The sequence below is a fragment of the Falco cherrug genome, chromosome 9 (assembly GCF_023634085.1).
Source record: "Falco cherrug isolate bFalChe1 chromosome 9, bFalChe1.pri, whole genome shotgun sequence".
In the NCBI taxonomy this organism is placed as follows: domain Eukaryota; kingdom Metazoa; phylum Chordata; class Aves; order Falconiformes; family Falconidae; genus Falco; species Falco cherrug.
The window spans coordinates 21,167,908-22,298,248 of record NC_073705.1 but is presented as its reverse complement, the minus strand read 5'-3'; the positions used below and the strand labels follow the sequence as shown (position 1 = coordinate 22,298,248).

At 38.4% G+C, this 1,130,341-nt stretch overlaps 5 protein-coding genes and 3 long non-coding RNA genes across 11 annotated transcripts; 4 read left to right on the top strand and 4 right to left on the bottom strand.

Annotated features, from left to right (window-relative positions):
• Positions 1-14,536: 14,536 nt before the first annotated feature.
• ABLIM1 (actin binding LIM protein 1) lies at positions 14,537-158,111 on the bottom strand. 2 transcript variants are annotated; one of them, XM_027812088.2, is made up of 23 exons: positions 157,792-158,103; positions 125,926-126,060; positions 109,955-110,138; positions 107,333-107,442; positions 92,405-92,531; positions 91,237-91,330; positions 71,360-71,447; positions 66,767-66,825; positions 57,599-57,676; positions 54,696-54,851; positions 49,812-49,847; positions 48,384-48,513; positions 38,054-38,158; positions 35,688-35,735; positions 33,240-33,386; positions 31,049-31,140; positions 30,812-30,908; positions 28,671-28,732; positions 28,302-28,362; positions 27,342-27,349; positions 26,013-26,087; positions 22,989-23,069; positions 14,537-21,647 (listed from the first exon to the last, which is right to left on the bottom strand). In XM_027812088.2, the coding sequence occupies exons 1-23, from the start codon at positions 158,033-158,035 to the stop codon at positions 21,534-21,536; spliced, it is 2,331 nt and encodes a 776-aa protein (XP_027667889.1). In that variant the 5' UTR covers positions 158,036-158,103; the 3' UTR covers positions 14,537-21,533. The 2 variants fall into 2 exon arrangements, with proteins under 2 accessions (XP_027667889.1, XP_055575858.1); XM_055719883.1 differs by lacking the exons at positions 14,537-21,647; positions 22,989-23,069; positions 54,696-54,851 and having other exon boundaries at positions 24,380-27,349; positions 157,792-158,111.
• A 73,882-nt stretch (positions 158,112-231,993) lies between these two features.
• On the bottom strand, positions 231,994-235,342 carry LOC106631474 (uncharacterized). 2 transcript variants are annotated; one of them, XR_001335179.3, is made up of 5 exons: positions 234,912-235,342; positions 234,497-234,598; positions 233,928-234,066; positions 233,390-233,473; positions 231,994-232,196 (listed from the first exon to the last, which is right to left on the bottom strand). It is a non-coding gene; the product is annotated as an uncharacterized LOC106631474 (long non-coding RNA). The 2 variants fall into 2 exon arrangements; XR_001335178.3 differs by lacking the exon at positions 234,912-235,342 and adding an exon at positions 234,729-234,893.
• A 72-nt stretch (positions 235,343-235,414) lies between these two features.
• On the top strand, positions 235,415-271,425 carry FHIP2A (FHF complex subunit HOOK interacting protein 2A). Its single transcript, XM_055719856.1, has 17 exons — positions 235,415-235,672; positions 243,806-243,884; positions 245,812-245,981; positions 248,142-248,246; positions 248,577-248,699; positions 252,938-253,228; positions 254,020-254,216; positions 255,413-255,527; positions 255,633-255,709; positions 255,812-256,004; positions 256,987-257,156; positions 258,023-258,166; positions 259,871-259,961; positions 261,662-261,805; positions 265,860-266,000; positions 266,933-267,036; positions 267,125-271,425. Exons 1-17 carry the CDS (start codon positions 235,628-235,630, stop codon positions 267,228-267,230), a joined length of 2,295 nt encoding a protein of 764 aa, XP_055575831.1. The 5' UTR covers positions 235,415-235,627; the 3' UTR covers positions 267,231-271,425.
• A 27,098-nt stretch (positions 271,426-298,523) lies between these two features.
• On the top strand, positions 298,524-329,520 carry TRUB1 (TruB pseudouridine synthase family member 1). The gene is given in 9 exon segments (XM_014283813.3): positions 298,524-298,709; positions 300,500-300,592; positions 304,417-304,472; positions 318,843-318,924; positions 324,937-325,009; positions 326,274-326,413; positions 327,542-327,598; positions 328,984-329,192; positions 329,194-329,520. Coding segments are annotated over 9 exon segments (894 nt in total). The 5' UTR covers positions 298,524-298,564; the 3' UTR covers positions 329,233-329,520.
• A 58,170-nt stretch (positions 329,521-387,690) lies between these two features.
• ATRNL1 (attractin like 1) lies at positions 387,691-913,142 on the top strand. Of its 2 annotated transcripts, XM_005443870.3 has the most exons (29): positions 387,692-390,481; positions 432,025-432,108; positions 434,145-434,258; positions 436,463-436,591; positions 439,773-439,981; positions 454,083-454,257; positions 455,432-455,519; positions 467,574-467,829; positions 475,549-475,732; positions 479,436-479,590; positions 493,678-493,762; positions 495,622-495,830; positions 498,292-498,410; positions 507,632-507,764; positions 509,039-509,220; positions 519,902-520,115; positions 522,162-522,350; positions 527,325-527,543; positions 532,273-532,410; positions 560,596-560,689; positions 589,576-589,628; positions 612,922-613,016; positions 613,652-613,730; positions 614,941-615,098; positions 659,883-659,944; positions 681,929-682,007; positions 782,271-782,378; positions 858,867-858,981; positions 911,082-913,142. In XM_005443870.3, exons 1-29 carry the CDS (start codon positions 390,192-390,194, stop codon positions 911,204-911,206), a joined length of 4,140 nt encoding a protein of 1,379 aa, XP_005443927.2. In that variant the 5' UTR covers positions 387,692-390,191; the 3' UTR covers positions 911,207-913,142. The 2 variants fall into 2 exon arrangements, with proteins under 2 accessions (XP_027667983.2, XP_005443927.2); XM_027812182.2 differs by lacking the exon at positions 782,271-782,378 and having other exon boundaries at positions 387,691-390,481.
• Positions 913,143-923,743: 10,601 nt separating this feature from the next.
• On the bottom strand, positions 923,744-929,533 carry LOC129736743 (uncharacterized). Its single transcript, XR_008733761.1, has 3 exons — positions 929,430-929,533; positions 929,179-929,240; positions 923,744-924,816 (listed from the first exon to the last, which is right to left on the bottom strand). It is a non-coding gene; the product is annotated as an uncharacterized LOC129736743 (long non-coding RNA).
• A 21,747-nt stretch (positions 929,534-951,280) lies between these two features.
• On the top strand, positions 951,281-971,527 carry LOC114017176 (uncharacterized). Its single transcript, XR_003562073.2, has 3 exons — positions 951,281-951,324; positions 955,818-955,936; positions 968,014-971,527. It is a non-coding gene; the product is annotated as an uncharacterized LOC114017176 (long non-coding RNA).
• Positions 970,811-1,114,000, bottom strand: GFRA1 (GDNF family receptor alpha 1). The gene is made up of 9 exons (XM_005443869.4): positions 1,113,606-1,114,000; positions 1,112,242-1,112,544; positions 1,110,861-1,110,944; positions 1,025,852-1,026,191; positions 1,008,911-1,009,020; positions 1,003,029-1,003,163; positions 998,357-998,535; positions 974,786-974,842; positions 970,811-972,725 (listed from the first exon to the last, which is right to left on the bottom strand). Exons 1-9 carry the CDS (start codon positions 1,113,643-1,113,645, stop codon positions 972,564-972,566), a joined length of 1,410 nt encoding a protein of 469 aa, XP_005443926.1. The 5' UTR covers positions 1,113,646-1,114,000; the 3' UTR covers positions 970,811-972,563.
• Between the last annotated feature and the right edge of the window lie 16,341 nt (positions 1,114,001-1,130,341).

The following is a 1,130,341-nucleotide window of genomic DNA, read 5'->3' as shown; positions in this document are numbered from 1 at the left end:
TTGGGCTCCAGCAGCTCCGGTGCCTGGCTCGCACCACCGCGGACCAAGCTGGCGTGCCCAAAGTGCACAGAGGATGGAGAAATGCCCATCCAGTCTGACCTCACTGTAAGGCACTGGTGACAATGTGATCCGAGGGCAGTATCTGGGAGGCACTGCAGGAATTTAATATCGATAATGAAAACATCGGCAGTTACAATAGACAAGGTCCACAAGGATTATAGAGGAAGTTTTCTCTTCAGAATTAAGGTTAAGCTGTCAGTGTGGAGCCACGGGAGCCATACCTGCCTTTTCCAAGGCCTTCCAGGCAAGAGGAGAGGCTAGGCATCTGCTCTGACCACCTTCCTGTGGGCAGAGATAGAACCATTACCTAGAAAATCAACTGCCCTCCTGGAGAGCTGAAAGACAAGGAACCAGGAGCCAGCTCTGCATCATTCACCAGAGCCACATCCACTGGCTTCCTGTGTGAGCACCTAGTCCTCCTTCCAGGGAAGGATGAACTCCATGCCAGGGTCACACCAAGCTCACATTGTTCTGAGGTTAATCCTTATCCCACTGCTTTGACTCTCAAGGAACTTGCAGGCTTTGGGGTCCGGGCAAAATAAAGTTTGCGCCTGGCTCAGGGTTTGAAGCGTGGACAGAAAGATGGTGGTGTGGCCTGCAATGCAAACAAACCTTTTCTTGCTGAGCTCTGCAAACCACACAGCCCCCTTGCACCTCGACTCGGCTCTGCAGGCTGAGCTCTTGGCCAGCAACTTGCATCTGAAGAGCCTGGAGTACTCACACATGGTACTTTCCACATATCCACCTGAGTAAGATGGCAGGGGGAGCATCACTGTTTCTGTGCAATAGCAGGGTCATGGTGTCAGCGAGGAAAGGACAGTAAGACAAAGCCAAGGAGATGCTCACAGAATCCATGCTTCCCAATTTTGGACCTGTCAGCCCACAGACCACTGACATTTGTGGTCCAAGGCAGCCTTGGGAAACGCGTATATAGAAAAAAACCCAAGCCTCCATCACATGGCCCTCCTTACATTTTCCAAAACCAGCTGTAAGCAGGCTCTTCTGGCTCACAGGGGAGGTGAGCGGCCAGGCTGGAAGGGCTCTGTCCTGCCAGCCATCGGGTGGGTCCCTGCGTGCCCCTTCTGTCCCCCCACTCCCAGGTGGTGCTTGGCAGGGTGACAGAGGATCTGTGTGGCTGGTGGAGCCGGGAAGTGGCTTTTGCCGCACAGAAACTTGCCATATGAGAACAAGTTTTGATGAAGGGGTATCGCTGCTCAAGGAAGCTGAGGCTGGAGCATGTCTTGTCCATTGCCAGTGAGTAACTACCATGCAAGAAGACAGGCAAGCCATCAGATCCAGCATGCAGATCGCAGTCTTGAATGACTGGAGAAAAAACAGGGTAAAAAAAATACATCTGTCATGTAGCAATACCTCTGTTACAGCTCTTTCCAGCTACTTCTTGGCTCTAGCTTTCAAAATCTAGCAGGGCAAGTCCCTGATCTTGCAAACTTTAGAAGCATGCCTGTATCTCGAAGCAGGTGAGTAGTTGTTCTGAACTCAGCAAGATTAATTAAGGATAATACCAGTTAAACTAATTAAAGATTATTTGAAAGATCAGGAGGTCAGATACCTGTGATTCCTGTCTTCAGGCCACAGAGCCTTTACATCCCCTGCTTGTCCCTTTCCTTCCCCTTCCCAGCCACGATAAGGATGCTCTGGAATCCCAGGGCTGCTGGTTAAGCCCATGGCAATTGCTGGGAAGTGATAATGGGACAAATACTAATGCCAGTGGAATACAAGTTCCTCCTGTTTTTCCCCTTCCTCTTGTGGTAGGAAGTATCTAAAATACTTTGGGATATTCTTTTTTTGAACAGGCTGTTGTGTTCTGCAGTTTAATAAAACTGGGAAATACTCAGACTCTGTTACTGTGAGGAATTAATATTCCCAGCTTTGGTGCTGAAGTCTAGATGTTTACCACTGTGCTTGGCTAGAACAAACACTTATGTACTGGTTTTCCTGGTGGAGCTTCTTGAAGCCAATAAAACTCCAACCCTCTACCTGTGTACCCATGTATTTCTTGCCTTTTTCCTGCTTATTATTAGTGATGATTATTATTAGTGATGATTCAGGTGTGACAAGCTCTGAGGGCCAAGCTCATCCTGTTCAAATCTTCTCTTTTTATACGTGGCTGACATCCTATCCTTCAGTGCAGAGGACCACACTATAGATTACATGTCATGTTTTTCCCCCTGCATATTCATGCTGTATTAATAAACAGTCTGACCACTAGTGAGATATCACCTTTGGCTAAAGATCTCAAGTACCATGCTATGGATTTCAGTCAATACGATTCTGCTTTTCTGGCCTTACGTACTGTCATTTTAGCACTCTTGTTTCCCATGAAACAGAGAAGGAGTCAAGTATAAATTTAGAAGCCTAAACAAACTATATAAACAGTTAGAATTATTTGCTACATACCTTGTTCAGAAGCATGATCCTCTCTTTTACCCACTGGTGATGGTAAATGCTTTTCTTTTTTTTCCCAAACATTGACTAAGCAGGTGTACATTGCTTCATTAGCATTATTATTGCTGTTACACTTACCTCTTGCATCAGCAAAGTCTTTAATGTCTAACGCTTGTCTAAATGTTTGCTATTACTTTCTTCTCTCTGGATGCATTTGACTTGCTCTGTCCTTGGTCTAATCATGAGTCGAAGTCTGGTGAAAGTTACTGACCTCTCCGTTGTGAAAGTCGGAGGGAATCCTACCATCAGAGCTTGAGTGCAGGTGCCCTCCACCGACTTCAGGGAAGTTATGCTCGATGGAAATTCTCAGGAAGAATCACATCTGACTCAGACTGTGCAGGGCTGCTCCCCGGGGTATTTTCTCCCAGATGTTGTTCCCCCCAGTTGCAGAAGTCCATAGTGGTCTAGCTTCTGCCATTCTTCAGGGAAAATATTCCAGCTGGCAGAATAAAAGGTAGAAATTTCCTCCACACATGAAGGGTATCTGTCGTTTCACAGAGCTTTACCTTCTCTCTTTCCCAAGGCTGTGAAAATCTAGTTCAGGAGTCTACTCAGCAAGACCAGGCTCAGTCAGAGGTAAAATTCACTTGGTCTTGTAAGCTCCCGAAAGACTGGGAGCCGTGTCAAACACTCCATGTGTGCAAGCACCTGGAGAAAGATGGAGAAAGAAGATGGCTTGGCAGACTAGGGTTAGCAGTGAGATGTGCTCGGATCAATGGTGGCACACCTGTGTCCTCTTTTCTTTCAAACTTCACCTCAGGCACCTGTTTAGATAAGGGTGTAACATCTCTTGTGGACAGTGGTGGTCAAGCAGGCATAGAACTATTTCAGAGCAGTTGACATGAGAGGTCTGAACAGAGGTGGGTTTTGAGACAGATCTGAGCAAAGATTGAAGCTGAGCTGTGTCCTGTGAAATGCCAAGAAACAAGGAAGCCAAAGGCTTCTTCACTTTGGCATCCCTGGCTGCAATGCTGCCGTAATCTAAGGGGGGAGAATTCCTTTTGTCCGCATGTGGATCCCTCTGAACAGCAATGAAGCCTGTGGACCTAGGGACAGCTAAGCCATCAAAACATCACTGACATCTCTGGAAGGCAGAAGTCTCTTTCTCTCTCCTCCCCCTGCTTCTGGCCAAATGATCTTTCTCTTCCTAATATAATTTTCACAGTTAATGGACCAACGCCCCTGCTGAAATGGTGGAAAATGAAAATGGCAGATTCTTCCCCCAGCTGAGGGGCCCGAGTTGGACCGCAGTAGAGTCAGGCAAGACAGGGACAATAGCAGGCAAGTGGGAGGCACCTGCAGCTGGAAGGAGAAGACCACTTAAGCACACCCACACAAGCAGGTGGGACCACATGTAGATAAAAGGCATCCGCCATGAGCTCAGCTGTCTTCTTGAAAGTCCTCCCTGATCTTCCCTCTATCCAGGAGTACAGAGCAGGCACTGGCAGGAGTTCAGCATATATATATATATATATATATATATATATATATGTGGAGCTCCCACCAGTGTCTTTGACCCCTGATCTGCTGAACCCTCCCTGTCTTCCAGATTTTCTGATTTGGGGGGTGGGGGTGGGGGTGAAGGGAATGGTTGCTGTTGGGAAATTGAACGGAGCCCTTTGCTTATCCTCCAAGGGGATGCAGCTGGGGTCTGCTAACTGTCCTGAGTCATATGGTCAAAGACTTTACATCCCATGCTGAAACTCTTGGCCTCTCAGGAACATGGCTTTGTCAGAGGAGCTGTGATAAATGACATTGCCACGCGGCTTTCTGCAGATAAGGAACCTGGGCTACCGCCTCAAGAGCACAAGCAACACTGAAACATTTTTCCCAATAAATAACCTTTATGGGTGCTTTATAGCACACCAGACTAGTTCCTGGGTTCCAGAAAGGCACTGGGAGCCTGCCAGGGCTTAGTCAGTGAAGAAAGGGCCAGAAGAAACAGAGAGGCAGATGGGTCACTGGGACAGCATGGCTGTTGCCAGCAAAGCTACTTACTGGAAGAGGAGTGAATACTCTGTGGGAGAACGGGCCATGAACCCGTCATCTCAGAAGATATGCATGTATGCTGTCTATGGGTGTCCCTTCTGAGGTCTTCTCACTTCTCTGTGAAGTGCTTCATGATTCTGGCCATAAAAGAGATGACCAAATTCTCCCCCAGCTTAAACTGGTCTTACACTGGTGTTGCTCCACTGACTTCTGTCCAGCCATTTCTGACTTTCACCCATGAAAGGCAAGACAATCAGCCCTAACACAAACAAAACCAGAGCTGTTTAGCTGCTCAGCTATACAAAAGCTTCATCGTGATACATTCCAGCAATGTTTTGGATTCTCTCTGACATTAACTGTTTCAAAAGAGCATGGCTGGGAAAAAGAGGGTGGCTGGAGGGAGGGGGGATTTCCCATTAAGGACAGCAGGATCAGATGTCTTTTTGATGAGCTTCTCTTGGCTTCCCATTCTTTGACATTTCCTTTTCAGTTGTTGAGTCCAAACTGCTTGTAGACCAAATCAGAGGAGCTCTAATAGCATGAATAGTTTTCTTTCCCCTGACAGATAGAATACCTTCTTCTAGCCAATAAGATAGAATACCTTCTTCTAGCCAATATAGGAGACATGCTGACCAGAAAGTGTGCTCAACAGCTAGGGCAGTTGTTGTTCCTGGAGCCATTTCTTCTTTATATTTCATTCTAGACCCTTTTTCCCCTCCAGAGAGGACCCTCACCTTTTCTTTGACAGTGTTCAATACCAGTTAAAGAAGTAAAAAGCATTCTTTGTTCCCCTCCCCTCCAAACTCCACATGGGGATGCTCACACCAGCAGACTCCATCGGGTACCAGTGCCCTGTATTCCAGCATGTAACACCCACAGGCACCACAGCACATGGCTGCTGGCTTCCTAAAGGCTTCTGATACAGATTTCTGATACATAATTAGTCGTGGTCCTAGTTTTTGAGGGGATGGGATAGGAAATCATGGCTTTCAGCTAAGAAATATTAGAAACTTCACATGGATTTTACCAGTAAACCAATATTGAGCAAAATCTCTCCCAAGTTGGCACAAACCCCTCTGTATGGACTATCAAACTGTCAATGGAGGACTCAGTCGACAGAGCTGAACTCTTGGCAACTTTCAACACCACTAAAACCTAACCAGGTGAGAAGAAAAAATAATTTTATCAACATATGGGAAAATGTTAATTTTTATATCTTACTACATTTTCACTGGGATTTTTTTAAGCCTCCCCCATCTTCACCACAAACTGTGGCCTGATGTCAACTGTGAGCTCACAGAAGGTGTTTATTCTGGCATTTTCCCAAAAAGGAGGGTGTTTTTCCAGCCTGCAGCTTTTCTTTAGTCCTAAACCACTTCTACTCAGCCTCAGTCAATAAGCAGAGCACACTTCTGAGGTCAGCGCTGCTGAAGTGAGAAAGCAAAAAGAACGAGAACCTGTGGCCCATCCAGGAGAGCACCAGCAAACTGCAGTTTCTTTCAGTGGAGGCTAAGTATGGCAGAGAAGCCCAAGTTTCCTTCCCAGCCCCCATATCTGCTATTAATATTAGATGTTAGGGTATGTCCAACCACCTGACAAAGTGGAAGTAACTACCAGGTAACAGATCTCTCCCATGGCAGTTGAGCCTTCCACTTTTTTTTTTTTTTTTTTTTTGTTCCTGTGAAAAGAGATTTAATTAAGAGTCAAGAAATCCACCTCAGTAAATACCAAAACCAGTTTTCCTTTTCCCACATAGAGCAGTGGAGCTGAATTTCTCCTGCCTTCCTGACTATCATTAAGTATTCTGTTTAAATAGGCCAGCTTCATGCCATCTATAATGAAGTTATAGTGTATTGCTCTGTTATGAATGATGAAGCTGTTGTGTCCTACGGGGAGAAAAATCGCTGTAATCCAACTTTCCTTTTGAAAAGGCCTAATGTATCCACATGAGATCTTCTGGCAGAGACAACTGAGAGAATATAAATAGAAGCTTAAAAGAAGAAGGAGGGGAAGGGGAAAATAACTCCAACAGGGCTGAGTAGCTGAAATTCACAAGTTTAATAGGAAGATGGATGACTGAAGAGCCTGTTCAGTGACACAATTAGGACTTTATGTAGGCCTCTCTCAATTATTTGTAGCTGACAAAATATCACACAAAGGCTGTTTCACACTGCAGGCCAGGTGCCCAGAAATGGGGTTTTTGGAAGAGGGGGGAGCAACTGGGAGAGTCGCCCAGGGGCACAGGCCACGAGGGTTGCCACCGGCTAAGTGCGTCACCTCGTGCGCCAGTGGCAGGAGCAAAGAGTGTCCTGCAACGCCTGAGGCCCCTGTACATTCACGTTGTCATCTGCCCATCCCCAGGGAGCAGACCTGCAGCCACAGCAGACAATGTGGGGTGGGAGGTGACTGTGCAAGTGCACATGGTCCATCTTGGACCACAACTTTCTGGCCCTCCCCACAGACAGACACAGTAAGGTAATGTGTGGGTTCCTGCTACAGGAAGAGGTTTCTACTGATGGGTGTTGTCAGTACTGAAGCTGTATCAAGAGATCTCATCCAGGAGCCTGTTCAGTGTGTTTTGCCTCCTCCTGGCTTCTCACTGGCCACCCACCAACAGTGGCAGCGGTAGTATTGTTGTTGTGACACTTGGTTCTTAGCACAAAGCTACTGCAGTTCAACCACCAAGGATGGTTCCTTGAAATAACCTGCCCATGTCTGCACACAGAGCTTGCACCTTCCGTTGCTTCAGCGCTGCAACGTAAGGAGGTGACTGACCCATGGAGAGGAGTGGTGGTGAGCTGGTGAGCAGTAACAGCTTCAGTACCTCCCAGGAGACCTGCAGAAGATCTTACCAAACCTTCAGGTTTTAAGTGTCTTTAGTTTGTTTTGGTTTACTTTATTCCACAGTGAGCTCATCTAACTAAAGGCATTTTAATTCAGGCTGAAAACACCCAGGGCAGGCAGTGATTAATAAATTTAGTTTAGTTAATTTTGGGTGAACTTTCCTGGGTGTCTCCTTGAGGAGAAGAGTACGTCAAATTCTGGGACCTGTGGAGGGGTTAAATTCTGCTTTGGTGGAACAGTGGTGGGGCAAGGCCAAACCTGTGGGAGCAGACACAGACTGCTAGGAGTCTGCCAGGCAAAAAGATCAAGCACGGTAATGGGCATGTTTTTCTGTACTGACAGTTTGATTGAGGAAAGAAAGACGAGGTAAGGGGATCAGGGTCTGCAGAGAATGGAGAATCGCAGGAATGTCCCTCATTAAGGGAGGTGGCTCCAGTGGCGAAAGCAGACCAGGGGCACCAGCAACTGGCAGAGATCCTTTGGGATCATCTCTGGGGACACGTTTTCCTGAAGGCTCATTCCTGACTCCAGTCTTCAATGAATGGTTTACAATTTCCTTTGCAGACTCGGGTGGCTCAGTGGTGTGGTCACCATGGGGATGGGGCACCCGGCAGAGCCCTTACAGTGCCTGCAGCTGTGGTAGCTCAGGGTACTCATCCACTACCGCCTCCGTAGGGTCTCCCCAGCCTCAGCGGGACTGGGAATGGCCAGGGCTGCCCGGCAGGACAGCAACAGCTGTGACCAGCTTACATGTTTACAGACTTGCACTGCTCGAGGTGTTTGCAAGTTATTTAAAAACATGTTGCCACCGAATGGTAATGCCTTCCCTCACCCCTTCCCTTATGTCAGCCCTGGCGGCAGGCTGGCTACATGTCGTGGCTGACGGGTTTGCTGACACGACTAAAAGCTTCTCGCTTTTTCCTCCCAGGGTCAGTTTTTCAGCTAGCTTTCCCCCCCGATCAGATGGGTGATCTGCCTGCCCTGGTGGTAACTCCATTGTAGCCAGAACTGGCAGAACGCAGGAAAATTCTCCAGAGGGTCCTCTGCTGGGACCGCTCCTGAGGGAGAAAAAGCACAAACATACTTTTCAGGAAGCTGAACAATTAGTTAGTTATGGAAAAAAACCAAACCTTGAGTGCCAAGAGTTTGGAGCAACGTTGGAGCATTGAAGCTGGTGTGCTCAGGGTTGCTTAAGCACCATGGCAGTCCATTTAGTAGATCCAATATTTATTGGCCTCAGCAGAAGTTTATTTTCAATTACCTACTATTGTTTCACAAACCTGGCCAGTAAGAGGATTAATTATTTTTTTTTTCTTCCCCCCCCCCCCCCCCCCGGAAGGGGGGTAGGTAGAGGGAACAGCAAAAGCCAAAACCATAAAAATAAACCACACCCTTTCAAATGTTTGAAAATATCAAACACTGGCTTTCCTCCTCCCACAATATCTGTGCTCTTAAATGCATCATTGCGAGGGGAATTATTCATGTAGTCACATCAATAAATCTTACTTAAGTCCTTCATATTACAGTCCTCATCCATCTAGCTGGGGCTTCTCTGTAAACGATAATTAGGGTAAGAGCCAACTGAGACACCACAGTTTGCTCCTGGCAGTCATTTAACATCCAGCATAGTATCAAGGCTGTAAAGTAGGCATTTCCATTTCTCAGCAGCAGTTCATTCGTTGTAAAACCTGTTTCGATTATTAGCTTGTCTCCCGTTTCACAGCAAACACATTCACGTAAAGACCTTAAAACATTTGTCAATGAATTCCTTGAATGGTCTCAGCTGCATTTTGTTTTCTCTGCAATATCTAGCCTAAATCCGGAAGAATCAGCCAAGGGGGAGCACTGTTTCCTTCGGGCAGCCCTTCTGAGCTAGTCCTGAAGACGGGTTGGTTCTGCCATCAACTCTTCTCTCCAATACATGGCGCTGTGGGAGCTGGGATAGCCCAAATAATGGGAAACAGAAAATGGATCTACTCCCAAGTGTGGAGATCCCCAGCAGCAGTCAGCCTCCAGCTCCTGCCACGCCTGACTTGCTTTTTGATGTTTCTTCATTGGGTTGCCCAGGGACGCTCTACTAATTTACATCCAGCCCCTTGGCCCCAGCTGGCCATACTGTTGCCAGCTATGAAGATTGGAAATTTCACTAAGAAAGGCTTTACTCTGTAGAGACCATCTTCTCCAGACTTATGTCCAAACAATATTGCCACAGTTTTTAGCAAAGATATTATAATATCTACTAAGGCAAGCGTGCCTGGCAGAGGCTCTCTCCCACCTTCTGCCCTGAAGGCTCACCTAGCACAGGCTGTACGTCTCCCAGGGCTCAACCCACCACCCTAATGCCCTTCTTCAGGACATCGCTCCTGCAGCCTGAGCAGGGATGGAGAGTCTCTAGCTTAGCAGAACTCCTTGCAGAGACAATAATGCAAGGACAATGCAAAATCTTCAGAGCTCTTTACAGTTAACTATCCAGCGTGAGCCTCAGCCCTCTGGCCCACAGACCCTGCCTGCATTGTGCCTCCTTGACCAGTCTATCAAGGCAGGTGGCAGAAGCAGGCAAAAGGTTCTGCCCACACTCACTGATGCATTGTTCAATTAAAAGCCTTAATGGGGCTTAACCTGCCTTGCAGACTGGATTGATCCATGGGACATGTTGGCAATCTCTCGCAAAAACAGACCACAAAGGGTATGAGGGAAACCTGAAGCCTAGAGAATTTCAGTGACTCGCCCAAGTTCAGAAAGGTGAAATCATTGAACTTGCATCTCCTGACCTGCTGTCTAGACACAAGACAATGAGGAATACCTAAAGGGGAAAAAAACCCGCATCGGATGAAATACCATGTTTCATCCCCTTGCACCTGGGCACAGTCCTGGAGTGAGTGGAACAGTCGTGACACAGGATAACATGCCAGTATGGTGGCTCTCCAGGCAGGGCCAGTCTGCACCTGGCTTACTCTTCCAGCAGAACAGCCATCTCCTCCAGAGGATACACAATGAAGGTGGGTTTTAGTCCACCTCCTTGTCTTCCCTCTTTCATTCTGGGGTGACAGCTGAAACACTCCTGACTTTGCAAAAGCATCCGACTCCAGCAGTGTGAACCTTCAAGTTCTTGGAAACGATTATACCCTTCTTGACTGACTACTTAGCCATAGAAGATGCGACGGTATGGCTGGAATTGAAGGAAGTAAGGTAGTGCCAGCACCTGCCCTCTCTGCCATGGCCTTGAGACAGTGATTTCATGACACAAGGTGTGCAATATCCCTAGCAGTCTGATGTGTTCTGCTCTAACTCTTTCTTTAGACCCTGTTGTCCACTTGTGCCCACCCCATTTTTCATGCCAGCACAACTGCTTTGTGAGGCCACTGCTTAAAGCAAAGCAGGGAGCTGACTCCATTTGAAAAGGAAAAAAACCCAACAACCAACAGACCCAACTCTATGCGACGAAATAAAAAGTAAAAGATGCTTTTTTTAAGCAGGATCAGTTCCCGAATGTCACTGAGAGCAACGCCACAAGCAGTCATGCTGACATATCCGATGGCAGGAAAAAGCTGTGGGGGCGTGGGAATACCTTAAGCTCACTGAACAGACACCCAGTGCTTTGTCTTCTGAAATCCCAGCCTGAGGAGAGACTGTGCTGTGTCATTTTCCTGCTCCCCCTTTCTTCCTCCCCCCCCCCCCCAACCGCTGGGCCCCCATCATACCATGACTACATCCAGTCCGGGATGTACATTTTAATCTGCAGTGTGTATATAAAAGAGAGCTGGAAACAGTGGCTGTCTGAGACCCACCTGACCTTTGGACGTACAGCAAACTTCCTGCTCCAGTCCTGCCGGCTCTTTAATCTCCCAGTCCTTAAAAAATAAAAGTGAGCCTATGTGAAAAAATGCTTTGTAATGGGAAATCCTGGAACAACTTTTCTCTCTCGCCCTCTGACTGAGCCATAGAAAACAGTAAGTATCTCTCCCAAGAGTCCTTTTTTTTTACAATAGAAAAATGGCAGGCAAAACTGAAGTTGCATTTCCCAGCCTCAGACTCAGCAGCAGACAGGCACAAAAGCTACAGATAAATAAAACAGCAAGGGGGAAAAAAAACCCCACTCTTGTTCATTCAGAGTTTGGGGAGATTTTTGGTGGAGAACAAGCTGCTTTTGGTGGGGAGCAAGTCACACTTGGGAACTGGGATTCTCTTTTTGCAGGAGGAAGTGGTCTCGAGCTATATACTTGACAGCAAATTAGCATTGACATTTGACTTGTTTTGATCTAAGCTATTTACAGTGGTATTATCTGTGTATTTTTGACATGCTGTGAAGATTCCCATTGCCAGATGCCTTGGGATGGCTGTAGGATGCAGTGCATTCCACAGTCATTACTCAGGGGTCATAAACCTCACATTATTCGTGAGGAGGAGGGGAGCAGGGCAAAATGGTCTAACGATTAAAAATAAAACCAAAAAAACCTTGGATTTTCACTAGGCTTGTACATTTAACTGGAGGGAAATTAAAAATGCACTTAGACTGGCTGGCGCTGTCACACCGTGGGGCTGATGACTGGAACAGACCCTTGTGAATTTGCTCTATGCATAGACGCGCATCCAACTGCTCCGGGCTGGGGAAGGCTGCAACGAAGCAACTGCTCCATTACACTGCTGGGTCAGAGATCCTCGGCTGGGGGATGGCTGCTTAGGACCTCCAGAGCTTGGGGTGGCAGGACAGGTCCTAGGCTGGCCCTACACAGTAACTGTTGCTGAGCTGAGACTCAGGCAGTGGATTTTCAACCGATAATTCAAAAGAGAGCCTTTGGGTTGGGTTTTTTCCTCGCTTTCTATGGCTAGGAAACTTTCAAGAAAATTTCCAAGGCCAAATCATAGACCTACACTAGTGGGTTTTCAAGCAGATACCCCATGCGCTGATCTTCCTCGCTCCCTGACTGTGTGGAGATGTCCAGGGAGGCTAGCAGGAGGTGCCCAGGGAGCACCTAACATGGAAGTGCTTGGGGCTGCAGGCTGGCGGGTGGTGACTGGGGTCCTGCCCCGTAGAGAGTGAGGAAACATCTCCCTGGCGTCTGGTTGTCCAGGGGAAGGGGAAATAAGCAGTGCAGAACTTTTTTGAAGAAAGGTCTCACTTAGACTCTATGAAGAGGTCTCTCTTAGACTCTATGTTTGCCTTTCAGATGAAAGGGCAGATGTTTAAAAACATCCCTGTGTCTTCCTAACTCTTCTCTTGACTCATGTTTGCCCAGCACTACCCACCAGTAACCTGCACAGCACCGTGTGCTATCAGCCCAGGTTTGCTCACAAGTTTCTCAGTGCCGGTGCTAAAAAGAAGAGCAGAGAGAAGGAGTTGTTATGGCCTCATTCATACCAGGTCTGACCGCTCTGAGGGCTGTGAAGTGGCTGGGCAGGAAACGTCTCTAAACATGGAGGAAACAGAGAAATGAGGGATACTGGAACACATGTGCCAATCTGCTGAAGTCCATGGACCTACATGCCTGTTGAAAATTTGCTCATTAAACGTTCAAAGCAATGGTCATCTCCACCTTGTACCTGCAAATCATCTGGTTCAGGATTAGGTCTCTTCCAGCTACGTGCTGCAGTAATACAGACAGCAAAAACCTGTGTTTAAATACTCCACTGAAGCGGTGCTTCTGCCCTTCATCAACTCATATTTCCAGCAGTTGCAATAAATTAATCTGATTTTCTGATTTTGCTTTGATTTTTGTCCCACCTACAGCAGAAATCCAATCTCTGGGGTAAGCCATCCAAAGAAAGGAAGCATCTAACTGCCACCAGGTCGCTTTGCTGGATTTGTCCACAGCAATTTCTCTTGTACAAGTTCCAGCACACATACAACACAACAAAAATCTAGGCATATCTTGGGATGTGAATGGGGTGGATTGCTAAAGGCCAACTTTACACTGGTGTTGAATTCCCCACCTCTTGCTCTCCAAGCAGGAACCTGAGCCCCCACCTCATCCGAGACTCAGTCCTCAAATATATTCAGCACATTGAAGTAAAACCCCAGGGAAACCTCTACCTTTGCTGTGAGAGGGAACCTGTGTAGAGCATCAAGGCAGGGCAAGGGCAGGAATGAGTCTGAGAGGGCTGAGGGGTAGAAGAGAAGATGGAGAACGTGTTCTGTAGGGCACAGACTTTGATGCTGCCGGGGTTTTCTGTAGGCTCAAGGACGCCGTGCAGGATGTGTGCTGCATTGTGCCTGCCCCTGAACAGAGGGCTACAGCTCAGATGATCAATGGCCTGAAGCAAGATTCTTTCCCACCCGCTTTGAGGGTTTTTTTAGGATTGATCCCCAAGTGGCTTCACTTCAAATAGTAACACCACCATACCCCGCCTCCCCCTCAGCAAACAAGCCCAGAGGCCAATCTTAATGAGGCTCCAGCTCTGGTTGCTCCAGGTCCCATAACTGCAGGAGGCTCAAATTAATTCAGTGATGATGTTTGGCAGGTCCTCTAGAGAGCTGTATGAGTGGTTTCTTTTCCAGGGGATATCTACATGCAATAACGAGTGAAGTCCCTTGACATGTCTTTCTTCTGAAGTACTGACAGGGATTGCTGAGGCTTCCTCTGAGGTGCAGTGTGCTTAATACTGCTGCTATTATGGTCTGCTGGAGACCTGGGCGTTCAGCACATTCATAGGTGTTTTATAGCCCTATCACTTTGAATGGCATCCTCCCCTACTTACTATACCCAGACTGACGCTGGGCAAGTTTAAACTCTGTGTAATTAAGCCAACACCTAATTTTAAGTACTAAGACATGTAAACATCTTTTCCAGTCAGGTACTAAAATTTTACCTGAACTTGTACAGATAAAGAAAGGAAATCATTTAGCCTGTGAACCCACCAACAGCATGACCTAGCCGACCTCACCAATATCTTGGGTTCTTTTAAACCACACATTAACCACACAAAATTAACACTCCTATGTGGTTTGTACGAATATCTATTTCTAGGGGTTAGTTACAGGAAGCCTCATGTTCATTTTCAAACCTTCTGCCATACACTGAAGCCGTGTAACTGTTCATCTGTCTCGCTCTGCTCGTTCATATCTCACCTCCCTCTCTTTTTTGAGAGCACATCCTGTTTTGTAAGAGGACTTCGATATAACTCTGCAAAATGAAAAAAAAATCAACCCCAGATAAATGAGGCAACATGAATCCAGCAATTAAGAATAAAGCTCCAAACTTTATTCGTTGACTTGAGTACAACAGTGATGCAGATTACAGTGGCACAGGGGTGCAATATGTGCTGTTTGCGGTATGACAGTGGAAACACTAATTGTACAGAACAGCAATCCAGCTCAACTTTTCATTATGCATACAAGCAGACTTACTGTATGGACAAGACATTGATTCACTTTTACAGAGACTCAGAAAGAGAGCTGTCTCACAGATGAATGGAAAAACAGGGACACCTCCCCGAAACGCTGGTTTGTAACATGTGGAGGGAGAAGAGGAAAATAAAATAATAAAAAAACCCTATTGCCAAAATCTACTGATTTAAAGGAACATATACCTTTGAAAAATTAGTATCAGTTTCCAAAGCTTAAAAAAAAGCCCCCAGCTGTAAGGCCCCCTTACAGGAAGAGTTGTCAGCAATGACCAAGCTGCACTGCTTGGATAGGACTGATCTGGTAATGACATAAAGAGCTCATTGCTGCGGGCGTGCACAGCGGTCAGAGACTCTCCTGGTTTAGCCAGCCGAGAAAAAGCGTGCTCCAAAGCGTGCGGATGTGAGAGGCTCCGCTGATATCAGTGGTTTTGCATCTGGGGGTGTGGGGGGGGAAGTGCATTCTGAAAGTGTTTAGCCATAAAAGCCCAGGCAAGTGTCCAGTGGGACCTGTCAAAGCGCCTAAGGGAGCTAGAGACTCGGCCTGGTAAGGCACCGCTGGAATTCCCATCGCTGCTTCTGCTGCTTGAAATGCCTCATCTCCTAATGCCTCGGAGCAAGGTCCTGTGGACCTCAGCTTTGCAAGTCCTGGGAGAAACACTTGTATTAACTGCGGTGATCCTGACAAAACAGGTCACTGTTTGCCTTCCGTCATCTCTTCTTGCCTCCAAAGACAGACTGCAATGCATGTGGAAGTATTACCTCTTCACACAGACAAGCATTTTTTAGCAAATCATTAGCAGAAATCTATTTCCTTGTTACAAGCCCTTTGGGCAACAAATAATTTATTTTGCATACAGGCAAACAACATTAATGGCCAATTACCTTCTCACTTCCTGCACTGATGCTTACATTAAAATTAATACTTCTTATTCTTTCCCTGCCAAAATGCGGGCGTCGCATAGCTCCTGCCAGCAGAGTTGTCTGATTAAAAACTCTGTATCTTTGCATTGCGATAGATTTTTTTTTCTTATTTTATTAAGCACATAAAGGTGTGTGGGAGAAATCACAAGGCAAAACTCACCAGCCAGAGCAGCACTGCAACCCGCAGCGACAGGGGTGTTTCTACACCAAGAGAAAGGCGCGTTGTACTGCTATCACAGTGCTCAGTAGCTCGCTCTAACTCTTCATTACATAGCAATGGGGTAAAACCATAACACATACTGTCAAGACCAGCCCTTGCTGGTCTGCCCTGAAGACTATGCTGGAGTCCAGCAGGTGTCTTGACAGGGCCAAAAAGTTTGGTGGGGCATGAACTGGGCCATGACCTGGGGCTAATTGAATGGGGAAGGGAGCTGTGGGGTCCAGCCCTAAGCGTGTCTCTGGCATGGAAAGATGAGTGGCATTTCACACTAGGACAGATGAGTTGATATTCTTGTTTCCTGCACTTGTTTCCACACTGACTGGTATATCACACCGCCATAGGTGACTTCCAGGATGTGGACATCCTCCTCCACAAATGCCTTCCGAAGGAAAGCAGTGAATCATGGAGTGGGGGAAAGGCTGGTTTCCATTTAGCCTGCTCTACGAGGCTATGGCCCAAATATGCCAAGATCTCCTCCTAAGTCAGCATGAGCCAAGGTAAGTCATTTCAAGATGAGTTTAGAGGATGTTCATATTTTTACCATTTGGTAAAAAAAAATTGGTTAATTTTTCTGTCACTTGTTTTAACACTTTATAGCATTAATTTCAGTGTAGATGCTTGTAAGCTATGGACTCTGGACTCCAAACTTGACTCTCCCACCCAATTTGAAATAGGTACTACAGGCTCATGCCCGTGTTTTCTTCTAGGTCTGCTAAACACCACACTGGCAAACCCTGGAGAAATCAAGCTTATGCCAGCTCTCCTTCTTCCCAGAACGTAATCCTTCTCCATCCATCGATTTACCCGACCAGGAAAAACATGGCTGGTGGAAAGGGATTTCACTTCAAATGTATCAAATTCAAAATGTATCTGATTTCAGCATAACAAACTTTTACAAAAGGGACTCCTAACGACCTCCCCTGAACAACAAGACATCTGAACTACAGGGCTGAGAAAGGACTTCCAAATTGCAACAGGGAAAGGGCAGCAAGCACTTCAGTGCTGGGCCCACAGACTTAGGGCTATTGGACTTTGCAAGGAGAGATGACATCTGTCTTGACAGAAGTAAAAGCACTGCTAGAGCCACAGAGCTATCTTTTCCCACATGCAGCTATTAAGAAATTTCCTGTTCCCCTAGTCTAACCTCTTGCAGCACAGTGCAGCTACGTCCACAAAGCATCACAAACCATATTTCATGAAAGGCTACTAACCAAAATGAAAACAAATATATCTCTGAGATGCCTCTAAAATGTCTGAAATGAAACCAGCATGACATTGGTGTAATTAAGAAAAAAAAAAAAAGAAAGAAAAAAAGAAAAAAAAAAAAGGAAGAAATTCTGTGAGCAAACTTCACAAGAACTGACTTGCAGTTGTACAGAAAGTTTAGCAGGTTTTGGATAGGACACTGGCAGAGTTGAGATGCTACCTACGTTCAGCTTCCTGAACTGAGGCCACAGTAGATCACATCGCTTCATTGAGAAATAGTGGACAGTTTAGTAATTTCCAGATCTGCTCTTCAAGTTGGCTTAATTCTACTACCATCAGAGATTATGAACAACATACTTATTTCAACATATCTGTTTCAACTTCTGACTCACAGTAGGCTGAACCTTATGCTGTTAAGGCACATGTATAGAGGACATGGCCAGCTGTTCCCACTGTAACACGGAAACAGTTCTCTACTTGTTCATATGGAAGTTATCAGACCAGTATCTGCAGAGGTCACCAAACCCAGTAATCAGATCTCTGGATTCCGTGTTACTATGAAGACTACTGCACAGGGTATTACCCTTCCACCTAAGCACTGCCAGGGCTGGGTGCTGGAAACCTTCACATATACCCAGGGAGGCCTTTTCTATGGTATCACTTGTGGCCAGCCTGGCACTTCCCTGATTTGAGAGACTGACCCTTTCACCTTTTGCACACTCAGTACACCACAGGTATCCACGAGCCCTGCAGATACAAGCATGTATGGAAGTGACAAACTTCGTAACTTAATGACCACTATGTATTCACCACTACGCACTATTTGGAAATTCCATGTTAACTACTCACATAGTACCTCAACTCCAAATGGGGAGTGTGCATGCTACATGTGCACCTGTGTTTGAGAACCTGCATGTGTACATAATGCCATTTCGCACATTACGTGTGGTTACTCTGTAATGTTTCGACAGGTCCTTGCTCTTACATCACTCCTAAAGCAGAAAGGGGGAGATAAAACAAAAGCAATCAGTTTTCAGTGCTTTTGTCAATGACATTCTGTTGACAGTACCGAGTTTGATGGGACTTTATCAGAAGCTCAAATGCTTTGCAGGAGACAGAAGAATGCAAGCATGCACTTAAAGCATATTAATCGAATCACAGAATGGTTTGGGTTGGAAGGGACCTTTAACAACTCCTGACATGTCTCAAGGGAATACCGAAGAGGGAAATTAAAAAGAAGTGCCCAAGAAAACGCTACTCAATTGATACTAGGAAAATGATTCATTGCTTACAAAGAAAATTCTCCCAGGAGGTACATTTCGGTTTTTATTAGGTGGGAAGACCAGATGAAAAAACAGAAATGTTGCAGTGACAACTAACAGCCCACTACAGAAAACACCCCCACCCCCTCCGCTCCCTGTGGCTGGCTACAGCGTGGTTGCAATATCTTGGGGTCTGTCTATATGTAAATAGCTGCGATAGTTAAGGGGAATTAACTACAGGCATGAAGTTGCAGCTCAGAAAACCCTTCATGTTCTCAATCAGAAATAAAGCAGTAATTAGTCTAGTGAAGAGGGCTGTGAGCTGAGCGACTATACTCCACAGCAGTGAGATATGAGCCAGCAGTGGCCCAAAAATCCAGTTAGAGATTTATTGTTTCAGCAGCATCTAAGCTGGCTCCTCTTCATTCCTTCCCAAGCTGCAATTGCACTTTAAAATTCTCAGCTGATGAGGCAGATACAAATTACCCTGTCATTCTTCACAGGCTAGGAGGCTGGGCTCTTTTTTAAAAAGAAAAAAACAAACTTTTTTTTTTTTTTTTTTTTTGTGAGAGGAGGCAAAACAACCTGGCTTAGTCATTTCTGAAATGACTGGATAAAGTATTCATATATTGTGTGAGAAGTTCAATAGTAATCTAGAGATGGGGACAGAGAAATGCAGACTGGCAGCTCATATCCTTGAGACAGCAGGTCTTCAGATCAAAAAGGTTTATTATCAAGGTGACTTGGGCTAAAAGACCTGCAATGCCTACTGTGTTGGGAAGGCAGCAGCACAGCATTGTCTGTAGGATGTGGGCTGGCAAAATTTAGAGAATTTTAATACTTCAAATGCATTAAACCTCAAATGTCCATCTCAAAGTTAAGCCACACCTTGCAGGTGACAAACACTAAGTTTCTGAGACTCCAGCCTTCACAAAGCCTGTGACTGTAAAACACTGCTATTCTTTTGTCGTATGGATTTGGTTTCAGCAGTCACTCAAAAACACATCTCAAACTGTCAGTGCCCCTAACATTCCCATTTCCTTCTCAGCATTCCTCAAACCCCTTTCAGATGCTTGTTCTAAAAAAAATGAAGTAAAACATGTTGAACTGATCCATGCTGCACTCTCAGTAATATCCAGGAGAGCTTGCTCACAATTGCACATGTCACAGTGTTCACTGAGGACTTCTTTTCAGTGGGGACTGTGATGCCAGATCTACATGGCAGCATATTCTCCAGCTTGTCCCCCAGACTTTAGCTCTAGGGACACGGAGCAGGTGCTGACCCCTTGTATCTGTCTGTCACATACTGAATCTTCAACTCAGATTTTATCAAAGGAACCACAGTGATCTGTTGCAACAGGATTTCCTAAACCAGCAAAGAAGAAGCAGGATTCGGGCTGTCCTGCACAGGTCATGGTGAAATGCCATTTGGTGATAGGCAGAACTCAACACGGTGATAATGAATCTCACAACTACATGGGACTGTTTCCCCTTCCTGACTTCCAGATTTTAATACCAATGTCTCATATAACAGAAAATACAAAGGCTCTGATGTCTCCAGTGCCAAAAGTTTCTGCATTAAAACCGAAACCTTGATATTCTTTAACAGACACAGAACCTATGTAACCCTCTCCCGTATCAGGAGATGGGCTTATTAGTGCAGTATGCATTGGCGGTTAAGCACCAAGGAAGAGAAAAAGCTGACCTTGCAGCCACGATGCATTCATTCAATTACTTTGGTGCTCATGTCCTCCTCTGTATAGGACTTGCTCAGAAGCAGTTAAGGTACATACAGGCAGTTTTTTAAGCTGCAGCATATTGGAAGAAGACTGAAAGCAGTAAAGGAGTTTAATGCAGCTCAGGAACTGTCTTGCATGATTACTCTGTCTTCAAAAACCAAGTCAGGCACAAAGGGAAATAAAAATAACCAAGGCTGGAGCTTTGACGCTTCAAAAGAGGAAAAAAGAAAAAGTCTGTGCCCTCTTTTCCAAGCACAAGTGAAAAACTACATTAACTAAAAAGAGTGCTTGGCCCCATGCACTGTGCCATACTGACAACAGCAACCGCAATTTAATCAAAAAGCCTCTATTGGCAGAGCATGGCACCTTGATGGTACCTTTTAATTCATAAACATTCCTCCCCAAGAGGGATGAATCTATGTGTTAGCTTGCAGAGAACCATATTCCCTGCTGATGTAAAATCCTACAACTCCACTGCAATCTGATGAGCTGTACTAGTAATTACTAGCAGGGAGTCTGTCCTGAAATCTCTGGGTGCAAACCAGGGCACACTTAGAAAAGCATTTTCTCACTCTGTCACTCCCACCCCCATCCACCCATCTCCCGGACTAAATGACAAGAAAACTGACTCTTCTCCATCATTCCCATTACTTAAGTGATCCTAAATTATTCAAAGGACTGGTTAAGCTCCAGCCTTATTCATTCAAGCAGAAAGTGTAGAAGAGGGAAGACTGACAACAGACACAGCAATCCACTTCCTATATCCTAGCAAATATGTACAAGGAGTCCATTTCCCACAAATTCAACTGGTATGTACTGTGAGTGAGCAGACTGCCCACCTTTGCAGACTGTACCACACCAAGAAGATGACGTTTCAAAAGGGTGCCAATTAAGAAACAGTTGTGTGAAAGACTTAATGTGACCACGTAGATAACTTACAGAGGGCTTCTCCTTCACTACAGAGCATCTACCTTTCTCTCCACATATATACACATATATACACATACATACACACACAGAGATAGATGGATAGATATAAATACATGTGCGCACACACGCAAACACACATACATATATATATATTTTTTATATATATATATATATTCTTTTCCAGTTCTTGAAGTGGTTACAACTACTTTAGTCTACAAGGCATCCTAAGGGCACTTCCTGGCTCTAGCAATAAAGTCCATCATATTGTGGAGAGAAGTAAAGGGAGTATCATTGAGGGAGAAGAACAGAGCAGTTCCCTATCTTGTATAATTTTATGTAACAGGGTGACACCTCTGAAACCTATCAGTGTTATTTCTGAGCCCAGATATTTTCTCCCTGTGTTTCAGGCGGGCAAATGTTCATCTTGTTCAGTTGCTGCATACAGAGGTGCCACTACGTGATTTTCCCTTTTTGGTGGATAAGTAGTTGCTTTCAAATAGTTTGGACTGTATGACACTATGCATCATTTTTTGTTGGTTTGTTTAAAGGAGATTAAAAGAGTCTTGCTTTTTTCTTCATGTCGTTGCGTCTCCAGAGAGGTAACTTGTCAAACTCCTGTATCGTCATGCCAAATATTTCTTGAAAAACTTCAGGTGCTAAGTGACGCTTTGGTTTTTTGGTGTTTGGTTGGTTTTGGTTGTTTTTTTTTTTTTTTTAAAGAAAAAAAAAGAGAAAAAAAAAAAAAGGAGAGAAGACAATGGTCAGTCAAAGCCAAAGAGACACAACAGGAGAAAGGAGTGCCTTAGGGATATCATGTCACTGTTTAAGAGCTATTGCAGGAAATAATAATGCTTTGACAATACACGTAATCAAGTCCTCATGAGCGAGGGTGGCTCAATGAATCAATACAATTTTGCAATTTCCTAAGACTGAGAAGTTTACAGAGGAAATCAGGAGAACTATTTCAGTTGCTGAATAAGCAAGAGACAGAAAAATGATCTGTCTGAAGTCACCCAACAAGCAGAGACAGACCAGAGAACAAAACCAGCTCCTGCACGCCCGTCCCAGGCTTTAGCTAGTAACCTCTGCTTACATCTGGAAGTTCCAACAGACACTGGGTTTCAGGAGAGCTTTGCAGAAGGGCTGCAGGTTGACATGCTACATTCAAAGTTCTGAGAAGACAGACGTCTGGCCACACTAGCTGTCCAGCACATTTCTCTATGGCCAATGAAACATTTTTTGATGTGGTCTTGTGCACAAGTTACTTCTTGTTCAGCCATTTTAGAGCATACTGGAGGGGGGAAGTGTCTCCCTCTAGCACTAATGTAACACAGCATTGAACCGATGATCATGTATCTACTAGTATAAAAATGTGCATAAATGGTTACTTACCCAAATTTTCACAGCCCCTTACATTCATCTCCACAGAAAATTAACTACAAATGACTTAAACATCCCCAGCCTTCCACTGGGCTGCTTAAGTCTTTCTAATCCACAAAGCTGTAGACAATTTTTATTCGTTGGCAGAGATTTAAGTCCTCATATTTTTGGATATCAGCCAGTCTAACTAATTCATAAGACTCGTGGCTGAGTTAAAGAAAGTTAGACTTCTGATCCTCAAGGATGGCTGTCACGGACTTTTAGCTAAGAGATCCAAGATCAAACAAAGTATTGCTGCATTCCAAAATGGATCCTATGACCACAAAACACTCCAGAAGTTTTGGGCCTTTCACCAATTTACAAGTATATAATTAATTGCTAGAAAACATAGGGGTGTTGGGAGAAGCTCAGTCCATGAGCAGGGAGACAGAGATGTGGGACTCCTGGCCCAGCACTGTTCATGGAGATGCAGCTGCTTCCTCCCACTGTCCGATTCCTCTTTCCCTGCTCAGTGCTGAGAAATGTTACCAGTCTAACAAGGACCCACACTTCAGTGTTTGAGCTTCCAAGTGTGCAACAACAAACAACTTCAGCAGGAAAGAGCATTTAGGAACTTGCTTCTCTTACCTCAAGCCTGGTTCTGTCTACATCTTTTAGTATTTTATTTCGCCCTCTGTTGGTCACCATGAGCATTTCATATGGAAAAATCTGTTAACAACGTATAAAAGGGGGAAAAAGAGATGTATTTATATTCTAAAGCAGAAAGAACAAAATGTGTCTCATTTTCATAACCAAAAAAAACTTGTTTAGTATCAAACTGCCTCAGATTATAGAGCCACTATGTACTTGCCCACCCCACTGATTTTTATGGTGCATATAATACATCAGTTGGCTTTGGTCAGAGTCCTCTCTAGCCAATATACTTTCCATCCATCAATGTCTAAGTTTATTAAGGTAAATTTATTTGTCAATCATTGGTTTAAGTGATGGCTGGCAAAGTGTGGACAGCTCTAAGGACACACACTCAGTGGACTTCAAAAGATGAAACAGATGAAGGCACATAAAAAAAAGCAGCAAATTTGAATAAGCAAGATATTAATTTGTGGGGGCCACTGCATTCAACAGAAACCATCACGTGATTTTCTTTGCCTTTTGGATAGTTAAAGAATTCAAGCAACTGCTCACTGTGCTTGCTGGCTGTGCCATACACACATGGATTAAAGGAGATACTTTTGTAGGCATATTTGTTTTATGCACCTTCATCTGCTTCAGAAGACTATGTGTCCAGCACATCTCCCATTAGCATTTCCCTTGATTTCTCTTTACATTGCAAAGAACATCCAGAAGTTATACATATCAGTTATTGGCCAATAATCAATTCCTGAATGCATAAATGATTTTGCTTTTGTTTTATGCGTACAAGTTCTTTGAAGTAAAATGTTCGCTGTCAGTGGGTCTCAAATCAGTTTAATCCAATAGAAACAACGCTGCTTAGAAAGGATTTCAGAAAACCATGTGCCTTAAAATCAGTTTCTGGAATCATCCCTGCAAATAAAACCCTGTTTTAGGATTATTTTTGTTTGGGCAGACAGTTCCATAAATGCCTGGAATGACTCAGGAGAGCTCATGTTCTATCTAACAGAGCCTCTCTACAGCCCTTCTCATTGCGTATCTCTGCCAAGTAGGAAAACAGCATTCCCAGACTCCTTGTCCAACCCCTATTGAAGTCAATGAAGTTTTTCTGCAGACTTCAGTGGCAACTGGCTCAGCCTTTACTATTATTTATGGGTCTTTACCTGCCCACTGGGAACAGGAGCGAGACCACCAAAACTCTCCTGGAGAGATAGCTGAGCTATTCTCAAATGCTATTAATTAAATGATTTTAACATCAGAAGAAATTCAACCTAATCCACTTTTGTCAATTTTTGTGCAATTACTAGGCAATTAAGTTCATTCCATTGTTAGCAATTATCCCAATGAACTTTTCAGAAATACAATAAATAAGATTCAGGCAGCAATGAACACACCACTGAGTTTATTGTAAGTAATAATAATTTAAATAACGTGTGTTTACATACCAATTGTAAGATACGATTCTTAGGAGATTCTAACATTGTCACAATTGTACAATTAAGTCTATACATTGCTTATGTTTGATACTGGAAATGGCTACCTATACAGCATTATAGGAAACTAAAATGTAACTTTTCATATTTAAACAGGCAGAGTTTAAGTCAAGATCTACAATCCTAAGTACATTTTATATTTAGATATTCACAACAAGGCGTGTCTCTATCTGGGTTGGCAGGATGCACAAATTCTGTCCTTTCTGGAGAACCATTTGGGAAGATTTGCTCATTCTTAAATTTACTAATTTTCACTTTTCAGGTTTTTTACGCTGACTTTGAGTTGGTTTCTTTTACTTTATCAGGTTTAAGTTAGTGTTGGACCATTGGCATGAATAAAAAACCTGCCAATTTACACATGTTGAGGGTCTGGCATCATCTTTACAAACATCAACAGAAAGTGATCTATTACCTCATGAGAATTCCCATAAATTTTTTCACTAATAATACTGACAGAATTTGTTACCCAAAATAACATTCTAAATCACTGGGTGCATCAACAGCAGTGGTGGCTGTAAGAATTTCTATTGCACTGAAAAAGAACTTATTTGAAATAAAAAGGAGCGTGAATAAAAAGGAGTATCTCAGGAATTGGGGATGTCCCCAAAGTCTTATTTATATAATATATAAAACCACTTGTAAATATACATTGCACTGCGGTCTTAGCTTATATAACTTGGGTTATTGCCTTATACAGTTTGTCTGGAGGTGACTCGGAAGCACAAGTAGTAATCCGGTTTGAAAAACGAGCTCCTCGCTTAACTGCAGAAATGCTGATCCCTGTAACTTTGGCAAAATCACGATTTCTTGAAAGATTCACCAGCAACAGATAAAGTTAGAAGACTTAAAACACAGCCCTGGTTGAATCCTCTCTCTCTGTGTTCATTTTTGAATGAACAACTGTATCTCTAGACATAGCTGCCAAAGCATTTAAATTTATATCTTAAATTATATTCAGCTGATATCGCCTCTTTTCCCAAGAAATCTCCTGAATAATTTCTTATATGGGGAATTCAACATTACTGAATGGTGTCAGGCTAACAGTGCTGAGAGCTAAGGAACAGATCCAGACAGACGTGGGTATCTAACTTCAAATTTGAAACGCAGATCCATGTATTCATTAATTTTTAAATTAAGATGGCTTCAACAGTGTGTTGTGAGCCACAATAATCTGCATCACTTTTCCAACCTGTCAGACCTGAGAGACCTTCCCATCAAGTTCGGCTTTTTGGCTAGTGGAAGCTTGACAGAGACCTAGCTATTGGGCATCTTCAGTATCTCTGTTTTGTCTCTAGAAAAGCCTCCTTAACCCAAGGAGCACACCCGGGCTACCCTCAGCCTGCCCGAGTACTAACGCCTGCAACAGGCAAAGTCCACAACAAAGGGAGAGGTTTGGCACATAAGGAGCAGGGACTGAGGTGAGGTAAAGAAAAACAAGGGAACTAAGACATTTCCCATATTTTATCTGAATTTCACAGTCAAATCTTCACTGTCTTGAAGGAAAGTGAATAACATCTGCACTTGCCTTTGGCTCCAACATGTTAGGCATAGATACTCCTCTGTCCATTCTCATTCCAGGGACATGACCATCCGGAAGGGACTGCATCAGATACAGGTATACATCAGACACACAGGTTACACACACAGAGGGTAAAGGCACTCAAGTAGTGGTGAAAACAAAGGAGAATTTGCCCTGAGACTTCCTTTGAGTCTTTATATTTAGTCTTATCATACAGATCATTGCCGTGGCTACCGCTTGCTACTTCCCTGAGGCACGCAGAGGGAACCTTTGATCCTCTCTACCACCCCAGCCTCCTGTCACTGCTAAGGCTGGCAGTAGCTCCCCACTGAACCTACCAACCTCACTTCCCAGGTGGATGCTGCAGACCCCAAGAGAGTGGTGGGCCCTTTCCCACCCCAGTGACTAAGTGGAAAAATCTGCAAAAGCATTAATTCAGATCCCACCCGCGAGCATACAAAGCACTCTTACACCTCCGGGCTTTCCTTCCTGTCACCGTATCAGCTGAGGGATTTATTTTTTTGTCTTCACAATTGGAAATTTTTAATATGACCACAAACAGGAATAGGGTAAAAAGGTGCTGTTTTGACACAGGTACTGTTTCTAAAGAAATAATATTTTGAGCACAATACATGGACAACTCCTCTCTCCTCCCATAATCTTACTCTCTTCTCCAATCATGATGATTTTGATATACCATTAACAAAATTATCCAAGTAATTAACCCCTTTCTTAAATTCCCATTTCATATTGGGATTTTGCCGAGGAGCCAACCGGACTCAAGCCATTCTGGAAAAAAACCCTGCAGAGAGTATTTGGAGTAAAAGGATTTATATTTGCAAGCACACCTCTTACTCGCTCATCTGTGATGGCAGCACTGTAGAAAACTATTGATCAGCCACCTTGTCTGGAGAGCAAATTCCAGGGTAAAAACAAGGAATTCAAGGCTCCTGGTTTGGGAGAAAATTGCCTCCAGAAGAGACACTGTATGTCTCTGAGGTTGGTACTACAGAGGCTGGAAATAAATCCACCCTCAGCTGTCCAGAGGGAACTATTACAGATAACTCATATACCAACAGACAGTGGATTTTTACAGAGCAAGTCCCAGAACTGGTGCGAGATGTCTCAACCCAGTTCTGGGGAGGTAACAAGGAAGAATCTGAGGCTGTGCCTGTTTTTTGTTGATATGAATCTACATTGGTGATTATGCTTAAACATGCAAGAAAATCAAAGCTACTGTCTTAAGAAACCCTTCCCTGCAGCAGAAATTCAGACTTCAATAGGTAGATGCTTTTAGTTCTGTGGTCAGTTGATTGATGAAAACCCGTACTCTACCTGGAAATCTGAAAAGCAAAAGAGAAATCTCATCAGCTTTAGAGCGTGGAAGAACAGAAATCAGTCACAACCTACCAGATAATCCTTGTGTCTTCTAGTTTACCTTTTCTTTTCAAAATCCCACCCGATCCCCTAAGGCCAGCAACCTTCCTGCTTTCGGACTTTGTAAAGAGCCAAACACTTCAAATACTGCAGCCCTTTTCATTTCAAGCAGGTTTATCATTCAGGAAAAGCAAGTCACTTTGGAAATACTAAGAGACACAAAACCACAATCAAGTGAATAAAGAGCCAATTAAAATTCAAACGTATACAACAGGACTCACCTCACCTAACCTCTACCATCATGTAGCTGTCTAGATTCCCCCATAGACACAAGAATCAGCAGAAGATGCCTGATCATAGATAGTCAGGATCAATCTCACTTTGGAGATAAGCCTCTCTCTCAGCTCAAAGCATTTCAAAACATTACCTCTCAAAGTTTCAGAACTTTCATAAATATTGTCAATTTTTATTAGGCAATGACTAATATCACATCTAGCTCAAAGTCATAATGAAAATCGTGAGCAGCAAGGGGGATTAGAAGGCACTATACTCCCTTCTTCACTGTGGCACGTTTTTCAGACTGTGCAGTGGATGGTAATTTTCCAAGAAATTGCTGGAACATAACTCAGTCATATCCCTTATAATATACACATTACCAGCTTTCCATTTGCACCAATGCTAAAGCAGTCCCTTGGCATAAACAAAGATCAGTTCCACATAGCAGATTTTGCAAAATAAACCCGAACTTTTAATAGGTATTTGCAGAGTTTATTGCTGAGTTAATGAGGGGAAGTTAAAATATACTGAACAAATACAAAGTAACCACATCCACAGCCTTAAAACAAAAGAGCAGAAATGATCAAGCATCATAACATGTTCAGTAGTGAAGTAGCATGTAAAAAGGTTCCTCAGCCTTACCTCTAACACCACCACTCACATCCCCGTAACTGTTGTACTGACCAAAATCTGTAGACACCGGCTGTAACAGAAAAATAGCGGCATGCACATGAATTCACAGTTCATGACTTTACAAGTAGTTTGGTATATAGGGAGAAATCAATTGCTTTAAGCCTTTTATTCCCCCCTCAGTTTTAAAAACATTTCTTGCATTGCTTTCTTGCCTTTTTAGCAATGTAGTTTGTGGGGAATGGAAATTAGTTTTCGTCTGACTTCAAGTGGTCTTATAAGAAACCTTGACAAACTGAAAACCCAATACAGTTAACATAGAAATAAATACCATCGATAACTACAGCCACCTTTTGCTTCTCAAACCCACCATCTCCTTACCCTGTGAAGTCCATTTTTTCCATAGCCAGGGAGAGAAGAAGTTTTGGAGGCTGAAGCATGTGCTGTTGAATGAGGAAGGGAAAAATCTTTTACTGGAAAAATCCCATGGTAACTCAAAACCAAGAACATTTAAGGAATCAACTAGCATAAAAAACACAGTTAGAAAACAATATGCATAACCAACTGAGACACACTGACTTTAAGAAACTAACATCTCAGCCCCAAACTCATCACAGCCTTCCATACGTTCTGTAAGTTACACACAGCTTTATCATGCCACGGTAACAGGTCATCAAGAAGGGACACTGCGATTTTGCCAGACTCAAAATCAAAGGGGTCTCCACTGAGTTGAAAGTAAGAAAACGGAGCAAAATAACTTTTTGGTCCTTAGCTACATAAAGCATTGCGCTGCATCTTATGATGGCACCAAGATAAAGGACAAGGAGAATCCAAGATCAGCATTATTTGACTGGATAAGTTGCCTGTTAAGTCTCCCATGCAGGTCCATTCAATTCCACTCTCCCAGGTCACTCACGCAGTTGAGATATTATTATACTCTCCAAAACTTTCAATAATTTCCTTTCTATCCTTCCTACTGCAACTATTATTACACTCATGCTACCAGCTTCTGCTGCTGCACGAGCCAAGATACATGCAAGTCACATGCTTCAGCTCGCCACTTTTTGCTACAAAGAGAAAAGGGCTTTTAGTTTCGGTCCTGTAACACTCTAATTGACATTTTGCTACTGACTCCAACAGGACAATGATTGCAACGGGCAGTGCTGAGTGAATTCAAACAAGACTGAGACTTGTGCATTCTGATCCAAAATTATAGTTATTCTGTACATGATGTAACATAACACAATTCAACAGAGCTCTGTGACTCCTGCTTTCATCTAAAATGAAAGTGAAATAAGGTATATGGGGGCATTTGGTTTAGCATTTGTACTGACGTCAGAAACCGCACAAGTAAGATAAAGACAATGTGGAAATGTCAAGCATGTGTTTTCAATAACAGATAAAAAGATGGATAAATAGAAAGATTGTCCATATAATGATCAATAGCACCTCTACTGTTAACACAGCTCCTTCAGACAAGATCCCCCATATAAGAATGCAATTTTTGGTTTTCTAAAATACTATTTTTACCACAGAAAGTCATAGAATGTAGAACTTGAGGCACTGTTGTTGCCAGCAATAAGCGGCTTTGGGAAAGGCCACTGATTCCCCAAAAGGCAACTGATGATTGCACTGATTATCACTGCAAAGAGGGACAGACACATCTCCAACAAAGAAGTCCTCCTATCTGTGCTAAGGTGAATAAAAAAATCATCAGCTCAGACTCTGACCTTGTAAAAATTACAGATAGTGAGGGAGAGCCACAGACATTCTCTTCATGACCATAAATACAGGGAACAGACTTACACAACAGAGAACACAAGGAAACCTTAGTTTGCTTGGCAGCTACTCCAGTGGATGACTCCAAAGAGACTCATCTTGTCCCTTCTTGGCTTAAAGCACAACTGCTGTGCTACAATGACCAGTGGATGAAGAGTGAAATAAAAACCCCAAACCTTTCCCTGGAGATCTGAGAAAGCCACAGATGTACATCAAAATACAACAAAGCCAAGAATCTAAGCCACCAATTAACCAAAGCCGACTTTTGCGCTTTGCTTTGGAACAGAATACACCCAGTCAAGACCAGTTGTGTTTGGAATACGCAGCCCCACTGGTAAATGTTGCTGGGTTTTTTGTCTCTGGCAGGGAAGACTGATAGGAACCACTAGTTTAAGAAATATGTGTTATTGTAATTTAATAACCCAGCCTATCAGCATGTGTGTGATGTGATAGTTACAGATTAACTTACCTCACTCCTTATCTATATTAGAAAATCTCTCTCCTCAAAAGTGCCCGAGAATCCTCAACCTCATATTTCTTCTAATTAGCACCACCACCCCCCCACCACCCGCCTCACCAAAACCAGCTAATGAATTTGGTCACTCTTTCAGGGCAGAACACCATGCACACATTTATCAAGTGGTCTTCCCAGTGCTGTCTCTTCTGGGAAACCACTTGATACGTGTATATGTGGTGCTCATTATTCAATGTTCATTATTAGCTTTATTGCCTACATGAATTACCTGGAGAATCGTAACGACTGGCAGAAAGGGCTGACCTATCACGACTCTCCTTTTCCATCTCTTCTTTCAATATCAATTGTCCCAGACCAGAGTTGAGCTATAAATGGTAATACAAAAAAAAAAAAAACCACAATAAAATAAAGCTGATTGAGGCATTAGTAGAAATTGCTTACAGAAAACAAAGGGGCACTTTTTGGATGGTGTTCAGAAATAGCATGAAGACAAGCTTATAACTACCTTCATAAGCTGCTCCTCCTGCAGCTGTCGGCGTCTCTGCAGCTCCTCATCATCTTCCTCTCTTCCACTTGATCTGCGTCTCATGTCAGCTCCTAATTCCATAAAACCACAGTACAGGGAGAGCTTTGTATATCAGTTCAACCGCAGCTTGAAGATTTCAATGCTAGTTCAAAGTACTGGTCAGTTTGATTTACTGAATAAACAAGGCAGTGTGTTTTCCAAACCAAGCAACAGTCCTGGATACAAAAGCCATGAATCAATGTAAGTGAGAAAAGGAGTTCAGACTGCTAGTTCTGGAAACCTGGGGTTTTTAATGGCACCAGTAACTGTATCAGTGACTGAAAACATAAAGTCTGATTTACATTTATACTTTTATCTAGACTCAGAAAAGCAAATCTGAATTAACATTTCAAATGGAAAATTAAACTATGTTAATCCCCCAAATGGACATTCATATTTTGAATAAACAAGGCATTATTTTTAGTCTAAAACAAAGCAAATTGATTTGATCCATTGGATAAAGCTAGAATTAAGACACAGGTGTTCTACATTTTAGTTCCTGACTTCTACTGAAAAATGTTTATTTTCTTGAATATTCTTGAAAAAGAGTCCAATTTGGACACCAGGACGCTTCCATGAATACACAGGACATGATACTGCCGTAAATATTTAGACGGCGTTGTATGATTTCTGCACAAGCTATGTCCTGATATATTCACCAATCCTATGCTAGACAATCTCAGCATGCGATTTAAATGAAAATTAAATTTTTCAACTGAAGTATCAGAAAGTTTGTATCAATTAAATGTTTTGTATAGCAGTGTTAAATTAATGCTATGTAGAGACACAAAAAGTTATGGAGAAACTATTTGTTTTTCATTTAGTCTCTCAGGCTTTCACAAGATTTTTCAGTACACTAGCAGTAATATTCCTTTTTTTGACATGAGCTCATTCTAGCTCTTTAAGCAAAATATCACACTCAAAATCAGACAACAAGCTGGGAAACCTGGCACTTGTGGGTTTGTTTTAAACTTGTATGATGCCTTCTTAGTTCTGAGTAAAACCCATGAGCACATTTTTTACCTTTACAGTTTCCAAACAGTCCTGTTGAGTTTCCCAGGTGTAACAAAATCACCTGATAGCCAATATACAAAGCAGTTATACTGGAAACAATTAAAAGTTGTCACCCACTTCTTAGAGATTCAGATGAGAGCCAAAATTTCCAGCAAAAGTTCCACCTCAGATATACAACATAATAATGCTGTAGTTACGACAAGCATTGCCAGGAGAGTTTCAAGTATGTAGATGTTATCCCTGTGACTGTAATGTTTGTCAGGCTGCAATCCTATATGAAGGACATTCTCAAAAAATTGCCGCTGCATATGCAGCTCCTTCAATTGGTCACTAAGCTCTCCCACCCCATGTCTCCTCTTCCAGCACCTCTCTGAAAACCCCATTGCAATGAGAACCCTACACTCCTTCACAGAAACCTGAAACGGGCAACACCTTCAGTGTTTCACATGTGACTTCATAAATGAACCAGGCTAGATAGCTTAATTTTTATTGACCCCTATAGAATAAAATAACAGAGGAACCAAACAAAATAAAATTAGAAATGATGATGCCCATGATTTAAACAAAAGAGAATATGAAACCTTAAGTGCTACAACACAGAAGAAAAATACAAAGCCTGTAGAAAGCGTAACTCTGAAAATCAGGACTTTTTTAGTCCATTAATTATTCCACTTCAGTCACTGCTTCTTGCCATGAAATTAGTCATGTAGTTGGAAGCAATCGTATTTTCTGTGGAATTTTGCTGTTAGCTTAGGACTAAAAGATTAAACAGACAATAACTGAAAGAAGTCAGGCTTGTGTGACATACCACATTTTTAAAGCTACTGCACAGGAGTTTACATAATTTGTCTATGGGTTAATATCTGTGTGATCAATTCCAAAGTCTTTTAGCAAAACCTCTGCTACTCAACACTATTCAGTAGTTTTAAACTCACAGGCACTTGGAGGTCTCACCAGAAAACTGCACCTTGTGGTGAACACCTGGAGCAGACGCAATCTTCAATATCCATTTTTTACAGCTCCAGTATTAATCTGCTTTGGTTACCAGTACCTTTTAAGCCACATCACTTGTTTGGTTTTTTTTCTTGTTTTTTGTTTTGTTTTGTTTTTTGCATACCTATGGCCGCAAGGGAGGGAGGACCTGGCCAGTGGTCTGTCTCAATCTTTGGTATCTCGTTGGGTGCTGGTGCGTGAGCTGCTGGGAACTTGGAGGACTTGATGATATCCTCGGAGGACTTGCTCTGTGCTGCCAAAGCAGCTGCATCTAAATGGCAATCAGGGAACTTAGCTATGTAATAATCTGTATCAATATTATAAAGGTCTTCCTTATTTTGGAAAAAATTTATACTTCACAATAAGTTAATTTTCAAAAGCAAACATTTTCATGTTTAGCTTTTCTAATTGCAATTTGAAGCAAAGTAATGTCTTTCTCCCACCAACAGATTGGAATCAAACCTTCATCTCCTCCCTCATCCCCACCCCCAAAATAACCCCAAATCAGCTTTGGATTTTAACAGGGTTGCACAGTGTTAGAGTGATTAGGCAAGAGTGAGAACATTCAGTCTAACCGTATTTTTCAGTATCTCCTAAGGACAACTGATTATTAATGAAAATGAAACCAGATTTATGGACTGATCTGTTACCCCTCTAGGGCAAGAAAACAAATAGTTCAGAGGAACAGCTCTAATTTTAACTCTAGTGATGCTAATTATTTACTAAGTTTCTGTGAAAAGCTGCAAAACAAAAAAGGAAATCTGAAAGAAGTAAGTTTAGCTAGTGGATTTTTTTCTGCTGCATGCCCTTGCTTATTAGGATGCAAGAGTAGTAAAAGCAGATGTGAATTTATTAATAAATACCAAACCTGATCCATTCAGATCAACTTGGCAGGGAAAGGCACTTGCAATGAAATGAACCTCACCAATAAAACATCTCAGCAGTGGGGCATCCACTTAAGATTGCAGTCTAAGCCAGTCTCTTAAAACGCATGTGAGGATGTGCATTATGGCTTTCACTTCTTGACATTAAAAAAAAAAAAAAAAAGTAAAATCCAATAGGATTCAGTTTACATTAAAACCAGCTTTAACTACCTCTTATCTGCAAACTGTTAGCTCAAATCTTTGCTTATTTGAAGCTATTGTTTCAGAAGCAAGGATTTTGGACTTTTTTTTCCCTTTTTTTTTTTTTTTTAACAGAAAGGCATCTGTTAACGACGTGAAGCACTGTGTTGCTCATCCAACATGTTCATAGTAACTACAAACATCAGTATTAGACGTTATTGGGAATTGTGTGCAGTTTCTGATTGGGAAACTCTAAGCATAATTGCAAGTATGGAGGAAGCTGGCCAGAGTTTACAAAAGCATGACTTCAAACAGTACTTACGTATTAGAATTGGTGATGTCAGTGGTTAAATGTTCACATGTTAATGGGAGGTGAGGAGATACATTAAAACCATAAAAATAAACAAAAATAATGTTAAGATTTTTTTTCAAAAATGAGCATATGGTTTGAAACTTAAAAAATAAATAGAAAAAAACCCTTGATGTAGTATCGCAGCAGCATTATTTGCAATGCTCACTTGTGACTACACAATGGGCTTCCTGGGCTTTTCCTTATCATCTCAGCTCAACTGCTCTCAGCCAACTGTTCACCTAAAACCTGTAGGACTGCTGGTTTGCTACTTTACCCTAAATACATTTCATCGGACAAAGGGTCTGCAAAGGGATGCAAACTCAAAGTCTTTAAAAAGTGGAGTCATCTGCCTTTCACCACATTACATACAAATCATCTCCCATTTGAAGGTTTCTGTTCCCAGCAGAAGAGTGAACACGCTCCGTTATAACCAGGACCTTGCTCTGCAGTACAAAAGACTGGCAAGGCAGTGGGCTTCTGCCCTCACTGTTACTTCAGGCTTGCTGTAACAATGTCCACACTGAAAAGATTAGAGCACTAACACTGCTGTCCAACTTTGAATTCAAACCCCCAGAAAAACAAGTACAGCGTACTACCTGAGCTGTATCACAGGGCTTGAGAATCAAATTAGCCCTACCAGTGTTAAGACACCTATATTATCTTCAATAATTAAAGATTCTTATTTAAAGTCACAGGTACATTTGGAATTCCAGTCTGACAGTAACATTTCCACCTTTGCTGTTGAAATATATTATTGTACTTTGTTTAAAACAAGGATATTCCATGTAAGTCCCTGTTAGAGAACAGTGTGTTGTTAATCCGTTTTAACATGATCTGTACCTCTATTCTGAAAGTACAAACTTAAAGAAGTGAATTACAGGAAGGCATCTTAATGCTAAAGAAACAGAAAAATCCCAGTTAATGGCAATTCTGCCATTAATATCAATGTGGCCAAGACTTAAACCATATGATCCAAATTAAACAACATGCTTTGAAACATAATCACTCAGCAGAACATGCAATAACAGCTGTTTCAAGCTTGGGCTACTAATTTTTTATGCTTACAATGTAAAACCCTAATGCTTTTCACTAGTCTGCATGCCTTTTCATGTAGTTGACACTCCAGCTTTGAAATGAAAAGGGAAAGGCCATTTACCATGTTGTTTGTAGATGGGCGGTTTTCTGTAAATGTTGACGCCTTGATCTGTGAAATTGAGAAACAGAAAAATGGGAATATAAAAACTACTTCAGCTGTAGCTAAAGATAACTTCAACACTAAAACAACAGACAGACCAAATCAAGGACGTAGCACAAGAAAAAGCCAGAAAGCTATTTCTAGTATTATACAAAATCAGATTATTTAAAGAAAAGAAAACATAAGAACAAGTGAAAAGTCAAAGACATGTGATATGAAGTCCTTTGGAGCTGATTCTGTAACATGTGGATGCATCCAAGTCATGAACCATTAATTTTAAACATTCAGAAGATTAACAGTGGGATAAAAGTTAGAGAAGAAATGAAAACAAGCAAGACATTTCAATGGGGAAGACACAAGCCATTTGGGGAAAACTACCCCAAATAACTTTTGTGGAAAATTGTGCTTCAGTCACAACAGCTCAATTTTCTTTCCAACTGACTGGCGGGATTGAGCAGAGGAGAATGCAGCAAGCCCCAAATTCACTTCAAAATCCAGAGAACAAAATAGCTGCCTAACACACTTGTTTGAATAGTCAACAGCAGCTACACTTCAGTGAGTCAAAGGGATTCTTTATGCAGTGTTAACTGATATACTACTAATTCTCAAGCCACAAGGATAGATTTAATTTCTTTTCTGTAATTTTCTTATGTAAGGCCCACCACATTGCACATTATCAATGTAAATCAGAATAAAAACACTTCCCAGAACTCTAATGCAGTAGACCTACAGCATATCTAAAAGATACCATATTTTTACAAATAGTAATCTAAGACAGGAACCAATTTGTTCAAAACTACCTTCCCACCCAAGCCAACACTTCCAGAAGTTAATCCAAAATCAGTACTACAATGCAAAAATCTGTCAGCCTCTTATTAGAAGACCAAAATAAGCTACTGGGAACTAGAAAATTAATGTCAGAAACACATTTTGCTACTTCATACTGCCTGAAAAGAAGTTTTCACTTACGTTAGAATGAAAGATGAAAGAGCATTTTGGAAATACATGCTGTGTACTGCCCATCCAATTAAAGTGCTATAGGAGGAGACAGCTCAGCCTTTGGTGTTAAGGAAAGCTAACCCCAAAAATCTATTGAAACAGAGGCAAATCTCACCCTGCAGAACTCTACACCCTTGACTAAACAGGCAAATTAATTGCATACAAGGACACTGAGGTATTTCATTCCTGTTAGTGATCTGTTATGGCTACTTGACCAGCAAATAGGTACAAACATTGCAAGGGCAGTCATGCAGTACTTTTGCGCACATCTATACCAGAAAGCTATGAGGAACATGGGAACACGGCTCCTTCTGTGGTGGAACTGCACCAGCTGAAGAGGACAGCTCTCCCACCATGCTAGAGTTACTTACTCAGAGCTAGTCGTGCAAGTGCGCCTTAGCTTACGCAGGTCAAAGTGAGCCAGGTTAGCTTAAGCAGTTAAAACAGCCTACCTGAGCCAAGCCAGGTCACACTGACTGAAAGGGAAGGTCCCACAGTTTATCTGCCACTTCTGAGGAAAGGAGGAAGAGCAGTAACCTCTGGCAGTGTGAAGGGATGCTAGACTGAAGGGGACCTGAAGAATAACTGGGTACAACAAGGCTTTCAGCTAGCACTGATGCAGTCAGAAGATGCATGTCCACAACCCTAGGGACATATACCCTCAACCCATCAAAATCCAAGACAGATGGTCTTCTCAGAGGCTCGAAGAACTGTGCAGCTCACTTCAGAACAGACTGCCCTTCATAAAGAGGACATCCTAAGGCATACATATCCTTATGAATCTGCAGGTCTCTCTGAGGACACCAAGCCATTGCACAAAGCAAGTAAAGAAAGACCTTCCTCTGCTTGCCTTTTTTTTTTTTTTTTTTTTAAAAAAAAAAGGAACTCCTGGGTTCAAGACTGAAACAAGTCACAGCAGTCTGAATGTACAACATATGTGATGGCTCACTGGTCAACTCTGTTCTGCATGTGAATCAAAACCAGCTCCTCCAAAGTTAGCAGAGTTACACTGGTGCTCAGCTGGTGCAACTGGGAGAAAAATCAACCCCTACATAGCTCTTAACCAACTCACAGGCTATCAACCAACACTGGAAACCAAGGCACTCTAGCATGTGAAACACCTGACCAACAGAATCATTAAAAATCACAATGGAACCCCCACCATTTATGAACACACTACTCCTCTCAGCAAGCCCAGGAGCAGTTCCAAGTCCTGAGGATGCACCCCATGGTAAACAGCGTGAAACGATGGAGACAAGACAAAAGTTACAAAGGCTACATTCTAGACTGTGACAGGACACCGAGACATATACAGTGCCAGCTCCTACCTGGAACATGGAAATGTTTAGGGGCCTGAGCGTAAGTTGGAGTGAGAGGGCGGCTGTCGGGCCGATAGGGGACAGGGGAGTTCCGACCGCTGGACGGCTCATTGCCTCCAATGAAAGAATGGAGAAAACAAAATGAGAAGAGGGAGAGCAATAAAAAAAGCAAGCCCAATCAAACCCAAACAAAACTGGTGGAATCAAAACCTCCAGGGAGAAAAGTAGTTGAAAAATATAAACACAAACAATAACGAGAACTGGTAGCCCTGGTGACTTTTTTTTTTTCCTGTTATTCCTGCAGAGACAAAAATTCATGTTCAGGCTGGAGTTGAGGTTTGAGCAGCTCAGACTCATTCTGACAGCATGCAGGCAGGAGCTGTGTGCTCGTAGCTGGTGATTAGATGGGCAGCGTGGAAAAGAAGAATGGAAGGTTACTTGGCAATGATATAGTTCGGAGATTGCTACTTGGAGTTAGAAGTCACAGACACAGAGCATTCTAGCTGATAAGCAAACCCAAAATGAAACCAGCTCCCAAGCAGATAGAAGCAGATGCTGGCGGTTACTACAGTTCCCTAAACCAAAAGCATACAGAAGCTAAAGATGGAGAATAGCTGGTAGGTCACTTGGCTCATATCAAAAGGCATAACTGTTCCTTACACACTCTTTCATTGGTTTAGGTCTCTGGTAGGAAAAGTTTGATACGGTAAAAGAATTTGTAAAGCAACGCAGTCCATCAGGTGGTTGCACCCATTTTGTTGGTGCCACCCCAAACCTTTGCCAATGCCAAATTTGGCGCTGGTAACAATACCTCACCGCTGCTGATGGGGCAAATCTGAATCCAATGTCTAAAAAATTTAGTTCCATTTTGCACGCACGGTTTGTTCCATTTGTAGGATTACTCTTACCAGGACTATTTCTTTGCCTCCTAACAATCCACCACACCAATCCAATGGCCCTGAAAGTTCCCATGTCTGTCAGGGCGAGAGGGCTGTTGCATAACTATGCTGGTTGATCCCCAAGTATCAAGACTTAACAGCCAAATACCCAAACACATGACTGTATGTGTACCAAAAAGGAATGTTGCTGCCTTTTCCTTTGTGCCATTCTTCACACTAGCAGAAACTGTCTGCAGAGGTGCTTACTTTACATGGGTGTGGGTGACCACAATGGTGAAAAGTAGGGGAGAATCAAACATCTTCAATTTTTCAGGTATGCACAAGGGCTTAAAAAACCCTAGAAAAGGAGGTGAGTGGGCACACAAATACAGGAGGGTTATAAAACACAACAAAAAAGAAACGACTTTTTATTTTTCAAAAAAGAAGCTTCCTTTCAGCTACAGGTTTCCTGCATCCTGTTAGAGGACCTAAAACCTTGGACTCGGCACAGTTCTTATTTATATATTTGGGGCAAGGAAGGTGCAGGAAAAAAGAAATTTTCTTTATAATTCACACAAAAGTTCCTCTTTTACTGCAATGATCATCTGCCAATCTAAAAGGCACCAAAAGGGAGAAAAAAAAATGCCCTTTACAAACCTCACTGAGAGACCTGTGCCACAGAGGCCTCTGCCAGCATACAAGTTAATCCATCTACATATACACGTTTTGAAAATTACATTCACGGTTCAGGAGGCTTGGCTGGACAAGATCTGCCCAGAAGATTGAATGTGCAAAATTTTATATTTATCACTTGGATATTTCAACCCTAAATGACATGATGTTCTTCCAACTACACAAACTGAAGGTGGTTTTCTACTTTGGGTCCAGCAATGCTAAGCTTCTGGCCAGGTAGCAGTAAGCGCTAGGTTTACTAACTCTGAAAAGCAGTATGAACAATTAATTCAACCAATATTGTCAGATCTCAATCTATGGTCCTTTACTTGGCAATTCCAGTGACGTGTTCTACTTGTCCAGCCTTTGAGATACTGTGATGGTGAAACACCTAATTTAAGCTGATTTTACTTAACGTCTTTTGTTTCTATTGAGAAATTATGAGTTACTTTTCAGCAAAAACATTGTTTTTTAGGGAAAAAAAACCATCAATATTGACATGGCCTCAGGATATAGTTACTTCTAAAATTTATAACCTTTATAGAGACATGTCATTCTGCCTTTCTGCTTCCATCAGCAATTAGTATATCCAATGAAAGAGAATAATCAAAAGGGATTTATTGACCTGTGGACTTGGCACAAAAGAGGAGTCACAAGTACATTTCATCTGTTGGGAACTGGTAGCCAAAATGTGGGCATGCTCATTTTACAATGCCTCTATCACCAACGCTACAAACACAGGAAAGAAATCCTTCTTACACCCCTCTCTTTATCTCAACTACACACAACTAAATATGCTTACATCCATAAATGTATTTGGATGGTTAAAATTGTATCTGGTACACTGATAATTTGTTTAGAAAAAACTGGTAATGTTCTATAACGCATATAGTATCAGGCAGACAGTTAGCACAGTATCCTCCTGCACACGGTGCTTTGTTGGCTTGTAATTCCTGGGGTGCCTGAGCAGCCACTCTTCCCAATGACTCTTACTAGTACTGACAAATGACTCTCCTTTACACTTTCTAGGATGGCAGTAGCATTACTTCCAACCACTGCAGGAGGGAATGGTACATCTACTTTGACTCTCATTAGAGCATCCCTGAGGAGTCCACTCCCGTAACAAGGCTAAAGTGCTTCAGAAGCCACTGTAAAATCACCCACAATTTACGCAAGCAGTGCCAACATCTGTGGAAAGTGCATATGCACGCAGGAAAGCAAAAAAGCCCATCTGTACCTGCCTCCCAGGGCCTCCTGGCTGGCCTGTCTGCAGCTTTAGGTAAAGGCAGGGGCTGCGCATGCTCTGAATTGGGGTTCCTTGATGTGCCTGCCCAGGAAAGCCTCTCTTGCTATCTCAGATATGCTGTTAACTAGTGTTAACTCCACAAAGCAACAAGAGCACTCCAGTTTGCCAACACTATAGGAAAAAACTAGTTCCCACCCCCCTGGCATGAAGTTGAACATGTGTAGGTGGGTGGGGAACGTTAAGAGATAACTAAGTTCAATATATAAAGCAATCACTTGAGCACAGCGGGCTCAAAAGTGAAATTCAGAGGCTTTCTTTTTTTTTTTTTTTTTTTTTTTTCATTCTGTTTGGTCCATCAGGTAGTTCCCATCTTCTATGGCTCGATTTGTTAAGCAGGTTCCCTGAGCAGTCAAGAATATAATTGCTTGCCTATAGGCAGCACAGTGTAATGTAGGTTCCTGCTGCCTTCTGAAGTGTTCGTCACTGGGTTCACTGTGCAATTCACAAGGTAAGTTCACAGAATCAGACCAAAAATCCCATACACAACCAACACCAAGTCTTCTGTCAACTTGTAATTTAGTTGCTCTGCTTCTGAATAGAGGAAAAAGCTCAACAGCACCTGAAACTCTTAAGTCCTATAAAGGTTTTGTCAAACTATGAATCATCATCTTGTCCAAATGTGTAGCCTTTATTTCCCGCACAAAACTGAAAGTTACAAAACAGTCAAAGCACAGCCATTTTCCAGAGCAGAATTTTCAGCTGCATCCACAAAACCCTGGAAATAATTATCACACACAGAGAGCATCTGATTTCAGAGACCTGCCTCAGGGAAGTAAAGTAGGAACCTGTGAAAAGCAAGGCCCAGATTCACTATGAAGATGGGTTGATTCCTTATGGGAAGGTCTGGGAGCAGAGGAATACACATTACTGTGGAGCTTTTTTTACACAGAAATCTTACAGGGGCTTTGCAATATTCTTGAATGCCTCTGAAAAATTCTAGGCATGTGAAATGAAATCCTGGCTTTCAATGAGAGTTTTGTCTCTGATTTCAGTAGGGCCAGGGTTTCTTTCATTCATGGACTTGTTTTGATTCTTTCATAGCAAAGACAGTACTTTATTGAGACATGAGCAAATTCAACGGAGAATCCAAATGAGATTAAATGAAGTCTAAGCTGATGCGTATTACACTCTCTTCCAGCTCATTCAACATACATGTTACAACACCAAAGTCTCACTAAGTTCTTCTGAGGCATATTTAGCCCCTTAACTCCTCAAAGTTCTTTACATTGGGCCTTGCCTACAAGGCTTGAGCATGATGCTTATTTAAGCATTATGTTGTATGAAAACACACTGAAACTGGTCTAAAAGTCTACTTTTCTAGCTTGATGATACAAAATAACACAGGCGTAATGTGTCATATGCTGCTTTCATTATCATTATGCTGTCTGGAAGTTACGCCCCTTTACCAAAGCAGTTTTGGCATGATCTATGTTCTCTGACTCCTCAAGGGAAAAAACCCCAAACAAACCAAAACTATAGCTTCATGAAATCTTACAAACTTACACTGAGTTCACCTTTCTGCTAAAAGTAAAGGTGGCTTTGAGAAAGACTGACCAACTAAAAGGGAAGATCATGATGCCTCTTCTTTGAATCACTCCAAATGTATTTATCACATCTGATTAATCCCAGACAGTGCTATAGTTGTCATTTCAGGCACAGTAACAAGGGTCTAATTCCCTAGCAGACACAGAAATGCTACTCTGAAGGTGAAATAATGCAGTTATTTAAACTTTTAAAACAGACACCTGGAAGACCCAAGGCAAACCCCTACAGATCAGAATACCAGGGAGTTGCATTAGATGCAGCCAGTGCCACAATAAAGCTCCCTTTTCTGCCACACAGACTTACAAAGGGGGTAGTTGGACACCTGTGGTATGCAAGGAGGACAAATGAAGAACCATGTGGGAAACCCAGATCAACCTCTTCAGTTGATAACAAAATATCTACATAATAAGCATGAAGTAGTGAAAACGACACAGTGCAACTGGACTTCACTCAACACTACTCAAATGTTAAACCCCCACACACAATCCCCCCAAATTATATAGTGGGCAAGCTATATTGTCTCTTCCTATGGAAACACACCTACATTTAATAGTAGCAAGGTTTATTTAACAAAAATTTTACCAGTCCCTAGCATTTTGTCTTTCTTTAAGTTCATGTGCACTGTTAATACATATACGTGTATATACATGATGTGTATTTTCAGAGTATATCTGACTAAGAACTATCCTCCATCACATCCCTTTTACACGACAAGCCAAAGCTTGCTCTGACTTAGGGAACATTATGAATATTTGTTCATCTAATGTTCTGTGAGCATTTCATTGATCACTTAACATGCTGGAAAAATTACAAAGGTTGTCAGGCCTTCAGACCTTTTGTAGCTTTCAGTATTTTGTAGTAACGGGAAACCAAAGACTTTCCTAAGCTGTTTCAATAGTTATTTAACTTCACCCTAAACAAGTCAGAGACATAATCATGATTTTTATCTAATTGAAGTGTAACATAGGATCTTATTGTATCTTTGTCTGCTATATGGGAGAACCTTCTATTACCACGCAGGTACAGAGACAATGAACAAATCACCACCAAAAACTTCTGTTTGATAGTGTTAATACATTAACAGCCATAACTTTTTTGCTATCAGATTTGGAATTATTTGATGGTCCTCTGAATCTCCTGCAGTGTTTCTTATGTCACTTATCAGGGACTGTGGACCTACCAATTCAATTCCCTGTAGATCTTATTCAAGTACCTAACATCTCTACTTAGCTCTTTTAGCTGCAGCATCTCTTTCTGCTGGCCCACCCACCCATCCTAACGTCCCCTGGAACAGTCAAATCTTCTTCAGAGTCACTGCTCTTCCCAGCACGTACAGATGGACAACGTGGCCCAGAAGCATGGCTTATGTTTGGCTACACTGTTCACGGAGAAAACTTGCTCATGTTCTTTATTGACTACTACTCTCCCAGTCTGCATGTCATCAGGGAACTCCGCTACACTATTTAATGTCTTCTTCCAAACCATTACCAAAAATACCCCCAATTACTTTATCTATGTACATTTTATAAATGTCTGAGTTTGGCTCAGTGTTCTGAGGGAACTCAGCTTGCAGTGTTAAACTGATACACATAAATGTATTTCTAGTGTTTTTAAGTAGTCATCTTCCCTCACAGGGAGGGGAAACAAAAAGAAAGTAAAACCATGCAGGTATTCCCACCACATTAACCTAGGCATGAAACTTGCGTCACCTTAAGAAGGTGCTTCCTTCTCTCAACCAACTATTAAAAGACTACTTCAGACATGTGATTTACAAGATGTGGGTACTGCTGCTTGCCCCTTCTCAAACGTACCACATCCTCAGATGGTGTACACTGTCAGGGAGATATGAACTTGAGCTTTCAGGAGCTTTGCTGAGTTACAACACATAAAGGTCTTAGGCCTGGACAGGATTTATGTAAAATTTTCAGAAAATTGTGGATTCTTACAATGCCTTATGTGACATTATTTGATAAGAACCATACCCACCCCTTTGTCTATAGTGCAGGGGTCCTCAAACTTTTTAACCAGGGGGCTGGCGCAGGGATGCAGTGGCAGGCAGTCATCTGCGGCTGCTTGGTTCCCCCTGCAACCCCCGGCCGGGGGGGGACCGGGGGTTCTGTAAATACCGGGGGCTGGATTGAGGACCCTGGGGGGCTGTATCCAGCCCGCGGGCTGTAGTTTGAGGACCCCTGCTATAGTGCTTGTAATCCCACTTGGCCTTTTGTACCGACAACCGAGATACATACCTAATCTACACACCGGGTAATTCTTTGAAATCTGAAAACAATAGGCATGGATTTCCAATAGTTCTTCTGATTTATCTACTGAAGAAGCTATTTTCTCAACAGAAAAAGAATGAAAACGCCACTTGAAAGAGTGTGAGCATTAATTTGGATTTACAGCAAAAAAATGTTGAAATTGAAAGGATTATGAATTAACTGCATGCTGAAATGAGCAGTGCATCTATTTTTAAGGGTCCCAATCTTTTAAGTTTGAAGTGAGATTTTTTTTTTATAGTGACATAATAGGAAAGTTGCAAGTGCATATTAACAAAAACCATCTAAGAAAACGCAAAAGTAAAATTAGTAATGGTGACCTGAACACGTGAAGAGCTATAATGTTGAGACCTATTAGCATTTCTTGAAAGGTCATGGCAACAACTTCCTTGCAACTGTTTTTGATTATCTCCAGTTTATCTTCATTAATCAAAGGTGCCAGAATAGAACCCATGTCCAACTTACTCAACTGCCTCGTTTTGAGCTCATGTAGGTGATACAAGCTATGACCTTCTCCCCCAACAGAAGAGACGGCACAGCTAGAGAGTGCTCTGGTTGAAAGTAAAACCACATTCACAGAAAGTAAGAAGCAGAACTAAAAGCTTATTGAGCTGAAGGAGCTCCTTGAAGGGACACAATGAAAGAACAATCCTCCTTCAAATCAAACCATGGAAAATAGCAGATTGAAAAGAAGAGAAATTACCAGATCTTCAAGTAGTGCAAATCTCTGCAATTCTACTGCAGAGCCTGCTGACTCTCACTAGTTGAGGAGAGGCCTAGAGATTTTAATTATCGCCAATGTGATTAACTTTCTTGTTGCCATTGATCTTTTTTTTTTTTTTTTCTTCACATTTTTGATCACCTGGCTCTCAATCCAGGCTGTATCTATAGTCAATTTTTAAATGCATGTGTTAAGAATGTGGAAATAATAATTAAATTTCATATGCTAACTGCCGTAGTGATTGTTACATACTACTTTAGAAAGAAGCTAAATTAGGCACATGTAGGTTCTGAATAGTAAATGATAATGCTTTTCTAATAGGTAATTGTTTGATGACTCTTTAACTAGGGCCCTTAGAAATGACATATTTCCTCTGAAAAAAGGACATTATGTCTATTCTAACGTAGTTTTAAGTGTAACGGCACATTTTGAGGCATGCTGAGCTATACAGCCAATGACAGCCTTACGGAGATACACCTTATTAGCTTTGAGAGAATGCTAATAAATCTCCAGCCTGGAGGGTACTCCCTGGGGAGGCCTGGCTCCTTACCTTTGACATGGGGGATGAAGTGGTGTCGGAAGGGGGAGTTGGGGCGGGAGTCATGGTGAGTGGAGCTGAGACTGCTAGTGCGCAGGTATGACAACCGCTGCACACCAGTAGAGAGCAGCTCTGCAGCAGCAGGGAATCGGGGGGCAGAACAAAATGAAAACAAAGAAAAACAATAAGAGAAAGGCAGGGAAGGAGGCTTCAAAGGAAGAAAAAAAAAAGGCATTGAACAATTAGGATTCTGAAAAGAAGGAAGGAGAAAAAAAAAAAGGTTAAAGACGTACCAAAGGGTTCATAAGTGTTAGACAAAATTACAGGAAGTATTAGAAGAGAGGCTCAGATCTGAACTGTGTCACTAATTTAGCATAACATCTAGCGGCTCAATGAGCTTCTGATCTATGCCTTGTTACCAAAAAGTAGCCTGTTACCAGCATGCAAACATCACAAACCTTGATGCTCAGTTAGTTAAAAAAGCAGCTGTTTTCAAAAGTGTCTGACCAAAAAATGTCCATCAAGAGGCATGCAAGCTGTTTTCTATTGTTTTAAGACATTCCAAAAATGTTGCCAACATCAGTTAAGGCACTGCAGGAGGAAAAGGCTGCAAACTTTTTAAAAACTTGTAGCACGCGAATTTTTGAAGAACCTTATGCTGACAACATCAACACAGTGGTTCACTTCTCTCTCAAAGGCTAGCTGGGAGGCAAAGAGAAGTTATCTGGGGCCACCGGGTTTATTCAGAGAAAAATTATTCTTGCAAATAACATGATGATAAGAAGTGCCATTAGGAGAGAAATGGTAAATATACATGTGCTATCATTCAACATGAATAATTACTGTAGGAAAATTATGAAGTAGCATTAACAATTACCCCAAAGAAGGATAGCAAAGATCAAAATGATGAATTCTACAGAATTACTTCTGTGCCATTTGAGAAACAGATACAGGTGAGCCAAAGATGAGATCATCTGAACCGAGATAAGTTTGAACAAATATTGTCTCATAATATCCCTCAGGGTGTGAACTTTTGAAGATTTTACATTTGGATCCAAACTCTGGCTTAAGCCCATCCGCCCATCACAAGAGTTACATAAACAGAGACTGCTTCTGGGGAAGGTCCTTGACTGGATGCAGACAGCAAAACTCCACCACAGTGAAGTCTGGAATAGGGTCTGGATTTGTTCATATGTCTGATACAAATGGAAAAATCCCCTCAGAGTTGCCAGAATCAGGATACAGAAGTTTGCAGCTTTTTCACGCTTTCAAATCTCTTTCGGTTTCAATTGTAGCGTCATCTCAAAACACGGGCATGTTGTCAGCACTAAGTATCAGAATATCAGACACAATTTGCTTCTGTCCCACCTCCTTTTGGTCCTTTAAATAAGGCATTCACTAACAGACACAATTAGCTGCTTTCAGCCCACCCCCACTAGGAAATGGCTACAGCATTCAAGTTCCACAGTGGCAGCTCTATTATAAATCTTTAATTTTAAAAATGCAGCTCCTATTGCATATGGGCTTTTGGCATCCAAACTGTTCAGCTGTAATCACCAAGGAAGATGAAACTGCATGATTGTATCACTTAATTTAAAAACAGATCACAAAGATTTAATTCATCACCATAAACAATAAAATCAGTCTTGAAAAGTCTTCAGTGAATAGCACTTCAGAGATACATTTTTATGCAATTTGGGCATGGATGAACAGCTCATTTTCATATCTTCCTTTAATACACACAACCAGTAATTTTGGATGCACTGGGAACCTGAATGACCTGTACATTTTCTCTATTGTACATAGAACTTGTACATCCATGCTAAACCAGTAAAGAAAGTTTGTGGTTTTAAAATGTTCCCAGGCAATTGCCTATAGCTTTAATTTAGAAATCTACCTTGTAAACCATGAGTCTCTGTTTTAAAAAATTACTAGCAATTTGGAGTATCTGGGGTTTTTGCTGCTGAATCTGACGTTCTATAGCTGCACCAAGCTTTAAATGAATTTTTAGGAGGGAAGCATCCTATGCTACTGACTTCTGTGTAGTCAAGCCATAACTTTTGATTTCAATATGTAATACGTTTCCCAAATTCCAGAGTGAAGTTTGTGATTCACTGCTGCAAATCTTTGCTCACTTTCAGAAACATATAAAGATTTTAAAAAATCATTAATCAGAAACAAACCCAGAAGATCCATATTTATGACGTAAGAAACATTCATCAGTCTAGTGCAAAAGAGTGCATCAATCAAGAACAAAAAGCCAGGCAGGAGATACTAAAGTATTCAACAATTTTTCAATCCTAAATTTTCACTGCTAAGAGAAACAAGTGCTTTGCTGTGCTACTAAGTGACATAATAAAGTAACTACAGTTTTACGTATACTTCTAATGCAGTTGCCCTTACCAGGTCTGTGGAAATGCTGAGGGGAACGTGACATGGTCGGTGTGTAGCTATGACGACTGTACACTGGAGAATTAATGGAGCCCTGACTAGTAGACCTGTGAATCATGCGATCCCGAACATCTTGATAACCCTGCAGAATAGAAGCATTTACTAATAAATGTAAATGCACATTACACATTTTCAGCAGCACTTAACTTTCACAGAACTGAATACACCAGCAGAAGCTACTGAAATAACAATATCCCTTAAGCTTTCAACCTGCTTCATTATTACTGTTCTCTAATGATCGGTTCCAAAGACTCCAATCCATTTTTATAGTCTGGGCCAAAGTTTAATCTTGGAAGGTTCCAACTCCACCTGTAAGTTCTATTAAATTCTATAGAATCCTAGATTTGCCCACATTCCTGTGAGTCCATAAGGGAAGCTGCATTCAGAAGATGTCGGTCCCATCGTGTACTGCACAAGATACATGAGCTCACCTTCAGCTAATGTGGAGATCAGCAATAATTCAATAGCTGAAGCGGAGAGCTCTCTGTGGCTTAATTTACCACATCTTGACTAGCCACATCAAAAAGTATTTAGTAGCCAAATTAGATTCCCTTTGTATCTGAAAACATGACACCTTCTTGTATAGCAAAATTCAATTTACTTGGTTCCCTGGGAAAAAAAATCCAATGAAAAACCAAATAAAACCCCACCAAAACAGATAAAACACCTACACACACACACACACCAAGAAAAAAAATTAAAAAAATAGACAAACCACAAAGCAAGCCAAAGCAGGACAAAAGGGCCAGAATTACTGTTAATGCATGTGAAGGTTTACAAAAAAATTTTATAGTCACTTTTTTAATAAGTAGCAATTACTACAACTTTTATGTTGCAAATAAGCAACACTCCCCACCCCCAAAATGATAACAGTCCTGCAATGGCATCTATGGTATCCTGACAAATGACTTCCCAAATGTTTCATGTTATTGTGATGATCAAAATAACTCCAATGGAAAAGCAAAACCAAACCAAACCATTGCTATGCTTTCCTCAAGACAAAACTGCACTTTAGTAGCAAACGTGGCTCATCATTTAGATGCTTAGAGAAGCATTTTAGCTTGTGTAAATGATCCAGCTCCTGATATCTGAGTCTGCCCGGTCCACAGGAAGGATGAATGTACAAGAAGTGACCTCTGCTGGGCAAATTACTCTGCTTTACAGACAACAGGTGGGAACAGTAGCTTCAGTTTTTGTACATTCTGTCAATAAGAACACAATGTTTTCTTTTTAATTTTTCTTAAAGTTTCAATATTCAGAAAACACGTCTATGTGGCAAACAGAGATGGACCAGACTGGTAACAAAAACACCTGCATTTGCTGAAGTGAATAATTCTAATCACAGTAAGATACTGCCCCAAAAGGTTCCACCAAACTTACTTCTGCAGAAGGGGTAGGTGATAATGTCCTTGGAGACTGCAAAGACATAAAAATAAGGTTACGAAAAAACCTTGCATGTTCTGGGCCAGAAAATGGTAATCTAAACACTGCTGCAGACACACTGATATATGGCAAGGTAGAACGGCAATGCAGAAATTACTGAGGCCATTGCAGCACTGGGATTTGCTTCTTCTGCACGGCTCGGGAACTGGTCCATAAAACATTGAAGCAATTAAAGTTTCTGGGAGAATCTTTATAAACGTGATTAATTCAGTCAAATATCATGCAACATCATCTCGCAGCCATCTACTCATTGTGGTAATTAAAACAGCTGTGAAGATCAAAATCAGAAAGGGTTATTAATTTAATAGCCATGCCCGTTAGGAAGAAATCTTTAAAGTGGAATTCAAAAGTAAATAATCTTAACTCAGAGCTTTGCATGAAAAATCAGAAATACAGAAAAACTTCCAAGATGAAGCATGTTTTTCCTCCAACACACATACTCCAGCAAAAATATCCTTCTCCCCAAGGCTTACATTTCATACCCATGCAAAGGAGTACATAGCTGTTATCAACATTTCTTTGATATGATCTCCTTTAAATCTCTGTGTTCTTCCATGGTTATGCAAGGGGAACAGACAGAAATTGCAAGCGTGTATATTGAAAGAACTGCACAAAGGCCAGTGGGCAGAAATATGCATAATATTATCAAAAGCTTCTGCTTCAGAGATAGGGAAATCAAGGCAAGAAATACCTTTAGAAATTAAACATAGGATTATGCATACATTGATGGCATGAACAAGAATAAAGACTATGTATAATTACCAGTTATGTACCCTTTAATCACAAAACAATTTGAAGCTGGAAGATCAGGATTTAGTTACTTCCTTTATGCACTAAACTTCAGTATTATTTAATTGCCATAATAAACTGGGCAAGAGATTATGCTTTTAAATAAGACCACATTTATTATAGAATGATACAACTATTAAGATAATGCAGCAAAACTGCTGATTCTGGTCTAACCACTACAATAACCTACAACAGCAGTAGTGTGAAACGTATGCAGAATTTCTGGTAAAAACCAACCAGCTACGCATTTTGCATTGTAAAACCATTAACTCTCATGGAACTGGTGACACTGTGAATGCAAAGTATCCAAACAAAGGAGTGACATCTTTTTGTTTGCGTACAGAATATCTCCTTTTCAGCAAGTTTTCATAAAGCTTTTTAAAGACTGCTTTCATTACTTTCCATCAAAGCCCTAATATCTTTTACATTGTTTTCCTAATCCTTATAACTGCACAAGTTCTATACAGCAAACTTCCATTTCATTATAGATCTCACAGCAGCAGCTATAAAAACTTTGCTGAACATGAAACAGATCGTACGCAGTGCTTTGTAGCATCATTCTCCACAAAAATCTGAGAGCTAATCTGAAAACTTCCAATACGAATGAAAAAAGCACACTGTGATGTGTGTTCCTACATTTTTTACTAGTAGTTTATGTGTTACTGTAAATCAACCAATTTCCATAATCTGCTGCAGTCGCCTAGATGCTAAGGCAATGACTGCTGTAAAAGGTAGTCACAGGAATCTAAGACTGGGAAAGCATCCCAGAAAATAACGTGCTGAATACATGACCGACCTTTCATGTATTTTTACTCTATCACTACCTGACTATCTATCCCTGACTATCTCACCGCCTTCCAGGAAATGGAACCACACTCCGCACATGCTTTATCATGCACAGGTGAACTGCTATATCTCAAACTGAGTCTGCCAAGGAATGCTTGGTTCTTCAGGATTTATGAGCTCTTTTAAAATCTGGTCTATCACAGAAGTCCACATTAGTCTGTTCTAAATACACTGTGAAGTTGTCTGAGAAGAAACGGCTCAGTTCCAGAATAGTAAACCAGTGGAAATAGCGAGTGATGACTCCAGATTAAGCAGGAAGAGAAGGGGGATGGGTGGGGTGGAAACAAACCAGAAAAAAGGAAAGAAAAAGTCTAGGTAAAGAGCCTATTTACACTGAAATTTCAACTCACTGCAAGAGGTTCAGTGCTCCATCACTTTGACATCTAAGGGGCTGCTCTAATACCTGGTTGTAGAGTTCAATTTGTGCTCCGGGAAATTTATGCAAACTTTTACAGGTGTCATTTTATAACAGAAGTTCCAGCATTTTGCACCGACCTCCTTTTAACTGTCTTTTTATGGAATTACCAGGTAGGATGCTTGCTCCATTTTGAAGCACGTACCACATTAAAAAAAAATAATAATAAAATCTTTTCCTCATTTTACATCAGCTTGTTTATTGAAAGCTGTTACAGACATTCAGTGCTTTCAACAGGCAGAACACTAGAAGGACAAAGGACATGCATGTAAAATGCTGCTTTTCTCAGTATTTCTGCAACAGAAGTAAGTGCTGAGAAAAGACTATGTCAGTATTAATCAGGCTGCTGCGAGCAGGGCAGAAGTTATAGGACATAAAGAAGCTGAGTAACTAACTGACAGTTTCTGGAAATATTATCACTACACTAAGGGTCAGCCTTGGTAGCAGAAAATTTGTTTAAAGATCTCATTTTGTATCTCTTTCTCTCTTTTGCATTAGAAGCTAAACCACCTCTTCATGAACTCCCTCTCTCTTCCCCAAGTAACTGCTGGCCGGTCTGTAACTAAAATGCCTGGTCCCGCTAGATGGTGCCATGTGAACACATTTTTCATCACAGACTTCCAGAGAAAGAAGACTGATTTAACTGAACAAGAGAGATTATGAGTGAGAAACTTTTCAAAGCATTTCCCTTCCATAGCAATAAAGTAGAAAGTTTCATGCTGTGTTTTCTCACTTTCTAGGGCTAAAGTATATAATTTTCTTGTAGCTAATTCCCTGTAATTAAGGTTTGTCTCCACTTCTGGATTAACTTTGGTGGCTTTTGCACATCTCCCTTGTACACCCAGAAATCCTTCTTAGCTGAGTTTGGTGATTTTTTTTCTTTTTTTTCCAAATTATGGTAAAGGGCATTTCTTGTGCACAAGCTTAAATTCAGGGTCCCCTTTTATTTAACACCACCACATACACACACTTCACAAAGAGAACGCAGGTTAAATCACTCAAAGTCTGCAAATCCCTGCCATGACTACACACGTCACCTCCTCTGCTTTTTAAAGATGATGGTGACTGATGTGTGATATACCAAGATTATCGTCACTCGATTACCACAACACAAACAAAGGAAGAGATCACTCCGATGGGCTTGTGTTCTCATTAGGGCAAGGGAAGGGAGGAGAAACAGGTACAAAGAGGTGATGTAACTTGCCCAAGGTGACAGAAGTCAGCAGTAGCATTGGGTGGAAAACCCAGATCTTCTGAAATAAGGTGAGAGCCCTTCTGTTTCCAGAACAAATTTCTTTAGTCACCGGAAATTAATTGGATTTAAGACTGGTGAAAATACCGGGTAAGAAAACCCCAAAGGCTTTTGCTTATCCCCAGAACACACGTAACAGCAGACAGCTTTCACCATACAGCTTTGCCAGTGAGAAGCTGTCCCTTAAGAATTAATAAATCATTCACCTTCTCTGGGTGACATTAGTTCCTCCTCTGTGACTAACAAGAGACTTGGGTTTGTAGAAGGTTTGGTGGAATGAATGGGTCATGCCTGTTGGAACTGGTCAGAGGTCACCAATGCATCTCACAGTGGTCTTGAACCAGCTGCCAGCTGGATTCACTACCAACGCAAATTTGAGGAAGGAAATTCTGTAATATTCTGATCTGTTAATCTCTTATGTTATCCCTGAGCTGAACAGTCTCTGAATTTCCAACTCACGTTGTAATTTCAAAGACTATCCCTATAAAACATTAAAGAACAAAAGAGGAAAAACCGAGGCAGCTCTGGTCTGTTGGTGGGCAGAACACTTTGCTAAACAAGCAGATTATCAGTCACTGATCTGGCATCTTCAGACCACTGGTACCTGAATGATCTACTGTACTTCCTTTTTCCTCAGCTCGTCTTCATACTCAGTTCAGTTACGGTCCATAAAGCCACTGAGATTGCAAGGAAGTAAATCCATTTCCATGTCCATTTAGATTTGCATTCAAGATTTACAGTCAGATGGTACTACATGACAAAACCTGCTTCACGATCTGCACTGGAACCATGTAAATACTAATTGCTGCTGTGGAAGTTCACCTGAGAAAACTGAAAGACACCTTTAAATACAAATTTAAGAGAATAAATTAGATAGGGTTGTGGGGTTTTTTATTATTGTTGCAGGACGGAATAATCTACTAAATGTCAGCAGTTTAAAATGTGAGGCAGCTATTTCCATAACACAACTAACCTGCTTTCCCAGGTGGAAGAGCACTTCAACCTGACCTAGTTCAGATTTTATCCAGTACGTCTGGCAAAACACTCTGGAAATGTATTTCCCTTCCATATGTGTGAGAGAAAGCATCCCACTGCTCTTAATCCTTTTACTCCCATAGAACGTCACGGTATTCCTCATATTCTGTTGTGAGTATCAGTGCTCCACATCACAATGCCAGGTTGGCTTCTCCCTCACCTTCTGGGCTTTGTTGTGCCCAAAGACCAAGATACCCCTGTTAGTTATGAGAATGCACCTATGGACAGCCTGCGAGCCTCCCCCCGCCATTCCTCTGCCAGCGGCTGGTGTCAATAGAGGCGTTTAATTGTGCAGTTTTGCACACGAGGCATCATCATGACTGTTTCCATTAAACTCAGACCAAACAGACAAGAAAAGCACTGTGAACAGCAGCAGCAACAATATCTAGGAGTGTCAATTAGAAACTCTTTCAAAAGAGGATAGAAGCGAAGCAGGCTTTGAATACAGCGTATTAGCAGAATGAGTTGCTTGTCGGTTCATTACCTCTCCAAGACTCTGTCTCTCCTGTCTGTCCTCGTAGGCGGAAGTGTAGAATGGCTCATAAGTAATTAGGTCTGGACGTTCAATGTCATAAATGGCCTTGACTTTGGGAATGGCTGCTAAATCCTTGTAATCAAGGATTTCATTGTCTACTTTTGCCTGAAGGTCAAAGACAGAAGATAAATTAACTTACACAAATGCACTGGTAATGTCTGGTTTACACAATTTATGATTTTTGTGTATTTGTTGTCACACTGTTGCTATGAAAAACCCTTTTTGGCACTCTATATGCAAAGTGATTGCTTCTTGTTCTTCTCCAGCAGGCTTCCCCTGCAAAAGCACACACCGTTTTCTCACTTTAGGAAAGAACATGGCATATATGGAGCTAATACAAAAGCTTCTGATCCCCCGTAGTGAGCTGGAAATTTCAGCTCTGCAGATTACTCTTTTTGTGGCCTCAGGCAAGTATTTTCACCTTTCTGCTCTTGTTTTCCCATATGTAAAATGTGTGATAACATCCACTTAGTTTGCAGATTACAGAGATTATGAGAGGACTCCATGCAGAAGACCACAGACAGAAATTCAACTTGTAACTGTGCACACGAGAGGAAAAACAACTTATTACAAGGAAATAAAAAGGCAAGCAGGACTATTTGTCAGGACTGGGTATTCAGACTCCCAATTGAAATTACATTGCACTCACCACTCAACCTACACCCAAGCTTCTGACTAAGGCATATGTTACTTACTAACTGCATACTACATAGTCCTAACATTGTCTTATTTTTTCACTAAAACTGCAAGGAGCTCTTGACTAGTGAAAAAAATAGAAGTAGGAAATCAGCTCCAAAGACAACTGTACCCATTAAAAAGAGCTAGAGAGAGGCCTTACATATAGTTTACATAGCTAACGTCTTTTCTTACTTAAAACTTTAAAAAAAAATCATCATACATTTTTACCTACCTTACAGAAATACATTTGATGAATACATAGGCTGCACATGGAAACAAGGCTGATCTGTTTCTACTCACATTCAGTTCCACTCTTCCCGAGTACTAGCACCTAGTATTTTCAGATTAAAGTGCATTTGCCTTCCCAAGCTCTCCTAACAACCACTGGCCTTGGTGTTTTTTAAGTAATGCCATGAATTAGAAACAATACAAAACTTTTCTGACAGAGAAGTAAGGTTCAAAATAGGTAGGAAATTCACTTTTTAAATACAGCCTCAAATCTGTTTAGATTTTACTCACCAGATATAACAAACTACTTCAAGGCAATTCAACCCTTAAAATACATAGGTATATTAATGTATGTTATTTCTGTAATATTTTTACCACAGTCTGTTAATGAGTTGCAAATATGTCTTAATTCAGTATAAATTAACTATAGATACTTTTGTAGACCCTGGCGTTGCCCTACTGACTGTGCTGTTGAGCAGCAGTTAGATTTCATAAGCTACAGCTTATGAAATTGATATTACCAGTAGAATGGCAGTCCTCCAAGACATGCTCTGTGTTTTGATAACTGCAGTGTAAACATTTTTAATATATCAGCTGTTTCTTGTTGCTGTTGTTGAAATGCACTGAAAAACCAGTACTTAACTCAAATGCAGGAACTGAGATTTGTAATTTTTTCTGCATTATTATACATGTAACTGATAAATGTCTCTGTCTTACACTACATTTTCACTCATATAATCCTAAGGCTATCTATAAAATCAGTGGTTCAGCATTATGCATAGGTAACAGAAAAGAAAGTTTGACTGCAGTCTGTCTGTTCTTCCCAGCATACCTTCGTTTTTGCTCTCCTCATAAGGGACTCTCACTAACTTGCCTTCCTGTGACTTCCTTCCACAGTTGTTATCTTCCACAGGTTATCTGACAGCATGTTTTATATGAGTACAAAGGTTATATGAGCTTTCAAGGAACAGGACTCTTTTTAAATGGATGTGAGTTTTTGGAAGTGTAGGTTATATGCATGGAAATACAGCAAGTTTGAGAAGGCTGCATTATACTGTTATTCACCCAAGTACATCTGGGTTCATGCTCTTCCTCCTTAGAACCGGATTAGTACAGCCACAAAGACGACTTTTTCTTTTTTTTGACCCTATAGACTTCTCTGCCAAAAAAACCACCAAAGGTACTGACATTTAAAACACTGAAATACCTGGAAAAGTAGTATGAAAAGGGGATAAAAACCTTATTCCTTTGAACATTCCAGGCCAACCTTCTGCTAGTGTATTTCCACTTCTTATTTCTCAGATTTTATGGGCTCAAAAGGTACCAGTAATGAGGCCAAGAAGTGAAAGAGATCCTCTAATGAAAGAGGAGGCTTGATTACTCAAGGAATCACATTGAACTCTACATTTCAGGTAACCACAGATAGTCTATCAGTAGCTTTGCATTTTCAGCACTGTTTAGTAAAAGAAGGATGCTTAATATAATTTTTATTCTTAAATAAAAACCACCTTTCCTTCCACAACCAAAACATTTGACTTCTGAAATGGAAGATGTTGTATCAGCCAGGCTTCTTTTAGTGTAGCTGACCCTCCTCCCCATGTCCTGCAACTGCAGACAGCAGATCTATCACGAACCGCATATCGAAGTGCACAGATCTCCTCACATAACCCCTAACAAAATCAAATGACCTGTCTGCTTTCTCTCCCTCTTCACATCACCAAGTGACTTCAAGAGATTTATTGTATCTTTCTAAGGTAAACAAGTCCTGGAAAAGGCCTACCCTTGCTCTTGAAATTCTGTAGTTACAAATCCTCATGGCGAGAATTTTAACAATTTAATCACTAAATAAAGGCATTAGCATCAGTAGAAAAGTTACATATTTCAGCGTGGAGTATTTCATGTGCAAGCAAGGGAACAGCAGCTTATTCATCAGAAGGAATACTTACATAGATAGTGTGGCCTGGAGAGCCAGGTATACTGGAACCTGGTCTGGAATAAATGCTTTCCGATGATGTTCTCGTAGGCTGAAAAAACAACAAATAACTTTTCAGAGCAAGCTGAAGCCATTAACATTGGTAATTTTGATTTTAAGTGAAGAAATCTTCATACATTTTGAAATTAACTGAATTCAGGAAAAAATGTCAACACAACTGCAAACATTCTGGCAAATTTCACAATCTTGTGAGGCAAGTGTGCTTTTTTTGTTGGGTTTTGGGTTTTTTTTTGGGTAAGGGAAGGAGTGCTGTGAAAGGGAAAGAGTTTTTCTAAATCATACAATGTAAAAGACTGACAACAATAATGAACAAAATCAAACAACACCTGCCAGAGACACTGCAAGAAGCCATACAAAATACAATCCAGGATAGTCCTGGTGGTCATTTTTTCAAAACATTAGTTCACAAACAGCTAAAGGTATCAGTAGTTCAGCAGACAAAATTGTTGAGAGGAGCATAGCACACACATTACTACTTTCCAGATGTTCAATCACTGGATTTCCATTATGAATACAGAACTGGATTTGGTCCTTCTAAGTAGAAGCACCAGAAATTCTTGGCTTGGAGCTGTTCCCTACATCTGCAGCACAATCTAGATACAACATGAAAGCTAAACTCTTGATTGGCATTTCATGTTTCCCCATGTTGCAGAAGTTCTGATGTTTAATGACAATGTTCAGTGAACTGAAATTCATGAGAACAGTCACACAGAGCGAGTGCTGTTACACATCTAGGAGATTTTCCAACACTTCATCAGGACTAAACTGACACTGATTCCTTGGAGGAAGTTTCGTGAAAGGAGACAAAACAACCTATCACAGAGATGTGGGGATCCTGAAAACCTGATGAATTTGAAAAACACCTGTTTGATCAAATGTCACCCAGGCTACTGTGGCAATTACTCCTAAACCTGGCACGCAACAAACACACCAAGGTAGTCAATGATACCCCACTCAACTGAGAAACCATCAACAATTTTTGCTTCCTGACTGACTGCAAAGAGCTAAATCCCATCACAATGCAAGGCATCAGCAGATGACTCCAATGACACTAGTGCAGTGGGATACTTCAAAGACACTAAAAATTAAATCTTGGTAAACAGTCCTTACCTCCCCAGCTTATGACATTGAACTAAGGGACCTTCAGGCACACACTGAAGAGAAACAAGGCTTGACAGCCTGGCTCACTGATTTTTCTTAGGAAATATCTGGACTGAAGAAAACCAGGCTACTGAACCCTTCTTATCTCTCAGCATATAATTCCTGAGAGGATCTTTCAACAGACCTCAGAGTCTTTCTACGCTTCATTTCCTGGCTATTACATTCCCAGGAAAGCTATTGGAACTATCCGCATAAAAAATGCTCAAGACTAGTCATGGCTTATACAATGAGCTTTCTCTTCACTTCATTTGTGCAAGTGAAATCATCACATTCAGGGAGGGTCAGAGGAATAAAAGGCTTTGAACATATTCCACCAAAAAATGTGAAGATTCAGATCAAACAGAGAGCACATGTGGCCATGGACTGACAAAATCACAAATCCTCTCCGGAGCATGTTTGAGAACACTTTTTCAGCTGGACCTTTATGTGTTTCTTCCTTTTCTCTCTGTAGCTGCAAATTCCTACATCTCAAAAGGGAACAGAAATTTCTCAGCTGCCCTTAAGCTACTCCCATGATGCAATCAAAGCAAAAAAATCAACAACAACCACTTGTTTCATGGAAATGTGACAAGAATTAAGCTGGAAAACCTGAATGTTGTTTAGAAACATTTTTTTCCTATTCCCCCTTCCATTCTGCCATTTCATAGCACTGTCTGAGTGGAGACACATGTAGCATGTTACTGCAGTTGCTATGGAAAACAATTGTTTTCATTACAACATAGAGAACAGTATTAAGTAGTTGAGGTACTGTTAGGGGTGCCTGTTACCTCTGGCTTTTGGCAGACATACTTGTCTGTTTTGTCTGCTCAATTTTCCCTGTTGTAGGAAAAAAAGTGTTACAGGCAGTTACGGCATCTTCCCAGCTGGCAGGCCCTCTGGGCTGCTCTTCGCTCTGGATCTTTTATAATCACTTCAGAAAACAAGTTGTTCTCCACCTTTGGTCCACCTCCTCAGTCTCATCTCCGTGTCACTGCTAAAAACCTTTACAGCAAAGGAAAAGTCACTTGTATTTATAATTTCTGAATTTACTAAATAAAGTTCAATACCTTCAGAAGATAGTTTCAGTCACGTCCTGCTAACAACTTTCTTGGGTGCTCTTAACCCTGGAGTACAGGGGCAGTTGTCAGATGGACTGGCAAGTTACAGCACCTGTTCTTCATTTCCTCACTGTGTTTCGGCTCCAAGTTACTCCTTACCATCCCATTAACATGGCCATAACAAGCCAGGTATGACATCCTTTAAAACCAATTCTCTATTTTCTGTAATTCTTCCTGTGTACATCCATTTTCCCATCTATTGCAAAGCTCCACACTGCCTGGGCAGGATGCCACCCTGCCAGCCACTGCCTGAGCACACACCATTCCTCTCCTGAGGAGCTTAATCCAAGCAGACCTTGTTGCTCCTCTACTCACTCCCAGTCCTGTATCTTGCTTAAGTTTACAACAACCCCCTGAAGACATTGCATGAAAAAGAGGACTTCTACATCTACTCTCACCCCTCCTGCCTCACTTTACCCTATTTTTTGTTTTGAATTACACACGCTGTTTCCATTGCAGATAGTTATTTCCTATTCTGCTGCTTCCCATGTGGTCTGGAATCCTTCAGTTTTGCACTTTCCCCTAAAGACTATTGCATTGCACTTAAAAATATTTCTGCTGCTTGCCTTAACAAACATGCACTAAAGATTCCTTGATATAAGCTGTTCTACTGGCATACTTATAGTTGCTATGGTTGGCTCCTCTCCTAAGAGACATATAATAGCTCCAGACTGAAAATCTGTGATGGGGTATGGCTTTTATTAGATCATATATTACATCTTCATTGGCAGCTGAGCATCCCTGACCCTGCGTACCACAGTTGTGACTTTGTATCTTAAACAGGTGGCAAGAGACACACCGGAGGCCAAGTTCTCTATTGATGTAACTGCAATGGGGTGTAAATTCCACCTAAAAGGAGAACTGATCAGAACACAGATAAAACAGGAATAATGGCTATCCCTGACGTAACCAAACCTTCAGTGGAGGCATCATATGAACATCTCTTGCACATATTATTGGAAGAAGACTGGTAAAGAAATTAGAGAAAACATCCTTTAATATGAGCACATTAATTTAAAGGTATTTCCTTCCATCACAACAGCCCTGTGACACTTGTTCTACACTCCCAGCAACAAAACATGTTAAGCTGCCTTACTTCTTCTACAAACAGATCTGGACCACTCTTTATATGATTACTCTTGTTCTTGAAGAATTCGAATAGAGCTTTTCATAATGCCACCTTGGCATAGAGAAATTTAAAACAGATTTCTATGAAGAACTGATCTTTTTTTAATTTTCTTGTGGTGCATGGCCTTTCTCCACATTTTCTGACAGTAAAAGCGTCATTGCTTTTTTTCTTTCCTCTTCCACCCAGACATATGTAACTGTAGCAAATATATCAATAAGGGGCGTCTGTACCAGATACCGGAAGTTTATGAAGTATATGAAAAAGATTCAATAGAAATTCAGTTAATAAAAATTCATGCATGTCATTAAAGGAGCCAAAGGAAAGAACTAGGTCACAAAGCATACGAAGTATCTGCAAGACTTCTATTTCCCACTTTATCACAGACTTCTTATTTTCATGGTTTTGTTCATCATTCCATGCATTTGTCTTCAATGCAAAAGTTCTTTACCAACTTCATTTTCAGATTGGCAGAGATAACACCAACCGTCATGCTCATCCTATTAGGTTCACTGTGAATGTCAATGCTCAATTATCGTATCACCCATGCATACGATCCAAATTGATTATTATACTATTAGATTGCAAATCTTAAGATGTTCATCTGAATTTACCTCAGTTTGTCAATGTCATCATGCACAGCACATCTTCTAAATAAATAACTTCTTAAAAAAAATTAAATTGACGCTAGAGCCATTCACATCATCCAGATGCTGCTACAATGCGGTGGCTCTGGCGTTCCCAACTACAGATGTTCAGACTCATGCTCTATAAAAATTTACAGGCAACCAGATCAAAACTGATCCCAAGAACATCTGTCCAAATGGATGCACTATTGTTTAACAAAGGCATCATCAGCATTGTTTACTGTACCTGCCTTAGTTTTTTGATAGAGTTCATTATGCAAGGCGGTGATAATAGCTGCAGAAGAATGAATATGTTTTCACTTAATAACATTATAGCTTAAGCAAATTCTCTAAACCTCAGAAGATACTTTAAGTGAAGCATGTTTATAAATAAACTAATAGAAGACTAGGATGTAATTTATTCTGATAGGCAGACACAACTTGCAATAGCAAGAAATTTGGCTTTCTCATAACACTTGCTACTCTGACTACCTGCTTCATCAACTACAAGGTTTTACAGTTATTTAGGACTTGGAACCAGGCTTTGGTTCATTAAACACACACTTCCTATGGATTTCAGTAATTTTCAGCAGCCATGTACAACACCAACAAAGCACCTCAGTGTTACTGCATTCATTGTGCCTGTCTGCTAGTTTAACTGCGCCCTTCTCCTTACAAGAGTATTTCCTTCAAATGCATGCATTCATTACTTCTCTGCCTAAAAAACCTACACTATGTATGCATCAAGAGAAAACTACAGAACAGGTTTAGTTCAGACTCACACAGACACACATTATTAGTAGGTTACCACTGGTTTTTCTTTCCTTTCTTAGACACAAAGGCCAGGGAGGAGAATGAATTTTCAGCACATAATCACTGAAGGCATGTGGCTACCAAACAAACTTTTACAAGACTACTCATGCAAACGTAGCCTTCATCAAGAGTAAGTCAGAAGGAAAACAGAAGAAAATAAAGTGGGAAGTCCAGAACATACAGAATTCAACAGCAAACATCTCTGAGAATTCACAGGACTTCACCCTACAATTTTCAACCTACAATTTTCATGCAGATTGAAGCCTTTTCCCACCTTTACAGCAACAGCAATGATAGCATCTTTGTGTCTACTCTGAAGAAGAACACTTGAAGGCAGAATCTGCCTTGAATTACATGTTGTTTAATCAGCATGTAAATCTAAACAGAATGTAGTATTGTCCAAATTTACACAAGAGGATATTCACCTGACCCTAAGGTATTTGTATCCTACACAGTCTACAAAGCAAGCAAGACTACTACAAAAAATACCTTTATTTTGACATGGACTGCTCATAGTTTGCCTTGCATATTTTTCTAATATGTTGGAGAGGATTTGGGTTTTGTAATCCTAAGGCTCCTGGATTTCAATATGGGAAACTCAGACTCGTGCATGCTGAGTGCAAAAAGCCACTATGCTAGCCTAAAAGGCAAGTTAAATGGTCCCACAGTTGGCTGTTCTCAGACTTAACATTTCATTCCACAAAGCCTAGGACTACAGAGACATTCCTCTCCTTAGGAGCACTGATAACACATCTTTACAGCTGTGTTTTCTTGATACATAGATCTGTAGCTAACAGAGAGCGGCATTCAAGAGTGGTGAATGCACTGCAACATCTTAAAGGACTGTGCAGGACAAAGGGTACAAGGTTTGCATTAACTCCCACTGAATCACAGCATTGGATTCAACCATATAACGCTATCCTGCAGACTGCATCTAACAAACATCCTGCCCTGGCTGATGACAGGACTATGTCTACTTTGCAATTAGAGATGTGAAGGCAGCATGAGCAGACAGAATGGAAATCCAGTGGCATGGACTCTATCAGCCTGTCTGCCTACTGATAGGCTGTATGAAGTCCGTACCAGTACATTTTTACTTCGTTACCAGGTGAAAACTACCTCAGGCATGCCTGCATGCAGTACAGCCATGTGTCCCCCCTACACCCAGCAGACACAACTAATAAATAAGCACTGCCCTGAAGGAGAAGAAATGGAAATGGGTGGTGGTTTTAGGTGCAAAGCAAACTCAAGGAAGTCTGAAAGTAGAAAGATAGTCCAGAATCAAGAGGACAAGGTTCTTAGGTTTCCATCCACCCAACTCAGATGTCGATGTGCCCCAGATCAGAGAGAGGCAGATGCTCTCTGGCAGCACATAGAACAAGTCCAAACTTCCAACTTTTAAAATATTTTCCCAACTACAGTATTCATGGGTAGTTGCTCAATACATATAAAAAGGAACTGATTTAACTGATGGCATTTTTTTTCTGAAAACATGAGCCATTGTTCATGAAAAACTATTTCTTTTTAGCCATCACCTTAAAGTCAGATCCTTTTCACCATTTTAATTTGCTTTATATTTATAGTCTAATTTTTTGTTTTAGAAGAACTTTCTGTAACACTGGAAGAACAATACTACAGCCCCCAAAAGCTCATCTGAATTAAGCATTAAACAAAAAATGTGAGAATTAACAAACAACACTGCACCACATGATGCAAAATACAGCGTCAGTAACCATGGTGGCAAGTGATAGCAGGAAAGCTGTGTGGCAATAGTAGTAGCAAGCACAGCAAATGACAATAACGAAGAATCTTCTCAGTAAAGAAGACCGTTATCAACACTATGAAAACACAACAGCAAACCTCTGCAGAGCGTGGCCTGCGCAGAACCAGACTCTTTGGATAAAAGAACTCAGATGAGGAATGCTGTCATGAAACACAAAAAGGAAAAATGAGTGAAAAGGAAAGCAGTTTCCCCAGCTCAGTGGTTAAGCTCTTTTTCAATCAAGTTACTAATTGCTACTTGACAGATAATAATCCATGCATTATGATACCTATGTTGCCTACTGATCCCTGCAGAATCACTAAGAGCCAGGCAGCTGTAAAAAACCTCTAAGCCATGGATATTTTTGTAACATACATATGGTTGCTTTATTTTCTGCTTGTTTTGGCTTTGTAATTTTCCATAAATATCCAGCGAGGAGAAGATCTAAAGAAGCCATTGTTTTTATGAACTCCCTCTCAGATCTTGACCACCTAGAATGCTGATTAGTTTACATCACAATTCAGTTACTGAGAGAAAACAGAACTTGATGAAAACTTCTAAGGTACTTCAACAATGAAAGGGCTTTCTGTTTTGTTTCGTTTTGCTCTATAGGGAAAGGAAACCCAGCAGAGCAAATAGGCCTTGTCACTGGCTTTTTGCAGAACCACCACAAAATCCAGGCCTGACCCTGAAAGCGGCTATATCATGCATTTGTTAACTCACAAACCAGACTGCAATTCTCATATCATGTCTAAATGTATGTCATAAGAAATTGAAAGTCAAAGTACAGTTCATAATTTAGTGGCAACATGTTCAAATAGCACATAGTTCCCCCAGTTTCACTTGTTGCTGTACCCACCTGTTTGCTGCAGAACAAAATGTGTCAGTCAAAGTGAACTCAAACTGATTTTAAGGTAGGGTCTCTGACTTTGAACCGGAGTAGACACTATCTGTGATGTACAGTTGAAGTTAAAAATTCTCCATCTCTACAGTACAGTACAGCACAGCGCCTTGTCAATGCCTTTTAAAGGCATACTAAACCTCTGCATTGAAGCTCTCATCCAGGAACAAATCCACCTTGGATAGCTGTGCCATAACATTTCTCAGATGTTCCCTTAATATGCATTCTTTCGTTTCATTTTCCTGCAAGAACTCACTTAGGCAAAGTCTTACAGGTGGGTGAATTAATTTACTTGACGCCAATTAAAATTTGCTGAGGTAGACGACGACTGACATGCTTGAATGTGTGACAGAAAAAAGGAAAAATATTTGCAGAGGACTTTGGCCATTTCCATGGGGAATGGAAATAAGCCGACTGATGTATAAGGTCAGCTGAAGAAGGTTTGTAAAGGCCACAGTGTAGTCAGGAGTGCTTTGATCAGACTCTTGGGTCCACGTGAAAAGCAGGTATTTGTACCCCAACCATTCACTACAAAGCACAAGCATGCTGGCACTTCAGCAGGGCCAAAACACTGTCTTGTGTTCAAACTATTAAATTAGGAAGAAAACCCAGACTGGCATAATTTTCTGTTTTCTCATGGGAAGTCAGGGAAGAACAATGTGCAAATGCTGGATGGTTGGCCATGCTAGATCACATGCCCATCTAGGGCCACTTCTGTATTATCAGTACAGCCCACACTAACATGAACTGTGCCCAACAAGAATTTATCTGCACATTACCTACAATCACAGTGAATTCTCTGCAGGGGATATTTTACAGACCAGTGCACCTGAATAAATTCTAAAGGATGTGGCTCCCTGTGCATGAGTCACACATAGAACACAACATACAGGATATCTGAGGTATCTCCATGCCAGTACCTCTTAAGTTTCCTTGTCTGAAAGACATTTTATTCATATGCAGAAAAATTAGAAAAGTTCAAAGGAGCAATTGAGATGACAAAAAAAAAGTAAATTTTCCAGAAGATTAATTAGTGAATATAGGCTTAGAATTGCCTGGTGCATGCAAAAAGCTAGGCTCCAGCATTTATTGGTGCAGCATTATTGCCATCAAGGACTTGATCCAGAAAGTTTTTCTGGATATACTGATGTGACTCCAAGGGTAACTGCAGCTCTTCTTGCATTCAAATTGGAATCACTTTAGGCTGGGCTGGCAAAGGAAGGAGAGTCTGTATTGTCTAAATGCTGTAAATAACCAGGCAGAACAGGGGATAACTATAGAGCAATTATACAGATATGCAAAAATACTAAAATATATCAAAGCATTTGCCCGATTCACATTTTCTCCTTCAGAGTCTCTCTCACAATAATTGAGATATGAAGTGTCTTAAGAGACTCTGCCATGTCTGTATGTCAGTAAATAGCACTGTCTTTAAGGCAGTGCACTGAGACACATATGTGAAGGTGGTGAGCCTAAAAAACCAGAAAAATACCTCTGAAGTGCCTCCACGATTTATTCTGCCAGAGCAGTGACCGCAATGCAAAAAAACCATGGAAAAAGTCATTCTTTAAAAGCAACATTCAGTTATTGTGTGCACAAAATATCTGGTGTGTCATTGCCATGCATTCAACTTACCCGTAGCTTATCTTCAGTCTTAGTGGATTGCTTACAGTCGGGATGCCAGACCGTGGAACCTGAGGGAGGAAAAACTTCATTCAGAGCAAAGCAGATGAGTTCTGGTCATGACAAGTCAGTTATTAAAGAGAATCCTCCATTGCATCAGATGGTGAATCTGTATGAACTTTGCAAGTAATTCACATTCAATTCTACCTCATGAGAAATATAAGTGAAACAAAAAAATACTCAAATCCTTGGCCCATCTACAGCAGTCTCTTCCTGAGGCACTTTGCACAGTATCTTGACTAAAACTGAAACAGCCTCAAGCAGCAAAGAAGCCTGCAAGCATCAGCTGGAGGAACTGAAAGACTCTGGGCAGGACTGAGGGTAAAAGCAAAAGAACTGAGCCACGGTTACCTGATCTGTTCTCCCCTGACGTACTGCACCACACATAAAAAGGAAGATCTGGTTATAAGTCCATTAATACTGGGAAAGTCCTATGACTTCCTTGAGCAATAGGTGTCATATTCAGTTACTGTAAAGTGTTACTCAGATCATCTCTTCCCTGCAATTATGCAAAATGCAACAGTAAAACAAAAATTAGAAAATGCACAATGCAGCAGAGTCAGGGCTGTACCTCACCAACTTCAAAGCCAGTATGACACAGGTGGTACAAAGCAGCATGTGAAAGAGCCTCTCCCTGGATCACAGCGTACCATACCTGCCATTGGCACACATGTCATGTCTACCCCTTGCTCTGCAGGGTCAGTGGCATGTGTAGCACTGGCATTTTCCTCCTACACATCCTCCTACAAAAGGCAAGGTCTCTGCTGTTTGCATCCCAAAACATGGGATTCTCTCGTGCTGTAAAAATGGAAATATCTGGCTGTCTCCAAGGGCTGGGCAGTGTCGGGGCAAGGAGCACTTCCATCCCATTTCAGTTCTCCTTTGGAACAGACTGTAAACTGTGATCACCGCTGGGAAGCTGCTGGCAGGTATTAGCCAACTTGAAACGCAGTAGAAGCTCATACTTATTTTTAACAGTGATTGCAGCTGAAGTAAAATTCAAACTTCATTCCAGTCACTGCAAAGCCAATACAGAGCCTCGTCTGTCTGCAGGGGGAAACATCACCTCTTCACTCTTTCCACAAAGAAACCAAACAGAGCAAAGTCCAGGTCTCCTGTGGGTGACTATTAGCTCAAGTGCAGTCAGAGGAAACCTCACCCTGGGAGCCCAGGAGAGGTATGGGTCAGGATCCCTGGAAATTTTGTTGTAACAAACCCTTACATGGCTTGGTACAGAAGTAAGGACCAGCAGGAATGATTTCACTTCCCAGCAGTACACAATATAAGCATCATCAGGAGACTGGAGAGAATGCTGTGACTCTCGATCAAGGGTCTGAGATGTTTGGCTTTGAGTCTAAGCCGAGGAAGAAGAAACTGTGCATTTGGCATGAGGAAACGGTCAGACAACAGGGAGAAGTGTACCAACTGCCTTCTCTGTAAATAAACAGCAGCCTCAGAGCCAGGATCCCACAGAGCCTACAGGATCAGGAGAAGCATGCATGCCCTGTGCATTCGCCTAGGAGGTCAGACAGAACCAAGGACTCAGGAGGATGGGAGTTCACGTTATAATGCTGATGAACTAAGACTCAGAAGGTTTAGGTTCAACTCTCAAATTCAGCTGTGAGCTTTGTGTGTGACCCTGAGAAAAATTATCTCTGTTCCTTTGTACTTCAGATTAGTTTCTATTAAACTATCCTTACCGTCAAAGAAAAAGCTGTCACTGCATTTTTGGGCAGTATTTAGCACAAACTGGCACAATTTTAGGGACACCTGGGACACCCCAGGAGAGTACTGCAGCTACTGAAAGCGAACAAGAAATGCAAGAGAGTCTGAATGTCATTCTCATGGTGAAACTTAGCTAATGGTTAATCAGAGGTTTGAAATAGGTGACATTAAAAAACTCAAATCAGATAAAGCAGACTTAAGAAGTTCAATGTAAATATTTTTCATAATCTTGAACTCTGAGCCACCTGCAACTTGTACACTTCATTCATCCAAGCATGCCAACCTATTCTGAAACGCTTGGAACGGTACAAATTCTTAAACTGCATCGCCCCTCTTTTTCCCACCAGAAAGTGTTCAGCAAGTTGTGGTTCTTCCCATTCTTAACAAATGTTTGTTTGCTCACATGGCAGACACCAACCAACATGTTCATTTATTTAGCTTTTTACTTTGTGTTGTTTCAACATACAGCTTTAAAAATCACTAACTCGCACTATTACTTGAACATTGAACAAGGCTGCAAGCCTGTGTGAGAATCAACTGAAACATCCCTCTAAATGCTGAGCAACATCCTAGCTCAGCAACAGTCTTCTGGGACAGTCCTTACAGTAAACATATTACTAGGAGGTCAATGGGAAAGTGAAAGTTTCTGATGCTGCTTCTTTTTCATTTTCCTGTGTTGGAACAGGGCAAAGCCAGAGTGCTTCTGCTAGCATTACTCAAACCAGTCTTAACACAGAAAACCCCCAAACAGGTTCCTTGTTCATCCATTTGCAGGTTTCCCACACATTTCTGATACAAGGGGCTATTACAAACCTGCCAGGTCTCCCTATTACACAAAGCAATACTTTTATGTCCTGTGGAAAGGACAATTAGAAGTGAGATGGAAGCTGAAAATATACTTTCATATATTTTATCCATAATGTGATTTTGGTTCTAGCTTTAGCATTGTGGTGTTTTATTTTTATTTCAGATAAATACTTGGAATCCTGTTATTCTACACCCTAGGGTAAATGGTTTGGACGGAGTCAGGAGATATATTTCAGCTGAGAGCTCTGCACAGGAAAGGCTTTTAGGTCCCTTGCACTTACAAGCATGCTGAATTAAGCAAGGAAAGCTTTGGCAGGATGGTCTGGAGCACACTCAGGAATAATGTTTAGTCAGAAAACAGCTTGACACTCTGAAACAGAGTGAGCATGAAGAACATTAATTCAAAAACACAGAAAGGGAGATAACAGCCAAGAAAAGAATGATGGCAGATCAAGGAGCCAGGAGTCTCTCCTCTCCTTTTTCATATCATCTGAACTTGGCCAGGACAAAATCTAGCCCTGTTTAAGTAGAAGCAATGCCTTCTGTCTTATTTGGATCTGCAGAAGTCTACACCACAGCCTGCCCAATCAAGATGATCTCCCACTCTCTGATAGACTGGTGGAAATGGCATCAGTTGCAAACAGCTGTTATTAATAACAGCAAAGGATGAACTGGTGGCTCATCTTGAATTCTGCCTGTACTTTATCATATGATGATGTGAGGAAACTAAGATTGTCAGGTGCTGTAACTGCTGCTTTCAAATTAGTCTTTCCAATGTGCCATCAGAAAGCAGTACTTCTTACCCAGCCCTCTTTCAGCCTCTCCTTGCTCTTGCAATGCAGAGCTGCTACACAACTCGATAGCCAGTTCTGTGCACAGCTGGAATAAGATGACTGCGGTGTAAGGTCAGCAAGAGATGAGAGAGATGGACTGCAAGGGAGGACAAGCTACAAAATAACACAAGTTAGCTTCAAAGGAATTCCTTGACAATATTATCTTATTCTGGAATTCCTCCAGAAAGAATCTCTCCTCAAGATTTCAAAAGATGGCTGCAACCACACTTGCATTATTTTTTTCCTATTCTTTTACAGCCCTTTCAGGTATATCAAGCAAGTTTTCTAACATAAGCACAACATATAAAATGCCAACATGTATCTCCCTTTTCACCTTGATTTCTGGCTTGCATAAACATGTATTATACATCTTTCTACCAACATTAATTGCAATACTGCCTCAAGTAATAAAAATAACTGTAGCTGTATAGTTAATGTGCTACGTTCTCATTGGGTAGGTAGAATTCAGATCAAGGATACTTCTCAATCAAAGAAAAGAGCATGTTCTTTTTTATGTGAATACCACCAAAAAAATGTGCTTGGCACTACCTGCAAGCGTGAGAGTGTTATTAAGAAAGTGGAGATGAAAATTAACATAAAAGAAAGAAGTGACTGTAGAAAAACATAAAAATAAAGTAAATGGGAATAAAAAGAGACGTGACCAGATAAAAGGGAAGCAGGCAAGACAAACAAATATGATTAAGAACCAGAGGAGACACTCTGTCAGTGCGCATGGGGAATGAGACCTACACGATGCAAAACAAGCTCACTGCAGCCTCTAAATGCTTTCCCATTGCCTTTTAGTCTGGAGAGTGATCCAGAAGAGCACAGAATTCAGGGGAAACCCTCTCACTTTGCTATCTCATATACCAGTCTGTGTGGTAAGCTACCCATGAGATGCCAAATTAAGAGGCAGCCTAATAAATTTCCTTTTTGCTACGCAGCTTTTGAAAACACAGTCTGCCTCAGCTAGGGTGTAGAGTCAATACAAAGCCATTGTTATGGCCACCTACTAGAGTGAAAGGGTTTCAAGTGAAAAAGTACGAGAGCATTATTGAAGATAGGATGGCTATAGCGCTCTTTGCCTGTATTAGACAGGGATGGTTTATAAACTCTTGAGGTCTGTAACAGAAAGATTACAAAGTCTGATTTTCTTGTTTTGGAATGGAGACATCCTTACCTTGCAGATACATTTCTTCTCCTTCTGTGAACATTTGGTTGCACCTGCTGCATCGTGCACAGCTTGGGTGATAATGCTTGTCACCGGCCTAAACAAAAACAACAAAGGGAAATGAGGGACAAATGCATTGCACTGCTTTGTGAGCACTCATCATTTGCTGACAAACGATTGCCATTTCTCTTCTAGTTCACCTGTTACAGTTAAATATTGCCCTCACCATTCAAAAACAGCGATGAGAATGCAAGATCTGCCATACTGCTTCAGTTAGAGGTCTATTTAGTCCAGTACCCTGTCCTCAACGGAGACCAGCAGCGACTACTTGGGGTAAAAGGTTGTAAGAAATAAGAAAATACAGAACAGCCTTTTCTCTTCTTCACACCTTCCCATTCAAGTAATCAGTGGTTTAAGAACTTCCTGGCTAGAGGCTACATCACAATCTATCTGTTCTCCATAATTTGCCCAACACTGTTTTAAATCTCCATCCAAGTCCAAGGCAATGAATGTCACACTGCAGTGAGATATTTGTATTACTGTCACTGCCTATAAATTTTCTGTTAAATCAACTGGCACTTGTATTTGCAGTAAAAGCAAAGAACATCAGTTACCAATTTATAACAATATACAATCTCTTCTTTCCTGTTTCTCTTCTACCCACGCTGACAAATCTAAAATAGGTTCTCAAATTAAATTCCATGTGAACACAGTAGACAGAAAAATTTAGATGAAAAGAAGTAGTAGTATGTACTAATTTACCAAATACTTCCAGAGCCTTAGAACTGCAGGATGAAGGAACAGTGGCCAAAGCTGTGTCACTGTAATGTAAATATATGGATCCTAAATTTGAGTAGCTTCCCATGGTTCTGCAAGTCTCGTTGATTTGTGATTGACCTTTGATATACGCATTCTATTTATTTTCTATATACTACTGAATAGATATACACTATACACAATACGTGCATTATAGCATATTCATGTAAAGAAAATAGGCTTTAACATTATTTTAGATAGCATTAAGGTTCTGTTTATTCTGGTAATTTCAAGATTTATACAGGAATCAAGTCTTTAGCAACACTGAGCTTCAGCTTCCCAGTCTACGAAGGTTAAATTAACATTTAATGAACTTCATAAAATATTTCTGAGAAACACTACTAAGGAAAACCATCACAGAAATGTATTCCTCATGACCAGTCCTGAGAATAAAATGACATAATCACCTCTTCTGTGAAGCTTATGAATGAAGTCTGGAGGCTCAGTAGCCAGGATTCATGGATCATGGGCTACGTAGGGCAGCTGGATGTGTATATTCTGCAGAGGACACGTCCCAGGTAACATAAATGAAAGTACAAGCTGTATTATGTGTTATAACAATACAAAAACCTTTAATAATAGCTGATAATGAGAGACCAAATTTTTCATAGATCACCTTTTCAGGCTCAGCAGCTATCAATTTTTAGCCTTCTTCCACCATACTGTTCTCTTAAATGACTTCAACTTGAACATACAAATCCTCCTTAGCTGATGAAGCCGGACTGCAATGCCATTTTAAAAGCCACCGTATACTGTTTACGGAGGACTTTGAAGGCTCCCTTAAATGTGGGGGTAATAACGCTGTGCGATAGTCTAGAACAAGAAAGGTGGCAGAACATGGCCATTGCATTACACACTGTGTCCATCAAGCTTAAAAAAATCCTCTTGCACTTCAAAAGGTGAACTAAAAAGCTAGGAGGTAGGGAGGTATTTGAAGCACCAGTTGAACACAATGCACTGAGCTCCTGTACAACCCCTTTTCACCCAGCTGATGCTCCAACCTCTTCACAATGTGCACAACACCCATTTGCCTTCACTTTATCAAGATGCCTTTGGGGAGCTCCTGAAGCCAAAACTGTACTGTTGCTCATAGGTGTCAAGGAAAGCAATGGTGGGTATTGCAAGAATTACTCCAACCTGGGAGCTACAAACACAGCTGCACACAAGCTGACACAACGTGCCCCAGAAATCCAGTATAAAAGTACCTGCATCAAGCACACATCCAGCTTTAACCCCACAGCAACAGTACTTCAAAAGCCAAGGATTATATTTTCTGAGTCCACCCCACTCTGTCCTCACTTCCCGCAAGACTAACTTTTATTCTCTGAGTGCTTGTAGAGATCTAGTCTGATTAAATAAATGTTTTCCTCTTTGGTAAACGTGAGAGCTTGAGATTTCCTATTACTCATGCCTTCAGTTCTGTCCTTCCTTCCAGAATAACAGCGAACAAGAGCCAGAGAGAACAATAACAAGAATCCCGCTAGGAGAGCTCACATGCCAGTGGGTCTGGTAGAGGAAGAACTAATTACCAACACACATTTTCTGCTGGCCAAAGGACACAATTAAGTGCATATTTGTTGCATTACATTTGCACAGCTGCACTCATTCTCCATTCAAAGCCATCTTAGCATTCACCTGACAAACAGCTATTAAACGTGTAGAAAGCTTTACTTTTCTAATACTATCTAAATACTACAAAAAATGCTGTGCAGTTGAAAGAGTACATTTAAGAGTAAAAGTGTGCCATTCCCCCCCTCCCCTTCTTTTCCTTCTTTGTAAAATTTTTATGAACAGGTATAATAGGCCCATTTGATAGACAAACCTAATCAAATATTTAGTTCTGCCATGACTCTGAGGAGAATGACCTGATTTCTTATAGTCTCTTAAGGAGTAAGGAGCAGAAGAGAGAATAACTTGGACTCATCTTTTAAACCCCTTAAGGAATGTTGTGAATTGTTAAACAGGAACTGTGGCAGTAGCCTATCATTTTCCAGTGAAGCTTTATTTTAATTACTTGCAGAGGTCAGAGAACCTTCAACCCTGTTTGATGTTCAGCATAACATCAAATTCCATTGTTTCCTTCTCTGCAGGCTTCTGTGAGCTCACAAGTGGCTGGAACAGCAGAAACACTATGAAGACCAAAATCTGCCTCTAATAACATCCTGACCCAAACTGTCCACTCATTTTTCCCAGGCTTTTTATCTGTTTAGCAAGTCACTACAAATATCTATGCTTAGATACAGAAGTGCAGCTTACCTGGCTTCTAAAGGACTTCAACATCTACCATAATTACTACAAAAGGAAGGAAAGTGTAAAGTGATTCAAATGCTGAAAAAATTCTCAGCTGATAAATCCTTGTTTGATATGTATCTTTAAAACTAGGACCTTCTAAAGCTGTTTTTAACACTACTGTCATAACATCTCAATAGAAACAGCTCTCGGCAGTCTGTCCTTCTATTCAACCTGAGACAGGATGGAGCAGTGGGAAGCTGAGCTCACACTGGGAGTTCCCAAGCTGATGGGGCTACAAGACAGAAGACTGGGGGAAAGTGGGAAATGGAGCGTGAGGCCATGACTGTAAATCTGAATGACAACATGCAGGCAAGAGACATGGAAGACCCTTGGAGCCATCCACTGATTGCGATGCTGTCTTGGGTAAGCCAAAACTGCATCTGCCCTGCTGCTATGAACACTTGCACAGTTGATTCATGCCCACTTTCTGATTTTTATACAAAAAGTACTTCCCAGCATTCCAACAGTGACTGCCAATGTCATGCTAGCATATTCCTTAACAGATGGACTGTAATATTGTAACTGATCAGTATTAATTCCATCAGCATACAGTATTGTTATACCCATTAGTTGCTGTTAATAGCAATGCAATTATTAGCTGTGTGTAATATAATTTTTCCTTATAGCAAAGATTTGAGTAATGATTCAGGCTAAAACCCCAGTTGTGCAATTGCTCTGTTGGCATGAAGAAACAGTCCTCATGGCGGCTGAATATCAACTGGACTTACTTCAGTAATAAACTAGTAGTTGCTTGTGACTGCAGTGTCAGCTCTGCTTTCAGTTCTTACTTTCCCGCAACATCCAATGTTGAGCAAGTTGCACACAGGTGAGAAGCTTAACTACTAACTATGTTCTTTATGGCAGCTATTCATTCTGACTTTGCGGGACAAATCCACCTACTGCTATACACCGAACCAAAGTTAAGAACTCCGTATTATTTAAACAGTTAACAGCAGGAGGTCGTACAAAGAAGGTAATTCCACTCTAAAAAGGTAATTCCAGCTAAGAAGTGTACCCACAGTAGCCCAAAGTGGCCAGTTAGAATACTGTGAGCTGTACAGAGGAGCAAAGCAACAGCAAACACATCTTTACTACCTATTGCCAGCATTTCAACATCATCTCTGTTAGGATCCTGGGTTACATTTATGCACAGAGAAACCTAATTCCAGTGACTGAACATGTGGTTAATCAGAAACAATCTAGAGGAATGCACTAGATTTTATTGTTTCATTCTAATACAGATCCGTTAATTCACTGCCTTCATTACCCTTATTTTAGGTGCACCAGGGCAAAATCCAGTATCCACAATTTAATTTTCTTATAAACCTTGTTTATTGCAGAGATGTTTTTTTTAGCTTCTCAACAGCAAGTATTTGGCAAGGCCTGATACAAAACCCTCCTCTATTTCTTAACAATGCTGGAACAGGTCCAGCTCATAAGTATAGGTGTGGACCTTCTACGTCATCTGTAATATTTAGGCTTCACAAAGCATTAGAGAACTAAGTATTTCTTCATCTTGTATGCATTTTGTCCAGCACAGATGTTTTGACAAGAAAAGATACTTCATCTAAAGGACCTGATTAGATGCATGTTCATATTGCTCGATTAGTTTGGAATCAGAATCAATCAGCAAAGCTACTTTACAGTATCTTCACACAGTGCCAAGGGCATTTTCAAACAGCCTAATACTGGCATAACTATAACTTTGTCTCACCCAGCCAGCAAAAGTTCTCTACTGACTACTGAGAGTGTTGTGTAGGTCTGCTGAGCTGTGCAGTTGAGAGATCAGTCTCTCTGCAGCAAGGTGAGAAAGCCACTTCAGCCACAGCTGTTAGCCTGCTGAAAGCAAAGCAAAGCTCTTAGTTCGGTTTGCTGCCGAGTGTTAATTACAAGGCACACGTCAAGGGACAGCATGAAGTCTTGTGAATTATGTTCCGGATGCATATGATATGCAATCTTCCATGACACCAGAAATCTCCCACTTTCCAAGTAATCTAGGTCACGTTTTCTTTTGTCTGGTGATAACAGGACCACTGAGTTATCAGGAATATATGAGTTCAAGAATGAAAGACAACCATCTTTGTCCTTTTAGCTTTCTGCATGAAGTGACTGTTAGTCCCTTGGCCTGTCCCTCTAGGTGAACTTCTAACAACACAGCTCGACGTATATGGATTAGCAGATCACGTTAACTGAAGCAGTATTTGCAGTGCCGCAATGGTATCTCCAAAACAATGGGAAGTATCTTGGAACACTGAGATATTACTAATTTATTTAATGAGAAACAACTTAGTAGAACTATAGCTGACTTCAGCCTGCTGAGATTTAACTAGAAAAGTCAGTAACAAACCTTCTTTTTATCTTAAAAAAACCACAAAATAATTATTTCATAAATCAGAAAGTCTTGCACCTGACAGCAGGTAATAAATACGAGACCTCATCCTAACATAAAAAGATTATTTGCATTCCCCAAATCAGCAATTATCTCCATTCTGATCATGATTTGATTGCATGTATAGACCGACAGAAATAAAGAGCAGTGTCATATACACATATATATGTGTGTGTGCATGTGGAATTTTAAAGGAAGATACATATTACTAGTTCTTAAAGTAACCATAAAAGGATAAACCCAGGAATGTTTAAGACAACCTACTGAACATCCCAAATTATCTACTCTAAATTACAAACAAGAAAGTAATCATGGTCCATATGTTCAATGCACAGAAAAAAAATCTTAATTGAGTTACTATTAACTAAAAGAAAATAATCATCAATGGCTAAGTCACTAAGTTAGAAATAAAGACAACTGATAAGAAAGCTAGAAACAAAGAAATAACTATGGGCAATATGTTTAAAGACATATTTAAAAGAGTCTATTTAAAACATGATTAAAAAAATCATGATCAGGCAAAGATCCCTTGTGCGCTGTGGATAAAAAATGATGAAAGATGACACAGAAAAGGCAGGAGTATTCGCAAAGTGTATCTTTCTTTATGGTCTGTATTTGACAATGCTGAAAGACATATTTTTCCTGTTTGATACTATCTATTGAACAAGATTTTTTTTTAATAGTGTTTGCCATGAATCAACGTTTACAAATTAGAAGACTTGAATAATTTGTACTCAAGAGTCTTAAGAAAACTACAGCTAGGCAGCTCTCTGGCAGATGGACGTGTTAGCAGGGGAGGCTCAGCTGAGCCAGATAACTCAGAGATCACTTCCTCCTACCCACAGCATGAGGTACCTCTACTACTGGCCAGGACAAGAATATAAAACCTTTCCTGGTAAATCTGCTGATGACTCAAAGACAATGCTAATTTAAGCTATCTAAACCAAACAAGTATCTTTTAATAATCTAACATAATATGCCTGCAAATCAAGAAAGCAGGGCCCTGTGAGACTGTGGCAACAGCAACTGAAAGAGGCGGTTTGAGAACATCATTAATAATCTCCCAGAAGAATGCTCTCAAGGTAGCTGAAAGGCCTGGCTCTTCTGATCATTTAATGTATAAAAAGAATACAAAGGAAAAGCAGAAAAAAGGTTTTGCTTTTGACTAAAGATACTGCAACACCATCATTATAACACTGATGAGTGTGTACATGTGGAGTTACAGAAGAGACTTCAGTGGAGAACCATTAAAATAACACGAATCTTCAGCTGTGAGTCAAATAATTATTCAGAGAGAGGCTTCAGCGATGACTAGATCACAACGGATAGGTGATTAAAAGCAAAGAAAAGAGATAACAGCAGGAAGGAGCATGAGCTTTTCAATTCAATTGGAAAAACTATGACAACATCAAAAAGCTGAAGTTTGACAAATTTAACTTCAAAATAAGGTGAAGTTTCTAAAAAGTAAAGGTAATTTAAGCAGCAAGAGGGAAAATTTTGGCCTTACAATCGCTCTGGAGTCTGCCAGGACAAAGCAGGATAATCTCCCTAAGGATAAGCTTTCTGTGTTGGTTTCTGTGGAAAAGCTCTATGATTTTGAAAAGAGATGGGCAAGCAAGATGATTTTAGCCACTCCTCTGACCTTAAAATCCATTCCAATGGGCTCTACATAGAGAAAAGCTTTTACACATGCATCAGGATCCTCCTAAGCAGCACAGGTCTGGACCAAACCAGCAGAATAGTTAGAGTCTAAGGTTACACTGGAAAAATTTCCAGTAGAGCTGAATCAGTTGACTGAGACCCATCTAAGCCAAGCAGCAAAATTCCTGGTATAGCAGGGGTTTTGCTGTTAGAAGGGAGCTTTTGTTGATGTGGCTTGTGGTTCAGAGAGACAGCTCAAGTGCAGCACCAGGTTCTGGGGTTGAGTGTGCTGACCCAGCGAGTCCAGCAGTATGATAGGGCTCTCTAGTATGGGGAAGGTTGAGAAAACAGGTCAATGTAGCAGTAGGCAAAACTCACGTTAACTCTTCAGTGGGCAAGTGCAAACCACTTTCTAACTGATGAAGCAAGCGCGAGTTTGAGAGATGAAGAAACTCACCTTGGATCAAAATTCATGCTTGCAGCAGAGCCAAGCAGAGAACTCAAACTCTCAGACTCCCAGCCCTGCTGGACCTCCATGTAGCACACCACAAGACCTAAATAATTGCAGCTGATCTCCTTGTTAATCTAACACAAAACTGACTTTCCAGTTTTGTGTCAGAAGGCTGTTTCAGGAACCATGCAACCTTTGGCATGCGATTTAGCAAAGCCTGCTCTCCATTCCGATGTGTGCATTCAGTTCAGAGGGAGTGTCCCAAGAACAAAAGAGAAATAAAAGTTGTGAGGGCCAAAGGAGGGAGGAAAAGAAACTAAGCATGAAGGCAGACCCAGGACATCCGTAGAATATAACCAGAAAATATAAAACAAAGGTAGTCCGTAAGAAACTAAGCAGACATGAAGGACTCTCTTTATGCTAATTTGTACCTGGGAGACTCATAGATTGTTCTAATAGGAAAACATGTTAGGTGAATGGAGCAGAGAGTATTTTTTCTTTTAGTACCTAGAGCCTGCTCTTGTAGCAAACTGATCCTAAAAGTCGCTGTCATTATGACTATTCTGATCGGCAAATGCTTTAAAAAGCCTAAAGAATGGGTTTTGTCCTTGATGAACTCCAATGCTACTCAGTACCTTTCACAGTTTCTTCCAGAAAGAGGTAACAACAAGCAACAGATGACAATCTAGGGGAGGGACAGATTTTCTTCAAATATTTTTCTCCATAACCACATTGCTCTTGACTCCAGTCACCCATATATAATTATGAGCCTGGATGTGACTACATCCAGACATTTCTCAGGAATCCTCATTTTGTAATTCTGGCCAAAGTGTTTATGCTACACTATTTTAAAATGGAAATATCAAAGAACATCAGGGTAACCAGTGGACAGTTAGTGCAGAGAAATAGTTGTCTCTTTTTCAAATAGACTAACTTTGAATAAATGTCAGCCCACAAATACGCACTCTGCTAAAAGCTGAGCCTTTCATTTTTGGCAGAAGTCCATTTTTTGTCCTATTTGTCAGTTTTCTCATTGCTGATAAATGTGATTTCCAATTACAGATGCAAAACTATGCAAGTATACTTTTGAATTCTCACTGGCATGAACACTCCGTAAGAGTATGTTTGTCAGAGCCAAGATACAGGAATTTTGCTTCCCACCTTGTTTTCTTCAGCTCTGTATAAAATCAACATTTCTAGTTAGCATGGGAAAACTATTCCAACAAAATAACCATGATATAACATATTACTATGGTGATGAACAGGAAAGAGGTGATGGACATAAAGGAGAAAGGGATACCTAACATAATTTGCTACTATTCAGTTTTCAACAGAGTACAGGGTCTCCATGATTGTTGCCTCAGCAGCAGTAGTTCAAGGGTGCTGCAGAGATAAGTCTGGATAAAGTCTTTTACTGCATCAGTTCTTACCCTCCTCATTGCTAGGAAAAAAACATTTTCCAGCCAACATGCAACTACTTTACAGAATTCAAAGCAACAGCAGATTGATCTGTATGGATAACAAATCTTTTTCTCCAAATCCTACATGTAAAAGTCAATTCTTAACATTTTAACTCATATTCAAATGATTTATAATGCTCATTCCAGAGACCTCTGTAAACCACAAAACATCCTAAGCTAGTTTCACAGACAGTTTCAATGCCAGAGTATCCGTGTTGCTGGTGATGAAAAGGTGCTTCTCTTCCTGTGTCCTATTTTCCCCTCTTACAAAGAAAAAGGCTTGTCATAAATGTCATACACACCAGATATCTATCCAAAGAACTATTAGACCTGTATAATTTTTTACTGTAGTATGAGCATGTAATTAAAATCTACCCATTTTGTGCTCCAGGTGGCCATTTCAAACAGATAATCACCCACAAAATACTCATGTGTATCCTATTTCTTCATCTGTAAAGCACCTGCTTAGTAAAGACAGGTGCTAGTTCTGTGGATTTCAAAGTGCTTACAGATTCCAGACATATCCTTTGGTTCTGTTTCTCTTTTCTTCCCCCTGCCCCCTGGAAAGTACCCTGACAAAGCAGACAAAAGAGGGGACTGAGTCCTCCCTGAGTGAGCAGTGAGCACAATACCAGGATGGAGCCTATTACAAACAGGTGACAGCTACAGGCTTGCCCCAACAGGCTGGTCTCCACTTCTCCAGTTTCAAACCTGTCATTGCTGCATTCCTCCCAATAACTACTTTTTACAGGGGACATGTCTACATTCTATCCTGCTCTTTCTAGAAGCCAGTAGCAAACTCTCCAGTGAAAGCAGGACTTAAAAATGAAAGAGCACAATCCTGCAAAGAAATATTTCACCACTTTACCCATTCTTTGTGGTGATCTCAGTCTGTGAGAAACAAAAAGCGGCTGAAATAATTTTATATTGCTACAGAGTGCATTCTCACCCCTATCCCTACAGCCCAATCGACGGTAAGACTGTGACACTGGAGGAACGTTTGTTTTCAGTGAAAGTATTTTGGTGCAGGGATCATTATTAATTTTGTATCTCTGACATGGATGATTGTGAGCAGGTAGCACTAGCACAATGCAAAGGTTTAAAAGATGAACAGAAGCAGCAATATGAGCTACAAAATAAAAATAGAGTATTATGTTTTCCCTAAAGCAGGCTGTTCCGAGAGGAGAACAAGACGTGCTCTGCAGTGACAACCATGCCACTGAATTCTTAATACAGCTATGTACCAAGTAAAATAAAGTCACTCAGGTAAGTTGCTCTTCTACTAAAAGCTGGTACATATTATGTGCACCTTTACAACATGAAAAACCTACTTTTTTGAAGTATCTGTTGTGTGTTACTGGAACACATGCAATGCCTGCGTATCACAAAGGCTGCTGTTGGTGGCAGGTATACTAATATAAATGCCTCTACTGAAATGTCATTATGTCATTTTGAATTATTTTGATCAGCTTGCTAGAGTTTTTCAGTAATATTAAGTGCAAGAAACACACTAGAGAACATTTAACTAAGAAAAGGTAGAAGCTGAAGATGCTGTGCTAGGAAATAGAGATCCTAATCAGCAACACGACTCACAAAAGCAATTTCTACAGATAAGCCATGGTTTTATAAGCACCCGCAAGATTTCACAAATCCCTTTGTGGCAATAAGGAAGCTTTTATTGGTTATTTTTTCAAATTACTTGTTACAACTCGCTTCTTATTCACCACCCCTACATTCTCTTAACATTCCTCCCCTTCCTATTGATGTTCAAATTGACTGAAGGATGGTTTCCAAACCACTGCTGAGAAGTTGACACCTTGATTATGCTGCCACAGCAACTGAACTTCTGTTGGGGCTCTGTCAACTTCAGATACTCTTTTGTCAGCTTTATATAGCAAGTCTTTCCCAACTACAGATACCCCTCTTGCCAAATTCAATCTTCTGATATGGGGGTGGGGGTGGAATCCCCAAAATGCTGTTAGAAAGGTTTTTACTTGAAGCAATTGATGTTATTTTTCTGGAAGTATAGTTATTCTAGATTTTTGACCACGTGCATAGTGTGGTGTTCTAGGCAATTACAGCAGCATATTTTTCATCAGGGAAGGGTAGTTCAAATTAAGTTAAATCTACATTACTACTCTGCTACCTAGACAACCTTTCTGAACCATCTACCCATATCCGAGTTATTATTAAACTTTTCACTTCCCCATTTTTAGGCAAACAAACCCACATTAGGGGGAAAAAAACCAATCAGTATTCTACATTCACTGATAAAACATGTTTCTCAGCCAACAGTCAGTGAGACTGGAAACAAACTTTAACCTTATTTCTATGCAACAAATCTTCAGAAGTGATCAAGAGAGCCAACAAATTGTATCAAGAATGATCTGAGATAAAGAATTGCATTGCTCCTCCATACATCAGCAAGCAGTTGCAATCAGAAACAGCCCAAGCCCCATGCCATTCTCCTCTCTTACTGGCAGTTTAAAAACAAAAAAGGGAGAGTTATCTGCTCTCCCTTTATCTAAACCGCATAACTACACACAGCCTTTTAAAAAAATCCTTCTGGTGCACAGAACAACATTACAAGTACCCTGTTTTGATACCACTGGTAAGCTATTCAGTCACATCGCAAAGCTGTACCACCTTCTCCCTGCCAAAAGAAAGCCATGACCCCTTCCAGTTCAGATCTAGTTTCACAGGAAGGGGCTTACCTTCTGCTAATCTTCAGTGTAAATCCATTCCCTCCTCAGCCTGGCGGGCAGACTCCCTGCACCTCCGTTCAGACTGGGAGCACTACCAGAAGCAATGTGCAGATGGCTTGTGTTCTCACAGAAGCAGCTCACAGGGAAGTGCTGTAACTACACCCAGCCCCGAGTCTCACTCCTCCTCTGCTCGCACTCACGCGCTCTCCTGCACACACCCACCAAAACACCAAATAATCCTCCCTGCACATCAAACCCACTCCAGCAGTAACTCAGCCAACCTATTCTGAAAAAGGGGGGAAAACACCAGCCCAGGCAGGGACAGGACCGTTTCTCATCACTTGTGTGTCACTGTTTGATGTTGCTACAACTCAGAACGTTTTTCTCTTGGGGAGAGGTGTCTGTGGAATATGAGATTAGTGCTGTCTTTCTCTAGAATTTATTAAATATTATTTCCACAGCTATCAAAGAATTTATACAGCCTCTTGAGTGATAGTCTAGTTTTGTCAGAAACAATTACACTGAGATTGTATTCTAGTCCAGTTCAGATAGATGCAGGCAGAGTGCTGGGGCCACCGCTCACACTGCTGCTACACGTATCCCTTTATCCTATTTGCACGTTCGGGGTGAGATCACGCTTCAGACACAGCCTATGAACATTGGATGAGTTTACAGCGGGCCCTGTGCACTGACCACATCTGATGTCTCAACGGGTATTTTCCACAATCAAAAAGGCCCTGTGGTCTGCAGTATATACCTGTCTGACTACAAGGGCAAACGACCACAGCAGTGCTGCTGCTTTTTCTTACCATTTACCCGGGACATTCAGGCAACATGTTAATGTTTTCTCATTTACTGTAACAGCACTAAAATTAAACACACAAAGCAAATGACAGACCTAACTAAGCATGCACTAAGCTCCACTACTTCTCATTTGCTGTGTAGCCCTTCTCCCTGCATTTTTATGGTGTGTAAAGGTGACAGTGGTAACTGGGAGATACTGGTTGAGAGCAAAGTCTCTCCCGAGCCTGTAAGACGCCCAAACCAGCAGATGCCTAGTGCTATGAAAACAGAATGGTAATACATTGTTCAGGGATATTATTTTACCACAACTTTAATGACCACTTTTACCACCAAAACCAAACCCTTATGGATCCATCATACCACCAGTCTTTGTTCATTTCATTAATTGCTTCATTTATAAGCCTTTTAAAATTTTACAACACCTCAACCTGTATTACCAGTATAGGTTACATCATTAAAATCCAGTAAATGACACATTTTGTGATACTTGCTCCATAACTACTATGAAAACAGCCTTACTAAATACTTCATTCAGCAGAATAATACATGTTAGTCCTTCATTTAACATTTCTGAATGGAATTGAAATCAAACTCATTTGTTTTAAGAGATTCTCTGCATGGCTCCTCAACCTAGAAAGCACAGGACCAGATGCATGAAGGTACTGAAATACCAAACTAAACTCTGTACTGATCTTTGCAGAGAAGTGTGATGTTTTCACGTGAGCTATGAGCATAAATCTCCTTAAAATAAATTACTTAAACATGCAGACTACTGAGTTTCCCTGAAAGTCAATCAACTGAAGCATCTGAACACTAATACACTTACATGAGCAAAGTTGCTTACATGGATGTTGGCAGAAGGCACATCCCTGAACAACATAAACAGGCATTGTTTGAATAAATAATTTACAATTCATATATGAAACAGCAATGTTGTTCTGTCATCTATTTGTTATTTATTTCAAACAGACACATTCACATCTAAAGAACCAGTTCCTAGATCTAGCTCTGAAAACAATACTTGGAGAAACTTACGGGTTCTTTGGCCTCACATTCTTTGCCTCTTAAATATGGATACAGTTTCCTTAGACGATCACAGCAGCTTTCGCTGTTTGCTTGGATTCCCCTCCTCCTGCCCCCCCTTACTGTTATTTATTTCTAACTTCAGAAGTCAAGGTGTCTCAGAATTGACTTCTTTCAGAGTCATGAATACTGGCACATTGAAGTGACACTATCTACAAGTACTAAACCTCCTTCACATTAAATGCTGCATCTTAAATTACTACTCCTCTTTAAAATCAGGCAAAGCTCACCATAAATTACAATATCAAAACCACATTTTAAACTTGACCTTGCAGGCTGAAGTCAAGGGAGCCTTCTGGTGCCCTGGCATTTCTCTTTTCAGGTCCATCTGTTAAAATGACGTTATGCCACTGCTTACAAGGTGGGGTGTAAGTTTCAATAGTGCACAGAAAACAAACACAGGGCAGGCAGCAGCCCATTAGAACAGGAACTTGAGTTACGCACAGCCAGGAGAAATCACACAATGGCTTTTTATTTGCAAATGAATATTAAGCAAGTACCATTATGAAAATAAATGCGTAGAGTAGCAAAACGGTTGAGGGATTTGATAGCAGATATATACATCTTTATCTCTAGACTGTGAGATCAAATCCCGTTCATATCAGCAAAAGCCAAAAAAAGTGAAAATCTTAAGACCTGAATCTTATTCTCAGGCTTTCTGTATGACTTCATGCAAAATCTCCACCTGTTTCTGCCTGATGTTGTCTTTCTGCAGAACTAAAAAAATACTACTTAGAAGTTCTGTAAAACACTTCAGATAAGCAAGGATGAAATATATAGGTATTGGTGTGATCCACCATTCTCTGAAGTCAATGGAAAGCTTCTCATTGGAGAATAGTTACATTGTGTATGATAACCACATTAGACAAAAATTATGGAGGCTAGCATCTTTCAAATGGCTAAATATGTGCTGAATTTTACTTCGATTTCTGGAGTTATACATGTCTACATAGAAATTTACAGGATTAGGGTCAAATGGGCATCTTTCAATAGGCAAGCCTTGAAGCTATGAAAAAAATAGCTTAGTGAAAAACCTCACTCTTACTATGCTGTTACTGCCCAATAAAAATGTTTTTCATCAGAGTTAATGGAAAATTAGTAATTTTTTATAAATAAAGGTTCTTTTCTGCTGGAGAAACCCAAGGAAAAACACTCATCTCTATTGCCTTGACAACATTTCCTGAAATACTCAAGTATTAAAGTATCCAGTATGCTCAAGAAGTCGCAATATCTTATTTCATATTGGATACTTAATCACACTTACTGTGTTAGCGTGCACTCATCTATCATCTGCGATTATTTGTCACAGAAAGTTATGTCTCAGGTAATACATGAGAAATACCTGAGCCGACATAAATGCACGTGGTATTTTTCTTGCATATTTTCATGAGTATTGAAAGTTGTTAGATCTATGGCCTAGAAAAAAGAGCATTCTTCTGAGATATGCGAATATTGCACAATAAGTACTGCTTCTAGTAATGCATTTCTTAAACTCAGCAGAGGGATCACCTCTACGGAATAGCTGGAGGGAGTCCACCCTCTCAGGGCCTGAATCTTCAGGTTTTACTCAAACCCTGGACTTTCTGACAGGCTTTACTGATGGTGCCTACCAGGGGCATGGCATAGCTACTTCTGAGACAAGGACTCTGAGGACCACACCAGGAGCACCTGTCTCTCCCGCTGGCTACTCATTGTAGAGGACTGAAAGCCTGATTTTTCAGAGGTGCTGAGCCATATTGAGACAAAAATGAGCAGGAGCTGCAAGCCTGCAATGATGCAAAGAATCTCAATTTCTATTTAAATTGGAAAAAAAAAAAAAAACCAACCCAAAAACGTTTTACTAGAAAAAAAGATACCACCAGCCTCTGTGAACCCAAAGCTTGGCTTCACGCTTTCATCTCCCTTCAGTTTTTCTACAGACTGTCCCAGATGTAGTAAGAATAAGGAGAAAATAAAGCAGCACTACAGTGGCATGCTGTTAATGACTTCTGATTCATTAAAGGGAAGTGTTTGCAGACAATGTACTATATACTTCCCAGCAATCTCTTCCAATAATTTCTTTAGATGAATATGATGAAATAGTATACTCTGTTCTGACATAACAAATAATTTTATTGAAAAATAAAATGAAAAATACTGCTCAGTGTATTTACTACTACCTTTTATTAACAAAGACAAAATACAGTGTTTTGTTTTTTCCCCCCCCACAATGTTAGTAGGTATAACTCGGGCTGGTCAGTGATGCTATAACCTATACCTAGACAGTTCCTGTAATTCTGCTGCTTCACACCAAGAAGATGGTTTCCTTCCCAAGACATGCAGCAGGACAAGAGACAACCACATGATATACATCCTCAAAAATACCCAGATTTGCCAAGGAAATGTTGCCAAAGGAAACAAAGAGGGAAGACAATAATCCTCCCACGAGAATCTCAAGCTTCATCAGAATTAAAATTCCAGGTGCACTGAAAGGTTGCAGGTGATTTCCTGTACAGGATAAGGAGATTGTTAATTGTCCTGCCTCAAACAGTGCTGCAGCCCTCCCTGAACTGTGGCATCCTGTTCTGTGAATTATGTTCTGTGGCTGCTTCTGATACCTCATCTCCGTTATTACCAGAGGATTTATGTCATGCTCTGACCCCATCCTTAAGAGTACCTTTTCTGCCCAAAGCAGGCATACGTGCTGACACATGATTTTCTGATCCTAAGTTTTGACTTATTAGTTCCTTTAGTCTAATTTAGATGCATCAGTACTGCCCCTTTGGAACAGTGCATCTCTGACAGTGTAAAAGGTTTCTAGGACAAGCCAAGAAACTAGTCCATGGTTCTGCTAAATTGCTCTGATTATTGAATGTTAGCTGCTCACCTGTATCTTCTAATATTTTGAAGCATCACTTAATGACAGAAACTGCTTGAATGTCTCCTCTGCATCTGCATTCCCAGGTGGTACCTACAGAACTCTATTCACAGACTATCCATGCCATCCAGAGGGAGCTTGACAGGTTTGAGTGGTGGGCTCAAGCAAATCTCAAAGTTCAACAAGGCCAGGTGCAATGTCTTGCACATGGCTTGGGACAATCCCCAGTATCCATACAGGCTGGGTGGAGAATGGATTGAGAGCAGTCCTGAGAATAAGCACTTGTGGGCGGTGCTGGTGGATGAAAAGCTCAACATGGCTCGACAATGTGCGCTTACAGCACCAAAAGCCAACCAAATCCTGGGCTGCAGCAAAAGAAACATGACCAACAGGTTAAGGGAGGTGATTCTTCCCCTCTACTCCACTCCTGCTAGTCCCCACCAGGACAGAGTACGGCATTCAGCGCTGCGGCTCCCAACATAAGAGGGACACAGACCTGCTGGAGCGAGTCCAGAGGAGGCCACAAAGATGATCAGAGGAATGGAGCTCCTCTCCTATGAAGACAGGCTGGGAGAGTTGGGGTTGTTCAGCTTGGAGAGGAGAAGGTTCTGGGAAGGCCTTACAGCAGCCTCCCAGTACCTAAAGGGGACTACAGGAAAGCTGGAGAGGGACTTTTTACAAGGGCATGTAGTGATAGGACAAGGAGGAATGGCTTTAAACTGAGAGAGGACAGATTTAGATTAGGTATTAGGAAGAAACTCTTCACTATGAGTGTGATGAGACATTGGACAGGCTGCCCAGAGCAGCTGTGGATGCCCCATCCCTGGCAGTGTTCAAGGCCAGGTTGGACGGGGCTTGGAGCAACCTGGTCTAGTGGCAGATGTCCCTGCCCATGGCAGTGGGGTTGGAAATAGATGATCTTTAAGGTCCCTTCCAACCCAAACCATTCTGTGATTTGTTCTATAATTCTATTCAGACTGTCAATACATACTGTAATGCAGTTAAGCCAATGTCTGAACGGCCTCCCTGACGTCACAGTACACATTTTTACAGTGAAAGTTTCAGCCTTCAAGAATTGCACTGTATGTGTAATTCAACTTCTACAGGCTTTAGAGGAGTTTGGTCTTAGTTACATATTGAGAACTGCTGCTGCCCTCTACTGTATTATTATGAGTTATGCCTCTGATAATCAATGAGAGCCACAAATATTCAAGCAAAATTTCTAGTCTCACCCAGAACTCAACATGCTTAATATTTCCATGTATTGGTAAGATCATTCAAAAGGTCTGTTTCTAATTCATCAGCATATTCTGATTCTGCAGGGGCTAAGTGAAATGGAAAAATCTTTGGGTTTGTAATCTCATTTTGACTCTTAGAAGAGGTGGATTCTTGCAAGAGGTTGGTCATATTTCATTGCTTCACCAAAACGTTGTCTCTTCTGATAATAAATAGCTACCAGGAGAGTAAGAAACCAACCCTGGGACCAAATTGCTGCATCAAGGTTCTGCCTGGGACACAATGTCTCTGATAATGTAAGCTAAAGTTCAGGTTATGATGGACACCTAAATCCTAGGTCAATCGACTGAATCTTTCCTTAGTCTCAATTTATTCGGTTCTGAAAGGATACAGCTGATGATCCTCTCAGCAAGCTAGGTTTCTTTCTCACTGATGCAAGGAAGAGTAACATGAGTGTAAGCTTGCTATATTCACTTCCATCACACAGAAGGCTCCAAATAGGAATAGCTTATTTCTTCCCAGCTCTCCACAGGCTCCAATTACCTTCCCTTTTATAATTTTCATCTCCATGTCTCTGAACAGGCTGCATTGCTTGTATCATGTCATCTAAAATAAGTTTAGAATTATTTTATGCTTCCCAAACTCACTTCTCTCCTGCAGTGCTTCCTGCACTGGAATGCAACTATGGGGTCACCAATACATAGTACTAAAATGAAAAACTCATCAGTAGACGGGAATAGATAAGCAGACGGTAGCAGACCACTAGATTAAAGCCAGAGACACAGCCTTCCTACTCAAAGAAAAACTCAGATTGTTCTAATTATCTATGCAGGCTTCCAAAGGAATTAGACACACATTGCAAAGGAGGCAGATTCAAGAACCTGGCTAATTAAAAAATTGTACTTCCTTCCAACAGATGCAGTGACAAATGCACGGCGTGTCCACACGCGTTCAGAGTCCCTCATTTGGTGGCTACCAGCCTGGTTAATATTCCAAATATTGGACTAGAGAAACCCCCAGAACTAGAACCACAAGCTTTTACCACTTCATGTCAAACCTGAAACTATTTATATGAGGGCTGACACAGTCTTACACCCGTAGCAGATGCAACACAAATAGGAGAACCTGTAATACATGTTCACCAGCAAATCCCAGCTCCTTTTATTTCTGTAACACTTTCAAGGTTTATTTTCTGTTATTCACTGAAAAACATACAGTACATCCAGTTTCCTCTTCACTTGTAACTGAAGTTCTTTGTGGTTCCCCATTTATTCCACAAACTTTATTATGTAAAGGCCTTTTTCCAAGGAAAAGTAGGGTATTAAAAATCACTAAAGCTGGAGTCAAGCCATACACCCAGCTCCAGACCTGAGTTCAAAGCTTAGGTTCCTTCCATTGAACAGAATTTCCTACAGGGAAAAGAGAGAACAGTTTTGCTTCTCATATCTCAATGACAGCGTGACAAGGAAAGTCCTCTGCACTTTTGCCCCTTAAACATTTTGAAGATGACACAGAGGAATCCATGCATAGTTCAAAGATTCCAGCTCAAAGGAGACTCATCACAGCCACAGGAGAAGGAGACCAGTACTGACAACAAAAGATAGAAGTCTAAAAAGATTTGGTCAGTTTCAATGAGAACACTGAGGACTCCAACTAAGAGTCAACAAAAGAAGTGGTTCAGATGGTTTCTACCTTCTCATTTCTGGACATGTAATTTACCTCTCCAGTACCTTCTGCCCTCTCACCTTCTCAGCCTCATTCAGATCATTTGGCCTCATTTAAAAAGAGAAATCTCTTGTCATAAGTTTTGGCAAACTTACAGTTCCCACAGGTGATTCCAATACTCAAATTACTTCTAAAAGTATACCAAACCTGACACAGAACAAGCAGTGCAACAGACTCTGTACGTCACCATTACAAGAGAAACACAGAAACCACAGATCCATAGAAACTAGTGCAATTAATTCCCTATCACATACTTTTCCTGATGACTGCAAAGCTAAACCACTGAAAATATTTCTGAAAATTAGCAACTTTGCCTTAAAATCAGTAGAAAAAGCTTTCTGATGAGAATTCTTGTATTCTCTGCGGTTGCATGAGGACACAATGGGACATGGCCCAATTCTTACACTCTGTTTTACAAAACACCTACCTCTAGGACTTTCCCAGTAATGAACTGGTGACATGCTTCACATTTGACTCCAAAAAGAACTTGATAGTCCTTTTCACAATAAGGAGCACCATCTCTGAAAAAGAAAATTCACAAATCGCCTTTTAATAAACAGGTTACACCATGACCTACACTTTTGCCTTGCCTTCAGCCTCAAACTCCTACACACAGCAATAGGTAAATGGGAGAGAGTTCAAGGGAAATATTTTGTTGTAAAAAAAAAATAAAAAATCCTATTCTCATTAATGCCTCTTGGAATTATTCCTTAAAGTCCCATCAAGAAAAGGCATCCACTGAAGTAAATCTTATTCTTTAGAATATACTCTCTACACCTACAGGTGGTGCAATTTGCACTTCAGCAAAAAAAAAAATGTTTGGTAGCCTACAAGAGTATAAGCAGTTACTTTTAAGTGTAAGTTACTTAGTTTTTTAGTACAAATAAGGAACATATAGTAAAAGTGGAAACACTAGTCAGCTTAGGAGTATTTCTCAGGCACCGACCTTCTCTTGAGAAATTACAGATGCTTTTTTTTATTAAACATTATATAGCCCTTAATGACAGGTTTCTGAAACAGTTTCCCTATTTTTTCACTGTGTTGTATGCTTGAGGAGGGGGAACAGAGACTGTATCTTCATTCCCTCTATTTCATCATTACACTACTTTTCCCCATTCTCCTCCTCTACACTTCATTCTGCTCAAAACCCTCTTCAACAGTTTCTTATAAAAGAGATGAGAAACATAGTGTCAGGTCAATTACATCATCATGCTTACTCTATCCCCTAGCAAAGGCAGGCAATGGACAGGTTCCTTTCCCCCTCCCCCCAACCCCTTCAAAATCTCATGTTGGAAAGCATAAAGGCACAAAGCTTTACCTGGCTAACACAGAAAACATGCAGGAATTCAGCTAATCCTTTGTAGGAACATGGAGATATACCCTCTTCCATACTGGTATTAAATATAGACTACTATCATTAAATACCACCTTCCACTCACAATTTTCAGTTTCCTTTCCTAACTCAGCTCTCATCGGGAACAAAGATTTTGGTGTATACAGAAAGGTGCTCAGAACTGGATTTTGAAAGATGAATTCTGCTGCAAGCTCTTCTTCATTAGCAACAAGAGTGCAGAAGAGATGCAGAAGTTACTCACTTGCTGATGTATTCCCCGGTTAGGACCTTCCCACAGGCCTTGCACTTAAAGCATCCCAGGTGCCACTGCTTATCCAGAGCTAGCAATGCTTGTCCATTTTTTATGTCTCTTCCACAGCCAGCACAATCTGCAAATAAACAAACACGTTTGTTGACAGTTACTTGGTTCATTAACCCTCACTAACCACACACTCATTGCAGTACTCTATTACGGAAGGAGAGAACTGCGCAGCAACGCAAATGTATGTTTTCCTTCCCTCAAACACTTTCCAGGTCCTGTACAAAGGTTCAGTCTTCCTTATTACAGACATACTTAGTAGAAAAGGGAAAGTACCTCTTCTGTTTTTCACACTGTTTATGACTCGAAGACAAGCTCTGAACAAAATTCAGATTTTGTTAGGAACGAGCTACACAAACCATCACCGCAAAAAGTTCCTGTCTTCTAAAGCCATCGGTATTATTCCTCGTATTGCTTTGAGCACGATCTTGATAGCTGACACGGAGCTGGCGCGGGCGGCCCGGGAGCGCCGGCGGGGTGCTGCGCTCCCCCGTTGGGTGGCAGCACAGCCCGCTGTGTCCATCCCGTCAGGGCCGGGGGCACGTCTCAGCCAGGAACCGAGGGAGAGACCCCTTCTCAGGGCGAGCCTAGGGCAAGGGTGACAGCATGCCAGCAGCGATGGCTGCAGGGCAGGGCAGAGCGTGCTGTCTTTCACCTGCAGGTGTGAGAAACTGTAGTTCTCACGCTCTCTAACTGGCATAAGGGTTCTCACGCAGGGATTTCGGTACTACCTTGGTAGTTGACACTCAATTTTCACTGTGATTCTGAAAGACTCTTTGATGGCAGAATGCAAAGCTGAAGCCAGGAGCACAGAATGCCCTCTGTCCCAGAGGATGCCACAACATCTTATGTCAAATCAGAAATTTTTGGCTCAGCCCCAAGCTCCCATTCCTCTCCATTCAAACATAAAACACCCAAAGAGATTTCCTGGTAAGGGGCAGTTCAACACATGGTAAGATCTGAAGAGACTGATGTGGCAGCCAGCACTGAACTGCAAGGGTTGTGCTGCAGCTTCTGTGCCCAGCCTCGGGGGACAGAGACTGAGGGAAGGGAAGGCCTGGAAGACCAGTGAAGCAGAAAGGGAATGCCCATCAACTGAGGCACACATGAAAACCACAGAGGACACAGCCTAGAACAAAGGATTTTCCATATTTTATTACCCAAAACTCAGCGTTTCATTGGCAAATGTAACACCCTCTCCATACGCCCAGAACATCAACAAATAGCAACAAATGGAGCCCAATAAGAACAGAGCAATCTGAGCAGTTAGAGCCCAGGCACCAGGGAAAAGACCATCCTGGCTGCACTGCTCAAGCTGACTGACCAGGTACACCCTGAAAACCTCCATCTCCTCATGGGTTTACAGCCCAGGAAGCACCACACCTCACAAAAGGGCAAGTCCAAGTTTATTACCGCAACTGATAATGAGAGGAGTCACTCCTTTTGACACCAAAGGGCCTGACTTTTGTTTGCTGGATAATGAGCCAAGAGAGCCTCAGATATCTGCTGTGCATTCCTGCTATCCAGGTCACCATTTGCAGCATGTCCCTCATTCTGTCACTGCTTTTCTTCTTCTCAAATCCCTTAAAAAAAAAAAGGGGGGGGGGGGAGGGGGCAGTATGGGGACTAAGCACATGGTATCTTGTGATGAAATGCAAGCCACAAACTCTTGACATGACTTGGACTTGAAAAGCAACCCTGAGAAGTCCCAATATCAGGACTCTGCTCTAAAGGGCAAATGTTACAAATTGAAATCATGAAACGCCAAGGACTGACACGATGTAATAGATCCCTCTGTTCTTCCATGGCACTCTGTAATGACAGCAAAGGCTGGAACAGGTCACCAAGGGAAGCTCTGGAATTTCCAGCACGAGGCTGTGCAGGGGACTAGCAATCAAACATCTGTCAGGATGGCTTTGGTACACTGATCTTACCTTTGGTTTTGGGAGGATACTGCATCATGTCTTGGGGTTCCTTCCAGCTCATTTTTTCTTAGGCTAAATCTGAGACCATGTGATTTGCCTTCCAACTGCGACAACAAATGGGATCTTTCCTCCAGTCTCAGCGAGTGCTGAACTGCAGTTTTAAACAGCACCCATTTCTCAGCTTCCTAGCACTACTGCTTCTCCCTAGTGTGCCAGCTTCCACATTCCTGACCTGAGGTCCTGCCAAATAGATTCCCTGTTACATTAATCGTTCCAAATACCTGCTCTGTTTTCCATGCTTTTTGCAGCTTTATCCATGAAGCTTCCATAAGGCTTAGATTTCTCAGATATGGAATGAAGAAAGATTTTTAAAGCACTTCATTTTGCTTCCAACTGAATTTCTGAAGCAGTGAAGAAAAGAAAAATTGCCTTACATAAAAGGTCTACTTAGTCCAGCATCTTTGTCTTTCCCGGTGTCAAAACCGGTTACATGGAGGAAGTAGGGATCTCTTTAGTATCTCTACCTGTTTAATTGCTTCTTCGTAAGCTAAAAGTAGTATCACCACACTTACTGTTGTGTTCATGTGCAATACAAGGGATTGATAACATGCTTTTATCATTCTATAGCAACAATGATGTTTACTTAACTCTTTCTGGCTTCCTTGAAGTGTTTTGCATGACTACAATAAAATCCTTATTTCCATTCTGTTAATATCACAGATACATTGAATGTCTAGAATCCAAGTAAACTAATGGTCCAGTACTGTCTTATAGGCTGAGATGGCTTTTAACTAAAAAAAAAAAAAACAGTTGGGTATATACATGAAAAACTAGCAATTACCATTATCTCCTAAAATAGAAAGCAAATAAGGCTGGGCTAGGCTAAGAAAAGACCATTTGTTCATCCAAATTCTACAAATAAAACCTATTTATGATCTCAGGCCTCCATGAGGCACATTAAAGCCTTTGGCTGAATGTCACCAACACTCAACATATACAGGCAGGATCCAGTATCACACTAAGCACAGCCTGCAGCTGCCTATAACCTGTAACCAGCACATACTGCATCAGCCTATAACCTGTAACCATCACATACTGCAAATAAAAGGGCTGTGAGGTAAGACTAGTGGTCCACAACCACACGCCAGAGCAGACTTGTACTAAAAAAATTCTGAAAACCCTTCCCAAAATTTTGTGCAATGGTACTCACAAGGTTCTCTCTGGCTTCATACCTGGGTCTAAGAGACTGCACTCCCTGGCCTTTCTTGTGCTTTCTTTTTGTCATATAACCCAGATTCTTTCCTACTCCCATTCCTTGTACATCCATGCACGCAGCTGTGCCAAGATAATGAAAAGGAGGAGGAGGAGGAAAGCGTAGTATACTGGTTAAAATCCAGAGTGAGCAGTACAGTTCCTATATGCACTTATGATCTAAAGAAAAGCATACCACAAAAAACACTATGTGGAATTACATTTAAGCTGAAGGAAGATTTTAGATATTCCATGGCACTGATTCTCATAAGAAATGTGTGTGTTGCACCCATACTCAGAATCTTCAGCTGTATGACAGCCATCTCTCAATAAAAGCACTGCAGTATGACTTCAGTAGGGACCCACTCACAAGAATGCTCTCCGGGAACATCAGGAAAATAATGTATTCCCCCAAAATCCATCCTAAGCAGGGAGAAAAAGATTGTATCAGAGAGCACCGGACATACAGTTACGCAAAGCATAGTGTAGCCTCCCTGGGCTGTCTGTGATGCCTCCACAAGCTATGTCCACTTGCTCAGACATGTATAAAAATTGATTTCACTCACTCTCATAACAGCATTAGCTGACAGCACCATTTTTTAGCCAAGCAAAGGCTTCTCATGTGATTCTCTGCCAGAGATGCTTAAGCATACCTGCTGTGTCTTTCACATACTCTGGCTTGGCCTGCTCAATTTGAAGATATACCCTAATACATTTAAGCTATAGGTCTGGGATAAAATAGTCCCGAACGGTGACATATTTGATGTGTTCAGATACAAAAGCAAATGTCAATGCCACGACAAAAGGGCTGTGATTTGGAGTCAGCCCACCCAAAAGCATGGAAAAGTGGGGGGACAGGACAAAGGGAAGTACCATGGCACTATAATATTCTATATGATTAAGACCTCCACCCCCCACGCAGCCTAATTAAAAGATGTAGGCCAGAGTGAGCTGCTACCCATGACACCTTGCTTGTAAAGATAAGATGAGAAAATGCGTCTCCCTTTTTAGCATCTGCATCACCCCAGACATCCAAGAGTGAAACATACTGCACAGCAACTCATTAATTTAGCAACTGCCTAAATTAAGCTGTAGATTTTTTTCCTTTGCCTCCCTCCCCTTCTCTCAGCCAATTGCTGTGCAGCCTCCTCACAGCACAGGTGGACTTGGAGCAGATACAGCTGTATTAACCCTAAGCACACTGCACATGACTTTACCCCACTCCCATTTGGATTGCTTTGACAATTTTCTAGCAAATACATCTTTATCTCACATTCTCTGCTCACCCCGTGTAACTTAGGAAAAGGAAATCATCTCTACCCTCTTTTGTCCTAAGGAACATGGTTATGCAAAGTCATGTGCATGAGCATACCAACTCTACTCCATGCAATGTTACCTCTGTGAACAGAGCTAGTAGCAGTCTGACTTAACAATGCATGATTAAGTCACCAAAAAGTTCCTTACAATCCTGATGGCCATTGCCATGTCTAGATAAAGTCTGAAGCTGCCACAACCCCCCCACCAGTCACAGGAGTGATACTTTTATTACACTTCTTTTGTTACTGCTCCCCTCCCTATAAAACACAGATACATTATTTTTATAAAGACAACACAAGCAGGCTTCTGCCCTGAAACAAGTAAGGGGTGTGTGGGGGGGAAGTTTTATTGTTTGGAGTTTTTTTATTTTTTAGAAGAAATAAACAAGTTTTCATGGGACTTACACAGAAATATATTGTCAAGCATAGCTGGACCTAAAAAGCAAGTCATGAGGAACAGTGATTTGGAATTGAATAAAGAGGCGAATATTATAACTGGATTCAAGGTCAAGAAATTTTTAATTATAAATAACTCTTAGCCACCTTGAAAAACAACTTGCATGCCAATAATTCTTCTGTGGCAATTTGAAGAACTGGGCATTTCTCATAGAGTTAGGAAGACCAGAGTTTTTCCTCAGTCCCCTTTAACCACAGATCACGCAATGCCTTTTAAAGCCTTGTTTTAAAGTTAATGTTTTGATGGTATTACACAGGCTTTTCCAGATCAAGATATTTCTGTCAAAGCTAAAAATACCAACTCACTTTGTCTGTTTACAGTATAATAAATGCTTTCAAATTTAAACCATAACCATTTGATCATTGAACCATTTGAGTTCTGGAAGTCAGAGAAGGACATATTGGAATTTCACATCCAGGATTTAGATCTCACTATGTAACTCAAGAAATCTGTTGCCAGAGCCTTTCCTCTTTGCCAATGCAAGGATGGGAAATGTTTGTCAGAACAAAACACACTATTGCCCTTTTGCTAAAGGCAAAACAAACCCATGCAGGCAGCCTTGTACTCCTGAAATCTAACAATAAGAGGCTGAGTGCATACAATGGAGGGAAATACATTTCCCATGGGAAGTGGAGTATAGCTTTGACTGTTTATTATAAATGACAAGTTGGTAAAAAAATTTATATTTTCAAAAGAAATATTTAAAGAAAGTAAAATTATTTAATAAAATATGGAAAGAAGTCACAATGGCATGAACTGGCATTCTTTGCTTACAATGCAAGTCCCTGTTAACCATCTGTGAGTGCGTAACACTGACTTGCCTTTTTAAGAAACAGGTTAATATACATCTCGGATGTATCACTACTGTAAATAGCTCTTTCATCATCTGATGTAATTTAAAGTGATTTGGAAAGATGAATGCTCTTCAACAGCTCTAGTTAGTTAACACAACATTTTATCAAAGGAGTTTTATTTTTCCCCCCTCTGTATTGATGTAAGCATTTGTGTTAGTCTTCTACACGGGAAAAGTAAACTGTATTTCCCTTCTTTCCACGCCTCCTTCCCAAAGGAGGCCAAACCAATTGATATTTTAACCTCGTACTCCTGCAAATTCTCCCTGCAAGCAACATACCACCAAGTTGGTCTTCTGTAACATCAACCAAACCCTTTATACAGGGGTTTGAACTGAAAACCAAAGGTTGAATGAAACAGGAGGAAGAAGAAAGAGCAGATGTGCTACAAACTAAGGGAAGAGTTTTTAATTGTTCTGCGAAAGAAAGGTAAAGATGAATTTTCCCCCGCAGCTCAGCACCCCCAGAGTCCCAACTGTAAAACTACGCTGAAGGATAAACCACAGGCAGGTATACCTCAGCTGAGGCAAGTCTTTACCCTGTTATTTCTTTTACCACACTTCAGTACCCTGATAGCTCCAGCTGAATACAAGTTCACAATTCCAACTCCTAGTACCCCAAGTGAACTGCTTAGTCAGCGAACGAGCTTCACTGTTTAATACCCAGCTCATGGATAGCACATTGTGTCTCTTCATCTGCAGACTATTTTGGGTAATTTTCAGTTGCTACTTTTGGAAAACAAGCAATTTCTACAGGATACAACCTCCAGCGATAGGAATGAAACAGATGACAACTTTTAGGAAGGTTTTTATGCCCTGATAACCCGTGGCAAACTACAGTCTAGCTAACAACTAATTCACTTTTTACATTCCTTTTAAGTGAGATCTGATTCCTGACTTCCTACCTGGCAGCCTTTCTGAACATGACAATTCGCAAATACTCTTAGCTCTGAGGATCTCTCCCTATAGTTGTATTTTCCAAGCTAGTGATGCCTTCTCACGCAACACCCTTTACTGAGCAATTCCCTGCACTTCCCCCAGAACTTTCATTGGAATAACCTGTTGATTAGTACTTCTCTGGTAAAAGCTAAGGAGACGGGTATGTTTTGACTTCCAAGTTCAGGGTGGGGTTATGCTTATAGAAATAAGAACTGATACTTATTTAGTACATTTGTATAGTCTATTCACAATTGTTTCTGACCAATTTATATGTATCACAGAAGTTATAGAACAGAATTGGCAAACTGGACTGAAAACACATTCCTGAAAACCATTAATTCTTGTGAAGGAACATTTTCTGATAGAAAACTCATAAATCAGTAACTTTCTGCTCTGCCACAACTATAGTCTCAGTACAGTTACTGCTTTGTCTCTATCACCCAAAAGTTACTCTGTAACACTGCTTTGTAAACTTCCAGAGAAGGATCGAAGGCAATTTATAAAGCAGCAGTGAAAAATAATTGTAAAATAAGAAATAGCTGAGTAAATGGAGGCTACTTGACCAATTCAGCCATTGTTATGAAACATAAGCAAGGACTAAAATTCATCCAAGAAAGCAATTCAAATTACGAAAACGCCTCAAAATTTGCAAACATTCTTCAAAAGAGTAAATCTTGGAGTAATCACAAAAATGGGCCAGTGTCATTGGAAGGATTTATCAGGGGAATAGCTGCATATTCTTAGGTGTAATCTAATGGCCTTGCCAGAAAGGAACTGTGCTTGGGTTTGCATAATTTCTCTAAATTTTGTATCATTTCACACATGCTGATTAGCTTATTTTATTCTTAAAAAGGGGGGCAGGGTAAAATCTTAGATCCTCTGTATGCTCAATATATTGTCACAAATGTAATTGCCCTGCAAGGTTATTACAATCAAATTTAGGTTGAAGTCAGGTGAATTAAATACTGACATTTAAAAATAAAGGACTTCATTTAAAAATCAGAATTAAAAATTTTAATTAAATCAAAGTTAAAGATCCTAGTGAAAACACAAAGAAGAAACTTGCTTTCCTTTTCCTATATATGAACAAAATCGGGATGGTAAGATCTGCCACATTTAAAATCTTAAAGGACACAGTGATCCAAAGTAAATAGTTTTTTAAGCTACAGACCCTCGACAGATCAACAGTTCCAAAATTAAAATATATTTTAATGTATTTACTTTCTTTGTGTGTCTAGCAGATTTTAATAAGTTTCTGAAATTTAAAAAAATTCATAATGCTATTTTATGCATTCCAATTAAATTTCAATTTCCATTCAAATAGAGCTTGACATAAATCATGAGCAAAAGTAGCCATGAGGGCAAAATAAAGATGTTAAAGAATATGATGAATTTATGCAGAACCTATATTAGCTTAAGTAAATGTGTACAGATATGGAGTATCCTCATGCTTATCAATTAGCCTTTTACAATTTAAAATCTAAACGTAAAACAAGGTTAAAGTTATTCTAATCAAGGTTTCCTGCGTTATTAGGTAAACCATGATTAAAATCAGTGACTCAAATCACAGTGTTTGAAATCAATCATGTCTGTGGTACATTTTTATTCTACGCTAAATCAAAAAAAGAGATATAGGACTACATCAAATAGTCAAAGCACATCAAGACACCCTTCTGTCAAGCCCCCAAAATCCTCAACTGAATCTTCAGTACCTAAACACAGGTATGCAGGCTTTAATGCCACAAAGGTATGTGAGTGTTTCTGTATCTTTAGCAGATGAGCCAGCAATTATGAAACAAAATCTTTGTGTTATAGCACACAAAAAATATTCAACATTTAAGGTTCCAAATTATACACAGGATTTCAAAAAATACATTTAAAAAAATGCATGTTCAAACCCAAAATTGTTGATCCTAAGTTCCCTGGGGTATGCACTATGTTGTGAGTGTGTATCCTTTAAGGCAAAAAAACAGGCTCCGTGTCTGACACACAAAGCCTATCCACATCTGGGCCACGTATTTGTACAATACCTATACACTATGTAGCTTTGACACACAGAGTGGAATTGTATGGTATTTCCTAAGAATGAGCTCAAAATCATGTGTTGGATGTTGCTTAAAACACTTTAAGGCCAAAAATCATTGCAGATAGCTTGCTTACAGTCAGCCAAGCTCATCCACCTCACTTATTTAAGTATTCCCAATGGACTTGAAGGAGTTTTCAGACAGCTCAGGAAAAAAAGGATAAAGAACAAAACAATAAAAACTGAGTAAAAAGTGGCTAAACATTCACAAATCTTAGCTGCAGACTTTTCATGAGAACTACAATTAAAAGGAATTTTGCAACCATTTTATCACTCAGCTAATTTCTAATGAAGCAGTTTGTGATGCCTATAAATCAGCTCAGATGTTATTTCTGTATACTGGCAACAATCACCTATATTGTTTTCTAATGAACAGTCAGTTTTGTCCCGAATATAAAACTGCATTACAAATTAGAGAGTCTTTAAAGGAGGACTGCAAGTAAATTTGTTTCCTCTCCATTCTGATGCTTCATTGTTTAAAAAACAACCTCACTTCCCACCCCCCCCACCCCCACCCCTCTTTCTGGGTAGTGAGGCAGAAGATAATTCCCATTTTTTCCTGCCCCTTTCTTCTTTAAGAGGTAAGGTATGTTGGCTTTGCTCTAATTCCACATTACCAGAAACCTTGTTGGAAATTTCAGATATTTACTAGGAGCTTTACTGACTGCATCTTATTTGAAGATGATAAGGCTATTGAATAATTAACAAAGATATCTTTCTCCCACAAGTTAATAGAGCGTTAAGTTTATTATTTATATCACAGTAGAGCTAAGATCCCCAGTTGTGAGCCAGGATCCAACTCTGTCAGGCTCTACTGATAGGCATGAAAGCATTTGTCCCAGAGAACTTGGATTCTTTGAACCAGAACATAATGTGCAAAACAGACAAGGACAAACATACAAAACAGTATTGTGAAATCTCCACGTGGATGCCGGCTGGTCGGGGAACAGCTGCACCGAAGATTATTTATGCATATGTAACACTGGCCATTTTGAAAACTCTGGTCCACATCTTGGCTGTACTGTAATGCTCTTAACTCACAGGAGAGTCTGTTACAAAGAAAGGGGAGTTGAAATAGCTTACCCTCATGCTTCTTTTCAGACAGTATCCTCACTGGGTATCTTGGCATATACAGGACACAAGTATCTATTTCACTGAAGAAGAGGAAACTGAAAGTCTCCATCATCATTTAAAAATATGATTAATTTTTAAAATGAAAACTCTTGCTAGGGGATTGTAACGCTTCAGCGTCTTTTGGATGGGGAGTTTTTTCCTATTCATCTAGAAAGCCCTCCTTTTATTTGAAATGCAATTTCTTAATTAGTTCATGTACATCGCTAAAATGATCCAACCTTTCAGCAAAAAGGTCATCAGAAATAACTAAAACTTCTTTACCAGCACCCATACAAGGAACCGGCTGAGACAGGGCCCAACCTCTGGTGGAGAACTAACATAATATTCTTATTACTTAAGTGGAATGCCTAACAGAAAAATCTCTACTTGAGCAAGAGGGAAATGTATTGAACTGTGTTCAAAGACACGTAGTCTCTTGAGAATTTCAGAGATGAGCCCTGAGCCCCAAGATGGCTGGTTTGAGCTCCACCAGTGCAGACTGCTGGCAACACCTCACGTGCTTACCCCTGAGTGTGGGGCATCTGTCTGTGGCTGCTCTGCTCTCAGCTATACTTTTCATGACACCTCTTCAAGAAGAAACACAAGCCAGTGTGGTACTTTTTAAAAATGAAGGTCTGACTAAACTAGGGATTTTTATCTTCAAATGCTTGCATCAGTTCACTTACTAGCTGCCTTGGTGAGAATTCACTGCTAAAATGCCCTAATGTAGAAGTATCAAAGAGGGTAAGCTTGTCAACGTGGTCAGCCTACTTGCCTCTGCTTCACACGCTAGTGCTAGCAGAAATGGAGAACATGCACCCTCAGTCGCTACTCATTTGGCTGCTACAAAAATAAAATAGTTTGAGATGCCAGGGGCTGGAAAGAATATTATAAAGCTCATCCTACTCTTTCAAAGGTACCTAACCTTAACACGGCTGAAGGACAAAGATTTAGGCAGACTTCAGGTTCTTGAATTTCTCCTTACACAAGTAAAAAACACACAAACTTTCTAATTTTTGTGACTTTAGCACCAACAGGTAAGACTCGGGCAGTAGTACAGTACTAAGGACTGCATCATCTAAGCACCGTACCATCTTCATTTTGCTTTACAACCGCAAAACATGTAAACTTGGGCAGCATTATTTTTTCATTTTGTTGGTAGAGAACAGACCCTTGAAATTTAAGTACCTACCCTGATACATAAAACACGTATGAAAAAAACAGAAAGCCTACACGCAGAATTTCCAGGTCCAAGGGAAGTAACCAGTAATTCACTCCTCTGACAACATGAAAACAATAAACCATGAATCCCCAAACAACAGAAAATAACAGTAACAACAACAGCAACAACAAAAATCAGAAGTTTGACTTCAGCTATGACTTTTTTCACTCTAAAAGACAGCATGAAATTAGGAAAAAAAATGTAATTTGCAGATTTTTGAAGGTGGTTTTCAAAAACAGTCCACTGAATAGGAGATACAAAATGCTGAGGGACAGTGAAATGAGGCTGTCATCTATGGGACAGAGGTACAATACAGCAGATGTTATTAAAAGAAGATAAAACGGAGGGGAAGGGGAGAGAAACAGGGCACCCACCACCAAATAACCAAACACACAAGTTGCAGTCTTGCCTAAAATTTAGAAATAATAGATGCCTGCACAACTGCTTTTCTGGAAAGACAATATGGACCATAACAAACACAGGTGTGTTTGCATGTAGCTGTAACACAGTAGAGAGCAGGAAGAGCTGAAGACAGTACAAACCAGATAATCATGATGTTGTACACAAAACCTGGACACAGTTTAAAACATAAATAGTAAATACCAGGATAAATTACTTGCGTTACTCCTTTACCGAGCCCCAAAGAAAGTAACTACCTGTCTTTGTCAGAACCTTGAAACCCCTGAACTATCGAAGCCATGAACACTTTTAGTCAGTGTTGTCTAGCTGTCCCCTGCTTCTGTGCTGCTCTGCATCATTTTGCCTTACAGATCACACCTCATTTATCAAGCTATCATATGAAATAAAACAATAACAAAGATGAACAACACCCATTTCATTTGTCTGCAAAGTTGCTTGCACATATTTAGGTATTAGATTTCCTGCTGAATGAATGAAAATCCCAAAGTTAGTGCACCGTGTACATCTAGCAGTGTCTAAGAAATAGGGTTGACTAAATTATGAATTATGCTTACTCTATAGCATCTGTATAGTGAAAAAGAGTGTCTTAGAAAGCTAGAATAAAAAAGGAATCACTGAAATGGTTCTTCTGGAAAATAGCTATAATTATTCCAGGCAATACATGTGCAGCAAAAGAAATATATTAACAACATAAATAAGTGTCATGGACCCAACTAATATTAAGCAAAAAATAAATATTAATTATTCAGTATTTTTCCTCCTGATTTTCCTTGGTGTGCATTATAAATGAGTGTAACAATATTCAGGTTCATGTTATTCAAGATATTAACCCCTGTATTTAGAGACTTTCGATTTTCCTTGAAATCATCAATGCTGTCAAATAAGCCTGTGAAGTAACAGATCTCAGAAAATGGCATGAATGCAGACATTCTAGTGGATAGAAGGCTTCCTTTCACATTACATAAACCAATTCAAACCTGATACACTTTCAGTCAATTGAATTTCCTCACTTCCAATTTCCTTTACTTTAAGGATAAGCCTCCTCTAATAACCTACTTGGAAGCAATCAGGGGAAACTGACAGCAATATAGGATGTAGAAGAGGTGCGTAGTATGAATGTGCATCTCTTCTAAAAGAAGTTGTGTTAAAAAATGCATCCTTTCAAATAAGGGCAATGCATTAGAAAAATCTAGTGTGTCTGCTTACATGTCTTTCCTGCTGGCTGAAACAATCTGGAACAGTTCACGCTAATTAAAATTTACTCTTCAGTGTCAGCAAGAAAGACTTCTCCATACCTAAGTCAATTTTTGCACAAAGCTAAAGCAGCAGCTGGCAAATCTTTGAAGACAGAGGATGGTTCATTAGTATTAATTGAGTTGTTTTTTTTTTTAATTGAGTTTTTCTGAAGCTATAAACACATGGTGGTTTCACTTTTGTCCTGTTTTGGAGAGTTTTGCTCTGAAATGACCAGAAACTCTACACTATATCTTTCTACAAGTCTTTGTTCATAAAAGAACAAGATGCACAGTGGCAGGTACTTGAAGATTTTGAAGTAGTGCACTCTAAGCTGTCAAGAGCAGGAGCTCTCTTGCTGTGTGTACTAATAAAGCAGTCTGGTCAGCAGGACCCAATTGTGATTAAAAAAAAAAAAATCAATCACATCTTAAGTAGGAGGAAAGATTGTTTTACAATCCTTGCTACCTATGTCTTCAGTATGGAAACCAAGAAGCAACTTGAGCAGAGACTTGGGGCTGTCAGGAAGTGACTCTCCAGCTCCTTCACCTGCTATCAGACAACTGGAACCTATCATTTGCTAGGAGACGTTTTGGCACCTGGAGTCATGTATCTGGGAAGCAGCCACACTGCTGGATAAGCGTGTCACCTTCTATAAACCAGATGTAGTGTGACCCAGATACTTCTATTATTGAACACTAGCTGTTTGCGAACCACTGCTGTGACACATTTAGAAAAACCTCAGTACTATCCAAGATCCCTATGCCTTGCTGTTCCTTGCCAATTATGCCTCCTAAATATCAGTAACTCAAATACAACTTGGACACCATTCCTTTGTCTCAAAAGGACTGTGGGTGTTTGAAGTTCCTCGCACATTTCTTTGTTGGTTTGTAAATCTTGTAAGGCTTTTTTCAGGTTCCTAAACTCTTCCTTATCTGATTAGGCCTATGCATTTTCAGCTCCCAATCTACAGTTACACTGGAAAAGTATCACTTGACAGAAAGGCATGATAACAACAACAACAAAAAAAAGTCTCTCATTTTCCATTTTACTAAGTGTCTGATTACATATTCTCAGGCGAATCAGATAACCTGAGATTCACCTGACTCATCCACTGAGCACAAATATTATCCTGCTTTGCTTTTACATTGCACTTTGTAATCCTAGGATCTCAAAGCCAAGTACCAGTACAAAATGCAGAGTGTCTCCCTGAAGGAAACCAACATTGGTGGAAAACTGCCTAGTGTCACAAGGAAATCTGCAGCCTTTTTGGATTATACAACTGTATTGGGTAAGTCACTACAGCTTGGAGTGCTGAATACAATCCAGCAGTCAGAGAAAGAATCAGAAATCCCCAAAGACTTACAAAAGTAACTACCAGAGGCAGAGATTAATATCAGTAATTTACAAATTATCTTTTAAAAGCATTAAAACCCAATAGCAAACCAAGTTAACTTCCCTCCCAAACTTTCTTCATTTCCTCTCTTTCCCCTCTACTTGCTTTCTCTCTTTTTTACAATGGTTTCTTGAGGTTCTAATCACAGTATCATTGCAGTAGCAGTCTACTGGAATCATAATCCTGGTGATAGTCCTTTTAAAGGCTAATTTAATTAAATCAAAGTTAAATAGTAGAAGAAAATTAATTTCCTTTGACTTTGTCCTCTTTTGAATAGTTAAACCTGTGCAATTATACATGAAAAAAAACCAGAATCTATCAACTCTGAAACCTCAGATTTCATCAATTAGATATTTTTCCAGTGCCTGTAAAAGAAAAATCAGCCATTTAAAAAATCCAGTCATTGGGGAAAAGTCATTTTGAAAATATCTTACACATATTGAAATGTGTAAATGTCTTCCCACCTGTAGTACCAGGCACTTTTGGGGGGGGGGGGGGGGGGGGTAGGAAAAGAAAAAGAAAAAAGATGGTTCACAGAGATAGTTTACATTTCTAAAGGTGAAAAAAAAAAATAACAAATATGAATGATTGTATTAAGTTCATTTCAACCAAATGTTGACGAGCCTGGGAAAGTGAGAGGCTTCAGCCGGAAGATGGCATACTTACTGCTCGAGGCAGACAGTTCTTTTGGACTGGAGGACATTGGCTGAGCACACATCTGACAGAGACAGTCCCTTCCATTAAAGGTAACCCGATCGCCCGGTGGAAATGGACGCCTGGAGAGTTAAAGAGAAAAGTGTGTTTTAGCAAAGGTTACGCCAGAAATTTTCCTCTGTTCCATATATCTTAAGTTTGCTGCCTTCCCCCAGTGCAATCAATATTTTACAGAAACGGAGGTCAAATTGTTTCTGCAATGTGGCCTTGGCAAAGCCAGGCACTGCAAGAAATACAATCTGTAGATGCAAACAGAGCAGAGGTTAGACTTGTATTTTGGTTTAAAAAAGTTATCAAGCACACTTCATCTAAAGAGGAGACGACAGTGAAATCTGCTTAGACACAACAGCTACATTTGTGATGGTCTCAGCATGATGTTGTGGACAGCAAATGGTACAAAAGAGAACTCAAAAGGAAGAACTGGAATTGGTCTTGAGGCTAGTGAAGAAATGTGGAGCTAGTCACGCATAAATACACTAATATCATCTGTATTCAGCAATGATATGTATTACAGCAGATGTAGTCATTTGCAAAAAAATATCAAATGTTACCCACATTCACTCTTTGAAGATTTACAATAGGTATCTACATTACAGAAACACTACTGTAATTGCTAACTGTGCAGATGGTGTTAGGAGAAATGTAAAGGCTATGGAAGTTTGATATTATTTGCTGATCCAAATAAAATGTTAAGAATGTGTGTTAGGCAGAAGTTGACATTGCTGTTAACTCTTATTTGGTGTATGAAACAGAGGACGAACAACATTTTGTATGAGGATTTCACTAAAATAAGAAGGTTCAGCAAATCCAAATCTTTAGTAAGCAGCTTTAGCTGCTGAGTACAGACCCCCCACACCACACCTCACTCCAAAACTGTGCTTAACAAATGAACATCTGCTTGTTTCCACAAAACGTTTAAGGCATTGTTCTAGTTTCCTTTCCATTGCCATTCCTAACTGGGCCATATATAAACCAGCAGCAACACAGCATTCCATTAATCTACTCCAGTAACTCCTATTTTGTTCATTCAACATAAAAAGATTGATGTAAATCAACGTACAGAAAACTGATGCATGTTTCATACTGTATCATCTACTTTCACACTGTCCTTGGGAAATAAAACTGAAACATACACATCATATGATTACCAATATGCAGTAAATTCACACACTACTTAAAACCAAATGGAAGACCAATCAAAATACTTTCATTAGAAAAGATCTTAAAAAGCGTACCAGGCTCTAGGACAAAGTACTTGGACTACTCATCAGAGACAGCTATGAAAGGTTAGGGTAACACCTTGCAAGTCTGTCAGACACATCATATGATGGAATCTCCAACAAGGTACTGTCTCAGAACGTACATTCTTGCCTTTCTTGTTCATGTCATCCTCCTTTATTAAGTTTCAGACAATTCGATTGCTGCCAGGTTCTGACTTCTGGGGAACTCTACTGTCCTACTTCTCTTCCAGACTACAAAGGAACAGGCCCCATTCTTTTGGGTTCTCCCTTTCTATGAAATCTACCTACATCTCTAACTGCGTACCTCAGACATTACACTGAAACTTAAGAAAACTTTCTTTTTACTTCCAGGGCTCAGAACTCTAGAAATGAACCACTTGATGCTCATCTTAATTCTAACTTAGTTAAGTTGTAGAATCATTATATCACTTCCACTTTATGTCTAGAAGATTATTTTTACTACTATAAAAATGTACCACTCCTATGAAGACCTGCAGAAGCTTTATTTCCCCTAGCATATCCAAAATGTTATACTGATCACCATAGCAGTAACGTATCTGCTAAGACAGCCTAAATTCTAGCATAGTCTCAGTGCTAGAGCCAGCCAGTAAAGAACAGTATGTGCAGGGTCTTTGCATCAAGTTTAAGCTGTAAAGCTCAACTGAGATTTTCAAGTATAGAACTGTGCAAATGAATGGGCTATGAGAGCATGTGGAAGTTTTGCCCAGTAGTCTAAATTGTGTATTAATACCTTAGTGAGAGTTTAAACAAAAATAAGTTTAAATGCCACCTTTTGTCCCGTCCACACAGTCTTAGCTAACTTCTTTTTATTTCGTGTAAAACTGAAGACTGGTTCTCTTACTGGGCACAGAAACAGTATTTGGGAAGAAGAGGAGGATCACAGTTTCCGAAAGCCATGTCTTCTTACATGATGTGAAAATGAGTCTCCAGTATATTTTCAATTTTTCAGCTGTCCTTATAGCCGAAATGACTATTGTAGCATCCTGAATTTTGCTTTATCTCATTTCTCCCATTAAGCTGGGCTGATCACCTGAACTCAACTCAACCCATGTCCATTATCTCAATATGTAAGCCTGATACTTAATCCTTTCATCTGTGACAGTAGCTTTCTGCAACAGGGAACTATATGTAACAGACAAGCTGTTACTGAGTGGTATTTTGAAGACCCTCAAAGTCAGACTTGCAGCAGATATTTTCCAACCAAATGCTCCCCAAAGAGAAATGTCTTGAGTTTTGTATCTCAGGGTGACACCTTTCTCCCTGTTTTCCTTGTAGTGGGTTCACACCATGGTAATTGAAAGGGATAACTTACTTGCAAACAGTACAGGCAAAGCAGCTTGGATGGTAAGTTTTTCCCAGAGCTGTCACTACTTCTCCTTCCACGAACTCCCCACAACCATTGCAGCGGGTACCATACATGCGCTGGTAATCCAAGGTGCAAAGATATTCCCCATTCTTAATGAAAAAGCCTCCTTGTGCCAAGTCACAGCCACACACTGAAAGAAAAAACAAAACACACAAATATATTGGAAAAATATACCTGCTAAGGATGTCAGCAACAGTCGATGCTGCTGACAAATTGGAGGACCCTGGTGGTCTTTCTCCCTTCTATCAGACTTCTACTTTCTCCTCCTGTTACTACATGCCTGGACATCCCAGAAGATGGTTGGTATTCTCTGGCTACAAGACAGCTTGTAATAAAGACCTTCTTTAGAGCAATCTTACATCATCATAGCTTTCATGTACTTGGTCCTTGCCAAGACCTTGGTTACCTCACATCATCCTGTTAATCACGTTATCAGAGTTATCTGTACCAATGCAAACTTGCTTTCCCTTCTGGGACTGAAGATGAGCAGAAGAAGATAAATGATTCCATAAACAGGACAGATTTTGTTATTTTATGCACCAGCATACATTTTTCCTGCAACCATGTGCTTTAAAAAGCTTTCAAGGTGCTGATTCTTTATGAAACAATGAATATTTTACGTATGTTGTATGGTTTTGATTAACTCCTCCAGTTCCCAGATCACACTGACCTGCTTCACCATTGCTGCAGCAATACTTTTTGTTTTGCTTTAAAAAGTATCACCTTTGAAATGTTCAGGGTGATTTTACAGTATTAATTTAGACATAAATACTGGGAGTAAGTGGCAGTGAAGAGACAATCAAGCATTAAAAATCTAGCTACACCTCCACCATATACACTTCATGATATATACAGTCAAACTATAAAACAGTATATCGGACACTGAATAAAGCCAATAGGACAAGTATTCCCCACCTGTGTTCTGAACAAATTTATGCCCTAAGAACTGCTATTACCCTTGAGTGCCTGATCTGCATTGGTCTTGTGTTAGTCTTTTATATACTATACTCCCTGTACATCATGGATTAGATAAACAACTCTAATATTTGGATATAGACTTGTGGCCACATACAACCTTATTGCGGAAAAATAATTGTATCAGTAAGAGGGTGAAGAATCAGTCAAGGATTTCAGTGATTTGGCATTTTTCCACAATGCTTATTCACCCAAACCGAAACACATTACAATCAGGTGCTTGTTCTGCTTTAAGAAAGAGAGACAGGAGACAGAAAGCAATCCATCCTGTTAACAGCCAAATCCTATGAAGAGAAAATGCCATGGGAGATAGGAGACTGAATTTCGCACTTGAGCTTTAGCTTGGGTTGAACAAAGGACTTAAACCTACCTATTTAACATCCCACAGTAGCACCAAAAATATTACTTGCTTCATGCAAGCTTTAAAAATTCCTCTTTATTCTCAGTGAGAAAGCATAAATAGGGGCTGCTAGATGAATTCTTAGACAAATATATATATATGGGTGCTCCCAGGCATTTTGGTTTCAGCCACTCCTGCTCCTCTGTATATTGCTCCGTGTAATTCATTATGAGAAACTACTCTTCACAGCAGCCCAGGATGCTAGCTTAACTCTCACTCTGCAAGTAATTCCATCTCATCACTCTTCATAACATTCAAGTACGTTCGGATCAAATATCAGAAATATCATATAACATAAATTCTGATTATTAAGAAAAAAATGTAAGCAGTATTCTAGGTCCCTGCAGTTACAAAGTCCTTGAAAAATGACAATATGAAATGCAGGAAGATTATCAGAGGAACTGGGTTCAATTCATCCTTCTGCCACAAATTCCAAGCATGATATTGTGCACACCATTCGTTCTCTCCCCTGTTATGATGGGGTAATATCTTATTAACTACCTGCCTTGAAAATTAAAATTACAAGGTGTTTGGGGCAGGGATTGCAAATTCTGTTTGCCTGTTGCCAAGCTCCAAAGGTCTAATGACTATTACTGTAACAATAATTAATAGAGTAACAATAAACAGAATGATTAAAATGCAGCTTAGAATTAAAGCAGTATACTAGCATTTTTCCAGTCTCACATTTCTGCATAGAACAGTGTTAATATACCATGTGCAAACAAACTACATTTCATGGCGGCATTAAATCCACAAGCAACCAAAACTCAATTATCAGTGACTTAAGAGAATTACAGAGAACTACTGTTAAGCTCTATTATAATGCTTTAAAATGCTCCAAGCTGGTTTTCAGGTACACCTCCAAAAAAACAGCCCTCTTTCATTCCTCCGTTTTGTTTTCTTCTACTGATCTCCATTTTGTTTAAAATATTATTTTCAAACTACTGGTATAATACCATGCAACCACTAAGGCAGAAAATACTGGTGACCTCTACACCACATCACCTTAGACCCTTCCTGAGTCGGGAACCATCTCATCATTTTCCACTGGTGGTTCAGAGGTGAAACCTAAGCCCACTTGCAATAGCTTTGCTTTTCTAAGTTACCTTTGGTGGAGCCTTACAATTCCTTACAGTTAAGTCACGGAGTAACCGAGAATTCTACTTCAGTGTCTAAAAGTTGTTAGGGATTACTTCAGCACTGAGACTGTTAGATCCTGTAGTTACAGTGTATGAACCGGAGTATTGTCATGGAGTGGTCAATACTAGATGCTTCAGAAGCTGCTAAACTTCATAACGAGCTATGGAATACTCATGTGTCTATGCAATTTCTTAAATTACAGTTTGTCATTTAGCTTGTAGCTTTGACATCCAGGTCTAGATAAATTTCAGCTTTAAGCTGAAAGCACTTGGCATGCTTCTGGTTCTGCATCAGAAGCTGCATATATGAACTCTCTGGCTCTTTACTATGGTCCCCAGTTCTACCAATGAGTCACCTTTTCAAAAACGTGTTTAGTCATTACGGCCCTCTTTACCTGCCTGGGCAATGGGCCTAATAAGGTAGAATGATGAGAAGTAACTTTCAATGCAACCACTATACTAGCTTCTTCTGAAAATCCAGCTTAATCCAGTACTGTACAGAGGTCTGTGGCAGATCATTGCTTGCAAAAACCACTACAAACTTTGAAAGAAAGGGTCCACACACTCACAATTATTAAGCTTTATCCCTTTTGCATGGCCACAGGAATTGAAGCCTAACAATGAAAGTGGGGTATAAAATTACTTGGCAAGTCTTTTAAAGAATGTAATTACTATTATTAAAAAGAAGATCCCTCTACTGCCCTTTTCTTTATCAAGTCCCCTTTCTTATTCTTTTTGTCAATAACTCAGAGTGAGTTAAATTCTCTCATGCTGGCAATCATGAATTCAGACACAAGCAGAACTGCTTCTGATGTGAACCACCAGCAGATTCATCATCTTTGGCATACTCACAGCAGGAAGCACACACCAATCTGCAAGAATTAAAGACAAGTCCTGGCAACCTCACATTACAACGGATTTTTGCAGTCAATTTAGTACATGTGTTCCTATCACTAATCACAGCTTTAAGCTACATGGGCAAAATAAGGGTCACCCAGACTGTTAACACCCATGGTTGGAAAAATGCTGTTCCAGTCGGCTGCTTTCACTTTGAGTCAGAGATCAAAATCAGAAAGGATGAACATGACTGTATCCACACTTGGTGTACAATGCCATGTGCAAACAAGGAAGGGATTTTAACAGCTTTTTTTCCCCTCCTTTTTTGCAACTGTGCATAAGTCGTGGATATGACAACAAATTCCCTCAAGTTTAAACATATTGCCTTAGCACAGATATTTATGACCACTGTAGAAATACCACAGAAAAAGATGGATGAATTTTGATTATTTTTATTATAAAGCTAGACCAGCTGTGATAACTACGTATGTACAATAAATCCTAATAGGGCGATCTAGGCAATTGCTGCAATACAAGTATCATGTCATCAAAGAAAAATTAATACCAAAATGATGACAGTTTATAGGAAACATCAATTTGTGTTCTGTTTTTTCCTATACTGCTGGGGAAAACAACTTTGAAAGAATTACTTTGTGGAGCCAATAGCAATGCAAAAACCATGTTTGAGAATGCAAAAAGCAAGAGGTATTCTGTAAACATACATCACATGGAAATAGTTCTACAGGAGAATAACATTTCCTCAAGACTCTTCCTGCTCAATAGGATGGAAGAGATTGTTTTACATGACCAGAACTTCTGCAACAGGAGACACTGGGGAGCATTTCTATTCCCTGAGGTACCACAAGTGTAGGGACAAAAAAAAAAAATAAATTAAAAAATCAGCTTTTTTCTTTAAATGAAAAAAGAAAACCATAATCTTCAACAGCTCCTGAAAGAACTCAGCTTTTTTCTCAGTCTGTATATCAAAGAATTTCATATTCCAAACAGACGATCCCGCCTATCTTGTGAATGGAATAACCTGGAATAGCGTTCTGCCTCCCACTGCATGGAAAACACCAACCTGCTAGCTTTTTCTCTCTTGAACTCCTCTCTGGAGCTACTGTTATGCAACCTTGGAACACAAAAAGATCAGAGATACTGTCGATGCTGCTGTCAGCTCTCAAAGCTACAAGGTCTGTGTATGCAAGCCTGGGCTATTATGACAAAATACAGATGCTCAAGAGCTACCCAGTTGCCTGTGATCTCCAAGGCACCAGGACTATTCTTAAGCTAAGTCACTTCCAAGCTTTAACAGAGACGATGAAAATGAAGAGCTCAGATTTTTTCAAAATGGAAGAGGATTTGATCCTACTGAGCATTATGTAGGATTTCCATAGGGTTATTGTCAGTGAGCTGAAAAAACAGGCCCTTAGTAAAATAACTCAACGTTGATGTTAAGTAAAAATGACTTCAACACTGAAGAAACAAAACCACACAAGCAAACTCTATGACTACACATCTCACTTTGCAGACGTGAATGCTATTCATTAAGAGAAGTCTAATGATCTGCTTTGTCACCATGCATTAAATAAGGTGCAAATTCAATTTCCTGTTGGGGTTTTATTTCTTTCTTGTATTTTTAAGTTTCGTAGAATAATGGGGCTGTTCTCAAGCAGGATAATATTCATCTAACGTTTATTCCTTAGGACATAATGGACTTCTTGTTTGAAGGCAGAAAGGAATTTGTCAATGTTTCAGTTTATCACCTACATCTAAACAAATATACAGGAAAAATCTGGGTTGGTTTTTTGTTGGGTGTTTTTTTTGCCTTAGAGCTTAACAAATCCTGTATTGATGACAGCAAGGTTCACGTTCTCATTAAAGTTTAAAGTTTCCACATTTCAAATAAACTAAGTCTTTCTCTGCCTTTGTTTTATTCCTCTTCTCAACACTTTTATTGAAGGAATAAGTTAATGAATGAATGAATGACAAAGTATCATCAGAAAACCCCATGAGAATGGTAAATCTCAGAAACCATGCTGCAGTGCTATCATTGCAGAAAGATGGTGCACAAGGCACCATTAAGAAATAGCATACAGCTTTTTGCCAAAGCTGTAACTGAGATCCTAGTAACTGTTACATTCCTGTTACTGGAGGGGGTTTTTTGCCATACACTGATGAGACTATGCATTTTGATCCAAGCTGTTTGGAACGGTGTCCAGCATTCCCAGTGGCTTTGGAATCTCTTCTCTTTTCAACAGACTGACTTCAGAAACAACCCTGGGAAGTCAAAAGAGCTTTATGTACATGGAACAAATACAGGTGATGTTAAAATCTGCTTCATTATCTAGTCACCAGCTGGAAGAAAGGTCTAGCAGCTAAAATACCTCCTGAGCAAAAGATGAGACTGCATTTCTCCCCTTCTCTTAAACTGGTCTGGGATCCCCATGAGAAGCATTCCTTGGCCTCCAGCCAGGCCCTTCTCCTCTTCCCTTGAAAAACCTTGACTGTCCATTTCAAACATCCTGCCTGCAAGACTATGAGTGCCACTGTCATTATGACATGTAATTCTCAGTGGGATACTTGAGCAAAACCTCCAAACATTTAGTGCAAGCATTCACTCAACTGAAATCCCTAGTGATGACCGAGTTCTGGATAAGCTCAGAGTTTTGCCTTAACTTCCCAATCAATGCCATGACACTGCCTTTAGTCCTGCAAGGTCAGCTTGCTTTGGTTTTCTCCTCAATACTGGAGATACAAACAATACTGCACAGGAAAACTTCCATGTCCACACCTGACATGCATTTCAGTCTTTCCAGCAATCTAACAGACAATAGCTAATACCTGAGCTTAAATAGCAAGCAAACAACAGCTGTATCCAATGTAGCAATGTGACAGCTTCCCAGCTGAAACATCCATGAAGGTATTCAAGAATCATTCAACCATTTAAAACACCTTTCACATTAAGCCAAGCAATAGGTGGAGATCAAAGTCATTTATGAGTCTGTGGGAAATGAACCTTGAAGAAAATGCAATTAGTGGAAAAATATCAAAGTTTAGCCTGGGATAGCTTGGATGTAATTATCAAGATGAGAGATCTCTCTAAAAAAGACTATAAATAAGCAAACCAAGGGTTTAAGAATAGAACAAACCCAAACCTTACCTAAGCCAGACAAAGGAAGGATTGACAACAAACTTAAGCAACCTTCCATATTCTCGTAAGGATGCTCTGCCCCACTCATCAAGCACCTGTAAAGCATCCTGCTGACCCTCTACTTTCAAAAGGGATCCAGTAGCTTGTTAAAATCTGACATGACATCTGTCAGCATTCATCAAGATCAGCCAAGTAGTGCAATTAATTTCATTTCCTGTCAAGTGCTTGGTCACTGAAAGAGACCTCAGGCTCAAATGAACGAAGATCATGTCACTAATAACATTAAAACTCCAAGAGCAAAACAAGGATCCATTTCAGAATGGGATGAAACTGCTTGGGATTTTTTTCCTGTAAACACCTAAACCAAAAATTAACAATTCAGTGTTTTATATGAAAATTGAAAAAATAATTTGGAAAAAAAGGCCTGAATACAATAGGACATTGCTACTGAAAACAAATGGAAGGGCAGAAAAGGGTCAGAGGATCCGAGAACAGTGTGAGGTAGAACTATAAGTATAGTCTGAGCCCTGCTATCAAAGTTCACAGTCACATCACTCACCGTTGCTTCTTCAGCAGGGAGCAAGGGATCCCTCAAGGAATTCTCACAGAGACTGTTTTCCACAAGTGTGGAGGATGACTGGTAGCTTTCACTGCCAACACATTGGATATAGTTTAAAATCTGCTGCAGTCCTGAAACAGCCCATTGCTATCCCAAAGGCTACATCCCAAATTGCACTAATGAGACAGAGCTCTCCCTGCTGCTTACAGGTTATGGGAGGGTTACGGTTGTTCTGCAGGAAAACAGCCTATCTGAGAGCAAACTTCCCAGGCCCTTACCTGAACCTGAAATGAAATACACATAAAAATCGCTGCAAGAAAAAGAACAGCCTTCCAGACACAGCAGCTGAGAAATGCAGATACAGAAATGGCAGTTACTCTCCCAGCTGCCACTGAGGCTTGTTTTCCTACCAAGCTACCTGAATGCATGAATTCACAACTGAATCCCATTTCCTGTCATGGCAGAGATTTTAACCTCCGTTAGCTTCCCAGGAAGGGCAGAATCCATTGCTCCCTGGATTTTCTAAACTGTTCAAACTTGATTGCTGCCTTAAACATGTTCTTGCTGGCCCTCATGAGGTCCACCTGTGCATACAGATAAACACTATGCCCCCCTTTTTGCTTTTTCACTTGATTTGTTTACTAATCTCTTCAGCAACAAGTACTTCTCTTCCATTGTCACCCTTAAAACCTCTTCCTTACTCCCTTCCATGGGACCTTCTACCATGGATGAAGGATGCATAGTTGCAGTCCTTCAAGATCTTGAGTCAGATTCCCAAAGTCCTGAATTGACCATCCAAACCAGGATACTGTAACACTTCTGTCCTTTTTATTTGTATTCTGCTGTTAGAGCTTTTCAGGCTCATATTTTTTCAATGTTTTACATTTTAATGACTAGAAATGCCCTTTTCGTTAAATGAAAGCTGAGACACTCAGGTTTAGGAAAAAAATGAAAATACAAACACCTGAGAAAAATCAAAAGACTTGATGATGTTAAGGGCTGTTTCAATAACCAAGCTGAAAAGGGAGTTCACAAGCTGGCAAGCAGAACCATCGTGTACTGAAAGAGAATTATAAGCCTGGAGAGCTTTTAGATAAAGAAGGCTCTTTGGTTCAGTGATCCAGAGCTTCAAGGGACCTTGTATAATTTCCAGATGCTCAGAAAGGAGCACATTCTATCCACCAGTTATGTTACCGTGTCCACAGATCCATCTTTGTTTCAGAAATATTTGTGGAAATGCAGAGGTCTTTTCAAACACTACACTGGATATCTACTACAAGAATGTCCTCATATTTAAACTTTACATCCACTGACACCAAACTATTAATAGCACTAACTACCCAACAGCCTCCTCCTGCCACCATCGAAGGAATCTGATGACAGATCAAAGGTCAAAGAACTAGTGATTTAAAACACATTCCAGCCTGTTGATACAGTGTCTGCTTACATGACCCTAACTTCTGCCCAGTCCTTCAAGGGAGGAAGATCCAGTTCAAAGTCAAAGATTAGCGAGCATCTCAAAATCTAAACTTAGGAACCCTCCCCCTTCCATGTCAAGCTCACTGAACTACAGTTAATGTAGCCTCACAAAAGTTACCGCATAAAAGAAACAGACTTGTGCCTGGAACCTAAACATATCACAGAGGATTCTGGAAATACCTATAGATGGGGGCGTTCCTAAACAAGCTTGAAAGGCATCAAACTCAAAAGAGGAAAACTAGCACATTTGTTCCACAATTAAGAAACTGCTTTATGCTGATTTATAACAATGTTTTAATGTAAGTTAAACATTTATTCTCTGTGGGATACTCCAGGTTTGTGGAATGTTTCCTGTATGCCAATACTTGGCTTTGCCTTATAATTAGCAAGACTATTAGCTGGTAATTGCCTTTTGGTATCTGGTATCACTATAGCATGTAAAACATTCATACACAGTAAAACATTTCCACCTGACATAGCCTAATAAAATTACAGACATTTATACCACATAGTGAGGACTAGAAAACTTTAGGACACCATCCATATTCTCATGGTAGGACTGTTATTTATGAGATTTTTTTTTATTTTAGTTTAGGCTACCATATGGATGCTAACTACGTTTTCCAATTTATATTCAACATCAAGAACAGGGACATTGAATCTTTGAAATACTCCTACTACAAATACTACTTTACCGTCTTAAAATAATGCAACCAATCTCTACATGTACCAAAATCAAGCTATGTAAACTTTTACATTGTTACTATGAAACTCAAAGCTTGTTCTGTTAAGCAATACACTGCATTGAAACCAGCATTTCCCTCTAACCCAGAAGATGATTCACAGGCTTAATAATAAAATCTTATTACAGCAATTTTGCTAGCCTCAAAGTTTCCTCTCCTAGTACATGCAGCAGGGTAAAACGAACTTTAATCAACTGAAAATGATGGGAAATTATCATTTGTATCAGATCACAATTTAAATAGAGATTTTAAAACCTCTGCTCATGCACATCATAATTCAGGGCCTGATCCCGCATACATTTGCATACATAACAGACACTGCAATCTTCGTTTTCCCAGATAAGTTATTCATGTACATAGAGGCTTACAAGAAAAACTTTTTATTTCTTTATAAGCTACTAATGAATTCTTGTTAATGTTAATGCTTATTAAAGACAAAAAGTAAACCAATGAGGTCTCCATCTCAGCCTGTTCTCCCTCCAACGTACTCCTCTAACCCCCTCTCCTCTCAGCCTGCTGCTTCCATTGCCTGGTAACCAATAACAATTTGGTATGGTAAGAGTAGTGTACTCCTGCTAAGACAGAAATTAAGACTTAGGTATTACAACAGAAGGTAATACAGAATGCAATGAAACTTGTAACACGCAAGTGTCACGCCTTAGCAAGGTAAATGACTTTGTTATAAACCAGCCCAAGACAGCTGCTCTAAACAGTGCTGCTGGAGCTTCACTCCCTCAGTGTCTCTTATCCCTCCTCTTTCCATCTTTCCCCTGTTAACTGCAGCTCCCAGTCAGCTGCTGACTGCCTGAGATTCTTTGCCTATCAGGAGGCCAGACAAAGCTCACCTTCTCTGGGACAGGCCACATCATTTTCACCTCTTTGGTTTTTAATCAGCTCTTATCTGGAGTCACAAATAGAACTAGCCAGCCTTGCCAGGCATAGGACAAAGCAGCTGTATACATTTGCTTCTTAACAGGCAGGGAGTAACAGATAGCTGCAACTTATCGTGAGGGTACAGAAACACGTCAATCAGTGGAGGTTTTACTTGCCATCTTTGTCAGAAAGCAGTTATCCTGTTCTGAGAAAGATTCCAGAGATGGACAGAGCACCAAACTACAGGGGAAGATGACTGATCGTATTACATGACACACAAGCATGTCCTAAGCTGGCTGATGCAGCTTGGACGCTTAAGTCACCGTGTTCCTGCAGTGCAACAGCACCATTGACACACATGCCAAGCAATCATGGAGTGCCTATGCATTTCTGACATAACCTAGGGAAGCAGGATTATGATCATATCAAATACACTTAACAGCATGATGTAAACACAAAGCTGAGAGCATGGACAGCAATAAAAAAACCAAAGAAAGGAATCTCATACAGAGCAAAGTTAGAACAGGTTCACACTGAATGGGGGCTTTCATTATTATACATGCTATATTATTATACATACTGCTATTATACAACTATATTAACTATTAACTAGTGTGACAGCTTTATGAGGAAATGGATCTTTTCCACATCTTCACCAGACTACCAGACTAAGTCTATGGGTAAAAGCTTAAAATGTTTTCAGCAGGTATGATAGTCAGGCAAGAATGAGCTTGTTTAAGTCTTTCACACTGTAGATGTACAAGTTGAAGTCTCGAGCAAACTTTAGTATACAGAAAGGAGAAAGCCAACCAAGCCACCTGTAGATGCAGCTGATACGTTCTGGTACCAGTATCAGCTGTTTCCTCTAGCTAACAACATACTGTATAAACTGAGGGGGTCTAACTCCACCTCCTGTAGAGTCACAGTCATGTCAAATTAAAACCCCATTAGATTAAGAGGAAAAAAACCCACTTGAACAGCTGTGTCCCACTTGTATGAACCATATGGTCAGACAACATGCAATTTAACTAAATAACTGTATGTTTTAAACAAAAACTGCATTCACTTAAATATGAGAGGCCAACAATAAAGAAGCTCTGCAGCCCAGGTATAAGATTCAAAACAGGACTTGGAGCAAGCTCCCATATACACCGCTTTCCTTTCTCCCAGTGCAAGACAAATGAACACAGAAAAGATGACACTCCCTTGCTGGCAAACCCAACTAATAAGGCACAGACTGAATGAACAGCAAGAGAAGATTCAGCACTGGCCCTCTCAGTTCAAACTGGGATTTATAGATACTACAAACAGGCAGAAGCCACGCTGTCATCTCTCCCCCTCCTAAACAATTAAGCAAACACATGCAACCAGTCACCTTCCACAAGCTCAAAGTTTCCCTAACAAACTAATAATAAAAATCATAGCTTCATTTCCACCAAAAAGATATATTTCTATAGGTCTCCTTTCTCTAGTGATCTTCATGATGCAAGCAGTCATGAGGTCAATACTATCACTGAATAGTAAACTGTCATCATCTTGGAAATATCTTCATAAATGGAAGCCACAATGAGTTCAGATATTGCCTGTGTTGGGGGGGGGGGGGGGCGGGCAGGGAGAAGTATCCTAGTAAACAAGCCTTGCAACAGAATAGTCACAAAAGCAGTGTATAACTAAAAAGTGAAAAAAGAAATTAGACCCCCCAAAAAAGCAAGATGAACCTGTATCCAGCAGAACTCAAGAGCCCTGTTTCACCTGCCCCCCTGCTTTATCGGGAGGTCCTAGGCATTCTGTTTGCTGCCTGGCCTGAATTCTCCTTCACGACTCAAAGTGTCTCAGCTGGTCTGCTGCTGGAAATAGCCTAATCCAGCATCTTCCTTAAATTGAAACCACTACTCACTATGGGCAGAAAGAAATAACTTGTTGCTGGTTTTGAACTGCTTAGGGATTATATATCAAATTCTGTTTGAAATACTGCAACTATAATACAGAAAGACAAGCATTTCAGAAATAGTGCAGATAGTGCCCTGCTCTGCCTTCCATGATGGGCTGATACCACTCCATTTTGACACAGATGAAAAACATCAATATCCAGGAGAAAGTTAAGTATTTTTTGAGCTGTCAAGCTGTATTTAACTAAAAATCACAGGTAGCGCAAACACACAATTTCTTAGATTCTAGTCATTCATTTTTCAGTACACAAATAAGTGATTTTTCTAATTTTTGTTATATCCCATTTATTTAGAAAACAACAGAACAGAATTATACCATACTACTCCATCCACATTTGGAACACAAAAAATATAACTGAAAGTCAGGGACTGGGCTCAAGGCACTTTTCAAAGTCTGAATGTGCAGTATACATGCTACATAGGGACTTTCAGAAAAGATAACTTAGGTTTAAAGTAAGAGACTCTGTAGTATAGATTCTGCTACTCTGCTTCAGTTACTCAGTCACTCTGATTTACTCCAGCATCTTTTCTAACGCTCCCCACCAGCTCTGCCATGTTAACCTCAAGCCTGAAGCCCTTTCATTGTATCTATCCTATGCTGTGCTAAGACTTAATGCAGCAGACACTGGTCCTACAGAAGCAACCCTTCCCCTGTTCCTCATGGGCCTGTATACTTCTCCGTATTACCACCTTTCATCACCATGGTTACTTAGTTCAGCCAACCCTGTGTTGTCCATTAAATAGAAACCGTATGGAGTCAGGATTGCCTCCTGCTTCAGAACACCCACCTTCAAAAGGTGATGATTTCACAAAGATTAGTTTTACAGTTATTTAATGCTTTGCTAAACCTCTTTTTTATTAAAACAAAAAAACCCCCACAAAACCAAAAAAAACCCACCACAGCGAGTCCTTGATGTGGTCACAGAGGGCTCAGTGGCATGAGCTGGAGTTGCTGGCAGCCCCTCAGCTCCGTGCCCTGAGGACAGGGCAGGGCTCTCCCCATTCCCAAAGCAGCTCCACAACCCAAAGCCTTAGAACCCCTTTGCAGAACAGTTGCTGACAGGAGGCAAAGCTCTGCCATGAACCCAGCTGCCTGCCACGCAGCTTCCCAACAGCTTTTAGGCAAATACAAATACAGGTATGTAGAGCAATATATATATATAGAAATACAGAGATACTCGTATTTGCGGACAAGGCTCAGAGTGGAGGCCCAGTGAGGGGCAGAGACTGGGAGAGGCTCATGCAGGTCCATGCAGTTCTGAGGCCCAGGCCAAAAGGCGCAGGGAACAGCAGCCCACAGAGGGAGAGCCCCAGTGGGAGGGGAGACTCACAGTGGGAGACCCATGAGTGTGTGTGCGAGGCCCAGGGGTTGGGGAGGGGTAAGCAGAGCCCCAAAAGATTAGGATGCCTGAAACCACAGGAAGCCAATAAAAAGGTGGGAGGCTCAACACAGAGGAGTCTTGTCGGGGTGGCCCAAAATTGTTGGAGGCCTCCCAAAAAACTGGGAGGCTCAGAGACTTAAAGCTCTTCGAGGCTGAGGACAAGGGAGTCAACAAGGCCAGGAGCGAGTGGGATGCTCACAAGTGGAGCTCCCAGGAGAATGAGGCACCAAAAAAATGGGGAGGCCTCCATAAAAGTGGGAGCCCCAGAAAATCCCAGCCCATGGAGAGGGAGGCCCAGTGAGTCAGGGAGACCAAGCGAATGGGAGCCCTAAAAGGAGGGAGGCCTGAAGCAGTTGGAGGCTCAGAGGATAAAGTCCCGTGGAGGTGGAGACCTCAGGAGTCGGGGAGGCATACAGGGAGCAGAAGCCCAAAAGAGCGGGATGCCCCGAGAATCCCAGCATGTGGGAGGGGAGGCCCAGAGAACGGAGACCCTGTGAGAGGTGGAGGAGAAAGAGGAGAATTATTTCACAGAGAAAGAGGAGGCCCAGCCTCACAGACTAGAGGCCCAGAAAAATGGAGGGCCCCAGCAAGCATGTGCACGTATATGTGCATATAATTATACACACAAGTATGTATAGATACACACACATATACAGTGTGCACAAGAGTGCACGCACTGCTATTTCTTGAACTTAGGCAAAATCCAATCACAAGAAATGCAAACAAATTTTTTTTGGCCGCTCAGCTTAAAAGCTCAGCTTTTTCTGAGGTGTCAGCACAGCTGCTATAGATAAACCTTGTCTCCTGCTCCTGCCCCTTTTGCAACGATCCTCTGCACTGCTCGCTCACTGACAGCACCTCTTCTCCAGCGCATGGCTAAGGCTCCCCCTCACCCCAGAGCACATCCCTCAATGACCGCCCTGCATGCTTCCCTCCCATGGAGTATCCATCAGAAGGGCTTTCTGGTGGGTTGGGTTTTTTTTGAATGCAGGTACTTACTTTCAGTAATTAGTTAAAAGGAGCTTATTTTTCATTATCAGCTGCAATGAAAGGCAATGGTTGCTTGTCACAGCACTATCAAAACTAGCCAGCTGCAGCAGGGCTTTTACCATCCCATACCAGGTTAACTTCAATAAGTAGTTCCCTTGCCCTGGCACAGCCACCAATCCTCCAGAAGGCTTCCAAAGTTCATCTACTGTCCGTGCTGTTTCTTCATCCTCTTCAGGCCAGTCCACGCTGCTTCTTGCCTCTGCTGCATCCCAGGTCTTCCTTCTCTGGGCTCCTCTTCCAGCCAGCCTCTCCTCACCCAGGCCCCCTTCTAGTCTCTCCTACATCGGGGGGGGGGGGAGGGGGGGATGTCCCCCTCCTCCTTTCAGGTCTCTCTTCATCTGGTACTCCTCTCCTATTCTTCTTAGAGCTATTTAAGTACTTAGCAGGAACCAGCCGTACATTATCCATGTCAGCCAACCCACCAACCTGAAGCCAGCCCACAGCTGTATATTATTAATGTTAATTAACCTGCCTTCATTCTATAATTCCTCTACAGTTGCTATTAACAGTTCAAAAAAAAAATATCTAGATTTATCCAAATCCTTGAAAAAGCACTTAAAACAAAAACTATAAAAAGACAGAATTTTCTTAAGAATACTTACACTATATTCCTTTTCACTCCATCACACTACACAATCTAAACATACACTCACCCCGTATGTGGAAACAACAGGAAATATATACAACGCAACATCTGAAACCAAGTCAAGTATTTACACTGGATTTCTGGGTAGATGCTAGGGCTATACTTTCTTTTTCCTATGTTTTGTGACTCTCCATAAAGCTCTTCATCTTGGATGTTTAGTGTTGTTCCATTGTTTCCCAAATAAACAGAAAAAAAATTCACCAAAGCAGCAAGATTCTAATTAGGACTAATTCGCTATTTGGGAATATAGGAAACTGACTGTCTACATAGAGTTGTATGAAGAAAATAACATTGGAAATAATATTAAAAAGAACAAAGACTTTTTTTAAATCTTTTTCAGGTATAATTATCTATTGTGTAGCTTGCACCCAGAGAACAGTTGAAAAGAAAAAGAATGAACACTTAAGTATTCAGAGCAGAATGTGCTATTTTGAGTCTTCTAAGTAGAGGCAATTTATCCCCTCCCAATAAAATCAAATGTCTCATACAATTAAATTATAAATGTTTGCATATTTATTTTTTTCTGTGTGGTACCAATCACCTTGCTGCTTGTACATGCCGTTTCACCCCTGTTCTTTCCCCTCCCCAACCACAAATCCCTCAGATATTGAACAAGGAGAATATCCTGTAACTGGCCGATGGCAGGAAGCGCGACCTCTCATCACTGGTTCAAGGTACATTACATTTGCTCAAAATGACTGATTTCTAACAGATGAATATCAAGGTCTTACCTTTGCAGGTGAAGCATTTGATGTGAAAGTGTCTGGCCTGAACACGGAGTACTTCACCTTTACATGGCTCACCACATTTATGGCAGTGGATGACCGGCTTTTCAGAGGGGTGGTGGGGCTCCTGAGGATGGGCCACTGTAAAACAAAAAAGTATGATTTAAACCCAAACACAAAGAATGTTTCCTCCTGTGCCTAAATCTCTGTTCTCACATGCTTTTCATCATGATACAATGTATTTGTTCACAGTTTACACTCATGTAAAAAGGCACCTTTTTTTAAAAAAAAAAATATAGCCTTTTCAAAAATCAGTAGTTTAAGCCACTCACATCAACTGCTACTGCTTTCCACTGAGGCTGCCATGGAAAGATGAGGAAAAACTCCCTCCCCAGTTTCAGTGCCACAAAGTGTTTCAGAATGCCTAAGTTTTTCTTTCCGAGAGCATGAGTGTGTGCAAACCATTCAATGAACACACAAGTCAACAAGAACCAGGCTATTTTAATCCAAGAAAGAATACAATCCAAGCAAAAAGATTGAAAGGAAAGCAATTCCAAATCATGTTTTAGGAAACCAGATGAACCCAGGCAGCCTGACTTCGCATGCAAATTACTATATTAAACATAAACTACAAACATCTCCATTTTGACACAGCACATACCTAACACAGGGAAAGCACATCTGAAAAGAAGCCAATGTTACTTGTTTCTACTCCCATTAATTCTAGCAGAAACAACTTTCTGCATGCAAATAAGAAACATGAGCAGACAGAAATGACCAAAGCATCTGCAATATAGTCACAGAGACAAAATTCCAGGTACTGGTAATTGATCAGCTATTCCACAGCCCCGAGCAGAGCTTGGATAGGAACAGGAAAGCTTTGTGTCAGCTTTACTATGTATTTCACTGTTGCAATAAAAGTTTTATTGTTTCACATTTGGCTTCTGTAAAAAAATGTTTAACTTTCTCTTCAGCTGTGTCTTGTGGCAGCTTGGGGCCCCAACAGAAATGCACGGGTGTAAGCTAGAGCAAGATTGAGTATCAACTGTACTGTTTGAAGTAGAAAGCATTTCCCAGAATGTTCCCAAACAAAACGATATTCCTTCAGATGTCCCTCCCACATGCCATTCTATCAGTAGAAAGTTGCCCTCCTTGTAATATTGTTCTCAAAATAGTGATGCTCATCAGAACATTTCAGAGAAAACTCACCTCTCTACCCATGCCTCTGGCTTTATACCATTCCTGTCCTGTCTTTCCTGTCCTGCAAAGGACTGAGTGCTGATAGACCTACATCACACTGTCATTGGAAATCATCTTCATTATTTTATCTCAGTGTTTTGTGGAGCTCTTTTCCTTTCCTGATCAATTCCTAACATCTCCCCAGCCAGGATTCTAGGGTTTTTTTCAGTTACTGTTTATGTAGCAATGCAACAGATGCCTTGCTCTTATTTACTGCACCAATTTCCTCCTCTTCTTCAATGAATTTCTAGCGAAAAAGCCCCATTGCTTGATGAAGTCCCTTCTATATTACCCTCCTTTATAAATGCCTTTGTGAAGAAATGCTGCTATCATTCTGCATTATATAAATTCAAGATTAATAATAAAAAAGCCCAAATTGTGATCAGGGGAGCAACAGCACCAGGAATAGAGGATAACACATATTCCAAGCAATAATTTCTGCTCTAAGTCCCGCCAAGCTGGCATGGCAGCTGCTGTTTTGTTCTTCACCCCCCCACCTCAGTTTTCAAGGTAATTCTTCTACTCAAAGTTTTAAATACCTCCTCCTCTGGTAACCTCATTTCAACTATTTCCCTTAAGCAGTTATTCAGCCCATACTGGCAAACAGCATGCAGCTGACAAAACCCAGTATTTCAGTTAGCAGCTCTATTTAAATAAAAGCCCAGTGAATGCCTTGCCTTGAGTGAACCTCATCTTACGGTCTGCAATGCAATAGTATTTCTGGAGTGGAAGTTATTCTTCCAAACAAGACTATTAACTATTAACTTGTAGCCAAGGAAACACATAGTTTATGCAATGAGAAAGAAAGAGAAAATCAGAAACAGAGACAAGCGCTAGTAAATTAAATTATTACAAGGAAAATTCCTTCTCAGATCCAGACAGCCTGAGATGGGCCTGATGCCAACTGAAGAAAAGGTAACAGAACAGACTTTCAAAATTGCTCAAATGAGGAACTGGATCAAGGATTTGGGCAAATGCTCCCTAGGATTTACATGCTGCAGTGTGAAATCTGTACCTTCCACATTCTGCTTTCTCAAACTCACATGTGGAGGAGACCCTAACGTATTCTGCATGCCAGAATCCAGATCTGGTATAGATGTGAAATATATGGTTTTGCCCTTTACTAAACAGTAAATAAATGTTTTTAAGACTGGTCCAGTGATACAACTTCTTTCCAGTTTTGCCGTTACAGCCATGTAAATGAATACAAATACTGCTAGTTGCTGTTTCCAGATTGATCTCTTTAAGTGAAGCTAATGAAGGTGCTTGTCTTACTGGCCTCAGTTTGGCACTGTAGGTCAAGACTAAGTAATTGACTTTTGCTCTCCTGCAAAGAATTGCTTGTAAGCTTTTTCCTCTAGATACATGCAACAACCACAAGGCTTCTCAGTGGCAGAGGTGACCCTTTAGAACTATAAAGTAAGGACAGAACACAGAAGTAAAGAAAGAAAGAGAAATACCTTTATAAGCACCTTATTTAAATGTTTCTGACTGAAGTCCAGCTGGCCTAGACATGTAAATTGTGAGCTGCTCTGGGTCTGAAAACTGAGCTAGAAGCTAGGTTCACCTCCTGACAGGGATTTCATATCTTGAGACAGTAAATATTTTGGACTCTGCCTGCACCAGCCCTCTCCACATCAACGGCATGCTCGAGGACATACACTCAGGCATCATGCACTAGCAGCAATGGTGCAATAAGGCAACTCTTTATCAGACTCCAGCCAGTACAATTAGTGACAACAGTTTAGGATCTGGATAACCTAGATTCCAACCCCTGCTCCACAGCAGATATCTAGGCTCTTTGGATGGCATGATGGCATGCCCTTAACTCTAAAATCAGACACTTAAGTTCAGATTGAGCCTGTAACCTATCAGTTTAAAATTAGGTTATCTGAATGTTTTAGTTTCTCTGTGTTTTAACTGTCCCTGACTGTAAACCAGGTTTTATCAGCACTGTCAGCCTCACCCTACTGTGAGAATAAATACAGATGACAAGGTTCCCAGTCACTGGGATGGAAAGAGTCGCCTAAGCACCCAAGACATAAGTCAGTTCTGATTGTCACATATACCACATCTGCCATATTTCTGGAAGCAGCATTTATTGGAAAGTGCATGAGTGGACAAACACTGACTTGAACAGCTGTGTTGCCTTTAATGAAGTGTCAAATCCAAATATATTAACACTGCAACTATCTTCCAAATTAAAATAAATTAAAAAAACATTAATTAACAGCTTTCTGAGAGATGCTATCAGAGAAATACATTCTTAGTTCAGTACTGGGGTTCAATTTTCTTCCTATCATAAGGCGCATACTTGCTGCATGGGTAATGTAACATAAACACAAGTCAAGTATTTACCATTTCCAGTATACTGATGTGAACAGATTCTTGTCTACACATATGTCAGATTAAGTCAAGATGTGATTTTCTATCAGTATAACCCAACCAGCCTAACAAGGTGCATCAATCCTTTTGTGTAAGATTAAACGCAATTTATCTATTGGTCTAGCCCACATCGGCAAGGTGCAAACACCTACTAAAACAATGGATGGAATGACATTTGTTTGAAACTAGATCCAAAGTACCTAGGCTACTAACTAAACCAGTTTTTTAACTGGCTCTGGTGAAACTTGTGCAGCGTCTACACTGGGACAAACAGATGCTGGAAGCAGGCACACAGCTCAAACAGATGCAACAATTTTTTTACTATTTAGTCTTATTTTTATTCCTTCAGCATTTTTCAAGATTAACTATGAAAGCTAAAGTACCTAGAGAAGTCTAAGCTGTCATAGTCTTCACAATTTTACAGAGACTAATTGCAAGAGATCATCAATAAAATTTTTCCGAATTTTCAGGTTGCTTTATAACAGTTTTAACTTCCAATGCTGCTGGGCATTGCCTGAAGACCTTTTTTTTTTTCTTTATTAACAAAAAAAATCTCTGGTCAGAGATATACACAGAAGAACTTTTCAAGACAAGCTATGTTGAGATTTCCACTCTTGCTTGTAAGACCAGCTTAAATGAATAACTAATGAATAATTAACATTTTTCTTAAGCTCATTTGGGCTTCCAAGAAGACAAATCAATGTCCCATTAAATACCCAGTTTACCCAGAGTAACACGTACACTGACTAGGATAACTAGCAAGTCTGGATTACATTGTTTAATTCAGAGGGCAAAAAAAGAAAAGAATAAAAAATCAACAGCAGCTTCTTCTACGAGGAAGACCATCTTTGTCACTAGAGTATTGCTTTGTGCTAACATCACTCTATTAGACATACACCGCAATTTCTGTCATTCCCTACACTCCCTTGTGAATCATGCAATGTTGATTTCATTACATTTAGCAACTGCATTATATTGATGTAAATTCAAAGCAACTCTACCAGCTTGAGCATGCTCGTTAGTGTATTTTATCAAAACATCTCAAAATATTCCCAGATCTGCAAAGAAACCATTAAAAAGAAAAAGATGGAAAAGACAAGTAACAACTTTATGTTGTTATGAGAAATCAATGGCACTTTCTGAGCAAAATGAAGGTATTAATTTGCTGTGGAAAGTTTAAAACTGTCCTGTCAGTAGTGCTTTATATAGAGCAGATCATTGTACAAAGTTTTAATAGCAATTATATATTTTGCTGTGTCAGCCAGAAAAAGGACCTCGGTACTCGTACCAAACCCTGCTGAAATGGAAATTACAGCAACTACCTGAAAAGTAACAGTTGCTGAGTAAAAGAAAACAATGGAAATAAACACTGCAGCTTCCTTTATTGATGATTTTCTCCCTGAACACAGAACTGTTAGGAAACCAAAGACTCAAGCTAAATGACTCTTAGCTGCAGATTCTTGCTGGCAAGACTCCATGTCTCTGCTGCAACCCAGAAAATACTTCAGCTTTTTATTGGAAGTCAGACAGAAGCTTCTGGGAAATGCCTTGCTATGTGTATGCTGCAAAGCAGAGGTCACAGCAAAACATGCTGGGTTCAGTTCTGCTCTAAACAGAAGTAAAAAGCAGCTTCCTCTAAATTTAAACAGGAGGAGGATATGGGCTATTGTTCTCTTAAAAGTTAATTTCTGTCGTTTTCACCTTTGCATGTCTACCTCCACAAATAAAACTGGAGTTATGCTCAGTCAACTCTAACCATGTTGTAGCAGGTGTAACTTCAAACTTTATGCTAGGATATACAATTTCTATTTTTAGCTCCACAACCTATGGGCTTTTTTTGCAGAGCGCTAAGAACATGCTGTGCTCATCGCAACGTGGGCAAGGGGACTCTCAGGATTTCACAGCCATGTCCTTTATACCTTAAGAGTGGCCTAATACAAACAGGATGCTCTGAAATGCCAACTTTCAATTGGCTGTTGTGTTTTCTTGGCTGAAGACTGAACTATTAAGAATGAAAAATATAGCAAAGATTTAATGGTGTGAAACTATTGCATAGTTTTTTGCTAGCCTGTTTTAAATTTCCTCATTCCTTTCTGCTTTCAGGAATGAAGGCAAGATGACTGTGCTAGAGATTACCAAGGCAGTAAATGCAACCATATCTTTCTACAGGCAGCAGTGTTCTCTGCCCTCTCTTTAGTACCTGATAAGGCTTTGGAGGCCATCATTTCTTAAATTTACAGGATTTGAAGTTCAAAACTTGAAGGTTTCAAAATAAAAATTCCCTCAATCTCAGCTGCTATTAAACAGCTGTACTGTTACTCCAGCTGGGCAGTCACTTGCTTGGGACAGGTAGGCACTGGGCACAGCAAAACGAGCTACAAAAAAAAGCTGTTCTGGGATGAAAGTTGTGAGAGAGACACCAGAGAATCAAGTTCAAGAACCAGATCTGGCTTATCACTTCTCTGCATTCTCTTTGTGAAGACAGGAGTAGTAATTTTGCCCCGTCCTTTGTGTTTCTCACAGAGGTAAATATCTATATCTTCGGGTTTGTAAAGCCTGTCTGTCTATAGCCTGTAGACTCTCTGAGGAATTCCTCTTTCATGAAAGCCCAGCACAGTGAAGCCTTGAGGACTTACTGAAATACCTATCAAAAAGAAGGGATGAAAAACACAGTGTCGTTTTGCTTATCTGCAGACTCAGTTCTTGAATCTTAAATCTGTAAGAATCCTATCAGCTAAGGTGACCAAACAGCGACTAAGACTGAAATCGAACCTCCCAGCTGTAAGGGACAGATAAGAAGCCACTGCAGTCACTAGCCACAGGTATCAGACAGGGATCTTCAGGAATGCCAGGATATCCCGGAAGGAGGTACTCCCATAAAGAGATACTACTGGTGAACTGCATGCCTACACATGTATGAAAAAGCCTAAGCCAAAATCCTAGACTGTAGCTTGCTCATAGTATTGCCATTCAAATCATATCTGAAGAATTATTTTAAAACTCTCTTCCTGTAAATTTATGTGCATTACTCCTACAGTGTGCTAATGTGTCTTAAAACTATTTTCTCTATCTACATATAACCAGAGTAGCTATTTTTAAAAAAAAGGCAGAAAAAAATTTTTATGCTTGTAGTTACTTGCCATAATTTTTTTACATGTTTTCTGGTATTTTTCATAAAAGCATTGTTATTTTGCCCATACAATTAGCCTGCTGCTAAAAACAGCAGATGCAAACAGGACCACAGTAGCAATCAGAACACAGGGGGACAGTATCTCTTCCAGCACTGTAACAGGCAGTGCCCTACTGATGGTCATAGATTGTGAGAAGACTCGTATGTGAGAGCATACTAGCTGGTCAATGCATTCACACTGACAGGGCAAAGCACCAGCAGCTCTCCCCCACGTTAACTCAGATTCGGGGGTTTTGGGGTGTTGGTGCGATGAAAGTTAGAGTTTGGCAAGTAGGGCAGCACAGGAAAGACGGCTGGATTATGTGAGAAAGTCATGTAAAGGTGGATAGCATAGCCCATGTCTTTCTGGTTTAGATTCAGAAAGAAGTACTGGTAATCCCCTACTCCTCTGTCTCTGGTCTTGTTCTTTACTTATTTAACAAAGAGAAGACCTAAGAAAACCTGATATTTTTCTCATGTATCCTATTCAACTATCACCATAACATATGCTTCTCAGCCTCAGTTTTTCAGTACACTAGAAGCATCTGCCCTCAGAACAGCATCTCATGGCCAGATGTGGGGGTGACTACAAGATCTATATCAATTCTCTCCACACCAGCCCCCACACCCCTTGGCAGGTACTGTAGCAACTGAAAGTTTCAAAAAACACTAAACAGAGGCACATGTCCAGCCTAGAAATGAGGTACACTGCTACCCTGAGAAACAGATTCTTTAAAAGCAAAAGTAACCTACAAAGACTTTAACAGGTTTAACTAGTTAAACTAGCATGATAGGTTAGGATAGTTCATAAGAAAAACATTTTAGAAAACACTGTAAGTAAAGATATCAAACTTAATCTGCATGAAAATAGGATGCAAAGATTTCAATAGCAGAAATCAAATTCCAAAAAGAAAAGATGAAACATATTATTTTTAAGTAAGAAAGCCAGTACTTAAATACTTTTCTAAATATTTGTAAGCATGCATAACACATGGATTGAGCTGATACAGCTAAGAGAATTAAATAAAAAAATTTAGAGACACATATGCCAGGTAATAACTCAAAATACTAACTACTGTAACTTGAAATCAAAAGTGAGAAGACTCCTACGTTACTTACACACAAAAATAAAAAGCTTTGTGCCACATACATACAAACATGCAAAAAGACTAGGAAATAATGAGCTTTAAAATACAGCAGGGAAAAAAATCATATTTGTTTCATAGTTTCAGAACACAACTGCAAACATGCTTATTTTCTCTGTATTTTCCCTTTTTCTTCCCATCCCTTATCTGTTATCTAGAGCTTTGATGCTGCAATTAATTCCCCACAGAACAGCCTGCAAGATCAGGGCTTAAGGCCTCACAGACCTACCAAGATTTATGCACATGAAAGGCTCAGTATTAAGCAAAATATTTAACACCAGCATGTGCTTGACCCTCTCTGAAAAGTGATCACCTTCTACAACATACATAGAAACTCTGTGTGCTACAATAAATCTGTGTTTGTTCTGTGATTAAAATAAATGTGCTTGATGGATGCAGTTTGCCATGCTTTCAATAGTGATTGAGAGAAAATTTGGTAGCATTTACTTAGTGTTATAACCTTATCCAGACGCTCTGATGATCATACCACAGATTCTGATATTCTATAGCTTTAGCGTGCAATTTTCAGTTTCTCTGTGACAAAGCATAAATCTCACCGATTTTCAGCAGGCACTTATGCCTGACTTCCTAGGCACTCTGGGATGATATTCTACTCTTGCTTCAAACCCACTGTGAGCCTGAGCAATTTCTCAGTTTCTCCTGTACAAACGTACCTAATTGCTAACTCAGCTCTATGGTTCAGTTAAACTGTAGCAGTATTACTGATGCTGTTCTCCACACAAAAGTATCAGAGCCTATTTAGAAGAGTTTGTCTAAAACAGCAGCAGTACTAGCTTTCATTTGCTGAGGAACAACTTCCACCATGTCTGTCCACACATGCTTGCCTTTGGTCACTTGGTAGGTGAACAAAGGCACATTCTATAGCATCATCTATACTGCAGAAACAAAATGACTTGACAAAACTATTCCATTTATATTTGTTACAGGACATATCTTATATGACAATTACCGTTTAAGAAATTATAAACCTTTCAAAGAAGAGTCATGAACAGCTTGTCAACTGAGTATGATCAGGAGTAGTTTTAAACTCGAACAGGAAAAGCAAGAGGCAGTTTTAAAGCTATTTTCAGTAACAAAAAGTCACTCATCTTGCAATGAAGTATGCAGCAAGCTAAGACATGCTGTGAAACAGATGATGTTGAAACAAATGGGACTAAGCAAAGCCAGTCTTTGAATCAAAAACTGCATTACTCAACACGATTGTTAACAGATGGATTACTGATTAGTGGTTAGCAAATCAAAGGGAAGAGGCATGGAGTGAATTTAGTCTGCCATACTTCTACATTAGTACAGAGTAATTTTTCACGAAACAGATCATGATACAAATTGGGTGATAAAAAGATAGTGAACCCAGACTGCTTTATCTAATGTTCTGAGAACACCCTTATTAATCTTCATCACTCCCACAAAAGATCTCTCTTAATTACTTACACAACTGACTTACTAAGGGAGAGTATTTCAAGATAATCAATTCACCCTTCAAAACTCCTTCTGAAGGGTCGGAGGACCATGCTAAGTGTACATTTCACACCCAACATCTACAAGCCTGTAACATGTAGGAACTGTTTATCAGCCTTGTAAGTGGTAAAATAATTTTGAGTTATGCCTTCAATGCACCCACCACACACATGAAGATCCAGTCATTATTCCAAGAGAGTATTTTGGGGGTTGGTTTGGTTTTTTTCCTAACATAGGACAGGGGCTCCTAAGAGTACTCTGAGCAACCAGCTCATACACATCACTTGATGTCACGTCCACATCAAAATCTTACTCAAACCAATGAATAAAATAAGTGTCACATTATTCATTGCAAATCCTCAAGGATCCTCAAGGCTGTATGAAAGCAAGTCGCTGAAGTTAGCAGAAAAAGCAATTGATTTTTCCAGACAGCATGGAAATTCTGGCTTATTGATGAGTGGTGGTTACCCATAACAACACTCAAATGTCAAACAGGCCTCTTCACTACCTTAACAGCAACCTGTGTGGGGATTTCAGTCAGCAGCAACAAACTCCAGCTGAGTTCCCCTATGCTTCCTTTTTTGAGGCTGCCAGAAACATTCCATACAGTAAAAGGAATTAAATTCCCTTTTGAGATAAATCAATATAAAAATGCTAATTTTAAAAGCTAATTCTCCCATTGTTTACCCTAAGATTATCTGAAGAGGACCACTGGCCTACTTAAGACAGCGGTCTCCCAAGTACCTTTTGGTATCTTCATAATGACGTACCATCACTGCAGTTTGATGTGTGTATGAAAACTAAGGGAAAGCCTGCACAGAAACAGGTGTGTCATAAAGATCTTTTGAAACAGATTCTGCAGTAAAATCTCCCCTCAGTTACTACCAGCAATCTCACCAAGGGTTTTGCACAAGACCCTCACAGAGAGCTGTCCTCAGCCATTGCTTTTAAACCATGGAAGCTCTATCCCCCACACTTAGACTCTCTCCTTCAACCAAGGACCTATCTTATAAATACCCAGCATTCAGTACTGCCCTCACTTCTGGCATTTCTAAGGACTGACAGCCTCAAGCTAAACTAGACAGCCATACTCATGAGCAACAGAACTCTCCGTGTGGCTCCTGACTCCTGGGATAGTTTGCCACGTACACAGCTGATAAACCAGACTATCTAAGGCCCTGCCCTGTGGTTAACTGCTCTTGTTGGCACCTAGACCTTACGAGCACTTGCAGTGTAGAAGTCAATTCCTTGAGGTATATTATCTCAGCAATAAATAATGGTGTGCTCTGGAAGTCTATGAACTTTTAACACCGTATGGTAAAGGGACTATCATGGAGAATGCACTGACCAATACAGTACTCCTGAATATAGCCTGTCCGTCTGGCTAGCACTTCAAGTGCTGGATAGCAAGTAGATCCTCAAATCCTGTTTTGAGGTGCCTTTAGAGAAAAAATACCAACCACAAATGCAACTGCTTCTTTGAACAAACAAGCCACGTATTGACTCTTGTTTGACCCAGAAGCAATAAAAGATAACCTGCACTCTTCTGCAAGGCTGAATTTACATTTGGATCACTTCTTTAATTTGATATCATTTTAAGATGCTGCTTCTGTACTAGATGCTGAACACAAAGTTCCAAAATACTGCCATGTAGATTATCCTAACATCTGTGATATCGAACTGGTGCTAACAACACTGGGAATTAGGGAGCTATCCCATTGACACTGTTTACAGAACCTTGCCTATTAGGCTCACATATAGCATAAAAAACATTTCACTTCCCAACAGCTGGCATTACTTGGTTTGACCCTTATTTTAGTACGTACTTCTTACTTTGCACCTTGGAGGAGACTCCTGCTTCTGTTTTCCAGTCTGTGTGGAACATAATAACAGACAACCTACACGACTGAGCTACGCGAGACATCTATAATTTCTGGGTTTATAGCACTATATGATAAGCCCACATAAAAGCCACTATTATTTCTCTCTTTGTTGCCTCTTACATAGCAATGCAGCTAACATACAATGTGAAATGACTGCCATTAATAAAATACATAATTTTGCTGCAAAAACATTACAAAGCCTCCAAAAAAGAGTCTAACTTTGAGACAATACTGAAGCACTTACTTAGCTTTAAATCCAAGTGATTCAATTAGACTCAACAAGATACTCTGCTGAACAGAACAGGCTTAAGACAATGCCCAAGTGTTCTCCTCAGCCAGATCCCTAGTGAGCCTGAAAGCTATCCAGGTTCAACGAAGGCAAGGATTAATCATCCGTTTGGGGATACTGACTATTCTCTAGGTGGAAAACCAACTTTGTTATAAATAATCCTTTCTAAATTAGTTATGGATTGCCCCCAGAAACAATGAAATCCTGTTCTCTGGCTTCTCCCACCCAAAGGGCACAGCATATTTCGATTGGTGGAACTTGGTCTTTTCCCCGGGTATGCATTAATTTTTCCACAAAGAGAACTGACTCTCCTACAGCAGAGGCCAAATTATCGTCCTGGCTTGCACGTTCTTTCCTACCAAGCTTTCTACCTCCCCTCTGGAAAAAAATGTCTTTGTCCTAGCTTAATGTATTTTAAACATGCACAATTTCACTATGCCAAGACCCTATCTTTAAAAGGCTTGCCTTTTGAATTTTTGCCCAGGAAAATCAACTACATAATTTGCAGGTCTGCTCGCTTGTATTCAACTTGATCAGCAGGGCTTTGGTAGCAAGGGTGCTGCAGCGGTGACTTGTGTAGGAGGTGAACATGGACTGCATTGTGCTGGTCATAGCTCATTCCAACCAGCTCAGCAAAGGACAAAATAGACCCATTGCACATCAAAACAGAACCATAGAAACACATAGCACCTGTGCAAAAAAAATATACATAGAAATGGGCAGTAAACACTGAAAGAAAGAGACACACACAGGAGACGCAATACAGATATGCCAGAACACCAGGGGTGCTGAAAAACAGAGGAGACACAGGAGACTATGCCAGGGCAGGTGAGACACCAGAGCATGGGTAAGACAGAAACAAAAATGATGCCAGGCCAGGAGGGTCAGCAGGGCAGGAGAAATGCTGAGGCAAACTAGCTGTTCCAAGCAGGGACAAAGAGAAGACTCAGGAGCAGGTATGACTCTAAAAGGACCGGGGCCAGCAGAGAAACCCATGACGAAATAACTGAGTAAGAAAAAAGAAGCAATAAAATGAAAGGAACAACAACGCACTGACCCCAGACTCCTGCATCACCATCACCTCAACAAAAGTCGAGTATAATGTGTGGCATGTGGCCTGGAGACCAGAAAGGGGAAGAAGTGTCCAGAGAGAAGGTGGGGTGTGTTTCTCCAAGTGTGTGTTTGCTTGCTTTTATTTTCAACACCTGAATCAGTAATTAAAAGTTTATTAATTGCCAATACATCAAATTGATTGAACCTCCCCTACTTAAAACTGGGGGGGGTTGACCCACAGTACTCACTGTTTCAGATGGAGGAACAGCTTAACTGCCTCTGCTGCTGCCTGACTCCGTGAACTCTGCGGTCTCAAATTTAATGACTAAAACCACTAAGCCCTCCCCTCCAGTGAGATCAACAGCAGAAGTTCTCCCATTTCTCAACATAAAATAGCTGCCATCGTATCTTCAGAGGGCTGGCTTTGGAGTGCAGCTAGGATGCAAGGAATGTATGGAATTTCACTGCTGAGAAACGGGAAGCCATCAGGCATGGCAGGACTGCACACTGTGCTTGCTTGAGTCTTTGGATATGAATATTCGTACCCTCATATGAACTATGAGCACTGCTATTTAAAAAAAAAATAAACTCTCCAACAAAAATGCAGTGCCTGAGCTGGCATCTCCTTCGTTATTTTTGTTTCTCTCGGTATCAATGCTGCACACTAGAAATGCAATTTGAAACCTAATATTAACAACAAATAAGAGAAAGTACACAAAACCCAACACCATAAATTTGTCAATAAAAACTTAATTCCTTTACAGTAGTTTTGTCTTAAGAAAGTAATAAGCTGTTTATAGAAGAGTCACATAACACTGGAATATTTTTTTAATTTTTTTTTTGTACAAGTGGAAGTAGTTACATTCCAAGGCTAAGATTTCCTTGCCACAGCTGTGAAACAAAGTAAAAGAAACTCTGCTCCAAAGACCTCTATTCAAATAATCAAGGCAGACAAGAGGAATGTTCTTACCCTCATTTTACAGATTAACACAAGGAGAGATCAAATTCCTTCCCCAAGGTCACCTTAAGAGTCTCTCAACAGAGAGCTGTTCTATACTTCAGTACTTTAACTAGAGGAGTATTTTTTTTTAACACATACTACTACGTATGTTTATAAAATGCCTTCTGTGGCTTGTACAAGGTAACACATTGACTTAATCAAAACAAAACCCCAAATGCCTGACTCCAAAAGCAAACTGTCAAGCAGAACTAAATTTAAAACTAAGTAAACTGAAGCAAAAAGAAAATAAAACTCCCCAACCCTCCCCCTGCCAACGTGTGATTGCATAATCTTGTCATGTGCTCCAAAAGCAACAAACTTGGAGACTTTCCCAGGTCACCTGGGGTTAAAAGTTCCAAAGTCATGAGTTCAGATCAAGACTATGTTTCATTAACAACTATAACACTGAGACAGTGTCAGGACCCAAATCCCATTATTCAATATTTTCTTGATTCTCACTAGGAGTAAACATTTAGACTGCAAACACACACAGCACTGGAGAGACAGTGTTCCGGACACAGAACACCTTTAAATTAACATGCAGGTAATGTTTTGCACGCTCTTCAAGAATAACCCCATCTAAAGCCGTTCCATTTGCAACAAAAGAAAAAGTTAAGACTAAAGGCTGCTTTGGAGGCTCATAGCTCTTGGGATATGCCAATGGAAGAGAAGGCAAGATTGGAGCTACTGCAAGCATAAAAACAGTCCTCTTGGTCAAAACCTTAAGGGGGTATCAGTAACATGCTTTATCAAAAGTATGAAGAAAACACAACACAGAACTAAACCTCTCTACAAGACTGAACTAGGCCATACGCCAAACTACACAGGGAATGTTGTTAATATTTGGTGAACTACATCTTCTCTGTTGTTTACTGGAAAAGCCAGCACAAACTGAATACCCACAGAGACAGTTGTGAGAACATGGAAATACAATCTGACTTACAGCAACCTGGTACCCAGTAGGTGCCAGCACCTACCCTTCAACAGAATCAACATGTGAAGAACAGAAATCATAGAGCCTCTGTATCCACTTCCTCAGTTCAAAAAATCTTCAACCCTTCCTCTCTCGTCCTTTTATCCAGCCAAGCATGTATAAGTTTGGCATGAATAGATACTAATCCACTTCCACAGGTTTGCCCATGTATGATCCAATGCAAGATCTCATCAGGTACAAAGCCGATTCCCGATATGCTTTCACAGACTAGCAAGTGAATGCTAGGATGGTCTTCTTACCAACTGGTCATGAAATCAAGAATCAGGGCTAAATCCTCAGTTTACGTGAAGTAATGGAGGTAAAAATGAAGCTGCACCACTTACATCAGCCAGGAACACTGCTAGCAGGGTCACAATTAACACATCAACCTCAATAAGAACGCAGATCATTCAGTATGGGTTTTATATTACAGAAGAGAATTAATAACAAGACATGCATAAGAATTTCTTCCTGTTAAAGGTTATAAAGAAAGAAAGTTGCCCTTGGATGCAACAGAGTGACAATAATTTACCCGAGTAACTAGATAACAAGGGCTCATAATTGGAAATAGATAAGTACACAGTCAGAGACATGAAAATGTGGTATCAGTCAGACATAATTCAGGAAGCGCCATTTGGTGTCAGCAAAAAACACCCTGGCCTCAGGATTTTTTTTGTGTATGAACTAACCAGGCAGACACTGAAATCATTCTACAATATGAGCATAATGAAGCATGCTAATTTGCTAAAAACTGTTACTAACCATTTTGCAATTCAGTGATTCGGAATTGCATTTTTCTAGTTGAAACCAGCCCCTCCAGTGCCTAGTTAATATGTTTATGAAATAACACAGGACTAAATGCATTTTCAGCCTGTTCAAACAGCAATTCAAGCAGTGGCTGGAAGGAAGGGTACCAGCCACGCTGCACTGGCCTGCATTTTGCAAGGCATCACTCTAGACAGTAATTTTTGTAGCAGCTTTAAAGTAGCAGTAACTCCTGATATCCTGACTAAAGTCAGCGAGCGGGTGGAGGAAGTTGGGGGTGGGGGTGTAAAGGAAAACACAAAAGAAATCATTAAAAAAAACAACTTTGCTGGAGAGATTATTTGAAAGTAATAAGGTAGAAAAGCAAAATACTAAACAGATTCTATCTTTCTTACTCTGCAGCCATGAGATATGAAATATCAGTAAATGTACGACAAAATTAAAGACAGCATTCAGTTATTTCAGTCCATTATCTGTGTGAACAGGAAAAAAAAAATATATCCAACATCAATATTAATAGCCATTTGTAAATAATGTATTAAACTTGGTGGGGAGGGGGAAGCAGGCAATTTAAACACAAGTCTTTTGCACATTTTTAACCATTTATTGTCTATTTTTCCCAGTATTCTAGGTTTTCTCCCTTGCATTTTTTATAAAAATAATGGGCTTATTTTAATTTTCTTACAGGTATACAACAACTTTCATGATGTGAGATGCTAAAATTGTACTTAGTACTCCTAAGGTACAGCCCCATGTTGCACCGGTAGCTCAAAGAACTGAGGATCAGCTGGGTGGGGAGCAGAAATGTATCAGAGGATCAAAACTGAGTGCACAACTAAAGGCTTGACTTTTTATGTACACTTCAAGAAAATCAGCAGCCCATCTTTAAATTGGATCTTAGAAAACAAGAAACAATAGTGGTAAGCTGAACGATAACACACTTTTCTTAAAAGTGAGTGGCATACTTGATTCAAATGATTTTGAAACTTGCACTTGCAAGGATTTGGCATGAAACTGCTACTTAAATCATCGCTGGTATGGCTTACTGATACTGGTAGCAGGTCAACAGCTCACCACTGTTGACTAGTTCAGCACTGACATTATAAAAATGGTCTTGTAAATGTAACATATCAATTCTGCTAAGTAGCCAATACTATTTATGCTGGGCCACTGCTTTTCATCAACAAAAATTATCAGTAGACAGTATATGCCTATGACTAACTCCCTGGATACATCTGATACTATGGCAGACTAATGAGGCACTTGTCCCACTCTCATCAATCTAAACAACTATGAAGCTAAATTCACTCCATTTACTTCATTTACAGCATAAAAAAATAATCTTAACATGGGTGTTCAGAGGTGAAAAACCGCTCACTCTTTCTCAGCATGCTTATTTGTTTGTTCCCTAGTTTGAATTTATCCCACATTATCTTTTACAAAGTCCTCAAAAGTAAAGAACACAGATCCCCCTCTTCACAGAACAGAGAAGTTCTGTCTGAAGCCATCTGTGATCACATAATGCTCCAAAAACAGATGCAATCCACTACTCAGATACAATTTCACATCTTCATAATGCAATTAATGCTATAGAGCACTATTAGAGCAAGGAAAGACCCCACAACCGTTTCTAAATTCTTTGACTAGTAATTGTTTTGGTAGGAGGCTTAAAATGTTTTTTATAGGTATCAGTTTCAGTTACCTAATTTACTGCTGCATAATTCAAACATTATGCAAAATCTCATATAATCCATTTTTTCATTAAAAAGGTAAAACATGACCCTCTCAAGTCCAGACTTGCTGAATGTATCAATGTTTATCTTTAAAATTCTAAGCTAACTGCTTTGGTGGTCACAGCTCTTTGAACTGTAGCAAATACAGGTAAAAAACAGGCAACAGCAAACTTGGGTTAATTCACATAAAAAAAAACATCAAAAAAAAACATGTACACACAGAAGGAACCCAGCTGCACACACATGCTAAATTGTGTGTGTTCCAGACTCTACCCTTATTAAAACAAGTACAAAGATAATCAATGCAATCCACTGCAGATTTTGGCACATCACTTTTATAGAAAGGAAAACAGTAACTGTCAATCAAAGCATGCTTCATTTTAAATTTGAAGGTTTAAACCTCAGCTTATTATGGCTGACATATGAGGTTGTTTCATCTCCAGTCTATCAACAAACATAATTACCTTTTTCTTTCACCATGGCAAACAAATTTTCTTTGTACTGGAAGCAGAAAGAATTAACTGAAGTAATTTAAACACAATCTCTTTTCCAGCAGTGTCCGGCTGAGGTGGATTTAAAAAAAAAAAAAAAAAAAAAAAAAAAAAAAGGCAGCTTATTCCAGGTAATTATCTTCCTCGGTCAGATTTCCCACAAGATCTGATCAGGTCCGATTGCTCGTCACCATGTCTTTTCTTCTTGTGCTTCTTATCTTCTTCCACTGTGGTCTTTTCCTATGGCTAATGGCAGCTCATACCCTGCTTGTGGACTCTGCCCCTTGTGCTGAAACAACCAGCTACAGCTGCTGCTGTGGAACAAATGCTGAATTCCACTGTCCCTAATTTCCAGCCACTGACACCACCTTGCATTCCTCTGCCCTCGCAGAACGGAGCTGGCAACGTAATTTGCTCCAGAATGACTGGCAAAAGGCTGCAAGTGAGAAGATGTGAGAGAGAACAGCAGAGCTGTTCAAACACACACAGAAAGCTAAAGCAGCATTTGTGAGTTTCCTATTACTTTATTTACTCAAATTGAGCCAGGATCAAGAGGAGAAATACAAGACGAACACAGGCAAACGCTGAAGTAGGCTGCGGCACAGAGGCTTTTCTATGGTGAGCACTGTTTATCCACTCCTGGTTTTACTCTAAAGCTGTTACCAAATGCCAATTACTAGAACACAAAACATGCTAATAAATAGTCTCTCAATGCCTTCTAACTGTAGTACAGAAGAGAGTAACATACAACCTGTGCAAGCTGGGAATACTGACTATATTCAGTACCTTGAAATAACAATAAAAAAAAATAAAAAAAAAAAAAGAGAACTGTCACCACTCAGTGAACACCCAGGTTCAGAAGCATAGCCAGGGAGTGCCAGAAACAATTTTTTTGCTGTGAGTCAAGGTACATGCTGTATTCTGAAATATCAAATAATTGTAAACCACAACTCCTCTTACGCTATTCCTTTTGAAATGATAGCCATGAGCCCTCATGGAACTGTTCAGAGCATACTGAAACAGCAGCACTTCCACACGCATTTCACAGCCCCAACAAGACAAAGCACCAGTGTTGAACCTGGGCACCAAACTGACCTTCTAATTTATGGTTTTCCAGGCATTACACTCTGAGAAAGGACTGGTCAGCAAGCTAATGTTAAAAAAACCCCAGACAATATTGCCAAGTCTCATCATCTTGTAGCAAGATTCAGAATATTTCTTTTCTATTAAAAGATACAGGTCTGAGTCAGATGAGAAACAAAGCTTTTCTTTTATAAGTATCCTTTCATTTGCAGTTATGAAGAAAAGCTTGGAAATACGGTTAGTCAAACCCCTGAATGCCTATTAAAAACCACTTAACATGTATTACTTTGAATACATATATACTGCCAGTATCAAGATTTTGAGGAACCTCTCTCTCTGCTACTATAGGTCACTTTTTTCTTATTTATAAATTACTTCATTCCTCATTTTAGCTAGCTACAAGTGACTTCACCAACAGAAACCTATGTCATCATACCTTTGCTTGGACAATAAATTTTAATACTTATCATTTAGAGGTAGAGAAAATGACAAAGGGAAATGAATTGACTTGCCAAACACAAATGTAACATCAGTAGTAGAGAACTGGGTCACATACAAAGAGATTCTGGGCTAGATTACGGGCAGATTCATTGGTCTATAGCTTCAACTTGACCACAACTCAGTGCAAAATGTGCTTTAGGTTACATGGAGGTGCAATTACATTTATACCGCACCCTAAAGCAAAAGCCATGTTCAACGCAGAGTTGGAAGAACCTCTGATTTGCGAGAGCTGGACTTAAATTGGAGCTCACGCCTCCACAAGGGAATTCCTTCTCAATGCAGTATACTATATGTAGGGAGAGAAAAATTAATGTAAAGAAAAAAGCTGTAGGCATCAGCCAGACAGAGCAGCAGATGGCTGATACCTGCTGGAAAAAAAAATGAGAGCATGCATGCAGTGTTAAAAATATTTGCAGTAAATAAATTATAAATGTTTTGTGTAAATGCCATCCAGAACAGAAAGAAATTAAACAAGCCAGTCTGCCTCACCCAGAAGATCTCTCTTATTCCGTGACATTCTTGAACAAATAAGTAACTAAGGGAGAGATAGGGATTCAGGCACATGCATGGAAAAAAAATAGTTATTCTATTCTAACAAATCTAGGCTGGCTTTCTATTGTTAGCAGTCTTAACGTCTAAGAGAAGCACAGCCCAGGCGGTCTGACATTCTTGCTTCTATGACTCAGCGTGTTACTATTAATAGCATTTGAGGCTCAACTGGGGAGCCAGGCTGAACCCCACCAACACTGAGGCATAATCCATTATGTCACTTTTCTGACTGGTTAGAGATGTCAGGTTGTAACTCAGCCTGGCTGTGTTCTTTTTCAAACAGTATTTTGTAAACAGTTAGGGGGCAGCCTCCCGAAAGGGGCACCCTCCCAAAAGGGGCACATCTGCCCTTCATTCATAAATATTTGATCTGATGTGCAGAGTACAGTCTATAGATACACATGCATGGATAATGTTAACCCTTTCCTGTGAGCTTCAGACACAAGGCTGGCAATGATTGTCATTCATTTTTTGTTCCAGCAGCTGCTGACACAGAAGCTGCCTGTTGGTATCTGGATTTCTGTTCTCCGAGTTCATTACTTCCATTTTTTACATGTGCTAGAGATTAGCACTGCTGTATCTCATCTCACCCGTAGCTGAATAGAAGCCCTTCCTCACATCATTCAGCCATGGAAAGCTGCAATGTTAGACTACAACATTGCACATAAAAATAAATTTCAAAATACTGACTGCAGTAAATTACACTGGAGATTTAGGAGTCAAATGTAATTTACTCCTGAATAAAGAGATACAAAGAGCAGACAAATATTTTAAACCAGGATGGTTTTTGGTTTTAATCTCACTGTATTAAGCCTGAAGACTAAAATTTACCCCACTGTACAATTCAGAGTCTACTCAGATATCCTAAACTGGAGATGAAAGAGGAATAGCAAATCTGGAAACAAATCCCTGGTACTTATTGTTATTTAGAGGTGGCAATTTTAAAGGAAAGCACAATAACCTTTTTCCTTTAAATAACCTTTCCCATGGCACAAATTAAATGGAGAGTCTCCCTTGAACACAGCGTAGGTGGAAGAGTCACAATGAATATACTATAGCTAAACAACATGCTTATGTTGCTGTTATTTTCTGGTGAAAATTATCCTGTGCATTCCGCAAGGGGCATGAGAACCATACCAAGGTCGCTCCACAAAGGGAGAGCTAAACCTGTTGGTTTCACCTTTTCTTGTACCTTGATAGTGTTGAAAAAGCGTAAGATACTACACAGTTGAGCTATGATTTACGATTTGTTGTTCTCATTTTAAAAGCTGACTTTCATATTTTTATCTTGCTTTCATTCTTCACAGATGAGATCATGGCTTATAAGTATCAGCGGACAGGTTTTTTACAATTTCTTCAAAACGGACTGATATCTCTTGTTCATCAATCATGTCTGCTAGAAAACAGAAAGGGAAAGGGGAGAAGTTGTTCTATTAATTAATATCCAGGAAAATACCCTCTGGTTAATGTCCTTGCTTCCGGCAAAAACAGTTTTGACAAGAAAGCCTGCCACAGGCTTCCACAGCTTAACCACTGTGCAACCTAGGTCAGTTGAGAGCCATCACTTCTATAAAGTCTTGATTATGGCATTTAGCAAAATGCTCCCTTCTCCAGGAAGGAAATGTCGCACTTTCATGACCTGCTCTAATTGTTATCCTGATCTAACTGTGCCTGCTTGGAGAAAAACCAATGTCAACATGGGATTTCTTGCAAAAGACCTGTAAACCGAGCAGTGCTCCCAGTGCTCTGACAGGGAAGCCTACAATTTCCAGTTTTAACATTCTCAAAAGCCATACATTTAAGTATTTCCTGGCTTCTGTTTCTCCTGAACATACCCTGCTCCAGAAATCTGTTCCTCTGATGCCTCTCCCTCAACCACTTGGACAATTAACACATTTTCCATCTTTTGAAAACAGCTCAAGCAGCAATGCTTTTTAAGGACTGTAGTATAAAAGAAGCCAGGCAACTGACTTGGGCGCAGTTGATGACGTTGGTGGAGATTTTCAGATTCAGTCAGACACACTGCTGAGCAGAATTCAGCCTGTACCTGACCAATCTGTTGCCATTACTAGCTGTGAACAGCTGGGTGTTCGCTCCCGACGACAAACATAAGGTGTTTAGTAAGGCTGCTCTTGCATGCTTTGCTCTTTTGTCTCTCCAGGTTCTTCCAGTAAACCTACTAGTCTTCCCAAGCCCGCAGGCAAGCTGCACGGGAAGCTCCTTTATGGCAGTCATCCTATAGTCTTTCCTCCACACAGTTTTTGCTCTGTAATCACTTCACACCGCAGTTTGTGCCAACCTCTCCTTAAGGCCATCTCCTTACCATGCTGCCCTGTGTGGAACCAGCAGAATGTTAAGCAGCTATAGGGGACCCACAGCCTGACTCGCCACCTCAGATCCTCTATGTTGCCCTATTACAAGTTTTAAAGTCTAGAGGAGCATACACAGACCCACCCGAGGGGAATATGGTTCTTTCTTAGGACATACTACAGCCCTGCAATCCTACATCTTAGGATAATCATGTTGTCCTTACCGATAGGGCTGATCCCCAAGCAAGTACTGCCTGATGGCCTGGGTCCTACCCACATCTCTTCTGCTGTGCTGGGCTTTCTTTCGCAGCTTGTGTCATGCTATTTTGGATACCTCCAATCTGTAATATTGGTGTTTATAATCATGTGTCACCATTCTTTTATATTAAATGAAATTAAAATTTAGCAGATATATCAATCACTTGATTCAGCAAAAGATCATTCTGATCTGACAGGACTTGGGGGTTTATTGCTTTTTTAGTAGAACCATTTATTAATATTCTTTCAAATTAGACTCCTCAGGAATAAAACATTTCTCAGGTTTTCATTTATTAAGAGGCCTGGATTTCTTAAAACAAAATCTGGTTTTCTGAGGTTCTTGCAAGCAAGATTTTCTTAGTAGGTGCTATTCTGCATAACAGTAATAGTCTGCAAAATACTGATAAAACTAATTATCACAAAACAAAATAAGTAAACAAGGACACTTGGCTTTGCTCTAAACATTAAGAAGCCTATAACACACACAGATGTAAAAAGCACCTGAAACCTCCAGATCATCTTTAGAAACAGCCGAGAAAAGACAGTTACATTACACTTCTTTGCAACAGACCCGAAAACATTAAAAGCTCCATGGTGGGTAATCTGACTGTAGGTATGTACAAACATTAACCACTGAACACACATTTATATTACTGATGTAACAACTGGCTTCCAAACTGCTTATGTTATTGCTAATCCTTAGAAAGGAGATCATGCTTTCTTAACACGTGTGTGAACTTTCACATTATGCATACATACTTGGCACGGAACTGAGATATATAGTACAGTAGTATGCTGTAGTGACAGTGGTTTAAATTCAGTATTTTTCTTTACCATATCAAATCATCACTATTCACCTGCTATAAATTTAATTCATCTAGCCAAATCATTATTACAACCAGTATTGTTGCTGATAAAAACAGGAGAGTACTGTCAGTAACCATTACTGATAGTAACCACAATTACTGCTGAAAACTGCAACTCACTTCCGCGAAGGCAGGAATCCCCAACAGGAAAGCATACAGGCAATGGTTGGACTTAATGATCTCAAAGGTCTTTTTCAAGCTAAATGATTCCATGATTCCAAGTGTCATGCTTTACTGTGCATGCCTAAGGTTAAGGCGATTTGATATTGATAATCCACTTCAGAATTGGATTAACTCTGCAGAATAACCCCCACAGCCTGTCTTGAGAGTTGTTGGCTCAGTTAAATCAGCAGGAATGCAGGAAAGACTCACTAGTCTAAAGAGCTTCTCCGTGAAAGGTCCATGAAACACCGGACTGAAGCAGCTTTCCACCAATCAGTTTGCCGAGCAAAGAAACAAGTTTTTTGCTTTGCAGTCTCAAGTGACTTGACAGAGTATCCCACCAAGCACTAGCTGCCTCAGCAATACAATACACAGCAAAGCATGCAACACCACCAGTCCGCAATCCCTGAAGATCAGGCAACCCACCATGTGGACACTAGATATATACTACTCTTATATTTAAACCGTACTAATCAGTTTTCACTGTGCCAAATGACAAATGCCTTCTCTTCTGATTCCATATTAAACTATAAAAAGGACTCTAAAAAAGGCACCTGTATCAGTCCTGCAAACTTATCTCACTCCCAACAGCTATTTCCCAGTCCAGCATCCTTTCAAATGAACTACAAAGGACCTCAAAGAAAAAATAAAAATACCTTTTCCAAGTAGATACAACTTGGCTACATAGTGTAATATTAATATATTCAAAAAAGCTTTTACAGCACACAAATTCTTATCTCCTCACTCCAGCTTCTGGAACTTTCCTATTAGTGGCTCTGATTTTATCTGCTAGCTAGGGAGGTCACTTGTTCCAGCATGTAAAAACTTACATGTTTGAAGCTTTCTTTTGAATTATTTGTTGCTGTTTCAATAGTAGGATGATCATCAAAATATTAAGCAGACATACAACCAATTGATAGTCAAAACAGAATAGGCATAACTGATTCCAACTTTTGCACCAAGAGGAATTTTTAAAAGCTAACTATAAAAGCTGTTTTGCTGCTGCTGCTCTGCAAGGTTTGCTCACAGTTAGTTTACACCAAACCAGACGGATTATTGCCTCTGCGCCAAAAGAAAGACTCATGTATTTTAAAGGAGAGTTTGCCAACTTAAAAAATAAACAAACAACACTGAATCCTTCAAGTACTGATGTCTACCAATAAGCTAATGGGGTTTGTATTTTTGCACTTTACAGTTAGATGCTGCTATGTTTTACATTGAAAACTGCACAAGCAGCTCCACCGTCTAATTCACGTGGTAACAAACAGTGATAAAACATTCCCTGGTACCACAGAATTTCTGCATCCCACCATAAAGACCCATTCCTTAAAGGAAAATAACTGAAAAACCAAAAGCAGGATAATATAAATACTGTAACCCCAATCGCCCATTCTAACATTGTCTTCTTTCAGTCTCAGCTGTACCTTGTCTGCATCACCTGGGTGGAGAACATTCCCACTTCCCTTTCTTCCCTTCTCCTTCCATTAACTATTTGCCTTTTCACTGAAAAAAGCAGCTCACAGTGGTCTACCAAATAGCTATCATTCTCTCAGACAAAAAGCCACTTTTGAGGTCCCTGTATACATATAAGTCTCCTTAGTGATATCCCCGCCTCTCAGGCATGGAGGAGGAGGAGGAGCTGACAGCAGTCAGTATTCATCCTCTCCCCAAGCAGTACATGAGGGATGTATGGGAGTGGATGAAGCAAGGGAAAAGGCCATGCACCAAGCTTCTCTCTCCTCTTCTACACCCTCCATGCCCAAAGTGAAAGCTGGAGCCAGTGACAACAGCCATTTCCTATGCCCTTCTCACTGCTCTGCAGCTCTCCCACTATTTCACCTTCGGGATGAGCAGAGCAGGCCCAAGGGATGGCTTTCAGCACAGAAGAAATAGCAATTTCCATTTCTCCTTTCCTCATCCCACCGTCACCAGTATTTTATCCACTGGCAAACAGGCTAGACCTTCTTCAGCTGGAAACCAGGTTCCACCTCAGATGCCTGGACGCCCCCGCGCTGCTGGCGGCAGGCCGTGGTGGCCCTGAGCAGCCAGGGCAGCCCACAGCCGCTGTCCTGCTCCCTCTGCCCGGCACTGCGACTGCATTTCTCTCTTGGCTGTTTGATTAAACTATCAAGGTTATACAACTGCAGAGGACGGACATGGGAGAGGAAGTTTCAATCAGATACAGCACAAAGGCAGGACTCCCTGTAAAGAACGGGGTGGGGGGGGAGGTGTAGCCACTATATGCTCTTTCCAGTCAGAGCTGCCTACACCCCTCAGTACTGTGGAGCGACAGAGTAAGCAGGACCTTAGCTTCAATTCCCCTTAACAGTCTTCACACCACTGTTATTGCCTACAGCCACGGAGAAAACCCAGAAATTTTTCGTTATTCCTTTCTACTTAAAGCTGATTCGGCTCATCTTTCTTGCTAGCATCTAGTAACGGTAGGAACTGTGATTTTGTTCTTGTTTATCAGATAACAGCTAATAACTTAGGCAGAGATGGAGCAGTGAGACCTACAGAGGTGAATTCCATTGCTCTAAACCATGCCACGTTAATGCAGATTAATGCTAAACCACTGATGTACTCCTAAGCAAGTTAGCTTGGACTGACCTCAAACATGGACAACAACTTGCCCCACAGCAAATGGAAATCTGAAATGGGACACCAAGGGTTAAGACGACATTACGTGTTCAAATACTTCAAGTAAAAATTTGGCAGCAGTGTTTAAATTGAAGTAGAGATACTGCAGACACACAGAGGATGAAGAACTGGTCCAAAATTTTCTTTTTAAATTTAATCTTTAAAAAAAATTATCAAGCTAACTTCATATTTACAGAAGCAAAGACCATTAGTGCCTAACACAGGCAGTTTCAGCTGTACTTGCTACTCAAACACAAAACCACTACTCAGCATTTTTTCACAAGCATGTTTGTCTGTGCTTCTCGGGACAATGCAGAACACATCCATTTGACAACCCCTTATTCATCTGAAGAGTGACTAAATCCCTCATCTCCATTCTTCTGGACTAGGCAAACCTAATTCCATTAATCATTTCTCACAAGTCCTTTTTCCTAATGCTATTCTCACTGCCTTCTAATAGTTTCCTTCCAATTTACCAGTATCTTTCTCGAACTGCAATATCCAAAACTAGAGACAGTATCCAGCAGAGTCCTTTTCAGTAACAGGAACAGAGAAAAATTATCTACCTTGCTGTACATATCTCCTACTAACATATCCCAGAAAAAGAACGGGGGGTTTTGCAGCATTATTATACAGTCGATACATATCAATATATAGATATATAACACAATACATTGTGTTAAGTATCATTATCTTCCGTATACTTTTCTGGAATACTGTTAGCTATTTTCCATTTCTTATCTGTGCAAGTTCAACACTTAACACTTTTAGTCTCTGAAATTCTGCTACATGACTTCAAACCATCTAGCTGACTTATCAGGACTATTCTGAATTCAGACACTGTCCTGCAGAAGAATGATATAACGCTCCTAAACCTGGATTAACACAGAACTTTAAAAGCACGCTTCTTATTCAATCATGTAAGTCAGCATTACTTAAATAAATAAATAAATAAATTGTAGGGACTGAAGCCAGGCCAGACCACTCACTCAAAGGAATCAATTTGAAAAACTATCAAAAAGAACCACCTTATCTGAAGTACATGAGCCGTCTGTTCAGCACCTCTCAGCATCTAAAGAGTACTGCCTACTACAATGCCAACAGAACCTGGATTTTTCTCTCATATCACCACTTGCATTCAGGATGGCTTAGCTTTGGATACCTGACAAGTTCACACAGCCCCATTAAAATCCGCTGGCTGTAGGTTACATAAAGCATACATTCTGTGGGGAGCTACTACAAACACCTCTAGCAGGTACAACCAAAAATTAAAATAGGAATTTTTTTGAATTTTTTTTCCCCTCCCCGCCTTCCTTCTTTCTGTCCAGGTAACAACAGGGACTGGTGTTAAAAAAACTGCAGTCTGCAGGGTTATCTTGGGCACATCTTGGTACTATGAAAGGAAAATGGCGATGGGGCAAAAAACAGTGCCTGTTTGTTTCCCTAGCAGGGGGCTCTAGCTGTCTTGCCAAAACACAGCAAGAAAACTCTACTGACGCAAGCAAGATGATGTGTGGACACTTCAATGTACAACAGTGAGCAAATGTTTATGCTACAGCTAGTATTTTATAATTGGACCTTTTACTTTGGATCTGTAAAGCCCATTCCTGTGAGGAACACCCTGCCTCTGTGCCTTCCCTCACATCACCATGTTGATCTCTTGGATCCCTCCTCCCTGCAAACATAGACAGAAAAAACAGACCTTTTCCCCAGACCCCATTTCTCATAGAACAGGATATACTGTTTCAGTTGGAAGTGACCTACAATGCGAGTCCAACCGCCTGACCAGTTCTGGGCGTACCAAGTTAGAGCATGTTATTAAAGGCATTGCCCAAATCTCTCTTAAACACTGACAAGCCTGGGGCTTCGACCACCTCTCCAGGAAGCCTGTTCCAGTGTTTGACCACCCTCTTGGTAAAGAAATACTTCCTCACATCCAGTCTAAACCTCAGCTGGCACAGCTTTCAACCATTCCCACTTGTCCCATCACTGTATACCAGGGAGAGGAGATCAGCACTTCCCTCTCCACTTCCCCTCCTCAGGAAGCTGTAGAGAGCAACAGAATCATAGAATCATTTAGGTTTGAAAGGACCTTTGAGATCATCAAGTCCAGCCACTAACCTACCACTGCCAAGTCACCAGTAAACCATGTCCCTAAGTGCCACATCTACACATTTGTTAAATACCTCCAGGGATGGTGACTCCACCACTTCCCTGGGCAGCCCGTTCCAGTGCTTGACAACCCTTTAAGTAGAGAAATATTTTCTAATACCCAATCTAAACCTCCCTTGGTGCTACTTGAGGCCATTTCCTCTCGTCCTGTCACTTGTTACTTGGGAGAAAAGACCAACCCCCACCTGCCTGCAACCTCCTTTCAGGTAGCTGTAGAGAATGACAAGGTCTCTTCCCCTGAGCCTCCTCCTTTCCAGGCTTAACAACCCCAGTTCTTTCAGACACTCCTCATAGCACTTGCTGTCTAGACCCTTCACCAGCTTCTCCTTGTTGAACCTCATGCAACTGGCCTTGGCCCATTGATCCAGCTTCCCAGGTCCCTCTGCAGAGCCTCCTGCCCTCCAGCAGATAACACTGCCCCCCAACTTGGTGTCATCTGCAAACTTACTGAGGGCGCATGCAACCCCCTCGTCCACATAGTCAATGAAGTTATGAAACAGAACCGACCCCAACACTGAGCCCTGGGGAACACCACCTGTGGCTGGTTGTCAGCTGGATGTAACTCCATTCGCTCTTTGGGCCCAGCCGTCCAGCCAGTTTTTAACCCAGCAAAGAGTACATAAGGTCTTGGTTCTTCATAAGTTTTCTTGTACCAGTCCAGTCTGCTCCCTGGCTTACCATCAAGCTGTTTTCATGCTCCCTGGATTCCCCCCATGCCCTTCTCATCTTCTCAGGTTCCTTCTGCCTTCCTTTACATGCAGCTAATCCAACACAAGCAGCCATTCTCGCAAGCCATGCTTTAAATTCACTGTTGCATAAAGTTACTAAAGGTCATAGAGGTGCTGTGTTAGGTAATACGGTATACATCTCCTTTCTGTCAGGTGTATACCACTGTCACACCCAAAGAGTAATCAGCCTGGAGGGGCACATAAGGTGTCATCTGTACAAGCAACAGACAACAGTATCTCGTACAAGAAGCAACATCACACAGTTCGCAGCCAATTTTCGCTTTAAAATTCCACTGCTTTTTTGCAATGAAGTTTCAACTTTTGCTAGTCCTGAATGTCAGACATTTTTCCACAGAACCCTTTGTGTCAGAGCCTGGCCTCCAGAGAATCAAGGCCATTTGCTGAACAGGTCTTCTAGGCTAAGGCAGATTTTATTGCAGCAAACCACGCAGCCAGCCACCCTTCTCATGGGGAACAGTCCCTTACGTCCTCCCCTAGAAACAGGAGGGGAGGTGGCTCATCAGTCTTTGGTCAAATGAACTCAAGGGAAATGCAGAACGAGGGTCCTTTCAGTGAAACAAAGCCTTTCTAGTCTTGTTGAATTTTTTTTAAATGTTTTCTTCAATTTTTAGAGTACCTTTAACTATCAGTGTCATGCCACCATTTAACCTGATGAGGCAAGTTTAACTTTCACCACTTTAACTTCCCCTTTAAGAAGGGGACAGAATTTCAGGATACAAGTGCTAAGTAAAAGCAAGTAACGGGTTCAATCAGTGAGACTCAGAAGACTCTCGCCTCCTGAATACTAAATAGCTCTGCACTTGTTGACAATTCCTGACCTTCCAAAAACCTAAAACGGGGGCCTTTCCTGCTGGTTAGATTCCACTTACGAGCAGCAAGGAAAATGTTTAGTGACTTCAAATGCCTTGAACAGGTTAATTTCCAATCTCTGTTTGTAAAGCCAAATACAGACAGCAAACTGTCTTTCCGCGGGGTATATAAGCTGCTAAATCTTGTAGTACTTGATGCACTATAATCCGCAATCAGGCACATGGCCTAAGAGACAGACATGCGTTTTGCATCTTAAAGTCATACACAGCTTTTACAATCAGGCCGTTTCCAAAAACCATTCTACTGGTTTTCTTCTAAGTTGGTGAGATTCTGATTCCAATTGTTGTAATTTAAGTAAAGCTGAGACGTCAGACAGCCTGCAACCTTTCAGCTAGCACTACCCATTGCGCTGGAAAGCAGGACCACAATACCCATCCTACTGAATAGTGGGACCCAAAATGTAGGATGAAAGGAAAAAAAGCCCCAGTGGTTATTTGCATTATCTTTTGTAGCACAATGTTAATCAGAACCTGACCTGCTATCTTTGTGATTGCTTACAAATGAGTGAAGAACTGCAAAACTGCTGATTTCTAGACTGATTTAAGCCCCATACAAATAAGAAGAAAACTGCACCTGTGCAAAAAGGTGGCTCATAGCCTGCTATGATTGCAAAGAATTTCTTTGGAGTCCTGCATGGATTGATCATACAGCTGGTCACTGTTAATTCAGTTAGTTTTCTATCCTAAATTATGATTTATAAAAATGCCTAAATCGTCTGTAGTTTTCTCCAGAATATCAATGTGAAACACTGTGGGGGCTGGCAAGGCACAATGGTAGTTGCCTTTTCTGGTTCACAGCCTTATTATATATTTGACATGTGTTTTAGCAACACTTGAATTAAAAATTTAGTTTTAAAATATTTGATTACTCAGAAGTAGTAACCATCTGAAACAGCATATGGGTTTTGGCCAGTATTACTCTAAGAGTGTGAAGTTCACTGGGTACAGAGCTGACTAGCAAAAAGCTATTTCCATAGATGAAAAAGTATTACCTGGCACTGATGAAACAACAAACTTGAAAGTAGATCATTGAAAAATACTTGCTCACCATACACAATCAATCAGTACTAACATTCTGAGGAGCTGGGCAGAGTGACAAGTGTGTAGCAGTTCTTTCGATCTGCTAAGTACGGGCAAAATTCCACCACATAAGCAGTTTGGGTGACCAAAACTGAGGTCCATAAAGCAAGTCCTAGAAGGGAGTATTTTTGCAATTTATCTGAGAACTTCAGATTAACATTTATAGCCAATTTCACAGATAGGGGTTTCCAGAAAACTTTTTAAAAAAAAAAAAATTAATGGATTGTAACGAATCAGTTAAACTGATGAATTCCAGATATAAGCTCTCCCACCACTGACAGCTCTATGAAGAAATAAACCAGTGTTCAATATTAATTAAAAACATACACCAAATTTTAGGAACTACTGGGAGGAACAAAGAGCATTGTTATGACTGTACCTACAGCCATGTTATGCTACATGTTGAATAGAGTTCTATTCCCCAATTTTTCAAGGGTTATAGTAGAATTAGAAAATTAAATGCAAAAAGGATAGTCAAAGGCATTGACTGGCTCCTGCACAGAGCCTTTAAATAAATTATGACTGCTTATCCTGGAAAGGAAGCTACAACAGAAGCCTAATAAACTCACAAGTGACAAGAAGGTGAACACAGACTTTTAATCACCTCTTCCAATTAAAGAGTGAGACAGCTTCAAATGAAACTACTTGGCAATAGGTTTAAAACAAGCAAAAGGGAACATAGTTTCATAAAACCCATAGGAAAGCTCTGGAAGACATTACCACAGGATGTTGTGCTTTCAAAAAGTATTTTTCTATCTTGAGAATTTCTGCAGATTAAGGCCCCCTTTGTCCCAGGATGGCCACATAGAGACAGCTTCACCTATATCCATCAACTGCTTTTGACTATTCAGATTCTAGTTTGGCTTTTTACTCCTCTTTCTCTCCTCTGTCAGTGATAAAATATTTCTCCACACCCAAACACACTTGCTGTCATAAAGCATCCCGCTGCTACAAAAATATAATCTACCTGTAAAGCTATCTAGCCTATTCACGAACCAAAACTCAAGATCTAATGCCAGTCCTCACTTACCCAGATCCTCAGGAGTGTCAATTAACTGCTCACATAAGTAGTAGTCATCTGGATTCAAGCAGGGCAGTTGCTTCAGTAAACTCTGCTTAGGAATGAGATACAAGACCTCTGCAATATCCCCATCCTCAATAACTGACATCCTTTTGACTGAATTTCTGAATTTCACCTTTTCCAGCACCAATTCTTCAGTTTTACTTGATCCACACAGCTTCCTAACGCTGTTTAAAATGGGGAAAGATGGCATTTCTATTCAGAAAAAGCTAGGGAAAGCAACCAGTAGTGCAAGTAGTCAGTCTACTACTCACGGCACACTGCCCATACCAATCCTTCTCTGTTTCTCTTATCCAGCAAAGGAGATTAAGGAAGATATATTTTTAGTGATTATCTTCAAGAGATTACGACAGTATGCTTGATCAGGTGACTCCCATCTACAACTATTGTAATCAGTTGCAACTCATCCCTGAGAACACAAAAATTGGAAGCAAAATCATAAAGAGTATCTGAAAATCAGATTAATATTCAGGACAAGAGAAAGAACGTAACTGAGTTATATAAGAGGATTAGTTTAAAATCAAAAAACCTTGCTGTGTCAAAAATCTTATTATGGAAGAATCATCATCATAAGCTACAAACGCACATCTGTGCTTTTAATCTACCATGCCCCTGTTCTGTGCTAGGTCTGCACATGCGCTACAGCAAAAAGGTTATAGTAAACATAGCGCTTGTTGGTCCTCCTTTTTGAGGAATGCGTGAAGGCTGCCTAGCACTAATTCATGAGCAGATTTCTTTGGAGAAATCCTTTCTGCAGCTTTCACTCCCTATTCAATACAAAAGCACTTAAGCTTTCCCCTATTAAGAGTTGGTTCGCTTGTGCTCTTTCTCTCCACTTTCCTGTGTAGCTGACAGAAGAAGCTTTGCAGATACTGTGCCAACCTTTCCTGCTTCACTTACAAGAAGTATTTACATTAATCCAATTTCAGTGATTTGCTAATCTAATCATCTAATGAATATTTCTCCCTGGGTAAAGGCAGAGTTAATCATCAATGGGGCACTGTAAAGTCGCAGGAAATGCCAAAGCAAAAATTAAAAAAAAAACATAAACAAAAAAACCACAACACTAACACAAAAAACCCAACCTAAACCAACATTCATCATCTGTAAGAGAAAGTTACAAGTAGAGCCCAGACCAGGACCTGCTCAGAGACAACTTTAAATTCTTTACTCAGCCAAACCCCCAGAGACAACTGCGCAGACAGTGTTTGGCCCAGGCTTTCAATTCCCCTTAACACACAGAAGCTACCTGTAGCTGCAAAATGACGTGGTGTAATAATTGAACTGCTTCCAGTAAGGCTTTTGCTAAACCAGAACGTTAAAAAAAAAAAACTAACAAACAATAGGCTTACTGAGCACAGTAAGAAATTGTCACTCAATTCTTCCCTCAAAACCCAGAGTTCAAGTAATATCTACAGATGGGGACAGGCTTTGAAGAGAAGACTGTTACAGATCATCTATTATTACACACCTCCTATCAGGTCAATTGTTTTTTTATTTTTCAAGTTGTATGACTTCAATGTTATCATGAAAACAAGCCAAAAAAATCAGTTCCCCTTAAACAGCCATTCTTCTGGGTTTTATAATCAACCATGGATACAGTGGAACAAAGCCAGAACAAACCTGCACCATTAATTTTAATGGGGTGATGCTAATACATATTTTAGGAAGAGCTGGCTCAATAAATATAGCAATTTGACTTATGTCTTAGAGGATCTTCTATCAGATCAGAGATCTCGGCAAAAGCCATGTTTTAAGTATTCCCCCTAGGAAATGAAGCTTTGCAGCCATTTTTCAATCCCTCCCAGATTTCACAACCTATAGACCTACACACCACAGCCACTCAGTTGAAAAGACAGATCTTCTGAAACTCCAAAAGCTTCTACCACTTCAGCCTAGGGTGGATCACCATCTGTGCTTAAAGCAGAGGGATGACTCATAGGAGACAGCTGGATGCACTCTAACACAAGTATCTCCCAGCTCAGTATGAGTGTTGTTTGTTGCTGGATAATTGGCAAAGGCTGTTGACATTTGACACAGCAGTGCCAACTATCCAGCCTGACCAACACGTCAAGGTGGACTTTGCCCGTAGAGATAGGTGAGGCAAAAGCACACATTGCCCTGACATTAATTCTGCGGCAGAAGTTAATCCTCAGAAAGCAGAAAGGGGAGCTCTGCGGTAACTTTTTAAACTGTTCCAACACTTGCTACAGCTTGGCTGTCTACATCCCAGAAAAAATGCTTGTCCTTCATTGGAGTCTGGATGCACTGGTTTAAGACTGACTCCCCGCTTTCCGTTGCAACCAGCCATGCTGGTTCCAACCTTCCAGCTACATTCACCAGACAGTCATTACACCAGCTACTGCAGGAAGCACTGAACTAGGATGATCTGTGGTGTAGCAGCAGTCAGACAAAACTGTAGTCTTCTCCCACATCATCAGATACCATATAAGCTGTATAAAGCCTCTGCTGATTCCTTTAACTTGCAGTTTGCCCAGAAGAGTTGCAAATAAATGATACAGGTGAACAGGCCGAGCAAAGGCAAAGAGGCTTGACCCATCTGTTCCTGCATGTAGCAGGCATGGCTTCTGCAGGTGCAGCAACTCCAGCGTTAGCTCAGGAGGCAGCAGAGATCAGTGCCCTTTTCCCACAGCATCTCCTCCACAGAAGCAGTCAGCCTGTGACCGCTGTAGAAGGGCCCAATGGTATTTCAAATAGCAAAGGAAAACCCAGTCTCCTGCTGCCACCAGGACACATGGATTGGTGGGGTCCACGGGAACAGCTCAGTTTTGCATTTTGTGACCTTAACGTGGCACTGTAGAAGCATCCTGCTTAATTGAAGATAAGGTCCTTCTTCCTCTGAAAAAGACTAATGACGTCCCTTTCCAGCCCCGGTTATTGCTGTCATTGTCTGGTAACTACAATCTCAAAGATCACTACTAGCTGCTGCTTATAACACAAAACAGTATGATTTTTTTGTTCATGTTCTTTAAATACAGTGTATGTCTTTAAAAGCCTCCATCCTGTTAAGATGAAATACAAGAAGACAAGAAATGAGCAAAACAAGACCAAGAAGCATTACAGCAGCTTCCCAAATCAGACAAAGTGCTGTTTGGAGCAGCTGGCTTCAAGGGTCAGATCCTTGTGTCCAAGGTAAAGGACAAGGCCTGAGACAGCCATGTACGAACACTGTTTCCAAGCGCTGGGATTTAGCCTTAGCCAGAATCAAAAAGACTGTGGCAACCTCCTACCACCTAAGTCAAACACTCGATTAAGTGGCAAAGATTAATTTCTAATATTCTTGCTGAAGAGAAAAAAAAAAGGCAGAAAACACAAGGGCACAACCCTGTCCTTATGTTTCTTGAAAGGCATTCTCAGGAATCCAGGGCGCCCAACCCAGTAGTGTTGAGGAAACGTCCTCAGTATCTGCCAAGTAGCAAAACATTTTTAAAGCTCTGCCAAGTCAAAGCCCTGGCTGATCCGAGCAGCCGGTGCTGAGGGCTCAAGCCTTCACAGAGCACAGTTTGAGGTATGGGTACTTTCCAGACTGGCAGTTTTCACAAGGGGTTGGATGTGAGGCAGGAATTAAGCAGACTAGCTACTTTAAATATGTTATCTCATTACCAACTTCATAAATATTTTCAGCCTTCTCAAAAGCATTTTGTGTTCAATCCCCTCTGAATTCACCAAACCGACTGGCTGCCCAGATGATAAAAATACATGTAAATTTCATATACAACCAGGAACAAAGGCTTCTGTACTAATGCTACCAGAACAGAAGTAATGAAAAAAATTGACTGCAATCCACAAATAAATTGCATAACAGAATAGCAGGCACCGAATAACTGCAAAAATTAGACACCAAGGGCTAATGTAGTAGCCCTTCTTCTACTACAAAAGTAGTAGAAAAAATACACCTCCATCCTCCTGAGCAACACTGAGGATTAAACTGGCCCTTCAACTAAATAAAAGCCAGAAAAGTGTAGTGCGCTAATACTGTCTTTAATCGCTTCTGCCATCAGAATTAAACTTCCTGCAAATGCATTTCAGCATCACTTTATCCTTGTACCAAAAGAAACAAAAACCCCAACCAAAAAACCTGAGAAATTGAAGTCATTCATACTAGTTCAGCAAAACCTGACTGCAGAGAAAAACTGAAGTAAAACCACAGACGCCAAGGTAAAACAAAATGATTTTTTTTTCCTTTTCCCTTATACCACTTCAGAGGGTAACACATTTATTGCACAGCTAGATAGCGCCAAATAATATTTCATGCATCTGTCCAAGGCGACAGGATTATCTTCATCTCCCATGTAAGAAATCTCAAAGATACTGAGAGTATGGAAAAAGGGAGAGGTGGGAGCTTCACATAAATGAAAAATGAGCAAGCACTATGTCTATTTATACCAAGAAATATAGTTATCCAAGCAATAAAATAAAACAGCAAGCAAGAGCAAAAAAAAAATAAAATTCTAACATTCCAGTTCAAAAAAATCAACCAAACAAAAGCTTTCTACTTGTGGTAAAATTACTCCACACGTGCAGCTTTTTCACTTCTGACACACAATTTACTTAAGACCGCAGGCTGATGTACAAAACATCCAGCTATTTACTGTAAACTTGAGAAAACACTTCATCCACATAACGGAGACCAAAAAATCCACATGCACACCTTTAATTTCTTTACCTAAACGTCCAAAACAGGCAGTCATCTTCTGGGCATAGTGACACAAGCCATCCTCACTGCAGGCTGCCTCACCAAGGACCTGCTCACTCATGGCTTCAGAAGGAGCTGCCCTTCTCTGCAGAGTCAACCAGCTACTGCTTGCTTGAGACTGATAAAACAACAGAGCTTCCTCCTCCAATTATCACCATTAATAATTCAGGTGCTACGTAAAAATTGCTGAGCTTTAAAAACCGGTAGTGCAAAGCTACTTTGTGGCTTTTGAAGTAATCATGGTTTAGTCCTTAAGAAGTACCTCAGCTTATTATATTCCAATAGTTTACAGAAAATACTTTCAAACTGCAACAAAACTCATTCTCTTGGTGCACACGGGGAAATATTGTTGGGATTATGTTCAGATCCGTGAGAAATTTAATATGTTCACTTAGTGCAGACCCAGAAATAGTGTTACCACCACCACTGAAATGTGTTAGGACATATTCCAGCAAGCAGACATGTCCACTGCTATAAAAGCACCACCAGTTCATCATATATTACCACGAACCACTTCTCAATGCTCTATATCTTCTGGGGACTAAAAACAAACAAACAAAAAAAGAGCCCAGGTACTAACATCATCGTACTTTCTGGTACTTTCCAGCACAACATATTTCAGAAGAACTAAGGCACCACATCCAGGAGCAAAAGGAAGAAGGTATTTTCTCAGCTCACTCTCTAGAACATGAAGCCCACCTAATCTTGTTATCTTGGCTGAGAAGAAAATACACAAGAACTGACTCAGCAGCCCTGCTCCCAGCCAGCTGCAGTGCCCACACATAGCTGTCTCTGCTCTGCTCTTCAGAGACAAGGGCAGAGCACTATCAGACTAACTAGGGGAGAAAGCGCATAAGAAAATCCACTACAATTCACACAGTTAATGACACCTACTGAGCTAAATACTTGCAGAATGGCTTTGGCTATACTCTCAACTCAGGTGACCATTTCCAGCAAAGAACATGTATTCCTCAGAGACAAATATCCTCCTTGTCTACCATGCTTGCTTTTAATCCATTCATTTAATGTCTTCTGCTTCCTCACTAAAATAATGTCCACTTATGAAAAAATATTTAGCAGAGATCATATAATGACTGCTGATGTCCACATTAAGCACTGTTACTACTAAGTAGATGCTTTAAATAAGAGATCTGTGCTAATACATCTAGACGTAAATTCTGCTCACAACAGATTGAAAACCCTGGTTCTTTAGTATTACTTCAACAATCTGTTGTCTGTAAAAGCACAAGATATAGTTAAAAAAAGAACTCAGGGGCATTAATATCTTCTATTATGCTAAACACTATGAAGGATCTATATAGATATGAATTTTACAGTCCACAGGTCTCTACCATGTTCATTTACTGGTTTCAACCCATACAAGGTTCTATAAGGTAAGCTATACTACTGCCTATGGCAGGAGAAACATGAAGACCACGAAGCCACAGGGCATCTCTTTACCGGCAAAAAAAAAGAGTGACTTGCTGAAAAGGGCTAACTCAGGTTAAAGTGACATGAAAGGTAAAATTATTTGTGTTGTAACTCAGCTGAGTAACCCAATTAAGCAGGAGTCTGCCATTTAGGCTTGTTATCAAGCTGCCAAGTCAAGATTTTTTCCTTCACTACTATTGTAACTGACACTTAACTAATCACTAGCCAAACTCCATCCAAAACACCTGGTTTTGCAGCACACACATGCAAAACACAGTGTGTTATGAAGTCTGTCAAGTCCACAAAGTCTGAATGTCTATATGAAAGGACAACAGCAAGTTCAAGTCTGAACAAGAAGCAGCTACATTTGTATCAGCTTACACCATATCAAACATTAACTCTTTGAAAACGCACCTGGGGATCTCCCAAGGTGGCACACTGCAAATTGGATCTCACTTTTATACATTAACAGCAAGATGTGCATGCACAAGCTATTTTGTTAAACTAATTCAGAAATAAGAAAGCAAATTTTATGTATTGATTTCTTCTTGATGTTCTTTTCAAAACATACATTAAACATCGCTTTGTCCTCTATTCTTCTGCTACAATTTGCAACCAAGAAAAAATGCAAGAGAAAACACAACTACCTTTCTATCTCAGATTTAACTAAGACCACATGGTGACAATTTCCTTTCCCAACTGATGACATTTGCAAAATCTTTCAGCTGAATTAAAGCATTGTGCTCAGCTTCCTGTTATCAACTACGTATGATAACTTTCATGGCACATGAGCCTTCGATAACAAAAGACCAGCTTTGCAGTGCATTGTAAAGCTGGACAGGCAGCATAACAAGCTCTTGGGAATGCTTTTCCCTTTGCTGTACATTCAGAAATTTAATCTGACTCACTTCCCTAAACTCCAGCATCCACCTTCAGTGAAGCAGTGCACATAAAGATTAAACAAACAAAAATATCTAAACAATATGCTTGAGATTACATCTAATCATCTTTTTCTTGGACAAAAGAGAGAGAAACACTAGCCATTTACCATCAACTGCAATTATTAGCTAGGCTGAAATTGATTTCTCTCTGTACTATCACCAGATGAAATATTCAAAGTACGTTAGGAAAAAAAAACAACAATAATGTTAGTTAGCAAAGTACTCTCTACTACCCCTAGAAGTCTTAAAACGTTCCTTTCAAGCATCAGGTATTGGCCACTGCCAGGGATCAGATACACATCCAGTGGAAATGAAAGAATGGTTTAAATCAATTTCATAACTACATTGTTTCTGTATTGGATAATCCACTTCCACTAAGAGTACTGCAAATAAACAAACATAAATTGTTTTTAAAAAGCATCTCTTAAGCTTATCTAAAAGCAAGAAACAAAACTATCTGTAAAACTTCAAAGTCACTAACATAAACCAAAATACGAACTCTTCCTACATTACTGTTGTGAAACTTGAAAAAAAAAAAAAACCAAACCAAACAACTTTCACTTTCCTTGTCATTCCCAACTCACCAATCGTAACATTTTTTAAATCTACCAAAAGATTTCTCAAATTATTTTTCTATCTTCTGCAGGAAGCAGGTATTTGTAAAGGTCATCCAGTTTCATTTTTTAAATTATTTCTTCCACCAGGTTTAAAGCTACAGCAGAGACAGCCAAGTAAATCCCCAAATGGTGACACAAAACGGGCCCTCTTTGGAGGCAGAAGGCTGAAAGTTCGTATATTCAGAACTGACCCTCAGTCTGCCAAAGGAACCAAACTATGTGGCTTCATCACTCCCTTTGCATCATTTGATCTTCATGCAAGATTAATTCTGCAATCAATTCTGGCTATAGCTGTCCTTTAACAGAACAACAAAAAATTACATTTACTGAATCTTGAAGTGTCCATGCTTTCTAACACCTATGCTTAAAGGCATCTGCCGATGTATTTTCCCGTTAACGACCCAAGGCCTCAGGTATGATGCTACGCTAAAACAAGTACTAGTGAAGAATGTCACCAACACCCAGATGAATTACTGCCATATCCAGCACAGCCTGTGTTGATCCTATTCTGCTCTATTTAAATTCTATTTGCTGAAATCCATTTTTAGCATTTAATGCCATCACAGCTACAAAGTATCTGCTTCCATAATCAAATATTCAAATTATTAATAAATAGTGAGATTAATAGTAAGAAAGTAAGGCTGAAGGGCTGGAATGCTAACCTGGGATTTAAGAAACATGGAGCCTTTGCTCTCCCACAGACTTGTTTGTCCCTAAACCATTCCTTTAATCTCTTTCTTTCTGTTTCCCTGTATCACTTTCCCCCCTCACTAGGGATTTGTGACAACAGGTACATTAAAGACTGAAGTTTTCAGATAGATTCTGTGATGATGGAAACTATAGAACTACCACAGATAACAACACTTGGCCGTAACTGGTCAGCATTAAAAAAAGAGGTCATGTAAAGCATAGCTGAGTGCTTCTCCTTGATCTTAATTACCTTCCAACTTCATTACCCTATTTTTTAATGATTCCAGTAGATTGCAGCTCTTATTTAACACCAAAAGTGCTCAGTTCCCCTGGAGAATCATGTTACCAGATAAGGCAAACATAATTCTGTACATCTCTGATCTGAAAATTCCATTTTTAGCTATTCTGCCCCTAAGAAGGAAAATCACTGTTAGTCTGGTTGCTGAGACTAGAATAGTGCAGTTATCGAGTAATGACAAAAGGCATGACTCAACTGAAGGCTATTTACCTTACTTTATCAATCCCAATGTTTATTTTGGACTAGTCATGGACAAAAATATCTCTGTCAGAGTATTATCAGACACAAAATAACTGTGCGCATTAATGGATCAGTCTGTTGCATTATTACTAGATGAGGTGGCTCAGCATTTTATTTCCTGGCAGCACAAGGCTAAGCTATTGATCTATATAATGTCAAGAACACTGCACCATGTATTCTTACAGCAAAACCAAATCTTTTTACTTATACATAGGAAAAAAACCCATCTGTAATTGCTGACAACTGGTGCAATTTTGTAGGTAGTATATAGCGAGAGCTATATGAAATATAAATATAAAAACTGCTGCACTCCCAAGAGTCTGTGATTGAACAACTGACTCAACAACACAATTCAAGTGCCTCCCTATCTCAAAACTTATAAATAATCCCATGACTTCCGTAGGGCCATGCACTATGCTTTAAGTTAAAGAGACGCCTAAGCCTCTCCAGGGAATAATTAGCAAAAAGGATCCTGGCAGAAGTTGGCAGTCCTTCAGATATTCAGTAGGAAACTGTTGGGTTTTTTCTACTCCTCAGCAATGTGTAGGTATCTTTCATTCAAACAGAGCAAAGTCTTTCAAGATAAATGCAATTCCTTTAATCAGACTTTTTTTCTTTACTTTTCCTTTCTTGAACTTTGACATTTTCCTTCCAGCTGAGAGGAGAAACTCTTTGTAACATTCTCTTTGCGATGCAGACCTCATAGTAACTGAGACAGAAATAAGTTGGGAAGCAAAGAGATCAAAGTTGAAACCTCAGTGTTCTTTCAACCCTTATATTATTTCTTGTACCTTTATAAAATGCAATGTGTTACAAGCATGACATCAAAGAAAGCACCACTCCTCTTGTTATGTATTAAAATAAACTGGATATAATTATACTCTCTCTTCTGACAAGTCACACAATTACAGAACAATACATGGCAACTTTACTCAAACGCTGAACAAAGATTTATATTAAAAGAATGTCTTCTCTAGGTCACTGCAGGACTTACTAAACATCTTAGTTAAACATTCCCCATTCTCTCCTAACAGTGGACCTTCTCCTGCAGATGTAGAACTAGCACAAATGATGAGAAGAAGAATTAAGTATTTCTTTTGCTGCATCAAACTCTCAAGTTCTCCAACATTACAGCCATTCTCAGAGCATGACATAACTCTAAAAGGATAACTTTTGCACTCATACTGCCCTCTCCTAGCTTCAGTGAAGCCCTAGAAGAGATTCTTTCTTCATACTCTAAAGACTAATTTAAGGACCTTTCAGAAGCCAGTACAAACTTTTTGTCCATGTCCATCAAAACTAAGAATAGGAGGTTACCTTTCTATATAGTGGAAAATATGGCACTGCTACAGGATGCCAGAAATTACCTCAGATCAGTTCATCCACTGCCAACATTCCTACTAAAAGCAGCTTTAAATATGCTGTGTTGGCTAACCTTTGTTTTGTAATTAAATAAATCCGGCAGCACTGTTGAACCCTTCCTCTTGTGGTCAGCACTATCTTCTGGTTAAATCAGCTGCACGCATACACAGAAGTGATCAAAAGCCGTGTTAAAAACTAAGAAACTGTCAGTTAAGCAAAATTATCACTCCATGAGCAGCTCACTTCTCACACAGTGACTCTGTACAGGCAAAAACGAGGCACGGACACATCTGAAAACACATTGATGGGGCAGATAAAAGACTAGGAATGTAGTTCAATTTATTCATGCCAGGAAATGACATATCCCATATAACTAACAGCATTTGATAAACTGAGGGTCTGGACCTCTTGGGTATCCCATGGTCTCATTTTGCTTGCTTTTTTCTTGATAGTTAAGAGGAATCTACGCAAATAAACTCTGTCATCTGGCACCAACAGGAAAAGCAACAGTCAGAGGAACACAGCAAACTTCCGAAGCTGACGGGCCATTAAAAAGGAGAAACGTGTTCTTGACTTGATGACAGGTACAGCAGGATTTGTTCTTTAGCAGTGCCACTCAACACAGAACAGGTCGTATCTTAAGATGTTTCCCTGACGTGTACGATGTTGGGAAGCTGTGCCTATCAAATCCTGTGAGAGTTACTCAAAGACAGCACTAAATCAAGAATCTTGATCCTGCAGTGGAAGTGGAGGGCATTCGGTGTCCAGCAAACTACAATTCTGGAATAGAAGATAGGATATAAAGTCTTACGATACTGGGAAAAATCTTTCCAGGGGTATCATAAACTATAGGAATAGTGAATGAGTCAAATGGAATAGCTACAAAGACCACTATGTTGACTGCTTGATTAATATTTACCATATTATACTTGCAACAACGATTTACAGCAGTATTTCTTCAGCAAGAATTTCTTGATCTCATCCTGCCACTGCTTAACCAAATGCCATATGAGCTTATTTGGTTTTGCCAGTTAAGATCATGTGTGCCGTGGGCTACTAACAAAAGTATTTTTTCCAGCATGGGAACTTTAAACAAAAGCGTGGGGTTTAATTATTTTAAAATAAACTGAAAAACGTTATGTAAAGTCACGATGTCCCTGGCCATCTTCGAGACAGAATCTGCTGCTGCATTCTTAGTCACCATTACAGAGTCTCTATACTTCTTGGGACTTAAAATACATTAAATGTTGCACCTAGACAGTTATGCCACAATGGGAGGTCTGATTCTTCAGTTTATGTATAGTGCAAACAACTATTACTAGTCCATACTAGGAGGTTTTTTTGTTTGGGGTTTTTTGAGTGTAAATAATCCCTCAGTCTAAGGTAAAATTTAGTTTCCTTTTATTTGTGTTGATATCACCACTGTGGTACTTGTATATACAGATTTACCACTGACACAAATCAATGACCGAAAAAGAAATCCCTTTTCCATGCAGTTCAGCTTCAACGTCCCTTCCGGTATTAACACTCTCTATGCATCTTGAGTTTTTTGGTAGGAGTTTTGCCCTGTTATGATTTAGGAATAGCTCTGCAATTGAGAATAGCAAAACAACAACAATTAAAGAAAGTAGGCAAGCCAACCAACCTGGCAGGCTGTGCTAATAAAAATTGATTGATGAATTTCTTCTAGCAGCACTGAGCAATATTTTCAGATGAATCAGTTAAAACAGGTGCTGACCACCACAAGATTTATCAGTAGACAACCTTATGTCATAAACATATGTTGTGCAAGTTTTCAGACTGAAACCAGTTGGCAGCTTCCAGTTATTTCCTTTTAACTATGAATGAATTACAAGATAATGCATTATTTTGTAGTACCTTTCTGATTGTTCTGTTACTGAGTTTTTTCCCCACATTTACGCTTTCTTTGGAATCCAAACTCTCCCAGTACCTTTCCTAGAATCAATTAATTGATTCTGAAGATGTAAAAAATTTCAGTTCTCCAGCTGCTTACTGGATTGTCATCAGAATAAGGTCAGGCCTTCCAACTCAAGGTAGACTGTTACAAAAAGTAGTAGATCATTTTTCTAGAATACGAAAGCCAGCACGTGTAACTGATTAAAAACAAAACTGAACCAAAACAATCTATTTTCACTATGCACTTTAATGAAATGACAAAAAATTATCCTCAGAAGTATCTCTCTATATATTAGATTTCAAAAGGGCTCGACTCTCAACCTTCTCCTAATGCTAGGGAAGAGAAAGAGCAAACACGTACAGAGTAGCAGGGAGAAGGAATCAATCTTCCCTCCTGTGCTTCATCAGCGTGGCAGGCAGGAGTTCATCTACCAGGATCCAACAGTGAGAAGAGGTTTCCATGTCCACACAAGAGATCACCTGCACTGGCCAAGGCAGGCTGAGATATAAGCAAGACTTCCCCAGCTCTTCATTTATCTGGTCAGGAACGGAGAACCAGGTATTCGCCTAATCTCACTAGAATGAAATCCACGGGACTTGGACAAATGTTCATTTGAACAGTACATTCACATAATGATATGGTAATTTCCCACAACACAACAATATAGAAACCGCTGAACTTCAGCGAATGCTATTATATTGTACTTCTGTGGAGATTAATCTATATTAATGTAATAAATATGAAGTGGTCTTGTAAAAATAAAATGGTAAATAAATAAGGACAGAAAAAGAAGTAATTTTGCACACCTAATTCAGCAGACCTTGAGAGAAACAACAGAAACAGAACTGTTACATCTAGTTCAACATCAGGTTAGGCGTTTGGTCTACAAAGACAAATTAACAATGGAAAAAAATATTTGTTGTTATAAACACTTGGTAGAAAGTTTGGGTTGTGGGTGGGGTTTTTTTTAAGGTAAAGTGATACTTTTCATAAAGAGATGTACATGGTTCTTTAATATGTCCACCTGCCTATTTTTCAGGTCTAGATCCATAAAGATAGATATCTGTGTGAGATGATTTTTAAGAGACAAATACTGGATTAGTCAACGCAAAGAAAAAAATAGGATCTGACTTCCAGCTCTAACTCCTGAAACCAAATGCGTACCCCAAGGGTTTATTTATCTGTCCAAGCATAACAGAGAAAGCAACTACCCATACTTGAGTTACCAAGAAAGTGAAACATATCTTCTTATCCGTATACCTCTTCCCCCTTTTTCTAAGATTATGGTACAAATAAAGAGAAATGTTTACTAAGCAAACTAAGATTTGCATGCCTCTTGGATGCAGGGTATCCACTTTGTATCACTGTGTTGTAACTTACCACCAAAACTGTGCTGAATGTGCTTCTGGTGTTTAGAAGCAAAGTGCTATGAGTCTCACCTAATAACTCCTTGCAGGTTGCTACACGCTGGCATTCTGTACTGCACAGTCATACCTGCAGCACCTTTGAACAAGGAAAAAGCACCGCTAAACCAGCAACAGCTGCTCAACATCCTGCTGCCTGCCCCTCTGTGCAACAGCAAACACAAGTGACAGACTGTTGCAAAGGCAGCCAAGAACTTGTAGGTGTGCTCAGTCAATGTTTCCTCAGGTTAAATGCCAAGCAAGCTGCCCTCCATACCACCCTGAAACAGATCGGTTATCAGCTTTTCATTCAAAACATTGATTAACAATACTTTAAAACTTTTATGCCACCTTCCACAAAAAAAAAAAAAAAAAAAAAAACCACAACCCAAAAAAACCTCTAAAACCTCTTTTTACAGAACCTACCCCACAGCAGTAGCATGCTGTCACCATCTTTACCTAGAAGACAAAGAAACTGCAAAACTGAGCAGAGAATTACCTCTCACAAAAATACACGTGGAGTCAGAGCTGGATAACATGACTGCTTAACCCCACCGAGTTGTGCTCTGCTCCTCACACTAAAAAATCCAGTCCCGGGGAGAAACACATGGGTGCATGCACACACTGTTCAGCCACCTAACAAAGTCCACTGTTCATAAAATACACCAGGCTGGGAAGGCGTTTATCTGTCAAATTAGTTAAGAAAAACAAACTAAATAACAAAATCACTCTATCAGAAACATTCCAATTTCAGTCCAACAGAATTTCCTCAGCCTGTTTTCCTTCTGTATAATCCAAGAACTAATGTCCTGTGGATGGCTTAACCTATGTAATTTATCAATAGAGATTTACATAGCAGAGCTATAGCCCAGGACAAACCTTTGCCGTTTGTGGAGCTCTGATGTATTTCTAGTTCCATTTGTGCTCTCAAGCAGTAATGTTCCTGGACCTGAAAAGCTACAGCCTTTCAGAGCACAGATGACAAGCTGGAGGAACAACCCAGATCCTTCAGAGGTGGTTCACTCTATGGCTTTACTCCTAGTATTTCCTGGGTTGAACAGTACTAAAGGGAGTGGCCCAAGCAAAATAGGTGTGTCTGTGTTCCCAAACAGTTTAAAGGAAGAGTGAGTATTTTCCTCTAGATATTCCATTAATCATCAGGACTGTGGCATGTAGTCTTTCAAACAGTGACATGTCCCAATGTATTAACCATCTCAAAGCAGCTGAGATTATCGACAATTTTCTTCACACAAAAGGATCCTAACCACTCTCAAAGGCTGATAGCAAACGGACTTGATTTTGTCCTGAGACTCTTTTCTATTTTACTCTGCATCTCATCCCTGCTCCACTGTTTGTCTTTGACGGCTATATTGCACCTAAACAAAAGACTAAGAGCGAGCCTGTGGAAGATGGGCATCAAAGACACAGTGACCACTTCCTACACACACTTAGAGCAGGGAAAGCCAAAGTCCCAGGCACCTTCCCTAGGTTCCTGCACACTCCGCCTGCACAGAGGCAATTAGGCTGGCCATAAGGGTAGACTTCCAGGCATTTCCTTCTACGCATTTGTACGTATCCAGAGACAAACTGTTCCATAAGCAGCTGAATTAATTAATCGTTTTTTCCTGACAGATTTGCGTCCAACATCCCCAACACCCATCAGGTTTGCCCTACCTCCATGTAACATCCTCTTGGCAATACCGTTCCCAGAAATGCTTTCAGTTCCTTTCCATTTGTCTGCGTTCCCAGTTCCTTCCCATGTCCTTTAAATTCATCCACAGAACCCTTAAGCTGTCTTCCTCAACTGCTTCTTCAGTGCCTTCAATTTCCACCCATACCTCCTAAACTGCACCCTTTCCTTTCATTGCCCCCTTTCTCCTGTACCCCCATTAATGGTACCTTTAAGTTCTGCTTTGCTGAAAGGCAGAGAGAGGGAAGACTGACAGAGTAGTTGTACAACCCTCCTGTCCTAGGAAATGAGGCTGAAAAGCAGCCAAACACAAGCTGCTGAAGCTGACAACTTGCAACCCAAAGCTCTCTAGAACACACTGAACTCTGTACACTATTATGGACTGAGAGATGCTGTTGTAACAAGGATCCCATTTTATCCCTAAGATTTCACTTTAGATGACAAAAAAGTGCTCTTTCTCCTTTAAACATGTATGAAAAGATGCCAGAAACAGAAAAACCTTTTGGGGCTCCTGGGTGGGAACTGCAAAATCCAAGCAAATGTTGGGCAACTACTTCTAATTCTCTGCTTCAAACACTAAATCCTGAATTTCCTGAACTCTTGCCTTCATTTTCTCCACAATGAATTGTCATCTTCTCAGGCAGTTTGTTAAAAACACACACTCATGTGGCCACACAGCCAAATGTAAACACAGGCACAGAATCTGCTCTCTCCACCTTTATTCTCAGTCTGGCATTTTGCTCCTCTGGCTTTATACATTTTATTTGCTGCCAAATTAAGTGCAGTGCAGGACAGGGCGTTCACTCCATTTGGACTTTAACTTGCCTGACTGAAAATTATTAGCTCATCAGAAAAACTGCTTTCTCTCTGCTCCCATTCTTCTTTTTAATAATCAAAGCACTCCACACTTTAATCACCATTACTACCACTCTGATGTGGTAAGCAGATACAATTATTGCTGTTCAACAGATGAAAAAAATTAAAGCACTAGTACTTTATTCCCAGGAAGTGTTGACCACTAACATGTATTCATTTTATTTACTCTGCTTCTAGATACAACTGTGTATTGCGTATCTGTCTCAGAGAAAATGGTGAAGGGGAGCTAAACGGGTTCAGAAATAAGTTCTTCTGTCCTCATTAAGAGACAAGTTCCTGAAGTATGCCAGTGTGACTTCTGTAGTTAACCACATTTATACCTTTTTTTGTTTAGGTGAAGAGATGAAAGAGAAGGAAAATGAGAATGATTCAATATACACCTACATATTGTACAAGTCATCACGCTCACACTAGGTATTATTAGTAGCTATAGCATTAGACGCTATGTTTGAGACACATATAAACTCAACTCTTCTACATGGCTTTGTATGTACATACACATTGCCTCTGTAATACAACTGATTATATGTTGATTTTAATTTGTGTTAAATTCACTAACCGTACCTAGTAGTTTTGTACACCATTGAGAGGTTACCACTTCTCACACGTTGCACTAGTCCCAAGTCTCACCTCAAGAATTTCTGTATGTTTCTGAATGCTGAAGGTCTAGCCTCCAGAAACTCTAGATAATTTGAAATCTGCCATCATACACGTTGTAAGTTGTCCCCATGAAAAAAACCACATAAATGGCACCAAGCGACGAGACTTTGAAATATTGAGGTCTATTAGGCTCAGCAGAGAGATGTATTTGTTGGCTATTAAAGCTCAGCAGAGACTTGCTATTAGTTCTCCAGCAATTTCATCGGATTTAGCTTATACCATCCCACACAGTTCTCAGGCCTATTGTAATTCCCACAAAGTGACTGAGAATAATCAATCCCCATGCTGCAAGGGATATGCAGAACGACACTGGTGCCAGAAAAACAGAAAGACATCAGTGTTCTCCATGACTCCATTACACAGACCAACAATCTAACATTTCTTCAACTTAAGAGCTCTTTTGTGTGATTTTAATTTTCTTTTATTGCCTTTTTTCCCCCCTCCAGACTTCATGTAACCCAAACAGAGGCCCCCACAACCATGAACTACGTACTATCAGAAAACCTACTAATCAAGAATGTTGTCAGTCACTTCAGCCAGCCACAGACCCATGAGTCAGCACCTTCCTGTTGTCCCTCTCTAGTGGGAGACACACAACACATCATGCTTTCTCCTTCAAGTCTCAAGAGCAGTTCTTCCTAGACAACACCAGACCGTATTAGCTCAGCCTGCTTCCTGGAAGATCTCATCCCTGTTGAGATCTTCTTTCCATACTACAGATGAGGAAAACACCAGGCAAACTAAGTGATTTGTCCAGTACCACAAAACTTTATACCCAGCTTGGAAACTGAATCTAGGTCTCATGAATCCCAACACAATGGTCTAGCCATTACATCTTCTGTTTAAATAAAATTATTTACTTGAAACAAAACCAAACCACAGAAGAAAAAATACAAGAGACTTTAAAGGAGACTCTTATCAAAGGAAATTAACTTACCCTGTTCCTTCATAGCTGATCTCCTTATTTCTTCTCACTCCAAATCCCATGTAATACGAAATGCCCCTGCAGAGTTCCTGCGGATGCCACAGCTTTTTCACCAGAGCTGGTTCACAAGTGACAGCACAGCAGAACCAACAGATCACCACAGGAAAATTACCCGCAGACTCTTCCTCGGTACTTCAGCAATTTCCCTCCCCTCCCAGTCTAGCTGAGACTAGTGATTGCTAATCATTCTTCTTCTCATTTACAGTTTCCGGCAGTGACTCCTCCAGAATCTTTTCCCCATCCTGTGAAATTATTGCATCACTGTCAATGCCTCTGTCTCACAGCAGAAAAAAAATCTACAGCAACTTCCTCAGAGCCTGTGCACAGCAATTCTTTCCAAGTGCAACTGCTTAGAACAAGTGTTATGCCATGCATTCTGTGCTCCAGAAAATGAAACTTTATAAACATACAGAGCGTAGCCAGGCAAACACTTCTTTCTTGTGCATTGCTAATTGCATCTTAATTATAACATTTTACATGTATTTATGTACCTTTCATCCTAGTGTATCCCAGAGCATTTTGTAAACTGTCACACGGTTTTAAAAGGAGGCCTATATTCATACAGAACTACTAGTACCCAGACATCTCTAGAATCCAGTGCAGCAGCCTGTAGATAAATGCATTATGAGAGAGATTTGGGCCAATGGCAGAACACTGCATCTTTGTAGTTAGATAAAGACCTTCCCTACCCCTTCAGACATCATTTGAAATTCTTGCATATCCATTTCATTTGATGATCTGAATGTTTTAAAAACATTAATTAACTTGTACAGTATTTTAATTACGTAAGGCATAAATAAAGATCTAAAACCTGCAATGCCTCCACTAGTATTCAAGAGGAAGTGCTTAAGGGAAAAAGCATATGAACCAGGACAAATATTGAACGATCCTCCTAGTTTTTCTCCCACGTTGCAGCAAAACGGTGGTTTAGCTGGAGACTGCCTCCAGAGCAGTGTTTTAACAGCTACCAATGCACCTATTCTCTATACTTTTTCCTAATTCCTATTGGAATACATCCCTCCTTTTCATTGCTTTGCACTCTGAAGTATTGAGCTCCATGCTGTATTCCAGTGCTAGATGAAGAAACACTTCCAGAATTGCTTTTTTTTTGCTTTTAAGTCTGTCACCTGCTGATTTGATCAGGTTAAGGCCAAAATTCTTGCATCCTCAGGAAAAAATAAAATAAAACAACAAAAACAATAATAATGAACAATCATTCTCTACATGCTTTCTCTGCACAAAGATTTTTAGAATATTTTATTGTGTCTCAACACCACTCCGTTTTACAGATTAAACAAACACAGAAGCCAAATTTTTCCAAGAAAATAATCTGAAACAAGAGTTTACATCTGCAAGAGTACAAGCTGTTTATTTTTAGATGTCTAATTTTAGGCAGCTAGTTTTAAAAATTCCACCCACATAGACGCCAAGTTATTTTCTGAGGTCACACATTGAGCTACTGACAGCCTTGATGAAAAAGCCCAGGCATCCTTGTCCTTACAATCATTATCAGAAGGCAAAGAGAAGGAGTAAATTGCATGCTCCCCAACATATCCATGCAGGAAGGAAGGAGGCTGAGTCAATTCTACTGGGATTTCAACGTACACTTGCATGAAATGCAAATATTCCAGCTATTATACACTGAGCTTTAAATAGTTTCTAAGACTAAAATGGCAGTCTCCCATTACACTTCATTTAAAGATTTACTTAACAACTTTGTCTTTCCTTAAGCTAAGCTAAGTGTTTGCAAAGCTACAATAACGTGCAACCTCCCTCTGCTTTTCCTCACTTTCCACACTCAAAGGCAGCTTGGGAACTTGCTGATACTGATTGTTTTCCCCTTACTTGGCTTGTAATTCAGACGCCAGGCAATGGATCACAAATGGATAACATGAAGATAAAACATTTGGCAGACACTTGACTGTCATAAGCTCTCTGTTGCCAAGATACAAAATAGGACCTATTAAAATCATCCCATTAATTAACTTTTCTATAATTCTGTTTTTTATTGGCAACTTGTTGGTTAAGCAAATGTTTTTTCTTTGAGAAGGAAAGCGTGTTAAGCTTAAGAGTGACTTTTAGTACTGTCAGAGGCTGGCATTTAACAGATCTTTACAATAAATAACAGTGGGCCAGATCCTCAGCTAGTTATGGTTAATTTTGCTCTCTGACACTAAAAATCCCCACCCTTTCTCTTTCAGAAAGATGATGCTAGTGGAGGAATCAGTTTATACCAGCTGACAAACTGAATCCTAACCCCTTGCCATCTTTTCTCCCTCAGTTCTGGGGAGCTACTAAATGATGTACTACGTACTGAAATCCTGATGTGATTTCAGTCATTGCCTTTAAAAATTTTATGACAGATTTTTTTGAACAGTCCCAATTTTGATGCAAGTTTGTTACAACTGTGATTGTTGTCAAACAGTCCTCAAGGAAAAGGAAAATATTTACATTCTGTCAGTAGCAGAATAGTATTCACATCTTTATTTTTTTTCTAGGAAGACATTAGTTAAAATGGCTCTTTTGCCTTTACAAGTGTCATATACTTCTGGATGTATGTCCTGACAGGTATATTTTCTCTTTTGTTAGGTTGAAGCAACACAACCTTGTTTAGAGACCTACTCATCACCATCCTGCCTTCAAACAAGGCATCAACATTCTTCTCTTACAGTCATTCCCCCACTGGTAGACTCCTACTGTACAGCAAACCCCTTTCTTTTCGGTCCCCAAGCACACAGAGGTTTCTTACTTAGTAAAACTGGATTTCAACCTCTTTCTACAGTTTGTACAGTATGCTAATCCCCACTCAACGCTGAATACACTTCCCAAATGTGTCACCAGTACGCTTCATTAGCAAACGCCTGTCTCTCTTGTCTACCTTACAACTCAGGTATGAACTGGAATCTCTTCCACCTTAACTAGCAATTTCTCAAGAACAATATTCAAGCTTACAAAGCTGTCTGTATTTCATTTGCCCTGTTTTATATTACCATTTCAAAACAGGACCCCTCGTCAGTCAATCTTGCACTAAGTTGTTCTGCTGACCCAATTCAGGTCAAAAGCATTCTGTACCCAGAATAAAAAGAACACTAGTTAAGTTCTATCCTTAAGAATGTCTTCAAATGAGTGTTCAACTCAGCTGACATACTCTGCATTTCAAGAATAACCACAGCATTGTTTCAGGAAAAAACAAGATGTGTGGCCATTTTCATTTTTATTTCAGTAATATCTACAGGATTCTACCAAGGGTAAGACACTACTGCGCTAAGATCTGTAAAAAACATAGTAACATTCCTGTCCCAATTAAATTCTGACCAGGTGAGATAACCATGGTCAGGAGACAAAATTAGGACATAGAAAGGAAGAGATTAATTCATCTAAGTTTGCACACCACCAATCAGTAGCAAAGCCAGGCAGAGAAGCTAGGTATCTTAGAACACTCTAGGCAGGAACCCACAAGGCAGTTTTTCAGTTTTGTTTGTTTGTTTTAAGTATAGATGTGTCTGGTGGCAGTATTAAAAATGAGACCAAATGAACAATATAGTCCAACTAAAAAATATAATTGTCTCTCCTATGGTAACTGTCACTTATATAAATTACCAATATATCTGAAGACCAAGGCTCAAAAATTTGCTAAAGGGGAAAATCTGAAACAGTTAAAGGCTTTTGTACTCCTCCATGTGCTCTAAGTACAAAGCACAGTTGATAGATAAGAATACTGGAATAATTCAAGTGATGCCTTATAACTTCTTTTTTCTCCTTCTGCAAGGCAATTTTTATCATGGCCTATTGGACTATATTAAAAATTCTTTCATTAAAATGTTATTACCCCTGGAATTACTACATACAAGATGTGACTCTAGACCAAGAAAATTTCTTATCGCTGTGATTAAAGCAAGGTGACACAGAAACCTAAACAAAAGGGGTTTTTTACAACCTTAAATTCAACACCTGTCTAGTCCATAGCCTTACTGGACATATCGGGATGTTCACCACCAGTGAAACTGTGTAAAAAAGTTTGGAGTTTTATTGTTGTTTTTATTATTTTGTTATGGTAAGTAGGGAAAACAAAGTGCTAGCATGACAGACCTCCCGAGTATCTGCACTCAGTTTATCTAACCAATAAAATAAAGAAATAAACTAAAATAAAGTTAAACACTTAGAAATATGCAGGATTAAAACTGATAGAGGATGTTTAGTCAAAAGAAAGGGAGGTTTATTCTTCTTTTAAGTCACATTCATATGCTTTTATACCTGCATGTTTTCTTTAGGAGTAGGACATTGGCATTTGCTTCTAGCTGAAATGCGTAAGGGATGCCTCACAGAATCAGTGGTTCTGTTTATTTTATTTTCTGTGTTTCGGAGGAAAGAAAATGAGAACCACATCCACTGCTACCTGCCATATCTAATCCATAGTTCCACACTGCTACTGCTGTTACTCACTGCCCCATGCATTATAAACTGCACACTAGGAGCACAGGGAGCTCATCTGAGCGCAGCTCCTTTCTCCGTTCTGACCAAATTTTCTGCTAGAGTAAGCAGAATTCCAGCCAGAACTTCACATGTGGGACAAGAGACCAAAGATACAGAAAATCACGTTGACCATCACTTATTTGTCAGGTCATTCAGCATCAGGAGGAAAGATTAAAAGGAAGAGCCCCGACAAGCAAGAGCAATGCTTGGGGGGATGGAAAAGGAGATCATTGCTTATGTGAATGCTGAAACTCTTCCAGTGCCAGATTCTACCTTATGGCTAGTGCTTTATTTTACAAGCAGCCCACTGATATACTTAATGTGCCCTTCAGATATGAGTAAGGATGAAAAGATTTCAGCCTAAAGAAAGTACAGCCTGTGCCTACCGACTGCAGCCTGCAGCATGTGGACTGCCTTGCTGAAGGGCAGGAGCCCCTACATTCAGCAGTCTACTGCCATCAGAATCCCAGAGTCTTAAAAGAGAAGCACAGGATAAATCAAGCTGGAAGGGACCTCTGGAAATCTCTAGTTCAACCTTCTGCCCAAAGCAGGGCTGCTTTCAAAACGAGATCAAGCTGCTCAGGGCCTTTTCTCATCAACTTCTGAAAATCTCCTAAGATTTCACAACTTCTCCAGGTAACCCTACCAAGGGCTCAGAAACATTGTGAAAAAAAATTCCTTCTATTTAGTTGGAATTTCTCTTGGTGTAATTTGTGACTGCTGTCTTCCACCCTTCCACTACGCACCAAGTCAGAGAAGTGGGCCATATAGAAAACATGGATCCATTCAGGTAGTTGAAGCCAACAACTGTGTCTGCCCCTAGCCTTCTCTTCCCCAGGCCTACAAAACCTGGTTCCCTAAGCAGCACTCTGCTGCAGTTGCTCATTTGTCAGTGTATTTCTTCCACAGGAGGGTCGGGGTGAAACTGGAAAAAATTGATAACCATTCCAGAGGAAGGCCTCAGTGCTGAGCAGAGGGGAGCAATCACTCCCCTTGATCTGCCAGCTACATTTTTCAAATCTTGTAAACCTTACTCCACTCTGCAATAAGCTTTCAGTGTCACAAAGACATACTTATTCATATTCAAGCTGTCCGTCAGGACCCACTAGTCCTTTTCTGAAAAAGTGCTAGCTGGCCAGCTGCTCTCAGTCTGCTTGGTTACCCCATCCGATGTGCAAAACTGCATTTGGCTTTGCTGAACGTCGCTAGTTTCCCGCTGGCCCATTCTTCCAGATTGCTTCAGTCCCTCTGAATGGCAGTCCCGCTCTCCCTCCAGTGCACTGACTGTTTCTGCCAACTTGATGCCACCTGTGAACATGCTAAGGGGGCATTCTGCCCCACCACCCAGGTCACGGATGAAGATGTTGAACCCCAGTAACTCTAGCATCACGCCCTGAGGTAACACTGCTTGTCACAGGCTGCTAATTGGACTTCAAAACATTAATACTTTGAGCCTGAAGGGCTAGCCAGTTTTTCACAAACTTTGTAGTTTTTTGGTCTGTAATCCCCAGTTTGGCTGCAAATACGCTATATGAGATCAATTTCTTTGTGCACCGGCTTGGAGAACAGCGAGCACACTCAAGTTCAAAGCTGCACACCTGTTACACGCCAAAGTCCAGGCAGAACAGGTTAAAGGGCGATCGCTGCTGGGTGAAACTTACCAGTTGTTTGTGGTAAGAAAAGATGTTTCATCATTTCAGAAGCCCAAGGTGTGCGTATGCATGCATCCCAAATGGAAACAATCACACTTGGGTCACTAGCTGGGAATTCCTCCCTCTCCCCTGTACTACTAGTAACAAGTTACTCCTTCTGTTCATTTTTTTCCTATTATGTTCATTAAAGGGATACCAGCAAAGCCTTTTAACACCTCATTCTCTTGTTATTAATTAATCCACTCTCCTGCAAAGAACAGAAAGCAGCTAAAATGTGGCCTCTTTCTTCTATTTAAAGAATGAGCTGTCACAGTTAGCCATCCACCACAGATGAATCAGAAAACAATTCCACCCCTTGGCATCTGAGAACCCATGGAACAATTTTATGAACAAAAAATAATACAAGCCAATAAGATTTAGCTGGCATTTCACCAAACACTTAGTGAGCAATTTATGCACCCTGATGACACTCACACACTAATTCTACTAATTTTTATCATAAGTTTCACATTCATTCCATGATATATCAAAAGTGACATAAAACCAAACCAAAAAACTCCCAACCCACCCAATAAATCATTTGGCCTTTTAGCAGGTTGTTTGTGTACGCTAAAGGGAATCAGAAGCCTAACTCAAGGTCAACTGTGTTGCCAAAGAAGGCAGTTCAAAACAAATTCCACCTAGAGTACGTGTCTCTGATCAGAGATTTGAAAGGCTGGATAACGCATACCTTAAAGACACCTACACTGGAAACACAAATCCTTTGTTCCACTCTGACCATTTGTCCTTTTTACGTAGACACCTTTACATGGATCACATATTCTTGGAAGCTCAGTTTCCAGATAACTTTATTATAGTGTCACTAATTTTTCCAGCTCAGAACTATTTTCAGCTTCAGATTGAATGCTATTTTTAACCTTAAACTCTGGCTCACTGCTAGGCTTAATTTTATTGTGTATTTAAAGGTGCATTTAGAATTGTTCTCATGCTTTTTCAGTGCCAGGAAAATTATCTTGGTGATGTCTGGACTAAACTTACAATTACTATTCTTTCTTCATCAGCCTAAAATACTAATAAACTGTGGTGTTAACCATCAATTAAAAAAACAAAACCAAAAAACCTTGAATGCTGTATTGTGCCTTAGACTCTAAATTTAAAAGAGGTCATTTTGTATCCAAAGATGAGACTTTAATTTTCCTCACCTCCAGGCCACCTATATCCTGTTCCAAGAGGCACCAGAATACCTTATACAACTGTTTTTTAAAATCTCCAACCGATCTGACCATACCAATTCCCCCCTCACTTCCTAGTCATCTGTTTCAGCAATCACAGACATACTTTTCACTATTATCACCAATTAATTTGCAAAGCAGTAATTCCTCGAACTCAAGAATGAGAATCCCGTTTTCCAAAAAGCCAGTTTTAGCAAATATGAGAGTACAAGCAGCTTCCAAACTAAACACAGGAGCTTAGTATAGGAACATCCCTTCCCACAGCAGGGAGCTTCAAACTAGATGATCTTTAAGGTCCTTTCCAACCTAAACCGTTCTGTAAGTCTATGACACTTCAATTATAATCATGTAAGAATAGAAAAAAAGATGTAATACTAGGAATAATCAGCAGTACCTATGTCCTGATAAGCATTTTAGTCACACTGTCAGAAATTAAACACTGCTGCTTTATGCAAACAGTGTTACTTTTGGGTAAAACCACACCAAAACCAGAAAAAAAGCCTGTCCTGTTGAAGTTGTTTAAAAAATAAAAAACTTTGAGCATATAATGCAGTTAAAGCAGATGAAAAATCCTGGATCACTAGAAGGTACTGCTTCCTACTCAGCTCTGCCATCGCAGAATACATGCTCCTCTCCAACACAAACACAACCGAAACCTAAAGGCATCTTCTCATAAGTTTAAATCCATGCAATGAAGAAAACTATTGTAAGGCAATCTGATGGGAGATGAGTTGGAAACACCTTGGAAATAGTTCAAATGGCTCCAGTGCCTTGGAGAGGTAGGTAACTGTTCTGCACTAGAACTAAATAATATAGATGCTTATTCAAAAGTAGCTGAAATGCATGTTCCAGACCTGCCTGAGTGACAACCCTTGTTTACAGCTCAGGAGAAAAAAAAAATCTATTTAAGGAAAAAACTACCCTTGGAGAAGATGGCTCCAAATCTTCCCTTAAATGAATTCCTACTTAAAACTTCTTCCCTTGCATAAACCCTATTACACACTGGAGCAGTAAGGTCCCTGCAAACAAATACTCACAGCCTCACAAACTAGGGCTGGACAAACAAGCTGGCATTGTTGCCAGTCCAAGTGACCTCCAGGTTATGTCCCTGGTTGCCCCACCAGAGGACTAGAAAAAACAACGCTGTGTTCTGAGATGACAGCATCTATTCCAGAACTGGGGACAAATGTCTCCGCCTTTGAAACACGTAAGAAAGGATTTAGCTGTCCTCAGGACACTATGAGAATCACCTACGCAAGCACCGCCATGCTCTGGGAGAAAGCAGAGAGGCATTAACCGGCCCGGACCACTGCTGGCACGTAGCAGCTGCTGACAGCCTGCCAGCACACATCCCAGGCACTGCAGCAACAAAAACAACTTAATTAGCGGGCAGCCACAGTCTACACTGACTTCAGCTCCTGGACAATTTCCATATATAACCCTTATGCATTGGCTCAGTCTTTAACCGAGCTACAGCTTCACAAGCAAGGCTTTGAAGTACCAGAGTATTTAATGACTTGGTAGTCCCTGTAACAATGCAGAGCAGCTCTTCATTTGTGATCCTAACTCACCATCTCATTGCGGCGTATCTCTTTACAGTCCTATTCCACAGCAGTACTATTGTGGAAACAATCAATCCAACAGCAAGGGACTGTGGCTCTTGGGAAGTCATGACACTTAGCATCTGAGAAGGCCGAAGATACAAAACCACCTCTGCATATCCCTTAGAATTACTCCATAAAAGCAGAGGCCTTTTCTAGGCAGCTCTGAGTATAAAAGGGATCTCCTGTGCTGCTGAATTAGCGCCCGTGACCAGCACAACCCTTTAATAATACCGTATGACAGGGCCCTGAATTTGAAGATCTGCGCAAACAAACATCCTACTTCAACCAGCAGAGAAAGGAGTCCGTCAGAATATTCTCAAACAATTTTTCCATGTGGCAGAGTGGCACAGGCAGAGCATGAGTGATACTCCAGCTGTAATTTAGAAAGGGAACATTACAAACAGCTCAGAGCAGTTCCCATGCACCCAACCTTTCCTCCTTTTTCACAGCCTTTCTGAATTTAAAAAGGAGATAGAGCTTCTTCAAAACAATCTTGGCTGAGTCACTAATAAGAACTGCAGCAACAAGAAAAAAATTACATGCTGGGACTAACTGGCAAGGTCTGGCAGTACAGGAAGCCTTCAAGGCACAGAGCCAGACAACTGGAGCTCGTTGGCCAGGTGGTGCATTCATTCCTTGGGGAACCTGGCACTGGTCTCATCCAGCAGCTGAACCACAGAATAATTCTGTCTTAAGCGTTGGAAAAAGTGTTTAAAGGCTTGCTCTCTCAGCTGTGGGTGAAGATGGCTTGCATCAGAGCCAGAGTAAAGCAAATGTAAATTACTGCACTGGGAGTAGGAGGCAGGTAAAAATTCATCAGGTTTAGAAGGAGTCCTAGTCCCTGGTGCAGGCTCCAGGCAATAGTTTTGCACAGAGGCGAGACTTGGACACTGGGGACATGGCCCACTGGGATACTGCGGTGCCTCCCTCTTTATAGCAATTAGGTACTGTGGTACTGAGGATGTGTCACCAGGTAGATTTATTTTTGAGTGCTTGCAGTCTTTACACGTACACTGTAATGGGTCTTCTGCCTGCAGACATTTCAGAAAATTAATTCAAATTAACTTTTGAAATGGACTACAGAACTACTTTAAAGCCTTTTGTGGACACTCTTGTTCGTAAGAGTGACCTTAATCAATTTCAGTTGGCTCATTACAAGAATAAGTTAAGATCAATCAGAGCCCCTTCAACTCTGAAATCACTTCTTTATTTAATTTGGATTAATTGTTCCTATGTCTCTCCATCAGACTATGTCAAACTATGTGGGTGGAGAACAACTGGAAGGAAACAAACACTCTGGCATTATTTTCCTGGTCTTTACACTAAGGCCCCTGAAACATAACATGTTCTTGCACAAGGCTGTTATATTCTTGCTCCTAACAGCAGCACAACCATGGCTGTAAAACTCGCTGTTTCAGATAAAGGGAAAATAGCCTAGTAATCTCTGAAAGTGATACATTACCACTGGAACGCTTGGAAAAACACTTCCATTGCTCCATTCATATATTTCAGCTTTTTCTCTAGGGCTCTGACATCTACAAAGTTTCTCAGCCATTATAACTTCCCAGGAAGGTTTCAGGCCAATGACAGGAGCAGCAAACAATTAACGTATCTGTCATATCTAAAATCCTTCTATCATCCAACTTCACTATCTCTTGAATCTCATTAGCAGAGCTGTCTTTGCATTGGTGACTTTACTGATGCATGTGGGGACAGCATATCCAGTACCATCTCCAATTACAGCGTTACAGAAAAGTGGGAATTGTTCATTATTTCCCACGAATACTTGGCAGCAAAAGCCTGAGCAACCCTAGCAATAGCTAGGTACAGCCTTTCTCCCACCCCCAGTCCCCTGAAAAAGTCAGCTTGTGGCTGGAGGTCAGTGAGGGACAATGAACACAGTGTGTCAGAAGTGACAGGGCACCATGCCTTCACACCAGAAAAAGCAGCAAAAGCAAGTGACGCATCTGTCAGGCCTCACTCCAAAGGCAATCGCAGCTGAATGCTGTGGATGATGCCAGCTGTGATTTGAGCCGCACTCGACAGCCCTCAGCTTCTCCTCAAGTGCAGACAACATACTGCACTTGGAGGCTGCAGAAGGAGCTCAAAGCAATGAACCCAAACGGCTTGCATTTTACACAAAAGTCTTCAGAGCTGGAAGTAGGCTCAAGGATCAGAGGTAGCAGCTACTGAGCACTGAGACTTTTCCTTACAACCAGGGTTGCCAGCTGCCTCATTTGGGGACAGGAATAACCTGTTTTGACAGATGTACTGCTCTTGCCATTTCCCCCTAAACGTGTAATGAAGTTTTGATGAAGCATTTCCTTCAAACACCCTTTCACCAGCTGACAATGCAAGGAAGTTACATTTGCAGAGTGGAACAAAGTCAAGCAGACAGATGGGAGGCAAAACAAGCTGAGAAGAAACTCATGCTGCTTGCCAAGCATCTTCCTAATATTTTCCACAACAAGCTGTAAGCAGTATCCCCCACTTTCTCAAATATCACATCTTCCCTAGTATCACGATTTTTAAGTCACCTTCTACTCTCTCACAGCATTACTAAAGAACAGACTTAGTCAGCCAACCTTTTTGCCTAATTGGAAGAGCAGTCTCCTCATATGTGCCCAGAATCTGTATTTATCCCCTGTGCATCTGCAAGACAGTGAGCGCTGGAGTTCAGCAGCATTCCACTGATCAAATCGGCCTAAGACTGACTTCCTAAAGAAAATCAGCCCGGTGTGTTAACTGAACACTTCACCAGTGACTTTGAAATTCAGATGAGTGTAAACCTTTGGGACGCCAGAGACTGAGCTGTACTGTCAGCGAAACCTGAAATAGCATAAACCCAGGAGAATTTGTCCTTATGTTGCCACCTATTTAAATTACTATGGGTTTGCAATATACATGCATGCCTGAGTGTGTGTATTTAAGCCCAAGGAGGTGACCGTGAAGTAATGTTAAACATTACTTCACTATGTGTTGTTATGGAAGTGCAGATACTACCAGTACATAGCTTACTAACAGCACACAGCTCTGAACAGGAAGGCAGCAAGAGTGAAGCGTGGTACAGCAAGAAGGAGGTGGTAATGAAAAGCCTCCAACAGCATCCAGGATGTCTGAACTTAAACCCCAGCTCTGCCAGACTTTCTGAGGAGACTTGGGTACATCATTGCTCTCTCTCACACGTTAAAACAAATATCTACTGGAAAACAACAGCTGTTTTTACTGACCTTTGGTCTACCACAGTCTTAGACTGACAAAAAACATATAAATCCTTAAAAGTGCTTTGTTTTCTTTAATTGTAGGTTTCCTGAAAGTTCTGTTGTAACACTCACGCAGGAGATGAAGGAGGAACAGACCTAACTTTATGCTGCATTACAGAATGTACGCCAGCCATCCATGCTGTTCTCTGAATTACACATGTAGCACCATTTGTCCCAAAGAATTTGAAGAACTTTGCAACCTTTAGTGGAATATGAAGTAGGCTGACACAAAGTCCTGATACGTGAAACTTCCATTTTGGTGAGCAGCAGGGGTTTCACATTCAGAGAACCTGCTGGATAAGACTTGCAAATGCAGTAGTAGAACAGTACTGCTTGAGGGTAAATCCATACCCTGAGAGTACAACAGATTGTCTGAAAATTATGAACTATGAAAGAATTACTTTTAACCATGAACAACTTTTTCCTCTTTGTTTTACTGTCCATCTACATTTTTTCATAGAATAAAAAGAAGTAAAATGCTGACTTTCAAAAACATGCAGGTAGGTACTTCTACCCCCTTCACGACAAAAAAAACCCCTGAAGACGGAGAGGGAGGAAAAGGAAAGCTAAGAAGAGCTAAGAATGAGGTGACCTATCACTTTGCTGAGCGTTCTATGTGCTTGTATTCAAATGCATAGCCTAATGAAGGCAAGTTGAAAGAAGACAGTCTTGCGTGGGATGACTTCTACCAGTAAAATTGTAACAAAACAAAAGGAACCAAACCGGCACATGCAATAACTGTATAAGCACACTATAATGCTTAAGACTAGAAGCTAGCAATTTCTTGCAACACTGAAACAAGAAGTGGGAAGTACCATAATCAAGTAATCAGAGCCTATCGTACCTATAAACTATTCAGTGATACATCTAAAAGTACAGCAAACAGTTATATATGGAATAGGCAAACAAATAATAACTACCACATCTGAGATTGCTGAAATGGTTTCAGGAATTTCAGTGCAGTCAGAAACTTGATTTCCGATGAGCTCACTGATGCACTGCAATGGCATTTCAGCCCTGACACAGGGACAAGAGTGCACCCTGCAGAAGTCCAGGCAGGCATCCCCTTTCGCCTTTGCCCAAGCCCACTCGAGGATGAGTCATCTGAGACTGCCTTGCATTACAAAAATTGCATAAGAAGCGATGTGATGAGAACATTGATAGAAGAGATTCACAGAGAACAGAAGACAAATATCTTTAAATTTTTTGAAGTATAATTGACAAATATCCAACATCATTATCATTGATAGGCCAAACATCTGTCATATTCCTTACAGCATTTTCTTGGTGAGAGCTAAAAACAAAACGCTCAGAGTAATGTGTTCTGTGTACTGGAGTGATTTTTATGTCTTCCTTCCCATATCACGTCTGTTTATTATTATAGTCTGTTTCTAGCCTTGTCAATGGGCAGGCAAACACTTGTTAGAAGTATTGCTTCCAGACTGACTGGCTGGCTTTGGTACTCCAGTACTTCACAGTAACTTTCTCCTCTTGAGAAGACTAAACAAGGAAGGGAAGAGCAAGCCTGGGAAAACTAACATGCTATTCTGCTATTCATCATGATGAGGCCTCAAGAGAAAACTTTTTATTTTCCTCCAGTCCGTTGCATCAGTAATGTGCTAGTAGGTCTCCAATTCTAAAACCTCTTCTAAGCACTGCTACTGTGTTTCAAATTCAAACTCATTTGTACCCTATCATCTCCACTGGCAAAAAAGGAGACTGTCAGGTACATCTGTATTAAGGAAAACACATGATGCTGCTCCACCTTTCATCTTACAATATTCAACAAGTGTTCAGGTAAAGCTGATGAGTAACCCTGCTCACGACTACAGATTCATCTTAGGATATTTCTGAGAGACCGTTTCAATTGAGTAGGAATTATCTATTCAGAAACAAAGGCTGGCAGATGTAGATCCATAGTCTATACTTCTTTAAAGCATTTGGTTTAAACCATTATTTTTTTTTTTCTGTAAGTGAATGTTTATATAGGACTGAATGAGAAGTTTGCCTGGAAAGCACACTAAATATAACACCATATTCACATCTCTAAGACCGTCCTTGATACTGCTTCAAACAGGCAACACAGTGGGGGTAAAGGAACAAGACAGGGATGCCAACAGAACTGGGAACAAAATTTCCAAGAAAATCATTGAATCTCTTGCTTTGCCTGATTAAAGGTGGTCTCTGTGTCACCTGTCAAAAATCAAATTCTAACTATCTGAAACAGGCACCAAAAACTATTGTACCCAAATTTAGTAGGTACACCAAAGACATTAGTCAAGTTTTTTTTCAGTTCTTTTAAGGCCCACCCCTACCATTCCATTTCAGTTAAATCAAAATTCAAAGAAAAATCACATATGGATGAAAATATAATTTGCAACTATTGACCTAAATTTTTAGTACTCCAGCTTTTTCATTTGTAAAATGCTGCTCTCTTCTCTACTCCCTTAAAACTTCATACAGCATCGTCACCACAGCATCAAACTCCCAGAGTACCCAAATTTGTTCAAAGCAGCTTTCAGTTTTAAAATCCAAATCCTGCAAAATACCCTAAGATCTTGTGGAGAAAATACACACAGCCTTATAAATATTCTCTCAGCCTCATCTATATTATTGCACATAAATATTAACACTACACACTTGATAACAGTTATATGCTTCAGTAGCAATGGATTAAAGCAAGTTGCATTTCTTCTAATTAAAATATGCCAATTATTTAAATCTTTAAAATGAGAGAGAAAAGTCAGAGTCATCAACAATGGCAAGTCAGTTGTTCTGAAATGAAGAAAAGTGATGCTGACAACCGTCTAATCCTCATCCCTGTTACGGGCATTCTGGGAACTCCATGGGGCAAGGGAATTCTAATAGCAGAAAGTAAAGTCTTATAAATCTGCCATTAAACTTGCACATCTTCACTCATCAGGTGAATTTTCTAGACAAGATAAAAAATGTTAGGCACTACAGACACAAAGCCACATAAACAATATCTGCCTAATTTAACCAGACAGCCAAGAGGCAAGGGAATATTCCTAAGTCTTTCTGGTTTTCCTTTCCTTAGCCGACCCCATCTATTTGCCTATTTATGCACTGTTTCTCCCGTACAAGTTGTAAGGTTTTACCGTGGCTTCTTCTGTGACTTTTTCAAACTTAACTGTATAGTAAAACTCTGGTGTCTGTTCTTTCTTTAGTTTTTATACTGCAGTGACAGTGCCTTCAAAACAACAACAAAAAAATTATAAACACACAACTTTCCTAACTCCCACACTTTTGAACTTTCGAAATGGAAAAAAAAATAAATTAAGGCAGTTAAAAAATACTGGGGAAAGGTTACACTCTTTAAAAGAGGAAATTTTTTTCGTCTTAAGTTTTTTACAGCTATGGAGTCCACACTATAAAGAGTCCAGAAAAATTCAGGCCTCTTTCATTTACCACTTTGATGATTACTCACAAACCAAAAATAAAGAGGATATAAGTGATACAAGGTTTAAAACAAAAAGAATTTTCAAAAAAATAGAATAACTTCCTCATGTCAGTCTCATCTGTCACCTAACCGTGCAGCTACTGTACAGTCTGCCTTTTGCCAAATCCCCTTTATACTTGGTAAAGGAAATACTATTCATTTGCATGCAGCTGCAAAAATAAAGAAGTTAAATCTTCTTACTCTCATTTGAATATGAAATAAAACATAATGGTTTAAAAAACAGAATCTCAATATTTTTTAAAAAAGGAACAGATAAGATATTACTGATTACCTTATGTAATATACTTTAGAGAACAATTATTCAGAACATCAAGTCAGATAATTGCAGCTACTTGTAACGATGTATGTGTACCACGGTCACAGCTCTTAGGAAGCTTCTACTCTGCTGCAAGGCTAGAAACAGACTGCAGTAAGAAGAAACACATACAAATGGCAGATGTAACGTCTATACTCTTTCACTCAAATAAATCTCAGAGAGTGTTGCAAACTTAACTTATTTGAAAAACACCCCAAATCTTACAAATATTTTGCTAGCAGGAAAGACATCTTTTGGCATTATCTGCAACTAAAGGCAGCTTTCCCTGAGCTAGAACAGTATGGCAATCTAACCGTACTTATAATTTACATATAAGTAAACAAAACAAAATCAACCAGAACACTGGACAGTGTTTAAGGAAGAGATATGAAAAGAATAGATAAATAATTCCACAACAGAAATAGTCTGGAAAAAACCATTCGTCTCAAACAAAAGTCAGTGACAGATTATGGAAAACTTTACGTCTGCTTTACAGGTCTGTAATTCTAGGCCCCTTACATTCACCAACATTACTTGCAAAATCAAAGGTAAGTCAACATTTCCAAGCTTGTTCATTTCACCTCTAGTATTAGCAACATCAATTAATCTGACATAGGATGCAAACACTGTATGTACAGATCAGTAGCTAAAAGCAAGTTTCTAAAACTGTTTCATACAACATAATTCCATGCAGACTTAACCTCTACAAGATCGTGTAAGTAACTGAAATACACTTTGTATTTTCTTCTTCTAAGTTCACAGTTAGTCTTCATTTGATGGCATATGGAAGTTTAGAATCCCTACATGGAAAACTCTTCAATGCTACTAAGACAATGAAGGTACCACTGTTTCAAAGTACCAGCAACTACCCAAGGTGGGCTTGCCAAGCTTCCTAATCCTAGAAGATATAAATTAAAGGTCTCATGTAGCTTGGAGCACATGTTCCTCATTGCACTGAAAGAGAAAGGAAACCTAGGAGGGGACTGAAGAACTCACCAACTACCAAGACACACTTCAGACTGCCAGCAAGTGCCAGGAGGCATGCAAGCCTTCAGCTGATAAGTTCACCCTATGCACCCTGTTCCTATGGAGTACCATCACCCCTACAGCCCCTGCACAAAGAGGAATCAGCAGGCAAGTGCAGCTGCCCATAGAGTGCTGAGCAGCAGGCATTTACCAGCACATTCAGCCACTTTGCTCCTGATGTGAAGTACGCCACATGCATGTCCACACATGTCCACAACACGGCTATGCTCTGCAAACAGAAGCATCTTTTCCACAGGCAAAAGGTGAATGTAATTTGAAGGTGGTAACAAGATTAATGATGCTACTCCTTCAGAATGCCCCATAACCAATGACTGGCTAATACGTTCTTTAAGGTGATTAGCATGCTTGCCGTTGTCTGTTTTTACTGCATACAAAAAGCACTTTCTGCCCAGACAACATACAGTTTACTTCAGTGAATTTAGGGGGCTGGCAACTGAGAGGATTATAGGACATCTACCAGTAAAGTGGATTTGTGTTCACAACACACACACCTGTGAAGAGCACAACACATTTTGAAAGATCTGTCATATGGAAAAAATTGTGTAAGTGGCATTTACAAAATACGTACACCAATTTGGTCTTAGGGGAACAATCGCAGAAGAAAAAAACTTCTATAAAAAGTAAATACTTATATAAAAATATAAATACATAATCTGTAGCTTTTCTGGATTTTAAACTAAGTTCTTACAATGAAAAGCAAAACCTCAAACTTTAAAAAGAAAAGCAAAAGACATACAGATTTTTTCAGACAAAAAAAAAATACTGCACCAAATACTCTAGTGACAATTCTCTGAACTTTTAAAAGGACACAGAAAGTGTTTCTGGAGAAAAACAAACCCCTAGGACTGCATTTCTTGTGATGCAGGCAATTGCATAGCTCTCAGGGTTCCAGAAAGAAAGCTAACATGAAGACCACTCAAGGGGAGAACATGGACTGGCAATCTGCAGAAAAAATACTGGCCTAACTGCATCTCTGGGGATTTATTTCAGGAAGAAATGCAGCTCGGACCTGGAAAGTCCTAGAAGCACAGGTGCCACACCCAGGGCTGGTCATGGTACAGACATCTATAAACTGTTTACTAGCATATAATCTTAACTCTTTTTAAAAAAAAATGCAATACTGCATGCAGCTATAGCACCTTCCCTTTCTTCAGTCTTGCGATGCCCTCAAGATAGTGTCTAAGCATAACCCTCTCACTTAATACCCAGGACTTCAAAACCAGTCATTTTCTAATTTCACTAAAACTAAGCATTTGGATAGATTAGTCTCACAGACTCAATTTCTTCATTTCATTAATTTCTTGATTTCATCAAAAGCCTTTTGCAATGAGTTTCAAAATCTAACCAAGCATTCTCATTTTTTCCCTCTACAGCTTTCCCATGACTTGTATTTAACTGAGTGCCCTGGTATTTTTCTGAAGAGGAAAGAAAATAGATAGTCCTTATCCATCTTCTCTATACCACTTATAATTTTAGCAACTGATATGACACAGAAAGGGGATGAAGGATAGAGCCTAAAATGATAATCCCGGGGGGGTTTAGTCTTTCATCATGTGTTTCCAGTATAGATCATGTTAGTCTCTCTTCTCCAAACTCTCTGTAGTCTAAGATGAAGTAGTCAGAACTGCAAAATATTGCAGGAAAACCTGCGTAACCAATCAACATAAATGAACAGTACCTTTTGTATGCCACATTCCCTACTCCCTTTCACTTGCCACTTCAATCCTTACAAACAGCCTAAAATAAGCAAGCACTTGTAAATTATTAATCTGAACACAGAGTATTCAAGTCATGATGAAAATCTAAAAGAAAAAGAGATACCTAGTCTTTACATTTTCAGCTTCTACTGTACCGCCCAGCCAATAGTAAACTATTTCTAGTAGCAGCTGCTAAGAACTTTGAATAGTATTTTTAGGATGTAACCAAGCTCAGGGTATTTTTAATCTATGATTATACATTGTCTAAGTCAGATGAGCACCACTTAGGAGGCTTACCCAGACTGTTCTTGTTATCATACCCTTGTCTAACTTCAGAGTTCTGCAAAACAACTCTTTATGAAGGGCTGCTTCAGAAAGGGTATAACAGAGAAAACTGAGCAGTCCTATCATTTCTTGGGCGGGGAACGTCTCCAGGAGAGCTTCACCTCTTTGGATCCTTCGATAGTCACTGTAACTCAACAGCTAGACAGAATGAAGTTTTCCTAAGTTCCATGCACAGTGACACTGTGATTTTAGCCATACTGGGAAAACTCCTTAGTTTCACAGGTTATTTCAGACTTTCTCCAGTATAGCATGAGATGAGAATATGGTTGGTCTGATAAATGTAGCACTCGGAAACTTTGAGGAGGGGGCACTGGGTCTTTTTTCACCTGTTTATTTCCTCACTGTTCATACACAGTAAGCAGCTGAGGAGACGGAATAATATAGTCCCAACCTATGGCATGTATTGTCAGATTCTGCTAAAGATTAAAGACAATTTTCCAATTATTTTTTTCTTATCTTTGGGATTCTGAGAGAGCCTCTTATGGAAATGAAGAGGTAGGAGGTAACTATCTTTGTCAGAAAGGCAAGCCGGCTTTGCACTGAGTAGTAAGGGCATCTTTCCCACCTCCACGTTAATTACTTTTCGCTTTGCGCAATATTATGTAACGTATTGCTGTGAAACTGTCTTGCAGTTTAAGTTTCTCTACCCAAAACAAAAAGGGACCTGCTCCCTCACTGCCTCTGAAATTGTGCACTGGCAGGAAAATAGAACAAACCAGTTGGAGACTTCCAGACTGCACTGCTGAGAGAAATGAAAGAACAATTTACTGTTAAATGGCTGCAAGACAGAGAAAAGGGATGCCACCCATGCCAGAGTGTTTAACCAAACAGAGATAAAAAATAAAAATACTGCTTGCTTCTCTCCCATAACAAACTGAGGGCACAGAAGAAAGGATCCCAGCAGGCCACCAGCTCACACTGATAACAGAAAAAGCAGTATGTTATTTGAACAATCCCTCTCACACTATTCTCTGCCACAAACAGTAGAAACAGGAAACACATAAGTCCAAATAAAACCTGTAATTGTTTTAAATTATTTATTGAAACTGTGAACTTTTTTCTCTTCTGTTTGAAGACCAGCTGCTTTTATTACACCAAAGAATAGCACCAGGAAAAAGGAAATTTAACAAGGAAAAAGAATACCACTACAGCAACAGAGACGTGAGTACCTTGATACCCTCCCCACCCTATTGCTTCAAGATCACATTATCTGGTATCTCAGATCTATTTCAGCAAAGGAAAGCCCAACTCAGTGGGTGAAGGTTAGGGAAGTCCAGCAAAGCATTAGTGTTTCGGTTTAGGTTCACTGCAGTTTCCTTACCCTGTCCCCTGGAAGCGGGCTCATTTTCACAACCGAGGAAAAAGGCGAGGGTCCCAGCCTAGCCCAGACAGGCAGACTGCTCACCCCTGACACTTCAGTGTTAACTGGGAAGAAATACAGATGCTACAGAAAATGACTCCTACCCTAGGGCACCGACCCTCTTTGTCAAGGGAAATTAAAAGTGATTAAAGGAGTTGAAAGAGTCAGAGAGGGTGCACCACTCTGAAAAAATATCTGGGATGTGGATTCCCCATTCCAAGACCAAACTGAACTTGTGAAACACTGTGCAAACATCTGTTGAGCCTAAGATTTTTCCTTATACCTACTAGTCAGTGATATAAAATCTACATGTTGCTAGAAGAACTGAGTTGCCTATTTCTTTTACAGGTGAAGCCTGTAATTCCAGAGTCACCACCTGGAAGGATGGAGGTGCTCCAAGGAGGTCACACAGTGCAATTACAATGCTATGATGTCTGCAGTCAAAAAAGACCAAAGCTTACCTGCTCCAGGGCTAGGCCACCTGCAGACACAGTTCCAAAAGACTTCAGAAACAGAATTACAGGCAGCAAGTTCCTTTGGATGCAATGTCTGACAGTGGCTGTAATGCATTCCTCCTTTCTCTCATTCAAACCCATTTTAAAGCTGGGAATGCAAAACTACCTCACAGGAGGTCTGGGAAGGCTAATGCCAATCAAATTGGTATCTAAAAACAAACTAACAGCAAAGACATTCATTTATTCCCAAGGGGTAAGCTGTTTACACACTGGAACAGCATGAAAGCAAGATGATTAAACTGAATGAAAATACCATAGGACTGCAACTATTTCGTGTCACAAGTCCAAATCTGGTGAACTAAGAGAACTACTTACAGACATCCAGAGATGCCAAAGCCTTGCAGATTGACACAGAGGAGGCTGAGATTCAATGCAAACATGCAAAAACTATCTGCAGTGAAAGTCAGGGTGAAAAAAGTCTGATGCGGGCAGGTTCCATCCTTACCCAGGTAAGCACTCAACTCTGAACGACTGTTCAGAGTAACCAGAGAGAGACCCAGCAGAGTGGTCAAGCACTTTGGTCTTAACACTCACAGAGGTCAGTATGTACAGTCCAGTATCTAAACAATGCCTTCACCTCAATTTTCAATAACATCCAGTGCTGAACATCCAGGCAATACAAGGAGAAAGCCAAGCTGACAAAATGGGAAGCCCCCTCCCAAGCCCCCCACCCTGTGTATGCACTCAAACCAGGTGAACCTGATCATTTTAGAACAATGCACTAGCATGTAAAAATCACAAACTACTTAGAAAAAAAATAATATTCTATTCATTTAGAGGCATATCATAAGAATATGCAAGAACACACATCACAGCTGTGGTTAAGAAACAGAAAGCAGAGATCCACGTGGTTCTAAACTTGGTTTTCAGATGTAAATGCTCAAGCTTTTCGAACAAAGTTTACAAAAAAATAGGCTGTATCCCAGTTATCTTTTTGGATAATTATCTTTAGGTGAGGAAAATTCAGTATATGTAGTTTATCAACAGCATTTTATACTGCGCCACAAAGGAAGAGGTGAGTGTATTTGGAGAAGATGGGAAAATTACAGGCGGACAAGGAAGTGACCACAAGGGAAGAGCATGAAGCTGTGCAAAATAAGAGATGCGTGAGCTGAACGCCGGCAAAAAGCTGAGAACCTCTGCTTGGAGGCTGCAGCTTTGAGTGCAGAAATGGGCGGGAGGGCGGCCCAGGGCTCGGCACCGCCTGCAGAGAGCCTGCACTGCCCCGGCCCCTCACGGCCTCCCGCCACCCGGGGGCGCCACGGCGGCGCCTCAGCCCGCCCCAGGGGCCCCCGGTGCCGCCGCCTCCAGCGCCCTGCAGGGAGGGGCCGCCTCACAGCGCGCTCCCGCCCTGCGCCGGCGGCGGGCTCGCTCGGCAGCGGCCGCGGCGCGGGAAATCGCTGCCAGGGCCCTGAGGAGCCCGTCACCCCGGGCAGCCTCTCCCCCGCGCCCATAAGATCCGCCTGAGGATGAGGGAGGCCTGTCTGCCGGGCAGCCTGTTCTCAAGTACCTTCCTCTACGCGTGCTGCTGGCGGCCAAGTCTTCTTTGAGAACCTGATAGCCTCAGTACTTAAGACTCAGAAGTGACCTGCGTTTGTGGCCACCATCTGAGGATGGCAAAGGGCCTCCCCATGCACCGGTTTCAGCTTTTGGGGTTTTGTAGAAGATAGATTTGACTGGTGTTCTAAATACTTGGGATTCTTACTGCTTTGCTAGAGATCAGTCGGTACGGTAGAGCTAAAATTATGCAAGGTGTAGCTTTATTTCAACTTTCTGATCTGAATAAAGAAATTAATTTTAAATGCAGTTTTTACATAGATCCTCTACATATTGGGCCATAATGACCAAAGTTAAAAAACGTGCTGGACAGGCACAAGCCTACCTCACAGCCCTGGGAAGGCAGCACGCCGCCGGCACACACCTCTGAGGAAAAGCCTTCCCTGAGGAATGGCCAACCTCCCTTCATCTGCAACAAAGGGTCCGCCACTCTGCCACGCAAAGTGAATTTCATTAAACTGATTCAGGGTCTGTCACTCATTTTGCGACATCTTAAGTGTACCTGTAATATACGTTACGGTTAATCCGTTTGATGAACTGTGTTTATTTGTGCTACTCTTGACAAAATCTCGGCGGAGCTGCCTGCCAGTCCAGCTCCTTTACAACAGCTTTTCAGAGCCCAAATTACTAAAAAAACCTTACATCGCTTGCTTTATTAATAAGTAAATACATAGAGGCTACAAATGGTTTCTCTGTTTCTGCTGTCTCTTTGGATTAGCAAGTTCACAGGCACGGATCTTTCCCCATGTATAAAGGGTACTTCGCACAATGCCCATCCTTCACCCCAGCCTTGCTGGGATTCCCAGTGCAAATCTAAATAATATAAAGCAGTTTTTTAAAGCAAGATTCGCCTTATCATATCAGCAGCTGCCCAAAAGATAAGCATCTCCTCCACACTAAATCATCAAAGCTTTCTCTCCAACTGCCATTAAAAAATACGTATAAACATTCATCAGCCTTGTCGTATATCTTTTGGGATGAATGACACTTTTTATTCCTCGGCAATCATTCAGATCAGACCCAGTAAATTTCATCTTAGTCACTGAATCATAGAATGGTTAAGGTTGGAAAAAGCCTTGAAGATCATCGAATTCAGCCATTAACCTAACACTGCCAAGTCCACCACTAAACCATGTCCCTAAGTGCCATATCTACATGTGCTTAGTCGGGTCAATGTATCAGGGTCAGTTGCCTCAAAGAAAGAAGTATTTCTCAAACTAAATGTTCATCTTTGATGAACTCAACACAGCTAGTGTTAAAAGGAATCCCTACAGTTCTAAAAGTGGGAGGAAAAACGGCTTTAACAGATTTAAATGACTTTAAATCACTTTTCCAAAAGAAGTTTGCTCTTCCTCAAAAATGAAACCCTGTGAGACTAGCAAAATAGTATTATTCCCTCACCAATTTTCTGTAATGAATTCTTAAATGCACAGGGCAAACTTTTTATGGCAAGTATATTTCTGATAATCAAAATCCACGTCTTTAAAAACGCCAGTAATTGTTAATCTCATGACTAAAACTGTTTCTCCAATCAGAAACTTAACGTTTTCAGACTTTAGTGCAAGGAATCACAACACATCATAAAGTAGCCTACAATAAAAGACTAAGCCAAGGAGTAAAAGGAAAGGTGTTTTACGGTCAGTCCTCACTACTAGGCTACAGCAAGTGGAAACGAAACTGAAAGAAAAAAAAACCCACCCAACTGTAGGAATAAAGATACGATTGGCAGCACACTTTTGGCTGTGACTGATGGTTCCACACAGTGCTCAGGAAAAGGACCACCACGGAGCATACCCAGCCGCAGGGTCTGGTGGCCTGACCATTCCGGAGGAAGCAATCTGTGCAGCAGTTTCACACTGTTACCTTCAGCCTCTTCTACTGCTGGGCAAGTGCTCTCTCACCTATCCCTGTCAAAATCCCTATGACCCTACGAGCGCAGCCAAGAGTAGGCAGGTTTACTTCAGTGGTAAAGTACACTTCAGTGGTAAAGTACAATTTCACTGTGTGTGACCTGAACTGGATGCAAACAAACAAACAAAAAAAAAGTAGTACTGAGAAAATCACTGCCTTCATAGATGAGGTTAGTGTCAAAGAAGGGACAATGGTTTGGAAACCTGTAATTTTTTTAATTTTTAATGCCTTGGCCTTGATCACATCCACCTTAAACACTGCAATTACACTTACTGTTTCAAAGGAAAGGCATATCTAAAGCAATACAGCTGCAAACGAATCATTCCTGAGTTAGCTCCAGATTACCAGAGGCTCCCAAAACACAGCACCAGCTGTCCATAACATCTTTTTGGAAGCCTGAACTTAATACAGATCTCCTACAAATCTTACTGGTTTTGCAACAGCAGATACCAGGGCCCTTCTAGCAGATACCTCAGCACCCTGCAAGGCAGGATGCCAGGTCATTTTTTATTTTACTCTTATCACTACAAAGGCAGGTCATCTGTAGCATGATTAAGTACATCTTGGGGAATACTCCAAGCACGGGGCACTGCAAGAGGTTTTCCCAGGTAATACCAGGAAGGTCATTCCAGACTCAGATGTGCTTCCAAAGAAAGACAATGCGGACCACTACTTAAGCCACAGCCTGGTCCTGAAAAATCGCTGGAGGCAAACCAAATTCTGCAGTGCCCTACTATAATACACAGCCCTCCCCTCCCCACAAGAATGCCACAGATATCAGTTATTTAACAAACTAGGAAGAACACAGTTACAGATTCTAGGATATCTTTATCACTATGAATACGTCATCATATTTATCACCGTTTCCTGTCACCACATACAAAGAAAATGTCTTCTGTGCAGTTAGTTTAATTTACAAGCTCTAAAATAATAATTTCTCACCTCTATTGACACTTCGGGAAGTTATTTTTGCCTTAGAAAAAGCTGACATGAGGATCTGTGAGGCACATTACACAAAGCAGCTTGAGGCTTTTATCTGCCTGAACAACCAAATAATGGTGTTAGAAAAGTGTTACTTCTGTACCACAGCACGTTCCAAGTCAAATTTCACAAAAGAATGACCCAGTTCAGCAATGTAAATACATGTCAGCTCATTAGCTTCAAAGTTTAGCTGAAATAACATTCAGGTGCTACAGCTTGCACTTTAGACAAGACATTCCATAAATATTCCTTACTATTAACAGGACCAGATAAAGAGATGGTCAGATCATTGCAGGGGCGAACTGACAGAGGTCGCTTCAAAGGCCACGTTCTGACAGCTGAGGCTTTGCTAGGGAATCCTATGAGCTGCATTCTTCAGATGTTTGCATTGCTTCAAGCAGCAGGTCAGAGAGTGACACTGAGGAAAGACTAATAACCCTACAGCGAAATCAACATCACCAGAGCACGCAAACTATTCCCAAAGCCACCCCAGAAATAATCTCTCTACATTTGCCTAAGAAAGCCACCTCATGTATCTTCAGTTCATTGCTAATATGATCTGTCTCCTTCACCTGTGAGTTATTTTAAAAAGTTATTACAGCTGGATTAATTTAATTCATAAAGCTTTTTCTCACAGCTGTATTGAGGAGTCAAAGATGATCTGCTTTTGTAGAGCTTGATGTGTTTCGTATTTCTTTTTTGGGAAAACGCACTACTGTGCCTTTGAAAACATGAACCTATGAGAACTGCACACTAGTATTAAGATCCTGCAGCCCTCACACTGTAACACAGCTGGAAAAGGACTTTCAATCATCAAAACCTTTCCATTTCTCTACAGCTGTTTATAATGAGAGTAAAGAAACACATCTCTCCAATCCAGCCTGGATGATTAATTAACTGATGCAACAGCAATGCAGCTGCGTTGTCCAAGTTATCATCCCCAGGACCATAATTAACACAGAGGAAGTTCCAGTGGGAATTAGTGATAAATGACATCAATGATAAGAATTAAAGATCCTGAAGCCTTTACAGCACTTCAGAGCTGCTTCTTAGCTCTCTGAGCAACCCTTCAGTTCTGCCAAATGCCTCTTGGAGGCAGCTAAGGCTCAGTATGTTTTTACTGGACTCAGGGATCATCCTGGCTAATGGAAACCTCGGACCTAAGGTTTTGTTTCTAAAATAACAGTGCATCACTTATACTTCCCGTTTATCCCCATTTCTTCCATGTAAGCAATGAAAGCACGAAGGAAAAGCCCACAACTAAATTGGGAGATGAGAGATGATTTCTCCCTTGAGCCTGCCTTTTGGATTTGTTGGCAAATTCTGTAGTTCAAGGAGGCAAGAGATCATAATGATGACTAAATATACTTACCTATACCCTAGTATTGTTTTGGCTTTCTTCCCCCACTCTCTAATGTTCCACACACTCTAAATCTTTACAGCCCTTAGCCGTGGATATTCATGCCTCATGGCATAAAACCCAAACACCAGACCAAAGGATTATGTTTTAATATGTTAAGATAGTGTATTTTTAATGTTTATGTTTTACCTAGTGGTGATATTCCCATTATTCACCCTTGATTAATGCATCAACCCAGTGTGCAGAATTTCCCAATTCCTCCGAGAGCCATCAGTCTACCCACAGACAGCAGTTCCTAATGAGGCAACACAGTTCTCTCCCCTCTAAAACAAATGCAAAGAGAGGACATCCTTGATCTTTTATTGCCTAAGTGTTTCTGGTGCAATGATCTACTAGCAGCTGACATTTGAAACTTGAAGCTAAAAAGAAATCCACAGATGGGATTTGAAGGTCATCCAAACACAGCTTTAAACCTGTTCTATTTTGCTCCCTAATGTAGCCTCAATACAAGCCTCTGGTCCTAAGTTATCCTGTACTTTTTTTTCCTCCAAGTTGATCATCTGATATATCAATTTAAGACTGGGTGGGTAAGAGCAAAAATACATTTACAGAGATTTTCCTACTGAAACTTTTAAAGCAGTAAAGCTGGAACGCTTGATTTTGTCTTTTAACTCACACTGTTCAAAGAAATAAAAAAACCAACTTTTTTCCCTATAATCACATGACAACTAGAAATGCATTTGTATCATAAAATGCTGTGGTAAATGTTTGTTATATCTTTTCAGGACAGCGTGCTAGAGATACTGTGACACTCCCTAGGCTACCAAGTAGATTTAAAAGAACTTGCATTTATAATTCAAAACCATTGATTTTTGTACCTATCTACATTTGAGCAAAAAGGCTAACTACGTGTTTGCATAAAAAGCTTGCTAAAACCCTGTGGAAAGGATTAGCCCACATCTGCATGACATTTAAATCCTACTTAAGCCTATTCCAAATATCATTAACGTTCTTCTTGCACAAGTGAGACGGCACCACTATGGATTAGGTAATGGGAGACATACTTAGCACACTGGACTAGATGACAGAGAAGGAACAACAGAGCATTACTAGGTTATGCTATCATCTGTGCTTTCTAACCCCCCTGGACATAACAGCCTCATCTTATATATCCTCTCCTATATCACGACCTGCACCTGCCATCATAGATCACGCTAACCATTGACCCTTGGTGTGTTGGATCACAGAGTAGGGGAGAAGCTGCAGCACTGAGGGAAGCCTGAGTTAGCCTGTGCTTGTAAGTGGAGCATAGCAGAACTACAGTCAGCTCTGAATGACATCAGCGGTAGCACAGACACAAAACTTCCCAGTTGCAGTGCTCAGAATCTTGTTAAACACACTAACAATGACTTGCTATGAAGACCCAACTATTCTCAATTACGAACACGCTCAGCAAACCACAAATTCAGGCTCACCTAAGAAGTGGACAGAACTAAATAATAAATGCTTCTCAAATGAAATCCCCAAAATCTAGTGATGTAGGCCACTTCACCCTGCAAACTCCAGTCTGAGTTTAGACCACGAGAGTAAATGTTGCCAGACAAGGCCTTGAGCCACCTAATTTGTCCCACATCCTCAGCGGGCAGTTTTGTTCACTGGACTGGCATGACACTTTGCACTCAAAGACCCAACCTAGAGATGACAGCTGATGGCTATGATGGTGAGAGGTCAGACTCAAAATGTGTTCCATGACTGCTGTCTCAAATTATTTTCATTCCACAGTTGACTGATTTTTAAGGTATCTACCACCATCCAGTCTGTCTTCTGGCAATAAAATTTATGATGGTGCATGTAAGTCTCAGGAAATGCCTGATAACCAGATACTTTGTATGATGAAATTCACTAAAACTAGCACAAGTGTAAGCATGTTTTCTCACTGAGCGATTCTGTACATGGGCTATGTGATTCTTCATCTCCCATAATTTGCACTTCTTAACCATTTCTTCTATACCAAATCTGAAAATCTTGTAAACACGGGTGAGGTGACTCTGCAGCAGAACAGCTTCTACAACCTGCCTGAAGATTTCTCAGAGCAGCTGAAAGGGAAGTTCTGCAGCTCCTGACCTTACATTACAGCAGCGGTTAGGCTCAGCTTTCAGCTCATCTGCACAGTAATAGATGCGCTTGTGTCAAGTCTAGAGCTACTCTTCTGCACATCAGGAAAGGCAGAATACCGCTACTGGCAATTATTTTAATTATTAAAGAGCTTGATTACCAAATGAGGGAGCATTGATTCAACAAAGTTCCTCTACTGTATTGTGCATTAAAATCATTAATCCTCAAAGCCTTGTAAAATGGACCAACACAGCTGTTTGTGAGCTGCTGTCTTCAGCAGAGAAACCAAAGGCCAAGAAGAAAGGAAGACATTAGGTGCTAGCTAGACTACATGTTGACAAAATAAAGGTAACACCTGAAGCTATATACAGCTTATAATCCTGCTGGTTTTCATTCTGCCCAGCTATGCCACACATGGGAGAAAACCTCGATGAGAGTCTGGGCAGCATACTGAGTAGAAACTTGCAAGAGTGCAACCAAAAAGGATAGAGGAATTCACAAATTAATTTCAGGGGCTTGCCTAAAACCACATCAAAAGCATAACCACAGCAGCAGTAGCCATACTCAAACTCATATGAAGCTTGGGAACTAACAATAATTAATTCACAGTGATAATGGATTTCAGCTCAGCCTATTCACCAAAACATACAGGTTCTTTCCTAAAACTCAAGCCACTGTGACTTCCCTTGTACTGTTACCCAAACTATCTCAGTTAAAGATGTTATGTCATGTGGCAAGTTACAATCACACCCCTGATCAGTAGACAGGAGCAACAGAAGGCTTTGATTCCTACATTGCTGTTGCTGAAGTTCAGGTATGCAGTCACGCTCCTGCACATGGCACCATTTCCAGTCTCCTAACTAGGCTCTGCCTTCAGGAAACCGTGACAATTTACAAGTAGAGGGCAAGTGTCACAAAAGGAATATTCTGCCTCACATGGAGACACAGAATTGGAATCAAAGGGTTCAGGTTCCTAACTTAAAAGGGAGAAGAATACAAGCTTCTTTAAAGTTAGCAGACAGGAGACACAAGCCCATCGCTGCCTTGTTACGGGAGGTACAAAAAACTGTTCTGGACTGTTCATATGACCCAGAAGGAAGCTGGACTTCACCATCATGGAAGGAGGAAACCTCCCCACTAATACTGTTTGTGGAATATACACTTTTGCCTAGAAGGGTGTTGACAGCCTTATTTTCAAGGAAAAAAAAGATACTATTACATAAGGGAACTTGCCCACTGAATCCAGTACCATCCCCTGCAACCAGTACGCAGTTACACCCAACACACAAATCAGCAGTAAATCATTCAGCCACGTAATAACATTGTATGCACTCTCTTCTGCTTTTGGAGCCATCCCTTCTGGAAAAGCTGAGGCACAAAGCTACGGCAATGCAGGGCTTGGGGAGATACCTAGGGAATAAGATGCACCCTAGACGCAGCCTAGAAGTATAGGCTGTGTAAGCACTAGCTCTGGGCCGTTAGCAGGTCCCAAGTGATCTACAGAGCATTACCAAGAGAGAAGTACTTATTATTTGTTTTAACCTGGATAGAAACGAAGTGCTGGAAATTATTTGACTGGTTTCCATTTACTTGTCCAGAAATTTACCCCAAGCATCCCAAGAATCTTCACACCAAGGTCCCTCAGAGCTGGGAAAACAAGGTGAAATGTCTCAGTAACCTGCACAGCAAATGGCCACCTGAAAGACCCACTCCAATCCTGACACAACTTTGCTAATTCCACTGTGCTTGCTTTTGAGTCGAATCTGGCCCCTAGATCCTACATTGTTCCACTTCACACAGCTAACGTGTGTGACTAAAGCTCTGCTCGGCTCCAGATGGCCAAGCGTCAAATAAATTGAAAAACAGCAATTGCCAAATCTCTGCTTAAAAAAAAAGGAAAAGATAGAGAAATCAAAGAGGGAGGATAAATTCAGCATCAGAAAACATAACTCAACACACTGTCTTCCCTTTTGTAGCTCACTTTTACAAGGTATTTACCCTGTAAAATGTAATGAAAAGATGCAAAGGTCACAAAAACACACAATAAATCTCTGCCCCTAGCTACTGAACAATGTCTCAGCTCTCTTCAACCTGCTGACAGTGTTTATGTCCTCCAAGACAGAAAACCACAATACTCTGGATTAGGGGTAAGACCTCCATGCCCCTACTGGCACACAAGCTATTCCAAAGAGGTATTAAAACTAAATCATAACTATGTTCAGATACTGCACTTCCTTTACAGAAGGCATGACTAGAAAGAAAACTATGCTACTTGCCTGTTTGTTCAGCTAACCCAGAAATCATGATCATCAGCAGCTCATCATGAATAACTGAAAAAAAAACCATTGACACACATGCATCTACAATTTGTAGAGTTCCTCAAGTTTCCAGCAGTTTTCCAGCATGGTTGCCAGGACAGCAAGGGAATTCAACAGAGCTACTCAGTTCAGTGCAGGGTTTAGCCCAGAAGGAGGAAGGGACAGCAATATTTTGATTACTAAACAGAACTGGAACTCAGCAACAGTAGGATTAATTTCTAGTTTTATACATCTCTTCCCTGCACTAACATATACCTGACGTCAATCATAACACTCTAGAAACAGCTGAAAGTAATTTTCACACCCTTCTTCTAGGATAGCATGTAATCTAGCATGTCCTAGATCAGATAAAGCAGATTGTGGATGAAATACAGATTTTACCTGTACTCTTGTAACTGCTGGGACAAATGATTCCCCAACGACCACAATGCCTACCTTCATACTTTCAAATGGGAGGGGGGCAGAAATGCTTATTCAGCTTCATGTAGCTTACGAACCACTGTATACAATTAACATTCTTTTATATATGCCAAAGTATAACTATCTTCATTATCAGCTAAATTTCTAAATAGCAATACATTGTTGAGGCTCTCAGTGCTGCTCTCATATACTAATGAACATGCAAAAAAACCTCATTTTAAAGAAAGACTCCAAAATAGGGCTTCTGACTGAACACAGCTGAATAAACCCATATGTCCCATAGCACAGAACCCTGTAAGTTACAAAATTCTAACAGTGAAAGGGACTTTAAAGAGCTCTGTGCCTCTCCGTCTCAGGACAGGATGAACTGCCTCTACAACCATTCCTCTGCTCAGTGTTTTCCTCTGTTCCACATAATGACCAAAAATCTGACCAACTCATCTCTCTAACTAGAGGATTCCACACATCTGTAATTATTCTCCCGGCCTCCACAGTTATTCTAGATTTACACAAGCCAAGTGAGTACAGCTTGTGTTCCAAGAGCTCCACTACCAAACGATTTTTTGTCAATATATACTTTACCTATAAAGCAGGCACCGCAGTTTCGAAACAGTCAATCATGCAAGAAATAGATCAGAAAAATAAAAGGCATGCTGAATGTTTTTTGAAACACTCAGGAAAGATCAAATTGTTTTATCTGTCTTACCTTCTGACGCTGCAGAATACTATGCTCAGGTGTAGCCAACAGCATTGCCTGACATTTTCAAGACATATAAAACAGGGAAATAACCATTTTAGAAAGGCTTTTAACATCCAGTTCCTAGTGGAAAATGAATTTGATGCTAAGCATTTGCACTCCCAAGACACACTATTAATATTAAGAGTAGCATGCTTACAGAACCCGTAAATATTAGCAGTAAATAATGTTGGACAGAATGAAAAGCTGAATTAAAGATTACCTACTGAGTTATTTTGCATTACAGAAATTAAGGAGGGTAGGGCAGAAAATAAAACTTAACAGTAGTCAAGAACAATTTCAGTCCATGATGAGTACTGTTTCTGGAATACAGTCTGGGGAAGAAACATCAAGGAACACTTTACTAAGAAGTCCACACTTGAAAGAAATTCTGAGCAGGTATACTAACAGCATTTTAAATGGAGCAACACTTGAAAACTCCCACATTGGTATCAAAACATCATGCTTTACTAACTCTTCTGTGATCCATTGGCCACACTTTTGATATAATATTTATTGCTGGAATTCAGAACATGAGAACACACTGAGTAAACTAAGCTTTCCTGCTAGCAAGAAGGAAGATATACTGTGACTAAAACGGTTAAGTTTGGAACTGTTAATAGTATTACTAGTGTTTAGGCAGCAGCAGTTTTATTTTCTCTTCCAGTTATTCTTTCTGTCTTCCTGATTTCATTTACATGAAGTGTATTTTGCAAATAGAAAAACTACTTTGTTATATTCCTGAAAAAAAACTTTTGATCAGTTCTGGCTGCATCTGTGGGGCTCTTTAGACATGTCAGAAATCAAAAGGACATCGCAGCTGATCTCGTAATTAATCCATTCCCAGTGCGTTAACACAGGACTTCTGTTGGCATTGTGCTTTCTAGTTTCTTTACATGCCCCAGCTGACGGGGTTTCCTAATTGCTCCAGGAAATCTCTGAATACTTCTGTTTGAAACATCAACTCCCAGTGCAAAGACAGCATTAGTAGAAAAGAATTAACTATGTATTCAAGGAAAACTGCAGATTCTGCTTTTAAGGAGCAACACAGACTGTGTAATTCAGCAGGATGGAAACACACCAGTGCTGGAGCTGTTCAGTCGCACTGAGGATGAGCTCTTTGCTACACAAACATGAAAACATGGCACCAAGCTTAGTTTTATATTTTTCCCCTCAAAAGTCATCTGCTTGCACATGTGCTCCCCCCTCCCTTTCCAGGCCTTATGCTTTTGTGATATTGCTAGAGAAGCATAACTTCATAAAGTTGAGAGAGAAACCTAATTGCTTAAAAATAGGATCTGGCAGAGCACCAGCCTAGATCAGTCTGTGAAGCATTCAGAGGTTTCAGGCAGCTAGGAGTTTTTCCTCAGGCGATTACAAACCAGTACTTCCCTCTGCTCTCTTCAGAAAACCACAGAAGTATTTGCAGCAATTGTAAGGACAGTTGCACCAGCACATACTCCCTTTGACTGACTGCTAGTCCACTTTGGGTGTCCATAAAACAAAGAAATAAAAACAAAAAGCTTTTTAAATCAGAATGCTTGTAACTCCTTCCTGTAACTCTCTAAATGTTCTCTACTCCCGTATCTTTTAATCTTTTTTAGGTTCAGGGCCAGTTCTGGTCTGTATCAGTTCTGCCTCTGTACCAGCTGGAAGAAGGATTTCCATGCACACTCTCTTTCCTCGCTCTGCTTTAAATGCTCACGGTTCTCAGGTACCCTTCTATTCTATTCCTCTTCTACTCTCCGCAGCTCTTACTCACTGCCTCCTTCACCCACTGCTCTCGTGACTTCTCAGTCTCCAGAGGGAAGTGTAGGAAGCAAATATAACCAGGGCAGAACAAGGCTCAATCTCGACCTTGCTTCCTTAGAAAACTGAGTCATAATCTGTATTAGCAACGTACAGAACTTCCTGGATCTGTACATTTGGAGGGATGGTTCAGCTATGGAAACTGACTATCTTATAAAAACCATTCCATGTAACTGACAATCTTCCAAGAAGAGGAATTGTGTGGAACAGAGCCAGAATTAATCTCCTCCCCTCATTCAAATACATGCAGTGAGCACAAGTGATTATAGTTTCTTTAGTTATTTTCTATACATAGACTCCGAATCTGTTTATGTGTATACACACACATTCATGCACACGCACACAACCACCAAAGGGATCTTTGCTGGGGTTACCTCTTCCCTGCAATTCCAGCCATAGCACTTGGTTTCAGCTGGCTGCCTCCTGACCTACCCTCTCTCAGCCATTCCCTTGGGCAGCAGCGCCAACAACCTTTACTAAAAATAACTCCTGAGCATCATAAATAGCAAGATGGTAGGATTCTTAATCCCCCTTCAGGCACACAGCTTTTTTGCTTTTGATAAATATGGAGTGGCAACAATGGACATAGAATAAAGTGCATCTTATAGCACTGGTCTGCTTGGCCTGTGTGCCTTGCAGGAAGGAAAAATGAGAACTGCCAGCATCCACACATGCTGTCACCAGAGGACAAGAGGGGAAAATTGCTACTGCAAAAAGTCACAAAATCTCTCAAACCTAGATTCTGTACATGTGTAACTCAATAGGCTTTACTGCCCAAAACACAAGAGCAGTGCTATTAAAGAAAACGTTAGATCTGCAGATTATATGCATCAAGCAGGGAGCGAGACAGCAGGAAAACTCAAAGCAAAAGAAGGCACAGGTTGACTCTTGCCCTGCTGAACTTCTGCACCACCACAGATGGTACAGTACAAGCCTAATGAACAGTGCCGTGTCACCCTGGCAGAAGGAAGAACAAGATGTAGCTCTTTCATGGCACCTCACTCCTGAAACTCTGTACCAAACATTACATGAGCCTCTCAACATTCCTGCCACACAGATTTGAAAACCTCCTGCATTACCTAAGCACTAAGGTCATGTTATATCTAGAAATACAAAATGCATTAAAGATCCTAAAATCAACAGCCATTTCAGTCAAAGTTTTCAGCCATTTTCTTTAGTGAATGTATTATGGATAGAAATTCAAAAGTACCAAAGAAGCTTTACTAGTCTGTGAGCTCTGTTGACCCATACAGTTTCGGAATTTTCAAAAATCCCAATTTATGATGAAAAAAAGGTTGGATTCTTTTTTTGTTTTGGTTTTTTTCTTTTAATTCTCCTTTAAGCTTCATAATATTAAAGCTCGAAAAAATTGCCGCTGTCCAGCTGCAGCTCTTAGGGAAGAACATCACCAGCAGTGCTTTCCTAGTCAAAGGTGTAGGAAAATAGTTGCAAGCGTGGAAAGAAACATGGTATCACCACGGCAACTATATAACACAGTCATAGACATTAGCCATTTAAAATCTTTAAATTGTAAATTACATTTTCAGAAAGACAGAAAGCAAGATAATGGCATCAGAATTTTACTGAGAATTAATCATATTATGTATGAACATAACCAGTTAACCAGAGCCTCTTTCTCTGAAACACTGGACTCCAAATGTGCATTGCACAGCTAAGTACACAAAAAACATTTATCTCAAATATCAAAACATCTGGCAACAGAAAATAGAAAAAAGTATTTATAGACATTTTTGGACAGAGGTTACTTCAGGTCAAGTCAGAAATCATCCCTAAGCTGCAATCATCAAATTCTTTTATCTGTTATTTTGGATTTAGCTAGTGTTACTAAGAGAGAAATATGACATCGGCTTTTTATAGCAGTGCCAATTCAACAATGATCAAAGTTTTATTATTCTTCCTTAGATCAAAGTCTGGACTGGATAATTTTGGGATTACCTCCAGCTCATGAAGCAGAATAAACAGTTTTGGATAACTACATTATTATATAGCAATATTGTCTCTTGCAGTAAATTTTGTTCTTATTTTCATATGCCACAGGTTTTTAGTGGATTGTCTGATTATCATTTAATTGTTTTATTGGCTTACTAGGACAATAAAAGAGAAAATTACAACAGTAGCAGAAGGCCATAGAAACATTCAAATCCTGTCTTGTGTACCTACATTCATATGCAGAGGATAGCCATGAAAACAAGTGAAGCTAAGATTAAAAAAATAAAACTGGGCACAATTCCAGTGAAAGGTAATAGGTCTTACAGCTCTACTCGTTATAAACCATGCAAGACCTCTCCAGATTTCCTTTTCTGGAACGGAGACATTCACACACACCTCGGCACAGCCTGTTCATGCATGTACACACCCTTCTGACTGGAATAAAGAAAGTCCTCAGCACAGAGTATACTTGTGTTATGTTGGCTTTCATTAATAGGCATAAAATATCACTTCATGGATAACAATCAGCACAATTCCCTTTGCAACCACCTCCAATTATAGAGGTGCTAAGATCTGTACTTCACTCAGGTGTGCTTTCATTCAAGAAAAAAAGTTTTTCCTCCTTTCAATTTTCATTCTGAGAAAACCAGTGATTTCCATGTTTTCTATTGACCATAGGCTCAACTATATCCACTGAACAAGGTATTTACCATTATCTTCAGTGAGACAGCAAGTGCTAAATCCATATCTTATTTTACACACTAATTCTATGAAATTCATTTACCTTACACAGTCTTTATTGAAGTCAGCTCTTCCACAGATGTTGAGTAACAGAAGTGGCAACCAAGGACACCAGAGAAAGCCAGGACTTTGGCAGAAACTGTTTGCGTTTTCTGTACATAGGGTCACAGAGTTAGAGCAGGAACATCTTTTTCAGAGCTGTTACCACACTCCCTTAGCTATGTTCCTTTATCATTAACGAGCTTTCAGCTCTTATCTAACCTGGTTGTCTCCCAGACTTACTAATGCCAAAAATAAACTGAAAGCTTTCATCACTAGTTAAAAGGAAACTGTAATTTGAACAGCCGTTTTGCTGACTTTGTTGATCAAAGATGCCTCATACGAGCCTGATGCGATGGAAACAAAATCAGCTCTATAATAACAGTAATTAAAGCAGAATCCTTTCATTGAATGAAATCCCACAGTCCTTACTCATACAAGACTTACACTAGAGGAAGCAGTAGTTAAAATGAGAACACATTAGAAATTATGAAGTTGAGGTTCCAGGTACAGCAAAAGGAATGATAAGTGCTGAAAAAAAAAATGTTACAGAAACTGTTTGAGCTTTGCAGTTTGGATGAAAATGTATGCATCTTTAAGCCAGTACATGACCTCTTTTGCCATTCCAGAAACAGAATAAAATATCTTTATTAGTAAGCAAGCAGTAAACCAGAACTTCTTATCATGCCACCCTTGTAAAGTCCACTGTAATAAGACCACACGCTGCTCTGACCTGTCTCCAAAAGAATCACTGCTAAGTGCTATGCCAGTAAGTTACCAAGAAAAAAAAAAGTCTATGGGCATGAAATAGAAGAGGACATTGTTGGCTTCACCAGTGAACACTGTACTGCACCTTTCAGCATGCTGCGGAGCTAAGCACAGGTCTAAAGGCTTCAGGGAATCAGAGCCTCTCCAATTTGCTGGCTTGGACTAATTTTCTTGCACCACCCTTTAAGCTGAAAATGCACATATCACAAGGGGAAAGAAGTACCTTTTGCCTCACCTTTGAGAACACTGTCTTCTGGATCCTTCCTATTCCATGCTTCCATCCAGAGTGCCCCTCGGTCACAGCTGCACAGAACAAGTCTCTCCCACCATGACCCTACCAGCACAGCAGAACCCCAGCACCTCATCTCTGGCGGCAGAGGGCATACTGGTGCCACAAAGCACTCTGGTTCATCGTACTTTTTTACACATCAGTCTTTCTTATGCTGATGATACAGATCCTCCTTCCACTTCAAAACGTAGAGCTCAGATGAACAGATTAATAGTTTTCAACAAATGTGAAGTTCACGCAGGCTTTTCCAACCATGGACAAGTAACTCCAAGGCTACGTAAGACTGGCCACAACAAACTCCTCGCAACAGCACAGAAGTCAATACAGGCTGCAAGACCCACACAACAAAAAGGGCAGGTACTCAGGCTTGGAGGAATGAAGCTGGGTTAATTAGCATTGATAATACACAGCTGTGGGCTGGCTTCAGGGGCGGCAGGCTGGCTGATGTGGATAAGGTGCAGCTGTGGCTGGTTCTGTTAAGAAGCAGTTAAATAGCTCTAAGCGGTATGGAAAAGGGGCATCCAATGAAGAGAGACCTGGAAGAAGCAAAAGGAGGAGAGTGTGCCCTGGATGAGGAGGAGCAAGGAGAAGGCAGCAAAGGGACTAGCCTGAAGAGTATGAAGAAACAGCACAAACAGTAGATGGACCTTTGAGACCTCGTGGGGGACTGGTGGCTGTGCCAGGGCAAGGTGCGGGAGCTACTTATGGAAGTTAACCTGGTATATGATGGTAAAAGACCTTGTTGCAGCTGGCTAGTTTTGAGAGTGCTGCAACAGACAGGTACTCGCTAAAGCTCTGCACAACCAACCAGCACCACACTGAGCTCAACTCAAATGAGTGCATGTAAACAGCAGGCATTGCATTATGGATGTGGCCATATTTCATGGTTTACATGGAACAAACTGACTTACTAAAGCGCTAATTCTGGCTTACAAACAGGAAAAGGGAAACACAAGACCACTCCATCACAGGTGTGCCTTGCTGAAGCCTGTCTGGTCCAGCTTTTTTTACAAATTAAGGATTTCCCCACAGAACGGAAGGGACTGGTAAAAATACCAAATGTAATACACAATAATGTTTACAGGACTGGGACTCTTATTTGGATTTGAACTTCTAATAATGAAGTTCTTTCTGTAAACATCCCACAATAAGGGCTAAGCATTTAAAAAAAAAAAAGTGTCTCTCTTCACTTTTTCTCTGCTATTACCATATGATGTCTAGGAGTTTTCTTTGGATTTTAAAAAAGAGAAACATCTAATTATATTGTAGCCTAAACAGTAAGCGATAGAAAAATTAGGGACTACTTGCTGGTCTCAGAGACCAGAGTCTTCTTTCTACTGCACATTTCTGCCTTTACCCTGCAAAACTAAGAAATATTATACCAGCCACATGAACTAGCCTTGTGTGGTTTTCATCTTCCGTTACTAACAGGTTAGATGAAAAATAATCCAAACACTAAATTCAAACCTATTAAAAGAAAAAGGAAAAAAACCCAAACTCCAAAAAACTGTTTTCAGAGGCTGCAAAACACAAAGTTCTGGTGTTCATCACTAAAAGCAATTTTGCTGGCTTTTCCATCCATAAGCTGATGCTTATTTTCCTTCTGTGCAATTCCTTTCAAAGCCATGCATCTAAAATAGATTCTACCTCATTGTCCCAGTTTCCTCTTGTTGTTGTCTTTAGTCTATGCAATTTTTTCCATGCATTCAGGACTAATTTTCACTAATCCATAAAAGTTAAACAGCACAGACTAAGCTTTGTTGAGGGAAAAAAAAGATGGGCCAAAGAAGCAAAACTTAAAAAAGGAGCAGCTTAAAAGAGATACTACTATTTAAGTCAGATACCTCAGTAAAATACTCTTCCCCGCCAAAACAAAAGCTCTAACAGGCCTAAAGATTCATCTGCTGGTACTGGTTCTCATGTACAGACAAGGACAGCTTGCAGTGACAATCCAGGTGCTGATCCTGAGCTACTTAAGCCATTAAATTGAGGTTCAAACCCTAAACCGAGTAACTAGAAAAAAAACCATAAGTCATTACACGTATTTGGAAGAAATAGAAAGTACAGATAGGATTAAATAACAGTATGAAATCAGTACAGCAGAAATCCAGGACAAAAGCTGGGGAGAGAAAAACCTTCAGAGCCAGTCCAAATTCTGCACTGCATAGGTATTCAAAGTGGGAAACAGCTGTGTCGGCATGACTGCACACACAGCTCTGTCTCGGGTTATGCTGCAGAGCACCGAACCCTGCCAAGAACGTGCTCCTTCGGGCTATGAAGCATTATACCACGGAAAATGGTGGAAATTGCTAGGACTGCAAGCTTTTGAAGCTGCAATAATTAACTACTGCGAACATGCTAAATTTGTCCACTTCTAAAATTAAGGAAATGTCCAGCCAGCTCACACTGCCCCGCTCTCCAGGTTGCTCAGCCTGAGAGCATTTCACTACAGCCATGTACTACTCACACCACAAATTAGGGATGCTATTACACACCTGAAAGAAATACCTCTTGACAGCAAGTAGAAAAAAAACCAGCAGTTGGTTTCAGAAAGGACATGGCAGACAATATGGCCATCCTTTAAGTGGCCAGCTCCTTCAGATATGAGCAATATCACTGTGAAAATCACAGGCCATAATAAAATGTTGACCAGAAGCTCACAGCAGCTCGTTTTTAAACCAGTCAGCATAGACCTCAATCAAAGTCATTGCTGCCAGCAACAGCAGCCATGTCCATAGCTACCCAAGGAGGAATAAAGGATTTGGAAAAGAAAAATAAAGGTTATTGGTGGAATATAGAGGAACTCAAGATTTAGTATGTAAATTTCTCATTGGAAAATTGTTGGTTTCTTCACACAAAAGTTAACATCTGTGAGACAGATCAATCAAGTGATGTGTGTAGTGTGGATGAAGAAAGAACTGTTACCAGAGTAAAACATAATGAGGGGAAGTTTATCATTTTCTGTCAGAAATCTATTTTCAACTTGCGTAAGAACAAACAAGGAGCCTGAGAAGAGGCCCAGAAGGCAGAAAATCTCCTGTTCTGACCTGGCTCTGAGACTTGGAGAGGAGAAAAAAATCATTTCAGTTCCTGCCTCACCTGTAAAATGGCACACAAAACCTCCCTCACAGCACTGTTACGATGATTTATTTGTCTGAAATGTTTGATCTGCATTTGTTAGAAAATCAAATAGGAAAAGACAAGGATTGTGGTATAAAATAAAATCTTAAGCTTAACAACCCGACTACTGAGTAGGCTAAAAAATGCAATTATCAATACCCACTATCTGCAGCATCAGAGTGGCACAGTACAACCTGTTAATATGAGACACCAACAGTATTTCTTTAACACTGGCCTCTGTCAAAATTCATTAAATTTTTTATGGCACAAAAGAGGCTGAAAAGACACCACTATTTTATAAACCTCCTATTTTACCTGCCTTCATTTTCCTGAAGTAGTTGCCTACTGGACTAAATACAGCTCATGCTAATTCTTTCAACATTTAGGAAAAAAAATATTAGCAAAAATCTTTGTATTTGACCATACCAAACATTATGCTTTATGCCTGTTTGCTCTAGCTAAACCAAAGTTTATAATAGTTAAAAACAGCCATTTTTCCATTAACTTACAACTTCATGATAACAAGTACTTTTGACAGTTTTTAAGCAGTTTAAGATAACATGCACAAGTAGGTCACAGTTATACTTGGCTTTAGAAAAATGTCTTTCATCCAGAGAATTTACAGCTCTTTGCAAACAAGCCCTTAGGTAAGCAACAATCTATAGGGCTTGCTCCAACACCCAACTTCAGTCATGTATGAGTCCTAACAGCAACTACTTAACAACAGCACAAAGTAGAATATGAAGCCTTTTGCCAACTGCAAAACTGAAAAGCCTGTCAATGGCAGCTCTCCACCGATCCCAACAGGCTGCAGAGCAGGTTGCGAGAGTGCCTCCAACTTGACAGGGAAGTGAAAAGGGATTTTCAAAGTTCATTTCGTCTCCCTGTTCAATCACCAGATTTCCAAAATGATTATTTGTTCAAGCTTCTGGGAACGCTTGTCTGTGCTGCTTCATCTGGCATTTGGTCAAAACATCTGCTAGAGCGCTGTACTGTGAGGAAAGCAGCACAAGAATATTAAAGACCTTATATTTTCATAACAGTGAGAGGTGAGGGACAGGTGTGAAGGACTCCAACAACCTAGTCTGTGAAAGGTGGAAGAAAACAAAGGAAAATTTCAGCAAATTCATCCTAAAGCACAAGTGAGCCACTAGTCTTCACAGCAACCCCTCTGAAAAAGTTAGCTACCATTATTTCCATTGTAAAAGTAGGGAAACATAAAACTCTTCATCCAGAGTTCTATTTAAGGCAAAATTACAAGAAGCTGTATTATTAGTTATGCTTTATGTTATGACTTAATCCATCATAATGTCAGTGACTGTATGGATAGTTTTGGTTAAATAACAACAGGGAACTAGAGCAGAAGGGTTAAAAGGAATTGTCCAAAAGTACAGAGGTACTGCTGGATTTCAGGAGTTTCTTCTGTCATCTGTTGCAGTCAGCTCACTAAGACCATGCTGCCTCCTGGAGCAAAAGAGATGAATAGAGAGCTGCACAGATTGAATATGCTAATTTTGAGATGTCCTTTACTACCCCTTGCATATCTTCTGCAATTTAGCAATAAAAATGGCACAGGTGAATGTTTAACTCTTGCTATTCTTGTTACGTTAGGTGTATATAATCAACAAGGAGACAGCTCCAAGTGTCTGATGCCTTCAGAATAACAATGATCACCTTCTGGACAGCTAACAAAACATAAAATATTAACAACCAATATTCGCTGAGCATGCAGATCCTAATGATACAGTGGTTTTAATGAGACTGCATATGTATGAGGCAATGTACCTTCATGAAGCAAAGGGTCCCTATCCAACATTTAAACAAAGCCCTAATTCATTAAAGACTCACTTCTTGACCTACATTCTCATGAGTAACCTCATTAAGACCCATCATACCATGTAAGTGCGTAGAAATAAGTTCATATGTAAGATTTTAACAGCAGTAGTGTTTAAAATGCTTAATAATAACAATGGTCTATACTGCTTTACACACAAACAGCCTTTGGTTGCTACTGAATAACTACTTGCACAGACACACTTGTTTTCCAACTAATTTCATTTGTTCAGATTGAAAAGCAGATATTGATAGAAATTAACAACTTAATCTTTATTTTATGAATCTTACTCATTACTTCTTTAAAGTCCTATGGACACCACCACACACCCCCAGTTAATTACTCTGGAAAAAATAGACGGCATGGGAGAGGCTGAGAAAGAATTCACCCTTCTTCTCCAGGCAGCTCTCCAGCAGAATCAAGCAGGCATCAAACATCATGTGTTGTGCAGATGAATAGGAAAGAGGGATGGTGGGGGGAGGAAAAAGGAATATGGCCGTTGGAAATGGCTCCCTGTTCTGTACAGTCCACTTTTGGGGAGTCATCAGCAGAGCTGAAATTGCAAAGTTTTTCTGTCACTTCCTCAAATCCAGACACCCCTTTGAAGACAGCAAATCTAATCCATGTTCCAAAGCTTTGCTGGGTTTTCCCCACAAGTACTAATGCAGCCTTAGCACAGTACTGATGCTAATATAGTTAAGTGTTCTTCCAGAAATGGATTCTTTGGAGACCGATACAGTCCATTTCTTCCTAAAGCAAGAATTCTACTGCACCACGAAGAAATACACTGCTCTAACACCATTTATTATTTATATCTAAAATGGGTGCGGTGCTTTAGAAATACGGTCCTAACCACAAAATGCTGACAACCTTTCAGTGGTCACATGATGCCTTCCATGTACATGGAGTTCACTCGGATGTCAACAGGAATCCAAGCAAATGAAAGAGCTGATCCATGCTGAGCAGTATTTAAGACATGAAGGTACAAAGAAATAAAGGGACGAAAAAATAAGATGTATCCCTACATTCTGGGGTTTGTTAATTTGTAATACATAATTTTGACAAAGTATTTTTTCAATTTGCAGATAACTGGGGAGTGTTTTTACTTGTCATTATCCTGCAGATAATCTTTTCTCTTCAGGAGATGCTTACGAATATTTCTGCTTTGTTATGACAATGTACAGAAAATGCTTAACTTTGTGCCTCCAGACCTTGAACTGGTACTAACTGTAATAAAAAAAAAAAAAAAAACAACCCTGAAGCACCAGCCTTTGGGCCACACCTGCATCAGTTTCTCATACTGGAAGCAGGAGACTGGAACAAGCCAGGATCTGCAGTCAGTGAGCCTGGTCAGCTCGTCCCCAGCCCAGAATCACCAAACCCACAGTCAGAGTCTATGCAGAAACGCACGCGAAGGACAAAGGCTATCCAAGTTCAGGCTATGACCGAAACAAATGTGCAGCTCAAGTAAAACTTCTAAATGTTAATTTCAAGCCAGATGCAAATGCCCACCAGAGGTACGGCCTGGCGGTACCACCCCCCCACCACCCGGAGCACCTGCTTTTCGAACGCCAGGCCACGCCAGCCTGCCTCGCCAGCGCCCAGTGGACACACCGCTGCGGACCAGCTAACACCGCCTGCGCACGGACAACCCCCGAGTCCGGACCCCAGAGTCCCCCGGCCACCATATTCCTTTCTCTGCGCGCACACACGCCCGTACCGTGTCAAACGCACCGAACCGCGGCGCCCCCCGCGCTGCCACAGCCACCCCCGGCGAGGCGACGCGGGGTGACCGCGCCTCGCCCGGCAGGTGCGGCGGGGCGCCCGGCCCCGGGGATGGCTGCGGCGCCGAGCGCTGCTGCAGCCCGCTCCGGAGCCCCTTCCACCGCCCGGCTGCGAAACGGGACCGGGCGCTGGGCATCCCCTCGCCTCCCCCTGCTCCCACACCGCCCGCGCACCCTCCGCCCCAGCGCAGCCGGCGGGGCGCCGCAGCGCGGCCAGGCGCGCAAGGTCAAGCGCGGCTCCTCCGCCCGCGCCCCGGTCGCTGAGGGGCCGCGGCGCAGCCCCGGACCCACCTCTGGCAGACATGGCTCGGGCGGGCGAGGGGCCGCGGAGCTGCGGCAGCGCACGGCCCGCGGCGGCCGATGCGGGGGGCGGCGGCGCTGGGCCGAGCCGGGCCGGGCGGGTCCGCGCCGCCGCCGCGCTCCCTCGCTGCCTGCCCGGCGCGGTGCGGGGCGGCGCCGGGGGCCGCCCTGCGGTGCGTGTGCGCGAGTGTGCGCCTGTGCGGGGGCGGGGGGGGCGGCGGAGGGGCCGCGGCTGCCGGCGGCCGTGGCTGCGGGCGGTACTGGCGGGGCGCGGCGCCGCCGGCGGGGATGTGCCACACGCTGGGCGTGCGGGGCCTCGGCGCGGCTGCCAACGCAGCGCTGGGAGAAGCGCCGGGGGGACGGGTCCGCTGCTAGAGCCGCCGGCAGCGCCGTTCGGCCGCGGTTCGGCTCGTTCACGGCTGAAGTCTGTGGCGCAACTTGAAATTCACCCACCGAACAGCAACTGTGCACCTGCACATCTGCGTGTAAGTAGTAAATAGACAGGAAAATGACAGCAATGTTGTCTGCCAAACAGCCCTGGTTGCTGACATACAGGCAAGAGTACTTGGCTTTCTCCTGGCACCTTAATGAAAGCAGCAAGCAGCCCACTGCAAAGCCCTGAAGAACGAGCTGAGGGTCCTCAAGAGAGAGTTGAGAGTCCTGAAGAAGAAGCTGAAGGTCCAGTGGCCCCCCCTTCGCGGGGCAGCTGAGCCTCCAGCCTAAGCAAGCCAAACACTCCCAAGCCACATGAAAAAGCAAACCCCTATGCCACCGGTTTATTGGATACTGGCAAGAGTCAAGCCAAACTGATCTAGTTTGTCAAGAATAACAGGTTAGAAGACCACAGCAGAATAATGAAATGAAAACATCAGAGCAGGCTCATCAATTTCAGAATGGGCAACTATGAACTAAGAAACAGAAAGCCCAATCTGTGATGTTCAGTGGGGAGCCAGCACGATAACTAAACGACAGGAAAGGCTGAATCACACTCCTCCGCCTTGCTCTGCCATACACTATACATCTTCATACTAGCAAGAAGCCTACACAATTTTCCCATCAAAACAACCAATTACCAAAATCTTTGTAAACGAGACGTGGCAGAGACTGTATCACACCGTGTCCACAGAGCAGAGATGGGTGCTAGTAACTGATGTATCACGTGTTCCCAGTGCTGTTTCAAAGTGCAGCCTAGCCAGCATTCTGCGCTACCAGACCAACCGGCAGCATGGTTGTGCGGCTCACCTTCCCCACCATGCCAACTGAGCAGGCAGGGCGTGCACGTAAGAAGAAAGCATGCAGCAGCAGAATGGACAGCACACACATGCCTTCTCATTGGGTGATACATACACAAAATATGAATTGGCACATCTGTTTGTCTGAATTTGTGTTTGTGCTCACATGCAGCAATGACTTTTGAGTCATATCCAGCAATATTTGCCATGTGGCAAACCCCAGTGTCCCCCACACTTCAGCTCAATCATACTCCTTATGTCATTCTGTTTTCTTGCCCACTGCAAATGTTTCTGTATCCTGCAGCAGGAATGAAACAAATCACAAGGTGGTTTTCTCCTTCCAGACTCCTGTGGCATTACCCTTAGCTGGTGATCTGACATCCACTTGTAAAACAGTTCCTTTCCCAGTCTTTTCTGAAATGAGTAGAAGTTTCCACTTGCAAACAACTCAAATTTTCCTTCTTGTCCAAAAGAGCCTCAGTCAATGTAGCATGGCAGCATTTTGTATTTTTAATTGAGTCATTTCCTATGCACTTCCTTCAGTGAGTTTCTGACTACCACTATCAAGGGTTCTCCTGTGTGAAACTTTAATAGATGGCTTTAAAAAGAAGGTTCAGGAACATGCAGAAATTAGCTTTTTAATGAAGAACTTCCTTTCTTTATACTGCTAGGAAGTAGGAAGGGAAAGGTATTTGTAACTTGGGTTTCTATAGAACACAGTTTCTAAGGCAGAGAAATTCAACAGACATGTTGGTAAGAGAATCCTAAAATGGATCAGATACAGCACTGATTTATTAAAAAGAGCTTTTTATCTGGGTTTCCAGAGGAATTGAGGCTGATAGAGTTTTATTTTCCTGTCTGTCCATCCAAATTTTCAGATCTGGATATGGAGAATTTCACTTCAAGTGGATTAAAAGGTATAACTCAGAAAGAGTTCTACATCCCTACAAGTTTTGTAGCAATTAGGATTTAAGAAGAGAAATTAAAATGAGGAGGAAAAGCTGCAGTGGGAACTCAACAGTTACCAGCTCTGGAGGGCACATCTTCATCAGCCACTAGTATCAGTCAGGCAGTCTGCATGTGTGCAGTTGAATCTGCTGCTGTAGTTGCTGCCTCAGATCCGTCTGTCTCAGATCCTGCCAATATCTAGGGAATGTAGAAGGAAGCTGAAGAGAGTGGGAAGGGGAGGTACAGAGAAGTGAGACACCATTATTACTATCTTACAGATTAAGATCTCAGGTGCTTATCTAAGTGATGTTGAGTCAGAGAAGATGGACAAGACAGTCCAAGAGTTCATTGCTGCTTCTGCAAGGCGTGCTCACCTACTCTCCTACATGCTCCCTATTCTCTCATTCGACCTGCTCCTGCTTCCCTCTTTGCAACACCATCACCACTGGTTTGATCCTCAAGGAACTGCTTTAGCTCATTAATTAGCAAAGAAGTGCCCACTTTCTTGCACTGGGTTAGTTTTCTGCCAGGTAAGCATACAGGAGGATAGAGAAAGAAACCAAAGACTCAGATAAACACTGGAGATGACAGAAGGCGAGTGCAGAACTGCACAGCCAGGAAGGGGTGAGGAAGAACCATTAGAGGGAAAAGAGATGATCCTTTTGAGCAGCAGCAAGCTGTTAGGCTGTTTGATTGACTGAGCCATTTCCTGACTACTTTAGAAGTCCATTAAGGAGCACTGATTGACATTGTTTTATTTCAGGCATCTACCTGAGGCTTCTGAATCAGTCAGCTGGGAAGCAGGATTCTACCTCCTACATTCTCCTATGTACTAGTAGCCTAGTACAGACAGCCTAGGCTTCTAACTCAAGTTAGTGTCAAAAGATCCACTAAGGTCAACATTTTTTAAAGGCATTTGGGCTTTAAGAGATGCAAACAGGCACCTCGGGATTTTTTAAGAGATGCCCAAACAGATTAATATATTTTACCAAACAATAGGTGTTTTCAAATCCCCTATTGGTATTTTCAGATACCTAAGTGCCTTTGAGGAGCTATGTATGTTGTCCAGGGTCACAAAGAAAATCTATGCCAGAACAAAGACCAGAACCTGGATCTTCAAAGAAAAGTATCCTAAATATTGGACTGTATTCTCCGTGCAGCACATCTCACTGTCACATAGCCACTGTGTGAATATATAGAAAATAATTCAGTTTTCCTTCCATTAAGTAAACTGGGTTCAAACAAACAGAAAATTCTTAAAAGAATCATAATGTTCAGCTGACCTGTAAGTTTGAAAAGTTAAAACATTAATCATTACTGAACTTTTACAGCCAATACACTGCCCCCACTCATGATCTGCAGAGCAACATGGGTGAGAATTTCTCCCTTTGCTTTTCAGCTTTTGAACCAAGACTCGGACACCTAACATCAGAAAACATACCATCTTTGTAATATGCTATATATGTGTAACACATCACTGCAAGTTTTGTGCTTTGACTTTCCAACAATTTGCTGGTACCAGTCTACAGACCCTGCCGTTCTCTCTACCTCAACTCCCCAAAAAGAATAAATACACCATTTGTATTCTTAGCATGGATTCTTGGGAAAGTGGGGTTCATAATATCATTGTTTGTCCCTCATCATTTTTGAACCAGTTTGCCACATACAAAAAGAGGATAATAGTTTTCAAAATAAGTAAAATCCCGTGAGTTGTATGGAAATAATTTTTTTTCATGAAAATCAGGGGAGAATGACTTAGCATGGATGAAAAAGCAGGTAGAAGTCAGAATTATGTCTTTGACTGATGCAGATAACTCATCAGTCAGAATATACCCATCTTGGTGCAATGCAGCATGTTTCCTTTTGAAATCAGACAATGAAAAAAGCGTATTTTTTTGAACAAAAGACAAATTCTTACAGAAGTAGGCTTCAGTGAACCACTTCTGTATGCAAGGAAAATGGCAAGGATGGCCAGAACTGTCCTGAATTATTCACTGAATTGTTATTGGGATGGTGAAGATAGATGGAAACTAGGATTTTTCTACAAGTTTTTACCACATATTCTACCATAACTCTACATAACTGGCTCCTTTCTTAGGGAAATCAGACCTATAGCAGTCATACTAGAAAGGAACAAAAATCTACAGCATTACATGATTTAATCAGAATTTTAATAAGGTCACAATAAATAGTGTCTGTGACATGAATTACATGAAAGCAAGACAGCTCTCTTAGTTTCAATATAAGACTCTTACTAGAACCTGCAATTAGTCAGTAACGGACAGCATATTCACATCAATACATGGCCTTTCACTGATTTCAGCGAGCTTCAAGGGCAGCTGCCGCTAATCTCTTTTGAGAAAAATATCCCATTTATGTCTTTCAAAGGAGAATTGAGCTCCAAATTACTCACAGCAAATATTAATAAAAAAGCTTTACTGAAGTTTTTTTCCCCAAAAAATATCCCACATATACAAAGAGACTTAACCATCAAACAAAAAAAAAAAAAGAAAAAAGAAAAAAAATCAAATAAGAAAGTTCCCCGAGTGAGACAAATCCCAAAGCCATCTTTCTTATTTTTCCATTGTATAGAACCAGTGTTCTTAATACTCTGCATGTTATTCAACCCTTCATATTGTCTGCGGTATATATACTTATGTGGCAAAAAATATAATATTGAACCTATGTTATCCTAAGTCAGTACTGACTACTGGACTCAAGAACTCAAAACTTTTTACATGGATTATGTAAAATCTTGTTATCACGTAAATGATATAGACTTCATACAACCAAGAAATATTGGTAATCCTGGCAGCTAAGGAAAAGCCCCCAAATAAGCCTGTTAATATCTTGTCTATATTGCTTTTGCATCAAAACAGCTAATGTACCTGTGGGAACTTAGGACACAAGGGCCAAAATGACAAATTCATTTCTAAGAGTCAGGTTTGGAAAGATCAGCTGAACATTGGCCAGCATTTACTGCTGCAGAACTTCAGCATCACCCACCCCTATGTGTGCATCCTTATCAGGAAGAACCCAACAAAAAGTCAGAATTTTAATCAGGTTTTGCACCAGGTTCTCACAGGCTCACATATGAAGTATGTACCATGACTAAGAGCTCTGAATACGTAAGTATATGGCACCTGATGAGATGCACCTCAGAATCCTGAGGGAACTGGCTGAGGTAGTTGCCAAGCCACTCTCCACAATACTTGAAAACTCATGGCAGTCAAGTGAAGTCCCTGGTGAATGGAAAAAGGGAAACATTTCACTCATTTGTAAAAAGGGTAGAAAGGAGGACCCTGGGAGCTACCAAGCTGTCAGCCTCCTCTCTGTGCCTGGGAAGATCATGGAACAGATCCTCCTAGAAGCTGTGCTGAGGCACACGGACAGGGATATGGTTCAAGACAGCCAGTATGGCCTCACTGAGGACAAGTCCTGCCTGACCAACCTAGTGGCTTTCTATGATGAGTGGCATCAGTGGACAAGGGAAGAGCTATGGATATCAACTATCTGGTCTTCTGTAAGGCCTTTGACACAGGCCCCCACAACATCCTTCTCTCTAAATTGGAGAGAGATGGATTTGATGGATGGAATGTTTGGTGGATGAGGAACTGGTTGGATGGTCACATGCAGAGGGTAGTGGTCAACGGCTCAGTGTCCAGGTGGAGATCAGTGACAAGTGGTGTCCCTCAGGGGCCTGTATTCGGAGCAGTACTGTTCAATATCTTCATCAAAAACATAGACACTGGGATCAAGTGCACCCTCAGGAAGATTGCAGATGACACCAAGATGAGTAGTGTTGTTGATATGCTGGAGGAAAGGGATGCCATCCAGAGGGACCTGGGCAAACTTGAGAAGTGAGCCTGCGTGAACTTCATGAGGTTCAGCAAGGCCAAGTGCGGCGTCCTTCACGTGGCTTGGGGCAACCTCCAATGTCAATACAGGCTGGGGCATGAAGGGATTGAGAGCAGTCCTGCCAAGAAGGACTTGGGGATACTGGTGGATGAAAAGCTGGACATGAGTTGACAATGTGCACTCGAAGCCCAGAAGGCCAACCGTATTATGGGCTGCATTAAAAGAAGCATGGCCAGCAGGTAGAGGGAAGATGATTCTGCCCCTCTACTCTGCTCTAGTGAGACCCCACCTGCAGTAGTGTTCAGCTCGGGTCCTCAGCACAGAAAAGACCTGGACCTGTTGGAGTGGGTCCAGGAGGGACACAGAAATGATCAGAGGGGTGGAACAACTCTCCTGTGAGGAAAGGCTGAGAGCGTTGGGGTTCAGCCTGTTCAGCCTGGAGAAGAGAAGGCTCTAGGGAGATGCTGTTGCAGCCTTTCAGTACTTAAAGGGGGCCTGTAAGAAAGATGGGGACAAACTTTTCAGCAGGGCCTGTTGTGATAGAATGTGGTGCAATGGTTTTAAACTAAAAGACAGCAGATTTAGACTAGATGTAAGGAGGAAATTTTTTACAATGAGGGTGGCAAGACACTGGCACAGGTTGCCTAGAGAGGTGGTAGATGCCCCATCTTGGGACACATTCAAGGTCAGGCTGGACGAGGCTCTGAGCAACTGGATCTGGTTGAACATGTCCCTGCGCATTGCAGCAGGGGTTGGACTAGATAACCTTTAAAGCTTCCTTCCAACCCAAACTATTCTATGATTCTATGAATCTTGATGCCTTAATAATTTTTTCTTCTAATTTTTTATTCAGTGCATGCCTTCAGGAGATACAGAGGTAGTTCCATAAACTGTCTTTGTTGTTGATTATAAATTAGAGGGTTTAGATATGCATCAAGTAAGGGTGTTATCTCACTGTGTGCTCTACTTTACCCTTTACCCTAAAGAATTTGTTGTGGCTAAACTGAATTAAATTACACAATCAGAGTTCATTAAATGTGCAAGCATTTTTACATAAAGTGACTTTTACATCATGCTATCAATGTAAAACATGACACAAATTTCCTTGGTCAAAGTTCACATTAGCAAAGATGTTTATGAATAACATGGCAAGAATAGCAAAGAATATTCTGAATAAACCAGAGTCAAAATCTCCCAGTGCTCGTATACACAGAGAAAGTTTAGGAATCAGAAGCAAAAATTCACCTTCATTTGTAATTGCAATGAGCCAGGCTCTGAGAAATGCATACATTCTGCTGTGAACAGCCATGCTTATGTGGGGTAGAAGGTCTGGGGCCACTGGTACATCGGTGAGTACTTTCACATCTGATCATAAAAGATGCTTAGGTTTCTTCCCGTACTCCTGGAATTCATGTGTTGCTGAGGCTGTCTTAACTCCTCAAATGCTATTTTCTTTCTACCTATTTTCTATTTTGAACACTGTATTGCAGGGCCCTCTGGCTGAGAAGTATAGAAGTGGACAGGCCTCCCTTCGGAGAATATCAAGATCATTCCTTAATTAGCTGGTGGATGTAATTTGATTTGAGAGACACAAACTATTGGCCCTTTTTCAGGAACTGAATGCCTTGTTCCTTGTCATACTCAGTCAAGTTAGCAACCCCTAGTCCCAAATCGGGCACTGATCAGTTTAACAGCTAAGGCACATGCCTGCGTGTAGACACATCGTCTTAGACAAAATCTCCTTGAAACTGTGATGGCTGTTTCACAAAGATTCAGGAAAAACTTGGGAAAGAACATGGGCCAACCAGCCAAAGGCACAGTCTTACTATCATGGTAACAGTAACACAAATCTCAAAAGATTCCTGAAGAGAACTGGACAAAAAGAAAAATATTTTTCTTCTCCTGTTAGTCTTGCCCAGTACATTCAGGTACACATATTCTGGATATTTTCTTTCTCTTGCCTATTGAAATCTACCAATAAACTTATCTGTTGTACATGTGAGATATTTAAAGCTCAAGGTCTAGTTTTCTCATGCAATTTTTTTCTTGCAATATGTTCAAACAAACAAACAAACAAACAAAAAACAAAGCCAGAAGGTTTAATTTAGTCACTTTTTTTTTTTGGTCCACTTTTGAATCTGTTTGAGATTAGGGCTGATGCTAATTGTCCACAACATTCAGTTGTTTATTCCACAGCAAGTTACACTGACAGAGATGCCAGCAGACTACTGAGTTCTCCAGTTAAGTGCATCGCTGGAGTACAACATGAGGCCAGGCTGCCCTCTGCGGGCTGTGATCTAGCACTGGGCCGAATTGTTCATGGAAATTGATTAATGCTAGTACAAGATCTCTACGTCTGAACACAGAATTTTGACGTATGCGGTACATATATTGCAAATACAGCAACTAGCTTTCTGCTGCCTGGAGAAGAAGGAGGAAATGCAAGACTGCACGTCTGATGCTCCAGTCAAGCACCCCAGGTACACATAACAGCTCAAAACACCTGGGAATTCCCGGGGACCCAGAGACAGGGCTTAAGAGCTTCTGAATAAAAAGCCAGAGAAACTGAATGGATGGAAATACTTCACTCAGCACATGAGCTGCCACGCAGGAATTGAGGATAGTGCATTACAGCACGATTTCAAGATCTAATCAGGACAGGTTCCATTATATTAAGCATATTACAAACACAGATCTGCTTGCTTCAGCATTTCACAACATGAGGACTGAATGTCAAACTAGTTCAAAGCAGCCCGACTCAAGAGAACAGCGATGAGCAATAGAAACATTTCTGGATGACCCTGGGCCTTCATTTTCTTGTCTTGTTGTCAGTTGTGCCTCCAGCTCGGCTCCTTAAAGGCTTCATCCAAGTGCAGACACTTGTTCCTACAGGGCTAAGACTCAGAAAGAATTAGAAAGGATCAAGTTGTACATACTTTTTCTGGAAACGCAGTTTGGCTCAGAGTATAGCTTCTGAGCATGAAATTCTAACTGGAAGTGTTTGGATGGTTGCCTCTACCCTCACCTACAGGTAAAATAATTCAATGGTGATGTACATGGTCACTCTTACCTCTTTGGGAACCACACAAGAATTCAATTAGTTGTTGAGAAGAACCACTCTTTGAACACAAGACCTTTCATAAATTCATTGGGTTTAGTTGTTGCAAAGATGCAAATATCATGTGGGATGTGATAGCCACAGGGTTAAGTCAATATCTTTGTAAACTCAAATCAGACCCGTAGCTTCTAACATCATTCAAGAACCAAATGGGACAAGTGAACTGCTAAGATGATAGGCTGTCACGCGCAGCAATCAAAGCTTTCATAAGCCAATAAACACACAGCAGTTAAGCCCAGAAGTAACATTACTAGTCGGTATAGTAATTTGTTCTACATAGGATACAGAGGGTTATTCTTTTCCCCCAAAAATAGCTCTGAGGGGTTCTCTCATTATCCTGCTGCTTTGTGTCCTGCAAATGAACCCAGGTTACGCGTGCCCTCCTGGTGAGAGTAGGTTCCTGCCAAGAAGCCTCACACGGAGTTGGCTGCCATTTGTGGCTACCCTCCTGCTGCAAAAAGACACTGAATTATGTGAAGCTGAACTTTTGTCATGTAACGGTATGGATAGTGAATGCTGGACAGCATTGTGACACTACTGTTTGGGCCTTTCTAGATAATTGTGCTGTCAATAATTTAAAAGTAATCACGAAGCCACTACCAAGTGCCTCGTGTCATAAATGTTTTAGACACATGCTTCAAAATTAAGACATGTTACAATGCCAAAATTTAATATCAGAGTCCATGAAAGATTTCAGTTATGCCTCAGGACCAAGATATCTGAATTGAAACTCTGAAAAATACCTACTTCTAGTTGTGGACTAATGTGAAAGAGAGATCTGAAAGTTTCTATACTTGCATAGCAGTAGTGTCCCTGAACTAATTTGCGTAACTCATATTGACTACCAAGATCTGCTTTTCCTTATGATTAAACAGATTATCTGATGACATTTTAGGGATGAAAAAATTATAGCACTAAAACCAAAGACGTAAGTAACAATGAGATCTTATTATGTAGTAGAATACAAACAATGTAGTCAGAGCTGATCTGAAAATTACTCAGAAATCTCTTAGTAGGGTCAAGGCTAAGCACCTAAACTCTCCCCTAAAACACATGCAGATTCTGGTTGCTAGACTTCCCTCTCTGCAAGTACACAGACAAATGACTGAGGGAATCAATTTATAGCAGGTGGACCACTCAATTATTTTTTTCTAATATCCTGCAGAAAAATCCAGTTTTATGTCTATTTATACCACATTCAGACCTCACAGTAATTGCAGTTGCAGGATAGCACAAACCCAAATCCTTAATCTCTTTGCTTCAGCTTCCACGACCACAGGAAGAAGCAAACTTATGGTACTGCTAAACTGCAGACTTTGGTGAAATTGGCTAAGCTCTAACCAATCGTATTTCAGAGTATTTTATCTGGTTTCAGAAATTTTTTATATGCTAACACTTGCAGATACCGTATGGCAGAACATTCATATATTTACTGACAGAGGAAAGCCTGGATTATAATGCTTCCAGTGGAATAGAAACATTTGAGGAAAACATGATGTGTTTGGAAAATGGATGTCTCATTTCACTGACATGAACTTATGGCCTCCTTGTGGTCTCCTTTACAAACTATGATATAAGCTAAAGCAGGGTAGTACAGTGTAACTGAAGTATTAACATAAAAAATAGCCTACTGGGCATGCATATTTGTCCATCCAGCCCAGTATTGTGTCTTCCACAGCAGCAATGAGTGATGGCGTAACAAGGCACTTGCAGATGTGACAGGTAAGCAATCAGACAATAGATTAACGACTAAGAAGTTTGTAACCCATCAGAAGACAAATGAACGGCTCTACAGAAGAAGTAGACATGCAGATGTGGAGCAGGATGCACAGGCCATGAAATGCCTGAAAATGGGATTTAAAGAAATACCGCATGAGCTGATTACTTGGTGCTACTAGCAAATCAGCAAGGAGGGAGGTACTGTGTAAACACAGAGCACAGACAACCAGAAAATTCATGATGGAAAATGACAGTGAACAGAAGCACGTATGATACTACATACAACGTGATTAAACTTGGGAGGAGCATAGTCTGGACTTCCCACTGTACACTCTTCAGTATCCAATGCACAGAATGCTTGCTTTCTATAATAAAGCCCACAATCAGAAAGGTATGAAAATGACTTTAAACATCTCTTTAGTTCCTCTAAAGCAGAGATCATGCTCAGCCACTAACACTTCATTCTTTATTTCATCCAAGTAGTCACTGAAAACATAGATGTCAATTTGATTATTATAAACACAATGAATTCCTGTGCAGAATATAAACATACTGTGCATAGCTCTACTAGCATGTTTTCATTCTGGGGTACAAAAATGTACTTTCCAAATCCTCAGCCTCTCTGAAGCAAAAGTCCAGACTGCAGGAAGTTCTTCTGTAACGTAGACAAATACATCCATTAGAGACTGGCCTTCTGCCGTCAATTTAACAGCAGAGAGATTTTCAGATTGAAAGGCTGGCACATTATCTCACTGTCTCACTCCATTTAAATTGATTTAATCTATATAATGTCATTAATTTGTAAGAAGGAGAAAAGTTCCCAAACACTCTATCAACTACAATAGCCTCACTTTCAAGCTGTCTCTTAACTTACACTCAAACAGAACACTAACTCACTGCATGTGCCACCCCAAAAGAATTACCCTGCCAAAAAAGAACCCCAAACCCAACCTCAAACCAGCAGAACTCTGCTCTCAAGGGTATTAAAATAGGTAGTAATACTTGTGTTTATTTCGCTGGAAACAGCATCAAGCATGAGCAGGTGCAGATGTATAGTTGCATATGACATGATATTGGTAGCCTGTCCATAATTATGTCATCTCCAATGAAAACAAGAATTATCCAAACAGAATGTAACCTTAGCTGAGTTCTTTTGCACTGACACTGGTGAAACATTTTTCTCCATTAGTTTCCAGTGATTTGCATTACTGCTAGTCTGCCAATATTTATCTAATATTCCCAGCAATAAGAAATGCCTCCATATAGTTAAGAAATTTGAGACTACTTTAAAAGAGCATTAAAAAACGTACCTAAAATTTGCAACACATATAAGCACCACAGACTGGATTCTGCAGTATGGCGACAAATTCAAGCTCAATATATTGGTAAGTAAATGCAGAGTTATTTGCAGAGACTCAATATGTTTAACGAACTTAAGGATAATCATATAATGGTGATATTTTCTTTGTTTCCTTTACTGCAAGGCATTTCATATTGAGAAGTCCTAATAAAAAGTCACTTTTACAACCAAAACCTGAATTCCAACCACAATGAAATGTTCTGTTTAAAAAAATGTTTTTATACACATCAGGCACTCTTAGAATAATAAGAGGCCCTCAAGCATTAGAAAAGCTTTGCCTCACCATCTGTGAAGAGGTGACTTATGATTTCATAAATGGTGAGTATGCTTAGGAATACTCTTAGTGTTATAAAACTGTCTCCTTTTATAACTTCATGATATCCTACTGTTTCTTTATTCAATCTGCTCCTCGGAGATGGCGAGGCCCACGCACACCCAAAAGACATTTTTGCAAAAACAAATGGATTGCAAAGAGCATTTTAAATTACCATATTCTCTTAAACACCTTAATCAAGAACGTGTGCCTTAAATCCACATTTTCTCCAGAAATTATGCAGGCTCCAAAACGGTATCTGTGGTGAGAGAACGGGAAGGTCCCCATTAACATGTTAAACACCCTCTCACCGATGGGAGAAAAGCTGTACCACTACTCAGCGTACTTGCTGACAATGTTTGCATTCAAACCTACAACTTGTCATTTGTTTTTCTTTTTTTTAATGAAAGCAATACAAATCATATAAACAGGCTGAATGTAGCCCCTGAACTGTACTTCATAGTATAAAAATAGTAATATAAATAAAAATAAGTATTTAGAGACAAAATATACATGAATAATCTGGATGTATTGCAAAACTGTAGTAGATACCACTTAATTTCATCTGAAGAATGGTTTGCCTCCTAGAGCACACTTTAAAAGTCTAACAAATCTTTATGTTAAATCATAGATGATAGGCCCCTTCCAAAGGCACATCTATAGAATACAACTTAACAAACCCACAATAAGCATTTTTTTAAAAAAATAATTACCTTTTAAATTTATGTTGTTTGATATATCTGGATTTTGAGAAGGAAATTGCTAGCTCTGCTCCTTAGCAACTTCAGCAAAGGTGTCCACATATAACTAGTATTTATTTCCATATAGTATGTGGCCTGTAGTTCTCCCTGCCTGCAAAGCATAGAGGTAGTAACAACAATCAGTACAACTGAATCATTAGTAAGACTTCACAGGATCAACAGTCATAGTCAGACTCCCCGGATGATACAATTTAGAACACAGCAGTTAAACAGTAGTTTTGTTCTGTCTTTTGATTAGTCTCTCCCTGCTTGCTCCTACCATATGAGGAAGTCGGCGCTTATTCGTCTCCAAAAATTAATGAGAAAGGTCTCCTTCATTTGGTACTACAGTTTCTCTTCCCTTTCCCACACAGGTCTCTCACCTTCCCAACACTGCATTCTGCTCCCCCAGAGCCAGATCAATCCCGTTCTCCTACTTCCATTTGGCCAGAGCGCAAAAACTACCTCATGAATTGTAGCTGTTCCCAAAACATCATACTGCCCACCAGCTACATCTATAACCTCTGCTCACCCTACCTTACCTCTGCTTTTCCTGCAGTACGGGAAAACGGCGGGGATGATATTTTTCTCTCAAGTATTTGGCTTGGAGCTGAAATAAAGCCCTCTTTGTCTCCTTCAAAGCTCTGGGGAAAAAAACAGCAGTAAAACAGGTAACACGCGCTGCCACAAGCTCTGTCATGCTGTGGTACCCTGCAAGCCCCAGACAGACCGTGGGCAGCCAGGGCCACGCCAGGGGCTCCACCGGCCTCTCACCCAGCAGCAACAAGATGTCACTGGCTTTCTGAACTCAGCACCCTCACGCTGCTTCGTGGGGAGCCGGGCATTTCACTGTTTGCTGAGGACACCTCGCAGTCCCTGCAGACGGTGACAGACCCCAGCTGTGCCAGCAGGCAGCCGGCTGGGCCTTCAGCCACCCACGCCTGGGCTGCCCCTTACCTGCACCGCACTGGCAGGTGCGGGTGGGCCCGGCCAGCCCCCACGAAGCAGGGCGGCACGGGTAGACCCAGCGACTTTTGTCGGAGCCTGACAGCAGGCCCCTGGGCAGGGGGACAGCAGTGGTGGGCGCCCTTTTCCCCTCGCCTCCCTGCCCGGATGCTGCCGGCAGAGGCGGGGGGCTGGCCCGGGGCACCCCGAGATCGCTGCCCGCTCCCACCCCCGGCAGCGTCGCGCAGCCCCCGCGCCCCGGGGGCCGGCAGCGGGTCCCTGCGCTGGGCAGGCACGGCTCCAGCGACAATGCTAGGGGCACGGCCAGCGGTGTCCCCGCCCGGGCAGGAGCCCGGCTCGCTCGGCCGCCCGTGCCCGCCGGCCCCCGGCCAGGCCGCCCCGGGCGGAGCGGAGCGCAGCGCAGCCAACTAGGCCGGGCCGGGCCGCCCGGCCGGGCCTCCCCGCGGCGCGGCTGGCTGCGTGCGGGGGGTAGCGGCCCCTGCAGGCCGCGCCGGGGCGGACACCCGGAGCCTCGGCAGCCGGCGCCGCAGCCCGGCGGTGTCAGTGCCACGGTGTCCGCCGGGGAGCGAGAGGCAGAGCCGGCGGCCGCCCGCCCGCCCGATCCCGCGGCCAGGCCGCCGCATGCAGCCCTCACCCTGGAGCGGCGGCGGCGGATCGAGGAGCTCTCGCGGTCCTCCCGGCAGCGGCTGCTCCAGTCGCGGGACAGGATGTTCTCCAAGTTCACCTCCATCCTGCAGCACGCCGTGGAGGCGGTAAGGCCGCCGGCGGGCCCGGCCACGCCGCGCCGGGGATGCCAGCAGGGCCTAGCCGCCCAGCGGGCCCCGCGGGGAGGAGCGGCGCGGAGCGGGGGGCCTCGGCCCGCTCCCTGAGCGCGGAGCCCCGGCCCCGCCGCCCTCCCGGGGCCTGCTTGCCGGCAGGGCCCCGCCGAACCGGCACGTCCGCCGGCAGCCGCGGCCCTGCCGATGCCGGCTCGGCCCTGCCGCGGGGAGGTGGAGGTGGAGGCCGGGCTGCCCGGGCGGGCCCCGCGGCGGGCCCGGGAAGGGAGCGGCTCGCCCCGGGGTGGACCGCGGCCGGCCGGGGAGAGCCGGAGGTGCCGGAAGCGGGGGGAGCGGCTGCTGCCGGGGGCGCCGCGGCGGGCCCTGGCGGCCCCAGCACAGCCCCCTCGGCCCGCGGGAGCGGCCGGCCGGCTGTCACCGCCGGTGCCGCGCCTTCCCGGTAGGCCCCGGGGCCCCGCGGCGGCCGGAGGGCAGCGCTTCCCCGGCCCCGCCGCGCCCACCGCCTTCTGCGGAACAAACAGGGAGGTGAATTCGGGAAACACCTCAGAATTGTCGTCTTGTCGCGGCCGGCAGACAGCAGGCGCCGTCTCCGGTGCTTTTGTGTGATGTTGTCACTTCACACCGACGTTTTCACCTCTGGCTGCTTGTTGAGTTGGGTGGGGTGGGCAGGGGGGCCGGGGTGTGCGTGGCCGGTTAGAGACCATCATGGAGACTGTAGATATCGTCATGAGGACGAGCACATCTGCGCCCATCGCCGTGGTGAGGAGAGGGAAGCAGCAGGGCCTGTTTCTGAAGCTGCCCTTTCTGTAGGCTGCCTTCAGCGGCCTGCTTACCAGGACTTGTTTACTGACCACACGATTTATTTTGGTTTGCTTTTCAGTGAGGTGCGGCTCAGGTAGTAATGTCTCTGGCTTTCAGCACCTTTCTCAGTAAGCCAGGACACCTACGAGACTGAGTTTGAAGAGGTGCATCTTTGGTTAGGTGCTAAAAACTGGCAGTGAAATACGGCTGGAAGTGAAGGTGGGAAGCGTTGAAGGAAAGTGGTTCAAATGGCTGGAAAAATGAGCCTGCATGCCAAATCCTGCCTCATGTGAGGGGCACCCTTTGTGCATTAATGTATGCCTCGACGCCACAAATACTTCAGCGTATACTTGACTTTATGTGTGCCTGGAGTTCTGCAGTCTTTAGCAGGACTTTAGCAGGTTTTAAAGGCATATATTAATTTCCTGCAGGTTCCTAGTTCGCTTTTTTTAGTGGTAGAGTGGCAACTGGAAAGAAATGTTTACTTAAAGCAACGTTTCATGATGAAATGACTTACTTAAAAACTCTCCCTGACCACATATGAATGCCTTCAATAGACAGTGCTTTCATTGGAGGAGGAACAGAAATTAGTGGCTGCCTGACTAAAGAAACCTTGTTATGGTGAGCTGTGCCACATTTTGAATAAGAGAGGATGACTGAGAGGTTCAGGAGTGGAAGAGCAGTTATTCTTTCAGGCCTTACTGACTCAAGATATCTAATAAAAGTTATTCCTAGAAGAACATTTACATTATTGATATGTCCAAAAGATAAGCAAAAATAATTGCATTTATTTGAGATCCATAAAAAAACTAGGAAAAAGGAGTGAGTTCAATGGAAAAGGGGAAAAGTAGAAACAGTAGGGTCTAGGCAATCTTTTTTAATTTATAAAAACCCACCGGAAACAGATTGATAACATCATTTTGCAAGTGAACACTGTAAAACGTGTTGTATGTCCTTGCTCAACTCTGGTGTCCTTTCAGAATTGTCTCATCCTATTAACACTACTGTGATGGATCTCCTGATAATAAATACTGCACTAAATTGCATTTACAGGGGTGTAACAAATACCGAGCACCGCATGTTAGGAATGAAACAAGGAATCACAAAACCAAGAGGATATTAAGAATGTTTCTTACTTTATCCAGGAAGTCTGACCCACTAATTCAAACACAGAACTGTTAAACAGTTTGGGGGCTGTATGTGACTTTAAATTGTTGTGTTCTCTCTTTAATAAAAGTGTGTGGGCTACTTAGCTTTCTACTCTGAAAATGAAAACTGGTGTAAATCCTAAGTATTACATATAGCTGTCTTGATGGTGTCTGGTTCTGTTTTCAGAACCTAGAGAATTCAGATCATTTTTTCCTGCTGTTATTGTTGTGCAGCAAGTATAACTTGTGCAGTTTCCTGTGGGCTCTGTTTCAGCCCTGATTATCAGCAACAGAACTGGTAATTATGATACACATTCTCAAAGGTTTTGGGTGCCTACCTCCAGGAGAAATTCAGTTGCAGCTGAACAGTTTTGAGCTGAGCTGGACACTTAATTACACTTGAAGTGCCTAGGTATAGCTTTCATTGGTGGGACTACTTTAAATGAAAAGTGTTCGGGTAGTCCTTCTCCCCTGTCCTTTCTCCTGCATTTCACTTGCATAATGCTCGTGTCCTGCCCCAGGGCCTGCAGGCCTGCAGACTTCAGAGACATGTATTTAAATAGTAAGAGTTCCTGTGTTATTAGATAATCGTTGTTATCTTACCCTCAATGTGCCATCTCTCTGAACTATGAGAGGAGTTCCAAAGGTTGACAGTCTAATACACATGGGAGTATTTACCTTTGCTTGTTCTGAGCATGCTGCACTTTAATTGACTGCCTTCATGACAGGACTCTGATGAAGCAAGCGTAAGGGACCAGTTGCTTTTTATTACCTTGAATAACTCAAACCTTTCAGTCTTTTTTGCCTAAATTGTCCAAGTGTGTGAAATCGTATTCCTGATTTTTATTACAACCTAATCCTAATTTTTGACACCTCTTATCATATGTCAATCCTGACAGTATTTGAGATACTTTTGCCCTTTCTGAACTTCTCTGCAGCATCCAGATGAGCAAGTACTACTGTGGTATTGTCCTGACAGGGCATCCTTAAATTGGATTGGGGGGGGGTGGGGGTGGGGGGGTTGGTGAGAATGGTGGAAGGGACTGCAGTCTTTGTTCTGTTACGTTACTTCTGGGCAGAGTAGAATTACTCTTGCTTTATGGGGTTAATATTAATGAATCTGTGAGTTTATATATGGCTTGTCCCCAAGATGTTTTCTCTTTGCTGTGTATTTCTGATGCACTTTTATCCCAAACCTTTTCCAGGAGCGCTGCATTCTGAGTGACATAGAAAATGCAGTGTACAGTAACAAAGTAGCAAGTCAGTGTTATTTTTTTTTCTTACCTTATGCTCTTCACTCATGTTTCCCTAGACAAAACAACTTGTCCTTAAAGTGGTCGGTCTGTGTTCAAAGGACTTTTGTTTGTGTTTGATTTGGGCTTTCAGGAAGTGTTTCATCTTAATAGTTGACTCAAAAGGATATTTTTGAGCTGCATACCTTGAGCAGGAAAAATACTATTTTGGTTTGTTTGAATTTTGCAGTTTGCTGTCAAGCAAGATTATTTGTATCACTCTCTTAGTACATGGGAGTGAGTTTAGATTTTGGTGCCTACTGCACATTTTTGGCACCCCTCTCTACTGATGTATTATTCCACTGTATCTCTTACAGTGGTGCCTTCAACATGCTTTTAAGTAGCTTCTTTTTTGTTCATATTTTGGGGCAAATCTGAGCTTTGAAAGAAACTGAGTTACTTGCTGCAGGTACTGCTCCAAAATCATTAACTGCATAACTCTCAGAACAAGATTTATTCTTCTTGAATCCGCTTTATTTGATGTAATGACCTCACATTACTGATTGTATTAACATTTTGTTGTTATTAACAAGTTAAGACAAAATGCAAGCATGTGCAGTCTTAATTTTATATGTGAATGCAGTCACCGTTATAAAATCTGTATGTTCATCAGCTGAAGAAATAAAGTAAACCTTCAAGCATTAGCTGTTTTTCAGATTTTCCCTCAGGGCAAATGTTCACACTAGTAAAGTAGTCAGACTGAAGAAAACCATCGAGTGACTGCTGTAGTTTTCCTTGCTTCAGTCAAGGGAGTGTGCATGCACTTCCCCTTCCTTACTCTTTGACCTACTTTCTGCTTTTTTGCTTTAGCATCTGACCGGACAGTACCTGTTATTCTTTTATACAGTGTTTTGTTTATTTTGTGAAGTTGTTGAAAAGATATTGAAGGATATCACCAATTTCTGTTGTTTCCAGTCTTTTCAGTATTGAATTGCACTGCTGAAAAGCATACACAAAAAATATGACAATGATTTTTACATGCACAAATTAATTGCAGTTAAATACTGAATATTTATAGTTTCTTTGCTTTTGATGTTTTGGGTGGGTTTTATTTTTTTCCCTGCCTAAACACAAATTCTATATACTTTTGAAAACTATGTGGAGTTGTGTTTGGGACAGATAATGAGCAGGCTATAGCTCTGGTCAAAGACCTACAGTTCTCCTGAGAACAGTACTTTTCTGGAAGGAGTGGTGTTTGATCATTAGTAATGTATTGTTACCAGAATGATAAGGCAGCATGTGTTAAGTTTAGCTCACAAATGAGAACACTCACTCACTCCTTCCCAGGAAGCTCGACTGCTGGGGCTGGGGACCAGATGGAAGAACTAATCAGTGTCTTCTCAAATGGGCTGGTTTTTAGTAGTGTTTTGTAGTAGTGAGTTTTGGCTATTTGATAAACCAACACCTCATCTTCAAGGTACTGGTGTTTTTTTCCTCAGAGAAGGAGAAATTCACTTTGAGATTAGGAATCGATAGCTCAGAATTAGTAAGAACATGTGGAATTACATCAAAATGGATAAATATAACTATGAGAAATAACGGCACTTTTAAGGCAATTCCTTCAAATTAGACAAATAGCAGGAATTAATGGCCTCCACAATGAATTTTGTTTTGCTTGAGAATCTTTATACAAGTATGTGTACTTTTACAAAAGACTGATTATTTTGATTGACAACTGTAACTTATATTTCATCCCAGCTGGTAACTAATAATTCATCCTAAATTAGAAACTTCAACTTCACCCTAGAATTACCTGTCCTAGTAAGGTTTAGCATGTCAACCAAGTGTTTGGGAGCTTACATTTTCTAATGCTTTCCAGTCCTGGGCTTTGTTTTTGTATAAGCTGGTATCTTAGTCTTGGTCTTTACCTTGATTTTGTATCTGAATAATTAAGTTAAGAAGGTTGAGGTGGTTTTTTTGTGGTTTGTTTTGGGGTTGGTTTTTTTTTTTTGTCAGTAAAACACTTCTCTCAGAATATGCATAGCATTGCTGGAGTTACATCTGTTAAGTATTCCCTAGAATAGCTATGTTGAAAAATGCAGATTTATACTAGGTACATCTGCAGTGGGAAAAGGAGTTTGGGAGTGGGGGTACTTGAGTGGAACAAGTAAAGAAATACAAATTTTCTGTACTGTTAGGAGTTTCTGAGTCTGGTAGCCCAATGCAGGCAAAGTCCCCACAGCTCTGTATCACTGGGTCCAGTTGGTGGCAAGGTTGATCATGTATTCCCAACAGGCATACATGTACACATGAATGAGTGCACACTTAGGCTAATGGTATATCTGTTTGGTATCTCTATCTTGCAGTCCTTGATCAGAGAAGACTGTGAAATCACTGTGTATTTTATTTTAAAAGGGCAAGATCTGTCCCCAAATTACTTTTTCACCTCTGAGAGGAGTCCCTGGAGGCATTTGTTGGGTGGGAGGATGTCTGTATCCACAGTTCTCTCCCATGGTGGTTAAATTATTGACAGTGCTGAGAAGTGAAATCCTTTTCCTGGCACTGCTGAGAAGCACTAAATTCATCTTGAGGCAGATGAGGCTAGAAGAAGTGGAGAGGAAAATCACATCAGTCAAGGATTAATCTTTAATGTTTTCTTTCATGTGTTACTTTGGAAATGGAGTGGTCTGAAACACCTAGTATTCCTCAAAAGTGGTCTTTGTGCTATTCGTCAGCCAGAGTTGAGGTTTTGATATAGTTTTATTACAGAAAGATGCAAAATGATCATTACATTGCTTAAAATGCACATCTACAGCAGTAAATGTGACAGGTGAAGCATGATACAAAATATCATATGCTATGTCTTCAGTTTGTTCAGTTATTCTTCTGAATTTCAATAACCTAGTAAACTTAATAGTGAAATAAACTAATTTTGTCCAGTGTGCAGTATCTTTGTACATGGTAGCTGGTGTGCTGAAGTGCTACACTCAGCACCCAGCTGCAGGAATATGGAAGACTTAATGGGTCCACAAACTGTCAGGGAATAGATAAGCAATGTCAGTTTGATTTCCTAGTTGCCTTTTGAGAGGGCACTTTTTCCACACAGGATGCAGGCATAGATAGTTACCAAGCACCACTACCTTTTTAAAGTCTTGTGTTTCAAAGTCCTGAGTGCAAAGGGTCATTAACAATTAGCATTCCACTTTCTTATCATGGGAGGGCATTCTGTTCATATACCAGGCTTTACATCTTTACCAAGATAAATTTAAGTTAAATTTAAATAAAATTAAATTCAAGGAAAAGGAAAAACTGATGTGTAAAACTTCCAAGCTGTTTCAAAGAGACCTACACTACCTGGTGAATGGTATACAGGTGTTTGAGCTCTGTGCTTCTGTTTGTCCAAGAACTGAGGTGACTCAGCACTTTTTAGGCCCTATGAGGAGACACCAGAGGAATTCACAGTATTAATCTGAAATGTGGTATCTATAGCTTCTGCCAGGGGAAACTTTTTCACTGTTAGAGTGACTGGGCCCTGGCACAGGTTCCCAGAGAGGTTGTGGTATCTCTATCCTTTGAGATATTCAAAATGTATCTGGACACGGTCCAGGCAACTGGCTCTAGATGGCCATGCTTGAGCAAGAAGGTTGACCAGATGACCTCCAGAGGTCCCTTCCAACCTCAGCCACGTTGTAATTTTGTGAAGGACTGGACTCCATAGCTTGTGAGGATGGCTCAACTCCTTATCCATCCAAAATGGACACACCAATGTATACATGGGATTCTTTGTGTTTGCCCGCAGGTCTCATTGCTACCATCATGTCAAGTGATAATCCTTTATTTCAGGATTGCCTATAAAAGAATGACTTGAGGACTTGATTCTAAAAAAAAAAAAAAAAAAAAAAAAGTCTCAGGCAAGTAGGATTAGGCCTCAGTAACAACAGACCCTGATATGATCCTTTGAGTGGTGGTGGTTTTCCCTATAGGATTCCTGATTTTACCAGCTCTGAACATTGTACCTTGTGGTCACAAATTCAATGTTTGCCTCAACTCGCACTGTGGAGACCAGAGTGGTGAAATGATCATGGTCCTCCTTTTTTCACATGCTGCCTGTGGTGTAGCATTTTGTGCTTTTAGTGTGATGGGCCACAGGGCACCCAGTTCTCAGGCTTTGGGAGCAGTACTGCTGTTGGCTGGGTGGGAGGCTGTAGTTTGTTCTTGCAGCATGTGATTCCTGGATGCCAGTCATGTCCAACTGGTCATCCCAAATTCCTCTAGAAAACAAGAAACCTCCTTTTCTTTCAGAAATTAAATAAGAAATGTGTTTGTTAAAAAAAGAAAGAGCAACCTGTAAGTTCTGGTGATGAGCCTGATGTGTAAAAAAAAAACCCAAAAAAACCAACACCAAAAAACCCCCACAAAGATCTTTTACAAGTTGTGCTTAACAGGAAAAAAAGCTACATGGCAAAAAGTGTATGAAGCAGCTAATCAGTATTTTTAAAGGAGCAGAGGGAAAGAGGAGAACAGAGCGTACAGAAAAGGAGGACGGCATCAAGAGCAGATGTAAAAGAACATGATGTTTTTCTACAGGACAAAACTGAGATCTAAACAATTCAAACCTATGTTTCTAGTGTTGCTTTGCTGTATGAGCAATTGCTTTTGTTGCCTCAAACAGATTGTCTGGTCAAAGAGACATCACAGAGATTATTACTGATGTTTACAAGCTAGGCAGTACAACATGGGGCTTATGCCATGAATAATGTATGTAGTCCTTGTTAAAGGTAAAAGAGCACAGAATAAGAATTGTAGCACTAGTCTGCAGCAGTTTAGTTCCAAGTATGAGGTAACTTCAAGTTAATCTCCAAGGAAATATGTTTATTTCATTCCTGACTTTTTTTTTTTTTATAATTTGTTTTTTTTTACCCCTATAGCTCGCACCTTCCCTTCCATTACAAGAAGATTTTGTTTACCACTGGAAAGCAATCACCCATTACTACATAGAGACATCAGGTAAACGAAGAAAACATTCTGGTTTTGCCTTGTTATTGTGAAAACTGGAATTCCCAATTTCAGTGTTGTTTAAAAGTGGATTAAGAAATACTAAAATGAGTCATGTGTTCTATCAAAACACCAACAATAATAATTAGTAATTAAAAATATTGTGTACCTCCATTCATCCCTTTAAAAGTAAGCATGAAAAACGATTGAGGGAAGGTCTTTCCTGAGTACCATGTGGAGAATTGTACCTTTTCATGTCTGACCCAATTTCTGTCTTCACATACTCTGTTTAATCTAAACAGACAACTACAGAAATGCATTCCCTGCTGTTAAGCTTTTCATTTTTTTGCATCAGGGATTTTCTTTTTCTTTCCAAGATTTTAATAAAAGTAATTTTGTGGTCATAGATTTTACCATACATGAATTCTGTGTGCTCAGTATTAGGTATTTTTTCTTTAGTGACCTATCTCCATGAAAGGTATTTTGATAACATAGCTCTGAAAAGTGAATTTCTGAGGAGATTTAGAACACATTTTGTTAAAACCTATCCAGACCTTACTCTGGTCTTCTAAAAAATTGTTATTCTGATGAAATATGGTGGTCGTTGCTTTTTCTTAAACGTTTTCCTGATTCCCTACAACAGTTATGCAACATTTAAGTTTTTGATTATTGGTCCTAGCTATTAAAGTATTAAGTTTTAAAAGTGAATGTTACCATGCTTTCTTCAAGCTTATTAGTTCTGCATTTCTGCTAGAGTAGCTCTTGAATCTGTGTCTGGGCCTGGGGCCTGGTGATCTTGTTTATATCAATATTTACTCTTACAAGCTGAAACTTGACCCTCAGTTCTAAATACCCATCTTTTGGAACGCTATGTGATGTTTGCTAAGGTAGAAATGACAGAGTGGTAGGGGAAAACTGATAGCTGTGATGATGCGGTACAGAATAAAAGCTGACCTCTCTCCCAGACTTCCAAAAGTCTTGTGAAAACCAAGTTTCCACTCTGTGGATATATTTCTGTCTTCTGCAGTGGGAGCAGAATCATGTGCAGGAAATTTGAGCAAAACATTCTAGGCTAATTGGAGGTTGTGGTAGAGGCCAAAATCACTCTGACATGGCAGTTTTCCTTAGTGATCTTGTTGCCGTTTGCATGCAAGTGACAGTTATTTTTAGATTATTGCATAAGAAGTGTTAACCATTTCCCTAGTGAGCTAGCTGTTCAAGTAGAGTTTGGCAGAAAAAAATAAAAAGGAAAATCTCCACGTGCAGATGTGCTCTGCAACATGTTCATGCCAGCTCTCACTGCCAGTGGCATAAATCCACAGCAGTTTCATGACTTTAGTATAATGAAATTGGAGTCTTACCCTTTCCTTCACGGTTTGACAATGCTATCTTAATGCATAAAGTATAAAAGACAAATCTAAAAGCTTCTGAAGAACAAACAGCATAGATGGGGTTTTCTTTGTTGTTATCATTAGAAAAAAACATTTATTTAGTTATCTAGTTTGTAAAGGAACTGATCAGCTGCAAATTAAGCTGATGTTAGAGGCTGTTTACAGATTTCAGAATACTATGTGAAGAGTCAAAGAGGAAGTTACCAAGACAGTGTGGATACAAACTGGAAGATTGAGAGTTGAACCTTTTTCTCCCTAAGCTTGGTTTCTGGCTGTAAAAGTTTCCTTTTTCTGTAATTAATTAATAGACGTTTAGAAATTTGGCATTTTACCTTTTCCCCATTGCAAGGTTAGATATCTGCCTAATGCATATTCCAGTTTACATTAGCAGATATGGTTCTGAAAATTCAATTTAAGACGTGTTACATACTATATATAAGGTTCTTTAAATGAGTGGTCATGTGTTTAAATCTTAAATTTGGAACTGAACTTAAGAAAAGTGAGGACAGTATTTTAATCATTCCTAATTGTACATATCTTCTATTTAGATGACAAAGCTCCTGTGACTGATACCAACATTCCTTCTCACCTGGAACAGATGTTGGATATTCTAGTTCAAGAAGAAAATGAAAGGGAATCAGGTGAAACAGGACCATGTATGGAATATTTGCTACATCACAAGATTTTGGAGACACTCTACACACTAGGAAAAGCTGATGTATGTACTCAGCAGAGCAGATTATCTTTTGTGTGAGCTCTTAATTGTAATAGGCACTGAAGTTCTACAGTAGGTGGTAGTGTGGGACACTGAAATGTAGCAAATAGCTGTTTGCTTATGTTACTAGTATATTACAAATAACCGTCTTTTACAAGTGTGATCAAGGTGAGATAACCATTGAGATGCTGACTAAAGCAGAACCCTGAGATTTGTTACTCACCACTCTGATAATATTGACTGTGAAGCTAGAAGTAGGAGAAACATTTTTGTTCAGTCTAGAATTTTTCTGGCTTCTACAAGACAGTATTATCCCTCTCTGTCCTTTGTTAAGTGTTGGGACATTCTTGGGTGAACAGTGCTGTATTAAATACAAATTTTGTTTAATTTTTCTGAATGTGATAAGTTATTGCTTAGAAAGATTTCCATGTCAGAAAGCATTAATTTAAGCTGATTCCCAGGCAGCTTTCACATCCAAGTCTTTGGTATGAATGCAGCCGTTGGCAGTGTTGTCTGATTCTTCTCATGTCTGCTTTATGGCACATGTGAAATTAGTTTCATGACCTCGGTGCATTCTTGTTGCTCTCTTTCTTGGCAGACTTATGAGCTGAAATGTACGGCGTTGGATGGATCATGGGGTGAATTAACTTGGCAGCCCTTGTTCTAGAACTTTTTGTGATATGATGTAGATGCAGTTAGGAAAGGACAGTGTATCCTGTTCCAAGGGTAGATGGAGCTCTCCATGGTTTCATTCTTAGTCAGCCTTTTACATGTTGTCAAGTTTTTAACCTACTCAGTTTTACACATATAGACAGTGTAGGCTACTAGCTGTCTGAGCTTGGGATGTTCCTTGCTCTGGAAGGACCAGAGCTCTACAATTCCTGTTACCATGCCAGCTGTCCTACATTCAGGCTGAGATACCTGATGAATTGAAAATACTTGCTCAGAAATACAGCTTGTTCAGTTATCTGTAAACTTTGTCAAGAAACCAGGGTGAAATGGTGACATACCTGAAGCGGATAATTAGTAGGATGTTTGTAAGAGTTGAGAGATATCATTTTGCACTTATGCAAATGCACCTGTACCAGCAATTCTTGTACAGCCTGTCTTTATACTTTGCCACTTGTCAGTTGATACAGCTGAGGTAAACACACAGTTCAGTGGTGCAAGATGTTGCAAAGATCTGTTGCAAAAGGAATAATATCCTTTCACAGCACTCACTTAGATTTACTACATTACTGTAGATGCACCCTGATGATACATATTTTGCCATTCTTTTCAGTGGATTGCTTGACAACTTACTGATAATTAAAGATTAATAATCTAGGGGAAATTACCTTGGAAAGAAAACCAGATTAGGCAGTTGTCATTCCTGGCTGTTGTCACCTGTGCTCCATTCAGCTGTGCAGTGAAGCAGGTGAGGGAAATGATGTGGGTAAAATTAACCTATGGAATAATGGCATTTATCAACATGGTAGAACACATTGGAGTCAGGGAGGATTTAGCTAAAAAAAAAAGGTACATAAGGACCACGAGCTATCAGATCTCATGGAGATAGGAAAGTACTTTCATGTGACATGGTGCATGAGGGACAATAGAACAAGGGACTGGATGTTTCAGATATTTGTGACTTTATTCTGCTGAGTCTTTGAGAAAATAACAGCTTTCTCTTGTACTGGAACATATGTGCATTTATAAACGCTTTATCTGTCTAAGGTTAATTGCTCATGAATTTAAAAAGCCTTTTGTAGACACTAAGATATTTATCGTTTATCATCGTATATCTATATGTACTGACTTAAAGAATTGCTGGATTTTGTGGCACAGTACAGACAACTGACCTGTAGCCAATTAATTCAGAGTTAATTTCCCATTATCACTGTATTGATAGGGAATATTTCCTGGAAAGGTTGGTGGAAGTCAGCACTAGAGCAATTAACTGAAAGTATGAATAATTTGAAAAAGAAAACAGTAATGAGATGCAACATTTTTTGTTGATCTCTGTTAATATCGATAAAAGTAATGTGTTAACAGATAATTATTTTTTTAAAATTACTTTTGGATAAATTGTTGCTGTTTCATTAACCATTTTGAGCAACAAATTTGCATCTGTGCTTCTTTATTTGTTATATTTTTCTTAGTGTTCATCTTTTTTTGTTTCAGTGTCCTCCAGGAATGAAACAGCAGGTTTTGGCTTTTTATACAAAACTTCTTGGAAGAATACGGCAACCACTTCTCCCCCATATAAATGTGCATAGGCCAGTGCAGGTACTGTTCAAATTTGAAGTTAACTATGCTTTTGCATTTCTTATTCTGCTGTAGCTAACAATGTCTTTAATTCTTCCATTGTCAAGTGAGTTAAGAAACTGCTTGAGTGCAGTTTTAATGTATTGATTAGAGCCTTGAACTGCCACTGCAATTTAAGTCATATGTAATAAAGAAATCTTGTTCATAGCAATGTAAATCTAGACCAAATGTTCAAGTCAATAATCATACATCATTGTAGTATATATATGGATAAAGAATTCAGTGCATTATTCCTAGGAAAAGCTATAACTTATTCTCCATCTTAATTGTTCACTTTTCTTTATGTGACAGAAATTAATTAGGCTGTGTGGTGAAGTTCTGGCAACACCAACAGAAAATGAAGAAATTCAGTTTCTCTGTATAGTATGTGCAAAGCTTAAACAGGATCCGTACCTGGTCAACTTCTTCCTTGAGGTGAGTAAATCAAATGAAATTTTTCCAGGTATATTTACTGTGTCACAAACAAAATGTAGTAGAGAACATTGTGCTTCACAGCTTAGTTTTCATTCACTCTGTGATTTTCTTTCCCTGTGATATTAGAAGGGCTTTTTTGTTTGTTGGTTTGTTTTTTTTTTTTTCCTTTGCTTCCAGAGACTTGATACATCTGACTGTTTTTACTAAAATTACATTCAGGGCTCTCAAATATACCTGCCTGAGGTCCTTATCCTTTGTAGTGAAAGTGCCTTTGCCTTTAGCGTAGAGTTGTGAATTGTGATGTAGAACACCGTGTGAGGGACACCTTGGACTTCTTATGTTGTTTTGTCTTCAGCCCAATAAAGACTAAGGGACAGATTGCATGGGGCATTGAAAACTTGCAAGTTGCTAAGTGTTCTGCAGGATCGGGCCCCTATTTGGTAGTGGCACATATGGTCTAGCTGCAGTACCAGCTCACAATTGACAATATGACATTATTTTCCATCTGTAAGAAAGCCAAATATCTTTACTCCTTTGAATTTAACATGTGGCATTGATGAAATCCGAGTGGGAGGAGAAAGAATTTCTAGACTGATTTTCTGTTCCCATTTAGAAGAAGCAGATAAAAGTTTAATTTATAAAAATCCATTTAGAAATGCCTCCTGCTCCCACTTTGATGTTTCCTGTAGTGACACATTATCTATTAACCACGTGATGCGTAGGTGAAAAGATGTAGATAGTGTCCTTCAGGAATATTGTACAAGCTCTTCACAAACAAGATCTGCTAAACCACAAAGATACGTTATTTTCCATTGAGTAGATGAATATCACATTTAAGCCAGTAGTAAAGAATCTATCTTCAGTTTATTTTGGCCTTGATTAAAGCCACCCTGATTGCCGTTGTATCCACTGTAGTTGTACAAGTGCTAGAAACGGTGTGAGGATCGAAAAGTTAGTGTTTCAACATTAGAAGCACTTGAAAGCAAACTGCTAAATGTATTACATGCAGAATATGGTAGAAGTCCAAACCAGGGTTGCTTGTGTAAGTTGTATGGTTTGAAAAGAACCCTCTGAATGACCCTTATACTCAAATAATGCCCTTGAAATCAAACCTGAGAACCTCAATCATAAGAACGACAAGTGTTTTGTCAGATATTAGTGTTCTTCCCCAAAATAGCAAGATTACAATGTTAAAAACTAGACATGGAAACCAGACAATTCCAGATCTCAAAGAGATCTCTACTTTCACAAAATGCTGGCTGTAGAGTTCAGGCAAGCTCAACAACATTCCTTGTAGCTCCTGTTTCCTAAGGCTATATGTCTTTGAACTGCCGGTAGTTGTTTCCAAATAAGGTATTTGGGGTGCAGCATTGTTGTTCACATCTATGCCTCTTAGAGGTGCTATTGTTGTAATTTGGTAACTGTTTCTGACCTTCAAATGCACAACAGGGTAAATTTACAGAATTCTGTGTGGCCTTTATCTCTCAAGTCTCCAACACTTATAAACTGAGATGCAGATACATGTCTCCAAAGCAGACTGTATCTGTTAGTTTTGCTTCCTTCGTTGACTTTTCCTGATCAGTTTCTACAGTATTTTATGAACGTAAAAAACTGAGTATGTACAAACCCAGGATTTCCTTTGTATGATTCCATATCAAATAGTCTGTTGATAAAATGCTGTTTATATTTTAGTAAAATCTTTCATCTGTATTGCTTAACCAATAAGGCTATATGGCATAACTGTATTGTCTTGGGCAAGTTACTTCTGTTGTGGAAATAAGAACTGGAAGAACTTCATTCTACTTTTTTAAACATTTCAAATCCATATACTGATTTTATTTTGGCTTTAAGTTATTCTTTTCTTTAAACTGAATTTTCCTTGTTCTTGTGTAGAGAAGAAGAACATACACAGGGATGTTTGACTTATCACTTCTATCTCACTCATTATTTTATGCTAAACTTCTTACCTTTTGCTTTTCCTTGTTCATTTATTCCTTAGTTGCCCCATCTCCTCTCATCCCATTCCATCTTACAGGAGATACTCCTTACAACTGGGACCCTTGATTCTCTGTGTTTCGGTTTCTGTTCTAACATAGTGTCAGTTAAAAAGTTGTACCTTTATTTTATAAAATGAACAATAGTTTTTCTATTCATTTCTGCTTTCATTACTACAAATTGCCAGCTTTATATTTCTCACTATGAATTACATAGAGATTCTCATTAGCGGTGATATCATTTGATTTTTTCACAGAATTCTTTTTAAAACTGTCTGAACTTAGACGTGGCATCATCTGTCATGGATTTTGAAACTGTAATAGTTAACATATCATGAAAATAGAAAAATGTATTTTCATATTGCCTGCTCTCTGTTGATGCTGAATTCACTTAGAGGAGTACTTTGTCTAGAAAGCATTGAATGTGTGTTTTATGTAACCTTTTCTATTAGGTCATTCAGGATCCTGTTTTGCACCTTTACAGGAGGCAGGTGAGCAGCTAAGCTGCAGAATTGCATGGAATAGGAAGCTTAAATACACGCAAAACCTCTGCTTATGTGTTGTTCAATGTACAGACTGCTTTGTGTCACCTGCCAACATAAGAGTAATGAGCTATGGACAAATTTCTAGGGGCATTTATACATGTATGGGTGTGAGGTCTTCTCATCAATGCTTTAGCTAAACAAATTATGGCCTTTCAAATGACAGAAAAGTCCAGACATGAGGTAATATGCTGGTGTAAGATAAAACAAGTATTTTACAAAATACGATCTGATTTTTGAAAAAAGTAGCTTTTCTCTTTGGCAACCCTGCCTACTTGCTACTTGAGGAGTGCCAGCAACAGTGTATAGTCCAGGACTGAAATGCAGTCCCAGCCTTTAGTTTTGCTTTACGTGCAAGGCTCATTGTTGCAATTCAGATATTCCTGTGTATTGATAAAATATATGGGAGGATACTGGAGGACTTCAGAAGATTTAGGGATAGACAGACATGGTTCAGACAGACACATTTTGGTTGCTTTGCAGCCTTATGCGTTTCACACTGAAAAAAAAATACATATGTTGAAGGAGAAATTTTTCTTCTGTAATCAGAAGTCATACTTATTTTATAGTATTCAGTGTGCTACTTTCACCACTGGGTTGCCTCTCCAGGGAGTTGTTTACATGAGTGTATCACAACATTCAGTACAAATTCACCACAACGAATGCACATCAATCAAGCAAATGTTCAGAGCAGTTCTCTAGTTTGCTGCCTGAGAGTTAGTCCCTACTGGTTTGTATGTACTAAACACCATTAACCCCAAGTGGTTACCCTTTTAAATTATTAATGCTTGAGATACATTTGTAATAATTTTTGTGTTATCATGGAGAATGGGAACCATTTGGATTTATAATCTCGCTGCTGTACTCACTTGAAAAAATGTCTTGTGCTGAAGTCTAATTTATGGTTCTAATAAAGTATTATTTACCTGTGCTTATGCCAGAAGAACACTGGATTTTTGTCTTGCTGTGAGTTTCTTCTTGGTATCACAGAGCACAGATTTAAACGTCTTTTTATGTTTTGGAGGCAGATGGGTTGCTTTCTTTCAGGCTAAGTAGAGCTTTGTAGCTTCTGAGAAGGTTCTCTGTGATCTGTTACAGTATCCAGTGCCCAATGCTAACTTCTAGTATCTTCTGTCCATTCAGTCTGCTCGACTTTTTCCTCATGAGAAACACAGCTTGAGAGTACTGTGCTGTCATAAAAGAAATTTTTTTCCCTTTCCTGTTGAAGATAAAATCTCAAGAAGTTTAGAATGAGTTTAATTGTGTGACTCCAACTGGAAGTAGTGATTTCAGACATTAGACGAATGTGAGGTCTTGACCTAGAGAGGGATATTTTATAGTATGTGCTAAGGTCTAAGAGTGCATTCATAAGATACATGAAAAATTTCTATGAAATAGTGGGCAAATCAAGTGAGTATGTGCCTTCAGTGGTGGAGAGAAAAAGATGCCATCTCTTTGTAAATGGCATATTCAGCCTTGAAGCAAAATGGTACAGGGCTTAAAAGAAATTTAAGCAGATTAAAAAATGTTCTAGGTTTAAAAGCTCCCACACTCTTGCAACCCATTACATTCTACATGGCTACTGTATCTAGCCTTGTAGAGAACTACTTCAAATACTAATGTAAAAAATTAGCTTTTACAGAATTTCTGCTTCAGGATGAACAGTAATTTCAACTGTGTAATTCCAAAAAATGCTTTGCAGAGTAAGTTAAAAGCAATGGCTTCCAAAGGATCAGCAAGTGTAATCACAGAAGACACGATAAAAGGCCAAGACTCTTTGACAACAGACACAGGACAGCCCATTCAGCCTGAAGAGTTAGCTAGTGCTGCCGAAGCGGAGCAAATGGAGAAGGACGATGACCTCCCGCAACAGGCGAATGATCTCTCTTTCAGTCTGGATGAACTAAATGTCACATCACCTGAGTCCTCCACTGTTCGTCCAAATCAAGACTATAATTTAGTGAATTCTCTACTAAACCTCACTAAAAGCCCCGTGAGTTGGTTTTTTTGTTCCGTTTAGTGTGATAAAATGAAATAGTTTGGATGCTGTGTGAAGTGGGCAGAGGGAGGCACTGTATTTTAACTATAAAAAGTAAAATGAGGTTTGTTTTGCTGGCAGCTTTTGTAAATTGGCAATTTTCTTTGCCAGATCAGATTAAAGTGAAAATATTTTTTCAAAGAATTAATATTAAGTTTGTTGATGGTAATGTGGGTTTTGAGCAATTTGTATAGGATGCTGCATGTTTCACAGACAATCTGCATAGAATTACCGTTAGGTTAAATATACCACAAGGGAATATTTGAGAAACTTACTTTCAATTGTACTGATTTAACCAAGCCCACTTATTTTGTAAAGGCACTGGGCTATCTCTACAGGTTTGATTTCTTTTAAAAGCAACTGCTGTACATCTTGCCTGGCTGCACCCTCGAATTCATACTTGGATTCTTTCAGATAACTTGGAGGTGGGTTGGTAAGCCTGTAATTGCTACAGCAGCGCTGTAGACAACCAAATCTACTGAGGTACCTCATGTCGTTCTTGTTAAGTGATAGTTTACATTATCTAGTTGCAGTTGCGCTCTTAGTATTTGACATGATTTCAGGTGAGATTCTTTATTTTGTACCATCCAAATTCACTACAGTTAGGCTTTAATGACTGAAAACAAAAATAAATGCATTCACTCGCTGTGGGGGAATGGGGAGGTTTTATCTGGGCAGTGTTTACTTCTTGATTTCAAGTGAGCTTCATTTACCCTCTGATTAATTCTTCCATGCCCTTCTGCCAGGACGGCCGGATAGCAGTGAAGGCCTGTGAAGGCCTCATGCTTTTGGTGAGTTTGCCAGAACCAGCAGCTGCCAAGTGCCTGACTCAAAGCACTTGTTTATGTGAATTGTTGACAGACAGGCTGGCTACCCTCTACAAAGCCCTGCCTCAGTCACTGGATCCCTTAGACATTGAAACAGTGGAGGCAATTAACTGGGGGTAAGAATTCTATATTTTTTTTTAATACGCAAGGTGACTTTACAACCCTCCTTGAAATTAATTTTCTATAGGTAGATAAGATGTATAAAATATTCACGCCCCCATGCTAATGTCTCAAGAGCTGAGCTGAGATGTCAGCTGCAGCATGGTGGTACAACTGTGAGCGTCCAATGTACGTGTGATCTCTGACATGGGGCCAGGTTTGGCTGCCACCCCCTTGCAGAGATTCCGCAGGGGGCAAGTTTTTCCACAGAGTTATGTTAGCGGTTTGTGGTGGTGTAGCTGTAGCATTAGGTACAGATTATTTTCTTGTTCAGATGTCAAGGATTTAGGCAATAAACTTTTCACAGTACACAGTGAGTACTGTAAGCTGCTGCAGGGGGCAGAAAGGGTGTATTTGATTACAGGCTGTTGTTGCAAAATTTTTGCAGTAAAAAAGAAGAAGGAAAGAGTTACTGCATAACTCATCGGCATGAAACAAAACATGCATGCTTGTTGTCCTAACGGCTTGCATGTTAGATTCTCAAAACATTTTTTTTCCCAACTCTGTCTTCATTATTATGAACTGCTTGTGATCTATTAGTACTGGGACAAAAAGTAGGTATTTGCAGAATACTTACCAAAATTTTTGATGGTTGGACTTTGAAATTAGAAGGGAAAAACCCACAACTTTGAATAGTGGAATAAATCATTATTGGACTGCTTTACCAGAGGAAATGGTGAATTTCTTATTCCTTAGAGTCTTTAAATTGAGATACATGGGGTTTTTTATGAAAGATATAATTTAGTTCAGGTATACACTGTGTGGTTCCCATGTACTTGATTGAGGTTGCTTAAAGAGTAGTGAAGAACAATTGCCTTCATTTTATGGTTCTTTGACTAAAGCAGTTATTGATTCCGTTTCTGTGGTCTGTGTTTCCTGGGAGAACAGACTAGGTGATCAGTTTTCCCTTCTGACTCAAGAAATACTTAACCAGAGTTCTTCTGTTGTACATACTATGTATCTTTTAGCATGCCACTGAAAACCTGTGTGATGATGGCACTGCCAGATCAGTAGAGACCAGCAGAAAAGCTATTTTAATGTTCACTTTCTTGCAAGTAGATCATTAATTATTCTGTTAAGTTCAATAAGAATGAAATCCAAGATTCTTCAATTACTTGTAGACTAAATAAGTATTTTTCCCTGTGTGCTTTAGTTTGGATTCCTATAGCCACAAAGAAGATGCATCTGCTTTTCCAGGGAAAAGAGCGCTGATTTCATTTCTTTCATGGTTTGACTACTGTGATCAACTCATCAAAGAAGCACAAAAGGTTTGAAATGTTTACAGATTATACAAATATATTCAGCAAATAAGTACTTCTAGTTGATTCTTAGCTTTTGAGTTTGAGACATACCATTTTGTACTTTTGTTTCAGACTGCTGCTGTTGCTATGGCAAAAGCTGTGCGGGAACGATTTTTCATTGATGTTATGGAACCCCAGCTGATGCAAACGTGAGTAGCATCTTACAAGACACATCAGAACAGAATCTGAATCAAGCTGGGTTTTTTTCAGCTGAAATCCACTACATATCTGACATGAAAGTTTTTGTTCAGTTCAGAGATCGGAATCCTCACATCAACTGCACTATTGCATCGCATTGTTCGTCAAGTGACTTCAGATGTCCTGCTGCAAGAAATAGTTTATTTTATACTTGGAGAACAGAGAGAACCAGAGACTTTGACAGACATCAACAGACATCCATTGCGACACAGGTTAATCGAACACTGTGATCATATTTCTGATGAGGTGAGAAGTGATAATGATATCATAATGTCTGCTGTCCAGTTCTGTCTTGGGTAGAGTCTGTAAAAACATCATTGTGAGGCCTTTTCATATTTGTGTCAGCTAATGTTTTTTTGCCAAGGAAAAAATTTTGACTGCCAACCCTAAAAAATCCTTAGAAAGTTAAAGTCAAGCTGTTTTCTCCAGCTATCACATTGTTCCCATTAATAAAGATCCTTTGCTGAATTTGTTTGCTCCCTGTGCATATCTGGTTAGGCTTGCTCATTTGTAAGATAGGGCAAAATCAGTTTCTGTAATTGTATTTTAATTCATGCTTTGTTACATGTTGCATTGCTGTGATTTTCCATGTTGTGTCAATTCTGTCATGTTACCACATAAGGTATAGTTAAAAACTTATTTTGTATATGAAGTGTGGTCAGAGACTATAGACATCACCAATTAAAAGATGATATAATAACTTTAAGCACTTTACACACACTAAACTTTGTTAAAATAATTTACTTCAGTAAAATTCATCTACAGGAGCTTCTTGTTTCATTTTTTCCATGAAACAACCTCTACCCTCTACTTTTTCAAATAAAACCCAAGCTTGCCTGAAATACAGGTCTATGCCTTCACATACCCATTTTTTTCAGTATGCTTACCTGCCCACTCTGTCAGAATGAGTTATCCGTATAAATTTGTTCATCTTTGCAAGCTAAGCATCTGAATACTCTTTGTATTGTTATTTTGGCAGATTTTAGAACAGTTTTTGCTCTACAGGAAAAAAATACATCCACATACTGATGTGTATGTGTGTGAACTCTTCATCCATGTTTATACCACATTCAACATAATAATTTCCTAATTTTTCTTAGGTTTTTTGCTTCCTTCCATAATGTAAATAAGTAATTGCAGTATTCTAGGATGTACAAACCAGATATAAGGCAAAAAGCATAAGGCAGTGGAGCGTCAGTTTATTGAATGTTTACTTTTTATGTTGCAGATCAGCATAATGACTTTACGGATGTTTGAGCACCTTTTGCAAAAACCCAATGAACACATTCTTTATAATTTGGTTCTGAGAAATTTAGAAGAAAGAAACTATATGGAATACAAGCCTCTCTGTCAAGAAGACAAAGATGTGGTAGAGAATGGACAGATTGCAGGAGCAGTGTAAGTTTCTGTTTTAAGGGAAGTTTTCACAACATCTGACTTGGATCCTAATTTTAGGACAACATGGTTTTTTTCAGCAATTGAAAGAAAAGTGAGTGTAGATAGCACTTTCAGTGCTCTGTGTATTAATCCATATTGGTAAAATTATGTAGAAATTTTTCTATCAGCAATTTATGGATATTTTTGGAACAGTATAAGAAAAGCTAAAATTATCGAAAGCCTCTTTCCAGAACAGTAGGCACTCAAAGGTCTTCATATATCAATTTACTTACACATCTACCTAGCTTAAGTCTATGCATATTTGTATTGTTTTCAGTGAGATTATTCTTGAAGTCAGTCACTTTGGTGCTTTGCTTACAGTTATGTTCTTGAATTATTTTTTGATGGAAGAACTTTTCTGGGACACTTTACATAAAATCCTTTTAAATACCCTACATAACTCTTGTAATGCCTTTTTCTACTGATGGACAGGTAAGGACTAGTCACACCAGCTATTTTAGGCATCTTAATTGAGATATTTTTCAGTCATCTAAAATGATCTAATGATTTCATGGAGTATAGCTCTCATGCAAAGAAATGTGGCTAAAAAGTTCAAGTAGATCATTTAATGCAGTGGTTTTGTACGAGTCAAAAATGTTTGTTCTGTTGTTCAAGTCAAGAAGTTAATGATTTTTCTTCAAAACAAAGTTTCTTGGTATTTCTACATATTAATTAGGTAAAGAGATGTGCATATGATAGTCTTCCGGAAAACTTCCTAGCTGTTCAGAGAAGAAAAAATAGAAAAGCATGCCTTTTGACCCAGAGATTCTCCTGCCTTCCATAACGTTCTGTGCATGATTATGTTTTTGTCTAATATGATCTCACAGAGACCTAGAGGAAGATCCATTATTTACTGACCTGTCTCCAGATAACACATTGTCAACTCAAGAGTGGCTCAGTGCTTCTCCACCTGTCAGTCCAGAACATCCAAAAAATGATGGGAAGACTGAAGTTCATAAAATTGTAAATAGGTAAGTTGAAACAAACACTTAAAGAAATCTCTGAATGTGTGGGTGTCTGCACACACTGTGCAAATTAAATGTACTCTGTAATGGATGTTATTCTGTGCCAGCTGGTAAAATGACTCCACAGAAGGAAATTATGCAGCATTTTATCAGAAAGCTACTCCTGAAAGATTAGAGCTTACAATAAGTGAAAATAATTCAACATAAATGAGAAAAATAGAAGAACTTTACAGCTAATAGTCTAGTTGAATACTCAGACTTCATGATGACAGCCTCATTGGTTATAAAACTTTATTTTCTCAAAAATATTTGCTATACTTACACCGCTGTTACAGGACTTGACCTTTCTGGAGAAGTCTAGGGAGTCTTGCCATAAATGTTTTAGGGGAAAAAAATCCTCAAGCTTCCTTAAATTCCTTAAAAATATATATAAAAGTGAATAATTGTCACATTAGAGATAACCTTCTGTTCCCTGAAAATCAAGTGGCAGCTCTGTCACCTGTAACGTACCTTTGTGCGTGTTAGATGTACTGCAAATTGGATATCACAAAGAGGACAGGCTCTACCCTAAGCAACTTAGCGATGGTAATTCTCTTAGCAACTAATATTAGGACAAGTGCTGTTTGCTCTGTTAATGCACAGTAGCAAAGCAGCACTGGTATTTCAGTGCTGACCTACCTGCTTACCCAGAAATAAACAAAGGTGTTAGCCAAAGGAAGCAAACAGCCCAAGGACAGTCAGCATAGAATGGCATAGTCACTTCTTGCCCTCTTTCCCCCAGTACTGCTAAATATAGTTCATGGTGGACTTGGTTTGGAGTAAAGACACAAAGAACACTCTCCTAAATTCCCCTCATGTAATCTCCATCAGTGATTAAAGTTTTTTCAGGATTTGCAGTGTTTGGCAAATATGTATTTTTTCAGATAAGATGAATTCCATACAAAAAGTCAGCCACTATCTACTTCTGCATTTAAATTTTACAGGACCCTTCAGCAGTTCTTGGGGTATGAAGAAAGCTGAAATTTGAAAACAGGGTCCGAATACTGACTTTTATTTTGCTGTCCAGAAATTTTAGGGCTTTTCTTTATTTTTTAAAGACAATTCTCCTCTAATAAATTTCAGCATTTCCTGATGCTTTTTAGATCAGGTATTGGTGAAGTAATAAGGACATACAGTATTTGCACTGTATGCCTGGCAAAGGCAGTGATATTTATAACGGAAACATATATGCAAATATTTCTCTGTGTTCTTAGATGTTCACTTTTTACCACAGCAAACTATGGTAAAGAAAACTTTCTATGCAGTAAGTTAAGAAGAATTTTAACTGTAACTCTCCTTCTCTTTTGGCTCATTTATGTTCTAGCAAGATGGAGTCTGTCCTTTAGCAAATACTTGACCTGGTTATGAATATTTCTTTTCATCTCTGTTCTGTCTGCTAATTCTCAGAAAATACTTCAACTGAGGTTTTTACCTCTAGTGCTAGATACAAAAGTTCTGAAGTATAAATCTTGTTATTGCTGACAGTAGTTTGAGCTGATGTGCTTAAATAGATTTTGTATTCTCTGTTTTTCACAAAAAGTTATGGTAGAATCTGTGCATTAATTGGCCAGACAATTCAGTATCGTGTACACTGTAACAGATGATGAGAAAGTATTGATCTGGTGCTCTGTGGATTGTAGGTACCCATTAATGTACTTTTCCTCTCTTTAGTTTTCTCTGTCTTGTACCTGATGAAGCTAAGTCATCATACCATGTGGAGGGTACAGGTTATGATACTTACCTCAGAGATGCCCATCGACAAGTAAGTCAGTGAAGTCTTCCTTAGTCTTGAGAATTTAAATGCTTATGAGAATATACATATGGTTGTATAAATAGTCCTACTAAATGCATCTTTTGGTAAAGGAAGATGGGGAAATTGCATTTTTATTTTCTGATGAAAACTTACCTTTGCAGATCTTTTGATGTTGAATCCACCTTGTATTACTCTAGTGGGAATAATGGATGACATTAAAGCATTAATATTCATATAGCAAATACACTGAGAGAAAATCTGAACTGCAGATAGATTCTTAATTTGCTTTTTGCATTTATCTGCATTCTCTTGGAGAATTGCCTGCCAAGCTGTTTGAAAGGACTGAAGGGAAATTAAAATGCTGCATAGGAGTTATGCAATCTGGGACATTAAAAATAAAAGCTTGTCACAGGGAATGCACAGCCTAAGGCTTTCAGGTTTAAAGTCGGGAGGTTTAGTAGATAGGGAAAGCTGTATGATTTACTGTTTTGAAATAAATGAGGGTTTTGTTTTTACAAGCATAATCCAACGTTTCCTTGGTCAGAGGACGATCGCTGTTTATTTGCAACTTTCTTATTGAAGCCCTATGAATCTTCTAGAATAGAAAAACTTACGCAAAGCAGTAGAGTAACTGAGAGTGCTATAATTAGTAGGTACTTCAAAAATTCCATAACCTCTGAATTGTGATATCAGCAGTTTAAGGTGAGAAGCTTGGTTTTCTGTATTTATTATATTGTTTTATCTGTAGTCTGTCCTGAAAAGAAAGGGAATAGAAAATAGAGAATATGGAAACAAGGGTTGATGGTAAATTCCCCTATGTTCTATTCTTGGATGCCAGAAAACACATATCATCTTTGTATTTCTTTCATGCCTTGGGAAAAAGAGTATTCTGGGAGTTATTAGAGAACAGAATTGCTTTCTGTCACTTCCTGACAATGATATGGCTACTCTTAAAATATTTCCCCCCTAAGAATAGCCCTGCCTGTTGCTGTTATTACATCCAAATAGCTGTTCTGCTTCCATATTTCTATTCCTGGAAGCCTGCACAAATAGGTACGCTACATGCAGTGAAGAATTTCTGAATCTGTTTTGTCTCTCTTTTGCTACTGTTTATTCCTGTGTTCCTTCTTTTCACTGCTATAAACTGTGTTCCTTTCAAGGTATAATTCCTTGAAAGTGAGACATCAGGTAGCCCACAGCAAATCAGAGGCAGAGGTTGAGAAAGGCTGTGTGGGTGACAAGAAACAGAGAGGGAAGAGGAAGCCCTGAAGTACTTTCCATTTGGATCTCCTGCATATACACGTGCCTTTCCTGTCCTGGGAATTAGGGAGCAATATAGGTTGGGTAGCAAGATAAACACATAATACAGTGAAAGTGTGGTAACTACTGTCAACAAGAATGTATACAAAAGCGATTCCTGCTTCAGAAGAACCCTAATCAAGGTGCTTTGCTGTGTGTTTTGGCTCCAGCTGCTTTTTGGGAGCTCTGTTCTCCACTCATTGTTTCTGAAACTACCCTAATGGTGTGAATGTCAAGAAGAAAATGAGGTGCCTGCATAGAAACTGGTAGTTTTTAGAATGACTGTTCTTTTGGAGCTTAGATTTATCATTTAGCTACAGATTGTGGTTTTAAGGTGTATGAACTATTGAAATGAAATAAAATGGATTCCACAGAGGTTTAATTCTGTCTTCCTCACTATTTTTTTCTAGTTCCGGGATTACTGTGTCATCTGTTTACGGTGGGAGTGGCCTGGATCTCCCAGATCTTTGGAAAAGTGCAATTTAGAAGCATCGTTTTTTGAAGGACACTTCTTGAAAGTCCTTTTTGAAAGAATGGGCAGGATTCTTGATCAGGTAAGGAAAAGCAAGTTATTAATTCCATTTCTGATACTTTCATCACTACTAGAGGGCTAATCTTCCTAAGGTCCTGTGGATTCCCATCACTCAGATGTCTATTGTAGCATCATATTATTGTTTAATGTCCCATGTCCTTGGTGCAGGTAGATTGCAGGGTGTCAGAGTGATCAATTTAACAAAATCTCTCTTATCTTCATTAGCCACATTTTTGTGTACCAAATATTCTTTTGACCAGAATTACCATTTAAATTGATGAGTAAGGACAGAATATCCTTAAGATAAAAGATGAGAATAAGATAATATGTTAGGAATCATTTGCAACTAGCAGCACTGGTTCTGTTTTCATTTTCTAGCATTTATGCTTAGAAAGCACGTACATTTTTCAGTAAATAAAATACAGTACAGCTCCTTTCTGCCACATTTCAGTGAAATTCAACCTGAAATCTTGTTCAGAAAGCAGTTTATGTCACTGTGTAAGATGAAAAGAACTTACTGTATCACTGTAAGTGATACAACCTTTCGCCCATTTTTTCCCAGTTAGAAAAAGCTGTTATCAGTGCATGGAAAGTTTCTAGAAGGTATCGTTTTCCATCTGCAATGGATGGAAGTGGATCCAAATGCAAAAATACTTTTTTTTTTCCTGTTCTATTATTTTCAAATAATAAAAATATAGCTGCCAAGGGCAAAAAAGTGGAATATGATCTGATTGGCTCCTTGTTCTGAAAAAGAACCCTGAAAGTCTAGATTAGCCTTGTAATACTAGCTGGACTTGCTACAAATGTAGTAGTAATAGTTTTGGAAGTCTGTACAATTCTTTTCTGGTTTGCATGTGGAGCTATCTACAGAATAAAGTTAGCTGTGGTAGTGCCAGATTTCTTGGTCATAAGCAGGACAAGAGCCATTTGAACATATAAATGTGTAGGAAACATGTCAGGAAGCCAGCAGTAACCTCTAGGTGAGCTCTGTGAGCGTTCAGGGGAGAAGGATGTTTGAGAATACCAACTTATATCATTCAGAAGTCAGAAAAGAAAGCCAAATACTTCCATTGCTATATTGTGTATTCTCAGGGTTTTGCTTCCAGTCAACATACTCCACACACTTCACTAGTTGATATGGTTATAGACTGGAATCATGAGGAAAACTGGGCTTCATCATCTCTTAGGAAAAACGAGCCTCATGGATAACAAAAACTTGTCTCAGCCATGACACCTAAATTATAAAAAGTAAAGAGCCCAGGTTGCATCCCCCGAGAAACACCTGGGTGTCAGATATGTACAATTACAACAAAAGTAGCATCTGGCATGGAAGCATGGTGCCCAGTTTGATATACTACCTGTCAGCATGGCACACATTTGAGTTAGTCAAGTAAAATGGTATGATCTGTGATATCAACTGCCTGCATCAGACAGAACAGGTGAATTCTTGTTATATCATATTAAAACCCTGTCCTAAGAAAACAAACTGAAATTCCTAGGGGTTATTCACAGTGAAAAACATAAATCCCATAGAATAAAAACGAACAAAACCAAAACAAAACCTGGGTCCTATCAATGACAGCTTTGACATAACGGGTGCTAATGTCCAAACAAAGTAAAAAATATTGAAAAGCCTTTAGTGGGTACGCAGTACTATGTACAGATTGTGATCAATGTCTTTTTTGCTTTGTCACAATACTATAGGTAGTTCTTGTGTTTTTCTCAGTGGATATCAGAACACTTTGCAGAGGTGGTAGGTATCATTAACCTAGTTTCTGACAGAAGATGGCTGAGGCACACAGGTGAAATAACTTGTTTCAAGGCAGTTCAAATCCGATACCTCATCTGCTGGACAGTACCTTCTTCCTCCTGTTAATACGATACATTTCTGTGGAACTGGCTCCTAAGGATTTTGTAAGACTTCCCTCAACCACAAATTTTGCTGGTTTTAATCTATCTGATATATGGCTGTCTTACTGAGTCTGCTGACATATGGACAGAAATAAAAGCTCTGTGTGAAGAAGCAGGTTTCCTTAATGCTCTTAATTAGTTCAAATTGCAACAGCAATCTGTCTGAACAATTCAGCACGTGTTACTACTTTGTTTCCTTCTCTTCTTGTGAACACCAGATAATGCTCATGGCTTCAAAGCTTCCTAATGAACTGACTGACTCAGACAGCTCTAAAGACCTTCTCCTACAGTTCAGCTGGGTAGGCAGTGGAATGGATTTACGGAAGGAGTTTGTGTCTTTGTCTGCAGAGTAACTTTTCCACAATAACTTAAAATGTAGTGGTCTCTTTTACCTATAACATTTCTGGTCCGGGCTCTGAAACCTTCATTTGTTAGAAGGTTGGGATGAATCTATTACTGGAATATCAAGTACAGAAATAACTGCCACTGACTGGGAGAAGTGTGTGCTTTCACTTCAAAAGATCCATGACAACTCTCTTTGCAATACAACAGTATGTGGTAATGAATTCAGGAATAAGGTGCCTAAATATTAATTAGGTGTCCATATCTAGTCAGTGGAAATTTAGTCAGAACAGCCCTGGTAGTCTCTGAAGCTGTTAGACTGAAAAGCAAGTAGGTGTCTCTTTTAGTGTGAAGTGAATCACCATCTCAGCTTCCCTGACTGTGTTGACTGAAAGCTTGACTCAGGTGCGTGAACTGGGGTATCTGTTGCCGTTTTTGTGACGCCTAAGATATTCCCACAAGCTTGTGGTTACAACACAGATCTTGCAGGGTTCATTCTGTGGAACCATCAAGAGACAAGCAGATACTCTTGAGCATCTGAGATGCCACGAGGTATTTGTGTGTAGACAAGTATATCAAGCGTCAGATCTCTGTTGAGTAGGCTAACGCAATTTAGACATGTAGATGTACCTAAATAATCTGTCTTAATCTAAAGATGAATTCTTCTAAATCTTACAGTCTGGAAAAGGGAAGAATCTGTTCTCTGATGCTTCAGTGGGATGCTAACTTGAGAGCATCAAGATGATAATTTGAGGCCATGAAATCATGCTCTTCTAGCTGTGATTGTGCCGCTGAGGATGTTACTGCCAATGTGCAGTCAAAGAGACTGAATGAGGGCCCTGTAATCCACTTCAGGTTAAAATCAACAAGGTTAACTTAAACCATCTGAGTGTTGGTAACATCTTCAGACTGGCATAGGGGTGTACCAAGGGAATGTCTGTCCATCTCTTGTCAACATAGTCTGTTCCACCACTGAGTAGATGGAAGAAAGTTCCACAGGTTTGCAAATTTTGGGCTGAAGTAAAATGTCAGCTTGTTTTCACTGTGATGAGAAAATCAAAGATGGGAAGAAAAGCGCTTGGAACATAAAGAAGCTATGGTGAAAATACTTGCTTTTATGGAAATGAGTTTCTCACTGGTATGGTAAAATCCTTTAAGCTAGGCACGATTTTTTTCCTAGAAAGTTAGGTGCAATTTTTTCCTTATGCCTGATTAGCATCTTCTAGCATCGGCCAGTGTTGCCTCTCCCATTTGGTTGATTTGGGGAAAAGAGGTAAGGAAGCAACTCAGAATTTCATGCTGCTTTCCCAGCCTAGGACTGTCTCATCTCCTGTAGAGTGCTGCCACAGGATGACCAGGCCTTCTGCAATGGTTCTTTCCAAGAAAAAAGAAAGTAGAAGATGGGAAATACTATCTTAGCTGTAAACGTGGATTTGTCTCTCTCAGTTTCCCGAACACATACACTTTACAGTTTTCCAGAAGCAAGCAGATGTTTAATCTAGGCTGATTCTCTGCTATTTGTTTAGCTACTGAGCTGAAGAGATGTTCTACAGGAAGAGGGCTTACCCTACGATAAACAAGTCTGCAAAAGTTTCAAGTGGTTGTACCAGTTATACAGACAATAACATCTAGTACCTCACTGTCATGTTCACATCGCTTCTGTTGTGGAAAGCAGAGGTTTTGTTCCTGTTTTTTAATCTGATTTTTTATCTTTATTTATTCATAACACTGTATATAAGGTTCTAGTAGTTAAACCTAGTAGCACTGGATGAAAGGAAGCCAGCATGAAAATAACTAAGCACTGTGTTTTCCTTTTTTTGCAGCCCTATGATGTAAATTTACAAGTTACATCAGTGTTGTCCAAACTGTCCTTGTTTCCCCATCCTCATATACATGAATACCTTTTGGATCCTTATGTAAACCTAGCTTCTGGCTGCAGATCTCTCTTCTCTGTTATTGTCAGGGTGAGTAAACACACAGTTAATATTTACATATGGCTATACAGCCGGGATATATATTTAGTAACTTTGTAGTTAGCGGTAGTGGTTGCTGGTTAGTATAAGTTGGCAAATGGCTTCTCACTGAAAGTAGACACTTACACTCTTGATTTGAATCAAGATTTTACATTTTCTACCAAAAACAATGGAAAGTTTATTTCTGTGTCCTCATGTCTTCAAAATTGTTTGTTTGCTTGGTTTCATTGTGTAGATGCAAAAAGGACACTCCTGAATACCCTGTGTCTGGACGAATATCTCCGCTTATCCTCTTGTTTTTTTTCTGATGAAGGCTGTTCTTGACAATGAAATCCTGGATTTATCATAAGTCCTCCTTTCCCTCTCCTGATTCCATCTCTTCCTGACAGACCTGCATCCTAGAAGTGCTGGCCGGGTGCCTGTCACACTGCAGTCTGCTCAGTCAGAGATCCCTCGCCTACCCCACGCACCAGCTGTTATTAAGCTGGTCAGGAGCCTATTAGTGATGCTTGCCCAATACTAACAGAGGGCTTAGCTCCCTTCTTCCCAGCAGCTCTCCCCATTTCAAAATATAATCTTCACTCTCTCCCTTTTGCTTTCCCTAAACCCAGGAATTTACTGGTCACTTGCCTGCATCAATATTTACTGAGACAAATTAATCATTGGCATAATGAAAATAAGTAATGCCATTTGTGGCAACAGCAAGTAAAGCTCAAGAGTTCCTGTCCTTTTGCATCTCTCTACTTTCTGCACCCACTCACCCCTTTTTGGGACAGAGTAGCTACTCTGCATATTGTGTTATGAGCCTGTGAGGGTGCTGAAGTGGGTCTGTATCATGGGCACTGAAGGCTGCCATTGAACCTTGCTGCCAGGCACTCTGGAGAAGCGTTAACTTTGTGCGTTGATGGCATTGGGCTTTACAGGTTGTCGGGGACCTCATGGTGAGAATACAGCGCATCCCAGATTTCACTCCCAAACTTCTGCTAGTCAGAAAACGCCTGCTGGGCCTGGAGCCAGAAGGACTCATGTGAGTAAAAACTTTGCATATTCTCTGAGAGCCATGGCTGGTTTTTGTGTGCGCCAGTCCTGATTCTCTGCTTTTTTTTCTTTCTCAGCATTGACCACATGACGTTACTAGAGGGCGTGATTGTGCTGGAAGAATTCTGCAAAGAGCTGGCAGCGATTGCTTTTGTGAAGTATCATGCCTCATCTACACCATAAGCAGCCTTGATGAGCAGCCAGGCTGTAAAACCACCTAGCTCGTTTCAGTTGAAAAGACTATTGACAACACCCAGATAGGAAGAGGTGGTGCCTCCTGGCAAAGCGTCAGTTGACATTTGGCAGAGTTGGAAGACAAGTTACTTTCACCAGATGCTGACATTGCAAGAGAGAGGGATTGAAATGGACCTAGAATATGATTGAAGGCATTTGGGGAAAAACCGATGCATAGCATTTCTAGCCCCTGTGTAAAGAGCTGCAAAAGCTGCATGAAGAACCACAGATGTCAGACCTTGGTTATTCTGTTATGATGACAATGTTCAGAGAGTTGGGTCTTTTGTATGTTCTGGGGCTCACATGCACCGTTTTGGTTTTTATGACCCTATTACTTTTTAAAAGCAAGTTAATTTTATAACATTTTAATGTCTTAATTCTTTTTCTTTTCAGTTGGATATATGAAAGGAAATCACAACTATAGTTGCAATGTATATTATTAAAAATGAAGGGGTTAAAAAAATCCACCAATCCATATACAGCAAGATATATTAACGAGGGATCATTTTTGTTTTGGTGAATCTTAATGACAACTCTGAGCTTGATTCCCCAGTGGATTCCTCCAAGAGATATATCAGTATAAAATCAATACTAATGGAATTAATCCTCATTCAGCATCACATCCGTAACAAATATATCTGAAGCATACATGTTTCAAGCATGTTTGTCTCTGTCATTCCAAGTGATTTGCTTTAGGTCATCTGCGTAACTAGATTTGCTTTAGGTTTTTGAATGTGAACTCTAGTTGCTTGAGTCGTCACCTTTACAGGAAAGTTAATTATAGGTCATTAGTAGTTGTTGCTGAAACAGTATTTTTAATTTCTTTTAAATTGGTATTTAGTCTGAATTGGTTTAAGAATCTTTTGTGCCTTGAAAACTGGCAGCATAAACTTTCTGTCATTTTTAGAAATGCTTTTATTGCTTATCTAACCATCCTAGTCGTGCCCAGCAAAAGATTGCCAATTCAGTTAAAGCATTGATACCATATATAGGACCAAAATTTGCACCTGCTTGCCATAGTGCTGGGATGCAGAAAGGTCTCTCATTGAATCTTTTTCAATATGAATGCTGTCAGCCAGAGCAGGCATTTGCATTGCAAGCAGAGGGCCGTCCCTACTCCAGCATGCTGATTCTACTTCTCTAGCGCGATGGCAGCCCACACTTCAGACAGTCCCTGCTGCTCACTGCCACATACGCACTGGCAGGTTCGGGTGGCCGTGCTTGAACCTCCAAGTCACACTGAGTGACTTGGATGAGAGACCTGTCCCCCTGTCCGGCTGGGTGTGTAGTACCTCTTTCCCCTCCTATGAACATAATAGCATAGGCAGGCAAGGTAGAGTTTAGCTCCTTGTGTTTATGTTGTGTTTCTTCATTTGTCTTTCCTATTTGCACAGGTAATGCCCATTTCAGATCTGATTGCTCATATGCAAATACGGACTAATTTACTCAGTCACTAGAATTTTTCTGGATTTACCTGACTGTACCTAGAATCAGATTCTGCTCCGAATCCATGCCTTTGATGTCCTGGTTTTTAATAGTTTCTGGAACCTGGATGCCGAGAGGCCTTTTATGTTAGCACGTTAATTAGAACAGTGTCACAGTTAATGGGCTAAATTTATTCTTGTCACAACAGTGAAGAGGGTCCTGCTATAAAAGCTTCCAGTACAGATTCAGCTGGAGAGAGCAGTTCTGGAACTGGGGAGCTATTTTGGCAGGTAAAACCTGTATTCAGAAGCTCCCTGTACTGGGAGGCTTTTGTACAAAGTCTTGCATTTATCTGGCAAACAAAAGCATGTCTTACTTACTCACTTTTTGCCCCTCCCCCCCCCCCCCCCCCCCCCCCGAATTTAGCCCCAAAGTGTTTTCAGGTCAAAGTAGCATAGTACGATAAACTGTTTAAAAAAAAAAATGACATTTCTTTCATTTTTGTTTGTAGAAACATACCTTGAAAGTAGCAAGTAATTTTTTTCTGATATATATTGCAGCCAGTCCATATTAGAAGTTTTGTTAATGTAACATACCTGACACATAGTTTAGAACATGAAAATGGCTATGCAGAATGATGTTTAATACATGTATTTGTTATAAATAAGGTCTCAATTCAGCAAAGCAGTTAAACATAAGTTTAATTTCAAGAATTTTATTCCAAAATCACTGTCTTTTACATTAACAAAGTTAAGCTGTTGAGCACAAACGCTGATGCTTTACTGAATTTGAGTCTTTGTTGGTTTTGCTTGAGCTTAATTACTTTTTCCTCAAATTTTCTATTTTCATTATTTATTTTTTAAAATGTATGTTCCAGAATACTTCTAATGTCCCAATTTCAGTGGAAACTGGAAGTCATACTACTACTATATAGGAAAGTGAGAGAAATGTTAAAAAAACTTGCAAGAGCATTCCAAGTAATATAACAATTTATAAAGCCATTCAAGAGATGCCTGATCTCAAATGAAAACATTAACATCACCTTTGTTGTTGTTGTTTTCACGATACCTGAGCTCATTACACTGTAGGGAATTGCATCAATCAGTTTCTGGAAGGATTGCTGCAACCTCTGTGGCATTTTAATGCAAAACAGATACCGAGCTGCAAACACAGTTCCTTCAAGCTTGTCCATGAGAAAAATAAGTAGATATAACTATAAGCACTCTTAAATTAAAGATATAATTGTTCGGTCTCCAGCAACATTGATGATGTTTTTACAAACCGAATGTTATTTAGTTGATAAATTTATAAGACGTAGATCCATCCTAATGGAAGTGAAGCAGTCCTTAAAGTTGCTTTAGCTTAAACTGCTCTTGTGAGTGCTACCTACAAACCCTTAATTACCATACATGATAATGACCTTTATTTTTGTAAAAGTGATTTAATCTTCCTTAAGAGATGGAACTCATGTAATTATTTTTTGTGGTGATATTTTTCATGCACTTTTTTTAAAGGAGAAAAAAAAGCTTAGAAGTTAGTTCAGGTCCATGTTTTCACCTTTCCGATCTATGCATGTCATTGAGGTGCCCATTTTGTTTCTGTGTGCGTGTGTTTGTATGTGGTTATTTATTACCCAGAGATGGACACCTGAGAAAATATATGGCCTGAAGTTCAGAGCATATGCAGATCCTCCAGATGTCAGTGGGAAATGCAAGTGCTTATCACCTTAGAAAATACGGCCACTAGTATTAGATTGAAATACTTGAAAGGTAATACTAGAATAATTTTTTATTTCAAAAAGCAGATCCAAACCACATTTTAATCTTGATGCACATGTGTGTAAATAGACACATTTTTTACTTTTTTTCCATTTATAGTATGTATTTGATTTAGACTCCAGTATAGAAAATTTTGTAATAAGCCATGTGCTAGCTCTGGTAGAACAAGTTTCTCCTTAGTTTCTCATATGACTGTAATATTGCTGGTATTCAGAACCTGTCTGTGTAATATTCTTACTCTGTATTTGTCTGTGCAATATAAAAGCTGTGACGATACACAGCTTGAGTCTGGTTGTACATCACTTATGTATATATATACATATATATATATATCAGGACCAGAATCCCAAGCTTGCTTACACTACAATGAGTGTAAAGATTGTTGCACTTGATTTCACAGGGCACAAGCAACCATGGAATGGCTTTGTAAATGTATGGCAATTTCTACAATAACCTTCTGTGTAATTTCACAGATGGTATTTTATTAGTGCTACTTGCCTTGCTAAAAGAAATCCTAAACCGGAGCGCTAGGTAAAATCGAAGGATTATATAGGAGACTTCAGGCTACGTGGAAAATCCATATCTGCTGTTGCGTGTCATACAGGGTTTTCAAGCCATGACCCTCAGTGCTTTCTGTGCCCTGTAAAATAGTGTAACTATATAAAATATATACTCCTTGTTTTGCCTCCTGCCTTGTTTACATTAAACAGAGGATATTCAGTAAAATTTTTCTATTAAACTTTGTGTAGGTCACTTACTGACAGTGTTGCCAAGGTTTCACAAGTGTGGGATTTCCAGTGAGGAATTGTTGAAACAGCCACATTACCAGACGTACAATATTGAGTTTTATGAAGGAGGTTGTGATAAAATCCAACTTTTTGTGCTAAAAAATGCATGGAAGATTAAAAGGGATATTCTCAAAATAAATTAATTTCAATGAAGCGACTGCTTCTGTTATTACAGAATCCATAATAGGTTTTGTATGGATGACCTTGAGACAGAAAATGTTTTAACATTTTACATCATGCTTTGATTCTGAAGTCCTTTCATTTATTTTTATTACATCCCGAAGTCCTTTCATTTATTTTGAGCCTGTCACTGCAGCATCTTCTGGGATAAACCTGTTTCCTGTGCTGTACTGTGCTATACTGTGCGGGGCTTAGAGTGAGTCGGCATACTCTTGCCCGTGAAAATTGGAAGCGAAGGGAAGTGGCCGAGATGGAGTCATCCTGAATACAGATTGATGTCTGCTCTTCCCGAAAGCCCTAGTGTCTTTCAAGACTGCAGCTGGTCAAGACCTTGGTTTTCTATTGCATTTGAGTGCAGCGTGCGTCAGTCACGACATTAGTTTATTGAATTGGGAACAAATGTTGTATACGTGATTAAGCATTTATTTCGTCCATCAGGGCCTTTGAGGAAGGCTTTTATACATAGGTTTTTATGTATTTTTAAATTGTGTTTGTTGGCTGTTTTTTCTTAGTGTCTCATCTAGTTTTGGTGTCCTTCAAGTTTTCATCAGCCTTTTAAAAATCTCAATGCTCCGTAGGATCCCCTCTGAGGGCTACACTTGGATGTTAAGCTGTTTCTCTTTTCTCAGTATTTAACAGCTGCAAGTGCTCTTGCATCTTTAACAAGAGGAGCGCTCCAGCATGATGATACACTTGACAGCTTTTTTTATACCTCTCAGCATCTTTCCCCCACTGTCTTGGGTCTCAGAGATTGTCATCTCCCACACCACCCCCCCACCCCCACCACCCCCCATCATTTATTTGCTGTGCCTGCATGAGGCATTTAGAGATTTAGGGACACTTTGCTTCCTCAAGCAGTGAGGAAGTTGTATCAAAATTGCACATCTTCCTATATTTTTCTCTTTGATATCCTTGAAATGACTGGATTACTGAAGCATGATAGTCTTATGGCACTTGCATTCTGATGCAAAATTTTGGGGCTCTATATTCTATTTGGAAAAAAACCCAGAGTATTATCAGTGGGTCTCTACTTCATTGTGCAGAAGTAAACACTTTAAAAAAAACCCTCACGTTATAGATTCTCAGTTAAGTTCCCAATGTAGGTACAAGTAGCGCAGGATCTACTGAATCTGTTAACCTTTAAATATTAACAGAACTGGTGCTGTCAAAGCTTCAAGGATTTTGCTATGCGATCCAATTGGATTAAATTGGATTAATGCTCAGAGAAGTGAATCTGTCACAACTTGTATGAGCCCTTTCAGCCTAAACCCATATGTTCCTGGCGCATCCTTTATAAGCGGAGGTTTCCTTTGAAGGATGAGAAAGAGAACTGAAGAGCAATTTAGGAATCAAGTGAAGCATATGGTGGATTAAAGTTTTCAGGTGTCGTAAGCTTCTTGGGAATGCCAAAAAAGAAAGTGTGAAAAGTTAAATTTACAAGTTTGGACCAGGTGCTGCCATTGCCTTTGGAGTCAGATCTGTGAGGATAAAATGGTGCATCTTGGAACGCAGTGTCTCGCCAGGCTATTTAAACTGCCCTTGCTAGGATGGTATATATATTCTGAACTATGTTTCGTTAAATACCTGCTGGTTATTACAATCAATGCTGCTGGTGGTACAAAATCCCCTAGAATAGCGCTGTGGAACTGACAACTTTGTCAGTGTCTTGTAACTTTGATGAAGCAGATACATTTTGCTGGCTTTGCCTTTCTGCTCTACAGCATCCTAATTCAGTAGGGGGCTGTGTAGTGTCCCCTCCCTCAGGTAACACATTTTACATACTGAAAAATATGGAAACACGTGCAAGGAAGGACCCCATTACAGAGCTAGGCTGTAGGAACATGAAGAAAAACATATTCTTCTTGATCACCTTCATATTCAAAAACTGTGAACCCCATGATATTCCAAAGCAAATAATAAGATCCTCTGAAATAACTGTTGAAAAGGGGGAGGGTATCCTCCACAGGCAGCCCTTGATAATACTGCTTTAGTAATTTGCACCGAGGACAGCAGAAATGAGACATTTGCATTACGTTTCAAAGTGTATAGTATAGTATCCCATGTCCAGTTTGGAGAGATGAAGCAGCCGAACATGTAAGTCCTCGTGCTGAGTAATAATGTATATAGCAAGAAGTTCTGCAGAAAACGGCAAAAGATACTAAACTGATTTAAGAGAGGAGGCAACACAGATAACTAAGTTTAGTGTAGTTAAATTACGGCTTAGGGTTAGAGGAACATTACTCCCCAACAAAAAGATTTGAAAGACTTAAGCGCTAAGACTGAAGGAATTACGGAGCCTAATTTATCAGAATGCAATTAAGAATGAAGTAATTCCACTGAGGAAAACTGATATTCATCATCAATGAAAACCTCCTGACCGTGAATGCTGCTGGACCAGAAGTGGAAGGAGCCTGTAACCTCACACTTTTAAACCCAGACTTGACAAAACATTGAATGTTTCAAGAGGAAACCAGCCTGTGCCGATGAGAAGATGAAGTAAGCGTGTTTATACCCTCAGACTCCCAGCTAATTAGCAGGGCCTGAAGAACTTGTATTAGTTCTGCTAGAAAGCATTGAGATGTACTGATCCACTTGAGCGTCTCCTGTAAATGAGGGAAGTTGCTGCAATCTGAGAAAAGCAATTTTTGGCCTTCCAAAATGCGCCTCACATAATCACCTCTTCAGAAGCAGCACCCATTACCCGCAGCGGGGGGTGCAGCTTGATTAGCGGGGCCGGGGGCCACCCCCCTCCGCGCTGAGCTGCCGTGGAGAGAAGAAACAAATTACCTGTTCTCTGAACCATCATTATCCTTTACTTGAGAAACCCACTTCTGCTTCCCTCATCTCCGCATCCACAGGAAGCACCTGTCAAGTTCGTATTTCTTAATTTGGGTCATGAATTTTTATTTCCTAGGGTTTTTGAAGACTCCTATTTTTACCGTTAGCAGGACGTCCATCAACGCTGTGTATTTCCAGACAATTTTCCTTTCCACTTCCTGTAAGGGAAAGAAATCATCCTTGCTCCTGCCATTTGAGACTCACGTTCTCCTGCTTCGTTAATTCCATCCTTTCCAATCCATGAAAAGGTTTTTCGTCTTGTCCTTCACCTTGGGGATTCGGCAGTCAGCAGTTTGTGCAGCTCAGCACGCAGGGAGTGGGAAAAGCAATACAGATGAGGGCAGAGCTGCTTCTGCCCGCACAGCGGGATGGACAGCGGCAGGAGCTGTACGGGACATCCCACCGGCACGCAGATGTGGCGGGGTGTTTGGAAGGGGAACGTGAACACGCTGACATCAATGGCAATATTGCTGCCAATAGGAACGACACAATGCCTTCGCGCTCTGCTTCACAAACTCGTTTTAGCATTTCCGATAACGTTTGAAGTTTTTTCAGAAGGAAAACAGGAATGAAAATTAGAAGACAAAATCAGGTTTGTGATTTTATTGTGATGCCTGAAGAAAACTGGATAGCCTGGTTGTGTTTAAGAGACAGACGCTTAAGCAGACTTCTGTTGATTTAAAGAACATGTCTGCACCAGGAGGGACCTGGAACCGTTCTGAGCTTGCCAACAGCCGTATTTGATTGCAGCTGAGCACTGGGCCAGAGGAGCCAGGGCTGCTCGGGCAGGAGTGGGACAACTCTTGTCTTGGGCCAAGGGAAATGCAATAGTTTGTAGCCCTCCGAAGGGATCTTACAGCATTATCACAGAATTAAAGCCTGAACCAGGGACAGCAGAAGCATATTTCATATATATTTACACCGCATCTCACATATAGTTACGAAATATATATTTCATAGCTCTATCGTGTCATATATATGAAATATAGATTTCATATATTTCATATTTCTGATTGCTCAAAACCTTATTGTTTTGATGTTGCTTTGTTCAAATAATCAAACAATCAAACCGAAGCCTGAAGAATTTGGAATCAAAATTCAGTCACCCAAATCTTGGCCTTGCTTACATAAGCACAAACTTGTCAGGATCAAGTAAGATGCACATTTAAGCCAGCGGTAACTACAGTATTACCCTCTCACAGCCGTACGCCAGAAGACAGCTTTGCTGCTGGTAAATAAGACCTTACGTTAGCAGCTTAGAATTCTGCTGTTGCCTGACTTTTTGCTGAAATTTAGGAAAAGTGATAGTCATACTGTGTAAATCGTGCGTCAAAATTGTGCAAGCAGTTTCATGCTGTATATATTAAATGTCTGCTTCTCTGGAGCCATGATCTCAGCTTGGATCATTAAATAAGGAGTTGGTTTAATAGCAACGAACAAATCACTGTAAACCCTGATGTTGCCAAGATGGCAAATATGCAAGAAACTAGATTTATCAGACCTCGGTTTTACCTTCTAAAAGATCAACCATGAGCACAAATCCTTTTTTCCCCCTTTATAATTAATTCCAAATGTCAATTTGATCTAATATGATTCCAATTGCCAAATTTCTAAAATAGGGTTGCCTTTTTGTTTCTAAATATCAACCAAACAGAATAATGAAAAAATAAATGCCTTGATACGATTAAATGTGATCTGTTTACCAGTGGGACAGTACCACAGCTTCAGAACCACTCCCTGCAGTTTATGTCGCTGGAGTGAGATGCTGACAGGGAGTGTTCTGGCTGGTTTTCTCTAAGAGGGGAAAGCTGCAACATGCTAAGTTTCTACCTTTTACTTCTGGGGTAGAGAGTGGTAGTACAGTATGATGGATAGTTTGGGATTACGGTACATGTATTTAACCTGTGAACTAATATTTGTTCATTGCATTTTATTTCAGAAAGAAGCGAAGGTGTGGGAACTGTAAATAAGGTGATGCTAATAGTTCCAGCCAGCATATGCAGCAGTTGGTGCCATTTCAAGGAACATATTGCTTTTTATCCCTGAGCACTGTGTCTTGTTTTTAAGCAATTTTCTTACTAGCCACACACTGAGGTGATGCTGAGTAATCTGAGGTTATTTGGTTTGTGGTTTTGAGTGACAATTTTTTTCTCTGTGACAGCTGGATGTCTTAGTCTAATGATAGAGGATGCTGTCAAGAGGAATTACAGATGTATAAACTTAACATTTTAAAGTACAAACTATATAGGTGCAATGAATCTTTTCAGCTCTTCAGGTATTATATTGTTCAGGGGAAGGGGCTTGACTTCTTGGTCTTGGCTCAGTTTTCTACAGAAACCTTCTATGCTTCGCAGCTATATGAACAATTATCAGAAACCCCTAAGAAGTTGCTCCAACACTGGCCACACTTTTTCTTGCTTCAGTGGAAAGGTATGGACTTCAAGAGCAAGCTGGCCCAGGTGCCAGATAAAGACCTTCTCCAGGTTGAAGCTGAAATTCAGTAAAGCAAATTTGCACCATCAGGAGCCAAGTTCAGTATAAGTGGGTAACTCAACTTTTTTAGCAGCTGAAGATTCCACCTGACTAACCTATTTATAGCTTTATATTAATTCAGCACCGTTTATTCCAAAGGCTCCATGAAATTTTATAAACGCAGCCAAAGAGGCACCTATGCCTCATGCAGTATTTGATGAGTTGTTTTTCATTAAAGCAGGTGAACAATGAACTGATGCCGGGCTGATCCCTGTACCTGCAGCTCCCTACCTTGGGCAAGGAAGCTGGGCATTAGCAGTGTCTGAGTTGGATGGGAAGCAAATGAGAAACTTAAGAATAGCATAATAATGCAGCTGTGACAGGGCACAGGTTTTGTGCTGAGTGTGCAAGGCCTCGGGGCTGAGGTGAGTCAGGTTTGCTATGCCTGAACTTTTATTGACCTGCCTGCTTTGTTTTTTCATTTTAGCTGCAACAGCAGTTTTTCTTCTGACCAGGTGGCTACGGCTAAATTCTTTTACTTTGTTTATCATTGCCAGGGTACCCCTGTAGTTCTACTCTAACAACATAATGCAGTATAGAGAAATACGGGGCTGGTGTGACGGCTGAGCCCTCGAGAGCATTGGAGCAGAGGAATAGTGGCACGGGGCAAAAAGCGATGGGGCACAGGCTTCACACGGGGGACCCTACAGCAATGAACTCACCCACGGTCAGTTAAAGAAACGCAGAGCTGGAGCTGGACAAAACTGGGTTTAGGGATAAGAAAGACAACAAAGCAAGAGCATCTGGCTTAATTAAACGGTGCCATAGCTAGGTAGTTTGAATGTGATGAGGAGCTGCAGAACAGCGAAGGGGCAGTGTAACGCAGCTTAGCAAACGTTAAAACGAGCCCAAGTGGATCTTAAGAGTGGGGAAGACAAAACTATTAACATGACCTTCAAAGTCCTCCTGGCAAAAGACTCCAGATACTGACGACCTGCTGCAGTAGCCCCACCACTGCCCCCAGAGTGACAGCACCGAGCAGAGACCCCGAGGAGCCGGGGAAAGGGAAACATCAGGAAATAGGGCACAACACAGGAAGAGGAATTTTAAATGTTTTATTATTAGCATTGAAATTATTTGTGCCTAGACAAAGCTGCTTCTTTCTGTAATAATTAGATCTGGGCTGACAGTGGCTCTTGGAACAGACTGCAAGGATTTCAACTGTACTTAAAAAAATTCTTTGCTTTGTGTATAAGGTGTGTTTCCTCTGCCTAGAAACAGATTTTGGGGCATAACAGTAACAAATACATTTTAGAGCTACAGGGGAAAAAAAAACCCAAACAAAAACAAGTTAAAAGATCAAACACACCAGGCAAAGTTCACTCTTCTACTGCCAGGGAGAAGATTCTGACAAAGCAGGGACAGATACTTATATCTTCTGATGAAAAATGTCGCCTATTTTGTTGCTGGTTTTGATCTTGATACCGTACCCTCCATGCTGTGGAGAACCTGCTTGTGGGTTTTTCCTGCAGAGGAACAGTAACATTTGATCTGAAATCTGTCTGGAACCAAGACTGAGGATATGCATGAGGCTGTTGGTAAATATAATTCTTCAACATTTAAATGATGCTGAAGCTCCAGTTTGGAGAGTTTAGCCAAGTGCAGCCACATCACCGCTATTAAAGAAACAAGACAACACCTGAGTCCTGCCTCCAACCAAGCATTTTATAACAAAAGCTCTTTTTCTTTGGTTTGAATCTAGACATCTCAAGTCAAACTCTACTCTGCCACTGCCTCCAGGTTTAACCAGAACAAAAAATGACTACTATGACAGTCAGTATGACCAGACTGCAGAAATAGAAACACAGAATTTCATTCGGATGTTCATCATTTTTAATCCAGCAACCAGCAGACATTAAAATTTCATTTTACCGGAACATATTTTTCTTTGGATTGGGTCCCAAATAATTTCATTCCCTTGTTATTACATTGTTTCAGGGACAACATACCCAGACCACAATTATTCTTAAGGGGGTCAGCGTGCATGTGGGAAATAAAGCACTCATCAGTGGGTACCATTCTTAGCATCCATTTGTCTCTTAGTTCCCTGAATCACTGTTATGAAGCATTTCCAGGGAGCTGATACTTGTGTTTTAAACCGTTATGTTTCCTACCATTTATAAGCATGTCTGAGCCAGAAATCATTCAGCGGCTGTTGCTGCTGCATCCTTCAGGGACAAAATGTTCTAGAGAGCTAATGTTGCTCTTTCATTAAGAAACCTATTCAGAACCACAGAGAGTGATTTTGACAGTGCAATTGGTAGTTGCTCTAGGGTAGGAGCTTGACAGGAGTCCTATTTTAAGCTAAATGAATGTATATTGTTTATTTAAAGAAGCAGAATCAGTTACAGATTTTGGTATGCATACATAAGTATATACCTGTGTGTGTCCTGCGCTCTGCCTTTCCAGTTTGTAGCAAATAAGCCTGCCTTGATGAAAAAAATCTGTTGTTTCTTGCCAGCCCAGGCATGAAGAGTATGAAAGGAAAAAGAAAAAGAAAAAGAAAAAGAAAAAGAAAAAGAAAAAGAAAAAGAAAAAGAAAAAGAAAAAGAAAAAGAAAAAGAAAAAGAAGGAGAAAAAAAAGAAAAAGAAAAAGAAAAAGAAGGAGAAAAAAAAGAAAAAGAAAAAGAAAAAGAAAAAGAAAAAGAAAAAGAAGGAGAAAAAAAAAGAAAAAGAAAAAGAAAAAGAAAAAGAAAAAGAAAAAGAAAAAGAAAAAGGAAAAGAAGGAGAAAAAAAAAAGAAAAAGAAATCAAAAGAGATTCCTACAAACCCAAGATCAGCCATTTCACCCCAAGTATCTCATGTTTTTCTAGCATGAACACACTTTGCTTTTTCATACAGAGTAATAGAATCATAGAACCATTTAGGCTGGGAAAGACCTTTAAGATCATAAAGTCCAACCATTAACCCAGCACTGCCAGGCCCACCACTAAATCACGTCCCTAAGTGCCACATCTATGCGTCTTTTAAATACCTCCAGGGATGGTGACTCAACCATTTCCCTAGGCAGCCTGTGCCAGTGCTTGACAACCCTTTCTGTGAAGAATTTTTTCCTAATATCCAATCTAAACCTTCCCCAGGGCAACCTGAGGCCATCTCCTCTTGTCCTGTTGCTTGTTACTTGGGAGAAGAGACCGACCCCCACCCATCTGTTTCTGTGGCTTTAAGCATGGGTGGAGAGAGAAGGAAATCTAGTGAACAAGGAAGGGTAAAGTGAAGGGCATTAAAGCTCAAAGTGGCAGAATAAATTAACTGCTTGCAAAGATGGACAAGGGTATAGTTTCACATTATTGTTCTTCTGGTGGCAAAGCTGGCTTTAAAAAGTTCATATCCTTAGCTGCAGGGCACCACGTCTTGTCCTTGAAAGATATACATATAAGCAAGAACATTTCACTGATCATTGCAACACAGCCCAAAAAGTTCAACAGCCAAAGGTTATAAACTGCTGCATGGAGGTGGAAACATGAACCAGGGTGGGAATGGGCAGCGAATTTCTATTTGGCCTCATGAAGAAGAATGGGAAAGGGCAGCAATCTCTGGCAAGGAAGGATGCTCACTTGTCTGACCCATGGTCTGGGGAGCTGGAAGAAGCTAGTTTCTGTCCCTGATGCTGCTGCATGACCCATCACCTCTGTTACTATAGCATGAGAGAAATACTACTTAAAGAATGTCTTCTAACGGTGTAGTTATGTCTCATTAATGCAAGTTTAATGGAAGATGGTATAAAAACACAGCATTTTTACTGGTCCCTCTCATCTTTATAAATGCCACTGCACAGGTAATTGCAGACTTTAAAAATTAGGTCTCCTGGTAGTGCTACCAAACACATATGCTCATGTCTGAGCAAAATGTTCTTTGCAAGGGCTTTGGAGATCAAAGACAGTCTGGGCTTGATTGGAAACCAATTATCTACTGCTGTGTGGAACTTTGAAAACTAACAGGATTTTTATTTCCTTTATCCTTTGATCCCTAAAATAAGCAATATAGGAAAAGCAGAACAAAGAACAGATGTACCAAGCAATGAGTGAAAAGGGAAAGCAAGAATGTTCCCATAGGTTAGTTGGATTAGAAATCCCAACAAGCTACAAGCATAAGCAATGTATCTTTCAGCTCAGGGTCTTTTTTACCCAGAAAATCACCTAAACACAGAGTTGCAATATGGATTACCCATGTATGTCCATAGGAAGGATATTTTTTTTGTTCCATATGCAACTGGAATTACAGAATTGCTTGTGCAATTGATGCTACTTAAATTGCCATTTCTCCAGCAGTATGTTGCTGTACCTTTGATCTTACTGCCTAATTTCTTTAGTCTTTCTCCTACTCTTTTCCTTGTTTGGCTTCATATGTCAGGAAGAATCCAACGCCGACAAGCATGCTTTACGTCTCCAGCTCTAACTTGTCATTTCCAGTGCTGTCAGTGGGCCAAGGCAAGCAGCTGCAGATCCATTCACTTCTGTAGCGTTTCACCCACTTCTATGGCCCTGCTACTTTGATTTTCATTTTGCTGTCTGGGGTCAGTCCTTGTACTGAGACAATTAACACTGAGCATCCGCAATCTGATAGGGATTTAAAGCAAAGGGTGAGCGGTTGCCACCTGGTGAGAGGAGAAAGGAGGGGGAGGATGAATGAGCTGGACCTTTTCCTTTTTCATCCAGTGCACATTAGTGGATCAATGACTGAAATGGATGAGGGTGCTGCTGAAGTGTCACAGCAGTGTAATGATGTAGCTGCTGTTAATGGCTAGAGCTCCAGCCCGGAAATTATAGTTGAAGAAATGAAAAAAAAAAACCATTTCTGAGGGCTCTGAATTGGTGATTTGAGGATTGTAATTTAGTGCTTGCTTTCATATTTCATAAAATGGCTACTGTGCACGTTTTCAGAAGTTTGCCTGTTAGCTGAGGAAGGAATAAAGTCAGTAAAGTGTGTTTGATCACGATTCTCCTTCCATTCCCTAAGATACGACACGTAATCAGCAATGGTGGCTCTCCTTTAAATCAAGCTCTATTTCATGCTTTTCAGCAGATCTGTTTGCAACAGGCAAATGTACCTTCAGCCCATTGGCCATCCGGACTTAGAGCACATCTACCAAATATTATAGTTTGTATAGCCTGTGAACTCAGCATATTTCAAGATCAAATTCCTATTACTCTAGAAGCACTGGCAAAACCATGGTTATCTTAAGCAGCCTAGATCTAGACACAGTATAAAACCCCACAACTGACCCAAGCAAACCAGAAATCTCACAGCAAATGCACCTCATCTCACACAATTTTTGAAAAGGATAGATCTTCTGTTCTCAGCTCAATCTATGACCTCAGGGAAGCTGTACCCTTCCACCAGCAGTTTGATTGGTATAAGGATCCAACAGGGTTTTTTTCCATATTGACTTTCTTTGGGGTCCCCTTCTCCCACGGTAATTAGACAGGTCAGAGGGGGGAGCATGGAGGGAGGGAGCTCAGCTCCCTCCTCACTGAAAGTGATGCAAAGGAACGTCATCTGCTTTGAGCCACTAAAAAGTGGATATACAGAAGTCTATCAGTAAGATGTCTGTAAGAGCACTGTTTCCACTCACACCTTTCAGGCTAACCTACTTACTGCTGCCTGCTCCGAGGCGTCTCACTCTGTCCCTGCTGTAGCTGCTGCCAAGGCCGTGGCTGCCCTTCCTGCAAGCAGGCAAGGGGAAAGCACCCAGCATGGACTGGGTGTAACACTCGACCAGACCACTTGGCAGTTAATAACTGGTCCTGAGAAGCCTAATAACTGGTCCCACCTAAAATTGACAGTGGTCAGGCCTGCCAAGGCAAGGGGAGATCTGCTGTTCACGTGCTTGCATGACATCGCTGTGGCACCACCAGTCTCTACTCCCAGCCCCTCCTGCCTGGCCAATTAATTCTCCACAGCTCTCTTAGTAGAAGACTCAATGCATGCCAAATTTCTCTAATTTCAGACTCCTAACTTTTTTTCTGTGCTTCCTAAATAGTGGAGGCTGTCTGATAGGGCAGCTTGAGGTGAGCGAGGAGACCACGAGGTAAACAACAATGGACGATTGGGCATAAATATTTCAGAAAAATGCGTCGGTGTAAAAGGCTTAGCTGCAGCTATTCCTCCTGAGGGGTCAGGCTGCAAAAACCTCTTCCTCACTCCCCCACGCCTGCTTCCCTGGCTCTCAGGAGTGGACACATCCAAGAGCGTAATAAATTTCAGGGCTGGGGGATGCAGGAGAGCAAGTATTTACTTTGCACTAGTAAAACAGTTCTTATAATTCTGCCTTGTCACTGGCTAATTAAACCTTACACAGCCAGTTCATCATCAGTCAAAGCCTGCAGACCCTGTTCATTGCCAGGCAGTTTTGCAGCCGTTAAAGCCAGCCCGATGTATATCTGACTGTTTTATTGTAATTGAACCAGTTTGTGTGAGCCACGTTCTGCATGGCCGCACGGATACTCGCCAGCAGTGGTTTATAATGGTAATTGGCGCATCAGCAGTTTGACCCTTTTCTAACAGACTATTTCATAGAAGACGCTTCACTGCAACTGGTATTTATCTCAAAATGTGCATTATAGAAAAAAATCTGTAACGCTCTACCCTAATGATCCAAAACACAGATTCAGTGTACCCTGGGGATTTCTGCTGTGCTGGTTCAAGAGGTTGCTCTCCCCTCCACTCCCACCCCAGCTTATCTGTCCCCAGAGCAGTGGCAGCAGCAGGAGATGATGCATTCGCTCCTCACCTACCCCAGTTCCCAGGCCGGCTACTGCCCTAAATAGATCTGGCATTTCTTGTGGAACTGTAGCACAACCGCGCTGCACTGCAGGACGGACATCTTGAGCTTTCAGCTTTGCCGAGGAGGTGGGAACGTCTTTGCTCTGCTGGATTTTAATGGGAGCTGGAATCTGAGTCCTCCTCTTAAGCAGCCTGTTAGTGCAAAATATTGTGTTTGTAAAGATTGGTAAAGAACTTGTGAAATTACTGAAGACTGTGGGCTGTACCATGAGGCTATGAAAATCACACAGGGCCCAAACATCTTTATGTTCTTTAAAGATCTTTAAAGTATCTTTAAACCACTCAAGCTGTGTGAGTCAGGGTACATGCCAGCTAGGGAACTCTTTCTACGGGTGGATTCAAACAGTGGGACTGCCCTGTAAACAAGAAGGTTGTTCACAGTCCAACCTAACTTAATCTAACATCTATGTTTTCTAAATGTGCAGCAATCAGTTGCCTAGAGAAAAGGAAATGGACCAAAATCTCCAGTTCCGGGTTCACTCGAGGGCTCACAGGTTCCTCTTGTGACCTTGAGAGCTCAGCCAGCCTTGCAGCCATGAGGCAAAAAATCTTCATTGTGTCCCTGGAAGGAAAAATGCTCTCAGAGTCTCAAGGTTCAGAGATTTTACTGGTGGGGCGTGGGGCATCTTAGGAAGGCTAGGTAGTATATTTAGACTTTAGGGATCAGGAAACATCTGGCTCTTTGATGTTATGCAGATGGTATGACCAAAATTTGAGTTCATACACGATCAGCTAAAGAAGCTACTGCCCTTCCCTCAAAGAGCTTGGTTTCACTGATTGACCAGCGTCTCCAAGCTGGGTCTGATATTGAACACTACTAACCCCTGCCTTGGGTTAAATGGTTTCTTTAACCACTGTATGGAGGAAAACCCTGGTTAGATTGCCTGCTCATTGATAATTTTTCCTTCTGGTTCCGACTATGCAGAATGATACTGCTAAAGAGGACATTAGAAAGTCAGTCAAACATTGCCAAAGGTACAATAAAACCCTATTCTAAAAATCTTTCTTTCCTTATTTCTATTTCTTATTCTGTCAGTCTGTCTCTATAAACTCGCTTGACTATATTTACATTCAAGAAATATGATCAACATAATTTTAAACTCCTTTGTGGGAGTTTTTTAGTTTCTTTACTTGATGCATTTTGAGAAAATATAGCCAAAATATAGATTTTCCTTGTCAGGCCCACTGCTTGGAGATAAATTATTAATCTTTGTTTTTTACATGTAATTTATTAATTTTTAATACATTACTGGACAATTATTGATTCTTCTTTTGGCCTTTTCCACTTAGCATGGGAAGGAAAAATAAAGCTTAGCATATTAAAAAAGACTCAACAAAATGTTCCTTCTGACACTGTATAACTCTCAAGGTTGGTTTCATTTCACATAGAAAAGAAATCTAATATGTATTATTTGAAACTGTAAGGGGAAAAGCTAAGAACCAGCGTAGTGGCCCCAGCTTCTTTGTACTCTAAAGGTCAGCTGTGAGGACGTGACACAGTGTTAAATTACCAGTGCAAAAAGAAGCTGAAAGAGAAAGTATCGAAATAAGAAAGAAAGAAAGAAAACAAGCAAAAAAGAAAGAAAGAAAAGACTTGAAGAATTCCAGGTCACTATATTGTATTTCTCAGAACATCCAATTTCTCTGTAAATATTGCTTAATTAAATGTACTTAGATTGACAGCAATATTTAACTCCAATTGCATTAGAACTGAATCACTACCTGCAATATTAATTCCAGAGACCACAGCAGAAGCAAACTAGGAGTAGGTCTAAATTTACATCCTGATCAAGAATTTACAGTGCAGGTCCAAAAGCAACGAGTCAAAGGACAATATTAATTTATTACAAGGTCATACAGACCTCTACCTCCTTGATTCATGTTCTCCACTCCCAGCTTTACAGAAGACCTCTGTAAAGGCCAACTGCCTAGTCTGAATGTCATGAAGAAGAATGAAGCAAATATGGTGACCCCTTCAAATTTTAGCTTCCTACAGAAATCTGGTACTACATCAAACAGATATCTATCTGCGATGCTGCAGGAAGGGAAAGGCATTTTGGTGCACGGAGCAGTGGCTGAATGGAAAATCTGACATGATTACAAAAAATGGACTTATGATCTGTAGCAAATGAAGGTCTGTCAATCAGACAACATGTCAGACTGCTAAAGTAGATGGACTTGTTTATCACTGCAATTACGTGGTCTTACAATGATATACATGTCTTACTCTGTGCCAGGAACTGCTCCGCAGAAACCCAGTAAATTTAATTACGAGAGGAGGAAAAAAAAAATCCTGTTTCATGATCTATCCACCCCTGAAATGATTACTCGGGGGAAATTCCCACTGAAGCCAAGCAGATGGTTCCTACCTTGTTGTACGCCCAGCTTATTTTCTTTTAAGCTATGAAGTGGTTTACAATGCCATTTTTCTCTGGAGCTGCCTTGCATTTGGCAGACTTCGGACTGTATGTGAATTCCTTTTTATTGTATATGTGAATGAACTGCCTGGTTTCTTTTTCACCCCAAATAACAACCCCCACTTTGGATTCATATAAATAAGGACACGAATCAGACAAGTATCTAGTCCAAACATGCTTTCAACAAGATGACTCCCATTGACTTTGTTACAAGGGAATCAATAATCAGACTTAATGTCACTGAGCCACGTCTTCTCTGGTACATTTCCAGAAACATCCCTTATTGTCCTCTTAAAAACTTGTCTAGGGACGAGCACTGTGTATTTCTGCTTCTAAGCAATCCCTTCCTCCCTTTTTGCAGATACGTAAGTTTGCAGCAAACTTGAACAGATGTTAGTTTGACAAGGGAGCTGCCTACTTTCTCTGTGCCGGCTGGTAACCTACATTAGTCCCGAGGGCAGGATGAAAGATGCCTGTGATACTCTCCAAGGCAAACTTTGTCCTTGTGTCAGAAGCCAGCTCAAGCTTTATGCACTGTTCAAGGGATTTATCCAGGACAGAGGTGTGGTATTGGATTGTTCTCAGCAGAAAGATAAATTTCTAATATTTCTCCTTTCTTCTCAAAAAAAATTCCAGGCTAGCAGGGCTCTGAGAAGAAATAACATACAGGCTTTGGAAAACTGATGAACACTGATGGTATCTTTCAAGAAACTTTTCTTTAAGTCAAATCTTTGCAAAACTGAAAGTGCCCAGATTAAAGGCTAAACCTAAATTGGCAGGTGCCTGGTCAGGGAATGGTATATACTTTATCTGATTTGAGACTATGTAGCTCCAAGGAGTTCTTTAAAGAGAGATAAATCATTAATCCCCACAATCAGTTCAGAACAGCCAGAAAAGCAGATAAAGTTCCTCTGTCTTTGTGCCACATGTACCTCCGGGCATCTTCTAACAGATTTCTCTGCAGTTTGAATTCAGCTCTCTACTTCAGAGTCAGAGACACAGAGGGAAGCTATGTTTGAAAGCAAAGAAAATAGCTGAAATCTCTCATGACTTATAACTTAAAATAGACATTGTTGGGAGGAAAAAAAAAGTTATTTGCAAGCATTATGGCATATTTTTTCTGTGATATCCATTAAAAGCATATACAATACCTGGATGATTTAAACTGTGACCATTATATATTGTAACCTACTTTTTCCCCAGAGTGAATGCCTGAATTTGAATCTTCCATTTATCGCTAAGTGCACTTCTGGGAAGGGTAAATAGAACAACAAAGGCCTGGATCAGCGGGCAAGAAGCACACAGCAATCAAAACCAGAAAGCAGAAAAGTGGCTTTAAGTATCTTCTTTGCTCCCTGGGCCTGGACTGGCTGTACAAGGCTGGCCCCAGTGGAAACGAGAAGACCCCACAGCTTGCTTACTCCTCTGATAGTTTGCTTCAATCTCTCATTTTTTACTGTGGAATAAAGAACCTCTCCGCAGGCTTTAGGAACAAAAACATTTACCCAGAAATGGCTCCAGTGCAGTGATTTGTGCAATGCAGTGATCTGCCACACAGTGTCTTTGATGCAGAATTACTGTGATGATCAAAGCGAGTTTAATCAGCTCAGTGGTTTGTAAGTGTTTGCAACCCCTCCTGCCTGCCTGTAATGGCCAGGATGTCTCCTTCACTTTGGACAGTGATGGTGCAGGGAAAACCAGTAACAGCTCTGTGGCCAGCCTTCCTTCCCCCAGGCATGTTTTCACCCTCATCCTTCAATGGGAGGACAGATGGAAATATGAATCAGGAGTGGGAGACGCTGCCAACTCTACCCATCGAGGGAAGGGCTTCTAAGGGAAGGTCATCCTTTCTGTCTGTGCCCTGCCCCATGAAACCTCTGAAACAAGCTCAGAAGATTTTCAGAAGCATTTAGGAGCATATGCCTATGAACTGAAGCTTGGTCTACCAGCATCATACAAAGCTGTTCCTTCAGCTGCTGACCCGGAGCACAAAGCACAGCTGATTTTGGAGACACAATGGTGATTCTCTGACACATAGGCACCTTCCTGTGAGCATCTGGTCTGACTCCATGGTTGTTTTATGCTGGTTGGGCAACACAAAGCTTTCTGGGGAAAAGCAAGTGTAGTGTGTTGATGAATCTCACAAAACCTGAAGTTTTCAGTGTGTAAAGAGTTGGACTTTGAAGCTAAATCTGGATGAATGCTTCTGAAGGGGAAAGTAGGCCCTCTTTTAGTTGTCTGAACCATTAAGCTGTATTTAAAAGAATGAGGGAAAAGTCTCACAAGACTTATTCAATACAAGTGCTATTCTAGGTTTCACTCCTCCCCCAGCTGGTATTTCTTGCTCTCCAAAGCCCAGGCAAAATCAGAGGAATTATTTAATGGGATTTATCTGAAAGAGGAATCCTTAAACTCTGCTATGGCACAAGGACAGTGGGTGGCTGGGGCAGCTGCATGGCTGGTACCTGCTCAGGAGTGAGCGAAGACCAGAGAGGTTGTTATTCCATAAATCTGCCTCTGCCACATCCAAGACAAATCTGATTTAAGCTGTATTTTCGAGGATTTAAGTGGAGAAAAGCCTTGCCCTTGTTTTCTGCACAAGAGGTAAACTTCCAGCAGCTGGATCTGCTGGCCATGGAGCAGTTACAATAACTATTCCACTACTGGTGAAAAAAAACCTTATTGACTATCAAATCACAGATTTCTTTTAGAGTCACTCTCTCCTATTGCCAGGATTGAATGGGTAGGTCCCCGTATTAACTTTCTGAGTCGCCGTCATTTACAGCAGTTCATCTCTTCCAGCTCTTTTTCCCTTAAGCTTTTTTGGATTGAAGCAGCTATAAGCTCCTTGCAGTTCATTCACTGGGGCCCTCAGTTTGGCCAGGTATCAGACTGACGGCAGGACAGCCACGGCCATGGGAATTTTTTAAGGACGTTTAGTTCCTGCCATCTGTCTGTTGGCTCAACTCTAAGAAATTTAGATTGTGTTGCCTTCCCAAAATTGTTTTTTTCCCCCCATGGACTGCTGTCAGGATATGCAATCTGTCTCTATAAGCGTTCCAGTGAAACAGCACTCGAGATGCAACAAAATGCCTCCGACTCTTACATGTGTTACTTTATTTCTTAGTAACAGGTAGGTGATGATAATGACACATTACCACACATGTCACCTGAAAGGCAATTAGTACAAAGAGGTTCCAAACTTTTAATGGGGACTTACTGTATTTTAGGAACAGAGTAACAACATTTTCTATGCTATTTCTTCATTTTGGCCTTTCAGACCAGGTGGTTTCATCAAGCTGAAGTGTGGGAAGTGGGAACTGACCAAATTTTGTGCTGCCGCTCACCTGGACTGGGGCTTTCCACAGTGGGGCCATTTCACTCAGCGGTGCAGGCAAGGAGGAAAAGGTGGGGGAGCTGCACTGCTTCTGGGTTCCTCTAGCTTGTGTGTAACGTAGTTACACCCCACTTTATTTTTCATATTTATTTTCCCCTGAGATGTTTTGGAAGGAGGTGGTATTTCACTGATGCTCTGGTACCCCTCCCCTTAAGTCTGTTGTTGCCCCATGCTGTTGGACAGCCAGCTAGTCTGTAACAACACTTAGAGATAAACTTCACAGCCAGCACCCTAGGTACTTGATCCATTTTGATGCTGGGCATATGTACATATTCCACTAAAGATTTAAACTCAGAAGTGGTTTATGAACCATTCTCATGAGGAAAGCAAATCTCTGCTAGGGGACTGGATCAAAAGACACAAGTCTCCTTAAGTGAGCTGTTCTTATAAATTCCTGCTTTTGTGAAACTTGGGATACATCTGAACTGAGCTATATTTTCTCGTCCTGTTTTCAGATATGACTTCTAAGAATGGGACGTTCCCAGCAATGAATCTGAAGGTATGACAGATTCCATCTGCTTTGGTAAATAGATTATGAGCCCACCAACATTTAGGATACGATTTTAGACTGCTTGGGGGCCCACCAAGGCTTAGATTAGACCTTTTACCTTACAAGGTTTATTTACTTTGAAGATCCTAAAAATATTACCTTGGTAGTGTGTTTCTGGATATAACCCAGAGGAAAGAGACATTTAGTTTATAGAATGAAACCATAAAAATCTAAAAATGTGGGAGTGCAGCTGGTTAATATCTGTGGTTTTGTCTAACTGACAGCTTTAAAATGTTTTAGCTAGAAAATATCATCACTACCTTAACAGAACAGATCTTCCCAGTCTTACTTGATTGCAGGGCTAGCATTTTGTATATACAGCTGAAGTCCAACTAAATGATTTTTGGTTTTAGCTGACTGCAGTAATTCTGCAGAGAATTATGATAAATCTGCAACAGATAAAAACTGGATGTTTTCAGTTTCAATAAAAATTAGTTATTTTATAGTAGGAATAACAACAAAGAGGCACGAATTAGACAATGCAAGATTTAGATAAATTTCGGGTTACAACAGCTCTCTTGCCCTTAGCCAGTACAATGAATAATTTAAAACCAAATTTAGGGGCACTCGAGGACTTAAGTATTGCGTTATCTAATTTCTGTTGTTACTCTGAAGTGTAAGCAGCAAGCTTATTAAATATGAATGGAGTAATCAGACAAATTCTATGACTGTGTGCGTGAGCTTCTCATTAATGTTTCACAAAGAAGCATCAAGAAAGACTAAATAGACTGCACTGGATTTAAAAGTAACAAATATACTCCAGAAACAAAGTAACTTAATGCCCTTCCTGTGAACAAAAGGGCTTAAACCAAAAGGATACTCAAGCAGAGCATCCATACTGAAGCAGTAACTCAAGTAGATCTCTTTTGCACATCTCTGGTCACCTCTTGATTATCATTTGCCAAAATATCATTGCCACAGTACATCCATTTAGTGCCTCTTTTCAATGCTGCATTTATGCACTGATAGTCTCAGCCACCAAAGCCTACCACGATTTTATTACAGCATAGGACGATTGCTGTAAACTGGCTTCTTAGTAGGACAGAGAACGTACCTTCAAGCCAAGTTACCAATTAGGGCATGATTTTGAGCATCCTTTACCTCTCACTGACTTCATCAGATAGCACTCCTGGGATCAAGCTCTTCAGATGTGTAAGTGAACACTGCTTCAAAGTGAACTGAGCTGAAAGAAAAAAATACTTTGGCCTTTTTTCAGCTTTCCAGGAAGGAGTTTTTAACATCTAACAGAGGAAAACCTCCTTTATTTTAGTTTATTTATTTTTCACGTTTGAGATTGGATGCACTGATGCTCCTTTCAGAAGTGGAATGTGAACCAGGATACCATGAATAGCTCTTTCCCCCATCAAACAGTTTAAACAGGGGCTCAAATGAAATGAAATCAGTTTAAAGTGGAAAAAACCAGACTGACTTTCTAAATGATATTGAATTTATAGTTCTAGCATATAGCCTTTTTTCTAAGCATAATATGTATATATTATATAAATGAACTTGTCATTATCATTTCCCCATGGTGATTACTACAAAGAACAAACTTTCTTTTTGTCCATCTGTCTAAACAATATCCTTACAAATCCTGCAAGATAAAACAGCCAATGAAAAAATTAAACAATTACATGAAAATCTGGAAGAAATGTAAAAAAACCCTGGTAAATACTCAACTACATTTTAATTTCTTATTTCAAAGAAAAGTATAGCACTTCAGATGTGACATGTGAAAATGTAGTCTCATCTTAGGGTTGCTCATTGTCCGTGATTAAGATATGGGATGGGATAACCCAGATGGAGTGAAATATTGATCTACGTATGTAGGCTGGTAAAAATGTTTGTTACTTTGTTCACACAGATGTGGTAAATATGGAACGTCGTTTTAATGATCGCAACCCTGAATAAAAAAGCAGAACACTCATCATCTTTTTGATCTCCTTATTTTCAACAAGGCATCTGTAAAATCAACGTCTGTCTTCTCTTTGTGATTTTAAGTCCAACTTTATAAAAATAAAAAGCAGACATTATCAATTTAATCTTACAGTTGGCAATTAGCATCTTTACAGACTCCAAAGCCTAAACAATTGAAAGTTGAATAATTTATGGCAAATGGAACAATTTCTGTCAACAGTATTATAATGTGCATTAGAAATATACTTCACTGCCTGGAGCTCCCTGATTATTGATTCTGGAGTTCTCATTAGTGATGCAATTGGCAGCCCCCACCCACGGGCAATGGCAACTTTTGTTTGTCTGCACTTCTGAATTAATTGGAATTAATCCGTGGTTACTTGTGCTTATTATTTAGGGCAAGATTCTGCCAATAGAAGAGGATGAAGAAGGTGTGCCATGGTTGCTGTCATGCCAGCAGGTTATCTTCTAGGCAAAACCAGCCAGAATGGCCACTGACTCCTTTGGCCAGGGAACACAGCCAACACCTCCTTGGCTCCTGTTTCATTCTTGGGACAATGGACAGCAAATCCACAGCGTTGACCTTATCATAGGTAATTGTTTGGGATGGTGATGTCTAGAAGCATCTCACAGCAAAGGTGTTAAGCTAGGCAGACATCAAGGAGCAGTTGCAAGGTGTGAATATTCAGGTAAAAGATGAATATATATAGAGTGTGTGTTTCTTTGAAAGAGTTAGAGCCAAAAGGATCAAATCTTTGTAGTGAAGAAAAGAAGGTGGCTTAGAGAAAACTGTCAGGTTAAAGTTAGGTTGAGAAAGGCCAGGTTCAGCCAGTGTGTAGGATGGCTTTTGTGGGGATGCATCCAGTAAGAGGAAAGATTTTGTAGATCAAGGTCTTGTCTGGGGAGAGGTCATCTACCTATGTTCCCACTATTCGTGGCAGGAAAAATCTGAGATGCTTAGCCATTGCCCTTTCTAGGGTTTCTGGACAGCCCTTCTTCAGTGTGAGGGGAGATATTTCTTTCTTCTTATGAGCATATTCTTATAAGACAAGAGCTTGTAAGGAATTGCTACATTTTGGGCTGTAACTCCAAGATCGTAATGTGAACTTTCATCTCTGTGCTTCTTCTGCCTTTTGCAGAAATGCTTTTCAGCTGGCTGTTTACTTTCTTGCTGTGAGTCACCCAGTGTGGGCTGTTCTTGGGAAGAGTATGAAGACTTGTCAGACTGGGAGGAAAGACTAATAAGCGAATAATGATGTGTGCTATCCTACTTCTGCAGAGAATTATTATTCCCCTAATAACATAACTTGTGTGCTTGTCCTGTAGACCCCCAAAAGCATCCACAACATGGAGGATACAGGGAGAAAGAGAACAGCTATCAGGCAGCTTCACTTGCAATACGTGAAGTGTCAGGCCATCAGGAAAGTATGGTGAGGGCCTGAAGCACCTGCTACCATCTATACTCAGCTCTGCTAATGATGCTATCTGATCTCACTGGTGCAGAAAGAGGCTCTACAGCTGTGCCCGGGAGGTCAAGGGTTGCACCTCATAAAGAGACCAAAAAAATAAATCAGGTGCTAAGAATTTTGGGAAAGAACAGAAAGCACAAGAGAAGGTCTTGTCATGCCATGCTATAAAACCATAGCATGGCCCTATTTTAATTTCTTAGTAAAATACTGGTCACCCCATACCAGGAAGGATGTTGTAAAATCTAAAAATAGATGGAGAAGATGGTTACAATCATAATGAAGATTATAGCCAACAAATAGCCTCTGTCCAAGGGTGACTAAATAGAAAGCTGCAGAAAGACTTAATAGGATTCTTCGCGTTGAGAAGAGATAGACGGGGGAGAGCAAGGTATGATTTAAGGCCCTTCAAATCTTGAGAGAGATGGAGGAAATAAATGACTGAATTTTCCATTTTTCATTGTACTAGAGTCAGGAGATACCTAGTACTAGTCAACGTAGCTCAAAATAAATGATAAAATAAGCAGGAGTCCTTCATACAACCTCCATCTAACTTGAGAAGGTCATTGCCAGAGCAATTAGGCAGATTAGACAACAGCAGGAGGATCCACTGATAATGGTTAAGTCTAAAGGTCCACATTGAAGCTTTGGCTAAAAATACCTCCGACTGCTGACAACAAGAAGCTGGGAGGGTATGTAAGGGGAAAAACTCCTTGCACCCTTCCTTGTTATGTTTTCCTTAAGCATTTGCTACAGGCTTCCAGTAGCAGGCCGGGGATCTGAGCTGCCTCAGTTGTTTGTGCAGAGGAGATGGCTCTGCCACTGCTGCAGTTACACACATTGAATCTTGAAGTGCAGGAGCATTTCGGAAGAGAAGCTCTTCACTCACAACACATGGGGGCTTCACAGGCTTTAGCCTTCTTGTGCCAAGAAAACTGCACAATATTCAACTTTGGCATGAGTTTAATGCTAGATGTTGAAGGTGGCTTTTTTCTGGAGGTACAATCTCTTCCTTCACTCAAATGAAAAGTTGAGGAAAGGAGGTAATTTGAGAAGCTCAGGTATTCTCTTTTTTGCATATCCATCACAAATAGTTAATCAGCCTATATGTGCACTTACCAGATGAGAATGAGTTGCCAAAGGGCTGATTATTAACACATTTATCTGAATGCTGAACTTGTACCAAGTCAGTTGAGAAAACAGGTACAGATCTGAATGACTAGTGAAGCTACAGATCTATTTTTTTTTCTGTCTCCCAGTATCTCCAAGATTTAATGTTTTTCAAGAAAACATAGTCCAGTTCAACTTGTATTGCTGAATTCATTTTCTAGCTGTGGCATTTAGCAGCTTCTCAGATTTAATAGTGTCCAGGTCCTTTTAACCTTACTTTCTGAATTTACAGAGAGGCAGGTTGGGCTTGAATTGTCCATATAAACAATTCCTCATATGATGCCTTCTTCCATATGCACATCTGGCGAGTTCTGCATTGTTCCTAATTAGGATGCAGCTTCTTGGAAAATTAGTTCTTTGACAGAAACTGTAACAAGAAACTGCAAATTTAAACAAGAACTGAGAATCCCACAGAGACATTTATTAGCAATAAAATCAAAGATCTGCAAAATGTATTTTGTTTTTCTTGCCCTCAGCATCACTGAATCTTCTGATCCCAGACGATGCTTAGTCCTCTATCATTACAGACAGACCTGGGCATGTATCAGAGATTAAAAGTAACTTTCCAGTTCTATGAGGGTCCATAAGGAGCAACTGAAATGATATCTGTATGATATTTCTCAATAGCTCTACACCATTTGTGTCTTACCAGTGGTCGGGAAAAATTGCAGTTCTCTTGTTCAGCTAACTGTCAGAACTGGATTTCACATAAAGAAGAAACAGCTAAAAACATTTGGATCCTACTATATTCTGTCTGGTTAAGTTCAAATTGACACTATAAATCAGCATTAAATCAGCTAACCAAAATTTCTTCTTGTCTAAACTATTCCAAATTAAAAATAATATCTCTAATAACAGAGAAGCCAAAATAAAAGTCTAAGAAATATATTCCTAAAAGTAAACAAAAGCCTGGAGTTCAAATCCAAATTGGTTTAAACAGTAACTATCGATCTTGTTATGAACGAAACCCAAAAATCTGCTCAAGAAATACTTGCAGTTTAGGAGCCTTTTCTTCTAAATGAAATTTTCAAAATTGCTGCAGTACAACAAGATACTGAAGAAACTACTTTTGTTCAGAAGAACCACTCATGCATGATGAATTATTCACTTCATGCCCATCTGAATGGGACCAAATGAACTAACAAGTTGAAGAGTTATTTATCTGTGCCTTACTATGGAGATGGAACAGTTAGAGGAAAAAAAATCTATGTATTTCAGGCTTTGATAGTTCCTATTACAGATGAAATTCAACTAGCTGACAAGGAACTGTTTACATGACTATGACCTAAACTTTCAAAAGGCTGCATTTCTTTGGTTTTACAGGAAGATCATGAGCCGTGGTTGACCTTTTTGCAATTATTTGCTCTGATTTGGATACAGACGATAAAGCCACAAAATGGACACAAATACAGTAGCCTGTTGCTACTGAATCTACTTTAAAAGCTGTAATGCAGCATCATTTTCTTCTGCATTGTGGTCTGTGAGCATTACCTCAACAAAGCCAGTCTGAAAGCACACAAAAAAGTGAGCATCTTTCTGGAGAAGGTGGAAGGAAATGTTGCAACTCTGTTCTGCACAAGCAAGTAACAGATTTGTCTTCTGCAATAGTATTCATCTGCTGTTTCCACGTACAACAGCTACTACCCATTATCTCTTCTCTATAAAGCATAATTGTACCAGATCCTCAAGGCATCACTTTGTGCAATTCCAGTGACCTGAGCAGAGGTTTTGGCCTGCCTCTACTAGACCTGTCATGTTCCATGCATAAAGCAAGATCATCCTCTCAGCCACTTACTGAGCCCCTTTATTAAGGTTGCAAATAAAGTCAGTAACTGTGATCATGCTTTTGGTTGTTGTGGATCCTGGCTTGTCTGGGAATCATTGGAGATAAACATCTCATTTCAAATAAGCTACTGAGCAGATGGTAATGACTTTTAATCACAAGCAACATGAGGCAAATCTGAAGTAAGGCTCTTGAGATGAACAGTTTGGTACATCATTCCCACCATTTTGAATGCTGAATAACCTTGCCCCACGAAGAGAGCTATGTGTGATTTATGTACACATATACTTCCAGCTAACTAAAATACTGACAGTCGTTAATAGATTTTTCACAATTTTTAATCTGGGCCCTTATCCAATGCTCACTGAAGTCAAAGCAAACCTCTTCTTTCTAAGCCTTCAAAGACTCCATCTGCTGCAATAACAAAGTGTTGTGTTTTAATTGCTGATGCAGAAGTCTGGGAGACCTACAAGAACTTCCTGATCAATACTAAAAAGGAGAGTAGGGGGTAGTTTCTTTAGATACCTGAAACCCTATTCTGAGAAAAAAAAATAATAATAATAAAAAAAAAATAATAAAAAAAATAAAAAAAAACCCCACCTTTTTGCAAATTGTGTAAACAATACTGAGGGTCAGACACTGACCTTCAGCTTGTGTCCTATGACTGCGTCAGGTTAATTGCATCATGTTAGACAATTCTCTGGTTAGGTCAGTCCTGAGAAGGTAGTAAGGCAGTACAGGAAGTTTTTTCACGGGCCCTTTTTGCCACTGCATTCTTGGAAAGCTGAGGTGCTCTGCATTGAGGATGTCTTTGTGCCAAGAGTGGAGTTCTCGTTTCTACATAATCTCCCTCTGATCCTTGTGATGTTTTCAGAACAGTCCGCTGACCCAATGACACTGCTGGCCATCACGGCGTGACAAGTTTGCTTTGCAGCCCTTGGGCCACAATCTCCTTGCTCAGAAGCTTACACCATTTCTTAACAGTCATGTTTAAATAGTTTTGCTTGAGCCTACATACAGAGAGATCTATGTTTATGCTCTTTGTAACAGGGAATCAGCGAGAATAGTTTTCAAATGGTTAGCCTGACTAAACAATTATCTGCAACAAAAAAACCTCCATCGTGGTTTACAACATGCCTTCCACAACTCCGCTTACATTTTAACTCCATGTCAATCAGTAGCAATTTTCTCGCTGACCTTTTGTACCAGTGTGGCTTTGCCATTTTATCTTCTGGAGCCGTATTGACACCTCGCTGCCCTGTCCTGCAAAGGTGGCCACCTGTACCACTCCCCAGGGAACCCACGCTCGCAGCTTATGGCAACGGGGAGCATTTCTACAGCCAGATTACAGCTATGTAGAAGAGATCTAAGCAAATAAATTGTCTGATTAATAACACGCACAAGTGGCGTGCAGGGGAGATGGGCAGGCGTTGTGGGGCGCAGGGAGCCCCAGACATGGTGGCGCAGGCTGTGCTGGTGTGGAAGGCGACAGCAGGCACGGTGTGAGCTGCTGACTCAGGTACAGGCTGAAAAACCACACAGGGACCTTGATCCCGCCATGTACAGATGCAGCCATTGACTTCAGCAGGAAGATTTGCTTCTCTTTAGCCCTCAGCTAACCATGTATTTGTTTCCCTATTAAGTGTCTCTTTGTGGTTCTGTCTGTGGGCTCTTGCAAATGAATACATGAAATGCCTGACTGAAACATCCAAGCTCTCGGTGCCTTGCTCAGGCATGGCTTGCTGAAATGCTTTGGGAATGTTGCCAGAGAAACAAGTCCCTATGCATCGGGCCTGAAGAGGAAAAATCACATGCTGTACTTCTGCATGGAGAGAGGTCTATGGGACGCCTGCCCTCCCAGCGCCCTTTCATACAAAGGCGGGAAGATTAATGGACTGAGCAACTAGTCAGTGGAGTAGAATACAGTGGGGTAACAAAGGAACGACGTCTAACATGGCGATGGGTGAGGGGCCACACACCAGTTAGCGCCCCTGTGCCTGGCGGCGCTACCTAAAGCCACCCGCTCGGGACTGTCGGGCTCCCAGCGGGAGCTCCCCCGCGTTGGCCACCGTGCCGCAGCCGCTCCCGCCGCCGGGCTGTGCGGGGGGGGGGGATCCCGGCCCGGCGGCCGCCCCTCACGGCCTCCCTCACGGCCTCCCCGCCGCCGGACTACACTTCCCGGCGGCCCCCGGGCGGGGCGGAGGGCGGGCGGTCCCGGCGGGCTGGCGGCCCTGCTCGGCGGGGCCTGCCGGGAGCATGGCTGCCAGGGAGGCGGGCGGCGTCGTGCTGGGCAAGGCCGCCGACAAGCTCTTCTCGCTGAGCGGGCTGTTCGCGGTGTACAAGCCCAAGGGGCCCACCTCGGCCGGCGTGCTCAACATCCTCAAGGAGAAGCTGCTAGCAGGTAGGTGGCCGGGCCGCGGGACGCACGGTGAGGCGCGGACTCCTCGAGTACGGCCTGGAGGCCCGAGGTTGAGTTTTGGTGCTAAAGTGAGGAAATCGCGACAGGAAATCGCGACAGGGAGGTGCGCGTAGGCCCTGCCGGCGGTGCCAGGGCAGGAGCGGGCCGGCTGTGTGTGAACACGCTAAGTTTAGCCCCCGAGTGTTGTGGCCGAGTCTGCCCTGCCCGGCATGGCTGGGGGAGTGTCGGCATGTGTGTTCGTTAGGGTGCTGGAGCCATTGCACCCTCTTCCTCAGCGTTCAGAACACTTAAGGAGAATTGTCTTGTTGTTGTTGTTGTGGGGTTTTTGTTTGTTTGTTTTGTTTTGCTTTTGTAGTAGTTTGCAGCTGTGGCATGGGCCAGACTGGGGGAATGGAGTCGCTTCTGGCTACTTTCTGGCTCGCTGTGTGGAGCTGCTGGGTCCCTGTGAGACTCAGCATGTGGGTCACACAGCACAGTGAGCAGTAAGGCCATATTGACCACAGATGTTTTTGGGGCAGGCATCTTATCGCCTAGAGGTACAGCATGATGTGAGCCTTCGTTTTGAGTGGGGGTGAGATTTGCCTCGGCAGAAAGCTACAGCCCTGCAGTGCACGGTGCACGGGATCCCAGCTTGCCTGGCGAGCTGTTGAACCGGGTCCCGGGGACAGCATGCACCTATCTGCCAGAATGGTTGCCAGCAGCATTTCTGCAGGACAGCACTGGCAGAATGTTCTGCTTCAGTCCTGCTACCTATTGCCATTTAAAAAAAAACACAAAACCAACCACCAAATGAGGGAAAAGCACAGTGTTTCGAGGCATTTGAAAGTCCTGGGTGTAGTCTGCAGAAACTGCTTTTTCAGAATACAGGGAAGCCTGTGTGTCAGATATTAGGGAAAAAAATATGTTATCATTGCAAAGTGTGAGGGACTATGGCCTAGATTCTCTTTATAATGGATATGGGGCCTTGATCATCTAATCGGGGCTTTTGGGCGGTTCCTGATGAAGTGAGAACATACTTTCAGACTGGTGAGTGCTTATTCAGGCAGATCTACACTGAAGTGAACTGTAGTGTAGGCATGGACTTCAGTTCAGCTTTGTATGGAAGAGATTTAGCTGGATCATGTCTGATTCCCTGGTGTGAAAGGCATAATGGAGAGATAATAGAAGTAGGTAAGGAAGCTTAGAGCATTTGTCATATTTAATACTAATAAATAAGGTGCATTGGACTGCAGTATTCCTGGAGTCACCAGCTGCATAGGAAGTATGGTGGGTTGAGATGCTCTGACAGCTTAAAAGCAGAAGTGAGCAAGTTCAGTTCATGGCAGAGTTTCCATAGGGCTGCATACATGCATAGCATGACCTGTTACATGGAAGTAGATACAAGGATTGCTCAGATTATGTAACAGAAAATTTGTGTGTAATAGGTGATTTTTGGAACTCTGCTGCTAGTTCTTGTGTGCTTTGTTATTGAAACTTCACAGGTGAACTATCCCGCTGGTTTACTAGTAGACTTTTCTGTGAAGGTCTGTTTATAACGGTATAATGGTATATAAGACTTGATTAGAATCTAAGTGAAAATAGCTTGCAAATTGTTTAAGGTTGGGAGTAGATCTAGATGAGTCATTGCTCTTATTCAGTACAGCAGTTTCTGCACTACTAATTCATAGTTTAAATAATTGATTTTTATCTCCTTTAGCAGTCTGGAAATATGTGCTATTTTTCCTGTGTTTTGTGGTTATCCTATAATTCTTCCTTTCAATTTCTATTTGCAGAAGCTGGTGTGCAAACAAATGGGAACAAAAGAAATCAAGTTTTGAAAATTGGACATGGTGGAACTTTGGACAGTGCAGCAGCAGGAGTTCTGGGTAATGAAAAATATAAATACAGTCATCAAAAGATGATTTCAGGAAATGTTTTCATGCCTACATGTAATCAGAAGTGAAGGAACAATTTGGGATGCACATGGCAGGGTTTGTGGTTTTTGGGGAAGGACAGGTTACTGTGGAAAAGTGGTCTGGATTAAATTTCCTCTGCATATACTTTTACATGCATATAATATGTTTCTTAACGGAAGGCTAACACACCCCACACCACACCCCCAATTCCTGAAATAACTTGTGGTTTATTATGTGAAAATACAGACTCTTGTGTATTGAATTCTAAATTACCTCAGAAATTGGTGGCTTGTTTTACTTAAGCTGAGGATTTATAGTCATCATAATTTTCTAAAGTGTTTGTTCTAAACTAATACTTTCCTGGGGTTTTGAGGGCGCCTTTTGGGTTGTAATACTCACCAAATGAAAGGTATGTAAGATCAGTTCAGCTGCTGCTTTTTTTGAGGCTCAGTACAGAAACAGTTTTTGCTTCCTGTACCGTCTGTTTTCTTAAAGAAGAGTCATCAAAGAGATTTTGTCTTTTAATTTTCATGGCAATCCATGTATCAAATTCCTTTTTTTTTTTTAAGGAACAGGATGTGTTAATTGCTGGTGTTGAAAACTCAGCTGTGGATATGACTGTTAGGCTGGATTATTCCCGTATCATAGATTGTCAGCAGTAGTTTTGTTGATAAGTAACATGCAAACTACATCTTGCTTAAATCGTAGCCTTGTAGCCCTGCTTGGCTAGAAGGAATAACAGTACTTTTTTTGTATTGAAAATCAACAGGTACAGCTATGAGTATACACTGAAAGTGAAACGACTTAGTTTTGTTGTAATGACTTCTCTCAGGGCGAGCTGTGCTTTTCAGGGGGGTGTTGCTTGCTGAGATTTTTGCTAGTAGGGGCCTGTAGGGTAGTCATTGTCTTTCTCTGTCACCTGTGAACGTTGCAAAATGTAACATTCTTGGGATAGAAGTAAGCACTAACTCATTTTGTTCCAATTTCCTGTACTGTGTGGCCACTTACTGGAGAATACTGTGTGTATTGCTGAAACAGGCATTTTTCATTTACGCATATGTTCCCTTTGAGCGTGCTACTACTCATTGTGGAAAGTCAACAGCATTGATCCATAGGAAAGAAAAATCACTCGTGCTTCTTAATTGCTTCTCCTACTGTTCTCTGATATCCAGCAGTCTCCAAAGCCTGCTCCTGTGGCATGACAAAAAGTACTTGGGCTTGATGTGCTTGGTAAAGACAGATAAGTGCATCACCTTAATATGCTATGGATCGATTAAAAAAAGGCACAGGATCTTTCGTTTCACTGCCATACGGAACACACAGAGAAAAATCAATGGTAGCTAGGTTGAAGAGGAGTGGGAAGGGGAATGTGCCCAGATTTCTTGTGGGTTTGGGTAAGATAATGAGGAGAGAGGGGGGGACACAACAGAAACAAGTTATGCAGAAAATATGTGCTGCTTTTTGGGATAGCGTGGTGGGGCAGGAATCTTTCTTTCATCATGGACAGCAGCATAATAGAAGTACTTATTTTCTGAAACCTCTAACCTTTCTTGATCTGTGCTGCTGTTGCCCAGGTTTTATGTACTGCTTATCTATAACTTTCTTCATGGGAATTAGTTTTTAGGATCATAGAATGGTTTGTGTTGGAAGGGACCTTAAAGATTATCTAGTTCCCACCCCACTGCCATGGGCAGGGACACCTGCCACTAGACCAGGTTGCTCCAAGCCCCATCCAACCTAGCCTTGGAACACTTCCAGGGATGGGGCATCCACAACTTCCCTGGGCAACATGTTCTAGTGCCTCATCACCCTCATAGTGAAGAATTTCTTCTTGAATATCTAATCTTAATCTAGCCTCTTTCAGTTTAAGTCCACCCCTCCTTGTCCTATCACTACGTGCTCTTGTAAAATGTTGGTACAGAGTCTTGCTTAGTGTGCCAGGTGTCCTGCAAGTAACTGGCTGGTGCTTTTCGTCAGAAAATATACTTTTGTATTTCTTTTCCTACTGACAGCAAATGTAGATGAGGAAGGACCTTGGAGACAGAGGTCAGTGATCCATGGCGTGTGAGTGAAAGGCAGCTTAGAGACCAGGTGGCATGTGATGGCCCTGCACTGGTAGGAGCCTGGAGCGACTGCTGTCTGAGAGGGAAGTCTTTTGTCCTGTCCCCATTTGTGGCTTCCATTGCATGTGAAAGATGGTGGGAGCTAGGACTCAACTTCTTAACATTAGGTCTCTTATTTTAGATACAAGAAGCAAAGAACTGTAGGTCAAGTCTTAGTGAATATCTTCTTTTAATATCAGTCTAAGGCTGTGGTTCCAGTTTAGTCTTTCTTGCTGTAAAATGGGAATTTTAAATACTTGGCTTGTTTCTATGTTGCAGTTATGAATTATGCTTCCATAGTAGAAGAAAAGATGAAAAAGTATAAAAAATTAAAAATGCAGTTAAACCTTGTTGTGCTCTGTGTAGTCTGGCAAGTTTAGTTTATGTTGCCTTTCAATAATACACGTGCTACACAAGCTGATGATTAATAGGGGAAATTGTTAGTGTCTTGTTCACAGAAGCATTCACTGTTTCTTTAAAATTATGCTACTGAATCTCTTGACAGTCTTCAGCAAATTTCAGCTTAGCAGTTATGTTGAAGTGTCAGTGATGTCATCACATTGCAAGAAAAGTGCTTGGTTATAAAATTTTATTTGTGTGCTTATCTCCTTTTCTCAGCTTTGTTGCAGCTCTTTCCTATCTGGCAAATGACAGGAACAGGCTGAACTGAAGGTACACAAAGGCACAAGCACAGGGGCATGTGTGACTAAAAATCCTCAGGAACAAGAGAAGTAATTGAGAATAAGAAGTAATCTGATGAGTCTCAGAGTGTAAAGATTGAGAAGTATTAGGGCACATGTTTTGTTTTTTTTGGTTTTCTTTTCATGTTCATTGTGTTTCATGCTTTTGGTAGCGGCTCCTGGTTAACACAAAGCAGATTTCCTGTAAGTCCCTTAACTCCTGTAGTTTTATTAAAATCAGGGAATCAAGGACATAAGATTTTACGTATTTCATAAGTTGTACACAAAAGTAATTTCCTTATAAAATTTTCATTGTTTCTTTGGATTGCTGTATGTGGAAAAAATCAATAGGAAAGCATATTCAAGGAAAGCACCTGTCTAAATAGCTTTAAAATAAAATACAGCTCTTTCTGTCTCTTATGAAAAGCTGACTGATTGCTGTTTTGTAGAATAGTGGTTTAATATTGAAAGACGCTAGTCTTTACGTATGCAATAATAAGAAGGTTTGATAATAAAAGATTTTTGACAGAGGGAATTGGACATTTTGATTATTTGTTTATCAGGCTTACAGCAAGAAAATAAATTTTATTATGCTATCTTAACTGCATTACTCTTGGTCACTATCAACCTTTAAAAGGGCTATTTAGTTACAGTGAAGGCTGGATTCATTATTAGTGAGCCATAGCCTTCATCAAACCAGAGACGGAGTTAATTGCACTATCCGTTTCTGTGGTGATTAAAAGTCAAATAAATCTAGAGGTTGAGTTAAAGCATTTTAACAATAGGTGAAGCTTTTTATCTTCTGCTTTAGACATTTTTTTCCTTTTACTAGTCCCATATTGTTTGAACATCAGAGATACTTTCTCGTAAGTGTTGACGCTTTTCATATGCTACCAGAGCATGAAAGGCTGTATTTCTGACCGGTGTAATATGTAGTAGTGATTGGTGTTGAATAAGGGAACTGCAGAGCTGGTTTTGAAGTGGAATTTTTTTCTTCTTCTGTCTTTTTTAGTGGTTGGTATTGGAAAAGGAACTAAAATGCTGAAAACTATGTTGGCAGGTTCCAAGGTAAGGAATGCTAAAAGACTTGTATTAGTAGGGGTTTTTGTTTGTTTTCTTTTCTTCGAGTGAAGACTGCATCAACATACAAACATCTCAGCCATCCTGCATATTTAGTATAAACATATTCTTTGGTTCCTTTTTGTATTTAGTCAGAAATTCAATATTAAGATTGTATGTCCAGAATGGTTATTTAAAAAATTTCATTTGTCTTGGTTTTTATACAAAATGTTAATAAACACCAAATTCCTATTTTACTGGAGGATTTTTATACTACTTAGTGTGTTTTTTACAAAAAGGGACAAAAACTATAATGAAGGTGGCATTTTAAGTGATGTTTTCAGGATATAATTGTGTATGACTACTCAGTTTTTGGTTATGTTCCTTATGTGTAGATAACTTAATTGCTGTTTAGCTTGCATTAACAGACCATCTTTGTTTCCTTTCTCTCTTTTTAAATACCTTGAGGCCTTAAGAGGCACCTTGTGGAATTAAGTGTTTTGTAGTTGTGATAGTGTCTGTCATTCCAGATTGTAGCTCCTGTAGATAAATGCTCTACAAGTGCATGGATAGGCACGTGTAAGAAGCCAAAGGTAGCAAAAGCCTTGTGGCTGCATGAGATAATCCAGACTGGAGCCTTGACAGATGGTGATCTTGTTCATGGCTGCTTTTGATTAGTTGTGCTTTGTCTTTGGTGAGTGTGTTTCAGATTGTAGGTGTTACCTACACAAACAAGTGCATATACTCCCAAGAATAATCTACCAGTGTTGATTCCTTCTTCGCAAGTAAAATCCTGTGGTTTTACCCATTGTTTTTAAATGAGAAGTTTAGGAAAGAGTGGCAGATGCAGAAATCAATTAAGTCTTCCAAATTTCATTTTAAACTTGGGGAAAGTCAATAGCAGACTCAGCAAATTGATAGCCTTTCTAATGCATTTTTTATTCTATTTTTCCCATTCTCTTCTGGTGTAAAGGCTTAAGCTCTTTACAGGTGCTGAACTGATAGCCTGAGGTAGAATGAGATTGACAATCTTCAGTTCAACTCAAAGGCAAATAATTTGACAGAAGAGAAACAACCAGGATAAAAGGATGTAGCTATAAAGTCTGATCCAAAACTTACTGTGGACAGTGTCAGTCCCTGCACTGACTGTAATGGGTTTGCGTTTGGTTAATAGGACCGGATATCAGAGGCATCTGTGTTTTGAAACATGCAGTAAGCAGCTGCAGCTGGATTTACAGTGGAATTGTAACCAGTTACCACCTGACATCTCCTTTCAAAGAACTTTTAAGTTAAAGGCATTGAGATACTTCATCTAAATTAAGTCATCGTAGCTAAATGTGTGGAAATTGTTGATTGAAAACCACGTAAAGCAATTGAAGTATCTCTTAAGTTGATGTTCTCATGTTCACAGTGGAAACACTGTGATAGATGACGTAGTTTCTGCGTTTTTGGCAAAACAGAGTATGCACAGGGTCCTTGGCAACTTCACCATAAAGTTCTGTAGACAATGGGAGTGTTACCTAACCAAACATTTTCCCCAGATAACTCAAGGAGGCTTATAGCTGCTGCTGAGGGGCAAGAGAGAAAAACACAGAGGAGAAATGGGCAGTGGGGCCAGTCTGGTAAGCGACCCCAGCTAGATCCATCAGCTCTCACCTGGCTTTAGACTGGTGTAGGCTGTGGGCACTTGATTCATTGAGGCAAACAAAATTACTCCTTAGAGCAAATCAGCTCTTTCACTGCAACTGTTTGTGTGTTCTGATGTGGCAGTGTGAGGTAGCTAACATCTGTGCCAGGTGGCATGGCGGTCATGAGCCTTCATTGGGAGCTTGCTTTGTTTCTGCTTTACTGTTTTCTATTTATACTTCAATAAATTAGGCATGCAGTAATTTGAGAGGCTTAAGGAAGTTGAGTAATTTTCCACAGATATCTGCCTACTTGTTTTTTTTTTGACCACACTGACAGCAATATCTCGTAATGTAGTGAGAGATCTGATACAGACAAACCCATGACTGTCTGATTAGGTTTGAGTATCTTTTTGCATCCCATGCCATGTGCTAGGATTTTATACTCTTAATTTATCTTTTTTACCATTGTGGATGCTGAAGTGTTTGTTGAAGTGTGATGTTTTTCTTTTGTTCCTTTTATTACTATGAAGATTCAGATCAACTGTCTGAGCCTCCCTGGTTAGGATTTACTGTTTGGCTATAGGAATGTGTCTTGTAAAGAAATAGTTCAGTCTATCATTGTTGGCAGCAGAGCTGTGCTGAATGGCCAAAACGTATGTTACTGCAGTAAACTCCATATGGTGGCTCTGCCAGAGATTGGACTATTTCTGATTTTTTCCCAAACGTTGTGTGAAACTTTCCTGACTCTGTGTGGCAGCTCCGAACATTATCACTCGATTTGCATCTTATACACATTATACAAGGAGTGTTACTCTTTCAGTGTAGATCTAGTTCTCCATTGGTTTGACCTCCTTATGAATTAAATCAAAACAAATAGAAATGTACAGCCAAGGGCGATACCTACTTAGTGTTCCAGATTTCTCATTGAATTCTTAGTATTTATCCAGAAATAAAAATGTGAGCAGGCTATCTTAGGTTTTGTTTGCTTTATTTTGTTTCAGATGCTCCAAATGAGGAGGAGAAGCTGAATCCTCTTGGATCTGGAATTTAAATACTGAGCATTTAATACATCTTTCATAGGAGAATCACTTTTCCTTCCTGCGTTCAGGGACTTGGACTTTGTCTTAGTTAGACTTCTTGTACTGCATTATTTTGAGAGAAATTGTTTTATTGTGTTTGCAAAATAAAGAATGAGAAAATATTTTCTGCTTCACCAGTAAAATGAATACGATGGGGCTGGACCAATTTTTATTGTGGTTAATTGTTTCTGAACAACTCAGTCTTATGGGTGACTAGTCTGTCTCAAATGCAGTGTAGAAGTGGGTTTTTTGGGGGGGGGGGAAATAGGTTAGAAAATGTTAGCTAGCAGCACAGTTTCCAAAGCAGTAATCCAGTTTTATAACCTCTCATCTACCAGAATGTGTTGTTACATAGAAGCAAATGAGGGAAATGTCAGAGAAGAAAAAAAAGAAGAGCAGTAAGCAATGAAATTCTTCATTATTCCAATAGTTTCCACCAGGAGGACATGTCTTCCAACACATACAGCCTTTAGTTTTAGGTGGAATAAAACAGGATAATTGAAATTTTCAGATTTCAGTTCCATGCTTAATTAGCATATTTTTCAGTGCAATAATGTCTGAGTTCACCCTAAGAGAATTGAGCCATACTAGTGTGAATAAAGCCAGAACTTGGCCATCCATCAAATGTGCTTGAAATCACTGCCTTTCAGTAAGCAGAAAGTGTGGTCTTATTGGTTTTATCTGAGGATGCAACTTCTTGTCATGGTCCGCATACAATCTGAAACCCCAGGTGCTCAGTGATGTGAGGGGAATTGCCTGAGTACTTTGCACTGGTTGCACAAGCTTGGGCAGGGACTAGTTAAAACAGAAGATTTAATGTCTAAAGTTGTGGCTTCTCAAAGTGAAACACTATAAAAAAAATGAAGAAATCACTGAATAGAGTAAAACCCAAACTCCAAATGATCACAAAGACTAAAAAGAGATGGGCAGAATGAAGATATGTCAATGACCTGATATGTGACAACTGTTCTATTATAATTGTTAACATTTGAGTTCTTATGAATCCTGGATGGAAAAATGAGTGCTAGTTCAGTGATCAGGTCTCAAAACTTGCCAGTCACACTTGCATCCTATGAGAGAAGGCTTGCCTGAGCAGGAATTCATTCGAATTACATAAGAGAATTTCTGAGAGATATGTAAATGACTTGCAGTGTGATTCTGGGATTAGAGTTTGTATGTTGCAAAATTGTTTCTCTGGAGGGTTGGCAGCAGATGCTGCAGAACAAAATGTCCGTAAAGGTTTACCTCCTGTGATTATCTTGCTGTCCTAAAAGTTAGGCTTCAATTTGTATTCTTCTCAAACATAAAGCTTCTCAAACATAAAGCTTGCTCGCTTTCTCCATTAATTCGTGGTTTTTTTTAAAGTCAGTCCTTGGCTTCCATCTTTTGGCGATGAGTTCCATGAATTAATGCATTAAAAAGCACATCTAGTAGTTCTATAAGGAGCAGAACTAATGAAGCCTTTTCATGTGACTTCGTTTGTTAACAGCTCGTTAGACACCAGAGCCCCACGTGGACTCTCTGGTATCCAGTAATACACTGGAGGCTCCCTCTGAAGCCTTTTTCATAGTGGAAGCTGCAATATATTTATTTCCTCTATCTGCCTGTTTTCAGGAGGCTTGTAAGAACTCGGCATCTCTGAGTTCTCTATTCTTCTGCCAGCAGTTGTGTGTTTGCACATTAACATGCACACCATGATGGTGCAAGTGCTATTTCTTTGGAAATCCTAATTTCTTTCTAAAGAGTCTTGCTGTGTTTTTTCGTGGGTTTTTTTGTTTGGTTTTTTTTTAAGCATTTCAAAAGCCATTTGTGCTCCAGTTCGTATATTTGAGTCATGACTGCAAGAAAATTGAGCTGACTTTCCTTTTGAAGGATTGTCTTAGTGGTGTGCATTCTCACTTTTAATCTTAAAAAATTTTCTATATAGTATCAGCTGGCTGAGTTCTTTGTTTCATCTTGCTTTCTTTTGGAGCTGGTGAAACCAAAACTACTTTTACAGTAGGTTTTGTATCATAGAGATGCGTTCTATTTTCTTTTTCATATTTTGGTATTTTTAACATTGTCTTGGAAGGGCAAGATTTGTGGGTAGTGGTAATATTTCTTATTAGACTGATTGATACAGTATCAAAATGAGGCATTTGGAAGTGCAAGCCCTTTCTCAGATCTAAAATAGAAGCCATGGACTTTTAAGTGTATTTGAGATTTGTTTAGAGTTTAGTGAGGTAGGTATCTGTTAGACCATTTCTGAAAGAAAAAGTAGTTAATGTTTGTGTGTGTGGTACACCAACAATTCTGTGTGGGAAGGCAGTTAAGACCCCAAGACTGTTCCACACAGATGGGCTACATTTTATCACCCACGTTAATAAAAGAGAGTAAGAAAACAATTTATTTCCTGTGTGGGATAGAAAGCTTTTGTTCACAACTGATCAGCCAAGCTCCCAGTCACAAGGCGAGGGAAACTGTTACTGCTTGCCTGATGATTCTTCAGGTCCCATTTTGCTTGTGTTCATCTGTGGCTTTAGTTGGGCTTTTGCTTCCAAATTACAGTATTGTATCCAACTGTCTATATTTGTCTTGGAGGAATCCAAGTAGAAGTGGTTTGTTTGCTCTTTAGCTCTTTCCCTAGGACATTTTTCATCTGCAACACCTTCTAATTTTTCACTCTGGTTCCTGCCCTTTTGCATTCTCACACCTCTTTGTTTACAGTATCAGATCCACAATAACCAAGGGTCTGACTGAGTTTCTTTTTCTATAGAAATGGGAGAGGTAGCAAAAAGAGAGTGCAGTGTGGGACCTGCACATTTAAGCAAAGTGGATTATAGCTACACAAAATGTCATTACTTTGCCTCTGTTCAAGCCCAAAGAAATTATTGTTTCCTTACAAGGGAGGCAGGAGAGGAAAGGAGATGATAAGGTTATCTCCTAGGGGAAAGAAAGAGCCTGGTAGATTATATGTTGTGGCATGTGAAGGGGTTAGTGTGAGGTAATGTTATAGCATGCCATAAATCCAATATCTTTATTGAGCCCATGGTTTTTTTCTGAACCCAGCGGAGTTATGAATTTTAGTTCCCAGGCTTGTTTTGAAAGGTGTTTTATAGGTTTCCCTTGAGGAACAGGACTGGCACATTGGAGATGGAGTGATTGTTTTATGAGAGATGTTAACCCACGGGCAGATGAATGTGTTTCAGCCCTTGTAGACTGGCTAGGTGAATTCTTCCTGACAGGTAGTGTTTGCTTAATTTCACCCATTGAATTACCATTTTGTGCTTTAGGTGAGGTGTATTACGTTCCTGAAATACAGATACAGGACAGAGAGGTCTTGACATTTCTCTTACATCCTATTTATTACATTATTGTGCAAACATTCAAGGAATACTTCCTTGTATGTTTGCATAATACAGTGCAAAGACGTCTATTAATAAAACTTGTCCTACTTTATGTCTGTAGTCTTTAACAGCTATATCCAAGTACTGCTATAATAGTTTGCTTTTTTTTTTAACCAGTACTGACACTCGAGAAAGTTTTTGCAGAACCAGAGCTTTCTGTTATAATTCCATGACATCGCTCCAGAGCAGAGGAGGTTGGTTCAGAGACCCATTGCTGTTTATGCAAACTTAGGATTGGTTTCTATCCTGTGTGTATTATTTTGCATTACTGACAACAAATCTTGTTCCTTGAACGCCTCCAGATATTAGATAGAAATCAATGTCAGTTTATAACAGGATAGTTGTCTTCCTTACTTTGTCACAAGGAAAATGCATATATGAAATGAAGTCTGGGAAATGCATGAATGATGCTGGTTTTGTTGTGTTTTGAGGATGTGTATAAGTTGTTATCAAAACTTGGTGTCTGTATGAAACAAGATGCACTGAGGGAATGTTAAGCCTGCACAGTGGAGGATGCAGGAATCAGGAAGGGTTAAAGTGTTAGTTGGATAAAACATGCCCTTACGTGTTACACACTACGGACGTCTTTAATTACCTGTTACTGCAAAACATGATACATTTTTTAACCTGCTTTTTTGATAACAAATCGTACGCTGATTTGAGTATCTACTCCTTCCTGCCCTGCCCATTATCCCCAAAACAAAGTTGTAGAGGAAGAAGTTGTTAAATAGTACAGATAACACTTTCCTGCAGTGGTACCATTAGTAAGCTGGCTTAACGTGCTGTGTGTTGCTCGAGTCTCTTTTATGCTCACTCCAGAGGCCTAATCTATTAATAGCTCAGCTTCATGCTCTATTAATATTCACACTTTTTTTAAACTGGTGAAAATCTTGAGGAGACTGCCCCTATTGTGCTGCAGAAGCTCCTTCCTCCAAAAATGCCAAGTACTTTAAGAGCATGCTCTAGTGTCATTTTTCTGTTCTTCCATTCACGAGGTCAGTGTCTCCTTCTTTCCACTTGACCTTTCTAAAGTTGTGTGTGCGTACAGTTCTTGCTTGCATTCATTAAAATAAAATCAAGACTGCAGCATGGCAAGGCTTTTTTCTTTTTTTTAATAAAGATCATATTAAAAAAATGTTAACAGATTTAAACTAGCCATTCTCCATTGTTTTCTGTAGTGTTCCTTTCTGGTGGTTTGGAGGTGCTCTTAGCACCGCCTTTTAGACTTTACTGCATCTTGGCCTTAGCAATGTCTTTGAATTCACCTAAAGGCTTTCATGGATTCAGTTTTATCTGTGAATTTGCATGTACCGATAAAATCTTACCCCTCTGGAAGGACTGTGTTATAGTTCTGGGCAGAGAATTATGAATTTCCTTAAACCTGTTTCTCAGATAGGAGCTGAAGGTCATCTTTGTTTATTTTGTATAATCTGTGGTGTAGGTCCTAGAAGACAGAATGAGGAAACAGGTACTAAAGTTGAAGATGTAATTTAAGAGCTAAACTGGAACATACTGGTGAGCGGGATAGGTTTCCACAGAGAGCATGTGCCAGGAAGGTTTACGTGAAGAGACTGGGCTACAAGCAGCCACTTCTGGACATTAACCTGCGTCCTGTCTTGGATATTGTGAGCCTGAATTGTATTTATAAGTGATATGTGGCCACAGTGCTATGTCGGATGAACCAGTGTTCCTGTTGGGATTGTTCCCCCTCCCACCCCCTTTCTTTCTCTCTTAACACAAAAATTTAAACTTGTAACAGTTTTTAGCTACTACCTTAAAGCTTCTCGCAACTCCAGGTAAAGTATCTTTTGTGGATTACCCTATCACAGGTGCTTCAAGTCCCTCACATTGAAAAGCTAGTCAGCCCGTATATTTGAACTTTTTTAATAAGCTGACATAAGAGGTCAGAAAATCCTGTTTAGCCCAAGAGTAAAGATCAGATAGTTTTTCAGCAATGACAGTACAATTACAGCATCTAGCAGTAAATAAAATTATGTGCAGGCTTAGCACAAAGTCAGCTTTTTCTTTTAGGGGAAAAAATGAATGGTAGAGAAGTTGTAATGTTTGTGTGTATTAAGAAGACATGTTTGGTGTTTGATAATTTTGAATTTGCTCTGTTGTAAAATATGGACCTCCTCCCTCATCCTGCAGTCTTTATTTTGCCTCTGTGCAACCTGCTTTTAAGAGATTAGGGCTCTGTGCTTTTAATATATTGGAATCTGCTTAGTGAGAGTGCTTTGTTTTGGAAAATAATTGAAACTATGGCAACCCTCGGGTTTTTTTCCAGCTTATTTGTCTACCCCATGTACTCCTCTGGTTTGGTGAATGATTAGCATACTGGAAACCACTGGTAGCTGCTAATGTTATATAAACAGCAAATACAAGTTATGTAAATATTAAATCCAGAGCACCTTAGTTGTGCTTTAGAAATCATTAGACACAAACTGAATGTCACTGTAGAACTGAGAGTATAAGGCCTCTTCACTGTCTTAGCGGCCTAAGTCTGCAAAAATGTAAGTGCTCGCACCAGGCTTGCAGACTGGATGGGTCTGGCACAGGAACACTAATTCTGATCAGTGCTTGCCTGCTGTGCGCTTGCTCTGATTTCCTTCAGGTTCTCTAAAGCACTTGTTTTTTGTTTGGGTTTTTTTGTTTGTTTGTTTTGTTTTATTTCCCTCAAACTTGTCAGCCACACACAGACACCAGTTTACATAAATTGACTTTCTGTTCCTGTCGAATAGGGCTTCTCTTTCCCAGCTTTCAGTCTCTTGCACAGGGGACTGTAGCCTTTATTTATTTATTTTCCTTTTACACTTCTGTGTTCAGTTGCTGCTGTGATTAGAAAATAGGTCATCCTTGGATGAACTCTTCTGAACTGCCTCTTCCAGAGAGCTTGCTTGCCTGGGATATTCTTGCAGTGGAAGCCATCTTAAAATCTTCCTGACAGCTACTAGTGACCTTATTTCATAATTACTTGTGTTTCTGTCTAGCTCTTCCAAAGTGTTGCTTCTCTGAAACATGTTATAATTTAAGATTTCAAGTCTCTGGCATCTTTCCAAATAAAACTTTGATATATTAACAGTTAGAACTGAGAAGCTCTGTTCCATGGTCTGTCTGGCATTTGCACTGACAAGTGGGACAGACATGCCTGGCAGTCAGCCCAGGGGCTTCAGCCTGCAGGAGCCACCCCCCCCCCCCCCCCCCCCGGGCTGGGTTGTGTAGCTAATAGCTATGCTGGCTGTGCAGCCCCTCTGACAGGAGGGGATTCTTCTTCCTTATCCTCCTCTTCCTCCTTTCACTGTTAAATATGTATGCTGGTAAAGTCTTGCATTTTTCTTTCTCTTTTTATGGATACACTTTCCATTCTGCGTTAGTAGAAAGATTTCTCTGAAATTGTGTATGAATTAAAAAAGCCAAATGATAGCTATTCTCTTACTAAAACTTTATTGTAAATATTATATGGTTTACTATCTGTGAGAATTTTGGCTGTTCCCTGTGGTTGTGACTCCAAAACAAAATTCCTTTTCTCAAGATGTGTCAGATTTATTAGAGGGTTTGGAATTTGTTTTTTATGGGCTCCTGTAATCCTGTTCTTTCGCCAGCCCTGGCCTTTATGGCATGTTTCTTTCTGGTCATGGGTATGGTAGCAAATGTATGACTGCCAAAGCACTTCACTGTCTGTCTGGTCTTGTTGAGGTCACATCCACTGCATCCCCCAGTCTGTGTGACAGTTTTCATATTATCGTTGACAGAGTACAGTGGCTTGTCACTGTGAAGTATCTTCTTAAGGCTGTCTCTTCACTAATATGAATGAAAGAGTTGCTTATACTTGAGGGCTTCTGACCACTTTGCTGCCTTTTGTTTCAGTTGCCATAATATCCAGAAAATGGTCTTCTAGACAGCTGAGAGGTATAGTAGCCATTCCCTAATGCAGGATAGCTTTGGGAAGGTCTGTATGCCCTCAGGGTTGTTGCCCTGTTGTACAATTGTGAGGCTCTGTTTTGGGACCATGCAAACCACCATTAGAAGTTGGAATTATTGCATGCTACAGTGCTTGCAAGTTGTGACTGGGAATGCTTGATCTTAACTTGTAATGCACTACACTTGCATGTTGTAGAATCCCATAGGAAAGCTGATAGATGCTGATTTTAACCTTTAAATGGTTTGGCTTCTGGTCTTTTGAGATGAGTAGGGGGCAAGGACATAGGGGCTACTGATTGGCAGAGTGTTGTCTGACGAGCTGCTGATACAAGGATGTTTTCTGTCACGGTCTGCACTTGGAAGGATTTTCCACTGCCTGTAACACCTACTACCTTGCTTTTTTTGTTTCACATTGAGTGGGTTGAAGGCAGTGTGGTTGTGAGCAGTTGCTGTCTGTGTTCCTGCAGTGATTTGTCATTTGAGGAAGAATGCCCCTAGATATACTTCATAAAACTGGAAGAAATAAACGATTGCCAACACAGGTGAGAAAAGGTCACCAAAGACTTACTAAATGACTCAGAATCCATTGGGTGCTTCCGAGGGCAGTGTGAGTTAGAGTCTAAAGAGAGCTAATGCTGAATTTTGACGCGAAGTAAGAGGAACAATAAGTTAAGTCTGCATTCTCATGTTATCTTCTACAAGCTCCAGGTCCTGCACACTAACAAAGGGGAAGCAAACCCTATTAAGTGGCTAGTAAGAATTGTGCTATATAATTGTAGATGCCCAAGGGCACTCCAGAGACTGATCATAAACCAACTGTAATTCATAATTTTCTGACCTGTTATAGCCTTTTTTGAGGATTATTGCATTGCTGGCTTGAGTCTTTGTGCACCTTTTAAAGGCATCGGTAAGGACTGGCCATTTGTGACTAATTTTTAAGGATGCTGTTTTGTCCTGGTTTCAGCTGGGATAGAGTTAATTTTCTTCTTAGTAGTTGGTGTTTTGGGTTTGGTGTGAGAACAGTGTCGATAATGCACTGATGTTTTTGGTTGTTGCTAGATAGTGTTTATAAAGTAAGTCAAAGACTTTTCAGTTTCTCAGGCCCTGCCAGTGAGAGGCTGGAGGGGAACAAGAAATTGGGAGGGGACACAGCAAGGACAGCTGACCCCAACTAGCCAAAGAGGTATTCCGTACCATATGATGTCATGTTGAGTATATATAAACTGGAGGAAGAAGAAGGAGGACGGACATGTGTCATTATGGCATTTGTCTTCCTGAGTAACTGTTAACATGTGATGGAGCCCTGCTCTCCTGGAGATGGCTGAACACCTGCCTGCTGACGGGAAATGGTGAATGAATTCCTTGCTTTGCTTTGCTGGCATGCATAGCTTTTGCTTTACCTATGAAACTGTCTTTATCTCAACTGACAAGTTTTCTCACTTTTACTCTTCTGATCCTCTCCCCCATCCCACTGTGGGAGGAGTGAGTGAGTAGCTGTGTGGGGCTTAGTCGCCAGCCGGGATTAAACCACAACATCTTTTTACAAATGGGATGGGTTTTTTGCCCTTTTTGCAGAAATTAAAGGGAAGTCAAGTGTTGAGATTTGGATTGTATTGGTCATACAGTTTGTGTTTACATATAAACAGTTGATATTATCTCTGTGTTGCTTGTAGGTCAAATATAACATGTTGTTGTAACAGACAGCCTGAAGCGAGATAGCCAAATTAGACAAAACCAGAATTAAGAGGAAGAGAGTAATTCAGACTCAAGTAGTGTAAGTACGTTGGTTTGGAAGCATCTGAAGACAGTATGTGAGGTTTCCAACTTTCAGATTCAGAGTTTTACTGAACTGCTAAGATCATTCATCATGCTAGGATTATGAAGATCTGTTCACATGTTTTTATTAACCTCTAGAATAGCTGCTGAGTAGTGTCTCTTCCTAGCTATGCTATTAAATGTTAAGAACTAGATCATTAAATGTCTCAGAAAGTAGGCAGTTTTATGGTCCTAAAAGCAGATAACATACTTTAAAGTTTATTTAAATGTTTGTTGTGGAGCAGCCTTCATCCATTCTTCCTTTCATTTTTTCCATGCATTCCTAAAGTATGTAAACTTGAAGAATTTGAATTTCAAATGCCTAATTTTGCAGAGTTATCAGGGGATTCAGACATCTGCAGTATTTAGGAAAAAAGTAGCCTTAATGAAATGTTGAGGTTTTACCCAGCAGGAAGCTAAACACGACACAGCCATTTGCTCATTCCCCCACAGTGGGATGGGGTAGAGAATTGGAAAAAGGTAAAACTCAAGGGTTGAGATAAAGATGGTTTAATAGGTAAAGCAAAAGCCATGTGTGCAAGCAAAGCAAAACAAGGAATTCCTTCCCCACTTCCCATGGACAGGCAGGTGCTCAGCCCTCACCAGGAAGGCAGGGCTCCATCATGCTTGAGCAGTTATTTGGGAAGACAAATGCCATCACTCCGAATGTCCCCTCCTTCTTCCCCCAGCTTTATATGCTGAGCATGAAGTCATATGGTATGGGATATCCCTTTGGTCAGTTGGGGTCAGCTGTCCTGGCTCTGTCCCCTCTCAACTTTTTGTGCCCCCCAGGCTACTCACTTGTGGGGTGGGGTGAAGAGAGAAAAGGTGTTGGCTCAGCAGTAAGGAGAGCACCATTGTGTTATCAACACTTTTTCCAGCACAAATCGAAAGCATAGGCCCGTACTAGCTCTTATGAAAAAATTAACTCTGTCCCAGCTAAAACCAGTAGATGCGGTAAGCAAAGAATACAGTTATTTTTATTATGAAGTCTGCACTCCGTTGTCTTTTGTCTGACTATTCCTGCTGCTTCCATTTCATGGCAGTTGCTTGAAGAAGTAACATTGAAGTGGCAGGTTGTCACATGGAACAAAATCAAGGCATGTCTTTGTAGTCCCATTTTGTGGGTGTGATTTATATGCCTACACTACTATTACTTGAGCTTGTTTGTACTTTGCAAGGACATGAAAAAGGATGCATTGCATCAAAGAGTAAAATGTTAATGCTTGTGCCTGTTTGGATGTGTTCCAGTAGAATTTGGTCAACCAGCTTCTAAAATACACATCCATTTACAACTTGGTTCAAATTTATATTAGCTCAGCTGGGAGTAAGTTCATCGAAACCTTACTGGGAATTAGGCTTGTGAAACACCTTGATTTTTGTCTACCAGGCTATGTAAATGCTTTACTTTGAAGGCCCCTGGATTTAGCATATGGCTGAGAGAAATGGAATGGAATAGGATAGTGGGTCAAACAACAGATTTTAATACCTGAAGGTATCTCCAAACTTGACCCAAACACATGTTACAGCATGAGTCCTCATGTGTTGGCAGCCTTGTGAAAAGACGTGGGGCAGCTGGTTCATGGGAAGCCTGTCAGCTTCAGCAGGTTCTGCCCTGTACCCGCAGCCTGGCAGTATTTAGGATGGAAGTACACCAGGTGAAGTGCAGTAAGGACAAGAGCTACTGGCCTGGGAACAGGTTAATTCCTTCCTGCAAGCTACAGACACATACACTGAACAATTTAGAGAAAAAACCTGAAACAGAAATGCTCAGAGAAGCCATGATGAGCAGAGATGTCGCTCAGTGGCCTTGCACTCCTTGTGCTGGTCACAAGGTCCTTACTGAATTCCAGATGTCCAAAACCCTAGCTTTAGGCCAGGGGTCCTCAAACTTTTTAACCAGGGGGCCGGCGTGCGGATGCAGTGGCAGGCAGTCATCTGCGGCTGCTTGGTTCCCCCCCCAACCCCCGCCGGGGGTGGGGGGCAGGGGGTTCTGTAAATACTGGGGGCCGGATTGAGGACTCTGGGGGGCTGTATCTGGCCCGTAGTTTGAGGACCCCTGATTTAGGCCGTTGCGTGTCACTCCATTTTGTGGCAGAACTGTTGCAATGCTTTGCCTTGAAAGTGAGTGTTTTACTTTCACAAGTAAAGGACTTTGTGTCTTTTTTTTTTAATTATGAAGGAACTGAAAAATTGGGTGCGAAAGGTACTGTATGTGCCTTGCTTTGACAGTGATGTATGACACCCCACAGACACTTTGGTATTGATGTATTTATAGTAAAGATTAGTTAGAGTCCATTTTGCTTTTTCCGGGGGTTTCTAAAACTGAAATCATAAGCACACGTAATGCAGGATTTACTTTCTGTTTAGTTCGATGTCTTTTCATCTTCAGTGCTGCTTACCCAAAGTTGATGGATTGACTATACAGATAGTGTTCTTCCTGTCCTGATTTGAAGTACTTGGTACTCACAGTCTTTATTTAAAAACAAAAAATGAAAAAAGAAACAACCTTGAAGACCTGACTCACTAATCTTTCTTTTTCCTTCTCAGAAATACACTGCTATTGGACTATTGGGCAAAGCTACTGATACGTTAGATGCTACAGGAAAAGTAACTGAAGAAAAACCTTATGGTAAGCATAAATGTATCTATATACTTGATGTAATTTGCAGGCATAAATGGTCTCTATCATAGAAAAGTGGAAAAGATGTTTGGGGGTCTGAGAACTAAGTTTAAATGTGAAATCAAACTAGGATTGTTTCATCTCCAGCTTCTTTGCTCATATAATTCAGACCAGCTTCATGCAATTATGTCCAGTGTTCATTTCTGTTGGAAAAAAATAAACCAGGCATTAGATTAGGAGGGAGAAAATAGAATTGAGGAGGACTGTGTTATTTGAAATCTTTGACAGGCTGACAAATGACATACTGTGTCCAGTAAAATTTTCATTTTTCAGTGTATACTCCCATGAGTGCTCTTTTAGTAACACCGTTAAGGCCAGTGGACAAAAAAAATATTTAGATCTTTCCTCTAGGATGTCCCTTTAACTACAGATCGCTCAGCATAAAATGATGGCGTAAGCTACTTTCTACATACATTCACCTATCAAATCTTGCTCTTGCTTGCAGTCTGTGTCCTAGCAACTTTAGTAGATGAACTTTTCCAACACACAGAGTTTAAGGCTTCAGAACTAATCCTGGTTGTGGCTTTGTTGGAGTGGACATTACACAATACCCAGGGCGTCTTAGAAACAATGTAGAACTAACCAAAGACACACCAAATGTATTTGTCATTAGTTCTTTCACAACCTGGGGGAAAAAAAACCCACCACCAAACAAAACCAACAAAAAACCCAGTAGGTAACTGGTTGCTTAGCAACTCTACAGCTCCCACACTGTTTGTGGTACCTGGTAATAAATACATGAAGTAAATTATATTTTTTTAATATAGCATGATGGAAAAGGCACCCTGGATTCCACCTTTCGCCCCCTATCTCCTTTCTTTTTGAGTTTTTCTTTCTGCATGAGGCAGGCAAGCATGAGTTTCTTGTCCACATTAACTTGACGGATCATTCTAAGTAGTATTATTTACTAGGTGATGTTGCTCAGAGATGTTGCATCATTTGCTTCTGCTTCAGGATTGAGTTCTAAGTCTCTCTCTAAGCATTTGAAGAACTGAGCATCCACATGGTGTTAATATGGCCAGCACTTCATGGTGGCTAGAGACAACACTTGTTTTTTGTGTATGCCTCTCAGAAAGTGGAAGGTTGTAGCTCTGCTGGACTGAGTAGTATTCATTGTAGATACTCGCTCCTATATAAACTGTGAATTACCATTTTCAGTAGAATCGTGGAGTCACTTAGGTTGGAAAAGACCTTTAAGATCATCAGGTCCAACTGTTAACCCAGGACTGGCAGGTCCATCACTAAACCGTGTTCCTAAGCATCACATATACGTTTTTTAAACACTTCCAGGGGTGGTGATTCTGCCACTTACCTGGGCAGCCTGTTCCCATGCTGGACCACCCTTTCAGTGAAGAAATTTTAACTAATATTCAATCTAAACCTCCCCTGGGGCAACTTGAGGCAGTTTCCTCTTGTCCTATCGCTTGTTACCTGAGGGAAGAGACCTACCCCCACCTGTTTACAGCCTCCTTTCAGGTAGTTGTAGAGAGCAATAAGGCCCCCCCGAGCCTCCTTTTTCCAGGCTAAACAAGTAGATGCAACTCCCATGGTCAATAATTAAAATTAAAGTAAAAATAAAATAAATCTGTTTCTTGAAACACTAGTTTTGCTTTTTTATTTTGTATTGTTTACTGCAGACAGAATAGTGTTGTTTTCATGTGCGCTTCTTTCACTGGCAGCTCTCCTTACAGTAGTTCCCACCTCTTCACCACCTCCTCTGTTACAGTCGTTGAGCTTTCTGTTAGACTGTGTGCTTGGGGAACTCATTTGCATTAAAAATTTCCCCTTTTTTTGAGTTGCTTGTCTTTTTAAACTGAGATCAGTTGCATGATCCAGTTCATCATGTGGTCTCATAAAGCGCGATATTGGCATTGGTAGGGCAGTGCGGTTTTGGGTGCTGGACAAACTTTCCTTTTGCTGAAGCTATGGCTGAAAGAAGTGATTGTGGAATTGGTCTCAGTTGGTTTCCATGTTGGTGTTAATTTGAATTCTTCAGAAACAAGAAAGAGAAAATGTGCATACTCCTTTTTCTTCTCTGTGCTACCTATGTGTTTTGCATTTCCTTCCTTCCTCCCTTTCTAATAAAGCAGATACTTCCCATCTTTTCCAGTGTCTTCCCCAAAGCAGCTTGGTTGTCTGCAGAATTCTCTGTGTGGCCCACCATCCCTAATCCCTGACCCTAACTGGTACTCCAAGAACAGACAAACCAGGTATTTGAGCTGAATTTCAGCTATCCTTTAACACCTACAAGCATCCTAGGAGAAACAGCATCTGCTAGGGAATATCAGTCCTGCAGTGCCAGCAGCATCCAGGACTGGGCCTTAGTGCAGAGAAAGCGTACTGAAGCAGCTTACAAGATATATAAAACTCTTCTTGAGTGATTCCACTGGACTACAAGAGGGAAGTTCCTGCAGAAAGTTGTCTGCTATATTAACTATAAGAAAATGTTACGTTTCAGTCCTCAGAGTGTCCCTAGACAGCAATTTGGAAAGCAAACTGTTGTGTATTACAGTTAGTGACAATGAAAGGATGTGCTGAAGAGAGCTCGTTGGGGTTAACCCCCCCTGAACTTCTCACAGTTTTTGGTTTCTTGCCAGACAACAAGTTTGCATTTCCGCATGAAATTAGGTTATGGTCTCGTACTGCTCCCAGGCTGTCAGATGCTGACTTGAGGGGCCGGTAGTGTTTAGCATTCCTTTGACGCTCTTTTGAGCACATTAATGTTTGTAGCATTTTTTTTTTAACGTTTGTAACTATGCACAGGAATGTGCATTCTGAAACACATTTCCTCCCAGCTGCCTACAGACTGTGTCCAGACATGGAGAACAAAATTCTCAGGGATTTTCTGAAGGTCTGTGTTGATTATGCTGAAATACATGTTTAATAGAGCTACTTGAATAATTTAGAAAAAAAGTAGTCCTTTCAACAGTCTGCTTGTCTGTTCGCAAGTAATTTATGCTGGGCCAGTTTGAGTCAAGGTCATCTGCAGTAGTTGTGTTGGACTGTCATGGATAATCCTTGTGTTCTGTTTTGGTGTACTTTGTTAACAAGCGCAGGGCAGTATCACCTTTCAGTGGAGGCTTTTTGAGGTTGTGGCACAAGTGGCACCTTTTGGTTTGGTAATTTCATTTAACTTCCTTTATTATGATAGCAGGAAACTCGATCAGCAGTCACCAGTGATCAGAAGCACAGAAGTTCTTTAAAATTCTTATTTTAGAAGCCAGTAGGCTTATACTAAATGTTTTTAGAAGCACTGGAGACCAGAAGTTTTGGGTACTTTGGGATGCTGATGGAATCATAGGGAATGGTCCACTGGAAGATGCATAGCCTGTGCAGAAGTCATATAACCACACTGTCAGTCCAATGGCTTGGGAGGGAATTTAGAAAACAGTGTTGAATGTATTCCAAGTAGTGTATTTGCAGAGCAGGCACAATCATTTTGTTCTAAGCTAAGGCTTTCCATTATTCCTGTGGACTGGATGCAATTACCCTGTGGGCCAAACCTCGACAATCCTCGCTGAAATCATTGCTAAACAGGGTGGCAGCCTCCATACCCCTCTGTGGAAGGACACAGAGCTGCAGTTTGAGTCCAGCTTCTAGCAACAACTCATGGTCTGCAATACAGCAGATGAGGATATTTGGTATATGCAGTGAGGATGCAAACTCTTGGTAGCAAGGGCAGTGATGGATGTGTCCTGCAGAAAAGTGTCTCAATCCCTTATTCTCAGGGAGTGGAGAAGTCAAATGGAGAAAGTTTTGGGACTGTTTGCACTAATTGGCCTCTACGGGTGTGTTCGCATTTCATGCTTGATGGGGAGTTGAGTGTAAATGCTGCCTAAACTTGCTGACCAGACAAGCTGTTGACATGCTAAACCCTAAGTCCCTAGCTGAGTGGGGGAGACACATGGGCCAACGGCCTGAAGGGAAACGGTTCTCTTGGACAGCAGGACTGCATTCCCCCCTGCCTATGCTGTGGATGTAATGACTGTGGGAGCTGAAAGGTGGTGAAGGAGCTGATTCACAGAGCCCTGTAGAGACATGGGTCCAAACTGATGTCTGGGACAAATACACAGTTTAGACATAGTAAAACTGTTTGCAATGAGATTAATATAGCATTCTTTATGACTGAGAGCTGGGTGAAAGCTCCACCAGCTTGTGTGTTGTTCTAGAAGAGGGTGAGAATCCAATACAGTCCATTAACACCAAGGGAGTGCATGCTGAAAAAAAATAAATAGAAAAGCATGTGGGTTTAGGTTTTCAGAGACCGTGCCACAGTGTATCGCAGAATTATTCTAGATCTTAGCAAACTCATCTGTAAATATTTACTTTGATAACATACCACACAACTTTGTTTGTTAATGGCTTAATACGTCATTCCTCACATGGGGAATTTATTTTTTTTTTCCCTGAGGTAGAGATTGCCTGTAGCATGAGTGATTTCCTCAGAGGCTAGATGTAACCTCTCAATCGGGAATATGAGATCAGAGCGGGAACTGAACTTGGGTGTCTCATTAAATGCCCTAGCTATGAATGCAGTTCACTGGATGAAAATTGAGGGAGAACCCCAAGTGACACTTATGCTTAGATCTCAAATACTGAATTCTAGCCTGAAGCAACCTGGGGTTCACAAGAAGGCTGACAAGATCACTGGCATAGAGCTAGGTCGTGCTAAATTTCTGCCATGTAGTTTTGTTGTGATACATTGCTAAACTAGGATAATACAAACGGAAGATTGAAATAGCCATGTAAGAAGCTCTTCAGAAGAAGATCCAGACTTAGTATACAATTGATTTTGTTGTTCCTACCCTGTATTTGGATGTACGTTAGTCTCTCTCAGCATCCCTGACTGACTTTTTTGCCTTGCAACCTTGCTTTTAATGACACTTCTTGAGACAGCTGCTGAGGCCTTTGTGCTTTGCAAAAGTGAGGCACCACATTGCCATCTTCCAAAGGTGCTGGGAAAGGAATCTGGTTTTTACTTACAGCATGAAGTACATCTGTTTTGTAAGGTTTGCAAGTAAAGGTCTGTTCCAAAACCTAATGAAGTCTCAGTAAATAAATTTGCTTGGTTTATGTTCAAAGTTGCTTAGCAGGGTGATGCTAATTGAATATAACATAGGAGAAGCAGGACTAGTCAAGTCCTAGACAGTAGAAATGCACTGAAGTGCATTGTGATTACAGACCTTATGTTTGTATTCTCTAAACAAACTAGGGATGAATGTCATCTCTATTGAATAGTATTTCAAAGGACCAATGCAATCAGCATTGGTTATAAGGTTATAGCCTTATAATAAAAGTGGGACAGATGTGTATGTATGTGTACTCTTAAAAGAGTAGATTGCCTAAAGCAGCTATCTTTCTTTTACAGGATTTCTTCAGTAAAATTGCCTTACTTAATATATAACAATACCCTGGTGTGCATTTGCAGGTTAGTTGTTTGATACGGAAATTTGATTTGTTGTTCCAGATGCAGTCTTTTTCTTCACTAGAAAAAAAACCCACAATGCTTTTTTTCCTCTAATAATCTGTTTTATTTTTCCCCGCAGTTAAATACTTTTAAAGAGAAGTTGCCAAGGTTCGATAAGCATTTTATTGGTTTGGTCCTTTAACAAAAATCAGAATAGGAGAATTTTTATGGTTTTTTTTTTTATGATTCCCAAGATAAATGAATTTGCAGTCCCAAGACAGAGGGATTGGAAAAGAAAACTGTGTATATGGGGATTTCTGCCCTTCTGAAAGTGTCCAGACTGTCTTAATCACCTTGGACAGTTTGTTCCACTCTTTTTGTGGTAATTCACACTCCTACCTACATTCTGGTTTTTATATCTTCTCTTTGGTGTTTTTCACCCAATCTAAATTCAGATGAGAGGGAACTCTGCTTTGTATCTGTTTGCAGAACATGATTGATGCCATTAGTGCCATGTAAATAACCAACACTAACATACTATTTTCTTTCTACAGACCAGATAACAAAAGGAGATCTTGAAAATGTGCTGCAAAAGTTCACAGGGGACATAATGCAGGTTCCTCCACTGTAAGTTCCACAATATTCCGACACTCCTGGCAGTTGCGTTCAGCTGTCGGGATTTGCCAACAGAAGTCAGTTCTCTCAGAAATAAGAGGACACATTTTGGCAAGAGGATAGAGGCAAGGCAGTCTTAGGAGTTCTAACATTTGCAACTGCAGCTCATGCTCATTTGAACATCAAGCACAAATGGTGACACGGAGTCTGTGGGGGTTTTTGGTAAAATAGCGAAGCAGTCTTAAACAGCTTTGCAGGGCTTGATGGCTTCTGTCCTCTCTTCCAACTAGAAAGCAAAGCTCTGAGTCTTTAATTTTAGTTGTAGGGTAAGGGGAGGCTTACTGACATCTGTGTGGAAGTGCCTTAAATGACTTTGAGTAAGTTTTCTCAGAACTTAGAATATGAATGAGTGATTAGTGACAGAGCTTCTGTAGCTTAGCAAATTTCTTCTTGTCAGGTGAGCCATAGTAGCTGGCAATGTGCAAGTGCTTAGCTTGTGACAGATGGCTTTAATGGTGATTTAAGCTAACATGCTTTCCTTTGCATTTGCAATGGGTCACTTACTGTGGTTCCAGAATGTTGCTGTAAGGTCAGTAATTCAGTAGGTGTTCTGCTTCATCTGACCTGTTTCAGATTACCCTCTGCTCATTTGAGCAAGATCTTCTTTTTTTTTCTATGGTTATCTTTCTGCAAGACCAAAGGTGGATCTTTGGATAAAGTTTCATGTAATCAGTTAATATTTTTTTTTTTGTTCTGTAGTGATCCCCTAAACACCCTAGAACAAGGCTCCATAACTTAGCAGTTGATGTTCAGAGAAGACCCTGGTGTGAGACAAGCAAAGGTGTGAGGCAGAATTACAGGAGTTGCCTGGGCGGCTCCTAATGCTCAGCTCAGCATAACACTGAAACAGAGTACGCCTGGCAGACTTCTGAGAGAGTAGGTTAGAGGCAGCTGCAAGTGTTATACCCATTGCAGGAATCCTTTGTTTTCATACACTAAAAATTAAGGTATGAAACACTTTTAAATGTGTACAGCAAGAGATAAATACAGGGCCATCTCTTGTTTATGGTTTATGTAGCTACTGGTGAATTAGATGATTCTGTGTTGAAGAGATTTCAGAAGCACTTGCTAGTTTGTTATTTTTTTGTGAGCGCTTAGAGAGGATTAGAAGGGTAAAATGTATGCTAGTGTAGTACAATATTAACAGGATCTGGAGAATGGGAAGCTTGTTCTATTACAACCATATGACACATGTTTTCGTGTTTGGTCTGATCAGCTATTCTGCTCTGAAGAAGGATGGAGAAAGGCTATCAACTCTAATGAAGAGAGGAGAAGCAGTTGAAGCAAAGCCTGCTCGGCCAGTGAGAGTGTACAGCCTCTCTCTCCAACAGTTCCAGCCACCGCTGTTCACACTGGGTAAAGGCCAAAGATTATTACATAGAGTGATGCTCCCAGCTTGTTAGTGTTTATTTGCACTCAGAGTGGGACTAAGATAGTGAAATGGGTTTCATTTCCCTCAGCTACTTATTTTGGTGTGAGTCCACGTGTAGAGACTTTCACTTCACAGTAAAAGCACTGTATTTTGGGTTTAAGTTAAGCTGATTATATGTAATCTTTCTGTGAGGGAAAATTCTGAGAGGCTGGTCAGGGGATTATTTGCATCTGTCCATGATTTTGCAACCTCCAGCTCACTCCTCCTTTCTCAGGTCTGCTTATTTCACTTTGCCCATTCTTTTATGCCGATGCCCAGGCCTGCTGGCATCTCTCCCAGGGCGCAACAAGGACCAGTATCAGTTACTGTCAGGCCTCGTTCTCAGTTGAGGAGGCAGAATCTTATCCTTACTTCCGTCACGCGTGAAGGAACTTGGGTAGTCCATTAAGATTCATATTGATAAATAAACCAAAAAAAGACTGTTGTAAACCTTTGATGCTACTATAAGGTCAAGATAATTGCATTGATCAGCTGCCTAGTTGACCCAGAGTCCTCGAGTGGACCAGATGTTATATGATGAGCCGGTATGAGTGACAAAGCTCAGTGCTGTGTTGCCTCAGCCCTTCCTTGATGGTTGGGTGACTAGCAGCTGATCACTGGCACAGGGAGAAGAGAAGAGCTGAGAGAGCAGGGAAAGTTAAAGGTGAATTTTAAAATTTTATTGGAGCTGTCTGTGTGCAGTATCTTAAAAGCATTGATAGTCAGTTTAGACTATACTTGGAATAACTTGCTTTCATCCTTAAAAATAAGAAACAACCTTCTGAAACCTTTCAAATGAATAGGAGTGAAGCGTTTGTTAACATACCACAGCAAGTACTTAATTTCTAGTGAGTTAGTTCAGTTGCCATTGTATTTGCTTTCCCTCCTGTCTAGCTTAGCAATCCCACCCGCACATATGTTACAGGATGAATAATTGATGTTGCATCCTATAAATATTTTATCACTGGGTTGTTTGCTTAGCACATTTTTACATTTATGTGGGGGCATGGTTTCTGTGTAAAGTAGATTTCACATTGCACTGGCAATTTACCATGTCACTATTAACATTCCAGATGTCGAATGTGGTGGTGGCTTTTATGTCAGGAGTCTGGTCAGTGACATTGGCAAAGGTAGGCATGAAAAAAACCATTACAGTTTAAGGAATTAATGTGTTTATGGAAAAATTTTGTCATTTTCTGTATCTCTAGTAGCTAGACCTATGTGTTATTTTGCACAATTGTAGTGCTATTGCTTGTTTTATATACTAAGGTATTTCCTTGGGAACATGGGGTAATGAAAGTGAAATTGCCAGAGAATCTTGGGGGCTGGGGTATAAAAATGGTGCAAGTAATAGCACCGAGCAAGGTAATAGAAGACAAGTTGGGAATTTTTTATTCCCTCCTCCGTATGTTAAAACTAACTCAGATTAAGGATGAGAAGAAGAAGAAAGATACTGTCTTTTTAAACATTATTCATCACATTTTGAAAACAGATTGCACAAAACATTACCATGCACATAATAGACCCTATCTGCTGGAAAGACTTCTACATTTGTGATGATTTTTCTAGTGTTTTCTTTCCCCTTTACCGGAACTGTGAATGGTTTTGCTTTCCCACAGGGTTATTTGTCTTGCACTCTGTATCTATCAAACTGCATGATGGAGAACAGATAATCCATTTCAAATTTTTTTTTTTAAATTATACGTTTGCAGATCAAGAAAGCAGGTGATGTGGGATAACTATGAATTTCAATGTTGCTATTTGTGCTTTAGGCAAGTCAAAGATTCTCTTTCTGTTACTGCCTTCTGAGCATACGAACTTAACGTTTAGTCCTTTAATGACAAACTAAGGTAAAGTCTGTCCTCAGCTGGTGTCTTTTCAAAAATTTAAAATGCAATAAAAATCTTCCTGCATCAGAAAGGATGGGAGAGAATATTTTAGTATACCTGTGTGCTTACAGGTCAACTCTGGTTGCTGTTATGTTTTGCAGCCCCTCATTATGTAATTCTGTCCTTCCTACTGGTATTTATTTAACGTAACAGAGCATTTATTTACATTTTTTATTTTTCCTTATCTTAGTTTATATTATCTTGACAGGCAGCACAGGATAAAAATGGCAAAAATCCTCCTTGAAGGCAAGAAGTGCCGTGGCCTCAAATTCTGTGGAAAAATAGTACACGGTCTTCTAAGTCACTTGTGAGCACAGCGTGTTCTATTTACATCCTGTGTCATTATATCCTCTCTTTTCATTCCAAATTAAATCTGGAAAACCTTTTGACAACTTTCTGTCACATTTTGAACTCTTTACTACAATTGGAGTTCTGTTGAAATCAAAGGAATTCCTTGGCTCAAATTTAAGAAAATGTAAATGAGAGATTAATCTTCATGAGCTTCCTTCTCAAGCAAAGCAGAATAACCTAGAAGGCTACATCAAAAATACGTTTAAAGTGAGTTGCAAATAGTTAAACTTGACCATGCATTTTTTTTCTAAATCCTGTTTTCTTCTTTACTGTAGAACTTTCTACCTGTGCCACTATGCAAGAGCTGACCCGAACCAAACATGGACCATTTACGCTAGAGGAGCATGCCCTTTATGAAGACAAATGGACAATTGATGAAATTGCACGATCCTTAGAGCACTGCACGTCTCTTCTCCCAGGAGAGCCATCTCATAAAAAATTGAAGACAGAGCATCCTGGTGAAACTGCTGTGAGCTGTGAAGATAAGTGATAAGTTGGGTCAAGGAAAAAGACTGAATGATTGAGACATTTTAAGATTGGATTGGGATTGTCTTGCCTCCTGTGTAAATCTATAAGTCTGTACTGGAAAAGTGACAAATGGCAGTGCAAGAAAAATGGTTCTTTTGTTTTCGGGGTTAGAACATGCACTGAAAATGTCCAGCACTTGCTGTTTCCCGATCTGTGTATTTTCCTTTCTGCACACCATGAATGGATCTGCCACTGATGTCAAATCTTCATAAACTTTTAAAGAACTTGTAGGGTGCAATATAGCTGCCGTTGCTGATTCCTCAATAAAAAGTTACAAACATTAAGGTTTGATAAATGTGCTTTATGGCTGATAATCAAATACTGAAACACCATGGTGACAAGACTGGCATAGCTTGAAGGATACAAGAATGTGGCAATTTGCTTTCTTGAAATCCATTTCAGCATATGTCCATTTTACTGTAGTTTTTCCTATGCAGGTTGTTCTTTCAGTGAAATGTTATCCAGAGTGCATTAAATGTAGATGCTAATATTTTACATTCAGCCTGAAATTCCAGTCGAAGTGAATAGTTTTAGGTATAAACAATCCACGAAGATAACTGTTTGATAATAAGCACTCTGAAGACTGCAGGCATCATTGCAGGTTTACTTATCTTATTCTGGTAGTGTCCCTGTCGGTGACCATCCATCATTTAAAGTAAACTGTTATGCCCTTCACAGGGCTTATGGAGTTTACTTTTGTCATCTGTGTATTGCTTGAGCTGTGTCCCGTGGATTGGGTAGAAGGCTGATGTACTTCTGGGCTTTGACTGATTTGGCCCTGACTAGTTGTAAGGACAAAAGAGGGATCCACTGTCAAGGATCCTCGCTGAAGCCATTTTAATTCACTGGGGCAGTGAGGGCCTGTTCCACAGTTCACGTAGTCAACAGAATTTGATTACACTGATTATTTCTTGTGAGTGCTTCCCTTGGGGTTTTCAAAATGACTAAAAGACAGTGGTTTGAGAATGCTAAAAAAGTGCCCTAGTTTGTTTCCATGCATGTAATGGACCACCCTAAAAGGGCTTCCCTGTGTATCCCCATACAAATTAGTAGTGTGTCTGTTTTCCTCTTATGATGAGCAACATGACTAGTTTAAACACGTGCGTGATACCTGAGAGAGCGTCCTGCTTTTGAAATTGTCACTGAAATGTCACCGAAGAGGAATGAACTGGCTGCTGTTGCAGTTTTATGCTGCTGCTGGCCAAGTGGCCTGCTATGGCTTTGTACGATTCCTACACCTTTGGGATTTAGTTCTGGAGTACAGGGGCTTGACTTTTACTCTGAATGACTGAATGCTGTAAAGCTAAGAGTTTGTGCTTTTATTAGGTTGTATGTTTTAGAGGGAGACATGAAAATTTGATTTAATGACTGGGTGAATCTTTCTACTGTGGACTTGCTACTTTCTACGGTAAGTTATTTTGATAGCTTATTACCTCTGTTGCTTAAAATAAGTTGTTTTATTCCCAACTTGACTTGAATCTCCACATTCTGCACTTTATGTTTCTGTACCTTACACAAAAGGTATTATGTGAAATGATCAAGTTCCAACCTTGGTTTCAATCTAAGAAACAAAATAAATATCTTGAAGTTTCTCAGTGCAGGATACCTTTCCAGACATCTATAGGGTTTTTTTGTTTTCTGTACAGTAAGAAACTGAAGTCTATGCAAGATTAATGAAGCTTTTCTGTAGAGGGAGGATAGAATTTGTGGTTTATTGTTCAGTAAACAGGCAGTTTTCTTTTGTATATTCTTATAAAGAAATTAAGGGCAATGTTGAAAACATCACAAGCAAGTCAGAGCACTGTAGCAACAGCATATTTAATGTACTATGTGGATGAAGTAACCATTGTAAGAAATTTTGATTTCAGAGATGAGAGAAAAGAGTTGTGTTCAGTAAGATGACAGTGGGAGATTTTAGTTGTTTCTTTTCAGGGTGGATTTTTTGATACTGTGGATAGAAACAGAGAAGATTATTTCCTAAAGAAATGAAATAAAGCGGAAAATTTCATTTTCCAGTGTACTTATCGTGAATGATCAAAGACTTTGATTGAAACACAGCTTCTCTGATTGTCTAAATCTGTGTTTTTCCAAGAACCTAATTTATGTTATCCCAGTGGTTTTCTAGATTAAGTTCTCATTTTATTTGTCTTTCTGTCTTTTGAAATTACCCCAGTAGATATAATTCTATTAGTATACTTGTTTCATCTACAGGGATTTATTTCTTTAAATATTAGTGCAACCGAGAAATCTTTCTATTTATCAGGTACATTTGTATACAGTGTTATAACTGTCTTGCACATTTTTTATCTCACCTGTTTGTTTAATGCTCACCATGGCTTTCTTGCTATTCCATGTAAGACCCTCTGATTTTTTTAAATTCAAAAGGAGAATTATATTTTCATCAGCCTTTAGGTTAGCTTGCAACTGGTCTGCTGTAATTATTAACAGATCTGTGACTCTGAGTAGACAGGGCCTGTTCCATAGTCCAGTCACTTGAGAGAAATGTAATGGCAATCAGAAAAAAGCATCCTGTAGACATCAGCTAAGTTCTGGTTTAGGCTGCAAATCTTAATGCATATGGAAGGCATAGGGAGAGAAAATGCAGTTGTACAGGTACAGGAGTCTGCATAAGGTATGTAGATAGTGTTTCTGAAGACTGGAGATACCTTTCAAATTACGAACACAACTTGCCTCAATGATTTTATTTGTCTGTAGCAAGCAGAGAGACTTTCACCAGTTCTAGCTACACTGGTTTTTTCCCCCTGGGTTTCCTGTGGTCTTCCCCAACACTACGTGCTGTCACCTTCAGAAATATAGGCAGAACTTGTTTATCTCAAATTAATGACAGACTTCTCCCCACATAACTTGTACTGAACTACAGAAGCTGTTTCACTTGCAAGTTGGGTAGCAAGTGTGTTGGTTGTGGTTGTAAATGGCCAGAGAGCACGCGGAGCTTTGGCAGACAGCAGATAGGTGTTCTTAGAAGACACTGTGTAAAGAGTGCGTAAAGCCATGAACAAATTACACAATAACAGCATGTTTTATGACAACCGATGAGTGTCCGCCCTGTTGCAGCCCTGAACAGTTGAGCTATCTTTTCAAACATTCGGACGACTCTGGCTATTTTCCCGGTGTCTTTCCTAGGTGTTTGGCCTCACTTGCATGCTCTTTCCTATCTACTCCTGTGCTTTAATGGGTGTCTTCCCCTTAAGCCATTAGTCCCGATGGATAGTAACCAGGAAGCCACTGAAAAATGTAGGAATAGCTTTTTTAGATGTGTTTTAATAAGTGTTTATTTAACCCAGTATCTTGAAACTATTCAGATCTGGAAGAGAAGTGTTGTGTTCCCATGGGAACCTAGGGAAATACTCATTTTAACTTCTTTATTCTTATTAACATGCATGTCCCTAAGATACCAGACTTCAGAATTAAGCTATATCCACAGAAAAACATAGCTTTTTCCAGAACAAAATATCCTGTGATCGTGGATCTTGATTACTGACAGTCATGATATCTCAATATTAAGAGTGAGAGGAAAATTGTGTATACAATGTTTCTGAGAGTACCCGGCTGAGACAAGCAGTAGTTAATAGGAATTTTATGGTCCTCTGGCCAGAAAATATGCATGTCTCTGTGGTTTACCATTTAAAATGTATCCGTCATACAGACTGAAAGATTTGTCTCATTTTAATAAATGTTATTCATGGGGAAAGCACTGGTAGAAAAGCGTGTCCTGCTTTTTGAGCTAAATATTGTCTGCCTTGAATTTGGACTTGTGATCTTTAGTTCATAGTAGTATGTTAACTGGAGCCTGGCCCTGGCTGCCTCCAGTGCTGGTGCTGCTTCAATGACATTGACCAGGGCTTCATAATTTGTCTCCTTCTAATGTCTCTGCCTGGCTGGCTCTTTCTTCCTTTTAAATGGTAGTTTTTCTGTGCACTTCATAATATATTTCTGCTGGCAGCATGTTGAGCACTTTAAAAAAAAATGTTTTTTAACCAAAATCAATAAGATCTATTTTTATATTAATCAAGTCTGAGCCATTAGTAAAATATTCTAGGAGTTCCTTCATCAATAAGTAAACATTTAGCATCTTACTCTGCAGTTCTGGTTTTGATTGGTATGTTTATTAGAAGAATATAAAATCAAACTTTGAATAGCTCCCCAAATTTTGGGATACCTTAGGATTTTATTTTTTAGTGTGATAGATGGTGAAGTTGCTATTCTGGGCAGGGACAGCTCTGAGACTTTAATGGTTAGGGTCATTCAGTTTGCTTGGCAGAGTCAAGGAATTAGTTGGCAACAGTATTAATTTTATTAAAAAGCCCTTATAGAGACAAAGCAAGAGTGCATGTGTATGTACGTGAGAGTGTGACTACAATACACGACCAGAGGGAAGTCATGGAGAAAGCAAATGGATTCATTCAGCCTGGGCAAAATTACTGTCCCTATTAAAAAGCACTCATTGTTTCTAATAGCCACGGGTTTAATTTGCTTCTTTGTGAGACCTGATTAAGTAAATCACCAATACTTAAGAGCATGTCAAACAAGCATCTGGATGCTTAATGTCTCCACTGGGTGATGAGGTGGCATATCTTTTCCTACTGTCTCTGAGATCAACAGCTAAGATCATATAGGTGTTAAACAGGCAAAACAAGCAGTTGGTGATTAGGGGTGGATGGTTTCAGTGCTCAGGACGAAAAATGGACTATACTGCAAGAAGAAAACTGTATTTTTTTCCAGTTCTGTTTCTGGGGAAGTGTTAGAGATGCTGCTTGTGTCTCAGAGAAAGTATTAGCGTGGCTGCCTGGGAAAAGCCTGGTTTTGTTCTGGGTGTGAATGTCTTGGACTTCAATCCTCTTCCCTCCTCGCCTCTACCTCAAAGCAGTGGGGTCAAACCACAGCCACAGCCTCTCCCTGGCTTGCCCTGTCACATCACTGTGTGTGTTGTGGATGCTGAAACGATCCTATGCTCAGACTGGGCTGTAAAAGGATCGTGTGGCTTGCCCCAGAAGTTAACAGTAACAGAATGAGTAGAGCGGGAAATGAGGCATTGGAATTTGTAGTATAGACAGAAAATAGCCTTCCTCTTACCAGAAGAATTCATCTTAGGTTGCAACTCTGTGCCTGGCCTTTCCACTTTGCATCCCATTAACCTGTCTACTGGTTTGAGACAGTTCATCCTAAAACTCTCGCATCCTCTCTTCTGAATTCCTTTCCAGGTACATGGGGACCGTGGAACAGTGCGGAGCAAAAATGCTGTGTACTTTCTAGGGGGACAGGAAAGCTGCTACAAAGCAGAACAAAAAAGGATAAGGTGTGTCAGGTCCATTTCTTATCACGACCCTTTCATCGGTCGTTCTGAATGCTTTAGTGCCATTTCACTGGGACACAGGATTAATTTAGGTATTTCAGAATTAAGTACTTCAAAGTGAAATCTGCAGCTGAGTGCATGCATTAAAAACAAAATACATCCTTTCACAGATGTCACACTACTTTTAGGGGCTTCAGAACATGGTTTAACAGCTTAAAAGGAGGGGGGTAGAAAAGGAATGGCAAGAGGTAAATGCATATTTCAGTTGTTACATTATTGAAGTAGATGAACTCAGGTAATCATGTAAGGAAATACATTAAGTATTCTAATGGAGAAAAGGTAAAGAGAGAGGACACAATTTTTACTACCTTTTCTGTTTCTTTTAGCACATAAACCAATTAGTTTAAATACACAATTTCAAAGCTTAAGAAGCTTTTACGTGGAAATGCATGAGAGGTTGTTACTGTATGCTGATGTGCATTTATTTTCATTTCAGCAGTTGAAAAGATAGTCTTCTATGATGCCCTTCAAAAGGCAGTGGTTTGTTTTGCTTGTACTGAATTGCCGTAAATCCTTAGCATAATTTATTCTTTTGTGAGTGGTATGTTCGTGTTAAATCATTTCCTGCAGCTGGCTTTCCTAGGGGTCAACAAAACTGTTTAAAGTTTTGCAGGTACATAGTACACATTCCTGGTGTCAATGGAACATTGTGTACAAACACTAAATGTATTTAGAAAACAAGATTAATTTTCTGTAATCTTTGCTATACAGATTGCTCTTTCAGTAAAATGTCATCCAGGCTGCATTAAACCTAGCTGCTGCTTTGCTGCTTTGCTTTGTATACAGTTTCTTCTTACTTTATACTCTAATTTGACAAAGGGCACTGGCAGACTGTCTTGTCCAGGTGATTTATTTCACCCAGCTGCTGCTTCTACACAGAGAGGTTACTGGCTTTAACTTATGTGTTTACTAGTTATGATTTCCTAGCACTGTGCTCGGTACCTCTGCCAGAGACTAACCCCCATCAGCGCGAGCAGAAAGAAGCGTGTATCCACCTCATCTGTCCCATTCATAGACCAGCATATGAAGTGTTGATTGTGCAAATTTTGTGCAAAAAAACTGGACTGTGCCAGGAGAAGACCATATGTCTCATCGTGTTGCTCTGTTAACCTCCATCGAAAGACATGGGCAACAGTGGATAGTAATGTTCTAGTAATCCTTCCTCCAAGCAAGAGTGGGTGGAAAATGTCAGCGAGGTGTATGGGTACATGGCTAACTTAAAGCATGTGATTTTTTTTTTTCTCTTGACCTCAGTGAGAGGACTGCTGCCCTGTTTTACTAAATTATGTAAATTATTACTCACTGAATTAAGGCCTTAACTATTTCATTGTCACCTATCATGCTTTTTGCCCTTTTTTTTTCCTTTTTATTTTAGTAATGAAAACTGATGGATTGAAAAAATTGTATTTCTTTTTACAAGACAAAAAAACCCAGAGTAAAATAAATATTAATAGTGTGGCACAACACTTAGAGCTGCTCCCTGTCTAATGAATATGTAACAGTTCTATTTTCTACTTAAAAAGAAACACACAAAAATTGTCAGAATAGAATTAGTGTTATTTTTTTTAAAATGTGTTTGTCTAGGAAATGCTTTTCTCTAGAGAGTGCTATTAGAGGCAGTGCAGAATGGATAAACCTATTTGAGTGTGTTAGTGATCTGTTTGTAGCATTAGGGACACGTAACTTTTATTGAATTGTGTACCATTTCCCTGCACCAGTTCTATCTGTTCTCCTCTGCTGTATTTTATATGTTTATTACTGGAAAGAGCGTAGTCATACAATCCCAGCTGGTATTCAGCCATTCCTTTCTATCAGTGGAAATACAGAATATTTGCCCCCCCTCTGCTCCCCTGCATTATCAAATCCAAGTTGGTCTTCCAGAATTGTATAGAAATGACCCAGAAATAAGCCATTGTGCCACAGAGAAGGCAGTATATGATTAGGATTTGAGGAGATGAAATTTATCTGGAGGCAGAGCATGTTTTTGGCTGCCAAGACAGACAAAGGGAAGTCCAGCAGGAGAGCCTTCCCCATGCATCTGCAACCTGATCCTTAACGCACCAAACCAGACAGCTTTTCGAAGGGAGTGCATCATTTAGGAGAGTGTCCAGCCATTGGATAACAGGAGTAAAGCTCCCACCATTTTTCTGTGCATCAAAATAATTGAAGTAAACTTTCCACCTCCGCTTTGCTGAAGGAGCTCGCTGATTCTGTTTTACTCTTGCATTGCAAGGCTGCTTTTCAAGCCCTTCAATCAGTTCTGACATTTTCACAGTTCTCTGTGACTGGTACACGCACCAGATGTGGTTCAGAGAGCATCTCTGACACTCCCTTTTGGTTTTCATGGCTTGTTGTGGGGGGGGGTGTGTGGTGGTGGAACAGAGGGAATGCCTAGCAGCATCTCTTGATACAGGCACAGGCTTTCTGCTTTGTGCCTGTTCTTTGTGCCAGAAAAACCTGGCAGTGGGAGAGGGCATTTGACAGCTGGATCTCTCCTGGACTGCCTTTCTAATCTCCCTGCGTAAGAACATCACAACCTTCCTCCCCTCACTTCTGGAAGACACGTGTTCTTGGGTGTTTTTTCAGAGTTGGACAGCCTTCCCCAAACCCTTCTGCTCCTTAGTACCCAAGAATCATTTATCTCACTGCAACAATCCGGAGTTTTCATAACTGGCCCAAGGCTACAAAGCAAAGTTACAGTCTAGGGATGTTGCTGACAGTGGTCCAGAAGAGACACAAAAAAACAATTGGCCAGGAGCAAGTAATATTGAATGGCAGAAACAGCTGGGAATTCTTGGTAAATCAAGAAAAATGGCTGGTGTCTGAAAACACTGGTGTGGTACAAGGCTAGAGAAAAGTGTACTTCATCTTTCTCAGGTGGTTTTATAGCACTTTGCTTTGTTCTTTCTTAACCATGTTACAGCACGCTCAGAAAAGTGGTTTTACTGGTACTGAGTCAAATCCAGTTGCAGGTTTTGGGAAGCTCAATTGATACAGCATTTGTTTATTTTCTGGCAAACTTATGTATTTATAAATCCTTCAATAAAATGCAATAGGTAGTCAGTAAATTTGAAATTCAAACTTACACATGCACCTTTTCGGTGCGCTTTCCAAGGACCTCAGCTCCAAGAGGAGTGAGGACCCTGTGGGTTCCCATGTAGCTCCTTTCTAGGGGGTGCAGAATAATGGCTCAGGAAGCTGTGGGCAATTTAAGGAAGGGGATGGCTGTGAAGGAAAAGAAATCTTCAGACTCTATGTTATTGTGTGTAATCCTTCAGTGAGGAAAATGTTTTCCAGTGTTGGTTTTGAGTAAGGTCAATCCAGTGACTCTTTAGTTATATATAACCCGAGCTGCATGCTTCATCTTCCTTTCTGGAGTTTTATTTGACCCAGAGAAACCAGTGAGGAGCTGTTGTCAAGGGATGAAAACATGCTGTTTTCCACCAAACTGATAAAATACTGGATATGTGCCCACAATGGACGACATTTTAGGCTGTGATTACCTTTACCTGAATTCACTGGCATAAAGGAGTAAGAAACTTTCTGATGAGTCAGCTTGTTTCATTTCCCGGAATGTTTTGTCATGACGGGGGATTGCTTCATTGCAATAATTAACCCCATTGCTATGTGCATCACAAGTATAACTGCAGAGAGAGACTTGGTTCTTGCCTCTGAAATGTGCTGCCTTTACTGACTCCAGCGTGAACGTCTGCCCTGATGAACTGAGTGGTGCCTACGGAGAGCTTCAACCAAGCACGGATGCTTTTATTGTTTTAGTGAGTATGAAAAGCCTTCAAAAGAAAGTGAGTATCAAAGAATTATTTGAAAGAGGAAAATATGTTTGTGTTTTGAAACATTTGCTTTGGAAAATAAACCTGCCGGTAATCTCCTAGGTTTAGCAGGGAACATTTCCAAAGCATGGGTTAACGTGTATTTAGAGAGGAGGATTCTTAGACAAGCTATTGAATATTCTGGTCGTTTGGTTCAATGAACTACTGCTCTGCAGGCCTGCCTGCCTGTTAAGGGGTTGTTCCTAACTGAGTCCTGTTAAGTCACTAATAATTCGAGTTTGTGTTTCTGTCATGCTGAGTTGGTCAGTATGTTGGCTGGTCTGTCAAGGTTACAGCCTGACGTATCAAAGCTTGAAAGCTGCCACACAGCTGGCTGACTGTAGGTGATCAAAATTAACTCTGTAGGAAACATGTATCTTATCAAAGAGCACAAGATGGACTAGGCATAAGGGTGTGCGGGGGAAAAAGTGTGTGAGGATGAGGGAAAATGTATTTTTTGCCTTAAAAATCATTTTTGTTATATCTGGCTTTGGTTGATCAACCTTGCGCTAGTCTGTGCAGTCCATTGCAGCCTGAAAGTAGAAAGAACCTGCAAATTCACAGAAGTTCTCCAGGTCAAAACTATGATGGTTAATTGAAGAACTGTCAGTGTCGTAAGTGTGCATGATGTAAAGGCACTTTTGAGTATTCCTTAATACTTACCTGCTTATCTTCTTTCACATCTGAAAGTTCGTCATCTGCCCAGGTATGTATCACAAAGGGCGAGCCCTGGGAATGAAGATATTATTATCGTCTGCTTCTAAAATTAAAGCATAATAATAGAGTCAGGACTGTTAACTGACGGTCACAAGGGTGTCAAGCAGGGCTTTAAGGCAATGATTGAGGCATTTAGTTCCCTTAGAATAGGATCTGGCATGTGAAAGTGAGACAGCATTCATGTGAAACATTAGTGTTCTTTCCCAGGCAATGTGCATGTCGCAGCAGACGGTAAGTTTTACCTTTCCATATGTTTCCCAGTTTAAATGGAAAGCCAGGCATATCATGAGGAGAGGAAATAAACATCCATGTTTATGGATGTGAATTTTTAACAGCAGCTAAGCTCAACAGATCACTTAGTTGAGCCAAGACTAGCAGTTACCTGGATCATGGCTCTTGCAACCAAATTGAAATTCTATTTGCAATATCATTTAGGATTCATGTACACATGGCTATTGGAAATATAAGCTGGTATTGTGGGGCAGGAAAGGCACTTGTTTGTATAAAACTGTTTTAAAAATATTTTTGGGAGTAGTTTATAGTTCAGTGTTAACATGCCTCAAAGCCTCCAGCATGCAATAAAGCCAGATTTGATCAAAACACTGCCCTTTCCACAGCATGTGTACTGCTGTGCTCCCCTCATCCATTAACTAATTGTAAAATATCTGCTTGTCTCTGCTTGCAGTTAGATCATTTTTAACCAGTTCTGCTCAAAATTGTCTGTGTAATGCCCAAATATTTCCATGGACTTCACTGACGTTATTCCAGATTTATATTGGTGTGATGTAGAGCAGAAATCTGCCCTGGAGAACATGGAACCTCAAAGGCATTCACTAAACCCATTTTTTTAATACTAAAAAAAAAAGATGTTGCAGTTGAATGTCATCTGTCATTGTCTCCCATTTGCTTGTACCTGGTTATAAAGGAGGAATGCAAGAAAGCTGTCCCATTAGCTGCTGAAAACTAGTTCAAAAAGAAAGCCCAGTGCCTCCAGGAATCTCTTTCTAGCAGCAGTCTGATCTCCGCAGGTTACCGTTCGGAGTTATTTTAAATCACCCTGTCCTTAGGCTTTACTGGTTGGAAGTACCCGTTATCTGCAATTCCATTTAACTTGCAACTTTAAAATGTAATTGAGGATATTATTTCCAATCGCAGTGCTTTTCTGAAGCTCCATTTCTGAGAAGGATTTCACACTTTTAACAGTTGTCTTCTGATGCCGTGAAGGCTGACCTCCATCCTGGTTTTGGTAGAGGTAAAGCTAAAATAGAAAGGCTCAGACATTCTTTAAAATATTCCAGACAAATACACTTTTATGCTTCTGTGGTCAAAAATGCAGATGAAATTTAAGAGTCTGTCTTTTATTATTTTCTTTAAAGAAGAGACTTGCTAAGGAGTGAATTATTCCATAAGCAGTTCCTTTTCCCCTGTGCTGCTAAAGGTGTTCAGACATAACAGCTATTTGATAATGTCATGCATTTGTCTTGCACCTCTTACTCGGGGACATAAAAATAAATTGCAAATGTTAATTAAGGATTGCACCCCAGTGAAGTGATAAGACATCAACAGATTTTCCCTAGGAAAAGAAAGGAGTTGGGAAGTGGCTGGCAGATGAGCAGTACAGGTCCTGGCAATAAGGCTGGGTACTGTCTTCCTGGTCACCTTACCGTTCTGTCTCTGCTCTCCCTTTACCTGCCTTTTTAGTCTGGTTTATGGCAAAAATAGCTTCCCACCATGGACAATAAAGCCCCTGTTTCAGTTTCGGTACGCTGTAACAAATGGATTATTCCTCCTGGGTTCCCTGCGGTGTAGCCACTGGTATGAGAAGGAGCAACTCTTGGGCCAGCAGAGCTTAGGCTGAGCTTTACGTCACGTTTATGGTGCAAAGGGGAAGGCAGGCCAGGCTGCGGGGCGTGCAGGTGCTGCGCCCTGACCCCCTCTCTGCGGCGGGGAGCTTTGCTGTGCTGGGTTCTGGGGTGCCTGCGTGCCCATGCAGGGGAGCGGTGCTGGGGGCAGCTGGGCTGGAGCTGGGGAAGAGCATCCAGCCCGGGGTGCCTGCCGTCCTGGCCCTGCGCTGTGTGCTGGCACCGTGCTCAGCTCTTACCCTGCCGAACAGGCACTGAGAAATGGCCCGGTTATGCTGCTGGGTTTATTGGTAGTCGAAGGAAAAGCTTATAATCAGGTCATGATTAGCAGGCAGTGAGTTTTGCTGAAGAACAGCGAGGGGCCGTGTTGTTTCTTGTCCCCGCGGATAACAGCTCGGTGGTGGCATCTGGGCTACGTTGGCAGGGGCCAAAGGCAGGAGAAACTGCAAGCTGCAAGCTGCTGTGGTGCAGGGCTCCTGGGGTGGGAGGACACTGAGCAGTCCCCAGCTCCGAGGGGGAAGCTGGGAAGAGCTCTGTGAGCCATCCCCTCGCTTGTGCAGCCCTCGCCACCCCACCAGCCTGATGCTTGTCTGCATCCCTGCACTCACCTCCACTGTACAAAATGAGGAAGATAAAAAGATGCTTATGAGCCATGGGAGCTGTGATGCCCCGGAGCATCAGGCTCAGTAAGAAAAGGTTGAAGAACTCCGGAAACGTGCAGGTGATGAAGAGTAAACTTCAGAGCTGTTCCATCAGCAGCTGCAGCTTTCTCCCAGCAGAATATGGAGCAGAAACTTCATGGCTGGAAACTTGTTCTTTGGTCCTTTACATCCTCATGGATGGTTTCTGATGGGGTCTGATCTGGATGCCTTGAGGACCTTCTCCTACCTTCTCTCCACCACAGACAGAGATTTAAGGCCCGTAACTAGCTGATGCATTAGTCTGGGGGAAAAGCCAGAACTCCTCCTAGGTTCACTGCCAGGTTGCAGGATTGCGTCTTCTGTTAGGAGGATTAAATTTAGACTCCACAGATGACATCTGCAAGCACAGTTCAAAGGTCAGTCTAGCTTAGATCTCTTTTAGTTCAGGTCCTAACCTGCAGCTCCCTTACCCTGCTGTCGGGTGCCTGGGGCTGGAGGCTGTTCCAAGGTTACACATTTTTAAGCCAGTGCAGGAGGAAAGAGGAAAATTCAATAGTGTATGAATCGCAGAATGTAAAACTTGCATTTTTTGCATGTTTGTGGATATGATTCTGATTTTGCAGCCATGGGAGTTATATCACATGAAGTTCAGGTGATGAGACTAGATTTTCTGGAAGAGATAAACTGTTTGGTTTTCATTTTATGTAATATGAAGCTAGGCATACACAAAGGTTATGTATTATGCAGCTAGGCTGAGGAGTCTTGTGTCTCCTCATAGATACTCAGAAAGTGGAGATGCTGACCTGTCAATTGTACCTTACTGTACCATTACAGAAAAATCTCTTTTTTTCTGTTAGTAGCTACTATACACTGGCCTAGTTTCCTCCCAGCAGCTGCACAGCGTGGCACCAGCACTGTAATTCAAATCTAAATTTATGAATGTTTGTTAAAGTGCAAGTTGCACTCCTAGGCACTGCTTGTTCTCAAACATGTTAAAGCAGTTAGAAAATAAAGGAATGGATGGAAAAAAGGTGCAGTAATGTAATAATAATAGTGGAAAGCACATTTTCTCTTCTAGTCATCTAAGAAAAAAAATTGTTAAAAGATTCTGAAAGAGTGCTGAAAGCTTGCTGCTGTAGTATGCGGCTCAGAAATTTTAAAGGGGGAATGTTTGTCAGTAAAGGCATCGCCTGCTTCTCAGTCAGAAGAGCTGGTGAGCTCAGCTACAGCAGCAAAACGTAATCAGTTCTGTGCTCCTTCTCTGTTCGGAATTATAGTTGAAACCATCAATAACCTGCGATGCAAAGACAATGAAGGGCTTCAAGTGGCTGAGGACAAAAGCTTTCTGAATACTTTTGAAAATCCCAAACATTAACCATCACAATCTTTTTGCTAACTGTTCCCATACACTAATTATAGCTAACATGTTTTGGCAGTAAAAATCTTTGACCCTTCCTAGGGTGAATTCTGCACCAGGGGTCCCCCCCAAGCACATTTTCTCGTGACTTCTGTAGTGGCAGTGTTATTTCCCTGCCTCAGCACTTTCTGTTTATAATGGTTTATAGCTCTCGATAGTTCTCTGCTTCACCCTGCTCTACCATTTCTGTACACAATCTTTTTTATCTTTTTTTTGTTGTTGTTTTGTTCTGTCTTTGCTTGGCACTGTGGTTTGCTTCTGTGTTTTAGCTGTTGGTGTAATAAGGCCCCAAACAGCTGTATTTCCCCTTTCCTCTATCTCTTAGTGCCTGTTTTTCTTTCCACCTTAATAAGCACCACACTCCATAGGTTTTCCTGTACAGTGCAGGGTAACTGACAAGAATTATCCAGCCTTCTTCTTAAATCATACTGCTTTTAGCTCTATTGTTGTTATTATTTACTGCTCTTTCTTTATCCTTATTGTTGGCTTTAAAAAGAAAAAACAAGGCTTCAGTTGTGATAAGCATCGCACAAATAGAGAGGTACATTCTATGCCAAAGAAGCAGGAGCTTTGCTGATGAAGGATGGGGGGAAAGATGGGGTCCAGAGTGGTGGGTGACGCTTGGGAAATTTCCTGACACCCAATCTGGTGCCTTTTAACACTGTGTGCTGATACCTAGCACTCCACACCCTGAAGAGTTAAATGTCATAATAGCTGTCGGTGAGGAAAATAAATTCTTAGAGGTGTCTTCCACTATGTACTCACATACCTGGGAAAATGGGAGAAGGAAGACAAGGCAATATCCACTATTCAAAGAGTGTTGGGGCTTTTTATCCTGGCTCTTTATTAATGCTGAGATGGTGGTGGGCACTGGGAAGAGGAGAGGAACTCATGGGAAAGGCGTGTGAGTGGGAAATGCTGAACTCTGGTTAGTTGGAAGGGATCGCTGGGTACCAGTGACGCACGGTTGGGCTGTGACTTCGCTTGAATAAGGGAGGTAGATTTGCCTCTCTAGTTTAGACCTGAGTCATCAACAGAAACGACTGAAGAATTTGTGGGTTTTATCAGAGAAGATTGCCCAGAGATAAAGCACTGAGGGATGAAGGGGGACTAACAACAGCATGTCACAGTAGCTCTGTTTCCTTCACCTCCTTTTCAGACCTGGATGGAGAGATGAGCATCCTCCAAGAAATGTACTGAAGGAGCGATGAAAGGTTAAAGGAATACTATTTCCCCCTTTCTCCTTGTTTTCTCAATTTATTTAAATTTGTTTGTTTTCAGCTCTTCCTTGCCAGCTCGCTACTTCCTTCAGGGGTTCCTGTTGCCTTCTAAATGCTGCTGCTTCTAGCTCTTCCCTTTCCTTGTGCCTCTTACCTGCTCTCTCTCCAGCATCTACTTCTTTCCAGTCTCACTTCTCCTTCTTTGAATCACTTTCCAAGAGCTTTATCTGTGCCTTTTCCCCACTTGCAGACTGGGAAAGGTGCAGGCAGCTTTCCTTAAGTGGAAGAAATATCTGTGGGCATGTCCCTTAGCTCGCTGAAAAGCAGAAGTAGTTGAATTATCGTTTGTGAGGTGCCTTAGCTCAACTGATGCAAGGCAGTTTGCCACGTAAGGGTGTTACAGAGAGCTGTAGTCTTAAATTTTGAGTTAGAGATGTCAGCAGTGGTTACCAAGGAAACTTCTAAAATTACACTGGCAATGTCTCCACTCAAACACTCTATAGGATCTTTGGGAAATGGCACCAAGTGAACAGGCATAGACTGGTAAAGTGGCACTGCATAAGACTGAGGGATGCTTCACATACAAGTAAAATAAAAATCCTTAAAGCTTCAGGATGATACAGGGCCTCAGGCTCTGCAATCCTAAACCAGGAAAATAGCATGAATAAATTAAAAAGCATCGGTTCTGTTAAAATTTCATACAGACAATCGCTTTAACGGTATTATATTTTGTAACCTCCCTTTTGGGTTTCATTTTTCAATATTAAGAAAAGAAAAGTTACTTTGAACAGGTAATTATCAAAAATTATACCTTGTTACTAGAAACTAATGGGAGAAGATACCCTGTGCTCTGCCACCCCTCAACGCCCCCAAACAAGTTAAGAGTATAGACATGTATTCATGCATTTTTAAATGCATGCTAACCAGAAAGAACATCTGGGATGAAAGCACATGTCAGAAACCTGTAAAAGGGAGAGTTTCAATTGCACTTGAACAGGCTTTTTACCTAAATACTGTGATACCTGCTCTGGCTAAGTAGGTCTGAGCCACAAGCTACTGGAGATTGGGATAATATTTTAATTACTACATATTTTCCCTATCCTGGTTCTCTTTTTTTGGCAGTTCACTGTTGTCAGAGGATGGTCAGAAATCGCTTATTAGACTCGATGGTCTTGGGTCTGACCTGACATGGCCAGTCTGTCCTTCCTGGAGCTGTCAGTCCACTGCTCCTTGAGAGGACGTGTCTGTTGCCCTGTGCTGGTGTACCTACTGGCCTAATGGGAATTTGTCCGTGGCTGGATTTGAGGTACAAATAGTACTTCCCATTTATTACATGTCTGGGTTGCACATATTTTATTATTGTCTTCACTCATACAAGTCTGCTCTAAAATATTTCACGTTATTAACAAACGTAGAGGTTGTGTATGTGAGGCAACTTGGCTTTCAAAATATATTGTCTGGCCAGGTAAGCCATGTGTATTTATTATCCAATAACAAATGTTGGATTAGCCTCTTGATTTAATAACATTTGTGGAAAATAGTTATGTTTTAATACATGCTAAAAATGGCTCTTCTTGCATGGTGCTGACTGCAGCACGTTGATGTACTAATGGGCTAACTTTTGTTGCTTCCACGCGAGTGCTCTAAGAACATAATCCAAACATATGAGGAATATACACAGGAATACGGTATGTATACATCTAGTGACAGATAATTGGCCAACTTCAGAACTTGGGAATATGCTGCTGTGAGAAGCTGATTGCTATGCTGAATTCCAACCATAAAGAGTGCAAGTAATTAATCACTGTATGATTAATCAAAAGCTCATCGTGCTCTGTTATGCATGAAACAAAAAGTGCCTTAAGTAGCAAATTCCTTTGGGGTTTAAAAGAAGTTTTTCTAGCTGCTGCAACATAAAGAAGAGTGGTGCTGCTGATGAGAAGAGGTGGATGGCGGCTCTGGCTCACAATACTGCTGTAGGAGTAGATGGTGCTTTGCTTAACGGGGATGTCGTTTCATTTAAAACTGAGTGATCTTTGAAGGTAATATCAACTCAGAATTATCAGTAAAAGATGAAGCTCTATTTTAATTTCACCTGCACAAAATTCTGTTTCTTTAGGTTTCGGTATGACAGGACCTGCTGGCAGAGAGCATTCACGCAAGTCTGGCCCTGCGGAACTGGCGGGAGGAAGGCTCCAGAGGGGAATGGTGAGGAATGCAGCGAAAGCAGGTTGTGGTTGTAGGAGCAACTTCAGGAGTGTGGGGCGACCTCCTGATACCAGTTCTTTGCGCTTCCTATTGTTTCACCAGGAATAATTTTTTTTTCTTGATATGAGAAGCTGCTGTCCTGAAAACTTCAGTATTTTGAGTCACATAAGTGCTAAAGGGATGTTACAGTCTTTTTTTTTTTTTTTTTTTTTTTTTTTGGTTCTGTAGCAGAAATCTACTAATGATACAGCAGGTCCCTGCCTGAGGAGCCGAGCTGACACAGATCAGCAGTTCTGAGAAGCTGAGGGAACATTTAATGAGACATAGAGCAGCTAGTCACTTGGTTGAACCCACGGCAGCACTGACAGCTCTCGGGGAAGGGCAGGGTGCTCAGCCCCACCGCCTCTGTGGTGCCTCACTGGGTGGGAGCAGGCAGAGCTGCCTGGCACCGGTGACCTGGCTCCACACCTTCTCGACCCACCCTTGCTCATGATGTCTCCTCGCTTAGGTGTGAGGCAAAGGCAATGAAAGCCAAATGGTTCTTTTCCTCTAAGAAGCAAAACTGTACTTTAGAGAGAGAAGTGAAGAACGTTTTTCCCAGCTCCCCAGGAAACCCTGCAGGAGATACAGGGTATTCAGCATCACAGGCATTTTTTGTCTCATATATTTTAGGTGCTGTTATTTGCAGTGCTCTAGTGCAGACAATAAATGCACAAAGCTATTTTATGAAAACATGGAGCTCTTAATTTAAATCCTACTTTTGTTCTTTAATCTTCACAAAGATGTGGAGTAAGGCTGAGAAAATGTGGGTGAACACATTATAAGATATTCCTGTTTCTTTAGGGTGATGTTTAATGATCAGTCATTGACCGAGTTTACATACATTAAATATTTATTTTTCTTCTGTAGAGCTGAACAGGGAAATGTGCTCACATTCCTGCCAGATCACTAATTGGGTAACCGTGGATGCTTAGGGTATTTCTGAAGCAGCAGTTTTATGTGTGGTACTTGTCTCATTAAGGATTTTACTGTTTGTATTCCAGAAGTCATGAATTCTCCAGATGGGGCTGGGACTTTGATAAATTGTCATTTTGTATGCTTGAAACGTAACTTCATTACCTCTGAGTAATAAAAATTGTCAGTTTGCCTTTCTTTTTTTTTTTTCACTTTTACAGCACAAATTTCTGTTCATTTTCAGTGTTTGCAAAATCATGATTTTGTTGAAATCAGTGGGTGTCTAGGAGTTGATCTGGCTGCAGAAACGAGACTATAAATCTGTGGGCTGTGTGTGACTTTTTATTGCTCCTCTATTTCTTTAATTTCTGCACTCAAATTGCTGGTGGGAGTGTTTGCTCAGACCTCTTGTTGCTGTACTCGAACCACGACCATTCTTCTGGCCGGCACGAAGCAGCCTTGGCTGCTCATCAGGGGGCAAATCTCAGGTGGTGACTGGCAGCCCCGGCAGTGGATCCTTTCTGCCTCCTGTTCCTGAGGGGTCTGACACCAGCACAGATCTCTGTGTCCCATCTCATCCATCCCTGGGATATTTCTGGGGAACACCTTGTCTGTGCTGCATTGAATTCTGCCCCAGGCACGGTCCCCTCCACCGCTAAGGGCAATGAGATCAGCCTTTGCGGTGGTGCTCGGCATTTGTTAGGGAGGGTGGATGGAGGCAATAGTGGCTGGTCCTACTAAGGTTTTATTTAAGGTCATCCTATGTCCTGTCTGGGCTTTTTCCCCCCCATAGGACAAGGATTCCCTTCCAAGCTGCTTCCTTATGCCTGCCCTGCCCCTACCCCCAGTCACAATTCTGGCAGCTTCATTTGTTTTGCTGTCCCCTGCTTTCCACACCGGTTTGGCGGGGACAGCCCTCAGGAGCTCTCTGCTCCGTAAGAGCTCTGCTTGCGTAAGGTGTACAGAGAAAGATCCTCCTGTCCAGGAGGATCTGGACTCAGTGGATGAATCACACATTTGTCCTTCTCAGGAGAGTTATTTTATCTACTGTTTAAGTTCTGCCCCAGCTTCATTTTAGGAGTCTATGAAATGCCTTAACTCTTTCATTTCTTCAGCTTTTGGCTGGAAAATAATATTCAAATAGCATACAGGTGCTAAATCTCCCACTTGTTTGCAAAAAGCCCTGACATACTGAAATACTGAACTCTTCAGAGAAGAGTATTCATTTATATGTGCATTATTCTGATAATGTCACACTTAAGTGTGCACCATTTGCCGCTCTGAATTTTATTGTATAACCTAAATACCACTTTAAAAATTAAGGTAATGTTGAGGTAAATTAAGGTAATCTTTAAAAAGATTTTCCCTAATGGAATTTTAAATACAGATAAATGAACTTAGGACATGCAAATTCTTTTTTTGTGTTGTTGTTGTGGTTTGGTTGTTCTTAATTGTGTGCTTAGTTATGGCTTTTCTTGGCACATTAATGATATTTATACATGGAGCACCCTAAGAAGGCTTCATAGCCAAAATATTAAGGGTCAAAGCTGCCATGCTGAAAGCTCAGTTTAAAGTTACATTAATGAAGTCCATCGTTAGTCATTTCTAAGATCAGGTCACTCAGGTTTGCTTATCTCTTTGTAGCCCATGAGCAGTCTGTTTAATGACTGCTGCTTTTGTATGGAAGAAAATAAAAAATAATTCAAGATAGATCCTTTGGCACTTTCATCTTTTAAAATATTTAATATTTATGCTATCAAAGTGAAAACTTCCTTAAGGTAATGACAACTGAAATAATTCAAAATATTCCTGCAAGAGGTAAGTTGTCAGACTGATGGTCTGCTTTCCAGTATCGCTTTCTCCTTAACCTGCCCATCCCCCTGCTCCTTTCTTGATGTATCTGCCTCAAAGCTTTTAACTCATATGAATCTCTCTCCTGCCTGTAAGGCAGGCTTTATATAATTTTTGTAACGAAACAAAGGTTCTTTGTAGGGTGGTGGTTTTTTTGCTGCAGCTGAAGAATAATTATTTATTTGGCCTCATAAAGCACTCCACTATTATAGTGTTAGCCTTAAAAGCAAGATTTTTCCTTTATAACTACATCCTCTTAGATACACAGCGTATGTCCTTCCACTTTTGTATTTATTTATGGAATATTACAGCATAGGAGGCTCAAACCTCTAACTAAACCAAACCTTGCGTTGTTGCTGTGGTTAGTTTGATAGGCCATTTTCAGTAGGGTGAGATGCACATAGAGGAAATGCAGTCTCAGTGCGTTCTGTTTCAGCATAATCTACTGACTCAATGACTTCTATAAATAGTTTTAAAGCTAAAGTACACATTCATGGATCTACTGTCATTAGCCAGTGGGTTTTAATGCCCAAATTATGAAATGGGTGTCACTTACCATGATTTTTTGAGTAGAATGACTGATCCCAGCGAAGGTGCCTCCAGGGAAGTTTGGAGCTGTTTCTGCAGAGGATTCTTTTTTTTTTTTCTTTTTTTTTCTTTTCTTCCCACCCCCCCCCCCCCTCAAATATTAAGTACATTTGCTGAGTTTGAGGACTTGGTTGATTTTTGTAGGATCGGGTAAGTTTATGCTGATTTATGTATCTGAACGTATTGTTAACTTTGTGTCCATGGAACTGACAGATTTATCATTACTTTACACACATAGATGAATGGATACAGATACATACAAGAAAATGAACCACTGATAGATTAACATAATTTTGCATACTGCAAAATTATCCAGAAAACCCTGGGAGCCCCTTGACAAAACATTTAAGGGCAGAGATCAAAAATGTCACCCGCTGTGCCATGGTGTCCTGGTGCCGGCAAGGCCAGGTTTGCAGCAGCTAATACAACAGCACTGCCCATCAGTATGAGGTGCGATGGGATCATTTTTACTGTTTGAATGAACAAGAGAAACACTAGTTTCAATGGACTTTAACTTGTGAATACATTATTTTTTTTTTTAGAATTTGAATCCCTGATTTGATAAAGCACACAGGTATCACGCTCAGCCTCAGTGTATTACAGAAACTGTTTTCAAGGCAGTGGAGCAAACACAAAATGCAGGTTATAGAGTGTTTACAAAGTATGGGCAGTAAGTGTTTCAACTCCTGTAGCAGCACTGCTGTGGTAGCTTCTTCTTTTAAGGGCACTCCAAAAAAAAAAAAAAAGCCAGTGGAGAGAGGTAGCACCTATTTAAGATTTTAGACCAATAGATAGAGAAAGTGGTGAGATCTGAGGCCCAAGAGCTTGCCAGTTTTGTTCCCTTTATCAGCTTGCCTATCCCTAGTCTCTGAAATGTCATGTTGAAGAAAAAGCAAAAACTGGCCAGCGCTGCTGTGTCTTATGGTTGAGAAACGTGCATTCACCCAAGTGTTCGCTGGCAGGTCTGGCAGCTTTGCCACCCTTAGGTAGCTGGTTCCTATGCAGAAGGCTGGAAACCTGGGAGCAGGACGGGACCCTACATCTTTCAGTAAGAGGTAGCTGTGCTTATTAACAAATAACTGTAAACTAGGCTGTCATGATTCTACTCTGCAAAGTGAAAATCAAAGTTATATTATAAAATCTCTGGATTCTGCTACTTTGAGGAAAACTAATATTTTGCCTAGTTGCACCATCATATCCTATATCCCAAAGCAGGTACATTTCCCAAATAGAATATTTTTCATTTCTTTTCCCTGGTAGTAGTCACCATTTAATATGCTTGTTGTTTTCGGGGAAAAAGCATTGTTTTATCCTGCATATTCGGCTTTTGGAAAAGGTAATATGGTAGATTAAATCCACTTTTCCCTCCTCTTTTTTATTTTAATGCTTCATCAGGAAACATTAACGCTCCTGTACCATTCCTTAATGGTTTTGTCTGTTTCTAAAGAGGTCAGATAGAAGTACGTTTCCTTTTGCTTGGTTTTTTGAACTTATTTTTTTGTATCCCCTGTGTATTAGCTCAAATGATGGCATACAATTTTCATTCTTTTTGGCTTGTGCTCTTCCTGAAAGCAGTGTTCTGTACTGCACGCTGCTCTGTAATCTTCTTAAGTCATCATTTCTCTTGCACTGTAAATAGAAATCCATTTGTGTAATTAATGATTTTGTTATTATAGGAACTTTTTTTTCCCTCTAATTTTTCTTATGCATAGATGTCAAACATGATGTCTTTAGCCTAGAAATATCCCACATAATATGTTTAGGGGTCTGCTGCTGAAAGCTGAGGCTTTCAGGTAAGAAGCTATATTTTTTGACCTCATACTTGCGGGAAGGATTCTTCTGAAAGGGGAAATCAAACAGCTGAGCCAGTGTTTGCCCAAGTCAATGCCTCTGAGGGAGCGTGAACTTCCCAGTCCCATTACTTCTGTTTAGGAGTTAATCCCTAAATGTAATGTATAGACCAGCAATCTGTTAAAGGACAAGATGCAAAGCTCACAAATGAAGGGAAGGAGTGCAGAGAGAATCAGCGAGTGGCTTGTGAGAGAAAAAGACATGGAAGAGACTACAGAAAAGCAAAAGGTAATAACAGCAGTGTTCCCCAAATGGAGCAGATTTTTTTTTAAAAAAAATTATTTATGCTGAATGCAAGAACGCAACAGTGGAAAACGCATCCTCAGTATGTGCTCATAATTAAAAGACTATGTCTGAAGGGTAGTTTATATGCAACTTTCACTCTTTATGTCAATCTTTTCCTGACAAGAGAGTGCTTTCTGCTGCTGGCAAATAAGCCTGCAGCATCTTCAGTTCTTGTCATGACACATGGACCTTCACCAACATGGAATCTGCATCTTTGGTAGGATAACCCATCTAGGCTATTTAATAAGAGGAGACATGCACAGTCTCTGCCCCAAGGTTTTTTTCTTCCTTAGCCATAACTAAAGCAATCTAGAATATCCCTAAATTAAGGTGGGAAAAGATGAAAGTAATTCCAACTTTACTCTAAACCTGTTCATTGACAGGCTTTCATTTCCAGCTAGACGGAAAAACTCTCCTTATTCCTTTTAGAGAGGAAAGTGGTTTCAGGAAGTTCAATTTTTAATTCTGTGCCTGCTCTAAGGAAAATGTATCTATGGTTTCCCTTCAGTCAGTCACATAACTGATTGAAATGTGTACGTTCTTCGCTATATTGATATTTAATTTCTTTAGAGTTCCCATATCTGAATTTGATATTTTGCATTAAAGAGGAATTATCCCAAACCCTTCATTATAATGAAAAACCAGAAACCAGGAGATGTCAGACACTGAGGTAACCATACTCTTTTATGACCCTGTCTTGCCCTTTACAAAAGCCAGCTTAAGTTGGTTAGAACTGCCTGTGATTGCTCATCTTTTCTAGTCATTACTTCCTGCATACACATAGCAGAAGAAAAGTCTTGTGCCAAAGAAGATTAATGAAAATCTACATTACACTTCATTCAAAGCATCTGCCTGCTTTGGAAGTCATGCACTGGCACACATACTAATTAGAGCAGAACAAAATGTGCCTTTTTTTTTTTTTTCTTTTGGGGAGAAAATTGAAAACCAAGAAGCGATTTTCTCCCTAATTTTTTTAAATGGTCACACCAGCTGTGCACATTAAGTATCTCATATGCAATATGCATTTTGTAACCAAGACTGCTGCAGGGGTTAAATTAAAAATTCTGCTTTCTCACAAAAAGCATAATGTAACAATCATCCCTGAAAAGGGAGAAATCTACTTTTCTACAAATGAAAAATTCAAAATGATCACGAAAAATATATCTGCACTCTGAAAGAATCCACTGATGCTCTTGCACATAACACTATATGCTAGCTGCTGACTAAGGGGGAAAACAGATGGTATATTATGACTAATTTTTACAGTGGGAATAAAACACAGGTAATAATATGCCTATTAACAGGGAGGACTGTTGAGGAATTTCCTGAAGTTGTGGAATGAAATCTGCAGTAATATGTGCTCATTGATTTTGTGCAGTAGTAAAACATTGAAATGTGCAGTAACACTGTGCGTGAACTGCTTCTCCTGCCTCGTGGCTGGGAGGGGACGGAGGGGGAGGAGGGCAACTGAGTGGATGAGAAAGTGAAGTTGTCTAACCAGTGCAGGTGTTGCACTGGGACAAGCCCTGCCTTGGCCCTTTGCATGCCTGTTGGTTGCACGTTCTTCTCAGAGGCAGGGTAAATCCAGCACACCAGCCCCATGGTGTTCCTGGGCATGGCCTTGCTCTTGGCAGTGGGAGATCCCTTTGCTACCAGGACCAGGACCCACGAGGTGCAGGTGGGTTCTTGCAACGGGGCATTGTCATCACCAAGAGGAGGTCAGCAGGGTCCTTTTGAATTTAGATCGCTGTCTTGCCCACCCAGGTAGGAATAGCTGAGTCAGCAAGGAAGCGATCGCATGTGATAGAGGAGAAAGGGCTGGTTCTAGGCAGTCAGTTTAACACCCAAGAGAAGACTTCTGGGAAAAAAACCCACCAAACCACCACCAAATTTGTGTAAAAAAAAAAAAAAAAAAAAAGCAAGCAACATAATTGCACTCCCAGGTATCCCCTTCCAGGAGGCGGATGTGCTTGAAGAAACTGTCCAGAGCTCTTCATCTAGCTTGCTACGTGGCAGAATAACACCCTTCAGTCTGTCAATTTTTTTGCCATCAAAAGGTTATTAAATTCAAAGAAATGTGTTCTTTATACATTATTCAGTGTAGCTTTCCAGTTGCATACTTTGTAAATAGTATTTTTAGGGATTTGGAAATGATGAGAAGACAGGGGCTGGCCAGATTTCATTAGACTACCTTACACATTCCAGCAGAACACAAAATAATTCCCCAGTGCCATAGAGAAAGGGGTAGGGGAGGAGGAACACAATCACCACTTCCTAAGCATGTGGCTACAGAAAAAGACCTTCCTGTCATTGAAATGTAGTTTGAGTGAAAAATCAGAGTACATTAGTTATGTGGCTCCAATTTTGTATGTAAATTGCCTTCCCACAGCCTCTCAGTATTAGTGCTTTGGTGACAAGCAAATAATGTAATTCTGTTTTGAGCTTTTTCTGTGATAAGTCTCTGTGCTCGCTGTTCCCTAACTTGTCAGCACTGTGGTGAGATCGATTGCATCTGAAGTGTTTCAAGTCATAAGATATTTAGCATATATTCATTAAAATTCCTTATTTTCCTCCATTAATATTTTTAAAGTAACTCCCTAAGGTTTTGGGTTCCCTTGGGGTTAAAGCTAATTTTGTGAGAAATATTTGCTTAACATATTTTTATTTTTTAGTAGGGGGAGAGCATTGCTTTTCTCCAATTCTATTGAACTTAACGCGTCTCGAGGAGACATCCAGATAGTGTTACGCTTCAGCAAACTGGCCTGCCAGGTTTTAGGTCAAAAAGCTGGAACTGATTGCATCTCAAAAATGCATGACATAGATATCTGTCTTTTGACTTACAAAGCCTGGATCCAGAACAGAAACAACCTGAGAGCCTGGATTGTCCACCTTGGTGAAGTCAAGCTGGAGAAAAGTTAATATTGATAGCCATGAAGATATCGTGGGGGAGAGGAGTAACCGCCAGAGAATTACAGAAAGTATTTGAGGTAGAACAGATTGTAGCACTGGCTTGAGTGCAGATAAAGAGCCACTGGCCCCAAGTACATTTAGGTTGGAAATTAGACATTTTCTAATGATTAAAAGACTTTGGTTTTGCAAATGGTTTTATAATGGCAGTAGCAAGAGCAACCTACCCAGCAGATGTTAGACCAGCTAATGATGAATTTACATTGATAATGTTATGGATATTCTTTTGCAATTGCAGGCAGCCTAGGCTCAGCAACCCACCCCCCCCCAACGCCCCTGTTCCATCCTAGGTTTCCAAAAGCTTTCAGCCTTTGGATCTCATGCAAATGTCAAAAGCAAAGCTTTATGCCGGAGGAGGCATATCCTGAATTTCGGTAGTGTGGTATTTACAGAGTTCAGGTCCTGTCACAGGCTCTCTGCCTCACAGAGTAAAGGGGGGAAGAAGGAAAAGACTTGTTTTTTTCCAGAAGTGCCAACACAAGGAGTTTGAAATGATGCTAAAATAATTTCTGTCTTTCTTCATCATATTTTCATTTCCTGAGCTACCGTTTTCCTCCGACAGAAATAAGGTATCCCCAGTAACCCCAGTAACCCTGCTGGTAACCAGCACCATGTTGGTGTGGGATGAAAATAGATTTAAGTCTAAGAAAAGAGATATTTCAGTGTTTCTTTTAATGGTGCTCAAGAGTTTGAAGAATGAAGCTGCACTGAAGGGGTGGCTTGACAGTAAGATCTCTGCCCGGTGTGTTGATTGCACGGGCTTGCAGGCAACCCTGGTTTCAGGATAAAAAAACCAAGGTTTTCGTCTGCTTAGAAAGAGTCACTTATAAGGCTCTGTAGGATGGGGTGTGGGATTAGCCTCTCCCCTTTTTCCCCAAAATGTTGTCATGCCATGAGACACAATGAAGTTTATGAATATAAACAAGTACACCATCAAACTGAAAACCAGCGGATCGCCCAAAGAGGCAGAACAAAGCAGGATTTTCTTGCTCAGGGTCAGTCACAAAGTATGTGAATGTAAGGAGGGGCTACTTTATCAGTGTGCAACACTTACAATGAGAATGTGTAAAGAAGTTCTGGGAATGGGTCTGATGAAGAGTCTTCTTTCAGAATCGGAAACCCACATCCCACCACGCAGGTACACCTTCAGAGAGAGGGTATCAGGGCTTTAAACACCGATACATCTTCTATATTAAACTCTCCACTGTGGTAGGGAAAGGAATACAAGTTCTCTGTGGTTTCACCACTTAAAGACCACAAAAATGGCTAATAATAAGTGAGCAGAGGAACCATTCAGTGGAACTAAGCCTGGCCTAGACTGTAGATAATGCTAATAATGTGTGTTAGGTAGTGCTTTCATCTCTGTCCTCTTTTTATTTTGATTGTTATAAAAAAAATCCTATCACTTACTTGCGTCTTATAGTGAATGTCTTATTAAAATGCTCTCATACACCCTTTATTCTCTCTCATGTGTTAAGTTGCCTTGACCTATTGTTGTATTCCAATTTTGAGATGCTGTAAGTATAAAAAAATGAATTTATCTTTTTTATTTTTATGCGTGTGTGTGGTTTGTTTGGTTGTGGTTTTTTTAACATTTCTGTTTCACTTCCTCATTGTGCTGAGAATGAGAGCAGGCAGATGCCAAGGTATAGGTGCTACAGGACATATTTCTCAATTAATTTTTTATCTTGTGTATCAAAGAGCCTTAGGGCAACTGAGGTTTGGAACCCTGCAGGTTACTTAGCACTGCCCAGGATAAGCAATGTCCAAGCTACACGCTTGATCTCAGAACAGGCTGATGTTGCTACAACAACTCGGGAACAAGTGTGTTCGCTAAAACCTGCTCTAACGTGTCGTGCAAAGGCAGCCTAGAATTAGACAGATCTGAAGAACTTAGGCCTGTAAACCTGCAGGAGGCTGCTTAGGATAACAAGTAAATCCAGATTTAAATATTTAAACTTTTAAGTATCTGAACTTTAATGCTTAAATTTGAAGCCCTGGAAATCTGTTTGTCAGCCTGTGTGTAACGTAACACAGTTACACCATAGCATTTCCTCTGCACTTCCAGTGCAGTATTTTGCTTCTGTCAGAATCAATTGCTGGAGCCTTTTTAACGTGTTTGTTTAATTGTCTCAGTTACTGATGCCATTTCATATAAAATAGGTCTCCTCGCTAAAAAGGCAACCTGTAAGAAAAGCGAGTGCGCTCTTAGTTTCTACATATTTAAGAAATGCTTGAAAGAGAAGTCTGTAGGATTTATTAAGATAGGGTTTTAACTGTGAAATAGCAGGAATACATCAAGTGTGCTGACTTAGGAAATGCTGAGAGTGTAACTCTAGAAGTACTACCATAGATGTGGCTTTGTGTTTCTTATATAGACAGTTGTCTTTGGAGACAACCAGCTATGATAGAGCTTTTCACTGGAAGTGCACTGTTCAGATAAATCACCGTATTACCTTGTGTCCTCTCTTGCATGCTATGGACTTAAATAAAAACGAGCTGATCTGGCTTTGGGTAAGAGCGGAAGGGTGGTCAAAAATGTAGTTCTACTCCAGAAATGGACAGTGCCCTTCAGCTGCAAGTTTAGCCTCAAATTCTCACATGTCTTAGTGTGTGAGTAAGAGGGCAGTGTAGGCTTAAACTATTATTTATTAGTTGTTTGGTTGGTTTTTTTTTTTCATAAGTGGGCTTATTTCTGTTGTAAGGCTTAAAACAGAGAATTTGACACCTGGTAGCACAGCCAGATAAATACAAGGACTGGAAAAGCCCAGTGTCTTCTAACCTAATCAAATGATGCTTTATCTGGAAGAAGGTGTAGAATTACTTCCTATTTATCCATACCCCTGCTGAGACTAAAATTAACCTAAAGAGATGCTTAATGGCACCTACTAAGCCATCATATTAATTAAACAGCTTTATAGCATTTACTTTCTAGGAAAGCACCTTTTATTTGTCATTATTTCAATTTGACACTGTAGAAATGATATATACTAATAACTCTCATGTCACTAGTGACTTTGAGCATTTTTTTGGAAACAGCTCCCACACTGTTCTTGGCTATATATATGTACATATATCTTTTCGTGAAAGTCGTGCTGGCAAAACATCTCCTGCCATCACAGACAATGACAGCTGAGGCAGCCTGGAAGTGCCAGTTAATTTGGTCATTATAAAATTTATAATAAATTTTGTCTCCTTTTTAGGGGAGTTGTGGGGATAAATGAAGAGAAGGGGAAAGGCTGGACCTATGGAGGAAATAAGGGTCTGCTTATAGTAATTCAAGCAAGGAAAAGAAAATATCACTAAATACAGTGATAAAATACGCTAGAGATGGTTGGTGACAATTAATATTCATTCTTTGCTTATCTTTAGCTTCTTTCAGCATGACATTGTCTGGAGATTTCATGGATACCAAGGAGTATGGCATTCCTGGAGCCTGTGGCAGAAAGTGCTCTTCTGCAGGAGCACCAGAGGAGCAGGGAATAATAACTAGGTCTCTTGCCTCGCAGTCTCATATTTATATTAACACTCTTCTTCTTGTATGTCATAGCAAAATTGGTGCTGCTCTAAATGCATAAGAAAAAATGAGATTTGTGACGGGATGGTAAAGCTTAGTGGAGGATGGTATCAACACGGATGGGCTGGAAAAGAATCTGCACAAGTACAGGAACATTTTAAGGGATCTGGTTCCCTGTTTTTAGCGTCATATTTTAAATGGAACTGAAAACCTCAGCTGTGTAAAGGTTTCAATTTACTTTCTTTTTCTTTATATATACATTTGAAAATTGCTGGTTTTCTTTCTGGGTAATGATACATACTCTTGTTTCCAGACTTTTTGTAGTACAAATCCCATTGTGCTTCCTTTTAGCTATTTCAGTAATGCTCACGGCTGTAGATATATCTTTGACAAAAGCCTGCGGGGTCCACACACCTTTTGCCTGCATGGCCACACCTTTCCTAGTAACTTTTTTCTGTTTTGCCTGCTTTGCTTCCTACAAGTAATCAAAAAGATATGTTCTTTTTTTAAAAAAAAAGTGTTATTTACAACTAGCATATTATTTTTGCATTCAGTTCTTAAGTCTATCGAGATTTTCTTTGAAAGTCTGATTTGATTAAGGGCCAGACCCTATACTTCCATTCCCTCATAGTGAAATGGCAGCGTACTCCTGTCAAAGCTGTAACAGGCTCATTCCATCAGTCTGGATTCAGGGATGTCTGAGCCAGCCTGAGAAACACTGAGATGAGAAGTGAGAAGGGCCAGTACTGTCCATCCACCCGGGCACACTCATTTCATAAAAGGGTGATTCTGAGTCAGTAAGTGATGACAAGAGGAAAACTTTTCTCCAAACAGCTCTCCTCAGATGCTTGCCAGTGCCAGCACAAGCAATCCCTTTCAGAAACAATGCCATGCATTCCTAGAGGCAACACAGCCATCCGTATTCATTCTTGGAATTCAGTCCCTGGAGTATGGCTGAAGTCTTCTGCATAAAGGAAATAACAAGTCTGATTTAGGAAAGAAATCAGAAGAAACAGCTACTACCGGTAAGAAGTTCTTGAAAGCAAAGCCCAGGATGCTGTGCCAGTTGGCATGCTGAATTATCAACCAGGTTTTCATCAGAAGGATTTGGATCATTCTGAAGTGGGATGCAGGAACATATACTTGGGCTGAAATAACTAAAGATCTAAAGCTTTGTATTAAATAACTCCTCAGCTACAGTTACTGAGTCAGTCCTGCCCACCCAAAACTGCTTTTGTGATCTTGGAGCCCCCAAACTGGATCACTGTAAACCTGGTGAAAAATATTACATTTCTCTGTGTGCATTAAAAAAATAAATTATGAACTTTTGAGAAATGATGAACGGTTGAATTCACACTAATTGTCTGTTACATTATAACTTGCATTTACAGATTCCCTCTGTGATACAAAAGCTGCAAGTATTTTTCCTTCAGCTGGTTAATGTATTCAGAGTCTTTTAACTATGGCTGGAAGTGATGAAAACATGTCATTTTTCTGACATGTATTCTCAACCAAGAACTCTTTACTTGTCTTTTGCAAGTACAATAGACTGTCTATAATAATATCTCAGCTCTAGCTGTGGTATTTTTGAAGCAGATGCTCATGTTAGTCATCAACTCTTGCTCATATTAGTATGCCTTAGATAGACCAATATCTCATTAAAGGCAGGGAGATTTTTCATGGCATAGGTACACTTTGACACGAATTGGGGCTGCATTATCCTGTCCTTTGTGTTGAGATCTATGCCCAAGGCAGAATGTAAAATACTTCCAGAGAATGTAGCAAGAGGAAATTGCAAAATTTATCTAAAGCATATTTTGCAGGTGGTATTCACAGTGCATTTGAGAATGGCTACCATATGAACTCGATTTTCTCTGGGCTTTGAAAATTTTTGTCTTTTTTTTTTCTTTTCTAGACAGAAAACAAATTTTACTTTTTTTGTTTGTTTAAATCTAAATGGAAACAAACAACAAAAGGAGGACTTCTCAGAAATTGTTATTTCATGTATGTTTTCAAACTCCTACATTACATTTTATAGCTGTTCACGAGTTCAGCCAGAGCACTTACATATTTTAGAAATGATGACATATTTGGGCATTATATTGGCATTGTGCAAGAGCAACATATATGGATAAACAGCTATAGAGGAATGGATATAAGCGTACAAAATGTTCCATGTATAGAAATAAACCACTGCTGTAGTAGTACCATGTATGCTTGCCTGTAATTTTGACAGCCCACACTTGTGCTCTGTTGGGTTGCCCCCGTCCCTTACAGATGCTGCTGGGTTCCAGCTGTTCTGCAGACACTGCTGAGCACAGAGCTCAGACTGAGCTCCCTGGGCCATGTCAGCACAATCCTCCATCCAAATCTAAAGCACAATGCCTGCATGCCAATTGAAGTGCCCCAGGTATGTGTGAATCCTAGGGTGGCGTTTGTGAAATGCTGTGAATTGCCTCAGAAAGAGAGGGTACGAATGCAACGGACATAACCACTTTTGAGGTCTTTTTCTAGCTGATGCAGCTTCAGGACAATTGTTGTGGTTATGGGACATCAAAGCTTAGCCCGCGTGGTTTTCTCCATGATTTCCCTTGGTCGCTGGAAATAGCACTGTGCGTGACGTACGTGGAAGGGAATTGGTTTGGTGGCTGTACAGCAAACTGATTATTCCAGGTATTGTCATTTTATCTTTCTTCTGTGAGCTTGGATTTACATATCTACAGGAAGAGCAGTGAAAAAATTATGATTTCTAGAAATCTTCACCTTCTAGCTGAGACTGCAGTCAAATAATGAAGTTCATTTTAAAATAGGGTTTTTTAGAAAGTAAGCTGACAAAATGGAGAGGATTCACTACAGGGCTACAAAAATTATTCAAGGTTTGGAAAACCTACCATGTATTTAGAAGCTTAATTAGCTCACTCTTCTTTAAAAGAAAATTAAGTAGTGATATGATCAGCCTACAAATACTTATTTTGTCATTCCTAGTGACAGCTCCATTCTCTTCCACACAAAAGCATAACAAGATCCAGCCAAACTACTCAGTGCCTAAAACCAAGAAACAACTGTCCAAAAGCAGAATGGATGCTTGAAATCTTTAAATCAAGACAACTGAGTTGCTAGAAGGAGGAACTCGTGTCAACTGCAGCTTGACCAGGGCTAGAGGACATGGACCACTAAGGATATCCAACAGATGGGTCTGGAGGAGGAGGTATGATGGTAACAGTTCTTTCTGCCCTTGTAATCTGTGACTGTATGTAAGGGAGATAGACAGGTGGTAGGTAACAGAGCTTATTGGAATAGACACTCTTTTACAGCCTACTAAATACTTCCAAGGCCAAAGTGAATTCCATAATAATGGCAATTAAAGCCTAGCTTAAATTAAAGGCTATCTTTCCAGGTTAGGCTTTTGAGTTAATCATGCAAAGGTCATTGCTAATGCCACTCAAGCAGAGCAGAACATGTAAAACCACCTTTAAACCACCTCTGACAAAAATAGGTTGTAAATCTTATCTTTCTCCCTAATCAGTTACGAAGTCTGGGGTGTTTTGATTTTGGTGGGTTTGGGTTTTTTGTTTGTTTTTGTGAGCTGTACAGTTTTTTTTTTTAAAAAAGAACGACTACTTTAGAATACAAGGCCCACTCCTACATATCTAAAACATTTTACTGGAATTTCAGGTGTACAAATAGAATTTACTTGACATTATAACAATGAAAAAGATATGGTATCACTACGATCATTTGCCTTTTACTTCAGAAAAGTAGACAAATACTGAAGGGAGGCAAATAAATACTGCCTGAGTAGGCAGGCAGACAGACAAAGAACTCAAATAATTTTGGAAGTATGCTGCACACTGAATGGGTAGATATAATATATAGTATAGCATGAAATATGTTTGTTTAAAGAAGGAAACCAATTGTACTTCTGTTTTGAAATACAAATCTTGCCATCATATTCATAGAGTTGCTACCCACTATTCCATGCGGGTTGCACAGTTCTTGATATTTTCTTCATTCATTGTAGAGAAGCTGTTTCTCTTCAGATAAACCACAAAAGTTCTAATTATTAAACCTTTCTTCTCTTGGTTGGTGCTCCCATTGCAGAGTTTTATAACCTTCGATAGCCCTTTGCCTTCACCTTCCCTCGTTAATTAAGAACCGGGCACTGTTTGAATCTTTGTTCGTGGAGCAGGATCTGCATTGTCAGGGGTTGAGTCTTTTGCAGAGAACAAGCTCTCTGCTCTGTTTCTGCAAAGAACACACTGCCAATTATTTTTAGCGAAGAGCCAACTTACAGTAAACATCTCTCTTTTAATGGTGACAGCCTTAGCTAGGAGAGTGAAATAATAAATCCTATAGAAAGAGGGAGCTGACCAAATTATTGAGGGAGAAACCACTCCTGCTGGGTACTAAGAAATTTGGTGACAAAGCAAAAATCTCCAAACCCTAGAAGGTTTTATCCATTTGGTGAATAATGCTGTTTTGCATTTTTAGAGCATTTTGTGTCTTCAAGATGCAGAACAGATGTTTCTTAATTCTCCTAATGGTTCTGTGAAGTGGGTGAGCATTATCTCGACTTTACAGATAGGCAAAGGAGTACAGAGAGGTTGAATGATTTGTCTCAGATCACAGTCTGAATCGATGTCAGAACCAGGAATAGGATCAAGAAGTGCTTGGGAGTACATGCCCATGCAGAAACCACTCAACCACACTGTACCCATCATAAGAAATGGAAATTAATTTTTAATATTCCTGTTTCTAAAGCAAGAATTTGGATTTTAGAAAAATTAAATATTTATTTCATTATGTATGACTTCATAAGGCTATAATTTATACCAGATAGATTTATTGGCTTTATTTCCCTGTGATAATTATATAGTCCTTGTTGATCTAATGGGCTTGTCATTTTTGGTAATGTATCCATCTGCCCAAAGAAACAGCGTTATTTGCCTCTCATGTACTTAGGAACAGAGTGGAACAGTATGCACATAAAAATTACATGGAGCTTCAATATTAAAATGAAGGGGTTTTCCTTCTCCTAAACACAGATTAAATATACTAAATTAATTTGCAAGTACTTCAGGTTTTCTAAGCAAATTTAATCCTCTGATATTTATCAGGCTGGCAGCACCACAGTCCTCTATTTACTTAAAATATTGAATGTTTAAGCTGGTGATACGTAGCAATGACACCAGCAGATTGCAAAGAGTTTACAAACGTTAGTCAGCCTGCCTGTAGCAGGGAGAAAAAAGCACCGAGTCCCTCTGGCTGGGTGGTCATTCAGACCTGTGTGTGGTATAGTATTTGGCACTGGGAGAGAGAATATTTAGGACTGAGATAGCTACAGAAAGGGAGGCTTTCCCTTAGTCCCAGCAATCTCCTTTTGCTTCAAAACCTCATGAATTACACTGATAATGCAACACTGAAGCCTCTGCAGCCATGGCATCACCATAAACACAAGCTTAAAATTCCAGTCCTTTTGCCTGGTCAGCCTCAACATTAATTTCTTTCCATGACTCAGGTGTTTGGGGTTTTTTTTATTCAAAAATGTCCCTTCCCAGAGCCACACGGTTCCTGCTTTCCCCATGCAGAATTTAGTCCCAATCTTCTTGCCCAACAAGTCAAAGACTCCTCTGGTTTCACAGGCCAGTCTCGAGTCCTTAACATTTTTTTCCCTGGGTGAAAACCAGGTTCAACTGCATCTTCTTTTGTATAAGTACTGTATAGGAAGCTGTGACATTGAACATAGAAACCCTGAAAAGTATCCTGACATTTTCCACAAATGAACATTGCATTTTCAGCTAAAAATAAAATTAAAATTCATTATTATCTTTTTCATTCCTGCATTATTATGCTCATGATAAATTTGGAGAATCCTACAGGTGAATTCAGCCAGAGAGTCAAAAGAAGGGCGCTGCTGAGTATTTCTTAAATAAATGTGTCTTTCAAAGGTTAACTAAGAAGGAAAGGCTGTAGCATTTCGGTTCAATTACACTAATGTTTTAAAGACAGCATTACTGTCATATAATTCAAGCTAAATAACATCTTAGGGAAAAGAAAACCAACAAGGGTTGAGGGAAGGGGAAATAGTGACACAGAAGAATCTAGATCCTATATGAGCATCAGAAAAAAAGACCACAGTGGGAAGATCAGTGGCCTGGATTGTGAATGAATATATTGGTTGTGATCCTGATTTTGCTGCTTCTTTCTCTTTTGGTCCCAAATTAGACTTGATCAGTCTGGGTCCACACTCATTCCCCTCCCCTGCTTGCCAAATTTCTGCTCAGCATTGCAGGATCGGAGCTAATTACTGGAGCAAGAGTTTCTCACCCATTTCCCTCTCCTGACCTTCCCATCAGTGCTTTCTTTCTCTCCAGACAGCCTACAAACACATGCAAAAAAAGAATTTGACCAGCACTGTCCCACACGGGGAAGAATTTAAAAGGGAGAAGAGTAACGCAAATGGTTAAGAGCCACCTGTCAAGGATTCCCAGGGTGCAGACAGATTAGTGATGCTATTTACTGTTGCAATAGAGGCAATTAACTCCTGGCCACAGAGCTTAATGCAGACAAGATACCTGCTACAGGTGTGAGTGGTAAGAATGGTAGTTCCCATTTTTCTTCACCTATTAAATGGTGGATAGAAGAGACACATTAAAAGCAAAAAGACAGGAGAACTTGAGTGGTTAATGGTAGTTAATATTTTCTTCACTTCACGTGGTCTTCTGTTTCTCATATAATAGCTTAGGTATAATTTTTTCCTTTGTGTTGTACTATATCTTAAGGGCCATCCTATTGTAACTGGTTGGACAGTCATATTTTTCTTGTTTGTAATACAATTTGACTGACAATAAGTCAGGGCACTGCGATTTTAACTCCTCATTGTAACTGGCCTGACAATCATCTCTTTCTGGTTTATCATACAGTTTGATTGACAGTAAGTCAGAGGATTGGCAGCTGGTTAGGTTTTTTTTCCCCTGAATGTTTATTTCTAGCTAAGACAAGACATCTATTCCTAAATAGTCTAGTAGACAATTTTTATGGAATTTGAAAAGGGTAATATTCCTCAGCGTTATTATTAAAAAATATTGTTCTTTGGCTTTGTACCAATTTAACTTTTAAGATGATGGTTTTCCTTCTTTCTCCTCTGCCAATTCTGTCTCTGCTTTTCATCAACATTATTAGAGCATTGTAGAATTACAGTTTATGTATTAAGAACTGTTACGTAGGTTCCTGACAATTTTTCTTCTTAACAAGTATCAGAAAAGCTATTATCTGCTTTGTGAAACCAATGTGCACGTACTATAATTGGGATTTTGGGGAATTCTCTTCAGTGGTTGTGGCTTGTGCATTGTTGACTATAGCCAGTCACTTGTAGGATATAGTATTTATTTTTCTAAGGAAGGAATTTTGTTACTCACTATGTTGTTGATAAGTGTCATCTCTAAATAAATACACTTTCTCCAGCACTTGGCACACTACTTCCTTCCACTAGTGGGTCTCAAAGCCAAAACCAGCATAGTTTGTAGTGATGTAAGAGCAAAGGGGGAGTTTGCAGTGACCTTCTCCAAAACCTGGCCAGGAATCAATGCCAAAAAGGTCCATGAAACATTCCCTCTGCAGTAAAAGAACAACCTGCCAGGATGCCTAATGAGCCTGTACCTTCCCTGCAACATCCAAATGAAGAGGAAAGCGAGAGTATGGAAAACAGATATCCTAAAAAAAAAAAAAAAAATTCCTTGAGAAAAAAAAAAAGGCAGTTATTTGCATATTAGTAGTGCTCTGCAGTTTTAGTCTGATCTTTAGGTGCTCTCAATTTGATATATTTCATGAGTGCAGCCACTGTGGAGGCAGGTTGAAGGGCAAGGGAGACGGGTTCATGGGCAGGAAATCAATAACGGTGCAATTCCCGGGATGAGGCAGCAGTTTCTGCAGCCACTTATAAGTCCATTATTCACATTGGTTCCAGTGTCCATGGTTTGCAGGGTACTGCCTGTGTTGTAAAGGGCACAGTCTTCATGCCCCCTACACCCCCTCACAAGATGCATTTAATTAAAGAAGTAATACAGCTACAGAGAAATACTAATTGATATTTTTGCAGAACACCCATGATTTTTTTAACTAAAGGGATATGATCTCTTCTTAGTTTAAACATGCCATCTTCACATTCAAGTATTTTGTATACAAAAATTGGAAACATTTTCTCCAGTCAATGAGTAAATATTCTGCTCAGAAGTGGTTTCAGAATTCTTCCTAAGGAATCCAGTCAGCTACATCATTTAAATATGCTTGGGGGACTGAAGATGGAACAAGCAAAAGTATAAATTGCACTTTGTACTGAGGAACAAAATGTAGAATAGGTATGTTTGTGTCTAGGTTGTTACTAAAGGATGAAAGGGTGAAGAAAAAAATTTAAATTGATACTGAAAAGACATTAGATTGCAGAATTCTGATGCAAAAAAGTTTCAGTAGAACAAGAAGGTTAAAATGAGAGCTAAAGGCACTAAGCCAGAGGACTGAAATGTAAAGTTTGTTCACAGTGGAGAGAAAAATACTTATTCTTTGTTTTGTTCTCCAAATAATTTTTTTCCGATGCTGTAATCTCATGCTGCTGTTTATCTCAACCTGTGACTTTATTCCCTCTTCTAAAAATCATTGCAGCTAGTGGTGCATTTAATCAGCCTCTTTCCTAGATGTTGCCATGATGAGCATCTTTCCATCAAACACTAGAACTGGTGTATTACCCCAGTTAAACACCACCATTTTGAACAATAAAGATTAACACAATTTAAAAATCAAGGGAACAGAACTAAATTGCAAAGATATTAAAGGCTAACGTAACGCAGTGCTGAGCTCTGTACTCACACAAGGAGCTGTTGGCTTTAGGCATGCTAAATGAAATGTGGTTTACATCTGGATTGGTTAGAAAAATCTTAATACCGCTATCATTTCTCGGTTGTTGGGTTTTTTCCTGAACAAATGGCAAAGACTACAGCAGCTTCTATAGCTATAGTATGGATTTCATAGAACAGAACAGCTGTGTCTTCTCACTCCTATTCACTTGGTGTTCAGCATTCGGCTAGTGATAGTCACTATTATTTCCAGTTAACTGATTTCAGTTTACTGATGAGCCGCTTGGGGCACAATAGTAGCCAGTTATGGGGTAGAAGCAGACACAATTGTTCCTGCCACCTTTCCAGATCCATTTAGAGTGGTTCCTACTCCATGCCTAGGAGCTGAAGCAGCTATTTCTATGAGCTGGAAAACAGAAGCATCTATGAACTCTGTCTTCTATATTTATTTTTTTTTCCTGGGGATACCCTAAGCTGTGCTTTCACTAGTAGTTAAATGTCAAGAATTTTGTTAATTATGGAAATCCTCTAGAAAAAAAAAAAAAAAAAAAAAAAAAGACCATTTTTGCCTCTGGTGGACTATAATGGAAGACTGTAGTGCAGGAAAGAAAGATACAAGACCGAAATTGGAAGCTCTTAAATTTTGAAATAAGAACTCTCTTCAAGTTAAATATATGAAAAAGGAAAAGAAAAATAACAGCTGTAGACACAGAGCAGGAAGAAAACATGGAAACCCAGCTTCCCAGTTCAGCAGTGTATTCCTAGGGAACACTACTTAAAGTAAATATGCAAAGACAATAGCAAAATATACTATTTTTATTGTCAACTCTCTAAGCAACTGCCATATAAACAGCTTCTTCTGATTTCTTAGATTTATTAACATTTAGCTGTTAAACTGTATCACAGGTAACATTTATTCTTTTATTTCCCATACTTCCAATTACCATGTTCGTTACATGTTCATAGTTTTAAATAATAGGGAAATTCTTCTGTCTATGTGCAAATAATTTGCCTCATCCCTGTGTTAGTCCAAATACAGATTCTTGCCTGCTTCTTTTTGTCTAATATAACATACCCCAGATAGGACAATACTTGGAAGACAGGTTTGGGAGGTTTTTTTTAATTGGTCAATCCCTTTGTTATATTTATGTTTCACTTTTATGAAGGAAAAGAATCCAGCTAGGCAGAAGGGAAAATTTTTACCTTTTCCACCACTACTGGTAAAACATACTTGTGTTACGTGACTGAAAAAACTGACTTTCAGCTTTGATAAGTTATAAATAGAATGCATTGTCATTGTCTAGCATGTCTAGCAAAGGAGAGGTAACCGAGTAGATGCATAAAATATTGTCGTTAAAAAACCATTTTAAGTTACATTTCTAAGTGGCTGATGAAATATTTCTATAGCAGTCCTGTCAGCTCATGCTTTAAGCTGTAACCTCTTTTGCTTGGTTTTTTCTCTTTTTCTTTTAATAAGTTAAAAAAACAGCCCCAGAGTGGGTTTGGCAGAGAGTGTTCCACATGTAGAATCATAGAATCATAGAACAGTTTGGGTTGGAAGGGACCTTGAAGAGTCATCTAATCCAACGCCCCCTGCAATGAGCAGGGACATCTTCAACTAGATCAGGTCGCTCACAGCCCTGTCCAACCTCATCTTGAAGGTTTCCAAGGTTGGGATATCTGCCATATCTCTGGGCAACCTGTCCCAGTGTTTCAGCATCTTCATTGTAAAAAATGTCTTCCTTGTATCTAGTCTGAATCCACCTTCCTTTAATTTAAAACCATTATCCCTTGTCTGCCCCCAGAGAGACGTCTTCTAGTTAACCTGAGATGGAGACTTTTCACACAGATTCTGTTGAGTTGTTTTGCTCTTTGGTGTCCATCTGCAATTTCATGGTACCTGAACACGTCGCAGTGCATCCTGCTTGTTCTACAACAAGGCGGTGAGCAGAGGTGTGCTGTGCTCCCCTTCCGCAGGTAGAAGGCTTGGCTGCCTGCACACCACGCTTGTAGAGAGGTCTGGAGTCCCGACCCGATGTTGTACCTGCTGCCTACTTGAGGGTGCATGGTCACCTCTGGCCAGTGCACACTGGGGAGGGGAAGGGCACCAAGATCTCTGAGTTGTGGAACCACATCAAACTGCAGCTGGTTCTTGGGGTTAGCTTCAGATACAGTGTGGAAGCAGCCAGGGAGATGGGCTGGTTTGTCCAGACTGGTCCGGGTCTGTGGCTGTGCTGCAGGTTGAGGCTCCCTGGGCTGGAGTAGTGCGTTGCCCTCCTGTGCAGAAAGAGGCGAGGGGAACATAAAAATGGTCTGGGAGCTTGTTAAGACCCTTAACGAGGCTTTAGCTTTATTTAACATAAAGTGCAATGTGTGTCATATAAGGTCCAGTATTTTCAGGGGCAGATAATTTAAAATCTAACAGCAATTCACCGCTGTAACATCAGCCAAAACATCTCTGTTTGGATTTTAATTCTTCTCCAGCTAAGGGGTGACAGCACTGAAGATTAAAGCTTTTTTTACTTCTCTTTAAGATCTCAGCAAAGTGCAGATTTGAAACATGGAAAGAGGTTGACCTTCATATTAACCTGAATCTCTTTTCCTGTTTCTTCTCGAACATATTTTATTCTCTTTATGCACAGTGGGGCTCTTTTTTCATGTGCTCCACTGTTGAACAAAATGCCAAAAAGATGGAGTGCGCACTTTTACATCAAAGAAATGATGAGACCATAAAAACTCATTTCCCTTGTGGCTTCTTAAATTGTTTCTAAGGAATTCAATGAGTCTGTTTGAAACAATGTGTCCCTTTAAATACTGTTTTCTTATTTATCTTAAAACACAAAGCCACAGTTTCGTGTAGATCCTGATCCAAAGGCCACCGAAGTCAGTAACAGTTTCTTAGTTCCTGCAGTGAGCAGTAGATCAGATTTTTCAAGTATTTCACTACATAAAATCCAGGACAGACTGTTTTCAAAAGAACTGGCTATCTAGAGGGAACAAAAAAAAAAAAAAAAAAAAAAGGCAAAATAAAAAAAGCGCCAAGTGTATTTTGTTTATTCATTTAGTTAAAAATTTTACCTTCACATGGGCAAGAATTAAGTGAACTTCCTTCTTACTGAGCAGAATGGATTTGACGAGGACAATAAAGGTCAAGCAGTGGTTAAATTCAGAAATCCAAACCAGCGAAAATATTGATTTACTTCAGTTTTTCTCATACATAAAGGTGATGTGCAGTAGAAACAAACAGAGGAACAAAATCCACAATATAGACTCTGCTGGGAGGAAACCTTCCCCAGTTCTGTATAACAGTTTTGGATAATTACTCTCACTGCTGGCGTAAATGATTTGTTACTACTACAATCCAGGAAGTTGCTAGAAATGGTCCTGATTGGAATGAAAAGGCATTGTAAAGCAATTAAGTTCTGACTATTAACAAAGCTCCCACAGGGAGCATTAATTTTGAAAGTAGACAAAGACTGCATTTAGTAGCTCTATAACTGCGGATATACCGAAATATGGAAAAATGGTACAGCAAGTCTCCAGTGTTGTAGATATTCCTTATCAGTTTCCAGAAAAAGGTTATGAAGTTCCAATTTAGAAAGCCATTTAAGCATAGGATGAACTTTCTTTCATTTTAACAGGATATAAATTTAAAAAATTGCTAAGTCCTTTGCTTAATAAGGAGCAATTTAAGTATCTGCTTATAGCCCAGGTTCAGATTTCATTGAAGTTTCCATTTCTCTGAACTGGAGCCTTAATCCTCTGGTATGCTATGGTATTTTTGGGGTCTATAATCCAGAAAAATTCTACTTTTCACCCAGACACAAAGCAATATTCTTTTTAAAGATACCGACAGTATGCATCCACTCTCCTTTCCAGAGCTCCAGCCTTCGGCTCTCTTTAATTTACAATTTATTTCTCACTCCAAAGGCATGTACTAATTAAAGCAGATAATTTTAGAGCTATTTAAAATAGTGATTTCTTACTCTACCAGTTCAAGATGAATCCAGTGTTGGAGAAGATACTAAAGCTTCTCTGTGCATGGTCTCTACCTGTGATCATGCTCAGACGTTGACACTTGCCCTTTCCCCCTCTTCTGTATATTGCAGACTACTGTCACTCTTGCACCCAGTTTCTGGTTGGTCAGTCTTTAGTTTAGGCCTAGAAAGAGACACTTTCTGTTATGATTCCATGCTGGGATAGCAGAACAATGGAAAAACATTGCTACCAGCAAAATAAGTTTAACTATTTTCAAAATGTTGTCAGCCACCAGTCCGTATCAAAGCCTTTTTGAAGGCACCAAGCCAGCTTCTCAGATTACGTTGTTTATAATCTCACTTGGGCTATTTCCCAACAACCTAGAAAACGTGTGACTGTTTATCTGAAACGAGTTTGTCGAGTGCCAAAGTGAGAATGCGGGATATTTACAAAACAAGGCTCCCTAGGATGACTGGCAATCTTTAGGATTCTGATTAACTGAATGGTTCTAGCAATGCTGTTACTGAAGATAGTTCAACCATCTTCTGAATTACATGGAGGGTTTTGGATTTGGTTTTGGGTTTTTCTGGGGTGAGTTTTATCTTTTTGTTCATTTCTTTAGTTTTTTTTCCTAGTAGCATAGATCTGAGCTGAGTGATTGAGCCGGGTTGTGTTCCACACTACTGGTTCTGAAACGGTTGATGCAGCAGATACAGGGATACAGGTTCAGAGAATCATGAATGGGTAAATGAGCCAATTTACTCAGTGCTTCTGCTTGCAGAGTTCCTTGGACTAAGCATTAATTCTTCAGTAATAAGAAAGGAGAAGCCCAACTATACAGGTACTTTGTTAAAAAGGATTTCTTCTAAACTGCACTCATAGTGGATATTTTATATTATTACTTAAAACTCAGAGCATTATAATTTTGGTTTCAAACCCAAAGAAAGCAGGCACCCATTTTCAGTACCTGTACCTAACAGACTGTCACATTAGAAACAGGAGCCTTGATTCCAGTGGATGGAAAGTCACTGGCTTCAGTGTCCTTGGAAACAGAAAAGAAAAGCAGTTTGGAAGGGAAAAAGAAGTCCCCAGAAGAACCAGTTTTTATTTTTAAACCAGTAGGTTGCATTTTTAATATCCTATATTGGTATTTTTTTCCTTTGCCATCAGAAACAAATACATAAGCTCATACCTTTTAATCTAAGAAAAACTGTCAAACCTCACGTTGAAAACTTGCTATATCAACAGCTGAACTCTTCAGACTTCCAGAGTAATTTCGTTGCAGGGGTTCTTCTGAGATGCTTTTTTCATTTAAAAGAATGATGTTTTCCACCTGATGAAACCTTTAGCATTTTTTTATATTTTGTGTGAAATAATCACTACCATTGTTATTGCTACCCATTTTTCATCGTCATTAATTTTGGGGCGTGAAATGTTTCAATAAATACTTTTTGCCAGGCTAAAAAATGACTTTGAAGAAGAGGGGAAAGAGGAACTTTCTGCAGTGATGTTGGGAAAAGTTGTTCTGTTATTTGCAAAATGCAGCAGTGCCATTTGATTAAAACTAAAAGTGGAAAATCTGACTCTAGTTTGAGAGCCTTAGAGACAAAATTCCTTCAGTGAGCCAGAGAATGAAAGATCATCAGGTAGCACCGTGAACTTCTACCTGGTCTTAAAAATGTGCTGCTCTGGAAGAACCATGCCTAGACATGTAAAGGCATTTGTCTGCAAGCACTCCTTAAACCCAGGTACTTATCTGTTATCTTTGGCTTTCTTTTCTTACAAACTGATGACCAGCACAATTTAAACTTAATGCTAAATTCAGTGGCCATTTGGCTAGTAACTGGTAAAATATGTGTTGAAACAGTAGCGTGTAACCATGGCTAACTCCATGTGCAGTTACCAGGCTGATGAATTGAGGATAAAACCCAGAAGAATGAGATGTTGTGCTGTCTTTTCAGAAGGCAGACCCCAGCTTTCATCACTTGTGCTTCCTGAATTTCATCGGGTTTTGAAAATGTACAAGGCAAGTCCTTCCTTTCCCACTGTGATGCAGTGGGAGGGATTCTCCGTGTCCATGCTTGTACTTTGCTGCGTTCTCTGATACATCTCTCTCTTGATGAGAACATTTACACCTGAGAAAGACTGAGTTTCTGATAAGGCAGCAGAGCTAGAAAAGGCAAGACTGTTACTGACCTCTACCTAGACTTGCAATAAGCTTTGCGGAGTAATTTGTGATGTCATCTTGCCACCTGTTTTCATTCCCAATGAGCAGCAGGATGCGTAGTTGCATAGTTTGTATTTCAGAACTTGCTGTTAAGACCTACAATAAAGAAACAGTGCAATTGAGCTAAGGAGTGATGTTGAGAATAGTAAGAAATTTGTGACTTCTGTGGAGATCTTTAGTAAAATTTATGAATTTCATATCTACTAAGACCAATCCTTACTTTGCAGGACTATATATTTGAATGTTCACTACAACAAAAAGTTTATAGAGCCACTACATCCTGAATATCTTCATAAAAGGAGTATTTTCAAAAACATTTCAAGATGACATTCTAAAAAAATGCAATATCAGAAAGATTTGAAAAACATTTGCATAGAAATGATCAGTCATTCATGATGTCCTTATTTTGCCTTTTAGGATGTTTATGAAGATTCCAAGGATGATTACTATATTGATTTCATGAAAATAATAGAAATGTACTGATTCAGTGCATTACTCTCCTAAACCAGTCATGAGAAAAGATTTATCTCAGTTATCCAATGATAAAAATTATATTACTCTATTTCTTAATCTTTTAGTGCGTATGGTAACACAGAAAAATCACTTTGCAAAGTGCTTTATGTCAAGGGAATTCCAGGCCATGGTAAAGGAGTACACTTTGAAATAATGAAAAACATCATTTGGGGCTATTCACAAAAGAAATAATTAGTGTATTTATGGATGTTAAACTCTAAGTCTGTTACTCAGCTATGTGCTAGTGAATTATGCAGACACATAAAAAGGGAACATACTTTAACACTGAGGAAGAAGTTGTTATGACACTTAGAACATATTATAACTGGAAAAGAACGTTTACCAAGGTTTCATTCACCATTGATGAAATAAAAAAAGAAAAAGATAAAGGGAAAAGGGAAATTAAATAATAAATTTAATTTTGCCTTAGAATCAATTCCCTTTCAATACAGTGGAATAATTGTGAAAGTGGCTTTTGGAATAGAGATGTGAGAGATGGTAAAGACCAGTCAGAGGTCTAGAAAACATGATCTCTGAAGAAAGACTGTGTGAACTGGAACTCTTCTAGACTAAAAAAGAGAAAGCTAGGGCTAGGTGGCCTCCCTTTCCAGCATTATATTTCTATGGTAATAAAAGGAACCAAAGTGGATCACTGCATCCAAAGGCACAGATGCATAGAATCAGAGAATGCTTTGGGTTGGAAGGAACCTTAAAGATCCAACCCCTTGCCACAGGCAAGGTCACCTGCGACCGGACCAGCTTGCTTCAAGCTCCATCCAACCTGGACTTGAACACTGCCAGGGATGGGGCATCCACAGCTGCCCTGGGCAGTCTGTTCCAGCGCCTCACCACCTGCACAGTGAAGAGTTTCTTCCTAATATCTAACCTAAATCTTCCCTCTCCTAGTTTAAAGCCATTGTCCTATCACTTCATCCCCTTGTAAAAAGTCCCTCTCCAGCTTTCCTGTAGCCCCCTGTAGGTACTGGGAGGTGGCTGCTATAAGGTTTCCCTGGAGCCTTCTCCTCTCCAGGCTGAACAACGCCAACTCTCCCAGCCTGTCTCCATAGGAGAGAAGCTCCAGCCCTCTGATCATCTTCATGGCCCTCCTCTGGACTCGCTTCAACAGGTCCATGTCCTTCTTACGTTGGGACCCCAGAGCTGAACGCAGTATTCTATCCAGGTGGGGTCTCATAAGAACAGAGAATATAACATAATCCTACCTTTCAGGAAATGAAAATTATTTCTGTATAAAAGTTGAACTGTCACCTATCCTACAGACTTAATCAAAGAATTAAGGCGACATCAGTATCCTTCTTCTCCCACAATAGGCAGGAAAGCATCTTGCATGGGATGGCAAGATTTTGTTTATATGGACAGTAGGGTGTTGATTAAAATCTTGCTCTTGCTAGAGGGCTTTTTGTCTATTGTTTTATTATTTTATTAATATTTATAATCTAAATATTTAGGTAATAGATCATATGATGCTTGGAATTATGTGGTATTAAACCAGTAAATAAATAACTGGTTTTTAACTGTGGGTGATAAATATGTTTACAAATATCTTCACAAGGAGCACCTGGCCACCTCAGCAGGTCTTGACAACGTAACTTTCTAGCAAGACTCCTAGTCAATAATATACATGAAGTATATGCCATATGGCCATATACTTTTCGTTGGAATAATAAATAGCATTTCAGTTTATGAAAATCTTTATAAAGTGGAAATGACTCTTGCAAACAATCAGATAAAAGGTGGAGGAAAGTGAACGCATTCAAAACTGATATAAACTAACTGGGAAATCCTCTGTTCATTGCTTTCCAAATAGTCTGTGTTAACATTCACAGGTCCTTTTTTTGCTGTGCTTACAAGAGTGCAGAGAGGTACCTTTAATTTTGGAATGGTGGCAGGTATTGAATACATGATGTGAGACCAGGTAGGCAGAAGAGGGAGAAGATGGATGAGAGACAGGGTCCATTACAAAGGCTGTTCCAGGTTTCGAAATTCAAGGGAGATCAATGAAATGCTGTGACCTGCCCATATAAAAAAATCAGTGGTAGACTCAAACCTAGGTCTCAGGTCTCTTGAAGCCTTGTCTAGTGTTTACTCTCTGCCATGGTTTCTCAAAATGATCCTTGACTGTGCTTATATATGTAGGTTGCTACTCTGCCTCTGCACTTTCAACTTGTCCAATGCAACAGAGAGTTATCAGTGTAGAAGGTTTTAAATAGATGCTTTTTCAGATTGTGTTTGTATTTAGCTTATTTTTAAAAAAATATAACAGGGACACTGAACATGTGAAATTGTTAATATTTTCAGTTGATTAGATGAAGAAACATCCCAAAGGTTACTGGTTCTATTTCTGAGAAACTATAGAGACGTGCTTCACCTTTCCGACAATTGCTGCAGAGACTTGTATAAATCTGGCACATTTGTTCTTGTATTTTTTTAATTTTATTCCTGAGATTCTGCTTGGGAAGGAGATGTTTTAAAAATTCATTATTATTTGATTGCAAGTTGGATGTCAGCCAACTAAAGTTTTGAATTTGAAAGAAAATGCAGCATCAGCTTCTCTGAAACTATAATGGAATGAAACCCTCCAAGCACTCATTAAAAGGGCTTCTGACATCTAGCAAAATTAGATGAGGTGTAAATCATTGAAATACCATATGTGGGTTTGAAATGGAATATTTAATTCTGCAGAATCCAAACCCAAGGCTAAAGGGAAATTTAACTACACCAGCATAATATTTTGATGATGGAAGAACTAATACCATTTTAAAGGGGTTATGTTTAATGTTTAATTTCAAAAAATGTTTGTTGAGGGAATCTCCATTGTTATCTCCATTGTTATCTGTCATATAGGCAAATGTTTGAGGAATAATACTAAAGCACAGGAATAACTTTCCTCCAGTGAAGAGTTTTTAAAGGCTGTAGAAATATTACCGGAAAATTCTGATTGCAGAAGTCTGATCATAATAATTATTTCTTCCCTTAGCTTCCCTTTGATGATTTTGTGCCCTTTGCCCAGCTCCTATCAGGGGGAAGTTTGCTATTGCTCCTCAGCTGCTGAAGGATGGAGTTGGTTCCATTGCGGAGGTAGAAGGGGGCAGGAGCTATGAAACAGCCTTGCCTTCAATTTTCCTTGTATTCAAAATGCATCTGAAAAGTGCTGTTTTGTCAATAACAGTAACAGTAGTACTAGTAGTAAATATTTCTTTATTTTGTTTCCATTGACCCTTATTGGGATTGGGGCTTCATTATTCTGATGCCATGCAAGTTTAAAAAAAAAAAAAAAAAAAAAAAAAAAAAAAAGCTTGGCCTGAAATCTTTGTCAACAGACATAAGGAAGGGGATGTGGGTGCATCACTTGAACAAATAAATATGCAGAAGAACAGGTCTCACGGTCTCACTTTGCTATACATGAAGTAAGTCTGATTTTGATCCCTCCTGGCTCTATCTGAACTATAGCTTTGTGAGATTATATAGTTTACTATATGGTTTTACAGTAATTTGTCAGGCTGTTTCATACTTTAACTGCACTCTCAAGAATAAAGGTTAGATGTTGTTGTTTTCTCATTATTATTATAGAAATGCTTTTATCATAAAAGTAGGCAAGGATTCATTTCACATGCTGCAAAAGTGTAACTGCCCCAACATGAAAATCAGTTTAAACAGAGAAATATATTTGTTTTCTTGATTATATTGCACATAAGAATGAAATACTTCTGTACAAAAATGTACTTCCTTGTGGTGGGATGGATGAATAGACTGATTCCTTGAAGACAACTATTTGTTTGTCTCTTCAAGCCAGACAAGGTGGGACTCGTGAATTACATTTAAGAGGCACCACTTTGAAGGCAAGGGAGAGATCATGTGAAAAAACCGACATTTGAGGAAATCTTACACAGTTTCAAATTTATTAAGAATAAAGACATTCTTCAGAAAAGGAATGAGCTTTGAAAGACTCAGGATGTGCAGCACAGTGCTGAGAATAAGGAAGAGATTTGATTCCTTCACATTGTTCTCTGGAGTGGGGAAGCGGAGCAGTGGGAGTGTGTTGGGATCAAAGGACGGCTGGTAATTTATTTTGTGTCCTTTTCTACAGCTACTTTGATATCCAGTATAAGCTGAAATGAATAATGTTCATTTCTTGAGGAAAATATGGTGCATTTGAAAACCAGTGTTCAAATGAGCAATAATCCAGTCTGGCTCCCTTTGTGTTATCCAAAGCAGCAGTGTCTTCAGCTTCAGAGATAAGGGTAGGAAGACTGCTTAATTTCAAAGCTTTTCACTTTTATCTTAGACTGGGAAATCTGAATACTTTAATGAGTTTAGGTTTTTAATTTAATTCCAGGTTGCTCATCATTTCACCTTGCAGCTGGGCTATAGAGATAATTCAATCATATTTCCCTTGACAAGTCATCTGAACTACGTTTATATTTCTTTGCAGATGTGAAAACCAGCTACCATAATAGAGTGTTGCAGACACTTTTGCCTTCCCTCCCCCTTTCTCCCTTAATTTAGGGACCATTCTGGTCTTGCTCCATGATGCAGATGTCCTCCAACACTGGCACATGAAAGACAGCCCTTGTAGAAAATGTAACATGGTACTTTTGCACAGGTGCAATGCCAAAAGGTTGGGAAGTAAGGCCAGAGGGCAGTCTTTAGGTAAGAAAAGGATCAGATATGCTAAACCAGCATATTTTGGAGATTTGGGGAGTGTGGGCTCTAGTTTCGCCCAGAGTTCAAATAATGTACTCATCTGTTTACATACTTGCTCCCTTCCATAATTGTTTTTTACAAAGGCTTCTTTTATTTTTTCCCCAGAAGTATCCCCTTGCTATCCAGCACATAATCAGATCTTAACTTTTGACCCAAACACTAGAACACGGAGGAGGACTCTCTGGTCTGATACTTGATCCCAAATGGGGGATCAAAAAAGACACAAATACGAGGTAGTAATTTCTTAATGTTGCTACTGTTAGACTTTACAAATCAATTTTGTGTGTGAAAGGTCTTCTCTTGGAGGCATCACAGCCAAACTCAAGCATTTCACAGCTTTGGGTGAATGCATACTAAACCCAATGTCACAACATTTCCATGCCCAGCTGAATTCTGTCTTTGTAATGTTGATCTTCCTTTTGAGGTCACTAAACATGAAGGTAATTTTTTTCTCCAACATTCATTTCATCACCTCTGTTTTTATGCTGCCCCTGAAGGTCAAGACAGCAACAATTGCTCAAGAGTTAACTTGTGCTGAGCTGCATGCATGGTGCTTTGCTGGTTTTAGAGGTCCTCAGGTGTGAGCTACCATCACCTCACAGAGATGTTTTTGCCTTCTTTCCCATAGGCAGCTAACTGGACCACCAGCCGTTTCTTCTACTTAAGAGGCAAACAGACATCAAAGGCACAGACAACATTTTTCCCTCAAGACCCAGACTGTATTTCCTGAGTTTCTGCTCCTTCGTTGTAGACCATACAAACTTTTGAAAGCTCAGGGTCTAAACCTACCCTTTCACATGATCTGCTGTTGTTCCGCTGGTGTAATTTTCTGAAATTCTTCAGAGAGGTGTGGGCATTTATTTCTGCCCACAATACTCACAGGAAACACCCACGCTGCTTGCTATTTATAAAACTGATGTTCGTTTCATATTTGGCAGGTGTTTGTACACAACCCTGGCATCAAACTGCCTTTGTATTCGTGACATTTTTGGTGCCTTAATGAAGACAGTCCCTTTCAGCTGGGGAAGTAACACCAGGATCTTCTTCATATAGGCAGCTTCTAGAGTAAGGTGTGTATGTAGGTGAGGGTATGTGAACTAAAAAAAGGAAAAAAAAAGCCTGGAACAATTACAAATTTTTCAAAGTGCAGACTGATGGGTGATGTAGGTAATGATACAGTGTCCTTTTGTGAGGCATAAACACTAGCCTGATTCTTTATATGAGATGTAAGTACTATACTGCTTTGATAGAACCATGAATCCTAACAGAATTAAAAAAAAAAAAAAAAAAAGGGTTATTTTCTGAGTGGTTGTTTTGGTTTGGTTTGTTGGTTGTGTTTGTTTTTTTTTTAAATAATTCAGATAATGCAAAACGAGAGTGCAATATGTGGATAGGTGAAACACATTAAAGAATACCTATTTTTAAATTAAATTTAAAAATACAGGTAGACTGGGGTCTTAAATAAAACCTCATAAACATAGGAGAAATTCTTCTTTCAAATATGATAAACATAGTATTTTGGTCTTTAACTGTTGCCAAAGGACTTCCATAGGCTCTGTTTCACTATGTTACAATTTGGTCCATAGGCTCTGTTTCACTATGCTACAATTTGGTTTAAGAGGGTGCACTCTTAAATTCTCCTCATGTAAAAGTGAGGAGTATTTTGTTGTTATTTATTTTAGTGTAGAATTACTTCCAACTGCTCTCAGATTAGTGAAAAAAAAAACCCTCTGCTTTTTTCTTGGGTCAATGTGGAAAATAAATAAAAGGGCATATTTGGAAATCATGTGAAAAGAGTATTTGGGATGATATAAACAACAAAAAAGGCAAACAGAAATTTTGTTTCATTAAGTTAAAGCTTTAAGTTAACATCAAGTTAAAACTTTACAACTTGCCTTACATTATGATAGCTCTTCAGTCAGTAAATTATGTAGACAAAGTTTATTACAAATTATTTTTGTCAGTGTAATTGGACATTTGAATTATTTAAATGGGTGGAAAGTGGCTCAGTCCAAACTATGATTTTTCTCACTTTATTTTTTGGTAAATGACAAAACAAGCTTCCATAGTCTAGAGAAATGAGGGAAAGGGAGAAAACACGGAAGCACAAAATACAGTAAATTATACTGCTGTGTAAAACAGTGTTGTGAGGTAAAAACACTTTGCATCAAGATTTTTTCAATGAGATTTTATTAAAACTTATTATTCTCAGACTTTCTTATAGCCTGAAGCTATTTGTCTCCATGGCACAACAAAACTATTTGTAGTTAGTGGTGCAACACATACCTTTCATGATGTGGTTCTCAATCTTGATACTGATGTAAAGGTCAGAACTTTTCTCGGCAATGATGAAGCCACCATCTGTTCAATGAGATATAGCCAAAAATAATATTTTCAATCTTGTTTTGAAGGTAATTTTAATATTTAGTATGACTATGTATAACTGGCAGAAGTAAACTGTGATACATGGAATTAATCTCAGTGGGCCAGATGTATGCCTTGTCTTGTCATGGCAGAGGACAGTTAAAGTCAACACGGCTGGGAAAGGCACCTGAGAAAATGAAACTCCACCATCTCCCTTGGCTTCAGGCTTGTGAAATTGCTTTTAGAGGACTTAAAGAAGTACAGCATCAGTATGAGATGGACAATTTGGAGAGGAAAACTGGTCAAAAACAATTGACAAGCCATTGTAATGTAGTATAATCTTTGTGGAAAACAGCAGTCTTCTCACACAAAGCAGATATTGCAGTCTCAAGCAGAAGTCTGTCCCGTTTGAACCAAGTATGAATATTGCCCTGCCCCTCGTGACACATTCTGTGCTTCAGCATTTTTTATTTTATTCTGGCTTGTTTGTGCTATTTCTTCATGCTTATCATTATGTATGTGTTCTACATGTGTGTTATATGTGTGTGTTCTATATTTTATAATTTTCTTTTAGATTCTCAGATTGTTAAAGAGTTCTTGATGCAATCATGTTAATTTTTGATGTACTTCTTATCTTTCCTCTGTTAGGATAATTTGCTGTTGTGCCTTTATCTCTTGCATTCCTTTTTTTCCTTATCACTTCTCAGATACTAGCATTTCCCTGAGCTATTTGAAGTCCATTACCCTTATTTTGTTATTCGCAGTTTAAAGGAAGAATGGAAGACTTATCATTTTTATGATCTTTTTCACTTGAATTAACTTCCACTTTAAGATTCTCAACGACTTCCTCCTAAAGAATTTGAATTAAATCTAAAATAGCTACTTTCTGTGTAATTTCCTCCACTTCATGAAAGAAAAGAGAGGACCCTAGCACAGTCAAAGAGTTGAATAGAAAATCTGTGTCCTGCCTTAATGCTTTTTCAAACAGCCTCAGATAGTTGTATTCCCATCTAACCACTAGGTCCCGTCATATAGGTCTTTCCCGTTTCTGTTCCTTGGATACTTCCAATAGCTGCTATATCGAAAATCCTTCTGATCAGAATATCTTTGGGTTAAACCTGTCATTACGTGCATTTTGCTCTTTTTCTCTCCCATATTTCAACTGGTATTCAGCAAACCTTCCTGTCACTTTTTTCCTTGACCTCTGGAGAAGCAAACATGCCCTTTACAAGCCACACCACCTGACTTTCGCTACAGCTGTTCTTCTAGAATATGCTATACCCTTCCGTAACTACATTCCAGTGTTGCTGTTTACCCAGCCACACCTCTGCAATGCCAGTTACATCGCACTAGGGTATTAAGGGTAAAAGATCTAGAACTTCAGTATCAGACGGCACTTCAGATGTCTGCTGGCTCACTTGGCGTTCTCCCTTTCTCCTTGCAATCTTTCCCTTTGCCACCTCTCTCTCTTCCCTGCCTTGGCGTATTCTGAACTTATAACCTGAAAAGGGGGGAAAGGTAAAGCCTGCAGATTTTTTTTCACTGAAACCTTTTAAAACCGGTTCAAAGCCTTGCTGCTGAAGAGCAACCTGATGGGCTGCTAAGAAGGTTTTCCTCAGCAGTTAACCTTCCAGACATCCATCCTGCATGCCCCCCTTTACACTGCCTGTGCAGGCAGACATCCCCCGGGCACGGTCTGGCCCTTTATCCCCAGCTGGGGGCACAGATAAGGTCAGCATCTCTGGTCAGAGCTTCTTCAGCCTCACTCCTATCACACCTGCAGGAACACCAGTGCCCAAGCACACAAAGAGATGCCACACGTGAAGATGTTTTGCTCTTTTATGGCAATATCCATATGTCTAGGTATATGTAAAACTTATTACTTCATGGAAATGAGGTAATTCTTATTAATTCTTAATAATGATTACTGCTACCATTATTTCAGTCTGCAGATACGGAAATTCATGGCTTAAGCTAATTAAACAACTGCTTGCATGCTTGAAAAAAATTATATTTATACATGAGAATTATTTCTTCAAGCTACTGAAAATAATTTCATTGAATTAATACAATATGCCAGTTAGAGTTCTGGCATATAATGTCTGTCTTGACATTAATACTGAGGGAAAATTTAATCTATTCAGTTTTTTGACATCCGTATATCAGATAAGACAAGGATCAATGCATGCGTAGCCTCTCATTTTTGCCAATTTTATGCAAATCAAAGGGCAAAAAAGAGCATAATTTCATTCCATTATTCCATTATGCCTAGTACAATTATTGTTACATTATCCTTATTGCAAGGTATTTGATGTACTTGGTTTTCCATTTTTTGCAAGTATCGCTTTCCAAAGTTTAGTATTACAACCACTCAAGTATTAACTGAGAAAAGAAGGAAGTAATTTTTTTAAATACATAAAAGGGAATGAACAGGAAAATTCAATAGGCTTCAAAAGTAGTAACTGGAAAAGAAAATACAATTTTAGGAAAAGCAAATCATTTTATTACAGCGTTCAAACAAAATATTGAGAAATTAAGTATTAGAGAGGTTACTACTGTAGCTATTATTAGAAGTTTTTTAAAATATGAGGAAGAAATCAACATGAGATTATATTGAAATAGAATCACTAAGACTAGGCAATATCACTCCAGAGGAGCTGAACCATGATGTAAGTATAAAGACGGAAATTGTATTAATTGGAATACTGATTGTACTATTGATTTAACAGTTACCCAACATTTTCCTTTTTTTTTTTTTTTTCCCAGAGATTAAATTCGTCAGCCTGAAAATATGGACTGAGAAATTATGCATTAGTAGCCTTTGAAGAAATTGGTGTAGGACTTACAAAGCTCTGGGGTAAATTATAATGTGATGAGGAAAAAACAGCAAGCTACTAATAATTAAAGCAGTCTTCCTAAGACTTGCAAAGATAAAACAGTGGCTAAGGGAAAACTGGAACATATGATTTATTTCGATTTTCAGAATATTTTAGTAAGGCTTTTTTTCACGTAATTCAGCAAACTAGCCTTATCCAGAAAAATACAGAAACCCCTGCTAAACTCTGAAGGACAGGTGTAAATCCCAGTAAGTTATTACCATCAAATAAATTTTTCAGCATTTTGCTGAAACTTATATATACAAAGAACAAATATAGAAATAAAGGCAGCAGTGATATGAATCCCAAAGACAATTTCCTGATTTAGAAAAGAATCAGAGAAAATAACTCAAGTAAATGCTTTCTCAGCTAGAAAAAGTCTTGATAGCGGAGTCCCTTTGGGATCATTAAAGGTATTGGATAAATTCAGTATACCTACTAACGATGTGTAAGAAAGGTTGAGTTGTGAGATGGAGGTTTGCTGACAAGGAAAAAATGCCCTAGCTTAGTCATGATTAAACAGGATTGTGAAAAACTCCAGAAGGAATAGCAGTGAAAATTAAGTGCAGCAGAATGGATGCAGAAAAATACTCAGCAGAAGGGACATTTGCAGTAGAGTATGTGGTGTTTTCTAGGCAATTTGTAATATATTGCAGGATGCATCAAGGTTTCAGCATGGCACACAACTACACATCTATTCAGTAGAAAGACACCTAAAAACTTTCTGTTTAAAAAAATTTCAAAGGATCACACTAAGTTAAGATCAGTGTCAACAGATTCATTCAGTCATGGATGGAAACACTATCAGGTTGAGCTTGGCTATTTAATTTTTAGCATGTGTAGAGAAAGTATATGAAAAAAAAATATGATTTTATTTCCTGGTTCAGTAAACTGTTATTTGAAAGCACACAGGTGTTTCAAATAATGACAATGTCATTGTCAGTGCTGATAGAATTTGGTTTTGCCTGGTGTGTCGTTTTTTCTGGTCTCTTTCAACTTTAAATGGACCTGAAGCCAACCTGGAATTCATCCTGTTATTCTTGATCCAAAGTCCACAATTTTAAAAGAAGTGTGTAAAAATGTAGTTACCTTTTTTTTTGATGAAAAGTATCCGCAAAGGAACAAACATTTCAGTAGAAGTCTGACTCCATCTTTGTAGAATAGATTTTATACCTTGGCATATGCACATGCATAAAAAATATTGAACCGACCCTAATGCTTTTTCTCCAGATATTGGCTTTTGATAAAACAACATAAACATAAATTTCCCCCTCCTTTGTTTCATAGTTCTTTCTGAGTTCGGTAAGCTTCCTATGGCACTTACAGTCTTTGTTGTACAGCAGTTTGCTCACCAGTACTTACTGGAGATGACAGTAACAAGCTTGACTTACTCTTCTAGCAAAACACATGATGGGTGTCAAGAAAGGTAAGATTTTCTATCAAGATTTCATTTTAGAAGGGTGACAGTTTATTTCTTACTAAATTAAAAAAAAAAAAAAGAGTAGGAAAGGGAAGGTTTATATTTTTAATCTTATAAAATTGATGTCTCCCAAGAATTGACTTACCGGATAAGACAAGTACAAACAGAAAATTATAACACGCATTATTCTGTTAGCGCTAGAATCTGCTGAGTAAGGATAAAGTTGGTTTACCTTATGGAAGAGACTGATGGTTTTCATAATATCAGAAAGGGTTATATGGAATTGCTTAGGTGACTCAGTGAAAAAGTAGCATGGGATTTAGGAAAAAAAGCCTTATGCTGTCTTCCACCCAAAGTGTTGTGTGCATGTTTGGAAAGAAAAGGGGAAGCCTATGCTATAGTTATACTTGCAAGGGGCATTAAGAAGCCTGCACACTGCACACCATAAAGCCTGTACACTACTCTGACGTGTTAAGCTAGAACAGCTCTTGGAACTGTATGAAATCACTTGGCAGCCTTTACCTCCACCACAGCAATCCACATGCTAGTTTTACCAATATGTCATCAGGCCAACTCAGATCTATATATCGCTGCCCAGAAGCAGTGCAGAGCTTGGCCCCTTTTACTTAATGAGTCTGATAATATCTGTCCCAAGGAGAAGGGAAAGGGCAAATAAAACATTTGTTTCTCTTAATATCGTTGCAAAGAGGTCAACGACAAAGGTAATTTTTTCTCTCCCGCTTCTGTTCAGCTGGTTATATTGTTCGTCTCAACATCACTGCAAAAATATGCCTGCACTAGGTACCATAAATAGGACTAAGTATCCTTATGCAAAGATGTTGCCTGCAGCAAGGCTTGATTAATACCGGTCTGTAGGAGAGGGCCAGCAGAGCAGGGAGGGGTGGGTATGTGTATGTGTGTGTGGGGCAGGTGGTGGAGAGGACGATGGATTCCACAATATTCCTGTCCTCAAGGTCTTGCAGAAATTCTGAACAACTGATGAAGTCTGAGTTTGAGGGCTATTTCCCTTTATCCACTCCATCCTACCTCACAACAGCAACCATATAGACCTTTAAATATACTTTAAGCTGTTTTGCTGAGTGGACACAAATGCATCAGTATTTTTCTCCTTGTATACTAGTGCTTAGGTTTTGAGAGTAACAGCTAAGAAGCCTTTATACTTTTTCCTTTTTATTTTTCTTTCCTGCTAAGACAGATACATTCTTGGAAGTTTTTGTTCATATAACCTTCTACATCACTACTCTAGTCTGTAATCTCATCTGTTTTTATTCAGTAACTTCAAACTTTTGGTAAGTTACTCAAATGCTGTTAAGTTGTAAATTCTACCCAAGACATTTTAGTACACTAGTCCTTTAAAAGTGTAAATGATTTCTGTGTCAAGAACCGGAAGGATGAAAGGTGTAAAATGTTACACTTGCAGGAAAAGTGGAACTTGCAGATATGCATGTAACAATGAAAGGATTGACAGATCTGACTTCTCTCAGCCAGATCTGTTAACTTCATCTGACACACACAAAAAAATCTCATCAAATCAGCACAGAAGAGAAGCAAAATTGGCGTTTGTACATCATTCATTTCCTAGGGTTAGGAAATATCTTCTGCATTGATGTGACATACAGCAGCCAAAAGGTTTGCATTCCTTCATTTTCATGGCATGTTACTTTTTAGCCAGGCAATAGCTGTCCAATGCTTATTCCTTGTTCCTCTGAATCCAGAAACCTTTATAGTTGTCTTTAGGTTTTTAGTAATGATTGTTTATGCAGTAAAAGTACTGTCATACTATTTTCTGCACCTTTTATAACCACCCTAGTCCTTTTCTGATGGCTTATTTGTGGTTTTTCTCCAGCTTCACAGAATCACCTAAAATGCTGATTAGTCTTGCCCAATGTATATTTGTATTTATTTGTATTTATCTTTTTTTTTTTTTTTTTGGGGGTGGGGTGGGGGGAGTGGGAGTGGGAGTGGGGGGCAGGAGGGTGTTCACTACTGAAGAATAAAGTTGACATTTAATCCACAAATGCACATTGATCATTGTGCTTTTGGGGGTAGATATCTTGTCTGATTTTGTTGAGATCTTAGCTTTGCTGCAAATGCTAATTTCAAAAATTTGTCTGATTTGTGTAGATCTGAAGTAAAATCTTTTTTCAGTCTGAGAAAAAGGCAGTGCTGGCTTTGGAACTTTTTTGGTGGATATAAAGGAATTGAGAAAGCGGAGGAGGAATGTATCTCTGTGCCATGGTAAGCAAAAATATTGCTTAAAGCATTTCTAGATTAAAGAGCAATCGTGAACTGACTTTGTGTCTTGGACTATAATCTCCTATTAACTGCATTTCTGGTGTCATAATGTTATTTAACAGAGGACAGTTGTTCAGCAGCCTTAATCACATGTAATATTGTACAATTAGCAGACTGTTCAACAAAGGCTTCAGCCTCAGCTTTTTTTCATGAAATATAAAGCAGCAACACAATTTCCATTTCCTCTCTTTGCATGAACTCACCAACTCGTTACAAAACACATACAAAGAGATACCTAATAGCTAAGAAGTATGTCTGATCCAGAACAATGAGATGATCTATCTCAGCTCTGTTAGGAAGACAATGTACAGGCTCCTGGACTGAGAGCAGCTTGCGGGCCTCCTGACACCCTCTGCAATGAAAATGGACAAATCACCTCTGTTTTCCCCACACACTTTCAGGTATTCCCTCTGTCAAGAAGGTAAATTCCTTAAGGCACAGACCGGTTTGCTATGCTGTTTGCACTGTACTTAGTTCTGAACGCTGGATGCAGTTGGACTCTTATTTCACACAAAGTACAAATAGATACTGCTGGATGTTACCGTGCTCCTTGCTATAGCATTGATGCACTTCGAGTTTTTTGGAAGTTCAGGTGAGGGTTTAATAGTCTGCCAGGGAAAACAGGTTAAACCAACCCCAAACAACTCCCATGCAGTCCAAGAACTGCAGAACCTGGAGAAGGGTTCATTGGGAACCGATTTCAGACTCTAACATGGGTCGCTTTGGACCTGTCCGTTTTGAGATGGTGCCAGGAGATGACATTAAATACCTTTTCTTTATCTTGGAACAGAGTCATCATGTCATAAATTGTCAATGCCACTGTTACGAGAAGGTTTCAGAGGGTTTGATTGCTGTTATTTTCTTCGTTGCTTGACAGCAAGGCTCATTGTTTTTTCCTTGTAGAAAAAATGTAAGACGAAAACGGGTTGTAGCAAAGTTGACAAAGGCAGCGTACGGCACGCTTTGCAGAGAAGAAAAAGGACATTTTAGGCAACTTTATTACCACAATTACTTCGGTGCCGCTGTATTTACAAATCCTGGAACTTCTGTTGCCACGCGGGCCCTAAGTGGAAGGCAGCGCCTGGATGTGACCCGTGACACGAGCGCCGGGGAGGTGAAGGGTTCCGCGGCGGCTGCGACGTCTGTTCCAGCGGCAGCCGGGACGAGTCCGAAGACAGACCCGGGGCAGACAGCGGCGGGCGGGGAGGCACCGGAGCGGCATCTGCCCGCTCAGCGGGGCCGGGGGGCAGCCGAACGGCGCCGGAGCCCGCCCCCCTTCCCCCTCCCCCGCTAACGGCGCCCCGGGGCCGTCCCGGTCTGCCCCCGCCCGCCGACCCCCGTCTCCCCCCCCGCGGGGCCGTAGGGCCTCCGAGGTCTGGGCGGCGGCAGCCTGGCCGGCTTTGTGCGGCGGGCGGCCTGCGTGCCCGCGGCGGGGGGCGCCGGGCCGGCGCCGCTTCAGCGCCCTCCGCCTTGTCTTTACGTGCAGCGCGGGGGCGGCGGTGCCCGCTGAAGCACCGGGCGCGGGCGGCCGTCGCTGGGCGCGGGGGAAGGCGCGGGAGAGGCTGGCGGGGCGCGGGAGCTGCCGGCGCGCCGGTCCCCCCCGCCGCGGAGGGACGGACGGAGGGACGGATCCAAACGGGCCGAGGGGCGGGGGGCGTCAGAGCGAGCGGGCGGCTCCGAGAGGCGATGACAATTAGTCTTTAAAAATGGCTGCTTGCAAGCTGTCAGCTGGGACCCGGAGGGACTGTTAACCCTCCTCTCGCCTCTCTTTCCTGCAGGGCTAATCGCGGAGAGAGGATAAGAGCTCCTCAGCCCTTTCCTGGCCGCCGAGTCCCCCCTCTCCTCCCCCCCCCGCCGGTGCGGGGTGCCGTAACGGCTCCGGAGCCCGGCCGCCCTCACCTCCCATCGGACCGAGTGGCGAGAGGACGGCGCGGCCCCCGCCTCCCCGCGCCTCTGGCGGCCGCCTGCTGCGCCGCGGGCCGCGGGACTACAAAGGAGAAGGGGGAGCCGGGGGGCTGCGTGAGCGAGGGTGGTGGGCGGGCGTGTGTGTGTGTGCACGCCGGTGGGGGGCATATCTGGCGAGGAGAAAACACAAGGTCAAGAGGCAGTTCTCCTCCTCCATGGAAGAAGATCGGAGCGATGAGCCCTGAGGAGGACGACGAAGAGAAGGGGCGGATGGCTGAGGGCTGCCGGGCTTCCCCTCGGGAGTGACGGGGTGCGGAGGGCTGAAGGGGCCGCAGGAGGCAGCGCTGGGGTCGGGAGGGAGGGAGGGAGGAAAGGGAAGGCGAGGAGGAAGCGGGGGGTTTGAATCTCCCTGGCTGGATTCTCTCTCCCCGGGGGAAGCTGCCCCTGCCCGGGGTGCGCGGGAGGCGCTGCCATCGCTGCCCGCCGCCGGCCGCGCCTCGGCCATGGCCCCCGCGGGCAAGATGGACCTGGGCAGCGCCGGAGCTGCCCCCGCGCCTCTGGGCGCCGGGAGACCCTTCCCCTCCTCCTGCTGCTGCTGCTTCGCCTCCCTCCTGGATGTGAACAGCTGGCTGCTTTTCTACGGCTTCTTGTACCTGGCCCTCTACGCCCAGGTGTCCCAGTCCAAGTCCTGCGACAAAATCTCCTGCTTCTCGGGTCATTGTGTCAACTCTACCTGTGTCTGCGACCAGGGCTGGGTGGGAGACCAGTGCCAACACTGCCAGGGCAGATTCAAGTAAGTCTCTGCTTTATTGCAATTCCCTTTTCCTCCTTCCTACACCCTTTCCTTGTCGTTTTCACTTGCTTGGTTTTTTTTGGTTGGTTTTTTTTTGTTTGTTTGCTTTTGGGGTCTTGTGTTTGTTTGTATTTTTGGGTTGGTCGTTGTGGTTTTTTTGGCTTGTGTTTGCTGTGATTTTGTTCATGTGCGGTAGAAGTATGTGGCAGAGTTAAGGATGCAATAGGTTCCCTTCCTTTAAGAACACAGGATGCAGTCCTCCGAAGGAAAATTGTACCCGCTTGAAAATAGGCTGTTCCATTTGCTGGGGACAGAGAGACGAGGATAAACCGGCCTGAAGCTGTGTAGCTGCTGTCCCTTCCGGAATTGTCATGGAAATGACATGTGCACTTGATGGGGCTGCCCAGGGAGCAAAAATGACCAGTGGATTTGAATGACTTTTTTCTTCTGGAGAGTGAAAGCCTTTTGCTCGTTCTAGTCTTCCTCTTTTTCAAAGTGCTTTAGCTAAGTGGGTATTAGTCAGGCACATTCAGGATAAGGTAAAGTGTAACTCAGTGAAATAGACATCACTCGGTGTACAGGTTTGCAGGAGAGGAGACACTGCGAAGTGTCAAACTGTAACATATTTTTGCAAAGGAGTGAGTGGTCAGCAAAACTAGAACTACCTTCTCATTTTTAAAAGTGGATGTGATGCCGAGTCATTGATCAGTATGAAGGAAGCGCACCCTGACAATTGCTTTTCTATATGTACTGGAAAAGAAGACTTAATTTATAGGGCTGTCACTTTCCCCCCGCCCCCTTTGGTATCAGTATAAAGTCTGACTGTGAAGAGTTCTATTTGCTGTTATTTTGCTATATAACCTTGGACAGGACATCTCATTTCATTCCCTTGTAAAACACCCCTTAAAAGCAGAAACTCTATTACGTATATTGACATATATAGCTGGAAAATGTTCTAGTACCTAGCTAATAGCAATGCACTGGTGAGGCTGTGTCTTAGGGAATTCAAATTCTGTCTTTGGAAAAGTACTTTTAACAGGTTAAAAGTATCAGTTACTGTCTTACCTTAAATTGTGTTTAAGTTTTGTTTTCTCTTTGGAGCAATAAAATTTAAGCCATATAATTTATACCTTTTTTTTTAAACATTTAATTCAAGGTCACTCATTCCTAAATAAACAAAAAGTAAATCCAGTAACTTGTTAGCTTGGGACATTAAGGAGTAGTGGGGTCAGACATGTTGGCTGAAGTAGTGTATATGCTGTAGAAAAAGAAAGAATGATTGATCATATTTGGTGGATTCTATCAGTTTGATTATAACTTGAGTTATAAAGGTAATATCAGGCAAATATTATACATCTTTCCTGCATGTGAACTTGTTAATACAATTTTAAGTTGGTCATTTGTTGCCTGTATGTATTGAGCACTCGGGGTTTGTCCTGCTCTGTGGAACAATGGGCTAATTGCGTAGGGATGGAGAGTGAGGAGAGGAGGCCCAGGTGAATCTGTGTGTGAGGATCTGCAGGAGACAGGCTTGCAGAGCTGCTATTTCCTTCCTTTAAAGGGATTACTTGTATCCTTCTTTGTCTCGATGCCACTCACAACAGACCCTAACAGTGCAAGGATGGAAGCACATTTTAATTTCTTAAATTTCAAAGCTTGTGGTGAACCAGTATATTCTCTGAATGGTTACTGAAGCCTTTATCCAGTCCTTACAGGTGTTTGCTTGATCATTTGTTAAAGCATTTAGGTCTTTTCACTGGTTGTATTTGTCGAGTGAGAAGGCACAGTGGGTTAGGTTCTCACTTCTGGTAGAAAGTTAATAATCCATCCCCACCTAGAGGAAGTTCTGCCTGAATGTTGGAAGGGCTCCTCTTCTGAGCTAAGCTGACACAGTGGTTAATTGATGTGCTATTAGGAGCTTTGGTGAAATCGGAATAGATTTCTCATTAACTCCTTTATATTCTTTCATACTTAGCTTTAGAAATGACAGTGACACGTTGTGATTTTCGTTATGGAAGTAAGTTGTTTCTGTTATATTGGAGGCCTGTTTTTTACTGAGGATGCTTTCACAGTGATATCTTTGATAGCTCATGTGGAATCTTTATTCTTAGAAGTAAAATGTGCTCTGCAATGAAAACAAGCATTCTGCAATTTAAAGCTTTTTCAAGTCCTGTGAGCTGGGGATGGCATGAAATATGTTAACGTGTCTTACAACACAAGCAGCAATTCGGAGTGGTTGTATTTTGCATCCTGAAAATTCAGATGGGGGCTGAAGGGGGTGGTGAATCGAGTATTTCCAGCTGAAGAGTTGGAAAAAGGATGCTAGCCTGCCTTATGGCCAAGTGATTGAGGAACTTTCTGACTTCTGTGGCAATTAACAGTTTGACTTATTATTGTGGACCATTTGCACTTTGTTTCTGTGTCTGTGAAGTGTGAGTGTCTGCTTTATACGTAAGTAGCCATGGCTGGACTTTTGCAGCAGTGGTGCTTTCCTTTGACAAGTCATGTTGGGTGTGTATCACTTCTGCAGCAGTTGGCTCTATCATTAAGAAATGTTTATGAAGAATGTTTCAGAATGAGGACAATTGAGAAGTGTGTTTGGCTATTAAAACTGCGTTAACAAGTAATTTATGGGTTGTAGACACGATCTATACAAAAGCTAATAGAGCCTTGTTTATTATTCTAAATGTTTACAGTGTTTCAAAGTTTCAGCAGTTTGAAGTGCCTGGGTGGGTCTGTTTAGGCAAGATCAACACTGAACTTTTAATGACCTAAAGTGGACACCAGTGAAACCCGTTTTCTGTCAGTAGATTATTTGATTAGTTGAGGGAAATAGTTTGGGGTTTGTGTGTTGTGTGTGTGTGTGTTTGTGGCTTTTTGGTTTTGGTTTTTTTTTTTTTTGTGTTGTTAAGGGTAGGCTTAAAATGCTTGAAAATAAAAAGGTCTTTATTTTTCTTCATACAAGTGAAGTATGGTTATTTTTGCTGTTCTGGGAATGAGTGACTCACATTAGCAAGCATCAGAAACATTATCATAAGAGAAATACTCTGCCTAGGGGTAACTTGGGACCATTAAGTCTTTGGTGAGAGATGTGTAGTAATTCTGGCTTTGTTTCTTTTCTAGACTGAGAAATAACAACATAGAAGGGATAAGTCAAGAATAATTGATCAATCTTAGTAAGCAGGTATCAAAAGTAATTGACAGTACTATGGTAACCTTGCCTTTTCCCTGTAGAAGTACTGACTGAGTAGATGCAAATGCTGCTCTGGACTGGATGAAAGGGTGGGTGGGTGGGGGAAAAATGGGCAAAAAGATTCTCTAGAACTATTTTATTACTCTTAATTATCAACTTCTGTGTTTACTCCTTGTATTGTGAAGCATGTGGTAATTCATTATATAAATGGAAGTGTTGCTGTTCTTACTGCATTACATTCACATCTGTGTCAGTCACTTTTCAGAATGATCTAGGCCTCAGTGAATTATTTTACTTTTTTTTAGGATGGATATCTGAATACAATTCTGACTTATTTCCTTCTCTCAAATATTTTTATTTCTTCTTCCCTCCTGCTCTGACAGAAGGCAAAAAAAATAGTTTTTTGCCATAAATAATAAAAAAGGAAAATTTAGTTATAAAAAGAGAGAGGAAAGGAATCCTGTCTGCCTGCCTATGGAAGACAGGGGAAAGATAAGAAAGCCAAAGGGTGAGCAGGTTCTACTTTTATAACGGGGAGCTTCAAACAACATGGTGCCCAAGATGTAAACAAAACCACAAGCATAAAAGCACAGTGTCTGCTTTTATTATGATAAATTGATTTATTAACAAAATGAAACTTTTAATGCTACATCTGTCACACTTTCTTCCCCTGTCCTACACCTTTGAATTTGTTGGTCAGTTACAGTTTTCATGATACAGGTTTGGGCAGAAGGGAGAGGGAAATCCTGCCCCGATGAGTTGTGTTATGATGCTCCAGGGAATTCAGAGAGACAAACGTTATGAATGGCCCAACTGCATGAAAAGCTGCAGTCACAGCTTCTACATATTTAGATGTCAAAGTCAATCAATCTTGAGATGCAGCACTATGGGAAAAGGGTTTTCATTAGTTTTCCTACTCCCAGAAAGACTTCTTGGAAGAAAAAAAAAGAGTTTTCCTCTAGGCAGCACAAAAAGTTGCCCCTTTCTCTAGCGCTGGTTTGTACGCTGGTGTGTAGAAGAACATTAGAGAAAAAATTAGGATGAAACTGCTCTTCCTCTCAAGTTTTTGAGTACCTAAATCACTGGAAATATCATCTTCTAAAATGCTGTCTTTGAAGTAGATTGTGTCTCCAGATGGTTATTGTTGTTTATGTGGTAACTTGTGAGTCCCAACTGGCATATGTAACAAAGGAGGCTGTACAGGACAGGTGAGCACCTCGGAGTACCTCCGCTTCAGTTAATCTGCTTTGCCTAGTCCTAGATATCTGGTTGTTATGGAGAGATTAAGAGCAAATGGATCTGTTTTATTATTAAACCTTATCTCCAGATGTTCTTATTGCACTGCTAAATTACCTCCTGCATGTTCTCCTTAATTTCTAGAGCTGCTATAAAAGGTTCTGCATTCTTCAAGGACAAAACAATTTCTGAGCACGAGAGCCTTCACAAATGAAATGTTAAAAGGGTATCAAATTTTATTATTTCAGACAGCATCCTTATTTCTGTCTAAAACTCTCACTTGTGCTGACTCACAAAAGTGTCCTGAAATTGCAGATTGTAAATGAACAATAATATTGTATAAAAAGTGATCTTTAGAAAGAAGTTCTAGCTGCAGCCACTTGAAATTCATGCTGCTGTGAAAAGCTGTGACTTTATCCTTCATGCTCCTCTGATTACATCTTTCTGCTTCTTATGTAAGCATTAATATTCCTTCAGAGAGTTCAAAAGTATCAACAGGAACGTGTCTCCCCACCTTCCAGCCAACTTCTTTTTTTAAGCCAGCTCAGTTTCCTCATGTTACTTCACTCACTTTAAGTTTCTTGCTGACCCAAAGGAAGTAGCAGGAATGAGCAGGTGTGGATGGGAAAAAAGTCCCTTTTAGAAGTGGTATAGACTTGATTTGTCTTAATTTTAATGTGAAACAAATCACCATTAAACTGGTGCAACTTATACAGGGTGAAATCCCAAGTCAGTCGTTCAGTTACAAAATTGCCTTTGTCATCAGCATAGCCTGTATCTGATTGAAGACATGTGCCTAAGTATTCTTATTGACATCAGTGGAATTGTGTGTGAGATTTTACCCTGCAAATTGCCTTTTTATAACTCAACATGTGAATGTTAATATAATTAAACTAGTAGAAACATCAGTGATTATGATTTTATCCTTATAAAATGGGATCTTTATTTAAATTTAATTTTAGTGGTGATTCTTTGAAAAATATTTCTTCCAATGTGACTTACTCTCTCTGTGCTAACATTTTAAAATACAGTGATAGCTGATATGATAAAGAGGTTTTGAATTTGTAAGGACTTTAATTTTTTATCAAAATCTTGTTTTGAAATGTAGAAGCCTGAGCCATGTGACCATACCAATCTCATCCTACAAGCTAAACAATCTGCAGTGAGAAGTGGTTTTTGTGAAAGTAAAGCTATCTTTTTAAAACTTAAAAAAATTATTTTTATTAGAGTGTATTTTTGTTGTTTTTTAATACATCCTATACAGAATGATTTAAGTTGGAAAAGACCCATAAGATCAGAGTCCAGCTGTTAACCTAATACTACCAGGTCCACCACTAAAACATTTGAATGTTTTTTCCATATTTTTTTTTTTAGTATATAGACAAGACCGAATGTTCTTAGAGCTTGCCTTATGCAGGCTGTAAGGTAATGGAATTAATTTCTGAGTTGAACATGTGTTTTAGAAAAGCATCTGCACATATCTGAAGACACTTCCACTGGCTGAAAGCTCATTACAGACTTTCAGAGTTCTTGCATTGCTTAGTTATCAGCACCATTTGCTATAACCAGCAAAATCAAATGCATAATCCCCCATCCAGAAAAATCTACCTTACCTCATTTTTTGTCTCTTTAAAATTCCCTGTTTTCTCATGGTTTGAGATTGGCCTTCACTGCAGAGCCTTCAGTACGTCAGGTCTGTGTTCCCTGTGTAGGTGAAAAAAGGGTCACGTTTGCTTCACTTAGAATGGAGTAAGAGTGTTCCTTGTCTCAATATAGAATCATTGAGGTTGTAAAAGACCTTTAAGATCGTCAAGTCCAGCCATTAACCTAAGCACTACCAAGTCACCACTAAACCATATCTCTAAGCACAAAACAATTTTTTCCATACTTGATTGCTGACTTGGATTTTAGCCTTCCTTATTTTTCCTCATTCCTGAACTATGAATGTCAGAACTAGATGCTTGTTCTTTTGGTAATGGTGGTACTGGTGAAATGTAGAAGCAGAGTAACCGCTCCTCTGCTGCTCGGTGTCCTGCTGTGTGCAGCTGCAGAGAACGCTTCTAAGCTTAGCACTGTGCTGGCAACTCCGTTCATTATTTTCTGCCTCACAAGTCTTCTCAGAGTTGTTGCATCCTCAGTATCGAGTGATTGATTATGTGGCCCTGCTTTTCTCGAACTAGTCTGTGTACTGAACACAGCCTCCCCTATGTGGATGGCATTTCATTGTGGGGCTACAGGCATGTATGTGTTTGGGATGGAACTACGATCTCTTTAAAAGACCACTCTTCCTCGCCCCCAAGCAATAGATAATTAACAATGTACAGAGTCCCTTTCTGTGTGGAACTCTGAGACCATCTATAGGACTGAATCCAAATGCAACTTAAGCAAAATTCTGGAGTCTAGTTTGTTTGTGGAGTAAGCAGTTAGTTACTTAAGCAAATAAGTATGGGAACAGATGGCTGATGACCCTGTCAGGTCTTAAGACAGCACCAAAAGCTGGTTGCCATTGCTATTGGTGTCTAAAAAATTCAGTGTGTCTAAAAAGGATACATAAATGTCTATACTGGTTAAGCATTTAGTATTTATTATGTTTTAAATTTATTTTGGCACATAAGTAGTCTTACACTGTGCACCTCTTACTTCCTTTAATGAAAAAGGAGGCATGGTGATCATATTTTGGAAGGCATTACTGTAGCTCTTGTCACCTTTTAAAAATGAGTAAGAGTAGTTTTTAAGAGATCAGTCTGTCACACGGCACTAGAAATTGATTTAATTGTACCAAAATGTAGGGAGAAAAGGTAGGAGGTAATGTGAGATGCTGCAGGAATGTCATTGGGATATTCTTACACATACTAACTGAAGTGCTGGTGGGAAAAAAAAAAAGCCCACAAAACAAACTTCCTTTAAAACACTACTTCATAGACAACAAAAAAATACATTGGAAAATGCATGCAGTACTGAAGAATATCTGTCACTGTCCATGGAATTTATTACTAGCTGTATAGTCCAGTCTTGGAAAATATGCTACAAAGATCATGTAAGGAGGAATAAATTATGATGACACCTGAAAACATGAGTACTTCAATGAACTGCAACACTTAAAAGTAATAAAGGAGCTATAGGCAAAACTAAGTAGCCTATAAGCAAAGTGTATGTTTTCTTGTGAGGTGGATGAGCAGTGGGAATTTTCAAACTAGTATTACAGGTTACCCTATGCGTTTTTAAAGGCGTGTAATGAGTGGACCTAAGAGTCGCAATGATTTCAGAGCTCCGTGTGGAGTAAAACCCTAATGAGAAATGATGGATCTGAGCTCAACGCTGTCTGTTATTTCATGTTTATTCACAAGGTGCAAAAACTGCATTTGGGTTTGATGTCTCCTGCACACAGAAAAACCTTAAGCTTTTAGACCTCTGAGAAATAATGCAGCCACCAGGTCTATTGACTATTCTATATACCTATATATATATAAAAATATATATATTTTATAGGGTAAAGTAATTCATAAAGTGCCTGTTAATGCAACAGTTTTTTGCAAAAAAACAAATTCACTGTAAAATCTCTCCCCAAATTTAAAAGAAATCGATTCCAGGATCTGTTTGAATTGGTATTTTATATTTCTTTCTTAAGGATGGAAATATGCTACTACCATCATATGATGGCAAAATATCTAGTTTGTTCATGCTAATGATGTTTAGAAAGAAGCTAGCCACAGAATATTTCCAAGTTTTAAGCAGCACGTGTCTGAGAACTGTGATTTAGGGAGGAAATTTTGAAGCCAGGATCTAAGACTACCTGGCAATGGAACAACTACTGAAGTACTTAAAGACCAAGTGCACATAAAATGACAGTGTCTATGTTTACTTGTGAATTCCTTCCATAATTTATGTGCTCCAGTGTCTCATCTGTAAGAAGAAAATAACGCCTCCTGTAAGGTTTAAGACTTGAGGTGACCCATCAATGTAATGACGAGGAACAGCTAGTAAACTAGTTACCATTTTAGAGAACGCATTTCTTGCTAGAATATGATAAATACTATGGCATGAAGTAATGTTGTTCAAACTGTGCTGTATATCTCAAATAAGTAAAATTGCTTCCTTGTTAGGTCAGATGGACCTAAAACTTGCAAGCAGTCTGTATTATTGCAGAATATTTGCAGAATAACTTGTTCTTTTATTCAAGGGAATCCTTGGAAAAAAAATTGTACTTTGACTGTCACATAAGATTTTTATTTTGGAAGGTAAAGACCCCCAAAGACCCAACCCCCAACCTTGAATTAAATGTTACAAACAAAATATTGTCATATGCCATAGTACTAAACAGATACTTTGAAGAGTTACTGCTCTACTTGTATGAGTACAATGTTTTGTATTAGTTACTGCATTCCTATAGCCGTCTTGAAGAACCATGCATTCCTAATTTTCAGAATGATTGCGTTATGTTATTACAGAATTGTGGGTCTGATTACAGTCTTTAAATGTAGATTTTTATTATGGACATGCATTTTTATTTTATGTATTAGTTGTATGTTTGTTCCCATGGTTTTTTAATTTTCAGCTTGTTCTTTGTTGTCTTGGAGGCTAATAACTTGCCTTCAATGAAAAAAGTGGATCATGTTGAGTATGTTAGGTAACTATTGGGATGTAGGAGCTGGGACTGAAGAACAATCAGAAGTATCACAAAAGGGTCAGATTTCAACTATGTACATTACCACTTGCAGCAGTAAAGTGTGAGCAGCAATGGTTTTGGTCAAAATCCTGGGAGGAGAGCTGGGGTTAACAGTGTCCTTAAATACTCTGGTGAGCTTTGTAGAAACTTTCTATTCAAGGTGTAAGTAAACCATGAGGCACTGTGAATCAAGAAGACAAATGGGCTTCGTTGATTGCAGCCCCCAGTCCAAGGACAGAGATAAATTAACCAGAAAAATATCTTGCTAGTCATGCTGCATTTTAAATTACTTTCCTTTTCATAATGGATAGTAGTGATGAATAAAATATGGTAAGCTTAATTTTCTTGATAATGCATCTCAGCTTTCAAAATTCAAGAAATCTTTGGTGTAATCTGACTTGTATAAAGGAACACTTGACAGTTCCAGCTTATTAGTAGAACTGAAGTACTGATTAATCCAACTGTAGTATAATTTGCACCTTTAATTGTTCTCTTTTTTTAATCTATAGATTAGTAGGGTGTGTATGTAAAAATATGTATTCCTCATAAAGAAAATGCAGAATGATAAACCAAAACAAACACAGAATTGCTCACATTCATGTTTGTGTGTGCAAGCTCAGTTGATGAATGTACTTTGGAGGTTACTTGATAATCAAATGTATATGGGATATATGCAGGATGCTCCAAAGCAGTTATGGGGAAGGGGGAAATAACCTGTGTGTTTCATAGGAAATATCATAGAGCTGCTGTAATTAAGCTGTGTACTTCTGTAGTCCTTTTGTATCAGCAGATCTGTTTTGTTTGCTTCTTAAGTCAACTGAGGCTTTTCTAAAAAGTAACTTAAAGCATTGAACAGGAGCTAGAAGGTGGTCTTGAGAAATGACAAATACTTGATCAATAGCTGCTTTGGGAAAAATACAACTTGCACTTGTGTGCACAGCTGTAATATGTTAAGACAACTGTTAGAAAAGATTTTTGCAGATGTTTTCTAAAACCTAATGGTGATATAAATATTAACTCCAGAACATTTGTATTTAAATCTTTGGGTTTTTTTTTTTTTTTCCTGGGTGTTTTTTAATAGCATGTAACTTTGTGGGAATAATCTGTAAGCATCTATTTTAAAAATCAAATTGACACAATTTTTTTAGAGCTTTTAATTTCCAAAATCCCTATACTGGGTTCTATATTCAAGGAAGTACTTACCTCTACACATCTGTATCATACTTTTTATCTGGCTTAGTTAAGCACGAAGTAGGAGTGTTGTGATGATGCTTTAGACTGACTGTTCCAAACACATACTGTGTGTCATTCAGTGAGTATATGGGGGGCATACCTGTTAATGCAGGTATAAATGTTGATATAGGTTAGAGGTTGATGAATACTTAGAGAATTGATCTTGGAAGCTGTCCTGCATTCAAATAAGGCAGGGAGTCAAAGTTGGACTGAGTCTGTAGTTGGTCTATCTTTTTTTTTTTTTTTAAAGCAGCCAGGGGGGATATTGTAACTTACGTTGTTTATGTTGTAACTTTCTAATCTCCAAGCTTCCTTGTTGGCTTTATGTAATTCTCTGGGTATGGAGGTAATTATTATGCTGCAAGTCTGGAAGAATGACGAAGCTAACATGCTAATTTTAGTTGACCGCACCAGATCTTTAGTAGAAGAAATATTCTTTGTTGTCCTCATGGTTATGCAATTGGAGGCTTAGACTTCAGCGTACCATATCGCTTATTCTGGTGCTACTTGAAAGCATACTTTTTTTGAATAAAGCAACACTATTTGATAAAGGAAATTCTCAGGTATCTTATGTTTAAAAATTTACAAATCTTCAAGAAGCAGCAACTTTTGTGTTCTTCCTTCCTTTGTCATGTTTTTGAGTCTTTCTCTCTTTCAATTTCTCAGTTTTTATTTTTTTCTGTTTAGGTTGCTTTGTTTTGCTTTTAACAGACCAGAAGTATTTAGGAGGCTTTCTGAGATGATGTCAACCTATAATCTAACAAGTTCTGCAAGCTCATCTTCAGTATATCATGTATTGATGAAGTATATGTGTTCTGATTATATAGTTTAAACGATAGGATGACTTTATTTTGTGGTTGTTTGTTTTTAAGGACAGCTGATCATCCTTGTTGAATTATCTGTTCTTTGCTTATTACATTCTTCTTGGTAGCATATACTTGCCTTATAGTTAAGATGATGTTGTAGTCTAAAAGATCTTGTCATTGCTTCCAAAGAAAAGTGGAAAATGCTCTTAAAAAATCTGGATGGAAATGTCTGGGAACCTGCAAACCACGGCTTTGAAGGAAATTATGGAACTGAGGTTAGGCTTGTGTGTAAGAATATTGCTGTGCAGAAGAAGTTGCATATTCTAGTCAATACATACTAGCATTACATGTTTCTATTTGTGCATGTGCTCATCACCATAGGCTAGTAATATTGTTCAAGGCATCTCTGTACTAGAGTTCAGTGGTAACCTCGGTTACAGGCTGCACAAATCTGGCCTGCTTGTTGCTGTGAATCTTAAGGGTGGATTTTTTTTATAACAGGTATGAGAGTTTTGGAGGATATTATCTGTGCTTAGTAGTATCAGAAGGATTTTTAGTTTGTTTCTCCTGCCCAATACTGACTCTTCCTTAGTCCAGATTCACTTCTGCAGTCCTTGAGGGTTTTGTGTGCCTGTATGCTTTGTGACTCCTAAGTTATTAGCTCAGACAGCAAAGGAAAAATTGCATAGCCATGTGGATACGTGTGATGTCTGCATATCAGAAATACTGTATGTCTGCTCATCTAATTAATCATGTTGAAGTTTCAGGAGGGGGAAATAGACTTCTTCAGAAGTAACTTTCAGAAGCTATGTGGATAACGAATGCAGTTCATAGGTTCCATGTACTTGCAGAAGTATTTCCTTGACGTGGGACTTGAAAGAAACTCTCTAAGGAGGCCACTCCATGCAAAGTAAGGTGTGTTGTAGAAACAGGTGAAACCTGAGCATGTTCACAAAAGAGGATTTAGGGCTTGTAATTGATTCAGGATAGGAACTTTTTTATATTTTTTTGAGACAGGTAAACTTTTATGATGGTATATGCCATCAGAAAGCATTCATGGACTTAGTGGCAGTTGTAGGATAAAAATTTAATATAAATATTAATTTAATAAATCATGTCAATTGCTATTTAATAAAAATATTAAGAAATAAAATTATATTAATGTATTTGATTTCTGTTCAATTAGTGTTTATTTTATAACAAGGAGTAAGACTGTTCATAACTTTGCACTTGCAATTGGACTGCAGGCCTGACTCAGTTGTTACAGTCTTAAGATGTAATTAGTCTCTTTAATTTGAAGGTAAAGTTCAGGAAACTCGTATAATGGAATGGAGAATCAGACTGTTAAAATTACGTGTATATGAGAATAGTGCATCTTTCATGTATAGGTGGTAAAATGTTTGCTATCCTGCATTTTTTAAAAAAATATGTGTATGTATGTACTTATGCATCACCTTGTAATCTTGTAACATCTTGAGTTACTTTGCCTATTGTATTTGTCTTAATTTTTAAAAACTAGAGCAAAATGAAGGAAAACAAAATTTCCCAATAAAAGAATGTAAGGATAATTATAGAAAAGAACGACACTGACAATCAGTGTTTGTGATACTTCATGCCATATGCTTTTGAAGTTTGTATGGCTGGATACAATGAGTCCTTTTTAGATGGATTTTTAAATGATACAAATAAGTTGGTGAAATAATCTTTTCACCTAATTAACTTTATGGGACTGCATTTATCTTCCTCGTACTTTTAGAATCAAGGTGTTAAGTTTTCTTCCAATGCTGTGAATGTCTTTATTATATGAACAGTTCTCATAGGTGTGATTGAATTACATTCCCGTTGCATTCAGAAGGAAAAATAATTATGAACTGTCTGCTTTTAGTTAGAATTGTGGTTCCAAATATTTTCTTTGAGTTAGAGATGTCCAAGGGAACACTCTCCTTAAGCATGTTTTATGCATGTAAAGAAAGAGTAATGCTAGCTTTTGCTTAAGCAAATTTTCTATCCTCTCTTAAAATATTTTTAATTTGTCCTTGTCTGAAGCTTCTTTAGAAAAATATATCATGAAATCTCTGGGAGCTTTACTGTGTTTGGATGCAGAAGAGAAATTAGAATCCTACCATGGAACAGAATGGGCACTTGGAAAACAAAACAGTAACTGGACTATGGGGTGTGACTGTTCTTTGGGAGTAGCTGGGTTTTGAATTTATGTTAAAGAGCACAGAAGGAAAAGCATTCAGGATGTTTGAATTGGGGTTGATGTGCTGAAGGGTAGGAGAAAAAAAATCTTAATATATGTGGGTTTTTTTGTATAACTGGTATGAAGTAAGAATACTTGATTCTATATGTGTTTAGTCCTGTTTCTGTTGCTTCATCAAAGTAACGTAACATCTCATTTTATTAATTCTCCTCCTGGTTGCAATAAAATAGCAGTATATGCATTACTTAGTAGTGTATGTATTTGTCAGGAATGTCTGGAGCTGTTGGCAGCATGGGAGACACTTTTTCTCAACCAATTTTTTCTGTTGTTGGTACTAGAAATAATGTGATATTCTAGGAATCAAGCAACAATCTTTTGTAGGTGTCCAAAAATGTTATCAAAGTACATTCAGTTGTCTGATTTAGTGATACCACCACCTGAAGCAAATCTGAAGCAAAATTCATCTCTTTATGTGTCTGATGGACTGAATCTACAGGACTGTATGAACAGAAAGGCCTTTTGTGTTAATACTTGTTGGTCAGATGCGTTTGTCGAGTTATTAGCAGTTAAAGCATTAAACCAGAAAGGTTTTAGTTATATGTAGAGGGCCATTTCTGATTGAAATGTGTGGTAACTGAACATCTTCCAAAGGTTTCAAGTTTTTCCGCATTGGGGGGAAAAAAGCCCCAGGTAGAAAAGAAGTAAAGTTTATGAAGACCAGTAGATCTGATCAGCTTACCTTTTTCATCTATAGATCTATACTTTGGATAGTGCAGATCCTGCTATCTGTATTCGGGAACTGTTATTTTTCGCAAACGCAACCTCTGCTCCAAGGGGTCTCATTGTGTTTGGAAAAATTCCATTGAGGGGGTTGCTCTGTTCAGTTCGAAGACCGAGGAAGGTCTTTTTGCAGAGAGTCCTGCAAGTACTTTAATGCCACTTCAGTCAGCCTTCCAGAGTCATAGATTTTTCCTGTCTGTGCCTTGGAAAAAACTGTAGTTTCTTGCCTCATTCCAGATGGAAACCTTAGGCAGGACCTCTTATATGCTACTTGTGTATCATTCCCATACACAACTGTAGTGTTCTCTAAGAATCATGTAGACAAGTTAGCAATGGCTATCACTCAGTTGTGACTCTACATCAATTGCTTGGTGTCAGTTATTATTCTTAGAAGAATAACTTTTAGTCTATGTAACGCTCAGGTAATTTACATGTAGAGCTTTATTTGCTTATCTAACATTCCTGTGGACAAATGCTAACTTTCTCAGGAAAAACTGAGAAGCTTGCTTATTTTCCAGTAGTTTTTCATATATTTTTTCCTGTTCATTTGGATGGATACGCAAGCAAGTGTATCAAATACTATGAACTGTTAGTAGTCAGATTGTATTGTAATGGAATTTTTCAAACTGGAGCCTGAGAGAGTGGAGTGATCAGGATGAATTAAAGCTCAGTATTTGATGCCAGAGTCTGGTTTTATTTCTTCTTGAGTATCAAATCTTTGGGAAAAGCAATCTGAAAGTAAATAAATGCCCAACAATCAATAAATTTGAGATCATAATGGAATTTTGAGGGGAAAAAATGTAAAACAATCATAAAAACTCTCCCTTGCAAAATGATAATCAAATCGATTTTTTAGGAAAGCTCTGAAATGAGTACTTAGGCATTGTCCCTATCTGAAAACTGCTGTGTGATAGTGAGTTTGAGAATTTAATTTCTATGAAAAATGCTTTAGAGGTTTTCTTATTTATGCTTTCTTTTCCATATCTTTTACTGCTGTATAAATCTACAGAGAAGTTGTGAATTTGTTTCATGTTGCTGTGTTGTGGTGAAACTACTTATTAAGTCATAAACAGATTTAATTGCATAATCTAATGGGGGGGGGGGGGGGGGAGAGGTGGCCTGAAGAGAGGGAGGAAACATGAACAGAATTAGAAATTAACAGATAAAAAAAGAGAAAGTTTTGTTACTAAGCTCTACAAGCAATGCAGTACTTGGGAAATGCAGAACCAAACACCTAGTTTGTTTTTCCTTTAACTTAAATAATACTTGTAAATGACAGTTTACATATAAAGAAAAAAAAATTCTAAATGACAGAAGGCTTTGTAGCACTGCTCACGGCATAGGCAATGTTTTAGCTATGTTAGTCTTTTCTTGCCTCAGCTACTGCAGTTCTGATTTCTTCTGAGCTGGCTCTGCTCCGGTGTGTATAAGCCCTGCAATAAAATACTTTGTTTATGACTTAGATTCTATCAGCCTCTTGTGCATCTCTCATAAGGACTCCTGCTCACCTCAGCTCTGCTAAATGGGAGGAAAAGACACTATTCAGCCCTGCCAGAGCTCTATTTTAATTGTAGTTCCTCACAGTTTGGGAGACTGACAATAATCATTAGCTCCAGAACCAGAGGTCAGAAACAATCTATAGGTCTTGGGTATTTTTTTAAGGGAGAAATACTGGAGCATGTTCACTTTGGATACAAGTTTACAAGTACGGACCATCAGCTCACTGATGATGGTCTTTCACCGCCAGTGCAGTTATTTCATGAAAATGTTATGTTTAAGTAATGACTGAACTATGTTTAACATAAAATTAGTGACTTAGATTATTAATTGGAGAACAATAAGTAGGACTTGTAAACGATGATTTTAATTTATAATTCTCCAGTTATCAAAGCTGTGTTTCTTTTTTTTTTTTTTTTTAACTTCTCTAGGTGAGTGTTGCAGTTGTCTGAAACTGCTAAAAAGTTACAGGCCGAAGCAATGGGGTAAAAATGTTAACTCTGAGCCTTACCGAAGAAGGAACAGGGCAGCAGGAAGTTTTCATTTACCAAAAAATAAAAATGTGACCAACACTGAGAATAAAAATATTAGAGCTGTCAAGATTGAACAAACATAAATGCTGAAGTTTAGTATTTCTATTATGGTTCAGCCTTCATAGGACATTATTTGGCCTTGCATTAGAAATTGCAAATAACAATTATTGTTGCATTTGTTCTGGGATAAAGGAAAATTATTTGATCCTTGTGGTATGTTAATTTCTAGTTGTCAGTTGTAGAGAGTGGTCAGTTGTAGAGTATTGCAATTTTCTGTTATTTAAATGTAAGTTTTTAAAATTGCTAGGTGCTTTTGCCTCAGCATGTGAATTTTTATTTTAACGTGAAGCTTCTTGATGATGCCTGGTTCCCAAAGTATTTTTAAACCTTTTCGAGTGCTTTGATTTTTTTTCCTAATGACTTGCCTGCCTTCTCAACGTTCTGGCAAGTTGGGATTAATTAAGAAGGCGGGCAAGTTGGGATTAATTAAAATGGCTTGTCTGTAAAGCAGCAGGGATTTGTATGAGTTTAAAGGTGAAGTCTTGCATATAAAAGCAAACTATTTCTAAAACAGATAAATCTGTATATGTGTGTGAGTATAGATCTGCTTGTAATTTATGTATGTATATACAAATAAACTTGAAAACAGAATTTTCTGGAGTCTACATGGAAGTCCAGATGCCATGCTGATAGTTGACTTGAAGCAGCTACCCTGTGTACTGCAAACCTTCCCTTATCTGGGGTTAGTGCCTCTAGTCGTTGTGCTGCTGAATGAGCGGGAAGGAGAAGGATGAACACTTTCACCTTTTCCTTACATGCTCATATTATAAAATAAAATCAATACACTTCTGTGAGCTGTGTTCCGAGATTGCTTATCAATATCTCTAAGGAGTGAGGTAGCCAGATTCATGTGTCAGGGTAGACATGACATCCAACTTGAACCGATTATGTCCTTTTAGGAATTCCTGGAAGCACGGCTGTTGAAGTTCACAGGCTGCAAGGTGGAAAAAAAATAATGTGGCTGTTAAGAACAGCTGTCTTCAGGACCGGACAGCAAAGCTAAGCATTTTGAATTACAATTTAGGCTTGAATACTGCTCTTACCCTACTTCAGTCTACAAGCTACTCTCTTCTTCCTTTCCCTCAGGATTTCTGTCTGGTGTTACCAGCCAGAGTGTTTGAAATTGCTGGTTGTTGACATCTCTGCAAAGGATTAATCTCTCTCTTCCCCCACCGTTCCCCTACCCTTGCAGGATTTACTGCTCTAGTCCATGTACGTTATTTTAGGGGCAAAGGCATCACTTGTTTGCAGGGACATAAAAGCTGTGTGAAAACATAGTTTAATGCTTCTGGTTTTTTTAATTACGAAAGTAAAATCAAGCTTTGGCTACCTATATGTGGCAAACACACAGTTCCCCTTTATTATGCTCAGAGACATTTTATATGGAGGGGGTGTTATGTACTTAAAGAACAAAAGAAAACCATCCCAAACCCCTGTGAACAACTCTAGCAGAAAAATCTGAAACTTGATCAGATATTTTTTAAAACTATCCCTATAATGACTTTGTATACATGATTTTATCACCTTGATACATGACTATTTTTGTATATAGTCCCTTATCCAAAAGAGCTATTCTATCTTGGTTTACTTTTCTTTTTATCCTCTTTGTACATACAGAGCATGTCATATTTTTACCTTGAACTTCATTGCGCCAGGATAAGTGCCTTCTTCCTAGGCTTCTGTTTCTTCCAGTCACTCGAATAGCATTCTCTGTACATGTTCCAGTTTAATCTTGGCTATTCTGTTTCCTGGATATGGCTTTGCCTGTCTCCTGTGCTACGGTACTATTTCTGCCTGACTGCTTCTGGAGATCTCACATCTGGATCACTGCCTGATCGCTGGAAATCCCATACTGTAGGATCATTTATCTTTTTTTTTTTTTCTCTTTTTTCTTCCCCCCCCCCTTTTCTTCCCCCCCTCTTGGCTGTATCTCATTGGTGGCCTATAGTCATTCTGCTGTTTTAATTTTCTTCTTCCTTCAGTTAAAATTATTCCCTTCACTTCTAAGTGCATGATTTTACAGACTAAATTATTAAATTTAATCTCTTTTCTGTAAGTCAAGCATCAACATCACCTAATTCTTTGCATGGAGTATATTCATCTCTAACAGTATCAACAACTTCATGCCATCAATATATTACACTAGCACACTTGTGTTGTCATTATTAAGTATCTTTTAATGTCAGCTTTTGACTAGCTCCGCTATCCAATATTAATCCCCACATAAGCTGAGTTGTTTTTTTTCTTATGGGCAATCTGCTGGTCCCATTTCTATGCAGCCTGTTACTTGCATTTTGGTTCTCATACTTGATCTCCAGGTTTAACTAATTACACAGCTTATTATTGAGTCTCCACATAACAGTGATTTTCTTTATAGTTGTTTTATCAAAGATAAAGAGTGTGATGTTAATAAATTTATAATGCATTTCATTCTACTTTCCCCTCATCTATATTTTTAGATTAAACTATAAATTATATAATAAGAAGCTAGACTAATAGATTATATTAATTCTGAGCAATTCCTTCCCTTTTTGCATTAAATTTAGGTACAATATTAGCTAGAATATGACAAATGGTACAGTTGAATTTATTTAATAAAGTGCCTACTACTTAAGTTGCAAGGATGTCTTGGGTCTTCTGTTACCCAGTGTTCTTGTGTAGAGATTCTTGTCTCTGTTCTGGTAGGACAATAAGTTCTTTGAACTCTGTTAATTTTAACTGTGATATTATCCAATTCTATACACTTATTTCCATGAGCTGTCTTGCTTTCGCGAGATAATACTTTACATCATCATCCTGAGTGAGAACTTTTGAACATTTCATTGTTTTGTGTTACCTTTTATTTCTGTTGCCTCATGCTTCCTGATGTTTTTTGTCAATTGTTTGACAAGTTTGCAATCATGTGTCTGTATATATACACACTCATACAAACACATGATGTAACAAACTATCCTTAGCTGAGAACATTACTTTTTGAAACTTGGACAAGAATTGGTCCTTTTAGGATTATTAGTGTTATACACTAAAGCTCAAGTGTTCTGATTGTATAGTTGATTGCCTTGCCTTCTCATGTATACATTCCTAAAAAGAAAAAAGAAAAAAAAAAAGGAAATTAGAACAGAAGGTAATGCTGAAAAAGTTACAGATTATAATCACAGCATCCCAGTTTATCTTTTAAGATGTAACTAGATATTAGATAATTCAAGGCTTGTTTTACAGTTCTTCATTAGATATGATGTTTTAGCCTCACTTGGAATTTGGGCAGTATTTTAATTCTGACTTGAATTTCCACCTTAAAAAGCGATTTCATGTTGTCTGTAAGGTAAAAAGACAAGGTTCATCTCCATTGCTCCACAAATTTTATTTATTTAGAACAGAACATTAGTTGTGCTGAATATTACTAGAAATACACAAATTCCGTATTGTTTCCCTATTTCCTTTCTATTAATTACCTTAATTATTAATTGCATAAATGAAACTATGAAATACTTCATAGTGTCTTATGAAGTGAAGAAACACTAGCTGTCACTTGGAGAGCAAGTTCTAACTGGTAATAACAAAGAAATAGTATCTACTTGGGTTTATGATCCCATGGCATGTATTTTGCTAAGTAGTTTGTGAAGATGCTTGTCTAGTTATTAAAGGTAACCATTTAATCAGTGTGCCTGACTAATCTTCATCTCAGGTTACAGCTGGAGTGCTATGGAGTATGTACAGCTGCTCTGGCTGTTATACCATCATGTATATAACACTCTGTTCTTTTTTTTTTTTTTTTTTTTTTCTTTCTCCTGCACTAGAAAGCTGATGGAAAATTTAAATGAAAGTATCTAAGACTTAAGGATCATACATACTGGCTTAAAAAGTGCTAATTAGTTACACTTGGTACTTAAAAAGTAATTATGCAATTTGCCAATATGAAAAGCTGTGGTGCCGATGTGTTCTGCAGTAATGGTCCTATTGTTAAGTACTTACTAAATCAGATGTAACAGGTGTGTATCTCTGGTTGCTGTGGTGTGAAAATAAGTATTTGTGTTGGAGTTGTGTGACGGAGGAGAGATTTATAATCAATTATATGAGTTTTACAAAATCCCTCCCTGAGCAGCAATAGTGTTTATACAAGAGAAGGTATTAAAGTGTGTATGCATCCAACAGTACTGTTCACAACTACCTGATTTTCATCAACATCACTCTCCTGAAAATGTATAGGTGAAAAAAACCCCAACCAACCTTGCATGATCTGTCCACACCTCAGTTTTAAATGGTTTTTAGTACAGTTTTTCAAGAAAGGTTCTTTGGTTTGTTGGGGTTTTGTAATGATTTGTGAGTAAACAAATCTCCTCTGTAATCCAAAGGAAATGGAAGTTTATGTCAGTGTACAACTGAATTATAAACTAATATACCACTTGTTTTGTGTATTTCTCTTGGTTTATATTTCAGTCTTTATTCCTTGTCAAAAGCAAAGAGATACAGTTTTATTACTGCAGAATGAACTCTCTACCCACAGTTGCAAGAAGAAAATAAATCATCTTTGGAGAGTTTTTAAAATTTGCTGTTGATGTATTTTACATGCTCATTAACTGTGACACTAGGGCCAGTGGATTAAAGGAATGGAAACATCTAAATGGAAGAAGTTGGCAGACACAGAGATAAACCCAGATAACACTGTAAATCTTCTGGGTTTTGTGGTTTTTTATTTTTGTTTACTCATTTGTGAGATTGTGTGTCATTTAGAGCAGTGTGTAGCAGGCAGCTTTCTGGATGATGACACTAGCATTGCTGTGATGTCTGTCATCTTAAGATTTTTACCTCATTTTTAAAGGGGGAAAACTCAACCAATACAGAGAAAATCAGGATATTATGATGTTCTTCTTTTTGTGAAAGTTGACTACTTCTACTGGATGCATGAGCCAGGGAATAGCTGTTCCCAATAACTGTGAAATAAATATGGCAGCTGAACATCTACTGGGAACTTAAATTTTTGAGCCTTGATGTCTTTTTGAATAGAAGGTTATTTGAAAACATCTGGATTTATTCTCGTCAAATCTCATTTGATAAAGTAACCTTTCATGATGGATTTAATGGACTAGCAGGAATGTCCATCTTTGTCCCAAGACAAGAGGACTAGGCTGACTATGCCTTTTTGATTTAATTAAGCAGGGACTTCCCCTTCTGGATCCTTAGGGGGCCCTTTGTCTGACTACTTATGTTTTTTTCTGCTTTGCAACACACTTCCCATGTAGCAATCCCTGTTTGCAATGCCAGTGGTGTGTAGAGAATGCATACTATCCTTGTTAAATATTGCCATATTAAGCTGGAATCAACAGCTTTAGTGAAGCTTGCAGCCTGTAAGTGGTCGGTAACATAATCCACGTGTAAAAATAACCCCAAACAGGTAAGATCTCTGTAACCTTATTTTACAGTTACTGTAATAATTATTTTAACATGATAATTTTTTTAGGAGTGCTCTAGTGTGAAACGAGAAAAGGAAAGGCTATGCAGATGTAGGGTTAGATGAATCAACATGTACTATATGCTGTATTTGGCACTCCTTTCCACATTGACCCCTGCACATCTTGGAGATGGGAACTTTTTGGCCTCTTTGTCTATGTGACAGGGGTGCATCTGGGACTTTTCAGTGTCGACCTAAATTATGCCATCCATCCTCTGTTTACTGGCTTTTCATTTAATTTGTCTTTCACATTGTTGCTTTTTAAAAAGGAGTCTCTTTCAGGCTATGTCTTTAATCTTGTGCCTTCACTGTTGATTGTGCAGTTTCCTTGAAATCTGCTTTTCTCTTGACTGTCATGATGGAGGTTTCTCTTGATTTGAGACTCTCAGCTATTGTTATGGCTACTTTCAGTGTCTTGTTGAATATTTTGCTTACCAATGCTTACAAAAATCATTGAAACAACTAATCTTCATCCTTTTTTAGCAGTCATTCTCCAGTTGATTTCTTATTTGTGAAGTCTGTCTCTTGCTGCTGATTTTAAAACATGTTCTTCCAACTCAGCCTGTTTTATTTGTTTAAATAATCATGTCCATTCATCTACTGAGGTAATTAAACAGTTTTAAAAGTGTGTGGAACTCTAAATGTCCAACATTTCATTAATGTACTTGGCATTTTTTGGAAATCTCTCAGATGGCATTAAGATAGAGCCTTAGTATATTGTTTTAATGGTAAATTAATTAATCTCTCACACCATTGCACATTAAAGGAATTAGTTTTTTATTGTTTTATTAAGCTCTTATGAATGAATCCACAGGTCAGGAGTCAAAAATGTGCAAGCAGACATAGGAAAAATTAGTCTTTCACATACTTTTTTTGTAAAAGAAAGCATTCAAGAACTGTGTTAACTAATATCATGATATTTTTCATAGAAATTGTATGCCATGTAATCCAAACTATTCCAAACAGTTTGTGTTAGTATTATTATTATGTTAAAAAGTACTACGGCAAATGTCTTGTGTATTTTGGCTGCCTCAAACAGTAGAACATGCTGATACAGTAGCACAGTGCTGCTGTGGACTTGCTGTTACTGTATTTTTGACTGTCTGATTCTTAATGAATTTCCAAAAGCTCATATGCATGAAAAACTGTGGTACTATACATCCTATTGATTAATAAACATATTCTCAAAAGCATATTTGCTGACTACAAGAACGTGACATAATAGATTCTGTTGAGTACCTAACATTGTGGTACAGCACAATTTTTGCTGAACATATTTTAACTCTTGTATGTTGGAGAGTTTCCTTGGTTTTTTTGTAACTGATTCTAAAATTACTTTTTTCTCATAGTTTAAATTTCATATCACAGCTGGATCATGTTACATATTTAACATAATCATTGATCAGTGTATCAGTGAAAAAGTACTTTCAGAACATGTCACGGCATTCAGGGTTATTTGAACTTTTTTATAGATGGGCTATACTTAGTATGGAAGATTTGTCTGTTAGCTGTACCTGTTTTCAGGTTTTTGAGTGTTTTTAGTCCACATCTCTTGCCATGTTTTATTTTTCTTTATATTATCATATACTCCTGAATGATCAAGTAAAATTATTTCTGAATTCAACACTGATGTATTTTTCTTTCTTTTCTTTCTCTAACACAATGTGTTGGACAGCTGAGCTGTGGCAATGTTCTAGAATCCTCACATCAGTGCTGAGCATTTAAAGATCTTTCCAAAACTCTAAACTATGAATGCAGCAGACTTGGAATTAATGTATAACTTTTATTTTGAGCTCTGTGTGTGGAAGAGGGCTCTATTTAACCTTATTCATAAGAGACATGGCTCTGCTTTCTGGTCTTGTCTATCATCAGGGGCTTCTTAAAACTATTTAAATTCTTTTTAAGCAGACATTTATGCACAGTAACCTGTGACCTAACAATATGTAATCACTCCATGTTCTGATAGAATAGCAGGTGGCTACTCAGCACTTCCTTACGATTTACTCGTATGTCCCAGTATTCACCTGTGTCAATGTACTAAATGCATTACTAAAGAAGGTTCTTTCCTATTTTGAAGCAGGCAGATGTTAGTGACCTCATTTGGGCTGTTACCTTTACTAGCATATACAGCAAATGTATCCATCTTTTGTGCAGACTAAGCTGCAGTGCGGTGCTGAGGAAATCCAGACATTACATGTGAGTAGCACAGATCTGAGTGGCTATGCAGAGTATGCAAAAAAAAAAAACCCAAAAAACCCCCCCTACTAATTATACAAATATCTAATTTCTCTGAAAGCTTACTAAAAACGTTTCCCCCTGTTCCTGGTTATATATTGTATGCTTAGTAGCTTAAATCTACTTCTGAAGGTTGATCCTTTATGTTTAAATTTAAATATCTTTATTTGCAGTTTAGTTACTCACTTAAGACAAGTCATTCAGCCTAACTTTCTCCAGTTTTCTCATTTGCTGCCTAAAGGATCCCTCTTTCCTCTTTTGGCATGTGTAAAGTTTCTTATGTGTTAATACCACTGTTCTCTTAAGTGGAAGAAACCCTAATGACAAGAATGTTCAGAACTGCAGCTTAGAAGTGTTGAGAGCTTTCCAACAGGTTTCTGAAGCTGGACTTTGCCCTTTCTTGCCTATAAGACCCAATTCTGTCTGCCTACAAACACACGCCAGAGGTAACACACCAGGGCATTGCTGGGGATGAAAAGAAGGAAGAGTGACTCTGTGTGTGCATGGTAAATGTACAGAGAATATATATAGAGGGTGGTGTGCTGTAGATTGTCTGGACAGGAAAAGCTCACTTCTGTAAGTACCTGTCAGATCTGGTCCTCTTCCACACAGTGATCTTAGCCTAAATATGATTCTAAAATGAGATTTTTGTTATATGAATAGTGGGTACATTCAGCTGTTAATGTTTTTTTGAATGTTAGTGTATAATTGCAACAGTGATACAGTATTCGCATCTTCTTTATAACAACAGGTTCACTCTTGCAGATTTATACCAAAGTATAAAGAAGTAACTGAAACAAAGACTATATCCATTTTTATGCTTGTTAAAAATTTTGGATATCTTCAAGTTCTTGGGGTAGTAGAGGGTATATATTGGAATTCAAGAAATATAAGTAAATACTTCCATAAAGCTCACATATCAACTGAAAGCTTTTTAAAGCAGACCTGTCAGTTTAAATTCCCTAAAAGTATTGTAGGTAAAATGGTATACATGTGCTGTATAATCCTATCCTTAGTAAATGGATTTGCAGCCTAAGAACTTCTATGAATCCGAATACTTGGATCCTTAGGCTGATTCAAGAAAAAGCATTTTAAAATGTAAAAGGATTAAGAACTTGTATTCCAGTGACTTTGTAATCAAAGGTTTAGCTTATTTTCTAACTAAATGCAAAAGCTGACATTAGGCTGGCAATTTCCAAAATCCAGGCTGAAGAAGCTTCAATCTTCTATATATAGATAACTTTTAGATTTGGTGTTTAAAAAGTAGCTATTTTATTAAGCTAGTTATTGGAGGGGGGGAAAATGTCAAAACTGAAATGTCAAACTGAACTAGTGTGTCTCCCTTGGTCAGGGGGTGAACTAGCGTATTTTCACTCTGGATTTGACTCCAAACTCCCTAAGGTACTTGAGTGCTATTTGATGGGAGGGTACAGCCTGCGCTGTGCTGGCTGCTTGCGGCTCCTGGTCGGAGAAATCAAGGGAAAAGGGGCTCTGCTTCATTTTTGGCTAGATGGGATGCAGAGGTGGAGCAAAACGACCTCTTGTAGACAGTTATGCCTTGATCTGCCTCTGGTGGCTGGTAGTGTTTTGTACAGCCTGGTCCATATCTGGTACCTTTTTTTTGGGAATACACATGTTAAAGTACAAATGCAGGTGTGGTTTTATGAACGTGGACACAAGTGAGCAAATTCACAGATCAGAATAAAACTCTTTGTGCAAGTGTATAATTTATTTACTTAATGTACTTTATTTGCCTTAATTTATATAGTCACTAGAACTTTTCCCCCCTGACTTGCAGAATCGAACTCTACAACTCGAGAAGAATTACAAAGCAGGTATGTTTATTGCGGCACCGGCTGCAAGGGGCATTGCCTCTCCTAACTTGCACACCGTTTCAACAAGCAGTCCTATATTTATTATACAAAGTCATGCATATACATAAGGTTTCCGAACATTCAGAATCTCCTCCCTCTGGTGCCTCTTCAAGATGTACGTTTCATCTTCTTGGGCAGTTAGCTGAAGTTCTTGTTTATCTTTGCATACATGAGTAGTCTTGGTAATTTAATTTCTGTTATCTTAAAACATCTGCTAGCTAGAGATTAGTTCTTCCTTATTGTCCGCTCTGAGCATGCCAAGCTAACACATGCCCACTGGGCTGGCTTTAATCTATATCAGCATGATCCCCCCGGCGGGGGATCCACCTTCTTTGGGGTCGGGGCCATTTGAGAAGGAAGTCGCTGATCTATTTCTATCACAATTATTATACCCTAGAGCGCGTCCTGGTCGGAAGGCTCCTTATTTACATTCTTTTTGAGCTCAACTACATTGGTACTAACTGTCCCTTCTCAAAGTGCTAAGTGCTGAGCTCCCGCCCTTCCTTCTTTCTCGGGTCTTAATGTTTCTGTTATCTATGCAGTTTCTAAGCAGAGTTTTAGGGTTTTTTTCACTATAATCACTTCTTTAATTTCTTCCCTTAAGTTCTTTATCAAAGTAGCTATATTTTTAAATCCCATTTTTTAAAGTCTTTTGTCTCATAAAACAATGAATGAAGTATCAGCTTCCCAACTGTGTATTTTGAGATGCTGTAAAATATGTCTAGTCTTGGGACTAATTTTCCTGTATTTGGAGTTTTCTGTGGCTATTTTTTCTTTTTCATTTTCTTTTTCATGTATCCATAAAAGTGTGTTCTAGTTTTTTGCAGGTTTGAATAAAAGCTTATTTTGGGAATGATTCAACAAGTCCTCTGTCTCTTCTTAGGCTGATGATAACCCTTCAGCTTCCTTACTGAAAAACAAGCCATGCTAGAATTGGTTTGAATTTTTGCTTTAACTGTAGTAAGGTCGAGTTTAAGGACCTACTAACAGTCCTGTGTACAATGCTGTCCTCAGAGCATTGAGGTCAGGAGTGACTGACACCCAGATTAATGATTTAAGAGCACCTTCTGGTAACTAATCCAAGGCCAAAAAAAATGCCTGCTTTGACTGTGGGGTGCATGTCTAGCAATGGTATCCAGAAGTATACCCTGAAAACGGGGTCTATATGTTTTGTACAGAAGAATATACTAGAACGCAGTTTTCTTTTTAGCCTTTCTGCTCTAGAACCTCTTCCCCCCATTCCCCTCATCTTCTACTTGTTGATCTCTTCTGTTGTTTCTAAGCATTGCAGATGCTCATGCTAGATAAAATCTAACAAAAGAGTAGCAAACTGCCAGAAATCGAGGTTCAGCTGTGGTCTTAGGTGATGTAGCTCTTTTCATGAAACAGAATTGAATGTTCTTTTGTCAGTAACTCCACTTGGACCTGTTTCAATTTGTAACATTTTGGTTCTGGAAAGACCTTGTTTGGAAGCAGTCACATATGGAAAGACCACTCAGTTCTAATATGTATTTCAAAATTATTATAGAAGGTTTAAGGTCAACTGGAAGTTTAAGATAAGTCTTTTCCTTTGATTTGTTGCTGATGTTAAGCTATTAAGCTTGCGTGAATTAATCTGTGGAATTATTTTCTTTAAAAGAGAACTGATTCAGTGTTTATCAATACAAAAATCAGTTTTGCATCAATGTTAGCTGATCAATAAGAACTTTAAGAGTCATAAGTTACCTGAGATAGTAGCACAAATGCCAAACAAATTGTAGTCCACAGACTGAGAACTGAATAAAAGTAATATTAAGACTTGATGACGTTGTTGTGAGGGATTTCTTTTTATCTGGATTCTAAACCAGTTTTGGAATTCTGGATGAATACTGCTTTCAGATCACGTTGGTAACACAGAACCTTGCAAGGAAATTTTGATGAGTTTTCCTTTATCCAATAAAAATTAAGAACATTTATTGCAGTTTGTGTGGTTTTCTAGGGTTTAGAAGGAGAATTGGTTTTCTTAGTTTGTCATGTCTGCTCACTTATTTTTACCTGTAGCAAAGCTTTCTGAAAAGCAAAGCCAAGCTTCCAAAGCATTTAAAAATAAATTCTTTACTCTTAATTAAAACCAACCAACTGAACAAAATGTTTATTATAATGAAATTATTAATGATAAGCAGTACCTCCTATGTCAGTGCATGCCTGTTTGGAGTAACAGACAGGAAAGGTAGTCGAGAAACTATCTAGTGAAGCAGGTAAGGCCATGTAGGCAAGGAAAGTCAATTATATTTAATTTAAACAGGATTGGTTTCAGTTGTCGTCCTTGCTGCAGTTATAATCTTCCTTCAGCTAAATACATTCCTTTCAGATGTCTCTCTTCTGTATGGAAACCAGCCCACTTCTATGTGAATTTGCTATGTAGTCCAGTTTGGTTTAAGCCAATCAAATACAACAATAGTTAATCTCATTTTGATGTATCTTTCAAAGGTCCTTTTGTAGATACTCCATCAATGCCAGGAAAGGTAGTTTGTGCTGGATTGTTGGATGACTTGTTGAGTGAGGTTACCAGGGCAACTTAGATTTCTGTTTAGATACATTGCAAGGAACAATTAAACGACAGTTGAAGCAGTTAAATGCTGACAGGCATACCGGATGGCACCTTTGTAAACTGATATATTAAATAATGAAAGTGTCTCTTTTGAATGATTCTGTTTCAGTCTACAGTTACTGAGAGTTGGGGAAGCTTCTCCTACAGCATGACCTGTGGAGGGTGTGCTGCTAGTACTTCTTCTTTGGCATACAATTCGATTGATGAAATCCAAGACTGGCAGCATCAACCCATCCTTCTGGTTCTCTCTGACCATTCGGCTGCATTGAAACAATTCTCTGCTCTAGTGGATTTTGCTACCTGAATCATCACTTCTCTAAGCCTTAGGGTCACTGCTTTTTTCTGACCCCATTTCAGAGTGATTGCTTGCCTTCTCATTTCTTTTCCTCTACTTGTTTCCAGCAGCCTAATTTTTGCTGGCGTTGGATTTCAGTGTATGGCTTCATTGATTCCTGCTGGCTTTTGGGCATTATGCTGAAGCTCCTCTCAGTGGACAGGTATAGTTTCAGTCTATACTGTCTTGATGAAGGGTGGCTCCTTGTTTCTAATCTATTCTACTTTGCATTTGAACTCAGCGATAAAAGATCAACAGCAGCTCTGAGAGCTTTTCCTAGCAGAGTTAGATGGTCAGTCTCTGAGAAGTGGGTGCAGCATGTTATCCTGGGAGCAATCCCAACAATTTCTGCTCATGAAAGATGGTTCTATGCTGCCTATATACTTTCATTGATAAGACAGGCTTGGCTGTGTATCTCACATGCCATGCCATATTCCTGTAAGGATAGCATGAATGGACTTGTGAGAGCTCTGGTCTTGTAGGTGCGGGTCTTGCTGTTGTACTCTGTTAAAGGTAAAGTGCGACATTCCGAGCAATGTTCCTCTGACCTGTATTCTCCTTTCATGGGAGACTGGGGGCAACAGCCCCTGTGACGAAATCCTGTATGTCCTTTTTCTCCATTCTTAGCTCCAGCTATGTCTTTAGAGCAACTGGCTGATACTGATCAGTGCCTTGGTAAGCTAAAGCAGAAGGGTTTTGGAAATCTCAGGAGAAACTCTTATGTTCTTGTTCATTGAGTTGGCAGTGTCCTTACCAAGACAGAATTCGAAGGGACCAAGTTTTCTGTTTCTGCTAAGAACATTTTCTGCTTAGTCTATTTAGAAATTCTAAAACAAAGTTTTTATGATTCAATGCCTGTGTGGTAAATAAACCCATGGAGTGTTACACTGAAAAACTTCAGAGTTGTATCTTTCATAATTACACTAATATGGTACCTCATTAAATCCTAAGCTTGTATAAGGCTGTGAATGGAGTAACATGTGCAGTCTCACTTGAGTTTTCTCATTAGAGCTACAGGAATGCACATGGCTCAGTTTGCAGGATGCAACCTGTTTATTTTCCTTGGTGTCTTTTTTTGGTGTAAAGCTTTAAAAATCTATATGGCACCTTTCAGAGACTCCCGTTAGTTTTGTGTTGAATATTGGTAGTTTTTTCACTATTGTACTTCACTGAAAAAAAACAAAACTGAAGTAAGAAAGAAAATATTGGAAAAATAAATCCATTACCATGATTCAATTTTTTTCTTGTATTCTTTTGTGTGGATAGCAAAAATAACAGCAATACCTTCTCCCAAAACCCAAACAAAATTGCTCTGCATGTAGCAGAAGGGTCTAAGACTTGTATGGTTTTGATGTCAGGATATTTCACAACAGCAGCTTTGGAGATGCAGGTCTTCTATTAACAGTTCAGTAAATAGAAGTTGCATTTAGCTCAGTAACTGGTGGATATAACATACAGTTCTGTGTGAGCCCCTGTCTTTTAACATTTCTCATTGCTACCTGCAATTGTTCTTGGTGTTTCACTTCAGTTGAGAGCCTATGAGCTGAAACCTAAAATAGATAACAAGTTTTGTTTGTAATCTTAAACTTCAATATTTCATTAATTCTGGTGATTTTTACATTTAAATAAAGAACAAATTACAGGTTAAATGGATCTTCCTCCTATCCCCCCAAGAAATCTCAAAACCAAAAAAACCACTCAACAAACAAACCTCCCTGCAACACCATCAACCAATGTGTGAAATGTTTGATTCTGTGAAACTGGCAGCTGGAATAGTTCGGACTCAAAATATTGTAGTCTGTCCTTCCTGATATCCCTTCATCCACTTCTAGAGGGAGTATTGGAAGTTGCTAACAGTATTATGACTTACCCCTGAACTAAAAAGTCAAACAGAAAATAGGAGTGAAATGACATCTGCCACAAATGATGTGTTCTAAAATGATGCTTTTTTTTTTACTGGTAAGTAACAAAATCCCCAAACAGGAGTGCCTTGAAATACCCCAGAGACTTGAATGCCATTATTCCATTTCTTTACAGCAGAGGGAGGGATGTGCTCTGTATTTAAAGCTAGTGTAATGTCCTGATAATTACTTTCTGACTTTTGTGGCTATAGTAAGTGAATTATCTATATAATTATCTAAAGAAAGTACTTGAAACCTAGTCAACAACCAGCCCTTTGAATTTATTAATCAATTAAGTTTTTAAAAGAACTATTATCTCTTATCTCAATGTTTGTACTGTCTGAGGTTGTGTTCAGGGACTGGGAACCTCCTGAGAAGTAGCATGTGTGCTGATGGGAGGTGGAAGAGGGGAAGAAGGAGCTGCTCTGTGTATGTGTGCATGTGTGTGTGTGTGTGTATATATATATATATATATACAAAAAAAATAAAAACAAAGAAATAGAGTGAGGATGCTGAATTAAAGTGTTGAAAACCAAACAAATCATAAACAATATAAAATGAAACAAACTTCTGTTAGTGTAGTCTTGGGGATGCTAAGAGGTGCTTGATGTCTTTGGTTTTGTTTTGCTTTGGAGTGTGTGTGTGTCAAAGTTTTTACTGTATTTTAATAATTTCAGATTACAGCTAGTGGGGAGCTGGTGCTTGCAGCCTTATGGCAGGAGGTAGTGTCCTGCCAGGAGAACTCTGTCCTTAAGAAACATGCAGGTTGCTGGTTAGGTATTAATCAATCTCAATGACTGAAAGGTAGAAATCGCTGCTTCTTGTTGAGCACAGATGTTTATTAGAAACTTGACAATAGACAATGAGAAATTAAGGAGTAGGTAACACACTGGATTTAAAGCATTTGGCTGTTACCTCAGGAAGCTTAAGTTAAAACCCTGAACTAGGTCACAAATGAAAATGGGATTTATAGTGATGTACAGTGGAAAAATAGCAGTGCATTACCTTTTTGCCAAGTACCTCAGTCTGTGTTGTCTATATACTTTGGGTCCCACATCTTAAGATACTTCAGCATGTTTGGTTAACTGTAGTAGTCTTACAAAATATGTATACGTGGCTCAGTATATAATGTATACATACGTATGTTTAAAGTATATACAAATACATAAAAATTCCTAAGTAACTTTATCCTTCACTATTGTCAATATTGTGAATAAATCAAACCTGTAGACAATCTTACTTTAATGTAGAAACTACTTGGATTGAAATCAATTTTAGGCAGCAAACATGGAGTGAAAGACATTAACAAAACTATATAAATAATATGGTAGAAAATATACTTAACTATGACACCTGTGGAAATGTAGGGCTGCCTTGTAGAAAACAAAGCCTAGAGAAAAGAGCTTTAGCAATCAAAGAAACTTAAATGATAACTTTTTTTCAACACTAGGGATTACAAGGATAATGTGCTACTTCTGGATAATCTTAAAGTACCATAATCTATTCAAGTACAAAACTTTTCTGAATGAAATAATAGCTATTAATGTGGTAGGAAAAAGTAAGTAATAGGACAACTTCAGTCTGGCAGTGTGTGGTGGTTTTTGCTTCTGTTATTTATGTCTTCATTATCATGGCAACGTTTGGCCATGAAAAGAACTCCTGGCTGAAATGAACATTATAAAAGCTGTGTCTCCTTAATTCCTGGCAGATTCTTTTGTAATTCCTGTTTGCTTCTAATAATAGCTGCCTGGATGGATATATGAGAAACCTTTGGAACTGATTTTGATATTCTTCTTAAACAAGACTGAATAGTCAGAAATATTTCAAACCTTACTCTTTTTCTGAGAAAATGAGTGACCATGATACAAAACTGTGAGTGCAAGAAGCTCAGTTGATGAATTGGGTAGATGGTTTGCATCTTACTCGGAAAAGGACTTGTTTTTATGTAGCTTTTTAACCTTTTGGATTTTATATCTGAAGTAGCATCTTCAGCCATAATTAAATGAGATAGAGAAACAGGGAAAAATATGATGTCTTGTGTTTGTATCAAATGCCAACTTGATTTTCTAACAATTCTAAATTTTAAGCATAGTGGCAGGGTGATACATAGGCAGAATTTTGGATGACACTATGAACTAGCCTGGGCATTTCTAATAGGGCAGATGTCTGTCTCATGATTTTGTCCAACCACAATACTAAAATAGCAAATACCAAATGTGTGTATTATTCCAGAGAAGAGAGTTGAAGCTATATTTCTTGAAGTTTTTTCCAGGTCAGTAGAGGATATTGTGCTATTTGCAGTATCTTTTAAAAGGCACTGATTTCCAAGTTGAGGCAAAGAGGATCACTGCCACCTGGAAAATATTGGCAGGATTTGAACTGTTAATTGGTGTGGCAATTCTGTAGAAAGTGCGCAGTTCACTGTTGAACTCTGTAACATTGACTCAACTCCACTCTATTCTGTAGACACTTTCCATAAATATTACACTTAAATCCATCTGTGTAAAACTACATAGCATAAAAACTTTTTTAGTTGTTGATAACTTCTAAATGACTGGGGGGTGATATAATATTTAGTAGTTTTGGTTTCTTAAAATGTAACATAACAGCTCTCCTCCCTTTCTCCCAAATGGTAAGGTTTGCATTTAGAAAGTATTTTCTGACTTCAGGTTAAACCTTGGAAAACCAGGTCAATGACTTTTCATTAAAATATGTGTATCTGAGTACATATGTTAAACGGCTAAACTGTAATCTCTAATAATCTCAGTTTTGTTCATCTCACAGATACAGAATCAGGTGCTTTCAAAGTTGTATTAAAAAGTTGTTTCCTGATGGAAATCTACTATATTTATTAGAGGAGGAGTAGTGGCACAATGAGAGCTATAGGTAAGGAACATTTTTTTCTGAAGATAACCCAAGTAATTTGTTAAAAATCTTTGTGTGTGTTTTTCTTCTCAACATTATGTGAACGATACTATTCAAAATGGCTAAGAGTGCACTGAGGAGTAATAATGCATTTAACGACAGATTTCAGAGCACTGATTTATTTTTCCTTGCTACATCTCTCTTCAGTCAGCTTCCTCGCATTTATTGTGCTGGCTGTTATTCTCCCTCATACTGTGTTAGTGTCTTGGCAGACCAGATAAGCCAGATTTTGTTAGGCTTTGCTGTCTGTCTTTTTTTTTTTTTTTTTTTTCTTTTTGAGATTTGAGCCCTTTCAAATATTTGCTTCACTTTATGGAGAAGTTCTGTTATTCCAAAATCTGGGTTAATTTACAGAGTTATAAAAATAAACAAATACTCCATACCAGTAGAGAAAATGGTGTGTTTCTTTGCTTGGATTTAAGGCAATCAGCATTTGGATTGTTTTTTTAGATAGTTATGGTTTATACTTGCATATTTTTAAGAATATATGTATATACTCAGAAGAACGATCTGAAGATAGAAGCCATCCTGGCTTTTTCAAGACCTGTGCTATGAAGCTACACTTTCAGTGGTGTTGCTACTCTTAAGTATCAAGCTGTTAAATGAAAACAGTCCGGTCATTTGTGCAATGAGAATCATTAATGTGCTTGTTCTTCACCTTGTCTCTTGGCCTCTGTTCATCCAAAAATCTGTTATTTGTTTTGTCACACCCCCACCCCACCCCCCACCTTAAAATAAAACGTTTTGATATGCTGTTGCTGGAAAATAATGGGAAATTCTCTCTATGTGTAGAAAAAGTAGAAAGCCCTTTTCTATATGCATGTCATTATTTTTCCTTGGATTTTAATATTAGAACCGGGAGGAAAAGGAAGACCTTGTGTGTTTGTACCTCTAATTATCAATGCTGATGTCTGGCAACTGACTGGTTTTAACCAATGCAAAAAAAGGCACTGTGTAGTAATTGGTTGAATGACTAAAGTTAATGCAACTGTCATGATGGGGACCTTCTACATATCTGCACTTGAGTTTTAATTTTTGTTAGTGCTTTGTAAAGTGAATGAGTAATGAGTATGGGTAATAATTAAAAAAACATAATTGACATAGTGTAATGGAAAAATGGCTGTTATGGAAAATGTAGGAGTTTTTTAAAGATCTTTGTGATAAATATACACAAATGGAATTTCACCATTCCTCGTGGAGTCCATTGATTTTATGTAGGATTTCTCACTATGCAGGTGGCCAAGTATTACCATCTTTTAAGCGAATGCTTGTCACAGAAGCAAAAATAGATTTTCCTACTGAGAAAGTGATTATAAATGAAACTTGCCATGCAGCAAGTTCCAGATCATGCAAACTGTATTGATCCCATATAATACTGCCTGAAAAACGTCATACTGATGGCATTGGATTTGGATTTCTACACTTCAGTAGGCATAATTAACCCCAGTATGATGAACTAGAGCAATACCAGTTTGTTCCTTCTGTGGAGGAGGTTAGCAGTCACAGGGAATTACAGGTTGTATACAAATCAGCATGCATAAAGGCAGTTATTCTGCTACTTACATACAGGGGAACTGGATACATTAAGGACATGAAATAGTAATTTTTCTCTGGTTGCTATGCTGTTCAACCTACAGCTGGAGTGGTAGGTATGATTTTGAGATGCAGATGAATTGGAGAAGTTCTAGAGGAGCGAATTCTAGAAAATGACATGTGGGGAATGCTAAAGTGCTTAATTCAGAGAAGAAAAGCCAGAAGGCAGATGTTTGTAAAAGCTAAGTGGAAAGAGGAAGGGAATTGCCTGTTTTCTGTAGGACAGGAAGCAAATGTTTAAGTTAAACTTAAGAAAAAAAATTGTTAAACATTTAGAAAAACTTTTTAATAATAAGGATAAGTCAATACCAAAATAGATTGTGCGAGATTGTCCACTTTATTCTTGAGTGGAAAAAATGTTGTTGCATTGTAGTCTTCATTTTACTTTTCTAGGATTTTTGGATTATTTTGGAGCCTGGTTTTCTTTAAAATAAGTTAGAGGGAGGAACTGAATACTTGAATGAAGAGGGACATTTTACAAAATAAACTATTACTTTGTTAATGGATAGAGTGAGGCTTATTTAAGAGCATGCCTTTGATTAGTTGGCATGTGAAAAGTTGTCATGAACATGCTTGCTGTTTCTAAATATGCTGCCTTCTGTAAATGCAAAGCACTACAAGTATAAGAGTGTGATTGGCATATGCAAATGGTTTCTTAATTTATTAAATATTCCTCTTGATTAGTCATTGAAAAATAATTAGAACTACAGTATGTTTAGTAATTCTGTTTTATTATATGTTGTGGGGGAAAAAAAAACCACAGCAAGATTCTGCAATTAATGTAAAAATGCAGGAAAATCAAATGCAGATTCTTAGAATTTTTGTCAGGTGCCAGTCAATACTTTATGCCTGGAAAATAAAAATCTGGCTTTGTGGGTTTTTCAGATCTTCCTTTGAAAAAACTAATAAGAAACCTTCTTAGTCTATCACTTAAAATTTTGGTATGAGAAATGGCCTCTTGATCTCTTCTGTATTTCTTTTTGATATCATATTGCTCGCTGATTCAGGTTTCTGTAAGGTTGTCCAAATTATTTTTCCTTCTTTCTTAATGTGTTCAGCTGATCTTATCTGGGATATCTGAAGAGCCTTTCCCTGCTGTAAAGGTTAGGCACAAGCTCTTGAGCTAGAATAATTGCTTCTACTTGTATTTATGAAGGATTTGATCTTACAAGTTTGAAGCACAGTTATGGATACTCTTTTTTTTTTTAAATAAATTTTCATAAAAGATGAAAAGGTGATGGAGCAAAACTTTGCAACAATGGAGAGAACAGTCCTTGACTGACACAGAAATACTGATAAAGAGATGAATCCATATGGCAAAATATGCTCTGTATATTATATTCAGGTATATCTGAAGCAGAAATTGCAAAATAATCCAACATTCCATAAAATTCTGAATAGAAAAATGGCACTAAATGATATAGGGATAAATGAACCTCTTCACAACTCCTTCTTTTATTTAACAGTGAATATTTGTAATATTGTGAATGTGCCTTATGCTTTGTTTTTCCTAATGTACCTGTATTACAAATCAGACCTCCACCTGTCCATCTGCCAGCAGTTTTGTGGATCTTCATGTTCTGCTGATGACAGAAAACACCCAGTGACTTCTGGTTTAAATTATTTCCCCTTTCTGAATGATTTGACAATACTAGTCTTTTACAAGAAGATACAGGAGATGACATGACTGCATTTTCCACAGATCTATAAATATTACAACCAGGAAGGGCCATTTTAATAACTTGCTCTGATGTCTTACATGTTGCAGGCCATAGATTTCATCTGACTATTCCTTCATTTTGGACCAATAATTTCTGACTGAACTAGAGCATACTTTTTTCTTTTCTTGAAATGCAACAGTGTAAATTTAGTCTCTGAAGTGGTAAATATAAATGTCACCATTGTAAATTCTAACTCAATTATATTTGCCGTTGTTTTATAACAGTAGTATAGTCTAGGGAATATAGATATCTCTCTGTTGCATGTTTCAGTCGCCCTGTGTTGACTTCAGCCTTTAGCCCTTAACTTTCTGTTATGTCTGTCTTCTAGATGAAACAACCTGTAGTGCCATGTATCTTTCACATAAGCTATTAATGACTGATGAGCTTGATGAGTGACTAATCTGTCACTGATGCTTCTGAACGTCTTTTAACTGCTGTGCAGCATCCTGACTTCTTTCTGTAATTTGGTAGATCCGTTTTACGGTATATAGAGAAAGGAAATGTTCTCTTGGTGTGCGCCTCTAATTCTTTATAGGTTTTGATTATAACCCTGCCAACTAAAAAAATACGGTTGTGTTTATGAAAGCTAGGGTGCAATTTAGAATAACAATATAGAACATCGTCTGCTCCCCTGTGCATTTTGTTCAGAAAGCTGGAGTCTAGGTGTGATAAACCTGTGGTGCTTAAACAGACCACATAAATTGTTATGTTTTTCCTGTCATCCCTGAAGATTTCTCAGCAATGAGCTAGGAGTGGGGTGCAGCATGTAGGCATCGTTCTGGCTATTCCACTTTTGTGACTAAAGAATGTGTAGTCATGTTGGCTCATCTACATTTAGGTTATTTGATAAGATCACTGTTGATCACAGAGGAAAGCTTTGGCCACGAATACCTGGCTTTATATGATGGAGAATATTGCCTTTGATTTGGTAAGAGATTATGTGAAAGAAGTACTGCTTAGTTATGTGTTATTTATGGGATTTGGTATTTGATAACATTTGGAAGGAAAAAAGATACTTAAAAGTTCTCGGTATGAGTCAAGCAACTTTAAAGTAATACTACTCTGTCTTGCTATGTATTTATTTTAAATAAACAGCCCCTTTATTTTACTGTTTTCCACAACCATTATTACAAATCAATGTGATGCTCTTATTTATTCTTTACTTTTTTCAGCGAAGTGCAATGCTTCAAAGGCTATCTACTCTTCCAAAAGAAACTATTTATCAAAAGATTATCAGCCTGGGTGGCAAGGGAAATTGTTTGCACTTTATTAGTGCCAAAGGGCTGATCTAATAAAAACAACCCTTGTAAGTCACCTCCATTGCATTATACAGACACTGAGAAGGCAATGGTCATGACTGCAAATGAATACTTGCAATATTTCACACTTCTTGAAGCAAAAGAAATGTTCTATGGGCTGCTATATAAGGCTTTACATCTGTATATAAACCATATGACAGCACTAAAATTATTTTCATTGGCATTGTATGTATTACTGCCTTTAAAAAAAAAAAAAAAGAGACTTCAATCTAGTACAAACTCTCTAATATAAGAATATAAGCTCCTGTAATCAGCTTTACTAAGGTTCTGCTAGGGGCCCAGCACCAATATTAGCTTGATTTCAAAATCATTAATGTGCAACTTAGACCACTAAGTTATAGGTTGATACTGTGTTCAGTATTGTCTGAACAATGTAATTAATACATAAAGAAGACAACACTGAAAAACCTCTCTCTCGTGCATGTAAATATGAAAGTATATCTTTTTCATAAAGATGATATTTATCAACAAAAAGAAATATTATGAACTTTAACTGCATATGCCTTTTGCTTTCTTCAAGCGAAAGTTTTCTGTGGCCAAGCACTGGTTCACACGACAGCCCCTGGCAGGAGCATATTTAACCTTTTCCCATCGCCATCTCTGCAGCTTCTCCGGTCTGCAGCAAGGGAGGAGTGGGAGTTACCAGCCTTGCTTCTCGTCACTCATGGCTTTGCTTGTGAGCTGCACCAGCATTTGTATAGCGCTTACCAGGAAACATTTCTTTTGGGGAGCAGTATACTGCAGCATTCAGACCAGCTCAATGTATTGGGGTTTATTTTTTCTCAGCTGTCAGCTGACTGAGTACGTGGGGGTTGGTTGTTCTTATTTTTTTTCCCTCCAGTCTGTTGCGTGTGTTACCAGCTGTTTAACTGCTTTTCTTATTTCGATTCAGAAACACAAAATACGTTATTCATACTGATTTTATGCCTTGAAAATGTTTTGAAGTACAATTATTTGGACAGCTCCCCATATTAGAGAACTTTCTTTGTCCCTTTACAGAAGATCTTCACCTGTAGTTTTCATGAAGAGGAATGAAGTTGGGTTAATTAGCATTGATAATACACAGCTGTGGGCTGGCTTCAGGGGCGGTGGGTTGGCTGGTGTAGACGAGGTGCAGCTGTGGCTGGCTCTGTTAAGAGGTTGGGCAGCCAAGGAAGAGAGAGAGGAAGAAACAAGAGGAGAGAGAGTACATGCACTGGATGAGACGAGGAGAAGGCAGCAGAGGGACTGGCATGAAGAGTTTGCTGGTATGAGATGGTAAGGCCTTGTTGCAGTCGACTAGTTTGGAGAGTGCTGCGACAATCTTCATTTAAGCCACCAGGGATTGGGACAGGGTGGCTTACAGTGTGCCTAACAAACTGATGCTGGTTCTTGCAGGACAGATGTAAAACCAAAGAGTTTGTGTAGACCTTGTCTCATAAATTTTTCTTTCTTGCTCTGTTGTTATTTCCTTTCCACGTGTTTATAGTTTTATGTTTGGGATTACAGACCTCTGTTAATAAGTATGCAATTAGTGTTTGATAGGAATTCAAACATAAACAGTTTGCAGTGGAACGTGGTAGTGAATATTTTTATAATTGGTGTATACAGCTTCAAAGACAGTAGGATAGCAGATACTAAATTCTTGTTCAGCTAGACTTCTGGAGAGAAAATTTAGCTGTGACTTGGTCAGCTTTTTCAGCATTGCCTCTGGACTTAGATCTAGTCTATTGATTTATGAAAAAGCCTGGCACAAAACAGAAAACCCCCACTGCTGCTTTTTTTCCTTTTGTGATACTTTATCTTTCCATGCTATAGTGAAAAAGTTGAGTGTTTCTGAGTATGTATTTATAGTTATCATTGTTGTAACATTTTGAAGAGTAAGATGGTTAGTTTTCCCAGTGGAGTAAGGCCACCAGAGATGTGTGTTAAGGCCTGAACTGTAGAACGTAATCATAAAAGATGCAAAAAATGGGATAAATTAGTGAAGCTAGCATGCTGAAGATACTAAGCTCTTTCAGAAAGCTTTTATGTTAATAGATTATTGAATTTCATCTGCTATTTTATCACTCTGTATAGATTAATGTGAAGTAATATAGATGGATGGAGGGAAAAGGTTCTATTTCTCCATTAAATGAATTTCTATATGTAATGAATCTTGAACTATCTATTATCACTCAGAAAAAAGTTATAGCAGCTAGTGGTGTTTAAAATGTCAGTATAGTAGCTGTTGAAAGAGCAAATAAAATTTTAAAATGGGAATAGAGTACGGTGTGGAAATCATTATTTTGCTACCGTACGGATTCATGGTTCACTTGCATCTTGAATACAATATGCAGATCTCTGTGTTGCATCTCAGAAAGGGTATAGGAGAATATAAAAGATATATGAAAGGCAGTGAGCAAGGATTTCTCAGGTGGGAAAAGGAGCAGTGGAGAGAAGGGAGGGAAACACCACAGATCATTATATGTTGAGTGGGATAAAGCACGTGAATAAGGTACTGTGGTGGTTCGTTGCATCTGATACCAGACCTAAGGATGTCAGATGATGGCCAAGAGGTAGATCAGGACAAAAACAGTTGAGATGTCTCTTCATATATGTGTGGAAATCATTCCTGGAGGATGCTCTAGATACTGAAAATTTACGTGAGTTTACGTGGGCAAGCTCCAAGAAGAAGCATTAACTCAAAACCCAACACAAAGGCACAAAGACACTGGCTGAGAGTGTCCCTGAGCTGGAAGTCATTGGGAGCGGTGTAACGCTGTGGGAAGTGGCTGTATTCAGATTCTTTCCTGGGTATGCACTGTAGGCTGCTGTCAGAGGCAGGGTGCTGGGCTGCATTAGCATTTTGATCTGACCTTTTATAGCTGTTCATATACATTTTATTTAGTTTTTGCATAGTTCAGAGGTTTTGCTTTTCAGTGCCTCATTACTGAACAAGAGGGACAGGCTGGCAGGTATGCTTATTTAAATTTATAATTTATGCCTTAATTTCTCTTGATCTAGAACAGTTTTCCCACTGCTGTTGCGGTCTTATTTCAGAAGTAAGATGTAAGGCAATGGCAAAAGAAACAAACAAAGCAAAATACTCTCAAACAAGAAACCCTTTATGCCGGCTCCGATCCACTTTGTGTGAAGGATGATTTACATTATATGTAGTATTTAGTTGCTACTGAACTAGAAAAATTAGATGACTTGTGATTGTCTAGGGGAAGAAAGCAAACCAATGACACAGAATAATCAGCATTCTAGTTTTTATGAGCAAAAATAGTGTGACGAGAAATATAAAGAAGGACTTGACCCTTTCCCTCACGGCCAATTTTCTTTCCATCCAGAAAGAATCTATTGGCATGTTGATGATGTGTGTTCTATTGTGTTGTTTCTGGTTTATTACAGCACTGTTTTTTCTCTTGTAGGTTAACAGAACCGTCTGGATATTTAACAGATGGACCAATAAATTATAAATATAAAACTAAATGTACCTGGTTAATTGAAGGATAGTAAGTATTTATTTTCATAGCTTAAATTTTCTGACAGGTTGGTACTGTGTATTTGAGATCTAAAGGACTCCTCAAGTTGAAACTGCATCTGGACACAATATAAACAGTTCTTGGTTTTTTTTTTTGTTTGTTTTGGTTTTGTTTAAATGTTATAAAGATTAAAAAAAAATACTATTGAAGTAGGATTTTTCAGGATTGCTCAATGTTGGCCAAATTCCATTCCCATTCAAACTGCTGGCAAAAGTTAGGCTGACGTTGGAATTTGGCCAGTGCTGCAAGCTCTCAAAACCCTGTGGTAAATTTGTTGCCCATTTGAGTAACTCTACATAAGTTCCAAATGTGGTTATGGAATCCTATTATTTACCTCATTATCTTACACATTTATCTTCTTTATCTCATAAGTGATAAATCAGAAATAGCTTTGAGTACAGAATTCTTCAGTCTAATGACAATTATTCATTTACATGTTACTCAAAAGTTAGTGCTTCTGTAAAGTATTTTATTTTCTATTCTAGTTTTCCTTGTGTACTTAATTTTAAAATCATATTGTGCCCACAGTTTGTGCAGTTTAGATGTCTTGTGTCTGTTGCTAATTTTTCAGTTTATGCAGCACAGAAACACACAGACATGCACAAAGAAATAATGCGATATATGCACTAATACAGCTAACTGTTAAAGTCTCAAATTTGTTAAATTTCATCGGGACGTTTTCCACCAGCCTATGGGTTGTGATTCTGCTGAAGAATTTAGTTAGGTCTGCGTTCTACTAGTGTTCTAGAATAAAATTGCCTGCTTCTGTGTTTCCGTATTGTCGTAATCTGTTACCTTCCATGTCTGCTCTGTCACCATAGTTCGGTAATGATCTATCTGACCTATTTTTGGTATGCTAATACACAAATAATATTTTAAGCACAACAGCAAAGTAGTTACGGGTAGTTTGCAAAATCTTTTAAGTAGCAGCTTCAGTATCTAGATGACTAAGCTATAGCTGAATATGTTTATGGTATAGGTAAGCAACTTTTTTCCCCAAGCTAGCTCAGGAATATTTGCACTGCACTACACTATGCTAAAGTGGAAACATGCCTCAGGACTGTATGCAAACTCTCCTTTGAAGCTGGTCTTCGCTCTGTTCCTCCTCTTTGCAGGAGATGGTAGAGTGGGTAGCTGGAGGAAACAATATGCTGCACAGTATGTGGAAGAGTAACATAACGCAAAATGTCAACACACAAGGAAGCCACATATGTATAAAATACTCTCAAAAAATGAACAAAGAGCTTTCTCCAAATGATCTTTCACAAAAAAACCCAAAAACAAACCACCACCCAAAAACCCCAACCATGTTTTCCAAACTGACAAACCGCATTCAAGCCTGTTGGGGGAGCGCGGTGGGAATAAAATGAGATAAAAGAAAATAATCAGTATGTTGCATGGAATGTATTTAGGAGTCTGCTAGTTTTGTTATATGAGAAAATTCCCTTTTCAAAAACCTTACTATCCCTATCTGCATCTCTACGAAAACCTGGTGAAATGTGACTCCCAGGTGTTGGGGAGAGGGAAGGAAAAAAAAATACCTTGCACTAATATTGCTTGCTATTTTTAATTTTTTTAAAAGATTTTTATTTTCAGTAACTAGTATAATACTGGAATGAGGATGTCTAGGTGATTTTGTCTTGAAAGACACTTTGAACCTTATAGTACTGACATTGCAAAGTAAAACTAGTATATTAAAATGGGGTATTTTAATTGCTCTAAATCTGTGGTTCTGGATACTGATAAAACCTAGTGAACTTAAATCTCTTGTTAAATTTAGGTATTATTAGACTTGGACAAAGATGTTGTTTTTAAAGTTTTCTAAGATAGTGAAATATTTGCTTGCCCTAAATTTTGTTATTTAACTCTTTGGAATGTTTAGTTAGTGCTCAAAATGTTTTAATAGAATTATACTGGCATTATCAATTTTGTTGCAAGTTCTTATGAGCTCAGTACTTCTGTAAATAATGTTACATCAATGTTCTTTTTTTTTTTTTTTTTTTCAGCCCAAATGCAATACTAAGATTGAGATTTAATCACTTTGCCACAGAATGTAGTTGGGATCATATGTATGTTTATGATGGAGATTCAATATATGCACCTTTAATAGCTGTATTTAGGTGAGTTTATTTATTGGCCTTTTAGTCCAAGAAGTCATGTATGAACAGTTTTAGTTTGCAGGGGAAAAAATAACATTGGAGGCTTTAATTTGTTTAGTAGCTTGCTTTTGTTAATATTGTGGGAGCTTGTATGTAAAGTTATATTAGAATAAATTGCAAGACACTCCTCATTTTTTTATTTTTTTTTTTATTTTTTTATTAGGTGGTCATAGCATAAATCCTTTATGTGGCTTGTACTTACTGCTGAGAGTGCATGGAGTGTTAATGCTCATAGGCAGGCAATCAGAAATGTATTTACCAGTCCCTTCCAATACTGACTCCTGAGTTTTAATGCGTATTAAATGTGGCACTGGCCAATAGTGATCCTGCTTAAGGGAGAGTTGCAGTCTGTGACTCGGGCCAAGCTGCACTGTGTGTAAAGTATAAAAAAAAAAAAAAGTCACTAAATGCCTTCTAAGTTTCTGTATGAAGAATGAAGAGACTTGTTCAGGACATTTGATGCAAAGGCTATCTTAAGCACTGATCTTGTAACATATTTCCTTAGATTACTAAACTGGATATCGTTGTGACTAAGTCATAGAGGGTAAAATTATCAAGTTCTTCAAAGTCCTGGAGGAGAGCTCAAATTTTGCTATCAACTGAAATGATGGAATTTTTCCTTTTTTATGTTATCATTGCTTGTAAGAATTGCTACGCAACTAAATCTTTTCTCTAATATTTGTTGTCTAGAATCAAAGTATTACTTTGTAGCAAGGTTTAGAAATAAACATAAAATGAACAACAATAAACAGCAAGCATAGCAACAAATACTGAATAAAGACTACTTATTTGCATTTCGAATGGCAATAAACCATTGAGGTTACGAATTAGGTCCATACACTGCATTTCTTATGCGTCCAAGAGAGAAAAAACAGGTCATGTGATTTTTATCATTTTTTTCCTCCATTCCTGGACTTTGCCAAAATATTTTGGTTTGTTTATTCCTACCCTGCTGTTAAAACTTTAGGAAGCATTCCAGAAAGAATATTCTGTACAAGTGGGCTGTAGTTTATTAGAGAGAAGGCAGAGGAACCTAATCCTCTGAAGTCAGTAGAAGTTTTATCTTGGGATATCTATTGAATGCAAAGCTATCTTTTAAAAAAAGAAATACATGAACCAAACAGAAACTGTACGTATATACACACGTGCTCTGTGGGGCAGAAACGGTATGTAATTTTGTGTTATGAAATACTGATCACGCTGCTGGAGTTCTAGAAACACTAATTGCATAAATGACAGTGCTTTCTCCTATGGGAACAAAGCTCAGGTCATCCCTCTTTCCTGCCCAACTACAGCAATATACACCTTTTTTCATGATTCTCCTGAATAGTTACAAAATTGCTTGGCTGGTTTTTGTTTTCCCCAGATTTGTTAAATTTGTTGAGCTGTTATTCAGGAACCTGGGGTGTAGCATGAATGGAAGGAAAGAGGAGGTTCCTCTTCCTGTGTTTTTAACTTCAAAAGTCTTTCAGTTTATTGATTGTTAACGTTTTCCCTAGGATTCATATAACTTTTAATTTACATTTGTGATGTGGCACTGGTTTATGCAGGTGATCCTTTTTCTCACTATTTTAATATATTGCTTGTTTTTCCTACTTCAATCTTTAATTGAGACTAATGTTTTTACATAATTCTGAAGTTTTAAAGAGTATTTTATTTTCCATTGAAAATTAACTTTCCATGGAAGTTACTTAGTTATCATACTTTCCAGGTCTGAAATTCTTTAATAACATAAACTTCTAAAGGTGCAAATATTATGTAGAAATAGAATTTGTGCTGAATGACAGTGATTGTTGACCACCTGTCTGAAACATTTATATATTTTTCCAAAGTTAAAATAGGTTTTAACAAATAGACTGATAATGCATGCACCCTCAGAATAATCTGATATGAAATTTTTCATTACTGTGTGAGGGAGGAGGTGTTTGTTTTGGGTTTTTTTTCTGGAAAACCCTACCTTACCTTGCAGAGGTATGGACAAGTTTTATACACATTTTGTTATTTGGTTTTTAAAAATAAGTTTGAAAATGAGTTTTATGTTTTATGACTTACCTTGTCTTTATAATTAACAACCAGAATAGCTAACTCCTGCTTTAATGTTTTGTTAAAATTTTTTTCTTCTCCTAAAGACTGATTAAAAACATTATTCTCATTTTCTCTTCCAGTGGTCTAATAGTCCCTGAAGTGCGTGGAAATGAAACTGTTCCTGAAGTAGTTACTACATCTGGCTATGCATTGCTACACTTTTTTAGCGATGCTGCTTATAACCTAACTGGATTTAACATTTTTTACTCGTAAGTATTTTTTGAAAAGTAATTACTTTGTTATTTGGCCTATCATTTCTTTCAGGAGAATGGCAAACCCAGGGAAAATGTTTATCTATGAATTTTATTAACAGTGTAAGAGTTATACTTTGTGGTATGTTTCTAAACCCAGGGAGCTGGGGTTGTAATGAGTTGTCATTAAGGTACTAGTGGGGGAAAAAAAAGAAAATGAGATAAAATACATTATTCTGAGTGAAACCACATGGCCATTCCAACAGTATGTTTTCCTTATGCCATAAGGAACTAGAATGTATCCCTTCCAGTATTTATCCAACACATGTAGTTGTCATATGGAATTGAAGGGAGATTGTATCTGCTGTCACTTCTCTTGAACTAGGATCATCTGTTGCCTGATTCTTCTTGCTGAATATATTTCTATGGCTTTTGAAATCTTTGCTGAAGTCCTGCTTTTATTTTTGTGCCAGCCACAAGGTTTTTATTCCATTTTTTTCTCTGCTTCTCAGGTACTTTCACCTCCTATTTTCCATCTTGATCTCCATTCTGCCTTCATAATTCTTACCTGCACTGTCTTTTAGTTTCTCTAATGGCAAAGTCTATTTGGATACAACTATGCTTGCTTTCCTCCAGTCTGCTTTTCTGTGTCAGCAGCTCTGAAGCTGGATCTGATGGACCGGAGCCTTTTCCTCCTTACATGCACCAAGGGTTAATTGCAACTTCTGTCTTATTTGGGATGTGCTTGTGGCACATAATTCAATGTCTGTTCATACTGGGTACTTTGGTTCGAGGGGATTACTTGGTCCTGATGGACCTGTTCCTCCATGTGATGGTTTTCCCATGATTGAAGATATTCTTGTTCCTTTCTTTTAATTCCTTCAGATTCTGAAATACCAATTTTTGAGATGTGGTGGCCAGCCCTGCACTTCAAATGTGGAAGTGTATGTAGTATTTTTGTCATATTCTTTATGAATTTAAAAGTCCTATTTGTGCTTCTGACCATAGCTTTGCTCTTGGCAGAGATCTCTGTTAAATTGTCTATGGAAAGATTGTTTCAGTAATTCACAGCGGTTTTGCCTACTTTTTACCAGGTAATAAATAACTATTCAGAGTTTGGGAAACCTCACTAACTTGTTGTTTGGGAAATGGCAACCTAGAAGGCTGAGTATTTCTAATTTTTGTCAGTTGACGTCAGTGAAATCCAGTCGCTTGGCAGACTTCTCTACCATAATTAGATACATTTTTCAGTTATCCTTGAAGCTTTTATTGAACTTTTTTTATTTGTCTTGGGAGCAAATGGCAACATAACATGGCATTCTTAAGAAGTGAATGTATGTGTTCTGCATTCTTTTATGACTTGGTAATGTGCATGCTACATATCATTACCTGTTTTTTTCTGGAAGATTTAAAATAAATGAAGAAAAACCTGCCAGTTTTTAATTCCATTACATGTAACTCACACAATTTTATGTACTCTTTTCTTCTGTTTCTTCTATTGCAACAAATAATTTTAAATTTTTTTAAAATGAGTCAACAGTAACTGGTTTTATGCTGAAGTACCTATGATTGCTTTATGCGGCTGCATTAATGTTCTGTCTGTCACTGATATGTTGCACTCTGCTTCTGTCACCCTTTTTCTTCCTTGGTTTGATAAAAACTTCTCTGGGGTTAACTTGATCTTTGACTTCACCTTGACGGACCACTCATATTCCTTTATTTTGGGGAAGACAGAAGCACAGCATCTGGGACCGAGATGCCGTGCCAGTTGCAAACAATAGTTACTGCAGAACTCTCTTGAGTATATTTTATGTTCCTTGGAATCGGGCAACCTGCTTCCAACTCTGCCGATTCAGTTTTTCTCATTCTGTTTGAATCCTTAATGAAACTTTTGGAGTAGGAATATGTCTACTTTTAAACTGGTGTGTTTATGACTGTAAAGACTTACTGTTCATGTTCTTTCAGAACACTGTTCCTGTCATGTCAGGGGGAGAGGTTCCTCACAGCTGTGGTATACAGCAGTTAATGCAGTCATCAATGATTTTCATGTGATGTGTGTTACTAGGCAAAACACCTGGGACATTTGCAGTTCAAACATGGAATTTTCTTTTTCAGTAGTGTAACAGAATCAGTCGTCTGAGGTGTGAGTCTTTAGAAAATGAAAAAAATGTTTTTAGGCTGTCCTACCACAACTGTGTTTGGCCGAAGGCCAGGAATGAGCAATGCCTGTCTAACTTCTTCAGTTCTTTCTTCGCTTAGAAAGAGCAAGGAAGGCTATGAAATGGTATCCAGCTCTCACATCTACAGGGAGCAGTCTGTGTTATGATCAGGGGTTTGAAATAACAGTTTATGCTGAGTTTCAACCCAACCCTTTCCTGTAAGTCATCAGAAAAGCTTTCAAAACCTTTTAGGACTTCATCAGGTGCATACTGCCTGAGATTCTGTTCATGGAAACTCTTGGACCCACATACTTCAATGTTCTCAATCCCTCCTCATCTCCAAGGAATTGCCTGCGTTTCTGGAACTCGTTTGCATGATTTTGCAGTCTGCTTGCCTGTGATCTCAGTGTTTGGTAGGGTGTATCACAGAAATGCTAACTCCCATAACAGTCACAGACTTCTTTCAGCCTAATCTTTCCTCTTCTTGCATCTCTGACTGTGGCGTTAAGGTGGTTTTATTATTAAAGATTAAAAGCATGAAGTGTTACTTGTAAGTAGTTTCAGGTACTTTCATTTTTCCTTACTCAGTTTTTCCAATTTTATTGCCCTTGGATGTTAGACATACTCTTTTGTAGCATGGACCAAAGCCATGCAGGAAAACCCTTTAACTGTATGTCTGTGGTAGAAAGTTTAAGGGTTACTGTTCACGGTCACTTCCAGTGTGGATGTTCCTAGAGATGGAGCTTTTGGAGGGACTGACTAGAGCGCTAATACTAGAACATAGGAGAAAAAAAAAGATAGTGATCTGTCTAGACAGGGTCTGTCCTGCTTAATGTCAATACTTCCTGTTAAAATAAAAGATGTTTGTGATCATGACTGCGTGGTTGAACACCTTTTCGCTCACTTGCCTGTAAATTCATCATTAAACTTGTGTTTTCTCAGTATATAGAGGGTTTTTTCCCCAGAGAAAAATAGTCAGATAAAACCACTGTCATCATCACTTGGCTTGTCATTTCCCTTATTTTACATATTTTTTCCAGAATTAATTCTTGTCCTAATAACTGCTCAGAACATGGAAAGTGTACAACCAGTGTGTCCATACCAAGCCGGGTATACTGTGAGTGTGACAAGTATTGGAAAGGAGAAGCCTGTGATATTCCCTATTGTAAAGCCAACTGTGGCAGTCCAGATCATGGGTACTGTGATTTGACAGGCGAGAAGCTGTGTGTTTGCAATGATAGCTGGCAAGGTAAGGTTTTGTTATTTGGAATCAAATTAATCTTTAAAAAAGAACTGCTTTTAGTGCATTCCATCTAGTATACCTATTAGGATCTTTAAAGAATAAATGTAAATGAAAAAATAATTTCTGGAGTAAATTTTCATCTGGACGTACTACACATGTATAATGTCAGAAGAGGCTTACAGCTCTGATATTTTCTGTCTGAAGATGCTGTAGAAATATTTGGCCTGAACTTTCTTGTGGTGGACATTAATTTTTTTTTGAAATTAATGATCGGAGAAAATAAAAAAAAAAAATTGAAAAAATAAAAAAATGAAGGGTTCCGAGCACTTCTGAAGACTAAGTTCCTCCATAGCCTAACTTCCTCTTCCATGTGCTTTATCCTGTTATGCAAGAAATACCATTTATTTCAGTGGAACCAAATATATAGTAAGGTACTACCCAGTAAAACTGAACACTATATCTGCTGCTCTTTTTGGTTGAGTTTGGATTCACGCATAAATGACCTGTATCTCAGTGTAGTCATTTCTTTAATGTCTAGACAGATTTGATTTTCCTCCCCCCTCTCTTAATGTCACATGATCCCATCATGTTTTTAGTGCTTCCTGAAGTAGGTGTTCACTGTCTGGTCTTCCGTTCTGTATTAGTTGTATAGCTTCTCAATGAAAAATGAAGGTAAGCTGTTTTGTTATGATGGTACAAGAATGTCTATGTGGACATATACTTTGGAGTAATGGATGTACTGTAAGCATGTGCTGTAGTTTTTCTTCTAGTATCGTAAATAATTGTTTCTTATTAAAGATCAATTATTTAAGATCCTAAATGTTTAATTCACTTACTGTAACGATGCTAGATGTTTGTGAATGTTTACTTTTTATCCTTTACCACTGCTATTAAATGTCTCAATTGGATTAGCTAGCTATGCGTTGAAATTGCCATTCTTCTCTTAAAATCAATACTAAAATAGCCCCACATTATTTAGTTACATGCCCTCTTCCCATTACTTCCTGTGTCTGCATTTGTTTTATTGCTGTTTCTTTTTGCATGTCCAAGGAGATGACTTCTTTTACTGGTATTAGCTGTCACACCTATTAGAACAAAGACACTATGAAATTTAATACATTTCTTAATAATTAATGAAGTTGTTCATTAAAAGGCAGTCAGTGCACCCACAGAAAGGAAGCGGGTTAGCAATATGGTCATTGAATGGAAATGGTGCAGTCTTGCTACTAAGTCCTTTACAGCCTTCCATGATTGTGGTGTATAAAAAAAGATCCAGAAAGCTTAATCTTTGTAAGGCAGTTGTGAATAGAACTTGCAGCAAGAGTTACACCCTTTCATTTGTGCATTACGTCTTTGCCATTTCAGATAGCTGTGTAAGAAATGGGGAAAAGTCACAAATCTTTGGAAAAGCTTTTTAGGCTATACCTTCATTTACAATGCTACAATCTTCAGCAGAGGTTTTGAGCGTGAAATAAAATTAGAAGTCTAACTTTGATTGTTAGTATCTTCTTTTCATCTAGCATTTCTATGCATGCTAGCTTCCTGTTGTTTCCTACAGTGAGTAAGATTATATAGAGATAACTTCATTGTTCCTTGGTTTTTCACTGATCCTACATAGAATTCAATTCAGTTATGTTTTCATTCTGTGACAGATGAGCTGGCTTGGATACATAATTGTTTTTCTTTATTAATTACAAAACAATACCAAACCTTTCCTTGAGTTTTCCGGGTGACTACCTGCTTCTCTGTTCTATTTATTTATTTGCATCCATATACTCTATATTTTCAAAACAGACATATGTGGGTTATTTGCAATGCTGGAATCAAAAATGTTTTTACTTATCTTACTACTCTTGCTGTCTACCAAGTTTTTCTTCTGTTTGGTAATTCAAATAAAGTGTCTAAAGTAGGGTCTTGGTTTCTATGGTTTTTTGAAGATAGTTTTATGTTTTTTTTAACTTTTTTTTACATTTTGGGATTTTGATTATGTTAATTCCATATATTAAAAAACCTGATTGAACTGCATTGATTGAGAATGTACAGTAAATAAAATCCATGGTTCAGGACATTAAAAAAAAAAAAAAAAGCCTTTCACATTTTACCCTGCATAGGGTTTCTTTCTTTTACAATGCTGCCATCTTGTGGATGCTGCGAAAGGAGCATCTTTGAAGAAAATCTAAGAATCTGAAGAAGATTTAAGAGGTATTCTGAGGAAAGAGAACACTGTGCTCTTTGGGAGAGAATAACGGTTTTGAGTGAAAAGTAGGGTCCTCTCGTTATTAGATAAATTTTGTGGAAGAAGGATATTGCACTTATTTCCAGCTAGCCGCTAGCTGTACAAATATAAAATGAAGTCATGGAATAAAAACTTTTAGACTTGGAAAGCAAATAATAACCATTTTATTTTTATCAAAACATACATTTTAACAAAAATATACCTGTTAAATGTACTTCTTGTTATTTTTTAATAATGCCAATAATGTTAATAATATTAAATGTTTCTGAGATGGTTGGTCTTGTAAGTATATACAGGAAAAAAAATCTAGTGTTTACTTGAAATCTGGTAAACTAAAAATATTCAGGCAACATAAGTGGCTGAAGTTTTTCCAGAAGAGTGATTGTTGTTATGGGTACTACATCATATTATGCTGTCCCGTTACTGGTTAATCTGTCTTGATCTTCTAAAGCAGAATACGTTGATGCCTGCTGATGCAGGCAGTGAATGTAACTCAGGGAGGAAAAAAAGATGCCTTAACACTACCAACTTGATCTCTTTTTCTTTGCTAGGCACAGGTGAAAAAATCACGGGCACATGGCTGTGAAACATGGTGGCTTTTGTGCTATTTGAACTAAGAAGTTGAAAAAGACATTTTATCGAAAGATGTTACCTTTTGCTGACTGTTGAATTGTAGAATCATTGAGGTTGGAGAAGACCTTAAAGATTCTCAAGTCCATCCTTCATCCAGAAATCCCAAGTCCATCGCTAAACCATATCCCTAAGCACTACGCCTATACATTTTCTTACATACTTCCAGGGATGGTGATTCCACCACCTCCCTGGCCAGCCTGTTCCAATGCTTGACTACCCTTTCAGTGAAGAAATTTTTCCTCATACCCAATCTAAACCTCCCTGAGGCCATTTCCTCTTGCTCTATCACTTGTTATCTTGGAGAAGAGACAGACCCCCACCGGCCTGCAACCTCCTTTCAGGTGGCTGTAGAGAGCAATAAGGTCCCCCTGAGCCTCCTTTTCTCCAGGTTAAATGCCCCCAGTTCCCTCAGCCGCTCCTCACCAGCCTTGTGCTCCAGCCCCTTCCCCAGCCCCGCTGCCCGGCTCTGGACACGCTGCAGCCCCTCCATGTCCCTCTTGTCGTGCGGGGCCCAGAACTGAGCCCAGGGTTCGAGGGGCGGCCCCACCAGTGCCGAGTACAGGGGGACGGTCACTGTCCTGGTCCTGCTGGCCACACTATTTCAGATACAAGCCAGGGTGCTGTTGGCCCCCTTGCCCCCCTGGGCACCCTGCCGGCTCCTGCCCAGCCGGCCGTCAGCCAGCCCCCCCAGGCCCTTTCCCCCCAGGCAGCTCCCAGCCCCCTGCCCCAGCCCGCAGCGCTGCCTGGGGCTGGTGTGACCCACGGGCAGGGCCCGGCACTGAGCCTGGTTGAACCTCATGCAGGTGGCCCCGGCACATCGGCCCGGCCTGCTGGGGAACAGGTGTTTTACAGCCAGCAAGTGATGCCAGGGACGCTGTCTGGGATTGTTGGGCTGTAAATAAGAACCGGAGATTTCCGAACAGTCAACTTTTGTCATGGGCTTGACAATTCAGGATAACTGGAAAGATTGTAAAAAGTTCCACGTTTTTTAAAAAGTGGACTATCTTTGGGCATACTGAAAATGTTGCTAACTACTATGAATGTGTGGAATGCTTTTAAAAAGTAATGTTATAGGTCTTGTTGATAGAGGTGTTCTCAAATTTCTTCAGGAAGCTTGACATAATACTATGTAAAGGATATAACTAGCCTGCAACATATCAAATAGGTTAGAAACTGTTTTACAGAAGCAATTCAAAATATAGCTACCTGTAAAATATGCAGTAGCCAAGTGCTTAATTGGAGATTATTCCAGTGACCAATTTTTGTCTGATGTTAAACAACATTTTTTCCTTAATAACAGATCTTGATTACTACATACAACTTTTTCTGGTGAAGTTTTCTGTTAGGTTAATATGATTCACTGTGTGGTAAATAAAGGAAGATAGTCTCATTTTAATGAGCTATAAATCATCCAGTTCGAAGTAGTAATTTAGAAAATCTTTTTTTAATACGACTTAATGTAAAGTGATCTGGTAGTAAAGACTGCATGCTGTGTCAGCGAAAGAAAGGCTGTCTTAGGAAGCAGCAATTGTTAGAAGACTTGCAAATCACTGTAGGTGAGAATTTTCATGAGGAATTTGGAGTAGAGAGGAAGTGACCCTTTCTGTATGATAGGCGTCTGAGAGACAATATTGGATTATAGCGCCCACGTTGGGGGTGAGCCTGTTAGGGAGGGAGTATGACTCAAGCCATGCCACTAAATTGACGTGCTCACTAGGAAGCGATCTTGTGATGGGGAGATTAAGGAGTTAGTGGTGAGTAATGCTTGGTGGGAGTCCTCACCGAGAGCTCCTGCACAGGTACCATCTACTTCCTCTCCCTTGTCCAGTGGGATGTGGGGATGCTCTTGGTGCTGGTACCTTTCGTACGGGGTGCAGGCATGAAAAAGAAGAGTTGAAGACTATTGAATTTAAGAGAAACTTTATCGGTACTTTGGTCACTGAATATCAGTACTGCAAGCAAGACGGGGATCTGCTAGGGAGGAATTACAAGGTGCATTTACTTTAATCTTTAAGAGGATCAGTAGGGTTCCTTCAAAGCAAATCTGGTTCTCCACATGTACTTTGTTTTGGATTATGTTGTGAGGTGGTTTGAAAACACAGGAACTGCATTCCTTGTAAATGGAACTACATCAGAAGATGAGCTCCAGAGCTGCACGTAATGCACGGCAGCCACAAACAGGTGTTCAGTCCTAGGGATCAGATCTAGTCCAAAGATAAAACACCAGTAAAAATTCTGAAAAGTGTATAGTTAGTTGTTTCTCCCCACAAATCTACTTCTAGCAAATAGAGATGTAGTGGAAGACCAGATTCTGAAATCAAACTAATTAACTTTGAAATATGTCTGTTGGCAATTAAGGCAGCTTCAATTTTATAATAGCTCTCTAGGGAAAAATGAGCCTTTATGTAAGGAGAAAAGTAAATGATGAAAGTATAAAAGGAGTGCTATGACTGCTGCAGTGTAAAATTCAGTATTTTGTCTTGCTCATTATTATGGTGTTAGAATAAACACAGTCTTGAGTGTGGCCAGAGCTACGATGTCAATGTGTGTCTATACTTGACTTAGATTGTCCTTAAAGGACTAGCTAGAGTTGAGTTCGTTCCCACTGCTTCAGTGGAAGGCTTTGAAGTCATACTTTCTTGTTTGGCTCACCTTATTCCTCGATGCTGAGATCTGGCAAAGCTGTGCTTGTGTCGTGGTGGTTTATTGAAACCAGTGGCAGAGGTTTGAGATGTGAGCTGAGGCAGTGACAGGTGAAATGCAGCACTGGAAAGAGCTTGTGCCAAATGCTGAGAAGTCCGAAATTTAAGGTTTTGGCCCGTTGTGCCTGGATGTAATTGAACAGAAAGCATACAAGTATGTGCATTCAGAGAAGAGGACCTATGATGTAACATTCAATTTGGACAAGCCTGTTTTTGGAAAGAAAAAAAAATTTCGACACAGGTGTCTTATAACTGTTCTGCCCTGTGATAATGCCCTCTTGGTCTAGATTTTACTTTTCACATCTTCTCCTGACCAAGCATGAATTCAGTCAGAAGAAACTGCAGATTTACAGACTGGGAGGTGTCTTGTTAAAAATATGTATATCAATATTATATATGCACATAAAAACAGAAGCCCAAGGAGTCCTTTCCTCCCCCAATTTTAAGTTAAAATCCAATTTCTCCACTCCATATTTGAGAATTTCATTATGCGTATCACAGAAATGAGAGTTGTCTAAGGAAATTTTGCATATACCGAATTCATAGGAAGGAATTAGCTTAACGTGAATTGTTATTTCATATATACTGGAAACATGTTCTTCAGTTTTATGCTCAGATTGAATTTAATAATTTTTCAAGCATCCTTGGAGGACTTTGTGCAATTTGTTAGCAAAATATAGCTATCATAATAGGAAATTTAGTGTCTGAAAATTGTGTGGGAAAATGTAAGTAGCCTTACTGCAAAAGAAAGAACATGACAGGTAGATGAGAAGCCAACTTCAGTTTTTAAATACCTTTGTAGTGTCATCTGGTGTTTAGTGAAAGCAGATTTAGTAAAATTTATTCAATTAATTTCAATAAATGATTCGCTGCATTAAAAGTGTTTGAAAATACTTTGTACATGCAATTAGGCTGAGATCTAGAAAGGGAATCCCTTACTGTTTGTGAGTTTTAATGAAAAATGTATTTATGTCCTTCTAAATATTTATTTAGAATGCATGCTTGTAAATGTAGCAAAGTAGAACATGCGAACACCTGAATAAACTAATGAACAAAAGCAGGACTAGGTCCTGAACACAAGAAGGAGCTAGATAGTGCTGATCTCCCTGATAAGGGAAGATATTAAATTTAGTTCATTAGCTATAGCACCTTTATTTAAGAATAGTAAGTGACTCAGGCTGCTCAGATCTCGTTAGCCTGATTTCAGCAGTGCATACGGTTCTAGACCGTAACTTGAAGAAAGAAAAAAACATATGGTGTGATTGAATAGTGAAACAGCTGAAATGTGGATTTTCATGTGTAGTTAATACTAAAATAAATTGTAAGGAAAGTGACAAGAAAATGTGAAATATTTTCTCTGAAACTCAGCATTTGATGGTAGGAAATCATTAAAAGTCAGGGAATACATAAGGGAACAGTAAGGGGAATGCAGCTTCTTAATTGTGAAATGTGAGTGGGTGTGCTGAACAAGTAACAGGATGGAAAGATACCAGTACTACTTAAAGACTGATCTTGGGACTGATCTTGTTACATAATTTTTATAATCTACTCATAAGACTGTTAATGAAATCTGATAATATAATGATGGGAGTTTCATTAAATATGAAGGAGGATCAGAACATCCTGCAAAAAAGGGTTTGAGTAATGTGTAGGTTGCAATTACTCCAGTATAAATTGTAAATTCATACATTTAGGGACTGAGTATTAAGAATTTGTTTTTTAATCTTGGATTGAAGTATGGAAGGTGACATGGGATAACACTTCCTTGCCTATCTTAATTAAAATATGAACTAATTCATATTCTGATTTTTGTATGCTGTACAAACTATAGACTGTAAAGTGTCAAGTGCGCTAGTAGGATGATCAGTCACAGAATCTACATGAAAACATTAGTACTATACTTCATTTTTGTTACTATACTTCTATGAATGCAAATTGAAACAGGCTCAGAGGGCGAGCCATTAAGATGCTGAGGGCTATGGAAGATACTAACAGAGCGTGGTTTGTTAAAACTAATGAAATGAAGGCTGGGAGGCCATAGCATTGCTGTTTGTAAACATTTGTGGGGTGTATAGACAGACCAGCTCTTGAGGTCTGGTGATAATTGGGCTAAACTGGTTATCAGTACATCTGGCTTGAAGGTTGGAAGTGGACTTTTGACAGAGCAATGAAGTTCTCTGAAACTTGTTAGCAGAAATATTAGAGCTTGATATCCATTAACAAGGAGTCTCAAAATCTGTAATCCAGTGGGTACTGTCAGCTACTGCTAATCTGAAAGGTCCCTGTTTCTTTTACTAAGTATGAAGCAAAACATGTTTTTGTTCAATACTATAATAAATTTCACGCAGCACCTACCAAACAGTGTACTTGTGCTCAGTCATGAAAGACTAGGAAAGCTTTGCATGCAACGTGCTTCCAGTAAAGGCTGCTGTGGCATCAGCCCTTATTCTTCTGTACCAGCCTAGCTGGTCTGAGGTTTGAGACCTGAAATCAAACAGTTAAAGGGTGCTGTTGAGTCCTGTGCACTGTTGACAGGCTGCAGATGACAGGCAGTGCAGCCCTTCGGGCTTGCCTGCTCAGACTGACCCTGCAGATTCCCCAAGGCCGGATTGTCCTTGGATGATCCACTCTTCCTGGCTGAGGAAAGAAATGGCACTGAATAATAGCAACCAGATGGCATTCAAGAACTGCATCAGCCTGTGTGCGTTAGGATTTCTCACTGCTTCATTCATGGAGGAGGCTGAGTCCTGGCACAGCTTGCTACTGTGCTGCTTTAGATGGAGACCTGTCCAGGACCTCTCTGTCTATCCTTAAGTCTCATTTGGAGCAAGATTATTTGCAGGAGGGAGCAAATAATTACATCCTGTACGGAGGTTGCGGAGCTGTGCAGTGAGAGTGTAACAGCACACCTACTATTAGAATGCTGGTGAGCCATTCTTGAACAACATCTATCTTTTCATTTACAGAGCAACTTTATATTATGTAGTTACTATCTCATCTCTTTCCTGTAAAAAAGGCGATTTACTGCTTAGTAAAACTTCCAATGGAATTTTTATTGAAAGTATATTCAGATATATTATCTTTTCTCAAAATATTTCTCATAATATCAAATTCATTATCATATGAAGATTTTGTTGGGTACTTGAGAATAATAAGATTTGGTTTGTATTTGTGGTGGCTGAAAAATTGTGTTAAAGCAATAATTCTCAACTCAAACGATCAGGTATTAGATACAGAGTAAATAACAAATTATTTAAATGCTTTGATTAGGTTGTATGAAAAACAGGACTGTGACACTCATATTCAACACATGAATACTTTTGTTTTTTTTCCTGTGATCCCGAAGGAGAAGGGATTAAGGTTGAAGACAGTAGATGATGTTTTCTCATTAGGTGGGAATTGATCTTATGACTTGAACTACTGGAACAGATTTTTGCTTTGGCAGTTCATTACACTCTTCAATAAATAGAAATTAGATCCTCTCTCTTGTGTTGTCTGTGTAAATCGCTTTTTTTAAACCTATAGAATTTTTTCCCACCTTTGAGGATAATGTTATTGACTTCCAGCTCAGGTTTATGAAGTTGTTTGCTGTTTTTAAAGCTTCAGCCCCCTGCCCCCCATCAGTGGATTGAGTGACACATTAGGAAGATAAGAAACAAATTCAATTTTAAATAAATGAAGAAAAATAATTTTTGCATAGAAATAATAAAACACATTTTTCATTATCTTTGTTCTGCAGCTCTCCATTGCATGAAAGGTGTGTATTTAGTAATAGTGATTTTTCTCAAGAGAAAATGTATTTATGCTGATATAAAGGTGATATTTCATGCTATATGTATTTCAGTAGGAAATCAGTAAATTGGATTTGTATGTCCTACATTTACCATTGCCTTTGTAAGGCAATAACAAACCACTTGCTCTTTAAATGATGTTTCAGTAGGAGTCAGTATTCTGTTGCTTTGGTTTTTTTCAACTATATGCTCCATTTTTGTATTGATTGATACATATTGAGATAAATCTATGAATGTTTTACACTTTAATTGCAGAGGCTGTCCTGGTGATGCAGTCTTACTTGTGTTGGTACAACCATGTGTACTTGGGCAAGGTGAAACATGTAAGGGAAAGCATCCAGATTAAAAGTTAGCCTGGCTAAAAATAAAAGCAATTTTTAACTTGTATGCATTCCCTTGTCTGGTTCATGGCGTAGCCATGTGAAAACCGGTGCCAGTAGCAATGATAGCTGAAGAGTAAGCAGTGAGGGGAGGACAGCTGTGCCTCTTCTGGTCACAGTGTCAGCTGATGTCGCTTCAGTGTGTTTGTGCATCATGCACAGGGTATTGATGTATTCTTTAAGAGAACCTGCTGCTTTCAAGCTCCTGAGTTCAGGTGTGTCTTCTCAGAATGTGTCCTTCCTCTATGCCAGAACAAGACCTGAGTACAGGGTGTTTCTCCTTTCTGTCTCACCTTTCCTGTCACTCAGTGCAGACCAGAAATGAAGCACTGAAGCTGTAAGAAACTTGTCTGACATTCTTTCAATCACTGATCCGATTAACAATATCGTTAAGATTTTTGCATTGTTAACTTATAGAAAAAAAAAATTGCTTATCCTCATTTTAATACAGTCAATGTAATCTAAATATATTTTGGATTTGCTATATGAATTCTTGTGGTTCCCTGTCTCCGGCAATGAGAACCTGAAGTCAATTGGCATGTGAATAGTTTGTGTTTTGTTATTTGCCACTAGGCGGCACTGTTGACCACGACATGTCTGTGCAGGAACGGTAGCTGTAATAACAGACATAAATATGTTCTCATTTTATCACTGGAGGCACAGCTTTCATAATTCTAAGCTCTTCTCTGATCAAAGAATGCTGAATCAATTGTTTCTTTTTAAGCAATCTTAGATTCAAATTGTTTCCTCCAGTGATTTACCAAATCAGAATCTTGCTGAGGTTACAATTCTACTACTGTATCTATTATTAATGCTCAAGAAATAATACACTCAATTGTTCATACTCTCATTAGACCTCATTCAAATACCGTTAATCTTTTCTGGGTAGAAGGTATAATGAACAATGGGAACTGAGTGCCTCCATCATTTAATGAATGGAAGGTAATTCGGATACAAGTGGATATCGTTCTTCTATAAAGTACTAGGAAAAGTTGACACCTAGTTAGGTACAGATTAGATGCCTGGCTGTTTAATTGTAACATGTTATCCCCAAAATGATAATACACATTGGAAAAATGTAATCTTGTCCCCACCCCCAAAAGATAATGCGCTTTACAATTATGAAACTGATGTAAATTACTTATTTAGTTCATTTAGTAAATTTCAGCAGCTCTCTCTTCTAAATGCTTATCTAGTGTCTCCTTGACTCAGTGTAAAACTTTGCATCCAGAGCATCCTTTGTCAGGAGAGCATCCTTAGCAGAGAGACCTGATAGTTTTTACGTGAGGAGCTACCTCCTCTTGTTTCTTTTGAACGTGGCTTCTTCAAGCTACATTTGATAAATCTTGGTTTTATTATCAGAAAGCCTGGTAGATTCTTCATACCCATCCTATGTCACTCACTTTATAGTCATTTATCACTCACTTCCAAATTTTCTTTATTTCCAAGGAAAACATTCTTAGCCATCTCAGTTGTTCCAGTTACAGAAGCCACTGAATTCCTTTGAACATCTTTGTTACTCTCTTATAAACAGTTTCCAGCCCTAATCTATTGCCTCTTTGGGTAGGGCTCACAATTTTCTGAGTGTAGGTAAATGACTGATTTATACAGTGGAGTAAATATTCTCTGTTCCTAATATGATTTGGTTTTTGACCATTTTTGGGTGTTGATGTGATATTTTAATGAGTTATCCAAGATGAGACTTTGCTACTGACTGGTGTTGGTTAGTTAAGAGACCACCTGCTTTGTAGTCTATCTAAAACAGCTAACTGTCCTGGTTTCAGCTGGGATAGAGTTAATTTTCTTCTTGGTAGCTAGTGTGGCGTTATGTTTTGGATTTGGTCTGAGAACAATGTTGATAACACACAGATATTTTTTTTTTTTTTTTTTTTTTTTTTTAGTTTTTGGTAGGTAATATTTATACTAAGTCAAGGACTTTTCAGTTTCTCAGGCCCTGCCAGTGGGAGGCTGGAGGGGCACAAGAAACTGGGAGGGGACACAGCGAGGACAGCTGACCCCAACTAGCCAAAGAGGTATTCCGTACCATGGGACCTTGTGCTCAGTATATAAACTGGGGGAGGGGGGGGGGGGGGGGGCGGGGTGTTGGCCGGGGCCAGCTGATCACTGTTCAGGCACTGGCTGGGCATTGGTCAGTGGGTGTGAGCAACTGTGTTGTGCATCGCTTGTTTTCTTTCCTTCCTTCCTTTGGATTTATTTACTCTCCCCTTCTCCCTCCTTTTCATTATAACTGTTATTGTTGTTATTCTTTTTATTTTATTTCAATTACTAAATTGTTCTTATCTCAACCCTGGAGTTTTACATTCCTGATTCTCCTTCCGATCCCTCTGGGTGCCAGGGGAGTGAGTGAGTGGCTGCGTGGTACTTACTTACCATCGAGGGTTAAACCATGATGCTTGCTTAGGTTTTTAATTTATCTATGTTGAAATTAATGTGTAATTTAATTGCTCAGTCATATGGTCAGACAAGAACATGTTCAGTGGTTCTGCAAAGGCTTATCATCTTCTTTCTGCCCTCCAGTAGCTGCCTTTATCAGCAAACTTGCTTCGCTACTCATCCTCATTCAGGATCATTAGTGTGTATGTTGAATACCTTGGGTACCAGCAGAAATCCTTATGGGACTCCACAGGTGACCTCCCTCCCTTTAAGAAGTGGCCATTTGCTCCTGTCTACTCTTTCTTTACCATATCTTACAGTCAATCATTTAGCCGTGCAAAGGCTTCATTCTCTTGCTACAAAAGTTGTTTCCTTAAAAAGTCTTTGATGAGGAATTTTGTTAAAAGCCTTGTGAAAATCCGTGTCAGTGTTTCAATTGGATCACCCCATCTTGATTTCCTCAAAGCAGTTTAATAGGTTTGAAAGACAGGTCTTCTCTTTATGAAAGCTGTAGTGATTTTTAAGAGTAGATGGCAATTATCTGTCTGTTGACTAATTCTGTCCATTCTTATAGTTTCTGCTGCTTTGTCTGGTGGAAACAGAAGTATAGCAGGCCAGTAGTTTTCAGAACTCTCATGGAACCTTTTTAAAAAGTTGATGTCATGTGTGACATCTGGGATGCAGACTAATTTTCTTGGTGTGTTTTTTTTCTTGGTGTGTTTTTTTTTTTTTAATTTTTATTTATTTTTTTAATGTTTGGTGTGTGTGTGTGTGCTTTTTGGTAGTGTGTGTGGGTTTGGTTTTCTTTGGTTGGTTGTGGTTTGGTTTTTTTTTTTTTTTTTTTTTTTTTAGCATGTTATCACTGAGCTTCCAAAGAAGGTTATGCCCCATCTGACTTCAACAGCTCTGGTTTTTAGTAATGTCCAGTAGCTTGAGGGAAGGATTTATCACAGTTTGGCAGGCTGAGAGGGACATAACGTTGCTTATAGTATTAGCATCAAATTACAGAAATAATTTAGTTGTTATACAACTTCTGTATGCCATCACTGATGGTATAAAGTTCAGTCCCATGATTGATAATACTTAAACTGGAACGCAGTGGTGTCCTAAAATTCAGTGTTCTACATCTGGAAATAAAGCCAGTCAGTAATGATGTGCAGTCACTGACAAGAGGCAAATAGTGCATCTTTTCGTTTTTGTAATATGTAATAAATATTACATATCATAAAAATGTAGTAACATTTTGGTTATTACAGAACAAATGAAACGTAAATAATTTTGCTGGTCATGATTTTAATAGTCCTATAACTTAAAGATGGTGCATTTTGCTCACTTTTCCTTATTTAGCAAAGATTGTTTGCTAAAATACCTTCAAAACCAATATGTAGTTGTGGGTTTTGGTAGCTTTGTAGAATGATCTATAAAATTTTATAAAATTTAAGTAGTACTTCATTCTTTTTGTAAAGCACTCTACAGTGTATTTTACTTTTAAAAGACGATGTAGAATGGCATTGGCAAAGGGTAAATTTTTATTCCCGAGATTGACTATAATATAATCTTCATTGTAACATAATTTACTGTAATGTTCTTTACTTTGATATAAGCTTACTCTGGTTAGGTCAAATATGGTATAGTTTTTCTCCAGAGGTAACATGAAGTGTATATTGTGCTACACATTTTAGACCTATACAGCGTCTACAAATATGATGCATTACACCTTTCTTTCAATTTATGACTCATATAGTATGTTTTCTGAGAAGAATGCTGAAATGGATCATTATTATTTGAGCTCATCTAACTCCGCAATTTGAATGACATCCTTTGTTGTCAATTTTTTTTCACTGGGCATCTGTTAAACATAAAAGTACTATACTGTATTTTATCAGAATGAGCAATCCTGACATCTGTAATTAAGCCTCCCCTCTTTCTTCTTTATTGGCTTTAACAATTGCACATTTGTTTACAAAACAGGTCCAGATTGTTCTCTGAACGTCCCTTCTACCGAGTCTTACTGGATTCTACCAAACGTAAAGCCCTTTAGCCCTTCTGTGGGCCGGGCTTCCCACAAGGCAGTCCTCCATGGGAAATTTATGTGGGTGATCGGCGGATACACTTTTAACTACAGTTCGTTCCAAATGGTGTTGAAGTAAGTGATTTTCTCCTTTTTCATATCCTTTCTGATGTGGCTTAGGGAAACGGATCTTACCAGGGAGGTAGCCTCTACCTTGCAATTTAAGGGAAAGGTTTATATGTTTTTAGATTCTTTATTAGTGGTCTTATTTTCTGCTTGTAATTTTCTCACGATTAAAAAAAAGTGAAAATATGGGTAACGTCAAACTGTGTGCAACTAATATGTAATTTCTTCATATAGCGAGTTTTCTTGCTATACTTTGCTGCAAAACATAAAAATGATTGTGGTGATAAAACAAAACAGTGGAAGAAATCCACGTGCTCGTATTTTCAGACAGTGCATCTAGAATGCTATCTGCGTGATTAGGTTAATTTATAGTTATAGGAGACTTCTATTAATGCACGCAGTTAGCCTGTTGGTGCCATGCCAGTAGGGTTAGGCAGGTCATCCGTATTTCACTTCTTTGTATTTATGACAGTGTGTACATGTATGTATTTGACCACCTATTGAAAATAAAAAGGAAGCAGCTGAAAATATTACCTAGCTGATTTGGATGGTCACTTGTATATTCATAGAGGCCCTAAATGTGGCAAATGAAGGTGTTAGGTTATGTTTGTTAGTATGTTTATTTCTCCTATTTTGGTCTACTTGTTTTCTTCCACATGCAAAAGAAATCCTGTCATCTTTGGGGGATTTGTTGTTTATTTTTTTACCTCTCTTCCATCTTGTTGTGTGTTAATGCATTAATGGACTTATTGTTAATGAAAATTTGATGGAAATCAACCATATGTCTGAGCAGGGTGCTCAACAATGTCTTCAGAGTAGTGCAAAAGATTGTGAAGTGAGCAGTTTAGTGGAGTGGGGTTTTTAATGTGTCTAATAATAGTGAGCTTAGAAACCTAGTTTCATAATTTAAAAGTCTGCTGATGTTTACTACAGTCCCGTTTTCTGAGATTGTTGATCCGTCCGTGGAAGAGCTGTTCCTGGTTTGCTTGATGAACATTCAGCACACTTTCACAAGTTAGTACACTGCCGTAGCAGTTAAAAGTGATCTTGTTACTGCTGCTAACAAATTACCACATCAGATAAACAGTGACTGATAGAGTCTGCCACCGTAGTTAGTTTGAACATACAAAACCCTCTATTTCGCTGCAGGTAGGAAATGTTTACTTTTCTATTTCTCTTCTAGCTACAATTTGGAAAGCAGTATATGGAATGTAGTACCTGTATCCAAAGGGCCACTCCAGAGATACGGACACACTCTCGCTTTATATCAGGTTTGGACTCTTAAGCATCCTATTTAATTAATTTATTTGTGCGTGCTGTTAGTGATCCTAAAATGATTCATCATGAACATAGTTTTTGAAGAGAATTTAATTTCTAGTTCCTAAACATTTTGTATTAGTATTGTCTTCAGTACTTAGATGTATTGCACAATTTTTGGAAAAAAGATTGTGCAGGAGTCACTTACTAGCTGACCAGAAACCCTCAGAGCAAACCCCGCCAATAAAAGGGGGCTAATATAATTGGAATTGTGCTGAGGGCAGGGGAGCTGGGAGCCAAGGGTGACTTCAGCTTGGGCAGTGCCCTCGCTGACCAGGCACCATCCACAGGACCACAGGTGCTGGGTAGCAGGGTCTTTTGACAGCCCCAGGCATGCAAAGTGATGACCCAGGTCCAGGGACTGTTCAGGCAATCTAATTCGGAGCACAAGAAAACAGGGCCAGAGACAGGGCTGGAGAGAAGGCTACAATGTATGCCTGAAGGGTCCATCCAGAAGACAAGGTACCTACGGCACAGGTCCAGGTCCATCCAGGAGGCAGATCACAGGCAGTCGGGAACTAAAGGGTCCATGCCTGAGCTCTGGCATAGGCTAGTCAGGGTTATTAAGGACTGTTAATGCCCTAAAGTTTATGACAGTAAGAAATAAATTTTTATTTATGTGTTATTACTTACTATGGAACCAGAGTAGTATTAAAATAAAAACTATTTTTCTATAATATCTGTAGGTTTACTGTAAGTTCAAGTAAATATGAACTACTGGCAGTTTTGCTTCTACTGGTATCACATAGTCTGCATGCTGCTTTATTGAAAGCACTTTCAAAAGCTTATTTCACACACACACACAAAAGAAAGAAAAAAAAAGAAATAATCTTCATAAAAAAGCAGACTTTTGTTACTTTTGGGCTAGTGTAAGCCTCGTCTCCAAAATATAAAGGACCAAAAGTGACTGCAGTGCATAATTTAGCCTTGTACAGACACTGGCAAACTTGTTACCCGTGACAAAGAAATATGAAATTTGTATCACAAGTTTTCAGTTGTTTGCACAAGACTTCTCCAGTGGTGAAGAACAAAAGAGATTGTATCAAGTCAGATCAGAGTGTTCGTCTAGCCTGGTTAACGTGTCTTGAATAACGGTAACAGTGAATGCTTAGGGAAGAATATAACAAAAAATGACAAGAACATACAGAAACTTCCTCAGAATACTGTCCTAGTCTGCAGCTGAGATTTCCTAATACAGAATAGTGTTTTTGTGGAAAGATTATGAATCCATGTTTTTTATTTTTTCCAAATTTTTTGACCATATGTTTATGTTAACATTGATACCATCCTGTGCCTAGAGAATTAAAGTGTATTTTTTTAAGAAATATAGCTGTTGGGAAACTGGTACTAGTTGGTTTAATTTTGATGATTCCTACTTCTTCTTTTCCATTTATTTTCTCTGTACCACTGATGATTTTCTTTAAGTCCGTCAAATCCTCTTTCTATCTTTTCTTTTTCATGCTGAACATTCCTTGCATTTTTAATAATTCTCTAGAAGGAAGCTATTTCATATCTTTGATAACATTGTGCCATTGCCTCTACTTCTTCTAGTTCTGTTATGGCCCTTCTGAGACAGGGGGAACCACAGTCTTTAGGGTATTGGTGCCTCAGAGATCGATGTCATAGAATTAACAGTCTAATTTTTTCCTACTAATTCCTAATGGCATTTTGGCTTTTTGAAAATCTGCTGTTGGCTTTGACCTGGTATTTTCACAGAACTATCAGTTATAACCTCAAGATCTCATTCTAGTCAATTCAAAACCCACCACTGTATGTACAGACCTAAAATTGATTTTTATGTGTATGTATCACTTCATGATTACGTATGGAACAGTTATTTACCCTTTTATTCATCCTTGTATTGCACATTCAGTACTATGAGAATCTTCTACAATTCTTTGCTTTTGACCGTTATCTCAGCTATTTTGAGTAGCACGGTGTTGTCAAAAAACATTGTCATTTTTCCATTCATCCCTGTGCCAGATAGTTTTTTCAGTATGTTGAACAAATCCCAACAGTAGGTCTCTGTGGAACACCACTGATGACCTCTATTAATTTAAGAACTGACCTTTTTTTTCCCCCAAAAACATTTCTTTATTTAATTATCTAGCCTTGTGTTATCTGTCTTGCTTGTCCCAAAGCATCTTAATTTATTTAAGGCATGAGGAAAGTTATCAAGGATCTTTTGGAAATTCCAGGTAACTGAGTCAACCTTTGATTCATTCAGTAAAATTCGATGATTTGCAAGATATAACTTCCCTTTTCAAAAGTTGTTACACTTTTTGTCTGTCTTAACCATGTGTTCACTTATTTCTGTCTTTTCTGCCTGTTGCTTCTCAGACTTTTTGTACTACACAAATTTTGAAGGAGGGATTTGCACACTACAGACAGGGGTCAGCCGTTTTGTTCTTACATTCCTTCAGAACTGATCCTGGTGACTTGTTGCTGACTGTTTTGTCAGTTTTTGGTTGGTGTTTTTTTAAAAAATTTATTTATTTATTATAACCATCTGTTATTAATTTCTGCTATGGAAATACCAGTAAAGTCTGCCACAAAGAACTCGCATGAGAAAGTTAACTTCATTTTATCGCTATGGCTTTACTCAGAACACTCCTTCAGACTGTCTGCTTGCACCACAAAGTATCTAGTTGGATGTATTTCTGGCACATTTGAAAAATGATGTATTAGTACTTTATATATGAAATTTTGCAGACAGTTCATTAAATTGTTTCATGGCTTGCCTTTTGTATGTGCTGTGGGTTAATCTGCTGGGGTTTTTGAACCTTTATTTTGAAGTATACTTTTTCTTCTAACAGTCTTTATTATCCTCCTGTTAAGTTAAGCTTTATTTATTTCGTTATTTGTAATGGAGATTTTTTTTTTTTAAATAGGAAGCATTCATGTGATCTGAGCAGATGTCCTTAAAATGTATTCATACTGTCATTAAAGATTTTATCCTTTTAGTTGTACCTTTTAGTTTCTTTATGATCAGGCTTCCTATTATATGGTGCTCCTTTTGAAGTTAACCAGAATTGTAGGTGTGGGTGGATTTTTTATGATGTTTGTTTTCTTTTATTTTTTTTTCCTAGCTTCTGTTGCTCTTCCAGAGATGTTGAATCTGTGCATGGCACGGTTAATATTGTAGAGGTGTTTTTCAGTAGCAATATGAACTAGATTCTGTGCATACTCCAACATCAACTCAAAAATTGCTTTTCTTCTTCTCAGTTCCCTGAGTCATTACTAATGCATTATCTGTTCTTTGAAAGGTCAAATCTTTCTGACTGGTATCTTTGGTTATTACAGTTCTTGTAGAGTGTGTGGACCCTTTAGTTAGGAAACATTCAAGTAATGTATCATTTAGCAGTTCAGCATAAAGGCTTAAAATATCATTTAACCTTTTTATTTGACAGTGCTAATATTTTCCTGAGATTTTTCAGACTGAAGGATAACCCCTTCAGAGATAGTTTTACCAGGAAGTATTAAATATAATAGACCTATGTTAATTCAGAGATCTTTTTGGATCTCAGAGAGGAAATGCAACTGTTGTTAATATTAATGAAAACTACAAGAGAGTGTGTAGTGAGGAAGCTGTTGCTGCTGTCAGAGGCACAAGTTGATTAGTAAATAGAATTCACTAATAATGAGTAAAGCACCACTCATCAAATAATTAACTAATATGTTACTTGTCATATTTTTTCTTATTATGTCAAATATCAATATTTACATAGGCCCAAAGAAGCTGATGATGTAAGTTGAAGAATTTTCAAGAGGAAAAAGTATGTCCTTTTGCAATATGTTCTTAAATTAACTTGTTTGGGTAAACTTTTGATATTTTTGCCTTTCAGATGTTCAGTCTCTTGAAAAAACAGAAAAATAATTTAGTGAGAAATGTAGTAGAACATAATACCTAGAGATGGCAGCTTTGAGCTGTGTTTTGAGCAGCATGCTAGTCATTGTGTAGTTTCCTTTATAGTTGAGAGAAAAAAATATCCACAGAGAAGAAATTAGATTAAGTTTTTGGCTTGAGCTCCTGAGATTTCAAAGCCTAGTGCTAGACTGGAGTGAGAGCACAGAGCTAGGATTGCCTGATTGTGGTGCAAGGTAAATTGAAGCTATATAGTTGACTCTGTGGAGAATGCAGTAAGTTACTGTGCCCATTTCCCTCTGAAAGCTTCTTTAGTTAAAATTGAAGTACTGTACTTTACTTTATTCTGAAGGAAAAAAGATCAGAAGACTCCCACTGATGTATAGTTATAACAAGTGACTAAGACTTTTTATGCATTTATAGGGGAGAGTCTATAAAATTGTTCTTCCTTTTAGACCAACTAAACCATTAGATAGTACTACCTCCAGTGCCTCTTCAGACTGGTTATTGGAAAGGTGCTACCTATCTCTGCTAGCAATTGGTCCTTCTGTATCTCAGAGACTGTGTATGGTGCCTGGCATCGTGATACTGCAAAATGTCAACATATTTTGAAATAATTCCTCTAAGAAATAGGATTATAAAGAGACTGGAGGAAATGGCTTGTGAGGTTTTTAAAGTAAGTACATACAGCTTTGCTAAACAGTGACTAGACAGGGAGTTAGATGGTAACTTGAAAAATACTGATCCCTGGAATAAAGTAGAAAGGGAGCTGCATACAAGGTGTGCATATGGTCACTGCTGGGAGTTTACTCGGTGCTGAGCTTGTGCTTGTATCGCAGAGTTTGACCTTGTAATTAAACTGCTGCTAGTGGTCCCCAGACAATGGAAGAATGACTGGGCACTGAGATTTGTTTCCTTTGAGAGTGGCAATAGGAACAAGGCAAACAGGCAGTCTGGTGTAGGAGTAATCATAAAGATGTGTTCCAGTATATGGACCATTTTATATGTAGTCAAATTTAATTTGACTCATTTGAGTTTCATGAAAGTTACTTTAAATTTAAAGCTTTATTAAAAAAGGGCAATTGTTTTGATTCCTTTTCCAATTTAATTGGTATTGATGTTGAGTCTGTGTATCTCTTCTGGTATTTTTTATTAGTCTAATCAAAACCTAGCGTGAACAAAGCAAAAGAGTAAAAAACTTTTTCTGCTTTAGTACAAGTGAGACAATCTTTCAGCAATTGGTTTATTGTTGTGCTTCTAATGCCTATTTTTGTTGGCTATTTTAGTGTAATTTGGAACAGCACTAGGAATGCAAAAGTATTTTCTAACTGTTCTATTAATAATTAGCAGGTTGTACCACCAATTTGCATAGTTTTTTTATTTGTGACTTTCAATTCTGTATTATGCACAACTTGCCTTATAAATATGACTTGCAGACCTCAGAAGTATAAGAGAAGTAGGTAAGATGAGCTGTCATACACTTTATGCACATAGTTTAGATTAAAGTATCTTCAGAGTTCCTTTGCAATTGAGTGGACCTTACTGATGAAGAGATTGGTTCCTTTATGTAAAAAGTGTGATATTTTTCATTCATTGTTATAACATTATATTCCAACTGGTTTGAAAGTTGAAGTCTAAGCATGATCAGCTTTTATGTCTAGCAGATATCAAAGCAGATGTTAATACTTTTCTGTCTAGTCTCCGTTACTTATTCCTTCCTTTCAATATGTTGAGTCCAAATATTAAAGTTACACAAGATCAAAGTGACATCTCTGCTAAAACTCCAGCTTACACCTTCAGCACTTTTAAAGCTCTGTCCATGCAGTTTTATTTGCATGGTTTTCTTCAGCCTAGTTTTCTCTTAAATCTAAGAACGTTCATGCAAACAAGTAATTTCCTTTTTTTTTTTTTTTTTTTTTTTTTTTTTTGGCTAAAACCACGCTCACTATCTTATTTTCCTGTCCTATGTTTTGAATGCCTCTGTAGTCCAGGGGAAAAAAAAATGGCTTTTAAGATATATAATAACTGACTTAATTGAAACCTTCCATGGATTAATACTTTCATAGCCAGCAACAGTGTGGAAAACTGGATGAAGAAATAAAGTGACAGCACTCTTGATTAGGTTAAAATCCTGACATACAAATTGCTGCAGTATGTACTGTTTTAAACTCAAAATTTGGTCCTGCTGGGAGGCTTAGGTTGTAATATACTCCTCATATAACTTAGCAGGTTCTCATTCAGGTACTTATTCAATGATAATATAGCTCCTCAATAAGGATAATAAAGCAGGCTGCAGGAGGAAGAGTTAGGTGAAGACTGCTTTCCAGTCTGTCAGTCCTGATCTAATGGGAGGATTATTGGATCAAGTAAAGATGTTGATTATTCTTTTTTTTTTTTTTCTTTTTGTCCTTTTGATATAACACATACAAGAACATTTTTGATGTTGTTACCGTATTAAAGAAGGTAATGAGCTGGGGGGAAATGCAGATGAGGGATTTGACCATTCTAAACCAGGTGGATGTATTGAATGCAGAAAACAAGCTTGTGATGGGTAAGGTATTGCCAGATTACTTTGAGTCTTACATTTTGCTTGAAAAAAAATAATCCAGAAATTTCTTAACGATGTACAGATTTGACTAAACTTTTAGAAATTTCAAGTAACTATAGAGAACAAAATTCTGTTCAAAGTTTGAGTCCTGTTAGTTTATATCAAGTTAATTTTTATACTAATGAATGGGTACAGTTTATGGGAGGAAAACAGATTGATAGTCTTGTGTCAAGAAAATGGAGAATGACTGTTCTTAATGTGGTTTGTGAATGGCATTTCTTTGGCCAAATTTTCGGTAACAGTCTAGATTTATATAAGAACTAAGGCAAAATCCTCCTTTCTGAGTGATAAACGTCTCTGTGTAGCCATGATACAGTTAAGAAATAGAAAATGAAAGTTATGTGGTTATTTGTCGTCGTTTAACCCCAGCTGGTCTTTAAGCACCACGCAGCCGCTTGCTCAGTCCCTCTCACCCAGTGGGACGGGGAGGAGAGCTGCAAAGGAGTGTAAAACTTGAGGGTTGAGAGAAGAACAATTTGATAATTGTTATTTATTCATTACGTTATTATTCATTATTATTTAATAATGAAATAGAATAAAAATGAAAGAACAATAAGAACAATGATAACAATAACAGTTACAATGACAAAGGGAAGGGGAAGAATAAAATCCAGAGGAAAAGGAAGAAAGGAGCACGCGGTGCACGGTGCAGCTGCTCACCGCCTGCCGGCTGATGCCCAGCCAGCCTGAGCAATGATCCGCCTGCCCTGGCCAGCCCCCGGGTGTATATGCCAGGCATGATCCCCATGGTATGGATTGCCTCTGGCTAGGCCAGGTCGGCTGGCCTGGCTGCGCCCCCTCCCTGTTCCTGGTGCCCCTCCAGCCGTCTTGCTAGTAAGGCCCGAGGAACTGAAAAGTCTCACATCAAAGCGCAACCACAGCACTGCACTAGCTCCTAAGAAGATAATTAAGTCCATCCCAGTCGAAACCAGGACATTATTTTAACATGATTAATTTACTTCAAATTAATTAGAAATGGATTATAAATCACCCCCTTATTGCATTTTCTTTACACTTTTTTTTTTTTTTTGTGTGTGTGTGTAACTACCAGGAAAGTCTTTTGGAACGCAGGCAGGATTTGCATAAATGTAGCATTCCCAGGTACAGTCAGAGCAGTTGATGAGTATTGTTCTTTTAGAAAAAAGGAAAAATTGCAAAATCTAAAGAATAAAAACATTTGTTTTGGAAAAATCTTGTCTTACTGCATTCATATGAAATACAGAATCAATATTAACACTGAGATATGGTGTAGGGAAGAGAGCCTGTCAAGGGAACTAATGATTTTGGCCCTCTGTTCAGGATTCAGGGTGAAGAAGTTACTCTGGTCTGCTGTGTAGTCTTTTGATTGGGACTTTTCAGATGAGTGGGGGCTCTTACCTGCTCTTTTGGTGATCTTCTTGAGTAACTTCCTGGGTCTGTTTCAGGTTTTTTTTTCTCACTGTAAAATGCTCTTCTGTGAAGGGATTTGAAGTCTTGTTAAAATTATGCAAAAGCCAGGTGATACTGTTGGGGCATGATTTTCCAGGAATTACCAAGTACACAGCCTTGGAAGTCAGGAACATGAGACAGCTGAAGTAAAGCGTACTGGATTACCAGTCAGTTTCACAATTTATTATCTTTTACCTGTATTAAAATAAGTATTCACTTACTATTTTGTGGAAATTCTGTGGGTTGGTTTGTCTGTTTTTATGAAACTTTGAATGCACAAATCACAAAGTTATGATTACTCACTTGAAGGAGGATTTATTTTTGGATTTGGAGCCTTTATTAAATTACAGGAATTAGTGCTTTCATGTAGATCCTGACTTTCTTTGTTATTGTAACTAAGGATAAATGCACATTGAATGATTTTATTCTCTTTCGGGCTTCTAAAAGAATTTTGTGCTCAAATTATAAAGTTCAGACTGCTAAGCTGATTGACATTTGTTCACCAGAACTCTCAAGTTTTCTTATTTTCTTCTGTCATCTATTTAGTCATGCAAAGTAAGTAACTTTCCAAAGTTTCTGGTTTTGGGGTTTTTTTTTTTTGGTTGGTTGGTTGTTTTTTTTCTTTTTTTCTTAAAAAAAAAAAGTTTTATTTTTTTAAAGAAAAGCATTTTTAATTTTACAATCTGGATATTGTTCATGATCATCCAATGGATTTTTTTTTTGTTATTGTTTGTAATCGAAAATTAAATAAGGAATAGGCTCTCCAGAGGTATGCCTGTATTAAAAATCTGTTTTCACAGACTCACAAAGAATAGTTGAGTTTGGAAAGGACCTCTGGAGGTCATCTTGACCAGCCTCTCTGCTCAAAGCAGGGTCAACTACAGCAGGCTCCTCCAGACGTCATCCAGTTGGGTTTTGCATATCTCCAAGGATATTCAATTCCATGTCTCTGAGCAATCTGTTCCAGTCTTTGACCATCCTCACTGTAAAAAATAAAAGTTTTCTTCTTACATTGGGGTTGGATTTCTTGTAATCCAACTTTTGCCCATCCCCTCTGGTTCTGTTCCCTGGATAACACTGTAAAGTCTGGCTCCCTCCTTTTTACTCTGTCCCACCAGGCATTTAGTTTTATTTGATTTATTCAGTTATTTAAGATACACGTACTCCAAAGTTGATGATGATATCAATAAGGTGAAGAAATTAAGGGGAATTTTTTTGCCTTAAATTGTCTTAATTTCTCCAACAGGCTTTCCAAATTGTGGAATTTACTTTTTCTCCTGTATTTGAGTTATTCTCTTGTTACTATTTTGCCTAGCTGCAACAGGTGCGTGTATCATTACTCTGTAAGAGAAACAGATCAAACTAATGCTTTCTTTTTCTCTTGAGAAAAGTGATTTAATTGTTTTGTTCAAATCCTGGCTTTGGTCTTGTGATTACTGCCACCTTCTGTCAACCTCTCTGCTCAATATGCACAGCCAACTATTCAGAGACCCATATACCTTTTGTCATTTTTCCTTCTCGTTATGGTTCATCAAGAATTTCTACTGAAATAGTTTTCTCAAGGAAAAAAGCTGATTTGAGAAAATTGAAACATCTCTTGGGAAGCTTTGGTTCCATTGAAACTAACAGGAGCCATACTGGCTGTTTTGTTGCCTTGCTCCTGAACACATGCGAAGAAATGATGTGATCCGTAGGTGGGAATGTCACAAATGAGCGAGCTGCCTACCTGCTTGGTTTACAGCAAGATGTTTCTCATTTTTGCTCGAATTTCCTACTGAGCAGGAACTCTGAATTACAAGTTCAATATACAGTGTAGTAACTATAGTTAGTTTTAAAGTGTTTTCCAGCAGCGCTACGAGCTTCTTAATCTCAGAAATAGCCCTGGGTGAAGCTTAGTTAGATCTGCTTTTGGCATTGATAAAGCAGTTGTCATGACCTTCTTGTCTTTTTCTCTGTGACTAGTCTTGTGTACAGGATCTGCTGTGTCGTTTATAAAGATTGCAGAAGTGTTCTTTTATCTGAACTTTGAATCATTTAAGCAGAACTGTGAGGAGGACTTTCTTACTGTCAGCTGTCTGAGGAATCGTTTCAAAGTTCACGCAGCTCTTTAGGTGACCTTTTTTTGTGTAGTGTCTTTCCTCAGTGTCAGAAATCTTTTTTTCAAACAGTTATACATCGCCTGCAACTCCCTAATTAGCTCTTTTTCTGCTGTAGTTTCTTATCAGCATTTAAGAACAAATAAAGAAATAATTAGTCTACTATGTTATAGCAATGCTGATTTGCCTTTTAAGATCTTTGTGGCAGTGTAATGTATGAGTCATATAGGATATTTTTAAGAAGAGTATTTGTTCAAGCCATTCCCTTGGATCAGTGCACAGCCTCCTTACAGCTTTTGTGGGTCTTCACCAAGCTCTTGGAAATGTTACTTCATCTCATAGGAAATGAATGGCTTCAGATGTATATATCTAATACCGCTACAAAATCCTGCCAATGAATGTTTTTCTTTTGTTCAAACATCAGCAGTCCGATCTAACTGATAACACAAAGTATCCCTGCATAGGAATGATTTAAATTTCAAATCAAGAAATGTTTACCTGCCTCAAATGAAAAAATAGTTGAAAGTCTTCTAAAAATTTCAGGTGTACTCTTAAACACAGGTCAGAGAGTTTGGTCAGTCATTTACTGACTGATCTCTCTGAATAATAAGAAAATATATAAGTATCCCTGGACTCTGTTGTTTACCATCAACTGTAGGTATATAGACAGCATTCCAACGCTCTCAAGCCTTTGTTTCGCTGAGCTAAATAGACTGTCATTCTACTAATCATGTGCATTTTACATGCCGGCCAGTTTGAGTTAATCTTTCTTGACATGTATGATGATAGTAGCATGTATTTTACATTTCTATTTAGATCCCATCAGCTTCTTGTACAAAAAGTCTGAAATTTCTGCTTGGTGATCTAAACTTCCTACATTACGTAGTTTCCTTATCTTCTAGTCTCTCTTTCTGAGGCTTTGTATTCCATGCCAAGCAAAATTGCCAAATGTGCTAAGCCTGCAGCTTCTCCCCATGGTGGTTTTTGTTTTGTTTTGTTTTTTTGAACAAGGTAAGATTATATTTAAGGTAAACCCTAGAACGTTATATTGCAACATTCAGAAGACAACTGCCAGCTGTACAAACAAGGTGCAGATGGGATGCAGATGTTATGTGGTTCTGGTATGCCCTTATCAAAGACTGAGTATCATCCTCAGAACAGAGGCAGTTTGTTCTACCCAGGATAAACTGTCCTTGAGCCGCTCTGTGAAGCCCACAAACTGCAATTTGTTCTGTGACTTTGTATGCCTTGGTTTGCAACTCCAGATGAAGTCGGAAATTCAGTAGGATTTACTTTCACTCAATATTGAAGTAAATAATTCATTACTTATCAAAACAGATGACGTTTCTGTTTGAGGTATGTGGTTCGTGAAGACTGGAAAATCTGTTTTGCATCCCTTTAAAACAATTCAAAGTACTCCCTATGGCATTGGGCTTTGGCAGATGGGCCCAAGAGGATGCTATACACTCATTGTCTCTTTACTTTGGGCTCTGATGACTGTGAATGTTCTCGGGGCTTAAGTTACTTTGCTAGAATATGCGCTTTTGTGACATGCTGAATGAAATCCCTGTCGACAGAGTGTGTGGAAAATCACGTTTTAGGTCTGTGATTTTTTTCCTTAAGAAAACAATATAATATCCTTTCTGTTTAGTGCAGGGCTTTTTTGTGGTTGTAGGTTGTTTTTTTTTTAATAGAATGCTGCAATATGAATTAGAAGAGCTATATAATTAAAGTTTTTCTGCTTGAAGTAATCTGGTTGAGATTCATTTGGGTGTCATTTTCATAGCTGGGTTTATTTTTCAGAGAAACAGTCTCCTTATCATTGTTGGTTTAGTTTAAATGTCATTGTCTGGGATTAGTGTCTGATACTGAGCTGGTAATGTAAGATTAAATGTGAAGATTTAAATCAGATTTACAGTTATGAAATATTACACAGCATAGAATTACGCAGTTCAGATGTTATCCTGCTGTAATCCATTATTTGCTTTCTCTTCTCTCCCAATTTTTACAGGAAGACATTTACATGTATGGAGGCAAAATTGAAACCAATAATGGCAATGTTACTGATGAGCTGTGGATTTTCAACATTCACAGCCAAACGTGGAGCACCAGAACTCCAGCAGTACTTGTACATGGCCAGCAGTACGCTGTGGAAGGTCATTCAGCACACATAGTAGAGCTGGACAGCAGAGATGTGGTTATGATTATAATTTTTGGATATTCTGCCATATACGGTTACACGAGCATTGTGCAAGAATACTACATCAGTAAGTTGCTTTCAAGTAATTTTTATCATGTAGTGATAAAAAAATTCCTTTTTTAAAAAGTGAAAATCACTCCTGTTTTCAGAAAGAAAAGATGTATTTTTCAAAACAAATAAAACCTCATCTTTTTTTACTTCAAATTATTCAAATAGATCAGATTTCTTGTTAAGCAGTAGCACTTCATACACGTTTGGAGTATAATGGCTTTGGCCATGTGCTATTTTGTACATGACTGTGATACTCTAAGGGGGATGAAAGTTGAAACCAGAAAGTCCATGCAGCAGTTATTGTCAATAAACTTGCTTTTTTATCACAGACTACTGTTTTTATCACAGAAGAGACAAAAGTAAAAAGAATAAGCAAAGCAAAAATAGAAAGGGCAAAACAGAACACAATGAACAGTGCTTACTACAATAATTTAGTTATTTTGAAGGCTCTTTAATGTTGCTGTAATACTTTCATTCTGATTTTCAAAATGTAATAACTTAGTTCATCATTATATGTAAGATTCTTTCTAAAATGTATATGTATTACTAGAAGAAATAGGAGAAAATGAATGCTAATTTTTGTAAACAACCTGCCATGTCTGCCTGAGATTCCCTTTGTGAACTGCAAGCTTTTCCTAAGGGTGATTTGATTTTAAACGCTAGATTTTTTCTAAAATTTAAATTTAAAAACTAAAATTAAGTAAACCAAGAGGAACTTTTTGATCTTATACATGGTACATCTAAGATATTATTTTAATAGAATAAACATGAAAATCTACACCTTCTAGTATATTTTTAGGAATTTTTATATGCCCATTAATTCAAATTATAATCTTTTCCTGATTTCTTGTTTTCTATAATTTTGATCTTAGTTCCTCAGTTATTTAAGCAATCAAAGAGTGTATAATCCAAAATTTCAAAGTAATATTTATACATTAAGGTGTAATACATTTTTTTTTTAATTGTTCCATTTAACTTTTTTGCATGTCTGTATATAAGCACTGTTTAAGCAGATTTATGGGCTAGGGAAATCCCTTCAAAACTCAGAGGGTTCTTATGCTTCCTGACATTATCTGTGATGGTAGTGTTGAAATTTTATAACAGTGTTGAAAAAGGATAAAAGAGAATGGGAACAGGAAGAGTAGCATCATGATGTGCATTATCCACACTGAAAAATTTGATTGAACTGCATAAAACTATTATAAACTCTGGTCTTGGAATGATATTTCTAAATAATATTTTAAAAATTGTTGAGAATTAAAGGCCAGTTTTTTGAAAAAAAGTTGGGTTTTTTTAATCTACCAGAGAAATATTTTTTTCTTGAAGACGAAAAAGTGTTGTTCTAGTTTTCTGCATTCTGGTTCACTGTAATGTCTGTTGGAACTTTGAATTATTTGCTTCTGTTCAGGCTGCTTACTTAGTCTGGAGTACCAATATTATTCTCACCTGTTATTGTGGGTAGTGTAATTATGAAGAGGGGTACATGATTCACTTTGTGGTGTAAAATTATCTGTCTGGCAGATTTTATTGCTGGCCTTATGGTTGAAATGTATAACTTCTATTTTATTTTTTTAATTTTAAAGCTAGGTTTGTGGAGGATTAATAAAACAGACTAAGCTTATACAAAACAAGCAAACCAAGAGAAAACCCCAAACCTTTCATACCATGGTGATAAGCTTTGAGTAGGAGAAAGCACTTATTTCTCTGGCAGTTATTATGGGTCTGAATTATTGTTGAGTTTTTATTGTTGAGTCTTTTCTAAGACAAGAATTTTATCACATACTAATGAGAAATTTAGTTTGTTAGAGAAATTATCCTTCATTTGCATCAAACATAAACTTGGAACAGTATAGGGTATTACTGTGGAAACGCGTTGATTTCAGTCGGTCTGCTGCTGCGATGCAGGATTATTGGCACATGCAATACTTTGCAGAGCATGGTCTATATGCTGTAACGGAACCATTTCTACCACGGATAATTCTCATCTTTCATTTTACCTCATTGCATCTCCTTCCTTCCCCTTCCCTCTAAGTTAAGTGAATTTTGTGGCAAATTTTCCTGAATTCTGTTTCAGCTGTGGCATTTATCTGCAGTTTTGCAGTTGTAGGATCATTTTTAACCAGAAAATTCCAGGTGGTGGTTTAAAATAAGAATGACTAGTTTTTGGGGAACTTTAGCAGCTCGGAATCCATACTTAAAAGACATAGGAAGTGATAGAAGTATTGCTGTGAACCTGCTTGAATCAGAAAGAAAAATTGTTATAAAAAAGGGCTTCTGACATTATGGAAAGAAAAATTAGTGTCCAATTTTCTCTCTCTCTCTGCTTGATTTCAAAATATACATTACCTTAACATTTCAAATTGTACTGCTTTAGTATTTCTAAATGTTATTGGCCGTGGCTTGTAGTCCTAATGAAGGCTATTTTTCAAGCATTTACCAGATGCCTACTGAAAGAAAGAAGCATAGAAAAAGGCAACTTACCCTTTGGTTAAGTGAACTGAAGCCCCTAGTGATTCAGTCCTGTTAGTGAACTTTGAACCTGTTACATGCAATTCTGGTGCTAAAGCCTTCTTTAGTTACTCTGACCCTGATTTCCATGGGATCTGGGTCAAGAAACATCTGAAGAAGTTTTAATTATTTGTGCATCCCCTAGCTTTTCACATAGATAGGTAGTTCTTATTAACACAATGTGAATCAAATGTATGCATGGTCTGAAAATTTCTAAGACGTTGTCTGATTATTGAAAAGAAAAATTTCTATGAAAGTCCAATAAATTATGGAAAAAGTTGACATGATTTGCAGACAGGTTTTCGCCATGGAGAAGCATAGGAACTCATTTCTAGTCCAAAAGGATGGTGGTTGTTGCAGGAACAAAAGAGATTCCTGTTGTCCTTTCTTGCTATACCTAGACTTACGACTTTTGAGGAACCAATAAATTCTGGTATGGGAATAATGTGAATTATTTTACTAACTTGAACCATAAAGTTTTCTGGGTTACTCCCCAGAGAAATTTATATCCCTTTAGGTTAGCAATACCTCATAAACCTTCTAAGAATCTCAGTGTGAGTCTCAAGGTGAATATAATAATGGTGGTTTAACTGGAGTTTCTTAATATATAAGGAGCTTTTATAAACTTCTGAATAAGTCTTCTGTGTTTTTATTTTATTTTTTTAGATGATAAAGATTTGTTTGGATTAGCATCATATCACTTTGGTTTTTAGACTGATTTTTTTGTGACTTCAGAAATAGGTTATAGGTTGCTTTTGATTTATTTAATTTTTTTTTTAAATAGTGTTAAAAGAAATGGCCCTGTGATGTAACATGCATTTCATGGTGTTCCCCCCCCCCCCCCCCCCCCCCCCCCCCCCCCGCCATATTACTGTAAGCTTCATGGTTGCTTAAAAATTTTTCAAGTTTGTCACTGCAATGAAAAGAAGGTGGCACACTGAGGTGCTGCTTCGACATTTTGTTCTTTTTGCCTAATCTTTTAAAGGTTGTGTTATGGTAAGAGTAGATTAGGCCAATGCATCTATCTTTCCTTGGATTTTTTTTTAGTGGCTTTATTATTGCATATTTTTTTTTAAACGTCATCTTAGAAACAACTTTGTCTCAAAATCCTATTTTAATTATTCTACTTTGAATCATAAAGTGATTATTGCTGAAATTTGCAATTTTTCTTGATTTGACTATCCTAATCAGTTTTTTGCAAAGAAAAAAATTGGAAAAAAAAAAAGAAAAGGTTTTGTTTCTTATTTCATTTGCTTTGCATTCTTTGATACTGGAATGCGGTTACATCTTTTGCTTCTGTGAGTAAAAGGCTGGAATTTATCACCCTGGTCGACAAATTAAGTGCTTTTAAAATGTAAATACCATATTTTGTAATTCCTTTCAAAAATATATGAGGATTAATCTTAAACAGTTTGAGTTTTCTTCAGTGTCATTGGATTGGAAAATTGGTTATAATTTTAGTGGCTAGGTATCCTCTAATTCGTAGCCTACCTTTAGCAATGACCTGTTTCTGTTTGCTTGTTTTCTGGGTGATACATTGTGTAATGAAAGCAGCTTGTCTCCTTTCCTGGAATTCTCTTTGAGTTATATTCATAGATACCAATCCTCTCTTTTGCAAGACTAATTAGGGCAACCTCACCTATTCTGCTTTCATTCTAATAGTTCATCTCTATACCTTTTCCACCCAGAGTTCAAATCTCTTGAACATGGATGATTACAAAAGCCTTGACATATTCTAGGTGAGATTTCACCAGTGCCTGGCTGAATAACCTTAATCCTACTTTATCTGGAATACCTCACTTGATATGTAGTAAAATGACACTTGTACTACATCCATGAGAATGTCATTGATAGCTCACAGACTTTCTCTGATGAAGCAGTGCTCCTACCCGTTCTCCTCAGTCATCATGAACTGATGAGCTTCCATTTTGATAGAAGTTCATGTTGCTCATCCCATTGCACAATCTGTTTAAGTTTTTGTTGAATTTTGATCCATTTTTTAGGTAAATGTGATGTAAGTGGTTTGGTACATTTATAATGCCCAGTGAAACAGTTTCCCATTACTTCAACATTTTTTATTTGTGCTTTTTTTTTTTTTTAAAAAGCCCCTTTGTTCTATACCTTTGCATATTACTGAGGATCTTGTCTCTCCTCCCTCTGGTCTTTAATGTCAGCGTTATGGCTGCTGTTCTTGGTAATCTAACCAGCTTTGTTTAAAATGCTTGCTGCTGGACCTGCAGTTTCACTTGCTGTGTCTGTCAGAATTTTGGAATGGATTCATACTTCCACCTTCAGTACATTCAATTAATGTCTTTAGCTTCTATCTCAGCTGTAATTTCTTTTTCTGTTTACATGTTTTTGTAGATGCCCTTTTTTTTTTGTTTTTTTTTTTTTTTTTTTTGTTTTCTCTCTTCCTTCATCAGTCTCCTGGAAATGGTTGTGGTAAGGCTGGACATGAAGTGGGTGATTCTGTTTGACAAAGTGACCAGAATATTGTCACCTGTAACTGTGTCCATTGGTTTAGTAGCTGGCAGATTTAATTATCTGAAGTTATCTTACTGACTTGCCTAAGCATTTCAAGAGAAACTTCATGGTAGATTCTCTGGGAAATTGCCTAGACATTGATGAAAAATGTCAAACTACAAATGAAAAGAAGCCCCTATTACTGGCATGATTTTCTTTTTTTTGGTGATTTTTTTTCTCAAAATCCATTTGAGCTTTTTTTTTTTTTTTTTTTTAACACTATTAAACTTTCAAGTTGAAATCTGGAAACAAAAAAAAAAAAACCCAACTATTTTCTTATGTCTGTTTGTTTATTCATAGAGCTTTTCCTGTATTTGGCTTTTTAAGCTGTTCAGGATGCAGAGTTTCACGTGACTGGTTTGGTCAATCGAGTCCTTCATCTGATCTAATGATGGAAAGAGTGGGATCTTGGAGTATGAGAAGAGTTATGTAAATGCCTTCAATAAAAATTAGATTTCTGTTTAAAAAGATAAATGAAGATCCGTATCAGTGAGTTGTTAAAAAAAAAAAAAAAAGGCAAATCATATGCATAGTAATGTCTTTAAATTCAGACAAGTGTATTTTTGTGTGATTGATGCAATATTCAAGATGCTGAAAAAGTGTGAAACATCAAAACTGCATATACACGTTTCGGTATTCAAAATTCAGGCAGCTCAACTGAATTTTAGGATGGGAAGTAGAGAAACTGTAATACTGCTTTTGACTTTTATTTCGTAAAGATGTTGCTGGACATCATTGCTCAAATTTAGGTCATTATTCATAGCACATGGTTTTTATTATGCAGGAAGGATCAGCTATTCATAGTTCTGTGCAAGTCATGTAAAGCTATGCAGTATGCCATTTTACCATGACAGTGTTCTAAATGCTGCATAAACCAGATATAAATGCAAAACATTTTATTATGCATATGAACAACACCATTGTGTAAATTTATGTGCAGAAATAGTATTTTTTCCCTGAAAAGCATATATGCCAGTCTTTAGGACTGATCAATATTTAAATGAAAAAATGAAGATGGTGTCGATGATAGAAAGGTGTATCGGCAGGTTGACTCCTCACCAACCCTATTACATAAATTGTATCAGGTAAATCTATTTGTTGGCAAGGTAATATGTATGTAAAATACAGTATTATTGGTAGAAATCTGATCTTTATGTACAGATTCGTAGTTCTTAATAGCTTGATAATATCCAACAGAGAGATTGGAATAAAATATTAGTTACATTACACTTCATATAAATAACGTAAATATACTGTGTCAGATATAAATAGTGTATTACACAAACATCAGCATTTGTACATATACAATCAGCACAGGTCTTCCAGTTTAATCTATACTTTATAACTTGCTATAAGCACTTGTTACTGAAAAAAATGTAAGTTGCTTATAGAGGTAGTGCCTGGAAAGCATTTAATGAAAGTCGAATAGCAGCAGTAATAACTGAAAGTCAAGAGTCTCTTCAATGAACAGAAGAATCTGGAGGAAAAAGAGGTAATCTCAAACTACCTACATAATGTCAGCTAAAAATTGAAATAGAATTTAAACTAACTTTCAGATGAAGCAAGGTATATGGTGTTGTGTGCTGGCCTTGGATAAGTAACTCAATAATGGCAGCCTCTTTAGGTTGAGAATCAGGAGACTGCTGCACTTTGGAAGTCCATGTCCACCCTTTCTATTCATCTGACATAATTTTCAAGAGGCTGTAAGTGAATTATTTCTTCCATTTCACACCCGCAGAACTGGCTGCTTAATCATCCCAGGCTCTTTTGAATAGGCTGGTTTCTACAGGAAATACCTCTGGATGGTTCTTTTTGTGACTTATGTCATCAGCTGGGAAGATGGAGGGGGGGAAAAAAATAGATGTTCAGGGCCACAGGGAACAAGAAGTCCTTTAACCTCTCTGCCTTTTTTTATTGCTATGGTAAAGTATTTTCCAGTTGCGTTTTATTCTTCAGCTATTGTGAATGGTTTTATTTGGTGTCTCTCTGCAATTATTGATGTGATGTAAAATGTGGATTTAAATGCTAGTTTAATGAGCTGCTATCAAATGATCCTTCTGTGAGTTTTCAGCAACTGAGTAGGTATATTTGCAGTTAAATAAGTAAGAAACAGTAGTTGGAAACTGATTTTAGCTCAATAATTTTACAGTTCAGTAGCAAAGCATTTGTCTGTATCCCTGTGTACCTTGAGCTACCTTACGTTACATGCTTCTCGAAAATCTCAGCACTTCAGTTTCTGCTAGGCTTCTCCAGACAGTTTCCTTCTGATTGAGTACAGGTGGTGCTAATGCAGCTGGAGTAGCAGGAGCACTGAATTCTCATCAGCCATCTCTGGCAGGACAAAGTTAAGGCTGAGAGAGAATTAATCGTAACTCTCATTTTCATATTTTCTGAAAGGTTTGGGGATTTTTTTAAAATTGTTTTAGCATGTGCTGATCTCACGTATGTAAGAGTATGAGATACTGCCTGGAACCTGTGACAATGATGTGTTTGTGATTAATCAAGACTAGCAGTTGATAGTCTAAAACCATTAACCAATTGTAGGTGTTTTGATACACTAGTATAAAATTACTTCTTAAAAAACTCCCCAGTTATTGCTGCATGTAGAATCATAATAAAAATGATTTAATCTGCTTAAAACTCCTAATATTGTGTGTTAGCAATAGTCAGCCTTAAAACTATGTCTTTTGTACATCTTTTCCAGGGTCCAATTCTTGGCTTGTACCAGAAACAAAAGGAGCAATTGTCCAAGGTGGATACGGCCATACTAGTGTCTATGATGAACTGACAAAATCTGTTTATGTCCATGGTGGTTACAAAGCATTGCCTGGCAATAAATATGGACTGGTAGATGATCTTTACAGATATGAAGTTAATACTCGGACATGGTAAGTGGGATTTATAATGTAGGAAATTAAGTTAATTGTTACTGAAGAAGAAAACATAAGTATAGAGTAAGGTTCTAGTAAAGTCATGTAGGCTCCTACATATCCTTTACATGTTGCAGAACAGTGCACTCTCTGCAACAAAATGGAAGACTTGTGGTGAGGGATTAGACTTTAGCCAGTGGATTAATGGAGCTACACATCAAAGGAATGGCAGGAAGGAAGCTTTGCACGTGTTCTACAAATTCAGAAAAGGTTCTCCTGTACGGACATAACCACTATGCTGAAAGAGTACATGTGTACTGTTTCCACATGCTGTGAATATACTGCTGATGCACATTGAAGTACCTGTTATATAGAAAAGTAGATGCATTTAAAAACTGTGGAAGGTTACTTTTCACAAAACTATCAGAAATAAGAGAGAAAATTCCTGGTATTGTATAGGGAACCTTAGTTATTAAAGTTCTTGGTGTTTCTGTTTTTTTGTCAGTTCCTTGTCCTTCAAGTTTATTATAACTTGTGAATGCTACTTGTATAGAAAGTAATATTTTTTTCTTACCCTAGAGATGATTTGAGATCAAGAACTGTTTCTCGGAACATTTTATTCTTGCAATTTAACATTTGTGTTGAGCACTGATGGCTTAACTTTAAGCACACAAGACTTGCTCTCAGATGTTGGAAACGTGGGTTTGATTTTGCTGGGGCTCTTGATTTTGAATGCCACTAACTTGTGGCATTTGGAAACATTATTAAAAGACCTTTTTGTCCCTTTTAATGTATTTTAAATTGCTGGAATTTTAATGCTCTCTTATTATAGTCTATTCTTGGAACTAGTGATACTGTATCCTTTGGTCTGTTCAACAATACAATAATAATCATTGGAATATTTTTATTCAGTATTCATGTAAAAACTAATAATGAATGCTTCTGTGTATACTAATGTGGCATTCTCTGCAGCCTGTAGAGCACTTAACTCTTATTTCATGAGTACTATACTGGAAGTCAATTGTACTATGGGACTGAAAACTGGCTGAGAGGATGGGGTATTGACACACAGTAATAAAATCTTTGTGACATTTTATAACTATATTCAATGCACTCTGAGGCAACTGAGTACGCCACTGCCTAGGTAGGGTATGAAGAGGAGGTGGAACCATGACTGCTTTCTCATGCCCATGTACATGGCTTTTTTGCACGCTCACATTTGCTTGTCCTCACTGTCTCTGTTTTTCTCTGGTACTTGCTCTCTGATCTGGCTGGGGTTCATACACTTCACTAAGTCTTGGTACACAAAGCTGATTACTTGTTTTATTCAGTGGCGTGTGGGTTTTCATATCTTCATATCAATAAGGCATATAAGCTTTATGTTTCTTGGAATATGAGGGGGTGATATTTTAATTCCCAGTGTGAACATTATTTCTAATACATGACGGAGAAGTACAGCGTTTGTAATACCTGCATTGCTTTGCGTTACTTGCATACTGCTGTGGTTGGCAGCTGGGGGAAAATGTGGTGCTGGGCTTAGATAACAGCCTGAAGAAGTGGAAGCACACGCGGGCTCCTGGGTATTTCTATTGCCACTGTAACCATGCTGCTGCTTTGGCATCGGTATAGTCAACATGGACTTGTGTTTGCAGATACACATATACGTGCATAAAGAATGAATTCGGTATTAAGTGTGTTGAGACTTACACAATTTGCATGGGGTTGATATGTGTTGGAGAGTTCTGAAGGTTGCTCTCATCAGTGATGCTAATGAATAGTGAAAATCATGGCCAAATTAACAAACTTGGTCTGTGTTACACTTCCACTTTTGCTGAATCATGGGGGAAAGTAACTGTTACCAGAAGGGATGAAACTCAGCAAAGAATATGCCAAAATTGGGGGCAAAAAAGCCCCCACCCTGTGCAATGTAGGACTGAGGCAATGCAGTTGGGTGACAAGTAGAAAAGAGTGCAGCCCAAAGAAAAATTTCTGGGATATCTGTTATATCCACTGTGGAGAGGAGAGTCCTTAGTTTTCCCTGGAACAGTGTATGGCTCTTTAGGCCTTTAGTGATCAAGACAACAATTTGTAGACAGTTGGAAGGCAGAATAATCAGGACAGAGCCTAGCGTATAGCAACTAACGCAAATTAGGGGGTAGGAAGTGTAGAAAATGGTTTGAAACCAAATACCATGCTTTTCTTGGTAAGTACCATGAGTAATCTGTAGCAAGCTAATTCCTGGTTAGAAAAACACACCCATGTAGTGCTTTATTTTCAAAGTATGTTAACCAGAAATACACAACAAAAATGCAAGTCACGTAACAACAAAAGAAAAAGGATTGAAAACAGAAGGACATTGGTGGGTATGCTGGTGGCTTGAAGGAATTACCGCAGTTTTGAGCAATAAAAAACTTGCCTCATTCACTTGCATTTAGTCTTTGGTATTTCCTTTGATGTTACCTTCTAGGTGTAGGGGGGAATCTATTTAAATGACAATATGAGAACTTATGTGTAATGCCTTCCTCTCAGCTTGTTGAAACATACCATCTCTTACCACTTCAAAAATATCTCAAGTTTATTGATTGATCTACATCGTTATGTCAAAGTGATGAGACATACTTTAAACCTTCTCCCCGAAACCCTATGATGGTGTAAAAATATTGAACAAATGTTAACAGTGAGATTCAAGAAAGAGACAGTATTATTCTACTAGAAGAAAAGATTGTCAAGTCAGTATGTTTGTTAAAGGAAACGAATGACAAAACAGTTTAATTGTAGATGTGAGCAGTGTGCAGTAGCACAAGTGAAACTGGGAATCTAAACTTGAAATGTTAGATTACTGAGACAAGTAAAAGGTTATTAAGGGAACATGTCTACAGCTCATCTACTTAACTAATTCAAGCTGGCAAACCCCACAAATTGTTACTTTCTCACTTGGTATGAAAGACTGAATGAAGGTATGACTGAATCAAGTTTGCGTGGTGTTCTTTCTGCTAACCCCACACCTGCTACTTTAAACCCATAGTATTGATAGCTCTTGGCTACTGTTGGGCCCATATTATTGCTCTGGCACAAAGCAGACTGCACAGACGCGAAAAGGGGTCAAAGACTCAAAGTGCATGGACTAATTTTTTTTTTTTTTTTTTGTACTGAAACTCTGTATGTTTGTTTGCCAGCCTGAATATATTTATGAAGCAGTACTGAGAATGACTTCTACTATTTCTTTTCCAGGTTTGAGTGTTTGATTAATTAAAGAAAACCCTCTCCTTTTCAATTAGTTAGGATGGTCTAAAGATTTGGTTTTCTTTCTGAAGAGTTCATTACTGCATTTCTTGAGCAAAAACCCGGCATGGTTATGGATACATAAGAATAGGAAGTAATAATATGAATGGGTTTTAATTCACTTTTGAGTAAAATTTATCATATATTAATCACTTCTGAAGAATGCAAACATGATACCATTTATTTCAGATACATTATTTAACAGTTTTTTAATTTAAAAACCACAACTTTTTAAATGAATGCTAAATATATTTGTTGTAACAAGAAAAAATCCATAATCTTAAAACAATTTAAACACATTTAATCATATTTACTGGGTAATAGCTTTAGTTTACTGTTTTCCTTGTATTTTATATTGTTTTCATCTATACATTTTCTTGATGTATGTAAACAGTTTTTAACATGTTAGTATGTATTCATTTGTTCTTGTATTTCGTAGGACTATTTTGAAAGAGAGTGGTTTTGCAAGATATCTTCATTCAGCTGTCTTAATCAATGGAGCTATGCTCATTTTTGGTGGAAACACTCATAATGATACTTCCCTGAGTAATGGTGCAAAGTGTTTTTCTGCTGACTTTCTTGCATATGATATAGGTATGTATTTCATTCTATTTTTCTCATTTGAGTTTGAAATACCCCAGTGTTTCTTTCTCAAGTCCAGCTGCTGTGATTCTTTAAAGTCTTGATCCCAAACATCTTGAAGTTATTTAGAAATTACATTGTAAAATTAAAACCAGACTCTTGTTCCATAATAGTCCCCAATTTTTGGTTTGTGGGACAAAGCATAGTAGCTAGAATGATCAATTTTAAAAAATATGCCTAATACTGTCTTATAGTATGAATAGTGGATATGTTGCTAAATTAATTGCAAGGGTTGGTGCATTTTGGTGTTATGGGAGTGTGTTGAACAGAGCCTAGTGGTTATTACCACCAAGTGTTGATTTATTTTTTTACATCCTGAATATCTACATAGTACTAATAAAATATATTGATGGACTTAAAAAACCCCACAACAAACCAACAAAAAAACAAAAAAACCAAAACACCAAAACCCAGACAAAACCTCACAACCCCCCCTGCCCCAAACCAGAACATTTCCCAAGTAATGCTTGAGAGATTCCTTAAAACGTGTGGAACTGGTGGCAGTTTGGAAGATGCATTGCTCAGTGCTTATCATTGCAACGGGCCTGAATTGAAAACTGGGGAGTGGAGAAGCCAAGGTGTAGGCATCAATCTGAAAGGTGAGGTAGGGGTAGTCAGGTGGTGGTGCTCAGGAAACTGGGGAAGATGGAGCTCCCCCAAGCTGAAGAGCAGTTTGGAACCAGGATGCCTGCACTAGAAGAAGCAGAGTGTAGAGAACCAGCCTTTTGGGAGGCTGTTTGTGGTAGATGGCTGGTTGTAGCTGAATAGACACAGCTTGGGGCTGATAGCTAAGATGCATGGATTTTGCTGGATATCTTCCTCTGACAAGTTGCCCTCCCCCTTCCTACCTCTTCCTATGCATTTCAGATTGGAGTATTAATTAAAATATTCCTGCCTTTGAGACTGAAATACATTACTGGATCAGCTTAACTGCTTCGGTATATGTCTGTTTTCACATGGAACAATACCCCATCAATGGTCTAGCATGAGCAGTCTTGCTAAGTGGGAGGAAATCTCTGGGGGATACTCCCTTGTATAGGTTAATGGGATAACTACATTAAATGAATTGGGGCAATAACAGACTATGGAATACATTGGCATCACTATGTTAAGGATAAACTGTGTTTCCACAGCGCATGAAAATGGGTAAACTATTCATGCTTAGTTTCATGGGACAGATGATAGACTTAGGAGAATGGAGCTAAAAAAAAGTTTACTTTTGAAGCACCAAAGCTTGCTAGTGTGCAGCACAAATGTCAAAATACAGAATCCATTCCCAGTTACCTGAGTTCTAAAGTAGAAGTGAGTAGTAACAAAAGAACCCCGTGAAACTTTGCTGACAGCTGTTTGGGAAGAGGCTGGACTGTCATTCAGGAGGGATGAGATGACTGGAAAAGACAGTTGACATGAGATAATATTTAATGTAACAAGGTGCAAGTCATGCTCTTAGGAGATGACAGGAATTTTCTCCTACAAACTGAAGGAAATGACAAGTGGCTTGTGTGTCCAAGTCAGGAGTGGCATGTGACTGTGGAAGTGGCCTGTGCAGTCCTAATGAAAAGAAGAAAGAAGCACTGATGCCATTCTCAAGGCCCTGGATATTTTTGTAAAAATTTGGCAGAACACATATATGAAAGACAAACTCAAACAAGGCTCTACGTGGCAAGCGGTGTTAAAGCTGACTGAGCATGAAGAGCCTTTAGGAGATAACAAAAGGAGGTGGTATATCTAATTTTGCAAGAGTGGCTGAGAGCAGAAAAGATTGTTTTATAAATATATGATAAGAATACACTTTGGAAGAAAACTGTTTAAGGTAAAATTCTTGAGACAAGACTAGATGGGTGTAAGCTTTCAGTGTGTAGAATGTTTCCAACCATTAGAGCTGTGCAGTTATGGAAAAGCCTCTCTATAGGATTGTGGAGGTTGTAAATCTAACAGAATTTAATGAGTCACTAATATGTTTCCTGTCTTGTTTATTGCCATTGTTGTTCTTGCCATAAACAGTTTTTCCCCTTCCCTAATGTTCATGCCTGTATTTTAAGTGTAGGCTGCAAGTATAAATACACAGGTCATATTCAGGTGAAAAAGCATGACCTCTTGTCCTTGGAGCTAAAAATTGGGAAATATGTCAGAGTAGTCTGGGAAATAGACTGCATGATCCTGTTGAGGATAGCCTGTGGATAGTGCCTGGACCTATTTTTGGCAAGTGTTTATCAGCCAAATACAGTGGTAGAAGAGGGTGAGATGTGATCCTTTTTATAGGACTAGTTGATGGCTCTTTATGGCTTTCTGTATAGACATTAATGCAACGTGCTTGCTTTCATACAAAAATAATCAGTAAATTTAGTACATGGAACATATATATGTGTTGTTTCCTGCCAGTTCACACAGTGTGCAAATAATGCCTTTTCAGAAGAGTTGAATGTTTTTGACTGTATCCCTGTATCACATATTCTGTGGCTTCTTATAGGCAGGCACCTGATGGTGTGAACTTTTGATTTTGTTCTCACTTCAGTTCACATCTGGTTTTAATTTTTAATGAAACAGAGCTTCTTCCTAATTTTAGATTTTCCTAATTTAATTAATTTTCTTCCTAATATTTGTAGAACGTGCACTTGAGAATCAAGAGAATCAATAGTATGAGTCCAAGGATCTGCATAAAACTTTGACTTCCACACACCAGAGTGGTGGTTTTTTTTTTTTTTTTTAATCTAGCTTCATGAAAATGTATGCTGACGTGTTGACTTTTTCTTTTTTTTGTCTTTTAAAGTGGAAAAATATTTTGGCTTTCCACAATATTTAATGTGGCATTTGTATTTTCTTACAAGTCACATTCTTCATATCATGAAACTGCTGAAGAACAGAAGAAACGGATGTAGTAATTAGTCTTAAAAAAAATTATGAAGATTGATTTGATTCAGATTTAATCTTCTGTATTATTCATTTCACCAAATTAAAAACACATTCTCACAGCACACATTATATAAAGACAGTTTTCCAGGAAACAGTAAATACTTATTTTACTAAGAATTAAATAATTATGGAATGGGTATATTTCAGAATTTTACTTTGTTTCATGAGCTTTTGAACAATGCTTGGAAGCAAAAATATATGATGCTATCAGTATCATGTTTCCTAGATACCCTGCAAGTGATGGAGTGTTATGTTCTGTCTTGTAAAAAATGGGTGCTGTCTGGAAACCAGCTGGACCCTGGAGATAGAGCCTATACTATTTATGTTCAAGTTGGGCTACAGAGTACTTTTGATTATATCTCTTATTATATGTGACATAGTCTTATGGATAAATTGCTTCAACTTTTTATTATCCATGAAAATTCTTACTGTTTTTCATATTAATGTGAAATAACTATTTGCGGGCATTCATCTCAGTTAAGTTTAGCTGTGTAAAAGGTTGGTTTCTAATACAATCTGGTAGTCCAGACTGCTCCTCTAGCCAATGGAGGGAGATAAGTATCTCCAGAGAGCAATTAATTTAGCCAAGCTTAGGACAGAGTTGCTCTTTTTTTTTTTTTTTTTTCCCCCCTTCTTCTTTTCTGGAATCAGTTATTGTTCTCCAGCTACTGAAGTTAGTCTACATGCGTAAGTTTTAGACAATTAAATGTCACTGTCATGTGCCAAGAGCTCAATTCAGTCATTTTAAATACTTACTGCATCTGAATAATTTCTTAAAGCTGAAGATTCAAGAGAACTGGAGAAGATGTAAAAACTATTATGATGCATAATTTTCATAGTTTTAATATTGTTTGGTATATTTACTTACACAGTAGTAAACATACTTGTGTGATGAGAAGTCTGCTGCATACAGTGAGCTTGAGAAACCTGGCCTTTGGTATGTTTTTGTCCTCCTCTGATATTTTACCACCAAACTTTCCCCCAAGATGCTCTGGCAGCTCCTTAAAGATCAACAAATGTTGATCCTCGTAGAGGTGAGGTATTTTCTGACTGTGCTGTTATTGCTAATGTTATACTGAAGGAGGAACCTTGTCGATGAGGACAAGGCTGGCATCAGGCTCAGTCTTGGATGCTGTGGTTGACCTGTGGTTTTTCTAACTGATGTTAGTTATGGGTTTTCTTGGTCTGCTGTTCATTGGAGTGCCGTAGTTACTTGTTCAGTATGTACAAAGAAGCCGAAGGGCCTCAGCTGGTGAGATTCTGCATAGGATGGGTGTAATATTAGTGTTGAACCTAGGATGTTTATTCAATTCTTCCATTACAACATTTTGAAAGATACTTGTAGCTTTTCTCATTCAGACGAGGAATTTGAATAGGTGTATATAGTAAAATTGTATATGTACTGCTTGTGAAAATCTGTGCTTCATGACAATTCTTTTGAAACTGGGGAGTTACACAAAGTATCCTTTGCATATGTATAGTCATCATACATAATAATAATAGTCAATACAAACTGGCATGTGCCTGTCTCAAAATCTGGCTGCATACTTGTATTTAATTAATAGTGATTTGTCTTTCAAAAAAGGATATTATCTTGTTCTTCAGTCTTTGCCATGTAATTGAGAAACTATATATTAGGACCTCTACCCTGAGTTCTCCCAATTCCTTAGCACTATGTTGTAATATATAAAAATTGCATACTTTTGGGAAACCAAGATATGGCAGAAAGAAATTAGATAATCACCACTGACTTTAAATTCTACAAAGGGCTTAGGTCCTGCAGAGATTCATTTAAATAAACATGGAATAGAATCAGAGAGGAAATGTGACATGTCAGTATTGATGTTTTGCTTATATTTTCTTCTTGGTACAAAGTTTGACATCGGTTCAGTCTACTTTTTTTTTCTTCAGGAGCAAAATCACACGAGGCAGTTACTGTTGGCCCCAAGTTCACCACTGTGTTTTCTGCCTCCTTAGTGGTAGAGCGTTTCAACCAGGCTAGTGTGCTGAGGTGTTTCTTCTGAATACTTGACCAAATGAATTATATACATTGTGTAAGGAATGGAATACAATTCAGAGAGAAACCATGGTGATCTGTCTACCATACAAAGTTCTAGTCCAACTCCTGCTCCAAACAAAGTATTGTTGTTTTGCAGAAGTTAGTCTGATGGGTACACGTCTCAAAAACTGGGCTGAATTCTATGAAAGGATAAGAGTAGTGAAATAAATAACATCCTATGCAAAGAATTTCTTAATTTTTTAAACATAAAAAAAAAGAAACCATTTCATGAAGATCTCTCATTCTTTGGCCATGACTAAGGATTATTTAGTGCAAGTTAAGAAAACTTGCAGACATGTTTTATATGCACATGTACGTGAATTTGAGCAAAAATAACATACTTACACTGGAGCCTATTTGATAGCTAATTTAATCAATATGAGCTAAAAACTGTTATAGGATTCTTCTTGCTGCTATTTGCCTTCTTGTATTTCAGCAATCATGGAAAGCCCTCCCATAGAAAGCAGAGCTCTGCGGTATTGTTCCCCCAAATACCGGAAGTTACACTGTGAATATTTAGCCACAATCAATCTTCTAGGCTGTACCAATAAAGAGCTATTTTGAACAACATTATGTCTGGTAACCAGACTTGGAGCAAAGATGTTACCTTGCTCTGTTCTCTCCTGTAGGCTTGGGAAGAAAAGACAAGTGCATGCACCATTACTGCTTGGTTTCTTCACTTTTCTCCTCAATCTTTGTACCCAGTATGAAGGTTTAAAGAAAAATATCATGTGTATTTCTTCCTTATGCTGCCCTATAATTAATGTTACAGTACTGATAAATGTATTGTATAAATCTGATTTATAATTTCTATGACTTTAGGTGGAAAGCTTCTGTCTCTCTAAATGTATAGGTGGGTAGTTAGAAGACTGTGTCCATGTGGGTTTTAATTTTCTGAAGGACAGCTCATTTTTCACCCTAGGGAACCTGTTGAACTACTACTTAAAAAAAAACCAAACCCAAACCCAAACCCCCAATATCACATTATGTATTTTTATACATGTATGTATTAAATACATATTTATATGTGTGTATAAATATACAAAAACATCCGCATGTGCCTATTGAAGAACTTGTTTTCAGCCCAACGGAAGATAAAAAATTTCAAAGCTGTACTCTAAAACTTTAGGATAGATTTTTGAAGTATTAGTTTGGGATTAGTAAGACTGCTTTTTTTCTTTTTTTAATTGTAAAACTGTGGTACAGAAAACACCCCATGCTTAAAATTCTTGTGTTTCTATTCCAATCAGAGCTTAGGAAAGTAATGTAGATTATATTTTACAAGTATTTGGATGCAAAATTTGCATATGAAAATAAATTAATTGCTCATACAGAATCAGAATTTAAAATGGATATTTTAACTACTGAGACTAGTATAAAGAAGAAGAAAAAAAAAAAAGGTGCTTTTTCTAAGAGTAAAGATATTTGTTTTAGCTCCTGGCCAAATTATAATGTCAGTAAATATGTTTCTGTATGCCTATGGCAGTGCCTGCGCTTTCAGTTTACAAAGTATTCAGTCTCTGTCCTTTTGTTTCACATATGCCAACTGCTAAGGTATCTGCATACCCCAGAAATGTACAGAGAATGGCTGACAGGGAACCTCTATAAAAGCTAGAAATGGAAATCATTGGAACATGGCAGCTGCTGCCGTGCTGTCTCCCAGTGGTAGTTATATTTCAGCACTGTCTGTATCTATGGGAGAAGTTCAGTAACCCATACATTTAAGATAATATATTCTGCAATGTTCTTTTTGTAAGTCTTGTTATTATCTGGATTTCAGTTTATTATTATGGATTAAATAATAAGAAAATTCAACTGTTTGTGAAAGACAGTACTGTATGGATATATTAAGTTTCTTCTGGGGTATTCAAAGAAAGTTTAAGAAAATTTTGCTGTTTGGAAAATTTTTTTTGAGATTATCTCATGAGATTACTTTCACTTGTAATCAAAGATATTGCTTATATTTTGTAATAAAATGAATTTTTTAGTCATAAATTGTGTGCTTGTAAAATAAGTTGTTTCATGTCTAGTCTTTGTCATGAACAAAATGAATTAGTTTAAATGTGTGTAAAAATCACCCCCCAGCCCCACTGTAAAACCATCTGATTTTACATTTCTGCCTCCTTTGGGAGTTACAAATGGATTATCAATGTGATATCACAAAGAAAATGTAAAGCGGTGGCTGTGATAGGTTGTTTTATGTGTTCCTGAGCACTTAAGTCATAACGTAGTTCTGGTGCAGTTTGTAGTAGCAATTACCTCTGTATCACTGCACTATTAGAAAAGCAAAACCATAATATAATGCACTAATTGCTCTCTATATTAGGAAAGCTCTAGGTTTTTGTTTGTTTGTTTGTTTGGTTTTTTTTACTATTGCTTAGGGAGTCACTGTTATGTATATAGACTCTGCTGAAGATGTTAGATCTACAGTTTAAATTAATTTCATGCTGTTGCAAACATATTTGCCTTAATGTCTTTCTGAGAGTAAGGAGGTTTTTATTATCTGAATAAGGAAAAATATTTTTGCAGTGTGGAATGAATTGGAAAGTAAGTTTTTCATTTGCACCTAACTTTCATGGTGTTTAGTTGTCCAGGGTCACAAAAAAAAAGGGGGAACCAGACAGCAGTATAATGTGTGGCTGTACTTTGTGAACGAACAATTTTTCTTTACCAGAGTAAAACTGAGTAGCTACTGGAAATACGTAAAGAGAGCGTACAAGCATAATCTGACATTGTATCCTACGTAGCACATAAGGCTGCACTGCAGGTGTTACAATACAGAGGGTATTGAGCAGAATCAATACAAACTTATTTAAATATTTAAAAACTGAGAAATGATTGGAGAATGTAAATATAAAGTAGGTAGTTTCACATACCTTTGTGAAAGCATAGCTCCAAATGTAGTGACAAATTGTCAGTAAACTGGCCTGCCAGTGCTGAAATACAAATGTGATCCTGGAAGTAAAGTATGGAACACTGATTGCCACTTTTCTCAGAGACTGTCCTAAAAACTTCTCTTCCTGATAAATATATATAATTTTTTTTTTACCTATTCAGTGGGATGGCATTAACTTGGAGCAGTGAAGTTACCTAGCTTGAACAGTTAGGGCACTTTCCTCAGGGATGAAAGCTGTAGATTTAAGTCCCGCCAGGCAGGAAATGATCATTAACTACTACTAAACCATATAAGTCTTTTTCCTTTGATCATATTTCTATTCTTTAAAGGGAACAGGGAGAGTATCACTTTGAGAGAGATCCACCTGCGAGTTCTGAGTGAGTGTGTTGCTTCTGTTCAGCTTTGAGTGCGGTATTGGCCGTTGCAGGGTCAGGGAGGAAAATGGAGATGAGTTGTTAAGAAGCTTCTTTTCTATTAATGCTTACAGTTTTTCATCTGAATTTCTATTTTTTTTTTTTGAAAGGGAATATTTAAGTTCCTTGATATTCTTTTATATTCTTCACAGAATTTTGTAGATTTGGGAGTGAGTAGTCAAGATTTTAGGCTCATTCTCATAGTCTTTTTTAGTGTTGAAAATAGAGATGTCCATAATACGTTTAATAAATCAGGTGAAGAAAGGGGGAAGAGTAATCAACTTTTAAATGGCTTGTAGATATGTGGTTCTCTTAGATTTTAATAAATCAAAATCTGAACTGGATATAATTGGATGCTCAACTGTTATGATTTTCAAAACTGCTTTGTTAACTTAATTCAGACATTAACTTAATGAACCTGGGTTAACTTGCTTCTGCTCTAGTTCTGCCCAAATGTTTGAGTAATTCGTTGTTCAAAATCAGATGTGAATAGTAAGTGCAAACTTCATAGCGCCCTCCACTCCCAAACAGGTTTTTAATGGTATGTACAACTGTAGTCTGAAGAGCAAAAGTCAATCATAAAAAGACGTGGAGGACTAACTGGATGGGATTGGATGCTGTATTTCCCCTATTTTTCCCTCAGTCACACTTTGATAAATCTGATTTTAGTTAAATATTTTAAAGCAAATCTATTCAGAGTTTTTTACTGATGTGACAACGTTGCTTAGAAATGCAGTTGTTACTTTCCTATAAAATTGTACTGGGAAACATTCTAGTAATCTATGAATATATTCTGGTAGTATATATTTACTGGTATAATTTCTACTATAGCATATTCCTCTTGCCCTACTGTATATGCTATTATAGTATCTTTGTATTGATGTCACTGGTTGTATTTTTAGTGATCTGAGCAATGGAGCCGTAATGGTCCCTAGGGAATTCTCAGTCTCTATGTCCCTGGTAGCCAGCCTAGATTCCCACCTGAGTTCTAGCTCTGTCAAATTTATCTTACTGTTGCAACATTGAGAACTTTTCTATAAAATGTCTTGGTTATTGTCCCTGGTACCAGTAATTTAGTATTGCCAGTAGGACGCAGGCGAGAAGGCTACAGGTGACAGGACAAAGGACAGGGTGGCGAGGTGTGTCCTGCCAGACTATGGACCCCGCAGTGCACTACCCTGTGTGAAGTTCAGCTGGGGTTTTCTCTGCCGGCATCAGCTGGATCACCTCAGATCTGGTGCATTTCTGTAGTGTATTTCATCATGTATTTTGTGTGGCTGGTGAATTCACTCTCAGAGCCACTTCTGTATCACCTGGGAACCATTTAATCTACACCAAGGAGTACGACGGAACTTTTTCTTATAATCATATAATGTGGTACAACATGTTCGTGAAATAGAAGCCTTACTTCAGGACGAAAAGTCCCTGTATTCCTCCTTATACTTTTCAGTGACTAAAAATTCTGCTGATCAGTTTGGGATGAGCAGTATCGCTCCTTCATCCGCTTAGTAACTGTTTCTATTAAAAGCAGTATATGCTTTCATGTGGTATATATTATACCCCATACATACAGAGACAATGCTAAATACGACCAATACTATATCTCCCACTTACTATCTGTATAATACTTCAAGAGTCCATGACATTTTACAAAGTGTTTTATTCTTTGCTCCATAAAACTTACCATCCTTATTAGACTTCATATAATAAATACAATACACAGAAAGCTGTAATATTGATAAACAATGTTGAAAATCATACTGTGTTTGCTGTTCACCACTTTCTTCTTGGAACTGTACAGTAAGCCTGGAAACATGGATACTTTGAAATGTTTGAAAGAAGTTTGAAGATGGCAGGCAGGGATGAATTTTATTTGATTCTTTACCAAAACCAACCAAAAATCAGTTGGTTAACTATCTCTATTTTGATTTAACCAACCTGTACTGAGAAACTCATATCAGGAATTTAAAGCTGAGCAAAAGTATTATTCTTGCACAATGTTCCGTCCAGTGTTCAGTAGTCATAGAGAAGGCGAGGAGATAAGAGGAAAGGCTATTTGTAATGTGCTTCCCACCCTCTTTTTTCATGTACTCTATTGAAAACAACTGCCAGTTTGACAAATACCATCAGCAAGAAAGGAATTATTATATCATACCTCAAGGGTTTCTTATCTCCAAAACAGCCTTTATTATGGTTTCCCTTTGGTATTAAATCCCACTTTTTCTTAAATACATAGTGTTTCCCATACTTAGAAATTTATTTCATACATATATTTGTAAAAAATCCAAAAAATAACATGCAACAGTTTCCAAGATCAGATGAAAATTTAGTGTTGGTTTTAAAAAATAATTTCCTTTACCACCAAAGGCATATGACCTCAAACATGCTGTTTCTGCTAGTGTGCAATGACTTACAGCAGCAAGAACTTGATTTTAAAGTATAACAGCAAGTTTTTGATGGTCAGTTGTAGCATTAAAATGCTTGTTTTGTATAGCTTTTAAAATAGAAATATATTCTTGAAATAGAAATTAATGACTGATTTCTGACAAATAATATTGCTCTTAGCTCTGAATTTCTTACGTATTTCAAAACCTATGGAGTAATCAAATGTCAGTGTTATGCTGGGATATGGGGAATACAGAACTTCTATATTTATTACTGCTCCTACCTTCATCTGAAACTTGTGATCTTAAATAATTAATTAGTGCCCTAGTACTGCGATGTCTTCTGTTGAAACTGTTTCAGGAACAACACCTCTCTGGCAAGTATGTGCTTGCACCGTTCTATTTAAGTAGAGAAAATAAAGGAAGAACAAGAACAATTGTGAAAGATGAAGTGTATTAACAGGTAATGAAGGTAGAAATTGAGAAAGAGGCAAGATTTTGGGGATACGTTGGTCCTATGAGACAGTGAATTAAACTTACTATAGTTTTTCTTCCTTCAAACTACTAAATCCATTCTGAGTCCACCGTCTGATGCTGAAATTATTGCTGCTTGGGTCATCAATGTTACTCTGGCAATAATGCGTTTTTCATTTCTGTTTCCAATCTATAAAAGGACATAATTGATTTATCACAGCCACAGTCTCACCCTGACTCCGCAGGCTTGGGCTGGGATTCTGTGGAAGCCCGAGCCCCCCTCGCAGCATGTTACAGCACGCAGCCATGCTGTCCTGCCCCCGCTCGTGTGCCAAGTCCACCCTTGTGTGCCCTTGCGCTGAGCTGGTTTCGCACGGGATGTGAACGGGACGTAACTGTACAAAGTGCTGCTGTGAACAATTTTCTGCGTTAGGGGTGTGAGGAAAGCAGCGCTAGCAGAGGTGAACTGTTCTGACAGTGGGAGCAAGAGCAGCATGAGTGTGGCCAGCAGGTAGTGTCTTAGGCTCTGTATGGCACCACCCTGGAGGACAATTTGTTCCTCTTGGATTTCCTAATATCTGGTTTTGTTGCTTTAAGCTGGAGAGGGAGGGAGGAGGGGCGTTTCTTTTTTTTCTTATCTTACTTTTTAACCTTAAGCAGACACCCTTGAAATATGTAGTCTGATGGTGATATTCCTTTACTTTTTAATCATATTTCTAACTTGCGTAAATTAGTCCTAATTTTAAAATTAAGTCTGCCTTATTTAGATGTGACTGTCATTGGAATCTTTCTGGTAAATAAATTCAGCAATATTAGCTAAAAGTCAACCTGCCTAATAATTGCATTAAGACAGTTTAAACAGGCTTAAGGTGTGTTCCCCACAGTCCTGCTGGATGCCAACAACCTTTTCTGACTGTTGATCTCTATAGGATGCTTCTGCTTTTTTGTGGTACTAACTCTGACTCTGCAGCTTCTGCAGGCATGTACTCTGTCCACTTCTGTATATTATGGGGAGTATACTGAGCAAATGGGTCTCTTTTTTTTCTTTCTTTTTTTTTTTTTATTTTTTTAATTTTTCTTAAGTGTCCAAATTGATAGCTTTGCCACTGGTTTAAAAGAAGTGTCATGTTATATTTTATTTTATTCTAGTTTCAAGCCTTGTTGAGGCGAAATGCAAGTAAGTTTTCACTGAGAAATTAGAAGGATGATAGTTATCAAATACCTAAATATATTTGTGTGTGGGTGTATACAGATATATATAAAAAATAAAGCCACCCTTTTATTTGGATTAAATCAGAGGGGTCTCTGTCCCTTTAACTCCTTCTCAACTTTGGATTTAATCCTTATCTTTATATCAGATTTTTTAGATGAGAAAACTGTAACCCTTTGTCTGATATGAAAGTTTTCCTGAAATCTACCCTACCCATCTCCAAAACCTGTTATGATGACAAATTCTAGAAATGCTTTGTCTGCTCTGTAGAAAAATACTTTCTTTGTTCCATTTTAAAGGGGTTTCCTTCAAGTTTCATCTTCTAGGTGCTCCCTATTTCTGTAACTGTGGGGTTTGATTATTGGAAGTCAGTAAAGTTCAAGCAGGAAATAATGAAGAAAGGACTAACTCTTCTGAAGAACTAAAATCCTGGTCAAGACAGAAAAGTGAAACCACACCAAAGCCACATTCGTAAATGCTCCTACAGCTGTACAAAAAGAAATATGCTTGAACGGTTAATTTGATGTGAAGATGGTACAACATTCATCTCAAATACTAGATGAAAGTAATTAGTACCATACTTAAGTCAAGATACCAAAAGTAAAATAATAATGGGATGTGTTGTACAGTTGGAGGAGTGGTAGTTTGTCTTAAAGCACTTGTGAGAAGAAATAAGTTCATGGTCGTAGATGTTCCATGGATTACACATGAATAAAAATCCTTTGAATAATTTGAAAACATGTAATATTAGGGTGATATTACCGCTAACTTGATGGCAATGATGATGTTACTTGTCATCGTGGGTGTTGAAATGGGCTGTGAAGGCGGAAAACTGTATAATAAAGGGACACTTCTACGAGTGTCCTCTGTCCTTAATAAATGTCATGATAGACATGTGTTGCTGACAGGTTCTTGGAGCACCTACTCAAAAAATGCATCTAAAAGGAGTACCTGTTGATTTATTCTTGAGCAATGCAAATACAGCGTCTCAGAACTAGTGATGGCAATGTGCTCAAATCCTGCAATTTCTAGTAATCCTTTCTCCAGAAAATACATCAGTGATGCATTTAAAAAGGAGATCTTCCTATCCAAAGCCTACATAAAACAAAAAGAAGGACAAAATTTTACAAACTGGCATTAATGGAGTGTGCTTAAGAACTAAAGACTAATAATGTGTATATCACTGATCTGTAATAGATGTTGATAGATGCATATCATTGCAAATGAAGACTCTAGAAGAACGGTATGAAGTCTGAAAAAATAACATATTTAAACAGCAGAATAAAGCAGATTATCAGGAGTAGGAAAATCCAGCTTAGCTTTCATCTAGTGAAAAATGAAAAAAAGTCTGTCAAATCCTATGATTTTTGCAGAACAATTAAAAAACTCCTAGAAACTACTATTAAGAATGGTTTTAAATGTCAGTCAAATCTTGTTTCAGAGTTCATGAGACCAATAGATGATGCAAGCATGTTAAGAACATTTGAAGGTCATGAGGTATAGTGGAGAGAGCAGGGGTTAACTGCACCGGTCCCTCTGGGAAAGGAGGGTAAACAGGCAATAAAGTTAGTTGATACTTAAAATACAAAAAAGTGTCTGACAAAATCCATTTTGCATGTATTTTGCTGAAAACTTTTTGAATTATTTTATATATGTTTTCATATACTTTTTTCATGTGTGTGTCTTTCAGCTTGTGATGAATGGAAGATTTTACCAAAACCTAATCTGCATCGAGATGTCAACAGATTTGGTCACACTGCTGTTGTCAGTAATGGGTAAATGAAACATCTTTTAAATTTTCTTTGCCATTTTTCTGGATGAAAAAACTGTGGCAGAAATTATACCTACATGAAGTTATGGTTCAATGGCATACAACCGATGGAATTTATTAACATGAAAAGTGCTCATCAGGGGCTTTACTTGTTTTAGGTAATCAGTATGGCTAATCAACAATCTGACATGCTGTGGAATCTGTTCAATGACGTTTTATTTGAACCTTCTAGCGTACTGAGGTACTTCCTCAGTATTGTGAACTACAAGGAATTTGAAATTCTGTACCAACTATAATCCTCACTTAGATGTGACAGGCAAAATTTTTTTTCTCTTTGCAGCATGCTATAATTCTTCTACAATCATAAAATCAAAACCACGTAACTAAAATTTGCTTGGAAAAAGCAAGATTTTGATGATACTGATACAGTTATCATCATTAACTATTTGCAGGAAAAATACATGCCAGCATTTAGACTATATTAAGTATATTGCTTATTCTCAACATACTTTCATGTCATTTGTTGAGTAGAGGAGCTCAGTAAAGCTTAATCATCTAGAAACAGGAGATGGAATGAACCTGGAGTTTTCTAGATTTGGTGGCTGAACTCTCTGCTCCCTCTACCCCCACCCCAAAAATAAAATTGTAGGACAAATGTCTTTTTATTTTTTTAATTATTATTTTTTTTTTAGTGAAAAAGTAGAAAACTGTAGTCAGGTTTAATGAAATTTCTACTGTTTGCTTGTGTCAGTTTTACTGTTGCTGGTTTACAGCTGGTCTAGTATCTGACAGTTGTGGTATTATAGATCATTGTACTACTGACCATTCCTCTTCTACATTATTCATCACGCTAATGAACTCAGTATTTAAGCATATGTGGGCAACTTGCAGATCCTCTACATATGGATATTGAAAAGGTCAGAAATAATGGAGTAGGTAAGTAATACTACACGTAAGGGTTTGATTTTAGTAAAAATAGCAGTATGTTGTAACTCTGTACACAGAGCACTTGAAATTAATCAATGAAAAGATTGCTTCATTAAGAGAAAATTGCTTGGAATTCATGAATTCAGCAACTGGTAGTTTTTCCTGATGATTTGTGTTGTTTTAAGACATCTAAGCTATGTCTGATACTTTGAGAACTGTCACTTTCCATGAATTAGATTCAAGGTGAAAATGCTTTTATACACCCCCTCACCTCCCCACCCCCAAACTTAATGGTACTTTTAGTAGGGTTTTATGTACAAAATAGTGTAATATGAGATACTTTCCAAAGATTTCTGCTATTGGTAACTGTATGATTAATTCTGTTTGAAAAGTATATAATACAACGGATATCCAGGTTCTTTATTGTGATCTTTTACCTGAGGCTGTTCTTAATTTCAAATGAGAAACGGCAGGGTCTCAACTCCAGTCTCCTGGTTCTGATGTCAGCAGCTGCTGCACAGGAAATGTTACCAAGAAGAAATATCCATCTGCCAATTATTGCTGGCTGTCTTTGAAACCTTGAAGAAAAATGTTCTCATTTCCTGCAGGCCATTATTTCACACTCTGTTCTCATTATCTAATTCAAAAAATGAGTAGTTTCTTCCATAGCTGCTCTTCTTTCCAGGCATTTGGTAGATGTCACTCACTAATACGTATAGCACAGTGCACTTTGAGCAGTTTTTTTTTGTAGTTAGTCTAACCTTCCATGGATAAACATCTTGAAAAAATAATCAATAATGGAAATGCTGACAGAGTCTTTATTAGAAAGAGAAGAAGTTTATTATAACATTTTTTATTATATAACAAGACAGATAAATCAAGAAAATGTATCTATAGCTACAATAACAGTTATATTTACTTGCTTTTACCTAATAGGTCCATGTATATATTTGGGGGTTTTTCAAGTGTTCTTTTGAATGACATCCTTGTGTACAAGCCTCCAAACTGTGAAGCGTTCAGAGATGAAGAGCTGTGTAAAAATGCTCGTCCAGGGATAAGGTGTCTGTGGAACAAGAAACATTGTGAATCCTGGGAATCTGGACATGCTAATAACATCCTAAGAGCAAAATGTCCTAAGAAAACAGGTAAATGAATTCTAGTCTTAGTGTCATATTTGCAATGTGATGTAAGAGACTGGGAGGTGTGTGTGTGGGGGGTAGCGGCAAAAAAACCCAAATGCCCCCCAGAAACCAACCAAGTGGAACTAGCGATTGGACTGTTAAAGCTGTTCCTCTCTGAGAATACCCAGTGCAAGAGATTTATGGATTATTTTTGAAAATAATTCAATTCTGGATTTTAAATAAAAGTATTACAGGGAAGTAGATGCAAAAGAGCAGAAGTATAAGGTGCTAAGGGATACAAAACATAATAGAGTTCAAAGGGAAGGATTTAGTTTATTGGGGAGCTAAAACAAAATGACTTTAGGTGGGATTTAGTTCAGTGTGTTTGAAACATTTATAAAAGAGTGAACTTTGAAACACTGTAACTGACTTAATTTTCCTCTTTCCCCCCTTTCTCCTGCTTTGGTGTGTATATATATACACACACATATATAAAAGCCTTTCTATTTTTCTGATTCCAAGAACGCGTAACAGGAGTCAGAGCACAGATGGGCGCTGCAAGTGGTATCTGGCACTATAGGCGTGTGGCACTCTCATGTCTGTCTGTACCAGTAAGGGAGAGGGAAAGCACCACTGCTTCAATTAGATTACCTGTCAAGCAGGAGCATGTGTATGGAAGAATGTTGTACGGTCACAGCTGGAAACAAACTTGAGGAAAACAAGCCCTTTGCTGCAGTATGTCAAAATGGGTTCAAGTTTGTCATGTGAATTTCTATGCAGCATCATGGTAGCTATATTGTTTGAAACAGCAGTTTAGTGTTATTCATAAACTGAGCACCCTATTCTTAAGTATTTTGGCTTGTCACAAGTAAATTGCTTGTGGAAGTGTTCTTGTACTTCACATGAACAGAATATGCATCCCTGCTACATACACCTGCTATTTTTTCTGTGCATCTTTCCTTCAGCAAAGTCTACAATTGGTAACCGAACTTTGGCTGTGTGCTACATGTCCAAACTACCACACAATTAAACTGCCAGTCTGCTTTTAATGTTTGTTAAAAAATTATTAGCTCTGCTGTTAATCAATGCTTCAAGGCAGTTTATTTTTCTGTTAGCTTTTATTTGTTTCTGACCTGGATATAAAGTTGCAAGCTCAGAAAAAAACCCGTGCATTATATAACAAAAAGGTTATCCAGGTAAAGCTTTCTGAAGAAATGCTTTTGTACAGTTTCATAATGTTTAGACATCTACAGCCTAGAATGTTTCAGCTCTTTATAAAAAGAGAAATGTTGAGACACTAAATGTAAAAGTAATACAGACAGAAGGGGATCTTATGAGAAGCTGGTCATGTTAACAGGAATTTTAAAAAAAAGTCAAACAAACCAAAGCACAGACAGGCTAAAGGAAAATAAAAAAGTTAGAGCAGTTTCTAAAGTAAAGCGGCTGCAGTGAGAATAAACTACAGCTAAACTTGCAAGAGTTGAGGTGTTTAGAATCCCAGCTCCAAAGTTGTGTGGACAGCACTGCTCCACTGCTGTTAAATCCTGTCTCAGGTAGTCATATTCTGTCATAAGCTAATTTTTCATATATTCTTTTACACCACTTTGCTCAGTTGTTATCTGGTTGAGAATATCATCTGAGAAACTGCTGATAGTCAATATTAAAGGACAAGCAAAATTTTAGCAGGTTTTCGAAAGATCAGTTCTTGGATAGCAAGGTTCTCTGGCAAGAGAATCTCTTGGACATGTATGATCCTGAGACTAAAGAAGCTGAACCACACAGGAGTTAAACATAGTGATCAGTGTAGGAAATGGTAGTAATTCTCCTATTTTGGGTCATGGTCATTTTTCCAATTTTTGCCTCCTTTAAACAGAAGCAATCATTTGTGTCCCAAACATAAACGTTAGTCCAGGTCCTGAAGGCTTGTATTAAGGATTTAATGTGAACTCTTCCTCAAATATTTATTGTAGAGAAAGTGTAGAACTATAACTTGCCAATCATTATTAGGTTTAGAAATTAATTTATAGACTTCAAAAATGTCTGTATGTTGCTAATATCTGTCTTAGTTTTTTTTATATTTACTACTTTTGCCTTCTTGCATAGCAATCTAATATTTTTATCAGAAACCTGCATCTGAAGAAAATATTTTTTGTTAAAGGAGTGAGGAATCAATAGTTTAAGAGACTTTCTGATACTCTTAATTTATGCACTGTGCTAAGAGAGTTTGTATGCTGCAAATCAGTGACTATTCCTTTGGTTGATATGGCACTTATGAAACTTCAAATATAGCTGTTACTAAAGGAATTTTTAAAGGAGCAAATCTCATTAAATGAGTAGAATTAATTTCCTACAGTTACTTAAACCTTTATGAACGGCTAGAGTTCATATGAAGGGTGTAACAGAAAATGCTCTAAACAAGTGTTTAAAATGTGGTGGCGTTCTCCTTCTGTGCAATGTTTCTTCTTAACTTTCATTTGTATTACAGCTGCCGCAGATGACAGATGTTACCGATACGCAGACTGTGCGAGCTGTACTGCCAACACAAACGGGTGCCAGTGGTGCGATGACAAGAAGTGCATTTCAGCAAACAGTAACTGTAGCATGGTGAGTCTTTGCAAATCTGTGTTAATATTATTAATACTGTTTCTTTTCTAGCTAATGCAGAGGCCTGATGTAGTAAATTAAAGGGTTATAGTAGACTAATAAAAGGTTGTTTTGACCACAAACAGAAGCGTGCTTGCCTAGCTTTTGCAGTAAAAACGTGGCAGAGGCAGAGCTGGACTGCAGCAAAGGGATCTATTCTAGGGAAAAAAAAAAAGTCTTCTTTAGGATTGTATTAGCCGCTGTATATCTCTGAGGACAAATACTATTTTCTCCTAATTAATGATATTTTGGAATGTCCTAGAGTCATTATTAAGTTGGATTTTGTGCATATGCTGTGTACAGTATGCAGGTAGAAACCGTGGAATCCCATGAAGGGTGGCTATTCTGTTTTGTTCCCTTTTAAGCAGGACCAGGTCAGTCTCATTTCATTGGTATTCTAATCAGTAATCATCATAGAAATGTTCTTAACCCATGGAGTTACTTGCCATCTCATTAGGGGAATATGAGCCTCTGTCACCATGAGATTAACTGGTTTGCGATTATTTGGTAAGGTTGTTCTGATCTTTGTAAATACAAGCAGTCAGAACATACAGATTCATACTGTTGCATTAAAAGTCTGAGGAGTGGCTGGGAGAGGGTGGGGGAAAGCCCTTCCACTGAATCATGAGATTCGGAAAGGATCTCCTTGCTTTCTAAACTCTTTCTCAGAGAAGAGCCCAGGTGCCGCTAAATCCAATCCTAGTCTCAGACTCAGTCAGCAGCTTTAGGTGTAAAGGATTATATATACAGCCGCTCATCAGTGCCATCGTTGCCAGTTAGAGCCCAGTTTAAGGACTTTCACTAACACAGTTTTGCAAAGCTGAAAAAAAATAGATCATTTGTTAAGGTGACACATATAACAATTCTGAATTGCTGTTGGTAAATGCACTTACTGCAAAAATCGAGCTCGAGTGAAGAGTTCAATGCTTTTCTTAACAATATTGTTCTGGGTAACATCCAACATAGTTGGAAGTGCAAATCCTACCAGAGGTGAGGCATCCCTGACTGGGGAGGAGAGAGGTGCAAGCCTGTCAACACGTCTGTTAGTTAAGAGTTCTCGTCTTCAAAAAACCCAACCCAAACCAAAACAACCCCCAAAAAACCCACACCAAAACCCCAAACACCACTCATACTAAAATACCAGACTTTCTGCTTGTGGCAAGGTGGGATGGAGTCAGCTATTGCGTGCTGTTTGGCCCTTATCAAGGTATCCCTTCTGGAAGCTCAGCTGAGCCTGATGGTTCCGTGTGGAGCAGGAAGGGTTTGTTGTAGACAAGTACACGGTATGGGTTGATGGTTACAGATGTGCGGGGGTCTTCCTGCTATGCGCTGAAGTAGTGCTGGGGTGTGAGGCCCCTGCCTCACCCCGGGCACCATCCAGCTAGTTTGCTTGTTAGACTGCACCCGTTCTCAGCTTTGTGAGCTGTGCATGCTGCTCAAGTCAAACACCCAAATCCACTCGGAGCCCCATAGAGCTGTCTGCGTTAGGTCGGGATGGTGGGGGAGCACACCACCACATATACAGGTTTATATTTATCTATTTTTAATATTGATTAGTTCCATGTTTTAGAGTTTATGTTATTGTCCACCAGCTGCTGCATCTCTTGTTTGTTCATTTGATTTTTGCAAGCTTATAATACTATTTTAGCTTTATAATTTTTACCTCCTTGTATTTTTCAGCTAGCTCCCAACACCTGGCTGTACTTGAGTTCCGAGTCCTTTCTTTACGCGCTTCCATTAGTAAAGGTAGTTTGCTGTCTGATTTGAACCCGATGCAAATCAATCTTGCTCTCTAGACAGACATATTCAGGTGTGAGTGGGATTGACTCTGCCTCAGATCTTGCCCATTCGGAGCGAGCACAGCCGGCTCTAATCGCTGGCGTTTGTAGCTAGTCACTGCTAACAAAGGCAATGCAGGCACAAATTCATCAGCAGCCATGTTATGAGTCTGTCAGAGGGATTTCGTATTCCAGGCACTAATGGTTAGTTTCCTTTGTGATCTCTAAGGGCTCTTATTTTCCTAACACTTTGTGCTATATTAGGTGCCAATTTTCTAACTGTGGTTTTCAACCTTTAAGCACGGAACAGTTGCTAAGGAGCAGACCATCTTCATCACTAATAAATGTAGAGCACTGGGTATTTTCGCACAAGCTTCTCAGTTCAGTATCCTTCTTTGACAACCTTTCATGACCAAGATTGTCAGCTTAATTAGCAGCTCATGCACCAGTCTTCTCTGTTTCATTTCCTGTCTTTTATGCAGGGTTTGAAGTGGATAGCAAAGGCTGTTAGTGGAATAAAGAATGAGGTTGTGAAAATTCATCAAAATTATTTCTGAGAAGAGTTACTATCCTAAGTTGAAGGTGGCTACTGTAAAATTAGTGTATTGGCTGGGAGGCAATGGAGACAGAATTTTGCAGCTCTTGATATAAACCCATCAAAATAGCATCAACAGAATGGCAACATGTGGAGAAATGGAATGGATTAGGACAATAAACCATTTTCATAGACTGCTACTTCTGGACTAGGCCCACAGAATGAAAATGTTGTGACAGTACTGTGATGGTAATGTGGGATAATAAACTGTAGACTCAGAAATATCACAAGGAGAAAGTCCTATTTTTGCAGCTGTACAAAGGCGTTCATTTATGAATGAGATCACGGAACACCCAGATGAGACAGACAATAATGTTTTAGAATCTGTTGCTTTCGCTTCATCGAGACTGGCCAGCATACTAAAGATATGTTGGCAATCAGTTTGGCATTGGCTTCATGGTCATGGATATTGGTAAAGCAGTGACTGTTTTGCTGATTGGAAGGGATGTAAAATATGGAAATTTCCCTGAAATAACTCTGTTTGGACAGATGGACTGCATAAGTAGTACTAATGCATTGATGATACACATATACCTGCCTGTGCTCACCATCTGATGTTTAACAGGACACTATATTCCACTGCTGTGCAGACTGATGGATCATCAAGGTATATATCAATATCTGATGTAATTGCAAGCAGAGGCTTGCAAGGGCATGTCATTCTGGAGGTCTGGCTCATTTCAGCACTAGTGAGCTGGTTTGTTTTTCTCCCAGAAAAACTCACGTAAGTGGGGCACTTCTGCACACTATAGTTTTAGTTGACCCTATCATGTCTAATGCAAATGTTGAGGGGTGGATGCTTATTCTGTCTTGCCCAACTGGGAAAGAGTTTACTTAAAACATGTGGAGTGATTCAAGATGGTACTGAAATTTGGCTCATGAGTAGAGTGAACAACATGCTAGCAGTAGTGCCTTGTTTGTTTTCTAGCATTAAATATATCTTTTAGAGATTTTGTCTGTTAATAGTAAGCATTTTAAATGTTGCCTTGAGAAATTACACTACTGAAATTCCCTAGACTGCTTACAGTGGTATTACATAATACACTGAAATTATTCCATAATACAATGAAGTGATTTTATATAAAATAAGAAAAAAAAATTAATTTTTATCTTGGAGATTGATAAATGCTAAAATTGTAAGATGACCTACTTGACCTTTTTTCAAAAATGGGTAAATACAGATACTAGTATGCCATAGGGACAAAAGCAACTATAATACTGTCATTAATACTGCCTTATGACATGTACAGACTTGATGAAATATGTCATACTAATATCTATATAAGTTCCTCTTTCAAACTGTTTCATGGAGCCTCTTGCATCTAGGCAGGGCTGTTTTCAACTTTGAGACACAGACTATTTTTTAAGACATTGTCACAAACAAAGAAGGAAACATCATCATTGACGTACTTCTTTTTCTCCCATTCGTTGGATGTCTGCATCAAAGATGGAAATTTAGACAAGAATATTTTGATTGACTTGTAAAATCTAATAGTGTTGCATGTGTGTCCCTCTAAGCGCTAAATATTACTCTTTCTTTTTCTAAAACTGGGAGAAACAGCTTTCTGTCATGCTTATATCTGCTGTTTTACTTAACTTCCCTGTCTCACATCTTCCTTCCTTTTGCTTTTTCAAAAAAAAGTTTTATGTCTTGTCTGTGGTATATTTCTGGGCTTTGTGGAGTTGATTGTATTGACTTTTACTAGCAGTTTACTGCCCTTAAGTCTATTACATTGATCTTTCACTTTGACACTTTAATTTGTACTCTATAATATCCTAAGCATCATCCTGGTCCTCACTGATTCTGCTGCATTTTGCCTATTTCTTGATAGAGGAAAACCACTAGATGTGGGTCCACTTAATATGTTTATGAAACTGTATTTACTTTGTACACCTGCACATAAAAAGCTTTATCTTGCATCTCGTGAGAATGATACTCCCTTGCTGATTGTGTTGTTCAGAATATTACCTATATTTATATTTTGTAATGGAAATAGTCTCAGGAAAAGCTATTAATTTTACCATTTTACCTTCCAGCTTTTATTAAAAAAAAAAAAAAAGGCTTTGAGGGAGAGATGAATTTAATTTTAAATTGCTGCACCTTTAAAAGATACAATTTTTCTTGAGATTGTAGCATGGAAGAGTAAGCATACAATTGGTTTGCTCCTCAGGGAGGAGCCATCCCATGAAAGCAAAATCTTTTTGTACCTTGTGACAAATAAAATGGTAAATGACTGAAAAAAAAAATGACCGACCAGTTGCAACAAAAAGCAAAATTTCCTTTACTGAAGACGACCAGAAAGAGCCTGCATTTTAGAGTAAGAACATTTACTTTATCAATTGTGTTTTTTGTTTTTCAAAAATGGAGCAAAATATTGGTTGATACAGTGATGGAGAGCCTTAAGATATTGTGAGAGTAATAATTTTTAAAGATAAAAATACATCAAGTCCACATTATGGCCATAAAGCTGTTTTATTTTTGCAGACACATGTAGGCACATTCAAAAAAAGTGTGATTGCATCGAAGCTCTGAAAGTGCTGGAACGTCTCCTGCCTGCCAGCCGCCTTTAAGCAGTGTGCTTGGGAAAGAGGGGGGGCTGTCTTTGGACACGTACCATGCCACTATATATGTTAATGGATCAAGTGGTGATAGACTTATAGGTGAAAAATGTAAAAATATTTACGTGCACGTGTAGGTTGATAGTGGATAATATGTTGGCTTCTTTTTGATATTTATAATGTGAAAGACCTTTGAAGGGTTTTTTTTTTTTTTCTTTCTGTCTTTTTAAAGTATTTTTTCTTTCAACCCGCTTCTTTGTCTCCTCCCTCACCCTGTTCTTTGGGAAACAACGGGAAATTCTTGCACTGGGTATCAAAACAAATTGTTTTTGATTTTTTATATCTTCAGAATAACTCTTCCCGTTTCCTCCTTTGTCTCCACCCCAAACTCCAGATCCAACCAGCAGCCCTGAAAGGCACACTTCGGAATTAACAAGAAATGGCTGCCTTCTCCCCTTCCATTGTCTTACTACTCTGCAGTAAAAATGGAAGTAGCCACTGCAGCTAGGGTAGCCATAATAACATGCTTCACCGGCTGTCTAAAATGTTGTCCTATAATCCTTCAGTTTATAGAACTGTTTACTGCCCACCCTACAAGTCTGCAAATAAAGTAACTTATTATTCCCATATTACTTAAGCAATGTATTTTGAAGGCTTGGAATGCAGCAGTAATATGATACTAAACTTGACTTGAAAAATTTTGATTGAGAGAAAATGTTTTCTCTTCAAAATCCTACAAGTACTTGGAAAAAAACTGGAACCCCCCCACTTTCCTTATAAAATTTCAGCTTTTATTATGAATCTCCACATTAAGGTTGTTAAAATACCTACTCTTTCACTGTAACAAAAAGCAGACGTATGGGAAGGCAGAATAAATTTGGAATACTTCATCAGTTGGGATCAAGAGCACCAGGCACATGAATGTAACACTTTTTTGGTCAGAGTATTGTCTCTGATGTGTCTTCAAGTGGAGTGCGTGTGTTTTCTTGTTTGGAGAGAGTGCAGTGGGAAAAGGCACAGCTGAAGCATTCGTGCATCCAGTCTGGATTGCATTTTTGAAAGCCTCATCGCTTTCAAAAGCCACGAGTGGGATGTGTTCCTGCCATAACCATGACCACCCACACCCTTACCTCCAGTGCGAGTCTCTGGGTTTCTTGTCTGTCCATCTCCACACATGCAACACCATAAAGCCCCAGTTGGTTTTATATATAGATATAAAATATATTATATATATTATATATAAAATATATTATATATATAATATATTTTTATATATATATACACAAATACAGCCCAAACTGGTACGTGACTTAAAAGTATTTTATATGAGTAGGGCTTCATAAACTAAGTGTTGTAGAACCCATGAAGGCTATGAGAAAGTGTTTTGCTGAGGATATAGGATACCAAAGGGTATTTCAAAAAGAGCTATAGTCCTACATTGTTAGATATTTTTACACAGTGCCTTAAAGACAAGAATCATGGCCTTTTTGTAATGCTTGCACAGCTTGCACAAAGTTAACATCCTCTTTCATGATGGGGATTCCTTGGATGCTACACTAATACCAATAATAATAAATATAATCATAGCAACCTGCCTAATTTGAGGAATGCAAAGAATGGTCAAGGGGAAATGTATAAAGTAGTAAAGGGAATTATGAATAGAATCAAATTCATTTTGGAGGAAAAAAGGAAAACTTAAGACTAAGGAGTACCCAACAGTAAGATTTGGGAATAGCTTCAGAAAAATAGGAAATCTATTAGATTAATAATTTATAGTTAGACTAGGAAAACTAGATAAGATTATACTGTTAACCTGAAAAATCCAGGAGGAGGAGAGGGTGATGTTATTTAATAGAAATTTCTGAAATTCTAAGAGAAACTACTGTAATATTTTTATTCTACAGTGGATATTCAGAAAATCACTACAGTTCATAAGTCTTTCTATACACCACCATATCAAGATCAGTACTGAAAAAAAACTAAGTAAATCAGACATAAATGGGAAACTTTATACATAACATGATTTACTCATACTTTGGTGTGTAAACATTATAAATAACCTACAGCAATATAGAACTTCAGTAACAGATGGGCTGTCATATTTCTGAATTTCATTTGGTTTGGTAGCTTAAGTTATAACCTTAATATTGTGTTAATATGAATTACCTATTGGATTCACATCTACATTGAACTAATGAGATTTTCAGGCAAGCAATGTTTAAATTGGATTTAAGGGAAATAAGTGCTGGGAATAAGGGAATACAACAGAGAACATTATTATAGAATAGTCACTAGTACTTTGAATTTTATTTTAAACGTTAAATAACTAATGCACAACAAGCTTCATGATTAGAAAGTATTAGAACAAATATCTTGGTTTAGTTGAAAATTGTGATCTGTATGTAATATCACTAAAGAGTATATAATTTTCAAAAAGAATCTGAAAGCTTAAGGATTTTGAGCTATGCCATCATGAAGTGTTGAAAGTAAGTATTAGTTGAGGTATTGTAAATGAGCAGACGGTGGGTACTCGTGCTCCAAAATTCACTTTAAAGTGTCTCTCAGGCAGCTTTGTGAATATGCATCATGAAAGAGTGAAACTAAACGTGGATTTGTACCAAAGGCTTTTTGTGCTTTACTGTTCCTATGCATTTATTGGCCTAGACAGGCGTTCTATTACTTTATGGCATTGTCTTTGGCTCTGCTTCATACCATGGTGTAGATGCCTTCTCCTAGAACTGCTTCTCTGGTTCTTTTTGCTTCACAGTAGCCTTTCTTACACACCAGAAAAATAGTGAGTACCTTTTATAATAAGCTCACTGCTGGGCGACTGATCCAATAAAGGCAACAAAGCCTTAAACAGCAATGCTCTTCAGCAGGAATGAAGCTGGTCCTGTGTGAGACTGAAAATTTATTTTAACAATTACATTATTTCAGGACTTCAGCGGGAAAAAAAAAATGGAGGCTGGTTGTCTTCCCTCCTGACTGCAGTAGGTTGATGCCCTGTCATCATCATCATTCCAGTACTAACAACTGTGTAACTTACTATCGTATTGCCCCTTTAGATGTGTTTTGTCATTCTCCAAAAGACTATTAGAAAGGAAAGCAACCAAAATTGTCATGTAAATCATACATTTGCTATATAAGTACAATTCTTTTTTGCTGCTATGCATGAATGAATCTGTTGTTGTTAGAGGGAGACAAGAGTTGTTAGGGTTGGACAAGATGACCTCCAGAAGGTCCCTTCCAACCTCAACCATTCTGTGGTTCTGTGAGTATAAAGCTGCCTTGAATTATGACTTATTTGTAATTATTCTCTTGAAATGAAGTTAATAGAGACAGCCTTATGGATAACCTGATGAACTGACTGAGGATTTGGGGCATTTTATTAAATAAGATATCAATACTATGTCATAATTGAAAGTATTATGCAAAGGGAAAAAAAGATTTGTGTTCAGAATGCCTCACTTGGAAAGGAAGACCTATTTTCAGGAAAAAAACCCCACCCCAACAAACCCAACAAAAAACCCAAGTAAAAATTCCTTCAGTGTTTATTCCTGTTCTTGTACACTAAGGTACCAAAGGAAAAATATTATTCCTGGCTTTATGTCACTGTATGACAAAATGGTTTCCTGTAGATTCTGTAAATTTTATGCTAGCTATGTTGCATACAGGTTTGCAGTTAAATCTGTAAAAAAAGTGTGACTGCAATTTTTGACAGCTCCTTGTGGTTTGTGACTATTGGTCTGTAGATCCTATTTTTTTTCCGTTTAATCCAGATAAAACAAAGCAAGTTATATTCTTGCACCTTTGGTCAACGATGTGTAATTTTATATCTGCATCTTGTGCCATTTTTTATATTCCCTTTGATTATTTTTTCTTGCTTTACTCTGCATGGGATGAAATAATTTAGTGAGAGCATACACCTTAACTATCTAAGAAATAGCAATTTAGTTTAGTTATTTAAGGTCTTCCTGGGCTCTGTGCTGGGAAGAGACATCTTCAAAGTCTTGTTTGACTCCCTCAAAGTTAGCTATGTGGGACAGGTGGGGTGATTTGTGCTCTAGAGATGTGTTTTATCACTTGCAGAGAGTATAAGGGAATCTAGGCAAAAGCTTAAATTCAGCCTAGCATTTAGGTGGCTGTGGTTTTCTGGGAGAGGTTCACCTGTGTGTCTTTCAGTTTTGACTTCTGCTTTGTTGATGGTTTGGTACAAGTTTAAGCTGCCTTTTTGTCTGTTTTATTTTTAGTCAGTTAAAAACTACACCAAATGTCATGTGAGGAATGAACAAATCTGCAATAAACTGACCAGCTGCAAAAGCTGCTCGCTACACCTGAACTGCCAGTGGGACCAGCGACAGCAGGAGTGCCAGGCGCTACCTGGTAAGGGCTGTGGGGTGGCAATGCTGCTTTTTAGACCTGAATTCAAAACAGAGTAAATCTCTTCCATTCTTGCCGAAAAATATGCGTTCAATGAGTAGACCTGGATTTGTCATACTGGTGCTAACTCTCCCTGCTATGCTGTGCCTGTACAGGGGAACATAGATGTAGCTACATCACTGGTTGGTATCTTCATGCTACTGTTAATTTTGTTAGGAGACGTAATATTAATGAAGGCATAATGGTGTCTACCTCTGCACAAGCCAGTGATGAGGTCCAGCCTGTGGGGATCACCGACGACAGAGCGGCATTGCTATACTGAGTCCTTACGTGTACATATTCACCGACAGTTACTTTTGCTCACTGGGGTTTTATCTTATACTTCAGTTATACTTCAATTTTCCTGTGCAGATAGGTCCTAACATAATTTTGGTAATACTGTGAAAGCAGTGAATATTAAAAGGCTAATATAAAATATTCTGAGAAGGTGATGGTTAATGTTCTGAAATAATATTTATTCTGTAATTAATATTCATAACTAAGCATATGCAGTTAGATATCGGAACCTTTTCCATTTGATCTTTATGTCTGGATGAAGTTAACACAGGTTTTTTTCACAGAGATCATTCATTAAATAACTTTAATCAATTTATTCTGTGCACATTTGTGCAATCTTTTTAAAGATGAACTATAACAGTCGCTTTGAATTACTGACTCATTTTTTAATAGATATCTGAATCTGGGTAAAGCAGAAAAATGTCGAAGAGGAAATATTTTTCTAAGATGTTACCTGAATTTCCTATTATTCTGATTGCATTTGTATTTAGGCAAATATAAATGCAAAGGTAGGACTAGAAAGGCAAGATAGGGTAAAGTTGTGATCTCTGAATTCTAGGACAGTTGTTTTCAGATTTTGAAATTTCCATGACATTCAGCTAAATTGATTGGTTAAAGTGCTATTAATTACGTACATACTTTAATCTTTAATATTTAGTTGTGCTCAAATCTGAATACAGTGTATCGTAACAATATTGTTACACTGAAACCTAACATGTATCTTAAAGATATTTCACAATTTGTTAAAAGTTTCTTTTCATAAAAATACAGTATTTGATATGATACTACTGGGTATTTTAGAATTTATGTGATGTGAAAAGGGAAATTGAGTGTGGGATATATTTTGAATTATGATCTCAGGAAGATAAAATTCAGACTCCCTTAGGTTTTTTTAAAAGTTTTTTTTCAAGTCTGCTTTTATCATATGCTTTTTACACCAGCTCATCTGTGTGGGGAAGGATGGAGTCATATTGGAGATGCCTGCCTTCGCATAAATTCAAGTCGTGAAAGCTATGACAATGCCAAACTGTATTGCTACAATTTAAGTGGGAATCTTGCCTCGTTAACAACCTCAAAAGAAGTGGAATTTGTTCTGGATGAGATACAGAAGTATACACTTCAGGTAAATTGAGTAACTGATGCTTATGTGAATTAGATTTGCTTCGGGAAATCTATTTTAAGGATTTGTCCAAAGAAAGGGAAGTTTATACCTTCAAAGAAATGTAGCGTGGTGCTAAAGGCTGATACACGGTTTATAGGATATTAAGAAAATCTCATTTTTAAAGCTAATGACACAGCAGTTCCCAAGTGTTTCTCCCCAACAGATCTAACTGTTGAAGGTTATTTTTTGCTTTCAAGATGTGGCTCAAGAGAACGGCTGGAACACTGATCCGGGAGATCCCAGCCCTTTTAAATACACTGTGACAGCATCAATCAAAACAAGACAAAATATTTTTTGTTGTAATAAAGAAAAAAAATCCCAAATTTCATATCAGTATCTATAAAAGTGCTCTCAGGATTGGTTTTTGGTGGTGAATAGCCAGGCTTCAAGCAGTTGAGGACAGTGAACTACTGAGGATGTATACTTTTCTTCAGAAAACCCTTGCTCCTTATATAAATGGTATGTGAAAGTCACAGAGAAGCTGTACAGGTATGTGAAGTGTGTGGAAACTCCCTGCAAAGCAGTGCCGGGATGAACCAGGAGCTAATTAGCTTTCTGTGATCATGGTGGGGGAAGGAGAGAGCTGAAAACTCTCACATGCCTCTGGCAAATACAGGAAGCTGCCATCGGAGTATTCCTCAGGAAAGTGATCCATATTAATTTAACTGTGGGAAAAAAGAACAGAAATTGAAGATTAATTAATTACCTGTCCATGTGTGGTCAGGTTCAGGTTTTTTGCAGTTAAATATTTTAATACTTATTGCTCTGTTTAACCTGTTGGAAAGCTTACCTGCATCATTGGAACATGTATGTGCAACAGAGTATGTTCACATGGAACGTCTTAGCAGAAGATTCTGTTACAAGCAAATTGGTTCATCTTGGCAAAGGACATGTTTAAAAGTGTGCATTTTGCTTTGTAGAACACGCATCAATTTTTTGTATAAAACCCCTAATTTTTCAGTGGCTTAGGATTTTACAGTTCAGGAAAATGAAAGGTAAGTATGAACTATAATTAAAGCTTATATCAAGCTAGTATGTGATTTGCAAAGTTGTGTTGTAGATGAAATGAGATGTATACAAAGGAAACGGCAGTTAAGGATTGCCTTTCTGTTATACTAAACCTGAATGCAAGAGTGTAGGGACAGATACTGTGAATCTAAATATTCTATGTTATTCTTTTCAGCATTCCCTTTCAAAAAAGAGATGCAAACATAGGTTATGTACTTAAGTTTTTTCAGTTTTTTGCCAATAAATGCTGGACAGAGCAAAATTTTTTTACTAGAAAGACATCTATTTTATTTGCCAATAAAGGAGAGAGAAAAGTAATTCTTTTATGTCAGAAGATCTCCCTTGATATTGTACTTATTGCAGTCTTGAAACACATTCTGTCTGTCCACTCTGATATAAGGTAACATTGAAAATGTAATTGAAACCAAAATAACAAAATCACAAATGGCAGTGATTAGGTATTTATTTTGCCACCTTCTTTCTACCCCACCCCCACCCCTTATTCCTGTTAAAATACTGCACAGGGGGCCTTCAAATCTCATAGTGTGTGATAGATTATTGATATGACAGATATTACCTGACTTGCTTGAGGTGTAGATGAAAAATAGGGGGTTTTTTAGTTTTTGGAAGCAAGATTTTTCCTACGGAGCTTAGAACTTCTACAAGGTGACATCCTGCTGAGCCTATCTTTATTTAAATGAAATATGTCCTGAGCCAATGTAGTGATGTAAATTTGAGATACCTCACATACAGTTTATGCAATTGTAGACAAATGTATGCACTTTAAAAGTATATCATGGGTTAAACAATCATTTAGTTATCGGAATCTGTAATGAAATGCTACCATGACTTATCCTGGTGTTTTCAGTGGCATTTAGAAAAAAATAAATTATTTTATTCATTTGTATCTGTCTGTCCAGTTACATTTGTTCTGTGTGAGACAGCCTAAGCGTCTTATCAGGTGTGACAGAGGCTCTCTGAAACTTTTTGATTTTCTTCTGTCTGCCTTTTCCTCTCAAACTGCAATCATAACGATTTAAGGAGTGAGATTTCATTTCAGATGGCTCATTTTTGTAACAGGTGGTGGTATGGAGTTCGCAAATGTAGTCAGAGCAGCTGTAAAGTGAATGCTATGCCTTTAGTCTGCGTTATCTATGGTGGAGTTTGACCTGTGTGGTTAATTTCCAAGGCTTTAAAATCTTTCACCTGTGTGAAACAAAAGCTGTGGGGATTACTGAATGTTGTCAGAGCTACATTTGGAAATAAGAATATGGACCTGTTTTTATCTGCTTTATTTGATATTTTTATACTGAGAAAAGAAAAACAAATTTGGTAACTGTTGTGTATTTTACGAACTTAAAATAGTGTCAGTAAATACTACAGCCTGGAAGAACTTAAGAATTCTTTATTGTTCATAGGAAAACATGGGACTTTGTAGGTTATTTTCTAATACACAAAGTCTTTGTTCTGGGACAAATTTAGGACGAATTCCCCATCATGTTTAGAATCCTACAAAACACTGTTTCGGAAAGATTGAGAGGGAGGAGCATGCCATTGTCTCCACACCTTGCCCAGACCTTATTGTATATAAATAATTTCTCTTAATTCCAATACTAAATTGGAAATCAATACAGTGCCTCCTTTTAAAGGGTAAGGAGAAGGTTCATTTGGTGCTAAAGAAAGAGACGTAACAAAGGCCTTTGCAGTATGAAGTCAGAACACAGTTGAATTTGCAGGCGTATTCTAAAACTATCACCAGTAATTTAGACTAATTTGTATTTTTCATTGAAAATAAATTAAATTCTTTAAGAGAATGCCAAAGTAAACACAGTGAATAGACTGTGGATTCCTGTACTAAAGCAAAATGACACAGTGTTTTTTCTTATGTGCTGTTTTAATGACCTAGTAAGCAAAAAATTCTGAAAGGGGAATATTTGAGTTTTTCAGCAAAGTAGATTTAAACAGCAATATGAGGTTAACTCATTGTTCTTGCTAATATTCAAATGTATACTCATTTAAAAGAGCAATTAGTTCTCTTGGGAGTTTGCTCCCAACTGTGGGGTTTAACTAAAAATTGTAATTTTCTTGTTAACATGCAATAAATTCTGAGAAGATTTAGTTTTGGTGTAGTAAGCATAAACAAAGATGAGAACAGCTTTAAAAAATGCCTTGCGTTATATAACTGTTTGCAACTTTTTCTTTAACTCACTGTTCTTGGGGCTAAGCTTCCTTTATAAATTACACTTGAGTGTAGCTTGCAGTTAATTAGCGAGCTTTGCATGGCAATATTATTCCTTGGTAGCTCAAGGTATTCTCAGAGGGCTCTGTGTTTTTTTTTTTGTTTTTATCATATGTGAGGCTGTAGTGGAGCTGACATTTACTTTTTTTCTGAATTAGTCTCTTTACTACAGTTTTTAGCAGTCCCACTTTACTATTGTGATTTTAGAAGTCTTTTATTTTAGTTATTTTAGCACTTTTTCTCCATATTGGAGTTTTTACATTCACTGTCCGTTAGTTCCCCTCTATTTTAACTGTCTTCCTGCTTTTAGGAAGTGGGGAGCTCAACTCATTTTGGATGCCTGAGAAGAGCACCCAATTTCCAAAATAATTGTCCCCCGTAAAGAAGAAAACTCCAGAGTATCTAAACCAAAGGTCCCACTGGAATACTAGCTATAATTCTCATAGATGGAAACTGGGGATTTTGTAGTCTTTTCATTTTGCCAGATATTACATGTTATTTTAACCAATGCCACAACAGCAAAATTTGAAAAGAGTAGGAGACATAAGTGTTTTTATGACTTAATGTATGACTCCTAGTACTAGTTACATATAGATTTCATCATTTGTGTCTAATAAGATACTGAGACACTTAAAAAGCGTGAAGCTTGCTTCCACTGCTTATAATGTGTCATTCACTGGGTAAATAGCTACAAAATATGAAATGTGCAGGTATCTAGCATAGTTACAATCAATGCATAGTTAAAGAATAGAAACCAAGCAATGAGGTAGTAAATAGAATGGGATGGTTTCTCATCATATAGCTTTTATCTTCAGTAAGCAGTTTTTTTGTTCGTAATGATGCAGAAAAAAGGCAAACTAACCACAAGCCCTTCTCAAAACTGAATACTGTGGAAATTCAAGCACTAAGGGGATACTGTATTTTCAAAGTTTAATTGTATGTTTCTTCCTAGGACAACTATTTTCCTAGAAATCAAGAAGTTCAAACAATTCTTGAAAATTTTGAAGTTTGGTAATATATTATTATGAACATCAGAAACTGAGTCAGAAATGTATTGCACACTTCCAGGACAATTTAAGATCCAAAATGAAAGAAGCTGAAGTAAAGGCAGGGGTAAATTTCTGAAAGAGATAGATAGTTCCTTAGCAACTTGCATAATTAAGAAACAGGACAATTTTGAGGCTCAGTAGTAATTGGCTATTCGGTAAAGGTGGACTTGCTCACTTCACTCATCTGCAAATTATTCAGCCCTCATTAAATTAGTGCTGAGGCAGCAGTAATGCCTAAAAATTATCGTGAGTATATAAATGATCACATTTGCTGTAGATCTCAAGGCAACTTAGTCTGACTTAAATTTTCTGAGTAAACACTGGATTTAGAATGAAGTATCAGCTCTCTCATTACGGTTACACAATTTTCCTTTCGAACGTAGTTCCATGATTACTACTTAAAAGAAAATTAAAATTAAGTGGTTTAGAATAAGGGAAGAGCACATTTTTGAAGTTATTAGTGATCAGGGTTTAGTAAATTTCCCATAATGGCTAAAAACTTTCCTTATGTTCAATTAAATAGGATGGTAAATGAATACAGAATGATGTTCTATTGGTATACACTGTATGACTGCAATTTGGCTCTGCTGTCAGATGAAAATAAAGCCCTGTCCAGCAATTTGTCTCATTTTAATAATTCCTAGATCTCTTTAACTTAAAAATAAAGGTTGATTTCTCACTTAAAAGGATTTTTGGTGATACTTTATCAGTGTTTTAGAAGATTGTTTGAACCGTGACTAGCTGCATTTCAAGCCAAGTATATGGCTTCTAAGATGGGCTGTGGGTTCTGAAAACTGGCCTAGAATGAAATAAAGAGGAGAAATATATTCTAGAGAATGGTTCTAGTTTTTAAGTGGTGCAGTGGGATAAAACTATGGAATAGTTTTCAACATACGTTTGATTGCATTCTCCAGTTTTTGTTGTATTACTTTGTTTCACTGTAACATTTGACTGATGATTTCTGGATACTTTCCTCTTTTGATGGTTTTTTTTTTGGTCTTTTTTTCTTCAACCCCCTCCTATAACTTACCTAGAATGCTGTTGAGTAAGACTGGTAGTAAGTAAGATAACAGATGAGTCGCTGTTTCCATCCTACCCTTTCTCTTCCTATATGAAGGAAAAATTATTAAGGCAAAATTTTATGAACTTTGCCATTTCTCATAGTAATCTATAATATAATTGAAGTAAGTTCTAAATCCTATAAAGAATAATTATCTGTATTATTTACTGAAAAACCTATAATTTGTTTTGGTGACTTTTTGTGGCTCTGCAATAATGTGGATGAAATGTAATATTTAGCTCTTAACAATTCTAAATGGGAACAAAAATGTTCAACGTTGGTGTCCAAAGTAATTATAAATCATTAGTTAAAAAGATAATGATATTTAAAAGTTTAAAAGAGGTATAAATAGAAGATCATTCCCTAGATACTGTTGAGAATCTTGGTTAAGAGAATCAAAGTTAAGATTATGATTCAAAGCAAATGATTAGTCTCATGTCTATGCAAAAGAGAAGGTTATCCATTATTATTAATAGCAGCAGGAGCAGGTAGCAAGTATCAGGGAACCAAAGATATCAATTGATAAGTAATGTATAAAAATATGAAGTGCTATTACTTTAATCACTAAATTTTCCCAAAGTTTAAGTTATTTTCTTTTGCTTGGTTAAAAAAAAAATACTTTAGTAAAAAAAACCCATGATGATTAACTTCTGCTAGATAGAAAATAATTTCAATTGCAATAATTTTAGGTTTTATAATGTCAACAATGAAATAGGAGATACTGCCTGTCATATTTCTGTATTCATGGAAGAGTGGTAGAACTGCATATTAATAGAACATGGATAATGCATTTTCCTCGTAGCCTTTTTGTGTGCACCGTGTCACTGAAAATTAACTGTCTTTGTATGTTTGAGCATCTGTGTAAGCAGCATCTGAAGGGACATATCTTTTACACCACCTCTCTGTGAGGCTGAAATCTGTATGAATAGTGGCTGCTTCCACCCTGTGTGCCCGCTAGTGCTTTCTTAATCAAGAAACTAGAGGGTGGAATGATGACAATTTTACCAGGTTTCTAGATACTAGCACCTGTAAAATTGAGCTGTACCATTTGTTTGGCTTCTAAGTGAGGGAAGGTAGATATAGTCCCAAATTGGACTAGATTATCCATTCTTTTCTTGAAAGATAGAGCATTGCAGAGCATACTTTGCATTAAGGAATTATCCTACCTTCTGTAGATGTAGCAAACGCTCCCTTCCTTTTCTGTTTTGGAGCAGGCAAAGTGGAGGTAGCTCTGATAAAATCTTTAGCTTCTAGAAAAAGATATCAGTCTTGCAGAAATCAAACGGATTCTGCTAGAAGGCAAGAGCTGGAATGAGTCCTGCTGAGCTTAGACAATGAAGATCTCCACATGACCTTGTTGCGTCCTTACTGGTGCAACACAGGATGATCACGCATTTTGTGTTAAAGGAAACTTCTCATAATGGTAGGAACTACATGGTTTTGGAGTTGACTTTCACTTCTGTCCTCAGTGGACTGACAACCCCAGCAAGCGTGGACTACTTTAAAGCACTCAGAAAAATTATGACATACATTAGATACTATAATATTAAGCTTGCAGAACTGAGATAGGCGCAGTCAAAGTGCTTGGAAACGTACTGAAACTTTTTCTACTCACCTGTCATCTGGCTCCTTAGTAATAAACTAAGCAGCACGACAGCCCTGCTGGGGCAACAGAAAGGTGTCTTGAATAATAATGATTTCTTGAACTAGGTCATATCATTGTTTACTGAGAAGTTCTGGTGTGTGTACATGTTCACATGTGTGTTGGAGCTTTTCTTCCATCCTCAAATAGAAAAGGAGCTGATTCTGATAGAGTTGCAGGTTCCTTTTCAACTCATAATCTGAACAATTTACTAAGTGTGAAATACAGCAACGACAGGGTAGATTTCTTGGTTGTGGTTTTTGGATAACTTGAAAGCAAACATTCATAAGAAAGAAAGAATATCTCTTCAGAACTCCCTGAGGAGTAACTTTCTTCCCACTTACATGCTGATCAAAGTTCATCTGACCTTCCAATAAAGAAGTCTGTATTCTTGAGAAGAAAAAAATTAAACATATTTGGGGCTGATTTCATGTCAGCAAGTGTGTGTTTTCTGAAGTGAAAAGTTTATTTGTACTGTTTTTCACCCCACTGGTTTGATAACAATGTTTTTCAAGAGGTCTGGAAACTAGAATCTTGCTTCAGTGAGTTCTGGGTGCAGAGAGCAGGCGATCTGGTTTCGTTCCTGTCTGATCCTGTTCAGAAGCATCTTGGACAAGATATTCAAAGTAGTCACTTTCCTACATTCATTTTGCATTAAATGAAACACCCATAGAGTTCGAGTGAATTTAAGCCTGAAGAAGAAACTGGATTGACACTCTCATTTGGCACCTTTGAAGTCCCTCAGCTGCTTCAAGTGCTTCTGAGTCTCCCAACTATTATGACAGATTCTTTCATCAGTTTGAAAGATAAGGACTAGATTTATGCTTTTTTTTTGTGAAGAAATTGGTTTGATAGTCACAGCATACTGGTGGCTGCAGGTGTCACAGGTGGAACTTCCGGAATTCTCTATTCACTATCGGTTTTTCCCTTTTGGCTTTCATGCAGTGTAGCAGCAGTCATTTTTCCTGTTAATCTTCGGTGATATCAACACGCCGTCTCTGCTGTCACCAGCAGTCTTCGACTGTACTCCACCGTGTCACGGAATTCATGCCACACAATTGACTATGTACTTCAAGCATGTCCTTGGAGCATTTTGGTGGCCTACTTCTCAGCTCTTTATCATATTTTAATCAGACATTAGAAAAAATATTTTGGATAATCCATTTTTTGACATCCTAACAACATGCTCAGAGCAGCATAAGTGAGCCTGCAAGGCGGTATTTTCAGTGTGTGTTATTTGCTCACACACTAATCGATGTTCAGGTCTGTATTTTGACGTGTTACATTAGCAAAGAGCCAAAGATGGTACATATGGAATTTGAGATATCTGACACGACGAGCACAAGTTGTCCAGATATTACAGCTATTAAGAATGATGATGACTATGATATGTGTTGTTTTTACTAGAAGCCTTTCATTTCAGGGGTGCTGCTATTATATCCTAAGGCTGCTCTGGCTTCCATGATCCTCCCTGGGACCCTGTCATCATTAAAGGAGTTCTGAGACACTCACGTACTCAAATAGAAGAATTTCTCTCCAAACGTCGTTGCTGCACTGTCAGTTTCCATTATTGGCCTGACATGCTTTTCATCATAGCTGGGATAGGATCTCTTTTCTTTACACTGATGCTGAGGCAGTCTGATTTACACTGATTATTTGGCAGTCCAATCAAAATAGTCAGTAATATGTCAAAGGTTCTTATGGCTAGAATACCTCAACCTGTAAGTAGGCGTTTAGGTTGGTTTAGGTCCTTGTTTGTCAGCAATTTATCCCACCTAAGCTTCTGACACTTTTTAAATGTCTGGTGTGCACACTTAGTGTTCTACAGAGATGTCTAGAGACATGCATAAATATCTGTGGTTTTCTGATGCATGTTGAACACATGCAGCAATCTAGCCAACTAAATAACAAATAAGATAACAGCTGTATTATCTACCACTTTCCAGATGCCAAAGTTCCACTTTTACTGCTTGCCCCATGGACTTTCTAGTATCCAGAACATGAGAGCTCTCCCAGACACCTGGAAAGTTGGTCACCTGGGGTAGCAATGAAGTTATGGAGTAAACACAGAAGTAAGAAGCAAGAGTGGGCAGTGGCATTTTTGCTGGATATTCTCGTTACTGTTCAAGAGTCTCTCAGAGTGCATTACAGCTTATGGAATGGAACATTTTTTCTTCATTTTCTGGTTTATTTAAGCTTGTTCTTGCATCTGTAAGTCTGTTAGTTGCTGTAGCAATTTTTGTTTGATCATGCTCCTAACTGAGAGGACATAAGAGAACATAGGGAGTACATTTTAGGGAGGTCAAGAATACTGATTATCTACCTACTGATTTTAAAAAAAAATACACAAAATTTATGATCCTTCATATTTCAGTTTGGTCTAACAAAGCAAGGGAAAAAGAGGAATGACCTGATCAGGTATAGATTTAAGAGCTGTGAAAGATTTTTCAGACATGGATTAAACCTGAGTGGCCAAAGAGGGATGTGAGATCAAAGATGAAAGATCTCTCTGAGAGATGATGGCAGTGACTCTTGGTTTACTTGTGAAATAGCACATAGATCCTGAACTGTGGCAGCTTCTTTACCTTGGCCTGTAAATTAAATTAGTTGAAAACCTAATTCACAATCGGATCAACATCTCTGCTTTGGAGATGGCAACATCGGTCCTTTGTCTGGTGCAGACAGTTGTCGTGTTTTGCGTTCTGGTATTCACCTACCACCACATACCTGTTGTAGTCTGTAGTCTCTCTGTTTCTCTGTTCCTTATGTTCAAACTGGGGTTAATGAAAACTGCCATCACAGAGATCATGTAAGGAAAAGTGTTTGGTTTGGGTATCTTGAGATTTTTGCATTGATGGGAGCAAGAAACGTAGGTAGATTTATCCTGGAACAAGCAAAGACCTTTATTCCTCAAAATATGCTTTTTCTGTTGCTAATTTCATAAAGACAAAATGACAAAAATTAGTAGAAGTTGTGATGCAATTTTACTGATACGTCCTAAATATCTTTTAAGAATTCGTGCTTTTAATGTTTTCTGGATTATTTTCAGAGCTTATAAAAGTGTATTCAATGTGTGTTTAATTGCATTGAAGTTGCAGATGTACCACTTTCAACTTTGTTTCTGAATTGTCTAAAGATGTTGATTAGTATCAGCAACACAGGTTTCAAAGGATGGAATATTTATCCTGTTTTTATTGTTTATCCTGAATATTGATTTCTATGAATTGCTGTTAACTTATGTGTATTTTGTTATCCACATTGGTGTAACAATTAGTGATCATTATAGTAGCCACTGGAAAAAAAAAACAACCCAACAATTTCATTACAACCATTTGGCCTGGTTTCTGACTCTATCGAATAATAGTAATCAGAATTGACTTTGATTAGAACAAACACAGATTTTTAGTAGAACAGAAGCATATAGTGGGTGGGTTTTTTGTGGGGGTTTGTTTTGGAGGGGAGGTTCAGCAAGATAGAACAATTAAGATAAAAACTGTATGGACAGTGATGATAAAGTGACAAAAGAACATGGTGAATTCTCTCAAAATGTGAAGTTGCTGCTGAGCTATTCTTTGAAATGTTCCAAAAACAAAGAAAAAATATTTCAACTAATTATCTCTCATTTGTTTCCTTCTGATTCATAGAAAATTTCACCTTGGGTAGGTTTACGCAAGATCAACATCTCCTACTGGGGATGGGATGACATGTCTCCTTTTACAAACACAACTCTGCAGTGGCTGCCTGGAGAGCCAAACGACTCTGGCTTCTGTGCGTATCTAGAAAGAGCAGAGGTGGCAGGTCTAAAAGCAAATCCATGCACTGCAATGGCAGATGGTCTTGTGTGTGAAAAACCTGTTGGTAAGCAATCTTTTATGCTCAGTTACTGTTACTCTCATGATTAGAAAGCTGTTTAGGTTTTCATTTGGCTAAGAGAGATTTTTTGGACAATTTGGATGAAATAAAAAATCCCCAGCTTTTGTATTTCTTGAAAAATATGGAGCTTCAATCTAAAAAACAATATTTCTTAATCATCAAATATTTGCTTGTGAATGACTTTACATGTTTTAATTTGCATTACACCAGAAGTCTTGTAAGTTTCTTCTAAATCAGTGGTAGTGACAACAATGATTGTAGTGTGAGTGTGTTCAGCAAGGCTGATGTGTTCTTTCTGAGTCTCCGTGAACGTCAATGAACGTCTTAATGGTCTAAAAGACTGACAAAGCCCAAAATTTTTTTGGTTTGTGTATAAAGATTACTGGGGCAAATGGTGACATAACAGTTCAAATTAACATTTTCATGCTCCAATTGTCCTGTTTCCCTTCACAGCTGTGAGGTTGAGTACATGAAGTTCTTTAAATTTCCCCTTCAGATTTATTTTGTGCATTGCCTGTGAAAAACTGGAAAATAGCTGCATTGTTTGTGTATTGAGAACACTGCTTATCTATCTGATGGTTTTGCTGTGAAATTGTCAGAGGAGTTAACTTGCATAACCAAAGCGTGATCTTACCAATCCTTTATTCTCTTATAAGGAATTCCAAATAATGATGTAAACGCAAGATATACATTGTAAAGTTGTTGCTACTGCCATCTGTATTTTCCAAAAATTTCATCTTTCGCTGTGTTCTTAATTTTGTGTTAACTGTTAATTGTTTACCAGGTCTTTCTCAGAACAGTGGAAGATATAGTCACAATGGAAGAGACATCCCAAAACATAAAGGATACACTAGGTGTAACACAAACATTATTAAGATGCAGTATTGTACAATTAGATCAACATTATATGCATCTGCTACTAGTGTCTTCTTTTAGATTTTTTTTTTAATCCTGTCGTGCTTCAAAGACTGTAGAAGTCAAAGTACTTCAGCTGTATGAGAATACTTTTATAGTACAGCTGTTGTTTTTTTTTTTTTTTTTAGTTTTTATTTTGTATTTTTTATTAATTGCAAACCGCATTTTAAATATGTGCATAGTAGGTCAAATCCAGAAACACCCTTGGTTAAGTGATTTGGTGTACTATATTAGCAGTTGAAGAATGGCTTGAGAACTTGGCTGGTATTGAATATGAATCAATAATATATGAAAAAAGGCAGTATGTAGGAGGGCATAATCCCAGTATTTCACAAGGTGCTTCTGTATGGAAAATGTAGTGCTGTTTTGTGTTCTTACCTAAGAATTGCTATACTCTTGGTTTTGTACACTTTGCAGTTTTATTTGAAATCAAAGCAAAAATCACAAGTTGGGTTATACAAGTTCTTTTTGTGTGTTATGACTTTTTAAGATAATACACCATTAAACTAGTCAGAATGTGGTCTTTAGTAGAGAAGAACAAGCAAAAAAACCAAATCCCCAAACCCCCAACCAAACAAAGAAGAAAACCCAATCCAAATCTGTTTTGCATTGAATAATGTTCCTTTAGTTACTTTCTCTTTGGTTTCTAGTGACTTTCATATATTTTAGGCAAAATTATAGGGGATAACTAAGCCATAAGTAGAATATTTGTTGCTTATACACTGTTGAATTAATGAGAACATTAGACCTTGAACTCTATTGTACTTGTTATAGAAGTTTGAGACTTACGTGGTGTATGTACAGGTAACCAAGCTGACATTACTAGCCAATGAATGTTAAAATTCTTACTTCAGTATATAGATAAAATTGCTGTGAAAAGTTTTACATGTACTTTCAGAGATACAGTATGACTCAGGCTGAGTACTACTTACAATAGTATTTTATAAAAATTATTATGTATGTACCGCAACATAAGTTTGGATGAGATTATTTCTAGATAATTAAGGAAGCAACCACTTTCCATGTAACAAGGAATTTTCTAATGGAACATATGATTAAAGAACAAGGGGATTGAAGTTGTGTTAAAAATGATAAATGTTTGTGGTTCTTTTCCAGTCAGTCCCAACCAGAATGCCAGACCTTGCAAAAAGCCATGCTCCCTGCGAACAACATGTTCTAACTGCACGAGTAATGGTATGGAATGTATGTGGTGTAGCAGTACAAAACGATGTGTTGACTCCAACGCCTATATAATCTCCTTCCCCTATGGACAGTGTCTAGAATGGCAAACTGCCACATGCTCCCGTGAGTATCTTAATGAATGTTCATCCTGTTGTAATTTTTTCCACTCAAAAGAGCATCATATGAGTAGAATTCAGTGCATTCACTGAAGATAAAAACAATTGCACATGAATGACTTTATATAGCTGCTAATGTAAGCAGTCGATACTGTGTGTGTATTTTCTAGATACAGATGAAATACTGACAATTCTTTTATGTTGAAACATATTTAGTCTTTTGAAGCAGTAAAAAAAGTGTTTATTGCTTTCAGGTAAAGGCACCATGACTCATGGTATTTTACAACCAGTGTTAGTACGTCAAACAATGGCCGTGAGTTGGAACAGAATACTATAACTATTTTATTAGATAAATAATATGTAGAACTCAGACTTATAGAACATCAAGTTATTAAAAAAATATGAGCTGAATTCAGAGTTTTTAAGGTTCTGATTTATTTTGTCAAAGTGGTCCCTTTTTCTAGCATGCAAAGATAAAACCAATGGTATAACAACGATAGTAAGTTGAGAATATTGTAATGCAGATGCAAAACCAATGGTCTTGGTCTTCTTTAGATTCTTCTCACTTGAAAATACAGATTATTAACGCTTAAAGATTGTTTATCCTCTCCATTGAAACAGAGGGAATTCTGTTAGGCCATCAGGCAGGTAAAGGAGGTGCAGAAAATTTTTGTCCTGTGATCAAATGAGGTCAATACTGGCTGTGTTAATGTTCAAGACTGCTCATTTCATCTGTTTGAGATTAAAGGGAAGTGATCTCTGCTTTTGTCAAGCAGTAAAGATACTCCCCAGATATGCCCTATGGAAGCACATTTCAGCAGAAATTGCTACAGTGTCTCTAGCAGAATAAAGACCCTACTCAATGTGCCTTTCAGTACAGCATTCAGCTGAAGCAGCTGCTTCCCCAGTCTTTAGTGGCTGGACCTGGTTCAGCTCAGCACCCTGCAGTTCCAACCTGTATCGGGGCCATAATTCACGCAGATGCTGGAGCAAGCTGCCTGTGCCTTCAATTCTTGTCTCAGTTGTGGTTTCTTTAGAACGATTCCTCCATCACCATCCTACAGAAGACTGGTTCTTAGTATTTCACTGTCCTTCAAGATTTGGTTAAAATACTTTCTCCCTGTAAAGGTTTCCAATCCAGTGGGACCCAAACTCAATATACAGGACTTGTGAGGTGTACGGTTGAACTCTCATTACTGCTTTTCTTTGTGAGAGTGTTTTGCTATTTCTTTTGACCACCTTTTTCTCTCCATAAGACTCTTTTGAAATCAGCACCTCTGGAACATTTTATTTCTGGATATGTTGTGGCAGAATTCATGCTGACAGCAAAATACAACTTGCTTTCAGGGTCATAGTTAGATTGTGATTCCATTTAATAGATTATGGATACAAATACAAAAAATACAAAAGGTAGTTACTTGTTTTCATCTAAGCCTCAGGAAAATATCAAGTAAGGTCCTGCCGTATCTGTAATAGGAATCACTGATACATTCTAATTTTAGCCAAGAAGAATGGCTACAATGACCAGGCCACTACATATATCTGGGTTAAAGGAAAATAAAGTATAAGAAATTTTTTCTTTGAGGTAAAACTGTCCAAGCCTGTATTCTTCTTAATTGAGGTTCCTTCATCGTCTGTAGTAATCTTAGAATACAATCAACAGGGGAAATGTTGACCTGTTCTGGTAAACTTTTATGCTCAGTTAGTAAATTCAGATATTAATCCAGGTTCTAGAGTCCAAGTTCAGTGTGGACTAGAAGTAGGGTTTGCACATTCCTTGGGTCCTTATGTCCTCTAAACCCAGCCATCAGCCCATTTTTGGTCCAAGAATAAAGAAATAATAGGAACACTTAAATCTCTTGTTCTGTATTTTTGGAATAATGACACTGTAAGTGTTTTTCTCTCATAACAGTTTGCTAAAATTTTTTTCACTCCTATAAGGAATCAATTTTGCAATTTACTGATAGTGAGTTTTATCAGAAGATAAGTAGATTGAAAATTTGGAGATAAAATTGACAGACTACCACATGAATGATGTTTAGCTTTTTAAAATAGTATATGTTATGTCAGCCTGAACTTTTAACTATATTTTTGTGTTTGTGTAGTGTTTGCACATCATGCAGATTCAATTTGTTGGGGGGACACTCTACAAAGATCTCTACAAAGTTTATATCAAATAAGGGAAACAGGGTTTACTATATACCAGTTCATCATTATGTAAAGGCAGTTTTATATTAAAATGCATTTTCTATTCAAGAAATTAAAGAAAAGTAAGATTTAGTGTCTGTAAGCAGGTTGTGTGTGTTGGTTTTTTTTTTTTTTCCTGAGAGTTTTGAAGCATTAGATATTTAACATTTAAACCAGAAAATGATTGTCCAAATGAAACATGGTTCAGACATTGTTTCAAACTAAATGACATGAAAATTTGATTAGGTAGATATATCTTTATTGTTGCTGAGGTAATGAAGTATTAAGTGTATTCCCTTACCAAGGGGTAGTGTTTCTACTTAGCTGAAGAACAGAATGTAACTATACCTTAAGAAAAAAAAATAAAAAATCCTGGTTTTAGGGATGTGTGTATGTGTGTGTGTGTCCTGTTTTATTTTTATTCTGAATGACTGATTTCTGAGTTTTTGGATGTTTAACTCTTAGTGAAAAAAAAATATTCACACAAGCACGTATGATTTAAAAGAAAAAATGTAACTTCACATTTATTTTTACAACTTGAAATTAAAATGAAGAACACACTTTTATTGGTGACATTTTATCATTTTAATGCCTGCTTGCCAAAAAGTTGCATTCCACTCTTCTCCACATCTTGCATCCATTATGACTTTTGATTGAATAAGTGACAGTTGAACAATCTTTGTTCTCCTTTAGAATTTCAAAGAAAAAAAAAATTCTGCTTGAATATCCCCCTTTTCCATAAACAATAACTCCTCAGTTAACTCTCCAGTTTTTCAGCTGAGCACTACTACAGAAAATATCTGAGAATTTTCACTTTTGGTTCTGTTTTATCTTCTATGAAGATAGTGCAGCTCTTACTCCAAGAGCTGTTTACTCCTAGCTTTAGTAACAACAGAATATAAATTGTTTGGATCACTAACAGTGCACCTCTGAAAGGGCAAGCTGGCCAGTACAGAGTGGTGGTCTTTACTTGCTTATTTTCTACTATAGTCAAAAACCAAAATTTGTATCATTGCTTCATATCTGATGAGGTCTGGTTTAAAACTGATTTATCACATCATGATTGATGTCGATTTCCAAGAACGATTGAGCTCTCCCCTGCTCCCCCCCCCCCCCCCCCCCCCCCCCTCCTCGGCCTTTTCCCATATTTTGGAAACTTGAAACATTTCCTCCTCTTTGGATTCTTCCAATTCTAATGATACAAGAGCTCATGCTGCAGCTTTCTGCACTGTTAAAGTCCTGAGATCTCATTCAGCTTCTTAACTACCTGGTTTCTTGATATCTGCATGTATCTTTAGTCTACTGGAGTAGTTTTTCTCTGAAAGCTTCTATTACTTTTAAGCAATTTTAATATTTGTTGAAGTCAGAGTAGCTAGCATTATTCTGCTGTCAGTATTTAATCAGAAATGAAGCTGTTCTTCTTAGTATACCCTTCACAGAACAGATTCAAGTATTGCCTTTGTGGAGTAGAGTGGTCCAGGTGGCTGTGAACATTAGTTGGATAGTGTCCTGAGACAAATTGTGAGGTTACACTCATGTAGAAGCCATTTGAGTGTCCTCCAAAAAACCCCAAAAACAAAACAAAAAACAAAAACCCCCAAACAAAACCCCCACAAACCTTTAAACTGCTTTCATTTTAAAAACAAACAGATTATTTCTGTCTTCCTGGCAGAATCTTCCTGAAGTTCATGTATGCTTTTAAAATTTATTTTTTAAGTGTCTACAAAGTTAATGTGAGAAGAGACAGGTATCCATAGTGATCAATGTTCAAATGATTCTGATGTTAATTTGATTCAGTGCTACAGCATTAAGAAAAAAAGAAGATGTAGCAAAAGAAGCTCAAATATACTTGTGAACTCCAATGGTGTTCCTGAAGATACTAAATTGTTAACTTCTTGTTAATAAGAAGTGGCAGTGAATTCAGAATATGAATTTTATTTGGTTCTAAACAGATTTAAAATATGAGGAAGACCATTTCATGAGAAATCAAATTATTTAAAAAATGTAGAGTATAAAAGATCTAGAGGGAGATTAGATTTTCAATTTGCATACTAACAATCAAAACTTTATTTACTCTTAACAGATGCGACTCTTAAGATATTGTTAAATGGGGTTGAATTATGACTTGTAGCTTAAGAATCCTTTTCTTTTTGGAAGATGTGCAGTATGCTAGCTTGTTTTGAAAGGTCTGTATAAGAAAATAGAGTGAGATTTGTTAATGAATATTCAGATATGATCCTGGGATACTTTGTACCTGTATAAATTTTTGGTTTGAATTTTAATTATCACAATTTTTGGATTATGTTTCTTACTTTGATCATTAACCTTATCTTGAATTCTAAAGTTTTCCTGTTGGAAGGACTGTTTACATCAGTAAAAGAAGTAATACATGCATCCCATAACATATATTAATAATAAGCACGGAATATATATTTTATTGTGGGATTTAAGGAAAATGTGTAATATTATTGTTCTGCTTTATTATCTTTGTTTATTTGGATTTTTTTTTTTGTTGTGTTGTGGTGTAACAAACAGCTGCTGTGTATTCTGTAATCTTTGAGGATGTATAGCTTTTGAAGAGAACAGAGATATTCTTACTAGTGTTACCAAATTTTTTTAATTTACATGAGGAAATAGAAAAGCAAAATTGTTTTTTCATCTGTTCTAAGATCCTAGCATCTTATTTAAAAAAAAAACCCAACAAAACAACAAACAAACGCCAAACACTGCAAAATAAAACCCAAACAAAAAAGAACCCCAACCTTGAATTAATATTGTATTCCATGTAATAAAGCTCAAAACTGCTCTGGACTGAGGACCTGTGGACAGTGTTTGGAACAGCCTGGGTGCGGATGGTGTAACGATCCCAGTAACACTGGAAAAGGGCAATGTTTGGAAGGATCGTCAAGAGGCCCAATGAAGCCTGTTAGCACGCACTCTAATGAAATGGTGCTTGATGCTAGTCTTTGTCCAAAAGAGAAAAATTATGAGTGGTCTTTTATCCAGTGTCCAGGTAAGGTCTGCTTCCATTCTTTCTTATATATGAAATAAGAGGTGTTTCTCTGTTTAAGCATGCCAAATTAACATAATTGTTTTGAATAATACAAACAACAAAAAAATGAGACTTGTTTTTCCAAAATATTTCCTAAATATGTAGTTTATTACTCTGTCTACTGAACATTAAATTTGCTTCCTGTCATGCCGGTTCACATGTGAAATTTAATGCAAATAGTTTAACCAAAATTGCCATTTATTTATAAATGAGTTTCCACCCATCCCGTCCTTCTACTTTTTCAAATGCAAACATATGAATTTCCTTCAGCTCTTGCTTTCTTCTGGCTTTCCTATCCATTGAAGAAGAATGCAGGTGGGGAGAAATTATTTATATGCAACTGGTGATGGCCAGAAGCAGGACCTTCCTGCATCCCTGCTGCTCGCGCAGGAGCCCAGCTGGCTGTGGGAATGGGGGACCGCCAAACATCCAAGCTTTTCACCCAGCCTAACTTTTCGACATTTGGAGTAAATAAAATGTATGCTTTTGTAATCTTAAAGAGAATCTCAGAAGTCTAAATTTAAGCCGTACCAATCTCATTATACTGTTTTTTATTGTTAAGTTTATTGGAAAAGTAAGCAGCAGTGTAGTAGTGCAGGCAAATGAAAGGCACATTGGAGAGTTTGACACACCTCCAGCGGTAATTTACAATAAATAATACAGTTTAAAAGACAACTTGAAATATTTTTTTTTTTTTTAATAATAAATGATGTAATTGTGCTAAAGCTGTTTTTCCAGCAACTGTTCATACTGCTGATAAATTTGGAAGCTGGAGCTTCTCTACATGAAAGCTTTTATGGATCCACACAGCTACATTTTTTTGTTGTCCTGGGTACTTTTTTCATCAGTGTATTCTCTGTGTGTGCATATATGTATATATATGTATGTTTATATATATTTATATGTAAGTCTGTATCTCACTATGTTATTTAGAAAGCAGAATCTCTGAAGAAAGTTTTAGAAAGTTTTCTTTTGGTAATTTTTCTTTAAATACATAGGTAGAGAACAGATTATTTTTAAAAAATAATTTAATAATGAAGTGAAATGTAAAACCAAGTGGACACTGTCAAATGTTCCGACTTAAAACCAAAACCCTCCAAATATCTAATATCATTTCCTGAACAAAGAAGCCTCCAGTAAATTTCTGGAAACAGTAGAATGACGTTACATTGTATGGAAACTTCAGTACTTTGTATGTTAAAATAGAGGCATGTTGATAAATGTATTGTTAGACTTTCATTGCAAGACATAATATCTACCACCAGCAAAATTGTAAACTAAATATATATATATATATATCTCAATATATATATATCTTGCCTAAAATGTTTGAGTTAGAAGATTTTATCACCTTATTTGTTTTGTATTTATTCTTCATGGAAAAATGTTCTGTATTCATTCTATGTTCTGACCAAGAATTCGCTGGAGTTCCAGTTTAGTTTAAAAACCCACTAGTTTTATGAGTTTGAGGCAGACCCTACTGAAGTCATAGAATTCAAATTTCAATTGATGTGAAATTTCATTTTGATTATTATAGGCTGTAGGCTTTGTTCCTAAGCTTTTATTTTCATTTTCTTAAAATATTATCTGTAATGGATTATACTAATACAGTTTATTATTCTTAGAACAGCAATTGTTTGATGTCTTTGAAATAAGATAGAATTGATACTAAGTCGGTATAAGCCTACTGAACAGTTTGTAGTTTCAATGAAAATAAAAATAAATAAGTTATAACATGTAGTTTGAAGATTAGTCTGCCACATCGATAAATAGTTGGCTAAACCATTCATGTTCATTCATGTATGCACTTAGTTTTCCTTGTAGTTCATATCCATCCTCTTTATAGTACCTCCGGGCAATTGTGTTGATGAGAAGTATTTTCAATTAATTCTTATCTTCTGTCTGTTCAAATCTCTAAAACTCAGCAGGTAGCATAACACAGTGTTGATTTTTGTGACTGGTCACTTTAAAATCAATAGTCCTCAAAGCAGCTGTCAGCTGTCATAATATTTCTTTTGATATGAATACATCTTTACTTTTTTCGACAGATTTGTATTTTAACTGAACTATTATTATAAATAAAATGGCAAATATCTATAAAAAAAAAAAGAAAAATAAATAGTGCTGGCATTTCCTTTCAGAACAGTTTAGGTGGAACGCAAGGCCAAGGTTGTCTCTAAATTTCTCCTCTGAAAAGCAGTATGTATTGATTCAAAGTAGTTTGTTTAAAACTAGCTGAAGTATATTTAGACTAGATCCAGATTGTAATCTTATTATGTATACATTTTATATATATTGCATAGCTTCTTTTTATATTTTCCTAGTATTAAGTATTTTCTTTAAACCATAATTATCAACAAATGCCACCATCACCAAACATTTCAATACAGAGCTGAAAAGGAAATTAGACATGAAATTGCTTATCTCCAGGGCAGCCTCACTGAAGACTCAACTAAACCACCTTTGTATGTGTGAGGAAAATTACGCTGTTGCTGCCAGTCATGTATATTAAAATCACTTACTGAAAAAATTACTTTCAAAATTAAACTCCTAGTTCTTGTTTAAATGGCCATTAAAGTGTTTCATTATTTTCATTATTTTAATTATTTAATATTGTTATCCCCAGTTTGATTGCACTCATCTCTATACCAGAAAGTTATTGAATTGTGCAGTTCTGATTTTTCTCTTTTTGCAATGAGATACATAATTTTAGGAAAATCAGCAAATATATTATTTTCAAATGGTGTGTCATGTCAACTGTAGATTGTATTGGTTCTTATTGTATATAAATGGATTTTTAAAATTTGGTTTAAATCTCTTCCATTTTCATTGCCTTAACAAAATGTAAGAACTAAGAACTACCATGTATGACCACATGATATTATAATTTACAGCAAACTAAAATTCACAATAAACAAAAAAACATTATCGAAGATTGCCTTCATTTTCCTTTAAATAATACAAAAATTAAGAAAAACATAACTAAGCATTAAAAAGAAAAGAAAATTTACAAATCAATAATCCACTAATTGGAGAATACCAGGATGAAACATTTTTCCTACATAATGACACAGCCATCATTAGGCAATCTTAATTTACTTTAAAAGACACCTATTTAATACATTCCCTGTTTTTACTTTTTGTTTATTGGGTTGCATTTTTCCCCCTATTATTTGCTTTATGTCATTTAATGTGTAAGACATGCAAGCAAACTCCAAAATGGAACTGCAATTCATGGCATTTTCACATAGTTTTTTCTGAGAAAGGCAACAAACTGAAGAATGGCAAACTGTCTGGAGGAAGGCACCACAAAGCTCTCTAAAAATCAAGTATACTTAGCAAGAGTAAAACTTGTCATTTCTAAAGAGATTTAGTCAAGTGAGAAAACATCTTCTCCAGCAGTACAAAAATGTTTGTTACTTCTTTACACGATTCTATAGGCATAACTGTAGAAGAAGGAAGAGATTGTAAACTTGGGAGATTTAAATGGTTTATGAGCCAAGCCTGGCAATGGCTGTAGATATATTAGGTTACTAAATTAAAAAACAGCTCTAAAAAAATTTAAATCAATGAGTGAGAATCTCTGTCTTCCCCCCCACACCGTGGACAAGACACCAGTCACTGTGACATTTAGGTTAAAAATCCAAATTTTTTAAAAAAGGTCTTACTGAGATAACTGTCCTCTGCTGAGTCTTACACACCTGTCTCCAGTAAGGGATGGTCAGCTTTGACATAGTCTGATGTTTGTCATAGTCTGACATTTGACAAGCTGCTGTAATATACAGATTGCTCATCTGCTGAGCACTACGAGCTCTGAGGTCCCACTCTATAGAGAGGTCATCCTTCAAATCCTCCTGGTTGTCCAGCCAAGCCCTGGCAGTAGGATTAACGATTCTGGCAGAATTCACGGTGTGATTTTGCTGCAATAGTGATGGGTACTTTCTGAATTTCTCCAAAACGTGGAGCACTGGAGTCGAGGTGTGGTGCAAGATCAGTGATTTATGGTGGTGTTATTTGACAAAAAAGCAACTTTATGGTTTGAAGGTCAGGCATAAAAAATTTACATCGAGGCCAGTTATTTTTTTGCTCTCACTGAAGTCAGCTGCGGGGAGAAGGGGCTGGAGCTGTCTGTGGTCTTGATGCCCTTAAAACCCCTTGGGGTGCCAAAGCTAATGCAAGGACCACAACTGTTAAAAAGATGTGTATCTTTAGTGTTTCTATTTTTTTTTATGTTTCCTCTCCCTAGTAGATATGAGCTTGGGTGTGAGCTGTTCGTGTTCGCTGTTGCAGCAGCCTTTTGAATGGTTCACAGCAGATTGCCTGTAGGTATGGGGGTTTGCATTTGGTCTCGGTGACTTGCTGCCTCTGAACAGGTTTCTTAAGTGACTGGGAAGTATTTTAAAGCTATAAGGGCCAGATTCAGCCCATCACAATGGCAAAAAAAGACTTCCTCACACACCTTAAACTCAGTGTCACTACGTAGTCAACTTCTGTGGTCTTTTGTGCAAATTCGTGTCTTGTCAAAATGCTGTCTTAAAGAGGTTCTCTGTCAAAGTACAAATATATATGCTGGTCATTCGTCAGCATTGAAGTCCTCAGAATTGCATTGTATTGCAATTTTGTAATCGCATAGGAATGATTTTGTTCCCAAGAGCAATTTACTAATGGCTTTTTAAATGTTATGTTCTAGCTTGCCAGTGTAATGGTCACAGCACCTGCATCAACAATAATGTCTGTGATCAATGTAAAAACTTAACAACAGGAAAGCAATGTGAAACATGCATGCCAGGCTATTATGGGGATCCCACAAATGGAGGACAGTGTACAGGTAAGTCATGCTGCTGAGAGGAAAAAAAACATTGAAATGAGATTTTATGTGATGTGAAATTAACCTTTCTTTCAATGTTTCTTTGACAATACAGATGAGTTGATCAGCTAAATTAATGATTCAAAATCAAATTAATATTTTTAAGAGAAACTTGGGATTCATAATCATCTTTTTGCAGTTATTGTTTGGTCTGGGTGCTCTAAGAACAAGATGGTAATTTAAAGATGCTCTCCCAGGTAGGGGAAGGAGAAAGAAATTGTCTTGTGGGAGTAAACAGTTTAAGTCCTGTTATTTCAAAGGCATCTTTTCCTTGCATGTAAACAACCCTCTTAAAAGCAGCAAGAAGGTACTTATAAATGAAGTTCAGTATGTCTGATAGCACTAATTTGTATGAATGCATGATGGTACTGGAGGGATTATGCATTTAACAGACCAACAAGTCTTATTCATGTATAGTTCAAAAAGAAAAGCCTGGTATGCTGAGGACTGCAAGGCACCCCGACCTATTCTGTCCAGTTTTGTAATCGCTGCATTGCATTACAGGATTCTACTTGAAGTGAGAGAATGAAGTCAAATACACTATACACTACATTTTTTATTATTTTTTATATATTGCTGTAGGGCTGCTTTTTTACTTACGTGGGTGATTTTGAAGTTGACAGTAAGTTTTTCCTTTGTAACTAAATGAGAGAAGGAGGGATATGTTCAATATGAAAAGTCATTAAGGTAGTGGAGATTTAATCTAGGAAGGTGCTAGAAAATTTTGTCACATGACTTTTTCTTCTTTGTTATTGATGTTTCTTTAACTGGACCTTTACTTCTCAAGGCATATTTATTCATTTAACGGGTTCACTTGCTCTTCGGCACTTTAACATGCAGTACTCAATGCATAAAGCTGCATGTCTAGTAAACTCAAGCACAATATGTAGAAAGTGTTCAAGGGGATGGAAAGATTAATGTCTACCCCTATTGACAATTGCACATTGCTGGTGCTTTATGATGCTTTAAATAATTCTTAATAGTTCTCTTATTTCCTGAAGTTGACAAAATGTTCTTTTGCTGTCTATATCACATTTATGGCAAAATGATGTATTAATACAGCTTTTATTCTTCAGGGATACATTAGCTATCAACCAAATAAGTATTCCATCACCTTTAGTGAATTATGTGTAGTGAAATAAAGGCTAAAATCAATTTATAAGACCAGTAAAATTATAAATTTTATTACTTGTTTTTTCAACCCTAGCCTGTAAGGGTACATATTTTTACTGGTAGACATGATTGTAACAGGAGCTATTTAGACTAAAAATGCTTTAAAAAAATAACTGTTTTGAGGCTTTATCTGCATTGTATTTTGTAGGTTAGAGCCCATAAATCTGTTTAAGTCTTTTAAGACATTTTGATGAATCTAGTCATCATGAACTGTTAGTTGTTCTTCAGTATCATGATTTTTGTTTCTGTGATAGAGGTGCCCAAACTGTGGGCCAGAGATTTCTGCAGGAAAAAATACAAGTGATTTATAGATAAGCCAAATCAATTTTACTTGGATTTAAGAGGATTGTGGAACCATAGATGAGATCAGGCAGTGTGCAAATATAAAGAAAGTAAAGCATGTTTGTTTGTTTTCTTCCTTCGTTATGGTATCGCTTTTGCTAACAGAGAAAAAATTTGAAAATAGCTCAAAATTAAAACCATAATTAAAGTAAAAGCATAAGGAAAAAAATGTTAGTGGAAGAAAGGGCAACCTGTTCAGAAGCTGAACCAAAGTGTGACTGAAATAATTCAAAAATGAAGCAGGAAATTGTATGGAATAGCCAATCAAAGAAAAAAAAAAAAAAGAAAAACACAACTGAAAAAAACAGTCATCCTCACAGTCCTGTCTTGTGTCACTTTGCTGTTGCCAGCTGAGTTTCTGGCTGGACCCTACTGATACTTCTTTTCTGCTATGAATTATTTTTCTCTATGAGCGTTGAAACTGCCTGAGAATGCAGTGCATTTTTTCTTTGGAGCTCCTGGGTTATTTCTTTGAGGATCCAGATTGAAAATGTTTTAAAGGAATGACAAGATAATGACTATAACTCTTGAAGTACATCTGTAATACTACAATATTCTTCATATAACAAGTTGCTATAGTTACAGGGGTGTAACTTGGTTATTGTTGTGGTTTAAACCCAGCTGGTAACTAAGCCCCACACAGCTGCTCGCTCACTCCCCCTGCATAGGGATGGGGTAGAGAACTGGAAAAAGGTAAAACTCAAGGGTTGAGATAAAGATGGTTTAATAGGTAAAGCAAAAGCCATGCGTGCAAGCAAAGCAAAACAAGGAATTCCTTCCCCACTTCCCATGGACAGGCAGGTGCTCAGCCCTCACCAGGAAGGCAGGGCTCCATCATGCTTGAGCAGTTATTTGGGAAGACAAATGCCATCACTCCGAATGTCCCCTCCCTCTTCCCCCAGCTTTATATGCTGAGCATGAAGTCATGTGGTATGGAATATCCCTTTGGTCAGTTGGGGTCAGCTGTCCCGGCTGTGTGCCCTCCCAGCTTTTTGTGCCCCCCAGGCTACTCACCGGCGGGGTGATGTGAGGGGCAGAGAAGCCCTTGGCTCAATGCAAGCCCTGCTCAGCGATAACAAAAACATCTCTGTGTTATAAACACTGTTTTCAGCACAAATCCAAAACATAGCCCCATACTAGCTACTGTGAAGAAAAATAACTCTATCTCAGCCAAAATCAGCGCAGTTATGAATTGGAGAACAGTTGTAGGTGGGAAAAGAAATTGTACTCCATCTCTGCAGTTGAGAGGCAAAGTGGTGTATACTGGGAGAAAAAACTAAGAATTATTCTCTTAAGGTACTAGTGACATACAGTATAAAATAATTTTTCCCACTGTCCTGACAGAAGTACTTTTGTTGGGTACATATATTATGTATTCTATTGTTGTGATATATGCACTATAGGTAATATCTCACCTCCCAACTTAGTTTGACTATTGCGGATATAGTTAAAAAAAGATTTGCAAGAAAACCTTCCTTTTCTTTTATATGCTGGGTTAGCCTTTGCTGTTCCTTGGATCCCTGATGATCTTGAAAGGAAGGAGAAGTAGATGCGTAGCAAGTCTTCGGAATTTTTTTTTCCTTAACAATGCTAATCCTTTCCTAAATCCTTTCCATTTATACTTCTGGGAGGTCATTCAGTAAGCTCTGAAAGAAGCTGACTGTCCACTCCTGGATCATCAATTCTGTTCTGACCTTTGTCCAGGGATGGAAAACTCTGTACAAATATAGCTATTTTCCTTATTCTACTTTGGGAATAGTGATGCTTTTAAACCTGTCATCAAAGAAGTAATACATTCACAGTGGAATTGCATAGTGTTATGCTATCAAATTACTATGGGATGAGTAACAGTTGTTACAGGAAAAAGATATAATTTGTGTTTCAGAAGATTTTGAATATTTGTGATTAAAGAATGGGTAAAAAGAAATTGACTTTTCTGGATTTTTGCTCACTAGAATTGCTGACTTTTCAATAGCTTTAAAACAAATCTAAGGACTCGCTTTGCATCCTGATATGATGCAGGCTTACTAGATGTGAGAAAGCTGAAAAGGACAAAGCAAATATGGAGGCATAGTAACAGGCTTCAAATATGCAAAAGGAAGCTGAAAAGAGAGAATGATGATAAAGTGCCTTCCCCCACACCCCCATTTTGGCTGAGAAGAAAGTAATGGGATTAGGTTGCAGGAAGAAAGGTTAAAGTGGTATACAAGGAAAACTTTCTACTGGTTAAACTGTAAAATAGGTTGCCTAAAGACATGAAATCTGCATTATCACCTACACTATATTTTTAAAATTTTCAAACTAGTGTTGGAAAAGGGCAGTGAATTAGCTGATTCCACATGTTCTTCTCCAGTCCTAATTTTCAAAAGATTCTTGGAGTCTACAGATCTAGAATGCTGGGAGGTATTGAGTAAAGATAGATCATTTTCTTATTAAATTGGAATAGTTTATGTATAGTAAAATGACTATGGATATTTGACATGCTATGAGTGTTTAATACACATGTTCCTGAGTCTTACATATTACTTGTTTTGGAACCTGTAGCATTTTTGTTATTAAAAAGCATTAAAAAGCTTTTGTCTAATGCAGGTTTACTCTGTGATTAATTCTCACTCTATTTATGTCAGAAGTGTAGTGTATTGGTTGCTGATGGACAATAATTTGATGATGATCATATTTTTAATAATTGTTGTACTTTTTTTTTTAAAAAAAGATATGCAGTAGCAATTATTCATTTTAACTCTGTCACTTGAAGTCTTTCTTCTATACAGAGAATGAAAGTTAAAGTTTGTATTCTTGATGTAGATGTGATCTTTATATTCAGTATTCCTGAAAAGTGGCCTGCAGTTAAGATGTATATACTCCTCCTTTATGACATTTCACTGCACAATTATGTAGTTTGAATTATTTTTATATTTATTGCTGCATTCTACAAAAAAACCCCAAGAACTAGTAGTAAACTAGTAGTCAACTAGTTTACTAGTTAACTAGTAGTTAAGGTTTTGTGACTGTAACTTACTATAGTAATCTGTTCTTACACTAATTTAAAATGGTTCCAGAGAGTTACTATGTCTGTGATGTGAAACAGATAGCTAAAATCTAAAATGAAATTAATTTTTTATCTTACGCTATGATATATTTTTAGTTAAAAAAACACAAAAATTCTACATTCTTTGTTGGAAATAATCATACACAGTGCACAAATTAGTAATGTGTGCATGCTTAAGATTTGTAAGCTAAAGCCCCTGTATGTCAAAGAAAAGTGTAAAGAGATAGTACCATCAAAGTTACCATGTAAAGTTACAGCATCTTTTTTAAGAGTTCACTCCATGTTCAAGAACATGAGGGAAGCCAGGGGTGAATTCTGAGCATGAAGGAACAGAGTGCTTGAGCAATGGACAAATCTGGGGTTCCACACCAAGCTCCAATTCTGTTTACCCCTTTTACCTGACGGATCTTGAGTGCAAATGCATGAGTAACCCTTGGAGTGCTAAATGCACTGCTGTCAGTCTGTGCCAGAAATATCTGAGGAATCAACCCCCCTAGTGATCTAACAGAATATGGCACACACATCGCATTGTGCGGAAGCTTGGATGAGAGATGCACAGCTCAGCCTTGTTTGCTTCTGAGCAGGTAAAGCTATTCAGATGTAGGAAACCTAGGAAGCCTTGTAGTCTGAGATGGAGAAGAGTTGGAGAACGAATATTCAAAATAGAAATTACTTTTATTATTATTATGTTTTTCTAATTCTGCTCAAGTCCTGTTTGAGGTACAATTTTGAAGGCATGACTATCAGAATTCAGTAAAAGAAAATTCATCCCTAAATGTTGGTGGATTTTGGAAATAAACCAGCTCTGGCTGTAGATGGGAACAGATATTGGCTTGCTGTCTTGGTGGTTTCTCTTAGTGTTACATTTTCTTGAAGGTCTTGCTCTGTCATGTACTGCATGTCTGGGAAATATGCAATGTTTTAATAGAAATTCTATAAAAGATAGAGTTTTAAGTGTACTGCAGACCAGCAAAAAGTAACAGGAGAAAACAGTATAGGAGATTGCTTGGAACAATTTTGTGTCATCTTGGCAACATTTTTTAGCATTATTTTCAAACTTATTAATCATTTACTTAGTTGTCAATGTTAAAAAACTACTCTCGTTGCTTATCATCTTGTCATTTTCTTTACGCATGGTATTTTTAAAAATTATTCTTAAAATGCATGAGATGCCAGGAGAAAACTCTTTACTGTAACTTATGACACACACTGTGAATGTATAATACCTTTAATAATAAGATAACATAAGCACTTTTCTGTATTGCCATTTTCCCCATAAAGAAATAACATCCCAAGCAGCGTTTAGATTCCCATAACTGTTTTACCATTGCTGTTGCTTCTGCAGTAGGAGTAAAACTGTCAATATCAGCACAGCAGGAACATTGTATTTCAACTGGAACCACTCACTCTCTAAGCAGCCTTAATAAGTGTGGTGTTTAAGACACTGATGGCCATTCTGTAGAAGTCTCCTACCAGACAGGCTGTATGGGTGAAGTTTTCTAAGCAAGTCTGTAGCATTTCTACAGCTTTTATTGATCTGTCCCCTTCTCTGCTATCACACAGTTGAATGTTTTCATTACTAAAGGCAACGGCTTCCCCCCTACATTTGATTTAGAATTATTGTGTTTGAAAATGTGAAGTTAATTGTTCATTGGAAACATTCATTTTTTTATCAGATCTTTAAGCCGTTAGCAAAAGCAAGCATGTTTCTAGAGAGTGTACACCAAGTGTGCATCAAGTCCATAGCATCCATTGCAGCCACCTGAGAAGTCTGGGTGTCTTTTTTTTTTTTTTGTTCTTCTAGTACACCGTGTGTGGACAGAACAAATCTGAGCTTTTCTACTACTCTTTTAAAGCATGTCTTTGCAAGAGCATGCCTTTTGCAGTGTCTGCTTCTTATGCACAATGTGTAACTCAGTACTTGGCACTCACATTTATATACATGTGCTTTTGTGTGTACATCTACACATGCTACTCCCTGATTTCGTTCCACATGAACTTTGGCAGCTGTACATTTGCTACCTAACTTACATATATCTACAGTAAGTACCTCAAAGAGATTAAAAAAAACCAGATAGGCACCAATTAAAGATCAAGTTATTAGACTAGCTTTAAGGTATCTTGACTTAGGTGAAATTGATCCCAGCAATATATTTGCCTAGCAAAAAAAAGTTGTGTAGATATATATTTGTGATTATTTCTATTGGTTACAAGAATTAAAAATAAAAACTTGTGACTTGTTGATGACTAAGATACATCTTCAGTAACAGGAGGAAAATGCATGGTGCGAAATCTTGCTGCTCAAAGAATGTGATTACTGAGTAACTGACAGGTTTTATGAGAAGAGGCTGAAGATGGCAGAAGTCATTATTTCCAGTGTCTATGAAAGAGGGGTATGAGAAAGATGTTAAACTGATCATGGCAGCTAATTGAAAATGTTCTCCTTGGTTTTTAGGTTCTATCTATTACATTTATTTAGGTTCGAAAGGTGTCTGTTTGGTAGATTTACACATTGTTTTTCTCTGGCACTGTTTATGACATTTTTACTTACTCAGCAGTAGGAACCTTTGTAACATGTTTTCGTCATGACAGTCCAAGGAAGAAATGGTACAGATTTCCTTCCTTCCCTGTCTCTCCAAATGTAATGCTGTTAGAAGCTACCATAGGCACCATCAGGAACAGAGCCCTGTTCCTATGGAGTACAAAGGGCAATCAGTGTGTTAGATATTGGTGGTGGGATGGGTGGGATCAGTTTCATTCACAAGGAGCACATGTGCATTAGAGTAGGGTGGGTTTTTTTGGTAGGCAGCACATCTAAGAAACTCCCCAATTACTTTGGAGTAGTCTGTAGTCTGATTTATTAGAACACAAACATCAACGTGAACAGCTAGGGGAGGTGTACTAAAGAAAACCAACTGGAAACAGATCTACCTTTTTCTAACAAAGTTCTCTGCCAGTTTTCTTTCCAATCCAACAACTTCTTGCTGTGTTCAAGCTGAATCATACTCCATACAATCCACACTAGATCTTAGGAAAGTCCCTTTTTTCCTATCGTCCAGTATGTTTTGATGCTGCTCTTTTGTTATAGGTAGGCCTCTTCTTTTCTGAAATATCTCCTAGTTTCTATTCCTGCTCCAGGTTTTCTGCTTCTCATGACCTTCTCTCTCAATTCTGCCTGCTGCTCCCAATAGTTTTTGTAAAACTTGTAATTTTTATTTGCATCCAAGGAAGAAGCAGTTTCCTCTCCCATTTAGAGAGTACAAAGTATCCCATAGTGTCCAGGACAATGTAAATGGGGTCTTTCTGTTTGCTCCACAGCCATATTCTTAAAATATATATACATACACATATATATGTGTGTATGCATACACAGTGCACAGCATTGTATATTAAATTGTAATGCAGCAAATTACATAATTTCACACATTACAGAAAGCATCCTGTCTTTCATAAAGGAAAAATTTGATCGCATGATAAGGAAAACAATTTAGTGTTCAATTTCTTTTTTGAATTAAAATATGCTGTTGTCTACTTAGTTGATAGAAAGGTACCTGGTAATTTCCCTTTAGACTTATTTTTCTAGATCTCAAAAAAGTTATACAGGCAGTGAGGGAACAGAAAGCAGCAGTCTTAATTTTTCACTTCAACACTATCACTACATAGCTTTTAAATTACCTGTAGTTTGCGATTGCATAGGGCAGGTGTAGAGAAGCATCAACCTAAATATTCTGAATATAAACACTTTATGACTGTATTTACAGCAGTAAACTCAAAAGTGGAAGAAATTATTTCCCTAAGATTTATTTTATTTAGTAAATATCATATCACAATGACATTATGCTTGAGTTTAAGTCTCAGAACACCTGGAGACTAATGTATCTTAGCATTAGGAACTGTATGATGCTACTTTAAACAGGCAAAACTAGGTAGATGCCACTGGCCTGGGAAATAGTTTTTGGAGGGAGAAATGAAATCTTATGTTTAAAACTTCATCAAGGGATTTTTTTCAGTATCTGAACTCATTTTGTTTTGTTGTGATTCAGAACTTTAGAAACAGTTTCTGCAGCAATCCTGGCCTTTGTAAATATTTTAAGGTAAAATAGGAATTGAAGATTCTGTCTGTCGGGAAGGTCCTACCACTGTCCGGTGTCTGATGCGTATGTTGGTAACTTTTCAGGACTATCGTAAAATAGCTGTACAATTGGGGGATTTCTTCTCTTTAACAACACAGTTAAATATTCTAGTAATTTCTAGTTGTTGTAGGTAATTCATGCCAGCAGTCTGAGCAGTAGGAAAGTGATAATGATTTTGTTTTAGATTAAGTTTATGGTCTGCTTTTGAAAAGGCAATTTTAGTGTGCTAAATCTTTTTTTTTTTTTTTAAATTATTATTTTCTTTTTTTTTTTTATTACTGTGAGTGTTGACTGAGCACTGGAGCAGATTGCCCAGAGAAGCTGTGGATACTTCCTCCTTGGAGATACTCAAAACCCCTCTGGATAGGGTCCTGGGCAACTGGCTTTATGTGGCCCTAGCTGGGCAGGTGGGTTGGACCAGATGATCTCCAGGGGTCCCTTCCAACCTCAGCTGTTCTGTGATTTGAAAACAGTGCCATATACTGAGGCATTAAAGGCCAGACATTTCAAAACTTCTATTTTTCATGTCCTGTTACTTTGGTTCCATATACCATTCCTAAGGGAGCATAATATCCATCTTTGAAAACCTTGCAAGAATTCTTCAAATTTATATTTACGTTACCACTAAGCTCTTGTCAAGTGTTTAAACAGTGATTTACAACAGATCTCCACTGCCTTCATATTCATTGGCTGGTTGAAGATTTTCAGTGTGCAAAGTTTGAATACTGCTTAATAATACCATAATCAAAGTTGATTACAAATTGACCTCAGCTGGTATAAGTATTCATGCTATTTTTTCCCAGCTTTAATTTTTCTGTGCCTCTGTTTGCTATCATGTGTTATGATTCTATGTTTCCTTAAAAATGCATGCAAAACCTGCACGCGTTGTACAAATAGCTTGGTTAACTTTATACAGTAATGACTTCTCTGCTTCAGTAAGATGCTTTTTATATTGTTTCACCTACTTCTGTTTAATTCTATCTTTGTAAAGTGGAATTAACACAGCTGAACAAGGAGAGAGGAGACACGCTGCTATCTGTTGAATAGCTTTGCAACTCCATCAGTTTTGCCCTGACTTATACCTTTCTTGTTACAATACAGTTATCCATACTTTCTCTGGGTTGTAGCATGAAGCACTTTTGCACTAAGGCTTTTCAAAACCCAAATCTAATGCAACTGCACTGTCTCATTTATGTGATATGCTTGTAAAGGAAGTTAGACCATTATTTTGAGGTCTGGCAATGAGTGTATTTGTGTGTAGAGTTCAAGCGGCCTTTTCTTGGGTTTTTGGTGCTTTGTTTTTTGGTGTGTTTCTTTTTTATTATTTTGTTTTGTTTGTTTTTGTTTACTAGGTTCTCGATTTGTTAAACAGCTGGACATGTAGTAAAGTTTTTATCCCCAAAACACATTCAGTGGACTGAAAAGTTGTAAATGCTCAATGAACTGTCAACTAATAACTGTTAGAGTATTACAGTATTAACTTCATACTGTGAGATCTGAAAGTGCATTTGATGACTGATGTATAGCTCTGTCAAATATTATGTGGCCAAATCAAAGAGAACAAGAAAAGCCCCCAAAAACCCCAACCAAACTCCCAAAGAACAAAAAGTCTCCCGAAACCCCAACTCCCAACAAAAACTCCTTGCCTGATTGCTCATTACAATTCTTAGCATAAATGCTTGTGCTAGTTTTTACAGCCCTGTAATCTTTATTTTGTGCCTTTATTGTAAAGTTTTATGGTTGTACCCCTGGGTTTTTTTTTTTTTTTTTTGCACATGCTTTTACTCCTGACCTAAGCGAGCCAAATGCTCACTTTTAAGTCAATGAGTAAATAAGCAAATAAGCTTTTTCCAGAAAACTGAGGCATCCTCTGACCTGGAAGACAGGGATAAGGAGGAGCGGAATGAAGTCCCCACTGTGCAGGAGGAAGCAGTGACCTGCTGCTCCGCTCAGAAATACACAGGTATATGGAGTCAGATGGGATACACCTGGGAGCACTGAGGGAGCTGGTGGAGGAGCTCACCAAGCCACTGTCCATCGCTTATCAACAGTCCTGGCTGACCAGGGAGGTCCCAGAAGACTGGCAGTCAGCCAATGTGACCCCAATCTACAAGAAGGGCAGGAAGGAGGATCTGGGGCACTATGAGTCTGTCAGCCTGACCTCGGTGCTGGGGGAGGTTGTGGAGCAGCTCACCATGAGGGCCATCATGCGGCACGTGCAGGACAACTGGGGGATCAGGCCCAGCCACCTGGGCTTGTGAAAGATAAAGATGGGTCCGGCTTGACAAACCCGATCTCCCTCTACAACAAGGTGACCCGCTTAGTGGATGAGGGAAAGGCTGTGGATGTTGTTGACCTGGACCTTAGTAAAGCCTTTGACACCATCTCCCACAGCATCTCCTGGAGAAACTGGCTGCTCATGGCTTGGACGGGTGTGCTCTATGCTGCGTAAAAGGTTTGCCGGACAGTTGAGCTCAGAGTGGTAGTAAATGGAGTCACCTCTGGCTGGCAGCAGGTCATAAGTGGGCTCAGTGCTGGGCCAATTCTGTTGAATATCTTCATTGACAATCTGGATGGGGGCCTGAGTGCACCCTCAGTCTGCAGACGACACCCCGTTGGGGGTCAGTGCTGACCTGCCGGGGGGCAGGGGGCTCTGCAGGGGGGTCTGGGCAGGCCGGGCCGATGTGCCGGGGCCACCTGCATGAGGTTCAACCAGGCTCAGTGCCGGGCCCTGCCCGTGGGTCACACCAGCCCCAGGCAGCGCTGCGGGCTGGGGCAGGGGGCTGGGAGCTGCCTGGGGGGAAAGGGCCTGGGGGGGCTGGCTGACGGCCGGCTGGGCAGGAGCCGGCAGGGTGCCCAGGGGGGCAAGGGGGCCAACAGCACCCTGGCTTGTATCTGAAATAGTGTGGCCAGCAGGACCAGGACAGTGACCGTCCCCCTGTACTCGGCACTGGTGGGGCCGCCCCTCGAACCCTGGGCTCAGTTCTGGGCCCCGCACGACAAGAGGGACATGGAGGGGCTGCAGCGTGTCCAGAGCCGGGCAGCGGGGCTGGGGAAGGGGCTGGAGCACAAGGCTGGTGAGGAGCGGCTGAGGGAACTGGAAGTGTTCAGCCTGGAGAAAAGGAGGCTCAGGGGGACCTTATTGCTCTCTATGGCCACCTGAAAGGAGGTTGCAGGCCGGTGGGGGTCTGTCTCTTCCCCAAGATAACAAGTGATAGAGCAAGAGGAAATGGCCTCAGGTTGTGCCACGGGAGGTTTATATTGGGTATGCGGAAAAATTTCTTCACTGCAAGGGTAGTCAAGCATTGGAACAGGCTGGCCAGGGAGGTGGTGGAATCACCATCCCTGGAAGTATGTAAGAAAATGTATGGGTGTGGTGCTTAGGGACATGGTTTAGTGATGGACTTGGTATTCCTGGGTTAACAGTTTAGACTCGATGATGTTAAAGGTGTTTTCCAATCTAAAGGATTCTATGATCCTGTGTCTAATAGTTTTTACCTGCACACAACTAGCTACTGTTCTTGATGAACTAACGGTCAAAGCATGTATTGCCTAAATTGATTTTGTACTCTGAAATGGGATATTCTGTGCACATTGCCTGAATTCTCTGCATAGTATGATCAGACTATATCCATATATATAGCTAGCATTGAGATCAGCTAGGAGCATGCGAACTACAGTTAATTTGTTTTAAAATCAAGGTACTGAAAGGAGCATCTGCCTTTTGCATAAAAAAATTATAGTTAGTGCACCCAGGGCCATTTCCATCCTGAGAATCAGTTGATTCAAAACTGCACATCTTTAGTCAGGGTAGGCAAAACCTTTAGTAGTTGGAGCAGATGGAATCATTTGCTTTTTGAGGGATTTAGGTGTCAAACTCCCAAACTTCCAAAGTGTTAAACTTCCAAACCTGGAAGCCTAATGCCTTAGTACTGAAATTTATTTTGGTAACCTGCCCTTGAAGCTTTCCCAGCCTCTCATATCCATCACTGGTATCACTTACAACATCTGTTAATACCAGTTCTCTGTGGGGAACAGTCATACAGACTGTCATTTTGATGAGAATATGTAGGAATTATAATAATCTGTGATAACCAAGGATACAAAAAATATGTGAGCTCAATAAAGTTAGATGTTAAAGAGAATTAATTGATCATTTTTTATTTTTTATAACTTCTAGAAAATTATATGCTAGCAGTTGGAACAACATTTAAAAAACAGAGATAGTTTAACTAGTGTATTAGTTTTTATTTCAATTAACTTTTTCCGCTGCTATGACCACAAAGTGGTGACACGTGTCCAGAAGCATGTTTGTATTAGCCTGTAGTAATAGTTTTAATAGCACAAAAGCTGCTGTTGCTAGCTATTAATCTTCAGTGAGCAATGACCTGATGTTTTGCTTATATCGTTAATTATTTAGAAACAAAGGACAGATGTTCACAGTCCAAATTATATCACATAATGCATTTCTATATAAAATGATTATATGAAGAAGGTAGAAATTTAAAATAGAACATCTAAATTTTGGTTCTCAAGCAATCATCAATCTTTCCTCCGATTGAGTCTGGTAGTCATAAAATTGCTTATTGAAGTCAGGTAAATTAAAAACAAACTGGGTACAACATTTAATTTTGTAATAAATAGTGTATAGATTATTTCTAAGAGACTTTAAAAAACCCACAATTTCTTGTATTTTAAAAAATGATTCTTCTCTTGTATTTAAATTTTCAAAATGGGAAATGCGATGTGTCCAGCCACAAAAGTCCAGTTAGGACTGTAAGGAATCTTACAGTTTTTGGTCATGTTTAAGCTGTCTTGTAATCATTGATGTCTCACGCTTTTCAGCTGGTGGTGACAACAGCAGCAATCTTTGTAGCAGACGGGTGTGCGCGCATACATCCCTGGAACGCAGCACAGGACCAAGAGGAAAATATTATACAGAAGTAGTAAAAGATATTAGTTGTCAAGATAACACCAACAAACCAAGAATACTTAGTTGCTGGTAGTTGGAAAACAGGACCCTGTAGCTTTCTTACACCTAGTATTTTTAACACTTAGCCAAAGCTGATAACCTCCTCTGGTGTCATGTGGATACAGGCTTGGTGCAGCATTTAACACGAGCGGGATATTGAGAGCTAGAAAGTTCTGGTGGGGATCAACTGAAGTACCTGGAAGGCAATTCCCCACCCTGTTTGCAATGATACTTTACTCTTCAAAATATTAATTCCTGCACATTTCATCGTGACTCTGACTGCACCGCAATGCCTGGGGTTTGGATGCTTTTTTGTCCAGTGTTGTCCATAGATGTCAGCACCTGTGCTGTTGTGAAACTAATGAGAATGGCAAAAAATAAGCTTTATCACTATGTAGAGTTAGATTGATTATTTTTTACTAGAAATATTAGAGTGATACTCAGTGTTTAACTTTATATCAGAAATTAGCCAAGTGGGTGAATTAGACTACTGTTGTAGACAGCTGTAAATTTGGTCTTTTCTCTTCACAGGAGAATTCTGTTTTGAAAAGGTTTCTGATCCAAAATCTTATATTTGGGGACCTTAAGTTTTATGTAAGGTAGGACTAAGAATGAGGACAGAGAGCTTTTAACTGTCTTCTACAGGAAAAACTAACAGAAACGTAGAAGGTGTAAAGGAACACAGTATCCTTGACTAGTAGTATAAACAGCAACAAAACCATTTTCTTCTGTATCTTCCTAAAATAGAATTAGGAATGAACATGAATTGATGGGAGTTGTGGCTGTCTTACAGAATGGCAATTTGGGGTACAGTGTTTTATAGTTTTTCTGTTTAGCTGTTTTAATATCTAGCATGTAGAGAATTGCATTTATGGAATTCACTAATGCATTTAAGATCATGGGATTGGGCATTCCATCGTTAGAAGTCTAAGGTTTTAAAGGAAGTTTTATATTGGGTTAAATATTATGTTTTAGAAGCCTTCTTTTCACAGTGACTAAGTCTGTGTTCAAAATAAAAAAAAATCTTTTATTCCAGGTACTTTGTGGTTGTTCACATAAATAACAGGTATTCAGCGGATTGGAACCTTATGATACTGGAGTCTGTGTGAAAAAAGACATTTTAAATAAAAATGGATAAATGTTGGAGATCGGGGGGGGGGGGGGGGGGGAAGAGTTCGGTATGCTTTATAGTGTCCTCAGGTACTAGGTACAGAACTAATTTAAAAAAAGTATTCACTTACACTGTTAGTCTTGTACCTTGGTTTCTAGAAAACAGCGGGTCACAAGTTCATAATAAAACTCTGTGAAAAGAAACTAATTTAGGATTATGCAGAAAAAGAAAAGCTCACATGAGGTGCTAAATTCCAATCATGAGGTGCTAAATTCCAATAGAAAACACGATTTTGTGTATCCTATACAAACAATATAACCAAAGGTTTCAGCAGATGAGGGGGCTGTCAAGAAATCCCATTTTGCGGTAGCGGTGGTTTTTTTTACTTAGTGTTGTTTTGTGGGTTTTTGTGTGTGTGTGGTTTGTTTTTTTCTTTTCTTTCTTTACAAGGTTGAATAGAGATGATGACACCAATTTCTCATTTTATAGTGTACCTTATTAGGAATAAAACTACTTAATTTTAACTAAAATGCTGAAATTGGTTTTAAATAGGTAGAGGGCTTCTTAGTACATGTAAAATATAAAGAAAAGAGATCATAGCATGATAAGATATTAAAGAGAAGCTTCATACTGCTTTTTAAAGGGAGATCATTAGAATAGTTAGCATTTTTTTTAAGACCTTTCCCCAAAGGTGATTTTAAAATTTATTTTCCCTCCTTTAGTGAATGCTGTTTATTGAACAGTATTCCAGATAATCTGAACACGGACTGAATAAAATGCCTGTAGTTGTGTTTAGTTATGAACTTAAATTTAATTCACTCCAATCAGAATGTATTTGAAATAAATCCAGTGCTACTAAAGCAGAAGAAAAGCAGATTGCCATAAGAAAAATTAGTTGACGAACTCAGAAAAAGACATCTTCAACAAATTACTGTTGCAGTTACTTTTTGACTGCCAAACAAACTTTTCAGTATGCTATTAAGTGTTGTGTATACATATAATTTTCTTTTTGCTTTGTTGTGGATTAGACCTTTATTACAAAGTATGATTTGTAGCATAATTAATTGGAAATTAAAAGCAAAACCTCAGCTAAAACTAGGAACCTTTTTATAGATACATTTGTATTCCATAACCCATTTTAGAATAATCCTAGGTGAAGGACCTGGAGTTATACTTCAAGGAAAGTGTCATTGTCAAGCTGTGTTCAGATGTCTATAATTTTATGGGAGAAAAAAGAAAAAGCAACTGCTGAATGTAACATTCCTCACATTTAATCTCCAGAGGGAGATTATTTGGGTGGCTGTCGGATTTTGTAAGGTTTTAACAGGATTTATGTTCCACATCTTTAAATCTTTTTGATGATTTTCCTTGATTGCATGCAGAAAACTTTTATAAATCTCCTGTCAAGCACAACTTTTTCCAGTTAATACTTGATTCTCTAAATTTGATCTTACTTACTACATCAGGATATGTGTGCTCATTGCAGAGTGGTCTGATTTTAGGAGCAGCAGCATGGGAAAGTACTGGTTCCAGCATCAGTTTAGGATTGCTATTGAAAAAACTGGTGTTTGTGCAAAACTGCTGACAGTGTGGTGGGTTGACCCCGGCCAGCAGCTAAACACCACTCAGCCACTTGCTCGCTCCCTGCTCCCCCACAGCGGGATGGGAAGAGAACAGTAAGAGCAAAAGCAAGAAAACCCATGGGCTGAGATAAGGACAGTGTAACGGGGAAGGAAAAAGGGGGGTGGGAGATGGGACCAAACCAAGCCACTCATCAGCTTTACACAAGTGGCCTGATGCCCGGCTAATCTCCAAGCAATGGCTGTCTCCCACATCACTACCCTGCCTACCCCTGCTCAAATTTTTATTGCTAAGCATGACATTTTATGGCATGGAATATTTTTTTGGTTCATTTGAGTCCAATTTTGGTCAAATTGAGCTGTTCAAGATGGCATACTCTCCCATCCAAATTATATAGTGTTATTTTATTACCATACTCGGAAGGTAATAAGTTAAGTTCAACCCACTCTCACAGCTCCTGACCATTAAAACTTTTATTTATTCTTAAAGGTGATTAAAATAAGGTAGTCAAAGTGTCTTTTTGACTCCTTTGAAGATATTTTTTTTCTTGCATAACAAAATTTTTTCCACCCTGCACAAACACAATTGTGTAGCTATATATCTAGTAACCAATTTTATCAAATTGTGTAGCTATATATCTAGTAACCAATTTTATCAATAATAGTTTTCTTTGTTAAGGCTGACTGCTACAGTATGTTGCTTTGCATTAATGTAACTTCACCATTCCGTGGAGTTCATTCTAATTTATGCAAGTGGAGTGAGAACAAAGTAGCTTTTTTAAAAAAAGAAAAATAAAAGAAGGCAAATTTATTTCTGAAAATTTATAAATATGCAAACAATACTGCATATTTAATAAACAATCTAAATTTTTTTTAGGTCTGTATTGCAAGAAAAATATTTGAAATAGTAAAAAGAATAGCAACAACTTGTACTATCTTAGTCTGTTTAAGTAGCAGCTATTTTGTGTTTATTAAGCATCTTAGCCTGAAAACTAAGAATTCAGGCATCCTTTAATTGATCACCACCTACTATTTTTATAGATATTGAAGAGATACAGCAGTTTGATTTATATTATATTCCTTTATCTCTGTGCCTATTTTATCTTTTCACAAGGATTAATGACAATTCTATTGCTTTCACTGATGCTGGTGATCAAGTCCTGCATGTTGTTGTGTAACATAGTTTTTGGCAATGATGAATGAGTTGCTCTGCATTCTTATTTTTGTGTTTTTCAGGTTTACATGCTATAAATTTATTTTATGGAATAAGGAATATTTATAAAATGTGTTTCTGATGTGCTGTTTGAGCTGTGTGTCAGTATGTTCACCTTCCTAATGAAATTTGTAAAGTCATTGGTTTGTAAAAGATGTTCCCAGAGGAGATAGGCAGGGAATGATTTAGAAACGTTCAGCTGTCTGGAAATATAGTGGTTTTGTCTGCCTCTTATAAGAAAACGTATTTTTACCTTGTGCTGAAAGAGTTAAAGGGCTCACAGAGCTGTTGTCTCTAGGCTGAGAAGATGCTAGTCTTCAGTTGAAGGTTGGCAGTTGTAAGCTGAAGGTGACATTTTCTTAAGTAACTGTTACGCGATCTTTAAATAAACATTTGACTACAGTAAGTGTTGTTGTCTCAAATACAATAGGTTGTTTTTTTTTTTTAAAAAAAACATTTTGTTTGTTTGTAATTTTTGAATCTACCTTCTAGGTGTATTTTGCATTGAAATGGTCATTCTTCTCCCCAGGGGGTCTTGGAAATCCCCTACAGACTGTTGAGAAAATAGCTTCTGAGGCATCATGCAACTCATTTTCCAACCGGTAGAAAGAAGATTCTCAAAAACCTCTTGTAACAGCATTTCTGTTTGATTGCGTTTGATTCTGCCTTCATTTTCTGAGTAGTAAATGCAATACCTTACAATGGCAGACCGCATTAGTTATTTAAGGAAAAAAACCTTCTCTCACAGTTGGATGCATTAAAAATCAGTTGTATTTTGTACCTCCTAATGGCTAACACAAAATGATTTGCTGACTTCTTTACATTTTGTGGCGTTTTTGTCTGATAAATTGCATAAGTAATTTCTCTTCTTTAGGCTTTTACTCTGAATGACCAAATACACACAAATAGTTGCAATCACCAGTTGTTGATTTCAGTTGTTTTTCACCTTAGATTGTAATTTTTTTTTTAACATTTAAAGCCTCTATGAATAGCTACTGAGTGGTTTTAAAATGTTCTGCTTTTCATGGTGCCTTATAATAATCTTTGATTTATTTTTTTCCTGTTACAATTTAAGAAGTTATACGTTCTCTCTTTAGTGAGAGGGGAAAAAATATCAGCCTTTTGATGAAGGGAGGTTTTTGGCCAAAATTTTCAAAATAGGCAGTAGACAAGCTGCTGTCTTTTCCAAGAAAATTTAAAAATTCACAGTTTAAGGATATATGTACTAAGCCTTTGGTGTATGAAAAATGCCTTCTTATACACTTCTCAGATTGGACATGCAAAGGTGAAGGCATAGAAAACTATCAGTTTATGTTTTTCCTTTAAAAAGAAAAGCCAAAACCAACAAACCCCACTGTTTTAGATTTTACTAAACCTAATAAAAGTTTTAGTCTGCCAGATCTGAAATTACTTCTTTTTTAAGTAATTCAAATCTTATCTATGTTTTCATATAGGAAGCCTCTTTACAAACAAGAAAACTAAAAGTAATTTCAGGAATAATATTTTGTAGTCGCATGGGCATATGTGAAGGAAACGTCTCTATAAATGCTTGCATACTCAAAGAACTGTACTATAAATCAGCTACGGAGTTTTAGTTTTTGACTTGAACTTAAAAAACCTGCAACTTAACCCACTGTAATATTTGCAGGCTATTTATTTGTTAATAACTTATGTTTAAAAATGAAAAGGAGAAGTAGAAAGAATGAAAAGGAAGCTGATAAGTAAGACATGTTAAACTTATCTTGAAATTAAAGTGCTTTTAATGCTTTCACATGGAATTTTTCAGTGTTACATGTTCAAATTCAGTGTAAAAATTTCAGGTTTTCACACAGATTTACATGGAGGAAATAAAATTGGTATAGTTCATGAGCTGTCATGGAAATGTTTTGGTTTGGCAGAGTTTTTTTTGGTAGAAAATACTGTCTTCTGTATGTGTTATTCCTGAATGATCCCAAGAGCAAGCTATAAAAATTCTGTTCTACAGCTCAGTATTGGCATGAAAGATTCAGGCACAGCAAGAATCTTGTTAATTGTTTAAGATTCTGTTCAGTTCATAACAACAAAAAATATCCTGTCTTTCAGCCTTAATCTTTTGTGTTCCATTTTCATTATCTACTAGTATAAAACAAAATTATGGTTTTCCAAGCTGTCTTTATAATGTTAGTTGTTGATGATTAAAGACAGATTTGGTATGATTGCTTGAGAGGTATTTATTATAAACAAACAAAAAAATCAGTCACTTTTCAGCAGGAATGCTGTAAACAGAAGAAATAATGAAATACAAGCACTGCAGAGCTATTTTACCAGTATAAAAATGGCTTAAAAAAAAATACGGGCTGTTAAATGGAAAAGGTTGCTATAGGACTGTGTTGGTGTAACCAAATTGGATTTTTTCTGTAACACAAAATCAGCCTGTTTGCTGGTCCCAGATTTGTTTTGGGATTTTTAGAAGTAATATGCTACTTCTGGAATGTATGTATCAGTTCAAAAACCCCAGGAACCTTCACTTGTGACTTCCAGATTGTTTGACTGTGTGGCACAGTAATGTTTTTCAGGAAAACCATAATTGCCTTACTAGTAGTTAAATGATCTCAGTCACAGTCAAGTGAAATTGCCTGTGTTAGCTGTGGCTATACATTTCAGAAAAGAGTTAAAATCACATCCAGTCATGTATGAATTGTTCTTTTGCAATGGGAAGTGGCTAAGGACAAGAGCATTTCTGTAACCACCAGGTTAGCCTCTAAAATGCACTGCAATCTGAGGCAACCATTGAAAATTGAAATTGCAATGTGAGGAGTGTCTAATTTTACAAAAATGGCTTCCAGGGTGATTGGCCATACTTGCCTTTTCCTGAATAAATTTATATCCAGTATTAATCTGGTAAAATGATTATCTATTTTTTATGAATATAGGGAATAACTGATCTTGTTTTAAATGACACATATGTTATTTTATATATGTGTGTGCGTGTATAATTTGGGTGGTTGGAGAATTCCTGCAGATTCCATAGCTTAATTATATAAATCCTAAAAATTCTATCTATTCCATCTATTTTTCTCTCTGTCTCACAGCCTTTGGTACTTTGTCAATACATTTAGATATCGTTTTTGTCTTTTTTGTGCTGTTATTGTACTATGAAAAATAAATACGTTTGAGACCAAAAAAGATAAATCACAAGAGAAACTGAGAAGGATGAAAATGAAATGAGTTATATATGTGCTAATTAGTCTAAGTAAGACTGGTTTATTATGAAGGTTAATCACATCACTAGAAAATGACAGTTCATTTGACCTGCATGTACAGCGGTCCTTTCTAATACCATCTTTTTTTTATATACTCTTATTTTTACTGCTTATTGCTTCAAAGAAGTTCTTTACCTTAATTTTAATGCTACTCAATTAGTGATACTGAATAAATGTTGCTGGGCACATCTGTTGGCTTTTACATTACCCATCTCAAAATGGATGTATTTCCTATAAAAGTAATTATTGAATACTAAAAAGGTATCATGAGCTTCCAGCTAGATAGACGTTTCTAGAAAAATAAGTGACTGTACAGTTTTACAGTATTACTAATGTAGAAAATTGTCTCAGAAGTGCAGTTCTCATGCAAGTAGACTAATGGATTACACAGGTGAACATTTACAGTGAAACTGAACATTACATTTTAATGTCTAAAATATGTTTATACTCATTGTTTCTTACTTAGTCTAGTTGCACGAGAAAGACTGTATCTTTTTTGATGCAACGTGTATGTTTTTTAAAGCAATTTTTCTGCCTTGCATGTTACCAAAATTAACAAAGTAGTATACCTCAATATTTAATAACATTGCGTAGCTTTCCTTTTAAAAAACAATCAGCAAGGTGTCTTAAAGGAATTATCCTCGTGCAGCTACTGATTTAGTAACCTTTGACGTAAGCAAACGTATTAACTTAAAGTACCGTTTGAAGTGAGCTTGGTTTGAGAGAAAAATTGGTCTTGCAGCTGTATGTTGGGCGTGGGAGCTAAGCAATATATGTTTTTAAATTCAATTGTGTAAAATGCATACTTCATGGAAATAGTGCTGGATATTCTTTTGTTGTCAGCATCGGCAAGAACATCTATATGCTGAGCTAGCAACCCTGAATCAATCATGCTGTGAAATTATTATTTAATAAATTCTATAGGGTTGCGGTTTTGCAGCATGGATTTACTCTGCTGGATTATATTGTTTTCATAGAATCTTTCTGTTCTACTTAGAGTCTTCATGTTGTACAAAAAAGTACTGTGAACCACTGTTTCCCCATAAATAGAGTGGATATTGCCAGGATGGTTTTTTTTTTGTTTTTAAAGCTCTAATGTCATAATTTCAGTTAATATGTAAAAATAACATAACAAAATATGTTTAAAATTCCACATTTTAAGCATGTTTTTTATTGTGAGGCATAGATCATTGATTTATTTGAAATATTTAATGATCAATAAAATGTTTGCATGGCAGTTAAGTATTAAAAATAACTGTTTAACAAAAGTGTGTGTGCAGAATATAAACGCAGGTTTGAGATAAGTTCATACACTAATATGAAAGATGATCCAGTTCCTTAATCACCTTTGTGGTACTGTGTCCATCAGAAGATGGTTTTGGTTTCATTCCTGTGAAATTGCGTTCATGGACATGGAGTGTGATACAAACCAAAGCATGGTAGGAGGAGGATGACAGGGAAATTTGTTACAAAAGTTTGCTTATTATTTGCACTAAGATACTTGATATTAATGAGATTTTAAGTCTTGCCAGACAGTCTGGGGGATCATTTCCAGCATCTACAGAGGACTGGATTTCTAAGGTGTGTCTATACCTAGAACATAAAAGGGATCAGAATCCATTATTAAAGCTCAACCTGGAGGCATTTATATGATCTTGTGTGCTTAACTCATGTTTCTCAGTCATGATGGAGGTGAACGAATGGTTCCAAAAAGCTGCAGCTAAAGTTTCCAGTCTTACTTGCAAGAATAATTTTTGTAACTGATATGATTTTTTTAAAAAATATACATACCATATAATTTACACAAATTTTGGAAGTTGATTTAAAGAATGTATACATGTTTGGGCAGGAATCTGCAACGTGAAATAAAGTCTCCATCAGAGTTGTACAATACATTTTGATTAAAAAATATTTCTATATGTCTATATTTTTAATATATTTTTTCTATATATCTATATTCTGTGCCTGGGTGTTCGACAGACAAAATTGTGACAGTTCTAATTCCCATCTTTGCTTGTATTTTTAAGTGAAATATGAGCATTGGTACAAGTTTTTCTGTGTTTCATGTACAGCAGTTTATTTTGGAAGGTGTAAGGCTAATGGTAATTCTTGCCTAATAGAAGGTTCTGAAATCCAGCAGAAGCTGGAATTTATTTTGAGTCTTGTCATAATTAAAAACAGTTAGCACTGTGTGAATTATGAAATAGAGAGTGACAGGTGTACTTCTTTCCCATGACTGAAAAGGAGCCATGTTATACTGTCAATCCCTGTTATATCCCAGAGGTGTGATTATCTCATTAAAAATAGGTTGCCTGAAATTAACTTACTGTTATTTAAAGTCAGTAGTGTTTTGGGATGCAGATTTTTACCTTTTTTTTTTTTTTTTTTTTTTTTAAGAAGAAAATTCTGTATATTTCATTTTAACCAGTTGGTTTGCAGAGGTTTAATTCTGAGTTTTGAATAGTGAATATGAGTACTTAAATTAGGAGGAAATAGAGAATTTATTGAATTTACAGAATTTATTGAGACTGTTGCAATGTTATTGTATCTAAAACTTGCTGTAAAGTTAAAGCAGGATTTCAAGGTACTCTCTGCATTGGTGACTGTCAGGAAGATTTGAGAGAGGATTAGTGTCATCATAACCTGAAAGTGTTTGAGTGTGGTGCTGCTATGAGTGCTGGAATGTGTCGTACATCAGTAGAATCTGAATCTGATGGACCCTGTAGATAATCATGTCTCTTCTGTAACAATCTTGTACTACTGTTCTTACAGTGGTACTTCACATAAGATACAATGGCATTGGTGAGATTGATTTTCTGTGTTGGTGGTGTGGGTTTTTTTGAGGGTAGGGCCAAAAGCTGACTCTAGATTTCTTTGGGGGAAAAAAAAATAAATATCCTTTGTCCTTTGTTTAAAATAAATAGATATATCTATCAGGTTTAAAGAACCTTTCCCTACTGGCCTTGTAAGTGTTATCTTTCTATTTGTTTCTATCTTTCTGTTAGGGATGCAATACCCCTATTGAAAAGCATAAAGATTGTTTCTGCTTATATTGGATTTCTTTTAACCCAGCAAATCTGTATATGCTTGCTTCATCTTCTAATTTTAAGCCGACTGTCAGTGTCCCAAATAAAATTATTCATGTTAAAAACTGGACATCATTTAAAGCATTGTCCTAATAGAGAATGTTTACTGTTAACCTAACATCCCTCGAGAGACATGACATTGCAAAAGATTCATACTGTGCCTAACTGTACACATGAAAGAGCAGTAGCTATCAAAAAGCCACACTGAAGGACATTGGAACTAAATGGGGGAAAGGGAATCAGTTAAAAGATTCTGAAACTTGGTATAATGCTCGAGTGTGGCAGAAACTGAAACTGTCCTTACTGGCTGAGAATCTCAGTGGGATGACTTGGCTAACTTCGTACACAGCCACAGAAAACACGATATTGTGCCATAACAGTAAGGCACAAAAATGGGATCTCAGAAATTTTCCTTGAGAGTGTCTCAGATATGTTAATTAAGATGGGGTAGACAGTGCCAAAAAATCAAAAGCAATAACGTGATCCTCTCACCACCTAGCATTAAGTAGTCTAAGCTTGGGATTTTCAGTTAGAAATCTCTGCTTACCACCATGCAGTTCTACTTAAACTTAAACCTTTTATTAAATACATAAGGGGGGGGGGGGTGGAGAAAGAAAAAAGATAAAGAAAAAAAGGAAAAGCATTTGAAATGTGAGGTATTAAGTATAGCTTTCATTTTAACTCTTATTTCCTTTTCATTCAGCTTTAGGGAGTTCTTACAAAGAAAAATCATGTTAAGCATTTCTTTAGATCAACATTAAAGATGATAACTGTCCTTTTTTGGAAGGAAAATAAAAAGAGTTATTTAATGCAGGCTTTAGCTGCAGCTGCTTCTGCTGGAACTTAAGCCTTGTTTCTTGACAAAAAATGCATGGGAGTGGAAAGGGGTGGGATGTAAAAAAAAAAAAATAAAAAAAAATGGGAATATATAAGTGGCACCTCTTATATTGACTTCTACCAGCTGAGAATGATTGGTACAAAATATGCTTTTAAAACTGATCCTGAGATTTGGCATATTGCTCCTAGCATTAGACTGCAAAAGATGCTACTGTAGCTACAGTTTTAATGGTATCAGAAGAGAAAACATTCACTGAGAAGGGTTAACCACAGAAAAACAAGTAGAAACTATGAAAGAAAATATGCAAAGAGGAGTATGGAAATACTGAGGTAACAGGAGAATGTAAATCTTCTGTTCCTTTGAAATCAAATGCAACTTTAGGTTTCAGTTCATTAATTTGTAAATATACTTCATACTCAAAGCTCATACTTGTTTTTGTATTATTTGGAAGTAGGCCAATGGAAAAAACCTTCAGCGAGGCACAAAGATAATGGCATCCAAATTTTTTTCCACTGAATGTACTATAATATCGTCCTGCTTTTCCTGTTGCATTTGTTTGATAACATGGATTCACATTTGCTTCAGTAACAGCAGGGATGGCTTATATGTATTTTGCTTTTTGAGTTACTCCCTTCCCGTAGAGGTCCACAGAGTGGTAGGAAATTTGCAAACCTGAGATTATAACATGCTTTCACTGCCATTAAATAAAATTTGTCCATATGTGATTTTTAAAATAATGTAAAAGTTATTAGCTCCTGATGTCCTATTTCAAGGTATTATCCAGGGAACAGTTAAATTACTTGATCAATGAGAGTAATTTATCTTCATTTTTTAACAGAAAAAAACTAGCTGCTGGGCTTGTCAGACCTAGCTTTTTCATTCATGAGGAATCCAGAATACAAGGTTCCGAGTCCTCTGGACTCCTCCTTTCTTCTCCTTTTCCAACCATACTGATCTATAGAAGTTTCATATGTGTCCTGAAAATGCAGGTGAGGTAGAGCAGCCGTGGTGGTGGTTTTGGTGAGAGAGACCAAACTAGGAATGTATCCTTTATTTGTGTGTGTGATGGATACACACATGTCAAAATCTGGAGATGAATCCATGGGAAAATAAATTCCATCTTATGTTTACTTTATTTAATGGTTCTTCAGTATAAATTCAGGAAACTCCAAAGACAGAGTGCAGTGACTAAAACATGATGCAGTTTCGATGTAAGGAGATCCATGGCTGATTGTAGAGGAATTTGTCTGTGGATGGCTGCGTGAGGGAGCACATACTACACTGAAGTGTGCTATATAGGTGCTGCTTTGATTTAGATGTTCCTGTGGACAAATGGTGCTGAAAAGTTTGATTTATTGGTAATTCCATGATCTGGGAATACAAGTCATGTCTGTCCTGCCAAAGGAAATGGTTTTGTCCTTCCACAAAGTATCATATGAGGTTTGTACAACTTGGTGTTTAAATACTTTTACTAAATAAAAGCTACTCATGTAGAGGAAGTTCCACATTCACATTTGTGATCTACTTGCTATTAAATGAGCAATAACTATGGGAGTAATTAATTAAGGTTGGTTGGCAATAACTTCTGTATTGTCAATGTATTCACAGCTTTTAGAAGGTGATTTAGAATTCAGCCTTTTAGCTCCTTTATAACTTTTGTGCTGTCTGGTAATGGCACGTGACTTTTAAGAGCAATTAAACAGAAGCAGAATAAGCTGTAAAAAATATATTCCTTTGTTTTTCACAGAGTTACACAAAGTTAACATTTGAGAAGGGGCTTTTCCAGCTTGAAGTGTCTAAATAATAATTCCATAAATGTAGAAGGGAAAAAATGACTGAATTTAGGAAAACATAACTGATTATATAGTAGCAGCACTTCAATGAACATTTATTGTAGCGTGTCAAGATCAAATAACAAAATAACAAAATTTAGCACTCTCTGGTAACTGTTTTTCGGAAATGTTGTTATAAACTGTATTTTGAAAGAGAGAAAAAGGTCAGATGCTGCATAGAAACTTCTGTTTCTTGCGGGCAGTCTGAACCTCTAGTACCTCCCTATTAAGAATCCCTCCTTCAGCTTCAGCTGGCTATTTAACAAGTTCTCAAGGCTGAACAAACCATTGAGTTCCTGACATTGCAACATTCTGTCAATAATATCTTATGTTTAATTGTGTTTCTAGTCTGGCTGTTATATTAGGCTAGGCCAGAGAGTTCAGGGTATGTGTTTTATGGGACACGGTTACAGAAGCATTCATTGTGTGTTATCCCTTATCAGTAGAATATGAACATTAAAACTCAATCCCTCTGACAAGAATTCAATATTAGGATTATCAAGTGGGAAATAAACTTTTATTATAGACAGCTTGCCACTTAGTACCAGATCTGTTCCCAAGCAGGAGCCCACATATTAAATCTTTTAGTCCTAATTAAAACTTCAGTGAAAATATAATGATTGTCAAGGTAGGTTCAGAATTACTTTGTATCAAAGAAAGACTTTAAGTGTAGCGTGAATATTATCAGGTAGTTATTCCAGAATGATGTGAGAACTTAGTGACATGTGTACCAGACCAAGGTTATTAAGTTTTGTGTGCTTGGTTGGAAAAAGGGGAGGACTGCCTAAGCAAGATGGTAATTCATATAAGCATGGGAAGAAAAAGCAAAAAGTTCAAGAATTGGGAACATTAATGTTTGTTTTGAGGTGAGAATCAATAAGGGAGCAGGTGTGGCAGTGAGCAGGCCACTGTGAAGAGATTTACTTCAGCCACTGAGTTTAGAAAGGAGTGGAGTGGTCATGATGTCTCTGTGACTCTTCTCCAGTTCAGATTTCAAGAGCTTTAAAGGTGCCTATGTTTGCTTCTAAAATATTCTTGTTGACTATAATTACAGTATTAACTCTGCCTTTGTTCAAGTGATTTCAAAGCTTTCTTTTTGTTCACTTTTCTTAAAAGCAAGCGTTCCAATTATATCAGACATTTTACCAAACATCTGCAATAATATATTCTTTAAGTAGACATTTGAAACTAGTGTAATTTTGCCATTGTATTGTTAATAATTGCATTGTTAATAATTTTCTGTATCACGTATTGGAATGGTAGACCTTAATGGCTGTTCTCAGACTGCTATTGTTTAATGTGTGGAGGAGAGCTGCCTCACATGCATAGCTCTTAATAGAGAACAACCATAGTTCTTAACAGACAGATGCCTAGTTTTTAACTCTACAGAAAATAAACTAAATGATGCATTGGAGAAATGTTCTTCAAAGAAACTTATAACTGAATAGCATTTTTTTATTTATACACCTTGAAGGAATTGTTATTAGGATGAAGTATTAAAATCTATGAAAATTCCTGTGGTTATAAAGTAAAATATGGGTGAAGAAATCTCACTTTTCCTATTTGATTTTACAGCTTGCACGTGCAGTGGACATGCAAATATTTGTCATATGCAAACAGGAAAATGTTTCTGCACAACTAAAGGAATCAAAGGAGACCAGTGTCAACTGTGAGTATAAAGAAAATGTAGCCCAAAGGTAGCCCAAAGTTATTGCAGTTCATGCCTAGCGTATACTCACTTTTTTCCTGTTTGTGTTTTGCTTTTGTTGTTGGTTTTTGTGATTGACCCTGATAATGTTGTAGTTATGTGTCTAATGTTCCCTAAACTTCCTGGGAAATGTCAACAGTACATGGTATTTTGTAAAAGAATTATTTCACAAACACTAGTAATATTTTTCAGACTGTACAGACTTAATTTTTTTTTTTTTTTAAAAAGTAACTGGAGAATTACCTGTAGTTGTCTTCCTTTTTTTAGGATTTATTTAAATTATTGTAAGTAAAAAAAATTGCAAAATTTGTAATTGGTAATTATATTCAGTGCATTTGTCACATATCTTGATCAGAATCTACAGTGGTTAGATTTTTAGAGTTTTGGAAACATGTTAAGCTGGGCAGTGGCTTACACATTTTCCTGTATAGAACAGAAGAATGCGTAAACCTGTTATGGAAAGTGCAAGTATTTTACTGGAATACCTTACTGTGTTTTTCTTTTAGAGGAAGAGCTTGCAACTTAAGATAGAGGATAACAAACAGGAGGACTAAGAACAAAGAACTAATGAAGTGGTGTAACTTGTCAAGTAGTAGAAATAACATATTGAAGTTAACTATAGTCTTATATTTCAAGATGTTTCTTTCAGTTCTTTCTATCCTGTACACTGCATTACCCAATAGGAACCTTATTCCTTTCATGATTGTAGCTACGTTAAATAGTATCTGGCTCCAAAATTGTCTTAGCAATGTTGGTTGGAGCTGGGAAAAGGTATAAAACCAGCTTGTTCCTTTCCAGCAGGGAGAGGTGCCAGAAGGTGATGTTCTGACTGCCACAGGGCATATTCCTTCACTGGATTTGTAGATTCACCTTTGATGTGTTTAATGAACTGGGCTGAATCCTGCCCTTAATGCTTTTCTTGTTAAATAATCAAGGTAGAGAAATATCTGATGCAGAGGATATGTGTATATTGGTGAGAAAGGGCTGTGCTGGTCAGTGTACTGGTTCAGCGGTACCTCTGGGACTATTTGGCTAGCTAATTGGAGATGGTCAGGATGAGATGGGAAACCAAGATTTAGGACCAAATGATGGATTTTTATCACAACAAAAGCTGAAGAGTGCTAATGCCTTTAACTCTGAATTAAGTCTTCACTGAGAAGTTTTTGCCTTTTCTTGTGTCCAAACACTTAATCAGTTCTAGATGTTAATGAGTGGTTTGATTACCAGTGTGCTATGGACATATGTTGATGCCATTCTGCCTATTTACAAAGAAGGGGGGGAGGGAGAGGAATCTACTCCCCTGTACATCATAACACTTGAACTACATGAAACAGTTTCTTCGCCCATAACTCCAATCCTTTACCAACTACTAGTCAGCCTAAGGCACCCTTCTAGACCTTTTCCCCGTCTGTATTTCACACAACTATTTTACTATTGCTTTCCCTTTGTCTTGCATTGTTTCTTTGTTTTCTCTGCTCTGATTTAGAACTTTTGTCTCATACGGTCAGTTGTGCTGTTCAGCCCTCTCAGCCTGCTGTCCTGAGTGTCTGCCATAAAAGCTTCTTTTATCCCATTTACTGAACTAGAAGAGAAAAGGTTTCTCTGGTGGTGGGTTTTCCAGTCCTGGTCAAGAGTTACAACAACTGGACAAAGGGGAGGAAACAGAGATTTGAATTTTGATTTTTCAAGAATAAACTTAAAATTGCAGTTTCAGGCTGAAAATCCCTAGGTTTGTCATATGTAATACATTCCCCTTCCTAGATTCTTACATAGACCGAATGCTTATCCAGGGCAAGCTGTGGTGTTAAAGCATTTGGCATTTCTAACGGTTTCTTTTACATGAAATAAACTCTGCAGAGCAGCCATTTTCAAATTATTTTTGGCTGTGATCACGTTTCACATTACAAACATCACATCTGTTATGTTCACAGACACAAATATTAGCATTAAAAAATGAATTTCTGCTCTAAGACCTTTCCCAACTCTGGTCTTTCAAAAAATAATTAAAAAAAACCCCTATGTAAACTATCCTGTTCATGACAGCACATGGAGAAAGAGACCAGTTCCAGTTACAGACACTTCAAATATATTAAAATAGTATCCAGAATAAAATTTCAGCACTAGAAACTCATAGTTAAGATCACTGGATATCCTCAGGAAAGCTGGTGACCACAGATTTAGAGTTTTAGGACATGGCATCAGGATTTGTCATTTTACTCTGGTGTTGGGCTTGGGAGCGTGATCCATTCATGTATGGAAGTTCTAGTTCAATGTTGTTTTTTAATTATTTCCCTTAGAACACCAGGAGATATATAAAACAAAAAGTAGGCCACACTTGAATGACTGGATCTGCCATCTAATTTGTAAACTTCACACAAAGAATGTTAACTTGATCAAATCTGTATTACTTTTAACAAAAGCGGAGAAGTATTTCTCAGTAAAAATGATCCTTACACTCAAAACATGTTTTGAAAGTATTGTGTTGTACTGTCAAAATACATATACAGTCATTATCTAGAAGATAAGGATTACTATAAATCAGCTAAATGCTTTACTTGTATTTACTACTTTATTATGTCTGTATAAATCATCTGGAACTCGATTCAAAATGGAAATATTGTTCTCCACAGCTCTGGATATTTTATTTTCATTTTTTTGCCACTTGCTGGGCTGTTGTGCAATCTCAGCAGCAAACGTACAACCCTGTGATTTCTAAAATAAGGATTTCTGTGAAATTTCAAACTCTAGCTGTTCAGTGTGAAAGTTAGATTTATATTCCTGTCAGTAATCCTATTGTTTAGAAAGTCCCAGCTGCAGGGTGGTGTGTTGCCTTTCTCTCCCCCTCCCTCCATCTATTCCTCCTTCCTTCTGATCCTTTTAAATCTGTTCGTCATGTGAGGTACACCCCATACTTCGGACACAGAGTTTTTAGGAAACCAAGGAAACTTTACAACTTTTTTTTTTTTCTTCTTTTTCCCTCCCCAGCTTAAGAACAGCTAGTTATTTGTGGGTTTATGGATGGTCTTATTTATTTTTTTCTTATTTTCTATTATATTTTTTTTGTATTGCCATCAATTATATTAATTTCTGAAGTGTGCTCTTAGATATCACGAAGCACAGTGACATCTTAAATCAAAATCACTGTTCTAAGGCAGCTTTGAGCATGCATTTGCATTCTATTTTAAAACGTTTTTTTAATGCCACATGTTAACATTTTTTTCCAAAAAGAAATATTTTATTACCTTTAAGTTGGTAGTTTCAGTTGGTAAAAACCTGTAATACTCTCCTGATCAGGAGCAAGTGAGTAGAATGGTTTGATTATTCAGAGTAACTAGTCTGTAAAACAATAAAAATAGTTACAAATAATAATACTTAGATTCCCCCCCCCCCCTTAATGTTAATAATGAAATGCACCATTAATAGTAACAAGAAAATCATTTTGCCTTAAACCATATTTTTAGGTGAAAACTATTACTTTAAGTTAATTTTATTTAATTTTCTGTAATATTTAATTTCCTAGCTGCTCATTTTATTCTGTCGTGGAATTTTGTCTGCAGAGCTTTTAAAATACCTGTAGGTTTCAGAGTAACCATCTGTAGGATTATATAAACAGATAACTTTTCAGGAATAGGCCTAGGGAAATGTAAAGAATTTGCTAAGGGGAAGTTTCAAAGTTTGAATTTTGATATTAAATGAGAGATATTTTATTGGATTCGAGGAAGAAAAATATGCAAATGATAGAATTAACTGAGTAGTTAAATCATTCTTTGAGAAGTCTCAGTATGTCTGGCCTCTTCCAAGAGCCAGCCATCACCTGGAGGTGTGTCTGTAGCTTTTGTCATCCCTTGCAAAGCTGTGTAAATCTGGAGATATTATCAGCATTTTGAAAGATTACAGGGTTACAAATGCATGATGGGAATAAGGTTTCGTAGTGATATTTTCCAATTGTTAGGTTCTACTGGATGTACTGTAACATCTATTGCACTGTACTTCCCAGTTAGAGGCATTGCTGTGTTTTGGGGGAAAAAGATTATTCTCTCCTGTAGTTTCCACTGGTCAGATCTTAGGCTATTGAGCCTGTCCTGTTGGTATTGAAACTGTACCTTTGCACCATGGGCAGGTTAGATACCATGTTAATGTACCTAAGTTCCCAGGCATAAAGCAGAATAATTATTTTCCCTAGCTGGGAAACATTGAAATGTTGAGAACACCTGCTGTGGTGTGTACAAAAAGAACTACCCGTAAACCATGTAAGAGCTGGGCAAAAACTGGGCTTCTGTAATGGAGAAAACTGCTAGGTGGAAATAAAATACTGGGGGGCAAAAAAATCCGTATTTTTAAAATTGCATTTCATAGTACTTTTTATGTGATTGTAAGAAGGATAAATAGAAGGGTACAAAATGTGTAAATCCAGGTTATTCTGCAATGAAAAAGTAATAATTTGCTCGTTTTAATTCTTATAAGTATTCAGACTATTAATTTCTTAGTTGTACTGTTATTTCTTCTGAAAAGGTGAACAAAATACTATTTTATTTATTAAAAATATACCCTATATATTTGATAAAATCTTCACTGTATGCAAACTTAAAAAAACCTATTTAATATAATACTATAAGGATCTGTGCGTAAATAATAAGCACTCATTGACAGTCTGATTTACATAAGAATAAGATTTTAGAATATTCAGCTGTCCTCTTCTGCATAATTTCCCTCCACATAATGGTATAATTCCTCTTACGAGATGGAAAGGCAGGTAAAGATATGCTGGTTTATAAGTCAATTCCACCATTCTGTTGATATCACTGCAGCTTTATTCGCTGATAGCAGAATAACTCTGTTCCTCATTGTTTCCTCTCGGAGCACTGCTTTCTGGTAGGGGAAACATTGACAGCAATCATGTAACAAATTCACTGTATTAAAACTTCCTTTATCAGAGACACAAACACACAGACACAGACACACACACACAGACAAACAGCCCAGGGAGAGTCTAGTTGCTGGAAGTTTAATAAAAAAACTTCTATTGAATAACTTTATCCTGATAAAGGGTAGAATCCATTTAATACTAGTTACTATGGTGATCTGTGCATTTCTAAGGTGAAGTTAAAAACTATAATATTTAATGTTTTAAAATACTAGAGGAAACTTTAATTTTTTTTTTCTTTTTTCAAGATTTTTTCCCCCCAGTTTTCTGTCATTTGGTCATATTCCACTGTCAGTTTTACATATGTGGTTGTACTTGACATGAAGTATTTTCTCCTTGTTCAGGCTGAGTCCAGTCCTTGATTTTTCCATTTAACAGAGAACTTTGACATGCCCGTGCATGTTACTCCATTAGATATGAAGTTTGAAGGAGAATTCCAGCAAAATCTGGCATGTAGATCTAGGTGGATTTAGAGACTACCTCTGTTCTTATTTAACCACCTGAAAATTTTAGCTTGCTTCTGTAAGGACCGGTTCAAGCCCTCAGCTAGCTCTTGAAGAGGTAGATTGTTAGGTTCTAAGAACAATAAAATGAACCCCCCATTTCAATATTAAATATGTTTTAAATGTACTAATTTACTGTTCTAGATGTAATAATTATTGCCAGATCTACCAAGGACTTGAGATACTTCCTCCCACCTTTAATTCATGTTTCTGGCATCTATCATTTTGCTGAAATTGCAGCTTTCCTTTAAACAATATGGCTACTAGCAAAGCTTCAGAACATGACCAAAATGCAGTCTAATGACTTAAATACTCAGAAGGCACTTGAAACATTTGGGACACTTTTCTTCATATTTTAATTAAAAACTACCATTTGTGATTCGGAATGTACCTCACACAGTATTTTTTTATATAGGTTTTGGCAGTACTGTATGTCGCTATCAGCCTTTTTTTTGACTTTTTTCACACTGCAGTAGGCTTGCTTTCTCTTCTTTGGTATACACAGTGTCGGATATGTAAAGTTCATGAGGCTCTCTGGGATCTTTCAGAGTTGCGGGCTCTCTATAAATGTGAACAACACTTTTTGTAAGCATTGTTACTTGCAAACATTACATTCTATTCAGGAAATTGCCTGACTTCGTAACAATAGAGAAGTGGAGTTTGAATGTCCTGTCCTGTTCCTAGAAGGCAGTGTTCTCACTGAAGAAATGAGTTGGTGGCTAAGGGGGGAGCAGCTGTGAGCACTTAGCCAAGAGCTTTGGACATTGGTACTTTATCGTGGGTCAGTTGTGAATGTGTTAAATCTGGAGAACACTGCAATATTGATATCGCAATGTAAAACTATGTCAGCAAGCAATCTTTTGCCAAGAGCTGCATTAAAAATAGTACAAGTAATTTTCTTAGGTGTTCTGTTCCGATGAAATATACCTTTTATCTTTCTGAGTTCGGTACTAACTGTCTGGAAAATGGGGGACAGTTTGGGCATGAAGGTTTCTCTTTCATGAGAATAAAGTAGTTTTGCTTTTCGCTTCTATGGGGCATTTCCATAACAGACTGTATGCACATATATGCCTTTTGGTTTGGCAAGCTCAACAGAGCAGAATCTGCTCACCGCTGGGCTTCGGCTGTTCTCTAAGGTTTTTTATATTCATGATTTCTGTTCCAGGCCACCTCCAAAAATACAAAATGCAGAGCAAACCAGACTTTCTTTTACAACTTTCCAGACACTTCTGGCTGTAAAATGGGAATGTAAGCAGTGTTACCTGTCTCTTGTGCCCAAGTGGTTTGAGTTAGTATGCGTGCTAAATATAGATATAATTCAGTAATAAATTTTTTGTTTCCTATTTGAAGAATATATGATGATGGGTTTTCTTTCAAAATAAGTTAATCAAAATACCCTTTTTCAAAAATTGTTCCTCCTGTGCCATGCCATCCAGTGACTGGCATTTGAATAATCTGTTTTGCTTAGTGCAAGATGTACCAGTGAAGCAGTGGAACAGGGCAGGCTGTGCCGAAGTCTTTCACAGGTGACATGGCAGTGAGACCCATTTTGAATTCCAGTGCTCAGGATGCAGTTGTTATAAAGTAAGCCTCTTTTATAAAAAGCACTAGTAATTTTTGGTGCTGAAAGTTGCTATAGTCCCAATTGTCTAGGGATGTAAAGTTTCTTTAAAGGTCAGGTAAAGCTCCTATGTATTTTTTTATTATAATAGAGTACCACAGCTTACAAGAATAGACGGCTTTGCAAGTTCTTAGGTCTGAAATAGACCCATAAAGATTTAAAGCTAAATATAAGATGAAGACAGTTATTCTGCCTTTAATTATGTATTGAGTCTGAAGTGGGATGCATTTAGGAGTGGGAGTGCTGTAATGTTTACTCTTATACAGGAAAAAGAGAAATAGGGAGAGCCTGTGCCACATGAGAGAGTTGTTGGGAACAGGAGGAGAAGGGAGGTTATGACTACCATAAAACTGCTGTATTATTGAGTCTGTTTTTTTTGTTTTCCAGGTTATAACCCTAGATTTTGTGCTTATTTTTAGAAACTGTTTGGGAGGTTTTGAGGCTCTTCCTGTGTGACTAAGGAAGGGAGTAAAGGGTCTTGTGGCTTGGGCTGGTTTTACACCTCATCTAGGGCTAATTTTAAAGCAGAATTGCATATATCTGCATAGCACAATGCTTTGCCATAGTCTCTGACAGGGTCACAATAGGTTGCAAAGACTTACAGACTGAGGGGTTTTTTTGCCAGTTCAAGCTGTTGGAAATGATATTGGAGCTGTACTGTGTTGCATCCTTTAGAGTGTGTAGCGAAGGTGTCTGGGAATCCTCTGTGGCCAGGACTAGAACTGGCGTTAGGAGCTAGTGAGGCTGAGGCTTATGAAAAGTAACATAAGCCAATAATCTGTATGGATAACTCCTCTTATAAAGCAACCAGCCCAGTGGGAGAGGTGCACACAGTTACAGCATCTGTTGGCACCACTCCTTTGCAGACTTAAAAGGAAACCGGAGCATTTCTTTTAAGACAGTCAACATAAAGTGTTCAGATTCCAGAAAAAAAAACTTGTAGAACGTTGCCAACAGCAGAGACTAGCTTTTTTGCAATATGCAATTCTACCAGCCACTTGTGTCTCCTAATCTGCATGAACCAAATACCCCCATAATCTGTTCTTTCTGTCCAGATAAGATGCTGAGGGCCCCACAAATCATGAATACATCCAGCTTGAGTATAATGGTCGCTAACTCTGTTAACCGTTGATACAATTATTCTGTTCTTTTTATGTTGCTGTGGTTGGATTACAAACCGTCATTGTTCATGGGAGCCATAATTATCTCACAGATCATAAATTGTTACGTATAGGATAACATCTGTGAATTATTCTAGCAGAGTACTTTTTGCTACTCCTTATTAATGAACTTCTGTGCCTCGATATAGCCAGGCATTGTGTGCCTGACCCAACCATTTTATATGTTCAATATTCACTCTTCATTATACTTGCTGTCAGATTCCAGCTCTTTTTTGGATAACGAGAGCTTGCCCACCTGACGTTCTGTATGTCTCACCTGCCTGGTGAGTATTCTGATCCAGCCATTTCTGTCCAGAGAAATTGTATACACATCTCAGTCTGGTAAATGGTTTTGATCTGTAACTCCCAGTCATACAAAACACATCTAAGCGAGTGTACAGGAAACTAAGAAGGTCTCCAACTGTGGTGTCCCTAGACACCTAATTGCCACCTGATTGCTGTAGGGGCAGTTGTGGTAGTCATTCTGGATTTGGGAATTCTGCTTGAGCAACTGGGCATCTAACATTTTGTTGGTGAGATAACACAGGCTTTGATCTGTTCTGTTTTGATGCTTTTCTTGTTCCATTGCATCCTTCTTAAGGAGACAGTGAAGCTGAAGTCTTCCCAGGTAGTTGTCCCTCTTTGAAGTCTGTTAAATCTTTCTTTACAGACTTGATGCCATAAAATTAACTCCTGAAGATTTTTTTTAAGAGTTAAAAAGTTTCTAAATCTCAACGACAACAATACTTAATCCTCCACCTCTTCCTAACCCAACCACCCACTTGATTTTTTTAAAAGTTAGAGTATTTGCTGTAGGCAGTGGATAAAAAATAATACAGATTGCCAGTGGAGCATGAAGTTGTTTGGGCTTTTCTGCTGCTTTGGTTAAAGATAAGGGGTTGTCTTTATAGAAGGAAAAGAAGGTAAATGATGGCTTTTCTGGCTACTTATCCTGCTGTCACAAAAAAAAAAATAATATTCAGCACAGTTGTGACTGACAAAACCAGATTTTTGAGGGAGCTCTTTTAAAAATTTTGGTGTATACTGCCGTATTGTAACCGATTAAATTCAATGTATGCGATGTGATAGTAACAACCCTCTGCATCACTATTATTATTGTTGACTGCTGCTACTGGGGTCAGCTTTGGACAGTTAACTATGGAGCGGAAGGGTGGAATGTGATATTTCCTTTGTGGATGGGGAATATTTAAGGAGAATTTTTTTCAAAGACTTAAGAGTAAACACTCCTACAAAACTTTATGGAGGACAAAATATTTTCAAGGGGAGCATCTTCCAGAAAACAAGTGTTGCTAGTAGATTTTTTTCATGAACCCTTTATGTAGAACAAAGAATTTTACACATACAATTATTTTTGCCTTCATGAAACACAAACACTGGTCTGCTTCAGTATATATACACATTTGAGAAATCAGTGCTATTCGAGTGATTTTAATATTTTTGTTTTTCTGAGGAGATCTTGGCTAGTATATAAGATACATATCAGCCTTAAAAATAGCTTATCAAAAATTTACATATCATTATTGGTCCTTTGTGCTGGAAAAGAGCTGAGGAGGAGAGCCAAAGATTTTCCTGACATGCCTCTCTGTGCTGTTGCTCATAGTACAGATAAGCATCTTAGACAAAGGCAGTTTGTCAGTTGTAGGGAGAGGGAAGAAGGGAAAAAGGGCAAAAGAAAGGCTTACAGCAGTATTGTTGTCACCTTAATCAAAACTGTATGTTTTAGAAAACAGATACAGTTTTGGCTGTGTAAAGCTATCAGTTTTCAGGCGTTTCATAAATAAGCAGGTTCTTTTTATTAGTTTTCAATTTAGGATAAGATGAATCAATCAAACTTTTCAAAACTGCGTGGAAAAAATACTTAGAATGATTGGATGGTGAGACTGATGACAGCAACAACAAGAAGCCAGTCAGGAGACATGGCAGAATGTCTGCCAGATTCTAGGAGCCATGTACCCAAGTATTCATGTGGCAGAGTCGTAAGCACGTGCTCTTCACTTGATGGGGAGTGAAAGCTTTGTGAATATAACCAAGAAACCCTCACCCTCCCTTGACTTCCCAGGAATCCAACTTCTCCATTGCAAGGTGAGATGCTGTGCTGGGGTGCAGCTCCATCCCAAGACATCCTGCTGTTCTGGGTCTTGTTGGCTTGCTGCTCCCCGCCAGCACTTTGGATTAACCAGCTGCTTCTTGCCCCCGTGCAGAACAACTGATCGTTACTTACAAATGGGCACCAACAGGAGATGTTAAGTAGCAGATGCTGACAAACTATTTTGATTACTACATCTGGAGATACATTAATTGCTTATGATCAGCTTTGTAAAGCTTCACTTTTCTCCTGTGGTTTCTACCAAGGATAAAACAGATACATAATGTTTTCTGGTAGAAGTACTTAAAAATAATCTAGTAAAAAACCTTTATGAATTTTTTTCCCCCCCGAGTCATTCAGGGTGGTACTGTACTGGGGAGCCAGCAAGATTTTGTTTTCTTTTGGTATGTTATTACACAGAAAGGAGAATTGATCTATTTTCATTAAATGATTATCAACAGAAATGAGGTCTGGATGGCTGAAGTTTAAAGAGAGCAGAGTTATATTGTAAAAGCATTATGATATAAACACAGACATTGATTTCAATAGGCAGAACTGGCATTTCATTATGTACTGTTAGACTCTAAATACTCTGTAATAGAAATTCCTGTTGTGAGCAAAACAAGTAAAAATTGTTGTGGGCCACAGGTATATTGAGTTTTGATATAGATGATGTGGTTTCTTCTCATTTGAAACTGATCTTTAAAAAAAAAAGAAAGATGTTTTCAAAGGAACACCAGCTGTTTCTGCACATAGTTAATTTTGCATATTCATGTAAAATCTGGCTTTTTTTTGGAGATTTGTGACTGGGAAGATTCTTTGATGAGCTTATTAAATACTATTTGATGTCCCGCAAAACACCTTTTGTGTTGTGTTTTGTTTGTTTGTTTGTTTTCATAAGGCTGTTTCTCCCTGAAATGGCAACATTCACTGAGGCACAAAGCGTCCATTCTAAGTAAATGCTGAACACCATTTATTCTTTCTAAATGACTGAAAATAGGCATTTTTTTCCTTTAACTTTTCTAAAAAAGCCTTTTAATTAGAAATGACCAAGCAATTATTGGACCTGTTCTATACTTAGTATGTCTGTATATTGTTAATATTCATCATGTTCTATCCGAGATACTTGGTTAAATGTAGTCTGAACTTTATTAAAATGAATTCAGTTTTAGCTATAAAATAAATCTGTAATTTAGTCCAGTAGGAGGTATATATAGGAATTACTTCAGTGTAGTTGTCTCTTGAACTACCCAGGCCTTTTTAAAAATAAAATAAAAACATTAGGATATTGCCTGTCAAAATAGTTATTTCAATTACTATTTCAGTATGTGGAAAATTCAAAATATATACCTAATAGGAGGCGACTTGGAACTTAACCGTCACAATGTGTATTTCTTTACTAAGTGTAACTGATGTAACACACACCTCTTTTGCTCCAAGTTTTCCTTTTTTAGCTGGGCAGAGAATGTGTTCAAGGAGAATTTACAATGAAAATAATATATTTCAATAGAATCTGTATTGTTTGCCATTTTAAAAGAAACATGAGATTGACTGATTTTAAGGTGATAAGGATTTTATTAATTGACAGGTAACTTAAATATTAGCTCATGATATCCAAGTCAGTACACTGCAGTGGATATACTTCTATACCTTGTTCAGTCGTGATTTGTGTGGATTAATTTGTATTGAATGTAGAAATATTTAAAGCAGGAAGAATATATTGTTGATAAGTGTTTGCTCAGGCCTGTTGTTCTCTCTTCAGAAATGAGACGGGCTCTGCATGAGAATTTCTATTTCAAGGGAAAACACTTTTCTGAGTTAGACCTGTCTGGACCATTCACATTTTCCTTATTTTCGGTGTACAATGCTAATGTGTATAGTAATCCAAACATTTGAGTCGTCTTAATGAAATGAATTACAAATTTAATGAAGTAGGTGTTTGTGACTTTTCAAAGCCCTTGAAAATTGTTTTGGTATTCTCACATCTTAACCCTCTGATAATATATTATCCATTGTGCAATGTAGATCTGGGCTTCTAATTTACATCTGATAGGATGTTAGTATGGTAATTAGTAATTGGCACAAGAGTTGTTAGAGTTGAAATAAACATCTGGTTTAATCAATTTGCCATTAAGGTAGTAGAAGTATATAGGTAGCGATGGGAAGAGGAAATACAGTAGCTCATAGCTTTCTATCAGCTATCACCACATAGCTAAGTTTGAAATTAAAATAGTGCCCCTTTATGTTGCTTGATTGTTCAGTGCTCAACTTGCACAAAATACTGTGTCCTGTTTTTATTTTTAAATCTGTTTTTGAAATCTTACAAATAAGTAAAAGAAATGAAGCTACGTTGTGATGAAAACCCTGTTGATAGATATATCTACCACCTTTGGCTTGCGATATTTACTCATTTTATTCACCAAGAAAGGGGAAGAAAAAACAGTTTTTATACAGCAATAAGGAAATGCTACGTCAGATGGGTATTGGTGACACTATTTGTTAGAAATCTCCTGGTGATGGAAAGATTGCTTTTCTTTTATGGTCTCTGGTAGAAGTAATAATGTTTTCATTTTCTGTTTTCTGTTTCAGTCAATTGTGTACCTTTACATATAGATGAAAATTTAGCTGCAATAGTTATATTTCTGCTTTTGAAGTTAAAACATTTTGTTTCACTTTGTTGCCAGTTATTAGTTTGAAATTTCTTCAGTAGTTGCTCAAAGTGTTAAAAGAAGTTTGCCCATAGAGGTTTAAAATTATGCATAGATAGAACTAAGAAATATATTTTGGTATTAAGAAATGGGAGTGAGAAATGCATTACTTCTCATTTGTTTTTTCATGACGCTTCTGATAATTATATAGACTAAGCACATCAACTACAGAGTGCTAAATCGTGCTTAAAGAGCCCTCAATTTGGGGAGCCTTCCAGTTATGACAAACTTGCATTCTTCTGGCGTTGTATGTGCAGACATCTGGAAGTTATGCAGGTTATATATTGTATCTTCTTTCCATCTCTATCTCTGCAACTGCTCCAGAAGAGCACATCTTCTTCTGCTTCCCCATGTCCCAAGCACAGGCAGTGCCAGAAAAGCTTTCTATATCACAAACTCCTGTATTAATGATGGACTCACTAAAATTAGGTTGTTTTTATTCTGTTCTGAAGATAAGGGTACTGCATGCAATGTTTTAAAGAGCTGCTTAGAAAACAGTAGATGTTCCATAGAATCATAGAATCATTTAGGTTGGAAAAGACATTTGAGATCATTGAGTCCAACCGTTAACCCAGGACTGGCAAGTCCATCACTAAACTGTGTCCCATGTCTACAGTTTGAATTGCAGTTTAACAATTAACATGAAGAAAAATAGGGGGCTATAAAAACTATGTTGTTTCAGAAATGGGGTTAAAGACCTATTCTGTATTTAAATGTGATTACCCATATTGTTGTTCTTCCTTGCAGCAGATTTGTCTATTTAAGAGGAATATTTGCTTCACTCCTGTTTAAGAATCTGGAGCTAGACTACTTGAGTTGTGCAGGCTGACTCTGTGCTTACATAAACATCCTTTTTGTTTGCCCTTTCATTCTTAGCCTGGATTATCGTGCGAATGACATAAAATAAACAAAATATGAAGAGACAGTAAGTTAAAATAAACAGTATTACTGAAAAATATCTGTAATATTTTATTGTTTATAATATAGACTCACAACATTTGACACCAAAAGCAAGCTTATCATATGCAAGGTATTTTCAGGGAATGATAACTGATAGGGCAAAACCAAACAGCATAGGACCTTTCCTGTCTGTACTCACCAGCTGAAAAATAATAATGTCTCAATATTAGAAATGTTCCTTTATTCATTTCTTCTTTTGTACTGAAGAATCACCTTTAGAAAGTATAAAATATAAATTAAGCTGCATAACCTTTGCATGCTTTGAGCTCTATTTTTTTTTTCCTTTTTTTTTTTTTGGTGGCGGATGTATTGGAAAGTAAATGGTATTCTTTATCTAGCTTACTAGATAATGGGGCTGGGAAGTTTGATTACAAAGGCATAAATCAATCCAAGAGCCCTGATGATATCCTAAACTTCAACACTGAAGCCTGAGTGGTTTATTAGATTATCACTTCAGAAGGATTGATTTACAGCTTTAGTTCTCCATCTCCATCTATTATTTTTATATTTTAAGAAAAGGAATTTTTCAGCAATTTAAAAAAAGAACAAAGCACTAGAAGTCAAAGTAAATACTTAGCTAGAAATCCTGTTTTAAATAGTGACAGCAGTCTGACTTGGAATCAAAGCACACTTATAATCAGATCTGAAAATGTGACCTGCTACAATGCTTTTCTTTCATTCACTGTTACACAGAGCGATGATAAATTTAGGACTACTAAATTACAGCAGGAGGCCAAAGGGAGAGCAGGGAGATTGCCAAAGTAACATAAGAAGCGTGTCCAAAGTGGCACACTGTCCTGGAAGAAAAGTTGTTGGGCTGCTCACAAAGAAGTGATTAGAATTAAAGGGTAGAGGAACAGTCAGATATACTAAAAGAGATTTAATAAATCAGATTTCATAAAGAAGGTTTAACTTTAAAAAAAAAACACCACCACCACCAGGAAATGAGTTCTTACAAGATCCAAAAGGAGATGAGGGCAGCAATTACTTTTAACAGATGCTTCAAAATTACTTACTAATCCTGTTCTCCTTTAGGTTATTTTATCCTTTCTTACGTATAGTCTTGACAATCACAGATTTGGGCCCTGATTCAGATAAATATTTAAATACCTGGTAACACCTTCTTATTTTAGGTTAAGAGGGGGATGTTTCCCCGATTTGGTGCGAATTGGGGAACATATGATTTACTTTTATGTTCTCTTGTTCTTGGGAATCTAATTGTAAACTGTCATGTACAGAATAGCAGCAAGAGTTTCACAAAACTAGTCCTCAAAAGTTCTTCCCATCCACTAGTGGTCCTTTGTTTCATTCATCCATTTCCCTTCCCTTTATTATTATTTGTTGGTTTATGGACTTGGTAAAGGTAAGGTTTTTTTGGGGTAAGGTAACATTGAAGGTGACAAATGATGATTGTAAGAAATCTCTCTCTCTCTTTTTCTCTCTAAATCAATCCTTCATGTTGAACAGAAAGATTGCCGCCTCTATATTTATGAATAAAACAAGAGGTAACAGCACATCTAAACAGATGAACAACTTTACTGCTGCTCAGTGCCATCCACATACATAAAAGTAAAATACGTCTAAGATTCAGAAGTCAGAATTCTGTAAATCCATTCTTTGGTGGAGACATTAAATTTTTTTTTTCCAGAGAAAATGCATTTATTGTTGAATGGTACTTGAGGATTTTTTCACCTTTTTTCTGTTGTATTTAAACCACATGTAATCGAATGCATTTTCCAACTCTTCTTTTAGGGTAGAAAAAGGATAAAACTTCATTATGTTTTTTTTCCTAATGCTCCTGCCTTTTTGTCATTGACTTTAATGTAACCTTTCCTATACGATTAGTTTGTTGGTTTTGTTCTTGCTTTTTTGAAAAAAAGTTGCTTTTTTGGAAAAAATAGTTAACTACATGATTTAATAAATATTTTGACATTCACCCTTTGTAAGCTTTGATTAGAGCTTTCCCCGTGCTCGATTTTGCAGAATTGTATCTGTCTGTTTTTCTTCATCTACTCGGTGTTCTTGAATGTATTTGCACAGTTAGTTATGGTAACATTGCAAGTTGTTTTGAGACTTCGTTGTTATGCCACAGGATGTTGATTCTTTTAACTGAAATATTTGAACACATGTATACTCTATACCTGTCCTCAGCTTTTACCTTTGACACTTAATTTCTGCAACCTAGAAATCTCTTGACTCTGTCTTTATTATGTTTGCATCATATGAAATTTTCGGCAACACAGGTGTCATTTAAGTACTGACCTTAAAATAAATTACAGTGAATGTTCAGCAAATGGCAGTTCTTTAACTGGGGAAAAAAGAATGAAAGAAATGGTGACTAACGTAGGTTTGTTATAAACATAATACAAAATTAAAATTTAATTATTCCAGTTAAATGCAGGCCTAGGAACAGAAAAGAAACATTGAATACTACAACCTATAATATTAGTCAGATACATCTTCTTCCTCTATACTGGATATATTGAGCTAGACACCAGATAGATCCAGCTTTATGTGTTTTTAAATAGTATCTTGTGTCCAATTTTCTGCCTGTTCACAAGATAGTAGATTGTAATACATTCTATTAACACACTGTAATGAAAACTACCATGTAACATTTTTGTATTTTCTTCTACAAATTCCAGTCATAGCTAGAAGTCAAGAATGTTCCTTAATATTCCTGCAGAAAACTATAATGCTTTCTTCAAGAATCCAAGGCCAATTAACAACATTTCCTTCTATTGTGGCTGATAGGTCATATGGTAATTGCCCCCAACCCCATTTCAGAGGTTGTACTTACCAACTGGAGTTGATGAAAACTAAGAATTTTCCTGGTTTTGGAACTCTTGATCCCACCCCCACTCCCCGATGATATGGAAATGATATCTTTCTTGGGGGGGCGGGGGTGGTGTAGGAATAAAAGTCAGGAACACCTGCACTTTTTGTTCTTTAAACACAGTATTTCACTATAATTCTTGTGTATTTCTTATGGATAGTTTATGTGAATTTGACATTTTGTCTTTTGCATGTGTGCTCATTCTTCTTGACAGTAAACAATTAAATGAATCCAAGATTGCTTATAAAATATTCTGCCACTTAAAAAAAGATGTGGTGCTTAAGACACTTCTCCAAAGCCGCTTTGGAAGTAGAGTTTTGAAGTCACAGGGTCTTTTAAGTTATATTTTCTTAAAAAATAAAAGTCCAAAAGAGAACAACAACAGAAAAAAAGGTGAGAGAAAGAAGATGGAAAACTGAAAAGTGTAGTACAGAAGATGCCATTTTTTTAAGCCTGTCTCGTGATGGTCACTGGAGAATTTTAAAATTAAACCTTTAGATTTGATCCAGGAGTGAAATGTTTGCTATAAGGCATTAGGATGTTCTGCAAACTTAAAATAATCATAAAGTGAATTCTTCAGAGTTTTTCCGATCTGATCTTCCCAAAAGAGCATTCACCTCAGAATGCATTTCTCCACTGTGCTCTCAGTTAATTTCTCTCTCATTTATGGAAAATCTGAAAATACTTTGTTTTTCTGACTCTTGGAGCATTTCAGTCACCAGAATTGTGTTTCAAGTGACATTAAAATATTTTGTGTATCTGATTTGTGGGTAATGTTACAAATTATAGCATTATTTTTTCATAAATTAAAACCTCGATCTGAAAACAAATGAGAAAAAAGACCTTAGGAACATGAGAACAATTGAAGATAGGATTGTGTTTGAAATAATTTTAAAATCACTCTTAGAATGCAGAATTTTTATATATCAGTATTACTGACAAATATTGGAACTGATTTTTTCTTATGTACCGATTTTCATATTATTTCTCAGTTAAAAAAGAAAAATCTGAATATTTCACAATATTAAAACCTCTGGCTAAATTATTGGACTGAGGAAGTTTATTATTCTTTGACTTAAGCAAAATGACTTGGGACAGATTTTCATGCTGGCATGCATGAAATTTAATTCAAACTGAGATGAAAGGCGGTTAATGTAATTGTAGCCTATTATCCTGTGCAGGCTTGAGTTAAGAAGGAAACCAACAGACAGTCAGAAAATGATGGATAGAAAATAGAAATGCTCAAGGCTGGTGAAATAGAGACTTGTGAGGGGATTATGCATAACTGTTCCCACACAATCTCTGCATCAGTAATATCCCACCTCTACCGTATGTTCGGATTACTAAACAGGAATTTTGTATGCCTCCTGGGTTTTCTTTATTTCTCTCTGATGTCAAAAAAGGTCCTCGTTTAGTAAATTTCAGTACTCTGTAATCCTGATTTTTTTGCTCTTAATCTACCAGTTTTATAAGTCCTAGGGATGCAGTAAAGCATTCTGTTACAGCACTTTATTCTTTTTTTATTATTCTTTTTTATTATTATTTGCTATCACATGGGCAAGTGGTTGGTCACATAAATAGTTAAAGTCTTTGATCATAAGCATGTCTGTGGGGCTCACTGCTAGCAAGAAAATATTATTTTTACTTGAGTATTTATTTAAAAATAGTAAATAATAATCAGATCCCAGGTTTTTCAGTGGCTATTTTGTTTAGCATGGTCCATTGGAAGTAGCACATTTCAGGTGATCAGGTTTTTGTGGTTTGTGGGTTTGTGGTTTTTTTTTTTTTTTAGGACTTCACTGTGACAGTTTACCTTTTTTTTATTACTCCATTTCATTTTTCAGTAGCCAGTATTTGTTTCTGTGTGTTTAGGGTTATTTTGTTGGGTTTTTTTTTTTCTTTTCTTGTTTTTTTTTTTTGTTTGTTTTTTTCTGAATACATACCAAATTTTTCACGGAAAGCTTTTAAAAATCAAAAAGACATGTCTTAGTCTCCTCAGAATACCTACAGAAAAGGTGCTAAGTTTTGTAATACTTTGAAACATATTAATTAAAAAAAAATATTTAGAGAGGTTTGTCACCCTTGGCATATCAAACAAAGAAAGTGCCACCTTTCCCATAAAATAATTTATCCCTAGTGTAATGCATATATCTCTGGTAATTCTAGCAATAACTAGTTCAACCATCTACAGTGATGCTTACAAAATATCGGAGATCAATTACTTCTGATTAGAAGTCCAACTAAAGCTGCTGTTTTACAGCCTCTTTATAGACGGATTGAGTTGTTGAGGTACGTAGCCTGGGATATGATAAAGTAGCATTTGGAGGAGTGTAGTCTTTATCTTTCCCAGTCAATCCCAGCTGGGATGCAAGAATTTTCTTATCCATTGCAAGTTATATCACCAGAACTCTTGTAGTAGCAAAAACTTCCCTCCACCTCTCATTCTGTCATTGTTTAAGTTGAGTTTTTGTGCATTTGAGAAATGCTTTACCCTGTGAATTACCCTATGGGAAGTCACTGGGATTACACATGGAGCTAAAGTCTCTGTTCTGCACTGTACTCACACAGGACCAGGCACTGCTTTTCACGGTAGTACTCTGTAGCTTGCCTATGAAACCCAGCAGAAACAGTCTGAATGGATCAGACTGACAGACCAGGACGCCTGCTATAAAATACTTCACAGCACGCTGCTGTGAGGCTATAATGTCCTTTTAGTCAACTTTTCTTTCCTTTTTTTTACAGCCATTCCTCTTAAGTTTTCTTTTTAAATGGCAGATTCGAGGTGAGTCAGCCAAGACTGGAAATGTCGGCAGATACAGTATTGTTGTGACAGACACTAAAGTGTATTTCCACTTATTTAACATTTCATAAAGAAGTGCCATCTCTCCTCCAAGAAATTCATGAGATTATGTGCTATAATGGACTGATGGAGATTGGAGATCTTCATAGGAAAGGGACCAGAGAAAAGCGAATGTGTGTATTGATCTTCGTATTGTTTCCAATGACCTGTACTCTTTTATGTATTCTGTTCTTAGTAGATATTTCTGTATCTCTTGGCTTGGTATCTTTTTTAATAAAGTTGAATAAAAGATGGTGCAGGTTAGATGGGGTTGATATCCTAGATATTAAAAAGGACATAGAAAGAGGCCAGATATGGTTATGATGGAACAATGCTGGGCAATAAGGCACGAATCTGATAGACTTTGCCATGCAGGGATGTGATAAAGAAAGGTTCTTTTAGGCAGGAAAAGAACTTATCAGAACAGCATATTGGGTAGATTGAGATATTGAAATGGTCAGATGGGCAAAAATGTGGTTTTAAAGACCAGCAGGACAAGAAAGAAGCTAGGAGTCTGGAAATTGCCATGCCTCTGTGTTTGGTTTCTAATGATTGCTCTCCCATGCATCGCTTATTTTTTTGAAGGCTCAGCATTCACTTGTTCAAGGAGGAGGTAGAATTCTGTGACAATGTCTGTCAACGACACAGGAAACAAATATGATAAGTAAATATTGTAGATATACTTTCTGAATTTCTAGTCAGAAACTCCTTAGTCATTCAGGAATATTGAAATTGATTTGAAAATATCATGTAATAGTTATTTTTGGCTTCCTAAAAGTAACTATATATTATATGTTTACTATATATTAAATATATAGGTCACTTTAAATTATACTTAAACATCTGTAATATATATGCTTCATGTTCATATTATAACACATCATTAACACTGTAGAAGCTGTTGTTAGAGGTAGAGGATTAATTTAGATAATGTCATTATTTTCTAAAATTCTTTAATAGTATAAAGATGACATTCTGATTTATTCACACTTTTGTCTTTGTTTTGCATTTAATATTCTTGAACATTAAATATATAAGCAGCATTTGGGCATTGCTAAACCACAATCTCTACTGCCAAATGGGTGATGTGATTTGCTTCCAAATCATCATTTTTGCTTTGGCTTAGAATTTATCATCTTTTTGAAAGTATTAATTGCCATATTGTGATAAACTGTAGACTTAAATGACAAGAAAATGATCAATGTTACCTTACATAATTTGAAGTAGAAAAAGAAAAAGTAACTTGCCTGTCTTCATACCATTTTCTGGAAATTATAGTGTATGTATGGCATCCTCAAATACATATTTCTTTAAATTACCTTTTCCTTAAATTGCCTCAATCTTAAAGAAACCTTGGAGGTCTTATATAAACAGTGGTTTTTTTTTTTTTTTTTAAACAAGAAAAACAAGAGAACAAAAGCGACCCCAAAATCTTGAAGGCAAAGTAAAATGAATGCAAGGAAGACCAAATGTAAACACATAAGAACTCTATAGCACCCTATAATACTACGGCATTGACCTTTCTGCATTAAGATTGTGCCTGTGTATTTTTTTGCAGTCATTTCCCTCAGTGACTGTCTACAAATTCAATTTGACACTAATAGTCATATTAATATATATTTTTTAGAAAACAGACAAAAGCTGTTTAATAGTTAAATATACTTTCTACAAATGCACTTACTAACAATATGTTTTTACAGTTCAGTGCTGATTAATAAGAATGCAGTAAACCACTTGGGATTAAATGCATGTGTGTATATATATATACACATATATAATAGGTACACATATATATACACATCAAACACACACACATACATATATATAATTTTTTTTTTTTTTTGATCTGACCTGATTGCTGTAGACATTTACAATACATTCACTCTGATTGTCAGGGCCTGTCAGGATATTTAATGCTGCTGAAGTGCTACCGCTCCTGTTTTTGGAACTGGTTTCCAAATAACAAAAATATACAAACTCTCTTGGAAACTCCCAGAACATAACTAGCAGTGAATAGTATGAGAGAAGATCATATGAAGGAATTTTTTTTTTTAATGTTCATTGTGTTTGTTTTTAGTATACATCTTCAATTTTGAAATTACTGGCAGAAGAGTTCACACTCCTGAACATGAATTTTTAAATGCAGTGAACAGTGCTATTTGAACAGCGAGATGTTGAAATATTAAGAAATTTAGCCATTTTAACTGAAGACCTATACTTGTTTTCATGATTATATGAATATTTTTTCCATGAAACCTCAGTGAAAATAAAATCAGTGTTCTGCTGAGAACTTTATACTAAAAATGCTTCCATAAGAAGCTGTTTACAAGCTGCTTATGCTTAGGGATGCAGGTTCATGAATAGTCTGTTGTTGATTTTAAGTTAACATTTAACACATTTCATCAATATTTATCTTTTAAAAGAATGAAAGCTGTGTAAATTTTGTCAACTATTCACTGATTTTTGCAGTGAGAATTTAGGAGGAGCTGCATTTCAGTCTAAGCAGTAATATGCATAAATATGCATAAACTGTGTATGATTACCACTGCTTCTATCTAATTGTTCTAGTTAAAAGGAAAAAGTTGAGAGAACTATGCTAATGGATCTTGGAGTTGTGGTTCAGTTCAGTAGCATCTTATCTTGGGTTGTCTTGGATATTTCTAACATTTGCTTTTTAGGGACTCAGAAAATGTCTGAAACAGGTCAAAATGTAAGAGAAGAAACATGAATATTAGAAATGTGCACTATAAAAGAACAGTTTCTGATAGGAGGCAATTCTGCTTTTCCAAGTTCACTCTTTTACATGTATAAAAGTCTATGTGCATCACTGCCAAAACCATGGCCATTCACAGAGAAAGGAGCTTGCCAGAGGTAACAGGTAAAGCCATGGATGTGAGATTTCTGTGGTTGAGAGTAAGCAGCACCAAGTCATTGGCATGTGAAATCCACTTGGTCTGTGATTCATGACGATTAACAAAGATTTTTTGTGTCCAGATAGTTCCAAATGATGGCTATAGGTTACTCAATCTTGTACAGATGGAGATGAAAATGTAACCTAGAGTTTATTAGAAAATCTTATTTTATCTCTCAACAAATTTCTCTTAATTATGTAATTATGTGATAAGTTTGTCACCTGTTTGAAAGTTTATTTTCTCCTGTAGAACAATTTATTTAGTGATTTGAAATATCATTACTTCACAGGGTATATAAACCCCCTACAATATTAATTATTTTTGATCTTGCAGGGAAGAAGGATTTGAATAGCATGAGGGAAATCTGGAAATGGAAAATTTGCTTATGAAGCTAGATTTTTTTTTTCTTGAGATCAGCCTAGAATAAAAAAAAAAAAAAAAAGAGAGAAAAGAAAAAAGTATTGCTGGCCTAGGCCAGGCCTTTTTAATGAATTATGTGAAGAAGAGACAAATTTGTCTGCAGAAAAAACATTGTCTCAAGACATCATTACATGCACTTACAAGAAGAAACAAATAATTCATTTCCACACATTATTAAAAAGTCCTAACTGGAAATATAAATCCTAGTACCTTTTACCCTTTTAGGTTATCATTATCTTGAGTGGTAGGCTGATAATTCTTCATCTCTAAAGCAGAAAGGTTGCTCGTGACTGGAAGGATCTTGGCACTGAGAGAAGTGAAAGTGTCCAATTTCTACATTAAAACCAAAGCTGCTTTATTTGTAGCTTAAAAAAAATTTGGAGAACAGGCAAGAAGCAGACCCTTAACTATAAAAGAGATATATTTGCATTTATAGATTATTAGGTTCTGTATTTCACTGCAGCAAAATAAAAATTATAGGAACAGGGCAAACATACAGTAATAGTTAGCAATTAAACAAACCTATTCTCTGAAAGTCACAAAGCACTCTAACTTGGCTGACAATACCTGTTTTTTGTTAAATATTTTATCTGAGCTGAATTATTGCACCTGAATCTTAGTACTTCTGTGGGAGAATGATGCTGCCTCTGAATCTTCTAAACAGGCTTGAACTCCAAATAGGTGAGGCAGGCTGGTGTGGCATAACCCTGCTGGTCATGAGGTCGCTCCCTTTCATTGCTATTGACCGTATCTCTTTAATTCTTGTTGATCATTAGAAGATGCGGCAGTTCTTTGGCAGTTCTGTGTAAACGGTATTGAAACCAAGCAGACCTAAGTCAAGACCTAGGGATTTTTGTTCTCTTGCTTCCAGATACAAACGTGAATTGGGATTCCAAGTACAAGTCACTCACTGTTCTGGATCAGTTTATAACCCAAGAACAGGTGAGGCTGGTGCTTTCATCCACAAATCACCACTCATGAGCTGAAAATCTGCAGTTTCTATGGCATCACTTCCAAAACGTTATGAATTACAGACAAGTACAGTTATTGGCTGTAGTTAAGCTTATATGTCAGCTAATTTCCTCATTGCTGGATAGGGAGTTTAAGAATAAGAAGTCTTGCATGACTTTCAAGAAGGGATAACCAACAAGCAGGGTAAATACCTGTGTGTGGATCTGTGCTGAGCTCAGGGTTGTTACTAATTAGTTACTACTTATTACAAAAGATTCATCAGCTATCTGCAAATCTGCAGTCACAACACCATGGGCACATTTTTAATGCTGAGGATGTAGTAATATATAGTAGTATGTAGTAATGCTTCATTGTCGGCTTATGGTGCCCATGCCTAACCATGTGACTAAAGAAGTCTTAAGTTTAGGTTTACAAATGTTACGAGGTGTCCCAAGTAATATTATGGGTCCCATGGTTATGTTAAATAGTATTCCACTATTCAAAAAAACCCCATGCCATCATACCGCTGTGGTTCCAGGAAAGTGGAATGGAAGCAGGAGCCTGGTTGTGCCAGATCAGGAAATGCTGCAAGTTGATCAGAAGCAGGAATCAGTGATGGAGGACAGCAGGAACAAGACCACTTGTATGTAGGGGACAGAATGAAAGGCTAGAACAGAGCTGAGCTGAAGTTGAGCAGTGTCCTAGAAGATATTGTTATTCATCTAAAAGCTGGGGCAAGCCACGAATCAGAGCCCAGGAAGTCTGCTAAGTCCATTAGTCTGTATTTATCAGGAACCTCTTGTAAATGTAATGCTGAGAACCTAGGCAAAATCCCAGGCCTGCTTGTGACCAGCCGTAGGTCAGAAAGATGACAGCTCTTCCCCAGACTCTGTGGAAGTGGTCTGTATTAATTTGCAAGGACAAAATATAAGAGTCGTGGATATCTACTCAGTATAGTTGATAAGCCTGCACCTGGGCTAGAAGAAACTCAACTGGAGGAAAGACGAGGCCTACTTAGGTTACTCTTCCCCTGTTCCTCTTTTTTTGCTTCACTCTTAATTGAAAGGAAAGATTTACTGATTAGAGGTGGCAGCAGAACTGTAAAAAATCCTGCCTTCATGATCAAAGGTTAGATGAACTGTTTGTTAGAAGGTTTCCACATGATCAAATCGCTAGTCTAGAAAGCTGAATATCTGTCTATCTAGGTTGGTGTTCTGACAATTTTCTTTAGGTGAGAAGCTGGAATACCCTTCCTTAATGGAGATACCAGTAAGCATGACAAAATTTGACCTGTCTATATTCCTCTACTGCCAATTCCTTAGCTTTCTTAAGTTTGGAAGATGCAGATATAGTGCACAAGATCATACACTTTGCTAAGCTTCAACAGAGGGTTATTTGCAAACTCTGTTTTACAAAAAAGCCTTTCCTTCATTAAAAGAACCCCAGATCTGTGAATCTTAATGTAAACATGTACTCTTGAAGACATATATGGTCTATAAAGAGAAATCCAGAAATTTTCATTAACTTGGTCATAAATATGAGAATGTTACTTTTTAATGCATTTGTCCATAGCTTTTATTTTGAACTCCCAGGAAATCTGGGGAGAAAAAGAGAAAGAAAATGGTTCAGTTTTGAAAGGATAATTGAGGGAGAGGATGGAGAATAACTGCTAATAGCAGGCCATCAGAAGGTCAGTGAGCTTGATGAATACTTCTGTATTGGAACAAACCGTAGAACTTGTACGTAACCTGGTAGAGCCTTCCTCCATTTGTCCTTGTAAATGGGAACTGTGTCTTTGGAGTAATGCCAGAGTGGAACTGCTCATTCATTATTACCACTTAAAGCAAATCATCATAGCCCTATGGCACATAAAATAACGTGTATAGCTCCAGTTTCACAGATACAAGGCATATATTATGCTTCACATATGGTCAAATGTGTGCTGGCTTTTGGAAAAGGTTCAAAAGTTACTACAATGAGTAAAGCTCATAAGGAAACAATTCAGTGAATATGAAATTTTGTAATTGGAATTGTAATTAGTGACTAATGCAGAGCAATACATATGCTTAATGAAATGAGATAGGATTAAAAGACAAAACTAAATTTATTCAAAACCTAGCATACATACTCACGTGAATAATTTTAGATGTATTCCTAATCCTATTAGTTTCCTTTCTTCACTCCACTGAAAACTGTTTAAATAGCATCTTTCATTTGAATTAAAGCAGGCTTACCTAACTAGTAAGAACTCCACCTCGTGCTATTCCTAATGTACAACATGAAATGATTCTGCACTGGGGGATAGAGGAGAAAGTGTAAGAGAGGCAGTGCAGGGTCCTTTTTGTATCTCGATAAGGCCTGGCACCAAATGGCATAGTAAACTAACTGTTTTAAGATGGAATAAAAAGAGGAAGACAGCAGGTTAATCTTATGCCCCTTCAGTTGCTGGGAGCCCTGTATGCGTGCAGCACTGTGGGGGACCCAGCGTGGATTTTCCCCGTGTGCTGAGCAGATTCTGTCCGTGGAGGGGTGCTTCCTCCTTTCCATACTGTGGTGCCTTTTATCTGCTGCAAAACAAACCCATGCATCTTCTCCTGACAAGCTGGAAGGTTCTCTTTGATAACACCCGCTGGTGCTCAGCACAGGCTGGCATGGAGCTTTCCAGCACCCTCCCTTCCAGCAGCTACTAATGCTCACAGGCAGGCTTCTCGAGCCTGAGAACAAGGACCAGTTAGACCAGACGTGCCCAGGATCACTAGCTCCTTGAGCACAATGACTTCTGTGAGGCTCCCAATACAGAAAGTATAATATATATGATAATATATCAAAATACTTTGCTGTGGTGTAATTCACTGTTCTTTTATTATTATGCATATTTTATCATTTCATCATGCATTATGCTGAAACAATTGAAATGGCTGGCTGTAAAATTGCATTGCCATTTTCTCTTCAAGATTCGTGAAGGTCACTTCTATAATTGTCAGGGAATTAATAATTATTTGGATTTGAATGAATACTTATGAATACTTTCATATTGCAAAATATTCTGTACCTAGTAATTTTGATATTAACCATTCTTTTGTGTATTCTTTTAAGTAGTGAAACCTGTGATGTTTTAGATGGATTTTGTAGATACTTTTATGTATTCATGTGTTTTTTCTGTACTATAAATACCAGAAAGGTATATGTGATGTTGGAAATCCCTGGGTTCTGCTTATTATTGATCTGCAGGAGATGGTTTCATCTGATTAGAAGGGTAGCTGAATGGAGAAGGGAAGCTGAATGGAAACAGCTTTATTTTTTCATAAAGATTTTCAAGTTTAAAAGAAAAAAACCTCATGTTTTGTGTCAGGAGCAAGCTAAGCTTCTTGTAGACCTGTTTTTTAATAAAAATAAGCATGTTAAGAGCCACCGGTTGGAAACAATGGAAGGGACCAGCAGAAATGCAAATATTAGTCTACAGTATGCAACTTATTAAATGATATGACATCTAAGTTAGAGTTAATATTACTCACAAATAAAATAACACACACACACAAAAGATCTCCTTGTGATTAAAGTTTCTTAGAACAAAGTAGTGAAAATGTAGTCCAAGATATTAAATGAGTCAGATTTCCTCTGGGAAAATATTTTTATGGAATTTAATAGGCAGTGATAATATTTTTCTTTGGTTTATGAATCATTCTGTGTATTTAATAGAAAATTATAATCTTGTTGGAGACTTCTGTGGAATAGCCAAGAACACCAAAAGCAGGATTATAATTTTCTGTTACAGTACTTGGCCTTTTTAGAGCAATGTTATATAACTCAATATGATCACTGTGAGATTCTGTAGGATATTTCATGTCTCTGCAAATAACTGTATATCGTCTCAATAAGAAAGATATTTCTCCAGCTTTTACCATTTACATATCTTGTCAGCAGCATCAGTGTTTTGTATTCAGGCTAAATTTCACCTAGTGCCCTGGGTGGTCAGTAAGGAGGAGCAATTGCCTCTGAAGTTCAGAGGAGCGATGTAGCTGAGATGCTGCTGTGCTTATAGTGCTGCACGCATGGCTGCAATCGCTGGCCTCAGAGCCGGCTGCCGTGGTCCAGCTGTAACTACGTCACTTAGGACTAGGCTCTCCAGAGCAGACGGCATAGCTTTGGATCATCTCTAGGTCCTCTGTGGCGCTGTGAAAATATAACTGTTACTTTATGCTTAGGGATATTTTGGGGTTTTCTTTTTTTGTTGTTGTTCTGTTGGTGGGGTTTTTTTTTCATTTAAAGAGTTGGAAATAATACAAAGGTTGTATTGCAGCCTACCAGAGTGGTGTTTGTGAGGCTGGAGATGGAGAGCATACGTTCCCTTGCTGAAGGGACAGTGTGAAGAGTGGAAGGTGTTTTGAAGGTGTAAAACCTGGTCTTGCAATGTTTCAGGACTTTGTATGTTAGAGGAAGACATGTTTGAGAACACTTTCTGCAGTCAGTGATCCCCCGATGGATGCTCAGCTGTTGACTGGGAAAGGGCCAGGTCAAACCCAGCTGAGGCAGTAAGCTGTCACTGAAGTGGCGTGGGCAATTACGGTCCTGGTGCTTGGCTTCCCTGCCTGGCTCTCTTTTGCTCTTCAGTGGGGGCATACTACCTGCTGTAAGTCCTACAACAGGCACTGACATTAAGCACATGACTGAAGTGCCTTATTCGAGAGCCTAGTCACTCTAGGTTCCTTTTATAAGGAAAGAGGTACCTACAGAAAGTAGCATGCCCTAATTAAGAACTATATCAAATACTTATAATTTTCATCTATCTCTGCTACTAGTAATGAAACTCATGCTATTTTGAATAAATATTCTAGCTGCATTTTTATTAAAACTATATTGTGTTTAATGGGAATATTTGGTTTTGTCTTTTTTTTTTGCCCTGCAGCTGTGACTCTGAAAATAGGTATCTTGGAAATCCACTTAGGGGAACATGCTACTGTGAGTACTTATATTTTTAATGTTCAGTACTTAAATGCTGTTTACGTATTATGTGATAATTTCATTTCCTTGGAAAACCAATATATTTTTCTTAAGATTTTATGAAGTTGGGCACGCTGACATTTTGAGTGAAGAATAAAATGCCCTGCTGGGCTTCTCTGTTACTTTGTCCGCAAGAATGCAAATTGAAGTCTACTAAAAGTTGATTCTTTACGCTTAGGTTAGAGGAACTGACCAAGCCATTGGGTTGTTCTCTGTATCTGAACGTATGTGAATGAAAGGAATAAGTAATTGTGCCATTGTTTAAAAGAATCTGTGGTGGGGAAATGCAAATGGGCTAAACAGTGTGATTTTCTGGGAACATTCTGAATGGTTTAGCCAGTCTGCCTCCCAGGGACATGATACACAGCTGCTCTCCAGAGTATCATAAAATGATACTGTGTGTTGTCTCCATGTTCTTATTGTTGTACAAAAGGTGCCTCTGGCAAATTTCCTTTAAAGCATTAAATTTTTGATAGTCATACTGAAAGACCTGAAGGGATGAGAATGCTTATTACCCATGTGCAGAAATCCCTCAGTGAGCTATGCCAATTTTGCTGTTACAATATCAATGTTAAGTAGTAATTTTAATCATCATTAAAATGTATGGGATGTTGGAGAACACTGTTTTACCTTTTGTGACTTTTGCACATAACTGCTCAATGTCAGACAATTGGATCCATTTGTCTATTGTTTCTAACATCATCCCTACCTCAAACTTAAATTTACATAAAGACATATCTCTGAATATATTTATAGCATCCATTCTGATCTTTGGACTTTTTTTTAGCATTTCATTTTAGAACGTACACAAAAGCTTTGTTTTAGAGTATCTTTAAGGCATCATTTACCTAATAAATGAATATTTCTCTGCTTTACTGATGTTTATTTTCTACCTTGAATGGTTTGCATCTGCAAGATATTTTTTACACAACAAAATAAACACATACTATATTACAGATGCTGACATATCCCTAGGCCTAAAACATCTATTCCTCTTGCCAGGTATTAAAGAAATTTGTGTGGGTTTTTCTGATATTTTTTTTTTCTCTCAGACAACTTAAATTCAAATGTAATACTTCAATCTGGAAGATGGTTTTAAAATATTGTATTTTGAAGATACTGTTGACATCGACAGTTTACATAAAATAGAACAAGTTGAAAATACTCCTTAAAACTGTGTTATATAGATGTTGTTGATGAATAAATTCCATTCCATTTGTTGTTTGTTGCATAAGAAATGTTCTTTATTTCAAAACAAATTTCAGTATTTAGAAGAATTTTTTTTAATCTATGAATTGTATAATTTTTGTAGATTTATAGATAATGAGTATATGAGAAGTTCATACTATGAAGAGAGTGCTATATAGGCTATATGGATATGGATATTTTGTTTATTAACATTTCTTTTGTCCTTAAATATTATTCAATTTAAGAGACAGAAAAGAGATGACAGTAGTTAGATCCGTAGACCTTAGTCGTCGCCATGAAAAACATTATTTTTTTGCTATCATGTTGCAGGTTGGGTCTATAAATCATGTTGGCCACAAATTGTACTATATTCAAGATGCCCTTTCACCTTTAACTCACTACAATTTGTCTTCTGTCAGATTTCAAAATATTTTAAGGATCTTGTTCTGGAATGATAAATCTACTTTTAATAATTTCAGTCACTTACAATATCATCTAGAAATGGTTTTCAGAGTTTTCTGAAGGTAATAAGGAGTCTGTGCTAATTGAAAATAATAGACTTCTGTATTTCTTACATCTAGTGGCTGATGCATCATGATGGGAAATAATTTGTTTATTTGTGGGTAACTGACTGACCTAAGATTTCAATGACAATTGCTTATCAACACCATCCATTACCTGCTAAATAATGTATTAAGATACATTTGTCATAAAAAGATAGTCTAATTTCTTATATAGATCAGTATTCTAAAATATGGCCTCAGCATGGACTATAATTTGTTATAAGAACATGTTTTGCTTTTGTACAAGGTAGGCATTTGGATGGTATTTTCCAGCAATTATTTCACTACTCTGTAAGAAACTTTCTCTTTAGACGCTTATATTGCTGCTTTACTTCTCCCTGAAGTGAAGAATATTCTTATTTTTTGCAGCACAGGAGTAGTTATTGCTCAGGAGGGAGGAAAATACTGAAGAAAAACAAATTTTGAATACTTATGAGGAGCATAAGTTTATGAGAAAAAAAAATCTAGGCATATTTGTTTCTACTACTTAGAATCCAAAGCCAGTGAATGGTAGGAAAACAGGAATACAACTAGTAGTTTGCTGTATGGTTGGGATCTTCTTCAGAAAAACTTTTAGTCACATGCTTGAGCTTAGTCATCTTCAAAATGACTAGGTTTAAGTGTTCAAATTTTATCTTTTTTTTTTCAATTGTTTAAGCATTGCCCTAAATTGGGATGCTCTTCTAAGCCAAAACCTTAGAATTCAATCCTGTGTGGATTTTGTATGATAGTGGATGACCTCAGTTTCTCTTTAACAGCAGAATATGGGCTGAGAATGCTTGTTGCCTTAGAAGAACTTTCTGCAGCTTGTGATATTGTGAATGCCCACAGCCCTATGAAAGTTCAGCTGTTTTCACCTCTGTCAGCTCTCTGCCCAGCTTACCTAGTCTTGCCTAGTCCTCTCCTCCCTCTTGCCTGTCATTGCCATCCTCAAGCCTAGGAAGGGCAAACGGACTGGTGGTGATGTAGGCACTAGTATGAACATCAATAGGCTAAGACAGCAAGTAAACGCTAGAATTCATAGTTAGCCAGTGGGATAGCACAGATTGTTTTTGTTTCTTCCTTATCTGTTTCCTTTCATCATGATGTAGGAAAGTAAGCAGAATATTAATACTGTACATGGAACTTGTTGTGATTGAAGTGATCTGAGCACAAATGAAAACACAGGATAACTACAGATAGGTCTAGCACGGTCAGGAAGAATGAGATTTATATAAGAAGTAATATGCTGAAACTTTGCAGGGATTTATTCTAAATGCAGATACTATGCCAAAAGGATAAACACAGATAGCAGCAAATCCATCAAATCCTAGCGATAACAGAGGCAGTTTGTTAAACGTCAGATTCAGTTCTAATATGGCATCTCCAAACATGGCAGCACTGGACATGACTAGTTTTCCTACTTTAAAATACCAAAACTTAATAAATATAGAGTAGGAAATGCATAATAGACAGGGCATGCAACAGTGTATTATGCAGACTGTGTGAAAATGGTTGTCCATTGCTTCTATTAAAATTATTTTAATTTCATTCTTCATGGCTTCACTGTATTGAAAAAGCACAACAGAGAGAACAAACATCTCCGAGAGTGAGAGAATAAGAACAAAACTCACATACAAGAAGCAGAAAAATGTTGAATGTGTAAGGATGCACAAGGAGCTGTATGATTCTCTCTGTGTTCTAGTACCCTGTTGTCAGTAGTGGATGAATATGAATGCCAGGAGACCAGTATCGCAAGGGGACAAACATACAGTGATATCTCTCTCTTTACATCCAACAATTTGCAGTCCAGGAACTTTGTAAGAGGAAGAATTTCTTGAGCCAAAAGTGTTCAATTGTTTAGGAATATCAGAGGAAATCTTATGGAAGATTTCTTATACATAATATAAAGAATATGTATACAAAAGAAAGCTTCATGAAATTAAAAGCCACTGTTTTGTCTTTCCGTATAAATATTCTTGCAGGCTGGGTACAAGTCTGCTTCTGGACTGGGTCTCTGTGTTTCTGGTAGGGAGGCTTTGTATCTCTATCCCTTTCTGTAGAAGCCAACCTTTCTGTGAGTGATAAGAAGCTGATTCTATCCATACAAATGAATTCTGAATGGAAGCCAGAGATGATTGTGCAGCTGACTTATGCATGTACACAAACCATAAATATAACATTTCATCACAATGCATTTGTATTTGTTCTTGTTCTTCGGTATCCCAGCCAGCATGATGTATAGCAGTGACACCTAGATAGCAAAGTGTGCATCCAGATTGCTGGATTAGTTCTTCACACGTCAGCATTAGAAATCCATTGCTGTTGGAATCACTGCTCCTGGGTGCAAAGAAACGTGCAGCAAAACCAGATGGTTTTAGACTGATTGGGAAGAATCACTGGGACAAATGCCATTTCTGTGATATTGACCAGGGTTATATACAGACGCACAGCTTTACATCATAAATGGAGAAATAGTTAAACCAGTGTTCTAGAGAAAATGAGTTTAAATTTACAATTCCTGATTTTTGTACTACACAGAGGGTGTATTATAGGCTTGCTAACAATCACTTGTTCTGAAAGGATATGATACTTTCCTTCATAAACCTCTTCTCGTTATCCATCTTTCTAAGGTCAAAAGCTTTCCAAAACATCTGTTTTAAGTACATTACTTTGAGTGCCATGGTTCCAATGCTACATTTTAAACAAGAAGTACAACTGATAGATTCTAATACTACTACATACAGATACATAAAAACTTTAAACAAATCAGTACTGTAAGTATAAATCATATTGTTTTTCTGCATAGTTGTTAAAATTTCCAGATGTACTGAGCACTGAAGAGCTGCCTATTACACTAAGAAAATTCCTAGCTAAGACCAATCGAGTAGTCAGCTAAGAAAATGTAGTTGAAAAAATCCACATGGGTTTACATACCTTAGTTTCTTTTACCCTTTAAAAAAATGTTTATAAGAGTATTTTATTATTTCTGGATACTAACCATCAACAATGCAGCGAGAGAACCACTAGCTTCTCCCTTGGTTGCTGCAGATTGGTTGCTCTTTTAAAGTAGACACTGGTGGGTTACAGGGCAGCACACTTCAGAGTATGAAGCTTTCGGCATTCCAGAAGATTTTTTCAGCAATGCACAGCAAGAACGTAGTCACAATGCAATAAGATTTCAATAAATTAACAATTTTGATTAATCTGGTGCTTATCATTGGTCTGGACAGACAGTCCATGACTATCTGTGAACTCAAAGAAAAATCAAGGAAAGCTTGCATTTTGCATTCAGGAGTGCGTTATATATCCAGGGTAACATAACAGAGTTTACTGTGCTGTAGAGCAGGCCCACTTTTAGAGATTAGAACATGACCTTTGAGAAGGATTAGAGGATCCAGGAGTGAATGGAGGTCAGAAGAGATGGGTCATTTATCAAGAGAATTAAAACAGGGAGGGGATGAATGATTTATAGCTTCTTATAGAATTAAAACCTATTTACTGATAATTTATTCCACGTATTCACAAGAATATGTGCCTCTGGTGAAGATATTTGTTGGATTTACAGCTTTTAAAAAAGAGGAGACACATCCATAAAAGAGGCTAAAAGAACGAACAAATTTTATGTTATCTGTTTTCTGAGGTTCATTGTGTTTCCTTTCACAGCTCTTTCTAATCTTTCTCTTACCTCACTGTTTTATGGAATGTCATTTGTGGATGGCTTCACACAGTGACTCAGCAGCCACTATTTCAAATGTTCTTCTGGGCTGAAGCATGTGACAAAGGAAGATGGTAGACCCATCTGCAGAAACCTTAAGGGTCAAGTATACTACAGAGCACTGGCACCACTCAGCTTTCCTAGTTAATCTGTTGGACTTGCAGGGAGGAAAAATCCAAAGAAAACATTGCTTAGATGTTTTTCACTAAAACCCCCACAACATAAATGACTAGTAGGAAAAAAATATTCATAGATTTTTTTAAAAAATTATCATTGGATAAATTTTATTAGCCTTTTTTTTTCTAGTTAAAACACACCACAGGAAAAATATGTGATTGTATGTGAGCTATTAAATATTTTGCAACAACTTTTTGGGGATTGACCTGAATAAATGGTTTATGGCTTTACCATGCCATTTTAAACCCTGAGCCATAAAATAATTACAGCTCATAACACAATTGCTTGTTTCCTTGGTATACATGCAGAAAGGATAGCAATAAGCAATTCTCTCAGTATGTTAGCAACTTGGGAAGATGAAGAATGATTCTTTCATGCCCAAAACTGGTGAGAAAGCATGAAGTGTATATCCAGTAAAAACTCTCAAGATAACGTTTGGTATCTGTGCAGGGAGGTGCGAAGGAAGAAGGAAATTTTGGTTCTGGCTGTAGAGCCTCGTAAGTGTTCTAGTCCAGTCCTGGAGTTGCATTAGCCCCATTACTGCTGGTACAGCAGGACTACAAAAAGGGCAAAGGAAAGGAAAGTGCTAGTACTTACCTGTAATTCTTACCGCTTCTTACAATAAATTTTTATTTTAATCTAGAACTTTTAAATTATTTTGTTATGCATGATATGTGGTACCTGAAACAAAAGCCAACACTTGTTTCTTATATCCCGTTTATTTAAAATTCATCTCACTTCATAAAAATTAAGAAAAGAAGTCTTAATTACTTTTTGTTATCCAGGCTCTGGACTAAAGGCCTGTTACTCCTTTATAGGTGTTATTTTATATTTTTTTTTCTGACTTTTTTTTTTTTAATAGATGTAATTGGAAAGATGGTTTGATAGAGGACAGGTTATTAAAAGCAGATAATTTATGACAACATGTTAGCTCTAATGACTTTTTAGAAAAATTGGCTCAATAACGTCTCAGAGCAAAAGGCTCAGATAATACATCCTTATTTAATGTTGTCGAAATACAGTTTGGGCTTAATCTGACGTATTGACATGGTCTGATAGTCCATTCTACCCAGTGTTTCCTTGTTATTTGAACATACTTCCCCCACCCCGGGGGGGTTATTCATAGTCAAAGTTCTGATACAAACCGGTTTTCAGTAATAGTTACTATGTTACAAGGATTATAATTTCATAAACTGTGCGGGTGGTGAGGTACTGGAACAGGCTTCCCAGACCAGGTGTGGGTGCCCCATCCCTGGCAGTGTTCAAGGCCAGGTTGGACGGGGCTTGGAGCAACCTGGTCTGGTGGCGCAGGGGTCCTTGCCCGTGGCAAGGGGTTGTAACTAGATGACCTTTAAGGTCCCTTCCAACCCAAACCATTCTATGATTCTATAACAAGGGGAAATAAAACTGTTACAGCAAATCTCTCTAAATACTCCACCAAATTTTCTCTTGTGGTTTAGCTGCCTTGTAATAGTCCGGCAAAATGAAGGGGCAGAAACCCAGGTTGTCATCTTCACAGAAGAGTGGACATAAGCAACCTCTGTAAAAGGAATTGTTCTCAGGGCAGATGGATGCTGGATCTGGAATGAAACTTACCTCTGGTTGCTCTCAGTTTGTGAGTTCACGCTGGGATCTACCATAAATCTCTTGGTCTGCTCCAGCTCAGCTGCATGTTTTTTTGTTTTTTTTTTTTTGTTTTTTTTTTTTTGTGAATGGAATCTGTTTATGTTTCCTTTTCCTTATCATTCCCCAGCTTTTGTCTCCATGTAGGGTGCCACTGCTGAAGAGTTATCACCCCTGTATTCCAAGCAGGTCACCTCAGCAGCATTTAGCTCAGAGTCCATTCCAAGTTGTGCATGTCTTCGATGCTGGGGGTACCACACTGTGACCACATTCCCCACCAGATAAGTGACTGTGTATAGAGCTGCACTGGACCAAAGACACCTTGGTTTCCTCAATATTCCTTATACTGTACTGACATGGTATCTTTTTTTTTTTACTTCATAAAAAAATTACATAAATTTTATAATCACTGTGAGATTTTCAGATCTCGCAGCAGAAGAGCACAGTTATAAGATGGTTGCACGTTAGTCAAGAAACACAAATATGGTTTAATGGCTGTTGAAACATGTAACATAACCTGTTAGCAAGAAGATAACACAATTTTTAAGCACTCTGAGTGTGTGTAGGCAAATATGCATGTATACACATCCAGGGACTGAAAAGCATGGCATCTTTTATTTAGAAATATAAAAAAATAATTATCAAATAAAATGTGTACTAGAGGAAGCCATAAAGCACTAGGTGGCAGACTTGCTATACTTAGAGAAAAATTACACTCAAGAACATTCCAAGGAGAGTCTTTTAGAAGATAAACAGCAAGTAGCACTTTTAATAAAACTGTTAGCAGAGATTTTCCAGATATTTAAAAATTATGTTGAAAGTTAAAGGGTATAAACAATAAATTGTAGCTATTGAAAAGGTGTTTGTTTTAGCCGAATTGTGAGTTGTATATCAGCAGTTAGATGCTTCACTACTGATTTGTAAAATTCATGTTTCCTTTTTGGACAGCATTAATTTAAACTAAATACACATTATAACTGTAAAACTGTCATGCTTAACTTAATATAATGAGTTCCACTGATTAAGTCTAACACTGATTGACTTTGATACAGACTAAAATTTTTTTTTTTATAAATACAGTAACAATAATGACTCATATTGCCTTTTGAATATATGGGCTTATACAAATAAATTCTATTTAAAAAGAAATCTTCTTAGTGTTTAGAGAGTCTAGTGGAACAGATTACAGTTTAAATTAGACAATTCTAGCATGGTCTGAGAAAAGATTAGGCTCAACAAACCTACTAACTCAGAACGTATAAAGAGCAACAGACAAACAGAGTCTTTGCCCTGAGCTAAAATACCCACACAAACCAACTGTCGCCTCCCAGAGAATTAAAACAATTACCACACCAAGAATCTGAAGCTCCTAATAAGGCATTATGATCTCACCCCAGGCTCTGCATACTCATTTGCCAAATGCTAGGTTGGCTTGCAGCTTTTTTGGGCAGGCTAAAGAAACAGTTGTGCTGCCAATCATTTTCAGACTTTACTGTGAATTGGAGAATCTTTCCAAGTATGTAGTTACTTCTTTTTTTTTTTTTTAAATATATATTATGGATTTTCTTTGTTTAAAAAGAACACTTCATTTTTGAAATGAGGATTATTTGCTTTCTCTGATAGATTTTGCTGATGTATCAGTGATTTTACTGGCTGGCATCCCTTTGCAGATACTATTTAATAACTTTTTACAAAGTAGACTAAGTCGTTTTAGTGACTGTTCATTTAGGTATACTATCCTAAGTCAAAAGATGTCCACTGCCCTGGACAAACGAGCTTTCTAACTGCTAAGGAAAAGAAAATAATAGGTAAACATACATCATAACATATGCAAATAAAAGTCTGAAATAGGGCCCTTCATCGCCTGACAGACTGTTCCACAGGTCCCAAATATTTTTTGTATTATTTATTTTATAAAGAAATATGTAGTATTATAGTAAAATACCTATTAGTAGAAAATTTTAAACAGTTTAAATTATGATTATTTATAGAAATAGGAATTTGGAAAAACTTGATGAGGCAAGAGACAGACTTGATGGATTGGAGAAATACTTTGCTTTTTAGGGGACTCTAGCCCAAGCAGTCTTTTAAATGAGAAAGCAAGCAATGCAAATATATATATATATATATATATATATATATATGTGCAATATTTTATTTTGTCTGTATATTGAGCTGGGGTTCACAGGGATTAACACTTTTTGAATCCTTGTGCTGTATATACAACATGCTGTGTATGTGTTTGTTTCCCTAACATGTCCACAAACACAGCAGCTGTCACTCCTCAGACACCTGGGAGGCCTTAGAGGTCCCCAAGTCTGGAGTTAGTTGGAAGAGTCAAATAGAATAGGAAAGGATCCATCAGCATCCCTTTACCTTCTGACAGTGGACGGAAAACCTTTGTGATGGTTTTACAGTTGCATTGATTCTCGTGCTGACTACCCAGGGAAAAGAGAGAAGTCTTGATCAGTAGAACTTCAAGGAAAGATCTGTAATGAAATCTTGAACCCATTGAAATAGGAAAAAAATCCCTCTGACTTCAATAAGTACATGGCTTATGGTTTGTGGGAGACCTTGTGTTCGTTCCTTTGACTGGGAGTTCTTGGACAAACTAGCACATTATGCGGTGTCAGCTGGGTTACTTTTCTCCACTGACAAATATGAAGCACTTAAGGCTAGTTTAGCCTCTGCCATTATTACAGGCTGAACACCTGATACAACTGTCTCGTTATTCCAAGGTACACTATTTCGGTGTCTTGGGTCCTGAACCACCTAATCTCAGCACACATATCTGTAACAGTCAAAAGGGCAGTCAGTAATGTCTCCAGCTTTAGAATTAGTGTTGCAAAGCCATTGCAGAGGGTTTGAGTGAAGGCTCTGGAGGATCATTTAAATAAATTGAGAGTAATTTCTATCTAAGATGATGACAAAACCTTGGATTATATAAACTTTAAGAAATCTTATATTAGGTTAAATATGGACATTGTTAAGTTCAACTTTCTGACTGGCTAACCCAGCTCAATTTCAGCATATTGTAAAGTAGCCTATGAGTCCTTGATATTAATTTATTGTCATATTTTCCTAGCTTGAATTGTGAATATTATTTTAAAATGTTCCAGAAATATAACCCATTGACAGTAAAGTGTAATTTGCTAGTCACTTGACATAAAGTGTAGTGCTGACGTGAAATGGAAGAGCAAACTCGGTGAGGTCAAAAAGCGGCAGTATACATTAGCAAAATAGATACAATAACAAACAAGACATTAAGGGAAAGTTGAAAAATTTATCTGTCAAGGAGTATGAAGATACACTGGTAGAGAAGTAGTATATATGTATTTGATTTGTCTTTTTATGTTATGGGTAAATAAACATGCTTTACTGGGGTACACCCTTAAGGAAAAGCCACAGCCATCAGAATAATTTTGGAAAATTGACAAGGAATGCACAATGTAGGAAGAAAAATCTTCAAAGGGCAAAAATCTCACTTTTTTTTTTTTTGTGTGTGTCAATGAAATAAGAATTTTAGAATTCTACTCGTGTTGAGTAGAAATACATTTTTGTGAAAGTATGTCTAGAGAGATTTTAAACTGTTAGATCCTTCCATGGCATTAGGAATGACTAATGAAAGAGAAGCTGAAGAGAGGTCATTGTAAGAATGAACAGTAGATGTTGGAAAGAGAAAAATGAAATTAATCTAGGGAAAACAATGTACAACTACGTCATTCAAATATGTCGCTTCATGTTCATTGGCAAGGATCACCTACCAAAATATATGGTCTGTGAAGGTCAGGTATAGATGATATGAACAATCAGTGTTTTTCAAACACCAAGAACAAACAGACTGTCAGTGTTTGCTACAGTTTAGTGTTCCTTGTTACATGATAATTCAGTTCTTAGAAAAGCATTGCCAAATAGTTTGTGCCTGATATCTATCAAACAGTATAGGTATCTATCAATTGTTCTGTATTAAGCTAATCATCTGGGGAAAAAAAAACCCAATAAACCCACCAGTCAAAGGAAGAGATTTATTCTATTTGTGCATTTCAGTTAACAGTACTTTTCTTTCCATGGCCAAAAAATGTCGTGAATTAATGAAAGCACAGCTGTATCTAGTTCCTGGCTTATAGTAAAAATAGTGCTAGGAAAATAGAATATTTCTTTTAATGTCTGGCAGCTGTTTGAGGTGGAAATTGAGTTTTCCAAGTCACTTTCAGAAAAGCCTCAGTGAGCCCTGCCATGGTGGCCAACGTTCCCTCTCTCAGGCAAAGAATAAATCTCTGAAGAGTGGGTGACTCTGCTGGGGCTGAGAAAAACAGCCTTTTGAGCTCCACTTTCCTTCCTCTGTTATTTCCATTTGCTTAGTTAAACCAAATGGTTTATTATTTTATATACTTAACTGCCAGCCCTACAAGCTAAATTTGTAGGAAGCAGGGAAAACAATCTGGGGTTTTTTTCTTTCTCAAGTTTGTCAGTCTGTACTTTATTCTATACTAAGGTTTGAGGTATTTCCTCCTATCTGTTTTAAAGACTGTAGGCTGGATTAGGCAATATTACAGATATGTAATCTCATTTGTGAATGTTTGGAATTTTAACATTCCCTCAGTGTTTTCTGCTGAACGGGCACTCAATTCTTAGCATGAGCAAAAAGCAGTGAGAATGTTATTATTTAAATAATCAGATTTTACTTTAAATATACCTAATGAAAAGGTGCTCGTGTTATGTCTTCCTTTCAAAGATGTAATGCAAAAGGTTTTCTGCTCTCCAATGTGCAAGTACTGTGATTTAGCATATTATATTTTTTTACAATAAAAATACCTGCTGCAATTCATGACTTTAAAATAGAGGAGACTGCACAGTGAGGTGTACGATATGCATCGTTTCTGTCCAGTATGAAGTACAATTTTGCTGAAAGTGTTCTGGATTTATTTGCTATGAGAGATTTTTGTTCTCAGAACTGACATGTTAAAATTGTTTGAGAAGCAGCAAAGAATTTCAGCAAAGTTGAAACATCTCAACTTCAATTTACATTGTGTGTTTTGTACAAATCATGTAGAGTCAAGCAACATGGGGTAAGTTCTGACATTTGGGCTGTAGATTTAAGGTTTCTTAAGCAAAGTTCAACTAAATAATGAGAAAAAAGGAAGGAAAAGAATTTTGAAAATGTTGAGATATTACACGAGTACCTACTTATCTGTAGTCAATTTATGAAGCACATGTTCTGTCTCCTCCTAAGGCCTGATCAACCACAGGTTGTTTCTTTAATTGCTTATATCTGTGTTGAATTATTCAAGAACCAGGATAAAAACTCTGCTAATATTCTACATAGAAGTTATTGTGTGAGTAACTTCTGAGTATTCTGAATTTATACGAAAACTTGAGCATATATATGCATAGAAACATTAAAAAAAATAAAATTAGTATTTATACTTTTGCCATGTCCATATTATGGGCATTAATCCATTTTAGAAATAAAAATAAATTAATTTCTAAAAGGAAACAAAGTACTTCATAGGGTTTGTACAATAAACTGAACAGTATAAGAGCAAGATTTAAAATAACATTAAAACTTGACTACTTTATATGGCAAGAAACACCCCTCTTTGGCAATAACACATGAACTCAAACAATAATGTTTCTTAGATGTGCCAGTTCAGTTGTCAGAACAAGCAGATCAGAGATCTTTTCAGTGTGTATAGGCTATATAACTAAAGAAAAAAATTAGAATCAGGTTAGTGAGTATTTGTGCTAGTATATTGCAAAATGATGCTGCATATTGAAGTTGTAATATTGAGTGTTGTAAAGCTGGTAAAGCATCTAGATCATTATGAAGAAAATTTCATGGAGAGATAAATTCGAATTTCTACCATAATATTTTAATGAGATTTTTTTTTAATTGGTTTTGTTTGTACTTTTCCAACACTGCAAGAATTAAGATATTACAAAGACTGTCCATTGTGACAAAACAAAAGTTCATTTACTGAGCATTCCTTACTATCAAGTAATAAGATTTATATTTTTAGCTTATTGTAATGCCATAAGCTTTAAAATGCTCCATCATCAGAGATGTCTAAACTGTTTTTCTAACATTGATGTTTAAATAACTGCCAATCAATGCATTCACTTTTCTTTATTCTTGCTTCTTGTGCTAATATTTGGTTCATAATTCTCTTCTTGATTTCCAAATTCTGTGTATAGACCGTGGTCCTGGGCAGAACTTGAAAAGGGTCTGCAGCTGTTCGCAGAACCCCCATCTGTGGTTGCAGTTGTTTAGGTTAAGAGTTTGGTGATATATCTATAAAAAGAAAAAAAAAAAAAAAGAGGTCTGATTGTGGTCCATGTTCAACAGCTTCAGTAGCATCATCTTCAGACTGTGTGCTAAAAAGAACCCAGGTAATTATGTATGTTCCTCGTTTTTTAGACCTCAGCAACAAGTCTTTCTTTGTTTACCATAACATTGGCAGATCTAGATATTTACTTCTGACAGTTACAATGAGATGTCTCTCACCTAAATAGCTTTTTAAAACTTATGTGTCCAGCCTTAAATTAGCCTTCTAGGTCTTTCTGTAGTCAGTAGAGAGAATCAAGGGTTACTTATCCGTCGTGTGAGCACATCTGTCTTCAGAAAGTTTAGTCAATATAGATCAAGCCTAGATTATTAATCATGTTTGGATGAATAAAACTTCAACGCAGGTCAGATTTTTCTGTATCTGGACCTCCCTTAGCATCAAAATTGACCACTTGTTAGACCTTTCAAAAAAGCAGCTGAAAATTCCATAAAAGATTTTGGTTTAAAAAAAGAATTGGTTAACCAATTTGCTGATTATGACACTAATCACTATGTCTTTTTGTGGGCTTTTTAGCCTAATATGGTTGGGTTTGGTTTTTTTTTTTTCGTACAGAAAGAAAACTAACGAAATGTTGTTGCTATATGTTTTCTAAAAACTTTGAACTTATGTGAAATTGATTCTCACATGCTCTTTCTTTACGTGGAAAAAAGCATATAAATAGTAAATGCTGGAGTATTTTGAAGCTCATTCCGCTCTCGTTACATTTAAGCAAAAATGCAAGTTTGGCTAGTTAATAATAAAGACTTCGCAGTAAATGACTTTTTGTGTTGTCACAATGGACAAGTAATGTCAGATGCCAACGTATTTCAATATAACAATGCAAATGAGGCAGTGGATGACTGCTAGATACAGACAACAGAGGAATGAATCAGGCAGCTACACTGAAAGTTCAAAATAATTATCTTGACTGAAAATAGGTCTGGTGGTAAGCCCCTAAATTTGATGTATTACAAGGAGAATTTATTTTGGTCACAAATGAATATGATGTATAGCATTTGATAATGGAATTCGGTTTCAAAAGCAACGTGATTTTTGCTAGTATAGAGGAATATGAATAGGATTCTCAGCTATCTCTTACTGAAAATAAAGAACAATCTCTAGAAAGAGCAGCAGAAAGACAAACTGCCTGTGCAATGAAGTGGTAAGAGCAGGAATTTTAGAATCAGCATGAATAGAGAGTTTCTTAAATAGAAAAATGTGGGAAGACTGATTGTGATGGGTCTGTTATTGCAACCACGAGGGAGGTTCTTACAACCTTGATTTCAAGAAATAAATATAGAACAGCACTATTTTATGAGGTTTCTATTCACAAAATAGAAATTATTATTGTTATCTGGAAAAAAAGTGAAAAACACTTTAGTCGTTGATCAGGTAAAGACTGTGACCCTTACCTAACACTTATAAAATGTGATAACTAGGTTGTAGTTGGGAATGAGACTGTGTTGTGAATGCGTTTGGTTGCATGCTCTGTTTGTATGGCTGTCTGACATGTATTACAGTACTTTTGACTTAGAACTTTCGCTAAATTTTAACTTTTGAAACCAAAATGCTAGGCATATTTCTCAGTAATTCTGTATGTGTGTGATAATCTTTTGCCATGTTGTTCTTTTTCAGAAATGTGTTTTAAGAAGCCATGTGACAGGATGTGGGAGAATGGCCAGTGGCCAAAGTTAGGAAACCCATGAATGTGTCCAGTTGTTTGTGCTCTTGCTCCCTTTCTGGGAACTCAGGTTCATTCTTCCTTCTCTGCTGAAAGATGTAGTAAACTGGGATGCTCTACTGGAAAGATTTGGGGAAAGGGAGAAGCCAGCTGAAAAGTGCTTCTCTAGAATTTACTCCAGCCTGATTTTTAAAATTACTTAATAAAACCCCTTTATTGAAATATAGTATTTAGGCAGTGAGTGCCAAGCAAGTAGAAGAATTAAGGTTGCTGGAACAAGCATTTTTCATTTGAGTTTTATTAGGGCATGATTGTACAACTTTTAATAACATGGCTACATACTATTTCCCCATGAACTTTCCCTCTACAGTGCACTGAATGAATTTGTAGGGGACGAATCAGTGATAATGTAATGGAAAGATTAATATATGTTCCTGTCCTGTTTTGTTGTAAAAGGGGAAAGAATTACAATGAATGATGGAAGGAACTGCAAAATAAGAACGATCATATGTAGTGTTATATAATTCAAAATATAAAAAAAATCTAACTCTAGGTATTTCAGATTGGCTAGTCATGATTAATGGGTGTTTTTGTCCTTGGTCTCTTCGTTTCATTTCCTGCCCTATAAAATGGGACTAATAATGCCTGCTCAACTGACAGTAATGTTGTAACAAATTCATTAACTTTTTTGAAGAACTTAGAAAATGATAGTGATGAATACTATAGAAAGCCACATTAGAAATTAATTCTGTCTTTAGAAAAGGGTTTTTGTAGTATGTAGTAAATGAGGCATGGGCCCAACACTGAGTACTGAACATAGAACAAAGTGTTGAATAGCTGCCTGTTAAGTGAGCACTCACCCAAAAATAATTCACAGGCACCCTTGATTGTAGTGGTTCATTTTACAGTCATAATATTCCTCTTTAACACAGCATTTTGTATATAACTCTGTCACTGATTCATACTAATCACACTAAATTTTTAGAAAACATATTTTAAAAATAATTACCAATGTAATTATATGTTCTTAGAGAGTTGTGGTAACACTCAGAAATACTGAAGTAGAATTTCAAATCAAGACTTCTGTCTGGCCTTTGTTCTTTTGGGAACATTCTGACATTTTAGAAATAGCAAAATTTTATTTTAATACAAAAGCTTGCGTATGGGAATAGGTCTGTTCCTCGTTGGATATTAATATAAAACTCTCATATTAAGCTATATTAACCATATTAAAAGTCATGGGCCTTCATTAAAAAAAGAGAACAGTTTCTTGAAAATTAACAGCAATACTAGGATTAAACGATTGCTTTGAAATTTATTTTCTTCATTTAATTAAATGGCTTTCTTTGCCTAATTATTGTTGTGTTCTCATATGTGCTCATTACTGACATTTTGAATCGATTTTAATGACTCCTTGTGAAGGCAGTCAAGGGTTTTGAAAAAATCAAAGTAGAGATGTGAAAAGAATAACCAGATCTCCTTGTTATATTTGACCGTTGATGATGTCAGGATGGTATTGTGGTCTCCCGACGTTCTTTTTCTATTTTATTCAATGATTTTTTAATACAAAATGAAGCAACATTCCTGGAAACAGAAATCAGACTGTAGGACTCTCCTCCCCCTGCTGAGTGCCTGTGTCATTTCACTTCCTCTGCTCTCTTTCTTTCCATGTGCAAATTTAATCTTTTTTTCCCTTGCTGGTGTGAATCCTTCTGCTGCTTCTCTCTTGCCTACACTAAGATGATGGGGCACACACCCTGCTAGGCAAAAACAGGAGGAGCTGGGTTCAATACTATCAAAAAGAAGGCACCCCCCACCATGTTTTCCTGGTGAAAGCTCTGAAGAGGAGGCTATGCTGCCGTGACTTGGTGGCTGATGTTTGTAGTAGTTGTGCTTGCGATGCACTGGGCTGACTCTTGGAGAACCTTTGGCTCAAAAATATCCAGCTGTGGCTCCCAAATATTAGGAGGTGTGGTGGTGGTGGTGGTGGTGGTGGTGGTGAGGGTGGATTTAAGCTCTGAGCTGTGGGCTCTGAGTTTGGGTAGGGGATTTCTATTTCCTCAAGAAATCTTCCTGTGAAACTTCAGACGTAAAAGTTCAGGGAGGTTGTAGATTATACTCTAGTGTGTGGCTGTTTAAATTCTGTCTGTCTGCCACTTGAGTTACCTGTATCTTATATCAGATTTGAGATGAAGTTCAGGGCTGTAGAGCTGAGCCAACAACACACTAAGCATTTTATAGTCATTTGTACCAGCACAAAGTAGGAAGGGATTATTGCTGTTGTAGTGTGATGGTGGTTTCATCTCCTTCCCTTGCCCATTGGTGTAGGGAAACTCTGAACATCAAGGTTTTTTTTTTTAAATAATATATATTTCAAACATGTTAAGTGGGAAAATGTAAACATGGAAGATATTGATGGCATAAAAAAATGAAATGTTGGATGTTAGGATTTTCCTGAAACAATCCAAAACTAAGGTGAAGCTGTCTTCTGCATATTTCCCAAAGGGATATGTAGAAAAGCAAGAAATTGTCAAAAAAAAAATGGTGTGTTTCAGGTAAATTCTTTTTCAGTTAACATTTTGAAAAAGAGAAGAAGGCAGTGCTCATTCTGTAAGGTCATTAACATGTTTTCCATAGTTAAGAGACTAATCTATGCAGTGTTCAAGATAGTTAACTACCTAGTCTCTTTGCGAAAATTGTAATAGCTAATCGACACTTTGTGAATTTAAAATGTGTTGAGAGTTAAGTTTAAATAGAGGAAATACGTTTTGAGAAAAAGGTGGGATTCATATTCTAGATTTTTTAAATTATTAAAGAAAAATGAGAGTCACTTTAATGAACCATAGAGTGCATCAGTGATACTTCTAAAGAATTATACATTTTGTTCTATAATTTACTGAAACAATTCTGTAAGTTTGTATACTTAATTTTTGGATGCTAATGGCCATTTATAATATTTTGATTGCTACCTCTTGTGGAAGTGTTGTTGTTCGAAAATAAACAAATACGTTTTCAGTGTTCACCAGATTTTGAAAACAGTTTTAGTCTTGTTTCTATAGGTCAACCGGATGAAAATTGAAAGATTGTTTTATCAGGTGTCACACATGTGGCAGTTGGATTATGTTTAGAATTTGTTATCTTTGTGCTTTCTTCATTGTCTTATGCTACGATATAAATGCAGTGAGAATTTTTTTAGGTTCTCTTTATATGTGATCCAAATTTATTTCCTAATTAATCTGTTCTGTGTGTGCCTTTATAAACAGAAGCACTTATGAAAAGTCTCATATTTATGTAAAGGGTAAAAATACTTATGGTGGCTTTTTAAAGGTTTGCAGTAGAAACAAATACATGGAGTAAAATCTCAGTCTTCCCTAAATTCCTGATTGTAAATGTACACAGCAATATGTATCAACAGGATATACTGAGTGTACTTTAAATAGCTTACAATAATAGCTACATTTAGCTATTACACATTTTATTCTTTATACATTTAACTATTCAGAACAGGTCGTACTCTTACAACTAAATTTTACTTTAAATGTTGTATTTATTCCCAGGCTAAACCATCTAGGCTGAATGGCATATGAATTCAGAAATACGGTGTGATGTACTGTGTAACTGTTGAGCTTGCTTATGTGCACTTACGATGTATTGGCATAGATTATGGTTTAGGGTTATGTTCAGCACGGGGCTTGGAAGTGGGAAGGACAGCTGTTCTGCCTGCTGCAGTCTGTAAAAAGTGAAGCTTTCTGGAGGAGAGGGGTATGATATTTTCCCTGAGAGCTGCTCAGTATGTGTGGGGGAAGAGTCTCCTGAAGTATAGATTGAAAAGGTGAGGAGGAAGGCAAGTAAGAAAGACGGCAGCAGGATGTATTAGATAGTCATCTTTATAATCCCTTTTAATTTCTACTCTCACTTTGAATTTCCTCTTAAATTAGTTCTACTAATTTATATTCTAATAAAATCTAGCTTTAGAGCCTTCCAGAGGTTTGGGATGTGCAATTTAAGAATAGGCCCAGGTAAATCTTTCTCAAAGTTTTGTCCAACCAAAATGTATCCTGAGTATGAAAGTAAATTTTTCTCGAAGCTGTGAAACTTCTTCAGCATACTTCTGCAGTCTTTGGAAAGAGGGGAAGGAATGTTTGCTCAGTGCCAGCTCTTTCATTTGCACCTGACTTCATTTGCACTGTTGAATCACAGGACTGCATTAGGCAGAGCTCTCTGCTTCACTGAAGTTGTACATCCTTTAGGTATCTTCTGTGAATTATAATTGTGTATGAAGAGATTGGTAGCTGCCTCCCAAGATGAGTACCAGGAGGCCAACCACCTCAAGGGTGTGTGTGGCTATGGTGAACCCTCTTGCACCCCTCCTGGGAAACCTGCATGCTCAGTTAGCTCTCTGAAACACCCCTACACCAGTGCATGCAGCACGGGGAGTGAATGGGAAGAATTAGAGATCTGTGTGGGGTCACAGGGCCGTGAGCTCACTGCAATTGCAGAGACATCGTGGGAGAGCTCCTATGACTGGGATGCTGTCCTGGCTGGCTCTGTACTTTTTAGGAAAGACAGGCCAGCAGGGAGAGGTGGTGGAGTTGCTCTTTATGTGAGGGAGCAACTGGAATGTGTCAAGCTCTCATATCTAATAATAATTAAGTATCTGATTAATTAATTAACCATCGATTAACGGAGTAATTAATAACACCATGAAATATTTTGGGATATCTTTAGTATAAAAGGTGCTATGCGTAATGAACTTTTACTGTTTTCATCATTTACTGTCTAAACTGCATTGTGGGTAAAAATATCGTACAAAAAATGAAATGAAAGTATTTTTATGATTTGTTACAGTTATGTGGAGCTGTATAGATCAGGGGTCCTCAAACTATGGCCCGCGGGCTGGATACAACCCCCCAGGGTCCTCAATCCGGCCCCTGGTATTTACAGACCCCACTCGCTTCCCCCCCCTCCCCCCCCGCCCCCCCCCCCCGCAGCCATGGGTTGGGGGGGGAACCAAGCAGCCGCAGATGACTGCCTGCCACTTCATCCACGTGCTGGCCCCCTGGTTAAAAAGTTTGAGGACCCCTGGTATAGATTAACATATTTTATTAATGTAAGAACTTTTCTTGCATTCCTTGAAAAACAAGTTATTTTTTTCTTGGGTTTTAGCCAGTAAAACATAAATATATATATATTTTAAAAAAAAAAAAAAAAAGAAACAACAACAAGAACAGCAACCCCCTGGAAACAAAGTAGTCATATTGTTTTAGAAGTAAATGACTTTGAATTTTTTTTAAACTTGTGTGCAGAAAAGCTGTCCATTCATATGACTAGGAGACAGGCACCCTGTGTCTGTTCACAGTTTTGCATTATGATGAGATCTGAGCTATACATTACTGGCACAATCAGGGCTTAGAAGACGACTACGGCATTTTAAAATGGTAATTTTCCAGACATTGTGAGCAAATCAACACACTCTTGGCTAGAAGGCCTGTCTACACTGCTTCTTGCATCTTGTAGCCTTTCCATTAGCCAGAATTTCTGTAGATGTGGAAGCTGTGGTGCTTGCCCACCATACGTTTACAAAAATTCATGCTAAAGCAGTCATTCCTATTTCATTGGACCCCTATTTGACCAGATCAGTAGATTTAGCATATCTATACATTATTGCTAGCCTTTTGGTCTTGCATGATTATTAAAGCTTTTATTAATCCCTTTAATTGGGGTCAATCTCCACTTGCCAACTTTTGCTGTCCTGCTACCTTTAATATGTTCTGCTGCAGTGATAATCTTACTGTTAAATATGTAGATATGGCACACTGACCGGAGTCAATGAGACTTTATTAATTAGATTTGCATAGTTATAGAAGTGTAGAGTAGTATTAATAGATAAATGGGGTGTTTCAATTTAGTATTTATTCATCTTTTGCCTTCGTAAGCTTGCAAAAACCTGATCAGAACTTGTTATCTAAGACATCTAGGTAAGCTTATTCTTATTTGAATAATGGAACTGTGGTGGCTCTGATGCCAAAACAGCACAAAGTAACTGCTCAGAGACAAATTTTGTCTTTAAGCAGAAAAGGTATTTATTTCATGCAACGTTGGGGAGCTAGCCGATTCGCACTGGACAGACTAGCTCCCAAGTTTTCAGTGAAAAGTTAGGTGTTTTATACAGCTTTCCTGAGAGGTTACACAACATCTTTACATACATACTCATTTGATTTTGACACCTAATCATTCCATTCACAATAGGTGGGATCTAGGAGGAGTAGACCTTTCAATTTTCTTTGTTCAACGATTTCCTGACTTGATGGTCTCCTTATCTCCTTCAGGTGCCCACCTTATCTTTTATAATTATTTAGAGTATATTCCTTTCTCAACACAAGCAGAGCATCGCCCAGAGTATTGTACCAAACTCATCCTGACTGATCTTTTTATTTTAAGACCTTGTTCTGTTTCATGTCATAATAAAGTCAAAATTTTGCCTTCAAAGGTCATGGTAATTCCTCTATTGTAACTCCTTTATTTTTTTTTTAGTTTTCTTTCCACACTGTAAAAAACCATAAAATAAAATAATAATTAAAAACCCCACCACCCCCCCAAAAAAAAACCCCAACCACCAAACCCCCCCACCAACCCAACCAAAACAAAATAACAAATCCAAGCCATTTTTTTTTTTTTCACTATTAAGACAGTACAGTGGGCTGTATTCATGCTTCGTTGAACCATTAAGCTTTTTTTCTCTCCTATGTCAGGCTTCCCATGGGATACAATAGAATTTATTTTTTCAGATGTGTTGCTGCAGAAAAGGTGATTGTCAGCAGTAAGCAAACTATTGAGTCCAACAAAAGGCTGACACAGCTTTTTCCAGCTTTGGCTTAATCTTTCACTCTCTGTATTTACTGATTTTGGTTTTATGATCACATATTTTTTTATTTGTAACACACTGCTGGTGTGGTGTTGATCCCATCAAGACATGGATCTGACTTAACTAGGGGTTAATCTCATTCCTCCAACTTCAGGAGCACAACGGGATAGCTCAGAACTTGCCTTCTGACTTGCCCCAATCAGTTAATGCTCCTTCCAGGAAGGGTTAAACATGATTTGGGACATCTGAGGATGGCCCTTTCTCCTTTCTGCACTTATGCCAACTTTAGCTGGCCATCAGGGAGTGCTGTTAGCGTGCAGTGACAGAAACGGCATGAATAGGAACTGCCTGGCAGACTCCGTTCCTTTTATAGGTGGAAAGAAATATGGGCAGAACAAATGCCATTTGGAAGTGAAATGTAATCCTTTTGAGTTAATACTAAACAGCCACTCACTTCTGTACGAAAAGTTTGTATCGCCTGCCACTTAAAATCTCTTAGAATTCTGGCAACTTACAAAGGATGTGCTTGGTGGTTACATAATTTCTATTCAAAATTCCACTATGCCATTTTATTATTAGCAATCCTATTTACTATAGTATCATGCCTTCATACTACATAATTTTACTGTAGATGCAACTTTTTTCCACAATTTTTGAACCTAGAAATTCTAAAATGTGTTATGGTAATGTAGCTATGTAAACCATTTATATAACACAGTAAAGCGTATGATTGTAAACCTAAAATATTTAAATGCATTTTGAACAGAATTTCTGAATAATGATTTCAGAGTAAAGATAGGAATTGATAACACTAACAATTCTTGATACTGTGTTTTGGAATAATTACGAAGAATGACTATTTCAAGTAATGTGTAATAGCTGCACTGACTCAATGTTAGAATCTGTTTCTTAATTTCTTAATTTTATTAATTTTATTTATTTATTGCTTCAAGATGTTACAGTGCAAATACTTAAACGGTAAAATGCATTTGACTAATTCTGACTTGAAGATCACTCCATGCTTTTCAAAATAAAAATGAATGTTAAATTTTTAGGTACTTGCATAACATATTATTAATATGTATACACTTTAATCTATTTTATCATTTTTACTTTCTGTTTTGCCCACAGACAGCCTTTTGATTGATTACCAGTTTACTTTCAGCTTATTACAAGAGGATGATCGCCATCACACTGCCATAAACTTTATAGCAAATCCAGAACAGGTAAGAAAATATTATTAACTTTAGACAAGATATGGAGAGTGATGTTTAAGATTTCCATTGTAGTTCACCATGATTAAAAGTTTCCCAAGTGCCTATAAGGTATTAGAGATATTCCAAATCTTTTTGAGCACTGAAAAAGTTCCAGTGCATTCATTGAGAAAACTTTCTAAATGGTGGATGTACTTCAGATCAACCAATACTCCAAAAACTTATCAGATATTTTAATTTATTGTTGTTCCCATGAATAAAAAAATTATCTTCCTGAGAGGAATTAAAGGAGTATACCCTTCACTTAAGAAATCTTTAGTAGCAGATGAGAACAGTAATTTCTGGATTGTAATTAAAATGTAGCCATTTGCTGTGTATTTTTTATTTAGTTTTATAAACAAAATGATTTCATTATTTTTAGCACAATCTGAAAATATAACTGGTGTAGTTATATGGTTACTTGTACCCTGTTCTTACTGAAGCAAAAGAGAGGATTGCCTTTGGCTCTGAATTATTATCATTTCTATTTATATTTAAAATGAAAAATGAAAGATTATTAAAAAGCCTTATATCCATTTATGCGCAATAGAGTTATATTCAATACATTCTGACATACTTTATTAATTGAAATGTATTTTTTTATCTAGTCAAATAAAAATTTGGATATATCAATTAATGCATCAAACAACTTCAACCTCAATATTACATGGTCTATTGGTTCTACAGGTGAGTGTGAATTTTGCTGCGACGACTTTTTCCCATATGATCTCATGATCCTTTAAGCTATTTTAACCCGATTGTCTCTTTGTTACTAATTTTGATAATAAAACTTTACCAAATGTGTTTTCACCATTATCGTTATGCCATTATTAATTATATTACTTAAACCTCAGATGATAATTTGCAATCTGAACAAAGCTTCATTAATATGTTAACTTTCTCTCCTATTCAATTAAAATTAATTTGGTAGGAAAAGCTTGTAGACTATTTAAATTTTTAAAATGACAGTGTTATGAAATGCTGTGATTTTAATTAAGATAAAAAGCTTCCTTAACTACTGCAGAGACTGAGATTTTATTTCTTTGTTTCAGTGTTCAAGCTAAAAATTTAATTATATAACCTTAACATTGATATCAAACAATGAAGTTCTTCTGTGTATGCTGATAAAAAGAACTGCTTATCTATTTTTCTCCAACTTTGAACCCCATTACTGTTCTTTGTTTTAAGAAGGAAGAAAAGCTTTATTTAGATACTGAATTAGTTCTATTGACTTTCTGAAAACATATCCAAGGAGAAGCATGATGCTTAAACTAAAATTGTACTAAAAGAAAAAAAAAAATCTTTTTAAAGAAGGTTCAGAATTTGTCTTACATAAACTCAATAATTTTTTCATCAATGTAATTCTGAAGTATTTTAACATACCATAGTTAGAAATTATATTTATTCCTGCATTTTAACTTAGAGCAGTCACCCATATATTTACAAAAAGTTATACATGTTTAATAGGAAGTATGTTGTTAAAGTTTTCATGAACGTCAAAAACTCTTCAGCAATAATGCAAGACCTAGACAAGTTCACTTTCAAGCTTTATTACCCTTGAGATTTTACTGAAAATGTATATAAATTACTAGAGATAAGTATGTTGTCTGTTTAGTTGACCATAAAAACTTTCTTCTAAAATTCACGTAACTTCTATCAATATTATGATTCATTCATAATCTTTTGAAACCAGAGTAAGAGATTTTGTGAATTCTCTGTATGTGTATGAAATGTACCTAATGTGCCATCTAAACTGTAATATAGGGTTGTTAAAGTTGTAGAATGAAGACACTAAAAGTAATTGAAGAATTTAAGTTTCTTGTACAAATTTACTTTGACAGCTTTAATGATGATTAATATTTCTCATAAATACATATATTGACATATGTTTTTTTAGCTGGAACAATATCTGGAGAAGAGATTCCTGTAGTTTCTAAGGCTAATATTAAGGAATACAGAGATAGCTTTTCCTGTGAAAAATTTAACTTCCGGAGCAACCCAAATATCACTTTCTATGTCTATGTCAGCAATTTCTCATGGCCAATCAAAATACAGGTTAGTATGACCATTTTGTGCTTATAGAATTGTTGACATCTTAGCTTTACATTGAATTTTGTGTTTTCACTCATACAGGAAGTATGCAATTAGTATTATTTGCATGAGATATTTTCTGTGTATAAGAATTATATTATGATACTTTTGCTTTGAGTAGTGAATGAGACTTCAGACAGTAGATTTTAATATCCAAAGTTAAAATTATTGAGCATAAATGTTTATTTGCAATATGTCTTGTGCATTTAGATGTATACATAAAAGAGGGCATACAAATATGTATTTAGTACCTAGATATTTGAGTTTAACCTTCTTTAATCATTAGCTTTCTTAGCCTCTGATTTGCTTAAAGGTTGAATGACTGTATCATATTGCAGTATTACAAACTTCACTTAACACTAAGTATATTTGGTTAGACTATTATATTTATATACGGTTGGAATATCTATATTATAGGATATAGATATTAGAATTTGACTTCTTTTGAATCACTTTCACTGAGTATTTTCTGGAGTAGTGAGATATTGTGCAGTTGCAGGTTCAAAAAAGTCAATGCAATGATGATGCTAATTTTTCATAAAAATGCTAATTTTTCATTAAAATTGCTAATTTTTCATAAAATACTTCTTTTGTCTAGAAATTAAGTCACTTCTATTTTATACAGTGGAAAAGTAATGCTAAGTCCAATTATGGAAACTGTTTTAGGATATTAATATTGTCCTCTGTATCTGCCTTCCTAAATCAACAAGATTATTATTTAGGTTCAACTTTTTTATGCTGTGATTTGTTCTTTTCCAAGGAAATATCTGAGGTTCACATCACCCATATAGATTTCTTATGCCTGGTGCTCTAGCAGTAGATAAGATCTTTAAATGATAAATGGAGTTAGGGTGCTTTTCAGAGAAAGCAAGTTTAGTTTTATATGTTAACTTTATGATTCTGTACACAATAGAAATATTATATATATATCCGAGGCTTCCTATGACTTAGGGTTCAGAGGGAAGTCATGGTTCTTCCCTATTCAGAGGCTGAAGTAAGCCAAAAGAGTGACCTTACTTCCCTTGCAACTGATATTTCAAGTCGTGTTCTTGATATGCATTTCATCACTAACTCCTCCTATGCTGCCTGCTATGCTGGCACTGGAGCCAAGACTTGTGTCTTTTGTTGGGAAGGTTTGGGTGCTTTTACCATTTCATTTTCTGTAGGAGAAGGAACAGCTCTCCTCATTATACAAGACGTTTAGTATAATTTGCTGTCAGTCACCTATATTATCTCTATTTTGCATTCAGTTCTCTTCAAGATTTTCATCATTACAAGGAAAAACTGTACATCCCAGCATGTGATTGTTTATTTCCATCAATGGCTCACAGTTGCTTCCTCTATTACTTTTATTATGCATGTTACCTATTCAGCAAGCTTGGAGGGTTGGGTTTTTTTTTTCTTAATTCTGAATAAATCCCTGGTGATTCTAACACGAAATATCCTCTTTTGAAGTATGGTTTCCTGACTTTGCAAAGAGATATGTGATGGCTGTGTCCATACAAAAATTTCCTGAAGGTGTGCTGGTCTACGATAACTCTTCATTTGCAGCTACCCAGGGACCGATTTTATTTTTGTCACTGGTGAGCCTAATGACCTTGGAATGCAAGTTCTTCAGCACTGGATAGCAGCGAATGACTTGCTAACCATAGAAACTATGCAGAAAATGTTCAGTTTCAGATGAAGTTCTGCTCTCTTTATAAAAATGTACTCTAGGTTCCCATTAGTCAGCACCCTTCTGTCCACGATGGCTACGGGCACACAGCTGGGTGCTCAGTCAGTCAGAGTTCTGCAGCCCTCCAGGGAAAACGCTGCCTTTAAATTTCCTGATGCTAAAAGCATTTTCTTTAGCTATAAGATCTATTCTTCCTTGACATCAAAGGAGAACCAGAAATGTGACATAGTTGCATAAGGGGTCATTAGAAAGATGGTGATATAGGACAACTTCAGCTTAGAGCTTTTTCCACAAATAGACCTGTTATCAGCTGTAACGTGGACAGCTACCAGTTTTTCTCAGAAGCATTTAGCAGTTATATGCTGGCACACAAATGTTGGATTTTTTTCTCTTGAATTATTGGAGGAGTTGATGCCACACTTTTCCTCCCTTTCTTGTAATGCAGAGCTGACTGTAAAGTAAGGGTGAACACAGACCCTTAAGCTTAGCTGTTTCAAACTTTCATAGACAACCGTAGTTTGTGCATCTTTTCAGAGGAAATCTGTGTAAAGTATCTTTGTTATTAGAGGGTTCAATTGCCCACATAAGATGGTGTGATTTATCATCCAGACTTACCATCCCTATGGTTGTCTCTGACAGTCCCAACCCTTTAGGTGTATCGTGTCTTATATATCTGTTAAACAGGACTCCATGAGAAAATGCTGTTTCCTTAAATAGGCTAGATTTTTTAACAAAATATGTGGCGAAGCCCCAAGACTTGTTTCTGCTCATTTTTATTTTATTTTGAGGGTAGATGTAATTCAGACTCCACTGGTAATGGAATTTGAAGGCTGTAACGTTTATTGAAAAGCAGTAACTCAGACTGTAGCCAGCACCTCAAATAATGGTCAGTGGTCCCTGAAGTAGTAAGCAGTCATAAAGCTTGGGCTTCTGACAGCTATGCAAATATTAGTAACAGCACTAATAACGTGTTCTTCAGTCTCAGGAAATGAATTTTATGGCCAGGGATTTTTTGTCATTAAAGCTGGTAACAGAGGTCTGTCTTTTTTTTTTTTTTTTTTTTCCCCATCAGTTGCTCCCGTATTCTGAAAAGTAACAAGTGCACATGAAACAAGCAAATACCCTTAAAACATTGTCCTGGCTATCTGGCTGATATACTCTGTCCCTAAGGGCAGCAATAGCATTCCTGCTTGTGGATCAGCTGCTTTCATGCACCTATATCTCTCTCTAACGGTCAAACTTGTAAGCCTGATCTCAGCTTGTGCCTGAGCAGCAAAATTTTCTACCAGTTTTAAAGCTGCATCTGGAGATAATAACAACCATTTTACTAGTTATTTCCTTTCCCTAAAGTGTAAATGAAAGACTCACAAGTGTCTGAGTTTTAATTGGGAGGGTCAGTTTAAATTATAAAGTTCAACCTCAGCAGCAAAACATTGCCTGGAAAAATTAGGTTTTTATTTAATGAAAAAAAAATAAAATTCATTTTTCATCATAGAATAGTTCATCTAACGTTTCCACAGCACAGAACAATTATTGCTGCGGCAAAGTTAGAAGTCATGTTAGTGTACATGTAGAATGCCCAAATGTGTTGAAAAGAAGGAATTTAATTATTCTTAAATTAGCGTACTGCAAGCTTCAGTAGCATATTGTTGAGTTCTTTTTTTTTTTTTTCTGCACTGTTTCTGAGAAAAACTATCTTTGGCGTCCTGAATTAGTTTGTATGCCAAATCAGAACAATGAATTATGGCGAAGATTTACATTTTATTTGTATGTAGCACAACAAATAATCAAAACTACATCATATATAAATTTTCAAGTTTGTTTGTTTGTTTGGTTGGTTTTTTTAAGGACAAAGTAGTTTTCTTTCAGTTTACTGGCTCCTGTTTCAGAATTTATTTTCTTTCCCCTGTTAATAGCCTGTCTGTAGCAACTGAAGAAAGACCGTAATGTAAATCAAGAAGCATATCTACCTTTGTAATAAAATTTACTGCAAAGCATAATTTATTTCAGCATTTTTTTGTTTTAGAGTTCGTTTTGAATTGTTAACATTCATGAATGACTTATATGTTGTAAAAGCTCCATGAAGTAAAACTTGTCAGTCACTGCCATTAGAAGTTACAACTGTAGCACAAACCTAATTACTAAACTAAAAAATAAAGATCAGAGCTTTTTTGGATTTTAAGACCTTTCTGAATCTTGTAAAGGTCATGATTCTGGAATCTTAGCTTGGAAGATGTATACTTATCCACATGTAGCTGTCTTGGTACAGAATCTCCTCCCATCAGTAATTGCATACCTAAATCTAATCCCTATGATTTATGGTGAATGATTCAATTTCTAAGTGCCTTAATGGTTTTCATAGAGACTGCAGAGTAGCTGCGTGTAGCTATGTACGAAGACAGTATAATTCTTGAAACACTGAACAGGTATTGATAATGAAGTGGATACATTAGCTTCCAAAATGACTTTGATATTTCCTTACAGTAAATATAAAAATCCCCTTTAAAAAGAGATTTGAAAGTAGCGTACCAAGAACAAAAACCTGATAAAACCATTGAACTACTATTTGGTTACAATTCTGCAAGGAGCATGAAATCCTTTTGGAACAGAAAAAAACAAGAAATAGAAGGCATCTAGCAATACAGGGTGGATTGGTTTGCAGATGACTGAGGTATAACCTAAAATGTAAATATATACTTAGCTTCAGGTTTCAATAGGCATGATGATATTGATCATAGTGCAAAGTTAGGATTGATAATAATGGTAATAATTGACTTATATTAATGAAAATTATCCTTAACAGACTTGGATGCAAAAGTTGAGCTTAATGTGCTCAGATTAGGCACTGGGTAATATCCATCCTGGAATCCAAAGGAAGTGATATGTGAAATCGCAGACTCAGAGGCAGGAGGGTAAGACTGCAAGGCTGGAGAAAAGCAAATACAAGTTCATGTCTGGATGTAGGAATGAAGTGATTCAGGTAACAATAGATTTAATATTATACAGTGCTTTGGAAAAGATTTTGAAGGAAAGTTATAGTATTTAGTATTTTGTAAGTTTTTATGCATTGACTGTAGGCATTAAGTTAGACAGTAAAGGAATTAGCTGGTGATTGTAAAATGGAAGAATGTAGATCTAAAGAAACAGAGATTTCAGTAACAGATCACATGGCTGCACATGGTACATTTGCACTTCGATGCTCTGCCAAGACGGGTCATTTAGTTACCTTTCTGGGCATAGCAGAGTGGATATATTTAGTTTGTTTGACAGAAAAAACGTCTGGAGATTCAGATTTACATCTTGCATAGAATTTTTTGTTAAATCTGATTAAGATATGTGAAAAGATGTTTTCATTGTTTATTGATTCCAATGTAGAGGTTTTGCTCTAGAGTTATTTTTAGAAAAAAAACTCCACTAAAAAGGCATTAAAAATTAGTTTAAAATTTAAGCCAGTGGGACAGCAGCATAGAAGTAAAGATTCATTTATTTCAGTGCTAGATTCGAAAACTAAGCTCCATTCTTTTTAAACACATTAAATACCATTATTAAAATTTCTGTGGCATAGTTACTTTGTTACAGGTGTATCTGCTACATGTAAAATTATTGCATTATATAAAGTAGTTGAAAATTGCTACTCAAATGTGGACTGTTACAGTAATTATGATTACTTTTTTTTTTGTTTCTGAGGTAATCAAATATAATACCAGAAACCTACTTGTTCTTGCCTTGGAAAATCGACCAGTTAGAATATCTGTAACTTATCTCCTTGCAGTTGCAAGGCCAATTGTGTTGAGAAAAATCAAAGAGTGTATAATATTCCCAAAGAGTTTAATGTACCCATATCCAATATAGCATTTTCCAAAATGCTTCCCATGAATCCTGGAGTATTGCTAAAACGTGGAGGTGTTTTCTGATGCTTAGATTATACCTTTTTTCTTTGACAAATGATAGAGCCGTGGACATTTGTTGTAAAATATACCAGAACAAGGTTGCCAACCATATTGTGCCAACTTCTACACTGATAAATGTGAATGTTAATTTCATTACTCTCCCTGGTACATTTTTTTTTCCAATCACCTTAGAAAAGGTTTAATATGAGCCACCAGAATATCTGTAAATATTTAACAGTGTTGATACATTTCTCAGAACACAGAAGCACTGTTAATAGCTGATGATTTAAGGGAACCAAAACACCTAATTAAGAGATAATTAGTCCTCAATGATGCATCATTTTAATTGGTGTATAATTTGAATGTCTAGGATGAGCTAACTCCTGTAACTGATGTGCCAGTTGTATAGGGTTTTCTATTCCAGACAGACCAAGGCACCATCTACTGGTACTCGTATAATATACAATAAAGATGTACAGATATTTGCTAATAAAAGTTATCTCCCTGTGATGTATCTAGCAAGTAGATACTGAGATTTTATTCTGTAATTTCCATTTCCCTTACCTACTTGATTAAGTAAATAGTAATTAGAACACCTAGAATGAAATATTGCTCAAAGATAACTTTTCATTGTCCAAGAATTTAGATTAGCTATAGGAAAATAAATCAATTATTCATCTTGGAATTTTGGAAGGGAACATATGACAGGGTATGAGAACCTGTTCTTTTGATAACAAGAAAAAACCTTTCAAAGATTAAGATTCTTCATGAAGAAAACATCTATACCTTGTTGAACTGTGGAAGCCTATAAAGGGGATACACAGTGGCTCCCACACAGAATAATTTGAAAGTAAATGTTTTGCTTATAGGGAATCGGAGTGGAAATAAGATGATGGTGGTAGGGAACAGATATTTTCATCCTATTTATCATGACTGTCAGTTCTAGAAACCTTAGTTACCCTCTTTAATCAGAATTGTATAGATAAATGTGAACAATGTACTGGATTTCTGTTTCTCATATTTTTGTTTATATTTGGGTTTGTGCCAAATCCATGTTTTTTCAATGTTTCTTAGTAAACAAAATGTCAGTAGCCCAAAATAAACTTCAAAATTCCAGTGTAAGGTGTTTGTGAAGTAGGCATCTCAAGAACCCCACATCTGCTGAGTAGCAATGACAACCTTGTCAGCGTTACCAATGTGACCATGGTCTTGACACTGACAAGATTTTCAGGTTCTCAAGTTAGAGTAGCTTTTGGGTTTCCTAAGGTCTTGTGGTTACAGGTGGTTTTGCTGGTCAGGCTTCTCTGAACTGTCACTCAGAGCTACAAGGTACCTGCACTGACTGGATCCCTTGTCTAAAGGCACAAACAAGAGCTCATTTACATCATAGCACTGTCCTCCAGCAGCAGCTCATGGTCACTTGTCCCAGGAGTTGAAGACTCCAAATCTGACCTACAAGCACTGAACCAATAAGGTATGTCATGGTGACCTGTCTCTGAGACAGCAGTCCTGGAAACAGTAGTTTCCAGCTCTAGGTAAACTTGGCAGCAGTGACTGAAAATACAGCTCTGGGTTTTTGTTTAGGAATTCAGAGCTTAATTCCTTAGACCACGGCAAACCAGCTAGAAACTATGAGGCTGCTTACAGCTGAGTTTGCAGAGCTCTCTGACTCCCAGCTTTCCAAAAGCACTGAAGCTTCAAAAGTTGCGGCTATTTATCTGCAGGAACATTCTCAGAAGTGAGCTAAGATGCCATCAGCATCCTCAGCATGAGGAGTCCTACCTTAGATTAACCAGGCATTCATGCTTAAGAATGTTTATTTTAGTGTATCAGTATTTTTGACAGTGCTCAAATATGTAGGAGTTATTGCAGTCACATATTCAAGGAGTTAAACTGTACATACGCTACTAGAAGACAATTCTTGAGAATGGAATAGTTGCCTTATTGATCTTTGAGACCTCTTCTAAGTTATTTTTGTTGTGACAAGATATTTCATGTAGACCTCTATTTTTGGCAAAGCTAGTTATTAATCTTTTAACCATGTGGTCAATGTGTTAATTTCTACGATGAAATAACAAAATGAAAATATTAGTCTGCAAGACCCCAGGATTTTCAAATCCAGAGCCATTCTGTAGTCCCTCATATATCAACTAATACGTAAATGGTTTGTGCTGAGCTAACCAATATGTAGATGTGAGGAAGTCAAAGTCCCCAAATGCCATTCCTGAGAAACACAGAAATAGCACAGTTGGGCAGAATCCCAAGCTCTTTGTTTATTTAGCAAGACCAGCTCAGACCTGCAAACTTGACTTTAATTCTTTATTATCAGGAAGCTAATTGCATTTATTTTGAAGAAACAGGAAAAAAAAAAACCAAACCACAAACCGCTTGGTCTGTATTAGACAAATATATTCTGTGCCTTCAGGGAGGCAGTGCAAACACCTGTTAGATGTAGATAACTAGATAAGTGTATTAAATAAGAGGGTGGAAAGCTTGCAGGTCATCTGCTTTTTTTAAAAAAAATCTGTCTTTAAGTACATTAGTTACTTGTCATTACTTTTTCATGTAAGCACTTGATTTCATTACTACCTTGGTGTTATATCTCATAGATGATAAATCCAGAAGGGGCTGCTGTGACCATATAATCTGAAATGAGACATAAACTAAAGCATAGGCTTTCACAAATTAATTGCTGTTTGAACTAGACCATATATTAAAAAAAAAAAGATCCGGTCTTGGCTTAAATATTTCCAGAAATTGGATACGCACTAGACTCCTAATATATAGTTCTGACTGTTAATTATTGCCACTGTTTAAAAACATGTGATTCATGGTAAGTGTAGCTTTCATGGGTAGTCCTGAAATATAAATTTATGCTAGAAAGAAAAGCTTCCCCCTAGAAAGGATGCGCTGTTGCTGTAAATACCATGTGCTCCATCACTTTTTCTTCAGCTTTTCTCTAGTCTTGCTGTTGTTGTGGCTTTTTCCTGAACCCTCCAGTATTTCAGTCTCCCTTGGGAATGATGGATACCAGAACTGGATATGCTTTTCCAGGCATGATTACATCTGTTTCAGATACAGAGTTAATTATATGCTTGATGGGGCAGAAGAAGGGTGCTTTTCAGCAGCTCCCCCTTGGACCACACTGTGCTGCTGAAGGAAGTCGAGCAACCTCAGCACCACCTTTCCCACTCTTCTTGCAACTCCAATCCTTTTCGCTACAGCCATCATTTTCCTCTATACATCCAGAGTTACCATAGCCCTTTCATCACAGCAGTGGGAATGTAGTTATTATCTACCATAACCACAAATGTTTTTCATTGTCACTGAGTCCAGAATACCATCCTTGAGAATGATCTTCATTCTTTGATTTGAGTTTTAAAATATTAAAGACAGGTTTTATTACTTTAACCTTCCCCTTATCCTCCTGTACAAATGGCTTGGTAAAAGTGACTTATTTTCCTTTTCTTCCCTCAGCATGCAAAAAAAAATATATTAATAATGATATGGTTTTCTTGCCAGTTATTGACAAAAGCTTTAAATAGCATTAGAAAACAGATTCAAGAATCTCACTGTGCCTTGCATTAGAAATACGTTTGCACAAATGTGAATCTGTATTTGCAATTACATTTCACATTAGTTAAAGTTTAATACATGCCATGTTGAATTCATATTATTCTGGTTTCTCAAAGTGGTGCTTTTACCAGAAGGATTAATGCAGTCTCTTTGTATGCATAAGTAGGAAAATACCCAGAAAGAGTAGAAGTTCTGTTACTTGTGTTGCTGTGTATGTTGTTGGGGATGGGTTAGGAGGGGATCTGTGTAGGCATGAATTAGACAGAAGTGATCTCCTGTGAAAACATGTAGGAACTGCTGGTTATAGAATACTTGTTTTGAACACATATATTCTTGAAGTTGATAAAATGAATTTGTAGACCAATATGCTCTATTCCTACATTATTATTTATTTTGAACTTTATTCATAGTTCTGATCTTTCATTCCGTTACCCCTGGATGTACATACCTTACAGAGAACTGGGGGATGGTGAATCTTCTGCCTTTCTTTCCGTCCTTTTTCTTCTTGTTTCATGATGTCCTCATTTTACTTTCCTGTTTTTTCCATTTATTGTTATACTTTACCATGACAAGAAAAATACACAAGACTGACATTGTTACAGATTGCAGTCTTGTTAAAATTGCTATATTAACTAGCAGTCCAGGTAGTGAAAAACCATTCAAGCTGTCAGATATTCTCAAATGAGTGAAATAAAAGCTGTTTGTATGTATAAAGAATCGTTATTATGCTTTTGTCTCTTAATACCATCTTTGTGCAGGCTTTGAATTGTTTTCATTTAAGGTAATTTTATTTTTGTTTTATTCCCAGTGGTAGTGTCTGAGAAATTCTCTGCTGCATACATATGAGAGTTTTACGGAAATGACTAATTTTCACTGGTAACAAAGTTGTTTTATAAATTATCTCTAACGGAAGTGTTTCATGCTGGACTTCTTCATCAAATTAATATAGATGTAACACAAAATTCACTTGCTGTGTATACAGAAGTTCTGAGTCTGGGAAACACACAAGAGTTTGTTGGAAGAACACCTGAAGGTCTCCAGTCCAATCCCCTGCTTAGAGCAGGGCCAACTTGAAAGTTGATCTGATTGTTCAGATCATTTCCCAGTCAATTATTTTCAGTGTATCTCATGTTGCATTTTATGTCCATTGTACCTCTTTTCTGTGCACACAACCAGACAAGGATCCGAGAACTTCAGAAGACTCTATTATTTTCTCTGCAACCCACCCATTAGGTAGTTGGAGACAGCGATAAGATCCCTTCTTTGCCCTTTCGTTAAGACATTCAAAATTAATGACTCATTACTATGTGATAAAATGTGAGTTCAATGAATTTACAGAAGACATTAAGACTGGTCCCAGGAATTCAGTGCAATTCAGTGCATTCTCCTTGAAAGTCCCTCCAGCCCCAAGGATTTAAAAATAATGAAAATGGTTCTAAATCTTGAGGTCATTATTTAAAATAATAAGTTGTATAACATAAATACAAGTTAGTTTGTTTTGGTATTTTTTGAGCTGTTAGGCCTTTTGAGCTCAATATTTATATCTGTCTTCTTGAAGAAAAAAATGTTACTTAAATTGCATCTGGATAGTCTAAGACAGAATGAGATGTGGCTTTTGTAGACACTAATCCTAATAATCATAAAACCAAAATGTGTGAATGGTATTTTCTGGCATAAATATAGTTTTAAATTTTATTCTGTCGGATCTTACTTTTTCCCTCTTAAAGTTGCTGTCCCAGCAGGTGGTTTCTTTGGAGACTGTCAGCCCGTTATTATTCCTGCATAGGTAAATTCACATGTAATGCTAGGAAGCGATATGCTCAGAGGTTTCTCCTCCAAAAAACACCCAGGAAAATTACAAATCTTACCATGGAGGGGACTTTGTACTACTTGTAGTTGCAAGCCACAGCCATTGTACAGAGCAAAACATGTGATGAGCCTTTTCAGTTTAAACTTTCTTTTCACCTGTTATCTTTCCTGTATAGTATAATCATCATCCTTATTAAAATTTGGGGTTTTTTCCCACTTTCTGTCGTGATTGTTTAAGTATACATTTCTATATTAAAAATTTGACAATGCTTGTGTGTACACACCAGAGATTGGAAAGAACAGTAAGGATAAAAATGGGGAAATAGTGTAAAGCAGCAATTAAACTGAAATATAAGGGTGGAAGCTTTACAAGTTTTTATTGTTACCATTGCACTTTGCGGAGTTTGTGGTGTCAGCGGAGAAAGTTTTCATAATGTATATTCAGAAGGTTTAAAAGGAACCTTTTTGGCTCTGCTTTCTCACTGGGGATGTATTCTTGCAACACTAATTAACATGAGTACAGTGTAACTGTATCGCTGCCTTCATGCCAAAGTGAAGGCGTTTGGTGGCATTCTTTGAAGTGCTGATGTCAGCTCTTCGGTGAGGATGTAACAAAAAAATGTGTGTTCTGCCCTAAATAACAGGTATATTGGCACTCTTGTGGTTAAGTCCCATGAGCATCAGTAAGAATAGATTTTTCCTTAGCTGTTGCCTTCTCTTTAGGCATTGGAAAAGGCGAAAAGCTGTTTAATTCACATCATACCTGTATCAAGTACTGTAAGCTCATAATGCTTTTTGCTTTGTGTTTCTGTTTTGGTGTTTTTTGTTTTTTTGGTTTTTTTTTGTTTTTTTGGTTTTTTTTTAGAATGATTACACTGGTTTTTTGGGGTTTTCTTTGTTTTGGTTTGAGTGGGTAGGGTTTTTTTTTTGTTGTTGTTGGTTTTTTTTTTTCCCCTAAACTAATAACACTTCATTTATATTCTATGGGCATTAACCACAGAACTTCATTTGTTTTGAAAATCCTTTTTAAAGCTGTATTCATCTGTGACAAAGCTAGCGGTGGTAAAAAATCAATTGCGGCTGTATTATTTGCAAAGTAATCAATTCACTTCTCCATTCTAACTAAAAGAGGCATCCTGAAGAGCTAGAAAAATTACACTAATCTGATATGCTTGGCTCTTGTCTTTGTTTCATTGTAGAGACTGATACTCATCTCTTTACGTCCACTTCTTTTGAATTTTATTTAGAGTTCATATAAATAAGGGCTACTTGAAGACATCTTCAACTTGAATATAATCACCCTGTTCTTGTGACAGTCCCTTGTTGTATTTGGTCTTATTTTGGTTCTTCTTATGAACTAGGTATATTTTAAATGATGTGTTGATCTTCTGTCTTAATTATTTTGACCTGAACAATGTCTCAAGTTAGGTGTTTAAAGGAAGTCTGGAAGGGAAGCATACAGTAACTTCTCAGTCTTTGGTTTTCATGCATACTAAGTATTACTCTGTCCAAGATTTGATTCCATTATAAATCTTGTCATTAAAATACATTTTACTCATTTTTTACTAACTGCTGATGTATATAGTAATTTAAAATTTATGTCCTGGGCTCCAAGTCTTGTGAATAGACATGGAGCGTTACAGTGGTCTTCTGGTATATTAGTAATATAGGCTTAGGATCAGCAGGAGCCTTTTCCATCATCAAGATGATGTTACCTGGTGTTACAAGCACATGTTTTCATAAACTCATCCATATGCTTTAAAAGGTAGATTTCTTCACTATTTGAACATAATATATTTTCACAAAGCTCTTTTATTTCCAAAAATGTAAATACAGTTTATACTTAGTAGTTATTGTGCAGCTATTTTCTTCATTTTTCCTGTATTTATATACAGCAATCATACTCCCTATCAGCCCTCGATTTACCTGGCTATGCAAGCTCTATTCTTTGCCTTCGATAAGATTCATTTTCCATTCCCCTCCTGGCCACCCTTATGGTTTTTCACCTTCAGTTTGCATCCATCTTTGAATAAAGTGGCAGTGCAATGTACAGTTATTATCCTGTCAAAATATTGTGTTGCAGTTAGAAGATCAAATTGCACCATACCATTGTTATAATTACAATTTCAGTTACTCCATTAAGATGCCTCACATTCTGTTCATGTTGTTCCTGATGTCTGGCTGGTTTAGTTTGAGGAAGTTGCCTCAGTGGTGCTTATTCTACACCTGTTGTAGTAGCCAGATGTGAGAGTCAGGATTTCTGATTTATATATATATATATATTTATATAAAAGCATAATAATTTCCCATGAAATACTAAACTGATCACATTTGTGGTGACAAGTTCAAATGACGTTATGGTATGATAGAATTTCATCTTTTAAAACAATCACTCAATCAGTGAAAATTCATATGTGTAATTGCAATGCATAGACTCCTTATCATACTAGTATCAATGTGAATTCATAGTCATGAATTTACAAATATTCCACCAGAACATTAAAGGAAGTTTCATCTGTGGAATGCTTTCATATAATTTATCATTCACAGTGATAAATGGCATGATACTATGATAATAAACCATCGGTTTCTGTTCAGGTCCGCTCACATGTTCTTGTTAGCATGAATACAGAATTACTGGGGTTGCACTCACTGTGGATGAATTGCTTTGTGTGCAAATTTTTATTTTTATGAAATAACCATACTGCTTAAATTTTGCTCATATTTTTAAAACAGATTTTCATGTTATTGAAACATTACCTTGGTTTAATCTCAGTCAGTATGGTGAAATCAAGCACACCATGTAAGAATAATTTTTTTTTATTTTTGTATTTTCAATTTAAATTGATAAATACACAAGATAAAATAGCGATAATTTACTAACAATAGCAGGTGTGCTAAGGTTAATTGCGTTTTCTGTCAGAAGGAACTTAATGATAAATGGTCCATCATTGCAATAACATTTCTAGAGTTTGTAGAGGGAAATAAATTAAATTCTTATTAATGATATATAATATTAATAGGGTTTTAAAAGGCTTTTTAGGCCTACAATGTAGTGAAAGCAAGATATTATTTAAATTATCATAATAAGTAATATTATTTTTAAAAAATTCTATTGCTAAACTGACACTTAATTGTTACTGTGTGTTAATATTGTTCACACAGTAACTCAGGATACAAAGAAAACAAAATGAAAATGAATACAAAGACAATAAAACAGGATTAGTTACCTTGAAGAACAGTGTTTTAAGTGAAATTTGTAAAGAAGTCCTTTTGCTCTACTCAGCTTTTTCTGGTTTCAACTTGAGAGTTCAGAGGCTAGTAAAAATTGCAAAGAGGCCTAGAAAAAATGACTTGAGGAAATACTGAAATGATTTCACTTGTTAATCTCATGAAGGGAAGACTTAAAAGGTGATACTGCAGTCCAGAAGCTAAAGATGTTTGACTGATGATGGAGGAAGGAAATGGAGAACAAGGGCTAGAAGAAGAAATAGGTCTAAATATCAGTAAGAGATATTTAATTTAGATGTGCTGAAGGGAAAATGGCACAGGTAGTTTCTGAAATCTCTAAAATCAGAGGTTTTAAAAAGAAATTATATAGCCATCTCTCTGGATAGGTTTGATTCTCCTTTGGAGAAGCAGGTATGTCCCATCTGCTGTACTTGCTGTGCTTTCATTATGTTTTCTGTGATATAATTTCCTTTTTTTCAATATTCCATGTTTTTTCCTTTTTAATGTGAATAATTTGTAACAACAAAAGTGAAGTGACTCCACTGGTTTCATCTTAATAAAGGAAAGAAATCATCCTCATGATACAACAGGCAAGTGTCCTACTAGTCATTCTTAGGAATTATGGAGGGAAAACAGTAGTGGGAATGAAGAGTGTTTACAATTATCTCTGAAGTTGTTAAGAAGGACCAATATTTTACAATTAAAAAAAAAATTAAACACTCACTAAGCAGTGAGTACTAGAAAGCAGTTAATGGGCTTCAGAAAAGGAGGATTAAAATGGTCCATCTTTCAGCTCTGTAAGTTTTGTGTGAACATTTAAGAACAAATGAAATTGGTCTTTCACCAATTGACTCTTCTTTTACTGCTGGTTTGTTGACACTTAGAGCCCTTTGCTCCACAAGGAATTATAATACAGTTGGTCTAGTACATACTCTTTAATTGAATTGACTATTTTGCCCTGCTGCTCAGGGAATTGATAAATTGCTACAACCTTCTGTTCTGAAAGTTGGTGGGGCTTTTCTCTTTGGTTTTGGGAATAGAAAAAAAGTATGAAAAAATAACATTCAGAGTTGGTTAAAGACATTGCTGGCATTTTTAAATTTTTTTTTTACTAATGATATCAGTGCAGTCTTAGTTCTTTGAAATACTTTAGGAATTAATCAGTGTTTACTGTCATTTCTGTTTCTGTTTTAATCATGTAGGTAAAATAAAATTTCATATTTAATATGCCACTACTGGTAGAATATAACCGAGTGTTTTGAAATTTCAATAGCAAACTTATTTCAAAAGCAAACTTTAAAAAGAAACTTAAATTTTTTGACCTGAAAACATGGTTAAGCAGACTGTTTTTCTTAACCTCAAGGTGAACATTAATGCTGTCTTCATAAAAGAGAGTTGACCTGCAGACACAATTTTAATAACATTTTATTATTAAGCAGGTTAACTGAATTTCCAAAGTTATTATTTAATCAAGAAAATATGACAGGAAAGCTTTGTGGTGGGTTTTTTTTTTAGCCAAATCAATACTTTTATTGATAATTGCTAGTGTTCTGTCCTCTTCTTCACAAATACATTCCCCACTTCTCAGATTCTGTAAGTCACAGATCATAGTTAAGTAACATTTTTCTAAAGTCATGTAGATGTTTGGATGCTCGTTTTCCAGAGAGGTTGGGGCATGCTATCAATGACTTTAGAAATACCAGCCATTATTTATCTTTGATCTTTTTTCATATCCTGTTATGAATAAAGTCTTTCCAGTTATTATGAAGGAATGGGTGAAATTAAAGGGGTTGCTTTGCCTGAAGACATAAATTGGGGAAATAAGGGTGGAGGCACGTACCAATCAAGCATAAGCAGAGGCAGGTCATTTTTAAGTGATAGCTTTTTATTCTTGAAGCACATCAAAGAGGGTGGGGTCGGGGGAAAGGAGTAAGATGTATGTAGGATCTACTTGAGAGGAATTGTTGCAGACACTTCATTTTTATCAGATTCATGCCCTTTCCTTACGCCATTCAGTTCTGTTTTGCGGAGAGGTTACCCATCTACACACTCAGACAATGAAACCATCATTTGGTTCATAGAATCACCAAATGAGTTCTGGAGAGCTCTGGGGGTTTGTGCATCCTTTGCAACTGTATCCATGGCTGGGTATATTGGGAGATTTAATATCTCACTACAGAATTTACATACAAACCTATCTTTATGATTTTTTAATCTACTTTAATCCCAATATATCAATAACTTATCAGTTAGTCAAAACCATGTCCAAGAAAACATGAAAACATCTGTTTCTCAGAGAGGAAGAAGCTATGTTATGCTGCTGAAAATTAAGAAATAGCTTTTATTCCTTTTCTCATTTTGTCATGATATGTTTTTTTTGATGGTGTGTCTTTTCCCCCCTGATTATGATGTCTGTGTATGTACATTTTACCCTGTCCTTGTATGAAATAAACTTGTATTTAACAAATGTTAAAATAGATATTTGATCTGAGAAAAAGCTTAAACTTACCTTGTTTTACCCTAGAAAGGCTACAGTTTTAATATACAAACTAATATAGAAATAACTACAGACTAATATAGATAGAAAAGTGCTTCATTATGCCATCATTGGGAAGTTTGTGGGCGGCGTTCGGCACACTTTTTCATTCGATTCATGTTTGATGTTATTCATAATTATAATTCATTTTGGAAATGCACTAAAAATTCATTTTTATATCTTCCATTTGAAACTGTGGAAAGCGCTTGCGTGACCTTTAGCAGATGCAATGTACTATATATTTCCTAGAACAGTGTCCATTTTATTTTTTTAAAAAGGTTGTACTGTCCTTGTGGTTTTATAAGGCCCCAGATATTTTGGGAGTTAACTGCCAAATATCCCACTGCTGCAAAAAATAATATTTGATTAACCCCTGACCAAAGATAACTGTGTCCATCAGGATATACAGAAGCTTAGTTAAACTATTTCATTTCAGTAAAGGTTCCAGGAGTCTGAGAAGATGCTCAGAAAGTGCTTATTAATCAGATAAGCAAAACTTTTTTTTTTGCCCTTCTATCAGTGAAATAAAATAAATCATAGCCCAAAAGTTAATAAAAATTGGTACTAGGTTTTTAAGGCATGACTCCATTAACTTAATGTAGGTTGAATTACTCATGCAAGATGGGAGTTTGCCATTTATTTTTATAAGTTATATTCGTTCCTCAGAGTTTTTTCTCCTTTTTCTTCAAGTAATACTGAAGCTCAGCTTTTGGCCATCATGGCAAAATCAGATAAGTGTTCCATATGGTTTTACTTCAGTTCTTTGTATTTTATTAGTTAAGGGCACACTTTGGTCTAAACTGAGTATAAAAGGTTCTGAAGGATACCGTATTATAGTAAATAATAACAGACAGCTTGTCTAGCTGTGATTGTGGAGCTACTACTAAATGAATTATTTTCTGTGAGCCAAAACATTCCTTAATTATTCACTATGCTAGTGTGTATGCTGAATTACCCTGTTCCAGGAGATGTGCTGGAAGTATTTCCTGTCTTTCTTATGAATGTAACCATCCATCTTTTATTAAAAGAGGTCGGCCTTTGTTTCATTTATCGTGTGAGTAAAGGAGAAGATTAAATCAATCTATTGAATGTTATTTAGTCAAACAATGTGTGATATAATTTAATTATCTCCCTGGTTTGATAGTGTTTAATCACAAAGCTTTTTTATTTTGTCCTATTACTATACTGAATTATATGCCTGAAACCAGTGGCGTGGATGTTGCTTAATGTTTGATGCTGTTGAGACAGTCCTTGGGACTTCTTGTGCTTGTACCCCAAATAGTAACAAGTAGCATACAGGAAAGATTGCTCTCTGTTAAAACATAGCTTGGACTTTTTTAGGTAGAAATGTCATCAAAGGTCTGTAGCAGCTCTCTCTGTTTTCAGCATCTGGTAGTCTGCTAGTGCAGGAGGACATTGTAGCCTGAAAAGCTTTGCTGAATTGGGCTGTTACTGCACTCTGAGAAGTTAAGAACCTTGTTGAAGGAGATTCAGAACTGCATGCTAGAACTCAAGAGAAACAAGAACTCATACTGAGGTTACAGCTAAGAGGTTTCAAGAGGAGAGCTGGAGTGGAGACTCCTCCAGGTCATACACTGAGATTACTTTTGTACTGAAGAAACCAATGGAAGTGAAAGAAAGACACAGAAATATAAAAAAGTATTATGATGATTGATAGGAAGTATGATTTGATTGCATTTTTTTTTTGTTGACATATATTAAAAATCAATTTCCTTTTAAGTATTAAACGATGTACTGGGGAATTAAGTTTTTGAGATTAGTAAAACTGTAGCTTCAAAGAAAGTGCTTGATAAACTAAGGAGCTACCAAATATGACTTTCAAACAAAACATTCTTCTTATGTCCTTGTCTACTTTGTTTTTCATGTAAGTTGACAATTCTGCTGCCTGACAATGTAAACTCTTGCTCTGTTTCATCGTGCTTTCTCCCAGGACAGCTGATATGAAATGCATATAAAATACTTTGTGAAGAGCCTTCAACTGGACCAAAATTCTTTGAGATCAAGCACATAGATAATATGATTATTTTATATATATATAATTGAGGGTGGTACATTTAAAAAATCAATTTAGGATTTAAAGTCTAATTAGGGCTGTGCTTTTGTTTCAGAAATTCCAAGTGTAAAGACATTTATACCATTATGTTACACCTTGCAAAGTAGTCAGAAAGATCTATTGGTACCTTGGAGTCATCAAAGAAATTTTCAAAGTGAAGTTGAATCCTGTGTTCTAAATCCAGGTTTCTGTAACAATACAGTCCCATATTTCTGTACACACGATTTCCCTTAGTGAAGCATTCAGTTACTCAGAAGCAGAAGAACAAAAGAATGTTCTGTCTTCATCAGTGGTTTTGTCTTCCGAAACAAAGGTCTCTTTAATCTTCTGGGTAGAAGTTGGTAGCAGTTTAATGTAAAATATCCTTTTGATTCTGTTTTCCTTTGAATCATACCTTGTCTCTATTGCACAATATTGGTAATTGCTCCAGTTTAAGCTTTATTATACTGCTTGTAGTTGCATGTCTACTTTTTCTAATCTGATAGTTATCATATACTAAACTCTTCTGAAGAAATCAGGTAGTGTTTATGTGCTTGCTGGAAGGGTAGTTTTTTTTCCTGTTTCTCAATGTCTGTGGTCTCAACCTATTTTATCACATAATATCATTTTATATGCTGTCAAATAAGCCTTTTTCTATTCCTGTTCTATCAGTAGTCTCATCTTCTTTCTATCTATTTCCTTTAAAAAGTTCCCCTTTCACACAAGCAATGAGGGTCAGACATGGCATTGATTAGTATTATTCTGTTAATAAGCAAAATTTTATTGTAGTGCCAGTCCTGAATCAGATCATCGTGGTGGGCTGTGTAAAAGACAACAAAAGGAAACTATTTCCTCATTCTCAGATATCTTCTATGTCAGTAATCCAAAATGTCTTTCACCAGCTACTGTCCTGGGTGGTGGTTGTCACATCAGCAGCGTCACTTCATGGTGGCAGCAGGTACATCGTTGCCAGTAGCTGTGTGATGGCATTTTCTGTTTTGGCTCCTGTTGAAATGTCATTGGATCCTTAGATTTTCCATTTCTCCCACTTAACAAAAAGAGGTATTTTAATCATCCTCTTTAAATCTGTGTAGAAACAATTTCATTTAAGAAATGTGTATTGCAAACCTTCTAGACCAGCTTTAAAAAACATTACTGTATGTACTAGGCTTATTTTTTGTAAAAAAATTAGCTTTAGAATTTGTCAGAGGTCTTGTTTTGTTAGTTTAGGGTAATTTTTTCATGTCTCCTCAGTACCTTCTTTTCAAACCCCTGTCATTAACTCAGTATTCATGTCTCAATGAAAACAAATTCTTTCTGTGCTCAGGGGCTGTGATGAATAGCCTGATTATTGCATGTTGATTGCTCACAAATTGCTTTATATATGGACTCCTTATTTTTGCTTTGTGATCTGCTAAACAAGATATATTATCTTTTATAAAGGAATGAGCGTAGTTAATAGAAAAAACAGTATAAAGAATTACTGGTTCTTTTATTCTCTCAGGAAAAAAGATAGAAAGTGTTTGTTCAGTTAGGAAAAGCTGAACTGTATGGATTATGAAGCTTATAGGACATTCTGAGGCATTTTTGGAAGATGCATTTTTTCTGACCTTGTATGAGACGTGACTGCCAGAAAAATCAGGTTCATATGACATTAAAACTTAGTTTCAGGTTTAAGGCTATTTTTCCTTATCACATAACCATAACACTTCGCTGCAAAGCAGCATCAGTTTTCTGCAGTAGGAATTTACTAATCATTCTTTCACCAGGAACAGATTTCTTTTAGTTAAAAAACCGATTTTAACTATAAGCCTGAACCTAATTTTTCACAAGTACTGCATCAATATTGAAATAAACTTGTTCAACAATATTAACTTAATTCTATTTAATACCTTATTCTGTTGTACTAGAAATGAAGTATGTCAGGGAATTGATATTTCCCTGATAAGGCATAAAAAGATACTAAATTGAGAAGAGAGAAACTGGATGGGAGAAACAGATAGCTAAAGCTGAGTGTGGCCTTGTGGGTATTTTCCTGATACCATTTATTTTTCATTTTTATATGTATATTAAATATATATGTGTGTATATCTATATGTGTATGTTCCTTGGTATAATTCTTTTCCATAGATTTCTTTATTAATTTCCATTTACAAGTCAGAATTACTTCAGTGTCAGAAGTGTATATTGTTACAATCCTATTATCCTGAGTTTAAATTAAAATTCTGTCCATTTAGGCTGTTCATTATAGTACACTCTGTTAGTGAAATCATCATTCATGGAACAGTGTTTTGGGTTTTAATGTATTCATCTGTACGATGGGGCAGAGTGAACCCTCAGCAAGTCTGCTGTTGACATACAACTGGGAGAAGTGGCTGATATGCCAGGGGGTTGTGCTGCCATCCAGTAGAACCTGGAGAGACTGGAAAAATGGGTTGACAGGAACCTCATGAAGTTCAGCAAAGGGAAGTTCAAAGTTCTGCACCTGGGGAGGAGCAGCCCCATGCACCAGTACGTGCTGGGGGCTGCCCAGCTGGAAAGCTGCTTTGCAGAAAAGGCCCTGGGGGTTCTGTTGGACACCAGCTGACCACAAGCTAGCAATGTGCTTTTGTGACAAAGATGGCAAATTGTGTCCTGGGCTGAGTTAGATGGAGTGTTACCAGCAGGTCAAGGGAGGTGATTCTTCCCCTCTACTTGTCATTGGTGAGGCCACATCTGGAGGACTGTGTTCAGTTCAGGGTTCCCCAGAACAAAAGCTACAAAAGAGTCCAGCAATGGGTCTCTAAGATGATGAAGGGACTGGAGCATCTCTTCTGTGAGAGAAGGCTGAGAGAGCTGGTGCTGTTCAGCCTGTAAAAAAGAAGAAAATTCAGAGTCATACCTGAAGGGAGGGTGCAAAGATGGAGCCAAATTCCTTTTGGTGGTGACCAGTGACAGGACCAGAGGTACTGGGCATAAACTGTGAGGGCTGAGCACTGGCACAGCTTGCCCAGGGAGTTTGAAGAGTCTCCCATCTTGGAGATATTAAAAACTCATCTGGATGTGGTCCTGGGCAACATGCTCAAGGTGGGCCTGCTTGAGCAGGGGGCTCAGACAATTCCAGAGCTTCCTTTCAACTACAACCACGCTGTGAAACCCTGATATATAGAGAAAGGTTTGAGCAGGTTAAAATTCAAATACAATAAAAAAATGTTAACGGGAGATGCACAGCTTTTGTCCTGCCATGTTGCCACTAACACACCCAGCTGTCTTATTGTATTATCCAATAACAGTGAAGTGGTATGAGGGAAAAAAAAAAAAAGTCACTCCATTATAGCCTATTTAACTGACCCTTACACCTCTGATGCTTACTAATAAGGTCCTTCACTTTTTTTTTTAAAAAAATATATTTCAACAAGTAAAATGGCTGTTTTCAATGTGTTACATACATACTCCAGACAAATGGATCATTGCTTGAGGGCAAAATATGCTGTCAAACAGTTAGCAAAGCAATGAAAAGAATTATCCCTAAGCATCAAATGTTTAATAACCTTAGTGTAGAAACTGAAAAAAACCTTCAAATTGTACAATATGTATTTCTGTAGATACATTTTGTGATTATTTTTTATCCCAGAGGCAGAGTTTTTTATCAAGTATCTTGAGTGTTATCATGGCAGTTTTTAATTTTTAGATAGTATAGTAAAATACAGTTCTAAATTGCCTGATTACAAATTTTAATTGTCCTTTATAGCTTTAGCATAAATACAGCTATGTAAATAGCAAATGACAGTTACCAATGGGTTAATTCTGATTTTTAACATACATTTATTTAAGAAAATGTGTTAGATACTGCTTGTCATAGCTTAGTTTTTACTGATGTTCACTGAAGACTGGTAAGAGCTTTTTTTTCCCACAAAATATTGCAATTTGGTGTATGTCCATATTGTTCTTTAAAGTTTCCTTTCATTGTGCTTTCACGTGGTGGTATTAGAAGACCTCAAATGGAAAAGATTACAGAACTCTGTAAGATAACTGTGAGTAACTCCCTGAAGATCTCAAAGTTCAAGCATAGTCTTATCATCCAGAGGGAGGGCTGGTGTTGTGGATCTGTGAGGAGCAAGAGGCTCTTTGGTTGTCTCTGGATAAGGAGAAGTCCTTCTGGCAAGCAGCCAGTTGGCGGAGAGTTCCAGAGGGGCTTGTTTCAGTGGCAACCCCTTGAGAAGGTCTCTCTTAAAAAACTCTTCTTATCTGTTTCTGAATAGGCACAGCTTTTCCTTCAAACCATTTTGAGGAAATAACAGCTTAGCAACAAAAGTCAGTCGCAAATAAAAATATCTATTCTGAATAAACTAGAAGCTGCATCTTGTGCATATACCAATAAATAGTTGTCATGGGTACAAATTAACAAAATGGTTATATACCATGATGTTAAACCTATGTATATGACCTTATTATTCAGTGACACTATGATTGCCATGCCTGGCATCCAGGATGCACGTTGTGTGGTATTGATGTTTTCAAGATTAGGTGTGAAAGCTCTGGGTATAAGTTGGAGGGTACATTTTAATACTTGTCGATCGATAAAAATTGTGTTGGTGAGAAGTCATTGGGTCACTTCTAAAGTCTACACAGAAGTGTAATTATTATACCTTAGTACCTAATGGTACTATTGCAGGATAAAGAGTGCAACACATTTTTTTCAGAGACTGTTGAACAGAACTGCTTAGGGCTGGAACAGTACTTAGTATTTTGTTTGTGTTCAACGGTTTGGTGTGGAGTAAACTAAAGAGTAGACATTGAGGGTGTTTACCTATATTTCCAACCTGTGTATTCAATGTTTGTGATGAGATTGAGCAAAGGATGGTGATCCAGAAGGTCCTATTGATTTTTTAATGTGATAAATCCTAATTATTTCCTCTATTTTCTGTCAATTTGAAAGGGTTTTTTTATTCTTTCTGGATTCACTTTTCATTAAAAAAAAATTAAAAAAATGCATTAAATAGTTTGTTTGCATTAAGCTGGAAAGTATGTTTTGTGGCCACATGATAAAAAAATCCAAATTCCATAAATCGGTATATTGCATTTTTGAAGAGCAGTGGTTGTAGCTGTGTCCTTCACAAGGATAAGCCCATATCAGTGTGGCCTGTTGTATAAAATATGGAGCGCATTTGTAGGTCAGTTTGTTTGCAAAGGAAGATATATTTTCTGCATGCCAGAAAATTATGCTGTACAGTTAATTGCCGTGGATCCCAGATTAAATTTTATTAACATTTGGTTTTATGGTTCCTAATACTCTTCAGTTCTGGTTTTGAAGAAAAAAAAAAAAAGGAGGGCGGGGGGGAAAGCAAGCAAACTATGGTAGCCTAAACAGTAATAATTTCAGAAATGTAAGTACTTTATATTCTTATGCAATAGTCTACTAATCAACATCTATACATCACAACTAAAATTGAATTAAATTAGACTGAAGCTATATTACAAGGTCCTGACTAAATTGGATTTGGTAATTTACTATTGAGTCAATCTGCAACTGATGTCATAATTTAGATTTGCTTCTTACGAGCAAATGATGCCAAGAATTATTTTTCCCTTTGCAGTTTCAATTTGTGAACATGAAGAGGAAGGTACTTTTACTAATGATCATGTCTGAAGTACAAAACTAGTAACTGACCTGTTGGTAATAGTGAATGTGTTAAAATGCCATTACGAGGTCTTTCAGCATTATCTTTTCTTGAACTTGAGAGACAAAGTTGGGACTCAGTGACTCTCAGAAATGCGCAGAGAGGTCTGTTATGGTCTGTATGTAAAACAGACAAGAATCAAGATGTAGGAGAAGTGTTGCAGATGTCATATTTAGCTGTATTTATAATCGTTGTTCCTATATGCTTTAAACTCTGTCTTGTGAGCTTAAAGGAATTTTTAGCTTTCAACCACTGACCTGTTTATTGTTAATCACCCTAAATTCTGACAGCTGGCTTACTTGCAAAGTGTATGGGAAATTATTTTTATAACAGGTATTTGAGGATGAAGTCTAGATAAACTTTTTGTTCCATTTTAGTGAGCCTTCAAAATAATATATTTCATTTTTTGGAAACTTAAGAAGGGATGGTTTGACATGATTTCCTACTCAGATATAAATCAGGAGACTTTTATTACATAATAGCGTGGCTTGCATAAATGCACTCCATTTATTAAACCTCTTACATATTTAGGGAAATTTCATAATATGCCATATTAATGTGAGTTGTTCTTCCCAGCTGGAACAACGGCCTTGGGCATGAAGCCACACAGTTGACCAAAATAATGGCATCATTTTATAGCCTGATAATGGCACCATTAGCACAAGATATTATCATATCACCTTTTTATGGGTACTTATATTTTAAACCAAGTGTTGTTATATGACATATAAGTGCAGCATTGAAACAGACTTCAAAAATAAAAGTGTAATTTCTCTTTCAACAAGTTAAATATTGTAACATTTATGTAGCTATTATATTTATTCTTTATAATACAGTGAGCAGTGATCTTTTCCTTTGGATGTTTAATTGAAAAATATATATAAACCCAGCAATTTTCCATCTGAAATAACTGCTGAGGTATAAGGTGTTTCTTGACCCATCAAGTGTGACTTTTACTCCCAAACAGATGGATGAGTGGTCTGCTCTTGGCCACTCTGATGCAGTTTCTGAGTCTTCCAGTGTGATAGATCTGCTGGTGCTTATGCAAACTGTAGGTTCAAAAAGTCAATTTCTGACTGTTCTGGAACTCAAAATTTTAACTCTAACCTCAGTTTCAAAACGTTGATCTGCTTAAGACTGCAGCCTCGTCCTTGAACTCAGGCTTTTCTTCTGAAGGCACACCTCCAATTGCAGTTAAAATGTTGTGGAAGATCTACTCCCTCAGGCAATCAGCATTTTTATAACAGTCCCACCCACAGCAGTAAATGTTTCTCAGAGATTTTCTGTTCTTCAGTAGATCAACCTTGACTATGGGTAAACTACAAGTACTCTGAGGTCTGTGGACAAACACTCAATCCACAGGCTCTAAAACCCCATCTTCCTCAACACTAGAAAATTTATTATAAGTCCTTTTAACATTGTGGCTTGTCTTTTGCTAGTACAGTCATGTCTTCTGGTTCTCATCTTCTAAAAGCCACCAGCAAATGTCCATTCCATAGCGTTTCGCTCTCATTCACTTCAACTCACCACCGCTCCGTGGTTTTTTTTTTTTTTTTTTTTCTGGTCTCTGTCTGATGATTCAGAGCTTATTCTCTCCTCTTGAAGGTGCAGTGTAAGTCTACTAGTTTACTCTTTCTACAGTACTCAGAAACTAACTGGAATGTGGAAGTTCATATAAAGACACACACCAATTAATAGTAATTGGTCACAATCCAGTTGAGTTTTACAAATCCAAGATATAACATAAAATGCAGCAAAAAAGCTTAGGTTAATAGGGAAAAAATATGAAATCTGGAATATCACTTATTTCATAACACGTTGGGTGTTGGGTTTTTAAGGAATGTATGGTGTGATTTTCTTAAAACTCCATGGAATAAAATTTAAGATCATCATCTTATCTATTCAAAGTCACCAATCCTAAAGAATAGATGAATTTTTGCTTAAATATTTGATCTTGAAATTAGCTGGGCAGTTTGGAGTTTAAAGTAAAAAACACAGTTGTGATAAATTATGTTGAAAGAATTATGGAAAATGACTAAGAGTTTGATTTGGTTTTATATCAGTAACTTGCTTATCACTTCAGTCAGAATTTTTGTATACCGAAAACATCATCTTTACCAGATGTGTGAGACAGAATCTTGTTATGATGACTTCACCTAGGATACAGATCAAAACTCATCAATGCTCAATAAAGAAGTTGACCTAAAATTGCACTTCAGTTCTGGTATCTTTGATTCATATCAGGCTTTTAGATATAGCACAATGAATATTTGGGGACCTTGAAGAGGCACTAAAATTTATAGGTAGAATTTTAGTAGATAAGATGCAAAGGAAAATAAGGAGAAACTATTTTAATAGGGAGGTTGCATCAGAAATTTCTATGGTGGAGATGTGTTCATCCTTGGCATTAATGTTTTTTTCACAATAAAGAAAAAGTTAATAAATTATTCAAAAATAAACAAGGAAAAAACATAAAGATTACAACATAGCAGAAGCTTCTATTTTATATAGTTTTTACTGAAAAGATATGCAAAGATTAATTGATAATACATCCATTAATCTTTAATTTCAGAACACTTAAAAACTCCCATTTGAGTTAATTTTGGAAGGTTATTAAGCAGAATTGATTAATTGTATTTTTATTTTTTAAGACTAAGATTCAAAATGTATCAATTGACAGTGAATAAGCTTCTTTCAGATCATTTTGAAGAGTTTTGGATCTTTAATGCTCATGGATTATTATTGTATGCTAGCATTGCTAGAAATTAAGTCAATACATGCTTAAAGTACCAGAGTACCAAAAGACAAGATCCTGAACTGCCATGGGAAAGATAAGGCAATCCTGGTTCAGATAATTTAGAAAATATATATATTTAAAAAAAAAAAAAAAGGAAAAAAGAACACAAGCAAATTACATTTATTTATTTATTTTTAGAATTTGTCATTTTTAGTGCTCATTCTGATAAATAAGACACATTTCTAGATGCTTTGCTTTTTAAACATTTTAGTATTTAAGCTATGTGAGACTTGGTGTAAAAATAAAATTCTGGGTCTGGTCTGAAAAGAATTATGTTTCTGATATGCTGATACAATGTATACAGACTTCCCCTCAATTTTCATTGGACTGTAATTAATAAATATTCATTCTTTGAAAGGAGAACATGTGCATGTCTGTGTGCTTTTGAAGACTTTCAATAGAATGCAGACCTAGTGTGTTATTTCTTCTGCTTTTTTTTTCCTGTAGTAATTCTTTATTTTAATTGGTACATTCTCTATCCAATTCTTTTTATCCAATCTTTGAACTGGCACAAGACATTTTCAAATACTTATGATGATGATGAAATTAAGACTAATATGTTTTTAGTAAATAGAAATTTTAGTTATATCTGGTAGAGTACAAATGCAGACCTAAGAAGGGATATTTTTTTTTCCTGTGCTTTATTAAACTTCTAAATTTGATTGAATGTAGGAACTATAAATCAGCAGGGGTTAGTTGTGCAAATCAGATGGTTTAAAGTTTCATGGTTGTGATTCACATGAAGAACATGCTGGTGACTGCTGTTGCATTTTATCTTCAACTACTTTTTTTGATTCTAATGTAGTAGCTTTACAAGTTTATGCTGGCCACAGCCTTATTAATAGATTTTCTGGTAGATCCATTTGTAGAGGTATCGATAACTGAGGCGTTTCAAGCAATTCACGTGTATACGTGTGTAGCATATATCAATCTATATTATTTTTCATTACCATTCTGTATTGAATTTTGCAGCTATTGAGTTTCAAATTTAAGTGCAAAGAATTTTAATACTGTAGTTAAGATTTTATGCATACCAAAAATCAGGAATCGGGAAGATAGACTTACTACAGCTCTTGTCACTTAATTTCATCGGTATCTCAGAATCACACAGTGGTTGAGGTTGGAAAGGACCTCTGGAGGTCATCTTGTCCACCCCCCTGCTTAATCAGGGTCAGCTAGTACAGATTGCCCAGAACCATGTCCAGATGGATTTTTATCTCCAAGATTATCAGGTGTCTTCCCTGTCTCCCTCCTTAATTGCTGGGGCTTTTTATTCCCATGTAAGTTTTTATTTTGAATACCGGCAAAAAAAGAGAAAATCAGCTTGTATCTGAGTTACAGCATAAGTCTCAAGTGTTCTGTAGACCTTGGCAAACTAACCATCATGATGGAATGCCTTTCACTGTGGGAGATTAGATGTGATCACCCTCTTCTCTTCTGTGCATTCCTATTTTCCTATATCACATAAATTTGACCATTCTAACTTTTCTTTATGTAAAATTCGACCTGCCATCACATTGACCTAATTCACATAAAGGACACGCTTAACATTCAATTATTGCATACAGTTGTTATAAACATTCTAAATTACATTTTAATAATAAGCAGTTTAATAAATCCCTAATCAAGGAACAGCAAAAGGGGCCAAAGGGTGCCATCAGGTTTGTAAGCTCAATTAATTGTCATAAAATGTGATTGGCTTTCCAGCTTGTCTGTTAGGAAATGCAGTTTAAATTACATAAATGGTATTGTACAAAGATTGAATCATTGAACAGATATCACTTCACAATGCGATTCTTCAGACCAATAATGAAAAAGTATTGAAATGCTCTTTAGAAACTATAAGCATTATTTTGGTGCTTCTGCAATAGCATGTTGCAGTAAATATTTATTAGGTTACATCACAGTGTTAAACATTTGCTGTCATTAGGAGAATAAGGGCATTTTTTTTCAGGAGCTTTTGATATAACAAACTTCAAGTAATCACTCTGTTTCTATCAAAATATCAGTTGGTAATTTTTTATGTGTGAGATATCAGTAGACATTCACAAGATGTCCCTTATTTTTTGAAATTGCTTTGAAATTAATAAAAATCATAGGTGTCTTTGGTAAAATACATGGAGAAGATTAAGTTTGGCTGGATTAGATAATATTTGTTGTTTTAAACTAACACTTTTAATGTGGATGGGTCTGCACTTGTCAACTTTGGAAGAATGGAAAGAGAATTAAATCTCTCAGAAATCCGTTTTCTGTCTGGTGTCCTGTTAGTGGCGCAGGGGCCTAATAACCCACACTAACAACCTGTGAGAATCACATGCCTAATCATGCCTAATCATAGACTTGCAGAGTGACTGTAGTTGGAAAGGACCATTTGGATGGTGTCTGACCCCTCAAAGCAGGGTCAGGTAAAACAAGTTGTCCAGGGCTTTGTTGAGTCAGGTTTTGATTATCTCCAAGGATGGAGAATCGATACCCAACCTATCTGAGCAGCCTGATCCAGTCTTCAATCATCCTTGCAGTAAAAAATTTTCTTATCTTTAAATGGAATTTCCTGTATTTCAATTTGATTTGATTTAGGTTCAGGTTTAAAAAGGCAATTGGTATATAATACACTTTAACATACAATTTAAAAAAAAATGATTACTGAGAATTTACTTGTACAGAAAGAATGATGCTATATAGAACATCTCATTTGTGAAATTCCCCTGTAACCTTTGAACATGGTCACATGGTTTATTTTCATTGAACTGTTTCCCAACGGGCTAAGTCAAGATTTCAGTAAACAACATAAATCAACATTAAGTCCTCTACATATGCATAAAATAATTACAAAACAAAATCATATGCAGCTACAAAACAATTAAGCATTAGTTCTCAGAAATAATCAATATACAAAATCTTCTCTTTTTTATAAGTATGTTCTTATCTCAATGAAAACCATTCTGATTTAGGCAAAAGGATGCAGGGTACAATGGAATGATCTTGGGAATTTTGCAGGAGAAAACCAACCCTTCTTTTTGAATCTTGTCAATGCATTTAGTTGAAGATATCTTTCTGCAGTGTTCTTGTCCCAGAAAGCATACTGAAATTCTTTCCTAGTATACTCTGAGGATATCTGTTACATATGGCTGTTGGCAAGAAAGATACCATTAAAATCTGTACAAGAGAACATTCACCCTTCGGGGAGTAAACAGTATGATTTTAATTTCTTAACTTTATTTTTCAGCACCTTCCTGCCCTTGAAGCCAGATAGTCTAGATTGTTTTTTAAGGTATTTATCTGTTTGGGGGTAGCATTATTAATATTTGTTCCTCTATGCTCTGCTCAGTACCACTTTCACAAAAGCCTGCTTAGGCTGATAGAGTGCAATAATTGGACTTTTTCAAATATGATGATTTCGTGGGGAAAATATGGGATTTTTCTTTTTCTTTTTAAAACTTTCCAGGAAAACATTTTGGGGTAAACCAAATTTTCACTTTTTTTTTTTTTTTTTAAAGCAAAAACTTCTTCCATTTTCACATTTTCAAAAAGTATTTTTTCCTTATAAAGGCTGTTCAAAAGTGGTTTATGTTTTTTAGGGCAAACTCAGCCAATAACAACCTTTACAAAACTTCTAGCTATGGGAGAAAACAGTAACCTCAAATTTCCTAGGATTCTGCAGAAAGCCTGATACTTTGTCCTGACATTTTGTTTACAAGTAACGTGAATAATTGTTGCCTTTATAAATATTTTCTTCCATTTGTTTCTGTGATGTCTGATAACATGTGCACTTGTGTAGGTGTTTTTCCTTCAGCTGGTATATTTCAGGCTATCTCTCATGCACTGTTGTTATGAATCTTGTAGGCATTGAATTTTTAAAACTCTTAATCTTCTATGCACTGTGTTTAAAATCAGTCTTTGAGTCCAAAGCTGTTCATGCAGGACAGGCAGAGCTACATTCTGTAGCTTTGATTCATAGGAAACAAAGTTTGGTTAAAGGATTTCCTAGAAATTACCTTATTACACTTTGGAAATATGTCCCTCGTTAAAGAATAATTTTTTTTACTGAGGCATAGAGGAAGGTTGGAAGACACCCATCATCACTTGGCTTACTCTTCCAGATAGGTTTCTTACTCATTGCCTAGTTCCCCTGCTGTATTGATTTGGTACAGCAAATGACATGTTTCAGAATTCAAAAGTACACATCTGTGTAACAGAAAAAGAATTCATTCTCTCAATGTTTTTTGTGTTGTTTTTTTTTTAATGCAGGATTTTTGCCCTGACTCATATACTTGTTTTGTTGGGAGATGTTATTTATTAATTTGGGATCAAATTCTGCTCTGCAGACACCCTCTCTGCTCTTACTCACATGAAAAAATCTAGATAGTGGAAAAAGTACCCCCAAAAGCAGATCTTAATATTCCTGCCTTAAGTTGGTGTGAAGTATTCAACATGAGAAAGGAAAAGGCACTACCTATATATCGACAGAGTTCAGGCCAGCATTATAATTATTTAGGGTTCCTGAAAACTATTTTACTTTGCTCTCTGAAAATGTAAAGTGCTCTACCAGAAGCAGTGTGTTGTATTTTCTTTCAATTTTGATTTTGTTAAAGCTGCTGAAAATCTGCATGGTTACTGTTTGTTTGCACATGCCTAACTAACCAATTAGAACTTCTGGAAAATGTACTTGGAAATACGGCTTTTAAAAGGTGAGTATAAAAAGTACTCTCAGTGCTGAAAGCTTTGAATATTTTTTTTTCTTCTCAACAACTAAGGCCTTTATGAATTAAAGTGAATGTGAATGAAGTGCCTTGCTGTTTGTCCATGAAGTGGGAACAACCCATCCTGAACGTTGCAGGTAGACTTCAAGATCACAGTTGTAGTTATACATCTTATATATTATACTGTCATTTCTATATTTCAGTTACAAAGCTTTTGTTACAAAGGTTGTTTCATAGAAGTGACCGTTGCCAAAATGGCTAGCCTAGTTTCTTGGAAAACAGTGTAATTTGAGCAGGTCCTGCTCTACTCTTTGGTTTACACCATTCCATATCTGGCTGAAACCCAGTTACCCATCCAATTTCCCCCATGTAATTACTGCAAGTTATTAAACGATATGGCATTAAAGGTTCCCGCTTACTAGCATTACACATTTCTCTGCATCTTTTACAAATACTTTCCTGGACCAGACAATGTATCATTCAATGCTATGATATATTATATATGCTATACCAATCTTATATCTCTGCAGAATGTATTTCGAGGTTGAGTGAAATCTAGAACTGACAGTTGTCCCCCTTTTTTTTTTTTTTTTTTTTTTTTTCAAATGTATAACAGCTTACAATATAATAGGAGTTTCAAATGAGGGATAAAAATTAAATGAAAGAGAGTAAAATTAACATAACAAAATTGGAACACAATGTGTTCTGTTAATCCTCATAATTTATTTTTCATTTTATCTTGTAAAAGTCTCAGTTGTCACTTTCTGGATTTTGATCACCTCTTCAAGGAAGAACATTAAACCAATTTGCTTCCTTACATTATATATTTTCCTTCTTAGTGTGCAATTTATATTTTCACATTAGTGTGGTCTGTTTTTTTCAGCAGCAGATCTATGAGAATAGTCTTATCCCTTGTAGAGACAAGTGGACATCATCCCTTACATGCAAAAACCCACACTTTTCCTTCAGTGGAACATACATACAATACAGAAAGATTAATCCATTTCATTTTTTTCCTCATACCTTTTTTATGTTTGATATTCTATATTATATAGGTTCTTACATTTGTGTGCATGAGAGTCAAGGTATTATTACATAGGTAACTGATTCCCATACTCTTCTTTGCATGCTTCGGTTTCTCTTACTATTAGGTGTAGATCTTCAGTAAAAAAATTAAATAATAATAAAGCTGATGAAGATTTTCTCTGTACGGTTTAAAGACATTTATGTGTCTTCATTTGTCATCATTTCACAGTGATGATAAAGAAGTTTCACTTGGGTACGCATAGTCTTGAAAAAGCCATTCTGCATGAGCTACCTTCCTGACTTCTGGCTAGTTAGTCTTTCATGAGAGGCAGGACTGAGCATTTCAGTTCCTTGTCTTAGCATTCTGCTCTGAAATCCTGGGCTTTCTGAAGCCAAAAGGAAGTCAATAGGTATTTAACATTAATAGTAATATAATCAGTGTTCACCTCTGAGGAAGAAAGTAAGACTAATTTTTTTAAATTTGAGGTTTATTCTATGATAATGCTGTTTATAGGATGAACAAAATTCAAGTATTTGTTCTGTGAACAGCTGCTGGAATACAGATTTTCCTCTTTTCAGAAGTTTAATTGCATTAAATGTACTCACAATGTCTTTACTTCCACTGTAGTAGTGCTATTTACATCAAGGAGTTAAAGTCTCTTTCATGGCCTTATCAATAACAGGTGAGGAGGAGAACAAGATACATCAATTAATTTCTCTGCTGAATGGGAACGCTGCTTTTTGGTTGTTTTACACATTAGAGAGGGGAATCACCAAGCACCACGCAAAAGATCAGAGAATGCAGTTTCTACAAAGTGGTATTATATACATAAATCTTCTGAAAGACGGATACCTTTGGGATATCATAGGCCATAGACTTCTGTGTAATCCATTACCCATGCTGATATAAACCTTTGATTTGTGGGTTTAAACCTGAGGCTGAGTAACCTCATAAATATGCTAATCCACTGTAATCAAGAAAAGTGCTATTGCAAATATGAAATTTTTATTCCACAGTTCCAACAGCTTTATAGCATGCTCTACATTTATAACAATAAACTTTGGGAAATTACTCTCTTCATGTTTAAGAAAATGCTTTGCCCTTTTCTTGGCATCTCACCAATGAATTTTACATATATTATTTTGAATGGCATGATCTTTATGCAAAATTCAGTGCATGTTTTCCCTTTTCTAACCAAGTATTTGATTTCTAAAATGAAGAAAACATTGCATAAATTTTAAAAATTCAGATTTTGTAGCCCTATAAAAAATTTATTATCATTTTTATTACACTGTAGACCAACCAGTGGGTTAACTAGTAGAATGTCTGGCAAAAACAGCTCTACTGTATATTTAAGAAGATAAAGACCTAGCAGATTTTGGAAAAAAAATCTTTTCCTTTTTAGCAGCACATTTTCCATGTCTGTTTTATGTATTTCCACATGTACACATAGGCATGAACTTCAAATGCCATAGCTGTCATATTACGTTCTGCAGTCATTCAAACAGTTCATTGTAGATTTTTAATTTTTTTTAGGAATGGTGAAAAATATCTCCCATCCAGGAAAGAAAATAGGACATTTTTCATGTTTATAAACTTCAGAATTCTGCCTTTCTTTGGGGATGCATTTTCTGTGTACTAAGAAATCCTCATTGAATGCTGTACATAAAAACAGTTGTGTTTTTAAAAAAATCAGTCTTTTAAAGAAATAAACAAGTTTTCTTTAGTCAATATTTCAATTCCCAGATACTGCAAGTCTAATATTTACTTGGTATGTTTTGAGTAATCCCATTTCTAATTATGTTTAGAGAAACCAGTTACTTTAAAAATGGAGGAAAAAATAATTAGTCAGTTCTGAAATAATTTATTCCTTAGTTCATATGAAATGCCTGCCAAAAATGTATATTCTCTAGTTTCTGTAATCAGCAATTACAAGTTTGTATTAGGTGCCTGAAGGATTCGAATCTAAACACTGGTAATTTGAGCAATATCGTGTTTTCCAGGGTGTTAGGCTTGTGCTTGCCAGGTTTAACTGTAATGATGTAGATGTATCTCCTTGCATAAGTACCTGATTTCTTTTTTTAAAATATAAAAAAGCAGGGTTCATTTTTTGGTGAGCTGGCACTGGCACAAACAACTAATTGAATTTTCAGAAAATAAGTTCATATTTTGGTTTTAGATTTAAATGTGACATTTTTTAGAAGCAAGACTGCTATAAGCCTCCTTAAAAACAGAAAATAGTTCAACACATTTACTTTGAATTCCTTCAGATGTTTTAACTTGAACTTCATAAACTCTTCAAATACATTTGGTGTGGTACAGTGCCACTGTTTATACTTCTGTGCAGTGTCACATTACTTTTAACTCCAGCCTACTTACTTCACAGTAAAACCAAAATCTAGTCATTAAAGATGAAAAGCCAGAATCAATTGCTCTGTGACCAGTCTTAAGGGAGCTCCCTGCCCCTGACAAGCTCTTCTTGTTTTCTAATTTGATCTGATTACTTTTGAATTTTATTTTTGTTTAATAGTCCAGAACAGTAAACAAATTACATATTGATAGATAATAAAAGGTCAATTATGCTAAGTGGTCTGGATACCTTTGTAAATTACAGTCATTTGCACAGTAAGCTTTTTAATAGACCTAAAACAGGTTTATTAACTGCCTACAACTTTAAATAAGTGTAACATTTTCACACTTGTCTATCCTTCCACAATATCCAATATCCTGCTTAGATCAGAAAAGCTGGATGTAAAGACTTAACAGAGTTAAGATACCTGCAGCCTTATTCCCAGACTGTTAATTTTCTCCTGTAGGCTATAAGAACCTAATTGGGGCTTTAATGTCATCATATTTCCAGCAGAGGTGCGTGGCAGTAGGCACGGGAATGACTACCTAAGTGTGTCGCTTTAGCAGGCGTGTTGTGTTCTACAGAATTATGTTTCCCCTTTCATTTGCATGCACAGGTTGTTTTTGCCCAGTCTGTCAGCATTCAAAAAATATAGACTATTTGCTTCAATGCTAAATTTAGTGGACTGTGCAAACTAAGAAACACAACAGCCTATTTTTGTAGAATTTGGGGTTGCATGTGCTGTATGGCAGGACAGTGGTAAGTGCACGTGATGCTGCAAAAAGGTACCCTGAGTCAAGGGTCAGTGAAGAGGTGGTGTCCCATTGGGATGCCAAGTGTAGGTGAACTGGCTTAGTGCAAGCTGGGCATGACAGGTATTTGCTTTAGCTGCCCGACCAGCAAGTTTAGCCCAGCTGAAGAAGGTACAGCTTTTCTAGCTGTGCCTGCAGTGCTCTGCCCGAGGTTCGCTAGAGAGAGCTGAGATCTTGCAGTGCTGACTGGTGTGTACTGGAACTTTGTATTTCATGAATTTGGGGGATTTTTTATTTTTTAAACTCTTCGTGTGGGAAACAGTTCTGATCCACACTCTGCACTTTATGTTAACCACTGTGAAGTGATCCTTTCATCTCAGTGAGATGTTCTCAGATCCATCAGACAACTTTATAAAGTTAAACATACCCTGACACAGTAGCATTGACTCTGTGATTCTGACTTCATTGTCCAGGAATTTTTTCTTTTAATAATCTATGTGTATTCTATAAAATATATATTCCAAATAGACATCTTGTGACCTCAATAATTACAGTAATGTGACTTAAAATTTAGATGTTTAGTGGTAGAGGCTGGACATTTTCCTAGATATAAGAACCCTGGAAAAAAGCCAAATTGTTTCATCAACTTAGCCACAGTTTGACAGAGCAGTATGACAATAATGTGCCAGCACCAGCAGATTTAAACTTGCAATGCTAATTCCATTTTGACATTGATGAAAACATCGTATGGGTCTTTTGCATTTTAGGAGGTATCTTTTAGACTCTCTTTCAAGAAGAGATAGCACTTGGGTTTTGATGAGTTAAAAGAGAGTCATGTTACTATCTTTTTTAATGCAATATTTTTTATAGAACCATTTTTCGTCAGAAATATACAGCACTTTGAGGAGTAAAATTAATCTGTGATGGCAGCTGGTTTGCATAGAATCATAAACAATGTATAAAGTTGGAGATATTCTACGTTTATTTTTCTAATAAATAGAATTTGCCGTTTTGACTTAGTATGGTATCCTAGAGTTGTATTAGTCTGCCAGTTGTTTGAATAGGATTTTCTATTATGGGCAAGGATTCCTGATGTTTTGCAAGCCCATCAATCATGCCACATTAGATGAGAATGAAGGTATTACTGCACAGCACCCAGGTAGTTTCTCACACTCTTTAGATGTAATATCAGCAGGCAGTGCTTGAGCTAATTTTGGTTTGACAGGAAAAAAATCTAAATTACGTTGTCAGAATGGAGATTGCTTTATGAATAGAAGTAAATCAGAAAGGGATTTGAACACATGCTTACTTGAACATGGATTGTAAGGATAGCACTGTAGGTCCAGAGGAACGTGGAATTTTTTTAAGAGCCTTGAAGATGAGCATGCAGTTGTCATTGTTTTATCCATAGTGTGACTGTTATTGGTACCAGCTTCTACAAATAAATAAAAAACAAAACACATTTCAAGACATCTGAAAAGGACGAAGAATGCATTTTATTTTGAAAAATGTAAACATTAAATGAGCGGGTTGTTTTTTTCATCAGAAGACCAAAAATGGCTTGATGTTGAGAGGGAGAGGGTTTGACATGTCAAACAGTAGAGCTTTCATTCTTTCATTGAGGGTGACTTTTGGGAATTTGAGGACTGAGTTAACAGAAACCTCATGCAGCCTTATAAGAAGTGCAAAGCCCTAACCAGGGTGGAATTATCTAATATCACCTTGAATATTAGCCAAGAGTATATTCTCATTCCAGTTCAGGCAATATCCAACTGTAGGGCCTCATTAAGAGAAAATTTTGAATATTAGCCAAGAGTATATTCTCATTCCAGTTCAGGCAATATCCAACTGTAGGGCCTCATTAAGAGAAAATTATCTCCTTTTACTCAGCTCTGGTGAGGCTGCATGTGGAATGAGACTCCAATTTTTGGTGTCCCATTTCAGAAAGGGTATTGAGAAGCTGAGGGGGTCCAGAAGTGCCACAAAGATTTTTAGGGGCCTGAAGCACACAAAGTAGGCTGAAGCTGTGGAGCTTGCACTTGTTGGGTCTGGTAAAGAGCCTCCAATAGCAGGATACAATTATTTGTGGAGGAGTCACAGAGATGATGAAACTAAATCCTTCTCTGTAGTAGCAGATGATAAAACAAGGGGAAGTGGTCACAAGATGCACATTGGGAGATTCACATTGAACATGAGAAAAAAATGCATTATGTTTACAGTGCTGCATTGAAACAAGTTTCCTGGAGTGGCTGTGGAATATCTATTCTTAGAGGTTTTCAAAACTTATCTGGAAAAAGACACTTGACCTTATCTGGGGTTGACAGTAGCCTGGCTTAGAGTGGGAAGTTGAACCATATGAGCTTGCAGTGTTTCTTCCAGTCCACATTTCTATGACTCTGTGATGCTAACATAACATATGAAAGCACACTCCATAACAGGTGCAGCTCTCCTGGTGGGAGACTCTAATTTGTCAAGTCGTAATAAGATGTCATAAGAAGTCATAACAAGAAAGATGGAGAGACAGAGAAATCTGATTCTAGCAAGTGATAGAAATGGCTTTTCCTTAATGTAGTTTGATGAGCAAAACCCTATCATTCTGCAATGTTTCTCTTTGTAGTAGAATTTAGTCATTAAGCTATGCCTGACAAATTCCCTCAATCCATTCCCTTCACTTCTATACTTAATTTTCCTGCCTGTCCATTTAATCTAGCTGAGCTTTTAAAAACCAGAATTTCAGAAGGTTTTATCTAGAAATCTGGTGTTTCACACACAGTCTGTAGAAGAACTCAATCCTGCAAAGATTTATGGCTAAAATAATTTTCCAGTATTATATGTCTTTGCATCGATTACTTTTCATCTTTTTATTTGATTTTGAAATGCGTTGTTTCTCCCTTGTCTATGCCTTTTCATTTTCTTTCATTCTCTCATTGACTTTAACACTCATTATTTCAATTTCTTAACAATGTCTGAATTTATCATAACGAAGATATTTTGCATACTGAATTAAACTGTAACTTAGATAACTGTTCCCCTCCCCCAGATTTTCTGCTTCACTTCCTGGAAGTTCTGAACTGAGGGTTTCTGTGTGGCATGCATTTGTCTGCATGTGTACATGAACACAAAATTAAATAAGGCAGTGAAATAGCAGTGTATGCCTATTTAATTCAATAGGCAAAGTGCAAGGCAGGAAAAAATTAAGCTGTAAAAACCTTCTTTAGGAATGTCATTCATCTCACTGGAATACAAACCTAGATTGTCTTTCAGCCTTTCATGACTGAATAGTGGAAATAATATCCTGTAATTTTTACATTGTTTGAGAAAGAAAGGGGTGGGGATTTGGATAATCTAGTGTATGCCATCATAAGAGACAGGACTTAAGCATGCGGAGATAATTTATGAAAGCTGTTTATCAAATCTTTATGGTGAAGGCAATGATTCTGAGTTTGATTTTCTTTATCTTTCATTTTTTTGTTGTTACCTGTATGAAAGTTTTGCTGTCACTCATTCTCATCATCTGGGAGGACTGTTTGTCAACATTAGATTAAATTATTTACTGGCATCAACACAGTAAAAAGCAATGGGTTTCTGTGAGCAGGCACTTAGTTATGTATTGCTTCTCTGATCATTTCGTCCTAGCAAGAAGAAATATTTCTTTTTCCTGGGTTAGCATTACATTATTTTGCAGAAATACCCAATCAGTTCTTAGAAACTATGGGAGAAATTTATCTCACCTAACATTATTTATATTCTAAGTTTGACATTAGGTCTATAGTCTAAACTAATCATACACTCCCTATGTTGTTAGCAGAGAGAAACGGCAGCTCCATAGGGTAATTCATTCCGTGTTATGAGAGTCCCACATCTATTTTAGATTTGCCATGTTTCACGTGGCAAAATTCAGACACATTTACTTTAAAATTTCATTTCCAAGTTTTAGGAAAGCCAATATATAGAATAAATATGTGGCATTTTTAGCCTCTGTGTGAAAGTGTTTAATGTTTCTCTAATTTAGAGAGTAGTTTGGATTCATTGCTGCTCCTCACAACTCCTTCACAAGATGAACCTTGGCTTCAGGATGCACAAAGCTTTGGCTTTAGCCGAAGCATGAGTTTTATGTCACATTATAGTTTCCTTGCACATACTTATCTCTTTGTTTCATAGGTTATAAACTATCCATCCCTTTTTTTGTTACAACCTGCCTACCTTATCAACTCTTCTTCCTCCCTTGCCTAGCATTTCTACTCCACACAAGAAAGGTATATATGATCTAATATCCAACAAATGACCAATCTTCCCAAATTCTATTTTGGTTTGGGGTCCTCTGTTCTGAGCATCAAAAAGAGCTTAACCTATTTCTATCTTGTGGAAAAAAATATTACTGCACACAGCTCTTTCTTGTTACTTGTTACCGTAGATCCTCATAGCTGGACTTTCACCACATAAGAGCAATCCAAACTACCCCACAAAAATTTGTCCTTTGTCACATTGCTCAAGGTAGAAATCCTCTAATCATAGGACAGCTTTCATTCTTGATGGAGGTGTTTCACAACAACTTTTTTTTTTTACATTTTTTTTTTAAATGCACAAAGCTAAGGGGAAACTCAAGCAGCTTCTAGGTTTTCCTGTGAACCAGTTGCTGAGATTAGACTTTGTCCTACTGGAGTACAAAGCTAGGAATTTCTAAGTCCTGTAATGTTTTTGTTTCAGAAAATACATTATAACTTGATAATTTAATAATCACCTGCTAGTAATGTTTTAGCAACAAATGTCAAAACTTTAAGTCACCTACAAATCAAATGGCATTGTTTGTGTTCAAGGGATATTCCAATACTGCAACCAATTTCTAAAGAATATAAAATTGAGTACTGTTATGAAACCAGACTAAAGATTTTTGTGGTATATCTTGAAGCCCTCAGAACATGGTTCTTTTTTGTTTGGGGTAGAGTTTCGGATGTCTTCATTGTGAAAATGATAACTTCTGATTTACCTTAATTTTTAAATTTAATCCATTTTTCTTTGCTGTCAATAGCAGAATATGTAGAGAAAAATAAATATTAATTTTATAGATTTCTGGAAGACCTGTGATTATGTTTGTAACAGTATTGGATCATAAAGTCACGGAAAACCTTTAACCCTAACCAAACAGGGAAAAGAACTTCAACTGTTGTAGCTGATGAGAAGTTTTCTAGTTGTTTCTGTGAAGGTAAGAAAACTGTTTGATAACATTTATGACAGACAGCTGTCTATAGGCTTGCCTCTGAAGAGTAACAGAGATTGAGGACAGGTACTGAAATATATGTGCATCCATAACCATATCTCTAGCCGCCACATTGAGAATCCTAATTTCTCTTTTAGAAATCTAATGCTGGTGAATTAGCATCTGCACAAGAAATTGTGTTTGAAGCAATGTTTTATAGTACTATAAGTAACCTTACTTCCAGTTTTCAGTGTTAAGCTTTGTAAAGCTGAGGTGTTATTGTTCGTCTTTCTTCAAGGGAAATGTTTTATGCTGGAAATTCTATGTTCACTCATAGAAGCTATCCTTTTCCATAGAAAATTATTTTTCCACATGGCACTCAGTGATTCTATTCCATACCAAATGATAGAGATGATCTTGATCTTCATTTATGAGAGAAGAGAGAGATAATACTTCTGGGATCCATCGGCTTATTAGATATTTTGGTGAAACTGAGGGCTAATTAGGGATAATAAAAATTAACAATAGATATTAATCTCCAGTATCTTTAAGTCTAATGTGAAAACCTGGAACTGAAAGATTTTTCCCTCTCTATGTAAGCACAAGTAAAAGGACAATAACATTCATATCTAGATGAAAATACCATGGAAATAAATATTTTTAATTGTATTATGGTTCTTTGTGTCAGGCTTAGATTCACATGTATTTGCTTCTTTCATGATCTACTTGTAATAAAAATATGTATTCTTTTTGTTAATATTTTGTCTTGAAATTAGTCTAAGATGCATGGTACTGTTCTTCAGAAAATACTGTAGTTCATCTTTTAAACATGAACTCTAATGTAATGATTAGAAGACAATGTTTGATTAAAGTCTGAAATTATTTCTGGAATGGAACTTTATATTTTATTGTGGTTTTGCTCTGAAGTACAAGTATTTTAAAGAATCCCATACAACCAAACTAGAAAGTTTTGCAGACAAAAGTTCTTCCACAGGTTTGCAAACATGAACACCAGCAAAAGAACATCACAATTGTCTGAAGTAGATGATTTGATTAATAGAAGGTGGAAAATGTAGAATCATTACTCTTGTGTCTGGTTTTGTGCAAAAACGATCTGACCCATCTTAAGGTTAGGTATACGCAAAACATTTAATTATGAATAGACATATAAAATCATTAAATTGTTGTAAATCTGCTTACTTCCTATTTGTTTTATGTTGAAGAAGAGAAATAAAGGCACTACAGCTTACTAGAGAAATTTGAGGTAAAATTTTCCTGATACGATTGCGATCAGATTGCAGTTTTTAATTGCAGGACTTTCCCTTGACTGTAGCTGTTTCTAGACTAACAGATGCTGTTAATGAATGCTGGCACCTTGAATGAAAATAATTTAAGTAATGCAAAATATAAATATTTTATTATTTTATATATTTTATAATATAAATAAATAGCTTTTTAACAGGTCACAAGAGGTGAATGCTGTTGAAGCTGGAATTTTTTGTTCTCTTTGAGTTATTTTACTCCTGAAGTACGATATTTGTAAAATCGTTCTGGAAAAGCCAGCAGTTAATAAAAAAACATTCTGGAAAAGCCAGAAATTAATTTGAATGCTAAGTATTATTTGAAGGCAATCCAACCTGTATTTAAAATTAGAATGGACCATACAAAGTTTTTTTATTCATACAAGGTATTCCTAAACATAAATTCATTATGCTTGGGATGCACTTTATATTGGGCCAAAGAAATCTGCAGATCTTTTGTCAGATTTTATCTTTTCTATGTAAAATAAAGGTTACATTCTCATTAACAGATATTTTGAAAATTTTGTCACTCTGCAATTTCTCTCCAACTTTTTAATATTTTTAGTCCCTAATCTCCCTTCATTTGATACAGTATCCATCATGACCATAGTCAAAGTTTCTGAGAAATTAAAAATTCTGTTTATGTTGCACAAATCAGAAAACAATTGTAGATTAAACTTAACTAGTGAGTCAGAGAGTTCCTTCTCTCTCCTGCTTCATTCCCACATGACCTTCAGCTTCTTGTTTTTCCACAGGCTCCCAGGCCAGATAGGTTTTGCCCTGATGCAAACACAACAATCTACTTAAGCTAGGCACATTTATATGTCCTCTCTAGAGAGGAGGCAGATGATAGCACTCAAGGAGTTTAGTACACTAAATTATATTGTGATTCATTTACCAAGCTTTCTGTACTGAATTTCAGAGCTCCTGAATACCATTGCATTGCTTGCAATTCTATATTATTAGTGAAGAGAAAGGAGAAATTACATTTTAGAGATGTGTTTGCATGATGGTGCCCCCTGTGCTTATTCCTGGAATAATGTACTTAACATGCTGTTCCTTAGACTTTTAAGTAATCTGACCTATGGTTAGCTCTGTTTAGCTGGCACAAGGCACAGTAACACCATTATAATACTGAAGTTTACACTACAGCTTTGCCCTAAAATAAAATAAAATAAAATAATTTTTAAAAAATTCCTTGATTATCATGCATTATCATTTCAAAAGGTCACAAGTGAGCTGTGAAAGAGAATCAGAGTCATTTGGTGTAATTGCTAGTCAAGATCAGACCTTAAATGCACAAAGATCTCTAAAAACAACAATTATTTGAACAGGATGGGAATACGGTTAGATAAACACTTTGTGCAATTCATAGTAGAAAATTCTGTATTTCTTCAGTTTGGTAATTATACCCTATGAATAACTGAACAAGACACAGAGACTTAAGGATATTTGTAGATATAACTTAAATATTAAGTACTGTTCTTAACATTAGCAAAAAGTAATTATACTAATAATTATAGTCTCTATTGCATGCAAGCATGAATGTGTGTCTGTGTGTATATGCTGTCTTAGAGATAACTATTAAATCTTTGTGGACAATTACAGTAAAGGAGTTGAATTAATGCATACTCTGGAAAGGCTGTAAAAATGCAGCCTAAAATATTTGTTACTTTGTCTTTAAAATAATTTGTTTTGAAACAGTTTGTTTTATTATGCACAAGATTTATCTGGTTTTTAAATTAGCATATGTGTGAGTTTTAATATTATGCAATTAAAATATTTTAAATGTATTTGAAGCACAAGACATCTTTTGTCATTTCTAAAACTTCAGTGTTTTATAAAAATGGAAAACGGTGATAGTTAAAACAGTTGACTACAAAGCCAGCAACTTACATCAATATGATTTGTTAATATTTTTGCATGTTGTTTTAATTGTTTTTATCAAACGAGTTTTACATGGCTATTTCTATTAACTTTACTTCAATGGAAAGACTATATTCCATTGTTTGTATTTTCACACAGGCAAAGACATGGGAGTTAGTTGCTCATCTCACTTTATGGTAAATGCAGGTGTGTGCATACTAGACTGAAATTACACTTGAAACTAATCATCCATGGAGCCATAAAGCCCTAGGCTAAAAAGAGCTGTTGATTCTGAAATTGTTGTAATTTACTTCTATTTTATTTGCAGATTGCCTTCTCACAGCACAATACTATCATGGATCTGGTGCAGTTCTTTGTCACCTTCTTCAGGTAAATTGCTTCTTCTGTCTTCTGACTGAAATCATGCTGATTCTTTTCCATCAAACCAATATCTTAACTAGCTTCTTAATCTTAAGAAATGCCTGCAAGGAAGCTTTTAAACTGTGGCTTCTAATTTACACCAGTGGGGGATCCAGGCCATTGCCCTGTAACTACAGGCTGCTGCTGGCATCTTTCATATATTTCATATTCAGTGGTACAAGCTTCACACATACTTCGTAAAGATTAGCTAGTTATGTACTATATAGTACAGTGATGACGAGAAGCCAGCTATACCAACTTCAACTAGTAATGTATGTATGTGAATTTGTGTAAACTCTTTGAAAGAATTATTAAAAATGATGGTTCTGTTCAACAGCTTTTGATTTTTAATCAGGCACCCCAAATCACTACTAATGCTGCCATGCATTAGGGATTAATTGGGAAAGTCGGTCAGTGATGCATGGAATTTGGTTGTGGCACAAATGCAGGAAGTGGCTTCAGCTGCAAGTGGACAGCTGTTCCAGGAGCTGAAGAAAACTCCACTGTAGGACTTCTTAAAAGTTCATCTGTCTTATAAAATGTCACAAACTTGAATATACGGGGATTAGTTACGGTGCTTTGAAATCTCGCTGTGAAGATATTCCCCAATAACCATGAATGGTATGCAAAATGCGAACAGTGACAGTCAAGGGTGTTCATGAGACTTTCTGTATTTCCAGAACTGCCATGCATTTATTTCACAAGTTCACAGTACAGCTTTTCTGTTCACTTTAATCACTGTGCTCTGAGGGACTGTACCTGAAGAATCAGACTCTTAAGTGCCATGAACAGAGCAGCTTTTGTTAACTGCTGTCACCAAAACAGGGGGCAGAAATGAGCAGACCCTGAAGTCCTTTGTACCCAATACATTGGCTAATGAAGAGTTGGTTTAGTAGCTGATACAAAGCATCCTATTTCTCCTCATTCACCATAAACCGAGCAATAGAATGCTGGTTGCTTAAAAGTCAGTTAGTAGTGTTTGGGGCTCTTTTGTTTGTTTGTTTCTGTGGTATTTTTTGTGGTGTGTTCTTGTTGTTTTTCTTTGGTTTTCCCTGGGAAGCTAGCAAGATTTAAAAAATGATGATGCTTATGCCAACCTTAAGATGACAAACTCCTACAGAAGAAAGCAAAGTCTGTCCAAAACAGAGGGACCCTGTGACAAATAGCAGAGATAACCTACAAGCAATTTGTTCCTGCTCTGTGCAGGCTTAGAAAAGGTGACCCATAGTCTTTTTGATGGTGAAGCCGTATCTACAGATATATTGCATTAGCCCTTCTGGTGTGATGGTCTATCTGATATAGTTTGTTCTGGGTAAATGCAAACTCACTGTGATCCTGCGAAAAGAAGTGATCCCTCTGCCTGAGCAGTAATCTATACCGCAAGCCAAGGCCCACGGAACCCCCCGGACAGAGAGAAAGGCTGTAGAGTAGCTGCCAGCTATGCTACCGCTGCCTTTGACTCAGTCCCAAAATAGCTGTATAACCAAGGCTTTCAGCTGGCACTAGGGGCTTGCAGCTATCTGCAGCAGAACGTTAATAATCAACCTCAGGAACCGAGTTGCAGAAATATGTAAAGCCATCAGGAAATGTTGTGAGTAGTGCATCGCAGTAATCCAAGCAAGGTACAAAACTTAACGACAGGGCACCCTCCAGAGGCACATGTGGTTCAGGCTGAGGTTTGATGGTTATGATGAGAAATAGTGTTTAGCAACATATATTTAAAAATCTTGATGTAAATTTGTATGGTACTCTTCGACAACTGAATTGGTATTAATGTGTCTGTAGACATAGGTAAGATGTCTTGGAGCCGGAGCTCTCAGATTGCGTTTATAAGAAAAAAACAGAAACAGAAACAATAACATGCATATATTCACATTTGCAAAGCAGAACCTGAAAGGAAAAGCAGAAGGGAGAGAAGCCCCAGAATTACATGAATTCATGTAAAAAGTTACTTAATTGCACTGTGTTCCCATGTTGAATAACTATGCTGGGAAGACTGGCCCAGGTCTATTGCTTGGGTAACTGGCTCTTTCCAAGACACTGACCATGACATTCTTTGTGTGGGTTTGTTGTTTCCCCCTCTCCTCCCCCCGTGTTATGCCCAGAGGCACAGGGTATTTATAGGTATTAGAAGTCCATTTATTTTCATATCACAGGACCAAACAATCATGCATAATATCACAGTGACACTCCCAACTCGTGACTGCTGTGAGCATTGTGTCCTTGCTGACATCAGAGCTAGCAAATGGTCGGTCCGCATAAACGACCCAAAGAAGAAACTGGCAGGTGGTTTGTCACTGGACTGGTAGTTGCAATGTGTGCTAAATAAATGTAGGAAAAATACTTGTGTCCTTTACAGAAAACTGGACTAAGAAAGTTAGAATGAAAAGTTTCCAGTATAGACACCATTAAAACTTTCAGTAGTTCTTAAATTAGATGTTGTCTCTACAGGATCACTAGTCGAAACAAGCAGAAGCATATTTCTGATATGAAAATTTAGCAATAACTAATTTATTGGGCTTTTTTTTTTCCACACTAGTGGACAGAGTTAATCATACCCAAACACAGCACCAATACATCCTCTCCAAAGTGGTTGATAGTATTCAAGCCTTTATCTGTAGCTAACAAAGTTATTTTAATATGGATTTGTTTGTTTGTTTTACTGGATGAGAATGCAGTGTATTAAAGCAGTGGCAGATTATGTTGGTAACAGCAATAGCCCAGGTCACATATACTAGATTATTGACCTAGAAAATAATTGTATTTAAAGACTATTTGAATGTGCTTGATAACAAAACATGTTTCAACCTGCTTTGATAAGTGTGCATTTGCATTTCTTCCATCTATAATTATATTTATTGTATTTCTGAGCATGTGGCATAACCCTGTTAACCCTGGCTGCCCAGCCAAACCAATAAACAGGTTTATTTGACAATAACAGGGTTTTTTTAATGACCATTCAAAAGTATAATTTAAAACAGTTCCTTTATAGGTTGTGTGTTCCCAAGTAAAAGATGAAATGCACATTTTACTTCTTGAATCAGAAACATCAAAATAGCAAGCATTTTTTAGAATTTTTCTAATGTTTCAACTGTTTTAAAAATCTTGTTCTGTAAGGAAATTATTTGAAACTATTATTTTATATATATATATGCAAAAGTTATTATTAGAGCTGTAATTAATACTTGATCTACCAAGGTACTGTTATTGTATGTCCTAGAATGAGAAGTTATAGAAATAAAAGTTATTTTTTAAAAACAGTACAGAAACTGTACTGCTCCAGACTATAATACTCATGGTGAACTTCCCCCCCCCCCCACCCCCCCTTATTTAATTTTATTGTTTTTATACTGGAAGGTTTCATAGTATCCACTTATTCAGTGACCTTTTCTCTAAGAGCAGAAATATATGTAAGAGTAGTAACAGATTCCTAACAGTCTTATAGAAACTGTGGCATCTGCGTTGCTTTAGTGAGTGCCTGAAGACTTTTTGCTGTCACACAAATTGAGAAGTGTGTGATTCTTTTTTTCCACCTGCTTTGAAGCAATACAGATCTCATCACAAAATTTTACAGGCAGCAAATGTGAGTGATCTTTCTTCTCATACTGAAGAAATGCAGTCCCCACATTAAAGTCTATTCCTGTATTACCCTGATCAGTAAAACACTTCAATATGCTAAAGCCTGGCGCTTTTTTTTTTTTTTTTTTTTCTAAATTACAAGTGATAAAGAAGTTTTCAGTGTTTTCAAGTCTTACATGAATATGTTGTGTTAACTGAGGATGTAGCCAGGACATTTTAGGCATTTGATAACAGTGTATGAAGTGTCTTTATTTTCTGATAACATTATTTACTTTTTATTAAAAAATGCATAAAAATTGTCATGCATAAAAATTATCATGGCTAAAAATAATAAAAATACATGATAAAAATTATCATGCATAAAATATGACAATGTTCAGTATTTGATAGTTTTTGTTATATACAATCTGAATGAATCCAGAATTGAGAGCCAGGAAACTCTTGATTTCTATACCGGCTTTTAAATAAAATTATAGTTAAGAATTTATAACAGTACTCACAGATTTTTTGGGAAATTGGGAAATTATTTCTATTAATAACCTGAAACAGGAGTCCTGGTAAGAAATGTTGTTTTGTCTCATAATCAAAAAAACCCCAGGTAAATGTGAAATTGTACAGGTAATAAAGGTCAGCTATTAGTATTTTTGCAATAGGTAATTTTATGCATCTGCTACTGTCATACCTATTTTTTTAAAGCCTGTTTCAAATACTTAGTATCAACCGCTTACTAATCAAGCACATCTTTATGCTCTCAGAATGATTCCTTCTGTCGTCTCTGGTCCTTGGGGTGGTGGTGGATTTTATGTCTGGCTGGAATGGTACCCTTTACTTGCTTCCATAACAGGTCTCTTTAATATTGTGAATTATAGAATTTCCAATTTGTCATAAGTAGAGCAGTATTAAGTAATATGGATACTTTGAAGGTTTGAAAATCCTTCTTTTGTGTGTGCTTTAAGAAATTCCATGACAAACTCTGGTCATTTAAGATTGGGGTACATTCTTTCTGATAAATCTTCCTGTGAGCATTACAAGTGAGAGAAAACAACATTCAAAATATACCCAGTCTGTATTGCAGGAGGAATGGGTGGGCATTTAGGTTAGGATGAGGACTAATAGCACGAGCTACCTTAGGAATTGCAGCAGATACTGAAGGACCAGGTTTATCACCACCATATGTGTGACTCTGTGCCCAAGCTCCGCACAGTCACTCCGGTTGCGTTTCATGCAGTGGGAGTGGATGGCTGGATTTCAGCGGGTTGTGTCAGAGCTCAGGACCCGAATCGATCATTCTGGGTGTGGGTTGTTGGTTTTTTTTTGCAGTGGGTGATTTCCTTCTCTTTACCAGCATCCTTTGGTGTGTCGGCCTGGCTTCATGTTTTGGTTTTGTTAAAATAAAGGATGATAAATTAAAGCTTGATTTTGACATGCTTATCTTTGTGAGATCAAATATTGCTTTCTCTAAGAAAGACAAAATGCAGTGTGTCAAGTTCAGATCATGTCCGCTACATCTGGATTCTCAGAAAACGCAGAAGTCTTACAAATCTAAATTAGAAAATTTTCTGGTAACATGAAAATCAAGTTATCTTAGCAAAATGGATTTTACATTTGGGGCTAGAATAAAATTGATTTTTACTCAGTGATGCATTAAACAGTTTTCACCTCGCTTAGAAGCAAATAGTTGTATGACTTCCACTGGGACAAGCATGTCTGTACTGCAGGGGCCAATCTGAGTTTGTTGTTTGTTTTTTTTTTAATATTTGTTTTGAATTGTAGAATGTAGCTTCATGTCTTCCACTCTCTGAATCACCCAGAAACTTTGTCATCACTGTAGAGTTATTTGATATATTCATATTTCCTGAGAAGGCAACCACTTCTGACTCACATGCAGGCAAAGGAGATTCCCCAGTCCCACTGTTTGGCTGGTCTTCAAAACAATGGATGAGTCATTTCATAGAATCACAGAATGGTTTGGGTTGGAAAAGACCTTAAAGGTCATCTCATTCCAACTCCCCTGCCATGGACAGGGACACCTTCCACTAGACCATGTTGCTCCCAGACCCATCCAACCTGGCTTTGAACACTGCCAGGGATGGGGCATTCACAGCTGGTCTGGACAGCCTGTGCCAGCACCTCACCACCCCCACAGTAAAGAATTTCTTCCTTATGCCCAGTATAAATCTAACCTTTTAATAAACTCCCTTCATTAAGACCACGAGTAAGATCAACCCTTCTAGTCTATCTGGGGAACTTCCTGCTGGAGACTGGAGCAGCAATTTTCCTGGAAGGATCCCCTTTTGTGATTGTTTTTCCTTGCAACTCATGTACCCATGCCTCTAGGGTCAAGATAGATTTTCTATCCCGCTTCCTTGTGTCCTTTCTGTGGTTATGCAAGTAAAACCACAGGGTGGACTGTGGTATGTACCCACTGTATCCTCATCTGTTTTTATATATAATCCCTTGGTGAACAGAACTGTTTCCCATTACTTCATTCTTGGTTTTCTTCTTTCTGTGTTCATCCTTTGAGTCACTTGGAAGCGCATGCGAGTGCACTAGCACTTGCCATATTTTGATTGCAACATACACTGTTCCTCAAAGTACAAAATAGTTGCTCAACTTGATATCTGAAGGTGGCCTACGTACTTGCTGGGTGTACAGCAGGTACGGGCTTCTCCTTCTTCCAAGTAGGTGCATTTAAAATTTTGAACTTCTAATTTCTGATATGCATCGAATACAGTGAGAGCTGTCCATTGTGCCTGCTGAAAGGCTAATTCTAATTTTTGCTCAGTTCATATTAACTAGAAATAGGTTCTGGAGTTGTTTAAGTGCAGAGAGGAGTTTTAGGGTGAAGGCCTGGGTGACAGTAACGGGATTTGAAAGATTTCTTGTTTTCCTAGACGGTTTTTTTTTAGAGAAAAGAAAATCTTAAATTGCACTCTTTGTTCTGTATGGTACTGTAGCCTGGCACTCCAAAAAACATATTGTCACTGCTGCTTTTATAAAATCTCGCTGGAATCAAAACTGCCACTTATGTAGTAGTGTTCACTGCAGAGGTCCCAGAAGGTGGCATCTGAAATGTACTTCCCGAGACTCCTGACAAAAGTATGGCTCTTTTTTTAAGACTTGGTGCTTTGCAGACTCCCGTACTTTGAGATGGTTCTGTAATGTTCTCCTTTCAGGGATGCATCTTTTTACAGCTGCATTGTGCTTTATTTTCTAAGCGTCAAAGATAATTCATATTGTGTTTTTGTTTTGATTCCCAATATTTTATATTGTATTTTTTAAAATCCAATTAGCCAATTCTTTTCTTAGATTAAAACAATGTTGGCACTCACAGCTATTTGTCTTCTAGCATGCTTATTCCTGGTCATTTTTTTATAAAACTCTAGTTCACCATACTTCAAACAAAAGAACTAGAACAGGTTTTCATCTGTGATAAATGAACTTGAAATTTTGCTTTTGTCATTTTAATTCAAAAGAGAAACAATTCAGAAGAAATGCCTTCTTCTGACAAGGTGTATATAACAGTTGCAAAGTTAACTTCCGAAGTTTGTTTCCAGATGTAAGTACATAGTGAACTAGGGCAAAAGCTGACGAAGGCAAAATAATACCAAGAAAAATAAAGGAATTGAAAAATATTAGGTTTTCCTTTAGGCAATAGTGTCATTGTCCATTATAGCAAGTGACAAGCAGCTTTCTGAAGTGCTCTGCCAGCCTGTCTCTGCAGCCACAGTTGGCATGGCGTGCTGTGGAATGAGTGACATTGAAGAAATGAACAATCTGTTTATGGCGGTAGAGAAATATTCAGGGTCCTTGTGTTGAGTTGTAGTAAATCACAGGAAGGGTGAAAAGCGACTGCTAGACTGTGTGGATTTCATAGATCCTAAAATATGAAATCTAATTATCAATTTTAAAGAAGAGACACCTGAATTCAAAGGTATTCATTCAATGAGCTTTTTAAATGGAATAGTAATAACAAATGTTCTAGTAAAAATTCCTGGTACCAAATGAAACATTTTGTGTGGAAGGTTTTGTATTTTTAATTTATTTATTGGGATTCAAGGGGGAAGGATGGTGTGGTGTGGGAGGTGTGTGTGTATGCATTTTGTCAATAAGATACAAAATTATGGAAACTCTGCTGTGGACTCCAAAAGCCACACTAAAAATTACACATTAGAAAGTAGTTACATCATCTATTTAAAATTTTAAATCTTAATTTAATCTGCATCTGTGGCTAAATTACATTCTAGATCATAATTGCTTTTCTATGTTTTCAATAACTTTTTGTGATATTTTGGGAAAACACTCTGTAGTTTCAAAATTATATTTATTTCCTTACATGCCTTGAGTCTTTTCAGTTGAAATTCTAAAATATTAGGTGAAGAGGAATTGGGGGGTTGTATTCCTTATACAGTAGAATTACAGAACATTTATGATGCTTCTTTGGCTTGGAAATCTAAAAATCCATATCTGTCTTCAGGAAATTTTCATGTTAATAGGGCTTTTAACAAGGAGAGTTATGATTTTTATTTTTTTTTACAGCTCTCACTTCAAATATATTCTCCTTTTTGGAAAAGGTATTGAAAATGTTACATAATGAAGGGAAAACTTCATTATGCAATGTATTAAATTTCTTGATTGTATTTGAGGCTAATATGCTAAACAACGTTGACGTGGCTTGGTAGCTTTCTAAGTGTAGTTTATATTTCTGTGATTTGTTATCAGAGGATAACTTCTGCACTAGAGGAGCAATGCAGTGGAAGAAAAGAATGAGGAGAAAGCAAAATAAAAATTCTTGAAATAATTTGAATCTTTTAGTTTAGAAGGCTGCTGAAATGTGGCATTGGTCTTCAGTCCTTTTCCCCCAGATATACTAATTGACCATGATTAGAATAAATAAGGCTTTTTTTTGCCCTTAATTTTACATCTTGTATTAGCATAAATCAACAAAATAATTGAAAACCAGCTGAAGTAAAAACACATCTATTTTAAAAGAGAAAAAAGGTATTCAAATTTGAATTCTTCTTGAGAGTTACTACAGAAAATAATAAATTCTGTATTTCATCATTTGCCTGCAAATTTACTGGACATAGTTTAATTTCTTTATTTTTAGATCTGGGAGTTTTATATACAACATCACTTGTTGAGAGAAATATAGAGTATTTCACCCATGAAGGGCAAACCCATAAATTTATGTGAAATATGAAAGGCTTTTCTATGAGTAAAAGAAACATAATCACACTTTATGGGTGCTGTGTTCTATTTATTCTATGGAGATTAATTTCAGTTTACGTTAGATTAAACCCCTTTGATTGTAAATCTTGTTTATTTGCTGCTTCAAAGAGGTGAAAGGAAGAACTGCTGAGAGTTAAAGATCACATCTAGAGCTTTATTGCGTAATATATTTCAGAGTCCTTTTAAATGGTTCACTTTAGTTTGATATTGTATTGGCAGAATGAAATGTGAATGTTGGTCTTCTGGATAGCGTCCTGATGTACACTAGATGCATTTTCGCTTTTTAGTTGTATATAAAGGCTGTGTGCATAATTGATCATTCATTCATACTCACTAGAGCAGCTTTTGATATGGCTTGTGGTATATTTAATATGAAAAGACAGCTTTATGTATATATACATGAATTATGTAGGTAGGAAAATATAAATATAAAAATGGATATGTGTGCCTTTTTACATTATGTAGTTATTTTTAATAATTATTTTATTTCATAAAGTTATTTAAACTCCCCTTACATTTACTGTAACATTTCAGTTCATGTACATAATGAAAAAAATCAATAATTTTTCTTATATTCATTTTCCTACAAATAACAAATTCCCGGTTCAAACACATTTCTTTCTTCCTTACCTTCAAGAAATATTTTGATGTTTCATTGCACAGCAAAGACCAATAAACTCAGGCTTTGTAGAGGCAGTTGTCAGAGATGATTTTAAACTGTTATTGGAGTTTATGCCTCAGGAGAGGAAGGATTATGTTGGTTTTGTACATTCAATATACATTAATAAATGATTTTACACGGATGTGGTAGCTGTTCTTACTAATAAACTAATATGTATTATACTGATATTTTATTGATGCTGCTAACTTTAAAATACAATTTGTATGAAATGCAGTTGATACCATCGATACTTCAGTCTCCCTGTTTTCAGTTATGCATTCAGAGCTTAAATTGTGAAGATTTATTAATGCCATTATTGAGGTTTTATTTATTATTTTATTTAATTTTGTTCTTTCTGCTCAACAAAATTATTTTGGTTACATTTCTAATAATAATTTTAAATGTGTTCCTCTGGGGACTTACAGCATGGTTTTGGCAGTATACTGGTTTTTTTAATTATTATTTAGGCTCACTTCCCTTTCATGTATTTCTTTCAGCTTCTGTGGAGCAGTCCAAATGTTCTGTGCCACACCAATATTCGGTGGTCCTGTGGAAAGCAGTCAGAAAGCTCCAGGGCACAGGGGTGCTATGTTAAGTTGCCCACAATGTTGATTTTGGTTTCTCTGCAACACTGCAGACTTCCACTGCCAAAACCAATCTTGAAACAGAAAGGCTGCTACCATTAAAAATACTTCCTACAGCCAATGGGCCACCTGAAGGCAATAAGCATCTTTTACTATAATAAATTTTCATTACTTCCAAAAACAGTTTGGAAAGATGCGAAAGAGCTGGAGCACTTCAGCCTGTGCATCTCATCCTTGGGTTGTAGTGTGTTGTATACACAGTCATGCACTGGGCTACTAAGTGTTGGTGCTTGGGTGGATCAGTCCATGAATACCTACTCCTGTTTTTTGTTGTTGTTATTTATATTACTGATTATCTAAGCAGTAAAACAATCCTGTTCTATAATTCCATTCTTCCATAATATCTACATAATTTTATTCTCATTTTATATATATAAAATATATATTACATTATATTTCACACAGGTATACTTACTTTTTTTTTTAATTAGTCGTAGTGTACATATTAAGCAGTCCAGGTAGCTGTGGTGCAAACTTCTCAGGTATTTTAGAAAACAGTGTAATGGGAAAATTCAGACTGCCTTGTGGAAGTAATAGTGAGCTTGGATCACACGTGTCGTTCCTTACTTTTCGACTGTTGTTTGGCTGGGCAGCTAGAGAAGGCCAGTTAATGAGAATTCGTCAAAAAAGAAAACGGGTACAAACTGTGCAACAGGATCCAGTTGCAGCAGATCGACAGTATCATCGCATGATCATAGTCAGGTTAGAGCTGTTCAGGAGCCACCTACAAGCTACTGCTACCCTTGTGGAGTTGGAGTAAATAGTTTGATTTGAGATTTCAGAGGATTGAGTGTGTAGCCATATAGGAGGTGACAGAATGAGTCCAGGCATTTTCCGGTGGTGCCCAGCGACAGGACAAGGGGCAACGAGCACAAACTGAAACACAAGAAGTTCTAGCTGAATATGAGGAAGAACTTCTTTACCTGGAGGCTGATGGAGCGCTGGCACAGCCTGCCCAGGGAGGCTGGGGAGTCTCCATCTCTGGAGACATTCAAAACCTGCCTGGACATGATCCTGTGCAACCTGCTCAAGGTGAGCCTGCTCTAGCCAGGGGTTGGGCTAGATGAGCTCCAGAGGTCCCTTCACACCTTGACTGTTCTGTGGTTTCTTGAAGGGGCTTTACTTTGAATACTTTCTAAGATATAGCTGGAACACAGGTCAGATGCTAAAATAAATGACCCCACACCCACCTGAGTACTACTGATTCAAAAATATTATATCAGGTTCTGAGATTTAAGCATTATCTGCCATTAAAAAGAAATATCTTTTGAGATTATTTGCTCATGTGTGAATGTGCCTCCTGCAGTGGCTGGTGTAGTGGTGCAGTTAAATTATATCTTTAAAGCTAGACTGCCTCTGAGATTTTAGTAGGGCTCTTTTCCTTAAAATGTTACAATATCCCTGTTTTCCAGGTATATTTCTTCATAACACCAGGGAATAAGATCCTTTCTGAGGAATCCCTTTACCATCTTTCTGCCATAGTCAATAACAGTCCCTCAAGACAGAAGGAAATTTTCATCTTCATATCCATCTCTTCTGTGGAAGATGAAATTCTGTAGAAAGATCTGCTACGCTGATCTGCCAAACTTCTCTTTCCTTCATAAAAACATCCAAACTCTCTGATTCTAATGTACAGAAAACTAGGAATTTATTATGTGGGAGTAGGGTCCCCCCTAGCCTGTTGTCTCTGAAAAGATTTCATTTATAAAGCTTGGGATTATCACTGATCAACATCTCATCTACCAGGGAAAAAGAATGTGTTGATGTACTTTCTGAACTGAATTTTGTTTAAGAGCCTGAGCACTCTATCCATTGCTCCGTCCCAGCCTTCCTCCTTCCTTTTATTTTATTCTAAGTGAGAATCAGTAGCAGTTACATCTGCTTCCAAGCGGAAGTATTCCGTTTGTGTGTGATTCTAAGAGGCAGATGTCATGAAAATAAGAACGGTAGCATTTTCCTACAGCAGGAACAGTAAATTCTTTAGATGTGGCCTCCTGTTCTCCTCAGTTAAAAGAACTGCTCTGATATTAGGTAGAAATCTTCACAAAGGTTTGATGTTTCCTGTTGTATAACTTGGGTCTGCATTGACGGTGCCTGGTAGGTGTTAGGCTGGCATCAAAGAACACTTTGTTGAAATGTAGAAATCTGAAATCATTGAAACCTTTTCCTTTGGTTTTCCTTTTTTTTTTTTTTTTTTTCTTTTCTTTTTCTTAATATATGTTAAATACTGAAATAAATAGAAAAGCACATACCATTTAACAGTTTATTTTAAATTCTGATCCCTATTATGTACAGTGCCAGCCTTTTCTCACCTTAGAATAATTATGTGTTAGTGTTTTCTATACCTGCAGAGCTGTTCATGGCAATTGCTGTGCTGTGTGAACCGCAGAAAAGGGTATACAGGTTTTCTATTGCCATCTTTAAGAAGTTTTGCATATATTAAAGAAAAATCCTTTCAATTGACTCTCTGTATATGAATGTATTTTTTAATTCATGAGCTAAGGTATTGCCATTATGCCCTTGTAATGTTTGTAAATCTTCATTGAAAACCTTGGTCAGTAATTTTATGAACTGCATCTCTGAGCAGATGCTGCTGCTGTTAATGAACCTTGACATGGTAAAACAAATCTAATGTGGATATCCTTTACAATGCATTTTTACCAAACACAGGGTTCTGCCTGGGAGAAGCAGATTAGTACAAGGCCACATATATATATATATACATGTGTGTATATATATATATATATGTGTATATATATTTACTGCTATTCTTTTGTGGTTTTTTTATAAGGTTGATAGTTGTAGACATGAGAAGCAAATTTTAGGGGCAGTTATCAAATTTTAGGGGCAGTTATGTGACTTTCAGGAGATACTTCATGCAAGATTTATTTATGGTAATGTATGTATTTTCGGGACTGCATCCAGAAATAACATTTTTAATCACTGTCATCTGGATAAGAAGAATTATCCATGTAATTAGTTTCAAATGAACTTGAAAGGTGTTGCTTAACTTGTGTGAATTCCATTTGAGACACATGTAAATAAATTAAAATTTGCATTTAAATGATTTTTGGTAATATGTGAACTTTTAAATACCATTGTAGATAATTTACTTCATATTCAGGCAGTTCTTTTGCTTTACAGTCTGGAAAGCAAGAACCGAGGGCTTGAAGCTTTTGTATGGCTTTTGAATTAAAATTTTCACAATTCAATTAAATTTCCCTTGGAGAATTATTTATTTTTTTTTGTGGAGAAACTATGGGGGGAAAGCTGGAGCTCAGGAGCTATTGCTTTGTTAAAACAACAGGGGCAGGAAAAATCTGACTCAAAATGGGAACTAGGCTGATGGGGAAAAAACCCTGCCGTATTTAGGTATGTGCAGCAATAAAATATATGTAGCTGAAGAGGGAAATGTTCCAGCCATTAGCTGCACGGCTCCAGAAGATGGAGTGTGGGGTGCAGCCAGTGCATGGAGGTGCTGGTGGCATTTCTTTCAGCTAGCAAGAGTAAGGGAAGGACATTCCCGAATCACCTAGATGGTAGGGCTGGCTTAGCAGGCAGTCTTTCACTGGATGCAGCAGCCAGTGCCCTCTTAGACCAGGAGACAAGCACTACTGGCTGGTACGTCTTAGCTCCACACGGTCAACCAAGATTTATTCCCCTGACCCCACACACCGCATTGCTACCGACTGGAAGCTGCATGTCCCAGTCCATGACTAGCCAAGATGACTTTCCTCTAAGTCTTTTCCCAATTAATTTGGAACTGTAACATTTCCCAGGATCATTCAGAATTGCTAATTATTGAAATATTCCTGCTTATAACAGTGTTTGTAAAGCTGTGTGATTCAGAGCAATTTAATTAATCATTAAAACATGAAAAAAAATTTATACTGCTCTCATACATATCAGACTCCTAATATTATGTTTACAATGCTTTGTACTTCAGCTAATCTTGCTGCAATCTTTGGAGCTGCTTGTCATGTGTATATTAGTTAACACAAGTAAGGATGGCTGAACCTAGCACATCATAATCATAAACACAATGCTCTTATCAAGTACAATGAGAGAAATCAATTGCTGTGACAGTAATTGCTATTCAAAGTCATGGTTTTAGGAAAATAATTGTTCAATTTTTATTTTAGAAGTGTGCTTGCTTTATAACATATCAATTAAAATGTGCTCTATTTGCCAATAGAAAGATAGTAAATAATATGTCAGAAAACATTTGTTAGAAAAACAGTATACGCGATCTCTTAGGAAACTTTTGCAACATTAATTAAAAAACACTAACGTAGACGTGAGGTGTTTTCTTTGCATGTGTCTACATCTAAAAGATTGTTGTCATCAGGTTGTTTTTTTTACTGAATACTAGTATTTTTTGTTGGTGTTTAAAAATTCCATTGGTGTTATGAAGGAGAAACATTGTTAATACAGTGTAGGGTTGCTGTTAAGGTTGCTGTTTAGTGAAGCGTACATTTTTATGCTCTTGGAAAAGAAAGTGATATCAACAGGCAAGAGGTTTGTGGATCTGGAAGGATATTTAACTATTGCCTTACTCAGCACAGCAAGGTTCAAGTAATTAAGCAGTAGTTGCCTTGATGGGCCTGCTCTTATTTTCAAAAAATTACTCGGGAAAAGCTTTTAGAATATCTGTAAGTATACACGTGTGGGCAGTCAGTGAGACTGCTACGCATCTAAATAACTTTACGAAAGTAATCTTTGGGTGTTTCTGTCTCTATTAGTAAGCAGTGTGGACAAACAGATCGTCTGTTGAGCAAAATGGTGCCGAGGACCTGACATCCACACTACAGGCACCTTGTCAGCTTTTCACTTTGGACCAGCTTTAGTTTAGTTCTGCAGACTGACAGCCCCTTTGCATCTGGAGTGTGCACTGCACGTCTTCCAGGTCAGCTTCTGCATCATGAGCTCCAAAATTTCTCCACGGTATGATCTAAAGCACAACAGTGGTGAAAATCAGGGGATTCGTTCAGAAGCCTGTTCCAGATCCACGCTAAACCAGCAGTGCAGGCATTCCCCTAGGGGTTTAAGGATGTCTGCCACGTGCTGTTGGGCATGGTGACAGTATAACTGTGTCCGTGTGGTGCTGCAGTCCGGCTAGCAGACGGCTGGCGTTCTTGTGAGTTGGTGGAATGGTCTTGACAAACAGGTGTGCTGCTCCCAAGGTGGGCTTAACCGGGGTAGCCTGAAGGGTCTGCCCCATGTTCAGCTGTGTGGTGCTGCTGTACTTCGTCCCCTTTTGTAAGACGAGTAAATGCGATGGGTCCTTGAAATAGAATCCCACACAATTATTAATTTTAATAGAATTAAAAGCATACTAGATTTAAGGTAAAGTGTTTACTTTCAACCAATATGGGAATCTTTACTGAATTATTATGCAAATTAGTGGCTCAAGTAAAATAATAGAAACAGCAATTATTCATGCCTGAATATTTACATACATTTTCAGACATTTTGATTTCTCTTTGCATGTTAAATAATAAAAGAATGAGAAAAGAAACAGCAAAGGATGGAACATTTTGTTTTGTTCTGTTTACCTTCCATTTACAATATTGATCCTTAAAATATTTATATGCAATTCATGAAACAGTTCTTTTTCCATCACTGTAAAAATAAGTAAATTGTTTCATTTTAACACAGGTACTCTTTTGTTATAATATATAACTTACAGGCATTAATACGTATTTAATAAAAAGGAATTCTATAGTGTGTTTGTAATGCAGTCATAGAGCTTAAGGCACAAATGTGTAATTGATTCATATTGTCCAACCATACTGACTGTTACATTTCACAAATTTCCCCCTGCGTTTATCCCTGTAATTTGAGTTTCTTTAAAGCTAATCTACAGCTTTCATTTTAATTTGCACGTACCAAGCAGCTGCACATCCACCAATTCCCTTTACGGCTGCTTTTCAGTCTGCCTCCTAAACACACACGAAGAAAATAGTTTCTCAGTTTCTCACTTTATAAAGTAAAACAAAAGTTTTGCTTAATATTGTGCGTGTTTAAGATAACAGACTGTTCTTCATTTAGAAAGATGAAATTCTTTATCACAAGTCCTTTTAAAAAGAGTAAAATTATCTTGTCAGAGGTATATTCGATATTTTTATGCTTAAGCACCCATCAGTAGACATTAATCTGACCAGTTTCTCCATAACACTTCCGATGTCATAGACTGAGCTTTTGGGGTCTCCATTAAGAATAGCTGTTGTGGTTTTCTAACAGTGGCTACCTCTCACTCCTCAGCCAGGGCTGTGAATTGCACTAAATATATCTAAATACGACCTCTGAAAGTTAAAAATTTATCTGTAAATTGCAAAAAGTTACACAGGTTATAATTATTCCTTGCAGTTTTCCTTTTCTCTACTTCTCTTTGATACTATCCAAAGCCCTTCTGGGTAGATCGTCTGTCTAGCGTAGACCTTACTGCTACACCCTGTTCTCTTGCAGCCCTTCCTTGGCCAGTTTCCTCTGCTGCGTTGGACATAAACTACTTATGTTCAAGGCTTCCTCTTCAATTCATTCATTCACTAATTGTTAGTTGTCTCCTACTTAATACTAAGACGATAACCTTCAATTAGCCTGTAATACACACCACTGGTGATGAATTGCTTTTTTTCAAGCATACTTTTTAAGTGTTTCCTCCTAGTCTCTTCCACAGGGTTTGAAGAACAACTGTGCAAAACTATGCCGTTATCTTCTGGCAGATCATTTCTTTGTTCTGGAGACTACAAAATCCTGAAAACACTTGGGTGCCGTGGTTTCAAATGTGTCTTAGCATGATAATTGTCTTGTTGGGAAGGTTTACATTCATAAGTACAGAAGGTCATTCACGCTGGGTCAGCATTTCATAAGCCATCTGCATTGCAAAGGCATCTGTCTGTTTATTTGGATGTCATTCGGAGCCTCAGCTACAGAGTCAGAAATGGTGGACCTAAATCTATGACCATGTTGATGAGTCTGTGTAAGCACACTTATTTTTGGTACTCCCTGTTTATGCTCCTTCCATTTTTGTATCTTAGATTATCTGGTCCTTTTCAGCATAGTCAAATCTCCTTTTTTTAGTCTATGTAACATTATTTTATGATACAGTAAAATAAATCATAATGTCTGAGTTTAGTTCAAATGTGTCTGCTTCCAGCCATTGTTTCCTACCATGCATTTCTGTTCTAGATGACTGAGCCTTGGTATTTTTTCCCCATGGAAGCTTGTACACACTGTAGGGAAGTCTCCACTTGATCTTTTTGAAAAATGAAATGATTGAGCTTGTTAAATCACTGTCAATAAAAAAATTTCTCCAACCTTTGGATATTGTTTGTGATTCTTCTCTCTGTTCTTTCCAAGTTTCCAGCTCCTTTAAAAACATGCAATTATCAGAATTTCAGGAACAAGACTGATAGTATCTGTTTTGGCAAATAATTTGTAGTAAATTAATAAATTAACTTACCAAGTGCTGCTTACCACTGTGCACCTCAGTATTTAAGATTGTTTTAACCCTTTTTGTTTCAGCATCCCAGCAACAATTCTTACTGAGCTGGTCATTCACACTGTTCTCTAGATTATTTTTGAAATTGCTTCATTCCAAGAGGAATATATATTCTTTGCTCTGTCAATGAGGCCTGGTTTACTTGTCCTCATAAATACAACTTAGTCGTGATTGCACTTATAAATAAATACATAAATATTGATGGAATAGGTACAATTGACCAATTGGCAAGCTGTATGAATTCTTGTTACCATTAACCGTCTTTTTTTGTCGGTCTTTATATCATGCATGGACCTTTCAGCAATTATATATGAATCTTGTCAAAACCGACTACATCTGATACTCTAGGAACCTTGCAAACCCATCTAGACATTTTCTTTTCTGGTGTTGGTCCCATTCTGAAAAGTTGGATTTTAGCTGTCATTTGGCCAATTTCTAATTCACTACTTTTGCCCTGCACTGATCTCTGTTTTGCTATGCTATTTGTGGTTATGCTTTCATTTCTTACATCTGTCACAAGAAGGAGCTAAGAAGTATACTGAGAGACTGGAAAGCAACCATCTGTACTTGTCCTGCTGTTATACCATTTGCCGATGATGTTAATACCTTTATCATGTCTCAAATTCCTTATTATTTCAAAACTGAAAAGAGCTTATTTCTACTTCGATTCCATTCCCCTAGCCAAGATGACTCTACTCCTTTATAACCTTTAACTTCAACTTAGTGTTTTTGAGATAGGTGATGAGTGCTTCGAGATACAGACATACTATAGATTTATGCACTGGCATCCCAATGCTTCTGTTTTGTTCTTTATTCCTTTTCTAATCTCTCCTAACATCCTCTTTGCTGTTTTGACTGCCACTAAACATTCAGTTGATATGTTCAAAGAACTATTTGCAATGACTTCAAGACTGTTTTCTTGAGTGGTAATTGCTAATTTAGAAGCTATCATCGTGTATTTGTAGCTAGAGAGGTTGGTGGTTTGTTTTTTTCCTTGTGCACATTGCTTTCAGTTCATTGGCAATTTCATTTTCTTGTTTTACTGCCAAGTCACTCAATATTGTGAGATCCTTTGCAGTCAGCTTTAATTTTTATTGCCCTAAATAAACCAAGACTATTATCTTACCACAGCCTGGAACCAGGTTAGTTTGACAAAATCTATTTTCTCTGTGTGTCTTCTCTTCGTTAACATGAATTTTGATATCTTTTTTTCCTTCTGATTATTTATATTGAACAAAACAGCAAAGAAAGTAAAATTTTTCATGTTTACTTGCCAAGAAAAGATGATACAAAAGTGATAATGTAAACATTTCACATTATCATTGCTGTAATTTCCAATGATTTATATGATTTTATAAGTGTGTCTTTGAAACACTCATTTCTGATTTTGACTTTGCACATAAACTAAGTGATGTTCTGACTGATGACAGGAAAGTTCAATGTGTGACCTAGTTCCATTAATGTACAGAGCACAGAAGCAATTTGTCTGAAGTTTTTCAGCCAGAAATCTCAAGGTTTTTTTCTTTCACTAGCTAAAGAGGATTGTTCAACAAGTTAATAAATATGAAAGACAGAATTTTCTAAGGAAAGAGATTCAGTTTCTGGTCATAAGGAAGCAGCCTTAGAGTGCAAGACTTTCTCAGTTCCTTGTGACCAGCTCCCTTGAAAATATGAATCTTTTTCAAATTCCAGGAGCTTTGAGTTCATAACTTTAAGCAGAGCTGCTGATGTGTCCCTAATTTAGTTTTTTTGAAAGGACTGTACAGGAGAAGAAGAGTAAATGAGATGGCTTACCCTTACTTCATGCACAGCGTGCTAATTTATAGCAATGTGTCAGTACCCTGATGTTACCCCTCAGCATCTGTTGCAGTTGCAGCTAGGCAGTGCAGTATACAGTAGGGAAAACACTTCTGGGAAATAGTATTTGTAAGCAACTGTTGGTTTAAAAGTCTTAAAAGATGCTGCTGTAAAAACTCGATTTATTCTGGTGGTCAGTGGGATTTTTTTGTTCTGCTTTTCCCTAGACACCAAATATAAATTCACAGTCAACTTCTACTTGCTTTCAAAGGCAACTGAAGAGAGGGAGACAGCTAAAGATGAATTTTAAAAAGTTAAATCGGTGCATCAACTGAAGCAATGCATTAAACAAAATGGTGAACTTTCTCTGATGATCAGTTTCTGTCATAACATTCTTTGTGCCACTTAGATATTTTGTTGTAAAAAAACTCTTAAGAGAAACTCTTCTGGTAAGAAATACTGTTAATAAAATGGTGTATCAATTAAAATGTTCTTGCTCATTAGTTCCTTTCCTACACATGTAGAAAGATGATTTATGCTGAGATTCATGAAAGCATAAGGTTGAGATTCCTCTTCTGAATTCCCCAAGGTTCTCGAACCAGCATTTGCTCTCTCACATCCTTTTATTGCAGATCATTGACTCTTTCAACAATTTTCTATTGGCAGAATGGTTCTTAGATATGCTGAACTGTTCTGATCCATCGATCCGAACCAATCAAAATTCCAAGTCCCTTTGTTTTTTAAATGCTCTGTGCCAGGAACCAATAAAAGCTCAACACAATATTTAAAAGCGGAGAGGGAGAATATTATCTTCCTTTGCATAAAAATCCCTAAGCCCCAAAGAGCATTAAAAGACTGCTAAAAAAATGCTGGTAATTGACAGTGGCTGTTAAGAGGAAAGTCAAACTTTGTATCTAGAAACAGATCCTTTAACCATTTTTTCCTTTTCAGAACAATTAGCCTTCTTGGAGCTGAACAGACAGAATTAAGTCTCTTAAGTAAAAAAACCCTAAGCGGATAATTTTAATTGAGCATTCTATGCCCAAACCACTTTATCTGTTCCCCTTTCAAACTTGGCCTCACTCTGGCAGGCTTTCTCAAGGGTGTTGAAAGAAGAAATTGATAAAAAAGGATTTTGAAAGCTCACAGTGAAAAATGTTTTAAGTGAATAAAATGCTGATAAAAAGCCATATTGATTTGTATTACTTTAACCATGAAAGAAAATTGTGTTATGGAGACTGACTTTTAAACATGCTCAGGGCAATGGTACTTTTTTTTATCAAATATTCAGTGGTACGACTGCTTCTGTTGCTTGCAGACCAAGGAACGAATTTGGTGCTTTAATTCTATTACCTTGATAGCGATATTAAACTATAGTTGCCATAAACAGTTTCTAATGTCTCTATATTATGGTTAAATAATGAATCCCATGAGCTGTTACTTCTGGAGATGTATCTTCTAGGTCATATTTTCAGTTCTGTTTACAGCATGGTATAGGGAAACATTGGTGTTACTGCATGGGTAATGATTATATTTTGTATTTATGCGCAGTACTTCTCTGAACTATACTACTTCAGTGAATTCTTTGCATTTCCCATATTAGTTAAAGAATACATTTTGAAGCTTGTTAGTATAAAAAAAAAATAATGGATAGCTGGTATAATTCAGGAGTTACAGGAGTATTCATTGAGAACATCATGTACAGCAGATGCGCTAACATGTCTGAAAGGTCTTCACACAGCTAGAAATTCCAGATACTTTTACAAAAAACTGTCTAACAAATGAAAAGATCTTCTGACTGCTTACATTAGGTGTTAACTTTAGAAGCCTTTTGTCAAGTATCCAGAAATCCACTAAAAGAGGTTGAGAGTTCAAGATCTACAAAAATCCTTTAAAGACTAAATGTTACAGGTAAAAGAATATTGAAGCAAGTGAGAAGGCATATGCTGATTGTGGACTGCAGAAGTTTAATAATTTTGATATTTTTAGTTCTTCTGTTGTGCCTTTGGGATGTTTTCCCTGGGCAATTCACCTTAGAAATGCTCAATTTGATAAAACAGACCTATTGTAATGTGAAACATGGTTCCTCAAACTAATTATACTCCCTGCATACTTATCATTCCTGCATCCCAAGAAATTATTCAGAATTCACAAACTGAGAGAAGTGTAAATTGGTATCATTTTTTGCTATAGTTCACCCTTTTTTTCCGTCTGCTAAATGTGGAACATGCAGTGCATATTTGCTGAGACTGTTGCGGGTATTTGGATGGTTGTAACGGTGCTTATCCTATGGTAATGGAGACAGTAATAGCATTTTATGGAGACCACCACAGCATCAGAGGTGTGCATTGTCTTTTGACTCTGAACTTGGATGGTTGACTGTTGTTTGTCATACTGGTAAAGTTTAGTTTTGCTCTATTTTTGTGGAATTTTTTCCCCACACTTACATGTATTATTGTTACCTTCGATACCCTAAAAACATAAGCTTTTTCAGACCATTATGTTACAATGATTTTTTTTTTCTTTTATAATTGCAGTTGTTTCTTATCCTTACTGCTGGTGGCCGCTGTCGTTTGGAAAATCAAACAAACCTGTTGGGCTTCTCGACGGAGAGAGGTATCAAAAACTTTAAGATTATTGTAATAGCTTTATCTTTTGGCATTAATTGAGAGCTTCCATGAATAATTGCACCTCCACTTTCTCCTGCATACACAATTTAAACATCCCTCTAAACATTTATTATTTTTTGTTTTTACCCTGGACTTTTTATGCTGAAGAAAACTTTGTTTCTTCCTCCTGTCAAAAATTAAAGAAATTGCAGCATTAAGTTGCAGAAAGCAAATTTCCTTTATGGTAGAATATTTAGAATAGAACAGAATACTTCAGTTGGGAGAGACCTAAAAGGATCGTCTAGCCTGACCACTTCAAGGCTGACCAAAAGCTAAAGCATGTTATTAGTGCTTCCTAGTGTCAAGTCTGAACCGCCCCTGACGCAGCTTTGAACCGTTCCCAGGTGTCCTATCACTGGGTACCAGGGAGAAGAGATCAGCATGTCTGTCTCCACTTCCCTCCTCAGGAAGCTGTAGAGAGCAATGAGGTCACCCCTCAGGCTCCTTTTCTCCAAAGCAGACAAACTCAAAGTCCTTAGCTACTTCTCACAGGACATTCCTTCCAGCCCTTTCACCAGTTTTATTGCCCTTCTCTGGACGCATTCAAGTACCTCAACATCCTTTTGAAATCATGGGGCATAAAGCTGCACACGATACTTAAGGTGAGGCTGCAGCAGTGCTAAATACAGAGGCATAATCACATCTTTTCTCTGGCTGGTTATGCTGTTTAATGCATCCCAGTACTCTCAATAGTTTCAAAATAGTAGTGCAAAAACGTTGGTAAGTTGGGTGAACACAGAGAATCATAGTATAGCATCTCAGACTTTCTAGGAAGCTATTTGATGCCGTGACTTAGGCTGTGTTGTTATCAGCAGTCATCGGAACATAGAGTAGGAGACAACACTCTGCAAAGAGCTTATACTTTTTCCTTTTTTTATTCTTTTTTATATTTGTGATATTTTTTTATTCTAAGCAAAATTATCTATTAATATCAGTAGTTCTGACATTAAAACCGTGGCACAATTGAAGCTCTTCAACAAATATAAGTACAGTCACCTTATTCTGTAGTTGTCTAAATCGTTATAGCTGTGTTGGAAAATTTGGCCCAAATATTTGTTCTTACCTATTTAATAAAATATTAAACTTAGATGAGATTAAATTTAGGTTACGTATACTGCTACATGTGTATAGCATAATTCAGGTGATGTATACTGATAGTTGGCATATTTCATTTTGTTCTAATGAGTAAGATGTATAAATTTTAGACAGTGATTTATTATTCCCGCCCCCACCCCCCCCCCACCCCCCCCCCTTGAAGCTTCTAATCTTGATAATTTTTGGAAACAGAACTTCCTTAATGGTACTGTAATCTAGATTTTTTAAAAAAATAAACCAATTCTCTAAGTAAATAATTGTTCTTAGTATACTGGCACTATAAATGTTTAAACAACTTTTTTTTTTTTTTTTTTTTTTACTGTAGACCTACAGTGAATTTATATATTCTTTAAAAGTGCCAGGTAACTAGCACTTACAGTTTTCCTTCACTGAAATGATAATGTACTAATTCCCAGGTTTAGCTTTGAACTGGTCGTACAAAGAAAAATGTATATTATTGTAGTTATTTCATTTAGGTATTTTTTTTATTCAGGTGAGTATTGTTAAGCATATTCTTCTTCTAACAGTAAGTGTTAATATATTTGTTATTACTTACAAAATACAGATAAAAGTTACTTTAAATTACAGTATTCTATTCAGTTCAGTAATACTCCGTTTGAATCTCTCAATACTTAACTCACTAATAGTTCTGTGCAAAATTGTACTGTGATGGAATGCAGCAACTCCTTGATTTCATTTTTCATGGTGATAAGGTTGTTTTTTTGACTTGAACATACAAGTTTATGGATCAATGGGGTCTAGTCTGTTTTCCATGGTTACTCTGCTGGATGTAGTATTTTTAGTGTAGTGTGTAGGCATTATTCTGTAATGAACACGTTCTGATGCAAGAAGTTTTCCAAGTTTTATTTTCCTAATCTCATCAAAAGTATTTCTAAGACTGTACGAAAGTTCATGTAAGATGACTGATAAATACAACATAAATATAAATCAGCTTCTTTGGAGGAGCAAAATAGAAATAAATACTTGGCAACTGGATTAAAACTCTCAGGGCCATGCTTCAGTTCTGATACTTGGTTTTCCTTGAACTTAACTAGAGAAACACAGTTGTCTATCATTCAGAAATGTTCCTTGTTTCATTTGGAAATTACATGAGTATGTATTTCTTCCTAATTAAAACGGGGTGTGAAACAGTACCTGGAGTTGGTAGCATTATGACTTGTAAATGTTTAAGCAAATCTCCTTTATTTTCAATCTGCTATTGCACATAAGCAGCAGTTCATGCCAAATACAAGTTTTTGATAACAGTCCATGTAATATTTTCATTTTGTCTAGATCAGATAACTTGGTTTTATAGGTAGTATATTTTGTAAGGTTTTGGAATGATGTTTTACAAATAAATTGTATGAATAACATACAAGTAGAAGGCAATTGTTGAAAAGAATTCTGAAGTACCTACTTTTAAAGGCTGCCCGTTTAGCAGATGAACTTTCCATCTCTTTCATCATTCTGGAAAGACAGGAATGTTTGACTCTTTAGATGTTACCTTCAATATGGACACAAACTACAGAGATAACTGAAATATAAGAAGAACACAAATCTGAAAAAGCATGCTATTAATAGCTATGCATCCATTTATTGTTCATTCCAGTCTGTTTTCCCCTAGAGGAGGAGAAACTTAACTATCCAGTTCTTGTGATCTTTTAGTAATGAATTTTATCAGGCTGTTGAGGTAAGCAAATAATTTTTTGAAGTTTTTGTAGACTTCTACGTGTAGCTGAAACTTCCAAACTTTCTCCTTTTTTGCCTTCTGACTTTAGTGCTTGGCTAAATTGGGTCATTATTGATTCCAGATTGAATCTCAGTTTTTGAGATTGTCTCAATTTTCCCATAAATTCAGAATTTTTCTCTCCAGTTTCTTTCCTAATTTGTTACTCATTGAGCAAATATTTGCTTTGTGCTGCTCAGAGCACTGCCCAAATCTCACTGAGCAGTTCATTTGAACTTAGACTTTATTAAATGTATATGTAAGAACTATTATAAATATATATGAAAATAAATAAACTGTACCTTCCAAAAAACTTTAACTAATGTTTTTCAACACTGAATTTCACTTCCCTTTTCCCATGTCTATTGGTCTTTCAATTTAATTAGTTGAAATCATTTTCCCTAAGCCAAGTCCTTGAGTTTTTGTAATTATTTTTACTCATAACAAAATTTTGGTTCTCATCTTTTTCCTACTCACATTGCTGCCACTTAAGACATACTTTATCTAAGGCTTTTTGAACATCTCTATTTATACTTTAACTCCTGGCTGAGCTTCTCTTCTTCTTTCCTGCCTTTTAAAAGGGCAAAACCTGGCAGATAGACTCTCAAATTATACCATAAAAATTATTCACCTTCTTCATTGAAAGAAAATAGGAGGTATCATTCTTTTATTTCATAGTTCCAAAAAGATCAATGAAACTTTGAGCAGGGGAACATGAGCAACCTCCTACCTGGCATCCCTTCCTTGACACCTTCCCCCACCCATCCCTCCCGTGGATCTGTGACATTTAAAAAAAAAAAATTATGAAAGGCTAAAGTAAGATAGCGAAATATTGCTCGTCAGAGAGAGTTTGATTTTTGAAAGGAATAATACAGAATATGATGAGATGATTTCCGAAGCATTATTCTTATGGCACTACCTTTCTTAAGAAACAAACCATAAGGAATTGGGAATGTTCTCATGGGTACCAAACCATAAATTCCTACTTACAGAGCAGGATCACGTTTACAGGTAAGCATAGAAATTCATGTAGGAGTACACAAAAGGCAAGATATATTTGTTTGTCAAATAAGTTAAAGGAGTTCCTGGTATTACAAAGTTGAGGAGCAGCAAAGCATTTTTAGAAGAGTCTTACACTACATAAAAAGAAAAGATATGTTCTCTAGGTTTTAATCTCTCATCCTTCTTTTTCCTCCAAAGACTCACAAATCTTTCTACCAGTACCATTCTTGGTGAAGTTTTGCTTGTTAGTTCACTGGATGAAAAACTGAGAGCTGTCATTTTCTCCCAAAAGATTTGTTAGGCCTCTTGCATTTTATACCCAGAATTCACCCAAAAGCCCATCCATGAAGTTTCAATCTGGCTCGGTTTTCCTTCTTTATACAAAAAAAGATATATCACCCAGATTTACTAAATAAGAAAACTGAAGAGAATATTATTTGTTGTCTCTGCATGTTTCATATCTAAAGAATTCATTCAATCTTCAGTTGAGTATATGTACAAGAGAATCTGTTCATAGATCATTTTACTGAGAAGTTTGATGGGTTACCTGCCAGTTTTCTACTGCCTCGACAGTTTTGTCTCATGAACTTCTGATTGAAAGGCACCACACTGCAGATAAAATTTGCATCCAAATGATCTCATGTTAATAGTGTGTTGAACTTTTTTGTTGCTGGCAAGATTACACTGAGGTCACTAACAAACTCATACAGATCAGATTAGAAAACACACAGTTTCTAGTTGAGGGATTTTAGCAAAGTATTCATCCTCCATAAGGTAAAGCAGTTGCTACTCAGATACCCTTTGTACTATTCATTCGGCTGGATGTTTTAAAGAATTGTTACCTTTAATCCAAAAGCCTGTGATCATTGATGTGCACACAGGCGTACTCTTCTCCCCACACACAGATGCACACAGAATGCATTCATGTGCCGGTGTGCCGTGTGTCATTATACCGAATCATAGAATAGTTTGGGGTGGAAGGGGCCTTTAAAAGTCATCTAGTCCACCCCCCCTGCAATGAGCAGGGACATCTTCAACCAGATCAGGTTGCTCAGAGCTTGGTCCAGCCTGACCCTGTTTGTGTCCATGGACAGGGCATCTGCCACTCTCTGGGCAACCTGTGCCAGTGTTCTGCCACTCTCATCATAAAAAACCTTCTTCCTTATATCTAGTCTGAAATATACATTTGTGTATATTGGATCAGTCAGTTAAAATGCAGTTTTACATCTCGTCTTATGAAAATCTTTTTTTTTTTTATGTTTTATTATAATTACACACTAGAAAGAGCTTACAGATCTTACAAAAGATGACTTAGAATCTCATTTCCTCACGTAAGCCACTATAAGTCTGGAGCAATGAGGAAGTAACGCATGACTGTACATTGATGAAAAAAAGTTTGAAAGCATGGTCGAGGCCTCTAGCCAATGGGGTTCCCAGGGGTCAGCACTGGGTCCAGTCCTGTTCATCGTATTCGTTAATGACCTGGATGAAGGGACAGAGGCACCCTTAGCAAGTCTGCTGGTGATACAAAATTGGAAGGAGGGGCTGATACACCAGGAGGCTGCGCTGCCATCCAGCAAGACCTGGGCAGGCTGGAGAGCTGGGCAGAGAGGAACCTGATGAAGTTCCACAGAGACCAGTGTAGGGTCCTGCCCCTGGGGAGGGACAGCCCCAGGCACCAGCACAGGCTGGGGCTGGCCTGCTGGGGGGCAGCTCTGCGGGGACGGGACTGGGGGTTCTGGGGGCAGCAAGTCGCCCGTGAGCCAGCAGTGGCCCTGTGGCCAAGGAGGCCAGTGGGACCCTGGGGGGCATGAGGAAGAACATGGCCAGCAGGTGGAGGGAGGTGATCCTCCCCCTCTGCTCTGCCCTGCTGAGGCCGCCCCTGGAGTGCCGTGGCCGGTGCTGGGCTCCCCAGTTCGGGAGAGACGGGGACCTGCTGGGGAGGGGCCAGCGGAAGGTACCAAGATGGTGAGGGGACTGGAGCATCCCCCGTATGAGGAAAAGCTGAGGGGCTGGGGCTGCTTAGCCTGGAGAAGAGAAGGCTGAGGGGAGCTCGTCGATGCCTACAAACATCTCAAGGGCAAGTGCCAAGAGGACGGGGCCAGGCTCCTTTCAGTGGTGCCCAGTGACGGGACAAGGGGCACAGACTGCAGCACAAGAAGTTCCTGTTGAATATGAGGAACAACTTTACGTGGAGGGTGACGGAGCACTGGCACAGGCTGCCCAGAGAGGCTGCGGGGTCTCCTCTGGAGACATTCAAAACCCGCCTGGACACAACTCTGTGCAACCTGCTCAAGGTGAGCCTGCTCTAGCTGAGGGTTGGAGTAGATGAGCTCCAGAGGTGCCTTCCAACCCCAGCCACTCTGTGATTCTGTGATATGTGTAAAGTGCTTGCCTAGCTTTAAAGGTTAATATCATTTATTTATTGGAATTTTTGTATTAATGTACAGCATTTCAATATACAGGCAGTTGTGAACCATTTGCCTGCCTGAGAGAATAGCATATAGAAGCATAAAACATTGAATTATAGAGAATGCTGGCTTTATACGGTGTGTGGGTGCCACACAACTTATTGCTTAATTTTATTAAATAAGCTTATGGTTTTTTTTAAACAAACCCCCACCTTTCTAGCCTTAATTTCAATATCCAGGTAGTTTTATTCTCTTGAATATTCAAAGATTCTTAAAAATGCACAAATGAAACTGAAATAGACTACTTCTTAATAACAGTAACAATTCATGTAATAGCTATAAGCTCATTTCTATGGTAACCCTAATAAGAACAAGAAAGTTCAGTTATGTTGATAGTACTAATAACATAGACAATATGTGAATTTCGGCTAGAGCTTTCTTAGTTTATGTTGTAATGCTACTTGCATTTTTAAAGTATTTCATTTAGAAAAGGCAATAATGGCTTTTGGTGTGTGTAATATTGCATACGGGATGCAACATGTGTAGTTTAGCAGTATTAATACACATAGAATATGGTGTGTTCTGGAACAACAACCAAAGGAGCAAAAGGAATACTTTGGTTTATCTGTTTTTTAATGTGGTCAAGGAACCACCAATAATAGGTATAAGGAAACCAAGGAATACTAATGCATATAATTAAAGTACCCCAATATGTAATATTATTCATGTGTGTAGATGTCTACAGGATTACATGCTTTACATTTAAAAGTTGTTAACCTCACAGATAATTTTTCTTTTTTTTTGGTAGCTTCTTGCCTGTTGCTTAGGAAATATCTTACACATCTATATGTACTTACTCATATACTGTGGGAGTAATCATACTGAAGTCAAAGGAGCTATTCATAGGATCTCAATTTGTTATATTGCTCAAGCTCTTCTGAAATCAGTAGTGCTATGACTGCTTATTTCAACTGTCAGTCTAGTTTTATTGAGGATAACTGGGGCATTTATTTTAGTCTGATGTTTTCTGCACTCCTGTCGCGACGGAGGGAAGACGCAGTCACTCAATATAAGTGATCAGCAGACTTCGTTTATTGTACCTTACAGTCACCTTTTATGCCTTGTTATAATTAGCTCATACGTATTACAAAAGTTAAGCTCATTATTGGTTAGTTGCCTAAATACCAAGCCTGCCCCCAGTTTCTCTTCTGTAGTTATCTGTTCCCACCTGCAACATTATTTTCCCACTGCAATCTTCCTGTTATATTTTTGCTTTACTTCAGATAAGCTGAGAGCGATGTGCATTTTTGTCCAGCCAGCTGGACTATGTCTATGTGACCCTTTTCAGCTAGCCAGTTATCCACACTCTCCAACCTAAAATTTAGGTTGGTCTCTGAATGAACCTTTCCAGTGATATGCCTACTTAGATGACACTGGATCTTGTCTCAGGACTCCCTCTGCACTCAGTATGAGAGATACTTCCAAATGACAATTAATCCCACCCAGTTTTCACAGTGTTCACTTTTATACTCTAATACTTGTGGGGGGCTGACTTGTTAATGATATAAATAACGCAATGAGTCAAATCTCAAATACTGAGAGTTAATCTCTGTTATAATTTTATAAAATTGAGGTTGTACTTATAATACTGTCACTTCTTAAAAAAAAGCATCTGATTGATTCCCATATTAGCACTACTCACATCACAGTTATTCTCTGTAAAGAGAAGTATTAAATGGTACCAGTGACAGACACAGTATTATATTGGATAGATTTATTTTGGGGGGTGAATTAAACAATGTTGACCTAGTGCAGATATCTCAAAATATTATACAATGTTAAGAGGCTTCCATGAACTCTTACCATAGAGCAGGGGCACGACATTGAAGAGCCCGTTTGTTATTGACAGCTTTGTATCTCCTGCCAGAGGCATTTATCCCAGGAAGTAATCCTATATGTCTTGCGTCAAATCTGCTTATGACTAGCCATCTTCAGTAGGAATTCACCATGACTTGACTGCTTAGAGTCAAGATTTGTTTGGGCCACACAATTCGAAAGCTCTGTGCCCTTTAGGAGGATGGCGTGGCCTATGGAGGCAGAGTTCTTTTGGAAAGTGTTAGTGTGTAGACTGGAGGAAACTAACTATAGTAACAAAATCACTGGGAGGCAGAGGAAGAGCAGAAGACAAATTATTCATCAAGTGAAAACATTCCTTTGAAAACACTGCAGGTAGACAATGGAAACCTTGGAGCATGGGATGAATATGTTGTAAGACAAAAAGTAGTGATCTGGTTTCCTTTGCAGACCTTCTCTACCACAGGATTATCAGTTTCATCTTAAAATTTTCCTGTCCAAAGGAGAATTGAGGAACATTGTGTTATACTGTACTTTAGCTGGTCTCTTGAATTTGTCCTTCTTTAGAACTCAATAGGTATAATATTTTGTTATATATTGTACTACCATGTTCTTTGGCAAGACAATCTTTTTTCTTCTTTTTTTTTTTTTTTTTTTTTTTTTTTTTTTGATTAATGGTGAAAAAATCTGTAAGTTGGTAGTAGGGAGCTGGCTTTTGGCTTTACCTTTTCTGATGACCAAGTCCGGAACAGAAACAAAGCCAAATCAGCTCTTCAAGGATGTATATCTGAGCTATGAAAATTTGTTCCTACCTCTAGTCCCTTTTTTCTTAAAGTAAGTACATGTAAACTTTCTTTTTTCAACAAGCACATGTAAAAGACACTGGAAATCAGTGTGTATGCAGATAAAACACCCACTTTTAGCTAACACAAGGCATTTATGAAAGCTGACTAACAGATCTGTTTGTTTCTTCATTCCACAAAAATTCAGAAGGTAAAGAAGGTAACAGGTAAGAATAGATTTTACAAGGAAAATTGTGGGCTACTTCTCTTTATTAAATAAATAAGTAAATGAGGGAGGGAAAACAAACTAAGCAGGTGTTTTAATTATAGCTGCATATGACCAGGAGAAGAAAATTGTTCACTTTTCTTAATGTAATAAAGTACCTTCTTACATTTCCATAGTGTAGTTAGCCTGAAGAATCCCAAAAAGCAATAATCAAAACAAATTATTTTCATTATATGTGACTCCTGGGTGTATGCATAGAAGAAAGCTTGGATGTAATTGTTAGTGCTGATAATACTTTAAAATTAATAGTTGGGGTATTCTGTTCAGTAGGATTTATTCTCAAAGCTGAGCTTTCTAAATATTAGTATAAAATGCTGCTGGAAATAATAATAATATTATAATGGACTATATTAATTCCTGCTATCTGTGACAGACATGGTTAAATCTTCCAAGTGTACTAGGTTAAGCTTTCAAGCTAACAGGAAGGTTAATTTAAGTTTTTTTAAGAGAAAGAGGGAACTGGCCAAAATGAAAAAGACTGCCTGAGGCAACTGGCTGCCTGGCAGAGCCTAAGGAGCCTTTGAGCTGTACGGTCTGAGAGGTTTCCATGGGACTAGTTGTAAACATAAGAGCATTAGGAGAATTTTTAGCAAACTACCTGTCAGCAAAAAGCGGCAGACAGTGAGAAAGGCAATCCTTAGTGGGGCCCTGGGAAGAAGCCAGGTAACTTATTTTGAATTCCTGAGAAGAAAAGTTGCTTGGATTTATTTCCTGTGTTAAAGGAATGAGGATGGTGAATATGTTCTTTGTAAATAAAGAGGATTGCACTAAAATAGATGATTATTTTTTTGTCTCTTAACAAAAACAAAGGAGCAGGTGTTGAATATTGGCCCAAGTTGCAAGACTCTTCTTTACATTTGTATTTCCTCTCTGTTTGCAGTATAGTGTCAACTTTTTTGTCCCCTATTAAAGCACAAACAAACTTCCCATTCCCCAAAGCATGGTAAGAAAGAAGTGACCAGATTTAGGTGCAAACAACAAAAATGTTTAGAAACTTGGAAGAACTCTGCTATGAAGAGAGAGTAAAAAATCTTGAGGATTTACAGTAAGAAGTCTTTGATGAAAATGCAAATACTCCTCTTTAGCTCCTCGTTAGCTTTCCTCAGAGCTGGGAGTAGTTTTAGTGGCTCTTGGGTAGAGAGATTTGGCCCAGGTGGGTCACCTGCAACAGGAAACATAAAGGAAAATAAGTCAGGATTGTCCCTCCTGCAAAGAGCAGGGAAGCACCTCGAAGTCCAAGCCTAGAAGAGATATCTAGTTCCTCTCTCTTATTCTGCTCCTCCTTTCTACCTAAAGTTCCATTTATTTACAGTTGAATGTTAATAATTTTTTCTAAAAAAATATATTAAATCATGATAACAATAATTTTGATTGCTTGTAATGTATTGAAGATTTGCTACTGGTCTGTAGGACAGCTGATGTCAATATTATTGATGTTCTTTCACAAATATATCTGCTTCCACAAACATCCAACTTCTCCTTGCAAATATATCAAACATTTTATTTTCTCAGAGATGACTTTTAGGTACATTTCTGTATGTGTGCAATTGAGTGGCAGTAAAGAGGGATTAAAATCATGCCTGAATCTATTCCAAAGTGTTTGCATTTCACTTTTCCCAGCATGGGTAGTATGTTCCTTCTAAATGTACTTTTTCTAAAACTGACCTTTTTCCTCTCTTAAATTTAGTGTTGATAATATAAACAATTATTCTTTCTTTCAAAAAAAGAAAAAAAAAAGGCACTTAAGTTTCTTATATGTGGACAACTCCCTGCTAAGGTCAGAGCTTTAAGAATTTTCAATGCAAAGTAAATGCAATGATCAATGCAACTGGAAATTAATTAACTTCATCAACTTACTTTTTCAGTACCTCTACTATCAATTAGTTTACTCTCTCAGCAGAGTACGTTCGGTGCCGTGAATGTCAGTATTGGTGCTATCAACAAACCCTGTGGGGAACTTCTCCACTTTCTATAGATGTTTGTACATAAAAACATTCTTTGGTGTCCTCCCTCTGAGAAACTGGTGGCTGTGCAGTTTCTCTGGACACATTCTAGGCTTCTCCCTCTTCAATAGTAGGTTCATGGTAACAAAATTTACATATGTATAACAAAATTTACATATGTATGCTTATTTCTTGAGGATCCTGCAAATACAAAGTACCAATGGAACCTTAGGCTGGGAATAACCCCCCAAAAAAAAACTTTAGAAGAAAGCATGGGTGCATAACACAGTCTACAAAAAGGTGCAGTAGTTATTCTTTCTCAAGGATATAATGATGTGATGTTTCTTTCCTGTAGGTATAGTTTTCATTGCTTCAACAGTTCACAAACAATTGTTGAGAGTTAGTGTGACCTGATATAAACTAAGCTCATTACACTTATTTTCAATAGATATTAATAATTAACATATAACCTTTGGCTTTCCTTTTATCTTCAAGTATTGACAGAAGTCGCATAAAAACATACTATGTGTGGAAAAAATGCTTTGAAATGCAAAATTTAATTAAAATTAATGTAATGTTATTTTAGGACAGTTGTATAGTAGCAAAAGTACTATAGGGAATATGAATATTTGAACAGACCATTATTTTTATCCATGCTGTTCAATTTATATACAAGCAATTTCTGGAAAACAGAATGCCATTTTATATTTTGGTTGGAATTTGTTGGATTGAGTGCACCATGGCAGTTAAATTGTAACATCAGTAAATTACTCTAGACTGCTTTAACAATCAATTGACACACATATGATTAACAAAAATGAAACCGCAATGAACCCTGTAGCTTGAGCTTATTTGGTTTTCTATGCTCCACATACATTTTGAAAATCCCAGTTAATTAGACCTATCATATCACTGTAGTTTCTTAGTCTTTCATATTCGTGCAGCGAGAAATGCTGCTGGAAGAGGCAGGCAGGGAACAGCATTTCCCAGTCAGGGAAAGTTTGGGTTTGGAAGACAGTTGTTTACTTACTGATGTTATAGGTGCCCTTGTGCAAATTGCTTTGCTGCCTGGGCCATCAGGCTCCCCATCTGTAGAACAGAATCAGTTGTATAGGTCTTCTTTACATGCTTTTCATTAAAGATGTTGTTGCTATTAATTGGGGGAGCCTATTCTCATGGCTGTTTTGCTTTATTACCCAATAATCTTGTTTGTCCCTAAGCAATTTATTTAGGCATCTGTCCATTTAGGCAGGAAAAGTGAGTGAAATGGATGCTGGATTGCTCTCAATTTTCCTCTGGCTGCATTGCTACTAATCAGAGATACAAACATGTTATGTAATACAGTCAGTTATTTTAATGTGTTATATTTAATACATATTTCAATATTTGATAAAATACATTATGAAAGTATATTAAATCATATGTATTTAATTTTCAGCTTAATTAAAACCAATCACCCATTTCTTAGGGTCTTATGCTTTCTGAGTATGCTAATGGCGTGCAATACTGATTCTGCACTACTTTTACTTACCATAATAATTTATGCCTTCACAAAGCTAAGGAATACTATTTCCAGAACAGCTGGAGCAGGTTACAAAAATACCATACCCATGCATATGTGACCCACATGCAAGTACCGGACACACCACATTTTGACTTAACACCTTAACAGTGTCCATTAGTCATATTCTTGAACTTGTCCTCTTCCCCATTCACATGGAAAGCAAGTCCACGTTGTTAATGTTGTTGATGACTAAATCAGTCATGCACAAAATGTCCAAGTTTCACGTCTGGTTAAAGCATCCAGTATACTCTAAGCTCATAGAAAACAATGAACATCAATCATTTCAGCAGAAGGGGAGGAAAAGAGGAGCCAGAGAATTACAGCCAGTAAATTCCCAGAAACATCATTCAACAAAAACTAAGCTGTTTGTAAGCACCTATTAAAAAAAAAAAAAAAAAAAAAGAAGGAAAAAAGAAAATATTAAAAGCCTAGATGTTTTTTCATGAACCAAATCACGTGAAAAGAATAAAAATAAAAGTTCTTTTGAATGGAGAGGAAAGCACCTGATGCTTGTACAGTCTGGCATTATAAAGGCTTTAAAAAGTCTGTCATGCAATATTTTAATAAGTAAGGCAAGGAAGCACTGTAATTATGACCTAGCTGTGGAGTAGGTGCAAAACTGGTCAGAAAAAAAATACTTTACATTCATTATAAGTAAAATGAGGTATTAACTCCATGTTGGCTGTAATTAACTGCATCAGCTACAGGTTAACCTCAAAGATATGGGCTACCTCTAGAACTTTTCAGTGTTTTTAATATTGACTTAAATTATGCAATTAGAGAATACATCTATTTAATATAAAGTTACTAGAAGCTGGGTCACAAGTGTGACCTCAAAATAATCTTTACAAATTGGAGAGAATATCCACACTGGTGAATGCAAGCTTTTTACCTGGTAGAAATAATCATCAGCATGAATAAAAAGCTGACTGTGCTACAATTCTTCAGAATTGTTCGATGGCTTAGAAAGGTCCATAAGCTAAATGTAAGTCAACAGCAACCTAGTTACAAAAGAATAATATATTACTGACTCACAGTTGTAGAAGTAGTGACTCATAATCTAATTCTTATACTTTATGAGTACAGCCTTAACTGGAGCATCATGCCCAGTTTTGACACTCCAGTTCAAAAAGTGTGTGGAACATTTGAAAATGTTCAGAGGAGAGCACCTGGAAAGTATGACTGTGTATAGTTGTGTGGTGTAGAAGATCAAGATGGAGGGATGCCATAACAGCCTTTGCTGTATCTGTCATAGACAGGACAAGAAGTGAGGCACCTGTGTTGCAGCAAAGAATATTCAGGTGACAGAATTAAATATAATACATGACAATGATTAGGGTAGTGTAGTTCTAGTATAGATTCTCTTAAGAGATTCTGGAGGCTCTCTGTCATTGAAAGCCCTTAAGAGTGGAGTAGGCAAATATAGAACAGAAATGAGAAGACAGATATGTCTTTGCAGGGGAGGTGTATGGTCTCTTGACAGTCTCCTGAAGTCTCTTAACCATATGGTCTTATGATTAAAAAAAACACTTCATGTTGAAGTCAGGGAGAGGTATTTTGTACATACCAGTAGCATTTTCATTTTTCATAGAATCACAGAACGGTTTGGGTTGGAAGGGACCTTAAAAGATCACTTAGTCCAACCCCACTGCCATGGGCAGGGACACCTGCCACCAGGTCAGGTGGCTCCAAGCGCCATCCAGCCTGGCCTTGAACACTGCCTGGGATGGGGCATCCACAGCTGCTCTTAGACTGCCTGCTGCTAGGTGATGTGAAATTACAGCAGCATTTATCCCTAACAGTGCTGTAATAGTACCTGCACTTCCTCATATTTTAAAATCTCCATTAACTTTATATGTATATTTTCACTGCAAAACTGTATTCCAAATGATGATAAAGGTAAGTAATTATCTGGAAGTTCAGTTGTTTTTCCATTGAAAAGGCTTTTAAGTATCAGCTTGCTTCTTTATAAATCTCGTATGCAGAAATGCAGCCTTTGATGTTATTGTGTACATCAAAGTGTGTTATTGTGTATGGGTTACCCGTGTACCATGGGTAAAACTTGCAAAATCTCAGATATTAGAAAATTAGGGTCAAAACTAGGCCCTAACATTTCATACCATTTAAACTCGTATCTGTGATGTCCATCCAACCTGACAGAGCCACCTTGTGATTTTATTTTCTTTTTCACTTCAACTACGATTTTTTTAAAATTTCATTATTTGAGCTGGATTAATTGTTCTAGAGCTGATATCCTTTTCATTGTGCATTTCTGCTGGCAGCCATGTAAGAGTGGCAAGCAAGGCAAGATAGCTCATTGGAGATTAAAATTTAAAACCATAGACATATCAGCAACTGAGCAAATTTTTTGTTGTTTGGTTGGGTTTTTTTATTTTATTTTATTTTTCATAATACATATATTTGCAATTATTCTGGTTCTCCTGTAGTTGAACCAGTTTCACCAGTGTTTGAAAATACATATGCACATTTTTTACAACAGCATTGTTTAGCACATGTACAGATTTTTGTCAAAGGTAGAATACTGCATCTTTCTGAGTTACTCTTGCTTTCCTCTATCCTGTGATAGATGATTTACCTATCCTACAGATGGACAATATATTTCCACTACTTTCAGAATGGCTTATTGTTTGCTGACATGAAGCTAACAGAATTTAAGCGTACTTTCTTCCTTTATATAATTAACTATTTATATATAACCTTTGGCTTTCCTTCTATCTTGAATCATTGATACAATTTACATTAAATCATACAATTTGAGCAAAAATGCTTTCAAATGCAAATTCTAATTAAAATGAATATAGTGTTAATTTAGGACATTTGCATTGTTGAAATCTAGTGTTTGGGACATCATCAGTATGTGAATATGCTATTAGTTTTTCCCCGTTTGTGCTTAAAAAGTGGGCTTGGGTAAAACATTTGGATCAAGCAGCATGACACAAGAGCTAAATTACAGCTTTATTAAATTGTTTTACCAATTGAAATGCATGCAAATAGCAAATGAATAGAACACCTACAATTTGCTTTTTATTTTGATTTTTGTATGTCTGCTTACAAGGCTGTTATTAATTGGAAATAATACTATGACACAGAAGTTATTATCAAACATCTTTTTTGACAAAAGTATTTATCTACAGGCTAGAAAATCTCACTTTTAGTGGAAGGTAAGCAGCTTCATTTAGATTAAACTTTTTTGATGGAAGAGGCAAGTATATGTATTTCTAACATAAAGAAATAAGGTTATTTAGCTGGATTGCTAGCAAAATAGGATATTAAGCAATATAGTCTAGCATCCCAGAAGTAAATAGATCTTTCTAGTAGTTGATACAGTCAAAAATTCACTGTCAACCTGTATAAAATTCTCATTCATAGCTAAGACTTACAAAGACGACTTTACATCCCTCTATTTTGCCAGCATCTCGCTCAAGTCAGTCTGACAACATAGTTTTAAAAAGTTTTCACTATCTTTGAAGGATCTTTCTCTAATCCAAATATTTTACGGGATGCTATTTCTGCTGCAAGCTTGAGCATTGGCTTTACTTTTTCATTGCATCCCAATTCTTTAGCTCTGTAAGTGCCCATTTACAGCTCAATCCTGAAGCATTCCTACATCTAGTACAGATATTCATAATTTATGGACTTCTCACTCCAAGAGCAAGGGAAGTATTGTCTATTTGTGGGGGTTTCTTAATTCCTTTCTTCTCTTGTTTAATTCTTTCCAACATGAGCTGCAAGATATATCTGTCTGGAAGGACTGGCTTTGGTTTTCTCCCCATAATGGAGGGAGACCTCAGACAACTAGTTGTCATGCAGCACTTTCATACTATTTTGCTAGATGTCCCTCAGGTGCGAAAATAGTGTAAGTGTTTACGAAAAGTTTCTCTGACCAGAGTTTCGGTTCCTTGTAAGCTTAGCCCCTCAACAAGGCCCTCTGTTAGCAGTTTGGGATGCAATTAATTTCAAAAGTGGTATTTACCGGACTATACCCCCCAGCTGAAGAACCTACTTGAAGCTGAAGTCTGTCAAAGATATGTTAGTGGTATTTGTAGGAAATCAATTGTATTTTTTTACATTTCATGAGAAAAACATTGATTTGGTTCACACATTTGTTTCTCTATGAAAACTGTTCCTGTTTTACTCAGGGCAGTGTTTTCCCCAGACTGCATGTTAACAGCTAGCTTTACTCATTGGTGCCCTCATATTACTATCATAAAGAAATCAGATACAATAAAGATTTTCAAACTATAGGTAAACAGTCTTCTGAATAAAGCATTAGTTATTGCCAGTTAGTTGTACCTTGTGGGATGAGGTAGCCTGTAATATCATGAGCAGAAAGAACACGTCTTTCTCTAGTTTACCGTAATAACATAGCACAAATGGGTAATAAGCAAATGAGGAACATGCAGGCATAACTCCACCTACTTTTAATGCTTTTTCTAGATATTCTAGGAGGCAGACTAAAATTTTAAATAGATAAAACCGTTGGAAGGGAAAACTTGTAGAAGCCATTACAAGATTTCATATTGGATTAGTGGGGTTGAAACTTTGCCCTTTAAAATTATGAGTTTCACTAATCTACATAGTGTTATGCCGCATTGTGATATTGTATATATAAACCTTCTAGCCTTTGAAAAGTGTTGAAATACACAAGTGCTGCCATATGGTAAAATGCACATGGTGACTCCATATTGCAGCTGTTCTGTACCTACATCCAACACAGAATGCAATTTGTAGTTCACACCATACCCAGACACTGATTTTATTTTAAGCCGGGAAAAAACATACTCTAAAAATATTTTTTTTTGAAGGCAAAAAGCTATTTTTAGTCATCTTTTGTTTATGATTGTCTTTGATTTTCACACCTCAAAGTGCCACAAAGTGAACAAAGGGAAAACGTAAGAAAGTAAAATTGTTTATGAAAGATAGTGAATCAAATGGTAAGAGGGGGGTTGGGATTTTTTTGTGGGTGTTTTGGTTGGTTTTTTTTTCTTTTTTTTTTTTTTTGGGGGGGGGTGGATTGTCTGATTAAATTATAAAAATGTTTTGGCTCCAAAATATTACACTGTGACATTGCCCCGCCCCATACTCACATAGAAGTTTTTCAAGTGGTACTTATGTGCTTTTGATAATAATGAACAAAATTCTGAAGTTTTGGAGAGTTGCATTCCCATTTTTGGGAGTGGTTGAGCATATTTAATATGTCTCATTAATGTATTTGTAGAGTTTCTTCTTCAAGATAAGTGTTTGTTGAATCCGAAGTGAAGGTGCCTTTGATGTTGAATGGCTGGTGTGTGTGATAACAACAAAGAGGAACTTGTGCAAATTCAAGTACAATGGTGTCTGGCAGCAGGTCATTGTTATGTGTGTGTGAAACCAGCACACAGTACAGGTCTTGAAGTGATTGTGTAGCTATACACATTGGGACCCACTGGTTAGATAAGGGAAAAAATACATTTTCCTGGTGTCTTAGGGACTTCATAATCATACTTCTATTGAAAATGGAAACTCATCCTTGATGGAGTGGTGTTCTGTTTGGATTTAATCTTTTAATGAACAGAAAATAATACTAAAAAGAAGCTTTTAAAAAATTCCACATTTTTGTCTTTCTGTGCTATTGGTGGCAAATGTTATTCTCCCAGAAGGAAAAGGCTGTGTTGCTGCTTTAACATTCATGATTAAATGTACACCACTAATCCTGCTGCCTTTGTGTGAATAAAAGGATGTGCTTTGCTGCACAACTTCTAAAAGCATGGGCATTCTTTGGCACATACACATTCTCCTGAAACAGAAGTGGCAACCTTGAAGGTAAGAACAGGTTGATGATGGTTATTCTGAGTTTTGTGTGGATAATCAGGCATTCAAGAGAAAAGATTAAAGGCATCTGGGGACATTTACACCTGTATGTTATTCTGGCACTATCTGTTCAGTGTTTATTGCTTCATGGGAGACACCTCTGACAGCTAGTTAGGCATGGCTGGCGCTTATCTGAAGGCTGGGATGAAGAGTGTTCCTGGAAAAAACAAGTTGGCACAAGCAAAAGAGGAACAGTCAGCTACTGATTTATTGCCAGGGAGCTGCAAACGCTGACAGTGCCCCAAGGGAAGGGGAGCCAGGGGTGACCCCAACATGGGCAGTACCCTCACCCATGTGGCACTGTCTTGCAGGGGCTCAGCCAGGTGGGGCAGAGCCAAGTGGTGGAAATGGGGTCCATCAATGGCCCCAGCAATAAGACAAATACAAAAGCCATCCAGGGAGTCCACTCAGGTGAAAAATGGTGCAGAGCCAGAAACAGGGCTGGAGGCAAGCCTAAAAAATGGGGAAAATGGCTCCAAATTAATCCAGTTGGTAGGGTCGTGGCAATTAAGACCCCTCAGTGACCTCAGTGTTCTGACACTTACCCTGAAGTTTGTTGCTATAATTTTAGACAAAAGGAATTGTGTAAGTCTTCAACTATATTCTTTTGTGTTCATTTTTGTTCCCCAAAAATGTTGTCTTTCTCTAGAAATATTGCTTTATTTGCATCATCATTCTATGAAACCACTTCTTTCATGTTTAGCTGTAATTTAGTTATACCTAGTATTTTGTTATACAAATATATAATTGCACACTTTATTTGCCACTTATTCAGAGAGCTTCCAGAAGAAAAAAATAGCTATGGCAAACTTTTTCATGAGAAGTCTCTCCAAGTAGGTGAGAAACTTGTTATATTCATTTTCTTATATTAGTCTCTGCCAGATAATATGGGAAGAGGTTGTAATAAGTATATTAATTCATCTTATATCTTTCTTCCCTTGTCCTCATGATCTTGATTGTATAGATGTTATCTTTGATTTTTCCCTTGTTCTCATTCCCTCTCACATCACATACATCAGTTTCTCCTTTCCGTTATTCATCATCAGTGGTCTTTTCTGTTTTGCTAGTTTTTGAATATGCTTTTATGAAACACATCTCAGCTGTGTTGTGTTTTTGTTAAAATTGGCACTTCTAAAAGGTTAGGCCTCTGCCTTTTGGCTGTTATACTTGAACTCAACTGTCAAAACGATTTCTCTAGATTGATGACTCTACAGAAAGCATTGCTTTTGTCTGAGTGCATCTCTGGTGCATAATCACTAACGATTAAACTACCTCTTGACTGTCAAAATCACCATACAAAAGGTTTAAGGGGACAGAAGGGACAGTGCAACTTCTAACAAAGCAGAAAGGATGCAGCAGTGTAAAAGTATTGTCTTGTGTTGGGGGAGAAGGTGCCTCACTGCCCAGGGCCAATGCAGGAAGGGAAATGGGAAACTGAGGACTTTTAACCTCTCTAGATTGGGACGGGAACATTTGGGGCTCTCCTTATCCACAGGGATCAACCTGAGTTGAGTATGACCACAAGGAATGGTATTTCAACGTTTCATTTATTGTCAAGCAGTTGGGCAAGCCATGGTTTAGTATCCTGTCAAAGGGAGGGTGTAGAAGGAAATACAAACAAGTTCTGTAGGAAGAGATTTACACGAGGTGGGTGTGATTATGTTATTTTATAACAGGGGTATGAATAACTTAAAAGCATATACTATCAAAAAAGCATCAGATGTCAATATAGCACAAACAGCATAAAATACCTGTCAGTGCATTGGTAGAGGGTTATACCTTTAATTCTCCAGAAAAAGTTCATTTGCTGGAAGCTTTCCGAAATAACAGGCATAACTATTTGGATCCTCAGATGGTTATTTACATTTGACATTTTTATAATTTAAAAATATCTACAAGCAGCATTTTATTAATGCCTTTAATTTAAATTGTTGTCTCCTCATTAGTGGTACATATACAGTGGAAGGTGAAGCAATACAGAAATTGAAAAAGCACACTGTAATACATGGCTTAAGTCAGAAAAAAAACCAAGTTTCAGTATATTAACATGAATTTCAGACAGACAGCAAGTTAATATTGTTTCTTTCAAGTCAATGCATTTTCTGGAGTAGTTCAGGTAAAGGAGAAAATGCATCTTGTTTGATGTTAGGGATGAATTTATAGGTCATTAACCTACATATTTTTTTCCCATAATTTTTTGCTTCTGCAGCTAAAATTGCTTGGATGTATAAATGTACCTGACATGGCTGTGTCTCAGTGCTGTCCTACACACAGAAAGAGTGCATCTGCAAAAGTAAAGGGGCAGCTGGGGCTGGCAGGAGGCTTGCATTGCCCTCTGGAGTAGCATGCCTTTCCACTGAGGCCTGGAGTTTGATTTAGATTCATAAATTATAGCATGGGAATTCCCCTGTATTATAGCAAATAGCATAAACTGAGAGTAGTATGTGATGCAAGTTTTGCATCGTAGTTGATTACCTTTGTATCTCTGTCTCTCTGTGTGTGTGTGCATATATATGTGTGTGTGTGTGTATTCCATATGTTAAAAAGAAAACACAAAATAAACCTTTCACCCCCCAAAAAAGACACCAAAAAATACCAAGAAATACTCAAACAACTTTCAGCCTCTGCCTCAGTAGTAGGAGCTACTGACAGAGTTTGGGTCCTGGGGATATCACTTGGCTCTGTTAGGTGACATGGTAAATGGAGAACTGCAATGTTAACTCTCTTACACCCTTACCCTCACAACTTTCTCTGTTCCATATGCTCATTTGTTTTTCTTGGAAGAGAGTATTCATATGCAAAACCAGTATGGATTTGAATTTAGTATCAAGGTTGATTCCATTTCATTGCATATCGTATCCAATAAATGTTCAATACCTTGGGAGGGAGTCAGCTCTTCCTTCTTACTGGATTTCAAAGTTACCATTTGCTACTTTAAATCTATTAATATTTTTTAATCTTGTACGTGTTTTCTTATCTTTTTAAAATTAATTTTGGGAGTGCAGGTCTAACACACTACTTTACATAAGGGGAATAAGTTCTGTGGCAAATTCTTCCACTGTAGAATAATTTTGTTCATCAGTGTAACTAAAAATATCTGAAAACTCTTCATAGTTAAATTGTTTCATTTTACAGCTATAGCCATACATAACCTATACATTTTATGCAATTTGACATAATTCCTAGCCTTTTTATGTTGAATTTTATTGTAGGTTAAGCAAAGAAAACAGCAGCAATGGTCACTGGTTCTTGCTTTAAGTTGTTGGGATTTTTTTGGTATCTGAGAACTTTTACCTGGTGATGCAGAGGTTCAGAATGTTTCTGCAATGCACCTTGGAGATCTCTTTGGTTTTTTCATAGCACGGCATTTTTAAAAGAGTGCAAATGAAAGTTACCAGTGCAACAGGCATTTAAGTACCTGAAGCAATATTTTGTGCTGTTCTGTATTGCTTTTGTCATGTGTTCTGATTTTAAACCTTTAGAATGAAAGTATGCATAGTTGTCACATTTCACAACTTTCAGATATTTTGAGGTATTTAACGTTTTATGTTTAGTACTAATTGACATTTTTCTTTTAGTACAGAGAAATAGACTTAATCGGTGTCAGACAATATTTTGGTTTGTGGCTCTTAAAAATTAATAGTTTTGGATACACAACCTTTAAACCTTCAAAGCGTGACAACACTGAAGACTGAAGACTTGTTTACCCTTAAAATGGGAGGTATCAAAGGCAGCAGAGATATTCAGCCAGAGTTCCCAGTGAATGTGCTTTGCAAGCTGTGTTTATGTCTCTTTAGTTTCTTTTATCAGTTGCGCACAACTGTACCAAGTTTGTTTGAGATTTTTGTAGCACAGAGAATTATTTATAATATTTTTGGTCCAAAATTAATTAAAATCAATTTATGAGGTACGGGTGACTTCAGTGAGAGTTGGATTCTGCCCTGTTATCTGGACTGATGTCCTCATCACCTTTCACATCCATACCAGGCATACTTTAGATAACAACACTATAAAACCAGAGCACTGACACCATTGAAAATGATTGCATTATTCATGGTTAGGCAGGACAATAACTGTTACAATATTCATCGTACCTTTATTATAGCTGAATGAAATGTCATCATATAAGTTTCATAAAATGTACCTTAATAGGAGGTGTGTGAATAACAATTCTGCCCAACAGCTGAGCACTGATGTACTCGTATAGCTCATAGATTTTGGGTTCGGGGGTGTGGCATGGGATTTTTTCAGGTGATTAGAAAGGCAAAAACGTTTTGTGCCCTTGCTACAAAGTTAACAAAGCATTATATTGCCACCTGGCCATCTGTTAGGATAAAAAGGTTGTTACTGTCAATGATGTTACTTTGATCCCACCCCCTGACCCAGTGATTCAGATTTCACATATTATACAAAGGGGCATTTTTTCCCAATGTATTTGAGTTGAAAACTTGTTGATGAATTTTGTGTGCACATAGCCAAATACCCACTTTAACTATTTGCTCACGGAGGGTGACAGTTATGTTTTATACATTGTTTGAATTTTTACAGAGGCAGCTACCGTTTTTTTGTTCAATGTTGGGTAAAGCAAACCTACACAGTTATATTTTCCAGGAATCAGACTATGTCTGCCCGCAGCCAAGATGCCTTGTACTTGTACGCAGGCGTACTCTCAGATTTCTTGTGTCACTCCCCAACTGGCATATGCTAGCGTGGCTGTCTCTGCGCTGCTGCTGTTCTTTTAGCGGCCATAGTCTATACCTGGGTAACCCGAATCACGCCAGAATGATTCTGCAGTTTGTTTATTTTTAATTAGTAGTGCCATAAACATAAATAATTGCCTTGCACTTCTGCATAGCATATTTCATGTGGTTTGAGACAGAACAACTTGCAGTACCTCTTGTTTTTAGAGACAGATAGACAGTATAGAGATTTAGATACACAGTATGTCATCTTATCCTTGATTATAATTCTATTGTGTCAGGTCGAGTTAAAACTGAGGATTAATATATCACTGTAAATCTGTATATCTTGTGCTGGGAATATTGCTTTTGCTATTTTCTATAGTTGCTAAGATCAAAATCATTCATTAAATACACAAAAAGTTAAGATTATGATTAAGATTTTACTGAAGATTATCAAAATTTCGTAAGCAAAGCCAATGTTTCCTCCTACTACCCACAAAGAGAAAATACTGCAAATGGTGTATGCAAGAATTACATGCACTTTGTTTGCAGATCTGGGCTCCTTTGTTTTTTGAGGATTATACAAAGTGAACATATGTGGAACATTGCTACCAGCTTGCATTCTTCGATAAATCCAGATGGGCAGAAGAATGCTGTGGCAGAAAGTCTAGGATACTGGTGTTTCTTTTGGTTAAAATGAAATCTGGAAATTCTAGCCCTTTTGAGCAAAAAACCACCTGTGAGATTAGAACACAAATGGTTGGATGAATGTGTTTCACACGTTAAATATCAAATGTAAATATCAAATATATTTGGTAATAAATTGAAGGCTTCCATTCTGTGACTTCCATAGATCTGTAGCATAAGCCTGTAGCAGGGAGACAAGCAGAGAGATTTCCATTCATAATTAGACCCAAAAAGTAGTCTTTTTACACAAAACATCAGATTTGTACTGAAAGGCTTTTATATGCTGGTAGAGTGTTCCAGCTGCCTTGTAGTTTCCTGCAGCACAGCGGTGGTAGGGGTCAGGGTCTGTCGGCTCAGACCTTTGCTGTTCAGCAGACGCGAGCTGGTGTCATTACGCAGGCTGTCGGTGCCAGTCTCAAACTTCACAGGAATTCCTGTCATTCTGAATGACGAGAGAGGAACTATGAGCAGTACTTCAAGGAATATTGTCTAATGTATGACTTCAGAGAACCTTCTCATAAATTTTTGCCTAAGGGAATAGAGACTATGTGATCTTTCTCTGACCTCTGTATCCTCACAAAATTTGTGATCTCTTGGTCGATGCCACAATGACTGGACAGAAAAGGAGAAATTGTAAAGATAAATGACTTCAACAAGTGTCATGAAAATAAGTGGCTGGTTAGAGGACAGGAAGCCATCCTATTTCTGTAATTGAGGGAGGGACCAGCACACCTACACACGTTGCATTTGTCAGTAACCGACAAACTGCTCTGTACATAGATGCAATAACGGTCCCTAAGCACAGGGGGACTGACAATGAAGAACCCTAGGGAATCTGATATCCCTATGAGTGAAAGAAGGTGAAGACTCAGGGGAAAAAACCCACAAATCAAAAGGAATCAAAGCTCCTTTAGGTCTGCTGTAATGTAATTCATGTCTTACACCTTTTATTCTGTCAAAGTAGCAGGACCTTAATCATACAGGATATTGTGGCTTTGGCTAGAATAAATATTCCTAAAAGTGGAAACCCAGACCTTATTTAGAGATTTTTAAAGTCTGTCTCACAACATGCATGGCAATGACTTAAGTGTTTATAGGTTTTTCACTTGCAGTAAGTAGAGAGGACTTGAAATGGAATAGAATCCTTTGTGTTTTAATGGAGGTACTTTCCGTTAGTATAAACAAAGATTCTGTTTTTAATGGAAATGCATGCTAAAAAGTTCATCTTATCATGCTAGAGACATTAAAATCTGATTTACTTTGGAACTTCAAATGCTGTGAATTTGTCTTAGCCTGCATTTCCTTGGTGGTCTCCATAGTCCTTTGCTGAAAGGCATTGTCAGCATCAAAGCCATCACAGATAGTTTAACTTGCTGCTGTGATTTCCTTGCATATATCAAGGTTCTAGGACATCCTCTTGCTTATTCATCTGGGACATCCCTTATTTCTCTGAAAGATCAGAAGGAATCTGGAATTAAATCAAACTGCTGAGTAAACTGGCATAATGTATTTTGGAAACATTTAAGTTGCTATGTAAATTAATCAGGCTCTGTGATCAAAATATTGTACAGTGCTTGTCATTAGTTTTACCTGTTCTTTTTTAATAGTCATCTGATTTAAAAGCTTTTCCTTTTCTATGAAACTTTATTGACTATACGGTCTCCTAAATTTTGCTTCCATAAAACATAATGATGATTCTATAGATTCATTTTCTTTTCTAGCTAAAACACATTATAACCTATATAAGAAAATTTTGAAAGAGATATCTAAAATTAAATACAAGCCTTGTAATTAATATATATTTTTGTATGTAAATATATATGAAGTATGTAAATAAAAAATTATGCCACATTCAACTCAGTTTTGCCTTCAGGATCATGTGAGGAAATATCCAATTTTAACTCAGATACCTTTCTGTGTCACTAGCAAAATACCATAGGAAAACCCACAGTGTTCAAATGTGTATTAGCAAATATTATTTCCTAAAAGGAGAATAGTAACAAGCTTCAGCCCAAAGTAGAACTGAATATCAAAGTGTGAGTGTACTCTTGCATTTTTTTTTCTGACGTCTGAAGCTTAGTGTTGCTGACATCTGGAATATTTCTCAATGCGTTTGTATAATGTGTTTCATTCTCTCTCTCTGTTATTGATCATACATCCATTTGCCATGCAGTCAGATTTTCCTAAACGTTTGTAGCCTCAGTTTTATTCTCTTTTCCTCTCTCGCTGCAGCAATTTTACATTTGTTATAATTTTCCTCAACAAAGAGTGGAAAAGAGTCAAAAGTTCAAAAGCAGACTGAAGACAACCACCAAACGGAACTGTTGCACAGGGAAAATGTAGCTGTGGAGGTTCATTTGGATTTAAGGGAGATTGAGTTTATGCTACTTCTCTCTGACCGGATCTTATAGATAATAGTTGAGCGGTATTGGCACAGGTTGACAAAGACGCTTCATATCTGCCTACGTGAGTGGGGCAGAGGATAAAAAAGCATGGCTCAGTACAGTGAGGGTGGAGGAAGGAAGTGTAGATATTCAATATTCATATCCTTCTGTTGTGTTGGAATATTGGCCTCTTTCACTGGCTCACTGAGGAAACCTTTCATTGACTTCTGTGGGTGTTGATTGTCCTAGGCTTCCATTGGGGTCAGCGTTATTTGAGACACCCATCTGGGGCTCTGTTTTTTAATAAACAAAGCGTATATCGGTTTAGAACAGTTTATCTCTTTGAAATGTTTTTGAGAATTTACATGGTATTAACCTGCTCCTTTAAATTAGTATCAACATTAACCTGCATATCCTAATTATATGTATCATAGTATCCACAGCAAGTATAAAAAGAGCGCTTTTAAGACTTAGAGTAATACAGTCTTCTATATATAGTTTGTTTTATTCTTGTTAGGAACACTCTCTGTTCAAACGATGAGTATGATTTTCTTCATATCTTGCTAGCATGCGAAATAACCTAGTTTAAAAATTTGCAAGGTTTTAGTTTGTTTCACTGTGGTTAGTTTTAAGTTTTCTGAAAGCTTGAGGTAGACTTTGCTTACTCAGCTACTTTTTTTTTTTTTCCCATCCCATTGCTGAAATCTCACGGGCCAGATAATCTACAAAAGCCCAGCAGCACAGCTACTGTGATAATAAACACTTAGATTCCCCAATCAGATTTTATTTTAAGTTACTGTGACACACTCTGCTCTTGAATAAATGTTTTTATTTAAAATGTGTAATTTGTTCTGAAGTCTTTTATAACTGAATCATTGAATAATCATAAGACAAGACCCTGAACTAGCAATAGAAAGGTCAGGAGAATGTGGTCAATAATTATGTGATCATGTTGCAACTTCAGGCAGCAGGCTTTCTGTCTTGCCATGATTTATCAGGCTGTTTTATGCGATGGACAGAATTGTAGCTGACACAGTGTGTGTGTTAGATCTCTGTCAGAAAGCTTTAATGGAGAAATGTATTTCAGTAATGTGAAACTTAGCACGTAGGGAGTCAAAACAAATGACTTCAGTTTGACCATTGTTGGCTTGGAAGAGTGGACTGCAGCCGCCTTAAGAACAGATCTGAATTGCAAAGAGTCTGATTGTTAAATGATTACAATCGTTTACTGCCATCGGCTATAAAAATTAAAAAGGTCTAAGTGCTTCTTTCAGACAGAGACGCAGAGACTAATTTTACATGAATGCATATCCTAACAAGATTAGCTGGCTTATTCAGGCGTATGAATTGCACTTCTGTTCGTCGTGTTAAACAAGCTTGTATCATCAGAGCCACTCGGAGCTTATCATGGTCTCAATCAGGCCCATACTCTGGCTTCGTGCTTTCCCTCTGCCTCACTGTTCTGATGCTAGATCTCTGAGGTTTTGCCTATTTTCATGCTGACCTTTGCTATTTGCCCGCGGTTTGAATTCTTCGTTTTCTATGCTGATGTTTCTGTCGTTTTTATCATATTATTCTCTAACAGCTCTGAGTATAATGCAGAATGATGTCATAGTTTAGTAACACCATGCTAACGAAAGAATGGAAATGAGCCATTTTCAACAGCATTTTCTTTGTTGCTGTATATGCTATATTGCTACAAGCTCAGTGGTACCATTAGGATAGCCATTGTTTCTACAGCAATTATGCAAGCAACAGAGAATTATTTTCCCGTCGTGGCATTGAAGATTGATTTCCTGTGTTGGTCCATCTATTGATGGTGAATAATTAAAACCTACTAGATTACTGCAAATATATAAAAAAACAATTCTTCTGAAATTTCTTCAGCTTCTAAGATCAAACACAATGTGCTTCTTTAAGTTTTATGAAGAAGTCTGGCTGAAAAAAATGTTAAAAGCATTAATACCTTTATCATTTTAGATGGATTAAAAAAAGCTGTAATATAGTATGCATCGATATATTTTTAAGAAAGCCGAACAGAATTTTCTTTTGGACAAATTTGGTTTTCTTTTTTTCCTTAATTTTAACTTGCAGTTTCTACCTCACCTTTAAATTCAGGGCTAGTACATGTCATGCATCACCTCACAGGAGCTGGAGAGTTCATATTCTTAACATATCATGAAAACACTCATTCATTTAATAACCTGATTTCTTTTAATAATCCTAGATCATATGTGGGTAACTGATATTTTTAACATTCCCTTTTTGTCACTTTATGTTCTTACCAGCTTCCATATCCTTTTAGCAGTAGCAATATCGGTCATGGATGCGAACTTTAGTATCTAGAACCTAAGGAAGGCTTCACTGAGATAGTTGCTTTAGATAGGGCATGCCATTTTCCAAACCACTTCGTGTAAACCTCTGTGGATGTGTGTGTGCCTGCGTGTGCATTTTTCTACTGTTATAAAATGGTCTGGGTGCTAAACTATGCTTTCTCATTTCCTTTCCACTTTTTTTTCTAGAAAAATGACAAATAATTTGCTTACATTGTTTAAAATTTCATGGGCTTTAGATACAAAGGGAAGAATAATAAACCTTACTAACCCCAATTTTTATAAAAATGTTGGTATGCTTCAAGGTTTCCATGTTGCATGTTCATACTACAGCAGTAACTTGATAACAGTTATTACTAACATTTATACTGCGTAATATAGTATTAATTTTTTCATTAGTTTAATCTGATTACATTTAATTGTATTCCTTTGAATGCAATTGGAAGTCTTGAATATCTTGGAAACCTCCTGTTCTTTTGCCCTGTTTTAAGTATCTATGTTGACTCAGTTCTTCCTTCGTCATTTGGCCAGACTGAAAGTTTAAATCTCAGATCTTGTGCCTTAAAAGAAACATAAAGCAAGAAGCAAGCTGGCTAGATAACACAAGAGAAAATACAGAGGGAAATAAGTAATGTAAAAAATCATACATAAGTATTGGAAGCTGCATTAAAAATAGTAATACAAAAAGGGGCACAATAACATCTAACAGTCAATGTTAGACTTGCTTCCAAAAGATTGCTTCATTTTTGTCTCTCAAATAGTTTTTAAAGTCTAAAAAAGACAGATTAGTGAAGAATCTGATATGCATTCCTGTTCTATGGGAATGTGCTTTAACATGACATTGGTCATCTTTTCCAGGACCTAGACAGAAAACATTTTGTGTTCCTCAACTTTCTTGAGAAGTTAGTTCTCAACTAGTAACCTCTGCAGCGTAACCCTCTCTATCGATTTAATATTTGACAGTCAGGAAGTAGACTGGCTCGTTAGCTGTATGGTAATGTCTTCTGTGATACCTGCCATATTCCACTGCTCATGAACCATGAAAAGAAGCAAATGGTGAGTACAGATTTTTGAGATAGCAGCTGCCCGGTAGCGCATCTGAGACCAGCTTTAGAAACTGGTGAGTGGAGCATCTCATCACAGCTACTCTGGCAGGTCTAAGAGGCCAATTGCCTACATGTACTGACTATACGTAATATGACTATACATATTATAAGGAACACCAGCATCCTAGAGTGTGCTGCAGTGTTTCCCTCACTTCTCAAGTGAGCTTTATGTATCAGGAAAAATTTACTCCATTCTGCATTTATAGGAATCTTCCAAAAGGTGTTCAGAAGCAATGAAACCATAAATCCAGATAAGCTAGATTTTAAGATGAGGTGCTGACTCCACAATGAATAGCAGGTGAGATTAAATTTACACCTTTGTAAATTCATTTAATAAAGGCTTGCTTTATTTTTTTTTTAAAATCCATGATCAGCAAAGCAGAGCTTTTATTGACTTCATCACTGAGGTTTTTATATACAAGTATCAGCATATCCAAGGAATAAAACTTGTCTCTATGGAGAGACAGCTGGTAAAACAGACTCGTGGAGTAGTTCCATATCCCTATTAGCCACAGCAGCACTTCAGTCTCAGTATCCTAAAGCCACATGCCAGGCCTGCTGATGTAAGGTTTGAACTCAGGTACTCAAATTTCAAATCGGGCCAGAAACCTGGCCCCTTGTGGTGCTCTGGCCTTTAGAAAGTAAAGTCTTCTGTGTAGGTGAATGGGTTTTCGAATACGGTGTCAGGGACTGAGCAATGGCAGAAATCTGTTCCTGTCGTGTCTAGAGCAGAGGTGCTGTTTGTCCTTGGACTATGGGAGGGAGATGGGGACTTGAAGAATAGGAGGCAGTGCAAACCAAATGCTGCGCACAACCTGACACGTAAGTGCAAGGGCAGGTTTAAAAAGATATATTTTCTTTAGGTTGCTTTATACTACTCTGATTGGGATCTTACACTGTTTGTCATCTTGAGAAAAGTATGAGTACATAAGTGACTGAAGATAGAGCCCCCAAGGGATTCAAAGCCAGCCTGGAAGAGCCCTCAGACATATCGCTGCTGTTTGATGGACCTGGTGGTCAAAGCCTGGGTCAGTTACAGTGAATGAAGAGCAGCAGCAGAGAGATCTTCTAGCAGATCTTTGGGACTGTCTTCCCTTCGTGCTGTGTGCCTACTTGCTCACTGGCAGCATCGTCAACCACTTGGGATTTTCCAAGGCGGGGGGAAGAAGAAGGAAAAAAGATGTTCTTACATTATTCAGAGCTGGCAGTAAACAAGTATTATGGAAACTGGAGATCAGACAGCTGCAGTAAGAGGTGCATCTTACTAATTTTGGTGTAGCCCCGCACTGACATGGCTCTACTGATTCGAGACTGAATTTCATGGAGTTGCGCTGCACAGTAAGGATGCCTTGCAAAATAAAAAATGTCTCTGATCTTTAGCATAAGACTTTAGCAAATGCCTTATTACAGCATTTCAAAGAAAATAAGGATTTTGTTGCTTTATGTTGCCCATTGTGATACATTTAGATAGCCACCTGAAAGCCAGATTTTCAACAAACAAATATGTTAAAAGGGTACAGAAAAATGTAGAGGTTTTATGAAAGAAGTATTGTGAAGAGGCTCTGTTGAGGGGAGTGGTTTCCAACTATGTGAAAACAATTTTTGTTTAGCAGGACAATGGCATTCGCTAATTAACTGCTGTAAATTCCCTTTACGTTGTTCAGTTTTCTGTCTGCTTGCTTGGTAACATAGAGGCAACCACATTCAGAGTTCTGAATAGCCAACTGGCAGCTTTTCAAATATACAGCCTCTGAAATTGATTTGAAACTCCTTTGTGTAGAACAAATGTAAATTGTTGATGTACTGATGACACTGCACATACTGCATTTCTGTGAAAGAGCAGAATCAATTATTTTTCCTTCCACAAAATGAATCACCAAGATGTAAACCTAAGCAGGATCTTTTCTGGCTTGACTAGAAACATTAGGTTAGTCAGTGTTTTTTCCAGAAATGACATTTATGATTCACATTTTCTGTGAGCTGATTCATCTTATTTCACATACATTAAATTATTTCAACAATTTAGTGGTAGATTTATAATTCCCATAATTAATGTAGAACATGGTTATCTTGAAGTGTATTGCTTGTATTGGGATGCTTGAGTGGATGAAGAACTGTCTCGGTTTTGGAAGCTTGAATGCGTGTGTGTGCATTCTCAGGTGGCTCAGATGAGGAAGGGCAATTATGTGATTAAGTGCTGTCTTATGTGGCCAGCTAAGACCACATTTTCTTATCATAACACATAAAAAAGAATCTGTCAGCATGAGTTAATCAGTAGTTCATTAAACTGCTGGAGGATGATGATGATGTTAGTATTAGTATTATTAGTATTAATTTATTAGTTTATTATTATTTCTGTCCTGAGGTTATACCCTTAGGTATAGCTTCCTATTTTTCTAGTTCCGACACTCCAAGTTATTAGTAAGTTAAAAATGGGAGAGAAATCTTCCTTTGTGCAGAATGTTGGTATAGCCTTATCTGTGTCTTTTTCCTTCTCAAATCCTGTGCAAGGTGGTTTTGGTGTGCTAAATCATATGAGTTAATCCAAGTCTTCAAACCATAGAGCCGCTGCTTTGTGATGGTCACTGAGGATAGCTACCTAAATATTTACCTAAACATCAGCTAGCTATTTCTGCTCACTTAATTTCCATACTGGTGATCTATAGTGTTGTGAAAAACTTGGTTATTGACTTCAAAGCTAACTGAGCATGCATATGTGGTTTACCCATCTTCACTTCTAAAGTAAGTCTAATGAGATCACATCTGATCAGATGTATTACTAGTTTTTATCCTTGGTGGGTTTTTTTCTCTGGTTGGGGTTTTTTGACTATATGTATCCCTTTAGGCTTATAGGAAAGGATGAACACTAAGCAAGACATCTTCCTTCTAAAAAATTAATCTAACAGGCTACTGAACATGTTTTAATAAAACCATTCAGCACAGGTGTGGTATGTTCTTGGTAAGAAAGGCTCCTTTAAAATTGTGGTTTCCAAAGTTAAATATTTGAAATATTCAGAAAACTAAAGAACTTTTTAAAAGGTTGACTTTAAACACCTTTAATCTAGACATCTACATCTGAGCTAGGAATTAGCTGCATGGCAGAATTCTTGCTGCTTACTGTAGTTGTTCAGAGCCTTGGGAAGCCTTGGGGTGCCTGCTGTCAAACCAGGGGTGAGGGTGTGTGAAGCAACCATCAGTAGATTCGATACCAGACTGTGCCCCAGTGGCAGTAATCTTGATTCTCTGAGGACACTTCCTGCTCTCCATCCTAGCACAGTCTATTTTTTTTTTTGAAGGACAGGGCAGCAAGAGACTAATTTGACACTGACCTCCTCATCCATAGGGTGACAGAATGTAGTTCTTACCCTGCTCAGATTTGGGATTGAGATAATGCAGAATATGACGTTTTACTTAAACTCAAACCTGTAAAGCTTCTGAAGATGCAGCAATATCATGTATGAAAGTGAGGCATCACTTTTAAGGTACTTCCAGCTGACATATATCACAACCACCATACCACCTAAAGTAAATGGTAATAGAACAAATTCCCTCAAAGGTACACTATAGTAGGCAGTCAAATACAGATCTCAGCTCTCAGAATCATTGAACCCTCAGCCATATCACTATTGAGCTTGCTTCAGCACTGATGTTTTGTGGCATATGAAGGACAGGAATCTCAGTAACTCTAGTCCACACATGGGCTTTATTAGAACTTAAGCATGCAAATAATGATGGATATGCTTTGCTGAACTGGCATCACTTATGGTCTTTGTGCAGTGAAGGATGATCACAGGAGGATGAGAAACTCTTGGTTTAGCTTTCTGTTCTCCTTCAGCTGACTGAAAAAAGTTAAGAGAGTCTTGTTGTCCTGTACAGTTTCGTGGCTGTTACACAGGTGGGTAGATGAGAAAGAACACGCTAAGACTAAACTTCTCCCTGACTGTTAGCAATCAGGAGGACACAGAAAAGAAAGGACCCTCTGAGAGATCGTGTAATCCTGCTGTGCCATATGCCTTTGTTTTTCTCTGCTTATTTAATTGAACACATTCCTGTCATCTACATCGTAGGAAAAGATACATAGAGCTGAGAAGGCTGGAAGTATTATTTACGTTAACTTTCACTTGTGAAAACAGTAGAGATCTTGACCTCACTGGACTAGGCCTTATTGTTTCGTTTCATGTATAATCACGTAGTTGAGAAACAGTTCCTTCAAGTATGTTTAAGGTCAACTTGGAGAGGAAGAAAGGTGGAAGACAGAAAGTAGAAGTTTGTTTAGCATAAGCCTCCTGCTATTTATTTACATACCATATGCTTCCTCATGCACATTTGCACTGGATGATTTTATTTGGATAGACAACTGAAACATCAAAAAAGTAACAACAGTTTTTGCACAGTGTGAGGCTTCTATTACAGCAGCTTGCCATCCACTGCTAAGTTAGCTTCTCAGCTGAGCAGTTTTGAATGCAATACAAAGAGAGGATGCTGGCAGTTAGTTTCATGGTCACAATATTGAAAACCACTACAATTCATAAACATGCTCATTTTCCTTCCTTTAAAAAAGTTCCACAGCTTCCAATATCACATTTTAGCTAAGTGGCCTGAAAAACACACTTGCATAAATAGTCTGTCTGCTGACTGTCGGTAATAATTTCTGAACCCAGTCGCCAACTGCAACTGGATTACTTAGATACAAAGTCCAAAAGTCCTCAGTTTCTACCAAGTCTTGTGAAAGCTAACAACCGTTTAGAGGAAGTAAGCCCAGATTTGTGAAAGCAAAGCCAAGAGAGCTGAGCATTGAGCTGTTCTGTACCCAACCCCCCGCCCCCCCCCCCCCAGTTTGGCGACATGTTTTACCTAAGCCATCAGCATCATCCCAACACCAGCCACACAACACAACCACACACTGCCTGCAGTAGGTGCTGTTTGCCCAGCTACAGTGGTAGGAAACGCGGGAGGGATGAGAAAGGGTTATCCCAGGAGGTACTAGGGGTGTGCAGTGGAGCCAAGGGTTATATGAGGAGTCTCATAGGATGGGAACTTAGAGATTTTAGCAGGCCTGTGGATTTGGGGAAGGCTGAGGAGTGATGAAGCCATAGGGATTATGGAAGAATTAAGAAAAATATCTCTTAGCTGTCTTTCCTCTCTCCTGCTTCCCTTTCTGTTTTGCTGGGAAATGCTAGCAAGAGATGGTTTTGTTTCAGTGCCTAAAACTGGTGGGACATTATGATACAGGAATAAAGACATTTGAATCCAAAACCTTTGTGTTGTACCCAAAAGCACTCAGATTTATATTGTATCTATAGAAATGGATAATTTCATTGTTTAAAAATGTGCTTTCTACTGCTTTGAAAATACTTGAAAGCACTGTTCAGTTGAGCATAACAATATGTTCATTAACAAGGAGTATTCAAAAATCTTTGTGAGGGGAAGAAAAGAGCTATAGGTTAGTTGGGGTTTTGTGTGAAGAAGAACAAGCTAGAGGGATGGAACAAAGTGAAAGGGAAAGCAGGGAAGCTTTTTACAGTAGCATAATTAAACCATTAACAGGTTATGCTGAGGTCTAAATGGATACATGATTAATTTCATTTTCCTGAAGTGGGGCTCAGGTCTCCAAAAGATGTCAAAGCAAAGCTTTAGATACCCATTAAACCTACACAAAGAAATACTGCTTTGCAAATGTTTGCCACTCCAAGTTTCAATGCTGCTTGTCAGCTGAAAATTAACAACGTGCACAAAAATAGTTGCTACATCAGCACCTCTGGGACTTCCTAAACTCACATTTAACTGAACAACCTGATTTTTTTTTTTCTTTTGCATATACATCAATATGTTTTTCCTTGCATCATGTAGGAAGACTCTGACAAAAGGGAGCAAAATGTACTGTAATCCAAGTGTCTTAAAGTACAATTTCATAAATAAGGATTGTTTGTTCTGAGTAGCTAAGTGAATAAAAGTTGGACCTGCTGTACTAGAAATTGAGGTTGTAATCCTAGCATTGCAGAAGTGAACACTGTGCAACTAAAACTTTCTGTTTTGTAAGGTAAGAGAAATAAGATCTCTTCAATATGAAGGGCTTTAAGTGGACAGAGTAATCAATACCAGTCAGTGGCAGTGCTGAGAGGAGAACTCCTGTCCTCCCACTGGAGGACTCCTGTCTTCCGAGCCACAGGGATGACAGTAATAGCTGCTGTTATTGTTTCCAGAGATGTTGTTCTGTGTCTCTGATGAAAAAATATTTAGTAGAGGCTTGGAGCATTCTCAGGCTTCAATTCAACAAAATATTGACAAAGATATTTTAGACTCATCATTCTGCAGCTAAGCAAAAAAAAAAAAAAAAAAAAATATCCTTGTGTCCTACTGAAAATTAAGTTCAGAAGACCAGCCACTCAATCACCTTAGGGGGCACTAAATTCCATCCAATTCAAGTTAACACTTTTTGAAATACTGATAATAATTATGGATACATCAACTAGCTGATTATGTAGGTTGAACTCTATAATAATGTCATTAATGCGCATACTTGCATTATGTGACTCAAATGATGAGAATATTTCATAAGTATTTCTTATTTTGGACAAATTAAAAAAATTACACTTTCCAGTATGACATAGAGGTTTACAATCATTTGAGTCAAACGACTTATTTTGTATCAGTGCATTGTTTCATTTTGCGGGAAGTTAGACAGCTTTTGAGATATTTGCATCCACATGGTAAAGTCAGCATACCAAGAAATGCCTTATATATTGGTTCAATGGTGGTGACCAAATTATGCATTTTTAAAATATTTATTTGGGAATATTAATATATATTTTTCTTTTAGCAAGCAAAAGCAATGCTGTATTAGTGTACATTCTACTGGTGTAAATAGAAATTCAGTTTATATTGTAGAAAATTTTTGCAATTTTCTAAATTTTTTCTAATTTTCTAAAGTCCTAAGAAATTTATTTCTTGATCATGCAGACACATGTAAACATAACATTACTAATGGGGACAGCTCCATCGTTTTCAGTAGCTCTGGTTAGGTATTTGCTTTCATGTTTTATGACTGCTGGGTTAATGAGGAAACTTTATTGAAGTCTGAATAACATGGGTTAAATTAGTACTGTCTTTAAGCCAAAATGTCTTTTCATCTTGAAATAGTAAATCTGGTGAGGTATCAGTGAGCAGTAGCAGGACTGTGCTGCCCAGTATGGGAAGATGACAGCCGTCAGGCTCAGCCACCACGCAGTGAGTGCCAGACAGGCCTGCGGTGACAAGGGTCAAGCCATGAAGCCAAGTCAGCAGCACAAGGTACAAGGCCACACACAGGTGTCCCTACAGGCTACTACTGGACGGACCAGGTCTTGGGCTTGTGCGTGGCTCCCAAGCCTGGGGCAGATGCCCGAGGCGAGCACAGCTCTCCTCCAGGCCAGGCCACACAGCTGAACTGGTTGGCTGGAAACAGAAGTGCTGAGGTACTAACAGACTGACTCCTGTTCTTACCTCTGCCATCAGGAGTGGTTCCAAAGAATGTTCATCAATATGGTGATAGGTCTTGATATATATATAAATATATAAATAGATAGATAGATAGATAAATAAATATATATGTATATATACACAAAATAGGCCAGCACAGTCAGCCGAACTGCTGGCAGGAAGGCAGGAGGTACAAGGCTTGGTGCAGCGGGTAACTTGGTACAACAGCCGGTAGCTCCCAAGGCACACAAGTTGCACACCTACGTTATAGCACGCAGATGTGTTAGCTGTTAAAGACCCTTTTTAGTAAGGCTGAGTGTGACAGGCGATGTCTATGTTAGAAAGTAATTCAGCACCCTGGGGTACACCAGTGGAAGCAGCTGAGGGGCCTGTATATCCTTTGTTTGGACTTTAGGAGATTTCCCACCAGATTTAGTCTGCTTTCCAGTGTCACACATTCCCACCCTGTGTACAGTTCCATTTTCCAAAGGACCACTCACACACAGCTCAGGACACTCGTAGACCCCTTGGGATTTTAGGTTTTATGGTGCATGCATGAAACAGAGTTTCTTGTTTGATTTCCTCGCAGAAGAGTCTAGTGCACCAAAACTTCTTTGTGAAGCTAGCCAAGGACAGAAAGAGGGGATGACGAGGGATTAGCTTCAAAACCACACTGGTGTATTTGACCAAAATGCTAATGGTCTGTACTTTAGATGTTCCCCTCTCTTTCACCTTGCCAATTCCTTTCTGCCAGTAGAAAGTTCTGCAGCACTTCCATCCAAGATAACTGTTCACAATTGGACTTACCATAAAAGTTCTTGAACTTGATGCCGTTGCCTCTTTTGAGTTAGAAATTATTTGGGGCAAAACCTGTATTTATATTTGTTTTGTAGTTTTCACTACTGCTCTAGCATTTAATTAAACTGTAATAATAAAGATTAGTACATACTGAGGTTTTTGTGGGGAAAATATGTTACTTTTTTATTCTGCAGTGTCATTTTTTAAAATTAAAAATCATTTTACTGTGAAAAAAATGTTATAGATAGGTGCCAACAAAATTCTTTTTAATCTTTGCTTTTAGCTAAGAGCACAAAAAGAAAAAGAAGTCTTTCTTTAAAATCTGTTTTACAGAAAGTTTGAGTATGTGCCTAATAAAATTCTTTCTGGACTGCTATCCTACATACTTAGTTTCAGGTTGCAAAGAATTTTGTCCTGAAGTTATAAACCCTACGAAATAGGAACATAAAAGAGTATCTAACAGACCATTAACTACAGGGGTAGTACCAAGCATAGCTTTAATGTCATACAGATCTCGCCTTTTAGAAAGATTCAGTACACAGTAATGTGAATTTTAAGTGTGGTAGTCAAATATTTCAAATACATATATGGCCAGACTTAAACAAAAGAAAAATCTTCTTGTTTTTTTCCCCTCTACTTTGAGTGAAATACAACCCCAAAATGTAAGAAATATACTTTCAAAATTAACATTACATCTTTTTGGGATGTAATAGCTGGAAACTGAAATAAGGAAATTATCAGAAAGTTACCGTTAACTCTTTCTGGGTCTAAACAGTTTAAATTATGATGTTGGATTTTTGAGAAACCTCAGAAGAAAATCAGGTTATCTTATTTTTGTCCTTGCCATAAAAGAATGCTAACTTAGTTTAGGATGCAGAATCTTCTCTGAAGACCTCTTGCCTGGAAGAAGCACTCAAAAGTAAAAAACAAGAACACGCAATACTAACTACAGCTTTCAAATGAACTTCAGATCACCTAATCTCTGTCAAACTCCATTTTCCACTGCACTGAGTGAAGGAAAAAAGTGGTCACTGTAAAAATGCACTTAATATGGCAGTTTCAAGTATCATTAAACTCTGTTCCATCTGCTTAAAGAGAATGTGGCCATCTAATTGCTAAGAACGTTGTTACAGACCAAGCAGCCAAGCACGTAGATTTATGGTATGGAGGCTGAAGAAAATTCAACTCTGTTGATGTTCTACTGCTGGTTTTTTAATTATTATGAATTCACTCAACTTCCTCATTTGGTGTTTAATCCATATACAGAAGATAAACAAGCAATTGAAAATCAGGGTGTTTAACGGTGGTATATAGTTCAGTGTCTCTTGTTGACTCACTAATTAACATTTCTTTAGGATCTTTTAAACCATAAGACTCAAAGTACTTTAAGGCAGATAAAGACGGAGGTGTGCTAGTAATATGTTGTAGATAAAATGGAGTTTGAGGGAGCAATTTTAAGTGCTGAGTGCTATCTACTCAACCTTTGTTTTCAAAATATTTCACAAAATATAGGGACAGTTATCCCAAAAGATTTTTTTGGAGAATGGTCTGAGTTAAATAAACTTGAATGAAACATCAAATGTAAGATTTTGGCAAAATGTTTGGTATAAAGTAGTTATAAATTATAGGTAAGATGGAACAGAAATATTTGTATTCACCTACATGCTCCCTGAGATTAAGCTTTAATCTTTAAGATAAAAGCAGTAAATCTAATAACATAATAAAATTAATTGATAATATTAAACAACCAAGCTGTTTCTGATGCCACAAAAATCAATTAAAGCAGCAACATACCCGTAATTGCTATCAGTTCTGAATAATGTGTTTATAAGTGTATCTACATACCTGCACAAGTGTATATATTTAAAAAAAAAAAAAAAAAGCATAAATGAAAGCCTTCTGAGTGCTCATTTCTCATTTTGTAATGATTAAAAATTTGGTTTGTATCAGAGTGCTAGTTTATTCCTGGGAGTATTTCATATCATATTGCATAGCTGCGTTAAAGCTTTTGTTTCCTGAATAAAATCGTGGGTTTATAATCCTTTTTAGAAGTAAGCATTCTTATTTATGAAGAAAATGCCCTGTATTTTGTCATGCAAGAAAAGAAGCCGATTTTAAGAGAATGTTGAGTTCAACACGTATCTCTAGCATATACCTGGTTGGCTTTCTTGGGATACCAAGGCTGAACTGTCCTGTTCAACTACAGAAGTACAGGTAGCTGTGCATGTCAAAGTATGTGTATTTGAAAAGAATGCTTGCTTTTGCAGCACTATATAACTTGAATCAAATGCACACTCATCAAAATAATTAAAGAGGAATTAAAAGCTAAAATTAGCACTGGTGGGAAGATGTAGTCCTCCTTTGTGTACTTGTCATCTACGTAAGGTACAGCACTTGAATGTAACTTTCTGATTTTAAATTGAATATTTAATTAAATTACTTCAGAAATACTTACGGTCAATGAGAACACTTGATTTGCAGAAAGTGTACTCTTGGAATACTTTTGTGACATTCTAATGTGACATTGATTCTTCATATGCAATTATTATGCAAATATTATTGCTTTGGCAAATGACCTTTGCCATGAAGTGTTTTATAATTGAGCAAGGTTATCGAAGGCTGTAGATTTTTAGGGTTTCGCTAGTTTGTTTAGCAGTGGTTTCTGTGACAACGTTATACAGAAGACACAGAGACTAATTGCTGACAGTAAAAGCTTCTGCAAAAGTTATTGATACTTTCCTGCATTTTGAAATGTCAGGAAATGAAACATTTAAAAATATTGAAAATGTATTAGTGCTTCTTGAAATATGGTTGCTATGGATGGTAGCTCCTCTTTTCCAGTAAATGTGAGAACTGTGATTGTGTCCAGCTTTTCTTTTCCAGCTGTCACTAGGAGAGTGTCATAATATTTAGAGATTCACTCTATACCTGTCAGAGTTTGTTACAGTTCAGTGATGCATGATGAAGTGTGAGGGACATAGTCTTCCTACACTACTAACAGTATAAATGCAGTGATGATACTTCACAATGACTCCTTGTTCAAGGTCAGTACAAAGGAACTCATCTGTAGTGTTCAACAACTCATTAATTGTTGAGTTCTAGAATACAAGGCAAATTTCTTTAATGTCTATAATTTTATGGAAATATTCCTGGGTATTTATGAGAAACACAACAAACTTTTGTAAGAAGTGCAATTTTTCCATACAATTTCTCTTTCAAAATGAACTGATTTAATCATCTGAAATTATTTCCTTGCTCAAATCCTTTGAAATTAAATACGATAGCATTAAGCTTTTGATATTTTACCTGAGGATTAGTCCTGCTGGTATTTGAAGATATAACGGAAGGGGTACCTCTGACTAATACTTATTCTGGTAATTTTTATAACACTTTGAAAAAAATTAAAACTTGATAGCTAAGGGATTATTATAAGCATATAATATACACCTAACTCATTAGCCTTATTCTTCTGTTTTGCTAAAATATGCAATTTTAGGGCTTTAACACCTCAGGTGCTCTTGGCTTATTTTTTGAATGCCATTTAAACACAGGCTAGTGTGAGTTATTCCATCAGAATATTTGCATGTGCTACTTCTCCAGTTGCTAATTATCTAATAAAAATACTTGCTAATTTACAGATGTTCTTTTGCTGCACTATTGTCCTGAAACCTTTTTTTTCTCCTACACTTTTCTCTTGAAATCATACAGCCATAAAGGAGGTGTGACTAGTTGCATTATTAATGGCACATTGAGGTGTTTAGATCCTTGGAAAGGCTTTGTAAAAGTTATTTTTAAATCTAAGTAAATGTAAACAGATAATTCAATTTTCTATTAAAGACCTACAGCTCTGGAAACTTGAGCAACATTTTATTTTTTGGGAAAAAAAGAGCTGTTTAAATCATACAATACAAAAAATACTTTACACAGAACAGTTTCAGGTAGAAAGTAGTTTTGAAGATCTGAGAGAATCATTATGAAAAACGTCTTTAAATCACAATAATGATGAAAAAGTTCTGTGTATTTTCTGAAGAATATACGTCTTCAACAAGGTCTGATTAAATCATCACAGTGGGTTGTGATTCCTAACAGAGCAGCAGTAGCAGCATTCACCAAGCTCCTGGGTAGCATCTCTCCAAACCCGTAAATGAGCAAGCACAGCAGCAGGCGCCACAGTGCCGCTGGGGCTGAAGTGGATGAGATCCTCTGAGCAGACTCTCCGCTTTTGTGCATCCTTCTCACTTCCAAGTGTTAAACTCCATAGCATTTCTTGGGGCAGTGTAGGGTTATGACTCTCCTGATGTCTTTATTCACTATCTGTCTTCTGTCTTGTACTGCAAGATTTGAGAGGAAGACATCATATTTTCTCACTTTGTTTTGGGGTGGGGTTTTTTGTTTGTTTGTTGTTGGCTTTTTTAAACTGTACTGAGTATAAAAGAGGAGCAGAAGTGGGGCCAGACTGAAACATGATGTATAGTGTAGTATATATACTAGTTTAAAAAGAGTCTACCTGAGACTCATAAAGTCAGCAACTTGCTTGGTCAGTTTGTTTTCTGGGCACTCATGTGGGAACAAGTACAAGAAAATGTGCCCTTACTTGCTACAGGTTTTGGCTTCTCTTATATCACTTTAACCTCCAGGGCAATGATGTATAGGAGATCAGGACTTCATCTCCCAAAAACGCTCCCTTCACAGATTTGAGGGGGAAAAAAATTGTATATATTTCTTGCGTATGTCACAGAAGGAAGCATGGATGCCTACTGAGACCCCAAAAGGTAGTAAGATTGACTGATTTTGGTGTATTTTTGCTTTTGGTTGTAATCTAGGTTGGCTCACCTACACATCAATTGCTGTTGGCATCACAAATTTCTGAATAACTTAAAAGTAATCTACAGAGATTAAAAAGATTAAAGTATAAATTTTGCTGAAGAACTAAACTGCTTTAAGCCCTGAAAACTTTACCCTTATCCTCAACATTTGTCTTGCTTACTGAAAAGCAATCCAGTGTCTATCATGTGTTTTGCTATTTGATATTAGTATGGAAAATCTGAAAGAGCTATACGGGTGTGAGCTGAAGGTGTGTAATATCAGGCCTGAAACCTAAAGGCCTACAGTAGATCTTGCACTTATTTAGAAAATACATAAAAAGAACATATACACCTAAACCCGACTTTTATTATAAAGCATTAATCTATTTACGATGTTTGCTCTTTTCCTTAAATATTTATCTGAAATATCTCTGGCTGGATAATTGTAAAGGGATCAATCGAAAAGAGACAAGAATTTGTCTGAGGTTTGAAAAAATGCTTATGAAGACAGAAGATCTCAATGTAGTTAGCAGAATGAAGGTTAAGAGGTGATCCGGTTAGAGTTTATCTCCTCTTTAGGGAGAAAATTACCAGCTTTAAGGCGAGTTCTTTAATGTAGCAGGAAATGGTATAGAAAGATCCTATAAAGAGAAATAGAACTTCTTGAAGGTTTCGGGGATTCGCTGTCACTAAATAAATGTTGTGTGGTTGATGCATAAACTACTGGGGGCAATTCTTTAAAGTATGTTACGGATCAAGTCAGACTGGATCATCCTAATAGCTCCTTGGTGGGCCATTGGTTTGGTCCTAATGTAGTCGTTCGAATGTCACCTTCTCCAGAAGTATGCATCATTCTTCCTTTATGCACATACTGATCTATTCTTGCGTTTTCTTAGTTTCTGAAATCTGATTTGTCTCGTCATGAAGTAGGACAATGGCTGACAGGTCTGTATTACAGTTGTCATAGCTTACTTGAAAATAATCACAAGTGCCAAACACCTACAATTAGTTTTTACATCTTCTGTTACGTTTATAGTCAATACAGGTAAATATTTTTCTGTTATTCTGCCTTATTACCACTTTATAACCTATTTTCCTTTAAACATCACAAACTTCTGCAGTCGTACAGCTAAGAAAATATTGGAACATATTAACAGTAGATTGTCGTTACTTTGAATTGATCTCCTTTTGTGAGTGAACCATGTATTGGCTGCCAGATTATGTGTGGAACAATTTCATTTTCACTGGTGTAGCATAAAACCCTGCCATGCAATGACAATTACTGAAACCTATATCCCATAAAATGTACTTTAATTTTTTTTCTCTCTGCAGTGTTTAGGAACAACTTAGACCTCTTGAGCATTTGGAGATTTACACTGAAATGATTGCCACCAAATTGTTTTTTTAAGCATAGGTTGCAAATCTTTTAAAGCATTTATTAGAATCCATGTCATATGCTGCAATTAACTTGCCATTACTTGCAGCTGCCCTTTCCAGTGAAAAGATTAGAAGATGGGAATTTATAATCAGGAAACCTCAACACAGCTGTCAAAAAAGACTTGGGATCAGTGTAAGTAGTCTCAAGGGACAACTTGAAAGGCAGATTTGAACTGTGAACTTCTGTGTCAGAATTTTGATTGCCAAGGACCCTTCTAGGTCACACAACAAGGATAATGAGTGCTACAGACTTAAATGCTCTTGGACAAAAGTTTATTATAACTGCATAGAGAAATAGCCCAAATATGTCACAGTAGATTCATGGTTATTACTGAAACAATGCATTAATGTTGGCAGTCACTTGAAATATGGTATGTATATAATAGTTTCATTTAGTATCACTTAAAGGTCCCCACTGCAAAGAGGCATGACCTGTCACTGATGTATGCCGCTATAACAAAATATGAGAGTTATCCCTTTCCTTTGACAAATTTCACATCACTCATCTACTGTACAAAACGATAGGATAAGTTAAAAAGTTCTTAATTCACCACTTTGCTGGGTGGTTCTTATGCTAGAAATTCAGGTGATTCACCCCAAAATTAGGAATATCAGTTTAGGTATAGTTTTAATTTAAACAAGCAACCCTTAACTAATAGTGGAAAGAGAAAATAGTTTTAAAGCTTCTTGATTTAGTTATATTTTTTTAATGGTGGCCAAAGGTATTTCATTTGAAATAACGTTCTCAGTCGTATATGTAGTTTATTCTGAGATTCTTAATTCAGAAAAGAAATGTAGTTTGACAAAATAAATGTGTAATAAGAAAGTGTCTGTATCTGCCACAGAACTGACAAAAGCTACAAGAAATTATTGCTTTTTTCTTCTCTAGTCTTTGTCTGCTGTTACCTTTGTAAAGAATCAATGTTTATGTTACTGTTGAGCTATTATGACACAGTTTACAAACTGACTTGCGTGTCATGCCATGGTGGTTGGGAAGATAGTGGATGTCACCAGTTTTCAGTAGGAATACAGAAAACAATATTAGTGCTGCCATAAAGTGCAGTAAATAACTTTGTCATTGTAGCTGATGCTGGAAGACTGTGAGTTTGTATCTTACCGTAAACTCTGATAACATCTGAAGTGACAGCAGTGATTTCAAGATCTCTACTGCTGCAATTTTTAAATTGTGGCAGAAATAAGGAAAGACTGTGTAAGTTCTGTGTAAGTAAGGGAAAAACCCTTTACATTTAAAAGAGCAAATGCAGTTGTTGATCTGATAATGATATCTATCAAGTTTGAGATTTTCCTTCTACAATGCGTTCAGAAGTGTAGCCCTATTGAGGAGACTGCTTTGACTGTAATTCAGGATGCAAGAAAACAATGAAAGAAGAGTTTAATAAGGTGGAACTGATTGGGTTGGACATTTGTATACCTCTGTGAGTATTGTTTAATTGTCCATGAGATTGAGTTGTTAAATAAGCAGACTAATATAAACTGAGTAACACAAGAAAAAGAACTAATAAGAGATCACAAAAATAATTTTGTTTCTAATAGTAGTTCTTAATTATAGTGTTCTACACTCAATAGTGTATGCTTGAAAGCTTACATTTCATGTCTTGGTTGAAGGAAGCAAAATAAATGTTATTTACTAATAGTGGAATTTCTCTCAGGTACATACATTATGCGCTTGACATTTAAGACATATAAGAGTTCATGGATTAATTAAAATGCTGGTTAACACTATAGGTACACCTGGAAGGTGTAACAGAGAAAGGTTTAGGATGCATTTGTGATCTTACTTCACGAATACGCAGAAGCTATGGCTGACTGACAATTAGATGTCCAGATCAGGAATGCACACAGTATTGATTTTTCATTCAAATACAATGGTCTGTCTTTCCAATGTAAATGTATCTCTCCTTCCTCATCCAGCTGTGCCCCTGGGAAAGGTTGTAATCCTGCTTCCAACCCCAGCTGCTCATCACTGCCAGCTGCTGAAGGCTGTCATGCTCTCAGCTGTGGTGAATGAATTGCCAGGGCTCACTTAGCCCAGTTCAATCAGAATGATCTGGGCTAGCAAAGAAGCCCTGTTGAAATCATTTAAGTTAACCTGGGGCTAATTGTCTTTGGCAAAGAGGGTGGCAACTGACTGAGTTGGCTGTTGCCACATCTGGAGAAAGATACGTGTCTACAGCCTTTGATTTCTCAGTATTTGGTTACTCCATCCAACTTGGTGACTCCTCGAGATGATCCTGCACAGCAGCCAGTTGTTGTACTGGGGCAAGGCTTTTCTTTATGTTGGCACTGACCAGCATCTCATGTACCAATGAGAAGTTTGGTGGTAGGGCACTTACAGGGGAGCTCCACAAAGTATTTGTGCAAATGTGTATGTGTAGTCTGCGAAGATGTTGGGGGGCGGGGGGTGGTGGTTTTTCATCTGAAAATATTGTGCAGTAACTGAACAAAGATCTATGACTCTTGCTTTGCCTTCATTTGTTTACAAATCAAATTGGGGAGATAAAAACGAAGATCTTTCATTTATCTTGCTTCTAAGCCAGCTTCTGTGCTTTCTGCAGTCACCACAGGATTTGAGGTAATAAGCAGGTTAAACCTAAAAAGACTAGATAATTTTACATGTGAAGAGTTTATGATAGTTCTGGTAGCCTGACAGTTCATGGTTTGTGTGAGGGGAATCTGTATGAGCCACATATGGTGTACGCTGTAACTGGTCATAGCCACTGCAGTGTAGTTAAGGCAGGACAGTACCACACCTATCGCGGGGGTTGTAGCAGTCTGATTTTTAACTTGAGATATGTCTCTCGCATTGCACTGTGCCATCACAAGAAAGGATCTCCCTAACGAACCATTGAAAGTGGACATGGCAGGTGAACGCAGCTGGGGTCACTGACGTGCTTATAACAAACTTAGTTGATGTAAGATGTTATTCTTCGTTGTCCATGATCAGGCATGTATGGAGTACATGGAGAGTGATACTGATTCCAGCCCAAGGTGATTTCTCTTTACTATGTACACATCCTAAAGAGCAAGGACCAGGTGCATATGTTCCATAACTCTCAAGCAATATTTTTGTCTTAGAAGGTGCGTTGCTCTTTTTCCAAAGCTGTATGCTTATCTAAACCCAGTGTATTCCACAAAAGTTAAAGTTTCCCTCCTAAAAGGTGAAGTGGACTTCAGTGCCTCTGTCATATTTTGAGATGTCAGGAGGATGTAAGTGACATCACTCAGTCACACACGATCATTTTGGCCTCTTTGAAAATAATTTTATACCAGAGTAAAGCTTTTTACTGATACACTTAGGGCACTGAAGTGCTATATAATAGCACTAGTCCTATAGGTCTTTGGTTGATATTGTCATTTATAAGCATTATATTTGGACCTCACCATTCAGTTTAAGTTAATCCAAATAAAGAAAGCTGGATGGTGCCATAGGAAAAAAAAAAAAAGTTGTTTCTCAAAAGGTTGTTTTTGTGTTTGGTTGCTTTTTGGTGGTGGGTATTACAGTGTTTTGTTGTTTGTTTTGTTGTTTATTTTTCAAATAGCAAAGCAACATAATAAATCTAGCTTCTGTAAGTGGTAACGAAAAGGTATTTTCCTAAAGAGTTTTTTGCACAGGAAATGTATGTAACATTGTGAATTTAGGCTGCATTGGGAGCAAACTGTTAGATGGTTGTGATTGAAAATAGCTGAAAAGTAGTTTGCCATGAAGTATTAATGTAGTGGTCAGCCCTTCACTGAGCAGTTAAGGGAAGCAAGCATAAAAGATAATAAACTTAATCTGAAGGAACACTTGAGCTTTAAAAAAGTGTTCTCCTGAGACCAGTGTTGACTAAATTTTAGAATCACAGATTTCTAAATAGCTGATTTGATGAAATGTTCTCTACTGCACTGTTTCATGGTGAACTGGATAAGGTGTTTTGAGAAGCTACACCGTATTTTGGATTTATACTAATTGACATGTGATGTCTGCTATAAGAATGACTTATTTCATGTGAATTTACACTTACAAATTTCTTCACGTGTCCCTTTGTAGACCAACATACATTATATGTAATTTAATTTCTATTAATCATGAAATCAATTGTTTCATCAAATCATCACATTTTGAAATCTGCCAGCATTAACAAGCATACAGTAATAAAAATACTTTCCAAGTAGAAACTGCAGGATTCTAGGTTAACAGAAAGACATCTACAGTTTATACCAAGGAGGATCTGACTCATTATAGTTAGGATTTTATCAATGCATTGTAAAAGAGAAATTGATACTTCTTAGTGCTAAAAGCAGACACAAGATTTAATATGTTGGCATCGGTGTTTGGCAGAATGAAGTGTAAGAGTCAGAATGGGATGGATTTAAGTATCTGTGGTGCACTAGAGAGACTGATTACGTGAGTTTACTTTGACACAATATGCTGTACTGGGGAAGCTCCCTGCCATGAGAAGTTAGTTCTGTCGGCCCTCCTTAGGACTATTGAATATGACAGCTTGTACTGTAATTCACTCTAAAACCTGGGGATATCTTTGACTTGAATTACAATGCAAAGCTATAAAATGAAAGTCATTGCAGCAGAAATAAGTATTTAAAATACATTTCCAAAAAAGAAGTGTAGAACTGCAAAGACCAGTTTTTTGTGTTCGTTTTTATATGCTTTTATAGCAGGCAAACAGAAATAAGCAAAAAATCAGAACTAATTCCCCATCATAACAGGTTTCAGGCAATGTCACTTGGATACAGTAAAGTCAAATGAAATGACAGCAGCTCTTCAGCTATTAGAATTTCATTAATTTAGCAAAATCAAGTATATGTATTTTGCATAAATCAGATACAATCGCTACTGCAAAAATATTCATATGAATGTCTCTGACAAAGTTATTGTAAAGTATAAATACCATTCATAATAAAATGTGGTTTTCATGAAAGTCTTTTAAGGGACATACTTTTTTCCCCCCCGTTTCCAACTTTAACCCTATCACACATTTTCTTTGTTACCCTACTTGTTTATTTGTGTTGATTCTGGCTGTGGCTTTGGGATAGAAAAATATTCTGCATGCACCAGGAGAGTGAGTTGTAAGCTGCGCTGAATTTACTCTGCAAGAGAATGCTCTCTTTGTGTTTTTCTTGGCAACCACTAATAGACACACTTTAAAATACTGCCAGGGCTCTAGAGGATCCTTGCTATTGATCTTCTTGGAGGGAAATGTCTGCTACCCTGATCTTGATATTCTCCAAGTATTGTGCATTCCAAAAGTGCAAATCTCACTCTGCTTAGTGACATGTAGTGTCAATACAAGTCAAAGAAAATAAAAATCTCTTAGTAATAGAATTTTACTGCAACACAGTAAAAAAAATCAACTGGAATATGTTTTAAGATTTCTATAAGATTATGTTTTATCCCCTGTACACAGATCTGAGAGTCTTCTGGCACACCTTCCTGGAAAGAAAGTTTAGTGAAAAAGGAAATAAAATACAATTTGTAATAGAGAAGTGAAGTAGTCACTATTTTGTTTTGTGGAATTATATCTAATTAGACAGGAATTGTCATGACCTGGAAGACTCATGACACTCTACCAGTGTTTTACTGCTAAGCACAGGTGCTAATAAGCAAGAGTTTAATATAGACCCATATTCTGGAAGACATCAAAAGTTTCAAAGAGCATTATTCTGAAGTTAAGAAGTCCTGAATGTAGGTTGCTAAAGTTTCTGCATAATTCATATCCTTTATATTTGTGTTTAAATAGTCTTTTATTATCTGATCAGAGTTTGATTTTTTCTCATGAAAAAGGCAAAAGACATTATATTAATATCCTGTTTGACAAATTTCAAGTTTATCTATGAAGTATTAGAGTACAAGGTCTATAAAAAATAGTGAGATTGTTCCTAATGTGGGGGGGGAAATGTGTATTTTAATCCTTAGGAAAAAAGGATATATTTTATCTGAAATTTGTCTGAAAAAAATCAAAAACACTTGAAAAAATCCACTTTGAACAAAGTGTTAAATGTAGAAAATTCTTACCTAAACAGTTAAAATTTGGTGATATTATGAGGAATATAAAACTCTTTGTGATAAGGAAAATTGAATGATCACATACAAGACACACAATGTTCAGGAAAACTACTAGAGAGTGCTGACAAAAGCTCAGATCATATAAGATCATGGCTTTGTATATTATACATCAAAATGGCTGAGTTTTTGCTTTTTAATTTATTTTGGTTTAACTTTACTTCCATTTGTAAAAGTAACTTACTAAGAATAGCAGAAGTAACTATATTTTTTTATTTGCAGATTTACAGACTTACCTTTACATACAGTGATCATTTTAATGAACTACACTTATTAGCCTCCTTGGTAGTTTTTCTACAAAAGTAATGAATTCTTTTGTATTTCTGGTTTATGAAACAATTGCTGATTATGTGTTATGAGAAGAGGCAATGTCAAATTCTGGTATAGACAAATAATGTAAGAATTAGATCTGTTGAGGCTGTGTTACAGTTGCTCCATTTTAATACTAACATACTTTTAAGAGGACTGAACTCGCTTTGGGCCAATATTTGGAAATTATTGACCCTATGTGTGTCATAGGAAAAACATAAAGAATTAGAATAAGCGATTTAATTCCAATAGGAAATTAGTTGAGGTAGGTAAGAATTTGACTGCTATTCCACTCTGAAAAGTTTCACGAAGGGGATAATGTGAAGACTGAAAAGTGGATTTGAAATTTTAGGCTGGTTTATTGATTTGTAGATTTCTGTAAGTACAGAGTTCTTTGGAAGGTACCACACCATCCATGTACCTTCATTAACATGAGAGAGCTCATCAGCTTTTCCTGCCAGAAGGAATAACCTTGTGAAATTTCACATTTGCAAACCCTGCAGTGGGCTTTCTGATAGTGTACCCGCTATCCTTTTTTCTTGCTGAAAAGTAATTTTATTTCTTTCTTTCAACTCCATATAGAATACCTTACTGTTTTTAAAAGTACTTCTTAAAGGCTTGTAAAGCATTTTAAGAAGTTTAGTTTGAACATGAGCATTCCGTTAGGACTCAGAAGTGAAAGAGAGCTAAACCCGCGATATTCCAGGATCTCAGGAAATGATAATTTCTTCAAGAATGGATCCATTCAAGTTAATGGACTGACAAATAATGTTCCAGCATCAGATCATGGCATCTTTACATGCTAGCCTTGAAAGTCGCTTCTTTCTCTGTCCCTCTTGCTGCTGTTGAAATCTGTGGTTATCTTAGTGTGGTCTGACTGGGGAAAGATGAAGTTGGTGACCATTCGTAAGATGTATATACGTGTAGTTGCTATGCCACCTCTACTGTTGTGACCAATATTTACCATATTACATATTCCTTTATAAATGAAGGCTGTAATGCCTGCCTGGCAGTGGCAGGACAATGCATTTCCCTGGTGCCCAAAAGGTATGTTTTTGGAGGTTGTCTGAGCAGTTTATATGGGGTCTGCGGGGGAGGAACATTTTACTGATCTGTAGTGAAATGGAGAGTGATAACGTTTCTGACCAGGAAGAAGAATCCTGCACCTTTTGTAAAAACACAGGGCATTAGGTAGGAGCAGACTCTGCCCTCTGTGATCAAAAGCAGTTGTGCCGGACTGTACGTCTGTGTGAGGGACTGCCGGTAGCCCAGCTAAATGGGGCCATGCTATCTACCTGTTGAAAGCAATAGGTGTTGCAGTTCCTCATTATGGTAAATTACTTGGCCAAAAAATGCAGACTTATTAAAAAAAAAAAAAAAAAAAGAAAAAAGAGTGTAGTACAAAGGAGAATAAACTCCAGAACTAGGGACAGTGTTCCAGGTATGGTATCACAAGGTATATGCTATAGGTTTTGTTATAGGAGTGCTTTCCTTTACTTAGTACTTTACTTCTGGTAGAATTTTCCTCAGTGTTCGCTGTTTGTTGTAAATGTAAAAAGGCATAATAAAATTATACAACATTTAGGAATTGTACCCCAGCCAAAGTGGCTTACGTTCATTTGAACCATCATCTGTCTCAGTAATTAGAATACTTACAGTTAACAGGGACCTGGCCCAAGCTATTTGTTTTTGGACTATATTCTGTTTAAGCATCTGCTCTTGAGTTATTTTTTTAAAAACTTCCCAGTATGTTCTAGCTGTGGTCTGCATATTTAATTTCTCTTGAATATTTTTCTACCATTGGTGGATGCATAACCCTTTAAAACTGAAAATAATCTTGGTATTTTGTATATAGAACTGTATTATTTTCTATTATGAGCAATTCTTTATTTTGTTCCACAAAATTTACATGAAAAAATAAAATAAAATTAAATTAAGACCTTTAAGGCCTCACTTGTTGAGTGAAAGAATCCCCATTTTCACCTCACTGTTTTTCCAGGATTAATAGGAAGAGTGGCAATTGTGTGACACTATAAGTAATAAATATTATGCCAAGGTTATTTTAGAGAACAGTAATTTTAGTTTAGTTACTAATTAAAATAGTTAATATTTTAAAATTATATTTTGGGAATAGGTTGATATATTTGCATAATGTTATCCTGTGAGTTACTTTACTGATAATTTGCTTCACTTATTACTGAAGAAGAGATGCAGAAGTCCCATTTCAGAATGTCAAAATATTTAAGAACACTGAAATATTTGTCATTTGAAAGATTTTTCTGGATATCAATCTCTCAAAATCAAAGTAACATGAAAATATTTACAGGTTGATTTTTTTTTTTAATTCCCCAAATTCAAAAAACAACATTTTAAATGTAATTAGTAAGTAGAGGCAAAATTCTCAGTTCCTATTGGCTTCATTTTGGATCTCCTTTCCTTCTGCAGAGGTAAGAAGGAAAGGAGAAAAAAAAATTTAAAAATAGAGCATTGCTGATGTATGTTGAAAAACTGTCAGAAGCAGTAGAGGCAAAAATTTGGTCAAAAATTCACATAAAACACTTCATCCTGTACCATATATAATTTCTAATGACAATATACCATGCGCCTATATCTGCATCTATGTGTATATATTGGTCATACAAAAGAGGTTCTTCTCTTTTCCCAAGTAATTATAAGATCAAATAGAGATTAAGAAAAATAAGAATTTTGTATGCCTTAGTTTTCATTCAAATATCTCAAAGTACTACACAAAAATGAGGACTATCTTTCTGGTTTAACAGCTGGAGAAAAGGTGGTCTGGGCTGTTAAATAGCACACTGCAGTTCACCGGGTAAATCTGGGCAGACATGGGAGAACACTGCTGCTCTTATTTCCAATGGACTGTCAGCTCTGACAAATGCCAGCCTTAGTGTTCCTGTCACTAGGTCATTGCTAATGACATTTGAAAAAGGAAAGTGTGAAAAACCCTTAATAGTTGTTTTGTCAGGAAAAAGTTATGCATATAACCACTTTGTATTTTTTATTGAAACAATTCAGCTATTAAAGCATATTTAACAATTCCATTTTTTGGATGCGTGGTACACCATAATTACCATCAACTTTTATTATCTTTGGCAAATGATCATTGCTGTTCTCTGAGTGACTTCACCTAGACAGATTTTTCCATTTCATGCAACACAAAGAGCAGTTCATTGGTTCCTGTAACAGTGTTTGCATTCAATCAACCATATTAAGCACTGACCTATTAACAGGATGGTTCAAAGGCTTACATACACATGTGTTTGGGTTTAGATTGACTTCCACTGTCCTAGAAGTTAAACTCGGCCCTTTATCACTCCTAGAAATCATCTTGGAACAATGACTTTAATTGACCACTGGTTAGTAAGCAAATAGCATGTAGAAAATCTGTATGATTGAGTATCCTTAAACCTAATGGAGTTACTGTCCACGTACTAAGGAATCCTTGGCTGTATTATATTTTAGGTCCAGCCTTCAAGCTTTTGTTTACTAGTTTGTATTCTTCTGACAGAACTGAGTGACTGAAGTGAAATGCTTATATTAACATTTTCACAAACCATCATATTTTGCATAAGAGAAATGAATGACAGTTCATTTCAATTTTATCGGTTCCATGTTAGACCATTCTGTTCCCTTCACCTGCCTCATAGAAAGAAAATGCATATGTGGATGGATATATTTCTATAATGGATGTATTTCTAGGATACTTAGAGTATCACTTAAGTATACTGAAGTATCACTGTGACACATAAAGATCACAGAGTTTATTTTTTGTGATCAAACTGATGATAAAAATTGGCTTTGTATTTTTGTTTGAGGTTTATTTTCCAGGGAATAAAGCAAGACTGGGAGGTTTTATGATTTTGATTTACTTTACATATTCACTACAATTATATTGACGATATGGTGTAAACTGTCTAGTTACACATAGTGTTTCCCATCGTGTCGTTGTTTTAGAAGCCCATTGCTTATTTAATTTCAATAGATGCAAAATTGTCTGTCTTCTGTATAGAGGCTTTATTTTGTCATTCATTGAAAAGCTAGATGTACAATCTTTCCAGAATGAAGGAGTGTGCTCCTTCTCCTTGGAATGGTGTAGATTCATGAGGGATCAGTGACTGAAAGTTTTTCTCTAGGACCTCAGTTGTACTGATGTGCTTCCTGTTCAGTGTGAAGTTAGGTCACAGTTCTACCCACAGCGACTATCATAGCTCATAACAGTTTTGTTTGATTTTGCTTGCGGAGAATTGTAGCTTCATTTCTATGTGTTTTGCTTGTCCTTTTCAGACATAACCAAATGATGTGTTTATAAAAAAAAAACCACCTTTCTTCCAAGTATTTCAAGTGGCGCAGAATTTAATAGCTTTGACTTGTGTTATAAACATAAAAAACCCTTGATACACTCATAGGGTTAATAGGCTTTTTTTTTTTAATTGGCAAGATTATTTTTTAACGTTTCTGTTTTCATAATTGTGTGTTGTAAAGGTATGAAAACAAATGTGCAACAAAGAACTGAGAATTGACAATAATTTCTACTTTGTGACAGGAAAAAAGCAGTTTAATGGTGTCATTTTCCCTGTAACTCACAATCTTAATCTTTTAAACCAGAAGTTGTTGACCTTGAGTAGGAATGAAGAGAAAGAGAAGTATAAACTGAATACATAAAATTGTAGCTCTGGAGACCAGAATATAGAAAAAGAAATCTTAAGGTTCTCTTTCAGTATTGTCTTGGTGTCTGCAGACAAAGGTGTCGTCCTGACAATACGCTTTCTTCCACAAGTCAGACAATATAAATTACTGTTAGTGAAAAACGTTTTTAATGGTTTTTCATACAAAATTTGCCTAAAGGAATATTTTTCTTTTTTTCCTGTATTTTCTTAGTTTTAATTGGAGAGCAATAGTTCTCCAAGTTTCAAGCTGTATCTCCTGCAGAGCTATTACACCTGCTAATGAAGGACACTCAAGCTGTTTATTTTGTTTAGGCCAGAGAGATTTGAAAAACAAAGTCCTTATTTCACATTAAAAAAAAAATAGTTTTGTTAAGCTAACACTTCTAAGAAAATAATAAATGCTCTTTTTCTGCCCTTGGCAAATCTCTCTGAAAAAAGTCAGAAGCTTAAAGAGGAGCCTGCATTGCCTTTACAGATTTCTTCCATGAAAGGGATTTCTCTGCCTCTTTCACTAGAAGGGCCACAAAAGTACTAAAACACCTTCCAAAAAGGCTGTTTTCATCTTCTCATGAATATGTTTCATACAAATGCTACTGTATTTCATAAATCATAATGTTTTATGAAACATAAATGTTTTATGAAACCTAGTAAGATTTACAATGGAAGTAATACCATCACCAACTCATCAGAAGCATGCCCTGTGGCTCTATAATGGTACCTTAGTACTAACTTACAGTTTATTTTTGAGGTTTTCTTCTTTCCTGGGAAGTAGTACATGACAGCTAGGGCCATGCAGTTTCTGAAGGATGTCCAGTCTCAATCAGGTGCCATACTGTCCCCTCAGGTAGGCAGAAGTGTGACTATCAAGGTACTTTTTGTGTTCCTGTCATCTGAGGCTATCCTCTGAAAAGGGAACACTATTTGAACGTGAGATTCCTTTGGAAATTTTTTGAGAGTCCTCTGCCCCACAAGGCTGCAAACATGTTCGTTTATTACTTTATCTAACGTCATCCAGTGGGTCAGACTTCCTGATGCAGAGCAGACTTTGTCAGGTCGGTCCTTTGGTTTGTGTTTCCGCAGTCTGAAGTTCCACCATCCACAAAAATGGCTTCAGTAACACGTGTGGAACATGCAACAAGAGAAGGAATGGTTCCATGTCCTTGAAGCCACTGGTGTTTGGGATGCGATGCAGCTACATGTGTACCGGTTGCAGTACACATGTATCTGGCGTACTCGAGTCACAGCATGTGCCGATAGTGCTCTTGGGGACTGCTGAGGGGACGTAAGCCTTGATTGTCATTGCAGCCTCAGCTAGTGGCCTAGGAGGATATGGCTGCCTCAGCTCCCACACAGTTCGGAAGAAGTTCAGTACTGTGGAAGGCTGCTCAGGAGATGCAAGGAATAAAAGCAATGAGAATAATGAAAAAATATTTATGGTTACATGGTTATGTTGGCCCATCGTGTGGTACTTTTTCTAATTTAGCTTCAGCTTTTTGCTGGAAAATAAGTATTTTTCTTCCATAAGCCTGAATATCATATACGTAACTCTTCTACTCTCCCATAGAAAAAAACAACAGTGCAGCCATTTACCTAAAAATGCAGGGCCAGGAACTGGGAACAGCAGAGCACCAGTTTCTCCCCTGTTCACTATCCTTTGCTTGATCTTGAAAGTTGGACTCATTCAGATCATTATGCAGACTGTCAGGCCATCTGCCTTCCCCCATCCACGTGCGAAATGATAGCGTCTGAAGCATCCTAACTAGAGACATGCTTCTACAACCAGCACAGGGAGGTGACCAGAGAACTCTGTGGAGGTGTCTGTGTTAACTAGGTAAGCTATCTTACAAATAGCTCCACTGTCTCATCACAAGTCTGTCCTGAGCTTACCGCCCAGTGACTCGTTTACAGCTTATGCTGGTATTGAGTCCAGACCTCCCCTTTTTTATCTTTGGGTTATTGCAGTCTACCCCCATGGCCTTTCACCGTTCTTTTGTTATGGAGTAATTTCTGCCCCTCCGTCCCTTAGGCAATTGTAAGTACTGCCTGCCTGTGACCTTCGTCTTTTAAGATCTTTCTCCCATTTTCCCCCTTAGCTGGGCTTTCTTCCTTCCTTTCAGCACTTTTCCCTATCAGTGGTTATTGTCTGAGTTCCGTTTTCAGCAAAGTTAGTCACCAGCAGTTAGTTTCTCTCTCTCATGTCCCACTGCCATAGTTTGGCCATTAACATAGGGCCAGCTATTTCTCTCTGTATGTTATTTTTCCATTCCCACTGTGTGGGCCCAAGTTTTGCAATAATTTAATTATAATTGAGACAGAATAACAGCAGGTTCTAGTAGTAATTTACCTCCTAAAGAGTCAGTGCAGTGGTGAACCCACATGCTAGTTCAACCCCTCATAATTTCTCAGTCTAAAAAGCAATATTTTCTCATATCAGCAACATATCTGTGACCCTAACAAGGTTCATGAGGTTAAGCTAGTGACGTTAAGAGAAGTAAAAGAGCAAACCTGAAATTCATTACTTCAGTGTCACCATCAGAATTGCACTTTCACGGTTTGCACCACTTGCTGTTGTGAACAACATGCTGTGTTAGGTACGAGGGAATTGTGGAAACAAATCAGCAAAAATTCATCCAGCTTCCCTCGGCCTTGGGTGGCACTGGGGACTCCTGTAGTTCTTTTGTTAGTAATGGATCTTTGTAAGTGGATCTGGTCTTCAGATTCCCTAGGGATGGTTTTGTCCCCCATGCTTGCTTATCCAGATGATGTCTGAGACTTTCAGGAGCTTTGTCATTGTCTGGCTTGTAACTAAAGGATGTGCTGTTGGCTCTGGTCCAAGATAATTCATTCAGTTGCTTGACGTCCTGTAGCCTGGGGATAAGGAGAAGGTGACTCCACCAAATAATGAAGACTGTAGGCTTATTGGCCGGATGGCAATTCTGTACAATAATGAAATAAAATAATTAATGCATTATAATTATAGTCCTCTTTAAAATTCTTTGCCTTAGCATATTTTCCCAATAATGCTCAACTAAAAGAACAAAGCCAGAAAATATACAGATGTAACTGTGTTAATAATTCATACATACATTTTTTACATTTTTAAATGCAGTTTGGAAAAGGTACAGGAACACAGGAATTACTGAGCTCTTTTTCTTTTTTCTCTTTTATTTATTTTTCTTTTGAACAACCTGGTTATATTCTATTTTCAAGGAATATTTTTCCCATTATATTGCTTAGAGGATAACGAAAGCATTTGAGACCATCATCACCTATCTGCAGATTACATTGAAATATATTGATTTCTTTTAATTGCAACTAACATAAGATCATCAGTAAAAGTAGCAAAGATTTTGAAAGATATAGGAAGATATCTTCCCTGAGGTTTTGATAGCAATGTATATTTCTGTACAGAAGAGATTTTAGGAAACCTTAGTATTTGGCATTTCATTTAATTTCATAGATCAGAAAGCAAGTAGTTCTAGACTTCCATTCTTTTTCTTCCAAAACTGAGAAAACAAATATAAATGATTTAAAAGCAATTAGTTGTATGCATATTGTCCTGGCAAACCATTCTATTCCTTTCCTATGTAAATTTTGGGGCAAGCTTGATTCATCTGACTCATTGATGTGAAACAGGGGAAAACGAAGGCTGCCATTCTAAACTGATGGAGGTTGTTTTCCATTCTAATTTTATTGTTATAGAAAAATAAGACAATTTCAAAATCAGTTTGAGTCAATAACAGTGTAATAGCATCCTAAAATGGTATTATTATTTATTCATGCTTAGTTAAATATAACTGTAACATGAAATAAATGATTATCTGTTTTGGATATAATTTCATAATAAGGCCTTTGAAGGTCGTTTGGACTACTGCACTAATTAATGTTTTATTTCCAGCCTTCCTTAATTATTCTTGCCAGATGGTCCTTTATTTATGTTATTGCTTGGAGTTTCCAGCTGAGGTTGTTTGATTGTTGAAGAAAAATATGTGATGGCACCATAAGATAACTGTAATTGAATTGTTAGGTATGTTAGAACATTCAAGCCTTCTGTCTCTGCTTTAGCCACATCTGGGAAATAAGTCTGTTAACAAAGTGCTTTGGCACCTCATTGAATACTTGATGTGATATATGAAAGTGTTTAGCGCAAACTCAATTAACATAAAAGCCTTTAGAAAAAACTCTGATAGCTTCTCATTCATTTATGAATTACAAAATCTTCTGGGTAAAATGTACAAATGGGTAAATTGCCAGGTGGTTGATTTTGGTTTGGCTTTTGTTTGGTGTTGTTTGTTAGCATCTGACTTTTCTCATATCTAGGCAATATTGCTTTTGTGTTTACAATAGTGTATCTTTACACTACAAAGAATGTGATGACAACATAGTAATACTCATATTATTTGGATATTATGTGGCTAGCTTTGGTAAATAGTACCTCAAGCATGCTAGTATCTAAAAAGGTTAAGTTCAACACGGGGAGATATGAGATTTGGGAACAGGAATGCAAGGGAGCATTTGCCAAAAACTGTTTTGTTTTGATCAGTCATCAACATTGTTCATATTATACTAGTAAATAAATATCCCACTTGCTCTTTGAAAGTTCCATGGTGTCCGGTTCTATATAGCAAAACACAGACATCCATGTTCTAAAGAATGAGTGAAAATAAGGGGGGAAATGGTATATGATAGTACACAAATGCAAAATTTTGTTCCAACAATAAATAAAATATTTGTTGTGTCTCCCTCTTTTCAAAGCATTCCGTTCCCCATTTTTCTATAACCATTAAAAGAAGCAGTTTTGGGAAATAGAAACGAGTTTACAGCCCTGAAACCAACACAGATGAAGATGCTGAATATGGTTTACACATCTATGTGTCAGTGGTAGCTGAGGAGAAAGAACTGAGATGTTTCTGAGGGAAATTGGTTAATAGATAAACAAGGAATATATTGACAAAAAGGTTCAAAATCAGAAAAAAAATGTCTCATCTAGAAAATGAAAAGTGAGACATTTTTGTCTCACTAATAGCTGTGTTCTGCAAGAGACTTAGGTAAAAAGTATTATAAGAAAAAGATAAATCAACTACAAATTAGAAATTATAAGGAAAAGCTTGCTGAATAAGAATAGTCTTCCTGGTTTTCCTGTGATTGGATTTTATCAGCACAACAGAAAAATATCTGGAAGAAGACTGTCCTTCCAGTTGCAGAAATTAGCTCCCAGTGTTTAAAATATGGATGTGTTACACAAAGCTTCACCAATCTGTCACGGAATTTAGAGATATTGGTAAATTTCTGTCTTGTCTTTTTTTCTATTGGACTACGTGTTTAGCAGCTCAACATATTTCCTTGGCAAACCCTCCTTTGTTTGCCATTTGTAGTTTTCCTGAGCAGCAGATAGTCTGGGTTCTCAGAGAAATACTCTCTCCCTCAGCCTGTAGGAGAGATGTGTGTTCTTGGCTTGTGAGTACTCGGAATGTAAAACTCTCTTCAGATGTTAGGGAAGACGAGAAGCAGCTGCTGCCTTTCAGAGCACAAATGTAGGGCTTTCAATGCACCGTCTGCCATGGAGCAGGATGGAGCCCATACAATGGAGCCCATCGCACAATACAGATGTATCAAATTAAGGCTCTAACCGATCGGTTTTTGCTTCTTCCTGTGTAATTCAAGCGCTTTGTGATTTGTTAACTCATTCGGCTGTAAAAACGTTATAAATATGCATTATCTGAATTGCTACTCTGAAAAACGGGACCCTGGAGCTGGTGGTAACATCTCTGCAGCAGTGGTGGAATGAGTGAGCACTTCTGTCAGCTGCAGGAGATCTCCCCATTCATATTTAAATCTAGTCCTTGTGCCAAAACAGAAATGCAGACTGTTCATGTGCTCATCTTCTACAGCGTTAAACATGCATATCTCTGAACCGCAGACAAAAGAAAGCTGTGAATTTCGTTAATGGCCGGTTAAACTGACCAGAAACCACTTTTAGCTACTGCTCCCCAGAAGAGCGAAACAGGTAAGAAAAGCAGTAATACCAGGGTGGTTTCAGCTTGGTAATTTTTAAACTCTTTTCACTTTTAGCTTTCTTCTTTTTATCAATTCATCATTTGTCTGCCATCCACTTCCCTCCCTCACTATACAAACCAAATTTCCCCAACAATAGAACTTTTACATAAAATATAATATATATATATAAAACTATAAAATAAAATATAATTTTTAAATAAAAACTTTAAGACAGCATTCTTAAATGCTTCCTTCGCTTCTCTTCCCTCTTTCTATCTAGTGTTGCAAAATAATAAACCAAGACCAATGCCCCCAAGTTGCTTTGTAGCTGCTGTGTTATCAGTGTACTCAATCCTGCTGCTTTGTGGACAGCATCTTTGCTAAAGTCTCACAAGAGGGTCTGCATTTTGCTGTTTCCACTCAGCGCAGCAGGTAGGAGGGTGGCCAGCTGGGAAGAGAGAGAAATCAGAACTGAGCTGACATCTGACTGCAGTATCTATGTGAATGGGAGTTTGGGTCCAAACAGTCTCTTACCGTGACAGGATATTCCAGTGTGAAATGCCAGCATGAAATTACTAATTAGGATGCTTTTTAACTTCAGGATATACTGCTAACTTTATAATTTCCTAAAGTCACCATAGTACCACAGAGGTAGGTGCAGAGAGAGGTATTGCTTGCCATTGTGACATTAAATTGTATCAGAGTAATTTAGCAGTCTTTTGTTACACTTATTTTAATACTCTTGCCTTTTATAGGGATTTATAAAATTCCTGTGCATGGGGGAAGAAAAAAAAAAAAAAGCCCCAAGCAAAAGATTAAGTGGCTTTTTTAACCTTATTGTGTAAACCTCTAAATTCTTTGACATTACTTACGGTTTCTCATGGTGTGGAAGATCAATATTAGCGTTTCTTCTTGCCCGCAATGCAAGATGTATTACCCAAGGTACATGACATACTACCCAACCAAAGCACCCGCTGAGATTTGTAGGTGGTGTTGGGTTACAACTGTTTTTTCCTGGAGGCTAAAATTGCCTAAATCTTGGCTCTCACTGTGCTGTTTTCCCCTCATTATATATTTAAGAGGGTCAAATCATTCATCATTCTCAATTACTGGGATATAATTCACTGCATGCAATGTGAGCTACAGACCAGATGCCTGAAAAATTCCTGCACTGACCAATAATCTTAGGTCCCAGTACACGTTCTGGTTTTAATACACAGTAACATGTTTGTTTCCTATTGAATTATTTGCAGAAGATGCATACCCAATCAAAGCTTCCTCAGACAGGTGGTTATCAGAATGGGACACCATCAGGGAGACTCAGAGCAATATAAACATTCTGAGCTCTGTTCCTTTTAACAGCCTTTAAAATGCCAATAACATTTAAAAGGAATAACTTGATTTTATTAAAGGGCAGGATTTGTCATGGAAACTTACGGCTGCAAGGTGTTTACATACATGAATGTCTCTTAGTGGACTGGAAGTCCTGTCCTCTAGTATAACTACAGGTACTAGAAAATAAGTGCTTTCATTTTATAAACATTTCAGTTTGCTTGTAGTCTCTAATGTTTTTGCACAGAATCATTTATTCTTCATGGTGTCACATGGTAAATTCATCAGAGCTAAAACACAGACATCACACTAAAATAAAAACAAACCAAAATAATCTCTGCATAAATGACCCATTCTAGTGTTGGATTTTTTGTTGTAACTTACTGCATCGTACCAACATTCATACATTTCATGCCAATTCCTAATCGTGCCAATGAATATAAGGTACTAAAGGAATTTAAAGATTGGGGGGGTTCCTGAGGCAGTGAAGCCTCAGTATCTGGGATTCTCAGGTGGTCAACACTGGTAGTGTTTCGTTCTTTTAAATATGAATCTGCAGCATTAACTTGGTTTGTGTCCAACAGAGTTTTTAAATTAAGTAGTTTTTTGAAAGCTTATCAGTCAAAAAAAGAGCAGGTGGAAACACACTGGAAGGTGGTTTATCAGGTAAGGTGGCTCTGCACACCAGTGGCCTGGTTTAGCCTAGTTTTCTGGAGACATGGTGTCAGAGCTGAATTTTAAGGACTGATGACAAGGATGACAATGGCCTAATTTTATGGGTAGCGTAAGTTTTTGGGTAGCCTAAAGAAGAGTGTAAGGAAAGGTACAAATGGTCTTCTAATTTCAGATGGCAGCATTAATGATTCAGGAGCCGTAATGATAGCATATGAGAAGTGCTAGATAGGAGAGAATAAATTGCAAAGGATTTTGAAATTGAAGACAAGTAAAAGGTATTTGATGTGATAGGGAAACCGAGGAGTCAGTGAAAGGATGTTAAGCAAGGGATGACATGATCAAAGTGATGACAAGATAATGATCTCTAGGAATGCTGTGAATAGATGTAAGTGGGCCAGGACTGCATTTGTCAAGGCAAGTGAGAGGGCTGCGGTCGTCGAGGTAAAAGCTGATGACCACATGGGTGAGAAACAGAATTGTAAGAGTTATTAAATGTGCTCACACTGTTCCATGGTTGCATTTTAATCTATGCTGTTGCTATTTGCAAAGCCAGAACTCAGATGAACTAATCCTTTCAGTCCTTTTTAACTACAATTTTGTGAAATACTGAAATTGTCAAATTAATTGTTCATTGGCAGTCCTAAGATGAAGACAAAATCTCTTTGTATCAACCAAAATTATTTTTTTTTTCTCCTAAGATTCTCATTTTTATAAAATATCAGGAGAAATTAAATGCCAAGTTTAACATGGCGTGTACTTTTAATAAAAGCAAAGAAAACTTGGACATTGAAAATTAGAATCTTAGACTTCGATCCTATTCACAATCTAGAGGAGGAGGAGCTTTCATCCAAATTATGTACCTGTAAGGCACTTAGGTATATGTAAGACATATAATGACAATTAGAATAATTCCTTATCTGGAGCAGAGAGCTGAAAAGAAAACTTTCCATTTCTTAAAAAAGTATCTCAATTGCTTACTTAGAACATTCTGGAGCATCACGCCTTCTGAACCTGTCTTGTTGAGTTTTCTCTCTGAGGGTACGTATTAGTTGGACCAAATAGCAGGAGGTGGTGACTGGTGCCCTTGTCAGTTGGGGGAGATGCCAGGTTCCTTTTTTTTTTCCCTCCAAAGAATAATTTATTTATAGATATCAATTGGAATGACTTAGAGGAGAGACTTAGGGAAATCTCTGGCTAGCCCAAATATAAACCAAAAAAATTTCAAAAAGTAACTGGGAAAGTAGGTGGCCATTGCATTAGTGACTTTTTTGTGTCGTTTTGCAAGTGTTGGGTTGGGGTTTTTTTAATCTTTATAGTGGGTGATGACTGAGAGGCTCCTCTAGAATTTAATGTAGAACAGGAGATGGGTTCAGGTGTTTTGACCTGCCCCGTAGAGAAGCTTGCTAGTTTCTGTAAAATATAAAGGAAACTCAGCCTTATATGTTCAAAGCTATATGGTAGCAGTGACTACATTGTTTCCCATTACATTGAATCAGCTGTAAGTGACTCACCAATTCTTTATGAGTTGTTTTGTTTCTGACTACCTCTAGCATATAATCAATATAAATTGTCTCAACCTCCCTCCTTCTATGCAGGGACCATGTGGGAGAAATGAGCCCAGAATTTCTTACAGAAAATCCTATGTTGACTCAGATGTTTCTTCTTTGTTTCTCTGACAGTAACGTAGCATTGACATTTTCCATGACTGCTGGTGTTTTCTTAACCAGGATGGTCACTTGGGCACCTAAAACCTGTGTTTCAGAATGTATGTTAATATAATTAAAATAAAAGGGAATATTTGGAATATTTGAAATATATATTTTTTTAAAAAAGAAGGATCCATGGTAAATTCATGAACATGAATAAACCTGATGTAGTTAGCTGCCATATATGAGGAAAATTCGATTAAACGGAAATTGAAGAATTTGACTTGCTTTTGAACATGACAGTGTGTCATGTGACATTTTGGCTCAATATCTAGTTTCCAGTTGTCAGATAAAGATGATCATTTGCAGACAGCCCTCATTCCCTCTGGCCTGTATCACTTCTGTCATATGTGTGGTGCTTTGACTTTATTTAAAGTAAACTGTGTATGGAACAGCATAGCCTTTTCCTTGTCCTCTTACTGCAGGCTCTGCACATGTTTTTCTGTCACAGCTGCATGAGAACTTACCATATTTCCAAATGTCTGTAGGAAATATGATGATGTAAATGCTATCAGGACTGAATGGTGATGACTTAGGAAAAATTAAGTCGGGTTTGATTCAAATAGTGGAGCATGATATTAAAAAAATAAACCAACCCTCAGTTTTGCCTACTTAGTCCACACCTTCCCCAACAGTCATTCTAGCTTTTTTCCCCTTTTAGTGACAGATAGCGTGGTTTACAAAAAGCATAAAATCTTTTATAGTAGCTACTTGTTTTCAAACAGAAATTGAAAACCTGAGATTGCAGGAGGCTACACTGGGAGATTTACAAGAGTAAGGATTAATCAAATTGAATAAGGACTTCAGTTTTCTTTGGGAAACCTATGCCATGGCATGTAACTGCAGCATTCCCTGAATGTAGTTCACCAGTGGGTTTGGGGTTTTTTGTTCGTTTGTTTGTTTGTTTGTTTTTAATAGCATATAATGAAACCCAAACTGGTTAATATTAATATCTGTAATACTGAAATGAACTTTGAAGATTACCCTGCTGTAATGTTTAGGTAAACTGTTAAGTTTAACCTGAGATCTTATTGAGAAATAAATATTAAGCACAACAATTAAATTTCCCAGCATTTCCTAGTTTTCAGTATCAGGGATTTCTAACTCTTAAATACCAATGGAAGTGCTGTCACTTGATTAAAATCTTTTCATAGGATGTATAAAATAGTTCTGCACTATTATTTCAAAGGTTTGGCAGCATGCATTAAGTACTGACACTTCTAAAAATAATTTTGTTTAAAAAAAGAATTGCATAAGTTTTCCATTTAAACAAGAATGAGGAATGATACAATGACATTTGCTATGAATAAAAAAAGACTTTTGCTTCTCAGTTTGAAATTAATTATATGGATTTTTAATGCTACTTATATTTGTTTTAAGACCTATGAGGAAATGTATGATGATAACTATAATAATGAATAATCACTTTACAGAAATATACATAAAATTCCTTCAAGTATTGTAAATAAGCATTTAAAGATACATGCTTTTCACTTCATGTCTTACATATAACTTAAATAGATTAATTAATGAATAAGCAAGTTGATAATTGGACCATGGGATCTTTCTCTGAAGCTTTTTCATTATGTTCTAAAAGTTGTAGCCATAGGTACTAGAGAGCCCAAACATTCTCTTCATAAAGCGGAATTCTATCATTAAGGTGAGGGTTTCTGCCAAAACTTGCCATCTCCCATCGATGGCAACGAAGTATGTGCAATTTGGTTGTGAACTAGCCTCATCATCTGTTTTCTTAGGATTTAACTCAATTTCACCTTGTCGTTTGTGTGTGTATATATATATATATATATATGATAGATGTATAACTTATTGTGCAGGCTGTTGAGTTTGTTTTCATATTTATTCGTGCTGCTTTGGTCTCTTTTATTACCCATTCAGTGGCTTTAGGAAGTAGTAGGAAAGCACCATCCTCTTCAAGGGCTGCACATTGCTCAAGAACAGGAAGAAGCAGTAGATATTAAGCAACACTGTGCTCTATTTCAGGAACTGATTTCACATTGTTTATGTATCTCTGGTTTTTTTTTTTTAAATGTCAAGGATTATGAAGTATTGTAAAATACTAATGTCCAAGCATAATCTAATGTTCTGACATTTACCTGATTCTTTGGTTCAGGTCTGAATACAGCATTGTTTATTTTTGGTTGAATATAAGGGTTGGGTTTAGGAACTTACATGTCAGCAAATTTTGATATTCTTATCTGTATTGCTTGGCTATAAAGCCCATGTACTTTAAAAATGTATTTCCATTACCGTATTATGTGAACACTTGATAATATTAAATGGTTGTTACCTCAAAAAACATTTGCAAAGTAGTGCTATATGGAGTTTATAGATGGAAAACTGAGATTTGGAAAGGCTAAAGTCCTCAAAAGAGTTTAGGTATTGACCTCCTTCGAGACATAACTCCTGCTGGACCCATGATCATATTAACCTGTTCACCTCCTTTAACAAGTTAAGATATATTGTGGATATGGGAGAAGCAATAGATAGTGTGTTGTCTTCAGGAAACTGTCAAAGAAAGCTAAAGGAGACAGCAGCTACATTGCAAAACGGGATTATAGTCTTGGAAAACTGGAGAAATATATATTGATGCCTGATTATAGTGAATATCAGACTGATCTTGGCTCAAAAGTTAAGCTGGGGGAGGGCAGGGGGTGGAAAGCAAGTTCTATATTGACAAATAAGACCTACAAAAGGCGTAAGTACTTTTTCCACTCTGCTTGGTTTGGGCAATGTTTCATTGGACTCCTGTGTTAACTTGTGAGCCTTGCAATTCAAGGTGCAATCTGGTTTTAGAGAGAGCAGTATTATATGAAGTTTCTTCCACTGTGTTTTTTTTTATAATCTATGACTGTATATCAGATGTCCTTAGAAAAACAGGGTCATGAATCCAGATCTTGCTGTTCTGAAGCAGTGACCCGTTTTCTAGACATAACCGTAATACATATTCTTCCTGTTATTTGGCCATGGTCCAGACTGGGTTACATTGTTTTCTTTAAATAGATATCCTTAGTCTCTCTCTGAGTTTTTAAGGGTAATTCTGGAGGATTTTTTCCACTCCAAAGATTGATTTTTCACAAGGGTCCAGTGCAACCTATCGTACACGAAATATGAAGTCATCAGGAAAGGGGGCACACAGGGTAGACTTCACTGTCATCAGGATGCTGATGACCTAGGGCTCTGTGATTTATTTTCATTAAACTCTATCAGTGAAAGGTCTCCTCTGTCTCCGCCTTCGCAAAGTGTCTGTGAAATTGGATTTGGATGACAATGAGCTGGCTAATGCTCTGACTAGGAAAAGCAGACACTGCTTATTTGGGAACTTGAGATTCATTCTTATCTGTAGGGAGCTTCACCAAAGGTTCTAATTGTTCACTGAGATCTAATAGGCTTGGCGGTCAAGAATGGGTTTTTGACATATATTTGGGTATTTATCTAAATATTTTACATGGAACTTTGCACTTTGCAATGCTAATCCAAGTTTACGTACCTGCCGGGTTGATTACTGCAGTGACCCTATGTATTGTTCTTCCTGAGGGCACAGAGGGCACTCGGGTATCGCTGCGAGGCAGTGTGCTACCCTGTGGCTGTTGTGCAAAGTAAGGGTGTTGTGTGACATCGACTCTTCGGGCATTCCCATGCCTTTTCAATTATTTTTTGTAGAAGTGCAGTGGATCCTTAACAGTCTTACATGGTTTAGGTCCCATTGCCTACACAGATCTTTGTAGACTGCTGATCCAGTTGGCTGTACTTTAAATGTCTTGGTTGTGGCAAGTGAGCCTTCTCAGTGGAAGAACAATGATCCTTTAAGGCATAAATCGTAACCTGTCTCTCTTCTCATGAAGGTAAAACTAATTATTTTACTCTAGTAATTAAATAAAAATAGAAAGCTGTTCTTAAATATTTTGCGTGTATCCCTCAGGAAAAAGTTGTTGTGGGGGTTTGGTGGTTGGGGTTTTTTTTGTTTGGTTTTATTTTGTTTTCTGAAGGGTCTTTGTTGTCTCATTTTACTACAATAATATTACTTTTTTAATAAATATTTTAAGATTATTTTTTTTTTTTTTTGCTTTGCCCTGGCAGCAGAATAGCTGGAAGGCATCCAGATTGACATTCTGTAGGTCTAGCCAACACCTCATAGAAAGTAAAGAGCATCCAAAACTATACAGGTAATCCACTCTATCATTTTTAGTGATTTTCTGAAGTTACATGGAATAAACTTTTCCCAGCTGGGAATCACAACCTTTTTTTCTCAAGAGCATATTCTGTTTAAATGAGCAGAATATCTTGAAATGAACATTTCAGTTACAGTAGCACCAGGCCCAAGTCTGTTCACATAGTTACAGCCAAATTACTCGTTTTAAAGTGTCATCAACGAGAGCACATTACAGGGTCATATTTTGTTGTCAATTTTTTCTTCCAGGTAGTGTCTTGTGCTCATCCTTTCCATAATCTACCTGGCTGCAGGTGGCTGGTTGCCACTATTAAAAATAGATGTTTTTTATTGTATTTTTTATTTTACTTTTGAAGTACACATCCCTGTACAAGATGGGATGAAGACCATATTATCAGACACTGAACACTAAGCTTCATGCTTAAAATGTGTATAACTTAAACTTACATGGATTTAAAGGCTTCCATACAAGTTCTTTACTGCATTGGGGGTGTGCTCTGCAGCATGGAAACCAGTTACTATGATGATAATAATTTTCATTCCCAGTTCCTGCAAACCAGTGTTGACATCAATGTGTCATGCAGCAATGTATCATGTATATGTGGCAAATAGCAAATTAACAAGGCTGTAGCGGAGCTATTTATTTTGACAGCTACCACCTAATTCCTATATGCTTTGTTTACTATACAGATATTTCAAGAAATATTAGAAGTAGCTGTATGTTCAACAGTGGTGGTGTTTTATTGTAGGGTCTTCAACTCGTGGAATTGGTCAGAAAAGGGGAAGATCTGTTTTGCTCCAATCCACACTGTTATTTTGGCAGGAATAGGCATTATAGAGAATGTATACTAAATAGAGATTGAACCATAGACAAATAACTGCTTGCTCTCACTGCGATGAAAGATACAGCTTTAAGACAGACAAATATAATGGTAAGAAGATAATGGGAGTGCATTATCATCCTGCAATTTAATTTAGTGTAGTCAAATATTAACTGTTGAATGAAAACTGACACAGCACAGATTTATCAAGTGAGGCAGCAAAGTACATCAGAAATTACTTCTTTGGAGCCAATGGAATTTTCTTCTTGTCTACATTCATATTAAAATCTTTAATTTTAAGTACCCTACATTTCTGTACTTGTCTTGAAAGATTTCATTAATATTTTCTTTAGAACTGATCAACAATTATCGATATCCAAGTAAATATTCACAAAATATTTACTTTATAAAATTACTAAAATTCATATTTATTTATGTATGATTGTTAATGTTCATTCTAATGCATAATTTTGTAAATTATTTTGTAAACATGCAAATATACTATTTGATAAAAGGACTCGGTAGCACCTAGTATCATTGTAATGCATCATGTAATATGCTACTCCTGCTGGTGTGGCAAACTGTGAGATAATATACTACTTGAGATACCTTTACAGTTATTTTCATGTTGATTACTATTATTTTTTCTGGTTTATTCTTAAAATCTTTAGTACCAAATGCAATTACCTCATGGCCAGCACTGTGGTGCCTTGGTTTCTGCCTAAATCAGGCAACATAACATAACAGATTATGTATGAACTTCTCACAGTATGATCCTGATTTTCTTAAGTTAGGTACCTAGACTCCTCATGCAGCTAATCTCAGATTAATGTGTATGCACCCATGACAAGTAGATGAGTAGGGAGTGAGGTTTAGCTGTGATTAAAGATAGCTGAAGGAAGTGCTAGACAGAGTTTAATCCTATTACTGCCACACCTGTTTACCAGCCAATTTTGTAACAGTAAGAAACCATAAGCTGCAGTAAAAGCCTTTTATATATATATATACACATATATGATACAAATAATTTGTCTAATAAATAAAATTCTTTCATCTGAAATAATTTCTCCCTTGGCATAGCAATCATTAATTACAGAAATCTTTGAGGTTTTATACAAATATCAGAAAAAAGTTCAAAAGTAGTCTTTAAAATATCTGCTCTGATCTTTACAGTTGCTTTTGTCATTAAAATGACTTCCATTTAAATAATACATGGGAGAAATTCCTCTACCAAGTTTCTAGTGTAATGAACTAGTTGAGAAAATCTCAGCCTTTTTGTTTTGGAAGCCAGAATGTATATTTTTATTTAAGCACTCTGCTACTAGGAAAATCAATTATGCAGATGGGTTAAGTTTCTGGAATTCTATCACAGTACCTACTACTACAAAAGACAGTGTGCTCAAAAGGAAGTTATTGCTATTTTTCACAGCCTGACTTTTAACAAAGTCCTACATTTTTTTGGCTCATCAGTGAGGTATGTTTTGGTTTTTTTAAGGCAGTGAAGCTAACAGCTTGATAGCTAATGTTACACATTTATCCATGAAAATGAAATTTCACACACACATTTGCCCTATGCATAACACAGCATAAAAAGATGATTCTAAAGTGAAAAAATGTAGACAGCTGTTTTTCTTCTCCATTTTGTATATGAATACACATAGTAAGTGGTAGTTAGTCTTACTGGTTTAAATTGTTACTCTGTGTACATGTAAGACTGGGGACTGATCGGTGGCGCTTCAAGCAAAGAGCAGGAAATTTTGAGTAGAATAAGAATTCCTTATATATATGTCCATTTATATGTGCATTTATTATGTTTTTGTAATTTCTACAATTATGCTACTGTAAGAAAAAGCAGTAGGAGTTTCTTCTGAACGTCTTAGTTGTTTTTCTACATTGAATATACTTTTTCAGCTCGACTGCACTTTGATGCCTTCATGCCTCAGTTTTGGTAACGCTGCCATCCTACTGTCCATTGACCAGCCATGACTGACCTACTTTTGATCCTGTGGTATTCACCTGACTTCTTTGGTTTATGCCTATATTGCAAGCTCTTTGAGACAAGACTTGTTTCTTTTCTTCTGTGTCTGTAAGACACCTAGTGTTGAGGAAAAAAAGTTGGTACTTGTAAATGGTACTTGAAAGTGCTACCTTTAGCTGTGTACTGTTGTTTACAACACAGTGCCTTGCTATGGAAGTTTTAGTTTGTGGATATTTTGTATTCAAAGTTGCAATCAAACTGATATGTTTCCATTGTTTTCACTGGCAAAATAATTCCTAAAAGTTTGGGTTGCTAATCAGACTATCATCATTTTGTAACAATTGTCCAGAAGCGCTGCCAAGAAAAACATCTTCTGTATATTAATTAGGTCACAAAACCCAATTATTTTGATTAAATTGATAGTAATTTTCTATGATTGTATTTGAACACCTTTTGTTTATTTCTTGATACAACTTAATTTCTTATGTTTTCCTCATGTATTTTGAAGTATTGTGTATGGCTGTGGATACAGTCTGGATATGAGTATTCATTTGTGAAGACAGTTATTTTTCTTGACAGAAAAAAAGAAAAATTGAATTCAAAAATTTACAGCCATGACATGGGGCATGAGTGGGCTGCTGGACTTGAAGGCTCAATACTGCAAAATGCAGAATGTCTGTAGTGCCCGTTGAGTTGAACGGGAGCAGTGGTACATATTTGAAAAGCTGGGATTATTTATAGGAAGTGTATACATAGATCTGGTAAATAGCTTTGTTAAGTAAAAGCTTAATTGATTCTCTGATTTCCACATACTATAGAGAATTTGATCTCCTAGCTCTTCGCACACCCTTTAACCCTAAAGAAAGGCAAAGTGTTGTTTGGAATGATTCTAGCAAAAAATAACTGTAATTACTATATGTTAACTTAAGGGAAATTGATTAAACAGTAAGAAAATGTCCTTAAAGTAAGGTCTGTTTGACTTTTTTATGACTGAAGATTTCATTCTTGACTTTGAAATATGAATGACTTGCTATATTTCAAGTGAAAAGAAGGTGGGACAAAATACTTAGAAATTAGTCATCCTTATAGTGTCCCTGCAAAAATGTTTGACAGCTGTATATAACCAAATACACATTTGGGTAGTGAATGCAACTCTCAGATATTTTGCAGGAGTTGTGAAAGATTGGGTTATTTCATTCTTCCCAGTGCTATTCACATACAACAGTGTCATTGGCAGGCATAACATTTTTGTAATGTCATGAACTTGATCTCTTGAGAGTATGAGTTAGCCCTAGGATACAGTACTCATTTGTTTTGCTTGTCTTAACTCTACCACATGATCTTACCAGCGATCTGCTGATCAACTGAGACAGTAAAATATTTTGGATTTTTGTACGATCAGTGTGTGTATTTCAAAGGAAAGCAGCTAGCCCGCAATCTCCTTCTGCCTCATTCAAGTGAGAAATACTACTGCATGATTCTTAGTAACTGTGTGTAGTACAGTACCGTTTTGTTCAGGGTAAGTGCTTAGGTCCTTTAAATGCGTAAGTCAAACCATAAGCTGATTGTTTAGTAAGACATAAGTACGCAGAAATCATCATACGACTCCAAAATGCATCACAGACATTTGCCTACATGATATTTTCCACCATTACTCATGATTATCAAATATGTATGAAAAAGTTTCTTGCTTTCAATAGACTTGCAGTTGCTTCTGAGGGAAAGGTGACAGGCTGGTGCCCCACAAGTGCATGGGAGTGCATACTGTAGCTTCTTCTGTACTTAAGCATGGATTTACTTAAAAATCTTTTATTATATTAAAATATTAGAAAAATATCCGTTACATACAGTTGGAGGATATGCCAGATAATAAATAAAACCCAAGTACATGGTAGAAAAGGAAGTTAGTAAAATGATATGTTGTAAGACCTTTTTCTTTCATTTTATATTTCCAGGTAAAACCTCAGACTGACAATCGTTCAAAAGTGCATGCAACAGTTCCACCAGAGGTTATAGCTTATCTCTGTTGATATATCCTGACACTGCTTTCACCGTCTCATCAATGTCTGTTATTGAGCAAAATCCCAAGAATTACTGGTTGACAGCACATGCTTTTAGAACCAGAAGCTTTAAACTGTGATTAGTGATGGTTTTAATTAGAAGAGGTGAAGCAAGTTACAAGTACTACTTTCCCCTGCTGGCATTTACATTTTAAAACTGGAGGGTTTCTTAAGTAATAACTTTTTAAAGTCTACTATATAGCTTAGTCAGAAAAGATAACTTTTCCTTTTTTTGTTTAGGTATTGGCTTCAGGTTGCTGCCAGTCTTCAAATAAGATCATGTAAAATTGTTTTAATCTGAGATTTAACAGGAGTGCAATCGTGCTTTTAAAAGTTTTCATGCTAGGGAAGACATTTTACATTTCCTTAAATATCATTTATTGTATTAAAATATTAGAAAACTGTCAGGATTTTTATCAACATGGAACTGTTCAGACTTTGTACGTGGTAATGAAGAGTAGTGACATCCCTTTACAGGGATGTTGCTTTTTGTTTAAAATAAACTGTACTATCCCTCAGTATCATAATTTCATATAGTAATTCAACACCTAAATCTAAATTCTGCCACAGAAGTGAAACATTAAAATAATTTTATCTGTATTAAATAAGGTCCGACATTTATTGTGTTCTAGATATCATAAAATAAATCCTGTGCATAGTTGTGTTTCATTCTTCTTAGGGCTTTATTTCATGCATTGTTCCTGAAATCATCAAGACTTGATTTCCTTGAAGCTGGTTGCTATAGTACTACTTACATAATCCTGTAGTGTTATTTTAGCTAACTAAATAACTTTCCCTTAGGCAAGTGGGATCAAAGTTCTTTGTGCCTTTAGTTATTGTCAGTAACCAGGACAGTTGTTTATTCAATCTGCGCTAAGCAACGTTTTATGATGTTTTGCTTGAAGTCACACAGGATATCTTTGTCTCTTGAGACGTGGGGAACTCCCTCATCACTTAAGACAATCTCTAAGTATCACACGTACCATCTGCATACATTCACTTGGTATCAGTATCTGAAGTTAAGTATCATGATGAAAGCTCTTTGTGATTTCCTGTTTTCCCATAGTTGTTCTAATAACCTAACTTTTGGTGGATAAAATGAATAACAAGATTCAGGAGTTAATGATTCTAAAGGAACATCTGTTAGAAGGACCTTCATTACCATACATTTCCAGGGAAATGAGAACATAAGGCAAGACAGAAGCTGATGAAGAGCCTGTTTGGCTTAAGTAAATGAATAATGTGGCCTAGGACAGAGGATAGGCTTTTCAGTTGGGTACTAAGCATTACATTGGTTTTGGCAGTTAACCCCAGATGTTGATCTGGTCTCAGCTGCATTGTTCTGTCCTTTTTTTAAGCCAGTGTCATTTATTCATCCTGGCAGGATCCATTTTTCCCTTTATTTTTCCAAGGCATCAAACCCAGCGTATTCTACTCAGTAGGCTTAAAAAAATACTTGTCCCTCCATTTAGAATGTAAAATGGTTACCAGCCTAAAATTAAGTTTCTTAAATCAACTTTATGCCATGCTGTTGCGTCCAGTGAATGAGCAAAGAAACATCAGTGTCTTTTGAACTAAGAAAAAGAAATCTCAAAGCTGTTTGCATAATGCATCTTTTTATTTCCCCCTCTTTCCCTTTATGATCAACTATGGTAGTTAAAAATGCATTTTGTGTAAGTGGTTGAGACACACAAGCTTTCGCACAACAGGCACTCTGATACAAAAAAACAATTGTAACAATACTTTTCACACAGTGAAAGCTAAAGCACATTTGTTAATCACTCAGTCTCAGATTTACTATTTTGCAGCTAACACTTTTATTCTGACATGGCAAACAACATATAATGAAATAAAATTATGTCTCTAGATAGATCTGGTATTTATAATGAAGAGACAAGAGTCACTTGTGAAGTTCTCACTGATGCTAGCTCTGCATTATAGAGCTGATTGACTTAAACAACGCTTTATTACCCCAGAGATACTAAGCTTCTGAAATTGGCCAAGTTCCTTTTCTTCCACAGACTAGGCATTTCATAAGAAGTTTGATAGAACTAATACAAAGAATTTTAAAACTTGAGCACTATGAAGTGAGTTGTGGTGTGTTTTTCAATCAGTTTGATCTGGGGTATGGTGTGTGTGTGTCTGTCTCTGTGTGTGTGTTGGGTGGGGAGTAATGACTTCATGACAAAATTACAGCTGAAAAAAGGCAAAAAAAATTTTTTCCATAGCTTGTAGTAAGGAGACCCTTAAAAATGTGTCTCTGAAAGTTCACAGGATGTTTTAAAGAACATGTCATAAAGCCTGTGTAAAGTGACTTTGCATCTTTTGACTGTAGCGGGTTTTCCAAGGTAGAGAGTTGATTGGAGATGGGGAAAATGTGGTAAAGAAGGAGATACTAGAAAAGACATGTCTATGTGTAGCATCACATTCAGTTCTCTGTAGTCATTCCTGTTGTTTAGAAGGTGGAAGAATACTGAACCTTTTCTATGTAGACGAAAAGCCTCCAGTCTCTGCTGGTATTCCTCACCACCAGCTGCTCTCCCCAGTTCTCATGGCTGTTCTGATTTACTCCAGCCTTGAATTCCAGCTTGAACAACTTCCCCATATCCAGCTTCTGAGTCTAAATTTTCTTTTAATGCTAAGCAAGCCTGTGTGAGCCATTTCTGTTTTGTCGTTGGGTATAGTAATATTGTTGCCATTTGTTTTGAAGGTGGCATACCCTGGCTCAATGCTTGTAATTTCTTTATGACCAGCCTGATCCATTTTGCTTCATTTTCAGAATTGGATAAGTTCCTTGATATGAGAGGCATCAAACTTGCTTTCCAGGGCTGTGCCGAGCAATTAAACTGAGAGTTTTCAGGCCAATTATTTCTTGATATTTCTCTGCTTTGCTGAATAATAGACTCAGATGATATCGCCCAGTGGTGGCATTATCACAGAACACTGCACGTTCATTTTCACTTACATATAATTATTAAATCTTAGAGTAATTGTAAAGATGAATTTCAAAACTATTTTATGCATATGCTGAAAGAATTGTTGCTTTATTATTAAGATAATATTTTTGTACTAGATGCAATTCTATCTTCCATAGTTTTAAAATTTTCTATTACTTTTGTAATTCTTGAAAATATGATGTTTTCTTCTTTTGGTCAAAGGAAATTACTTAATGGGAATAATGACCGTGTGAGCAATTTCTTATCTCTTACAATTCATCTTTAGAATATGTTTTAGTCAGTTTAAAGAAATACTGCTATTTGCCACGAGGCAGTAGAACCAGACCAGCATTGTTTCCATTTCATAGTGGAAAACTTTTAAAACTTTTAAAATTAAAAGTTCAGTTTCAAAAATATTTCATCAGATTTTAAACTTTTGACAATCTCACTAGTCACAAGATTTCTGCAGTGGTTGCAATTCCCTTCCTGGGATAGTTATTCACTCAGGAATCTAATTGTTGACTTGTAAGAAAATTCAAGACTAGTATTACATCTAAAATTCAGTAGTGATGATTACTTAATTACCTCTATCATTACAATAAATACAATTGGGTAATGGCTACTATCAAGTGCTAAGTTTTAATGTAAAATAACATCTACCTTATGTTTTCAGAGTTTTCAAGAAATGGTATAAATGTAGCGTGTCAAGACATGGAACTTGTGACGGTGTATTTTGCCTGATTATGTGCTCAGTAACATAGGAAATTGCTGATACATCGACAGATAATTGTGTTTTGAATTTAGAGATGTTCTTTAAAGGCAGTAGATAAAGATCTTGGGAAGGCACAAGAACATGACTCAATTTTTCTACTTCTAAATAATTTTCTAATTTGCAGCTTAAAACGTTTCCAGTTGTTCTAAATCTTTATAGTAAGCATATATGGGCATATGTTGTATGGGCAAAAAAATAGATATATTTTATTAATTTATAGTAATCCAGTACCTTTATTTGTGTTTCCTTAACACTGAGCAGGTTTTTCTTAGAGTGCCTCAGTCTTCACTACAGGTAGAAAAGTAAAGCACCACTAGACTTCTTTTTTACCAGTCCAGAACCTTCTGCAAGACTTGAAGTCCAGAAAATAGCAGTTGAGCAGTAGTTGTAATTGCCACTTCTGTTGTGTTTTGAAGTAAAATTAGTTTTGCAGGTATAAGAAAAAACATTCTTTCAACAGGTATTAGTAATTTAGTCTGGTTTTTGTGTGTGGTTTTGTTGCCTGGCTGTATTTTTTTCTGCTGCCACCTTTTTCTAGATAGTGGATCGAATTTCTCTTGTAAATAGGCATGAGTCTATTGACGTTATTAGTAGTTCAGGTGTTTATACCTAAAGAGAATTTTATCCTCTTTACTGTCAGTTTATAGCAATGTTCAGTGTATCTGGTAATGGTGTTTTCTGAATGCAGACTGAGGATTGTTATAGGAGCTGCATTATATAGCTAAATGTTTTCTGGTTTTGAATGCCTGAATGCTCATTCAGATTATCTTTTACTCTTCATCAAAAATTAACAAATTACAGTATAAACTCTATGGACCATAAACCCCCTCTTTCCTTTGTTTGCACAGCAGCTAATGCAGAGAAGTCCTGGTTCATGGCTTTTAGACAATAGACTGTATATAAAAATAATAACAATTAAATTCAATTTCAGAGTGAATAGATTATATGCAGTCGACATCCATGACGAGGGGCTTTGCTCTATTAACAGACATGTTAGGTGAAATGGTAGTTACTTTCATTTGATTAGAAGCATTGCATTTCTCTGTCTTGAAATTTGCCTTCATACATCGCTTCCCATTCTGCTACTGCTGTTGAGGCAAAGCTAATGAAAAAGAACAAATGATAATATACAATGGAGATCAACACAAATTGTAATCATTTGGCTTTGCCAGAATAAGATGTGCTGACCTATTATTGGAGTCTGGAGTCTACTCCTTTTTCTGATGCCTGCCATTGTATTAGTGCTCTAGCTTTTCACATTAAGGAGGCCCTGATGCTGATTTTTTATGCTAGTTTTACACATATTCACATGGGTGGCTTTTTTTATTTACAAATATGTGAGTGAGGAATGCCTCTGTGGATTGTTATTTGTCCTTTATTGGTCTGATTTTTTTAGAATTACTACATTTCACACAAATTACTACAGAGTCTACAAGTCTTTCCAAATAAATACTGATTGTCCCACAAAACGGTTGGTAGAAGGACACACTATCCATGTTACTGCCATTTAAGTTCTTTACACAACACCAGAATGTGAATGCAATTCCAGTATTTCTCCCTGCTTTTCAAATTATTCCTCCTTAACATGGGGGCCATCCACAACTTCTTCATGGCAGAGTTTATGCACATTCCCAGAGTGAAGACAGGTGCAAATTAATCTTTTTCTCAAAGTCAGGGTTTTAACCAGTCCCCTGCTTTTGCATAACATGCTGAAATAAGGAGGCATTCAATGTGATTGCACTTTTGGCTGGTAATACTCTATGCAGCAGAGAGCCTCAGTAAGTACACGTGCACTGTCTTTAATTGTGTGGCCAAAAGCACTGGTGGAAATTGGAAGATTCTTATTTCTTGCGTATAAAACCAAACTAATTTTTCCATCCCTGCAAGCAGTGAACTCTGACTTATCAGCCTTCATTTCTTGTGTTACTCTAGCAGCCTTGGTCTTGTTAAAAGCATGTAGGATGCTGTTAAAAAGGGGGATCATCCACTGAGACCTCTCTCCTTTAAGAAATTTGCTGATAGTAAGATGCAGGATGGAACTAAGATTCTAAACCGTCAGCTCAAAGATAATCAGCAGGCAGATCAAAAAGTTGAATAAATTGGAGAACAGCAGCAGTATGCTGAGCTGTTATCAAAAGCCGTGGACCCTGAATAAATGTTTCACAGGATAATGTCAGAGGCTAGTATCATGTCACGTTTAAGAACGTGTCCCAGTTGGTTTTGCTGTACCAGAAGTACTAGATTTTAAATACTTGCAGTTTTTTAAAACATTACAGTATAAAAATTGGTGAGTAGATTTTTACTTATCCCATTATATTGTTTGCCCTTTATTGAACACGTCCAGGGAAAATAGGACTAGCTCACCTTGCCTATTTGCATATGAAATATTCTGTGGTTCTGCTAGATGTAGGCTCATATCTGTGGCAGTACATTAATACCTGAAATCTTTGTTCTTCAGCTAAGTTGGCTTTTAGCCCCTTTTTTGGCTTCACACTTTATGTGCCACTTTAGTAAGAGACATCTACCTGTACATATATTTATTGTAGTCTTAATTTATCTCAGCATTCTATTAAAATCCACATAATTTTTGCCCCACAGCTAAGAAGAAACCAGATTAATTTTTCTAAAATATTATTTTCCTTGGAGAGTTATTGCCCTGTGTGTGTATCTGTATGCATTGAGCAATATTTACTTCTGTGATATGGCCTGTGTATGGATCCTGGGAAAAGCTTGTAATTCCAGAAATTGTCTGTATATTTGCAGTGTATTTATTTCCTATTTAAGCATTATCCATAAGGAAGAAAAGATTATCATTAATTTATTCTTTTTTTTTTTTCCTTCGCAATAGTCGCAGGAGAAGAAAGGTAAATTTTAGCTTTTCTCTTTTTGCTAGTCGAGCCATTCTTATGGTGGTGATTAAATCTCCCACTCTTTGGTTTTGCTGATCTTTTCTCTCTGAGTACGCTACCATAACAGTCCAACAGGCAGCTCCCAAGTGGGGACAAAGGATGCTCTTCTTGTTGTCTCTGTTCCTAAATGGAGGGCACAGCTGGTGAACCAACCCAGATAGCGTACCCCCTCTGAGCACACAGCTTGGTCTCCTCATGCCACTGCTGCCTGTGCATGGTGGCCACGGGAGGCCATCAGGGAGAAGGAGGAGGTGTGAAGGAGTGCAGGAAGACGTGTTCCTCACACCCATCCTTGCCTGTCAAAAGCTCAGAACAACTGCTCTCTGAGGAAGTAGGGCACAGAAAGCCTGCCCTCAGGTTCTGCTAGTTCTGGAGGGAAGAGCAAAACCATCCCAAACCTACGTTGCTTAGAGGAGAAGAGAAAGGGAAGGGGCATCATGGCACAAACCCATGATTTGTTCTGTTTTAACATGGGGGCCATCCACACCTTCTTCATGGCGGAGTTCATGCACATTCCCAAAGTGAAGGCAGATATAAATTAATCTTTTTCTCAAAGTCAGGGTTTTAACCAGTCCCCTGCTTTTGTATAACATATACCAAAATAAGAAGGCATTCAATGTGACTGCACTTTTGTCTGGTAATACTCCTGCACTTCTGGAGGGAAGTCCAGAACTCTGCATTAGCTGCTGTGCAAGCAAGGGAAAGAGGGGGTTTATGGTCCAGAGAGTTTATATTGTAATTTGTGCATTTTTGATGAAGAGTAAAAGATAATCTGAATGAACGTTCAGGCATTCAAAATCATGCTGTATTATCTGCATGCAAGGTAGGGCAGGAGGGACAGCAGAGCTTCCAGAGAGGAGAGGAGGGATGGCTCCGGCACCCGCCGAGCTCCCCACAGCAGCAGAGCAAGGGCTGTGCAGCTGGGACCTGGCCCCAGCGGGCGGGAGATGCTCCCCCCTAAAATCTTTTTTGTAAGGGTGATTAGCCGAGAGCCCTGTTGCTACTTAAGAATTCTGTTACATACAATATTAAATACATTTTAAAGCGGCTGCAAGAGAGCTGGGCAGCTGAGCAATAGTCTTGTAAACATTTTCCATTTGGTATTTATTTGTTATTGCTTTTGTTTTGCGCAAATATTCTTGTGGTTATAATCTCTTTCTTGGTAGTATTCCCCCATGATCTTATTCACAGTGGTGCATTATAACAAGAAAATGGACGTTCTTGTACAGGTTGGTATGTGCTGGTTTTTTTGACAATAATAATGAAGGAGTACTTCTATTTCTGTAGATGCCTAGGTTTTAAATATTTTTATGTATTTTAAGTATTTGTATGTTTCTTTTGGATAGATTGTGATTACTTTTTTTTAATGTAGCATGAAACACTTCCGTAACAGTGTCAGACATTTTCTAGTTTAATATTAAAGTGGAAATATTAATAAGCCACACAGAATTAGAAAACAGAACTGAGTTAAATCCCCAAAGTCAGCACGATCAGAAAGAAGGGTGAAATGTCAGACCTGGCATAACCCACTTCATTATGCCTTGTTTTCACAGTGCTCACGCAACAGTGGATGATCTTAAACATCCTAATTGAATAATTATGACTTGGGATGCTTTGCCTTAGGGCAAAGTTTTAGCTTTTCCTGATGTGGCAAATAATGTTCCATGTCATTTTGCATTAAGAAACACAGTAGCCAAGCTCCGTATTATGCACTGGTAGTTTTAGACAATCAGCACATAATTGTCTGCAGTATCTAGTTAGAAGACTACCCTCCATAACACCTCTATGGAAAGCTGGTGGATATTTAAAGAGACTTTCACATATCCTAAATCTGGTTGATGTCTGCAAACCTTTGCATCAACACCTTGTGTATTTTTAGCAGAAATAGCGATACACTAACAAATAATGCTGGTTCTTTGAGGCATTTGTGTCAACTTGTTATGCAGGTTGGTTTGTTAATATAGCTAAGAATTGGACCTTTTATTAAAAAATATATGTGTTTTAAAAAAATATCTCTTGTGAGCCTCATATATACACAGTACCATTGCTGTTGGCATTTTTTTAAAACAAGTAAATTTACTTTGAGAGGTGCTGCTGACACCACAGAATGTATGGCATACAGTAAGATTTTGCATAGAGGTTAACTCTTTGAAAAGTAAATCCAATTTACATCTGGGTGAAATGGTGTTAGATGTCCTTTACACATATAGTAAACTTTAGGTCCAGCCTCTATTTTTGCTTCATCACAAAAATGAATGTCGTGCTCAGGCAGTGCTAGATCTCATCACATCACAGCTTGATTCTCCTGCACTACTGGTGAGTTTCTCAGTGGCAGCCGAGGTGACGTTAAATGAGTTTGCTTCTGGAGAAGTGCCCCAGGAAAGTAAAATATGAGAGCTGTTTTGTACAGCTGAGTCACAGCTGCCAGTCCGCAGTTGATATGAAGAAGGGCCAAAACATTGTCTGGAGATACAAGATTAGCAAAAATATCCCAGAACATATTCGGTAGGCTGGTGTCACCTTGCCTCTTGGCTATGTCTTACTCTATGCAGTTCAGTTTTGTTTATTTTGTGCGTAACAGTTCATGTTATTCTTTGATGTACATCAGGATCAGAAACACTTCTCGAATGACTTATATGTATAGAATGAGTGAAATCCTAGAAATGATGACAGTGCTTTCTACACTAAATGTTTCTTATTATTTGTTACTAAGGCTAAATAGCATATTTTTCTTTTCAAACATACGACTTTATGTAAATGTCAGCTTTATATGAGAAGAGAGGTATTTCACAGAAAATTTCTAATGAGTGGATATAAAACTGGATAGTTTTGGTTTGGGTCAGGTGGACATTGATCTCTGAAATGTTCAGAAGGCTGCTATAGCTTCTGAAAGCTGTAATCCTGGGCATCATGAAGTGCTGTTCTCCATCATCTGTGTCCAGCGCCAAACCTGGGTTACATCCAGGTACAATCTCTTCCTGTGGTCCAGATGCCACAGTTCTGTATAGTGTAGATCAATTCCCTCCACTGGAAAAAGTGCATTTCTCTCTGCCACACACCAGCTGGCTGGAGAGCTGGACATTACCACCCATTGTCATGCACCACACGAGGATGTGTTATATGGTTTAGCTCAAGCTTTCTCCCACCTTTGCTCTCCGTTGTGTATTGCTGAGTGAATTGACACTTATTTTTGCAGAAAGGGAAGCTGGCTTACAGCTGTCTTGGCTTCTCTAGCAGGCTGTGGCCAACAGGATTCTTCAGTTGACTTTCCAGCCGTATTGCAAAGTACTGTTCACTCAGCAGCAAAAGCCTAATATGCATTGGAATTAAACAGAATACATGAAATCTGGGACGTCTATATGTATGTAAATTGTTTGCATTCGTTCTGTGTAAGCTTTACTTTGACTAACTGAAAAAAAAAAAATCATGGTAAAGATTAGACCTAAAAAAAAATAATCATGTTAAATATTAGACCTAACTCAGTGTTTGGAACGGTCCATTTTACACTGTGAGAAAAAATACTGCCAGTATCCTGCCATTCTTTCCTACTTTAGTTGCAGTAAATGCTGGTGTAATTATTATATGTGTTGGTGTGGCCACTTAAATAACGTATATAATAATAAGTTCCTACATATTGCAAATTTTCAATGTATGTTTTACACTAAACTGAATTTGACAAAATTTTTAGTTTTCTAATTATACCAGATAAAATATATTTAAATACACAATATAGGTAATAGATGAAAACGTAAAGGCAATGACTTTATCCCATGAGACTTAACTGTGTTTTATTTAATACTAAATACTGGACAGTCTTCCTTTATGCAAATCACTCTAACTGTTTGTTATGGTAATACTCAAGACAAGATGAATCAAACTGTAAAATAATATCTACATGTTTCTATGTTGTTTATGCGTAACTAAATGCAAAAACATTTGCAGAAGCAGAACTTAAGATTTATCAGAAAAACAAATCAGAATTTATCATTAACTGAGAACTAAAAAAATGGGTATCTTTCATTGATAAGATGTGGAATGCTGTTATTTTTTTTAAATCACATTGAAGACACAAAAAGTAAACATCTGAGAAAAAGAAACATGACATTTTTGCAGCTGATGCTGAGCATTTTCCTTGATTCTGCTTTTCACCGTTAACTTTATTTCTGGTGTGCACGATTCTGGTTTAGCATATCTTGGATCTTGTCAGTCTGAGTGACACCAACTCTTACTATTAGTGTACTTCATATTGTATGTTTCACATTTAGTTTTCTGAAAATTGAGCAGGACATAATTAGGGAAGGTCCTGATCTTTGTTGTATACATAATGTGGTTACAGTGCAGGGACTTTAAAAAAATAATTGAGATACTCAGCTGCAGTAAGTCTTGACTTATTGAATATAAATGAAGAGGACTAAGTAGCTGAAGTGTTTAGTGTACACGAGTCTGTGTTCCTGCATCTGTGAATGTTTTGGTTTTTCCTCTGGACTACTTCAGATCCAAACACCATTCATTTCTGAGTTGAGCACTAAATTGTACAATCTGTACTTTTGCAATCAAATAAGCCAGAGTTTTTTTAAAAATATGAACATATATTTAAATCCATACTAGACCATACATAAATTGATTGTCATAAATATTGGGTGCTCAACAGGTGAACAGAACTTATTTTATTTTCAGCATAGGAAGAGAGACTACAGCTGATAATACATTTTAAGATATATATTTTTGAAATTTTTGCATTTTTCAGAATAAAAACCCATGAGGACTTATACCAAGTGATATAATGCAGAAAAACAGATATACTCTCAAATCATTTTAATTGGTCTAATCACAATGTATCTGAAATATTGGTACAGTCAAATGGAAGATTGTGTTTGTGGGATGTGACTGGTTCCACTTTCAAACAAAATAATTTAATCTACCACAATTTTAATTTATTTCTTTTTATTGAAGCACCTTTTTTTTCACTTGCATTTAAAAAGCCATGTTTAAAAGTCATTGACATGTTTTGCCTTTAAAGCTGTAGAAAATTAGGTCAAAATTTCCCTCTGTCAAAGATTGAGAATCGCAGAAATGACTTTTGCCTGTAGGACAGGAATGAACGCACATTAGTGGAAAGGCCAGTGAAATATAACTGCAAGCAAATCTTTACTGTTGAAATCATAAGATTCATTCATCAGAATTGAAATGGAAGAGAGTCAACATACTGATAAATTATAAAGCAAGGCAAATATACAAATCCTGTTTCAAAGTTATTAATTTTTCTTTCCTAATAAGGCTGTAGTCTTACAACCAACGGTTTGTAGGTATGAGGATACTCTTGTATGAAACTAAATTTGCTAGGGTTGTGTTTGCCCACCTTTTGTGCTGGAGCATGGGAAAAGCAGAAGATGTAAAACAGATAATTTAGAGTACTTATATAGGGTGGATGTTAGTATGATTGTTATGGTGGATGATTGTTAAATCACAGATATTGGCAATTGTAACTTCTTCCTAAATATATATGTATATATATATATAGTTGGAAAACAAAAATATTTAAACTTCCTACTTCATTGTAATATTCATAAGAAGTTAAAGTAATAACCTGTGGGGACAATATCATTATTTTCATTTTAAACCATGTATAAGTTTCAAAAAAAAATTGCCAAATATAACCAAATTATTTGTCAGGACCTCTTTGGAGCTGGTTACCCAGGTGTAACTCACTCCTACATAGTGACCCTCAAAAATGGCCGTATAGGACATAAAGGACGTAATATAGTTAAGAGTAACCTGTGGCTGTGTACATTCTTAATTCAGTAATGCTGAGTTTAATAATCCACTGAGTGTGACTGTTCAGTCCTCCTTTGCTGGTCATCGACGTGTCTCTCTCTGCTGCTAGATTTTGATGTTAATTTCTCCTAATCCAAGGGTTAAGGTTGCACATAAGGAAAATCACAGCTGATGTTAGTTCTTCAGGTCCGTGTCCTAACAACACCGAGGTGCCTGTGTTGATTTCTGGTCTCTGATTCCAAACTGGGCTTTCCAGACTCCACACGGCACTCCGCCTGCACTTGGGGCATAACGAACAGTTGCACTGAGCAACCAAAGCAAGATCTCCCAGTGGATAGGAAGCTGCAACCCCCTTCCCCCACCCCGTATTACAGGATTCGGTCTAACCAGGTGAGGAAAAGCATCTTTCTCATCTCCTAATGGCAGTAGCTGAGGCCATCAGGACCAATGTACTCAATTTCTAGTGCCAAATCTTAAAGAGTTTGTCTTGAGCACTGTCAAAAGCATTGAGCACCAATGGAGAAAGAGTTCTCCACCAATGCAGGGAAGCTGAAGGGGAGGCATTATCCAGAAGTTTTTTCTGTAGTACCTTTAACAACTTCCGTATTTATTCCACACCTGTGTGGCAGGGAAGGATCAGAGGATCCTTTCAGATCATCACACCACACCACTGCTCTTGCACTTCACATATCTGTGGTCACTCGGCTCAGCTTTACTGGCAGGAGCCTGATCTTTGCTTCGCAGAGAGGAACTGCCCGCTCTGCAGCGTGCTGCTCACCTGCTGCCCTGTGGCATATTGAACCTGGGCTAGGTCTAATGTTGAGACTGATCCTTTCCCAGATACAAAGGCAGAAGTTTTGTTGGTCCTCACTTAGATGATATAAAGAATGTAAATGTATCTTTGCAGAGGTATCATCCTTAATTTGTGTGTGTTTTTAAATATACAACTATTTAAATAACAATAGTTCATGTAATCAAGAAATAACTTTTTCCATGTTAATAATCAAGCAAACACCATAGCCCCAAGTAAGAGAATAAAAACTTATGTTGAAGGGTTTGAGCATTAAGTACTAGAATACTTAACTCCAAATAAGTAGGGAAAATTAATTAGCCAAATCGTAGCTGTCACGCTCTTTTTAAGAAGCCCCTGAGGGGGAGTCCTTTCTTTGCATGCCTTGTGATAAATAGAGGTCTGTTGAGGAAAAACATTGATATGTGTGGCACCTTTGAGTCATAGATCATATCTTTGTTTTCTTTTGTCTCCCAATTATGGGTGTTGATTTTTTTTTTTTTTTGTGGTAAATAAATTTCAATTAATGAAATTCCAGCTGTCTCATACAGTATGGTGTTGTAAATTTGAAAGCATTTAGCAGATGCCCATATAAAAATCCATTAACACCTAGAAGGTTCCCTGACATTTTAAACCAATATGTCTCCAGCTGGAACAAATAACAGAAAACAAGTCAACATTCTTGAAAAATTTATGGCACTCTCTAATGCAGGTAAAAGATTCCTGTGTGGAAAGGGCCATATCGTGGAAAAATATAACAATGTCTTATGTTTTCAGTTTTGTAAGAGGAGAGCCATGAATACATTTTGTTGTATTTATTTGCTCTTTATACAAACTGTATAAGACTGTATATAAAAAGAAGGAACCAATTAAGATTCCAGGTAAAAGACAATACTGTCTCAAAGTTTTTGCTTAGTATTTATCACTCCTAAAATCACATGAGGGTCTTTAAAAATTAGCAGTCAGAAATTCTGATAATTTATTTGTCTCTAAGCATTCTGATCTGGTACAATTATTAAAACAACTGTATCATTGCCATAAAAAAGTCTATTAGTATTTCACTACTTAAAGTCCTACCAGCAAAGTGAAGCTTAGGGAAGAAGTAAAGGAATGGGAGAGATGACCTTGACTTGCCTAAACCTTGCAGTATTTAATTTGGAAATGGGCCACATTAGACAAAAACAGGCAAAAAAGATACAGACATAATGCCAATATGCACAGTAACTGATGGGAGAGTATGGAAATACCCTTTTGGAAGCCTGCTTATTCTGGTGACACAATCATTGCAATACATACATTTTTAAATGCCTATTTTCATTTTCCTGTATCAATAAATCTTTTCTTTAGGAGAAGAAGGAAGCTGGATGCTATGTGGAAAAGAGCCTTTTGTTCTGTCGGTTTATTTCTTAGTATTTATTGTGGCAGAAATAGTAAAGCTGGCTTTTCATCCCTGTTGGGCTAATTCACCACTGTGCTACCATGGAGAGGGCTAACACGGGGCCCATTTTCCATTTGAATCCGTCTAAGTCTCTGAACTGCAATTTAAATGATGCACGGGGCTTGTGATCACATCCGTAGCAAAGGGGTGAATTCTAAATATAAAATAATTTGTAAAGTGATACCTGTGTAAGGTTCTCCAATGCTTCTTTTCTGTGTTTCGCTGTGATTTAAATTATTGCACTGTCAGTGCCTTCAAATAACCATGGCAAATTCAAATTTAAAGTCTGACATTTGGAAGGCAAATTCTAACAGTTTACTGATAGTGATTTTCCTTTAAAATAGCTAACTGATGTCCTAAGCACATACAGTTACAATAGCATTCCGGTAGCGTGCTCGTTTTTAAGGATTTAACTGCAAAAGTAGATCACTCTGTAAGGTAGATGTATACAGAAAGGTGTTCATAGAAAGACAGTCACCACAGGACTGCTAAGAAGATGTTTAGCATATTGCTACCTTAAATGAGGATGAGGGGTGTCAGAGCAAAACAAATGAAAGAACCTAAAGTGGCTGGAGATGTTGACCCAGCAGAAGCAGCTGTCCCCAAGCCTGCCATTGCTGTGAAGCAGAAGTGCTGTGCTTCCCTTTGACTGTGTCATTGCCACAATGCTGTACTTGGATGTCCTTTCTGTTGTAAATTAAAATAGATGAAAGCTGTCGAGCCAAGCCAGTGATGGAGGCTAATTCGATGTGATAGAATTGATGAACTCTAAATCGTCCCACTTCTCTCTTGAAACAGTCTGACTGGAGCTCAAAATGCCAGAGCACTTTGATTTACACTCTCTGTCACTTCTGTATTGAAAGTCTCAGTGTGGCAGCAGTGAGGATTAGCTTCTTCACAGTATTTTTTTCAAATATGTAGAGTACGTCCACACACAGACTGGTGCAACCCCTTGTAGGAACGCTGCTGGGAAAGCTGCACTGCCTTGTTGGCACCTGGATTGTGCACAAAATTGTTATCAAGATAAAGAGGATAACAACCCAACTTCTGCTGCTACAGATACTGCTAGGATAGTCTCTTGGGATTAGTGTTGTGCTTCTTATTTCAGAACTGAATGTTAGACTGTAGGATTAGGGTATTTAATGCTTGAAAGCCCTCTATTTCTGAAATTCTGATGTAGCTTAAACATTTTAGGAGATTAGACAGGTTCTAGTCCCTTCAGTAGCTGTAGCTTGCTAGGTAGCGGTTCAACTCTTAAAATAATTCTCCATTAAAATATTACAAGCTTCAGACTTCCTTATCTTAGCAGTTTCTTGTTATTCATACTTTCCTGTTCAAGATACTTGAACTCAGAGCAAACTGCCTTGGTTTCTTATTTTCTTTCAAAGGTAAGGGATGGTCAGTGTCCTTGCTTTCTTAGTTCTATGGCAGGAGCAGAAAGCTTTGCAATCAATTTATTAAGTATTCTTGGGCCACCATCATTAAAAGGTGTAACATCTCACATCTGCTGAAACAGTTGTTTCAAACTTAGAAACAACATGAACAAAGAAAAGCTGCTTTAATATACGTTATTACTCTGGCTGGATAACAGAACTGCATCTGTTGCAAAGCTGTTTGCTTGCCTGCACAAAACGAGTTGGCTGGGGCCACATGCCATTCCCTCTAGCAGAGTATGCCAAATTCTTGCTGACCTGAATGTACTAGGGATGGTGTGCAAATCTGTGAAGTTTGGAATATTTCTTTGGACAAGCACCCCTGTTTTAGATCAGTATCCTAGTTTTATGTTGATTAGCTAACCCCCTTCTTGCTGAAAATGCTAGGTGGACAGGATTTGGTACAAGGATTTTCTGTACATTCGGAGTGACCAGATTTTTTTTTTTTTTCCCCACAGTTCCTGATCCTAGCTATAACTTAAAACTATGGTTTTACTAATCATTTGATACTGGGGTTTAGAGCTTCTCCTGGATGGGGCGATTGAACTACAAAGGCTATCAGTGGCAGAGTGAGCCTTTTTAATGAAAAGGAAGGGAGGTAGTCAAGTAACACAGGCTCAACTTTTGTAAGCATTGTTTAGAAGAGCTTTCCTCGCCCAACATAGTAGCACAAGGTAGTGTGGTGTGCTCGTTCAGCTTGCAATAGCAAAGCTATTCAGCTCCTTACACTGAGGATCCATGTAAACCAGGGAATTTCCATCCCGACACAGGCAGGACTACTGGAAAATCTAGCCCTTTTTGGTCCCCTTTACAAGGCAAGGAAAATTATTGTTGTTTTGCTTAATACTTTAAGAGTTAAAGCTTGAAAGCATTTAAAGGCATCAGTGAGTCATGGTGCATCACCAGTTTACCTTCCTTAATGGTAATGTCATTTTTGCTTTAAGAAGCTTAAAAGTACCACTTTAGACCAGTTGCATAACTGGCAATGATACTGCACTTAAAAGGTTTCATTTACATTGTCACTTTATCAGTGTACCAGTAATCTCAAATAATAGATTCTTTTACAGAATTAGAGGTAATAATAAAGGGAAACTGACTACAGACCTGTTTTCCTGTTCAGTGGTTTTTATTTCTCTCCTTTCATAATTTTTTACTTTATATGATAGAATTTATTTAAAAAAAAAAAAAGAAGTAGGAAGAAAATAGGGAACAAAAATAAATATAAACCTGGGATTCAATGTTATCTGAAAAAAAAATAATTCAGATTTTGATCATCTGAAGTCACTAGGGTCCAGGTATGTTTCAGAAACTTCAACTTTTTCTAAATTAGCACAGTTTCAATTCAGTCTTCATAATTTGGACTGTATGTTTTCACATCAGTTCACACAGGAAACAAATCCAGTGCCTACCCTTTTTGTTGTCTGGCAGTTTAAAAAATGTATTGACATTATCTGCAAATTAAAATCTACTTGTCCTGCACTTGAACATCTCTTTAAAGTAACAGGACGCCCCATCTTTCTGACTTCGTGCTAGGAAAAGTCTGTTTTAAAAAGTGCTTTAATTAAGGCCTCTTTAACAGTCTGTTACTACCTACAGTGTAAAAGGGATATGATATTAAGCAGTAATGTAGAAAGATGTGCTATAAAATACTTGTCCAATATTTTCAGATTGGATAAACTGATTAAACTTATTCTAGAACATTTAGAGAACTGGCTAAGCATGTATGTGATCCCAGCACCTGTAAGGGTTATGAGACTTCAGCTAGGACAGGTGAGGGTCAAGAAAGGGACAACTAATTCCTATCTCAGAAAAAAATGGGGAAAAGGAAGGGTTGGGCAATTAGACACCAGACAATTTATCATTAATTCTTGGGAAAGTACTGGAATAAGTAATTTTTTAAATCTCTAATAATTTAGAAGAAAGTGAGGATGTGAATGGCACTCAATGTTACTTATTCGTGTCTAAATCATGTCAAGATAAACTGATTTCTTGGTACAACAGACTAGAAGACCTTTAGGTAAGGATGGAAGTTAATGTAAAACTGTATTCTTGGAGTAGTTATAAGTCATTCATTGTGAAAAGGGAAAGGTATATCGAGTGGGCTTCTGCTGGGATCTGATTTTGTTGTTGAGATGGACTGTGTCTATCGCATGTGTAACTGCCACTGAAGTAAGAGAGACTGGAAACGTATTATAGGGCAGAATTATAATCTGTACAAAAGAAGATGGGGAGTCTGAAATAATGGGTTAAAAAGCTGCAATTCCACAATTCCGTAATTGGAAAATATACAATTCTGCACTGAGAAAGAAGTAGCCACCTGCAAAAAAACAGGTAGGGGTAAATGGGCAATGAGCTTGGTAAGAACACTGAAAAAATGAGGTGGGATGATCATGAATCAGAAGTGACTATGCCACCATGCTTCTTTTGTAGCAAAGATGCTGGCATAACATTCTCAACAAAAGGTTCTGTAAGGCCTGCAAAGTGACCCTTTGTATTGTGCCATGTGAGGTCTAGGGTCCCACTTTTTGACAGGTGTCTGGCACTTGGACAGTACAGAGGGGAGCACTGAAAATGGGAGCAGGAGTGGCAAGATAATCTTACATACCTGTGTTTGCAGTTGCGAAGGTTAAAGGGAAACTTTAAATTTATAAAGAACTCCTGTAAAGAAGTTTTTGTGGCTTTTTTTTTTTTTTCTTAGGCAGGGAATGCTCTCCTCTGTAGACATGACAAGAAGCAATTGGCTCTAAATGTCAGCATGAAGATTTAATTTAGATTTTAGAAAAGACCTTTCCAGCATGGGGATCATCAGGCACTCTGGACTTCTGGGGTGACTGTGGAACCTCCATCACTGGGGCCTTTTTAAGAAACTTACACATCTGCTAGAAGGATCATAATCACTCTGCAACATGCCTTTGTGTAGGACCGATGCACAAGGGGGGGGACAAAGGTATCTCATGAGGTACCACTTTTACCCGGTTTCTTTTATTAGACCATATTTACTATCTTTAAAGCAATCTGAATTGCTATAGGAGCAGCCTAAAACTTTATTTCAGAGCTGGGAATTATCAGTTTGACATCTGTTGTCAAAGGTAAGTAATTAAAGTCATTTTTAACAATTGTGATAATAATGGTTAATATTCATGATGCCTCATTTCAAAAGCAGTAGCTTAATAATATCAATAGGATGCACTGAGATTTTGTTAAGGTAAGGTAGTTTCATACTGTGTGTATTCCATTTATAAAGTCGGCACTTACGTTTAAAATACTACGCTATCAGTATTAGCAATTCGTTAGAACACATTTTGAAAAGCATTATTTATGTGACCATCACTGTAAATGCAAGAGTTACAAGGAACAGTTTGCATAATATGATACTTGAATCTCTCTTTTATATTCTGAAATACTTAATTTTAACACATATTTTAGTATATTCATTTATAAATATCTGTCCTTGGGCAAACACCATAGAATGCCTTATGTAGAAATATTTTAACATATATAGTTAGTGGGTCGGGCTCTCTTGTTCTCTGTACATAGAATTAGTTTACAGAACAAGCATTTTTAGAAATTTTCTGTAAATTGAAAATGGCTCTGCTCGCTAACAGCCAAATAATCAACAATTTGCTGAAAGGATTTTTTAAACCCACTTGATTAGGAAGAAGAGTGCAATTCTGCATTTAGCAAGGCCTACAGAAAGACTGAAGTACCTCAAGAGGAAATATCTATGGTTACAGAGCAGTGTAAATGTGCAACTTAGATTCATAGTGATATAAAGGAAAGAGATAATAGGATTCGATCTTGTTTAGGCGTTCTTAAATTCGAAAGCAGTGAATTGAAATTTGAGCTTATTATTGATTCTTAGCACCAAAAAATCTTCCTATGCTAAATTAATCTCCAGGGAAAAATTCTGAAGGATTGATCACAACTTTATTGTAACATGAAGCTCCATATATTACTGTCAAACAAGCCTAAACCATATGCCATTTCCATTGTAATAAGCAGCTTTTCATACTCTGAGTGTTTTAGAGATGGGAATTCTCTTCCAGAATCAAAAAGGTCCAGAACCTGAAGTCACAGTAGATTCACATCTCGCTCTTTGCTTGCTAATGTGTAATACATTAAATGTCTGTTCCTTGGATCTAGCAACAAAATGACCTTTTCAGGGCTCATCTTTTTTTCTCATTTTTGATTTGTTCAAGTAAAATTGCAGACGACTGGTATTTGGTTTCCAAAAGGGATACATAAAAACTTGACCTTTTGGAACTGTTATTTTTTGGGATGTGTACACTGTATTTTAAGTATGTCTTAGCTGTTGTTTGCTGGACTGTGTCTAGTTTAAATAACCCTTCATTTTATTCAGTGTAAAGCTAGGACAAGAAGTATAACTCCTCTCATTTTTTCCCATGACAGACCTTGCACACGACTAAGAGCACTTTTTCTTCAGGCAATTTTAGAGAAAGTGGCATGAAATAGGTCCTGATACCTTAGGAAGTTTCTGTAAAGTCTGTTTTGCAGTGCATATAGCATGTTATACTATGTCCATCATTGTAATATCTCATTGTCTACCTGAATGCACTCTTGCATCAGGGCAGTTTCCACTTAACAGAGTGGGAAATGAGGCACAGGGAAAGCAAATGACCAGGATTATTTAGGAAGTTCATGATGGAGAGAATAAATGAATCCTGATTGTCAGACTACTGTCATAAGTATGGTTATTCCTGCTGCTTGGTTTCTTAAGCCAGCTTTTGTCCACCTCTTACAGTCACTATATCTCCTGCAATCATGGAGTGGTGAGCGTATTTCACCTACAAATCAACAGAACAGTTTAATGACTATGATATGCCTTTCCAGTGAAATCAGCTGATTTGGAAATTAGCCAAGTCAAATAGGTTATTCAACATGTAAATGAAAAACAGCTTTCCTTTCCAGCTATGTAAATAGCTAATTTAATTTAAAGAGATTTGTAACACCAAGAGTTACAACAAGAAACGTTACAGACAAGGCAATCTTTGTCTCGTGCAAACTAAAGCTAATAATTAGAGCTTCATTGAACTATCACTATGTATAATTCAGTTTGACAATGAGAATTTAAGATTTTTTTTAAGGGAATTAAATTGTGTTTCTAACTGAAGTGCCTGTGGTCCACTCAGATCTGTGTAGTCATTTAAACCCATTTAAGTTCCTTCTGTTGATTAGATATGGCAATAAGAAACCTCAAGAATATGCAATAAATGACTGAACTGCTCTGCTTATAGAGACTCTGTTTTTGCAGGGCTGGCCATTTGCATACATTTTAATTCTTTTAACCCTTGGAGTTTGACAGTTGCAGTGTGATCAGAAATTAGGCAATGCAACTCTCCATGAGGTTTTGACATTTTTCACCGTTGCAAACACTTTCCCTATAAAACTCAGATTTCATGTGTAGCATTGTTAATTGTTTTGTTGTAGCCTTTTGGTGTTATTCACATCAGCAGTTGACAGCACAGAAGAGAGAAAAAGGAGGAGACTGAGTTGTAATTTTAGACAAGTCAGAGCTGGGTGATGAATAAACAGAATAGGAATTTCAGATTAGACGTTTGGAAAATCTTTGTCACTAGGAGGTAGTGCAGCACTGGACTGGAGAGCACTTGCCAGAGAGATTAAAGAATTAGCATTCTTCATGGTTTTGAACACTCACCTTGACAAGTTCATGAATGTCCTGGTACAGTGTTGATAGTGATGTGATCTATGAAAAAATAACCAAAAAAAATTAAACAAACCCCAAACAAACACCCACCCATCTCCCTCCCCCCCAAAAAAAAGAAAAAAAAAAGAAAAAAAGAAAAAAAGAAAAAAAAAAAGGAATCTAAGATGTGAAAGAAGAAAACCCAGACAGTTGTTGCTGTTGTTAAAATAATAGGTACCCTTTCAACTACCATATCCTTCCTTATTTCTGAAATAGTGTACTACGACTGCCTGGCTCTAACAGCCAAAATGAAAACATTTTTGGTCTGGCAATCAGAAGTCTTCCCAACATTTTTACAAGTGTTTGCCACCCCTTATCCCTACTCAAGCTGTCAAGCTGCCCATGAAGTTGGACGTGCACGCTTTATGGCACACCCTAACACGTACCTTGTTTGCCAGTGGGCTAAGCTAGCCCATAAAAGTACCAAGCAGCAGCAGAAAGATCTTTGAAAGAATATTTTTTTCATCCTATTATGGCAGTAAAATGTTCTCATCCTTTTCAATGATCCTAATCTATCAGTCCCTCAAGAATGTCTGTTAGTGTATAGCAAAGAGGAAGTACACCTGTCCTAGTTCCTAACATGGCATGTATGTTATTGGGTTTTCTTCAATTATGGCTTTTCTAGGACAGTTATGCTGAAAGGTGAAGAGAAGAGCATAGAGAAAGTTTAAAACACTATCCTATTCCACATGAGAGACCAAGTTATTAAAAAAGAAAAAAAAAAAAAAAAGAGAAGAAAAAAGAAAAGAAGTCTTCTAAGCAGGAAAAAGAAGTAAAATGGTAACATTTCCTAAAATAGAAAAGATTTGAAACATGTCAGCCTTGAATTGCTGAAATATTGTATTCTGTTAATATTAAATCATTGTAATATGTACTTTGCATTGAGTGCTTTATTGTACATGATTACAATATGGGTGTTAAAATATTTTGAAATTAAGGCTAAATATTATCAACCAAATGAAAAACTAGTGAAACATTTCTACTTATATAAGAACTTTGCAACAAACACATTTTCTTATAGAAGTTTATACAAGATGCCATAAAACATTTTAATTCACTCCAAACTGCACTGATCAGAGGAGAAGTATCCCCCATGAGAATTTTTTTGATCAATGTAAAATTTAATTATATACCCAGGCAAATACTTTCCTGTGATATAATTTTAGGTGGGGAAGCAGATCCTCATTCAAAGGTACTCATTTAACTAGCATGCCAAAACAAAATTAACATCATCTTGGCCAAGATGTGTCCATGTCCATGAAGAATCAGGTGAAATGTGTATTTCCATGACAAGGGACTAATTATGTCAAAATGTTTTTTTTAAGAAATGTTTTCAAATTCTATAGGTTTTGAGTGAGAAATTGAACTAATTTATAGTATCTTACCATCTTACAGTTTTTCACTGATAGCAATTATAATTCTATACAAGAAAAACTCTTTAATATAAGGGTATAAATTAATACTTAGAATTTCCTGCAAAACAATAGAGATACCTAAACAATTAATCTTGCCAATACCCTTGTACTTAATGAGATTTAAAATTATGGTAAACCTTGAAATCGGTTCGTCTGCTCAGTCAGATAAATGTTCATTTAATTTCTCAGTCTTATGCTGAGAAAGTAATGATTTGAATTTCCCGTAGTTTTTGGTGAATATTTAGGCATGTGCTTAATTCTAAATATAAAATAAATGTGTGATAAAATATTCAGATATTACATGTTGATAATATCAATCTATTATTTGTCTCCAATATCCCTGATTACTGAAGTATGTATTTATTTTTTTGTTCGTATGATTTGTAAAAGCCTTTTTTTTTTAATATGAGTACATAACTAATTCCAGTGTAGTTCCACTTACCGCTATCCCATGTTTATTCTGCTTCAGCTATGATGAAATATCAGTGTTTTTTTAAATCTCTTTTACTGCTAAGAAAAATGTAAGGAAGAGTTTCTTCCCTCTTCTCATAATGTCCATGTTCGGAGATTTTCCCTGTTTCTTGGCCTATGGCTGAATTGTGGGAATTTCCCCCCACCCATAGGGGCTACATGAAAACGGTGTGAGTGAAGCCCAGGGTGACACACCTGGATGCCACCTGCCCTGCCATAATCTGACTCACAAGAGTTTCTGTAACTGAAACTTTGCCTTTGTCCAAGTCTTGATACACGGGCGGTTGCAGATGGTAGGAGTTAGAGATCTTTTCCAGCCACAAAACTGATTTTGAACACCGTATCTTCCTGTATTTCTCCTCATTGCATCTCGTTTTTCCTGTTTTGCCCCTTACAGGGAGCTTTAAAGTGCTGAGCAGAAAGAAGCAGTATTTTGAATAGAGCACTTCTCTTTGATGTACAAGTGCTTAGATGCCAAACTCAGCAGCGCTTCATGGGCAGCCGGACATTTTAGAGTTTCCATTCTTCTTTCCAGAGCTAATTAAGAATCTTTGTAGCAGTCTTCTCAAATGAGAGAGTATCAAAATTGCAGTGACAAACTTGTGTCACTGAATGAGAAGGTTTCACCCAACGGATAAACAAGAGCAGAGGTGAAGAAAACTGCTGGCTTTAAAAAACAGAGAGCATATCAAATATACATTCCTTTATAGTCTGTATTAAGTAAATCTTTTAAATAATTGTTTGTGCATTTGGAGCGTTGTTCTGTTCATTTAAATACTTTCCCCAAGCAATTCTGTTTGTTTAAAACAATGTTGGGTTTCCCATTAAAGAGTAAGTAAGAATTTGCCAATAGCTACAATACTGTAATGAGTTCCATATGGCAGGACCACTGTAATAACATTGTTTTCTTTAATTTTTGTTATTTTAGGAAGAAAAAAAGAGCTAGATACAGTAATTTTAGCATGTAGTGACTCAGTATTTTGTGCTTTAAATTTTTGTAGCCTTGTCAAGTTGTTGGTAAGGCTGGGGCGTCACAGTGCTTTCTGGCTGTAAAAATCAGCACTGATGTAACTCAGTATACAGAGACGACCAGTTTCATTTTTAAATGAAGAGTTAAACCCATAATTTTTAACCATTTAGATATTCACGCTAGGCTTTTATTTATTCTGAATATAAATCATCCAGTTTCACCCACAGACGTCTCTTGGCATGATACACTGGAAGCCCGTTTGCGCAGGTGCTTACTGGCAAATGCACTGCACGCTGATAACAAGGCGGCCTTAGGAATGTACCGAGTATGCGTTAGGAGACTACCGTGCTCTTCTGCTTTTAATGTTATGAGCTCTTCTTTAGATTTCTACAGACAATCTTAAAATGGAAGTCAAGATGAAATGCATGAGAAGTATTGCAAAATTTGTAACAGACTTTTAAATCAAGTGTTTATTAGCAAGCTGCCAGCAAATATTTGCTTGCATACCTTTTATTATTTCAAAGGCTTTTACAAACAGTACATCACAATGCTAGTGTCATTTACATTCAAATACCTTTTTCTCACATTTTAAGCATTCCAGAGGTAAAATAAGGAGAAAAATGCTAAGAAAATGAAACTCAGATCTTTTCTAATAAAACATTTTCACAAGCATTTTGTCTCTTCAAGATGCTGTGACATCCTGCTCAGTTGAAGGAGCATACAACTTTAATTGCACAACTCATTCACTTTAAATATTTAATAATGCTTTTATTAGTTGCACTGAACCAGTGAAGTAAGATCTGTAATATCTAGTGCTGGTCATCTTTTTTATTCACCGTGGTTTAATAAGCATCATAATTACAGATTGAGGAAGAAATATGAGTTAGCTTTGTGGTTTTGCTTGGAACTTGTGAGCACACTGGTATGATTGGAAGGGATTATACAAGCTCTGTGAGCATAGCTGATGGTATTCAAATACACTGATGCAGGCTTCCCAATCCTGAGACATCATTCTCCATATATGAGTAACTGCAGTAAAGATACTGCATAAAATTATGAGTCCTGACACTATTAACTCCATCTGGCTTAGTAGTGAAGTATGAAAATTGGAAGGCCAAGTGGACTTGTTCTTGGCAGGTGTTCTAATGTATGCATTATCAGTGGAATTAAACCTCAACTATTTTTACCAACCGTTTCCCATATTTGCTTGCAACTTGCACAAATAGCAAAGTTATTTAGAGCGAACAGTCAGTTAGGGAAGCTTTCATTTGGCGATTTCATCAAGAGTTCAAACTGCAAGACCATTTGTAGACAACATAAGCGATCCAGGCTCAGTTCTCGAGTAAATATAGATGATGATAATTTAATATAACTTTCTCCCTTTAATATTTCAAGTATGGCTATTTATTTGCATGCTATTTGCATTCTTATGTTTTAATGGGAGGTATAGTAGGGCAGACTAATATCTGGTGCATTTTTTAATGTTTTGTTAAAACATCATTTTTTCCTCATCAGCAACTTATGCGGGAGCGACAGCAGATGGCCAGCCGCCCCTTTGCTTCTGTCGATGTAGCACTGGAAGTAGGAGCTGAGCAAACAGACTTTCTACGAGGGCCATTAGAGGTAGGAACAGTGGTGCTGACAAGGGACCATTGTGATTTGCATATTTATATTGCTAGTCTCATCTGCATCTGCTTCTGAAACCAAGCAGCGTCTGATTACCTGGAGTTGACAAGCCTCAGCTATGTATGCGGTGCCGTTTTCAAGGCTCAGAGTTTTAATAGCGTGACATGAGCTGTAACAAAAGCCACTGGAGAATCTATTAGCCTGTGCTGGAGTGACAGTCAGCTCACCTGGCAGTCCTTTCATGATGGATGTGAGCTGAAGGAATGCGAGACACAGGCATGAAGGAGGGAGCAAACCTGCTCAGTCCTTCAAGTACACAGTGCCCCCTAGTTAACATCTATCTTAATTAACAGCAATTACAACAAATAAATAAATAATAAAAGCAGCTGTGAGTTGAATTTCAGTGTTGTGTTTTATATGTACAGTTTTAAAGAACACTGAATATACTGCATATTTTTGTTTGTAGCTAATGGCTGCATTACTGCATTTTTTATTGTAATTACAGTACCTTGGAAAAGAAATAGTAATATGCAAGGCAATGTGATATTGGGATAGTGTAATAACGCATGAAATGGCTTCTGGAAGTTTCACCTGAAAATAGAGGGAGAATTACAATATGTGGATAATAATGAATATCTAATCTGGGTTGGGCTTTTGGTAGATTGTAATCCTCTATTCCTTTACTTTTATTTACAATATTGTGTTTACAGTTATTACTTTATCTTATTTATGGTGGGACCTGGGAATGAGGTGTGATAGCTCTGAAATCTTTCGAGATTGTACTTTTCTTTTCATTGCTGCCAATTTCTCTCAAATTCAAAGCTTCTCTTACTTTTCTCAATAGCCTCTTTCAATGGAAGATTAAATACACTCTATCAAATCTCTAAGGTTCATGGAGAAGTGAGCAATGTGAAAAACAGATTCATAGCAGAAAGAAAAAGAATCAGCTCTTGAGTACTTATCGAATTGAGGCGCTCAGTCCTGCTACTGTACGGGAAGCCATCACAATTGTTCTTGCTGGCATAATTTAAATACTTGGAATAGATAGTGAATAAAAATGCCGAATCTCTTTGAAGAAGCTTTGTTATTTTCTGACCAAATACTAGAACACTTACTTCACCAATATCACCACGTTTCTGTCTCCTTTTTTCTTGGAACAGAAGACCTCTTCAGCCCCTCAGGCTGAGGATAAACTACACTGTAGTTAAAAGTTTTGGGGTTTTTTTAATGTGATTTCCTTGTTTTTGCACTGGTGTCTAGGACCATTCTCTCTGTCATCTTTTCAGAGGGAGGCAATGAGTGGGAGCTGAGGCAGCCAAACTCTAATTCTGAACATACTGATTATTTAATTAAACTTTAGAGTAGAAGTAAACATCACAAGTTAATTGCCACATTTTCTTTTCTGATATCTTTAATTTAGCACTAAAATAGGTAGATGCTAAAATATTTTAATTATATTTTACAGGTTTTTATTAGCTTTTTCTACCTAGCATGGCATTTTCTAATAATTGTTTAGTATTCAGTATCCATAGTGGGTTTTTTCCTAATTAATACATAGTTACATACAGAATGAAGTCCATTCAAAATTTCCTTGGAATTACAGTATACTGATCTATATCAAAACAAAGCATTGCACTGAGGTTTAAATGAATGTGATTCAGGGTGTTGATTTTCCTTTGATGTATATTCTGTAAGAAGGAGCTATATTAAGCTTCTATTCCCAGTCTATCCTCAGTTTGCAAGAGGACGCTAAAAGTCCTTGTTGCCATTCTGTTCTTCGTTCTCAGCTTTCTCTCATACGAAGGGAATTTGGATCACACGTGCATTTCCAGGATGCAATGCTTAAACAATAGGATAGTGTGAAGGCTATGATGTAATTTTGTTGTATTAGAATCAATAAGCAATTTCAATAATTCTGTGTTATCTGATGCCCATTGGAATCTTTTAAAGTTTTGGTAAAAGTGAGGAATATACAGTAGTTCTCTTCCGAATGTTCCACTGGCATTGTGAAGATCTTGCAGTGATATACCAGGGGTTCCAGTTTTAATGGTTGTTCATTGCATTCCCTCACCTCATACTTTTATTGCCATTGTATGTTACTTATTGATACTTTGGACATTGTTGGACTTTTATTGACATTGTAATAACGTCCACACTTCCAATGACGTATTAATCCATGAGTCCTTCGGGCACAGTATAACGTCATTGAGCTGTTCCAGACATTACGGCAAGTCTCCTGTTCAGCTGCATGGTAAGGCTGCTCTTCAATGTCACCTGGCTTACACGATGGTGGTTTTGTACAGCTGGGGTTCTGTATTAATACTGATGGTCTGGTACATGTCAGTATACACATGAATATCTACGTGGTAATTCCACTATGCCATTTGATTAGCTTTTATTTTATTATTTGCATTTATTTGTAAATATCCAGAGCAACTGTTGCACAGTAGAGTTTTAGTTTGCAATTGTAAGGCACTTTTTCCCCAGTGTTTGGAAAGCATAGCTCAAAAAAATAATGCGTGTGGATGCTGTACTTAAAATGGTTGCCTAGTATAGGTACTTATAGTACAACTGATAATATTTGGGTGTATTTTCAGTTAGCAACAATTTGCAGCAGATTAAAATAAACCCCTGAAAAAATTACAAAGTCTGAATTACAGAGCTGAATCTCTGTTATTTTGTCCTCTCTCTGCTTTGGAGTCTTTACCAGCCGGTCTATCTTTCTTAATGTTTTGCCAACAAAATGACAGTATCTTGATATGAACTCCTTCAGAAAACTTTAATCTGCATCATAGTCCTCCTGTTTCCTGTCATCTGAGTGGGTTTTCAGGCATTGGCAATAGCCTTTGCTCTTCCCAATTTAAACCATATTATTCATCAATCTTTACCTTCTCAGGCTGCTTTTCTGTGTAACTGAATCACAACATGACATTAACAAGTCTCATCTTGTCATCCATTCTGTCATTTTAGCCTTGTATCAACTATTAAATATCTTATTGTCAGTTTAAACTTAGTACAGAAGACATCAAATTTAGCTTTTCCCTTGCCCTCCTTCCCTCTTGCTATCACATCAACCGCTATCTTGCTAATGATATTGATGGCATAGTATCCAATTCTAAATCTATGAAGCAATACCTGCTCTTGCTGTGGCATGGTACTCACAATACTAATCTTGTGCACAATTATCTTATTTGACACATGCCAACCCTAACCTTTATCTGCTTCCATTACGATCACCATTTCCCTACTCGAAAGTGATGAAATCTGCATGAACTCTCACAAGGGAATCATAGAATATGTTGGGCTGGAAAAGACCTTTAGGGTCAAGTACAACTGTTAACCCAGGACTGCCAAGTCCATCACTGAACCATGCCTCTAAGCACCACATCTACAGTTTTTTTGAACACTTCCAAGGGTGGTGATTCCACCACCTCCCTGGACAGCCTGTTCCAATGCTTGGCCACCCTTTCAGAGAAGGAATTCTCCCTAATAGCCAAACTAAACCTCCCCTGGTGCAACTTGAGCCTATTTTCTCTTGTGTTATCATTTGCTACTTGGGAGATCTACCCCACCTGTCTACAACCTCATTTCAGGTAGTTGTAGAGAGCAATAAGGTCCTCTCTGAGGCTCCTTTTCTCCAGACTAAACAACCCCAGTTCCTCAGCTGCCCTTCATAAGACTTGTTCTCTAGACCCTTCACCAGGGAAGGTGAGGCTGGAGGCAGGCCACCCCTCGCTCTTCATCCTTGCTCTTGGGAAGAACAAGAGCAGCCTAAAGTTACTCCAGTAGAGGAGGGGAAAAGAAATCTGGAGGTCATTGAACCTCTGGATCCCAAGAGGGAATCAGTCGAGGGGGGTTACAGTGAAGTGGCCAGTGTCCCAGGGACAGCTAAAGCAGAGAAAGAATTCCCAAAGTCCCCTTTTCAGCAGTTTCACATAGCACAGCCTGTTAAGGATCAGAGTAAGAAAACACCAGAAGCACCTTGTCCAGAGAGTTTGAGAATATTGTGATGTTTTGTGATACAACCACCAGAATCATAAAAAATTAAAGTAGCATCACAGATCAATAGATACAACACTTCTTGACACTCAATGCCCTCGGTGTTAAAACATTTTTTATTCCTTTAATTTGTCTTTTCTAGACATCTAAGCTATTTCCAGACCTGGTTGCTTTTTGTTGCTCAGTATTCCCAAAAGCTAAATCATTTAGGCTATCTTCATATTCCAAGCCTTCTTTAGGCAACTTCTTTTTTTCCCAAAAATATAAATCACTTTTGAAGAGTCACTTCCACTGTGCTGCTGACAGTCATTTTAGTTAAACTGCATGCTTGAAAAGTAGTAAAAATGTTTTTCTGTCCTGCTTTGCCTAACTTGAGTATTCTCTGGTTCATTCAGAGGCCATGATTTTACTTTATTTTGGAAACAGGCACACATACTTTCTTTAGGCCTGTGAGATAAGGTCAGCACTACTGTAAACTGGTGTATGGCCATGCTGTCTCTGCACACCAGCATCTACCATGCTACATCTTCTGGAGTGAAGACACACGTGTTATTGCCTGCATAAGGATCAAGTGCAGATCTGCTTTTATGATCATCCATTTGATATGTTTACAGTATTACTTGGATGCTTTTTCTTTTTTTTTTTTTTTTTTTTTTTTGTCCAAAGAGATGTTCTTTAATAATTATTTCTGCAGAAAAGTAAATCTTTCAATCATTTTCCCATCAAGTCATTGCATTTCCTGTAAAATTATCACACATGCTAGATTGTTCTCTACTTCTGACAAGGTAAGATGATCTAAAGGATTTTGAATTTCAAGTAAAATCTAGCTTTGTTTCTCTAGTGAGCAGTAAGTAATATTTACGGTACATTAAGTGAGTTTTGAATTTCAGGCACCTCTGGTAAGTGTGATGCAAAGACTGGCTATTATTTCTCATTTATTTGAGTAAGAATTGGAAGGTATGCATCTACACCAGTAGCTAGCATTATACTAGGAATGGCCATTGGAAATCAGAGTGACTTATTAAAACACATTAAAATGCTGTACCAGAGGTCTGTGGGCTTTAAGTAGTTGACGTTTATACTAATAAGCTGTGTTGCTGGTTTCTCCTGCCAATAAGATGTCAGGACTTTTTATCTTGCTTTACAAATAAATCTAGTTAAGTTGGGTTCATTTTCTTGTTTATGTTGAATAATTCAGTAAGTAATTTTTCAAACTGCAACCTAAGCACACTTTGTTATTTTATTTTAAAAAAATTAAAATAGTTGTATGCTTCATCGGCATTACACCTGCATTGTTTTGATGACATAATGTCTAATATCAAGGAACAGACTCTTCCCAACTATTCGTTATGGGTCATCACATTGCTCCTTGATATTCTTAGTTCCTAATTTTAGTCTCAGTATCAGAGGATAACTTCACTCCCCTTGTAAGAAAGAATTTATTTAAGAAAATGATGAAATTGTCCCTAGAATGGTCATCTCATTTCCAGTGACCATAAAGACAATACATATTTGGCAACAGGAGCTATCAAAGACCATTATACTTCTACTTCTTGCTTAAAAGTCATGCTATATAATTTACAAAGTTGCAATTGTTGCTTGTGCAAGCTTATTGGGGAGCTGAACACTGGAACTTCAAACAAGATATTAGTATATTACATTAAATATTTATTATGAATTTTGTTTCAAATATGATCAAATCTGATCATTCTTTATTGTTACACTGGGATCACTAGACATTATCCCACACTATCTTGTGGGTAAACCATTTTCCTGGATGGGGGAGGATAGTTTCACTGGCTAATCCATGTTTCTCTCCTTGTCGTGCTCAGTGCTGAGGGAGGTGTAATGCCAAGTGTAGGATACAACCTGTGAGCCAGCTCACCCGTGACCACACAGAACAAGTTACAGTTTTTTACGAATTATTCCAGTGGCTGCAAAACCTTTAGCTGAACTCAAGGGAGCAGAAACATAGAGACACCTACCATATTTGTTCTTTTCAGTGTCAGTCAGAAACAAAGGTTGCATTGGTTTTTTGTAACCTGCCCTTAGAAGGATTTGGATGTGCATGTGATGAATTGGTGGGTTTAGAACTCTCATCCCTGAGTTTAACTGTAATTTTCCTAACTAATATTTTTCTTTCCTAGCAAAGTTTTGTTTGCTCAATTTCTTTTTTTTTGGGGGGGGGTTACCTCATGCTGATTCCAAGTTTGGATTATCCATATTGTCTATATGTTATGTCTGTAAGCCAAGCTCTGCTTGGCATTGGAAAGAGCTTCGCTAAATGCTGTGGCTGCTCTGTGGCACTGTGGCTCAAGGAGGACCAGAGGAAAGAGAATTTAGATGAGAACAATGTGAGCAATCAGAGACTTAGAAAATATAGCTACAAGGAAAAGTCAAGGAAATTGGAATAAACTATTGAAAGGAGTCAAAAGAATAACCTTGAAATATGCAAAAGGTTAGCAGCAATCAGGAGGGTAAGGATCTTTTCTTTGCATGCACTGTCGGCAGCAAAGGTGTAATGGACTTAAATTGTGGTAGAAGAGGTTTAGGCTGGATATCAGGAAAAACTTCTCATAATAATCCTGAATCACTGGAAGCAATTGCCTGGGGAGGTGATGGAATTTCTTTTATTGGAAGCTTTTTAGAACAGGTTAGACAAAAATTTCTCAGGTGCCATGTACCCATAGGTGCATTACCTTCTCTCCTTTCAGCTCTGTCTTTGTTATTATTCGCCTTGCTGCCTAGCTTTTTCTTCTGTGTACTCTCTGAAAATTTTCCATTTCTGTTGTTTGAGCACCTTTAATTACCTACATTACACTATTATTTTTCTGTTACTGAATATTTCTGACCCAATGGTTTTGCTGTTATCTTCATTGATTTATGTCCTCAGTTTTCTTGCAAGATCAGAAACTGTTAAGTCATCTCTGACCCCCAGTCTCTCCATGACTGTACATCTGCCTAATGTGATCTCCAGTCCACTCTGTAATAGCTTCAGTATTCTCTCTTAAATCTGTATTCATGATGTAATTTTTTTTTTTCATAATGAGTGTGTTACCTTTTATACAGTCTTTCAAAATCCACGCATCCCACAATACTAGCTGTCAGAGAAACATAGTCAGGGGATATACCTGACACTGAAGAGAAGAATCTACATTAGATCACGTTTTCTGTTTTTCTGTATTTCTCAAAGATCTTGCTAAATTTGCCATCCAGTGCCTCAAGAACTCCGTTTTCTTCTGCTACGCTTTGACCTTGATGGCTCACTGCATTCTTTGCCCAATCCCTCAAACCTGTTAACCTGGAAAACTTTCTCCTAAATTATTGACTCACTTTATTTTAAATTCTACCTTCAAATATATATATATATATATATTATATATATATATATATATATTGTTCTTTGTAAGTGATTGATTCGCCTTGACTATCCTTTTGTGATACAATGGGTGAGGGATGTTTTATCATATGCAAAATTTACTTTTGGTAGTTCTTCCATTAAAGTGTTTACCTGAAAATATTTGGTTTGCAAAACTCCTAATAACTCCTTCCTCATATAATGAACTGTTTTTCACAAAATAGGAATTTTAGATTTCACACTATTTAATTCATCATTCAGTGGTCATATACAGCAGTGTAGCTCTGCCCAATTAAATATCTTTACATTTGCATAATATTTTTGTTGCTTCTTTTAAATTTATGTCTAGCAATGTGTGAATGTTCTGAGCCTGTGATTCAGAACAAATACCTAATCTAGTTGCTCATGCATACTGGTCACAGCTATGATTTTTGATGTGTGTTTGTATACTAACTCTATTAAATGTAAAGTGTATAAATGTTTGATTCCTTGCACAGAATGCAGTTAAGAATATTTCAAGATTGCCAAGTATTAGTTTTCTCCTTCAGCATATGATAAATCTAAAAATAGTCTGAGAGATGCTGCCTGAAATAGACCACATCATTTTTTCATAAAGATAAAATGTTTTGTGTGTGTATTTATTACTAAAGTATGTACTAACACACCAAAACTTGTTGATGTTATAACAGAGTCCTTTACTTAAGGTTTTAAAAAGTTGTAGGTTGGTTCTGGAACATACACAGTCTCTACATTTACAGAAAACACATTTTTAATCTCCATATTCTCTTGTTTTCTTGTTTATTTAGATTGAGTCAATTTACCCTCATGGGCAAACAGACATTGCAAGAACACCTTAAATGTGAGATATAAGAGATTTGTCTACATGCAGGCTGATGTCTCAATATTTCATACTAATAAGAGAGTAAAGCCCCTGCTTATTAGCTTATGATCTGTAGGATCTGTGAATTCACATTTAGTTTTGAAAACCTGATTTTGTTCAGGTTTTTTTTGATAAAAATGTATCTTTCCACTTCACAAAATTTATTTGGCACATGTACTGCATAATCAGATGAGTGTAGAAATCGTTTGGATAGAAATATATGATTTGTATTGAACAAAATTGCCAACAAATTTCATGCTCAATTGTTACAATTAGCAGGAATTTTGGTTGACTAGCTAAATGTAGGTGTTTCAGCAGTATTGGCATGCTGTGAATAGAAATTGTTAAATTATTGTGTTACACATAGTTACAAATTGAAAGTATCAAAATACATATCTGGTTGTTTTCAAGCAGAAGTGTTTAGATGTGTCTGTAAATGTTACGAATAATGACACTGTACATGTCCCATGTTCATTAAAATTAATAAATTCCATTTTCCCAACATTTTATTTCACAAAGTAGTTAGGTTAAAAGTTAAATTAATGTAAACCAAAATACATATGCATGGATCTCTAAGATTGTCTTTGAACAAGGCTTGCTTGTGGGAATCTTGCCTTGAGTAGCAAATCCATGACCATGAGATTTTTTCCAGAATTGTTTAAACTGAACATACAAATGCATGGAAGTAATTATGCTATCAGGATAACTAAAAAGCACATACATTGAAATTTTTCTCTGTTTGATTGACTGGGCCTTTCTGTACATCAGATTTGCACGTGCCATTTGCTGACAGGCTGCTCTTCCCAGTTAGATATATTTTCTTAGTATTTCTTTCGGGTTTAGATTAAAAGTTATTTCTCATCTTTACAGTAGGGCATTTCTCTCTTTAAAAGGAAAGGAGAAGAAGAATTAGATACAGAAACTATAGTCTTTCATCAATTTCCCACATTTCCAGGTGGAACTGGCTACTGTATAGTGTTGTTTGCTATTTGGCAACTTGTAGTCCTCAGCTTTGCTTCAGAGGTTTGCCTGCCTGCCGTTTCATCGCTCTGTACTTGAGCTTCAGTTCTTCCTGCGAACAACAATACATATTGAAACTGCAGCTGACAGGAGAAAAAAAGTGCAGTGCCTTTGCTTTTCTTCACAGAGCTTGACAACCTGCATGTATTGTTAGGTAATCTAATAGGTTATGCCAGTTTTCACTGAAGTTTTACTGTTCTATAATGTCTATCAAACTAAATTTGAGTCTGAAGTGAATAAGGATTCATTGCATAGAAGGCAATGCACCTGCCTTGGACAGCAAATGCCTAAATCTCACCTACGCTTCAAAGCACCATCCAATTTGCTTACTTTCCAAGACTATTAAACCCAGAAAAAAAAAATAAAAAAAGAGTAACTATCCTACTTGGTCTACAAACTCAGCTTTCTTAGAGTGATTAGCTAAGCTTTGCCTTAGTCCACAGAAAAGACTGAAATGATAAGCCTGTTTAGGACTACAACTAAACTGATTTTTAAGACGGTGACCTTTTGCACAGTAAAATACTGAGAACAGCATTTGACCATCAAGTAAGAAAGCACTGAGCCTTAGAGGGATTATGTCCACGTAGCTCCAGGCATCCCATGGGAGCACACTCTTATTTTTTCAGGTACAAGAGTGGATTAATCAGATTGCAAAAGGAGAACAGATTAGAGGGAATTTGACTGCTCAGATGACATGGGCTGTCCTCTGGAAGGGAGCAGCTGCAGAATGTTGTTCCCTGTGGGCAGGATCCAGAGCTTCAGAGCATACTACTTCCATCTCAGTGTCTCACTTTAGTTCTGCATGCTGTGCTTTGGGCATCGTGGATCTTGAATTTCTAGTTGCATGGTGGCCTAATTTCAAGAGAAATGATGGAGCATGAGACCCCTGGACTGAATAGCGCCTGAAGCTCAGCTTTCTCCTTACCTGGATCACTGTTCTGATGTCTGCTTTGCAAACATGGGTCCCGTTCTCATTAGGTGCCCACCATCAGAGCTGGGGGAATTTTGTATAAGCATGTTGCATAGCATTTCTTCTCATTCCCTCTGTTCTCAGTGGAATCATATAATCATACAATGGTTTGGCTTGAAAGGAACCGTTAAAGGTCATTTAACCCACACCCTCTGCAATGAGCAGGGACACCTTCGATTAAATCAGGTTGCTCAGAGCCCTGTCCAATCTGACCTTGAATGTTTCCAAGGATGGGGCATCTACCACCCCTCTGTACAACCTGTGCCAGTGTTTCACCACCCTCATCATACAAGTTTCTTCCTTGTATCTAGTCTGAATCTACCTTCCTTTAGTTTAAAATCATTACCTCTCATCCTATCATTACATGCTCTATTAGAAAGTCTGTTCTGTTTGTTATAAGCCCCCTTTAATTATTGAAAGGTCACAATACCATCTCCCTAGAGCCTTCTCTTTTCCAGGCTAAACAACCCCAGTGCTCTCAGCTTGTCCTCACAGGAAAGCTTTTCCATCCCTCTGATTTTAGTGGTCCTCCTCTGGACCCATGTCAACAGGTCCATGTCTGTCTTGTACTGAGGAAAAGGGCTTCTATTTTTGCCCCTGCATATTGTGAGAGGCAGTTTCCATTTTGCACTGATTGTTTAGAACGGTATGGTAGTAATGACAGGCAGACGAGATCACTTCTTTGGTATAAGGAACTCAATATTTTAAAGAGGCTCTGAGGAGGTTGGGCATGTAAGTTATAGGGCATGGTTTCCATTCATTTTCTTTAGCAAAGCACAGGCAGAAACATTGTGTAAGGTGTTGATTTCAGTCATAATCTCAACTTTTTTTTTTTTAATTGCAGAAAACGATAATAATAGAATTTGAAAAGTGAGTGGGCTCAATCAGGTTTTGGGGCCCAATGGTCCTGAAGGAGCATTCTCCTTGTACAATTTATTTTGGAAATCAAAGATTACTGCAGGGAAGTAGAGGCTGCAGTAAAGTAGAAGTTACAAAGGCAGTTAGATTGCAATGAAATTGGGGAGATCAGTGATTTTGTATCAGGGCCATCTCTACAAGAAGAACTCCTTTTCAAAAGTAAGCAGTATTTGTGATATGTGATCACTTCCACTTACAAATACAGTGTACTTTGCAAATCTATTAGAGCTTCCCATAACAAAGACTGTAAAACATTATTGTTCATTAGTGTGAAGCAGTAAAGTTTTTAACAGATATGTATGAAGTAAAGTTTTCCTTTTTTTCATCTTTGGTATATATTTATGTTACTTGAATTTTGTTTAAAGTAGGCTTTTGCCTTTCCAAGTGCTATTCTTTATTCTATATCCTTGGCAAGATGACCTTTTCCTTATCTTTATTATGCAGCTTTCAGTAAGAAACTGGGAAGTTTAGAGACACTTGCTGTCAGCTTCTTGTCTCAACTCTTTAGGCCTTTAAAAAGATGTGTAAATATTGAACCAGCTGGAGTTATAAATAAAGGTATTCTGTTCTACAAACAACTTAATAGTTATTAAAGGAAAAGCCACTGGGCTTTTGGAAAAGTAGACAAGCTATTTTACATTGAGAAATTTTTTGATTTATAGGAATCAAAAGGAATCAAATGTACCCTTCTGAACACACTCAAGTATCAGTTTATGTGCAGAAAAGAAAAAACATTATCCAGTGACCCACAAACATCACTTGTGTTTTGCAACACGGAAGTTTAAGACACCCTTTAAGATTGCCACTAAATATACCAAGAGGTGCTGACATGACTTTGGCAATGAGATCCAGTGAGGTCATTTTCCTCTGGGCATATGAATGCTGTAAAGTGCATATTTCATTGTTTTTTCATGAATAATATTTAAAAATCATATTAAAAAACCAAAATATATTACAATTTTGTTATAAATAGAGCCAGCATAACATCATAAATAGAATATTAATTAAGAAATTCTCCAAAAACTACTGTTGTGTACTCCTATGTACCTTCAGGGCTTAAACATGAATGTTATTTGAATTACATTCTCCTATCACTTTCTGAACTCTAGAAAGGTAGAGTTGCACCAGGTCCAAATCCAGAACAATGTATGTCTGCTAGAGCAGCATTAGAACTAGAGTAATTAAATAGTATGCTTTCTCTGATGGATTTACTGAGGACTAGTGGACTTGTGTGTATGGATAAATTCAGAGTAACTGCAGAAATACATTTAAAAAAAAATGAAAAAAAAAATAACCTGTCTTATTTCCCAGAATAATTAAGTGAACATTTGATTTTCTTTTTCTCCAGAATAGTTACAGCACCTGTTTCTGTTCTAGTAAGAAACTTTCATGGGCAATAGCCATTGAAATGAGTGGAAAGTGCAGTGCAGTGATGTAGCAACAGTTTAACCAGTTTGCCACTATTTTCCCAAATATATTGCTGAAGAAATTTTAAATAAGCTTCACTAACTCAGACGTCTGTCTTATTAATGACTTTCTTTTACTTTTAATTATATGAAGATGTAACAGCTCAAGGTGAAAAGGAAGTAAGAGAACTGGAAGGGGCACACAATCAATACAGAACCCTGAGGGAAAGCAGTAATTAATGTGGGGCCATACAGGAAGATGCTTTGATGCTTTGGGAGCAACAATTATATATCCATAAAAATGCACAAAATCCACATCCATAAAATGGCACAAACTGCTTCTATATCTCCCCTGATGTGACCTCTTCACCGAGTAATATATTGATAAAATTTGCATGCAACCCTATCCATATTTCCCAAAGGCAAGACTTAGTGCTACAATTTGCATATGCACTGCATATAGCCATTGATATTCACAGCAGGAAATGGCATAAACCCAGTGCATTTGGTGTAGGAGTGTGTGATGTCATGCTAGGGTTTTTTTGATGTATATGTTTTGGCTCTCATTTATGTGAGAGAGGACAAAGTCAGAGAAATTTGTCTAGGATTTGGGGTAAATGATAAGGGAGTCTGTGAAAGTCTGCAGACCGAGTAATATTTCAGTAACATTATGGACCTAATCCTAAGGAACCTACGTCTCCTGTAATACTTGGAATTGGTTTTGTTCCAAAAAGTTCCATTGTGCAAGATGAGAAAAGAAAAAAAAAAAAGAAAAAAAAAAAAGGTTTGATCACAGACCTTTAGGCAGTGTTTTAGATGTGCTGTCTTAGCCACTGAGTATCTTGAGGATACGGTCTGAAAGCTTGAATTTATATTCTTTAGGAGACCAGCACAGAAAGCAAAGGGTAGGTCTCATGTTTTTACAGCAATCTCTGCAATAGCTTTTGCTGCTAAGGTATACTCTTACTCTGTTTCAGACAGTTTTTCAAAGAGCTTAAAATGTCCAGGTGTATCATAGAGCTGTAGTAGCCCTGAGAGGTGAAAATAGTACAATCAACTCATTATCTTCCAGAATGTGGGGCAGCAACTTTAAACCAACTGGGAAAGGCAGAAAGCATTATTCAGAAATGCTGCTTAATGAGAGCTGGGACTGAATGAGAAATTCAAAAGCTCTGCTATACAACGGGTTATATTGATCATTGTTTGGTACGTCTTCTGTGTAATTGCAGGGTCTTCTGAATGCTTTCCCCCGCTCACCCCTGCCTTGCCCATTTTTAACTCTAATCAGCTGCCTTCATCAGTATGCAGGTCTTCTCCAAGCACCATGCTGTTTCAGCATGATGATCGCTAAGATAGTAGCACGGTGAGCACTTCTGAGAGACAAATGCAGTCATTTGTTAGCTGACTATTTACAGCACTGGAGACCTTGTCTTCTCACCAGCTGTTTGGAGGCTTTGCGTTAATAGGAGCAATGCACTGATCCTTGTTAGGAGAGTTCATGTTAAGCTGAAATTCAATGTCTTTACTTACTGAATTTGAATTAGGCAGTAAATTTAATCTCTAGAAAACAGCATTCATCATTCACAATAGAATTATAGATAATTTTGGTTGGAAGGAACCTGTCGTAGTCATCTGTCAGTCAGAGACTGGGGCTGAGCCAAACCCCTGAGCAGAGTCAAGCCACTTTTGATCAGCGGTGGCCCCTTTGCTTAGGGTCCTTTCCGATGGTGATTTGAATACTTCAAAGGATGGTGATTTTGCAGACTCTTTGGCCCCTGTTCAAATGTTTGACTGCCCTCACTGTGAAAAGCCTTTTCCTAATATCTTGTCAGAATCTCCCTTCTTGCAACTTCTTTCTGCTACCCATCATCTTATCCCTCTGAGAAAAGCGTGGCATAGTCGAGTCAGCTATAAGATCCCAACTTCTCCTTTTAAGAGTAAAGAAACCCTGTACTTCCAGGCTTTCCTTCTAACTCCTAGGGCACCTATATCTCACTGTTTGGTTTACAAAGATACCATGGATGACTGTTTTGATAGTCTTGCTAAAGTCAAGGTTAACACCATCCACGGCTCTCTTCCACTGAGTTACACTGTCACCAAAAGTAACCAGGTTGATGAGGCAAACTGGTGGCTATTCCCAATCGAGTTCTTGTCCTCCATGTGCCTAGACAAGGCTTTTGCAGGTGTTTCCTTTATAGTTTTCCCAGGGATGGTGGGAAGCAGGTCGGGCTGGCCAGTCTGAATTTCCCCACATCTTCCTTCTCGCCCTTCTTAAAGATATGTGTAATGTTTGCCCTTTTACAGAGATTAGGAGCTTCCCCTGATCACCATGACCAGTTAAAAATGATAGCGTTTTCTCAGTTACATTGGCCAGTTCCCAGTATCCCATGTGGTCCTGTGGACCTGTCTACATCCAATTTGCTTAAGTGGTTCCCATCTCAGCTTCACTATGGCTACTATGTATACTCTCTATTAATCCAACCAGATGAAAAAGATTAGCAAAACCTAAAATCTATGTCGCTCAGGATTTCAGGTTGGGTTTTTTTTGTTTATTTGGTTGGGGTTTTTGTGCATAGGAAAAAAATGGATATGAAGCTCTTACATAACCTAGAGAAGTTTTGACAGTAATTTAATCAAAGAACTGCTGTAAAGGCACTTGCCTCAGTAGCAGCATGTAAGAGTGGTCAGCGTCTGCTTTTCTGCTGATATTTCTTGGTTAGACATACCAAGAAATTTTTATTTTTTTTTTCTCATGTCACCCCATAAATTCCAGAATTTTGTAGTTGCAATGTGTACTTTTGTATACTGTGCGCAATATTCTTTAAAGAATGTGTTTAAATATTGTCGTGCCTGTGCAGTTACAAGACACAGTTATGAGTTTGTTGCTCATGTATGGTGAGATGAGTTTAGGTTTTTGAGGTTTTTTGGTTTGTTTTTTTTTTTTAGAGGCTTTTTGGTAAACTAGGCACAGCTCACAGGGTAACAAACCAGAAAGAATTAATGAAGATCCCACTCACAGGCTTTTTTCACCTGTCCTCAGCTTTGCCCAATTAGCCAATTAGAAAAAGCAGCTCTAAAATCCTAGATCCAAATAAATATCACATTTGCAGGGTTTTCTGGAAAGGTTGTAGAGCTGGGCTGAGACATGCTGCAGGAAGGACTTTGTGCGAGGAGCAATGGTTGGCTATGGAAAGCAGCCTGGAAACTTGGTAAGCTGTGGAAGGAAAAGTCTCTTTTCTTTCTTTTTTAATGCAGGGTGCTTTGGCTGGAGCTCAGTAAAGTTAAGGTGAGCTGTACTAAAGCTGTTTTCTATGCTGTACAAATTGGCAATGCTATTTTGGCTCTCCGAAGAGGAAACAAATGGAAAAATAGGTTTCAGGTGCCTATTGCTAAAAGTAAATGAGAAATATGTTTTTTCCTGTCTAGGCCTGATTTTGTTTGCTTGGGTTTTCTTTTTTCTTGGTACATGCCAATCATAGTTTTCTTATTTGTGTGTGCCAGCTACACTTTGAGACCCCACTGTTAAAATCATCTCTCTTTAGTTTATATCAGTACTTTTTTGCTAGTGTCCCCTCTGAAGCCTACCAGCTAGTCCAGGAAGATGTAACTTTTATCCCTAGTTTGTATTTTCTTTTTTTTCATCCTCAGGGAACAGGCTAGCCACTCTTCTTAATCATAATAAACAGTATATGTCAAAACAGTCAGTACCTCCTTTTTGGAATAGGTGTATTCATCTAACTAATTAAAAAATCCCTGCCACATCATAAACGCATCATCTTCTTTCAGTGGTTTATTAACGTGTTTCAGTCCTTAAGTGTCTAGACTGTATATTTTAGGTCAACAGGCATGTTAACTATAATTGCATACAAACCTCTGAATAGCATAAACTGTGCATTACTGGCTCTGGTTGTAAACCAGAGATGATGGAATTGTGTACTCTCAGGTACTGTAGGGTGAGTCATCCCAAATTTCTTTCTCTGAAGCACGTTAGAACCCTAAGCTATGAACAAAAGAGTCAGTGCGTTAAAAGGATGCTCTAATCACTTTCACAAGAGGTGGTAATAGAGTCTGAGCCCTTGTTAAGTAGTATCCTTCCAATCTGTCTTCTGATTAGTCTTAGCAATCAGTTTGCATTTGTTCTCATGTAACTAGCATCTCTTCTTTTTCAACTCTTCTAACAGAGAAGTTGTATTTAAGGACGATCACGGCTATGTATTAACTTTTAGCTGTCAACAAGGTAATGTCTGTCTTAATCTTTCAAACAAATTCACGTGCAGTACTGTCCTTCCAAAAGTAGATAATCCGACTTAAAACGATGTAGGCAGATGTAGTTAAATATATTCATAAAATTTAGCAGGATCAATTTTATAGTCAGTTGCATTATGATGGAATTTATGAACAGAATTACTTGTGTGATTATTGTATCTGCATCTTGGCAGCAAATTCTTGAGTACGTGATATAAAACATCCTTGGAAAATGAAGAAGCAGTTATCATAGAAAGTGAATCTTTAGCCTTGCATACAAATACTTAACAAAGCAAAAGTATTGAATTATTTAAGCTATGAATTGAGAAACTGTCCTTTGTATATGATCTGATGTTACTAATGCAGACCACTGATCTACTTCAATAGATATTTTAATCTACAATGAATTTGATAATGAATTTATTAAGTGTTAGTATTGGTACTCTTTTCATCAGTTGGAAGTTTCAGTGAAGACAGTGTATTAATAATTATGAGGTACATAGTGAATCTTCTAAAATTTGTATTCAGATATTCACTGTCACTAATTTCATGCAATCATAAGCAAATTGAAGTCAATGTGACACAAGAAATGATACTGAACTGTCTCATCTCTAACAAATGACAGTAATCAGCCATATTTCAAGCAAAAGATAATATATCACAGATAAGAAAGTTCATATTTCATACAGTGGCCGTTACCAGAGATGTAGGGCCAAATGAACTCAAGTTACACTCCTTTATAAGCTCTTCTATCACAGAATATTAAAATTACACTGTAAAGTAAGTTTTAAGACAAAGGAAACTTTTGAAAATTGACGGCTTTGGTGAGCATTAGTATTTACCTTGATAAGAACTAGGGGAATACTGATGGGAATTAAGAAAGCCTGTGGATCCTGGTTGTGTTGCCTTCCCCACTGCTAATAAGGGAATGGCAGTTTGGTTCATCTCTGGGCATTTCCACAGTGACTCAAACGGTGCCGGCTTTGTCTTTTTAAAATGGCTACAAATAAAACCATTGTTCTCAAGCATCTAAAAATTCTTTGCTGCTTATAAAGGCTGGTATGCATATACCAACCCTATAATGTTGGGGCCTTGGAAATGTTCTGTGCAATAGGAATGAGGCTTCCTACGCTGAGTGGCGATCCAGATCTTTCCCTTTCAAGATTACAGTGGTCTGAAGTTCAATAGCTAGTAGCTGATTAATACCATTAAGTATTTTGACCCAGTCTCTGAAACTAGCAAGTAGCTGGTAAATAAAATTGATTCTATTTACCTGCCATAAACAAAAGGGTGGAAGTTTATGAAATGGTGAATGATGGAGTGAGTAAAAGCTGTGACCTAAGCCAAATTCTGCCCATTGCAATAGCTGCAATAAGTAACTTATCTATACAACTATGGCAAAGCAGCAGCAGAAGGGAACACGTATGTACCTACCCTTTATGCAAAGCATTCCTGTGTGAACACAAAAACACATCCAACACAGATGAGTGAGAAAGGTAGTACCTTTTGGAGGGGGATGGTGGTAAGAAAGCTGTGAAACAGCTATTGTTACAGTGCTCGGAATGTACACACAAGTGAGGTATAGTATGGATGCAGTCCACTGCTACAAAGGGCTATCAGCTTGAAGAAGATGGACACATACGAGTTTATTCTGCTTTGTACAAGACTCGAGCATCTTCTCTGATGCTAAGACGCATAATGTAGACTGACTTATAGGAAAATTATAATATTACCCTGTTTGATTTTTCATGTGAAAATGTAACTGTCAGTATATTATTTTTTTTCCTGTTAAAATTCTAGAAACTCAAGATTAAAAAGCAGAATTAATGCATACCTGGCTACGTTCAATAGCATCTGACTGAAAATAGTCAGTCATGCCTACAATTTCTACTTGCAATTCTTTAACAATTGTTTGCTAGGAATTGCACCCTTGCATGGGATAAAGGGGGGAGAATTTCAATACTTCCAGCATTTTGAAAACACTTAATCAGCATTCCTGATAAGACTTTGTTACTGATTCCAAGAAGAAAACCCAAGTAACTTGTTGAGGTTTTGTTTATTTATTTATTTAAAAACAAAACAACTCTTACAATCTGTTTGCATCATCTATAAAGCCTTTTCTAGGATTAAACACTTCTTACATAAATGAACGCGTGAAATTTAATGTTTTCTTCAGAAACGACAATACTGTTTAAACAGGCATTGTGTTTGAAAAGACACTTAGCTTTTCTTCTTTAGCAGTACTTGCAATGGAGTCTTAGGTATTTATGTATGTGACAGATTCAGGTAATAGTACAAATACGTATGTTATATGGTGTGAGTACAGATCAAAATTAAAAGGAGTGATTTGAAAGGAATAAAAGATGTTCTTTGTAGTGGAATTGCATGAACACTACCTGAAGTGTCCTGTTGATGTGTTTGTATGTTCAGAGAAAATCAGAGCTGCTGTACTTTGTTTCCTTCCCTATAACATGAAGCCGGGTTATTACTGTAGTAATGATGTGGTCCGAAATGTTTTTGAAATGGTGGCAAGGCTGCAGATTATCTTGGTTTTTAGTGTCACAATTAACAAAGTGAGGGTATTCCAGTATTATCGAAGAGTCATTGTTGCAATCTAAGTGGTATTTGTGGGATAGGAAGTCAGGCTCCTTGAGGTGTGAATGTCTTTTTCCCGATTTATAGTTTTGCATTATTTAAGTAGCAAATTCTGTACAATGCAGATGAGAACTCTTGACACAAAGCAAATGTTATAGCAATTCAGGATTGCAGTGTCCTTGTAGCTATTTGAAACCCTCTATTAGTAAATGATGTTTATTTTCATCTTCAGATATAAAAGTGCTTCTTGTATGTTAGTAGATATTCATCCCACTTTACACACAGGGAAAACTGACAAAGAAAAACTGGAAGCAAGCCCAGGTTTTTTTTGCTCCCTATCCAGTGACCTGCTCATAAATGACAATATTTATACTGGCCCTTTCTATCCCAAATCTGTATATGATTTTCGGCACAACAGATACCATAAAATATAACCCAGTAATCACAACAGTTTTTCCTAAGAATACAAAGCTAACTAGAACTCATTCAGAAATATGTTGTCAATTTAAAAACACCAAATGAAGTGTGGGGATAAACTTCTCCCAAAAGATTTTGCTATTGCAACGCCTGTTGCTGTAGTAATCCATTCTCAGGTGCCTGACTCGGAACTGAATCCAGAGCCATGTATGGAGCAGAGCCAACAGGGAATACTGAAAAGGGACACCTCTTCAAAGGTACCTAAAACAGGCTGCAGAAAGCTTCTTCCATCAAGTCAGGATTCACATCTATAAATGGTCTCCTGGACTTAGGTGCTCATGCTTCTGCTTTCAAAAACAGAGAAAGTGCTGTTGTGTTTATGCTTTGTCCAGTAGTTCAGTGCCTCAGTCATTGAAAATATAAAGTGGATGTTACAAGCCATCATCAGCCAACAGTCAAAGTATCATTTCTATAACCTGAATGTAATGTTATGGGCTGCTCTTGTCATATCTGTGACTCTACTATTGTAGAGAAAAAGATTCTTGATCTCAATAAGCTTGGTGGAAAGGTGACCTGTGACCTAGGCTGCTGTCCTGGAAGGCAAGAGGTGTTGGGTATGGATTTTCTAATCTCTGTGTGAAGTGATGTCCAAGCCTTTAATCTAGTTGTACTGATGTAAGGTGTACTTCATTAATTGCCCTTTGAGGCAGAATCAAAAAGTTTGTCTCCCTCCCTAGCAATATATTAACAATAAGATATAAAATTGTACTTTGTTCTGACCTAATTAATCCTACATTTTTCATTGTTCTATGGGAAAACTCAGCAGAAGAACGTTTACTTTGGTATTTCTGCATGTGCTTATGTAAGACATAAACATTGAAGCCATTAACTCTGTTTAGTCTGCAGTAAATTCTGAGCATGTAAAGATTTCTTTATGTACCAAGAGGAATTTATTTAGTTTTGAACTTCGGTGCCAATAAAATAATGTAGAAATATATAGCTGGGGGGGAGGTGGGGTGGTGCGGGCAGCACAGGGCAGGGTCAGGGTGGGCAGGACTGGACAAACATCATAGGAATAGGTATCTAAATTCTACAAATCTTCAGTCCTGACTCTTTGGGATCTGGATCCACTGTCTTTCAGTGGTTAATAATTTTCACCAGGTTTTATGGTTCTAGTTAAAATAATGCATTAACTTGAGCTGTGATAAATTTAAGAGCCACTTAAGTTTGTTTTGCCTTCATCTATTGAAGTGGTCTCAAAGTCTTGTACTTTTATTGGTACTTGCAGATTTTGATTTAATAGTCTTTTAAAAATTGTTCAGTAAAGTAAATGGAATTCTTCACATTGGCGAAGCCCATTTCCCAGACCACAGATTGTTCTGGAGCTCTTCTCTGAATGCAATGCAATTTCCATCTTTTGTCTCCCTTGTTTGGAGTAGGACTGGAGCCAAAGGATGAAGTCTGAGAGCCGATTGTAAGCTGTTATGGTTTTGTTAATGCTTCATGCTCGGTAAAGCTCTGGTAAAAAAAATGAACCTAATCTTTACAAATGCTGTATAAAGGCATCACTGCATTCATCTGTTACTGTTTCTCAGTTCCCTCTTAAGGATGAATTACATTCTGTGTCTAGGTAAGACCTTGCATTCAGCTGTATTGTGATGTATATACATCTTCCTTAAAGTTGTCTTGCTACATAGTGTCTATTAACAGGAAATTACAATTTGTTACAGATCAATATTATTTATAATCTGAAAGCTTTATTACCATAAAAGGATTTGTTACCATGTAATGATTAGTCATGGATTCTATGAAGTCAAATATCAGTTGTCATAGGATGCCAATAGAAATACTAGTTGATAGTTCTTGGCAAATACAATTTATTATAACCTGTCTGTATTTTATTGTATACTGTTACTTGGATCAGTCCATTCTGGTGTTGAACTGAAAGTAAGATTCACTCGTGGGTTTTCAGTCACGTGGTAATGCCTTGCTACCTTTTTTATTCTGAAGTAATTGCAGATTCTTGTACTTGTAATTTTGTAAGGGACTGAGATGCGATACAGACTTCAGACTAATGAAGTATGGCCACATTTCTTTGTGGAAAATTTCTTCCAAACAATTTATTTTCTAAAACTGAAACATTAAATGTTTTTTATGAAGTTTATGACTTATAGGGTGGGTGGAGAGGTGTTTTTTAAGTCTACTACACTTTTATCTTGATTCAGTGAATATAGATAGCTTTTTGAACCTTCTAAGTGTGGTTATAATAAACACATAAACTCTTAAATGAGAATACTTCCCTTCCCTCCTCCTAAAAGGAAAAGCTCAAATGCCATATTCATCATCTCTGCACACACACACACACACACACACCCCCCACCCACCCTCCTTTCAGGTATCAAACAGTTGCTGACAGGTTGGGAGTAACCATCTGATTCCTGACAGCATAGGTATGTGAGGAATGAAACTAGATTGAGAAGTTCCCATTTCTGATTGCTTCTTCATTTGTGTCAGTATAGCAGTGGATCAATACAGTGAAACACTGAAACAATCTGCTTCAAAAGAAATCCTCCAGGCAAAGTGTTATTTCTGTTATTACCAAAGGCTCTTTGGACACGGTCTAAATAACTCTTTGTTTGGCAGGATTGTTGAATTCAATTTTTAGAACTTTCAGTTGTGTGTTTGCAATGTTAAAGTGCTGAGTCATACCTGTTCTGCAACGGTCTGCTTCGGAAATGGGCTTCTGCAATCTGCCCTTGCCCTGCTGTATGCTGACAGCTGCTTAGGGCATTCCAAAATGGTCACAGGAAGAACAGCGTGACTTCCAGAAGCTGGTCATCCCAAGCTGTTCCTGGAACAGTAAGAGCAAACGGATCTGAGAAAATCCAGTTAAATGTTCTCAGGGAGGGAAATGTCAGACTTGTAAAAAAGTAGCGTTTTTGAGTGGAAGTAAAATGTTCTGCTATTGCTCTCACTTGAAACTAAAGTGAAAATTTTTCCTCGCTTCTGAAAGTTTTGTGTGAAATCTAATGAACAGCAATGCTAGTGTAGCGCTGGTTACATGCTGCTAAATTTTTAACTAGGTTGGTCAATATCTGTTTTCAGCCTGCAGCGTTTTCCCAATGGAATCTCAGTCTGTTAGCTCTAGGATAGGCTTAGTCAATGGATTCCTCTTTGCTAATAGAAATGATCCACGGGAGCTCCCATAACGAGGAAAGTCATGAGGTAAAACATGGACAGCCTTTAATGCTGTAAAAGAGAAGCAAGAATCTGACCTATTTTTTAGGTAGCATTTCAAAGACTTTGCTTGTTGAACTTTTTTCTTTATTAAATCAATTCATGTTATTAAAGGAAAGGTAAAAAGACTCTTGAAACCTTACAGCTGCAAACAAGCAATGATAAACTAAGGCTGATCTTTCTTGAAGTCACAGATTACAGGAGACTATATTTCAAAATAACTACTATATTAATAAAGTGATCTGCATCACCTAAGGAACATAATGCATGCTCGTGTGAGGTAGTTTCAGTAAATCAATGGAACTGGGTATAACCTTTATACTCACTAATGTCTGACAGACGGGTACAAGCTGTCTTTCAGGTACCTGTCGCAAACATGCTGGAACATGATTTGTTTCAATGCTTTCTTTGCAAAATAAAGAAAAAGGCTGGTAATATATTAATTTCCAGAAACCGCAAACTATTGCAAGAACATATATTATGATTGTGGACTTAGATTGACATGGTTCCTAGACGTAAATCTTTATGTAGATTAATAAACTCTTAAATAATTTTACCATCTTAATTTATTAGTATATTGTAACTGCATCTTTGTACTTAGGCAGTGCTGACTGATGTTCACTGAATATTTGAAATCTGGAAAGGGGAGGTCTTTTCATAAGAATGTTGTTTCTAGCTGACAGCTTCCTAGAAGCCATCAAAAAAATTGATGTTTTGCATCATTTTTCAAAGGCTCAAAGTAGGCTGGTTTTTTTCTTAAAACTTTTTTTGTTCATAACTTCCATTAAATAACCTAAAAGATTTCAGAAATACGATGGAGAAAAGTACCAGATGGACTAAAACCTTCCCTTGCCCCAAACCAAAGCATTCTTTCACTCTGCTTATGAACCTGTAATCAGAATTCTATTGTCTGTAACAACTTCTTCAGCATGTGGACATCAAACTGCCCAGATGTGCTGAAATAAATTGTAATAAATACCTCCACACGTGGTATATTTGCTAGCATACATGACTTGAGACCCCACAAAGTATTTTGGCTGAGTAGGCCAAAAGCAACATTGGACGCTGCATCCATCTCTCAACGTTATTAAAAACACGGAGTCAAAGCTAATACTCCAGCAGTAAGGAAGCGTTTGTAATGAAACATGCTGCCAGTGGGAGTAACAGGGGTGTCTGGATGTTGAATAGAGTTGCTAAATATTTTCTAAGTAATCAATGGCAGAACTGAGTTATAGGCTACGTTAAATTATTTACAGGAGAATTTGAATTTGCAAACTTATTATAACAAGCTGCTGCTTTTAACAACACTCAAGTTCTTGAAATTTCAATGCTAAAATGAGTTATTATGAGTAAGTTAGCCGTCTGAAATTAAATTAGGTGATAAACAATCCATTTTTCTGCTGTGAATTGGCATTCATGACAACTAGTTCTAATATGCACCTGAACCCATTATTCTTGGCACTTCATAAAGTGGCAATTGATAGCAATTTGTATTGACAGACTCTTATTGAATATAATTTCTCAACAGGAACTAGCTAATCAATTAATTAATCATAGTATTACTCAAGTTTGTTTTTATGTTGCTCCTTCATTCAGAAAATTAACTGTTAACATTGTTTTCAATTAATATAACTTAAACATTTTAGTTTTCATTAGCTGAATTACCAAGCTCATGCTAATTAAATAAGTGTTAAAGCTTTCTGAATTACTAGCAAAACAGAAAATTATGTATGCTAAATTGCAAAATACACAACAAATCCTAATCATATTATACTTGCCATTACGCAGTATTTCAAAACAGACTGTTTAGTCTTCCATTCCCTCTTGAAAGCTGCTTGGGCGCACATGGAGGTAGTAATCATCAACAATATGATGATGAAAGGCAGCCTTTGAAGAACATGATTTGATGCTATCTAATAAATATTTGCAGCTTCCTTCACATTTAAATAAGGCTTTCTTAAAAGTCAAAATTGCAAAGAGGTAACTCCATCCTACTGCCAGCTCCTTCTGGACAGATGCTGTAAGTATGTGAACTCTGCTGACTGCAGTGACTGTGCAGAGAATGCCAGGATTCATCAGTTTGGAGCATCCTTTGAGTCAAAAGGGTTTCCCTGGAGACCAAGGGTCTGCTCGCCTGTCTCTGACTGCAGTAACAGAACCTATGTTATATATTCTGATTTGTGTTGACATAAATTTAATTACATAATATTAAAACCTTAAATTCCATTAAATGAGCTCTTGCCTCAAGAAACATGAGTCCTGGCCCAGAGCCCTACTTTGTCCAATGTAAGCGCAACATTCCTTTTACAAATTAGGAGAATGGCCTTGATCACCTTTATTTGAATAAATAGTGTTAACACTAGATGTAGAATACACAAAATGCAAAGCCATCTAGTTACACTGACAAACTTGTTTGCCAGCTCATATACTCAGGGAAACGTTTTGAAATGTAAATTTAGATTGTATTTTATTTGTACTTTGAAAAACACGCCTTTCTCTTTCTAGCATAGCTTGATAGAAAAAAAAACAACCCTGCCACTTACTCTGTCTTGGCTCTTGTTTGCCAAGTGACAGTTTTCTTAGAATAAGGATAAATTGACTCCCATTAATACGCTAGATTTATCAAGGAAGTATAATTATTCTATGTAAATTTATTAAAAGTTTTTTGATTGAACGCTTTTTTTTTTTCTCGACAGTTAAGACAAAATGTTGAATGCTATGAGAAAGCCAGCCCTTCATGGGCATATTCCTAAAGACTGCTGTGATAGAGACCTTTCACATGGACTTGAACCAGCAGCAATAGGCATCTTTTAAAAGAATGAATTCTCTGTTTTCCTCATGTCTATTTTCTTCTTCAGGGTTCTCATTGTCACTGAATATCTTTAATATTATTTTTTTCCTGAATGATTGGCATGAAGCTGAAAATATGAAGTGAGAAATGAATGTCTGAGTCTTCTATGGGTCAGAGTTACAGGGGTGTAGAACTGGGTTTGTCTGGGTTCTCAGGCATCTAAAACCAATAATGACACAAAGTTTCAGAAGCAAATGAATCTGATGAATCAAATGCCCTTTGTCTTCCTTTCTCTGTGCACAGCCTGACTTGATTAAAGATAGCACTTTCCTTTTGTCAGTAACATTAAGGCTCTGTGCCTGACCACTGCTACCAAAAAAACCCTTTTACTTATTAAAAATTTCAAAGACACAGGGTATGCCTAAGCATTTTATCTTCGTCTCTTGGTAATCTGAACATTTGTATTAATAATAACATATTAATTTTCTGGCCACGTTAATAAGAGTGAGTAATTAATTTCTTCAAAAATAGCCCAAAGAGAAAACTTAAAATAATGGACACTCTCTTTTTAAAAAAGGTCACTGTTGGTACTCCTGTATTGAAAACAATTCAATCTTCCATTAGGAAACCAATGCAGAAATTAACAGAGGAGGGGAACAGGACTAACGAGGGTGGTGGTATCTAATCCCCTCTCTTTAACCCCCTGCTCTAATGAATCAATGGAGTAGAGCATCTGGGAGCCTACAGGAGCGTGCTGCACTGCTGGATTTTGTAGCTGTTGGTATTGGAGAGGGTGTGGTGGGTCGGTGGCTGGCAGAGTGACTCATGGACAGAGCTGGATGTCATGCAGATCACTCTGGGTTTTACAGTGCAATAAACAATGACTTGCCTGAAGTCAAGGCATTCAATGTAACGTCATCTTGTTGTTGGGTTGTGGTGGGAGGGGAGCTGATGTCAAGTATGTCCTCTCAGAGTAGGCTGCAATCTAATTGATATTGGCAACTTTTAAGGGAGATAAAGGTTATTAATTCTTTGTCAGAAGCAGCTGAATCTGCATGTCCCGTTCTGTGAATCTTGTGGCAACTAGGCTGTGTACAAGGAATCTCTGATCCCATCTCCACTTCATTTTTTAAATTTTTTTTAAAGTCTGGTATGTCTGTTTGAAAGAACCTGATTCTGAAAACATAAACTGGCACTGAAAGCATCTACTTAAATTAATTCTTGGGTGGAATGAAGGCTGTAGAACTGTAATTTTGAACCTTAACCCGTGTTAGTATGGGTAAACATAGGGCTTGTCTTTGTCAGACCACAGATGTTTTTGTTCATGGAAACATAGAACTTGCTGCTTCTTGGGCAACTCTAGGACTAAAACCCAATACTGGTCTTGTCTAGGTGGTAATCAGGAGGATGATATCTTTTGTTTAGTTCTATGAGTAGCATTTGGATACTGTTCTGGTTACCTCTAGTTCTTTTCAGCAATTCGTACTAAGTGAATATTTTTGAAAACTTTTTTTTAAAGACTATGAAGATATGTGAGATGTGGGAGGTAACTCTTTTATTTGACTACTAAATAACTGAATACAGTACAAGAATTCTAACAGTTAAATAAGAACGTTTGCATCTTATGAGTCATTGTTTCAGAGAGGTGTAAGGTATGCTGATGTCATCCAAATGCCTGCTTTCTTCTGTAGAACTGGCAGGAGTAGAAGCTGGAGGGAAGATTGGAGTTCTGTCTATGTATCTGAGCAAGACAACTATGGTAGTTTGCTGCCTTAGGAGGAATCTCTAAATACCTTTTTCTTTGTTGCCAGCTTACCTCGGAAACAATCAAGGATTCTCTCAAAATCTCTTCCACTGTCCACTGATTACTGTCTACTAGGTTGTGAGAGGTGTTGGACACATTTCATTGATAGATTAATATATAATATTGAGGCAGAGGGTTCTTTATTTTTCTAGTCAATAGCATAATGTGAATTGAAATCTGACCTGTGGGGATGGAGGAGGCCCAACATGGAACACTATTACAAAATTTCTGATGCATACTTTTCCTCAGACCTCTTTTAACACAGAAGAGCTAGGATGCAATAAATCAGTTTAGATACCAGAGAACTTGATTAGGACGCTCAGTTTTACTATAATAGCCTAATCTAAAACACTCAGCCCTTTTCAGCTCTTCTGTACTCTTCCAAAATTGTTCCTAACAAGAACAATCTTTAAAAATGGGGCATTTGAGACAAGTTAATGATGCTATAGCTACTCAAGATAACTACTGCCTAAGAGTAGCATTTGCTGCCTAAGCAAAGGGCTGGATACAGTGAATAGTATCTAAGTTGTTCTCTAGTAGCTTGGAGACATGAAAAGAAAGATGCATTAGCCATTAGAGGAGCTGTGCAGTTTGACAAAGCCACAGGTTTAAAAAACCCACAACTTCATTGTAAAAAGAAATGTGAAGTGAAAGAGAGTTTAACCTAGTTCTGAAGTTCACTTCCGCTTATGTTTTGCCCCAAGTTAAAATCCAGGAATTCGGAGTTTCCTTATTCTGGCTTCATTTCACTTTCTAAATTATTTCCTTGATATTTTTATCAATGCTTACCCAACTAAGTTTGTTCAAAGGCGGTGTCATTGTACCCCTTCCCCCACTCTCCATTCAAAATTTTCATTCAATGAAATGCTTGCCTTTAATTTACCAACTGTGGTGGTATAATGCTGTATCGAAATATGTATCCTACATAACTGGCTGAGAAAGTTTGATTTGGCCTACTAACAAATCTAATTTAAGTGTTCAGTGTGACCATTAGCAATTTCTCTGTAATCATGTGAAAAGATAAAATAACGTGAGGAAAGGAGACAATTTCAGGCTTTGAATTTAGTTTCTCAAGGGAAGTTTGTGTGTGAAATGGAACTGCTGAAAACAAGAGTTCTTTACTGAGCTGGAAAGAAAAATGAAAATTTTCCCCCAGTCCATCTCTGTTCTTTGTGAACACTAATCACTTCAATATTGAACTGAATCTTGAGTTCTTTTTGACGGACAGGAGAATATATCTGAGTATGAGGAAGTAAGGATAAACTGGTTGATTTTTTTGTGGTTTGGTGTGTTGTGTTGGTTTGTTTTTTTTTTTAAGAACCCCACCCAATATCACAAATTTGCTAGCCTGAATGTGAGGAAGCAAACTTTGTCAAATTAGACCATTATATTCCCCTTCCAGCAGATCACCTAACCCAGTTCCAGCTTGCCAATGAGAAAGTGCACTCCTGAGATGTTCTTTGGCACAGCTTTGCCTTTCTCTATCTATTGCCAAGTGTCACTCCTAGTTTGGGAAAGGAAGCAGCAGTATCAGAATATCTTTGCAAGCGTCTCTCGTCCTGGCAAAAAGGTATAGTTGACTCCATTAGTGACAAACATTAGAACACAGTGTGCTTTTTACTTCAGAAGCTTTTGGCCTTCATGGTTGCACATGTATTTATAATCAATTAAGAAAAATGGAAAGAATTGAGAAAAGCAGTATATATTGCATGCAGAGGTGGCATCATGCAAGTTACTGTCTTTTATTTACTAGGGTATTTGAAATGCACTTATAAGGCCAGAAAACATGCTCCCATTTTCCATTCACTGGCAAATTCGTCTGTGTAAATAAAGCAATGGGGGAAAGAATTTAGCTAGAAGTGACTTCTCTTTAAAAAAAACCAACAAACAAGACAAAACAACCAAAACCACAAACAACCTCTTCATTGCTAATAAAGCTGAAATTTCTTTTTTTCTTAATGGTGGGTCAAACAAGTGAAGCACAGCACCACAAATAGCAAATCTACCTCCTAGAAGAGTTGGCATTGGGAGCAATCAGACTGGTGACTGGGAGAAGGTATCAAATCAAAATAACATTGAGAGCAATAGATTACCTTAATAAAAGCATGTACAGTGATAAGGAAAGTTAGGTCTTCTGCTTTCAATTGTATACTGCTGGCAAGCTGTTACCCACCTCCTACGAAGGAAAAGTGTTGCTGCCTGACGTTATATACCCATTTGTGAGCAGACCTTTCTGTCCAGGATGAAAGGGTAGGCAGTTACGTTAAAGTCTGCAGCACCACCTTTATTTCCATCACCTTCTTTAATTTTATGTTTTTGCTTTGAAATCAGATTAGAATCTGACTGCAAATTTTCACCTGATTTAAATGAAGAATGATTTCCTCCCACACCAAGAATGCTATATAAGCACCAACATTTTTGAACAAAACATTGTCAGTGTATAGGAATACTTTCTGCTTCATTTATATCGTGTTGTCTGACCTTTCATTGACATACCACTATAATTAATGATGTATAACTACATCCCACTGTTGGGGAAAAAAAAGCTGCAACATTGTTTTCTTTTGTTAGGGCAAATTATCTGTAAAGTCACCCTTTTGAATTCTCTACATTCAATCATCACCTATGTATGTTAAAAAAAAAAAAAAGGCAAGCTATTTCATCAAAAGATTGTTTTCCCTGAGCCCACAGTTGCATGCAGATATGCAACACTGTCCTTTCTGTCATCTTTTGTTCAATTGTGTTGATTGACAAACATTCACTGAAGTAGTATAGCAAGTCTTCCTAGTTAAACTTTCCTTTATGAAGTTGAAGCTCAAAATTTACTGCGTGTTTAATTCTTCCTTAAGATGTTTCTGAATGGGGGAAAAGCATGCAAGCAGTGCTACAGTACTTGGCCTGCCTGTGCTGTGATGCTCTTAGGACCTGAAGGTGAGAAGGACCACTGAAGGTCAGAGGCATGGGGGAAGCAGAGTAATCCCTAGCTGCTCTCTGGACAGCAGACTTCCAGTGGCTGCCTGTCCCTGTGGGCAAGTACTGACTCTCATTTTTGATGGAAACTTAAATCTCTTCTAGATGTCAAGATATGAATTTCTCCTTATGCTAATACCCACCAATCCTTTCTGATCAAGAGACACTTAGCATTTTCTTTTCTAAAAAGCTTGATGTAAGATGAGGAAATTGTGTTCCTTTCATCACATAGTTTACTTGTAAACTCTTCTGAACAGATCATCTTGACTTTCTGAGTTGGTTTCATTTTCATCCAAATTTTTTTTAAAAACCAATTATTTTTTTTTAAGTGGGTAGATAATTGTAACTCTAATGTTGCTATCATTCCTAGCTGTACATCTGTATAAGATTTGGCAGCTTTCTCCCTTTAAAAACAGCATTTCTCTTTAGTCATTTCAGTGTTATCTGATTCAAAGATAAAGCTGAAAAGAAAAAGCTACAGATAAGTAAAAGCTTGGATTTTAGGAAAGTTAGACATTATTAGATGTGGATGCTCTGTTATAAGAGGTCTTAATAATAACACTATATGCTGTACTTTGTGCAGGGCAAAATATTAAACCCCTTAAAGTACAGCTGTAGAAATGTTAGATCTTAATGAAAGTGCTGGAAATCTCTGACACTTGCAAGACTCTTGTGGATATGCTAGACTTCTACACTCACTGTTGGTCAGTCTGTGACCTGCTCAGATGCTAAGCAGAGTAACAAACAACTGAACATCCATCCTTGAGATGAAAACAGTAAATTCAGGAGTGGGGTGTGATCTAGTGAGTGAATGTGCTATTTTTGTTCTTCTCAAATAAAACTGAGCAATATAATCTCACTACAAGTAAGATCTATACCCCTTAGCAGATGAACACATAAAAGTTTTTCTAGATAGTACAGTTAATTGGACTGTTCCAAAAATCTTGTTATCAATCAACAGGCAAGTCTGTCCTCTAACAATGTAATAAGTGGTGAAAAGCCTGGTCCTCTGTAAAACATTTGTAGACTAACTACTGGGAAAAAATGCTTAATGGAGGTCAGTTTAACCAAGAGAGCACTGGAGTGTTTAAATTACTTGGCACTCGTCATATGGGAGGAGTGGTAGGGTTCACACTATCAGTCTGGTTGCAAAACTTCAGCTTGCATGCTTTCCCTTGCTTTCATCTTCCTATATCTTTCTAAAAATTAGGTGTATAGCACGTGCACTTGTGAGTCATGGTATGAGTATAGGGAGTGGAGTAGTGTCTGGCAGTTCAGTAATACAAACTGTGCAAATAATGTCACTTTCCTTTGTGGTGCTACATCGTCTTGTGAAAAAGTAATCAGAACCTCTTCCTACTGCAGCTCTTAAATACAACAATAGGCAAATGTCCCATTGAAGAAAATGCTAGAGTCAAAGCAGGGCCCTAGAGCACATCTATTATTTCAATTATCTGGAATTCATGATTAAAAACAGCAGCAGTTTTCAGGAAATATGCATGAGTCTGGCAATTGCTTGATCAGTTATGACAGTCACTGCCAAACATCACGTCCCATCAGGTTTTGCAGAGGGAAAGCTTGGAACAGGTGGATTATTTTAGTTACCTATGCTCCATCACTGGAGTGCAGCACAGTTCTCAAGAGATCTAACAGGCCACCAATTGCTTGATGAAGTACGACATCACTGGCAAATATCACAAGGCAGTAAGCAATCACAGTAAAGGCACAAAGAGAGTAAATAGAACAGATGGATTGTTTCAATTATTTGGGCCCCTTGATGAATAAGAACTTCAACTGCCATCAGCAGATCCTATGGCAGGCAAGTAATAACTGCATTGCTATGACATCACTTTAGAATCTGGTATGGCTGAAGTATTTCAACAGCTGTAAAGCTTAGATTTGTCTTAGTGTTGACTTGACCTACAGCTAACTTGGCTGCTGAGAACTGAACACTGAGAAAATTGTTTGTGAGTGCTTCCAAGCACTTCACGGTATTTCACGGTTTGTTTTCACTATTGAAGGGAAAACATTGAACCAGCACCAAGGTCGTTGTTGGTACAGGGTTGTTTTGGTTTGGTTGGTGTGGGTGGCTTTTTGTTGTTGTGTGGGGTTTTTTTTGTTTGTTTGTTTTGTTTTTTTGGGTTTTTTTGTACTGCGTTTTTCAGAAGGAGTCAGCAGGGGAAAGCTAAGGACTGCTTACTGTCGGGTGCCAGGACAGGAAGGCATAGCTCGGATCTGTTTATGAATAAATCTGGGAAGGACTGAGCATCCAGCAAATCATCTTTAGTTGCATAATCTGATAGGCCTGAAAGTTGTTAGGAAAACTGACCTAAAAGCATACTCCCTCATTTTGCCTTCAGTTTTCCTCTGGGCTGCAGCTGACCCAATCTACCTTAATTTATCTTTTCACATTTGCCTTGATGTTAAAACAAGTTTATGATGTTTGCTTTTACAAGAAGATACATGGTACCTTATATCACTATCCCTTTCAGCTAAAAGTTGTTTATTGACTCTGGTGCACAGAAATCTAGTTTACACATAAAAAGCAGGAGAACAGAGGACGCTAAAGAATTAATAAACTTTGAAGCCTAGAGTTGTTGTTTTTTACAAACCAAATCCCATCTGAGTTTTATCAGATTTAAAGTCTGAGATCTGCTTTGGTCAGGCCTTGAAGGCAGAGTAGTCAATAGGAAGCTTCTGTTTGAGCTATTATGACTTGTTAACATCTTTCAAAAAGTTAACGTTATAAAGGATTTGATTTCTGAATACTTCATTGTCTTTAAAGTCACCTCAGCACAGAATCGATAAATATTTCTTTTAAGTAATTAACCCAGTAATGCAAACATAGCCTAGTCATGGGGAAAGGGGGATATCGTTTGTGTTAGAAGATGGATGCCGCAGAGTTTTTAGTCAAAATTTTAATCCTTTCTACTCTTACATTGAAAAACTAGATAGGACCATATGGAAGAATCCTGAGGGTAACTTAACTGTATTAATTATAGAAAACATAAGACACAGCAATTAAAGGCTTTGTGGAGGCTGAGTGGAGAAAAAACAACAACAACCTACCCACCTCTTTCACCCCTTTTCCTTCCTCATCATGTTGCTTTAAGTTAATTAAGGAGGAATATCTATTACATTTCATCTAAGGAAAAAGTAATCCTCATCAGTATCCTTTATCTGACCTGTCCATTTCCCATTACAGGGGAAGCAGCTTCTAATTTGAGATCAAGAAATTACTTTTGATAGGAACAAACCTCTCAAACTGATGATGAAATTAGAGCTTTTTCTCAGTTTGCTACTGGTTTGGAAGTACAAATGCTTGTCATTTCCATCCAAAATTGCATGGAAGTTACTAAGACAACATTGCTGCCTGTTTTTACAACTTTAGTGTAATGAGTGACATTTTAATGGATTCATGTGGTGAGTGCTTGAGATCAGCTTTCCTTGGTTTTGGTTTTTTTTTTTTCCTTCCTTTAATATTCTGACTATACAGTATGTAGTGTTAACTCAGAAGATTTCAAAATCGGGTAAGGACTGAAGATGATGTTACTCAGTCTGCTTTTCTATTCAGATCTAGTTTATATCCGTCCCTGTGAGTCAGAATGCCAATAGTTACAAAGCTAGCTTAAAAATCATAAGACTTTGAAAGATTAGGGTTGAATTACACCCTTCTCAGTTGTGATTTACTAAGACAAGAGCATGTTTCGTGCTTTTTTTTTTTTCTAACCATCAAAACTTCAAATTTTCTTTTGAGAGTTTCTCACTAATTTGCTTCAGAAACTGAAGATTTAGTAATAAACTGAATTTCAAGTATTGTAATAAAATAATGACAAGTGACAACAATGCTTGCAAAGAGAAGGGTGGGTGTTTTTGTTTTCTTTAAATTATGCAGAAGATCAGCTCTCCTCCAATTTAATCTTGTCATACTCTTAGAAAAAGACAGGATTAGCCCCTTATTCTAGAAACAGTTTATTTGACCCAGTTGTTTGGCAGGATGATTCAATGACAGAAGCTTGGTAACATACCAAAAAATAATTGAAGTTACTATGGTTTTAGGTGAAAGAGGCTTGTGAAGAGAAGTGAAGAATACAAAATAGTAAAAGCAAAGAAGAACTGGAGGTGACTGGGGCAACAGGCTGAAAAGGGGCAAGAGACCCAGAACTGGTAGAGAGACTGGAGACCAAAATAGTTGCAAATGTGCAGAGGGAGAAAGGCAAAGAATAAAATAATGAAGAGACTTGTGGAACTGAAAAGAAAGGTATCAGGCAAAGACTACCTGAAGAGAAAAAGGAGAGAAGGTATTTGAACAGAAGGAAAAAAGGAGGAGGTGAATAGGTGGTTCAGGGAAAATAATAATAAATAAAAAAAACCCCAAAGGATTGAAAAACTTCATATGTATTAAAAAAAAGAGGTGGAGGCAAAGTTAAGGAAGCTAGATAATACAGGATACCAACGGGAAGGTTTGGGAATAGGATTGGTTTTGAAACCAAGATTAGCTGACACTTCCCCCGCCCCGCGCCCCCCCGCCCCCCCCCCCCCCCCCCCAGCAATCACAGGCTGCAATTGCAGGGTCTTTTTACTATGTGTTATAAACTGTTCCATAGTGTTATCATGCACTATTGAATAGCTGTCTTGTTTCCTCACAGAGGAAACCCTGCTTCTCCCTACTCTAGTAAAGCAATTTAAGTGGATACAGGAACCTCCTCATATTCTGAAGTTTTATATTCAAAATACTTTATAGTAGTGTAGTGTACAGGTAGGGTCTTGTATCATAGTTTCTATCACGTTAAAAATGTTGTCCAGGAAATCTAATAGATAGTCTTCTTAAACTGCTGTCAGCATGAGGGGAAAATATTGTATTCATATGTGTGGTTTTCCAGAAAGTTTATTTCATCTTGGAAAACTTTATTTAAGGAATTGACCTAAAGCCCCAAAACTATGGAAGGAGAAGCATTTCAGTGTGCTGTGGTTTTAATTGAAATATGCCTGAATCATTTACCATTTTGCACCTTTGACACAGCACTCATACAGTGGTCCTAGAGATAAAGCCATTGAAGATTATATTTGAAGGAATGAAGATAGTCTTTATTGGTGTTCTTTTAGGATCAACCACAAGGACTGAATAATGCTCCCAAAGAAATACATTTGGATGAAGATGACTGAACATGCATATCCAAAGGCCTTTTAGGATATGGTGAACCTTTGGCCTTGGATGAAGAATGTTCTTGGATGAAAGAACTCCAGCTGAAAGACTTTGTCTTTGCCTTTTGCCTGGAGAATTGCAAAGATATGAAAGACATAAAGGAAACAAAGATTTGCAGCTGAATTCTTTCAGGGTGCATTTACAGTGGCTGACACTGGCGCACAGCCAGCCTGCCTCATTACTGTGGAATGTCACATGCTTGTATCCCTTACCAGTCTCCCGCGGCTCCCCAAAAGCCTTTCACACGTTTTTACTTTTCTCTGCTTTCTATTTGCAAATGAAATTAGAAAAATTTAATTGCATAGTTTCTGTAGTGAAATGAACACCTCTGGGATTTATGTATATCATGTGTACCTAAAAAGGTAAATGCAGAAAATACCTGCTATACTTGGTTCATCAGATTATAATACCATGCTTGTACCTGCAGCTGAACAGGTAGCTAAGTAATAATCTTTGTTTTTCTTCATGGTTAATGACTTGTCTAAGTTTAAAATATCAAGAGTTCACTAACTGAGTCAATGAACTGACATTCACAATATGGTCAGCCATGACTACCTGGGCATTTGAATGGATTTCTTACTCTAACAAATTGAACTATGTTAAGTCAATAGGAAGACATCTAGTGACTTTTTAAATTTCCTTACTAAATATTCAATATACTTGAAACTTGATTATACACTTAACTATTTCACTTCTTGAAGTGTCCTTATTTTTACTTTATTATAAAATGCAGCTCTAATAAACTGATTCTGTTCAGTGTCCTAGAATGTTTCAAACTACAGGTTTCCTGTAATGATGTTTGCTAAGGTTGACCTTCAAAGCATGTCTGTACACAGACACATTACCTAACGTGTTAGGTACCTAAGTAGTTCTGCTAATGTGAAAAAACACTGGCTAGATATAGAGAGATGCTGTACCAAAGTTAAAGGGCTTACTTTGCCTTTTTCTCTCCTGGAATCAATCCACATGGAGAGAGGCTTAGTGATTTTTCACTGTCTAGGGCAGAATCCTGTCGTTTTTCTGTTTTCATACCAACTCCCACACTGTAGTACATTTTGTACCAACTAGGCTTGCCAGAATTCAGGCTTTTATACTATCTCTGTTCTAAAATGTGAGCACTAGCATATGTAGTCACCACACGGACTTCTCAAAGGACAGACCTGAACAGAAACTAATTGAAAAATGCATCCCCCGTCAGGGTAGCTTAGGTGAGCCTAGCCTTGTCATGTGAGGACATATTAGTGCCCTCAGCAATTTCTTAAGAAAGTTTTTCTTTGACAGCTATTTCTTCTTGCCATCCCACCCTCTTCAGCTTTACAAACACAGTTCTAAAAGCTGTTTTCAGCCAAGAAGTAGGCTTTTCTAAAGGTTAATATAGACATGTCTCTTAAGAGCCCTTAGCTTTTGACCTGAAGAACTGTGAGACAATAGCCTATCTTCAGTCAGTGATTATGCTTGTTTGTCTCTTCTCCTCACATCCCCATGTGTCTCCTGCTCTCCCCCCCTTCTACCTAGACTTAACTGATCATAACAATTGTGCGTGACTATTGGAAGTGTCAGTTATTGCAGGGCCTCTGTGCTGGGCTGATTAATATAATTCAAGTCAAGATACATGTGTATATTTGTGTGTGCAAGATGTTAATATAACCTGCTACCAACTAGTAAATATGCACTAAGACAATTGGAATGTGTGTCTTCGTAAAGAAAGCTATGGCTAGAACTTCAAATATCTAGATGCTGGACAGTTAAACTCCATTGTTTACTATTGATTATAAATGTACTGGTGTTGTTTTGTTAGTGTCCTAATAAAAGAAACCTTTACCAATGCTTTGCTATTGAGTAGTGTGTATGGTGAAGAGGCCCAGGGTATTTCTCTAACAGGAGACAAAAAGCCAAAAGATATGTCTGGCTCGGCCAAAGCAACATGTTTTTACAATGATCGTGCCCCAAACCAGGTCAAGTCAGTCATGTGTTAATCTGGAAAAGCTGTGAGACTTTTTCTCTCCTTGGTCCACCATTAAAACTGACCAGCATTTTACATGGTTCTTTTATGTGTGACAATGTTTTTGTGTGGTTTTGCAGCCCTCCCTAAGGTTGGGGCTACATCTGTTTCTGGGTCAGCAGGGGAATACTGACTGTTATTACAGAGCCATTTTGTTTTCCACGTGATTGTTGCAGACACTTTGCTGAAGATATAAACCAGCAAACTTTTCTGGTTAGGTATGTGATGTTCAATCCAGCTTAGTGCTTTGTTCTTCCAGTGCTGGAGCTGCCATGCTCTATTAAAGATTTGTTGCTTCTCCTAAGACGTGAATAACAGAGTCAGGATTAGACCACAAGATGTTTATTTTTTCCAGAATTCCTCTTACCCAATTTTTTCACTTCATGTTATGTGTCAGTAGTACTGCAAATCCTCATTGTTCCCCAACAGGGAAAATGTTGCGGTCACTAGTGTGGATTCCTCCAACTTTGATAGAAATTCCCATGTTTATTTACCATTTTTTTTTTTAATTAAAAGCACTATAATTCTATTATATAATTTTAAAGCAACTTTAGAGGGATAATTCCTAGTTTCAAAACTGTGTGTGAGAATTTCCTTTTGTATTTCCCCTTTGTGCACATGCTTAGGGGTTCTTTACTTCAATCACCTCTGATAGGTCTATCATAACATAGAGATGACATGGGAAACAACTTCCTATTAGGTCCTTTTTTTTTTTTTTTTTTTTTTTCTTCCTACAGGGGATGGGGTGGGAAATGGGTCTTCCTTTAAATCTGAACCTCTGTGCTTGACTCTTGATTTGGAGGTGGAAAAAAATAATATTGTATTTAAGATGAGAACTTAACTCACCTTTTGTTTTAAAAACATTGAGCCAACCTTAAACAAATTAATATGTGGGCTTTCTTTTCATTTCTGTTTTCCGCTTTCTTTTCTTTGTCAAACAAAAGCATAGGGGTGACATATCTACTCCACACAGAGTAGATGCTTGGTATTGGGGATTCATTTATCATGAAGACACAACATAACAAGATCCTGAGGCTGAGCCTGAAAGTCAGAGAATTTGATCAGGAAAGATGATGCACATTTTCAGAAGCCAAAGTATTTTATTATTGGAATGCATCATTCAGGGAACATGATAGATTTTCCATTAGTGGAAGTCTTTGATCAAAACTGCATATCTTTCTAAAAGAAGAGCTGCCTCAAGAGCAACCAGCTGAGCCTGATACAAGAATTACTGAATGAGGGAGTTTTGCCTCTTTTGTTTAGTGCAGGATGAGTCAGATATGGGTACCATAATACCATAAATAGTGGTAGTTATTGTAGAAAATTGAGATTAGACTTTTGCTACAGAAGTGGCATTTTGAGAAAATTATTAAAATAGAGCCTAAAGCAAGTACACCTTGTGCTGCTGCTGGCATCAGGGGATGTGTATGACAAATGCTATAGTTAACGTTGTTATAGGTAACCTTGTGTCTGCATGATCTCAGAAATGCCTGTTGAGGCAGATGGGTGCTTTCAGATAGGCAGGAGACTCTTAGAAAAAAATTGTGAAACTAAGAGCTGTCGTGGGTCAGAACTGAGTTCACAGGGATGATGTTAGTGTAGAATTTCCTCTTTTATGGTTAAAACATTTACACAGAAAGACTTGGGGGCTCTAGGTCCTTTTCAGCTTGAAGGGTTTAACCCTAAGTGTTAGAAGAGGGCCACAGATGTCATGTCAATATTTATGTTGTATGAGAATGATCCAATCCCCTATTTGATGCAGTGGGGGACAAACTCCTGGTAGACTAGAAGTCAGGGCACTAACCTCTACTCGCAAACAGAAAGTGAGAGGTTTTGCTTCTGGGACTATTTTTGATTTTACTCAGTGATGGACAAATGAGATTGTAAGACAGTGTAACGTACATTAAAGGTCTGTGGAGCATGGCGTAAACCCCCAGACCCCTCTAGGCTGGCCCAGGCCATGTCTGCCTGCACTCCTGCTGGCCCATTGCACCCTGCTGCTGCCCTGTGGCCTGGCCGTGGACTGGGGGTGCTCCTAAGCAGGTGACTGGGGCCTGCTGCTGGTGAGGTGACAGCTGAGGCCCACTGCAGTGGCACCCCTGCTCAAAACCAGGCTAAATCGCCTGGATTTCAACTAGGTATGTTCACCAGATTTCCAAGAAGTAGAATGCTTCCATCACATGCAGCCAGTTCCAGGATTTAGTCACAGCATCATCTTCATCGCTGCAGGGTTGCAAACGCATCATAGCATTGGACCCTGCATAAGCTTAATGCTGGACAGAACAACTCCCCTTGGCAGTTCTGGGGATTTTGTTGTAAATAGCCAAATGACAGAATTAATTTTGCAGATGTAGATGTCTTATGAATGTTTCTGTATCATCATAGTCTTTCCATTGGAGCATCTTACTTGTCAGAGCTCTTGTTAGTGGGTATGGTTACAAAAATCATCAGGTAATACATGGCCCACTGCTGTCAGAAATGGGGCTACTTTCAAATTGTAGTGTTTTTTACAGGCACCCTCATATCTTACAGGCACAAAGACACACTTTAACTACATATATTTCCAGTTGTTTTCCACACTTTCAGAGGCAGTCTAGAGGCTTTTTTTGGATATGGATAGTAATTCCTTTTCATTCCTGGAGCTATGTGATGATCACTGATCTCCCAGATCTTACTGATCTTGCTTTTTTATATTGTATCTGACTTTTGCACAGACAACTGGAACTGGAAATGTTTTGCAGTGCTCAACCTGCTTTTTTCTTTCTGGGAAATCCAAGCTTCACAGACAAAGTCCCCTACAGAACAAGTATCAACCTTAGCATATTACAGGCCTTTCCTTTAGCCTTATGCCATGATTTTAACCTCGTCTAATGAATATCTGTGAGTTGGTCTTCCAAGCAGTGCTATTACTTATGCCTCATCTCTTCCGCTTCACTTTTACAACCTTGGTTGTTAGGAGGTATCAGAGAAATTACCAGGTGATAATTTTGTTTGTAATAATCGTTCTTTTTTTCCTCCTACATCTCTCTTCCTTCGTGAGAAAGTTGGATGCTTTTTTTTACCTGGTTGTATATTACTTTACTGTGAAAGTCTGTTACTGTAAATGTGGTCACATTATAAATTTTTATTGACAAACATCCCATGTTCCTGCTTCTGATAAGTCGAGCCGTTAAGCTTTCATTAACTGCTCTTGCCATGTGATGTGGGGGAGAGAGAGGGAGAAAGTAAAAAGAATCTGCAGAAGATAATTTTCCTTTGGGAGCTGAGGAATGATTTTCCTTCATCACAGTAACAGGATTTTTGAGAGCCTGAAAGAGCTGATTTGCTCCTAGATATTTTCTGCAGGAAAAGTGTGAACTGTAAAACAATCTTGACACCAGTACCAAACACAGCAGTTCTGCTGCTCTCATTGCCCCTTTCTTCTGTTGTTCAACATGTGCACGGTATGTCACAGGCAGCTTTGAAGTTGAATTCCTTTAGGGTGTATGAGACCAGGCTGCAGTTCTGAAATAAGTCTGTAATTCTTCTTTGTGGGTTGAGCTTTGTAACAAACCATGCTACTTTCTCATCATTAGGAATGTCACATTTTTATACTTCCTCCTTTGTATGAACTTCTGTTGCTCTTCAATGATACTTCAAAAAAGCTATATGCTTCAGAGCCTAACGCCTCAGTTATTTCATACTGCTGTTTCCAAGCAAGAAGGATAAAACATAATATTTAAAAGAGCAGAACTAAGACTTGAATATTGTGATTTTTTTTTTAAAGTACATTTAGTGTTATCTGGAAGCTTTGCATGAGGCCTTCAAGGACATTCTGAAGTTAATACACAAATTTGGTGAAATTGTGTGTCATAGAAATTCTATCCCATCTTCCCAATTTTCAGGTATTGCTCTGGCAATTTCAGCGTTACTTTTGAATATTCTGAAGTAGAATGACAGAGGAAGACCTTGTTTTACTTTGTGATTTAGCTTATACTAGTACTTGCATGGCAAGATTTTTGTATATGCTGATATCCCTGAAAACAAGAAGTGAAGTGTTTTTAATGTTCACAAATTAGCAGAATTTCTTTTCCCCTCAAGAAAACCATCTTCAAAACTCATTGTTCACACTGAGTTCCAGATGTTTTCATGATCCTAATTTTCCCCTATTTTTCTCCCTCATCCACTCACCCCCACCCTACCCCGCAAGATTACATTGCCTTCTCACAAGAATATTTACTTTGTGAAGGTATCTACAGGAAGAGGGGCTAGAAGTGGTAGTCAAGTGATAGGCTTTATTTTGTACCAAGTCATACAATTTAGTTTTCAGATAACACAAAAAAAAACCCACCCCAACCCAAACCCAAAGTGCAATGTAAGTTGTCAAGAAGCTGACACTCTAAATACCAGAAAATATTAACATCTATTGTCAAGGAAAATAAAAAGTACGAATCGCTCCATCTCCATGACACATTTCAAAACTGCTATACACAGCACAAATTATAGTGTGTTTGATGGTATCGGGGATAATAGTACTTGAGAGTCCCTCTCTGAGCACCCAGCGTTACTACTAAAAGGGTTCAATTGCCTTGGCTTATATTAAAGAGCTGCAGAAAAAAAGATTAAGGTACTCTGAGGTCATCTTTGCTAAAAATAAAAGCTGATACAGTATCACTGTTAATAACTTCAATCAAAGGGAAATAGTTTTTTATTTTGTGTATTACATTCTTACCGAAAAAAAGAAATATATTTATCTACATGTAAAATACTGGGGGTGGGGGGTGGGGGGTGGTGTTCTTAGTGCCTTAGAGACTATTTCCAATGTGACATCCCCTTTTTCACCATGTCCTATGCAATCATGTGTTTTACTTCCTTCTGTTGTAAAGTTTCTGATAGGCAAATCAGGAATGTTTCCTGTGCTCAGCAGTCATGCCAGTCCTAAACAGAGGAGTCAGAAATATATCAGGAAAGGCTGAAATATATAAATCGTCCCTGTCTGAAAAGCTTATGAGTAATTGTTCCCTTTTAGGAAGGCCATCACCTTTGATTTTTCTTGCATTGCCCTTAACTTCTGGTCTCCTGTGCTTTGAGGAGAGGGCAAAACAGCTTGAGAACTGTAGGAGTTGGAAGTCTTTCTGTAAGTGGCCACTTGCAGGCAGCACTTTGTTTCATTTCCAGGGAGAGCAGTGAGAGAAAAGTATTTTGTCCAGAAAGGTTCCTCATGGAAATTCTAGAACAGAGCATTATTATTTGGCAATAGTGAAGAAGAAAAAAATTAGTTGTAAAGGCTTGTGTGGGGATATCACTGTTACTTTCAGAGAACGCTATTCTAAAGAGAAATAAGCACAAGACTGGAACAGTTTAAATTGTATAGGAGAGGAATTTTTTTTAGCTCATTCAAAACCACATTCTAGTTTTGGTGGGTTTGGGTTTATTGTTTTTGGGTGGGGGCTGGTGATTGTTTGGGGTGTGGGGCTTTTTGTTTGCTTTTTTTAGTTAAAGGACACAAATGTAATTAGTTTTAATTGCCAAAGTAATCATTGGCTTTCTATCTAAATGCTGGGAAAAATCAGCCATAGTAGAAGGGAAAGTGCCGTGATATTAATCATGTAATTATTTGGTTTATTATTCATGTGTGACAAGGAAATGTAATTTCTGGTTTTAATGCTGAATTTTACCCTAACTGCAGGGGTGTAACTCCTGCCTCTGTAATGAACAGTTTGATAGAAGAATCCCTGGGGAGGGTGGTTGCAAAATCCCTGTGGTTACTGAATGTTGAAACAGAGCAGAGAGCAAGAGGAAGAAGAGGGTATAGAACATTGTAAGGCTTGTTGTTAATCTATTAACCTACCTGTAAAGAAAACAAATTAATTGTAAATCAGAACAGAGAACACAGATGCATAGATTGCCTGATAAACAGTATGCAACTCTGAGGATGAAAAAGGTCATTGTAAAAACATTGTCTGAACAGGTTTTTTTCTGTGTCTCTAGAGTTAACTGCAGTATTAAAAAATACAAACAAAAAAGTTTTTTAATTACGTTCTGTTTAGGTTGTCTTCATCATTACGATGTCCCAATTGCCTCCAGCAGTTCATTAAGGAATGCAAATAGTATGCAACTTGTAGTTTGTTCTTTTGACCCTACACATATAAAGCAATTGAAAAGGATGGCAAGTAGCTGGTTCTCTTTGGTTTTGCATTTTCACCAACAGGACTGTGTCCCTTTAATCCCATCCCTGATGCCTGTACAGAATTCTAGGAGTCAAGGGACCTCCAAGTGCTATTAGAGACAGAATTACAAAGAGCCCAGCTGAGTATGCAATTACTATAAAGCCTTTTTTTCTTAAACTAGTTAACTTGAAGGCATTTGGTGTGGCCATGATTAAAGTAGAATGGGAGGCAATAGAATTCTTTTTGGTTTTTTTAGAAATTGAGGTCTGATGAGAGCTTAACTTTGTCCAGTATGATCTACTTTAGTTCTTTTCTTCAGTGAAAGAACAGAGGATGATGCTACAATTAAATTGAAAACATTAAAAGGGCATATCACACATTTTTAAGGAGGAAAGATGCATGTTGGGTCTGATGGTGCAATATGTATGATGTATGTTAAAAATTATGGTTGAAAATATGTAGTCTGGAGCAAGTCAGTGTTGCAAGAACATATAAGTGGCCTGTTGACATGGGTCTAATTTCTACCATGACTTTATATTATTGCTAAAACTTCTAATTGGCAGAAAGCAAGTTTGTGCAAAATGTCAATGGCATATGGAATGTGTTGGATGACATAGCCTGAAAATGAAGCTGCTAAGAAATCTTCAAACCAAGTGCAGCTGTGTCCGGGAGGAAACCATTTGCATTAGAAATTTTGCTGTAGCTTGCTGCACAGGCTTGGCAGCCCACACTCCCTCTGCTCTGTGTTATCTCATTAACATTATTATTTGGAAGCCAGAGTCAAACACTTATATTGGGTAACAGTCATGACTACTTGACACAATGTCAGTAAGATGCAATTTTTCCATGTAATTAGAATTTTGACAGGAAAGAGAGAAAGAGGCAGAAAATTAGAAATTAGTTATTTCCTGTAACTCTGTCATTGCAAATATTAAGCTTCACTGGTGCATTTTGCATGATCTCATGGCAGCCCCTGCAAAGCAGCCTGATCTCTGTCAGATTTGAAGACAGGATGAGTGAAATAAGGGGTGATGAGTTAGAAATATTCCTGGTTGGAACAATAGACCTTTTAGGTTTTCTAAATTGCAAGAAGTCCAAGACAGAATACTGTAATTCTGAACTTGCTGGGAAAATAGAAAATTTAAGTAAAACTTCCCTAAATTTTCAGGCACAAATTTTCACTTGCTAACCTGGACCCTCTGTAGAATGACAGTGAAGCTTTTATTATCAAAGGGAAGGGAAGTCAGTGGGAGTAAATTCTAATGAAGATTAGGGCCTTAATTAATTCTTTTTTTTCTCTCTTTTTGAAGTAGAGCTTATTTTCTCACTCAAAAAGTAAGAATCAGTCTTTAATATGGAGCTCAGATTTCAGAGATCAATGATTTCTGCATACAAGTAGACATCTGCCACCAGACCTCCATCTGGGACAGATATTGGTGAGGCTAATGTCCCTAGGATTTTGAAAAGTCAAGTTATCCTGTGTCATCTTGGAAGGAGGTATTCATTATGAATTGGCATGTCTGTTTATAATAATCAAATAATAAATCAGGTTTTCAGCAAAGTGTGTTTATTCAGCACTACTCATGGCAATACCCAAATTTTGTCATTTGATTTTTTTAAAACCAGATTAATTTATTACTTTTTTCTCTTGCTCCTGTTTCATATCTTTGTGGCTGCATAATTCTGTTAATTCCTGTTGTGCTTTATTTAGTTTATTATATACATTGCAGTCCCAAGTGAAATCAGAATTCCCACTGGACTACACGCTATGCAAGCATGCAGTAAGAGGAGTCCTTACCCTGAAACGTTTGCTTTATAGTTGAACAGAAGTTGGCAAGGGAATAGAAACACACATAGGAGAAGTTACTTAATGAGGGACTCAGAACAATTAAGTGACAGAGCACTGATTTTTGCCAGCAAAATATCCTGAGACTGAGACGATCGGGTGAGACTGAACATAGAGCGCGGAGTCTCTCCCTCTACTTTAGGCAGAGATCTGCTAAAGCAAAATAAGCCTGCACACAGAAAACCAGGCTCATTTTAAGTAAAAACCTAATGAATTCCCTCTCTTGGTTTCTGTGTTCCTCTGTTTTTATTTTTCTTTATAAGATTCACATACTGCTTCCAAATATAAAATTGCTCTATTCATATTTAGAGTTACAAAGTAATTATGATAGGCTGCTTCTAATTCTTACCCTGCACCTCCTGAAATTTAAAATAATCAGTAATAATCCTATGATACTGATGTCTTCTTATTTTTCCTCTAAGATCAGTGAAATTGGTATGAAAGCTTACCCTGTCCTTCTCTCCAATGTTTTGGAAAAGATCATGCAAATTACAAGTACTATTAAAACACACTTCTTCCTTGTGTGCGCCTCCTCCAAGTTTGACGCTGACAAAAACCCCAACTTAATTTGCTTATTTCACTGGAAGTTGAAACTGAATTTTGATAGCTAGTAATTTGGTCAATGTTGCATCTTGCTAATGATTTATGAGTTTGAGTGTATGTTTTGCTCTTCTGGCTAATGCTGCAATCAATATGTGTGAACTTGTCCATTATCTATTCGTATTGTATTATTTAAACTTAAATGCTGGCTTCTAGCTGATAATCTAAGGAGAATACAGTAACTCTGCAGTGTTCATTAATCTCCTTTTCCTAACCCATGTCACTCTCTTTTAATCTGAAGGTCTGATTCACCATCTTCCTCTGACATTTCAAATCTCTGACGGCACGCTATGCTTAGACAACATCATGGCATTTTATGCAGATGATGACAGAACAATAGAAACTTTTTTGGGGTGTCTCATGTTAACAAATGTGTACGGCTAGACAGTGATCAGGTTAATTAGAATGAAGTGAAATAAATCTCAGCTTGAAAGGATTGTATCCCGTTGGAACTGCTGTTGCAGCAGGTACAGGAGGTGAAGTTTGAGCTGAAAAGTCCCTCCTAACATAGGTTGTGCCGACCAAAGGCACAATATTTTATCTTTTAGCTGACAGGAGCCCAGACTTTGATCTGTGCAACCACGCTGCTTTGGTTAGCTGCTATGACTGGTTAGTCATAGTTCTTCAGAAAAACGTGCAGTTGGACATATGTTGGGAAAAACATCATGTTCAAGATTGCAGTAAATCCAGGCACAAAGTTTTGTTTGAAATTTCCCTTTTGTGTATGAATTTCTCTTAACATAGTGATCCTGTTACTCTAAATCCATCAAATCTTAATAAAGTATGGACACAACTATTCAAGTAATGAATACAGACTTCTACTACTTAAGAGAGTAATGTGATATTCAGTATTCCCTAAATTCTTAGACGTTATTCTTCCATATCAATGCTTCAACAAATTGCAGACAAAAGTGAAGTTCAATAGATGATATGTTCTTTTCAATGACTAGCTAAAACTTGTCTTTATCAGAGCCACTTGTTAAAAGATTAAACATATACCAATGGAAAATTCAGGGATGGGGGAAAATAATTTTTCTTTTTCTGCATTCTTGCAAAGTTTACCAGTAAACTTTATTTGGTTTATTATATTAATAGTGGGAAATATATAGGGAAAGGATTAAAATTAAGAAATTTACACACTTGGAAAAAAGTACAAGTTTATAGAATGAGCTGGGTTGGATGTTTGATGAAACATCAAGCACATTTGTGAGATGCAGGCGATCATTGGTTGTTCTATAAAACAGGGAACTGTAGAGAAGCATTCATATCAGGGTTTTCAAACAGAGAGACTGTATAAATATTTTATGCTCTCATATTAGAAGAGCACTCTCAGAAGTGTCATGTTGGTACTCCTAAAAGTACTGCGTGTACCTTTTGTTTAGATTTAATTTTTCATGCCAAGAATCACGCATTTTAAATAACTGGACTCTCCTCTGGCTATGGAGGTTATTGAAGAATTTTGTGGTATCTCTGTAAGGTGAAAACATTTATCTACATATATTTATATGCAGTCTGTGCTTGCATGAGGAATATATTGTAAGAGAATCAGTAGCTAATGCATGCTCAAGTCAATTGGCAACTTATTATTTTCTACGTGTTGCTACAGTATTTATGTGTGTGTGTTGATGGTAGAGCCATTTTCAGTCACAATATATATTTTACTATCTAGTGCACCACTGTTATCAAGGGACTTGGAAGCTTCTCAGATTTCTGTTACAAAGCTCCATCTTTGTGCGTGTGCATTATGAGTCAAAGAACTTTTCCCTTTTAAAAATTATTTATTTAGTTCGGTGCTTTCAGTTAGAAATCGAAGCAAATTAGCAGGTATTTGCACCATAGGTAGAACAAAGCATCTGCATAGCTCTATGGAAACCCCACAAAGAATTCCTGAAACTTCATAGCATTGTTCTACCATCAGTACGGGATCCAACAGACATAACTGACAGCTCTGTAATTTCACCTTCCAACATAATATTCTTGGAACCTCATAAAAATGTAGATTTGTTAGCAAGAATTCATTTTGCAATGTTATATATTGTTGTATTCTCCTCACCAATGAGGATTTTGTTTCAAGGAGGATTTAAAGTGGATGGAAAGAGGGTCAAATCACATCTAGTCTTATAAATGTCACCAAAAAAAAAAAGGAAAATTATAATTATAAATTGGATAGATACTTTTTGAGTTGTACTTTGAAACTCTATCTGTTGTCTGAAGATCAGTGATGTGCAAGTCACTGGAAAATGGGTTGGGGAGTGATTCTTATTCTGATAGAAGTATATTAAAACCCACTAATATTTCATAATAGTAGCATAAGGGGGAAATAATTGACTGTATCTTGTCATATGGGAATACCTTATAATCTAACCAGAAATCAAACATAATCATATTAATCTATGTGAGATGTTTATAAGCTGTCAGAAATTAAGTCATAGGAGAATAATACTAGTTCATAAATCAGTAAATGAGATCAGATAGATAAATCGGTGAGATTTTGTAAATGCTTGTGGAGTGCTCTTGTTCTCTTCCTTGGCTTGCATACTCTCTCTTCTCCCCCCACTCTCCCCCTTAGGATTGTTCTTCAATTGGTTGAATGTTTAGAAAGAGGAATATATAAAATGTGGGATTTATGAGAGCTTCTGACATTTATGGTATTTTTGATTAACACTTTTATTAGACTTGTCTGAAAAATAATTCATTATTTCAGCTTTTCTTTGTAGTTCTCTAAAAAGCTGCCATGATCATCAAATAGATCAGGGCATGTAATAAAAGCCATACAGCCAGTAGTAGAACATACTGTCATATAACCATTAAGACTGCTCTAAAAGCCAAAATGTTGGAACTAAAAGTATTTTTAATGACTTGAAATTGCTTGAAGTGCTTTCTGAGAGTTGAAGGGTGCTGATTTATTTACCTAGTGTACTTACCTAAATTAATTTGGATAGAACTACTTTGGTTTTAATCTTCTTACAGTGAAATATATGTTAATATTTTTAGATGGAACATCATTTTGTCTGAAGGATAGAGTTAAATAATACTGGGCTGAGTGTTGTCATTAAATAAGAAAATGTGAACGAACTGGCCAAAAAAGCATTAAGGAGTGCAATCGTACCTGGATTATACTAATAATTTTTAGAAGTGACCTTGCAGGAGATGCAAAATTACAGCAGTATCTTCTCTCTTTCTCCTTTTAATTAGTCTTTTAGTATGGTCACAGTCAGTAATGCAAGCACATCACCAGCTATTTTAAGTAATTTTGTATTACATCTATATGAATTAATTTATCGTTCCATCTTCCTTTTTGTTTTCTTTAATATGCTTACTGAGAAGAAGTATATTAACCCTTTGGGATGTATTGTAGATGTTGTAATAAGGCAGTTAAAGGCCTGAATAGTTTTGACTTTACTATTTTTTTATGCTGGCAGAAAAAGACTGCTTACCTGGGTCTATATCCTTGGCAGCCATTTTTTGACTTATTCTATTTACTGCATTGCTTCTTTTGGGAAATTTGGTTGTGTGGTGGTCCTGCCCTGGCTGGTAATTGAGTGCCACACAGCTGCTTGCTCACTCTCCCCTCAGCCAGAGGGATGGGGAGGAGAATCAGAAAGGAATGTAAAACTCGAGGGTTGAGATAAGAACAATTTAATAATTGAAATTAAATAAAAATGAAAGAACAATAATAATAACAGTAACAGTTATAATGAAAAGGAGGGAGAGGGGGAGAGTAAATAAATCCAAAGGAAGGAAGGAAAGAAAACAAGCGATGCACAACACAGTTGCTCACACCCACTGACCAATGCCCAGCCAGTGCCTGAACAGTGATCAGCTGGCCCCGGCCAACACCCCCGCCCCCGCCCCCCCCCCCCCCCCCCCCCCCAGTTTATATACTGAGCACAAGGTCCCATGGTACGGAATACCTCTTTGGCTAGTTGGGGTCAGCTGTCCTTGCTGTGTCCCCTCCCAGTTTCTTGTGCCCCTCCAGCCTCTCACTGGCAGGGCCTGAGAAACTGAAAAATCCTTGACTTAGTATACCCAGCTGCAACCAAAACCATCAGTGTGCTCTCAACACTGTTCTCACATCAAATCCAAAACACAGCACTGCACCAGCTACTAAGAAGAAAATTAACTCCATCCCAGCTGAAGCCAGGACAGGTAGCCAGTGTCCTTCTTCATTAACCATCACTGTGATAAAACTTGCTTTCATCAGTGAGAGTAGCTCCTATCACGACTTTTTCCGGCCATACCACATAGCTCCCCCAGAGCAATTTCCTCCAGCTCCCTTCTACCTCTTATTTCCTATGTGACTGATAATCCTTTTTCCTTCGTTCCTGCTGAGCACTGCCTCATTTCTGCCACACATCTTCATTAGCTAGAACTTTGTTGCAGTCACTGTAGTATCTCGAATATCCTAGATGAACATCTGTCACCTTCACTGACAGGTTTACCTGCCAGTAGGAGGTACAGCCTTTCCCTGTACATGTGATTTTTTTTTTTTTTCCTAGGTCTGGCTCTGGTAAAACAGAGCAACCCACTGATTTATATGCATATTGAGAATATATTTGTTTCTATTGACTCTTGATTACAATTTGTCCACTGCTAAACTGTGACATGTTGTTCTCTTGGCAAAAGTAGTTGTATGATGCAGAAGATGTTGATTGTCAAAGTCTCTGGGAACTGGAGAAATGGTGTAGGTATTGTACCAACACAAAACCTTGATGCTGAGTAACAGTTTTATCCTTTCTCTTTCATGATCTAGAAATACACCCTATATCATTATAGGCATACATATAGCATATAGGTAGAATAAATAGAAGGGTCTGAGGACATGAACTTCCCATCATTGTGATTATTTGATCTAGCTGTTTGGTTGGTTTTTTTTTTTAATTTTTCCCCTCTTTCAAAATTATAAGTAAGATTTACTTTAAAAATTGGTTTTATCTCCTCAAAGAAGGAAGAATTGCACATTTCTTTTTTTCTGAGTCATGTACATAGATTCCTGAACTATTAAGGGGAAGAATAGAAATTAACCTTTCAGGTTTTTGAAGAATTGAAAAAGAAAAGGGAAACAAAAAAGTGGAATACTTCTCTAGATTATGGGTAAACTTGGGTTCTTGAAATGTCTGAAAAATAACCAAACTTCAACAGCATGACATTGTGGCAGTTTTTATGATTTCAGAAACCTCATGGAAAGTGATATCTTTTCATTTCTACATTTTCTGTTCTAGCATGTTCCAGGCCAACAAAAACTTGCAATTATTATTTCATTCCTAACTGAAGGTTATTATGGGCAGGCTGTGCTTAATTTATTTCCATCCTTAAATGTGTCTGCATTATGCAATCTCTGCCAAAACAGCACTACCTAGGAACCTGTTTCTAATTGCGGGGAAGTGAGGCAGTGCCACAGAGCTCTGGAAGTGTAGTGTTGTATACCTGTCTGTGAGCAAGTAGTGAGAGGAGTTACTTTCATGTTCTGGTTTTCTTCACTGGTAAAGTTGATGGGTTTTCTTCAACTTTCTTCAATCAAGGAAGACAGAGAGCAGATATGAAACAAACAAACAAAAAAACCCAAAAAAACAAAACAAAAAAAAGAAGAAACATCTCCCTGGGATGGAAACAGTGGTCATTTTTCCTGCAACAGACCTAGTCTTCCAGAGAAAACTGAGACAAGATTGTTAAGAGGTCAGAGAAATGTGTCCTGCTTAGATAAAATTTAACTCACTAGGCTGTAAATAGCATACTCTGTAGGAAAATAAAGATTTCCCAGGAAAGCCAGCCACGTATTTTATTAAACAAACTAATACATTTCTGAAATTAAAAAAAAAAAAAAAAACAAACAAAAAAACCCCAAAATCCCACACAACAAAAACAGGCTAGCTTTCAGACAAGCAAGGCCTCTTTCAGTCTGAAAAAAAATATGGTCATCTGGAAGTTAAATACAGGCAGTAAACAATTACTCTAAGTGTGATTAGTATAACTAACATAAATGGTTAGTTTGAGAAAAACTAGCTCCTGTGAGCAGAGGCATGCTGGCAAAGGGCTATGCAGTGTGATGCTCTCAGCTGATCAGTGGCAGTACTGCCTTAAAATATTTTCAGTCCTCTGCATCACGCCCCATCACTTCTACTTTTTACCTCTACATTTGTCCTTGTGTCCCCCAAAACTTCTTGAACAACCACACTGTTAAATGCATTGGAGAAGTTATCCTATTCTAAAAAAACCTCAACTGGCTTTTATTTTCCTAGGTTATTTTTAACATAGATGATTTTGATTTCAGCAGTCCAGCTCTCGGGATACGACTGCAGGAGTAGTTGTGCTGGGAAAGCTGGCAGGGCAGTGTGCCATGATGCAGAGGTGAGAAGGCAACACCAATTCCCAGCCCAAGAGCTGAGCAGTTAGTGCACATGGAATTTTAAAGGAGATACTGGGCTTTAAAACAGATGCCTTAAGTCTGCGGCTTTTTGTATGAAGTAATTTACAGTAAGTTTTACAGTAAAGCACTACCAGCACACATGGGATGGCACAGTGCGTGATGCAGAGAGGGATGTATCCTTTAGCCTTGGAACTAGAATTTCAGCATTCATTTAAAAGATTTTCAAAAGTATCCTAAGGACCTTAGGGCCTGAATAGGTTTGGCAGGGGAGGAGGGAACTGGAGCTCAGGTGCAGTAGAGCAAAATGGTCTGTGAGGAATGAAAAAATTGAAATTAATTTGAGTTAATGGCCTGACTTCTGTTCTATTTGCAGTATTCAGTATATCCGCTGCTTATTGTAAGAGCTTTTTCATAAAAGAAAGCAAGCTGAAAGGATTCATAATTGCTGCACACTGTTACCATAGGTGCTTGTATAAATTATGGGAAGATTAGCTGACACACAGCATTTTTGTTTGCATCTGTTTGAGGGGAAGGAAAAAGGGAAGCTAAAAACTCCCAACAAGAAAAGCAACAGTAAATCTGAGCAGCAGTCATTCATTACTCATCCCTTTTCAGAGACACACTCAAATTAGGTGTGGCCAAGTTGATGGAACAGGTTTTAAACCTCTGCAAGAAAACTTGCTAATAATACAACACTTCTTGTTGCTTCAGTTTTATATTTAATGGACTAGAAGTTGTTGGGTTTTGGTTATTTTTTGTTGTTGGTGGTTTTTTTTTTTTTCTTTTAAGGTAATAGTTAAGGAAATCTTGATGCTGGATGTCATGTAACTTCGGTGCTTTATTGTTTTGAGTGGTCTTTTATTCCCCTTTTTTTTTCTTTCTTGCTATAAACCCTGATATGGTGTCATTTGGTCAGTCCCATGTGTGTTACTGCCTAGAAGGTTGGCAGTGGTGGGCAGGGTCTACAGGAGTTGGCCTGCCAAAGCGCAGATACCTTGTTATTACAGAAATTGGCAGATGGACGTGCTGGTAGCTAGAGACAAGGCTGGAGACAGGATTCTGCTTACTTTATTAAAAAAGAAGGGGGGGGGGGGGGGGGGGGGGGGAGAAGTGCCTGAAAAAGCATCTAGCTGAAGATGAGGAGCATGAGCTGGCAACTCTTTTTGAACCAGAGAAGCACTAGTGCTGCCCAAGCAGCTTCTGTGACTTCAGGGGTAAAGGCAGGGGGTTTGCCTTGCATGTGCCTTGTGCTCAATTGCCAGTAATTCCATTCCTCTTTGTTCCCGTGAGGAATGTTGTCCTTTCTCTACAGGCTCCTCCCCTTTCCCCTTCCCAAAGTATGGCTGAGGGTGCAGCTCAGCCGAAGGTAGGTCACAGCAAGACCACTTAGTGTTCCGCTTCGAACAAACACGGCGCACTCCTCTCCTGTGACACAAATATTTTGTTTAGAGTATAAAAGCAGATATGAAAGCAAAACAAACTAAATATTTACTGCTTACTCAAAGGTGAATGCTATTCCATCTATAATAAGCAATTTCATTTAATCTGTCATCAAATCCAGGCTGTTGGGGCATTGCTCTTCCCTTATCATCGCTTTTCAGTTAGAGGCTGTCGTCCGTTAGGTTGCCTGATGGAAGAAGGGACGCAGTTCCTCCCTAGGATACAAACTGACTTGCTCTCAAGTGTTCTTTGTAACACATGCCTTCAGAGATGAAATTCATCAATAATGTCCTACTTTGTCTCACATTTACAGCATCAGCTGTGTCCAACTTTTCAACTTGCAGTAAGTTTTTCATATATATAATTCCATTCAAACGTTAAAAGATATTTGACATAGTTTGTCCCCAACATTTTTTTTTTTAAATTACTTTAATAATAGCCTGTTCACTTTTAAGAAAAGGTTCACTATAAAGGAATAGACTTATTATAACCTGAGTTTATATGCATTTTTCCCAGCATGCTACCTGCTTACTTAACATTCAAAATGAAATGCAACTATAAATTATCCTGTACAATCTACAGATATCATGAGCATTTAGAAGTTTCTCACATTAGTGCATTTTAAGCTTTACTATCAATGAAGCAGGTAGTCTACCTTATTGTTTAATTAGTTGCAATGTAATAATCTGCATACAGGAATAAAAGAGAATTGTATAGCTAGTGGCTTCTATGTGAGAGTAACATAACTTATTTTGATACTTCTGTATTGTTTCCTACATGAGTCCTTTGGAAGAAATGGTCAAAAGCTGTTATTTTTTTGCTCAGAGATTTTGTGAAAAACTCTTGAAAGGAAAGATATAGATCTTAATGCATAAATTTTGTAGAATGACTGACAAAGTTGAAACTTCATTTCAAAAAGCACTGGGTTTTGTTTAACTCTGTATTTTTAGTATCCAGAGTTACTGAACCAGACTTTACTTAATTAATAACTGTAGGATGTGAGGCAGTTCCAGTGCTGCTTTTTCTATTAACTTGCAATTTCCTTTAGGAAATGAATATACTGGGGGGGGAGGGGGGGAGGGGGGGAGGCATGGCTGCTGAGAATTAATGTGGTACCACTGTACATTGCCAAATTTATTTGAATGAGTTAACAAACGTGGTTTACAAATGGAGTAAGTTTAATTCCATAACCCACACAACATATTTGGTAGGAAGAACAAAAGCAGAAGAACTTTTAAACGGAACATGGACTGAGTTTAGGAAAGCTGAGACATAATTTCTAAATATTCATTAAAATAGTATTTTATTATTAAAATTCATTTGGTAGTTTATCACTATCAAAGCCACAGTTATGTAAAATATGGAGATATATTTCAAATATAATTCACTTTTTTTCAATGTAATCTCAACTGCTCTCATTGAATTTGCAATTTGTCACTGAAAGCAGCATCTGGAAGGCTCTGGCTGTTAATAGTTTTGTAAGGGTTTGGTTAGACTTAAACCAGTTACCTTTGGAACTGAAAATCTACCATGGAAGTGTAAACTGTTGAAACCTGTGGCTATTTTGTGAAAACTGCATTAAAACTGGAGAGACTGAACCTTTCCAAACATTTTCCACATGGATGAATGGCAATACTAATACGAGATGTTGTTTAATGAATAGTTTAGTCATAGTTTTGCCCATTAAATTCAACATACTTGTATTCCAAATCTGTATTTTAGATGCTCTAGTTTGAGGAGGTTATCATTTATGAATAGGGCATTTTTCTAGTTGTCATTCAATTAATTGTAGGGGTTCTTAATAAAAATACCTTGTTTTCAATTGCTATCAACTAAGAATACCACTGAAGTAGCAATGTCCTGTGTTTGAGCACCCCAAACACTGTAAATTCTTCTGTTTCCTCAAATTACATATTGCAGGACCTACGCTTATTCCCAATTGTTATTTTTAGGTATAACGTTATTTTTAGGTATTTTTGAATAGAAATTAACCATAGGTTTTTTTCTACAAAAACACTTATTGAATATGTAGAGTGGTTTTTCCACAAATACTACTGATTGCCTGTGTTTGTATTGTACATTCAGTAAACATGATTGGTGAAGCCAAAGGAACTATGGTTAGGCAACTGTCAGAAATAAAACTTAAGCACATAATCTTACAGTTGCTGCAAAAACTAATAGAATGCTAGTGCATTTCTCATCTGAAAAAAATAAACCAAAACCACTCCACCTACGAGTTTTTATTATCTATATGTAAACATAGAGATATTAGCTCTGAACCTATAGTATTTTGTATATGTCATAAACCGTGTAATGAGTCTCAAAGTAGTTTCACTGTCATTTAACATGTGCTCATTAAGGAATTAGCCCTGCTTCCAGTTGTTATTTATTATCCACCTATGGTTGGTACCTGTGTTTCTAGTTTTTAATATCATAGATTCATCATTTACACGAATATCAGTTTAAAACATTTGTCTTTAGTTTAGGCTGTGTGTAAACATCTAGTCATCATGTACCTGGAATTATTTCTTGTTCTTGATTAACATGTGCTAGTGAGTCCATCTGAGTTTGTATTGTTATTAAGCTTCTTTAATAAAGTCACTGTCTAATTTCCTGAGGTAATTAAAGATTTCTGCTATTTTTACAATCTCCCTAGTTGTGTGATAGCAATTATAATACCTTTTACTCATTTGGATTCTAGTAATTTATCATGCTGTCAGTGGAGCTGTTGAACTTTTGTATTTAAGTGTTAGTAATGAGTGACTGAAACAAATGATGTTATAATAGCTAACATATTTGTAAATGATATTAAAGTACTATCTTTAATTTGTGCTGAACATAAGCACTGAATGAAAAGCAACATTTCATCACTTTGGTCTTTGTCACGCATGCGGTATAATGAAGATGTTGGTTTAGATTTAAATATGCTTTGTCCCAAAGAGCTAAGTATATTTTTTACATCTGTTCCTTGATTTCTGTGTTCTGCATTTGATCAGGACTAGCGGAAGACAAACCCTTCCCCCCACCCCCCTCAAATAACTTTTGGGCCAGATTTACTACTGGCATTTGCAGGTTCAATATGCACCTGTATATGCCTACAGATGAACGAGCAGTCAAAAACTGACTGTTCCATGACAGTTGGCAGAAAAATTGACTTTAAGTAGTTAAAAGTCATGATTTCATTAAAAAAACTGAGGTTGAAGGCAAGCCATGAAATAACTACAATAGTGTAAGCATCTGAAACCAAAAAAAAAAAAAAAAAAAAAAGAAACTAATTTGTATTCCAGTGTTTGAAGCACTCGGGTAAGAGAGGAAGTCCCATTCCTGCTCCTATTTACTGTCTAATCTAAACCTTGCAATTGATCTTGATTATCCTGTCTGTCCATGTGTCCTGCCACTAGAATAATAAGCTTCTCCAGTGAGGACTATGCCATACCCTTGGTATATCTTTGTGGGAAAAATTTATCCAGAAAATTGGTACAGTTGCGTTGAGTGTGCCAGTTTATGGGAAAGTGGATCCAGGATTTACACATCCTGGATGTGTAATTTTGCTTAAAGATTGTTATTCAAAAGGCATTCAATATATCCATTTTTTAACATTGGGTAACATTTTACACTAACCAGACCTTTATGTGGGGTTCAGACAGTGATGAGATGCCCCTCCTAAGAGACTTCAGCTTCAGCAAAGTATAACACTTAGCTAAAAACTTGGCTCCGAATGAGGACCTCTTCCCTGCATGGAGACAGCTTAAGTGATTGGAATGGTTTCTGACCCAGGTGGAGAAACTCAGTGAGGTAATGGACTTTGCAAGGTAAACCAGCACAGTAACATGGACAAGGAAACTTTGTTGCTTAAATTACATGTTGAAATTCTAATGAAGTCTAAGGCATGAGGGAACCATGGTAGATCTCACCCCAGTAGCAATAGTCTCACATTCCCTAGGAAAGTGCCTCAATTAACATGCTATAAATCAGTATCCTAGAGGTGATCCAGCCCACTTGGAAGGAATTAAAGAGATATTCATCAAGAGTTAATGTTTGACCATCATATGGCATGCAGCTAGGCTGTGGGAGACAGGTGCAATTCATTTTTTAAACAGAGTAGAACTTTTATCCTTATTTCTCACACTCTTCATAAAAGAGTTCCTGCAATTATTTGGTTTTGCCTCTGCCTTCTTTCTTACTCCATTCTCAAGACAAAACTAATTTTTGGATAGGAAAAAAAATGCAATTTTTATTTTAATAGCCACACTATGTACTTGTGATCACCTCCTTTGTACATGTAAATTAACTGATTGGAAGAAATCCTGTCTGATTTGAATTGCAATACGTATCGTCATATTGTCATGAGGTAGAGACAGGAAATCTACACGAGAGAAATTACTTCCAGCATTTGGAAATACTAAACCAGACATACCTAGAAGAATACCACCATGCGCTTCAAACCTTTCTTAACAGTTGCCCAAAACAACATAATAGGCAGGTCTCAAACCTGTGAAGCACTTCACCAAGGGCTTGTTCATAATCAGTGCCATTTTCCAACAGGCTATCATGCTGGTAGAACATCAAGTGGTTGAGTGATGTTCAGTGTGGCAGATCCACTTCAATGATTTGTTTCAATTTGGGAAGCTGGAATTTAGGTTGTAATTAGCTGCATCAGTTTGTTCTGTTTTCTTCCTCTGACTTGACTGCTATGGCAGAATATGAATTGCACTGCTGCAGTTTTTAGAATGAGCTATCTGCCAACTTTTTTATTTTAGTATTGATTATGAATAATTTAAAATGTATATGCTAAAGGTTTACAAACCATATCCTATGAAGAAAATCAAAGGTCTATAGAAAGTTTAGAAACTTTATGAATCAACATTTAAAATTTGTTATTTGGTGTTTAATATACTAAAAATACTTCTTTAATAAAATAATAGCCTTTCCTTTATTGCTGAATGTTTCACAGCAAATACTTAAATGTTGAATATAGAGTTATATTCCTATGCATCAAAAAAATCCATTAAAATAAGAACAGATGAGGCCTTTTTGGAGATAGTGTGATACAGTTTCTTAGAATTTGGGATGTTTGGAATTTTTAGAGAAATTGTAGTGACCAACTGTAGAAGAGTCATATAATCTTTTAGCATTGGTTCTTCAAAATTTTAAAAAATAAAAAAAAAATGTGTATGTAAAAATCTGCCCCTAATCTTTATGTGCTGCAGAGATGTTGACGATGAAGCCATTAGATGCCTGTGCATACTGGAATTTTTAGAACCTTAGTGCCATATAAAAAACCTACCCAAACCTAAAAATATATTCCATAAAAACACCCTTTTATTTATCAAATGCAAATCAGACAGTAAAAATGGTACCTCCTAGATGAAATTACAAGATCAGACAATTTTACGGTCCAGTTTTCTATTTTTCAGCATTATGCAGTTGAACTGATGGAAGCTAAGGCACTGGTTTTAGATCCAAAGTATACAAAAACTAGTATGAGAGGCAAAATTTCACATTTCTTCTTGAAATTACTTCTTTTTCTAAAATGTATAATGCATTTAGAGTGTGTAATTGTATGATGTTTGTTAGTATTATGCCTTCTTCAGCATGACTTGCATAAGCTCTGACATTCAAGAGTAACGTGGTCTTCCTGAAGTGATATCCATTGAATGTTTCATTCTTTTATACGTGTGTGAGCAAGAGTTTGGGAGTACTGCATTACTCATAAATGAGCAATATATGAGTTATATAGATCACACCAACCAACCATCAATAAAAGCTCTGTAGATCACATTGCCATACATTATGCATATGCCACATGTTTCACAGCAGAAAAAAAAAAAATAGACATTAAAAACTGTGGTATGGGTTTAATTCTCATATTGTTAGATTATAAAGCTAACTCTTTCATTTCTATCAGTCTAAATTCAAAGTCCTGAAGCAGGTGCTGTGTATCTCAGTGGAAAGCTGTGAACCTCCAATTTAGGTTATCCAACCCTTTAATTTCCAACTCCTGGGATGATGAGTTAGCAGGCCCAAAAGTGCTCACTGCTGCTAAATGAAATATCAAGCATATAGTTCATAGCTTTTAGATTATTTCCATGTCTTAGGAACAGAAAAGTGCCTTGGTGTTCTGAGTTAGGAATAACCACTACTAAATGTTTTTAGTTTTTTTTAAAGTCAGACTAGGTCTCCCAAAGAGTGGGATTTTTTTCTTTTAAGTATGGAACAGGTGAACAGCGGTGTGCAATGGATTATATCTTACACAACTGTTATGAAAATGGCCTGTGTGGGATACAGGAGAACACTAATTTAATCATTTGCATGTAAATGGTAATGGAAAGGAAAGACGGCGGTAACTGCCATATTTAAGAACCCTGGTAACAAGTTTTTAGATGATTTGATGAGTTTACTTTTAGAAGAGTCTGGAAAGTTGTGAAGACAAGATGTCTCATGTTATACAATCTGTTGCAATCAATATGAAATAGATGTGCTATAACGAAACTGGATTTGAGGCAGATCACTGACTCAGAGAAAAGTAGAACTGCAGAAAAAGGAAGATGAAAGTCCTGAGGTTGAATCTCTGATTTGTGGTTCTGTTTTCCCCCTTCATAGGTTTTTTGTTTGTTTGTTTGCTTGTTTGCCCCAACCTTTGCTTTGAGCGTAAGAGTCACAATGATCCCTTGCTGAAATATTGGTGGAAAGCAGAAAATATTATCATTGAGATATTAAAACTAAATCAAAATGTGAATAACTGCCTCCAAAGTCATATATGCCAAGTTATTTGGATTCTGTCATGTTTTCTGCTCACATGACACTTTAGATAAAGGCAGCCACTTCCACCTATATATTATGTGCAGATGGTCCAGTATTTGTGGTCATCATACAAAATATTCTTTGGTGTGGATTAACAGGAATGTAATACCTGTAATTTTCAATAGTTATAGCAAGGTACTGAACAGAATAGGGAAGGATGAGCAATCGCTCTGATGGCAGAACTGGGAGTGCCTCAGAGTAGCTGTAATCCCTTCTGCTTGATTGAGTGGCACCCTTGATCTGCCTCTGTGCGGTAAAAATGAACAATGCCTACTGACACACATCAGTAAGTTATCTGCTTGTAAGAATAGAGAAGATGGTTTCTTTTTGTGCTAGAAATTGCTCTTAAGTATGGACAATAACTTAGGTGTTTGTCTCTTTGTCATGGCTGTGAGCAGCCCATAAGAAAAGTGCTAGAGGCTGTGCATCAAGTCTTTGTGAGCATATGTGGTCCATAACAGCATACTGGGAATGGGAGATATATACATATATATATATATATAAAGTACCTTAAGTGTATGATGCCATGCATGTTATAATAAACAAAAGTTATCCTCATTGCGTTGGCACGCTCAAATGAGCATGCTTCCCAGGAGGTGGTGAGAGACAAGATTTATTAAGGTTAGTTACCCTGCTTGAAGCTGTACAGAAACTCCTGTGTTCACTGCAGAGTATAGAAAGTGCTACAGTATAGAATTAGGTAGACGGCAGCTTTGAAAACAATATTAAAGGGAAATAATTGATAAACTTATTGATTAAAACCTTGAAAATATGAAAGAACTTTCTACTGGATGACCATTGGCGTTCTGGAAGACCATGATCTTTGCAAATGCTCAGAATAATGTGCCTTGCTTTTTATCTGAGGAAGTGATTTTATTTTTAAAGACAGTCTCTCCAATAATTTCATCACAGGAGTGTACGATCTACATCATCCTCACATCTTATAGCTGTGGAACACACAACTCAGTATTGCTAAAGCACCAGACATTTCATGGAAGCAACCAACACCTGCAGGTTTTGATGCTTTCTCATAATAACAGTGTCTGAATTAGACCCCAATGATCCACAAGCTGGATTGCGAGTCACTTGTCTTTTTCCAATTACTTTTGGTATATTGAGAGAAGTCAAATATTTACAGCAGGGCAGACTGGTAGCATAAGGCCCTTACTAGCCTTTGCTAGCTCACAGTAAATAGCTGAACCCTGTTACTGAACAAGGGTTTATTTACAGATGGTTAATTAGGGATCTAACTGATACTTTTAGAAGGACAGATGCAAATTGATTAACATCTACATCATCTACATGAGCACCATTAATAAGAAGCTCTTACAAGGAAAAAAAGTGATATATGCAATTAAAATCTTCAGCTTGCTCAGCAGTTCGCTGAAAATTAGGAAACTCTAATGACCAAAAACAGGCAAACTGAAGGAAATTTACAACTATATAAAGAAGCCTTTAATGTGGACATGAAAAATTGTTTTATCTATATAAAGAAAATATAAAAATAAAACTCAATAATATAAAGATCAAATGAATAAAATGTTAATCCCCAAAATTATTTTTGTCATTATGTATGCATTCAGGTACCTCCCATAACTGAAGGCTAAACAAAGCTAGAATTTTTCTTAAATTAATCTATGTTTAGAGTTATGTTACTTATGGTAAATTCATAGATGTTTGAATAAGGACAAAACCAATTGGAATGTGAAGGGCAAAGATTGCTTGAGCAAAGTGTGTTAGCTGATAAACAGACCAAAAAAGATAGTGTTTGGAATTGCAAATTGCAACACTAGGTGATTCTGCAAAAACAAGGACTTTACAACAATCAGAACTGGAAGTCATCCAGAAATGTCACAGCCAAAGAATCAGGGACAAGGGAACTGGAGAAAGTAGAGATCATTCTGGCAATTTATGATCAAAGAGAACTAAAAGACATCTAAGAAATTCTTAAATATATTGATGGCTCTAGAACATCTTAGTGAAACTTATTTCAATAGACATTTTGGGGAATTATGAGAAACTGCTCAGTCTGTGACCGAGGAGGGTTTCAAGAGGTTGTATATTTCAAGGTCTTTGACATAGTTTTTATTACGCTTACATTTTTGCTTCAACATAACATTCCAGAGATTTCTGATAGCACAATTAGAAATAATGACATTTACTTGTGCGTGTGGTCTATCTGCATGTATATATGAATGAATATGTACTTTATTTTTTTGCATTATGTGGCCTTTCTATGTCAAACACAGGAAGAAAAATCTAAGCAAAATTTAAAAAGAACAACCAAACAAAAAACCTTAGGAGAGCTAAGTTGCTACATATAAAAGGGAATGGGTCTGGCTTGCTACAGTGAGGTACTGAAGGTTGCTCTAAGTCAATGTGACTGTAAATGGCAACTTGTTAAATCAAGCTGGGAAGCACTAGGCAGTCAGATTTGTTGCTAGCTGTTGTAATCCCTTGAGGCCCCCTGTCCAGAGGACCTGGCGTGCTTTGGCCATGGTAGTCTCAGCTATCTATAACTGCTCCTCCATGGAGAAAGCATGACCTGCTTCACAGACATACAAAATCTGTTAAGATGTTCTGAGTATAGTGCATAGGTAACTGCCATTTAAAAGACAGCTAGTATATTCTCTGAACCCTTAATTTTTTTGTAACTGCAGTATTTAACTACAGCACTTTCGTCTCTGGATGTTGGACCATCAGGACATGTGCCATACCTTAATTGCATTCTTTGTATTCAGCCCCACATAATCACTTTAAATTGCAAGTCTGTCTTCATAAAACATACCTGCTTTGTCTGTGGCTTGTTTCCAGAACATCCTTTGCCACACATTTCTCATGCTTAAAATGTTCTATAGATTTCCTTATTATTATTTCTATCTTCAGCATACTGGTGCAGACAGCAAAAATCGCCACAATTAAGACTTTTTAACTGGTTCTTTAGTTGTGTTCTTCTTCTTAATACTTCCCTCCCTATGGCGGTATTGTGTGTTAAAACAGATTCCAGTGGCACGTTTAGTTCCATACTTCTGTATATTCTTACAGAAATCTAATCATGCTATGATTGTATAATTATTTTAAAACAGATTTGTATTACAATAATGAAAGGCAGGAATCCTCAATGTTACCTGAATTGAGGCCAAGTTTTAAATTAAATTGTAAACCTTGGATAGAACTGGTATTAGGAAAAAATGTTAATTGTCCCACATCTCAAAGATAGCTGAGAATTTTCTGAAAAACTTGGACAAAATTGTCCAGTCTGAAAAGAAACACAGTATGGAAAGTTAAAGGGGATTATAAGCACATGACAGTAAGCTGAGAATGAAAACAGCTTTGAAATTTTTATTAGGATGATCAGAAATTGCTACCATATCTGTGTTGAACATCTCTATATTTTGAAATATTAGTAGCATTTTATCCTTTATGAGGATTTCTCTGTGAAAGGAGACAGAAAGGCCTTAGAGAAGGAATATTTCCAATATCCACATGATGCCTTCATTCTGTAATAAAATTCATTCTCATTCCCTTTATAGCCTTAAATACAGTTTTCTTTTCCTTGTGTTACAAAAACAAGCCAGCTTTCACCTGCTTGACTTCAGATAGAAGTTTCCTCTATTATCTGCCTATGGGTAGTATAATTGTAGCAAGAGAGAGAGGTTACAATACCAGCCACAGGTTGGACTAAGGGCACTTTCCCTTCCCACTGGCACAGGCTGGTGTTTCAAAGTCACCTGTCAGTGATGGCTGTGACCTGCTCCAGCCCTCTTCCCTGGGGATGCACTCAGGGTCAGGGATCCTGCACTGCTGGAGTCCCACTGGCTTCACTGGAGCTAGGATTCAAATTTTTACTCTTCTTTTAGTATGATTAACAAATAAAGCAGCAAGTCTGAAACTTCTGGTTATGATGTGACAGGCCACTGAGAGATGCTTTCTGAGTGATGCACAGGCTTCGCAAAGTCTACTGCCAATGAAGAATGGTATAATTGCTAAAGAGGCTGGGGCTGACATTTAGGAACCACTGCTGGGCTTGTGCTGCTGATCTAACTGCAAGAATTAACAGTGGGCTCCTGTTTTTCACTGTTGCTGAACAGGGAAACACTGATTTGAGTGGCTGCCCACAGGAGGGGGGAAATGAAACAGACGGGAGTTTAGTGCTGAATGAGTACAGCGTGTGTCATTTTATGGATGGCTGGTATTGTGATACACTATCTTTTAAGACCTATAGAAATCCCGTCTTGTAGTTACTATTGAAAGCAAATAACCAGGAACAAAATATACGTGGTTGATAATTTACTGTGGGATGCAGAGTGCTGTAGTTACAGCACAGGCTAATAAAGAAGTGTTTGTTTGGAATATTTTACAAAGCTTGGTTTCTATAGTAACAATCATCATGAATACTTTCAGCTTCAGAAATAACATCTGCTTGACGACTGATCTCAAATCTCAACCCTTGTTTAAGTAAATAAGATCCTGCTCCTCCTGCTTAGTGTATTAGTCAGAAGTATTGGATATGGGGCATTTATTTCCATGCAAAGAGCACCCTAAGACTGGGAAAGGTGTTGGGAAGGGGTGGGAAAAGGAAAGAGGAATCAGAAAACAATGATAAAATGCAATATTTGCCTCACTAACCTAATCGTAGTCACTGCTATAATAAATTAGACTTTATATATAATACAAAAGTTATACTGTTCTGTTGACAGGAGTACAGGACAAACATTACTCCGTTTTACTCTTGGCAATGGATTAAACTCTATACGTAAAGTTAGGGAAAAAGAAATATTTTAGTTAGATAATAAAAATATAAGAGATGGAATACAAAGCTTCATAGAATGCAGGGATTTGAAGCAAACTCCAATGAGAAGTTCACAAGTCTGTGAATTTTCAAAGAAACTGGAAAAAAGATGGTCAGTCTGGTGTGAAAATGTACTCTTTTGAAGAAAAGATGTTTCAAGTGTCTTTACTGCAGCTAAATCTTGCAGTGTAAAATTTAAAGTGAGAACACTTTCTGAAGCAAAATAACAAACTTCTCTGTAATTTCATGCAATAAGGATGGGGACTATAGAATTCAACGTGAATAATGATTTTCATTTTTGGTGACTGTGTACCACCTTACTGAATAAAATAATAAAATATAAAATAATTAGATGTTCCTGCTGTGCCCTAGGAAACACATATGGAACAGAAGTGTAAGCTGAGCTGGGTACGTTTCAGTCCTACTCATTTTCAGTTGGCAGTGCTCAAGGGGCTAAGCACGCTTGGAATATGGCACTTGCTAAAAAAATAACACTTTCCATGTAAGTGGGATTCAGCAAATACATTATACAGTAGATCTTTGCTGGTTTAGTAAAAGTGATGCAGATTCTGTATTGTTTTAAAGCAGCATTCTTTTGCCTTCTTTGTTATATTAAGAACATGCTGCCTCTTTTTTTTTTTTTTTAATATTCCTTCAGCTATGTTAAGCTAACATGAGTGAAGTGCATAAATAATTTCATTCATGCAAGTAATCCTGTTTGCTTTAACACAACAGTTTCTCCAAGCACTAATTCTCATGTGTCTAATTATTTGTCAGATTAGATCCTCTAAGTGTCATTTTTTGTGCATTTTCAGTGAAGTTCCTAATATGTTTGTGACCACTGTAAGTACTAACAGTCTTGATGGGGAACATCTTGGAAAGCAACATTAAGTGATAATAATTCAGTTTGAGTTTATTTGCAGGATTTTGCAAGAACACCACTAAGAAATAAGAATAATTTAGCATCAGGTTTGCAGCTGGTATAAATCAACATAGTTGTGCTGTTACTCAAGTATTGTGCTGCTTTAGGCAGCTGAGAATTCTCTCTCAGATATTTGACATTTGAATTAATTCATGATTCAAGTGAAAAATGGTACCAAATAATGCTTTCGAATTGGTGAATGGGCAGAGGTCCTCAAGAGAGGAGAGATGCATCTTGCAACATGTTTAAAAAGGTCGGGTTTGTGCTTCTGCCAGCCTGCCCTCTCCCTTTCCACCTTGCTGGCAGCAAGTGCTGCTAGAACTTCCAGTCAGTTTAACGCATGCTGCTGCTGCTGCAGAATACAGCAAATCTAGGTTCCCTTTTGCTGCCACTACATACCTTTTCCTTGGGTCAGAGAATATTTATGTCATTGTTGTTTCTTCCTACTGCTGGAGCAGCTACAATCTGATCCACAATATCCACACACAGTCACTAGGATGAAAACTTCTACAGACCTACAAATCTTAAATAGGGATAATGTGTTTCAGAATGTTTTTGTCTATGGGTTACACATTTTACAGCTGTCCTTGGACCATTGGCAAGGACAACCAAAATAAAAGCTATGTCATGCTTTCAGACATTTCGTTTGTGTCCTCCCTACATTCAGTAGGCTGTGATCGGTGTAATTGTCATGATAGAAAGTAATTTGTTATTCTGGTGCCATTAGCATTTTTTTCCTGCATTAAGAATATTGCCAAGTTTGCACTTTAATTCCTTCTGCTGACAGCTAGTTTTCACAACGTGTCTTGATTTAGTTCTCTTTTTTATTATTACGAATCCAGGTATAAATGTTTTAATTTGTCATTCACTAGGCATCCTGCATGTGGCCAGGAGGTTACAAAAGAACTTTAAAAGGCATTGCTGAAAAAAAGTTCACTAAAAATGTGTTTTGGATGACATATGGTGAACTATATTTTCTTTCCTATTTTGCAAGAAATGCAAAATACAGCATAATAATTTCAGGACACTTGCCTTTCCTCACCCTCAAGCCTGGCATAGATCTCCTAAATAATAATCAAGCCTTACCTTTAATGACCGTAGGATGCTGCACAGCTACAGGAATGAGAACTCTGTGGTCACCAAAAGCACCTGCGAGTCAGAACTTTTGACTTCTGTCTGAGATTCATTGTTGCAATGACAGATTGAAATGTTATAATCCACCCCAAGCAGAGGATGGCCCAAATTTATCCACCTCATGGACATTCCAGAAATCCACTGTGGACTCAGTTTGCTTGTTCCCAACAAAAATAACCTGTACTGCACTCATCCTTAGGTTCAGCATTCCCCTGCCTGCCACCGTAGCCACCCTTGTTAGCCTGCAAGTCAGGCACAATTCAGACTGCGCCTAGTGCTCCATCTTTCCCACCCTGAGAAGTTAGTAGTGCTCTGGAGGCACTGTGTCCTCTTTGGCCAGGCAGTCTCGGGTAAAGTTAACCCACTGTGATATATGGGAGCGATGATTTAGTCTCAAGTGATTAGCCCAAGGCCGAACAGTGGTGGACTGTCAGTAATTTGTCACCAGTGCTATGTCAGTTTTCCTAGATGAGCCTTTAGGGTTGAATTGTGAAGGAACAACAGAATTATCTACTTCTTGTTTATAATCCTTGGAGATCCAACAGATGTATTTACCTGGGAAACACCTACCCATTAGCATCGCTCCACTGCACACCACCTCTTTAACTTACAGAATTTGAAATGGTAGTAGGAAGAATGTACAAGAAAGTATCTGGGGATGTGTGATGCTTGTTACATGCCACAGACATAGGGTCTCAGGTGGTTTTTTTCCAACAGGATCTAGCTAGCTGCTGCCAAGATAAATTTCACAAACTGGACACTAGCATTGCCGGCCTTTAATCAGACTCAAACAGTTTAATAGGGGAATGTTCTGGAGGCTCTTGGGGATAACTCTGGCAGCAATCCAGTACAAATACTACACGCACCATCCATTGTAAGTTATGTTCAGTATTTTCCAGATTAACCTGAAATTACTCTTATTAGTGGGCAAGAGGTAACAGTAAAGTAAAACTAAGTTTATTTAACAGTATGAAGAGGTAGGAAACCGTTTACGTGGACACACATAAAAAGAAATGTGATGTGCCTTAGAGTTACCTGGTATTTTGATTTAACTTCAGTGTTTTGTGTTCTTTTCAGCCACTTCTGAAAGTCAAGAAAACTGCAGGATGCTTTACACTAGTGTCACAGTTCAGGAAAAGCAACCTCTAGGCAGTAGGATGAAAGCTGAATAGGAAACCTGACTAGGAGTTCTTTGCAGAAATCCCATTGAAAACAAATGCATCTGCAGGTGTTTCTTCTAGCTTTGTCTTAATAAATCAGCTTTAATCAGAATGTCAATTCATAACACTCCTGCTAATAAAATGATCTATGACATACTATTAGATTTTGAAACAAAGTCTCTTACTAGATCAACTGAGAGTAACTTTGTTGTAAATAAATGTAGTTCTTATAATAAAAACATGGCTCTTCCGAGCATGAACACTTTCAATTTAATACATAAATTTAACATCAGTACATGACCTTTGTTAACTAACAACCACAGAAAAGACCACAAAAAAGAATGCAGCCTATCACTGCATATTGATATAGTGGAGACTGAGAGGTAAGACAATAAATTGAAGAATAACTATGTGTTTTGCTCACTGGGGCTGTAATTGCAGCTTGGCAATTATAATGTGTTCTTTTTATTGTTAATTGTCACAGTTTTTCTTATGGAAAATAATGTACCGATATATTCTAAGGTTTCGATTGCTATGTTGAAACAAGGAAATTAATAGAGATTTATATTCTGTGAAAACAATGAAGCAAAATTACTCTGGGAAGATAATTCACTTTAAAAAAACTCTAATAAGAATTGTTAGTGTAATTTTGGTGAGGTGACATTTTGTTATCAATAAGGCTGTCTATCTCAGCTCCATGAGACGCTATAGAAGTTTTCTGGGAAAACTGGTTCATTCTGAAGGTCAAGTGAGAGTTGGTAGGGTGCCACAGTAAATCAGTGCTGGCTGGCTCAGTCACAGAGGCAAGGCAGTTACCTCAGGTCTTGTTCATTATAAGTGGAAGAATTTTAAGGTACTCCAAAACATTCTCCATCTTTTACTGCTGTAGGTAACATGGTTATATACCTCACATGGGTTAATGGGGCCTCATTAACCGAAGTTAGAAATTAAGAAATCCTCAGGCAAAACACAGTACAGAGTAGAAGACTAAAGTGTTGAGGACACTCAGACTCTGGGCCATTCTTGTAGGTTTAGATGAGATAAAGTTTCCACTCATTAATTGCAAGAGAAGGAATTTTACAGGATGGATTAAATGAAAACCTTTAGTGGATGCTTATAATTTCAGTAAAACCCTAAGATCATATGAAGCACTAGTGCTTCCTATGCCAGCCACAAAACAATGTTCAGAACTCCAGCCCTGCTTATTTATTCTGTTGCTGTATTTCCTAAAGTATATTTGTCCTGGGACACAAATTATGTGTGTTGAAAGCTTTTTTTTTTTTTTTCTTTTTTTCCTGTCGCACTCTCATTAAGGCTTATTAGTCATGGAATAATCTGCGGAGAAAATTGTCAAAACTTTTGGGTGGGTAGGAAGGTCATACTCTAAAGTATGTTAATGAGCGTTAGTCGATAAGTACCCAGCATTGTGAATAGTAATGCAGTATAGCACTGATAGTTTAAGAAAGCAGCAGTATTGATTGCAATGTTTCTGCCTGAGGCATTGCTTGGTTTCAGGTTCTCCTTAGGGCAGCAGTGGGTGCTGTGAAAGACCTGGGCTTCTGCTGCAAGGGGCAGCCAGCGTTTCTTTCTATCTCTGACATTACTGTTGGTTTTGATTCCCTTGGCAAATGACCATGGAGAAAATCAGATGGGGATAGGATGGAAGCTAGCTACAGGTGGGAGTCTCCCATCTCCTTCTCTTAGCAGGATAGCTGTGCAAGGGACATTTGAAGTTTCTGCAGCAAAATGGCCAAAAGGGCCCCACCAAATTACTTCAATGGAATTCTGTGAATTTGAGAGGCTGGATTTTCTTTTCCTCCTTTGTACTGCTGAAAAGCCTGTGTTTACTGCACTGAAAGTGGTCAGAGCAGCCACAGCATTTTACTCTGCATCTTTGATTATAAGTCAGTGTGTTTCACCTCAAGCATTTAGTAAAAGCTGAATGGGAAAACCAGATTTAATCCTCCTTCCACAAAGAGCAGAGCTATTTCTGCTTTCAACTGTGGCTTAAAAGAAAGTAGCCACAACTGTATTGTAAAACTATAATTTGGTAAGCAGCTTTTGAGAACAGCTAGCTGGGTCAAGCTCTACAGGCAGAGCAGCTGCATGTAGACTGCCACTGAATCCGGAGTGGGTGTAAAAGAGACCAGGATGTGCCTGGGCAAGTACAGGAGAGCTTCATCTGTTGGGAAATTGAAACTAAGTTGAACAAGGTTTTGAGGCTTTGGGGTTTGCATGTAGGTGTTTAAATCGGATCAAAATCCAGCTTAGGTACTCAAGTGCTTTTCTAAATCTGAGACTTGCTTATCACAAACAAATCAAGGAACTCAGAAAATAACCAAGAATTCAGGAAAAGAACCTGAAGACGAAAGAAAATGAAGATGTGGATGCTTGTAATATAAGAGTCTCAATTTTACGTTTCCTCCTTTTCTACATTCCTTACTTCTGCAGAGGACGCAGTCTTGTTTCTTTTCTCTTCTTTGAATTCTTGCACACTGAACTCCAGAAAAGTCGCTGTTTACATTCTGAGTCTGGTACTAATCCTGCCACAACAACAGATTTGATTTTTTATTTGCCAAGCCGTCAAGCTTAGTTTATGTAGAATTCACCAAATTAGTTCTGTTATAATAACATGATTAAAAACTAAGTTTAAAATGCCATCATTTATTACTAAAACAAAAAGTGTAAGTCAAGCTTGTGTGTGGTTTGTTTTTTTTAAGAGAAGAGATGAAGTTTTATTTATAATGAATTCTTCTAAGTAGCACTAAGACCATTTTAGTTCAGAAACATTACAATGATTAATGCATAGTTGTTTGCATTTTAGTACTTGATTTATATATCAGATCTGTGTTTGTGCACACTGTCAAACTTTATTCTGTTCTTGTCAAAATACTTATTACTGCTGACAGGTGTAACACGCTCACATTAATCCTTAATTCCTTGATTCAATTTTCTAATTGCTTTTTTGGCATGAGTTTGGAGCCATTTAGTTTTACTTGATCTATTTGTCTTATGGTATAATAATGCACTCTTAAAAATTGGATGCACCTAACTTAGAATGCTGAACAAAAAGTACATATAGATATTACTTAGTACTGAAAATCCAAAGTTTTATAGCACTTCTGTGAGACACCACTTCTTGGAATACAGATAGAGGCAAAACACTTTACACTTTTCATCTTCCTGTATTCTCAGTATTAAAGATTTTTGTTGATAGATACAAATTGATGCTGAAGTTTCAGTGAATTTTCCCCAAAGACATTCTGAACCCTTATAGCAGATCCATGAACATCCCCTTAGTCATCATTGTGTTCTCCTGCTCTTCTCATCTCTTCATGCCGCTGCCTTCTGCTGCCTTTCCTGCCCACCAAGTATGACAGGACACATTTCCCAGCTTCTTCTTGGTCTGGACTTTAAAGCTATTCATTTGTGTTTTTCCTAAGCAGGTAAAGAGCACAATGCAAGATTCACTGGGGTTTTCTGCCAGTAACAGTAGTATTGTCATCAGTCGTTTGCATATAAAAAATTAACCCAGCCCTATTTTATTTCTTATAGAAATATATCAAGAGTGAGCAAAGCTCAGTAATTCCTCACAAACTCAGCCAGGCAGCTCGACTTTGGGTAGGTCTTTGTAGGATTTTCAGAAAAAAAAAATCTGGCAAATGAAGAACATTTTCTCATATAAAAATCTGGGACCCTGGGAAGATGACTACTGATGCTTGTTTCCTGTGAATAAATATATGACTGCACGTTTAAACTGTGCAAAAAACTTAGCTACTTTTTTCTTCTCTGTTTTGTTCCCTACCCTCTCCACTTATACGTCTTCTCTCTGCATCCACTGACTTAATCTTCTTTTCTCACTATAAATAATAATATATGCTTTTTCACCTTTTTGTTCCTCTGTGGTTTTCTTCTTCTTTTTCACCTTCTCAACTGACAAACCTCTTTCTGTCATAGTATGTGTAAGAAAGGGAATATAAAAGATCGTTAAATAAAAGTATTTTCTTATTCTGTCTTCCACTGATAAAGTTTCATTAACTCTGTGATTGTTATTTGTGCTTTTTGGCAAAAACGTCAGTCACTTTATGTACAGGGGAGGGGTGGGGGTGGGGAGGGCAGGGAGGTAATTTGAGCAAGTAAATCATGGTAGCTAAGTGCTTTGGGCAAATAAACATGTGCCTTATCTCTTCCAAAAAACCCCGTGGAAAATGCATGATAAATGGCACATTTCAGAGAACATATTATATCACTGTGAAATAACTTTGATTCATGGTTATGTATTTATCTTTAAACAACTGACAAACCTTAGGGTATCTAAATTATTATCATTTGCTCTATGCTTCTGTGGGTTTTTGCTAGTGAATCTGAATGATGTGAGGTAAGGTAAGACATCTGCTTTTTCAGTCGTAAAGTTCTATAAAAGAACAAATAAGCACAAATACAAAATTCTTACTGTATTTGATTTTTGGATGAAGTCCTCTGAAAAATATTTATCAGAAATAATTTCCTCCAATTGCATTTTGAAAAGTATTAGTATAAACTTCAAACAGAAGAGGACAGGGCCTGTTAACGACAGCTTTTCACAGCAATAGAAAGTATCATAATTTGATTTATAGCATAGTAATTATTAACCAAATCAAAAGGCATAATGGTAAATTTGTTTCTTTCAGTTGTGTGTCTGTATAAACTGTATTCTGAATTACATTTTTGAAAGATGATTTCATTTTGTCTGCTTTCACATAGAAAGGAATCGCGTCATTTGATTTGCTGTTGTGACAAATGAGGAAAGATGACTTACTCTATTGCTTACATTTGTAGTACCTACTATTTTAATTTATGCTGTATGAAGATTCAGGTGCTGCTCTTCTGATATATAGTGGAAGATGGTCCATGACACCGTATGCAAAGGTAGAATCTATTGATCCTGCTAGTGAGCACACAGGAGTCACTGACTAACCCCCTGCCCAGTTTATGGCACTCTGTCCATGCACAGGAGGAGCACCTGGTGCAATCGGTTCCCAGCTGCTGCTGCAGAAACTCTCCTAGAGCTGGAAAGTCTATTTTGCACTGAAGGTGCAGGAACAAGGCCAGTGCAGGGTGAAGTGGGAAGCAGGGGGTCTTAACTGGCATGGAGCTGCGTCCCTGTCTGGGTAGTGGGGGAAAGAGATATAGGTAGAAGTGCTGGAATGAAGGGGCACATCTTTAGGTCCAAGAGGAGGTGTGATATGGGTGTGTGGCAGGTGGGAAGCTTTGGATTTGGACAGCTGAGAGTGCAACAGGTAGGAGTGAATGAAAGCACGTAATAGTGGGAGAAGCAAGCAGAGAGGTATACACCAGATTGCTGTCAGTGCTGTGTTGCATTATTCTACACCTGCACTTGTCTGATTAGATTTAAGTGGCCCAGGGCACAGACTATCTGCTGATTTGAATGATCCCATCAAAACCCTGTTCTATATTAAATGTTATGACCAGAGGAATTACCATTATTTTTGCATGTTTTTTACATTGCTCTACAATATATCGAAGTCAAAGAAGCCTTATTAAGAAATTTTTCCCACACCTTTATTTTCGAAAAATCCACTGGTACTATTTTTGTGCATGCGCAATCAACACTGCTAATATTTATTCTGGTTTTTCCCTTTTCTGCATTGCTCTTAGTATAGAATCATATTATCCAGCAATGCCTGTCTAAATGTTTTGCTGACAATAGATCCATGGAAAGGAACAGATACACACCAGCTTACACAAGTTCAGAATCTGTTCCCTTCATCTGTTCCTTTGGACTACAGTGAGCCAATACCTTACCAAAAATGATCAGTCTGTGCTACAAATCCAATGCACTCAGTTTAGAAAATATTTCTTATGTTTTTTAAAAAAAATAACATTTTTAGCTGAAGCTTTTGGGGTTTTACTTTTCTGTTTCATTGTTTGGTAAGGTTGTAGTGAATGTAAGTTGTCATTCATTATGTCATGGCAATTTTAAATTAGATGACATTACTCACCCAAGTTATTTTAATGCTATCGCCTCAAACGAATCTATAGAAATGTCTTTCAAATATGACCATGAAGTAAAAAAATAAGTATATTTATCTATTGTTCAATTTATTGCTGTATTCTCTGTTTTCTTATCTTCACTGAGCAGTAATAAATGTTGGTTACTTGGAGGTAGGAAAATAGAAAATGATAATTACTTTACATGATGGAAGCGCCTTTGTTTTCTTTATATCTAGTACTTTGCAGTGTATTCAACTTGGCTATACTATCATTTTTCTTAGTATACTTGAATCAGTTGACATTTATATATACATTGCATTTTGCATATAAATGGAAAGTTTTATGGCTTTGAATTTTGAATCAAAACATCAAACTCATATTTTGCCTTGGAACATGACAGACATTCTAAAAATTTACAAACAAAAAAACCCACAAATGCTTCTGCTGATTTTGACCTAATGTTTTTAGAAATGTCTACTGCTTGACTAAACTTTTGAGCTCTCAAAAATGAAATGCCTATCTCTTAGTGAACACAAAACATGGAAGCATGAAAATATGCAAACATTGTAAACTATCATATTAGAAACTTCTTACTCTATGGCTTTGTAGACTGCTTTGCTTTTATCCAGCTCCTAGTATCCTCAGTCTTGGTAACTTCAGAACAATATGGCAGCAACCATTCAGTTGAAAGTTAACTAAGCAAATTAAACGATCTGTATAGCTAATAAGAGTGATATACTTGGTTACAGCACATACCTACTGCCAGCAAAACCACTATTATAATAGCTTTATATAAGACAAAGTAAGATTATAACCACGCAGGCAACATTTTCAAAGGGTTTCCAAGTTTATTCAAATACAGTAACACTGCAGCTGTTTTCTGCATATGCAAAAAAATTCAGGAGAGTCCTGCCTTAAAGAAATCATTTGCTTACCAGGACAGGTACAGAGAAGGCAGACTTACTGGGCTGGGAAACTCAAGAGGGATTGGCTATCTTTATATATCTATATATAATATAGATTTGCTCTCATTTTATGGTTTTGGCATTAGGTTTTGTCTAGGTACTGACTGGATGCTGTTGAGGCACAATACTTTCACTTGTTATCAGAATAGTAAAAATTCTGGTACTTTGAGACACCAATGTGTATATCAGAAGGTTTTGCTATTTTCTAAATTTTGAGAACTTGATATCAGTACATTTAGTGAGCTATAAAATTAAGTATAATTTTGTTGTCTTTATGATCATTTAATTTTTCTGTTTGGTTAGGTTTGCAGTGTAGGCTGTTAAAGTCCATGTTAAAGTCAATTAACATCGGTAGGACAATCTCTTTAAATATGAAGAACTAACTGGGAAAAGTATCTTCCTACTGTTACAGTGAACCTTAAAATAAATTAAAGATGTACGAGTAAAACTGAACTGGAAATCTCAGATGTTACATAGGTATCTCATTTTTTCAGGGTGCTCCTAAACCGATTGCCATTGAGCCATGTTCGGGAAACAGAGCCGCAGTCCTCACAGTATTTTTATGTCTGCCCAGAGGATCATCAGGAATCCCCCCCCCTGGTCAGTCAGGTAAGGCTCGTGCTGATGAGTGTCACGTTTGTCTTCATTCAATCCAGTCTGCTCGGACAAATGCACACACATATCCAAAATAACGGCACAGCAGATGAGTACAAGGGCTACTCAGTCAAGCTGGTGTTAAGTTTAGGGCCAATGTTTAAGGAGGAATTTTTGTTTAGAATTTGATGTGGTATCCCAAATAAAAAGCCCAGTAATCAAACTGGTGTACAATGGCATATCTCATTAGGGCTTCCTGAAACAACGCGTGTGCATACTGATACGCTTTGACATTGTCTTTCAGGGCAAAAAAACCCCAAAAACAAACATCCCCCCCCCAAAAAATATCATATGCAGCCTCTTCTACGGTTTCAGTTCAGGTTCCTATAAATGAGGCTATATAGGGAATAGCACAGAGCATTCTCAGTCGAGGCTGATGTTGTGTGCACTAACTTCTAGTTAAGTTCCTTTGTGTCATGCATCCCAATGATGTGCTGATCAGGATTCAATTAAAATATTAGCATTTCCCCGAGTGCCTGTCAGGTGAAACCTAGGACTGAGTGAATGAATGCTTCATGAGGAAGGTGTTCACTTTGGAAATGACCCCAGCTTATTTTAAAGCAGCATTTGCATTATCTGGAAGCACTTCTTGTGGTAATCTACCTTAACTGATCTGTCTGATCTCATGCTAGATCATCGTACAAAACCATTACAGCTATTCTTATAAAATCCTTCCCGTACAAGAAGTGCCTATATACACTTTTAAAACCCTCTAAATAACTGCCAACAATAATATGATACAAAATTGTCATGACGACAAAGTTTAGACTAACGTCATGCTGCACAGGTGACTGGCTTACTGTTTCAGAATTCACTGCAGCTTTTGCCAAAGTGAACACCTTTGTAATCAATAGTAAGCTGCATAGTATGTGCCCAAAATGCTGCTATAAACCAGAAGATAAGTTTTAAGGCAAATTTTTATCATTGGGAGCCAAAAAGATATCCTTTTAACCTTCAAAAATCCATTTAAGAGATTAAAAAGTATTGAGTAATGATGATGAGGGCAAGCTCAGGTGACTTATGTTGGAAATAAACTCAGCTGAGTGTTCTTCTTTTGGCCTCATGACCATCTGATATTTATTTGGGGGGGGGGGAGGGGGGGAAGGGTTTTTTTCCCTCCCCTTCCCCCAAGTTCTGAGATGAGGATTTAGTTCTTAAAACGCTGTTTATGGTTGTAATATCATTTCTGGAAATGCTATGAAAATAAGTGTTACTGATGCTTTGTCAAACACATTTCCTGGAAGAAGTACATAAATGTAAGTGCTCTGAAGAGGGCAATGAGGGAAGAAGGATGTTAAGCATATTCCCTGTTCATGTTTTAAGGAAATGAAAGAGAAACTAAGGTGTTTATAGTCTTGCAAAGAAAAACATTATGAAAGAAAATTAAAAGTAATTGTTGAAATTGGAGCTTAAAATGTTTTTATCTGTGGTTTTCAAATTTACCTATGAAGTGTGTCTCATCAGTAAAATTGTATTTATCTGGTTACTTCATAGTCAGCTTCTATTTACTATATACATTTTATTTTAAAGTATTTGCTGTTCTTTGCTCTTGGTAAAAAGTGGAGGGAATAGGCTTTTTGAAACAGGAGCTGGATTTGAGAACACAGCAGATGTGTCATTTTAAATGTTCCTCAAGCCATGAAAGAATACACCTCCTTTTGACCAGTGTCGTGTCCTCCTGTTCTGCGCAGTCTTCTCATTACTTTGCCTTCCATCAGCTTTGCAGGCATATATTTCAAATGCTATGCCTCCATTGTTTATTATGCTCTTTGTCAGTCATTTAGCATGTGAAAATATCTAAAATTTTTAGTTCCACAACTTTCACTTCATTCAGGGTCAAAAGCAAATAAAAATGCTTGGGGTGTGCAACCATGTTGATTCAATCAATTAGATTATATTGCTATAATCATTTGTTCTTGTGTGTAATGAATTCTGATACTCATTAACTTCTTTCACTGTATGTAACCATGCACTGACTAGGCAGAAGCTATTAAAGAAGTTTGCTGGTGTACCTGTAGCTCTGCTCATTCGCTTCGGTCCTGTCCTGCAGCGCTACCTGTAGCTTCTTTCCTAGGCTTTCTGGGAGCAGGCGCTGTGAACTGCACCGAGTTATATGAAATGATGTGGAAGCTTTGTGTGGCAGACGTGTTTGCTATGCAGTTGGTTTCCCTCATAATCTAAGCTAGCTTGAAAAAATGATATTTAGGTGGATAGAAGTAGTGTGTTCACTAATTGTGTCTTGCCAAGTAATTTTAGGCTCCTCTGTTGCTTGCATATAACCATTTTCAAGCTCATTGGGATCATTCTGGGGTAAAACTGACAGCGCGTCAAACATATTTGTTTAAATGATACATCAATGATACCGATTCTCAGTTGGCAACAAGAGACTGTAGGTTCCATTTCATATATGCGTATGCCTGAAATATAAGAAGAAGATGTCTGTATCATTCTGCATTACATTTTTTCCAAAATTGAGAAAGCTAATTCTTTTGACAAATAGCTAGTCCATGCTCCACTGGAGTTGTTAGTTGTATACCTATTTTTTTAAGATCTGAATTTGATCAAAATTGAGTTTTACTTGTATCCAAGGTTTACATTAACAAATATTTTGTTGGAAAATGTCTCTGAATATTAAAAACCAAACCAAAACAAAACCACCAAAAAACCCCAAACCCTAATGTAAAGGTTACTCTTTCTGCAGCATATGTTCTATACTTCACCTTTATCAGCAGCTGGAAGAAAAGTTGAAACTACAGATGGTGGGCTTTGGCCAAAGGCTATGCAAGGCAAAAACTTCTCTAGGAGAGACCATATGTCCCAGTGGAGATCTGATTGCTCTCCACTTCCTACAGAAAGTACTCAGAATTTTACAGACTTTCAACAGAATTGTTTAGTTTTAAGTATTAATGCTATAAGTATATATATAACAGCTAGGCTGGCACAAGTCAACCGCTTAATATTAATATGCGGTTTTATACAGATTGGTCATGTAGCTTCAGATGAAGTACAAAAATGAAATTATTGCAAATAAGAAACATCATAAATACATATATATTATATAAAATGTAAACAGCAATAAATGTTACCATCTTAGGTTAGATGTAGCACAGTTCAACTACACTTCTCTAGAGTAACAACTGTTTTGAAATGAAATTTTTTCTTGGATTAAGGAAGAAATTAGAACTGAATTATAAATTAGAATTATCAATGAAAAACATGAAGGAAGTTTAGGAGTAATAAAACCAAAATTTGTCAACTTTGGATTGACAGGTAGAACATATAGTTTCCTCATTCTTCAGTTGTCTCATTGACTGCATTGGACTTAAGTAATCACCTCAAAATTCGAAGGTTCATAAAACCAGCAATTGTCTGTACAATTTGTTTGTATATATATATATGCATGCATCAAGGTATGTACATACCAGAAGAATCACTTGTTCAAGCACTTGTGGACAGATTATAATATACAATATTATATTATATGTATGTGTGTGCATATATATGCACATATATTATATACATATATGCCTTGCAGATTTTATGACACACTGGAAGCTAGAGATCATCTATATTGCTGTAGTGTCTCACTCCATGCTTTAAATAGCTTAAACTCTTCTTAATATCAAAGGGGATCTAATAATGAAAGCAGCTGCAACCAGATCTCTAGAAAGAACTAAATTGTATATATCAAAGGGTATTGAACAAAACAAGCTAGAAAAAAAAAAAAAAAACCAAAAAAACAAAAAAGAAAAAAGAACAGAACAAAAAGGAACAAGAGGATAATATATAAATTACTTCATGCAGAAAAAGGTGCCAATGAATTACCAGTAGAGGAAAGACCAAGAATAACTCCTTCAAGGTCTTCACACAGCTCTGGTGATATATTGGGCAATACAGAAAGAATAGCTTAGTAGCATGATAAATTCTGTTAAAAGAATGGTGATCATGTCATCATTACTACTGAAGCCAACTAAACCCCATGCTTTGAGGTATCAAGATATTTGCACAATAAGTTTATAAAACTCTATGATGTTTGCGTTGTTCTTGGATAAGGCCACTAAATGCTTTAAAGTACAAAGAGAAATGGCAATATTAAAGCATCTCAAAATTATTCTGAATCAAGGAATGTAATTTCTGAATTATTTACAAATTATGTTACTTTCCCACAGCAAATTTTGCCTACCTACCAAGCAGGTAGAAATGGTAGAGCACCCAGCAAAGGTGCTTTCCTACTAAGTAGGTGAGCTGAATGGTCTCTAAAGGTGAACATATATGATTGTCTCTCTGTTAAACCTCAGAGGATATTTAACATCTGTATGTCTATGACTAGGTGAGGTGAATCTAACTTACTAGTTAAAAATAACACTTGGAAATTAAAATTAAAACTTAAATACAAAGTAGTTGATCAATAGAACAACTTCAGTGGAAATGATTTTGCAGTGGAAGTTGTGAAATGTACATTCTAGAAGACTACATACAAAATTTTGTTGCTATAAATAATAAGTGAAGATAGCAAAAGATCATGGTTGGTGGGCCTCACCAGCAGTGCTATCTGAAAGTTACTCTCTGGTATCCTTGAATCAAAACAGAATTTCATGTAATTCTGGCCACACTAACTGTGGCATTCAATCCTACTTAATCAGCGAGCTATAGTAGGATCACAGAATCAATAAAATTACCATGCCATCTGCCTTCCCTATACTCACCATCATAATGAATAACGACTCATTAAGTGTTCTACAAGACAATTAGCTCTGGATGGGGATTTTCAGTCACAAGGCTTTCTTGGCTTTTTTTTTTTTCTGATTTTCTCTGATTAAAATACAAAAAAAAAAAAAGGTAATACATATAATAAGAGACATTATAGTTAATGATATTGCTCGATTGTTCTGACTTTTGGAAACAAAACCACAGTTAGCGTTTTTCCTACACAAATTGGGTTCATATAGGTACCTATCTGAATATGCAGTGAAACGCTTGCAGACATACACCAGGGGCAAATAAGTCCCAAGAATTTCTACCTGCTACAAAGACATTCCTTGCTCAGTCCCTTTATACATTAAAAATAACCTAATATAAAGTCAGTTGGGCTGCAAGGATGAGGAAAGATTTTCTTGTAGAGAATAAAGACGTTGATGAAAATATACTGTAAATAAGAAATATCTCTTATGGCCTTTTTCACATTGGAGGGCATTTACAGAATACAAAAACAGTGAATATACAGGACAGAATGGTGGAAAAGGTAATAACATCAATTGAATTGTACAGCATGATGCATGGAGTACGTATTATTAAGGGCCTGTGCCTGCCTGTTGAGGGTTCTAGCATTTCTTGTGTACTCAAAGGGAAATAGTGGGAAACACCTGAATCTGATCCTGCATTAGCAAGGGCATCCATGTGCCTACTGGAAAGATCCCATGTCACAGCAGTAGCCAGGCTGAAGAGTCAAGGGTGAACTTTGGAGGCTCCTTTGCTAAGCACCACTTTAACCCCTTGTCTTCTCAGACATACATATTCCAGTACACTATTTCACTTCTTTGTAGACTTTTTCTTATATTGAGGAAGGCAGGGGGAGGAATGGCTTGAGGCTTGCTTCTGTTAAGAGCAGAGGGCTAAACCAGATCATTAATTTTTTTGTCCTTTGTGTGGTCTCTGTTCAAACTGGAAAACAAGGAGGATATTCATAACTGGTAGATTATTTAGACTCATAAACATCTAAACAAGAAACTTAAAAGTGATACAGCAAAAGAAAAAAAAAAATCTGTGAAGGATGTAACCCTAGATAAAACAGAACATAGTTCTGCATTCTGTTTTTTACCATCCAACCCATGAAAGTAGTATCTGGGCATCCTACATGTGTATTTAATTAAACATATTGCTCTGCATCATCCTGTTCTTTGCTCTGTACCAGTCCACCTCTCTAGACTGAGTGTCTTCTCTTTTTTTAATTTTGGAGACAGACTGTTGGCTTATTTTCATTATTTGCAGTTTTATTGACCTAAGTTTTTGTTGATGCACTGAAGAAGTAGATTTTATATTTATAATATAACAATGCTATTTAGCTAGAATAGAGTGACATGTAAACAGGGAAAACATTATGGAAACGCTGAGCAAAACCAACTCTGCAATACCCCTAAAAGGGATACTCTCCCCTATCACAAATAACAAGATTTCTCCTATGAAATATTGAAAAAAAAAATCTAAATTCTATTCATCTTCTCTGAAGTGCCAATTTACAACTGGAAATAAGCCAAACTACGTATTACAGCAAAACAGTGTGGATGTCTAGAAAGTGTTAAAATACAAGGGCGAGTCCAGCATTTAATCTGGGCTGAAAACACAGTAGAGTTTACAGTGGCATATAATTCACATTCCTAGAAAAAAGCCGTCTCCAGAAAATATTACACATCTACATTATGTGAATGACGCTTCCATGATGGAACTCAGTGACAATTCACGCAGCTCAGCTTGCAGAGGTGCGTGGCTGGATTCATTTCACCAGAAGCTCTGCAGATAAGGCAGATTATCTTAAAAGACTCAGTGAACAACAGAATTTTTTGAAAGCTACTTTTACTGTTTAGACTGTGTGAGGACTGACTTCAGTCCTTCCCTTTAACCTAGGGCATGACTAGAGCATTTTGTATAGAAATGTAATTTTGGAAATTGCACTGAGGGATACTCCATAATAATCAACAATATGCTGCCAGTTAAATGCTTAAAAAATAGAAAAAGTTAAAATTGTGTGAAAAAATCAAAATAGTCTTTGTAAGAGTTTAATGATTATAACTAAAACTAAACTCACAATTAATATATCAGCAGTAACTTCAACTTATTGATGCTGAGAGACTGATTTGTCAAGTGCCATGGTCTCAACAGAAGTAAAATCTGGAGTTCTTTTTAGTTAACTGGAGATGCTTAGCAGAATACCTCTTTAAGACTTGCTAGAAATTGAAATCATCTGTTCTGAAGATGTTTTTACTGAAGAAGTTTGTTTCTTTTAAATAGTAAGACCTATTTTTGGAGTGTCTATTTTCTGCTTTATTCCATTCTTCTGCACTGCATCAAATGAGGGAGCAGACTGTGTTTATAGTATTGACACTGTGAAAAAAGAACACAGTGGTAAGTGGCAGATGGTGCTGATGATGACTTAAAAAATATTTATGGCAATAGCAAAAACAAAGTAGATAATAAGACCCAGTAGCCACCACCACTCGTCCTGTAGCCCAAACCCAGGAAAAAAGGAAGAGGAGAACAGGAGGTAGAGATAGATGGTTGTTTTACAACTTTATCGCTGGATTTCCTGCCCTAGAGGGACTCAATAAAATGAGTCCTATTAATAAAAACTGTTAAACACCATGAAAAATTCTTTGACAACTAGTTATTCATTGTTCAAACCAAAACTGTCACTGTTCCTCCAGAGTATTAGAAATGGCCTTTTTATTTTCTTTTGGGGTTTTTTTGTAGCTTTAATTGCAAAAAGGGAATTGAAAGCATGTCTGACAAGGCTGTAAAAGCTCTGAACACTGTGAAATGTAAGTTGTCGTGTACATTTCCTCCTGTTCGAGGAGGCTGGCTGAGAAATTTTCATGTTACATCTAGGTGCCAGTTTGGAGATTTCCTCTCCCCACTCATCGTGGGGAATAGAGAGGCAATGATGGATACTCACAGTCCTAAGCTTCTGGCTGTGAACAGACACACTAGAACCCAAACTTTCAAATCGAAGGCTCTACCCTGGAAAGAAATTTTGTCCTTCAGCCATACATGCCTGCTGACCATCAGCTGAAGTGCTCAAGGGTTATCCTATTTTCGTCGTGACCTCCATCACCCACATGTTTTTTACCACAGCTGTTGTATCTCTTTCCCACCTTCATTTTGCCAGGCTAAGGCAAATGAGGTCTGCTTTAAATATGTTCTTCAGTCTTCTGAACGCCTTTGTAAGCTCTGTCCCAGTTTCAGTTCAGTAGTTTTTTACCTCACATGGCCAGGTTGTACTCGGAGACCCATGTGAAGTCCCATCTGGTGTTGCCCAATGGCACTAACATTTCCTTGCTGTATCCCTTTTAACTTTTACCTTTTTTAAACAATTCTCTCTCCTTCCAACTCGGTCTTTTCATGGCCAACATCTTACATCCCTGCCCTTATTCTCTTCCTCAAACAGTGAACTTTTAGTGTATAAGTTTCTGCATGATCCTAAAATAAACGGCTTTGAATTTACACAGCTGAAGCTCAGTACATTTAGGTTCCTCAAGTTCTTGATGTCATGCCTCTCTTTCTGTATTATATTCGACTCCTTCTCTGTATCGACGCTACATACCCATGTTTGTCATGATTGAATTTTAGCAGCATACTCCTACACCCAGCTCTTTAATGAAAATATTAAAATGACTGCTCAAAAGATTGATTCCTGTTGCCATTCTATAACTTCAGCAGCCTTCTTCCTCTTCAGAACTAGTCTTCATTTTCTCTCTTTTATGCAATTGTCTGCTCTCCATAACTCCTGCAGTCATCTCTCACCTTTCTTGTCTGTTGATAATTTCCCAAAGTATAAGATTTCAGGTATCTAGAAAATCTTCTGCATGTTCTTATCCAGAAATTTATCATAGAAATAAGAATATATATAACAAAGTTATTATAGAAAACTATCAAATTTGTCTGCCATGATCTTTGATGAAATGTTGATGGATGTTGACCCATTCTGTATTTACCTGCCTTTATTTATTATTTCCTGCTAAGTATCACCCATTCTGTATTTACCTGCCTTTAATTATTATTTCCTGCTAAGTATCTTATAGCTGAGTCTGATTAATAGATCTGTAAAGTATGAAATAATTTTTATCTTGAATCTAGAAATTTTTTATCATGAAGTAAACAGCACTTACTGTTCTCAGTTTGTATGCTGCTGCATTTAACGGCAGATTATTAAATTTCCCTGTTACCAGCCTTTGTTTTCTTGTGTTCTTACAGAACTAGTCTTCTGATTACTCTAATGTCAATGAATAAAACTGTTGTTTCTATCTCTATATCCCCATTCCATTATCCATGTTGATGGTACCTTTTTTGATAAACATTATCTCCCTCCTTGAAAAGCATCAAAGAATTCACTCTTGGGACAACATCTAGAAAATACATGATCTCCACCTCATTCTTTCTACATAACAGCTCTTCTTTTTTTTTATTTTTGGGGGTTTTGTTTTGTTTTGTTTTGTGTGTGTCTCATTTATTTATACAGTGAAAATCCTTAGATGCTTATTTTAATAAAACTTTGCAAGGTCTAACTCAGCTTGACTTTTGACTGTTCTTATTTCACTCTTACATTTCTTTGCCTCCAAAACACAGCCACCTTTGTTGCTTGATGCTTTTTGTCTGTTTTTGTAGGCTTTCTGAATTTAGAAACTGTGCATAGTTTCCTTCCTTTAGAAGCTCATTGGCTTCCATATAGCACAGTTATAATGTATTTGCTGGAAGTCAGGGAAGACTCAAGAATCTTTCTTGATGAATATATTGCAAGTCAGCAATAATCTTGCACAATGTGCTTTTCTGTTGATGTAGAAAGGGACAGATTGCTCGCACTGATTTGTTCCTTGGAGGGTCTGGGCAAGGTTTATACTAGCCAGGACCTTGTGCTCCGTACCTCGTCAAATGTCAAATATCAAAATGTCTTAACATCCTGTAATGGGCTTCATGTGGAAGGCTGGGGAGAATAGCTGTCCCTTTTATATTTTGGCCCCTTTTCACTTGAAGGTCTAATCTCCTCACCATAATCTCTTCCTCTAAATAAAGTGATAGTTTAGAGCTTGGTGTTATTTCCTTTTTTAGGCTATAAAATCCTATACTTACTTATATAACTGGGTGTGATTTAATTTTTTCCCGCCTTTTCGTTTTTTGTGATGAGGAAGGCACAGGATTAGTAGGATTTTGTGATGCCTATTTTGTGATGAGGAAGGCACAGGATTAGTAGGGTTGGAAAGTCAGAGTAAAATTGATAGGATGTGTAAAGAAAAGTAATTCATGAATAGGAAGAAGAAAATGTTCTCTAAAGTTAGGTCTTCAGAATTGATTGTCTCCCAGGCAGACCCTTAGGCACTTTGCAAGGCTAAGCTTTCCATAGTTGAAAGAAACTGTAGTGTGCTTTTTTTATTTTGACATGAACTATACAGATATCAACAAAGGAAAGAAAAAAGGAGGGGGAAAAAACAAAAAACAAAATAATCCAAAAAAGTTATAAAGGCAGCTAACAAACAGGTGAAGTTTTCACTTGAGAGTTTTGCTGAGAGGTTATATGATACTTACTGTCATTTTTAATAGGGAAAACGCTGTCTTTCATTAGTATGATTTATTTTACACAAATGGAAATATTGCTGTACAGACAATGCTATTAAGCAGTATTTTGTTCTGCTTTCTTGATATTGGCACAAAGACCCTGTTTCTTACATGGAAAGATAGTAATAGAGCCCTCTTGGCTGTATTCAGTCCACCTGAACATACAGCCTTGCCTGAAGAGAGCATCTTATTTAGCCACGTTCCTCCTGAACTTTATTTTAATTTCATACTGTTGAACTTTGAGGATCCAACAGCTGTCTAGTTAGAGTTGCAAAATTAGGTGCAGTGAAGAAATTCCTGTGCAAGTGAAGCATTGGATGATAAGTGTCCTTCCTATTTGCAACTGGTGGTCTGGTTTTATATTCAGTCAACACGTACTAGGTGGAGCAGATGGCTCGCAGTTAAATTAGAGCTATAAACCTTTCAAAGATAAAGTTTTATATGATTTAAATTTTTCAGCAGGGGTCCCATCGCCTATTTCTCCTTCCTCTAACTTTGAATTCCTTGAAAGGAAGCACCTTTTTTTGATCAACAAAAGTCAAATCTGTTCAAATCTTCCAGTAGAAAGCCTTACACGGGGACCTGTCCTGATTCATACCATCATGGAAAAGTTCATTCATCACTGGGACAATGCAATTGCCCATGATCTACCTTCCCACACATATTTTATCACATTCTTGGGGTAAGATGCTTCTAGAATCTATTTTTGGGGTAAAGCGATCCAAAATTATACAGAGACCAATCAGACTTATCATTCTGTGGCATTTGATGGCATCCATCTGTTTATTTACAAAAACGTTAAAGACTTATTGAGTTACTAGACTACAGAGAAAATAAATTGAGTTATCATCTATAGTTAAATTCAGTCCTTGCATCTGCTGTCTTTTCAGCCTATATGGTGTTTTTTGAAATTACACTGGCTTGCAGACCCCGGCTTCAGGGATGCATTTACTTCACAGCCTTTTTATGCCATGTCAAGTGAATTTCTAATGCATGAGCAATTTGTGGTTCAGGAAAATGTTGACAGAAGGGTGTCAGGGCTTTCTGTTGTTAGCAGTTTAAAAGCATGATAGGGACAGTTCTTGCTTAAAAGTAGCTCTTAAAACTTTGGAGCTGCTCAATTTCTAGAATCGTCCGATCTAACCCCTTTCAGTCAATATTATGCAATTATTGTAGAAGGCCAGGTTTAAAGCTTAGGGACACAAATAAATTAATGCCACCGTCATTATTATTATTAAGTATAAAACACTTTTAAAATGAAGGATGGGAGATGAACTACTCTGTGCTCTATATATTCAATTACTGTTGTAAGTACAAAGGAAAAGACAGAAGGTTTTAAGTTCCAAATTTTCTGCTATTAAAATTGAATAGCAGACTGAGGAAATAAATCTTAATGGGATACTTTCATTCTAGTAATAAGAATGAGTTTGTACCAGGAAACTCAGTTATTGCCCGCATCCTTTCTGGTTGTGGCTTAACTGTCCATTAACTATGAAATCACTACAAGTGTCCTGAAGGAGCTAGTTTGGATCCAGCAAAGCCATTACCTCAAAGCACCTACAGATAGCTGAGAACTCAGGGTTGGTGTTAATTAGCTCGTGCTTGTTGGAGTTGTTGTTTATTATCACATCTTCCTTTACTGTGACAATTCAAGTTCTGTTATTTGTGTGCCTTTGATAGCTGTGCTTCATAATTCTGGAAGTGAGAGGTATACAGAATACAGCTGAGAGACACCTACCTGTCAGCTCATCTCCTGCAAGGATATAGTAGCTGCAGGTCAACACTGGCTCTACAAGACCAGGGCTGAGTTCTGCATCTCTCTGCACTATCCTTTTAGCATCCAGGTATGGCACTGTGCCTACACATACAACCACCTAAACAGGGCATCCAAGACTTAAGTCTTTGTGGAACATGAAATGGGGAGCAGTGTAGAAACCACCAATACTGCTTTTTGGAATGAGTTTGAGCCTAGCAAGGCTGTCAGAACTCACACACCATGGTCAACTATATCTGACTGAGCTACTCAAGAATTTCTGCAGGATACCTGCAATTGCCCAGTTAAAAAAATAATAATAAATAAGTTGGAAGGTGATTTTTATGCTCTTCCTGACAAAATACAGCAGAGATAAAGGTCTGCGGAAACGATGAAAAGGGGTAAGTCTAGGCATACAGAATTAGCAGGTCCATAAAATGAAAAAAGTCTGTTTAAAAGATTGTTAAAAAGAAAAATAAAATTCAAAGAAATATCCAAGGATTAGTTAAATACCTAAAAAATGAAGACAAGGAAAATATAAAATGAGATTAAGCTAAGTTTCTGTAAATATTATTGGACCTGTCAAGAAAGTCACACACCATAATGCATGTATTTCTGTACTGGACAAAATGAGCTTGAAAATGACTGAGAGCTAGTTGATATGGAAAAATGGCTGGCAAATTGATCCATCCACAAAAAGGACATTGTAAAGTAGTACCTGTATGTGAATCACTATTAACATAATCCTTTTTTATGAACCTAATCTTTCTAAAATTCTTGCATCTGAAAAATGTTAATATTAAGTGAATTTTCCAAATTGCTAAGCATGAAGCATGAATCTGAGCAGCAGCAGAAAAAGGCCACACTTGCCACACTTGTCATTTTAAGTCTTTCATTTAGATAAAGTCGTCTTAAGTGTTCAAAACATGCTAGGGTGTAAATGAAAGACTACAAAGGAAATTACAATGGCAAACTATATTTAGGGTTGAGTGTGACTCAACATGACACAAACATGGAAAGTTTAGAATGACAATGTATCTATGCTTCACATGCTTTCTGTGCTTAATTCCTGCTATTTTTATGCATATATTTATTACTTGTAATTCAGGATTCAATGATACACAGTCTTGAGTATCTTCTGTGAAGTACTCGGTGTCCTCAGCTTGCTTTGAATGCAACTGACTGTAAGTGGAAGTTAAAACATCTAGTGCCTTGCAAGGCAGTAAACTTGGATTTCAGTGATCAAAGCATAACCTTCCTTATCCTTGTCTTCTGACAGTAATATACCAGCATGATGCCCATATCTGCAGTTCAAGGCCTCAGACTTGTCCCTGGTAGCATCATTCAGGGCACTTTTCCAGGTACATAACTGCTTCAGGCTTGTGCTGTCTTTTCCCCCTCAGACATATTTGCAGCTGTATCTGCCTCTCACTTCTTTAGTTCGAATTCACACAACAGTGGGTTCAGCAGAACTTGCTCTGTAGTGAAAAGGTTTCAGTGATTATGGGGCGGCTGATTGCAGCTAATCATATCAAAAAGGAATAAAAGACTTTCTGGGAGTTGCAGCTACTGGAACTTGTATCCAAAGCAAACTTCAGCCTTTGGTCTATTACCAGCTCCCCATGTGTTTGTGGATGGATGGTGTTGCTCCATGCTCTCTGTAAAATGGGAATACCACTTTGTGAGGATGCAGTGGGAACAAATGCATTAACATGTGAGATGTTCTCAGATTCGTTGTTGTGAGTGTAATAGAAAAAATATCGACAGTCATTCATAGCATGGTTTAGTGCATAACACCATTCATTAATTTCCAAATCCCTGCATTGCCTCAGCAGGAAAGTTTGAGTCAAGGATAGAGCTAAGAACTCTTCTTCAGTATTTGGTGATGAATTTTTAGATGAGTATCTCAATATATAAGATGCTTTGTTGGTTTTGTTTGGGTTTTTTCCAGGGAAGTGCAGATTAATCCATTATTCTTTCTGTAGATAAATGATTCCTGTCAAATATACTCATGCAGGAATCTTTGTCCACAATAGAGAAATACTGATTAGTCATCATGAGAGAAAATAGATAAAGAATGTTAGATAGCACATTGCAGCTTGGAGTAAACAATGAAATTTTTGTAGAGATATTTTGGTTACCTGAAAATGTATCAATATGTAAAAAGCATAACAAGTTACACTACAAAGTATTAGAGCATAAAACATTATATTCAAGAAGAGTCTGCATCTTTTCCTGGGGAAACAGCAAAGGAACGTTGGCCGTAAAGTGCAGAATTATCAAAGTATAAATGTGAACTTCAGGTGGAATTTTCTTTACAGTTTCTGGATGTTGTAATTATTAAAATCTAAATACCAACTACTGAAGAAATATCCTTAGAATAAATTCTATTTGCATTTGTATATGGAGAGGATGAAAATAAGGGGTTGGCGCTTTCGGTTTTTAGAAAATAGCAAACCATGGCTGGCAGCACAGCGAGCCACATCCTGAGCTGCATCAGGATGACATAGGAGAAGAGTTATGTGTATCTTTGAATGGTCTGTGAGATTGAAATTAAAAATATATCCTTTAATTTACTGTTTTCTGATGATTTAGGAATATGCTCAGAAAAATTATCAGCTACCCATCAGCTTTGGTTCAGAATAGAATCTTCTGCTTTGTAAAGAGCTTGTTAATGCAAGATACTGAGTGTGACAAATGCAGCTAGGTATAAATTACCACCTTTCTTGCAGCAACTGAAGCTCGAGGTCCCACTTGCCTCCACTAAAATACATACAGTTCCACCTTGGTTTGTACTGCAGGAAATCTGGAATGCCATTACAGAACACTCTGCAAACTCCCATTATTTTCAATAGGAGTGATGCCAAGCTCCTTTCAAAGTTGATTACAGAATCATAAAAAAATAAGACTGGAAAGGACTTTTAGAGATCATTTAGTCCCATCTCTCCTGTTCAAGGCAGTATCAGCTGCATGTAAACAATTCCTGGCAGATGTTTGTCTAACCTGTTCGTGAAAGTGTATAAAAATGGAGTTTCTGCTTCTTACCTAGGATGTTTTTTCACCGTGCTTGGCTGTGCTAACTGTTAGAAAGTTTTTCCTAATGGTTAACCTAAATTTCTTTTGCTATGGTTTAAGCCCATTAAGTTTTATCATGCCCAAAATGAGCATGGAAAAAAAGATTATTTCCTTCCTTCCTCTTCTCTGCAGCCTTTTATATTTGTTTCCCCTCTATCACCTTTCTCTATATCAAAATAATCCCAGTTCCTCCAAGCTGGTCAAGGTCATGTTTCCAAGACCCGATTGCTTTGTGTTAGTCCTCCATATTATGCCTATGCAAAGACAGGTACAGCAGGAGCACAGAATACTGAGGACTGGAGGGGGAAATTGCATTTTTTACAAGGAAATCCTCCTAAAATGATACCAAGCATTCAACAGCATTTTTGCAAGCACACCAGCTTATCTTTCAGTCTCTTCTTCAGTGTGCCCTTTTCCCATGCACAACTTCCATCCTCTTTAAGCCGTTAATTACTGATGTTTGATATAGCTGAAAGGATTTGCTGAAAGACTGTCATGACTAAATGTCACTTGATATGTGACATTGTAATTCTGAACTTGGGCAATATGTGGGGTCTGTAGAGTAACACGAAAATCAATGCTTTGGCTGATTCAGATTTTCTACTTCCCAAATCTTAATTTTATGAAGTGACTTGACACTGACACCGGGAAGCTTACTCCATGCTTCTTCCTGAGTTTGGCTATTTTTAGGGTTTCCTGCAGAGCTCTTGGCCCTGGACTTTAATTCCTTCTTCCCACAAACATGCCCATCTCTTTCCATACACAGCGGATTCAATGATTCATGTCTGGTACAGTCAGCCAGCAGGGATCAGTTATTTCCTCCAGCAGGGTTATGGCACTTTGTAGCAAGGTGCAATGAAAATTGCATTTAATGAAGAGGAATTTATCTTAGGAAGCAAGTGTGACTTAGTTCCCAGCAAAAGTGGTGCATGACAATTTAAGATCTGTGATGTACGTTTTTCTTACAAGGATGTGTAAATTCATTTACAAGGGAATTTATGAAGCATACAGGCAAGCCTTACCTGTGGGATAAATATTGTTTGTTAACACTCGCATATAGCTTTATAATCTGATAATCTATTCCATCAGTATAGTGCTAAGAAATTCTGTAATAAACTTCCACTAGTTGTTATTAGGCAACTAGGGCTTTATTCAAATGATGTTTCCATGATATTATGCTTCAGTGGTGCTTTCTATGATTTTTCTCCATTGATCAAAAACAGTGGTATGAAAAGAGATTTTTAAAAAGATTCTCCTGCACCTTCTTATCATAAATTATTGGGGCGGGGGGTGGGGGGGGAGCGTTATTTGATGTCAGGTACATGAAAGTATTCCAGATAGTCAAATGAACAATTAGAAACCATGTCAAGCATTTAAGGCTCAATTTTTGCATTAGGTTCAGAATTCCGTTTTGCCAACTTCAGCACAAGTAATTTTTCTACACGTACAGGAGGTCACTTTGCACGTTTTCCCTGCTGTGGCAGTCCATATGAGAAATTCAGGACATACTGGATTTTACAACCCAAACCAGACAAATCCCTACAGGGACTAGAATGTGAACAATGTAATAAGCAACAAACATGACACAGTCACAATCTGTCCCACTCAGACAGTATAGCCAAACTATCAAAGAGTCGTTACACCAGCCAACAGCAGACGACATCCTGACGTTGCACTACACAAAGCTCGAGGAAGACCCGACACTCTTCCTCATATCGGAGCAATTACACTGCCTAATCTCACTCGACAGCTTTAAGGGGTGCTGTACAGCCGTTCCCTGTTCTCTAATCCCTCATTAGATCCTATCCAAAATGTTTAAGCATGGCAATGCTAGCAGACCTCATCTGGAGCAATACATGGAAATGCTAGCAAACCTATCTGATTGCTACACAAAGCCTGTAGCTGCCACGTAGCCATCAAATTGGAAACCGATACAAAGGCAACAAATCTTTAGAAACTGCAATCAACATAAAGTAATTCACCTCAGCAAGTGCCCTGCTCTGTGTCATCATAGTCCATGTGTTCTATGCTTTTATATCCGCACATGAAACAACCGCATCCATTTCTATAGATACAGCTAAACAACCACAGTGCTGCAGAGTGAATTTACAATCTGTGAAGGACAGAAATCCCCAGCTACCAGTAAAATAATATATTTTACAAAATTCTAGTTCTCAATCCTGAAGTATGTTAATGTGAGTCTATCCAAATGAAAAAGACAGGTCCCTCATCAAATCAATACTTCCACTGAATGAATGATATCTAGCCTCCTGATAATTATGAAATTGTTTCCCAAGCTCATCTCTTAAACATATTTTATGGGTATACTTGTATTTTTTGTTTTCTAGCCTATTTCAGGTATTCTGGTAGAAGTTGATGTCCCTTCAACACTATCTCCTATAGTTGAGTCAGGGTTGGAACATAATTATAATTGCAATGATATTTTGTTTTTCATTTACACATTCACCAACAGTACAAAAATAGCATAACTGAAAGTTTGGCATTGCATGCTGTTAATAATCTAACAAAAAAAATATGTTTCAAAAGATTAATTCTAATCAGAAGATCTACACTCACAGTGCAGCTTATAAGGACAGAGATAGTGTGCAAATATACCATATACTGAGATAAATTATTAACTTTCTCTTTCAGAGGTAAGATATGCTGCTATGGCCACCTGTATATGTAGATACATCTCCAGAACCTTTTCCACATGAGGAATCGTATCCCTGTAGTGATACCAGTGCCATTAAAACAGTTTAGGGTTTTGAATAAAAAGCTCTTAGAAAAGTCCCAAGAAGATTCACAAAACAATTGCTATAAGCACCCAAATTGGCCAGCCTATATGTTCCTCTTGGTGTTTCTTCCATGTTTTGACTACATCCATTTTTGCACTGTTCCTGGTGTGCCGCCTTTAGCTTCTGTTGCATTTTTGGGTGCTTTTGATAAAAGTACTTGTTACATTCTTATCTTAAAATTTCCCTACTTAATCACAACTGCTACTGTATGTGTTTTCTTTTCCCTTTTGAAAAGCACAAGTTGAGAGACTTTGCTTCCCCAAATTATTTTTCTTTTGATATATTGAATGCTTGAATGTTAATGCTGCATTTCTTGCTCTGGCAGCCACCACTTCTGTTTATTCAGCTGAGCACTGGCAGGACTGGTGCAGTTCTCCCAGCAGGGCTCACCGATGTGTCTGGACCCTTACTTTGAAGGAAGCTGTTTCCATTTATTCCTTCATGCTCCTAGAGAAATTGCCAGCAAATATGGAGGTTAGTAAGGGTTATTGAAGTCCTTGTAATGACTTTTCTAGTAGGATGAAATGGAAAATATACCACATTGGTGTCACAGAGAGCACCAAATAATAATCAGATGGTAGTAGTAATAATCTGTAGGTGAAGAGGAGAACCACGTCTGAGGACTTAACCTGCTTCGTATTTGTAATACTGAACTGAGCATAATTTAAGTTTTGAGCTCTTAACTGTTGGTTGCAGGGTTTCTTTGGAGTTGTTTATATCTTTTGGATTGCAATATGATTGAAAAGTCAGTAATGAGTAAAAGCACCGCCTTCAAACCAGTAGTTCTAAGCACTTTCCAAAGGATAAGGAAGTGAATGAAATATTGATTTCTCAAGTAATCACATATTAGAAAATGAAGCAGCTTAAAAAAGGTGGGGTGGGGTACGTCATTGGCAACACTTCATCAAGTGCATTCTGATCTCCTTTGCTTTTGGATGCCACTTACGCCGCATATCTACCACTCTCTAATGGGAATGCTCTTCTGCCAGAGCTTGAAAAGGAAATGTTTTTTTTCTGTTCAAAACATTTTCAGCATTTCAAGCCGAACAATATATGTAGAGGAATAGATCTCTGTTCAAACAAGTAGAAGCAGACTACGTTATTGCACCTAGAATCTTACTTTAGCATTTTCTTTGTTTTGGAAGCAAGTCTATGAATTACGCTCATTTTATGACCTGACCAGTCATGAATTAAAGAGCTGGCTGATTTTGCCTCATAGTTATGTGCCTTGCTTGTATACTCTGGCTATGTTGTAATACTATTTTCTTGTCCCAGACTGGTGAGCTTGAAATGGAAAGAAATGAACTTGATTGAAGTTGCAGGTCTGCTTCTAGTTTGTTTCATTCTAGGTACAGTTGAAACCAATTTTATTTCCCATTAGTGAAAAAAAAAAAAAAAAAAAAAAAAAAGCATCCAGTCTTATATACACTGACTCCACAAAGAAAGACAGATATGCTACAGTTCAATTTCCTGGATCTCTCGCTGACTAAATGAGAAGGCATTGTTAGACGAGGCTGTAAAGTTAAATACCCCATTTGTAAGCTGAAATGCCAACATGGGATCAAATTGTTACAGTAGACAGCTTCTGTAACTGAGGTGTTGCACATGGGTGTAGTAATGCCAAAAAAAAGTATTCGTGGTGTGGGGTTTTTTTTCCTCCAAATTTTATGTGATCTTCATATTGAAAAATATTTAATTGGGAAGAAACTTCTGACACTGTCCTGCATTTACAACTATCTTTCAAGCTAATCCTTTTTCCTTCCTGTGAACAACAAAAACAGAAGCTGAGATGGAAAATTAAGTCAATTTTATAGCACTCTCTCATGAGTAACTGTAATTATTCATTGTCTGCATATAGAGTGGTGTGTTGATACCTCAGCATGAAAAGACTTCTCCCAGACTTTTAGGACACTTCAAGGTGTGATTATGGGAAGTAACATTCAGGAGATTGAGCGAGTTATGACATGTTACTTAGAAATGACAAGAAAATTACTACTTTGCTGAGGAGGTAGATGTTGCTGCAGGTAAACATCTCTACACATACAGGAAAATGTAATTTACTATGTTTTGTTTCTGGAAGTGGTTATTTTTATTGTTTTAATGGAAAGCCAAGAATCTTACAGTATTATTTGGTATTAGTAAGTTAACTCTCTTTTCCACATATTTAGCTTTCTTTTAAACATACACATAGGCACTTTTTGCGAACATGGCAGAAAGTACGGTTTTATAACGTAAAGGATTTCTTTTTTGGGTGAACTCAACTAATCAAAAAAAAGTTATGAAGTTTTATGTGCTTTTAAGCAGATACTTTAGAAAATATTTCCATAGTACAGTGCCATTCTTTCTGTGCATTTTGCTAAAAAAGAAAAAAGACAACAAACAGATAACCTGCACTATTCTAAAAATGTTGAGACAATTGTGTGTATTTTTATATGTGTATGTATGTCCATGTGTGTGCATAGATAAAAAATTGATAACATTTCCTGATTTTTAGTCATATGAATCATAACACCCTTGGGAACCCTCTCTTCAGAATTCTCAACCCTGAAGAAGGGATCCTGTTTAAGGAACTCTGTTTTTCCAACCTGATCAATTGGGCTATACCATCTCTCCATACAAATCCTACCTCAGTGTCTTCCAATGATGCATCACTGGGATGCATTGTTAAATATTGAACCTTGATTATGTAAGTACTGCAGCACTTTGTTTTCTTCACTGTACATAAAGTCTTATGAAACTTGGCTGATAAGTTCCACAGTGGGAAGAAAAGGCAGAAATACTTTGATGATGGTCTTTTAAATAGAAGTTGTGTAGAAATGAAGAAACTGGAGATACATGATGGTACAATTGGCACATTTTGAGAAAGCTGCTCAGAATAAATGGACAGAAGTACCTTAATACTCTGAACTCTGCTGTTCTGAACTATCTGTGGGAATTATTTCAAATATTGTAAATAACAGGGTTAACTGACTGCTTATACTTATTTATGGCTAAATTCTGATCAGAACACTTGGACACTAAGCAGAAGTTTATATCCTAACACTATTACTGACTCGGTCAGGCTATGTATAAGGCATTAGTAACTATATGTAAGGTTGTCTGTATCTGCAGCTATTTAAAGCAATTAAGAAGTTTAAATGCATCTGTTGTCACATGGGTGCCCTTTTTATTGTGTTTATAAACTTGTTTGTGAAGTGCTTGTGTATATAAGTGTACATGAAACACACAAACTTAGGGCTATCTGCTAAGTTTCTTAGCACATTGTACTGAAAGATTTTTTGCAGAAAAATATGCTTAGTTTCAAAGGCAATTTCTAACACTTCTGTTGTTTACAGCAGACTTTAAAATTTGGTCAAGGCAAAAACCCATGAACTAAAGAAGTGCCATTATTTTGTTCCCTGAATTCAGTCCAGTTTAGTGGAATCATAAACTGTGGAACATCACAGTTTTCTTTCTTTTTAGCTGCATTTCATAGGAAAAAATGGCAGCAGGCCAAAATAATAACTGAACTCAAACATTTTTAAAGATTCAGGTTCCCATTGCTGCCAGAGCAGCTGTAGCAGCACAGGATGTACTGTGGAGTATTTGAGCTGCTGGCGCAGGAGGGAGGAAGGAGCAGGGACATTCCAGGCTCTTTGCTCTGCAACCATACCTCTCCAGACCTGCCATGGAGCCTTATCATTTTTCCCCATCTGGAGGGTCATAGAAAAGATAATTTTCACCCACAGGATTTCTGTTGACAATTCATATATTTGGTCCTGAACATAAAGTTGAAGAGTTGTGTGATGCAGCTGATATGTCCACTATCAACTGCTGGGGCTTTTGGGAGAACATTGCATTTAAGCTTGCAAACTTTTAAAGCCTTTTCCTTTAAAACAAACAAACAAACAAACAAATAGCAAAAGCCAGGAAAAAAATGCTTCAAAGGTAGTTTTAAAGGAAATAATTGAAACTAGAAAGCCAAGTTTTCAGAAGTAATGGTTTGCCAGATTTGGCTGTGCAGCCATTATTCGGTTCCCCTGGGTGAGTGCATTGTGGTACAGCCTTCAATAATGTAGTATTGTCAGATGTTTCTGCAGAACACCTGCAACATTTGCTGCATAGGCTGGACAGGAGAAAGAACAAAAATACATTTGTACAAACAGCTGGAATGTTTGAATGCTTGGTATTGGTGCTTACATATGTTTCAATGCATTCTTCTGAGCGTGGATGCTGTTGGATGCACATGTAAGGGTGGGGGTATGTATGCATGCACATGCACACACACCTGTTAATGAGGAAATGAGGAGATCTTTGTCACTGCACAAAAAGAACTATCAGTTTCCCAGAAAAAAAGATGCAGTAAGGCCAGCTTAAACATTTTAGTGCTGTAGATGTATGATTTTAAGCCCTGGGTAAAAGCCGACTGAATATGTCATACACGTGATTTGTCTTTGGACGATAGCAGCATCTCTCATAAAGCACTCCACTCAATCTATGGAATTATATTAGCAGTGAATGTGGAGAATGCTCTTTTCCAGTACCTTGAGGTGTACTTATATGAAGCTAGCTGGTGAATGACATGGTAAATAAAATCCAGAGGAAAAATGATATACAGTTAAAGATGCCTTTTAGTGACAGGCAATGCAGCAGCAAAGGCAAACAGAAATAGAGCCCTGCAGTAGGTACACAAAAATAAGAAGAAACAAATGCCTTCCAGAGCTAATGGTCCTTTGAATGTTTTACCTGTTATCCCAAATTAGACTAGGAAAGATCTATTTAACAGGAAAAAAAAATAAAATGTAGTTCATCTTTTACTAAATCTTGTATATTCCCATCGCTACCCATACTTATGAAATGGATGTTAGGAATAGAATTGTTCCATTTGGAGAAGAAAGTATCATGCACGTATTAACTGTGAAGGTCTGTATTGGTACAACATTATTTTACCATCTAGGCAGTCTAAACTACATTTTTCATATCCTTCTGACACTAATTCCAGCACCAGAAACACATTAGTCCCCATAGTGGATCTCCTTTCCTGACAGTAGATTTCTCAGCAAATGAAAAATCATCCAGTCATTTCTCCCTAATTATGTGTGCCTCTAAATACCTAATTATCATCGGGAACAAATTGCATGTTACAAAGATAATATTATGGAGAACTGTTAATCTGTTAGGATGCTGCTTTTGAGTTTTGGGCAGTCGATGCACCTATTAAAACAGAATTTTTGCCACCTGGACATTATCATTACCATTTTGTTGTAAAATTCAGAAGCAACTGATGAGAAGCCAGAGCACTGGACTTAGCTTCTTTAGGCATTCTACATGTCAGACAAAGAAATGTATCTATATGACCTTCATAATCTACTCTTTTCCATGCTTTAAACTACTTTGGCATTCTTAGAAGATGAGTCTGTGGCAGCAATAAATATTACATTTTCTTTCAGGGTTATTTGGTTTGTTTACATGTTGGTTTGCATCGTACACATATATGTGGCAACAGAGAATAACACAGTAGTATATTCATGGAGCTTTCTTGCCAAATGCAATCTGCAAAGAAATTATATGTTTCTGTAGAATACTTGATAACCATGCTTAGGTGGCTTAACTGTAATTAATGTGTAATGTGCACTTTGGCTAGAAAAAAGAAATTACCAGGTACTTACCTCATGATTATTTCAGCATGCACTGCACAGTTGTGTTTTGTGGTCATAGTGGTGCAGGCTGCTGAACATCCTCACCTCCTATTAAAGTCCATTGGTGCTGAGTATCTCTGGAACCTCCTAATGAGGTCCTGAATCCCTAAGAAATATATAGCAACTGTATGTAAAGCATAATTTATAGCTGGTGTCTGCACAAAAGTAATGCCACTGCTTGTTAATGATATCATCAAAAATTCTCAGCTCAAGGACATTCCTGATCACTAGAGTTATAAAACTTTATTTGTAGTAAAACCTCCTTTTAGAGCTGAACTTTTGGATTTCCTTATATTCTTTTTTTTTTTTCATATAAATTCTTCAGACTATAAGATTTTAAGAGAGACATGTACAAACTAGAGTGATGTCAGTATTAGAGGTAAACACAGCTGTACACACATTATCTATTGTATCGATCTGCTAAAATGAAACCTAGAAAAGGTGGATTGGTAGTAAGTTGAGAGTTCAGTTCTAATTAGTAGTCATCACGCTGCCACCTCTTCTATGTAATCAAATCAGAAAAATACTGGCAATATGAAAGAGGTGCTTGAAGAAATCTAAGTTAGTGAGACCCATTAATAATCTCATCTCATAGGAATACAGCTAAAATTTATTCCCTATTTTACTTTCATGAAGAAGTTAATTAAACTAATCAGCACTTTAAGAACCACAAGAGAAATCCTGTCCCAAATTCTGCTCATCTGTATACAGGCAACCTTGAAATGGGAATGAGGAAATAACTGTGCCACGTCCCTTGCCAGACTCTGCAGGTGACTTGTGAGGATAGCTGTAAGCATGAGCTTCCCCCGCTGTGTTGGTCAGTCCCAATAGACTCAAATCCTGCATCCATGGAGTTCTGGAGATGTTACAAGATCCATCATTTGCTGCATCCAGACACACACGTGGTGTTTTGTTTCTTTGCTCTTCTGGGATCTGCTCACAGTGGCTTCTTAATACGTATGTGTCTCCCCAACATAGCAGAGATTTGACTGGGTGACCATGAGTATTCCTTGCACTGTTGTGGGGATCTAGGCAGAAAAGCCTGAGAAGCTAGGCTTGGAACGCAACCTGGCCAAGGGTGGACAGAAATCAGTGCATGAGCTGGTGAGATCAGCATGAGCATCATGAGCATCAGCATGAGCTGAGAGTAGCAGTCCAGGCAAGACCAAGGCAGACGGGAGGAGGAAAGGAAGGGTGTAGTTTAGAAATGCCACAGGAGGTAGCTCAAATTAAAGGTCCCTGTCTTTGAACAGAGCAGCTGAGGAGCACTCCCACATGCTGTTCCTTCACCTCTTGGGTGAACGAGGTATGGGTCAAGGCATGGTAGCACATGCCAGAAGGCAACAATGCCTTAAACCAGTAAAGCTGTGAGTGAACATCTCCTTACACCCAAAATGGCTTCGAGGGAGCTTAGCTTCAAGGGTTTCAAACTCCAACTTTTTCGAGTAAAACAGAGAAAAGAAGATTCTAAGCCTGCTTACTTTAGAAGAGTCGAGATGCAGGAATCAGAGCCCCAGAACTTAAAAAGCATAATGCAATAATTTAATAAGTTTTTTTCAGATATTATTTAGCTAAAAGCTACAACTGTGTGCTAGACTGAAAAGTGAGAGGAACATGAAGGTTGTTTTGCAGTGGTGACCAAATGGACCTGTATTGCCTGGTAATTTAGTTTGGTGGAATTTGATTCCTCCATGCTGCGATGTCTGCAAGGCAGTGTCTGTATCTGGCACTCCAGCTGGGTTATTTGTGAGAATTTTTGCTTGTTTGTATTATTCCAATGCTGGGAATCCCTAATCACAGGTCAATCCTGCATTGTTTTAGGCACTAAATGAACTCGGAACAAAAAGATTGTTCTGATGCTATAGCGCTTACAATCTAAGTACAATACGAGAGACAACAGATGGATCTAGACAGACTGGGGAGCATAAGGAAACAATGTGACAGTACTGGTCAGCCAAAAATCAGTGTTCAAAGGAGAGTAGCAGGCCAACTATGAGTTTTCTATAAGCAACATATCAGGCAGGATCTGAAAATGAGCTATTTAAGGCAGCTTTGCAGACGACTGCAGGGAGTTCCTTCTAAGAATGAGGCAGTTTGATGGAGAAGGGTTTTGGAAGTAAAGCCAAACATCTTGGGTTTTAGGACATAAAAAGTGGGAAATCAGTAGAAAGCTCACAGATAGTGGCAGTATCACCAAAATTTTTAGGTAAGTACATTTTTTACAACACCATTCTGTATATGAACTGAAGCTGCATGCCCTTGATCTACTTTGTAAGTGGGGAGCACCCTGCAAGGAATGCTCCTTCTTCTCATGCACGTTGAAGGATTTCTCCTCCATCATATCAGCAGACACTTCTTGGCCACGGAGAGTTTGATGAGATTCATTTTTGAGCACATGAAATCCTTTGTTTGGCAAAGCAGGTTACAAAATTCTTCTCTACTCCCAGAATTCAAAGAGTACTGGAACAAAAGCCTGGATTTGGAAGTCAAATAAATTTCTTTTCTCAAGCAGAACAGGAAAATAATCACAAGACCATGTTTGATCATAATGGACAGTTGGTAAACAAGTTGACAGCAATTTCATCATATGGTTACATTATCTGTTATTTTATATGCCAGTTGTATTTGGCAAATTACAATTTCTCTTTGAAAATGATCCTTGGAAAATAATCCATGACATTTTAAACAGCCATGATCCATATTGGCAAACCAATAAATACAAGATAACTATGTACAGCTAGGTGGTGTTAACTCAGTTAAAAAAGCTTTTACACTGAGATCTCTCACTTTAGTATTTCTGTATCCCCTTGATATATTAATAAAGTTCTCTGTATTTAAAATGACAATTGCTTGTAAAAATGTATGGTAAGCTTTGTTTGCTTCCAATTTTCACGCTGTACATAGGAAGATAAGAGCACTGAGTATCTCTTAACAAAATGAAATCCCTCCATATGGCATCCTTCTCCCATTAGGATGTATAAAATGAACCCAAAAAGCATTCTTTAAAATAGTTTTATAGCCAAAATGGGATTTTAGTTTAGCTTAAATTGTGAATTGCTTGAAGCAAGAATTATCTTTAATGCTGTCTGTATGAGGCTGCTCCTGCAGCTGTTCCTAACCCATTCTATATCAAAATAACCAGGAACTGTCTCACATTCATCTAGAAGTTAGGTTTCTAATCTAAATTAATCAAAGTTTCCTTGTTAGTCAACAGCAAGAATGAAGCATTTGGAGAGGACGTCTTGTCCTGTTCTATTACATGAGCTCAAAATAAAATTGTGTTTTAAATCTCGCTCTTGAGGTGGCCCTGGTCCTCTGATGTCTACAGAGGAAGCCTAGATGATTCGCTTGGTCTAGTCACCTCAATCTAGGCAGCTGAAGTCGGATGAAATCAAAAAAACCCTTTGAAACTGAGCTGAATTGCCTTTTATTTCAGCCTGTCAAATGTAGTACAGCGATGCAGTTACCAGACGTATCTTTGACCTGCAAAGTACAGGTAGAATGTAAGGACAGCCTGTATAGAGTCAGGGTAGAACAATTGCATTAGTTAACCTGGATGTTATGCAGCTGAAAGGATGGCGAGGCTTAGCAACTACTAGTTTTTAACAGGAAATAACCTTGAGAAGCTCTCACATTTGAGGTAATGTAGGCAACAATGTCACATATTGAATGCTATGTAAATAATGATACTGCACGCTATGGTTCCTACGTTAAGAAGGGGCTTTACTTAGAAGAGCAGTATGTCTTGGCATGGCTGGACTGTTCTCATCTCAACCTCTCCACTTTAGCCACGAGGTCTTCACCTACCTCTACACTCAGAGCACTCCTCTGCCCACTAGATTACTGCTGGCACCTTGGTGTGGCAGCGTCTGTTGTGCTACAAATGTCTGATCTGTTGAATGCAAATTGAGATTTTGGAAGAGTGTTTCATCAGCTGTAACATACTTAATTCTTAGAGCTATTTACCAGATGCAGATGTATTTGATTGAGTGCAGGGACCATGATTCTGTCTTACCTGCTCCCATCCATCACCTGTTTTACTGCTTTCGCTGTTAAAAGTTGTGGTAGCCCTGCTGTTTGTAGGACTTTAATGTAGTTCCCAGAGCCTGTAAAATAAGCCTTTTTCATAAATCATATTTTTAAAAGTGCTGCTCCAAGTGATTTGACATTTTTTCAGAAGTAAGATAAAAGTTTACGTGCTTGGAAATGATGTCTCTAAGAAGTATGCACTTTATATTTTATTCATTTTGATAGCTTATGTTATGATACATTTGATAGATCCTGAAAGACACTGTCAGTTTTAAAGATACGGCCAATAAACTTTTGTTAGTGATGGAAATGTGCCCCATAATGATCAGCTGCATCTGTCTATGCAAAGAGATTGTATCAACCTTATGACATATTTTATTTTCAAACATTTTTGTTGCATGCGTTTGACCAGTGCTACATAACATATTCCAAAAATGAACTACTTGACAAATAATGGAAAGAAAGTCAAAAAGTAAAATTAAAAAATAACACTTCTGCAGCTGAGGAGCACGAATTCTCTGAGACAGTAACCCTTAACAAAAACAGGCACAAGGCAGTAATGACATCTTTTCTTATCAAAGTTTGTTCTGAAGATTACAGACATAAAGTCATATATATCTGTATATATAGTTCAAGTACTTAGACACTGCAGGTAACATCAGTTAGGACTTTAGTGGTTTGCTTGCTAGGTGGAAAGAGAACCAGAACCCCAGCTAGACAAATTTGGGATTTACCTGTTGCCTGTAGTAAAGAGCATCCATTAATAGCAGCTGAAGATAAGACACGTAGCAGTTCTGAAGGCTTCAGCATTATCTTTCATGACAAACTGTGCTGCAGAGTATTTTTTTTTTCCTCATAATGGAACAAATTTCAAGGACAGTGTGAAAATCAATGAGTTGAAAATATGAATTAATCAGTAATGTTATTTAAAATAACATTCCCCACAAAAAAAAAAAAAAAAGCTCAGTAAGATAATTTTTTTCAGCTGGAAAGAAATTGACACGCAATTACCAGGTGGGCAAGTTTAAACATATACGTTAGTCTCTGACATCCTTCAACCAGTTTGACTGGTGGATTACAAAGTGAGAGCAAGACCAACACAAGTGTTGTGCGTGTATTGAGGTGCAGTACAAGCAAGAATGCAGTGTAGAGATAAGAGACTACTTAAAATCCTGCCAAGCAGTTCCTCTGGTTTTGCTCTATTTACACTGATTCAGCAGTCAGAGCGCAGGAGGATTTTTCTTTGTCTTGCGAAGGACCGATAGTTCTGAAATTTCATAAGAGTAGTGCTGTGATTTTTACTGACGCAGAAACCATCTCACTGCTGCGTGTTGAGCTTTCGCAGGCAGTAAGAACACAAGCAGTTGTTACTGTACTTGTTTCACAGAATAATATAAAGTAGTTGTTTACAGGCATATTTTTAAACTGAGAAGAGATGTGAGTGTTTTATAGCTGTAAAGCTGTTTGCAATTATGCCAGAGCATGTCTACATGTGGAATGTCTCACTAACATCTCCTTTCAACATTCTTTCTGTATCACAAATATCTCCTTTCCCCTCCCCTTCCTACGAAGTGTCACAAGACATTTACTATGTCTGTCTCCACTCAACAATAAAGACAATACCAAATCTGAGGTATTTCGTTGGGAATATCATGCAATTACCTTTAATAGTCATTTTATTGACTAAATTTTCACTACTACAGTATTTGATTTTTAACACCTTTTCTAAGCATCTCACCCTCAAAGAAAGCTTTAAGACCAGCCCAATGGAAAGTCGCTGCCACGTGGATAAGAATTATTGCATTTACTTTTATTGAGACAGTGGACAACATACCATCGAGAATTTATGGTCTGCCACGGTGTGCAGTCAAGAAGCATCTCATTTTGTTTTGGAAACAAACTGTCTATGAATCTAAGAGTTTAAGGCCGGCAGTCATGGGAAAGCCATGTCTTTTGCAAAGACTTCCAGTTAGAAAATCCTCTGCCAGAAGAGCTGCCTTGGTGCAGCCCTTCTACAACGGAAGGGACCTGGCTGAGCCCTGCTCAGAGCCCTCTGTGGGCAGATGCCATTTCTGAACAGCCTGGGGTTTGGTCTCCCTACTAATGCCCCAATATTAAGGTTTCTCCTAGGTAATTCATGAATTGCCTGTTTGCACTTAGCTATATCTATTGACAGTATATTATGATAGAACCCTGTCACATGACAAGAAAACACTTCTGTTTTGTTTGGATGTCCTTTTGCAGTAACTTATATTTCTAGTTTATTTACACTTTGAAATAAAGTGTGGGAAAACAGTAGACATGGAATTATCTTATTGCTAAAAGCTGAAATGTTTATAGTTGGTGAACCTTAGTACAGTGTATAATTAAAACAATTATTTCATCAAAAGAAGCTTTTTTAAATTGTTCTGCAATTAGTGCATTGAAATAGTTTTATTATTTCACATGCATTTAATTTCTGTTTTGGTCTCTCCAAAGCACATTTTTCAAAGGCAAAACAATTTAACATCAATAATTATAGTTGAAACAATTAGGGGTATGCATGATCAGATTAAAAGCCTAAAGTAAACCTTAACCATACTGGGACCGAAGCACAGGAGAATATACTGTGGTGGATAACTCTGTTTAAGATTATGAACACACGGGTATGCTTATAATATTTTCCAGTTTCAGTGATACTGTATATTCCCAGAGAGGTGAAAAAAGAAATTCCCACTCCTGACACATCCCTTACAAGTGCTTGCTGAATAGCACAGTGCTGTATTATATACTGTAGCTGTAATAGATCCCTTGTTATGGGTGTACTTTAATATGTAATTTGTAGTACTGATTTCCCTTCAGACATTTTATAAAGAGCTTCAAATCGTTTTTGTTAATCTCTGGTCTAGACACTCCAGGTATTAACCTCAGTTTGTGAAAGAGATTTGCAAAGAGAATGTTTTTTGTGCACAGTTGCATCAAGGCTGATAGAAAGTTGGTTTGAAGCAAATGTCTGCTATGTTTGAGGGTCATTCTGCAGTTCTGATGTTAAGTGTCCTGAAACCTGTGGGTAGATCATCTGTTTCCACAAATATTTTTTGTGGAAGGTAACTGTAGGGAAGAAGAAAATAATGTGAATCTCCTAGAAGTGTTATTAAATGCTTCCATTAAGGGATAGATGGATACCACCCCCATTGACAAGGATGGGTCTCTTGTAAGGTCCTGATCAAGATGCCTGTGCAAAAGTTTAAGCATGCGATGGATGCATTGACCTGATAGTAAGCATTTGTGTGCATATCTCCAGGAAGAGATTAACAATATGAGGAATATTTCTTAAATCAAGAGGAACAAAGTCCAACAGATATGAAATCTGTGCAGGCCTTCTCCTTTCATTCATCACTGAACACCCACTTTTCTTCCATATTTGATCTGGTAGGTTGGGGTGAGGCTGTTATTCTTGATGTGGTGGGTTGGCCTTGGCTAGATGCCAGGAGCCCACCAAACCACTCTATCACTTCCCTCCTCAGCAGAACAGGGTGGGAGAAAACAAGATGGAAAAAAACCCTTGTGGGTCAAGATAAAGGCAGTTTGACGAAGCAGTAGCAAAAGTTGCATGTGCGGAAGTGAAGGAAAACGAAAGATGTATTCTCTACTTCCCATCAGCAGGTGATGTTCAGCCACTTCCCAGGAAGCAGGGCTTCAGTGCAGTTGCTCCAGAAGACAAATATCATAAATAATGAATGCCCCTCCTTCCTCCTCCCTCCTCCTTTCTCTTAGCTTTTATATCTGAGCAGATGCCATATGGTATAAAATATCCCATTGGTCTCTTTGGGTCAGCTGTCCTGGCTATGTCCCCTCCCAAGATCTTGCCCACCCCCAGCCTACTGGTGAGAGGAAGGGGCACCTACTGGTGAGGCTGGAGAGGCAGCCGTGATGCTGTGCTGGCACTGCTCAGCAATAGTCAAAATGGTGCATCATCACCACCTTTCTAGGTGCTGGTACAACACAGCACAATGAGAGCAGCTATGGGCTCCACCAGACCCAATACACTTGGCCAGCAACAATTCCTCTCAAAGCTCCTTTTCAAGAGGAGCAAATGGAGTTTGGCTGGTGATGGCTCCACAGCGTGCGGAGTCCAGTGCTGAGGTTCATTGTATCTCTGTCGCATGCCTCCATGGGAAGAAAAGGAACAACCTAATAGGGCTGAGTCTAGACGGTGGAAGCTGTGCACCAAAGCCTGGCAATCCTTTCAGCCTGGAGACAGCAGAAACAAGAAACACAAAGAAGAGGGCTTCTGCATCATTAATTAACCATTCACTGAAAAACTTCAAAATGTAATCAAGAGGGATTAGTCATGCAGAAAATGTCGAAAATTTAATTTTGTTATCGGAGTAAGAATGACAATGTATGACTATATGTTCACTGTCTGGTTCCTGTACAGGGTTTGTACACTCATGGCATGGAGTACAGAGCTTTTTTAACAGCACAGCACCTGATAAGGATAAAGTATCTCTGAATGGTTACAGGCCTGCTTTTTTTTTTCTTTTTTTCTTTCCTTTTTTTCTTTTAAACAAGAATTACAACTTCTTTTTGATATCTTTTGATGCACATAAGCGCTTGTCCATAATTCCTCAAATCTAGGAAGACCTTTCCAAAGGCAGTACATTTTCTGCTTTCTTTTGCACCATCTTCTGTTTGTACTTCAGTTTTAACCCTTGGGTTTGTCCCTACTAAGGGACAAGGTTCATCAGGCCTAATTACATACAGCTTGTAGCACATCATTAGGAGTATTAGAAAACATAGTTGCAGTGTGACCATACAACTGAGTTTCTTCAAAGTTTTTGTGACTGAAATGCAAGTAGTTGGTGATCTGAAAATATGTATTTACAGCTTAATTTCAAATAGTATTTATGTTGATTTTTTACAGACTGAAAAACCCAAAATGTATTAATAATCTGATAATTTCAGTTCAGTTTTTCTCATCTAGAAGCTTATTTCATGGTTTTGTTTTCATTTGCTAAAAATATTTTATTAACTAGATAGTGTAGAAATGCATGTTTTCAGATAATTTGTTTCATCCTGAAATTACTGAAATATCTGAGTTCTTCAGTTTGTGATGTTGACAGAATAATTCTTCAGTAAATTAGCAGTGAAATAAGTTCAATTGGAATAACTATATAGACGCATATATATATACACTTATATACATATAGGTGATTTTTAAAAAGGCACTTTGGCTTTTTTGTAATTGCTCCCACCTACGTATGCTCCTTCCAGTGCTTTCCTGTCATGGTCCTTCTTCTGATGGTCTGCCTCCAAGTGCCTCCAAGTCTGTTGACCTTTCAGGGTATCTTATTGATTCCTTATTTTCATGTGTTTAACACATGGATCCTTGACTTGCCTACTCTGATAATTTCTCAAAGTTCCTTTAATTTCACCTCATTTAGGTTTCCTGAGTTCAGCCTTTAGACCTGGATGTTAAATCTTTCCTCCTGAAAGGGTGAAAGAACCCTTTTAGCACATCTTTCCTTCCTTAGAACTCCCAAAATCAATTTACCCTTACCTGATCTATGAAATGGAGAGCCTTTCTGAAGCCACTGCTTTGGTTTTGGTATATCCCACGTTATTTCTCCAGATGCGTAACGTTGTATTTTGCTATAGTGGCAAAGCAACTAAAAAAAAATAATATTTAAATATAACCCATTTATAAAACAAAGGGTTTTTTTCTTTCCTATGGATACCATCTTCACCACTGCTAGCTATTCTGTTGTGCCTACCTCTGTCATTGCCACATTTTACAACAAATGGCAACATTGAAGAACACAGGACCTGTTAGGGGGTGCATTGTAAACAAATGTTCAGCAACAATTCCCTGTGACAGCTGTTTTTGCAGTTACTTACGTTTATTTTTCCCTGCTTTAATCTCTTTTTTGGATTTTGTATTATCTCTCTCCCATCTAATCTGAAGGTTTCACACAACCTGCGCATATTATTTTAGATGTGTTACTGATTTGATCAATGTTTCTTTCTGAAAACTTCTGTCAAAGGGCAATTCACCCCACCTACAGTCTTTATTGGACATGCCTCTCCACTGATTTTTCAAATCTGACCTGATACCTTCCAAATTTAGATGCCTCCAATGAATCTGCGACCTTTGTCCTCATTGCAAAGACCCAGCCTACCTTGATCTGATGGATTTCTCTAATTTGAGCAGTCTGTTCCCACACATGTAGTGTACCTCTCTCAATCTTCACTTTTTAATGCTTCTCTCATTTCTGTGTCTGCAGTTTCTCTCATTTCAGAATATTCCCCAGCTGCCCCATGCTCATCTTAGCTCCACCACTGCCCCTTTCTTCCCTGCACTATCAGCTTCATCCATCCCTGCCCTATTCTCCTTGCTATGCCATTTCATCTCTGTTCCCTTGAATGTTTTGTTTATCCATTTGGGATAAAGCATATTCTTTCTGGGGTTTTAAGGGACTGTACAAATTGATGTATCTGTATATATTTTCATAATTACCACACTGCAATTTCAAATAGCACTATGCCTAATTCTCCTGTTCTGTTATTCTGTTTCCCCAAGATTCCTGTTTCTATTTAATGCTGTAGAGACATGTGTTGGTCACAAAGTTTTGTACTATAGAGTAACGAATTCTTATTTTCTTCTCATGTGTTCAGTGAACTGGTTTTGCAGATCTTTCAGCTCAATTCATTATGACAAAATGGAGGAGCATTTGTTTCAATAAGATTCTAATCTCGAGGACTATCTTTTGCATCAGTGAATTTTCATTGTTAATTGCTATCTTATCCTCTATTAAGGTGTTCTTGCAACTGCTTCACCCAAACTAAGCTCCTTGTTTACACACACAATTTCAAAAGACTCTTTTCTGCTTTTTACATAATACAACTGTTGTTACCTTCTTAGTCCAGCGCTGGGTTTTGTGTGTTTTCTTCCTTTGATGCTGACAAAAATGGTACAGAATCACCTCTCAAAGGAATTTTAGAAGTATCCTGAATTCCCCCCAGATACATCAGAATAGAAAAATATCTTATTATTTCGTAGCACCAGTTGAGAACACCAAGACAACTAGTCTGTTCTGGGTGTTTGTCACTGAATTACCATTAATATAAATGATTGTAAAGGATATGTACTGACTGGAGCACACCCCTCATATCTCATAGGCATCCTACTGAGAATTGGTTTTATTATGTCTTCTTCTGAACCTGTTGCTACTTTAAACCCCATAAAAGCCATAGGAAGCAAAGACTTCAAACAACAATTTAAAATATGCTTCAAATTTTACTTGTTGAAATAACAAAATCAGGTGATGAGTTCAAGTGGTTCTCTCCCTTTTCAAAAATCAATTGGTTGTGAATTTATTATTTTAACACAGCTGACAGAGAACATACAGAAGGAATTCAGTAATGAAAAGCATTTGGGAGTTTTGACAGGTCTTGGCTGAAATGAAGTCCTTGGAGACCAGCATTTGGAGGCAGAGGTGAAGGTAGAAATTGCTTTACCTGAAGATGTCTGTATATGGAGCCCAAATTTTCAAGGGAGACTGCCTGCCAGTGTCAGGGCTTATCTTTTGACTCATCCAGCCTGAAATCTATCAAAATCTGGAAACTTCTTGACTTTTCATTGTACCTTCCGTACGTGTGATTTTCTACACAAAACTACTTTTGCAGAGGTCTTAAAAGTTTCTCAGAAATGTTGTGCTAATATTACAATCTGTTAAAAAACACAAATCTTTTTTTACCTATTTATTTTGTGTATAACTCTAAGCATAGACAGTTTTAAAATAAACCTCATTCACTCATTCTGATATTAAAATTAACTATATAAGTCATGGAATTTTGCAGCTTATTTATTTATTAGTTTTCACAATAATTTAGTCCAATTCTCTCTGAAAAAAATGTTGATTAATGCAGTCTTATTGCTCCATAGATTTTTGCAGCATTTATATTGACAATTTTTGATGTAAAACAGTATATTTTTTTACTTGTGTTAGAACTGCAAGGCAAGTGCAAATGGGCATGAGTGAGGTAAATTGTGTTCTTTCTTGTACATCATTAGCCTGGTTATTTACAAAGGTCTCATCAGTAGTAGCTGTGTAACAGGATGTCAGAAAAAAATTTGAAGCCTCTGAACTACACAACGTAACTGAGAGCTGACAGTGATTTGCAGAACTTTTATTGCTTAGTAGGTTATTGCATAGGAGAAAAGCCTAGCTAAATCTTCATGTTCAGCCTGACTTTAAAAGTTTGTGGGTTAAGGAGGTCTATGAATATGTTTCTTTTAACACGAAAATGTAAGCACAGTGAGAAGTTTAGATTGCAAACTCTGGTGCAGTGCTCACACATTACACCCAACACCATGGGAGCTGTATCCCTGACCAGCTGAGAGAGGTTACAGGAAGATGTCTGAGTAACAGTAATAGCAATTACACTGAAAAAGAAAATGAAAACTCGTCATGCTATTTTGAAGAGCTGTTCTATTTATGCATGAGGCGATACATAACATACATAGAATACATTTCTGTGTAATTTTAAGTATTATTCTAAAGTGCATCTACCCTAGCAATTGAAATCTGTCTGATAAAGTTGGCTGTGTTCTAGGAATTTTTCCCCAGCACTCAAAGCATACACAGAATTATACCATTATGAAATAATCCTTTCTTGGTGTCCTGCTTATATGTCTTTGGAAATTGGATTACTAATTATATATTTATTTACATGTTCAGTATTTGCTGTCTAAAAAAGTTCAGCCATGTGTACTTAGGGCACTGAAGGCAGAGCCAAGCCCTGAAGCTCTCAAAGCTGAGTCACATTAGATGGCACAGTGATATTCATCCTGAATTGTGCAAACCAGAAGACATTGCTTGCATTCGAAAATATTGGCAACAAAGTATGTTAACTCTCATATCATCACTGGAATGTTCTGTGCCAGCTTTTGAAAACATAAAATCTAAAAAAAAAATATGAAAAAATTCTCTCCTATCAGATGTTACAACCACTCGTGTTTAGCAGGAGTTAAAGATGGATAAAAAGTAAAAGGTATAATCCATTGCAAGGAGTAGCAGATGAGCTGCATTCAAGACAAATAGATTCTTCACGAAAATGCTGTGACATTTATTTTCGATATTAAAAATTCAAATGCAAGTGTTTAATATGTCTCATACACATCAGCTCTTTCTGTAATTCTGGGACTGGTGCAGTTTTGCCCTTAGTCATTTGGGGATTGCTTTTCCAGCCGCTTTGATCACATTGTGCTTTTGCAATATTCCCACCAGTTATCCTAAGAACTCTGATAACTGAATCTTCTTTCATCTGTCCTAGAAAATAAAATATTATGAAGGAGACTATAAAATAAAACTGTGGAGAAGGAAAAAAAGCAAACAAGAATCATCCCAAAAAGCTTATTAGCACCTTTAATATAAACATTGGCATTTATGAGGATTTAACCAAATTCTCAAAAAATTATGTCATGAATATATAGAATGCACAGCCAGTATCCAAGCTTTTTTTTTACTACACAAAGGAAAACATTTATCATTCTGGTAACACAAAGGACAGAAAAAACAATGCCAATTGACAAATAAAACATCTCATGATTTAATATTGGTTTTTTGTCCCCTGTGATCCTAGAATGATAAATATTGTACCTTCTTTTGTCAGTATGAGAAACACTTTCATATGCAGAATAAAGGCTCATTCATTATATTCATGTTGGGTTTTTTTCCAGATTGCTTTTTCCAAGAGATGTCAGTATGCATCATACCACTGATACTATGCCAGCTTTCCAGTGGTCATTCCAAAGCTCCACAAATACCTGTGATGCTACCTGTTTAATTTCTGTTTATTGCTATTTTTTCTTCTTATCATTTACATTCTTGAGGCTTTCAGAGGCCTCAGTGTGGCTTGGGACCTCGTTACTTTGGGAGGTGTACAAATATGTATCTAATCTAGCATACGAACACTGGAATTGTATGTGCCATGCAACTGTCCATGGAGCGTGGTCCTCTGGGAAGCCCACAGGCGAAGTCTGATACTTCATCCCCCAAAGGAAGAGGGAGGGGAGAGGCCCATTGAGGGGACAGCACTTTCCTCTAAGTACTTTCTGTGCTATTTGCTCCTGAGAAGATGATGTGATTGGTCAATGCCTATGATATTTATGCAGAGCACAGTAGTCATCCCAGGTGAAATGTCTGTAGCTCCACCCTCATTCCACCTACCCAACAACAATCCATTATGGTTTTGCCTATCATTGAAATCTTTCTGTAACACAAAGCTAATCTTGATTTCAAAATGTTTCTCCAAAAGCAGTTGTCTTTTGCAAATAACATCAGTACTTTAAATAGATTTACATTCTTTTTCAGTGGGGAATACATAGATGTTAAGCACATTATGTTTTATGAAAAGCTGCTCTGGCTTCAGTGTGATACCAAACCATCTCTCATTGAATGATGGCATTAGGAAACATAGTCATTGCACTAAACCTAGGCAAAGTAGCTAATCACTGTATTAGCATGCATTAGTTAATTTGCATTTAGTACTTTGGAGATAAAAAGCTCAGTATTTTAGTGCTATATTTCCTCCCTGGACACATCTCTTGTCTTCATATTTATATCACTATGGAAAAGTCAGGAAACATTGATTTTATAAATGAAAGCTCTAAAATATGACTTGAAAGGGCTAGTGTTTTGAGAGGGAAAAACAGTGTGAAAATTGAACTTAAGTCAGGCCTTGAGTTTTGGGGGCCAGATTTCTCCTACCAGGCTTTAGATCGCTTAACAGGCTTACCTATGGTTGAGCATTTGTTTCACTAAAAGGTTCTCACTGTCTGGACCTAGTGCAGCTGCTGGTATGGATCAGAAGAGGCAAGTTTCAGGGCAGTGGGTTTGTTTTCACGTGAGTAAACAGAAAGGCAAAGAGTAGGAAGCCAGATGAAAGTGTCAAGACTTTTTCCTAGACAAAACACCCAGCTGTCCGTATTACAGAGCATGTGCAGCTCCAGCAGAGCACAGCAAGGACGTACCTCACCCTATAGACTGTTTGTTCCTGCAGGAGCCTCCTGGCCCTACTCCCCTGGAAAACCATCTCAGTGCATCTGGAGTGGGCTTAAACCACACTGGCTTAGCCTCTGCGGACCTCAGCTTCATGCACATCTCACATCGACACAAAGGATAGCGGTATCCTTGAGGCCATCCCAGTGAGAAAAAAACATCCCCATCCCTCTTGCAGCAGGAGTAGTGAAAGCACAGTTTAAACACATCAAAGATGAAAAGTTGCATAAAAAATGTGCACTAGTTAGGACACAGATTTTAAAATCTTAAATGTAAATATTGTTCTTAAAGCACATGTGGGACTCAAATAATTAAATAAGGCTGGCTGTATTTAGATTATTCACAATCTACTTCATCAGTCTTAAAGAAATAATTTGACCACAGTTGAAATGTGAACAGTTATTTTTATGTCTCTTTGTAATTAGTGGATGTGTGTATTTTTCTTGGAAAAGAATTGCCCACTAAAATGAGAAATCAGGAGAAGAACAAATAATATAAATGGTTATTAAGACATCTGCAGCTTTTAGAACCTGCCATACCACCACCTTCTCACACTAGTACAATCCAAAGAGATGAAAGAACATGGAAGGGAATTAGAGTAGCTTGGTAACTAACATCAGATTCACAAAGAGAATTCCTGATTATTGGAAGTCTACACAGAGAAAAAGAAGTACTTTGTAAAGGCAGTTAAATAGTGTTGACATTCAAGCTTAATAAATCTTGAAGAAGAAGCAAATAAAGGTATGGAAAATTGAGGGGTATTTGGAAGGAAGGCAATGACAAATAGCGTAGGAATAAGCCAGGAATCCTATATATTCAACTGTTATAATGAATGTTTGTCCAGACATGACAGAACAAACCAAAATCAACTCACAAGGTCACACACCTGGACACAAGCCTTACAGAGGTTTGGTAAGTCCTTCTCATCTCTGATGCTTACCCTTTTGGGGATAATGCCTTTTATTTCTGAACCTCACACATTGTCAAATCCTATTCTGAGAACTGTATGTTGGGTTTTTTTCCTCACCTTTTAAGATAGGGGCCATCAAATGTGGTGCACCACTTGCTAGAAACAAGGTGCAGTTTGCCACTGATTGCCTGCTAGTTCCATTCTTTGCACCCAAGCTTTTGATGAATTAATCCTAAGCAGGAGCTGTGCTTTTCATTCTCACCTTCTTTTCCATTCTTTATGAAAATCAATGTTTGCTTATGGCTGCTTCAGAGTCTCAAGTGTATGGTGTCTAATGGTATTGCTTTAAAGTTTTATATTTTATCTTTATAACTTGGGATAATTATTTATAGTTGTAAATCATAATGTAGCAGCATTATGGGAAGCAGAATGCTCGACTGCATTGCAAAGGGAAGAGCAGATTCAGGGTTTATTATATTACAGAAGACACTTCAGAGGCTACGGAAGACAGCAACTCAAACCGTAGCAGTTCTCAGAAGCTGGGATAGTACAAAACAGGTTTCATTCATAACATGTTTTTGTACCATCATCACTGTATTTATAGCCATTGAAGTATAATTGAAATATAGAAAATCAGGAAATGAGAGAACTGTAGCTATGTTTTTCACATATGATCGAAAAGCATATGGGGGAAAAAATAGAAAGGCAAAAGGTCAATAGTTAAATACAAAATAGAAGACAACATAATTTCTGCTTTCGAAAAACAGATGGGAGATTTAGCAAAATTGCAGTAAGGGAATTCTAATGTCCTACTGAAGGTTTGTTTCTCCTTCATCACATGATAAAAGCTTTTTGAAAATACATACATGAAAACTAGCTCCTAATCACATCCTGAAAACACAAAGACAGCATGGCACTTCATACAGCATGTCAGCTTTTAATGAAAATATTATGAAGAACAATGCACAGAATTGCTCAGAATTTTGACTGTTGTCTCAAAGAATTATCCTGATGAGAAAACTGCAAGCAGGGCATGTTTCGTGCCACATCTTCTCCCTGGTTTCATTTCTGCCATTTCTTACTGCCATGACTAGCAATGAGGAAGGGCTGCTGCAGTAACTAACCAATGGTCTACTTCCATTGAGTGCATCTTCTAGGAGCTGACATTGCTGGGAAATGGACTTTATGAGAATTTCTGGGCTGTATTTTCACTTGGTTTCTACCTTTCACTTTCACACCCGTTTAGTAGCATAACTCCTGTTCAACAGGAAATGAGTGAGAGATTTTACTTTGTTGTATGAAAAGACGGTGTGCACATATCTATGCCAAACTTGATACCAAGAGAGGAGTATTTCACAGCTCCTGTATCTCTTGTGGATGTTGTACCTAAAATGTGGTGTGTCAGGAGGATCTTTCTCAGTTTTTTCCAGTTACATCCTCTAGATGCAAAGGAGCATCTACAGGAATGTTTTAAATGTCAAAAGTTACAGTTTGGTAATCATTGTACCAGAACAGTTCTTTAAATTTTTTTAATGGGATTGATAAATGAGAAAATGAGTGCTACTTGTTGGAGTGTGAGTACACACAGAGCTAGGTAACAAGCTGTGATTTTCGACTGTCCGTTTTCTAGCTTTTCCTCTCCAAACCAGGAAGCATGCCTAGGGCATATAATATATTTTCAGTGATACACCATCATAATGTTACTATCTTGCAGTTTCAGGCATTCACTCTACCCGCATATGTCACACAAACAGAAATGGTGCTCTGCTGCTATAATTTTACTGATATTTATCTATATTGACTGTTCAGGACCAAGTGTATGTAATCAATTATGAACATGCTGTGTTTGAAATAGAACCCTGTTTCCACGCATTTTTACAGTAACCAGGTCTAAGTGTGTCATTTTGCCTATTAGAATCACAATATAGTGTTTTCAGTGTAATACCAAAGATTCAGGAAAGAATAAATGAATAGCCGTATAGCTTGCCTGTATATTTGGAATCCTATTCAAAATTATTCTTTCAGTGCTGACCACGATTCTGGCAGGGCCATTTATATAAAATCTTTGGGGTTTAAAATGTTTTATACGGTTTAATATTTTCAGCCTTTTACCAAGCTTTTCTGCTAGAATTAATAAAAATCAATGTTCTGATGGAGCCACCCCTGATACGGACAGCAGGGCACTTGTGGGTGTTGTTCTTTTTTTTGTTTTTCTATTCTCAGGCATTAATAGGTACTGAAACTACATACACCCTTGTGTTAGAGATCCTGAGGACCTTGCAATTGTCACTTTAGTAACATTTCAAAATATGGTTCAAAATTCTGGGCACGCTTTCTGTCCTGTTGACTTAATTCTGTCTTACACTCCCAAGCTTGTTTGTTTAGTCAGAATGACTGCTGGCTATGTAGTTGGGGACGTACTGAATGTCTAATTGTGGAAATCAGCAGAATACTAAAAAAGTGGCATTGTTATTTGGCCAGAACCAAATTACAAGCCAAACAGTGGTTAGAGCAATGATATATTGCAGCAGTATGTTGGAAATGGGAAACAAGTGCAGTACTTCGTCAGCCTTCGAAAGCAAAACTTGTGAGAATGCATTATGGGAAAGCACTGCAGATATCATGCCTACTTCTGATTAAGCTGCAAGCCTATTGAATTTCTGGTGAAGTATAATAATTTGTTTGTATGAACATATTCATCACTTTCTGGTTTAAATAAAATTTTTGACAGGGGAAAAAAACCCAGCACCTGCAAAATAAAGGTGCAAGAGAGAGTGAAACAGCATCTTGGAGGATTATTGCTCTAATCTTCTTCCTTAAAAGTAAATGATAATGTAAGTGGTATTGTTTTATCTCAAAGGGGGGCAGAATTGGCCCCTCTTGGGCCCTTAAACCTATTGTCTTTAAGGTTGTGTGGTTTGTCTTGAAAAGGAGAGTATTAAGCTGCAAATCTGACAATACATGGTATCAACCAGATGGGACATTAGGGAGGTATTCACAAAAACTGAATTTCACCAGCTGAGGTTAATCACCCTGGGTTTCCTCTGCAGACAGAAAGAGATCTGCTTTAAATCACCCCCTGCAAGTAGGGCCCCTCTGGAGGGGAGCAAACCCCAGTGAATGCCTCTGCCTTTTCTCCTTCGAACTGCTCGGAGTGCTCAGTTGTGTCTGAACCTTCTCTCTGTTTCCCAGATACTCACACACATGCATGTGCGCACACATGTGCAGATATTCTGATTACTTAATTACTTGAGATGATAGTTCAGCACTGATATTAATGGAGGGGCAATCACATTCTGTTTATCCAAATGGATGAACCTCCGTCTCACAGGTGTTCATCCTACTCATGGTGTTTAGTAAAGTTTTAGCTTTCATCGCAGTGGTTAGAGTCCAACTGCACAAATGGATTTGGGTAAAAAGCTTTAAAACTGTCATAACTCAAGCTCACTGGTTTTTACAGTTTTCATATCTTCATTTTTCTCTGATTGGCATGCATGGTCTCAATAAAAGTAGGTTGCTGAATATAGAGACAAAGAGTAAAATGATGCTGTACAAGTAACCTCAAGCGTACTGGTCTGGAGGAGGCTTTTGTGATCCAAATGTCTCTAATTACAATAGAGAGGTTCATAAACTAACCCCAACTGGGTCACAGCTGTGATACCAACTTCTAAACAAAACTAATTATAATTTTGTTTATATTAAACCAGGTATTGCTAAAAGTAAATGAAAATAGCGCTTCTTCAGTACTCCAAGTAGATTTTTTTCTCTCCTACAGAAATAGGTTTACAAGACCAAATTAGATTCTGGCATGATTAATGTATCTCACCAAATTCTTGCAGAGTAGCAAATTAGTTTATAGTGATTTTCTTGAAAACAAATTAAACGGCTGCACAACATCACAAGAATAGAGATGTTTTTCATAACATATGGATAAATGATTCCATGGAAAGGAGATGTAATCAAACTCAAAATGTAATCCAAATGTTTCAAATATTAGTGTCCATTACAGAAACCTGTGTAATTACTTGCATTTTAACACATGATGTGTAATATGCAGTGGGGGAGCATCAAGGAATTAATCTGCATGAGGTTTGCACATATTCTAAGCAGTTTATTCCTTTTTCAATGTTTTTAACAGCCATCAGTTAAAACCCAAACCTCTTGTTTTGCTAATAACTAAGCAATTATTTTGTGAATTATAGGTGATCTGCCATTCCTGTACTTGATAGCTAGCTTTCTGAAAATGTAACGTATCCTATAAATTTGCTTCCCCCCCAAAAAAAATGTAAATATATTTTGCCACTGAAATGCTTGTCAGAGTCTCTGCAACTTATATTCAAGAAATGCAGGGTAGAAAAAGTCTGATCACGTGCATAATTATCTATGCAGTAATTACTTGTTGCTTATTTTTTAATATATAAAAGGGAAAGGAAAAAAAAAGCACATAAAAATCTGCCATCAGCAATGTTGAGAATGACAATGCAACAGTTGGGTCCGTTCTCAGATTTCTATAATTACCATTTGTGGTCCAAGGTCCAAAAATCACAATAATGGAATAAAATTATAAACTAACAATAGATCACTTATCTGTAACTACTGCCAAGATAAAACTTCTTAGATAAAAACATCAAGATGTTTTAATTCTCTTAGTTCTGCTATTCTGTGAGAATATATTTCCTGGCTAAATGTGATGCCTGCTTTATTAATTGAAATTTAGTACTGATAAGTATTGCAGCTTTAGGAGCTATTACTAAACTAGTCTAAACATAACTGTTTCCCAATCCTACCGTAATATCTGAAGTGAGTCAATAAGAGGTTTTGAGAAGAAGTTTCTATCTTCAGAGTCAGCAGTCAACTACTTTTTTTTTTGTTTGTTTTAAGTCTTTGGAGTCAGTCATATTCTTAATATCACTGGACCAGGAGCCCCAAGGAATAGGGTCCAAGAAAGATGATATACCTAGTAATGTCGTTTAACCATTATAGCTTAAGGTGTGCTTTACTCTTCGGATTTAAACGGGTTTTTTGGCAAAGCAAGGTGTCAGAGATCTTGGGAAAGTATCTGTAGTCCAGTTTTTTCCTTTATTTATACACAATGCATATATTTGACTTTAATGGAAGTCTGTATTCCACACACTTGGGTCTGGGTTACCGTTCACCAACAGGTAAGGTTACAGACCAGTTTTATGTAGTTTATTTCTCATTCCCACAACGTATTACATTTATTCATATTAGTTTATATTCCACCATTTTCCCCTGAGTCTGTGTCAATGACACCGTCACCCTTGCTGTCTCTCTGGTCTCACCCACATGTTCTTTGACTATCATTCCTTTGCTTCCTCGCCACCAGAGCTCACAGTCTTGCTGAATGCTGCTCCTGCAGCCTCTCCAAAGCACCACCTTCCCTCTGTATCACAGAACAAAAGCCCTTGCCCAGGACTTCTGCAGCTTACTTCTGAATTACTGCCACAGTGAACAACTACTGTCTTAACCACGTTTATTTCAGATCTTTTTCTTGACCATTTTTTTTTAACCACAGGAATAATTTTTAGTAGTTCCACACTCTCCTTTTTCCTATTGACTCAAATATCATTATTCATCTTCAAGACCTGCCATGACTTTCCTTTCCCCACCTATCATCTGTTACGCAGTTTCAGAGAGGTCCTCTCCTGCTGAGGTCAGCCATTATCTCAGCCTTCTTCTTCCACTTGTTAAGTAAGTACATTTCTGCTTCCACACATGCTGCCTTCCTTGGGCAGTCTGATGGGCGTACAGGTCTGACGGTGCTGTCCAGCTAAATGCAATAATCTCATATTAGCTCCTTTTAAAAGTAATCAGTGAAGGAGCAATGGAGGGAACTGGGGTTGTTCGGCCTGGAGGAAAAGGAGGCTGAGGGGAGACCTTACAGCTCTCTACAGCCACCTGAAAGGAGGCTGCAGGCAGGTGGGGTCAGTCTCTTCCCCAAGTAACAAGCAACAGGACAAGAGGAAAAAGCCTCAAGTTGCACCAAGGTAGGTTTAGGTTGGGTATTAGGAAAAATTGCTTCACCAAAAGAGTTGTCAAACACTGGCACAGGCTGCCCAGTGGTTAAGTCACCATTCCCGGAGGTATTTAAAAGATGTGTAGATGTGGTGCTTAGGGACAGGGTTTAGTGGTGGACTTGGTAGTGCTGGGTTAACGGTCAGACTCTATGATCTTGAGGGTCCTTTCCAAACTAAACAGTTGTTTGATTATACGATTCTTGTGTTCCAGGACTGCTTGAGTTGAGACAAGAGGGTGGGAGAAAAAACTTCAGCTAATCAGCATTAGGTTGGACCAATCCCACTACCATAGCGTCTCCCACTCCTCAGTAGGTCCTCTTCATCAGTATAGTGTGTTTGCCCTGCTGAACAGACAAGAGCTATCCCAAAGTGTGTAGTCAATCCCTGCCTGTCCATAGCCAGCGAGACCCAACAGCTCCTGCGGTCTGGTGGGCTGGACAGTGTAAAGCCACCAGGTGCTGTACAGACCTGGGTTACAGACTAAACTACAGATACCTCACACTGAAAGGGAAGGGGAAACCGCCTGAACACATACCAAAAGAGTCACAACCAGCCCCTTGGAGCACAGGTATTTCACACAAATATGTAGGGCCATTTCCTTTTCTAAATTAAATTTGGGAAAGGCTGAACATTTCGTAAAAGATCCTTTCTTGTATGGTCTGCATGTCCCACAAACTGACAGCAAGTAATTTATAAGTCTGTTCTGGGAATAAGAGTTTCTTAGCCCCTTATAGATAGCTGTTATTACTAAATACTAAGGGTATAATACAAAAGGACCATGACATCTCCTCTCTACTAAGTGTGTGGCTATTTAATTCCACGCTATCATTATTTAGTTTATTATTGTTATGGTTTAAGCTCAGTCTTGTATTTTACTTATTTAATTAAGTTATATGCCTAAGAAAAGGGAAACATACCTCCTGGACTCTTGGCTGTCTTCCCATCTAGCAAAAATCATCGCTGAAAAAAATCGATGAGGTTACTTGCCCAAAGTAATTTCCTAGTTAGTTTAGTTTGTTTAATGTATCTTTCTCGTAGTAAGAGTGGTGTCAACTTAAAATACACATCCATGCACCAAACAGGAAGAGAAACAAAAAAAAAAAAAAAAAAAAAAAAAGACTTTGTGATTTTGCAGCGCTGTCAACTTTTTTTTGTCCTTTTTGAAAAAACCTAATTGAAATAATTTTAAAAAAAATCAATATACAGGTTATCAAGATACTTATTCTTCTTGGCAGTTGCTTATGATTGTTTTTCTTTGTGACTAGGTCCATGATCTCTGGATATTGTCTAGGCACACTTGCCAGATCAGGGCCCTCAGATACTCATGAAGGATTTGACTGTTCTGTGACCTGGAAATGAACTTTGCTCTCCTGTGGTATGCAGTGGTTCCTCTAGCCATGTACAGTCTTGAACTTCCAATGACTCTTAATTTTTCTCCTGGAAAGTAAGCACTTGAGTATCAGGTCTGTACGTGGTTAGGAGAAGGTTTTGTGGATCATGCCTTTGAAGGCCAAATTTTATTCTGGTTACATTTTCTGTGCCTTTTGGATATCTTCCAACACAACTTGACCTATAGTACAGGAGTGTGTAGGACAAACAACGTTCTGGCCTTTTCAGTCATGAAAATTAATCATGAGTTAGTCTACTTGGAGAAAGTTTGGTTGAGAAAACAGGAAAAGTATAGGAAGTGCTGGACAATCTTGAAAATGTTACCAAACTACTAAACTGAATAAGAGTATTCCTAGCACAATGCCTCATAGAAAATGGGAAGATTTTTTCAGTGGGTACTCAGAAACACTTGCCTAGTAACAACCTTCTTGAAAGCTATGTTTCTCCACCATTACAGACATTATAGCTGACGTATATACTTCCTGTGAAGAATAAATGTGCACAGTCCTGGTATGCATCCATAAAGGTTATGGTGAATGTGATCTTCTTCATCAAATTAAGAAATAGCTAGTACAAAACTGTGTTATGAACAAGGTGGGTTTGTATGTGTGTCATTTATACACACAAAACATACATTGTGTATTTAAAAACAGTTCTTTATAGACTTGCAATAATGATAAATGACAGAACTCATCAAAATTCCCTACACAATAAAGGATAGTTTTATTGGTGAGCATGAAATTGTCTTCACTGGCTTCACTGTGTGCTACGGTCACCTTCATGAGGTACTAGAATCTGTAATTCTCATCACTTAGTATGTATTCAAACTGCTTCCATCCATTTGTACAGATATTCATGGGCATTGCATCTTCTACAATGGAAAGACTTTGAATAACAGACCCTTTATGATAAAAGGACTCTGTCCACTATTAGGTGAGCATGTACAGTGAGATATCTTTAAAGAATCAACAGATGGAAGTAACATGAAGACTGCTGGGTGATGAAGGGTGAAGCTATAACTTTAATAGTATAATATTTACCCAGTCTTTTCTGTTGAAGTCTCTCTGTATGGCAGCTATCATTGTATTTTCATTGCTTAAGGTCACCTTAAGCAATGACTATAATTTTGGTTAAAACGTCAAACAAATCTAATTGATCTACCTGAGTTGTAGTTATTTTATTTTCTTCAGCTTTCTGAATGTTCTGATTCTGCGTAACAATGAAAATGTGTATAATTTAATCAAATGAAGACTTCTATCAAAATTTTATCTCTGAATAATACATATTTAAATTGGAAAAAAAAATCTAGGTTTTTTTACATATTTAAATTGAAAAAAACATTTACCTGCCTAACCATGAATCCGAGGTCATTCTTTGTTCCCTTACTTTTAAAAAAGGGTTTAGTAAGAACTCAATGCATTTCTCATTAAAATGAACAATAGAGGAGGAAAAAAGGTTTTAAATATGCACACCAGCATGTAAAAGTAACTTCTTCAATGTAAGGTTTTTTCCTACTTTGAGAGATAGTGTAGCCTTACATCAGTTCAAATGTAGCTGTATACAATCAGAGGAAAAATGTTTAAACATCCCAGCATGGGTATTTCCATTTAAATCTGATTACAGTGAAATAAAACTGTAGCTATTAAAGGTTTAGAAGAACTACAAATACAAGCAGTAAAAGAAGACAGTTAGTAAATGAGGTAGTAAAACATTTCAGCAGGGCAAACAGTTTATAGCACTCAGCCTTCCTGTAGCAGACTGTGCTATTCACCACAGACCCGTGCACTGTTCCCTGAACTGCACTTAAACCTGCAATTAACCTTTCACGCCTAATGAAGCTGTTTTGCTGCAAAATTAAAATATATAGTACTGCCTGTTTTTACGGAGACAGGGAGGAGAGGATCTCAAAATGAATGACTTTTTCAGATGCTTTTGTTCAAATGCAGAATTGAAGTGCTGTTTGTATACAAATCGCAAATGTGCTTTTCAAGGCAATCTCATTTGATGTGCTGTATTTTATTCTTCTACTTATTAATTGTTTTGCATTATTGTAAAAAAAAAAACCAACCAACAAACAACTAAGAAAAAACCCCAACCACAAACAAAAAATTCACACACCAGTAATTTTATGATTAGACACTTACTTCCTGACAATAAACTATTACCATTTAACTTCCATTAGGAAAAACAATAGTTTTGCTAAAGAAAACCAAGCTCATATTCTTTCTCTGGTATTTCTCTCACTGTGGGTGCAATTATCTCTTAAAAAAAAATTACTTTCCACTTATGTATTTGACTGGGCTCACTTCTTAGTGATCTTCCTATACCTACTCTTAAAAGAAGCTAGAGGTTGTTTTAGCATACAACTAGGTCAGGTTATTTCTATAACATTTAGTACAAAAACAACCTAAACTTAAAAATAGGTTCAGTTCTGCAGCTAAGCTTGAATTTCCTAAATTAGTATTTCCTAAACTAGTAGAGGTGACCCATCAATTCGCCATGTGGGATGCTTACTGATTCCAGTATTCCTTCCTACCACCTCACTCAAGAGTCAGAAGCAACCAGAGACCATGTATTGGTTTGGAAAATACCAGTCTGGATGGTAGGTAGGATATTTAAATGGCAGCATTCAGGGAAGGCAGGTACATGTAATAACTTCTGAACTGAGGTAACAAATACAGAGCACTATAAGATTTACAGTTCCAAATTTAATGACTATAAATGTATTCACATTTGTTGTTTAGATACAAAACCTGCAAAATATAGGGAATGTTTTGGTATTTTTTGTTTAATGAATATTTAAGCCACAGCATTTTTATCAAATCTTCTGTTGTATTTTGATGTAAATTTTGCTTGCTTGCAGTGTCTGCGCATCGGCTTGACTTGCTAAATGAGATTCCTTTAGACTGCCACTCTGAAATAATGAATTGTTCCCCCAGTTAATTGTATTGCTTTGATAACAAGGAACTATGCTGGGCGTAGAGAACATAATAAATGAATTTCATCAGATGATTTGTGTGACATTTTGAAAAATGATCTTGTGTAGTGACCCAATTTTAATGGTACTCTAACAGCATGCCAGTATATCCCAGTATGCAGCAGTAGCTCTGAAGGAAATAGTTCTTCCTTTTTGTTGGTTGTTACATAAAGTGAGGTTAGCATCATATCTCCAAGTATATTTTAAAATATCTTATAAAAAAATGGAAAATCTGTTTTCATAAAAACATTGTTTCTATTTGGCATACTCCCTTAGCTTAGCTCTTGGAGAGAGGATCACATGTAAGCAACTGAACCATCAAAATGTTATTTAGGTTTTATCCCTGAATTTGCTAATAGCAGATACTGATGATACTTTAAAGGTGCCTCAAAGATTTCAAAAATTTAATTTATCAAAGTCCAATTTAAGGCATCACTAGCCCATGCCAGGAAATATATGCGTATGTGAGAAAAATGACTTACTTAATCTTGGCTTCTACAGATCCTGAAATTTAGCAATGATAATTGTACTTAACATTTTACAGTATAGTGCTGGGCATTTTCAAAAAGCTGTATGCACTTTAATTAATTCTTGTTGCATTTTTGTGAATTAAGAAGGTAGTCTTACAGTGCAATAGCATAGACTTTTTCAGGAAACTGGAAACCTGAAGTGATTCTGACGGTGTATCATATACTAAGAAAGAAGCCTGTACAAACACTTGGAAGTGAAAAATATTTTTTGCACAGTTTCTTTGTAGATAAGTGTTGCAACAAGGGATTGGATGGCAAATACTGCAAAATTGGATTCTGTAATAGATAAACTGACTTTGATATTGGCCTGAGTAAAAAAGTAGAGACTGCCTGTTAAACATGGTGAAAAGTATTTCCAAAGGTTTCCTCCTGGAGTAGTACTGTTATTGGTTAGAGACAGATGTATGGGGCAGCGTGGAGAACCAGCACCATCTTTACCTGCCTTATGTGTATATACAGATGTGCTTTTGCAGATATAAGTGTCAGGGACATGGTTTAGTGGTGGACTTCGCAGCTAGGATACCAGTTGGACTCAATGGTTTTACAGGTCTTTACCCACCTAAATGATTCTGATTCTATGGTTCTATGGTTTTGTTGCAGCTGTGGTGCAGAACATACGAATGATGTGAATACTCCTAACCCATTGCAATATCACCTTGTGTGAATTTAAAAATTCAGAGCTACCATGTATTAAGTGTGTTGTCAATGACAGCATTTCAGCAGGAGTCAGTCATTTCTAGCAAGTACGCAGCAACAAGCAAATGGAAGAGTAAATTCTCAAACTACTCATTTCCTAAGAAATGCCGGCCCACGCCCATTGTAATACCCTGTTAAGATTATAACAGGTCATGAAATATCAACAACTTAACCAGAATCTGAAAAAGAAGAGTTTTGGTGAGTTGACAACATTTAGAATTTATCCAGGCCAACGTCATCACAGCGCCCTGTCTGTTCACAAAGCCATGCATTCTGGAAGGATTTTTTTCCTATCTTTTTGTTTATGGTAAATGCTAACCTCTGAATATTCCCAGATTAGGAAAGCATATATATTGCAAATGCAATTATTCAAGGATCCATTTTGTCTTAACTGTGGTCTCCATGTCTCTCTTTATTTCTGATTTAAGAGTTTCATCCATTTCTAAATGCAATGCAGAGACATTTAATGAGAGAAAAACCATGTCAGAGAGCTGCCAGTCCATATAACCAAGAAAATGGTGATAAAGAGAGGTGATGCTCAGATCACGCAACAAATCAATAAGAGACTTAAATGGAACTCAGTTCTCCTGATTTCCAGTCTGATGTCTTAACTGCACTTTTTTTCTTCCTCTGTTTCCTCACCGTTGTTACCAGGTAGCATTTTAGAAAGTGAGAACTTGTTATCTAACTCTGAAATAAAATTGACCACTTCTGGGAAAGTACAAAAACTTGGCATGAAAGGAACCATCCCACTGCTCTGGAACTCTTCTCAGGAATGCTGGCATTAAATTTTGTTTTTCGTGTATTTATCTTACAGGTCTTGCAATTGCAAGTGCACTGATAGACATTTCACAACAGAAGCCTGCGGACTGTAAAGATAAGAGTTCAGGAGTCAGAAATCGAAAACATCATCTTTCAACACGTCAAGGAACTTGTGTCTGAGATTCAAAAACTACAATTGTATATTCTGTACTGTTTTCTTTTTAAATGGCTTCCATTGAAAGCTATACTACAGCCTCAGTTTTTATGGAGGCAAATCTATGAATGAACGTGTGAGGTACTGTGCTCTGTTATAGTCACACAGCCTACTATACCCCATAGCAGAACAAACTTATGGTAGGTATGAGTATGTTTGATGAGCTTTAATAGAAAGAGTGGATCCTGCTATCAAGAAAATATTAAATAAAATACCTATTATTCTTCATCCTGACCATATCAGAGCAGGGAAAATCCTTGAACAGAACTAGGAAAAACTGTACATTGTTTTGTAATGTAGAAGAGAATTGTATAATTGAAAACTAAGCAAATTCCAGGAAACTAAAGGACATTTTTGTATAGCTTAATGTAACAATGAAAATTGTACAGTTCTTTCCTTGTAATCAGCATTAAGATTTCTTTCTAGGAAGCAGGAACTAAACAGGATCATTTGGATTTTAATGTTCTTTTATCGTTGCCTGAAATAGGTAGGCAGCTTTTGAATTTAACAAAAGTGCAACCCAAGAACACCATATATAATATCTGAAAGATAATACCATAAAAAAACCTTGATTTGAGCATTTCATTATTACTTTTCTTTACTGTGCAAAAGCCTCAGAAACATAATCTGGGCTGCAACAAAGTGGTGGGTGGGCTTTCACGTCTCTGTACCTAAGAGTCTATTCTGAATTCTGAATGATATATCTTACAAAAAGCGCATGTGGGTCCTCCACACCAGCTAACTGATTAGCAAAATTAATTGAGTATGGAAAAGCTGCTTCTGCAATACAGTTTGGGTTTTTTTCCAAGAGAGTCTCTAAGATTGCAAATCTAGGGAGAGTTTAACTTGCTGTTATTCCACTTGATTCAATTTCAATATTGAAATTTGCTAGTGTCTATATATCTTTCTGACCTCCAAGCAGAAGGGAATCCCAGCCTGCACTTTGACCCTTGTTTTTATAATAAAGTATAGATTTCCTCCCAGTGGCAGAATTTCATCTTATTCTCACTTTCACACCAGTTAAGGAATTACCCTGCGTAACAAATAATTAATAAATATTCAGAAATCCAAGTTGCTTCCAACAGTGGTTCTTGAATCCAATATCCAGTATGGAACCTTACACGGTTAGTACTCAGCAACAAAAAGCAGATTAAAGAGTTTCTATATGACATTAATCTTTTGGGAGCTCAGTCACCACAACAGGCAACCTAGCAAACAGCTTTAATGGCCCTCAGTCTTTTTATTTACTCAAAATTCATGAGTATACAAAAGGGTAAGAGAATGCTAAGGGGTAGGTAGCAGACGTGTCATATTCTCATTTACGCATTACACATTGACAGCAGTATAGTATGAAAATAGTAGTTTTGTTCAAGCTTGTTGAAAGTATAGTTTCTCAACTCCAGATTCGCCACCATACTAGTACAGGAGAGCGATACAGAGGTATAAACACCTCATGTAATGATAGACTTTTGGTAAATATGAAAGATATAAAAAGATAATTGATGTTTACTACTATATCTGTATTTTTCATGTTCTTTTTATTTCAGTAGGATGATGACATTTTACTGTTTATAGTTGACTACATAGTTACTTGCATGCCATGGTGGTGCAGTAGCGGTAATAAAGCCCTGTTGTGAGTTGTGTTTATTTTGTAATGCCATCCATACATAGAAGTACTCAGCTTAAGTTGGATGAGGACTAAATGTAAAAATAACTATAAAAAGGAACGATTGTACAGTATGTAGTTATATCTTATACAGGAATATTAGGTTGCATCTAACCATGACTGCTCTATTGTTTTGATAAATTATGTACTTATCAATTATGGTATAATTATTTCTCAAGCTGGCATGATTGTTTCAGTATTTTCATATCTTAAAATAAGATTATTATCCTAAATAATGCCATCACAATCTTGTGACTTTTATTGCCTTTTCTGACCTCAATTTCTTATATCTTAAAACTTTAAAAATTCATTTCTAAAGTTTCTGCTGGGAACTTTCAATCAGTGCTACTTAGCGTAGGGAAAAGAATGGTCATTTGAAAACAACCCTTTCTGACAGTTTTAAAGTTGATCTCTTCAAATGAATATAAACTGATGGAACTGGTTTGTATGATGCATACACCTATGAAAAGAAAAGAACCACTTGTCTGGAGTATATTCCAAACTCTGTGTTATCCTCAACCTAAACATTTCACGTAAGAAATATACAGTGTGTGTTTTGTGAATGTACTGGAAACCCCATTCACAGAAAGACCATGTAGTCTTGTAGAACAGATTTGACGGCACTTACTCATAAAAGATTACATTCCGCTGTATCTCAACTGGAGTTTGACAAAGACTTGAAAAGCAGGTGTGGGTTTTAAAGAGATTAAAATATTTTATTGCAACACTGAAGATAGGCAAATAGCTATCAGCCATTTTATTGTGTTAACAATTAAAAACATTATTTTATTGTACAAGAAAAGCATGTTTGTCATGAGATCATTCAGCATTTTCATTCACTCTGAGAATGTTTTTTTTTCTAAAGTATCTTTATTCTCCCAGGGTCCCTGATTGCATGCAAATTAGCAAAGTCATATAATAAAAAAAAATCCAAAACAACCTTACATAATGGCCACACTTAAATACCAGAAGTTTGCCGACACATCTCAAACCAAAGTTTCAGAATAACTATTACAGCTTTCCAGTTGAAAGCTACAGAAATAGCATAATATGTCTGATAACTACATTTTGTTAGTTGTTGGCAAGTGAAAACGTTTTAATAATGACCACTGTATATCAGATGAGATGTTTTATCACCTGTTCACGTTACGATCACTTCATGAAAAAGCCAATTCTTTTAAACCTTCTTCTCCAATTTAATTTTTGAAATCTTACTTAGAGTCAGAAAATGTTGAATGGCTTGTTTTACCCCTAAATGTGATTTATATTCGATGAAAAATAAACAGCTAAGCACTGTTCTGGAAAGTAAGCCCCAGTGAAGTTCTAATTGTCAGGATTCCACATCCACCCCCTCAGTCTGTGGATTCTGCTGAGGGAAACTCAGCAGCTATGAAATACTGTTCAAAATATGAGATAGACTGTCCATGGCAGCATGAGTTCACTGCTTCAGTTCCTCTCTGTACTTGTATTTTTATATAAAGTCCTGAAACTACTTAAATCAAATTTGTGCACATATAAATAACACTTACACAAATACAAATTTCAAATATTTACTTCCATTCATTACATTCCTATGAAATGTAATGAAATTCTAGTTTACCTATACAAAAAAATGGTTACCTGTATGTTGTCACTATTAAACATGATATCTAAAGAAAAGGACCAAATTCTAGATATATTAAGGCATGAAGATACCATTAGTGAAGAGCACTCAGATTCATCTGATTTGAAAAATCTTCATAGCTGCTTGCTCTCTTTATAGTTAGAGTCCCCTCTCATCTTCCCAAGTCAAAAACATGTGGACAAGTTCAGAACAGGATATGGAAATTTTTTATGTGTAAAATCTGCAGCAATAATTATTTTCTAAATAATCTAGAGAGCTGGAATCCTGATGGTAAGAATTTTAGTTTGGGATCGCTTTAATATATGTTCATTCTTTAAGCGTAATAACTTTCACAGTATTCATCTAAATTATAAAATCATTATGTATCTAATTTCATTACCAGTTTTTTAAAAGTATCTGAAAGGTTTCTTGAAATAAAGGAAAAGTCTCTGTTAAAGGTAATTAACAATCCCTTTCTTTTTTTAAGTAAAGTTATCCTATCCAGAATGCTTGACATTACTGGGGAAAATTAAATAAATGAACCTTATTTTTTCAGTCTCTAAGGTGCAGCATTACCTGAAAAGCTGTAGTTTACCACTACTTATTTCAAATAATCTCTGAAGTATGAAATACCTATAGCTGGTTTAGGTGCTTGTAGCAAATAATGGCAAAATTCGTGTTGTCTACAGGTGACCAGAACTTCCTACATTGCCTTCAGCTGTACCTGCTTGTTAATTACTAACGATGAAGAACAAAGCTGGCAAAAACAGGCCTTGCAGAACTTGGGTTTGCATCACTCAGGGCCACGTGCTGTTTCAGCTTTTCCTTATTTAATGCTATTTCACTTTCAGAATGAATGCTTATATTTCTATATGTCTACATACGCCACCACATGTGGCCTTTTCTATGGCTATAGATATTTCTGATGTAAAATATCATCATCATATATGTGTAGTTGGAATTCTAGTGACTGAAGTGGATTGTGATGCTGAAAGGGGACTGTTACTGCAGGCTCCATTGATACTGCCTTGGTCGCATAAGTTGAAGGTCAGTCATGTTTTGGTAAAAAACATCTCTTTGCACTTCTTGATATGTTGAAAACTTTCTTTTTCTGAAATTAGAAAGCAAGGGTGGGAATGACAAGCAAAGAGAAAAAAAACACAAACAACCCTCTTTAAAACATACCGGAAGCATATGTCTGTGCGTATATGTATATATGGAATTATGTAATTGGTTTCACAGCTGATCTAAATCAACATTTTCTCAGTTTCCTCACATATTGTACTGAATAGTATGAAGACTTTAACTGAATCAGTGACATTTATGTGTATACTAATGGTCATTTCTACAGAAATAAAACCTTAAATGTATTTGTCCTTCTGAGTGAGGATATGGAAGTCTGTTTGAAATGCTGTATACAGATAGTTATCAGTTGCTGTCAATTATTATCAGCTGGGTATCAGTGTTTTCAGCATGTCAAAGACAGAGCATAAAGTGAGAGAAGTGTTCCATTCTTTTGTATCCTCTGTTTTTCGGTATTTTTCCTGTCACAGTTTTTACATGCAAGGGCTAGAGTTAATAATACAGAAAGAATAATTTGGATTTTGAGAGAATTGTTACTCATGTAACAAAAACTGTTTACCTTTCTATGGTATCATCAAAACAATGCTTAGCTATGTTCTTTTCCAATTTTAGCAAATGCTTTCTTTTAAAGGACCTTTCATTAGATAAGAGACAAGAAAATAATAAGATGGAGCTCTTCAAATATGCTTCCAGACCTAGAAGCTATCTTAAACATCATATTCTACTGAACGTCTGACTAACTTTCCAGGTTAGTATTTATCAAAAGTCCTTGTTATGATTTTTAGGGGTTAATGTGAAAGAGTTTATTTTTTCCTGTGAAGTCCTAAAGCTCTTCTGAGATATTCAATTATAAAATATACTTCAGAAAAAAAATAACAGTTTAGGAACAATGTTTAGGATAACCAGTATGGATGTTCTTATGACAGAATTCTACCCAAATTGCCTGTGTCCTAAAGCTTTCTCTCAGACATGACATCTGTTAATATTCCTGCAAGTCTCCTTTTCCCTTCTTCTCAAAGCACAAACAGCCAAATGGTCAGGTATAAAAATCTTTCTAAATGTATTAACATAGGTAGTTTTCTTTCTGCTTTTAAATAGATGGCTGGAATATGGCAAATTATTTTTCTGCTTTAAGTTTACTAACTGAATACTTAGGAATGATAAAATTAACCTTACTAATGACATAGGTATACTGAAGATTAATTAATTAATGTTTAGAAAGTACTCAGAGCTCTTTACTGATCTAAAAATATCAGTCACTGTATGAGTGCTAAGTATATTTTAGTTATTAGGCTATTTAGTATCAGATTTATTTAACAGTGCTAGATGTTGTAATTTTCTATACCACATCTTGAGGCATAATTAAAGAGAAAAAGAACATAAACATTTGCTGGCAGATATTAAATAATTCATGCTCTGTGGCTTTTCACCCAGTAACAATCACAATATTTGCTTTCAGTTTCTCCTGTTGAGGTCATAGTCCCATTGTTGTTAAATCATGTTACTAATCCACTCAATTTACTGATATCTTTGATTAATCAGGTTTCTCAGATGTCTGATTTTATGTTATTTGTTCTTTGGTTTTCTTCTTCAAGTAGCCATTCTTTGTGGAGCGCCTTCTGCTTCCTTCAGTTGCCCAGACCATAGGATCCCAAAGGCTTCCCACTATTTTGCTGTTCATTGTAGTCTGAAAATGTCAGTGATTGTACCATTTTAACCATGTTGAAGAATATTGGGGATAATGCATTTCCATGCCTTAATCCCTCATTTATATTAAATGGGCCAGAGATTTTACACCCTTTTCATGCTCCAACTTTTTCACTGCAAATGGTGGCAATGCCTTTTTGAAAATGTTTTATGAAGTTATGAATTCATCCAATGTAGCTCAAAAAGGCCATGATATAGCATCAAAAGATTTCTCAAAAATCTGTAAGTCTCTGTATTCATTCTGATTGTAGCCTTATATCTTATCAAATATCTCATGAAAATATTAAATATTTGATAGAAGTCTTTTCCAGAATATCCACCACTGTTATTGAACTGCTCTTGGGTTTTTTTGGTTTGGTTTTTTTGTTTGTTTGTGTTTTGGGGTTTTTTGTTTGGTTGTTTGGGGTTTTTTTATTATTTGTTGTTGGTGGTTTTATTTTGTTTGGCTTTTTAATAAAAGTAAAGCCTTCTGAGAAAGCTTTATAGACTTTAAGAAAAAGACAGGCGCCACACTAGCTTCTATATTGCATTTATGGAAACCACCTTCCATTGCTCTGAAACTTTTCCAGATATCGGAAATCAGCAGCATTATTCTGTACAGCCTTTGGCTTTGTGTACCTCCTCCTGCTTTTAATAATTTAATGGCAAGCCTCTCAACACATGGTGCCAAGCTCTTCCCAAAGGGTTGTAATTGCCTCTTGGATCTCTTCAGAGCTGAGCTCCACAAACAGCTCAGTTCCATCCCTCTGTAACTTCCTCTTTTGAAAGTAAAAGATTTCCATTGTTCAGTAGATTTGCAAGAGAATGGTACCGTTTCCTTGCAGCCTTCCCAGGCAGGAGCATTCCTGCTCCATTCTCTCCACCATACTCTTCAAATGTTGGCTTTTACATTGGCTTTTTTTCTTGGCATTTGCTTTTGATTCAGTCTCACCATGAAACTGATCCAGGTTCTGAAGGCATGCAGTTCTCACTGCGTGCTGATCCTGATTCCTTTCTAAATTCTTCTATCATTCTTCTTGGTCTTCAGCATTTCTGCCGTATCGCTGATCATCTTACGCTTAGTATCAGCATCATCTGCGCACTTCATAGAAAAATCGTTCAAAGCTTCAAACCTGTCCTTAGCTGCTACTCAGTGATCCCTGAATCCCTCAGAATTTGAAAGCTTTATTTGTAGCATATATGTTTACCGTGACTCTGCTGGGACAAGGCTGCACGGGCCTTTGAAGTTTTAATATCCAGCCAGTTGTCCCCATTTCCCTGCACTGCATTGTGGCTTCTCTTGTACCATATGCATTCAAAACGTTCCATGTCCTCAGTGTCCACCCTTTCCTTAGACCTCTGCAGTTTTATCTGCTTTTCCAAGACTTATTCAAGTGTTTTCTAAGAATTTATACTACTTTGTGAAGAAAAGGTCTTCAAATCCAAGCAATATTATTTGAATATGACCCCACTCCTTTAGCCTGCCCCATTTTTTACAGTCAGCAGAGTTTTTGGATCAGATGTGTACGCAATGTATTGTGTTATGACGAGATCCAGGCAACCCTAGCCAGAGCAGGTGTTCAAAACAATTCTCTGATTTCTATAGTACTGTAGATCTGAGGGCTGTTTTGTGCAGTACTTGGAAGGCGAGGGGGAATGCTTGAGACATTTAAGTATTTTAAGTTAATTAAACATATTGCTGTATAGATATCCTTGTCTTACATAACCCGATTGCCCTTTTATACAGTTTGCCTCCCAGTCCCATCAAAAGGAAAACGTACAGTGTTATGGTCCCTTCACCACTGAGCCCCTGATATTACTAATGGTAGACTTCATGTTATTAATTTTATAAACTAATCCATCTTTAAAAAGGGGCCTTTAAAATTGTATGGGTCAATAGTGTCTCAAAATTGAAGCATTTGGAACTTTTTATTTACTCTGTCTTTGCTCAACCTTGTGTTACAAGAAACTGCCTTTGTTATAAAAATTACCAACCCGAAAGGAGGCTCTGAAGCTCAGCTGGCTTTTGTTTCCTTTGCAAAACCTTGCTTTGATGGTAAACAACATAGAATTGCAAAGGTTTCTTTATTTCTGCGCCTGTAACAGTGTGATGTGCAAGCAGTAGTTTTGCTCTCCGAGATGATCAACTTGTTTGGTTTATAGACTTGAAAAATAAAAGTCCAACAGAAAGGGCATCAGTAGCTGTACCTATACAGATTATGATATCAACAAGAAAACTGACATCATTAAACTCCAAATAAGTAAAATCTACACCAGTAAATATGACATTTTGCTTTCTGATGTTTCACTTGATTGTTAGGAGTGCGATAAACATGTGAAGTTCTGCTCCACAGGAGAAGAGACAATGTGAAATGCTAATCTAACTCATATTTACCCCAAATGGTACATTTGTGCTTGCTCACACACACACACGTGTGCTCGCGTCTCACTATAGAAGTGTCAGTTGAGCTCAAAGTCTGTGTTTTTGCTTGCAAATATGTGTGATATCTTTCCGCATAAAGAGCGCAGTATCCTCCAGGGGCTTGGGGAGTTTTCTGACTTTCCGTTCTAGTTTTACGTATATTGTAGCTTTGTAGGGTCTGCTTTATGAGTGGATACCCTCCATAGTTATCCAGGAGGAGAATGAGCCCCAATAAAATCTTTGAAATCTTCAGGCTTCCAGTTAGACAGAAATTCACAGTTATGGACTGAAAAAGGACCAAGCAAAGTGGATTTAGCATAAGAGGCTAGATGTGCCACCCAAGTCCTTCAGGTGCCAGAGCACTAAGGCCAGAATGTAATATTTAGATCAAGTTCTTTAATGGATCTTAGAAATCACCCATCTGAGCTATGTCAGCAAAAATTCATTGATGACAGAGTAATGGCACAGGTTTATAGGAACTGGGAACAAGCCCAAAGCTTTCCTGTAGGGTACAGACTCTTCTTTTAAAAATTTATTACTATACTGTTTATCCTTTCTGTTTATTGGGATCATCTTGTTATATCAGCTGCACACATTGTATTACATTGCATCAGGGTTTTGTATGCCAGAGGTTGTAAGGATGTGCTTATAGAACGTAACGTAGTAAGGTGCAGATGTCTCTGGCTAAGTCTAGGTGAGTTAGTCTGGGTACCAGAAGGGCACAGCTGCACCAACACCGTACTGCACCCCTGCTAATAGCTTACTGCTCTGCAGAGCTAATTATCTCAGTGAGAGAGCGCAGGATACTGGCACTGCGACAAGCCAGCTTGTTCCCAGCTAGCTCAGATAGTTCTGCACAGCGTTTAGTTTTGCTGCCTAGTTTCAAACTTAGCAACGCTTGCTGGATTAGCCTTAGTGCCAAAGCGATGTAAACAGCCTCACTCCAGGAATACACTCAATGCTATTGAGTGACATTTTTCTGCAGGATTTCTTCCATGAGCTGGTGAAGCAAAACAAATGTTAAGATATTCATATTAGTAAGTATACTGTGCCCTTGAAAAAAGTCAGTTATTCCTTCTCCTATGAAAGCTGGCACTAACTGCGGAACGTGAGTCATAGCTTAAAAAAACAACAGTCAGAAGAACCATGTGCCAAGGAACAAGCAACCAAGGAATAGCAAATATTCCTATTCCTTGGATTCCTTTTGAGCCAGGTTTTATGAAAGTTTGTTGCCTTTTTGTCTGTTGCTTCAAGCTGCACAGTTACTCTCAGTACCTACGTGTCTGACATTTTGTGAGGTGCCTCTGAGTAAAACACTCCAGCTCAACCATTATTTAAATTTGTATCAATAACAAAAAGCTTGCTTTCTTTCTCGGTCAATGTTGGCATATGCAAAGCAAATTGAAAGCTATGATCAACATAATAAACTGAAACATCTTTTGCAGTCAGCCATTACCTTGCTGCTTTATTTCCCCCCCCACACACTTTAGATAAACAATCTACAATGTGTTTACTGAGGCTTGTAGTGATATCCCTCAATGGTATAGGCGAGCCTACTTTTATTCCAGCAGACACAGAGAATAGGCCCACGGTGCACAGTGCGTGCAAACCCCTTTGAAACCTAAGATTATTTGTTCTCTGACTGTTCTAAGGTAATTAAGGAGCATTGCATGTTTCTCAATTAATGATTCCTCATTCAGCTGGGGATCTTTGATGCTAATTTGTTTTAATCAGGACAGAGACTGCTAAAAAACTAAACAATTCAGTGAAGAGGAACTAGGAATTTTTAATCAAGTGGAAAAGATCTAAATGCTATGAGGGACACATCCATCATAAGTTTTCACTTCTTGTTCATTTAACTTTGTTCTTTCATGTCTCATAAAATGCTGCGTTAATCAATGCAAGAAATTTTGTTTATATGAAGAACGGGCAGTATTTTTTCCTCCAGCTGTTGTGAACATTTGTGCAAAAATGAGGAACTGGAACAAGTTCTATGACATTAAAAAGCATTCACTACTGGTTCTTGGTTGTGCACTGAAGTTGTAGTTTCATGTTTTGTCACACATCGTATAGAAAGTTGCTCATTGTTGTTATCTTCATATGCTAGTGAGCCACTGAAAAAAAAAATGCTGGTTTTGTGGGGGATAAGATTTTCTCCATTTAAATGTTAATTTTAAAATTTATTTTGGTATCATGCTACATGCATATGTTGGGCAAGGTGACTTCTGCAATCTTCTGCACATGGAATTAGTATTTCAAATGCTGCAGCCCATGCTACGTGAAATCACAGGGTTTCTGAGTAGACCATGTATATGCTTGATAAAATGATGGTTTATTCCCAAGTGCCTTTATTTCTAGCACTGAAGCAAAAGCACTTGACAGTTCTGCCTCTTCCAGCTGCTTTACCATGCTAGACTTCATGCCTTCTACCATGCAAATAGTACCAATGTGCATCTTCTACTCCCACGGTTTCAACAGAGGCGGGGTGCTCCCAAGCCTTGGCTTCCAGGAATATTCAGCCATCTGACAGAGTTAAAGCCGTGAAGGAGACACCCAAGTCCCAAAAGTAGATCTAGTATAAGCAGTAATTTGGCACTTGTTCAATTCAAGGCAAATAGTAGGTGCTAAGGAATTTCTAGATCAAAAAGAGAGGCATTTAATTACTTTGAGGGTTTTGTTGTTAGGAAACATCCTCAGATTGCTAATTCTCATGTGACCCCCAGCATCTTCCCAATTACTGCTTTTAATGCACAAATTCTGTTCTGGACTGATACCTAACTTCTAGTTCTGAATCGGTTCCTGGCAAAGTGCTGTGTACTAAGCTCTAAATGACACCAAAATTATGCAGAGAGTCAAGAAATCTAAATGGCTTCCCACATCCTTACCCTTCTTTCTTTGTGACTGTGAACCATTATGTTTATTTTGTAGTTCAGGAGTCCAAATCAACAAAAATATCCTGTTAATAACTTTCATCCTTAAGATAGGTCATTAGGAATTTATCCAGTTCAATAGCAGTGGACTCTCAATTTTCTGTAGGGTTTTTTTTTTTTTTTCAGCAAGCTTAAATACATCACAGCTAAAAGTAGAATTCTTTATGTTAAATGATTCCTGTACAAATGGAAGCACAGCTGTCTAAGAGTTTTCTATAGAAAGATGGCTTTTTTCACTCAAAATCTGTCCATGCACTATGAAACACAGTTCAGATGTTTGAACTTATGCTAATTGAAAGATCAACATTTTTCTTTCTTCAGTGAGTACCCTGCTCTTTTTGTCTTGAAGATGGCTCTCCCATGTGCAAAAAATGAGCTGTAATTATGCCCAGCTCAAGGCAATCTCAGGATCTAAAATATCCTGCCAACCAGTGTGTTCTCAATCTGCCTTGTTAGTTCACAAAATCGTGCATGTGCCTTTGCTACAGTCTCAAACCTGATAATGTCACATCATTGGGACAGGAAGCATTCTCTGATCTTATCTGAAGTGACACTTGCAATTTCAAGTTCTAGCTTGATGAGATCACATTGTCAGGGCTCCACGTAAGTGTGATCTTTCCTGATTTGCAATTGTATCTGTTCTGAATGGTCTTTACACTGTTGAAGCAAAAACATATGATAATGTATTTTGTCAGATGTAAGGATAATGAAAGGGTGACTTCATGTTTCCACTTTTAGAAAATCCAGTTCATGTGACTAAACTCAGTTTTCTCACCAGTTCCACCCCATCTGTCTAATTCTATTTGCACCTGGAAACTCTAGTACCCACAAAAAATGAGCAAGTCAAGGTAGCTCATCTCCTTCATAAAACAGATGAGCCTTATTACCTTTGAACCTCTACTAATTCCATGAAGCTCAGGGCTATAAAATGGTTTGCACATGCTAGAGTTGTTAAAACATATATTATGCCTTAAGTAAAAATATTTAACATCGTAAAAGCCTGTAAAGTTGAAGAATACTTAAATACCTACATTGTGTTATTGGCAATAAGAAAGTCTGTAATATTTAAAACCAGGAGACTCTGCAGGCACATTTCAAATGTTTTTATTCATGATATTAATTTTTTTCAGATGTATGTTATACAGGAAGGAAAGAGCTGTTGTGAATGCTATATTTCCCTTTTTACCATATAGATTACTGAATCCTGTAACACAAAGTAAAAATAGAAAAGGGAAGAAATATCTCATATAGCTAGCCTATTAAGACTCCAGCAGTTTCTGAGCAAAACTATGGTGGTAAGGGGTAAAAACTTAAAGCTTCAATCCCATTTAATATGCATTATGACAGAGCCTGACATCAATGCAGACAACTAAGACAAAGAACACGTTTTGACCTCTCTTTTAAAAATGACATGGTAGCACATTTATTTGTCTGGATTGTGGCATATGAATCATAGTAACAAGCAAGACAAACCACAGCTATTTGACTAAATTACTGCAAAGTCAAAAAGTGAAATAATATTTATTTGTCCATTTAAAGTGCCAAAAATAGAAGGCAATAAGAGTCTAGAGCATTTGACTTTCTTGAATAATAAGGTGAGACTGGAGTCTTGGTCCTGGAAGAGTGGAGATAGAGGACTTCCTTGGCAAGTAGTTTTGAAATCCATACGAAACCTTTGACAATTATTTTCTCCAGCTGAATAGTCATATCCAAGCCAGAGGAAACACAATTTCTAGTTTATTAGTTATTCCTGTATTGCCATAATAATTCTATCCTTCCTACAACAAGATTAGATAAATATATGGTTTTGTTGTATATCACATGCTGATATGACCCAGATAAATCACTAAAAATTAAACGTATAATGTTGAATTTGGACTGACTAATCCTAGACAAATACTATTTCTTTAGTAATGAACCCAAGCCCAACATGCATTGTATTGTAAGGGAAGTGACAGTTCTGCCAAAACCCGACATAACTTGCAAGACGCAGGCTCATGTGAGATTACTGTGTACTGTGCTGACTAAGAAAGGACAGAATTAGGTTATTGTGATGCTACCATATATATTAAGCCATTTCCAAGATAAGATGCATATGTAGTGCTGCCTCTGTGCATCCGTTCCAGAGTCAAGTGCTCTCCGAGTCTTGCTTGTGTCTTGGGGAAAAAGTAGGCAGATTCCTTTCTCTATACAACACATAGAATGTTAAAAGTTCTTGTACTGAATATTATCATGTATTTCTCACAAAGCTACTCAGCTTAATACATTTGAAGGAGAAAGCTGTCTTGCATTATTTCTAAGGGACTGGATTTCTTCTAGTTGCACAATATTATTTTTTATTTATTCCCATGCTGATGTTCAAACTTTATGACTGGATAGTCTAAAATGTTATTAGACAGTAAAAATAGCTTCCAATCTATTGCCTGGTCAGCTAGATTTTTATTGTTTAAAACAGTTTAACCTTTCCCTACCATTTTATGGTGTATATAGAGCTCATTTCAAACCCTTTCATGCTTTGACTGAAAGATGTATTTAGTAGATAGATTTCAAAAGTATTGTGATTGAAAATCTGCATCCTATGGAGATATTTGCAGTAGTCTATTCTTGGCTTAATGCTAGTTGTTCTTTAGCAATGATCTGGAAGAAAATGCAAAATCTCTGATGGTAAATACTGCAGATGACATAAAAATTAGTGGAGTGGTAAATAATGATGGACCAGATCATTTCTATATTCTGGATTTGCATCATTCTGTAAGGTGAGCTCATCTGAACAATATGCATTTTAGTACAGTCAAATACAAAGTCATATGCCGGGGAACAAAGAATTCCAATCACACATACAGAATAGCAGAAAAGTACCCTTGAAATACAGTGATGAAGATTTAGAGCTTGTGATAGGTAGTGTCTGAATATGAGTTCCCTGTACAATATAATGGCTAAGAGAAAAACATTAGTTTTGAATGGGTAAGCAGTGAATGTCAAGCAGGAGGGAGATGAGTTCATGGTACGACTGAGATAATTGCTAGCATTCTTTGTCCAGATCTTGTTTTCACCCATTAAGAAAAATCTGAAAAACAGAAAAGGTTCAGAGAAAAACAAAAGAATGATTCTGAACCTGGAAAAAAAAATCCAATGATGTGTGACTTAAGAAAATTAATCTACCTAATTTATCTAAGAGTAGGTAAATAGGTGAATTGACACCAGTCTTCAATATCTACATAAAATAGCTGTTTTAAGATTGAAAAGAAATGGGAATACATCACTAAAAAAGGGTAACAGTATCTAGTGGATGGAAGCTGGAGCTAAACAAATGTGGACTTAAAATAAACCACGCAGTCTTTTAAAGCTGAGGGCAATTGATTACCAGAACAATTTATCCAGGATCAGAATGTATTTTCACCCTCTGATTATCTTTTTTTAAAAATGTGCTATTGTTTAAACAGAAGTTAATTTAAAATAGATTATTGTAACGATCCCTTTGGTTTTACAATCCATTAAGGCAACATTACAAATCTCCAAATATGACCCAGAATGCAGACTTTTGTTTGAAGAAGAAAATGTTTACAAAATGAGAGACCTATAGGAATATGTGCTTGATTCATTATAAACCTCCAAGAGAAGTGTTTCAAAGAAACGGTGATAGCTAGTGATAGCTGCAACCCAAATATTATGCATCAGAATCTAAAAGGGAAACTAGAATAGCAGTGACATAACTTTGTTAACAGTCTAAGACATCCCAAAATCCCGAAGGAAAATAACTGGGAAGGTACCGCACTAAGAAGTGAATGCTGTAATAGCATAATTATTGGCATATTGCTTATGATACATCTTGTTTATTGCCCTTTTTAACTTGCCCCTGACTTTCTCTTTTACCACTGAAACGTAGCCAAGACTGTGACATAAAGCTATAGCCATTAGATGAAAGAGTTCTGATGAGACATTATTTGAAATATTGATATCGCTGCTCTGTATTTCTGTGGCTTGTCGTGTGAAAGAAATGAAGAAAAATATTAGTGAGGCACTAGCAAATGTTTGACTCTCTAGTAATGCTCTGTACTAAGTCATGTGAAAACTGCTCCCATTGCTGGAGACACACAAGGTAAAAGATATTAGTATGGTAATGACACCAGAAAGGGTCAAAGGATGAAGACATAATGAGAACAGTTGTGTCAGAAGGATGAATAGGTGTGGTCATTAATTTCAGTTGAAGAGGCAAAAATGTAGATTCTGGCAAGATTTAGAGGACAAGTAGAGGCTGAATATGATGCAATAGCTATAGGACAGACAAGAGTAGAACACATTTGGGTAAGGCAAGAGAGAAGAGAAACACTCACCCTGCAGGTAGCATTTATTCTTTTTTACAGGGTAACACCTCATTCTGCTACAGGGTGAGCTCAGGGACAGAAAAGGAAAGAGAGCTGCCAAAAGGCAGACTGCTTTTGTCTACAAGGTGTAGCTTTTCAAAAACTGTTCACCTCGGTCGATTCAGGGTAGCATCTGTTTCAGAAGAAATGGTGGTAAATGCAGTGACTGAACCACTTGTGAAAGAAAGTGCTTAAGTACAGAAACTTGGGTGAGATAAATTTCCTGGACTCAAGAACAGGAGCAGCAACAAGGGGGAGTTTATCATTTCATACCTTTCCTCTTGCTTTAGAGCCATTATTAACACTGCTAGGTAAGAAGAATGTATAGAAAGGAGGGGCAGGGATCCCATCAGGGTACCATCACAACAACCCTGAAATCCTACTGAGTGTATATGTTGGTTTTATAGCATTGTTATGCATGATACTTGCCTAATCATTTTTCTGGCTGAATACTTACAGGAATGTAGTAATCCTAGAAATGCAGTGAAGATGAGAGGATATGTGTATATATATATATATTAATGGCAAGGTCTTGAGCACTGATGTAACGGAAAGAATTATCAAAAAATCTTTGACATTCTGATAAAAGACACCCAAAAGCAAAGAGCTCAGTTTTTTTTAGTTTAAGCTCACACATTTCAATTAACGTTCAAATAACTCTTTCCTTCTAGGATGAACAGAAATGAGTTATTGATATACCAGGGAGGAAAAAAACCCTAAACTACTGGTTTTACCAACTGATACTAGGAAACTATCTCTTTTCAATATCTCATTAAATGCTTTCTCTTTTTCTATTTGTCAGGGCCTCAGTTCAGCAAAACATTTAAATGTCTGAGGTAACTTATTCTGTTCAACGAAACACACAGTTTCAAACTTACCCATATGTCCCATTGACATTAAGCACATACTTAAAGTTAAGTACACAATTAAAGGCTTAGCTGAGCTGGAGACTAAGCTCTTTATAAAAGAAGTTGGTTGCAAAGAGAAAATGAGCAGGGGTTCATTTCTACTTAGTTGCACTTTACAGCTAGATCTGTGTTTAAAGATTATGGTGCCTAGAAAGAAATAGTTAATCCTAATTCCTCTTGCAGCAGTCTCGAGACAGAGCCAGCTGCAAAGGAAGACTGATTGGAAAATTAGGATTTTAGGACTAGCACATCAAGGACCATCAATTCTAGTCACCCAAATACTGTAGACAACCATCTTGTTTGACCCTTGTTAGCTCTTCTTTGGGCCCAGCGACCAGGTAGATTGGGAACTGAGGAACTATGACCAGCTGCCTGCCCAGTTACCTGGGCCAAAACCAAGACTTTGGTGGCATTTTATAGACACTGGTATTTCTGGGAAAGATGTCACAGTAGTGTATAATCAGCAAGATACACCAATGTAACATACATCCCTTTAGACTGTGAAGTCTCTAACTAACTTCCATCTTGTGCTGTGCTCTCAGAGTTCTTTAGATTTAGGTGTGGTGCACACACATCACCATGTTTAGATAGTAAAGTAAAATAATTTAGAGCATTAAATTGTTGTTGCAGTTCTTGAAAAGTGTTTGGAAGAGATGGTAATTTTCCTTTTTGAACTGTCAGGCACTTTTCTCCTTAATTCCTTAAACTACAGATTGATATCTAAGTGTGTGTACGTGTTATCTCTAGACCTCATGCCTTTCTCCTACCCATTTATGATTAATATTATTAATTTTTGTCACATATCATCATTTTTCATATCACCTACAGGTTTCATATCACATACAAGTCCTTTCTTGTAATAAATAACATTACATATGTATGCTTATCTAATTTGATAAACAAAGGATTCCAAGAGAAACTCTATGCCACAACTGGATTCAGATAAATAGTCTTTTCAGCACTGCTGTGAGCATAAGTGACATTTTTGAACCAAAACTTAATAGAGAGCAACTGGAATAGCTGACTCCAGATTTTTTTGTGGAGATAAAATGAAACTTCAGTCTTCAGACAGTCCTATCATTGATTTTAGTGTTTTATCTCCCATGAAAACATCCCCCTCAAAAATCATTTAGCTGTGGATTTAGCAAAAACAGAAAGCAGATTTTGTCTGTTTCCAAGCTACTCCATTAATACAGTTATCTGACTTTATATTAGGGCATACAGATGCTAGCTGGAGAACAAACCCACTTCTAAGCTTGCTTAACCCATTTCTTACCTTGACAGGAAGAAATGTATTTAGTATGTATCCTTGGCTAGTCGCACAGAAAGAGCTTGGTGCTGGGAACAAAACAGATGGTGGGAAAATAAAAAAAAAAAAAAACAAATGGAATAAACAGTGGCATGAGGTGTCCATCAACCCGTAGCTCAAAATTCTGGATTCTCAGCAGCTTTGTGTGTGTCATTGTAGCCTGGCTGCTGACCACACAGTACAGTTTTTCCCTTCCTCCTGCCATCCACCCTCCTTACCTATCACGTTTACTTGAGCATAAGCGCCATTGCAAGCTTCATAGAATTTTCCCATGGGTTGCCAGTGTTCATCGAGTCCTGGGACAGGCCAGTGTGCACGGCCTCTGGGTGGTCCCATGCCTACAGCTGGGAAGGAGGAGCCAGGACAGGAAGACTGGTAGCTCTCTCTGTTGTGCTTTTTCCCCTGCTAGTGCAGACTTACTCCTATGGCCAGAAACCCTGTCCTCACTGGGGCCAGCGTCAGGTTCCTCTGAGGTGCTGTGTGTGTCCTGGCACGCGGGTCTGGCTGGCCTGTGTGTCAGCACCCAGCTACCGCTGTGTCAGCCCACTTGGCCCGCGTGCTGTACGCTGTGTGCCTCCTCGTAGGTTAATACAGCGCTGATAACCCCCGGGCCGTGCAGATGCTGGTGGCAAGGCCATGGAGCAAAGGCTGTCACTCTCTGGGGAGCCCAACAGAGTGCTCTGCTTGGCAGGGGTGCAGCAGCGTGTCACCTAGTCATGCAGCCTAATCCCTGCACATACTCAAAAAGTACTGCTTGTGAACTGCTGTTTAGGAGGACACCTTATCTTTAGACTGAAAACACTGTGGATAGGGACCGTGACCATGTGAAGCTTGCACCTCAGACTGATCCTGTGGGTACCTCCCATTCTTGGATGCCCCTCCAGCCGTGCAGTCAGTCTCTCAGAGCAGTGCTGCTGCACTGCAGGCTGTAAGCTGCCAGTGTGCCTGATCTAGCACGGTGGAATCATCCTACTGAAAATGAGCAGAGTGTGTGTCCTGTTTGTGCCATGGAATATGTGAAGATGCATACTACTAATGACATGTGCTTTGACTGTGTAGGTCTTATTAATCAGCCTTGTCAGATACACGGTGGTGTATATCAGGCATGAAAGCCTTACAGTATGGAACATGCAGATTTCATATACAGGTACATTGGCCAGGTCTTCTCCTTCCCTACCAGGGGCGTACAGGTTCAGTACTTGCCAAAAACCTTGGAGTACTGTTGAACGAGAGTGTGAGAAACCAGAGATCTGAACTGCGCAAACAGGAGCGCTACAACAGGACCATGTGGACAGTGCCAGGTAGCTTCTGTGCTGCTGCATGGGCTTGTAGGTCCGTTCCTGAATCACTCTGCTGCAGGAGCAGACCTTCAACATGCAGAATTTGCAGGCGCCTAGTTTCAGGAATGCGAAGAGATTGAAGCAGTGGAATGAATGTATAGATGCTCAGTAAGATAACAAGGGAACAGGATAAAAGCTCCTCTCTAGTTCCAGCTGAACACAGGAGGGAAGGAGGGAGGAAACAGAATTTGCTTATGAATGCATAGTAAAGCCTGAAGCGAGTTTACTGGATGAAGGAGTAGAGAATCTATTTGCATTAGCTTAGCTGTGTGTGGTTATGTTTGTTTAGTAATTGGGCAACTAAAACCTTTGGGAAGTCTTTCCCTAAGAGCAAGTTAAATGAAAGGCAGCATTTGTAGAACGAATATGTGCAGAGATGTGGAGAGGGGGAGGAGGAGGAGGGGAGACATCGAATTTGTCAGCGTTCTGTGGAGTGAGGTGGGAAACTGCTGCTCTGTTTAAATGTCTGATCCCACTATGGAAATTCTTCAATGCTGTTAAAAAAACATAGTTGGGACTGAATCTAATTGTCTAGTTACTAAAGAGGAGAAAATGGCGACTCTATTGGAAACAATGGTAATAAGGTGATAGCTCACCATCCTGCTGCAGGCTTTTCTTTGGTAGGGTCCTGATCCTCAGAGTTGCCGAGTACTAAGGCGATTTATACAGTGGGACTCCATATGGAAACTGATTGGACGAGGTCAGATTTTCCATGGTGACCTCTGCTATCATGACCAACTGGGTGCTGCCGCCGTGTATCACTCAATATGACCCACTATGTACATCTCTCCATTCTCCTGGAGCTGCCCCACAGCCAGTTGGTAGAGCTGGCATATTTGCCTGTTTGCTAAAGGTAAAATGTTGCAGATGAAAACAATTGCTTCCGTTTTGATGAAAAATTTATTGTACATCCTGTGCTAATTGTAACAGAGCCCTTGTGCTGCCTCCCTGCACATGCATCTCTTGCAAACCACTGCTTACTGCAACGCTCTTCACAGTGCCTGGCAGCTGGTGCTGTGAACAAAGAGGCTTATTGAGCACTTCTTGATGCTGGGCACTGCTCTGGTGGCTGGAGCTGAGAGAACCACAAGATGTTTCAGTGTTTGTTGATCACCCCCACTGCGCCTGACACTCTGTCCTGAGCTTGAACTGCAGCTTCCAGAGCTATAGTTCAGCTACCCTGTATAAAGCAGTAGGACAGCTGCTGCTTGTAGCTTTGAACTGTTACAGCACCATGGGCTCAAGGTAGCCTCCGAAAATCACCCGTGGATGATCCCCATGTCCCCATGGAGAGATAGATATCCATATTTCTCATCTCTCTCCTGTACCTGCAGAGTGTAAGGGTGGCGAGCAGTGAGCTGGGAGCACAGCTCCCCCTCCCCGCTTTGCAGAGCACAGACTGCTTCTGGCTTGCCCATGCCATTTTGTTTCACTTTGGTTTGTTTTCCCCTCGTCTAACCCCTTACAAAAAATTACTGAGGAGCTCTAAATCCTAGGGGCAAGCCATTCGGCTCAGTGCTTTGCTGCAGCCTGTGTTTGCCTAGTGCAGCAGAGCCTGTGTGCAGCCCGAGCTGCGTACAGTACGTGACAGATCTCAGAGCTGTACAATGCTGAGATCGTCCCGAGTATGTGAAAATAACCATCAGGCACCGAAGATCTCTGACAGTCAGTACACAACACCAAAACTGGTAGAGGGAGAACGCATATGAAAGTAAGTCATACGTAAAATTTAATATGGGGTGTTCTCTTTTTTTTTTTTTTTTTAAAAGATAGATACGCAGTTTCCATGGACACCCGTTTTTATCTTATAGTATGTTTCCTTTTATTAAATATGCATAACGAGGCTTGCTCAGGATGTGAAGTCTGGTGTTCGATTTTCTTTACATTGTCACTAGGGAATTCTAATAGGCAACCAGATTTCTGAAGACATTTAGGACAGTTTTACCTTTCTGCAAAGATGGCTTAACCCTTAGGAAGCCAGCCAGATATAGGGAAAGGACAAAGAATAGAGGGAAGGCAAACTCCGGTATGCAATGTGAAAAGCCCATCTACCCTTACCATGGTCCATTTTTCCCATTGGATTGGTCTTCTCTTTCAGCAGGCTTTCCCACCACTTAGTCCTTCTCTTGTTTTGCCTTTTTCCATAGGCTTCATTGCAGCAAATAGTTATTACTGATAAAATCTGATTGCCATGGCACTTGAGAACTTGAGGCTGCATGGGGAGCAGGTACGTGAGGCAAGAAAGACCAGTGCTTGAGGGGGGAGAAATTGGGAGTGGTGTTTTTTTATTATTATTAATTTATTTTGGAGGCATCTTGGCTTAGAAAAGGAACCTTTCAAAAAAGCAAAGGCCCCATCTGCTTTTTAAGATAGCCTGGGAGCTGCAGTGGTGTCCTACTTCAGAAAGCCTAAGCTGTGAGTTACACTGAACTTAATACAGTGCATAACCAAAGAGGAAAAAGTAGGTGTGTAGTGAGGTGGTGGTGTCTTTTTTGTTTAAATTTTAGTGCAGAATTATTTCATTTAGCTTGCTGATGAGGAGGAATTATAGGTGGCAGACAGTTTTCCTTCTGTTTTCCAGTTAGCACCAAAGTTCAATGTTCTGATTATCTTCAGCTTAAGGCACAGAACTCTTAAATGATCAGACTTACACATAGCTTATACCACAGATGAGTGCTTATGAATAGCTATCTTGCCCATGTGGAAACTTAGGTTTGGCCTTGAAGAGGGGGAAAAAGAAAAGGCTAGCTAAGAGATCTTGATTCACGTGATGGTATTTCTCATGCTTCTGTAAAGTCACAGAAGATGCAGAAAAAATGGTCATGTTGTTCTCTTCTTTCTGGGTTGTTTTTGTTTTGGTTTGGTTTTAAATTCAGATCCTTCCGTAAATTAATTTCTTCTTTGATGTTGAGGAAAAAGAACTGATGTCAAATTCAGCAAGATTATTAAAAGCTATTGATCCCACATTGTTCTGTGTTCAGGTCCCCACCTGGTCATCTGGTTCAAATTCATACTGCTTTTTACATTATAGCAGCCTTCTGGAATCAGGGAACGTGTATTTCTCTGTCAGGTCTAATGGTGAGAACATTGTCAGCGTCACACTAATGTGCCATTTAGAAGAGAGAAGGCAAAAAAATCAGAATTATTCTATCAACTTCACTTTACTCTTCCCATTAAAAAGGAAAAGTGTAGAGCAGGTTCCACACAAATGTCATCACTTATATCTGCTTATACTGCAAAGTCTTCTACGTGAAAGCTCTCATGAAGTTTTTATCCATTAGCCCCTTCTTTATCAGGCCCATTTTATATTATCTTGCACACTGTGCTGAGCAGCAAACCATGAAAGCCAAGAGGCAGAGCAAAGGGCAGGTGGCACAGAGGCTGATGCGGAAGGACGTGACTCATTTGGCATTTCATCCTGAGCAGATTACTACATTTAATTTAGACGTTGGAATCTGACGTCTTCTGACACTTCTCATGGCAGGAAGGAGGAGAGGTGGATAGGGGGAGAAAATGTACAAAGTTCTGAGATGCAGCAGGGCAAAAAAGATTTGTTGCCATTCTTTTGTATCATTACACTGGCAAATACAAAGTAATTGCTTTCTAGCACAGGTGTAGAGTCTCTTGGCTGTGACTGGGAGGCAGGTTACCCGGAGTTCAGTGCATGTCCTTTCTGGCAGGGGAGATCAGGCCTAAAAATGCATCTATAGAGATTGCATGACTGCCTTCATGCAAGGCATGGACAAAGCAGCGGAGTTATATGAGGCCCTGGTGGCCTCGGTTCCTTCTCTCCTATACAGCAAGTACAGGACCCTGGCACAAGCCTGTGATCTGGCCAGGTGTACGGCCATGTGCTTTAACGTCCTGTTATTAACCAGTGTTGGTTTTGTAGCCTGATTGTGAGTCAAGTAGTTCTTCAATAAGGCAGAAATGGATTCTGTGTGGTGAAACCTTGAATTGCTTATCCCAGTGCTACTGATGAGAGTGTGAAAAGGACTTAGAGAGATACATTTTTATCCCCTTTATCTGTGACGAGGTAAATGCACAGACCTGTCGCTTACCTGCCTCGGGGAGCTCGCTTGTGTATCCTCCTTTCACCATCACCATCCTGCTGTCTTGTGGACAGCAGGGAATTGGAATTAGCAATTAACATTGTTTACAAAAGCACCTTCAGAAGAGATGTTTTAGCTGAAGGCTCTCCAGCAATAATGATTTCCCATGGGGCTGGCTGCCCAGCAGGGCTGGTGATAACCTGCCGCCAAAGTACCAGGCAATGCTTTGATCATCACAGCTCGCTGCAGTACGTTCACTTTGCACTTGGTGTGGACACAGTCTTGAGTTACTCTTCACACCAATCTTCTTTGGCATGGGAGGGTAGTAGTGAGCTGCATTGCTTAAGGCTTGCAGACATAAGAATTTATGTCATTTTCATGACAAACTGGAATCTGTATCAATGCCCCTACTCTAAGAAGGTGGTCTGTGGTCTACAGCTGCCAGTGCTGTGTGTGATTAGTTAGCCCTAATGCTGAGCTCTGCAGATTAATGTCTTACTCTTCTCCCATTATACCCCTTCTCCAGGAGGCAGTCTATCTCTTGCATCAGTAATGACCAGCTGCAGAGCCTCAGGGTTTTCTCTAGCTACTTGTAACTGATCTAGCACTTATTTTTTTCCAAACCCTGCCCTTTCCTTGATTGGTAAATTCCCCAATGTCTTTAATCAAGCTGTGTTGAGCCTAGCAGCTCTGGAAAGTTTTCTTTTGTTATAATAAAAGGTGAGTTTGTTCCCCAGGCAGGTTCTGCCAATTCAATTTCAACTATTGCACCTCTGCCTTTAAAAAGGGGGCCTTCGATCTCACAACCATAGGCAATACAGTGTCCTGGGTGAACTCCTGCGACCTGCCCTTTCCCCTTCAAAGGAAAAAGGGATCCTTCCCTCCACTTCACTGAGGTTGATGCTTTGCCCAGTGCGTTCTTCATTCAGAGCTTCAGGCTAATGAACACAAAGGGTTTAGTTGTGCGGCTGATATTTATATCTCAGGTGGCCACTTGGGCTCTCCAGAACTGTCCTTAATTAAAATTCTGACAATGATAGTGTTCGAAACTGCAAAGCCGAAGTTAGGCATCCCTGAGATCTCACTGCCTGTCTCAGTTCTAAGCCTCTCTCTGGTTTAGGCATTTGATCAAAACTGGGAGAAATGTTTCAAGTAAACAAGCTCCTTGGAAAATTGCACCTAAAAGGGGAGAGCAAACCTGCTTACGATGTTGGTAAGCACAGGTGAGTAGATTGGGTTAGGGGACTTTTTTTATTAGTGTCATTATAATTATTTCACGATCCTGAGACTTTAACTTCACAGCAGCTTCTAATATCTACAAGCAGACTTGCTGGTTATGGAACTGGAGGACAGGTGAGGGAAATCCCAGATAACTCACGAAGACTGTTCCTGAGTATCCCTGCAACTTGCCCTAGTGTTCCCTCTAGGGTATGTTGTTTCTTCTGTCAAGGTGGTTTTAAAAAGCATTCTCAGATTGTATATTGGGGGTTTGGGGTTTTTTAAGCTTCCAGCTATCAGTAAAGCCATAAAATCCAAAGGTAAAGCTAATTTATCAGGAATACTTCCAAAATTTAGACACTGGAAGTGTGAAAATTGCTATTAAAAGCATCTAGCCTTGTATAAATAGAAGTGCAGTGAAAAGTCAAGATGAGTGCAATGTAGGGCTGTTTCAGGCAGGAGAAATAAAAATTAAAATATTGAACCACATGGTGTGAGAAATCATCAAAATTTATAAAATGCAGTAATTTATTTAGTTCTGTGGAATATAAACCAAAATCTGTCATTGTCAAAACACTGATTACAGAAAGCAGGTGATGGCTAATTAACAAAGCTAGGAGGGATTTAGATATCATCCTCTTCTCATTCAGTAGGTCATTGATGAGAAAAAGTCACCACAAGATGAAGACCCAGATTTACCTTCTTCCCTTGCCTGATGGACATAGAAACCACCTCCCAGGAGAAGCAGCTGCTGCATGCCATGCGCTGAACCCATCCTACTTGTATGAAACACTTCAGCACTCGGAGGAAGAGTGAGAAAGGAAGGGAGAGTTGTGTGAACCTGTGTAATGGCTAGGATTTTCAGCTGGGACGCAGAACTGCCTCACAGGTCTCGCTCCCATTAACATTTGTTTGAATGATGTCGGAGGAGCAACTGCCTCATACCCCAGGAGATGTGTATGAGCCCTTAAAGCAAGGCCACGCCAGGATGGGCTGGCTCAGCTCCTTGGGCATTTCCCTCAGGCGTCACCCCAGTTCCAGATATGCAATTCAAGCAAGAGACCTCAGGTTTCTAGTTGCTCCCCATCCTCTTAACACCTTGCTAGATGCTAAGGCAGGGAAATGGGAACAGCTGCAACCGTCCTTGGCTGAAAAGACAACATGCAAACCCTGGCAGGGTGGGACATGGCATATTGCTTTCTGCTGAGAGGGAGCAGACCTCAGTAAAAATTAATTGAGTGGGTCTGCATTAAGCTGTTGGGTAAAAGGTAATAAAACCATGAACCATCTCTTCTGAAAGTCCTGGCTTTATATTTTTTTCTCAGATGAAACTATTAGGAAATTTGACCTGAATTCAGAAAATAGTTTCTGGACGGCAGAAAACATATTTTTGGTGACTTTATTATTGACAAAAAAAAAATATGTTTACCCAGCACCACAGCAATATAAATAGCTTTTATCTCCATTACAAACAGGCTTACTTTATCTATCAGTGATGTACTTTAAATCTCATGCTTCCATTACAAACAGGTTTGTTTTACTGGTGACTTATTTTAAATCTTGTAGTAGAGTTCTGCCAACCCTAATTTTCTTTATGGCCAGATGCAGATCAAAGAAAAATAGGTGCCATATACTCCACATTCACAATCAGGAAAATAGGGAGCTTGGCAAGTTTTCCTTCTCCCTTCAGATTTTGTCTGTACAGAGCAGAGGGATAGGGAGGTGTTGGGGCAATTCCTGAGGTTTTCCAGTCATGGAGGAGGGAGAATTAGGGGCAACTGGTTCAGTTTGGGAGCCCTGCAATATAGTGCGTGAGACAGGGAGGAGCTCACACCTCAGCCACCATGCGGAGCTCCAACAGCTTTAATGCTCCCTCTGCATGGACCACCAATTATACATATGTCATTAGATATAGGACTTGGTATGTCTGCATAAATAAACCTCCCAGGCCCAGATCAGGAAATTATTGCACTTGCTTTCCAAACAGAACAAAGCTCAGTGTGGTGATGAAGCTGTGCACTTAGCATTGAAGACATGAATGTATGGAGTCAATTATAAAAGGAAAGCTCTGTGGTGCACAAATAATTGGTACAACCGCAGTGGCTCTTCCGTGTGGAATATATCCTCAGTGTATTGCTGCAACCTTCCTACACAACCAAAGAAAAGTAACTGATCAGAAAAAATAAACACATCTTACAAACTAAGTGTGAATGGAACAAAGGTGGGGAGTTGGGAGGTAGCAGTAGGGTACATACTAATTAATATTTTGAAAGCCCCAACTATGAATTTCTGTACTTTGAGATATTTGAGGTTCTTTTAAGTACATCCAGGACTCAGAATCCTCGCAGTCATTAATGGCTGTGGTGATCATTAGTGTTGGGCACCCAGTGAGTGTCAGAAACAATAAAGACATAGTTTATATTCAGAAGTATTTACAATCTGAATTGAAATAGGGCACAGTGAGTGGAAATTATAAGAAAACAAAATACAAGAAAAGGGTAGTTAAATCAGAGTTTTGGTAATGCTCCAACACTTGAATGAGACTGTTTTAAGTGTGCAGGTTGCCCTGACAGTGCTGTCCCCCCCCGCTCTCCATCCCTTCTCCTCAATGCAGATTTGCCACAGGTAGTACCCAGGTTTCTCCTCACAAAATTTCAAGGGTATGAAAATCAGGAAAAGTCACATAAACCATAATGACTTCTTGCCCTCAAATCTTTGAATTAGCTAACCTAATTTAATCACTTAGGCCACAGTCATTTCAGGGTATACACAGCTTGTCAGAAAACAAGTTGCTTCAAAAGCTGTTGTGGGGTTGATGGGCATCAGTACCTCTCCCGGCAGCTCGGCGAGTCCAGCGCACTCTCTTTATCCTTTGATGTGCGCCTTGAGTGCCTGATTCCCCTCCCCTTGGCCACCAAGGTAAGAGAGCTGCAGATAAGCAGGTTCTTGAGGGTGTTCCATATGAAATCCTCCTGGTGGGAATGCCCAGCACACAGCACCAGAGCTGGCCATGAGGGCACTCCAGGTCCTCTAGGGAGCCGCTATACTGGGTGTGCCCCCTCTGCAGAGCTACCTACTGACTGGAGAGGAGGAGGATATTGCCTCCACAGAACTGAAGGTTCCCCCAGTGGGGTTCCATGTTTGGGATGGAGGATTTCACTACTAGATGAGATTTTGGGGAGGTCTTGGTGCTAAGCAGAACAGTGCTTAATTACAGCTATACCCACAGAGTGTAACTACCACATCCCGTGCTTCAGCTGGTGTCTCGTTAACAGGCTAAGTTTAAAACCGCTTAAAACCAAAAAAGGCTCACGTTAGTGCCTACTTCAAGTAGTAGAGGAACACAAGAAATATGTAAACAGTGTTCAGTATGCAGTGCTAAACTCAATTTAAATAGGTTTCTGTGTTTAAATGCTAGGCAGCCTTTTCCATGACCATTTAGAATTGAAGTGGGCCTAGCATAATACAGGCAAGAAATTAAGTCAATGTCAAAAAGGATTCAAATGACATTGCAAAGGAACTCTAGCTGCACACAGTCACTTGCACAGTGGATGACCCATCTGGCAAGTCATTAGAAGGCTGGAGAAAAAGGAAAATGGGCACTGAATAGCAAGATGGTATATGTTTTTTAGACATAGTGAATTACTGGTCCATTATCTGATAGGGTTTTCCTCTCTCTCTCCCTCCTTGTTTTTAGGTTTTATAATTTTGTCCACTGTTGTAGTCTTGAGGGCATTTTGTGGAGTCTCTGGGATTCCTCTCGTTGCCTCTCCTTCTTTCATGTAGTGGTGGGAGAGGGAAGTTTTGTCCTGTTCCAGGCCAGAAGGAGGTATTGGAGCTTGAGTGGCTGCAGTGACAATTCCCAAGTAATGTCTTATCCACCTCTTTAGTGAAGGACTGTGACCATGGAGGAGCCCGCAAACTAGGTCCTACCACAGGGCAGGCTGTGGGGCTCTGGCAAGCTCTCCTGGCTCACAGGTAGCCCAGCAGGATTTGGCCCACTTTTTGTCTTCCTCTGGTGCTACTGCTAAATAAGAATCACCTTTCCATGAGCTGCCCTGTTACTGGGAATGTAAGAAGAGGTTACCGACAGAAGTCTTAATTCCCTGCACAGCATGGAAGTAACACTCGAAATCTAGTTGCCAAGGAACAACGTTCCTCCTAAGGAATAATGAACAATGGAGAAGCCAAAAATACTATTAGAAACTATTTGGCAATATACCATGTTTTTACTTTGTCTCAAGCCTTCCTTCATCTTATGATTGCCTTGCTAAAGGTGTAGAGAACAGGATAAAATGATAGAATGGGCAAGGGGTTTAGGTCATTTGTTTCCTGCTCTACGTCACTCTTTTGCAGAGAGGACATTCCTGCCAGGGGACGTGCACATCTTTTTTGAAGTTCTGTGTCAGTCTTCTAAAGAAGTTATCTGTTGATCATGCTCGGGTTTATCTAGGGCGTATATCTATCTCAGCAGAGAGAAAAATAATTTCTTTTTTAGATCTGCCAGTCAGAGCAAGCGGCTGTCCTTACAGTGAGGAAAAACGATAGGATCCTTATCCATATCCTCTGTGACAACTTATCCCCAAGGAAGGGATGAATCTCACTTGTAAGTCGATCTGCAGGAGAAATAGTGTTATGCAGCAGTAGAAAGAATCACCTTCTAAAACCAAAGAAAATTTATCCCTGATTTATACTCTGCCTTGTTGCTGGGAGAATTTTACACCATCCCCAGAAAACCTTCAACCCTTTTTTGTCTGCATAACTGTTCAAATTTAAAGAAATGGAGTACAGTTTCTCAAAGAGAGAGGTCTCATGAGCTGCATGAGACTACAGACTGCAAGGAGACACCTTCCATCTTTGAGGCCCAGCCATGGGCTTCAGGCTTCCCAATCTTATCAAGGTGTTTAGGGCAATATAGCGTCTTTAAAAAGTAAATCAGACCTTGAAGTAAGATCACAAAGCCTGCCACATCAAGTGGCAGAACGCAGGAGTAAAGGAACAGTGGCTATAGACTTCAGTGAAGACATGGGAAGGAAAAAGATAAAATAAATGATGATCAGGTCATCATACTTACAGTTTTATGAACTGTACAAGCTCAATAGAGTTTAACAGAGTGGAAAAGCCATACCTTTGAAGCTGCGGTTGGAATGCATATTGCCTTATGGGGTTAATTGAGGAAGGCCCAGTATACTGTAAAATCTTAATAGTGACATTTAAATGGGTAAAATATATATCCATTGCTATGTTGACAGAATCAAACAATTAAGCAGTAGCTTGTGGCTGTACTCATATAGTATCTTATCCAACTTTAATGTGTTTCCTTTATCCTCCCCATGTGCTGGTGCTGTCAAGCTATTCCTCTCCCACTTTTCTTGTTCATTTTTGTAACTGTAAGATGCCACTTTCCTCTCCTTCCCCTTTCTCTACTCTCAGCACTGTGTCCTGCTCCCCCTGCATTTTGCTGTAGACTACACAGGGTGCTATGTTTCAGAGCCTGTTACAAGAGAGTAGAAAGACAAGCAGCAGCACCTCCTCATAAAGCTCTGGAAAGCCCTTTGCCAAAGCTGTTGGAATGTCATATTCATCATTGTTGGCTTTGAAAGCTTACAGCAATTTGAGACAGAGCTATTGATGCAAAACCTTTATTACAGAAGGAAGCTTTAAACTTGAGAAAATACAGGAACAAGCATGGCTATAATATTTTTAGGAGGAGGGAGGAGGTTTGTGTTGCTTTTCTCAACTGACTCTTCGGTTCTGACTTTTTTTTCTCCAAAGTAATGCTTTCCTAGGATATGCCTGTGAATCTACAGTTCTTGAGGCTCACTAGCTATGTAGTCATATTTAGATTTTTGAAAACAAGTAACACATCCTTAAGGGCTCTTAAGTATACTAATGATAATGATAACTGAAACAGTGAGGGATCTTTCCTTTCTTGGGTAAAATACTTCTGCAGGACAGTGCCACAGCCTTGGCTGTATTCCATCAGTCTCATCTTCCCTGGCTCACTGTCATGGCTTGCTAGTCCGGAACAAAGCTCTCAGACTTGTTGCAAGAAATAAAAAATCTTGGAGAGAAAAAGAGTTAATGACCACAGTCAGAACTATTAGCATCAACCGAAGCCGAGTTAAAGGAACATGTGGCAGATCTACGCACTGGGCTCCCTTTGTGACTCTTTGATCCTGTGCAGCTGTAGAACAATTCAGCACAGCAACACCTGCTGTAAAACAGCTCAGTGACTGTGCTAATTGCTAAACTGAGGAAAAACAGCAATAAGTAACATGAGGGTGACCACACTGTTTCCGCCTTCAATCACTCAACAGATCAAACACCAAGCTCTGCTGCTGAGATGCAGTGAGAAGGAACAGGAGACTTGGCACTTGTGCTTGTACTTAGAGCCTGATTCTTATCTAATGCACCCAGGGGAAGAAGTGAGGGATAACTTTAGGCATTATGGGTGTTTGAGGGCCATCTTTTCTGGTTTTCCATCAGTGCAGAATCGGTACATATTTCTGATGAATGGATTTGGGGTCTTGAAGGAAGCAATTGTCTGCAAAACCCTAAATGCACATCAGCCAGCCCCCAGGTTTCTGATGAAGGAGTTTCAGTGAGGAGCTACGAAAACATTTTTTCACAAATAGCACAAAACTTCTGGCCAGGGGAGTTTTCCTGGGTGACATGTTTGGTTGGGCCTACTGTAAGAAGTCTTTAGGCAAACAAAGAGACCTGAAAAGATTTCAGCCTGCCCTAAATGGACTGGCAGGTGCTGAACTGAGCTACATTGAAAAATGTAGTAGGCTATCTATCATGGTTGTGGATACTTATTATTCAAAATACAGGGTATTTTTCGTTATGAGATTAAGGTAGGTTTGAACTGCAGGAGCAGGATATTAGCTTACAACTTGTTTTCCCTTGCAATAGGTGTTAATGTAGTTGCTATTTGCAGGCTGCAGGCAGCCTTTTGTCAACTACAGTCATTGCAGGTGTTTTCACTGTAAAGATCTGGGAAATACAACAAGATGGAGATTAATTTGCAGGTCTTACCTAAAATAGCCCAGTCCATGTATTTTAAGCATTCCTTCCAATGTAAGACAGTGATAAATTAGAAATCCCTGCCCTGGTAAAGCTTGTTAGTAAATCTGATACGCAGTTAGCTGACAACCCTGATGCATGGAGTTTCAAACCTGCTCTTTGGAAACCCTGCCTCCTGCCCACCTCCCACTCCATTGTTAGAAAGTATATCCATCAAATTTTTACATGGGATAGCTCAGATTAGTGTCTGGATGATAGCAGCAACATTTTCTGCATTAGCAACTCTCTACAGATAATGTCCTGAGGATTGAGAGAGGGAGATTAAGTCTGAATAAATATCCCATGATATTCATATTTAATCATTGTACTTAGAGACTGTCTAATTAGTAGAAGCAACAAGTGTTACTGACATACAGGTTTCATAAAAATATATACCAAACTGAAGCAATAAGCCTTGTCCTTTTAAATTCACCTCGAGCCTGTAAGTGGCTCCCAGACAGAACAAACTCTGACCTTAGAAATGGAAACTGATGTCTGTAATGAGGGAGCCATGTTACCCAGGAACGACAAACAGCAGCTCTGGACATATCTACATGGCTGGGGGAAGGGGGAAGGAGAAATTGTCCTTTAAGTAGCTTGGTCTGGCAAATAGTGCATCTTTGCAACCCTATTAGCTTCTGAGTTTGGGACAGATTAAAGCTGTTAAGCCCATGCACCCAAGTACACGTGTTTTAACGTCACCACTTTAGAGTCTTTTTTCCCCTTTCATAAATGCCAATAGGATGGGAGGAAAGGGGGAGACAGCAGGGGCAGAAGGGACGGTTTGGGGGAGACTGCAATGTTTCTTTTTCTCTGGTTCTAGAACTACAATACTTGGCAAAAGGCTAGAAAGTGACATTTGGGGGAAGAAGGAAGGAAACGGTAAAAAAAGGCAGAGAGGGACAGAGAAGGTGGTTTGAAATTGCTAGAAGAGGCAGAGCAGATATATTACTGACGTGCTGTAAGTAGAGTGCACCATAACCAGTTCGGCTGAGGTGAGCTGGCATGTGCTTTCACAAAGAAATTTGGTTCCTCCATCACATGAGATATTCTCTGGTTGCTGCCCCATCATTTAACAGCATGGCATTCTGCTTAGGACAGAGCAAGCTGTTCTGTACCTTTAGAGACAGTGAGTACGTGTAGCTATGTCTCAAATGTTTCCAGTGTAGCATATAATAGAAAGCCTCTCCACTGTAAGCATTAGCAATGCAATTTCATAACTATCTGTTCAGACAGTGCACAGGAGCTTGAAAAACAACTTGAGACACTTTATTCCCTTCGGGAAATGCCATCCGAGAATATGTTAATCTGACAAATACGCGAAAGGCTGTCCCCTATTGGTGAACCATGAAGAATACCACCTTCGTTTTTCTTGTATGCATGTGAGATGTGCTCCTCCCTGCTGAGAGTGGAACAATCCTTACCCTCTCATCAAACCAGACAGCTGAAAAGTACAGAGACATTGTGCTGCCTCTTTTGCCTTGCAACGTGAATTTGATATTATCTGTACCACCTTTGACAAGGCACTTGAAATTAATCAGAGGAGAAATGTCTTATTTGATTATATTTAACCATGAACATTGATCAGTTGCATGCAATTTTAACTTCAGAGCTGCATGTCCAAAGTCTTTTCTAAAAAGGGCAAAACGTTACCCAGAGATACATGGGAGCGTGTATTATCTGAGTCTCTGAAAAGACCCACTCAGGGGAAATGAGGGTACATCTGGGAAATTAAGAATCATTTACTATTAAACTCTCTGTGAGAGATGGACAGTATCAAAACAAAGATCCTCAAATTATCAGTCGTTTGCCCATTCCATGTTTTCATTGCAGCTGTCTTAACTGGCCTTACTTTAAGATTCTTGCATTAATTTCGGGCAGACTGCAGACTCAGTCAAGTCTCTGAAGAGACCGTAGCCAGACCTACTGTTCCTCAGCATTTCAAGCAGCACTGGAAGCATCTGACTTCCCTGCCTGTAGTCTGAAAAAAACCCAACCACCGTGGAAGCTACATAGTCCTCTAGTCTTTTTTCAGGCTTCCTTTCTGCTACAAGAGACTTGCTGTGGCCTCAGATACAGTATCATTTTGGCATCCTTAGGGCAGATCAGTTAGAGGATCTGTCAGGCAGACTCAGACAGACTCAGGTGCACTGAGACCTCTACACCTACACAGTATGCACTTTGAAGGCTTTACTTTGGATGTAGTCTATCTGGTCCCCTAGACTGGACTTCCCCGCTGGGAATGTTGTTAAAAGCCCTCCCAAGGCCCTGTTGCTGGTGCAGACCATCGCATCCCCATTAATGGTTGGCACATGTTTATTACACACCTGGCCTGGAGCTTCAGGCTTAGCTGCCTCCAAAAGCTACGTAGATGGCGTACACCACAACTGCTCTACAGACTGAACCAGCACAGAACTGCACTGCTCTGCTGACCAAAGCAATCGTCTTTATGAGTGCTTTGTAGGATGGAAGTGGAAAATTTTCCACTGTTACTGCTTGTATCTTCAATAGGTAGAGATCATCGCTTGCCAGTCCTGGTCCTTCTCCCCCTGTTTCTTGGGGTATGGTAGGTCTCCCACATTTGGTCTATCTCATAATGCTCATATAGGCCAGCACTTCACTGCTGAAAATAATGAAACATAGGGTGAAAAAAGGAAGAAAGGCAGAGAAGAGATTTTTATTGTGCAGGACAGTGGGTTGAAGGTCAAAATATGACCGCTCCAGTCTCTCGCCTAGAGCTTGTGACAACTTACCGTTCCTCGGCTGCACAGGATCCGTGACCCCAAACAGCGCACATGCTCAGGCAAGCTCCTCTTCTCCTGAGAGAGAGCTAGGATTGCCATATGTCCCCCGCCTTTCTCAAAGACAAGAGACCTCAGCTTAGTGAGGCCACTTTACGGGCCCTGGCAGGTTTTTCTTGACCATCTCTCAGATTCATCATTCCTTCCCAAAGGGCAATAGCTTTTCCTGCCTCTCGCCCCCTAACCTTTCTGCTCTCCAGACACCCTGAGGGTCTGGGATGGCATTTCCTGGAGGGAGTAAAGTGTCTCAAGCTGTTTTTCAATAGCTTTTTTTGGAACCTGAGGAGGAATTAATATTTCAAAAAAAGTGACTGGGTGGGTGGAGGGGGGAAGCTGAATACAAAATCCACTTGTTGATTGGGATTCTGGGGTGGGAGCAAAGGCAGAAAGCTTTACAGGGAGTGTTTTCAAGTTCTTAAGAGCATGTTTTTCAAAGTGCTGTTCTTAAGCGTAAAGCTGTTAATAAGAGCACAGTAGGGTAATATAAATGACACAAAAAGCACTCCTTTATTGCAAAGCTGAATGGTTTGTGGTTTAGGAGAATTTTGTGATAAAAGAGACAAAGGAATGAAAGTTTTTCCTTCTCAAAAACTACCATGCCTAGTAACATCTTTTGCTAATAAAAAGAACTCAGCCTCCACCCCCTCCTGACATATGTTCTTAACCAATTAAAGTCCTCCTGAGGGTCTGGAGGCCTATTGACAACTTGTTCCATGTCACTAAGCTTGGTTTGCTGCCCTGCTACAGAAAAAAGCAGTGCAGTGCCTCTTAAATGGTGTTTGTGTTAATAAGCAGCAGAGGAGATGGAGTTTTGCAAGCTGCCAGCCTCCTACCTGGGATCTTCATTCAATCATTTATCTTTCTCTTTGTTTTCCTTTCCATCTTGTTCTTTGTCAGCAGCAGGGCTTACATACCAACAGGAAGAGATTCGGTTTTCTTTTGTGTCGTAGGAAATCAATTGCTGCTGCTGCTGTTGTTGGGTTTTGCCTTTTCGTTTCTTGCCAATTTGCCCTGGGCAGGTTGGAGGTGAGAGGCTCTGAAGTGTGTGCATTTGCCAAGAAGGTGCACAAGAAAGAGGTTGCTATCTGTGAGCACATGGAGAGGGGAAACAACCTGTGGGAAAGAGTAACCGGTGTCCCTTAATGTGAAACCAGTCTGTAAAATCTTTATGGAAAGGTGGAAATCCTTTTCTGTGCCGACTACTAGTGGCCCAATTCTAGTCCAAATAATGAAACCCTCTTACCGTAGACCTGTGGGTAAGCTGCGCAAGCAGCATTAATGCCAATATCATTCCAGCTGCAGCCCACCAGCTGGTGCAGCTATTTGTAAATCCAAGTACACTGTTGAAAGCGAGGCAGTGTCTTCCATTAGCAGTTCAGTCACCTTCTCATCCAAGTGTACGGAATCCAAATAAAACTGACTTCACTCCCTTTCCAACAGGAGCATTAAGAGCAGAGGGTGTCACAAGTTCAAAACATTGAATTGAGGTTCTCTGGCTGTATCTTCCTCAATTGTTCACTTGGTGGCAAAATCTAAGGATGAAACCATGCAGCTCTAAAGGAGGAGAATGTATGACCGTAATGCCTACAAAAGGGCTTTGTAGTCATTTCCCATCTCTTTTACAGACTGTGTGGAAGGCTTGGGTGGTATCTGGCACGGTTTCTGTGAGCCACTGAGGTATGTAACTCCCACTGAATTTAAGGGAAAGGCCTTATTAACATTTTTAGGAGCTCTGCCATGTTTTATTGTTAATATACAAAAAGAAATGATAACAATTCCAGGGCTTTTTCCCTTTGTTTTTGTATATTGCCTGTTTAGATCTGCGTGTTCCTTGCTGAATGAGCTTTTTCCAACCACACACAAAGCTCAGCACAAGGAGGTCCCATCTTTTAGCACCACAATAGTTTTAGGTATAGCTCTACTGTATGGATAGAATGTCCTAAGCAGTTGGTAGTCCTTGAGTTACCAGGTTCTACCACAGCACTCACAACAGAATACCTTCCCTCTCTGCCCAGCCACTGCATCCATTCCTGATCACACATCTGGTACAACAACCCTAGGTAGATCACCAATGGCTCTGTAAGACTGCACACGTGAAGGAAGGAGCTGTACCCTACAGCATGACTCCAAGGCTACTCTGCAGCATGGCAGAAAATGCCTAATATAATGTTTCTTTGGTCTTTCTTTCATTTCTCTGACTAAAAGCAAACCTTTGTCTCTGCCACTGAATGCATTTGTTATCATTAGTCCGTTGCCTAGTGCATATACAGCTGTTTTTAGCCTCCATTTAAAATGCAGTGAATTTAAATACTGACGTGTAAAGTGCAGCAGGATAAAGATGCACTCGAGCAAACATACGTTTAGTCATTTATTTTTCTACCAGCAGTTTTAGAGAGCTGTGGGGGTTTTTTTAATCTAATCTGTTCAGGCAGTGGTCTCAAGAGTAAAACCTTCTGCCTCGGCTTGGTGTTGATGCTTGGTCAAGTCTTAAAGCTTCATGGTTTTTTGACAGTGCACTGAGTCTGAAGCTTTGATGTCTAAGGCTGCTGCCTGCACAGAGTAAATCATATTTTAAAGTTTATCAGTACAAAGAGTGTGCCTTTCCTGAAGACGTACACCCATGCATCTACACACAGCATCTTTTCACTTCTTTTAGCTACCTGCAAATTTCTTTAGGATTAAGTGATTCTTTCACTTACTGTTCCCACACAGACATTGCCATCTTTAATTGAAAGCTCGCAGCACTTATGGACTAAGGTAATACATACTTGTGCTTAGCAGTGCCAGTTGAGGGCTGTAAGAGAAACAAAAATGTTTTTCTCACTCCACTACTATAGCCACTGTAGCTGGTCTGCGCTGGCTACATATCCCCATGTCAAAGCTGTGGCTGAGACTGGTGGGACTAAAGCGAAGGCCAGATCTGTGCAGCAGCAGCTCCTTACTCCAATGACAGTGTTGGCTCGCTCTGCCCTTGTGTTGTGAAATAATTTAAGTTTCTCCCACGTAAACCTGTAGCTGTCGCAGAGGTGACTGACGGTGACTTTTGGTGCATGAATATGAACAAGACCAGCCTCCTCAGGCCTCTGGGAAGCCTGTTTCATGGGTCAGCACAATTGCTGTGTCAAACACACTCCTGTGGCTGCAGTCTTGCTGTTCCCCTTTTGGCTGGGTCTGGGGAAATGTATGTGCCGCCACCCCTGAAGCACAGAGCGCCACCAGTTGTGAAAGTCCAAGTCTGCCTTTACACAAGCTAATGGAGCACATCAGGGCATAGGATTAGTGGGATTAGTGGCATCAATGTCTGAACTGTAGCTGCTCAAAGCTTTCTCCAGTTTACAGATGACTGCTGGCAGGAAAGAGCCACGGCTCCCCGTGTGAGGAGCAAGACACTGACTAAGCAGCCACTTTTCTGTTACAATCATTTTCTCTTTTCCCAAACATGCTTTATATAAGAAGCAGATAGTACGGTTTCAACATGCACATGTGCCTTTGTGCCAGATGTAAACTTTTCAAGTAACTACTCAAACCAGTGGTGCTTGTGTTTTGCACTTGCCTTTGTAGGTTTCCTGGTTTCCAGCCACACCAAGTGAGAGCACAGTAGAGCACAAAGATATTGTGCAGGCCAAAACGAGTGCCGAATTTCTTTACACAAAGTTGTAAGTGAAAAAGCAGCATCCAACACAATTTAGCGGACCTGGCACTGAGGGCTAAATATGTTGTTATTCAGTTCAGCTTCTTCTGAGGAGACACTGGAGAGGGAGAGTGGCTGTGGAGGAAGGCTGGAAGTGGGAGTTTCTGATGAGCATATGGTTCAAGACATAGCCACCCCTTGCCCAAGGGCCCTTAGAAACACGAGGCTGGGACTCTGAAGAGCTGAGAGAGCAGAACTTTGTTCCCAGCACAAGCGAAAAATCTCTTAGTGTAGTAAAAAATTAAACCTAATCCAACATTACCTGCAGTTATGAAGGATAATGCACAAAAACTGCTGTTCCAGGTGTTAATTGCAGTGTGGCATTTCAGGAAGACCTAAAGAATGTAATTCCTGTCAGTGGGACTCCTAAATCCCATCAGTGCTCTAAAAAATCTTCACTGGCTTCCTCAACCATTAGTTACCATTGCCAATGTCTTCTGAGGTCTTTTTCACCTACTGAGGAATGTCTGGAAGTTCTCAGGGCAAAAATAAAGCAGAGGGGTTTTCTTCTGTTATCTTTAACAAAACTCTTCCTTTATCAGTCATTCCTTTAAAAGCTGGGATACTCTCTCTTCAGCACCTATCTGCAGTTGTTACCTAGAGGAAAAAGCCAAGTATTCAAGCTTTTTCATTCTCTCTTCAGAGTAGCTGCACAGAACTAAGATGAGAAGTATATTGAAATACATTAGTAGCACAGAAAGCCTCCACCTACTCTATCATCTCGGCGTTTTTCCTTCAGCTTCTATTTATCTTCTTCCTACAGGTTCCCTGAATGAAGAAAATTCTTCAAGAATTCATGATTCAGGCTGTGGGGGCAGGAGGTAACTAGGGACAAGGAAAGAAAGGGCAGGTAAAACATAATTAATTGTCTGTACACATCTTTCCCTCAGCCACCTATATAACTCTTTCCTATGGAAGTGTAAATGCCTTGGTATAAAGGTCAAGATATTAGCGCGCTAGGCATGATTCAGACAATCTTTGTTCAATTTCTGCTATTGATGCTTTGTATGACCTGAGGTAGGTCCTTCATTTCTCGCTGCCTTAGATCTCTATCTGTAAAATGAGGATAAGCATGTTTCTTATCCTTTTTTCTAGCCTATTTGGACTGTCAGCTCTTTAAGCCTTGGTGTTAGGTGCGGGTGCAAGCACCCACAGCCATGGCTCTCAAAGTATGATAGGAATGCAAATATGTAAGACTGTACCTGATCTTAAAAAACTGAAATTAGAAGAAATAGCAGAGTTTATCTGGCCTTAGTGTTACTGATTTTTTGATTATTTGTACTTTTTGTATCGATTGTATTCTTTGTGTCTTTTGTGTTGGTTAACAATCCATGCTTTTAGAACAGTAAACAAGGTATGGTATGAGCCCTTCTGTAAAGAGCAGGGTTTTCATGATAATCTTAAGCCACCTTCAGACCACCGAACCCAGTAAAAAAACTCCCAGGTGGCAGATTTCTTTGTAACTACAGCTTTGGGCTGTAAGGACTTTCTTTAGAAGTGTCTTGCTGGCCAGTGTTTACAACAAGTCGCTGGACTACAGAGATGACAGGCTGATCTGGCATTGAATTCCCTGTTGCCCTCAAAGGCACTATAAAAGAGTGTAGCAGAAAACAGTATGCTATTTAAATTCACAGTGGTAACTGCAATAAAAGGTTTAAATATCCCCATGAACCAGCTTCCTAATATCTTAATATCCCATCAATACTACTTCACTAACACCCCTGCTGTAACGGAGGGGAGCAGTCAGGGGCAGACAGGTTCCAGCAGCAAAGCTGGCAGGAGATGTGTTTTCCCCCTGGCCAAGTTCCCACCTACCTTCTTGCAGTTCATCACCCCGTCAGCTGTGTTGATACAACAGTATATCATTAACAGTTATTTTTCAGGCTGTTCATTTCAGGACTCCGGGTTACGGCTCAGCCACGCACGCAATGAGGATGGCACAAGTGAGGTGTACCGGGCAGGGGGCAGGGGGGGCCGTGCGGAGCATGCAGCCAGGGAGCGGGCACTTCTGAAGGCTGGGCTGGCTGCGGGACCAGGGCGCAGTGCAATGAGCCAGGTCTCGCTGCGTGCAGCCTGATGTCCTCCTGTTAGCTGTGTGTCAAGGAGTGTACGCACTTTTCTAAACTGGGTGCCTAAAGAGCTCCTAAGGCCATTCATGGCATAGCGTTCCTCGGGAGAATAGCTGCACTAATTCAGATGTTCATCTCACGGTATCTAGGGGTTGGCAGTATCGCTAAGAAACATAAGACATCAGGAAACGTGACACACTGTGACAAAGAATGGGGGACACTGAACAGAGACCCTGAGAAACCATAAACGGGGGAGTCAAATCAAATAGGAAGAATTACATAAGATGACTTTTCATGATTTTTTCTTTTTTCCTTTTATTCTTTTTTAGAGGGTGAATGGGGGCGGTGGTTCACTTTCCAGCTTGTAACCTATAAATTTAACAGTGAACTTACTAAAACATTGTTGAACCTCATTACGCCCGAGTTACCAAAACTGACTTCAATTTGCATGCTTGTGCAGAAGCTCATGCTAGGTAGAATCACAACATTTATGGTCTCCAGATGGTAGCTGTTTTGATAGATGAAGGTCACATCTTTTTAGATCTCTTTGTTCTGTATCCGTAGGCAAATTGGTTGAGATTTGGGGCTGCTTTGAATCAGAATGAATGGCTGAATGATGGAAACTCAGCTTCCATGTGGGACAAGTGGGTAACGACTGAGAGCTAATAAGGATACACCTATTGATCAACAGATTGGACAATGTCAGCGAGCACTTTTTTAATCAGAAAGAAGCCATACCTGGGGATACGTGCTATGAAAATTACTGGCAGGGGAAGGAAGTAATTTCACAAGGAGAATATTGCTAAATTTAATCTTTCCAACAGAAATTCTGGAGATAAACCCATTAACAACCTTCTGCTTCTCTTTGCATTATTTTTCTTTCGTAGTTGCAAAGTTTAAGAAAGCATTTCATCTCTTACGAATTATATAGAGTGTTATGCCTATTTGTCTACTTATTTCCATTAGCAAGGGTAGAAAGAATTTTTTGTCAGTTGTCGTATCATTAATCCTGGGCTTCTAGGCTTGATTTGACTATTGTGAATAGAGTCACTTCCAAAATCTATTTGAAAATTATTGTATACATGCTTTTCTTGTGCAGAAAAATTGGTCAGCTTTCTGGCAAATGGTGTGCATAACACCCAGCTGCACTCTCACATGTGGAGCACACAGTCTTAAAATGACCGAATCAAAGCCCAGGAGAAAGTGCAGGCTGAAGAGAGCAGAATGAGGCTAGATTCTCAGAAGGGAGTAATGATAAGAGGTGCCTAGAAGAAGATCTGGCTTTCAGCTAGCTCTGAATGTCTAACCTCTGAAGATCAGAAGCATTTAGATGTCTCAAACCTGAGCCAAAATGATCTTCACTCTGGAGTTTCCTCACTGATTCTTCTCCTCTCTTTGGGCTGATGACTTCATTTGTCCCACAGGTCCTTTACCAATGCGCTTCCATATCATGCCTGTACTCCTTTCATCTTGCCTCATTTCCTGAGAGAGCTAAACTACTTGGAATTCTTTTCTTTTTCCAAATTGAGAGTTCAAAGGATGGATTTTTAATTAACTATTCCTGATAAGTGGTTTCATTAAATGAACAGAAGGGAAATTGTTCTAATAACCTTCTGTGTTACAGAGAAGTGGGCTAGTGAATCCAAGATCTTATGAATAAAAGGGCAGCCTCCCACAGTATTGAGAACTTCCCAGAACTATAGTATGTTGGTTTCTGCAAAATGATGCGGATATTTTGGGCATGCTGCTGCACCTCTGCTTTGTTGAGATCAAGATGAGCTGCACTGCTAAAGACAGTGCCCTTCCTTGTTCACAGTGGGGATTCTGCCAGCGTGGTCGCAATGGTTCACTAGAACTAGGACACTTTCTCCACAAAGAAAGGTCATACACATAGAGCCAAAACCTTAGTGCATCTCAAGCCTCTGGGTTCATTAAAAGAATATTTTTACAAGAAAATGCAGTATTTCCATGCACTATAACTATTTCGGGGTACTGTACATGCTTGTTCTAGAGCATCCAGTACAGTTCCTTCCAAGATAATGGGAGTATTGCCGCTATACTCTGATCTGAACTGCGCCAATAAACACCATGGGGCTTCCTAAAGCTGTGATGGCATCAGCCATACTCTTGAAAAAAGGCATGCAGACTTGTGAAGGTTTTCAAATGATTATTAAGATAGATAGGGTCAGATTTAGTCTACTGTATTTAGAGGGTAAGACTAGCATAGGAGAGTCTGTGATGTATAAAGCTTAGGAGTCAGAGTAGTGCCTACTCACTACTGGTCACTGCGTCAGACTCCAGAATGCCTGCAAACTTCCCTGAGAAACCAAAAAAGGGCTACTAATAATGGATTTTTGTGTTAACCTTTTATATTGTCCTTTTCAAAATTCTGTTCTGTAAAACGAGTTATATGCTACCAGATAATTTTCCTAAAGTGGTTACACTACGCACCAACAATAGTTATGCTCTTTGTCTGGACCATCATTTCAGAATATGCTTTAACTGCATCTTCTACAGGCTATAGCCACTCAGGGAATCTTTCAGAGACACAATTCACCGCAGACAAGCCATCTCTTATGTGTAATCATTCAAAAGGAAACAAAACAAATTGAGAATGAAGGCGTCAGTTGTCTGAATGTATCCAAATTCCTCCTCCTGGGAGAAGGCAGAAAGACGGTGGCCGTAATCTTGCTGCAGCTTGTACAACACTTAGAACACTGATTAACACTTGTACACATATTGTCCACAGTTTCAATGGAAATTCTTTGTGGTTTCTGTGGATATTGTACCCCTCAGGTGAGGAATTCACTGAGGGTGAGCAGCTACAAGGAAGCAACAACTAGCTCAACGGCATTGCTGCCCCAGACAGCTTCAGCCCAGGAACGCAACGTGGCCAGGCACAGCTTTGGCTGCAGCTCTGTGGTTTGTACTCCGCTGAAGGGCATAGTGTGAATTTGAACTTCGTCAGGCCAGAAGGGCCTAGACTCGGTTTCCGACATTTTGCAGAGGCCTTTAAGAAACAGAAATTAGCGCTGGGAGGCAGCACCAGCACAGCAGGGGCTCCAGCAGTGTTTTCCATTGAGAACCTGGGCAGAGTTGAGGTGCCTTTCCATGTAGCCCTGGGGTGTGATAGCAGTTCAGGTGGGAGACAGGCACCTTTCTGCTCCACCCAAGGAGCCACCCAGCGTGCAGAAATGCTCAATGAGCTCTGGAGTCCAGCACGAAGGTGCTGGATGAGTTAAGTGATGTTCGGGAGCAAACACTGTACATCACGGTCCAAAAGGATGGCTCCTACCTTCAATTTAATCCCTATTTAGACTGTTTGAACCTTTGTGTCCTCATCCATAAAATGAATTTAACAGCATTTTCCTGCCTTTCCAGGCAGCTGGGTAAGCACACAAAAGTAGGTGCCTTAGTGCTAATGAGCTCTTATGAATAATGTAAATGAGTACTGTCTAGATTAAAAAGCTACGGGGGCTTTTCTTTATTTTGCTGAAAATAACTGAATCACTAAGGTCAATTTTGTGGGGGTATCCCAGAGGAAATATTTATATTTTGTGGAGGAAAGAGTGGGGCCAGAGCCCATCAAATGTAGAGGTATGTGCATAAATATGCATAGGGCAGTCTGACATTTTCACCCTGGTGAACCCATTTGTTTTCGTTATGTTTTGCTTTATTTTATTTATATTTTATTTTATTTTAATTTATTTTATATTATATTGTATTTTATTTAAGTTTTTCCACAGCACAAAGATTCAAGTAGAGGCAGCCGCACTACAAGAAAGCAGATGCCTCAGATCACTGTCTTTGGGCTCTGGACCCCAAAAGTGATGGAACAATTCCAAGTCCTTTCCATCCTCCCTTTTTCAAAGAAACAGAGGGTCAAATGAGAGAGGAAAAAAAATAATCCCTCTTTCATAGACAAATTATTTAACCCAAATTCACCAATTATTATGATATGTGCTTATAGACTTTGACTAGTGTGAAACATGGGCACTTCTACTCTCTAACAGATTATTTGCATTCTACAGAAGAAAGGACAAACACAAGTGTGAACTGCGTATGTAAGAGCAGGCTGTGCCTGCCTGCCCAGAGGTGCAGAGGAGCCATCCTTCTCACGCCTGCTTTGCCTTTGCCCTTTACTCCTGTGTGTATCTCTTCCTATACTTGTGCCCATTACTAATGGTTGATGCGGTAAAATGTTAATTTGTGGCAGGATCAGGAAGCAGTAACTCCAAGCAAGAGAGGAATATCATGGTATAAAATTACTTGAACTTTAGATTGCTTCTTGGGGCTTGAATCCAATGGACTTTATTGCTTATAATTTGAAACTGAACAAAACCACTTTTCCTGGTTTTCTTTCCCAGGTATTTGAGGTACGATCTCTTGAAGCATCCTTTATCACAAAACCAGCTGCAGAGAAGAAGCGTGAGATGTACAAGGCTTTCTGAGATTCCCTTGCAGCGACACCAATCGTGTGATTACAGTAAGTATGTTTATGTCTGTGCTTCGTACCAATTTCCAAGGTGAAGACTATGATTTTATTGTGTATTATTTATAAAGTTCCTGCTAGGCCTAATGCTTGCTTCATGAGAAATCACTGCTGAATATTTGAACTGGTCTCATTCCACTTAACAACCCACTTTATCAGCATAATGTCCACAAGAAATCTGAACCCAATTCATACTCGCATAAATTTTAACTGTTCCATTACTTTATCAGAAGATTGGCCTTCCTGGTTGATAAATACCTTCCTAATACCTGTACTGAGTGTGCCACTTGACAAGAGGGTCAGGGTTTCTTGCATGCAGATGAATGTTATTTCACCACCGGCATTTTACTCTGGAATCTTTGAACTCTTCTCAGTTTTTCAAGTCAGCAATTGGATCATATTTATTTAGGTCTGGATGTGCAAATGTATTGATTTGTATCCTGTTATTGTTTTGTGCCTTGTATTTATGTGCTCTAATGGACTGAAAGTGTTTCAAAACTGAAGGGGATTAAAATATAGACCTTTTTCTCTGAGCAAGTGTAGGGGATATTATCAACCTGAAATCTGTTTCAAAGTGTGAATTTACAGCATATATATATATATATACTGTTATTTTAAATCTAGAGATACTCTGCCATCCAGTAATTGAATACAAAGCCATGAAAAGAGTAGACAGAAACTAGCATAGAGAGAGGAAACAATGAAGTTGGCAATACGAACCCTTGTCAAATGTGAGGAATGAGCTCTGAAACAAGTTCTGACTTTGCCTTAGCATCACTTGCTTGGTCGAACAATCTCACCCCCTAGCCAGACATAACCATATGGCTGGTGACAACTTTCCATTAAAGGCCTGTCTTGTTTATCACCTCCTTTTACATATGGATAAAAAGCAGTCCTGTGATCTGCCTGTTGCCTCTGAGAGGTGTTTGTGCTCCAACTTTAAAAGACTTGTGTGCCTAGACTCACCCTCATCCCTAGCGGTTGAAGTTTCCAAGCCCAGTTTTAGTGCTTTGAACCCTTGTTCAGCCACTGCAAACCCTGAAAACTGGATCGAGCCTGTGTTTTCAGCAGTTCCTAGGTACTGAGGATGGGGTTTGGAGAAACTTAGAGCTCAGCTCCTGGCAGTGCTGAAAATGTCATTGTGCAGTTGACTCAAGGCTCACATGTTGCTGCACCTGCTTTGGCTGCCCACTTACACAAGGGCATTTCCAGAGCATGGCTACACAAATACCAGTGTTGTGTCATGCGCCTCAACTATCGAGCAAAGAACCTACCATGTTGTAGCGGCGCCAGTCACACTTTACTAAGGAGTCCCGGCGCCCTTAATGAGCGAGGGAAAGGTGCTAATGATCCAATCCCCTGTTCATTCTTGAGCTTGCTTAATCTGGATACAACAAATTCGATTATAGGGCTTACCACGTGTTTTAAGTTAACTGGATGTCCTCATACGCATGGCTGGGCTTTCCTAGTAATTCTGTACAGTGCATGTATCCAAGGCTACATTCAGTGGCTCCTTGCAAATCCCCACAAAGCAATTACTAGCCTTTCTACATATTCAGGAATTGTCAGTTTCAGATGCAATTAAAGTAAAATTGCTTTCAGTAGATACTTGGCTATGATGACTTTTGCTGGTCATAATTCTCCCTACACTTTGTTGTTTCTTCAGATAAAAATTATATTTCTCTTGTGCCCTGAAATCTTAAGCTCACTTTTGACCCAAAGTATCCTCAGAGAGTTATAAAACTTAGATGATATAGCTGCACATTACCTAGAAATGAACATTGTGAGAATCAGGCCAGGAAGATGAAGACAAGAGGTATGAATTAATGTTTTAATAATCTTCCTCAGATTAGTACAAGTCATACAGGCAGGGATCCCAGTAACTGCTGATGAGCAATGCAGCTCCTCCACTATGGACTGATATTACTTTATAATTCTCCAAGGAGCTGACACTCTAGTGTCTGCAAGGGCAGATTGTCACTCACCTACCAAGAGAGTTGTGACCCTGTCCCAGCAGTATGGTGCAATTGTGTACTTTGGACAAAGCTGCTACTTACAGTGCCACAGCTTTTGCTGAAGACACAGAGAGCCAATTAGTTTATTTTTACTTCTATTTAATCCTAGGTTATGCAAGACATTCTTTTCTATCAGTCCAGGGTATCTGCCATTTTTATAATGGAAAGTGAAGACCTGTTTAATTCCTGATCAACTAACACTATGTTTGAAGTACAGCTGTGAATGATGCCACTTGGTTCTACAGTCACATGGTAAAATGCTTGTTGGATCAGCATCTTTGACTGAACCCTCATGGTGTTATCCTTCTCTGGTACAGAAGCCAACCAGTATGAGACATTATGCAGACCTGCACAGCGCCAGTCTTCCCACACATACACATATGCTGTCAGTCAAGATCTGCTATGATGGCTCCATGGTTGAAATAACCAGAGGAATAGTGTCTTGTTTTTCCATTTTAGAATACAAAGAATTGTCAAAGACAGTGTAAAGTGGCATCCCCCAACACTACAGAAATAGATACTAGAGAAATGGATTTACCCATTATAGACTAAGAGGCTGTCCTCTGGCACTGTGCAAGGTATAGGACTTCCCTGAATTGTTCTTTGCACGCAGCTTTTCTCTAGGAAAAACACCTTGTCTGGTTTTAAAGATTTTGTTCAATGATGGAGAACACGGTACAATTCTTGTTTATTTGTTCCCATGTTTACTTACCTTCTCTGCTAAAAATGTGACACTTCTATACATCCAGCCCACCAGCCTTGTTAAAGCTTTGACTATGGGATGGAAAACTTCCCATTTATCTTCTAATTTCTAATCCTTGTTAGGTACTTGCAGTCAGTGTTCAAGACAACACACAGTAGTTTTGTGATGAGATTGCACTGTTAGAGATGTACTGTTAGCCATGCTTTTCACAGACTCTCAGCATTATTCTTTTGGCTCTTAGAACCATTTTCAATTTTTCAGCACCAGTTTGATGAGACTTACTGAAAAATGACAGTACTGACCCAGACGGCTTCCCACCGTCCCACTGGGGCTTTCAAAACAGGCAACACAACTCCCATTCCATGCATGTTCCTGTCAATATTGTGACAAACACTGAAAAGGATTTAATCTTACATACTTAAGTACCTGACTGCTGTTGAGATGGGTGCAATGTCACAGTAATAGCATCCAATGAAGCCGGTCTGCCCCAGTTGACTCTATTCCTCCACTTGGGTGGTCCAGAAAATTTGGCTTCAGAACATTTAGGAGTACATTTGCAGTGGCTGTAGCAGATACAGCCTTCTCAGAAAATTTCACCGATGTCAGTAAACCAGAAAATTGGGAACAGGGGGCAGTTAGTACAAGAACCATTATCACTGCAACCTCCTTTGGTCTCTTTGATATACGCTCTTGATATGTTCCGTTGTTCAAAGCTACCTTCCAGTTCATCAGCCATTGTTAATCCAGCTCCTGGTTGATGAGTGTTTAAAAAAGCCAGTTAACCAATAAAAACCTCAGCCAAGCTCTAAACAAGCATCTGGCACTGGTTGTTTAGATGTGTCTGTGAGTAATGGCAAGCTGCAGGAAAGCCAAGCCAGTATTCAGACATTACTTTTTGGCAATGCGATTTGCTGTGTTATTTCTCTTCTGTATTAGCAGAAAGAGTCTGGCTTTTGTTTTTTAACCTTGTTGTTTCAATGCCAGAACAGTAGAAATATAACAGAAGTTAAAACAATAGCTCTTAAAAAATATGATATTTTCTTTCATCTCCTGTTTACTAAGCAGCCTTGGTAGTGCCATTTCATATAAAGAACTGCAGAAGTCACAAGGTCCAGAAATGCAATAATTCCAGCAATGACCGAAAAAAAAAAAAAAAAAAAAAAAGACCTGCTTTGTCTTTTTATTGACTATAAATGTGGTTGAAAAGGCCATTCCACATCCTCAGCTGTAACTAGTTAATTATTTTCTGTTGTTTTTTGTAGATGTTTCTAGCCAACATTAAGCAAAAGGTACATTGTGGAACAAGCCATCCATACAGTATATGCCATAATTACTGTTTAGCAATTTCACACTAGCAAAAATTTATTAAAACTTCATGACTCATTAATAGTAAGTGATCATAATCGCTTAATAGAAAAGGAAACTGAGCTAATGATAGAAGTGCTGATTAATGATTCTGACCTTAAGACACGAAGCCAAGTGAAATTAATGTCACTGCGTGCTGAAAGTTATTGTCAAGTATAGATAGTTTGCAATCAGAAGATACCCCCCCACACCAAAATTTTGTAATTTTTCAGCAGGAAAACATTGCTTTGCTATACTGAGTAGCATTTTTAAAGATCTCACTGCTACATTTCAAATAAGCACAAGATTGACTCATTTATTATAAAAATTGGTTAAAAGAAAAAAGTTTATGTAAACATGCATATATATGCTCACTTCAGGAGGAAATGTCACAGCAATACTTAATGTGCTAGCAACCAAGGGGCATTATATGTAGCTATTTATCTCTTTTTTGTCAACAGGATTTCTTTTATGAGCTCAGGTTAAATATTATTCAAGGGAATAACACGGTACAGCTCACCAGTCAGTTGCCTAATCACATATCAGATACTTGGGCACCACTGACCTGACAGGATGACTGTTTCTACAGCCAGCTGTGTGCCTGGAAAGCATCTTCCTTAGCTTCGCATCTGGCTGCTTCTGATGCCCACTGGGGCTGTAGCAAGTGGTGGCATTCGCGGCACAGCAGGCATCGGACTGCACCGAAAGGTCTTGTGCCCAACCACAGGTCACAATAATGTGGCAAGGTAACATCAGTGTAGACCCCAACGTGCAAGGGTGAAAATGTCTGAGGTAACATGGGTAACAGGTTGTAAGTGGAAAAGGCTCATGCTTCAGCAGTAAATTTTTATTTTTTTTTTTTTCACATTATTTTTTTTTTCACACGTGCTTCTTTCTTCTTATGAAATGAGACGTTACTTTAAAACAGTCACTGGGACACTAGTTTTTAAATATACCACAGCTTCATGTGCTACATTTTAAGGAGAATTAAGGTTTTGGAGCCCCTAACAAATTGGTCTGATCCCATCCCACTGCAGAGGTTGAATGGAGATGACTCAGCCTTTCACCCAAGAAAGCAAACTTCTTTCTCTGTGCCAGCTCAGGTTGCTAGCTCTCCCAAACTCAGTTTGAATAATCTTCCTTAGATTATTAAATGTTTAACTCCCATGACGAGCCGAGAGGGAGGGACAGTTTTTCTGCAGGTATGAGCAGAATCCTGGCTATGTGTTCGTGAGCTTTAATTTCATTTGACATCAGTCAAAGTCACAGAGTGAAGGACAGTCCCTTTCTAATAACGTCACTCAATATTTAGCCTACCTACATTTGTATTAATGATAAATCCCTCAGGCAGTGAGTTATGTGCAGCCATTGATCTGCTCAAAACAGCACTGTGGTATTGACAAATATTGTTTTGCAGACAAATACAAGCTAAAACTGTATTTATAGCCACCAGATTCTGACCTCTGACAAACAGGCAAATATCACTGCTCAGCCACGTTAATGCTACCTTTAAGGCCTCTCCAACCCAGAATGAAGCCAGTGGATGGCTGAATGTCGATTTCTTTTTTAATTTTTGGTTTTATGCTTGTATATCTGTGTGTACTTTGTGAGACAATTTTGCAACTGCCTCTCTTTACAATTTTTGCATTAATGTCTCTTTTGAAAGCAAGAGGGATGTGGCACACTTGCAAACCCAGAGATACATACCATCTGTTTAGCTAACCTCACTGAGGATGTTGGTGGAATGTTGTTCCTTCTTTTAAAAATATATATACAATAGCAATTCAGAGGATTGAATGCCAGGTCCTTCCAAAGCAATTGACTACCAGTCTTTATTTTATCATGCTGCAAAACATAATGTGTTTTTTATTAAAGACTCTGTAAATTATGCTTTCTACCTCAAAACAACGTATTTTCTAGCATCCTCTTTGGAAAAAAGAAAATAAACAAAAACAAAACAAAAAAAACAAACCAAAAAACCCCGTCTGCACAATTACTTCGGAGCAACATTTCCCAGTCCTTATTTTGGCTGGCTCCTGGCTGTTGCTCTGCAGTTTTCTGTAATTAATATAGATTAAAAAAAAAAAATGGTGACGCAGAATTAGAGGGTGTAATTTGTATTTGGGGCCAAAAAAGACATGTGTATCACCAAAACAATTGAGTTTATTGTTACCAAAAAATTGTTTCAGGAAATCGTACTCCTGTCTCTGACGGTGAAGGAGAATTCAGCATGAAGCAGGCAATAACACAGACGGGGTTTATTGCCAGCACAGAGGAGCTGCGCGAGTGTCAGGGCTGGCCAATTGCTTGGGCAGAGTGGTTTGGAGAGCCGTCGGAACAGGCTTGGAAAATGTTAAGACTATATGTCAAAATCCAAGTCCTAGACAGCTGAGATCCCTACTGCTTTAATGGCACACTGAAACTGCCTCTCTAACAAAACTCCTAATGGGTAGCTGGCCAGTTTTCCCCCATCATGTTGCCTACTTTGAAGACGTCAAACCTCTTTCTTCATCTGCTTACCAGGGTGTCACTTCAAATGTCTCTGCATAACTCAACCCATTTAACTGAAATGATTCTATAAATGTCATCAAAAGTAGATAACCTCACTTACCTGGGCATCACTAGGCTTTCCTAACATTCCTACCAAAAGTCAAATTGCCTGGTGTGATGGGTGCTGTTTGTGTAACACCTAGCATCCCAGGACAGGGGAGAGAGAACACGATTTCTTCACGAGGACACTGGTCCTCTCTGTCACGACAACAGATTGATGCTACGAGGCATCATTTTGTCTTAATGGCATAATAGATACGTGTGGAAGAAGGGCAATGTGGCACAATGGCTTATGTCTGTGCACCTTCTAGGCAGACCTGTGGTACTTACTTACCTAGTTGGCCTTTGTCCAGTAAAAAGTAGCCCTGTTGCCGTCACCTCTCAACCCAGAGGGCAATTGTCAAAGGGACCCTACCTGTAAATAGCCACAATTAAAAGTTAAAAAAAAAAATCAACAAAACAAAACCTAAAAATCAAACTAGCCGATGACAGACACTAAAGAACCCATCTGGTCATGTATAGCTGGTTGCTCAGTGGTATCAAACATGGCTTGGCTTCATCTGTCTCTGGAGAGGCTGCTGCTCAGGGAGTTTGTCATGGAGCTGTACCTCTTGGATGGAGGTTTCACTGCTTCCCTCCCTCCCTGCTCTCCTCGTGGCAGCACAGAGAAAGAGGGAAAGCAGGTAGAAGGAAAGCCTAATGCTAACTCGCACTGTCAGATTTTGATTGCTTTTGTGCATCACATTCCCCAACTCTGTGCCTTTGAAATAGTTAAACATTTGGGTGATGGCACTGCAGAAGCTGAAGCACCTGCAGCACTTCATGTGCAGGACCCTAATAGCAAGCATGATTCCCAAATCCAAGCAACCTCAACAGCTAGCCCAGGAAGCCAAGCTGAGCTGTTGTACAGTCCCATACAGATCCTACCTCCAAAAAACCAGACGATCTGAGCAGCAGACGATGCTGGGACACCTAAACATCACCTTCTGGCATCACCCCATGCAAGTGTAGCCCCTTCTGGAGCTGCCGAAACACGACAGTGAACATGTAGGATGGTGACCGGCTGCTGTGTTAGTTGGGAAAGTATTTTCAGCCGTAAAAGAGCAGCCCTTTCGTCTTGGGTTATGTGCATTTCCTGCACTCCCATCTGTCCTTCTTGCATCCTCCCCTAGACTTTGCTTCCCCTCTCTGCGACAACAGCAACTGAAACTGTCTGGTCTTAAAATGGCGGGCGGCTCTGGCCTGCCCCTTGTTGTGCAGCAGGTTTTCCATGGCTGAGTGTGACTGCTCTTTGCCTATAATATACTCATTTGTTAAGTCTCAGTTTGAATATGAGTAAATGCTGAAATAATTTTCCTAGTTTCCAGTCATCGACACGAGCAAGTGCATCGTGAAAGCTTGTTTTTCCACCTTCCCTTTCCCCCTCCAGCACACTCTGCAGTTCCTAAAACAGCCCCCCACAGACCCTTTTGTCTTCAAAGCCTTCGCAGCCCTTTTGCTCCCATTATGCGAAAACAGGAGCAAGCCCTTTCTTTCTGGCCTGGCAGGATGAAGGGGTGGGATGGGTGTGGAGGCGTGTTTGCGTGCCAGAGAGTGAACAACTATGAATAGGGCCAGCTGGCCACTCTTGTGCCCATTTTTCCATCGTTTCCATCTGATATTCCCTGCTCATTGTAATTTTGCAGGCCACATTCACTAACACAAAAAGACTAGGGAGCAAGCAAATGCACAGATATTTAAAGGGAAAAGCTTTATTTCTTATTTTCTTAGATCATAGTGGACTGTAAAACAACAGGGAACAATGAGATCAACCTTTAATAAGCTTGTTTTCCTTTTTTTTGCAGTTAAGCTTCTTTTTTTTTTTTTTTTTGGTATAAATCAAAACAGACCAACCAACCAGGAAATTTTTCTCACAAAAACATGCTTTTTAATAAAAAAAGAGAATAATGTTTATTGAGAGGAATTGTTTTCTGGATATGTACATTACTAATGCAGGAGGATTATGCTAACAGAAAATGCCAAACATCATGATTTGACTTCCAAAGTGTGGATGGTCCAAAGAGCAATGTCCTCAGAGCAATGTCTAAGTCAGTCAACAGGAACAAGTGAACAGCGTTTTTTTATTTTTTTACAACAAATTACCAGCCATTATGACTGAAGACCTGACACATAATAACCTGCAGTGAGATGTACAGAAATCCATAAGACAACATAGAATTTATACAAGAAGGTAACAGTGTAAGAATTTCCTCCATAAAATGGAAGCATGTTCTAGACAGATAGTTTTGGAAAAAGAGAAGGAAAAAAAAAAAAGGCAGGAAAATACTAACATTGGATAACCTCAGTTCACAGTGAATGCCAGTCTTCCTGGGTCCAAATGCTACCTGTTATCTTTCTCTGCATCCTTTCTGCCTACCCTCAATAAATCCTGTTATCATTGCAATGTAACAAAAATTACTTTTATCTGAGCCTTCCTCTTCTATTGCCTCTTCGCTGCAGCTCTTGTCAACTTGCACTTTACACAAAAAGTGCAAACGTAGACATACCCTCAAGTGAAAGACACATACACCTTCTCAGCATGAGTGGTACTAATTGCAGCTAATTATTTCAGCATTGAGTAATGCTACACAACACATTGTACAAACCCTGTTATGCAAACTCAATAGCAATAATTTGAGGAGGGGAGAACAAGGAGATTAATAATTGCCACCAGTTAAGTTTCCCATGGGCTGCAGTGCTTTGAAGCAATTTCTTCCCCTGCCTGCCTTTTGGTTTTAGTTTTCTTTTTCATCCAGTAACAGTGGAGGATACTCGGAAGAGGTAACAAGTTGATTTTTATGCCTCACTTCCACTGTGACCCTCCCAGAGAGGAGGCAATACGAAACTAAAGACCGTATTTTTTGCTTTCAATTTTCACTTCCACGTGCTTTTCTTTACAAGCGGTGTGTGACTCGGGCTCAGTCTGGGTTGCACACTCCCGACTGCCAGACACAAGCCACTGTGGGGCTTTGCTCCACCTCCAACAAGCCTTACAAACACTCTTTCTGAATTGACTTTTACTTAAGGGTTAAAGCCTTTGTCCCACCCCGAAGTATGCAGAGGATATCATTACTAATAATCAGGTTTGGGGCTGTGGGAAGGAGAGCCTGTGTTCCCATCAGCTGCATTTTGGTTAGCATACCCCTAAGAGAATTGCCTCACCTCTCAAAAGGGGAACAGTTTCCATTGGCCAATTCACAAAGTCAAAGAAGAAAAAAAAAGTTTGATTCTCTGTCTTCTACTTAGTGGGACATACATACATTTCTATTTTTCAGCAGTGTACTCTCTGCAGTATCTCCCACTAAATAATAATGTGGTAAATGGTGGTTCCCTAAACAGTAATTTTTGCATCTGCAGTCTTTCTCATGTTTTTGATAAAAGCTTCCTTCGGTCATATACATCCTGCTCCATAAACATTATCAGGAGAAGACCGCGATGGTTTAATTTTATTTTGAAAATTACTCCAGAGTTTCAGATTTGCTGTCTTCTGTGCTTGAAGGAGTTTACATCTCAGTAAGGTTCAGTAAGTCTATGGGGTTCAGCTTCAGTACCTTTTAAGCTTTGACCAAAGGGCAAGTGCAGTGGTGAAAATCACATTCTGCGCGGAGCAACTGAAGAGCTGGAGCTAGCAAGCCTGGCACGACTTACCTCTCGGCTTGTAGCTCTGGAAAGGTTTACTAGCGTGGTCTAAGTGAACTGTGCGCTGGCTAGACAGGCTTGGGTGATAAGCAGACACAAAGGCTAGGTATGACACAGACCAGCTCGTGCCAACACACCTCGCTAACCGGTGCATCTGTGGTCAGCCAGAAGAATGCTGCTGCCTGTTAGTGCCCACTGTAGTACCATTATCATGCAACTGGCCAGTAAATATGGACTGAGATTATTGACCTGAGATGGACTTGGGTTACTGAGACAGATACCAAGAACTGGATGGCATCAGCCAACCACTTCCAGCTCTTTGGTTCTCCCAAGTAGTTCAAGCAAATGAACTCAGGAAACGGTGGAGTGTGGGCTGTATTTCAGACAAAAATTAGCCAATAGAAGACGTAACATTTTTGCACTTACAACAGCAGGACTTTGAATGTTGTCTCTTACTGTCAAAGCAATGTTCAGCTGAAGGAGTCATGAGGAACTCTGTATCACTGGTACCAACGCTGAAAAACTGCTTGACATGAGCTAGCCAACATGGGGAGTGGTCTAACGCCATGTCACCATCTCTAATTACTTATGTTTATCCATAACATCAATTCGTAGAGTGAGTGGCTTGAAGAAGCCTGAAAACAAACATGGCCTCATTTACTGGAACCTGAATCCCCAAAACTCTTGTTCAGTTTCATAAGGATTGAAAGTGCTGGGCAGGGGGTATTCCATGCTTTGGAAGACAGAAATCTGTGAGACGTCAATTATTTGCAGTATTTTGGCAGGAGGAATTTGAAAAAAATTGCCCTTGAATCTATGACTCATTTTCTCTTGGATTCTAGGAAATTCTTCTTTTGACAGATTAAAAAGAAGTGCAAAAGAACTAAAATGTGCTGGAATCAATAAAAGCAGGGGGAAATAGAAACTAAAAGGGGAACCCTTGTTGCAGTGAGATCAGGTGTGGCTGCCGTAACGTAGGCAGCAATCAGCAGTAAGTGCGTGCGTGGCAACGTTCAGCTCTTGGCACCTGGCAAAGGTGAGACAGCAGAAACTGCAGCTGCTCTGGTTAAATTCGCTCAGAGAACTTTAGTTAGTAGTCTAGATAATAACAATTTATAATACCACAATCTGTATCAATAAGAAATGCTGCTGAGAAATTGGTTGACTCTGTGCTCTTTCAAACTTCAGATAATCTTCAGGACACATCCTGAATTTGTTGCTCTGGCTTTTATGAATGATAAAAGCATCTAAGTAGGAGTTGCAGGACTTGGCTTCTGACTATTGAGGTGACCATAGCTAATACGTGCCTATTAAGCATAACTGTCCCCTGAAGGCAAACGTATTCAGCTGAAGAGAACATGGAACAAGGAAGGGTGTATGAAAGTCAAGATAACACAGAGATAAAAACAGGAACTCATCACCCACCCTGATTTTACCTGAAAAATGGACCCATCAAAATTTCCCAATGAAACTTCTTACTCTTGAAAAAAAAATACTGTCTGGTGAGACTTTTATCTATTTGAAATTCTAACTGCAAAATACATTGGAAGTATTTAAATATTTCTAAAAGATTGTGACAGTTTAAAACTTTTTAATCTTTATTCAATTCCAAACTAAACTTTAAATTCCACCTGGGGAATAGCAAGACCGTGTTCTAGCTTGTTCTATTGAAACCAGTGCTAAATAGATAAAATATGAACTTGCAATTTCCTCTCCCTGTGAAAGTGTTGGTCATTCAGTAAAGATATATTCCTGATCACATTTTTTTTTTATTTTCACAGAAGCAAAGGCTGTAATTAAAAAAAACCTAGCCAACAAAAAACAACACTGAGTCGAATCTATAAAGTGGATTACCGTAGAATATGGAGAAAATGACCTTCCAAAGTTAAAGGAGAAACTGAAAGAGCCAATAAATTGAAATGTCATAGGAGGAACTGAGCTGGTAAGAAAAAGCAAATATTTAAAGATGAGACATATTTAACAAGTCACTGGATTACTTTCTCTACCGAGTTCATCAGAAGCAAATATATTTCTATTTGATGTCAGCGACATCAGGTAGAATCTGACTAACCTTACGGGTGTACAACAGCCTCGGAGGCCTGTTTAGCTGAGAATAGTTTTGATGCAGAAGTTCCATCAGTGAATGTACATTTTTCAGTGAGGTAGATCCACCTTGGTGCTGAAGACAAGCAACTGGATTTTATGAAAGTAAGTTGTAATTGCTGTACAAATGACTGTTTGTTCTTCCATCTTTTACTGCTTGCTCTGAAGGAGCTGCTCTTCTAGCAGAACCCAGCTCTTTTATTGCAAGCTAAGTATGAGACACTCCTGTCACTTGACATACACATGATGTATGTCCCTTCAGGGAGCTGTTTCCGAGTTTTGCTCTTCTCTTTCACTGGTTTATCACCATCTCTCCTCCATGGAAATATCGTCATGATTAAGCCAACAATCAAAAATTAAAATTAGACTGAGATTTCAAGGTGATTCCTTCTCTGTTTTCTTCACCTCCAGCCCAATTGCACAGGCTTAGAAAAGGCGTATACTTTCACGTTTTCAGTCTACTGATTCAAACTGCAAGAAGCCTTAGATTGTGAATAGCTTCCTATTCAAAGGGTTGGGTCTTAGAAGGCCTTAATTTCATTTTTTTAAAAAGCTAGGAATAGGTCTTCAGACAGAGTCTATCTACACAATGCTTTGAAATGATTAAGAATTCCTGTTCCTCCTTATTCTTCCTAATGACACAGTGGGAACAAAGGTGTTCAATGGAAAGATGCCAGTACGCAGTGAGGATAGATGGACGGCTCCTGCTCCGTGCTTGGTACCTCCCTGCCCGTTCTCATGAGGCAGCCGGGACCTCAGGGAGACAAGTCAGTGAAATGAGGGCTGCACTCCTCATCACAGACCAAACCACTGTGCAGGCGGTATTCCCGTAGGATTGCTGCCCGCTGGCAGGCGTCACTGCCTGCACTGGCTCTCCCGCCCCATGGCCATGGACAGCCCCAATTGCTACTATCTTCACTAGTATCTGAAAGGTTCACCTTCAGCGCCTCTTTCATTGGACTAGCTTGTGGAATTAACGTATGTGTTCAATACTGCAAAATCTTAGCCATAAATGTCAGTTCAGTCTGATTTTTATCTTTATGTGCACTACTTTTAAGAAGAAACAGAAACATAATGATCGGGTTATTTAAGATGGCAGAGTACACGCACTCCTAATAATACTAATAACAATGTCTGTTCCATTATATTAAATGAAAAAACATATTAGTATATGTTTACAGTAGCCCATGATTTAATTTACACACAAATGAATCGGTTAAATTTACAATTTAAACAGTATATCATCTGTATGTACATCCTAGCCTGTATTTGGACAGTTCCCACATTATTATTGTTACACTGATAAAATTAATGTATTAAAGGAATATGTAAAGCCCAGCCTAAGCGTCTTCATTGAGCACTCAACACATGGCATTTTAGTGACTGAAAGGGGGAAAAAAATTAAACAATTTGCATACTTCAGTACTGTAGCAAATGACTGCATTGACAAGGTCACCATGGTACATTGACATTGCCCACACCAGATCCAACTTCTAAAAATCCTCCAGTATTTGCACGGTGATGACTGTAAAACCTCATTCAGTGTCAGACTCTTAAGGTGTTTTCCCTCTTGCCTGTTTAATAAGCAATTTATTTTTTTAATTAAGAATTCAGTATGCTTTTAATTTACAGAGGGAAAAAAGCTTGAGTGCTCTGGGTTTTTTGTGGTAACATGGCTAGCTGTATTAAATGCCATTTCTTCTACTATGCACATAACTGTATCTCCAATGGTAGCTCTCAATGAATCAGATAACCAGCAATTTCTTTTGTAATCAGAACCTAATTAGGTTGTTGTTTACAGTATCAGTGATCAATAGCTTTTATTCCGGATCACACTGTGTCAAAGCTCTAATAATTGGTATTAAATGTAACAGAGATTCTGTCATCAAACCAAATGTAAAAAAATCTTCAAAAAGTATGCACTATATACTGGGAGGTTATTAAAATTCCCAATACTGCTTAAAATGTTTAATGTGTTGAATACAAATGATATTTTAAAGAAAGTTTTGTGGATCAAAGATGGAATTAATAATTGTGATGCTTATGAATTTGTTTTGAAAATATTTTTAATGGATAATGTCAGACTTTTGAATTATAATGCTATGTTCATTAGTATTTCAGTAAGTTATACTATCAACTCCTTTTGACATAAAAGAATTTTATTTATTTTTTTAAATCATGAATCTCGTAATCTTTTTTCTGTTGTCCCAAGATTTCAATAATTTGATTAGCTTCTACAGGAAGAGCAACAAGAACCACATGGGCTTTGCTGGTAATGATGTGCCATGTATTTCTTCTCCAAAAGCAGCCCTGTTGCCTTTGAAAGTAATTTGCAGTTTCTTATCAGCACAGAATTAAAGAGTAATATTGTTTAATTTGTTATGTCCAGTGGCACAGAGCATCGTAGAATTCTACCACGTACACAGTGCTTTGAAACCCGTATTATGCGACCATAATCAAGGGTACATAAATGAATTTCAGAATTTATGAAAGTGTTTATTATTAGCTAAGAAAAAAAGCAAAAGATGAACTTGTCAATAGGTTTAATGATCTCTTAGTAAGACGTGAATTTTGCACACTCCCAAGCTTCACTGCAGGTTATAAAACAGCTATTCATACTTTATAGTTGAATTGCAAATAACTGATCTGGACATTTCAGAGCAGGACGGGGCATCATTGTGTAAGTCTCCATGCAAATCTGTAAATTCAACATGATGAACTCCTTGCTTGGTGAAGTTATCTTCTACTTTCAATAGAAACAAAAAGTGATTACTGTTGATAATTTAGACAAAACTGCTTGTAACAGTCAACAAGCCATCACAGTAAGGTATAAAGACAGCCCTTAGGAGAAATGCTGCCCATGTGATGACATTTACAGCTTTACAGAATTCCTTCTAGATACCACAGAAAATCACCGTGAGCCAGCACAGGCTGTCAATGCCACTGAATGAAAACCAAAGCGATCAAATCATATATACCGGCAATATTGCCATCCAAACCATTAAAACAATTTATGGAACTGGTCTTGCAAACAGTTCATCATGTCAGTGATGCCAAGGTCTGCAGTAGGAACTGCCAGGGTGCGAAAAGCCTGTCAGAGGGGTGAGTGTGCATGACACTGCCTTGTAATTGGATCAACCATCCTTTTGTGTTGATTTTAGCAGTCTTAGAAATAAAACACAGTTTAAATGATATTCTACTACGTCTTTTCCCTCTACAATGTTGTGATAAGAGAAGTAAGGCATGAAGTTCCTGTACTTTTTTGAGCTGACATTATCAGCTACGTATAAACAGATAATGCTGGTTTAGTAGAGCAAATAAATTGTATGTCATTTGTTTATTAAACAAACAGTATCATAACTGGACTATATTACCACAATGGAAGCATAGACGACCATTGACTGTACAGCTGAAACCCTGTAGCAAAATTTGTTTCTACCGTTTATCCTCAAATTTAAAGAAATAGATCTTTATCAAGCTTTCACAATGGCTGCTTCTTGTTAATTTAAAGAATCTCCACCCTTGTTAAGGCTAGATGATTATAATTAAGAGATAAATGTACTGTTAGAAAGTTCTATGCCACACTCTATTTTTATGAGAATATAACTGAAAGACGTACATTACACCTGTACGTGAATTATAATGGCTTCTCAGCGGGGAACGCAGAATCACTTACAGTACGTAAACATTTAAAGAGGAAAATGCTAATACACTGAAAGAGTTTAACATCAGTAGCAATTTATCAAGTGAAGAAGTTTCATAAAGTCCACTCTCTGGGAGAACATTCACCATTAGACAAACACCTGGCATCCTTGATAGCCTGAAGTTCAATCAATTTGAAAACCAAAACCATTCAATGAGATAAACAGGATCTTAAGAAAACTGCCATCCTCCTTCTCTGGTAAAAGCCAGAATTAAAATAATTATTATTAAAATAATCCAACCAGGTCGCTTTACAGGCAAATTTACACACTGTCTCTTTAAAACACTGCATGCCCAAAAGCCTTTTGGGTTTGGAATGTAGCACTGCACCAAGTATTTCACAAAGCCTCTAAATATCACAAGAAGCTTTTTTAGAGAGAGAAAAAAAAAAAAATCCAGCTGACTGAAACTGTTCTAGCAGGAGTGCCTCAGCTTAGCTCCCAGATCTGGAATTCCAGATAAACAACAGAGGACAGGAAACAGATTTTTTTTTTTTTTTTTTTTAACACGTCCTTTTGCAATGCAGCTACAAGACGACTGATGAGCTTAGGAACAAACAGAGTGAGAGTGCAAGTGTCATCAGAGTGAGCGGTGTGCTTAGATAGAAGCTTGTAGGAACAGCAGGTGAATTCTCCGAAGATATGTGACTGGTGGAGACTCCTGCTGCGTTGTCTTTCCCAATAGCATTCTGCAAGACACAATACTTCCCTTGGTCACCATTACACATTTCCATTGCAAAATATTTAAATCTACTTCTTGAAATTCATCTTTTGTTTGTGTCCCACCCTCCAGTTACCTATATATCACCGTCACAGATGGAAAGATACAAAAGGCCAAAAAAACCCCATACGTCCAAATGACAGTATTTTAAAGCCAGTGCAAAGGATAAAAACACCAGTTCAGCACAATTAAAACAAACAGATGTAAGCATAAAAAAAAAATCCCTGCTTTAGCAATGGTTCCATGTGTAAAACCTACCTTTTTAAAGTAAGACATTTTTTTTAGCAATCTGTGTTTACTGGCAATCATGCAAGTTTATTTTAAAAAGCAAATGCAGGACCCACAGAGAAACTGCAACTTCGCTACTGTCAACTGAACAACGTTGTTTGACAGCAAGTTACTTCTGGATAACAATAAATAAATTCTAATCCATGGGATCAGAAAAAACAAAGAGGTTTTTTTTAAAAAAAAAAAATTATGAAAATTTCCTTTCCACACCTTTTTCCCTTAATTGCTGCATTATTTACATTCCTTGTCTTCTTTGCTACCAATAATTAACCAGTATGTATGTGCAAGTACAGATGGGCAAATTATAGCAAACCATTTAAGGAAGAAGTGCAGCAGGAATATTTCTCATTGCTATCAGCCTCAGTAAAAAGAAAAAAACCTAACAGGCATAATCACAGAAGTAGAACAATTTAGACTCTGAAGGTCATTAAATCCAACCTACTGCATGCAAAGTTGCTCAAAACCTGTCCACTCAGGATTTGAAAATCCCCAAGGATGCAGCTTCTACAGACGGGACAAGCCTCCCCCATCCTGGAGAGGCAATGGGCCATGGAACTGGAAGTACCCAGACAACCAGATACAAAGAACGAGCACAGAGCATCAGTTTCCACAGAATCTACAGAGCCAGGGAGGCATTCATGGATAAAACTCCATGCTATTCACTCTCTTGGACATCCCTGCTAGGACTGGCTAACTGGAAGGCCTTGAGATGCGAACTGTTAGAAGTGGTGGAGGCATTGGGGGAACGATCACAATATGCTTTCTTATACTCAACCCTGTGCATTTGCTTTTTGGAAACATCGTAGGCAGAGTATGGGATAAAATGGACCAGTAGTTCTTACGGTAAAGGTATAGTTATAAAGCCTTCGTGTAAGGTCTTTTAGCCCGCACAACATGTCCACAGATCTGTTAACATCACTGCACTTTTCCCTCACATGTTATTAGGCTTCATTCTAGTATCTACAGGGATTTCCCCAGAGAACCTAAAGAATTAGGAACGGGCTATAGAACTGTCATCATTTAGAAGAACTGAGCAAATCTGGACAGGTGAAGGACAACCCCGAGAGATATGGTCACATCTTTCTGTGGTGGCTTATGCCTGTACAGCTGGTCTTGCTCCAATGCCTAGGTCATATGCTTCCACATTGTAAAAATTAATTTATGTACGTCAGTAATTATTAAGCTTCCTGAGAGACTCAGTGCAAAGGATGTGGACTGACAGACACGGAAACTGATGTAATGTTCACCTCTGAGAGGGGGCCTTGGAGGTCAGGCTGAGCAAACTACTCAAACCACACTGGAGGTTCAGGTCTCCTGGGGCTGTCAGTCTGTCTCCTGAAGTATGAGCATCACATCTCCTGATGTGAACATCATGCCCTAAATTTTTCATTTTTGTTAGCCACAGAATGATGTCCAGTATGATTCTGTATATTTGCTAAAAGTCATATTATCTTGTGTTCCTGTAGCTTATTAACTAAGTATACTTGTTAGCTGCAATGGTAATTACCATCTGCCTAAACATGCACCACCCAGCTATTAAAATATAAAGTCATCAGAGGCCACTTTGAGCCCAGCTTTGAATTTCTAAGATCATTCTTTACTACATTATGGTATCCAAACATAACAATACCAACAAAACTTTAGTGTTGGGTAAACTCATTATAATCTTGACAAACTTTGAATATTTTGTATTATGGGGACACACCTGCCCTGTGAAATATACAGGATCCACACTCTTACCTCATTAAGACAGAGCTCTGTATCTACAGATTCATTGGATTTCCGCTTCTTCTGTGCCTATGAACAAATGCAAAATTTATTCCCTATACAATTTACACATACAGCAGCACAAAACAATGAGATAAATTCACATGGGTTGTCACACTCCTATAATTTTGACAGTGACTTGCACATGATTAGCAAATAAACTCTCCAAATGTAACTCTGTGTTTTTCAATAACATTCACATTCTATCTGAATTTACAGCAAAACTTCACACAGTCAGCTAAGGGTACTTAGTAATTACAATTATGAGTGCATTAACTGCAGAGAACATGTTATGTTGTGTGGCCCCTTAAAAATGGTGCTGGATCTTCATGAGAAGACATGAAACATGACAGTTAATAATTACCATAATACCACTGCATCGTAAGAAAAAAATATATCGTATGCCTCCCTTTTAGGAAAACATACAACACAGCAGTATTTTACCCTTGATTATTTTTGCAATTTCTCCAAGTATTATTATGAAAATATAATGTTAATATACTGCATGGCTGCCACAGTCTCTTCTAGAAAGTTACAAAAAGAACATTTAATGTCTTTTAACATATATACCTGCAAGTCAAATTGAGCTGTTTGCTTATATTGCGTTCAATGATTATTTTACATGGAGTATTATTAAATGCAGGAACATTTCAAATGATCAAAACCAAAAAAACGAATCTGCTCTATCTTCAGCCCTCTCTTATGATGAGCAAGCATCTGTTGCTATTACTGTGTGCTCTTCACATTGACTCAAGTAAGAAACATTTCTGGTGGCAGCATCACACGAAATGAAAGCAATAGTGTGTATTCTGGCTAGCATCACAAGGTGTTTAATATTTCCATTGCTCAAGTGAACGTGACTGGGCTGTGAGTTTTCTGCTTCCCTACAACAGCAATATCAATCCTCGTGGTGCTGAAGATGTTTTCAATAAATGGTGCTGTGGTTGATTTAAGTACTTCAATGATTCTCAATATGATTTCTTTCTTTGTGCATTCCAGAAAAATAAGCAGCGCTCTTTTATAGGAGCTACTAGTGTTAAATGTACAATCACGTTGTACACCAGAAGACATGGATTTATACTCTGAAACTACTGGCTGCACTGAGCCCACCCAATACTTCCACCTGAAGTTTTGTTGGAATTGCAATTTATTTTCTGAAAAAAAATGAGGATCTGAATCTCACTGTGTTGCCTTCATTTTATACTGCAGAATCCCACTGGTTTTGGCAGAGATGGACTGGACTAAAGCTGATGTGAGGAAGTGCTGAGCATTCTGATTTCATACCCTCAAAAAATTCAGTTCCATGTATGACTATTTTATTTTAAATGAGCACCATTGGTGCTACCTATGGATAAAAAATAGTCTTCGACCTAATTACTGATTTTAGAATCGAAATGAAGAACTGAACTTGTCATTGGGAAGCACACTCTGCTTTTCATGACACTTTTATATTTATAAACAGATATACTAGAGATAACTGAAAAACTAAACCAGCTGGGATTTAAGAGAAAGACAGCTTAGCTATAGTAAGAACGCACACCGTATATATGTTGGTAGTTTTCAAATATACAACAAAATAATAGCTCAATTCATTAATAACCCCCCCTCCGTGAAATCTCTCTCTTATATACCCTTTCTTCTAATTAGTCCTATTAAAGTGGTCATGGTAAGCATAAATTAAGCTACCTAAATGGAAAAAGAAATGCCTGGAAGTAAATCTGCTACAGCAAGAAGCAACACAGTGAAGCATGCTTGCAGTGTTGGTGGTATTCACAGGGGTCAGGAAACTTCTTTTAGGGGCAGCTGGGTAGATTTCAACTCCTAAACAGCTGCCTCCAAGGAGATGGGTAAAGAAGGAGAAACTGGATTTCAGTCCTGACTTTCTTATGTCCTAAACACCCGTAGTACATTGAATTGGAATGTGAGGCTTCAGATTCAGAGGTTCAGATCTTGACAGTGCTGTAACGATTATACAAGCTTCGTTTTCTTAGTTTGTCATTCAGTGCTAAACTTCCCAGTCCACAGAAGCATCTGTCTATTGGAAACACTGTGCTTTGCTGCTTACGCCTGCTTTGGATTCATAACACTGTGCAAACTACAAGTCTACGCTTGGTAGTTGGTCTCAACACCAAAGTTAGAATTTATGTTCTTTCTATACTGTGTTTCTCAAATGAGAAAAGAGGAAAATATCATTATTTTGTCTGTATGCAGTAAAGTCTTCTTTACTTCATTCAGCCTGATAAACAATAGAGTGCAGCAGCTAAAACATATTTACCTTAGAGAACACTATTTTAAGAGTACAATCAACACCTAGAAACAAAATCAACATAAAAAAAGCTTTTCCATCATTTTGATCAATACTCCCTAGCTTTCATTTGGAAGGTAATGCTTCTGTGTATCCATATACTTATTGTAGTCATTCTAACATCAACAACACTTACTCACATGCATTCTCTATTATGAAGTCCTCCTTTCTTAGAATTGAAAGGTAATTTTAATAATCAGGCAGGCTTTTCTCTTATCAAAACAGAAAGGACAATATTTTCCATTTAAAAATACAGCAAAAACACAACCTCTTTTGGTGAGGTGAAGGCAAAGGGAAAGAAAAAACTATTATTTTGAGTATGAGATGAAACATTGTATGCCAAGTTTCAAATTGGAAGAGTACATTTTTACTGTTGAGTTATAAACCTGTAAAAATGGGCTATAACAGAAATGCTGGCATGGGCTACAACAGTGCATCACTAAATCACAAGTAATGGAAAAAAACCTGAAACAACCTACATGTTGAAGAGAGTGCTACAGAAAGCGTATGCCCTTTAATTACAATCTAAAGGGAAAACTCTTCCTGCCCTGTTCTTGGGCAGAAACGGCTCCACTTTTAGCAGAACTGCTGTATTTGTGCTAGCGAGTAAACACCTTATCAGAGGTAAAAAATCAGGGCTTGGAGTTTATGCTGATGGCCTTGGTGGAAATACACCCAAGACAGGGAGTCATGCATTTGAATTATGAAGATTATCCTCAGCCATCGGATATTTACTTTACAACATCTCCCATTATCCTAAAAAACCCAAACCAATATAAATGACTGCCCATCACGTACAGCTGCAGACCATTCTGACAGGGAATATCTACACCATCAACAGATTTGGGAAATAAGAGTTGCTCGTTATGCAAGATGCAAAAGATTCACTGCCAGCTCCCATCTCAGGCATCCTACATGCCTAACATACAAGCAAGAAGGTACCTTCAAATGTGCTAGAAGTACCTAATGACACAGGAGTAAAATAGCACTCACAAACGGCTCGTAAGTCTGTATTCAAACTTATATTTTTTTGAATTTTAATATATAAAGATCTTATCTGGTGACACAATGATCTATGGGAATTCTATCATTAAACAAAAAACAAGCAGGGCTGGGCTCATAAAAACAATAATTAAAAAAACAGTGAAAGAAAACCAGCTTAAAATAACTGGTTAAACATATGGAAAGAGGTATGAGTTCTTGTCTACTGAGGTAAAATAGAATTTGCTAATGACTTGTATAGTCAGCTGTGACATGCCTCTGACTGTAAAACAAAGTTATGTAAGACAGGGTGACACTCACCCCAGCTTCGCAGGGAGCTATAACCCAGTAATGTGGGCTACTCTGACAAAGCTGCCCCCATACTGCCAACAACCTTGCACTCACTTAAGCTCTTCTATTCTGTAAAAATGAACACCTGATTTTACAGAGAATCTTAGCACTGTCATAGCACAAGCGACAGATAATATTTAGAGATAATCGTATTCGTGCATCTCCTGAGGAGCTTCAGTATCCTATCAGTTAGATGCAAAAGACTTGTTTTGGTCTTCACAACCTGTAGCTTTTAGTATTAGACTAAAGTGTTGAACTTAGTCCAAGGCTGGTAGAGAAACACCAATGTCCAGAAAAGAAAAAATTCTCATGATCAGAAGCAAGATTTTATTTACTTCTTTTCTAGATAAGAAAGGCAAATCAGGACCAGCGGAGGAGCTAGTGGTTGTCTGAAAGGGACAGAGGAATATTGCTTACAGAGATATTTCTCCCCCAGAGCACTTGGTGGACCTCCATGTTTCCTTTTAATCCCAATGCCTCCTAGACGAGTTCAACCATATGGCCTTTCTCAGACACTCACTACCCTAGTCTTATCTTGCCCTGCACTTAATAACCATCATAAGATCCTCCCAGACCTAGTAATTCTCTGCTTCCCATCCCCCAAATCCCTTGACCTCCATCCTTTGCAGACACTATAGCCCTGAATTTATTCCCAGAAATGCTATCTTGCAATTATGCATCCAGCTTCTACAAATCATAGCACTACATGGTTAATAAATGCATTAAACACTGCAGCAGTATCTCACCAGGAGTCAGTATACACATTATTTATGGCTTGTCATCCAGCAGTATTTTTATATATCCACTACAGCATGCATATCTCTGTTACTCACAGCAAGAAAGAGGTCTGACTTGGGATGACTCCAAACAGAGGTGAGCTTTAAATTGGCGGGAGGGGAGGAGAAGCATGTTAAGGGAAGTGAATGTGTTGGATCTGAACGTAAACAGGCACAGAGGGAGCATCTGAACTCAGAAACCAGCCCCTTGCCCTTAGCTACACACTTTGGGCCTTATGTGCTCTATGGAATGTATTGCTTAGACATTACAGTGAGAGACAACAGAAGTATTGTTACGATAGATAACTGCTATGTGGGTTGTTTTTTCAGCTAATTTTAATCAGCATGCCTTTGTCCCCTCCTGAGATGCCTGGTTAGTTATGCCCATGTTAACAAGTCTTTCTGAAGAGGGACAGATCTCCCAGAATACATCCTTCAAATGCCCATGCTTCTGAAGTAGCTGTAACAAATGAGGGTGCTTGTTCTTTTTGTTCTTCTCTTGTGTTGATTAAAGAGATTTACTATGCAACTAACCTGTTTTTCCAACAGCAGGACACAAACAATAAGCAGAGAAACATACAGACTGTAAAAATGCAATCAATTTAACTCTCCCATGCTCACTAAGTGGTCGGTGCATCTATCACAATTGTCAATAGTATTTTCTTACTAGCACAGTAGTACTACGCCACACTGGACTATAAATTACTTTCAACAGGGAAGATAAGCAAAGTGCAGGTCAGAGACACAGGCCACTAAAATGAGGATCCAATTCAGCACAGAGTAATTTTGAAACCCATACTATACCAGGGTGCAAAGCTATTTAAGCTATAAAAACAATCAGCTTTGCACAATCCTGTAACAAAATCAGATATTTTTTTCTGCTTTTTGTTGGTTGGTTTGTTTGCTTGTTTGTTTCCCTCTGCTGAATCATCCCTCAAGGTACAAGCTTGGGGCATGAAATCATTGGTCATCGTTATTCACAAAAGCACTACAGTTCTGCCATCCCACTTTGTCGAGGGAAGAAAGTATCTTCTAGAAACGAGCATTACCAAGACACTGCTGGCACTAGTCTCAAAAGCTATGTAGATAACATCCAGCACAGTAAGAATCAAATCGTAAGTTTTTCTGCTGAGGGACATTCAATAAAGCAATCCAGTTATCCCCTCGTGCCCAAATATGCACTGGAGAAACACACGCAGCATTTTACCAGCTGCAGCGCAGTGCCATGAAGAGTTTATCGGCCAGTCCCTTCAGATCCTATCACTTCCCAGCCCTAAGCTCCTGTCCCCCACAGCTTTGTACCTGTCCTAAAATCCCAGTTTGTCCCCATTCTCTTACAGGGGTCTTGTCTAGCTTTCCCCCCACCACTTCGCCCCAGCTGGGCAGGGTGCTGGACCCCAGGCAGCCCTGAGCACCGCGGGACGCCCTGCCCGCCTTCGGGCTGGGCCACCCTCTGGTTTGCCAGTTCCAGCATCAGAAACCAGGAGTGCGGCCCCATCCCCAGCCAGCAAACAGCTGCTCAGGGGGCAGCACCGCCAGCGACAGAGGTACCCAGCCTCCCTTCACAAAGCCCTGGCCTTCGCAAGGGAACACGCACAGCATTTAAAAAGTCCCCTTATCCCTCAACATTAACAGATTCTTGCTGGGCTTGAGTGCTTCAGCATCAGAAACAAGAAATAGAGAACAACTTTAAAGCTGGGAGGTTTGTTTTCTAGTCAGAAAAGGGAAAAAGGGATGGTGAGTCTCCTGAGATCATTTCCACTCACTCCCTCAGGAGGAAAGGGGGTTGAAAAGAAGTCTTCTTCACCCCAGGGGCAGTCTGGGGGAATCTTCAGGGAAGAGGAGCTGGGACAAGCGCAGGTCCCTGTTCTGCTAAAGCCAGCTTTACAGCTCTCCAGCCAGCACCGAGGGAGCACTGCCCAGGTGCTCTCCCGGACAGGGCAGGGTGGGCTGGGAACAGCGTCTCTTCCCCAGGTCACTGAGTAATGATGGATCCAATTAGCTCCAGTCTAACAGACGCTGCAGGTGCCTGGGCCTCTGGGCAGCTGCAGATGGAAACACACTTAGCAGCAGAAACCACTTCAGGAATCTGAGAAACAGGCCTAAGAGTTAATAAAGTCTGATATGGAGAGAGGAAAACCTCCTCCCTCCAACCTGTTAAGTCTTTAGATTGTAAGAAATTTTGACTGGAGGGGAGAAGAGCTGGGAGTAATCCCCCCCAAAGGAGCAGAAAAGAGCATGGGAAGAAGGAAAGGTGACCTGTGCTGTATAAATTATTGCTGGACCATTCCCAGATCCTCAAGTTAATAAAGATGAGACCTAATTAGCTCCATCTCTCACTCCACTTATATGGCTGGGATGATATGGCACAAAAACAGCGTAACAGCAATCTGAAAGGTTTTAGAAAAAGAAGATCCTATCAGAAACACCAAACTGATCAAACAGCTTACAAGGACCAGGCACAGAGATCTTCAAACATTTCAAGCAATGAGTGACCCAGTGAGCACAGCACAAAACGCGACACCCAGCCAAGACAACTGAACCGACTGACTTACCTTTCACGGCCATACAGTAACTCGCTAACAATTTTGTTTTCGTGTTCAGTCATTCATTTAGCTGAAAAAATGAATGTCTATAGTCCCAGATTCTTGCTTCCTATTTTTAGGGGATATTACGCAATTCTCCTAATATGGTCTATTTATGGGTTTGCCTCAAGCAAGTATTTTTGCATTAAGAAGGATAGAGAAGAAAACAGAATACTAAAATCATAGACGGAATAAGTTTTATTAGGTTCATATCTCAATGGCTTAGGCTGCCTAAGTTTTCTTCTTTTTTTTTCCCCCTATACTTATAAAACTGAACAGCCATGTAATCCAAAGTCAAGTTGTTTGGGATTTTATTATTAAAACCCATTTCCCTGATGATTCACCACAGCTATCAACCCAGTGCCACACACAGCAGTTACAGGTAGCATCTGGCTCTTGTGCACTGTACAGCATCTTAAAAAAAAAAAAAGCGGCACGAACACAAAGCCATTACAACCCCCGTTAAAAGACATCCTCCGCTTTAAATTTTAAACAAAGGTAAGCCACTGAAGAACTACAGATCCCACACAACACTTCCCCAGGCTGGAGTGATTGCCCTTGCGTGTCTGAATATGCAAACAAAGTTGTTCTGTTTGGCAGCAGGCGAAGTACCTACCTCCCCTATTAGACCGGGCTACGTGGTGCACTGGAGTGTGATGCAAACACTCCTGAGCAGCTGTCAGCCATGGCTACTAGGGAGCTAAAAGCAGCTCAGCCAGAACGGCACAGTCCTGCATTGCGCTAATGAGCCCTGAAAAGAGGCACCATACCACTGCAGCCACCGTGCTTCTGCCCTGCATCCCTGGCCTCCAGGTGTGCCCTGGCACGTAACTGCCGCCACAGCGCCGCTGCAACGTGCTGCTCGCTGCTGGGCAGGCGTGCACGACTGCTGATCCTCGCAGGCCAGTTCTCCTTCGCACTCTCTGCTGAGAAAAAGGGGAGCCTCCCAAGCTGAAAGCAGAGTGGCAGGGAGAGAGCTCGGTAGGGATGCTCAGCCCATCGGTCAGCCGCATGAGGCACCCAGCTCTGAGCTGTCAGTAGGTGGAAGGGATTAAGAAAACAAGGTCACACCACTGCCTCCACACTCGGGCAGCAGGACCAGGGGTGCTGTCCTCTGGTTCTGCAGCTGGAAGGAAGGATCAGGCAAGCTTGCTTGAACACCAGGCTGCATGAGGCCTTGAGCACTATGCATTACAGGGAGCTTCCGTTCGTGTGATGCCAACCTTAAGCAACTGATATTACTGCTGGTTTCTTGAGCACCACGTTCACTCATAAATTTTAAAAGGGAAGGGAAGAGAACGACCGTGAACATCTGCTTTTGATTAAGTGACTAAAAATCTTCAAGACTTTTCTCTTATGAACCATATGCGTATGCGCATGTGTGTTGTGAGGACTGGCATGGTTGCGCACAGAAAGAAAACACAGAAAGCCTTCAAAGGGTCTCAAAACCACTCCAGATAACAAGCAACTCTGCTGCAATTACAGAGAGGCAAAAGCAAAGGCTGCAGGTACTGAAGTGACCTTGCACAGAAAAGCAGAAGACACTAGCCACCTAGCTGAGCACCAATTGCACAGCTATGCCCTCCCTCCTCACTTCTGTTTAAACATTTCAAGCCAAATGTATTCGCTTCCTTACGTCCAGTTACGTGGCCATGCCTGTACCCCAGTCCCATTAAATCATGACATGATTTAGAGACTGCTTTTTTTCATTTAAAATAATTCAATCTTCAGCAGCTGTGATTCGGATTAATCAGTGAATTTTGCATTTCTGCCACAATTTGCTCTCCAGAAGTACCACTGAAACAAAACTTTAAAGCATTTTCTCCCTGTTCCTCTAATCCTGTAGCTGAATTCCGCAGATGCACAGACATATCCTCAGAACTGGCAGGGCTGGAATTTTAGTGAACTTGCTGTACTACTTGCTACAGTACTTGCCCAAGTATCCATGTTCCTTTCTAGCCCTGAAAATACTGTTAATAAAAATATTGGGAAGATTTTTTAAATTAATGCAACCAAATTTACCAAGGTGAGGCTATAAAAAAAACAGGTTATGGCATACTGTGGTTTTCCCAGGAATAAGCTAATATTTTGGCAAAGTTCAAAGTCACTGAACAGAGGATTTTTTTTAATGCAAAATGTAAGACAACTTCAAGCATAGCTGCTAGCTGTGTCTATAATAACCTGGTTTTATTCTCATTAGAATATACATCTTAATGCTTTTGTGGAAAGGTATTCAAATTCACTTAGTATTCCTTCTGATAGCATTTTAATTTCTAAAAGTGAGTTAATCATACAATTTTAATCGTTGGCATTTTAATTTCCACAACAAGCGTATGTTTCAACAGATTTAAGTCATAACTGAAAAAATAAAAATAAAAACGCACTTGGTCTTGCCCACAGATCTCCATTAGCTAAGCTAGACCTTGGTTTGTCCTGTCAGCTCCCTAAACATTATTAAAAGGCCCTGGCAGTTCAGATCTTAAAACTCAATACTTGCGAGAGATTTTGGTGTAGCATCCTGCATTCATTCTTCCCCTGCTGAAGTGAGGGAGGGAGACAAAAATAACTCCTTCTCAAACATACTAGGAGTGAAATCCTAACACTAATTCTAATCTTTAATGAGCATACTACAGTTGACTATACTTTAATGGATGATATTATAGTGGCCTTCCTCAGATCCATTATTTACACATGAACGATGCATGATGCTCTCACACACAACAGTTACACTGTAGGTAACGGAACTATTCAAATAAGAGGAGTCTGCAGAATCATGAGCTTATTAGAAAGGTGCCCTACTCATTACTGCCCTGATCCCACTGCACCAAGGGGAATTCTTCCACTGGCCAGGCTGCAGCAACGGAAAATGAAAATTCCTAATATCATCTGCATATATGGCCTCAAATTTGAGCTCAGTAAGAACCACTGAGAAATTTTTTTCCATCACTGAAACAATTTCTTAGACACAAAAAGGACTGTGAATGCTAGACATTTAACAATTACAACACTATTAAAACAAAACTGAGCCTATAATAACCAGATTATGCAAATAATTATCAGATTAGGCAAAACTGTATTCACAGGATATGATCCTGTTTTGTTTGATCACACAAACCATTCACAGAAGGCCAGGAGGCTCACATTAACGTTTACATTTAATAAGCCAGAAAATACAAATGGGCAAATTCTAATAATGCAGGTAACAGAGAACGACAGGCTCACTTTGGGCATAGTTTGTAAGGTTTCCATACTAAACTGGAAGGGCTTTTGAAGATTTATTGTGACTAGTTTGCCTACTTCTTGAAGTATTACATTGTGGCATACTGGATAGTTCAGAGGATTATTAATGAGATATACAGCCTGATATTCCAAGGTAGCTAGTTTAATCTAGCTCAGGTCAATAGTGACAACTATTCTGTAGTATTTTTGAAATGAGGAGGCGGTTCTGGAGCACTTCTTCTCTTAAGAGGACAGGTTCAATGTACAAAACTGGCACTAATTTGCACCTCAGGCAGTGCGCTTCATCAAAGAGACTGAGGAATTAATGGGATATAGGTTTATAATGCTGCAAAGCACTCAGAATGTTTCCCTATGCCCTTCATTTCCCTTTCTGTGAGATGAGCTGCTCTGTTCAAAAGGGGCAGTCCTCCTATATCCTCAGATTCTTCTAATTCCATTGCAAACTCCACAGGAAAAATCTTGAAGGTGCCCTATGCTACCAAATTTTAACACTCTTTAGTGGGACTCAAGAGAGAGATTAGAAGGTTTCACCTAGAAAAACATCTTGAGAGTGCTATCTGAAGAGAATCTTGATTGATGATGGTTGGCAGCAAATATTTCCCTGAGTGCATAACGGTTTTATTAATAGTTCTGGACTGAGCTAAGGCTAAGTAGAAAACAGACCAAGTGAGGGGTAGTTTTTGTGATCTACCTACTCAGATACATCTAATACTCACAAGCATCAGCTTTGTCTTACTAGCAAGTTTCAGCATCAAGACACTGTTGTCAAGTTTCTAGAGATGAAGCATTAAAAAAAACCCAACCAAACACCAATATCTGGTTGTGTGTCAACTACAGTAGCAATACAGCTTCTTGTATTACTCCTGCCTCCAGACCAGTGGGTGGAAAGTCAGAACTAAGACAGCATTACTAGAGACGAGGGATGAGTACAATGCAGACTGGATCTACTGTATATTAACGTACGTATATTGCATATGCAGGCTGCATATGCACAGCAGCACTCATACTGCACTAGTGTATTGAGCTGTCCCAGTGAGAAGTGAATTTAATGGGTTTAAGACAAGCCATGTTCAGTGGCCAAGATGGGATTAGCCTCTTTAGTATTTGAGAACAGCATCCTTAAAAGGGATCCAGGATATCACTATGCTGCTCACACTTGGTGACCACTTGAGCAGCATGGGACATCGTATTTCTGATATGCTGTGCATGGATGAATGTAATTGCACTACAACAAGCTTTGTACATAACAAAGGGCAGCAGACGATGAATGACGACTTGCAGAGCATATATGAGCAGATGCGTCTCACTGGTTGAAGATTATTTGGAGCTGCAGCTTTGCCAGTTGCTGGCTTTAAATGTTCATGAAACACCGGAGTCCGGTCCCCTGTTACACTGGCATGAGCCAGCATGGCTGGTATTTCAGGGGCTGTCCTTTGTCCTTGTGATGTGGACCCCAGGGCGACTAGTTCAGCTCCCAAAAAGCACAGCCATCTCACTAAGGGCACTTACCAAACAGTTGCACTGCTACTAAATACCACCTTGTAGTTGTGTCTGAGCCATCAGCCTGAAGGTGAAAAGCCTCTGCTTAATTAATGATTCCTAAGCATCCTCATTAAGTTATTCTCTGGGTATAAACAGGGTGTGTTGTTCATCTCAACCTGTTCGCTTGTGCCTGTAACAATCTGAATTTCTCATCTGCAATTAACTGTAACTGAATCCTTAGGAATAATCAGGAAATCTTAAACAAAAGTAATTGGGGTTAGGCCAACTCTTCATGAGAGCACGATGAGAGCATGATTCTGCAAAGAGTTGCAAGAATTTGTCAAACTAATGAAGTTCAAAATCAGTATGATAAAAGGGACAATTCTTCCTTCTGAATCTGCATTTGACTCTTGAAATTTTATACAGGCAGTTAGTTCCCTGCAGGATCAGATCCCTAAATTTGCCCTCAGAACCAGCTAATTACAGTGCATAAGTGACTGAAGTGTGCAGAAAAGCATACTGACATAGAATTCAGTATATGATGGTCTTCAAGAATTTAACTCTGTTACACGCAACTGTTAATGCACTATTTCTGCAGGAGGGCAAACCATTGTAAAAAACACACTAAGCACTGTTCACCAAAAAAGTTCTGATCAAACCAATTTTTACATTTCTGCATACACATTCAGGAACGGGGTTTCACAGGTACTTGCAACTGCTTTGCTTTCATCCATGCGCACTTCATTTATATGGACATTTATCCGATTCTCTGCTCAAATTAGGTACTTAGAGCTGCAGGTAGCTATTTAGATCCTACCTGGTACACATCTTACCTACCATGTACATAACAAATTTGAATGCACATATTTCACATGTGAGCATGAATTTGGTACATCCAAATGTTTATGTGCATGTGATAATGCATATCTAGTCTTGAATTAGAGGTGACTTGAGGCTTCTGAAAATGTCAATCTGGAAAAAAAATTAGTACCATGTAATGCAGTATTTAGTAGATTACTGCCCTGAATACCTAATACTGTTTTAAGACAGACATGAGGGAGGATAATCCTATAATTCTTTAGGACACATACTGAGTGAACCTATGAAAAAATATCCTGCATTATGCACAACAGTCAGTCTGTTTACTTGTGGCTCACAGAAAGAGCTAAACACGCAGGAGGGCTTAACCTGAGGAGGGGTTATTAGGCCAAGTCCACTGGTTAAAAGTACAATTGGGTGTGAAACAGGCTCTCCTCCAAAGTACAAGACTAAAATAAACATTTTGAACTCCTACTGATTCTGAAGGCAAGGAACTGAAATGGGTGACAGCGTCTTGTGTTCTGGAACTTAACAGCATGTTGAAAAATGCTGTAGAGTAGACGGTTCGAGTGTAATGTAGAAATCTATTATTCCAGTAAGGCAGCTGATTAGGACTCATAGGCATAAAAAGTAAGTAGAAGATAAAGCGTATGATTTATTTCCAGTATTTGATTACTAATGTACAGTGAAGACTGTAAGTAAAATGAGCAGACAGGTTAAAAGCAGAACAAAAATGTATTTCTCTTTGGATGTTTTGTTATCGTTAGTGCTTTTTTATTGAGAGTATAAGTTAGTCAATTTGGTTAAAAGACAGCATTTCATTTTCAGTGCTGTAAACTTGGTCTGATTACTTGAAAAATTCAGGCATACTATAGAAAAGGTTCCAAATTTTAGATCTTCAACAGTATACTACTTATGCAGCTATGTTGCATGTCATCTATGTATGCTATGTCACCAATGTATGATTTAGAATGATGACTTATTATTGTATTCTAATTTCCATTGGGCCTTTCTATATTTCATTTGCTGCTGGTAACAAGGAAGAAACTATTCCTAAAAAATCTTCATTATTACTGAAATGCTTCTGACCATATCTGCTGCATGATAACTGTGAGCTGGGTAGTTTAGTTTTTAAGAATATTAGTTTATGGGTTAGACAGAAATACCAAAGAATCATGTATATATATGTAAAGAGTAACGGATAATTACAACATACACTTAAGGATAATTGCAATGTACACAACTGTGAAGTTATTCCATTTTTACAAGTGTATAAACAAAAGCAGAATTTGATTAGGTCCTGTGATTGCCTCTTAATGACTTCATATGCATAAACATACTTCATGTACTTGGGTTTGCTGTTGGCAGAGGAAGGCAATGTATCCTCTTTAATCAAGGATAAGGAAGCAGGGTTGCCTCAGACTTTTTTGCCAAATCAAAATACAGACCTATTCCAATCTTTTAATTTCACCCCAGTATGGCCACAACCGCCAGACCCTTCCCCACTAACTTCCAAGGCAGCCAAGCCAGTGATGGCATGGTGGCTCCTCCTGTACTATACAGGCTCCTGCTCAGTCTTGTAGTCTTTTCCCCTCCCTGAATCTGCATTTAGTCATCACATCATTAGAGGGAATATAGACAAATGTATACTGATAAACGTCATACCAGAGTAAGTCTATAAGGCAGCTGAGTGCCCAAAGATTACAGAAAGGATCTGCAAGGACACACACGGACACAGGGACACACACACACACACACAAAGAGGAAAGGATAGATAGGAAAAGGATCTAATAAAGACTAATGGGTAACTAACTGGAAGTGAAGTTTCCGAGATGGGGTAGATATGCCAGTAAATTGAGAATAATAGTCTAACAACTCACATCACATAAATAGGAGGAACTAGTCTTGGTTATCGTTTCCCAAAGGGGAACTTTCCTCCATGACAAAATAGTGTATTTCCTGAATTTTTATTATCTCCAGTAGGGAGGGTTTCCAAGAGTACTAGAAGTGTTTAAAAATGATCGTTGTGTTTAGAGCTGTTATCCATGTATGAGTTTAAGGGAATCTGTCTCTCTAAAAGCAGTGTGATTTTCTTTGCTGGTACTGCAGAGGTGTTCAGACCTCCACAGGAAAGCTTACAGTTGTGGGCCAGGGCAAGTAACGCTGCCATGAGACTGAGTGTAAGAGGATGAACACAGCTGCCACCTCCACTTCCACAACTGGCATGTTCTGCAAGATGCGTAAAAGGAGACAATGACTTCACCTCCATTTTCAACCAGTGGGTAACAGGTTATCCTTTCTATTTTTCTGAGCACTGGAGTACTCAAATTCATACACCTTCCTCAAATGCTTTCACTCTACTACGTTCTTCGTAATGATTCAGCTAAAACCAGCAACAAAGCAGCCCGAACACTTGAAACTACTAAGGAATAGAGAATTAAACATATGCACAAGGCTCCTGAGGCTTTTGGAGAGCTCTGCCTGAAAACTGCTCAGGACCTGCTACAACAGGGTAGTGGCTTCCACATACGGCCCAGATATTATCCTCTTTAAAATTACTTTAGACTGAAAATAATCAGACAAAGCTGTGAGCAAAGGACAGTGAACTTTAACAGACACTTTGCTGTAGTAATAGACAAAATACGACCAAGCACTTGTCCCAGACAACAGCACAGCTTTGGTGTGCTCTAGGAAATCGATAGCTAATCTATGCAAACAACCTGTTGATCACTAAGAAGTGCAAAAGGTGTCCAGAAGTGTCTGCAACAAGCAGACTGCAAGAGCCAACAAGGGTGACAGCACAACAGGGAATTATAGCACAATTTAAACCCCACAGTCACCCTTAAGCTCTTCTCTGCCCACTTATATATGCATGGACTCATAAAAATACAGGGGAACAAAGATTTGGGGAAAAGACTGTGGGGCAGGCAGCCCCACAACCCTACTGCAGGATCTGTGAGCATCTCTCTAACCTCTGGGGATTTCAGGGAGGCAAACGTCATGACCCTGCACCAGGACTGTGCACAACACATCAGGGTCCGTCTCCAGGAGAGAGCCTTCTCCCCCACAGAACGAGGAGCTTCTGCAACAAATGGCTAGGCTGCTGTCCTGACTTCTCAACCCCTCTGCAAGATGAAGGTGGCATGTAATTTGTGCAACTGTATGCACCTGCGATTAATATGCTTTGCTATCTAAAATTATTTGGCCTCCACACTGTCATTTGTCTTAATCCGTCACACTACGAAACAAACACATCAATACCTGCTTCAATAACAGTGTTTAAAAGTACATTTCAATTATAAAAGCCTTGCGAAATCCTTTCACTTGCCTAGCCAATAACAATTCTTTGCAAAAATGGCAGAATTGATAAAGGCAGACTTTATTTGTTAAATTTTGATCTATTCTGGCAACTGCCAAGCTATTTTCATATTTTAGAAAGAAACGTCTCTGTATTGACAACTGGATCTGTTATCTGAGATAAAGATACCAGTCTTTCACTTCGGTGTTTGTCATGTATCTCTGTGGATATACTTTTTGAGGATAACATAGTGCATTAGCATGGTTTGTAATAGTAATACATATATTGTTTTTAGAGCACGCAAATACACTGTGTTTTCAGAATAAATAAAGGCTATGAGGTGATAGCTTCACTGAAGTTAACTGTAATTCACTGGGTTTTTAAGGTCAGGAGTACCTTTTCATTACGTGCCTGCGGAACAGCTGGCATGATGGCGTTCTAGGCTTTAAGTAGGACTCCTGCAAGCTATTCCCGTTAAAATAAAATAAAAAAAAAAGTACTAATGATTTCAAGAACTCTATGCTTGCTGTACGTTCCATTAGAAACCTAGTGGCACTATCGCTTTTGCCTGCACTTGCTTTGCAACGGGGCCTGCCTGCTGGCATAACTGGCGTTACTTTCACTTGAACAAGTATCAATGGGAGCAGAGTCATGGCTAAAACCTAATATGTGCTAACAGCAAACAATGTGTCTTAAACAAAGCACTTTGTCAAGTCCCATAAACGCACAATATATTATGAACTATACCTCCAAAGACAATATGATTAAACATCTACCATCACAATGCAATGACCTAGAATTTTTATTAGCAGTAGTTATGCCTTAAAATTAAATTATAATACTGTACTCCATTTTAAGGCTGGTTTTTGCAGGCTGTAGTGAGCTATTTGTTTTAAAACGGACATACATGATGAACTAGGTATTTGATTGAGAACTGAAGTTGGCTGACATTAGGAATACCTTTAATATGATGAAGAATCACATAAAGCAATAACATGAGCTATGAATAGTTTGATTTGGCTTATCTGATGTGATCCAATTTTCTGATTTCAGTTTGTTGTAGCACTTCGTATTTTTGTGGCTATTCCTGTAAGCGGATACTGATGTGAAACAGAAACAACTGTGGCTTAGGGGAACACTGCAAATGCTACATCTGCTTTTAGTAGCAATAATTTGCAGAATTCTTTCTGAGGATAAGAACTTTAATCTGTTCATAGAAATTTCAATTTGCTGTAAAGGTGTGTAGTACATTTTCATAAAGTTGTATTTTTGTAAGTCATTAAATTGGGTTTTAGTAACCTCATACTCATTTTCAATTGAACAATTATTAAACTATAAAACAAAATTGCTTGATTCCTAAAACTGTAATCTGGAGTTTTACAGTCTGCTATAAAGTGCTGTAGTATTATAATACACCAAAGATGCTCAGACTATTAAAACTTTTTTTTTAAAATGAACTGTAAAATATTTTATCATTGATGAAATAATTCTAAAGTATTATGCTCTCCAGCAGTATACATGCACAATATTTTGGTACAGTGAAAAGAATCCTAATCAAAAAAACGTAATTTAAACTGTAATTCTAACATGCAAAATAAGCCATTTTGCTGTCTTTCAGTAACAGAAGTTTATTACAACCAACTTCCAACATTAAAAATTTTTCATCGGATTATTGATCATTAAATATAAGGTCCAGTCTTGCAGAGAGCTCTACATGCCAAAGAGACTGGACACCTGTGTAGCTCTGATGCTAACAACAGAGATGTGCTGACTTACACTTTCAGAGAGTTTTACTCTGTACTCTGCTCCACAAATCATAACCGATCTCGCAAGGGGAACTCAATGTTCGACTAAGTTCAACCAAGGCCCCTAAATGAGAACAATTTTCTACTGACTACTGATGGCTGATGTCTCATAGCAACACTGACACTAAAGTGATACATCTGAACCTATAGGGTATGACACTCAGCTATATCCTCAAACTGTTCCTCTGATGTTCAAAAGAGAGGCAAAAGACTCTGTACTTAGAAATTAATTACCTATATTAATCAGATATTTAATTTCAGCGGGATTTCAACACACTTGAAAATTATCCATCTTGTGTGGTCCTAAATTTTTTGGCAATGGTGGTGAAGTACCCAAGGACATACTTGCTCCGAGTGGAAGCAGTCTACATGATCATACCATTAGTACATACGTATGTATACGTTCATTGCAAGGCAGCCTTTTGGCACAGAGTTCCACTGTTTGAACAGCCATGCAGGGGGACTGCTGACGACTTTCCTGCCTGTGAACACAGAGATTGTCATAGAGGCTGAAAACCCAAAGCTGTCCCTTGCTGACGGTGACCTCACCTTCTCTGGTTCTATCTGAGAGGTGCAAGAGCCACGCAGTAAATGAGTACAGTCTTGGGGAATTTTATACATCCACATTTTTTGAGGACCCACTCCAGCATGGTGCTGAAGCAAACAAAAGATTAACTTAACGGAAATCAATGTCAATGAAACCAATGGACAAAGCAGTCTCCGTTCTGGTAAAACACAGAATTTTGCTCGGTGCCCCAATATAAGATTAAAGGTGAAACTTTAAATTAACCTCGGCTGTCAGATTTTAATCTGAATGTGAAAATCACACAAGAGTTCCTTAAGTCCAACAGAATTTCTACTGAAACAAATATAAAATGTTGCTTTTTCAGAAGAAAAGCTGCCAACAGGTTCTCTAAATTACTTGTACCAGCAGGCTGACCCCATTATGTCAGCTAATCCTGGAAATACAGGAGGTAAATTTAAATCTTTTCCTATGAAACATTTAGTCAAATTATTTTTTGGTTGTTTTCTAATTTGGTTCTGGCACGGCACTGAGAGTTTTATATTCCTGTCCATCTTTTGCCCCAGACTATAACTTTCCACATAGTTGCAATGCCCAGAGGAAGAGGTCCAAGTATGACTTCTCCTGAGGGACAGAGCAAGAAGGGCATTTGAAAGGATAGTGCTTGCTTTTGACAAAATGAAAAAGAAACAGCAAGTTCACAGGCTGTGTGAAAGGATTGAGGGAAAAGGGTGCCAGGCATATGGGCAAGTTTATACCAGTTTTCAGGGGGTAAATCAAGTTCCTTTTGTCCCTATTCCAGTGAACTGCCCCAGCAGTTGTAGTACTCCATCAACAACACACCTACATACTGTCTGTGTTTCCTGCTTACATTCACCCTCCACCCAATTACCGGTCCAGGGAGCTCCGTACCTGCTGCGTCTTCATCCTCAGAATACTACAGTGAAGCTTTTAACCATCTCCAAACACCTACACAATGCTTTATACTAATAGTATTTAGCACTTGGGAAGCCACATTAAATAATTATAGACACTACTCCAAACACCAGATTAGCAGACCCTCAGAAAGCGCTGAAGACCTGCAACAGATAGATGGACAAGTAAAAGCACAGTCATTTTCAGTCTGTGAGTCATGTGTAAGTCCTGGTCTCCTCAGGGGACTGAGCCCTGTCTCCTGTTTTTGTCTTAAGACTTGCCACAATAGATATTTTTTCAAATCCCAAATTTATGTGGAATTATGTGCATTTGTGGAAGAACAGCTTGCAATATGACCCGAGTCTGTTCTAAACACTCACTAACCTTACATGCAGATAAGAAAGGATCGACGTATTTAAGTATCTGTATTTCTCTTTTCCTCCTTGTTCCCCACAAAATGTTTAGGTTTTTTTAATTCCTATCTCATATTTTTTAAAAAATTTTGCTGCTGAGGTTACAATGGCATTCACATACTGGTATGTGCCTTTGGTCCAAAGGGCCATGCATCTCAACTACATGTGTCTGCCGTTCACACGTCTCCAAAACCCCAAAACCTTAAATTCCCTCTGAATGCTGAGCTAGGGTTAACTAGAGCAAGACATTCATAATAAATGTAGGAATACAAAGTATAGAACTAGTGAGGAAGTTGATAGATTTTGATGCATAAATTGAGACTTAAATGCCCTTAACCATCTTTTTTTGTCTTGTGTAAAATGTCTTCTAAAATAATAGAGTAAACCCAGTATGAAAGTCTTATTTTTTTAATCTTTCTCGATGATGTAGTAACAATTGATCTAATCTAGTCTAATCTATCAATTGAAGTTTATTTCATTATCATCTTTCAGTTCCATGCATCTCTCCCAAATGCAGAAGCAGCACTTTTCTTGAAGAATACATGGTGTGAGTACACATCCAAACTCGTTCTTTTGTCCCTTTCAAATAATCCAACCTGACGGTTCAAGCAGTGGGGACAGAATGTGAGACCGAAAGACCATAACCATTTTTTGGCTGGCCGACTGAATAAAAATTATGACTGAGAATGAAGGATAAACAAATACGTCAGTTAAATAGAAAACGTTAGAGCGAAGCTATCAGGAAAAGGATAGGGACAGCAATTACTTATACACAACTGTGTAAGGAGCACACTGTTGGCATTCATCTTCCATTTTGTTCAAAATATTTTATGAATAATTTTTCTGTGGTGCTGAGGATCCTTTGGAAGATGTCAAGCACCTCAAAAAATCCATGAATTTAGCATTTTATATAAAACTAACCACTACTTGCTCTCTGTGTTTAGTAAAATTTGTTAGAAGCCAGGTTTACAAAAAGAGTTTATAGGATGCTTGACAAAGTAAAGCATCGTGCTGGCAAAGATAAGAGTGCTGATTTAATTTAGGGACAGAAGAAAAGAGTATACTACACAAATACATATGTAAACATAAAAGAAGCATATATCACAAATCAAAATTTCTCTGTATCAATTTGAAATAAGAAAACACCACCACAAAAGAACTGTAAACTCTTGTAGCAATAGTAAACTGAAATGAAGAACAATTTCTAAACAGCACCACTGAAGCAAAAATTATTTGCAAGTTCAAACCTTCAACAGGTATCTGAAATAAATAGAGTAAGGTAAACAAAGAGTACCTCACGTTTTCTTTAAGCATTCACAACCCTTCCAACACCCAGGTCTGCATGTGCGCAGGAGAGTGTGGCACAGCGACAAAACCATTAGTATATTCTTGCTTTTCATACAACCCTTCTGAACAAGTCAGAAAAACATGCATCAAAAATTGCTCAGCCAGTGACAGTCTTGGCAGATTTGGGTGTATGCCCTGTATTTTACAACCCCAGGAGGTTAGATTTTGTTCGTTTTGATGGCAATTTATACTAATCAATCACTTCCTGCTCTTTCCTCCCTTACTGTATTTATTTCCGTGGCAATTTATACTAATCAATCACTTCCGACTCTTTCTTCCTCCACTGTGTTTTTAAACCCACTAACTCAGACTTGTACCATCTCAACGATCATTGCCTTATCCCCTCTCTGCCTTTGTCCCTTTGTGCTGCAACTAATGCTGTTAATTCTACTTTTCACAGTATTTAGGCTATATTGCCTTTTTGAAACCTGCCAGCTCAACTGCTAAGCGTATAACAAAGGCCTTCAGATTGCTTTTGGTCGCACCAGTTCCTGTTTTGAAAGTAACTACAAAGGCATATTTTTCATGGGAGGAGAGCCTTGGAATGAATACCCTTCAGTGCAGTACGAATGCCTCTAGTTCTTTTGTAACATTTGCATTGAGGTTTAGGTCTCACATGCAAAGTGGCACCATACTGTCCAACAAACACAGGCTTCTTTAAAAAAAAAAACCAAACAAAAAAAAGTGTGGGCTTGTTTTGGCTCTGTTCGTAAGTTGTTTTTTGGGTTTTTTTGAAATGCATTAAAATATAAGAGCTTTCTTCTTTGTGTTTCAGTTCTGACAGAAGGAAGTAGTGAGCACCAGAAACGTACTTCACATGAACAAACCCGCTTAATTCACGTAACTTCAGTGACCTTTTAGTGTGGACTTTATCTAGAGTTTCTCCCAAACAGCAGAAACCATTTGTTTAAAGGAAGCTGTTTCTTCTCGTGTCAGGTATAGCAGGGGTACATGTAACACAGCTCTAAAGCAGTGCTGATAAACGCACGCGGGATGCGACTTCAAAATGCCAGAGTAGCATGGGTAATGACAGGGAAGAATGTCATTCCTTTTCAAAACACTGAAGTACTTCAGGCTTGAGGAAGGTTTGCAAATCAAACTGAATCCAACAATATTTGTGATCAATTGCTGTTTCCTCAGTTCGTTATTTACCATTTGTACTTTGTTAGCACCTGGAGGCCTTACTCTATAGGAGACTATACGAACACTGAAGGAAAAGGAACGTTTCATCTATCCCATAGAACCATACTTTAATATAACACAAAGTGAATTAATAACATTCCATCAAGGTCTTCCTTTAAATGCAAGCTATTCCAAGTTTTAAATTTAAAAGATTAAACTTCTTTTTAGCGTATTCTATTTGGTCAAATGACTACTGCGTATAGAAATATACGCCTACAACTCTCTCCCTCTCATCAATAATTTACAAAGCTTAACTAATAATGAATGCACAGATAGGAAAACTAGAATTAAAACAGAAGGACCTAAACTCAACACCATCTATTATTAACCCCATACACTTTGTGACTCTCTAATGCCTCTGAAAAAAGTGAATTCATACGCAATCTGCCAACACAAAATAGAGTGAAGAAACTAAAACGGGATGAAGATGACAGAGTGGTGCACAAAAACTTAAGAAGTAAAATACATTTCCAAGGGATACGAACCCTCCATTTTGGTGAACATGGAAACTTTTATATAGCTTAATATAAAGAACACAAAATCAATCTTTTATAAGTGAAATGTGAATATTAAAAGTGTGGAAGAGTTTGAGAATCCAGAAAGAAAGTATCTCAATACCTGATGAAAACTTAAAACTCGGACAATTTGATTTGTGTCACATAGTAACTTTCCTTCTGTAAAGACAAAAATAAACAGGCCAAGCTGATCTATCCCTGACCTAATTTTGCATTTAAACCACCAGATATTTTTATAACCCCAGATTCTAATCTGGGCCTAAGGATGTTTTCATTTTAAGTTTCCTGTTACCTCTTTCTTGCCTTCATTTTGCAGTCGTCTCCTGCCTGAGTTCTTCAAACTCCCTAAGAGCTGCACATACTGCCTTTAGCAAGTGATGAGCCTCATTAAATCCAGAATGAATCAATGACACGCCATGAATAACCTAACTGAAGTGTCAAAGGAAATCACTTACAGCCATTGGCCAAAACCACATCGTGACTTTGACCCCAGCTCAGGAAAGCGCCTGATTCAAATTAGCTTCCATCCTTGTCCAGGTTCTTCACCACGGGGTTTGTAGCACCACGTATTCTCTAATACACAGACCTACCCAGCCGAAAAAACCTCTTAAATTTACTGCCAATAACAAAAGAAAGCAAGTAGCAGGACATGCTAGCTGACATTAAGAGTTCCCTCTGAATTTGGATTACTCAGGGGATTAATTTAATCTGACATATTGTGGCAGGGTTTGGAGACTGCCACGTTCATACCCAAACCTGTGACAACAAATTAAATACAATGCTCTGTATAGTCAGAGAGGCAATAAAGTCCACTTTCAAATATGCACATTTCTGATTTAAAATGTGTCTGATATTTTACAACATATCTGCCTTGTAACTACAACATGAGAATAAAAAGATATTCCAATTTAAGCAGGGATCTGTTTATGCAGCAGGAGACTACTCTGTATACACATCGATGAAAAATGTTAATTTCCACACCGCAACAAGTTACAAGACTCTCTTACCTGCAGGTTTGCACATGCTGGTGAATCGTTGTGGGTGGGTATTTCATTGTTGGTGGTCTCCGAACCTGTGTTTTTAACTCTGGAAGCTGTTGTAGTTGTGGCTGTAGTGGTCTGTACTGGTAAGATTGGCTGCCACACGTTCACATCAGTACCGTTGCCGAAGGCCTGAATTGCATTTTCTGTAAAAATAAATTACAGAGAATTTTCCATTTCTAAACAAACAGCAGAAAGCTGAACTGACTTTTAAACCATTATTATGATGACGATGATCCCATTGAAAATATGTATTTATAGAAACTCAATTTTTATGCTGAAAAATGTGTCTTAATTTTGAACATATCAGAAACGATAACTGAGAGTCCGGGGTCACATAATTATCTGGTGCAGCCTCCTCTTTGTAATGTTCCCAGTAATTCTTGACAGAAGCTCTAGGACTTACTGTAATCATATTTGTCACCACCCAATGAATGCTACGTCCTGATTCAGGCAGGTGATGTTACATAGTGAACTAAATACAGAGGGCAGGCAAAATATTAATTTATTTCTACAGCTTGTTGTAGTAAAACTAACATGCCTATAACTACAAAATGTTTTAACTAAGACAATCTTTTCCTTACAGTTTTCAATCAAAATCTGCATAATTAGGTGAGGGAAGCATACTTAAACTAAAACTTTAGAATATAAAAGTTAAAAAGCTTATCACAGTTTCATGGGATTAACGAGTGTGTTTATGGCAATAGTAAATTGGTTGGTTTTTTTCATAAACAAATAGAAAAACAGTTTTTAATCAGGTCTTTGGGGATTCAACATGGATTTAGGGATTTCTTATTTCAAATTCTTTGTACAAGAAATCAAACAATTTCACTGGGGACTAATATGTGGAAGTTATTAATACTTCTGCTCAGTGGTATTCCTTGCCTTATAAAATAATTTACATTTCATTCTCATCTGAAAGAGATGTATTTTATTCTGATATTAGTTTTTAGAACTCCAACATGCAAAGAGAAGGATTTTTAAAAGGCACCACAATCAGCTGGGTGGATGGAGACAAAGTGGGAAGAGTGGAAAGATATTTTTCTTTGTTTTCCCTGAATAAGGCAATATATATAAAGCAATATTCTCCTATGGCTTCCTAAATTAACTGTAACTCTCTGTTTCCATTATTGCAGGATCACAGGAATGCATGCAATCCTTCCGGTTTTCTAAGTAAAAGTGGTCTTTACAATTCGACGGCTTCAATTATTTGATTGAATCGTACCCTATGATCCTTATGGGTCCCTTCTAACCTGAGATATTCTATAATTCTGTGGTAGAATTATAGAATGGTTTCGGTTGGAAGGGACCTTTAAAGGTCACATAATCCACTACCACCCCTGCAATGTGCAGGGACATCTTCAACCAGATCAGGTTGCTCAGAGCCCGGTCCAGCCTGACCTTGAATGTGTCCAGGGATGGGGCATCTGCCACTCTGGGCAACCTGTGCCAGTGTTTCACCACCCTCATCGTAAAAAGTTTCTTCCTTACATCTAGTCTGAACCTTACCCTCTTTGAGTTTAAAACCATGACCCCTTGTCCTATTGCTACAGGCCCTACTAAAAAGTCTGTCCCCATCTTTCTTATAGTCCCTCTTTAAGCACAGAAAGGCCACAGTAGGGTCTCCCGAGAGCCTCCCTTCAGGCTAAACCACCCCAGTTCTCTCAGCCTGTCCTCACAGGAGAAGTATTCCATGCCTCCCCAATATTTTCATAATATTTCAGACACATACATTATATTTTAAATATGTTTATAAATATATATATATATATAAAATTTTCATACATACTTCAAATATATTTAAAAAAACCATAATGACTGTAAGGAGGTGCTTCAAGTGTCTAATTGCTCCAGTAAAGTTCCTCTCAATAATTTTTATTAACTAACTCACTGCTTTATGCTTTTCCTCTTACTTGCCAATTCTTTTTACTGCACTATAAGGCAAGTGTGAACAAATCCTTTGAACAGATAGGTTCGGTTCATTCAGTTCAGTAGGAATTCTAGAGCATGTAAACAGATTTCAGGACATTCACTTTCAGAGTAGCTAAAGTAAAGTCTTAAGATGGATTTTCAGAATTTAAGACTGGCCAAACCTTAACTGGAGAGGCAGCAGTTAGGACCACTGTAATATTACCAATAAACTTGCATCTTCCAACAAAGAGGATAAAAGTACAAGCAAAGTAATACACAGCCCCACATTTTAGGATGGAATAGATCCTATTTGGTGCCTATTAATTTGGATTTTTAGCTTTCTTGCGATTAGGCCAATTTCACAGTTCTCATATAAAACCATATTCGACAGGATAATGCTAAGATAAAAAAACACTGTATCTAAGACATGTGAAAAGAAAACAACACAACGTTTGTCTTTATTTGGACTAATTATTAGACTAATATTAGAATAAATATTAGAACAGACTGGGATTTTCACTTGTATATTCACACTCACCTTCTGAAATCAAAACTTCCACTCTTGTTTCAACTTAAAATCTGTTGCAAAAGGCTTTTCAACTCCAGAGTGGAATTTCTAGGGAAGCGCTTAACAGAGGTGCAAGACCAGGATTTCAGATGTGTATGTGGGACATGGTAAACTCAGCTTTGTACCCCAGCTCCACACCAGACCCAGTACACACATCACCTGAGGTCTTCTGCTTTCCGAGTCCCCTAGCCCTCAGGAGACAGCGCAGCTATTCCACTTTGCGTAAAAAACCCAAATGGGTTTTTGAATAAACGTTTAAGCCCGGTACTCCACATCTTCCTTCTATAACTGCCTCAGATCACTGGTTTATTTTCCACTTTGAAGGGGAAATACACTTTATCAAAACAGACTAGCAAGAAATTACTAGTTTCTTCCCATTAGGGAAAGTCATTTTTGTTTTGTCTAAAAAAGGTGGCAGGGGTTTTAATCTCATCCAATAAGCAAATGACATTTTCTCCACTCACTGGAGGACCTATTAATGACAGTAACAATCAAAAAATAAAATTTTAACTTTTCCCATTCTCTGTAAAAAAAACACTTTGTATTAAACCAGAAACATCTTTAATTTCTTCATGAAGAAGACATCTTCTACAAGTAGGATGACTATAATTTGTCTCACAGTAACCTCTAATGTCTTTGATTTGTCTTCATTAATGCTTTTATACTGATGGCAAAAGAAAGGACAAGGGATCGCTCTATCTTTATATTCTAAAGAGAACCTGTAACATTCCACCAGTTAATACATTCACAAATGAATAAAATCTGATGTATTACAGTACATGTAAGTGGCAGCCCCATTAGGTTTGAAGGTCTGATGCTATACTGTTAAATTTTACCCAGTCATGGTCTGAATTGTTTTCTGGGTTTGGGTTTTTTTTATTGTTTGTGAAATGATCCTGAGTAAATGATTCCTCCAAAGCTCAATAAATATTGCTTCTAATAGCAACTCAGGACACTCACTTTTTGTATGCAAAGCTCCCCATGTCTTCAGAACAACGCTGCCTGTGGAGAAGCTACCGAGATGGTAGCAAACAGAATGGAGATTTTCAGACCCTATACTAAAATACAGACTGAAGCCTGCATTTGCATTAGCTCAAGTATATAGGGCAGGATGGGACAGTCCGGATCATCGAGTTCATTTGCTATTTTTGACAAAAAGCAACAACATATACTTCTTTTCATAAGCTGATGAAATAAGACTTTTAAAACTGGTAAGATTTTTTTATTCTCAAAACTCCCACTGGAAGCCTATTCCTTAACTTTCATCTGATGGCTAAAAATTTTCCAGTTTTGAGCCTAAACATGTACGGCCAGTATCTCCCTTTCTGATCTCATGCCAACATTGTCCTCTAGGTTAAGTAATCCTTTTCCCTTCCTGGGCTTGCCCCTCTAATGCAGTTTCAGAGGACAGTCACGTATCTTTTCAACTTCTGTTCTGCTAGGCTAGGGAAGCCAAGCTCTTTTGGTCTCCTCATTTATCTGAAATTAAAACTCTGATGCACACTCCACATCATCCAATTATGCTGCTGCAGGCAGACAGGAAATTTGAAAAGAGAACCTGCCAAAATCGACTCCACTGAGCCATTCTGAAATTTATAATAGTCCCTAATTTGGAAGCGAGTTTGACTGAAAAAAAAAAAAAATCAATAATTTAACAAAATCTTTACAATAGGTACCATCCAGACTTGTTTTAAAACCAGGCATCTGAAATCAAGCAACCTAAGAAACCTGAAGCTTGGCTATAAATTGCAAGCACAATCCAATTTATACTTACCTACAGCAAATCCTTCATATCACAAACTACATGTCTTTTTTTATATGAAGTTTTTAAATTATACAGAAGCCCCTCAGGTGTTGCAATTTTTTGGTACAGATGCTGCCAGAATATTAGGGTCCAAATATGATCTGTGATGTAAACATTTTTCTATATGATACAACTTTGTTACTTTAATTTTTTTCCAAAAGCTTGTGATGTTTGCAGTCTTGACCATAAACTATAGTAGCAGACATACTTGTTTTTATTTAATTTTTACACCTACAGCAGAATCATGCTTACAAAGTGCAAAGAGATGGCCTTGATATAGCATAACATCTTTAAACAATAAAGACATCCAGAAAACATCCTAAAACACATGTAAAGACATCTGATTTTGTACTTACTAAGGCATGTGTTATCCTGGAAGAAATTCAGAAATTTCAGGCATTCATCTATGTCATTACCGCTGTTGCTGCAGTCACACCACGGGGCAACACTGAGACTATTTGAGTCTATGTAGTTTGGGGTCATCACCGTGCCTGTTAACGAAGAGCGAAGTACAGTGTGGTGAGCATCCTTTGTACTGAAATATTCTTTCCATACGAAGAAGATAGCAAACAGCACTTGGTAAGTTGTGTATTCAGAGCTGGATTCACAACGCAGAGCCATGGCAGGGCTTTACCTTCCAGTTGTTGGCTCCCTTTGCCCTCTGACACCCAGTCCTGTGCCATACTTCACCCCCGCCGGTGTTTGAATGCAGCCACTTTAGGGACTGCAAAATGACTTGCATGTTAGAGACCCATTCCTTTCCTCCAAAAAGATTTATATTGCAATCCCACAGAGAGCTGCTGCATCGGTACAATTGACAGGTGGCAAATAGTGGCACAGGTGATGGATGGACTGGGAGAAGGTGGGAATCTCTGAAAACGTCTTTGCTGCCAAATCAAACATATGTGGACCTGTGTCCTTCAAGTTTCACTCTAAAAATACAACTTTCCTTCCTCGCTTGTGGGGTTTTTTTCCTCATTTTTGTTCTAGCTGCAAATAAACGGCTGAAACTAGACATCCAGACCTGCGTTCCCTCCTTGAGTCTCCAGCCAGCCTGAAACACATGAGCAAGGAGAATGTTAGCCATGCTGGGAGGAGTGCTAATATGTCTTGGAGCAGTGTTAACCCCAGGGTGTTCGTTAGGGACCTGCCAACAGAGCGGGTTATGGCAACAAACACAGCAAAACCATATCCAGCATGCATGAAAAGGTACAGCAGATTCTTTGCAGGCAATAAATTGCTATTAATCTTGCTGTGTCACTACTTTTCAGTAGTTTCCTGTTTCCTAACCATTGTCAACAACTTCCAACCACAGGTTCATTCTAACTTGATTACACAATCTTGGGTAAACATTCTCACGCTTATATGTCAACTTAAGGCTACCAAGAATGAAATGAAACCAAAGAAGGCATTTTGTGTCCTACAAGATATACAGCAACTGTGTCACCATTCATCTGGATCAGACAACTGTTATGTGATCAGCACTTATTCAAACCAGCAGTCTCACTGAAGGCATTGACCCAGCAGGTTGGATATTTCAAAATTCCCTCAGGAGTGAGGAGTCTGAACATGTATTTGTCTGACCAAACAGAAAAAAATAATAAAAAGAGGCAGGTATTCCAGACCTGTACTGATGACAGCTGTTGCAGGAAACATGTTCCTCATTTGGTAATCTACACTTCTAGGACAGGCTGTACATTGTGAGGATGTGTGGTAGCATCTCCTCAAAGCTGACATCAAAGTAGTCATTAAGAAGATGCAATATATGAAGGATAAATATTAGAGACCCAAAGTGTACACTAGGAGAAGAACTTTGGTCCATAGGTCTGGGGTCCAAGAGTCTGAAGTAACACACAGGAAAGGGCTATCAAACATCAAGCTAAAAAAAATGAACATTAGAAATAACACAAATCGCAGAATAATGTCAAATAGCCTTTCAGGTAGCACTGGGAACTAAACAAAACAACATGCAAACTGCTTCATAACATGATACGGGAGACAAAGGAGATGAGACATTACGAGCTGGCCTGGGAAAATGGATGCAGTCCTACTGCCAAAGTCACAAAAAGCATCTTTTGTCTTGTTTTGAGACATTCTTAAATTAGAATGCAATCCCATATCTTTATCTGCTTCCAGCTTTTAACAGATAGTTGCAGTATAATTGCTCAAATTCTACATGAGATTAGCACACGAGTAAATAGCACTGTTCAAAATTTATTAAATAGAGGTAGAGAATTTAGTAAAATAGGCAAATATCATTTGCACCATTAATGAAAACTTGACAGTAGTTAAATAAGAAGAGTGATGTTAAATTAAAATAAAACAAATTAAAATATCTGTCCATTATCCATTTGATGGTTCAGTACACAATTTCAACCATGTGACATGATCTGAAAAGAAGTGAAAGAAAATTAAAATCAAGAGGATTTTGCAAATGGAAAGAAAACAGTAGCTTTAAAAAAAATAGTTTAAGAAACAAATGCTTAGTGAAGGGTTAAAAAACCAGAAATGTATCAAGGAAATTTAAAAGGTCACTGAGGTAAGACTTTCTTATCGCAAAAAGGTACTAAGGTAACTAAAATGGGTCAAGACAGGGGCTAAAATTGTAACAGATACCGAGGTACAATTAGGGTTGACAAATATGGGAAAGACAGGACAAGGAATGTGTATGCACAGCACACAAACTGTACATCCAGCAAAAAGAGAGTGGCTGAAAGAGCAGCTAGTAGAAAATCAGACTGTCATTTAAACCTGGGGGCAGATGTGAACCCAAGCAGATTATATGCTTGGTGTCCTGAGGTGGATTTTCTTTTTTCCCTGCAACGTGTGTGCCTTCCCCTTCCCCACCCCGCTGCTAGCTGGCATCTTGGAAATTCTGCTGAAGGGCAAGAATGGATCAGAGAAACCGTGGTGGTTGGCAGTAAAATAGGACATGCTTGGTTGTTTGTGTTCTACCTATCAAATACTTCTGCGGTGGTCTCGGTAGCAGGCAGCAGGTATCCATATTTTAGACCGAAGCAGAATTGACCTGAACACAGCCAAGAGGTTGCTCAAATTTGGGTCAGTTAAGCATGAGAAGGATGGTTAGCCCAGGAGGAGGGGCATGCCACTGAAGTTCCTTTGGCCCAAAGCAGCTCCAGCTTATTCACATCAACTCTTACGGAATTCCTAGGAACCCCAGGGAAATTAGTTGGATTTTTTTACTGAGGACAAGAGAAAATGTGTCAGAAAGTGAATGCTGAAGCAGATCTTGAAATCAGCAGCTAGAACAATACGTGACTGATGTGGGAGTGAAGACAGGTCCAGATGGCTTAACTAGGCTGCAACCAAGCACCAAATCTCAAAACACGGCTGTCTCCAGTCTTGCTCTACATTTAGTAATTTTTATATTTTTCCTTTAATTTTTAAAAATATATTAATTTATCACTATTACTACAACAAGGAGCTTAAAACAATGAATTAAGATTGTCAAAATTCCTGTCAAAAATATACAAATCTTTATATCTGTAACACCCTGATGCAAACCTTAAAGCACCCTATACAGCCTATTCTCCATTTAACTGGTAAAGCACCTCAGATCAAAAATGTGCCTGGCTCCATTTCCACTTAAGCAATTCATTTCAGGTGGGACTCCACTAATTTCAGTGAAGTTAACTCTGATTTACGTCACCGTATGTGACAGCAGAATCACATCTACTATATTTTCCATAAAGAATCCTCAGTTTCCTGAACAAACTCTTTGGAGGTGCAATTTTTGCTACATTTAATGAAATGGCTAAATGAAATAATATTTTATTTTAATGAACAATATTTTATCTTAATTAAAACACCTGGACATCCTGAAGCTGTGATGAATGAATAGATCTGTAACAGCTTCTTACCCACAGTCCATCTATCTCTTTGTCCTGTGTTTTACATGCATTAAGCAGACATTTGCAAGACTGTATCTCTGATTTCTATCTCAGCATCTTACAAATTTGATGGTCTTCAAATTATTTGCTCCACTTTCATATCAGCTTGACGTCAGAAGCAGGAATTTACTGCTTCAGCACACGCAAGGTTGTTGTTATTTTTTGGTAACCATCTTGGTTTATCAGAATCACTACCAAGTAAAAACTCTTGGAACACTAGTCAGTTCCTATCTTTTTGCAGCAGGTTTAGGGGCTAGCAGGAAGGAAGAAAAATGTTTATTTCCTCCTCTGAAAATTAGGTCTCCTTTTGATTTCAACTCCTTAGGGATGCATTCCACATTTCTGATGTGTTGGATTGTTTTGCAGCATGGTCATCCACAGTAACATCAATTGAAAAATGGATCCAACAAAACTGAGAACAAATTCACCAAGTCCAGCAAGAACTTCTTGGCAGCTCTTCCCCAGAAGTATCTATTAGTAACAGTTACTCTTTGCCAGCTGCTAGACATCTTAATCTCATTGACTAGATCAGATTTCAGGGCGATTCAATTCCTTGGTTTAGTGTCAAATGACATTCTGTCATAACTGTTCATATGTCATACCCTTTGCCCAGTGCCTTCATCTCTTAAGTCGTAGAAGCATATCCTTTGGAGCCATCACATCTTATTTTACCAGTGGCTACACAGACTTAGCTCACTTGTTAACTGCTAGGGTAACAAGAATGGTAACAGTAAGCCAGTGAATATAACTTTCAGACATTTTTCAGCAAACCCAGACTGGTATAGAATTTTTTTGTTGTTGTTGTTATGTTATATTATCTCCAGAGACATTTATTTAACAGCAGGATCTGCTTCAGGGCCTCAGCTGGGACCTTCACGCCCAACAGAAGGGGATATTACTGCATAGCAGCAGGTGCAGGCTGTAAGCTTTAAAACATCATATCTGGTGGCCTTTAAAATTTGTTTGTTTCAGAGTTTTGACATTCACTTATTCTGTACTGCCCAACCATGGTATTTCTACCATAAGTTCACCTTCCTGAGATGATCTCTTTCAGGAATCAAATGCTGTGTGTGGTATACGGAGTCTGGCTTGCATTCGGGTATCCTTGTGCCTGTTGACAGTCAGGAAGGTGACAGCAAAGAAAATTAATTATGTTGGGGAGAGAGGAAGATTTCAGAAGATAAATTTGGTCTCAGTTCACCTCATTGACAGACATCTCAGGAAACATTTAGAGTAGACAAAAGGACATCATGGAACGAATAGCAGCTGGAAGTGGAACAAGGCTGGCTTGGTGTCCTGGTTTTGGCGGGGATAAAGTTAGTTTTCTTCTTAGTGGCTGGTGCAGTGCTGCGTTTTGGATTTAGTCTGAGAATAAGGCTGATAATTTACTGATGGTTTTAGTTTAGTAGTTGCTAAGTAATGTTTATACTTAGTCAAGGTCTTTGCAGTTTCTCAACGCCTGCTAGCGAGAGGGCTGGAGAGGCACAAGCAGTTGAGAGAGGACACAGCCAGGGCAGCTGACCCGAACCAGCCAAAGGGCTATTCCGTACCATGGGACTTCATGCTCGGTACATAAGCTGGGGGGGCTGGCTGGGGCCAGCTGATCGCTGCTCAGGGACTGGGTGGGTATCGGTCAGCGAGTGGTGAGCAACTGTGTTGTGCATCGCTTGTTTTTTCCCCTTTGTTATTCCTCTCTCCCTCTCTCATTACAATTGTTGTTATTGTATTTTAATTTTTATTTTATTTTTATTTTATTGTATTTTATTTATTTTCATTATTGAATTGTTCTTAACTTATGAGTTTACTTTTTTCCTAAATCTCCTCCCCATCAGGGGGAGCATGCAGGCGGCTGTGTGGTACTGAGTTGCTGCCTGGGGGTTAAACCACGACAGTTGGTCTACTGTCTCATTCCTCAAATGTCCTGCAAACTTCCCCTGAAAACCAAGAGGTACTTACCCAACTTTGTGGGAACAGCTGCAAAATCAACCAAGCTGCAGTTTCACTTGTTCTTTTTAACTTCCTACTTCATAGTCCCGCCCATATTCAACCACCTTATTAAGCTTCACTTCGTAAGCTTGAATTTATCCCAAATCCAAGCACCTTCCTCTCCTTACCTTCTGTCCTTACTTTCCTTGCAACGTACAAATTTGCCCCGGGAATCTCTGTAAGGTAACACAGGGCCAACACACTTAGGTGGAGAATATTGCCTAGTATCACATAGCACAATATGATATTTCAGAGGGGTTTTTTTTCACGTGGGCCTTCAAAATATTCTTTGGATGTTTTTCGTAGACCAAACATGCCCTCACCCTTCCCTGCCACCTTACCAATAAGCCCCGAGTAAGCGAGGAGGCAGTCAGCATAGTTCTCCTTCAGACAGCTACTAACAGACCGTGACTCAGGCTGGCAGTTTGTGAAGAAATCTGCAAGGCGAGATCTGCAACATGAAGAAAAATGCGTATCTTTAAAAATCAAGCCTGCAGGCATTCCTACCTTTCACACTCTTTTTATTTTTGGACAAGGCTTAATATTCTTTAACTTAAATGTATATTGGACGCATTTCAGCTGATGAGAGTCTCCTTCTGAGACAGATCTCTTTCCAGCATCCATTTTCGAAGCCAGAACAAGAAAGTGTAAGAAAACAGTTAAAAGGGACAGAACAACAGGGAAATGCCTACCCTGTACTAAAAGAAATGCTCTGCATTTTCATGCCAAAAAATAGACAAAGAGGGATTTTATCATATGAGCAGTCATTTTGGATCTGAATTCTAACTGGAGTCTGTTATTCTACAGATTCAGAACAGTTTCTGCTGTTTTACTGATTACACAAAATTGTATATTTGTGCTCAGTAGAGTCTTCTTACTACATGATTTAAGGCAGGACCTGCTTTGGTATTACCCCTAGTTTCCAGGGAGTGGGCTTACTCCTGCTCCGGACTGTCCTGCCGAACCAGCTGGCTGAACTGGGGTGGCGGGCAGATCCAGATGGCATGGTCCCCACAGCCCCCCAGAGCCATGGCACTGAGAATTTATTTGTTCTTGTAAAATGTCCATTTATCCGAAGTCTACAGTATTGTGCCTGGGGCTGAGAAGAAGGGAATGTGTGCTCTGCATCAAGTTTTGCGGCTGAATGGCTGTATTATCTTCACATACCTCATTTACCCCACGTCTAAGATGGGCAGAGCACTGCTTACTATCAGAAAATGCTTTAAGACTAGGACTGAAACTGTACTGCAATTAACAGATTACTACCACGTTGCAAAACGAGGGTGGGGGGAATAAAAATAAAAGGACGAGCAGTCAGGAACTCTTCTGGTTATTTGTGCTTTAAAGCCACATAATGCTCCCATTCAGGTCTGTAACATTCGAGAGGCATCACTGAGGTGAATCAAGGTCCCACACCTTCCAGCTGCTCTCCTGCCCATCCTGCCCTGCTCTCCTCAGCTCCACTATTGCTGTCACTTGGACCTGTAAACTTGGAGCAATGATTTTTGTTTATTTGTAAAGTGTCACTTAGACCTTCGTCTCCATGAACAAAATTATTTAACCTTCCTACTTCAATCTACTCTTCTGTGAAAAAGGGATTAAAATGTTCTTTTGCATATACCAGCTCACAGCGATGTTTCAGGATCAGGTGTTTAATCTTTGCACAGCCCTCTCAAAATCAGGATAGTATAATCTATGAATTTTCAGCATTGCTCTAGCATTATGTAGATATGCAACATAAATGCCCTTTTTCAGTTTTGCAAAGAAAACACAAAAGTTAGCAGAAACAAGTGATTTGCAAGTTATTTACTTTATTTGTTTACATGCTCCAGAGATTAATTATCTTTGTCTGCTTTATTGTTTTGCCTATCTCGGAATGGGATTGGATGTACATCATTAATTGGCCTGAAAGTAGTGATGGGCAAACTTCAAAAGGTTCACAGGCTTAAGTTTGAGAAAGCATCCTATAAATAGACTGTATGCAAACTGCACCTGAATTTATCTGAGTTATTCTCACGACCTCTTTTTAGTTCCATCCCTCAGTAACTGTACTGACACCAGAAAATCCATGGTTGCCTTCAAACCACAGTCAACTGTAAGCTTTTCACCCCTTCCTTCCCTCATTTAACCATTTAACCTTGAGACGGGCGTTTGTACCCAATTGCTTTTAATACCTGTAAAAAGTCAAGCTCTCTACTGATCCTGCAAGATGCCCTGTATGTATACATAAATTTCTAACTTTCCATAAAATCTCTACTTTGCTGGTGAATATATACTGTACCTACCAGGGAACACACTGAGAAGAAACGGATTCCAAGGTATGGGAAGAGATAAATAACAGCATCACAAATAAAATCTGGACAAGGAAACCCTATGTCACTGCAGTGATTCCTCTCAGTCAGTAATTAAGATCGTGGCTTGGATCCAGCCTTCTGAGCGACTGTGAACAAAGACAGTTGACAGTTTCTAAGGTTTTCACAAATTCTGCTAATACCTGGATGTAAGTCTGTTTAAGGACAGAATACAGTCTATTACATCTATCTAGTATGAAAAATCTTTGCCATGGTAGACAGAGCAAGCGTGTGGTACGTGCGATATTTTTGCATATTTTTTTTTTAAAGTAGCTCCTCAGATTTAGATTTCATTATTTATGTGACCACAAACAAATCTTTTTGGAGATGCAATTATATGGTCAGCATCCTGATAATGCTGAAAACATTTCTTGCAATCATTTCATCATTCTTAAATGTCCAGTTCTCCCTTAGATTATTAGGTGCATTGGTCCAGAGATCAGTAATACACACCTCTTCTCCAAATGTTTTTAAGGACTAATAACTATGGAATAACACCAGTCATTTACTAGCCAGTCTGCTTAAAGAATGTATTTGTTGTAAACCCTAAAGGAGGTTAAAAATTGCTCTGCTGATCTCTTTTGCATACAGCTTGATTTCTATGTTAATTTTGGAAAAAAAATTGTGGTCATAAAAGGTAATGATCTGATAATGCTGCACATTTAAGTTTTCATAAGCCAAATATAGTTCAGGTAGCTCTGGTCCAAGCATTATTGGACATCATCATAACACCTCCTCCCTAATGAGTCATCCAAACTTCATACCATCAAAGTTCTCACTCTCTCCTGAGCTGTTAACTACACCTGATATTTATGTGGATTCATTTCCACTGGAGATAAAGATAAGGGCAGCGTATAAAAACGGAGAGAGACCTCCATTCAGTATTTTCAGCAAAGGTCTGCTGCTGAACACTTGCTGAAGATCTAGCCCCAAACATTTCCAGTAGACTGGCACTGATGAAACTATGCTCATCAGCCATACCAAAACGGTGATACTGCCATGTATCTAGAGAGAGAGAAATTAGCTGAATTAGAAACCACAGAAGTATTGCACATGATATAAAAACTGTCTGGGTAAAAGAGACAATCCTTTTAGGACGCCGAAAAAGAGCACCTGGAAGATAGCGGTCCTATAAAAAAAATACACATATACTTAGGGTTAACTTAGTGTTCCTTCAGCAGGAAGCAACTTGTAGGTGGTAACTTGTGGGTAACCATCTGACCCATGACTGAGCAGTTTGGTAATCTGGAGCAGAAACAGCTTGTACCATGTGTGCCTCCAGCTGTGCACAATGTTACATGTGCAATGTACATACATGTTAACTACTGCTAGACGGCTGGATAGCGACAGGCAGTTTTACATGGCACATAACATGCAGCAGGACCACATTTAAAAAGAACTATTAATTTCTCTTTCTGTTGAATCACAAATCCTCTTTGTGCACAGCAGCATTAATGATTTTTTTTTTCTTGCATATAAAAAAGGAACTGAAGAGAACCACCCAGAAATCTTCTTCCTAGGAAGAAAAAAAAAATAAACATCTTCCCCTTTGTAGGGCAAAAAACCCACAAATTAAATGAGTCCTATCTTAGTGCTGGAAAATCTCCTCAAAGTAAACTGCAGATCTTCGGGAAAGCTTACTTTAATATTTTGTATACCACTAACTGGAAAAATAAGAATAATCCTGTCGGCAAATTCAAAGAAAATCTGCTCAAACAACAGCCAGCCTTTCTGAGAAGACGAGAAAAAAAATCCCAAACCTGCTATTCTCTAATGCTTTGTGTTAGCACCAGTAAAATGATTTGTAACAGTTAAAAATACAAAGAAAACAAAGTTAATTTGTTTTCCTTGTGATAGTGGTTCTTCAAATACTCAGCAGGATAAATCAAAACTTTCAAATTTTGCTTACCAATAACCTTTGTTAATAGCAGTATTGTGTTTAATCTGCATATAATTTTTGAGGCAATTTGGTTTGATATTAGCACAGCTTGTTGCATAGGCAACATTGATTAGATTTTCACTGATTTTTATTCTCAAGGTTTTGTAAAAGTTCTTTGATGTTCTGAAGTTATCTTTGATATTTATCAGTTCTCCCTCTTTAATGCCGGTCAACACCGATTCAGTACTGGTGCAATATTTAGAAGCATGATGTAAGTTGCAGAAAATTTCTAAAACCCCATTTTTAATTTGGATCTGGTGGAAATCACGGCCTATTGGAAAGCAACTCTACAAACCAGACATATGAGTCGTCCCCAGGACATACCCCTATCGCCGGGCTAGTGGGTGCTGATTTTGCTTCTTTTGCTCTCTCTGGTTGTACACATCTGCAATTGCTGGTACACAGGGACTGAGCCTTGAGAGCCTCAGATCTCCCTTATCGCTGCCTTTGCATTAGTGATCTTCAGACCGAGAAAGACACTGAATCCTTGTCTCCCACTGACCACGCACACGTACGCAGCGACGTCCGAGCGAGCGGTTACAACCACCGCCCCCCTTAACGGGCGCAGGGAGCGATGGCTGCCGTCCTCGGCACTCACTCGGTGATGTTACTGATGTTAGGTGAAGTCACTGCCAGCCACCTCTCCTTACCTTGCTGCTTGTGTTCAGGTACCTATTTATGGCTTGACAGCAGTAACAGGAAGAGTAGGTAAATGCCAAAGCTGAGTGACTGGGGTGGCTGCACTAATTAGTCGAAGTTGCTCTGGTGTCTAGACACCATTTGGCAGGCACCGTATAGTCACGTAAGGTATGTACTGCATCAATATTCAAAACAGAAAGGAAGTATAAATCTGACACTGAAAAAATTCAGACTAAGCCAATGAATATGTGTCATAGTGATAAATAACACCATTATAGGGGAAAAAAAACCACAACAAAACAACCAAGCCAAAGTACTTCGTTCATGGGGGTCAAATGCAGTATCCTCCGCTGCAGCTACAAGCGGCTCCCGTGTAGCTTGGGTCGCTACTACTTCTGCTGGGGTGCAGTAGTAGCAAGAGGGGTTGGTACGTGGCCAAACTAACGGCTTCATTGTCAGAGGTGCTTTTCATTTTCTCTTTGTTTCATAAACACACAGTGAGTGGGCAGCAAAAAAATGAGGCAAATGCTACATTAGAAACTCCATCAATCGGTGAGCCTCAAAAAGCCTCGAAGCAGCTCCATCCCAGGAGAGGTGATCCTCCCAGCACTTAGTGATATAACTTTGACCCATTTTTTGTTCATTCAAAGACACCAGAGCTGTGTAATACCAATACATCTCATACCTCCTGAGTTATGTACACACACTACTGAGTGCCCATGAGCAACTACAAGTTCTGACAGCTTTTTAAATACATAGATATAGTAAACGGCAACTCCACTAATATTTTTCAGCAAGATTAGTTTTTCTTTGGCTGCTACCCTCCTCAAACAATGACAGCATCTGGCCCCTGAGGGCACTACTGTCCCTACCCACCCCTGTGGCCTCCCCTACCCAGCCTATGGCCCAGGACCCCATTCCAGCAGCCACCCCCAGCCCCAGTGATGCTGTAGGACCTTGGTTTCCAGCCCCCCCCAGCCCTGCCCTGCTCAGCCATGGGCCCCACTGAGCCAGGTCTACCCATGGGCCGGTGTCCCAGTCTGTCCCCAGGCAGGTGCCCAATACTTGGGCTGCCCCTGGCTGCCCTGCTCCCTGGCCAGGGTGGTAGGACCAGCCCTGCCTGAAGGGTCCTGCCCTGCCTGTCCCAGGGGTGTCCCCATGGACCCCAGGGAGGCCTGTGGCTCATGCTGTGCCCTGACACACAGCTCTGCGTTTGTACTTTTTGGGAAGTGGGAAGGAAGGGTAAAAAAGTAAAGTTTGTTTCCCAAGACATGAATATTGAAAGCAGCTTCTCTCACAAGAGCTGGTCCAAACCTTTTGCAACACTGACAGAAATCACTACAGGATCCTGGACCCCAAACTTCAGCTACTAACCAAAAGAAGCTGCTTTTCAGCTGGGTTTGCTGCTTTTTTTTTTTGGGGGGGGGGTTGGTTTTTTTTTTTGTTGTTGTTGTTATTTTAATGACTGACAGCTTAAGCCCCAGCAAATATTTGATTCTGAATTTGATTTACCTCTAAAAATTTTGTTGTTCATTTGGAAGTAAAATACAGACAATCCCCAATTATACAGCAGCAGCCTATTTGGATTGCGGAATAACTGGATACAGAAACAAACACCAGAGACCACACAAGATTCATTCAGATGCCTGGTAACATCACAAATGCTTTCTCAGAGCATCAGGCACAGACACAACAGCCCACAAAGCCGGTTCCTCCAGCCGAGCACCCACACTCAACCCAATCTGGCCAGCTGACTGCCTGTACCGTGATCCCTACCGTGTCTGCCAGTACCTGTTACCCAGTGTTTTCATTTACCGGAGCCTTCTAGACATCTAGTACCACAGGTAATGGGGGAGCTATTAGCAATTCAGTCATGCAAAATGAGTAATATTTCCAGCTATGCATATCTATAGCTTAAAATTAATAGTACAAACATTGTGTTCTTTCTATTCTATTAACAAAACTCATTTTTCTGAGTAACAAGTGTTCTAAAATAAACATAGCCCATACCCATGTTCTATTACTGTATTTTATGCAAAGCAAGATAAAGTTATATACTCTTGTTAATACAATCCTCTTCCCTTCCTCACATCATCTGCTGGGGACCTGTTAGATCTTTTTACACAATGTCTGCTACAGAAAATCAAAAGAACTTAACACTAATCTCACAGTTTATCAATGTTAGTTAAATCCTCTTAAGTGACTCAAGATGATGCCTGAGTGTAATTTTAATTTAATATATAGGTTAACATACAGACCTCCTTTGGGTTTCAGGAAAACTACTAAGCTCAAATGTGATTCTAAACAAATATGATCTATTTGCAATTGGGTTATACAAATGGGTTTATACTACTGACCTTTTGTGTAATAAAACAAATTTTGAAAAATACGGTGCAAATCCTGAGCACAGGGTAATGCAATAAAGAATTAGAACAGTGATTCTCAGATGCTGTGACACAAACCAGAATTTTCTCTTCTGTTTGCAAAAAAATTACCTCACATCATTTTTGAGAGGCCTGTTTGAGAGAACATCTGGAAAGCATTCCACAGGAAATCAAACCTATATTAAATATGTTTTGCGGGGCTCTGTTTCCTTGCATAGACTTTAAGCATGCATAATGTGTTTCTGTCTTCTCAGCTGCAAAGAAAACACTTCTCTGACAATCTTCTACAAAATGATAGGCTGAAGTGTCAGTCTATGATTTCTATCAGGGGATGCTGGTAAGATTTCTATTTTGTCTGTCTCTGTACCAAAGCTCTCCAACAACATGCACAAATCCACTAGCTGCTTTCCCAGTATCATGAATTTGTGTATTTTCATTTTATTTCATTTTCTTTATGCTGTTTAATTTGAAGCTTCTAAATCTAAATGACTGTCATGTTTAAAGATGTCCAAGCCTTAGAGTGTCTCTTGATACCGTGTTATTCAGGAAAGAACGAGTGCATTACGGATAGAGTTGTTCTCACTTCATTAGCTGGGCAGACAGGAGTGTCTTTGAATTACAGGCTAGAAACCTAAGAAAAACATTGTCACTCTCAAAAAGCAAGCCAAAGAAATTAGCGCCACCGCAAGTCCTTGAGTGTGCCACTGGATGCTTACGTGTTTATTAACAACTATATTGTGAGTACACACTGAAAGGATGCAGTTCCAAGTACCTGAGAAAGACATCCATGACAATAATATTCTCTATAACCACCTGAATAAACTAAAATAGAATATTGCTGGCTCAAGCATGAAATTTGTGGAGTTTGGAGACAGAAATTAATCTTAAAAGTCCAACACAAGCTCTCTCTTTACAAGAAAAGCTTCTGTTGGCAGTTGCACTTTTCCTGAAGTTATGTAGGGATGCTTTTTGCACAGGAAAATCCCTCAGTGGCACCACGGTATGTGTGATGGCATTCCTGAAGGGAACAGTTTCACGTCCCTTTGTCAGAGACCTGGCTGAGAGAAAGAAAGGGTGCCCAGTGTGTGGCCTTGTACTCAGTTTTGTGGGGTCTGTAGGCACTCAGCAAGGCTGAAGCTCATCCTGAAGCTACTCTACAAACTACTCTGACTTCAAGAGTAAGACAACAAAAGTCAGAACTACAGCAGATAAAAGCAGATTAGAGTCTCTTTTATGTGAGCCCTTTTTTTCCATGCACAAAACAGCCCCATCAAGCAACAAGTCAAAAAGTTCTGACACCAACAAACCAACCTAGCATTGATCTTACTCAACATGTTTTACGTGGATTTAGATGCTATATGGATATATAATGCTAGTACAAAAACCACTGATTTGTGGTATAAGATTGGATAATAAACCATTTTTATCAGTTAAGGATGATGTAGCTGTCTTAAGAGGATTTTTTTGTTTCCACTGTCAAAAAAACCTGAATGCAGCTACTGAGGCTGAGAGCTGACAGTCTGTGATATATCCAGAGGTTTACAGAAGTTACTCTGAAAGACACTGTCCATTCTGAAGAATATTTTGCAATGCTGCATGATGGCCAGTTACTGAAATTTATCTCCAGCATTTCTCAATGCCTAATTAGAAAAGGCAGCATCATAACTGAGAGGACAACCACTGTAACTTATGCTTGAATTGGAACAAAAGCAAGCGAACTCAATATTCAAACAATACAGTTGTCATTTAAGAGAGTTCTTAGTCATATATGCTTTATAATAGAAAAGGTAGCTTTAATGGCTTATAGAATGTGTTTGAACAACTATAGTGTAAGCACCAGCATGTGAATGTAAGGTCATCTATTAATAATCTTATGCATGGGTCACAATCAACTCACACAGAAAATCTTTATTCAACAGTAAACACACACCAGAACACTTTTTCTGTGTCACTTGTTTTAAAACCAGCAGACAATCAAAGCATAGGAAACAACCACCACCTCCACCAAGAAGTCTTTGCGGATACTGGTACATTATTTAAATCTGGCTTCAACTTCAGAACAGTTACTCCATCAGTAACATGGTAGTGCTTAAAACATAATGAAAGCAATGCAATTTCTATTCAGTAAACATTAAAATGCTAAAATTTGAAAATATGCGTGTGGCTGTCAGTTGCTTGGTTGAGAAACAAAGTTTTATTTTTAGTTCCAGTGCTTACATTTTCTTGCAGCTATTTTAATAGATGAACTGCCATCAGAAATATTCTCTCACTGGGGCCTGATGTAGAATGATATAAATAACCTTTACAAAGTCCAGCATAATGGAATGGTAAAATCAGTTGACATTCTTTTAATTAGCACTGCCTGATGATTTACCTACACAGAACAGGAACAGCCAAATTCATCCCTGGAATAAATCCACACTGAAGTCACTGATGTCAGAGGAAGTACACTGGGAATGGGCTTGATATAATAGCTCTGTTATTTGCATTAAACTTAGAGCAGCTTCTTGCCTGTAGCATATACATGGTTTGAGGTAAATGAGAAAACATTTTGATTTATTAAAGAAAATGCTAGTATGCGATATATACATCCTTTTATTTGCCCCAGAAAGAGCAACTTAGCCAAATGTGACTAGGTGTACATTAAAAAGGATCAAAACTCTTCCCTTCAACAGATTTAACAGATTAGTGGGTGGAAACTACTCATGCAAACCCGTGGATGCTAAACTCCTCTCTGCAAAAACCTTTCAACTAACAATTCAACAAATCAGCGGTAGCAGCACTCTTACTGGAACCCCATCCAGCAAAGTAATTAAGTGCTTGCTTACCCTTAAGAACATGAGTAGCTCTAAATTTAGACCTCCATTAAAGTTTAATACCAAATTTAGTTTTCCTGGATTTCAGTATTTTTTACTAAACGTGGGTGAAGCTTCTTAATTAACATATGCAGTTTAATCGTTCCTCCCAATAAACAAACAAAACAAAATAGGTCACATTTGTCCTGCTGTAAATCCCTTCCTGGCTCATCCTTCTCATCTGTAGTCTTCTTATTTCTTAAACTATACAGGCAGTTTTCCTTTCTCACTTAGAATAACAAAACAAGGCTTTTCAGACAAAATGATACACAGAGATGAAGGACCACATCTGGATGACACAAATGCCCCCAAGACCTTAGAGCTAAAGTTTAGTGGTGGCTGTGAGAACTTCAGCCCACTGAATTTTTTTGGCTAAAAAAGGGACCGACGTGGCAGGCAGGGTATCTAAAACCAGTCTATAAAACTCTAATAATTTGTATCCAAGGTTATTTTATATTGCTGTGTGTTCATACAGACATACCTTATTTCCTCTTCCACTTTTTCAACCCTGTAGACAAGTAATAATGAATATTCAGTGCCACAGTTTGTTCTTAACCTTAAAAGTAACCAGAAAGGACTAGCAGGACCTGAGCCACGGCAGGGATACTGCCAAGGCTACACCATGCAAAACTGAGCAAAACAGCTCTGACAATGCTGAGGCATAACTTGTGTTTTACAGATAATGGGCACAAAAGAATTACACTCCCTTTTCGTGGAGACTGGGTTGCAGGAATCAGCAGAGGTTCTAGCTGACTGAAGGGATGCTGCTCCAAGAGTTTCAAGCTTGTCTGACAAGGGACCTCAGTATAAAAATGCCGTGTAGTTACTGCTTCTCGGAGCATAACCCCCCCCGCGCACGAGGCTCTCTTCATCGTTAAAGCACAAAGGGATGTGAAATTTGGGTGCAGGAATAAAGCTGAACCATTTTTCTAATTACTATAGCTTTGCATCTTTGCTTCCTTCGGAGAAATGTCAATCTCTCTGCAAGCTTTTAATCTTCAAGACTTTCTTAAGCAGAACAGAGTATAAATGAGGACTGGCCAAGCAGATCCTGGCACCACAGAATGACATCCATCTACACTTCAACAGGGACAAAGCAGTCTTGTTTTGCTGGGTGTTCTGATTTTGAGATTCCAAAGGGTTTTATGGGTATGTTTTAAGGAGGAACTGATTGATTCATTTTGAGTTTTATTCAGAGAGAAGAAATTTAAAATTACCTTTGTTTATGGGTGGAGAGGAGAATAACACTTTCTATTTTACTCTGCTAACAGAAGACATCAAGGTAATGAATCATGTAAGGGACTAGAAAGGAAGAAAATAATATGATATTGCAGCATTTTCTATCTTTACTTTGCCTTGACTTGAAAGGGTTTTGATGATTTTGCAGAGACTGCATTAATATTTTTTTCCAGGCTAGTAATTCCCCACACACATACTCTACTACACCATTACATTTTCTCTGCAGAGCACACCAGCTTCTGTCCCACCTTCCCCCAGATCCCATTTTTTGAATTTTCTTAACTGTCTTTACCCCTATTAATTCATTAACACAAATTAATACCTGGGCTTTTTTCACTTAAATAAACATGTTACCTCTAGCAATATATACATATATGCATGTATGTACATGGCTGTATATGCGTGTATGTATAAAAACCATTCTTCAAATTCAGGCTATGCTTATAGACATGAGGTGAGCTTGTGGGCGTCCTACAGTATATGGGCCAAAAGGCAGCTTTACATTTTTTTCCTATCCCACTTGGCACTGTGCAGAGAAGCGAGCTTTCCTGATGCCACGCAGGGAGCAAGCAGGGAGGCCGTGCAGGCAGCCTGAGCTTGGGCTAACCCCACTACTCTGCACACATCCTACATCTAGTAGAGGGTGAGTCAGGCAGCACATGAGGTTCTTCACCCACTCCCTGACTCAGTCTCCAAACATACAACACAGACATAGCCTGCAGGTCTCCAGAAATCAAGAGTGTCCCTGTTTTAACGTCTTTAACAGCATTATAGAAACTATGTTGCTGTCCTGGTTTTGCACACCCACAGCAAAACAATCATCTCAAGGAGTTGCCAGACAGCTTTGAGTGCCAAACTGATATAAATACCCCGGAGGGATGTAAATCCAGCGCTGTTATACAGAACCATACAATGCTACTGTGTCCTTCATGAAAATAACAATTAAGCCTCATTTTAACATGTAAAGCTAGAGCCCATCCCAGACTGAGCGGTCAGGCTTAGCAGCTGGCCAGCTGAACTGCAACCACTGCAAGCTACAAGGCTCAGAAAGGGAGGCAGCACCTATGTTTTCCCACTCATCTGCTGAATTGCAGATGATCACTGGACTGTGGCAAGAGACTGAGGGAGGAAGGAACAGGCCGAGGAGCAGGTGAGGCGTCACTGTAAGTGGCTGTGAAAGAATTCAAATGCGGCAGGGAGATGGTGAAAGTCAGATAATGACAAGTCTGGAAAGAGGAGATGGAAGGAGACTAAGCAAGAGGGAAAGGCATGAGAAAAAATGAAGGGAGGAAGTGAAGAAGATGAGAGAGAAGTCTAACAAATAGAAAATTTGAGGGAAAGGGCATATTTTTTCTTCCCCTCTTCTGCTTCCCCTACTGCATCCCCCTAGCACACCCCTCCCTGCTACTTGTTAATGCTGTGACTGAAGAAGGCTCACTCCTGAGTCAAGATGCTGGGCTCCTCTCTCCTATAGCAGGACAAAAGACTGCACATTTATAACGTCTCATTGTAGACTTTCCTACAGTGTTGAACCACCCCCTCCTCTGGCGAATCTCTCTGGGGGTGTCGGGTTTTCAGGCAGTAAAGCTGTGTGTTGCAGGAAGAGCTCAGAAGCCTTAACACAGAGAAGCCACTTTTAGAAACCGGTACTGGTATAAAGCACTTGCAGGTTTGCACATGCCTTATGGAAAAGGAGCACGGATACAGTGACTCCCCTTCCACGATAAATTATCATTTAAAATGTTCAAGAGAACACAAAGAAGAAAAAATAATTTCTTGACAAGTTTTTTATGTTTTCAGGAAACGTAGCAAGCAGCTGATTTTTTGTTCTAGCTTTTTGTGTGGATGAACTCATACACACTGATGAAAATGTCTGAATACCTTCACAGTGTTCTTACACCTGTAGACGAAGATAGCTTTCATATAGAATTAAATGGGTGGTTGCAACAAAATTAAGACTGGATAGGATAAGTGACCAGAAACTGGTTAAGACATAAGAACACACCAATGAAAGCACATTTATAAAGATTTAGCTCTCTGAATACCCAGTGCTGACAATATCTTTATTGTATTTTCAGGGAGATGACCTATCTACTGAAACCCAATAGGACATTTCATTATTATCCTTCAGACATCCCACGAGGAAAAGTTATTTAAATATATTATGCAGCTATTTTATCTCTTTTTTCTTGTTTTAGTATCAAATAGCTGTAGCCAGCAACATGTGCTTTTACAGAACTAAAGGCAAAACATTAAGAACAGTATGTATTGTAGCCAAAAAGAAAGGTCCAAACAGCTGTCCTCTGAAACTAGTCAAGAACAACTTTCTGACTATTTCACCTTAAAAATGAGCCTCAATGATTTGACCAACCATTTTGAACATGGTAGTTGTGGAGGACAACATACAGGCTGTTACTAGATTCTTATATTAACAAAAAATGCCTCATTTTATGCTACCCTTCTTCTCAGATCTTCGCAGCACGTGACTGAATTGATACTGTCCTTTTAATAAATAATGTGTCTGTATCATTATCATGCTGATCAGCGCCTTCTGAACATATCCAGGAGACAGAGGAAGCACGCAGATTCAAAATACAGATTACTAAAAAGACCAAACTAATGACTCACACTTTCATTACTCAAAGAAAATAGTATTTGAAATACTGCCAAATGTGACAGTGGCAAAAATGAAGCACACTGCCCTACATTTACAGCAGAATTTTTTTTTTTTTAAATATGCCAGTCAACTTTCTGAAGTTTAATTGGTGGCTAAGGTGATCAGAACAGGAGGTTCCTCAGAGGTTTGAGCTATTCCTGGACAACATCATTGGTGAAAGTTTTTGACAGCCTATTGACTTTCCTTAGAAGTTCTGTTTATGTTCATAACAAAAAGGAACTCTAATGGCTTCTTTTTGTCCTTTGTTGTTTTGCTTTTCTTTTCAGTGAGCATTGACAGACATGCCTGAGAGACTCCAATCCATTTCAAAGCTGGATATGGACTGAGATACAAGCAGAGGCAGCAGAGAAATGATAATGAAAGTGAGCCATTCAGTATTCTGCTGAAGCTAAAAAATTAGGACTGTTCACATAAATCAGAACTTACTTGCATTTTCTAACGTTTCTGGTCTCTTTCCCTCGGTCAAGAGTTTATGTTATACAACAGACAGTTTTTTCTTAATTAGTCATTAATCTAAGCAAAGCATCCTACCATCTCAGTTAACGGTACCTGCAGTTTGGCCAAATCATTTCCCTGCTCTTAACTGTTTCAAAAACAGATTCTGTGATACAGGCATCCAGGACAAAGCTTTGAAAGAGTATCCACAACTGGATGTTTAAATACTTGTTTGGACAGACTCAGTTGACATTTTATACAGAATATGGGCAGATTCAAATCTTGCTTTTCTAAGCAAGCAGCATTTCTAAACTATTTGTCAGTGTACTTTCAGAAACCATTTAGAACTTGTCTCCCTTAACTAGCATTACGAAGAAGCTTTAATAGATGTAACAGGCATGCAAATAACAGTTGCTAAATGACTTGGTTTCACAGCAGGCAAAACATACCCTCAAATTATTCTCCCATTTAGATATTCTTTCAGATTTCAAAATGAAACACAAGTTTTCAGAGTTAGAATTAGGTACCTACCGACTACTGTTTTAAATTATTCTAAACATATCTGGAATTACTATGAGGACTGATTTATCAGTGCCAATACTTTCAATAGTAGGGAGGAGATCGTCTCCCCTTTTTCTCCTCCCTTGCCCAAGTCCTTGTTTTCCTGTGGGACAAGGGGAACAAATCACACCAGCTCCCTCTAAGTGCACAAGTCACAGAGACAAAATGTCTTTTACCAAATTATGGATAAGCGGGAACAGCTCTGCTGCCGGTTCCTCCCCTCCATAACAGCAGAGAGGGAAGCTATTAAATACACTAGCAGTTTAGTCGGCCCAGGAGGTATTAACACCTAGGTGAGATGGCTCTCAGCCACACATCAAGCTTGCTGTGCCTCCAGGCACAGGACCCGAGTGCTGCACTCACTGATTCTGCCCCAGAGCCCGCAGGCAGCTGCCCACCTGCTCCCTTGTACCAGTGCTGCCCCTCACCCTCACAGCCAGGTCCCACTAAGCCTTGGAAGAGAGCGAACTTGTTAATTTTGGCATTTTAAAGCAAAAGAACCTGTAATGAAACCTATTTTCAGCTCAGTGCTGGCTGCAACTTAGGGCGAGGGGAACAGAGATTTTACCAAGCTTCCCTCTGCAGCATTGCAATAAAGCAAGCATACCACCAGACATGTGAAGTCAAATTGTACAAAATGCCATTAAAAACTTAGCTGCTGAGGCAACATTAGATCAAAGCTGACCAAAGGAAAACACAGTCATGAGAGAAGTAATGACATTAATTTAACTAAGCAATTCCTGAACACTACAGCCTGGATAATAGGAAGAAGTCTATAAAATCATCTCTCCCATTTCGTTGGCACTGTAACACACTGGATGTTTGGCAGAAGTCACAGTAAAGTGAGCGTAACTTTACTAATTAACAGGGCCTGTGTATAGGGAAGACTATATATATAAGCAAAAAGACTAACGGCACAACATGGAAATAGAAAACAGGTGGTTCTGAGACTACGCATATCCATCTTTCATAAACTGCAATGGCATCAACTTGGAAGGTGCTGAAAGCAAGTCACTGGACCAAAATGAGAACTTTGGTCTACTATAAATCTGCTCTGATTTGGGTCACCAGGAAACCAGCTGCAGATTTCCTCTGAGTCACCGAGGGTAGGGTGCTGCTCACCTCCTCACCTCCGAACAACGCTCGGGCACACCGGAGTTGCTAGGGCTAAAGACCTGAGATCAGCAGCGAAGGTCTCATAAACAAACTTCAAAGTAAATATTTTACCCAGCATATGTAAGTACCTATTAAGATTGATATCATATCTTCAGTGTCCTTGACATTTAACAATAGTGTTTATTTCCTTGCTTGCTAGAATTGGATAATCTGCAAGGAACTGACACATTAGAAATGAGCAAGTGTCTTGGGCATAACTTCATAAATATGACATTAGCACAACAACATTCTAATATAAACACACACAGTGCTACGTAGGAATAAAGCATTTCCTAAGGGCGGAGGAGTGTGTATGTATGGATGTATCGCACTGAATAAGAGCTGTGTGACACTCTGCAGGGAACTCGGTGAAGGTGAAAGGACGCGGGGTGCCCTGTGAAGCAGTGCCCTACAAGCAACGTCCAGAGGAAAGGCCGGGAATTAGGGCAGTGAATCAATGACCCCCCAGTTGTACCAGCCCACCACTCCTGTTGGGGGAGGCGGGGAGATAAAACAATTCCAAAGCCAGAAGAGATCTGCAAAGATAATGGGATCTAGTCTACAAACGTGGACTCCTTTTCTTCCAATGAAGAACCCCACAGGTACTCTGTGCACTGTGAGCATTTATGAAATCTAACACGTGGCTTGTATCCAGTTATTAGTGCTCACATGTAAGATCAAATGAAAATAAATCCCATTACAATGAACAATTTTATTCTCCCCTTGCAACTAATGGGACATAAAAATCTTTCTGAGACACTTCATAGAGACACCTAATGAAAATTTTTCCAACCAAAAAATCCGTAAAAATTAAACCAGGCGTTTAAGGATTCCTCCATGGTGCGAGGGAGTAGCATCTTTGGAGAAGGCACACCCTGTGACCAGATGCAGGCTTGTTGCTCTGTTAAGGATGTCCTAGGCTTTTGCTTTTTTCCCCTGACTCATCCTTTTCCCTAGTGGATATTCCGACCCTTGGGCAAATCCAGCAGTACCAAAAGGTTCTCTCTGGTACCTCATCAATCACTCCCCTGCCATGTGCTATCTTACCTGCAGATGTAATTCTTCTTGCAGGATTCTTGTAAATTCAGGCAGTTTGGTTTCTCCCTGTCCTCATATGAACACACAGGAACAATAGTCTGCCGTCTCCTTTCTGTACAGGCTACGTCTCGACAGGAGCAGAAGAGCATCCCGTAGCTGTGCTTTGGGGGGACTTTGTCAAAAAATAGCCGGAGGGCCTTATGACATTTCCGCTTGTTACAGATCTCATTAGACGTGCTGCTGGTGCAGGGGGTTATGTAAGCAGATCTGAACCTCTTGCAGGTATCATTTAGGTTACAAGCTTTTGCTGCATCCAAGCAATTGTTCCCCTTTGAAAGTACTGGCTCCACTAGAAAAAACAACACAACAGCAGTAAGAAATGCGTCACAGTTATATTGTGGTTTGATGTTTGCGTTCATTTCACTGTTAATGAGATCCTGGTTACGTATTTGTTACACACAAAACTTTCAGCGCCAGCAACTGCGACCACTCACTCCTCACGTTTCCTAGGGTAATGGTTTAACGGGTGAACGACAGCACAGGCATGTGTTAAGATCAGAACGCTGGCAAATAAATGATGATTACAGCGGGCAGGCTACACTTCATCTTCATGGTAGCGGACATGCAGGATGAACATTGGGTAAGCCTTGGCCTCACTAAAAAGCTGTTAAAACCACTGGTAAATGGGAAGCAATACATTTGGCCCATCACGCAAGAACGGAGTGAGGACGTGGGCTCCTAACCCTGGCTTGATAAAGCCCTGATACTTTTTACTTTTTCCTTGAACAGCATAAATGACATTTAGTGTGCACACTGGGTAAGAACGCTGAAATGTAATTTGCATACTTTGCAGAATGTAAAAGCCACGTGCCTGTTACTACAGCTTTTGAGGTAAAGCACCCAGACAGGAGGGAAAGCAGGTGCAGCCCCACAACTGTGGGCTCTGTGAGGCTACCCACACAGGGCCTATAAATAACCTCCATGCTTAGTTAAAGCCACTTTTATAAGATCTATAGATGCCATCTGAGCCCTGGAAGTTTTATGAAGTTTACAAGCTTTGAAGAAGCTGACGTAGAATTAATAAATTACTAGGAAAGAAACATTTTAAAACAAGGAGTATGTCTGTCTCTCACACAGACACACATGCACATGCTACAAGAAGTTGTAGAAAAAATTGAATTCAGATAAATGTTAAGACTATAATTATACATTTAATTTTGCAATACTTTATCCAGATATTAAAACCCAATATATGCTTTGCTTGAAAATGAAGGCAACTAGCATTAGAATGCAAAATTCAATTAAGAATAATTATAATGCTGTTTTCGATATTAGGAAAGTCAACATCACAGATCCAAGAAAATACATTAACCTCCCATTGCTACAGAATTTGCAAGTTGAACAAAACATTTTGCAAATACCTAAATTCTGCAGCAACCTCTTAGGGGGGATGGCCAAAGATAAAACATCTCAATCTATCTAAAGCTCTAAGTTCCTCTTAAAAAAAGCTCTTTTCCTAGATTTTTCACCTATTCCCAAAAACTCTGTTCAAAGCGCTTCTACAACTCAATACCACTCCTCTCCGTTCTTCTGCCACTGTGCCTCCAATTCTCTTTTTCCGTAGCAGGAAAAGATGACACAGCATGGCTGACATGCTGCACATGAGGCACTGCACTTGTTTGAATTGACTGTGCCCAAGACAGGCCTTGGATGCTAACACACGCTTAGCATTATACAAATATATCACCTGCTACTATCCCATGTATCTTAGCTACCCAGAAATAATGCAATGCATAAGTAGCATTAGATTTGTTTTTCACTCTAGCAATATCCTGTAACTACATTCAGTGGGTTTGTACATTTAACCTTTGGACATTTAATATTCACACTCCAAGTCCTTCCCATTCTCAGTTTCTTGCACAATAAACTGCAACTCTTTCCTTCTTACCTTCATAAATTACAAAATTATAAACATGCAACATTTGACTATAAATTAACAGAGCCAAGCATTTCTTATAATAGCAGCCTACCACAGTTGAAGCAACACCAGATGCAGAAGAGATGAGATGTCCAAAATCCAACCCTCTCATAAAACCGTAACATTTTTATATAAAATGTTGTAATTCATTAACGTACAACTATAATCTTAACTATGAACTCTCAAAGTTTTTTTATACAGTATATAGAATTATATGTTTAGTACAAATATAATTGCTATGTAATCTGCAAGGCATATAATTATGCAATATATGAATAGTACATACTAATTACTATGTGATTGCAGAGTAATTACATGGTTATTTGTGCCTGGGAGTCAACTGCTGAATTCCACTCTTTAAAACAAGATTCTGTGGAAGACCACCGAATGAGGCATTGCAATACAGACATCAGCTTACTATACAATATATTATAAAGCACGCTTTTAAAAAAAACACCCAAGGTGTAATAAAGCAACTCTTTGCCAATAATCACATACATGTTTTCCATTAAGGGTCCAAAATGTAACAAATGCTGCTACAGAATTAAAAAGCACCATGAACATGAACACCTCAAAAATCAAAAGAGACAGGTCAATCAATCTTTTTAAAAAGCAGAGCATAAGCCAATTCACTGACAGCACAAAAAGCAGTGAAAGCTAATCTTGGATGAAATTTGAATTAGGTGCACATTGTTCACAAACAATCGTTATACATATTCATATCTTTCATGCAATTAATATCTACCCAAGACTCACATTCTTCTACTCTGTACATGGACCAGGTTTTTCTGGTGTTGGTTTTTTGAAATAGCCCTGGCTGTAACATGCCACTTGCCTTTTCTCTTTTGATACATATGTCTCTAGATACTGTTTCTGGCATATTTATCATCACATTACACAAATTAGTTTTACCTTCTAAAAACAAGAATAACATGCAACATGTAAGAGAGATGCATCAACTGCATTTGAATAAAAAAAGACTGTCTAAACCAGCTGTTCTCTTTAATGCCAACTTCTTCCAAGCTTTTAAATCACATTTTAATGTAAAACTTACAATCCAGAAGACACTTTATCCTTTATTTTTATTGAAAAAGTAGCACATAATTATTCCTAGGTCCTGTGGTAACAACAAACAGTTAACAATGCTAAGAGTGTTTCTGAGGATTACTTACACAGCAGTAATATATAAGGTCAAAATTTCACCCAGCTTCTGTTCTGCAAAGCTTGAATTATTAAGGCAGGCAGGAGTTTGGCTCGTACTAGGTACTGACTACGTTAAGAGCAAATGGATCTATTCCAGAGCTACTTTTCCTGCCAGCATCCTTTGGGAAAGGTTTGTGTAAGGAGATCCTTTTTCAGTTCCCTCCTCTTGGGGCACTTGGATATGGATTGAGAGTGGTCGGAGCAGCAGCCTGGAACCAGCAGCAATTCCTTGCCACCACCATCACCTTCCTACCCCGAGCTTCCTCTCTCCCAAGTCTGCTTTGCCTTGGGCCCATTCTGGGCATTTCTGCCAAACCATGCAGCTCTCCACTCCTGCCAAATCACTGCAGACTCCACGGTCTGTTACTTCCAGGCAGGTAGCAAGTGATGCCTCGTGCCTGTGTGCAAGGCACTGGTTCCCACCCACGGCACGGATCTGCCAACACCAGGACGCCACCTCCCAGCAGAAGTCACCCGTAGCCGAAGGTGCTTTGCTGCCGTGGGCGCTACCCTGATGTGGTGCAGGCAGAGTCACGGCAGAACACGGCCAGCGCCAGGAGCTACTGCCTTGGTGGGAAAGCAGCAGCTCCTAACACCCACGGCATGAGGATGCCCAAACACACCCTCCTGGCAAGCGGTTTGCTGTACTCCATCTGCAGAATCTCTGGGGCAGCAGTAACTGGCTTACGTGGGACCCTGCCTCCACGTGGGTCACCAACACGTGCATGCCAGCTGAGATGTTTTTTCTGATAAACTGATAAATTGCTGATGAAAATGCAGGCCCTGTGTTATAGTATAAGGTGTAACCACCTTCATATTTGTTCTCTCTTGAAAATCCCCACCCTGGCCCAACACTGTTAGAGCTGCAGAACAGTTCCGGACTCAAGCTCCCATGCGGCAGCAGAAAGCATCCAGCCAAATGCTCCAGTCTTTTATCCAGAGATGTTTCTAAAGTTTAATAGGGCTTCCTCTGCCCCGTGTGATCTTCCTTATGTTTCATCCTCTTAATCTTTCAACTTCCTTGCATTTCCATTTCTATTTCATTTCTGCACCTCCTGAGCCTTTGGCTGTCTTTCAACTCCTGTTAACCCCATGGTGCACAAGAAGGGATTCTCAATGGGTATTGGGAGCTTCTCAGTCATGCTCCCACTAGATGGAAGGAGCAAAAGGACTAAACTTGTTCTACAAGATTCTTATTTCACAGTAAAAATGGACACTTAGTTTTCAATTTTCTTACAGCATATAAAAAGCAAGTTGCTGAGGTTGCCATTAAAATTACCATTACTATTTGCAAGTAATTATCATTAGTAGGTTTTCTAGCAGTTTTAGTGAAGGGAATGCTGTAAAGAGAGTAGCAAATGTTAATGTGATGGAAGCCAAAATTACAAACTGATAGAGGTGACCACATGGGTATGAGCCTATTCCAACACAGGTGTAGAATATGACATATAGAAACCAAAACAGAGAAGAGAACCATGATCCCACTTTAACTAAAGTGCTACTAGGTAGTTCACTGAAGTACTCCTGTTTTGTAAGAAAAGCAGATTAAAAAGTAAGGAAAGCATGGGAGACATTGTCATCTGCATTTTAATGGATTCAAATAAACACTCCATTTTCCGGGACAAATTGTTCCTAATCCCAAATGGCAGATTAAAAATGAGTCATCCCTGAGAAATGGTGAGGCCGACGCACAGATTATTCTGAGGTTCTACTTGTCTTCTACTAAGCATTTAGAGAACTGTCAGGCCTAGTTCAAACCCTTTCAATAATCATAATAAGCAGGTGGTCTACTTTTTAAATTAAAATTAATACATTATCAAGCTATAACCAGGACTTTCGGAGTACTACCAAATACAAGAAGGGGCATATTGAAATTACAGTTGATGGCACCAGGTGACAAGGATGAGACTTACTCCCATGTGTAGAAAGGCACACACAGGGCTGGAACAACAAAAGACCTAAACAAACAACACTGCCAAAACCGAGACTTTAGGTTCTTGAGACCAAAGCTGGAACTTTTTACATTCCTGGTCAGTCTTGTAAGTCTTTGATAACACAATTTCCACAGGTCCCTAGAAATCTTTTCTGAAAGCACCCATAAATCTACTTGAGGAGGTAAGGACTGTCTCCTGTCCAAGCCCCACAGAGATCCAGAACATTTGCATTGCTTAGTATGAACCAGCAGATGTGATCTGGAAGTGTTCCTCACTCAGCTACCATGTTATGCATAACTGCTACACCCAAAGCCTTTTTCAAAGCACCCTGGCCTTTGTTTTTTATGAAACTCCACTAATGAATCATCAGCCAGGATCTTGAAGACTTTGGTTCAATGCCTTCCTTGACCTGGAGATTCAGAACCACTGTTCTCCTTTCCCAGAAGGGCTCTCCAACCACCTCGTTGTAGAGTGTTCTCAACAAGGTGCATGGGAAATAGTACATATTGCAAAACACAGGAGAGAACATGATGCTTCAGCCCAAGGATGAGAGCTCTCCCCGGGAGGCAGATTGCTGAGTTCTGGCCTGCACCCAGGAGAGAGAGTTCTCTCTCTCACATGAGCAATGACTGGAAGCCAGGATTCCCCCCCGAAGATGACTCCCTTAATTGTAAGTCTGCAGAGGCGTGATCCCACTTGTGCTCTCTTCTTCTCATCTCTTCTAAAAGAAAATAACCCTTTCTATACCACGGCTCCTCCCCTTCCTTCCAGACCAAGCTGCTGCTTAATCCATAGGGTGCCCTCCCAGGCCATAGAGAAGAGCAGAGAGTAAAGGCATCCCACTTCCTTAAAGACTATTCCGAGCACTAATTTAATGATTAAAGCACTACAACATCTTCTGCTCGATGCCCATTAAAAGAACAGCGGAGCTCTCCTCTCAGAAGCATACACTGATTGCTGTGTGCACAGATGCACCTGCCTGAGGCTGTGAATCTGGCTCCTCAGGTCCAGAGTCTTCCAGCAAATCTCAGTTTCTGTATTTCTTATTGTCCATCTAGACATATATTGTGCAGGAGGTTTTGCTGGTGTTTTGGTGTTTTGGGTTGTTTGGTTTTGGTTGTTGTTTTGGGGTTGTTTTTTTTTTTTTTTGGGGGGGGGGGGGTTTGGGGTTTGTTTTTGTGGTTTCTTTTTGTTTGTTTGTTTTTACACAGTATTCCCTGTGCACTTCATAAAGATTCTGAGCATCCTGCTAAAGATTTCAGATATCACCTGGATGCAGGGGCTCCTGACTTTTAGGTGGATAAATCTATCTCGTTTTGTTTCTGGAAGTTTAATTCTCCTAAGAGGGCCACATGCCCTACGTGCTGCATTCTGCATTGCCCAAGATCACCACTGGATCTGGGCTCTAAAACTGAGTTGAATTCATCTACATTTAGCGTTAAAACCTGCCACCTGCAGTTGACCATTTCCAGGTCTATTTCATAGACACTGCAGATAAAGGTTGCAAGAAATTGCAGCTCCTACGCTGGATATGTGTTGATGACAAAGGGAAAAAACGATGCCTTAAGATTTCCTTTGATCTTTACATTCTTTTCTGGGGAAGAATGGGGAAAGGCAGAGCAGAAACTTGGAGGTGACTGTGCCCTGTGGGTGGGCTGAGGGACATCTGCTAGCCTTACAGTTATGTAAAAGTCTTATAACCCTACAGTGACTTGGTTTAAATTTTTGTTGCATGAGAACAGGGAGGAAGAGCAAGTCCTGCTCCCCTCTGTTAGCAACATTGTGGTCTGCTGCTGAAATTCTGTCTTCACCCATACGAAATATCCTGATCTATCACCTTTCATTTCTGCTACAAATCTAATGAAAGGTTATGCCAGGGTCCTTAATTTTCCACGTGGCACTAAGGACAGCAATTTTGCATTACGTTCATGCCAGCATAGTTAAATTCATTTTATTCACTAGAGTTACACTGAATTTTCAATAATCTAAGTTCAAGAATTTGGTTCTTTAATGCTACTTTCATTTCTTCTGTCCAAGGTATCTCATGTAGGAGGCAGAAATGTATGAATAAACCCAGAAGCTGATAAACAAAGGAACTTTCAATTGTTGCAAACTGATCCAGTCACTGTTCCTCACATTACTGCACCGATTATTTAAATTCTACTCCAAAGTTTTAGGGTGTAAATGTCATTTTAATGCATCTGCAGTGCACTAGCATTAGGGATGGATCATGCATAACTGGGACCATATACAGAATATATTTTTTTTCCAAGGGAGTGATCTCAGTCATTCCATAAACAATTCATGCTCTGTACCGAGTCAGAGGCTGGTTCTGTGATGTGGAAGGCTATCGCCACGGTTTCAGCTGAGTTCTTATAATTAATTTCCTCTTAAAATATTCAAAATGAAAATGTCTTACTGAATATGCTCTCACGTTATACAGTTCAGTATTTTATTATTAGCTAAATACTAAGTCAATAGGATTGAGAAAGAACTAGCACACACAGAAATACAGAATAAACCTGTGAAAATATTCAAACCTACACGGTTGCCATGAGAAGTGATTTACTGCACACAAGTTCTCAAGACACAGTGAGGGACTGTTTACCAAAGTCATGCCAATTTACAGGGCAACTTTCAGCATTTCTTTTTATTACTGCAGAATTGAATTCACAACTTGTTTCCTCTTTTCCTCAGACTTGATTAATTACCATGTTAACATAACTACTGTTCTCCGGCTTATAATGGGCTCCCTCTAAAGTGCTGCCCCAGCAAAATAAACCAGGAGAAAGCTTCCATCTCTTTGCTCTTGCATTGCAGTCCTTTCTAATCTCACTATTTTTCAAATTTATGTCCCATTCCAATAAAGCTTGTGTGAATATTACAGCAAATCAGATAATACAAGGTTATGACCCTTGTAATTGATCCTTCAAGGTTCTTTTTGCCTTTTTCCAGTTGACGTGGTAAAAATTACATTTAGATGTGCTTGTTGACACATGAGAATTCACTTTGTTGCTCATATACACTGTTTTCAGAGAGATCATGTTACATAATGATGTATTTCTAGTGCTTTATTTTTTCTGTACCTACAACCCCATTAAGCTGTAAGCAAACCTCCTGTGGGGCTGTAAGACTACAAGTATCAAGGGGGCAATGCTCCCATACAGATCAGAGGGATACAGCTGGAGAAAGTATCATGTGAGTATACAGGGTTAAACATTAGCTAGTGTTTTAAAAGATTTTAAAATAAATAAAAGCAGCTTAAAAGTTAAATTTCCATTTGTCGAAAAAATACACACTTTAATGAACACAGACCATGTCTGCTGGCACTAGAAATCAGTTATCTGAAGCAATGGTTTCTGTATCACATGACCACTGGAATAAAGTGATTAATTGGACTGTCTCAGTAAATGCGATCATTACACTTTTAATTAACCTTTTCAACCTCTTGCACCTTTTAGTTTTGTTATACATTAGTTTTTTGCAGTTCCCAGTTATTATGCTTGACTAAGCTTAAAACAATGCAGAGTTCTGTTCAAAAGATAAGAAAAACAATTCAAACAGCTCTTACTGTTCCTAATAAAATACCACTGATACTGTCATCATAAGGGTAGTTATAAATCAGGTGGAGGACAGACATTCTGAACTCTGTGGCTACGTTCCCACCTAATTTTTGTTTTGGCAGCACACTGTTATTTAATGGCTCTGACTACCAGGAAACCAGCTTTTGAAAATTCTTCCTCAACCTAGTTATAATTACTCCATATAAATCATAGAATGATCAATTATAACAGTCTTAGCTTCATCCATTATTTAAACTTAGCATTTGAATCTACGCAGCAGGAGTGCAGGAAATTCCAAAGTCCTTTCTCTGCTCACTAACTGCTTTATTCCTGAAGTCACGCCAGTTACAGAAAAGAAGGGGCCAGATATGCTCTTAGCTTTGACATCGAAACCTGAAATAACTACATATTTCAGACGAGGAAAGGTTTTTGGCTCTGCAGATAGTATTTTTTCTAACCACACTAGTTTTCTATTGTTGAAATTAAATTTTTTGCTTTCTTTATATCGGTGCAGCAAAATTAGAGGAGTTCTACAATTCTATACACTGACAGCACAGTATATTCCTACTTTAAAATGGCCTAGATCTTTCTCATATATATGCATACAGACACATCTGTATACACGTGTATGCGTACATAGAAAGTTTCAATACCACTTGACTTCATGTCTCCTTTCACAAGACAGCAACTTATTTATTAATAAGCATGAGAAATAATCTAAATGGTTTTGTCTAACAAGGCTCCTTTTCAGATATCTGAGCTCAGATATCTGAAAAGTCTGATGGAAGGAGGAAAGACACTGAAAAGAAATGAACTTTCACAAAGGCTCAAGCAAAATATCCAAACTTTCTTCATACAAAACTTCAGAACTATAACTGGATTTCGAAATAGTTAATGAGGATTTTTAGAGCATTTTCATGAACTAACTATATATATTGTACCTATGCAAATTATTTAGCTTATGATTATTACTTTTTTGTACCCTGTCCTATTTCAGTCTCAGTTCATAATATATGCTACAAAATGTAAACACAGGGTCTGTTCTGAAGTTTAATATTTTGAAATTTTCCAACACATATTTGAGTGTTTCAACTACACATTAAGAATTCCTTTGTCAAGAAAGCTGTATTTTTCTGGTTTACTTTTTTCATTTCATTAGACAATAAAGCTGTTAAAATGTGGGAAGTGAACACGTGAAAGTTTTAGGATACATTAAAAGAGTATAGCGGTTCTTTTTACATGTGCTGAACCACACTCTTTCTCAAATGAAAGAGTAATAGGTGAACCAAAGGGAACGAGGTCAAAGGTGGGAATGTGAACACTGTCCGGCACAACAGGAAAATGGCTGATAAAGCCTTCAACTTACACCATAAACCTACATATAAATGGTCACAACTCCAACACCAGGAGCAAAAATATAAATCCGTATGTCCAAATTCGAGCATCACATGAAATTCGTCCATGGACAAAGCACAAGTAGAGGCTCAGCAACTACTGCAGAAGGAAAAATTAACTGGTAGGATTTTCAATTTTCTTTTAAAATAAGATGTGAGTATGGCCCACGGCAACTCTTTTCATGAGATACAGAAACTCTTTCTCAAAAGTCTAAGTGGTAACTCCATCTAGCTAATCAGATGGACAAATGCATAAATGGAGGAACTCCTCTATGGTCCTCAGTGGGGCGCAGCATTTAGATTCAAGCAGAGGAAGGAGATGTCAAGGAAGGAGAGCTTGTCAGAGCAGGAAGGAAATTCTAGAAACACAAGACCTCATACACAATAAAGCTGGCATTCATTTTTTATCTTAGAATCACAACATTGCAAGGATTTCATAAAATAATCCACCTTCCTGCCCCACAGCAAGCCCAACTACAGCCAGACTGAAATCTGGCTACTGCTGTCCTAGACCTACCCAAATTCAGAGGACCAGAGCGCACACATGCAAAAGTGCTAAGGCATCTGCCAATGTCCCTGTGAGGCTGACCTCCTCTCCATAGAACTTGGTGGTCAGGGGAACTCCTGATGGCTGGAGCAAATTAAATGTCACAAGTATCTTCAAGAAGGACACACAGCATACTGGAAACAACAGGCAGGTCAGCCTAACCCCAGCTGCAGGGATGATTACTGAGCAAGCCCTCCTTTGAAGCTGTATCCATGCACATAAAGGACAAGAAGGTGATGAAAAAGTCAGCATGGATATACAAAAGGCAAATCAGGCCTGACTGCCTTCTACATTGAGATGAATGGTTCCGTGGACAGAGGGAGAGCTCTGGGTCAATTTACACTGACTTGAGCAAGCCTTCTGATACAGTCTTCCATTCTAGTCCTTGCAGCCAAGTTGGAAAAACAGTTTGGATAGCAGGACTACAGGGTGGAAACTGGCCCTGCCTTGAGTGGGATCTCAGTGACTTCCAAAGGCCTCTTCCCACCTTAATTATCTGCCTAATCTATGCCCTAACCTGTTTTTCGGTAAATCCACAGCCTGTTCAATAGCTATCCAGTATTCCCTATGTACCCCATTATTTTTTTTTCCTGGTATCTAATCTATCACTTCCTGCAACATAATTGTCCTGCTTCCTTCCTAACTTTACTCCTTTCCTCTTAGCAATGGCCTTTTAACTTCTTGAAGACTGTCATTCTCCCATCACTCTTCTTTTAAGCTAGTCCTCCCTGATCTAATAATTCTTTCTTCCTAAGTCATGCTTTCTAGATATCTAAACTCAGGTTATTTTATTCTCAGGTTTGGGGAAAAAGAGAAAGAAAAAAAGGAGATCACCAAAAAATTCATTGACCAAGAGTTACTGTATGAATTGTACTCAGGAGATTGCTACAGACAGACAAAACCTGTTAATTCAAGAGTTGCTGAAGCATAGCTTACTCCAGCCTCAAGCAATACCAGTGTAAGTAGGGATGGTTTACACGCATTGACTGTCTACTGCAGGAGTATATATTAGCTTATCTATGACAGCAGCTTGCTCCTGATGGCTATAACCTGAAAAAAGAGTCAAAATATATAAAACCTTAGTAGAAAAATTATCCTGCTTATTCTGTGGTATTACTCTTTTGGAAGGAAAATCAAGAGAGGACAGAGGGCTGGAGAAGTGATTGTGAATCGAGTCTGACAACAGCAGCTGATGGGATAAATCAGGAAACATTTGAAAGCAAAGAGTGGGGAAAGAGACTCTCTCCAGCACAAGAGGAAAAACTCTACCTTCTCTAAAGCTCTCCTGCAACTCCTATCAGGTAGAAACAGATGTGTCTGTGGTCCTGACAAAAGTACATCAGCACAAGTAAAAGAGGCAAAAATCATAGTGAAAGCAGCAGTAATAGAAACGGGGCAGCTGCTCAATTAGTGGCAGCAGCAGTAGGGGTGGGGCGGAGGTTGCCGCAATGGCAGCAGGGAGAGCAATACAGCCAGAGAACGACAACAGTCACAGCAGCTGTGGAGGCACCGAATCGCCCCCCACTCTCCCTGCTGCTCGTGAAAACCATTTGGGGCAGTTATCCGGCCTACCTACCACACAATATGAGCCTCATTCCATTAATCCACCACCAGCTGCTCTTCTTTTCTGTATCCGTTGGTCCCAATGCAATCCTCTCGAATACAAATAAATTGGCCATAATGTGAAGAGGGCAACACTGGTAACTCTTGACTATTCGTGGATTTGCTGCGGATCAGCTTCAGGAAACTTATGTGAGCTGCCGCCACTGTGTTGCTGCTGACTTCATCTTAAGTCTCACTGCTGAGACTTCAAAAGCCCGTAATCAAGGGGATTTGTGAATCGAGGCAGGTCAACTTAATGGAACAAGGGAAATAAGCTACTTTGGAAATAAGTAACTTAAATGATACTTAGAGATTTAATAATTATTATGATGGTCACTATCTTACTGTGTGTCCAGAAGACAAAGCAGTAAAAAATGAAGGTAAGGCAGCTGTGTATGATGTATGTCACCTACATGCAACTGGGGGTTTATTAACTTGAGATCATTATGTTCTTTAATAAATTAGACCACACTAATAATTAGACCACTACCTACCATCTACTCTAAATTACCTTTCACTTCCACTTATGCCACAACAGACAGCAAGCTTCTTTCTGTTTTTTCCTCAACGTTCTGGTCTTTCCCCTGTCCTCCTCTGATCCCTCTCCCTCAGCTAGTCTCGTTTACCTTTCCTTATCTCTTATAAAGGTCCAACTTAGGTGTTGGGTTTTTTGTTGGTTTTTTTTTTCCCCAGATGTACACATGTAGTTCTTCCTGAAAAAAACGAAAGCAGGAAATCGAAGTGTCATGTCTTCACTGTTAACTACGTAGCACGTGTGCCGCCTCCTCAAGGTGCCACCCCCATGCCTCAGCTGCCTGTTATTTAATGTCCAGCCTGAAGCCCACTGAATGCAGTATTTTCATTTCCATTTGCTTCAATAAACTCTGGAGTAAGGTTAAAGAAATTCGAGATCCAGGATTTATGCCTTAATTCAGCCTGTGCTTTAAACCCATTTAAATCAACTAAGCGTTTGATTAAGTGCTATCATGAGCTGGGCATCAGCTTACACCCTCCTTGGCTCCATTTTTAACTCTAAAATACACATGGAATGCATTAGCTTTTATCTAGTGTACATGTTAACAAATATGTGAATGCACATATATTAGGAATAAAGTAAAATCAACTGAAAGACAAAACCAGTGTTGCACTACAATCAATTATTTTGATATTCAAACACTAAACTGAAATGAATGTCCTCCTAATTAGTGAGTTTTAAAATTGTCATATATGACACAAAATAATAAAGACTTCAAATCCTCCAAACAACCACAACACGTAGAAGCACTGAGAGAACAGAATCCCAAAACTGACTGCACATTGGGTACCACCATGCACATGCATTTCTCAGTCAGCAACAACTCTTGCCCTCCATAGCATTTGTGCAACTGTGAAAATTTAACGGATGCAATGAAGTGTACATCCAATACAATAGTATAGTTTCCTCTGTAATTTCAAGAGCATGAGAAAGAAAGATTAAGAGCACTATTGAAATCAACACCAAAACTTCAAATAAAATGAATCATGATTAGTTTTTAAAACTAGAATGATGCAGAAAGGAGAGACAGCCACAGTACAGCAGCGGACCAGTAAATAAATAAAGTACAAAAGTCCCACATATTTGACATTTGAAGAGCAAAACTATCCATCAATGTCTTGGCACGGATCGATCAAACAGAATGGTACTGCCGAAAACCTAATAGTATGATGGTAATAATGTAGCCATAAAGCCTCTACTCTATAATTGACTGCTTCCACTTCAAGCTAACGTGTCTAAAAGAGTGACTAATGTTCACCTAAAGAGTTCACTTGCATTGAATGACAATCAGCTACACCTTGCTCTATCCTCCGCAGATTGCTTATGCTGGGTAATTATGGAGGGATATGAGCCAGAGGGGAAATAGTCTACTAAAATAAGGAAATTTATATGAAGAATGGTATGATAATCTCAAAAGAAAATATACAGTTTCTCATCTGATCGTAGAACACAACGCAATACTCCAGCCAACACGTTCCTTTCTTAAAGCAGAAAAATCAGTAGTAACTCAATAAATAGGTCAGAGTAAGTTTTACATTTCAAAGAAGTATTTAAACTTTTAGCAAGGTATAAAAAATACACTGCATGCTTGCCAAAATTACACCCTATATTCTGTGAATAAAGACATATTTGTGAGGATTTACAGATAGATTGTATGCTTTGGTCTTTGGTCAGATTTTCCTTTGGTACAGAGGGAAGTAATGCAATTTCACTGAAAGTCAATAGAGTTAATCAGTGTTACAAAACCAAACAGAACTGAACTGATGGACTTGGCAGCCCTAGGTTAACCGTTAGTCTTGATCTCAAAGGTCTTTTCCAACCAAAATGATTCAATGATTCTATACACTGCAATGACATGATCTGTCTTTGCAACTTATTTTTGTGATCTTACAGAGCAGACTATCTTAATATATAAACTATGAAATAACACACAGTTTATATAATACTAATTCAGGAGACTAAGATGAATTTACATACATTTTTGTACTTTCCTGAATGAAAAACTGAAGAATCAATTTGGAGTTTTTTTTAGTTTTCTGAGGCCAGAATGACAGAATTAAATTTGCTTTCCAAGTTTCATTGCAGATGAAAATATATTTATAATTAAAATGTTTGGAACTCTCTAATGGACCATGAGTGTAAGTCAAATTGCTCTGTCGCCTTTGATATATACTTAAAGGTAATTGGCTAGTCTTAGTGATGTATTTTTAAAGAGCTACCTATTGATTAATAATGTTTCAGTATTAATAAAACCACTTTGTGTGAATCAAGAAACATCAATAGCAGAAACCCATATTTATCCACAAATTAACTGGATATAGATCTGTTGCTTTAAGCCAAATGGGGTGCATTCACTCATTATTTTATAAGAGGAATGAGACAACTGTAACAGTGAAGATTAAAGCAAAACTTCATTTTATGTTTTAGCTGCATACAGTGGGTAAAGTTCATGTTTTTATGCTCTTGCATAATGCATAAATAAGGGATGCAAAAGCAAAACTCCCAAATGTAGGAAACTGTGACACACTAACTCTGTATTTTGGGGGCTTCTGCTCAAATGCTGGACAAAATAAAATGTATAGTACAAACAGAGGTGGATTTTTTTTTTCTTTTTAAATCCAATTAAAAATGGATTAAACCAGTAAATGATCTTGTAATCTGATCCATGTAGCCAGAGCTCTCACAGTCACACTCATCTCACTGTCACCCAACAGGCTCCATAAGGACACAGAGGTTTGCTGATTTAAAGAGATATTTGAAAATAATATCACAGCCTGCATGTAGTGAGCCATCACACAAACATGTAACTGAACATGAAAAATGGCTTGCAGATGAAAGTTACCAGAGACCACGGTGTACATTCATACAGTGTATGTAAATGTGTGAGAAAAAAACTCAGTTAATTTCCATAGGAAATGGCAGAAAAGCGTTGTGCCTTCCTACTGCAAACACGAATGAATAAAGTCAGGAAAGCTCCCTTGCCAAGTATTTTACCAAGCAGTTTAAAACCTGTGATGCACTGTGAAATTTTAGCAAGATCATAGAAATTCAAGGCTGGAAGGACCTGTAATGGCTATCTGGTTCATCTTCCTATGGCAAGCCAAACTGAGCCCATCCTTTGCAAAATGTCTGTATCTCCCTGTAGAGGGGATGCTACAGCCTCCAGGGTATTATGTGTGCCTAGTTATTCTTGAATTTAGATTTCTTTTCTCTAATCTCTAACTTAAACACCACATACTACAATTCAGACCAACTGACAATTACCCCGTCACAAAAGATATTAGACTGCTTTGACGTTTGTTCTTAATGAATCTACACTGACCCTCCTTATCACCTTACATCCCCTGGATGCTTTTAAATCAATTTTTTTAATACCCTATTTTATCATCCTTCCAAGCACTGAGTTTGGGAACTGGATCATAATTCCCTGGGCCTTTCTCCCAGGTTTATTTTATCGATGGTACATGTGTGTGTGTATATATATATATATGTGTATAAATACCTTTTTTTTAAATAAGGTAGGCACTATGTTACTCTTTCCCCAGCCCACTGGGATCCCCTCTTTCTTCCATGAATTCTCAAAGATAATTGCTAATGGTATAGCAACAGCTTCAGCTTGTATGTTTTTCTTCCTTTCTGTTCAAGACACAATTTAACTTGAAACTAAAAAGGACATATAAATCTTTAACTTTTTTTTTTTTTATTGGTGTCATGTCATGTAATAATATACTGTATGTTACAGGTCAAACATCTTAAAATTGCCTTCCTAAACTGCTTGCCAAGTTATGTTGAATACTTTCTAGACAATCTTTTATCAGTAGAGAATAGTAGTTATCAGTAGTTCTCAAAGTCAAAAATCAGTCTTTTTATCTCAAATACATACAGATCATTCAAGGAATAGAAACAGGAAGTGAGGGCTAAGGTGTTGGCAGGTTTTGGTTGTGTTTTTGCTACTCTGGAGAAGGAAAACAAACTTTCACCCCAACTGAGAAGTTAAACCAGTTTTCTGGTGACTTTCTCTCACTACAGTAGCTTAAAAAAGCAGAAGCACCTTGATAAATCAGATTCTGAAACAGAGCAGTCGGCCAAAATGTTATCGTTGTTGGTTCATTTATGATCGAATACATAAATGGATGTCCTTCCTATTCAAATTAACTGAAGCCACCTATGGCAAACACAGGATCTTCCAATGTGCACTCACGTCTCTAGAGCTTCTAAGCCTCAAGCTATGAGCAAAGCGTCCTTATTTAAAAGAGACCACAAAGCCACCAGATTAGGACAACCTATCCACCACCGTTTGCCTCATTACCCTCTTAAAATTGTATCTGACCACAAGGAAGAATAAAATATGCCCCCCTTCAGTCTCAAACGTATGAAACCACTTACCTATCTTCCTATTTTCCTGAGCAGGAAGCTGGAATCTCTCTTAAACTCTCTTCTGGTCAACACAGGGGCAAACTCTTTCAGCTAGGACAACAGTGGCTAAGGCTACTGCTATGAAGAATGTGAAGCTGATGAAACACACAAAATCCAGATGGAGTCTCAACTGGAAGCAAGACAGCACAAATAAGATCACCCACTGCCCACAGCAAAGATGGTACCTGAGTGATGATCCCCAGTGCTACGTGGCTGATGATCCAGTAAGCCAAGGACTTCCACAACATGTACTTTACACTCACATCAGCAAGGGACTTTTTCACAGTATCTGTCCTCAACAAAACTAGATTTGTGGAGCCTTATACATAACAGGGCCTCTTCTATCTGTTCAGGAATATAGTGAAAACAACTAGACTAGAGGAGCTAATTAGCACCCCAAAGCCCCTCCCTGCAGGGCTGTCAGTCAGCCAGAGCCTGGGGAGCTCCAAACTCACTCTCTTGACATTTCCTACTCATCTATAAAATCACATGAAGCCAGTAAAGGGACAGTGCCAGGAGCATCGGTTTCCATTTCTGAAAGGTTCCTGGAAGAAGTGCCAGTCCCCTCAGCATTCAGCCCCTGAGTCACAGGGAGTTGGTAAGAGATGAGATCAGGGAACACCATGTCAAATCAAATACAATCTATGACCTTCAGATGAGGGCCACAGCCATGAAACGATCTCCCACATGCAAAACGATGGAAAGTCCTGCTACAAACAAAGGAGATCTAGTTCCTGGATGAAGCACTTTGCCCTTCCCTGATCAGTAGTTGTTTTCAAGGCGAACTAAAGTGTTGGGATAGAGCTACTACGATGTTTGAATGGCTCTTAGAAGAGTTCTCTTCTGCTCCAAGTTTGCAAAAGCTTAGAATAAGCTTAGTAACGGGAAAGCTGCTCCACATTACGATGGACCATGCTGTCTCAATTCCACAGCTGGACCCCTTAGGCTTCTGAAGCAGCAGGACCAGGGAGGGGAAAGTAAAGGAAGCACAGTTTATTATAATTAACAATTTACTGTGGATCTGCATGTCCTAAAATTGCAGCTACTGCAGAAATGGCACAAGGATTAACTGCTTCAACAAATACACAACCTGCATAAAATTTCCCTATTTAGTCTGTTTCCTAAGAATAATTCTAAGGTCATTTTTTTCCTTTCTGTAAAACATTTAATTGTCAGCTTTTCTAGTTTGTCTTCATCTAAATATTTCTGTAAAATTCATTAATAGTTGGACTGCTGCTGGAAAAGCTCCATTTGTATGTAAAGCTTGCTGCAAAGTAAGTTGTGAAGTAACATAGCATTACATCAAATGAAATTTAACATTTTCCTACTTTCTTTTAACCAATCTCACAGGTGCTTTACATTTTGGTATAATATTTTTATGCAATGTAGAATCCTAAATCACAATGACCCACACAAATTCCCAATATATTAAGCAGATGCATAAGAAGCAATTCAGACAACAAGCAGTAACAAAGAAAAAAAGCCATTAAACATGCAGGGAAAGCTTTTACCAGGGCAAAGAGATAGGTCAAGTTGTGCAAAAAGGAAATATAAGGAGCAGTTTAATGGCCTTAAATGTATCAGTAATTTTACAGTATTTGCTTTTTTTTTTTTTTTTTAATAGTGAAAGGATGTACTCAGTACCTAAAAGCCACTATATTTAACTGGAAAAATGAGTGACCGCTGTTTACTATTACAAAATCCAGGCCCTAGGTCTATGACAAAAAAAATGCTATTTACTTCAAAACAACCAGCTAAAACACTTTCATATATTTAAAATACGTATTTTTCTGAATTTTCATCCAATATTCCTCATTGTCATTTCAGAGAAATTGCAGCAAATTAATAAGGATATCTATCCATGGTTGAAAATATTTTTTGTATAACAATGAAGCCATTACTCTTTTTATTTCTGTAAATTCCATGAGAGCAAGAAATAGAAGCACAATAAAAATCTTTTTCATAACAGTTGATTAGAAAATATGGCCTGCAGAAAGTCTAGCTGTCTTTGCACTTTGCACATTAAGAATCCAAATACGTTACCAAAGCTGGGATTTTAACCCCCCACAGCTTTAGCACAAAGAAACACATTAATACGATACAATTTAGATTTGCATTTTTTAATAAGCAAGGGGATCAAAGAAAGTATGAATGCTGAAGGGATGTTAAATCATCTGCAAATTCAAACATCAAGGTATACTACAGAATGAAGACACATTTGCACTAAAGTAAGTGTAGTAAAGTTTCCCAGAAGCTGTGATGAACAAAATGTTCTTTATGAACTGTTTGCCTGCACCTAGCACGACTAGGAAAGCAGCAGATGCATTCAAATTGCACCAAATATTTGGGGGATTTGCATATGTTAATCACTGATGGCAAATCAGCAGGGATGGTGGAGGACCAGCAACGGAAGGATTAATCTAATAACAGTACCGCTCTCATTAAAGACTTTGGCCTGTTTCTACATGAATATATGAATACCTTGAACTACCATATATTTTCATTCAGGCACCAGGACGGCATATCTCATTAAGGTGGCCACGCTGCTGTAATCTACTGGGAGTAACCATTAGTATGGGCACACAACCACAACGGACTGGCATAAAAGGCTGCTGGTGACCTGCCGTTAAAAAGGGCTATGTATGCACATCTTCACGTCCCGTAAGTTGGCTGAGCTACCTCCCAAATGACAGAATTCAACCCAGTACCAGCACTTCTGCCATTTGTTCATATCTAGGACAGCTGACAGGTACACAACGCGGTATACTGCTGTTGAAAAGGGCACCAGGAAAACAAGGAGGAACTGGCCTTGACAGGCTAATGACAAACATTCTTTTCTGTAAAACTGTTTTACATTTTTTGAAGAATTGAGTTCAGAAGCTAAAGCTGCCTCCAGGCGTGACCAGCATTTACTCATCAGATCACCACAGGCCTCGATGACCTTGGCAGTCTTACAAGGATCATATTTTTACATGGATGAACTATTCCTGAACAATTTCTCCAAACAGGGTTTCTATCAATGCCAGGCACACTTGTCTTTTCATTCTACTTCCTTTTCCTTGATTAAACATATTTATAGTGGACGTTTAAGAGAGAAACCCAAGTCTTCACTAACATGCAGTTTAAATAAAATTAAAACAATGAATCATAGAACTAATATAGTGCTTGCAGCTCTCACTCTTCACTGCTTGCGTGCTTTGTCCCTCCGTCTATCCCAGTGATTTACTCCGTAAGTTCATCAGGACAGGGTTTATCTTGCACGCGGTGTTTGCATGCAGTCTGGCAGAATGGTACCTCATTCACAAATGCTTCTTGAATGTTATGTAATAAACATGATTCATATGTGGATCGTCTCCATCATTCTTAAAGAGTAACAGAAGATAATATTTCAAAATAAATTTTGAAGGAATCACTTTCAACACTTCAGTGTCAGTGTGCAGCAATGGTGTACACTTACTGTAAGCTTCCAGTCTAGGAGTTTCCCATGAATTTTGAGGGTAAAATGCTCAGTGTAATTTGAGTATACAATGAACTACATTCTCTGCTTGCAATTAAACTCAAAACTCCAGAGTAACTTTGTTGCTCCACTGAAAGATGTCAAATTCTGTCTCATTTCATAGCCTCCTCCCATCTTCAGAAGAGATCAACACAGAACAAGAAATCTAATCTACAGCCCTTAAAGCACCACACAGACAAAATGAGGATGATGTTTATTCTTTCTCTGCATAAATAATGTATAATAGAAATCTATATATCAAGCTGCAGAGCAACTCTGTTCTAGCACCCATGGAGGAGCCTTTACTCAAATACAAATACTGAACTTACAAGAAGAATTCAAGATGTAGTTCTTAATAGTTTTAACCATTTCGTGTCTTATCTCCACCTGCACTAACAGAAAATTAATTGATACCATGCCACATACACACCTATCTTGCTACAGTGGAGTTTAACAGAGACAAAAAAAGCACAAAAATGTCCTGGAAAGCAGCTGTTATTGGCTGCTGTCAGACTGTAATAGGTGGACATCTGTTCTGATTCATTGCAGAAATCTTTCTCTTCTTAAATTCCTAACAGATCCATAAATCGTAAGAGGCTGAACAAGCGATTATTCCTTATCTGAACATTATGGCTTTTTTCTTTTTAGTGGAAAATAAACTTGGACAGAAAAATCACCAGAAAAACTTCTAAGCATTTGCCTTAATCATTGTTAATTTTCAATAATATCTTTATTAAATCCTGCTTTCAGTCACAGAAATACAATAACAAATGGATGAATCTCCTGCTTTGAAAACAATAAATTAGTTAAATTTCTCAATTCAACAACAATTCAACTACTGCCCTGTGAAAATTTTGAAGCTTGGCTGCCTGAATGGAAGATAGCATGAATATCACATGGCACAGTAATCATCCTGGATACATACTTGAATTACTCACTGGGACAGATATATCAAGCTTTATTGAGCTGGTAAAAACAAATGGCTATAAGGATCAACTTTGGATTAGGAATCTGGCCCATAGAAAGAAAAAAAGAAACATTTATTCAAATTAGTTTCCAGCACAATAGCTGAAAGCAAGCAACAGACTATAAAACAGATTGGTGCTCGATCTATTACTATTTGGTATATTTTAAAATATTTTGCAGTATCCACTGTTATATATGTCTTACTCAAAAATTGCTTCATTTAGCTGTTGAAACAATACAGCACGATGTTAATGCCAAATGTTAACAGAAGCTGTTTTGGCTCAGGCAAAGGGAAACACAAAAAAACCCACCAAATTCTGATTTTTTTGTACAGCACTGTCATTAGATATATAGCATGAATTGTAAACTAACTAGAATAACGGAATCACCCTTTTAATGAGTGTAATATATCATGACAATGTCAATTTGATTAATGTAATGGGGCCACATTTCAGAAGAAGGAAATTATGGGTCGTTAGGGTAAGCTAAAATTATGTTATAGATTTGAAGGATTTTCTTCATTTTGCTAAGGATTTATCAAATATTTTTCTTTTACTATCTTAACAGGGTTTGTTTTTTTTTAAATCTCACACCATTCTTCTTGCCTCCAACCAGTTTTAACTCAGAAGCCGACAAGCATGAGTCATAACACTTTGATTATACGATCTGGATCGATTAAAAAAGAAAAAAACAACGTTGTGAAACTACTATGAAAAAATCTTATTTTTATTCATATAATTATACACACAAGTCCCTTTTTTTAACAGGTTTTTAGTAAACACAGTTGGGTAAGCTTTGTGCCTTGGAGATACAAACAAAAAACAACAAGTAAGACAAGGCACAAGAGTTTAGAGCATGAAAATGAAGATTTTGGAGGCAGAGGAGGCAGCTTAGGGAAAGGACAATATAAAAGAACAAGATGAAAAGCAAAACAGAAGGATGTGATAACGTGGGGAGAGGCAGTTTGGGCAGATTATGTATGTAGGGGTATAAGAGCAATTGAGGTTTAAAGGTAGAGACAAAGAGCTTGAATGCGATCTGGTAAAAGATAAGATCTAAAGGATGCACAAAGCTTACAAAAACAAACCACTAGCCTGCCAAAAATGAATAATTGCACGTTTCTATCCACAGACGTTTAAAAAATTAACTGGATGCAAGGAATGAGATTTCCCTACTACTTAGGATGGCAGAAGATTAATAAAAAGAGAGGGAAAGCATGGAGCCACCAGGGGCACAGATGGTGCCCCAGAAGACAGTGCAGATGGAGAAAGAGGACATCTATTCATATACACCTGTGCAAATGTTTTCTTTTGAGGGCCGAGAGGGGGCCTACTATGCCGTCCAGGAAGACCTGGGCAGGCTGGAGAGCTGGGCAGAGAGGAACCTGATGAAGTTCCACAGAGGCCAGTGTAGGGTCCTGCCCCTGGGGAGGGACAGCCCCAGGCACCAGCACAGGCTGGGGCTGGCCTGCTGGGGGGCAGCTCTGCGGGGACGGGACTGGGGGTTCTGGGGGCAGCAAGTTGCCCGTGAGCCAGCAGTGGCCCTGTGGCCAAGGAGGCCAGTGGGACCCTGGGGGGCATGAGGAAGAACATGGCCAGCAGGTGGAGGGAGGTGATCCTCCCCCTCTGCTCTGCCCTGCTGAGGCCGCCCCTGGAGTGCCGTGGCCGGTGCTGGGCTCCCCAGTTCGGGAGAGACGGGGACCTGCTGGGGAGGGGCCAGCGGAGGGTACCAAGATGGTGAGGGGACTGGAGCATCCCCCGTATGAGGAAAGGCTGAGGGGCTGGGGCTGCTTAGCCTGGAGAAGAGAAGGCTGAGGGGAGCTCGTCGATGCCTACAAACATCTCAAGGGCGAGTGCCAAGAGGACGGGGCCAGGCTCCTTTCAGTGGTGCCCAGTGACGGGACAAGGGGCAACGGGCACAGACTGCAGCACAAGAAGTTCTTTCTAAACATGAGGAAGAACTTCTTTACCTGGAGGGTGACGGAGCACTGGCACAGGCTGCCCAGAGAGGCTGCGGGGTCTCCTCTGGAGACATTCAAAACCCACCTGGACATGACTCTGTGCAACCTGCTCAAGGTGAGCCTGCTCTAGCTGGGGATTGGAGTAGATGAGCTCCAGCGGTGCCTTCCAAACCCGACCACTCTGTGATTCTGTGATTTGTCTTTAGCAAACACAGGAAGGCATAAAGCGAGGCTCCTATAAACCCAGTCACCTCAAGTCACAGTGCAAAAGCAATGTGTCAGTTAAAACCAACGCAAATTACATCATGTTGGGACACTAAACACTTCAGTGCTACCCTGCACTTAGAAGGCTGCTGCAGGGAGTGGCTGCTCTGCATGCTATACAACCCTTCTGCCCACCCACAGAGCATGTCCCAAATGCAGTCAGGGTTCGCCATGAGGGCATGGAGTTTTGGAATCTTCCTGTGGGATTATTTTGTCCCATTACCCGCAGTTGTTTTAAAGTAAAATTAAATCATCTCTTGACTCAAGCTACTGGAAAAAAACAAAAAAGACTGATGAAATCTATCAAGTTGAAGATGAGATTTCATTATGGGGTTTTTTTCAGAATCTGGTTTGTATTCAATTTGAATCACGCAAATCATAGTCTAAACAACAGATGTAAACACAGATTTTTACATTTGATATTTGAGTAATTCTGTTTTTTTAATCATTATAGATTTCTTCCTATCACCACAAAATATTAATGCATTTATCATTTATCCTCCTAATATGTCAGAGGGTCAACATTCTAGTTTTAATGTATAGCTATGGAGTCCAGGCACAGAAAAGGTGTTTATGACTTGGGCAGTCCACATATGAAACCTGTGTATTCACAAGGATTTAAGAGATACCTTGAGCAGAAATCTTAGGTCCTGCAGTAATTTCTTAATCATAACACAATACAAAACTTTGATATATCCCAAGGTCTTAGTTAACATTGCAAATAAATAGACATTGTCCCAAGCAGTAATAAAAGAACTATTCTTCTGTGAGTCCCAAAATCCAAATTATAGTAAAGCTTTCAAGATAACTTTATGCATTGTTAAAGTCTTTTTCATGTATTTTAGAGGAAAAAAAACCAACCAGTCTTGAATGGTGTCCCAAGTAAATTTGAGACTTATATTTTCATCCAGTTAGTGATTCATCAGTCAAAGCCATGTTCCCAGTCTGACAGACTTCCTAGGAATATTTACAGAGGAAGCCATGGTTAATTTTGTTCAGATGTGAACAGTTTAAATGAGCTCTTACCCCAGTTAAGTCTTTCCTTCTTAAAATGGCCATGATATTTTTTCAGGAAACAAACCTGAAAAAGGCTGAACACTTCACTTCCCAGTGGTAAAACAGTGATCCATAAACCATAAATGAATACACGTTATACAGCATGACAAACACTACTTTAAGCCTACTTTGCTGTAAGAGTTATAATTCTAAATGCGTTAAAAATCAATGACCATTGTACAGTTTAGAAAACATATATATACTGTCTTTAAGCCACCATACATTTAGAAATTTCAAGGCGGTATGGACCACTAGGCACATTGCCATACAGAGATTTATGATATTCTTATGAATACTTATGAATACATTTTTAAATCAGTTATTATTTTAACATGCTTTCTTTGAAAGCAGAAAGGCATATGTCAATAACAACTATGAATGATTAATTCTGCTGTCATAGGACCTTAATTTACTAAGCAGGTAACATGAATTTGTCTAAATTGAGTCCCAAGTATATTACAAATGTTAATAGAGGGCCAGGTCACTGTCTACATTACTTTGATAAACAGTGATGTTTTTCATTATTAAAATGTGGTTCCCTGAAGTATAGATTAAAAAAGATAAAAGGACACTAAAGAAAACAGAGATTGATGAGATTCAGCTTTGTGCTGCACTGCACAGAAGTAATCTCAATGGCATGCAATCCAAGACGGCTTCTGAAAAAAACAGATGAAATCTTTTTGAATAGAATACACCTCCAAGACGATGACTTCCTTCCACATGTGCATTATAGTGAGAGAACTCAAGGGAGGAAAGAACTGGGGGAAGGGTATCTCTAGGCAAAGGTTTGGAAGCCAAAATGCAGCATCTGTAGATGGCAATGCCCTGCCAAAAGGTCTGATGGCATCAGGTCTGCTCCGTAGGTCTTTATATATTAGCTCCAGCACCTACAGAACAGTCAGTGCCCCAGTCAACTAGAGACAGAGAACTGAGTGCCAGACAAATGAAACAGACTCAATAGAACATCATTAGCACCTGGGAAAACTATTTCAGTGTCTTTGGATCCCACAACAACTCTTAAGTATTTAATCAGATTCTTATTTGTCACTAATATTCTTCTATGCTAATATTAGTAAAAAACTCCCTTAGCATGCTCTTCAATATCCCAGCTTGGCATGATGTGTTTATTTTCTAGCACAGTCTTTCAAAAAAGGCAAACCACTTTGTAGGTGAGACATGACATGAGATAATTCCATCAATGATCAAAACTCATGGTTACACAGCTGCCACTTTTTTTTAAGGACTGTTCAGTTAAGCCATCCTTGATTTGGAATGAAAATTAAAAAAATAAACTTTGCTGGTAAAAATTTGCACATTGTTACCAAAAGGACATCTAACAGGCCATGTTCTTATTGCGCATAAATGCATCAACATATGGAGACAGCCGTATATACACACAGTAGGTATAGAGTGGAAGGTGAAACTCAACATACTGCTGTAGAATAACATTTTGTAACTAGGATGAAGTGTGGTGAGACTTTACATTGTTCAGCTGCTACAGTAAGTAAACAGGTAATGCTGTTCTTCCATTACCTCATGAGAATTTAAGTACCAAAACTCAGCAGGCTCTGCTGTAATGTGGAGTATGCAGAGAGACTGAGAGGCAATGGGAGGGAGAGTGTGAAAAATGGCAGAGGGCACTTAGTAATGAATAAAGAAAAATAAAAAAAACAGCCACTGCTAATTTCCCAAGGGGTGGGTATATTTAACTGTCACATCTGGAATCCACGTTTAAATATCATTAAGGGAGTTGGTTTTCAAAGAAAGGTTATAAACTGAAGTGTTCTGAAATCACTATGCAACGCTGTTTACATAGCAGAGTGGCTGCAGGTTTTACAGCTGCGTGTCGGATACTGATAGCCACAGGAACCAGTAACCCCACAGGGATGCTCACATGGATGTCCTCCCTGCCAAAAGGGATGCTCACAAAAGCAAAGCAGCTTAACACCAGCCAAAGAGTTTGAAAGTCTCAGACACAGTTCTAGAGCTATCAGTACAACAATAGCCTCTCCTGGGCCAAAAAAAGCCACGTAAAAATGCTGCTTTTATAGATTCTCATCTTGATAACTACACTCTAGCCAAGAGAGTGGCTGAAAGAGCCACAAAGGACAACAGTAGGAATTTTAGTGATGTGGCATTTGAAAAGCACTTCAGATATAAAAGTCTTTGTTTTCAGAGGTCTAGCAAAATGCAGGTCTCAGTTTACTCAAGAAAATCTTTATTCCAAAAAACATCTTTTAAAGGCATTCAAGGATAGTGGGACCTCTGCATTAGTAAAAGGCCTTCAGATTCATCCCCTGTTCATCTGTGCATATGTGCGCTTCACATTAAATTGAAAAGACCCTAAAATAAACAAACAAGCAAATCTCAGTAGCTTTTTGGAAAGGTCAAAAGCTCTTTGATTATGAACAACATTGGTGAAGTGTTTTGGACTGTGAGTGTAAACATCTTTAGCATCATGGTAAAGATGAAAAGATAGAGAGCGGCAGACAAGGTACAAACAAAGACACTGTATTTCTCCTGCAAATGCGTATGTGAATTCTGCATGTGCTACTTCGCTTTGAGCTATGTTAGGTCATGCTGTGTGACACACATTTGATTTGATATAAGATTTAGAAGGACACACCTATCAAAATATGTTTATAAACTGCCTGCAGAATTAGTCAACTGCATTTTGCCTGCATCTGAAGTAGATATGGGATTTTATTTGTGGACCCAAAGGCTAACCGCAGTCAAGGAATGTTGCTGGATTAGTTTTCTGTACGAAAAACAACTGGTGTTCACTCTATTGCCACCATATTTATCGCCATTTTGTTTGAATATAGTACTTGGGAATTAAAGACTATTTCCCTCAGCCTGTTGGAATAATACAGTGCAACATCCTTGCTTAATTATTGCTTTCAAATTATAACATGGCAGAGAAAATGTAAGACGACTTAAAAAACCAAAATGAATTGATCTGTTTACATCTCTACACAGGAACACTGGAATGAATGACACTGATTGCCATTATAAAACAACATTTATGCTTGAGCAAATGAGGTGTTACACTGTATTGGAACAATGTAAGTGTATCTTGGAGCCCACTGTTTAAAACAGCAGCACACACAGTTTCTGTTTTTAGAAATTCGTACTTCCATTTCCATCTATTAGTGCATGGATCTGTAGAAGCCAATTTTTATCTGATAAAAAAGGTGTTTCCAAGAAGAACACCCCCAGGCTTCCATCTGCTTTAGACTTCTTCCTTCTTTTATGTCAATGTCCTCAGAAAGGGGACAAACAGGAAAAAGTATACAGATTGGAAGGGACTATTCCTATATAAAGGAAGTTTAACATACAGTCCCGTCTTCATTTGGTGTGGTATCCTAGTCTGGATTTTCTCCTATGCACCCAAGGACCCACAAACCCATTTCCTTGTGGTACTTCTAGAAAGAGGTGCCACATACAGACACTTTTGAGTTTAAGTCATCTGGCTGCAGGAAGAAAACATACTCCCAACAGGTAACAGCTGATGCCTATGGGTAATCTGTCCAATTTTAATTTAGTTGATATATTAGGTTGAATTTTAATTCTGTGTTTATCTGCAGACAAAAGACTTCATTCTTAAAAACATGCCTGAACTGTTCAAGTAAAACAGAGATCGAAATGCTAATTGAGTCTTCTCCCAGAAAGGTTTTGCTTAGATCTGTGAGAATACGAAAGGCCGGTTAATGGAAATATATGCAAGAAATTTTGTTTATTCGGTTCAAATCATATAGACAGGTTAATTAAAAATTCACAAAGGATTTGTTTTCTGTGTATCAAGCCTAGGGGTTCTTGGTGTTGTGTTTAAACAGGTGCATAAAAGAGCAATGAAGGGAAAATAGATATGTATCCTGAAAGAGGAATTTTAAAAGAAAATCAATATCCCAGGCAATAGATGGAATTTATCATTCGTGCATGCAAATGAGAGGGTAGTTGGGATAAGAGCTAATGTAAATTTCTCATTCCTTCTGTAGTACAGCCCATTCAGAGACTTCAAATTTCAGCAGACTGTAAAATGAACTGATGAAGATGGGTACCATGAGAAGCCCCCAAGCAAGGATGCACGTGAGAGGTAGCGCCTCCACACCACGAGGCACAGAGGCCACCTTGTAGGGAGAAGGCGGCCAAGGGCCAAATAGAATCTCTGCCTCTCTGGCCCACAGAACAAGAAATGCACTTCCAAGGAACTGATAAATTCAGATAAAATCTCTTTGGAACTTATCTGGGATAACAGAACAGCACAAGTTGGAAGCAACCTTGAAAGATCACCTAGTCTAACCTTAATTAGGCATGCTAAGGACTGGAACTAGCGCCACAAAGTGGCTGTACCAGCCAGACATACTATAGATCTGACACTGAAACCAGCTCCAATGGAAGCTACTCAGTTCATATGCTGAAAATATCTTTTCAATGTAAAGCAAGATTCTTCTTATTTGAGATTTAAAGCTATAATTAATTTCCTGGTTTTATGTCCAGGTCCAAAATATTTAGGCTCCCAAGAGGATGAAAACACAGGGGTTGAAACAGTAACTAGGCATGCAGGTACTCTGCTTGACTGCAGCCCTGGAATTTAAGCCAATTCTCACTACAGTAAAGAAGAATAATTCCACAGATCTTATGGGTAAAAACACTGATGTGCCATTGACTTGTGTTTTCTCACTGTTCTACAAAAGGCTGTTTAATACTTGTATTGTTTAATCTAAGACGGGAAATATTTCTAGTTGGCACACTTACAGGAAACAGCTCTGTCCTCCAGAAAAGGAGAGAAAGACCATCTTTAACCACCAGATGACTGTGGTTTCCTTCAGAACGATTTGGCGCAAGGGCCACTGCACAGGCAAACGCAGACAGCAGCTCACAGCTCAGCTATGAAACACCAAAGACATGCTTCCACTGGCAGGCACCTTAAGCAATGGCACATTACTATAAAACTGATTCTGTTCGAGTAACAGGGTCCTTCTCCATCCCATGCTCCAGATTTCTGTATTCCTGACAGAGTAACCTTCAAGAATAGAAAACAGAGGCCTTACATGCATGTACGAAGGAGGTAAACTTTGAAGTTTTTTGGGATAGAGTGATAGAGGAAGGTAATGAAAGCAATAAACGGCTCGTGTAAACATACACTGAACTAACACAGAGAGAGAAGGCAATGAATAGGTAACATCACTCAGTACACATAGAATATGTAGAAGCACTGCTAAAAAACAATCTAAAAAGATTACACGCTGATTTTTTTACATGTAGCATGCTGAGTACACAAATGTGACTTACAAAACATGGATTAAGTTTTTCAAGCATACCCGTTTTTCCTCACCTTTCTTACAAGTACAGAATTTTACTGTATATTGCCCACTTTTTACTATTTCTCTGGACACAGTCACAATATTAAAAAAAACAAACAAGGATAACCAATATTCCTGCAAGTACAGACAAATCTGCTACTACAAGCTGAACTGGAAGCTCTCTTTGGCAAGAGGAATTGCAACCATTAATTCTTTCAGAATATAAGCTTTTACAAAAATAAAACCACATTAAGAGCAAAATGGTATACCAGGTTACCTCATGTCATACATCTCAATAAAAGCAATCTTTTTTTTTTTTCTAGAGATATTCAACAAACCGAGCTCATCCTGAGTTATTGGTATCTGGGGAAATGTGGCAACTCTGAAAATCACTTTGATCTGAGTACCTCAAGAGGAACTGAAATACATGCCTTCACGTATTCAGGCTTGACAAATTTGTCCACTGTTTCCCAGCCCTTACGGTTACAAAGATAACCTTCCAAAAGCAAAGTGCACATAAAGTAAAAGCAGAACTCTTCTGTTGAAGCTGCTGAGGTGGAGGTGTTTGACATGAAGCAAAACCCCAAAGCAAAAAATAGCTGAGGAAAACAACACACCCTCCACCTCTCAGCTGCTGCTTACAGCTTTCTAACGTGGCAAAACCCCCTAAAATTGACAACAATCCTGTCATAACATGGATGCTATTAAGAACTATGCAGGGTTTCTGCAAAACTTTCAAAAGTCATGTCATTTTCATGCTGCTATCAACTGGGAAATCTGGGAACTGAAACACGATTAGCGCCGATTTCACTTTCTTTAAGAAAAAAACCACAGCAAAAATGGAGCCAGAAGAGTACTACAGTGGCTGAGACCCTTCCCTTCAAAATCCAGAAAATAAAGTGGGACTGAACATTAAGCAGCAGAGGGTATATGACCTTTACCTATGCCACAAAGACTGGAGAAAAGGTGGAAATGGGAAGGCAGAGAAACAACCTAAGAAGGATGCTCCACCCTCCACTTCAGGCATGGTTACGCAAATCTGAGAATTTGCCTCGGCAGAAGAAAGCCAAAAGATGCAAAAGAGCAGCAGACAAAAGGTGTAATCTATCAGAGATTTACCAGTTAAAAGTTTGTGTCAAATCTAGGCTTAGACTGAGTGCTGAAACAAAAACTAGTGAAAGCTGCAAGTGTGAAGAAGGAAAATCACATTCCCTCTTGGGGGCTGTCAGAAGGGCAAACTTGTGGCCCTTGGTTTCTTTCTCAACTTTAAATGCAGTGTTCTGCTAGCCGTCATCTAGAACCAACTTTCCAGTAATGTTTCAAACATATCTGTGCTGGCTCTGAGCTGGAAACTAAGCATTTAATCCAAAATTATGAAGTTCCAGGCCCCTGCTCAGCTGCTGCAAAAGGCACACACATGAAGTCCTTAAGCACTTCATTTACAGCTCTGAAGTTTCCGTACATTGGAGGTTAGACCTTGCACTTTTGTCATGGCCATACTGCCACTCTCACGTTATTAAACTGTATTGAGTTCAACCTCTGCACTTGTCCGTCACCTCACTGCTCAAGGGCAGAGCACCATTCCATTTAGGCGATAACAAAGTCCCTCAAGATACACAGAGGAAATGCTCTCTCTCCCAGACCCAAGAAGCTTAAAGCCTACTGGAATTTAGTTGAACTTGCTTCATAAACTGGGTGCTGCAAAAAATGCAGTCATTTTAAGACGGGGGGCCAGGACAAAAAATGAGATAGTGACAGTCATCCGATTCAATTATTTCTGTGAAATGCATAAGCAACCCTTGGAGCAGAACTGGAGCTGTACTCCATTTCCCCAAGAGAAGGCTGACAACTAGGTTACAGAATCATTATCACTCTTACATCCTCTCACCTCCTTTTCGTCACGGGGTATAAGTCCTTACGTGGAGATAGGGCCTAATTAATTTTACAAACCTGACATAATACAAGTGTCTAAATACATTTAAGCAGTTTCCAACTGGGGGCGAGGGGGGGTGAAAGGGGGGTGGGGGGAGAAGGGTACTTCAACCTAGCAAAACCACCCTCCCCCTCAAGTTCTTGAACTGCATCCATCACAGCACTGTCTTAACACTTGAGGGCACAGGAAAATCCTGATTAAATGGACAGGGCTTGGAACAAATCCAAAACATCAAACCTCAAGCTTAGTTAAAAAGTACCTACTATTGTGTAGGACTTACTCTCAGTGCTATGTAGATCTTAAACTAAAATAAAAGCAGAATTGTACGCTGCTTGTTCAAAACAGAAGACCTTATTTTTTGAGTACAAATTGTATGTGACTTTAATAGTATGAATTCTGTCAAGTGGTCCATAGAATAAATTTGCACACAGTTCAGCATAACATGTGCACATTAAATAGGATTTGGCATTAAAAGACCCAACGTTGAATGGAAATCGAAAATAAATGCCCACATTCTCCCCAGAAGACTATTCACCCCAAGGCCTTAGGCATTAATTTAAGTGAATGAGGAAGCCACTAGGGCAGCTGTCGGTAGCTTATTTGATTTGTGAATAAACAATGGCTTCATTTTAAATGCTATTTACTCCTACTCCATACTAATGTAAAAATCAAAAACACAAAAAAGAACTGACTATTTAAAAACATGCATTTTTAAGAAAGCTTTTATACTGCAAAGTTCTTCATTTCAACATGGTAGGAAAATAAAATAGTCAGAGCTTCTGTTGCATTATTAATTTTAACTGCTACTAATGCTAAGAAGCCCTGAGGTTGTATCTTATACTTAATTGATATTGTGCATTTGGCTGTATATTAATGAGAAGTTAGGGTATCATAGGTCATTCCAATAAAATCTTTGGGCTTGTCAGCTTGAATTATGTATCTTTACATCTGTAGAAAACAGTGACAATATGATAATTACAGTAGCTGATACATGTTGTTATAACTTGTTAGTACAATCAGGTACATCATGTCCAAAGTGCAGATGCCAATCCAGTCTACGACTACTAATCCATCAAACAGATTATTAATTATGGACAGTTTCTATGCAAAGAGAAGCATTTAGCTGCACAATGAATTTTCAGATTGGAGCACACTAATTTCTTCTTGATATTATAAAGATTTAATTACAACACAAAGCCACCATCTCGATGACACTACAAGATGAAAATTAAGACCTTTACCCTATACATCCATACGCAAAGTGCTGAACTTTATGTGCAAGTGTGCCTGTGGGGTTGCAGATAATTACATATATAACCTCATGAAACCATTTCAGCTTCATATGAAACAGCTTCCTATTATCAGGGTTCATATTTATATGTAGGTTTTACCTTGTGCAGAAGTCAGAGGATCTGCCTAGAAAGATGCAGTTCTACAGCCTTCCTCTAGCAGAACATACATGCAGAACACTTTCTGTTTTCCGTGTAATGTGTAATTTAAGAGACAACAGAACCCAACTGCCTCATCTACACTCAATTTCTATTTCACATACAGACATCTTGCCCTAGGATCAGATTTTTCTTTGACATGTGATAGAGGTACGTGAGTCTATAGTGAAGATGAAAAATTTACATAAAAGGAACTGTTCCAAACAATAAGCAAATTGTATCTGTTCATGAATGCAAGATCTGCCTATAAAGCAAAGTGAGTGCACAAGTTAAATATGCCTTTGTGCGACTGGCACTTAAAAAAAAGCTGATAACCCAAGATGAAACTGTCCTTCAAAACACGGACAGTCTATGGATAAATTGTTCTTGAACAATTTCTCCAATACACATCAAGTACAGAAAGGCTTGTTTTCAACACACACCATACAAGTTCAGCCGCCTTCATCTTCCTGGTAAACATGAATATGCAGGATAGCAAAAGAAAGGGAAAAAAACATCCCACTAAGCAGTTCCCATGCTGATCTCCGCTGCTAAGATGTAATCCTAGACAAACGGTGCCGAGATCCAAAAGGTGCTCTGAATTTACAGTCTACTTGTAAAATCAGAACGGAGCCCTACATATCCAAACACACTGCCTCCAAAGGCCTGAGCCCAGACATATCTTACACATGAGCAAACATTTTTACCTTATCATTTAAATTCACCCAGGCTGTCGTGCAAAAAATAGCAGAATACAGGGAAAGAAAAAAAGCACAAAGAAAAAACGACTGCAGGTACTCCTATCCATGTGCAATGAACCAGCCCAACAGCTCAGGACACTTCCGTGCACAAGTCAACTGTGTAGCACATGTGGAGGGAGGGAACCCAGCTCCTCCCAGTGTTTGCTGCGCACAGCTATATGAGATTTTATGTGCACACCAGTTCCAGCTGGACTGCCAGATGTCTGAGATTTATGGACATATGGCAGCCTACACGGTAGCATCTAAACTTCTAGGACATCCACAAAACCCAGACTAATCTGTTAAATTCTTGAAATCTACATGGACAAGGTCTCTGCATGCAAACAGGGAACAGGTCCAGGAAAATGCAGATGACTGGTGGCCAGCATGGATTAATGGCCCAAACAATCTACAGTCTCTTATATTCGGACAGTAGCCATGATCCCCACTGATTTTTCTGAGTTAAGAAGCAGAGCCCACCAGGTTTTAAAAGGGTGTATTTGGTATATTAAGAGGGCATTGGCCGCAATCACGTTTTGTCTTCCTGAGGCGTTGCTCAGTGGTGCAGTGCCACACTGCCTTCTCCATGGGCCGACACCATGCAAAGGAGGCACAAAGGAGCCCCAGCTGAGCAGGTCAGGGGTGGTGTATTATGGATAATGTTGCATCTACAGTAAAGGATAAAGATAAGAAAAGAAGGTAGAGTGAATTGCTTGAACAATTTCTACCTCACCTATGGACTCAGATGGACGATGGAGCCACATGCTACACAGCGTTTCAGCAGGTTACCTCTGCTGAGCCGCGGCTGCCATCAGCATGCACGCTCTGGGGGAGCAGTGTTAGGTAGGGCAAACTACATCTGCTGTTAACTTTTGAACCATGGTTTTCCGTGCCAAGCTTCAGAGAAACATGAATCACAGCACAGCTCGGGGAGGAGTTTCTGGCAGCTAATCTGACTTACCGGAACGATGCTACTAAAACATCTGTATTTTCATTTCCTATTTTGATTCAAGTGTTTAAGCAAAAGAATTCTGCTTCTGGGCTCTTGGATTCCAAAAACTAAGCACTGAGTCTGTATTTCAGTACCTAAACAGAGCTGGCCTGTTTCTGAGCATCATCAAAGCAGCACACTTTTAACCAGTGCTTTTCAAGTTCAACTGTTCCTTCCCACTCTTCAAAAATTATTCGTCTTTTTCCTTGCATAAAGAATGCTCAGATTAATAAGACAAGGAAAAAATGCCCTTGTAAAAGAAAAAGAGAGGGACTGACATACAGACACCGCGCTCACTTAGGCCTAACAACAGGCCTTTTCATTAATTATCTTCCTAATGATGGGTTCTTGAACAATACTGCAAAATTTCATTCAAAATCAAACTACTCACTGGGGAAAGAGTGCATTTTATCTTGTTCCCTCAAGAACTCTGAAGCCATCTTCTTCATATTTATATTCTAATCTTTCTATGCTCACTTGTAAAAGCTGATAATTAGGAAAGCCTCTTTGATGGTCAGAAGCTGCACACTATTTCTGTGTGCATGGTAACAGGATGAATCACTGGCTGCACTAATCCTGTAAGAGTGTTAAAGGTCCCATGTGACAGTTACTGTGAATGCTAAACCTGCCCTATATTATGCTATTTCCCACTAATCCTAAGAAAATTAATGTTAATTTATCATAAAAAAAGGTTAATTATACATTTACTTCTGATTTAGGCACATTAGACCAGACTCACAAATAATACTGTGGGATTTTTGGTTTGTCCTTTTTTTTTTTTTTCTTCTTTTAAAGAGGAGGATTTCTCCTTTAGCACACAATCAGGGACTACTACTCCAAAATCGTATCAGATCGGGGGAGCAGCACTGCAGAGGCAGGACAATGACAAGACCCAAAGCTAATTGTAATTCTCCCTCTGATTCAGTTTAAAAAAACTTGAGCTTTTGTTCTTTAGGCAAAACTGACATTGGTATCTGCTTCATCTCATCTACTAGTAGTTTTCAAGTATACACTGAATGCCAATTCTGGTTCAGAAAACATATTAAGTTATTTAATTACCTTTTCATTGCTTATTAAAGTAATAACTTATAGAACAAGGTTTGTTCCTTTATGAAATACTTTATTGTAATTAAATCACAGCATTTACTTGACATGAAAAAAACAACGAAGCCCTACATTTTGCATGATTTATTAATATTAGCAGACTTTAATCCTTAAGTACAATCCTGGCATTTTACCCAGGGTCACGTAATAGCTGCACTACACACTATATAAACCGACTTTCAGAGATTGTTCCCTGTTCATCCACTAAAAGTGGGAGCCTGTTGTGACAGGTTTGTAAGGTTGTTCAAAGCATCTCTGACAAAGGAAGAGATAAATTAACAGAAAAATCTTTCACTGAACTACACAGTGTATCAATTTAAACACTGATGTAGCTAACTGGTTCTTGTGTGACTGGGCCACCTACTCTGTTCAAAACTACACTGACATGCAACTTCCGTGCTGTGGAGGTTAAGAAGCATACCTTTTTAAAATTAAAGGTTTAGATAGCTATTATTTTTTCTATCAGGTACCATAGTTGCCATAATAAGGTGCCAAAAAGGAGCAACTTTTTTTGCCAAGAGTTATTCCAAAACCACATTTCATGTAATAGGTCTTTTTTTTTAACAAAAAAAATAGTTTAATAGTCTTTATTACCTAAAAGGTAATTTATTTTTTCACGTTATGCTTAGAAGTCACTCATATGCTGGGAGCATGTCCTAAAAGCTTCCTCTGCACCAAGGTGTCTTACCAAGCTCATTTATGACCAAATTCACATGCAATTTTGGCAGGTGCAGCTCCACTAACTATATAATCTTGTATTTCCCTGTAATTTGTCACTTGTCTTAACTGTTGGAACTAGAAGTGTTCAAGCAATTGCTTTGAGGGCTGTTTATGATACTGTTTAGATAGGCTACCTCATAGTGAAAAACAGAGTCTCATCTCTTCAGAAGTGCATAATACAAGAAATTAAGTGTTTGGGTTGCAGGATTTTTGGTTTGTTTTGGTTTTTATTTTTTTAAGATCAAAGGAGTTTTGTATTTTTTAAGATCAAAACCCAATTGGTTTAATTATTAGGTTATTGACCTTCATCAACATCCATGTCTTCTGAACACGTCCCTGCTGCAAGACTCAGTCTCCACGCACCTCAACACTCTTTCAAGCAGATCAGTATTTGCATGTTTGGGTTGTTTTCATTACCCACAACGTGAGGTGAAGAGAAAGCAGTTTATGAACAAGGGGTTTAATTCACATGAGGCAGCTTCCTTAACATCTAAAGAGAGAAAAAGCTTTCCCTAAGCCTCCCCGTTACTGCTGAAGTGTGCTTCCTAAAATAATTTTTCAGTCCAGTGCTCTAGCATCTCCCCGTCCCACCACAGGGAAGCATCTGCATATTCCTTGAACTCAGCACAGTATCTGCCAGGAGACAATACCAGGGAGTCCCCCATTGCTTCCAGCCGAAAACCAACCACCAAAGACAGCAATGCACATCACTAACATCTCTAAGTTACAGAAGTTAAAATTTAATTGACCAGAAATGGAAGAAGTTAAACAGACATAAACTGTATCTTTTACATATATCCCAATGTTTTCTCTGGTAAACCTTAACTTCTACTACATCGCTATTTATAGTTAAACGCATACTTTTATAACATGATGTGGATCCAGTCCAACTAGTATTACTAAAATAGCACTTACATTTTTGCTTACTTTTATATTAGATGTGTCATCATAACGTCTGATGAAAAACCATTTCAAACTCAGCTGCTTTTCAGAAAAATGACAACGCACAATTATTAACAGACAGGGTTTATCCTATTTCCTGCATCTTCCAATAGCCTTCTGAAACCATTTCTTTGCTTAATATCCTATAAATTTTTGTAAGAAACATTCTTCAGTGTCTGTGATAGAAAAACTGTGCTGAAAATCAATAGTCTGCATACTTATTTGCCGGCAATACATTATATATCATAATCCTATTTTATATGAGTCTAAAATGAGCTAAAACAGATTCAATTTTAAGATTCAGAATTCAGACTAATAGGTTTTAATTTAAGAAAATATCTGTCACTGTGAATAGGCAAACAAATGGATTAGATTATCCGGTTTTATTCCTTAGGCCATAAGTGTTAATCTCTCAGCAGAACCAACATAATATACCACTATAGATTATCAAAAGTGACTACTCGCTGCCGTGAATTATTCATTTGAAAGGTTATGCACCAGTGATAATATAAATTATATTTGAAAAATATTCATATAACGTTTTAATAAGCTTAAAAAAATGATTTCTTTCCCAATGTTTAAACTAAAAATAAAATTTGGTGTCTCAGAAGGAATTATGGATTGATTGGACGTGTTCAAAAGTCCTGCCATAAGGTATCTGAGACTTAGGGGGAACTGATCATCTAAATGTTCTTTAAGATGTACTTGCTCCATAAATTAGACAACGCATGTACATTTCTCTCAAAGGCCTCGAATCAAATTATTCTCATGCATGTAAAGAGCTGGTGACTGTTTACAATTTATAATAAAACCCAGGAATTCTTGCCTGTACTGACAGGGAAAAGGATCTCAAGCAGGGGCTTAACACCCAGGACGGGCAAACATATGCACCTGTGTTTTGCACAGCAAGGCAAGAGAAGCTCAAGTTTTGTTAGTAACGCGCCCAGTGCAGCACTTCAACCCAGTCCAGCATCGCAGCGTTTCTGCACTGCTCCCTCCAATAGAATAAACTATCTGAAAAAGAAAGGTTCTTAAGATTTTGAAAATATAACAAGAGTAGTTAAAACACAGTGATTTGGGGTAAGTTACACATGGCAAAAAGTGCCTATCAGACACTGCTGGGGAAGCTTGATTTTCTGTGTCCACCTACAGAAGTGATGGCCATTTTAAAATATATTTTAAAAGATACTCTGAAATTGAAATCCATGAGGTTTTCATTTGTGTATTTGATTTGTGGCTCAGCTATACACCACTGGGTGTTTGCTCCTCTTTCCTACCATGGTTGTCTGCTGTAGGATTTGACAGGTCAACATTTCCTTTTTCTTCCTTTTGCTTTCATTGATCTCCAGTGCAAAATCTCAGCCAGTCCTCCTCCCGACTCCCTTTTCAGTGAGTTCACCTGCCCTCAGCTTCCAGCACTGTTTTGACACTGATGAATCACCAATCTTTGCTTGCATCTTTCATTTCCCCTACATTGCAGGCTATCTTACTTCTTTGCCTGCTTCTCAAACACACAATTTTGATGTCAAAGTCAGACTCTTGAAAATTGAACTTCTTATCTTTTTTTTCCCAATTCTCACCTCCTTGCCATTACTGTTGACAATACCACTATCTTTCTCAATTCTCTAGATTTTAAATTTCATGGCCCACTCAACTCTTTTCTCCATCACCTGATCACAGCTCAAACTGTCATCAAATCCTATCAGTGCTTTTCTATGGTATCTACAATATACACCGCGCCCTTCCCAATCTTTCGAATAAAATCTTTGTCCAACGCTTCATCACATCAGTTGCATCAGTTACAGCAAATTCCTGCTAAGGGTCTTAATTCCCATGCTCCAATAAATGTAAAATAATTACCCTCCTTGCCTGCATTGATTATGGTCACTCATTACAAAGAAGTTACATAAAGTTACCCGTTTCTTTCTGTATTAAGCTCACGGTCCTGACTCCTGCTTCCAAACTTTTGTACATCTTCACTCTTTGTATTTTTCTACACCTCCCTTTTCTGCTTCTTTCTGTTTCCTTCAAACTGACTTGCTGCTTCTTTACTGTTTCTCTGCTTCTCTCAAAACCTCAATACATGCCACCACAATGATGAATATACAAAATGTCTTTGTTTCTTCCCTTCCAAAACACAACACTGTCACTCTTACTCAGGTATCTCATCTTAAACTTCTCTGCTTCCTGTCACCTGCAGTTAATCAGTGTAACAGAACCCTTACCTTTATTTCAAAAAAAGGAGGTAAGCATCATAACTGAGCTCCTTTTTATCCTGTCCAGAGCAGTTTTGCTGCTCCTGCCTGGAGTTTTTTCTTTTAAACTAGAATAAGCAAAGCATTCCACAAGAGTCACAGCTTCAAAGATTTAAAAAAACTCAAGCAAACACATGCAAAAAAATTTCACAACCCTCCTAAAGAGAAATAATCAGTATAATTCACTGTGTATTTCATTGAAAATCAATGCTTGCTAACAACTAAAAATCAATCTTTCTTTAGAAGAATCATGAGACAGTAAAACGCAAAGCAAAATGTACATAAATTATGCAAGTAAAGGCCACCCTTAAGCCATTATTTAAATCAAGATTAATTAATTAAATTAATCCACTCCAGCCCAGTGTAATACCACAGTACATTACGTTACTTACACAGCAATGCATACATTCAAAGCCCTTTACAAAAAGTTACACACACAATTTGAACTGGAGGAAACTGAAGTGGTTTTATTCCCATTGAACAGGTGGATAAGGTGAGAGCAGAGAGATCAGTCAGCAAATCAGTGTCACACCTAAAGCCTCCAACCAAGGTCTGTCAATCGACAGCTCTGCCTTCCCTGGAAAAAGGGTGATGGCCATCAGCTGAGCCCCCCTGAAGACTGTATTTTGTCTGCACATTTGGACATTGCTACTGAGCTGACATTTAAAGATGTGAAACCCGAACAAAGACTACAGGAACAGGCCAACTTCAGTATCATATAATCACCTTTTTCCAGATGAATTATTTGAGCATGGATATACAATAGTTCCAGAAGCAGCTATAGTGACTTAACAGTCCATCACCCACAAGGCACTTGACATGACCCCTACAGAAGAGGCATTATAATGGGTTATGTGTCTTTCATATGAAATGAAAGAAGTAATTCAAAGTTCGCTCCACAGGAAAAGACTTAGAATCATCCCATGACCTATTACCGAAGCTCAGCTATGGGGAAAGGTAACATCCAGCAAAGGAGCAGTAAGAATAATTAAGCCCAGCAGTTTCTTAAGCTCCACCAGCGGCTTCCCCAGGGACACCAGACGGATCTCTAGCTACACTTCTGATTGTTATCACACCTCATTTGGGGCAAAAGATTTTCTGGAAAGGAGCTAAATGACCATTATTATAATCTATTTTACAAATTCAGCAGTGTTTTCAAACTCCTGATCAGCTCAGACAATACTGGAAGTCAGTACTTTTAGACTAGTACAGCAAGAAGAGAATTCTCAAAAATTAAAAAGGTCCCAAAAAAATTCAACTCCAGGATTTCCCAAGATTATAGAAAATATTTAAATATAAATGTCAGTACACCAGTCAGAAAGTCTTCTTACGCCACAAATGCAAGTAAAGCAATAAAGTTTAAAGTGTACTTCCCTTCAATTAAGTCTTTTACTATTTCATTATTCCATAGGTACAACCCCAAATTTTAATATTGCAAACATTTAATTCAAAGGGTTTTCTAGCTATGAAGGCTCTATTGAGTACTAAAGCAAGAAGAAAAACAGATCTAAACTAAAAGTGCAGTGAAGTGATTATGACGGTTATGAATCAGCCCTCCATTATTGAGCCACTTTAGCAGCGTGTAATAGATTCTGATTAAGCTCTTTAAGCTGAATTACAATGTACTATTAGAAGACTACTCAATTAATATTTTTCAAGGCCCAGAAGCTAATTTTACCAGCATCCGTTAATTTTTACCAAGGTCTGATCAGACCTTACCACAGTCTGCTGAGCAGGAAGCGATGTGATAGCTTCAACTTCACCGGGCTTGCTAATAAAACCTCAAGGTGACATCAAAGCTCAGAGCCCTCTTGCTGTGAAGAAGATTCTCCCCATCACAGGTAAGAAATCCAGTATTCCCCATGGGAAAGTTACAGACATCACATGCTTGTAGCAGAGGCAATTCCTGGACTGGAGTTTGCCATTTCAGAAGCACTGCACTACTGCAAAGCTATTAGATGCCACTGCAAACATTTAGAAGCCGAGGCAAGAACAACTCAAGCAAGTTTTCAAATAGGTTTATATGGCGCTGCTGGCAATGCAAAGTGATAATCACAGCGTACTGTTGCTCCTTTACGGCACAAGAGATTTTGAAACACTGCAATCATTCATGTTTCCATTGGAAGACACACAAGACGCACAGTATTGTCTCCTGCTATTCACAAAAGATAAGCAAGACTATGCACATTTCCTAGAAATGACAAGAACTACAACAAAATGGCCCTCCAGCAGCTCCATCTACCAAAACCCTGGGTAGGAAATGACCGTGTCTACATTTAGAGACAGCAAACAGCTGTCCTGACCTATGGGTCATTAACATCTACAGAGAAAAAAGGTTTCTTTTATGACAATCCAAACTGAGAAGGTATCTTACTATAACATTATAGCTTAACTTTACCTAACCGTTTTCATCCTAGTACACATTATGAATTCTTATTGTAGGTATTTTATTAATAAAAATTAGCACATTTTCTCCTAAATGCAGCTGGTTGCGGTATTGGGAGAAACATGTAGCCAAGACAGTACAAGTTTAGCATGCAAAAGAGGTTTTTTTTCCAAGTTCCCAGATGTATTTTTGCAGTCTAGTATTTTGCATGCCACTGAGGCTACATGGCACCAAAATACAAATCTAATCCAAATGTTTGCACACTGAATGCAATGTAGACACAGCCCATCGAAACCAAGAGGTCTCTCAGACTAATATATAAAGCAGTGCACGGTCATATGCCAATTCATATGAGCCTGATCATAAAATCCCTGAGCTTTGTAGTGAAAGGATTCCTCAAGCAGGTTTGTCTACATAGATTGCCCATAATCATCTTTGAAAACATACTGAGAAGAGTTTACTTTTCCAGTCCACTCAACTGTCATCCGTTTTTGAGAATGTTGTAGTAGAATCCATAAAGAATGACTAGGTAGAGCATTTGAAGCCAGGTTCTTCAATGGCATGGTTTAACTTCAGTGCTATCTGTTTTTAATCTTGTCTCTGAAAAATACTCATTTCAACTTCTAGTACTTCTCAGTAATTGATAAAATATGTTTCAGCATCTCCTTTGTTTTATAGCATTTTTTTTCTGTGCTTTTGTTTCACATGGAGCAATAAGTAGCAGGTGTATTTTCTTACAGCCCATAAATATTTACGGATGGTGAATAACAGAGAGCACTGTTTAAAAAAAATAATAATAAAATCTTCTCATATTTTTACATACAGCAGGAGGAAAAGGAAATTTCCCCTCCGGAGTCCATGTGTGGGAGTGAATGTCTTGGCACTGTGTGTCAAGGAACCACCTGAGACAAAGGGGCTACATCCATATTCTTACAGTCATCCAATTATTCACACATATATATGCATGCGAGTCCATGACATCATGCACCTTTAATATGTTTCCTATAAATTCAGGCAGCTGGTCTTTGAATTAAGTTTTGAAATCCCACCAGTCTGGAGACAGTAGGAATTTGGAGCAGGTGAGTTAAGTTGTCCTGGGAATTTCTGAAGTCCTACACTATTATTGCATTATTTCAGATTTCCATTTTAAAAGAACTGGAAATAGTTTACATATTAAACCCAAATCTTTTAGTGTTGGTTTAGTGGCAGCTACAATTTCTGCAGTCCCTAGATGTTTACAGCTAAACAGTGACTAGAATATACCTTAGGAGATTGCACTTCTATAGCGCTATCTGAGGCTAGCTGCCTCTCTAGAAGGGCTTTCTAAATTCATGTGAGCAACCGAAGAGGCACAGCAGTGAGCAGGCAGCCGATTCTTCCTTTGGAGAAGTAGTGCGACACACTCTCTGAATGTCCTACCATTCAGCAACGTGAACAGTTACACTGAGGACTAGCTGTGAGCTTCCAAGCAACCTTTGGAGTTATCCCAGTACATTTTGGAGCAAGGTGGGATTCATATCGGTATAAATAAATGGGTTCGCAGAGAAATGGCTACAGTGAGCAGACTGAAAAAATAGTGTCAACAAATTCCTCTTAAGGGTTAAAGTAGCTTCATGCAATGTGCCTGACCCCAAATCTGTACGTACAGCTGTATTGTCCCTCCTTTGCTGGTCAGTTGAAAGGCAGCAGCAGAAGCAGTGAAGAAGGCTACACACAAAGTGCTGTTGACATAGAACACGTGCCTTGGAGAACAGAGAAATTGTGGCCTCATAAAAGGTGATCTGTAACAGGGTAGGTTTGCAAAGACACTCTTTTGATCTCCACAGAAAAGGATACTGAAACACCATCACCCACCCCGAGTGCCTGCCTTGTTTGCAGCCCAGGCTCAGTGGTGTAGCGATTGCTGGCGGTTTACTTACTGACAGGTGTAACTTCGCTGTGCCCATACCCCTCATGGAGGAACAGCTATGAGCTCAGAGAAGCCCGTCTGCTAAAAAATCAGTAGTAAATGGCTTGCCATTGACCTTCTAAGCAAGTTTAAGTACAAATATTCCTTTTAAATAAGAAAGCAACATACTTTTCATTTCTACAGTACAGGCTCCCAATCGTATGACAACTAACACTACATAGAGTAGGCTGCTTTGCAGATGTGTTACCTGAAGAGCAACCCTTCATACATGCCTATCGGATAAAACTACATGTTTGTTATTTTAAGTATAAAAATTCTACACTTAAACTTTGAGATATTTTAAAAATTCTATATAGACATCTTGAAGTGTCCAGCTATGTTTGTATTCCAGAACAGATGAAATGTGATATGTGATTTATTTTTTTTCCAAATCGCAGAATAGCAAGAGGGAGAAAAGTGTTACTCATATACAGACAGTGACAGTTTCTAATTATTGATGCATCACTAAGCAAGGTTTTGCTAACAGCTAAATGAGCTATTGCACTTACAAAATGAGGGCACGTGGCATATCTGATTAGTTTTACTTATGTGTCTGTGATATTATGTAATTCTAGAAGGTTGGTATCTCTATCTTTTGGGAAAATGTGCCACTTAAAGGAACAGTTGTATTAAATGCCGTATTGTTTTCTACCCAATTATCTTTTGTTTTCAGCATGCAAATGTAAAAATGCTGAGTGCTTATTTTAAGTCTTCTATATATATCATCATAATTAATTGTGAGCTAGCTTGTGCTTGTCACATACAGAATATAAAAGAAATTAAATATTCCTGGCAGAAGAAGGTATAGTATTCCAAGAAATCTGCTTTTTGCAAACTAATGAAACAATTTTTAACAATTTTTATTACAAGCATCTGTGAGCTCCCACCAGGCAGCAGCAACAGACTTGTTTCTGCTTATATTGCTCAGCTCCAAGCTAATGTCCCCTAAAGCTGTTAGGCTGAAAGCCAACAGAAGATATATCCACAAAGAGACCTGACCCTTATCCCCACAACTAATAATGTCTCCTGGAAGTTTGAAGTTAATAGTCTATGTGAGATTCTTATTAGTGAAACTTTGCCTTTTTCCCCAGCCATATTTGGCGAATTATACTCTTCAGGCAGCAGAAATCACGTACAGGAACCAAACACACTGATGTAAAAGAAACAGACTGAAAGGGAAATTCTCTAACCATAAAATTTTTGAAGTCTCTTAAAGGAATAAAGAAATAAAGCCTAAATCTGGAATTCTCTTTTCCTTTCTATTTTTACTAAAAATGTTGTTACTTTTCTGCTTACCGAATCTCAGAAGGTCATCTCTGGGCAATTTGGGTGCCTGTGACTTCTGTTCTTAATTTCTTTGCTCCCACACTTCACCTACATGAGAGAATCTTTCTGTGAACTATTAGGTGGCAACTGGCCGCAGCCACTGGAACACCACAGTTGCTCATAGGTTGTGGGTTTGGAGTTTTTTAACTTGTATTGCTCTAAAGATTCTAGGAACACAGGCCAGTGCTTTGACCCTTATCAAATGCCCTTGTTCCTGAGAAAATTTCATGTTCCCACTAGTGCAACTACAGAAAATACTGGACAAAATAGCATCAGTAACCTTAGGAAATGAAGGTGATTGAAAATATTGGACTTTACAGCGGGTAAATTATATGTAGCTGAGTCTGTGAACACTGGGAACTGAACGGGAAATAAACCCAAAGAAACTGCAGAGGTCAAGACTTCCAGAGCAGGAAGCTCCAAATTAGGCTTCTTTGTTCATATTTAAATACTTAAGCATATAGTAGTTGGCTTTTATGCAACAAATTTGGCATATACTTAAAATGAATCTAATTATAACTTGCAAGTTGTTCTCTTGGTTAGTAACCAAATTAAGAACAGAATCTGGTTTGATGACCATGAGGCCAATGCCCTATCTGTGGGAAAGCACTGTCTAAGCAGGAATCATTTAATGCAGGACTCAAAGTTCCTCTCATGGAAAGACAGAGGTTAAAAAAGAGGGGGGAAAAAAAAAAGTTATCATTCAGTAGAAGAAGGAGCTGCAAATACCAACCACCTGAGCCAACGTGATATAGCAACAATTTCAAGGACTGGATCAATTTCTAACACAAAGCATTATTTGTAGGTAAGATCTTCCCTCTGAATACTGTCTCTGAGAAGATCTGCAAGAACACAGACCCAAACTCCTTGCCATAGGGGAGCAATAAAAGTACTAACCAGCAGAGTCTTCTCTGAAGCTGTTACTTGTAGCATGCTGCAGTTCAGACTACCTTGAACAGAGCAGAGCAAGAGGCTATTTGTCAAGAGTTTGGAAATGATGATTTTTTTGACTTGTGGAATAACTCAAAACTGCATTTTCATTACGTGAAAATTCATGTGAAGTACTGCCAATAGGTCTATCGCTACAGGTTTCTTATGTATGGGATAACATCATGTGCTAATACCTGCTCATCTCTACCTGTACCTGTCAGTGTCTGCTGACAAAGAAATGCAGATCATATGGGAAGATTAATTCAGGGAGGTTTTATGAATTTAACCCAAAATTTATCTTCCATCTAGGTATGCAGGACAACTATACTTCACAGCAGAGATCAGCTAAAACGTACAAATTACCTTCCTGGAATTTTAGGAGTGCAACTTTCGGAAAATTGGGCATAGAGAATCTATGAAGCTTTACAGCTACCGGACCTGAATACCAGATTATTCATTACTTGATCCTGAATAAAATCTAGATTCAGGCTTAATTTGAGGAATCATTTATCTTCTATCAGGGTTTTTTAAGAAAGCTTTTAGCCCACAATAAACGATTAATGGTTACATATAAAACAACAACTAAAAAAGATTTTACAGAAGGCAATAACATTATCACCTGAGTCCCAGCACTAGGGTGCACGTAAGAGTTTTAAAACAAACCTGACTACTATAGAGAAAACAGCTTGGATATCATGAAGTAGAATTTATTCTCCTAATGATTAAATTCTGACACTAAACATTCCGAAAAGTACAAATGGCAATAAGGCACCTAAGTCCCCTAGGAGTTTTCAAATTTCTCCTTCCATAATGAAATTGAGATCACCCCAGGAAAAAAAAGGGACATGCTGCTATTTCATTTTTGTCACATCCTCATAAGCACAGAAAAACACAGATGAAAAAGATCTGATAAAATGATGGAAAGATGGAGGCAACGTTAAGTTTTAAAGTTTCTTCTCTTCCCATATAGTAAAGAAGCAAGTGCTTTGTGCAAAACAATTTGGCATAAACAAAATAATTTCTGGGTAGCCGCCAGTGGTAAGGTTAAAATGCAACATTACAAGGCTTCCATGATGACAGCCTACTGGGAGACATTTGTTGAAAATTGCTTTGCCTATCATTCAGTCAGCAGAAAGAAAAAAAGAGGAAAAAAAGAAGCCTTGCAGTACTAGTTATGTTAGAGCTATGTTGAGTCTGTTATCTATAAATGATTCAAATTGTATGCTTATAAAGCCCCCCATACAGGTGCAATCAACATAAAAGCCTAGCATTTCTCTTCTTTTCTTTTATACCACAAAGTTCTATATATTTTCACCATACGCCATTCCAGTAAGTGTGTGTAATTATAAAGGAAGTAAGACCTAAGATTTAGATTCAAGTTTCAAAAATTAAATTAAAATGATCTTTTTGACAACAGGCAATAAAGTTTTCACCAGTTACCCTGTGAACAAGTAGAAGCCTTAAATCTTGCAACATCAAATAAAACAACATGGTTTAACTCCACTCTTTTACTCTGCGGGAAATGACAACTTAGGCAGTGCAAGTACTAAATCGTAGTATTTTAACTGCACTATATATGTCTGCCTTTGAAAGTCCACTAAATACATGAAAGTCTTCTACAATAGTTTGAAAGAAATAAGAATAAAGAACTAAACCTCAAATTTTCAAAGAGGTCCATGCAGACTGCCATTTGACTGTCATTTAAATTAATGGGATACAATCAGCTACTTCCTAGAATACTGCTTCAAAAACACACGGCTAAGTGGTCAGAAGGGTTTTTTTCAATATGGTTAACAAATTAGTATTCATATTCTACAGCAGCTTTTATCTTTGTATTATCTGTTACTGAAAAAAGGAAATTAGAATTCTGATCTGTGTTTTGGTATTGCCAAGTGATTTAAGAAAACATCATTTGTGGTTTCTTTTTTTTTTTTAAGAATTAGCCCATATCTGCAAGTGAAACTGGATTTAAAGTGAGCTAGAGTTTATGCATATGCCACTTCACAATATGGCTCATTTCACAGCTTTTTTTTATCTTTCTGGACTCATTCTAAGGCAAAAGCATGTGTCATTGCAACAATTTCAATAATCCATTTGTTTACTTCTCCCCAACGCGTGGAAAGCCTCGGCAGTTGAGTGTCATCACTGGGGACTCAAAGCATATGTTGGTGGGTTTTTGTGGTTTTTGTTTTGGGGTTTTTTTAATTAACTTCCTACCTCTTCCTCAAGAAATCACTACTTTCCTAGAAAAATTAATATAGACAATCTCATGATGAATTCCTAAATCCGCAGAGAATTCATAGCTCTGTCACTAGCTCCCCTCTTTTTAAAAGTTTATTGAAGTTTCTCTCCGAGACTTGACTAAAGTAGAACAGTAAAAAGTGTTATTGGGTGTAAGTAAAGGTTTACTTTGTATTAGCTTGATTCATCCTTGTGACAACTAGATAAGGGTTCAGCGTAACTCATATAAAGCCAACAGAAAAATTATTTACTCTAGTACTTCAAACACAGATTGGTCTCTGATCCCCAAGCCAAATTATACTTGTGTACGTCATATTTCAAATAAAGGGAAAGACAAAAATGGATGTTTGGTGCTGGTCTCAAGGTACTACCTGCTAACATAGTATAAGAGTTTCTGGCTCTGTGGCAGAACACAGTATAAACTTCCCTGTAAGAAACAGGAACCTCTGATTATTTTTTTTACACCACTGGCACAAACTGTACTTGGAGAGTAATACAATGAGTTTTCTTATTTCATACTTAGGAAAACTTATGGAAAAAACCAGTTTGGTAGAATTACTGCAATTTGATTTTTTTTTCACAAGACTTTTAGTAATTATGCTCCTACTGGGACCTCATATTGTTATGCATCCATACCTTCTGCATCCACAATTACGAAAAAAAAAAAATGCTTATGCAATTCCAAGAACGTTGATATGTGTTATATTTGAGTTCAGTTCATATTCTTTATCAAGTGCTTCTATCCCTAATTAGTTTCCATGCCAAAGTCCAAATTCAGCATACCATAAAGAGCTACAAATTCAGTGGTGTTTTATTTACTTTTACACAAAGTGATGTTGATCCTAAATTTGACCTCTCCTACCATTCCATAAAAGCCATGAAAAAAACCCCAAATGTCAAACCATCACCCACAAACTGACTAGAGATGGATACAGACGTGGAGGCAGCAATGCTACATGATACTGACAAATTAAATCAAAGGGAAATAAACAACCCTAACATTTTACATATAAAAGAAAGCTCTAAAAAATTAAGTTTTGTACAAATAAACCCTGACTTGACAAGTAGTTAGACAAATCTAGACATAGTGGGTGACATGCAGCCACAATATTCCACTTATTTAAAAAGAAGTGCGGAAATTCCCTTTTTGCAGTTGAGCATCAAAAAAATCCAAGTGAGAACAACCTCTTGGGCCTCTGAAATAATTGTGTCTACTGCTCTGTGCAGCTGTTAACTACTTTGCATGGGTATCATCACCCCCTTCCACTCGGAGATGCACTTTCCCATAATGTACCTTCTGGCTGGGCAACCTTCAATAATACGAGTAATATGAAAACCCAAAGTAAATTATATATGTACAACTTTTGAGTTCATTTGGGTAGGTATGTTTCTTTTATTTTAAAAGGCATACTGAGAAATAAAACTGTGAAGGAAGAAGAAAGGTAAGTAATGGGGAAAAGGAGGATTGTGGTTTCAGAGAGCTGCAAAAGGAAAGGAGAACAACTGGTATCTCTCAGCATCTAGTCTAAAGTTGCAGAATTATCAAATATGACATCAGGACACTTAATATTGACAAAAAAAGATTTTACGTACAGAGGTTGATAGATCAGAGCACCCAGTGGTACTCCCCTAAGGAAGAAAAGCTCAATGCAGAGATTAGGTAGGCTGCACTCACCATATGTCATGTCACAGGAGGGGTGGAACAGCTGTGGAACTATGACATACCTATGCCTGCTATGTAGATGTTGTGCTTGGGCACTGGCCGGTAATTTATATGCTTGCAGACTCACCAACTGCTACTGCCAACCTTCTCAACATCTTCAACACACCACTGTGAAAGCAGCTACCATAGAAGCTATCAGCTCTCTGCTGCTTGCACCTATCCCATACATCTAAACACACTGCTGCTGTGATGCTTTTCATAATTTCAACACTTGCACTCCAAGGGAAAGACAGATTGGATTTGGTCCAAAGGATGTTACATCTACAGGCTTTCAGAAGGATGAAACAGATAACAATTTCACTCTGACCTCCAATGTTAAAAAAGCTGTCACAAAAAAAAGATATTAAAAACAGCTACATATGTGGCAACTGCAAATAAACTCAAAATCCACTGACTGCTGCATATACGCACAGTATTCAGCTAGTCCTTCCTTGATTTTATGCCGATTGCTGTGCTGTCGTAATGCAGAAAGCCCTTCAGCATGAATACAGGCTTTACTTGGGAAACACATGTACACACATGTACAGAGCCAAGCAGCCTTGTAATTTAGGTTATTCTATATCTATTATTACACTTCAGAAAACACACTTCTGAATATATTCCACACTGGTCTAAAACAGGAGACAGGGCAACCGGAAACGGTGTCCAAATGCAAAAGCGCTTTCTCAGTGAATGCAAAATGACATCTCTAACAAAAGTAAAACTTCACCAGCCCCAGCACTTAAAACCCGATTGCAGGGAGTTTGAGAAGGATATGGCTCACGAAAGGATCTCTGTGGCAGCCTGGATGGCAGAATTTCTGAACTGGAGAGACACTGGGTTGTTATTTATATTCAACAGTAAAACACACACAAACACACAATTAAAAGTAAATATTGTTCAGGCACCATAGTTCTTCACATAAAAATGGAAAGTAAATCATCGGTAGGGTAAAAACAGGCAACAGAGGAAAGGGAATTTGCTTACATTTTACAAGTAAAATAAATACCAACTGCAATAAAACGAAGTATGCTGAGTAAAAAAACCCTCCCTGTTCAACTCCAGATCCTTCATAGCTTGACTCAGAAAGCTGGAAGTGACTGTCCCCCTGTGCTCAGCATGGATGGGGCGGCACCTCGAACCCTGGGCTCAGTTCTGGGCCCCGCACGACAAGAGGGACATGGAGGGGCTGCAGCGTGTCCAGAGCCGGGCAGCGGGGCTGGGGAAGGGGCTGGAGCACAAGGCTGGTGAGGAGCGGCTGAGGGAACTGGGGTTGTTCAGCCTGGAGAAAAGGAGGTTCAGGGGGGACCTTATTGTTCTCTACAACCACCTGAAAGGAGTTTGTAGTGAGTTGAGGGTCAGTCTCTTCTCCCAGGTAACAAGCAATAGGACAAGAGGAAATGGCTTCAGGTTGTGCCAGGGGAGGTTTAGATATAAGGAAAAATTTCTTCACTGGAGGGTTGGTCAAGCATCGGAACAGGCTGCCCAGGGAGGTGGTGGCATTGCCACCCGTGGAAGTGTTCAAAACACATACTGATGTGGTGCTTAGGGACATGGTTTAGCAGTGGACTTGGCAGTCCTGGGTTAACAGTTGGACTCAATGATCTTAAAGGTCTTTTCCAACCTAAATGACTCTATGACTGTGATTCCGTGCTTCTACCCCTTGTACAGGGCACTAAGCATATGCAGACTGCCCTATCATCCTGACAGTAGTAGGAGACAAGACAACCCCAAGCTCCTAGGGAAGAAATCAGGGATCTGCTGTGCTGAAAATAAGAAAATCCAAGAAATGGCTGGTATTTTCCAAGCGGGCTAAGAGCTGTAAGCAGAATTTCAATACTATTCAACGGCCTGCTTCTCCAGCACTGCAAAGCATAAACCGCCAAACGTGTCCTTTTTTACAACAACGCAGCAGAAGCTACTCTGGGGATGTGTTTGGCCCAGGGAGGGTTTCTTTGCCGAGTACTCAGGAGTGAGTACAGCAGCAGGCTCTGCAGCAGAGGGTACCAGGTGGTACCAGGCTGCTAGACAGCGAGTCGGAGCGCAGATGCCAAGCGTCTCTGCGTGTGTCCTGTCTAGTGGCGGACTGAGAGGCATTACCAGCAGCCTCACAAACAGCTTATTCTGCATACTGGCCAGAGGGTGAGTGCTGCGCTGGTTACAGCAGCTGGGAAGGAGTGTGTGGAGAGGGGAAATAAAAATGGGGAAACATGGAAGGCCTCACTAGCCAAAAGAGATAAACACACATGGGCGACACACAAATAATCACTGCAGCTTCACAGCCTGTTGGAAAGCAGCACTAGCTGCAATTTCTAGATCTTTCTGTCATACTCGTAATACCCAGAAACAGGCATAATGGAAAATATTAATTTTAGGGGATTTTTTTAAGTTTGCACTATTAACTGGGGTGGGAAGAACTAAAAAGCCCCCACAAAGGACTACTGTAGGACTTATGCAAATATTTCCATCTGGGTTTAGAATAAAAATCAAAGCCCTGAACCAACCAGCAGACACTGTTTCATGCACTGCTAATGAAGAGAGAATTCAATTCTCCTGTTTGCCGAAATGAATACTGAACTTCTATCTTGACGTTTTACAAGAATACGGCACGTGTGTCAAAACAAGAGTTTCACAATCACAGGAGCACCGGCAGCTTCCCCTAATGCTTAAGGGCTGGATCATGGCTTTAGCCTGAGACCTGAGCAAAGGACATTGAGCAGCCATGCCCCTAATTAGTAGTATTTGAAATTCATACAGCCGCCAATGTAATGGGCAGTTGCCCGTCTGCCCTTGGCATGGCCCCCTTCTCTACTAAATGGATGATACACACACACAGACTGGGATATATTTCACAGCAGTACAAGCTAACCTATATCCTAACGCATGCTCCAGCACCTGAACCTGCCAGCTATTTTCCTCAGAAAAAGGGTGGGGAAGAAGCTGAGCTGGACGGAGCTCATCCAGCATTTAGGGAGGGTGACAAAGGGATGAGTTCCCGTCACTGGGCAGCAACGGATGCGCACATGCATGTTGCTCATACAGCAGTCTGGAAACAGACAGCAAGGGCAGGATTAGAAAAGGAGGAGGAGAAAATCTGTTGTTTCACCCTGGTGATAGAAAAACTGGAAAAAAATGGTAGGATGATAGATGACTCAAAAGTGTTAAGACTACTGCCAAAAGCAGTAGGTTTGGCAGCGATGCAAGATACGCTGCCTCAGGAGAGTCACGCTTCAGTCCCTTCCTCCAGTGGGGAAGCGAGATGCATGAGCTCCCATCCAGGGCAGCTTCCTGCCTCCCCGCCGCAGGCTCTGCTGTACCACCGAGCTTGCTCTCCGCATCACAATGGTGATGCCATTAGCCTGTCTTTCCCTCCTTGGTCCCAATGCTGATATAACACTCTAAGTAACAATTTGACAGTAAATTAATACATTTATTCCTACACTGCTAAGTTGGAAATGGTTTATAAAGTCAATTTTTTCCCCTTGCATTATTACTAAAGCTCTGCTTTCCTTCTTCCCTCCTTCACCAAAATCTTTTTTTCTTAATTTTTTCATTTGTGGCATGTGGACTTGGGATTTATTTTTTTTTTTCCCAAAAAACTGTTCAATATAAATCAGACAGGCACCTGGGAAATAAAGGAGATCTGAAAAATGAGAAGAGCTGAACTTTTGGAGATGTGCCAAACAAAACCTGAGACAAAATTAAGGCAGTAAATACATATCGATTACTCAGGGGAAACTTTTTACAATGTTTTATCAAAGGTTACCTGCTCCCAATCCTTTCTACTCTAAACCATTACACTGCCACACTGCAATACTGTTTCAGTGTTTATCCGACCATTGTTTAAATACAAGACTACAGACAGACTCTCACTCACCATAGGCAGGCAACCAACAACAGACATTCCTCTGCTTCAGATGCCCATATGTTGACTGCAAGAGTCACTAACAACTTTGTCAATCCTTCCTTCACCTATAAATGCAGGTTACTGAAGCAGTGATACATTAGGAGTCTCCCTGAAATCTCAGGTTCAGTAACTGTTAGGTCTTTGAAATAGGCTGGTAACAACAATGTTCATTCATATCAACATACTTCTTACTATATTTTTCTAACAGGCAGTATTTGGGCTACAGAGCTGTACAAAAAATCCAGCAAAAGTAACATTTCCTGTTGGCAATGGAGAGGAAAACTTTTTTCAAGCAGTCTCTTGAAACAGAGTAAGCAAATGGTGTCCTCCTGACACTCTGAAGACAGGTTTTAAAGTAATAATAAGCACTCAAGTGGGTTGGTTCTTTGGTACAGGTCTAATGGTGTGAAGAGGACACATCCAGAGCCAGGGACAAGAAAAGTTTCATGTAGCTTTCAGATTCAGGGAAAGCACAAGCCCATCTGGATTCATCATCTGCTTGACAGATATTGTACAAAAGGTCATTAACAAAAACTTGAGTTTGCGCTCATGTTTATGTGGTCTTCCACAGCCTTCAGACAATACTGTCTTAATTGAACATTTCTTATCAGCATTAGGAACTCCCCTCTGTACCTCGATTCCTGTCTCACACTAACATTAAAGCAGAAATGTTTTAAAAGAAAAAAAAACCCAACACAAAAAAGAAAAACCCTGAGAGCTCTGACTTCAGTGGCCAGAATTACGAAGTTCAGTCACTGCCTTGTCTCCAAAGTAAGAATGAAGTAGATATTCTAGTTGAAAGTGGTATAGGCACTTTCAGGCAACAGGAACACTGGTATTGCTATTCTACAGCCTACAGTCAACTTTTATGTTTTTAACTTTTTGTTACTTTCATTTACAGCCAAAGAAAAATCGACGTGACCTTCACACTGCTAGCCTTCTAGCCCTGAAAAACTACAGTGCCGGTGATGCAGCAAAGCAAAAATCTACAGGCTCAAGCAAAGCGTTGAGCAGGATTTTTCCCTATTTAACTTGTACTGAATGCCACAAGGAAGGCACCAAATACTGCTGGCATGAAGGAAGGGCACTGTCATTATCACTGCTGAAGTGACTGTATTTACATCAGTCAGTGACCAACCCCATCAGCAGACCTTGCAGTTCATGTGTGCAATGTGCTCCCAAGGGTATTTCAAGACCTGGCCAGGTTGTCAGTTCTTGGGAGTTCTCATCCCATCTAAGAGTACTTCTCACACTTCATAGGAATTTTGCTATTTCACAGAGAAATTTGAGAACTCCAGACGTTTCAATTATCAACCCATTCTTTGCAGAAACTTAGAAGGATAAAAAGAATGGAGTAACAAAAAAAAAATACTGCAGATTTAAGAGACAATTAGGTATTTGGGGAATGAGAGCTACATAACTGCAGCAATTATGCAGATATTGACCAATACAGACAATTTTCAAAATTAAGCGTCTAAAAAAGTGTTTCCTCAGTATTTGTTGAAAATTAACCAGTTTCAAATATCCACATATCATCCAAAAAGTTCTCTGTGTCTCCACATTGAAAAGTTCTTACAAACACCAGCTGTTGTGTCTGTCATAGTTCGACACGTGCCGGTCTATGTGCAAACATGACAGGGTTCAGAGGCCTGGCTATGGCTCTTTCATTCAGACACAAGCTACGCCACAACTCTTCCTTGCCTCTTCCTTTCTTTTTTAATATTTCTTCTCTCAGAAGTTCAGAATTAAGCTGTCATTATATACCAGGTTTAGATTTTATATGATACTGCCAACCATCCAGCATGCTACTATGCAATGTGTCATTCAGAAAGCAATTGTATTTATAACTTTTCAATTACGCTTGCTGAATCTAACACCAACTTTATTTGTTTTTTTCCAATGTTCTAGGCAAAGACTGAATTAAAATATTGAGAGCAATAAACCATACATCAAGCCTAACAACTCTCGCTGCCTTACATCTAAACACAGAAGAAAAACTAAGAATTTCTATGCCTATGTACGGTGTCTCTTAAAGCACTGCCTTGCACACAGTAAAATTTTTTAAAAAGGTTTTAGTACTTCAGTTTTTGTAATGTTAGTAACTCCTCACAATAAGAAAACTGTTCTCATATAATAATAATAGGAAATAACAGTAGAACAACAACTGCTCCAGTCCTTAAAAAAAATGCTACTGCATTTCCAATTACGAGAAGTTTTCATAAGATTATGCTTAACAGAATATCACGTTACTGACTGGCAAATCCTACCAACAGAATGGCAAATTTTACAGTATGGCAAGCTATTTAGTAATAAACCTCAATTTATTCTTTGCACTTCAATGGCACTCACAAATAAAGCACTTAGATTTTACCATCATAAATGATAAATCTATCTTGTGTTTTGCACACAGAAAGACTGTTTCACAATATAAATAGATACTGTAGTAACATGAGAAATACAGTCTATACTCTTGGTTGTAGTTACTTCTAATCTATAAAATACATTCTAGACAAAGCTGTCTAGATCACTCGAGTCAATCAGAAAGATTCCCAATAGGTTTGCATTCCCACAACAAATATTTCATTAAAAAAACAGTCTCATACCCTTTTTGGTTTTGGTTGTTCAACCTCAACTAAATAAAACCTCTAATGCAACTTATTGAATGTTGGGTTCTATGCATTACACAGAAAGTCTCTGTAGGAAAAAAAAAAATAAATAATGTATAGCCTACAAACAGTAAGCATCTTCTTTCCCATACCATACGCCCTCAGTAATCATTACTACATCCTGATGTTCAAGAGACAGACAGACAGCTGTGTAAATAAACAGACTACTATGGACTGCATTTCGATAGCTATATAAATGAAAAGTGTATTCACTATTTAATTAGTTTAATTAACGTACGAGCTTCCCAAATCTCTGGGAAAACATCAACATGCCTATAGCTATCCATTCCCAAAGTTAGGCGTTTCATTTATTAATCTTTAAAGGATGTCTGAAGGGCACGTCATGGACCTGCAACAGCAGCAAGGAGACACTGAAGTCCACAGCACTCGCCTGGCGGTCAGTTCTTCCCATCACAGCATGTACTCTTCCTTGAAGGATCTCCGAAACAAAGCAGATCAGTAAGGAGAAACATGAGCCATCCTTCTCTGTGCCTCTTAGCCACAGTGTCCTTGGAAAGCACAGGGAAGAACATGCAAGCCCAACGTGACTTGATAATCGTTTTCTGCCCATTGTGCACAGGGACAGTGACTCCATAAAGCAGAAGGCAATAGAGAATATGACTCATGAATTCTGAATGAGAATTCTAAACCTCCTCTCTGTGGAAGGCAAAACTTTCAATGACTTTTACCCGCAAAGAACTGGCTTTCTATTACAATCTGTTATTCATTCACAGCATAATGCCATATTACAGCATAATGAGATCTGCATATTACCTCCAGACACCATTTAGGAAAAACTTAGTTTTGCCTTATTTAACAAATGCAATATATATGTATTCTCAAATGTTGTTGATTGTCCATTCATAAAATCATAGAATAATTCAGGCTGGAAGGGCTCTCGAGGTCTCTGTACAAAGTACTGCTAAAAGCAGGTCAGCTGTGGTATCAGACTGAATTGCTCGAGGCTTATCCAAACAGGTTTTGAAACCCCTAAGGATGGAGAATGGACTTCACATTGCACGTTTTCTAATCAGCTTGCAGGAATGTAAGCAAATGGATAACCTGTGCAATGGCTTAACCAACACTGTACCAGAGGGCAGCTAGGAGATACGCTGGGCAGCCCAATTTGGTCCTTTGTCTGTAATGCCCGCTTCCTTCTTAATAGCCAAGGACATCTTCCATCTCTGGGAGATACTGCCCTGCCTGCTTTGTCAGCACGAAAGGTCATCTCTATCTTCTGTGTAAATCAAGATGGTATTTGCTGTCCATCACCACTGACCACCCCTCAAAAAACAAAAACTTGTCTCTAAAAAGTCAGAGGTTTGATTACAATCACCACCCATGCTACAAAAATACACTTCTGCTTTTACAAAAATACCTGACTGTTTACAAGAACATCCTCAAATGTTTATTGTGACCAAATAGAAGAGTCTTACACAAGGACAATCCAGAACATAGATTCTTCTCTCTGTATCTTCCTTTAAGTGGGCTCTGAACTAACTCCAATCCGTAAAACTTTCTCCCATGTTCTCATACAATAATAATATAAATGGAACAAATAAATCAGGACTAATTTGTCCAAAGATCCATTATTATATCAATAAAGCTATTGGTCTCAAAACAGAGTACAGTATGAAAGCATAAGCACAAGGGGGTTGTACGTTGAATAAAGCTTTTGAAAACGTTTTCCTCTAACAAACGCTGGCAATGTGAAATCTGATGATCTTAGCAGCATGTACCTGTTGGTATCTATCTGACAGATGAATCCTAGGCTTAGGGACATGGGTCTGCTCAAGACAAAATATCCAATCCTGGACTCTTCCCAAAGTTGCTGTACAGAAGTTGATTTCAAGAATTCTTTTTTCACACGTCCCATGAACCACAGACAACTGTATACAACATAGTCATGAGATTTTTAAAAGTAAGTGTTATGTGGGTGTTTTGTTGGCTTTTGGGGTTTGTTTGGGGTTTTTTTAAATTCCCGTTCCTGTTCCAGCTATACTTCGGTTGCAAAACATTTTTATTACCTGTTTCCTGTTTTCAGAGAGTATAATTCCCCTTTTCTGCAAGAACTTTCACCTTCACACTTCCATATTCTGTCTCTAGTAATTAATTCCCACTCCCACCAAAGCCTATTCATTCCCATACACATAAGGATCAAGAGTACCCAAGAGAAAACCCAAACATTTCAAACCACTTTATCCAAGAAAACTGAGAATTACCATGAAAAAAATCTCAGAGGTCATTCACGTTTGGGAACAGAGCTGCAGCTGTCAATGAACTAGACCTTCTCTGCAAAATTGTAATATTAAAAAAACCCCACCAAACTAGATCTGATTTTCTCTGCCCCAGACACGTACCCTCACAGTGCAGCTTGGAAAAGACGACCCACATGATCTCAAGCAGGCTGGTCAAAGAGAAAAGGTTTCTCTCCAATTTTAAAAAGATTCCAGTAAGCTAGCTAGATGTACATGAGGATACACAAAGTTCTCTGTCTTCAGCCAGAAAATACAAGAAGCTGGAGTAGCACAGGGAAAGAGTCGTACTAGATGGGAACATAACACAAAACCAGTGTCAGATGAACCTGGTCCGATCATCTAGAAGGATGCTTCCTTGCTTAAGCAGTATCTCCTCCTTCCATACTGAAACATTACCTTCTTCCTCAAACCAAGCAAAGATCAACTTTCTACCCCATAAACAAGGGCAAGTAAATCGAAGAATGGAACAAACCCTTCCTCTTCCTCCAAAATTATGTGAATCTGAGACTAAGCTTTCCCCTTGCACTTGGATCATTTAAAGAATTGCCCTATTTTACGGTTTCACACATCTCACGGTTCCGAGTGCTCTTTTACAGGATCTGTGTAGTTTGTACCATGCCTTGTTGCCTTTACCATACAATTATTCTAATTCTCCTTTTATCTAAGTCAGAGTTTAATTACATTTGCCAAGTAAGCAAGCATTAAGCTGTATCCCGGGGTGAGTTTCTAATGCTAACAGCATGCAACAAAAGCAGAACCCCATCACTTTATTGATGATCTCCGCATAGAGGCCAAAACCTGATTTAGCATGAATGGGACCACTTCTTATGTTCAAAGGCTGTATCAGAATGAATGTTTACGTTGCTTCTGGGGAAAAGGAAGAACAATTGCTCAAATGCATAAAGTTAAACATAATATGTTTTAAATTATTTCAGAAGTCCCCCCAAACTGGGTGGTGATTTGAATGCAGTATGTGAAATCACCTAGAAAGGTAGCAATACATGAGGATAATCCATCTTCCAAAATAAACTACACTCATCAGAATATTAATTTAGTTAGTCCACTTAACCTGATGATAAATCCTATCATTGGGTGCAGGGATATGAAAGCTGTAACTTAAGATAAAAAAAAGCCCAAACAAACCCCTTTTCTTAGAACAAACCAAAAGGTATTTCTAAAATAATAGCACAAGAGCATCAGCCTAATACTTATTTTACACTTGAGTACTTTCTAATACCCAGACAACCTCAGTGTGCAAATTGGCATAGTTCATTTAAACTAATTAAGAAGGCAGGATAGAATATCTAGACATCATAACCATTTTAGGCAACTGATAAAGCTTCTTCATCTTTTCTTAATGAGTATGTTCAACTATTTTTCTATCCACAAGAACATTCTGCAGAAAGATTACGGCACAGGATGCACTTACAAACAAAATAAAATAAAAAACTGAATGTCAAAAGACAACTACTTTTTCAGTCCCTTTTAGAAAATAAGATTCAGAAGGAAATAATACAACAAGACACAACAGAGGAAAGATCATTACACTGTGACTTTATGGGGTTCCTGTCAGAAATTAGTAGCATTAAGTGGAATTCATTGGTAGCGATGTAATTGAGGGATGAGAGATAGGGGCTGTGAACAAAAACTAATTTCTTTCATGTAGGAGCATGGCTGCTTATGATACTTAACACTAACTCACAAAAAGTGAAGATTAGGATGTTTTATCTCTGATCCAGATGTGCAGTTCCTGCCTGCCCTGGCCCCTACTACTGCCTAGTCTGAAAAGCAGTGAACCAAGCAGTTTAACTGCCAAGATGGTCAGTTCAGACAGATAAGCTCTGAAGCAAACGGCCTTGCACTGTTACACACCACTGCCTGCATCGTGTTGAGTCTGCAAGCCGCAGGTGCCTATGGCAGCTGTTTATATATATAGGTAGGTATATATGATAGATACAGTTATCTCTCTGTAGATAGAGACAGAGAGAAAGCAAGAGGCAGGGACCGAGAAGCTCTATGTATTGAATGCAGCACTGCACCAAGTCAGAAAGAAATGAGCTCTTACACACAAACCGCATCCCAGCTTCACTGCAACCTGCATCTCAGGAGAACGATCTCTTCTCTCCACTGTATCCCCGAGTGGAGAGCCAAAGCACCACTACCCTTCAAAGAAGGATGACATACATTTCATAATACCATTTAGGATCTGTCTTCTGTACAAAAGCAAAACATTCAGTAACTGTATTTCTTTTCATATTTTATTTGGGAGAAATCATGGAAATTCTAATGTTCTTCTCTTTATACAAAATATATCTGAATGAAGAAAGGCTGAAGCAGGATGTCTTAGTGTGGATCTCTAAAAGAAAAAAATAACTCAGTCTCACCCTACAGCATAACTACTGCTGCACAACAGGAGTTTTGTCTGTCATTTGAGGTCCTCATAAAAAGTTTCAAAAGGTTGGCTCCTCTATACCCACATGTTATTACTGAGAATATTCAGCCATTGGAGCTGTATGATTTCTTCACAAGGACACAGCAAGTCAGTAGCAAAGTTAGGACAAGTTTAAAGTCTAACTTTAAAGTTCAGCATGCAGTTCTTCCTACTGCAGCATTTTTAAAAAAAAAAATTGAAAAAATGAGGGTATTTTTAAATACACCTAGTCAAAAAGCAGACTCACCAGACTAATCTGTATTTATTGGGCTGCTAGGTTGCAAGTATCTGTGATTTTCAGTGTTTCCTAAACACCTTTCTTTGGAGGAGGCGGCCGGTGTTTCTCGGTAACACTAAAGGTTCTGGACAGAAAAGAACAATTCCTTTCTCTAGGCCTTTGGGTCTCCTCTCGTTCTGCCCCCTGGAAACCAGTTATGACAGTATTGTTATATTTTTGCTCCACTGAATTATCATGGTGTTTGATACACATGTTAAAAAGATCTGCTTTTGGTCTCCCTTCATTTTTTATGATTAGGAATAAGCCTCTATTTGCCATTTCTTTGCTTTGGTGTCTATTCTGTCTTCGAGCAGTATGGACAATTGAGGATGTTTTCCACTACCTCAGTCTAGTACTGCCAGGACTCATTTTCTAGACATTCTGCTAGCATCCCTTGCAATTCACAAGTTTCAGAGTATCAGACCCAGTTCACTTCCCATTTTCAATACAATGCAAAATACACGGCCGTTCTGCCATAGTTTCATCTTTTCCTTATGCACATCTTTAAAGTACGATTCTCTTCTACAAGAGCTAGAAATACTACCTGTGCTCTCAAAGATTCATGGAGAAAACCTGACCAAAAAGAAATCCCATATACGCTTGCTTATGCTGAACGGACTGCTTTTTGTTACAGTGCTTTATAGCTTTGATTTTTTAACAGATGATATATGTAAAAGTAAAATAATAAAAATAGCGTTGAACTAGTAATACATTTAGATTTTTTATGGAAGGCCTACATTGTTATGGATCACACTAAATTTACCAGACAACCCTGTTTAGTAGTGATGTTTTTAAGTGCATACATTGAAGTGTGTAACAAACAAAATCTTTCAGTTTATGAACAGAAAAGCCAAATTCAGAACCGAGCATGTTATTAGTAGAAGTATGCAAATACCACAATTTATATCCATTTAGAATTTCTTAAATTTAATTACAATACATGTAATTCAGGCAAAAGGAATTCAAGTACAAATATTCAGGCTGTATTATTAAACTCTCCGTGATATAAAACTGTATTAAACTCCATCCCCCTAACAGCTACTGGTGACTTATCTGAGTCTAGCAAAGCAATATAGATCACTTTTTACCCAAATACCTTGGCAAGATCACTTGTTTGAGGGTTGGTATCCTCAAAAGTTTTCATTTTGTGCATTAGCTCACACTCATTCCATCTGTGGTATTTCAGGATTGTGAAGTCTGAAATGTTTGTCTTCATAAAAAGACATGGTACATGGTAGGACAGAACTAAGACAACAATTTAGAACATGAGTTTTCCTTAACGTGACCGATGTGGCCAGGTCCTCCCATTACCAATCCTTCTTCACCCTTGCCTTAAAGAACTTTGTATTTATTAAGCAGTTAATCTCCCTTTGCTCCCCATGGCCCCTGCCACTCTAATCTCTTCAGGTCATTGCACTTTAGCCTGGCCACAGGGGCATTCTTGGCCCATCTGGTTTTGTGTCACCAACAAATTTGATAATTGTTGAAATGGCTTTAAAGAAATACCCAACAAAGAAGATGTGAAGCAGCTGCACATCAGACAGAAAGGTAACAGTTTAGTTTTCATAATGAAGAGAGCTTCTGTAAATGCAGCTCGCCAGAATAGTCAAATGCTACTTAAGAACCAGTACAAATTTCACTAGTGTAACAGATGCAGCACACCAGCACGGATTGCCATGCAATTTTCCTCCCAAAAGGCATGTATTGGGAATAAGATCTTTCCCAAAACATGCACTACTAGGTCTAAGTTATGTCACTGAAAAAGAAGTGTTTCATTAAATGATAAACTAAAATGTGATACCTCTATGAAAATAAAAACACATGCAAAAAGCCAAACATACAAATATGCATGTGCAATTAGTTTAAGGTTTTTGTTTAAGCGCCCTGTTCTTTGAAACAGATAGTTCATTTCTTTCTCCAAAATCACACACCAGAAGGAAATACTTCTCCAGAACAATTGATACATCCCAAGTCAACAATGATTCAAGTTGCTAAACTTCACAGATCTTTTTTTCTAACTTTTTGAGACGTTCTTTCAGCTGTACTTACAAGTCAACTGATTATTAAGTTACATCTATATATTCCCTATGGAGAATGTATGGGGTATTTCAGAGGTCCTATTTAGTGTTGACAAAAGCAAGTGAGGTCTGAATTCACGTAGGATGGCGACTGACACTCACTGCACAACTGTCTTGCTCTTACTTAGCATTTATTTCAACACACTATTTAAAAAATAAATCTAGAAGAATGGCAGTAATCATTACTGTGCTAAAGTGGCACCAAAATATTGTATAATCAGGATCTCTGGATGTGAAATGCAATAAAAGTTTAGGTACTGATTCAGTTCCTAGTATTAAATCCTTGTTGTCATGCTCTGACCCTAATCAATATTCAGAATGTTTTACTGGTGTAATTAGTAACCGCATTGATAATGATTTTACACTTACATCTCACCTTTCCTTCAGAAAAATTCTCAGTATTTTACCAAACACATATGTTTAATGGGAGAATTTATACATCACTGATACCCAAGCGTTTTTAAGAGGATACAGGTGATACCATCCTGCAATGCAGCAAACAGGCCTAAAACTGAAGACTGCTGTACCAAATGGAAGATTTCAAAAGACAGAAAAAAAAAAATCTTAATTTGAATCTGATGCCACAGCAAAGAATCCACAAAGAGTTGGGAAATAAAAATTCATGGGAATTTTAGGAAGTTTAGTAGAAAGTATGAGGAATTTTTTTTTCTTGTTGAATAAATGAATTCTTTGCCCAGTGATAGCACAAGATGCAACTTGCTTCAGTAAGTCTGTGGGAAGATCCTCCAACAATGCTTAATGAGTTTTCTCTCATATACTATCATAGCTTTTCCTGAGCAAGGAAATTTCAAATACAGAAGCAGGTAAACCTAAAGACTGAGCAATTCCTTCATCCCCCTGAGGTGCCAAGAGTTAGGATTCAGTTAGTTTTCTTTGCCTTTTTCCCATACTTAGATGTTTACATCCTAGAACATACTATGTTTCTGAAACTGGAAACTCAAGGATTTGTGAGTAACAGCAATAATGGTATTAAATTCATAATATGCCCAGTCAAGTCCCTTGAGATTTGCAATAGAATACTCATAAGCCTCTAAACACAAAGAAACATCAAAATGTGTTTGCACTGGAAACAAAACAGAAAGAAAAGGAATGCAAATTCTTCACGCACCCTTCCTTTGTTCCAGTTTCCAGTCCATGTCAAAGCAAGACTTTTTGTGGTCAAGTGGTTCCTAAAATAATGCAGACATTAATGTCTCTAACTTGAAAACACAGAATTTTTTGTTAAATCAAGTCAGAAGTACATAGTAAACACAGCCGTTTTACAGACCTTTAAAGGCAACTGAAAACAACCTGTATTTCAATGTCACTGCCCTAGAAACCATAATGTGCTCTGTTTGTCCCCATCAGTTAGAGTTTCATGGCTTTACATGCCAAGATGGAATGCAGTGTGCTCAACTACACAACAAGCAAGTCAAATGGGAATTCTCCAAAAGCAGATATGACAAAAGTAAAAAGCAGCAAAAGGTATTTCTAAAGTTTCTTGGTTAAAAACAACCCTGGAAGTGAGTCAACAGACATTGACTGAGAAGATCTGGTACTTTGAGAGGGAGGAATTTGCAAGTACTAAAAAGCTGATATGGTCTATAGCGGTGATTACACAGAGTAATAAAAATTGAGCTTGCCATTGACAAGTTTTATTTAGCTTAATATGGAAGCAAACCTCCTTTGAAACAACACCAAATTTTGAAAGCTCAATAATATTGGCAAAAATATAATAATAATTAAAAGTCAATAGAGGAAGGCAATGAATGCAATTGCCAGATACATCACAGAAAGTACACCTCCGTCCTTATGCTTGATTAAAATTTGATCTCAGTCAAGGCTGAACATAACCAAAGACACTGAAGGTGCTGAGGAGTGCCCAGTAACAGCCAGCAGAAAACGGCAACTCACTGGGCAGCCTGTGAGGCACAGGGGAAAGCACTCACACCACTGCCTCCTCGCAAGTAATCCACTCAGTTCAGGGTTTCATGAAGAATCTGTCTTCCACCTGTGACATCTTTTTTTCCCTCAATGAGTTAAATTAAGAATCACATGGCCACTACTAGAGGATAATTCTTGCAATGTATATATACTAGTGTACACGCTAAAACAGTGTGTATACTGCACTATTTCAAACAATGCTGCTTTTTTTTTTTATTAAATCCCTTAAAGTGGCCCAGTTGCGTTGCTCTCAACACCTTTGTTAAATAGACGACCTTGTCCTCATAGGGTGTGTCTATATAGCACAAATATACACTGAATAAAATAAAATAACTCAGGTCCCAGATAGCTGCATTAGCACTTCGTTCTACTCAAGCTCATTAGCCCCACTGAAAAGATACACTTTTCCCCACAGCCCGTGATTCAAATCTGACTTGTGATTACAATTTCAGTTATAGTTGAACAAATATTAAATAGGATGCTACATGCCACTGAATTTTTTTAAACACAATTTTTTACAGAGAATTATTTTATTTAGACTCTAAATGGTAATTAACTAAGGAGTACACTCAGCAGTTGTAAAATTCATGCTGTTCTGCACTTGTAGAGGTACAAAAGGTCCCTTGTTTGCAGTACTACACTGATTGATTCCTATGGTAGAACTGTTGATTCTCTGCATGAGTTTTCTTAGATAGCACATGGTCTTTTAAATATTGGTGCACTAGGTATTTATAAAGCATATATTTTCTACAGATGAGCTGAGCAAAGAAAGCTTATTGAACTTCAAATCAAACATTGAAACATTATCAAAGTTTTATGCAATCTTTTTTAAAATTATGAAGGCAAGTTTTCTAATAACAAAAATGACCAGTATCAAAGAGGAATATATCATACATAGCATTTGGATACTGGAAATTTGAGGTACTTTAAAAGTGTATTTGTGACAAATACACCCAAATTTGCTTTACCGTATCAAAAAATAATAATTGTCTGATAAATATCTGTGATTTTTGCAGTATTGTGCTCAACGGGCCTGGACTACAGTACATTGCCCGTAAGCAAGCACCACAACTGTCTGACCCTCGGACCTCCCGAGGTGTACTGCTGCACGTATGACCTCTAACTCCCAGTGCTTCTACACAGAGACAGAAGGTGGAGTAGTAGTTACCCTCTCTCCTTTTCCTTGTAATTCAAACCTTTTGTTAGCGGTGTACTTCAACTGAATAAAGCATCTTGAAGAACTGAAGCGGCCATAGCAGACCTATCTCATTTTTCTTTGGGTGCACGCCAGCATAAAGCCAGGCAAGAGTGACTGCTAAGCTGCAGTCTTTTCAGAATGGTGGCATGAGAAGTGCCAATGTTATCAATTAAACAAAGATGGCAATACTGCTCTCCAAGTGCATCAGCTCTGGATCTCACAGCTGTATACAAATACGAGCAGCTTGTTTTGTTTGGGAGCTTTCTAACTTTCATAAACGAGATGGCTTTACAAACAGGACAAGATGCTGCTGAGGATCTGGCAATGGAGGAAAATACAGCTGCTATCTGATTGCTGAGCTATAAACTGAATTTTCCACATAAATAATCCTCTCCATCTGTAGCATGAAGTTTAGGGGGAAAGCGTAAGGCCACCAGTTCTGTTCCGCAAAACGCAGGCATCATCTTTATGAATGAATTTCATACAAGGTCTCAATACTATTTGTTCCTGATAGAGCAAGGCTTTTATACCTTAACTGTATAAAGCTTGCTTGCTTTCCTGAAGTGAGTACCAATTTTGAGTCAGATGATGGTCACAGCAGTGCTTAAAATACACACAAGATGCATGACAAGCACCACAAAAAGGACCTTAAAGTGCTCCACAAAAACCTATTTTGTCACTAAAAGGGACTTCAAGAACTTTCACTAGCATGGGACAGAAGATCAGGAAGTATTGAACAGCAACACACACACGTTACTATCAGATGAACATTTATCAATGTAAGCGAGGGTATAAAACATCCTATGCATTGTAAATAACTACAGATCATTAATTTCAAGAGTTGCCCACACAGAAAATCTCCTGTACTTGGAAGGAATTTTCCTGACTCTGTGTGATGTAGTCTCCTTATCAGATTGCTCAAAGCAAAGAAGCAGTAGTCATAATGTGAGAGTAATTATCAAGAACAAGTCCTGTTTTGTGGAAGAGATCCATCTAGGATTATCTGTCAGAAGCATCAGACTACTGCATGAAAGCCTACATAAAATCTCTGGCAGATTTTAACTCATATTTTTTTTATGACTAATGAAAAATAACGTTTAGAATTACACCAAAGGCATGAAAAAAAATTTATTTTAAATGTTATGGAGCTTCAAAATATACCATAGAGGGTAAACACAATCTTCTTTCCTCACATAACTCTGAGGGACGCTAATAGCTGTGTCCTTTTTATGTGTGAATAAAGCAGGCACAACACATACGGAGTTCCAAAAGATGCAATTAATCAAAACATCTCGAGGTTGCACAGACAAGGTATATTTACAATCTAGAATACAAAAGGAAACATCATTGTTGACAGTGGTTATATTCTGCAGCTTGCTTGGGAAAGCTTCATTTGATCTTAACAAAAATTTTGCCTGTAGAGGGACTAAAAATCTGATCTAGTGACACTGATTTTGATCCAACTCTGACGGAAAATAACTGGAGACTCAATGGCAGCTGAGGGCCTACAGTACTCGTAATGAGACCCTGATAATAGAATGTAAATGGGTATCCTGTGACTTAAAGCAAGAGAAAACACTCTTCTGCAGTGAGCTATAAAACATATCCTACAATGAATATTTTTCATAATTTAACACTATGAATACGGGTTCCCCAAATTTTAATATTTTTTAATTTTAAAAATTAAAAAAAAAATAAAAATTCTTTCCAGATGAAGAGACAAAATAATACAAAATCTGGTTTGCCCTGGAGTTTCCACCATACATGTATGGAAAAACAAAGGGAAGCCAATTCACAAGAGCTGACCTAAGCCCCACATTAAAAAAAAAAAAAAAAGTGTAACTACAAGAAGTAACTGGCATACTACTATCATTACTGCAACACAGATTCTTCAAAGAAAAATGTGACCTGATGAAATAAACAGTTTAAACATGCAAATATCACTTCTCTTCCTCTGCCAAGCGTTCTTAAGAACTACTGCTTTGCTTGCAAAATGACTGTTGTAATTTGATCGGTCATCATATAAACAAATTACTCCATATCTCCAAGTTTCCCATTAGCGACCAACCGACAACTAGTGAAAACTGAAACAAACAGAACATTTATGTTTCATTACACATTAGGATTAATTGTAATAGATACAACGTAATACCAGAGTTCATGGAATTCTACCACGTTAGAAAGCAAACTGGTCATTTCTTTCTCTGCACCACCAAACAGATACTACACATTCTCCCCCAGGAAGATTTTGCCAACTCTCAGGTTTTGGTACTCAGTGGAGTAGCTTTTTGACACACGTGAAAGGAGAGTGAAAACAATCAAGAGGATTTTCTGTTTAAATATGTCTTTTACACTACCTGAAGCTCTCCAATTTAGAGTTTGACAAACTCTTCAGTTTTATTCACATGCAAAATGTTGCCTTCTTCCCTTCTACTAGTTTGCCTCACTTCAGCTGTTACTTTTTAAGAATTATATTTCAACTGATTATTCCACATTTACTTGTCACCAATGAAGAAAAGAAACTGCCAGAAATTCAGGTATTTAAATTCTAAGTACAGCATAAAAATTAATGCTGTATGACAGTCATCACAGGATACATTCTCTAAACAAGACAGATTTTCCTTACAAACCAAATGCAACTTGGTTCTTCCTTGTTTGTGTTATTAAATAAAACAGTGGCATGATTGTCCATCTGAAATACAATTCACTTTATTAACTTTAATAAAATAAATGGGCTCTGAAAACCACATGTAAGATGGGAATTCTGCATACTTGTTTCCTACCAACACCCTTGAACTCATTTCACTGTGATGCAGCAGGTACAGACAGAAGAATTAGTACAAGGAAATGAACTGTGATACAGCTTGCAATGCAACAGCAACAAATCCTGCTCTGAGAACATTTGGCCTTATGCTGCTAGCATCTTTGAAAACATGCTGGCCTAATATCCTACGTTTTAAGGACACCACATGGTATTACAAACAGGAAGGTTTGTCTCTTTACAAATTCCAGGCTGTTGTTCAGCTATATGGAGAGAGACGCACAGACACACCTCTCTTCTGTACAGTCCTTTCCAAAAAGTATGATGACAAACTGGTGGCCCTTCCGATGCCACCTGTAAAGGCTTTGAAAACTCCTAACAGGAAGAAAAATGCAGTCTCACAGAATGACCAACCTACAGTACATTCAGGAAATTAGGATAACTGCATTTTTTCCAATGGAAAAGAGCTATTTTTGAGGAAACCTCTGGAAGTTTACACAAATGAGCCTCCTAACCTTCCTTTCAGTAAACCTGCTGTTGAATGATTTATGAAAAGAAACTTTCCACTCAGACAGGCCCAGAATTAGAGATGTATTTGTACCTTAACTCTCCTTTAATGTATGTATTAGTCAGATTTTACATATAACAGACAAAGGTAATCTTGGGCACTGTTACAGCATTGATTCATATCAAATACTGGAAAAGGAGTGTCTGAATGTAATTTCAAGCCTGTGTCAGAAAGGAATTGTACAAAAGAGAAAAAGCTAAAGTCGTAAGTTTCCTGACCTACAAGTGCTTGTGCCTGCCAAATATACATTAGCTCAGCTTTTACATTTAATATGAAAAAAGCTAGAGTCTTGCCAGCACCAATTCACTCAAGTCTTAAAACAACTAAGGACAAAACAGTCAAAGGAATGGATACAGCCACGTCTTCTGCAAGCTGTGGGGCTTCCATCTCAGCATTAGATGCAAAGAGAAACAAACTGGGTTAACATTTGGGTGTTATAACGTGAAACAGATAAATACTTTATTTGCCAGTTAAAATTAACATGACCTTCTATGACAAATACGCTGGCTGCACCTTTTCCAACAGCAGTACACCCCGCACCTTTCAGGTGAACTCAATCATTTCAAGCAGATCTGGGGTACTCCAAACTGTACAGAAGAAATGCGAACAGCAGGAGTCCCCCCGCAGTCGCACTTCTCAAAGAAACCCTCTCTTCTTCCCAAATAACCTACTATACAGTATTTTGGGCGGCTAGCCAAAACCTTGTCTCTGAATAGCTCTAGAGTGATTTAGAACTGTTATTTTAATACTTTTGCCACTCTTTAAAAACAAATAGTTTAAAATAATGCATTTATGGTACAGTAATAACACACATCTGAGAAGTTAACACCTTTAAAAAAACCTTTCTAGCTTTCCCATTATAGTTTAATAAATCATTCCTAATATGCACAGCAATTTCCAGAATTATATTAAAATAATTTTCTGTTATTCTATCATGTCATACAACAAAAAAATCATTACCCAGAATTAGAACACCGCACTCAGCTACAATGTAGGGAAAAGATGATTTGTGAAGTATTACTTTGAAATACCAAGGTTTTCTGAGTTTAAACATATTTCAAATATTATAAATCCTTTTAAAATTCTGAAAACCACCAGGAAGAACAAGTAGTAAACCGTAATTCTCTATGACACGCTCCTTGAGACTCTGATCTTGTTCAACATGTAGCATTCACGCTCAGGAACATGATGAAATGTCACCCTAATCTATCAGCGACACTCTTTGCCACAGAAGTACAACCTGCTCCATAGATAGAGGAGCTGTTACAAGCACTTTACACATATCCCATTCTGATAGCTGCACTGGGAAGTCTCTTCTTACCACAGTCCACACATCCAGAATCATTTATTATATTTCTCAGTCTGGCTAAAGACAGAAACTAGTCACTTGAAGCATTCTACAGGCTTGAAGATTGACTCGTACAATGCAGTCCTGAGTCTTTCAATTAGCACATCTTACTGTTCAAGGGGAACTAACTATTGGCTCTGTTTTATTCTTTTGGCAACAAACTAATTAATTCTGTAACTTGTAAATTACATTTCACATTCTGAATCAGATATTGCATACTGCCTGCATTACAGAAATCTGGGATCTTTTTTCTGAAGATCCTACTGAGAACAGCTTTAGAGAAAACACAGCCATTTATAACATCAATTTCTTTTGCCTCCTGTTAACTGTCTTAGGTCTAGACACTTGGTGATTATCTTTTAGGTATGATTTTAGTTTTATTATGTCTGTCTATGTAGGATTAAATACATATTTAAATCATGAATTAATTTAAAATAACAATAAAAATCAGTATATAGAGTTGCAATGCTACAAATACAATTTTGACAGGCAAAATGGAATGTTTTATGTTTTCTTAGCTTGATAAAGTATTGATAACTCAAAGATTTTTACGGTGACATTTTCTCTTTAAAACAGGACTGAAAGTTTGCAACGCTGAAATCCTTGACTTAACGCAACAGGAAGGAGATAACTCTTTTTAATAATCTGAGGAATTTATAGGCTTACTTGCAATTAACATAAAGGAAAGCTAGTGTCAGACTGTATAATTATTGCACAGCAATGCAGTACCTAAGCCCTAAAGATGACAGCTTCACAAGTGCAACCATTCTCTGTCTTGTTAACTGAATAATTTAAAGGAGATAATTAACAACACTGCAGAGTGGCTGCTTCCAGTGGGTATCACCAGAAGTCATCTGTTTTCAGAAGTATCCCTGTAACGTCAAAGATGACCAGATACCAACACATTTTTTAATGGATAAATAAATAAATAAAGCTCAACCATCACAATTATTCATCGTTTATGGCTGGGGTTATGCCGTTAATGATGTCTTTAATATATTGACAACCTCACCTTTTAGTCGCTAGTTCAAATACAGTCCAAAAGGCTAATGACCAATAGTATTTATACAGCTGCACAGTGCTCTACACAGAACAAGCCGGGGGAAGGGGTTACGTTAAGGGATAGAGATCTGAGCTACAGAAATTGTCAATATAATTAGTACCTTTATTAGCAGCTTCCACAAGGAGGGGAAGGACTGAGTAGGAAATGAAAAAAGCACTCCCCTCCCATTTCTACAACTACAAGAGCCCTGCTCTAGTAGCAAGCTGCTTTGCTCAGCTCTGCCAGGCTGGATGTGTTCTAAGGCTGACAACTTCATACCATTTTTTGGATAGCTGTGGCATTTGGCACCTTTTTTTTCTTTTTTTTCAAATAAGCTAATTCTAAATTTATTCTCATTTATGCTTTTTAATCTTCCCACAACTCTTAAAGAAAGGTCAAGGGCATGAAGATAAGGTATTTTTAGCTATACAGCAGAAAAGTTATTAAAAAGCTAAATGAAGCTCCAAGGCAAATTCAAATAATTCTCCATTTACTACATTAAAGAATATTGTATGCTTTTCTTCCTAAACATTAATGCAGTTAAGAGTTAACACGTTCACTTTCTACCCAACCTAGGACAGCTGTTTACATATTTTTAAACTCTTCAAACATTAAAAAAATAAACACCACACCAACCCTGGTGTTCAACAATCCTCACACCAAGGTATAGGCAAGATTAAATACCCTAACAAACCACATTTCTTTACATGTCTCCTTTAATTTTCTATTGCAAAGGTGGGACATTTGGTGGGGGGAAGAGACATCTCACACATCAGCAGCCTTGGGAAACATTTGCTTAGAAACACACACAGTTTGACCTCGCAAAGGATCAAAGCGGTTTACTTCATCAGGTCGTGTTATCAACCGCTGCATGTTTGGGTCTCCATTTCACTGTTGAGGAGACTAAAATTCAGTCAATAGATTATGGTTGAAAGAGCTGACACAATTTGTCCGTCTAGATGGGTTCATTATAAAGCTATAATTTTCACAACGTTTAATATGAGAATACTACAGGCAGTTCTTCCTTTAAAGAAATCTTACAAGCAGATTTATCAGTTTCTAAGAGAATTTCAAATAGAGCAGACACCTTGCTGTATTCAGTCATGTCTTGTTTCATGACTGTACGTGAAGAAAATACATGTTTGTCTGGGTCCTAATGGATAATATGATGTACATGCCCATGGCAATATAAAATGAACAACAATGAAAATTATAATTTACTTTGCTGTCAGGTGCTGATGCCACAGGTGTGAAGGAAAGCAAGTAAAGCTGCAGGAACAGGGTTTTGATATGGTATTGTATTTAAATATTCTACAGCTGAGATCTAATTGCACTTAATCTGCTCATAATTATCTTCACTGTTACCAGTATCCCAGACTTGTGTTATTATATAATCCTAACCTATTTTTTTAAGCAGACATTTTAATCTGCTGCTTAAGCGTTCATTAACGCTAAGCCACTGCTGTGCGGAATACATTCCACTATTTGCAAGCAGCAAGCCTGGAGAAGCCCGAGTTTTGGAAACAAGATTCTTTCCAACTACTACAAAATGCAAGTATCACCGTTCTTGATTTTGTTTATGTCCGTATCACAACAAACATCACCAAAAGTTAATCCTAAAAAGATTCCATCTGAAAAGAAGATGACTCTAAAAAGTGCAGTGTCATTTGTAAATACAATGCAGGATCATCCAAATAGTCAAATGCAACGTTAAGTGTTCACATATAAGAGCTTTTGGATGGGTTCTTTCTTTCTTGTTTCATTTCTAAATCTGAATAAATAATCTTCATGCCAATTAACCTAAATGCATGAATTACTTCCCATTTTGCAAATCCTGAGATGCTCAATTATCTAAAACAACTGTCAGCCATCAACTGTACTTAATTGTCTGCATGTTTCAAGTCCGCTGCATGTTTATTTATATCACTTGCATGACACACTAAATGTTTTATGAGACTAGAGTAAGATGAGATGTGTCACAGTCTAATGCTTAGTGATATGACAGGAACCATATTTGCTTTCTTTAATCCAGATTTTTCAAGGAAATGTAGGTAAATTGACTATTAGTCTCTATCTTCTCCACACCCCTGTAGCTCCCAGCAATCTTTTTCAACCCATAGGACATACTCAAACAAATTTGACAGAGAAATGAATATGAAGTTCTTACAAATTTTAGGAAAAACTGCAGGTTTTAGACCCAGGTAGACCTGCCTGCTGCCAACAAGGCAGGCATGTCCCTGGCTCGCAGCCACTCCAAGAGGGAGCAGGTGCCCGCCTGCCTGCCCAGAAAGCCCTACAGCACGTGTGTAACACCAAGCCAGCCACAGCACATGCTGCCCCACGGAGACAAGAGAGGTGGGCCAGAACTGGGCACTAGTGAAGAGACAAGGGAGAACGTGTGGAGAGGGCACAGCACAGAGAGAGAAGATAGGAGCTCTGTCTGTGCAGAGGTCAGGGGCATCCAGGAGATGGAGGACTCCAGTAGGAAACTAGGCGTTACTAGTTCCATTACTCAGGAACAATTCCTTTCATTGGACTGCATTCTCGATCTCTTTACAGGGAGGGTGAGAGAACAGTTTGGAGAATACTGGGGAGAGCAGAATTTAAGGGAAGCTTCCAAGGAACAGAGGTGGTGTTGCTTCACCAGAAGCACTGGACAAGGAGGGCAGGGAGGTGGTGGGGGAATGGAGCAAGGGGAGAGCAGGGTGGGTGGCAGAGGCAGACCACAACGCAAAGACATCACACAGGAGAGCAAAGACAAGCCTGCTGTAAAAAGAAAAGGGAAGAACTGCAGTCAGATTTCTGAGAAGTGAGCAGCTGAGGTGGAAAGCAGAGCCGCTCCATACTGCAGCAACAGAGAGAGAAACAACCGAAGTCCTACAGCTGGAGGGGATCTAGCAGAGGAGTTACAGTTCAGAGAGAGCAAAGGGATGGCAGTATACAGAAAAGGTATGTCAAGGCAGGAATGAGTTGTGTTTATTGACTCAAGGAAGCGACCATGGTTAGCACAGGCATGTCAGGGCTAAACGCAGGAAACGTCAGCCGTGGTCTGGAGGCTGTGGGACTGGGGATCAGGGAGGATCACAGAACCATCTCCCACGGATGAGGAACAGGGAAATGGCAATTACTGGTTCTGCTGAACTGAGCTTTAGTACTGAATTTAGGGTGCAGAATTTAAAAGGGAGAGAGTGGAAGCTTTTAACACTTCTGAACCTCATCAGCTGCATGACAAAACTTTAATGGGAAGATACATTTTATGGACACCAGACAGTAATAAAATTGTATAACCAGTGAATGCAGAAATTCATCTTTATTTATGGGTTCCTACTCAAATTGTTTGATATCTTCAAGTCTCTTTACAACCCATCATTTCTGCAAATTTCTATGCAGGAAGAGCTATCTCTGTGCCATTACATTTTGTGTCATGCATCTCTCATGTTAAATTTCAGGCTGAGTGCAGATTGTACAGGACAATAGCCTGACACTTATAAAAATTGTCAAAGCATCATAGTAGCTAAAGAACTATTCCCCCAATAACTTAATTTTGTTAATGTTCTAACTATAGTGACAGCATTGTTGCTGCATTAGTCTCATCCACAGAAAATAAAAGAATATAAAATACCCCAAACCAAGTATAAACTACAGAATTAGTTTTCATAAACAAAAACGGTCACGTTTCTAAAAATCAAGCTGTAAATAGATTCCTTTCTAAGGTCAGAACAATACAGTGTACATCTTAAAACAAGAAATGTTGGATACTTGTCACAAATAAGTTCTGCCTTACAATCCAGAAGTTCTTACTTCTTTTCATCACACACAGGCATTTTACTCTTAGCGGTTTTAACATACTGTCAGCTCCTGACAGATACCACTACTGGTTCTTCCAAGACTGTCAGAGTTATCCCTGAGAGTCAAATACAAATAGGGTTATAAAAATAAAGGTTTTAAATATTTTAAAATGTAAAGAGCCAGGGTGCAAACTGGCTGCCGTAAACTGCACCTTGCTGTGCCATCAAGAGACAGAACGCTGCAGGATGCTGCCTTCCAGGCACTGCTCTGCATTTCACCAGGGGACATGGCTTACGGACAAACTTCAGGAGCCCTCTGAGGAGGAATGCCACAGAAATATGCCTGCTCAGCACTGGCTTCTCATCTGTGCCAGTCCTTACACCACCTTTTATCACTGCAGTATTCCCAGCAGCAGCTCAGCAGGGCACCAAAGCTGTGCCACACAAACCACGGTGCTCTCTCCCCCCTGCCATGCCGTGCCTTCAGCAGCCCCATTAGCAGCCCGGTTGTGTCCAGCTGCTCACCCCTGCCACACAGCAGCCTGCAGACACCTGACACAACTGGGAGCTTCTTGGCAAGTTCTGTGTTTCTGAGGTCCCCTGGCAGCCCACGCCTGTTTCTGCTCACCACGGCCTTGAAATGGGAGCATCCCTCCCCACAAGTGACCAGACTCTGCTTCCCCCCCAGTGACTAAATCCCACTGATACCACCAGAAGTACCCGTGTGCTTTTGCTCCTACTTTAAAGGAACTAGCATGGTGCTTACACAAACCATAAAGCTGGCCTGTAACGGGAAACAAGAATATACAATTTGTTGCCCAAAACCATACACATTTGCTCATTTGACATCTGGCCTACCACACTGTAATTGAGAATTTGCTGCGCACATAGAAAGTAAAGGGATGGCAATGCCACACTCCAACAATGCTACCCTAGACAAAGAAAAGATGTAGTTCACTGTATATACTATATATTTTAAGCAAAATACCTGGCCAAGCTTATTGGTAACTGGCAAACCAGCCATTTCCCAACACCTTCCAGACTTCAAGAAAATACTGCTCTCCTTTGAGTTTCCTTCAAGACTCCTAAATATTCTCTCTTACTACTTCCAGCACTCAAGGAGATGCTGAATATTCATGCATAAGTGCTCTGTGTTGTATCATCACATGCTTCTGCCTTCTATGGCATGGATTTCATCTGGATTCCCACACCAGAACTGGTTGACAAAGACTGTCCGGGCTAGTGGGACAGGCAGAAACTCTACATTTGCTCAAAGCTGCAAATTTTAAACACCTGAAGAACAAAGACCTTTTATTCTGTTTTACAGATCTTCAAAGAAATTAGCAAGAAGTTCCAATAATCTCACCAAGGAAAGAAACGTGGACTAAGCCGAGGATGTTACATATTCCTGTTTGGGGTTTCAAGGCCTGTTCATGCTCCTACTGAAGTTGAAGGGCGCAGGTACGGCTCCTACAAGCTAGTCAGTTACTTTAGCAAGGTGCTTTATTCCCCTCTCATAATCAGCTTCCGGAAATGCAGAAAACTAAGTAAATTCAAAGAGCTCCTGCAAGCCAAGAGTCACCAAAGTGATTTTCTTTTGTGTGAAGTCCAATCTGATTATGAAAATGCAGAAGTGGAAATCAGCAACTGGTATCTCTGCACCCTTGATAACTTGTTATCTGACTGGAAGCCAGCCTAGTTGTCTCTGCAGAGAAAATCTGCAGACAGAAATGTGAAAGAACACAAACATTGTACATGCTTACATTAGATTTATTTTTGTCACACTATTTCATTTTGTTAAATGCAACTAAAATAGATGCCTGTTTTGTTTGGGGGTTATTTTTTGGTTTTGGTGGGTTTTTTTTTTCTTGTGACAGGCAAAGTGTCACAAATTCTCATTGGGGAAAGAAGAGTTAGTCTGGATTTGTAACAGCAGAACCAGTATTATAGATTGTTCCAAGGGCTAATATTTTAATGTATAAAGAAGATATAGTTGTGCATGTGATAATCTAGCATAGGCTAAACTAAACAACATGTTTTTACTTTTCTGTTATCAAAAGGCTCAACCTCACATCAGAAAACCAGAACTGAGCCCAAAAAAATCACAACAGGAAACAGAATACATCATAATCAAATGAAAAGATGTTGATGTGTTATGCTTACTTCAGTGGGAACAGAAACAGATTGCAAGACTCCTATTAACTTAATAAGATCTGGTTTACTGTTTATGAAATTGGGTGAATTGCAAGGTAACTAACGTGAAATATCTTTTTTTTAAAAAATCAGCTGCAACAATATGGGAGGTAAGAGCTAATTACAGCATTGTAAATAGTCAAGAGAGATCAACATTTTTAATATTTTGTAAATTAAATTGCCTTTGTAGAAATGTGGAGTCTCAAATATTCTTACAGAAATACCAAAAAAAACCCCAGAGTGTTAAATTAGAGAAATACGTAGCATATGAAATATACACAGAATTAGGAATAGAATCAGGATTAGAGGCCTCAGGCAACAGGAATTGGGGATGTCATACAGTATTAAATCATGGGAAAAGCCACTAATTCACATGCCACAAACCGCCAAAAGAAAAAACAGTTAATCTGTTGGCTAGGACAGACTCATAACTTATCTTGTTGATAAACAATTTTAAAAATGTTATTATGGATTCCACATAAGAAAAGTAATTTACCTGGTAGGAAAAATAGGAGCGAATGATAATTATTATGTCAGGGACCTGTGACCCAGAACACTGCTTTTACATGAGTTCAAGAAACATTCAGTTCTTCATTAAAAGAATTCCGGGTTTATGAAAGTTTGGGCAAAATTAATTCACTCTGATTCAGTGTTATCTAGTTCTACAGCCCCTCTTTACAGAAGTAGCAGAAAGAGAAGGTATAAAGAACCCTGAAGGACCTTAAGCACATACACAAGGCAGCTCTTTTTCTCTGGATTCTGAGAACTTGTAATGAAAAATCCCAACCTTCCTCCCCCACTTCTGCTGATAGCAACTTTTCCACAGGAAACACTTGCAGTCCATTTACCCCATCTCTGGGAAGGACAGAATGATGGGGAAGGTGCCAGATAGCTGTCATCAATACTGAGAGCAGGCTTTATGCTGAGGAAAGGACGTTATCCCCTTATAAAGGTCTATCAAATCTTGAAGGAAGGGTTTTGCATACTGGACTTCATTCTTTCCCAGCATCAGCTTTCTGATCTGTGAACGCCAATGATACAGGATGCCTCAAAGACTCTGAAAAACTCAGAGGAAGAAGGGAAAACTGCTAATTAACCGACTCTCCTGAATAACATACAGATTCTAGAGCAAGAGCCAGACACATCTTCATAAATCCTACAGAAAAAGCATACGTGAGACTGCCTAATTTATATGCCACCAGCACACACACCCTTCTGAGAATTCCAGTACTGTTAACTTTTTATAGTCTCAACTTTTTAAATACAGTAAGAGGCCACCTTACTGACCATAATTATTTGTACTTGTACTTAAAGCTTATTCAGTATGCGAATCAAACATGCTAACTTCATGTGCTGTGCTACCCATGTTCTAACATGGAATGATACACTCCAGTTAGAAGCCCTATGTGCTGTGCTGTCTACTGAACATTTGTTTTGAATTAACAAATTTACCATAATAAATATGAAATATACCCTTTTCCCCATATAAGCTTCCAGATACCTTCTGCAACAGAAGTTTGTCAGTTGTTTGGTTTTGGTTGTGTTTTTTTAAAAAAAAAAAGTAAACAGCCTCTCATGAGAATGGCAGAATCAGGAAACACGCCTTTTGACATAAAATCGTAAGAGCTAGTTTCTTTCTCTCATTTGTCAATGATAAAAAAGGCACTTTGTAAAAACAGTTTACTACACAGAAAAGAAATATTGGAAAAATAATTAATTTCTACCTGTCTTGCATTTTAGCAACCAGAAACAAGCCATAACTAGCAGCATGTAACTGACCACTTCTCCACAGATTACCAACAAAACCTACATGTTTTAAGAAATATTCTGATTTATGTAACCTGTTCTTTAAGATTATTTCTGAACATAATAGATGTAAAAGCTGAACAAAAGGGTAATAAGCCTGTTATTAACTAGGCAACTTGAAAGCGAACCCATGGGAGGAGAGCATTATGTCATCTTAAATACGTTGATCTAAATAGTCAAGTCTTTTTAACATTAAGTATTCTATTTACACCACTTCACAGATACAGCTTAAGGCATTTTATTCAGCTTTAGTGGCTCCCCATTCTGTGTTGAAATGAATAAGACATCTCAGCAACATTTATTTTCTAAGTATTTCTACATGTACGTGGAGCTACAGTTTTTATGCAGGATATTTTCTTGCAACATGCCACAGAGGTGACCACTATCCTGTACCTGTTGGTACCAAAATAATGAGACATTGTCCAGTTGTGAGGCTCAATGCCAAATCTAATACCAATTCAAGAGGCAAACTGTTCCCCAGGTAGTAAAAAGCTGCAGATAGCTTTAACAAGTGACTAGTTCAAGCATCTATCCTTAATTTGGTGTGAAACTCACTTCTGAAATCAAATCAACAGATTTTGCATTTCCTGTAGTTGTGGCAGAAGTCCATGGCCTTAAAATGTTTTCACCTCTCAGAAGTTGCTAAGGTTTAAGCAAAAATGTCTGTTTAAGCAAAATCTCTACATCATAACTAAGCCAAATCTGTTACTGTCTAAAACACGCACGCAAGTCTTCAGTAATTTGAAGAGCTGCCTACCAGCAAGAAATTCACACCCTTGAAGCAGAAGCACACATCAGACGTAGTAGTTCTAAAGAAAATTTAGACCTAGACATGCCCAAAAGAAAACAAACGCACAAAAAAAAAAAAAAAAGCACCCTGTCCTTCAGCTGGGAAGACTCAGTCCTGGACTTGGCCATGTGAGGTGTCAGAGGACCAACTTTATAGAACAACCTGAATGAACTTAAAAGTGCAGATGGAAAGGAAGGAAGATTAGACCCTTGAATACTTAGGATACATCATCACAAGTAAATCAAACACTGACCTCACACTCCCATTTTAGCCATCAGGTGTTGTTTTTTTATATAAATTATACTTTCCTTGCAAATGTAGTAGTGATTCAAATGCAAAATTAGTGTTTCTTAGTATCTAAATATATGATACCTTGGGCTTAACAGCTAGTACTACAATAAATAATTTTGTGGGTTTACATTTTTCTTCTCTGTGTTGTTGGACATCGTTTTAAATTTTATATAGAACACTTAGCTTGCCCTTCTAGTTCTAGACTAACTACACCACTAGTCCCATTATAACATAGTCCACATAAAAACATAAAACAAAACTTGACTTCAATAACACAACTGCATCACTTGTTCCATTAACATAATGGCAACTGGAGAGAAACTACAATCTTAGTAACAGGTTTAGCAATGTATTCCCGATTTTTGTTTTAAATCAACATATTGATACTTGAACTATTAATGAGAAAGCAGCATTCTGTTCCCATAGAGGATGCAGTTTTGAGTATCTTTTGGTACAGAATTAGATTAACTTTTAACAGCTTTTTAAAACTGTCCTCCATTTCTTACTTACGTACGCTACAGAAGACTTACATAGCACACAAAACAGTAATCTTGGACAATGTTTTTCCCCTTTTATGTACCACAAAAGACAACTGTTGTGATTTTTCTATACTGTCTCAAAAGTAAATAAGAAAGATGGCAAAAGCATTGATACAATGGACTTGATACATACCAAGTCATATAGTACCACAGAATGGCCTTTGTGAGATGAAAGGTTTAATCGCTGCTTTTAATTACACCCAAGTAACTTTAATGTAAGTGAATACTTCAGCAACATCTATGAACACAATGACTACATTAGCAGAGCGCCAGTTATGAAACCTCTACCAACACTGCTTGTACAGGAGGTTTTTGTTTTGTTTTAATCAAGATACAAAAACCTTACCAAGTTCTGCTGTTTGGGGTACTTGCAGAGCCCTGCAAAAAAATCTGTAAGACTAGGGAGCTTTAAATAATGTAATATGCAGAAGTAACCATGACGATAAGAAAAATACTTTTGCTAATCTTTTTCTTTCAGATGGCAGTACTTCCAAATACTGGTGTTTTTCCATTGTATTATAACTTTTGTCTGTTAGTCCCTGTGAATCTAGGCCTTCAATCCCTGCAAACCTACAACTTCTGACAAAGTGAACAGTGCTTTGGGGTGCACTAGTAACATAGAATGAGTCCTAACCAGTCCACCAGCATCCTAAGTGACTGCGGTAGGATGGGCATCACTTGTTGGCAACTACGTCTTATTTCATTGTTACATAGAACAGGTAGCAAAAAAATTACTATGTTTTTAAGGTGATTAATTTGCAAGTTAATGGGGAATCTAAAAAATAACTGAAAGGCAGAGTGCACATAGGGTATTTCTATGGAGATCCTAAAACTTCTGAAGTAGGTTAGAATTTGGCCCTCAGCAGGATGACCACAAACTTTAAGGAAAGAGCCTAGAACTCCTCCACATTGATTTTGTCTTGGCTTTGTATTAAGCTGGGGGGGGGGGGGGGGGGTAAGCAATAAAAAACCCCAAAATAAATAAAGATTCTTCAGAATTTAGTATTTGTTCTTTATTATTTCTCCAACAGACTTGCTTACCACACTAGGATAATACTTTCAAAAGAAGTAGGTGATTTGGATCTGAAGTCACATTTTGAAAAGTGACTAAAGGGCTGATTTTTAAAGGCATTAAGATACTAAAGATGCATTAAGCACTTTGAATTTTCAGAACTGCTTGAGCATCTAACACCTATTTAAATCACTTAGTCCTTTCTGAAAATCCCAGTGGGCAGTTATCTACATTTAAGTGCCTATATACCTTTGAAAATCTGTACCATTAAATACTTAACAACCTAAGTCCCCCTGGCTTTTAATGAGACTTAGGGTCCTAAAAAGTCTAAGTACTTCTGAAAATTGGTCAAGCCACTCTCATCTTTTCTTCTTTCTTCTAAAAAGCCACCTACTAATGCTTATCCATAGCATGTCAGTTAACTACAGCTTCAGCACTGTGAGACTTACGCATTATACTGTCCACATTCAATTTTAATGTAACTAAACAAATAAAGGTCCTGAGTAGACACTACATCCTCATAAGACTTTCTGAAACTCCGAAAAAGAAAATGCATTCCAACCTGTAACCCCTGTGAATGCCCACAAATCTTCATTTCAATAAATACAATCCAAAATTAATATAATTTAGGCTGATAAAAAGCAAGCAGCATAGTTTAATTATCAAGCAACAGAATTCAAATTACCACAAATAAGTTCTGAAAAACAGCCACACAGCAAAAAAACATTCAGAGGAAAACGAGAGAAGGATGGAAGTTGTAAATAGGCTCTTTAAACAGCCAGTAGCTCCAGCAAAGAAGAGAGCCTTAACTCTGAAATTTCTTTTTTAAACAACAATGTATGAAACTGTAAAGCATTCCCTTATGCAAACATTTGAAAGATTTGTCTTTTGATCTTCTTTAATGTCAATAGGAGGTAACTTGCACTGACCACATTCCCCAAAAAAAACCTGATTTGTAAATTAGGAACGCAGGGAATCAGATTGCCACCTACAGGAAAATTTAGCATTTATTGTCAAGAATGACTCAAAAAACCCCCAACAAATTGCCATCCTGCCAAGCAGTCTTTCAGTTTTAATTATCGTTTCAAAACCAAATACTATTTTCTTTTTTGCAACTGTATCATGAACTTCCTAAATCCAGAAAGCCATTAACATTTCTTTTTATTTAAGAGAGCATTGCTTGAAAGTTCCAGAATTAATCTACAAAGCAGCAGATTGTAATCATGGTTCAGTTAAAGAATTTTAAGTCTGCTTACCTGATACAATTGGTGCTAGCCTGAATATGTCTGATAGTCTGCTGTTTACTGGCTCATAAGGGGAATCTTCAAGCAAGTCATTTCCTAAAGACAAAAAATATTTGGATTTTTTTTCTTATATAAGGCTTCAGGATAAGAGTTTACTTTTACTCTGAAATGAAGTGACTCTGTAACAGCAGAAGGTGCTCCCCTTTAATCTGTGTATGTGGCTATTTCTCCTCAAAGCATTATCTATACAAACACCTGAAGGAAGCTAGTTGTTTATCCCTGTCACTAGCTCTTTTCTCTCCTTCCTCCATGGATAAGGTCATAATTTGCAGAGATGGCCTGTGACATCACAGGGACTGTCCCATCTCATGCCAGCAGGCGAGGAGCTCTACCAAGTATATTCCTCTTTGTTCACCCTAACAGCACAGCTCTTTTTCAGAGGAACAGCCCAGGTAACAGCTAGAAACCAGCATCTTTGGAACAAAACACTCCCAACAAGATGCTGTTGGAAGGGAAACTTTTTATGATGCAGAGAACGTCCAGGAGGAGCGTCATTTACTATGAGAGCTAGACCAGAAGTATACATTGACTCTTCAAAATGTTCCAGTTGGTGCCAGGATAAATGAGCAGAAAGGGATGACTTCCCTTCTTGCAGAAGCAGCTACAGAAAAGAGTTAAACAGGGACCATGCCGAAGTGAAAGGCTGCATCTTCAACTCCAGGGCCAGAGCAAAATAGGGCTCAAAATTATGTATCTCATATAAGGACCTCACTGTTCTCAGTAGACCATGCAAAATTTGCCAGTGACATCAAGAACAGAAGTCCCAAGTCAATCACTGTCATGTCCCTTCTAACTGACACATCTACACACTCTAGGAAGCACAAACTTCTTTTTTTTTCTGTCTCATCATGCCCAGGGAATACTGCTAGTAAATACAGCAAAGGCATGAATAAAGATTTCCTTAAGCCCATGCTCCTTTTCATACTACGTTTAACTTTCAGCAAAGACCTAAGAAACTAGTTCCAGTGTCCTGTGATCTTGTTAGGTAAGTCCTAATTAAGGAGTTTAAATATCATTAGGAAAATTTCTCCAAATTAATGTTTTTGTAGCTCTTGCACTTGCTAGTGCCCTTGCCTTTTGACTAGCTTAGAAAGGTCAGCTGGGTCCCCTGGAGGAAACCCTCATTGTGGATTTCCCAACAACAGGAGATGGAGCAGCAGCTGTTCGTGAGTCGGATGAAAGGTCCTCAGTTTGCAGCTGAAGAGCACAATGTGAATTACGGGGTCAGACCCTGAGGTTAGCCTCAGCGGCTGTAGCTCACTGTGGGTGTGAGCGGCTGCAAAACCACACACTGCGTTAGGGGAGCGTAACGGTTCTGTATTTTGCAACGTACCCTGTAAGCTCTGGTACATGCTCCAGTAAATGCGCAGGCAGTTTTTCTCCTTCTTCATGCCCCTCTTACAGCGGCAGTTGTACAGAGATTTCTGTTTGAGAGCTTCCATGGCGCTTTTGCATTCGTCCTTTGCCTCCAGGCCTGTCGCCCGGCTGAAGTTGCTCTCTTTGCCGGCTACACACTGCCTCAGTGTCCTGTATTTAGTACTACAGCTTTGCTCCTTGAGGCACTGGTCGCTGGCTTTCACGCAATCGAGGCGGTCCCCTCCAGGCAGCCCGCTCACTTCTGCGGACAGAAGTACATCTAGAGAGAGGAGACACAAACCAACAAACTCTTGTTGAGGGATGAGGCTGATTTAACCAGGGCTCCCATGTAGGCAGCTGGGGAGCACAGGACCCCTCCTCACGCAGCGCACGCAGACAGCCCCACCGGCAGCACCTTGCAAACCACCGAGCTTCATGCTACACCTTAGGAAAAAGCACACGAGCTTTTCATGGTCTTAGACCCACTTTCGTGGGAGTCGAAGGAAAAGAGCGTGTTTTAACCCTGCTGGTTGATTTATGAGAAAACACAAAAAGGGAAGAAAACCCACAGGGGTTAAATGCCTGACAAAACAAGCGTTCCTTATTCTTCAGAACCACTTTGGTGAAACAAATAACCCTCCCGTTCCAGTGTTTAACTGAGGGCTTAAATATTCGGCCTCACTTTCCATAAAAGCTTTGCTGTAATTTCAATTAATTACATCCACGAACAACCCCCTCGCTGGCTGATATTAGCCTCTTTTTGCATCAGTCACTTTTTAAAGGCTGTACACATTTTTGCTTATTCTACATGTATAAAGTAGAATTTATGGCTGCCCCCCCCCCCCCTTTTCTCTTCACATATGATGCTTTTGCAGAACAAAGCAAATTCCATTAACTCTCTCCTCTCCACCGTGCCCCCTGCCATGCTCCCTCACCGCAAACATCTTCTGTGGAAGGGAGACCAGTTCGGGCTGCAAAGCACTGGCAGGCAGGCAGGCTGCCAGTTCAGGTGAGGATGTAATCCTTAAACTGGCTTTTGTCACACACACACACACGCACACCCCAGGCAGCCTTATTTCATTAAAATGAAAAGTTTCCCTGTAACTTGCGAGAACCCAATTTAACAAGAGCCTACACAGGCAAGTACCGAAGTCTGTCATCTCCCTGAGCTCTGAATGTGGACTGGGTTGGCTGATGTGAGGCAGAGCTGTAAAAACTACTGGAAACTTCACAGTTCTGCCGAAACAATAGGCTGACAACCGTGAGGCATCCGAGCCCATAAACCCTACACTCCGTTTTACCAAGCGACATACAGTCAGAAACGAGGCACCAGCAACTTACCTACTAAGGGCAAAGCGAAGTACAAGACGACGAGAAACATCTTGCTGCCTTCGGATGGTTTCCCCAAACGAGCTGATGTGCCACAACAAAGAGGATCAGCATGTAGATATTCCCAAACCGCCGAGGTCCAAAGACTCCAAGTTCATATCCATGGAATAAAAGGGGAAAAAAAAAAAACCAACCCAAACCAAAAAACAGAAAACCACAAAACCAACCCCCTCTCTCTTCTTCACCGCTCCCACCAGCAGCGGCAGGCAGCGGCGCCAATGCTGAGCGTTCCCCCGGAGCTCTCAGGTCTGAGCAACCCGCAAGCACAGGGCGCGGGCTGTGCGCGACTGAGCGGGGCAGCAGCGCCGGTCGCCTCCTTGGGTGGGCAGCGCCTGCTCCCGGGGAGGGACCGACAGCACGGGGGGGGGGGGGGGGGGGGGGGGCGGGGGGGAACAACACACCAGATCCGCGGCGTCCGCCCGCCCCCGGTCCCGCAGCCACTCGCAGCTGCGGCTTCGCAGAGCTGCCAGCTCCCCCGTGCTATAGGGCGATTCGCCTTTTTAATTATTCCGCAACTTTATTTATTCGTTGGCGCCGGAGCCGCGGGGGGGGGGGGGGCGCAGCTTGCGCGGTGCGCTCGCCTCCGCCGGCGGTGCGGTGCGGTGCGGGTGCCGCGCTGCCGGCAGCGGCGGGGAAAGTTTGGCCGGGGAAACTGGGAGCGGGAGGCAGGGGGCGGCTGCTCCTCTTCCGCCGCCCAGAGCGGAGCGGCCGCGGGAGTCCCCGGGCACAGTGGCGGCGTCCCCGAGCGGTGCCCGAGCGGCAGCCGCCGCCAAGTGCCCGAGCGGCAGGGAGACGGCGGGGCGGTGTGCCGCTGCCCGCGGGGGCTGGCCCCGCTTCCCGCCCGCCCCGGGGGCTCGGCGGGGGAGGGGGGCCCTGCTCGGCTCCGCCGCCCGCGGGGGGACAGCCCCGCTTCGGGGGCGCAGACTGCGCGGGGCGGCCGGGGGAGGCGGGACCCGCGGGACGCGCATCCCCGCGGTGCTGGGCCCGGACCAGCCCTCGGCCGGGGCCGAGCGGAGTGTATCGGCTTCCACTTGGCTCCTGAATAAACAAAGCGAACATATGTCCCGGTTTTGTGACAGATGGTTCAAACAGAGAACTATTTAGTGGTTTTCCCACAGTTGCTACTATGCAGCAGTGCCCCGAAACCCAACAAAATGCAATTAGCTTAAAATAGCCTCAGTTTCCAGATTTCCTTATTTTCACATGCAGAAAATTTGATTCAGGTGGGTTTAGTTTAGCTGCAACCAGATTGGGGAGGAGTGTCTACATAAATATTTTTTCTTAAATCACTCTATACTTTACTTTGTGATCTTGTCCACAGGCTGTTTGGCCCATTTGACTTAAGGAATTTGCCTCTCCTCACAATAAATTTTGCCTAAAGGACCTTGCCTCCCCTCATGAGATGGAAGATGATCAGGCTGGCCACTTCTATAGCAAAAACTGGATGGCAGATGGAGCTAAACTGTTTTAAGGTACTTCAGAAACACTTACTTAAAAGCTTGGCATATGCTGGGATATACAGAGAATACAACATCCACTGAACCCGAATGGAAGTTTATATTTTGTTTGTTTGTTTTCCTCTCACACTGCTGCTTCTTAACAGGCAGATTTGTATTTCTACCAAAGAAAATTATAAAAAACAAAAAAAAGCAAACCTTTCCAGAGTACTGGTCCCTCCACTAAGTCATAATAGTGATGTCAAGTTGTAACTGATTAAGTCACAAGTGTTTGTGCATTGATTGTTTAATATGAAGGGGCATATACTAATAGATTTTGTGGCCATATAATATCAGCTGCATGTACAAGGATATAATTGGAGAAATAAAGACAACAACCCGACTTCTAGGGTATTTCAAGATAATTAGAAGGTGCTAAGTTGATGATGGCATTGATGATTCAAGACAGCTTCAGCTGCTGAAGTAGCTGGCATTTAATGAAAGGAGTTGGCTTTCCAAACACTTCAATACAGATTGAACTGGGTGATACAGAGAGATGATTACTTCTTCACTGGTCGTTTTGACACCATTGTGGCACATTATAAGCTTTGTATAGAAGTTACCTGTGTGTCTAATACACAGGTAGCATCATTCTCCTCTTATTTACAAGTCTAAGCCAGGAATAGCTACAATATTCACAGCAGAGCAAGGCAAGTGAAAATAAGACTGAAATCCAGGCCACTATTCACAAAACTATTCACACATTAGTGCCCTGAATACATAGATGTACACACACACACACACGTATTACACAATATTATTTGGCATCTAAAAGCAACACATTGCAAATCTCTGCATTAGTAGCTACTTTTGCTATTATAAAACACAGCTTTTGTGGGGTCTTTACTATTACAGTGAAACTGAAATCATGCTTTAATTGTTAAAAATCAAATAAAATGTTACTGACAGTTCAGAAATAACAAGATAGCGAAAAGCATGTGTCCAAAATTCTGAATATTGTCACTAAACACTTCTCTTGCCAGTTTTTTGACTCATCTCCAGAAAACTATCACCCAAAGTGGAAAAACTTTAATATGTCTTAACCCAAAAAAGCTTTAAAATGCAACCATGTTCTGAAAAATAAATAAATAAATAAATCCAAGGACAGAGTCCATGATACATACAGTTGCTCAGAACATCCAACTGCTGCACAGACTTTAACAGGACTGTGTGAGAAAGAGTCTTGGAAACCACAATGACATTTGTTCCACAGCAGAAGTTACCAATTTTTATTTTTCCTTTCAGAGATGGAATTGTTCATAAATTCTTTCTATTTCCTTCCAGTATTTTTTAGTTAGTATCTGGATGCCATCCTTTCCATTTGTTGCTAAACTGATTGCCATGTCCTGCTACCACTCAGACAACACAAGTACTTTACTCTCTTCACAGGATCTTCACAGGGTCCCTGTGGTTTGGGTAGCTGAAATCACTTGCGTGTTGGACTGGTATCATATTAACACATAGGGTATGCAGCTTTCCTGAAGTGCCATGTTGCACTGTTTACGTATACTCTGCCGCAAATTGTAGCTACAGAGCATTTTCAGGTTTTTTAAGAATTTGAAAAGACACCAGACAAAACCCCAATCTGTGGCTGGATTCGTAATACTTATGCTCTTCACTCTTTCTTTTCCAATTGCCTTTTACCTCCTCTGGGTAAAATCAAGTCCATGGATGTTTTGCTGTTGATTTTAGCCAAACCGAAGTCTACCTTATAATTTGTGCATCTGACAACTGCTCCAACCATAAGGCTTTTCAGTCAAATGAATAATAAAAAACCCAGGCCATACAGAAATCCTTTACTGTGAACATTTTAAAGATATTTAAGCTGTTTTTTAATTCTGTTGACTGGGTTTTCTTAAAAAGTTCCAGAACAATTAATATAACATATATAAGGTACAGCTGATGGGGACAAACATTTCATTAGAAGACAGATGATAACATAATCACCACTGAATTATTGTTTAAAGGCCATTACAATATAAATAATGTGGAAGACAGTATTAACTACTTCAAGCTACTCACTGCCAGTATTAACTGCTAGTACTTCAGTCTTTACATAATTTTAGTTACTTGGTTCTTACTAATTACATACATTAGCTGGTATTCTTCTATTGAAAACTTTTTTAAAAGAAAAGAAAAATAACCAGGGGTTATTTGATGCTGAAATTTCTGTAAAAAAAAAAAAAAAAAAAAGGTGTTCTTTAGAAGTAGGTTGAGATAAGTGAACCCCTAACTATGGGCAGGTTTAAGCTTCCTGTCACCTTGCAGCCTGAACCCAAATGCTCTGAACACATCAACAGCATCAACCCACACCTGTAGTCTGGGCCATCTGGTACTTGAGGCCAGCCACACAAGATGTGCAAAGTCAGAATACTTTTTCCCCCCACACACACAGTTTTGCTGGATTTCCTTCTGCCTCCTCCTTTGCATGTAAATTAAAAAGAACTGACTCAAATGCAGGCGATGTTGTTTTGCAGCCAGTCCCACATGCAAAAGCTGCAGTGTTGGAGCACTGGATTAGGTTGTTACAGGGGGGCAGCAGTTCAGATGGCAACATAACAGTAAGCTGACAAGAAAGTTGAATTAATACATTGGCTGGACCACAGTGAGCCTGCAGATTCCCTTTGCCATCTCTGCCATAGACCTTCTTTTAAAGACTGAACCTTGCAAGAAAATATTGACGTTGGAGCCACTGAGCCCAGGGAAAATTACACAGTATTAATCTGCAGACCCATAAAGTATGCTGAGAATAAGAACAGTGCCATGAACTTTAAATACAGTTCTTTGGGGAATGAATAGGTGAAGCAAAGCTGAAGCTGAACTAATGAGTCAGATATAGCAGGTGGGGGAGAGCAAGCAACTGATGGGAAAATGTCTGTGTGCCATGGGAGTACAAAAAGTAGTGTTTACACAGGAGGCTTTATTCAATAACGAGTAAAGGAGAACAGAAAAGTTAGAGAATTACTAGGGACTGGAGGAACAATCTGAACTGCCTTTTTTGTCTTACATTTATCTACTTACCATGAAGCCAAAGTGCCTAGTGGTGGGAATAAGGCAAGAATGATTTGCTCAAGGCATTAAAGTTTTGTAAAGGACAGATTAAATAACAGTGCTCCAAAAATCAATTTTGAGGGGCTTATGAAGCCTTGAATGGGCTTTTGCAGCATAAAAGCAAGATTGAGTTTTTACTGAACTTGTCATTTACTTGGTTTTAGAGCTTACAGTATCAGGAAAAACATAAAACAAAAGCAAAGCGAGCAATGAGCATTCACACAGTAATCAAATAAAAAAAAACATGTGGAAGCGCAATCTAGATCACTGAATGACTTAATTGATGCAAAACTGTAAGAAAAGAAAGTCGTCCCCCAACTGTCACCCCCTTTAATCAGACCTGGCAGTGAATTCCCAGAACTGTTCTATGCCAGAAGTTTTTCCTGAACTCTTGCTTCCCTGTCCTCACCAGAGGTTGTGCTTATGTAATATCAGACCACCTGGAAGGAAAAAAAAAAAAAAAAAACGCTTAAAAAAAAAGCTGCAGAATTCCTCTGCAAATTCATACCTAATATGTGACCTGATTATGATTTCAATAGAATAGATAAAAAAATACTAAACCAGTACAATGCAATTCAGAGAACTCGTAGTTAAGAAACACAATATACTAGTTACCCTTAAAGATTTGAAAATACGGAAAAAACTGCAGCGACTTGCGTCGCTCTGTCTTATACAAATGATTCCATCAAATTTTAAATACTTATATACAGGCATGGACATTGATGTTTCCCAAACTGTTAAGGAAAAAGTTGTTAAAACAGAACGGTGATAGTTGTATCCCTCGATTTATGTCTTGTTGCTTTAAAAATGGAATAATACAGCCCCCTAGCTGCTTTTACCGGCAAGCCATGCTGCCCTGGGAGAGGGGAGCTGGGCTTCTGCAGCAGAGCCACGTGCTAAATCCCACAGCACGAGAGGATACGGTCAGCAAAGAGATTTGATGTGAAGCAGTTAGGTAAAAGCATAAAAGATTAAAAAAAAATGAAATATCATCTATTAAGTAGTAGTAAATCACGTGCCTAGAAAATATAGAGCGATACAATTCAGATGCTAGGACAACATCACTTGAAACTTCAGCTTCTAAACAATACGCCGCCTTTAGCGCCCCGTGGGCACTAGTAACTAATGTGTTTCAGCCAAGGTCACAATTCGGTTTGTCAGCTTGAAGCTTTCCTTTTGCCTTTTAAAATCTCTGTGATTACCAGCAACTTAGTCTTGTGGAAACTATGCAATTCTGAACCACAGGATGGGAAACGCTACCTTTTACTATGCAAAGTTCACTATTTACATTAGTGAACTTCATAGCCTTTGCAGAAAAACTAAAGCTCTAGAAAATTACGTATTCTAATTGTCTATTGCTGTAAGACTATAACATCCAGGCCCCTTTAAAAGTATAATTGTGGAAAGCATTAACATTTCAGAACATTGAAAACAGATTCTTGAACAGCATCTGAAAAAAACTATGTAAAAAGTTGAAAATGTTGGTATCTTGTATTGGCATTCTGCTTTACTTGCATGTAGGTTCGTTCTCTCTTCCCCACCCCCACCCCCCCACATTTAATTGAAAGCGATAAAATGTCTGTGTATAGAATGGTGTGTAAAAAGTGGTGAGATTTTCTTTTTGAACATGTACATCTCTAGCTAGTGATGGGTATTCAGCTTTCACTGTTCATGCTATGCTGGATCCGCACACATCTACATAGCAAAGAATAATAATCGTAGAGGAAATCTTTGCTTTCATTTACTGTATGTATCTTATTCTAAATTGTAGGACCAAATCTATCTTGACTCCTGCCCTGCGTAGGGAAGTCAAAAAAGATGCCTGGAGGTTAAAGTAATTTTAGAATTTAGTGGCCAAAGGGAAAATTATCATCCTGGATTTTCAAAACTGTATTTCTGTAAATTTGCTAGACTAACCCTGATGAGTAAAATGAATTTTTCTCCTCATGGTATCACCAAAATCGTAATTTTATTGGAAGTTTCTCAAAAGGTTAGCGACTGTCAGCGTTAATTTCTACAATCTCTGATCAGTCTTCCTCCAAGGTGAGAAATTTAGGGTACAAAAAGTCTCAAGATATTTATACTGGAGGTGAAAGAGGATCAAGAGAAAATGGAAATGGAAGAAACTAGTATTGTAGATGACTTCAGAATTTGTCCTACAGAGAAAGGAAAAACAACTGTTCTCAGGTATCTGCCCTCAGTTGCATGCACTAGTCTCTTTACTAAACTTTTATTGTTTGCTTTGTAGGGTTTTTTTTTTTGGGGGGGGGGGTCTTTTGTTTGTGAGTTGTTGCAGTTTTGGAAGGGATTGTGTGGTTTTGTGGGGGTTTTTTGTTTGGTTTGTCATGTTAGACTTTTTTTTATTTTATTTTGGGAGGAGGGGCATTTGTTGGTTCGTTTACACGATTTCCTGAATAGTTGTGAATACTTTGGGAAAAATAAATGCACAGAACGCAATTTGAAATTAGATGTTTAGTTATAAAAAGTGTTCAATAAATATGGGATGAAAAGACTAAATATTTCTTGAGTCAGCAACAACAGCTCCTTAATTAACACATGCATTATTCTTGTTTATAGTTTAGGAAAAACCTTATGATGGTATAATTCTCCTGTAATCCAACTGATTATCAACTGGGAACACTGCTGAAAATCGAGACCTGTTTGTTCTACTAAAATACCACATAATCCCATTACTTGGCTTCTCTGCTACTACTTCTGTAAAACTCTGATGACAGCAGAATACCTACTGAGCACTGTACACACCAAAAAAGTGAACATGACAGGCCTCTGTGAAAGGCAAGTCTGAAAACAAGTGATGTTACTGTCAGTTTCTTCCCTCCACGTTTTTCCATAAGCCTTCATTATACCAAAACAGCTCTCTCTGTTAAGGAGGTTTTCCTGCTTTAATCATGTGATGCACAGTTAACTTGCCAGCATTTGCTTTAGATGGATATAATTACCTGCTGGTAACACCAGTCAAAAAAGCTTTCATGATGGAATGCCTGTGTCTATCTGCAGTTTTACTAGCACACATAAGTCAGGTAAAAAACAACAATGCATACTTTTAAATTATGGAAGTGAACTATTCCAACTTCCCGGATGCTGTCTATATTTGATCCTGACTCAAGTAATTTACATGTAACTGCATCCTGAATATTCCTAAGGAAACTGTATCTGAACTGGTCAGTAAAAGTAGCCAAACGTAAAGTACACCATACTTTTGTCTCTGTCCATCTGTGAGGCATATGAAGGTGGATTTGCCATTTTCTTTAAGCAGACATTTAAAAGCCTTCTAATCTTGACCCCATATTTTATTAGAACATAAAATAATGGATTAGACTGAGCTTTCTGGGTTTTAGCAGAGAAAACTCATTCTGGCTGGTCAGCCTGACTAAATGGAAGGATTGAAAACAAACCTTTCCCCCACACTGCACGACAGAACACGCGTCTCTTTCTCCAGGCAGTTTTCTGATTGAACAAAATTTACTCAGGTTCTCCTAGAGTTACTAAAGTCTGTCTTTTTTCGTCACCACCTCTGAGGCTTGCCTTTGGGTCTGTTCAGGCACTCAGAGAGAGGAGCGTCTGTGTTTCTCAAAAACCATCAGCACCAGCTTCTCCAGCCCTTGCTGACTTTGCCTTGCCATCCAGTGCAGGAACTTCTCACTCCTCCTCTAGAGGAGACCTCTCCCAGGCCAAGGAGAATGGGCATCTTTTCTGCCATCCTGGGGCACCTTTCTAACACCTGGCATAACATTTGAAACAAGCAATTAGCAGTTTCTTTTTTAAAAAAATGCAGGTTAAATAAGCACCTATTTTAACTTACACCTTGCTTCAGCTTTACTTCATGTAAATTACACTAGCTCAGATTTTCCTGGACACTTGTGAATAACTATGCGCTCACTGAGGGGAGTAGTGTGCTCCAAACTATGGAAGTACATCTGTACTCTGTCTGTAAAGCACTTGAAAGGACAGTGTCCTGACCCTAAAAAAAGGTTAACAGCTAATCCTGTAACATAAACTGGAAAAGCATCCAGCATACAAGATTGTCCAATGTCTGTTTGTTTGCTTCTTACAAGCCATATCTGAAAAACATTTCTAAAAGCCATACTTCTGAACGCAGCAATGGCTGTAGATATGAGCAACTGTGTCATATAATTTATTTTTAGAATGGCAAAAAGGCTAGGAATCCGCAGCTCCAAGTAAGGAAAAGAAGGAAGTTTATGAAAGAAGAAAAGACTGTATTTGCAGACAAAACGTAAATACTTTGTAGTAAATTTAAAGCTGTAACAAGTTACTTACATGCCCATAGTGTGACCTCCCCAAGTTTCTTTGGTTAATTATCCAGCAGATCACTATTTATAACAAAATAATGCAAACTTGTTTAAGCACGTACAATAATGACAACTTGCCAGAATGAAATGTAAGCACGATGTTCCCAGAATTACAAAAATCCAAAGCAATTGTGATTAATACCATGTTTTCTGAGCTTGATTACATTCTGATCTGTATGGCTGGAAGTAGTCAGAACATCCTGACATGCACAGTCAGGATATTGTGAAGCACCAGCATAGCATGACTGAGTTCTTTTTCCTTTCTTTATACCAAAAAAAAAAAAAAAAAAAAAAGGAAGCAAGCAGAAAAAACCCAAAATCAATCCACAACAGACACAATGGAGTTTCAATTCAGGGGCAGCACAAAAGAACTCTCAGTGATACCCGACTGCAGAGGACCTCCAGGGATGCACGGGGCCATGCTCACAACCACCATACATCACACACCACTCCTCCAGATTACTAATAACCACTGCTCTTAGCAGCAAGAAGAGAAGCAGAACTAACCACATTCCCGTAACTTTGGATATTTGTGGCCTCTGTGACAGACTGACTATTAATGCGCAGAATAATATCTCAAATAGTTTCATTTATCACATAGCAATTCATGCATATATTTTGTCTGGCCTGACCTAAAGCATGACATCCTCATGAACAGAAACTTGTGCATTTCCCTAGAATATATCCTTATACTTTGATATTTGAGATTCAGATTTTGTCTTTGTGAACTGGGTAATCACAATTGCCTTCCATTTTGGTCTTGACTATGTATGTTGTAAACACTTTGACGCAGGCACTACTTTGACACTGTTCAAAGAGTTAGAAAGGAGGCTATAAGTCTTGGCTAGCACTGCAGGAGTTATATAATATATATATAAATATATATAATATTAGAATCAAACTGTTTTGGTAAAGATATTTTGAGAGATAAAATCTTCATTCTAAATGTCAAACAAAACTGGTATGTGATGGCACATAAAACTATTTGCCTTCAGAATAGTTAGCTGGGCCACAGGAGTTTTTGGAGACCTGGAGAACACAGGGAGAAGCAGAAAGGAGAAAGCTGTTCATCCCAGGGTTTCTATTTCACTGCATTACCACAGTCTTAGTTGCATACATTGCACTTTTTGGTGGAATGCATTAAAACAGCTAAATGTTCAGCCTAAGTGGTTAAGTCTTTTAATTCACATTCAGACAGAATACTGATATATTTTAATTCTCACATTTGGATGCTTAAACATCTTCACATTTTACCTGTTGAAAATGCTTAGAATCATCCCATTATCACCAAATAGACTCAACACTTAGATGATCAAAGTCCTAGAGTAGATCATACATGTATATAACAAAAGTGAATAAATTTCATCTTCAAGACGCAGACACCTGTGCAATATGAAAAGTGAACTTCAACAGAGCTGCCTTTGTCTGCTGGAAAATACAGCACTCAAATTCAGCACCCTTTTTTTCTCGACACACAATTTGGAATTTTTTTGCATTGCTCTTCTCAATATTAAAAGCTCATTACATAAAAAAAAAAAATGTTATTGAAAGCACTGCTTTGCTAATCGTTTTCCCACCTAAAATATCTTGAAAATGTGTTTTTGCTCCATGATACGTTTTAAAAATTTTATAAACTCTTACAATATTTTCAATATGGAAAAACTATTTTAGTGTGATTGTGATCACTATCCACAGGTTACATGTAACCACAATGCTATTTCCTATGATATTTTGAATTTGCACTTTTTGGCAGATCTTCAATAAAGATACAGTTAATACTGCAAATATAAAAATAATATTTCTACAAAGTAAAGGAATATTATTCAACACATTTATGTGCTTTGTGACAATTGTCCATACCCACTTTTATTCTACTGTAAACAGATTGAATTAAAGTGATATGCTAAACTTAAAGTACAAATAGCACAAATTTTAAAGTTATTGATTTCTGACAGTGCTTACAGGCATTAAGCAATCCTTTCTCAGACATCTGAAATAGCTCGCTTCAGCATGGAGACACTGTATTGAAGGAAAGCTGAAAATGTGTCGACTGCCCAGTCAATATTAATTTAAAATTGAGGTTGAGAACTTTTTAAAAAGTGAAAAAAATTAATTTTTCAATCATCTTTTATCCCATGAGGAAAAAAAATATCCCCACAGGGAGATAATGTAATATTTTTTTCCCATCTAGAGAAATAACCAAAAGTGTTTTTCCTGGAAGATTTCCACACACAGTACTCTTTCTGTAAGATTTCTACTTTAGGTGGAATGTCCCATTTGATGAATCTTGACTAAAAATGTTTAAAGTAAGTGTCAAGCACACAGACTTGTCTTTCCCTTAGTCTAACTCCCTTGAACATCTTTAAGTGATATTTTTAACTAGCAGGAGTCCTGAGTAAATAAATCCTAAACTAAAGGTGAAACAGAATGGCTGAAGGGATCAGTTAAAAGACTCGGACTCTAGTTACAGTTCCGAATCCTGCTAAGATAGTGGCATCCCAAATCTTGTGACATACTGAGACAGGAAGATGCTTACCAGCACATGGATATATGACAGGGAGGCCTAAATATATCTCTCCAGCTGTCTATGGCCAAGCTGACAAGTACTGGTCAGACAGGAGGGACAAACTGGTGCAGACTCCCTGGCTATCTTCCTGAACACGATTTGAAATGCTAGCCCAGGCTTGGCCAGTGCCTTTGGAATATAGCCAAACAGAAATCTTCCAGTGGTTGGGGGCCAACAGGGTCTTACTTTGAGTTTTGTGATAAAGAACTAATAGAGTGGTGTTCACAGTTTGAATAATTATGTGACTGGACTGTCAAAGCTATCTGCCTAAGATTTTTTCTTAATTCTTAATAGTGGTACTTTTTCTTCTTTTTTTTTTTTTTAAAAAAAAAGGGAAACTTAGAAGACAGTTTCCCCTCTGAGATAAAACTATTTCTAAAGTAAAGCACTGGTTGCTGAATGACCTTACTATACTTTAAAGCCACTCAAGAACGTTTTTATTTCTGTATGATTAGAGACAAGTCAGGTTTCCCAGGGAAGTGCAAAATTTTAAAGACAAGAAAGAACTAGGTGTTAACAAGGTGTTACATTGCAAACCACCAAGGCAGGATTACCATGTTTTCTTCAAAGAGTCACAAGACCAGAGTATCTATGCCTGTTCTGTGCAAATACAGCTCTTATGAAATAAACCCGATGTTGGGCTCACCATGGTGTTCCTGTGCAGGGGCCATTTGTCCAGATGCCTAGAAGCTTATATAAGGCACTGAGAAGACCACCAAATATCTAAAAAACCTGGAGAAATGCCCAATATCCTCAAAATCTCTTTGTATCAGAGGTTACTCTATGAAAATACAGGTATACAATAGAACTGTGTTTAGGCAGAGCCTAAATAAACAAATATTACTAGAGTGAACACATAAGATGTCTGCCTGAGCTACTAAAATGTTTTGATTTTAATACTGTGATGGGTTATTCTGCTTTGTTTGAATTGTGCACCCTGATCCTGAATCAAAAGAAAGACTATAGTTTATCTCAAATGTCCTCTCCCAGTTGAAGTCCTAGTCCAATACTTCCCTGTTAACACTCATAATCTTAGTCCTTTTTAGAAACTCCACTCAACAATCCTCTCCCTTCTCTTCCTTCCAAACACTAGTTATTTCTCTATACCCATCCACTGCAGGATATTGCAGTTACTGCTGACTCCCGTTTCAGAGCAGCTGATGTATGTTTGGCCCAAATGGAATCCAGTACTATAAAATGACAATCAGGACATAAAGGCTTCTTGGGAAAGAAAAAAAAAATATTTTCCTCCCTCAATACAACTGGAATCAGTTGGAAACCTAGGTTTGTGTAAATGTCTCAAGTTAAAAGTGAGAATTATGTTTTAATTAGGAATATATATGCAGACTAATACTATTACTGAATCAATATCTAAGGCAAAGAATAAAAATTCATGTCAGATTTTGGAAGATAATCTTGTCCACTGACTACTGGACCCATGCTCTTAAATCTCTCCGCAAGATAACCCATTTCTTAAAACCATTGCCATATGGATAAGACCCATCTCATTTCAACTGTGATACTACACAGAAGACAAGCCTGGTCTATAATGAACTAAGAATATACTTCAGACTCAATACGTAAAAGTGGCAGAAGTATTCTGAAGGTTTTAGATATATTTTGCACAGCTGTCAGATAAAAAACATCCTGGAAGCACAGTATCATAATCATTACGGTACCACGCTACACCACACCTTGCTGCTTGTTCTTACCACGTAACTCTTGCAAAATTAGTTGTTCAATGTTCCTGTCTGAAAGAGGTGCCTGGTGTAAGATTTTTAAAGTTTTAAAAGTTTTTTGTAAAGTAAGATTTTTAGTTCCCTAATGCTGTGACAGAACACAATCACATCTTTCCTGTTCCGGGCAAGTACTCTAGCCTCTACGATATGTCTGCCACCACGTGCTCTGAGAGCTCCTAACAATACAGGCTTTTCCGAGAGATCAGCCTTTCTCTTTTCCCTCTTCCTCAACCCAAATCCCTGTATTCTTAGCACATTTCAAGGTCTCAGGTCCAATGCTTTTGCAGGGAAACACAATATCTTGGCAATTGAAGTGAACACTAAAATATCATACTGCCTCCTCTTCAATTGTACATAGCTGAGTTCACTTTCCATCTTGTGGGTGGACCTGTGAATATAAATTCAGCTTTTGTTTTCAGAAGGGACCTTGAAAGGAGATGGCTAGCCACGGCACTGCTCAGGCTGAGGGGATCTGGGGCACATGTACAGCACACAAATAAAAGGACCAGAAGGTAACTAACTTTCTGCCAACAGATACTAGTTTCCATTTAGCAGGATGACTTTTTTTGATGTCAGGAACCTAAAGGCTTCCCAAGTCCTGACTTATATACCAAAGTTTTTCCTGTGACATAAAAAGAAAATAAATGTCTGATAACAATAACTTAGACAACAATAATAAGGGGGTGTGTGTGTAGGAGAGGAATATTATGCTATCCAGAATGTAAGATGAAAACAATCTGACAATCAGCTTCAAAAATCCTGTATTTCTAACAGAAACTTAAATTGAGTAAACTTAAAATAACTGTACTGGTTTCAGCTGGGAGACAGTTAATTGTCTTCCTAGTAATTACCTAGGTGTAATGCCTTTAAACTGAGAGAGGGCAGGTTTAGATTAGATACAAGGAAGAAATTCTTCCCCGTGAGGGCGGCGAGGCGCTGGGCCAGGCTGCCCAGAGCAGCTGTGGGTGTCCCATCCCTGGGGGTGCTCAAGGCCAGGCTGGATGGGGCTGGGGGCAACTGGTCCCGTGGAAGGTGTCCCTGCCCGTGGCGGGGGGTGGGACTGGGTGATCTTTAAGGTCCCTTCCAACCCGAACCATTCTGTGATGATTTCATCATAGCTGGCATAGTACTGTGGTTTGGATTTAGGATGAGAATAATACTGATGTTTGTGAAAACACAGTGATGTTTTAGTTGTAGTTACGGAGCTGAGCTTAAACAGAGGTAAGGACTTCTTAGCTTATGGTGCCCAAGAAGCTGGGAGGGCACACAGCCGGGACAGCTGGCCCCAGCTGACCAAAGGAATATTCCACACTCCAACATAGAAACTATGAGGAAAGCTGGCTGGGGGGCTGCTGCTTGAGAACAGGCTGGGCACTGCTCACTTGGTAGCGAGCAGTTATTTTTCGTTTGCATCACTTCTTTTCCTTGGGTTTTATTTATCTTTGTTATTTTCCTTCTATAGAAAACCTAAAGTTTTTTGCTTATTAAACACTTCAATTTATAGAAAATTTTAAAATTATTTTGTTTCAATTATTAAACAGATCACATTTATATCACATTTTAAATTTTTTTTTTATTATTAAACAATTCTTATCTCTACTCACAAGTTTCCTTACTTTTACCCTGCTGATTCTCTCCCCCCGGGGTGAGGAGAGGGGGGAGCAAGCAAGCAGCTGTGTGGTGCTTAGTTGCTGGCTGGGGTTAAACAATGACAACTCAGCAGAAACTTTCCAGCTTGAATTTAATCACACACTTTATTAGAAAAAAAACCCACCTATTTTCAGCTGGATTTATGTACTTAAGATGATAATAAAAAGAGTTAGCTTTATTTTATTGCTGTTCCAGATGGTAGCCAAAAGGGACTGGGAAGTGTGGGAGTAACCATTCTCCATCTATGAGGGGGGCTGGATTTAGAAAGTTACATATGCCACGCAACTGCCAACTATTTCTTGAAAGGTTGTGTAGCTTGTAACACTGGACTCTGCAGAGACAATGATACAAAGAACAAAGGTTTTAATTTGGTGATTTGCTGTTTGTATCACTAGCAGATAACTAAGCATTTGCTTAATTCAAAGCAAATGCCACATGAGGACGGGCAGGTTTAGAGAAATTAATTTTCTGTATGTTTCAGGCCATCTCTTCACTGAAAGGTAATTTATCTGACTATGTCAAGACAGAATTTAAGAAAACAGATACAGACTATGTTTGACCCGATTCATGAATCTGCTATGTTATTTCTCTGACGAGAAAAGTAAGTAGAGGGACAAACTGAGTAGCAGATTATACACCATTTGGTTATCTGTCCTTTAAGAAAAATCTTACAATCCAGGAAGCTGAAGTTTGAAAGAGACAAACCACGTCACAGAACTGATACATTGATACCACTGTACAGGTTATGAGAAATAAGCTGCACAATTTCAGAATACACTTATGCAGAATTCAAGAAACAATACAGATATAAACTGAGTATCTTGGTTTTATTAGTGGCAAAAAAAATGACAGTATAGCCACCACAATCATAGGTATATCAATAACTCACACCAAATTACCTAGTAGATTTTTTAACACCATTATATCCTTTGTGGCCTCTAGTCTGTGGATCCATATTTGTATAAAAACAATCTTTAGAACTAAACATTATAAATACATTCCATTTACACCACATCTAGTTGTATCCACTTAACTATGACAGGTGAGTTACAAGCCTAATTGTCATAGACTCCTTATGTATTTAAGGAAATAAAGCACTATCAATTTTCATGTATTTCTTTTCAGGTAGCCATAGTCAAGAAAACAAATTATGAGGAAAAACAGCGTCTGTAGTTACTATAAAATATATTTTATAAAGCCTGAAGAACCTCACTCATTTAACAATAATATGATGCACCTGTAAGCGTGTTAGTGGAATACCTAAGCTAGAAAGCCCTGAGAATCCCAGTTCACAAAATATGATATAATCTAAATAGTTTTTTTAATTCTTTGAGCTAGAATCATCAATTAAAGGGCTTTTTCTGCTATAAAGGTCCACATTCTGCTATAAATGTCCACAAAAATTATCAACCTTTTGTTTTTCAGGGCTTACCAATACATATGAAGTATCCTTAACTGCCTCTTATTCAGCTCCACGCTACCTCAGAAAAGTAAGGTTTTCTTACTCAGAGGAAATTCTTGAAAGATCTAAAAAAGCAAACATTGACTTAGGTCTTGTAGTATACTGAAATTACATCCTACATTATAGTCACACGCCCTTGTACCTCAGGAGAATGAAAACCATCAGTGTGTCAAAGGATAGTAGAAGATATTAAAGTAATGAGATTTACTGACCAGCCACATCTTAGCAGTCTGCAAGAAGAAATACTTCACAAGGTAAAAACTCACATCTCATTCCAGACAGTTTATATTACAGAGGAAAACACCACCTTTCCTGACCCCACAGAGTAAAATTACTTCCTGATCCTAATCAGGTGATCAATTTAAGCCTAATCATGTAAGCAAATTATACCCA

Coding starts and splice junctions, on each gene's coding strand:
- GFRA1 (XM_005443869.4), bottom strand. CDS start 1,113,645: ATGTTTCTCGTCGTCTTGTACTTCGCTTTGCCCTTAGTAG. Junction 1,112,545..1,113,605: donor CTTCGCTTTGCCCTTAGTAG/GTAAGTTGCTGG, acceptor TCCTCTCTCTAG/ATGTACTTCTGTCCGCAGAA. Junction 1,003,164..1,008,910: donor CGCTTACTCGGGGCTTATTG/GTAAGGTGGCAG, acceptor CTTCGTTAACAG/GCACGGTGATGACCCCAAAC.
- ABLIM1 (XM_027812088.2), bottom strand. CDS start 158,035: ATGCCATCTTTCCCCATTTTAAACAGCGTTAGGAAGCTGTGTGGATCA. Junction 126,061..157,791: donor TGACACTCCTGAGGATCTGG/GTAAGTGAGGAC, acceptor TTTGTTTTACAG/TGGCCCATCCTCAGGAGCCC. Junction 30,909..31,048: donor AGGAGGAGCAGCTTATGAAG/GTAGTTATAAGC, acceptor TACCATTTATAG/CTCAACTCTGGTCTGGGACA.
- ATRNL1 (XM_005443870.3), top strand. CDS start 390,192: ATGGCCCCCGCGGGCAAGATGGACCTGGGCAGCGCCGGAGCTGCCCCC. Junction 479,591..493,677: donor CTTTCTTGCATATGATATAG/GTATGTATTTCA, acceptor TGTGTCTTTCAG/CTTGTGATGAATGGAAGATT. Junction 613,731..614,940: donor ATGGTCTATTGGTTCTACAG/GTGAGTGTGAAT, acceptor ATGTTTTTTTAG/CTGGAACAATATCTGGAGAA.
- FHIP2A (XM_055719856.1), top strand. CDS start 235,628: ATGTTCTCCAAGTTCACCTCCATCCTGCAGCACGCCGTGGAGGCG. Junction 243,885..245,811: donor TTACTACATAGAGACATCAG/GTAAACGAAGAA, acceptor TCTTCTATTTAG/ATGACAAAGCTCCTGTGACT. Junction 248,700..252,937: donor TGGTCAACTTCTTCCTTGAG/GTGAGTAAATCA, acceptor AATGCTTTGCAG/AGTAAGTTAAAAGCAATGGC.